The 1,110,786-nt window shown below is 40.0% G+C and overlaps 3 protein-coding genes and 1 non-coding gene across 7 annotated transcripts; 2 read left to right on the top strand and 2 right to left on the bottom strand.

Annotated features, from left to right (window-relative positions):
* Positions 1-99,090: 99,090 nt before the first annotated feature.
* SGCD (sarcoglycan delta) lies at positions 99,091-936,175 on the top strand. 3 transcript variants are annotated; one of them, XM_074313830.2, is made up of 10 exons: positions 99,091-99,756; positions 317,445-317,536; positions 425,611-425,775; positions 592,737-592,925; positions 731,673-731,774; positions 792,877-792,964; positions 798,935-799,054; positions 837,724-837,796; positions 921,329-921,452; positions 922,842-936,175. In XM_074313830.2, exons 4-10 carry the CDS (start codon positions 592,737-592,739, stop codon positions 923,013-923,015), a joined length of 870 nt encoding a protein of 289 aa, XP_074169931.1. In that variant the 5' UTR covers positions 99,091-99,756; positions 317,445-317,536; positions 425,611-425,775; the 3' UTR covers positions 923,016-936,175. The 3 variants fall into 3 exon arrangements, with proteins under 3 accessions (XP_074169931.1, XP_074169932.1, XP_019605963.1); XM_074313831.2 differs by lacking the exon at positions 317,445-317,536; XM_019750404.3 differs by lacking the exons at positions 99,091-99,756; positions 317,445-317,536; positions 425,611-425,775 and adding an exon at positions 571,316-571,764.
* LOC141567408 (U6 spliceosomal RNA) lies at positions 729,693-729,802 on the top strand. The gene has a single exon (XR_012489991.2). It is a non-coding gene; the product is annotated as a U6 spliceosomal RNA (small nuclear RNA).
* Positions 936,176-1,026,011: 89,836 nt separating the features above from the next.
* On the bottom strand, positions 1,026,012-1,053,740 carry TIMD4 (T cell immunoglobulin and mucin domain containing 4). 2 transcript variants are annotated; one of them, XM_019740247.3, is made up of 8 exons: positions 1,053,590-1,053,740; positions 1,048,421-1,048,762; positions 1,046,024-1,046,278; positions 1,044,534-1,044,617; positions 1,043,350-1,043,426; positions 1,028,376-1,028,460; positions 1,027,111-1,027,150; positions 1,026,012-1,026,165 (listed from the first exon to the last, which is right to left on the bottom strand). In XM_019740247.3, the coding sequence occupies exons 1-8, from the start codon at positions 1,053,645-1,053,647 to the stop codon at positions 1,026,081-1,026,083; spliced, it is 1,026 nt and encodes a 341-aa protein (XP_019595806.2). In that variant the 5' UTR covers positions 1,053,648-1,053,740; the 3' UTR covers positions 1,026,012-1,026,080. The 2 variants fall into 2 exon arrangements, with proteins under 2 accessions (XP_019595806.2, XP_019595796.2); XM_019740237.3 differs by having other exon boundaries at positions 1,028,376-1,028,463.
* A 13,785-nt stretch (positions 1,053,741-1,067,525) lies between these two features.
* On the bottom strand, positions 1,067,526-1,098,721 carry LOC109451579 (hepatitis A virus cellular receptor 1 homolog). Its single transcript, XM_074313837.2, has 9 exons — positions 1,098,587-1,098,721; positions 1,091,369-1,091,426; positions 1,089,015-1,089,353; positions 1,085,805-1,085,894; positions 1,082,910-1,083,008; positions 1,080,055-1,080,110; positions 1,077,644-1,077,755; positions 1,076,751-1,076,787; positions 1,067,526-1,074,030 (listed from the first exon to the last, which is right to left on the bottom strand). The coding sequence occupies exons 2-9, from the start codon at positions 1,091,412-1,091,414 to the stop codon at positions 1,073,949-1,073,951; spliced, it is 861 nt and encodes a 286-aa protein (XP_074169938.1). The 5' UTR covers positions 1,091,415-1,091,426; positions 1,098,587-1,098,721; the 3' UTR covers positions 1,067,526-1,073,948.
* Positions 1,098,722-1,110,786: the final 12,065 nt, after the last annotated feature.

Genomic DNA, 1,110,786 nt, shown 5'->3' on the forward strand with positions numbered 1-1,110,786 from the left:
AAACAGGGTCTTATATTAAATGTTTGCTCCAAAAGACGCATTAGGGCGTATTTTCAGGGGACGTCTTAATTTTTCATGTACAACAATCTACATGTATTTAAATACAGTCATGTCATCTTCCTCTGGAACATCGTCACAACATACTAAATGCACCCGTCTGGCTGACAATCTTAACTGGGCTTATTTTCGGGGAAACACGATAGATTATCATGAAGTTAAAATCCATTAACTACCTGACACATACTATCAAGACATTGGGACTTTTACACCTTTCTGGTGGGAGTGTGAAATGGTACAACCACTTTGGAGAACTCTTTGCAGTTTCTTGTAAAATTGACATACCATATAATCCAGTCCTTCTACTCTTAGGCGTATACACAGAGAAATAAAGTATCTGTCCACCTAAAGACTTGTACCCCGATGTACAGCTTCATTCATACTAACCCCAAAGTGGAAACAACCAAAGTGTACTCACAGATGAATGAATAAACAAATTGTGACATATCCATAAAGCAGAACTACTTAGTAATAAAAGGAAGAAATTACCAATGCACACAGCTATATAAATTAACCTCAGTGGCACTATCCTAAGTGAAAGCTGAAATTAAAGAGCACATACTGTATGAGTCCATGGATGTGAAATTCTAGAACAGTCAAAGCTAGTAGTAGTGGTGACCTGGGGGGAGGTTCACTGAGGGAATGAGGGCAGAAGACCACGAGGGAACTTTGTGGAATAATAGAAATGTTCTTTACATTCATTGAGGTGGTGTTTATAAAGGTACATACATGTATCAAAATGCACCAAAATGTGCTTAAAATGGTTGCATTTTTTGCATGCAAATTATACCTCAACAAAATTAGTTTAAAAATAAAAATGTCATAAAGACACCATAAGCACATTAGAAAGAGTTTTGACATAACCATGGTATTACTTACAATATATTCCTTACCAGATTATGAATAGGTAAGTGGTATGACTATGAAGCATAGATTTCTGCAGTAGATTCAAATAAACTCTAAGGAATAAATATGAAAGATAATCCATATCTTCTCATTGTATTGCGTTCCAATAACATGGATGTGGAATGTTTTTAGCTGGTTGTCAAATCCTTCAGGAGGAAGAAACACCCTAGCAGTGTCACAAATCTATCAGTCTTCTCCTGGATAAAGCATATGTTATTGGCTCACAGAGTCTGTCATACACTGCCCAAAGCAAGCCTCATGGAAAGAACATCTTGCTTTTCAATAAATCATTTTTGTTCTCCCAAGAACACCAAGTGTCTTTTTAAAATATAATTTAAATTATTTATCTTTGGTTAGTTCAGGGAAGGGGATCTTTAGTGATTCAAAGTTAAACTTTGGCAGTGCAAAGAACTAACTGCAGTGGATTGTAGAATTTAAGAGTAGTTTTGGGAATTAGAAGCTCTGGGTTCACATCCCAGCTATGTCAATTATAAGTTAGGTGACCCAAGGCAATTAATGTTTCCAAGTGTCAGTTTACCCATTTGTAAAATTGACATAAAACATACAGTCATAGGTTGAATAAGGGTGAAAAGAGAGGATAGGTAAGAAGCATGCAGTATAGCTTTTGGCATATAGTGGGAGAGGCACTTTTTTGTATAGTAAGGGGTTAGGAAAACTGAGGGCTTATTAACAAGGAAAAATATGGAGAGGAAAGGCAGATAGAAACAATGAGTTTTGTCTGATTAGGGAAAGACTCATTAGGTTTTGAATATACCAGCAGTTTCACCCTTTCATATAAGTTATCCCTGTTTAAAGCAGAGATCTGAGACAGATCAAGAGCAAGGAACAAGGAAGGGCATTGCCCTTGATAATTTGCTCACCGACAGATACCTTTTGACAGGGAGATCAAAGGCTAGAAGGAAAATGCCTACCGAGGCTTTGGAAAGAGAACCGTCCAGAGAACTAGAGGGTTTTTCTATTGCTTTACATATAAGATTTCCCTGAGTCTGAGTGGAAGTCTTCTCAAGTGTGAAGATCCATCAAGTTTGTATTAATTACCGATGGAAAGTGTTAATGCCCTGTGAGACGTTATCTCAGGTATTTACGCTTGTGTTTCTTTAAATCATGCCTGGTAGCAATTATTTAAATACCGTAATATGATATTAGTTGATGATTCTGGTTAGCACTATTATAAAGAATTTTTTTCACTAAAACCTGAACTGACGAGGAAAATGGCACAGCATTTTGTTTGTTCAGTTGACCTTAGTGTGGCAGGTGGGATGTCCATGAGGTCCCAAACCCACTTATTTCAGTTCAACCAGTATAAGTGTACGCTAACTACAGGCCAGATATCCACAGGGAAAGGAAGCCCCCACCTAGGAATCTGAAGTCTTATTAAGAGAAATCTGAATGTAAACAGGGAGAAGTGTGAACAGAAGGGCAGTTTAGGTAGTTACACCATAGCCAGTTCCGCGGTTTAGAGCAGGGCACAGCACACTTTTTCTGAAAAGGGCCAAGCAGTAAATATTTTCAGCTTTGCAGGCTATACGGCTTCTTCTGCAACGACTCAGCTCTGCCGTGTTTGTGTCATGGACACTACATAAATGCACGAGCAGGGCTGTGTTCCAATAAAACGATTGATCAACACTGAAAATTCAATTTCATATCATTTTCACATGTCACAAAATTCTTCTTTTGATTTTTTTCAACTAGTTGAAAACATAAAAACCACTCTTAGCTCCAAGGCCGTGCCAAAACGGGGCAGGCTGGATTTGGTCCATGGGCCGGAGATGGACAACCCTTGGGTTGAGCATCATTCTCGTAAAAGGCACAATTGCCCATCGGCTTCAGTTTGCCTTTCCCTGCAGAATACTTTGTGCCATGGTGGTTCATCCTTCTCAGCCTGGGCACCCACCTTTCCAACATGGTCCCTGTGATGGCAAATATTTAGGTTTTGTCATAGACTTAATTCTTTAATTGAATTGCCTCATTTAGTTTGTGTCATAATCCAAGAAGGTAAGTACTATTATTAACCCCATTTTCAGATTAGAAAACTAAGGCTCAGCAATACTAAATAACTTGACTAGTATTACACAACTAGGAAGATACAGAGCTGATCTCTCAGGGACCAGAACCCTTGTTCTTTCTTAGGGAGCATAGTTCACGGCCCTTAGCAGACACATTTCCAGGGGTGGTTCAGTACAAAATCTGTATCTCCAGTCACAAAGAAGGGTCACTTGCTTTTCGTGGCTGTTGCTTTTCATTGAAGCTCAGCAAGTCATTCAGTATCACAACATTGAGGGTAAATTTTCCAAGAGTCCATTGGCAATTTGCATACTGTAAAAACCTTCTCAAAAGCACTTGTCTTGTAAGGATGTGGCTGTTGGGAAAGAATTTTCGCATTCTCCCAGGGGCAAAGAAAAAAAAGTCTATAAACTTTAATATAGTTTGTACCCAGGCAGTTCTTCCTCCAAGCTAATTTTTCTTCCAGAAAAATTAGATTTTTCTAATAAGTACATGTAATTGGTATGAAGTGGCCGAAAGCTTGTAAATCAGATCACATCATTCTCTGGTTTCAGTCCCTCCAATGGTTTCATTCTACACTTAAAATAAAATCCAGATTTCTTACAGTGACCTGCCAAGTCCTACATGACCACATTTTCGCTTGCCTGTTGAATGTCATTTCTACTACGCTCTCCCTCTGCGTCCTACTATCCAGTCACGCTGATCTGATTTCCCTTAAACACACTGTGCCTTTGCCTTTGCGTATGCTATGCCCTATCCCTGGAATGCTCTCCCCCTAATCTTATATAGCTCACTCTTTCTCATCTTCCAGGCGTCAGTGCATAGGTTTTCTCCTCACAGTGGCCTTTCCATAATCCCTTTTGACTGTTATTTTTTGCCTCATCACCCCCAGTCTCTGTCTATCCCAATAGCCTGTCTTATTTTCCACATAGCATGTATCACTGTTTGAAATAATGTCCACGAGTGCATTGGTTTCCTTGTTTGCCTGTCACTTTTTACTCCTATGTGATCCCCAAGAGAACTGGGCCCTTGTCTTGTTCACTGCTTTGTCCGTAGGGCCTAGTGCAGACAAGCAATAAATATTCAGTGAATGGAGAAAACCAAAGGTCCAGGCACTACCTTACTATGACAGTAAGGACTAGCTTTAGGCTTTGTTCAGGTCTTAGGTATAGCAGACAGATGAGAAAGCGGTGGAGGTCTTCTTGGTCAATGAATATCAACTCAGATTTATTCCACTTTCTTGTCTAAGCTTCCAATCCATTATCAACAACGAGTTGATAAGTTTTAATTTTCTCAAATATGAAAGTGGCAAAAATTGGACAGTATACTGTACAACAAGATATTGATTTATAAGTCCCCTCCCTTAGACATACACATTATTCTGAATACCTAATTACATTACAGGCAGGCAGTACATTTTTCACCTGGGATATGGCACATTTAGATGGAAGCTAAATGTGCTCAACTGGGTGCCCCATCTATGTCTGGGTATGGAGAATGCATATAAAATTGGCATCCCATTGAAAATGAGCAAAATGATACCTGGCTATAAAGAGGTGCTTTCATCATCTGGAGTGTGGAAATGGCAGAAGCACTGAAACTCTGGCTTCCTTAGAGCTTTAAGGTATGTGTACAAACTATTCAGGTCTTAGGCTTCAGTTGACTTTTCCGAGGTAATCAGGACACAAATTATTTGTTTATTGAGGGCATACAATGATCTAGTAGTTAAGAGAAGAGTCTTTTAAGTCAGACAGTCCTGAGCTAATATTCCAATTCTGACACTTAATAGCTGTGTAACTAGTCAAATCTCTTAACCTCTCTAAGACTCAGTTTTCCCAAATGCAAAAAAGGGAAGAGCAGTAGTATTTATCTCACAGGATGAAATGAGAGAATGCAGGGAAAGCATACTATCAGGATATAGTACATGTGTAGGTCAGGTGCATATTTGCAGTTGGTGTATGCTCAAAGTAGCTAAGGTCACCTACTATACCAATAGAAAAATATTCAAATGAAAGCTAGGAGACCTGGGTTTCAGTCTTGATTTTTCCAGTTCACATGTTACCATGGGCAGGTTTCTTGCCTCTGTGGGTTTGAACATGGGATCCACCAACTCAGTCTATGAAATCAGCCTACTAAGTGTTTCCTAAGCATCTATGATCACATATCTCAATATTTGTAAGCTCACCTGGTCAGTTGCTCTCTGTTTGTGGCGAAAAGCAATGCCATACCCTGCTTTTTGCTGTGCGGTTTGTAGAAAAGCATAAGATTTGTTTCTTACCCTCAATGAAGGTATAAAATAGCTTGGAACATGGGACAAACACACATGAAATAGTCAACATGGTAAGAGAATGTATGAAACCAAATAAGAAATGACCTGGTATACATTATGTAATATGCTATATACATAGAAAGGAGGGAAACTAATGAGGCTTAAGTAGTCAGAGAGGATTTTCTGTACCTAACACCACCTAAATGTTGAAAGGTGTAGGATTTGGGTAGAATGAGGAGAAAGTAAAATATATTCCTGAAAGAGGGAAGGTGATTAGAAAAAGTTTGAAATGCATTTAACCTAGAGAGTAACAGGTAGTATAGATATGTCCAAGTCTTGACAATGCAAATAATAACAATACATAACTTTTTTTTTATTGGAGTCAAGTTTAATGCCTGCAACTATGGCAAGGAAGGTCAGGAACGAAATGCCCACCAGACATTCCACTAATCATATTACTAACATTATCTCATGTAATCCATTCAGCAACTGGAATCTTCAGGACTCCTTTAGATTGTTAGCGATAGACATTCAGTACAAACTAGCTTAAGCATAAAAGGAAGTGTATTGACTCTCATAACTGAGAAACCCGTGGAGCAGCTGCCTTTGTGTTCAGCTGGATGGAGGGGCCCAGACAATGTCATTAAGACTCTGTCTTTTCTCTCTGCCTCAGGCAGACGTTATGAGGTGGGAAAGATGGCCTCCTGCAGATCTAGACTCACTTCCTACCAATGTGGGAGCTCTGGTGGAAAGAAGTTTCCTTTATAAGCCTGTCCAGGAAAAAGGTTCCAGGGAGGATTGGGATTGGCCCAACTTGAGTCCCATGCCCATCCTTGAGCCAATCACTGATGCCAGGGGTCTGGGAGTACAGTGATTGGGCAGACCTGAATTATAAGCCACTGTGATATTGTGATACAATAAAAAGTACACATTTGGTCTTCACCCCTGGTTCCTGGCACAGAGGTTATAAAACCTTGGGGTTTTCTGAGTAATAGATATGAGAGGAGCATCCTTGTTATTCATGATAAGCCCCTTTCAGCCAGACCTGAGTTTGTGTTAATGTGGTTGGAATCTCTTATATAGCTTCAGGGTTAAGGCTGGTTGCCAGAGGAACCTGCCATGTACTTAGAGAATTGGAACTTGCAGTCACACCCCCAACCTCCACGTAGAGGAGAGAGGCTGAGGATTGAGGTAATCAACATTGGCCAATATTTAATCAGTCATGTCTATGTAATGTAACCTTCATAAAACCCTAGACAAAGGGCTTCCGGGTTGGTAAATGCATCCATGTGCTGGAAGGGTGGTATACCCCAAACTTTATGGGAACAGAAGTTCCTGTGCGAGGGACCCTTCTAGACTTCATTCTGCATATCTTTTCAATTTGGCTATTTACTTGTATCCTCTATAAACTCCTTTATAATAAATGGATAGTGGTAAGTAAAGTATTTCCCTGCATTCTCTGAGCAATTATAGCAAATTATTAAACCTAAGGAGGGGGTTGGGGAGCCCCCAATTTGTAGCCAAGTCAGACAGAAATGTGAGTAACCTGGAAACTCACTACTTGTGATTGGTGTCTCAGTTGCGGGGCAGTCTTGTGGGAATGAGCCCTTAACTTGTGGGGTCCGTGCTAACCCTGGCTAAGCAGTATCAGAATTTAATGAAATTGTATGACACCCAGTTGGTGTCTATAGTGAACTAGAGAATTGCTTGGTGTAGAAAACCTACACGTTTGACATCAGAAGTGTTGTGTTGAAACAGATCATAGTTGCCACTCATGTGCATGAGGGCAAGTTGAGTTGGCCCACTTGGATTACACTGAGAAAATTTTCCATAGTTAAAAGGGACACAGTTAGCACAGAAGGATCAGAAAGAGCTTCTAGGCAGGCAAAGCAACAGATGTCACATCAGATGTCCCAGCAGCAGTTGGCACTTTATTATTAACTCCATCTTCCAGATGAGGAAACTGAGGCTTAAAGACGTTAAAGGGTCTTGCCCAAGATCACATAGGTAAGAAGTAATGGAACCAGGACCGAACTGACGTCTCTCTGTCTCCTCATAACCACTATGCCCAGTTATTGTTGTAGCACTTAGTGCTTATTTCTCAGGACCGTGGTCTCCTGTTCTTAATTTGTTTAGGAACTCAAAGAAATTTCCATCATGTAGTAGATTTTTGTCATGCTTTTTGCTTTTCTGAACTGTTTTCCTATGTTTGAGGAATTTGCCAAAGATAGGGTTCATTTCTCATTAGAGAGGCTGAAAAGGCCAGAAAGTCAATTTTCCAGCTCTGGCTATAGCTATGGCAAGGCACACGAGCTAAGCTCTGACGTACACTCACCCCGACTTTGAATAGGATCCTATGGCCCAAGAAGAGACCCCTGAGATGCCTGTCTATCGTGAGGGTGGTGGTAGCAAGGTTGTGTTCTCAGCAAGAACAGTTGCTGGCAGTAGACTCACTCTCCAGTAACTAAATAATAATAATGTGACCTGGAGCTTCTGGGGCCTGGTCATGGTGGCAAGTGGGGTCTTAACAGACCTGCTGTGTGAGTTTGGGTGTTATTTCTGACCAAGTAGCTGCTGAGTCTGTTGTCCAGCCCTCCTGGTGAGTCAGGAGCTACACAACATCCTTCTAAGGAATAATTTCCTGCTTCAATCAACCCGAGTTGGTTCTTGTTGCTGGCAATTCAGAACCCTGTCTGATAGACATCCAGAGAGAATGGGTTGGCTTCCTAAATATATAGTTAGCAACTTACATGGTCTTAGTAGCTCCTACTTAGTAGCCCCTACATTTTGTAGGGAACTTTGCTATTCTGGGATAGAATTCTGTGCCTTCAGAGACACTGCAGCTTGCCTCGCACTTGTCCCAGCCTCTTCCACTTCTTGTGAATCGTCTGCTTTAATTCCCTCCCTGGCTTTCCTCTCTTCTGCGAGTAGCTATTCTCTTCCATGCTCCCCACCTTGTCATTCTAGGTTAAAGTGTTTGTTTCTTTTTTAAATTGTAATTAAAAATAACTTTGAATCGACTTCCCCAAGTTCAAGTACAAACCCACAGGCATGGCAAAAACAAACCTGGCCTTGAACACCTTCAGGAACTCTACCCCAAGCTCATTATAAAGGATGTGACTTGGATCAGTGGCTGTCCTCTGTGGAGAATTAAAATGGATGCTCTTTTAGATACAGATTTGCTCCTAATAAATATGGAAGCTTTGGGGCCAAAGCCTCTGAGAGAAGCCTGCAGGTGCCCTACCAACTTCGTAATGGACTTGACCTGAAATGGTATGTTTATTTGCTGTTTCCTGAAATAAGCACAGCTCAGCTTCAGGGAGCAGCTTCAGGCAATGTAGCCAGCCAGGAAAGGCAGGGCAGAACTGGCTTTAGGCGGAGATTTCGGGGAGCATGTGTACTGCCCCCTTCCCCCTGAATGTACCCCCTAAGCTTGGAGGCTCTGAAAGCCAGGCTTAATTGGGACACTTTAACATAATTTAATGCTTTTTGTTACTTAGAGAAGAAAGATGAAAAGTTGTCCAGAAGGGAGTATTGGGCTTAAGGTATTTAAAGAAATTATTCTTTGAAGATGCAGATCTCTATCTCAGCCTCCACAATTCATGTAATGAAATGAGATTAGCATTTCAATATAATACTTGTGGGTTTTTTTCCCCCTCCCATTTCACTTCTACTCTGTTTTTTAAGAACAAAAAGGGGCGAGGGAGGTACAGAAAATAGGAAACTAAAACAGTAACCTCATGCCATTGAATGAAAGGAAATATTCTCTAGTTCTTGCCAAGGAGACCTCCAGACACTACCGAGACAATTAGCTTTCTCTTTCTGCTGTTAGTAAGGAAATCAAAGATTCTCCAGCCATGCAAGCAGCAGAGAGACATAGGTTGCGGGCCAGACATCTGAAATATGCACTCTTTCCAGAGATACTTACTGAGCACCCACCATGGACCAGGCACAAAAAACCCCTACATACTGGGATTGCAAATAGGACTAAATCTCACCTCTGACTGAAAGGGGCTCTCAGTGAAAAAGACAGACAGGGAGTGGATTGGGGCTGAATAAAACAGTGCTCTTCCTAACTCCCATTTATTGAACACTTGCCTTGAGCCAGAGGGCTGAGTAACTTGGGCATCACTTCACTGAACACTGCCAAAGCTCTTACTAGATGCTGCTATCAGCTCCATCTTATGGCTAAGGAGACCTAGGCCCCAAGAAGCTAGGTCTCGTCTCTGAGGTCATAGAGCGGGTAGGACATCAGGGAGCCTGAGTTCTAATTCAGGTGGGTCTAAGTGCAAGTTCAGTTAAACTCCCATTGGATGCTGGAAACTGGATTTGGATCTGTAGATGTAGAAATCAAAGATGGTTGCTGTCTTCTGGGTATCTGTATTCTAGTAGACAGGAATCAGGCAGGAATTCAAAGAGCTATAACATGGATTAGAACTTAGTGTCATATGATAGTGCAAAGGAGTGAAATAGGAATCTTCAACGAGAAGAAAGATGACGTCTGTCTGAGAAAATGGCATCTGAGTGGTCCGAAACGGTAGGAGTGGTTCTTCAGACAGAGATGGGTGACGACACCAAAGGGAGACTCAGATTTCCATCTGGAAATAATTTTAAAGCAAGCCGGATTATAAAATGTTTGCCATTCTTTCTCCCCACTTGTCAGGGTCATAGTGACATTGTACACTGCTGATTAAAAGTGGAGGCTGGAGCTGCAGATCAGGCAGGACGTTGTGCAGGAAATGCGTGCTCCAGTGCTATGCAAGGTGAGGCAATAACAAGAAAGCCGTACACACACACACACACACACACACACACACACACACACACACACAACGTTTCTTTTGGTCTTTACTCCAAACTGTACTCCCAGAAGTCTACCTCAGGACAAATGTTCTCATAGGGCGCCCCTGTACCCGTTAGCAGACATCGATGCTCTCCCATATAGCAAGTCCATTCCTAATCAGTAGATTAGGACATTCCAGACTTGATAGGAAGGTTACCTGCAGGTTCCTGTGCTTTCCCTCTGAATAAACTGGTGTAATAATTCCTCTTGCCTATTTCACAAGTGAAAGCCTTTGTGGACTTTGCATAACATTCCATTTATAGAATCTAAGAAATCAGAAATTTGGTCCTGTAACTAACTGTCTGGGATTCTGTGCACTATCAGCTGCATCTATGTGGGTTAGTTGAAAAACTATAGTAATAGTAATTCCATTGTTACTCAAACACACAGATATTTATTGCTCTTGAATACGATTACAATTATTGTAGCAGGAATTCCCTGTCCATCAGCAGGAACGGGCAACAACTTGGCTAACAGTCAGTGTCTCCTTTCTCCTTACCATTTACTGCAGAAACAAGACGAGGTCTCATATTTAGGCGTGGGATGCATGTGTCAAAATAGAATTCAGAGGCTGGCGTGCCGGTGATGAGCTGACACACTGAGGTAGGATACCTGCCATGGGTGACTGACGGTGTCTTGGTTGGAGTCAGATTTACAGTTTCTTCAGAATGGTCCCTGGAAAATTGCTCTTTGGTCAGTCTACGCCTGTTATATAACTGCTTCTCCAGGACCAAGGAAGGAGGGTTTGGTTCTTGAGCAGCAGGGGGAAAACCCTGTGCTTGGCTGCTGCCATCTGCTATCTTGATCAAGATTTTACAGGAGGAAAGGAGTTAAAGTGATCAAAGATTAGAGGGATTTGAGGGGAAAAATACATCCCTGAGTTCTGTCTTTTGCTGAGACGTTTTCCTGCTAATGTTTTAGATGGGCAACCAGATACAGAGTCAGGGAGGATGTGCCAACCTAGCTCATGGCATTTCACATGGCTGTGTCATGCTGTACATACATCTGGGCACAGTAAGTGTTTGCAGCAGGCCGTGAAGACTACAGTGGGCCCCTGTTCATTTAGCAAAGTGAACAAGTTGTAAACTACCTCTAAAGCTAATTTCCCCAGAGTTACACAGGTTACCTTGTGTTTGGATGAAGACATATGCTCAGAACCTTGCTTAAAGAATTCCCTCTGCATCCAACAACAACAACAACAACAGAAATTTATACCTTTCACACTCTATTTTCCACTCACTCCTCATTTGTGGAAAGTTCTTCTGAATAAAGGACCCCGACTGTATCGGATTTTAATGGAGTATTTGAACCAATCAATCACCAAGTATAATAGCAGCCAGTCAATTAATTAAGGGACAAACCAAGCACAGATTCATCAAAGCCAATATTTTGCTTTCTAATTAGTACTCATGATCACTGTGCGAGGTGTTTTTCCCTCCAAATTCATCAAGGTCTGATTTAGTTGTCACAAAACCCTCGATAGAAAATTAAAATTGCTGGGCGTTCCAGGCATTCTGCTACAAGCAGGATGATAAGGCTTGCCTTCTTACTCAGGAGAGAGTGATCAAAGTAGCTGATCATTTTTGGATAATTTTTTGACACTTCCTATGGTCTAGGCTTCCCAGTCATAAAGTTGAGGGCGGAGTTGTGGGGAGGCCACTTGTTTTCCTTTCTAATGACTGCATGGGTCTGTTCTCTCCCAGTTACAGCGGTAGCGTGTAGCGCTGCCTAAGTTTTCAGAGACCTCTGCTTTTGTGAGGGCTTCTGGTGAAATGCATTTGCCCTAATCAAATGGATCTGTTTGAATGTCTAATGGTAAGAGTGTAAATTTGTAATTTAACAGGACGGATAGAGAATTATGGATGAACAACTTTCGGTATTTTTTTTTTTTTTTTTTTGTCTCTTAGTAAAGGAAAATGGAAAATTTACAAAGGCGTCGTTTCTATCTCCCAACATTCTCTTAGGTTCATCCGTTCTTCTCGGTCACCACCTGCTGCCCCTGGTCCGAGGTACGAAGATCTCCCCTGCCAGCTAGAGAACAGGAGCTTCTGATCTCCTTTCTCTGCTTCTGTTCCTACGACCTCCCTGTCCCCCAGTCCGTCCTCATTGTGTGGCCAGGGTGACCTTTTAGAAGCTAAACGTGATCGTATTTCTCTTCTGCTGAAATTCCTTCCATGGATCCCCATGCTATTTAGGACAAAAGCATCCATGTCCTCCTGAGCTAAAATGCCCTAAATGATATGTTCCTTGTGACTTTTCTGACCTTACACTACTACTACGACTTCATTCCTTACCCCAAAAATGCATGTATGCACATGTGTGTACACCCCCCCCCCACACACTCCTTCCAGCCAAGGGCAGTAAGGGTGGGAGGTGGGGGAGACACTGGGGCACAAAGTACTTTCTTTTATTTTTTCTTTGGGGGGTGGAACTTAAACAACAGAAATTTATTTTCCTACAGTTTTGGACGCTGGAAGTCCAAGATCAAGGTGCTGTCAAGGTTGGTTTCTTCTGAGGCCCCTTTTCTTGGCTGGCAGGTAGCTGCCATCTTGCTGCCTCTTTCCATGGTCGTCTCTGTTCACAAGTCCTTCGTATCTCCACAAAGAGCTTTCAGAAATTCCCTTTGCTCTGTCTCTAAAGCTCTTCCTGGTATTTTTTTTTTTTCTCTTAAAACCTAGGGGCACAGAGTTAGATTAATCATAATCCTTGGCTCATGAAACCCTCGTTATACTGGTACTAGTTTGGAAATTAGAATATGGACAATAACTTACAGTATCTCCCCATGAGATTCTCCACTATTCTGATCTTCTGCCTCCCTCCATCCAAAGGAAATTCTATCAGAATCTTGAGTTGACCTTTCCTCTTTCTCTTTCTTTTCTCTTGTTCTCCCCTTTCTTCCTTCCTCGTTGTATCACATCTCTGTTCTCTGTGTTTTCTTAAAATGTGTATTATTTAATTGTAGTTTATTCTATTTATAAAAATGATATACTGTATATAATCTTTTATAATTTTTCCTCTTTTTTTTACTTCTTTCGTTCAATTGTATATTGTTAAGATTCACCCATCTGGTTGTGAGTCGCTATGTGACACTCACCCTGATCTCCATATAATATTCTGTTGAATGAGTATACTGCCATGTGTTCACCCCTTCTCCTGTCTGGGCATTTGGGCAGCTTCCAAGTTTTTGTTGCTTTGTGGTTAGGGCCATGGTGACTATTCTTACACAGGCTTCCTATTGCACAACACTTTCTCTTTGGCATATGTCCTAGGAGGGGACTTGTGCTGAACTGTAGGTATGTGAATGTTAACTATACTACAATGGCTACGACCCAAAGCTAGTCTACCGATTCATAGTCCATAGTGAGATGTAAGAGAGTCCATGGCCGCACACTCTCCACTGGCATAAATGCACAAGTCCAACAATATAGACTGTCTTTGATATGTGCTGTTGCAATGGTACAACATTTTATCTTTTTATGATCGTCACTTACATTCTCTGATCATCAGTGAATATAAATGAGGGCGAGCTCTTTCCGTTCTTCACTATGTTAAGTCCTAGTCAAACTTTAGGTCTCAACTTAAATGCATTTCTTCATATTGCCTTTTTCTTTTTTTCTCACTAATCTAAATCAGTCCCCTAAATGTTCTCTACTTGAGGTATCTCTGGCAATTTAGTTGCAATGAAGACATCTCAATACTATCGTCTTTGCCAGGAAATGTCCCCCCTGCATTCCAGATAGCGCTAAACATATAATGACTACATGGCATAAAAAGATGGGGCCAAATAATTGCAGAAATGGGAAAACTCTTAGAAATTATTTAACCAAATCCCCTTGTATCAATTTGAACGTGAAAGAAATCTGGTTCAAACTGGCTTTAGGACATAAAGACTATTCATCTAACTATTCATGTAACTGCCATTTCCAGTGACAAAGTCAGGTCTTGCTGGATCAGGCCACTCAAAGTTACCAGGGCTCTGTCTCTGTTATCATCACTCAGCTTTGCTTTTCTTTGTCTTTCTTTGTTCTCGCTTATGGTGGATGGCTTTGTCCATGCTGCTAGGTAAAATGGTCCTGGCACCTTCAACTTTGCATCATTGTGAGAGATAGGAGAGTTTTCTCTCTACATCTGCATAATAATACCAAGCAATAACAACAGCAAGTTTTGTAGCTAACCTTTACTGAGTATTTATTTTGTGCTCTTGGCTTTATACTCATTCTTGCATTCAGTTACACAATTCTATGGGGCAGCCACTATTTTTATCTCTACTGAGAAAGCTATGCAAGTTCACACTGCTAGTAAGTGGCAGAGCCAGATTTAGAAAAGAGGCAGTGTCACTGGCTCTCCTTCAGTCCTGTGTCCTGAATCCCTCGCTGCCCAGGAGTGGGACACCATGACTGACCCGGCTTTGCTTTCTATGCATCCCCCAGGCCAATGGTGATGTGTATAGAGGACCACTACGCTCATGGAGAAGGGATGGCATGCTCCAAAAGAAAAGGGAGAGTGTTACGGAAACAAAGGGGATATGCGTGCATTCTGGTCAGATGAGACAACAATAGCTACCACAAGGAAATCAATTCGGGAGGGAGAAACATCTTTTCTAAGGTTAAGAGCCACAGGGATGTCACAGTCAAGACACAAAGCTGGGGACCCTGACTCATATGCGTACTTTCTCTTCTGATCACCAGCTGCCTTGAAAAGAGTAGAGCGTTGTGTTCCCAAGCCCGGGCTCTGGGGAGAATCCTCCCAACCCCCATCTCTGCCCATAACCCGCCGTCCGTTGTCTGAGTGTGCTGCTCTGAATTAACTGTGAAGGGTCTACAACACACAGTTTGAAGAGGCTGTTTCCCGGCCCCTACCCTGAAGTGTCTGGAAAAGCATTAATGATTTCCCACTGCTTCCATGGTGACACAGGAGGGCTGACCATCACGTGCTCACTCGGAAATGGGTGTGTTTCTCCCCTGTGTTTGTCTGAGCAGATATGTGGTGCATCGCTGAGCCTGTCACTTACCATTGTAGATGGATCCTTACTTCCCAGCATCAAACTAGATTGGATTTCCATAAAAAAGAGTAATTCTTTCCTCGGCTTGTCAGAAGCCCTGCCTGAAGTTAGCAGCAAATGTAATCTTCTCTATAAATGAGAATTTCCCTTTGATACATGTGGTAGTTGATAAAGACAGTGACTCATTTATAGTCTCCCATCTCTCTTTCTACATCATTCTCCTCTGCCCGCCTCACTTTCGTTTGACTAGCTACAAAGGCAGCCCTGGCAGATTTGGATTAGAATGATGTGGGAAGGTTCTAGTACCCCTTTCTATGCCAGACCCAGGAATCCTGAGACACAGAAATTTTCCCCATAATTGGCTTCTTCAGTTGAGTTTTGAAAAGTCCCTATCAGCAAAGAGCTCTTCTCTGGCTTTCCTATGTGCTTAGAGAACTCTCTTCTAAGAGGGAGCATGAATGGACTGCAGTGAAGTGAAAAGAAAGAGCCCCAGCTGGAAAGCCAGGAGATCTGATTTGTAATCCTGGCACTGCCAACATTGTCTCATGATTCTTACACTCTGAGCCTCTGATCTTCTTCTGTAAGGTCTTGGAGACCCCGACCCCTTTGAGCACAAAGGACATAAGAGGAAAGCCTTAAGGCCCTGCAGATGTAACGGGTAGGTTAGGAAATTGTGTGTGTCAGCGTGGCCTTAGGAAATTTATGGCATGTTCTTGGTTTGAGCCAAGAAAATTTTTCAAAGGACAAAACTTGCAAATATTTTGGTTTGCAATTTGGTTTTCATGCTAGCCTTTCTGAATAATCTGCATTATTTTGTTATATTTCTCCAGACCCAGCCTCCAAGGGGAAACCTATATAACATCAACTGCCTGGAGAACTAATATCAGTTATGCTATTTTAAAATAAGGTATTAGCTATAAAAGTGAGCATTTAGGATTAACTCCCTTTCCTCATTTAGATCCAATTCTTGGGAAAACAGCCAGTGGAAAGATTTATGGCTGAGGGTATCTCATGGGAAGATTTACTCTGAAAGTTCAGGGTTGGGGCAGATGCTGACAAAGTCACAATACTGATGTTGAGGAAGCATTTGGCTCGTAAAGGAGTTATCACCATGAATACATTGCAATTCCACCAGGGGCAACAGCATTGTTCTAAACTGCAGCTTTATTTTCTGAGACATTGTTCACTTGCGAGCCTGCCCACAGACCTGCTTCCCAGGCTGCAGTAAACAATGGACTTGACATTCACTCATCCAGTGTCAGACTTTTTCTGAGTATGTACTCACCCTGCACTAGAGTCTGTGCTGGGTTCTGGGCCTGTAGCATTGAACAAGACAGACAAGGTCCCTGTTCATTTGGATCTGTGGTCGGATGAATAATGGGCCCCCAAAGATGTGTCCTAATCCCTGGGATTTGTGAATGTCACCTTATGTAGCAAAAGGGACTTTGCAGGTGTGATTAAGTTAAGGATTTTGTGCCACAGAGAGTATCTTGTTCAGTGGCCTTGATGTAATTACAGGAGTCTTTATTAGCGAGAGGCAGGGGTAAGAATCATTAGTAGGAGATGTGACGATGAAAGCAATAGAATAAATTGATGACCGGAAGGGGCCATAAGTCAAGGAATGCAGGTGGCTTCTAGAAGCTGAAAAAGGCAAGGCAGTGGACTCTTCCCTGAAGTCTCCAGAAGGAATGCAGCCCTGTTGGTGCTCTGATTTTAAACTTCTCACTTCCAGAACTACAAAGGAATACATTTGTGTGGGTTTTTTAAGCCCCTAAATTTGTGGCAATCTGTTACAGCAGCCATAGGAAACTCATTCAGGAGCTTACATTTCACAGGGGGCAACAGATAATAAGACAGCAACCCAGTATTTCTCAGCCGGGGTGCTATTGGCATTTTCCGTGGGAAGTTCTCAGACTCGCGCAGGTGGTGTGGGACAGTTAACATCCTTTAGCCCATCTCCTAAAGGTCAGCAGTGGCCTCTCATCATGATGTCAATCAACATTATTCCCACACATTTCCAAACACCTCCTCGGGTGGCAGTATTGTCCCGGCCGAGAACCATTGATTTGGATGGCATACAGTGGCAAGAAGACACTGAAATGGGGACAGAGTACAAAGAGACTGGCATTCTGGCCTTACTGTAGATGGAGAGTACTCTGGGAAGGCCCCTCCAGGGAGGTGAGAACGGAGCTGAGGCCACATGATAGGGAAGGAAGCAGCCTAGTGAAAATCTGGGGAAGGAGCTGCAGGCCCAGGAACAGGTCACCGTGGTAATGGTCCTGAGGCAGGAACACGTGGTGTGCTGGAAGGCCAGTGTGATGGACACAGTGTAATCCCTCCCCATCCCACCCCAAGTTCATACGTTGAACGCTAATCCCCAGTGGGACGGTGTTAGAGGATGGGGCTTCAGGGAAGTGATTAGGTCATGAACGCTGTGATCTCATGGATGGAATCAGTGCCCTTACAGTAGAAACCCCCAGAGAGCTCCCTCACCCCTTGTGAGGACACAGTGAAAAGACAGGCATCCATGAGGAAGCTGCTTCTCACTAGACACCGATTCTGTCAGCACTGTGATTTGGGACTTCTCAGCCTCCAGAACTATGAGACATACACACTTGTTGTTTACAAACCTCATAGTTGATGATATTTTTGTTATAGCCAACCAAACAGACGAAGATAAGTAGATTATCTGGGGCAAGGAGTGGGGGGTTGGAAATGAGATCAGAAAGAGGGCAGGGCCTGCCTTGTGGTGCCAGCAAGTCGAGGTAAGGCTTTTATTCAAGAGAGAAACTAATTCAAAGCGATCCCCATGGTTAGTGCAAGACATATTAATACGATGTGTTCATTGGATTGTTGGCTTTTAATGCATGAATTGTAATGGAATAAAAGCAGAGTTTAACTTAAGGAAAAAAGGGAGTAGATGAAATAAAAGAAACAATGAAAAGAAAGAAGGAAAGGAAAGGCAAAGCAGTTTTCTACTGGATTCTTTAAAAAGTAGCATTTATGGTATTGCTGAAGGTGTTTTATTGTAGAGTGCTTTGCGATTTACAAAATACTTTTTGCATATCTTACCTCAGTGTAGTTTTCCCAAACCTTGTGGAGTCCGTTTTTCATAGGGAAAGCTTCTGCCCTCAAGGATAGAGTCAAAGTCCCACATCCATTAATTGGTGGGTATGGGTCTCATACCTGGTTTTCTGCCCCGAACCCAAGTGCTATTTCCACTGTGCACAAGCGCGTCTCTATAAAAGGAAATCCTCTCCATCAAGATCTTAACCTTCTAATTTATTTCATTTGTTAAAACCATTCCTTACATTTGTGTAATGCTTTGGATATTCCCAAAAGTCTTCCCCATCTCACACATGCGTCTGTTTGATCCTTACAATAACCTCAGAAGGGGACAGCGTCCCTTTTGTAGATGGGAAATCTAAGGCTCAGGGCTTGCCTCAGGTCTCAGGGAGCAAAGCTTCTGGCTCTGAATCCAGTGCTTTTTCTCTTCTTTTTCTTTCTTTTTTTCTAGGCAAGAAAGCAGTCATTTCAAAGTAGGTTTCTTCCTTTTCCTTCTGCTGTTTCTCGTGTCTGTGTGGTCATAGGTCTTAGACGTGAGTATGGACAGACCTTGGCTGGTTCTGATTCTGAAGCTGTGGAGCCTCAGGCATATCCTGTAACCTCCCTTGTCCCCATTTCTGTGCCCATAAAGTGGGAATACCAGTGCCGGTCTCCTTGAGCCGGGTTCTCAAACTGCGGTGCCTGAATTAGCCGCTTCAGCATCGCCTTGAACTTTCAAACTCCCCAAACTCTGGCCCCGCTCCAATCAGAAACTCTGGGATGAGGCCCAGCAATCTGTGTTAACATCCCCAGGTGATTCTGACTCAGGCTCAATTGTGAGAACCACTGTATCATAGGGGCCAATTAAATGAAGTACATGAAGTATTGCGTCTGAAGAGCCAGGCAAATAGTAGATGCTCAGTAAATGGTGGTTGTAATTGTTATTTCAGGAACTGAGAGGCATTTAGTTACACTCCAGTGTTTTTCCTGATGTGTTACACTGTTTTTCAAAACTTTTCATTCCACAGCTTCCTTTCCATTCATACTTGTGCAGAAATCTTACATGCAGTTGAGATTTCAGTCATTAATGCTGGCACGTATGATTTTAAGCAGGTAATTTGCTAGGCAATGACTTAAACCTTAGTTATATCTAAGGAAGCTAATCTTTTATTACATCAATCATGTCCTCATTGTTGGTAGATTAATATGGTTCGTTTGATAAGGCAATAACGTGCTTCTTTAGTTGCAGTAATTCTGTATAACTTACGATTGTGCATTATATTGTTTAGTTAGTCAGAAATTAGAGTAAAACCACACTCCTGGAAGCCGCTTAGAGAAAACTGTATTTTTCATTCTAGGCCAGATTTGCGGATGTCTTAATAATGTGATATGTCTGCAAGTTCTCCAAGAGCCATAGTCAGCCCAAATCCTCCCAATAATTACAAAACATAATTATGGCCCTTCACGTATTCCCCACATTTAGATTCTGTAAAAGTTTCTCTTCCCTCATTTCCCATAAAGCCTAAATTAGTGAAAAAGATATTCAGGGACATCTGTCCAGTACTTTGCAGCTTACTAAGTGGTTCCACGGGAGGTGGCAGGCTGATAAGGCATTGGCCCTATTTTATGGATTAGCACACTGAGTCTGGGAAAGGAAACCAGCTTGCTCAAGCTATTGCAACTCTGACACCATCACTGAGGTCTCTGAGAGAGGTCCTCTGGCTTCAAAGTCGGAGGTTGCTCAGATACTCTGTGCTGCTGGAGCTCCCCAGGGTTCTCTCAGGTGCTGGGAATCCCTTGTATTGAAGGTTGAAGAAGGCATTCCAGTTGCCCTTGGCTCAGTCACAGTTTTGAGTCATGGCTCCCATACAGAAAACTTAGGACAGGAAATGTACAAAATGGCAGCAGAAACCAGATCAAAGCAAGTCAAAGAAGCTGGAATCCGGAGCAAAGCAAGGCACTAATAATGGTGGTCATGTGCTATTTGTGGAGCAGTTACAATATGATAGGTGTGTCTGTGTATCATTTCATCTTTATGATTACCCTCTGCAGGAGGTAACACAATTCCCCCCGTTCTACAACAGAGACATTTCAGGCTGAGAGAAGCTACCTTGCCCAGAGCTTGATAGCAGGCCGGCAAGCTGGGACGTGAGTTCTTTCTGTCTCACTTCCCAGCCTGTGTTCTTAATCATTTGCTTACACTCACTGACGAGGCACCGAGAGGTTGAGCTCATTCCCAGGCTCCCCACTCACCCGTCAAGGTTTTTCTTGGCATCCTGTCCCCCTTCCCGAGTTCTCGGTGGTTAACGGCACACATTTGTCTGTCTCTCAGAGGTGTCTGTCCAAACTGTGCAGGCATCACAGCCAATCCCAGATGTGCCAAAACCCCACGAAGGGGCTTTTGAGAAGCCTCCCGTGGTTTAATGCCACAGCACTTACCCTTTATCTGTTCCTCTGGGCAATTGGCCACGCAGTTAATACACACATCAACTTGAACTTCTCAGGCACAGAGGGAAAATAGATGTAAGTGCAGACAGATTTATTACAGGCTAATTTAGTAAAAATGTCAACAAATAAATGTACATTTAGCTGGGAAATAAATATCAATGATGAAGAAAGCTGACAGTAGAGTAGGTTGTAGGAAATTAACATGAAATGGTTTGGGTTGACAGTGACTGTAAAACAGAATTGTACCTTGGAGACATCTTTAAACAATTTCACAAATGTGTGCTTTGAACGTGAGAGGTGACAAGTGAAGGGAGGTGGCTTTGATATAGGACAGGGGCCCACAGAGCTGTGGGGAGCAGTCACATGCATGCTGTCCTGTGCATCTGCAAACGCCGTTTAGTGCAAACCAAGAACAGTCATCTGAGGATTGTTTTCCTGAGTTAGATATACCTCACTCACCAAATGGAACTCTTCTACAAATTCTCAACAAAAACAAGTAAATAAAAACTTTCCTCTTGACAAGAGCTGCCTGATAACCTGGCACAGCAGAAGGAGATGGCTTACCCAGTCTGGCAGACCTGGATTCATATCCTAGAACTGCAGCTTACTCGCTGTGTGACCCTGTGCACATTACCAAACCTCTCTGAGCCTGGACTATGGAAAAGAGATAACATTTACTGCACAAGGCTATAGTGAGTATCCCAAGCACATACTCTTACTGTGATGTAGAAGTTCAGTGAATCGTACTCCCTTCAGATATTCATTTATTCAACAAATATTGATTGAGTACCTCCTATGTGCCAACCGTGTACTAGGGATCAGTGAATGATCCCTTCCTTCAGAAAGGGTACATTCCAGCAGAGAGACACAAGATAAGCAGTATGATAAATAGATAAACTATATAACATGTTCGGCTGTGTATCAAGGAAGAAAAGGAGGGCAGGTGTGCAGCAGGGGTAGGTTGCCATGTTGAAGAAGGTCAAGGTAGGCTGCACTGATATGCTGACGTTTGAGTGGAATTGACAGATTTAGCAAATACAAATCTCGATGCCCAGTGAAATTTGAATATTAGATAAACCATAAGTGAATTTTAGTATAACTATGTTCCCAGATTAAGTGTCCCAAATATTGCATGTGTCGAATACTGTGTGTCCTATGTCACTGTTTATTTGAAATTCAAATTTTAATGAGTGTCCTACCATTTATCTGGAGACTCTATGCTTTGAGCTAGGACTAGAAATTATCTGTGTGTATATCTCCTTGTCTCTTTGTGCAAAAACATACTGATAAGTGTTTATTTTTCTACTGGAATGATTGTGGGGTGAGCCCACCTAATAACATAGGAATTTCCTGGTTCCCATCATGTGTCTGATGGTCTGGGAAGGCTCTTTCCTTGGAGTGCATTCATGGCCGTCCTGTTGTAATGCTGCTGGTCTGCCACTCACACGCAGACAGGCTCCTGATGTCTTACCTGCTAGTCCATTCAGGAATCTCTCCGTGCCCATGCGGCTCAACTGTGTCAGTGGGAACCTCTTCAAACACTTCAAAAAAAAAAAAAAAAAAAAAAAAAAAGAAAAGAAAAAATATATATATTTAATTTGGAATAATATCAATAGATTTACATAAGTTTCCCCTAATGTTAGCATCTTACATTACCATGCACATTTGTCAAAATGAAGAAACCAACATTGTTATATACCTTTAATTAAAGTCAAGACTTGATTCAGATTTCATCAGCTTTGTCCTCTCCTGTTGTTTCTTCATTCCAGGATAGAAGCCAGGTACGAGACGTCTCGTTGTCATGTCTCCCCAGTCTCCTCTGGGCTGTGACAACTTCTTGGTCATGTCTTGTTCTACTCGACCTTGACAGTTTGGAGGAGTCCTGGTCAGTTTTACATTTTGTGTGCCCGGCTGATGTTTGCCTTGTGACTAGAATGGCGTTACAGCTTTTTTGGGGAAGAATCCCGCAGAGATGAAGTGCCCTTCTCATCCTATCACACCAGGAGCGCGTGACTGTCATATTAACCTAAATTCTGGTTGGTGATGTGAACTTTCATCATTGGGTTAAGGATGTGTCTGCCAGGTGTCTCCACACTGAAGTGACTAGTGTCCCCTTTTCCATTTTCTTTTCTTTAGATGCAAGTCACTAAGTTCAGCCCACACTCAGGGAAGGAGGGAGGGTGTTAAGCTCCATTTCCTAGAGCAACATTAGCCCCTTCTCACTTTCCGTCATGAACGGATTGACTCATTTATTCCTCATTTATTTATATCAGTATAAATCTATATGGACTCATGGATATTCAGTTTGTACTTTGGCTTATAATCCAGTGCCACAGTAATTATTTTTGCCTCCAGTTACTCCTGCTTTGGTCATTGAGAGCTCTTTCAGGTTGAAACCTTCTGCTTTGTGAGCACATTTTGACTTTCAGGCACTGCAAGATGCTCCAGGCACATCCCGTTTTACCTGCCCATCCTTGGAGTGCACCGTTTCTCCAAGGATCACCGTTTTCTTTTATTGGAGAATGGTAGTTAGAGAAAACAAGATCTGGGCTATGAGTGCCGAAAGACATATAATTGCGCCACGATATTCTCCCAGGAGAGCTCTTAAACCACCTGTACCAACTGTGTATTACTCAGGGGATGCCAGCAGAGGTCACCAAGTGCTCGGGTTGGGGGTGTGACTATCTTAACTAACTGGGGATAGGACAACTTCCCATTGTGCCAGTTGGAGCCCACCTTACAAGTAGGCAGGATATTGTCTGGGTAGCATGACTTGACAGGCAGTTTTCAGTCTCCCATCTTTACTGTTGCACTCCAAAATACCTTCCGTTCTAGCTACAGGATGCCTGAAACTTCTGCATTGAAGTTACAGCCTTTCAGTCTTCTAAAATAGTTTCCAATTAGAATAAAATTATACTTTAATTAAAAGTTGTCTTTTGTGGGGTGGGTGGGAGATGAGGGTAAGGGGGATCAAATATATGGTGATGGAAGGAGAACTGACTCTGGGTAGTGAACACACAATGGGATTTATAGATGATGTAATACAGAATTGTACACCTGAAATCTATGTAATTTTACTAACAATTGTCACCCCAATAAATTTAAAAAATAAATAAAAAAAAGTTATCTTTTATTCCCATTTAAAATTTTAGATGAATCCTCCATTGGCCTCAAATTTAGTCATCTGTGGAGCAAAATTTGGTCATCTGTGAAGACCGGGCGATTCACTTACTCGTTCACCAAACTTGGCAGGTGGCACTTAGAGTTGGACCTCAGAGATTCCTCTAGGGTTTAGGCTTTGTCCTGTAGGTCATCGGAACTCCTGAATGTTTTAAACATGATCTGCAACATGTTTTCTTGTAGGGCAGTGATGTTTGGGTCCTATTGGTTCCCCTGTGTGGCAGCAGAGCTACCCCGGGGGTGGGGAGACCAGGCAGGAGCCTGCTGCAACCAGACGGGGCCCCAGTGCGGACAGCACCCACTGCTGCACTTGGCAAGGGAGATGCTTTGCCTCCCAAAGTCTCAGGCCATAATCCCCAAGAGATCGGAGGGAGGAATTAGGAGGAGACTGCTTTAGGAAGACTGATTTTCATGTTTTAAGAGACTTGTCATTTGTGTGCCGAGCTGGGTTTACTGGCCTGTCTCATGATGATTTTTCAACCGTGAGGCTGGTCGTGCTGAGTCATCTTCACCCCCTTACCTGGAGTCTTAATAGCAGGAACTATGGAGACAGCTGCCCAGGGTTGGACTGTTCTGTTACTGCTACTACTGATAGTCATGATTGTAGCACATACTCTACAGCTCTTTCTGTGTGCCAGGCACTATGATAGAGCTCTGTCTGTATCTATATACTCTCACTGACCTTTCACAAGCACCCTAGGAGGTTAGTACTATTAGTATTCCTATTTTATAGACCAGAAAAAAACTGAGGCACAGAACGGTAACATAAGTTGTCCAAGGGTCACAGTTATTAAAAGGTAAAGATAAGATTTAAACCTAGGCATCTGGCTCTAGATTTCTGGTTTTTAATCATATTCTGTGCTGCCATTTTGAATATGTCTTCTGTGGTCTGCCTTCTTCAAAATACCTCTCCTGAATTGACCCCTGGTCTCATCCCATCCTCCAAAATTCTCCTTTTCATCATCCTCCCCTGCCAAGTTTATTGTCGGTAACCGTGCTCATGACCCATCTGCCATGCCCTCACCCACTGCAAGACTTCTCGGGGCTTTTTCCTTCCCCCAATTTTTCTTTTCTCAGTTATCACTGACTTAGTGATACATGATTTGTTGAGCTGATATGATTAAAGAGTTTATGTCTCTAGGGGGATACTCATATTTCAAAATAGGGCTGCTAGCTTCCCCCAAAGGGGTAATGACAGAATAGGAATCAACAAAAGGCACATACTAATGATGATAACAACTTGGCTAGGCATAAAGAAAAAGCAGCAACTGGCATTTACTGAATGCTTCCTTCATGCCTAGCATCGTGCTACGTGCTGTAGTAGATGACGCCACTTGGTTCTCGCAGCCATCTCGGTGGTTAGTGCCATCCTCTCTCTCTTTACATACAGGGGAGGTTGAGACGATTGCCCAAGGTCACACAGCTCATACACACAGGAGCAGGAATTTGACTGGCAATAACGAGCTTCCAAGAACCCTTACCCTTGAGCTTGACACAATACAGATTAGCGTACCCCTCAAATGATACCACATCCCCAGACCCAATTTCATCTAATTCCATGCTATTCAAAAACGATCTGTAGAGAAGGGCCATATGCATTTTTTCCTATCTATTATGAGTTAATCCTGCTGTAAAATATAATAACAGTGAATTATGTGATCACATGCTTGGACATTATGCTCATATCAATTTATTATCAGTCTCTAAATGCTTTCTCTTAATTGTCATACTTATCCCAGTAGGCGGGTAACCAGCAGTTCATAGAATGGCACCAGTCCGTGGATCATGCCTCGAACAGTACGGTCTAATAACATTCTTTTCAGTGATGTGACTCCTTAAATGTATGTATGGATATAATTGAATTTTTATTTCTCTGTAAGATTTGTCAGACCCTTTGTTCCAAATATTAGTTATTAAACCCATAGACATTAGGCAGACCTGGAGGCAGACAATCTAATTTAAATTAAATTAAAGGATTTAAATCTAATCCTGCCTGTCCTGTCTGTGTGACCTAGAGTAGCAAGTTCTCTGAGCTTCAGTATTTTCCTCAATAAAATGGGGATGATAATATTTTACCTGGATGGCTGATTGGGGGAATTCAATGAGACAAGGGTACCTGGTACATAGCAGGCCCTCAGTAAGTTTCGTTGCCCACCTACCCCACCCCACAAGTTAGACTAATGCCAAGTATGCCATGACAAGAGGAAAATCAACTGGCATGCATGTTGGGGGGCTAGTGGACTCCCATAAATTATTAACATGTGTTCTAATAACTGACTGGCCAATGCCCAGACACTTCTGATTATGGGGAAGAGTTCACTTTTGCACCCCCCCCCCCCCCCCCCACGCACACACTGGAGGTGCAGGTGTCAGGGACGGGGATAGCCTGTGCACTTGAAAGGAGAAGCTCTCTTTGAGAGCATCCGTCTCCCAGCTGGCAGAGCACTTCATTAGACTTCTGCAGGTTGGATCTCCTCTGACCCATCCCTCTCCCACCTCGGCTCACCCAGGGAGGACGCGGCTCTGAGCGGCTGCACTGTGGATGAAGATTGATGTCACAGTATCAGTTCAGAATCAGCACTGCTGACGTAAGCTAAATAGGCGCTCCTTTCAGCGTGTGGAGTCAATTGGATTGTAATTCTTCTCTGTTCTTAGCCTAGAAGTGGAAGAGTGTGTCGTTCCTGGAGGAGAAAGTGGCAGTTGGCTCGGAGGTCTGAAAGGTTAATGCAGGCTGCTGGTGGGGCTGCCTTGCTGGGGATCCATCAGCTAATTTTGTGGAGGTAGGGGAGCTGTAGGATTGGAGAAAGTTAGAGCTGGATGGGCCTTAGGGATGAACTTTCCTTTTAAAATTGGAGGGATGGGCCTGGCGAGGAGGTCAGGCCTTGGAGTCGAGTCACCTCCTAGTTCTACCGCGCATGAGCAGTGTGAGAGTAGGAAAGTCAGTTCTCCTCTCTGAACCATGATGTCCTCATGTAGAAAATGGGAATAACACAAACACCCACATTATAGGCTATGCCTTGAGACTAGTCTCACAAACACCCATATCATTCATTGGTTCTCTGATTCTTAAGGTTTCAAAGAAAGTCTTTTTCTCATAAGACTTTGACTCATTCCTTCATTCATCACCTTTTTTGCACCTGTGGTCAGTATGCAGCTTGCCATGGAGCGCATACATTGACGTGCTTCCCTTGTTTGTGGAGGTTGCATTTGACGGGAGTCTGCACCCCATCTATATAAGTGTGACAATGACACAGGCTGTGGAGGAACATTTCAGGTGCTGTGAGCGGGCGGCAGAGTGGGGTCTGAGTGAGTTTGGGAGGCTTCCCTGAGTAGCCACAACTGGTCTAAGATCTGATGCCTGGGTAGAGCTTTGCACAGAGGAGAGAGCGGAGTCTAAGCTGAGGAAATAGCGTGACTGTCGGTGGTGCCAGCGGAGAGGCAGAGCCCTGAGAGCTGGGGAAGTGGCAGGTGATGAGCTTGGTGGGGTAGGCCCGGCCCAGGTCATGGCCACACCGAGGAGATTTGTCTTCATCCCAGACCCGGTGGGTGAGTGTCACGAAGATCATTCCGGCCTCTGTGAGGAAAGCAGAGTCTGTTCACAAGCCTGTATTCCTAAGAGTTCAGTTGTCGTCAGTCTGAGGCCCAGGCTCTGCCTTTTTCTTCCCTTTTCCTCATCTATTGGGTTCATCCCTTGCTCGCCAGCTCCCCAAAGTCAGACCTGCCATCTCCTAGCTGCCCTTGGAGTTCTGGCCAGTGCCTTCCCCTCCATCCTCTCCTCTGTGATCAAAGGCACCTCTCTTTGCCCTGGACTTGTTGGTCCTCGTAGATGTGTCCAGCCCTCTGGCCTTCCAGCCGTCTTTCCTCTGCCCAGTCCTCAGAGACATTTCCTGCCTCTTAGATTCACACATCTGCAACCCCTGCTCAGTGCACAGCGTTTTAAAATTTTACGGAGCCCTTTTGCATTGTTCCTCTATTAGCTCCTTGTTACAATCCCATAAAAATTGTAGGGCAATAATTATTATTCCTGTTTGCTAGATAAGAAAACAGTTCCAGAAAAGTCTGGAGACTCTCTCAGGGCCACGCACATGGTGGGTAGTGGGTCTTGCACTCGGGGTCAGGTCCTGTGTCTCCAAACCCCTTCAGTTTTTTATTTTTTCTGTGTTTACATAGGATTTGTCGTTATTGTTTTGCTTCCTTTTTAGCAGCTTTATTGATAAACCGAGCAGGAAGTGTATACTTTGATAAGCTTCGACATGTAAATAAACCTGTGACATCATCACCTCCGAGTTTCCTTGTGCCCCTCTATGTACCACAACCCTCTCACCCAGCAACCGCTAATCTGCTGTTTATCTCTGCGGATGACTTCGTGTTTTCTAGAATTGTGAAAAACAAAAAAGGAATCATACAGTATGTAAACTATTTTTCTGGCTTCTGTATCTCAGCATAATTGTTTTGAGATCCATCCATGTTTCTGTGTGTGTCAATAGTTTATTCCTCTTTATTGCCGAGCAGTATTCCATTGTGTGGCTGTATAACCATTTGGCTGTCCATTCATCTGCTGATAAATTTTTGGATGGCTTCCAGTTTTAGGTGATTAAAAACAAAGCTGCTGTGAGCATTTATATATATATAAGTCTTTATGTCAACCTCGACTCTAGTCTTGGATAAATACCTAGGAGTCCAGTGGTTGGATCATATAGTAGGTGTCTGTTTAACTTTTAAAACTGAGTGGAGTATACCTGTTTGCTAAACTGTTTTACAGTTATGTTTTCTACCTGAGTCTCCTACCAACAGGGTGTGAGAGTTCTGATTCCTCTACATCTTTGCCAATGCTTGATGTAGTCAGTCTTTTAAAGTTTAGACATGGTAATAGGTGTGTAGTGATATCTCATTGTGGCTTGATTTTGCGTTTCCCAGATGACTAATGATGTAGATTATAAAGCATTCCTGCTTCTTTGCAGGGTTTATGCCATTAGGTTTCAGTAATAAACTTCTTTAATTACACTGATAAATATTATTAGGTTTGTTTGTTATCAGGCGTAAGATATGGGAATGGCTTTTTACCTGTGCATGATGCAATCCCACTATATACATTCATGAAGAGTGGCATTTATCACGTTGTACAATGATCTTTTCTATATAAAACTGCCTCTTTTCTTCTAGACAGTGAGCACCACAAGAAAAGATCTGTGTCTGGCTTAATTTTATATCCCCTATATCCATTACAGTGCCAGATTCATAGTTGGAGATTTGTAAATGTTTAATGAATTGAATACATGTGTTTATCTACAAGAGCTAGCCCTGTGGTAGATGCTTAAAAAGTATTTAAAAGATTGAATGAATAAGTTAATGTTGGGTCTTCCACTGTGTACCCATGTAACGTTGGCCACCTCTCGCCTTTCTCTGACCATCTATTTTCCTGACTCCCAAATGGGCAAGTTTGATTAAATGCACTCTGAGTCTTTCTAGTGCTAATATTCTATGATTCTAAGTGTTACTAATGTCTCCAGACCTCACCATCCTACGACAACATAATAAGGTCGTATTTCTCTTAAAGCCCAAATGATACCGACTCTGCATCATGCTCCATTGAACTGGAGTCTGGTCCTGATATTTCTCATCCTGGATCTTCCCCACATACTCATTCTGATAATCATCCTGCTGCAGATGAGAAAGACGCCTCTCACAAGAGGAGGTAGCACCTGGGACCACCTCCTTCACCCCAGTCCTCCCCACGCTTTGAAGAAAGATTTCACTTTGCATTCAGTTAATTGTTCCCCTCAATTAAAAGGAGCAACAAACAAAAACTCTGCCCTAGACCTTTGAGATGGATCCCCGGGGTGGCTGGGTCAGGAGGGGTATCAGTGTTACCTGAGGTAGCACTGTGTCCACTCCTGAGTGCCAGGCCTAAAACCCAGCCTTCTCATGGTGGGATCTTCTTTGGGGCTGTGGTAATCCTCAGGTAATCCACCTGGCCTCAGTCATAACCAGCCCCTCCTCCAGCAGACATTAAACCTTAAAGAGTTTCCTTTACCCCTTCCACCAGGAAGTTTCCTTGGTTCCTTTGTAAATTTTCTGTGTGCAAATAAATCCCTGGGAAAGGGTACCACCCAATTGACTCTATACCACCATTTAAGCCCTAGAAAGGTATTTTTCAAAATGGGTCCCATGGACCATATATCAGAACCCTCAGGTCCTTGTCTGAGATTGTTTGGCCTTATCCCAGAACAGAATCTCTAAAGGAGGGTGCGGGGGTTTGCATTTAATGCATTGGATGTTCATTATCCCCATTCAATATTTGAAAACCATGGCCTTAGACAGACCCCTGCCGCCGTCAGAATTATAATGATAAGTTTCTATATTCTTCCCCCAACGAATGCCTGGAGATACCTGGTTTTAGCTACTCTGTAGCTAAAATGTCTACTCAAGTGGTTCATACTCACTCTTGCTCATCAGCAAATATTTATTGAGCACCTGAAGAGCTAGACATTGTATTAGGAACTGGGCTTCAGCAGGGAGCAGGACAGACACAATTCCTGACCTCACTGAGCTTACCCACTAGCTGGGGCTAGACAGACAAGAAATAAGTCAATAAAGAAAGAGCAAGACAGCTGTTGTGTAACAGCACAATATAGGAAACAAACAGCGACATGATAATAAGTGACTTAGGCGAGGGGACACGGGTGCAATCAGAGTCAAAACACCCTCCTGGAGGAGGTCACATTGAATTGAGCGGGGCCCAAGACAGGACCTGGGAGTCTGGTACTCAGGCAGGGGAAATAGCCCGTGCAAAGGCCCTGAGGAGGGAAAATGTCGTTTGCTCCAGAAATAGAAAGAGGCCGTTGTGGTGAGGGCATAGTGAATGAAAGGGAGGAAGGGAAGGTAGGCACCAGTGCAGTCGTGGTCAGGGAGATGGAAAAGGGTGAGATGTTCTCTAGCTTGAGAAGGAGGGCGAGGGGCAGGGAGGGGCAGAGGGAGAGGGAGACAACTGAGAAAGGATAAGAGGGAGCAGGGGAGGAAGAAAGGAAGACAGGATGGACGGACTCCTTTCAGTCTCCCTAGGGAGTATTACAAAGATGAACAGAGCTGGGAGGGGAAAAAACGTGAGGTGCCCACATGGGCTACTTTAAAGAGATAAGAAGTGAGTTGTTATCATGGAAGGTAATTAAGCCAAGAGAATGAGCGCAGGTTCCAGAGTCAACACAGTTTATTTACGGAGATGGCAAGAAGGCAAGGATCTGGTGACAATACTGGGAGATGAGATTAAAATAAATGTAAAAGGGTTGGCATATTGACTGTGTGACCTTATACTGTTCTAAAAATTTAATTTGGTCCAAAGACTCATATTAAATATGGAAAGTATGTTACTGCTTGAGCATCAGCTAATATTCTGAACAATGTCCTTGCAACAATCAGCTCATTTTAGCTCCATGCCAGAGCTAAAAGCAATGTGCATTCTTTAATTTTTTTCCCCTCTTGCCTCAGAAATATTGCAGTAACCACTTTTAATCTTTTAAAAAGTCAGAGCTTTTCAACAGGAAAACATTACTTTTTCTGATGGGGTGGTGAGGTAAATGATATTCTATTGTAACAATTAATAATTTACTGCAGGCAAATCTGTCCTCACTCAGAGGGTTGCATATTACAAGTTGTAACTATGCTTGTTTCCTCCCCCCCCCCCCCCCCCCCCGCATTCTTAAATGAGAAGCAGCTAGAGCTCAGAGAAGAATGTCAATATTTGTGGTAAATTATTGGGATAGTCCTTCAATGAGAGAGCCCCTTTGCTACCCTGAGACAGTGGAAATGTTTTTCTTTTAAACTTATTTATTATGGGGTTATTTGTGCAAAGGTCATTAAAATGTTGCATCTAAAGTCTCAGTTGTATCGGTATCTAAGGGAACCTCCTGGTGGAGAGCATTTCAAATGATACTACCAGCTCAGTTAAATAAGGCAGGCTTCCTGAAGGAAATGAACTTCTAAAGTAGCAGTTTCAAACATAAATGTTTACAAGGGCCAACCAGGTAACCCAAATGTCTGAACCAGGGTTCACTCTGTCTCCCCCCGCCCCCCACGCATGGAAGGCATATAGGTACAAAACTTTTGATTTCCTTTTAACTGTTATTAGTGAAACAATAGTTGACACTTGGCCTCAGTGTCTGCGATGCAATAAGGAGTGGTGGAGACTGTGGCAAATCAGAGATTGGCTGCTCTGTCTAAAGGGGTGGTCTCTTCTCAGCCCCAGCTGATGGTTGCTTGGAAGTGATGCCAACACAGTATTGCCAGATCATTCCATTTCTTCAAAGAGAAGCTAGAATTCTTTTTTTCTATGTGAAACATTCATTCTTTTTAGAATAGTCACTAATTCAAACATTTTATGAACTCAGTTCAGGCCACCACTATGTGGGCCAAATCAGACACACTTGTGGGCAGTCTAGCCCTCTGGGCTCCGGTTACGTCCTTTGTTCAAGAGGAATCACTGTGTTCTTCCCCAGTTCACAATGTTCTACTTTTCTTTCTCCACCTGCAGTCTTAGTTCCATGGAAATTTGGAAGAAAATCAAGCAAATTATGTTTCTGAGTTCAAAGACAAATTTGTGCTGGATATTAGAATTTCCAAGAAAGGTCAAATTTGGAGTCTGTAAAATGTTGTCTCTATTACTCATTCTTGAAGAATCCTGGTTTTATTCACAGCGGTGACTCTAACTTAGTTTTGAAAAATCCTTCCAGCTCTGAAAAGAGATATTTTATGTGACATGGTAGCAAAACTCGGATATTTTCCTATTTAGATTTATGGTTAGTTCTTGCTCTTGGAAGGGCTGCTGCTGGCTCCATCAGTGAAATGGTGAATTGTCTCTGACAGCAATGAATTCACTCAACATACTCTTAAACCTTCCCAATTACTGGCTTTTCCCTAAGCCTCAGAATACATTAATCATATAACCAAGGAAAGACTTATTATGACCTTCTTTTTGTATCAATTTTAGATATATCCTATATGTGAAAAAGCTATCTGCAGGTATGTCCGGTGTTTTCCATGAAAATTTACGTAAATCAAAAAATACATGGAAATGGAAAGTTGAGGAAGGAAATTAAAACCTTTAATGGATGGAGCAGTGTCATCATATTCCCATTTAACTTAGGTGGATTTAGTCTTTGTGCGAAAGAGAGAGAGAAAGAGTGAGGAAGAGAATCCTGCCTGTCATTTTAACCTCAGGTGTAAGGAGTAATAGAAAACAGGAATCTGCTTTTGTTCAGTTTGTTTGTGTGCCACCGTATCACAATGTGAGCATCTTAACAGAGAATATAGAATTTAAAATTGTGTACTTTAAAAAAAAAAAAAGAATGACCCATAATTGTAGGTCAAGTACATCATTTGAGGCTCAACTGAGGAAGCTATTGCATAAGTAGCTTCTACAGAAGCTACTGCGTACGTATAATAAGCCCGACTGTGAAGCTTATTAAATACACCTTATTAAGAGACAAAATTTTGGTAGCAATATCATAACTTCCTGAGATATTTTCAAGGATGGACTTGACCTTGCACATTTTTTTGCTTTATATGCTGACTTTTGAGCCTACCCTCTGAGTGAGCTATTATCTGAAATGTGTGCTATCATTCTCAGCTACCATCATCATCACAATGACCTCCACCATTACTGTAACTGCTCCCACAGCACGTGGCCCAATCCACGTTTCTATGGGAAAAGTGACTGAAGAAACTGCTTTCTTGAGTTGATCCATTGGATCATTAAAAAAAGATAATTATACAAGAGATGACTTTTTTTCTTCTAACTTCTCACATTCCAGTTTTATCCCCTTTTAAATATGAACATCGTACTAAGTTCTGACCATTTACAGGAACACTTTTCTTTCTGGTGAGCGTGCTGAGTGCATCGCACCATCGTAGCTCTTTACCTGCCAAGGGCCTGTCACAGATAGAAGTAACCACCCCTTAGGTGCTAGAATAGAATTAAAGAGCCCTTTTCAGGAAAATAGACTCTCTTTTTTAGAAAAGTGATTGAGAAAGGGTGGTGAGAAGAAAAAAAGTAAAGAAGAAGCTATGGAATTTTTAAGGGGAAACTGGACAGAAAGTTCAATTGCATCTAATTATTCAAAGTATTAGGCAACTATTAAGAATTAATTAAGAGAGCCCAGAAATAAATCCATGCCTATAGGGTCATTTAATTTATGACAGAGGAAGCAAGAATATACATTGGGAAAAAGACAATCTATTCAATAGATGGTGCTGTGAAAACTGGTCAAGTACGTGCAAAAAAATGAAACCGGACCACCTTCTTATGCCATATGTAAGAATAAACTCAAAATGGATTAAAGACTTAAATGTAAGACCCGAAACCATAAAACTCCTAGAAGAAAATATAGGAAATAAATTCTCAGACATTACCCTTAGTAATATTTTTACTGATATATCTCCCTGGGCAAGGTAAGCAAAAAAAATGGGACTACATCAAACTAAATTTTTTTTGCATAACAAAGGAAACCATCAACAAAATGAAGAGACATCCTACTGAATGGGAGAAGATATTTGCCGATGATACATCTCATAAAGGGTTATTGTCCAAAATATAAAAAATTCGTACAACTCAACATCCAAAAAAAAAAAGAAAATCCAATTTAAAAAATGGGCAGAGGACCTGAATAGACATTTCTCAAAAGAGGACATACAGACGGCCTGTAGATATATGAAAAGATGTGCAACGTCACTTAATCATCAGAGAAATACAAATAAAAACCACAATGAGATACCACCTCATAACTGTCAGAATGTCCATCATCAATAAAGAAACAAACAGCAAGTGTTGGTGAGGATGTGGAGAAAAGTGATCCCTCCTGCACTGTTGGTGGAATTGCAGACTGGTGCAGCCACTATGGAAAACACTATGGAGGTTCCTCAAAAAATTAAAATTAGAACTACCATATGACCCAGCAATTCTACTCCTGGGTCATAAAGAAATCCAAAACACTAACTTGAAAAAATATATGCTCCCCCATGTTTACTGCAGTGCTATTCGCAATAGCCAAGATTTGGAAACAACCGAAATGTCTATCAATAGATGATTGGATAAAGAAATTGTGGTACATGTATACAATAGAATATTACTCTGCTATAAAAATAATGAAATCTTACCATTTGCAACGACATGGGTGGACCTAGAGGGTATTCTGCTAAGTGAAATAAGTCAGACTGAAAAAGACAAATACTGCTGTGTTTCCCCCAAAATAAGACCTAGCCGAACCAGCAGCTCTAATGCGTCTTTTGCATAAAAATTAATGTAAGACCAGTATTATATTATATTATATTATATTATATTATATTATATTATGCCCGGTATTATATTATATTATATTATATTATATTATATTATATTATATTATATTATATTATATTATATTATTATATTATACCTGGTCTTATATAATATTATGTTATATAATATTATATTATACCTGGTCTTATATAATATTATTTTATATAATAGTATATATATTATATTATAAAATAAGACCGGGTCTTATATTAATTTTTGCTCCAAAAGACGCATTAGAGCTGGTGGTCCAGCTAGGTCTTATTTTTGAGGAAACATGGTATATGATCTCACTTATATGTGGAATCTAAAGAACAGAACAAATGAACAAACAAAACAGAAATAGATTCACAGATACAGAGAACAAGCTGATGGTCGCTAGATGGGAGGGGGTTAGGAGGCCAGGTGAGAAAAGTGAAGGGATTAAGACATAGAAATTCACAGTCATGAAATAGTCACGGGGATGTAAAGTACAGCATAGGGAATAGTCAATGGCATTATAATAGCTACTCATATATACAGTGTCAGGTGGGTAATAGACTTATTGGGGTTATCACTATGTGAGGTGTATAGATGTCTTAATCACTGTGTTGTTTTGTACACCTGAAACTAAAAATAAAAAGGAAAAAAAAGAATTAATTGCATACCTACTGTCTGCTCAGTTTTCTGTTATGTGCAGTGAAAGACCGAAGAAGTAGAAGCAACTGGCAACAAACCTGACAATGTAAGAAAATGAAAAGCACTGCAAGAGCATACCGGAATAATTATTTATCTAGTTCCTTAGAGCTTGAAAAGCAGTTTGAAATAATTATCTTCCTGGACTCACCCAGTTACTTTAACACAAAGATTCTGATCCTTATCTAATAGACAAGGAAACTGAGGCTCAGATGAAGTAAAATATTTTGTCCCTCGAGGCAGTGGCTTAGCCTGGTTCTGAATGCAATGTTTTCACTCCAAACTCTTCACCACAGAATTTCAGAGGAAACAGAAGTGACTGGTGTTGAAAGACAGTTCTCCACCAGGTTTATCACATTTTTTGACATCTTGCAAACAGGGGAACTGACTGCCTTTGTTCCAGGGCGTTTGTAGAGCAAAGAGTCTTGAAAGGTAGAGATTGTGTCCTTCTCAGGATCAGATGGCAGGTGCTTTTACTGTTTAATACAAGAAAGATGATGCCTTCCTCTAGAGCAAAAGGTCAGGCCCATTATAAAAGATTCGTATTCCCTAAGAATCACACTTTGTGGATTGAAGGGATATTAGAATCATCTTTATTGTAATCTAATTGAAATACAGTGAAATTTACCAAGTTTAAATGAACAATTTGATGTGTTTCAACAACTCTATAAAGTACTTTAACTACCAATCCAAAGTATGGAATATTTCTTTCATTCTCAAAAGTTTCTTCCTGACCCTCCACTGTGAAATTTCCTCTCCCAAATCTCTCGCCCGTGGCAATCACAGACTTCTGTCACTAATTTTCTATCCCTGAAGTTTTGCCTCTTCCAGGATTTCAAATAGAGACAGTGGTACAGTGTGTTGTCCTCTATGCCTGGTCTCTTTCATGTAGCATAGCGTTTGAGGTGTGGGTCAGTAGTTCCTTCCTTGTTATCGCTGAGTAGTAGTAGTGTATGCGTACACGTCAACTTGTTTATCCATTCACCAGTTGCAGGACGTTCAGGTTGCTTCCAATTTTGGGCCATTAAGCTGCTGAATATAAACATAAGGATTTTTGTGTAAGCCTAAGTTTTTCTGTTCTCTTGGGTAAATTTGGAGAAGGATTACTGGGTTATATGGTAAGTATATATTTAAGTATATTTGAAAAATGGCTAAACTGTGTTCCAGTGGCGGTGCCATTTATGCATTCCAACTGGAAATATATGGGTATTCCAATTGTTCTGCAGCTTCACCAGCACTTGGTATGATCAGTCTTTTCAATTGTTGCCATTCTAGAGGGTATGTAGTGGCATCTCATTGTGGTTTTAATTTGCATTTCTTTAATATCTACTGATGTTGAACATACTTTCATAGGCTTATTTGCCATCTGTAAATCTTCTTTGGTGAGGTGTCTGTTCAAATCTTTTGCCTATTTTTTTTTTAATACTGTCTTTTGATTTCTTATTGAGTGGTAAAAGTTTTTTATGAATTCTGGAAATAGGATCATAATCAGATGTATATTTTGTAATTATTTTTTCCTAGCCGATGGTATGCCTTTCGCTTTTCTTTTTTGATAGATCTTTTACAGAGGAAAAGTTTTAATTTTCATCATGTCCAATTTGTCAGTGTTTACATGCCTCACCCCTTTGTGCTTTTTGTTATCTATTTTTTAAAAAATTGCCTAACGCAAGACTGCTTGTATTTTCTTCTGTGTTTTGTTCTAGAAATGTTATAGCTTGAGCTTTTGCATTCAGGTCTCTGATCCATTTCAAGTTAATTTTTTGCATGTATCAGGAGCTAAGGATAGAGGTTCATTATTTTTGCCATTGTTTTGAAAATATTATGTCTTCCCCACTTCATTGCTTGGTAATTTTATTGCAAATTGATTGATCCTGTAAGGCTCATTTCTGGATTATTTATTTTATTCCACTAATCTATATGTCTATCTGTATATTAATACTCCTATTGTAATCATTACAGCTTCATGTAAGGTGATGCTAATCCCTCCAACAAAAGGAAAGGAACTCGTCCCAGGTCACAGGGCAAGGTCAAACCCAGTTCAGGACTTAGCATTGACTGATCCTTACTCCCATCCCAGTTCTCTTCCCCTTTACCCTACGTTGCGTCATGGTCCCGTCTGTTCCTGAATTCCTCCCCTCACTCAGCTCCCCTGAGGCAGAATAGAGTGGAAATATAGTTACTGTTTTTATGTTAAAAATTCGTGAGATTTTTTTTTCCATTCTACTTACTCACATTCTGTTTGATTTAATATAAAACAGATTTCCCCCACCTAACCCCTTTCTTAAGCCTCCTCAATAACCAAGTAAACTTCATACATAGAGGCCCATCTGTTAGATTGGTGCAAAAGTACTTGGGGTTTTTGCAACTTTTTTTTTTTTTTTTGCACCAACCTAATATCTTCATATACCCCTGGGACATGTACCTCAAATGCATGGAATGGATTGATGCAAATCAGAAACGCTGTTGCACTGTGCAGACTCAAGCCAGTAGTGCCATAAGGTGGGCTGTCCAGTAGACTCTCCAGAGTCACACCTGGGGAGTTTTCTTTGGCTTCCTCCTTAATCAGAACCTCTCTGACAGGAACAGATGGCTGGTACAATATGGAGGAAACAATCACATGAGCCTGATTTTCTGTTTCCTAAACTTCCTTTCTGTAGTCAGCAAACATGAAGCTCAGGCCATCTGACAAGTCAACAGACATGGAATTCCCAAATAGGCATTCTCGCTCATGTAGTCTCTCTGCTCAGAATTACGGCTCAGCCACAAGGATTCACAGAGCCCTTGGGGCCTTTCTTTTCTGTATCTGGAATACTGGCCATGTGGGAGTCAGGAATCTAGCCATCGAAAGAGAATCCCATAACATCCTCCGTTGAAATGTAGGCTCCACCTGAGAAACGTGTTACTTGAACTAGGCGTCTTAACCAGGTTTTATTCAGATTCCACTACCACTGCTGTTTTCTGCTTCTTTAAATTGAAGCTTTTAGTGTAATATCTCCATCCTTACTTCAAAAACACAACTACAATATTGACTGAGAATTTTGTGCTCTAGTGCACAGCACATGCGTGTTTATGTATGTGTATGTGTTGTATGTGTGTGTGTGTTCGGTCTGATGGATGAGGATGGGTATCAGAAACCACATGTGATTGAAAAGATTTCAAAAAATCATAACTAGCAAACCCAGGAGGAAAAAATAAGGGAATGGTCGTATATCATTTAGAAATATGTCTGTTGTAAGCTGAGGAATTTGATTAACCCACCCTTCCATTCCTGAGGTAACATTTTCTTCCTTCCCTCTCCCTAAATAAAGAAAAAGATCAATTTAGTATAGTTTGTGCAGTCTCATGCATTGGTGATTTATTGTATTTAACTGCTAAATCTAGTAAAATCTCAGTTAACTAAAGGACTCTAAGAATACCGTTGTAGGTATCTTACTTTTCTGATTGACAGTTTAAATAGAATCTCCCTCTTCAGCTTTTGTTGAAAAAACTTCCAAAATATGTGACTAAGTTTCCCTGACTTCATAATTCTAGGGAACGCAGTTGTGTTCTCACGATTCAGGATCTGAGGATTTAGAGGTCATTTGGAAAATGCATTTCCTTATTTAAGTCTGTAACAGCAGTAGTGAAATTGGGGGGATTCCATTAAGTGAGGAAGGACTCCAGCCCTTGGTTTTTTAATCGTAAAAAGAGGAAATGGTACTACTGCATTTATAGTTTTTGGATTACACTGTGATTAGCCCCCACCCTCCTGTGTATCATGCAGCCTGATATATTTTAAAGGTTGTGTTTTCCAATCATCACACTAATCCTAGGAGGCAGTTATTATCACCCTCGTTTTGTACATGTGTAAACTAAGGCAGAGAAGCTGAGTATCTTGCCCAAGGTCATGGAGTGAGTAGGAAACAGCCAGCAGGAAATTCAGAGCCCGTGTATTCCCTGTATACTTCTTGCCACTGGGTCCAAAGTTGTCAAATTTCATTGATTTTTTTTTGCAACTTTGCTTTTTCTTCCTACTAGCCTCCTGTGTCCTGAAAGATTCTGAATTCGGCTTGCCCTCTTTGGGTAATGTATCATGTTAAAAATTGTCCCAACCTAAGAGCTATTATTTCAGGATCCAGTGTCAGCTAAGTCTATCAGAGTGTATTCACGTTTGGAAGCAGTTGCACAGAAAAGCACACCTACTTCATTAATACAGAGTGTGGTATAGTGGCAGGAAGGTCAAGGGGATTTGGGAGGACGTGGCCTTCCTCATTTCCAAATACCGCCATATAGGCAACCCTTACCTACTCCATATACAGAATTGGGTGGCCCTGGGGGAGCTGCCAAGGGGTTGTTACCATATGTCATGTCCCAGAGCTTTCAATTTTAAATGGATGTCGCAGACACTGGGACTTTATCCCTTAGGAGGACAGGGGTCACTGCGTGGCATTAGTTGCTCCAGAAAAGGAAACTGAGTTGATAGGGGTCAGCTGTCTCTTCCTATCTTCTCATTATAGTAGCACTTTTAGAGTTTATTTAGTATGTTCCTAAACAGCAACTTACAAGCATGCAAGAGATATTTTAGTTGGCTCATTTGTGCCATAAAAATAACTTTACCCTCTTTGTTGAAGGGCATAAGCCAGGGTGTACTGGGGACGAGTCCCCCTGCAGTACCTTCCTTTAGAGGTAGGTCCTGAAGTTGACTCTTAGTATTTATTTCCTGGTTTGGGTTTTTTTGTTTGTTTGTTTTTTTGAGAGTTGTCTAATAGATTGCAAAGCAAGACTAGGAGTTTATTTCTCATCCTGGTTTGTTTTTAACTTTTAAAAATTAAAATATTGCATCTTTACTGTGGAAAATTTGGAAGGAACAAAAAACATAGAGAAAAAAATAAAGTAATTGTTTTAAAATGCATGTCTAGTCATGTCACTCTGCTGCTTAAATTAGAACAACTTCAATGGATTCTATTCACAGAGAAAAAATCCAAACTCCTTCTTTTTGCTCACAAGGATCTGAACAGTGGTGTGTTTTATTACCTTTTTGATGCATTTTTATGTTAAGAGCATTATTTCCTAAGAACGTCACCATTCCACTAAAAATGCAAGCTGAAAACATAATTGTCATAACTTTATTGCATTGTCTGTTTCTATCTATCTTCGATCTCTCTCTCTCTCTCTCTCTCTCTCTCTCTCTCTCTCTCTCTCTCTCATCTATCTATCTATCTATCTATCTATCTATCTATCTATCTATCTATCTATCTATCTATCTCATAACATACCCATTTCCCTAAAGTTGAGTAACGGGGTTGTTTTCAGGCATTTTGTTTTATAAACAGCACTGTGAGTGACATCTTTGTGCTTATTATAGCCATTTTTAGACTCTTTGTAGCAATTAGGAGAATAAGCAGGTCATTTAAATGAGATAATGGATGTAAGCAAGCACTTAACTGTACTTCCATGTGCATTATCATAATGAATGTAAATTATTCTAGCTTTAGATTTAATTCATTCTAGCACTGACTCTAGGAATAAATTGGCCACCTCTCAGTATCACTAAGATCTAGCCCTCTAACCCGTCTGCCCCCCAAATCCTGCAGTTTATGATTGTAAATGATACTGATCCAAGGTTTGCTGTGCAATACTGTTCTTGGCTATGGCCTGTGTCCAAATCCTCTGAAGAAGATATTGGTGGTTCCTTCCTTCTTTGTATTAGAGGCTACGTAGCCATCAACCCCAGTCAAGTTGGAGGTGTCAACTTGGGGCAAATATCCTAGGAGCACACTTTCAAGGGTCTCATCAACAGTCTCAGGGGAAAGTATTATTAAATTATACTTCATTTGATGCCTTGAGCAAAGCTCGAGTTTTTCTTTTTTATACATATTTCTAAACAGGAGGCTTTGTGGGAGTTTGTTTGCATTTGACAGGGTCAGGAAAGGATGGGAAGGCAAAAAAGAATCAGTTGCTATTTTAGTTGTAGCTTCAGTTTTAAAAATTCTATTCACTTGAAATTTGAATATGCAACTTAATCTTTATACTTTATAGTAGTACTGTTTGGAAAATGCTTCATCAAATAGTAAAAGAGAAGGATGTCCTTATAATAGGTAGGAAACGTTTGGGGAAGGGAAGATTCTGAAACATTAGCAATAGGACTGGAGGGCAAAAAGAGAAACTGAGGCCCCCCCTTCCAATCTGAAGTCGAGTTCTCAGCCCCATCTTTCTGCTTCCAAATCCAAATCCTATAATACATCAAACATCTACAGAGTCCAGGCAGACTGCATAACGCCGTCAGCTGGGTCGAGACAGAGGAAACTGGAAGGACATTTTAAAATCACTGTGTAGGCCTCACAAAACCTAACTGCAAGCTAAATGCAGCCCATAGAAAGCATAGGTGACTGGCAGTAACGTCATATATGCACAAGCATGTGTGCATCAGATATTATTCCACTTGGTATATATGTGTGTGTAACTAGAATGTCTTCAGGTTTTTAGCCTTGACATCAGCTTATTGAAGAAAGTTTGTGTGATTAAACAGGAGGCTTTGCCTCTTGGTCCATAACATTTGCCTTTGCATTAATATCTCATTTTAGGGTTTCTTCAAGACAGATGTGTAGGGCCACCCGTTAACATCTTGCACAAGTTTTATGGGACACGTGGAAAATGGAAACTGTTTCCCTGTCAGATTTAGTATTCCTGTCCATACGTGTATCTGCTCAGCTCTCAACGTTACTGTGTGTGCCAACCCCACAACTTCCATTTTCAAGCTCCTGCCTCTTCCTAAGGGTTTTCTGTTAGTGGAAACCTCTGAAAGTGTCGGGGTGTTACCACCCCACCCCCCACTCACTCTCAACCAGTGACTGTGAGAAGTTGGTAGATAAGCAGCTTAGCAACCTTGCCTCTCAGGTGGGGTAACGATGAGCATATTCTACACCGCGTCACGTCATGTAGTTGCCATTGAGATGGAGCCCTAATTGCCCACAGCACTAACCTGCTCGTTAAGTCACCCGGATTTGTCTTTGTTCTCTTCCTGCCTCCTTTCTTCAGGTCTGCTGGTGCTTCCGGAGACCACTGCCCAAATTAACCACTTGCATTTGAATCCTTGCTCAGGGCCTGCCTCTGTGGCAGCTTTTAAATATGGCCATAAACACTGATATGCTTCCAATTAAAAGATGGGATCTAGGTCCCCATCTGTTGAATCTGGTTGAGTTTTGACCTGTCGAGGGTGGTGGAAGTAACCCTATGTGACTTTTGAGCCTGGGTCATAAACAGCCATGCAGCTTCTTTCTTATTCACTTGCTGGTGGGGCTCTGAGCTACCAAGTAAGGAGTCCAGCTGCCTGGAGGCTGCCACGCTGGAGAGCCCACATGGAGAGCCCTGAGACTGTACTTACATCTAGTGAGCTGCCCAGAGAGCCCCTAGCCCTATATGCCATTCCGGTCCAGGGGCAAGGCATGTGGATGAAGGAGCCTCCAGGTGATTTCAGGCCCCAGGATTTGAGTCAGCCCCGGCCATTCCGGTCTTCTCAGCTCGATTCCCAGGCATCGTGTAACAGAGACAAGCTGTTCCCATTGTGCGCTGACTGAACTCCCCGCCCACAGATTTCATGAATGTAATAAAATGGTTGTTTTACACCACTTGAGTTTTCAGGTCGTAACCACAACATTGACCTAAGATAGTGCTTTCATGGAGGAAGTCTCATGAACGTTTGTGAGCTAGTTGGAAATAGGAGTACGAGTTACCACATCAAGGGTAAGGGTGCCGCTCAGTTCCTTTCTACCATGCAGAGAGGACGTGCTTTACCTACAGAGGTGTGTATTCTGGTTACATCCTTTCTCCCACAATAGGACCAGCCTCAACTGACATGATCCAAGAACACTGGCTTTCAGAAAGTTACATGGTCCGCATTAGGGTAATAAATTATAAAAGAACCTCCAAGAGGCCACTGGATAATACGTTTTCAATAGCTTTCCCATTGTAAAGGTATTTGCTTGTGCTTTACCATTAGTAATCTTCATGCATTTGGTTAGAAATATATGTGACCTGAAAGAAGGCATTATAGCAGAGATTCTGCCTGAGTGAAGCTCTAGATTGAGCTTGGTCTGAACATGAGCTGAAGGGGCGGGGCTGGTTCTCAGGTGATGGGAAATGATTACTGTGTTGGATGTGACGTCTGTCACATCTGATCACCTGGTGCCTGTTTGGGATCTCACACATGACAGCAGGTGGAAGTGTACCTTCTGACCCTGAAACGGCAGCAGACCGTCACATTTGCAGCTTCATCTGACAAATTGGGTGGAGGGAAGAGGCCTGGAATCAGAAGCATCTGCCACTAAGTTCAGAGAGCTGAAATAGATACTTTTGTTAAAGCTGTTGGCTCCCATTGCCCTCCCATGAGCTTACTGTGGATGCAAAATTAGATCCAAGCGTGTTTATCAGTATTAGGACCCTGGGGTCATCTGACCATGACTATTGGTGTATCTGAGATTCAATTTGAGTCAGTCCAATCCGCTTCAATTTGAGAAACATTTATACAGCTGCGTGTTAGGTGCATATGTCTGTGCTGGGCTGTGGAGGAGACCTGAGCAAGGTGTAGTTTATGATACTTATTCTCCATCCAGTCGTTAGTCAGGTACCTCATCATTGGATGAGAAAACTTACTTCACATCGGGTGGATCACAGTTATATTCTGAGGAAAATATTTGCAAGATATACTTGGTTAACTTCCTAAACAGTTGAAGAAGTCTTACCAATCAAAAAAACACTAATTGGTAAAGAGCCTGAAAAACTAATTCATTAAAAGTACAAAGGGCTTGTAAAGGTATGAATAGAAAAGAGATAGAGAGATGACACGTTTTGCCTGTCAGACTTGCCAAGATTTCTTGAGAGCGATAAGGTACAGTGTGGTGAAAGCGTGGAGTAGTGAACAGTTTCACACACTCCTGGCAGGGACAGTATTTCTACCACATTTCTGAAATCAAATTGACAATCTGTGTCAAGACAGTAACGGGATTAAAAAACTTTTTGATTTATCAATAGCACTTCTAGGAATCTGTCCTAAAGACTAAAGAGATGAACTCAAAGATTTGTGTAAAGAACAATAATCAAAATGGGGTTATTATAAAAGTAATACAGAAGCAATCTAAATGCCTCCAAAAGTGCATGGTTAAGAATTTTTATATATGCATAGTATAATAATTGCTAAGAGTTAAGTTTTTAAAGAGTACTTGATGACATAAAAATACTCTTGACAGAATGCAATGAACAAAATAGAGAATAACAAAATTTATTAACAGTTTATAATTATAATTCATCAAAATTTATTAACAGTTTTGAATATGTATTTGTAAATAGTAGATACAAATACACCAAAAATAAAATATTACTGTGGTTTTCTCTGAGTGGTAAGATTATGGGTGATATACATTTTTCTTTTAGTTAACTCTGGTATATCCTAAGTCTCTACAATGAACATGGAATTAGTCTTCTATTGCTGCACAACAAATTACCACATACTTAGTGTCTTAAGACAATATCATGTATTACCTCAGTTTCTGCAGCTCAGAAGTTTGAGGTTGGCTAACCCAGAGTCTCTGCTTAGGGTCTCACAAGGCTGAAAAAAGGGGCCAGCTGCAATAACTTCTCACCTGGGGCACAGGGTTCTCGGTCAAGCTCACTCGCATTGTTGGCAGAATTCAATTCCTACGTATTTCCCCGAAATTAAGACCTAGCGGGACAATCAGGTCTAACGCATCTTTTGGAGCAAAAATTAATGTAATACCCGGTCTTATTTTACTATAATATAAGGCTGGGTCTTATCTAACATAATATAAGACCGAGTCTTATATTAATTTTTGCTCCAAAAGACGCATTAGAGCTGATTGTCCCGCTAGGTCTTATTTTTTGGGAAAAACAGTACCAGCCCTTATAGACAGAAGATGAAGAAAGTCTCGAAAACATAGCTCCTTGAAGAAAAACATTCTTAATATAGACACAATAATAGAATCTTACTCTAGAGAGACCCTGAGCCCAGGTAGCCATAGGGTACTAGAATCTCTAAAAAATATCTCAGAGACAGAGTCTCACCACTTGTTGGTCAGATTGCTCACTGCCTCACCTGGGCTCGTTTCCGGTATTAGAGAGTTTTGCTTGTCTGTAGAAACTCTTGCTTCTGTTCTTTGGAGCCCCACATCGCAAGTCTAAACCTGCTTCAGCTCTCTGATGCTTGGCAGCCTGGAAAAGGCGATGGGATATGCTCAAAACAAACCTGCTTTGGGCCCAGCTTATTCTTTCTAGCCAGGCTATTCGTGCTCACTGCCACCCAGTCCCACACTTGTTTTCATTTCTACCCACCTCTCCTTTTTGCTACATCACCTCCTTGTGTTAGAAGAAAACAACTGCAGCCAGTCAGATCTGTTTTTTGGGTTTCCTGAAAGGTGCTACATGCAAGGGCTGGGGTGCTGGATACCAAGCTGTACTTTTCCTTCTTGTCCTTCAGCTGGAGCTAATGGAATCATGGAAGCAAATGGCCAGTTGGACGAGGCCAAGTTCTCTGACAGATTTCTATAGATTTGATAGAACTGGCATTTTTTTTTTTTAACCCAGAGTATATGTTCGGTAAATACCTTTGAACAGAATGAATGAGAATAAATTATAACAACTCCCAAAGATGAATGTTCTAATATTATGAATTATAAAAAAATTCTGTCATTGTGCATTGAGAATACAGGTAGTTGAGTTTGAGTTGAGCAAAAAAATAATGTTCTGTAACAATTATAGCAATAGAGGGGTTTTAAAAATGTGTTTATTATGTGCTAGGTATTGTGCCAGGTGCTTTACAGACACGATCTCTCGCACTTAATCCCCACGGGACTCTGAGGGCAGAGACCAGGCCTTCACTATGTGCTGTGGCATCCTTAGTGTGTGGAGTAGGGGCTGGTGGGTCGCAGTAGAGAATGTATGTGAAGTACTTCAGCTGAGATTTATGGAGCAGCTACTCTGTGCTACAGCGACTTGACTGGTAGGCGCTGGATGCTAATTCTTAGTACCAGGAAATGAGTTGTGCACAAAACACACAAAAGTCGTGGCCCTCGTAGAGAGTAGTCCTTAAGAATGAAGACTGGATTTAGGTTTAAATTCTGTCTCTGCCACTTACTAACTTTTCTGGGACTCGGTTTCCTTATCTGTAAAGTGGACATAATAATTACAATATCTAGGTCTTAGACAGGCTTGAAGATAAAAGAACAGTGTTGGCCCATGGTATGCTCTCAGTACATGGCAACTTAATATTATTTTTACAACAGACACTCTGTATTAGTTGAATGAATATGTGAATAACTTCTCCCAACAACTCAGTTAGATAGGCGGTATATTCTCCATTACATAAATAAGGAATCTGACCTTTGCTCAAGGTCACACATCTGGTAAATGGCAGAGTTGTAATTTGTATCCAAGTGCATATGACTCCATAGTCCGTGTTACTTCATGCTATTGTTGCTACTGTCTTCCCACTAATGGTGAGAGATTTCCTGAGAGGAGCTAAGGCAGGAGGGCAAATGCCCTGTTGTTTCCCAATAGTAGTGGGACAAGTGAGGCAAACAACAACAACAACAAAAGCATTGTAAACTCCGCTAGTGTCTAGCGGTCAATGTGGGAGAAATGACCCGGTCTAGCTGTTAAGCATTGTTGTGTGCCAGTTGGAAATGGGCTCATTTTCCTCATGTGGCATCTGGTCTTGAGATCAAGGAATACCTTAAAGTTGGCACCACAATTCAGCCCAGAAACCACTTGACTTGATTCACAAATATGCAGCTGAGAAGCTACAACCAGAGAGATGGTGGGCTCAGAATAGGGTTTGAAAAACAGGCAAAGGACAAATGGCACTTTATTATTCTATTTCTATAATTAAAGGGGCTGCTCCTCACTACAACTTTCTAATTTAGTAATGTATCCTTGCAAACATGTTATTGAATGAAGTATAGATTAACTTCTTATTGATGTTGCTTTTGACCAACTATAGACCTTGTCCTTGCAGAGTATAATTAATATAGAGATAACAGTGAGTCTTGTTTAGGTTTCCTTTAGACTTCTCTCCAGTGTCAATTCTTCTAGAATGACTTCTTTAACTTATTCATTCATTCATTTATGTATTTATACAATCTAATAGATATTTTTGAATACCTACTATATAAAAGATGCTGAGGGCAAGCTTGAATAAGGTCTTTGCTCTTATGGGATTTGTGCTATACTAGGGAGACAGACAGTAAACACCATGCAAGTAAATACAGTTATTCCAGATAGTGATCATTTCTATGAAGAGATAAAATACATTGTGACGCTTCTCTGAGGTGGCATTCAAGCTGAACCCTGAATGTTGGGAATGCATGGCCATGGATAGAGGTCAAGGAAGAAACTTCATGGGCAGAGAGAAGGCTGGTTCAAGGCTCCTAAAGAAAAGAAAGGAGGTTTTTGGCTAGATCTCAGAAAGTGGGGGAAGATGGGTGGAAATGAGGATGGAGAGATTGTCCAGGGTCAGATCGTGTTGGAGCTTGTGGGACTTGTATTTCATTCTAGGTATAATCGTAAGTCCTCAGAACATTAGGCATGGGGCTGGCATGATCTAATTTGTTTCTTTATATTTTTAAGAGAACTCTGTAGAGTAATGAATAGTTTGCTATAGACTTAGAGATCAATGGAATGGAATTGAGACTCCAGAAACAAACCCTCACATTTATAATCAATCTCCAACAAGGAAGCCGAGACAACTAAATGGGGGAAGTGAACATTCTTTTCAACAAATGGTACTGGAACAAATGAATATCCATATAAAAAAGAATGAGTTGGACCCCTACCTCACACCATATACAGCCATTAACTCAAAATGAATCAAAGCCTAAATATAAGAGCTAAAACTGTAACACTCTTAGAAGAAAATATACAGGTGCATTCTGACCTTGGATTTGGCAGTAGTTTCTTCTATATGATACCTAAGGCATGTGTTATAAAATAAAAATTGGATAAATTGGGCTTCATCAAAATAAAAACCTTTTATGCATCAAAAGACATTATGAAGGATGTGAAAGAACACCCCACAGAATGGGAGAAATATTTGCACATCATATATCTGATAAAGGACTTGTATTCTGAATATATAAAGAAGTCTTACAACTCTACCATATAAAGACAAATAACCAGTTAAAAAATGGGCAATAGACTTGAATAGACATTTCTCCAGAGAAGATATACAAATAGCTACTAAAAACGAGAAGGATGCTCATCATCACTAGCCACCAGGGAAAGGCAACTTAAAACCACATGGAGATACCACTTCACACCCACTAGGATGGTTATAATAAAAAAGGTGGATAATAACAAGCATTGACTAAAATGTGGAGAAATAAAACCCATGAACATGGCTGGTAAGAATGTAAAATGGTGCAGAGCTTCTTTGCAAAGAGTCTGGCAGCTCCTCAAATGTTAAGTATATAGTTATCATGTGTTTCAGCAATCCCACTTCTAAGTATATACCCAAGAGAAATAAAAACGTATATTCATACAGATGTTTATACAGTGTTTTTTTTACAATACTCAAAAAGTGGAAATGATGGACAGTCATTCCACAATCCAGGTGTCCATCGTCTGATGAATGGATACATAAAATGTGGTATATGTATACAATGAAATATTATTTAGTAATAAAAATAAATGTATTGCTACATATTTTGTGATTCTATGTATATGAAATGTCTAGAATAGACAAATTTACAGAGACAGAAGGTAGATTAGTGGTTGCCTGGGGTTGAGGAGAATAGGAGTTAGGGGGATTATAATTAAAAGGGAGTGTGATTTCTTTTTGGAATAATGAAAATGTTCTGAAATTGATTGTGGTGATGGAGCACCATTCTATGAATGTAACAAAACCATTGAATTGTGCACTTTAAATGGATGAATTGTATGTATGTGAATTATATCTCAGTGAAACTAATTTTATTTTTAAAGAATAGATTGTCAGCAGGGCAGATTAGAGATACGTAACTAAATTAAGAGACTGTTCCTGTTGTCCAAGTGGGCGATGGCGGTGGCTTGTACAAGGATAATTTAGTCACCCCATCCATTAGCCCCAGTCCAAGAAAAGTAAATATTCCTCTGATTTATTCCCATGTATCTACCTACATCATTAATGTTTATCACATTGCACCAAAATAGTCTGTAACTGTCTGTCTTCCCTACGACACTGTAAACTTCTGGCGGCGGACTTTGCTCTTATCTCATGTTTTAGTTCTCTATACCCAGACTATCTACACACAGTAGGAACTGAATAAATGTGCAGTGAATTGATCTGAGCCAGCAGTTGATGGCATTAAAAATGTCTCAGATATCTCTAGAAGGTATAAAGATGAGTGCAATTATAATTGTATCCAACATTTTCTGTCATCTTCGTTTTTATCTAGAATTGATTTCAGATAGTTTACTTGAAGGAGAAAATAATACACACACAAAAAAGTCTTAGAGATCAGAGTAGAAGGAAGTGAAAGAAATAGAACTGTTCCTATTTGCAGACAACATCAGTGTCTATGTAGAAATTCTCAAGGAATTTGTAAAAATAACTCTTAGAACTAGCAAGTGAGTTTAGCAAGGTCATGGAATATGAGGTGAGTGCACAAAAATCAATTGTACTTCTGTATACTAGTCAGGTACAATTGGAAATCAAAATTTTTAAATAATACTATTTACAATAGTATGCAGAAATGGAATACATATATATATAAATGTAAGAAATCATACATAGGACCTCTATACTGAAAACTACCACAAAAGTGTGGGTGAAAAATCTAAATAAAGGGAGATATAGATCATGTTCGTGTTTGAAGGACTCAACATAATAAAAATGTCAGTTTTGTCTAAACTCATCTGCAGATTTAGTGCAATTCTAATAAAAATTCCAAGTTTTTAAAAATAGACATAGACAAACTAATTCTAAAATTTATATGAAAAAGCAAAGAACTAGAAAAGCTAAAATAATTTTTAAATAAATTTGGACGAATTGCACAACCTGATTTTAAGACTTCCTATAAAACTTTAGTGATCAAGACAGTGTAGTATGGGAGACGGGATATGCATAGATTAATGGAATTAGAATAGAGTCTACACGTAGACCCACTCTACCATGGCTCATTGATTTTCTTTAATTAACATGTTTACTGAGATATAATTTACATACTATGAAATCCACTCATTTAAAGTGTATAATTCAATGGGTTTTACAATGTTTACAGAGTAGTGCAACCATCATTCTAATCTCATTTTTGAAGATTTTCATCACCCAAAAAGAAACCTAACACCCTTTAGCTGTCACTACATATTCCCCTCTTCCTTGGCCAATTAGTTTTTTACAAAGGTGCAAAAGCATTTCAATGGAGAATGGATGGTCTTTTTCAAAAATGATGTTAGAGCTATTGAACATTCATATGCAATAAAAATGAAACTGGATCTAAAATTCATACCTTATACAATAATTAAATCAAAATTTATCACTCAAAAAATTAAGAACAGAATTACCATATGACCCAGAAATCCTTCTTCAGGGTATCTACCCAAAAAATCTGAAAACATTTATCTGTAAAGATATATGTACCCCTCTGTTCATTGCAGCATTATTCATGGTGGCCAAGACATGGATGGAAACAACCAAAGTGTCCTTCGATAGGTGAATGGATAAAGAAGATGTAGTACATATATACAATGCAATATTACTTGGCCATAAAAAATGATGAAATACTAACATTTGTGATAACATGGATGGATTTTGAGGTTATCATGCTAAGCGAAATAAGTCAGACAGAAAAAGTTGAGAACAATATGACTTCACTCACATGTGAGATATAAACTGAAATCAACAAATGAACATGACAAAGAAACAAAAACTCATAGACACAGACACAGTTAGTCATTATCAGAGGGTAAGGAGGTAGGGGGAGGTGGTAAAAGAGGGAAAAGGGGGTCAAATATATGGTGATGGAAGGATAACTGACTCTGGGTGGTGAACACACAATGCATATATAGATGCTGTATTACAGAGTTGTACACTTGAAACCTATGTAATTTTACTAACCAATGACACCCCAATAAATTTAATAAAAAAATTTTAAAATAAGGGAAAAATTCGTCATCATTCTAAACATATAATGTAAACTGAAAAAAAAAGAAGATTATGAGAAAACACAAAAATAATCTTCAGGACCTGGAGTTAATCAGAGTTCTTAGATGTGACACCAAAAGTCTGATCCATAAAAAAAGAAAATTCATAGGTTATACTTCATCAAAATTCAAAACTTTCTGTTCTCTGACAGACACTGATAGGAGAATGAAAAGGCAATCCAGAGATTGGGAGAAAATATTGCAAAATACATATTTGACCAAAAACTTGTATCCAGAATGTATATAAATAACTATCATAACTCAACAGTAAAACAAGCAACAAATAATCAAATTTTAAAATGAGCAAAATACTTAAACTTTACCAAAGAAATTATACAGATGGTAAACATATGAAAAGATGTTTAACATCATTAGTCATTGAGAAACTACAAATTAAAATTCCAGTGTGATGTAGAATCACTCACCTGTTTGAGAAATTACAATTTTGAAAATATCAAAAGCTGACAAGGAAGCAGAGCAACCAAAACATTCTATATTGCTTGTGAGGATGAAAGATGATCAGTCAATTTGGAAAAGAGTTTAGCCATTTCTTACTAGTTCATCATAGGACCCATCAGCCCATCCCTGAGTACTTACCCTAGAGAAATGAAGAAAACTTCTGTTCACACAAAAACCTGGCCATGCATGTTTAGGGCAGCTTCATAATTGCTCTAAATTGGAAACAATCCCAAGCCCGCCAGTGAGTGGATGGAGAAACCGTGGCACATTCATACAGTGGAATCCAGTGCAGCAATAAGAGAAACAAACCATTGATACTAAATGCATCCATTTGGATGAATCTCAAAGGCGTTGTGCTGAGTGAAAGAAGCCAGGCTCAAAAGGTTACATACTGCATGATTCCATTTGCATGACATTCTTGAAGAGACGAAACTATGGTAAAAGAACAGATCAATGGGTGTCAGTGGTTAAGATTAGGGACAGGCTGTGACAACAAGGGGATAGCTAGAAGGAGTTTGGCGGGTGATGAAACTGTTCTGTTCTTATTGTTGTGGATATAAGAATTTGTATGTGTTAATATCCCTAGAACTGTACACCAAAGCAAAGTCAATTTTATGGCAAGTTAAGAATAAAATACAAAAATAAAATAGCTTTCTTGACTCTCAAGAGCTCTAGAGACAGACTCACCTGGCATTTAATCTAGCTCTGCTACCCATAACCTGGATGAATTTGGAGTTATCCCTTAACCTCAATTTTCTCATCTGTAAAGTGGGGATAATAGTGCCTGTCATGTGGTAGGGAAAACGCAACGATATAGTACCTGTAAGTCACCTAGCACAGTGCTTGGTGCATGGGAAGAGCTCAATCAATTCCAGCTGATGTTTCTGCTATTTCTATGCTCTATACTACTTTCTTATTGAAGAGAACAATGCCAGTGAAAAAAATTAGCCTTGTGTTTTAACCACTAAAATATAATATCAGGACATTTAAAAAAGTAGCAACATGGAATCAGCTTTGTGATATTTTACCATGAAATTGCCTGCTAGGGCTAAGGCAGGCACAGACTGCTCATCCGTTCTCTCAACAAACGGAGGCCACTGTTGTACAATACCCCGTGTCCCTGATGTAGGTCCATCTAGAGTCTCTGGCTTACTGTACCTTGATTGACCTTGGAAGAAGGTTCAACATAATAGATTAAGAGAAAGCCTTTTGAGAGGACCTGTGTACCTTTACTCTGAGGATGGTTTCCAAAAGCTAATAGGAATTACCATTGCTACTCGAGTGTGTGTGTGTGTGTGTAAGCATGGCAGTCTCCCAAACTCCTCTGCCAGTATCTCACAGCTACAGAAGTCTGGGTTTTAAGCATTTGGAATTCTAATTCTTATCTTCCAGCTACTGGCATCGGGAGCCCAGGACAACTTCATATGTAAGTGCCTGATGTCACGGATAATCTATAACTGAAAAGCTGGGATCCCTGATTGAGTATGTCCAGTTGCTTAAGTTAATAGAGACGCTTTATCATGTGCCTTTAATCTTTGCCATCTGACTGCAGCTCTGTTCCCCCCCGCACTCTCCGAGCTGGCTGATTTTCTTCCACCTGCAGTCTCCTGGGCTGGAGCATCTCTCCAGGAGGCAGTGGAGGGTCGACTCCTGAGCCACCTTCTTAGCTTCTAATCAACTCTAAAAGCCTTCTGTGCTGGCCACTTGAGAATTGTATTAAAGAGAGCTTCCTGGTGTGTATGTTAGGATTTGTTTAGAAACACATCTGTGAAGGGCAGGCAGGGAAGATGCAGTGCCAGCTATAGAGAGAAAGTTGCACAGCCTTGGACAAGTCTCTCATCTCTCTCTGGCCTTAATTGTCACAACTGAACTGAAAGGGTTGGATCACATGACTTCTCAAGGTCTCTATCAATTTTAATATTTCAGGATTCTAGTTCACAAACAAAGCGTTGTTATTCTTGTTGTTTAAAAAAAATTCCTTGTGTTCTAAAGCACACATTGATGCTGCATTCTTCATGGTGTGTTTTTTTCCTCCCAAAATAGTGATCGCATTTCAGTTGAGTTAGGAGTACTATCATCTTTGTTGCATGAGTCAGTGTGTCTGCAAAGAAATCAGGTCTTAAGCTGTCAATAAATTAACATTGATTAGTGGTTACTGGTCATTGTAGATTTGACACAAGACATGAACAGAAGAGTTTGGAGAATTGTCCAAATCAGAAGTGATTGAAAAGGTATTCAGTTAGTTCAAGTGTGTGTAGTATCTACTGGGAGGTGGGTGAGACAGGGGAGGCAGTGGTGGTGATTGAAGGCTTAGGAGAGAAGGGTAGGGGTTTCCTAACTTCACGTGACAGCACAACCGCAATTATACAACCTTTCTCCCTTCATGCTTCGACTGGAACATGCCAGTTTTTCACCTTCCATATTCACTATTGAACCAGAGGGACATGCGGACACAGACAACGTCTTTAAATTAGAAGGGAACAGCTGAGTAGCCTTGCTGTTGTTTCAGGAGAATAAAAATCCCTGTGTGTAGAGTTCCTGGCACCCGGGTATCAAGAAAGGAGACAGGATGATAAGGACAAAGCTGACACTGGCCAGCTGGGTCTAAGCATTTTCTTCAGAGCCAGTGGTTTACAATTTCACATTCATGAATGGAGGCCTGTCTCCGAGTGTGCTTGCACAACAGTCAGATAAATTTTTGCCCTCACCTTATTGCTCAGTTGGGAGGCTTGGAGGACCAGTGTAATATAAGGAACACAGACGAGAGTTTGGGTTTTGTTCTGTTATTTATGAATTATATGACCCTGGGGGAACTCATTCCAACCTCAATCATTCATTCATTCCTTTGTTATTTGGCATAGCAAATAGATATTGAATTCCTGCTGTACCATCCATTGGGCTAAGCAGCAGGATTACAATGAGACATTGTTTTCTGTTTTTATTCACCTCAAATCCTTAATTACAACTTAGTAGTTGGCATTTGTTTGTTGAGTTTGATTATTGTGTCAGGCCGTATGCATTTTGCACAAATTGTGACAATCTCACTATACCCCTGAGAGAGTTAGTATTATCTTATTTCACAGATAGGGAAGCTGAGCTCACATAAGGTAAGTAGCTTGTTCAAGATCATGGAGCAAGTGGTAGAACCAGGACCGTCAGTCCAGGCCTTAGATTTTAACCTCAGTACCACGCAGTGTCTTTTCATTTGCTGATTTTGGAAATGTAGATAATGCTACTTCATGAAACATATTTCATAAGGTTTTGTGAAAGGTTTTACTAAACGAAAATGTGTTGTTAAAATGCATTCAGATATTATAATAGATCATCTGAATGGTAGAGGAGAACTCGCCCCGGGGTGGGTACTGCCCTTCTCTCTCTGCCTTTACTATGTGGTGTGGCTGTAGGCAGGTCACTGCAGCTCTTTGAGTCTGAATTGTATCAGCTGACAAAATGGAGGAAATTAGGGCCGCCCTGTCTTTCTTCACGGTGGTTATAAGGATCAGAAAAAACTGGGAATGTGAAATGCTGTGTATAATGTAAAGGGCTGTGAAAATGCAAACTCTATGCCAACACAGCATAAACATGTATATATTGATAGGCAAGATTCTGGAATCTCAAGATGTTCTATATTATAGCCCTATGTTTATGAGTGTCTCAGTGTCTGAATCTTGTCTTCCTAAGAAGTGACGTTAAACAGAAAGAGCAATAGCATAGTTACCACACAAAATATTAGATTGCCACGTGTCTTATAAACTTTGGAATGCATTACAAGGCAATTTCTAAGTCCTACCATCCAAAAACTCTGGTTTGGTGGCTCTAGACTGGACAGTAGGAGTCTGTGCTTTAGCACACACTCCTGCCCCAGTTAATTGTGATTTAAGGAGAATTCAGACCATCTTTTGCAAATCTCTCATCTCATTGAAGACTTTCCCCTTACATTGGACATGGGGATGCCTGGCTTCTAGGGAACACCCTTCCTAAAACACATCTTGGAAATGAGTTCATTAGGCCCACAAATATTCACTGGGTGCATGCTATGTGCCCATAACTGTTCCCGGACGAGCATGTGCTGGGGGTACAGCAGTGTACATACTTGTTTTCTTGGAGCTGACATTGTAATTGGAGAGGTGGACAGTAAAAGGATAGCACGTCAATAGATGATATGGTGGGTTTGGTGTGCAGGAAGAACAGCTCTATGAAAGGAAATTAAGCAGGGTGGGGGATAGACAGTTACAGGTAGGACTGGCCTTGCTCTTAAAGTGATGTTTGAATAGAGACATGAAGGAAGTGAGAGAGGTAACTGAGGAAGCATAATTCTGAGGAGAGGAAATAGCAGATACAGAAGCTCTGAGGCCAAAGTGTGCTTGACATATGCAGAGAGCAGTGTGCAGGCCAGGGGGCTGATGCACAGGTCAGAAGGGGTACATGCCATCCCTATTCTCAAAAACCTGCCCCAGCTCCCAGCTCCCACTTTCTTAACCTGGCATTCAGAGCTCTTTGCAACCTGGTTCTAATCTCCAGTCTCTTCTGCACTATTCCCTTTAATGCAGTGGACCTCTCCCGGCTCTGCATGGTGTCTATCCCTGCGGCTGCTCCTGTCCTCCAGCTCCGACTCCTTTTAAGGCAGGGGTTCCCAACTGTGGGTAGTTCGGCCCCCCAGGCACATTTGGCAATGTCTCTAGACTTTTTTGATTGTCACAACTGGGGAGTTCTACTGGCATTTAATGGGTACGGGCCAGGGATGTTGCTAGCATCCTGCAATACACGGGACAGCCCCCACTACAAAGAATGATTGGCCCACCCGGTCAGTAGTGCCAGGACTGAGAAAGTCTGCGGTAAGGCCTCCTCATTCTTCCGTCAGGCTCGCTTTTCTTTTGTACGGCTTCCCAAGGCCCTTACCTCGCCCTCCAGGATTCTCTCTCTCAGTTGTGGACTTTACATACCGCCTTTTATCATTGTATCTATTCTGGCATTATTACGTGCACGCGTTTTACACAGCATGGATTTCATTCTCAGTTCTATCTGTCTGTGTGATCTTAGGCACATTATTTAACTTTTCCGATATACTTTCTCTTATCTGTAATACAGGAAATGTACAGAGAGGAGAAGATTAAATGAATTAGTGTGTGTAAATCCCTTACCACAGTTTCCGATGTAGGGAGTAATAAATATTACTTGTTTTCATGATAATCATGACTTAGTTCCCTTAACTGGTTTGCATGCCCCTTGAAGCCAGTGATGATATCATATAGCTGTGTATCTTCTACCTCCTTTCATCTCCAGGGCCAGATGAATTAGTTGTTAACCAGAATGTTCTTGGTAATAGTGAACTATGAGTGAGTCTTCAGTATCTTCCCAAACAATGGGCTCCAGAACTGGGAGCCCAGGGTAAGTACCTCTCCCTTAGAGAAAAATAAGCTACTCACTTAGTTCTGTGAATAAACTCTTCCAGCTTACCAAATACTGATTCCTGACCCAGGTCAAATCCATGACTACGGCTGCATCTGAGTTTCTGTGGATAGCTTTCCTCTTTTCTGTGTTAAGATAAGACAGAGAAAGAGAAATGGTAAGACTAGAAAGTTAAGCACAGGCTGAACCAGATAAGGAACAGGCCTGTATGGGGCTTTGATGGAGAAAGCCGGGAAGAGAACTGATAAATGGTCTGAAGACAGAGTGAGAGCTGTTCGTTTAAAGGGTGCAATCTTGTATTTTGCTCCATCTTTCTCTAAACAATCCACTGGTATAATTTCAGTGGACTCTTAGTTGAATATAAGTCTCTTTCTCTCTCATGTCTCCTCCTAAGTCACTTGTTGATTTTCCAACTTGCAATCTAGAGATCAGAGCAGTAAAACAAGACAAGCAGAAGCTGACATGTTTCTGCAGCAGATACTCAATACTTCATTGCCCCCCAAATTTACCTTTTAAGTAAGTCAAGATTTTCAGTCATGGAACTTGATTAAATTGAGGGACTCTTAAGAGCTCCAACAAGAAGAAGAAAACTGTAACTCTCCCCTTCCTCACCTCTAACATGGGACTCCGAGAATATCAGGAAATGGGGAGGCTGTTTTTTCTCATGGGCAGAAACAGGGTCCAGAGGAGATGCTGGAGACAGGGAAAGGCCTCTGTTAGTGGAATATGTACGCTTCAACTGCAGGGGCTTTTTTCAGTTCCGAAAACATCTCTCTTCTTCCAGCCCTGGTGTTTCCACAATGGCTCTTCCTCCTGGCTCCTACTTTTCTCCTGTCCAAAGGTTGCTCACCCTTCAGTCGCAGTTTAAATGTCTCTTCCTCCGGGAACTCTTAGCTTCCTGGCCTTCCTGGGTTGTTTTCCTCTCTTTCAGTTCCGTGCCCCCTTCCTCCTCTCCTTCCTCATGCTATCACAACTGCATTACGCATAAATTGTCTCCCTCCCACCATTGTAAATTCCGACAGCAGCAGTGACTGAGACCATCTTGTTCATCATGCAATTTTCTGTGCTCACAGCAGAGCCTGGAACAGTGGCAGTCTCGCAATAAATGTTTGTCGAATGGATCAATAACGTAGAAGTTAAAAGTCTGGGGTTTTAGGCCCAGACTGTGCTTGACTTGCTCCGTGACCTTGAGCCAATGTTTTCTTCTGTAAAATGGGCCACAGTGAGGATTCTGTTCAGTCCTCACCATAAGCTGAGAGAAGGTGAGTACTCTTTGTTATCTATGTCTTGTAGATGGGAAAACTGAGAGTCATAGAGGTTAAGTACTGGGTCCAAGTTTCCATAGTATTCGAATCACCATATGGTAGTGAGGCCTCAGTTTCCCTGCCTGTGTGTGTAAAGCTAGATAACTTCTGAGATCCTTTCTAAGTCTTATTTTTTAAAAGTTTGCCATCCTAATATGAAACCAGCACAAGTTGGTTAGAGTAGCTGGGGAAGGGGATGGATATAGAAGGATCAGTGTTAAAATGATTATAATGATTTAGGTCTTCAGGTCGTAAGGGCCAGGGGACAGGGCCAGTAGAAAGGAGAAGGTCCTTTGATAAAAGGTGACATGTCTATTCTCGTTCCAATTTATCCAACAAGCTAAATGACTCCAGCAAGCTTTAGCAGCTGGCGTGGAGCTGCTTCACAAGATTTGACAAAGATCACGCAGGAGTCAATAATTTGCCCAAAGCTAAATGATACATTCTGACTGTGGCATATCATTACTAGTCACTCTTTCACTCCCTTTCCCCCCCCACACCCGTATATATATGTTTTTCCTCCCTTTTCTCTGGACTTTCTTGTTTTTGAGCAAAGTGAGTGAGCTATGCCCAGTGGAGAATGACAGCACAACTCCTGTACCTGGCTTTGCTCACTGCCTCCCTTTAATGGTGCGTGACTTCCTGAGTAATCAGAGAAGACATGGGGTGTGAAATGAAGGAATGTGCACATTCTCCAGCTCTCTTGATGGTCTTTGTCTGGTTTTGGAGGAGTTTGGATTCAGCGATACTGTCGTTAGCAAGGACAGTAACGATATTAAGGGGCAAGGTGAGAATGAGCCATCAGGAAAATGGGCGGGCAGGGCTCCCCTTGGATTCCTAGGTCTGCCATCATTGGCAATGGGGAATGTAGATGCTGACAGAGCTGCTGATGATGTGGCTTCCTCCTCAGCTCTGTCACCAACTCCTGTGACCTTGGCAAATTCACTTTCCTGGGCTCAGTACTTCTCCATCAATAAAGAGAAGATCCTGGAGCATGACGGAGATGCAGAGGCTTAATGATTGTTTGCAGAGGACGTGGGTGTTCTTGGGTGAATGATGCATCCGAGATGCTGTGCAAAGCATCATTTTGCATGTCATTTACAAGATGGCTTACACTCGTCATTTGTATTGGGTGAGTCTTAGTTGAGGAGTTGCTGTGGATTGAGGGAGGAAGAAATACGAGGCTGGAGAATGGCCATTCCATGAAGTTAACAGCTTTTCAGTCCAATTGACCATACTTCCAATTTCTCATTATTCTTTGTGTTAGCTACTGTGCAAATTAAAGATGGCCACACATTCTTGGATTCTCTTCCTATCAAGAAGGGAAATACGTTTTCCCTTCCTTTGAACGTGGCCTGGCATGCCTGGAGTATGGTGGCAATACTATTGAGGCAAGCCTAGTCATTAAGAGGACTGGCAGTATTTGCCTCGGTCCCCGGGAGCCTGGGCCACCATGTAAGAATTACAACTAGCAGTTGGCGTGTGCAAATGCACACATCCTATGACGATACGTAAAGTAGTCACCAAGGTGCTGGGTAGGCGAGTGGAGCCCTCATGGGACTTGCTGGACCTCTAGACCAGTCCAGCTGCAAGCTGAATATCCCTAGGTAACCCAGTGGATGCCACATGGAGCATAAGAATCTCCCAGCTCAGCCCTGCTCAAATGTATGATCCACAAGATCATGAGACATAATAAAATGGGGTAGTTTATTGCCGAGAAATAGGTAAGTAGAGTTGCCATTTATTGCTTACCCACCGTGTACCAGCTACTATTTAATTTTTAACTCTCAAAGTGAGGTATAATTATCCTAGATTTACATATGAGGAAATTAATTCGTAGAGGGAGCAAGCAACACAGAAGGATCTTGGGTTTGAATCCAGGTGTGAATGAGGCCAGCGCTCGTGGTCTTTCCATGACAGCACCCACCCTCACTGCCCATGTTTGCTGAGGGCCTGCCCTGGTACATGCGATACTGACTTCAATACTTTGTTCTTTTGGGCCGAGTACTGCTCAGATCTAGCCTTATGTGAGCACAGGAGGGCATGTTATCTATCACTCAGTGGTCAATATATAAATTAGTTCTCAGATCTTTATTTCTGGATTACTCTTTGCGGAGAGCAAGATATAATCATCTTTAATAATCATCACTAACACTGAGCTATTATTCTCTGTCCAAGGCTCTCTGCTTTGTCTCTTTTAATCGTCCTGCTGATCTAGGAGAGGCATACTATTATTTCTCTTCATTTCACAGATTAGGTCAAAGAGATCACCCAGTTGGCTCAAACTGAGCCTCGATTAGACCCACACATATCCTGTTCTGACCACACTTAGGATAGGTGTCTCCATGAGTGAGGTCCCCATTAGCTGTACGTGGACCCAGCCGGTCTAAGCTGGCTCTTGCTGAGGGACCGTTTTCAGCAAGTTGCTGCCTGTACCACCCACGTCGTTTGCTTCCCCTGTGTCTAAACCTCTAACACCCTGAGAAGTGTGGTGCTCAAGGATCGGCGACTCGGCTTCTGGCCCTCGATAGCCAATTCCAAATCACTCACAGTGGAGGTGAGGAGGGTGGTTGGTACATGCTGACTCGTGCTCCCTGGGGACAGCGGAATCTGAGCCTACATACTTCCTCTTGGTAGGTGAACTATGTGACTGCTAAAGGGACAGGATTTGTCCAGCCCCTTAGTTTCAGATAAGTAAACTCCCATTAGCATTCTTTAATGGATGTTTTATAGATCTCATCACCTGCCACCCTCTCAGTTGCTTATTCCTCTTCCAAACTCTGGTCTTCCTTCCCTTTCTCAAATATCCGCAGTGTGGCCGTCCCTCACAGCCTTGGCACTGGCTGTTGCTTGTACCCGACCTTCTCCCTCCACACTTCCTGATTTCCTCCTGTTACTTGGCAGTCCCTTACAGAGCTCTTCCCAAGTGTCCTAAGCCCTTTACAGACATTAACTCATTTAATCTCACGATCATATGAGGAAACTGAGGCACAGAGAGGTTAAGTCACTTGCCCGAGGTCACACACCTGGTAAGTGATAAAGCCAGGATTTGGACCCCACTTTGGTTCTGAAGCCCATACTCCCAACTCGGACACAAGCGTCTTTCTTCCTGACACTTCGGCCTGAGCGCAAGGTCCCCTTAGCCTGTTTTCTGTGCTCCACAGCACTGAGCACTCTCTGAATGTGCCACGTTTGCATTTGTTTGCTGTGGGTGGGTTATCTGTCCCCCTTCCTCAGGACACGTGCCCCACAAGTGCAATTCCTTGGTTTGTCCTGTTCCCCTCCACATTTCTAGTGCGTTTGGTGAGTAAATGAATAGAGGCCCAAATTAAGTAACTTCGTGGAGGAAAAGGTTTGATTGTGCAGCGTGGTAGCCCCAAACCCAACCTGATCCCTAGTTTATTTCCCTTTCTACTTGGTCATTTTTCACTTTTGCTCTTGCTAGAAAAAGTGGCACTTTTGAGTGGGAATAGGGCAACTCTAGCATGAACAGATTTGGCTTTGAATCTGTTTGGTGTCTGCCAGCTGTTGGTAGTGAGACCTTGGGGAGGCCTTGTAGCCATTCAGAGTCTATTTTCTGTCTTGAAAAATGTGGGGGATGTATTTTCACTGTTTTTATAGGGCTGGTTTGAGGCTCAAGTAGCAATACTAGCAGGAGCAGCCACAGCTAATGTGAAACAATCCCCCTTGTATGCTCGGCACTGTGCTAGGCCCATTATATGGATTGTTTCATTTAGTGCTCCTCAAAACCCTAAGAGGAAGATAGAGTTGTCAGACCCATTTTACAGGTGAGGAAACTGAGGCACAGAGAAGTCGGAGGATTTGTCCAAGTAAGAATCATATTTTCAACCGACTCAGTCTGATTCCCAAATCTAAGTTCTTAACCACTATGCATGCACATGCCACGTGCTATGAAAAACCTCAGTGGTTATCATTGTTACGAAGTGCAGCAAACTGTGGGATTGGTGGTTGCCTGTTGGAGCTGCACTGCGTTTGGCCCACTCTGGGTGGAAGTTAGCATCTTGTAACAGATGTGCTTCACCCTGGCACGGGGCTGACAGGATGATAGGATATTGCTCCCAAGTCGGCAGGTTGAGCAGAGACAATGAAGAAGGAGAGAAAAAAAAAAGAAGATTAAAACTTCTGAAGGTTTCAGAGAGCAAACGCTTCCCTTTCCCGCTGAACATTAGCTGGCATTTAAGGAAAATTACATAACCATGCAACTTCCATATAATAAATTGGCTTACAGCTGGTGCTGTATGTTTCATGTCTTTTTAAAAACTAGAGCAATATGTTGGTAAATAAACACAGTTGTACTTCAGCACATAAAAATCAAGATAGATATTAAAACACCTGTTTCCTGTTGTGTGAACCAATGGGAGATATTAGAGTCATTTGTACTGATTTCAGTAATACAGGTTGCTATTGAAATGAACTGTCTGGCGTACTAAAAAATCATGAGTATTTTTATCTTCTTTGCATGACAGTATGTGGTTCTTATGCATGTTATTTATTTATTTAAATTTATTTGCAGTATATAACATTATAATTTGGTATCTGTATAAACTGTGTCATGCTCACCACCAAAAGTCTAGTTTCTATTTGTCACCATATACTTGATCCCCTTTACCCCTTTGCCCTCCCCATTTCCTTGTGGTAACCACCCATCTGCTGTCTCTATGAGTTTATTTTTAATTTGTTTTGTTTGTTCATTTGTTTCTTTTTTGTTGTTTCATATTCCCATATGAATGAAATCATATAGTTTTTATTCTTCTGACTTATTTCACTTCGCTTAATACCCTCAAGATCCATCTATGTTGTTACAAACAGCAATATTTCGTTTTTTTATGGCTGACTAGGATTACATATATACCACATCTTTTTTACCCATTCATCTGTTGATGGACACTTACTATGTTGTTTTCATTTCTTAGCTATTGAACACAGTGCTGCAATGAACATAGGGGTGCGTATGTATTTTTAAATTAGTATTTTTATATCCTTCAGATAAATACTCAAAAGTGGAACGGCTGGATCATATGGTAGATCTAGTCTTAATTTTTTGAGGACCCTCCATACTGTTTTCCATAATGGCCCCACCAGTTTACATTCATACCAGCAGTGTCTGTGGGTTTCCTTTTCTCCACATCCTCTCCAACACTCGTTATTTCTTGTCTTATTCATGATAGCCATTCTAAGAGGTATGAGGTGATACCTCATGTGTTTTTGATTTGCAGTTCCCTGATGATTAGTGATGGGGGGCATCTTTTCATTTACCTGTTGATCATCTGTATGTCTCCCTTGGAAAAATAACTCTGCCCATTTTTTTTTTTTAAATTGGCTTATTTGTCTTTTTGGTGTTGTGGAGTTGTACCTCATACCTTTTTAACGTTTTAATCTGGAAAACTCATTGACATTTCATGTTGGAAGTACATGGAGCGTTGCGCTTCAATGTGACCACTTAGGACTAGAGCATGAAAAGATGGTGAGCAAAGGGGATCAGAGGTAAGAATGGAGAAAGCTCTGATGCAGCTTGAGCCCGGATGGATCAAACGTGTCAGAACTCAACTCTATAAATATGGTACCTTAGGAGGTAATAAAAACTAACATTAGCATAATGTGCTAGAGTTTGCACAGGCTGTGCATACTTTCTTTCGTGTGAACTTGGAGTTTGTTACCCCCATTACAGATGTAGAAATGGACATACAGGACAGCTATGTGTCATATCTAAGTTCATATCCTTAGGTCTTGGAAGACCTGGGATTTGAACTGCTGTTTTCTGCCTATAAAATCTCCTTTTGTTATACTACGTTCCATGCTCGCTGATGTAGTTACTATTTTGTCTCATTCCATGACAAGGAATAGAAACAAAAGATTTGGCCTATAGATCCAGTAATATTGCTAGTGGTTTTAATATCAGCTCAGCTGACAAAAATAATCTTTCCAGAACATATGTAACACTCTTGGTATTCATTCATATATCCCACTGATATTTATTTAATGTGTACCATGTGCTAAATATCTTGTTCAGCATTAGAGTTGCATATTATATAAGTTACATATATTAAACAAGATGATTAATAAAGCTTTGATAATTTTGAAAATGAAGATAAAGTGGCACCAGCCAATATAAATTGGTGTGTGCTTTTCTGGAGGGCAATTTGAAAGTATCTTCGTTTTGAATGCACAAGTTCTTAAACCCAGAAATTTCACTTCTTGCTATCCATCACAGAAAAACATTGGCATATATGCATAAGGGGTTGTGTATGAGGGTGTGCATTGCAACATTATTTGTTAGCAAAAAACAGAGCAACCTAAATGTTCTCACTAGTAGAATGATTAAATAATTCATGTTAATATAAATACAGAGGATGCCAAAAAAATGTATACACATTTTAAGAAAGGGAAAGAAAACTATTAGTTGTAATACTCAATGTACTCATATACTGATAACAAAAGATGAAAACAAGTCACATTTGACTTCTGCAATTACAAGAGATGCTCAAAGTGGTTACCATTAGTGTCCAGACACTTCTGGTTACAGCGAACTACTGCTTGAACATAGATAACAGCTTTTAAAATGTGTATACAAATTTTGGCACCCCTGGTATCAGGGAGGACTATTATGCAGGAAATAAAGAAATGAGGTAAATATGTATGTACTGACATACTAAGATGTCCAAAGCTTACTGTTTTGTAAAAAAAAAGAAAACTATTTACAGTAGATGTAACTGATGTTAAAAAAAACAACAATCGGAAAAAATAGTATCTATCTATCATCTATCTGTCTAGAAATACATAGAAACATACACACAATCCAATACACACACACACACACACACACACACACACACACACACACACACACACAGAGTAAAAAATGGTCTGGAAGATTACATTCCATACAAATTGTTAGCCCTGGTTGGTGGTGGGAAGGATTGGAGGGTTAAGATAAAGGTAACAGATAAAGGTTCTGCTCTATGTGTATTTATTAAGTGTTTTACTCATAGAACTAAAATTGAAGCAAAAACTGTTTCATGTCATGTTAAAGTGAAGAACACTTATTTCTCAGAGGTAACAGCCGAATCTAAGTTCTGTGCCTTAGTCAGTTCGGGCTGCTATATCAAAGTACCATGGACTGGTGGCTTATGAACAACAGAAATTTATTTCTCACACTTCTAGAGGCTGGGAGTCTGAGATCAGGTGCTAGCATAGTCAGATTCTGGTGAGAGCCCTCTTCAGCGTTGCAGACTGCTAACTTCTTGCTGTGTCCTTACATGGCAAAAAGAGGTCAAGAGATCTTTCTGTGGCTCCTTTTATAAGGGCGCTAATCCCATTCCTGAGGGCTCCACCCTCATGATCTAATTACCTACCAGAGGCCCCACTTCCCAATATCACTATATTGAGCTTTAACATGAATTTTGGGGGGACACCGACATTCAGCCCATTGCACTCTAAAGGATATGTAGCATTGTTGCATACGCTGCATAAGAACAAAGCTTTTCTCTAGACCCCAGACAGCTTCCACTCTGGCTTCTCACACTGATTGGCTGGAAGAACATGCAAGTCACCAATAGTATATCAGTTAGTTTTCTGTTAAAAGGTAAGCCCTTTCATGGGAGCTTCGCATGTAATTTTGGAGAGCTGGCTGGAGGGTATATGACGTTAGCTACGCTGTAGTAATTACACTGTTCTTGGAGTCATGTTATGACCTCAAGTGATTTATGTGTGCTTAGCCACCTTCGCTAACTTTTTAGAAAGATGAGTGACTTTCAATGAAATATAGTAGATTGAACACAAAGACTTATCACTGCTCTTTTCAAAATCACACTAAAATTGACAAATAAGGTAAATAAATAAAAATAATAACTGCATATAGCAGCACTGGGGATGCCCCACTCAGGTTTCCCTTCATGAGGACTGCTATGAGCAGTGACAGTGGCTGACAGGCACCCGCTGTTGTCCCATCAGATCTGCTGTGTCATTCACGCTGAGATCACACTCTTGCTGGGATGCTCCTAGGTGATGTCCGGGCATGACAGGGGAACTGGAGCCAGGCCATTTATGCCCAAGGTGGGACTTCTCTAATGGACTTTCTTTGCAAGGAGACTCCGCCATTGGCCTGGCAGGGACTTTGTTAGAACTGCACTGTAGTTTGAGGCTCTTCTTACCCAATCCTCCTTTTACAGGTGTGAGTCTGAAAGCTCTCTCCACCTAGTCTTTCTCTCTCTCTCCCTTACCCTTTATAGGTATCTCCTCCAATCTTTTGCAAGTCTAATTCCATCTTGTCATCTGTTTCTCAGAAGACCTGAATTGACACAATGTATAAACAAGACTTAAATCCCTAAAACAATGAGAACAGGAAAGAAGATTTCAGCATACTTTGATCAGATATTTGGGAGATAGAAAGTAGATAATTGAGTGTAACTGACTTAGAGTAGAGAAGGCCATAGAGGTTGGGGTGGGAAGCATGTAATTCAAGCTGAAGAACTGTAGCAAGTCTGGAATTGGGAGCACCATATATCTCTCAAGCTTATGATTCAGAATGGGCTAAAATCAGGGGATTGATGGAAAGTCTGGATAATTAACAATTATAATAGGTCTTTCACTCCTTCCAGTGAAGAAGGAGAGAGGTGTAACCTCTGGAGAAGTTAAAATAGAAAGGTTCTCTACGCCTGGGGGCCACAAGCACAGCTAAGACAAAACAGGACGTCTACACAGGTGAGGTGTTGAGATTTTCTACCACTCTCCTATCATTAGGTTTCCAGAATGCGGGTCCCAGCCTTATAAAATGCAGGCAGGAGACTGGAGGCTTTCTCTTGGGAAAACGTGTCTACAAAAAAAAGTAAGTGGTGCTGACATCAAGAGATTCTTCAGGGAAATTCAAGACCCTTGTGTATTCATCCTATAAATGCCCTGCTAAGTCACACGGTTTTCTATCAGCCTCTAATGCCTGTCTCTTAAGTAAGCCTGAGCTACCAAGGTTAACTAGACATGAAAATATGAAACAAAGAAACAGAAAATAAGAATGTGAGAGAACAGAGACATGACAGAGAACAAAATAAAACCTAAGTAAACACAACCATAACTAAGATTCTTTGGTAAGAGGAGGAATTGCAGCTATGATACAAAACATAAAAAAATAAAAGAACAGTAAAAAAAAGATGAAAGACTCTTGGAAATGTAGAATATGATAGTGGAAATTATTATTTGCATAGAAGAGTTTGGAGATAAATCTGTGGGGTTTTCCCATAATATAGGACAAAAAAGACAGAGATAGAAAATATGAGAAGAGATTTACAAATTGTAGAACTTGTGTAAGAGGACTAATATCTGACTGACATTAACACATTCCGAATGGCAGGAGAGGTAAATTGAAGGAAGGGAATTAGAAAAGAAAGCCAAGAAGATTTCCCAGAAAAGAAGCGTGTGTGACATTCCATATTAGAAGTTCCTCTGAGTGCCAAGCATTACAATGCAAGACATTGACACATTAAGGCTTTAGAGTACCTGGGATAAAGAGAGGGTTTCACAGCTTTCAGAGAAAAATTGGGAATGATTTGGGGTAAAGCTGCTCACTGGCATAATTGGAAGTTAGATGACAATGACTTCATACTTTTAAAATTCTCATCAAAAGTTGTTGACAACCTAGAATTGTATACCCAGTGAGACTACACATGAGAATGTAAAGTTACAATATTTTTCATGAAGCAAAGGTCTCAAAAAATTTATCTACCAAGCATCTGGAAGATATTGGAGAGGGTGCTCCCCCAAATGACAGAATAAATCAAGAAAAAGACAGAAGAAACGAAGCAGGGGACCCAGCAGAGGAGTGAGGAATTCCCAGATGATGGGGAAGAAAAATCTCAGGGCAACATCTATGCAGCAGGCTCGGAAAATAGCCAGCTGGGATTAGGACTGGGGGATGGAGGGTTCCAGGACGAATGTCTCTGAGAGGAAAAACAAAATGAATTGGATAGATTTACTGATGTGTTTGACCTTATTGAGGATCAAAAATTTCAGGGCAGGGTCGTAAATACATATGTGGAAAGTTAAGCAAACAAATCAAAGAGGTAATTAATTAACCCCTGGAAACACAAAGTATCAGAAAGGCATTATAACTACAGAACTGTGGTGCAGCTATTCAGAAATAACCAGTCATAACGACGTGAACACTACTACCAATTAGCCCAGAAAGTATTGCATGATACTGAGAGCCTGAGAGAAGGGGAAATTAGTGTGAAAAGAAAGAGCGTTTCTCAGAGTGAAATCATCATCTTCCCTCGTAGGAAATCAGTAAATCATAATAGAAATGGGAAATAAATCAAGAAGGGTAGTATAAGCATACTATTTAAAAATATGGGAAGTAAATAACAGAAAAAAACATATAAGAGATTTGAAAGTGGCTGCCTATAGGGAGCTGGAATTGGAGGAGGGCAAAGGTGGAGCAGGAGACAACCCTTTCCGTGTATAAGCCTTGTAGTATTCTTTACTTTCTAAACTATGTAGAAAAATACTTTGATGAAAATTAAAAAATAAATTTTATAAACGTCACGGATTAGAAAAACGAGGAGAGATATATCCTTTCCTTCCAGAGAGGATTTTTCGAGGTAAATTTTCCAATTTCCTTATCCCCTTCATTCATCTTCTGATGTGCTCTGGGGAAGACAGTAAAACAGAGGCTTTCAAGATCAAAAGTTCTGAATTTAGCTCCTTTGCTTTGTTTCTAAAACCCATAAAACTTTTGTGCACTGTTTGATTTTTTTTTTTAAACAAAAATCTTTCAGTTTTTGGTAAAAAAAAAAAAAAATCAATGATCACAATCGTAAAACTAGAAAAGCTGATCTCAGTCACTGTCCTGTGTATGCAAACAATCCTCTGGTCACACAGTGAAAACGATTCTGTGATTCAGTGAAATATGAATGTGGAAGAGAGAGGCCATAAAGGTCTTTCTGTGCAGCAGACACTGACTGAGCCAACCACTTTCCACACTTCCTTTCATTTAACCCTTAGAAGTAGGTACAGTTGTCATCGGTGTAAGGCTAGCCGTGTCTTGCCCATGTCCCTCACTCTCCATCATGCTCTGTGGCCTCCCAGTTCCTGTGGTACTGGTGGCCATAAGAGGCATGCTCCCTCCAGCTAATTCCATCTCACTGTCTAATTGGATCCTCACAGCAACTTTCCAAGGGATGCAGGCATTTAGTTTCTTCATGTTACAGACAAGAAGAAGAAAACTGAAATAAATGGAAAGATTTGTTAATATCCCGGGGGTAGTAAGTGAGATTGCTGGAAAGAGCTGTAGTTTCTGTTCTGAGCCCAATAAAGTTTATCAGTTAAGGAGAGATATTTTTATCTTTGTTATGGTGAATTTACACACTTCTGCTCCAACTGGGATGAACCCAGAGAAGCTGTATACCCAGCTCACACCTTTCTAGAGCTCAGTCCAGGGAGACAGGGCAGAATCTGTGTCTATATAAGTTTTCTGGAGCTAGTTTGACTATATGTGTATGCACACACACACACATACATATCATGTCTGTGTATGTATTTATAATTGGTGCATATATATATGGAGAGAGAGAGACATGTTTTTCTCTTACACAATGCTGTTCCACTTTCATATAATTGAAAGTCAGAATTATTCCAATCAGCTTGGACTCATTTCTGGTAATTCATACCCTTAAACATCTAAATGTCATATATTTCTAGCGGGAGCCAGAGAACGACAATCACATGTACACTCAGAATGCTCTCCAGGTCCGTTGTGTATAACTGGAGAGGAGGGAGCTTTGCAAGGGAGCGCTTAAATTCCAGAGCAAGACTATAATTAGCTGTAATAGGACCCAGAGTAACTTCACGGCCATAATTCTCAGCAGGAAAACAATTATATTGCAGCCATATAACTAGACAGACATGCTGTAAATACAAAACATTCTCTGAAAATATATGCTGTGTATTTCTAAATACATGGAAAATTAAGTCAGACACTTCTTTGCTAATTGTAATTATTCCCTATATTTTCCTTAACATTTTTTTTCCTTTCCTGCCCAGCTATAGATTTTCTATTTTAACATATAGTTCACTTAGGAAATATAATAAAGGAAACAGTGATCAATTTAAAATGTGGTATGTTCCAGAGAGGCAATCTGGGGCAAAGAAAGCCCTGCCCTGGAATCTGGGAGACTGCATTCTTTTTTTTTTTTCAATTGAGATATAATTGACATATAACATTATATTAGTTTTAGGTGTGTATCATGACTTGATATATGTATAGTGAAATGATCACCACAAGGTTAGTTAACATCCATCATCTCACATAGTTAGAAATTTTATATTTTTTTGATGAGAACTTTGTTATGATTAAAATTTATTGGGGTGACAATGGTCAGCAAAACTACATAGGTTTCAAGTGTACAACTCTATAAAACATCATCTATATATTGCATTATGTCTTCACCACCCAGAGTCAGTTCTCCTTCCATCACCATGTATTTGACCCCCTTTACCTTCTTCTACCACCACCCTCCCCCCTTAACCTCTGGTAACCACTAAACTATTGTCTATGTCTATGAGTTTTTGTTTCTTCATTTGTTTGTCTTATTCCTTTGTTGCCATAAGAAATGATGAAATACTTCCATTTGTGACAACATGGATGTATACAACATGGATCTTGAGATTATTATGGTAAGAGAAATAAGTCAAACAGAAAAATAAGAACTTTTAAGATCTGCTTTCTTAGCACCTTTCAAATATGCAATACAGTATTGTTAGTCACCAGGTTGTATATTCCATTCCCAGGACTTATCTTTTTTATTTTTAATTAAAGTTTATTGGGGTGACAATTGTTAGTAAAGTTACATAGGTTTCAGGTGTACAATTCTGTAATACATCATCTATATAGGGATCAAATACATGGTGATGGAAGGAGAACTGATTCTGGGTGGTGGACTTATTTACCTTATAACTGGAAGTTTGTACCTTTTAACTGCCTTCACCTATTTGACTCACTCTGCCACCACCTGCCTCTGGCAACCACCAAATCTATCTTTCCCTCTATGAATTTGTTTTCAGATTCCCACGTATAAGTGAAAACATACAGTTTTTGTCTTTCTGTCTGACTTGACTTATTTCACTTAGCATAATGCCCCCACGGTCTATCTATATTGCTGCAAATGGTAGGATTTCCTTCTTTTTTTAAGGCTGAATAACTATCTATATATATATAATTTCTTTATTCATCGCTCAATGAACACTTAAATTGTTTCCATATTTTGGCTATTGTAAATAATGTTTCGATGAACATCAGGGCAGGTAACCTTTTGAATTAATATTTTTGTTTCCTTCTGGTAAATAACCCAGAAGTGAAATTGTTGGATCATATGGTAGTTCTGTTTTTAATTTTTGGGGGACTCTCCATACTGTTTTCACAGAGTGGTTGCACCAACTTACATCCCTACCAACAATGCACAAAGATTCCCTTTTCTCCACATCTGACACTTGTTTGTTGGTTTATTGATGACAGCCGTTGTGACAGGTATAAGGTGGTATCTCATTGTGATTTTGATTTTGATTTCCCTGATGATTAGTGATGTTGTACATATTTTCATGTGTCCGTTGGCCATCTGTGTGTCCTCCTTGGAGAGACTGGATCCGTCATCTGGTCCTGTCCCTAACTGGACCCATCATTGTATCCCGAAGCCATAAAATGGCAGGTTATACACCAAGTCTGACAAATAAACGATGGATGTCTTTGTTATAACCTGTTCAGTATTTGTGGTGGGGGGTAAAAAGAGCCATCATTTAAAAATCAAGGTATTTCATATAAAAATCTGGATTCCTGGCTCCTCATGAAAAAATCAGAAGATGTGGCCCCACTGGGTCCACAAAGCCTTACTGCAACCGTCAGCGGTAGCTGGGTAGCCACTGCTTCCCTTGGCAGAGGCAGATCCTCTCTAGGTTGCCACAGGATCCACCCGTCCATTTCGCTCATTTAGGCCGTCCACTTTCTCATCAGCTTCCTCACCTGTGAAAGGGAGACATTAGATTGAGTATTTAGGCAAGTTGGACTGCCTAAATATTCCTCTTTTAAGCTCTTGGATTCTGTAGCAGTACTAACTAAAAGACTGATTTAGAATTATATTAAATGATATGAAAACCGAAAAAGAGGCCGAATTATGTATTTTTCCTCCTTTTAGTTTGTGTGCTTATTTTGCTGATAGTCTGTTTTTACTCCTGGGAGAAAATGATAAATCACCGATGCCTGCAAAAACTATTCTCTCTTTGCATGAGAATTTACAACAAGTTAAATGGATATTTACTCATCAAGCAGTTTAAGCACTTGGAATTCTCTGGGTTTAGTAGGGTTATAACAGAACCTCAAAAACATTTTAACACAGTTTTATTTTCCTGTGACCTCTGTGGCTCCTACATAATCCTAAAATCATAGCTTTTCTAAAGGAATCATTTCCTCCTGCCTTCTGCTTTACAAAGACTGTGTAGCGAAAAGTCCCCACAGGCACCAAAGAGGGAAAGAACTAATTCCTGAGTTAGAATGTGCCAGGTTCTATGCCACTTTCAAAAGCCTGGTGCCCTTGACCCACCTTGGCCCCACTCATGGCTCCCTGAAGAGAAAATGGTCAATGCACGGTGGAATTAGATTTCATTATCATTAAAGTTTCAGTTTCGGGCCTCTGAGAATACCACTTTCTATCCTGGAATGACTAGCCTTCATGATGGGTGAGGGCATGGAGGCTTTCAAGAGCAATGAACACTCTATGAGCATCTTTGGTTGAATTACCAAGATGGAATTCTTGGTGTCCAGGCTTCTTTCATTACCTGATTGCCTAAAGAGTTGGCCTTCCATTACAAGATTTGGATAAAATACATTACTTTTGAATTAATTAAAGTCATTCACCTGTAGATTATTGGGGTTTTCTGTGTAGACAATAATGTTATCTTTAAGTAACAATTGTTTTGCTTTTTCCTTTTCGATTTTCATACTTTTGTATACCTTCTATGATTTTTTATCACCTTAGCACCAAGGGTAAGATGTCTAGTATATTTTGAATGAAAGTGGTGATGGCTAAGATGTGATCTTAAATGAAATACTTTATCATGTAATGGTCAACACTTTATCTCAAATATTTATTATGAGATTTTTTTTGCTTGTTTTTGGATACGTGTTATCAGGCTAAGGAAGTTCCTTATATATATGTCTATGTCTGTATGCTAACAGTGTTTAACATGAGGGAATGTTAAATTTCATCTAATCTTTGTTTCTTTTCTCCTGTACCTATTAAGACTAGTCACATGATTTTTCTCTTTTAATTGGTTAATACAATCAACTACATCAGTCAAAGTTCTATTGTAAAGGTAAAGTTAACCTTGAATTCCTGGGGATATCTCAACTTAGTCATGGTTTTGTAATTAAACTGGATGCCTAATTCATTTACTTTCAGCCTTTATTTCTAAAATACATATTTAAGGCTAGGTAAATATTTTCCAGTAAATGTTGCTATCATTATATCCCATAAGTTTTGATATGTAATATTTCAATTAACATTCAGTTTTAAATGTTTTCTAATTACTATTATGATTTTGTAAGTGCCATTAATTCCTTTAATGGACTTTTGAATTTTTAAATGCCTGGAAATTTTGTATTTTTCTGATTTTTGAGATATTTGGAATTCTAACTCAGTTGCGTTGTGGACAGATAATTTTTTGGTAGCAAACTAATCCTTTTAATTTCTGAGACTTGCTTATTAATTGTGTTTTTAAAATCTTCTATATCCTGATGTTTTTTGGTATGCTGGATCTACCAAATACTGAGAATGTCTTGTAGATTTATCATCGTAGATTTATCAAATTCTTTTATAAATTTTCCCATTTTCCCTTTTTACTTTTTACATTTTGAAGCTATTAATTAGGTTGATATCTGTTTAGAATTGGTAATCTATTTTTGGTAAGTTGAACTGTTTATCCGCAGTAACTCTCTTTATTAATGCTTTTGCCTAACATCTAATTTGTCTGTTATTGTATAGGTACCCTAGTTTCCTTTCATTCTTCCTTAATGTATACATTTTTCATAGTTTTACTTTTTTGTATTTATTTTATTAAATATAACTTGCATTAGCAAGAGATCTGCTGTGTAATTGCAGAGAGATCGTACAGCAGGGATGACCCGTCAGAGATGTTGGAAACTAGGATAAACACATGGTCCTGCCTCTACCAGGTTATACCCAAGTTGGAGGTCATATACTTGGGCCAAGGGAACTTCTGGGACGGGACACAGCTCTCAGTCATCAGAAAACACCCGGATGCTGATGTAAAGGCTGCCTTGATATTAAAGTGACTCTGGGTGGTGAACACAGCATCCACTACAGTTAATTGCGTGCACTCTTCAGACCTGCTTGGCTTCAGATAGTAAGTTCAACAAATTTGGCCCCAGGTCCTGCAGGATTCTTTGCTCTTTATCCTGGAGAAACTTCCAAGTGCAAGCTTAGTAGAGTACACTGCAGCCCCTGCTCCTGTAGCTGGTGTCAAAGCCATAACTGATTCCCTCCCTCTCTTCACTCTCAGGTAGTACATCTTTTGCTCAGCTATTTACCTGATGGGTGACTAAGACCCACTTTGATTAGTCTGAGCCTCGACTCACCATTTTCAGGCTGTGGAAGCTGTACTTGTCCATTTGCCTTTAAAATTGGCAAGGGAGTACCAAGAAATGCCAAGTACGAGTGCGTATACCTGGGTGCAGAATGTACCTCCTGCTGATGCCCACTTCCAGAATGGTGACACTAATTGGCTTGTTGCTTTATTGGTATAAGAAACCTAAAGTGACAGGGGTGGCAGTCATCACTTAAAGTCTGATAGAACATTTGTTATATTTTCTGGTGAAAGCATTGCACTCTTCAAACCAGGACTCCTAGATCTGCAGTGTAGTTTTGAAAATGGTAAGCACAAATTCCCCTCGTTGGTCTCTAGACGTGCTAACAAGCAGGGCCACTCCTATTTCATTTCGGACTTTCTGGACCCATGTATTCTACCTGTTTGGACCCAGCACCACATAATCATCATTGATTTGGGGCATATTTCCCATATCACAGTGTATCCTCTCTAAGAATGTCCCTCAGGCATGGCTTCAAGGGCCATTCCATCACTCCGTCAGTCCATCAGCTTCTAAGAAAGGCATGTGACAGTACCATCCATGATCATTTGCCCACTCTCTTTCTCTTTTGGTTCGAGGCAGTGTTACATGGGATTTCCTGCTGTTGGACCAAACACTGTGTGACTCCTCGGACAGTGGTACTGGTGAGGCTGGTGTAGGAAGCAAAGGCAAATCCATATCCAGTAGTTCTCATTTTCCATCAAGATGAATTGCTGCTCCTTCCACGGTGGGAAGAACCCAATATAGTCAACTTGCCACCAACTAGTTGGCTGGTCTCCTTAAATGCTGGCTGGAATGTGAGCTCAGAGTGGTCTCTTGCTGGGAAATTGTACACTTGGCATTGGAAATAGTTGTCCGCCTTCCTGAGTGGCTGCCCCTACAATTGGGCTCTTTCCTAGCCTTCCTCCAATCTACCGTGGCTGTTTCATTTGGGGGCACATTGTGCCAGCACTGGGTGGCCAATGGCAGAATATGGATGATGTCAACTTGCCAAGTCCTCCAGTCCACTCGGTGCGTCGTGCCTCTTCTGTTGTTGATGTTCTCTGGTGGTTATTAACATGTGAAGCAAAGATGTTTAGTCTTTGTTCCCACTCCCATAGTTCATCCACATACCTCTTCCTCACAACTGCTTGTTCCTGACCTTCTAATCTTTGACTTTCTGGGCCACTCTCGTCTCACACAAAATGATGACTATAAACATTCATCTGTAAATTCTAAAACTCTGCCCACTGAGGGCATTTCCTCTCACTATTGCCTTTGTGGGACATCCCTGCGTCAGGTGGTAGTACGTTTTTCAGTCCATTTTCAGCTCATATCCACATATTGAGCTGTCTGGACTATAAACCAAACTTGACTTTTTTCGCCTCTGCTAGCTGGTCACAAGGGAGCTCCATGCCATGTGGCCATACGTGTGAGTAGATGGAGAAGCACCAGTGAAACACACGTGGACGTCCTGGGGATCTAAGTTACCAGCTTGTGCTTATTTGTACTCCCCCTGACCCGCTTCATGTTTGATCTAATATGTACTGCTTCCATTTTATGGTGGGTTGTTTCAAGATCTTCCTCTACGTAGACTTGGTGGGTCTGAAAGAACCCAGCTCACGATGGCCAGTTCTATCGATGATCACATGATGTCTCATGATTAAGGTCTCTGTCTCTACCAGCACTAGGTTACAGGCCAGGAGAAGCTTTTCTAACGGTATATAGCTTTGCTGCAGATGGTATAGTCCTTGCTCTGTGATAATATTGTTGATGATGTGATTCTTCTTTAGGGTTTATTATAATTCCATCTAGTGACTTCACCCAGTCAAATGTCTTTAAAACCCTGACACTGCTAGGACATATGGTGCATCGTTCAGGGCTGTTGGTACCACGTGCTGCATCTACTAGAGTTCTTGCCGCTCTGAGCCCCACTCGGTGATGGCAGCCTTCTGTGTGACTTGATAAATGCTTCAAAGCAACATTCTTAAATGTGGCAGTTGTCATTGTATTGCCTCTTCGCTCCGAATCTACCCTTTTCACCCTGCTTATGACACTGGAGCTGTGTCTTGTAGAGTGTTTTGTTTTTTGTTTTTGGTCAGCTTTCATGTAGTGATGCTTTGCCAGCAGAGGGCACTGGAAGGGGTTTTTCTGTCAATTCTTGTGGGCTTTCTTTGCCTCTCACTCCCATGCTTTAAGCTACATGTGGGAAATCTGAGGCACTCCTTGATTTCAATGGGGATAATGGCATTATGAAGTAGCAGAGGCCAAGTGACAGCACCTTTAAAAACAAGGTGGCCACATCTTGCTGCCATAAAGAGTAGCAGGGGCGTACTGATAATTAGAATGTCCTGGCCTGCACAGCCCTTGGCAGTGGTTAACTGAATGTCCCAGTGAAAAAAGAAAAGTGTGGGCAACCTTCTAGTATTTGCTTGATCTATATAACCAAAGATCCCCCTAACTGTAGTAACAGAAAATCTGACTTCCCACAGTGGTGAGTTAAAACCTCATTTTCAGACCTATGCCAATTCGCAGACCCCCTAGTCGCATTAAGGGAAGTCTAGGTTTCCTTGAGGAAGGATCCTGAAACATTGCCACAAGTACATACTATAAATCTTCCTTTAAGCCTTGTGCAAGAGATCTGTAGCAATACCAGAGCGACTGAGCATTGGAGGAAAAGGACATGCACAGACCTGCAGAGATTACTAGACAGTGGCTTTGAATTGATGTTCATTCCTGGGGACGCACTCAAAGTAAAGGCTTACTGCAGTCAAGTAATAGATGGAGCCTTAATTCAAGTCTTAATCATCGTGGGTGTAGTTCACCCCCAGACTCATTCCATGGTGATTTGCTCCGGTTCCTCAATGAATAATTTGAAGAGATACACTAGAAAATAGATGGACTGTCCACATGTCTCTTTGACACATTGAGTGACAGCTGTCATGGTAGGAAGGGCCCAGTGGAAACCCCTGGAACTTCACTTCCAAGATAGTTAGAAGCAATGCTGCATCCCTGGGTGGTGTCAGAGACTGATGACACCATCCGATATTTGAAAGTTGTGGGGGTGAGATACATGTCATGTCTCCATTTAACCTGTAGTTTGACCTGTGTAAAAGTTGAATGGATCTTGAAGGAAGAGTGTGGACTATTGTAAATGTAATCAGGTGTTGACTCCAATTGCGGCTGTGCTCCCAGATGCAGTCTTATTTACTAGAGCAAGTTGCCATGGCCCTTGTCATTCGGTCTGCAGCTGTTGACCTGGGTAATGATGTTTTCTCCATACCCATGTTTAAGGTCCACTGGGAGCAACGTGTTCCTATGTGGCAGAGCCAAGAGTACGTCTTTATACCCAGCGTCAGGGCTGCATCGGGTCTGCTGTCTGCCGTCATGGGGTCGGCAGTGATCTTGATCATCTTGACATTCTGCGAAATCTCACCCTGGTCGGCTACATTGGTGATGTTATGCTATTGTGATTAGCAAGTGCTTTGGTGCCTTGGAAACACATATATGAACTACAGGGTGAGAAATACAGCACATACAATTTCAGGGTCTCTGCACTTCAGTGAAGTTCTGGGGGTTCCCATAACAGGAGCTTATCAAGATATCGCCTCCAATGTGAAATACAAGTTGCTGGACCTTGTGCCACACACCATGATAAAGGAGGAATGATGCTCAGTAAAGCCTTTTGGACTTAGGAGTCAGTATATACCACATTTAAGTGTACTGTTTTGAGCTATCTACAAAGTCACTGTGTAAGGTTGCCAATTTCAATTGGGAAACAGAGAAAAAACACCCTCTGGAGCATCCCCAGGCTTCCCTACAAGCTGCTGTATCACTCAGGCCTAATGGTCGTACAGATTCAATGATATTTGAGGTCTCTGTGGCTATGAGGAATGCTATACAGAGCCTCTGACAAGCACCAGTAGATCACAGCATAGACCTCTAGGACGCTGAAACAAACCCTGTTTGCTAACTATTATCATTTTGAGAAAGAGCTTCTGATTTGCTGCTGGGCCTTGATGGAGACTAAGTGCCTGATTATGGTACATCAGATGACCATGTAGCCTAAGCTTCTCATCATAAGCTCCCCTTTATCCGATTTTTGGGTTCCACCCTCCTTATCAGCAACCCCATATATTTCTACATATATTCTCCCAACACCTGCTGGTACACGTTGGCTAGCATGTTGGCTATGATCCCTTAATTCATGCCTATTTTACCCTGTTTCATATCAATTCTCCAGATGTTATATACCATAATCATCCCTTTACTCTCTCCAAAACTCAGCTTTCCATATATAAAATAAAGTGTATCCTCTGTTATATTTATTTGCAAATAACAGTACTCTCTAGCTACTTTTGGCAGAGAAGAAATTTATTAAAAGGCAGAATCTTTATGGGGGGCAGAGACTCAGGCTTGGAGGCTGTACACCTGAGAAATATGCCCAAATTACTCTCTCTTTTCCGGTGGATACCCTTCTGCTACCATAGTTGCTGAACACAGACATTAAATGTACTATCGTGGATAATGTGTCTGATGCTACCCCTGGACCACTGTCTCTGCTGCCTTAGGCACTGGTCTGTTTCTTCTTCGTCATCACCAGAAAGTGGATTCTGCACTATGCCTGTTCTCAGCATTGCTCCCTTCTGAACGGAAGTCCCAAGTGAGTGGGACTCATTGAAGAAGCCTGCATCAAATGTTTATGTCCTACCCTGTTTCCCTGAAAATAAGACCTAGCCGGACCATCAGCTCTAATGCATCTTTTGGAGCAAAAGTTAATATAAGACCCAATATTATATTGTATTATATCATATCATATATCATATCATATCATAACATATATCATATAATATCATTATATTATATTCCCAGTCTTATATAAGACCTGGTATTATATATTATTATATTATATTATATTATATTAATTATATTATATTACATTAGACCCAGTCTTATATTACAGTAAAATAAGACCAGGTCTTATATTAATTTTTGCTTCAAAAGACGCATTAGAGCTGATTGTCTGGCTAGATCTTATTTTTGGGGAAACACGGTAGGTGCCAGGAAGTCTGGAAAACATGATTGTAGCTTCTACCTTGGGATGGCAGCATTCATAATGTGGGAAAGCCCACAGGCAAAGGAAGGCTTTTGAAATGATGCTGAATAGCACACATGACAAAAGTAAACCAGAAAAGGAGTGCTAGAAATAGGAGAAACCTAATATTAGACTAGAGTAAGCAATCAACATAATCTCTAAACCACTCTCCTACCCCCAGCTCTGACATTCACTTCAACAAAAATATTTCTTTGCATTAGGGCACATGGGCACGTCACATAAAATTCAGATATGTAAAACTCGGCTAAAATTTTACAAATTTGGCTGCCTGATTCCTTTTCGTACCAAATGCCTGTACACACACACACTGTATGTACACATTTATGTAACTAACTTGGTTTATCTGATTATAAAGCTAAAGAATAAACCTGCTTTCCTATTCATAATGAGAAACTTTAGTTTACCACAAATGAGATTATGTAAATATTTTAATTTACAAAGTGAAACAATCCAGTCTCAATTATTTCCCTAGACATATTCCCAAAACCTCTTTGGCTACCTAGTCAATTAAAGGATTTGGAAATTGTTGAAGGGATTTAAGTTTTAGGTTAATTTTTCACACATGAAGGTCGCTTGGAATTTGAGCTCAAAATATATGATCAGATGGCTTTTGTCTCCCCACGAAAACACCTAAAAATTGCAATTCACTCCTATAAGCAACAGACCTTCTCTAGGAGTACAATTCTCAGTTAGGGAGGCAGCTTACCCACAATGTGAAAATTGTTACTCTAGCCCATCCTACATCCTTCATCCTTTAGCAGCAAGGCACAGTGCAAATGGCATGCGTTTTCATCTAGGGCAGACTTCACAATATCCATCCTCCCTTTCCTCCTCCAACTTGATTCTGACAGCAAAGTGTCCAGTCTCCTTTGTACTAGAGACAGACGAATCAAGTGGAAGTTCACAAGTAGAGCTTCCCAGAAGGTATCTTAAGATGTGCTGACCCACCTGAGAGGTTTTCCGTTTTTGTACCTTGCTCTTCTCCTTTTCGTCCTCCCTGGTCTATGGGTGTGATGACTCGAGCTCTTGCATCCTTGCATCCATTTTGTCCTTGAAGGCAAAACCAGTGGTATGGATGGCTATACGGAAAGATGGAAGGGTCCTGGGTCCACGATTATTTCATGGAGCTGCTACAACAGCGCGATGAAACTTACCTCGAGACTTTTTTTCCATGACAGTAAACTGCTAATCTTAAAACAAAAATTTTAGGCCACTGTCTGTATTACTGTCAGTCAAATACATTTTCTAACCTATAAAACTCAGATTCAACTTGGTTCAGATCTCTTGGTTCTGTCCCTCTCTAGCTTTGAAGTTCGTTTACCTCTCTGAGATTCAGTTTCATTATGAATGAAGTGGGGATGCCTATTTCATTGGGTTGCTCTGAGATGTCAGTTTTAATGCAGGGAGTACCTGTGCAGTTTCTTGCACAAAGTTTTCATTCCCAACGATTATTAATGCCTTCCTACTTCCTCTTTGTAGTTTTTCCTAGTGGTCCTTGGGGGGCAGTGCAGTCTTCCTAAGGGCCAACTGAATCATACGACAAAAATGAAATGCTCTATTTTAAAGCTTTGTGAGCAGCTTGTTTTGTTTCACTTAAAACATTTGAGACTTTGTCGACTGCATACAGGATATATTTAAACTCTCTTTAATTAGAATATGTTTGACTAACCAGACTACCCCTTCTAGTGAAAGAAAATGACAGTGCGAAAGCAGTAAGTCCTCTAACGGGAGGACCTCAAGGGAAGGCGATGACCAGGGGCCTGATTTTAAAGCTCGTAGGAGGAGTGAAACGTTTGGACCTGGGTTAGACAACGCTAAGTGTCAGACCTGCGGTGTGCGCTGGAGGCTCGCCGCCACTGCTCGCTCTCCCTCTATTTTTCTGTAGGTGTTTGCGGGGCGGCCAAAACAAAGTGCCACAGACTGGGTGGATTAAGGGACAGAAGTTTGTTTTCTCACAGATCTAGAGGCCAGGACTCTGAGTTGGTGTTGGCAGGATTGGTTTCTTCTGAGACCTCCCTCCTTAGCTGGTAGGTCGCAGCCTTCTCCCTGTGTCCTCACATGGTCTTCCCTCTGTACATGTGAGGGTCCTAATCTCTTCGTGTAAGGACACCAGTCAGATTGGATCAGGACCCGCCCCAGTGACCTCATTTTAACTTAATTACCTCTTTAAAGATCCTACCTCAAAATGCAGTTACATCTGAGGTACTAGGGATTAGGACTTCAGCATATGAATTTTGGGGGAACACAGTTCACCCCATAACACCTGCAAGGCATTCCCCACGATAGGTCTTTTGTGTCCCTCTTTCTATCATGCGTCTGCTTCCCAGAGGAGCTAAAGTGACAAAACTGACAATTATTTCACCTAATCCTCTGTACACCCCCAGGTTTAAGGTGATATGACTTCACCAAGCTACCATTAGTAGTACTAACTGTATCCAGAACCCACATCTTCTCTTAGCCCAATGCAATTTTTTCCTACATTTGCCTGGGATAAAATCTTTGTTTCACGTAATCGAGCAAAGATGCAGCATTTTCCCGCCAGGCCTTCTTACACTGAGTTGACAATAACATGACATGGTTTGGGTCATCCTTAACAAAATCTCGTTTATTTATCCTTCTCTTTAATTATAAGTAGACTTTCTTTTCTAAATTTAAATGAATAATGTTTCTAGACTAACGTCTTGAAGGCTGGGATTTTGTTTATTCTTCTTTGTTCTCCTTCAGTGTCTAGTAGAGTGCTTTGCACAGTAGATGCCCAATGAGTAGAACTTAATTAAACAACCACTGATTGTGTGCCTGGTCTAGCCTGCATTCCCAAGGCTTTTGAGACCTAGCCCAGCATATAGTAGTTCTCAATGTGTATGCAATACATTAAAAATAAGAATATTTGTTGAGCAATTACTGTGTGCTAGACAGCGTTTTCTCAGTTAAAATGTATAACAATCCTTTGGTGGAACTGTTGTTATTATCTCTATTTTTCAGATGTGGTTTGAAGAGGTTCTATCACTTGCAGATGTCTCGCTGCTAGTAGGTGATGGAGCTAGAATATAAACCCAGGATGTCTAAATTAATAGATATTTTACATTGCGGAGTGTCTTTAATTCATCAGATGACTGTACCAACACAAAGATTGCAGAAAGAAAGCTACCTTTCAAAACTTTGAGACGACTTCTTGGCCTGTATCTTCTAGTCACACAAAGTATCATAGGACTCATTACCCGCAGGATTCCCGTTGTTGTGTGGAAGATTAGTTAGAATGATGTAAAGCATCCTTGAAGAAACTAAAAATAGTTCTTTAAAACTTTCAACGTGGCAGAATTTAGAGGAAACAAAGCTGACGTTTAATTCTTACTTTGGTTGTTTGGTCAGGTACCATTTGACTCGGCAGCTGATGAAAAATTAGAAATATAGTCAGATGGCAAGTGTTTTTATCATACGGCTTCCCTTCTAATGGGCAGCGTGTAATATGGATACCACAGCTGAAAGTGAGAGAAGAAATGCTTTTCATTCAAAACATTTTTTGAGCATCTCACTGTGAAAAGAGACAGTGTGGGAGTGACAAGATTACAAAAAGGGACCACTTATACTCACTGCGCTCATGAGTTTGAGGCCTTACAGAAAACACTGGCACGCAACTTGCACATAACATGCAGCTGATATTTTCTGAGTGCCCTCTATGTACCAGACACTGTGTTACTCAGGGCCAGTACTAGGGTGAGGCAAGTTAGGACTCACCTTGGGTGCAAAATATAAAGGGATGCCAAAAAACACACAAAACCCTCAGTATTAAAGATAAAAACTATTTTATGTAGTATTTTTAAAAATCAAAATAAATGCAAGCAAATCCATGATGAAAAAAATATCAAATTTTAAATAAAGGCAGGATCAGTAGTACTGAATTTTCCTTTTGCCTCAGGCTCAGCATGGCACTGGAGCGAAGCACTTGACATATACATCACGTGCATGTGTTTCTGCCGTCCAAACCCTATGCCTCCAATTAATTTCTCAGGCCGACAACTGGAAATCGGGAGCATTTTTTATTGTAGTAGTTAAGAGCATAGATTTCTGGCTCAGGCACACTTGAGTTCAAAATTCATCTCTGATGCTTACCTGCTATACTCTTGGGTGATGGGTTTCATCATTCTGGGCCTCTGGTTCCTTTATGTTAAATGGTGCTGGTGGTGCTTTGCTACAGTAAATGAGCTAACACATGCAAAATGCATAATCAATGTGTTTGGTCAATGCTCTCTACTATTATATCATAAAAGACAGAATGTAGTAAGCTATAGACATGCAAATATGTGTTCACAACACCAGGAATCATTTATACTGTGGTGTGGGGTATTATTAAAGGTATAACAGAGGAAGTTTGCTTCCCCCCCCAGTTTTATTAAGAAATAATTGACATACATCACTGTGTAAGTTGAAGGTGTACAGCCTGATGGTTTGATTTACATATGCTGTGAAGTGATTACTATAATAAGTTTAGTTAACATCCACCATCTCATATAGATGCAATAGAAAGAAAAGAATTGTCCCCGTGATAAGCACTCATAGGATCTATTCTTTTAACAACTTTTTTATATATCATACAGCAGGGTTAACTACAGTGTTGTACATTATTACATCCCTAGTACTTAATTTATCTTTATAACTGGAGGTTTGTTCTTTCTGACCATCTTTTTCCAATTCACCCTCCCTCTGGTAACCACAGATCTGGTCTCTTTTTCTATGATTTGGTGTTTGTTTGTTTTTTTAATTAGGTTTCACATGTAAGTGAGATCATGTAGTATTTGTCTTTCTCGGACTTATTTCACTTAGCATAATGCCTCCAAGTCCTTCTGTGCTGTTGCAAATGATAGGATTTCCTCATTTTTTATGGCTGAATAATATCTCACTGTGTATATGTATCACAACTTCTTTATCCGTTCATCCATCGGTGGACACTTCGGTTGTTTCCATGGCTTGCTTATTGTAAATAATGCTGCTATAAATGTGGGGGTGCAGAGACCTTTTTGAATTTGTGTTTCTGTTTCCTTTGGATATAGTCCCAGGAGTGGGATTACTAGGTCATTCTATTTTCAACTTTTTGAGAAATCTCCAGACTCTTTTCCATAGTGGCTGCACCAATATACAGTTTCACCAACAATGCACAGGGTTCCCTTTTCTCAGCAACCATACCAGCATCTGTTATCTGTTATCCCATTTGATGACAGCAGTTTTAACAGGTTTGAGGTGATATCTCATTGAGATTTTGATTTGTCTTTCCCTGATAATTAGTGACTTTGAGCACCTTTTCATGTTCCTCTTGGCCATCTGTCTGTCTTCTTTGGAAAAATGTCTGTTGAGGTACCTTGCCCATTTTTTCAATTGATTTATTATTAATTGTTTTTGCTATTGAGTTGTATGAATTCTTTACATTTTGGATATTAATCCCTGATCAGATGTGTGGTTTGCAAATAATTTTTTCCATTCTGCAGGTTGTGTTCTCATTTTGTTGATGGCTTCTTTTACTATGCAGGAGCTTTTTAGTTTGATGTTGTTCCACTTGTTTGTTTTTTATTTTGTGTTGCTTGTGCTCTGGGTGTGACAGAGGCAGTTCTCTTGAGTCTTGAAGAATGAGTAAAGATTTGGTAAGTGAGGCAAGGCATTTGAGACCAAGTCTGTTAGAAGAAGGGCATGAAATCGTGAGTGTGAATGGCAACTTGTGAGTAGAGTATATGATCTACGGAGGATAGCAGGAGGGAATAGAGATTAGGACCTGGAGTTCTGACTGTTATCTGTTTAATGGAAAGTGCTAGAAGGTTTCTGAAGAAGGACATGCCACACACTGACCTGGCTTTTAAAAAGTAACTGGCCCCAAGATAAAAGACTGATGGCAGAGTTGACGTTTTTAGGAGTAATAAAACTTAATACACCTGGAGACAGAAAATATTTCATAGATTATATGAAAGAAGAAACTGGTTTGAAGTTACAGTTACAGCAAGTGATATTTTTTAATGTTCCACTGAGGAAAATAGGGGATCATGTTTTCAAAATTTTAATCTTAACTGGAGAATTCAGGAAGGCTCAAAATTCCTGTTTCATAGAGGTTTGCCGTATCTTTAGGAAAATAAGGGACCCGAGATGTTACAGAATTATCCTGAATCTACAACCCAAGGTTCAGATGCAGTGATTCTTCTGAAAGCAATCAGTTTATGGGCACATAATGATTTGTTTCATTGCACTTTTATTTCTTCAACTTTTATTTATTATTAAAATAACATTATAGCCGTTAAGCAAAATGTTTTAAAAAAATGTATCCATAGTTTTAACATTCTTATACAACTGTTTTATTTTCCAGGATTCCTGCTGGTTTTTTTGTATACATGCGAATTTGTACACAGTTGTAATCAAAGCACATGTATAATTTTGCATTCTGTTTTTTTTAAACCTAACATTACATTGCAATTTTAATTTTTTCTTTTCCAAAAAAGTGTATAATCACCAAACTCCTCACTGCAGGGTGAATAATCTATGATAGAAACTAGAAGAGGTTAGCGCACCTGGGATTTGTGGTGGTAGAGACTACGGCTTGAAACTCAGTTCACCTTTTATTAGATCTTTGAATTTGGGAAAGTTATTTGAGCCTCAGTTTCTTTGTCTGTAATATGGGGTGAAATTGTACTTCCCTCATGACTTGGGAGGTGAAAGTGAGATATAAGCTTTATAAAGTGCGTATTTCTAAGCGTAAGTTAGCTGATCAATAAATGGTAGCAACTACGATTATTATCAGTCACTATACCAGCACTACAGTTTCATTTATTCAAAAAGTATTTATTAAAGTCTTATTGTATACCAGATACTGTACAAAGCACCAAGGTGAAAACCTTGGGATTCCTACCTGCTAGGAGCTCTCAGTTTAGTGGGGGTGACAGTTGTGTGCATAGATCATTGCAATAAAACATCTTATGTCTATTTTTGGTATCTTTTTCTCGCCTGCTTCACACTAACACCTGTTTCTCATGTTGTCTTCACTGGTTAGCTGCTGGGCGCTTCAAAATCATTTTGCAGCTTTCCTCGGAGTCGGATTATTATAGGTCAAGGGCCCACGAGCTTTACCCCAAACACTTTCTGCTAGTGTAGTTGCTATTGAAGATATCTCTGTGATTCCAAGAGCAGGCACTGCCCTCAGACTCCCAGCTTTCAAACACCAGTTGAGCTACTAGCTGTATGTGGGATCTTGAGGGAGTTCCCTGACCCCACCAAGCCCCAGTTTCCTCAGGTCCTTGTAGAAGGGGCAGAAAACCTGCCTCGAGGGGTAATTGTATGAAATGAGATAACCCTTGTGATGCTCTTAGCTCAGACCTGGCCCATAGTCAGGATTAAGCAAATGGAATCTGCTTTTATAATCAGTAATGATGTTGTAACTCTGTGAATTATCATTGGCTTCAGCTCATCTGTGTATTGCTGTGACTCTTCAAATGCTATGGTGGTAGTTCCTTGAGAGATAATAAGAGAGGTCCTACCGCATCTCCAAAAAGAAACCGGAGACCAAATGTGCTTGGCAAATGCTGCTTTAACTTGACTTCCTTCCTGATTTCTTGTTTATACCTTGCATGCTTCCACAAGGTTATGTTTCTTTGCTGATCAGCTACCTGTCCACTGCCCCTCTACCCAAGGTTTCTTATCTATGGGTCTGCTGAGCGCCCCCATCTGCAGTCTGGCCACGTCTGCCGTTGGCTTTGCAGACCACACTGGGGACTCTGGGTGCACTTTCCAGGCACCACACAAGGTCCAGGACCATCTCCATTCCATCTGTTCGTCTGCCCATTGGGAGGTTGATTTTTAATTTCTACTTTTGATGTTTTAGGTAGAAAAGAGCAACTGGACAGATTGTCAATAGGGAGTTGATTCCCCTGGGAAAAAAGCAGTGCTTTTTCTTGATGTTCTTTTGCCTGGGCAGTGTTTACACTTCCTGTTTGCTTATTCTCCTTACTTTACACATGAACGTTATACTCATATGCAGTTAAAATTATATAAGGCCAGTGGTTCAGTGTGCAGGTGTTTCCCTACTAGTCCTCATGCCATATATATAGCGATGTAAAAGTCACATAATGTAGAAAGCTACCATTTTAACCATTTTAGAGTACATAATTAGTGGCTTTTAGTTTATTCACAGTATTGTGCTACCATCACCACTACCTAGTTCGAGAACATTTTCAACACTCCAGTCACTTCCAATTCCACACATCCAACAGTTCCTCGAAACCATTCTTCTGCCTTTTGTCTCTATAAATTTGCCTATTCTGTATATTTTATATAAATGAAGTCATACAATATGTGACCTTTGTGTCCGACTTCTTTCACTTAGCATTATATTTTCAAGGCTTATTCATGCTATAGCATCTATCATTCCTCTTATGGCTGAATAATATTCATTGTGTAGGTGTAGCACATTTTTTTTACCCATTCATCAATTGATGGACATCTGGGTTGTTTCTGTTCCAGTTTTTGGATATTGTACATAGTGCTGCTATGAATATTTTTGTAAAAGTTTTTGTTTGAACACCACTTTGGGGTATATCCCTAGGAATGGAATTGCTGGATCATACGTCATGATACCGTACTTCAATATTTTCTAACCATTAAGTTTGCTAAGTTCACAAAATTCACATCTTACAGATGTGATTTAATCTCATGAGATTCCAAAGTGCTAAAAAATATTTGGTTCCATTGGTATGCTGGCTCTTAAACTTTTGATTCTGGGCACATTTTCTGGGAGAACAAATATTTTGTATTCAAGTAATATTTGTGCTACTTAAAACTACAACAACAACAAAAGGAACTCACGTAAAACATACTTTCCAAAGAAAATAGTGCACTGACAACGTATTGGTGGAAGAATTATAAAACTTTTGAAGTCCAACAGAATAGTTCATTTCTGCCTGGTTTGCCACAGTGCATGTGAATTAATAAATGTAGACTCCTTAAGTCTGAACTCGCTGTCAATCTTCATTGTTCTCCAATGAACCAATGAACAGATCAGGGAAATGGGTAGAAATTAGAATTTGAATCACCTCCTAATTGTTTTACTTAGTTCAAATGGCCACACTTACCATACATACATTTTTTTCTCCCCTAAATACTCTCTGGATGATAAAAAACAAAAACAAACAACCAAAAAAGCAGTCATCTTTTGAAAGGATTCCCTCTTTTCCGCCCCCCCACAAATAAATTGGCCCACGACCATCTGCATTCACACTTGCATTTTGTTATTGGTTTCCCAACCCAAATCAACCTCTCTCCATGAAGTTTGACTTTATCTGCCTAGTTGGGATTGACTCTAATAGCCACTGAACACTCACAGTGGACAAAAGGGCATAAACGTGCACGGAGGCAAATGCCTGTGTACAGAAGGGACCTTTGAGTAGTGGCCTGCTGAATAATCAATTCTGCTTTATTGACAAATAAGACACAGGTCAATATTATCTCTGAGACATCTAAGTAGCCATTAAATATGAACAGAACAGGTCTAGCAAGCAGAAAAATGAGGAGGAAGATGGATCTTGATCACAACACGAAGCTCCTAATGACTTCGAATGGGGACATTGACCTGTCTGGAAAACGAACTGCGATTAATTTTTTTTTTCTCATTGATGAGGCTAAGTTAGTTTTGTTTTCATTTTTGTATTGTTTTTTGCTTTAACTATTTTGTTATTTGAGGGAAAACTACTATATTCCCTGTAGCATTTCTCCTGGAGCTTTACGGGTAATTGTGGGTTTTTAAAATTTATTCGTTTCGTTTTTTAAATAAACTTTTTATTTTGAATGGTTTTAGATTTGCAGAAAAATTGCCAAGCTAGCAAAGAGAGTCCCCATATACCTCATACCCACTTGCTCCTATTATTGACATCTTAAATTAGTATGGTACATTTCAGAATTAATGAACCAATATTGATACATTATTAACTAAAGTCCATTTTATTCAGATATCTTAGTTTTTAATCGAATGCCCTTTTTCTACTCCAAGATTCCATTAGGACACCACGTTACATTTAGTCGTCATGCCTCCTTAGGTGCCTTCTAGCTGTGATAGCTCCTCACACTTTCTGTGTTCAATGATTTTGACAGATTTGAGGAGTGCTGCTCAGGTATTTTGTAGAATATCCCTCAACTGGGATTTGTTCGATGTTTTCCTCATAATTAGACTGTGGTGATGAGTTCTTAGGGGTTATGGAAAAGAAGATCACAGAGGTAAAAATGCTGTTCTCATCACATGATACCAAGAATACATACTATCTACATGACATCACTGCTGACGTTGACCTTCATCACCAGTCTGAGGTATTGTTTTTCAGCTTTCTCCATTGTAACATTTCCCCCCACCCCCTTTATATACTGTGCTCTTGAATGGAAGTGACTATGCACAGCCCCCACTTAGGGATAAGGAGAGGACTATCTGTGTAAATTATTTGGAATTCTTTTATATGGGAGACCTGTTTCTTTATTCCCTTATTGTTTATTTATTTATTTATTCAGTCATTTATTTATATCAGTGTGGACATATGAATATTTTATACTTTGGGTGATAATCCAATGCTACTTTATTTAGTTCGTTGTTTAAATTGTTCCAGCTATGGCCACTGGAAGCTCTTTTAGTTGGCTCCTCTGTCCATTTGAGATGCCCGCAAACTGCGTTGTGTTGTTTTGTGTATTTTTGAGCACTCTTTTACTTTATGAGACTACAAGGTGCTCCAGAATCGCTTTTTATATTTCTGGTCACCGTTCTAGAATCAGCTGTTTCTCCAAGGGGCTCTGGTGTCTTTTTTTGGAAAATGGTATTAGAAACTTAGATTTTGATGCTGGGTACACTCACTGGCTGTCATTGCTTTTAGGCTTCCTCAAAAAACAGAGCAAGGAAATAGATGTGTGTATATTAACCTGTGTATGTTCACATATCTATTATTATCTCTATATGTATCCATCTGTACTGGTATTGAACTAATAAACATGAATTCATGCTGCTACTTTCAACTCTAATCCACTACCAACCACATGGCTCATTCCAGCTTTCTCCCATTTCTTATCTGAAACCTCCCACTTCGAGAATGAGAAACCTGACTTCCACCATCTACAATCATTTTCGTAGATTTTCAATTCCAGTATTCATGTATTGTGGTTCCATAATTGTTAACATGTACCCCTTATGAAAAGTAACTTTATCAACTAGAGTACAGTGCTTCTGCACTGTCCTTTTGTCTTTAGTCTTACAGACACCACTCATTTCTAGTTACTTAAGTCAGCACCTTTTTCTCCACTTCCTTCAGTGCAGATGTTTCCATTTGTAATATAGTTTAGATTCTCTTGTCACAGTCTGAATTCCTTCCTGGGATTGCCTGGCCTCCTGAACGATTGTTTTAAATTTGCATATATTAAGGTTCACTCTTTGTGCTGTAATGTTCTATGGTTTTGACAAAGGAGTAGTGTCATTTAGCTACCATTACAGTATTCTATAGAATAGCTTCACTGCCCTAAAAATCCCCAAATGCTTCTCTATTCAGTCCTCCTCTCGGCCCCCTTCCGCTACTAAAGCCTCTGGCAACCACTGATTTGTTTACCATCTCTGCAGTTTTCCCTCCTCCAGAATGTTATCTAAATGGAATCATGTAGCACGTGGTCCTTTCAAACTAGCCTCTTTCATGTATCAGTATGCATTTAAGGATCATCTGTTAATCTTTGTCTTTGTATGGCTTGATAGTTCAGTTCTTTTGATTGCAGAATACCCCTGTATTCTGTATATTACATGGATATGCTACAGTTTGTTTATCCATTTACGTATTGAAGGATATCTTGGTTGCTTCCAGTTTTTGGCAATGAATACAGCTGTGATAAACATTTGCCTGCAGGTTTTTGTGTAGAGATGTCTTCAAATCAATTGGATAAATATCGAAAGAGTACAGTTTCTCAATTGCGTGGTAAAACTATGTTTAGCTTTTTTTTTCCCATATGCTTCTTTTTTTATTATTTTTATTTTTATTTTTTTAAATTTATGGGGTGACAATTGTTAGTAAAATTACATAGATTTCAGGTGTACAATTCTGTATTACATCATCTATAAATCCCATTGTGTGTTCACCACCCAGAGTCAGTTCTCTTTACATCACCATATATTTGATCCCCCTTACCCTCTTCTCCCACCCCCCAACCCCCTTACCCTCTGGTAACCACTAAACTATTGTCTGTGTCTATGAGTTTCTGTTTCTCACTTGTTTGTCTTGTTCTTTTGTTGTTTTTGGTTTCGCTTTTAAGAAACTACTAAACTGTCTGCTAAGTGGCTGTGCCATTTTGCATTTTCATTAGCAACCGATGAGCATTTTTGTTATTCAGCGTCTTCACCAGCAATTGGTATTGTCATTTTTAAGCCATCTTAATAGGTGTGTAGTGATTACAGTAGTTTTTTGTTTAGTGATCATTCATATTCAAAGGAAAAATACTAATCAAACACATAATGTGGATTTATGATTGAATAGTTTTTATTGTTAGACACTTTCCTTTACATAATACTTTTTTCACCACCAAAACTTGGCATTTATCACATATTTATTCTAAGGATTATAAACATGGTGTAATTTATTGGTTATTTACTTTAACTTTGGATTGCAGTAAACTGAGTTTCAACCTAGACTCTTACACGTGTCATCTTGAGACTGTGGGATTATTGAGATTATTAACTGGCCTTGTTGCAGCTTCGTCATCTTTAAAACAGAGATAGTAATGGAACCCAGATTAGAAGGTTATATGAATTTAATGAGCAACTGCATAGAAAGCATTTAGCACAATGCCTGGAATATGGCAACCATATGGTTATTATTAGTTCTGTATTGCTGCTATTACTAGTATTACAACTACTACTGAAGGCTCTAGATACTTCTTGAAAACTATACACTTTGAATCCTTCACTTTTGAGCTGCACTGATCTTTTTCACCCACGCATGTCTCATAAAAATAGAATAAATACACTTCACATCCATTACGTTTCTCGCAGCATGCTTTTTTCCCCCTACTCCAAAGAGCATGGTGGAATAGATATTTGCAAAAGTAACCTAAGTGTTACAACTCATTGGCTCTGTTATTTCTTGTATTACTAATAAGCTCTCACATTTGCTCAGTGCTTTAGATTTTTACATAGTGCCAGCTTTACAGATATTAACTCCTTTGCTTCTTAAAACAGCTTTCTGAGGTAGGCAGGGCATGCTTACCAGCCCCCGATTTGGGGGGAGGTGAGGTACCTCATAACTGCCTAACAGGGAAGGATAGAGCCAGAAGCTGAATCTAGGTTTTCTGAATCCCTATTCAGTGTTCTTTCCAGGAAACTAGACACAGAATCAATCTTCTAATAAATGTGCCAGGGGCATTCATGAGTTCCCATCAGGTACTTGCACAAGTACAGGAGTGGCAGGGATCTTTAAAGGGGGCTCAGTTGCACTTCCGTGTTTTAAACCACCTGTAACATCAGGGATCCTCACATCCCCCTGGTGATCCTGATTTCTTTCATACAGTCTAGTGTGTTTGTACTGAGAGCCCTGGCATCGCTTCTAAAGCGTTAAATTGCTCATGTTCAGGAGTGTCGTAGTCACATTTCTGCATTCTTTCTGGGGTTAACCTCAACATACCCTCTCTCCTTTATATCGTCATTTACAGGGCTAAACTCCTAGCCACTTTGTTGGTGCTGTGACCACACTGTCCTGGTTCTGTCTGGTGGTCCAGGGTGGACGTTTAACCAATAAGATACCCTCTCATGGTAAAAAGACTCGAAGCCCAGAGACAGCAATTTAAGAAATGCATGTGAAATGCATGAGCTAGACATTATCTGTCATAGGATCAGAGAAGCAGAGCGGTCTTTTATAATGAGAGGGAAGAAGTAGAAGCATTGCAAGGCAGTAAGATGAAAAAGAGAGAGAGAAAGAATGTATGAAATCTAGCAGGATCCGATTCCCACCCTCCAGTCTCTTCCAGAGGCCTTGTTTCATCACTCTCCCTGTGTTTGAGTCTCTTGATCATTTAACATTAATTTCCTGCCCTAAACCCCAAGCTAGTTTAGGCTGGTGTCTGTTACTCTGACTTACAAAAGAACCCTAATTTACATAGGGAGTGAAGTTCTCCGGATGTAAAATTTACTTTTGAGCTGCAGCCAATGCAGCTTTCAACAGCACCATTAACTTTCAAGTGTAATGGGCCACCACTGAGTAAGTTTGTGGATTCTGCGCAGCAAGGGGTACTCAGAGTACTTAATATTTCCACCTTGATGTGAACAACCCTTCAGAGCATCCCAGGATCTCAGCACAAGGGGGTACTTATCAAATCAGCTGTTTCAATCCTCTGCCCCAATCAGGATCTATCCTTCCGTCTTGCAGCCAGTTTTTGCTTGAAATGTTCCATGGCCGGGAAGCAAAGCCTTAGAGAGTATGGCCTTTGTTCAGAATCTGCTCTGGAACTTTCTAGCCTTAAAATCTTGGACAAATTATTAACTCTCTGTGAGCCTTCTTTTCTCCAATTGAAAAATGGAGTTTAATGTTTTTTTTACTTAATGGATTTTTTTAAATGGAGATTTTATGAAACAAAGCATACAAAATCTAATATGGACAGTGCCTAGTCCCTATTTGATACTCAATAATTTCATCCACTCTCAGCCTTTTCAGGCAATTCATCAATCATTCTTTACACTGAAATAAGGATTCCTAACTGTGGAGTCTGTAGCATTCCTGATGTAAACTCTTCAACAGGCAATTGTGGTGAGTGAGTGTGAAGCCTGACATTAAATCCTAGATCTAAATCTTTCATGTGTGCCCTGTGATAAAGGAATCCGTGATAACTACCACAGATTCCTTTAAAGTGAGGATTTACACTAGTGGACATTTGAGCTCTCTTTGCAATATGAAATACTATGACTCTAATACTTACACTTTAGATTTTGATTTTATTTATATTAAATATAAATATATTAAAAATATAAGTATAAATATAAATATAGCCCATAATACTCTCCACTCTAAAGTTCCGTTGGTTGGTGCATAATAAGTACTTTTGCATTCTTTGTGTTATATTTCTTGTGGCAGCGAAATTATTGCCTCCAAAAGAAGCCATTTCAAATTTTGGGAAAATCTAATTGCCAAGTATCTCTGTGTCAGAAAAAAACAAACAAACAAAAAACCTGCTTCAATCCAAGTAATTAATCCTAGTTCTTCCCTCCCCTTGGTCAGGGGCCCTGGTCTCAGGATGACAAGGTTAATAGAAGCTGTCCTCTTTTCATGTCAGGTTGGCACTAACTTGTCTTAGTCATCTCTCCATTTCTTTCCTCCTCTAATAATCCATGTTAGCTCTTCAGCTGTTTTCCTTCATACTCAAGTCCTCAAAGTTTGGAATTTTGTGAAACAAAAAAGGTGAATGCTTCTGGTTGACAATGGAATGGTGGAACATTTGGGATGTCTGATAGTTTTAAAAATTATTTTTTCTGCTCATAGTCCGCTGGTACTGCTTCAGGGACTTGGAGTTTGGCTACATATTTTCAGGCTTAGTCTTTTCCTACACTCCAAATTTCTTTTCCTTCTTCGCCCAGCCTGCACCCCAGTCTCTGGATTCCATCCATTTATGCATTGATTGAGTCACTCCTTGAATACTTACTGAGTTGCTACTGCATACAAAACCCTCTGTTAACTTCTGGTCTATATTTCAATGACAAAAAATATCTGAACCTTGCTTGCAAGGAACGCATAGTCTAGTAGAAGAGGTAAGATACATATATGCCACCAAAACCCAAAACAGCAAGACTTAATAGCACAGCTCAATATTGTTCAAACCATGCATTGCAGCCTATTAGCTGGTCATGGAATCAATTAGTAGGTCATGACTGGTATATTTTTTAAAAAATAAATAAAATAAATTGAATAAAAATATTGAAGTAAATTACACAGCAAGGATATGTGTTGTTTAGAGAAACTTTTATTTAAATTATAATTAAGGGTCTCTGTGTGTGTGTAACCATGGTGTAATATATCAATTTTTTGTTTGTTTTTTTACTGTGCATCCCACTTAGAAGGTTGATGAGCATTAGATTAGGATAGGAACAGACAGAGAAGTGCTTCTCAAACTTAATGTACATATGAATCAGTTAGGAATCTTGTTCAGGTGAAGATTGTGATTCAGTTGGTATATGTGGGGACCTCAGATCGTGTTTCTGGCTAGCTCCCTTCCGATTCTGTTGATGCTGGTCCGCATAAGGAGATAGAGTGCGAGACAGAGAGACTATGTACAGTGGAAGACCTGAGGAAGGCCCTCAAGCCATTTATTTGTGACTTCAAGAGTCCTCAAGGAATAAAAGAAAACATTTTCCTTTCCCTTTCTGGTTTTTTGCTTTTGGTTGATTGATAGAAAACCTACCCGGGTTTTCTCTAAAGGCTGTTGCTGTCCAGCTCCTGGGTGCTGAATGTTGAAACCAAGGGACCAGATAAGCTTTAGGTCAGTTGTGAAAAGCTCCACTGTTGTCTTGGAGAGTTAGCCCCCAATTTCCCATTGTATCTCAGACACTTGTACCCCATGCAATTAACAGCAGAGTACTTCCCATGAATCAGGCTTTTAAGAACAGGGACAGAAGAGTTTCATTTATTTCAGCTTTACCTGCCAACACATTTCATCAGGTTTCTATCACCAGTATCCGGTAAGTTGCCTTGACCTCCTAATAGTTTCCTCTGCCTGCAATTCCTAGCCTTTCTTCTCTCCTCCTCCATCATCTTTCCCCCTTTAAATCCATCCTGTACAGGGACGTATTGATTATCCTAAAACAAAGCTTTCATTATTTTCTTTTACTGCTTAAAACCAGTCAGTAGCTCCCCCATCATTTAGGCAAACTCTGCTCCTGCCAAATGTGTTTGCTGTTCTTGTAACCTGCCCTTCATACTTGGTTTTGACCTCTTTCCCTCCCCTTGGATGATCTCGCTTTTCCAGAGATCTGAATCCTGCCTGCTTTGTAGGATTTAGCTTAAATCCCACTTCTTCCATGCAGCCTTTTGCAGAAACCCCTTTTGCTCAGTGGCTCACCACAGTACTACTGAGCATTCTTTGGGTACTGGGGTGTGGCCTGAAAAGCACAGGATTGACAGTAGGAGACCAGACTAACCCACAGTGGATGTGTCTGTCCAAACTGGAGATCTGTGACCTGGGGCAAGCCATTTGTCTTCTCTGGGCTTCTATTTCCCCATTAAGATAACTAGAAGATTGGAGACAAAGCTCGTTTAGTGCCTGCACATGGTGCCCATAGCGAGTTTTGCTGGCTTAGAAGTTTCCGTAGAGACCTCATTTTCTATTAAGAGATTTTTAAAAATGTTAATCATGCTTCTGTTAGTATTGAGCTACGTATGCATTACCCATCTTGTGAAGTGTCTTCTTATTTTAAAATCCTCACATGTATTTGTTTTGTCTTTTTTATCCTTATCAGGAAGGAGCCTCATTTTATGGTTGAAACCAGGAGGCTCAGGAAAGGCCTGCCTAAGGGCACGAAGAGCAGAGAATACAACACAGCTCTAAGGAGGGAGAGCCAGATGATCCGGACATCGTCCCACATCGCTCAGAGTGAGTGCTCACTAATTATTTGTCAATTGATTGGAGGTTGTCAGGCCCACCTTGCGAGACAACTCATTTCTCCCTGGAAGGAGGAGCCCCTTGGAGTCTGTTGGTTAACGGGAAAAGTGCTTACTCGGGGAGGAAGGCCGGGCGAGCCGGAACGAGCTCTCGCTGGGAACCCGCATACTCTCTCGCTGGTGTTTCTGAACCCCATTCTAAGCAGGGAAGAGGTGAGGGGGTTCAAGGATACTTGGCACCTGTCCCTTTGGCAGAGACACGTAGCCACCTCCCGCTGCCACTCTGGGCTGATCCTTCAGAGTGGAGCGCCCTCCCATCCCCAACCCCGCGAGTCGCTCATCTCCGCAAAGGGAGGGGTAGCTGGGGGAGCCTTGCACACTAGTCTTCCCAGGGCTGCACACCAGCAGCCCCTCGTTCTCGGGAGGCTCTCGGTGGCTTCCCCTCTGCTGCGTGGGTGTGCGGGCTCTCCCTGCCACCCCCACCCACGGCTCGCCCTCGCTCGGTCTCTCCAGCCCAGCCGGCCGGAGCGCGCACACCGGGGCTCCGGCACGTGGGCGCGCGGGAGGCGGCGGCTGCTGCTGCCGCTGCCGGAGCCCAAGCCCGAGCCGGCGAGATTGCCCTCCATGCTGCAGGCTCTGCGGCCGCCTTCTGCTCAGCCTCTGGCCCAAGCCCAAACGGGCTAGCCGGTGAAGCAGCCGAGGGGAGGAGGATACGGCCAGGAGGAGGGGCGCGGCGGGCTGGGGCGAGCCGGGCTCTGAGCAAGGGGCACCGGCAGCCAGGAGGAGGCTGCCCGGCTCTCTCGCTCAGTCTCTGCTCCAGCCGCTGCCCGGGGTTCCAGGCAGTGCGATGCCACTGCGCTCCTTGTAGGCGGCGGGCAGCCCAGGCTTCCCGTAGCCGCTTGGCCCACGCTGGCCCCCATTCCACGGGCGAGTCCCTTGCCTATCCCTGCGCACCCGGCCGCTGGAGCCCGAGCGAGCACGAAGTCCGAAGTCCGCCCCCAGCACCGCCGCCAACTTCCCTGGGAGCCCCTCTCCCCGCAGCAGCCTGTGCCAGCTCTGGGAGCCATGCGCCCCCAGCCGGGCGGCGCGTCCTCTGCCAACTCGCCACCCATGGGATCGACTGCCCTCGGCTGCCCCGCTTGGAGCGCGTAGCCTTCCCCGCGTGGCAGGGGAGAGGAGCAAGACACCCAAGGCGTTTCGCGGATCCCGCACGTGCGCGCGTCAGTCTGCTGGGGTCCCCCCTTCGGGGGCGGCGTCAATACCCAAGGGTGAGTAGCCCCGTAGTGGAGGCGCCTTTTACCCCCAGCTAGGAGCTTGCAGCGATGGCTGGGAGACAGGAGAAAGTTGAGTCTCCTTGAACCTATCCCGGGATTTGGCACCAAAATGTAACATTTGTTCCCCCAAGCCAGTTGCCTTCAGGGCTTCCCTGAATGCCTTTAATTCTAAACCAAGGATAGACCCTTTCTGTTTCCCAAGGAGAAAAGGGGCCCCCTAGAGCAGACCACTGACTGTTCCCCAACAACAAACACGCCATTTGGGGCTGGAAGCCGCCGGCGCGTTAAGCGGGCACCCAGCACAAGCGCTTGGAGATCCGTAGCCAGCGGGCACTCTCTGAGATCATGGGCAACCAGGGCCCCTAGGGGAGGCTACGCGCTCTTCATTAAAGAGAAGTGACTACAGAAATAGTAAGGAAGTGTGTATGTGTGTGATTGGGAGCAGGAAAAGTAGCCATAGGAAAAGGCGCGAGGGACATTTATCTGTCGTTGATGGAGCGGGTATCCCTGGTGCCCAGCTCCGCGGTGCGGGTGTGTGGGCGCATGATGTAGGGCAAACAGAGTCCAACAGGTGACTTGCTTGGGCTTCCTGTGGCTGGCAACCACTCCCTCCCCGAGGCCCAGGCTGCTGCTGCCGCTTCTAGGGGCGCATCTGAACATGAGTTAGGAAATGCGCTCTCTGCTCTCAGGCCTGATTTGGTGAGTGTGTGAGGCATCCAAATGCCTCCTGTCGGAAAACAGCGGCCTCATTGTGTGTCTGACTGAGGTTTCAACTTGCAGGCAACTGAGGGGCCATTCAGCTGGGGCGATGGGGACTTGGCTGTTCCTCAGATGCAAGCCCCAGCCTTCTTCATGCTCCCTGGCTGCGGGTATGCAGCGCCCTGGGCTGGGCTGCGAGCCAAACCTCAGCATTTCGCCTCTCTGTACTCCACCAAGGGGAGGAGGCGTTGCTGGAGCTCCAGGAGCTCTGACCTGAGTTTACTCATCCTGAGACTCAGATGGAGGGGTGGGGGTGTGTGTGTGGGAAGGGTGTGTACACTTGGTGTGCACACTTGAGTGTGGGGACAGGTTGAGTTTGAGAACTGGCCAGAAAGAGACCAGAGAAAGACAAAGTTCTGTACCTGCCCACTGAGATTCAAATTAGGAGAGGGTGTGGCTGCTTCGAAAAGTTTCTTCTGAACCCAACCTTCTTTGGTGATTTTGAGTGTGCAGAGTACTCTGGACCCTGGTCGTGGTGGCACTCCAGAGCAGCATCTGCTGCAGAACCCCTCCATCCCTCAGTTTGCCCATCTGTAGATTTGGGGACAGGTATCCCTGCTCATGGCAGAAGCTCTGGTATCTCTATAAAGGAGGTACTTAGAAGTAGGTGTCGGGTTGGAAGATGGAGGAGAAGCTGTGTGTGTGTGTGTGTGTGTGTGTGTGTGTGTGTGTCGGGGGGGCCAGTTGTCTGGAGTGTGCCTGCATAGAAGACATTCAGTTTTTACTTAGACTTTATTTTTTAAGGTGCTTTATTGCCTTTGACAAGATTGATGGAGATTTTGAGATGCTAAAAGCTTTCCCAACACCCCCTCGGCACCGCCAGCCACTGCGCTGCCTCCCTATGGTACAGGGAGCTGTCTGTATTATGGAAACGAAGTGATGGACACTCAAAATGCAAAAGAACCCTGCACTGGTAGCGCTTCGCCCAAAGGCTTCTTTTGCCTCCAGGGGAGGCTGTGGGTACGAGGGCATGTTTGGCCTGCTGTTACTACTGGGTACTTGCTGTTGCATCTTTTTAGCCCCAATTTAGACTCCCTCCTCATGAGGGACTTTCATCTCAGGGTTCTCTGGCAGCAGATCACCAAGAACATGTAGGTAGAGTGAGTCTCTTGACTTGTAGAGGGCACTGGCAGGTTTAGCACGGGGCCCACGCATGCCTAGCCCGAAGCAGGCTCCCTGGAGGCTCTTTGTTGGGAGGGGACCCAGGAAATGGAGCATCAGGAGGAGGAATCAGCAGTGAGGTATTGTGGATGACCAAGAGACAGAAAGACAGAGAGACAGACAGACATACAGAGTCAAAGAGGAAAAGCAGGAAGGGCAGGATGAGAACCAGAAAGACAGAGAGAACAACCAGACTCACAGACAGAGGCAGAACAACAGGGCACTCAGAGACACACAGGTATACACAGAGGCAAAAGGAGAGCGGGAAAGAGACAAATGAGAGAAGGAAAGATACAGGGTGGAGGGTAAAGAATAAGTAAGAGGAGAGAGCCATGGGCGAGAGAAGTGGGAGGGAGGGCAAAAAAATCTGAAGAGTGTGAGGGAAGGAATAGGGCCAAGGATTGAGAAGTCAGTGGGGAGAAGAAAAAGGATGGGAGAACAGAGGAGGCAGAGGAAGCTGAGTGGCACTTAGTTTTTCTATTTAATTTTTATAAACCACACTGCCATTCTGAGGAAGTTGATATAATCCACACCCTTAAATAGCTAGCCCTTGGTTAGTGTTTGTTCCTCTGGGGAGTCATGAATTATGTAGAAATTGGGCACCCGCTTGGAACCCAGCTGCAGTGAAGATAGCACGAATGTAAGAAGTTGAGATTCTTGGTAAATATACAGATGCACAAGTTCCTCTGCCATCTCTGTTTCCCTCTGGGCAAACTTAGGACTGGAGAATTCTGGGGAGGGGCTTTCAATCACTTCATTTGTCAGTGATTCTCTAACCCATGTTTATGGAAGTATCTCCTGGGTAGCTTCTGAGAAAAGCAAGTGACTGGACCCACTCCCCTGGGAGTCTGGTCCAATAGGAGCAGGAATGGACTACTTTATGAGCGTCCCAGTAGATCCTAAAGCAGGTCATCCCTGAACCACACTTGGGTAAATGTGGAATAGACGTTATAGCACCATTCTCTAATTTGTTCCCGAATTTCCTCCTAAGAGATGTAGTTTAACACCTCATCTGGTGTCCCATCCTCCCTAGAAAAGCTCATTTCTTGTGAATGTCTCTTGATAAAAGGACGAGCCCAAGGATTGCTCAGCCAGGGTTACCTTTCCACAGACCTCATTAATCACAGTAGCTTCAGGGGACAGCACACAGCTCTTCTGGTTGCCCTTGTCAGGGGTGGCCACAGCTAACAGGTATTGAGCACTCGGCAGGGCTCTGTCCTGGGCATTTTTTATTCCTGGGCCTGTTGCTCTCACACACACACACACACATAACACATGCACACAAACAGCACATGCATACACATGCGCACGCACACATGTGCACACATATGCACATGCACATATGCACACACATGCACACAAACAGTGCACACACACACGCACACAAACAGCACATGCACACATGTGCACACACACATACATGCACATGCACATATGCACACACATGCACACGCGCACACACATGCACACAAACAGCACACATATGCACATGCACACACACATGCACACACACACACATGCAGGTGCACATAAACAAGTGCACGCACACATGCACAAAACAAACTGTGCTGTAAGCACTATTATTATCATCTGCATTTTATACTTTAGGAAACTGAGACAGAGAAGTGATGATACTTGTCACAGAGAAATTGCGTTACTTGTCCATGGCCCAGCAGCTGGAAAGCAGCAGTACTGAAATTCGAAGCCAGGTTTGGTTGACTCCAGGGTCTCAGGTCCTAATTATATACCATGTATCCCTGAAAATAAGACTTAGCCGGACCATCAGCTCTAATGCGTCTTTTGGAGAAAAAATTAATATAAGACCTTGTATTATATTATATTATGTTTTATAAGACCCAGTCTTATAGTACAATAAGACCGGGTCTTATATTAATTTTTGCTCCAAAAGATGCAAAGAGCTGATGGTCCGGCTAGGTCTTATTTTCGGGGAAACATGGTAACGTGCTGGCTCCTAATCCTAACACACTATCCTAGACCGACGGAGTCAGAGATCCATGGGGATCTACCCCAAGCACTCTCTCGCCCCCACTTTATCAATTGAGGAAATGAGAAGTGGCTGAAGGAGCTGAGAACAAGTACTTGCCAGAGATTCTAGAACTAGTAGGTGCCAGAACTGGGACCAGTGACCCACTATTGTGAGTCTCAGTCTAGCCTTCTCTCCATTGTACTAGTGATTATGACACTTGGCTGATCCATCAAGGTCACACGAGCATCTTAGTCAAAACACGAGTTCCTGGACCCCACTAGAGGCTTTCTGAATTCTGGCCGTAGAGCCCAGGAGTTTGTACTTTTAGTCCCTACCCCAAGTCTGCATCTACACATTACTATTTTCCCCAGTTATTCTGTGGCTCCTGGCATCGGATACTGTGGATCGCTTTCAGACAGCTTCGAGAGAACTGCAAGCCCTTCCTGCTTCCAGCAAAATAAACACCCCCAAAGTAGTACGCGCTCTGCATGCTGCAGCCCACACTGGTGTAGCCTGGGCAAGGAAACCAGTTGGTCTAGAGGCAACTTTGAAAGCTCTTTGAAAGGGGTAGTAATCACATCGATGTTTGCTGTCCTCAGTGTTTCCTGTGCCAAGTCAGAAAGCATTTAAGAAGACATCAGATGCTTCCTCAATGCATCAGTGTCAGTATTTGTACTAATACTTGACACAAAGTGACACAGGAGCCAGAGCAATGTGCCGCTGTGTCAAAAGTGTCAAGCGCCATGTCCTAATTTAGATCTAGCGGTGATGTAAGAAAGACCCCTTCATTATAATGCTTTTGACTCTCTCAGAATATGTCAGTGCTTCCTTCTGCAGGTAGAAAGGAGCCATCACACACACTGTCTCTTCTGGCCCACTTACATTGTTTTCTCCGTGTCCTCAACATCTTTTCCCTTCTATTTCATTGAACAGTGGCCAAAGGTGCCAGACGTCGTGTCCAGCAAACTGTTTTGTCATCTTTCCCTTTTCAGATCCAAATTTACTTTCTGAATCTGTTGCTTTTAACCCTGACCTCTTACTCAGAGATGATATTTGAGCCTTAGGTAACTCTGATAAACAACTGTGATAACATGTATTTAAAAAGAAAGACAGCCATCTGTGTGTGAATAGGTCGCAAACCAAGGAATAACTTACTACATTTACAGAGTCTGCATCTTTAACATGCTGGGAATTTTTTGCCATTTCAGTGGGGCAAACCTACTTTTCTGGTCTGGCTGGCAGTGGAGAAGGGGTTAAAACTTGGGCTCTGAATGCAGACAGGTAGGGGTCAGAGCCTGCCTCCACCTTGCTACTATTATAACCATGGTCTGGTTATTGAATGTGCCCAAGACCGTTTCTTCACCTGAACATTGAAGGTAATAGCAGGATGCCCCTTCTGTGCCTGCTGTCATGATTCAGTCCTGGCCAGTGATTGAAGTACTGAGCAGCCTCTGGCAGGTGGGAAGGACTCAGCTGGTCACCGGTATTTGTGAAACACTTGTCATGTGCCAGGCGCCATGAACACAGGATAACACTGACATCACGGAAGTTAGGAGGTTAAGCAACTGGCCCAGGCCGCCCAGTTCCTAAGTAACAGACTGAGACTTGAAATTCAGACCTGTCCTTTCCAACTCCCCCCGTTCTTACTGTGGTGTTGGCATGAGTCACGGTCCCTTCCTTGCGCGTCAAGACAGAGTGTTGAGTATGAAACATCCTGATTTGTATTTTAATGGAACCCATTACTAGCGTGTCAAATACAACTCTTCTAGGTGGGGATCTTTAGAATTTGGGGGGGCAATTTTGGTTAAATCACCTCCACATATTCGCTTTTCCTCCAGCAATTGGGAGGCGTTTTCATGGATCCTCCCCTGCTGCGTTTGCTCAGTTAGCTCCCACCTGCTTTTCAGGTCTAAGCGCAGACATTGCTTCTTTGGGAAAAGCTTTCTTGACCTCTCAAGGGCCAGGTTAGGTGTCTTTCTGTGTGTTCCCCCACTTAAACCATAGTATACGTGTGCATTTACTGTGCTATATCTGCTACTCAGTCTATATGTAAAAGCTTCTTGTGATCAGGAACTGGGCTCACTTGAAGTTGTTTCCGCAGCACCCAGGACAGTGTGTGAAATATAGAAAAATGCACAAGATACTTCTGAATGACCTGTTAAAACTGAGCTAATTCTAGGTGGCTAAGAAAAAGTGGCTATTGTCCTTAAACTCTAAAAGAAAAAACATCCAAACATGGGAATTGAAAACCCTGTGGTGTCATGTGTCCCCAGAGGCAGCAGTTCTTCTGATGGAAGAGGAGTGTAATGGTATCAGTAGTTGTTGATTAACTACGTTGGTAGCTTTGGACAAGTTCCACTGTGATGTTGCTTAAGATGTAATTAGGAGGGACATTCTGATTTATGAGTTAATATGATTTTATCTGTACATTTAATTAGTTGCTCAGAAAGACATGTTTTGTTTCTCAGCTCGAAAGTTTTAAAAATTAGTAGGCTTCTGGAGTTAGAACCAAGGTTAGAGATAACCTAGTTCTACCAGCTAGTATGAGAGATGAGTCAATTGAGGCTCAGAGAAGGAAAGGAACTTGCTTGAGGTCACTCAGCAGGTTAGTGCCAGAGCCAGTGTGACAGCCAGAGGTTTCTGGCTGCTAGCCCAGGACTCTGAATGCACAACTGAGAGTGAGTAACAGGTGGGCGATGAGCTACTTGTGACTTTGAAGCATACTTGCAAGTACATACAGTCTGGACTCCGTACCATTCAAAGATAAGGCTCATGCTGAAAAGTAGGAAAGCAAGACTGAAATGATTTGCTGGTAGGGCAAACCCGAGTGTCAGAGAAGTTTGTGGGAGAGCATCGTGGCCGTGCCATGTTGGCATGGACTTACGGGTTTCTGAAATTCCCAGTCTACTTTTCAAATGAGGAAGTGTGGCTTTTTTGATGGGGCTTTCCCTTTGATGTTCTTTCAAGGACATTTAGAGACGTATGGAAGTTCACTGCCAAGCCCCTGGCACAGGATCGTTGGCAAAGCAGTGGCTCAGATCATGCTCCCCTTTCTTCTGAATGCTTTTTTAGATGGAAAACAGTCTACCTTGGGCCCTTTTCTCTGCCTCTGGGATGCCTTGGAGTCTGACTAAATGGACCAGCCTAAATGCATCTTCAGACACAGAAATGTGTGCAGGGTACTCTAATGTTGTTAATACATGGATTTTTAAATCACATGGTGTCAACATAATGGGGACAGTGAGACATGGATCATTGGTAAAATGTACTGTGGATGATCCTTTAGAAACATTGTAACCACTGCTAAGGAGGCAGCAGAAATATCTCAACACAGCACCTTCCCTGCCTTGGAAAAGGCATGCCAAAGCAACCCAAGGTAACAATACTGTGATTATTCAAGGAAAGAAGACACAGATAAGAATTCTCTTTGCCTCTCAACCATAATTACTGTGAGATTATTGGTGCTATTTTTCATTTGGTATTTAAGGATTGGGTGCAGGGGAGAGACACCTCTCTTTTTACCCATATCACCAGAACAAATTGCTCCTTTCCCTAGTTTGTCCGGGTGCCTGAAATTCCTCCATCAAAGAGTAATTCCTTGGGGCTTCAAATAATTTGGGGTTTTCTGTGGTCCTCTCTTAAAACGCAAAATTTCCTGAGGAGATCATTTATCTACTCTAGCTGTCTGCACCTAACATTTCAACCCATGCTTCTCACTTCGTGGAGGCGTTTTGACAGCCATCAAGGGTGAATACTCACGCCGTGACACCACCACCATACTACCCACTGTGACTTCCACTGGTGATAGTGCCGTTTATGAAGGTTTTACTATGTGCCAACATGGTCCTGAGTTCCTTACATGTATTTTCTCAGCTCTTACACCCAGTAACCCAATGTTGTAGTTACGGACTGGGGAATTATGACATTACTGAGAGATGACAAATTTGCTGAAAGGGGGAGGGGCAGGATAAAACCAGAATTATGGGGGGGGGGGGGGGAAGGCGATTGCCTGCGCAGGGAAATACTGAGAAGCGACGTAGAAGATCAGAAGGAAAGGTGACATCCCTTTTTTTCTTTTCCCTATTCCCAGACATCCAAGTCTCCACGTAGGATTTTTAGAGAAAAACCAAGAAACTGAGTCTTAGAGAGTTCACGTGTGTCAAATTCTCACTGCTGTGTGTGGCAGAGCAGGGTTTTAAATACAGACTTTTCTTATTTTCAAACTTCAATAGGTAATACCATCTCCCATTGACTTACAAAACTCCACGCTTGAAAGGAACTGAGAGAAAGTCTCGTCCTGTGGCTTTCAAATCACTATGGAGTACATTAAGGAACACATTTCACATCCTTACCTAGTGCATATGTGCACACAACTGACACACAGAGTTTTAAACAATAGTGTTTCCTCTGGATTATTTACTGCTGTTTCCTGCTGCATTCTGTTACCCACTGTACACATTTCCTCGTACAGATACAACATATTCATACATATAATTGAAACAAGTTTCAAAAGACATGTTTACCCTTGCCATGGATGATATGCTCTGATATTTTCTCTCTGGACCACTTCCCCTTTTGCAACCCTGAGAGCATCACTCTGGGTTGTTTAAGGCACCAACACAAGCACCAAAGGGGAGCCTGGTTTTGCCGTAGCTGGTGTACAAGGAACCCGGGAAACTCGAACAACTCCTGTGACTGGCCGCAGAATTGTTTTCAAACGGCAGGTTTCAATTTCTTTAACACCACATGTGAATGGTCAGAAGCTAAGCAGCGCAGACTGGTAACGATAACACTCGCCTTCCCTATCCCGAGGCTGCAGCGCCCCTTTCTTAGTGCAACCGTGTTGCCAAGTCTTGTGCGTTTTCCCTGCCAAGAAGCACACGGTTTCTCCTCTTCCCCACAAATGGCAGCATATGATAGGCTTTGTTTTTTAACATCTAAATGGCACGTCTTAGGGATCGTTAGCATATGTTTATATCAAGTTGCCTCTTTATTTTTCTGAGCTGCATAATGTGCCATTATGTGGACATGCTGGGTTTATTAAGCTGCGGAAAAATGTAGTGATTAATAATGTAAACTCAGGAAATAACCCTTGTGTGTGTGAGAGAGGGAGAGAGAGAGGGGAGGGGAGGGGAGGGGGGGAGGGGAGGGGGGGAGGGGAGGGGAGCGGAGGGGAGGGGAGGGGAGGGGAGGGAGAAAAGTGGAGCCCAGGAGGGCCTCACTGAATTTAGTTGAATTTGTGCATGTTCAGTGTTTATTATTAAATGAGCTTTCCTCGTACTGTGAAACTGCCCACAATTATTTGTCAAGGACCTTTCCCTTGATCCTGGGAAGACAAGAGGCAAGTAACAACAATGCTTCCTGTTGTTGAAGAATATGGAGATAGCATATACTTACCCCAAATAGGTTGAGAATGGTAAACAATTGTGTGTGATTGAGACTTAACGCTATCAAGGAAGTATCTGCCAAAAGATCATTCCATGCAGATGGCAAAGGAGTGCAAAGACCGTCCGGTGGGACAGGAGTTGCACGTTTTGAGAACCAGCAAGGAAGTGGTGGTTGCAGCACAGGAATACAATACCACATGTTTTCTAGGAAAGAGCTTCTCAAAGGCCAGTGTGTAGTCATGTAATAAAAGTAAAATGTTCCATCTAAGCTGCCTCAGCTGGGGTTCTGTAGAACATTCAAAGACGGCTGTAGGGCTATTTCTAAATTACAAGAAAATAGATTTTCCTTTACAGAGTTCAGGATTTTTCAGTGACACTCTCTTGCATGTATCCTGGTGTATTGGAAGGAAGCATAGAAATGTGCCCAGTAAACACTTGTTCAGTTGTTTCCCCTGAAAGGCCACAGCTTGAGTCTAATTGTGGGACTAGCCTCAGTTCTACAGTTGTTCACGAGCACACACTTGCACACATGAGTGAATTAGGAAGTGAATGGACGAGTTTAGCGTAAAAGTGATGGGAGAGACTGAAGCAGCTTCGCCCTGATGGGTGTGCACAGAACTGTGTGATATTTCTTAAAGAAGGAAGTTGTAAGTTATCAGCTGGGAAATTCCATACCAGCCAAAGTAAGAGGAAATTTTACTTCGTACTCAAAGGTAGAGATTGTTGTAGTTTGAAAATCAGTTGTTTTGATGGAAGTAGAAAGACACTACACAGCACTGAGAATTAAAGCTGGCCAATTCTGTCTTCCCCACGCTACCTGAATGAAGCTTTCAGTGTGATTGTCCCAGCCTACCTCCACTAGCTCAAAGAGAGAAATACTGCAAGACTGTATCAAAATGCTTGAAATGTGTTAATACATTTTTATAGAATGACATGTATTTTTAGCAACAATAATATCTGTGAACTCTAGCAAGAGTTTTATTTTTATACATCATAGTGAGGAGAAATATATATATCTAGGACCACTTGATTTTGAGAACATATTTATATTGGATGCTCTGTGTGTTTCTGTTCAGAAAAAAAGTACAGAAATGAAAAACATTTTCAGTCTGGGTGGTTCATTTTCAGATGCACAATCACTCAGACTGAAATCCTTTTTCTACTCAAATTGGGCCTGCCAGCTTTAAAAGAGGGCAGTTGGGATAATATAATAAACTGGCCCGTGTGTTCAATCTTAGCTCATCAAGGCTGCACGAGGATTGACATTTTCGTACAGTATGGCTGATGCTCTGATTACAAATTGGTCCTGAGTAGCTAGATTCTTCATAATTTTATTCGGGGAGGGATCGTGCTTGTATCATTAGGTCTGTCCCGGTTTCAAAACCTGGAGGAGGAAATGTATTTCTGGTTCCCATCTCTCGTTCAAGAATGTGATAGAAAGGGAGATTCAGACAGAAACAAATACACATTATTATATGCATAATTGAGAGTTTCATCTTCCTGCATGGCAGTGATGATAGCATTTCTTTCCCACTTCCTCCTGGAAGTTTTGCAAAAAAGCTTAAATTGTAGTTTTAAGAAAGGTATTAAGTATTTATATTTCTCATCATTGATTTTACTTGTGATAAATGGATGAATTGGTTTGGAAAAGAGAAGATCTATAATTGTATCTCTTTTGGGCTTGTTTTCAAGAATTCTATTTTTAATTCAATTGTGTGAACTTTTTTACACAGTGAAATTACCAACAATTATATTTTGGTCAATGGCCTTTTGTCCTTGGGGTCTTGGGAGAATAGAAGATAAGTAAAGACAATGCTTTCTGTCCTTGGAAAACCTAGTGACAGCATGTACTTATGCAAAGCAGATTGAGAGTGATAAACTGTCGCATGTAATTAAGGTTTAAACTGGATGCTGTAGACAATGAATCCACCAGGATTCAGAGAAGGAAGTGATCAGCTAGGAGGAGCATCATTGGGTGACATTTGCAACATGTCATAGGTTAGTGAACAGTTTTATATGATACTAATTACATCAGTTGAATTCTTACAATAATAAATTAAAAATAGTTATTTTATACTTTCACTTGGTAGGCTACCTCAAAAGGCCCATGTCTTAGAAAGCACCTAGACCGTGGATAAACCTCGGTGTGGGTGCGTTGCTAGGCTTGGAGCAAGTAAGGGAAATCTTCAGACCGCCATGTACCCAACCACTGCCCCCAAAAGAAAACAGAAACAAACCTTAAACTGAAACCCAAGTGAGAAGTACTGAGTAAAGAGCAAGTGAGAAAGACCAACATCGTGCTGGTGCAAATATAAAGCTCTGTGTCTGAGGATCAGCCTTGAGTAAGCCAGTTGCAAACCAGAAGATGAGGAAGCGGAACCTGACTGCTGAACGGCATTAGGACCCGGAAGGGAGTCTGGGGTTCCTTGGCTTCCAGCAAAAGCAACCACAGCTCCTCTTTAGATGAACACGTGCTCTATTGGGGACTACAGGAGTTCCACAGGTGAAGATAAAAAAAAAAAAATGATTCTGCAGTCAAAGATGAGAAAAATACACAAGAAAGCCAGCCATTATTAGAGATATCAGCAAGAAAAGAAAACAGGCTTCATCACTTGAGATTTTCAGGTATTAGAATAATCACATATAGAATAATGTGAAAATTAATATTTATGAAGCTTTAAGGGAATAAAAGGCAATTATTTAAAATATGAGCATGCAGCAAGTGACAGAAATGATTAGGAAATTTTTACAACAAATTAAAAAAAATTTGAAAAATCACCCCAATAAAATTTCATTATAAAAAATGATGGAATAAACAACTTAATGGGTGGATAAAATAGCATCATAGGCACAACTGAAGTTTGAGGAAGATAGATTTCAAAATATTACCCCCGATTCAGTACAGTGAGACAGGAGATAAAAGACATGAGAAAGAAGTTAAAAGATACAGAAGATAAATTGAAAAATTTGTTATATGTTTAATCAGTGTCCCAGAAAAGAAGCAAATGGAGGAGATAGAGCATTTGAAGAGATAGTGCCTGAGAGTTTTCTAAAACTGATTCATGTTGTAAATTCATAGGTATAAGAAGTACAAACAAGATATCCATACCTAGACACATTGTAGTGAAATTGCAAATACAAAACATACAGAGATGTTCTCAGAAGCATCTAGAGAACAAAGACAGATCACCTATAAAGAAACCAAAACTAATATTGACATTTGGCTGAGAAAATGAGTGAGTTGGGACTATATACACTAACCTCGAGATGGATATCAAAACATTGAATAATTAGATTATTTATAGTATGGTATTATTTACAATATTTTTGCATTTTTCTCAAAAACAAGCAATGCTAAACTCATTTTTCTTTATACTGATATATATGTATGTCTATATACATATATATACTGATACATATACATATATACATGTATACATATATACACACATATATACTGACATGTATATATATGTGTGTGTGTGTGTATACATATATATACATATATATATACACATTTTTTTTCCCCCAAAGGAAAGAAATGTAAAGAAAGTTCAGGGTAGTGGATAACAGTGATTTCTTTTGAGGGGGAGGCAGGAGGCTGGAATAGGAAACGAGTATGTTAAGTGGAATTCTGGGATTGCCTGACTTTCCAAAGCAGAGGCTTTAGGGACTTACTTGCCCTTTTTCTGTATCATTACTGGAATTTACTGACTGACTTTCCGAAAGAGGGACTCTCACTGATTATCTGGCTTTTAGAAGTTTGTGTACTGGTGCAAAATTACCACTGATGGACTCGTATGGGTTTAAAACCAGTTCTTTGTGACAATAGCTGCAGAAAAACTAGTCTTTTCCTTGGAGAGTAACGACCTTTTATTCTCATGTATGAAGTAATTCTTACTATTTTGATTTACAGATGAGATAGTTAACTACTTGCCCAATAGTGAACAGCTACAAAGGGTTGGAACTGGGATTTGAACCTTAGCGTTCTGCCTTCAGAGTCTATCATTATTAACATAAGATAGTTATAGCTGAATGATAGCACTCACCATATTTCATGTTACAAAGTTATAAGATTGTAATAATTCTTATCAGAAGTCTTAGAGTTTTCTCCTAGCTTACTGATGCTACTCTCCATTTCTCTATCTTGGCAAAACGGCACCAGTTGTGCAAACCAGAAACTTGGAATTATCCTTGACATTTCTAATTACTTCAGCCTATCTCTAATCAACCAGAGTCTTACAATCCTGAACAACTTTAGAGTCTGGCCGTTAATCTCCGTCTCCACTTGGTTGCCAGAAGAACCTATGAAAAAGGTAAATCTGATCCTGTCACTTTTGGCCACCTTAAAATTATTCTGACCACTTTAAAATTTTCATTTGGTCTTAGGATAAGAATCATATTCTTTCCCCAACTCTCTACCTTATTTTCCACCACTCTTCACCTCTCACTGGTCATGTTTACCTCTTTTAAAATCAGTCTCTTGTTCTTTCAGGCCACACGGCCTTTCCATGTGCTATTTGATTTGAAGTTTGGACCATCTAAGTATATTACCAGCTACCCTCCCTCGTAAGAATTACCTACAACCCCCCAGGTCATGCCTCCAAAATTCTTGAAGATTTCAGCTCCTCGTTGGCTCTCTCTTTCCTCAGAACTGCTCTGGTCATAATTCTTGATTATTAACATCTCTATGGAGATATTCTCCCCAATATCCTGGTCAGTTCCTTGGATTCTCCTCCTTCAGTGATGTGTTCTCTCCTCCTGTCTGACCACTACCCTAGACATACCGCAGGCGTACAGCTCTCACAGTTTGGCATGCGTCAGAGTCACCTCCTTTTAAAAATACAGATTGCTCGGTCCACCCCCCAGAGTTCTGACTGGAGTGGGGCCAGAGAATTCACATTTCTGATCAGTTCAGAGTGATGCTGACGCTGCTGATCTGAGAGCCACTTTCAGAACCACTGCACTGCCTCTTGTCCTCTGCTACGATTGCACCACCTCCGTGATCTGAAGTTCAAGGATCTAACTCTCTAACTGCCATGTTCTAACTCTGTGGCTCACTCCCTGACTTCTTCAAGTATCCTCACTCCAGTGATTCTTTGAAAACCCCTATCTCCGATCAGATGTAAGAAACGGAAAGTTTTGTGATTACCCAGTGCATGTGATGTATGCAGCAATTAGGATGGGTCATTCAGGAGGCGTGTCATTTTCTTTGTATCTGCAAATTGAAATTTCTGAAAATTACCAGTGTCCTTCCTACCTTCCTTGTCCAGGAAGGTAGTTGGACTATATTAGTCCAACTTAAAACAAAACAAAACAAAAACATAACAACAAACGTGAAATTGTTGAGCTCTTGTACATGAAGTGTTATGAAGTAGGTATAAAATATGTTAAATTAGTACATTTGATTCAACGCAGAGATAAAGGGACTAAACACCCATATACAGAAGTCACTTGTGGATTTTTATTATTTTCATCATGTCTATATAATTTCATCTATGCTCTTTCGAAAATATAAGTATCTCAAATACTTATCAACTCTCTTTTTATTTTAAGAAAATATTTGAAGCCATCTGATTCTATCCTTGAAATGAATAAATAAACCATCCTGTGTGTCTGGCAATAATACCTTAATTTTGCAAGTGTTTCAGCATTATTTGCAGAAATCATTTCGTATCACCCTGAACTGCAACTCATGGGATGATTAGAAAAAACGTTGTTTCTTTTGGTTTAGGGAATCTTGATGGTTAAAGAAACCCCAGATATCGTTTAATTTAGGAGTCTCAAGGTAATAGGAAAACAAGTGCTGTCAGCCGTAGAGAATGGTAGACACTACCTAATCAGACGCCAGATGATGGTCCGCGTATGGCTATGAGTGTTGCCATATCTTCTCATTTTTAAGGGAAATTGAAAAGATGGAGGTTTAATGATATTTTTCAAATTTGAAAACATATGCGTAACTCAGATTAGAAGGAAACCACTATGTAAGGCCCAATTTAACATGTCTAATTTCTCTGTGGCGCATTGGTTTGAAATCTGTGATCTGAAATTATATTGCAGGAGGGAGGCATTCCTTCTATAACAGTCCTAGAATCTGATAGTTTGGCCTTTGCTTAAAGAGGTTCAGTGATATAGAACTTTCTGTAGCTTAATGTGGTTCCATTGTTGGCATTGCATTGCTCTTTGATTACTTATCCTGAGCTCCTTCATCTTGCTTACATCCTGTAACTGTTCAAGATTCCACAGGGAATCCTTTCAAACCTTTCAAGAGAGCATCCTTTTCTTTCCCTCAACCCCCTCAATCTTCTTTACATGTTAAACATTCGTAGTCGTTCAACTATTAATCCTAAGGCATGGTTTTTACAGCCTTTATAATCCCAGCTACCTTCTTCTGGATATTCTCGAAATCGGTTCAGTTTCTCTTACAGTAGCCCATAGTATTCCATAGTAGCATCTCATTCAACATTTTTTCTTTTAAAAGTTTATTGAGATATAGTTGACATATACTATTATTTTAGTTTCAGGTGCATGCAACGTAATGATTCAATTTGATTTACTGTTAAACAACGTCACATAAAATCAGGTAGATAGATTTGCAACCCAGTTTGAAGCTATATTTGGAGTAATGTGATACAAAATATAGTCTGTTTCACAACTGTTAAATTCATTCTTCAAAATGGCCCAAGCTGATAAAGGTCAGGAGCAAGACTTGCCATAGTTCTTGAGACCTCATGAAGAGAAGACAAATAGCTGTTGCAAAGAAGAGCCCTACTTTAAAAGATTCGTGAATTATAGACATGACTTGTGGTAGAACTGAGCCCTACAAGGTCAAGTCTACATGGTGTGCAATAGATTCTAGACTCTGGAATCGAGAGTCTAGAGTAAGGGACTGTGGAGATGTTGTAATTAGATGTTTGTGAATGATCTTCCTAGATAATGCTAGAAAATCAGCTAGTTAATGAGAGCTATGGCTTATTAGAAACCTACTGTGTGCTGACCACTATAATAGAATACAGAGGAACATGCCAGTGCATGCAAGTAAGTGATAAACGTTTGCATCATTATTATTAATGCTATTATTATGTTTGATATGTTATTTAGTCTTTATTACTCCTTAAGAGGTAAGTATCATTGCCATTTTTACAGGAGGAAACTAAGACCTAGGTTAAGGTCTGAGATCACACAGCTTTGTAAGCATCAGAGCCTGGAGCGTTTCAAGCACCAAAACACACGCTACTCCCGTGTGCTGCTTTCCCCCTCGCAGTCTGAGGGGAACTTGATTCCTTCTGAAGAATTGTCAAATTATTCCTCTGTCCTATGGTTATGCTGTGGATTTAATTTTAAACTCAAGTGTGGAAATACACCTTTATCCTTGTCAAGCATTTATCTGTGGTATTGGCACTATATTCTAGTCTATTTAGATCATTTTGAAACTCAAGAATTTCAATCAGTGTATTAAACATGTGACACACATTTGACATGCACGGTTGACTTCTAGGACTTTTTCCTGGTTTTTTGATTAAAATATACTTAAAGGGTACACAGAAAAGGGGGGAGGCAGCAAAACAGAGCCTTGGGCATGTTCCCAGAGATGCTTTCATTTCTTTAATCTCCTCAGTTTTATATCAACCATGAATTGAATTTTTTTTTGTATATGGTGACCCGAACTGGGATGCAGTTGCTATCGTAATCTTACTGTAATCGATCTCATATTTTTTCCATATTGTACATAAGTTTATCAAGAAATATTAGGTTGGTGCCAAAGTAATTGTGGTTTTTGCAATTATTTTTAACCTTTTAAACTGCAATTACTTTTGCACCAACCCAATATACTGGCAATTCTTTACCCAAACTATATATTCCACAATTATGAAATTCTGTCTCTCTGTAAGACTGGTAAGCTTATTTAAAACTCAGGTGAGCTTGGCATGAATTATTTTGGTTGACCCCATGATGACTTTGGTTATTACTGTTTTCCGATACTGGATCATTTTTGTCGGTGTGAGAGACGTAACATTTATTTCACTGAAAGGTCCTAAAATGATTTCAACTTTTAAACTAATTTGGGGGAGGAGAAGAGTCCTAGGAACTTAAAAAGCAACTTATGAAGCATATTGTAATTTTTGCAGTTAGAATCTGGGCACTCATAACAATTTTGTTTCATCCAGTGCCTTCAAGAGGAATGTACAGATGTACCACAAATAGAGAAGATATTTTTACATGAATTAAATAAATAATAGTTTTGGTGTGGGAGGATTGTTCTAAGAATGTACAGAAAGTTAATGCATTACTCATTCCTTTACATCTTTTCCCCCATAGGGCAGAGAGTTTATTTAAACAGAGACCAGAGCTGGCATATTCCACATATAATTTTCATGTATCTTATAGATTGTAAAAGGAAGTCACCCTAGAGAGATGCATGAAAGGCTGCATTTAATTTAGGAGGAGGAAAATAACCTGTATTTGTCTTTTTTAATTAGTGTGTGAAGAACCACATTTCTCTCACATTCCCTTTCTAGTCTACATTTATAGAAGAGCATCTTAAAATGACAGTTTTCTTGAAGAATCAGAACTTTAAATTAGCTTCATTCTTACAGTATAAAATAGATTTTAAAAAGATATTGCACTTCATAATTTGTGAAGTTAGGAATCTTTCTCTATGTGATAGCAAACACTGAGGGGACTTGTGAGCTAATTTTGGCCCTTGGCAAATAACATGTGAGTCTGTTAAGTGTAGGTGTGTTTGAGTGAAACCTGGTTGCTTTTTGGTGGGGCGTGTGCTCACTAGTTCATATCAGCCCTTACTCGTCTGCTGTATACACTTGCTGTTTAAGCCTGGCATCTGTAAGCATTTGGGTATGTAACCCTTGGGGTAAAAGGAAGAAGGGTGGTGGTCTTGTGGACAGTGTAAGACATTTAGATGAGATGATTACACCTCCTTAAAATAACTACAAAACCCCTTAGGTTCTATATTTAGGATTTACTGTATTTTTTTTAACCAAATATGATTCTTTGTTAATTTTAGATTTTTTTAGCACCTATGTGTGTAAATAGAAGTACAAAATATTTTGATTAAATATACACAAAATTAAATAATGGATACACTTATTTGCAATGATGATGGTGATACGAGGCTATTATAGGGCATGGTTTTGGGCATATTATAGGGAAGGGGATGATAAGCATATTCACCAGCAGGATTTCTACATTCTTGAGTTTGACAGATTATCACTGGATATGAGTGCACATGTTTTCTATAGTCTGGTCTGTGTATTTGAGCACCCTGACAGCCTCTTTCTCAAAGTTGCCATGTAACTTTGAAATGGCTGTATTTGTTTCTGGTACAGATTTGATATCAAGGCTCCAAAATTTTTTAAAAAGGAAAACATTCTCTTGCTCAAACAAGAGCCAAGTTTCAATCTTTTTTTTTTTTTTTCCAACCCTTTTTCATGTTACATTTTTAACTCACCTGGTGCCATTTTTTTTTTAAAGATTTACCAACTTTATTTTGTAGCCTGATTGTCCAGTGGCATTCTGGGATAATGCAAAGTATCTCAAAGTCAAGCCTAATGGTCAGCCTTTTGACCCTGGGCAAATCACATGATGTCCCCAAACTTTGTTTTCTATAGGCTTAATGAGACTAGTGGCCTGCCCTACTGAGATTTTATGAGGGTTAAATGAAATAGCGTAGTATCTGTAACAACAACAACAACAACAACAGTTATTTAGCCAACATTTACTAAGCTTTGTTCTCCCACTTTTCTTCATCTCATTGCCAAAGCTAATGACTGGATCTTATCTGGTGCAACTAGTATCCTTTTAACTGACACCCTGCATTGCCTTATTCTCCATAGGGCATGCTGCTGGAATGATATGTTTAAAATGCAAAGATGATCTGGTCAGTCTACACTAAAGCCCTAAAAGGCTCCCATTGCTCTTAGAATGTGGTCCAGGAGTTTCTGCGTGCCATAGCCAGTGCCTCCTCTACCTGTCCTGGTCATCTCCTCAAAGCTCTCGTCACTCAAGGCATCCCGCCTTTGTCATGATTTCTTGTGTGTGTCCCGCTTGGCCTTACTCCAGCCATTCTTTCTGCTCAGAGGTTTTATTCTTGTTCCTTCCTAGTCAATACTTACTCTTTTTTCAGATCTCTTTTCCTCTCCTACTACTTCCCTTTTGTCCTTATCTCCATCTCCCAGCCAGGTCTGATTCCGTCACCCCCTAATCTCATAGTACCGTAGTACTATATATGTCTCTTTCAAAACACTTAGCACAGCTATAGTTTTCTATTGATTTGTGTGCTTATTTAATTAGTTTATATCTTGTGTGCTAGAACTAATGCTTCTTGAGCTCAAGGACTACATCTGTATCTCCAGCATCTAATAGGTGGCCTGTGATACCAGACCCTCCTTCAATTTATTGAATGAATTAATTTGAGAATATCAGGGCACACTCATGCTCTTTAGATGTAATCCTTATAATGACACGGTGGGGTGGGTATTACTATCCCTTTCTCATGGAAGAGGAAAGTGAGGCTCAGAGCATCTTAGAGTCACTGCTGAAGATTACACAGCTCCTTGGTAGTGGAGCTGTAGTCTGCGTTCAGGGTACTTTGCATCTAACGGACCAAGTGTAAGTAAGGCTCGAGTTGTGGCTGCTCTCCGTACAGTTAGAAACTCTCAACGCAACTGGCTCCATTCGCTTTGCTTGTTTGGCTGCCATCAGAGTACATGGGTTTTATAGAACCTTTCTGTAGTTCATGGTGAAACATTTGTTGAGTACTAAGAAGGATCAGGCATTATGCTAGTGTATGTAACTCTAAGTTTAGGAGTGATATAGCGACACACACAAATGATTTCTCTCGCATTGCACACACAATTCTTTCTCATTGCAATATGTGCCAAGATCTGTGGGAACCTACTGGAAAGCCTGCCTTATTCTGACTGAGAGTGGGAGCTGATGAGAGGCTTCACTGAGGGGGTCATTAGTTTTCCCTTTGTGAACTTATTTCTCAGTCGTGGAGAGAGATGGTTCCCAGGTGTGCTTCTGTGTGTCGGGGTTCTATTATTCCTTAGATGTACATTGACAAATATGTACAATGTAGGGGTAGCTATTGCTGGCCCAACACCCAAATTTACTGCCTTCCCCACCCATCACCAAATGTGTGATTTTTGGCCCATGTCACATTTAAAATTGTTTTGAATTGACACAGTTTTAGGCAGTTTCCCCCAAATGCCTTAGTACCCTTCATTCCCTGTTGTCTTAAGCTGACTTGACTCACTCGTGGATCTTACTTATATGACCCCTTTTGGGTTTGCAAATCAGTATGGAATAGCAGGGGGAAATCTTTCTTGAACTAGGAAGCCAGCAACATATTCTGGAAAGAGAACTCAACTATTATAGCATTTGAAGTCCTGAGTTGGCTCTTGACCTGATAGGGACCTGTGACCTCGAGTGCTTCTTTGATCCTCTGCTTCCTCGTTTATAAACAGAATAGTAATCCCTGCCCTGTGTCCCTCACAGAGATATTGTGGAAATTAAATGAGATAATAGTGGGCATGAGAATATTTAGTAAATGGAGAGATGTTGAAGTATAAGGGACTGTAATTAGAATGAGTTTGGCTTCAGAGACAGCAAGCTGGCCATGAATAGCTTGCCCTATAGTTTTTGACACCCACTGCAGAAAGAGAGGACTGATGAAAAGGATGAGAGTTCCAGAGTCCCGAAACAGAGGCACAAAGCAAGAAGATCTCTGCTTGCAATCAGCAGCATGAGGGAGTAGGAGAATAGAGATAACATTAGTTTGAATGGAGTCCCCGAGAACTCTGTGACAATTACGCAAGTAATTACATTGTATAGCACTGGTCTGCAGCAATATGTTACGGCATCAATTATAAAGTGGGGCATTAAAGACCCCATTTTAAACCACTTCACAGTGTTAAAAAACTTCATTCAATAGTGAGCTCTATTTGTTTTTTTCCCACAGACAGGAGGGAGGAAATGTCGTTTCTCTAGCCTTAATATAAAACTGAAAGTTTATTGATCATGCAGTTTACTTCATAGGGCTTAATTTCATGCTCAGTAGTAGTTGCACTGCTCTCTGGTGATGATTTATGCATTTGTAATTGTTTCTAGGCTCGACGTATAGTTCTCTCTCAACTTTCTGTATGATGTCTTTCTAGATACAATTTTTGGCTTAAAGTCTGCCCACTTTTGCAGCCACAAAAGTTGGATAACATCCAGAGAAGTGGGTGACCTACAGCTGCCTACCTCTGAACTGTGATGAGAACACGCATTAACCTTTGTCCCTTCAAGCTGAGAGGCTGCCAAGATGCAAGAGGCTGCCCCCCGTTGCTGCATTGCCACACAACGTGGCGCGTTTTCTTTGGGATTCACCATTCACCATGAGATATTATCATAGCTCACAGAGAAATGTTATTAACTTTCATTTACCAAAATTGAGTGCTCTATGAGACACTGAATCAAGCTGCTTTCTCCTACTTGGTAAACACATTTATTAAAACAAAAAAGATTACTGACTTACTACTGTGCCCTACCTGGACTGATTCACATAAACCATGAAAATAGCATTCTTATAACCTAGGACTCCATGTTTTATCTTGTTTCTGTTTGTACTGTTCTGAGACCTGTGCTATGAGACTAATAGAGCTATCAGACCTCTCGAATCTAATATCATAAAACAATTTATTGTGGAGTCATTTACTTTGTGGGGAAAACATACTTGGCCCTTCCCTGTAAATCAGGAGATCATCCAGCATGTTGTCACAGCTGAGGATTTTGTCTTGGGCGTGGTGAAGGGTAAATTCGAAAGGACTGTTCCTTAGGATTCTTTCTTTTATGGTAAGAATTGCACTGTAATTCCTCATGGGTTTCCAGGCATGCCCCTGGGGTAGGCCAGGTCCTTCCATATTCTTGTAACCCTGCCGGTATTTCTGAGACACACTTACTCCATTTTACATAACTCCATTTTTACAGAGGCTTCTTCACCTCTAAACTGTGAATTGCTCAGGAGCTGTCACTACATTTGTTAGGGTTTATGGTCCTAATATGTGCAGAGTGCTAGGTATGTAGTAGTGTTGCAACCCACAGCGGTTAACTTACATGGATGGTTTTTGTCCTTTTCCCCCTCGAAGTCATAGAGAAAAACATCAGTAGATCTACGATTTGGTGGTTTAAAGTTAGGAATACCTTTCATCACGTGGCTCCATTGGTATCAGGCTATTTGTTAAATTCAGAAGTGTGTATATAACGGTGAAGGGCTTGAGCTGTGGCGTCAGCCACACCTGGGTTCTGGTTCTCCTTCTGGCCCTTACCTGCTGAGTGACCCTGTGAACTTACCTGCCTCAGTTTTCTTATCTATGAAGTGGGGGTGGCAATAATAGAGGCAGCTGATCTCACTTATGTAACATAACCCTGGTCAAGCTTAGGTCAGCACATAGAGTACACGTGGGTTGACGGAGTCTCCTGAGAGATGCAGGACACGTAACCCAGGACACACGTGCAAGTTGCCTGGAAGTCCAGAAAGGCAGGGGGAGCGAGGAATTGAGGCCGCACTTGTAATGAGACATATTTTCATTATGAAAAGCTCTCTGCCTTGTTGTTGAATGACAGTATTTTATGGGTCTTTCCTCCTTTTGCCATGTCCCCCTATTTTTCTCTACCCCCAAAAAAATTGTTGACGTGTTGGCCACTAAAAGAGATGTGCTCTGAATGTCATGAAATTGGGGTACCTTCAACAACTGCCCCAGAGTTGCTGGAGGGATTGAGTGTGATGATGTTTGCAAAGCGCTTAGCACAGCTCCTGCCACATAGTTAACCATTTAATAAGCATCAGCTATTGTTTTTGTCATTGTTGCCCAGCCATCGTTGCAATTGTATGTGACTAGAATTGGTATAAAAAACATTACTGGTTTATGAGAAATGCAGAGCATTTTTTATCTGTGGTCCGTTAACATAAAACACTTCCTTGAGAAGCTGTACAAGGAATGGCATTCACCTTCACTTCAAATAGGAACTCGGAAAGCTTAGCTGAGATTGGCACGAATTGTGCACACTGGTGTGGGGGAGGTGTCAGCCACAGACATGATACAGGGTTAGCTGACCCTTTCTCAAAGCATCTCAGACCTCGATTACGGCTCAGGTTTCTGGGGTAAATGCCAAAGTTGGATGTGTGTGTCTGTGTCAGTCATTCTCCACAGTAAGTGCTACTTGACACCAGGGCTGTCTGTCAGCCCTGGACCATAGGCTGGGATGGAAGGCTGTCTGCGGGGAGAGGCAGGAAGCTGGTCTTAGCTCCACGCTGGGCTGCTGCCTGGGGTTGGGTGTTCCGACTCCATTTCTGAGCAGGGTGGTAGCTGACGTGTGGGCTGGGAGATAGGAAACCTGGGTTGAAACTCAAGTTACCAGAGACAGAGGTTATAGAATCATGGAAGGCTTAGAGCTGGAAGGGATCCCAGGGCTTATCTTGTCTGTAATAACAACGACCTAGTATGTTTTGAGTACATACAAGGTAGCACGGCACTAAGTGACTTTCAGATATTATAACTTATTTAATTCTTGCAGTGGCCTTGCCAATTAAGCAATATTTTATCCATCTTCAGAAGTGCCAGATACATACTAAAGATTTTGCACATATCACCTTGTTTCATTTTTATAACTTTCAATGGGCTGGTAATATTATACTTGGAAATGGAAAGGCTGAACCTTAGAGAGTCTAAGTGACTTGTTCAGCCATAGATAGTTACCACCTAAGGGGCAGAGGTGGGTGGCGAACCCAAGTATCTCTGAGAGCAAAACACTAACAGCTAAGGTCTACTTCCTTCTGTCTCATCTTTCATTTACTGTAGTTGATGCTAAGAGCTGTAAGGGACATGCTCCAGGTTGTATAGCATGTAGGAGGGTCTTCTTCAGGATCTGAGTTCTTTGCAGGCTCTTAAACTCACGGTGTGGACTGTATGGCCTCTAGAGTCCATCCAGCTCTGGTCCGGTGTTGTGTGTCTGCTGCTAATTCAGGCTGTGCAGTATCCTAAGTGAACACCTTGAATTGACGTTCCCATAATATGTAGTTTTGTTCTGAGTTATGAGTAGAGCCCGGATGTAACATCCATGACAAAATGACTTCCCCGATTGCTATCCACCTCTGCAGCCATGTGCTAACTCCTGCCTTTCTATAGCCGTGAGCTAATGCCAGGGAAAGACAGGTTCTTTATCCAAGTTGTGGATGATTGAAGTCATCAAGAATTTTATTGTTACACGAATGACATTTGCAAAATGATAATTTGCAAGTGTAGTTTCGCATTTCATGTGGCCTAGACTGATTGTGGCTTTTTTTCCTCTGTGGATATGATCAATTCTGGAAGGTTAATAGCCTATTTTATGCCTTCATTGTCTACAAGGAACTTAGTGGTCTTCTTACTGTGCTATTTGATCATGGAACTTGTGTGTTTTTCCTTTCGTTTCAAAACTTTTCAAGATCTGATGAAGTTTCCAATTTGTCCAAAATTTTCTTGTACGGAGTTTGCATTGTACTATTTAGATATTAGCCTTGGTTGAGGAAATATTTTCAGTACCATAGCCAAGAAGATGAAATTAATATTTTCATTATGTGTAATACAGAACATACTGTATCACAGATGAATCATATCACCTCTTTCTTTCTTCAGTCTCCTGCCTCTTTTCCTCTCTATTTATTATTTATTTTACTTTTGTCTTTCGTTTTTCTTCTTCCCTCTAGACTTCAACACATTTTTCATAGGTTATAATGATGCAGAATAACCACTTATGTTTATTAATTATTTAGGACTTTCTGGAAATCCATAGTGTCCGTGCTAAGTACTTGTGTACAAGAGGGTATGTAGACAAGGGTATCATATTTTTTTGAATCCATAACTTAGCAATGTGCATATTTCACTGACAAGAGTAATTATGGTGAGATGTATTGACCAAATTTATTGTTGATTAGTGAAATGGTATGTTTTAACACACTCTTTTCTTGGTTTCTTGAACCCAATGAAGAGGTCATCTGGTTTCAACTCCTAGCTCTTTATTGACCTCCAAATCTTAGTTACTATCATTTACTCCCCAGCTGTTACCAAATCCATTGAGTCAAACAGCTTCTCAGCCATTGGCTCTGCTACCAGCACCCAAGATAACTTTTCCATGAAGTAACTCCTGTCATTTCTCTGCCCATAAATGTCTTCAATCCGACTTAAGTCAAAGTACGTTCTCAGAACTGACCCACACGTAGTTTCCCTCATTCTCACCATTATCATCACACCATCATCTTTCCATCATCATCATCATGACGTCTGCCCATTATTGAACTCTTACTATGTGCCACATGTTGTGCTGAGTGCCTTTCCCAACTATTTCATGCCAACCCAAGAGACAAATACCAGTATTCGTATTTTACAGATGAGACACGTGAGTCTCAGGAAAGTGAAATTACTTGAGCAAGTCCAAAGAGTCACTAAATGGCTGAGCTGGGATGGTCCATCTCTTGCGTTTGGTTCTGAAGCCTGTGTCAAGTGTCATTTCACAATGATATCATACACTTCCTGACTAACCCCAACCCTTTCCTCGGCACACCCAGGCTTGTTTAGGGAGGGACAAAACAAATACAAGGCCTGACCATTGTGAAAGAATGCTGTTTAGCTCAAGCACTTACAGATGTGATGTTGTACAAATCACATCTGGAGTTTAGGTTACCTATCTGGGGGTCGGGGTGGGGGAGACGTCTGAATGCAATAATACTTATTGTCCCTCCCAGAAAAAATGTCTATGATTTTTCTGACCTCTCTGCTAACCACTATGGAAAATACCAAATATCTTTGATTTTCATAAAATTGCTGCCTGATAATAATAACATATCATCTATGGTGCTTTATAGTTTACGGTGTACCTTTGCATATTTTAATCATAATCATATAATAACAGCTTTCACTCATTTAATCATCATACTGGTTCTAAAGTTTTGCCTTCACCTATATGACTTTATTGAAACATATCTGTGTATCACAATACAATTCAGTATTACGTTTTATAGCAACTTTTCCCAATACTTTGTTCTTTATTTCTCGTATTTCTAACTTTGCAGCAGCGATGTGTTTTTACTTAGGGGTCAGGTGTATCCAAAGTAGGTGAATTAGATCCATATCGTCAGGAGCACAGCAAAATCAAAAACACATTGTTGATCTGTGGTTTCTCCTTTCCCCACCTTCCTGAAGACATTGTTGGTAGAGAGCTGAATTGGCATCCTGGGCTTGGGTAACTGCTACTGAAGATAAGAGCAGAAATCTCCTGTACCTGAGTGATGCCTCATGTTTCTTTCAGAATAGTATAATTGCTCCGTGTTCTTTAGTTTTGTTTTGTTTTGTCATTTAATTCTTAAATTAAACTCTCTTGTTATTGGGATTAAAATCATCGTATCTTGCCCCCAGTTTTTGATCATCTTGCTCTTTGAAGACATTATAATACATACTGACCTTCTAATCTCATGGCTGAAGGAATTGCAATGAAACCTGAAATCTTAAAATGGTGATACTCAATCAGGAAGCCTGGCCTCTTAGAAGCTGTGTTATCAGAACATTGAAGTAGAAGGGGAGAGGAAAAAGGAATTGCCAGTTGATGAAAAAAAATCATATTCAACATTCTAAAATAATATTATAGCTAAGAAATGAAAAATAATGTTGTTTTATTAACCAGGCTATAAAGAGTTAAGCTTTATAAGCTCTCCCTTGACTGGTAGGGCGTAAAATTAGATACTCCCTATTAGATGAGTATTCCTCTTTCTAGGTCAGAGTTTCAGAATATCTGTGATGTGATGGACCATATTCAAGAGAAATAAGCAAGGTTGTTCTTAGAAGCATCATTTGTAATAGCAAAACCAAACACAACTAGAAAAAGACTAAAGACCCATCAAAGGGAGAGTGCCTGAATAAAGTCATATTGTAGAGTGGGGTATTATTGAGCCATTGATGTGAAGGAACAGATGTGCTGATGTTGGAAGGTCTCCAGCACGCATTTCAAGTTCAAACAACATGAAGGGAATAATGACTAGTATGATACCTTTAGTACAAAACAGCCCTCAAACCCTACACAACTACAGATCTCCTCTCTCTCTGTCTCTCTCTGTCTCTCTCTGTCTCTCTCTGTCTCTCTCTGTCTCTCTCTGTCTCTCTCTCTCTCTGTCTCTCTTTCTCTCTGTCTCTCTGTCTCTCTCTCTCTCTCTCTCTCTCTCTCTTTCTCACTACACATGTACATAGACTTTATCCTTTTCCCAGAAGGATACATAAGAATTATGTTAGAAGGGTTACCTTTATTTTGGGGGAAAGGCTGCAGGGAGGGAAACTTAAATTTTTCACTTTGTACTGTATTAATATTTTTTAAAAATCAGCTAACCAATTGTCCCGTCATTCATTCAGCAAATGTTTCTTGAATGGCTGTGGTGTGCCCGGCGGTGTATACTCTCTGTAAGAGTGGCAAGATCCCCACTTTCAGAAAGCTCAGTCCAGTGAGGAAACACACAGTCGTAAGAAACATAGAAAAGGTAATTCCAGAGTTCTAAGACTAGAAAGCTCATTAAAGATGAACAACAGAGCGACCACTTTAGATAGCATAGCAGTCAGCTATTGCCCCTTCAATGCGCCATAAAACAAACAAAACAAAATAAAACAAAACATCCCCAAGTGTAGTGCCTCACAATAGGTGTCCATCCTGTTGCCCAGTTCAGCAGGTCATCTTTGGCTGAGCTGGCCGTGGCCAGAAGCTGTGGGTCATCTGGGCTTGCAGATTGCAGGTTGAGCTCACTTTGTCTATTCTAGGGCCCAGGTTGAAAGCACAGCAGCTACTCGGGAGGCTCTTTTCATTACAGATCACTAGAGTGCAAAAGAGCCAAGCCAACCTGCACAAGCCCACTGAAGGCAATTGCTTGTATCATGTCTGCTAATGTCCCATCGGCCAAAGGAGGTCATATGGCCAAGCCCAGGGCGAGTGGGGTGGGGAATTATACTCCACTCATAGGCATGGTATATGGAAGTTAATGTTTGCTGCAAAATAATTGACCATATCTGTCAAGGTCTCTCTGACAGTTGAGCTGGAAACTAAATAGCAGTGGGCCAGTCATGCTAAGACGATGCTAAGATCTGGGGATGAGGATGAGGGAATCTTCCCAGGCAGAGAAAATAAGAAGTGTGTAGAATCATTATCTAAACTGTCAACTGGAATTTGTTGGTTGGATTGTAGACCACTTTTTCTTTAAACTTTTATGTAAAACTAAACCCTGATAAATGTTCTTTCAAAAAGGAGTAGCGTGGTTTCAAAACAAAACAAAACACCAAAAAAACCTCTAAGAAACATTGACTGAATCTGGAGTCCTATAGGCGAATACAATTTTCTGCGCAGAAGAACATTTATGATCATTAATGTAATAGGACACAATATTCAGCAATTCTGAGGCACTAAGACGCAGCAGATGCTGCGTTCCAAAGGAGACGCTTGGCCATATGTGGTATTTCAAAGTAGATAACCAACAATCAGTTGGATGACCATTAGACCCCCACTCACATGTGGGGTTAATTAAAAACAACAACAACAACAAACAATGAAAACATGGTTTTGTAAGGATTGCCTTGAAAGTGCTGTGCTGAGATTCCCAGAAAATACCTACCTCCCACTTTTAGTGACAAGGTAATCAGTGCCACCCCCTCGGGGGGCAGTTGAGGGACGTGGTTGTCTAGAACTAGCTCACATCTGAAAAAACTCAAGTAGCCTGTGAAGGAGGGGGCTTCTCCTATCTTGTGGGGTCAAAAATGTGCAAGACCTAGGGCCAGATATACGCTTGTAGCATGCCCATCAGCCAGGGGTCATTTTAAAGGAATCATGCGCAAGAGGAAAACATTCCAGGGTGAGGGGTGTTCCCCTAGGGGCGGAAGCTGTGGGAGGAATACTCAGCCAGCCAAAGGAAGTTGTAGTGGAGATACCTAGCAGGGAGAACCATTACCGTGACCATGAGATAGTCTGCTTTAAAAATCTGCCAGTGGCAGGGTACAGGAAGCCATCAAAGGACAGTCCCACCATGTATGTGTTGTTATCCATCTTACCTCTCCAGACTCTCTCACGTGGACATGAACAGGTCACACACAGCTGCTACATGGGGGAAGGAGGTGAGCAAGAGACAAGGAGGCAGAGGCATCCACACCCCTTTCTCAGGGGCAGGTGGGAGGAGGGAGAGGCCCAACCTCAACTGTCAAAGCTGGCTTTCAAAACATATCCAGTCCATCTGACTCTAGAGTCTGTTTCTAGCAGATCTGACTTGTTTTCCTTAGAGCAGACCCTGAGGTGTCTGTGGGGAGTGACCAAGCCCCCCTGGCTCCCCCCGCCCCCCCAGGCCACGCAGGCCCAGCTTCTTCAGCCACACCTTGCCTAGCATGGTTTCAGTCTTTCCCCATCCTGGTCACTCCCCTGACCTTGTCCCCCTTAGTCGTGTGTGGCCCCTATGTACCTGTGAATGCTGAAAACTAAGCTTGATCACATAAGTGTGTGACTTAGCAGATGCTTCAGTACCTGTCAGCGGTTCCATGGGAGTGTATTAGGGCCTGCGGGGGTCTCAGCTCCTGTGCTGCTCCTCAGAGTGGCTGAGGAGCACCCTTTGTGTGGTAGCCTGGGGAAGACACATGAATTTCCTCTCCCCCCTGGGATTCATTCTGTTCATATAAATAGAGAAATTATTGCATCTGCTTCTCACCCGGTAGGGCCCATACTGGCAGTGGCACCGTGTTAGAATGTAGGACTGTCTATTGTATTCCAGATAAAGTGAGACAAACTGCATTTTCTGCTTCCTGACTATACACTTGGCTGACGATAAGGTCCAGGGAGAGTTCTTGGTAGGTTTACCCTGATTTGAATCCTGTTTTTCAGGAACAGCAGTTTTAAAGATTGTTTCTATTGAGGAAGGGACAGGAAGAGTTGTATTTTTCTGTTATTACTCTTATTTGGCAGGAAGTATATCAGATCAAGTGTGATTTTAAAAATTAACTGTTTAACACAAGGAGTGGAAAATACACACATAGGAAGACTGTTGACAGACTATAAGGCTGTCCTTATAAATTGTGTCCATCTATAGCTGAGGTTCAAATGATTACCTTTTGTTCGCTTGCTTCATACTTTCAGGCAGTCCTGCTAATCCACGTGGCAGGCGTTCCAAAAAGTCAGACCTTCAAATCCCACCTTCACGTCATCCTGTGTCTCTGTACCACTTAGTTGACTTTTTACTTATTCTGAGGAATAATATCTGTGACATTATGGTTGTGATGTTCTAGTTATAAATGTTATATTTGTATATTAAATTAATTATATAGGGAGAATTCCGTGTATGTAAAATAGAAAATATGTAGTGGGCCCATGTATCTACTAAAATCCTCCATGGTTTCACTAGTGGTGTTCTCAGTGGGACCATCAGATGATTTTCACTGAGTTCCATTTTTAGAAGGAAAAATAGGTGAAATGTTGGTGGGGGGGATTCTGGAGATGATGGGAGGGAATGAAAATAGGTGGATGCAAGGGAATGACATTTGTTTTAGGAATATCTTATATAGAGCTCCAGTTCCTTGAATTTTATGAAGTGAAATGATAATTTGATAGTGGCAGAACATTAAAAAATATCTCTCTCAAAAAAGTTCCCAGTGATACTGGAGATTGTTTTGTTATATGGCTGTCATGCATTCACTCATGTGTATATTCGTCTAGGCATTCATTCATTCATTCATATAACAAATGCTTGCTGAGGAGTCTGCTCTGCAGTGGACACTGAGATACAATAAAAAATGAGAGGCATTCTTTGTCACTGGGGACAGAGCCTAGACTGGAAAATGGGTAAGTAAATCAGTGGTCATGCTCTGGTGGAAAAAGCACTGAATTGAGGTGTGAAACCAAATGCTGTGAGAGTACCCAGTGATCGGCAACTGAAAGTGTTTGGGAATGTCAGACTGTGTTAGTCATGGTGTTGGACCTAAATTAGAAACCAAAAAAACGTGGGGACCCCTCTTGTTGACTTCTGCCTTTATTTTACCGAAAATCATTTATCTTCTGAAGGGCCAGAGGAGATGAATTCTACATGTTTCATGCCAAAAAACCTATTTGACCTTGAAGTTAAATCAGCTTGGAAATTCCTCTTGATTTGCATGTTGTCCTTTTATAAAGAGGGACTTGAAGGGGCTGGGCCCGAGTGTATGTCACTGGTGCCCTTCTCAGCCCTGCTTATCCTTCTGTAGTGCTTTCTGCACAAGTTGTCCCACCTAATACTTCTGCCTTGTGCTGGAAGAAATAACCCAATTGCTGCACAGAGTTATGTGTTTAAGGATGTTCACGGAGGTATTATAATAACAGCAATTGAAAACATCTTAAATATCCATCAATAGGAGATTGATTAATACATTATAGAACATGCCTCAATGTAATACTAAACTGTCCTTTAAAAAGATGAGCAGGATGTGTATGTATTAACCAGGGAGAGTTTTCACAATACATAAAGTAACAAATAAAAATTAAAAGCAGCTTATAGACCTGTATGCATTATACTATGTTGTTTTTTTTTTTGTTTTGTTTTGTTTTTAAATGTGAGTTAGTATATGCATAAAAAGTCTGCTGGGATGAATTCCAAACCACGAACAAGGCTATTGTAGAGGAGGCGGTATGTGAAGTTCCTGGAAGGGAATTTCACTTTCTCTTTTAAGCACATCTGTATTTTGTGCATTTTTTATTATTTTTATAAACAGCCAAAACACTAAAGGCGCATTCAATTATAAAAAGAAGAAAAGGAAAATTTGGAAGGGAGAGTGCATGTCAGAAGGAGAACATGGCTGCAGGTAGCAATGTCATGGAGTCTGGTTCTTCTTCAATTTTGCTTTAAATGGCTAGATGGGAGCCAGGACTGAACCCATGGTCTTCCTCCCCCAACCCAAAACCTCCACTCTTCCCACATTCTCCTTTTACAGAAGAATCTTCATTTCCTTATCCCCTCACTGCCCACATTCAACCAATTGCAAAATGTCTTTCATGCATTCTCACTCTTCCCTTTGACTCTTTTCTTTGTCATGCCTCGGCTGGGTCTGTTGGCATGGCTTTCTTCCCAGTCTCCATCCATTAGACACATACTGGCAGCAGAGCAATCCTTCTACAGCACAGAGATAAAATTTTACTCTCTTGATTAGAAAGTTTAAATGAGTCCCCATTGCTCATGGATTAAATACAGATTCCCTTGTTTAGCCCTCAAGACCCTGCATGATGTGGTCTCAGCAGAAGATTTCTTTCATTCCTCAGACCTTGCTTTGCACTTTTTCATGTTTTTGTTCATAACACTTGCTTCTCCTTTTTTCTCCCTACTGTGGAAACTCTTAATGTATACTACCTTACGTTATAGCTATAGTCGTTATATGAATCTCCTTTTTTCATTCATTCTTTCAGTAATCTGCATAGCATGACTTCCGTGACCTGGTATTGTGCTGAATGCTGGAGATACAGCAGCAGTGAGCAAAACAGAACGCCAGGTCCCTGCCTGCTACTCAGACCCAAGCAAACCCAAGGAGACAAGCAAATAAAATAATGACAACTTGGGAAAAGCACTGAGAAGGGTTGAGAAAGAGAACAGTGGTGATGGTGGTGTGGTGGGGAGAGGAAGGAGGATGTGATTAGGAAAAGTCTGGCTGAGGAGGTTGGTATTAAGGTGGACTAAAGAGCAGGAAGGAGCTAATGAGCGTGCATGAGTGGGGGTAGAACGTTCCCGGCAGATGGACTATCGAGTAGGAGTACATTCAGAGGCCTTGAAGCAAGAACACGCTTGGCTGTACAAGGATCTGAAAGAGGGCTTGGGCTGGAGGAAGGAGACTGAGGAGGAGAATGGCAGAAGATGATGATATGAAAATCGGGGTCTTCAACGTCAGGCCTTAAAAGTCACGTAATGAATTTGGGTTTTAGTGCAGGTGCAGTGGCATGCTGTAGGAGGGTGTTACGTAGGGAGGTTAGATGAGAAATTGAACTTCTCCCTTCCTGCATTCCTCTCAGCTCCTGCCACAGTCCAGCGTAGAATTGTTGCTCAGTGAGCACTTGTTGCATTATTGAGTTCCATGGCTGTGATTGATTATAGAATTAGCCACACTTCAGCAGGGGATGAATTTAGTCTGCTTTATCAGTTCTTATCCAGCAAGCTAGATAAATTCATAAGAAGGTAACTTTCCTGGTAATCTCCTATTTTCACTTCATTAATCACATACTGAATGATGGCTCTGGTCTTGCTTTAAAAACTCAGAAATGACCTCTTAAGTGTTCTGGATATTTGGACTATAATGTAAATCCCATTGAGAGGTTCTTTATTTTCTCTTTTCTAAAAGAAGCTTAAAATTTTCACATCAGAAATCATGGGTGTGCTGCTATAATCTGAACCACAAAATATCAAACTGTATTTTTTTATCTTTTTTTAGTGGCTTAGAACATAGATGGACCTTGATCATTTGTAGATGAGAAAAATGAGGCACCGAGAATCAAAGTCCTTTGTCCAAATTTACCCAGTTAAGACTCAGATTTCCTGGTTCCCTACCATACAGTTATGTCACTACTCTTATTTTACAGAGGTATTTCTCTCTCTCTAGATTGTTCCATGATGCAGGATAATGTTGATAAACAGAATGCTTGATAAATATTTGCATTATGGTCTTTCAAAAAAAAGCTTGTAGAAGTTATTCATTTGACTAAAGAAGAAATATTTGATAAATTTACTCCTGTTTATTTTTTGACTAACAACATGGGTCAGCCAGGAATTTCTTTGTTACATGTGACAGAAACCAAATTCAAAATGGGAAATATATTGGTGTACATAGATAAGCCCTGGGAGGTAGAGACCTGACTTCAGGGTCCACAGCACTACAAAGCCTGCTCTCTCTGGCTCTTTCTTCTGCCTGGAAAAAGGTAGCTGCTCCTGTTTGTTTGGACCAGTGGATAGCGGGACGGGGAAGAGGGCACTGCTTCCAGGAAAAGGAAGAGACACTAATGGACAGAACAGTAAATGCTGCCTATTCCATACTGTAAAGACTAGCTGGTTAGACTAACAGTCATAATAACAAATATCCGTGTGCCACTTTCATCATTTCACATGCTTTCATGTATATTGTTTCATTGTATCTTCAACTAAACCCACTGGGTTTCCAGGAGGGACAACAATTTGACTGGAGACAAGTGAATCAGGGAAAGAGGAGTAGGGGATGAAGCCAAAAGGATGTCGGGAAAGCCATGTCGTGTAGGCAGGTGGCAGGGATGGATTGAAGCATAGGTCTCTCTAAGTCCAGAATCCATACTTTTATTCACATACTGTTTTGTAGTTCCTATTGTAGCTACACTTGTTTTTGTTCAAGTGTATGCTGGATTTTTAGAAACAAATGTGTTTTTTTTTTTGAGTTACGTCTTCAAATACAGTAGATAACCAAGATAAGTATCAAGTTATTGATGCTGGTTTTCTGAAGCGACTGCATCTATGCATTGATTTCTTTAACAAACATTCTTAATGCCTATTATGTTCCAGGCATGGTATTGAGCATTTAAGTTTCAAAGATGAATAGTCATTGGACAGAAGAGGCCTCCAGGTAGTTGGGGAGACAGATATTTACACAAATAATTATAACAATGGGATAACTGCTAATGAAACTCTGTTGCAAGATGGCACTGGATGCACAAAGCAGGAAGCTTGTCTAAGGATAGTCAAAGAAAGCTTACTGAAGCCCACATCATTTGGATTGAGTCTTGGAGAATATTTAAGATGTAATGCCTTTTTTCCAGGTCTTTCATTTGGTAGACAGAAGAAGGGTGTTGCAAGCCAGGGAACGACTTGTACAAAGGCAGGTAGCAGGAAAGGCGATCATGTGATCAGAGCAGCGACTGTGGTTAGAGAGGTGATGGTGTAGAAAGGTATTGTTAGCATGTGTCTGTACCTGCCTCTTTATTCTAATCTGCTTTAAACATTACAACATGCATTTGGATGTTTGAGTGCCAGCGTGCTTGATGAAAATTGGACTCACTCCTTTGTAATTATGCCTCACCTCTCAAGTTCTCAGCTTATGTTTAGAATGAAATTTCCCATTAGTCAATGTGTAAGAATCCAGACAATGAGGAGCTTTTCTTAAATTCAGGAGGTTGGGTTTTAGCTTTGCTCAAAATCCTGGGTCGCTTCAAGAGATTTTGTGTTTTTGCAAAAGCAGCCTTTTCGTTTTATTTCAGGATTGTTGGGATAGACAGCTCTTCTCACAATTTTCAGGCACTTTATACCCATCTGTATCTGACCTCTCAGCTGGGGGTCACCGGGGTGCTTTGGTAACATTCTTTCCCATAAGAGGTCAGAGCAGAGACCAAAGAATAAGGACTCTTTTCCCTTTGTCTCCGTTTTAGTTTCCTGAGGCTGTTTTCAAACATCACCACAAACTTAGTGAGTTACACAACACAGATTTACCCTTACAAGTTTTGGAGGTCCAAAATAAGTTTCACTGGGCTAAAGTCAAGGTGTCAGCAGGGCTGGTTCCTTCTTCACGCTCAGAGGGCAGAATTTGCTTACCTGCTCTTTTCAGCTTCTAATGGCCACCTGCGCTCCTTGGCTGTGACCCCTTCTTCCAGTCTCCACTTCCATTGCCACATGGCCTCCTCTTCTAACTCCTGTGTGTCTCTTCTAAGGACCCCTGTGACTATATCAGGCCCACCTGCATTGTCCAAGATAATCTCCCCATCTCAAAATCCTTACCTGGACCACATTTGAAAACTCCTTTTGCTGTGTGAAATAATATTCACAGGTGCCAGAGATGACATCAAGGGCAGTTTTGGAGGCTGTAATTCAGCCTGCTACAGTCTCTTACGAGTTTATGAGCCCTTTGCTGGTAGAAGTTCTGATACTTTCTCCTAATGCCGTGCACATTTCTGTGGCTGAAGATGTGTAGACATTTTTTTTTGTAATATGCATCTAAGTGCTTTTGAATTTCCCCTGTAGAACAATGCAAACAAATTCAGTGATCTAAACTTAGTATCATTGTTTGTAAGAGTTTCTTAAGACTTGTTTGATGCTGAGAGTCATATTTAGCGTGAAGCTACCTTGGTAACTTTAGAGAAAGAAAATATTTATTCTTAAAGAACCAGAGGGATTGATCTCAAATGATCACCTGTGATGTCTCATAGCACTTTATACCAACTCTGTCTTCAACTTAAGTTGTTTATATGCATGATTTATCTTCGTACTAGATGGTAAGCTTCTTGGGGGACAGAGCCTTTTTCTGATTTATCAGTGTGTCTGGTAGAGCAGATAACATACTTGAAACATAAATGGGTGCTTTGGATGTATTAACTTTTTGAATGCTCACAAAAACCTGAGACAGAGGCTCCGAGAAGATACATAACTCACCCCACATTAGAACACCTAAGAAGATACAGTGCTGATATTCAAATCCGCTCTGACTCCTGCACCCCTGCTTTTAGCAACTCTGTTATGCTCCTCTTTACTACTGCAGTAAAGTATGTGCTGAAAGAATAACAATTATGGCTTTGTAGCTAGCACAGCACTTTTCATATATATTATCTCATTAGATTCCCCATAAACAAAAGGCAGCAATGACTCTCCCCTGTTTCTCTGGTTTAGCGAGGAGCAGACAGGTTCAGCATGGTCAAGCGTGCTCCTTTAGTCACTCAGTCAATCTCCATTCATTATACTTGTACAGACATTCCCTGAAACTCCCCGAGGTCTCAAGCCTTGGCTGGGCCTTGGGACACAGTGGGAAACAGAAAAGACTGCTGCCTCATGGAGCTCATGGTGCTGTGGGAACACAGTTAAATTATAGCATGAACTATGTGTTTCTAAATATCACCACACTATGCCAAGTCATGCCATCAAACCCATAGGGCTTTGGGGAAAAATGGGATTAGAGGCATCACAATCAAACTTCATTAATGACTCATAAAACAAAAGGTAGGAACTTCATAACAGTTTTGTCTGTAAATGCCTCAATAAATGGGGCCTTTTATCTTGAAAAAGATCTGACGTTTGCCTTTGGTAGTAAACGAGGGAAGGATTCCTGCTTGTGAGTTATTGTAAAATGGCGGAAGGAGGGTTATAAAAATTTGCTATCTTTTGCAGCCTTAAGTTCAGGACCATTTTTTTCTGCTTTTGAAAATAGGGCCTTTGAGGCATGTGTTTACAATCTGTACTTATGTCCTCAAAGTTGGAAATTTGATCCAATGTATAGCCTTTTTCAGTTACTTTCAGTCGTCCCGCTAGAAATTCTTTTACATCTTTCCCATCTACACTGTGGCCTCACCCAGCAGCTGAAGGCTTTGGAAATTTATAGAGATGTTTGAAAACCACTACTTCTAGGACTAAACGGAACCACTCGTTCAGGATTTGGCAATGTCTCCTATGTTCTTCCTACTATATGGATGGTCCTTTCCCTTTGATCATGAGAAAAGTTCTGTCTGATTTTTCTTTTTTGCTGTTTGCTGTTCAATTTATATGCTCAATAATCTTTTCATGTCTTCTATTTCTTCAGAATGTGTTCTGACTGAATTCACAACAGTTGAAGTTGCTCCAACCATAGGCATTTATTTTCTTAGATTGTCTTTGATTGTCTGCAATGTTGATTTCTTTATGCCTGTTGCCCAGGAGAGCAATATGTTCCCTTGTTTTTTTCAAGATGCTCATTTCAAGCTTTTCCTCCAGATTTAAATTTTCCTTTTGCTTGCACTTCGTGGCACTTTAAAATCTGGATACTTCAACGTAAGTAGGATGTTGAAAGAGTGTTTTTTTTCACTTAGACAAGTTCATAAATGTGAAAGAAGAGCAAAACACACACTGTAGGATGTTACACACGGTGAAACTGGCTGCTGGCAGATGTGGGAGGTGTGTGCGTTTCGTGTATGGCTGGGTCCCTGTGTTCACCTAGCTTAGTGTTTTAGGTGGACATAACTGTGCATATGTGAAGGTCAAACTTGTGTTATACTCAGGTTGTTTCCTAATGTATCAATTACAACACATCTACTTTTTCAAAACAAGAGTTATAGGAGAACTGACTAAAACTGGAAGGGAAGAGAGTCACACCCAGGCCCTCTGACTTTGCCACATTTTGCCCTACACAGCAGTGCTAGGGCTAGCAGTTGTGTGAACACTCATAGTGTTTGCAATATAGTGAAATGTAGTTTTAACACAGAAATGAGAAGGCCTAATTAATCTTGTTACCTGGGGAGGTTATAAGGCTCTCTATATATTTTAAAGCTGTTGCAATCATTGTTTAAAATACATTTGGAACAGTTTTGGTTTTGCCAATAGATCCATTTCATGGCATATTTAAAAATCACTTTCATTATTTTATAACCAAGTCTTTAAGAGGTATCCATGCCTGATCATCCCTTTTTTAAAAAACTCTAAATGATTCTGAAACACATTGCCAAAAGAGCTAAACCCTAAGAATTACGTTACAGAAGTTGTTAATTTATGGCTTTGCAATAGTCACTCAAAAATGAACCACGTCTTTCAAATGTAAGCTTTGCTACTATTGAGCATTTCCAAAATAAAGTGCCAGAGTGTTTGAAGACAGTTCCAAAAGAAGAGCTCTTAAAATGAATTGAACTTTAGGGGGAAATTTGTATAGCAAGCCTTGTTGGAATACACTTCTGTGATCTCTACTGGAATGTATGTTTATTCTCAGCATTTTATAGTCTCCATATGTGTATTTCTAAAACTTATTCCTGCCTGATAAAATCAACGTGGCAAAAGTTGAGCAGTGGTTCCATATTTTAATTTTTTTTACACTTAGGAATGTCCAGTACTTACCTAATGATATCATGATTGGCTGTTTGGAAAGTTCCTTGGTGCCTTTGTAGTTGTGTCTTAGACTTAGAAGTTGCTCAATACATATTTGATGCTATGAATATTTTGTTTCACTATTATTGTTGAATATGAACTCATTGTTGAATACGGTATTTCATAAGTAGGTAGGGATATGTTTAAGTGAAGCAATCTTTACTGTCATAAGATAACTTTTTATTTTGCTTTTTTGTTGTTGTTGTTTCCTTCTTTTGAATCTTGGTTGCAGAAATGTGAACTTTTATAAAACACGTCAGCACAAAGCAAGTTTCCATTATTGGTCCTGGCAATTCCTGTCTCTTCTTTTATTTATTTTTTATTTTTATCTCCAAACCCCAGAATCATTCCACTCCCACTGAAGACATTTTAAAATGCCTTCTATGTGTCCTTACATTTATTCTTCATATATGTATATATATAATTCTTATAAAATATATAGTTTATTCTTATAAAATATATAGTGCTAGTTTGGAGGGTATGGATTTTAATTTACATAAATTAATGTGCTAGTATTTATCTTGTTTTTCATTCTGTTTTTAATCAATACTGTTTTTGAGATATATCCATGTTAAATATCTTTGTAAACCTGGTGTGTTGTCTCTGAATTGTACTGCATAATAAGTATCCCATAGTTTAAATGATCCATTTTCTAACTGGTAGACGTCTAGGTTATCTCCAGATCACCACTGCCACAGAAATGCTGTCTTTGTTGTATATGTCTCCTTATAATCCTCTTAGGAACCTATGTGAGAGATTCTATGGGCCAGATAATCAAATGTGAGACTTCTGAGTCATAGTGAATATTCACACTTAATTTATCTGAAAGTGGCTGGGTTGACTGCAGAATAGCTGTTCCGTTTTATATTCCCGTCATCCATGCTTGTCCCCTCACATCCTTGCCAGCATTTGGTGTGATGTGATTTTTTATATTTGCCTTTACAGTGGGTATGAAGGGATATTATAGTATTATTTTAACTTTTTTTTTCTGATTAAGATTAAGTCTGAATACTTTCCTATATTTAGTGCACACTCACGTTTCCCCTCTTATTAATTGCCTATTCATATACTTTGGTCAATTTTTAAGAATTCTTAAAGGACACCTGTTAATTCACTGAAATAATGCTATTCTTAGACTTAGGGGAAATAAGACACTAAAATAAGTCTAGTTAGTCCCTTAGTAGATTTGGATCATTATGTCTAATTTTCTGTGCAGCAACAATGTAGGAAAATTCTGGATTTCCTGTTTCTCCATCTGATTACAGCACGGAAGATTGGCTCATTGCATGCTCTCAACTCAGTCCCCTCCCCTAAAAACTGGACACTGTCATTTATTGAAAAGACACTTGAGAATTATAGCATTCATAGTCATATTGTATTTTTACATATTTGAGTACATTTTATGCATTTTGGCAGGTTTTGATTTCAAATAGTTAGAAAATGCTCTCTTTGTGGAGCTAATTAAAACAGTGACATGGATAGTGCATTATTTTTCTTCCTGTGTAGTGGAACTCCTGTCAGAGTTCCTGTATCTTAATTGGCTCTATTTGAAAGGAAATTTTGAAATCCCCCACTGCAGTATAAATGTACTTATCTACCCCTTGAATTTCTATCTGGCGCCTTTGCAATGATTGTTGAGAATTGCCTGTCTTGCTGCTCTTTGGGAAATGAGGCACAGTGACATTTGAATTGATGAAAACTGTACCATTTCAGATGAGGTGGCATTCCTCAATGATGGGAGGTGGAAGGTAATTCCATTAGGTGCAAAGGTGAAAACATGATTTCTAGAAATGCACACCTCAGTGTGAATGATTAACACGGATTTGTACCAGTGATTCTCAAACTTTTGTGTTCATAAGATGCTTTGGAATATAGAGATTATTTTTGACCTATCATTTGAAGGCAGTGAAAGACCACAAATGACTCTGAACAAGATGATGCAATATGATATAATCAGTTTGACTTATCAAAATGTCTCATAGACTTTGTAAAAGCACCCGTAATTATCACACTACTGCCTTGCTCATTCTTTAGCCACTGCTATAGTTTGAGTATTAAGGTTCACCATAATGTCTTATATTCTTGTCTCTATATTTAAAATGAATATACATGGAGTAACTTTTAGATTTAAAATGAAATCATGGAGTAACTTTTAGATTTTATTTTGTATTCAGTGTTTTTGAGAGGTAAAGTAGAACTTTCAATTCAATTAAATGACAGAATGTTAGGCTTAGAAATGGACCTAAATATCATCTGAAGTGTTTCCTGAAAAATAACACTTAACCGGAAAATAACCCCTAGCATGATTTTTCAGGATGACATCCCCTGAACATAAGCCCTAATGTGTCTTTTGGAGCAAAAATTAACATAAGACCTGGTCTTATTTTCGGGGAAACACGGTAGCTTGATCTTGTTAAAGATGAGTAACAGACTTAGAAAAAACAGGTGAAGAATCAGTTTTGATTAGTTTCTTAAGTTTTAGGAAGCTCTCAAATGAGAATATCTCTTTGCCCCAATTTTATGTGAGACCTTCCTGATACAAATATGTCATGGAATCATATGGGTCTTCTTAGCTTAGGTTTTTTTTGTAATTCTCATCCATCACACAGCCCAGCAAACCCTCAAATGAAAGGACATGGAAAAAAGTGGCTCTTTGGTATAATTCTTAGCCTGTCTATGTCCAGATATTTTATAAACCAAGTCATAAACTAAGAAGTATTTTAAATGAATTATTCTAAATCTTTGTATTCCTCAGACTACTTGATCATAAAGGTCAGTACAGCACATCATCCTAGATAAAGGACTAAGAGAGAATACAGTCAGTGGCTTATACCTGCGTACCATGATGCCCAGATGATTTTTAAACACACCTTCTCTCAACCATAGCTCACACTCGACTGACTGCATCGAACAAGTTGAAACTTGTCACACAGTTATTAAGGTTCGATGCACCACTTCCTGTATTGAAGATCCCTGTCTTTCTGTTGGATGGCACTCAGCAGCAACATTGACCATATTTTGTGATCACAATGGAAAGGCTCCAAGTCACACATCACTTCTGGTACGGCAATTTCTATTAAATAAAAACATGATGGTGTGTCCTCATCCACTTTATTCACTGGATCTGGCACGGTGTGACTTCTGGCTCTTCCCCGAAGTCAAAATGACCATGAAAGGTAAACGTTTTGAATCAATTCAGGTCATGGAGGAGGCCACGACAGCGCAACTTAAGGCACTCACAAAAGAGGACTTACAGAACTACTTTAGAAAGTGGAAAAAACAATGGGACAGGTGTGTTCGAAGTGAGAGGGAATATTTTGAGGGGGGCAAATGGCAATGTGTCTTTTACTGTAATAACTTTTAAATTTAAATATTTACTGTATTTTGTGATCACACCTCGTATGTATAGAAGGGAACTCTATAATATGAATGTTCTTGGTGGGAAATTAAAAGTACTATTCCCTATCCTATTAAAGCTTGAAGAGGCAAAAAAGGAACGATAAAAAAAAATTCAACACACTTTAAAGGACTTTTAAATGTTTGGAGTGATAGACTTAAAATATAAATAAGTTGAAGGGTGGTTTACTTGAATTCATACATGACTCCTCCATTTTGAGCAATTAAATAGAACTACAGTCACACTCCTAATTCTGGTGGCTTTGGAGGTATCTCTTGAGGATGGATTATCTAGATGCTTGGTGACTGATTTGGACTAGTACAGAATTCCTATATTCTTAAAAGTTAGGATTTAGAAAGGATTCTTTTTTTTCATAGACTCTGAAAGCACAGCCACTCTGAAAATATTTTGTTTGTCACAGTGGGAACTAATGGAACATGATGAAACTAAGCATAAGAATAAGACAACTAGAATAAGACAGATGAGTTGTCCCAGATTAATAATAATAACATTGTTCATTCTAGAATGAATTCATGCTGAAAATAACATTGCAGCCTTATCAAACATCTCCCTCTTCAGACCTCAAATTCCAGGAAAGTAGAAACTAGGCGAAAGCATTCTGTCCCTTGTGTGGAAATGGAGAATATGTATGAATTGTTTTGAACATAATGTGTAGTAGCAACAAAGCTACAGAAACCGTGTGTGTGTGTGTGTGTGTGTGTGTGTGTGTGTGTGTGTACAGAGGTGCCAAAAAAATGTATACATATTTTAAGAAAAAAAATACTGTTAAAATGGTAATACTCAATATATACCAATAACAAAAGCTGAATAAAAGTCACGTTTGACATCTGAAATTACAAGAGGTGCTTAAAGTGATTACCATCAGCGTCCAGATACTTCTGATTATGGCGAATTGCTGCTTGAGCAACGTTGACCAAAGTGTCTACTTGTATACATTTTTTGTATATATATATATATATATATATATATATATATATATACACACACACACACACACACACACACACATAGGCATATGTATATATGTATATGTATGTATATATGCATATGCATATGTGTATATGTATATATGTATATCAGAAGAAATGAGAGAAGTAGAAGACAAAAGAGAGAATCTGGTTAGCATCATTTTTCTGTCTTTCCTGCTCAGGATTCCTATGGCTGCAGTTACGGTATTACACATTATAGATCATTGAGATATTTGCTGACCATGATTATGAGCCACTATGGGAGGGACACCGGCCTCAGTCGCTGCTCTCTAAGGGCTTCCAGTCCAGTAGGGGGAAACAGAGAAAGACAAGGCATGTGCCTTATAGGGGTGGGTGCCATGCTTGTGGAAGCACAGGGTGTGCTGGGAGCCTTCGACAACCCCGAGGCCTTGGGAGTGGCAGTAAGTTTCCTGGAGGAGGTCACATCTCAGCTTTTCACTCAGAAAGGAACAGGAGTTAGCCTGGAGCAAGTGTGAGGTTTGGAACTAGACAGGAAGACATTTCCAGCCATGTCTGAAGACTTGGGGTAGGAAAAGAGAGGGCAGAAGTAAAGCTGTTGAATAGTGTTGAAGCATAGAGGATTTCCGGGCTGGGGCAAGAGGTGAATGTGGAAAGTTAGGCACAATGGGCTGACAGTGTTGGCAATGTTCTTGGGTTAGATTTGAGTGCGTGTCACTGAGGTGTTTGAAATAAGGGAGAGACATAATCTGTCTGGATTTTAGAAGGACCACTTGGACTGCCGCTGGGAGAGACCAGTTAGAAGGCAATTGTGGCGATCTGGGCGAGGGACGTGATGTAGCAGTGTTTTTGTAGGGCAGTGTTAGTCCTTGCTACACAATTAGATCTAAGGGTAATTTTTAACTCATGTTTTTCATTCCCTTTCCTGACCACTTTTCTCCAGTACTGACACAAAGTTTTTTATGTTAAAAGCACTTTGACAATCATAACATATACACGAAAGCTATTAATAAGAGAGCAGTATGAAATGGGTCAAATTATACATATTACTTTTAAGTCAGGTATTCCTAGTTGTTTTTACCATTGTGAGGTTTTTCACATGCATTTATTTTTCACTTATTAATACAGGATTCTATTTTTTCTTCATATTCAAGAGATTCAAGTTGCTGATGGGAGTAGAAATAGGTCGATCTGCTCTGGAGACCAATTTATTATGACATTGGGAACTTGATGTTGTATGTATCCCATGACCTCTGTATCTGCTTGTGGCTATACCTCAGTGAAATTCTCACATAGTTTGCAGAAGACACATGTATAATCCTGGGGTACTCATAGTAATACGTTTGTGGTAATGAATGACGGGTGAGTGGAAACCACCTAACAGGTGGTTAGGGGAAACTTACAGGTTATAGAGAAACTTATACATAAATTATGATTTATTCACACAATAAAATGCTAAAAATTTTTTGAAATGAATGAAATACATGTAGATAAAATATGCATTTCTATGTGAAAAAATTAAAAAAAGAAACATATAAATTCAGTCCAAAAAGGGAAGTCTCAAAAGATTAAACTCTGGTACTATGAATGTAAGTTTTAAAACACAGAAACCAATATACTTTATTAAAGTATGCATACATATGTGGTAAAACTGCACACACATGAGTGAGAATAACGCAGACCAACTTCTTGACCAGTCTCTTTAAAAATTTCCTGGTAGTCTTTAATATATTTATCTTTAAATAGGAAGATAAATTCTACCAGAAGATCGATAGAGCTGTAAATTAAGCCTTTTTCAGTAGAAAGAACCTGTAGGTCCCAGATATCACTGTGACTGCTGTTAGTTTCCATTTATTTAGGGCTTACTATATACTTCCCATTTATGTGCTGAACTGCCCCTTCGGGAGTTAGCAAATGTTACCTTGGGGTGCGTTAAAGCATTATTTGTCACTGATGACAGAATCTGTTTGGAATATGTGATCGTATTTTCTCTTTCTCTAGAACTGTGCTATTTGGGAAATGTTCAATGAAAGGAAAGGAGTACAGATAGGGTTGCTTTTCTGAATAAAATGCAATGTTCCATTTGCAGAAATGTCTCTTTTTAGTCTGGATTCATTCTGTGACAGAAACTGAAGTCCCACTAGCTTAAGACAAAATGAGGATTTATCGGCCTGGCTCCTGAGACTTGGATGGTTTGGTGTTTGGCATGGCTAGCCCCAGACACTTATGCTCTGTTGTAAGATCTGTCTCCCTGTCGGCATCACTCCCAGGCAGAAGCAGCCCCAGACTCACATCCTCCCACTCAGCCGCCCACGCATCCAGAGGCCATCTCTCCTGCATGGAAGTCCTGAGGAGGCTTCGGATTGCTTGGCCTTGGGCCACAAGCCCATGCCTGAAAACAGTCACTGTGGTGCGGAGATTACTTGGGGTATTTGGTCAAGAAAAGGAGGATTAAATGAGGGATTTCATTAAAGGGAAAGTGGGGGGATGTTAGCAGGGTCCAAGGCAAGGGGACACAGAAAAATCATGGCTGCCAGGGAAAGCCATCACTTCTCTTCTTGTCATCTTTCTCCTTCACACACACTAGGCCATGCATGTTTTACGCATTCCTGAGTTTTGCTGAAGCATAATTGACTTCTAGAAATGAATGGTCTTTTCCCCAAGTGAGGCTCTCCTTTCCCATACTAATGTTCTTCATCAGTAGCATTTGGCTGAATGAGAATTAGAGGAGCTCCTCTGAGAAAGGTACCAGAAATTGCCTTGTTCGCTGACGGGCTTAAAGATGAAACCCGTGCTTTCCCACGTGGAGAACATTAGTGACCTGAACTAGTTCATTAGCTGCCTTAATTTGCACAGATACTGATGGAGGATGGGAGCACCCACCTTGGTCAGAATGCCACCACAATGCGGTCCACGTGTGAGTAGGCTTTGCTCTTGAAAACGCAGTAATGACTTGTGTCGCTTTATGCAGATTTGCATTGCTGGGCTACTCTGTGCCTGGCACTTGGCAATGCCCAGATAACATTTAAATCAGGCACTAAGTGTAATTAAGTACTATGCTCAGCACATCTCTCCTTTTAGGACATTTTTATTCACTATGATTTAAAGCATGACAATTGGGTGAGATTAAAGCAGCAAATTGTGCCTATAAAACAAACCCCTGAAAATAGCAAGGGACTATAAAATTTTATAAAGGGAATACTGCACATGCCTCCAATCCGATAAAACTTTTGTGAGCTGGGAGATTAACTGTGAAATGAAAGTAAGCCAATACAGTCTGTGCCACATCCAGACTATAAATTGCATATTATTGTTTAGTAAACCTTTATATTCCCTCCCCAAATGACTCCTTAGCATCTTGAGAATACCCCATGTAGCATGCAATTAATTAGCCTTCAAGAGAATCAGCTCAGGAGACATTGGGCCACTCTATGAACGTAAGGAATTTGGGCAACAGTATTGCAATGCCTTAGTATTAGGTCTTTTGGGGAGTTGTGTGGTTCTTGCAGTTGCTGCTTTGGTTTCCTTATTTACTGGGTTCATATTTATGTTCTGTCTGTTGTAAAGGATGGTACCGATTTCCAAGGCTCTTGAAAGCTATCTGCTTCCACTTAGAGTTCAGGGTTTTATAGCTACGTGGTACTTTAACACTCATCTGCCCCAGCACTTCCTTTTAAAAATACAGCAGCTGAGGTTGTAAGCATCAAGTGGCTTAGATTCACTGAGTAAGTTAGAGGCACACTGGATTCTCCAGGGAGAATCATGCCTCAGTCTGTCCTTTTGCCTAACTCTTCGAAAAGTGTTTTTTCCCCTATTAAAACCGAAATAGTGTATAGGTGTTTTTCCTGATTATAATAACAAAAGATGCTCTTTTAGAACATTTAGGAATTCAAAAACTATTTTGCAATAAATTTTAAAAATTCACCTACAGTCTCATGGACCAAAGATAACTACTTTTGACATTACATATATCCTTCTAGCCTTTTATCTTCATATCTGAAGAAAGGGAAATAGGTCTATTTACTTTGAAAAATAAAGAATATTATGTTTTATTCAATCAATACATCTGTTGGGAAGATTTCTTTACATGATGAAATGCTTTCTCAAAAGCATGGTTTTTAATAATTTTATGTTACTTCAAAATAATACGACTCTTTAATAATTCGTTTAATTATTCCACTATTGTTAATTACGGTCCCCTTTTTCCCTGGGTCTGGATATGTAAGACTATTATAAGTAAAAAATGACTTGGACAGACATGAAAAATGACAGAATATTGATAGAACATAAATCTTTTTAATGGTTCATATCCAGGGTAGTTTTATGTGGACAATTGAATCAAGTTTTATATGATAATATCCAAGTTTTTCACACCAGATAAGGTTGGATAATATTTTTATATCAGTATAGATTTATAAGTTAAGTGGATTTCTTATAATTTGAATTTGCTCTCCTCCCAAATTTCTCCTAGCTTATAGACGGCAGTATGCGTAACTTTAAAATACTATGTCCATCACTAGGTTTTCTGTAGCATCTATTCATTCATTCATTCATTCATCCATTCTTTCATTCAAATCCTTGCCTTCTAGGCATACGCTGGTACCACATTGCTGGGGACAAGAGAAAGATGAATATGGCATTGTCTTTGCCTTCAAGGGGCTTATGCTTTAGTTGAAGAGGCAGACAAGTGAACACATCATCCATTACAAGGCAGAACATCCTGTGGGATAATGGGAAGGCATGGCTTTATCGCTTGAAGATGAAGGAGGATTTAAATGGGCAGAAGACAATCCAAGCTAAGAGAACAGCAAAAACTGGAACGCTGAGGAAATGCTAGTGAGGTTAGAGAAGGGAGTGTGGAAGGGGAAAAAGAAACAAGAGATATCAGACTATCAAGGGAGATACCCTTCTTTTATTTGCCATATTTAAATACAAAGAGATCAGTATCTTTTTTACCTGATTTGCTGGTGTCAGTAGTTCAAGTGGGCAACTAGAAGACGTACATTGAGCTAGAGACCAGGGAGTTTTAGAGACCAGGTCTCTTCATGTTACTTAATAATTATACAGTAATGTCTCAATCGTAACTTCTTTTTTGAAGGTAGGCTCTATTTCTTAAGTGTGAAAGGGAAATGGAATAAAACATAGAGCATGTCCACAGTATTTACATACTGCTACCAAAGAGATTGTTAGTAACTGTTGGAGTTTGCTTTGAACTTGTTTTGCAGTTTTAGGCTTCCCTGTCTCACATGCAGACAGCGTAAAATTTAGAGTAATACTTCAGTTATTTGGATTAATGGAGACTCTCTGAAATTATTATTGAGAGAGAAATGTACCTTTATTACTTCCATATACATAATTTGAATTACATTAATAAAGAATTGTCTAATAGGCACTCTGATGAACCTGCGTTAATGAATACATGGAAATAATGTGTAATTAGAATAATAATTATATGCAAATGAAAGTTGAGGTTTTCAAGTGCCTGAAGATAGTTTGTTTTCTGAAATAAGATAAAAATGCCTCTTAGAGTTATACAAATACTGATTCTTGCATTAGCATAGTGCTTTCTTATATTTCAAAGTATGACACTTTAGAAAACATCTTTTCCTTTGGTCTGCACAAAAACCTCATAAAATATGTTAGGAGTTTTTAGCCCCATTTTATAGACAAGAAATCAGATATATATATAGAAGTTCAATGATTTGCCGTAGGTCACAAAATTAGTAATTGATAGAACCCGGGTCGCTTAATTATTAGTCTATTGTTTTATATCCAAGTTTGTACTATTAATTCTTACTATTTCCTCTTTTTCCGGTTAGTTGTAGTATAGATGACCTTTACTAGCACCATGTGTTATTTACTTTGCATAAATTTAGGAAAGTAATAAAGATCAAGGAAACTCGAATCCATTTCTGGAAACAACATGTATGATAGGACGTTATATTCTGATTATCTTAACAAATTAAAACAATCCTGTAAAATCCAAATGCTGAAAACAAAGCTTTACTATTATGTTTCTCAGATTACGGTGAAATTTTTCCGTTTTAGAAGATAATAACCATAGTTATTAGCAAGATGGGAACTCTTTAATTACAGAAGGAAGACCATATCTTTTGAAAAGTTGGAAACTTATGCAAAATATTATCTGTTTGTTAAGAATATACCCAGAAAGAAAGAGATAACTTTATCATCATCAGCTGCTTTCATAAATGAATGTGGAAAAGTTAAACTTTCAGTGGATTACGATACCTTTTTAGGTCTTCATTTAGATACTAGCATGAAGGCTGTGACCCAATCCATTATTGCAAGGTCAATGATTAAGATGTAATAACAGGCACTTAAAACTGATATGTTTTTAAAAAATCTTATATGTATAATGACACATTCATATCAAAGTAATTTTACATGTTTTATTAAAAATACGAGTCTTATTCTAAATATAATAATCTGAAAAAGAAAAAGAAATAAAAAGCAACTCCAAACCCTAAAAACACATACAACATTGAACATCACTGTATCATTTCCTCGTTATATTATGGAATTGGTGTAAAAGATCTCTTCAGGCTAGTGCATCACGATTTGTTGCTGGCAATAATAGGTATACTTTCTTGTTTCTCCATTTCCTTTGTATGAAAGCCTTTGACAGGCATACTTAGTGCAGCATTATACTTAGGTTGTAATACAATGGTTTTACAGCATTGTAAGTATCGTCAATTCCTTTGCACTGCACAAAGGTCTTCTGAGCTACTTAATAAAGATATTCCCATCTGTCTGTCTTTTCTGACAACTTTTGAAGGAACTGATGGAACTTATTGCATTTTTACAATGAACAAAAGCATAATGATGGTGGGTTGTGTCCCCTGCAACTAAAGATTGAAAACGGCAACTGGGCTGGGAGCTGAGCTGCGCCCTCCACAACTAGATTGAAGGACAGTGACTTGGAGCTGATGGGCCCTGGAGAAATACACTGTTTCCCAATATTCCCCAATTAAAAAAAATATATATAGAGAGCATAATCTTAGAAAAGATTTTTAAAAAAGTATGAGGGTTCTGGATAGAATGGAGTGATTTTTAAAAAAGTATGAGGGTTCTGGATAGAATGGAGTGACTTGTGGTAGAACAATGCTTTGTTGAAAACAACTGGAAAATATGGATAACCATTTAAAAAGTTCCACTTAAATGCAACAGAGAGTTGTTAATGAATAAACTTTTAGAGATTGGGAAACTATGGGAAGCTGCACTTATTGATCTCAATTTTCCCTGGGGAAATTTGCTGCTTCTGGGCATGTGTAGGAAGCAAAGAATGGGGCGTCTGCCTGTTCAGAGGGCTGCTATCAGGGGAAAGAGAAACCTATAGAACATTTGACGGTCTCATGGAATAGAGTGAAAAAGAAAAAAGGAGACTTGAGGATCTAAAACACAGGCTGTTTTCCCAAGACATTTGCTGAATTTTGAAAGTGAAAGGGAAAAAAAGAAAGAAAAAGAAAGTTAAAAAGTTCTGGAAAGCAGTGTTAAAGAAACAAAGATTAGTGTTCAAGAACTAGGGTAATGAGCCTGGTGACTATACTAGATATTCAGTTGGAAGCTGTACAATAGTGTATCTTAAGGGGAGTAGATAGATTTCTGGAGATCGACTGTAACTTACTAAAACTACAGTCCAACCTCAAAGTACATCAGTTCTTAGTTGGATAAAGCCGATTATTTCTCAATCTTTCTGCCTAACAAAAAACAAAACAAAACAAAAACAAAAAGGTAAATCTCCTTTGGAGGAAGATAACATATTCTGGAACCTTTATAATCTTTAACACAATACCTGACATTCAGTTAAATATTACTGTCAAAAAAAATCAAGAGAAAGAAACTGTCAATGGAATATATTCAAGGTGATCTGGAAATTGCCATTGAAAGATAATTATTTTAAATGGCTATGATTAAGAAAATAATGGAACTGAATAGCAATGGCTGAAACATGGATGATTTCACTACAGAAGTAAAATCTGTAAAGAGAATCAAATGGAAATTGGAGAATCAAACAATACAGTATCTTAAGTTAATTACTCAGTAAATGTGTTTGACAGCAGAAGACAGGAGCGATAAACTGGTAGACAGCTCAATAGACACTGTTCAACTGAAGCACAGACTGGAAATAAAAGAATGTGAAGTAGATAAAGAAGGATAAGAAATGTAGAATATAATGTAAATTTCCAACATACAAGTAATGGGAGTATCAGAGGAAAAAGAAAGATAGTTTGTGGTAGTATCAATATTCAAAGAAATAATGGTTATGGATGTTCCAAATATTACAAAATATTTCATCCCACAAATTCTATAAGAACAAGTGGAATAATTAACAAAGAAAATAAAACTTAGGCACATCATAGTAAAACTGATGAGCATCAAAGACAAGAAAATCTTAAAAGCAGCTGGAGGTGGAGCAAAAACAAGACAGAAAACTAAAACTTCTTTTCAAAATAGTAACAATAATGCTGACAGCTGACTTCCTATCAAGAAAAATAGAAGCCAGAAGATAATAGAATTTACATCTTAAAAGTAATGAAAGAAAGTAACTGCCAACCTGGAATTCTTTACCCAGTGAAAATGAAGGTGAAATAGGTTTTTGTTTTTTTTCTTTGAAAGGAAAAAATAAACCTGTCTTTTCTTTTTTAGGTGTCATGCTGATCTGTGTAAGAAAAGACATGTTAGACAATCAAAAACTGAAAGAATATATAGCATTGGCATACCTGCACTAAATTATAAGGTATAGTGAGTACCTCAAGAAGGAAGCGGGGATGCAGGAAGAAATAGATAAACATGGAATGAGAAATATATGGCCACATATAGTTAAATATTGACTGGATAAAACAATGATACTAATGGCTTGTGGAATTAAAAATGTATATAGATTTAAAATCAATAATGCAATAGCAATAATAATGCAAACACATTGTTGGAGTATAAATCAAATTGAAATGTTATGTGTCCGAACATTAACAGAAAGTAGTAAAAGTAATTTTTTTGACTGAAATTAGTTAAGGCTGCATATTTTAGGGTAACCACTAAAGAACTAGTAAATAATTTATTACTAAGAACTTACTGGAGGAAAAATAAAATAATTTAATAATTGAAAGGAGAAAAGAAAAATATGTACAGGTGAGTGCAATAGAACGTGAAGGATAAAATGGCACATATAAATGGATCAATAATCATAAATAAAATGCATCATTTCTTCCAATCGAAACATAATTAAAAGACTACAATTTCCAGACTGTATTAAAAATAATCCCAAGTGTGTGCTCTTTATGTTAGACCCATTTTAAATATTCAGATACAAAAATATTAAAAGTAAAGGATGAAAAAAGGTACCATACAAAGAGTCAGCAAAAGAAAGCTGCTGGAGGTTTTTAATAACTAGGAAAGTAGAGCCTAAAGGAAGAAGCATACTAAGATAAAGAGGAATAGTACATAAGTGTAAAGAGGATTTCAGTCTTAAATTTGCATGCACCTGGTACTATTGTTTTAAGATACTTAAAGCAATAAAGGACAAAAGCAAAAAACATAAAGACAAAATCATAATCCTAGCAAATAACTTGAATATATCTTTTCTATAACTGATAGAACAGGAATCCCCCAATCAATATGGATATGGAAGATCTGAAGAATATATTTAACAAGTATGACCGAATTAAAAGATAATAGGGCACTGCACCCAAACATGGCAGATATCATACTTTTCCAAGTGCATATGAATCATTACCAAAACTGACCATATGCTGGTTTATAAACGAAGTTTCATCAAATATCAAGACAAATCATTTCGATTATGTTATCTGATTATAAATAATTAAGGTAGAAATAAAAACCCCAAAGATAACTAGAAAACACAAATTGCTTGGAAATTAATATGCTCTAAATAACCTGTGTGTCAAAGAAGATATCTCACTGGTAATTGAAAATTTTGATATTAATTTTAATGAAATTATGACTTATCAAACTTTGTGGGATACAGCTAAAGCAGAACACATAGTGTAATTTGTAGCCTTAAATTAATATATTAGAAAGGAATAACTGCTTAAAAATCAGTGATCCAACAACCATTTATCTCAAGAAACTAGAATAAGAATAAAAATAAGAATAAGAAATTGAACTCCAGAAAGTAGACAGAAGGAAATAATAAGAAGACTTGGAATTGATTAAAGAAAACAAATGTATGTTAGGGAAAAAAAATCAACTAAGCCAAAAGTTGGTTCTTTACAAAGATTAATAAAATTAATAGCAAGAAGGAAAAAGAAAATCACCAAATCAAAATGAGAAGACACTACATATTCTAAACACATTAAAAAGTTAATAAAGTATATCAGTTTGAAAATCAAAATGAAATGCACAAATTCCTTGCAAAACAGAACCTATCAAAAGAGAAGATGAAAAAGAAAACCAGAATCTCTTATTAAAAATCTTACCACAAAGAAAATTCTAAACCTAAATGGCTTCACCATTGATTTCTATCAAACATTTAAGATAAGAATACTATGAATATTCATTACCTTTTCTAGATAATTGATGATTCTTTAATGCAAAGACTATAAGAACTTTAATAAAGTAAGGAATCTAGACATTATGCAGTGTTATAAAATAATTCAAAAGAAGTTTTACCCCTTACCACAATCATTATTAAAATAATGAAAACTATTTTATTATATATGTTTAAATACATAACCATACTATTGAAGACTGATTTGTAATTGTCTATCATATTAAAGAGAAAAGATCAACAGAATTGTTACTGGATTTCAGTAAATTTTTATATAGTAGACAGAAGTACACATAGCTGTATTTCAATTAAGTTGTACTATGTAAAGATCCTTTGATGGTAAGTGTATTATGGTAGAAAGTGCGCTATTTTGGGATGCAGAAGACCCAGATTACAATTTTGGTACAAACTACTTCTGACTTTAGGCAAATAACATATTATATCTCAGAACCTTTGTTTTCTCATTTGTCCACTGAGGGTTTGGGCTAGAAGGTCTTTAAGACCTCCTGATAAATCAGTTGACATATGTCCTATCTTTCCATTCTACCTAATGGAGAGAGGCAAGTGGCAAGATGTAGAGAGATTATTCTAGGTATTTAGTTGCCACAATTATTAGCAACCCAAGAGAACTCAAAAAATGCTACCCTATGAGTGAGATTACTGATTTCCTCATGCAGCGGTACTTATAGGTGGGCCTGGAGAAACGGTGTGAGTTCACAAACTCTTGTTTTATGTATCCAGTTGTTCTTTAGCCTGTCGGAAAACAGAGGCAGGCACTGAAGGCAACACATCCTCAGGTCACAATCTCAAGGCACCTTCTTTGACTTAAACCCTTCTCCATATGTTCTAAGTCATTTTCCTTTGCCCATTTACCCACCCTCCAAACTCTACTCGGCTCCCCTTTTCTCTTGTCATAAGAATGTCAACACTGTTAAGTCTCCTCATTTTTATTATACCAGCATCCCCAAGTAACTTGCTGACAGACCCATGTTATAACCAGTTCTACTGATTTAGGATATTGTATTTTGGACAAAACGACACAAAGTATTTCCAAAGACATCATAACCACATGGTTATATGTTTTCTGTGTGAAATCTTGAACCAAAATGATGCGATAGACAATTTAACCTACTGCCTTTTCTAACTTCAGTACAATAGATTTACTTTCTAACCAATACCATCCATCACACGATTTCTGTGAAACACTTTGCATGAATTTTAATATCAGTCTTTTGAAACAATAGTAATTGTATGGTGTGTACTGTAACCTTTTGCCAGGTTACACTAGGGACTTTTCCATAGTTGTAATACACATTATTAAATTGCCCTCCTTAGACGAATTTTCTTTTCTAATGACAGATGTCATGTTGGTGCTTTTTAATGATCTCAGCTTGTCTGTGGGAGGTGATAGACATGGGGATGTCAAAAACAACTGTGTAAGGGATGCCTTCAGCGGACTACATTTAAAGTAATGGGATGAGAAGGTTTGGGGCTGTGTCCTGCAACTCATGCTTGGGGGTGTCTAGGAGAAAATAGCCTGTTTCACCATCGTTTATAAACCATTGCTATGACGTGTATGTGCTGTGTGTGTATATGTTTATTCAGGTACCTATAAAGAGATTTGTAGAGGAAATCTAAGGACGAAATTCATGCAAGTATTTAAACATTAGTTTGTCTTTTCTTTTGTTTCCTAGGTAACTTCCTGAATGATTTTTAGATGTTGTTGCTTAAACTTGCTATCATTCAGATACTTCTTGTATGGTAGATGAGTAGTCACCGTTGGGAGTTATACCTCATTCTTGTCCAAGGAACACAGGCCCGTCTCTTTGTCTAAATATCTGGTGGTGTACTTCTTTTTATATATTAGATGAGCAGTGCATGATTCACATAGCTGTTTGAAATGCATTTTTATACTAAAAGGATTAAAATTGAGATGTAACAATTGTCTTATTAATATAGAGGTTCTACATTATTTCTTTCATCCCAAAAATAATCACTAATCCTTTTTCTGATACTTTAATCAAATATAGGTGACTACTATTATATGGTCACAAAATAAAAAACCCAACCCAAATGCATTGTTTTCTTCATTATAACCACAGAATTGCTTCCTTTCCACTTCCCTTTTCTTCCCAAGAAGGACAATAACTCTGGGCTACTTCTGTTTCCATATCTCCTTCTGCGTTCCACACCCACAACGCAACTCTTTTCAAAGGATTGTATCTTCTCCTTATTTTATCTCCTATTTCTATTATTTTTCTGGGATAGTGTAAGAAAATGAATCTCCTTTCTAGATACCTACTGTGTTTCATAAGTCCTTACTTAGCACTCATATTACACATCCCAAGAAAACTTTTGTATTAAGTTTCATTGCTCAACGCTGTATCCCTTTCATTCATCATTCCTTATTTTTTCTTACTTTTTAAAACACAGTTTGGGATCATATGTTGTTTAGTGGAGTATTCTTTTTTTCAAATATTTCTTTTAGATTAGGAATATGTATGATACACTTTCTCAGCTACTGCAAGTCCTAGATTTTCTTTCTTTCACTCTTGACTGGTAGAAGATGCTTGAGTTGCAGAACTTTTATGAATGTAGTCTGTAGATGCTTTGGCATCCAGTCTTGCAGATGAGAAGTCTGCTACCTGTCTGAGTTGTTTTCTTTGTAAGTAGCTGTGCTCTTTTGCCTGACTGCTTATTACTTCTTTTTTTTTTAATCCTAAAATTTCATATGCCTGGGATGGTGTTTTGTTGTTGTTGTTGTTTTTAATCAATTCAGCCTGGAACTCATAAGTCATTTCAATGTTCAGATCTTTTCTCCATTCAGGGACGTTCCCCATCCTCCCCTCACCTGCACCCTTTGTATTGGTTCCTAGGCAGTAATTCCTATTAATTGCCTTTGCTTCATCTATTTCTTTTTCTCCTTTTGTGTTATGTTGACTCTGCCATCTGAGTCACTTTCTGTTTTCCTTTGTGATTTCTGTGTTTTTATTTTCTTTTTGTTTTGTGTTGTGAGACATGTCCTATACTTGATTTTTCTAGGTCACAAATTGTACTCTGAACAATCAACTCATTCTCATTTTTAATTCTTTTACTGAGGTTTATAGCTCAAAAAGCATGTTTTTAAGTTCCAGAAAGTCTTTTTGAGAATTGCATTTCAATCTCTACATGCCTTTATAATTTGGTCATTCAGGTGCTGCTTTCTTCCAGGAGTACAGGTTTGCCAGGCCCGATTCTTGGGCTGCTGGGCCCCCTGAGAAAGGAGTTAAACTCAGTTGTGGGAATGTTCTTAATTGGAGAAATCCTGTAGTTGATGAAAAGCAAAGACATTTCTTGCCTTGTGGGTATAGGATTTAGAACAGTGTTAAACCTCTTTTATCATAATAATAGGAAGCCACTTTACAATCTGGTCTCCCTCTGTGCTCCATGCAAGGAGAGTAGAGAAGACAGAACACACTCATTTAGCTCTCTCTTGGCATTTAGAGCTCAGGGAGACTCCGCATTCTCAAAAGGAATAAAGTTGAACTCCTCTTAACCCGACTCTGCTGGTCTCTGCAGATCTAGAATTACCACACTTTGTATAGAATTCTGAAACTCTATGGTCCACGTACAGAATTTGTTTCAAGTTCTCTCCACAGGCTCTTCCGTAGATTCCGAGTCCTACTACACATGGGTTTGCAGCTCTGGGCTTTAGAGAGGCAGGATGCTGAGCTGACAGAGGAGGACAAATAGAATAGGTCATGTTTTTAGAAAACAGACTCAGTTCCTTTATGGTGGTGGTAGGAGTAGTAGTCGTCGTTGTAGTAATATTGACTTAAGTTACCAGATTCTGCCTGTCACAGATTCCATTCTATAAGTATAGGTGGTAACTTAGAAGTGAGGAGAAAGAATTCTGGAGACTTGGATTAAGTAGTGGCTCTGATACTCATTAGCACTGAGATATTGAACAGGTGATTTAACCCCTGTGTGTCTGTTCCTTGTCTGGAAAATGGAATAATTGAAATGCCCTTTTTGAGTTGATATACCTGCCTAGCCCATTGCTCCCTTCTCCTGCCCCCAGCCTTATCTCTTAGAATCACTTTGTCAACAGGGATGGTTTATGCGTTTTTTGCCTGTATTATCTGACCCTGGTTCCCCAGGTGTAACTTAGGGGGCCAGGGTTACACAGTGGACTCAAGCTGGCTCCTTGCAAGACTTTTGCACAGACTTGGGGAATTTGAAACTCTTTTCAGTCCCAGCAGGCCACTTGAACCCAGCGCAGCAGGCTGACAGGGATGCTAGGGATTCTATTGTAGGATAGTTGGCTATCTCAGCCGTACGTGAGGAGAAGCCAGGGAGCCCACTGGCAGAGACAAGAGCAGTGAATCCCAGATTGGGAGAGGAACATAAGGAGAGAAATGGCTCGGTTTGTGATGGTTTTCTAGTTTCCTGGCTTCAGTCTTCCTCCCAAGATTTGACTGAATTTTCTCTCCTTGGGATTCATGAGTTTGCCTCAAGATTAGTAACAAATTCTGCCTACTTCCTGTGTACGTAAATTAGTTTGGTTGAGTTTCTTTGCTAACAACTGGAGGATCCCTGAGACATTTATCTTTATAATTGGTCAGGTGAGTATATATAGAAATGAGAATGGAAAAATGTCTTGGGAAATAAACAGAACCATACACACCGAGTTTCTTATTGCTTTACTGGCCAAATACATAGGCATATACATATCTTTAATTTAGGTGTATTTTATTTATTTTTCCTTGTTTGTATTTTAACACCTTCTATACTTTAAACCAGGGCTCTTAGTCTTGCTTCTAGGACATTCCGGTCAGAAGTTAAAGAATATTTTTTAGCAGCTAGTTGAGATGGACTTTGACCAGATTTTGGAATCAATCTATTTTTTTCTTTCACTGTATTTCTAGATTATAGCAAGGATGGGGAAAATAATTAAGCCAAAATGCTGGCCCTTTGAAGTCTGGCCTCCATCTTCTATTCCTCTTAGATATTTTCTGTCTGAGGAATCTGTCTTTTTTGGGGGAATGGTGTATGTTTCCATAAAGGAAAGCATGTCCCTGGAGATAAAAGTAGTTACAGCTTTGACAGTTTCTTCTAAACTTATATACTTAGAAAATATCACGATATTTATGTTTTCTCAAAAGTCACTACATTACGGCCCAACAAGCAATAAAAAGGCCAGAAATAATCCCTTCTTCTTGATACTCTTTCCAGTCATTCATCCAAGATGAAGATAGGAAAAAACATCATCTCTCAGTTTGTCTGTCAGTGTCCATTTAGGAGTATAGAAACTACTCGATGTATTTCAACAAGGATTTAATGATACAGAGAATTCACTACATTGGTCATGGAGAAGCTGACAGAGCAACCAGGGGCATGAGGCCACCCAAAGATTAATAGGAAGCATGGGGAGACCACCAGGGGAGGAAGTATTACCAAGCCCAGAGGCCAGAGTCATCAGACAGGATGAGAACATGGGCAGGACTGTCCCCACGGGAGTGTGGACTATGAAGAGAAGGGCTCTTGGATCTATGAAGGACATGCGCCTCTGCCAGAGAAGAGACACTACCCAAGACTGAGTGCGAAAGAAAGAAATACTCTGACTTCTCCCCTACTCCCACACTCTAGTGCCTCTCATTGAATAAGCCTACCCAGTGGACAGTTGGCAAAGGAGCCTGGGAAATGCCATTCTTGAGATGCAGAGCAGAGCAGAGAAGGGTGGGAAATAGAGCTGAGAGCTAGTAGGAAAACTCTACCATATAGCTCATGGAATTCTTGAACTCTCCATCATTTTTGAGCATTCCTATTTACATTTTCTCAAGCTCAAGATTTTTGCTTGGTCAATAGTTTTTTTTTTTAGCAGGTGATGGTTCTACCCTTGTAGGGGACGTGGTAAATATAGGAGGGCACTTTTGTTGTTTGTTTCCACGGTGGTTAGAGGTGGTTGTGCTGCTGGTATTTAGCGGGCTGGAGACAGATGCTCCATATCCTGTAATTCATGGATAGCCCAGTACAATAAAAAAGCGATGCATCGAAATGCCAGGAGTGCCCCACTGAGAAATATGGCAATTTTATGTTACAGAGTCATCAGAAATGGAAAGGGCTGCCTCAGAAAGCAGTGAGTTCATGGTCATTAAAGGATTTCAAGTAAAGGCTTGACAATCCTTGGCAGGTACATTGGAGAGAGAATGAAGAACTCAGTGGGGACGGGAGACAGGATTGGAGTTGGACTTGACTTCTTGGTCTCTTCTATCCTTTAGATGTTATAATACCTTTGATAATTACGAAAACAGCAATATTTATGCAGTGCCTGTATGTACCAGTCTCTGTGTTAAATGCATACACATATTATCTCATTTATTTCCCACAATAAAGTGGTTAGGAAGATAATACTATTATTCACATTTTGCAGATAAGGAAACGGAAGCTCATTGTGGGAAACTGACTTGCCTAAATTTCCCCATTACAGAGTGACAGGGGAGGAACAGGAACCCAGGTCTGTCTAACTCAAATCTGAGTCCTTCGCCAGCATGTTCTGAGGCTTCCCCGTTTCAGTTCTTATGTCCCCCTTATTGTTTTGAATGTTGGCTTCAGGATGTGTGACGTGCATTGTCATGGTACCATCTGGGTACCTTTCTTGCTGTGTTTGCTGGTGCTCAGGGCTCAACTCTTCCAGGGAGCCCATCAGGATAGACTCAGGTTGTGCAGTGTTGGCCTCGGGACTGTTTATTTCCTGACACATAACCCTGCTGTTTCTCCTGATGCCCTGGAGTTTATTCATTACTCTCCCTGGTCCTGCTTTGCCACTCAGGAGTGAGAGCTCTCTGTGCTGACCAGTAACAAAGCAGGACTTTTCTGGAAGTTCCTGTCCTGTCTATGATTGTATTCATCATGTAAGTGGAACGGATGGAAGTTAGCACACCCCGACTTCCTGTACCTTCATTTGTTCAAGCCAATGTTTTTGGAGAACTATGTTCCAGGCAGGGATATAAACACAGGTGGGGCTCTTAACTCTCGTGGGCTTACAGTCAAGATGCTGTGCTGCCCAGGAGAACGTTCGGCACTCGCCATGTATCTGCTGAACTCTTACGATGTGGCAAGTGCAACTGAAGAACAGAATTTTCCATTTTAATTAATAAAATTTAAGTGTAAATACCATGCACAATTAGTGGCTGGTGTATTGGACAGTGCAAGTCTAGAGGGGAAAAAAAAGAGAAAATTGTGATAAAGGACATACAGGCATTTAACATTTAACATTTATGGACAATCTGCAGTAGGCAAATCAAGGGACAGAAATAAGAGTAAGACTTGGCATATTGGAGTTCACAGTCTGGGGAGAATACAAACACTTAAGTAGACATTTATTCTATGTGTAAGTTGAAATATAGTCTGAAGTGAATGTGATAGGGAGAAAGGGAGGGAGTGACTGACAACCTGGATAGTTGGGCTGTTTCAAGGAAGAGAAAACTTCTGAGCTGAACCTTGAGAAATGAGGGAGTTGGCTAAAGGAGAGACTGCATTCCTGGTTGAGTAGGGTTTCTCGATCTGGCCACTATTTTGGGCTAGATAATATTTTAATAATAGATATGTTGGGTTGGATAATTCTCTGCCATGGGGGGCTGTCCTGTATATTGTAGAATGTTTGTTTAGCAGCATTCCATGCTTCTACCCACTAAATTCCAATAGCATCCCAACTCTCATTTTTTTAATAGCCAAAAGTGTCTCCAATCATTGCAAAATAGCCTCTGGTTGAGAACCACTATGAAAAGGAAATTTGATGTGAAAGCCACAGGTGTTGTACATGTGGGAGTCAGTCATTTTAGGTGGGAACATGGAGAGGGAGGAGGTGCCAGGAAGAATGAAATGGGTGTGGGGCCAGATATCAAAGAGCATCAGATACCAAATGTGGCGTGCAAACTATCCCGTAAGGCACAGAAAGCTGGTGGAGGGTTTTACAGTTGGAGGCCAACCTGAAGTGTGTGTTGTCACGTTGCACCATGTAGGAAACAAATCAGGTTCGGACACAACTGGAAGCAGCCTGTGTAGGGGTTGGTGTCATGGGCTGTCAGGCAGATGGTGAGGCTCGGACCAGAGGCTCTAGCAGTTGAGATGGGGAGCAGGCTAGTAGAGCCTGTCAACAGTGTTTAGATGAGTCAGGATTTTCCACTGATGTGTTGATAGACGTACAGACACATTTTTGGAATGATGGACTTCAAAAACTTTTCTGTGATTTTGAAAAAAATCTCTGTGTAATGCGTTTTACTATTTTCACTGGAAATGGAACTCTTTTCTAGAGTGATTTTATATGTAGATTTGTTGAATTAACCATGTCAGAACATACTGTTTTCCTACTTTCATGTTTGATGCTATATTGAGACAAGGAAGGAAGGTAAAGGTATAGTTTTTATCTGGATTCATTATAGAGCATCATGATGAATTTGAATTAATAAAGATGTATTTGTATGTTATAATATTGGGGTATAGTAAGAAAAATAGATGTTAGCTATTTTCATGAACAGCCCGAGTGTTGAGGAGTAATCATTATAATTATTGATATAAATGTCTTGAATCAGAAAAGATAGCAATGAAGGAATAGAAATCCTCTGGTTTTCAGGCCATTGCCTCTTTCAGAAAACATTTTGCTATTGTATGAATTTCCCCCGTAAGCCACGTGATTAGTCCATTTAAACAAGCTCCCGTAGTTCAGAACATAGAATAATTAGCATGGAACAGTTTATAGGTTGAAGTTATGAATGTTCAGGGCTGGACTGACCTCTTGGTAACAAGCTGTGTCAGCATGGAGACTGGAGCAGTGAATCAGCAAGTGTGTGGACAGATAACAACACACATGCATCTACACAGATACGTACACTCTACACACAAATAAACAATGTCTGGTGGGTTTTCTTAGGTTATTTCAAGTGTAGGAAACAAATGTCCCTGGAGACGTTTCTTGTTTCTGAGACTTAAAGGCTTATTGGCATGAAAAGCCTCCTCCCTGACTGAATTCCTGTCACTTGCTCCCGGTGGATTAGCTCTTCATTTTATTTTATCTTTTCCATTTAAATCCTTGTGAAAGTAAACCATGCACTGTATATATTAGCCCACAAGAAATTGTGTTTGGGGTCATTGTCTCTTTCAGTTGGTTTTTGCTTCTACACTAAGACAGTAAGCTCTTTGAAGGCAGGGCCATCTCCAGTGTGTCCTGTGAGTTTTCTAGAAAAACAGTTGGGATCTACTTGTGTTTTAATTCCTCCGGTGCTTCAGCTGTGGTTAATATGCTTGAATGTTGAGTCAGCCAGTGGGTTTTGTGTATAAAGATTAAAACAAACCCAAATTGCCAAGCTGGTAGTGAATTGTGTTTTTTATAATGGAACTCTCCTCCATTGCTTGAGATAAATCTGTAAATCCTAAAGAACACTCCCTGCGAGCTTTTTAAGATTATTGTTCCAAGTGCAGCCTATAAAATATTTCTTGGTCATGTCAAATATTTTTTCAAAAGAAAGTTTCCATTGTTTTCTGATAAAAGTATTTGGTATATTCTCATGGGAAACAGATTCTTGTCTATTTGTTTATAGTTGAAGATGTTGTTTTAGAACCTTTGGAATACAACATGCCACTCCAAAAGACCCTTTTTTTCTAGAGAGCAGATAGTTTTCTTTTCTCCCCACCACCCCTTAGGCTTACCTTGGAGGTGGAGTGGGGAGGGTGTCATGCGTCAAAAATAGATAATTAGGAAAGGAAGCTGCATTTATTAGTAGAGACGAAAATAGTACCTTGTAGTTGTCGTAAGTTGGCTCTTTAGAAGTGTATTAACTGAAACTGCTATGTCAGCAGTGATAAAAAATACACTTTGGATGAAATAAACCTGCCTTTGGCTCTTGAGATCCCTTGGGGAGAGCTGAGGGTCCTGTCCTTCCTGCTTTTAGAATTTCATCTCCCTGACTTGTTTAGTCAGGCCACAGATTCTGTAGGCTTCATTGTTTCCACTCCGAGTGAGAACTAACAGTTGGCATCTTGGCTTTGTGCTTTGTCCGTTTTTATTTTTTGGCCTGGATTTTGGCATTTAGAATTTTTTCATTTATTTCCAAATCCTGTTGCTTCTGACCATTGAAAAGCAACAGCCACCAGAATGCTATTTTAAAAAGTGCTTGTGTACCATAAGCAGGTGCAGGACAGTAAACCAATCCGATTGCATCTTGTTCTCATTAAAACTGTACCCAACCCTGTTGGTAAAGTGGAGAGGAAGAGCCATGACGGGAGGCAGGCACTGTCTGCTGTTGGAAGAACCTTTAGTCTTCATGTGGTTGCAGCCTAGTAAATTCTCTATACTGTCCTTTCTTCCTGTTTAGGAAAATCCAGTGGAGGTTGGATGCTGGTAGGCAAACTATCCCATCTATGAGAAATAGATCAAGAGCAGAGCTATCAACTTGAAAGTAAAAACAAAAAACAAAAAAACAAAACAAAAAAATAACTTTAGGTATTATCTAGCCAATGGCTTTTCATTTTGATTTTAGTAGAACTCTTGAGCAAGTAAACTCTTTCCTAAAATAGTAATGTTTAAAACAATAACGATGACGATAGAAACATTCATTGAGTGCTTTCCAATACTGTCATTGTTCATATAAGAAACTGGAGGACAGGAGAAGTAATAAATGTGCCAAAGTCATACAGTTACTAAGAGATGGACCTAGGTCCTTGATGACCTTATGGAGCCACCTTCATCAACCCTGAAACTACTTCTAGACTTCTTTATGTACCAGGTCATTGCCGGTTTTATTGCCTCAGCTGCTCCCAGTCAGGTATCTCACGTGAGCTGATGACACTGTAAGCACATTCTAAGAGAACTCAGCTACTCAGTCTATAGCTAATCACTGGCCAACTCCTTCAAGTCTCCGAAGTGCTTCTGAGAGCCCGCCATGCGCAGTGCCAGGAGCTGAGGTACATGGTTTCTGCCATTCTTAAGACATTTATAGACTAGTGTAGGAAATGATGTGACGCATTTTGGGATTAGAGTGGTTACACTAAGAAGTAAGAGAGAAAACACTTTGAAGCCTTTTTCTCCATGTCACTGTGCCTTAGTCAGTGTGGGATGCTATGACAAGGTACAGTAGATTGGGTGCTTAGACACAGGAACATTTATCTCTCTGGAGGCTGAGAGGTAGGTTCAAGATCAAGGTGCTGGCCGAGTTGATGTCTGGTGAGGGCCTACTTCCTGGTTCATAGACAGCTGTCTCCTCCCTGTGTTCTCACTTGGCAGAAGGGGTGAGGGAGCTCTCTGGGGTCTTTTTTACACAGGAGCTAGTCCCATTCCTGACGGCTCCACCCTCACGACCCCTCGAAGTCCACCACCTCCAAATACCACCACAGTGGGAATCAGGTTTAACATGAATTTGAGGGGAATGCAAACATTTATTCAATAGCACTCTGTAAACTCTTAACAGGACACAGACAGAACCTATCCTGGTTGTGTGTTTAAAATTATTGAGATGATTAATGGAGTGGGTTAGTAAGGAAGCTAGCCTATTTGGAGATATTCCTCGCTAAACTTTGAAATTAGTAACAGGTATTTTCAACAAGAGTCTTAGTGTCACTGATTCTTAGAGTGAGTGAACAGCCTCGCTGGCTTCCGTACCTTCTTACTGCCTGAATGTATGGTCATGAGTTCTAGATTGACAGGTAGTGAGAAAGAAAGAAAAGAGGGAGGAGTGGGAAGGGACAGAGAAATGGCAGCAGGGAGAGGAAAAGTGAAGAGAGAGGAAGGAGGAATGTGGGGAAAAGGGCCCAATATCTTTAGGAGGGATAAGCATCTTGTAGAGAATAAACAAGAGGATAAAGAAGTGAATGGAAATCTTGGGCCCTGAGTGATCACCAACTGTGCATAACTATGGCAACAAGTATTTATGAGTACTTCATGAAAGCGTTATCTTTAATTCCTGAAGACTTTATAAATGAAAACGTAACTCTGTACTGGTCATCTGATAGAAGGTTTTCTGGACTATGTGATCCTGGTAAGTCAATGGACATCATTGGGCCTCGGTTGTCTGTTGTATAAAATGAAAGGGTACAGTAAAATGACCCTCTTTTTTTTCAGGGCAAACATTCTCTTCTCATCTGTTTCCTTACTACTGGCTTAAAAGTTGATCATTTATTACTGCAACAATAATTTATCCAGAGTTATTACTATCATTAGGTGTAATTAACAAAGAATGCATATGCTTTGATGTTTTTATTTTCACTAAATCTAATGAGGATGTTAATTTAAGATTGTACATCTCCAGCTAAATAAGCCATTAACATTTTTAATATTGCTTTAAACTAGCTAAACCAAGTATTTCTGTACTTTTTTTGGCCAGATGATCTTTCCTCATATTCCTTTATTCTTGTGCAGAAGCCAGCATACCTTTTAATAATTTGGGCTTTTGTCTTGCTCGTTAAAAATAAAACAGAAGCTTTGCGAGATATTTTGATTTTAGAAGGTTGTATATGTTGTTTCAATGTTGTTTTCCCCTTTTTCTAAATGTCAAGGCTATTTGTTAGAGCAGCTTAAAGGGTTATAGATTTTATTTATATTTATTTCATAACAGCATAGGTATAGGTATTTTCCTTTGGTTGCATCGGTCATGTTAGTTGTTACAATTCACCTTCCTAAGTTAAATAAAGATAAAATGAAGAACTAAATGTTGATAAAATCCATCAAAAATGTTTTGTGGGAAAACATTCACCTTATGAAAAGTAGGTATTGAAAAAGTTTTCAGTAAAGACTAGATAAAAAGATTTGGCTTAAAAATATCAATTGTGTTTTTGTGGAACAGAGTGGTTGGCTCTGAGTAATTTTCCTTTAATGTCTGCTTTTTACTGATAAACTCCACTCAATGCTAGATTGCGGGTCCCAGGGAACTACCAATAAACCATTATGTTTTTGAAAAATGCTCTTTCCTGTTTTTCATTTAACTGATGCTAGATATAATAATCATATGTAAAAGTATGGCTTAGGATGTCCATTTCACACAACTAATAATAATGTTGGGATTTTAAGACTGTAATAGCATCCAGTTCCATGCCTGGAAATTGACAGACACTTAAAAGGTGTTCTTATGAAGAGACATGTTCCTTAGAGGATAAATTGGACCAAGAAAGAAGTCCTAACCCATGGTCTATTGTTACGAACACTCGGAACAACGAGCTCACCGTGATAATTTCTTATTGAAGGCATTAACCTGGGGACAAGCGTCCTCAGAGCATGACAAACTTAATGCACCATAAATTTATACTTTAAAGTTATTGTCAGTTTTTAATTTCCTCAAAAAGTTTATAGTCATCCAAACCAGGAATGCAGCTAAATTCTGTCTTTACCATGTTGATAGAGAAATATAATTAATTAGAAGAGCAGTTTGTTTGAGACATGAGAAGTTCACCTCAATACTTCAGACTGATGTTTCCCAAGATATTACCTTTGGACCATTTGAATCAGAATGAGGTATGATGCCATTCATAAATGCAGATTCCCAGGCCCCGCCAGACTGTTCCAACACAATACTTGGGAGCATGCTCAAAAATCTACGTATTTAACTGGTTCTCCCAGGACATGTTGAATTGCATAAAGTTAAATTATCATCCCCATAAAGTACCATTACTGTGGTTTCACTTGTACAGCCATCCTGGAAACAAACCACACATCATCACAATTTTATAATGCTTTCTGTGGGAGACCTGGAATATTTGTTTTAGACTCCCATGATTCTTGCGTCTTTAGGCATCTTGATTTTAGTTGTAGGGGTAACTGATGGTAGGATTAACAAAAAAGAAAGGAAGAAAGGAAGGAAGGTAAAAGGAATGCATGAATACATGAAACTGGTTGTCTTTGTCATCGCATCTAAGGAGCAAAACAATGGCTTCATCACAGTGAATTTGTGGGAGGGAAGTGAGAAGAGGTCCAGCAAGCATGTTGGTCAGGTGGGAGGTATGGGTGTTATTTGGTGAGCTTGGAAGTTTTAATTTTATTCTGTTGGCTGTGCTGAGACACTGAAGGTGGAGCAGGGTGGTGAGAGGATCAAAGCTCATCTTCAAACAGTCAAGAAAGGAAAGCAAACTATCAAGTGGATTACAATGGAGAGGGCAATATGTTTGAAACTGCAAGAGATTTCTGTTTGCAGGCTTGAAAAGAAAAGGCCAGTGCATGTCTGAATTCAAATGAGAGCAAGGGGCTAGCTAGAGAATTAAAAAACAAAACACTCAGAGTCGGTTCTCCTTCCTCACCATAAATTTGATCCCGTTTCTCTCTTCTCCCTCCCCCCTCCCCTGGGTGATGAACACACGATGCAACGTATACTAGATGATCTACTAGAGAAATATACACTTGAAACTTACATAATTTTACTAACCAATGTCACCCCAATAAATTGAATGAAAATTAAACAAAACAAAAACAAACAAATAAACAAACCAAAAACCACCCCAATCAGAAAAATACCCTGTGAGTGAGACCTAATCAAAGTCCTAAGTTTCATCACTTCTTAGTATACTCCCAGGTCACTGTTGGACTGCAGCCCTTTTCTTCCAGATATTTTCTATGTTGCTGAGCTGGCATCTTGCTTGGGATGTTTTGAAGGCTTGTTGGTTGAGTGTATAACCTCAGAACATTTGCTGAAGATTTGATAGTTTTCCAAGGAGATTTTCTTGGGATCCTGCCCTGCCAGACTTTTGCTTTGATTATGGAGAAGTTCACTTGTCTGGTTGTCTCTTAATACGTTCCTTTGGACACCAGTTGCAATGTATATATCCTTTAAATGCCACTCTAAAAAGATAGGTATTAAAACAGTAGTGTCTGGAATCTTCCTTCTCCCAGTTCCATTAAATTAGAGTCCTCAATAACTCAAAACTCTTTTATTTTTTTGATGGAGAGATGAAGGATAATTTACTCATTCTTTCAGTCCATCAGCCAACAAACACTGAGCACTCATTCTGTGTCAGGTGCCCCCCACACTGTTGGAACTATGAGACTATGAAACAGGAACATTTACTGTCAAATGTGGAGGAACAGGCATCTACACGGCTAATTAAGGGTCACCATTGTTAGGATAAAAGCACAAATTATTCATCTGGCCTCTCAGCCCCCATGCCTCCAGCCCCCCTATAGTTTCCAGGCACATCTACCTCCACTGTCTTATATTAGACCTGTCAGCCACCCTGCTCTTGTTTCTACTACCCCTTACAGATGCCAAGATCCTCTCTGCCTCAGAGTTCTACTGTTTGCCCTCTCTGCTTCCAAGAATGGACTTTTGGTTCCCATTTGTCTTGCTAGCCTCCAGTCAACATACACCATTCACCTTAAATTCTTACTTCACGGTTTCCTTCTTTGCTCTCTGACAAGATCTGTTTACCTCGTACTGTATAGTCACATCATTCCCTGGGTTTTCCATTCGTAGCACTTATCAGTAATATAATTATCTTCATAATCGTTGCTTAACTTTTATTTTCCATTCTGGACTCTAAGCTTCGCGGGAGTAGGGACAGAGGCTGAGTCATTCACTCTGGTAACCTCAGCACGCTGCCCAGTCCAGAAGTGGCACTCAGTACACGTTGTTTGGATAATTGAATGAATAACTATAAGGTGATAAGTGCAATAATTGAGTATGCATGTAACGTAGGGAGGACATACCAATCTCAATTTGGAAGGATCAGGAGGGCCCTGATACCAATACTTTCAACCTAATATCTACTTACTACACAAAATAATGCCCTGTATCTCTTCAAGACCCTAAATCATCAACTACAAACTAAACCCTATTGATTATACTTACTAAGATAGTTAAAAGCTGCTACTATTTTAGAAAGAATTTCAATAAAAGGTAAAGCAAAATGGTTTTGTATGTAAGTCTTACTAGAAGAAAATAAACCAAAAGGTTTTTCAATCAATGGGCATTTTCCTAGAGAGTACACAAAATAATGGTTATTTTTTATGGCTCATCAATTTACATAACTAGGTCTGACAATTAAGTTCACAAACTCATCCTAGAAAAAGTGCTAGATACCTCATTGCTGAATATCACTGTGGTCACCTTCGAAGTACACCTCCTGGGAAGCTCTGCACTGATGCCAGTGCCTAGTTCACCCTTCAAAGCAATTTTGGAACTCACTCTGGAATGGCCATCAGAGCTGTGTTGTATTACCCTTGATGTCCTGAATGGCATCAAAATGTCTTCCTTTCAATATTCCCTTTATCTTTGGGTAAAGAAAGAAGTCATTGGGGACAAGATCAGGTGAGTAGTAGGGAGGGTGTTCCAATACAGATGTTTATTGACTGGCTAAAAACTCCCTCACAGACAGTGCCGTGTGAGCTGGTGCATTGTTGTGATGCAAGAATCATGAATTGTTGGCGAACAGTTCAGGTCATCTAACTTTTTCATGCATCCTTTTCAGCACTTCCAAATAGTAAACTTGGTTAACTATTTGTCCAGCTGGTACAAATTCATAATGAATAATTTTTCTGATAGCAAAAAAGGTTAGCAACGTCATTGGAACAAGTTCGTGAACTTAATTGTCAGACCTCGTATTATATTTTCTGATACTGAGTAAACCTTTTACTACCCAACTTAATAACTTCAGCACCTTCCTTAGAAACTAGTGTTATTATTAGTTTCATTTAGTCTGAATTTTATATTGGTACACCTGCTGTAAGTCGTCTCACTTTTTATTTATTTATTTTAAACATGTGTGTGTTATTGTCCACCAGCTCAATTCATATTCTAACCAGACTATATGTTTTAGGCTTTCATGTTCTCTTACCTTTCAAATTAATGATGATCTTTGTTATTTTTATTTACCAATTTTTGCTTGTTTGTTATACATCGTTTAAGACATTTCATAGAGAAAATTATAATTCAAATTCATGAGGTTGAGACACATTTGCTGCTCTCAATATAAAGTTATAATGCAAAGGAACTACCTAGAATATTAGTTGGGAAACATATGAAACCATACGAATACACATGATGCATAGTAAAAGCAAATTCATTTGAACATTACTCTAAATTATCAGGTACTAGTCAGTAATTAATAAAAATTGGCAATAAGTAAAGACTGAGAAGCAAAAAGACAAGCCCGATGTAGATAGCTTTAGCACATGAGAAACATTATTGGTGGTTGTATTTACAGGCAAGCTGACTAGATATTTTGAAGTTAGAAAATTTAGGGTTTCGTCCACTGAGCAAATTTACTGAATATTCTCTGTGTGAAAAACTTTGTCCTGAGTTCAGTTGGAAATGGTGAAAAAACAAAAGACGATTTGGTTTTTCCTTTCGAGAACTTGAAATTTGTTTAGAAAGATAAGAAACCCCACATAATTCTAACAATTGAAGAATACTTAGAACATGATGTATTATATTAACTACTAGAAGTAATTATTCAGTAGATAGTGGACATATAAGTCTGGAAGAATCACTAAAGAAGAGTTTCCTAGAGGACGTGAGTTTTGAGCAAAGTGTTGAAAATGTAAGAGGTTACGGATTTGTAGGGACAAAGAAGGGCTGTGACTTACTTGAATTTACTTTGAATGAGTAAATCATCTGTATGCTTGTCAGGTTAGCTAATAAGGTAAGAATAGAAATACACTGAGAAATTATGTGGGTTTGTGATCTAGTGCCTACTGTAAAAGGAGCTTGGATAATAAAAAGTACTAATTTTTAAGAAGTTTCGAGGATTTATACATTTAAAAAGTAAGTCCCTTTATTAGCTTCATTCTGAACACTATTGTGCAAATGTTTATGTTTTTATATGTTGTTCTCCAAATCTTCACTGCATATGTATATTTTACGTTGTTGCAATCATAGCATATGTAGCATTTTGTGATTTGCATTTCTCATTTAACTGTATGTGATAAACATTTTCTACATTTCTATGTAGTAGTTACAATGAATTTAACAGTATAAAATTCCATCATGTTGATATATTTCAATCTACTAAACCATCGCCTTATTGTTGCATATTTAGATTACTTCCTAGCTTTATTTTATTCTTAGTAATGCTGCAATAAATACTGCTATACGTATGCTATTTCCTTCCATTCAATTATTTTTAGAGTACATATTCACAAAAATAAATTTATTGGATCTAAGTGTTAGAACATTTTTATAGTTCTTGCTGTTTGCCATTCTGATTCTAGAAGGGTTCTGCCAATTTTATTCTGCCACTAGCAATGAATACTGGAGCTGCTTTTCTCATATCTGTGCCAACGATAGGTTTAATCATTAGAAACTTTTTTGTTAATTTTATAGGCTTAAAGTGACACTAAGATTAATCAGGGCTTCGTTCTTCCTTGTGAAGATGATAGTTTTCTTAATTTTTTATTATTATTTATGTTCTCAGTCGTGTAAATTATGCATTCTTATCATTTGGCTTTTTAGCTTATGAACTATTTTCTTTCCAAATATAAGAATTATTTAAAGCACATTAGATTTTTATGTAGGGCCAAAGGAAATTATTAGCTGAAGAGCAAACCAGAACTGTTTTGTTCTTCCCAAATGAAGCCTGCGTATATTTTAATACATAAAAAACAGATAAATATGCTACTGCCATGGTTGAAATGTTAGCTAGTGGGTCCACTGTCTTGGACTCTTCATTCTCCTGGCTGCTAAAGCACCTCAGAAGAATGAGCATTAACAATTTACAGTAGGAGATCCATGTACTCATAAAAATAGCCTAAGACTGACATTCAGATTACAAGTTACGGTAAAGCAAAGTTGTTTTAAAAATAGAGCCACTATAAAGTTTCACTGTAGATTTCCTGAAGAATCAGGCATTCAGAATATTCTTTTCCTTATTCACTTCAGTGAGCACATTATAAAGACAGCATGTTGATTACTGGGAAGGATCTGAAAATGAACCAGGCTCTGATTTGCCCTGAACAAGCTTTCAGTATCGCAGGGGAGTCAGCTATGTACACAAATAGCAACAAGGTAAGGAATTACGAGGAAATTCTCTAATTAGAGAACACGTAAATTTTATTTACATATAGAAGAGCAAGGGAATTACTTCACAGGGTGGGAGAGCAGAGACTCTCTCAAAGAACTGATGTAACTTCAACTGGAAGAATCCATTGTTGGCCGAAGGATAGTCAAAGCAGAAAGAGGCAAGAGGCAGGTCCTGGTGATAGGTGTGACAGATAGAGGTGGAAGGAATGGACAGGGTTCAGGTTAGGCTGGACACCCTTCAAGTAAGAGGTACAAGGCTGGAACAGTCCTAGGAGGGCAGAGGGAGAAGTGTAGTTAGGAAGTTTATAGCTGCTTGATAAAGGAATGGAGGTATTGGAGGAGGAGGGTACCAAGATCAAAGCTATCTTTTTACCACTTCCAGCGTAACTTTTTAGAGGTAGTGAATTTTCTGTTTCAGTTTCCATCTTTACACAATTTTAAAGGGTACTCTGTAAATTGCTTGTGGACATGAGAAAGAATAAAATGATATGATGGAAAGTGAACTAAACTGGGAGTAATGAAACTGGATTGTAGTCACAGCATCCTGGGTTTGGAACTCCATCTCTCTGGAGTTCAGATTTTCCACATGTAAAATGTGAAGGATGGACTGCTTATTTTCAATATTTTTTCTAGCTTGAACATTCTTAAATCCCAAATGTGCTTTGAGAAATCTTAAAGACCCATTTTCTTAAAATTATCTATCATCCATCCATCCATCCATCCATCCATCCATCCATCCATCCATCCATCTATATCTATCGATCAATCAGTCATCTATTTGATATATCTATCTGATACACACACACACACACACACACACACACACACACACACACACACATATATAAACATGAACCTGAAATGTTATTTTGAGAGTTTAATTTCTTTGTATTTCAGCTTTTCAGTATTCAGTAGTTTTCTCCCCAAATGGAAATAACCCAGGGTAATATTCGTATACCAGAGCAATTGGCTGTTGTGAGTCCAGCAGGATTTAATAATAGTAACCTTTCTCTTGCTTGACAGATGGAGGAGTAGGAAAGTGTCATGTGAAAAGTGACTATTGGTAAGCGGGAATAATAATAATTAATAATAATAATTTTGGAATTATTATTTTGTAATTATACAAAACACATAGCACTTGCCTTCCCATATATTAGATCATTTAATCTTCACAACCCTACTGAATCTGTACTATTATAATCCCCACCTCACAGATGAGGACGCCGAGGCATATACACCTAATTACTTCCTTAAAGGCATATAGCTCATTAGCGGCAGAACCAGGATTTGAATCCAGGAAGACTGACTGAGAGTCCATGTTTTTATCCACCACAAGACACTTTTCCATGGGGGGTCTGTGGAGAGAAACATCTGTAGAACTGGATTCTGTCCATGGAGAGCACAAAGATCTCAGTCTCTACAGGAAACGGATAGAAGAGTTTTGAAAGGGAAGATGCAGATAGAGAGAGCAGTGATGCCCCCGTGTCCTCAGCCTTTTGCTCAGGAGTGTCACTGTCAGGGTTATACTGATGACTGACCAACACAATACCAGCCTTGTCCAGTGACAGATGGTGACTAGATAGCATGGCGATCACTTTGCTACACATATCAGTGTTGAAAAACTATGTTTTACACCTGAACCTAATATAATATTGTGCATTAGCTATAATTTAGTCATTGAATACAGTAAATGAAAAGGGGGGGAAGACACTGTAAACCGTTCCACTACCTGCACTGTGTTTTAAAACAGAATTCTAGTCATACAGGTTTAGCCAGCATTGATTTCCCTTGGAGGAACTGGCGAGCCGATGGATTTGGTGGCTGTTTGGAGCATGACCGGGCTGTCCAGGAGCTGAGGCTGCGAGAAGGAGCAGCATTGCCTGGTTTTCCAGCCCCCGTGTCACGTGTCACCAGTGCTCCATGCCATCCCTAGCACTGCTCGTCGAAGGTTAAGCTGTGATCAAAGTCGTGGTCTTCTGCCAGCTCCTTTGGGAACACTTTGTCCGAAGTCTCTTGGGAATACTACTTTGCTTTTGTTTTCCTTGGGTTTGGCTCTTGGACCTCTCTCAGACAGGCAGCGGTGGAAAGCAAGGTCTTGTTTTCCTTCTAGATAGAGCAGATTTGGTGATCAGTTAAAATAACGTATGTGGAAATGCTTTGTGACTTATACATTGCCACGCAGATAAAAGGGTGACAGTGGCCTTGGCATTTATACTCCAAGTGACCAGTGTGTGAGAGTTTCCCCTGTTCAAAGGCGGCTGTTGGAGGGGTCAAGATCACAGCTTTTGCCCACATACGGACCAGACTTCGATGACTAGCTTTATTCTTAACATTCGTACGTCAGAGACAAAATGGGACTTACATCCACACGGACCGACTGCAGAGGCTTGTTGCAAAGCTTACACGGGATAGTGCATGCAAATTGCTGAGCCCAGCCCCACACCAAACACTCGAGAAATCTGAGCTTTAACGGTGCTGGTAATGTTGGTAATAGGAGGATCTTCCTAAAGAAAGCAGCAGAACCACTCTGAGTGAAGTACCCAGCACATACCCCAAACCCAAACCTATTATTTTTAGGCAGGAAAAAACATACAAGGTAAATTTTTAGAAAACAAATGTGTACCCTGAATTTTCAGAAGCTCATTCTCTTTGATCCAGTTACTTTTACAACTAGGAATTCCTTCTAACTCAATTATTAGGGATTAAGGCAAAGGTTATATGTACAAAAATAGTCATTGAAAGTTATTTTTAATAGTGAAAATTAGAATGGCGAGTCTATATTTTCAGTCATGGGAGAATGCTTTTAATACATTAGAATACAACTTTGATGTGATAGGATGGATACTGTTTTGCAGAATATAACAAAATCATGCTTCTAAAGAATATACAATAACAAGGAACAATGTTTGTTGCTTTATATTTCTCTTCAGAGAAAAGGCAAGATCATACTATGATTTTACCACTATTGACTGTATCAATTAAATATGTGAAATACGTATTTTTCAGCTAAAAATGGGGATAAAATAATGGTAATGCCTTTCTTATCGGTTTTTTTGAAGATCATATGATGATTAATTAATGCATACCTAACATATGATACTAATTATTAGTTCTACCATTGGCTAAGCTTATTTTCTAAATTGTACTTAAACATTATCATATCTTAACCATCCTTTATGGAGACTCTGTAATGTTTCAGGCACTAAACAAGATTCTGGGAATATACAGATATTTAAATAGGGCCCCTGAGCATATAAAGCTCACATTCCAGTGAGAAGAGAGGTATGTCATTGAAGAAATAGCGGACCTAGATCTAACTATTTAAATTCTAAAGTCATGTCCTAAAGTGGCCCCTCTCTGGACAAATGAATTGTAAAAAGGTACCGCTCCCTCCAGCCAAATCAGCTAAACAGTAGGACCCAGGTTGGTTTTTTCAGCCCCCATCGCCCTCTCAGCCTGGCATGTTTGTGCTGGGTTCAACCTGCTCAAGTTCCTGCAGAGGCTCTGAAAACACCCTTGAAATGTCCTGAAATTGACCATGAAGCACAGTGAGTAAGATTTGTTGTTTATAACCCTGGTCAGTGATTATTTTGCACAGTGAGGTTGGAGAAATACTGAACTAGATTAAATGATGGAACAAAAGAAAAATCTATAGGCAGTTGTCAGGATAATCTCTAGCTTTGAGTGAGAGATGGGTGGAGAATGCTAAAGTGTTTCTGCTCAACTGCAGTGTTTTCTCCCTTGTGTTTTAATATCAAGTCTCTGTAACTTGAATGCACACTAATATTTTTATTTGTTCTTATGAGCATTGCATAAGATACTATATGGGAAAGCATCTGCCCAGGGACTAGCATAATAGTAGGTATCTGCTACCTATTAATTGACCCACCTTTCAGCCTTGCGTGATCATATCCTCATACACTTCGTTCCTGGACAAGCTGTAGCCAAGTGCTTGCCTCCTGCATCGCGTCAGCTCATTGAAGTCCTGCTAAACAGCTCTGAGTAGCTCTCACTCCTGAGCGCTCAGCCATGTGTCTCTAGGGAAGCAGCCCACCAGCTTGATGGCACATGGTGTGGCTCCACTGGGGTACAGTACATGGTAGCACAGACTTCTGGACAAAACTCTAAGGTGCCCACAGGAGAGGCAGACTCCTTGAGGTAGCGAGCTGCACATTCCCTCCTGTGCTGTAAATTAGCAAATGAAAGCGATGGCCATAAACATAACATAAACGGGCTTCAGTATGTAAAGCCAAAGAGAGAGGGGGCATCTCCTGGCTCTTTGTTTCCAATGATGTCGGTCTGCCTGTATCTAACCCCCTCCTCCTGGGGTTCAGAACGCTTCAGCTGCAGAGTCATATTTGATGTTCCTGTTCTAATCCCAGATTACCACACCAGGACAGCTGGAACAGCCTGAAAGAAACTCCGAGGGGGAAGGAAATCATTAGCCTGTCATGAGTCACCAGAACCTGATGAAAAGTCAGATTAGGAAGAGCTTAAACTGCTGTGGAGAGCCAGTATTCATCTTAAATGCTTCCACTCTGCTAAGCTGGCCTGGAAGTATTTTAACATTCATCAGCGATAGGCGTCCCCTCTTCAAGAAATGATATCTTTCTGTAAAAAGAATAATGAATTATTTGAGGATTGGTTTTTTTTCAGTATGGACTATAGTCCTGCATAGTAATTAAATATATAGAGTTGTGAGCAAGACTGTCTGGTTCACGTCCTAACATTTCGGTTGACAACCTCACCTCTCTGTGCCTCTGTTTCCTCATCTGTAAAATGGGGCTATACTAACACCTATCTCCTAGGGTTTTGTTTCTGTTTGTTTGTTTGTTTTTTGAGAATTAATGAGCTAACACTTAAGACAGAATCTGCAAATGCTAAGTACTCAATAAATGTGAGATACTATTATTATTGTCATTGTTATGGTGACAGATACAAGTTTGCAAGTATTGGTGGATGTAATCATTAGCAAATCAATTATTAAAGTCTTTATATTATTAAGTACTTGAGAAAATACTTATTCTTAAGAGGTGAGGGCTTATAGGGAAAATAATTTTATTTTATGTGCACTGTATTTACTTTTCCAAATTTTATTTTGGTTTTTAAAATGTATAGTGATTCATCATCCGATGTACAGTTTGTCGAATACCTTCACATGCATTACTCTCTCCAAGCCCCATAAGAATGGTTAAGCTGAGGGCCCAGAAAATTCAGTTATTTAATCAAGGATCCTGAACTGGTGAGTGGTCGAGACTTGAACCTACGTCTTCGGACCCCACATTCATCACTGTAACTGTTAGGCTGAGTGGAGGGGAGCCCGGTCTGGTGAGAGTACACAGGCTTTGAAGTCTTTAGACTCTCGATGGGGATTGCAGTGCTACGGTCATGGTTGACAAGCTGCCTGATCTCTAAGCCTCTAAGTCTCCTCATCTGTAAAAGTAACAGGACAGACAATATCTTCTCTAGGCTTGCTGTGCAGATTAAAAACCAGCCAGGTCACAGGTAGGGAAGGTGCTAGCCCAGCTCTGGGTCCATGGCTGTTACTGTTCAGGGCAGTTTCTTCCTTTGTTCCTTCAGCATTGATAATGTTCCCAGCACGGGGCCAAACTCATTTTTCACCAAAGGAGTATGTCATCAGTGAAAGCCTGTGTCACAGCTGGACTCCAGTTGCACCAGGACCTCCTGTAATCCAGCCATTCCTGATGAGAAACGCACTTCTCTGAAAAGGGAGAAGCGACGAGGAGGAGAATAAAGGTAGTGAAGAGTAGAGAGGAAAGCCAGCCTCCTCCAGTCTGAGAGAACGTGTAGAATTCATTAGCAGCTGAGCAGCAAGGGGAAAGGTTCCCAAACAATGACTTCATCTCTTTTCGCCTGTGAACTAGGTGTTTCAGAGGTAAAAATAGAGGGAAGGCGAGAACATGTGCTCAGTGGGTAAATGGCTCACTGAGTTCTCCCGTCCTGGTGATGTTTTCTAATTTATTCAGAATTAACATTTTGATTGTGAAACAACTGCTTGGTCTAGGGGGTCTTTGGATTAGACTGTGTGCTCCCAGCGCTTCATTAACATGTGGTGCTGGGATTTTAAGGTGAAATGCTGGAGAAAGCAGGAGAAGGTTAAAGTTGCTAGAAACATCTCAGAGAGGTACAAGAATTTTGCCTACTTATACAGTGAGGGTTATTTTGTATATATCATATATGTATATATATGCATATATCTCTCTATGTATCTCTCATATATCTATATTTATCTGGATGGATAGATAGATTAGACAGACAGACAGACAGACAGACAGACAGACAGACAGATCTGCCAGTCTAGGATCAGGGAATGAAAGTAACATATTTCTCAGAAACTTGGCTTTTTAAATAACATGGTGAGTTTTAAAGGAAGCTACACGGAAAAGGTGAATCCTGTTTCTGCTATACAATGAAATCCACTAGGAAGTCAAGTGACTGCTCTAACATCCCCCAACCTGCCTGTTGCCCTTTGAGTGCAGTGCGTGCTGCTGCTCTCCATGCCAGCCACCGTTGTTTCTCACCTGGATGAAAGCGTTGGGCTTCCAGCTGGGCTCCCTGTGGCCACTCTTTCAGTGTCATAATCCATTTTCTACCCAGCTCTTGGAATGATCTTTTGAAAACATAATTCAGGTATTCTCTGCTTTAGAATCTTCCAGTGGCTTCCCATTTTACTTATCACACTTAAGATAAAATATAAATTTACTGTTGTGGTCTATAAGAGCTGATGGAATCTGACCCTTCTAGCTCTCTGATTTCTCTCTTACTATCCCCACCCTTGCTCTATACATTTCACTCGCCTTTCACTTTCTTGCTGATCCTAGAATGGGCCGGACATCCTTCTGGCGCACATTTTACATTTGCTATTCTGTCTGCCTAAATGACTGGGTCCTTTCTGGCATAGAGCTCTCAGTCCACACGTCACCTCTTGAAATAGATCTTCCCTTCTGCCCAGTATAAGGAACTGTATCTGAAGAACCCTAAGTGAGGTTATGTTGTTCATTTATTCGCATGCTTGTTTATTATTTGTCTCCCCCTTAACTACTAAGCAGTCTCCGTGAAAGTAAGAACGGTGTTCCTTTTTTGCTGTTGCCATAGTTGGTACTTAAAAGGTGTTCAAGAATCTTTGCTGAATGAATGGATGAATGAATACAGTAAGACTGCAGGGTCCTTGAATGAATGAGTGAATAACTATCACCAGACTGCAGGATTTTCAGGTCAGGGACTGGGCCTTGTCTTTGTTTCCTCATATACTGCTTTGCATAGAGGTGCTCAGGCAGTACCTGTGGAATTGGAGCCAACCAAAACATTTTTTTTCCTGTTCAGTAAGAAAAAGCATTCCTTATGTAAGATGAAATTTAAAAACTTATATGTTTTGATAATATGCCTCTGAGAGGAAGCATGCTTTCTGGTTAACTGATTATCCCAGTTTGCCTGGAAGTGAGTGGTTTTCCTGGGACGTGGGGTTAATAGGTCACCCAACATGCTTTCCCTGGGTTTAGAGTCATAAACACCCTAAATGTATCAATTAGGAATTGTATTTAGCTGCTAGTAACAGAAGCCAGAAATAACATTATTTTTAAACACTACATGATTATTGTTTCACGTAAAATGAGTTCGAATGTGGGCACATCAGAGCTCTATGGCAGTTCCAAGGTCATCAGTGACCAAGGTCCCTTGGAGTTGCACCATCTTTAGTGTATGACCTTCATTCTCAGAGTAACCTCATGTTCTAATATGGCTGCTGGAGCTCCTTCAGCCGTCACATCTGCAGACCAGACAGACACTATGCCAGCTGGCTCTCCTTCTCTTAATGACACTTTCTCAGTGTTCCAACTGAAATCTTCTATTTGCACTTCACTGGCTCTCTGTAGTGAAAACGGAGGCTGGATAATATGGGATAATCTTGTAGCTGGGCCCAGTGCCTCCCTGAATAATTCTTAGCAATGGGCTCTGTTACTGAAAACGAGAGACTGCGTAGTGAGTAATGGACACTTAGCAGCTTCTGCCACATCTGGGTTTGTGACTTTGTGTGGGTCACTTCATTTCTCTCTGCAACTTCCTAAATCTGCACTATAGTTATAAAAACAACAACAATAATAGTAATGGCTGTCTTTATAGTGGGTTCTGCTCTTTGTCTGATATAAACATCACAGTCATCCTCACGATTATTCTACAAGAAGGTGTTATTATCCTCATTTCAATGAGAAGAGTGAGGCTTAGCTAGTGGAGGTGAACCCAAAATTTAAACCTAGAGTAGTTTGACTGGACATCCACTCTTCCCATTTGCATCCTTCCTTACTGGCTATAAAGATTAAATGAGAAATTAAATGTAATCTGCTTGACATGGAAATTTTTTGTAATTAACCAAAGCAATATCTCTGTAACACAACAACCATATCCATGGCAGATGGGTATAGGAAATGTATCGATGTCATCTCTAAGCCACATGAATTTGGCGAACAAACTCTCACCCTTGCCAACCCCCTACCATCCCCACCCCAACTTCTGGTTTTAGAAACTAAGTATAAACCTAACACTAATTCTAAACTTACACCTGACACTAAACCTAACCCCAACCCTAACCATAACTCTAACCCTACACCTACCTTAACCCCATACCTAAATTTAACCCTAATCATAACCCTAACCAAAGATATAATCCTGAATGCAACCCGATCCCTAACCTTAACTGTGAACTTAACTGAAAGTTTCACCATAACCTGAACCTTTAACCTAACCCTAAACAAACAAGCAAACAAACTTCTGGGGTCCAATTGCTCTCCCTTCCAAGAAGTTCTGTTGGTCTGACACAAACCTTCTGTCTTGTCTTTGTTGTTGTTGTTGTTCTGTCCCCAATGGGGAGCTCAAAGACCTGGCTACTATTTCTGAAATGTCACTTGAAGGCAATGGTCAAATAATTTCTCACTCTTTCCTCTGTCAAGGTAATTTAGAGGTGAAAACAGTTTTCTTTGAATTGTTGAGATGAAAATTCACCAGTACTTGAAGAAGGATGAACTATATACCTTCCTTGGCATTGGCAATGAACTTTCTATGTAGCTCATTACTTTGGCTTTTGTGTCTCCGTAAGCCTATAGCCTAGCTAACAGTCCCCACATTGCTCTATGTTCAGGGGGTCAATTTTTTTGAAAACCCATGAAGTTTAAATATATCTCCTTTTCTGACACCTGCTACAGGCATTAGTCTCCCTAACGATGTGTCGTAGTGGCTGATGTCTGACTCCCATAAGTTGCACTAGACTTTTCGCTCACACCAAAGCCTTTATGAGAGATTTCCCCTCAAGACACATTGGACTCCATTTTTAGGGAGTGGTGGCTGTATTTGTTTCTAGAGATGAATAAGCGAGAAGAAAGCAGGGAGACTGTTGATGTCCTCTGGCCTTGAAGGAGGATGCTAAGAGCCGAATTCGGGATACCTGGTTTGGGTAAGATAGCCTGTTTGGGAATCCATTTGGGAGGAAATTGAATAGAAGATCAAGGAGCCAGAGTAGCAATTCCTTTACCTTTTCATTGATCATCATTTTCCTTTTTTAAAACCTTCTTAGTTTGGGGAAAAAAATGTGAATGATCCATAATGTTAGAGGATACAATTTCATACAAGAGTATTAGAGGATTGAGTGGGAAAAGCCCTGGAATGAAGTGTCTCAGGCTGTATTACTGATTCATAAAAATCATAATTAAAGTTAACACTTATCAGGGGCTTCCAATGTGTCTGCCATTGTGCTACGATCTTTATATACATTCTCTCACTTAATTATCCAAATACCCAAAATAACGATGATGACAGTGACATCATCTCTATTCATAGATGAGGGAATGGAGGCCCAAAGTGGCTTGATAATGTTTCCCCAAATCACTCCATTAGCAAGTGGTTGAGATCAGATTTAGAGCCACTGTTCTTGGCCAGGGAATTGCAGTGGATTAATCTGCTAGGGCTGTTGGAATGGAATGCCACATACTAGGTAGCTTCAAAACCAGACATTTGTTTTCTCACAGTTTTGGAGGCTGGGGATCCAAGATCAAGGTGCTGGCAGGGTGAGTTTCTCCTGAGGCCTCTCTCCTTGACTTGCAGACGGCCACCTTCTTGCTGTGTCCTCACGTGGTCTTTCCTCTGTGCCTGTGTCCTCCTGGTGTCTCGTCCTCTTTTTATAAGAACCCCAGTTCTGTTACATTAGGGCCTCACTGTTATGGCCTCATTTAACCTTAATGACATCCTTACAGATCTTGTCTCCAAATACAGTCACACTAGGGCGTTGGAGCTTCAACATATGAATTGGGTGGGGGGTGGGAGGGTTGTGCACAATTCAGTCCATAACTAGAACCAATGCACTTAACCAGTGTACTCAGCTCTTACTATGGTATTAGACTTTGATCAAAATCATTATAACTTCTCTGGCCCTCAGTCTCTCATGGATGAAAAAAAAAAGTTTTTTTTATTATTTTTGTAATAGCTTTATTGAAGAATTATTGATCTATAATAAAAAAAACTGCACTCATTATTTAGTTTTTGAAGACTAAAAAACTTATGATTATGAAATAAATACTGCATAATTCATCAACAAATTTACAGTTGTTATCGGTATAGAATTAGAATGGGCTCATTCTAATGCTACCTCCCATGAAGGTTTAGAAGTATTGGGATTCCTCTGGGGCCACATAAGTGCTTCACTCTAATTACCAATTTCCCGTGGTGTTATTGGCAACTCTTTCTTTCAAACACAAAAGAATGCAATTTTTCTTCTCGTTTCTTTACAATTTTACCTAACATTTATTGCTTATTTGATGTGCGCCAGGCTTTTTTTTTTCAAGCGTAAATTCACTGAATGCTTGTTATGTGTGAAGCACTCTCTGAAGGCTCTACATTCATTGCATCTAATTTAGTCTTTCAATAAGAGTATAGGGTGGTACAGATGGGAAAATTGAACTTTTCTGTGGCCAAATAACTTGCCTAAGTCAATCAGTAGGAAGGGTGGAGCTGGCATTTGACTTCAGGTCTGTCTGATTCCTAACTCAGGGCCTTTTGTTCTTAAACCTTGGAGATGAGCTGTTACTTGTCCTCTTGCAAAGAAGCTCGGTGGTTTCATCTGCTCTTGTGGTTTCGATTTTTGTTCTCAGTGACTGCCTCTGCTTGGTTTCTGCACCTCTCTCTTTTCCTTCACTTCTCTCTCCAGTTCATTTCATCTTGTACGACGCACACAAAAGGAGATCTACTTCGGTTTTCACTCTAAAGTGTAATTGCATTGCTTACTTTAACCTTTTACCTATTAAATAGTGGCAAATGCAGAAATTATTCTCAGATTGGTAGGAGACCACAGATTGAGAAGTGCAGTTGCTTATTGAAAGATGCTTTCCTTTTTCACCGACTTTACCTGGACTTTTGTTTGCCATTGCTTTGTGCCTTCCATTATTTTTAATTCCGGTTACAATTAGAGCTTGCAAATTGAATTGCCTTTTCCGAGCAGCTACGGTTTTTCTCTTGGGCAAGTACCACTTCCCCCCGCTCCAGCCTTGCTCGGCTGAAATTCACAGGGTTGATTTTGTTCCCTTGTACTGCACACTGGTCTGCTCAGTAGAATCATGATCGCACTTAGTAATTGCCTCCACAGGGCGAGCGATGGGAGTGGTGCTCAGCCTGATGAGGAGAAGGGAGCTTCTCCAGGGAAGTACACAGGAGCTTTAGAATGATCTTGGGGATTAAAGTGACCTGTCCCTCTTTACTTGCACTCAGAAGTCTCATGGTGTTTACAGAAGCCATTAAGGGAGGGCCCTGCTGCTTGCCGTGACCTCTCTGGAGTCAGGATAAGTTCAGAAACTTCATTATCTGTTATCGTTCACAGATGCTGAAAGGAAACCATATTCACCCTGGATATTCTAGTTCAATATCAGCTCAGTTCTGATTATCTTTATTAGTGATCAGCTTAATATCTAGTCTTCAGGACTTCAGTTCCATGTTTCATCTCCAAGAAATCGAATTAGTTTTAGTTCACAAATGAAAGAGGATTAGTCTCATATTGAGAGACCCAGGGTGCAAAATGAGAGACAGCGTAGCTGCTTGGGTGGTAAGTGTCAGGTCACGGGAAGTGTTCGGGAATCCAGACCTCGGTGACCTCTAGCATCCTTTCTGTTGCTGAGATGCACGGCCCACCTCCCCGCCCAGCCTCACCTCTCAGTACTCCCCTATGGTAGCCCCCTACAGCTCAGTAATATTTACTAACCTGGTGGCCCCTCAATACCCAGTTCCTTTTATGTCTCTATGTTTTTGTACGTCCTCTTCCCTATTTCTTTTCTCTGTGATTGATTCCTAGTTAGTCTTCAAGATACAGCCCAAGCATTAATACCTTTCTATGTACCAACCCCTATCTTAGGGATTGAGGTAGGGGCTCTGCTCTGCTCCAGGGCTTACCTTTATGGTAGCACCTGTCACATGGCCTCGTAACTGTTGGCCACCTTGTCCTTTTCCCCCAGGTGAGGGCCGTGACAGTGCCATATCTATTTTTTTCATCCCGCGTAGAGGACATAATAAGCATACAAAAACATTGTTGAATAAGTCAGTGAAACAAAACAGCAATTGATTTTTTTCTGTGTAGAACTATAGATTTTTAAAAGATCATTTTGATTAGCATTTAAAATTTTAGTAAGACTGTTTTTTGTGCTTTACAGTACTTAGCTTTTCTCTTTATGTACCTTTTCAGCTATGCTCTTTCTAGGAATCATACCCTATTTTCATGGACTATTGTCAATGAATACATACTGTTTTTAAGAAAGTCAGAAGGTATTGACCTAAAGTTTATAGTTAATATTAAAATGAATGATTATGCGATGCTTATTTCTATATGGAAAAAATTGCATTTGTTATGTAAAATACAATGGATAGGAAAATCTGTTTGGTGAATAGTTTGTTGAATCCTGTAGAGCCAGTACCCCTTTCATTCGCAAATTGTAAAGGGTTTTCTGATAGTAGTGGGCATTCATGAGACCTCCTCTCCGATAGAGGGTGCTTCTTTTCTGCCAGCTACAAGGGACCCCAGCAGATGAAGTCATCAAAAGATTTGTTCTACATGCATCAAAACTGGCTGCTTGAAATTACGAGTTACATTCAGCTGAAGCCCAATTTGAAGATGTTTTAACCAAGGAGGAAAATGTCTCCCTGCTTATTTTGCAAGCTCCAGCCTTGTTACATGCTATGGTTTGGCACTTTTCACGTTAACCAGGTCTCACAGAGCTGTGTTTAGAGAGCCTCCCAAGTTGCCCCTGATGTATGATGTATGAGTGCCTTTGCCTTCCGAGGAACCCACATTTGCTAAGTGCATTTCTATTTCACTTTCTCTTTCTCACAATTTTAGACCAGGTCTACTACTTGGCCTCTGGCTACACAAGAAAAGTGAATATGGAATGTGAAGTGATTCATAGTTGCAGTGAATGATCTAGAGAACGCTTTTGTTAGAGCACTGATGCTGAGGTGTGGAAGCAGCTCGGCCTTCTTTTCCTGCTTCCTTGCTTTTGTTCATGGTCTTCTCTCTTCTCCTTGACTGCCCCTGCCATTTCTCTGCATAGTAAATCCTCTTCATTCTCTAAAAACCAGCCCAAATACCCATGCAGAATTAAATACACATTCCTGTGGTCTCCCCCAGCTACGTTCTCATAATTATTAATGACACTTGCTTTATTTTTTCTTATATAACTATTAGCTGTTTACGTATTTGTCTATATTCAAAAGCTGAAATACCCCGGGGCAGGAACTGGGTATTTCTTATTCATCGTTGCTCTCCTCTAGTGCCAATAGATTGCATATAAAAGGGCCCAGTAAACATTTATTGATTTAAAATGAGTGTTTCTGAGAACTGTACTACATGTAAATATTGAACTTAGAGTAAATAAACAATCACAGCTAAATGGACACTTTAGAAATGCAGTTGTGTATATGTGCTGATAAGGATAAAAAGGATAAGAAGTATATGATGGGTGAAATATGACTAATTTTGTGGTGGAAAGAGAGGGTGTGCTCCAGTTTAGGAGATGGTCTTTTGTAGGCATTGCCATAAGTGGTACTCAAGGATGTTATTACTTGTTAACATTTTCTGTCTTGATGGTTCCAGAAGAGGCCGTGCTGTGCCAGGTTTTACACCCTAACTAGCTTATGTCAGGGTACGTACCCTTTGACAATTCTTTACTGTTTTTTCCAGTTATATCTTTTTTTCTTCTTTGTGACAAGCCACTCAGGCCTCCCTGTTACTCCTCTCTGACACCATGTTTATGATGACAATTTAGTGTCACAGGGTAAAAGCACCAGGGCACATGCCCCTCTAGTCGTCCACGGCACTGTTCGTGAGAACTTTGGCTTTCATCATTGTTTCTTAAACCAAACCTTTATCACAAACATAATATGAGCTTGATGTGAAGAATGGAAATAATTTGCCAAAATATAAATTGTGCGAAAGGTGAGATTTTTCCTTCACAACATTCTCCAAATCCTAGTCTGCCCAGCCCAGAACCACTGCTTCTATTCATTTAGCAATGTTTACACATATGTACACACACAAACACCATTTTTCTTCCTAATCACCATTTTGATAGTCTGTTTCACCTAATGACAGAAACCACAATTACACTTAATCCTAGCAAAACTCTTCTTACAGGTTTAAGTGCTGACACTTCAGTTTCCCCTTGCCCGCCCTTTTTTCCTGCATCCTATCTAAATGCTGGGATGTTAAGGAAGGTTGTGGCTTCTGATGTGCAGTTTTTTCCTTAGCAATATGTGATGAACGTATTTAATTATTTACTGGGCAGCATTTCTTCGTGTATTTGTCTGCTTGGGCCGCCATAACAAAAGAAGATAGACTGGACCGTTAAACCACAGACCTTTGTCTCTCACAGTTCTGGAGGCCGGAAGCCCAGAACAAGAGCCAGCAGGGTCTGGTTCCTGATGAAAGCTCCCTTTCCGGCAGGTGGCTGCCTTCTCTGCATCCTCACATGGCCTGTCCTCTGAGTGACATGGAGAGGGAGCTCGGGTGTCGCTCCTTACAAGGACGCTAATCCTACCAGATCAGGACCCCACCCTTATGACCTTGTATAATTTTACCTCCTCATTGGCCCTATCTCCAAATATAGTCACATTGTGGGTTAGGCCTTCAACACCTGAATTTGTGTGTGTGTATGTCTGGTGGGAGGTTGGGAAGGGGACATGATTCAGCCCATAGCACTTAGTGTGGAACGTTATAAATTACTTTGACCATCAGCTCTTTGTTACAGATGTTTTAATGCTGTTTTTTAATCTGTCACTTGATTTAAAAATATTTATGGTATGTTTCAGATATCAGATTTTTAAATATATAATTTCTGATTTGGCAGGGGCATGATAAAATATTTTTGTAACCCAGTGCTTCCCAGAATTTACCCAAAGTGGGACATAAGTCCACTCGCCCTGCTTCTTTCCGTGCATGTCTCATACGCAAAACTCCTGTATTGTAGCACAGGGCAGAAATGCTTAGAGGGCCTGTTGTTATAAAAACAATCAGAATAAAAACTCAGCTAACATAATTCAGCCTATTTTTCTTATGTAGAAACAAGCAAATGCCTTTTTGTGTCTGCTTGAATAATCACTTCTGAGTCAGAGGCTGTCCTGTGGAGTGTTGACACTGCCTCAGCTCTTGTTCAGACTGCGTTTGGGGACTTCAAAAGAGCATTTGGCCTGCTGAGCACCACGTCCAGTGGTCCTATCTGGAGACTTCATCTTGTTTCTTTTTCTTCTCTCTCTTTCTTATTATGAAAAAAATTGAAGCATACACAAAATTAGAGAAAACAGTGTAATGGACTTGTGAATTTATCACCCAATCTCATTTTCGACTCATGTCCTCTCTTCTGTTCCAATGGATTATTTTGAAGCAAATCCTGAATATTGTATCATATTATCTGTAACTATTTCAATAAGTCTCTCTAAACTTTAAGCAGTTTTGGTAAATGTTATCAGAATGTTGATATCCTACTTAAAAGATTTTAACCATTAAATATGATCAAATATCAAGATGGTGTTTAAATTTCATCAATTGTCTCATAAGTCCTTTTTAAAAACTGTTTGTTAAAATCAGAATTCAAACAGGAGCTTCATACTGCATTTAATACATACATCTCTTAAGTTTCTTTTAGTTTCTAATTTCTCCATTTTTCTTATAATTTATTTGCTGAAGGGACTAGGTCATTGTCTGTGGTTTCCCATATTCTGTATTTTGCTGATAGTTTCCCTGTGTGTCATTTCCTATGTTCCTCTGTATGTATTGTCAATTGGTAGTTAGATCTAGAGCAGCAGGTTTCAAATTTGGTTGGGGAGAGGGGGGGGGGTCTCTGAGACACTTTCAAAGGATGCATGAGGTCAAGACTTTTTTTACACTACGATGTAGTTTACCTTTTTCATTCTCATCTCTTACTCATGTATGGTGGCATTTTCCAGAATCTATTTGACATGTGGTATCACAACAGATTGAATGCAGAAGCAGATATGAGAATCAAGTTCTCTTCTATTAAGCCAGATATTCCAAAGATTTCCAAAAATGTAGAACGATCCAATCTTATTGAATTATTTTTGTTTAGGAAATATAGCTACATAAAAAAGTGCTATTTATGATCACATGTAATGGATCCATTATTATTTTAAATGAATTATTAAATAAATTTGAACATATTTATCTTTTCTCTCCCATTAATTTATTGAATCATTTTTTAATATCAGTATGGACTCATGGTTATTAATTTTATACTTAGGATTACAATCCAATACTATTGTATACAGTTTTTTGCTCAAAGTTTTCCAACTTTTGCTATCGGAAGTTCTTTCAGTTGGCTTCTGTGTTCCCCCTGACACACTGCCATCAAAAAATAATTTTTTTTTAGCACTTTCTTGATACATGATTTGTTGGGCTCATATATTTTCTGCCGCAGTGTTAGGATCAGCCATTTCTCCAAGGATCTCAGGTTCCTTTTATTGGAGAATGGTATTAAAGACTAAGATCTGTCCACTAGGTGTGCTCATTGCTACTTGGGTAGCCATGGCCCTCTCAGCTAACAGAGCAAATAAATATATGTGTGTATGCTAGTCTGTGTGTACGCACATAACTCAAAATATTTCTACGAGTAACTATCTGTATCTGTATTAAGCTAAACATGAATTTATACTGATGTCTCCAATTCTAATCCACTTCCATATAAAGCATTCCAGGCTCCACCCCTTGCTTATCTGTAAATTTCCCCTCTAACAATGAGAAACCCTGCTTCCATCATCCACCGTCCATTTACTTAATGTTGAGTTCTAGTTACATGTGTAATAATATGCGAATTGTTAACCCATATTCTCTTCGGAAACAACTTTTATCAACTAGAGTACAGGGTTTTATGTACAGTTCCTTTTGCCCTCAGTTTGACAGACTCCACTCATTTCCAGAATTACTACAATTAGATTCTCTTGTCACAGAATGCATGCATTCTTTTGTGGGATACCTCAGTTTCCTAAATGATTTTTTAAATTTATATACATTAAAGATCACTCTTTGTGCTGTAAAGTTCTAGGAGTTTTGACAAATGGATGTCCTATATCTACCATCACAATAACATACAAAAGAGTTTTATTACTCTAAAAATCCCCTGTGCTTCACCTATTTAACCTTTTCCCACCTTCTGTTTAACAGATACATATTTGTGCAAATATTTTCTTCATGCTTATGGCCTGACCTAAGTTATCCATTTTTTCTTTCATGGATTATGCTTTGGTATTGTATCTAAAAACTCATTTCCAAACCTAATATCATATAGAATTTCTCCTGTTTTCTTCTAGAAGTTTTGTAATATTGCATTTTATATTTAGGTCTATGATTCATTTTGAGTTAATTTTTTGTGAAAGTTGTAAGGTCTGAGTATAGATTCGTGCACAGTATAGACTGTATGTGCACATTCAATTGTTCCAGCACCCTTTATTGTATTGCCTTTGCTCTTTTGTCAAAGATCAGTGATGATATCTGTGTGGGTCTATTTTGGGGCTTTCTATTGTGTTCTATTGATCTATGTGTCTATTCTTTCACCAATACCATGCTGTCTTGATTCCTGTAGCTTTGTAGTAAGTCTTGAAGTTGGGTAGTGTCAGTTCTCTGACTTTGTTCTTTAGTATTGTGTTAGTCATTCTGGGTCTCTGCCTTTTCATATAAACTGTAGACTCAGTTTGTTGGTATACACAAAATATCTTGTAATTGAAAATATTAATTTTGTAAAACATTTACATGATTCAAAAGTCAAATCTACAAAACAGCCTTTTGTCTCCTCCATTCTTTTTCCTCCATGCCCTGAGCAGGTATGCAGGTATATGTAAACACAACACACACACACACACACACACACACACACACACGCCTTTCCTACTTTTGGATTTTTTCCAATTTTATAGATAAGAAACAGCGTCTCAGTATAGTTGTAATCTGCATCTCTCTTATGAGCAGTGTTGCACATCTTTTCAAATGCTCAAAGGCCATTTGCATTTCATTTTTTTGAATCTCTGTTTATATCTCTGCCCATTTTTCTATGTTGATGGTTTTTTTCTTCTCTGTTTTATAAGATTTTTATATATTACAGATGTCAACCACCTGTCAATCAGGTATATTACAAATATTTTCCCCAGTTTGTCACTTCTAAAAGTTTATTGTGAAGCTTGTAGCAAATATGATGTTATAAGTTCTTTAAGTCTTTTGGGAGAACTATCCCTTTATCATTTTATAATAATCATGTTTAGTCCATATGGTTTGGGAATATGGACTACCCTTCCTTCCCCAAAGCTCAGAGAAAAAAGCCCAGGGGTGGTCCCATGACTTCTGCCCCTCTCCTTCACCCAGGGCTGGCCAATCAGAAGGCACATCCTTCTAGACGCAATGATTTTTATGCAGTAGAGTGGGGCATGGTTCCATTGAGACCAATAGGAATCTTTTTTGGGTTATGTGAGATAGATGCTGATAGAAAGACCTCCCTGATTTTATCATCATGAGCCTGGTCTGCTGGGAGAAATGTCTGCTGCCTCTGAAAAAAGATGCTTGGAAATGAAGCTGAAATAAAGAAAAGAAGAGAAGAGAGATAGATGAAGAGAGAGAGAAAGACGCCTGAATACAATATTTAAACTTCTTGGTCTATCCATACTTTCTGTCTAGACTACTTTATCATATGAGCCAGGAAAGTCTGTACTTTTGCTCAAACCAGTTTGGGTTTGGTTATTTTAATGAGCAAAAGATGATTGACTACAACAAAATTACTTGTTTGTTGGTGTCCAGTGGTTGTGAGTAATCAGTTCAGATGACCAACTATATACTCATGAAAACTAACTGGCGTATAGAATTTTAATAAAATTAGCACAGCATCACAAAAAGTCTTCTAATTAATTAATGGGTAAAAGTGTTGAATTGTGTTTGTCATTAATTTAGCTTTTTGGTAAATATGAAAGTAAAACAAAGCAAAATAGATACCTCCAAAATATGTGCCTATTGCTCTGTAAAAGTAGTTAATTATGAATATCAGGGCATCATTTATCTTCTACCTCTGTCAACACATTGATTGTAATGATGTCTGATCAGTTATATGAACCTTTTCTCCAAACTCAGTCCAAATTTATAAACTATACGTAAGAGGTTCCATTTTCCCCAAGACCATATTCTTTGCAGTCACCTTGAAAGCTTTATCTTTATTCCTTTCTCCATTTTTCAAATAATCAGTCTTCATCCTCCAGAATGAATCTGGTCAAAGAGAGATGGTTATACATGGTATCTTATGTGAGAATTATATTAGAAAGTCTACACATGAGGTACAAACTACATTTACTCACAATTGACCTTGGAAAACACGTAGGAAGGTTCCATTTTGGAAATGACTAATCGCCCCTCCGAGAGAGGAGCATAGTCAATTATTCCTTCAGTTTTGAGCCAGGTGGCTATTTCTTTGAAGGAAGACCTGATACAATACTTAGCTTGGATCTAAGGGTCATGTTTTCAGAAACATTCGTATCTTTAAATACTAGACTGATACTCACATAGCAGGGTACTTACACTGATGTGAACTTAAGTAACAGCAAGTTTTTGTCTTCCAAATCTGTATCAACTAGAGATATGCCTCCAAAGCTGGTCAGGCAGAACTATCCTCACTTTTTAAAACATTTTGACTATTTTGAAAACAAATTGACTATTTGTCTTTCTCTCTCTTTCTCAAGTGCATACAGTTGTAGTCTCGACGTACATGTGCACAAATGCTATGGATTGGTTGTTAGTATCGCCTAAAGTCCTATGTTGAAGCCCTAACCCCCAATGTCATGGTATTTGAAGAATGGGGCCTTTTGGAGGTGATTAGGGTTAGATTAGGTTATGAGGATGCGACACTTAATGATGAGATTAGTGGCCTTACAAGAAGAGGAAGAGAGATGTCTCTCTGCAGGTATGTGCCAAAAAGAGCCCATGTGAGCACACAGGGAAGAAAGTTGTCCTTTGGAGTGGACTGCTGTTAGCTTGATCTTGGACTTGCAGCCTCTAGTACTGTGATACATGATTTTCTGTTGTTCAAGCCACCAGTCTATAATATTCTGTTGCAGCAGCCCAAGCTGACTAAGACAAGTGATATGAGTTAGTTGAACTATGGGACCCTCTCCTCTGCCTAGGGTGAGAGCAGGATGGAACAGGAAGGATGAGTTCTGACTCAAGGCAAGACAATCTGATTCTCCTTCCTGTACATGTAGAACTGGGAATTAAGAATGTAGGTATTGATTAGGGTGCTATAGCTAGGATATGATACAGCCCCAAGGGAAGGCCAACACATTGAACTCTTGGTGGTTTTCTAAATCTTGGTCCCTGCCTCTCAAAGCACAGAAACACTTCTTCCCTTAGCTTAGTCCCACTGGACACTGTATATACCTTTCTAATAAAAATTGTACCCTCACCCCCTTCCATATACATAGTATGGCTCAAGCTAACTTGAAATGAGTTTCTGTTATATCCAAAAGACCTTGATTAATGTACTGCTGTACTTTGAACAAACACGTCTAATTATTCTGCTGCTGCTATGGGTTTCTTCTAGTAGAACTGATATTTTGAAACTCAAAATTAATTTCCTCTGCAATTTAGAATAAATGTCAATATTATGAGGCTAAAAAGAAACCACACTCAGCTCCTAAAGGCTTTGCCTTTACCTTGGTTTGCTTTGTTCTTCTAGAGTTTGCGTTCCTTCTTTGCACATAACCCTGCCCCTTTACTGGGCTGTGCGTGGCAGTTTCCCACTTTTCTGTCCTTCTACATTCTTTTGTTTTTACAGAACTTATGTTGTGCTATATTTCCCCTCTTGTAAATTTTCTATTTTCCTTAGTTAAGTTCTTCCTATATTTAATGAGCATAAACTAATCTTAAGCACATTTGTTAATTGCCAGAAGGTGTTGCTAAGGCTTAGTGGTGGCCTTACTTTTATAAATAAGGCTGTTTATAACATATTAGATGAAAGTTGTGACTCAGGGATACTGGGAAGGGTATCATTCATTAATAAAAACCTTCTTACAATGATGAAAGGAAAGCGTAGATTCAATAGCAAATGGAAGAGAGAAAAGGAAATGACCTTAAAGCATTGTTATCCAGACACTTCTCAATTGCTTTCTACCAGAACTTAATTGAGAACCTTGGTTTCACCATCCTCATATTAAAAATGCTGGCAAGAGAGCCGGATATAAGAAGATGAAAGACAGTGGCTCACCTAAGTTCACATGCTCGGTTAAAAATGACATCATAGGAGCAGTTTTATGTGTTAGAGGAGTATTAGGGGAAAGGTTTATTCTGGGTCATCTGATCCATGGCACTTACTGGGTGGGGGACACAGGTTATTTTATTTTTCTGTGTTTCTGTCTTATCTTAAATATGAGACAAATGTGCTTTGGTTTCAATGAGGTAATGCATACCACGTGCCTGGCACAGTCATTTTTCAATTTATAATAACTATTACCATATTTTAATCTGCAAGTTCCACATAACTGCCATCTTCTACATCATCTTTGTGGCTCTGTAGTTTGATTATAATAGTAGAATGGTGTGAGGTATGTGCCGCCTTCTCAGTGGCTTTTGAAGAAAAATTAAGGGGTCAAGTTGTAAGGCCCATGACTGGTTTTACAAATTACTTTCCCTTTCATTTTCATTTTGTCCAAATGAAGTTATAACAATGAACAATTTCATTACCACTCCTTTTCTCCATAAATGTGTAACCTTCTCACCCCACTTACCCTTCAGCTGGAAAATAGAGCACAGAAGTATTTCACGGTTCCACAGTGGTGATAAGATGGGGGACTTTTAGGAAGGAATCAAATGACTTTTTGTGTTTCCTACAAACTCATAGGAGGTGGAGGCTGGGAGTACCTAGCAAAGCTAATTCGTTATCTGCCAACACATTTTTCATGCCTAGCCGGGGCTCACAGAGGACCAAGAAAGACTCCTACCTGAATCAGGCTGACTCTTTAGGACACTACTGTCTCTCTTATGTGTGATGTTCTTCTGTTCCAAGTGCTCACTTTTCTTGGCCTCTTGCCCAGGTGTTTGGGTCTGAATAGGTGTGTGTGTGTGTGTGTGTGTGTGTGTGTGTGTGTGTTTAGTTTCACATTTAATCCTGAGAAGAATGGAACTTAGAGTTTTCTTGGTTGGCAAAGTAATTAACTCTGTGGCCACCCATGGAAGATAATGCTTGTGGGTGAAACCAACATTGTGGAGGTCATCACCAGCATGAAGTAATAAGCTAGAATTTGGCAAGTCCCCTAAGAATCTTATTGATGATAACTTTTAGTAACTTGAAGAAAACATAGAGTATTTAACTGTATCACAGCATTTTTTTCATGAAGGTAGGAATTCGGTGCTGTTAATTTCGTTCTAATTTCTAACTCAATTATAGTACATACTACATAATCTGTCGATCTTTTGTCCACATACCCTGTGTTAGTCTAAAAATCATAAATCAGCCACTTTGTAGTGGTTTATCTTTGATAAGGATTTTAAGAGGTGAGTAAAATTTTAAAAAGGGGGGCATATTCTTTTCTCACCGTTTGAGCCTTTTGTGTATGTATTGTGCTAAGAGATGAATCATAGGTTGGGTGGAGCCTTTTCTGGCTACACCTTCTCTGTTTCATCTGTCGTCATCCCTTGTAGTTAGTGAAGGGCTTCCATCCATATTGTCATGTTCTGATTCCCTATAAAACTCGAAGGTGATTTTTACAACCCACTGGTCTGATTCACCCAATAGAACCATCTCTTTAGTTCTGAGAGATTACACTCGTTTTGCCCACAGAACCACCATTACCATCACCATTTCTTTATCTCTAAGGAAGTTTGTTAGTTTGTTCACAATTCTCTGTGTAACAGAGTAAAGAGATATGGAACGTAATTTTCTACTTCTAATGCTATCGTCTGCTTAGATCTATTTTATATTTTTAGGACCCCATCATGTAGGCTCGTAATTATTTTTCTTTCTTGCCTCTTCTGGTTTTTTTTTATTTATTATTATTATTATTATTAGTTTGTTTTTTTCTGTTCAACTTCTCAACCTTTCTTTCTTGTGCTGCTGGTAACTGAGTTTGATGTTTTTATTTTTGTTTGGTTTTCTTTTTTTGTCAAAAAAGAACATCCATTGTACCCAATCACCTTTGTAGATGTGATTACTTAAAAAGCACATATTTGAAAATACAAAGTATAAAAATTATGAACACATGAAGAAGTCACATCTACTTTATTTATACCATTCTTAGTGAGAACAGCAACTAACATTTCTTGAGTGTTTACCATGTGTCAATATTTGGGCCAAATGTGTGCTCTCTGTGGGTGCATGGTCCTGTGTGGGTATGTGTGCAAGTGTGTCTGCTAGTTTGTGTGTGTGTGTGTGTGTGTGTGTGAGAGAGAGAGAGAGAGAGAGAGAGAGAGAGAGAGAGAGAGAGAGAGCTTATTTAATAAACAACTCTATGAAGTTGCTATGAAGTTTGGTATAATTGTTATCCCTCATTTACATATGAGGAAACAAACATTCAGAGTGGTTAACTAACTTACCCAGTGTCACATGCCTAGTATGCAGTGGAATTAGGACTCAAAATCATGTCTGTCAGATGTCAACCAAGTCTTGCTTTTGATGACAGCACTACTGCTTTATTGGTGCTTTTCATTTTGCCTTGTGGCACAGTTATTTGGAGACAAGTTTAGCTAACTGTAATGGATTACAGATGCTGCAAATTCTTTGACACTTTTCCATTAGAGGTAGGGTCTATTTCCCCTTTCTGCCAATCTGTACTTGCCCGTGCTACTTTGTCGAATAGAGTGAGATGAAAGTGATGCTAGGGCACTTTCTGGCCTCACCATTAAAAGGCTTGGCCGCTTCCACTTTGACCTCCAGGAGCTCCGAGCCTTCCTGTGAGGAGGCTCAAACTAGCCACCTGGAAAGGGTATATGGGGAGAGAGGAAGTGGCAAAGCCAGTCCTCACTTGCTCCAGACCCCAGTTGGATAAGCCATTTGAGCTTAGACCCCAGATTTCATGGAGCAGGAATAAGCTCTTCCCTGCTATTGTCTGTCTGATTTCTTGACCAGTAGAATCATCACATATAATAATAATAAATTCTTGCATCAAACCATTAAGTTTTGCAGTAGATTGTTATAGAGGAATAGATAACAAAAACACTCACCTTCGCAAATCATACATTCTTCAAAAACAGATTTTTTGTTCCTGTTTCATTCATTTTTATATTTCTAACTCCCAGTGCGGTATTATTCATGTAGTTGAAGTTCAATTAACTTTAGTTGACAGAATGAGTAAATGAATGAATGAGTGAGTGAATCAATGAATGAATAAAGCTATTGGAAAGGCAAGCACATCAGTCTCATGGAATATCTGTTCTAGATGGAGTGGGAGGACACAGATGACAAACAAAGAAATACTTCCAGGAGGTAGTGAGCGCTATGAAGGAAAATAGGGCAGGATAGGAGGACATTTGTGCAGAGACGGAATGAGATAACTGAGTCGTGCAGTACCTGTCTGCCACGTGGGCTGTGGCTTTGGTGCTTAAAAACCAAGATTTGGCATCTTTGTTACCTGTGTACATGCACGTCTAGATCAATTGCAATATCACATGTCAGGGCATGAAAAGGGATGGTGCCAAAGCAAAAAGGAAGTCTGAGTGGAAATGGCACTGGTTAGGATATCACTCAACAAAGAAATGCTCCCTGAACATGTACATTTTCACACTTCTACGCCCCTGCAAGTGTAGTCCCCTCTGCATGGAATGGTGTTTGCGCCTGAAAGCCCTCTCATGTTTTTCTTGTCAGGTTAAATGTTCTATTCTCAGACACACAAATCTCCTCCTCTACTGTGTTACAGATCTTTGCTTTAACAGTACCTTTCTCTAATGCTTGCTCATCCTCTCCAATATAAAAGCTGTTTATATAGCTTCCTCCAGCTATTTGAGAAATCAGTGAGAGTAAGGGATGGTGTCTTACTATCATATCCACTATAGCACTTACTGTAGTGCTTTGCAATGAAAGATGCTTAATACATTCTTGTTCAAAGCAAGTAGCAGAGGAAAGAAATAAGGAAAGAAAAGGCCATGCCTCCTCCTTAAGTTTATTTATGTAGGCCTGGTACACAGAACATATTCAATAAATAATTGATGAATGAGTGAATGAGTGTGTGAGTGAATGAATGATCATGGCTAACATGACACCGTTTTCCATATTTTTAATCATGAGCAAGTTCATTTTTGTTATAAAAGCTCCCTTATTAAATTCCTAAGGGCAAATGTATTTCTGCAAGTAGTCAGTGGACCCAATTAAAAATCTGGGCATCATATATTTCATAATGTATGAAAAAGACCAGATTACCCACTGTTGTAAAAAATGGTCACCTCACCATGTCCTCAAGTTCTGTACATTTAATTAGTGTTGTAATAGAAATCAGATTCTCCCAGTGTGAAAGCTGCTCCTGGGAAGTAATTTAGGGATTTTAGAAGCTAATGTTTGTTCTCTTTCTGTTTCTCTCATCCACCATTAAGACATAACCTATAACCATTTAATCCATTGACTAAAATATTACTGAGCTGAAAATTCTAATTTCTAACATTGAAAATGCCCAATTTATATCTATGAAACAATTTATACAGTGAGATACCTTAATGTGAGATTTTAACTCCCCCCTCTCTCTTTCTTGCATATTTGTCTGCCTGTGTATCTCTGTGTCTGTGTGTCTGTCTGTCTACCTAACCTATTTAGATGTAATACAAATAGAGATTTTCATTGCATGTATCTATGGTCTCTGTACAGGTAACAGCTGTATTTAAAATTTGCTTTCTCATATAAATTTCTGCAAAGTTGCTGATTGATTAGGAGAATATAATAGCACTAACTGTGCAGTTTTTTATCTGAGTAGCAATTTAGATTACATAGTGTGTTTTAGGCATCAGAGATGTTGTCTTTGCATTAAAACGGATATGGATTCTGTTTATGTCATTCCATTATATCAGCATGGCGTAGTTTAGATATATTAATAGACACCCTAAATGCCACCTATCCCTTTTACATATCGTCACTGGCAGAAATATAACTGTTGGTGAAAGTACAAAGCTAATTTCTGATTCAATGGAAGAAAATGACCTTGAATGAGTTGACACAGTTAAAAAAAATAATGATTCTGATTCAGTACATTTGAAGAATTAAGCCAGAGACTTTAAACTGGGACATTAGAATGAATGACCATATGATTAATATATGTGTGTGTGTGTGTGTGTGTGTGTGTGTATGAAGGGTATATGGAATTGAATGCTTGTTTGTTATTTGCTGTTTAATTGGTTGGTTTCTGCCTATAAAGAGAACATTGGGCTCAGCCTAATTGATTAAGTACCTTGTTTCCCCATATTCTTTAATTTTGAATTCAAGGCTCGTATGTAATCCATTTGATGGTTTTATTTGCTTTTTTTCTGTTGTGCAACTTTGCTGACTAGGAATTGGTTTACTCTTTCATGTCTGAAGGCTCTGATAAATTGAGGAGCTTAGGAAGACAGCTCTTTTATCCAAGAGCTCTTACTGGGCTGATGATATGGCTGAAACCTGCCTAGACTAAAAAAAAAAGGCTCAGGGAGGTATAAGAGTCCTGCAGGGGGGCAGAAACAAGGGAAATTTTTAGCAATGACCTCAAGAAAAAATAAATGAATTCACTCATGTAGAAGTCTGTGCCCGAATAAGAGGATGAGAGTAGGCTGGTTCTGCTTTGGCTGATGAAAGGATGGTGAATTGAAAAAATGATCAAAAGTGACATTGTGGGCCAACGAAGAAATATCAAAGGAGACTGTACTGCGGATCAGTCATGGAATTCAATGTCCACTGGGGAGCAGCTCCAGAAATGTTTGCTGAGTGATTATGTAGAAACTGTGGTAGGTGGTACGGCAGACGCAATGATAGCACTTACTGGGTACACCTTCCCCTTGCTCTTCTCTTGCCTTTTCTCCTGACCTTGCTTTTCTCCTTCCTTTCACATGGATGGAGAATCACCTTCTGGGGGATATAAAGATGCATGAGACACAACTCCTACCTTCAAGGAGGTCTCAGTCTGATGGAAGAGACAGAAGTAGAATTGGAAATGTTTATCTGTATTTTTGGTTTTGTTTGAAAGCTGATTCTGATAAAATCGCAGGAAATCACTGGAGTAGGGACGCCTTGTTACATTAATACATGAGCTGTGATTTTTACTATTGTTAAAGGATATCTATTATATCTGATTTCTTCTCTTTTTAGACTGCCAGTTAATTTGAAGCTTTACTAATGACAGTTCTAAGTGGCTGGTATCTTTTTCTCTTTGTGAGAAATTCATTTTGTAGTCTTTTGCCTGTTTTAGTGATACATATGGACTTATGACTTTGACTTACAAATCTGACACGAATATGGCAAAACTCCGTATGTTCTTTGGGATTAATTTGTAATATTTTAGAGGTCTGCATCAGTTGAGCGATCTGAACTTGTGGAAAGACTGTATCTTCCAGCTTTCTAGGAGAACACAAGAGTATCTGGAGTGTTCATTGTGTTCTTGGAAGAAAGGTCGTTTAATCCTTTGAAAATTATTAATAGACTTGAAACTGTGATGATATTTGCCTTATTATTATGAATGTTTTAGTTCAATGTAGTCAGGGTCTTTTTGACAAGTTGAAAACTTGTGAACTCATGCATTTCATGATGTTTTTTTGGCGTATGCATTTGTGATGGGGAGTTCTTGAAAGTAATAGCAGAACTTTTATCATTACTTCTCTATTATAAATAAGATTATTGTACAGAAGAATCTTGTTTCCCTGATAAACTTTTAACATCAAAAAAGAAGAACAGAACAGATTTGGATATGAATATTTCCTGCAGTAGAAAAGTTACAATGCAGTTAATTGAAAGCTGTCCCCATCAAATGAAATGAATATTGACTTCAGGGGAAAAGAAAAGTGAAGAAGAAAGGAATTTAGAAAAATTATAATTAATCCCTTTAATGTGGTGGGTTAATAAACTCTCCACATACGTCTTCTCGTTGTTTATAGGCCTTGAGGTCTTCCATCACAGACACTAAATCACATCTCAGTGCTTTTTTAAATGCTTGAAGCAGAGTTGTCCAGGTGATAGAGGAAGAGATCCCGCTCAGAGCGTCTGAATCTTGATTTCGGAATGATTGATTTCTTCTCACTGTTATTTACAGTTTGTATGAATTGACAGATGCTCCTAATTATTCTTTATTCCCTGACTTGAGTCAGTTGATTTCATTCTGAATTTTGATATGCTAAATGTCCAAGCCTTAAGACTGGAAGGATTCAGTTATAGTACAATGGATAGAAGCATCAGGGATATGAAAATAATAGTAATACTGTTACTTAAGAGTTGATTATTTGCATGCATTACTAGATATTTAATAAATTGAAAACTTAGTGCTTAGACACTTGGGTCTCGTCTTATTTGGCTTGTTTAGAGAAAAAAATGTGTTTTGCGCTCTTCAGTCTTGCTACTACTGTGCTGTGACAAAGCAATTTTAGTAGAAAAAATGGATTTGGATCACAGTTTCTTGTTGGGTTTTGTAGAAGTTGTTGGTTATAAAAAAAACCGCCTTGCTGAAAATACATTTGCTTCTCTGGTTACACATTCTAATCTTGTTTCTGACGTTATTTGAACAATTGTTGGTTCTGATGTTCTTTGAACAACTGTTGATATGCCTCTTTACTTTCCAATAGTTAGGAGTCAAAACTTATTCATTCTCAATTTTTGTCTTGTCCTTGTGCCTTTAAAAGTTGATTAGAAATCGCCAGGTTACTCAGAGTTCTAAGTGAACAGACATTGTCATTAGCTTTTTGATAATGTTCTCTGTGTTCTATAAACCAAGTAATCAAGTTTAGCTTGTACTTGATGTATCAAAGTTCCCAGAAGGTTTACTAATGAAAACAAAAAGGCAATATATGTCATTGTGATAAACTAGCATTTCGCTTAAAATAATTTGAAAACGAAAACTTTAGTCCCTTGTGCCACCGTTCTGACCTTAGCATCCCTGAGCTCCTCTCTGTCATCATTTCAGTGATTACACGTTAGGGTGAATTAACCAAGGTTATGCCTATACCAGCATTTTAATTACCTGGCTTTGTTGATGGCTTGTTGAAGCTGTTTTCATCTGGCAGGATGAAATAGCAAATTTATAGAAGGGATAGCTACCCAGCATTCAGAGGATTCTTCGTGTGCACTTTTTGTCATAGGAAGACTATTTTTTTTTTTTTATCGTTTAAAAAGTATACTATATTTCATGATTAAAAAAAAAACACACTTGTACATCAGAAGGAGATTTTATTGTTTCGAGACTCCAGTAGTTTATGGAATCATAACATACACACTACATGAAGGTTCCTCAATTCAGGCACAGCCTCAGTTGTGGGGTGCTGTTCTGTGCATTGTAGGATGTTTAACAGCATCTTTAGTCTTTGCTTCCTAGCTGCCAGTAGCACATGCTCCCCTTACCCAGTGCCCCAATTATGACAAAAATGTCTCCTGACATTGCCAAATGTCCCCTGGGGATGAGGGAACAGAATCACCTCACATTGAGAACCATGGCTCAAAACTGTAATTTCATTCAGATTTTTTTCTTCCAGTTTTGTTACTCCTTGATGCGTTTTTATGACGTAGTCAAGTTTTATGTAGTTTTCCCCTAAGAAATTATTCTGTCTCTTGGATGCAAAAATAAGTTTTAATCTCTACTGATAGTTTGCCTTGTAGCAAAGCTTCCCATATTTTATTTAAACCTGTTTGATTATAGGCCTGTTATGCTGATTCAACTTTTTGGACAGAACGTTTCAGCTATTAAGAACAAAAAAATAAATTCTCCATGCTGAAAATTTTTGTGTAACATGTTTACTAATATTAGAATTGGGATCCAGAATACAGGTGATCTAGTCAGGAGCATCCCATATTGATGTGCCCTTATCTCCTAATATGAAGATCTTGTATCATAAAAATTTTGCAATTTTTAATTTAGTAATAATAGTAATTATTATAATGAAAACTGATGTTCACCAAGTACTTGTGCCAGACAAAGTCACAAAGCTTTACTTACATTGAGTCATTTAATGTTTGTAAGTACCTTGAGGCAAGTGCTATTGTTGTCATTACTTTATATGGAGACAAGAAAGAAACTTTAGAAAAGTTAAGTCACTTAACTCAAATCAACTGTTGTTCACGGTTGGTATTAGGATGTGCACCAAGGGTTTCTGATTCTTCAAGATCCTGCGTTCAGCTTCTGTATTCTTCTGTGTTCAGCCTCTGTGCTTCATTGTAGCAACCCTCAGGTTACCATGGTAGTGCACTCTGGACCACCTGTAATCGCCAACATCTACATCTCTGCCAAAATGTCCCCTTCACACCTCTAGGACTGCCCCCTCCCATACACAAGGCAAGACATTTCAGAGAATTAACACCCATTGCTCCTTCCGCAGCTCTCAAGTAATGACTGGTGGGAATGGTTGAATAAATACCTAGGACCCTGAACAGAGGCGAGAGAGCTGTCAGGTAGCTACCATGGATCCCAGAGTTCCTAGGAGCCTGAAGCCCATGATGGTAGTGTATTTGCTTGATAATACATCCTTTATTAGCTACTTCCCTTTCCTCTCTCTCGCTCCTCTACCTACGCCCTCACCAGCATTGTGCTTCCCAAAGAAACTGTTTTGCACTGGAACCCTTACTTCAGGGTCAGCTTCTTGGGGAATCCAAACTAAACTGGTTATCTTCCCCAAAATTTGCTTTAATGAAGAAGATGGTATGTGGTTAATTTTGAACACATACTAGAGTTCTACATTAACGGAATAAAAGCTAAACATTTTACACTTATACAAAGCGGTAGAATAGCAGTTCAAATATTTTCAGCTAATGTATCACAATGTGTTCCATATGTTATATTTATATATTACATTGAAATTTAATCTACCAAAGTGTATAGCCATGTGTTTAACCTAAATAAAATGCCATATGGAGATTCAGTCAAATTAAGAGTCAATTTCTCAATTTCCATAAGGTCTTTGGTGACTTCAACATTTTTTATGAGATTTATTTGTAGATCTTCAATCCATAGTATCTGAATAGATACTATATTTTCTACTATTTCATCCAAGGACCATGGTGGGGGCTGTGGGCTCCTTCCCCTGAGGAAGCTCACACCAGTTACAAGAAACCAAATTCCTACTTTTAAAGCAAACTGAAGAACAATATAAAAATAACATACTTTTTTAGAGTTTTACAATTTACAAAGCACATTCACGTATAGTATTAGAGAAGCAGACTGTATGATGGAAAGACTCTTAAACAGAGACAGGAAGCCAGGTGTATCCGTTTCCTAGGATTGCTATAGCAAAGTACTACAAACTGGGGGGTTTAAACAACATAAATTTATTGCTTCATAGTTCTGAAGGCAAGTAGTCCAAAATCAAGGTGTTTGACAGGACAAGCTCTCTCTGAAGGTTATAAGGGACCTTCTTACCTGATTCCTAGCTTCTCATGGTTTGCCAGTCATCTTAGGTATTCCTTGGCTTGTAGATGCACCATTTTAATCCTCCATCTTGACATGGCGTCCTCACTGATCCCTGCCTTTACGTGGCCCTCTTCTTATAAGGACACTAGTCGCATTGGATTCGCGGTCCACTACACTCCAGTGCGACATCAGCTGAACTAATTAATTCTACAATGATAGTATTTGCAAATAAGGTCATGGTTTGAATTTCTGGGGGTTAGGACTTCAGCACATCTTCTTTTGGGGAGCACAATTAAACCCATAACACCTAGGTTGTGGTTCTGCTTCTGTTTTTAACTGGCCAAGGATGTACAGCAGCAGAACTCTCATGCATTGTCTATGATAATGTGAAATGGTACAACCACTGTGAAAAACAGTTTGGCAGTTTTAGAAAAGTTAAAGGTATTTCTGTTGGCTTAGTCATTCAAATCCTTAGTGTTTACCCAAAGAAAATAAAAATACGTGTTAGCAGAAAGGGTTGTACACAAGTGTTCATGGTAGCTTTATTTATTTATTTTTTAATTAAAAAAATATTTTTCAATTATCATTGACATACAATATTATGTTACTTTCAGGTGTACAAAACAACATAGTGATTTGATATTTATATACCTCACAAAGTGATAACCTCAATAAGTCTATTGTTTATCTGACACTGTACATAGTTATTACAATATTACTGACTGTATTTCCTATGCTGTACTTTACATCTTTGTGACTTTTTTTTTTCAATTAAAGTTGACATAAGTTTCAAGCCACCACCATAGCTGGTCCTGCTTCCACAGCTCCCTCCCCTTTGCTGGAACTAGTTGGGCTGCGAATCTGTGTCTGCGGTCCACAGTTCTCAGAACAGCAAATATTCTGTTCTTTTGATCTGACACTGCTACTGCTCCTCTTCTAGCACCGGGCAGGTGGGGGCGGGGCGAGCTCTGGGAGGGGAGGGAGGGGGCGACTAGTCTCAGTGCCTAAGGCTTCCGTTCTCTGCTCGGCACTGAGGGCTTAAACCACCGTTTTCAGCCTTCTTCCCTCAGTCTTTTCTCCGAGGTCTCTGCCATGAGCGTTGGGTTCAGCCGTCTGAGGGCCATAAGCAGATCCCTAGCAGTCCGAGTTCTTCCCTCTCCTGCAGCTGCGGTAGTTCCGGGATGCAGCGAGCTCGGAGCACTGAGCTAGGTCTGCATCCTGTGCCTGCGCAGCTCCGTCTCTGCACTTCTCCCTTCCCTCCTCCCTGCTCGCACGATTCGCCCACCTTTAGGTGACTTCAATAGTGGGCCTCTTCGTCTTGCCTGTGTGCTGTGCAGGGAGTCCTTTGTGGAGTTATTGTTGTTCAATTCGTTGTAAATTCCAGGGGAACTTTACAGAGGCTCACCTCACGCCGCCATTTTGATGACATCCAATTTGTACTTCTTAATCTCTTTACCTTTCTCCACCCAGTCCCCCAACCCCTCCTCCCATTTGACAACCATCAACTTTTGCTCTGTGTCTATGAGTCTGTTTCTGTTTTGATTGTTCATTTATTTTCTTCTTTATATTCCACATAGAAATGAGATTGTGGCAGCTTTACTTTTGTAGACAAAAATTGAAAACAACTCAGATGTCCATCAGCAAGTGACTAGGTCAACAAAGTTGGGGTACTTATGCACTGGGATGCTAATCAACAATAAAAAGAATGACCTATTGCACAGAAAAACATAGATGAATCTCAAAATAATTATGCTAAGTGAAAGAAGAAAAAAAGAGTATATATTTTACTGTTCTATTTAATAATATACAATTCTTGAAAATGCAATCTGTATTGACTTAGAGCAACATACTGGATTGCTCGGAAATGGAGGAGATGCAGAGGGGTCCTGGGAGGTGGAGGCAAGAGGGAGAAATACAGAGGGTCACAAGGAAACATTGGAGTGTGATGGATAGGTTCACTAAGTTGATTGTGGCGATGGTTTCATGCATATATGCATATGTCAAACTTATCAAATTGTGCTGTTTAAGTATCTGTAGCTTATTTTATGTCAATTATTCCTCAGTAAACCTGTTTTTAAAAACACAATTTCAAAGCAATCTGTGTGCAGAAACCTTCTAAACTTACAGTCTTTTGTAGTTGTCTTCTCTATGCCTAGTTCAAGAGTACCAGTTTTATAAACTCACCTTGATGGAGTCTTTACAAAATATTCAACTTAGTTTTTGGCAGATCAACTCTTTATCACACTTGAAATATATTGTCTCATGTAATATATATTTTTTTAATTATCTAGTTAAGATAGCAAGCAAAATTTAAGCTATGCCAGCAAAACGGGCATAATCTGTTCTGGGAACAAACAGAAGTGATACCTGTTAAGCAGTTAAGCTTCAGCTCGCAGGAGAAGCTGTTGGTCCAATACAGCTTCGTTCATCGTCTGCCTGTAGACCAGCGACATCACTGCCCCGTGGGAGCTTTTTAGAGACACGGCATCTCACTCCCCACCCCAGACCCACCAGATCAAGTACCCCAGGTGATTCCTGAGCACGTGAACATTTGAGAAGTGTTGTGTTGAAAATAACTTAGTAGCTCTGGTAATTAAACATGGTAGGACCATCAGGCAATAATTTGTTTTTTCCTCATAGAAATGGAGGGTTTTAATTCCATGTATCAGTTAAATAGGGAGGAATTCACTCATTTTTTAGTGTTAACAATTTTTTTCTTCAGATCAGGCCTTACCGAGGTGTAATCTGCATTTATTAATAGTTACTAATTTTATATATACAAGTCAACGGTTTTTGAAAAAACGATATGGTTCTGTAACTGCCATTTCCACAGTCAGGATATAGAATATTTTCATCTCACAGTGTCCCCTGTGGCCATTTAAAGTTGACCCACTCCTGCTAATCTTTGGCCTGGGCAATCACTGATCTGCTTTTAACCACGATAATGTTGCCTTTTCTAGAATTTCGTAGAAATGGAATTATCTAGTATATAGTACTTTGTGTGTGTGTGTGTTTTCTTTTTCTTTTTTTTTTTTTTTCACTTATGCTTTTGAGGTTGATCTATGCTGTTGGTTCAATAGTTTGTACCTTCTGTTACTGGGTAGTGTTCTGTTGTACGGATGCACCTTAGAATTGGCGGTGGGAGGCAGGCCTGAGACTAACGTTCAGGGAATGCATGAGACCTTATGTGGAGGCAGAGGCTGTCTTGGTCGTGACCTTACAATGGCCCAAAATGTTGGAAACATGGATTCTATTGGTGGCTGTAAACATTTGTCCATACCCCAAAATTTAGGGGACAGTCAGACCTCAGAACAGGGAGCTGACCAAGTCATCCATTCATCCCAGAGCCTTAAGAATCTAGATGTTTCCTTGAAATTTTCAAAATCCCCTGTCCCTGGCCACTATGAGATCACTAGAGGCACAGTCCCACTATACATATAGCACCCTTTGGAGGGGAGTGTGGGGAAGGAGAGACAGAAAAATTGACTAGAAATGCTGAATATTTACCTAAAGCTCTTTTAATATTATTGCATAGGGCAAAACTAGTTGATTTCCTTCTCCCTAATACCTTGTATGTAGAGGTATGTGAGGAAGATTAGATCCGTCAGCAGGGGGTGAGTGGGAAGGAAACAAAAAGGTGTGACATTTTCTAAGGAACCTTGTCACACAATGTAAATTTTGGACCAATTTACTTCTAATAGAATACATTTGAGAAGGTTACTTGAAAGCTCTAAATGGTTATTTTCTGCTTTTAACTGACAATCCTGACATTTAAATTTTTTAACTTATTGGTATATTTCATAATTTTAGAAATGTCGCGTCTTGGTTTTATCAAGACTTTTAGTTGAGAACCTGAGCCAAACATCAATGCAAGTTCGACTATGGTCTTATTTGTAGTTACTTTCTCCAAATACTCTTGTAGTGATTATCGTTAGCCATGGGACAACCATATCAAAACTGAGTTTAGTACTGAAATGGGACGAAACTAATCAGAGGATTTGCATGTGATTAAGATCTTGAATTTCAGATGTGTCTTTGAAAGATTCATTCCCTTTTTGTAAGCTGTTAAAACCTCATTTCACTAGATACCTTGCAAAGTATTCTTGAAGAAATGCAGGCTTCATGGGAATCCTTCTTTTTCCTGTATTTGGGTGTACTCACTTGGAGGCTCTCAAGAGAGTCACTTAAGATTTTCAAGATTTCTGCCTTAGATATTTTTAAAGAGTAAAACAAAATCCAGAGAACATCGCTTTTGAAGTGTAAAGTCTGAAACAAAAGCAATTTGATGACTGTCACAGACAAAGCAGCTAGAGCCCTAAAGTATAATTCAAGTTTTTAACAAACTCCAAGTTGTAGATTACTCGTTCGCAAATAAAAAATGATTTATGAGTCCAGAAGTGGTTTAATTTGAAAACTTAAGTGGAGGAAAAGATCAGAAAATCTGAAGGCATAGAACAGCTAACATACGCGTACATTTATCAGTGGAGACATATTCATACACATGCTCACACAGAAGACCCCCACTGAGCGTTAGTTTCATTTTCTGCGGCTTCAGTTACCTGCTGTCAATGGCAATCTGAAAATATTAAATGAAAAAAAATTCAGAAGTAAACAATTTATAGGTTTGAAATTGCGTGCCCTTCTGAGTAGCGTGATGAAATCTCGTGACATCCTGCTCCGTCCCAGCATATTCACGCTGTTTACGCTTGCCGTCCATGAGTCACTTAGTAGCCATCTTGGTTATCAGATCAACTGTCACGGTATTGCAGTGCTTGTGTTCAAGTCACCCTTATTTTACTTAATAATGTCTCCTTCACCTCCGTGCATCTCGTCACATAAGCATTGTATCATTTCACATCCTCACAAGAAGAAGGGTGAGTAGAGTACAATAAGACATTTTGAGAGGAGAGACAGACCACAGTCACATAACTTTTACTACAGTATATTGTTATAATTATTCCATTTTATTATTTGTTATGTAGTTAATCTCAAACTGTGCTTAATTCATAAATTAAACTTTATCATAGGTATGTATGTACAGGAAAAAACGCAGTATATATAGGGCTTGGTACTATCCGTGGCCTCAGGTATCCACTGGGGGTCTTGGACTATATTTCCTTCAGATAACAGGGGACTACTCTGTGTGTGTGTGTGTGTGTGTGTGTGTGTGTGTGTGTGTGTGTGTGTGTGTGGAGAGAGAGAGAGAGAGAGAGACAGAGAGAGGGAATTCTCATTTATAGTTTTTCCAACAAATATTTATAGGTATTACAGATACCTGTAATGTGCCAAACCTGTTCCTTCTCCTATTGAACTTACACTGTAGTGGGGAAGACTTATAATAAGTAATGAAAACAAGTATGATAAGTATTATGATTGGAGGTGGTGCCTGCTACCTGCGTTTCCCCGAAAGGGAGACATGGCCAGACCATCAGCTCTAATGCATCTTTTGGAGCAAAAATTAATATAAAACCTGGTCATATTTTACTATAATGTAAGACTGGGTATAATATAATATAATATAGCTGGTCTTATATTAATTTTTGCTCTAAAAGACGCATTAGAGCTGATGGTCCATCTAGGTCTTATTTTCGGGGAAACACGATAGTATAGAAACATACATATCAGGAGGAGAAATAGTTTAGGGGTCAAAGAAGTCCTCCCTGAAAAAATAATGTTTAACTATATTATTCCTTCATAATGTTTAACTATATTATTCCTTCATTTTGTTTAATTGCAAACCCCTTGAGGGGCAGTGAGGAGGGTAGTTCAGGGCTCCATTTCCTGGTTCTGTGGGCTCTGTAGGCCACGTGGAAGTCACAAGCGCTGTCTGTGTCTGGGTCTTTCTCGCCTACTTTACATTTTATGGGAAGAGATCTGAGAACCAGTGTTTCCTGATAGAATTGATAGTTTCTTTGTCTCTCCTGGATGTCTCCTGTTCATTGTTTTGCCACGAACAAGAAAGTCACTTCCGGGCTCCCACAGGTTCCATGAGTCCTCTTTTCCCTCCCCCAACCCCCCCCCCCCCCACACACACACACAGCTGTGTGTTAACTAGTTAAATAACTAGAAGAATAATTACTGGCAATGGCCAACATATCTGGAGTGTATGCTACTGTGCAGTGTGCTTTACAGAAATGTCCAGTCGTATACGCCTTTAACTACATGTACTTGCCGCTCTGCCCCATCCCCTCTCAAGAAAAGGAGACAGAGAAAAATAAAAATGTAAGCAGCATGGGTGAGGCTGCTAGCGGTCCCTCTCGGTGAGCCTTGGGCACAGAGAGGCATGTCTTACGGGACTTGACACATTTTCCATGGCACTTAGCTAGTCTGCGCATCATGGGGAGGGCTGTGTGTGATTTCTCGGGTGCAAGCGGTCGTTTCGCCCTGTGTAAGTTTTCACTGTATGCACACAGCCCTCATGTTGGCATCCCACCTACGGGAATGATTTCAGTTAATTCTTCCAGCGTTTCTATAAGGTGGAGACACACCTGGTCTCTATGTTAAGGGCCTGAGAGCTTAAATAACTTGTCCATTACCTAGTACTCAGCAGAGGGAAGACATACCCTTCGGATCCCCAGGTTATACTCCACGTGCTACTGCCGTCTTGCTGTCAGCAGTTTATTAAGAAGCCTGGAGTTTTTTGGTAGGAACCCTAAATTACTTCTTTTCACACTAGTGGAAAGAGAAAATGCAGAGGGGAGATGCCCTTTGGTACCATTTTAGGAAATGTCACCAGGGAAGCAATGAGCTCTAACTCTGTCAAAGAGAAGCTTCAAAAGAAGCTTGGAGAGATCTGAATGGATCTTGGAGTGGGCAATTCAGATACTCAGGCTTGATTGAAATGGGGAGTTGCTCGCTGAAGCCAGAAGCCAGCTAGATTACAACAATCCTGAGCCCGAGTCTTTCTCCCGGGCATGGAGGCTAGGGACAGGTGCAGAGCTGGTGTCTCCGCACCCCCTCTCCCCCCCACCAGACACTTCTTGCCGCCTGGCTTCCCACCTGGATGCAGTTTGAGGCAGCATGTTCTCATTCTGCTTTACTCTTTTTTTTAAAAAAAATGTGTTCTTAAAATTGAATTAAATTTGCTTCCTTCATAGTGTGTGTTGATTTTTAAATGACTTCCTGGTGGGTTTTCTTCAAGATCTTTAGCCACAATGCAAAGGTTCTCAGGGTGAAATGAGGGATCCAAACCCTATGAGAAAACAATGTATTATTTTCTTACCTTTAAGTTTAACTGGAAGATGTCGTGTTTTGACCAATCGCGGTCTTTATTTCTCCAAGTGATTTTGTTTTCCCTGCTGTGATGGTCTAAGTCAATTACTCTTCTCTCCCTGAACCATTGTTAGTCTTCATTTGCAGAACAAAAAAATTCATACTCTCTGCCAACAAAATTGCCAATCTTCTTGAAACTATTGCTTTTTCCATGGATACTGAAATGCACTCTCCCTGGGAGATTTGGAGCTGAGGGTTAGGATGCCCTGGAAGTGTACCCCGGGATTGTGCTCAGAAAAATGCCTTCTTCTCAAAAGTTCTTGAGAAGGGATCTGAATTGGTAAGATCTTAATAGTTATTCATTTGTTCATACACACACACACACACACACACACACACACACACAGAGCAACTACTGCACATCAGGCAAATAAGAGAATAAATAGACAAGAGTCCTGTCCTCACCGAAATTGCATGTCAGTCGGGGAGACACATAACAAACAATGAGACATGAGGTATGTTAGACAGTGGTAACTGCTAAAGAAAATGTGCAGAGAGGGAATGGGGATGGGGGTGGTCAGGTGGTACATGGGGATGTGTGAATATGGAAATTTGAGATAGACCTCCAGGGACAGTTTCCTTCCTAATGTCTGAAAGAAGTGAGGGCTTTAGAGGTAAGAATAATAAGTGCAAAAGGTCTAGTGTGTCTGGAGAATATCATGGAGATCAGGGTGGCCAGCGAGATACCTGAACAGGAAGGAGAGCAATAGGAGGTGAGTTCAAAGGGGATGGGGTGTGACGCAGCTGTCGTGGTGAGGACGTTTACTCTGCTCTGAGCTAGGTGCTAAGCCATAGGAAGGTTTTGAGCAGGGAAGAGACATGATCTCAGTTATGTGTTTATGGGGTGGCTTTAGCTACTGTGTTGAGAATAGGCTTAAGAGTGGCAAGGGTGGAGGTAGGGAGATTGTTTACGATATGGTTGAAATAATCCAGGCAAGAGATGGCGTTGACTGAGATGGATAATATTAAAAAGTGGTTTCCAGGGCTGGTTTAGTGGAGTGACTTAAAGTATTATCTTTAAAGTTAAATGAAAATGTCTCAGTATTTGAAGTTTACTGTTGCAGTCTTCACAACTGAAGTTTTTAAAAACAAAATTTGTATATATATTTAACTACAAAGAACACTACTTAAGTACCTAACCTACTAAATACCCAGCCAAATGATGGGATTTTAGAAGATCTTCTCCTGAGCAAATTATTTTAATCTCCTTGGATAAATGACAAAGACAACTCCATGTGCGAACACATGTGTTTGCACACACACACACACACACACACACACACACACACACACACCAGTTTAGAAAACATGAACATGTATTCTAGTACAGATTATGCTTAAATTCTTGTAAAAAAACCCTAATATTTACTGAGCACTGAAGTTTGTGCAGGGCATTTTACATAAGGAAGCACATTTAACCTTCAAAACACCTCTATGACAGCAACTTTCAAAATTTCTGGTTTCAGGACCCGTTGAGACTTCTACAAATCACTGAGGACTCCAAAGAGCTTTTGGTTATGTGGGTCACGTATATTGATGTTTGCTATGTTAAGAATTAAAACTGAAACATTTGCAAATTAATTCATTTAAAATATAACCCAGCATATGTTAAAAATAATACATATTTTATGAAAATATTATAATTTAAAAGATTTAAAAATGCAGTAAGAACAGCACTGATTTATATATGTGTGAATTTCTGTAATGTCTGGCTTAATAGAAGACATCTGGATTCTCAGATTTGCTTTTATATTCAATCTTTTGTGATGTATTGTGGCTAAAGTACATATGCAAAAAATCTGACCTTGTACAGTAGTGGAAAAAGAAGGAATATTTGAATATCCTTTTCAGATAATTGTGGTGATTTTTCTTCGATGCTAAACTAAAACTCAATAAGTAGAGGTTTCTCAAAAGTTAGTTGTGATGTGGAATCTGAGAAACATTGATGAATTTCTTACTTTCTTAACTTAAAATTCATCAGTCACATTGCACGTTAATCATGCCTGGTGTTGTAACATCTTATGTTGGTCATTTGGATAATATTTGCTCATTGAATTATGCAGCTCTCCAAATTTCGAGACATTTCCTTACATGATATATTTTTAAGTGTCACACATGTTGCTGTCAGCACCAATGTCATCCAAAAGCCTTTATGTAGGGAAGCTAGCAAGCTCACAGTGGCAGAGGCAAGGCTTCCAAAATTCTAATTTTCACTTGGTAGATAACAGTTTCTCCTTGGTAATGAGTGATGTCAGTTATTTTCCGTGGAGTGACAGGCTTGCTTCTTTCATTTTCAAGAAAATATCTGCCAAATATCTAAGTCCCAATAACCATAGTTTATCTTAGTCATTATTTCAAGTAAAAATGACACTCTCTGACAAAGACTGCTAGTGCAGTTCACAGCTGAATCAACTGCACAACTGCTTTTCCTTGGGACAGCCATTGTACTTCGCTGAGCAGCACAAGAGCTTTCTGTGTGCCACCCATTTGTCATGGAGACTGTTAAAAAGATGAGCAGCCAAGGGGCAAGATTTAATATTATTAATAATATTTACTGCTTCGTTCAGGGCATCTTTATGAGAAATACAACTTTTCTTCTCTCTTTCTCTGCCAGCCCTGAGTGGTGAAGAACACAGTGGTTACTTGTGGTCTGGTGCCACTGCCTGGCTTCATGCTGAGGCACCGCACTTTTACCCTCTGTTCTCGTGCACCACAGTGCAAATGCCAACACAGTGACAAAGGCAGACAATATCTTGGTATGATTATAAACTAGGTTTGTCAGTGCAGACTCCCTGATAGGATCTGGGGATACTGAGCCCTGCTTCACCCACCAGCATCGTGAGTCTGTAGACCACACTTTGAGAACTGGTGCCCTAGGAAATACGTGTTTGATAAATGGAGAGACTGAGCCTTGGAGAGGCTTGTCTAGGGTAACTTGTCTAAGGTCTCATGGTTATTCAAAGCAGAATCAGGACTCTAACTCAGGCCTGTCAAACCCAACGGGAGTCTGGAAATTTGGGGCCCCCTGCTCCCCTGACCCTCCTTACACACACTGAATGGTAGATTTCACGTAGAACCTTGACGGAAGTGCAAACTTGATTATTCAAAAGGACATGGGATCTGGATGAAGAGAATGAAATAAGCTCAACTGTGAGGACTGAAATGGTCACAGTTTATAGGGGGATAAAGAAAAGACACAGACTGAAGTGGAGTAACCATTTGGCCGTTTGAGACAGTGTTGGATAAGGAGGATGCTGTGAACTGACCGAGGACTTGCCAATGTCAGAGTGAAGCTTCCGACCTTAATTCAAAAGGAAACTGTTTGAAGTTCTTAAACAGAACGCAGATAATAAAAGCAGCTTTAAACTGGCATTGGTTGTGGATGTATCACGAAAGAAAAGAGAGTAGGATCAGAGAAAGTCTCGCAGGTCACCGTGGTTATTCAGCATGGGGTAATTGCTTCTGTGTGACCTTGGGCAAGTTACCTAACTTTTCTGTGCCTCAGTTTCCTCATCGGTAAAATGTGGGTAATAATAGCATCTACTCACATGGTTGTTATGAAGATGAAATTTGTTAAGATCTATGAAATGTTTAGATCAGTGCCTGGTATACACGTATGTAAGTGCTATATGTGTCTGTTAATAAATGGTATCTGTTACTATCACTAGGGTCACACTATCGGAATGATCCCCTGTATTTCTTCTCAAACGTCATCAATGACTCACCAGTTAACTCTCCAAATCTTACTTACATTTTCGTTTGTTTTTACCTCGTCCCTCAGCGTTACTTTAAAGGGATCTGTGAGGTAACAAGCATGATTTGCATGTCCCTTTCTTTCTTGTTTTCTCTCTTGTCCACCAGAAGGAGCCCCCCAAATGTCTAGTGATGGGCAGAATAAGAGAAGAAGTGAGGATTTTAATATTCTGATGATTGTATCATCTACCCCATCCTTGTAAAGGGGACCTTAAAATGAATATTTGCCCTAAATAGTGCCCCTTCAGACTTCTCCTCCGCCTACTCCTAATTCTTAATGCTAAGAAACCTTCCACACAGGTATCCTGCTTCCATGTCAAAAACAAAAAGCAAAAATGCTTTAGAGTAGACGGGGAAAATCTGTTGAAATGCTCCCACAACAATGCCTTATACCAGGTGACCCTTGTTCCATTTCTGCTGGTTGGACTCAGAGGTCACTGCACTTGCTATTATTTAGCTTATCACCATCAACAGAATAGAGTCCATTTTCACAATTGTTGCTTTCAAAGCAAATTATTCGGGATGAAAATCTGTGCTGGGTCAGAAAATAGATACATATTCTCAGCAGGGAATAAAGGCAGGGATTGGGGTATATCACACTGTTGGTTTCACTTTGTTTGTACTTCTGTGGAGGGACTTGTAAGAAGGAGGTGTGGAGTCAGGCAGTGGACCCAACAGAGGCAATTTTTGTGAGCTCTTGTTAGTTATATGGTATGAGGGGCTCTTCATGCTAATCAGGGTGACACCCCACCCCTTGATATTTGGGGCCCTGGTTTACAGAGTTGTAGCGTTTTGAAGCAAAAAGACTGCAATGTGATGAGTTCCCCCAGTGTTGATGAGATGCCCATTGTTAAAAACCATTGCTGAGACCGCTGGGCTCCTCAAGTGCTTCTAGAATGTGGTCCAAGAGATCCAGGGCCTGCTTTTATGCCCTTTGGATGTGCTGCCTCTCTGCCTAAGTCCTTATTCATTCAGAAAACCCTTACTAGGGACTGTAACATGCTAGACCCTATACCAGGCAGTGAGATGATAAGAAATGCCTGGATGGGGATCTCTGTCTGCCTGGGGAGCCAGGTAGGTAAACAATCGGGATACAAAGGTATAGCAGTGCCATCAACAACATGCTGTAGGAATAGAACAAGGAAGGTGAAAAGAAGAGGAATTGATACTTTTTGAACATCTACTGTGAGCCAAGCACTGTGCTATGGAGTGCGGGACTGAGAGGAAAAGAGCAAAGGAGAAAGTTGAGCATTTGGTAGATAGATAGGTTATGTTGGAAATTTCACACCTGGAAGTAAACATCATTAAGGGACAGCTGGTCAGAGCATAGATTGCTGAAGGAGGGGTGGTAGTGAGGCTGGAGGTGAAGTTGAAAAGAGTTTGGTCATTATTCTGCCCATAGTGGGAACCCCCCAAGTCTCAAATGCAGTAGATTTGTGATGTTACAACTCTGAGGGTCATACAGAGGATGAGTTGCAGAGGGGAAGCAGGGGGTTAGAAAGTCTAGTTAGGAGAAGATGACAGTTGCCAAAGCAAAAAATAATGACAGCCCTACAGTTGTGTTAGAGGAGGGAAGAGGTGAGCAGACAGTTGATTGAGGAACGGGACTTGATAACAGAATTGCAGTAGCCCCTGAGGAAGGGGGGCTCAGTTTGCCTTTTCTAGAACACATAACTTTGTACATGTGATGGTACAGCTACTTAGAAAGACGAGGCTGGAGAAGGGCAAGGGGAAGTTAATGAGGTATTATTTCCTGGGGGAGCAGGTGCCTGCAACCTTAGTTCCCACCTGGAGACAGAGAATGAGAATCTGAACAGTCAGGGTGGTTGTGGGGATTAAATGAGATAATGTGTATGAATCTCCAACATCATGCCCAGGGTTTAATGCTTCACAGTAAATATTGTCTTCTCTTCAAATTCAAATTCACATTCACACACACACCTCTATAGCCTATTGACATCTTTAACATCCTGCCCCACATTTAATTATGTTTTTAATGCTTGGGACATAATTTTAAAAGTCCAATAATATTGTTGTTAAAATAGGCGGCCAACAGACAAATGACTTTGAGTAGAATTCTTTCCCAGAATTGTGGATGAAAGTTAAAGGATGCTGTGCATTTGTAAGGGAATGGTAATATACATTGTGTACAGTTCTTATGCCAACTGTTGAGTAGTTTGGCTATCCTCCTGTTCTAAATTTTTTATTAAGTACTTCTCTGAGTACCATGCAATGCCAGATGCTATGTCAAGAGAATTAACTGCCATAGCTGTGAAATACATTTCCTAGTGTGTTAGTGGACTGCCATCAACATTGAAAACATGGCCTGTTGGTGTGGGCAAGATTTAGCTTTATGATGTAGTCCAGGGTAATGTGGAGATCCAGCATTTGTTGTTATTTGAAATGTTCTTGTAATTGAAGCACCAAATCTCCATCAAAACTGTATAGTTAAAAAAAGGAAATCTGTTGTGAAAGGGCTTGGGCATCTTTTTCAAAACAAGCAGATATCGCCTTCACAGAAGCAAGCCTCTGGGCAGATCTCCAAGAGCTTGCAGCTTCATCAGAGCCTGTCCTTATCCTGGACACAGGGACAAAGCACTGAACACTGCTTCAGATACCTGAGCAAAGGCTGCAGTGCCTCTGGGGCATCTCCTGTGGCTCCACCATCCCAGAGAGGACGTGGACCCTCGCTCCCCAATAGAACTCAGAGCTTCACTTGGTAGATGTCCGAGCCAGTTACCACCATTCCAACATGCCTCAGTTCGCCAAGAGTTCCATTAGCAATCGTGCTTCTCCACTCGAGAATGTTTATGCCAGCTCTCTCTTTCCCCAAGACTTCTCTCTCAGCACCCCACATTGCTTGGGTAATTAGGCTTTCATGGAAATGAAAATGAGAGTGGTAGAATGGTAAGACATTCTTTAAAAGTCCTAAAACCTGAATTCTAATGAGACTTACTAGCTGTGTGACCTTGGGAAAGGCAAACTCCTCTGAGTCTTGGTGTTATTACCTCCACAGTGGGGATACTGATGCCCAGTGCTCAAGGTTGTTGGGAAATTAAAGTGAGATACTGTGTCTGTGAGCTCCTAGAACAATGCCGGGCACGTGTAGTTGTTCAACAAATTTTGGTTCACACAGTGTTAAAAATCCCTATCTAAGGATTTGCATGTTAGAGAATCAAGGTGAAAAACCTTTCTGAGCTTTCTTTGTTATGAAAGTCTTTGTTGTATTTCTTTGGAAGAATCCGGAATTCAGGGTTAACAGATCAGTCGAGTTGGAGACTTTTAAATATTCATTTATAATTGTCCTTTGGGCTTCAAGAATTTTAGCTTTTCAAATGCCATGCTAGTGAGGCAAAATGCCTTATTATGGCAACAAATTCAGTGGTGGAGATACCTTGCTGATTTTTGGCAGCTTACCATCAATAAATGTTCTTTAAAATAACATGAACAAGAATTACACCAACTGCCATTTTTGAGAGCTTTTTCTGCTCCAGGCCCCGTGCTAAATTATTTGTGTACGGCTTCTCATTCCTCTGTGCCATACTGAAATGGGCGTTCCTCTCCCAGTTTTACAGATAAGGAACCTGAGGCTCAGAGAGGCTGAGTAAATCATTCAAGGTCATACCCTAAAACAAGAGTGGGACTTGGACATCAAAATGTGTGATCATTTCCTACTGCCTGTACCCAGAGCTGTAGAGAGCGGTGCCCACAGGACGGGATACTCAGCATGCAGTTTCCTCCTGGGTTAGGTTACAGCTGCTTTGGGAGTCAGGACAGTGGCTTAGTGGCGCTGGGTGCTATGAGGGGTTTGGGCAGGATGGCTAAATGGAAGACACGTGGGTGGTGATCACTCCCAAGGCCTTTGTGGAAGTTGTGAATATACTCTGCCCAGGGGCACCTGCTTGGGGGAGTGAAAAGTGTCCAGTCCTGCCCTCACGGCTCACCCGGCTGGCACCACAGGGCTGTAACTGTCACGAGAACTGATGCTGTTTTCTAAGTTGCACAGAGATACCCTGTGCACTGAGAGCAGCCCAGTATTAGCTCATTTTCCAACCATGCCAGCCAACGCTCCATCAGCACAACAAATATGTAATCACAAAGGGCGGGAGGGATGCATCTTAGAGAGGAAACACAGACCCATTCCTTAGCAAGGAGAGTTCAAAGGAAGGTCACAATAAAACAAAATATTTAGGAAAGAAGAATCAAAGGCAATTAGATGTCTTTAAGGACTAAAAATCCACCAAGTAGAATATTGATTTACTATTTGGAAGGGCCATGACAAAGCTAGGGGAAAATTGTCCCTTATAGTAGAAACATACTTAGATATCCAGTAAGCATCCACCAGCATAAGAGAAACTGTAAATATTAATGAAGTGACAGGGCAAGCATTTTAAGAGGAGCTTTTTTTCTCTTAGTATCTTTTGTAGAAGGGTAAAGAAATCTTTCAACTGAAGGGATGTATATTCTCTACTGTATACTGGATTTTCATAAAGCACTACCTGGTGCCAGACTGTCTGCAATGGACTTTATATTCTTTTGGAGAGAGGCCTTTGAGAATCTATAGAGGCAGGTCAGGCTTCAGGTGTTATGAATTTGTAATTAAAAAAAAGGAAGAGAAAAACTCAGAAAATAGAAGAAGATGAGTTAAGACTACCTAATTTTGTGACATGATGGAGTTATCGGGGAAAAGATGGGGAGAGTAGAGAACTGATTGAGCTGTGGTGTGTAATGCATGGACTTGTAAATAGAGAGATGCTTAAAAAGAAAATGTCATAGACAGAGACAATAGTTTAGTGGTTGCCAGAGGGTAATTTATTAATTTATTAATTTATTTCTATATATTTTTGAAAAAAAATGTCTTGACATTTGTTTTGGCCTCCACATTACTTATTTTTAATCATAGAATTACCCAGAAATCAACTTACAGTATACATATATGACTTCCTTGTATTTGTTGATCAAAAATATCCAAGTTTTTGAGCTTTAAACATTGTTCACATAAACATGTTACATGACAACAATTATGTAATAATATAAGCTTTCTCCTTGGAGTTGTGAGATCAAATGGCATCATAAACTCATAAAATTTTAGAGCTGGAAGAAATGTTTTGGGTCTCAGTTGTAAGCATGATATAAATGTGGGGTACAGCAAGTCCTCTAATTACGTCATTTTGTACAATGTCATTTTGTTCTCACGTGGATGAGATGCTGTGTGAACTTAACTCTTATTTAGATTAGCACATAGTAAAACTAGCTTTGTTATACATCATCGTTTTGCTTAAAGTCTCAGATTCTATTAGCAACGTTAAGTGAGAAGTTGCTGTACTCTTATTTATCTCTATGACATGGCCACACTTTTTACATATTGGCAAATCAAAATAGTTAAGTGGTAAGTGATTTTCAGCTAGTTCACCAAGCCATGAAGAAATCTGTACTTGTGTCTGAGCTTTGCTCTTTGGGCATTTCTTGGTAAGTGGTTCTTTTGCAAAACTTGTCTCTTGAAGATGATTGAAAACAAGCAAACCTACCTAATAATATAGGTCCCAGTTGGGTAGGGGGAGTTAAAAACCAAACACTTCCTGCTAAGAATGTTTGATTACTTTAAAAAATATAGAACAGATTAAGATAGAATCCACATACCTAATACAGTTCACTCATTTTAAAAATGTACAATTCAGTGGTTTTCAGTGTATTCCCAGTTGCACAACCATCGCCACACTCAATTTTAGAACATCTCCATTATCCCCAAAAGAAACTTTGTATCCATTAGCAGTCACTCTCCATTTCCCTCCTCCCCCAAGCCCCTGGCAACCACTAATCTACCCTATGTCTCTAGAGCTTTTTTTTGTTCTGGACAGTTTGTATACATGGAATCATACAATATGGTCTTTTGCAAGTAGCTTCTTTCACTTAGAATGATGTTTTCAAGGTTCATATATGTTTTAACAGATATCAGTACTTGGTTCATTTTCATGGCTGAGTAATATTCCATTGTACGGGTATATCATTTTTTATTTATCCATTCATGAGTGGATTGAAATTTGAGTTTTTCTATGTTTTGCCTATCATGAATAATGAAATGCCATTATAAACATTTGTATACAAGCTTTTGTGTGGATGTAGGTTTCATTTTTCTTTGTGAATACCTCGGAGTAGCACTGTAGGGTAATATGATATCTCTATGTTCAGATTTTTAAGGAACTGCCAGGCGGTTTTCCAATGTGGCTGTACCATTTTACATTCTCTCCAGCAGTATAGGGTCGCATTCTCCACATGCTTGCCAATGCTTATTATTAGCATCTGTCTTTTTGATTACAGCCGTCCTAGTGGTGTGAAGTTGTATCTCCTTATGGTTTTGTTTGCATCTCCCTCGTGGTTAATGTTATTGACACATTTTCATGTGCTTATTGGCCATTGGATTACTTTTAAATTTTCATAGTCTGGTGAATGAATATCAAAGGTTCTCAGCAATACCTCTGTAGTGTGTTAAAACTTGCTGAAAAAATGACAAGAAAGGTTAAGAAAGAGACTCAGGGGAGTAAGATTCTGGTAGATTTGTGAAGGAGGATTATTAATGCTGTAGTAAGTCAAGAAGGATGGGAAAGAGCTGTGTTCTCCGCTTTAGCAATGTGATAAGTCTATCTGTAAGAATTCATTTAGCTACAAATAAAAGAATACTGACGAACAGTGAAATAAACATTTGAGTTTTATTTTTCTCATATTAGAAACATCATGTAGAGAGGTAAGTGGTAGCTGGCATTGGCTTAGTTGCTTGGTAGAGTCAACAAGATGGTGGCTACATTCCCAATCATCTTGTGTAGTCTTAAACGAGAAGGGGCAGAATGAAGGTCTGTCCTAGTTGGGTATATTTCATTTTTTATTTGGAAAGGGAAGGCTTTTCCCAGAACCCTGACAGAGACTTCTATTTACATCTCATTAGCCAAAACTGTTTCACATGATCACATGGATTGTATAGGGAAAAAAAGGCTTTATTTGGATTTAATATTTATAGTTGATACTAAGACATGATATGAAATATAAGCCATTCAAGACCTTTATTAGGATAATCGTTCTTTCTTTTTTAAAGCTTTATTGAGACATAATTGATATATAATAAAATACACATATTTAAAGTGCATAATTGGATAAGTTCTGATATATATATATATATATATATATATATATATATATATATATATATATATATATATATATATCAGAACTTACCCAATTATATATATGTACTCATGAAACTATCATCACAATCAAGATAATTAACATATTTATCATCCCCCAAAGTTTCTCTTGTCTTTACATATTCACTTTCTCTCTCACCTTGCCCTTATCCCTAGGCAACTAACCATTTCTGGTAGACTTTTTTCTGTTTTCTTTTTTTTTTTTTTTTTTGCAGATTCCATAGGATTTTCTGTGTAGGTGAGTATGTCATCTGTGCCTAACTATGGCATTTCTTCTTTCTAATGTACATGCATTCAATTTATTTTTCATGCATTATTGAACTTGCTGGAATCTCCATGACAACTTGAATAAATGTATTCATATCACTCTATCACTTAATATCTGTAGAATCTGTTGTCGTGTCATTTCTCTCATTCGTGATATTGGTAATTTGTTTGTACTCCCTTTTTTCCTGATCAATCTGGCTAGAGATTTTCAATTTTATTCATGTTAACAAGCCAGGTTTTGATTTTACTGTTTTTTTTTTCTTTCTCCTTATTAATTTCTGCCTTTAAAATTTTATTTTCTTACTATTTTCGTCTTCTTTGAGTATTATTAGCTCTTATTTTTTCTAGTTTATTATGATGGAAGCTGAGGCCATTGATTTGAGACATTTCTTGTTTTCTAATATAGGTATTTAGTGCTATGATTTCTCTCTCAGTGTTGCTCTGACTGAATGCTTCCCACAAATTTTCATATGTGTGTTTTTTATTTTCATTCAGTTAAAATTATGTTTTAATTTAATTTATTTTGGGTGGTTTCTTCTTTTAACCAAAAGTTATTTAAAAGTATGTTATTTAGTTTCCCAATATTTAAGATTAGGAATTTTCAGTTAACTTTCTGTTATTGACTTATAATTGAATTCTGTATTAGTCAGAAAATACACTCTGTATGACTTGAATCCCTTTAAATTCATTCAGACTTTTTAATGGCCCATACATACAGTCTATCTTGGTGCATGTTTTGTGTGCACGTAAGAATCTATTCTGCTGTTGTTGGATGGAGTGTTCTATAAATATCAATTAGGTCAGATTGCCTGATAGCGTTGTTCATGTCTTCTATAGCATTATTAATTTTATGTCTCCTATCAATTATTAAGAGGGGAGTGTTGAACTCTTTGGCTATAATTGTTGATTGAACAATAGTGTTCTTAAGGTACATATAATATTCATTTGTTCATTACTGCCTAATGCTAATTGCTGGGGATGCAAAGATGAATAATGAAAATGTGGCTCCTGTAATAATGGAGCATACAGTGAAGCATAGAGTGCACGTTCCTTAAAATAGCTCTGATTCACCTTTAAAATTGTTTTTTTTCCACGGGTCATCCCTAGACTGGTTTCCCTCTATTTTATATCCAAGTTTCTGCAAATATCTTTTTGCTTTATTTCTTCCTTTCTCTGAGCCATTCTTTCTACTACTGTCTGGCTAATCTTCTAAGGACAATGTTTACTGTATTCCTTCATCCTTATTGATCCAGGCTCTTGCACAATGACTTATAGAATTGTCATACTTGTCATTGACACCGTGTATCTGATAAAATAAGTCTTTACTTGGTCTCCTTGAATTCTTATAGTACTTCATGTCCAAGTTTCTCTTAGTTACTTTTGAGATATTCCATAAACAAGCCATGCTGTATTCATTCTAACTTCCTCCTCCTCCTCCTCCTCCTCCTCCTCCTCCTCCTCCTCCTCCTCCTCCTCCTCCTTTTTAGTTTCAGGTATACAAAGCGATGCACTAGTTAGACATTTACACCCCTCACAAAGTGATAACTGCCCCCCACCCCAGTCTACTACCCCTCTGAAATCGTATGTAGCTGTTACAATACTATTGACTATATTCTCTATGCTGTACTTCACATCACGTGTGTATGTGTGGGAAATATATATATATATATATATATATATATATATATATATATTTAATTATAGTTGACATTTAATATTATTCAACTTTAGCTTCAGGTGTATAGCGCAGTGGTCAGGAATCTACATAGTCTGTGAAGTGATCTCCCTAATAAGTCCAGTGCCCACTTCTTGATATGAAAGATGTGTTCTGTTCCCTCCAGGTGCAAATCATCTCTCCATTTCCTGACCTCTTCATTAGATATGGTTACATCTTTTAAACTAATAGGACACTTATAAGAAGTTAATATTTTTAAGGGCAGAGTTCATTTGTTATTGAGTTTTCTGTCTCCTCATGGCCACCTTTGGTTCTCTGCACATTTCTTTGGTTATACACATAAGAGGAAATCAATAACATTTTTTGTTGAATTTAATTGAAATAATATTTATTATTTTTAAATCATCTACCATCATTTCTCTTTGGATAGTCATCACCAAAAGAATATACACATAATATTTATATTTCAGTAAGTGCATACCTCTTAAAAAGTTAAAAAAGCACACCACTTTGCAGTTGTAAGTTTATAACTCACCAGGGGGGAAAGGAGTTCTAAAAGGAAGGCAGGAAGCAACTTACCCAAAATTTTAAATTATTTAGTCTTCAGTTTTAAATACCGTCTCAGAAGATTTAACATGGCATCTATTTTTAATCTTTAAAATCTTCCTTATTTTTAGCCAGGATCAATTTTTGTAAAGTCCCAACACACTAGAAGGAAGCAGTTCACTGTACCTTATACTTCTTTGAACATTTACACCATTCCTCTTATCAGCAGGAGTCTTACTGGAATTCAACAGCAATTTTTATGACCATACACATTTTATACAATGTTGCACTTTTTTTTTTTCTTATTCTGAGTTACTTTTTCAAAAGAAGAGTAAAAGAGCACTCCTCATCTTATTAAAAAATGAACATCACCCTGTGGCTTAACTCAGTTGTAGGGCACAAGTTTTCATGAAGAAATGAAAAAAAGCAAAGAATAATTTTTACAATTTACCACATGGTGAGTACAGATATATATTAAAAATAACAGCAGCAACAACGAAAACTATTGGATTTCTAGAAACTTCTTGAAAAATAGGAAATAAAAAAAGCTTAGTGCCTTTGGGTATGTCAGAGATTTTTAATATGACACAAAGAGCACAAAATTATCAAAGAAAAATATTTTTTTGCACTTTTGAAAGCACAGTTGGGAAAATGAAAAGGCTGGGAGACAATGTTTGCAAAACAGATATAAAACAAAAGACTTGTTTCTAGACTATATAAAGAACTTTCATAACTCAGTAATAAAAAGAAAAGCAACCCATTGAAAGTGGGTCATAGATTTAAGCAAACGTTTCACCAAACAACATATACAAATGGAAAATAAGCACATGAAAACAATGTTCAACATCATTAGTCGTTGGGAAAATGCATATCTAAACCACAAGGAGATGTAATACCAGTGACACACCCGTAGAACAGCTAAAGTTAAATTTAGAAACCTGAAAAAACCCAAGTGTTTTTGAGTATGTGGAACAACTAGAAGTCTCATTCATAAATGATGGGAACACAAAATGGTACTGCTGATTTTGAAAAGTTTAATGATTTCCTAAGAAGTTCAAAATATATTCGCTTAACATATGACCCACCATTGTGCTCCTAGGTATTTACCCAAGAGTAAAGGAAGCATATGTCCACTCAAAAAACAAAAAAACAAAAAACTGTATGTAACTGTTCACTGGAACTTAATTTGTAATAGCCCTAAACTCAAAACTACAAAAATGTCCAGCAACAGATGAATGAATAAACAAATTGTGATATATTCATAGAATGGAAAACTATTTGGCAATAAAACACACTATTGATGCATGGAACACCATGGGTAAATCACAAAGTGATTCAGTTGAGTGAAAGAAACCAGACACAAAATTAATACATACTGTATGATTCCATTTATATAAAATCCCAGAAAATGCGAGCTAACTTATAGCAACATATAATTCATGTGAGTGGGTGCTTAGGTTGGAAGGGGGTGACTGCAGAGGCATAGGTCAGAGATTATAGAGCAATACAGGAAACTATTGGGTCTCATAGAGGGTGTCCCTCTACCTCATTGTGGAGATAGTGCCGTAGGTGTGAATATATGTCAAAAATTATCAAACCATGTCCTTGAAAGATATGCAGCTTAATGTATGACAAATGTCTCTCAACAGATCTCTAAAAAATAATGTAAATAAGGATGATAGAAAAGAGCACTTTGTAGAGCATTTCGCTTGGGAAGCATCAAACTTAACAACCTGCCACTTTTAAGGACTCTTGCAAAACGTGGTATTTCTCTAGGTTTCTATCTGTTTTTTCCCAACCTGTGACAATTTAAAGAGACTTCTATATTCTTAGAAACCAATGTATTATTTTTAATCAGAATTCAGATTTCAAGATGCTTTGACTTTTATCAAAGTTGCTGTGGCTTTTTTTACATTCTGATCAAAGTAAAGGCCACTGCCCAGTACAGAGGCAAAGACGTCTGGTAGTCTTGTGACTGTTTTCTCATAGTCTTCCCAGGAACGGGCAAAACCGCCTAAAACCCATTTCTATGAGCAACACTTCTATTATAATTGATGAAACGTTGTTGTGGGCAGTGGGGGTGGCAGGGAGGCTGCTGGGGTTGTAGAAATGAAGGGATGCACATCATTATGTTTCAAGGGTTGGTGAGCAAATAAAAATTGAAGACCTATCGAATGTCATTTGCGAATTGGACCTGATAACCTCCACCCCTTCCCCAGCCTCCAGCTTAATTTTCAGAGATGTTTTGAGGCTTCCATGGCTAAGAACACCCTCTGTCTCGTATATTTGGAATGACATCAGTACAAGAACATCTGTATATCTTCCCATTTTAGGAGCAATATCACACTTTTTAAAAATTAGAAAAAAAAATACAAAAAACCTTCAACAGAGCCACATGAATGGAGGTGGTTGTGTGATATTTATGTACAATTTACCTCCCTTCTTAAGTGCTTAATACAACACTCATGTGAAGGAGAACATTGGAATTTAATTTGAACAGTTATACCCATCGTAAGCAAAGCCATTTGAACTTATAAGCAAATATATATATGTTTTATAATTATAGTTTCTTCATCTAAAACTTAGCTGTCTTTCATCCGTAATGACCTCTATTTATGATAATATAAGTACATGGGCAGATAAATACCTCTCTCCATCATGGTGTTTGGCTATGTGGGTTTACTTAGGGTATTAAAATGACATTTCATCACTTGATTGCCAGTCAACTGACAAGTGGTGATTAAATCTACTTTAAGGCATTATAAGGACACAGATATTCTACCTTTATTTGATGACTTTCATTGTACTTAAGATGTATTTCTACAGAACAGTTTTGTGAAAATGCTAGACAAAGGATATATATACTCATTAGAAAAACTAATAAAAACATGAAGCAGTGGAAACTAACTGAGAAATGGTTATTTTTATGCTTACTAAATACTCAGGATTTTGGAATACATTTCTGTCTTCAAGAAACTCATGGTTGTGTGGAGATGCTTAGAAACCTTGTAAACTTCAACTATCTTTCCTTTTTTTGGGAAAGATCTGCCAAGGTCTTATGGGCTATAAAAAAACTTAAAGCCTAAACAATTCTAAAGGATGTCTACAAATGCAAATGCTGTTAGAAGGAAGGCTGTGGCTGTTTGTGCCAGGATTAAATTAAATCCAACTGTGTCTTTAATTAGAGTGTCTTCAGATCATGTCAATGCTGCCACATCCTGAAGCCATCAGCCCAGGTTTTAAGATGCTAGTTGACACTGAATTCCCCCATAGTATCCTGATGGGTTTGCCAAGTAACTCAAAGCCAATTTTAATCAGTGCGAGGAATACAAGTCTAGCAATAGGATTTGGCTCTTAGTTTTAAATGTAAGATAAAGTTTTTTCTTTTAAGGAACTGTGAAGAGTGGGAGTGATGTAAATCATAGCAAATGGGGCCTATTGTCTTTCTTTGTCTCACTTTCCTTTGGGTTGAATGAGATCATAATAGTATCTTCAATTGAGGTGTTCAAGTGGTTCTGACAGTACCAGATCCAGAGTAAGCATTCACCGATTTTTAGTTATTCTCATTTTAAAATATTTTACTCCAAGTAGGTAAGCTTAAATGGTGAAGTTTGTTTAATACATTTTGTTCCGTTGTATGCATTTAAAAGTTGTTAGTGTAAGTTAATGCTTCTCACAGTGTGTTTTGAGGAGCATGTATCCTGCTAGATCAAGTAATATATTTTATGTGACAAATGTGGTTCTGTGATTAAATAAGGTTGGGGAAAAAACCCTGATTAAGTACAATAAAGTTAATCAGGTTTTATTGCTGTAAGATTGCTCAGAATCTTGAATACAATAATACGCATTATGACTGTACAAAAGAGCTATATAGAATTTATGTATTTAAGGTCAAACTCTTTTTGATATCATTTTTCTTTTCTGATATCTTAAGGAAGCATCACTTTTTGTTTAGGAGATAAGGTAAGAGTGCTAAAAATACCATATTTCCTATGACCTATCCCCCAATCATACAACATAGAGGAAGCCATTAGTATTGGTGACTGAGTTATTTTAAGATGATGTATGCTCAGCAGTGGGCTAGTGGCAGAAGTGAACATCTCAGCATGGGGTGGAAGTTTGTAGCAGTTTGGGTGCCTTTGGCTGCAAGTAACAGACAAATATAAAAAAATGACAAACTTTAAAAATTGTTATTATTTCATCTTATAAGACATCCAGAGATAGGTCCAAAGTTAGTTAATCCAGCAGTTAATACAGACTTGTCATGGACCCAGGTTTTTTTCCATATTTCCTCTCTACTACCTTTGCATGTTGGCTTGTCCTCTTGTTTCCACTACCGTGTTCAAAGCAATTGAAAACATTACACCCCCAGAAGAATGATCAGTTAAAAAATTGGAGCATCCAATATGTTCCCTTTATTCAAATTGGGAAGATATTTCTAGAAGTTCTCGAATAGACGTTGCTTTATATTTTATTGGTCTAAGTTGGGCCATAAGTCCATAGGTAAACCCACCCTAACTGGCTTAGAATAATCAAGATTTCCCCCTGCAGCTGAGTAGTCCAGCCTCCCTGAAAGTTGTCACCATCTAGAGGAGGGTAAACAAATTGGGAGTCTCTTAGCAAGAAGAAAGGGAGAAATGACTGCTCAGTTTGCCAACCAATGGTGTCTGTTGCAATGTCACACTGGACTCAGATTTTGTTCACCCATATGACATTTTGGGTGCTGTTTTCAGATCCCACAGAATTAAAATAGTCACATGAGTATAGCTAAAATGGGACTCAGTCGCATTTGGGGAGGCAAGAAGCAAGTTCGGTACTAAGCTTCATTTTACACTTTAAACTGAAGAACATGTTAACTTTTGTACTTCTGGCAAGTTTGACTTGATTTTGGGTTATTAGTGCCTAACAAACAAAACTGAGTTTGCATTTTTATAAGTAGATTTAAGATGTGTAAGGTTTGCGTTGCATACTACAGAGCCAAACTCAGTCTGTTCTCAAAAGGAAATAGCTACAGTCAGACACTATATTTGCAAAACTTAGAAAAAGTATTTGGGACTGTAGGTTACACAGATTGAATTTAGCAATCTTTTCCCTCCTGTTATAGAAAATCTGGCTGTTAGCCAACACTGTGTACTTCTCACTTTAAACATCCTATGTCCTATTATGTGTAAACTTCAATGTTAAAACTCATGGATGTGGCACATATTCACTTATATATATAAAACAGCAAACTGTATTTCTAAAACTGGAAACTAACATGACACCAGTGATTTCTCTTTTCCTGTAGTCGGATTCTGTATGCTCCCCATCAGGGAAGCAGAGGTTAAATGCTCACTTCTTTGTGTGTCAGGCATTGCTGGTTGTGTCACCATTTAGGGTCAACGTGATGCTGAGCAAAAGCATTCTGGACAGCGTCTGCGGATAGCATCGTCCCCTCCAAATGTAACCCTCAGAACTGGGTGATTGGAACAATTGAGTAATCATAGAATTTCCCTTGAATGCAAACGTTCCTCCTTGCAAAAAATAATCTTGCAGGTGTCTATAGTCCCTTATCATATAAAATACAGTTTTGAAGGAAGATATTCTTGAAATAACATATAGGGAGTAAAGGAATTTTTTTTCTTTCTTGGCTACACTGTTTTATCTTATAATGTTTAATTGATGATGAAAATAATGAAAACAAATTATATATAGCTTTTCAATTTTCCAACGTATTTTCACATAAAAAAATGCCATCTTCACTATAACTCTCTAAAATAAGGCAGTTGTTTTAATGAATTGGTAGATTAGAAACTGCAGGCATGAAAACAGAAACTGGTTTGCCATTACTTTCGTAGGCATTGCATGGTTTGATTTAATTTAAATGTTTGTATCTCATGTTGTCTTTTACATGAAGAAAGAGAAAGGGACTTTATTGTCCTTGTTTCCATTGTCTAGCTGAAAAGTTGCATTAGAGAGTTCTGCAGTAACTCATCCATTTTTGTATAGCAACTAAATAGCACAAGTACAGGAATGCTGGCGGCTGAAGAGCAGAACGGTGGGGACTCCAAACGAGCAGCTGTGCAGGATTGAAGAGCCGTGTAGTTAGCCAGTGTTGGTCCAAAAGCCAAGCCTGCCCCTGCATATATGTGTGACCTGGGGCAAAGAGCTTAACGTCTACATCAGTTTTCTTACCTTTAACATAGGAGTAAGGTCATATTTACCTTCTACATGGTTTTGAAGATTTAATGAGAACGTGCCTAGAAAGTGCTTAGCACCTTGTGTGGCGCATGGAAATCTCCATAAATGCCAGGTACCTCTAAAGTTTCCAGTGATGCTATTGCTTTAAATATTTAGAAAGATTATTCTTGAAATCAGAATTGACTTAGCAGTACCTACCTGGTAGTCTGACTCACTGTTGAGTGCATAAAGTTTCCCACCAAAGTGGAGATGGTGGTATGTGCTTAAATCTTCAATTTTGCTACTTAATAGGCTGTTTGAAAATTCACTTGAATACTTTTAACACATATCTCCCTTAGCGTATGTCACAGAGCACTGCCCAAACCTGTCAGAGATATCTAGGCATGCTTTAAAAACAGTAACACACACACACACACACACACACACACACACTCACACTTTCAAGGTACCATGTGATGAGAGAGGAGCTGGTGCGATAAAGAAATGTTATGATTTACGTTGTCATTATGCCTGAGTTGGCAGCCACGCAGTTTTACCAGCAGCTCTGACCTTATGACTACACGGCTGAACTTGAGCCAGCAAACCCGCATTTGCATTTGTCTTCTCACGAGGAGAGTTTGGGACATGTTCCTACTGTTTCTGCCTATAAAAACCCAGCTTGTACATGTCCCCTGTGGATAAGGACATAGATTTGTTAGTATTGTCAGAACTGATCTCTCTTTCTGCTGTTTTTATTTCAGAATTTTCCTTGCATTCGACTTGTTGGTGAGTAGAAAAGATTCCTTCTTCTTAGAGGCAAAATGATCACCCTTATTATTTCCTAAAGTTAACATTGTGAGGTTAAGAAAACGTAGATTCAAAGACCTCTCCGGGTAAAGGAGGCTTTGGAGACTGATCAGATGTCTGTATTTTAGAGGTGAGGAAACTGAAGCTCAGAGAGGGACAGGGCATTTCTCTGCTGGGCAATCAGACTAGAGCCCAGATGTCTTGATTTTAAATCTATCAGAATTTCCAGAAATCACGTGCTTCCACCTATAATCAATACCAGTTAAAAAATGAAGAACTAAAAGCTTCATCAGCTGAGCACTTATTTGATAAATGGGGACATGAAGGCTCAGAGCATTTTAGCAACATCCTGCAGGACACTTAGTGGCAGAACTGGGAGCAGAATTCAGATTTCCACACTCCTGATTCAGTGCTCTCTCCGATCACATTGTTTATGCAAACGTGCCCATAAAGGGAGTTCACGCTCACCAACAGTTTTTGGATGTTGTTATTTCCCTATTCTTCTTGGACTCTTCTTTTTGTATCTCCGATATAAACCATCCTGCACACAATTTGACGCCTCTGTTATGACCCAGGTGACACCTAAAGATGAAGAATCCTTTACCAAGGTGATTCATTGCTCTCTCATGCGAGAGGAGGGAGCTTGAGACACTCTGCTTTCGTTTACCTTCAAGCCACTTGTTTGTCTTTCTGTGTGTCTGGAAGAGTCAACAGTAATCACTCCGCTGATGTATGATCTGATTAGTGGTGCTGGGGCCGCTGCTCTCCTCAGGAACAATAAATCCCACAAAAGGCTGCCCCGTTCTCTGCCATGATGCCTGGGAGCCTTCCAATTTAACCTTCAGCAGTAAATTTGGCTCATCGTCAAGCTTTCAACTCTTATAAACACTGTTTTGCACCATTACTTAAAGGCTTTTCTTAAGACAAATTACTTACAACCACTGTAATTTTACAGTGTATGCCTTATGTCCAAATAAGGATGCTCAGGTAACTCTGAGATGTGTCAAGAGTTTTCTTTTTTCCCACCTGGTGGTTCCTTCTCTTCTCTGTACTCTTAGAAGCCTTAGAACTGATATAGATCTTTCAGGTATCCAGTTAGATATTAATTCTAGAGATAGGCAGGCATGAATTTGAAATTTTGTTCTGCCACCTATTAGCTGTGTGCCTCTGAGCAAATAACTTAAACCTTTGTGAGCCTCAGTTTCTTAATCTCTAAAATGGGAATAGTAGTAACACCTACCTCATTGTAAAGACTTGGGATAGTTAAATGAAGTCAGGCATGTAAAGTATTTAACACAGTGCCTGACATATAATAAGTATTTAGTAAATAGGCTTATGATGGCAGTGATGATAAAAGTCATGACATGTTTCAAAGGATATACAACCTTTCCGTTATGAGATTTGAAATGAGTCTGGAGACCTAATGTGCAGCATGGTGTCTGCTGTGAACAATAACGTATTGTGTACTTGAAGTTTGCAAGGATGGTAGCTCTCAAGTGTTCTCACCACAACACACAAAAAGGAGTAACAATGTTAGGTGAGAATATACATATTAATTAGCTTGATTGTGGTAATCATTTCACACTATATGTGTACAGCAAAACACCATGTTGTACACATTATATGTATACACTTATTATTTGTCAACCATATCTCAGTACAGCTGGGAAAAATAGTCATGACATGTTTTGTGTAAGTACTTTCTCTGTAAGCTTCATCAAAGTAAGAATAATATCTTAGGCCTTCTTTCTTTTCTTTTTCTCCCATAGCATTTGATATTAATGCATGTCATGAATGAAAGAGCATGTACTTAGACAATAAATGTGAATCAGTACCCACGAAGTGTAAAATGACATGCTTGTTGTCCCTGAGATAGGTATCCTTTATTTGGGGGAATAAAATATGCGTGCTTTTTACAATACAGCAAACAGTTAATAATTGCTGATGTACTAGATGTTGTAATCGGTGCTGAGAATACAGAGACAAAAGATAAATGTCCTGCCCTCAACAGGTTTCCAGTCTAGTATAGCTAAATAGATGTCAGTGCAATGTATTTGCTGACATAGAAGCAAACATGAAAAGTCAGGTGCTGTGAAAGCCCGGAAGAGAGAGGTAGGAGGTGGGGAGGGGAGGGCAGCTGGTAGGTGGAGGGAAACCACTTGAGCATATAACAAATGATTGAGTTAGGAGGTACAGCATTATGTCTAGGTGTGATCAAAGTAAAAAATACTAGTCAGCACAGGATGCATGTATTCTTGTACTCTTGCAAATATGTTATGAACAGAATGCTTATTTTTCATACTTCAAAGTTTGTACAGCCAGTAATCTTGCATACTAAATGGTAGCTCTGGTGTTTGACAGCATGAACAACCACTCTCCAAAAGGAAAACTTGAGTATGTGTTGTTTTATCACTGTAAGCAGGTTCAGAGGAATTTAGCTTTCTCTTATACTTTCAAAAAGAGAAGAAAAGTGACTAGCCTTTCATAATCAGTTATCTCGCCATTTCAGATAATACTATGAATCTTCAATTATTCCAAACATGACTACATAGAAGGTCCAGAAATGCAGAAAAAATGGGATGGATGAGGTTGGTTTTGTACGTTTCAGTTTCACCATTTCCTACTAGGGTCTGAAATGCCATACCAGCGTACCTGATTAAATAACATAAACTAGTAGGCACACTTTGAAAAGTAAAAAAAAAATATATAGCAACTCTATCATCATCATTGTTATTTCTGCCTGAAAATTTATTACAGAGGGAAATTGCTCACTTCTGCCTTATCTTGGGCTTCTGGAGAGTGAAAATTTCAGGAATATTTGCATTTATATAAAATTCCTTTACTGCAGGTGTTAGTGGAGGCTGTTTAGGTTACAAGTAACAGATAACGATTCTATTTAATCCAAAAAGAGGTAATTTATTGGAAAAATACAGCGTATTTCATAGAATTTGAAAGCAGGAAGTTAAGCTAAGTTTTAGAAGTACTGGCCTAAGGATCTGGAGGTCCCTGTGTGTCTGTTTCCTGCAACCATCTTTTTACAGCCAAAGAAGCTCCTCCAAATGGTGTCTAGCTCCCAGCTCCCATCAGCTCAAACCATTCAGAGATTCCAGATGCCCCAGCGAGAGAATCTGACTGATGGATCTTGGGTCATGTGTCTATTCCTGGTCCAGTCAGAACCAGAAAGATGTGTTCATTTGGCACAAACTTGATTACAGTGTGTGTGTGTGTGTGTGTGTGTGTTTGCACATGTGCACACACTGCCTTAGAAAGGGTAAGTCATGAGCCAGGCCGATTACCCAGATGTTGTCTACTCTAGAGGAAAATATTCCAGATACCAGGGGAAGGGACAAAGGCTGTTGCTGTACTGAAGATGGAAGGGAAATGCTTGGGCACTAGAGAATAGAGACAAATTCAGGGTGGGGAGGGATTTATCAGGCAGGCGTCCAGGACTAGCAGCTGAGACTCCCGAGTAGCTAAGCCTTCTGTGAGTGCTTTGTCAGGGAGGGTGCCCAGGGGCTAAATTACTCAGGAGGGAGACTCACTGACTTGGGATGTTCCCTCAGAAGTGGCTGCCAAGTGAGCGCTGTCATTCAGAACCCGACAGAGCATGCTAACTGCAGATTTCCCAGAAGCCCCCGGTGAGGCCTTAGGCAGGCAAGCCAAATTTTCCCTTTCTCTGCCATCTGAAATCTCCTAACGGGCAGCTCCAACAGGAAAAATCCTGGTTTCTTTTTTCATTGAGACAGTGCTGCTCTAGGAAGAACACGAGCTTTGCGACTGCGTCTCACAGTTGACATTAGGGAAGCTGGGAGAGTGGAGTGATATGGATTCCTCTCTTCTTCCCACATGATCACTTCCTGAGAAGTTGCTCGGAAATCAAACTCGTGTTATTTCAGTCACATATTTCCTCTTTCTTGCAAAGTATTTTTTTGAGACACTTCTGCATTTCTGATTAATCTTCTACTAGCAATAGCTCTTCGTGCTTTGCTGTCTCAGGTTCTCTGTTCCTTGGTCTTCTCCTGAGTAGAAGAATGATTTATGAGCATACCCACATTTCCAACGATCCTACTACATTACTCCATGCTAGTGTCTCTGCGCATGTTAAACTCAGACTGACTAATGATTCCGCTCTCCCCACACCAAAGTCCTTTTGCCTCATCCCAGAACTTCCTTTGCCTCCCTCTGTGCAGAGTGGTGGTGGAGATACAGGCTCTTGGATTTAAGTCTGTGTTCCTTTACTTACTAACTATGTGACCCAAGCTACTTCTCTGTGTTTCAGTTTGGGCCTCTGTAAAGTGTGGGTAATAATATCTGGGACTCTTATGAGGATGAAAGGAGATCATGTATTTGAACCTCCTAGAACACTGCCTGGCATATAGTAAACTCTTAATAAATGCTAACTTGTAGTTATTGCCTGTCTCCTTTAATGGCATCATCATTTACCAGATTTTCAAGCCAGGCAGTTATTGCTGATTCCCTTCTCGGCCATCTCTCCATCAATTATTCATTATAATATCTGCAATAATAATGCTAGTAGTAATAGCAGCATTCAGTGAGTGTGGTGCATTCACTATGTGCTAAGCTTTAATTTATGCTGAGCACTGTATACCGTCAGTGTATTTAATCCTCTCAGTAACACTATCTCCGTTTTAAAGATGAGAAAAATGAAGCTTAGAGAGATGAGATAACGTGTGCAACGTTATACAGTTTGTGAATGGCAGAGCTGCAGTTTATATGCAGGTTCAACAGACTCCAGAGCTCATGCTTTTAACAATTATGACACTCTGTAACGAAATTCAGTCCATTTTGTCTCTGAAATATCTCTGTAGTAGCTCCCTCTTCTCCATCTCAACTGCTACAGATCCCTCTTCTGATCGTAAGGCAATTTTCTATCTGATCTCCGTGCCCCAGCTTCTCCTTACTCAACCCATCCTCTAACCTCATCTTGAACTTATTTTTCTAAAATACTCAGTAGATCACAAGCTTTCAATGGTTCTCCACTGAAATGAAATATATTGGTTCTTCACAACAGATCTTCCCAGTTCCACCCTTGTCGTCCAGTCTTACCATCTTGCATTGATTCTTCTAATGTCTGCGCTCTCCTCTACTTCTGTATCTTTGCAGACTGTTGAGTCTGTCTTAATCAGCCTCCGTCCTCCTGATCTGGTTAACTTGCTAGTCCTCTCAGACCCCGTCCAGACTCCTGTCTTTCTTCTTTCCTACCTCCTCTCATCAGAGTGACTGGTTTCTTCACTCTCACAACACTGTACTCATACATCTGCATGTTAATTCTCATGGTGTATTATTTATGCTTTTTCCATATCTGTTTCTACCACTAGACTGTGAGTTCATAGAAGGCAAGGAGCTTATCTTAATCATCTCATGTACCTAGCCAATTACCGGGCCCATGTTCAGCCTCCATAAATACTGAATGCAGAAAGAAACCAGTAAATGAACTCACCTACATAGAGACTGTTTAAGTAAACTCCCAGGGTAGATTTTTTTTTTTTTTTGGTAATTAAAAAAATTTTTTTTGGGTAATTTGTAATCTTTGTAAGTTTGGACTTTTGGGTCATACTTTTCCTTAAAAATGGGACATACTCTCATACTCTGAAACCTAATGTATTTGTACATGTAAGACTCCGCAAGAAAACATTATCATTCTCTGAGAGGTAGGGTTTTTGAGTTTCTGCTGCATAGAAAATTCAGGAGGTGGTAATTAAAGAGATTAACAAGAGACTATGGGTGTTTAAGTAATCAGCCTACCAATTACTCATTAGAGGTCTGTACCTCTTGGATAGGAGAATTGTTCATTTAAACACATTCGATTAAATCTTGGACCTTATTTTCAAAAGATGAATTAAGTCAGAGAGAGCTCCTAAATGCAGGGTGGTTGGAGGAAGGAGTACTGGAAAGGTAGTCAGGAACTGCTTTCTCAGGAAGGATCCTTCAGCATCAGATGCATTGCCTGCCACTCAGCCCCTTGTGAGGGATGCTGTACCACAGACTCTCCTTCAGGGACAGCTTGGTGTGGACCATGTGCCCCCTGCCCCCATGGCATGGCCATTCCACAGCTTGGTTAGACCTGGTATGTGAAGAAGACTGGGGTCAAAGAGACTTTCTCTCTCAGAAACAGGAACTAAGAAATACTGAGACAAGAAGTAGGCAGAGTAGGAACAAATGCTGAGAGTTCATGATATAGAGAGGCATATTTTAGAGACCACCTGCATCAGAATCGATTGGAATTCTTGTTAAAATGCAGATTCTCAGGGCCCATCTCCAAATTCCTCATTGACGGCTGACAAACATGGGAAGGCATGTTTAAGAAACACTCCCTTTTCCTTTCATTAAGGTTTATGAATCGTGGCTATATAGTGAGGCTTGAAGAACTGTGATCTGCCATGAGCAAGATAAAGTTACCAGAAAACAAGCACCATGGATAAGCCAAAGCTCTGGGGAGACAGACAAATATCCAAACACTTTTTATTGATGTAGGGTCTGTGGATTCAGGAAACCTGGTATGGCTAAGCTTAAGAGGATAAATAATTTATTAGAAGGATAAAAACAGTTCATGAAATATATGGAGAATCAGACTCAGGAAAGGACAGGGTACAGAGAAGCTGTGGAGCAGCTGCAGGAGAGCAAGAAAGAGTGGTCTTACTGTTGGTAGGGACGAGCCCCAATCTGTGTTTTCTCACCTGTGCATCACTCAGCTGGAGATCCACGTCTGGCGTGGTTGGCGATGGTGGAGAAAGAGTCCAGTTGGCCCAGCTTGGGTCCGACGCTCATCCCACTGTCAGGAGACGGCAGAGCAACCTGATTCGCAGCCCCATTATGTTACCCCACCAGGCAGGAGAGGGATCCCCAAAAGAAGATTGAGGTATCCCCAAAGCATGAGAAAAAGCCCACAAAACAACAAAGATTCTTTGGAGGATCAAGACTCGTGCTGGAAGAGAAAAGAGAAAGGTCGGTGTGTGGGGAATAGTATGAATGAACAAAGGTCTTCAAACTCCCACTGTTGATGTTTCTAGATTAACTTTGGACATAGAACCAGCTCCTGAGGCCGGTTGTTCTGGAGGCCCGGTTGTTCATCTTTTCCTTGTTTCTCGTATAGGTGTCTCATTCTGGTCGCCACTTACTCTGCCCAAGTGCATCTCTTCACTTCCTGTGACTAAAAGTGAAATATTAGGTTGGTGCAAAAGTAATTGCGGGTTTTGCAATTCATTTATTTATTAAACTTTTTAAAGTGCAATTACTTTTGCACCACCCTAACAGAACTTTTGAGCTCTTTCTTAAAGAGTTCAGTGGTCTTGGGCAGTAAACGTCTAGCTCCTTGGGCTCCAGTTCTTCCCATTGGTAAAACGAGAAGGTGGGCTTAGGAGGTGGGCCAATTTCTGCAACAGTAATATTCGTCTCCCCTCTTTTTCCCATCCTGTTCTTCATGATGACCGTAAATTCAGTGGAGGAGTTGCCAGATTTCAGAGGAAGATAATTCTGAGTTTTTTGTTTTGTTACTAATTTGTGTTTTCTAAGCTCACCTGCTATTAACTGGTCACACTCTCAATTTGTCCTGCAACAAAGAAATGAAAACAATGTGACAGTGCCCCCAGCTAACCTTAGGTGCTTTGGCCTACATGCTCCAGGTCTGGCAGATAAATGACAGTCAGGCTGGCTGCTGATGCTCACGGAATTCCCATATTGGAGAAGTCCTAGGAACTATAGCCCCCATTAGTCACCCTGGTGGTAAGGGGCAATCCACCCCATGCAAAGCCGAGCTGGATTTTTCTAGTTAACAGGAGAAAACTCCTTAAACGTGTTTTCCCTGCTTTTATAACTGTGCAAATGTGGCAACAGAATTATGACCTATATCTGCTTCTTGAGTTTCTCTTGAGAACTATAGAAGTAATCTATGAAAAGAGATAATATCCTAGTGTGTATTATTTCCCTTACAGAAAGTAGACTTGTTTAGGGACTAAACAATTACTCAGCTCACTTACATTTCTTGAACACAGATCATTGTTTCTTTTGAATTATATTTTGAGCTCTTTGGAAGAATGAGGTAGAGATGGACTCTGTCTGTGTCTAAAAAAGGAATGATAAACGAAGCTTAAGTCAGACATGACATGAAAGTGTGAGGTAGTTGGTGCTACAGGGAGTGGGCACATCTTTGGAGGCCACATGCCCCGTGGATGGGCCAGGGAATTCAGCTCTAGCCAATTGCTGCCCTTTGGGAATGCAGGTTTTATATTGTCCCATCTCCTGATTTTTCAAGATGACCTGGAATTTGGCATATTTGTATAAATTCTTTTGCATTTTAAGTATTGACAAACAGTTTACTTAAAAAGAGAATAATATTTAAGTCAAATAGTACACATCTACTGTCTGGATGTCACCAATTGTAGCCTCTGTTCTAAAGAATCCCTAATGCATAGAATGGAAGAATAAAATGAAAAAAAATCAGGCTTCCAGATGTTGCGATAAACAATGTTAAAACCTGAACTCTTGATAATTATCTGGATACTCAGCATGATGCAGTTGAATTATATGAATTATTCACTAAATTTTCTTTTTTTTTTGCATTTGATTACTGAGAACAGTTATGAGAGAGAGGGATAGTAAACAAAAGGTGTAGATTGGCCTTTATAGTCTCAAAAGCCTGGAATTAAGTCTCAGCAGACCACAAATTAGCCAGATGAAAAAGGGCAACTTACGTAACTTGCTAAATTTTTTTCTTTATCTGTAAAATGGGACACTAATTCAGACATCATAGATGTAGGTGAGCATTAAATAAGATAATATAGCGGAGCTTGTATGCCGTGTGAGCCTCCTTGGCCTGGGCCTGATTCCATTTTCGAGGCCTGGGCCAGCTCAGGCCCGCGCACAACCCATTCTAACCCAGGAGTGTCAAACCTCACTTGTTACGCTGCTTCTATCCAAACAGATCTGAGTCTCATGGCTCTCTCTTAGACCTGCATTATGTCCAGGCACAGAACTGGATACTTCTATATTTTCCATAAAAACACCCATTCATATTTAACATTCTGTGGACTGGTAAATTTGATGTAGATTCTTAGAGGTCCCAGGCCAGGTATCACACATGCTTCCCTATTTCTCTTACACTTTATCTCATCCACTTCCCTAAGGTTTTGCTGCTGACCCTTGATTCACACCAGTATGTGCAGATCCTGGGAAGTACAATCCCCTCTTCTCTTGTGTTTTTTTTTTTTACACAGGAGGGGCTCACTTGTCCAGTTTGCCTTCCTCAGCCCCTCTGGAACTCTGGTGACGAACATGTTTCTCCATCGGGCCCTCAATTGACTTCCAAAGTTCTCACCATTCCTATCAGGCTCTACACCATCTCCTTTCCCCTCCTCCCCACTCTTTGAGCTGCTGCTAACTACCCGTCCTGGGATCTCTGACTACTCCCTTTGTTCCTGATCCATGCTTGGGTTTTTGCTTACTCCCTTGTTGAGCTCATCAGTTTCATGGTTTTCATTACAGGTCTGTGTGCTGATGACTCCCCTGTTTTGATCTCCAGCCTAAGTCTATCCCCTGAATTCCATGCTGCTTACTTAACACCTCCCTTTGGATACCTAATAATATAATCTGAGATGCTGTATGTCCAAGACTGAAACTGAACGTATGATCTTTCCCACAAACCCCTTCCAGTGTTTTCAGTAAGACAGGATGTCAGTTAGTGCCAAATGCTGTTGATAGGTCAAGTTATATTATGACTAAGAATTGACTATTGGGTTTACCGATGTGGGAGGTATTAACCAATAGGGAAACATTTGAAAGCTTGGTTGGATTTAAGAGAAAATGGGAGCAGAAGAATTGGAGACAATAGTAAAGACAACTTTTAAGAGTCCTGTAGTAGGTGGGTAATAGACTTACCGGGGTGATCACTTTGTAAGTTATATAAATTTCTAACCACTATGTTGTACACCTGAAACTAATACAATATTGTATGTCAACTGTAATTTAATTTTTTTAGATTAAAATAGAAAGAGTTTTTTAGTAAAGGAAGTGGTAGCTGGAGAGGGAAGTGGGCTCAAGCAATTTTTAAAAAAAGATTGCTGATATAGCTGCAAGTTTGTATGATGATAGAATTGATCCGATAGAGAGGAAGAAATTGGGGTGAGAAGGAAGAATTGCTGGAGTTATATCCGTGAGTAGGGGGAGGAGATTGGATCTAGTACACAAGTGGGATGTGTCTGCCTCAGATAAAAGTACATGCAGTTTATCTATTGCAACAGCAGGGCAGGTAGAGGAAAGGGTATGACTAAGTACATGTAGTACGAGGATAGAGTTAAGTGGGAAAGTGAGGTGGCTCTCTGGAAAGTCTCTTCCAATAGCCTCTTCTCCTCCCTCCCCCAGAGAAACAGAAGGAAGGCTCTATCAGCTAAGAGTGAGGATGGGAAGGAAATATTTAAGGATTGAAGAGAGAGAAGTTTTCAGAAATAATTAAATAGCTGTCTAGGAGGGTTAGAGAGCTGTCAAGTAGGGAAACACAGAATATTTGCCTTGCCACATTGAGGGCCCCTTAAGTTCTCTGCACAAGCATTTAGTGGGACCGTGGCTGTGTGCTTTTCTCCATCTACAACAACATGGGCTATATGATTGACTTATTTATGTTGATTAGAATGCAGGAAATAAAGGGAGACCTGGGAATATGGGGCTTCTTGTGATGACAGATGTAAACAGGGATAAAAGACATAATGAAATTCATGATACTGACTTGGGTCAGATGGAGGTAGCTGAAAGTATGAGTGTTGGGAATGTTAGGATCAGGCTTCCCTCTTAAATCTTAAAGATGGAGGCAAACAGCCTGGGGCAGGGCACTCTGAGAATAAAGGACTTCCCTCTTGACTCCTGTCTATTGTGAAGGGTCTGAGGAGGTACGATCTCAGGTGCTGAGGTCACCAGATGGAGGCAAGAGTCAGAGGAAGTTGAGCCTCATCCAAACTCTTGGATGCCCTCCTGGCCACTGGCAATGGAGACACACAGGGGATCTAAGGCCTTTGCTGCTCTACAGGAAACTAGTCTTCCTCCTCCTACAAGATAAGGTGTGAGAGCACCATGTCCATGTGAGCTTGTACTTTCCACAAGTAGGATTGACACCTTGTGTTCGGTTCTCAGGTGGGCAGTGTCTGAGGGAGGTTCTGCGATCTGATTCATGAAGTGCTGCTTGACTGGGTCCTTTGTCTTCCAATACATTTGAAACCCGTTCTTTGCAAAAGTTTCTCTTTCATTCTGAAACTTGATTGCTAAGTAAAATTAAATGGAGTTCTTTGAATAACTGGAGGGAGAGATAGTAGTTGAAAATTCTTTTTAATAGGTGTATTGTTTATATTTAAAATATTTGAGCTTGGCTCTCCTCAGTCAGGGGTTCACGAAGTAACAATAGTGCAGACATCACAATCTGCTGACATCTTTCCATGTTCACAAATGTCCTGGTGGTAAATGAAACCTTGCATTTAAATAAATACATTTGGACCTAATTTCTCACTTTCACGCTGTGAAAGAACTGTCAAATTTGAAGTGTAATGACTGTATGATTTCTTATAATGGCACCAAAAAACCCCCCAAAAACCTGAAAAACAGATTTGAATGTCATCTAAGTAAATTCTCTGTGGGGTGCAGATCCATTTAGAGAGTACTTCCCCTTTTGGCTTTTAGACAACAAAGCAGGAGCCCGTTGCAAGGAAGCCATATTACAGAGTGAAAGCTGAGGGAGTAACAAGTAGAGTGACGCTTCACAGAGCCCAGAAAATGAAAAACATTGACATTATTTTAGTTAAACTTCCCCCATTTCCATCAAAGAACTGACCTGCAACTGCTGTCTGAGATATATGGCCTTTGGCTTCAGTACATTCTCTCTTACACTTTGATGTGTCTGGTGAGACAACCATGAAGCCTCTATTTTCCCAAACTGATTGGTTTTCCTATACTCCACTCCATTTTTTTACTGTGAAATATTACTGTGTTCAGGAATTTCAATGTTTCAATATCTATACCAGATCCTCAGTCCTTTATAAGATCTCTTTTGATTTTCAGTTTAGATAAGTCAGCTGATCGTGGCGTGGTAAAGAATATGCTAGAATGGAGAGGCAAAGGATCTAGTTCCAGCTCTGTCACCAGTTAGGGGTGTTAAGTTAAATACCTTAGACTTTTGAACTTTACTGTCCTCCATTTCAAAATGAAGGAGTTGGAATAAATTAGGCATCTTTAAACTATGCTTCCTGATTCCCAGGGTTCTTCAAAGATGCCTCGAGGATCCCTGTGGGGTTTGCCAGCCGAGGAGGTAGGCGCTTTCCTCCCACCCATCCCATGAATTTGAGATTGGGAAAAAATAACCCCCATATCTAAAGTTAGAAAACCAGTATCTTTGATAATCTATAAGAATATCTTCTGGGTTCAATATCATATATGTGTGACTCTTTGTTTCTTCATAAAACAAATTTTCGACAAAACTGCATATTTAGTTATGTATGTGAGCAAAACGCTGATAATGAGGTGTGGTGCATTTCCTAGCAGATGATGAGGTACTTGCAGTGACGATTCCCTCTGCACTGGAATTTCCATGAGAGCAGGGTTCATGTCATGTCTGTGGGAATCACTAGCATCTAGTCCGTAGCGTAATGCATAGCAGACACTCCGTGCATTCTAGGTGGATGAACGCATGTTAGGTGAATGAAAGCATGAATCCCATCCTGACACTTTGGGTTGGAACTCTGAAATTCAACTGTGAAGCTTCTTCCTTTGAAACTTTAGATCAGCCCCCTTTTCTTCTTTTCTCATTTGGTAACTTGTAAGAAACGTGTACCAGGGATACTTTTGAGCAGTTACTTTGTGGGCAAGTTGTCCCTTATGTCCCAGGTGAATATCAGAAGACTTTGGAACCATTGCAAACTACAACATGGAGAATATTTTTCTTTAATAGCAGACATGAAAAAATTGAATGGAGTGGTAAGAGTTACATGGACAGCACCACAGTACTTCTCTTATGCCTCTGCGTTTATTAATTCATCTTTTCATGTGTGTATTTACTCATTCAAGACTTTTATTTTCTCTGTGCTTGATCCTCTGCTAGAAAATGGGAGTCCACAATTGTTTATTTTCATTGAGATAAACGAGGTCTGACAATTAAGTTGGCGAAATTATTGCAACAATGTTGCTAACCTTTTTTTGGTATCAGAGGGATTATTCAGTATGAATTTGTACCAACTGGACAAACAGTTAATCAAGTTTACTATTTGGAAGTGCTGAAAAGGCTGCGTGCGAAAGTTAGACGACCTGAACTTTTCGCCAACAATTCATGGCTCTTGCATCACGACAATGCACCAGCTCACACAGCACTGTCTGTGAGGGAGTTTTTAGCCAGTAAACAAATAACTGTATCAGAACACCCTCCCTACTCACCTGATCTGGCCCCCAACGACTTCTTTCTTTACCCGAAGATAAAGGAAATAGTGAAAGGAAGACATTTTGATGACATTCAGGACATCAAGGGTAATATGATGACGGCTCTGATGGCCATTCCGGAAAAAGAGTTCCAAAGTTGCTTTGAAGGGTGGACTAGGCACTGGCGTCGGTGCATAGCTTCCCAGGGGGAGTACTTCGAAGGTGACCGTAGTGATATTCAGCAGTGAGGTATGTGGCACTTTTTCTAGGATGAGTTCACGAACATAATTGTCTGACCTCATTATTGACATATAATATTGTATAAGTTTAAGGTGTACAACATGTTGATTTGACATATTCATATATTATAATATGATTGCCACCATAGTGTTAGCTAACACCTCTTTCATGTCACATAATTATCATTTCTATTTTGTGGTGGGAACAATCGAGTTCTAGTCTCTTTAGCAACTTTGAAGTTTATAATACAGTATTGTTATCTATAGTCACTATGCTGCCCTTGAGCTCTCCAGGACTTATTTACTACTTGGCCCTAGGCCCCAGTCTCTGGTCACCACAATTATACTCCCTTTTGTTATGAGTGGCTATTTTAGATTTCACATATAAGTGATATCGTACAGTATTTGTCATTCTCTGCCTTCTCTGCCTGACTTATCTCAGTATAATGCTCTCAAGGTTGATCCATGTTGTAGCAAATGGCAGGATTTCCTTCTTTCTCATGGTTGAATATATTTGTGTGTGTGTGTGTGTGTGTGTGTGTGTGTGTGTGTGAGTGTGAGTGTGTGTACGTACACCCAACATCTTTATTCATTCATCCATTGACTGACACTTAGGCTGTTTCCAGGTTGCCTGTTGTGAATGATGCCGTGCTGAATGTGGGAGTGCAGATATCTCTTTGATACCCTTTTTTTCTTTTCCTTGGATATATACACGCAAGTAGAATTGCTGGATCTTGTGGCAGTTCTGTTTTTACAGTTTTTGATGAACCTCCATACTGTTTTCCATAGTGGCTGAACAATTTACAATCCCACCAACAGTGTACAAGTGTTCCCTTAGCTCCACATCTTTGCCAACAATTGTTAACTTTTTATAGTCTTTTCAATGAGGCACACATTGGAAAAGATATTGTATCAAAACAATGACTCAGTGCCATGAGAGAGATATCATAAGAATGTTTCCAGAGCCACGTCAGCAAATATTTCCCCTGGCTAAGACTGTCCATTAGATGCTGTCAGGAGCAGTTCACCAATAATGCTTAAATAATTCAGACCTTTCTGGTCGGCAGTCTCAGGGTTGGCACAGTATCCAACATGACATCATAGACACACTTTCTTCCCACACTTCTCCTCTGCCACCCTCACCGTGATTTCAGCACCCTCCCCTCCAAGTTGCAGAATAGCTCCTGGAGCACAGAAATCACAGGCTCATAAGGTTGCTTTTGAAGAGGAAAAAAAGCTGCCAGTGAAGGATGCTCTCACAGCACACTTACTAGGATGGAGAATTACTCCTAGATGCCCCTGAGCTGCTATCTCTCATGTCTCATTGGCTACAATTGAGTTAAGTGGCTACCTGAAGCTGCGGAGGAAATTAGGAAATTTAATATCTCAGTTTTAGCTTCTTAAATGGGAGGCCAGCGAGGAAGGGAGAGGATGGAAATGGCTATTGAGGAGACAACCGCGAGGACCTACCAAATTAGGAGAGTCAGGAAAGATGTTAAATATTAAGAAAAGGTAATATTTAATCTGTGCTTTGAAGGACTTGCTGGAACTTACCTGGAGGAGAATTGGAGGAACATTCTAGGCAGAGAGCCATGGGTAAACGTGCAACAACATGGGGTTATGGAAAAGCTCTACTTTTTAAGAATCGGAAGAAATTTTAGTTTGGCTGTGTGATGAGGCATGATGGGGAACGTGGATGGCATACAGCTACCCTAAAAAAGACACAGATAGATTGGTATACTGTGTTAACGATTCAATAAGTCATTCTGATTATAACTTCAGAGTGAAGTCTGTTCCCGTTGAGAACCCCAGGAAAATACTGGGGGACATTATGTGAAAGAGAAAAACCATCACAGCTTGCCTCCTAAAAACCAATTTTGATGAGAAATAAATGATTGAATTAGTTGAAAGGGATTGAATACACGTAAAGGATATCTGTGTAACAGGTGATTTTCTTTAACCGATCAATGCATGTTGACACTAATCCTAGGGCTTTGGGAAAGTTAACTAACCTGAAAGAGCATTCTTTCAAAAATCCTCTATTTTTAGAAGTGCTATTAGTGGAAGCATCAGCTCTAACCTTTTCCTTGTTCTTTCTGTGTCATGCACATTAATTAACACTTCCACCCTAAAAGAATGTGTTTCTTCCCAAGAGCTGGGGATGATATTTTAGAAGCCTGCTTTAGATTAGAAATTTCAAGAAAAATAAATCAGGATGATTTAAAAATATTCTTTGCAGAACCTAATTTTCTGTTTAGACCCCCACCCCATGTCACAACTAGTTAGAATTTATGATATGCTTTATGAAGGGCAATGATTTTGAAACTTACCTTTGCCGGGTCTTTGAAAACTAATTTGATAATCAATTAATTGGTACACAAAGACCATAGGGGAAGTGTTGCAAACACTGAAGAGAATAAAGTTTTAAACACTTTGAAAATTCCCTTTTGCAGGCAGTTCACGTAGAATTTGGAAAGAATTTTTAACTACTCGTTAAATCAGGATTATCCAAAAAATCCTTATAAGGAAAAATATTGAAAAACTTGCTATTCATACTTGAATTGATGAAACTGTGCTTTTCTATAACATTTATGATTTACCTTTTAGTAATTTAGGTTTTCATCAAAAAAATGATTCTGTTTCTTTTGTTACCCGCATAATCTACTATAATAAAACTAAGTGTGCATTGTTAATTTGGGGGCTTCCATGAAAATAGAGATTTTCATCTGCTGTTCACATTCCAGAATAATCAAACTACTGTAAATCTTCCTCGATCTTTGAAGTCAGTGAATAAACTTTCCTAGAAGATTTGGGATCTTGTAGACATGTCTTTTTCATATTTGTTAATAAAGCATTGTAAAATAGAGTTCAGAGAAAGTTGATTATCAAAACAATAGCAGTAAGAAGATAACTTTGCTCCCCCACCACCAACCATATACACAATTTTTATCTCTTTGCAAATAGCCTTTGCTAGAAATGTTGGAACCTCTCTTAGTAAGAATTCCAGTTCAAAATGTAGAAATAAGACTTTTAATAGGGCATTTTGCAGGAGTATGCCAAACCCTTGGAAAATATAAAAAGTAAATTATGTTTTCACTTTTCATTAAAGGGCTTAAGAAAGTATTTAAAGCTGCTTTATCACCAAATACTGGAGTTTGGAGATATATTCCATGCTTCAAAAGTTGGTATAAAATACAAAGGAAACACAAAAATTGAATTTTAAATGGCTACCTGGATATGCCAATCAAAAAGTGGCAATATAAATTAATGTATTGGGTCTGGTGGGACCCCTGAAATTAAGACTCAGAAATTGAATCAGTAACTGTGGGCTGGAAGGAGACCAGGAGCTCAGCTCTGACCTGGGCAAATGGAGGCCGGAGAAGCTCAGGGATTTGCGCCTAGTTCCTTGACACATAAATGGTAGACCTGGATCAATGGCAGAGCACTTTAACTAAGTGCAGCACTCTTTTTATAAAGCCACCTGGTAAGGGAATAAATTCACGTTTAGTTTTTAAAACAGGCCTCACTGCACAGGTCTCAAAGCTTCAGGAGTCTGTTATTTGATATCTAACGAGGAAGACAAACCTTTTAAAGCAGGGGTGTCCAAACTTTTTTCAACGTTTTTCACCAAGAGCCATATGCGGTAAAATACACAAACAGCTGGACCACTCACTCGAGGTGAAGTACGTATTGCCTCACCTGGTTTATTTAAGTAAACTAAATATATTTTTGGAATTTGCTGAGGGCCAATTAACAATGGATCATGGGCTGCAGTTGGCCCACGGGCCGCAGTTTGGACAACCTTGTTTCAAAGTGTTTAAAAGAAGCCTTTGTGTTGGTGTTGCACTTTAACTCTCACATGGCTTCCATGTCTGCTTTGACACTTAACCTTCTTATGAACCTTATTACCGTGTTTCCCCGAAAATAAGACCTAGCTGGACAATCAGCTCTAATGTGTATTTTGAAGCAATAATTAGTATAAAACCTTGTCTCATATCATCATATCATGTATCATGTCATGTCATGTCATGTCATGTCATGTCATGTCATGTCATATCATATCATGCCTGGTCTTATATTATATAGTACCAGGTCTTATATCATGTAAGACCCAGTCTTATATTATAGTAAAATAAGACTCGGTCTTACATTAATGTTTGTTCCAAAAGACGCATTAGAGCTGATGGTCCTGCTAGGTCTTATTTTTGGGGAAACACGGTATCTACCTATAAGCTGATAGCTTATCCCCATTTCATGGATCAGCAACAGAAATGAGACGGTAATGGCTTAGTAGGGTTTTACCCATAATAACAGATTTCTCATTCATAACTATTTATAGATTTTCTGGTATCTATCTTGCTTCTCTATTTGTTCATGGGAGGGTGTAAAAATTTAAGCAATCCAACACTAACGATTTAACCAACTTGAAATTATAGACTCCCACAGTTTATCTTCTCACAGTCAGACGTTTTGAGACTTCTTACGTTGAAGCTATTTCCATCACTTATTATGTGCCTTTTAAGCAAGTGACTTTTTTCCTCTCTAAGGCTCAATTTCTGCCTTTGTTAAAAAGGAGTAGGAGTGGTAACTAAGTCTGGGAGGTATGAAGATTAAATGAAACAATGTTTAATAAGGCTATCATATTCTTTCATTCAGTTGTCTGATATTTATTGGGTACCCACTATATGTTAAACTGTGCACATAATTGGGACTCATGTATTAATAAATATTAGTTGATGTTGTTAATAGTATCCTGTCTTTAAACTCAGAAGTTATTAATCCATGCCTTGAATTATAGCATTTTTAAGCCAGAAAGCCATCTACTCTTACTTTACAGCTGAGTAAGCACAAGGTGGTTAATTGGTTTCTCAGGGTCATACAGTAAAATTATTGGTAGATGAGTCTAACCATCAAAATATAGTCCTTATAGACATAGAAACCAGGTCAGGTTCCCCAGCTCAGACCCTTAATTGTTCTGTAACCTTGGCTGCTGACTTCACCACTTGGCCCTCAGTATCCTTATCTGCCATTTGGAGATAATAGTAGTACCCAACGGGATTATTAATTTAAATTTGACAATTTTGCATAGTGCATGGCATGTAGTATGTGCTCAATAAACATTATTATTCTGCTATTCCTTTGTTTTCTGAAAATTAAGGATATTACAATCATGCATTCATAAGCAATTGTAGCTATAGAATTTTCTAGACAGGTACCCAAGTCTGTTTTGTTCTCCATACCCAACGTATAGGAAAGCATCTTTTAATGTGGGGCTATTTGCTAGCATTTTATAAAAAGGAATTATATACAGGCAATCTCATTTTCCTGAGCCCTACCTACATCTGCACTTCAAGTATTTTCAACCAAGTCTTTGGGCTATGATTATGTATATATTTGAACTTGCTAAGCATTACAGGAATATGAAAAATGAAGATTAGAATTTCTCACAGTCTGATTTTGTTTACTGTGTGAGTTTATGTGCTCTATGTTGTAAGAACAAAGAAGGGTCTCTATAAGCATGCCATGCCAACTCTTCCCAAGCAAGCTGCAATCTCTGTTTTCCTGTGCTTCCCATGGCCTTTGCTTGGCTCTTGGCTCTCAGCCAGTGTGTCTCTCTCTCTCTCTCTCTCTCTCTCTCTCTCTCTCTCTCTCTCTCTCTCTCTCTCTCTCTCTCCCCTTCCCTCCTTTAATTTCTTCAGTTTCTCCTTTTATTAACAACTGTCTGTTTTTTTTTTCCATGTAGGGTTTTTATTGTCATTATTTGTTTTGTTTTGCTTTGTTTTCAAAAAGTTCCCTTCATATGTCTCTAAACTACCCATCCATTGGTTGAACTGGAGAGAGTTAAACCATTCGTTCAACCAGGGCCCACCCACTGTTCAAGTAGAACCCAAGTGCTTCTTTACTAAGCAGAAGCCTTGAGTTAAGCAACTTCCCACCCTAAGGCCAATGAATAAAGTAGGAGCTCCAATGGGCATGGATTACATCCTTACAAATTAAAAACAAAACGTTTTTGGATTAGCCAATCAATTGTTAATTAATTCCTAGTTATTGATATTAGTAGAATGCAATTTAATAAAAAATTCATAAAACACCTACTATGTATAAGGTTCAGGGCTACAAAGAAGTTATAGAGAAATGTAAGTCCAGGGCACAATGTATGTGTTTCTCTCACTTAATTCAGCTTCAGTTAAATATCTAGTTTCTCTCTGGCTTGAATAGACAAGAACTTTCAACTCACTGTAGATAGTTTTCTTTTTTTGTAATGTCTTTCTCTGGTTTTGAATCAGGGTAATGGTGGCCTGGTAAGATGATCTTGGGAAACTTCCCTCCTTTTGAATTTTTTGGAATAGTTTGAGAAGAATAAGTGTTAATTTTTTTTGAATGTTTGGTTAAATTTATCTGTGAAGTCCAAGACTTTTGTTTGTTGAGAGCTTGTGGATTACTGATTCAATTTCATTAGTAGTAATTAGCTCAGATTTTCTGTTTCTTCTTGATTCAGCCTTGGAAGATTGTATACTTTTAGGAATTTATGCATTTCTTCCATATTGCCCAGTTTGTTGATGTATAGTTGCTTATAGTATTTTCTTAATGTTTTTTTTTTCTTTTTTTGTATTCCTGTGGTGTCTATTGTCACTTCTCCTCTTTCTATTCTATTTATTTGTGTCCTTTCTGTTTTTTCCTGATGAGTTTGGTTAAAGGTTTATCAATTTTGTTTTTTCTTTAAAAAAAAAACACAGCTCTTGGTTTCATTGATGTTTTTGTATATTTTTTAACCTTTATTTTGTTTATTTCTGCCCCTATCTTTATTATTTCCTCCTTTTGTACTCACTTTGGGCTTTGCTTACTGTTCTTTTTTCAGTTCCCTTAGGTGTAGTTAGAATGTTTGAGATTTTTCTTGTTTCTTGAAGTAGGCCTGCTTTGCTATGAATGCCCCTCTTAGGACTGCTATAGATTTTTGGTCATTCTGTTTTCATTTTCGTTTGTATCAAGGTATGTTTTGATTTCTTCCTTGATCTCATTGTTGACCCATTTATTATTTACTAGCATGTTATCTAGCTTTCATGTATTTGTGTGTTTTTCAGTTTTTGTTTTTGTTGTTGTAATTAATTTCTATTTTTATACCATTGTGGTCAGAGAAGACACTTAATATGATTTCAGTCTTCTTAAGTTTTTTGAGACTTGTTTTGTGACCTAATATGTGATCTATCTTTGAAAATATTTCATGTGCAATTGAAAAGAATGTATATACTGCTGCTTTGGGGTGAAATGCTCTAGAAATATCAATTAAACCCATCTGGTGTAGTGTGTCATTTTAGGCCACTTTTTCCTTATCCATTGGTGTCAGTGGAGTGTTAAAGTCCCCTACTATGATTGTGTTACATCAGTCTCTGCCTTTATGACAGTTAGTATTTGTTTTATATAGTTAGGTGCTCCTATGGTGGGTGCATAGATGTTTACTAGGGTTATGTGCTCTTGTTGGATCGATCCCTTTATCATTATGTAATGTCTTTCTTTGTCTATTATTATAGATTTCGTTTTAAAGTCTATTTTATCCAATATAAGAATTGCTACCCCATCTTTTTTTCTCATTTGCATTTGTGTGAGATATTTTTTATCCATCTCTTTCGATGGATATGTATGTCTTTCAGTCTGTGTATGTCTTTCGATCTGAGGTGGGTCTGTTGTAGACAACATATGCTTGGGTCTTGTTTTCTCATCCATTCACCTACTCTATGTCTTTTGATTGGAGCATTTAACCCATTTACATTTAAAGTGATTATTGATAGTTACATAGTTATTGCCATTTTATTATTATATTTTTGATTTTTGTTTGTTTGTTTTCTCCTTCTTAAAGAAGCCCTTTATCTATGTAATTTTACTAACAATTGTCACCTCAATAAATTTAATAAAAAAAAAAGAAAAAAAAAAAGAAGCCCTTTTAACACTTCCTGCAATACTGGCTTGGTGGTAATGAATTCCTTTAGCTTTTTACTTGTCTGGGAAGCTCTTTTTCTCTCTTCCAATTTTAAATGATAGCCTTGCTGGATAGAGTAGTCTTGGTTGTAGGCCCTTATTTTTATTCACTTTGAATATTTCTTGCCACCCCCTTCTGGCCTGCAAAGTTTCTGTTGAGAAATCAGCTGATAGTCTTATGGGAGCTCCCTTGTAAGTAAATAGTTGTCTTTCTCTTGCTGCTTTTAGAATTCTTTCTTTGTCTTTAACCTTTGCCATTTTAATTATAATATGTCTTGGTGTGGGCTTGTTTGTGTTCATTTTGTTTGAGACTCTCTGCACTTCCTATGTATCTATTTCCTTCACCAGGTTAGGGAAGTTTTCAGTCATTATTTTTTCAAATAGATCACATATGTTTCTCAGTCTTTGCTGGGTGGCCTTATGTAGTACATGTCCTGTGTGGTCCAGTGGCACCATCTCCCTGACCACTTGTATGTGTGTTCCAGGAGTGCCCCTTGCATGTGTTGTGTGTGTTGTCCTGTTGTATTTGAACCTTGATTGTTTTGGGCACATCAGAAGGTGGGATTGACTCTCAGGCTGCCTGGCTATGAGGATTGGCTCTGTCCATAGGGTATGAGCTGCTGTGTGGGGACTGACCCCTCAGAGGGGGTTTTGCCCCAGTGGGCTCTTGTGCCTATTGAGACCACCCTTTGGGTATGTCACTTGTGGGGCTAATCGGGTAGTGCTCTGGTGTGGTCTGAAGTTGGCCTCTGGGTGTGTTGATTTTGTTGTGTCCTGGGAAAGGCTCCTGTGTAGGCCAATTTCAGCCTTGCCTGTGACTGGCATGGGGCTACCTGGTAGGAGCCACAAAGTTGTATGTGGTTGGTTGCTGCCTGTGCTGGACCTGGAGGTGTCCAGGTATATGGGTAGCCTGGCTACGAACTCAGTCTGAGTCGGCTGCCACCAGTATTGGGCCTGGGGCAGCTTAGCAAAAGGACCCCCCCCCCCCCCCCGGGCTGTTGCCACCTGCTGGCTGCTCAGACACTGAAAGAACCTCCTTAGGTGCATGGGTTGAGCTGGTTGACCTGATGTTGCGAGTGCCTTCCACGATGCAGCACTATCGGGGCGGGGGGTGTGGGGGGGAATGTTCCCAAGGAGTCATAGGATATAGACATTGGTTTTTACAAAGTTAATGAACATTTAGGTCTTATACCAGTGCCTAGCCTGTGACCATTCTGTGAAACACCCTGAGAACACCTGGCTGGCCACTGCTCTCCTGGGGCCTACAGATTCCTGAGGGCCATCCAAGAGAGGCCTCGGTGCTGGCTGTAGCTAACTGTCCGCCACTAAATGTTCTCGAGGCTGCTGAGGGCTGCCCACTGCTGTAAAACTTTTCTGCAGCTTGTGGGGCAGGGCTGGCTGCCCAAGAGAGATGCAGTACTAGATGGGTGGGGCAGGACCCCAGGGCGTCATAAAGGTGGTGTGCACACACAGATTTTACCAAAACAACATGGTCTCAGATTTGGCCCCTTGGGGGAATGTTCAACAGAAAAAGATGGCACCCTCCTGTAGGCTACATGTGAGGTGGGTTTCACACAATGGCGGCTTTCCCTCCAGCCCTTGCTTCACAGCCATACAACTCAGTCTTTCCCCATATGTCTCTGGTGCTTCTCAAGTTGCTGCCCCTCCACTGCAGCCCAGGGTGAGTGCTTGTAAGCGAGTGGGTCTGTGCACGGGCCCCTTAAGAAGATGTCTGTGTTTCCAGCTTTTTCCTATATCACCAGGATAGATGGACAGAGTCCTCACTTATTTTCACTGCCAGATGCTGTGAGGACTCCCTGCCCTGGCATAGGACCCCTGTCCTGGGGAGCCTGGTGTGGGGCTGGGACCCTACCCCTCTTCAGACGGGACCTCTGCCACAGAGGTGTCCCTCCCAACACTCAACCACTCCCTGTGGGTGTCGGGTCAGCCCATTTCACTTCTCCGCCCTTCCTACCAGTCTTGATGTGGCCTCTTCTTTATATCCTTAGTTACAGGGGTTCTGTTCAGCTAGTCTTCAGATGGTTCTTGAGGTTGATTGTTCTATAATTTAGCTGTAATTTTAATGTGATCCTGGGAGGCAGCAAGCAGAGTGTTTACCTATTCCACCATCTTGGACCCACCATCCTTTATTTTAATGAGCTATCATACCATGTTTAATCTTGTGCAAAGAGCAGTCACTCACAAATTATGAAATTATGCCATTTACTAATTGGACAGCCTTGAACATGACAATTTTCTTCAATGAGTCTCAGTTTCCACACCTATAAAATTAATGGGATTGAGCCATTCCAGAGAGAGATCCTACTATATGCCTGGCACTATGTCATACACTGGAAGCACTATGAAAATAACAGCATCTTCACTTTCTTGAAGGGTTGTGAAAATAATTGTATGTTATGAGCAAAGAAATTTTTTTATAATATAACATTGTGCTGACACATAATATACTGATCATTATTATTATTATTACTCTCTCTGTAAGTTCCAAGGTGAGAAAGAAAAAAAAAAAAGAAAAAGGAAACACACAACAAAAACTTTGCTCCAAGACAATGAAGATGACACTCTTCCCTCCGGCTACCTTGTATAAGGAAGGGTAGGTGTAACCAGATGGCCTTCACGCCCACTGACATGACTGTATTCCAGAGGACAGATAACAGTGTGAGTGAAGATGTGGAGATATTGGAACCCTTACGCACTGTGGTGGGAATGTAAAATGGTATACCCACAATGGAAAACAGTTTGGCATTCCTCAGTGTGTTAAGCATAGAGTTACCATAAGACCCAGCAATTTCACTCCTGAATATATACGAGTATACTCAGGAGAATCGAAAACGTATCTTCACAGAAAAGCTTCTACATGCATAGTCACAGCAGCATTATTCACAATAGCCAAAGATTGGAAATAGTCTAAATGTCCATCAGCTGATGAACAGATAAATAAAATCTTGTATATCAGTACAATGCAGTGCTATTCAATAATAAAAAGGAATGAAATGCTGAGACATGCTACAGCATGGATGAAATTTGAAAACAGTATGCTGAATGAAAGAAGGCAGACACGAAAGGCCACATGTTATATTATTTCATTTATATGAAATACTCAGAATAGGCAGATTTATAGAGGCAGAAAGCAGATTGGTGGTAGCCATGGGCTGAGGGGAGGGAGCAATGAGGAGTGACTACCAATGGGTGTGGATTTTTGGGGGGTGATAAAAATATTCTGGAGTTAGTGGTGATGGTCTCACAGCTTTGTGAATGTACTGAAAACACTGAATTGAAGACTTTCGAAAGAGCAATTTTATAGTATGTGAATTATATCTCAATTTCAAAAAATTCAAAAAAATAATGAAAGAATAGACATTTATCACAATGGCTTTGTCCTTCATCCATCTTCCCAGGAACTTGGAAAGGAGGGCAACTACCCTGAGAGAAGTAATTGAAATTAACGCTGTTATCAATTAGAGAAGCAGAAACCCTAGATGACATGTATAGGATTCATATAGAGATCCAACTGTCACGGGGCTGGTTACATAGTAGATGGGAGCCTGTTGCTTTGGTGTCTCATGTAAGAGTTCGGAGTTGACCAAGCAGGCAGTTGGGAAGGAAAGATGGATGTGAAGTGGGGGATGCAAGGACAGACTGGAACCTATGAAGAAGGGCCGGAATCCATGAGGACAGATGGACCCATGTGGCTTTCTCACTGCTTCCAAGCTTCCCATTCCCAGGTTCGGGACAACCTACAGGACAACCTGGTACCTTCCTTCAGCAACTAAATACACACCGGCTGCAACAGTGCCTTGCGCCCTGCACCTACCTCCCAAGTACAGAGATCTGACTACTGTTTCCCTTTTGTCTTCCAGCTGTCAGGTGAGATGTCTCTTATAGCCCATGCAGCAGGGACAGGAATTCTGGGAATCATAGCTCCAGTTTAGGTAACTTGGCACATTAACAAATATTCCACAAACACTAACTGGATTTTTTAAAAAGTTGCAGCAAAAATCGTGGTAGGGAGAGGACCAGGTCCCTAGCCAGAGTAAAATCATGTTATCTAGCGCATTGTGTATGCTTAGTGATTATTAGCTAGTATTAACTTTTTGGATATGTGTGTTGAGTGCAGTGGTCAATCATGAGGGACACTGGACAACAGAGGAAGCTTAGAAAAGGAGTCATGGAATTGTGGCAGGCCCGGTGATGTTCACCTGACCGGGAATGCCTGCTCTGAGAACACCTGGCTCTGGGGAGCGTGCATCTAACCCCCGTGTACCCAAGGACTCCAACTTCCTCTTTACTTCACTCTGGCTGTTTCCAAAAGTCCATGGAGACACTGCTTGAGCCCTTCGCTGCGATGTCCCCAGTGTTTAGTGTGGTATCTGGTACATAGTATGTGCTCAGTAAATATTTATTGAATTAATGAGTGATAAACATTGTTCGAAGATTATTTCACTTAATAGCAACAATTTTATGGAGTAAGTTCTACTTGCTGTTTTACAGATAGGGACGTTGAGCTAAGAGTTTGCTGGACTTGCACAAAATCAGACGGCGAGTGACAGATTTCGGATCTCTTCCCACATAATTCTAAAGAACACATTGGTTGGGATACACATTGCCAATCCCTGGTCCCCACTGCAATGATCTTTCTCGCTGGTTCATACATCAGTTCTTTGTGAGCTTTGTTTCTGTGACTCAGCATCAACAGTGCAGATAAACCTAGAAACCAGGCAGCATCATTTCTGAGCTCCGTTGGGCTGAGAGGCAGACCCCAGACTGTGACAGATTCACCAACTGAATTAATTTATGGGTGTCTATCTGCTGTGTCAGGTGGCAGCTCTCTGTCTTCAAACTTCAAAAGATGCCATTTACCTTGCACTGTAGTGGGTGCCCAATAAGTACGTGTGAAATGAAGGAAGAAAAGGATAGATAACTTCCTTTCTATATATATTTTAATAGGACACAAGCCCCACTGAGGATAAATCATTAATGGCCTCTTCATTTATGAAGGATACAGGAAGCATGACTTCATTTTTTAAATCCTCGATCAGCTGGAGGCTAATCATCTAGTGACTGTTAGGCTCTGAGAAGGTGGAGGATAGTCTGTCTGCATTGTCTGCAATTCTCCTCCAGATGCTCCAAACAGGTCCCCTGCTGAGCTCTTCTAAGGAGCAAAGTCTATCTTCCTTTTCTCCTTTCCAAACGGAAGTCTAGTTCTAGCGTGTGAATCATTAAGTGCCAGTAATACCCATCGTTAAGGATATTTTATGCCAATACACCTTAAATAGAGTTGGTTTGCTCAGTAAATATTCAGAAGTTAGAAAGTATGCACTTTCCAAGGCGATCTTCTTTAATACTTGGCGGTAAGTGGAGTCCGGATGGAACAGTGCTGTAAGTATCTCTATAAATAACCATTATTTCCTCCTTCATTCATCCTGTATTCCACAATGCCTTTATGCCGTGAACTTTCTCATGTTATTGAAGGAGAGCTTTAGCTGGTGGTTAAATGTCTGTCTGCAGATCACCAGAATGCCAGTTCTAGGATGGCATGCACTTGAAAAATAAGATTATAAGAACTAAAGCAGAGGTTATGGAGTCTTTTAGACTGGGATAAATAAATAATAGCAGTTGCTTCCAAGGGCAGGACAAGAGTATCTCTTTTTAGAGAGATCACACACTTTTCAGCTTCCGAGAATCGCTGTACAATTCCTCCAGGTTGCTCCAGGCCCTTAACAAAAAGTGAGAGGAGCTTGAACTTGGTCTTAAATCATTTGTAGTAGACCTCAGCCAAAAACATTAAAATTCTTACCAGTATTGGGCACATAAAATTCTCTAAACAGCTTAACAGATGAAGGCAAAATATTTTCAAATTTTCGACTTTTTTTTTCCATGGAATTCAAAATAAAATCTAATTTATAAATTAGTCCCAGAGAATAAATATTGTTTGGATTAAATCACAATATAAAGTTTTAATAGTCTGAGAAAAAAGGCAGACAATAGCCAGATTTAGAGCAGATTGATGACATCATGTATGCTCATATATATATTTTTTTTCAAATGGAAAATATTCAACTAAATATCTTTAAAACAGGAAGTTGTATAATATTATGAATTGGTGGCTTTCAAATTTTGTACATGCTCTGGAAGATACAAAAGATGATAGGTGAGTAAGGCGGGGAATGTGTGTAGATGGCAGTCCAGACCCATCATCCTACAAGCTCAGCCCCCGCCCCAGTATCCTCCAGGAGGATAACGTCTCTTTTTATTATTTTGCGGATTGGGGTTCTGCCCAATGTGTCATTAAAAAAATGAAAAAGTTCTTCCACTCTATAAAGAAGTTTAAAAATCAGTAATTGAGAGAACAATGAAAACGACATAAATCTTTTCTTCTTCTTGTTTTTTTTTTTTTTTTTAATAGTAGGGTTGCAAGATTCTAGTAGCAGATTTTAGTAAAAGAGGCAGCGTAGGAAATCCAAGAGTCAAAAGTTAGATGACTGATAAGTGGAATTAGGGAAGCCCAAAAAGGTCATTAGATCTCCCAGCACAGGGACTTTTGGCCAAGATAGTACCTAGGTGGTTGCATATTGTGTCAATCCTGATAGTAAAAAATATCCACAAAGGGCTGTGAAAAAGCATAACACTGGGAAGACAAATTTGAGTGAATCAGTGCCAAAGAACTGACTAAAAGACTGACTCTACTCTTGCCTCCCGATAGAATTATTTTTCCTCCTTGAGGAAAAAAAGGAATAATGGGAACTAATTTGTCACTTGGTAATAGTAGGAGAAGAGAAAATGAATCATGCACACACAAAATTCCCAAGTTTAGGGGAGTGTGCTGTCAAAATGGAAGATACACCTCAACCCAATGATTCATTTATGTTCTGTTTCATTTGCTTTATAACCCGCTGCATAAATATTTGGGCTTTGTTGCTACGAAAGGGGAGCTGTACATCTTCTGCATGAAAATTGTGAGAGTATGATTACAGGCCCTAATTTGATATTTAGCTGCTTGTTCTATCCCAGCCGACTTCCATGGCTGTCATTTCATAGATGAGTCAGATGAATGTCAGTGGAATAGCAATGCATTATGTGTAATTACCTGTATTATTACACCCGGGATGTTGCCATTCTTAGGAGGGCCATGGCCCGTATCAGTCTATAAAATTCGGGATTTGTAGGTTCTTGAATTTTGATCACCATCTTCAAATATTGCTCATTGCATATACATTTCTAAATCTTTCCCAACAGCTTAATTTCTCTCTTTCATTTTTTTAAAACTTATAGAAGATAATCTTACTTATATGAGTATATCATATATATTCCCCCTCTGACGAATTCTTTTCCAGGGCACGCCTAAGGTTACCAGATCATAAGCAAAGATAAATGGAATGAAATCTGAACATCCTCTTGACTTCAATAGCTTCTGGCTACAATACGTTCACAGTACTGTTTGTGTTTCACCCAGTCTGATTCCTGCTCATACTTGTTTGCATCCATAATCCCACCCACTGGATGTCTTTTCCAGACAGTCCCGTAAGTGCTGAAGTGGCTTCTCCATCAGTCACATTCACAGCGTGGTAGCGACTGTGTTCTTCTCCTCCTCCCGTTCCACTGTCCATGTCCTCTGCTGATGAGCTCATTTGTTGGTACCACTCTCCTCCACTGCTGCCAGCACCCATCAGGGGAACACTAAATGTGACCAAGTGATAAGTTCTGAAACTCTGCAAGTATCTTGTCAAGTGGCATGAAAAATTAGAAGGAATGGCCCTGCCCTCCAGTCAGTGTCACTTTGTCACCTGGGCTCCACAGGCTTTGTTGTGTTCTGCATGTCACGGGGTCTTGTGTGAGAGCAGCCTCTTCTGCCAGCACCTGGAGCCTCCTCTCTGAAATGGTGGTGGGTCCACTGTTAGGAGCTGGGCAGCCTTCACCACACTGCCCCTTCAATCTCTGGCCCATGGATTTTGTGCATGAACCTTCCTCTTTCCAAGTGCCTTTCCACTCTGTGAATTAGACTTTGACGGAAAGTATGGTCACTTGTTCTCAGCTTTAACGGAACTAATCCCTCCCTTGTTTCTAGAATTTCACCAATAGTATGTGATTTGAGGGCTCTTGAGCTAATATATTGGAGAGATGGAAAGACACCATACCTGGGTGAAACCACAGGTGTGCGTACGCCTGTCACCTCCACACAGTGAGTTGTAGAGCAATCAGAAGAGACTTGGGAAACTCGAGGATAGGTAGACGCAGTAACAAGCACCACTAGTGTTTATTGCAGTGCATCGTTAGCTTTTGTTCACTTCAGAGCATTTCTCGTGCTGGCAGTAGCATTGAGAAATTACACACCAACATGGAAGCTGCTTTCAACATTTTTCTTGTAACGATTTGTGCTTCCAATTGGGGCATGAACACCTTGGGTTCTGTTCTAATGGTGTTCAGGACAAGTTTCTTCAAACAGTGCCAGAATAAAGCAGTACAGCCTGCTTGGTGTGCGGTAACCACGCAGTAGGTCATTTTGTTCCAATTCATGTGATTTTTGTGGTGGTATTTTAAGCACAACTTGGAAGTCAGACTGTTGTTTTGAATGTATTTCCCCCTCATTATATGGCCTTCATTTGTTCACGCTAATTTTTTTTTTTTCTGGAAGCCTGTTTGATAGCTAATTCATCTTCACTGTTCTCCTTTCCTCCCTCCTTCTGTCCTTCCCCCCTTATCTCTGCTTCTTTCTAATCAGTATCCTTCTTTCCATCCAAGTTTCCTTCCAAACATGTTTTATTCTTAACATCCTTACTGCCTTAATTACTTTTTTCTTAAATTCCTTGCTTTCGTATTTCATTCCTTCCACCCTCCTTTTGTTCTTGACACTAAGTTAAGACAGATGATTAACAGTTTTCCTTCTAAGGACCCTTCCAATCCCGAATCTATACTTTAGGTCATGGATTTCTTTAGACTATTACATACATTGTGATATTTCCTACAGCAGTGATATGGTAATGTCTTTCTAAACTTCTCTTTTTTGCAAGATTCTTGACCATCTTTCCTTCTTTTAGATTATTCGACTTTTGATTACCCAAGTCAAGGAGGCTTAGGAAAGAGGGCTACTTTTTGAACAGGGACAAGGGTGGTGAGGGTAGATGGGATGGGGACAGACCAGACAAATTCATGTAAGAGAAATGATAGAAGAAACCGGGAATGATCACCCAGGTGAAGAGACACGTTGGGGAATGAGCCCTGTCTGTAAATGACTGAAGGGAGTTCATTTAAAGAGGGATTCTGCTGGATCTGTGGGACTCCAGAGAGCAGAATATGGAACAGGAGATTAGAAGAAAATGAAAAAAAGTCAACTTTAGGTCAACATAAGGCAAACTTTGTAATATTAAGGATTGATTGAGAAAGAAATGGACTCTCGATGAAGTGTTGACTTCTCCATCAGTAGCAACATTTATTTAGTAGCTGGATGGTATAGAGGGATGAAATGCTGTAGGGAGAACGGTTTAAGTTACGTCTGAGGCCCCTTGCTGTCCAGGATACTGTAAGACTGAGACACTACCTCCTTCACTGAACCTTTTGGGATTCTGCTAACATTGACCTCGTCCCAATCTGACCACTCTTAGCACTAATTATCAATACCGTACGTCTTGGCCATTGAGCTCATTCAATTACAAATTTTAATACGTTATTCCTTCTTGTTAGTTAATTGTTTTATATGCCTAAGTTTTTGTTTCTTCAATAATTATAAGCACCTTGAGAGTCAGGAAATGGTCCTTTCTTTAGGCAAAACTTGTTATATTGAATTACATTTGAAGTAGAGTTCTTTAATTTTTTTAATAGCTCTAAGACCACAATAGTATGAAAATGTGGCTGAATTTATCAGACATGCCCTGATAGGAATGGAAAATTCATGTGCAGTCAGTGTTCACCAGGCAAAATTCAGAAGCAGAGATATTTAGACTCTTGAAACAGTTTCTGTGATGCTAACCTATGTTGGGCTCAGGAATATATAGTATAATAATTCAAACCCAATATGGATTATGATAAATTGTAGGTAAACTTTTATCGAACATAAAATTCATAAAATGTTACAGTTCAAATGGCCCTTTGGGATCACTTTTCCAATGCCGTCATTTTATTAATGAGGAAATTAATAAAGGTCCAGAGACATAACTAATTTGTCTGAAGTCTCAGTGTTAGTGAGTGGAAAAAGCCCCGAATTTGGATCTTCTCTTTCCTTTCCCAGTGTTATATCTTGTATTACTGTTGTGGTTTTGATGGTTTGCTGGCAGACCTTCACAGGTTTGCCATCAAATTTTGATGAAGTTGTAAATGTATGTCTGTAACAAATGGGGATATATATGTTCATCCCAACAGGTATTTGGTTGTCTTTCAGCATCCAGTGTTACTGTAATGCTCTGACCGAGATCTTACATCCACTTATCAATTTATTTTCATTCCTAATATCTACCAAGCATTAGGTCAGGTGCTAAGGGCCCAGTGTTCTAGACGATGGTAAGGCGTGCCTCTGGGCTCTTACTTCTGCTGATTGTTCCCAGTGCTAGATGTGTGATAATGTCTATTCAGATAAGTCTTTCGTATGACAGCCTCAGTGGTATCCATATCCTTAATCACAGGCAGTAAAGAAAAATGAACAGGAACATTTGATGACCAAAATATATTCTGCTGTATAACTTTATGTATAATAGTTAAACAGATGTTTTCAAACATCCCCAAATTTACTTTAAAAATATAAGTGTGTGTGTGTGTGTGTGTGTGTGTGTGTGTGTGTGTGTTAAGTTTCTGCAAATATTCTTTAACAGATTTTAGTCTATGACAGTTCATTTCACTGGAGAGAATTGTTTCTAGAGACTTCACGTAATTTGTTTCCTACAAAAGATGGAAGGAATTTCTGGGCCCACAATGCTACCACCTGGCAGTAAACACAATGAACAATTCACTTGGCTCACCAGCTTTGAAATCAGGCAATTTGTGGCAAATTTTTAGTTTGAAGGAATTTGCATTACTTCACATTTTGAACCCTGGATATTTATTATGACATTCTTTCAAATTTGCATAATTCAAAGTTGCATAAAATTAGACCACAGTTTATTCCCAGGAGGGTAGAAAACAAAAAATGTTGGGACCTTTGAGCGGGTGGTATAAATATTCAGGAGAAGGAGAAGCTGTAATCCATGCTTTTAAATAGCTTACACTCTTTTAGCATAATCAGATTCATGTAAAGCATATGAAAACAATCTGAAGCAGTGTTTCTCAGCTTTCTTGCCATTATTGCTTCCCTCCAAGAGCCATTTTAGACATTTTTTTCCTAATTGCACCCAATCCCATGAGAATTTTGCACAGATATACTGTATATTTGTTTATATATTGTGTGTATATCTATGTTTGATACACACTTAGAATAAGATTTTTCATTCCTTGAGAACCAATTTTCATTCCCTTAGAAGCCTTATTTTCCCCATTGAGAATGTGTGATTTAAAGTAATCTATGTCTAAATAAAATGAAAGACAGATTACATGCAAGACCCTGACAGATCAGACTACTAGACACAGGTCCTGGAAGAAAAAATGTAAATCAGCAGTGACAGAATGCAAGATACAATCTGCAAAATCAAAATTAATCAGTATTTACATGTCTCTAATACATAATATTGTATCAATTTTATTTATTGTTTAATTTTAAGTACTTAAAAACTGGATTGCATTTGAAAACAATTTTTAGGTTAAATTTTATCATTTAATAATCCCTGAGTCTGAATCAGGTTCTCAAGTAATCGTGGTCAATCATATATCGAATGAGTTACTCTTGACCAAAGAAGTTCACAAGCTAAATTATTTTACCTTTATAGCAAAATATACGTAAAGTAGGATATGGGTACATTTAAAATGTGTGACATAATGTTGGGTAGCACTTTCAAAAAATAGGCTTGAGAAGGTTTCTTGAGGAAAGTAGAGTCACACATTGACTGCCCCATGGGTACGATGTGGAAGAGAGAGGGCTACCATGTTTCCCTGAAGACCTAGCCGTGCAATCAGCTTTAATGCTTCTTTTGGAGCAAAAATTAATATAAGACCCGGTCTTATTTTACTCTAAGACCAGGTCTTTAATATAATATAGTAATATAACATAATATAATACTAGGTGTTATATTAATTTTTGCTCCAAAAGATGCATTAGAGCTGATTGTCGGGCTAGGTCTGGTTTTCAGGGAAACACGGTAGGAGAAAAAGCAAAAAGGTGGCTGTTCCTTTTGGGGCTTAAAGAGTTGGTACCTTTATAAATATGTAAAAGAAAAGAACTTGACAGAATTATCTTCAGTTAAGCACCCCATTTTACAAACCCTCCCAAAGGCTTTATGTTTATTGTACAGAATGAGTTCTCAGCAAGATGGACCTAACAGACCTTGTAAGCAAAGAAAATAAGTAACCTCTTTGTCACCGTTTCCTAACAGAATCCTCTTACTTCCCATGAGCCCCATTTATGGATGTTTTTCATTAGGGGTGTTTGGGGAGAAGTGAAAAATCTAATGATCTATGACAAAAGATAAAATAGAGGTTGGAGGCGACATAATTTATTTCAGACACTATTCTTGGGTTTATTCTGCTTACATTTTAGTGGATTAGTTTAGTGTTTCTTTCAAAGTTTTGAAAAATAATTAGCTATGATTTTCAGTACAGTTGACATCAGGTCTCTGATCTTGAGTTTCCATAAGTCTCCTCAGTACTGTGGTTTGTGATAATCTTATTTTTGCTAGATGAGGTGTGGGAGTCATCCCAGATTGAACTTGGTTTCAGTACGGACAGTGGGTTTGTATTGATCTTCATTCTTCCAACTTCGCTTCTTGTTTTTTTGAGGAAGACTATGTCATAGCTAAGGTACAAAAAATGCACTGCTTATGAGGGCTGGAAAGTTTGCTGCAGTAATGTTTTGAGTTTATATGCACAGAATTTCAGGGAAATTAACTTGAACTGAATTAGAGTGATGGTGGGATTTGAACTTTAAACAAATTCTCTTAGTGTTGTCACCTCATATGCTTCTTACAAATGTCACCTTTGAGTGGGAAGGGCAGGAGGAATGTGTGCATTCTAGACCCAATGGAAAGTAAGCACGGAGGTGAAATGATGTGCCCTGAATTTCCTAGCTGACTATCCCTTGGCTTCTTTCTACTTGCCTTTACTTAAACTGTGACACCCTTGCTTTCCTAGAAATTCTCCCTGTCCTGTTAAAAGTGTATGTTAAAGGAAGGTGTGTATATATATGTGTGTGTATACACACACACACACACACACACACGACATTTCCAAGTCTGATATCATGAAAGTAAAATCAATCATTCTACCCAAAAGGTTGCTTGCATTTGAGTTTGACATTTTGGCCCTTACTTTGTCTTCCAGCCCCAGACATGCATCATTCTTAAGTTTTCAGTGATTTTTGGTTGTACTTCTCTAACTCCATTCGGTCAGGGCCTAATGGAGAACTTGTCACACAATACTACCTGGGAGGGAGGGGCTGTCGTGACTCCCTACATGTGAATAGTGCAACGTATATGAGTATCTGCTTCAAGTGTGCCCTGTGTTAAGTGAGATTGATGGGAGTATATACTGACCTGGTAGGACTGAGGTGAGGAGGGAATGGAAAGTTGGTTGCGTGGGAAACCTCTAACATAAGGTCTGCCCCATAGTAGGAAAGCAATTTAATGCTAGTTATTCTTATTAGAAATTATGGTAATTAGAATACTGTTATGGAGCAAAGTTGAGAACTGAGGATTGAGAATTAAAGAATGAGTTTTCCATGGAAACATCATCTACAGCTTCACCAACTGGAAGGTACACTTTTCTAGGTAGCACACAAAATGTCCCTAGGAACTTTGCTCCTAGGAATACCAAAATACCAGGCCGAAAGAGAGTTTGTTGGCAGAGGACTCGCCTTGGTCTTACAGCAAGGCGCATACTCTGCTGGAACAATGGCCAAGGAGGTGGCCTTTTGCAAAGTAGGCTGTGAAATGCACCAGAACTGTTCTAATGTGATCACTGATAGGACTTTTTCAAAGAGCCCCTGGGCTTCTTTCTGTGATTCTGGTCACAGAGAAGAATTCCCTTGAAGTAGGAACTATTGGTTTCATTTACATTGTTAGGAACAGCATATGTTGTGTCATATATTTTGGCTACGTTTCTCTCTTGATCTATAACTCAGACCATGCTTTCTAATCTCTAATGCCTTGGGAAATTTGCTGGATGGCCACATGTTATAAATGGTCCAATTTTTTTGTTCAGGTGGTTCTCTTTCATATTCCATCCTCCTCAGAAGAATAGGAAATGTACCAGCCCAGGAGATTAAAATTTTGTTATGAATGTTCTTCTCCTTTCAACAAAAGGAAATGGTAATAATGGTTTTCCGAAAACTGACTGATAAACAAAGATCATCAGAATAGAGTTTATAAGCGGGTAAAGTGATATCCTATATCCAGGAGGTCATAGGACCATATACTACAACACCAAATTTGCCTTTCCTATGTCAACATGTATTTGGATTTTTTTTCCTCCTAATTGGAGCAAGCTGGTAGGAGAGGCTAATCATTGGATAAATCCAATTAATGCCTGCCTGTAGATGTTGGATTTCCATTTCTGATCCCATTTCTCTCTCAGACTTCTCTTCTGTGCTATCCCTAGCAGCCAGCAGTTGCCTACATTTCTGTTTTGTGTTCTCCCGTCGCCTAAATAAGTCGGCTTGGTAAATAAGGATGTATGTCCGCGCACTATCTCTTTCCTGTTTGAAGCAGATGCTTTAAGAGGTGAAGAAGAATAAGGATGAAAATTGTTACTGTAAAAAGCTTCTGGGTTGCTGACATGCATTATTTCCGGAGTAGTTTCCTGGTCCCTGTTTTAAAGTTTATTTTTAGCTAACTCTAATACAATACTAGCCAGTTTGAATTCATTTTCCAGTTTGCAGGAAAAAACTGGATTGACAGATATAGAGAGAGCTAAAAATAGCGTAGGACGGAGCACAGCAGAATTTTAGAGCTCGACGTGGACATGCACACCATCCACTCCAATTCCTCTTCTTTCAGACAGAGACGTGCAAGTTCAAAGACGTTAAATGCCCCCGCCAAGGTCACACCACCGGTATGTGGTTGAGCTGGTACATGAACACCTATTTTTCCACTTATTGACCAGTGTTTTTCAACTATTATGAAGAATTATAATACAACAGGCAGGACCAATAGGGTAACACTTCCATTTCAGAGAGGGAGTTGCCTCAGCTGGAGCTTACTTAGCCATTCTAGTTCTGTCCTCCCCCTACTATTTCTTCTTAATTATTATCATCAATTAGTATTTATTGATTCCTCTCTGTTGGGTAAACTGCTTCAGTGTCAAACGTGTACTAGAAGCCTTGAGGATACAAACTTGAAGAGACAAAATGAAAAAAAAATGTGGCTATAATTTAAAACCTTACTCTCAGAACTTTACCAACATGACTCTTATCTTTTAAAATAGATCACCCATCATGACAATCAATTCAACACCAGGGACAGGACTCTTCGAAGGCTGAGAAACTGGTTCATTATCCTTTCCCTTTCTTCTTTTCATCGTTGCCTCTCTTCCTTTCATCTTTTGATTCATTACTTCTCTTGAAGGATTGACCAGCTTATTGATTTTTTCAACAAATATTTGGTGTGTGCCTGCTATATGCCAGTCGTCGGCTAAACACTGGAAAGCATAACGACAGAAAATACAGAGCCCCTGTGTTAAAGGGGCTTACCATATAGCACAGGGGAGGGGAACACTTGGCGGTATGACTGATTGGCGCCTTATAGCAATAGCCGTGTTTCCAGTCTTTTCCATAGCTTGACATGCACAGAAAGTGATAATATTGTGAGACATGTTACAGGACACTGGTGGTGATTTGGAATCCTGGATGAGGTTATTCTTGGACAGAGGCAAATGAGTGGTACATTCTGGCTGCCTGAGGCTCCATAAGGCCACCCCAGTGATGAGATGATGGACATCTAGCCCTGCCTTGCTGGTTGGAATGCACTAGAACAGTCCCGGGAGAGGAGATGCTTTCCTGAACTGAGGGAGTTGTAGTAAAAATGGAGAAAAAGAAGTTAATCTGAAAGATCTTTGGGAAGTTGAACTGACAAGACTTGGTGAGTGGCTCAGAGGTAGAGAAGAACTCAAGGATGATTCCTGGGATCTGACCTGAGCAGCTGAGTGGATGGTGACGCCGCTGAATGAAATGGTGTGTATTAAAGGAGGTGGGGAAGGAGGAGGAGGGAGTTTGGGGGAGTATGATGAGCTTGCTTTTGGTGTTGACTGTGGTTTTCTGAGACGGTGAGTCTGAGAGGAGAGGTGAAGGCAGCAGATTTATTGGTGAGTTCTCATAGGAGATGATCCGATCAAGAAGTGAGGAAACGAGGAAGAGGCAAAGAGAAAAGCAGACGTGAAAAGCAGTTGCCATTGAGATTATCAGCCAATTCTGTGCAGGACTCTGGATGGCCCTTAAGAGTACTGAAAATGGAGGCAAGAGGGCCTGACCTTTTCATCATCACATTAGCCAGTTACTGGTGGTGGGCTGCCTGCCGGAAAAGGGCATAACCTTGGCTGTTGCACTTCTCAGACAAGGAGAGCAATTTCCACTGTTACGAGCAGTCAGCTGCTGACCTTCCAAGCAGCTAGGGAAGCGTGGGATGGGTAGACCAGCCAAAACTTAATGGGTAAAGTGAAGACAAGGAGCCCAGGGCGTGAAGGAAGAGTGTCTAAGGTGGTTGGGCACTCAAGGGAGATTGGTAACAGGAGCCAGGGAAGGAACGCGCATCAACAATGCCCAGTGTGTCAGGAGGCCCTCAAAAATGTCAGCTGGATTTAACAACCAAGAGATTATTTGTGACTTGAGGGAGAGCGATTTCTGTGACCCCCTGGAGGCAGAAGCCAGACTGTCGTAGGTGAAGAGAAGAGCAGAAACTGAGAGTAGGTGATACTGTGTGTGTGGACAACTCTCTTAAAAGGTTTGGCTTCTGTAGGAAGGAGGTGGACTACAGGAGCGGAAGTGCACAGGCCTTGTGTAATTGTAAGGCGGGAAGGAGCTGAGCATGTGTGAGCATTGCTGCGGGCAGAGCAGTCACAGGTTCGCAGGCAGACGATCTGAAAGATGGGGGGAGATGAGGAGGCTGAAGAGGCAGGTGGGGTCAGATTTGCAACACAAGTAGAGTGTGAGTTTTCCGAGGGTTTTAGCTGCTTAAAACTAGAAAGAAACCTGAACTTGTAGAGAGCAGTGCTTTTGAGAACTACATGATGAACATTTGGTGTATCAACAGGTGGAGTTTGATTCAAACTCTCCATAATCAGAGGCAGTGCTGAAAAATACCCCTCCGACCCCGAAGTCACTGGAACCTATAGGTGCTTCTAAAAGTGGTCCCTTGGCTGGAGTAATTCAGTTCATCCTAACATCATGCTTCAAACGCCTAGCATGTGTGAGGATGAGAGACATGCTGTGGAAAGGGCAGTGGACTTGTTCTTGGGGCCCTTCAGTTCTTGATATACTGAGGACTTTCAAGGAAAATTAGTTTGTGAAGCAATTTTTCTCCTCAAATCAAAACCCTAATTTCTGGTGTTTGAAAATACCAGCTCAATGAGTTTGGCAAGTGGTCAATCTTTCTGGCCATGTAGTTCTTCGTCTGTACAGTGTTTGGTGATCGCTAGGCCTTGGCATTCTCGTGCTTTGGATTTGCAAGATGAGATCTTTGGGGCGTAAGCTAGAAGGAAGAGTGATGGCAGATATGAATTGTCCCCAATTCTCACTATATGAATTGATACCATTAAATGAGATTTAAGAAGTTAAGTGACTTATCAAAGTCCCACAGGTGGACAATGAGCAACATGGCAGGGACTTGGCTGAATCCCTACTTCCCAGTCTGGTCTTTGTCCCTCATTCTCAAGTTGCTCTAATCGGGTGAGCAAAATCTTGAGTGTAGTGGGGATACCCTCAGCAACAGGGTTTGGTGTGGACTGTCTCCCTGAAGGCACTTACTAATGTCCTTATGATTTCAAAACATAGTTTTGCACAAACAGTTTGGTGCAAAAGCTTGCAAGTACTTTCAACCAAACTGCAGTATTTTCAGCCCCCCAAAGAAAAGTAAGTTGTAGAGAAAGAGGGCGTGAAAGAGGTTGACTGTTTCATCTGGGAAGACCGATAAATCATGTGAGACTCCAGCCTAATCAATGCCCACTGAAAAATGCAGACATCAGATAATAACCCCATTGATTCAATGGGTAATGAACAAATGTGTATAATGGTGAATTGATTTCTTGATGAGTCCTATTAGCATAACCATGCAGCATGAAGTGTAGTTATCCTTTGGGACAGGACAGGGCGCAAGCAGGTGGCACTCACCACTATTAACAGGATCTTTCCTTGATATGACAGAAGTGTAGTGTCCAGTGTGGGCTTCTCATACTGGGCGAAGGTTAGCAAGACTACTCAGGTGCTGGAGAAAAACATTAGGAGCTTTGTACTTATACATGTTTATTTCATCCTTTTAACTTTGCACATAAGTACGTAGTATATAAATTGGGGCATTGGGGTAATTTACCAAAAAGTGTATATATATTAGGTGTATAAGCTCACATTTGTTGTATTAATGGGGTGACTCATCAAAAAGGGTTTCAAGACAAATCTCTGGAATACTTTTCTGTGCTTTGAGAATATATTCGTGGAGCCTGAACCTGTTGTCCAAACTAATGGTTAAGATCAAAAGTTATTACACCCTGAACTGTGAAATCTGATTTCTTACTTCATCAAAGAGAACTGGAAAGTGGTGACGATGAGCATTCATAATTATTTATTTCATGCTCTTTACTTAATAGGCTCCTTGTGAATGGGCGTTTCCACACAGGGCCCTTGGAAAAAACGATCAGTTGATCGATATGTTAATGTGACAGGCACTGCCAACTGAGCAGTGTCATTGCATTTTCAATTAGAATGACAGAGAAGCAAGAAAAGGACTCAAGGAAATTGGAGAAACAGATTTAGCTAATGCAAGCAATATCTCTGTACCAGGAGCACTTAGTATTTGTTCAGTGCCTTGTATTTTAGCATTTTGCTTCCCTCCCCCCCTCCCCAGTAGGGAGTTATTTACCTGTTTTAACTACTAAGCAGATGATTTTGTTTTTCATATAATACCAGATAGTTTGTAGAATACTTTTATGCTATTTGATCCTCACAAACACCCTTTGAGATAAATAGGGTCAATACTATGTGTGTGTGTGTGTGTGTGTGTGTGTGTGTGTGGAAACTGCCTCTTAGGGAAATTAAGGACCTCATTTAAATTTAAATATAGGACCTTGGAGCCCTTGTTCGGGGCCTTTCCAATGTGTCTTACCTCAGGGAAAGAGCAGTACAGAGTAGATGATTAAGACAACAGTAAGTATCTCAACTTCCGGCCCATAGCCCGGCCCATCTTTTTCCCTCGCCCTGCTTGTTTATTGTCTTCCTTTTGGTATAGAAAGAAAACACAGTTTAAAGAGATCCAGAACAACTGTTCAGTTTTTTTCCTGGTGTATTAGCTTCCTCAAGCTGCTGTAACAAAATAGCATAAACTGGGTGGCTTAAAACAACAGAAATGTAATCTCTTACGGTTCTGGAGACCAGAAGTCTGCAATCAAGGTATCCACAGGCCATGCTCTCTCGGAAGGCTCCAGAGGGGGAGCTTGCCTTGCTTTTCCTAACCTCTGGTGCTGTGCAGGCAGCCCTGGGCATACCATTGCTTGTGGCAGCTGCACTCTAATCTCTGCCTCCATTTTCACAGAGCCCTATGCATGTGTGGCTGTGTCCTCACTGGCATTTTTCATGCGTGTCCAAATTTTTCTCTTCTTGTAAGGACACCAGTAATTGCATTATGCCCTCCACTCCCAATCCAGTGTGACCTCATCATAACTAATTACAATTTGCAAAGACCCTACTTGCAAATAAGTTCACTTTGTGAAATTCTTATAGACATGAATTTTCAGGGAAACTCTTCAACTCAGTACATCTGGCGCGAAAGATTCTGCACAAGTTTGTTTCTCACAGCCTGTTAGGCGTCATCTTCCACGCACTTCATTCCATTCACAATGTATTTTTGCCACGTGAAGTTGATTAAGTGTGGTTGCTGGATTTCTGCTTCCGAAAATGGTGCTCTCTGTATATAGCAAAGATTGAGATAACACATATATTTCAGCAAATAATAGTAATGAAACTTGCTCAGGTTGTTCAGAGAGTTGGAAGAGACACATTTATCATGTTCAATTATATTAGTGGAACAAATGGGTGAATTAAGTGAAAATAAATGATACACCTTTTTTTTCCTGAAAAAAAAAAAAAAATCCTGTGGTCCAATAATTTATTTTCCTAATAATTGAGTCTAAGGAGAAAAGTCAGAGAAATAGAAAATAATTAGTGTTCAAAGATGTTCTTTAGGGAATCATTTTCAATAGCAAAAAATGAAACCAAAGGAAATAGTCCATGGTGGGGAGTGCTTAGATAAATTGGAGTATGTACATTTCTGTACCCCTTAACATGTATGCTTTCAATTTTTTAAATTCACTGTTAACAGTGCAAAAACAAAATCTCAAAGTAAAAAAAGGGAAGTGAAATTATATATAGTATGATCCCAATTATTTAAAGCAGTTGTTCACAACTAGGGGTGATTTTGTCCCAAGAGCACCTGGGTGATATCTGGGGACACTTTGGGGGGAAAGACGGACATGCTTCTGGCCTCCAGTGGTCGGACGTCAGGGACGATGCTAAACATCCTATAATGCTCAGCTCCCCCATCAAAACAAAAAATCGCCTGGCCCCAAATTCAATATTGCCTTGGTTGAGCCTCCTTGACTTAAAGCATATAACTGTTTTATCTTTACATTTCTGTTTCTCATCTTTAAAATAGAAATAATATCCATTCCATAGGGTTGTGGTGGGAATTAGGTTAGATAATGTGAGTAAAGCACTTGGAACAGTGACTGGAACATAGTTAATCATTCAATAAATGTTAGTCGTTGTTAGCTATGATCTGTCACAGTGCAAAGAAAGAGAGGAAATACAACAGAATATCATGGTGATAATAGTACAGGTGCTGTCATTACCTTTCAGCCAAAGACCATTGGGAACATATCGGTAGTTGAACGAGTCACAGCCAAGAAGGATGGACACACACCATGGGTAATCACGGGGCGTCTTAGTAAGAGGGTCCCTTGTTAGAAAGGACCTATCATAGGGGTTTAACTTTGGTTGGTTGACTTGTGGGAGGGTCAGAGGAAGCAAGGGGTTGCCTCTAGATCAGATGCTGTGGGACAGTGAACAGTGCTGTGATTGGGCATCTTCATACAGCTTATCTATAGGGAGGTCCGACTAGAATGAGGCTAGAGCTGTAATGGGTGAAGCAGTGACAGACATATATTTTGGCCGAGAGAAGGACCGTTGGATATTTTGTGGGAGGCACAATGGTCTTGCAATTGTGTATGCTTAGACAAAGCTGGGAAGTGGCCTTTGATACTTTAAAAATATTTTCTACTCTTTCTACTTGGAACTTGTGTTACTTTTTAATTAGAAAAAATACAAGCTAAATTAAAAAAAAAAAATAAAAGGCCTGCTCGTGGAAAAAGGAGTCAGACATGCAGTATTAGAGAATGAAGTCCTGTTCAGTAGGCCCCCTGCTCCTTATCTACCATTTCACTTTCTGCAGTTTTAGTTACTGGCAGGCAGTCAACATCGGTATGAAAATATTAAGCATAATATTCCAGAAATAAACAATTCATAAGTTTTAAATTACGTGCCATTGTGAGTAGCATGATGCAATCTTGTGCCATCCCTCACCGTCACCCTGGGACGTGAATCATTCCTTTGTCCAGGGTATCCATGCAGCATCTACAGTATAATAAGATATTTTGGGAGAGAGAGAGAGGGGGGGGGGGGAGAGAGAGGCTACATTCATATAACTTTTATTACAGTATATTGCTATAATTGTTCTATTTTATTAGTCATTGTTGTTAATCTCCTGTGCATAATTTATAAACTAAGCCTTATCAAAGGTACGCATGTATAGGAAAAAACACAGTGTATATAGGGTTTGGTATTATCTGATCTGTGGTTTCAGGCATCCATTAGGGGTCTTGGAACCCATCCCCTGTGAATAAGGGCCAGCTACTGTAAAATAGGCATTAGGAGACAATTATGAATAATTTGCACTCTTCCCAGTAATATTTCATGACCCTTGCTTTTGAGGAGCTTGGGAAAAAAGGAGGGATATAGCTATTTTTTGATGCTCAATTCCCTAGGTGGCTCCCTTTATTTAATACAGAAATTGTAGGGAAAGGTTCTTTGTAGTAATGGCTTTTTAAATGAATTACACTTACAGAAATTGAGTTGCTTCTTCAAAGGAGGATACCGAATTCAGATGGCATGATGTATCAATCAATTGAATCTTGATTTATAGAAAACAAAATGTATTTTGTCTTTATTCTTTTAAAGAAAAGAGAAAAAAACATAAAGAAAAGAGAAAAAGCATGTGAAAGAAAATGTGAATGTCTTTAGGATCTCACATTCAATAACAAACAAAGAAAAAAATTGGATTTTCTCTCTTTCAAATTTTCTGGTAACAGGACAAATAAAGTAAATTAAGCATATTTTATGCAACAACCGAAAGCAAGCATCTTCAAGGACATCTTTGAAATACACGTAAATTCTTTTTATATTCTGAATTCTTTTGGAATTACATTTGGGGGTCTATTGAACTTTCAATCTTACTGAATTTTTAAGTGTTATAAAAAATATCTTCTCAGTATAATAATTTCAAACAATACAAAAGGGTATAAAGTGAACAGTAAAATCTTTTTCTTTTCTAATTCTAACCCACAGAGTAATGGCCTTCCATTTCTTCTAATTCTAAATTTGTTACAGGTTTTACTGATTTTTTTTCTGTTCTTAATCAGTGTGAATACATGTACTTTCACACTTGAAGTATTAATCTTCAGTTTGACATGATAAAATGGTACGTTCCATGAGGCTAGACCCATGCCTGATTTTTCTTCCCACTGGATGGATCATCTCCAGTGCCTAGTACTGTATGCAACCACTCAGAAGTTTGAAGGAGAGCATATCTCCAATAAAACTGCAGGAATTCCTTAGCTCAGTGAATGCTTTGTATGAACCCAGTGATTCAGGAAAAATAAAATTCTTGTTCTCCCTTTGTATATCTTCTGTATCTTTTCACAGAGACTTTTCAATTTAACCTCATAATTCCCTTCCAAATTCCATACCTCTCTGGGTTTTTTGTTTTGTTTTTCGCTTCTGCCACTTCTCTATTTCATTTATTCATCCCATATAGTCTCTATCCTTAAAGTAGCTCAGTTTTGAATAGTCTCCCTCACTAATCTCTTCTCCATCCAGTCCCACACTTTCCCCCTAAGTTATCTTTTTAAAACATAGGTCTGGATCATTCCGCTCTCCAAAACTTCTTAAGACTCTCATTACTTCCAAGATGGAGTACTCACTTTGTAGCATAGACTTCAAAGCTCTTCCCTGTATACTCTCAACCTCTTTTCCTGGTTTTATTTATCCTCACTCACTGCTACGCAGCCTTTATCCTAATAGTCTTTCATTCAACCAATAGTTTTTGTGTGCCTACTATGCTGTCTGATTATGTGCCATTTCCACTCCATTTCCCATATTCACTCTGCATCTGTGTTCACTTCAGAATGTCCTTCTTTCCCTTTTCCATCAAGAAAAATCTATGTGTCCCTTAAGGCCCAAAGGTCCTTTCTGTGCAAAACGTCCAGAGTTCTCCAGATTGACCTTCTTGCTTTATTCTCTATGCGCTGATGGTATTTTGCTTGCACTCCCAGTATATATTCTCCCTTTGTTTTGAAGCTGTGCGGTACGTCTGTCTTCCCTATGCCTTTTCCATTCCCTCACCCCTCATGCCAAAGAAAACTTCTTGAATATAAGATATCCTTTCATTCATCCATTCATCTTTGTACGTCCCATGGCATAAAGCAAGTGCCAAATACAAGCTTTCCCCACTTTCTGAAAGTAGAGGGTTCCTATGAAACCTTTCATAAGCCAAAATGGCGTAAAGTGAACAAGCAATTATCATTAATTTATATGGGAAAGTTTTTTGAGCATTCCCAGGCCCCCCAAATAACCTACCAAATCACACATAAAACCTAAAATAATACTAACACATAGTAAAAGCAGACACGGTATGATAAATACGCAGCCTATATAAAGTAGAAATAATTTATGTACAGTGTGGTGTTACTCACTGGAGTCATACTGGAAGCCTGACCGGTGGTGGCGGTGATGGTGGCGTGGTAGGCTGACTCACTGCAGGTTGGGGAGGTGGGAGGTACAGGAAACGGGGGTGTAAGAGCAAGGGGAACATCTCATTCCCCTCGTAATTCATCAGGGCAGGCAGGCCGTTAACATCTACAACTTCTGTTTGCGTGTCTCCATGTCAAAGGTCAAGGTTCGTTGTGTACTGTTGCTCGTGTGCTGTTGCTGATGAGGCTGAGGTTGGCTGAGGTTGGCAGGCGTAAAATAGGACAGTACACGTGACTGCTTGGCCTCTGTAATGACCAGCTGCAGGACAAACGCTGGGCACTATTTTCTCATCTTCGTCCATAAAAGAAAAGTGGTGTAAAGCAAACTTTCAGATAGTGAGGTGTAAACAGTACCTGGAAAGCCCTCTTTTGCACAACACAATGATGACAAATGGTTCTGAGTCAGTGGGATGTACTTGAAGAACATGCAAGAGATGGTGAAGGTCTGAGAAGAATGAGTTGAACACCTTCAACAACTGAGGTAAAAGGAGTTTGCCTAATCTGCTGGGCATACCATAGAGGCAGTGTGCATTTTCTATGGCTGGAAGACAGAGAGGAAGGAAGAGAGAATATTAGATAGCAAAGCACACAACGAGTTCCGTAATATCGTTGGAGTATTGTGACCAATGTGAATGGTCTGTTCTACATTTATTTATTATATGATGGTCTGAAAATAACACTCTTCCCAGATAACATTATGTAGGAAGATGGAATAGGTGATCTGAAGGGCCCCTTCCAATTCAGAAATTTTGTAATTACCAGATACTGTTCACACTCATAACTTTTGAGAGTTAATAAAAACTTGAGGGTTAAGATACTCTTTCCCTCATTACTGTGAATGATTTTGAGGACAAAGGTCACTATGAATGAGAATTGTCATAGTGATCAGAATCCCTGACATTTGTATCAGGTTGTACGTTAAGCCTCATATGAACTTGTTTTGAAGTTATGAGTCTAGAGTTACTAATTTTTATTTTCCCTTTTCTTTTCATTTATTGTTGCCAAAGTACTCTAATCTTCCATGATGGTTAGAATTGCTTAATGTTTGCAAATGGTTGCATGTGGATTTCTTTTTGTAAGCTGATGGAATATGTTACTAAACTGCATAATCATTCACATGAAAGGTAAAGTTACTAAACACCAAAGAAAAGCTCTTTTCCTTCTTTCTTGCTTTCTTAAAGCTTTTTAAAAGCAAAAGGCTTTTTTGGTTATTTTCAGTGGAAAAAACTTACTGTATACTTCTATATTGTGAGTTTCATGGGGGGTTATAAGAAAATGAAAAGAAATAGAAAACATGCAAATAACTATTTTGTTCAAAATTGCTTCAATACCTTAATGCACTTTTTTCTATTTTCATTGTAATTTCATAAACACTTGTCTGTGAATATATTTCAACCTAAATATACTCAGTTACACATGCACCAGACATATTTAAAATCCTTTGTAGTTATTTTCATTTAATACCATTTATATAATTGTTTCTGTATGAGGCATAAAAGTTGTGTTTTTTTTTTTTTTTTAATTTCTTTGGAGCTATTGAAGAAATAAGAGAGATGAACCAGTTGTGTTGAGCAGGTGTTTTGTTATCCCACTAAATAATAAATGTTCTTAACATAAATAAGTATTGTTAGCATTTTGACACTGAATAGATTTCAGGTTAATATAAGTCTGGAAATATATTAGCTATTCTAGCATTTCATTTGGCAAGATGACGTATAGCTTCAAAATCAGAAAATCTGGATTCAGATTTACTTTCAACTGCTTGCTGTCTGTCCTTGTGCAATTCACTTCCTTTCCAGGTTGACTCAGCAGTGTAATAGTTTTGTCAGACTGTTGTGGACTCCCACGACACTACTCTATTTTATTGTAGCACTTTTCACATTAAAAAAAAATTTTTTTCACACTTTTGATTCATATAATTATTTCTTGACTGTAGGTTTTCTCTAGAATGTACGTTTCTTGAGGAAATGAATAGATTTTTTTAATTAAAAAATTCAATTACAGTTGACATACAATATTACCTTAGTTTCAGGTGTACAACATAGTGATTAGACATTTATATAACTTACAAAATTATCTCCCTGATAAGTCTAGAACCCATCTGACACCATACATAGTTATTACAATATTATTGACAGTATTCTCTGTTCTTTACATTCCACTGAACGTTTTGTAACTGGCATTTGTACTTAATCCCTTCACCTTCTTCACCCACCACTCCCAACCCCCTTCCTTCTGGCAACCATTGCTAAGTGAAATACATCAGAAAGTGAAAGACAAATACCAAGTGATTTCACTTATATATGGATTTTAAAAAGCAAAACAAATGAACAAACAAAACAGAAACAAACTCATAGATGCAAAGAATAAATGAATAGATTTTCTTGAACTTGGACACACTGGGTAGCAAGGCTGACTCCAGACGTTACCTGTGCCTCTCCTTATCACATAGTTGCTTGCCATCCAAAGGTATTCTCCAGGCAAATTTTATATCACCAGAGATAATCATAAAAAATGTATTTAGATTAGCTTTATATTTTGCATGTAGCAACATTTCATGTATTATTTTGACTTATTTTAGTTCAAAGATAATTTAACTTACCTCCAAAACAGCTGGTTCTAGGAGCTTTTTTTTCTGGAAAAAATAAGTAAAATAGAAGTGTCCATTAAATATCTCTCACTGGACCTTCATTAGATCAAAAGGTTTCACCAGAGTAGTAGGGCATTCCTCTGATTTTCAAAATGCTTTTAATTTCCTTCATTTAAATGTCAGGGACATTTGGCCTATCTCATTGTATTTAATGAATCAGGAAACAAACATGGTTATCAGAAGGGCCTGCACTATTTGGAAAGAGTAGTTTTATTTATAAACCCTCACGTTGACTCATACACAAAAAAAGGGGGGGCATTCAAGGTGATACTGTGAGAAGCTGGATTCATTATTCAGTTTTTGCCTTTTCCTTGTCATCCATCATATTCTCATCGCTCTACAAAATGTCAGGGCTAGGAAGGACCTTTCAAGTCCCCTGCTCCTACTTTTCCTTCATTTTCATTTTCCAAGTGAGGAAACAACCCTGAGAGGGTTAGTGAGTTTCGTAAGGACAAACCACTGTTGGAGACAGGAATACAATCAGATGCCAAACTCCAAAGTTCCCATATCATCCGGCCTCTGCCTATCAGCCTGACTTCAGTTTCCACTTCTAGAAATTTTTCACTTCACTCTAGCCACACAGGTCTTCTTGAGTCTCAAAGAAGACACACATTGGGCTCACTCCTGCCCCAGGTATGATAATACTTGACATTTGTGTGTGTCTACATGATCTGTCCCTGATGTTTGCATGGCTCCTGACTATTTTATCAACTCTTAATACCACCCCATCTCAACTCTTTTCCCTTATCCTTCAGTTTTCTGCTTTGGATTCATTATCAGAAACTATGTTTATTTGTTATTTACTTGTTATTTGTCTTCACCATTGGAATGTAACTTTACAAGCACAGATCATCTTATTTACCTTTATTCCACATTTCTACAACAGAACCTAGCATAATATGTATCCAGTCAATAATTATTAAATGAATGAATGAGTGAATGAATGAATACCATTCTTACAATCTAGTACACAGTGATCAAGTGCATGGACTTTCGCTTAATATGGAACTGATAGCTTGGCCACTTCTACGAGTGCATCCTTGAGTAGGCAAATATCCATTCTAAGCTACAACTGTCTTAGCTGAAAATGATATAAAATGGATTTTGAAGACTTTGTGAAGGTTAAAACGATATGAGGTCTATAAAGCAACTGTCCCAAAGCCAATGACATAGCAAGTGTTTAGCAAAGATTGGATGCATTGAAGAGGTTAAGAGGAACAGTTTTGCTTTACCCTTATCACCTCTCCCTCAAGGTAGAGTAACTCAGTGCCAAGAGAGACCTTCTTGGCCCACAGTTTCTCCCATGGATGAGGGTGAGAGTGTGTGAATGGCTGCCAAAGAGGCTCACTTTGTTCTGGCCCCATCCAGAGTACTGAGGGGTGCTGCAGGCCTGGGGAGCAGGGAGGGGCTGGGAGAATAGCAGCCAGGGCTCTCGGAGGGTGTCAAAGGGATGTGGATCCTGCTAAGCACTGTCCAGACTCCATTAGGAAGCCATGCATCCCCTCTCGGGGTGCCTCACCTGTGGATCCCCCACGCTGTTGCACGGACATCCCCACCATGCCCTTCACGCCTCACCCACACACCCCTTGGCTGGCTCGTTGTGTGTGCCCCCAAGGGTGGCAAGTGTGAGCATTTGCAGATACTAGACAGTGCACACAGAAAGCTGGCCTCACTCTGTGGGATTGGGAGAAAACACACCAACTTGATCATTTCGCACTGCTCTAGGGAAAACAAACAGGAGGCTGTCAGCGGCCAGCCTGGTTTTGCAGGATAGAAAGAAGGCAGACAATGTTAAGAATCACTACCTAAGAGGGGACAAAAAGTGTGGGACAGGATTCTTCATAGAAGAGGTCGGAGAAATCCTCAGAATCCCTAGCAGGGCTGACAAAAGATATTTATGTCGTGAGGACTACATGAAGAAAAACTAAAGCTCTTAAATAAGCAACCTAACTTTATATCTTAAAGAACTAGAAAAAGAACAAACAGCCCAAAGTTAGCAGAAGGAAGAAGATAACAAACAGCGTAGTAGAAATAAATGAAATAGAGAGTAGGAAAACAATAGAAAAGATCTGTGAAAGTAAGACTGATTTTTGAAAATATAAACAAAATTAACAAACTTTTAGCTAGTCTTACCTAGCAAAACAGAGGACTCAAATAAATAAAATCATAAATGAAGGAGATATTACCATTGAAACTATAGCAATACAAAGACAAAGACTCCTAAGAGACTACAGTAAGCAATTATACACCAACAAATTGGATAACCTAAAAAAATGGATAAATTCCTAGAATCATCATACAACCTACTAAGATTGAATCATGAAGAAATAGAAAATCTAAATAGACCAATAATCACTAAGAATCAGTAATAAACCACCCCCAACACAGAAAAGTCCAGGATCAGATGGATTCACTGGTGAATTTTACCAAACATTTAAAGAAGAATTAAAGCCAATACTTCTCAAACTCTTCCAAAAAATTGAAAAGGGAGGAACACTCCCAAATTCATTTTATGAGGCCAGTGTTACCTTGATACCAAAGCCAAATAAAGACACTACAAGATAAGAAAACTACAGGCTAGTAACCCTGGTGAATGCAGATGCAAAACTTCTCAGCAAAATACTAGCAAACTGAATTAACAGCACATTAAACAGCCACATACTATGGTAAAGTGTGATTTATCAGCAAAGGATAGTTGGACACCTACAAACCAATAAATGTGACATATTCATAGAATGAAAGATAAAAATCATATGGTCATACCAATATAAAAGGTATTTGAAAAAAGTCAACATCATTTCACGATAAAAACTAGACAAATTTGCGATAGAAGGAATGTACTTTAATGTAGTAAAGTCCATATACGAGTATTTAACGGAGAAAAGACAGTAATTTAATAAATGGTGTTGGTAGAACAATATTCATATGCAAAATAATAAAATTGGAGCCCTGTCTTATATCCCTTACAAAAAATTTAATTAGAAATGGATTAAAGAGTAAAATGGAAGACTTGAAACCATAAAACTCCTAGGGAAAAACATAGGATAAAAAGTCTTTGACATTGGTATTGGCAATGATTTTTTTAGATATGACACCAAAAGCACAAACAACAAATGACAAAATGAAAAATGGGACTGTATCAAATAAAAATGTTCATGCACAGCAAAAGAAGCCATCAACAAAATGAAAAGGCAACTTACAGACTGGGAGAAAATATTTGCAAACTTTATATCAGATAAGGAGTGAATATCTAAAATATATAAAGAACTCATACAACTTAATAGCAAAAATACAATAATAAGATTTTAAAATGGGTAAAGGACCTGAATAGATTTTTTTCCAAAGAAGATAAACAAAATAGATACCAACAGATACCTGAAAAGATGAGCACCTTTACTAATCATCAGGAAAAGGCAAACTAAAACCAAAATGAAATATCACCTCATACCTGTTAGAATGGATATTATCCAAAGCAGAAGACATAACAAATACTGGTGAGGATGTGGAGAAAAGGGACCCCTTGTGCACTGTTGGTGGCAATGTCAATTGGTACAGCCACCTTGGAAAACAGTATGAATGTTTCTCAAAAAATTAAAAATAGAACTGCCATATGATCTAGCAATCTGGGCATCTACCCAAAGGAAATGAAAACTCTGTGTCAAACAGATATCTGCACCCCCATGTTCATTTCATCATTTATTACTACAGTCAAGACATGGAAACAACCTTGTGTCCATTGAAGGATGCAAGGATAAAGAAAATGTGATGTATAATGAAATATTATTCAACCATAAAACACAATGAAATCTTACCATTTGCAACTATATGGATAAACTGTAAGGGCATTATCCTAACTAAAGTAAGTCAGACAGAGAAAGAAGAAAGACAGACACTGTATGATCTCACTTACACGTGGATTCTGGAAAAGCTGAACTCGGGTGGGCCTGGGGGAATTGGGGAGATGCTGTTTAACAGTACACACTTGCAGTATAATATGAATACGTTCTGGAATTCTAATGCACAGTGTAGTGACTATAGTTAACGATACTATATTGTATACTTGGAAATTGCCAAAAGAATAGATCTTAGATGCTCTCAACACACACAGACATACACATGGATAGAGCTCATTGTTTAACAGCAGATGAGTCTATGTGAAAAGCTCACAGGATTAAGGAAAAGCTAAGAACCACGGTTAAAAAGGATGGGAATTCGAGTGAAGCCATGATCGAGGCACCCGCTACTTGAGGGAACAGCATCTTCCTTTTTTCTTCTGTCCTCCTTTGACATCTGTCAAGATTCAATTCCAGGGAGAGTGACTCGGATCAATCAAGGTTTGTTAGGAGTGGATGGGCTCACTCACAGTCCCATCAGTCTGTATCAGACAAGACTGGGTGAGTCCCCAGACCAAGTCACCAGCTCATGGTAGAGAATGGTACAGAGTACAAAGCCCCCTTTAGTCCGCAGCTGCCTCAGTAAAAAGTATTTGACATTGCATTTTTGGAAAGCAGTTGAGAATGCCTTTTTCCTTGGTGAGCAGCAAGCCATGAAAATGGCTTGGCTCGTTTGGCAGCAAGCTCACATCCCCAGAGCTGTGTTGGCCAGCAACCTCTTTAATGATCTTTTTTTGCCTATCTCTGGACGGTGCAGGACAAGAGTTCCCTCAAAATCAGTACTCAAGCACATTGACTATCCAGCTAGCTGATCAACTGAATAACTCAGGAAAAAGTTGTAAAATATGTGTTCCCAACTTGGTACAACTATAAAGAATTAAGCACTAGTTTTTGTTTGTAACTTCTCTTTTCAAAACATTGACTATAAGCTGTTTTGTAAAAGAGAAGCTCTTGGTAATGGGATTATTTTGTGGTTAAAATTTATTGAGCATTGTAGTGGAGATTCGTCCATTATTTTTGACTGTTCAGTGTCTGAGCCTTATTCTCATGTTTGGAAAACTCCTCACTCTGTGATTCAAAGTGGGCGTTGCATCCTTTCTCCCATTACAGAAGCTGAAAATGTTGGCTGCTTGCTTTGCCCATACCCAACAATAAGGTGGGCATCTGGCTTGCAGTCTGCCAGTTGCTTGTGCCGGTCGCAGCCTTGGACTGTGAGCTGGTGACGCAGTGAAGCGAGGAGCCTGGGAACGGTTGTGTGGGCAGGGTTCCTGTTGTGTCGACAGGCTTCCTGGAACAGCAGTGTCAGCAGCCAGGACACCACTGCTACTGCTGTCCCAGCATTAGACATACTGTTGGTGCAAGTGGCCCTGTCTAATGCTTGGGGACAGTAGTAGCAGCGATGGACTCACCACATTATTTGTGACTGGATTTGGGTAATATACTTGGTCCTAAACCCCTAGTAGGTTTTGAATCCTCCCAGGAATTCTTTGAGTTAACTAATATCCTTGATCAAATTCTTTTTGTGCTTAAATTCATCAGAATTGGTTTCTGTTGCTTGCAACTAAGAATCCTGGCTGAAACAAAGCATTTTTATATGTTTTTTTGTTACTTAATCTTTACCGTACTCTAGTCACTTAGTCACTTTTGATCATTCATTCACTTATGAACTAATTTGTTATTTAATTCATTTAGTAAAAATATATTTGTTGCCAGTCCTTGCCAGGCTCTGTCCTTGGGGCTGGGCTACTATGGTTAGCAAGGTGGGAGAGGTTACCGTCCTCACGAAACTTTATTGTTAGGGGAGAAGACTGATGCTAAACAAGTAAGCAAATGAGATAATACCAGCCAGTAATAAATGCAATGGAAGGAACTTAAAAAGAATAATGATACAGAGAGTGATGGGTGTGGGCTCAGGGGAAGCCATTCTGAGGAGTTGTGTTTGATCCCAGCCTTAAGATGGAGACAGCCAGAAAAGGATTCCAGTGACGAGCATTTCAGGCACAGGAGCAACAAGTACAAACTAGCGCAGCAGGAGGATGAGAGAGAGGGCCAGGGTGTCCCACCCCCAGCCGCAGATCAAATATCCAGGAGCCAAGGTTTGAACCCAGGTAATCCCCTACCGGGCCTGTTTTCTCAAAAGCTGTAATCTGGAAAATAAAGACACAGAACAAGGGAAACCAAAAGGTTATATTGATTTACACTATAAAGGGCCAGGGACATATGTGATGGAGAAAAGCCTGGATCTATAAAAGAAGAGGAGGGAGAAAGGAAAAGCCCACACAGGGGTGGATTTTGGAGAAAGGTCTTTGAGGAGTCTGGAGCGTTTGAAATGAGTTACTTGGGTACGAGCAGACTTGGGGAAGATGAATGTATGGGACCGTGAGATAGTCCTTGATGAGAAAGATGTGGTGTGAGCCTTCATAGAGTTTATAATTTAGTGGGGAAGACATTAAGATGATAAGTAACCACACTTAACCAACAATTACAAATGTAATACGGATTGACTGTTTTATAAGGTGATCGAAACTTGTCTGAATGGGAGTGATCAGGGAAGGACTCCCTGAGGAAGTGGCGTTTAACTGCCGAGGATACAGGAAGGAGATGAGGAGGATGCAAGCGGAGGGGCACAAGTTGAAGGGCTTGACTTCGGCACCATAGATTGTTCATGGCCAAGTTAGTATTTGAACTCAGCTTTTCTCTACTCCAGGCCTAGTGCTCAGTGAGTCACGTTGATAGGAACTCGCTCTGTTTACACACATCTGCGTACACAGACACTCAAGGGCTATGTTCTCTGTCGCCTTCTTGGCTTTGGGGTTCTTTCTGCAGGGAAGCAGTGATTACTAATGGCATTCTTGGTGCCTGTGATACTTAGATCACTTTATCAATCAAATGTGGCATTTGGTGGCGGCCCTGCCACCTGTCTCTTTCCATCAGTGTCAGAGTATTTCACTGCAGGCCACAGGTGCCAGCTGTCAGCCTGGAATAAACCAAGGTCTGCCCCAGGATAAGTGTGCCTAGGGAATGGCCTCAGACTGAATTTCTCATCTGACAACCCCTTCTGAGTTTGGGACTCAAAAAAGGAAAAATAAACAAATTATAGATGAGTAAGCAAACGTGTGGCTGTTTAGGAGGCATCAGGCTGGCTGTTACTGGGGCTTCATTAATCACTCTGCCTTTTTATTCTCCTCTGTTAGTCTGGGTGTCACGTACCGTCTATTGAAATATACATGAATTCAATAGGCACTTATTTAATTGGGCTACTAACCAAAGTGGCAATGATTTTCCCCATAAGGCAGTAGCTGTTCCCCACAAGGAATGTTTTGATTTGAGAGTTTGAGAAAAAAGGGAAAAGAAGACGGAAATGAAACTAACAGGTTTTGATCCCCCCACGGTGCCAGGCACTACGTTAGGTGCTTTGTATATCTATGTACTACTTCACGTAAGCCTACCAATACACCAGTGAAATAGACCCTATTATTCCCATTTCACAGATGAGACGACTATCACACTGCAAGGTTATTAATAATTTGTCTAAGGACCCAACTAGTAAATGTCGAAGTTGCGACTTAAACATCAAATCCTATTATTTTCTTCCCTTTGTCATTATCCCTCATGGCATTCGTTATCAGTCTTACAATCGTCATCGACATTATCATCCAGCGGAAACTGCACTGTTTGAGAGCCAAACAATATCAGTATTTAGCACAGACAAAAATATCCCATGCCCCCAGACCAAAAAGAAATAAAATGTTTATCTCAGGCCTTGAACCATCCCCGAAAAGGAATATAAAGCCTGTTGCACAACAGCATATTCAGAAAGATGTGTTCTTCCACCTGTCTTCCCCACGTCTGCTCATGCCCGAAGTTGTCACCTGAAGTGCTCCAGACTCCCCAAAGATCTTTCTCCAAAGGTCATCCCTTCCTGGGCTTTCCTTTCCTTTCTCCCGCCTCTTCTTTCATAGACACAAGTTTCTCTCCATCAGGTAGCCCCATGCCTCTTTTAGTATAAATGATTTTACCCTGTTACTTCCCCGGTTATGTTCCTGTAGCTTCTAAATTATAGTTGTTGAGAAAGCAGACAGAGCTTGGAAACAAATGACCTGGACTCAAACCTTGACTCCAGCCCTTCCTAGCTCTGTATCTTAGGTGAGTTACGCGTATCTGACCAATCTGAGTCTCGGGTTATTCTACGGTAAAGAAGACATAATAATACCTACACCATTGGACTCATTTGAAGATTAAATAAGTTTATACATATGAAGCACTTAGAATAGTACCTGATACAGCAAAGCAATAAAAAATTAACTGGTGTTATGATCATTCTTATTGCTGTTGTCTTGATCAGTGAATCAGGAGCTAAGTCCAGGAAGCCAGCAAGCAGGCACATTCTCCTTACAAAGTGGAGGGAGGGGAAACTAACAGTCTTATGTATTTTGGGGTGGGGGACTCTTATCACAGTTACGTTACCATTAATAATCATTGATATTATTGAAACCAACAGAAATGACAGTTACATTGACATTAATAGTTGTTAATACTTTAAAAATGAACAATATTAGTATATGCACAACACTAAGTAAGGTTTTTCTGAGTGTCTTTAGGTTCAGTGTCTCGCACGTTACCTGCCATTTTCCTTACGGTAACTCTTTGAGGTAGATGCCGTTATGATCCCTATTTGACTGATGAAAAAGCCTACACACAAGGTGAGGTAGCTTTGTTTAAGACAGTATTTCTCAATCGTTTTCCTGTTATAGCACAGGTAGAAAATGAAAATACTGTACATTGGGTTAAACTCTGGCGGAGATAAAAGGCCTGAGGGCTAAGAAGTCACTTGTAACCCGTCGCCAGCATAATAACTAGAATGCGCTGGTCTAAGGGAGAGTCGGGGCAGGGACTCAGGTTTGCCTGACCTCGAAGTCCATGCTCCTGGCGGACTAGCTTCCATTGGCCAACGCTGCCACAAATGAAACATTATAAATTATGGACATAGGTGTATGTGTGAGTGTGAATGTGTGTGTGTGTGTGTAACAACCCAGACGTAGCCTGTCATGTGCATATGTCTACACACACTCACTCACGTATATAAATGGAGAGTGACCTAAAGCAGACAGAAGTTGGTGGAGGGGGGCTGATACTTGAAAGGAGGAAATAGCACTAGGTGAATTTCCCGTTTTTATGGCTTTTATCTTTTTATTTTTTTACTGCTATGTGAGCTGAAAACATGCACTCTTACTAGCAGGAGGGATTAGAAGAAAGAACTTGGGGCTCCTTGAGAAGCTGGAAAGTGAAAAAGAAAATTCTAGAAAGGAGAGCACTACAAGTAGGAGTCCCCAGTTCTTCATGTAAGCTCTTCCCAAATCTCTGAATGACTCCTGAACTATGCAAGTGTGAAAGCTAAAAGACTTGAACTGAGATGTCAGCTGATGCCCACAACAGTGGAGGCAGAATTTGGAATTTAAGTGAAGTTAAATGTGTGCTAAAATAAAACAACAAAAAACACACCTATTCAGAGGAACATAACAGAACCCAGATACAACCTATCATGTACAATATCTAGGCCACTACCCCAAATTACTAGATATACGAAGAAATATGAAGAGATAGGAAAATGTGAGCATATGGCAGTAAACAGAGTTAACCGCAACATGATCCAAATGTTAGAATTCTCAGACAATGAATTAGTTTTAAAAGAAGCCTTACAATTAAATTCAAGTGTGTAGAGTAAAATGTGTTGTAATGAATAAGCACGGCCCATGACTTTCACCATCCTACTATGCTGCCGCCCAGATTTTCCTCAGTATTCTCTTTTCCACATAACTGACTTGAAAAATAAGGGGCAGAGGAGTACCTTGCCTAAATTCTTCACACAGCTGTGACAGTGAGGAGCCAAGTCCAGGCAATTATACGCCTTCAGGAGAATCATTCATTGAAGTTAAGAGCTCACGTGCTATGGCTCCTCTGCCTGGGTGTGAAGCACTCACTAGCTATGTAACCTTGAGAAGCTACTTAATTTAAGCCTCATTTTCCCTAAATTAATGCTGTGAGTATTACTCTTGCTATTACAGATAAAATGCTTACTAAAGAGCTTGACACATGGTAAGAGCTTAATAACATTTTGGTTTTCTCCATCATCATCATCGTCATCACCATCATCATTGCACCACCACCAGTTACTATACTCATTCTGCTTTACTGATGTGATTATGACGTCGAGCGTAACAAGGGGAAAACCTGCCGTGGACGTTCGTTCATGCAGGACTTCATGTACTTATTCAACATTTACTAAGCACCTACTTTGTACAAGAAGCTGCGCTTGATATAGAGGGAATATAGCCATAGTTAAGGCCTAGTCCTTGCCCTCAATGAATTGTAATAACTATTTTTTTTAAAAAATTAAATAATTTACATAGAGGAGAGACCAAGAAACTCCCGAACTACGTTTTTTCCAATTTTTACTACTTGGTATAGATGAGATGATAAAAATTTCAAGAGTGTAAGAATCCCCTTGATGTCAGTGATGATAAGTATTTAGTGCCCACTAGTCCTTTATTTGGGGGTTACTGACTCCTACAGGAAGGCGAAGCCAGTGATAGAGCCTCCCCTCTGAAAAACATATGCCCAACAGTGTTGAACCTCTTCTTGGGGGCTTCCTGACCCCTGAAATCTATTCACAGATCTTCTGTGGCAGAGAGCTCTACTTCTGGTGGTGTAAATCTGGCCACTTCAAAGCAGCCCATTTTACTGTTGAACAGCTCAAAGGTGGGAAAGAACCTCTCCTCACTTGGAGCTGAAATTTGCATCCTTGAGCCTTCCACCCATTGAGTGGTCCTCATTCTGCCCTGCAGAGGGCAGCCTGCTCCCTCTGTGCGACAACAGCCCGGAAAGTAGTTGAAGACAATTATTGGGTTGTGCCTTGGTCTTCTCTAAGCTGAATGTCTCTGTTTATACCTCATGGGTTATTAGTCTCATTGATTTGCTCTAACTGTGGAGTAGGTCTGCACTTTGTGTCCTTGAATCACAGAAGTAATATGTACTTATCGTAAATGAAGATAAAACCAAATCAAAATCCAAAGAAACCAAAAACTATACAGTGTTGTAGGAAATAAAAAGTAAATGCGTCTATGTGCCACACTTAGGCAAATGACATTTCTGTGAACAACTATTAACAATTGTGGATGCCTCCCATATGATGTCTAGGACATAGGCTGTGTATTTATCTGTATACACATGTGTTTTGTTCCCACTCAAGTGGAATGTGTACTGTTTTACAACTTAATCTATAATAGACATTGTTCTATCTCAAGCTATTGATAACCTCACTCAACCATATAGCATCAAAAGTTAGAGTGCAGAGTAGAATACAAAGTTTTCATTATATAACTTAAAATCAGGACCTTGTAATAATCATCATTGTTCCATTTGTTCAACAAATATGTATTAAAGGCCTACTGTGCTAAGTGCTGAGATAAAGACATACACTATGAACATAGGAACTTACCCTCAAGAAACTCCTGGTCTAGTGGCAGGACAGATAATCTGACAAAAAATTACAAGAGCGTGATAGATCTATGATTGTGCTAAATTTATTCCTAAATTTCAATTATATTTGCTATTCCTTTTCTTCTGTCTCTGTGAACTGATATTTAACATATCTTTTTGAAGTTCGGCTAATTTTTAAGTAGATTACCTTTTTTCTGCCCTTGACATGCTATGGGTGATTCGGGAACCATGCAAGCTGAGTCTAAATCTCACTGTGTAGATGGTAGCCCAAGTTAACAAACACACAGCAAGAGTTGTTTTAAATGCCAGTTGTCTTAGCCTTCCTGATTTTGAGTGCAAAACATAAGCCATATCTACAAATGGGTGGAAATTACATAGATAGTTTCATAAAGGCAAAGTTGTTGTTTTGAAAAAGAAATAATAACAGCACTTTCTGCAAATGAATTTTTTGCAAGTAATGAGGTCTGTGTTATTGACATTCAGTAAATAGTTGTGGAAGCAAGAGAGGGCAAGAGAGAAGGGAGGAGATGAGAGGGAAGGCAGAGAACTTTTCCTTATTCATTGAAAACTGCTTTTTTGAAATACCTACCCTGACCTGAGTCTGTGATAGTTACCAGGAAATGATAGTAAGAACAACAGAAATGATTCCTCCTGCCCATTGCATTTACAGCATAATGAGGGACACAAAACTAGGCAAATAATTGTATAAACATGTAACTACAAGCTATCGGAGGCTCTGAAAGAAGGGCCTAAGAAGCTGTGAAAGCATGTGCAGAGGGCTGCACTTGCCTGAGGTATCGGGACGCTGCCTTAAGATCTGCGGTATATGTGGGAGCTGCAAGCAGAGTGTTCAAGCATGAGCACAGACAGTGTGCCGAGTGCCAAGAACCCTCAAGGCACATAAGGGAGGAAAGTGTTACTGAAACCCAGAGAGCGAGGTGGATGGCGGGAAAAGATGGAGCTGAGGAGGGGGTCAGGGACCAGCTCAGCAGAGCCTTTGAAGAATTTGGTCCCATCTTAGGAGGATGAGGGAACCCAGAAGGCCTTTTCTGCAAGGTCCCTTTGGCTACTCTGTGGAGAATCACCTGGGCGGCGGGGGGCAGAGGTGGGGTGAAGAGACCAGATCCACTGGGATAGTGCAGTTCAGGTGTGACAGGGTGGGAGCATGAAGGGAAACAGTGAATTGGAGATGAAAGTGAGGGGTGGAGTTGAGAGAGGTAAGAGGTAAAATGGGCAGGCATCGTGATGAAGTAGAGGAGAAGGGGGAAGGTTGCAAGCAGGAAGAGGGTGACGGTTTCTGGTTGGCGTTGCTGGGTGACAGATGGTGTCCATGGAGGTAGGAGACACCGCAAACAGCAGGTTTGTAGGAGAAAAATCCCGATTCCTGTTTGGGATGTGTTCATTTTCAGGTACTTTGAATTATAGGCACTGTTAGATGCTTTACATAGTTGATTTCATTAATGCTTGTAATCATTTTGCAAGTGAGATATTATTTTATCCATGTACTAGCTGAGGATAGCAAAGTACTAAAAATTAGATTAATAGCCCAAAGTCATATAACTAGTTATAGCAGAGTGTGTATATGAAACTGGATCTAGCTAACTTCCAAGTCTCTGCTACGTATTTCTACTTAATTTTTCTAGCTGAGAGTTTAATAAAATGTTTGCCAAGTAGTTATCTTGTTGATAAATATGAAGGCCCTTTTCCTAATGATGTTTTGAAATTGTAAAAAAAATAACTGTATTTTAATGCAAATAGGGTTATGCCCTCTCTTATTTCTTCTTTCTCAGTCTGTCTAAGATTTAAACAGTCAGAGATTGATATCCCTAGCTTAATCAAAGCAGGTTTTCATGCCAAAGCAACATAGTCCCAGTTATTGAAAGTGACTGTTTATAGAACCACAATAAATTCATCAGCCACCACACAAACTAGTTACAGATTTCTACAAAATGTGTGGCTAGCCAAACCAGTTGGATAATTAAGACAGAACTGCACATAATTTCATTCTCTCGCCTGTTGCTCTGGAAAACTGAAAGTAGTTGTCACATAAGGGGTGGTGTGCTATAATGACAACAAACTTGTATGGACTCTGAGAGTATTGCGGTGAGCCAGCAAAGCTGCTTGTTTTACAGATGGGGGTCATAAAACCTGGCAGAGAAGATGGCTAGAGCAGTAGAGCTGGTAATAGAGGTGGGCCAGGAACCCAGCTTTCCAGACCACCACTCTTTACATTCTGCCAACAAACATATGCGATGATGGAAAAAGAGATGGAGAAGCAGATATGTGGGTGGACATAGGGAAAGATAGACAGGTGGATGAATGTCTTCCCCTTTATAGTTACTAGATACTGATGCTTTACTTGTATGTTCTTATTTATTTCTTATAACAACCTAACGATATTGGTATTATTAGCCCCATTTAGCAGATGAAGTACCTGTGGCTCGAATTATTAGCTTAATATTAGCATAAATACCTAAGTATGTATACACACACACATTTTTAAGGATTTTGGAATTTAATTATAATTTGTATTTATTCTATGCAGTGTCTCAAAAAAAAGATGGAATTTTCTATATAAGAATGAGACTACAGAAGGAACCTTACTGCCTTTCCTCAAAGTCTTAGAATCTAAGAAATGCTGTCATCTTTGGACCCCGATCTGGATAAGAATAGGGTTCATTCATCCACTAGTTTTAGACTGTGTGCAGGTTACTTCACTTCTCCCAGGCCGTTTCTTCATCTTTAAAATGGGTATAATTCTCCCCCACAGGGAGAGAAACATCCCGAAGAGGCACTTTTGAAAATTAGTGCAGTCAAGATTAAGTTAAAGAACCAGCACGGCAGCCAGGGAGGTGGGAAAGAGCACGGACGGCCCATATTGAACTTGTTGCCCATGACCCCAGCAGGCACATGTTGGTGCCGAGCAAGGAGTGGGCGCTCTGACTCAGTGAGTGGGCAACGAGGAGAGGCTGGGGAGAGAATGAGGGCTCAGAGCACAGGCTCAAAGGCTCTGTGAACTTGGGTGAGAGCATGATCTCTCTAAGCATCACTCTTCTCATCTATAAAACTGGGAACGTGGGACCTGCTTCATAGGTTAGTTGTAGGATTCCTAAGATAGTGCATTGAAAGTTCGTAATGCAGTGACTTACGTACAGTAGCTATTCAACAAACCCATGTTGCTTATTGAGTGACTGCCCAAGTCAGAGCCAGGAGTTAGAGGAAAAATACACATCTATTGCCTGTGTCTATTGCTACTTACATGGATCCTGAGCTCTCACCCTAACAAATTTATTCAATGAAACATGCTGGTTTTTGTTTGCATGATTCAGGAAAAAGCAAACTCTAATTGGTTTCCCTGCAATATGGACCAGAGAAATCAAACTGGCTTAGGGTCTGAGCTGCAAACCTCCTATAAGGCATCTCATCAGCTCCCCTGTGATATTTATGAAGACTGGGATTTGCTGATGATCTTAAATGGGGTTAGGATCTGTAGTGTGTGTGTGTGGGGGGGGGAGAGGGGCATGGTGGAGAGAATCAGAGGACTTAAGGGGCCTTAAATGCAAATCTTTACTGAACCATTCTTTGGTTATCAGTTATCCAGTGGGGTGTCTGACAAATACAGTATGGGGTCTTATTCCCCATTATCTGTGTGATGAGGTACCATCTGGGTTCATAGAAAGAGACAGTCTATAAGATTTGACTGAACTAATTAGTTAATGCATATATTATCAAAACAGACAAATACAGTTCAAATCAGAAGTGACTGTGGGTGTTAAAAAATATATTAACTCAGCTGAGTCTCTGTGAAAGAATTTCTTTTTAAAGAAGTATGTTACATGGAACTGGGAGGGTGGTTCCTCCATAGTTCCCACAAAAAAACACCCCCAAACCAAAAAACAGAAACAAAAATTGTGACTCCGCCTCTTCTTCTTTTTAAAAAAAATTTAAACAGTGAAGGCTGTACTGAAATGAAAAGCAAGATACTAACAAACATCTGCCTTTTAAGCTAGATAGATGGCGCACATTAGGTCAGTTTAAGTAGGTACTTCTTTTCTAATCTGTGCTTCTGACAGACGACTTTGTAAACTTCCAAAGCTCTGTGTAAATTTTCTGATCAGAAAATGTTGATGGCTTTCTATTATTAAGATACATAAACTAGTATTAAAGGATCTTGAGAAAGGATCATAAGAAAGATGGCTCGTCTTTATTAGGTGCTATGTATCAGACATGTTGCTAAACATTTCTTTATGGATTTGATTATTTAATTCTTGAAACAAAATTATGAGTTAACCACTATAATGATACCTATTCTATCAAGTTATAGGTTTAGAGAGATTAAGTAATTCAATTTGCCCATTGTCATGTAGCTAGAATGTGGTGGAAGACAAATATATAGAAATTTTGCATTCACTCTTCCTTAGGGGTCAGCAAATGATGAGGCCCATGAGCTAAGTATGATTTTTACACTTTTAAATGATTGAAAAAATCAAATCAAAACTAGGACTGTATTATGTGGTATGTAGCAATTCCATGAAATTCAAATCTCAGTGTCCATAAGTGAAGCTTTATTGGAACAACTCCTTTATTTTGTGTGTCATTTATGGCTAATTTCATATTATAATGGTAGAGTTGAGTAGTTGAGACAGAAACCATCTGAGCCACAAAATTAAAAATATATACTGTCTGGTTCTTGACAAAAAAAAAAAAAAGTTTGCTGACCCTCGATCTACCTTAAGCCGTGCATAATACTACCTCCCACTGCGCTGTGATGCTTTTCTAGTCTGGCGGCTTGTCCACAAATCCTTCCTTTTACGTCCTTCAGTACCTGCCATGCTTGTTCCTGGAACAAAATGTAATGCCAAGTCTGCCTTTTGAATGCTTCTTATGCTTTTCAGGCCCAGATCAAACATCACGTATTTCCCTTGTGAAAGTTTTGGTTGCCAGCAAACAGAAAACCAAATTCAAATTGGATTTTTTCAAAAGAGAAGCCATTAACTCCTGTAAGAAATATCCAGAAATTTGTGTCACATCAAGTACAATTTCATCTAAGACAAAAATGATATTGTCAGAACGTAATGCCTGCCCCTCCTGCCATATCCAGCTTTTCTCTCCAAAGCTTGTTTCATACCATACAGTCCAGAATGGGCACGTAAAGAGAGTGGGTGTTTCATCCTTCACACACACACACACAAAAGACTAAGGCTCACAGTGATTGAACTGTCTTGGGTCATGTGTCTGAATGTCCGTGAGTTAATGTCTGTGATCAAGAGAAGGAATTATATGGAGTGGCTCACAAGTGGTTGAAACCCCTCCCTGAACAAATCCCTGTGGCTAAAGAGATGGGACACCCTGGTTGGAGTAAGTCCATCAGTGTCCACCCCTATGGCCAGGGGTTGGGTCAGCACGACTGCAATCTGGTGGAGAAGAAATCTGGGATATGATTAAGAAGGAGGAATGGAAGAACCATTGCTAGGAAGGCCCCACAAATGCCCACTACATCTCCCTGCCCCAAAGCCTCCCACACTTCTGTCTACCCGGGCCTTTTCCTGGCGGGCAAAATTTATCTTTCTTTCTACTCCTCGAGCCTTTCCCAGCTGAAGGCTTGAATTATAGCCAGTTGTATATATTCTCTCCTTCAACAACTGTTACCACTTGATACTCTTCAAATAGAGTCTGTTATAATTATTGATTCCTGTGCTGGAGGCAGGAAACACTCACCTGAAAATTCTTTTTTAAGGAATCCTTATGTGGTTTTAAAAGCATATTTTGCTGTCCCTTTTAGGAGGGCGATTAATACTGCATGTGAGCTGCCAGGCTCCTTTAATGTCCATTTCTATTTATTTCTCCCCAATCTTAGCCTCTTGAACTAGACTGGATGGCAAGGAGCAGGGGCAGAGTTGAGGACGGTGGGAGGGTCAGAGATGGAATATAAACCAGGAATGTGTCCTTTGATGCATTACTCCAAGCAAAAGATGGGGTTTCACATTTCAACATGACAAATTGGACACAGCCATGTCAAAATGTCATGCCACCATTTTTATTTTATTCTTTTTTTACACCAAATTGGTAAGATCAAAATCTTCTATGCACACTCAAAGACATATACAGACTCTTCATGGGCAGCACTATTCCTGATAGCCCAAAGCAGAAACTAACGCAAGCAGCCATCAGCGGTAGAACAGATAGATTGTAGTATATTCACACAATAGAAATCTATACAGCAGTGAGGAAGAACAGTCTACAACTAGACCTAATGATACGGACACATCTCACAAATTTAATATTGGCCCAAAGAATTCAGACAGAATAGAATATACTATGTGATTCCATTTATACAAACTGCAAGCTATGCAAAACTACCTTATGTTGTTAGAAGTCAGGACAGTGGTTATCTTGTCCTGATGAGGGGTACGAGGGTAACTTCTGGGTGCTTGTAATTTTATGGGCTTTTTCCCCCCTAATTGTTAGCTACACAGGTGTGTTCATGTGAGAATTAATTCATCCAGGCATACATTTATGACATGTGCATTTCTATGTATGTGTATTTAAATATAATGGAAATGGAAATGGGAAAAAAAAGGCATGTCTATATCAAAATAAGAGGCAGGCTATATCAAAGCATTCTGTCATGCTCTAGTTTTCCCCCATGGCTTCGAGGGGCAGTGCTCTGAAATGAGTGCCACATTTCGGGTAGGGTCTGACTTGTCTGGATCTGCAGCTGGTCTGGCCAGGGATGGGCATCCTTTCTGTGGAAGCAATAGAATGAGGGCTTTAGCTTACTCCAGACTGAAGCCTTAGCTATGCTCACCAGCCAGGGTCCAAGGACTGGTGAACTTCCCGGGTCAGAAAGCCACTCTTACCCTCACTGTGGATGCCACTTCTCCAGCTGCTGGTGGTTCTGTCACAGGGTGAAAGGGTTCACCTGACATCCTGCAGTTCAGCTTTTCTTCTCTCCCTGACGGTAAAGAATGAATTAGAATGAATTAACGTGCTCATTTTGTTTTCCTCTTTTTCCCCTTTGGACTAATTGCTTCTTACTTTGGGGTCTGTGGATTCATAAAATTTGTGCTGCAGCTTCATCTTTCAAGGTGAAAGACACCAGGAGCCAGGATGCAGTGCTTCTGAGAGTTCCCATGAACTGAGGAAGAAGATGCTGATTTATGTTTAAGGTCACTTTCATTCCCTTATGCTGAATATCACCGACATGCATTATACTGCCTCAGAGAAGATGTTTTTTTTCTCCTGAGGATTTTTTTTTTTTGAATGTACTTGAATTTGCCCATTAATGCTTTATGTTAATTGGCCTTTAGGTGTTCCTGTTTGAAGAGGTCAATTCCTCCTAGCTTTTCATCATTTTCTTGGCTACACTATAAATGTCCTCCATTTATCAATGCCTGCCTTGGTCTTGCCGGTCCAAAGGATGCATCCTGTTTCAAAATGTGGTTTCAGTGATGCTGCAAAGGAGACAGGGGATGGCTGTTTGCTTTCTGGTATTTGATATTTTGCTCCTGTCGCATGCCGGTGCTGTAATGAAATATCATGTAGAGTTCCTATAGGACTGATAAGCCACCCTCAGCCCCTAAAGATAGCTCTGTCTGTGCCTTACTGCTTTCCAAGAAAATCCCTGTCATTATGCAAACTGTTATGCATTTCCTTTCAAACCTACTCATTTGCATTTTTTGCCTTTGAAAAGGCAAATTTGCTTTGAAAAGTGTAATGAAATGTGCCCAAATGAAAAATGGGCCCTGAGGATGGCTGGTACCAGCATGGGGCTTTAATTAAATGATTAGATGGCATTTGATATGACTAGCGTTTGAACTGCATCATGTTATCATTTAGTTTTGGGAGGGGAAGTGCAGCTCGACCTTTCGAAATACTAAAAGATAATATGACCTTTGCTTCCAAGCACCATGGAGCTATGGACAGAAAGGCTTTCTCGGATTCTCTGTTCGTTTTCCTCTGACTCCATCGCCCAGTTCTCAGGGTTCCTCACTTTTCCTGAACAAGCTATGTCCTTTGGTGCTTCTGTGACTTTGCACTGTCTATTCCTGCTGCCCCCAATTACCTTTGAACTTTCACTTCTTGCCTTTTTAGGGATCCTACTGTTTCCTCAAAGCACAGCTCACTTAGCACCCCCCTCCTTTTATTGAAGCCCTCCTGAATTCTGCTAGACTGGGAGTTAGTTGCTTCATCCACTACCCAGAGATCTGCAAACTACAGCCTGCCTGTCTCCTGTTTCTGTAAATAAAGTTTTATTGGAACACAGCCCTGTTCATTCATTGACTTATTGTCTAGGGTTACCTTTGTGTTACAGTGGCAAAGTAGAATTGTGGCAACAGAGATCACTACCTGCAAAGCCCAAAATGTTTGCTCTGTGGCCCTTTACAGGAAAAGTTGGCCCAGATAAGCATTTCCTTCAATCAGTCGTCACCACCTGGTAAGTGGCTAAGTTCCATGAGGGCAGGAACTCCCAGTTATGCTCACCATTGACTTCCTAGTACTAAATACAAGCCTGACACACAGAAGCTCCCTAGAAAATATCAAGTGTGCACTGTGGCTGTGAGAAGTCAGTGAGCTGACTGATTTGTGTGGTCTGTTCAGTGCCTGGTACAAACTAGGCCCTGAGTAAATGCCCATTTGCCGGACCTCTGTGCTCTCTCCCTCACACCTACACAACTAGGCCGTCTTGTATATTACCCCAAACAAAGTCATGTTTTTCTCATCTGCCAGACTTAGTGTTAAGTAATATTTTTTCAGATATGCATTCAAATATTAAATTGATGCTAAAGTTTAACCTAAATATCCCTATTCATTATTTTTTCCTAATACTGAGTGAACACTTAATTTACCCTAGGCATGATACTCAGAGTTGTACTTCCATTGCCTCGTTGTACAGCTAGTGCCACCCTTTGGAGGTGGATATTCTCATCATCCCCGTTTTCTAGGTCGGAAGTGGAGGCACAGTTAAGTTAATAAGCAAGGAGGCCAGTTTCCTAAGTGTGGTCAAACTAAGACCTAAAACCACATCTGCTGAACTCTTCCACCTCCCTCTTCCCTATCTTATGGAATTAAGACCTGTAGCATTTTTTCCACTTCTGAAAGAAAACAAAGCATTTTTTAAAAGAGTGTTTGCAAGTTTCTGTGTCTCATTACTAACTGTAGACATTTTCTGTGGAGGTTTATTGCTTCTTCAACTTGGACTCCTGAAGAAGAGGCACACTTTTGCTTCCTACCTCATCAATCAAAAATCAGCATTCAGCTGAACTAACTGCAGAAGAATGCATGCCTCACACAACACACACGCGAGTGCACACACACACACACACACACACACACACTCATACAAGCAGTGGACATGTAGTAGCTAAATTGATGAGACATGAATCAATAAAAAACAAAATTAACATTGCTCAGACGTACTAGATCTATGCAACAGCTACTAGAATTCCTTTGATTAGTGATCCAGGTCTGGGGTTAAAACAATTCTTAGTGCTCTATGTGCAAAATAGGAAAAAGAAACTATTATTAGGGGTACCTAATGGGTTTCTTTTCAGATTAAATGAGTAAGACCTCTGAGATAATGGATTTTTGGTCTGTTCTGTTTACAGTGAAATCCCCAGAACATAGCACCTTTACCAAGCTTTCACTCTGTGTCAGGGTTTCCCAGAGAAACAGAACAATGGGCTGTGTGTGTGTGTGTGTGTGTGTGTGTGTGTAGGTTTATTATAAGGCTTTGGCTCACGTGAGTATGCAGGTTAAGTCCCAATATCTACAGTCAGTGAGCTCAAGACCCCGGAGAGCTCATGTGTAGTTTGATTCCGAGTCTGAAGGCCTGAGAACCGGGAGAGCCGAAGTAATAAGTTCCGCTCCAAGAGCCAGCAGGCTCGATACCCAAGAAGAGCAGATGTTTCAGCCTGAGTCCAGAGGCTGGAAAGGACCAGTGTTGCAGCTCAAGCAACCAGGCAGGAGAAGTTTCTTCTTCCTCAGCCTTTTTGTTCTATTCAAGTCTCCAACTGATTGGATGAAGCCCATCCACATTAGAGCAGGCCAGCTGCTTTACTCAGTCTACTGAATCCCACGTTCATCTCATCCAGAAACACTCACAGACACACCCAGGGTAATGTTTGACCAAATATCTGGGCACAATCAAGTTAACACATAAAATTAACTGTCACACATTCCATAAGTCTTTGGTGATTTAATAAATAAGTGAATTCAAGCATTGAGAACTGTGGTTGGATCAGAACAAATGCTAAATTAATACTACAAATTTTTCCAAAAGTATTTGAAGTATTCTTGAACTCGGGTTGGCTTTAGTTAATCGCAAACAACACAATGTGTAATATTTAAGAGTTGGACATTTGGCAAGTTCCTTACAGTTCTGATATTATCTATGGAAATACTACATCGTAAGCTATATTAAAGATATTTTCATTTTTTGTTTCTCCTTTGTAAAAATTTAATTACCTAACATATTATTAGAACTCTCAGATGTGATGATAGCTGTTGCCAGAATTGAAGTGATTTAGGGTTAGATATTTCTATTGCATGTTAGTGTATGTGTGGGTTGTGTAGACACACATAAAGGAGCATGTTGCCTCTGTAGCTTTTAGTTTTTAGATCTGCTCCTGTGCTGACATACCAGTGCTTTGCTATTCATTAGTCAAAATAGTTATAATATTAGAGTAGGAGCTTATTATATTATTAGAGTAGGAACAGGGACACAAAAATAAGCCAAGTATTAATTATCTCTTAATGATCTACTCTTTGACTCAGTCCTGAAAAGAAACTGGGGGTAGAAGAAAAAAATGTGAGCTCGTCACTCCCCTCCAACAACTTACTGATAGTTACCTGTAATGATAGTCATATAACAATTAACTGGCAATGCAAAACCATAGGGAATTAAGTGTGATGTGTGTAAAATTTATACGAGCACAAATGAAATGGAAGAAGTCAGTATTCCTTGTAATAGTTGGAAGAGGCAAACATTGAGAGAAATGTAGATACCCGTTAAACATTTAGCATGCTGTTTTCAGTATCCCCCTGTGATTGCCTCCTTGTTATTTCTGTTTCGCCTCTTCCACTCTCCACAGCCTCAGCATGCCCTCTGGTTCATCTGGGGTGGGCGTGCCATGGGATGAAGCATTTGTGTTCATGGTTAAGATGCTCCTTCCTGCTTCTTGTAAACCTATGGCAGATAATACCAGCTCGCAAGAGGTGGATTTATTGACTTGGCATCAGGCTTGTTTGCAACTAGATTTTTTTTTTTTAAATTAGGAACATTTATGACCAATAGAGCACTGAGTTTTAAAAAATGAGACTAGATTTAACCAACTTTGAGGAGAAGAAATCAAAACTACAAATGCATGGAGATTGTTCCCTGACAGTTGACGGCTGCTCACACCTTGAGCTAGCATGGAAGGTAGTGATGGTGCTGGCGGTTACTTGTCATCGTCCCGGGAATACTTACTGTATTAGTTGTCTAGAGCTGCCATAAAAAAAATTGTTGTAAACTTGGTGGTTTAAAACAATAGAAGTTTATTCTTCTATAGTTCTGGAGACTAGAGTCCTAACTCGAGGTTTCTATGGGTCCGTGCTCCCTCTAATGGCTCTAGCGGACAATCTTTCCTTGGCTTTTCAACTTCTGGTGGTCCAGGCGTTCTTGGGTGTGTGGCAGCATAAGTCCGGTCTCTGCTCTGTCTTCACATGGCTTTCTTTGTGTGTCTCTGTGTTTCCCCTCCTGTGTGTCTTCTCTTATTTTTTGTATCTGGGTGGGCCGGGGGAGGCATTTCCGATGGAGGAAAGAGAAAGTGGGAAGGACCTGAAGTGAACACTCTGGCGTGCTGCTCATATTCCCCCTGGAGGACTGAGACACGTTCCTCCACCTTCTGGAATTCAGCTGAGTCGGCTCTGGGAATTGTTCTCAACTGGAGAGCTGCCTCCTCCAAGGTCACACTGTCTCCCCAGGCAGGCTGCATCTAATGACCAGTCCCAATATCCTCAAGGCAGGATATTCGCGGGATATCTGAAATGGGTCTCACTGGGCCAAACTGAAGGTGTCAGCAGGAGAGAATCCACTGCCTGGCCTTTTTCGGCTTCAGTGGGTCCTCTCATTCCTCCGTTGGTACCGTCTTCATTCATCTTCGACGATAGCACCAGTGAGTCACGTCCTTCCATTGTTCACTCTGCCTTGGCTCGTCTACCTCCCTCATTCCTATTTTAAGGCCCCTTGTGATTACAGCGGGTCCACCAGATAATCCCAAATAATCTTATTTTAAGGTCCGTTGAATAACAACCTTAATTCCATCCACTCCCTTAGTTCCCATTTGTCAAATAGTGTAGCATATTCACAAGTTCTGAGGGTTAGGGTGCAGACATCTTTGAGAGGCCATTCTTCCTCCTAGCACAGATACAGACATGAGCATTTCCTCCACGGTAACATAGAAGGCACTGATGCCAAGAGGTAGTGCATGTGACGCTTGTGGGAGTACTTTTCTGATGTTTTTCACTTTTCTTAGTAATGTAAGAATGAAGTCAATAGCTAAGAGGTACCGAGGGCTTGAAAAGAGAGAAGTTATGAAAAAGAAAAAGTTATGAAAGTCCTCTAAGAGAGTGGGGGTGAGCTTGCCAGGACAATCTAATGGTGTTGCCAGGCCGTACTGAAGGCTTTCCTCTCTCCTACCTGCCCCGTAGATTGTTGTGAGGTTGCAACGAACAATGTGTATAAAAGTAGTTTTAAACTCTGAAGCTCTGTGTTAGTAAAGGTTCCCTTCTATTGCCTGCTTACCCTGTGCTAGTTCCTGTTCTGTGGATTCGCATGTATGAACTACATGAATCCGTACAGGACAAGGAGATAGGTATTATCGTCATCTCTGTTTTATGGTAGAAGAAATTGAGGCCAAAAGGGGTAAAATGCCCCAGGTCTCACAACTGGGGAAAGGCAGGGCTGCTGGATAAACCCACGCAGTCTGAACTTGGAGATTCCACTCTTCACTCCTACGCTCTTCTGCCATCAACTTCGTGTATCAAACTCCCCACCAGATTGTGTGTTTCTTGAGGAGCAAGACCAGAGTCTTCTACTTATAAGGAAATACTGTCACTCACTGCATCTAACATAGGCAGACAGTAAATATCTCTGAATGAATATAAGCCTGGTGACAATAAAAAAAAAATAGTTACAAACATTAATCTTGGAGGAGAGAACCATAGGAGCCCAAGTTCATTTACTAGAAATATTGTGCTATCACTACCAATTTCAAGCCTCGGTTTCTTCATCTGGAGATGGAGATAGAAGAATACCTGCCTCAAAGTGTTGCTATGAGGATGACTTGAAATCATGTACACGGAATCCGCTGGCCTGTCATTAAGAAAGCACACAGTAAGTGAGAGTGCCTATTTGATTAATAATAATAATAATAATAATAAAATGCTGTGTTGAGAAGGGGGAGGGAATTTCTTATCCTAACTCCAAGCAAAACTCTTCACATAATCCTACACCAGGACCTTGCTGTCACCAATGCCCCCAAATTCAGGAGTTTATTCTCCAAAGACCTTCTTCTTTCTTCTTTCTGTGCCTCATTTTCCACAGTTGAACATCAGTGAACTTAATTCAAGGTCGGCCAAAATACAAGTTTACTCAAACTGGGGAAATCTCATTGTACCACTTAGCTACAGTGAGGTCATTTGTGGGTGCCTGGCCTCATTTGTCAGGTTGAGACAACATACCTTAGCACATTAATCAGCCTTTCACAGTCACCTATAGTTTTTCTTCCTATTTCTTTCTTTATTTCTCATATATTTATGAGCCAGGCCCTTTGCCAGGTGCCCTGGGCCAGCGTTGAAATGTCTCTTCGATCCCCCCCTTCAGTTCCTTCCCTGTGGTTTCTCCAGGTCTTAGCCTGAGTTCAGGCTGAAAGTTATGCCAAGTGGCATTTCTTATTATGTCCCCAATTTCATACAATTTATATAGAGGAGGTCTAGGCACTTATTTCTCTTACTGGAATCTTTCTCTTTGAATAATCTTTATTATTCTCAGACCATCCAACTTTATAGTTTGGAAAGCATTATAATTTGTTTCCTGGTTTTTGGTTTTTGAGAAGATTTTGTTGCTCTGCCTTTAGAGTAACTTTGGGTTGCGAGGTTTAATTAAATGCTGAATAACATTTTATGCATACAATCAGTGTTTTAGGAGACATTTTTTAAATATTCGAAAGTGTTAGTAATACTCTTATGATAGAGATGTTTTATATTTAGTGTATGTACTAACTATGTGTGGGTCAGTAGACTGAGCGTGATATATATTTACTTCATTCATTCTCATGACAGCGCCAAAAAAGGTGTGTTTATTATCCTACTTTTTGTTTGAGGAACTGAAAGAGCAATGAACTATCTCAGGGTCACCTACTAATAGGTTTCAGAGGGCTTTCAAACTGTGACATTTGACTCCAAAGCCCTGTCCTAACCCCAGGGCTAGAGAGAGAGAAAAACACTTCTTAGTAGAAAACAAAAGTCACCAATTGCTTCAAAAACAGTGATTTTATGGAATATAGAGTTTCCCAGGGCATAATACAGAACACTTGACTTTCTCTTTCTCTTTCCTGCCTTGCTCTCCCATCCTAGCCTCTCCTTAGTCTTCCTACTCCCCTGTCTTCCCTTTCCTCCTCTGTGCTTGCTTCCTCTTCCTCCCTCCCTTTCCCCCTCCACCTCCCTCCCTTCCTTTCTCTCCACCTTTCCTGTGTTGCTCCACCCACTCTATCTGGTAGTGATAACCTCCACTTCCTTTATGGAGCCCAGCCCCACCACTCTGCTCCCCTGGTTGGCTGCAGGCAGCACTCAGAGGAGCTGACCCAGTGCTTGCTCACCACTGAGCTGCTGGCTTCCATCAGGGGTTGGTCCCCCCACACACCCCCACCCACCACCCCGTAGTCCCAGCCCTAGCCCAGACCAGGTGGGCCTTATGACTTTCACCTAGTGTGAGGTGAAGTGCTCAGGCCTGCATCTCCCTCCTGACATGTTTCCGCTCCATGATCTTCTCTGAGCAAATCCTTTGACAGAATTAGTAAGAGCCTCTGCACGTCTCCCCCACTTCACCCCACATTATCATTTTCAAGATAGACCAGTGAAATATCTTATTCAGAAACAAATTAAACGCAGCTGAAAGGGGAGATTCCTGATGAAGATGAACCCATTTTACCGCCCTTAAACCGGAAGCCTAACATCTTAACAAGCGCTTGCTTGTTGGTGGCTGCGGATTTAAGACTTCCACAGAAACGGTAAGTAGGCCCTTGCTGTATCTGCATGTCTGTGGGGTCATAGCAGACATTCCCTACCTGACAAACTTATAATCTACCCAAGAAGTGCTGGCTTCTCCCTAGAGTGCTGCAACGGACACACACAAGTCGTCCGTTTTCATCTTCCACTCTAGGCCCGGCGTTCCTGTTACTTCCATTTCTGTAACCAGAAATGCCACATCGTACTTTGAATTGCTCAAGTATTTTGATGATGGCAAAATGATGGTGGGGGCTAAGAATGGTATAGGAGAAAATCTAAACATGAATTCTGTAATTAGAACTTTCAGGAACGCAATTATTAGTTATAACCTATTTCTGTCAGTATTACTCACTGAAATTTCTGATGTTCTATCAGTGTTTCAGGAATATCAAATATCAACCCAACTTTCCTTTCACTTGCTTTAGATTCCTCCCTCTAGTGTGCCTCTGTTGTTAAATTGCTAATATTTGGACAGTTATGCCTTGCTTAAAGATACAAATAAATATATGCTCCCTTTTATTTGACGTAAAGTTTATCTTAATTTTAGATTTTATTCTGTATGTTTTAATTTTTAAGCAACCACATCTCAATTAGTCTTTAAAAAGAATCTTCCTGGGCTGATGAGTATTTACATTTCTCATTTTAATTCAACTGCAGCTTTAATTTGTATACTTTGGGTGGGAAATAATTTAAAATGTTTCCTTGAAAATAAAGTATGAATCACTATAAATATCCAGGTAACCAGTTGCTCTCTTCAGCATTTAATTGGCTGGCAATTTAACACTGCAGCCAACAAATAAACATTGCGGGTATTTGTTGCTAGAGACTAGTGAAGATTAAAAATCCAATTAGCCCTGTTTCATGTTGCTCCCCTACTCTCAAGGCTTAATCTCCATTGGACAGAAATTAAAACCAAGAGTTATCAGTTACTTCTGATAGTAGAAAAGTAAGGCATTTATTAAACCAAGTATGCCTTTTTGTTTCTGGTCTGTTGCACAATTACTTTTTAAATCCATACTTTAATCCAAGCCTTCATGGAGCAAGGCAAGTTCTCAATGGAAAGAGCAATTTTCACTAGGAAATGAAAGAAAACAATGGTATTGGGTATGGTGGAGGCTTTGTGCATTTATATTTAGTAAGTACATATGAAGAAAAACTCATGCAATGTTTAACCAGTTGATAGAAGGGGTTAAGGGTTTTCTAATTGATAATAATTACGAATAATTGGTGGGGGCTTACTATGTGTCAAATGCTTTATTGCATTTAATCATTGCAACATTTAAGTTAGGAACTATTAGAACCTCTTTACTACAGATGAGAAAACTGAGGCTTCAAGAGGTTATGTGATCTGTGCCTGGTCACACAGCAATCAGGGGGTCGAATGAGAATTGAAACCCAAATCTGTCCAAGAACTTATTTTCTTAATCATTACATTTTACTGCCTGTAGACCCATGATGCCTTCCTGAGCTTAGGAAAATCATTCTACTGGGTGTTTGCGAGAAACTTTAAAGTGTGTATTTACCTTTGGAAATGATTCCGAGTCATTCCCTCCAGAGCCCTCACCTTAATTACTAGTCTAGTGCATATTTGGGCTTTGGCATTCAAATGTCACTGACGGGACCTTTGCTGTCCTTCCACTAAACTGGATCATGGGGAGGACTCCCTGTGCCTTTAACTAGACACCATTTCTGTGGTTTCTTTACAGCTACTCTGCCTCCTCAGAGCCCAGTAAGCTTGCATGCTAGGAAGGCTTCGGAGCTCGGAGCTCGTTGCATGAGCAGCAGGAAATACAATTATACTAGCAGAAAGCGGTGGGTTCTGCTTCATTCGAGTGTGGCAAGACTGAAATAAGAAAGGGTCCTGAACCATCCAGAGAAATTAGAGGGGCAAATACATGGGTCACCACCTGGGAGCATCTTTCACAGTCGGTATAATGGGTGCTTGATTGAGCTTGCACTGTGTGCGCAAAACTATACTAAGAGGCGTGGGAAGACACAAAGGAAACAGGAAAATCTGGGCTCTGCTGCAGGGGCATGTTTTAAGAGACTGGTTCCCGACAAAACCACCGGGCCTTCACTGATGAAATCATAATGCTTTTTCAAAGTAGTCACCTTAGCGACCCATGCACTCTTTTCAGCAAGACCGCCAGTGTTCATTTACAAAAGCCATTTGAAAGTTACTTTCAGAATTCTTTTGAGGCATACAAGAACATCTGATTCCATTCAGAGCGGGCCTCAGTTTTATCACCCAGCTTAGTCACCTGCCCGCACTTGGCCCTGAGCTAATTTGAACTCTTTCCAATAATCAATGCTGACATTCAAGGGCAAAAATTTCTGTCATCGTGGGTATCGACAACAGTACCTTACGCACCGTTAAGGCAATCCCTACGCGTGTCCCTGTATCCTCCATAGTAAACAGCTCACCATGCCTATTCAACCAAAGTTATTGACTTTAATTGAAAAAACAAAACTTCCAAACACTGGCAACATCTCTAGAATAATCTAGCATCTTAAGGCGAATTCCAACAAGCTTTGGAATTTATATTCATAATTTTATTAAATCAATTATTTGATATCTCCCTGAAGTACTTATCTAGTTTTAACTGTACCTGATTAAAATTGGTCAAAAAGTCATTGAATCCACCATACCACACATACATGTATCAGTCTCCCTGAGATTTCTTGTTTTGCTTGAGAGTTGCCCTCATTGGCTCACAGAATGATCTAGAACAATATAACATTGGTGATGATGATGATATTTTCTTGCACATTCACTCCATACTAAGCATTGTTCTAATTGTATTTTTTGTGTTGTCTTAGTTAATCCTCACAACCACCTTATAAAGAAAATATATCATTATTCCTATCTTCCCATCCTGGAGATATGAAAACTGAGACTCAGGGAGTGTTTCATACAGAATTCCATGACTAACACAGGTGATCTATTACTTGGGAAGAACCCCAGCTATCTTTATTCTCCTCTCTGCTATTGCAATGTTGTATGCAGTTGGCGCAGGATTGAGAAACATAAAAGTTTAGTATTTTATTGTATTTTTGCAAAAAAAAAAAAAAAATCCCTCTTTTTCATATTAAATGAAAATGAGCCCCCAAAACATCAGAAAAATAAACGTCACCTGAAATTGGAGCACCAAAAAGCCCAGGCTTTGGTGCATATCATTGCAGACACTCAGTTTTTCCCCGTTTCATAGCCCCATACCATTCATTGTGTCACCTGATTTCTGTGGAATGGTTCATGAAGTTACCTGCAAAAGTGAATCGCTCCTTTCTTTTACAGTTACTCATTGCTATAGTAAGAGAAATCCATCTGCATGTATTTTATATCTGTTTTGTTTTTCCATTTTATGACGAGGGTGGTGTTTCCCTTAAGACAGTTGGATACTTCTTTTTGGCCTAAATATACTTCATCATCTACTTTTCCACCATGAAGGTGGGAAGGGATGGAAAGAAGAGAAATACACTTTTCTTGGGTATATATGATGGGGTAGCTTTTGTGTTCAGCAGTAAATATAGATTTGCTAGTTTAATCAATGAATACTCTATTAATTTTACTCATTACATAGATAAGGGTGCTCGGCCTCGGAGAAGGGAACTAGGAATGCACAGCCAGTCTGTGCCAGAGCTGGGATTGCATACCAAAGTTATAACTGCAGAGCCCATGCAATCCCCTTACATTCTGTGGCCAGAACTCCTTCATCTCTGCTGATGGGCCAGCAGCTGGGTATTTGCCCAACTCTGCTCTTGCCTGTATGCTCACCTTACCTCAGCTACATGCATAGGGCAATGTTAATGTAGATTTAGCATTCCTCCTGGATCCCCAGCCCTACGACACTGTAGCAGCCCCTCTCGGGCCAGAAAAGTAGGTCCTGGAACAGTTGTTCATGGCTGCCTGTGTACAAGAGGGTGAAGGCTGGTGAATTCAACTTTCAGAGAATGCCAGCGTCCCCATTGCTGTCCTCCACAACGTCCAGGCTCTCTCTCTGGTTCATCTCTCTCCTGTACAATAGGAGAAACAGGGAGTATGCTAGTCCTAAACATTCTCCCTAAGTTCTGCAAACCTGAGTTTAGACCTTGCTTCAGAAGCCTTCCCTTTGTCTCAAGTAGACTTCCATGGTACACGATACTACCGTGCACCATGCATACACCTCAAAGCTCTCTCCTCTAATGCATCCTAGCCCTCAGCCACCTTTGTCAGCATCAGAAATGCTGGTCCATGACCTTGGTCTCCTCCCAGAAGAGGGAGCACTTTGTTCTTTGTCCTCACCTCTGTGTGTCTGTGGTAGTTCAGATCCTGCCTCTGGCGACTGCTGCACAACTGAGAACATCCCCAGCCATCAAAACAGGGAAGTTCTGTCTTCTGTCACACGTGAACTCTATTTCTACATCTCTTAGCTAATTTGAATAAGTATGGGGAGGAGGACTTGAGGAAAAGGGAATTTCCCTGGCTGGTGCTCTCTTTCTGAAATGATAGATTTGCTTCTAGAGTTAAACTGATTTTTAAAATCATCTTGAAATGTTTGCAAATCTGATAAACCTTTTTAAACAGCATGTACTCCCTTAAAACACAGACCTCGAGAAATGTCTTGATGCCAAGAGGAGTAGCCGGCAGTCTTGCATTCCGTGTATTCTTCTCAAATCCAAACAGAATCACTTCCCTTTTAATAAATGCCCACCTAGTCAATGTGAGTCCACACCAACGGGACTTCAGCATCCTGAGTGTCGGCATGTACTCCAGCCTCAGCCACAGAGAAAGCAAATTTTGCTATCGAGCAATGGGTTCAAGTTCTTCATCTTCCCTATCAGTTGTCAGACCTTGGGAAGGAAGGTCCCTTGGCTTCTCTGAGTCTCAGTGTTCTCATCTAGGGAATGAGGATAAAAATACCCTTTCTTACTAATAGCTGGGTATAAGAAAAGAATAAGGCAATGTGTGGGATAGCACTTGATGTTAGGCAGAAGTCGGAAGTTTTCACGACAGCATTCTGTAAACATTCTCATGAGCCACATCAATAAGGTGCAGGAGACTGGGGGATGCAATATGCTCGGGGTCACTGCCAGGGTTCAAATTGCCTGCTTGGCCTCTTACAGCTGTGTGACTTCGGGTGAGTGTGAAACCTCTCTGAGCCTCATTTCTAAAATAAGAGTGACAATAATGGTCCTGAATTCTTGGAGTTGTGAGAATTCACTGAAGTTGGTTAGCACAAGGATAAATACTCAAAGTTTTCCAATATTAGCATTAATGTTAATACCGGTTTGTATCAGACAGTCACCAAATGTTAATTTGCTTCTATGGTTCCATTCCACTGATCACATTTTATTTTTTATTTTTTTCATTCATTCATTCATTCACTCATTCATTCATTCATTCCAACTTTATCAGGATATGGTTGACAAACAAAAGTTGTATAAATTTAAGGGGTAGAACATGATGTTTTAATAAACATATACATTGTGAAATGATTGCCACAATCAACTTAATGAACACATCCATCAACTTGAAGGATTTAAACATTCATTCAATTTGCCAGTTATAGCTCTTATGGCAAATGAGACTGCTGGTATTTCTGGCTTATGCCGTCACTCTTTTGTGAGTGTGATTGACCTGAGTCAGTCTGCTTCAGTCCAACCCAATGCTTGGATAACATCCAGCTTCTATACTTGCAAAGCTAATGGCCTCAGCTCCTGATTTTTCACTCTGAGAGATTCAGACTCTTTCCTTTCTGGTCTCTTTCTCTCTTCTACACGCATTTGCAATGAAATCCAGATTTAGGAGCTTAGCAAATAACAGGAAATACAGTGATATATTTTGTTATATTCATTCAATTATATCACCACTGATCACGGTTTTAACCAGCTATTGCTATTAGTAGTCTTATGTTTTATTTTCAGTTCTTTTACAAAGGACAGTTTAGGTTTTCTAAAACACACACACACACACACACACACACACACACATGCACACATTAGGTTGGTGCAAAAGTAATTGCGGTTTTTGCAATTATTTTTAACCTTTTAAATCGCAATTTTGCACCAACCTAATCGATATCTCTATCTCTATCTCTATATCTATCTATATATCTGTATGTGCGTGTGTATGTGTGCATATGAGTGCACACGTAGCTCCATACACACAAATATTGTGCAGCTCCCCCTTTCCTGTCTTACGTACGTCATTACCGGCAGGTACTTTTTCCTGGAGCGCTCCTTTGCTCCTTTCGTTAGGACCCTCCCTTGCTTCCCGCTCAGAGTTGTGAAAGTGTAACAGGCCCCTGCTCGCCTGAGCACCGAGTGGAATGGGAGCTGCCTGAGACCTGAAGCTGAGTTACATCTCACCTCTGATGATTGTCTCTGTCCATTTAAGGTCCACTTATCTTGAGCCCTCAGCTTAGCGAGAGAAGAGTTGTTCCACTTAGAGGGAAGTTTCCTGTGTCATGAGTGGAGGTAGAGGAGCATGTTGCGAAACCAGCTGCCATGAAATTGAATTACAGGTGTCGTATTCTCCCAGCCTGAAATTGCTCCATTTTACCATGGGCCTTTCTGTTTGTTTGGAACAAATAACTGCAATTTACTAGGATGCTAACAGATGAGGGTATAAGCAGTCAGAGGTGGTTTAAGGTTTCCATAATGATGGAAAATTACTCCTATCCATTTCAAGTATGGTTTCTCTTTCGAGCCACCACATTTAAATGTGAAGAGAGGAAATGCCTCACTTTTTTAATACTCTTCTCTCGGCACAATGCTCTCTAAAGGCACTCCAGGTTTCTCTAATGTTCTTAACCACACACCCTATCAGTTTTATTTATTATCCTGTGGAATATGTTCAGTAATGACTTCTGAGGCGGCCAGGGGTGAATGGACAATTTGCTTTCACTGCCTCGATCTCCTCAACCCATTTCCTCTTAATTTGGTGGAGATGGTGTGGAGATTCTAGAAAAAGGAGTCATAGAAACGCTTGAAAGAGGAGAGCTCCAAGACACCTTTTTTCTGCCTCATAACTGAACATTGTCGGGAGTAATTTCTGTGTCTCACCTTCTGCCTTCAATACATTTTAGCGTTCCAAGGAGCATTATTGTTTTCTTTTCAAGAGGAAGCGGGAATGAATTTAAAAGTTTTTTGTTTTTTCCTGGGATTGTTCATACACAAATAAACTGCCTCAGTATTACAGGGTGGTTGGGATGAGGTGGTGAATGGTGAGCGTTTTCATGTGAAACAGGCATTAAAGTGACCATCACTTTCTCAGAGCCAAACAAAAGCAGTGTAGGAGGTTGATCAAAATGTGTCAGTTGTGTGGATGATCTACATTTAAAAGTAAGTTTCTGAGTTTCCGAAATGGTAACTGTCTATCAGTAATATTTGAGACACTTCTCCTGAAAGGAAACTTAGCATTAGGTGGTGTTGGGGGATTTGCGCTCCTGGTACATTGGTGCTTTTGAACTCATTTCTCAGATACTTATGCTTTTAGGCAATTTTTTTTTTTACTGTGCATATATAAATGAATACATTCCTTTTGTAAAATTCCCATAATGAACAATAGAGGAATATTACCCCTGCATCCCCACCCTCCCACCAATTCCTTGTCCCATAAATGCTAATTAGGTGTGTTTGTATCTTCCCGATGTTTTTGCATGAAGGCATGTATGTAAATTGATGAAAGTCGCAGTACGTGGTTTTACTTGGTGAGTATTTTAAGTAAAGGAAATCACATTTTATTATTTTTCCTGTAATGTATTTTTTCACTTAACACTATATTTTGTAGATCTATTCAAGTCAATACATATAGATCTAGGTCATTACTTTTAATAGCTTAATATTATTTTATGATATGAATGTACCACAACTTGTTTAACATACTAATAGACATTTAAGTTGCGTTGCTTTGCTTTTACCAAAAAAGGTGTTGCTGTGAACAGCTATGGATATATCTTGTAATGTACGTATATGCTAGATCTATAGAGTAGACATCTGGTTTTTATTTGTTACACTGCATTATTGGAACCTGTTGACTGGTCGTTCTGGACTAAACATGGCTTACGCAGAAAGTACTAACTGATATAAATTGGGAGAGCACGTGGATTTTGGCCCATGGGGTTATGTTAGGCAAGGTGTTAAGTTAGAATTAAAATATAACGGTAATTTCTAAGTGTCGTTTCCTTGTAAGAAACCCTGCAGAGCTGAACATGCATATGTCAAGATGTGCGAGAACTGCAAAAATTAAAAAGAAAAAGCAAATAGAAGAATTCATATAATAAACATTTGGATTATTTATAATTTTGGCAAGTGGTTCTTACTTTAGAAAAAAGAAAGTTTTGTTCATTGTCTTTGTAAGCCTTTTAGTAACAGGTCACACATGCACACACGTGTATACATACATGTGTGCACACATAGACAATGTAGGTTCGCTTGGTAACACCAGCCCTTCCGAGGCAGAGCCTCAAACAGTCAAGGAATAACAGCCCCAATCTAGAGCAACCTGCCTGCGCGAGACGCACTTCTCCTAGGACAGTAGGTGATCTGCAGAGAGCCTCCCTGTTCTCCTCTCCCAGCCCTCATCCCATCTCACCAGTCAGCTCATGCATCCTCTGTCAGAATGACCGGATTATTCCATAGTATGGATGTCCTACACTTTATTTTCACTTATTGATGGACGTTTAGATTGTATTATTTTGCTTTTAGTAAGAAAGGTGTTGCTGTGAACAGCTGTGTATGTGTATATATGTACATGTGTGTGCCAGGTCTCTAGGATAGAGACCGTGACCTCTTGTTCTCAGGCTCTGTTTCTCCCAGTGGCGTTGCTTGTGCAATAAGCATCATTCTCTACTTGATAACAACTAAACTACTGTCATTTCTTAGGGCATTTAGATGCTAAACATTTTATATTTATTAATTTGTTCACTCATTAGTTAATAAAAATGGATAGAAAGTAAATTCTGTGCTAAACACAATTCTCAATGCTGGAGATACAGCAATAAACACAATTAAGTTTCTGGCCTCATGGAGGATGCATTTTAGTAGAGAATCTCACAGCAAATAGATAAATAACTGATACTACGTATTTTTAATACAAGTCGCTATGAAGAAAAATAAAGCAGACAATGGTGAGGGATGCTAATTATATAGGGTTGTCAGGTAGGACTTTTCTGAGGACTGTCATTTGAGCAAAGATTTTAATGATATGAACATATAATAGATTTTATACATGTATAATGTAGGTGACACACGTATGTGTGTATCACCTGCCAGGACATCCTTACTGTCGCCCCTTTACAGGTTAGTAAGCTGTTGCTTCGGGAGATGAAGTGTGTATTAGAAATGTTTTTTTCAGTAGCAAGTAATGGAACATCCATCTAATAGTGATCTAAACAAATGGGAGTTAATTTTCCTACCATCGCAAGAACTCTGGGGAGGGGGCAGCTGCTTGTTCTGCTGAGGCAACTCAGTGACATCAAAGCCAGCATCTTTGTAATGCTCTCAGCCTTCTCCTCTTGGGCTTAGCATGGCTTCCACAGGTGGCGTGTCTGTTTAGCCGGCAGGAGGAAGCAAGGAAGAAAAACACCTGTTTTATCTGTCTCTTTTATCAGGAAAGAAAGTCGACTCGGCAGATTTCCTCCGCCATCTTATTGGGAAGATCAGTGTCGCCCAGCTGCTCCTGGCTGTGAGGAAGACTGAGGCAGTGGGTATTTTGTTTTCATAATTTCTCTTAGTGGAGAAAAGTAAGGGAGGAAGTAGAAGTGAGTGTTTGGTTGGTGTTCACTTTGCCGTGAATTATGTACCGAACAGTTCATGTCTAGTGAGCCAGGTCTGCCTGGCAGCAGAGTTCTGTTCTTCTAATTTATTTTTATCTGATTCATTTGGATAGTCATCCTCTCTTACAGGATCTGGAGGAGGCGACCAATGTCAGCGACAGCTCCTACTGAAATACTAGCTTTAGTACCATATAGGAGATTACAACAAAGCTTTGGTTGCTGTGTGGCCGATATTGGTAACACCACACTCTGCTCTTTTAAGTATAATTTGCAGGCGTTGAAATTTGTCTGGTGAAACTTTTCCTGTGATTGGCCCCTTGTTTTATAAGTTTGTCTATGATTAATGTAAATCCCTACGTTTGAAATGTTGCAAACCCTGCGACCACAAACATGCTTGCAGATGCAATTTAGATAAAGGGTCACAGAGAAAATACTGAAATATGTCGTTCATTTTCTGAAGAAATACTGACAGAGTATTACCGGGGCATGGTCCAGAGACAGAGTCCTTCATATGTGTTGAGTGACCTTCAGGTTACAGTTGTTTTTACCTGCACTGATTCATTTGCTTTGCTATCCTGGGAAATACTACAGGAATCATTATTGCCATCCTACAGGGGTAAAATGATCCCTAGAAAAAAACAAAATGACTTAAAACACTAAAACAAAGTAACACTTTCTAATCACGTGTTCCTCAGTAATATTAAAAGAAAAATGTTAGAGCAGATTCAATTACTCCCCTTCAAATAAAGGACTGCCCCAAATTCACTCCTATGTAGAAATTCTGACCTGTTATTGGTTAGATACACAACAATCATTCCTAGAAAAGACATCAGTTCACTCACTCTAGCATATTGTAAAAGCCTTTCAAAGTGAAATGATTAAGTCTTTTAAAAATATTTTCTGGATATTTTTAATTGAAGAAACGAATAATACATGTTAATTGTCAAAGCTATAAACAATAAAAAAATTTATATCACACAGTGAAATTTCTGTTTAGTCACCACTCCAAAAGATAACCATGATTAGCAGATTAATTTATATCCTTTCAGACATTTTTCAGTAACCATTTGCAATGGTTATTATTTTAGTAATAATTATTGTTATTGTTAATGGAATATGATAGTATTTTACAACTTTTGCAGCCTAATCCTATTTTATGAACAATATATTGTGATCTTTTCATACAGTATATCTATACAGTATATACATAGTATTTTATTTAGGAATTATTTATAATTATTATAACCAATCCCCTAACAATGACAATTTAGATTTTCCCCCCAAAATGTTTGATATTATTGTGCACATTCTTGAACATATCTATGTACCTTTAAGCAGATATTTAGTATTTCCATAGGAAAAACACCCAGAAATGGTATTGGTTAATGAGAAGGTAGGCACATTTAAACTTTTATAGACATTACAAAATTACCCTACATCAGCAGTGTAACGAGAGTGCCTTTTTTGTTACATTCTTACCGGGACTGGGCATTATGCATTTTTGGTCCTTGTTAATCGGAAAGACAAATCAATTATATGTCTATTTTAATTTGGATTTCTTAGATTAACAGTGATTTTAAGAATCTTGACATAATTGTTGGTCACTGTTTCCTTTGTCATCTTTTTGCCCTTTGCCCATTTTCCAATTACATTGGTTTTGTTTTTTGATGGCATTCTATAGATAGTATAGATGGTAACCATACAGTGTCACCTGTTTTGTCATTTTCCCCCCCTTACTTTGTCTTTTAATTGTATTTATGGTATCTTTTGCTATATCAACTGTAAACCTCTTATATAGTCAAATACGTAATTTTTGTTTTTCTTTCTTCGTTCTGGGACTTATGTCAATGGAAAGTCTTAGAAGCAGTCTGAATATACAGTATTTCAAGTTGGAAATCCACTCTGAATGGAGCTTTGGCAATGTGGGAGCTTGTCGGACTTGACTAATTATCATTCTGTGGCTGATATTTACCCACTCCCATGTGCAGTGTAGTCCAAACCAGGATTTAATAACCCATAGCATATTTGCACAGACTTTCTCATTTTCTAAGCATTTAAAATTAGTTCTGAAAGACGAATGACTCATTTTTTAATATAGTCCCCTGTGAATCCAGCTCTACCCTGAGAAGATTTTTCAGGGAGAGTCAGTCTCTCAGTTGCAGCAACACAGGCGTAACTTCTTGGCAAGTCTCATGCTTTTGTTTTGTCCAAATGTTCTCTCTAATGAATCATTGGCTCGACCTAACCCAAACTTGTCAGTGGTGATGGGTTTTCTAAACGAAGGCAATTGCAATACAAATGATCAGGTGAGAGAGAAAAGAAATGGCCATTCAACTAAATCTGCTAGTTAGTGAGGAGCTATGACTATAAATGACATGTGGAATAAAATATATAGAATGTATGCTTCAGTATGCTTTGATTTTTGAGTGTGGAAATCCTATAGGCCTGGCCTTGAATATTGACTTCTCCTTTAAAAAATTATGTGAGACAAGTTACTTAACTTTTCAAAGCCTCAGTTTCCTTATCTATAAGACAGGGTAATGGTTGCAACTGTCATTACCTAAATGATTTTATCATTTCTGACCTTCATTTCAATGTTTATTGTAAAAATCTGGGTGATCTCTTTTTATACGTCAGTAGGCTCTGGCCTCAGGTGCAGGCACTATTTAAAAATCATAGCAGATGAAAGTGAATAAAAACTGAGTGAAACTGTCATTAATTTGGCATTTTATAAGCAAGTTCTCTCTGGCAGTCGATTCATGCTGTCTGTTAAAGTAGCCCAACTTTTCATTTTTATTTTATTTTTTACATCTCAATCTTTCGTGACTTAAAAATGATGACATCTGAGTATTTCTCAAGCAGCTACTGCATATTTATGAAGAACAGTTAATCTGGAAAAGTAGAGAGAGGGAAATCATAAAATTTTAGAGTTGAATGATTTTCAGGCTCACGTACAGTAGAGAAAATTGAGACTCAGGCAAGTTCCGTTCCTTGCCCAGCGTCAAGTATTAGTAAGAATGATGCAAAGCAACTACTACAAAATGTCATGCTTCGATGTGGTCTTTGGCTGGTTCCATTGTATCACCTGTAAGGGTGAGGTACAGGGGCAAAGTGATTTTCTCTTCCACACACTTTCTCCAGGTGTCAAGGGCCACCTAGATGTCCAGGGTGTTCCCACAGGTCACCATACATGGGGGATCCAACAATGTCCGGGTCACAGGTATGTGAAGCTCCCATCAGACAGCCAGCAGCCTTAGTGCACAGGGTTCCGGCAGGAAGAATGGTGCCTCCTGCTAGACATGCCTGAAGGCTCAGCTACTGGAGGCCACAATGAGACATAAACTCGGCTCATGTAAAGAGAGAAGATGGGATGAGGGAGCTTGCCTGGTTCCCAAGGGTGTGGGGTCCAGACAGTGGATTCCTAAAGGGATGCCCCACAGAAGATGGGAGGCTTGTGGAGGTGGCCTAGTCTCCCTTTGGCATGGCCCCTCCAGGCCTGGTCCTCCTAGCTGGGACCCCTCTGACCTCTAATCCTCTCCTAGCAGCACCCCTGTCTCTCCTTTTCACCTCAGAACATTTATTCTAGACTAGGGTGGAAAATGTTTCCACCTTATCCACCTCATCCACCCCCAAATCTATTTTCTATGCCAGAGAGACCACCCATTTTCTGGGGCACCAAATGGACTCCTCCTTGTGGTCTTTGTACATTCTTGCTGTGTCATCCCTCCGGGAGGAAATGACCAGAGCATATCTCTGATAAGTGAAGAAGGGCCAAGAGCGAGAAGGGACTCCGGAGAACAAAAATGCATTTGCGTCTATTTTCAACACTATCATCTTGCCCCATCATCACCAACATCACCAACATCATCACCATCATCACTGTCACCACAACCACCATCAACCAAGTACATTTACGTAGGGCTCATTGCGAAATTGCCAGCAAATATCAGAACTACGTTATGTCATTTTATTGCACAGAGTCCCTATAGTGTTGGTCCTATAATCTTCTCCATTTTAAAAGAGTGTCTGATAGTAGTAAATAACTTGCCTACCCAGTGGTTCTCAGTCAAGGATTATTTTGTCCTTCGGAGACATTGGTAATGTCTGGAAACACTTGATTGTCATGAATAGAAGGGTGCTGCCAGCTAAACATCCTACAACACACATGTAGCCCCCCGGCAATAAATAATTTTTCATCCCAAAATGTCAGTAATGCCAGGTAAAGAAACCCAGAGCTATCATGATGCATTGGTACATTTAAAAGAATTTTACCGTGAATGGGTGTTGCATATTTATTAAATGCTTTTACTATATCCAGTCATTCTTATGTGATAATCTGCTTATGTGATAAATTCTAGCAATAGATTTTCAAATGTTAAAAGTATTCTTTCATTCCTGGGGTAAATTGTGCTTAGTCCAGACTAGTTGAAAGGTAGATTGGGTCCCCTGCCTCTCCTTCCAAAGCCTTTACACGGTTCCTAGTATAAAAAGAAAGCCTTCAGTGTAAGGTCAAGCATCATTGAGCCTGTCAGCCCCTTTTCTTGCCAGTCTTCCCTTCGTTTTCTGGCCACTTACCCAGCATCTTTGCCCACCTCGGGGCCTTGATACACACTGCGTTTAATGCAGGGAGACACCTCGGCATCGCCTGGCCCCACATCCATCTTCATTTATCTTACATCCTTGGCCGGGTTGTAGATTCCTGCCCACTGTTTAGTGTCCCAGGCAAATGCTCTTCCTCGTTTCCTCAGGGACTTTGCTGTCTCTTCCAAACTGAGCTAGATCCACTGCTATGTACCCCTTGTAGATCTCCACAATCATTCTTCATAGTACTCACAAATTAGTGAGACAATCATGTAATCACTGTAAAGTTCACACAAACACCATAACAGGAGCCCCGAGGCTGTTTTATTTATTACTGTATCCTCAGGGCATAGTACAGTTCCTGACATATAATCAGTGTTCAGTTAATATATATTGAAGAAATGAAGGAATACATCAGTGAGTGAATGAATGAATGCATTTTTCTATTGACGTGGTGACTGGATAGGAAGAGAATTCAGCTATTTTACGACCTGTGGCCTGAGTTTGTCTCTTACCTATGTCATGGTGCACAGATTTGAAGGGTGAAAAGCTAGCCCAGAGTGGCCACCAGGAAAGGGAGTGTCAGGATACTACTGTGTTTCCCAGAAAATAAGACCTAGCCAGACAATGAGCTCTAACATGTCTTTTGGAGCAAAAGTTAATATAACATCCGGTCTTATTTTACTATAATGTAAGACCGAGTCTTTATAATATAACAAATATATAATATAATGTAATGTAATGTAACGTAACGTAATGTAACATAATATAATATAATATAATACAATATATTATAATGTAATATAATATCGGGTCTTATATTAATTTTTGCTCCAAAAGACACATTAGAGCTAATTGTCCGGCTAGGTCTTATTTTCGGGGAAACACGGTATTAGGAGTCAAGGTGTGGGGCCAGGGAACCAAGGAAGTAAAGAGTGAAGAACTGCAGTCACAGTGGATATTTCCGTGCATGGGGCAGTCTCATATAAAGTGGTCGGAATGCACACATCTATAAAAAGACCAGAACGTGGCATAGTTCATTTGTATTTGGGGGTTCCAATTGTGATTTTACATCTCAGAACGATTAGTTCCACACAGTATTGTATATAACAATCATACTGTGTTTGCTAAAAATGCAGATTCCAGAGCATCTCTAGTAAATGATTCTGAATCAGTCGGTTCAGACGGACCAGAGCCCAGGCACCGGCATAGTAACAGTAAAGGAGAGTGGGGGTGGGGCGGGGATGTGGAGAAAAAGAAAACCAGTTTAACATCACTGGCCAATTACAACCTTTTGAACTAATGAAAACACCGCCATGGTGAACGTCTTAATGGTATCGTGGCAACTGTGTCAGTGGATTTCCTTTAAGCAAGAAGGATGGTACAGTTATTACACGATGAAATGAGCTGACAAGTCTGTGGTGCACAGTGGTGGCGCCTTCTTTTAACGCATAGATGACAAAGTTTAATGCTGATTTTGCTTCCCTTGTCTAGATTGAACCCTCGCCAGGTATGAATATCAACCCCAGCCTTTCATGCTGACTCCTTAATTAATCTTTAAAACAACAGGAATTGTTAGTCCCCAAACCTATAAATACAAGCATTTTATGCTATTTTTACAAAACTAATCTTCAAGAGCTGAACTGTTTCTTCAGAGAGAATGAGGGACAAAAATGTTGGAGTTCAAGAAAAAAGAGTTTAGGTGGAAAATAATGGAGCTACAAAGCTGCCTTTAAAAGACAGTGTACTTATAGGAAGAAAAATCACTATTTAAAGAACTGGTTAAAAACTGGCCTCTCAGTTGACCAATTAGATCTTAAAGCCGACATCGTCTGAATTTCATTAGCGTGTAGCACAGGGTGTCTCCTAGGGAACTTGTGTTTTCTGAGTCATGCAGTGCTTTTCACAGCTGGGCTGGAAACGCTGCCACATTATTTTTGAATGCAAGAAAGTTGTGAGTCCAGACTCTCCCAGGATTTTAACTCTCTTGCTTAAACAGATGGATACAACAGCAGATGGATCCATGTTGGATCATTGCAACTACCTTGGATATTAAGGATCAAACTTTTTGGAATAACAACGAGTGTATTAGTGTTTGTAGACACCTGTGAGAAAGACTCTTGAGTTGTATAGTAGAGCTACAAGGTTCTTAAGGAAACAGTATCTGGCATACAGTGGTGCTCAGTAAATGTGTGAGGTATAAGATGAATCCAGGGAGAGCATCCACTCCACTCTCTGGTTAGGGCAGATCAGGTTCTCCAGGATGTAGACTCTGGGACAGAGAGTAGCATGGAGGACTTTCACCGAGGAGCGCTGTTGGGACGAATATCTGTGTTGGGGAAGGGAAAGAAGGGTTGAGCAGATGGGGAAGTTGGGATGCAATGCAGTTTCAAAGAAGTCTCTGCCTACCCCACGGGGAGCTATGAAGCTGGATGGTGCTCTGCAGTCGTCCCTGTGAGAGGGAAAAATCATAGGCAGCCAGGGACATGGCCACCGTGGAGGGGATTAAGGCAGAGACCATAACAAAGCCAGAGGAAATAACTTTTTAAGAGCTAGCGAATAGCTTCAAGCTGCAGAGCCTGCTAAAACTATCAGCTCACATGTAGGGTGGGAAGGGCCAATCAGCTTGTAGTTAACAATTTCAAATTGTAGAGAACATGCACAGTCTGAAGAGATAATGTAATAGCCTCTTGTCAATCACAGGTGTCAATCGAGAGGTCCCACACCTGGAGAGGAACAGCCCATCCCAGATAAAACGCCCCGGTTTTATCTGCCCCCCTCTTGAGCCTTGCCTTTGCTCGGGGCCCTCTCCACACCCTTTGGAGTGTACTTCCTCTTCTAATGATGGCCCTTGAGCCTCTCTCCATTGCTCGGGTCTGCTTCTACCTCTTTGAAGTGTCCTTATTCTTCTAATAAACTGCCTTTTCACTACTGTAGCACGGTATCTCATTCAATTCTTTGCTCGAGATGCCGAAAACCTGGACATCGTGTGGAGAAGGGCCCACTCCTCCATAACATATTTTGGCAAGCCAGCCGGGAGTAGCCCGCGGCTTCTCTGCCACCTGGCACTGCAGCCGCCGCCGAGAGGAGGGGCCGCAAGAGCATGAGCACCGCCGCCGACTGGTCCCCTGCCCGGCTACCGCAGCCACTGCCAGGCCTCCGTGAGCGGCGCCCACACTCTCGTAGCCACCTCTAAACCCCCTTTTCTAGCTTACACTTCTGTGTCGTCTTTCTTTTGCCTGACCTGATGGTCTTAGAGGGCATTCCATTTCAAACCCCCCTCTCCTAGGAGAGCCCTTTCTGTGACACTTGTTCTCTTTCGCTTTTGTAATAAAAACTGCTCCTGCTTAAACCTTGTCTCTCTGGATCCCCATTTCCCTTCTTTGGTAACGGCGGGATCACATTCGGGAAGATACATCAGGATCCTAATTCACCTGGTTGAGATGAGGAAACTGGGCCTTTATAACCCTTCCTGGACCCGTCATTGGACGTAGGCTGGCTCATAAGGGTGATTCTCAGAGAGGATTTATAGCTGAGGGCTGTCTGCTGGCAGCCTTCCTGGCAGCTGAGGGAATATTTTATTCCTGAAAGGGGATCTGGATAACACTCATCATTCTGTGCTCTGTGCTGGTGCTTGGGTACCCATTGGGGCTGGCTCCGATGACAGTGTATATGACCATGACATGTACTCCCAGTGGTTATGAACGATGTAGACTTCTGAAGATTTCTTATCAACTGCACAGACACCTCTCAGAGGCCACATAGTGTGTGGACTGAAAATGTGATCACCATTTTCATAACTCCTTTTAGCCTATGTTAAAGCATATTCATATTTGAAAATAAGAATTCATATTTGGTGGGAGGATGCGGAAATAATTCTCCTAAAGAAACGTACAAACAAAAGAAACCATTTCCTCCGAAGGTATCAGTACCATGTGTTGGGCGTGCTGGGGGGATATAGATGGCCTCTAAGCTGCAAAAGAAGAGTGGTCAGTTGTAGGGAACGACCAGTTAAGGATGGCAGCATACCCGAAACTAGTGGCCCAACTCATAAAATCCAAAGGGTCATAGAAAACTCAGGCTCAGTGTGGATCCTTTGTCCATCTCTGTAGAATTCTGTGTGGCTCATAAGGAGAGGTGTGACAGCAATAGGGGGTGATCTCTATAGTCCAGGGGACGGAGGACAGGAAATCCAGCTGGGAAAAGCCCCGGCCCACCCCCAACTGAAGTTACAGATTGTCCATCTCTCATTGAACCTTGTCTTTTCCTTTAAGGCACCAATCACATTTTTTTTTTAAATTAATGTTTATTGGGGTGACAATTATTACTAAAGTTACATAGATTTCAGGTGAAAAATTCTGTAATACATCATCTATAAATCCCATCGTGTGTTCACACCCAGAGTCAGTTCTCCTTCCATCACCATATATTTGATCCCCTTTACCCTCCTCTACCACCCCCTCCCCCCATACCCTCTGGTAACCATGAAACTATTATCTGACCAATCACAATTTATACAGGTTTATTTACTTGTGTGTTTTTCTGTTTGGTTTTCGTTTCCCTGTAGACCGTTGGTGGCATGAGGGCAGGGCTTAGTCTGATGTGCTAAGCTTTGTGTCTGATATTCTTAATAAATGTTGAGAATATTTATTGTCAAGCTTTGTGTCTGATATTCTCAATAAATGTTGTTGAAATGAATGAGTGAAAGGAAAGCAAAATATAAGGAATTTCTTGAATTGGTGAGTAATGAAATCAAACACTAGAAAATTCTCAGTGGCTGGTTTTGAAGTATATTTCAGCTGTCTGTGAATTAACCGAGTATAAATCTATTTGAACCCTGAAAACGCTCTTTTCCAATCCCAATAGACTGGTTTATATAATACTGTGGGGCTGGTAGGGTTTAGTGTTCACCGAGACCAGATCTGAACACAGCTTCTTGCTGCCCTTTCATGGGCCATCTCTCTCTCTCTCTCTCTCGCTCTGAATTACTGTTTATCTCCCAGTGTGTCTGCTCTGTCATTTTATGTGTAATTAATGCTGCCCAGGATAAGAATGTTTTTGACAGGTTTCCCAGCCAGTAGAGTAAATTTAGAGACCTAATTACCACATGTGTGAACTCTGGGCTTTGCTTTGAGGTCTCAGCTACGATACTGCTGATGAATGACTTGGTCTGCTCTGCTTTCCGGGAGTAAGGCTTTTCTGAAATTATCTCCAAAGTATCTAAAATGCCAGCAACTGAGATTGGGCTCTAAAATAAAGATGTGCTGATTTCTGTACTTAAAATCCTGAGTTTCGCTGTTTCATTTTTACCTTGGACAGACTACCCCCAATAGCCCAGTTAGAGAATCTTCTGTAGAGATTTCAGTGTTTTTTTTTTCTTTTTTCTTTTTCCTTATTTAGTATTAGGGAGAGAACAAATAGGCTGCTGAACAATTAGTGCGATACGGCTTGCGTTTTCTAAATATTTTTTCTCTCTTAAAGTAATTCAAGCTTTCAGGTTCCCCAGCCAATATAAATCAGTAGCAATAATAGTATTTCCCAAGTGTTTTTATGCTCTAGGCCCTGCACAAAGCACAACCATGCTTGTACAATCTTCTTGTTCCTATTTACTGATGAGAAGACTGAGTCTTAGAGGTTAGGTAACCTTCCTACGAGCTGGCAGAGCTGTGCCTCAAACACAGTTCTGTTGGGCTCTAAAGCTTGTGCTTTTAGCACCGTGACAGTCTCTGTGTGATATGAAACTACTTAGGCTGGAATCCTTGGCCAGAATTAAGAGCTCAGAAACAGAGCCCCCATGGAAACAAAGTTGTCTCAGGTTTTCAAGGAGGGGTTCTGGCCAGCATATGAAAACCATGTTTTAATAGAATTTCAAATTTGTACTGATTGCAATTTTTGGCCGATTTTAAGTCTAATGATAATCACGTGTAGTATTGGGAGTTTCAGGATTATCAGAGCCCTTGTCTTGTTGTGGTTGGGGAAGCTTACGTGGAAACCCAGGGCTCAGGAGGCCTCCTCGTCCCTCTGCTGACATCCCCGCTCATCTGTCCATAGCAGGTGGCTGCTCTTCCAGGCTTCGGTGTATCCACGGGTGGAAATTCCATGACCTTCTTCACTGACCTGTTCTGGTCCATTTATCAGTATTATTAGCACGGCTCTTATTTCTGTCCTCGGAACCATTAAACAATCGCCTTGAATGAAGACATTCTTAGCTTAATAATAACAATAATCACATTTGTAAAGCATTTTCCACTCTACAAAGCACATTCATATCTTTGGTTCTCATTTGATCCTGAGTCAAGCAGGGCAGGAATTTATTTATTTATTTGTTGTATCTCCTAATTACATTAAAACATCATTTCCACTATGTAAATGTAAACTAAATCTCAGAGAGAATAAATCACTTCCTGTGACTCTCTCAGTTTTATATTGCTGAATTTACGGCTTTTTTTCTAAACCTGTGAGTGCTCTGATGTTTGAAGGGCAGGCCCTGTGTTTTGTTTCCTAAGCCACAGACTAAACTTTTGAAAGCCCACAGGGGCGGCCTGAGTATCATTCATGTATATCACAGTTTCTAGAATTATTAGTCAATAAGTCTTTTGCACTAGTCAACAAATAATTCCTTTCCTTTTAAAGTGTGGTGAATGTTTTTATTTTCTTGATGGGAAATCCACAGAATGGTTCAGAAAGCCTCGTGATCTAGCCACTGCCTACCTCTTCAGCCTAACTCTGCTATCCCGGCATTTTCACTGTCTCACACTCCTTACGTTCCCTCTTTGCTGGTCTCTGTGCCCCCAAATCTCTGCACCTTCACACACTTCCCTCCTATACTGCAGATCTCAGCTGACCTGTCAGTACCGCAGGGAAGCCTTTATCCACACACCCCACCAGAACCTCCGATCTAGACTCTCTTAGCACCAAACACCTCCCCTCCATTTCAGTGATCACAGTCCATTGTTACATATGTATCTATATAACTTATTTTTTAAATATTTCTGTCCCTAACTGGACTGAAAGCACTAGAGGAGATGCTTATTTTTGCTCCTCACTGTGAGTTCCACACTTGTAAAGGTCTCCCCCAGGTGCCTCCCCGAGTAGGTGAGGTACTCCACAGACAGAATTTGGATGGATGAGTTCAAGGCAGGCTAACTAACGTGGCACGTGAATGTTTCTGGGTGAATCAAACAAATCTTGTAGTACATTTTGATCACTGCAGTAATGGATTACCGTAAATTTCGTGGCTTAAAATGACATTCATTTGTTATCTCGCTATTGCCATGGGTCAGAAGTGTGGGTCTCGATTGCTCAGTTGGGCTCTGCTTAGGATCTCACAATGTCAAAGTCAAGGTGTTGGCAGGGCTGGGCTAGTACCTAGAGGGAGGGTCTGCTTCTAAGCTCATTCATGTTGTTGGTAGAATGCAGCTCTGGGTGGTTGCTGGCTGCCGCGGGCTCCTAGAACCAGCATGCTTCATCCCATAGCCATGAATTCTCCCTGTGCTTGTCGTCTTTTGCCTTCCTATTCCGTCTCATCTCTCTGACTTCCTCTTCTTCCTTCCGCTTCTGTTTATCAGAGCTCATGTGATTTCATTGGACCGACCAGGATACTCTAGAGTAATATCACCATACTGACATATTCTAGGGGTTAGGGTATGGACATCGTTAGGGACCACTTCTCTGCTCACCATAAATCCCAAGTGCCTGTCAGTTTGTGTGTAATTTGTTTTAATCATATACAAAAAGAGAATGGCATTTGTGGTAGAGTAGCATTTGCATGGATTTCCCGTCACTTCTGCAGATGCCGTAGAATATGGTAGAAAGTTTCCCCAGAAATGGAGCTAGCAAAATTGTGGACTGCATGGCCTCAAATAATGGAAAATAATTGCACTCTCACTCCATTACTTTTGAGTGGTGGCAGTTTACTTTAACACACTGGTTCCTTGCAGAGCGGGAGTGCTGATTGAATCAGGTTCACAAAATGGACAGAAGAGAGAATGTGTTTTACGGGAGACAGCTGCCAGCCTCCGTAGATGGCTGGTCCCTTTGAACTTGGCTGTTTCTTATGTGTAAGTACTTTCCCTCTTTCACAGGAATGCCTCCTCTTGGGCATTTGCCCAAGGCAGTAGTCTCTCTCTGAAAGGAAGTCTCCTTACTTTGGACCCTTCAGAATTTCTTCCTGGTGTTCTCAAGTTCCTGGGGCTCCTCCCCTCCCCTCCCCTCCCCTCCCCTCCCCTCCCCTCCCCTCCCCTCCCCTCCCCTCCCCTCCCCTCCCCTCCCCTCCCCTCCCCTCCCCTCCCCTCCCCTCCCCTCCCCTCCCCTTTCTGCTGGAGTATAGTATGACAGCACCTCAGGAGAAATAAGTATTTCTGAGAAAATACGTAGGTAATTCTTGTGTTCATTCCATCAGTTTTATTCAATTCATTCATTCATTTGTTCATTCCCTGTATCTTATGAGCAAAGATCTGAAAATACCGTTTGGCTTACCCTTTTGTTTATCCATCCTGGCGATGGTACACGCACTTAAAATATCTGTGATCAGGTCCGTGTGGGAAATACTGTGAAGGTGCTTCTGCTCCTGAACATTTTCAGTACATATTAAAGGGATCAGTTATTTACCCAATTGTTTCACTCTGACTGCACTCCCCCAGCCTATGTGACTCCTGACTAATGTGCGTGGAGCTCGGGTTCCAAGGAGGCCTGAGAAGCGGTGGGTGAGAACACGGAACGAGTGAGTGAAGTTTAGGTGCTAACAAAGCACGAAAGGCCTTCTGGAGGCTTGAGACGAGCATGGCATCAGGCCTGACAGGATTAATGCACGGAGCACGTGCTCTGGAAAAACTTGTGATTCTCATGCATCATTTTGAGGGAGGGGAGGGATGCAAACTGTGATGGGATACAAAACTGGGTCAAAGGTTGAAGACTGATCATGGGTAGACGCTGAAGAAAGTATGGGGCCCAGGCTACAGAGTGCCATATTTTATCTCTGTGAAGTTGTAGCTAAATCACTGAGAGCCCAGATTTATGCAAGTAGCTCCAAGCCTTTTCCTTCTGAGATCTCTTTCCATGACGGTCTCTTCTGGGCTTGTACAATGATCATCAAAGACTTTAACGTTGACCCTTAAGAAGTGTGGTTTTATGTCAAAATAACAAATATTTGTTGAGCACTTACCATTTATTTGCAAAGCCCTTCACTAGGCATGGTGGCACTGAGGTGTGTCATAGTAAGTCTGAATCATGTTTCCTGACTGCAAAACCCTTAAAGAATTATTGATAACGGGGCTGGAAATCATATGTCTCATTAAGGTGCATTCACAAATGTTCATGATGGTTTGTTAAGATCAGACAGAATGTGGTCAGTTCTGCACAGATGTCACAGGAGAAAGCCAGCTTGAATGGCACTCCAGGAGAATTAGGTGAGAATTGTACGGACTTGACAGAAATAACGAAGTTCAAAAAAAAAAAAAAGAAGACCATATTCTTATACTTGGAACTCTCATGTATTAATACACTTCCTGAACATTCCTGTCTCAGGTAATAGCATTTCTGGCCACTCACCACACCCCCAACCCCAATCATGACAACTCAGTGGTAATTTTGAGTCTTCAATTTTCTTAACCTTCCAAAGCTCAGGGGTCTCTAAATTTGATTTTTCTACCTCTAAAATGTCTAAAAACTACCCTCGTCCACATGCTCCAGTATCACTGTCCCAGTTTGGTTCCTCATTCTCTTTCGGCTGGTTTACAGAAATAACGTCCTAATGCTGGTTGTTACTCTGCCATTCTGCTGCCAATTGTCCACCTAAAACAGAGACCCAATTATGTCAGTTTCCTTGCCTACCACCCTCCAGACTGGTGGCATGAAGTACTAGGCTCAGCCTGGTACTTATAAGGCCCTTCACCATCTGGCTCCAGCCTGGACTTGCAGTTTCACTGCCTGGCAATTCTCAGGGCTCATACCAGTCTCTGTTCCATTTGCCGTCTTGCGAAACACTCTACCTAAGGTTACGTATGCTCAAAATGTTCCATTCTCCCTCTTATTTTTTCTCCAGCAAACTTCTCTTCATTTTTCCACTTCTAGCTCAGCTGTCCCTCTCTCCAGACAGCCTGGTTTGTATCTGCCTTCTCCCACCCCACCCCCTTTCCTCACCGATATTTAAGTATCTGTCATTCATACCCTAGCATGCTGATAACAGTAACAAGAATGGCGACTTCTTTTACTTGACTGGGTCAGGCTGTGCTTGGCACCACAATTGCACTGTCTAAATCAACCCATCTACATTATGAGTAGATATTATTATTTCCACATTTCAGATGAAAAGAAAGGCTCAGAGGAAGTTAAACGACTTTCAGAAGTTCCCCAGCTGGTAAGTGGCAGAATATGAGTTCAAACGCAGACCGTTTTTGACTGAAGAGACTGGTTTATTTATGGTTCCTTTCTAAGATCTCCCATGATATGATAACAGAAATGATCTTGGCTATTCGTCTTTGCGGTGCAAATGCTTCTCTCTCTCTCTCTCTCTCTGAGTTTTGAGGCCTTCTTTTCCTCAAGCCTCTGTAATAGTACCTGACCCATAGTATTAGGTTGGTGCAAATGTAATTGCGGTTTTTTCAATTATTTTTAACCTGTTAAACCGCAGTTACTTTTGCACCAACCTAATAGATTCTTAAAAGGTAACCTTTGTATGAGAGAATGAAAGGACAAATGAATGACTGTTAGACTTTAATAAAAGCTTACCCGGGTTAAGTATAGAGTACATGTGAGTATATTTATTATTATGAAATATCATAAAAGTTTGAAACATTTTATGTTGGGAATAAGTCATCCAGGAAATAGGAAGGACAGAATGCAGAGACAAGTTAGATATTTTTATTGCTTTGTTCTGTGTCTCTGTCAGTTAGGAACAGCTGCAAGTAATGACCTACGTGAAGAACTGGAGATGACATTTGCTGTCATTGGTTCAGGAGCAGCATTTCCGCAGTTCTTTGTGTGTCCCCTATGTATGTTGCTTCGTGGTTACAAGATGACTGCTGTAACTCGAGACATCACGTCCACTTGTAAAGCACGGAGAGGGAGAAAACAGGAGTGGTTCCAACTATATCTTTCATTAGGAAAAAACATGTTTTCCAATAGCTCCCACTAGACTCCTACCTGCATCTCTGTAGCCAGAACCGCGTTCTAGGATCACTCTAGCTGTCAGGGAGGTCTGAGAAGTGTGTCTCTCACCTGGGGCTACGTAAAGATCCACCTTGAGTGAGGTCAGGGTCTGTCAACAAAAAGGGAGGGGAGCTCAGTGATGTAGGTAGACAACATTGCCAGCCACAGCCTGTAGGCTATTCTTAATTCATCAAACTGACTTTATGCTTCAGTCTCCATCATGTTTTACTTCCAAATTTTCTGTTGTCCAACAAGAATGGTAAGGATTCAAAATTATAAGATTATACGTCAATAAAAAATATAAGAGATGGAGTGAGCAATATTTTGAAGATTAAATAATGTTTGTAGGGAGTGAAAATGAGCCCTGATCATTAACCAGGCAAATTACTTAAACTCTTTAAACTTCCGTTTCCTCCTCTGTCAAATGGGAATGATGGTAATGACATCACAGACTGAATGTGAGGATTCAGTGAAATAACGCACATTTGCCCACAATACTGGAAGCATTTAGTAGCCTTAGCTGTTGCTATTGTAATTATTGTAGTTTTTAAAGAGCACGTGTTTCTTTCCAATTGACAGTGGACATTTAACAGTGAAAGATGGAATCAGTAGATCTCTCTTCTCATTATTAAAGATATAAGAATGTTTACCCATTGGCTGTCTGCCAAGAGGCTCCTTTCCTTCTTCCTGGGATGTGAACTTTTTTTCACTTTCATTGACTCACTAATCCTAAGCCAAAAAAAAAAAAAAAAAAAAAAATCCATATGGGCACTTGTAATATGAGGGAAGCCCACTGAAGTCAGTTGCTATTCATTGAACTCAAGGGCTGGCCAATTCTTTTTCTATAAGGAGCCAGATAGTGAATATTTTAGGCTTTGCAGGCTATGCAGTGTCTCTCATTATAACATTAGAGTAGCCATCGACTATATATATAATATACACACATATATAGTATATGTATATATACCAAAAATCTTTATAGACACTGAAATGTGAATTTTATGCAATTTTTGTGAGTTGTGAAATGTTTTTCTTAGATTTTATTTCCAACCATTTAAAAAAGTGAAACCTACTCTTAGCTCATGGGTTATATGAAAATAGGTGGCAAACTTGATTTGACCTGGGAGCCATTGTTTGTCAACTCCTGGTTTTCCTTAATGTCATTGTCATATTTTCTGTCACACTAGGTTAAAGTTATCATTCACTCGCTCATCCCTGGAATCTACTTCCTAATTAATTACTGTGGATTTTAATATTACCAAGTGGAATTTTAATGTGCAAATTACTAACTCTTACTCTTGGAATGATAGCACAGGATTCAAAAGCAATGACATTTATTTTGCAGTCTCTAGATAATGTACCTTTAAATAAATATAATTAGAATGTTCTTAGTTTATGAGGAAGCAACGAATGACACCATACCTTCAACAGGTGGTGAGCAGGATCCATCTGAATAGCCACCACTTGTGTCCCCTCATCTCTTTGTGTCATTAGGCGGGGCGTGTATAATACAGTACTACAACACCCTTGCATATTTTACAACATGAAGAATCATGATTTGACTTTTAGAATTCCACCAGGAGTAAATAAATGCCAGACTGATAGCTCAAGAATAAAAAAGAGACCCTGTTTGTTCCTTTTGTTCAGTTTCTTCACTCTTCCAAGCCAATTACTCAGGCCCCACCACCACCTCTGGGCAGCAGGCTTGATGTCTTGAAACTCATTATGTCAGGCTGAAAATGAGAGACAACAGCTGTCAGAGCCAGCGTTTGATGCTTTTGACTTGTTTTCATGTAGCGAAAAAAGCATACTTGCAAGCTGTACAAATTGAGAGGATTCATCTTTTCTTAAACTAAGGGTTCCGAGCAGCTCTGGGTAGCACCAGCTTTCCCCTAAGCTGTTTTGCACACATACCTGTTTTACTTTTCCTGCTGTGATAGCGGCGTGTTTAATGTCAATAACAGTACTGAAACAGAGCAACCTAGGGTTTCTAAATATAGAAACACTTGAAAAGTAACAGTGCTTTTTAAAGGTATATCAATATTTGCTTATTTTTCCTTATACGGCATTATTATAGACAATTGTAATATTTCTGGGTAAGGTGAAATTTCTGCATGAGTCAAGTGCGAAAATGACTTAATGCAATGAAAGCATGCGTTGCATTTTATTTATTTGTTGGCTTCCTTCATTTTTTATTCAGATATAATCTTAGAATTTTTCTCCCCTCTTCACCCCATGGCCTTTCCCAATCTTTACTCTCTGTTTAATGCACACGACCCATTCAATACTTGCTAACATTGACCGAATGCTATATCAAGCACTCCATGCGTCTTACCATTTAATTCTTACAGCAGGCCTCTGTGATAAGTATTATCATGATTCCCAGTTTTGAGATGGGGAAACTGAGACAGTGTCAGTGAATAATTTGCTGAAATAAATGGAGGAGCCACGTTTCAACCTCAGCTCGCAGTGAGCATTTCTGTGCTGGTAACCCCCACCATACGAACCCTGCAAGGCTTCCTTCTCTGATCCCGCAGTTCTCAAACTTGTGCAGGTCTCAGAATCCTTCGGAAGACTTGCAAACAACTTCTCTAAAGGTTGTGGTTCAGTCATTCAGGGCTAAGGCCCAGAAATCTGCATTTCTAACAAGTTCCCACCTGATGCTGATGCTTCCGGTTCCAGAACCATTTGGTTACACTTTGAGAACCACAGTTTAAGTCCCCTCTCAAGTCAGAGGTGATATTCTCCTCTTTGCCTAATTGCTTAATATATGTGCCAAGGCTCTGAAGGTATAAAACACTACCTAAATGTGAAGTGCTAGGTTCTTTAGAGTGCTCTCTGAGCTGAACAAGTGCCATTTCATGGGTAAACAGAATGCAGACATAATCATAAATGCACACGCACAGGCGCACATACGTGTACACAGGCACAGATAAATGGTTGGAAACTTCCTTTCAGAGGCTTTTGCTGCTTGGTGCAGCTTGCTTGTGCCCAGGGAATATGAGGCATCTCCCTGTGGTTGGCAGGTTAATCCTTTAAGGACCAAGCTGTTTTTCTTAAATAGCATAGTGAGGTGCATGGCTCTGAGTGAGAATTCAGACTCACAGGGATCACACTGAATGGATTTTACAGCCAACAGCGGTGGCTGCCAGTGAGATTGGCAGGTGTAACCCCAAGTTTAGGAAGGACCAGGAAGTAGGATGAAGATACCTAAAACGATGACAAGATAGGCTCAAGGGGAAAGGAAGCAATGCCTAGGAAGAAACTCTTTTGAATAAAGATGAGTTTTCACAAGTGATGCTCAATGTGTAATGATAACCATTCTTTTGAGCTATATGTTCATTTATAACTATTGTTTACCTTCCTTCAGAACCTTTTTTTTTAAATATCTGGTTACAGAATGATGGAAATACTTCTGAGATGATAAAAAAAAAGGTGCTTATATGCTTCATTAGTATTCATTGCCTTTATTCTTGCTGCATATATTGAAAATACTGTCAGCTGACTGGATTAAGAAACTATGGTACATTCATATAATGGAGTATTACTTGGCTATGAAGAATGAAATCTTACCATTTGCAATGATTGGCTGGACCTAGAGAAGATTATGCTAAGTGAAGTAAGTCAGACGGAGAAAGAAAAATACCATATGATCTCACTTATATGTGGAATCTAAAGAACTGAATAAATGAGCAAACTAAACAGAAATAGTCTCAGAGACATACAGGAAAACCTGATGGTTGCTAGATGGGAGGGGGAATGGAGATGAGGGAGAAGGTGCGGGGATTAGAAAGCACAATCAGTAGACACAAGATTGCCACGGGGATACGAAAGTCAGTTTGGGGAATATAATCAACAATGTTGTAAAGATTTTGTAGGGTGTCAGATGGACACTTGTCTCGTTAGGGAGACCATTTCATGGACGGTGTAGATGCCTGATCACTGTGCTGTACACCTGAAGCCGAGGCTGAACAATAATGAACGTCAACTACAAATTTATACACACACACACACACACACACACACACACATACATACATATATGTATGTATATATGTGTGTATATATATGTATATTATATATATATATATATATATATATATATAGTCAGAGGATGTGGAGTACAAATAGGGAGTGGAGTCAGTGGAGTTGTAACAGCTAATAAATGATGTCAGAGGGGTAGTAGATTGGGGGAGGGGGGTTATCACTTTGTGAGGAGTATAAATGTCTAACTGTTACATTGTTTTGTACACCTGAAAGTAATTAAAAAAATACTATCAGCCAAGACAAACAACTGTTTTAACTTTTGACACTTTGCATGTTTATGTCAAAACATCGGTCATGTTTCCTCATTGTCTATAGAAAATGAAAACAAACCCAAACTACTAAGTTGGGTGCACCAAACACTTACTGAGCTCTTACCAAAGTGTCAGGGATTGTGGCAGGCCCTGCCCTTAAATAGATGTATTAGATTCTTTTCCTGCACTCCAGGGTCTCAACCTAAAGGACTGGAGATCTCACACGAGGATTATTAAGAAAACCTTTCCAAAGAAGACAGAATTTCAACTGAGACTGGAAAACAAGTGAAAGTTGACCTGACACAAGAGGAAGGATTTTTGGTCTTTGTTTTCCATCCACTCAACAACTGTTTACTGAGCATCTAATGGGAGGCAAGCTGCTGTGTTAGGTACTGGGAGTACTACGTGCTAGGCTGTAAGCTGTGGGTGATACGCGCTTTTCTATCCCCATCATAATAGGACGGAAAGGAGATGCAGGGCCTTGTAACAACATACGCACAGTGAGAGAATGACCTCATCTTTAAGGTCAGAAAGGCTCTGGCTCAAGCTGACACCTAAAGGAGCGGGAGTAGTTGACTGGATCACGAGTGATGGAGGAGGCTCCAGAATGACCAAAGCCTGAAGACTTGAAAGAGCTTAGTGCTTTAGAGGAAATCACAGGAGGCCCATGTCTTCAGGGGAGGAGTGGAATGAGGCTGAAAGGCAGGCAGGCCACACGGGGGATGGGGCCAAATGAAGCCAGATCAGCATTTTTGGGAGGCTGAAGAATAAACGCGGCTCGACGGTCCTCAGGGGCCTTGTAGGTATGGGATAACTTGAAAGTTGTATTTTGTCATTTTATTTTTCCAGCTTCATAAGATATAATTGACATACAATGTTGTATCAGTTAAAGATATACATAGTGTAGATTGGATATACAAATATGTATCGCAAAATGATTACTACCATAGTGTTAGTTACCATTTCCTTTTTGTGATGAAAACAGTTAGGGATAGAAGGTGAAATGGGTGAAGATGGTCAGAAGGCACAAACTTCCATTTATAAGATACATAAGTTCTGGAGATATAATGTGGACCATGGTGGCTATAGTTAATAACGCTCTATTATATGTTTGAAAGTTGCTAAGCTAGTAGATATCAAAAGTTCTGTCACAGGAAACAAAGATTGTAATTGATGTTAACTAAACTTATTGTTGAGATCACTTCACAATACATACATATATCAACTCACTATGTTGTACGCTTAAACTAGTGCCATGTTATATGTCAGTTATTTCACAATTTAAAAAAAATGTGTTGAACAATCTCTTCCTATAGAAAGTGGTCTCTCACTTTCTGGAAGAGGGCAATGTTTTCATGATTGATTGTTACATTTCTCCTTCACATTCCACTCTGTGTCCCAAATACTTTGAACAGTTCTGCCCATTATAGCAAATCTTAAATACATATACTTAAATTCTGATTAAGTAATGAGATAACTGACTATCAGGTCGCCACTTCCTGTTTATTGGCACCATTCAAAGTATCCAGATTTAAAAAAGCCACAGATCCCACTGGGGCTGTTCATTTCCAAGCTGCTACATGAGCAACAGAAAGCAACAAATGTGTCAGAAATACCTAGGAACACTTTGTAAAGCATCCTACATATGTAGGAACCAGCAAAGAGCTGCACAAAGCTGGCTGAAAGCCAAGACTGAAGTGCAGTGACCTTATCCCATCCCATCCAATTGTGTGAACAGCGTTTCCACCAATCACCCTATAAAAACAGGCTCAGGTGTTAAATAAAGGTACGTGCTAATTTTCTAACTGACATTTGGCTTTCAGTGCTTGGCTGATTAATGGAAGGTACATGGTAGACACCAAATTGGGCACAGAATTTTAAAAAATCAATGTAATGGCATCCATTAGCCAAAATGACTTGAAATCTGGAGGAAAGACATCTCCATAACAAAGCACTTGCACAGACAGATTTCAGCAACAATTTGCAACAATGTTCATTGATTATAAAAAAAAATCTCTCTTGGCAACATTCAAGTGTACAATATAGTATTATTAGTTATAATCATCATGCTAGAAAGTTCTATTTTTTTTTTAAATCTGGATTTTTGAATGCTATTATTTTTACTATTGCTGCTGTTGTTATTATTTTGGTTTCTTCTTGATATTGAAGAAAAACTTTTTTGAAAATTAGAGCTTGTCTCTAATACTAAGGGGAACCAATACCTTTACACTGATGCCTTTCAATAAGATCTCTAGATGGTCAACCAGAGTTTGAGAATTGCTAGACCTGCGGTACATAGTAGTTCTGCACACAGAGTCTCAGTTCAACTTTGTGAAGGAAAACATTGATGGATCGTTTGTGGATGGAGCAGGCCCCACTTTAGTTCAAGGAAGTAGCGTATACTCTGGGAATATTGCCTGTGTTAACTAGAAATGACCATCATATCATGGTGCCATGTACATAGTAGGTACACGATAACGTTTTGTTGAGTGACTATTTTAAGTATGATTGGAATCACAAACACTTTCCAGTCGTCTTTGACTCATACTTTTTTGTTCTGAACCCAAAACAACTTGAGGATTTCATGACCAAAAATATTCTTAGACTAACATATTATTGGAATACAATAGAAGTTTACAGTATTGTATATTTGTCATTACTTTGTGACTGGAACCTTGAGAATCTGTGACTATTATTACTTAAAATCAAGTCCCAAAGGAGGGTTTTTGTTGTTGTTGTTGTTTTTTTTTTCCTAGGATATAAAATTACTCTCTCAAAAGGGGCTTGTATTCTGAACTCTCCAGAGGCCAGCTTTTTGCGAAGTTTGGAGGATAAGAATTCAACTCTCTCCCTTTCTTACTTTTCTGCTTTTGCTCATTTCTCTCTGTATATTAGCACTGGGATTGTTGTGTCATTTTTCCACCTCCCTTGTGGTTGAGTCTTCAAAGTTCTCAGATTCTCTTTTCAAATTGGCATATGCCTTTGAATTTTAATTTTCATCACCTTTCCACAAGATATGTATTTTTTTTTTCCTTTTCTGGTTGGGATGCTATTTCACATTAAGGCCAGAGTTCTGCCATGAAAAGCAAACTGAATCAGATAGAAATAGTCCTCCTGAAACCTTGCTCCCTCCTTTCTTACTGCTCAGTGCACACCCCGGAGGATTTATCTTTCTGGTTTGGTACAAGTTACACAGATGTCTGGAACTCGGTTCTTTTTGCTGAGGAAGGTCAGGGTATATGGTTTTTCACCTGGGCCGTATCAGGTAGTGCAGATATAGACCTTGTCTCTTCTTTTTTTAACAAGAGAAAATTTCGTGAGAACGTTGAAAAATTAGCATCACTAACCTAGGAGAACCATTCCTGAAGGCAGCGGGAAAAATAACCTAAACACATTTTCGTATCATTCACGAGCACTGATTGTTGAAAATGGAACGCCAAGAGAAAAGTATAATCAGAAATTCCCCCTCCCACAAGGTAGAATGAGCTAGAGCTGATTGGAATTATCATCCCTCAAGCCGAAACTTTGTGTCGGTTATCGAGTACTACATAACAAACCACTCCAAAACATAGCAGCATACGACAACCAGGTTACTATGCTCCTGGTGGTTGGCCAGGAATTGAGGCAGGTCACAGCAGTGGTAGATTTTCTCTGCTAGAAAATGTCTGGAGCCTCAGCTGGAAGGACTGGGTGTGTGGGCTGGGATTGATGGCTGGAACTGGAACCATCTGTGGAATTATGCCTTTTGATTTTATGTGTTTCCAATTCTTTGACATCTGGGACCTACCTGTGCTGGAAGGACTGTCCCCCCTCCCCCAAGCTAATTCTAGAGATAGCAGACACTTGCCCTGCCCAAGAGTTCCCCTTTTACATGCAAACCAACAGAGCCAGAGACCCTGCCCCAAACACTTCCTTTATTAGACTCTTATACTTCAGGCTGCTATTCTCATGCTCTGATCACCCCAGGGTAGGTATCAGATAACAAATAACAGCCCCTATACCCCAGAGCCTGCAAAAATAGTCAAACTGGCCAATCCTAATCCTGTTTGGCCTCCCTTGCCTATCCTTTTCTGCAGAAAACACAAGAAAGACTCTTGCTCACATTTCCCCTCACTCTCTCTGCCTCTTGACCAACCCTGGTGCTTCTCCATGTTCCCTGGCCCCACCCCCACAGTATGGCCATTTGTGAGTATAAGCTTCTTCCTTTATGATTATCATTTCTGTGTGCCTTACTATACCTGATTAAAACAAATTCTGTGTACATTTTTAAAACAATCCAAATGTGTCTTCAATCGCATGTCGTAAGTGGCTAATGTTGGCTGTTGGTCAGAATATCTTGGCCCTAGACTCTCTGTGTAATTGCGTGCATGAGCCCATTTGAACTTACAGTGTGGTGGCTGAGTTTCTAGCCTCCTGAGAGAGCAAGGCAGAAGTGCACGGCATTTTCATGATTGAGGCAAGGGAGCCACACAGCCTTACTTCGGTCATTCTATATTGGTTAAAGCAGATACCAGGGTCCACCCAGGCTCAAGGGGAGGAGGACATAGACTCTACCACTAGACGGGAAAAGTTTCAAAGTCACATTGGAAAAGGAGCATGTGGAATGAGAGATATTATACAGATCTTCTCTGGAAAATTCAGTCTGTCCCCAAGGTTTTCACTCCATGCATCTCTCCTGGGAGATCACGGAGACCATCTTAGATGGAGCAAACAGAAAAGAGCACCACACAGTAGAGGCGTGCAAGATCCGATATGTTTTGATTAAGAACTTGGGAGTCTAGAAAGACTTGGATTTCACATCTGGTTCTTCTGGCTTGTGCCATTGGGGAGCTCACTAGCCTACCTCCCCGTGCCTCAGTATTCTCATCTAGAAAATGAGCTTATTAGCTGCATCCATCTCATGGGGACGTTATGAAGGTTAAATGAGGTCTCTCATGTAAAGCATTCAGTGTAACAACCTTTAACAAGTGCAGGTGTGTGCTGATGTGACTGTGCTGGTTGGTGTTGCATCAGTGTTTTACCTCTTCTAGGACTTGAACTTGGAAGGACAATGAGACAGCACTCTCACCACTAATGGCAGGAAGAAAGATCACATTCGGTGAATGTGCAATGAGTTATAGATTTTAGTAAGTAAAATAAATATAGTTTTTATTAAGTAAACGTTACTCTGAGTGGAAAAAGTTCTTGTCACAATGCTTGGAATCAACTTCTAGTCTTGTATTTACTGGCTTTGGAGTCTCAGAAAGGCAACTACTGGGTTCCTTATTTGTAAGACATAATCAATAATTGCTTCCCTGTCCTCCTATCCTCAGGTGAACTGTGAATCTAGAAACAATTTGTAAATGGTTCTACAGTTGTTTTATAACTATGCTAAGCAGCCTATCACAGAAATCTTGGTACCACAGGGTCAGCAAAGCTAAAGAAGTGTAGGTGAGACCCAAGATGTCATGTGGACACTGGCTGGGGGTGGGGCTGTGCTGAGCACTTGACTGGGTTCAGGTTGGCCCCTCATGTTATACCTGTAGGTGCCATTCTTAGTCACAGCTTTCCTTGAGGTGGCAGAGCTGTGGCACAGAGAGTAACATATCAAAGGCCACACAGTCCTTGGGCGAAAGAGGCAAGATTTGAACTGAAGCCCTCTGACCCTTCAGCCCAACCTTTACCCTCTCTCTGTGTGCCAGCCTCTGATCCTGAACAGCCACACTGACCCTGGTCCTCAGCCTGGATTCTTCTAGAGAATCGCTTTGGTAAGAGTTGGGCTCTGTCGGTGTAGCGATGCGGTCCATCTTTGTTACCGAAAAGCAACCAGGTAGCCCTCGGAAGAGTGAGAACCCTTCTTTCATAGAGAAAGAGCTTGAGAATGCCCCTCTGGTCACAAGAGGAAGTCAGGAGCATATACATTTCTTTTCAGCAGCTGGACAAGGGGTGGGGTCTGCCGATTTCTTAACTAGCTTTATTTGCATGGCAGCAAGCCATCATCTGTCCCTCTCTGTCAGCATTCAGTGAGGAAATGGGTTCCAAGTGATAGCAGTGTGTCCTGTATTGTGTATGTTTGTTTAATGGGTAGGTTTGTTTTCATTTTATTTATAAGGCACTTGAAAATCAAAGGCTGCCAAAAGGTAAATCTGATATGTGTGTGTGTGTGTGTGTGTGTGTGTGTGTGTGTGTATAAAATTTGCCTTAATGTTGTGTTTCCATATTTTTAATAGCAAGTGAAGTTATTAATGATTTTGGATGGAGTTAACATTTATAACTTTCCAGTCTGTCTTACTTATTGAGAGATTATATGAGGAGATTGATGATGGCGGAGGAAGTAGTCCTACTAAATGTAATAATTGTTGAGCCATTGTTGAGTATTGAGTATGTGCTGGGTAGTACAGTAAACACAGTACAGATAAAACCTGATTTAATTCTTGCAACAACTCAAGGAGGTCAGTACTGTACTTCCCATTTCACAGAAAGAAAGCCAAAGGTTACACAGCTAATAAGGAGTGGAACATAGAGGCCCAGTTTTGTTTTTGTTTTCACGGTGCTGCACTGACTCCCAAAATAGTGAAAGAACAGGCTATTGACCTATCAAACCCTGAGAGTTAGGCATATTTTGAGTGTTAAGCTTGGGAAACTTATATAATTGACTTCAATATCCTTCGTTTTTTATCATAAGCCTGCTTGGGGGATACAGGAATTAGAACAGTGACCCTGGAAATGAATTTCTCATCATGGAGCATCCAGTTCAGCAGAGTCCCTATAAACAACAACCAAAAGTACAGCATATGAGGAGAACTTGTTTCTCTCTTCATTGTAAGTTTGCCCTTAGCTCTCCACAGAGAGTCTACTCTCTCTGCCTGAAAGTTAACGGTCTGTACTTCATGAAGAAGTCGTAACATTACTAGAGCTTGTCTCCGACTTACACGTGCACCGTGTTCTAAAAGATACGTTATCTGCTTGTATTTCAGAAGACGTTTCCCCATGGGGAGACTATTATCATTGGTAATCGGATATTAAGAACGTACCCACCTCCCCTTATGGCACCCACACACCCTCTGGGCAAATGCCCTTAACAGCTGCCAGCTTGCTGACTTGTTCAAGTTCCGTTACGGAGCGCCCCTTATAGGTCAATTGTTGCACGGTGTCTTACATTGAATTTGAACTTTCCCATTGTTCACACACAGTATAGATTATTTTAAAATATGGAACCTTAGGGTATGAGGTTTGGAAGGAAACTTCTAAGCACTGTGTGTGTGTGTGTGTGTGTGTGTGTGTGTGTGTGTGTGTGTGTGAAGGGCTGCCTGTAGGTGGCACTTGATTGTCCTGTGTATTAAGGTGACAGGCATTGCCTTGGGCGCTAGAGATGCTGGATGCTTTTCATAAATATGAAGGTCTGTGTAGCATAATTTTACAAAGTGATGAAGTTATTGCAGTTTAACATAATCTTCATAAAAATAATTTCCTTCAATTAAAACAAAATAATGGGTTAGCCAAGTGTAGAATTCCAACGTCAGCTAATCAGCTATGTGATTGGTGTGACAAATCTGGTCACGTTAACTACACATAGTTTGACATCTAAAATAATTTTTTAAATATCTCTGTGTCAGGCAAAGGGATAATATAGGAAAAGGCAATTTTTTAGTTCAAGTCAGAACTTACTTAAGATTCTGCGTGGGTATTTCTTGAGAAAATTGCTGACTAAAGCAATTTCCCTCTGTGTGCCAGGTTTTGCTGCTGGTTACATTGTTATCAGAAAAATGTGAAAAATTTTCATTGATGACATCTCCACAAAACACGATCCACTTATTTCATCATCTGTTGGTAACACATCTTTCCTCTGTGGTATAGATCTGTTTTGTCAACCTTCAATTGCAGGTCTGTCCTTTTGGATAACGGTACCTTGCACGGTTTCATGCAGGAAAATACCTGCTATGTGCAAACACCAGTGTATATGAAATGTCTCAATAAGGCTTGTTAAGCCCTGGAATTATCCAGAAAGCCTAGTAAAAGCACCAGCTCCCGTTGTTCATGACTTACCTGCTGCGATCCCCTAATGACAGGCCAAGCAATGGAAGTGGCTGTAAAATGAACAACGTGCAGACAGTCTTTGTTGGTTTTGTTTTGATGATCTCATTAGAAATAACTGTTCGAGTAGTGAGCATGTCTTATTTGCAGCTGTGGGATCACATTTCTGAAAGTCCTTGTTGACGCCGGGGAAAGCCCATGAAGTCCTGCACATAGGAATGCCGTGTCTCTTCCTGCCTGATACCTTCAGCCACAGTTAACACCCTCCACACTCAGACTCTCACTCCCCATACAGAATGAGCAAATGAGCCCAGGCTTCTGCTGGATAAAGAGAAACAGGGTCCTTATGACTAGTCTCTCAGCATTTGGGGCCCTGCCCACTTAGTCCCCTGGGAAATACTACCCTAGGCTTTTCAGTAAATCTTAAAGATGGAGACTCATAAACAGTTGCCTTGGACAGACAAGACCAACAGCTGTGCCTTCACTAGCTTCTGTGGAAATCATCGATGGGTGTGTCTGTCTCCCCCACTAAATAGAGAACACCTCAAAGATAGGTTTGGTGTCTGCTCCATCTTGGTGTGCCCTGCCCAGCACACAGCAGGGGCTCAATCAGTGATTGTTAACATGGACTTAATGTAATTTGGGAATTGGATCCTTTTAAACTGGTTCCTTCACTCGTTTGTTTTTCTTTCATTTATTTAACAAACATTTACCAAGAACTGTACTCATCATCAGGGAATTGCAAATCAAAACCCCAATGAGCTAGGACCTCATAGCGCATACCACACTGGGGCACAGGGGAAAAGACCTTGTGGTCTGGAGGCAGAAGACAGGAGTGTTCAGTACAGGCCACAGCCTTTTAGGGGGGTTTCCTCAGGAAAGGCGAGGCAGGACAAGGCAAATGTTTACAACTGGCTACTCTGGAGAGTTCCCGAGGTCTCTCAACTCTAGGAGTGGTCGCTAATTACCAGGCACCAGACATTGTAGGAGTGATTTAGGACATAGATACAAGAGTCAGATAAGGATGTGATTGGGGTATCAACTCAGGACTGGTTGGTTTGTGTGTCAAAAGCATGCACCTGGCTGGGCCCTTTGCTAGCTCTGCAAATTGGCGAGCTCCCGGAGGGACAGCCTCTCCCTGCCAGTCAGTGTTGTAAGATGTCAGAGCATTATAATATACAGGATATAAAAAAGTTAGCCATGATTTACAGGACACACGCTGTGGGCCCACAAGTGGCACAGTCCATCCTTGAGAAGATGGGCTTGGCCGGAGGCCAGCAGCTCAGGCCTGGGAAACAGACTGGGGCACATTGGGGCAGGCAGTTCTGGGACCCCAAATGTGGAGCAAGGTGCCAGGCCCCAGGGGACACATTCCCTTGTCCCTGTGGGAAGCAGCATGGCCGGAGGAGGGCCCTGCAGATGACCTCTGAAGCGTAAGGCACCTCTTTCCCTGTTCTAAGCGAAGTACTGCCTGTAACAGTGGTTTTGACATTTTAAAAATTAGCAGAGAAATGTTTTTTTTTTCAGTAAAGCCATATATGAAGCCCTACTACATGAAGCAGATAAAAAGAAAGGTACACGTATTGATGTCAGTACCAGAAACTTAAAACCTGGTACTGGTTGGTTTTCCACCCCGGGTCCATGTTCTGCCTTCCTCTTCCCTTTCTGCATCTTCCTCCACCTTCCGCTCCCCTCACCCCATCCCCATACTTAGTGCCAGATATACCTTGAGGCTCTGACTTGGGGCTAGACTGGTGGTTCTCGAACTTGAGCAAGAATCAGAACCTCCTGGAAGGCTTCTTAAACCACAGTGGCTGCCCTCCCCACCTCTAGAGGTTCCATGTCTGAAGGTCTGGATGGAGCCTGAGAATTTGCATTCTGATAAGGTCTCAGGCAGCCTGCGCTGCTGCTGCTGATCCAGAGACCACACTCCGAGGACCACTGGATCGTATGTGATGCCTCAGAATCCAACAAGCGCCAGTTCCTAGGCAAACTTTTGCGGCTTGTTGTCTGCTGGAACCATCCACGTGATGCCTATCGTTCAGATGCCGTTAGAAATAAAATAGGAAAGGGCTTTGTTGGGTGCACTGCAGGCCCCACCACTTGCTTGGTATTTGCCATAATTTCTTTTTCATCCGCTTGTTTCCTGGGCACCAGTGGCGTGCTCTGGAAGCTGATGTCTAAGGGGTTATGCCGGGCAGTGGGGAAGGCTACCACGTTCTCCTACATTCTGCATTTAAATCTGAAACAGCTGTTTAGACAAATTATTTTAAGATTAGAAAAAAAAGTCTTCAAAATAAAATGCAGTTGAAAGGGTAAAATGTTTTTGTCACTACTTTTTGAGTCAAAAAAAAAAGAAACTAATTCATTTATGGGGAACTGGCTGGATTTCAAAGTCTTGTCAATGATTCATTAAAATTATTTTTAGAAAAATGGTTTATATTCCATCGATTTATTGAAAAATGATAAGTCGTATTTTACTCTCACATAGTTGAGAACAACTTTGGGTCTGAGTAACATATCTCTACTTCATTTTCTCAATTTTGAACTGTTAATGTTTTCCATTTAAACAATGTTCTTGCTAATTAACAATCCAATTTCCAAATACTTATATTCTGTAAGAGGTATTACTGCTTGAGCTGAGTATTATTTTTCAATTAGATAAATGCATTACTTTGGCTAGCAGTTACCCTTTTAAATGAAATATATTAAGATAAGGAATAGATGATTATGAGTGAAGAAATAGCAGCAGTGACTGATTTATTTGAACTAAAATTAAAAAATAAGTATAGTGTACTAGGACTCAGGCAGAGGCCTCCCTCATGGCTTACCCAGAAGGCCCACTGAGGAGGAGGTGTTGGCGAAAAAGCACCCACCAGGCAGCCTGTCAGACCCTCTAAAAATATGACTCAATTCTAAACCCCGAGTTAGGTCCGAGTTAGGGCCCGTTTGCCTGATACTGAAACCGAGCCTTGGAAGGAATGGAGGGAGATTGTCCCACCCCACCCTGTGAATACAGACAGGTACACTGGAGGTTGTGTTTGGAGGGTGACATGTCCCATGGCATGCTCCTTCCACACTCCCTGAGGAGAGATGCACCTCCCCAGTCAGGTGTGCTTGTCGTATTTGTCTGCTTGTGCCCACCTGGCTTCTGTCATGTCATCCCTGTGATGCCAGCCTGCCCTGAATATGCCCTGTTTCACAGGTCCCCTTCTCTGTCCACTCCACACCTGCAGGGTCCACACCATTTTAGAAGATGCTGGGACCACTTAGAGCGCGGCTATAAAAAGCAGATTCCTAGACTCCATTCCCGAAGATTCTGATTCACTAGGTCTGCAGTGGGGTTCTGCATTTCTGACAGCCACTGTGGCTGATTGTGTTGCAGGAGATCTAGGGGAAGCACCCTTGATTTAAAAATGCCCAACACCATCCACCAAGAAGAAAAGTCACATTCTAGAGATTTTTCAGGAAAACAAAAATCAAATGGAGCGCTCTAGTTACCCTCCTGTTAGATTTTTATTGTCTGATTGTTTTACTCACGTTACCTCCTGGCTTGAAGTCATCCCATGTGCTTAGAATAAACGTCACAATCTTTGCTATGACCAAGGGAGCTCTGCAGAAGATTGTGCACCCCACGCCCTCATCATGGGACGATGTCATCCCAGGGGAATCACTCATGTTACCCTTTCCTGATTTCCAATTTCCTGTGATGCGACTTCCCTCTGCCGGGAATGCTTTTCCTTTCTGGCCAAATCCCATTTACCTCATAGTTTATCCTAAATGTCATTTCCTCCGTAGAGTTCTGCCCCATCTACTCAGTTTCCCTGTACCTCCATCTCAGAACACTCTATTATTTTCCTCCACAGTAGGTATCATAACTTAGAATTATGTATTTAGTTACACAATCATTTGCTTTTTGCCCTCCCCGATCGTCTGTGAGCTCTATAAGACCTTTCTTTTGTATTGGTTTATCACTAACCCCACCACCTAGCAGTGTGCCTGGCACGAAATAGAAGGTAGGTAAGTGGTTGTTGAATGAAGAAAGGAAGGGGTATGTGTTGATAAACCTTGGGAGTGTGAACAAAGGTTTTAGAGTTCATCATGTTGCTTGGAAGGGAATATAATTCCTACCCTACCCCACCCCGCGTTTTGGAAGGTCCTTCTCATCAGTTCTAATGATGTGTTTTCTTTTTTTAAAAAAATTTATTGGGGTGACAATTGTTAGTAAAATTACATAGATTTCAGGTGTACAATTCTGTATTACATCATCTATAAATCCCATTGTGTGTTCACTACCCAGAGTCAGTTCTCCTTCCATCACCATATATTTGATCCCCCTTACCCACATCTCCCACCCCCCCTGATGTGTGTTTTCAAATTCTTTTTCTCTCCTCCTCAGAGCTGTCTGACCTGGGCTGAGGCTGACTGAGGGTTTATGGGAAGTCAATTACCCAGTGGAAATAGGAACTAAAAGTAGCCTTGTCCAGTGTTTGATACATCTGGGCACATGGCCGAGATTTTTGACAAGATAAATGATTTAATGATTTCCACCAATCCTCATTCCAAGTCAGGGGGATTGATATAGAGGTGGTTAGACCAGCCTTTGAATCGAAATCAATACTACTTAATATCTAAATTTCATTTCGAAATGTGATTAAGGATTAGCTAGTGGATTTCTGTTAGTGGTAGAATGATTTTTAAAGTAATGATCCTCATAGATTTTTCCGATTACTATTATAGGGGGAGGTGGGAACCTGCTACAGATGACCCCACAAGCTTTTGCCTTGATTTGCATATTAAAGATATTTTGATATTTTTCAAGTGGAAGATCAAAGTGATAGGGTTCCATTAGTCACTATATTATGACGAAGATAGAAACATAGATTTTGCTTTAATTTGAAAGCAACTGGTCTTATCTTATATTTCATGCTATTAGGGTCTCAGGGAAGTCCATTTATGGTTTGCATGCTTAAATAGATTAAGAAAGAAGATTAAGCAATTCTCTTAAATTAGTATCTTCAAAGAATAAATAAATGGAAAGCATCTTAATTAGTTATGCCAGTCCTTATTTCAGAGTAAGATGCTATTTGATATTCATAGCTGGAGGCGAAGCATATTTTAAAAATATACAAATATGTGTAGTTCTTAAACATAGTATTTGTGTGTTGGGGGGTAACTTATTCATAATGTACCCAACACTTGTAACTTGCTCCTTTCTGTAAGAGCACTGCTACCGCTGCCACTGCTGCTCATGATAACGACGGTAACGATTCCTCCAATTTACTGAATAACGGCAGTGTTTCCTCGTCTTATAAGATGTGCCTTTCATGTGTTATCTCATTGTATAATCACAACAAGCCATAAGATGTAGTGCGAGTATTGTCAGTGGTGGATCCCCGTCTCAAACCCAGATCACCTGCACTCGAAAGCCCGAGCTCCTTTCAGTCTTCCATGTCGTATCTTGAACAGAAGAGACAGATAACACTTAAGTAAAGCAAAGTTTGGTGCTTGATCTTCTCTCACACTTTTCCTTCATGCTACTTTGTCCAAGGATCATAAACCATTCTTATGTAGTACAAATGCTCCATAAGCTGGGTGAACAAGCGGACCTCTCAAAGTCAATGCATACATTCTTGGCTCCCGCAAAATCAAGTTAATCCACGTACCCAGACTGGACCCTTTCCTACCTCTGGTTCTGTCAGCATGTGGAGCTGGGAGGGCAGTCATGGGATAAAAGAAAAACCATGTCTTTTCAGTTGGGGATGACTGGGGAATGAGGGGAACCAGAGCCTACTTAGTTGGCATGCCATTGCTTAGTGGGCATTAACTGGCAGGGGGCAGCAGGAGCCCAAGAGTAGGCTAGGTAGGGATTGGAGCCACGTTGAGCACAAAGCTTCAGAAACTTGAAGATAAATCTGCAGAGTGGGGAATTCCAGGTGGATAATGGGAAATTGACTCTAGAGATATAGCGTTTCAGGAAGCAACGGACACTGAAGACATCTGCAGCACTTAAGAAGGATCCCAGTGCTCTCTCGGCATCGCCGCGTTCAGTCACTTCCCCTCCATCCATCGCTAATGGACTTCTGATTGATCTTGCTTTCCAGCTTGCGTTAGCAAAGCTGTGGCCAAGTCTGTATTTCACTGAGGGTATTCTAACAGAATTAGGAAAGATCTCAGGGAAAGAAGTCAAATCACACATAAATGAAAATTAGGTAGCTTTCAAGAATAGTCTTCAATGTTGCTGTTTTGTTTGTGTGTGTGTGTGTTTTTTTTAATGCCAGGGGCAGCTTCTCCTACTGTCTGTTGGATTTACAGTCCAGGATGCACCATTAGGTGGCGCTCGCTTCCCCCCTCTCCCTCGCGGCGCCCCCCCCCCCCCCCTTTATTTTGGTCTGTTAAGTGATTTGAGAACACAGTCAGTGTTTAAGATCCTGGGTTCTAGTAGCATCAGATGGGCCTGGGTTTGAACTCCAGCTTCTCTATTTATTGAGAAATGATATAACCCCTGGTATCTGCACTTTTTTCATCTGTAAAACCAGGATGAGAGGAAGTCCGTCATGTAGCTGTTGTGAAGGTTTGATGCGAGAATGCAGATTAAGCCCTTACCACAATCTCTAGCACAGAGTAAACATTCAGTGGGAGGTGCTATTATTGCCATTATATTGTTGGTTGTTTTGGGTGGGAGATGAGGGATCCTTACTGATCATGTGTAGGACCCAAGTTCACCCAGTGACTGCTAATATTTCACCCCATTTTCTATAGAAGCTCGCTGACAGCATTTAGATACATTATGCATTTTCTATCTTGGCATTGATTTTGAATTCAGAACCAAAGTCAAAATGACAAATCCCTTTAAATTTTTTTTTTTTTTTTCATTTGAGGTCAAAAGCCTTTCTTTCATTCACTGACTCCTTCAAGCAGGGTGGATAGTTACTGCGTTCTCCCAGCACTTTGTAAGCTTGTTACAAATGAATTGTCAGTGGATTTAAACCTCTCTTCCTCCCAGGAAATGAAACTGCACCACTTTCCTGAACCATGGCATGTATCTAATCATTTACCATAACTGAGAGCCAGCAAAATTTGGTTCTGTTCACTTGACACTAGAAAGGAAAAATCATTCACTCTAGCATCCACCATTTCAAGATAAAATATATTACTGGATTTTTCATCTTTCAATTTGGGCTAAATCCATATGGATCTATATCTATAGCTATGCATCACTTTTATTTTTAAGCTTTAAAATGGGAATCTGGACTACGGTATCCTTTAACATTCTTCCAGTTGAGGGGTTCTCAAACTCGTGCTGTCTAACCACCAGAAATACATGTGTTGGCCTGGGAGTGGGGGGGAGGGGGGTTGACACCATCCCCTCACGAGTCAAGGGCCCTGTTACCCTTCTCTTGGATTTTCGGTTGTCTTGGGGGAATCCAGGATGTCCATCTTTTCCTGTCTTTGTTTTGCCTAGTCATTTCCTTTTCTGTTTCTGCTCGACCTTTATCTTTTCCAGGGCTGACACTTAGCAGGTGAATGCTGATGTAGCTGCACATTTTTAGCATCTAGTGAAATAGTTTCATAGTAGCGCATCAGTAGCCTCTCTTCTATCACCCCTCCCCCTCCAAGTGGCCCTTCCACTGCCTGCTCTGCCTGATTTCTTTCCCAGGATTCCCTGGACTCTCTGCCCCTCGACCCTTTAACTGAAGTGTTGACATCTGGCATGGCATGACCCTGCTGTAGTTCTGCAGTTCTGTTACTGGAGAACAAGGATTCTTGTATCATCGCAGGAAGGCATTCCAAGACATACAAAGCCACACAAACAATGCCAAGCAAGCAGTGAATTTATTTAAAAAAAGAAAAAGAAAAATAATACGCTCCCAAAATAGTGGGTGTGGGCAGGCCAGAAAAAGGGCAACTGTGGGGAAGAACAGAAAATAAAGAGGTTTAGGATTTTATTCCAATGAGGGTGCCAAATATTCAGGGATGGCATCGCAGGCGTTCCTCACTGACCACTCCTTCCAGTGGGAAGATGGGATTCTCTTGTTTTTTCCTTGGTCCTTGTCAAAATTGTCTTGGTGACACTGGGAGATGGAGATTTTTCTCTGCCTGTAATGCTACTGATACGATAATCCATTACAATTAACTAAAGTTCACCTTGAGGGGCAAGATGGCTCCTGGGTCTGCTGTCTGCCACCAAAATTGAGTTCTGGCTGGTGTGGTAGCTGCATCTGTTCTTAAGAATGATCTTATCTCCTCCCTCCTTTTCCCCCCCTTCTTCCCCCTCCCCCCCCCCCCCCCCCCCCAGTGCTGTTCCTTCTGCCTAAGGTCACAGCACCAGCCTTCATTCTTCTTGATAAATTCTCTTCCCACCCTGGTAAATAGGTTGAATATACCCCAACCCTAGATCCTTCTTTCACAACAGACGTTGCTGGCCTATTAAACCTTGAGTTCAAATCTTTAGCAAGATAGGATCTCTGTCTCCTTTCTTGGAAGAAAGGGCTTGATCTTCAAATCCTCTTGGGAGGTGAGGAAATATACTTCATTGCACCTCTCCAGTGCATCAAAGAAAAACAAAGCAGTTAACTTTTCATATTAAAGTTGTCTGAACTTCCTTCCAGATTCTGTCAGATTGCTTGTTTCCTACTGAAAAAAGCTGCGTCTCACTTAGGCTCCAGTCTGGCTGAGTGGTGGAATACTGTTGTTAAAGAGCTAGTATATTAAAACGGAGCTTGGTCTCCATCAGGATTGGGACTCCATAGAGTTGTAGGAGCAGTGGACAGGATGACAAATGTCACCTGCAAATAGTCAGCAAGGAGGTGGAGGGTGGCCAGGTTCGCATGCTAGTAAAACCCTGAATTCTAACGCAGCAATGTGAGTAACAGACTTGTTTAAAAAATTTGTTACAAATATTGGGAATAAAGCAAAAGGGCTGTGAGGGGGGGAGGAAGTCCTTTTAATGTCCTATTGGAGTATTATTCAATGGGCCCATCCATGGGTTTTTCAATTACCTAAGGAAATGTACCTTTGTTTGACTTGCCACACGCCGTTGACTAAAGGCTCAGGCTTGGTGAACTTCTGCGTTCACATGTAGACATTTGTCCAGGAGAGATGGTTTCTCTCCCCCAAGGTAATGATTTTATGCCCTCTAGGACATAAACCAGTTTTGTATCTTTAACAATGGTATTCCAAGATTCTTTTTTTTTTTTCCCCTCAAATGACAAATACCCAGTTTCTCAAATGCTCTTTGAGCCAGCTTTCCTAGTATATTAGTTTTCTGGGGCTGATATAACAAACGACCACAAATTGGGTGGCTTAACACAGCAGTTCTTTATTGTCTCACAGCACTGAGGCCCATCACGTCCTCACAATCCAAGAATAAGGTCTCGGCTGGGCCGTGCTCCCTCTGAGACCTGGGGAGGTCCACTCCTTACCTCTTCCCAGCTTCTGGACGTTGGCCATCGGTCCTTGGTGTTTCTGGGCTCGGCAGATACATCACTCCAGCCTTTGCTTTTTTGTCATGTGGCATTCTCCTTGTGCCTTCACTGTGTCTTCCTATAAGGACACCGGCCAGGGTGGATTAAGGGGCCACCCTAGTCTAGTATGACCTTTCTTTAACTCACTACATCTGCAAGGACCCTATTTTCAAGTAAGGTCACGTTGTGAGGTCCTGGGCATTCGGGATTCAACATATTGTGGGGAACACAGTTCACCCAATAACAACCATCTTATGTGTTCCCTCATTAACGAGTTAAGTAAAATCTTCAATGTATGTTCACTCTATGTTTACAGGAGTCATGTTTTTTAATATTTTGGAAATTATACCTTCACCATTGTTAAAGTTATCTGAGGTTAATAAGAAGCTTGGAATAGAGGGCAGGTGTGAGATCAGCCCGAAACTGGGTATTGGATCTTTGGATAATGAGAGGAGAGAGCGGTGTCTCCAACCCCACTGCCAGCTTAGTTGAGCAGGTGGTAGAAGATGTTTCCCCTGGTATCACACACGTTCCCTTCTATAAAATACCTATAGACACAGAGAAGGATCTTTAACACCATCACTCGGCTATTACATGAGATTTGTTATAGGAGATGTACGTTTGTAGACTTTTATACTGGTAAAATGACCCTGTGCATTCCAAACAACCAAGTTCACAAATTGTAATATTGCTCTATTGCCCCGCCTGTCAAACCTCCCATCTCCACCACGGAGGAGGCTAATTTAGCTTGATCTCTGTCATCCCTGCACCTGTGTAGGACCTTATCCAGGTGGCTTAGTTTATTTCCTTGCCACTGGACTGCACTTCCCATGACTGAGTTTCGTCTGGGGCCTCCTAGCTCATCTTTGCAGATGTTAATCTTTGTGTTCTTTGCTCTCACGGCTTGGTCTTTATGTTCCCTGTTCTCAATATCTCATATATTCACTGCTAGTACAACGTCTGCACACATTAGACACACAATAACTATTCGATTAAAGCAGCAAGAAGGTTATGGCTAGTCCAGATGCTGCCAACAACCCACTTCATTTTTCAGACTCTTATCTTTGTCATAGATCTTTAAGAATGGCCAGCTTCTCCTTGGCAGGTTTTTATTGCTCTCTTGAACTGGCCCAGTCTCTTCTCTGAGTTACGGCTCTGATACCTTTTGGAACTTTTGAATCACAGTCTATTCATAGGCTAACAACTACCTATATTATTAATCTATGACCTTTGAAATGAACATCCTTATGTTTCTCTAAATAGGAATATGTATTTGTAGAAAGCCAAGTATCGGTATAGACAAAAATGCCAGTTTTCCTTATAGACTCAAAGAACTTTTGAAAAATTTTCCTCTTTAATCTTGCTTTGCTTAAATTCAAATATTTCACTCTTTGGTCCACTTAGAAGCTTGATGAGTTAGTTAATTAGACCCACGCATATTATTATAGGCTCTAAGAGATTTAATTAAAATGTGCTAATGTGTAAAATCAAATGTGCGTCATTGGTTTCTTAATTTTTCCCAAGCTTAGATGGAGTGAATAAATGGTACTTACCATAATTTTGGGGGTGTTGTAGATATTCTACACAAAGTAGCAATTCAATTCTTTGTTTATTACATAGTATCTTAATCTGCAGGTTAAGCGTTAACAGTTGGAGGTCTAATAGAGTAATTATTATGTGGCTTTTGACAGACTAAGTATTTACAAAATTATAATTTTGTAAGAATATGCCCAATAGCTGTTTAACAAGTCAAAACATGTTAGGCAGCTCTTACAACCTGTTTGTTAGTGTTATAACCCAATTAATGTATGAATTAGCTTTATAAATTATTTTTGCTCAATGCATAATCAAATGTAGAACTGAAATTTTTCAGACGTTTGACATCTAATGAATTTAGGTGATATAGGATCTAGTTGACTGTATCTTTAATCTGTAATAACTACAGCTTTAATTATTAAGTTACTATTACTACATAGTACTTTGCCAAGCATTGTGCTAAGTACTCTATATACATCATCTCATTTAATATTTGGCATAAACTTAGAATAGAAGTACACATTCAATACCTATTTCATAGTTTACAAAACTAAGACTCGGTGAAATGAACTTACTTATCTAAATAATTTACTAGCGACAGATGGTCAGAAGCAAAGCCTGTACTTGAATCCAGAGCTGCATGATACCAAAGGTCATGTTCTCTACAGCTCATCACTGCCCTTCCCAGAAAATGCTGTTAGTGATGTATATAGTTATGGCTTGTTTTATGTTTATGTAGCGCCTTCACATAGTTTCATCATGCTATTTCATTCCTTTACCAAACAGAATTGTGAATACCCTACATATATCAGAGAAAGACATTAAATGTTTAATGATTAAAAACATGCATTTTTGTGATGGTACTTTTTTAAAAGTTAAGAGATTTAGGGATAAAGAAAGAAAGAGAAGGGAATGAATTTATATTGGGCATCTACTCTATTCTAGACACTGAACTAGACACGTCACATATTAAATCCTTATAATGGTTTGCAGTCTTCAATTCCTTATCCAAACCCTTCAAGATAGATATGTTTCAGAATTTAGAATTTTTTATTTTTTTATTTTAGAAAGGTAATAAAATGTACATAGTCTTGTAGGGTCTTGGGCTGTCATTCAAACAGGTCCGTTATTGACGTCAATAAAAAATGAGAACCATAAATATCATCCTAAATGAAATAAAATGACTGTCCATAGTCCCATCTTGGTTCCACATTTTGCCACCAGGCGAGTTTATGTCAGGTCAGGTTTGCTACCAAATAAGTTCTGAAAAACCTTTCTTTTTTTTAGAGCTGTTGGTTTCAGAATTGTGGACTATGGATTGTGGATTTGTATTATCCATGTACTATAGATCAGGAAACTGAGGCTTAAACAGCTTACATGACTTGCATGTTTCGGTCACACAGCTCACGAACAGTGGAGCAAGAATTTGAACCTAGATCTTATTCAAGTGAGAAATCTCTATTTGATTTCCATTTGTTGTTGTTGTTGTTGTTGTTGTTGCTTTTTTTCGGTAAATGTCCTTCAGGATGCAGAGTAGAGAATCAATAGTGTCCTCCAATGCCACGCCCTGTTGGCCCTGAGACACAGGCAGAGAAGTAAATCCAGCCCTCGCTCAGTTGTCCGTCCACGGTGGATTCTATGGTGTGAGCACAGGATCAGTGTTACAAAGGTCTTGATGATCTCCTCTGATCCTGGTAACACTGTGCCCTGCTTGTGCCCCACCATGCTCTGTGCCTTTCTTGCTGACATGCCGACCCTGCAGGAACACATAGATGCACGGGCACAAACAGATTCTTTACATGATGACCTAAGCTTTCAATTTGATCGGACATTTAGTTAATAATTTCCCCCAGCTAACAAGTATGGGCTCTGATCTTTCCTGGGCCAAAGTCAACTGTATCTCAATCACCCTCTCTCCCATTTCTCTGTCTGAGACATTGCCTGGATGTTGGGGTTGAGGCTGTTGCCTCAATCAGTGCTTCTCAGATTTTAAGATGCTTACACATCACCTGGGATGCTGTGAAACTGTCTTAAGTAGGTCAACAGGCGTGGGATGGGCCTGAGATGTTAACATTTCTCACAAGCTTTCAAGTGATGCTGCAGGTTCATGGACCACACTTGGAGTAGCCGTGACTTTGGTGACTGAATCAGGTTGGGACAAGTAGGGGTCCTCTGTCCCCTTGGTCTCCAAGGCAGAATTCCTAACTTACCAGTTCACTGAGATGGAGTCTTATCACTCACCTGAGCTTAGTGTTAGAATGTTTGGTTAGTGTAACTTGAATCCTGGTCTCCCTTGCCTTGGAAAAGATTCTATGACTCTCAATGGCTGGATGGCTTTTTTTTTTTTTTTTTTTTTCTTTCTAAAGACCCCCAAATCTCTGTGTTGCCTTGTATCAAATTATTCCTGCCTTAAAGAGCAGACATCTTGCCTACCACTGGCTCTCAATTTCAAGTCCATGCCACTCAAAAACAGTGTGATTTGAGTTTGTAGATTAAACTTCTATCTGGACACATTGATGCTGATGTTTCATTTGCTGTAACTCTATTCCAGGAATTTACAGGGAACTTGCAAAAGACCTCTTTCAAGTGTATCATATTGAGTAAGGGTGCAAGAGCCCCGTGCCCCCTCGCCGATCTCAACTTACCTAAAACACCTCCCCACCTCAAGGGGCAGAATTGAATTGTTACGACAGAGACTATGTCCCATAAAAGCATAACATATTCACTACATGGACCTTTAAAAAAAAGTCTGCCCACTCTGGTCTATATCATGAGTGATGTATATAGATTGATTCTCTAGATGTGGTGTTTGATACACTAAATGAGAATTTGTCTTCATAATTCTATTTTTAAATGCAAAATCTGAATACTACCTAGCTTCTTCTCTGTTTTTTTTTTCCTCTGTAAATCTGGAGCTCTCACCAAGCAGATACTTTGGGCAGAATAGGACAAAAGTCACATATACAGGAAGGCAGACGACAAAAGCACATAAATAACTTTTAAAATACTGCCTCCATTTATAATAGACTCTATCTCTAACCCCAAATAGGTCCCGTTTTCACTGTAGGTAAAGAAACATAAACCCTCTAAAATATATTTAACCTTTCACGGAGGTGGATGGAACTCGGGTATTAAGTGTTTAATGAGTACCACGTTGGGAACTTGAGTGAGGAGATATCTCATTATCAATTGCTATAAATATATTATAAAGACTATATATATGTGTGTGTGTGTGTGTGTGTGTGTGTATATAGATATAGATATAGATATAGATATAGATATAGATATATCTTATAGTTTAATTTTACATTTGGATCTAATTTCTGTTTGCTCCTATTACCATGTTTCTCTAGCTGGCACATACTCTTTTAGCAGATACTCATTTTTAAATAAAATAGGCAATATGATAACACAATTTGTCTATCTAGAGTGTTATACTTGCTTTGGTTGCCAATAATACATCATGAGGTTTTTTCCATATCATTCAATATCCATTAAAAGCTTTATTTTTTATTTTATTTATTTTCAATTACAGTTGACATTCAATATTAGTTTCATTTATATAATTTATGAAATAATTCCCCTGATTAATCTAGTATCTGGCACTATACGTAGTTATTACAATATTATTGACTGTATTCTCTATGCTGTACTTTACATCCCCATGACTATTTTGTAACTACCAATTTGTACTTCTTAATCCCTTCACCTTTCTCACCCAACCCCCATCCAGCAACCATCAGTTTGTTCTCTGTGTCTATGAGTCTGTTTCTATTTTGTTTTTTCATTCATTGTGTTCTTTAGATTCCATGTATTAGTGAGATCACACGGTATTTGTCTTTCTCTGTTGGACTTATTTCACTTAGCTAAAGCTTTATTTTTAATGGTTTCATATTATTTCCTTATATATATGGTCATATAATCCATTGACTTGTAGGGTTTATTTAAAATCAAAGCGAGATTAGAAAATTTTGAGGCTCTTGATACACAACACATATTGTCAGATTTTACTCAAGAGACTTTGTGTCAACTTATTTTTACATTTGTGTTTTAAAAATGAGATATTATCAATTTTCTGTCAAATCTCTGCCAAAACAGAGAACTGATAACACTTTTGTATTTCACCTATTTTAATCTTCCTTCTTTCATGGTGAGAACTTTGATCCCAACATCAATACATTTACTCAGTTGTTCAGTTCTACAATACATGTAAAATAGTTCCAGAATCATACCTCTATAAGAAATTCCTAAAAAGAGTTCAAGACTTGATTGCAATTCTTTTTCTCCACTGGACTGAAGATAAATGTCAAAGTACAGTGTTTAAAGTTACCTGGATGTGTTTTCTTTATTCCCTTCAGTGTTGTTGTTATTCATTTAAAATGAAGTTGGACTTGTTTGTATTTAGTTTTAGATTTTATCTCCATATTTGTTGATTGAATTTTATTTTCTGCATACATAGAATATTAACATGATTCTAAAAAGATACAGTTTTGAAGGATCACTCCATCCTTTTTCCCTTGTAACCTGTAGCCCCTCTGCAGTCCTCGATAGGTAATTAAGTTGATTAGTTTTTAATTTATTCTTCCTGTATTTCTTTTTGCAAAAAATAAGAAAATGTGTATATTATTTAATTTTCCTTTGTATCTTATACAAAGGTAGCATATCATTTATAATAACTTTTACTTTGCTCTATTTTCTAAAATCTGTCTTGAAAACCACTCCCCATTGTACTTCATAGAGCTCTTCTTTAGTCTTACTAGGGTGCTGGGTTCCCCACTTCTGTAGGTACCATAGTTTATTCAACTAATCACGAGTATTTGAGCACTTAAGAGAATTGCCAGTATTTTGCAATTGTACATAATGCTGTAATTAATGACCTTCTGCATCAATACTTTTGTACTGTTGGAGGTCTGTGTTCAGGTGTATTCTCAGATATGTGATTGTTGGATCAAATAATACAATCATGTGGAGTTTATAATATATTTGCATATTCTCCTTCTTTGGGGTAGTGTCTTGGAATTTCTACCATCAATATATGAGAGTGACTGTTTTCCCATGGTCTTACCCAAAATCTAAATTGTCAAGATTTGAGTTTTTGCCAGTTTTATTGTTGAGACATTTCTATTACTCTTATTAAAAGTGAAATTGAACATCTTTTCATATGTTTAAGAATCATTCTGAAATATTTTTATAAAATATATTTTGCCTTTTCTATAACATTTAAAAATTTTCTTCAATGTTTAAAAATTGTAACTGTTAAAAATAATAGGAATATTATTGCAAATATCTTCTGATTTTTTTTTGTGCTTTGACTTTGCTTATAGAGTTTTTTCCATGCAAACCTTTATTTTTCCCAGCTTTATTGAGGTATAATTGATATATTAAAAAACCCTTATTATTTTTATGTACTCAAATGCACCAACCTATTCCTTTATTGCAACTGAGTTTTGACTCATAAATAGGAAGCCTTTTTCTATACATGGTTATGGAGGAAATCATCCATGTTTTCTTCTAGAACTTGTAGTTTCTTTTTTTTAATTTATATAAGTTTTCTAATTTTTCCCATGATGTTCCTACATATTTTTTTTAAGGACATTGCTAAATATTCGTACTTTTTATTGTTATTGTAATTGGAAAATTTCCCCATCAAATTTTTTTGTTATTTATTTCAGATACATAAGAAAACTATCAACTTTTATAGTATTGCAGAACCACCTAACTTGTCATAGTCTTTTTATTTGAGTATCATGTCAAAAAACTGAAACATTTTTCTAGGAACATATATATATAATGTTATTTTTCCTCATTTTTATGCCTTTTATATCTTTTCTTAATTTATTGTATCAGCAATAATGTAATTATGTAGCATTTATTGTACTGAAGAAAACAAAAAAAATGAATCATAATCTTCTGTGTTGTCATCCACATTCACATTTAAAGTAATGTTAAGATCCTAGTTACAACAGTGGAAATTTTCATCTTTGTCCTCACTTTAAGGAGAATGTCTTTATCACCCCATCATTAAGGATGTCAGTATCAGCGAACCTCTGTTAAAATTAAACATAAATGTTATACTACCTATATTATGCCCTACAATTAGCATTTATATGTTTTTATAAGGTGACCTCTAATTCAGTGTTTTAAAAATCTGTGTAGAAATAATTATACCTGAAGGTGTTTTAGTGTGTGTGTATAAAGACAGAGATAGATTGATAAGTCAGTTGATCCAAGTACCATATGGGTTTGCCAGATATTATTTTTGTAAACGTGTCTTTTTTCATATTTTATGTTTATGTATGTGCATATTGGTGAATTCTTTTAAATGGGATGAAGACTATAGACTGGAACAGTCATTTTCCTTTCATCATCCATCTCTACGTCATCCATCCATCCACCCATCTAGTAAATGTCTCCCATTGACCTAGCAGGTGTTAAAATAAGATAAGTTCTGGGAAACAAAGCTTTTTCAGCTGTAACTCCTGGAAGGCTGGCATATGTGTGATTTTGCCTCTCTTAGCAAATTCCTTTTTTATGGACCTACTTCAGTACTCATACACAGACATCTACTTTTTTTTTTCCCTCACCAAAGCGCTATAATGGTAGTTTCTTAAGTGGGAACAGATAAATAGGAAACTTAAATCCTAGCAGTAAATGCTACATGATTATTCCAAAAGTGCCATCAAGTTTTAGCCATGTAATTTTATTCACCTGTAATTCAAAAGGTTCATTGTTTTTTTCTATGGACAAAAATCTGTCAGACAGGGACATACATATGTCCATGGAGAGACATTAAATTTGTCACTGTGAAGGCAAAATCACTACATAATAATCCATCATTTATTTCCCAAGCTCAGCTTCATTTGACACATTTAATGAAAATCACGGTGTCTCCTCGTATAACAAACTGATCTCTAAAACAAAACAGAGAACTTGTAATACTTCACATTGAAAGAGTGATGAAAACTTCACTTAGCCGTTTATTTTGTCATTTCCACAAACACAGTTAAAATTATAGCGAGGGAGCAGTAAATCACCACATGCTCTGTAACTTTTAGGTTTGGACTCAGAACCTTGAATGCTGACAGAATTAACATATTAATTTGAGCTTTCCCTGGATGTTTCAATTTAACTTTTGATATGTTTTTTCCCCAAAGACTTGAAAAAGCTTTTCATTTAAAATGCATTACTTAGGGAACTGTTTTGATGATCTCACTCCCTTTCTTTCAACAGGCTAAATAACATGTCTTTGAAAAATGGTCTCTGCCAAGAATTTGATTATTGGATGGAGATCAGTAATTTTTAGATGTGTGGGACCTCTGTCAGGAATTATGGAAAGGAATTGCCCGCTCCGTTTATATGACTTACATTCATAGGACAGCTGAAAACACCTTATATCAGGAAGTAAAACTGAAGCTGTATCACATGGTAATTCTAAAACGCAGAGGGACAATCTGGGCAACTGTGGCACCTCACCTAGATGCCCTACTACTTCTTTGCTCCTTCCTCTCCTCTCTACATCCCCATCCACATGACCTTCCCGAATGTACAACTCTGATTATGTTATTGCTTTCTTCACAAATCTCCCACATCTTCCCAATGCCTGTTAGATAAAGTCCAGACGCCTACATCTGCCATTTCAAGACCTGTACAATCATTCTACCTCTTACCTCGAATCTCCAATCCTGCTACTTACGCACCTTCCCTGACTCTGCCTCTGGAAGCTGCAAACTCTTACCTGCCCTGTGCGTGTCCACCTCCACGCCCTGTGCCCCTGTGCGGGCTCTTTCCTCAGCCTGCAATTCCCTTCTCACGTTTCCATCTCCAGTTGCCCAAATCCACTGTAAAACAGTCCCCAATTCTTCGAAGTAGATGGGACCTACGATAGGTGCTTATTTTTATATATTTTTATATACACAAGCGGGTTTATGTTGTACATGTTATTTTATTCTTTATTCCTTTATCTGAAAGAGCTTTAAAGATCAACTGAGCACATATACTTTATATTTTAATACACGTGTCTTTGCCGAACAATTTTGAAGAATAAATGCGGAATGCCAGTGCTGCTTCTCCTCAGTTAGAGATGAAGCTGGAAGCCTTAGAAAACATTGGAGAGAGCTGAGAATAGGGCTGCACTGTTTCTCAGTTTTTAAACAGCTCATTTCGTGTTTTAACAGCCACATTCTATCACATCATATGGGCAGACCATAATTTAATTAACTGATCCTGTCTTAGTGGGTATTTTAGTGGTTTCCAGTTGTTGATTTTTTAAAAACATCTGTTACAGACAATGCTGTTTGTAATAGAAAATGCTCTTACATGTTTACATTGGCGAACTTCTGTAAGGGTTATCAGTCGAATTAATTCCTAGCAATGAGATTATTTTCTATCTTGAATTAGTTATTTATCACAGTGTCTCTTCACCATCATCCCCTCTCTCAAAGGCCCGCTGACTTCCTGACAGTAGAATGAGTCATTATCATATCATGCTTATCACCATCATCGTCACCATCACCATCGTCACCACCATCAGATGATCAGGCTGTAAGCTAAGTGCTGTATAGATGCATCTCATTCAGTCCTCAGGACGACCCTAAGGACTTGGGTATTATTTCATTTCATCAATGAGGAAACTGAAGCTTCAAGAAGTCAAGGAACTTGCAAAAGAAGGAATTTGTACTTGCATTCAATTCATGAGGCTGCCTTTGAACTCAGTCCTAACCACTGCACTCTCCCACACGCAGCCAGCCCTCTGGAGGTACTTGCTGAGCCATTAGGCCTGGAAGAAAGCAAAAGGCAAACTTACAGAGATATCAGAACCAACACTGTTCATATGAAGAAAAAGCATTTCTTCCTTTAGCTACAAATTGTCCTAGCAATTCTATTGGTTATTTTCCTGGAGGACATTTATCTTCTGGAAGAAATCACAGGGAAAAAAAACAAAACAAAACAAGAACTGCTTTGTGTTTGGTTAATACCCATTAGTACATCTCTGAATAAACAGTTTATTTGCAAGTTATTAAGAGACATTCTAACTATATTTATTTGTTAAAAAAAATAAAACAGACAGGGAGAGAAGGAAGCCTTTTACGATTTAAAAAAAAGTGATTAAAAATTTATTTCTAAAATATTTACTGAGCATGTATTATATGCCAAGTGTTGTGCTACCAGCCAGAGGGACAAGCAACAGTGTAAGTACATTTAAAAATACAAAAAGCCTAAATAAATGTGTACGTGCACAAAGCGGTCGTGAGTGCTAGGCAGAGATTATTCTGGAGGGTTGGGGGAGGCTTCGCTGGTCACATGAGGGTGGCAATCCAATGTCCCGAGGTGAGCGTTGACCCAGCTCTGGGCAGTGTGTGGTGGGTTAGAGGTAGCAGCAGAGGTGGGAGGTTGGAGTCTGAGCAGTGGGGACAGCACGAATGGCATGTGCAAAGACATGGTGTGGGTGGGATCCAGGAACATCCTAGGGACCAGAGAAAGGCATGTGATCTCAGCACCAAGGAGGAGAAGAATGGTTTAAGGACATGCTGCTACTGGGCACTGGTGACTATGATATTTAATATAATAGCTTTATTGAGATGTAATTCACTTACCATGCAGTTCGCACATTTAAAGTATACATTTCAGTGGCTTCTAGTATGTTCAGAGATGTGCCACCATCATCCCAATCAATTGCAGCATTTTCATTAACCCAAAGGAAAGCTAGAACCCATTACTTATCATTCCCCATTTCCACCTACTCACCTCCCACTCCTTTTGCAACCAATAATATACTTCCTGTCTCTATAGATTCACCTATTTTGGACACTTCACATAAATGGAATCATACAATATCTGTCCTTTTTTTCCTGACTTCTTTCACATAGCATCATATTTCCAAGATTCATCCGTGTTGTAGCATGTGTCAGTACTTCTTTCCTGTTTACTGCCAAATAATTGCTGAATTTTATTGCTGAGCAAATGTTGTGATTTTTTTATCTTTGTTGTTTTAGAGTGATTTCAGCAGCTTCTAAAAATACCTCAGAGACATTAAATTCTAAACTAAGCTCACTTTTAAGACAGTAGAAACATGAAATTATATCCTGGTTATTAATTTTTATTCTTAAATTATTTAAATATCATGCAATAGAATTATCATAAATGGCCAAAATAATGCCTATTTCTTCCTTTAAAGAAATAATAACCCCAGCATTTTGGAATGCTGAATTTTTAGAAACATTATCAGAGCATCTAAGCATGAAACATTTTATAATTTCAATTAAAGACTCATTAGGTTTATGTAGATTTGTTATACTTTTCCAATGATGGATAAAAATTGGTTTAGGGACAGTAGGTAGGGATATTTTTATGGTAAACATTTGGACCTATTTCTACTGAAAGAAATAAATGGGACAAAGTTACCTTCCAATAAATATTTTTAATTGTTTTAAAATGTAATATTCAGTCTAACCTTGACTTTTTTTCTTTCTCTCTTCCTTTCTTTTCTTTGTCCTGCCAAAATATAAAGAAAGAGGTAGAATCAGATAGTAATTACTTTTTCTCCTTGCTCTATGAGAAACTCGCTCAGGAAAATAATCTTCTGCTGTCAGATTACTATGAATTGCACAGTGAAAATGTAGTCCAACAGCGTGCTTTTCCACCCCAGCTGTCACTTCGGTGTTCCCTGGCTAAAAGGCTCATCTTTTTCTCCTAAGTGTAGCACAGTGGAAAGAGCCCAAACTTAGAATTAGAAAGAGCCAGGGAAATCCAGAATTTGAATTGTGACTCTGTGACCCACAGGCTATGAGGCTTTGGGCAAGTGACTTAGGCTCTCTGAGGCTGTATTTCCTCACCTGTGAATTAGGAATGATGACGCCTCTGTCTGAGGACTCTTGGAAGGATTAAATTAGATAGCATTATAAGCACCCAGTTGTGTGCTGGACACACAGTAGGAGCTCACTAAGTGGTTGTTATTAAGGCAGGAAGATTTTTGACTTCCTATGTCACAAATGGTTCTTTAGTTGTTTTATGGTTTGCCTTCCACGTTTAAATAATGTCCCCATGTTGCCAAGAATTGTGCTTACCATTCCTCTCACCCAACCAATCAAGTATTCAAGTTACAGTTAGAATTAGAATATGAGCTTCAAGAGGCCAGGAACTTTCCTGCTCTGTTAAGTGCTGCCTTTGGCGGAGATTGAATAGGTGTCTCAATAAGTGTTCCTGAAATTAATGAGTCGCGCATCTACCATGTACAAAGCTCTGTGGTTAGCAGCATGGAGGACTTAACCAAATGACTAGCACCGAGGTCCTGTTCTCACGCAAATTGGAATACAAGTTTGATGAGTACTGGCTAGGCTCATTTAGATGCCAAGGGACTGAGATGGGCTCAGGTTATCTAGAGGAAGTGTGAGAACGTTCAGGTAACTGTTTCAGTGATGCCATAGCAAGGAGCCGTGGATCCCGGACCATCATTTAGGATGCACAGAAGCTTTTTGGCTAAGTGCATCTTCAGCTGTCTAGCAAGCTTGACTTTTCCACAGGCTTTGCCATACTCATGTCTCCTGTCTTCCTCTCGGCTTCCACTCTGATTGCAGTTGCTTCTTCTGTTGCAACCACTTTCCTGGCTATCTTTCTGACTTTTAAGAGTCTCAAAAGAGAAGGTCCACGGGTTTCTGGTTGGAATCCAGGGTAGAATATCCTTGTAGGAAGGGCTCTCAGGACAGGTCACCACATGACTCTGCGTCTCCTGTGGTTTGCTGCTGCTCCCTTTGGCTCCCACGGTGATTATTATTCAGGCAGTTATGGCCCAGGCCAGAGGTTCTGGCTTCCAAGCCTGGCACCTGAGTATTGAGAGTTATAGGAGTTCTTAGGATTCCCAGCCTTTCCTCTGCAGAAGTGAATGGATATCTATCGATAAGGGGAATTTGAGGTAAATGTCAGTGACTGAGACAGGCAACAACACTTGCCTTTGCAGAGCAGGTAGGCCACCAGGGGGAGTAATTGGGGAAAAGGGAAGTGCGGTGTAAATCACCGACTGTGTCTCATTCCATGCAGCGCTTTCAGGATGCATTCAATAAGTGCTTGTAAATGGATTGTTGAAGAAAGAGATGGTCGGGCTACAGCATTGAGAGAGTTAGTAGAGGAAGCAAAAGCAAAGAGAACTCTGGTTTTGGGATTTCCAACCCACTTGTCTAGTTTCTAGTACCTCTCTTCCACTTTTGAATTGTCCCTCTGGATTCTCCCTCTCTCCCTCTTGCCACTTGGGGTATATTTGCTTGTTTAAGGAATTTCAAAATGATACAGCCATGGTTCCTGAACTATTTTAGATGGCATAGTGATCCCCAAAGTGTTTCCCCATAATCATTTTTTCTATGTAATATTAATTATTTTTATGAAAATAAAGAATTCTGTGGTCAAATGAATTTAGGAAACACTTGGTAAATTAGGATAGGCTATGCTATGGTAACAAACTAATTCCCAAATATCAGTGGCTTAACTTGGAAAAGGTTTGGTTCTTATGCAACGTTTTATGGCACCTGGAGGACATTACAGCGCAGCTGGCGTCCATGCAGATACTTAGAGATCCTTGACGCTTCTAACACGTGGTTCTGCCATGTCAAGACCACGGCATGCATGATCTCCTCACAGGAATTCAGAGAGCTGGAAGTTCTCACAGGATTTTCTACCTTCCTCCGCCTGGAAGTGACACACATCCCACCTACTCACATTTTAGTGGTTGGAACTAGTCACAGGGCACTGCCTAAAGGCAAGGGGCTGAGCATCTGCCTTTGCCCCGGAAAGGTAGGAACACCCAGGTATGAGTGAGCGCCCTCAACCTCCACTACTCTGAGTCAGATTGTATCGTACTTTTATAACTGCAGGATATTTTTTTGGAGCTTTAAAATGGTAACACACTTTATCTATCTTTAAGATGGACTCACTCTTAGTAGCTTTTTCCCCAATTCATTTGCTCATAGAACTCTTCCTTCACAGAACACCATATATTCCACGGAACAAACATGTTTGATTAATACTGAGATAGATAATTTCTACATGTTCTTTCTCACTACTCCTATAAGTATCAATTCTCCTCATCTTCCTTGTGGAAGTCCTATTTGTAAACATTTCCTATCACGGAAATTGTTCTAAGTGTGCGACTCCCACTAAAATCCCTAGCCTCGTCTCAATGTCTGCAGAGCATATTCAGAAAGGCACAGCAAACAAAGTGTTGGACTACAGCAGAAATAATTACTGGGTGACAAGGAAAGAATTTCCATCTGCTGGTTGTTTTGTTCATGCTGTTTTAATTGTCAACTGGCCCTTTATTTTAGAAGGATAGAGGGTGAAAATTCTGTCACTCATGTGAAATAATAGCTGTCACCAAGTGTCTTTGAACTGTGGGGTGACATCATCATCTGTAAAGTAGCAGAGGGGGTGGCTCTAGTCAGCTGTTGTTAAATCAAACTTGATTGGCCTTTCAATTCATTAAAGAACAATTACTGAATTCTTGAGCTATGGAAATTCCATTGCTGAGTTCTGAGGAGGGTATAAAGTAATATGCAACTTAGTACAGTGCATGGAAGCAGCTATAAATATATGTTACTACCTAGAGCATAAATATCAGTCAGTAGGTGTTTATTGGCGATCTACTATAGGCCCCCAACTGTCGTAAGCTCTAGGACGGTGTTAGTGAGGAAGAAATGGACATGGTGCCAATTCTCAATGAAGGTTACCATTTATTAGAGACAAATACTAACCAAATAATCACAGTCACAAGTGCGCAGAAACAAGATAAATGTTTTGGGTGAAAGGGCTGTATGACATCCTAAGACAAGGAGCCAGATGGAGACGAGGGGTGCAATACTTAGCTCCCCGGATGAGAAGGAGCCAGGAGATGGCAGGATCAGAGCCAGAATGTGAACACATGGCTGTGTGAACCTATGCGCTTTCAGTTATACAAATCTGTCGTTTTACGTGAAAGAGTTCTTTGAGCCTAAGGTATTCAAGGTCTTTGTCCTTAGAAAGACTGGAATGAAATTGGTTAAGTTCCATCATCAGCCTCCTGGTGGTAACAAAACCCAAATTACAACTGATTCCAAGAATAATGTCACTCTGTTCTTCCCAGCACCGCGGCTCTTTTAGAGTCCCCAAGGTAACCTCCCCGAGGACGGCAGTTGTAAGAGTCCATGGCTAGTGAAATATAAGCTCTTTGGGAGGAATCTTACTGATAGTTTAGACCAAGGTTTGGCAAACCACTTTTTTTAAAAAAAGTCATATAGTAAATATTTTAGACTTTGCATGCCCCATGGTCTCTGCCATGACTCAGCTCTGCCATGTAGCACAAAAACTCATAGACAAAACATAAGTGAATCAGTGTGGCTGTGTCCCAGTAAAACTTTATCAATCAAATCAACTGGCAGCCTGGATTTGCCCTGTGGGTCATAGTTTACAGACCCTTGGCTTAATGCACAATCCCTGCATACCTAATTTTATTTGCTATCAACTCGTGGGATTTTTTTTCGCAAATGAAGAAAGGTGTTGTCGTGACATCGCTTTGGTAGTTCAAGCAGTGTCAGTGAATACAGTGCAATTTTAGAACTAGCAGAAAAGCTTTTGGGCCCTTTCCATAAAAAGTAATTCTTATGTGTTCCCTAGTGATGTTTCGAACTCTCCTTCTGGTGTATTATCTATGTGAAGTGTTTAAAGCCAAACTGGAAACCAAATTTTCTAGAAAGGGAGGTACTTAAAGATATTTCAGCTTTAATACATTGATATGAAGACAGAGGACAAAACGCTGTGGGTGTCACTCATTCCTAGAGGAGCCAGGAGTCGGAGGCGACTCAGTGGCACATAACACATGAAGAACAACTTGAAGAATGAGTTTTGAATGAATGGGAAGGCTCTCGAGGACCTGGTGGAATGGTACCGATACGGCTCCTGCTCCACAGCTGTTATGCGTCTGATGCTGATTCCAAGTTTACTAGCATATGATGACAATTGAATAGCAAATGATGATAGTTATTTAAGTTTCTCTCCCTCAGATGAGGAGGATCATATTTTAAATTGCTATGCATTCCCCGTAAAAACTCATACGTGACAGGTACTCAGTGTACTGAGCATATATTTTAAACATACATAAATACTGTTTTTGTCAATATCTGTCACTATGCAAAATTTAGGTAAAAGAAATAGTCATACTGCTTATTAATATTAAAATATGTAAGTCAATATTTATTTAATAATACGTAAACTTGGTTGGCTGCAAAGACAATGTATTGCTACTTCAATTTCTTCTAAATCTTATATGATCCCTGGGTTCAATAACATTGATGGCCATGGTGGCGTCTTGAAGATGAGGTAGAATGTGCACTCAGCCCAGAAATAGCCCTTGAACATTGCTCTGTGATTTTCTTTTTCCCCCTACAATCAGCTGATTTTTCATGGTTTTTCCTTTTTTTTTCTGTTAAAAAATGACTACAAAGTGACTTAGTAAATAGCACATGCATTTTAGAGTTAGCCAGAACTGAATTAAAATCTGATTTCTCAGATTACGAGCTGTGTGACCTTGGGCTAGTTATGTGTCCTCTAATATCTCGGTTTCTTCCTCTGTAACATGATCGTAATCATAATTTTTAGCTCATAGCATTATTACGATGATTAAATTAGAGGACTTAATGCTTTGCCTGAATGAACACTGCATACTCTGCCTAGCACGTAGGAATTGCTCAACAAATATGTGCTGTGATAGTGACAGTGAGTTCTGTCAATCAAAATATTATTTGTGATTTTCTTAAGGTTCTGTACATAATGAAAAAAATGGTACTAGACGAGTCATGAAAATATAAGTACCACATATTATGAGATCTGAGAAAGTTATCGATAATTTTTTTTCCTTGAAAGAGATTTAATATTTCCTCTGAATCACAAGATAAAAAATTTAATAATCTTCCTTCACACGGAAGAGAATAAAGCATAATGCTGTTCCAACCCTACCGTTGGTTATCATAGAAAGGCTGTCAATGTATGTTCATGTGACCAATTAGAAGGCATTCCCGCTCAGCACAAAGTCACAAGATGTATATATATTGCTTGTTTAATGTGCTTTGAGCGTGTGTACACTGGAGGAAATTTGGGGGACATATCACTGAAAAAAAAATCACACATTTTCCATTTAGCTTTTAGGTTTTTTTATTTGTTTGTTTGTTTTTTTACACCATGAATTAAGAATTCATTTATTAAGGACAATATTTTCATCTGTTTTTAATTTGAATACAAGCAGCTTATGCCTTAATATTGTCTGGTATTTTTAATGTTAATCAAGCAAAGTGCTATGTTCAACTGGATATAAAACAGAAATAAACACCGGTCCTGTATAATGGACTGATTATATAAACGAGGTTGGGGACTGAGCAACCAAAAATGGAGTCACATAAGCAATTAGCACTGTTTAGGAACCCAAGGTAACAGTCGAGTGGTTGTTTCCGGTGGTCAGGAAGCTATAGTTAATGGAATGGAATAACCACTATAAACACACATATACCACACATGAATATATACATGCAGACATATGTGTATATTCATTCTTATAGTTGTTGTCATTCATTCATTCAAGATATATTTGTTGAGCCTGTTCTCCCTGGCAAGCACTGGAGACACAACAGTCACCAAAACAGATGTGGTCTTTATCCTCACTCTCTAGCTTGCCCTCCAGCACAGGAAGGTGATTAGTGTCAGGAGACTGAAGTCCAGGCTTCTGGAGGCACTTTTAGCTGCCAACTCAATTATCTTCTCTCAGAAACAAATTTAGAAGCCAGCTAGGGAAAAATAAACAAGCAGGAAAAATAGAGGAGAGACCAAACAATGATCACTGAACTAACAAGAAGACAAGCGATAGATTGTTTCCATTTCTGTCCAGTAGTTACCTTTTATTCCACATTCATTTGCCAGAGCTCTGGTTCTACTAACACAGAAAAAAAAAAAAAAAATATATATATATGTATATATATATATATATATATATATAATATTATATATTATATATATTATAAATAACATATATAATATATGTATATGTATATACATATAAATATAGTTATATATAACTATATATAACTATATATATGTATATACATATATAAATTTTATGTTCCACAATTTTTTTTCATACTTTTTTCCCTACCTGGAAAGTTGCACTCTGTTTTTCTTGTGTCCCCAAATCCTGCCCATTCATTAAGAAGCACCTCTGCCTCCATGAAACCTTTCCCACGCACTCCCACCCTCACAGACCTCCCTCCCTGACCCCTCCAATTCTCCACAACTGACTATTTTTTAAAATTATAGTTTACATTCAACACTATTTTATATTAGTTTCAGGTGTACAGTGTAGTGGTTAGACATTTATATAATTTATGAAGTGATCCCCCCATTAAGTTTAGTGCCCATGTAACACTATACAAAGTTTTTACAACATTATTAACTATATTCCCCATACTGTTAAAGGAGTTATTTTTCCAAACTGAGTCCCATGGGGAGATTGGGTGGGTGGGTGGGAGGGAGGTACAGGGAATGGGAACTAGGAATGACCCAGTGCACCTCTCTTCAAGGAGCTTGCTATTGATTAGGGGCCACATGTCATATATACAGATTACTATGGAGTGAATTGTGCTCTCCAAAAAGATACGTTGAAGTCCTAACTCTCGTATCAAAAAATATGACCTTATTTGTAAATAGGGTCTTTTCAGATGTAATCAAATTGAGATGGGAATGTATTAGATTGGCGGGGGGGGGGGGAGGACGTAATCCAATATGACTGGTATACTTATCAGTAGAGGAGAATACATAGAAACAAAGGACAAATCCCATATGACTGGAGGCAGAGATCAGAGTGATGTTTGCATGAGCCAAGGAATGCCAAGGATTGCTAGCGATCCTTGATTCAGACTTCGAGTCTCCAGAAATGTGAGAGGCTCAAGTTCTGTTGTTTTAAGCCACCCATTGTGTGGTCGTTTGTTATGGCAGCCCTAGGAAGCTGATACATCATGCTGACACCAAGGAAGGGCATAAAGAATGGGCCGAGTTAATGTTTGGATGGGCTGAGGAGAACACAGTCTCTTTTACGGGGGGCTGATGGTATATTGAGAGAAGTTTCATAGGTGAGCCCTGGATCTTGAGGTTTAGCAGGGTTTGAACAACTAAGATGGCAAGAAAGAATAAATTATATGTTTAGGAGTTAGTATGAGCAAAGGCATCGAAACATGAATATAATCGTAACATGGGTTATGTCCAGGGAGAATTAGGTGCTTTAGTTTTACTAGAGCATTTTGTGATTGTGAGAAGCAGTGGGAGATGAGCCTGGAAAAAGAGACCGGACTTAGATCACAGAGAGAAGACCTTCAGTAACAGCAGCAGCAGACCGATGACTATTTCCTCAGTAACCAGAGAGAACTGGAGAGGAGAAGGTGACAGGAGTATGAGTGATTTTGGAAGACTGATCTGACGGTACTCTGTGGAGCAGAGATTCTCAAGCTTGAGTGTGTACCAGCATTCCCTGGAGGACTTGTTATAACACAGATTACTGGGCTCCATTCTTAGAGTTTCTGTTTCAGTAGCTCTTGGGTGAGACCCAAGAATTTGAATTTCCTAACAAGTTCTCAGGTTATACTGATACTACTAGTCCAGGAATCACCCTTTGAGGACCACTGGTGTTGAGAGGTGGGAATTGAGAGAGATGCGAGGCCATGGAACCCTTTGAAGCATAATGAGATGAACAGACACAAGATAAACATGAGCTGGAGGAGAGTCAATAGGCATGAAGATGAAGCAAGAGGTTTCCAGCAGGTGGGTCTTGGCATCTCGTCATATGTACAGGCTCAAGCAGAGAGAAGGTGATAGTCATTCCGATTTCAAATCCTTGACTCTGAGAAGGTATTACAATGTTTTCTTTTTGTTTCTTGTGTGCTAATCTTACTATTCTCACCAAATTAAAAACTCCCTGAGGATAACAACTATATCATTTGGCAAGTTTATGACAAAAAAAATCTCTCTTGGTATTTGGTATAATAATAACTAACATTTATCCGATGTATAATGTATGCCAGGCACTTTGCATAGATTGTCTATTTTAAACTTCACCACTGATCTGTGAGTTGGATGTTACTGCTTGTTCAGTTCAGGAAGAAACTGAAACTAAGAGAGGAGGAGTAACTTACCTGAGGTCACATAGTAACTAAGGATATGAACCAGTCTGTCTGATTCCAGAGGTGACGTGCTAATCCCTACATTATAGCACCTCATTAGAGAAGAACTAGGTGCTTAATAGATGCTAGGTCATTACAACTACTTATATGACAACACATAATCATAGAGGAAAATTAGATGATACAGTTAATTATAAAAACAAATTCACACGTAAATCCATTACCCTGTGACAGGCACTGTCAACATGTTAGTATATATCTTTTCGGATTTCTCTCCAAGTCTGTATTTATGTGTTTATGGATCATGATACTGTTTATGCTGTTTGATAATTCTTTAGAAAATCAACAATACCATGAGCAAATTCTTTGTCAATAAGTACACTCTTATACCATCAATGTTAATGGCAGTTTATTTTTTGTTGTTGTATTACTTTGCCGTCATTTATTTAACAGTTCTTCTGTAGTTGAACATCTAGAAATATGTGTTGACACAGACTCACCCTGTCAGTGAACGGATTTTAACCTGAAGTGTACACCTTGAAGCACAGAAGTTTGAACTTGGTTGAAAGGGATAAAAATCATCCAGTTAAATTCTCCCCTTTAATAGATGAGAAAGCCAAGGAACAGAGAGGTAAAGTAGATTTCCTACATTCACAAATTAGAAACTAGGACCATTATTTCCTAATCCATTCATCCACGCATCCATCCATTTATCCAGTATTAGTGTGTGCCTACTATGCCTACTATGTATCCTGGGACGACAGCAGTGACCAAAACAGACCACAGACCCTGCTATCATTGGAAACATAGAATGGGGGAGATTCCTAAACGAGTCTCTTTTTACTGCCTCATGTTGCCAATTTTCAAGACTGCCTGGTTTCATAACTCATATCAAGAGTGCCAACCAAATAAAGCTGCTCAATGCAAGACACGATCCTTCTGTCGCTGAATATCCACCAAGGGAAACTATCTTTCTAACCCAAATGAGCTGGTGTCGTCTGCTGAAACACCCTTTCAGGGGCATTTTTCATCCACTGCCCAGAGGTATTTAGGTATGCCCTGCCAATTTTTAACAGTCTGCCTCTCCTACCAGATTCCTCTGACCTAAAGAAACACATTTTTTTCCCCCAGAAAAGACTGCAGTCAAGCTGAAAAATGCTGTCTTTTGTTTGTCCGGGAGCTACCCACAGCTGAAAGATGGAGATGGCAGAGAATATGGGAGTGTTTCTTTTTTCATGCATTTCCAGCTCGGATAGAGTTGCATTCAGGATCAAGACCCAAAGGCTTTGCTCTGAAACGTTTTTCCTCATCCTAAAGAACATCCCTTCCCCAGGCCTTTAGGAAGCACTTCATCAATCGGTACAAGACTAGATTTGTACTCTGAGCTATGAAGTACCAGAAGCTGCTTTATTGACTGAGACATGGAATCAGGCCATGTAACTGGGAGTCAGAAGAGCTGAGCTTCAGACCCCTCCTTTACCATGTGGGCACATTAAGTGTGTTACGGCTAAGTTTCTCTATCTCTCAGAGAAGGCCAGTCGTGCGTAGTTCCTCCAACTGGGCACTTCTTTGTAACAGTGGTTACTAGATGTAACTGCATCTTGTGTCATTTTGCCAGATGACCACCTGTGCCCAGAATGGAGAGCATTCCCAGGATGTGAAACTTGCAGTGGTCAAGCCAGGGAAGTCCCAGCCAAGCATGGATGAGTTGGTTGCCCTACGTTATGCAGTAAACTTGAAGAACCAGTTTCATAGGTGTCTCTGCTACTGGATTGCATGGTTCATGTGGGCAGGGTTCTTGTCTGTCCTGCTCTAAGAACAGTGCCTGATGCATTGTAAGCGCTTGGTACCTATTTGTTAAATAAATGTGTCATAGGGTGCAATGAAAATCAAATGAGTTACAATGTCCAGTTCAGAGCATAGTGTATCGTAAATGTTTGATACATGTGAGTTTTGTTATTTTCTTTCTGTGAGCACTCCTCAGTCCTACATATTTTATTGGCAATTTTTATTTTTCATGGCTGCCTTCTATACGTTTCCAGTGTACATTTCATAAAGTAATTAGTAGGACATAATGGATACCATTAGATAACCACTCTGTCATTTTGGGAATTGAGGTGTTTCTTATACTTTTCCTTTGTGAGTCTTTCTGTTTGCTTTCTGACATTGAAATGCTAACATCGTGATTCCCTTTTGTCTTGAGCGCCTTTTAATTTGGGATTCAATTTTTCTATCTTTTGTTTTTCCAGGACCTACCCACAGCTGAAAGATGGGGATGGCAGAGAATATGGGAGTGTTTCTTTTAGTACAAATACAACCTGCTGCCAAAGCTTTAAAAAGTGGTTAGAGCAGTTAAGTCTATAAGCCAGAGTAGGAGAATGGGGTGACTATTTGGGTGGTTCTGTGAAAGCAGAACAGAAATGCAACTTGCCTTTCTAGTAGTAGTCCAATAAAATGGATTGTAAAATGATTATTTCTTGTTGATTTGCATTGGACATGTGTTCTCCTGAATGAAGAAACCCATCTTCGTTCTTGAAACAACATCACAGAAGGAACCCAACGTGATTATCTTGAAGCATAACACTTTGGTAAGCAGTATCCAAATAGGGTCTAAGATGCTGATAGAACAATAAGGGGAAGTGCCTGAAGAACTATTAGGACACTCAGAAATATTTTTTGAAAAGAATAGGGAAGCTGATATTTATTTAATACTGGGCATGATTATATGCTTTCACCTACATAATCTAATTTAATTCCTTTAAAGTTTGTGTGGTTTTTTTTGTTTGTTTTTTGTAGTGAGATTTTATTATCTCAGATGGATGAGGACACTATGACTTAGAGAAACTAAATTAGTTGTCTGCGTTTACAGAGCTGAGATTTGAACCCAGATGTGTTTGACTCTGAAGTGGGTGTTGTTTTTGTGTGCGTGTGTTGTTGTTTTTTTCCTGCTACGCTGTCCTGTAATCATTTGTTTAATACGTATGTACCAAACATCTTTTCCCTGCCAGGCTCTTTGCTAGACACTAGTGATTCAGAGCAAAACCAGCACAGAACCTGCCCTCATGTCACTTACAGTTTACTGGAGTGCTAGACATTCATCTAGTTGTGCCTTAGGCTCCTCAGAGTTTAATTTTCAAGACTGAATGCGTGGTACAGTGCTTGGCATATAGAGCGAGTGCTTAGTAATTGCTCGCTGACGTTACTGTTGTTAAATTACAGCAGGCATTTCATTACACATTTTGTTAAGTGTCATGAAGGGAAAGCACCTAGAATTATGAATGCGTGTGAAGCAGCACCTGATCTAGTCTGGAAGGCTGGTGAAGGCGGTCCTGAGGAAGGGAAAAAGGAGGTGGGGAAGGGCGTTATCTATGCAGAAGGAGCAGCGTGTGCAAAGGCCCCAAGGCAGCAGAAACACCATGTGTCCAGGGAAGTGAAAGCAATTGTGATGGAGCTTGTACATGCAGCTGAAATCATTTTCTCCTTGCTATTTCCCCTGACACCAGGCATTTCTCCAAGTCTTTGAGCTCCCCTGATGACTTGACACCTTCACAGTTCTCAGATCCTAATTTCCTAACTCTGTAAGAAGACATCAAATCTGCCCATCAAAATTATCTAAAGTGAAAGTTGCCTATACAAACTTACTTAGAGACTTATCTTAGGGCACAAAGAAATCTCGCTTCCATTGTGTTCCATCTTTACAGATTCCATTCATAGATTAGGTAGCAAGTTGATGGGTGCGATTTAAATGCAAGGAGACAGCTCTGTCTTCAAGAGAAAAGATAATTGGGAATGAATCATTGTCTTTTTAAATAGCAAATTGTGAGGTCTAGAAAATTTGCAGACACAGGTCTTTCACATTCTACTTCCCTGCCAATGTAGATAGACTAGACTATTTAGAAAGAGATTTCCTGAGGGTATTGGAGACCAAAAATAATCATGTTAAAAAGAGAACTCTTCTAAGGAATATAATACTTATCTTGTCATTGTAGACATATTGCACCGGCAGTGGCTGCAGGGTAGAGAAGAGAGAAGAAAAAAAATGCAGGAAATGAATAGAACAAATAATGTTTAAGGAGGGCTAACGATTAATGTGGCTCCTGGAAAGAAAACTTGATAGGACACAGGACTTCCTGTGACTATCACGTATTGATTTCTCAGTTTTCATAAATAAACCGTGGTTATGTTGATGTCAGGGGAAGCCGAGTGAAATATACACAGGAACTCTGTACTGTATTTGCAACTTTTCTGTAAATCAAAAATTATTTTTTAAAAAGGTTTAAAATGTGGCGCCACACACAGCAAAACCATATGGCTAAAGCTTTTACTTTACAGATAAGGAAACGAAAATTTACAGTGGTAGCATGCCAGCATAGAGCCAGACTTCGTTACTTACTTTGTTAGGCTTGGAGAATATGGAGTTAAGACACATTCCCTACCCTGGGGATCTTTTCTTTGGGTGCCTACAAAAGGATCAGAGGATCCTAAAGAGGGCCCTTCTAAATCTTTTGTTCTGTCTAAAGTTTTCACAAATGTGCAAAATGGTATACATTAAGTGAAAGACTAAATCCTCGGCATGGTCTATGAAATTCTCCATGGTTTGGCCTCTGACTGCCTCCCCAGGCTCACCTTCCCCCTACAATCCAGCCACCCTCTTCTTCTCATGAGTGCGGCATGCAGTCTTTTGCCTTAGGACCTCTTTATCTGCTTGGAGAATGGCATCCGTTCCCCCATATGCCCACACAGACACTGGGTCCCTCTTCAGGTCATACGCCCCTTTAGGAAGCCTTCCATTATTGTCTGCCCCACCACCCACCACTAAGAACCAATCAGCCGATCTGTTGTTTTGCTCCAGTGGTACCCTGTGTCTCTCTAGTAAAACAATGTGTACACTTAGTCCTAGTGTTCCTCTGTTGCCCTCTACAACACTATATATATATATATATATATATATAAAACTGACAATTTCCCCCATTTAAAAAGAGCATCTCAAACACTGTTTATTATTTTTGATCTCTGTGTGCCCTCATACTGAACCCAGCAGCATCCTGAAATCAAAAGTCGATTCAATATACCTGCGTTGTTAAGGTGAGTGGTATGCTTCTTGGGGGAGCTTTCTTTTTGTATAGTATTTAGGCATATGCCGTTTCTCACAATTCATGGCTAGATCCCCAGGGTCTGATGGAGCACAGGCATATGGTAGACATTTAAACTATCTGTTGAATAAATAATTCATGAGATGAAAACTAGACAATTGAAAAATTTGTCTGAAAACCAACTGGTCAGTTAAGGAAAAGCAACATTTGGAAATTTCACTTAACTAGATTGACATAATCGTATGTTTTCTTACAGCCTTTACACCTTGTAGGGTATCCACGGAACCTCCTTTAACTACAGAGGAAATAGTTTTCCTTTTCTGTTTCACAGTCATGAAAGAAAAGGAGAAGTAACCTATCGCAGGAGATCTATTTGCAGAAAACCTTTAGTTGGCTCCTCTCATGACTCCTGTATAAAAGAAAAAAAATCCTCTAAAGTGCTCTAGGAATGAAAGAGATGGATGTGCCGGCTCTTCAAATTCTTCTGAAGGGTGCACTGTAAAGATAAGTTACAGCGAGTGTCAGGCATTTGTAGGCGCAGCGGTTCAGACAATGGAGGTGACACGAGGGAGAGAGTAGCAGAGAGGCGAGGAACAAGACAATGGAGTTAGGACAGCACTGCCATCTAGGCTTCTGAGATGGGTGTCCCTGGGCGCATGGCCAGAGTGTGAAATGAAACAGAGGTATGCTCTTATAAATCATCTCCTCCGCCTCCTCTGCTTCCTCCTTCCTCTTCTCTGTTGCCGTTGCCATCGTGGTCATCACCATTTGTGAGGTGTCACTTGCATAGTCTTTGGCAGACACTGAGCAGACCCTTGACTAGAGGGTTGTAGGGAGACAATATCTCCTCTGCTAGAAACAGAGGGGGACGTACTGAGAAGCTAATCAGTCTTAAGCTTCAGTGCCCCTGGCTTGCAGGACCCCCTTCCAAGAATGTCCTCTTGATTTTTGTGTGTATCATTTTGTATCCTTTTTCTTAAAGGCTGTACCCCCATAGGGTATAAGCTTCAGGCCCCACAAAACCTACATCTGCCCCTGATTATGATTATCCAGTAGAGAAACTCTTAACAGAAATATGAGGATTGAGTATCCAACAAGCTAGATGACACGTGTTTTTATGCGTCTGGAGAGCCTGCCTTCCTAGCATACTGCATACCAAGTAGAAACTATTAGATCTTCATTGAATTAAATTCAGTGACTGTGAAAAGCCACCACTATACGTTCTTCTGCATTTGCTACTGGGGTAAATGCATTCAAAGATCTGGACGGTGTGGTGGTGTGTTCAGGATTTCCCACCCTGCTCTTTGTGACCCTCCCTTGAGTGTGGGAAGATACATGCTTTCATTTCCATTTAGATGATATTTTTAATGTCTAATAGTGGAACATCTGCTATTAAGTCTTACGTCAAATTATTTCAGGACTTTTAACGTCCTCTGTTGAATCTAGTGCCATCCTGGCAAGCTTGTTCCGATGATGTATAAGCCTCTAATTTAGGAATGCACTGGCTGGAAGCCCATTTTGATTTTATAGTAGCCTATTAAAAAACATCATCAGATTTAGACTCTCAGTTCAAAGAAGGGTTATAGCTTCTTGGGATTTTTCTGTCATATATCTGATACATAAACTGCAGACTGTTGTGTGTTTCCTTTCGAAGCATTATATTTTGAAATGTTTTTCCTGGTTTCCTGCCTAACATCAGCTCAATGTTAGGATTTGTAAAAGTATTATGAGATGCGTATATAGGAGCAGGTCATACCCATTACCCCTCTGTAAGGTATGAACCAATTAAAACGTCTACTCAGGAATCATGGACAAGCTGGGCTAGCAATAGTGGCCTGGGCCAGCAGTGCCTCTGAATCAGGCTGACTTACCCACTTGGAGGCACGCTGAGCCTCTAGTCTAGAATGGGTTGGTTGCCTTATACTTGGGCCTTTTTCTTATCTCACTGGCTAGATTATTCCATCTCATTTGGACATGAAGGCATGAGGAGGGGTAGGATGGCAGGCAGAAGTTTTCTTATCAATATTTCTAAAAGAGCAGGTGTTGCTATGTTTTGGGGAAAGATAGAAGTGACAGAAGAGGGGTGGTGGAAATGGGGGTGGGGAGAGGGTATTCCTCCTGTAGTATACATCACGTTCTTTAATTGACTCAAGATTGGGCTTGAAACTATTCATTTATATTCATTATTCAACCATTTATTGAGTACATATTAGGTAAAAAGCTCTAGACCTGTGTATCTTTTTGCACTTTGTAGGTGTGAACGATATATATTTGAAGAGGGGATACTCTTTGTAAAAAGATATATCATTGAGGCATTTGCTATTAGAAGGTGGCCTGTAATACAGATAATCCTAATGCAAAGTAGAATGCAATCAACATGAAAGGGAAGGTAATATCTACATACTGTGGAGGTTCCACAAAGATAGAAAGGGTAGCTGCTGACTGTGGATTATATAATTTCACAGAGGCAGCAGCCTTTGAACTAAGCCTTCAAGAGTGATGGGATTTGGCTCTATCGAGAATGGCAGCCAAGGCATAGGGAATAAATAGGTGACAAGACAAAGTTAAAAAGGGCTTGAACAAAATGAGGAGGAGCAGCAACTGGTTGGGCACACTTGGAAAACTGAAATGAGGCAGCACCAAAGCCTTGGATGCAACTATTCTGACGATTCAAATGCATCCTGGTCTTCTGTAGAACGGCCCCAGGTAGACCATTTCCTCCAAGGCTGGATGTTAAGTAGACTCAGAATTTTGAATTTGCAAGTAATTAAAAGGTTCCTTGGTAATAGCAGAGAATTACCATAGAAACTCCCATTTTTTAAGAAGTATGGGTCAGATACCCTGAAAGTGTTACTTTCATTGTGATTGTGTGTGTGTGTGTGTGTGTGTGTGTGTGTGTGTGTGTGTTAGCCACTATGAATATATCCATTTAAGAGATGACAAAACTGAGGAACAGAGAAATACTTATCGAAGTCCACATAGCTAGTAAATGGCAGAGCTGGGAATTTAACACACTCTCTATGAGTCCACAGCCCATGTCTTAACTCTGACCAGTTTTTGCTGCACAGTACAGCAGGTCAAAAGCTAACATACGCTCAGCATCTTTCTGGAAGAATCAGAGTCAAGACATGAAGCTGACCATGTTTCTAATTGCATCCTCAGACTGTGGACCAGAGCCCTCTCATTGCTAAGATCCATTGCTTTAAGAAAATGAAGTTGGATGGCACCTGCCCGTAGCTCAGTCACACAAATCGGAGCCCAACTGTTTTACGTTGAAAATTTTTTTTTTTTTTTTTTGTCAACCAGATGGAAAATTGGGCAGTTTCTCAATTAAATGTCACCAGCAGCAACTGACTCATTTCTCAGGGGTTTGGCAAAATTTTGCTTCTCTAGTGTCTCATTTTCCATCTCAGCACTGGAAAATGGAGACAAAGACACAACTTTCCGCCAGGCTGTTTCTTGCTTCTTAAGACATTCTCTTAGCAGAAAAAGAGCCGTTTTACTACTTTGTAGATGTTTATTTCTTGTCCCTGGTGCATGACTGTGGAAATCTCCAGTTTTCATTCAGTATTTCAACCCATCGGGCACAGACTGGAAGACAGAGATTTCTTCTTCATATTATAAATTAGCAAATCAGCCCTACCCTTTCTAGAGCCAGTTAGAAAACAGGGTAAAACCCAGACTCTTTAGAAAGGGGTCATTACCATGTTTATAGACCAGGAATCGACATTCATTTCAATAAATATCAACTGTACTCTAGCAATTCTTTGCTATAGTTTTGGAGCAAGAAAAAAGCAAATCCCAAATCTGTGTGTTAATCAACAAATACTTATTCACTGTCTACCCAGTAAGACACTGTGGAGAAAACTGAGGATGTTAAAAAGAGCCCTGCCCCACAGGGCCCTACAATCTGTCTAGGGAGAGAAGTTAAATATATTAAAATAACTGAGGGCTTTAAATGTACTAGGTCAAAGAGACTCTGAGCACCTTACATTTTCAGACAAAGGGGATATTTGCTCTGGCTTGGAGAATCAGATCAGACTTAGAGAAATTGAAATTAGGTCTTTAAGAAGAGGTAAAATTCAAATAATTGGTGAGGAAGAAACAATAGAATATTTCAGGTAAGAGGGAGTGGAGTATTCCAACCTAGAGCTTTAAGCACATTAGATGCTCAGTAAAGACTGTTGAATGGAATAAAATTAAAACTTTGTCAGGTATGCCCCTCTATTGCCTTGCCATGTCTAATTGTTTCCTAAATATTTTCATGTCAAATCAGAAGATGGTATTACATACTTTCAATATTTAAAGGAATATTTTTGTAGGGAGGGTGGATTAATTCACTCAGCAAGTTTTATTTGAATTAGATTGAATCATGAGTTGCTTCAACTATAAATGAATGGAAGCTTGGAACTCAATAGACAGATGATACTTGTTGCATTTCCTGCTTCATGAGGCAGAGTATCTGTTAGCAGCTCTCCTGACTGACAGCTATTTGATCATAATTGTGGCTGGTTCACTAGGAGAAAAATGGGACAATGGAAATGGTTCAGTGCAAGGCATGAACGAGATCAAAATCATTGCATAAACTGCCATGATTTTTCCTAAAGAAGGACTTAAATATTTTAAAATAATATTTCCTTGTTATGGAATCAGTACATGTATGCAGAAAATTATTGAATACAGACAAGCAAAATTAAAAATGAATCACATTTGCATTACTGAAAGATCCATACTGTACTTCAGCATATATCTTTCCAGATAAATATACGAGTATATGTACATATATGCACATATACATATGTGTATATATAGGTATACATATTTACACAAATTTTTGTATTTTTTCACATGACATGATACTATATATAGTGTTTTATAATTTGTGTATTTTCAGTTCATAGTCTTCCTTTTCTATTTTAATAAGTTTTCTCCTCATCTAATACCCAGATATCATTCAGATTTTCCCAACTGGCTCAAAAATTTCCTTTAAGGCTGGTTTGCCTAAATCAGCATCCAATTCAGGACCACGTATGCATCTGGCCTTCTTAATCAGCTCCAGCTGGCACAACAACATATCAGAGACTGGGTGGTTTAAACAGGAATTTATTTTCTCACAGTTCTAGAGGTAAGAAGACCCAGGTCAAGGTCGGGCAGGGTGTGTCTGCTGACAAGTCTCTTCCTGTCTTGTGGATGGCCTTTTTATGTGCTGTAGTCCCACTGGGCACTGGGAAACAGTGTCCCCTTTCCATAGGCCTGCTGCCTCAACCTCCATGATGACACAGCCCCCAAGTTTATCGCAGCCTGTGTGCCAGTATGCACGTGGCACCTGGATGGGTGGTGGGCACGAGGCTTCCACCACAGCGTAGCCTGAGAATGCATGACGGCCCTGCCAGCCCAGCCCAGGGCAGTTACAGCTGCTGCCGTGACCGGCTGAGACACCGCGGGCTTTGTGTGCTCCACCTTCACCCTCCGTGTACTTGCACCCAGGTTCCCACTGAGGGCGATGGACTCCAGTGTACTGCAGTGTCACAGTCCACCACCGCATGTCATGGGTGCCCTTCTGGGCAGAGAGGAGCAGTTGTCGCTGGGCAGCGACAGGAAGGAGTAGGGTGGCCGAGGCTCAGAATATCAGGGGACAGGAAACAGGAGGCTGAGAACCTGTCCTGGGAGGCAGGGAGGTGCTACTGTGTTTCCCCGAAAATAAGACCTAGCCAGACAATCAGCTCTAGTGCGTCTTTTGGAGCAAAAATTAACATAACCTGGTCTTATTTTACTGTAAGACCGGGTCTTATATAATATATCAATATAATATAATATAATAAATATAATATAATATAATATAACATAATATAATATAACATAATACCAGGTCCTACATTAATTTTTGCTCCAAAAGATGCATTAGAGTTGATTGTCCGGCTAGGTCTTATTTTTGAGGAAACAGAGTAGGAGGCAGGGACACATGTGAATTCAAGCCCCAAGCCCTGGCCTTGCTCCATTGTTCCATGGGACTGCGTTGTAAAACACGAATTAGAAAATCAAATGAAGTTCAAGACGACAACCACACCGCATTCAACTGCAAGTGCAGGAACCTTCTGAGCATAAACTCTGTGTGACCGCACTGGTCACGCACCGTGAAGATGGCCCTGACTCCCGTGTTTCTGACTTAAGCATTTTGTAAAACCTCAGGGCCCTTTGCTGAGATGAAGGGAGACTGAAAACCCTCCAGCTTTCACGGGGAAATCAGGTCTGCAGTGTGATCATGTGACATTCCAGATGCCTATCTGGGGGGAGATGTCAAGGGGGAAACTGGAAATATAAGTCTGGAGCTTATAGAAGTTCCTGAGTCTTGAAAATGTTCAGGGCTGGAATCTGATAATCCTGTTAATTCTGTCTCACAAAAGGAAAGTGCAGCTCCAAACATCTGGATGTTTGGATTCTAGATAAACATGAATTTTCTGTACTTGAGTATCGCAAAAATCTTTTGACAAACCTTTATATTTATCTGAGCACAATATTAATGCATTTTCAAAGGTCTTTTTTTCATATACTTGTTTATATTCATTTTTACATTTCTTCTCAATTTTCTGATTTCCAAGTAGTATTTTTGTTTCTCAAGTGAATATTAACTCAAATTATTCTGATTTATAGTATGTGCAATTCTATATTATGTTTTGGATACAGAAAGAGAGAGGGACACTGGACTTTTCCTTTCCTTAAAATGGAATCAAAATGCACAGCTGGGACAGATCCGCTTCCTCAGATCTAGTTTAAACTAGAAAACTCTGGCCAGCTTGCCTCTTCGCATCCTTATTTTTCACACTCAGTTTGTAAGTACATTTCAAAATGAAGCAGTTTTGACCACTCTCTTCTTTCCCCTGTCGTATGTCAGAGGGAGTCAAGAATAATTTAAAATAATAGTTCTGTGCTGAGAGGAGTTACAGGGTGTTTGCCTTCCGGTGATATGTAAGGAAAACCTTTCTGCAACACTTTGCCTATAGCAGTGCCAGCTTCCTTTTATCTATTTTTCCCCTATAAAAGGATCCAGCCCCTAGCCTGTTCCTTTTTTTTCTTCTTTCTTTCTTTTCTTCTTAAAGGATAACAAAAGGCAATGTCTGATAGACTGTGCAGAGATGTGTTATAAAGATGGCTCCTGTTAAGGCGTGACCTGTGTCTTGACATGTACACAGGGCAGTTGTAAAAGGGTCTCTTCCAAATGATGTTCGAGAAAACTAGAAAAGTGTTTATTGAAGGACATGGATTATCATTCTGTCTCCCCTTCCAATGAATGCTCCAGGCAGCCCATTGACAACAGGGACATGATTAGAAATGATGTCAAAGATAAATCTCTTCATGTAGATGAATATGGATTTAGAGGTTACTTGTGTTCAACGGGTCACAGTGGCTTAATTTTAGATACATACATCTTTCTTGTAGCTTTACTATTGGCACATGGTAAAGAGACGATGTTTCAGGGGACAGTTTTTAGACTACATATTTTATAGGGAACTCATCCCTCTAACTAACCTAATTTATCAAAAAATTAGATTTGAACCAGCACGATGCCTTGTAAATAAGAGGCAGTCAGTGAATATTTGTAGGATTTTAATTGGGCATGAATCTTTTCTAGACTCAGAGCCATACACTCTAGTTCAACAGCAAGGAAGGAGTCTGAAGAGTTAGTTCAGCATGTAGGTCATAAAACGTGCCATGAGTAAAGCATGATGTTCGATGCTCAGTGGAATTAAAAAAAAAAAAAAATACACAGCTAGAATAACAGCTCTAACTTCTAGGACCTTAGAGGACACTAAAGCATACAAAATTCGTTAGAATTACATTCTTTTTTAAAGATGGAAGAAAATTTATAAATCACCTAATCTAAGGCTTTACTTCTATAAATGACAGCAAGGACTAGACTCATCAGTCGGAATTGGTGACAAACTTGGGGTCAGATGCTGTTCTCCATCCAGTATTTATTTCACCTGTGTGTGAATTGGGCTTTCTTTGAAAGTAGTTTTGAGAGTCTTCCTGTTGCAGTATCCATGTAATGGGATGACTGATACCTTCTTAGTGTGAGAGGTTGTTCAGAACAGTTTCATCAGGTGAGGGTGGAAACTAGCCCATAACCGAGGAAGTCTGAAACAGTGCAAGTGATTTATCTACGTGGATAATCATTAAAGTGATTGAAATAGCGATCCATGGTAAACAGGTTGGATGCCCAGTTATAAGGGAATGATTAAATAGACTATCTCATAGTCATCAAAAATGAAACTGTAGAAGAATATTTAACAAGGTAGCAAAATGTTTGCCGTGTAATGTTATGTAAAAATATGCACCACATTACCATAGCATCCATTAGTGTATGTATTGCCTATCATTTGCTACATACAGCAATCACATTTTCAACCCTATGCTAAAAATAAATTTGCAAAACAATTAAAAGGTGCAAACAAAGGACTGTTTGTTGCAGCAGTATTTGTAATGGGGAAAGACTGGAAACAACCTCCAAGTTCATCATGAGGGCCAAATGAGGAATTACGTTGATGTCATTGAGATACAGGGTATTTTGTGTATAAGAAATGGAAAAATGGCTGTAAGACATTACAGGGGTTTGAGTAAAATCAAGATCGTTCTGAATTTGATTTGGAAGTATCTGTTTGAACTCATGATGACTTTCTCTGGAAACAAAGCCAAACGTTTAATGGGTCTGTCCTCTGAAAAGGGCCAGAAAAACGTGACCACCGTGAAGTAAGCTGGGCTTCTTAGAGACATGAGTGATCCAGGTCTGAGGTAGAAAGTGTAGGAACTGAAAGGGAAATATCCTGTCAAAACTAGAAAGCAGCCCGAATATCAAAGTACTGAGAATATGTCAGGACGGGTGAGGGGTTAATTAATAGGCTCCTGGCAGCCAGAGATGGGCGGATTTTACCTTCAGTAGTATAGTAGCTGGTGTGATCTGTGTTTTGTTTCTGTTTTGGGGAGGCAGCAAAGTTATACTTGGAGACTCATTCTGCCTGTCATGTAGGGTATCATGTGGGGTCTCCTGTCCCGCTCCCCACATAAGAACGCAGGATAGGGTGAGGCCAAAAAGGAACCCTCCCGGAGCGATAGGTAGGGGAGTCATACCACTATATTCTTGCTGGTGGCTGGGTTGGAGACACAGGAAGCAGGAGTCACACTGTCCACAACCCGCTGTCCTAATTGCAATCCGCGCTTGCTAGCTCGGCCACTATCTTCTTGCTAGTCCCCATTTGCTGCTGGCATAGCCACGGCAGTTATATTAGTTGCCATTGGCTCACTGGTCACAGCGGACGGCCAACTAGCCACAGCTGATGGCCATCCAATCACAGTTGATGGCCATTTACTACCTGAGCCAGCACCTTTCCACGTGAGGCCGAGAGCCTGGAAACTGCACTCCTGGCTCTGTCCCCACACTGCCTTTGCCAGCAATTTATTTAGCACAGAATTATAATAATTTCCAAGCCAATAATATACAGGATACTATCTTTAATAAACCAAATAAATAACATGCTCCAAACAAACGACAGATCAATCACACTATTGTTCCAGGCACTGGGAGGTGAAGGAATAAAGTCCAAATTTAATGTGAGGTGTATCTTTTTATACTCGGAGGCACTCCAGAGAGTCCGTGAACAACCAAAAGCTGATTGCTAGTTGCCAGCACAAATGTAAAAGTTCCCTGTTTCTAGAGCATATTGCTAGGGAAGGAAGACACCAGTGTTGTCAGACAGGCCGATACCTTCCGTGGGGTCAGCGTGGTTTATCACCCCTCTACCAGGAGAGCCTTGCCAGGACAGGAGCCAGTGCCCAAGGGTCTTCAGGGAGTTTTCAGGTTAGCAAAGAGTTGCCTTGCCCAAACTGCAACCCTCCAACAGTCCTCACAAACGCTCATGTTTATAGTCTAACTGCCCCCTTGCTAAAGTGGCTTCCCCACAGGTTCTTACGGATAAGCCCCCGGCGGGGTCCAGCCTCAGCAGCTAGGCTGCTGCCTGCTCGTCAAGGACAGCAGAAGGAGAATGAGGCCGTCCTGCCACGAGTCACTTCATCAGTGTATCAAAGCAACCTGTTTTTCCTTTGTCATAAACAAGTGAATTAAAACTTTACTTAAGTCAAAATAAGTAGATTTGAAATCATATTAAACTAAAACACAATTGGAAACTATCAAATATGTTTAAATCCATGCGTTTCTAAGAATGCTTAAAAAAAAGGACTTGTTGGTCACCTTTGGAGTTTGGGAAGCAACTCATTATTTTGAAAACTATTAAAAGGGAATCAATCAGTCTTCTTCTCTTATACAACTGATACGTCAGAGGAATCAAATAGTTGATAGGAAAAAGGAGTTTCTTTAGAAGCGCTATAGTAATACATGAGAAAGGAATATCATCATTTTGCTATGCCCAATGAAATAATAGATCTACAGAATTATCGCCAAGGTTGCTAATACACAAAATGGGGCAACCAGACTTTATGTGCCTCTAGACAGAAGAAGACACCCCGACCTATGACGTATGAATTCCTGCCCCTCAAATTGAAACTGATTCTGATCAAGCCTTTAGATATCATTCCCCATTAATATTAAATATAGGACACACAGGAACATGTTAAGCAATAAATACCATGTGGATAAAATTAACTCTAGGAGACAGCCTGCCTAGTTTCTTCTGAAACAATTTACGAAGAAAAAAGCTGAAGGGAGAGAGAGTGGGAAACTGTAGATTAAAAGAGACTTAAAACCAATGAGCCTCAAACTTTAATTAATGTGCATGTAAATCACCTGGGATCTTGTTATAATACAGATTCTGCTCCAGTGGATCTGGGTGGGGTGGGGAAAGAGGCTGTACTTCTGCATTTCTAACCCCTCCCAGGTGAGGCCGGCGTGCTGTTCCCTTGACTGTACTTTGAGGAGGTAACATGTAGGAGACATACGTATCCATAGCAATGTGCGGCCCTAAATTTTATCCTGATTCAAATAATTAACCTAAAAAAACATTCATAAGAAATTGGAAATATGAACATTAAATATGGATATTTACTACGAATGAACTATTAAATTTGTAGGTGAAATAATGAGATTATGGTTCATGAAAAGCACATTTATTTCATAAAATACACAATAGAATATTTTCAGTTGTCATCATATTGCCTGGGATGGATTCAAAATAACCTGCAGGAAGGGGGAAAATGGGTAGGAGTACAGATGAAATCAGGCTGGCCATGAGTTATTGTGCTGAGTGATGGGTGAATGGATTTCTTTTTACTGGTCTGCCTACTTCTGTATCTTTTTGAAATTTTCCACGAGAAGTGTTATTTTATAAATTTATCTATTGCCTTTGTGTAGAAAAAAGATTAAAATATATATATGATATATATCAAAATATTACAGTAGCTATAGTTGATTTTCATTTCTCTTTGTGATGCCCTAGTTCCCAAAATTCTACAAGTCTGTATTTTTAAAATCAAGACTTTTTTTGTTTTTGAGGGCGAGTCCACTGATTATTGGCCCAGGTGAAAATGGCTACACTTAATAAAGCAAAACCAAGCCCTGGCTAGAGGGTCACAGGTTAATTACATTAAGGTAATTTCCCAGCAGCGCTAGGGAAACCGGAAAGGGAAGGCTGATTCATTTAGCTCCTTCCTGTTTTAGACTGTGAGACGAGGCTTTGGGAATTTTGAGGAGGCAGACCTTCAGAACTTGAGAATTGGGGGAGAAAAGTTTGGGGACTCTGAGTCAAGCTCTTTTAGAGTTTTGTCAGAAAAGATGCCTTAGAAATCCAAGCTTGTGGCAAACATCAGACTCTGCTACATGGGCGCACCACCTGGATTTAGCTGTCTTTATACGTGTGTGTTGGCAGTGGCTCTGCGACATGTGCAGGTAAGACTGGAATGTTTTTAAGCCCCACCGGCTATGGAGGCCGCGCAGTTTGGGTTCAAATCCTAGCTCTGCAACTTAGCTGTTCTGTGGCATTGACAAAGTGGTCTGCCTTCTTTAAGCCGCAAGTTCTCTATTTGTAAAACAAAGAAACTATAATTCATCTTCACAGGCTTAGGAGTACAGGGCCTGGGAACAGTACACATGCGATAAACAGAAGTTGTTTTTGTGGTTATTGTGAGTAGAAAATAAAACATCCACACCTGCCTTTTAAACCAAACTATAAATGTTTCCCACTTCACTGGCTTTCTGCCTTTTATTTCTCTTTCTCCTTTTTAACTGTGAATGGACCTCAGATTCGGCTCTTCTCCCCAAAGGAGTGCTGAAATATTTTCAGACCGTCAGTTATCTTTATGTATATGGTTGTCACAGAACTGTTTGGGTCATATGTTGTCCCTAGAGTTAGTGAAGAAAACACCCTATATAAAATAGAAACTCTTGTTACAAAATAATTATTCTGAAATATTAGCGTATGCGTTTTGTGTGATTTTAAAAGTTTGATTTTTGGAGCATCCAGCCGTCCAACTCCCTACTTAAGTAACTTTCTGGAACATAAAGTGGGCAGGAATAGCAGTGGAAAATTCGGATCTGTGGGAAATCTGGGGTCAGATCCTAGAGAGCCCGGAATACTATGCTAAGTAACGTGGCGTTAAATCACTATGCAGTGAGGTACCTGTCAAAAAATTTTTAACAGAAATAGAATCTGATAAGAATTGAGATCCAGTAAGATTTCTTTGAAATTGTATTTTCTTTGTTTGTTTGCTTGTTTTGAATGACAGGGTTGTAGAGAAGGTTTGGGACAGCTCAAAGGATGTTCTTATATTTGAGCCTGGAGGACTGTAGACCCAAAGTAAGATGGTAGAAGCGAGAGAACTATTTGGATGGTGTCTAAGCTCCTTCAAATATTTATTTGTTTATTTATTTATTTGATGATGTTTCTTATAAGAGACTTGTTGGGAACTAAACTAATGGGACTGGATATGTAGAACATAGGTGCTGGTCAGGAAAATCATATAGATGTTTTTTTTTTTTTAGAATAAACATAAAAGATGAATTAACATTTAATTAATTGGTGTTCAAGTTAATTAATAAACAGTTTTTAACTACTATATGCTAATTACATGGGTGTTTATCTTTTCTAATAAATACAGAACTCTTTTTCAAAATGGATCAAAGACTAGGTCACAAAGAAAGCCCAATTTATTTTTTTTATAATTTTATTAGTTTCAGGTGCACAAGACCCAGCAATACTTAGACGTTTATCATTTATATCTCATATAGCTTTTTTAATGCTGGAGTACAGATAGGTTTAATGAGTAGAAATAGGGAATAAGATCAACAAGTTGGTTTGGAGTTGGGGAGATACCAGGATTCCACATAGCTGTAGTTTCTGCCTCAAAGGATGGGAAGAAAAGATCTAAAAATGAATTAATTGCATGGATATTAATGAATTGAACCCCTGAGTAGAATACACCTTTTTTCAGGAGGTAGTGTGAAAATGTAGGAATCAGAGTATAAAGTTGAGCCACACCAGGTGGTAGTAGGACAATGCATAACTGCTGTTAGATAATTGGTTAGGGAAAACAACAACAACAACAAAAAACTCAAAGCAGGAGAAATTTAATTTTAATGTAAAAGAAAAGTAAGAAGTAAAGGCAGGAAACATGTAATGGGTTATCTGGATCACTCCATAGACTATCCTACAAATTTGGGGACAGCTGTTGGGGTGCTCTTGCAAGCTATGCCAAACTGTACTGTAGAATAACTTAATTATAGAGATTTGCAGCTGAAAGATATTTGATTAATGTCTGTTCCCTGGGTTTTCAATTTTTATTAACTTGTAGAATTATTTCTTTAGAAATCTCATTGATAAACAAATATTGAATTATGGTGTACACCTAAAACTAATATGTTATGTCAATTATGCCTTAATAAGAAAATCTCATTGTAACAGATGTCCAACCAACAGCCTTTCTTTCTCAACCTTCCTTTATACCAAGAAGTGGTCTGAAATGCTTCTTGAACTGTAAAATTTCATAGGATATAGCCATAATGCACCCCCACCTTCCCTGTTTTCTAACTTCATAACAAAATTCAACAGCCTGATTTGTAGAAAATTTCAGAAGGGAGTAAATGGCAAAGTTAGGATGAGATGACCTGTCTCCTGTGTCTCATCTGATTCACGTCCATTACATCACACTATTGCCCACGTTCTCTATCTTTTATTCTTGGATAGAGTAATTGGATGGAAGAATTAGAGCTCCAGTTCTTGGTGCTTAGTGCTGTGAGAAAATCAAGAGAATATGAGACATGTTCTGTATCCTTGAAGAACATTATTTTCTAAATGTGTAGACAAGATATGATATAGAAATGTAACAAGGGAAGGCAGTCAATTTCACCCGTGCTTTTAGGCACGTCTGTTTTCTTCATATAACTCCTCACTTGCAAGTCCTGTATGTTCAGTGAAAAGAGTTGTTCAGAGGTTGGAGCATGGCTTGAAAAGCCAAAAAGCTTAGAGGAGAAAGAAGTTACTAAGGACTGGAATAGAGGAGAGCAAGGTTTCAGGAGACATTTCATGGAAGAAAGAAAACTTAAGCTAGGTTTTGAAGGGTGAGTAGGATTCAGGTAAGTGGATAGGAGAAGAGAGACTGTGTTAACACATTTTTTGTGGGAAACGAATAAACTCGTCATATCGCCTCTAGTTGGAACTGGCAAAAATTTTGCAAAGTAAATAAATAGAGACCTCTTTTTAAACTAAAACACTGAAAGTTTCATAGAAAAATATCAAATAGATCGAAAGATATGAATATTTTATGGAAAGTCTAATTTTGGCGAGAAAATGTCAAAAAAGCCTTGCGTTATGACGCGCTTTGGCGGGAAAATGCCCGCTTACAAAGTGTTAACAGAGCCTGAGATGAAAATGAGGAAGAGTAGAAGGATGATATTTGAACAAACTGACTTATTCTCTTGGTGGCCTTGGCTTCTAAAATGTCTGGTTTATGTAGTTATTTACTTATTTATTGTTTGTCTCCTGCAACCTAATGTAAATTACATGAGGTGCAGTGACCTTGTGCATCTAAACTGTAGCCCAAGCACGGAGCACAGTGCGCACAGAAAATTCTGTAGTATGAACAAAAGACTGACTATACGGCGATGATGGAGTTGAGAGCACACTGTTACCGTGGCGTCAGATTGAGGGACCCGGAACACCAGGGTTTAAGGCTTGCAGTTAACCTGTCTAATGGTTGCTGAATAAAGAGGTGAACAAATCTGCTTATGCTCTACAATTGTAAGATGATAGTAGAATTTCTGATGGATTTTGGTGGGTAGAAAAAACATGATAATCAAGGAAGACATATTTAAGAGCCATCTGTAATATTATAAGTATGAGGTGATTAAGGTGGGTATTAGGGTGATAGTGGTAAGAACAGTACAAAATGTTTGATAGAGAAAAATCTCAGAGTCAATGACATCTCGTGGCTGGCAGGAATAATTTGAGCAGTTCATTCGATCCTCTTCATTTTCTTCATTTTCAAACGACAACTCATCTCCAGATTTAAACTGCTGTGACGATGATCTGTATAGACATTCAAAAGCTGTTTGTAGGTTTTGGGGCTTCAACACAGATGGAATTCTAAACTGATTCAGTTCCGCTGTTTCAAAACCTGGAACCTTTTCCAGATTTGTCCTTTTGATTTGCAACATACCACAGACTAGTAGAATTTCTTTTTTTCTTTGAGTGCTTGTTTTAGAACAAACTCCAAGAATGGACAGAACTCCTTTTTGTGTGTGATCAGCATATTGAAGTAGGGAAAGATGTAGAGCCCATGGGAAATTGAAAAGGTGGTTCTCTCCCTTCCTATTTTGTTCTGGTTGCTTCAAAATTCACAGCTTTTTTTTTAATACCCTTTTTTCCCCGTTCCGTGTGTTTCTACCTTGATATAGCAAGAGGGTTGTTTTTGTTTGTTTGTTTCTCCCTTTCACTGTTATTTTTGTTCTTGTTTTTGTATCTCTTTCCAAGAGCTTCTGGGAATAATATTCATTTTCACGCTTGCAAATGGGTGCTTCATTTAACATAATTTTATGTAATGTGCAGTATAAAACTTTACCACCTTGTTCAGTCCAAAATTAAACCTCTCAATAGAAAAGGAGGTTTCAAAAGAATTTTTAAGAAATTTGGGGAGAATGGAAGTAATAAAAATAGACCTGCTCATGAAACAATGTTGAACTCTGAAACCAGTCCCCAGACTCTTATAATTGCTAGCTAGCTATATGATAAAGTTTGGTATTTGCCGTTTCTTGATGATTTAATGTACACATTACATCAGCAGTAGATAATTCTACTCTTCCCCAATTCCTTTTTTCCTCCCAGGTATTTAAATTTTTATTCAACTTTTTATAGGTTTTACAATAATGGAGCACTTTGAACTTGGGCATTATGCATACAGGTAATAAGCAGGAAAAGGGTTTGAAAAAATACTTACGTTGTGTCATAGCTCTCATGTGGGATTTGCTGGAGACACTGATTAAGTTTGGGGCTTCCATACAGGATGTGCAATGACTTTATAGAGAAAGAGTGAATAAAATACTGTCATTTGTTCAGCGTTTACCATGGGTTCAACAATGGGCCACATGCTTTACATGCAGTATCGCCTTTAATATTTCTAAGACTCTGGGGAAAATATAATTCTTAATCCCATTTTGTGTTTGGGGAAAACACATTTCAGATAGGTAGAGGAAGTAGCTGCAGTCACACAGCTAGTTTCTTGGCCTGGGTTCTCTGAAAAGCAGCACCGGAGCCAAGGGCAGGTTTCTGGGCGAGGATCCCCAGGAGCGGGAATGGAGGGACATGCATGGCAGAGAGAATGAGTATGTGGCTGTGTTACTGTGGACAGTACTAAGGAGTCTGTTGCTGGATCTTCCTGGAAGGAAGGATATTCTAAGCAGCTGTAGGAAATGCATCTCGGAACCATCCACCTCGGGAATGAAAGGAAAGCACTTTTTCATTAGCTGCGGACATACACTGACTGACTTCTAGCCTGCACATTTCTGAGTGCCGAGCGAGTTCCCACTGGGGTCTCCCGCTGAGCTGTCAGAGAAGTCCTGGGACAGGTACTTGGAACAGGTGTGCATCAAGGGCCCGTAGCAAGATTCTGTCAGTTTGCACCTCTGTGAAGCTGACTGAAGCTTGAAACGGATTGTTCTAACAGTGCCTGGAATGAGGGGTGGGCAAAGACGTTGAGTGGGGCTCATGGGACGAATGTCGTACCCTGGCTCCCATAGGAACCAAGGTTTGAACCCAAGCCGGTCTGATTCCCAGCCCTGCTCACGTACCACCATGCATTATTTTCAAAAGCAGTATTACATTCATTAGATTTGCTCTTGTGGGATCTGTTTTAAGGATTTGATCATCTATCTTGACAGAAAAGAATGCCTTGCCTAAAATGTAGCATAGATGCAGTTACGCTCCAACCATTCTCAGTGTCTGCCTCCTTTTCCCTTCGTGCTGCTGTCAGTACCCATTTGGCCAACTCTTGTTGAGGAATGTGCATCACACATGGGACATATCCCTTCCTGTAATAATGTATCTGTTGCCGTCACAGTTTGCTGTGCGGTGATGGTGGAAGAAGCATGGAGTTTGGAGCCTGACCTGAGTTTCAAATACTCTTCTACCCCAGGTGGTGTGGCCTTGTGCAAGTCATTTCCCTTCCTCTGAGTCTCAGTTTTTTATTTGCCAAAGGGGAGCTACAATACCTACACAATAGGATTGTGTATAAAAGGGAAAAAAGGACGGACTGGGCGTGGGCGGGGACAGGATGAAACAAGCCTGTGAAACACCGGGATAACTGCCCTTCCCTCTGCCTTTCTCCCTTTGTCCTCTTCTGGATCTCTGGGTGACGGAAGCGAACGTATGGCTTTAATGCAGCTTCTCTCTGATCATGTTTGGCTTTAACTTCCTGGACTGAAAGAGGTAGTAAGTCACCGCGTGGCAAAGTCCACCATATCCTTTCAGACGCATCTCAGACGTCAGCGACTCTGTGAAGCCCCCCCAGACAGGATACCTCACAGCCCTCTCATTGCCCACATCCCCCTTTTCCCAGGAGCTCACCTCTATAACCCTAGTCCTTTTTTCTTCTTAATGGGATGGAAGGAGGACTATCCAGCAACAAAATGCCCCTGCTATTAGCAATAGGGCCCAAATAAATCCTAGGGAGTAGTCAATTTATCCTTTTCTTTATGATCAAAATCTCTATCCAAACTCAGAGTCTAGAGCAGTAGGAACTTGAGAGTGACTTCTCTGGCCTCGTCAACTTCTCCCCATGTGCCATTGATTATTGTGGAGCTCTCATCTGTGCCTCGGGGCTCATCACCAAGTAATTCCCCGTATGCACATACTATCCTGAGGTGGCCGAGATCCTTCCCCTCACGCTCCCCATAGGCTCTATAAATCTTCCTTTGCTCTCCTTACTCCCCCATCCCATATCCCTAGACATTCTCCACTTTCTAAGAATGTGTCTCCCCTGAAGTCCCAGCTTCCTTTGTGTCTCACTACTGCTGGGTGCTCACAGACAGGTCGTCTTCTGCTCCTGGACAGAGGATCAGCTGTGGGTGTCTGCAGTCAGGGCGCCGGAACTCTGACCGGATTTCTCAGGAGTCTATGGCTTGGCCTCAGGGTAAACCATCTAAGAGAAGTTATAAAGATGAACTTACTGTCATTTTAACTATACCTTCTCATATTAAACATCTGGTTCTTTATCAGCCTTGACTTACATTACCAAAAACCAAAACACACACACACAAAACAAACAAACAAACAAGCAAAAACAACAACAAAACAAACAATGGAAAACCTCCTTTCTGTCACCTTATTCTAGGTAAGTGCCCAACTCTAGGCAGTGAAAAATAAACTTTCGTGGCCTTGGCTCTCTCAGAGCACTTTGTTGTACCGTTATAGTTTTCTTTTTCCTTTAATTGAAAAATCGATCAAGATACTGACTTGCAGTGCAGTTGTAAGAAACAATGTAAATCCTTCTATGCTTTGCCTAGTTTCATTCAGTAGTAAAAGTTTTCAAAACTGTAATGTAATTTACAAGGAAGATACTGACATTGTCACCACCCACCGATCTTCATTCGGACTTCTGCCGTTGCCTACTCATTTGTGTCTCGGTGAAATGACTTCTGTACAGTTGTGTGTGTCACTGGGCTGGGTGGGTATAACCTTCACGGGCAAGACACTGAGCAACGTTGACCTCACTGTAGTCCGTCGTGCTGCCCCTTCCCAGCCACACTCCCTCTTTCCTCTGTGTCCCCTGTCCCTCACTTCTGCCTCCCACTATCCTATCCTCCATTTCTAAAAATGTGCTCACTTCGAAAGGGTTCTGTACATTGGGTCATTCAGCATGTGACCTCTGTGATTGGCTTTACTTCCGTCTAGTTCCCTAGAGATTCATCCAAGTTGTCGTATCAGCAGATTGTTCCTTTTTATCCCTGAGTCGTCGTCCATGGTATGTGTGTGCCACAGTTTGTTTAGCCATTCATCCCTTGAAGAACATCTGGGCTGAGTCCAGTTTTTAGCTATTACAAATAAAGCCCCTATGAATATTCATGCACTGGTGTTTGTATGAACCTAAGACTTAATTTCTCTGGAATATACGAGGAGTACATCAGTGGAATAAATTCCCAGGAGTATAACTTTGGGTCATAGGATAGTTGCATGTTTAATTTTTTAAAAAGAAACTACAAAGCTGTTTTTCAAAAGTAGCTCTGCCCGTTTAAAATCCCACCAGCAATGTACACGTGACCCTTGTCACCAGTTGGTGTGGTTACTGTTATTATTTTTTTAAATTTTAGCCATCGGATAAATGTGTAGTGTTACCTCATTGTGGTTTTATTTGCATTTCCCTAGTGACTCATGATGTTGAATATCTTTTCATTTGCTTATTTACCATCTGTATATCCTCTTTGGTAAAATGTCTGTCTTCTACACATTTTCTAATCCTTTTTTTTTTTTTTTACTGTTGATTTATGAGACCTTTGTCTCTTCAAGATACTAGTCTTTTGTTGGATATGTGGTTTAAAAATGTTTTCTCTGTCTATAGCATGTCTTTCAATTATCTTCACATGAAATTTCACAAAGCTAAAGTTATTCCTTTTAATGAGGCCCAATTTACCAATTTTTTCTTTTATGGCTTGTAGTTTTGATATCAAGTTTAAGAACTCTTGTCCTAGCCTCCAAAGAGTTTCTCCTTTTTTCCCTAAAACTTCTATAAGTTTGTTTTACATTTCATTGTGGTCCATTTTGAGTTAATTTTTGTGTAGAATGTGAAGTTCAGGTCAAGATTTAGTTTTTGCCTGTGGATGTCCAGTGGTTCCAGTAAAATTGAAAAGGCTATCTTTCCTCCATTGAATTGGTTTTGTACTTTTGTCAAAAAATTAGTTGAGGATATTTCTGTAGATCCATTTCTGTAGGGGACTTTTATCAGTCCCCTATTCTGTGCTAGAAATCTGTGTATCTATTCCCCCAGCAATACCGCATGGTTAGGATTTCTGTAGCTATATCGTAAACCTTAATATCAGATAGAGTAATTCCCCCTACACCAACTTCATTTTTCTTTGTAAATATTGCTTCAGATAGTTACGATTTCTGTAGCTATATTGTAAACCTTAATATCAGATAGAGTAATTCCTCTTACTCCAGCTTCATTTTTCTTTGTACATATTGCTTTATATACTCAAAGGTCTGTGCTTTTTTTTTTTTTTTTTTCCAATTCAATTGTATAATAAGCTTGTCTGTGTATATACAAAAACTTACTTGGAGTTTGATAGGCTTTGCCTTAAACCTATAGATGAATTTGGGAAGATTTGATACTTCTCCTATGTTTGCTATTCCTATCCATGAATGCAGTATGTTTTTTTTTCCATTTAGCTAGGACTTCTTTACTTTTTCTTTACTCAGCATTTTGTAGTTTTAGTATATAGGTACTGTCCGTACGAGTTTATGCCAAAGTATTTTATAGTCTTTGGATTGATTGTAGGTGGTGGTGTGTGCTTAATTTCAGTTTCTGTGTGTAAATTGTTAGTATATGGAAATGTAATTAATTTTTGTATGTAGATCTTAAAACCGGTGACCTTGATGAACTCACTTATTCTAGATTTCTTTTGTGTGTTTTTTTAAAAATAGATTCTTGAGATTTTGTACGTAGACATTGATGCCATCTATACATGGGAATAGGTTCATGTCTTCCTTTGCAATCTGTCTGCTTATTTCTTCTACTTTCATTGTTGTAGTAGCTACAAATTCCAGTACTATGATCACTCTTAGGAGGAAGCATTCAGTCTTTTACCATTAAGTGTGACATTCAATATAGATGTTTTGTTGATGCTCTTTATTAAGTTGAAGTGATTTCCCTTTACTCCTAACTTTCTGAGAGTTTTTTTTATCAGAAATTGGTGTTAGATTTTGTCAAATGTTTTTTATCTGTGAATTGGTATGATCATATATATTTCTTTTTTCTTTTTTTTAACTTTTATTTATTTAAGTGTGCTTTTCCAGGACCCATCAGCTCTAAGTCAAGTGGTTGTTTTAATCTAGTTGTGGAGGGCGCAGCTCACAATGGCTCATGCAGGGATCGAACGGGCAATCTTGTTGTTAAGACCACCGCACTCTAACCAAGTGAGCTAACCGGCCGCCCCTCATATTTCTTGTTTAGCTTATTCATATAATGGGTTACATTTTTTTGAATGTTGAACCTGCCTTGCGTACCTGAAATAAATCTCACTTGGTCATGATGTCTTAATTCTCTTTACATATTGTTGGAGTTGGTTTGCTAATTTTTTGAAGATTTTTGCATCTACATTTATGAGAGATGTTGGTCTGTAGTTTTCATGTTTTTTGATACTGTTTTTGTCTGTTTTTTTGTATCAGGATAACACTGGCTTCATAAAATGAGTTGAGAAGTATTCTCTTATCTGTTCTCTGGAAGAGCTTGTGTAAAATTGGAATTCTTCTTTAAATATGTGTTAGAGTTCTCCAGTGAAAAGATCTGGGCCTGGAGATATATTTTTGAGGAGGTTTTAAATCATGTATTCAATTTATTTGGTTTAGGGCTATTCAGATAGTCTCGTTCATCTTGTGTTTTGGTAGTATATTAGTTTTCTATTCTGCTATAACAAATACCACAAAATTAGTGGTTTAAAACAATAGAAATACACACACACACACACACACACACACATACACACATACTCACTCTTCTGTGTGTCATACTGGGCTCAGATCAGGGTGTTGGTAGGGTGGCATTCGTTTCTGGAGGACTAGGGAAGAATATGTTTTCTTGCATTTTTTAGCTTCTAGGGAATGTTTGCTTTCCTTGCTTATGGCCCCCTTCCTCCATCTGCAAAACCAGCAACAGTGAGCTGGATCTTTCTCACACTGCCATCTCTCTGGTTCTGTGACCACAACTGAGAAAGGTTTTCTGCTTTTTACAAATCTGTGTGATTAGATTAATCCATGATAGACTCTCCATCTCAAGATTGGTTACCTTAATTATTAGTGCAAAGTTCCTTTTGGCATATAATGTAACAAGCTCTTAGTTTCCCACGATTAAGATGTCGGCATTTTGGGAGGTCCATTATTCTGCCTACCCTAGGTAGTGTATGGTTTTCCACATATTGATCCATTTCTTCTAAGTTGTCAAATGTAATTGCCTCAGGCTCTGCAATGATATCCCTTATTTCATTCCTGGTATTGGTGATTTGTGTTTTCTCCATTTTTGCTTTTATCAGTTTTGCTAGAGGTTTATCAATTTTACTGATTTGTTTAAGGATCCAGCTTCTTGTTTAATTCATTTTTCTCTATTGCTTTTCTATTTTCAATTTCATTGATTTTTGCTTTTGTCTTCATTGTTTTCCTCCTCCTATTTTGAGTTTATTCTGGTCTTTTTCTAGGTCCTTATAATAGGAAACTATGTTACTGACTTGAAACTTTCCCTCATTTGTAATGTAATCATTTCCTTCTAGTACTGCCTTAGCTGTGCCCCACATTTGGTATCTGTGTTTTGCTTTCATTTAGCTCTATGTACCATTTAAAATTTTCCTTTGAAACTTTCATTTTGACCCACTGATTATTCAGAAGTATATTGTTTATTTCCATGTGTTTAGAGAATTTTCTATTGTCTTTTGGTTACTGATTTCTAGTTTGATTCCATTATAAACAGAGAATACACTCTGTACATAATCAATTATTTTAAATTTGTTCAGGTTTGTTTTATTGCCCATGACTGTGTTACATCTTGGTGAATATTCCATGGTCACTTGAAAAAATGTGTATTGTGCTATTTTTGGGTAGAATGTTCTATATTTCTCAATTAGATTGTTGTTCACATTATTCTATATCCTTGCTGGTTTTCTGTTTAATTCTGTAAGTTATTAAGAGGGAGTGCTAAATGCTATAATTGTGGATTTGCCCAGTTCTCCTTTCAGCTTTTTACTGTGTTTCCCCTAAAATAAGACCTAGCGGGACAATCAGTTCTAATGCATCTTTTGGAGCAAAAATTAATATAAGACCCAGTCTTATTTTACTATGCTATAACTTCCGGTCTTATATAATATAGCATAAGATCGGTTCTTATATTAATTTTTGTTCCAAAAGACGCTTTAGAGCTGATTGTCCAGCTAGGTCTTATTTTTGGGAAAACAGGGTAGTTTTTGTCTTATTTATTTTAAGGCTCTATTGTTTGGTGAATGAATACATAAAATGTATATTCAGATAATAGGGTACTATCTGGCAATGAAAATAAATGAAGTTCCAATATATGCTACAATATGGATGAACTTTGAAAACATTATACTGAATGAAAGAAGCTAGTCACAAAAGATGATATATTCTATAATCCAATTTAAATGAAATTTCCAAAATAGGGATATCTGTAACATGGAAAGATTAGTGGTTGTCTAGGACTTGGGAGAATGGAAATTTGGAGGAATAAGAACCAAGTGATCTGGAATTTTTTGCGGGGTAATAAATATGTATATTGAATTTATTTTAAAATTGATTTTAGGATGGATATACAACTTTGAATATACTAGTAATTGTGATTATGTACTTTAAAAGAGTAAAATAAATGTGTAGTATATCTTAATAAAGCTGTTAAAAATATATAGAAACTTTCAAAAATTAATACATTAGTGCTTAGGTATGCTATTTTATACTTATTTTATTACTTGCTTTTCATTTGTTTCCTGTTGTTTATTTTATTTATTTATTTTTTTTGCCTTCCTACAGGTTAGTTGAACTTTTTTTTTTTCTTAAGCATTTTATCTTGCTTGTTATAGTGTGTTTGAGTGTATCTTCTTGTACAGTTTTTGTAGTAATTGCTCTGTGTATTGTTACACCCAGAAAAAAATAGCCTTGTAACAACAGTCTACTGTAATCAGTATTTTACCGCTTCAAATGAAGTGTGGAAACTTCGCTTCTATTTTGGTCCCTTTAACTTTCCCACTTTAAAATAGCATTATCTTGAGATTGTACATAAACAAAAAAGCCAAGGAAAATGGAGACATTTCAAAAGATGTGACATAGGAAACTACATGTATAAATAAATACTACATGGCTATTCAAAGGACTACGGTAGATCTATCTACACCACAATGGGAGGATGATCGTGATATAGTAAGTGGATACATCAGAGGTGCCAAAGTGTATATAGAAAATGAGCTTCCGTATTTGTTTACATACCCACTATGGCATGAAGATTTACGATAACCCCTAATGATCCCACCTCCTGGTATCCACATCCTGTGTGTAATTCCCTTCCCTTAAGTATGGTAGGCCTCGTGACTTGCTTCTAACCAATAGTATATGTCTAAGGTGGCAGGATGTCACTACAATGATTAAGACACAAGAAATTGTAACTTTTATCTTGCTAGCAGACTTACTCTAGTGACTCTGTCCTCTAATAGCTTTGATGGAACAATCTGCCATATGTAGAGGTGCACATGGCAAGGACGTCCAATAGCCCACAAGGAGCTCAATCTTCCCAACTACCACATGAGCTTGGAAGTGGATCCTACCCCAGCTGAGTGTCAGATGAGACCGCAACCCTGACCAACACAGCCTTGTAAAATACTCTGAATCAGAGGACCCAGTTAATGCTGCCCAGATCCCTAACTCATAAAAATTTTGTGGTAATATGTCTTGTTTTAAGCCTCTAAGTTCGTAATAGTTCTTTATACAGCAATACATAACTATTATACCCAGTTATTATTTATATTAGTGTGTGAAGTGGGAAAGTGTTCATTTTTTACTTGATACTTTTCTATGAGGTAAAGATTTTCACAATATTACTTTTGTTCCACAAATAAATACATATATAATCATATATAGATCATATATATATATATGAAATATATATATATGATATATGTTATACATATGCCATCGACTGTATGTATATTTGAATTTCCACTTGTTTCCAATTTGCACAGCCCCATATTGGAGCAGAGCAGTCTCCAAATGATGCATTGTCATACTACCGGCAAATAAATGAGGGGAAAAAAAGCTACAGCAACAATCGTTGTTCACGTGAGAGTTTTATTAGGTTAAGTGATGGTACAACTTAGTTAGCATGCTAATCAACCTAGAACCAAAATAAACAAACCTCTCCTTCTGTTTTAGTGCCTCCAGTAAGCGAATAAAAACAGAAACAGAAAAAGCATGAAAAGGGATATGGTTTTTATACTTTCTCAGAGTGTTATCTCCTGGAAATGTCATAACATTAATCATTATCAGGGAGAAGAGAAATATGTCCAGCATATCAGCAGATGTCTCTAGTATGTGTGTACGTGGATATATGGTTTCTTTTAAAATTTATTTCTTTAGAATAAGATGGGCAGCATTAGTCATCTTTATTTCTTATCAAAGCTATTCTTTTTGTTATTAGAAATCCAAGAATGATTATTATTCTTGTATCTAATCATTTGGTATCTTCATTTTTCCCTATTGCAATAGTGCTTTTCTGTAATCATACCTGTTAGAACAAAATCCTAAGTTTTAAAAAGATAAATTAGGAACTAGTAAATTATTAAAAAAAAAAAATTGAGCAAATTGTGAGGGAGGGGGATATAAAGATGGGTTCCGCTGGTAATTGAGAGATTTTTTTTTTAAATTTAATTTTATTAAATTTATTGGGGTGACAATTGTTAGTAAAATTACATAGATTTCAGGTGTACAGTTCTGTATTACATCATCTATAAATCCCATTGTGTGTTCATCACCCAGAGTCAGTTCTCCTTCCCTCACCATATAGTTGATCCTGTTTACCCTCTTCTACCATCCTTTCTCCCCCCTCCCCGGTACCCTCTGTTTTCTGTATCTATGAGTTCTGTTTCTTTCTTTGTTTGTCTTGTTCCTTTGTTGCCTTCAGTTTTATATCCCACATATGAGTGAAGTCATATATAGAGTAGTACACAAGCTTTTAAATAACGTTTATTCCAGGAACTCAAGAAAAGCTCACTATTGCATATGTTTATTTTGCCCCCACAATCTCCTCTTACAAACATTTATAGTTCAAAAGAGGCAAAACCATGTTGGATTAAATGGTATTTTTCTATCAATGCTCTACATGTTTCAGCAAGTAAAATGTGATTTAATAGTTCACCCAAAGGCCATATCCATTGCTTTAACTTTAATTTGTTACAAAGTTTTTGTGCAATTCTTAACAGTATTCCTTATACAAGATTCATTAATTGGGTTAGATTTTCTAGATTTGGTAGGTTTTAGCTATTTCTGGTGAAATCGCAGGGTTTTGACTGCTATTGCAAATCCAGATTTCCTTGATGTCAGAAGAATTAAGTGTTGGATAGAAAGTAATGTGTAAATCTCCCACTTCCACCCAAGACTTCATAAATGAAAATGAAAGATTGGCCCATAGGATGTCATGCTGAATAATATTATTCTGCTGTGGGTGGTGGTGATAAGTTATTTTGACAAATAACAAATCACAAAGAACCATTTCATTTGTGATCTAAGGATTTGAAAATCCTTTTAGTACTTAGTAAGCCCTAAGTAAATACTGAATGCATTGATTCATGTCTTCATTTCTTAGTTTAACACAATAAAAAAGTAAATGTTTCCATTTTAATGATGTAAGGGATAAAAATGTACATGATCTTTTCCCTCTATTTAGAAATAGCCTGTGTCTTCCCACAGGCAAATAACATAATATTTCTTAAATATTGAATAAAAAAGAACCAAAGTGTAATTTAAACCTAATCCCTATGGTTTCAGACCCAGCCCTCAGCAAAAAGCATCATAATGAATGATATATAAAGTATTCCATGGAAATCTTAGATGATAATTTATTATGATACATTAGGTCTGGAACTACTACATAAAATCTCTAAAACCATCAGGCCACATTTAGAAATATCTCAGGGAGTCATCTAAGGTGGAATATTGTTTGACTTCCTGGTCCACTTGCAGACATTTAGAGTATAATTTAAACCTCTCTTAGAAAATGCACAAATTTGCTTTTCATTACGTATTAATATGACCCAAATTGCTCTATAACCATTAGCAATTTAGTTGTATTATTTAAAGTGTGCATACATAAAAACATGCTTAATATTTTTGTTTTCCCTTGTATAAAAAAGCTTGTGTAAAATATTAATGAATACAATGACCCCAAGCCCTTTTGAAGGCATTCTTATTTCATATTATATTATTTTATTGAGTGTTAATTAAAGACTGCTAGCTAATTGTCCCTTGTTAAGATGACATATTAATGAAATTTTCCTCTGGACTAGATAATAGCTAAACTTTATATTGGAGAAATTTTATAAGCCTTTCTAGTTATATGAGAATATAGCTAAATTATAGTGTCCACATGAATTCAGAGTGAATTCCATGGGAATTATTTAGGTGCAACAAGTCTTATACTAATTGTACTAACTTGGATTAGCATAATGCTTGATATTTTTCATAGCTCTTTCTTATCCCAGTTCACATTTGATTTTCACAATATGCCCAAGAGGGTGGTAATATGGGTATTATAATTTTTAATTTGTAAGTCCCCTGTTGAATTGCAGTCTAAAAGGAACATGCCTGATACCGAATTCCATTTTACAGATAAGGTTCAAGTGTATTTGTTAGACTTTTTCCTTGTGTTATTCTGGTTTTATGTCGCTGGGGTATACACTAATCTATGACTTCTTTGCTTTTGATTGTGTTCTCTGGCTATTTTTTTATGCCAGTATCCAAAAGGAGCTATGAATACATTTTTCGTTAAAGAATTTGATTTTGACTTTAAAACATGTCTTCTTCATAGGGAATCATATTGAGTCAGCAAGCATCCAGCCTGCTGGGAATAACAGGTATTGTAATAATATAGCCAAGTGTGAGATTGTGATTGTTTTTGGAGCACATTCTGGATTTGATTGATTGTTTTGCCTTCTTGCCTTGGCAAATTTAAAACATTTTTCTGAACCTTCATCTTCATAAAGGAGATAATGCTAATTAATTTTTTTATTCAGCTCTGGAATTAAATGAGACAATACATGTAAAGTATGGTACAGAATAAGCATTGAATAAATGTCACTTCTGTTCCTTCCTATCTTCTTTAAAATGTGTTTTAACCCAGGAAGGAAGAAGATATGTGGAGTATTGTTTAGAGAAAGTATTTTACACCCATTTTTCTGTAATCCAATAAAAAGCAAGGAACCTGCTGAGAATATGTATACCTTTCCCGTATAAATCAGTGAACAAACTTGTTTTTAATTTTTTGGCAGACTTATGAAACCAATTAGCTTGGTAATACATATTCTGCTTTAATGGGCAAGTAAATAATTAATGTTATTGCCTTTTTAAATTTAGCTTTCCAGTTATAAATTAACATAATTAAAAGGGTAATGTTTCAGTATGTATTCTACTAGCCAAATTTAAATCAAGCAATTAAACTGTAGGTTTTCTGCACCAAATGAGCTCAGCTCATAATGACACAGAAAACAGACGTAAATTTGTTTTTCCATGATCAGGTTCATTACAAAAACATGAAGGAAAATACTGGCAGTATGTGTAATCAGATAAATTATTCCAAGTACCTCTTACATACTTTAAATTGTTTTTCTGGGTCTTGTACCTTAAATTGGGAACTGAAACACTGTCTTCTTATTCTTTCTCCTGAGGAATGATCTCTCTGTGCAAAGGATCACTTAAGATTTCGTCAGTGCTATTGTGTCGGTAACTGCAATGATCCAAGTCTCTGCAGATGATTTACTTAGGTGTAGGGACAGGACGTCAAAACCAGAGTTGAGATCATTTAGATGAAAGGTTAGCCATTTTACATGAGTTGATTTGAAGGCTAGCTGTGTAAAAATTGAGGTTGTGTCAAAGTAGTGATGGAGAAAAGGGGCCCTGAGGGGGTCACGACTGTGCTCTAGAAGCCATGTGAATGTAGAAAGATAAAAGTAGTAGGTTGTATTCTCCCTGAGATGTGAAGCAGGTGTATTTTTCCCCTTTGAAATCAGCTCCGTGGAGTACTATCAAACAGATTTTAATGTAGGACAATATATTTTGTGACTACATTGTTCCAAGCTAAATGAGTAGAAAATGAGACCTGCTATGTGGGGATAATTGAATTGCAGACATTTTTAATCTTCAAGAAATACTGGTATGTAATTAAACACGTACTGACTAATCATCTATATTTAACTGCTCACCATGTTGAAGCATACTACTAAAAGAAAAATTCTGGAGCACATTAGGATGGGCACATGTATCACATAAATGTCTTTTTGGAGACAGATACTACTGATTCTCTTTCTTGTCCACTAATATGTCCATGAAGTTAATCCCCCCTTTAGTGGTGTTGAGTATATGAAAACACAACATTTTGACATGTACCTTTAATTTGTTCAATCTTGAGGGATGCATTGTTTTAGTGTATCCAGTGTCTTAAGGATGAAATACTCAAATTCTTTGTTGGGGATTTTTGGAAAATGTGCATCCTATTGCTTATGCTTTATTTTGATTGGAGAATACATTTCTTCCCCTTGATGTTTGATCTCGGTGTTAAAGGGTACTTATCAGCTTAGGTCCAATTAAAAGTGTTTCTAAAGGTGATATATGATCACTCCACTTTATTTTTCTGCCCAGCATTATTTCTTTCCAGAGTCGTTGCCTATTATTTCCTAATATCTGTTATGAATCCTTAAAAGAAAATAATGTTGGCAATTACAACTAACTTACAATATTTATCATTCTAGGAGACAGGCAGTAGCTGTCTCATTACCCCACCAGCTTACATTGGAATAAGTCTGTAAGTCACTGGTTCTAAATCTTATTTTGGATCAGCAGCCATGTCCCTCTCCTTAAGAAAATGCAAACAACAACACATTTTGCATAAATTGTAGAGGATTCATAGAACCCCTAGCAGCTCATCCATGGTTTCAGGTTAAAACCTCTGTATTAGTTACCAAGATTAATCACTCATAACTGTATTTACTTTTAGGATGTTGAGGGAATTGGTATGATCCACAGATGGAATTTCTACCGAGTCTTATGGCCTTTCCTAAGCAAAATGTATTGCTTTTATTTAATACCTTTTATAGAGCTGTATATCTACAAAAATGGTTAGAAACGCATAGATAAGAGGGTTGATCAAGTTCACTATTTAGCTTCACTGTAAGGGGGTCAGGCCAACACAGGGGCCAATAAAAATCACCACAGTTTATTATTTTAGGTCTGTATTACTCTTTCTGAGACATGAAGAATCCATAGAGAAATGGGAAGTTTCAAAAATGGCTCCAAAAATTCTACTTACTTCTGTCTAACAGTGACAGTAACGCCAGGTCCTCGGTGAATGTAGGCAGTGGAATACTGGTAAACCAGCTCTCCAAAAAGAAAAGCCTTGTTTTAGAGCATTTGCCAATGTTCAGAATATACCGTTTCCCGGAAAATGAGACCTAACCGGAAAATGAGCCCTAGCATGATTTTTCAGGATGCCATCCCCAGAACATAAGCCCTAATGCGTTTTTTTTTTTTTTTTTTTTTTAGCAAACTTTAATGTAAGACCTGGTCTTATTTTCAGGGAAACATGGTAAATACTTCCAACACATCTGATTTCCTGTTACCAGTGATTTAACAACCGGATGAAAATTTAACATGGGGCTCTTGCTAGCTGGCTTCAACATACCATGATCAGTCTTTAATTTCATCGCTCAGTCATCCCATAGTCGTTTTCCTTCTTGTGAAGTAAACTCCTCTTCTTCTGGACGCATTCTTTCTTCTCTCTTCTCCCTTCATGTCTTGGCTTCATCCTCTTCCTTTCGGCCCCCGTGTGGATCTCAGTCGTTCAGTTTTGTTTGGTTCTTCTCTGATTTCTCTGTGGTAGGGATAGTGCAGTGGAGAAATGGAGTGGGATTGGGAGTTGGGGTGGCCATGCCAGCCAGACGCCTTGCTCTTCCTTTAACTTTAAAAATAGCTTCATCAGACAGAAAAAGTAGAGAACCATATGATTTCACTGATATGTGGTATATAAAACTGAAAACAACAAAAGAACAAGACAAATGAAGAAACAAAAATTCATAGACACAGGCAATAGTTTAGTGGTTACCAGAGGGTAAGGAGGGAGGGTGGTGGTAGATGAGGGTAAAGGGGATCAAATATATGGTGATGGAAGGAGAACTGACTCGGGGGCGGGGGGGTAAACACACAATGTGATATACAGATGATGTAATACAGAATTGTACACCTGAAATCTATGTAACTTTACTAACAATTGTCACCTCAATAAACTTTAACTTAAAAAAAAAAAAAAAAAAGCTTAATATGTTTAAAGTCCCTAATGTAGCTTGCATGGTGCTGTGTGGTCTCATCCCAATTTTTCCATTGTAATTGGTTATAATGCTCTATCCTGAAGACATGTAACTCATTCATCCATGTAGGACTTCTTTAAGTTCCTTGAAAGAACAGTTTTTCTCATCCAGGCTCTTCTGCATGTAGTTTCTTCTGCCTAGAAAGCTCTTCACATCTCTTCCCCTCTTCTTATGTTTTCATTCAGAGAAACACTCTTCAGCCTCAGATCCCATGGAAGCCCCCCTCTCTTTGATACCCAGGGTGAAGAGTATCCCTTAGTGATCCCACTAGGCCTTGTACGAAAAACCATTTATCGCCTGGTGTCAAGACAGTAACAAAGTCTTTCAAAGTCACTCCACGTATATTTGCCAAATAAGGAGCCACAACTCTTAAAGATACCTACAGATTAGGAATCAGAAGATCTTGCATCATTTGGGGTATGTCAGAAGATCTCTAAGACTTACATAGTTTTCTTCATTTATATAATATTGTGAGTTTCTGTTCCTGCATTATTGGGAGGTAGCAATTCACCTGTAATATTTAATATATTCCTTTGTATCTGACTTTAAGACATAGGAAGCAGCACAGTGCTGTGATTACGAGTGTGGACCCCACAGTCAAACCAACTTGATTCAAATCCCAGCATTGTTATTTGGACAAGTTGCTCATTTTCTCTACCTGTGAAGTGGAGATTATCATAGAACCTTCCTAATAAGTTAGTTGGGAAGAAGAAATGAGTCAACACATATGAATGGGACTTAGATTTTATAATTACTGTTACTGATTATTTTTCTCTGTTCACTGACTTCCCTAAAGCTTTATTATATTTCTTCCTTTGCATTTATAATAGCCATATTTCTACTTTAGCTTATTGGTACTAAGTTCCTATTCCAAATAAGCCCCAATATCATCTTGTAAAGAAATTAAGACTATATTTTTCACTCAACTTATAATTAAGTTGATTATTAGCGTCAGCATAATGAATCTCAGAAAACATGAAGCAGTTTTTTTGTTCTCCCATTTCCTCTCAGAAATAAGCTTTTTTCATGTACGTTGGCAATTTTGTTCTTCAAATAAGTGTTCTCTCCCCAATGTTCAAGATAACTTTTCAAATTAATAAAATGAATTCCATTCCAAGGAGATAATTGTAATGTTTTATTTTGAGAGTAATATCCAGTAATTTTTAGAAGCTGGAGCTTGTCATAATACCATTTAAATATAAGTAATATTCTAAGTACTTCAGGAGAGTGGCTCCCTTGATTCCAACCCTGCTTGAGAAGTGAATTTAGCTCCCGGTTGCCAGCTTACGTACGTCGTGAGGATAAATATGTTGTTACGTGTCCGAGATTTTGGATGGGGAGGGAATAATGAGTCAGAGCATTTACATGAGAAAAACTTACTAGAAAATATGGGTGCAGAAAGGAGGATAAATTTCCAGTATAAAAGGAAGAAAGCAGTTACTTTAACCTCCCTGGAACACAGCTGGGCAATGAACCTAACCTTCTCATGAATGAGAAAAGAGAGCCCACCTCATCCTCAGTCATCTCCAACTCTGTTTTCATCTCTCTTTTTTGGGGAATGTGGAGTAAAGGTCATACTTTCTGTCTCCAATACGCTTAGGACCGTGAGGCCGGAAGGAGCACAGCGCTCCACAGTATTAGAAAAGTAGCAAGTATGTCCGCTGCATCTTGAGTAGGCAGGAGTGGATGGTACAAGATGAGACTGGTGGAGTAGAGGCCAGTCTCGGGAGGTCTTCTAAACCATGGTAAGATTTTGGGATTTTATTCTAAGGGCAGTGTGAAGCCTCTGGGAAGTTTAGACTGAGGAGGGGAAATGGTTTGCTTTTAGAAGCTCATTCCTGCTGTGTGGTAGAAAATGGATTGGAGTCAGCTGGAGACGAATTGATTGGAGACCAGTTGGCAGGCTATTATGATGATCCAGGTAAGTGAAGATCTGCTTGCAAGGGCTCAGTCTAGGCCAGTAGACGGAGCGCTCGCCATCATGGCGGAGGCATTGCAGGTGAGCTTCTTGGTGGCAGCTTCACGGCCTTCTCAGTAAGATGATATGTTGCTGTTCCTGTGAAAAGACATAGGAAGTAAAAGCAACCACTGCTTATCCTTTACAGTGTGTGTTATGAGTGTATATGTCTGTGTGCGTCCATGTATTGCACAGGTCAAGTGTGTAATTTTTGTCAGAAGTTTGTTAGTTAAGACTGGATGCTAGAGGTGTAGCATTTTCTTAAAGCTTTCCTATGTGCTTGTGAACTAGGTCGAGGATATACTCATTTGTTTTCCTTTTTAATAAACCATTTTCTCTTCTTAGAAATTTGTCAACTTAGAACTTTCAGTAAGTGAGATGTAAAATTAAGATAGACGTTTTTGGATTTTTACCAAATGGTTCATGTAAGTTCATGAGCATTACTTGGTGCCAGATGGCTAAGAACAATTATCGGGCCTTTCTTTCGACTTGAATGTTTCAGAGAACTTTATGATAAGTGACTAATTTAGCTTCACATTTGTCTGGTGAGAAGGGAGAGGGAAAAATAATAGCAAGCCATCTAAGGCACATTTATGTAATCCACAGGGCTCTTGGACTCTGAATCAATATTAAATAGTAACTTTGCCTGTGCAATGGTGGGAACCCGACAATGTGGGCAGACTTTGGACCAGCAAACCTGCATTTCCCAGTACTTCGTACCTAGACTTAAATAATTGTTATTACGGTTCTGTTTGTGTTTCTTTTGTTTTGAAAATTGAAAACCAGGGTGCTAGACCTGACACATATAGTCTTTCTCCTTGCAACAGCCTAGGTTTTATTCTTCTTTTATAAGCATGAGCAACTGAGACCAGAGGAGTAGGCTTAAGTTCTTAGAGCAGGGATTTGGTTCAGTAGGTTGAATGACTCCATAGTCATTGCTTCAAAGTGAAATGACAACTTTCCTGTCCTTGTCCCCACGTGATGAAGCTGTTCCTTTTCCTACCCGGACATTTTGCCGGCCTACAATGAGTATCCGTGTTGTTTTATAAACTCTTCTGTAATCTACCTCTTGATGGGGCTAAATATGTTTCTAAATCTAATTTAATCTTTCTGGTTTCTAATGTAATTTCAATGAAAGCTTATTTCCAATGCAGTAGTTTTGCAATTAGAGTGGAGTCTCAGTTTATATGCATTTAATTTATGTAAATTCAACTGTACGTGCATGGCAAATAGAGAACTATTTAAACAGTGCAGAGGAGTCTGTCCTCATTCCATGCAATGAGCACAATGCCCACAGTAACAGGGGAGGCTGGATTCTGTTTCTGTCCCTGTCTCAGTCCTTCAGCCCTCTTACGGGGTGGATACTTGGCCTAAAGGAGTGATAGTCTGTTGTTTAAAAATACTTACTTTTCACACTGCAAGACCTCTAAGATGAGTCTTCACTTGTCAACCAAACAAACAACTGTCTGCTACAAAACGGAAGGAAAGGATTTTTTTCCTTTGGGGTTATCTATTCATTTAACACTGAATGAGGACGTGAGGACATATGTAGCAGCACTGATCTAGGTACTAGAAATACCACTGGGAATAGAGGGAGGTATAAAAAATCCCCTGCCGTAACAGAATTAACAGCTGAGTGGCTTTTGAGATCTACAATGTCAGGCTGAACGTGCTGCCTTCCTAAGATGTTTTTAGAATAACATTGGTTATGTGTGATTTTCCACTTTAGGTGTTGATTTTAAAAATTAAACCCCTCTATACAACCACTTTGACCTCATTTTGGCAGTGTCTTAGGAAGCTAAACACACTCATATGTTATCATCCAACGATCATGCTCCTTTGAATTCACTCAAACGAGTTGAAAACTTAAGTCCACATAAAAACCTGCACACAGATGGTCACAGCAGATTTATTCCTAATGGCCAAACTTTGGAAGCAACCAATAACCTTTCGGTAGGTGAATGGATCAATAAATTATGGTACATTCAGACAATGGTATAGTATTCAGTGCTGAAAAGAAATGCGCTATGAAGCCATGCAAAGACCTGGAGGAAACTTAGATGCATATTGCTAAGTGAAAGGAGCCCATCTGGGAAGGCTACATACTGTATGATTCCAAGTATATGACGTTCTAGAAAAGACACAATTATGAAAAAAATAAATAGCAGGTCATGGTTGCCAGGGCAGGGGAGAGATGAATAGATGGTGCACAGGGGGTTTTTAGAGCAGCAAAACTGTTCTGTCTGATGCTATTAGAGTGGATACATTTGTCAAAACGCGTAGAATGTACACCAAGAGTGAGCGCTAAGGTAAACTGCAGACTTGGGGTGAGTGTGATGTGCCAGTATAATGGTTCACCAATTATAACAAATGTACCACTCCAGTGCAGGCTGTTGTTGGCAGAGGGGGCGTCGTGTGTAGGGTCAGAGAATATATGGGAACTGTATTTTTTGCTCAATTTTGCTGTCAACCTAAAAATGCTATAATAATCAGTCTATATAAAAATAAACCCCTCCTTCCCACAAACCACAGCTTGTCCTGTGTCTTAGATATTCTTACCAGTTTTCTGATAATAGGTATATCGCAGGTTTGTAGTTTTGCTTAGATGGTAGAAGTGTTTGGTAAGATGCTATCTGGTGTGACTTGGTCGTGAAAGATGAGAACTGGGCATTAGAGACCTGGTCTCTGTCGTCCATCTGACCCCAACCACTTCTCTGCCTTTAGACAAACCACAGCCTTCTCATTTGCAAAATAATAGGCTTCAACTGTCTGACTGCTATGGCCCAGTCCAGTTCTTTTCTTTGAAATATTTTTAACTGTGTGATTAAGACTTTTTCCTAAATGTTTAACAGTAGTAGGATAAAATCCTTTCAATGTAATAAATTGTGTCATATTTTTTATTCCTCTAAGAATGAAAATATTTAAAAATATATAGATTGACTCCTATCCTGTGAGCTTCCACATAGGGAAGATTCCTAGAATCTCTTACATAATTCTTCAGGCATTGTTGCAAAAATCTTAGAGTTATGGTTAAAGTGCAAATATTTTATACTGTGTGACACTTTTGCTTGTAGAGGTTATTTTGGAGAAAAGGTATTCAATGTGACCTAACAGAGATAAAGGACAGTCATTGCATTTTCAATTTTTATAATGTTTTACTATATAATGTTATACTTTCAACATTAAGGAAATGGTATATTGAATAATTGTGTGCCTACCACCCAGTGTTAGTAAATCCTAAGGTTTTGCAATATTTGCTTCCCAGTTGTTTAAACAAAATATTGATGATTAAATCCTCACATGGAGAAAATTATTTTGAAAATAAATTTTCCATTTCTGTCTGTAAATAAGTCACACATTTATTACTAGAAAAAATTGAAAATTGAAAAGGTCAAAATAGTACATAACCTTACCACCTAGATAAAACTGTTATTACTGTTTTTATAAACTTGCTTTATCATACAATGTATATGTGCTTGTATCTGGCAAATAGTTTTTAAAATTTTCCTTAATAAAATAAAAAGAACATATTAAAGTAAAACGGACACGGTAACGGAATGTACCCACCCATAAGCCAGCTGCACGAGCTACCAGTGTATTGGCAGTCCTGTTTTAGACATTGCCCAGCCCCGATGGGAGCTAATTCCCCCCCGTAAGACCATGTCTTCATTAAGTGTGTCAGTATTCATCTCTAAAAGGTGACTTTTTTTTATAAATACAACAATGCCATTATTATACCAAAGATATTAATTATTTAGTCCTATCACATATCTAGTCGCTTTTCAAATTACTGATTGTAATTCTTCTTTTTCCATCTTGTTTGTAAATCAAGACCCAAGTAAGTTCTGTCCTTTAGAATTGACTTTCATGTCTCCTAAGTTTCTCTTAATTCATAGGTCGTCCATCACTCTCCATTATTTTCCTTGTAATCTACTTGTTGAAGGCAATAGGGTTGTTTGTCCTGTAGACAGTCCCATAGTCTGGATGTTATTGATTGCATCCGTGCGATGCAAATTTCTCAGTCACTGGCATTTCCTATAAGCAAGCAGATTTAATTCAGGTTGCATGCTTTTTGCCAGACTGTTTTATAGGTGAAGCTATGTGCTTCTATCAGGAGGCATGTGAAATCTCTCTTCTGTGGTGTTAACAACTACTGATAATTATTACCTAGATCTATTTCATTAGGGATCACAAAATGCTGATATTCAAATTTTGTTAATTTGTTTTTATATTTGGTAAAAAACTCCTAAAAATGGAAACTTTCTTTCATCAGTCCTTGATTATAAGTCACAAGGAAAAGCAGAGCAAAAGCTTGATTTTCTTTTATTTACCATTTTTCAAAATGATTTGATTCTCCAGAACTCCAAAGGTGACCGATTTTCTTTTTTTCTTCTTAGTATCATTATAAACCCATTGATTTAAATACATCTGTAGTGGTTTAATCGTTTTCAATTATTACTCTCATTGATGCTCTAATTTTCCCATCCATAATTTGCAATTCTCTCATTATGTGTGTTCTTGAGTTCTTAGTCTATTTGCATTTCTTTTTCTTTAAACTTCCTGTTGATATCCCTTGCCTATTTTTCTAGACAATTATTGATGATTTTTATTTCTATCTTTAGAATATCTTTATATATTAGGAATATTAACACTTTGCTCTTAGGAAATGAAAAGATTACCCCCCTCACAAAATTACATAAGCAACGTAAGAAGATAAATAATAAACTGGGAAAACATATTTACATTTTTTTTTATCACAAGGAAGAGTTCACAGCTTAGCAGGCAGTGGTTGGAAGCCGAGATGGCAGGCTTAGACTCTTCTGGCTGCCAGTCAACACTATATGATATTGTACAACTTACTTGAACATTCTAAGCCTTCCCTTTTCCCATATACAAAATGGGAATCCTAAAAACACTACTTCATTAGGGTATTGGGAGCATTTCATGAACACACACAAGCTCAGCACAGTGCTGGCATATATAAGCTAAATAAATCATAGTTTCTGAGACTCTTCTTATTTATTACCGATAATGATGATAATCAATTGAGCTTTCATTACCACTTTTACCCTCAGATTATTTGGGTTTCCCCAACACATCAGTATGTCAGGAGACCTGATAATTCTCTAGGCCAGCCTTTTGTGATTGCTGCCATAGAGTCAGCAAAGGAATGGCATAGTTTTGTTTGGACATCACTCAGTGAATGGTGTTATACATACAGGATTTATTTATGTCCATGTACAGGCATTATGTCTATGCCTTGGCTCTTAAAGTGCATCCTTACTCTGTGCCTCAAAGAAATAAATGTGGCACATTGAGTTCGTGCTCTCAATGACTTGGCCTACTAGGCAAGAGATAAATGTGTTATCACACGTATTACTGTTTTTTACCCTCTTATGTATGTAAGAGACAGTGAAGGTGTTATTATGCCCACTTAATAAAGAAGAAAATTCATAGCATTATGAATTAATAACATACATGCATTTTGTTAATTGAAACATACCACCATTGTATTAAAATTATCCTCACAAAGAACCCTTTGAGGTAGGTATTATTAGGGTTTGTGTATTGCAGATGAAGCACTGAGGGGGTTAAATAACATGCCCAAAGGTAGAGATAGTGGGTAGTTGAGCCTGGAATCAAACCCAGGCAAGGATCGAATACTTTGAACCAGTATTACCCTTGGAGTGTGTGGTAGGGAGGCAGAAAAGTGTCCTGTTGGCAGTCTCCTGGGATAACAGGGTTTTGCTGACCATGCTCCTCATGTGCTCACAGCGGTGGAATATTGTGGATCGAAATTACATGTGTGACTGCGTAGGAAATTAGGGGCCAGTGTTTTGGGGGTCCAGTATGCTTTCTAATCATTTTCTTTATTGTGTTGGAAATACATAGAAAACTGCCACTTAAAATGCCTGTGGTAATTTAATCACTGGCCTATCTAAGCCTGTGGCCCAATTCTGTCCCCACAATCTGAGATAAGAACCGGGTGGTGAACTCAGCTATTGTCTAGGTTTGAGGCAGCACAGAACACCCACTGTCTTGATTTGAGGCCAGGTGGCACAGCATGGTGCCACTGTGAATTCTGCTGGTGTCTACGTGGCATGTTGGTTGACAGACAAGTACGGAAGTTTATGAGGAGTGATGACTAACTGTGTGAATCATACAAAGAGCAGATGTATTTACAGAACTCATGTACACTTGCTATTGTACACAAGTACTGCTTTTCTGGCGACAAAGACCAATTTCTTAATGCGAAGGGTAGACTTGTGTTTGTAGATACCTGAAATAGCAGATGTCAGACTTAGAGGGATAGTGAGTGAGTGTGTACGGGGAAGATGAGGGTGAGTGTTGTTCCTTCTGCAAACACTAAGTTTTAACATCACGTCTCTGAGCCACTGTTGTCAACTGTCTACACATCGTCAGAATCTGACCCCCTTTATGAAATTTAAGGTAAACATTTCATTAAACAGCAAAGAAGACTACAGATCGGCCATTAACCCAGATGCTAGGAAATGCTCCAACATTCCATTAAAGTGTGCAGTGACTTTTCTTCTACAGTCCCTTTGATTTCACCACTCAATTTAAATGGCTAACGAGTTAAGGAAATAAGGTGTTGATACACTGGCAAGCGATCTGTTGTCTAAAAGTCACTAGGTGTTTTCTAAAATCCTTAAAATCCAGGGCCACCAATTGTCTTTTGCTATTCCCTAGCAGTTCAAGTGTTTGGTGTCCAGACTAGAAATGAATAGACAGGAAAGTTTTTAATATTGAACCCAAGGATAGTGATTCCAGTTTCGGATGATCACCTAGATTCCCTCAGTATTTTACATGTCACGGGCCCAGCATTGTTTCTTTAATATCAACCAGTAAGAAATGTAATTAATATTGTGCAAACCAAGACCCCACCACCAATGGTGACTTGGCTCACTATCTCTGCTGCTCAGGAAGCACGTGTTCCAGTGAGTGGTGTGGCCTCCTCTATGGCTTTGGGAGAAAACTGCCCTTTTCTATCTGGGTGCTTTCACTCTCATTGGCAGAGACTGAGCTGGACCAGTTTTCACAGTACCATTCTTAGGAGGTGGAATTCTTCCTGGAGTTCAAACTATGGCATTTCCAAGCCTGATCAGAATCAGGTTTAAGTAGAACTAGAATCCAGGAAAGAATTCATTGTGATTTTCAGAGTGGGGACACCCCCACTCCAGTTAAGCTCCAGGGTTGGTTCTGAATTTTAACTCTGTCAAATTCTACTTATGTGATTTCAAGCACTTAATGTCCCCAAATTTCACCTTCCTTATAGGCAAATGGATGTAGTATACGTATGATAAAGCATCGCTGGCAGTGTGGATGCAGTGTGTAGGCGTGTGAGGCACAGCCTTGGATGTGTGGTACACGCGGCGTACCTGTAATCCCAGTTCTCCTTCAAATGTATTGTAAAGTCCTTATACGATGTTTCTCCAGTTCCCAGTAGACCAAACCCTGTTGGCATAGATTGAACTTATAGTTCATCTTTTACTCCTGGCACACTTTCTCTTAAAAATCCTAAGGTCCATTATAGAGTTCCTGATTCCTTTCTCCCTGGTCATGGCCTCTCTGGACACCGGCTTCTCTGGGGGTGTGTCCAGTGCATTTGCAGATCAGTGCAGTGCCTATGTGAGCTTTATACTCACAGGAATCATTCAGTGCAGCCCAACCATCACTGAGGTGTGGTTCCCACGCTGCCATCAGAGAAGCCACTAATTGATACCTCTTGAAAAATGACATGGATGGATCTTGAGAGTGTAATGCTGAGCGAAATAAGTCAGACAGAAAAAGCAGAAAACCATGTGATTTCACTGATATGTGGTATATAAACCAAAAGCAACAAAAGAACAAGACAAACAAATGAGAAACAGAAACTCATAGACACAGACAATGGTTTGGTGGTTGCCAGAGGGTAACGGGGGCAGGGGGTGGGGGGTGGGAGATGAGGGTAAGGGGGATTGAATATATGGTGATGGAAGGAGAACTGACTCTGGGTGATGAACACACGATGGGATTCATAGATGATGTAATACAGAATTGTACACCTGAAATCTATGTAATTTTACTAACAATTGTCACCTCAATAAACTTAATATAAAAAAAAAAAAAAAGAAAAAGAAAAATGACATATTCCCTGATGCGTTCAAGGCTGGCCGACAGGCAAAGGTGCCACCACCTCTATGATTAGCACTCTGCTCATGTAGACACTGTGATTGAAGATGTATGTCGTTTCTGGAGACTTATTCCCTTTGATAGTATTCCTATTTTCTGTTTATTTTGCCTTCTTACCACATTAACCCAATTGTAGTTTTCAAAGATCTCTGAAAAGTGAATTTCTGAAGTTTTCCCTCTTGGCCCAGTGCCCTCTATACCCTATCATCCATGTGGCATCTTGTTAATGGACAGTGTATTTGGTGGGTTTGGTGAATAACTTCCTGTTATTTGCTGAAGGAGGGATATAAACCAGGATCAACTCAGAAGCAGTGTGTTACTGGGGATGGAGTGAGGGGCAAACTAAGGAAATAACCTTGTCTCCTGAAAAAAGCAAGAAGTACATAATTTTCTCTCTATTTCAAGCAAAAATTAGGGTATTTATATAGGCACAGCTTATATCACTTATTTGGTGAATCAGCAACTTGTAGGAGTTTGTCATGCCTTCCCATGTCTGGGCAGAAGTTAGGAAGTTGTAAAAGATAAAGAAAGAACTGCTGGAATAAAAGCTTCACGAGGGTAGGAATAAAGTCTTTAATGTTCTCTACCACATCCCCGGTCCTTAAGAAAATGCCTGGCACATATTATGTACTCAGTAAACATTTGTTAGTAAATGCATTCTGAGCAAGTCCTTCAGTGACTTAGAATGGATTGTAAGTTTTTCCTGATGCGTCTTAACTTTTTATTAGGTTGTGATGTAACTGTAACTAAACCTGAAAGGTAGGTGACATATTTTTATGTTGCTATTACTGAACATAGACAGTTTCTTAATATCATGTAGGACAAAAAGAAAGAAAGAAAGATGCATTTGGATAGACTGGAGACTTGAATTCTCCAAGCAGTCAGCACAATTTCTTTAATAAGTCCATATATCATTGTGCTGAATTACAGCATTGTTTGCTTTCAGAGTTGTGTTTCTTGGCTTTGGGATGCAGGAATAATTGTAGACTGTGGTTTGATTATTATCAGCCTGCTGTAATACTAGGGCCAAGATCATCCTCAAATTGCCAGGCATCAGCAAGAGGACAAGAAATGAACCAGAAAACCTAAGTTTCTCATGTTACAAAGTTCTGCCATCCGCCTGCAGATTGTGGGGGCATTTGGGGTCGTGATACTCGTCTGATCCTGGGGGTGGTCCAGAGAAAGTTGCCCAAACTCACCAAAGGCCTCCAAAGCAATGTTATATGATGCAAGACAGAAAAGAGTTGGACTCTGGCGGGGAGCGAGAGGCAGGTAGATAAAATTATGTAATGTCATGCAGAATGTAAGCTTGCAACAATAAAGATAAAAAATTAAGAGCAGCAAACATTTGTTGAGTATTTATGTCATGCATAGTGATGAATAATTTAACTGTGTTGCCTCATTTTATTTTCATAAGCATCTTAGAGGAAAAGCTATTTCTATCATCTCACTTTTACAGAAAAATCAGACACTTAGAGAGGTGCAGTGCCTTGGTCAGCGTTTCATAGTGGTGGAACCAGGATATGGAAACTGTAATTACCCCCAAACCTCTTTCTAAAACATTGCACCCTATTTCCTAACTAATCTCAGACTGTCAGAATAAGGGACCTTGTCTCATTGGGAAGGCAACACTGGCACAAGATATGATGAAATAATGAGGGAAAAAAGAGCTTTCCCGATAAAGGGAACTGTGAGTGCCTAAGCCTCAAGCAGATGTAGAGGCATGTTGGAGGAACAGCTAGGCCAGTGTGGCCGGAGAGGAATAAATGAGGGGAGAGGAGTGAGAGACAAAGACAGTGGTAACAGAGCTGCATCAGAAGTGGGCTTTTCGGTCATTGTCATGACTTTGATTTCAGGTGATGTGGAAGGCTTTTGAGGGAGGGAGTGTCACTGTCTTACTCAAGGGTCTAGTTGAGAGTGCCAGCCATGGCTTGGGCATGCCTTCTGGGTAGCGGTCTAGATTTATCATGATGCCTCAGATTAGGGTGACAATAATGGAGGAGGGACGAGTGATCAATTACTAGATGTGCTGTGAAGACAGTGCCACCAGGGTTTGCTGATGTCGTGGAGGATGTGGGGCGCATATGACAGAGAGGAGTCAAGGTTGCCTGGAAGGGTTTGAGCTGACCAACAGTGTGAACAGAATTGCCATTGACTGAAAGGAATAAAGTAGGAAAACTACCAGAGACAGCCAAGACAGTGGCCAGTGATAACAGGCACGTTTGGTCTCTTAGGAGCCCAGTGAAAACGTGTTTCAGGATGCAGTGATGCCATGTCCCCTGGTCTCATTTCAGCCGAGGCCACAGTGTTACACACCTGGTTTGTGTTTACTAAAGGTTTGCTTGCTTCACTGGTCAGAATATGCCACAGGTAATGAATCATCCGGGGGAAAACACTTTTCTGCTCTGATCTTCAGTTTCCCTGTAAGTTACACGAGTAAATTTGGCTAATCTTGTCCTACAAAAATCTTCCAGCCTTGATATATTGTGGGTTTTTTTCTGATTTTGTATGATTCTTTGATTGTAAACAAGGCTGAATCCATTCAGATGTACGCATTTTTATGCCAATCGGAATTTAAGGTCTCTTCTGTTTAGTCTCTTAAAACCAAATGGTCTGGAATTTAATATCACAGTTTTATATTTGTGTATGCATGTATGTACATATGTATGTATTTATTTATTTATTGTTAATATCTTCTTTCTCCTGTGATTTTTGTAGACGTGGAAGAAACCGCCTTCTCCTGGGACTTGGGGAAGGCTGTATTGGACCCCGTGTTGGAGGTTACGAAAATTCTCTCTTTGGTAGTGGCCTGAGGAGATTATCTCAACCCCAATGTTGCCCTGAAATCTGTGTTCAAGATTCAAGAAGATTAGGACTGCTAAGGTATGAACTTGTGATTTTGCTATTTTGTGAGGCAAATACATTTAAAGACATTTAATCATTTCCATAGCCTTTTCTCCCCTTCATGCCCTTTTCTTCTTTCTCCCTTCTTACTTTTAAACGGTGCCCTTTTCTTTTGCTACCAGCTTGTGGGATGTGGAGGGATAAAGACATAATGGAAAAAACTGGAGGCTGCATTGCCTCTGTGATGAGGTGACCAGGGGACAGTAAGACAAAGCAAGGGAAGGGATTTATGTTGGTATCTCTGACTAAAACAAAAGAGAAATGGAGGTCGGTACCAATGTGATAAGACTTCAGATTGAGACGTAAGTAAAGAAGTGGTGCTGTGTGACCCACAGTTAATTTCCATTTTCAATGTCCACAGGAAACTTGGGCAAAGCTTTGCATTGTATTTCAAGGTCTTCTGGGGAGCTCTTTTTATATTTCTTTTAGATACATACCCATGCTGGCAGATTCAAAGTTGGAGTCAAGAGGTCCCTTTTTTTTTCTGGTTATAATGAGAATTGTGTGTGTGTGTGTGTGTCATCGTCACACATACATACACACATATGTATTATATATACGTATATATATGTATATACAAATATGTGTGTGTGTGTGTTTGTGTTATATATACTGGGGGTGCCATAAACATGTATACACATTTTAGAAGATGCTAACACTTTGGTCAACGTTGCTCAGGAAGAAGTGTCTGGATGCTGATGGTAACCACTTTGAGTACCTCTTGTAATTTCAGAAGTCAAACGTGACTTGTATTCAACTTTTGTTATTGGTATGTACTAATACAGCTTTTTCCTTTCTTAAAATATGTATATATTTTTTAGTTCTCTCTCTCTCTCTCTCTGCATATATATAATGCACATACACATGGCGATGTCTAATTACTCTATATATGGAGGGATTGGGGTGAGAGGGACAGATGGAAGGAGGAAAGAGATACCATTAATGGTGTGTTCTGCAGGTGTGCTTCCTGTGTGTCAGGCCTTGTAATAGAAGCTTTAGAAGAAAAAAATCACAAGTACAATTGGTAACATCCATCTGGGACAGGGATTTCTGTTCTGGGAAACGAAAGGAGAGATAAGTAGAAAAGGTTTTCTAAGGCTTTGTAGCAAGGAAGGGTCAGGGGGCAGACTCATTTTCAGACTTGTTAGAATTCAAGTCTCTATGCTCACCTACTTTATAGAACAATAAGATTGCATACACAGCTGGTTAAAAGCACTGGGGCAATGTGGTTTGACTGCCTGAGACCGCATAGTATGTCCAAGAGAAACTCTAGAATGTCTCTGACAATTCCACTGATAACTCCTTTGCTATGATTTTAATTTTCTTAAATACACGCGCACACACACACACACACACACACACACACACAACTCACAGGCTTTTGGGAACTGGGAGAACAACATAGCTAAGGTGTTGGGTCAGCTTCCTTCTCATGGCACACAGGCCTCCCATATGTCATTATTTGTTCAAGGTCGAGGACCAGAACTGGTGAAAATCAAATTCTAGCACAGGCCTGCTTTCATTTTACCTCTGAATTTCTCATTGCTGGAATAAGTGTGGTGTATACTTTAGGCCGATCACGAATAGATCTTCCTTTGAGGCTAAAGCACATGTTACTTTCTATCTAATTTCTGTAAAATCCTCCAATGCCCATGCAGAAATTATAGCGCTCTGATATTCTCATTGCTCATAGTGCTTCGGAAAGAGTGCTAAGAGACTGGTAAAAATGTGATGGTGGCATTTGAAACAGACTCTTCTCTTCCCTGTATTCAGGGGATTTTTTTCTTTTAAGTAGATACATTATTTTTCTCTCTTTGAATCAAAGTGCATCTGTAGAGCAGTTTAAGTATAAATACTCTTTATGAATTCATTTTCCGTTAACAAGGTTTCAAAGGTTAAACAGGTAGTTTAACAACCAGAAAGGAAAAAACACGCCATGTACCTTTTTGAGTCCTTCCCCAAGTCCAACAAACATTCTACATAATAGATGTGTACTTGTGGTGCACTTCTCTGCCCACACATGCTTGATCTTTTTGGAAAGGAAAGGTACAAAGCTCTTCTCTGCTTGTCCGAAAAACCTCGAGAAGCTTAGGGATTTGGGTTGAGATTTTGATGACTGAGTTCTTTGCTTTGAGAGTGTTGATCTTTAATTCAGAATGCCTGTGTCAGGACTGTTCGCCCACATGCCAACTACTTGAAACATAAATGCAGCAGAGAAAGTTTGGAAGCACTTGGCCTTGAAAATGTGCCGGGTTTAGAGACCAGTCAAACTTTAGGGGAACATGAAGCTTCCCCTGCTTGTTGACAGAGAGGAGAATGTCTACCTCTAGGGGGTACAGACATGTGCGTATCAGTGCTCACAGACCAGAGCCCGATTTCTAGGAAGGAAGAAAGAAAGGAGGCAATGTTGGTCCGTCCATCTACCATAATGCTTCCTGGCTCCCATGCTCTAGTGCCCTGAGCAGATTTCTCAGGTGTGTTTTCAAGTAAAGACGGCAGAAGTAAGTGGCTGTGGGCTCAGACTTTAGAAAAGGCAAACACGCTTCTTCATGGACATTAAAACAGCCATTTAATTTTTCTCAGCCAATGCTGTTTGAAGTGTGGTCCATAAACCAGCAGCAGCAGCATCACCTAAGCTTGATGGCATACAAATCCTCAGGCCCTCCCCAGACTTAGTAAATCAGAACCTCTGGGAGTGAGGTCCAGGAATCTGTTTTTAAATAAGCCCTCCAGATAGATTAGATGCCTTGCTAAAATTGTAAATCCACGGCTAAACCTGTTCCCTGATCTCTGAAAAAGAAGAGCGTTTAAAAAACAACAACAACTCATGTGTAAATACCAGGAAGCTCTAAGAATATTAATAATTGATACATTTAAGGGTGTACAATTTTAGAAGGCAAAGGTTTCTTGTAAATAACCCATAAAGCACAAACAATAGACAGAAAAAACATTGAATTTCATGAAAATTAAAAGCATCTATTTATTAAAAAAGACACGACTAAGAAAATAGCCTACAGACTGGCAGAAAATATAGTACCTATATCTAACATATATATAAGAAAAGACACTTCATAAAACAAGATATGGAATGGCCAATCAACCTTAGCAATAGTGTTTAACATAATTTGTTGTCAGGGAAATGCAAATTCAAAACACAATGAGAGACCACTACACACCTATCAGAATGGCTAAAATTTAAAGGACCGAAAGTTAAGAGGATACCGAGCAACTGGAACTCTCATACAGCACTGGTAGAAGTGGAAAATGCTCCAAATCATTTGAGAAATGATCCGGTGGTTTCCTTTGAAATCACAGAACCTTCTACCTTAAGATACAGCAATTCCAGTCCTAGGCATCTATATCCAAGAGGATTGGAAACATTTATCCACACGTGTTCATAGGAGCTTATTTATAACAATCCAATGCTGAAAACAACTCAGAAGTCCATCAGCAGGAAAATGGGTGAACTCTGATACATTCCTAACATGGAACCCTCGTCAACAATATAAAGAAATGTTCTACGGATAAATGGAACAACATGGATAATCGCAAACACAGTTTGATGAGTAAAGCCAAACATAAAAAAGTATTTTGTGATTTATAGGAAAATATAGAAGAGTCATCACCTATGATGATGGAAAATCAGATCAGTGCTTGCTCTGGAGGAAGATTACCCAGGAAAGATAGTGGAGAAGTTTCTGGGGTAATGGGAGTGTTCTGCCTCTTGATAAGTCACGCACCCATTAAATGGCAAATTCCCTAGTCTATTCACTATATGTAAATTTTGTATGTAAATACATGAAACTTAAGAAAAAAAAGAAACGCTTCCATTTATTGAGTACATTGTCAAAACTGCCATTTTGAATATGTGTCAACTCATTTAAATTCTTGAAAGGACTCTGGGGTTGGCATTATTATACCTAATTTATAGATGCGGAAACTGTTACTGAGAAAACTAAGGTAACTTGCTACAAACCATGCTGCTTGGTCACAGAAACTGAATTCAAGAGTAGGCCCATTTATCTCCAAAACATGTCTTAACACATTAATCATGTTTTACCTTTGGCATAAATACCCGTGCTTCCATTCTAATTCAGGATCAAGTGTGAGGCAACAATCCCTGGAAGAGGCTTCCGGAATGGCCAGTGAAGGACAGTAATTATTAAATGATGAATTGTATATTTTTCTGGTAACTTCAGGAAAAGTAGATAAAAAATGAATAGCAAGTATTACTACTGGCCTCGGGGATCGTTGAGTTAAAGCACTTAGACACACACAGGTCTGTTTTCTGTGTGATCCTTATTATGAAAACCAGAAACTATAAAACATGTAGACTAGAAAACACTGTATCGTGACTGGCAGAGGCAGTGTCATTTAACCAAGAGCCCCAGAGTGAGACCACACGGGTTCAGTGCAGGCGGCTCCACATTCTGGGTGTATGGCCAAATGGCAAGTCACTGAACTGCTCCCAGCCTCAGCCTCTTCATTTGTAGGATGGAGGTGATTCTCATGCCTGCTTAATATACTTAAAGTGAGGATTGCATAAAACTGTCAAGTGCTAGTATGTGCTGGTTCCTTATAATCCCTGTATAACTATTAAGCTGCTATTTTTGGTTTTGGAGATCTTATGAGCGGAGACACTCCTAAGCAAGAGAATGACATGATACTCTGTTTTATGTGGCATCTCTGAGTCACTGTGTATATCTATGCAGTCACTTAACTTCAGCCGAAAGCAAAGTGCTGTCTTTTTCTGAAAACTGTATCACTTTTATTACAAGAATTTGGAGACTCTGAAACAAGTTGCCCTTGTGGCCAAAAAAAAAAAAAAAATGCTTTTAATATGTCAGAAATTGCATTGAGGAAAAACTAGGGAGGGAGGTAGTAGATGAGGGTAAAGGGGATCCAGTACATGGTGATGGGAAGGGAACTGACTCTGGGTGGTGAGCACACAATGTGATATACAGATGCTGTATTACAGAATTGTACACCTGAAATCTGTGTAACTTTGCCAAAATTGTCACCCCAATAAACTTTAATTAAAAAAAAAGAAAAACTGTCATTAAATGTAGATGTTAAATTTTATCTGAGTAGAGTGATTGGAAGAGAGCCTGAAACTACTTAGCACATTTAATGGATATCAACAAGGTTAATTATCTTGCGAAGGGACCCTGAGAAGCTAAATCCCTTTATGCACCTCTCCGATTTGTGATACTGTCATATTAGTTTTCAAGAGACTTGGGCATACGTCTTTATTGTAGCTGTGCTTTTTAAAGTCCCAGTTTCCATAGTAAAGTTTAGAAGCCAGAGATACTGCAAATAGGTGCACGCTAACAGCACTTTTCCTGTGAAGTACAAATGAGTCTATCACCAACCTGCTATATAAGTAGAAAATCTCTCCACCCGTCCAAAAATGTTATTAAAGGGAAACTGCTTTTGAGGATAGTTTTTGTCATTGTTTCTGATTGTCACCACTGACAGGTGTGGGACAGTGGGTGGCTCAGGAGAAGAGGCCTTCAGATACTGTCCCAGGGATGTATGTGTGTTGTACAAATGCGTATTTGCCTCTTTGGGGTCCTTCTCATCGATAGTCTTGTGCTGGTTTTGTGCCAAGTGTTCGTGTTCACGTGGATGGCTTTTGTGCTTGTCTGTTTCCTCCGGTTGCGGAACGGATGGTGTTATATTTTCTTTGCCTCCCAGCACGTCAGCAGAACTGTGGGGCTAACTTGTCAAGTCTTGTGACGGTCCTTGTCTTACGGTTTTCTTCAGCCTTCACTGAGTATCCTCTGAAATTCATCATGCATTGAAATTTCATCTCAGATAATAAATATCTCAGTGTCAAACATGAAAGCATCCGCAGAACCGCTTTCTTTTGAAAGGAAAAGAATCTTGCTGGGAAATCCCAACAAGAGGGTTGCTTTCCACAGCTGATTTTGTTTGTTTCTTTGTTCAGCCAGTATATGCTGAGTGCCTATTCTGAGCTAGGGGTTGTGATAGATTTGCTCCTTGACATTTGTGACACCAATTAACTTTTGGGTTTCAATTTCCTGGTATGTAAAATGGGAGTTTGGAACAGGTAAGCCTTAGGATAGTCTATATTTCAGCAAATAATGTTTCATTTAATTTCAAATAGACTAGCAATTAATGGTGATACGGCAACATTCTGTAGGCATGTTGGACCACTATCTGTAAGTATCCGTTCAAACGTGGAATATGCAGGTCCAAACAGATTGAGCTAAACAAATGGTAACATTTCTGTACAAGACTTCTGGTTCAATATTAGCACTTACTCTATACCATGAGATGGTAGAATACCATTCAGAAAGTCTTATTTGGCATATAGCCTAATTTTCCCTTCTAAATAGTCTAGAGGTCTATTTTTTTTCCTACCTCTAATGGTGGCTCTTATGAAGTTATCACATTTCACAGATGGGAAACTGAGGAACTGAGAAGTTAAGTAACTGTGTTAAGACTACCGTGGTAGAATAAGAAACTTCAGTTTGGTGGTTGGGCTCTTAAAATGCATGTAAAAGGCTGGACTCTAGTCACAGAATTTTCTGTCCTGTGCTAACGCATACCTGCTAGAGGACACCTGCTTCAGTGTTCCTTGACCCTGCTTCTGAATGTGGTAGCACCCTTTTTGTCCTTATCTTTTGTTTCTAACTCGAACAGCTACCATTTTAAACATAGTCTCCTTTTGACAGTTACTGAAGAAAAGATTTGTTTCTCCCCTTGAGCATTGTTTTGCAGTCTGCTTGTTTACTTGGGTTGAATTTTACCCAAGGCCTTTGAAAAAAAAAAAATCTGACTTGCTATTGTGTTAAAAAATGTTGTACAGATTTAGTTCTTATTTGCCAGGTTAAAGCGTGCACATACACACACACACACACACACACACACGCACGCACACACACAGTCACTACTACCGACGATGACAGTGACAAAATGGCCATTTTAAATTCTCCTGCAATTTGACATATGCTGTTTTCAGAATTAGGCAAGTATAATATAGGTTACAAATCTGTGGACTGCAAATTATGTCTACAAATGATCTCCTCAGGAAGATTTACTCTTTAACTCGCTTATTATTCTCCTCTACTTTGCTACTAAACCTACCTCCACTTTGCCATTTCTTTTTTGTGACACTTTTTCAAATATTCAGACCAGCATTTTCCTCATCTCCAAAATATAATTCCTTCCTTGAGAGATTATGGATCTTATATATGTATTAGAATTTTGAGAAAGTTTAACAAGCTACCGGACTTGAACCATTAGACTTCAGAAGCCAAGAAGCACTGCTTTAACATTTTACCACATACGGAATGTCTGAAGAGCTGTTTCTATTGTTTGAACTTTACACACACACACACACACACACACACACACACACCCCACTGTTAATGTCCCTGGAGATTTTTCAGGTTTTAAAACAATCTCTTAAGAGACCATTTTTAAAATATTTTAAACTCCTGAAAGCTGGATTTGGTGGCGTAGCTCTCCTGATTGTGTTTTCTGACAGGTGTTATCTTATCTACAGATAACATTTTGATGTTATTATTGTTTATCTAACAAAGAATATAGAAAAGTCTGGTGAAAAATTTATTTATAATTAAAATTGATCAAAGCTCCCTTCCCAAGAAACAGAAATATAACGCATTTGTTGCGGTCACTAATTTTCTGACGTCTTTCTTCAGTCACAATACATTCTATCATTTTCTGTAATGAAACCAGGGAATTTCTTTGGAGAGAAAGATGACTACCTGTAATACACGTGGTCAATATACACTTTCAGGGTGTGCTTGGATCCACTTAAGTCCATCCACGGGTTAAAAGTTAGGAACCTTTTCTGTAGAGATGTAGATAACATTGTGACCCTTATTTTAAGTAAGTTTGTGACTCTAGGCTTATTCTCTCTTTAGAAGATAAAATACACACATAAAATAGGAAGACAGTTCAAGGTTCCATATACACAGGTATGTGACTTATACGAGCAATCATAATCATAGAGAATAACCAAAAATAACTGTTGGTATTTAATGATATCCAAGGCATTTATATCAGAGATTTTACATGGAGCTATGGGATTGAACTCAAGCAAATGTTTCTACTTCCTTCTATATAGTTAATGGTTGAACCCCACAGGGTGAGAAGAATGGGAGGGATAGCAACAGTAGATAATAGATAATAGTAGATAATATTTCAAAATATCTTTAAAAGATATATAAAGGAAATATAATCTTTTGATATATAAAACATAGCCCAGTAAAAACATCAGAGAAAACCATTCAGTTGAGGCTCTAAAACTGGGAAAATTCTGGGCGTAAAGAAGGAACAAAAAGAAAGGATTAATTGAAAGTCTACCTGTGGTGTGAGTGGTGGTTTTTCCTTTTCTCCACTGCTTCTCATTAACAGAGCTGATAAGAGCATCCATCTCCCCCAACCCCTACCCAGCAAAAAGCTGAAAGGCTCTTTTCTGAAGACACTGAGTGAATTTCCCAAGGGAAGAATTAGAACTCTCAATTAATGTATGTCCAAGTAAGGTCCTTCCCTTATGTTCCAGGGCATCCCAAGCCTGAGATTAGTTTTCTCCTTGTCCATCCTTGAGGCCAACCAGCCAGTGTCCCAGCTCCATCACACCCACAGAGCCCCCAGCCAGGCAGCCATCATACTCGTCAGTGGAAACTAGGGGTAAGACAGACCTGAATGTAAGAGTGTTATATATTGTATACATTTAAGTTCTCTCAATTCACCTACATATGATTAACAAGAACATTGAGCAAAATGATTTAAGTATCTGTCATTTTACTCAATATGTTCTAGACAAACAGTAAAATGGGAGACATAAATTGGCTAATTTAGTAGATCTCAGTTCCTTCTTGCTTTTCTTAGTGTGACCACCTCACTGTATTGAATGGAACTTGACTATTTGAAGATGTTTGGTATGACAATAGATTAAAAAAATACATAAAGTAATTCATATAGTATTCTATTTGATTTGTGCCCTAGAGGAAGATCTTTGTGATGTATTTATTGTGAAATACTGAACACTTTTCTACTAATATTTCAAAGGTGATTTTCAACATTCATGAATTTTGCCTCAGATGTGGATGGTTCCATATCCTAACCCTTATGTAAGATAACACTATAAAACACCAGAATAAATCTTACCTACAATAAAAGAGTTACCTCACTCTCCCCATTCATTTTTATAATTAACTTTCCTGAGATAACAGATTTTAAGTGCATAGTTTGAATTTTGACCAATGTATACACTGCCACAATCAAAATACAAGACATTACTAGTAAGTACAGTAAATCTGGATGTTTTTCTTCTCTGTCTGAGGCAAACAGTCTTCTGTCTCTTTCACTAGTTTCTATATGTGGTCTTATAGGGTATATTGTATTGTCTCTGGCTTCTTTCATTCAGCATATTGGTTTTGAGATTCATCCATGTCCTTGTGTCTATTTAGTAGATTATTCACTATTATTTCTCACCAGGATCATTGTATAACTATGTCATAATTTTTCATTCTTCTTTTGGTGGACATCTGGACCACCAGATATTCCAAACTGGGAATGTTAAAAATCATGTTATTGTGAACGCTTGTCAACAAATCTTTGTGTGGACATAAAGTTTAATTTCTTTGGGTTAAAAATTGAGGAGTGGAATTGTTGTGTCATAGGATAGGTGTATATTTACTTTTATAAGGAATAATGCACTGATTCTCCAATGTTGTTCTCTCTCACTTTATCCTCTCACAAGTGCATAGAGGTCCAATTGTTCTGCCTGCCTGCTAACAATTGTATTGTTCACCTTGTTAATATTAATCATTCTAATTGATGTGAAGTGGCATCTCTTGTTTTGATTTACATTTCCTGGTTGACTAATGTTAAGCACTTTTGCTTGTGCTTATTGGTCATTTGTGTATCTTTTGAAAATAGTCCGTTCAAGTCTTCTGTCCAATTTTTATTGGGTTGTCTTTTAAATTACTGAGTTGTAGGAGCTCTTTAAATATTCTGGATATAAGTTCTGTGTTATTTTAATATATATTACAGATAAGCTCTTCAAGTCAGTTACTTGATTTTTCATTTTCTTAATGGTGTCTTCTAAAAGAAAGGAGTTTTTAATTTTGATGAAGTCAACTTGATTCACATTTTCATTTTATGATCTATACTTTTGTGTCCTACTTAAGAAGTCTTTGCCTGACTCAAAATCACAAAATATTCTCCTAAATTTTATTTAGATATTTTATAGCTCTAGCTTTTACATTTAGGACTGTGAAATTTATTTTTGCATTTAAAGCTTTTCTAGTTTCAAAGGCAACACAATTGCTTACAGGTTCATTAAAAGTTTGGCTAATTTTCCCTAGTCTAAGCAAAGGCCGTCCTTCTCTGGCAGATTTTTTGCTCTGCCTACCCCACCTCCGACTTTACAACTGCCCTCAAGTATGATATCATCCTCAAGTTTATTCTTTCAGATTTCTTTGAAGCTACAGCTCTTGAATGTGTTTTTAAAAATTTTTGTTAAATGTATTGTGTGGGTGACATTGGTTAGTAAAATTGCATAGGTTTCAAGTGTACAGTTCTGGAATACACCATCTGTATATCAATATTGTGTGTTTACCACCCAGTCAGTCTTCCTTCCATCACCGTGTATTTGACCCTCTTTATACTCTTCTGCTACCCTCCGTCCGCTCCTCACTCTCTGGTAACCACTGAACTGTTGTCTGTGTCTCTGAGTTTTTGTTTGTCTTGTTCATTTGTTGCTTTTAGTTTTATATCCCACATATGAGTGAAATCATGTGGTTCTGACTTTTCCTGCCTGACTTGCTTCGCTTAGCATGATAATCTCAAGATCCATCCATGTTATCGCAAATGGTAGTATTTCATCTTTTCTTACCGCCAAGTAATATTCCACTGTATACGTACCATATCTTCTTTATCGAAGGACACGTCAGTTGTTTCCATGTCTGAGCCACTGTAAATAATGCTGCAGTAAATAATGCTGCAGTGAACATAGGGGTACATATATCTTTACAGATAAATGTTTTCAGATTTTGGGGGTAGATACCTAGGAGAGGGATTGCTGGGTCATATAGTAAATCTATTTTTAATTTTTTGAGGAACCTCCATTTCATCTTCCATAGTGGCTGTACCAAAGGAACTCTTATACACTGCCGATGGGAATGTAAATCAATGTCTTTTTTTTTTTTTTTTAAAGGTCTATGTTAGCTTTATCTGGCTGGTTCTTATAGTTTTAGCAGGAGTGACATTTGTTCATATTCTTCTACATCCTTACCATAAATAAACTTTCATTCCCCCATTCTTAAATAAAAAAATGATAATCAGACTTATGAAGAAAACCAGGTGCATAGGAGAGAAAAAAATAATCATGAAAGAAAGGCAAATACTACCAATAAATTTTGTGTAACCATTGCAAAAATAGATAATGTGAGAGAGGAGTGTATTTAAAACCCTCTTATTAGTATTCTTTTATTTTTATTTTTTTTTATTGGGGAACAGTGTGTTTCTCCAGGGCCCATCAGCTCCAAGTCGTTGTCCTTCAATCTAATTGTGGAGGGCGCAGCTCACTGACCCATGTGGGAATTGAACCGGCAGCCCCGTTGTTCAGAGCTCGTGCTCTAACCAACTGAGCCATCTGACCACCCCCCTCTTATTAGTATTCTTGATAATAGTAAAAAAGGTAATCCATCCATCAGCGCCATGCTTTAACCAACTGAGCTAACCAGCTACCCAGGTAATCCATCCATAAAACAAGTACAGAACAGTATAAAAAAGAAACAAAGAAATAAGAAATATCTCTTGTAAATTAAATATTTTTAATTAATGAAAGCGTTTTACAATAAAGTATAAAGTTACTAGAACATATTTAGTAAAGAGGATATGTACTAGAATTAAAAAGAGTCAAATATACTAGATCAATACAGAGGTCCTTAATCCCATTTAAAAGACCTCCAGAGACACCAGATAAATTTGGGGAGTGGGGGTATTTGATTATCAAAGACATTTTAAAATATAATTAAGGGAGACAACAGGTTGAACTTACACATCCTGAGCCAAGTGATATAAATAGGAAGTAAAGAAATGTTCCTCATATATCAGTTTTAATTTTCAAAATTCTGATAAGAAAAGGATTGAAAGAAAGCTCTGGAAGGGGGAGTAGAAAACCTCATACAAAAGAAAATATGTTTGAACTGGTATCAAACTTTTCATTAGCGACACTAGAGTCAAGAAGGCAGTGGATCAGTTTCTTGTATTTCCTGAGGAAAAACTATTTTGAGCCTAAAATTCTGTTCTAAGCCAAACTCTTAAGTCAGAACAAGATAAAGGGATTTTAGAGCACCAAGATATCTGGACTGCTCATAATCCTTTCTGAGTATATCCCTGCAAATTGAGAATGAAATTCGGGAAGGAATTCTTAAAGATACCAAGAAATGGTGAAACTAATGAAGAGCCCCTGAAAAAAATCAAAGATATTGTAATAGGGGCAGACAGGTGGGCTCGTTGCCCGCCATGCAACAGAAATCCCAAAATCCCAACACTTTTTGCAGAGAAAAGGGATTTATTGTAAGGCTGCCGGACAAAGAAACAGAAGACAAAGCTCTGACCTATTTTCTTGAACAAGGGCTTGAGACAAGTTTTAAGAAGAGAGAGTAAGAAGAGTTTATACATCTTCATAAATTTTAATTTAGGAGGTCTGTCTGGGTAGTTCTGGAATTTAGCCAAGTAAGGTATTGGGACAAAAACAAACAAAAAAAATACAAAGGAATTCCAATCTGGCAGCGTTTGATTGGTCAGTCCTGTATGTATTCATTTTGGTTCAGGCACCAGATCTTTTTTCTAATGGACCCCTTGCTTTTTAAAGGCTCTGGGTGACAACAGCAGCATCTCTTTTACTTGAGTTCTGTGAATCTTGGTTCCACTGTGCTCTCTAGGTCAGCTCAGGGTCATTTAGCCGCACACTGTGCCTGCTCAAGCCTCTGGGACCAGTTGAATCCAGCTTTGTCTGGTCTCCAAAGTGTGGTGAGGAGGTCTGCTGTTATCTCCTGAAAGACACATAAAAAAACAAAACAAAACAAAAACTCCCCAAATCAAACAAACAAAAACTAGAGAGAACAACAACAAAATATTAGGGTCTGCTTCAGTATTAGGGCCGGTTTTCATACTAGTCGTGCAGCAGTTCTAAAAAGTGTTTGGTTAAAATTTGAAGTCCAAGGATTCTAAGAAGGACATCAGCAAGAAGAAAAACAGAGCAGATTACTGCCAATAGAGACTTTTGCCAGTCAGCCAAGCAGTGTGATGTGAAGAAAACACGTGCGTCTTCTCTAAAAAAGAAAAGGCAGACAGTTAGAAACCATGCATTCAACAAGATCAAAGATCTAAGGAAACTGTGGTCCAAATAAGCACAACAAAAAATAATCTATTTGACTTTTGTGGTTTAGGGGTTATGACATTGAATCCAAAGAGAAATAAGTGACATCTTAGTATGCTACCTGGCTCGCCAATGAACAATTTATTATATCATCATAATAAACTCTTTTTTCCAACTTTAGAATCCACCTGTAAAGCAAATACATAAGCAAGTTACCAAATATTATAAACTTTGACAATGAAAGTGGGGCAGATCACTGTAGATACAGAGTCAAGAGAAGAAGAGCTGAAGGAAAGGTGGAAGCGTGACTACTTTAACAAATGGGAAGATGGAAATTTTTGCCTGAGGTTAATGAAACAAGACACAATTTTAGGTATATTACATAAAGTTACAAATATAACCACAGAAGAATAAAATAAAGTTGGAAAAGGAAGGATTAAGCGAAATCCTTATATTTTATAAGAGAGAGTTAATAGCTAATATCATAAAAAGGTAAATTATGAGACTAATATAAGCCTAAAAAAGAGAGTTAGTGAGATTACCTCTAGAGAATTTATCACCGACCCAGTTAAATATGGTTGGTTACTTCTGGGAAGTCCAGGTTGGGGACTTCCTGGAGAGTGAGGAAGTGAACTATTGTGTTTCAACATACTTTATTTTTTGCTCTGTACTTGAAAAACATTGACAAGAAGAAATCCACTCAGACTGCCAGGTCAATGCTTACTTATCCTGAGACTCACTTTGTCAAAGTATAATAGTCAAAAAAAACAAACATGACTCTCGTTCAAATATACAAGTAATATATGTCAAAGGTTTTATTCAACTTATGAATGAATGAGAATAATAGGAAGGTAGAAAAGCTGAATCAGAGAGCATTTAAAGGAACAAAGTATTTGTAGTCTACCATAAAGGTATTTGGAAATGAATTGGTTAGTCCCATAGAGAAATCAAAGTGTAACCTTGAGATTATTTTTTACAGTCCTCTAGTCTTTGTTAACAAGTATCTTCTCAAAGTCAACTCTAATGAAATAGTAAATACCAAAGTCAAACACTGGTGAATTCTCCTGGAGGATCAAGGATTCCTTGAGTGAGATTATTAAACAATATGCAAGTCTGATTTTGACAGTACAAATTTCATTCTCTTGATCGCCAAGTTTTCGATCACTTTTGTTTCTAAAAACGTTCAAATAATGATCTCATGAAAGTTTCACTGATCCTATCAACATGATTTTCTCTTGCCTTGTCTCCATAGCATACATCTATTACAGCAATAACATTTTAAAATTGTTTAATTGTTCTTTTAAAATCGTTAATTGCTTGCTTTACTCCCTTACTAGAAAGCAAGATTTCTGTGCACAGGCCTGTTACATGGTAAGATATTTGTTGAACTAACGATTTAACTTTGAAAAGTTGTGGGTTGTTTTTATGATGCAGAGCTAGGAAATTAGAGATGAGAACACAGGAGGAGAAGGATCAGTAAATGAATAGCTAGAAGGGAATGACTTAAAATCTCCTACAAAGTCTGTTGATGTGGCAATTTGCAAGTTGTCCAATGAATAGCTGGGAGACTGTCTATTAATGTAGCTACATTCAGATGTTAAAGGAAATAGAATTCATATAGAAGTACTGCCAGGTTAAATGACTTACTGAAGTTTCATCTCTTTGATCTTTTGTAAATCTCTCTTCTTAATGCCCGGCATACTTCTGAATGAAACAAAAGGGAAGGGTTCAGGGAGAAAATGCACTCCTATTAATTTCATACCTGGGGCTAGGAAATGGTGCCACTTGCACTTTCTTAAAATCCATAATCATTAACTTTTTTTTTCCTGCTGCTAGAATGGGCCCTCTCCCACACACGCCATATGCAAACATAGCCTCTGGAAACTGGGATGCCTTTCGAAGAATGCTTAGTTTCGTCCAGCCTCAAGAGTCTAAAAAGCTCTGACCAATCAGGAGAAGACGTTTAGTAGTCCTGGCAGCTATTTGATATCTATATTTTTATCTCTTACTACCATATGTCTTTCTGCTCCCCTCCCCTCCCAAAAGAACATATCAGAGGTCTTTCTTTGCAGCAGTTTAAAACGGACTGCTGTTCATACGATTGGAGCAAGGTCTTTCAAGTTAACTTAGCGCATACTCTGATAAACACGCTCAGTCACGTGTTGGATGTTACTGGTCAGATGCTTCCGTGTTATCTCCAGATGCCGGAGCCTGTGATGGCTCCTCGGCTGTCCTTTCCCAGTCGTGGGCAGCCGTCGTGATGCCCACCAATTTAGTCCTTGAAGCACAGGCCTTTGAACTCCTCCCCATCTCGAGTTTGACCACGAATTGGTTCTACACTGGAAGTCAAGCACTACAGTTTCTGTAGGTCTTGTGAAGGGGCCGGAAATATGGTGGGACGACAGGGCAGCGACCTTGAGGCATGGGGGGGGTCCATGCCCAGGCCCAAAGAGGCTGGCACTACTCAGCTCCAGCTGGTGGTTTCTAGAAACTTAAGTGAACCTGTAGTTCCCATGACTATCTTTCACGAGATGCTGGAAATGCATATTTTTATATGCAATCGCCTGATTTTCAGAATGGTCCGTGGACTAGATGAGATGACCTGGCAGGCTCTGTTCACTGGGGAGCCAGTTTACTACCCAGGCCTAGGCCTTGAAAACAAGGGTCTTTTCAGCCGCTCAGTTGGTCTCCCTGCAAACATCTCTGTTCTCCAATCTGTTTTCCACACTGCAGCTACAGTAATCTTTTTAAGATGCAGACCTCATCATGTCTTTTCTCTGTTGAAAACCCTTCAGTAGCTTCCTGTTAGAGTTAAGGTAAAGGCCAGGGGCTTAATTATGGTTGTGACACTCTTCCTGGTCTGTAGGGTTACACCCCTGCCGCCACACTTCATTCTTTCTGCCCCCGTTCCATGGCTCCCGTGGTTCCTCTAAACCATTACAAAGCACCTCCAGCCTCGGCCAGTGCTAGCCTGCTGCTTGGGATGGTTTCTACCCCTCTCTTGCATAGATGCTCATTATTTCGGGAGCTTTTGTACACCCTTTAAGGCTCAGCTATGCTGCAGAGGCCCTCCTTAACCGCACCACTGGCCTTTTTATTTGCAGTCTGGTCCTCCCACATGATAATGTTCCTCAGACCCTAGATTACAACCATAATTTTCTATTGAACAGTAGTTTTCCTTAATGGACAGCACGGCGCTTGTCCTGCTCAATGGTTTATCTTCACCTGATACAATGTCACACACATAGCATAGATTTTTAGTCAATACGCGTTAATTTGGCATTTCATTTACATTGTCTGCAGTAAGCACGGAATACTGTAAGGATGTAGGATTTCAGAAGGGGAGAAATTGTGGCTTCCCCGTAGTGTGATTTCTAGACTGGTGTTTTTTCTCTCCGTCTGTTAAAATCCCAGATTTTGAGAGGAGGCAGTTTCATGCAGAGGGTTTGCTTTTTCGAATAATGAACTTGTTTTGCTTTCTGAAAGATAGGTCATTAATTGTTGCTTACTTTTCTTGAAAGGCTCTCACTGGTCTTTAATTTGTATGTGTAATTGTGATATAGTGAAGAAGAACTGAGAGGATTCTTGAAAACTGAAATACACAGTCTAATTTCATGTAGCCTAGTGGTTGCAAACCTCTGTACCTCAAAGGCTTTTAACATAACTGCAATAGAAAAATACGATGCTTTCACTAGGTAAACATTTTTTGAAAAGGAAAACATCCAACATTTCATTACTCTGCACTTAAGCTAAGAACAGAGAAGACCACAAAGCATTCAGTAACACAATAATATAAATCTAGATACAATGAAGACAGCCAGTGGGCATAGAAGGGGACCCAGAGAGAGAGGCTGAGAGATAAATATAAGAAATTCCTACTTACTTCTTTTTTATTCCCTCCCATGAGTGATATAGAAGATGAAACATCAAGTCCTGACAACTTCAAATATTGTTTACTGAGAACATCATGGGATAGAGAGGTGAACCAAAGAGGAAATAGCCTAAATGCACACGGTAGTTCCTTCGCATAAGTTGGGACTATACATATGAATCATTCAAATCACATGTCCAGTGCAGTAGCCATTGACCGCATGCGGCTCTCAAACACTAGAAATGTGCATGACAAGTCCAAATGGAGATCTGCTGTACATGTAAAATGCATGTAACATTTTCAAGATTTAGTGAAAAAAAAATATATATGTATATATACAATATTGCTAATAATTTTAACAGCTTTACTGAGATAAAATTGACATATTGTACTATTTGCCTATTCCTAATATGTTAACTATCGAGTACATGTTGAAATGGCAGTATTTTTGACATCAGCTTAGAATATATTATTAAAACTAGTTTTACCTTTTATATTTACGTTGTATCATGGCTGCTTCAAAATTCAAGATAAAATATGTGTCTCTTGTAATTCTGTTAGACAGCACTGACTTAGATAATGGCTTGCCAGTATGTGACTTGTTGCAGAGAATGCAATCAAAATACCATTTGACCAGTTAATACATATACTTTTCTAAATTAGAAATTCTGTGGTTGTGCTTTTCTTCTACTATTCACCAAAAATGTTTCAGAAGGTAGCTTTCTTTCTCTGAGATAGTTGGAAAATGATCTTGGTGGGTTTTGATCAGTAAAAGTAGGGGAAGGAAAATGATATAATCTCCACTGTCCAGAGATGATGAATCTCACTGGGTATAAACACAGGTCCCCATGTATTTATGTCAGTTAATTTTTCCTCGGTGATCATAGCTAAGCGGCTGTATTGTCTTCTTCGAATATTTCAAATTATTGTCCTCGTAGCCTTGATGTAGTACACCTGTGTATTCACTCTGTGAACTGAAATGTTTCATTCTTGCCACAAAGTCATACATGGATAACCTCTTAAAGAAATGGTCATAGTAAAGTGAGTCAAAAAATGTGTGTTTTTTTTCTTGTTTTTTGTTTTTTTTTTCCTGGCAAAAGCAGGACTTCTGTTCCTTTATCAATGCTACTGTGTATAGGAATCCAGGTTGTGATTGGGTTTTTTATGTGTGCCTTGGTTTTATATAACTCTTTTAAAAGCGCATTTACATTTCCTTTTACTATCCCCATGAAGGAAAGTAATTAGTAATCCAGTCTTCAAGAAAATAAGTAAACACCACTGGCATCCTTTAACGATCCGAACGCTCCTGAAATTCTGCTCCTTAAGGAAATGAAATTTTTATTTCCTTATGCTTCATGGGATCTTTGTATTGAAATAGACTGAGGGCACACTAGTGGGCGACCTTGGCCTTTCCTTGCTGATATTTTCAAGGAGAGGCATTTGTACATTTGGATGTCCAGGCCTCCCCTCAACGAATTAAACCAGTCTCTGAGCTAAGTCCCACACACCGGTATTTTCTGAGATCCTCGGAGTGCTTCCACTACACAGCCAAGTTGGAGAACCACGGCCTAGAGGGCGACCTAGCACCATTGTGTCAAACACTCAGGAAGCCAGCAAAACACTTTTTACACATGAAATGTTACCCGGAACATCTCCATGAAAGCTGTGTTGCTCTCTAAAGCAAAGCTGGGTCTGAAGCCCACCCACTGGGCCTGCCCTTGGGTCCCTGGAGGGCTCTGTGAAACCACAGGACTCCTCAAAGCAATGATTGAAAGCCACTGAGCCAATGAAATCCTCACTTGATGGGCACAGAGCTGTTCAGTGATTTGCCCAAGGACAGTCATTTTCTCCTGCCTTCATTCTCCCTCTCCCACATCCAGCCCCACTTCCCCTGCTCCAGCTGGGGATTGCAGTTAGTTAGGAGCAGAAATGTAATTCTGGCCTCATGTCTTGAATTGGAGTGGTGATCTCGCCTCTCCTCACCATCTTCGCCTTAGATCCCAAAGCCCTTGGAGGCAGTGAGAAACACAGAACTCCCCAAGCACCAAAGATTGTTGGTTGACTGAATAAACGATGTCTGACAAATACATATGCTGCTATTGTTTTTCATAAGTGTGCAGATGCCACTGTAATTAATGGAAAATAAATTCATTTCAAAGTGATAATGTCCACATACCAGCTTTTTGTCATTATGCATTTTATCAATCAATAACGGCAATATTAATAAGCCTTACTGAGCGTTTACTATGTGCCAGATGCTGCATCTAGTGCGTCATGTGAGTATTTTATTCAAGCATCATAAGAACTGTAGGAAGCAAGGATTATTAATTATGTCCATGTGAGAAACAGAGGCAAAGAGTAAAGTAACTGGATCATTTTTGTGTAATTCAGGCTGTGTAACTCTAAAACTTTGCCCTTAACCGCTCCATATGGCTGCCTCTCAACTGATAACTTATGGGAATATATTTTTCAGTCACTTTTTCTTTTTAAAGGGATCTTTTCAAGAAGGCTGAAGCTCCCTACTCTGTAACATGCTACTCCTGGTTTCTTAGTGAGCTCTGGACACAGCTCAGCTCTCCTGATAATGAATATTAAGGAAGGGGCTACAAATCCAATGTCTGCAGGGACAGGGTGGGGGATGCTAATGAGTAAAATGGGTTAGTTCGCATTTTAAGCATTTATGAAAAGTCTGTATGATCCTATTTTTCTGAAACATGATGCTAAGACCTCCTCCTTTTGTTAGAAATGTAGCTACCAAAACGTTTCTCTACTACCGTGTTTCCCCGAAAATAAGATTTAGCCAGACAATCAGTTCTAATGCGTCTTTTAGAGCAAAAATTAATGTAAAACCCAGTCTTATAACCTGGTATTATGTTATATTATATTATATTATATTATATTATATTTTTATATTTATTATATTATATTAATTACATAAGACCCGGTCTTATAGTAAAATAAGACTGGGTCTTATATTAATTTTTGCTCCAAAAGACACATTAGAGTTGATTGTCCAGCTAGGTCTTATTTTCAGGGAAACACGGTATTGAAAAACAAAAACAAGAGAAAGGTACCAAGAGTAAGGTAGTAAATGACTATAGACGTTAGACTTTAGTGTCGGTGAGACAGTAGAGAAAGGTGGGGTCTGGGTAGCCTGGAACATACATGTTCCCTCTAAATGGGACAGCCAGTAATTCAGCTCTAAAAGATTATAGGTGGTCTCATGTTTCCAGACCTTTAGTGTTTTTCAGGAGAATCTAGAAAATTGGATTTTTATAAAAAATATTTCAAGTTTCCAAAGTTGATTTAAATGATATAAAAACACTGCGAGAGGCCAAACAAATTACGTTTTCAATCTAGTGCTGGCCTGGGGCCTTTAGGTCGCAACCTTCCTTTTCAACAGGGAAGAAGGAAACAAAAACCAAATAGTGGAAAGCAGGACAAACCTACCTGGTCATGTTGTGACTTAGGCCTAGAACCGAAAGCACACAGGTTTTGCTCACACACAATTCCTGCAACTTCCAGGACATCAGCTTGTCTCCTCCTCTGTGTCAGTGTCGATAGGCAGCTGATGGAGCCAAGTGGCTCTCCTCCCGCTTTGCAGACTGACTCGCGCTCTCTTGCCAGTGACCAGGAGAGCTCGGGTGGCAGCGGGCTTCCCGCCAAGGCTCAGTTTCTCATTAACTGTAACTTAATGAACACTTCAGTCTGCAGGAAACTGGCAGGTCTGCTACAGAGGCAGCACACCTCTGAGATAAGAGGAAACAGAAGGTTGTGGATAATGTTTTTGCTTCATGTGTTGGGAAAGCCTTCCAAGGAGCTATCAAAAAATCAATTGACCGGCCAAAATGCTGCCTGATTGGCCAAATGTGAATTGATTTTTTTTCTACATTTACCAGAATATTTCCTCTTTCTAGCTATGTGGATTGACATTTAGCATTCAAGCAAAATGGCAGATTCCAGAAAAGATCTTAAAAATACTAGTAATGCAGCCTTTTTGTGTTGCAAGTATGTGAATTGGGACCAAGAGAAGAGAGAAACGTTGCAAAGGGCACTCTGTAACCATAACCAGACGAGAACTGAGTCTTCCTGAGTCATAGCTCATTTTGCAGTGATTCCCAAATCTGGCTGTCCAACAGAATCCCAGGAAGAGCACTAACACCCAGCTGGGCAGCTCACCCTAGACCTACTGGGTTAGAATTCCAGGGGCGAGGACGAGGAATGTGTGTTTTGTCAGATCCTGGCTCACTCTAAGGTATCCTTTCACGGACAGGTCATTGGAAATCAGTGACTTCTCCTTGTGACCCCACACCCAGGAGGGTCACAACTAAATTCCAGCGTAGACATTCTTAGTAGAACTCACGATATTCACATTTCTGAGTAATATTTGACTCTAAGGCAGAATGGTTTACTTTTGCCTTTTGTGACAGATTCACCAAAGTAGAAATTGTTAAACATTGTATAGAAATGGTTTGTTGTTACGGATCCCTGATGCTGACAAATTTTAGCTAAGGCGTGCTCAGAGATTCACTGCATCCGAGATTGCAATGATTATGCGAGCAGCATCCTCAGGATTTCTCTCTGAGGCCAGAAGAATAACCTATATCAAGTTTACTAGAAACGCAGGTTTTTGACAAGATGTTTAACTTGAGCCACTGAGATCTTCAATGTCTTCTCTGGCTATGAATAAATAGCTGTCAACATATTGTAGGGGAGGAAAACTTTTCCCTTGTCCCTTCTAGGTTCTTTGGCCTAATAATTAAATTGACATAGATGAATTCATAGAAAAAGAAATCTAATTTCATATATATGGGAGTCCATAAAAATATTAGACTCCAACAAGTGATCAAAGTAGGCAGCTTTTATGCCTTTTGGACAAAGGAACAATACATTTATGAAGAATCAATAAGACAAAGGAGTTTGGGGTAGCGAATTACTGAAGAAATAATGTTTCTTTTTACAGCCTTTTTGGCCCTAAATTCCCTCTCTCTGTTGATAAGGATGCCTTCTACTATCTCAGTACAGAGAGGGTACCTTTCACATGGGTGATTTATTTCTTGTTTTCAGTGGGACAAAGGACTTTCCTTCTTCCACTGACTGTTTCTTTAGGAACTTTAATTCAAAATAATCAATATGCCAAAATAGCATGTTTTGGGGTACCATAGTTTGCTCCCGTTCCACAGTAGTATTAAGTAAACAGTCAATATGATTTATTGAGTCTCAACGATGTGCTGATATTGGACTGAATGGTCCATGCATGGTTTTATTTAGTCTTCACACACTCTATAAGGTGAGGGTATTATTTTCCCCATTTTGCAAACGAGAAAACTAAAACTCAGGTGATAAAATTTGCCCTAGGAAACACAGGACTAAGCAGAGCCAGACATTGAATTCCAAAGCCGGCCCCTCAGCGTTGTGCATAGGTCTAGTGGGAGACTGTCTACTCAACTTCCTGTAAAAAGACCTTTATTCTTACCGGCTCAAAACTCCATTCATAACTATTCTCTCACCTCCACTTGGCCATGCACTCTAAAAATACTGGAATGCAGGGTTTAGTCAGAGGAAAAACATTTTTCCACTAAGTATACAATCAGAAAGAAACTACTGCCTGTGGTACATAGAGAATTTCTTCATTTGGGGGGGGTCTTCTCTTTTTAGGAGCAAAGTATGGTTATGTAGCTTTGTTTCACTAACATATTCATAATTATGATAATTCATCCTGCAACACAATGGATTTTGAAAATGGAATATTTTATTAAGAATATATTAAAAGGAACTATAATTAGTATAATAAAATGATTTTGGTCCTTTGGTTGTATAACTTATTGTTTGATAGGAAATGTGGTCTAATCAGTTTTTGGCCATTTGAATTTGGGAATTTTAAAATAATATAATATCAAAACATTAACTTCTGAATTTATATTCAAATTTTAAAATAATGTGAGCCACACAAGTTAATATTCTTCAAGAAGTTGATAATATCAAAATTGATGATCCAAATGAATGGGAACCTAGGGTGTTATTTGTGTATCATGGTGCCATTTTAACCAGTAAACCAAAAAAAAAAAAAAGAAAACCTTGTCATTATTTGTGAAGGTTCGCTTTCACTTATTTGAGTTGAAATTCATGAATACTCCAGATAAGTGTTTTTCTTTGGACACTTCATTGTTTATAGAATTTCTGAGGTTCCTCAGTTGAGCTTTTAGTTTCCTGTTGATGGGAAGGACTGTTCATTGGGTGTTAGAGTTTCAGATACTAAAGCTAGTGTGCTTTACTAAGTTACACTCCGGTCCATCGTTTTCACATCTATAGAACAAGGGTGCTGAATGTTATTGGATAATCTCTGCGAATACTCCTTTCTCTATCCTTCCATGACTCCCTACCAATCCTAAACACTGTCTGGCATCCCCCATTTAGGAAAGAATGATTTCTTATTTTTATTTTTTCCTGTGGAGTCAAACTGGCCAGAGAAAGAAGTTTCCCGTATTTTTCCTTATTACAAATCAGGACACAGATGGCATGCTTAAACTTAGAATGTAAGAGAATTTAGAGAAGCCCTGAATAGTGCTGTAGTTTGGACCCAGCAACAGCAGGAAGCGACAACTGCTTCTAGTCCTGAGGGAGCAAGAGGAGGGAGCCAGAGGAATAATTAACCCAACCCCACTGTCCTGCTCCCTGATCTGCCGAGGCCCCATGTTGACCTAACCTACCCAAAAGTGTTGAGGACCTGGGAGCCCACACAGATCAGCCCCCAGGACACTGGGACCAGTAGAGAAGGCGAGAGTCAATCTGCAAGGGACAGTGGAAGAAAGTCACTACTCTATTTGCTCAATTGTTTATGAATTTGCTTAGCGGACACTTAGAATCAGGAAGCTGGAGGGGATGGATTTCACAGACTTAGACTTGAGACATTCTAAAAATCACACAGCCTACTAGAGTTAATGGAAAAGACTAGAATTGAGATTCCCCAAGTTCTGACTGCAAATCTCAATCTGTGCTGCAACAGCTGTCATGGAACTTTGCATCATATTCATTAAATGTGTGGATTTGAGTGATGCATGTTGTTCCTTTCACCATTCTGCAAAGCGGCGTGCTTCTCATTAAGCAGCACGCTGTCTTGGAAAGGCAATGGGATTTGGAGTTTCCATCCCAGTTGCACACCTTTCATTAGCGTATGTGATAAGCACTGTGAGCCTCGTGTCCATCATTACAGGAATGACAATATCATCCTGCCTATTTCACAGAATTATTTGGAAGAGCAAATAAAATCATCAAAGAACCTTATAAGATGTCAAGTGCTACAAAACTTTATAGTTGCTAATCATGAGAATGCAATCATAAGTAAAGGATATGACTCTTCATTAAAGAATAAAAATAGGTAAATTTCACCAATTTTTTTTGATTCTCTGAATATTTATTCAGTACTTGAATTATTCAAGCTTTAGATTTTAAAGAGATTAATTTTTAATGATCAAGTCTTTGAGATTAGATTTTGGAAAAACCTAATTAGAAATCTAGATTAGAAAAAAAAATCTAGATAAAAAAAAAAAAATTGGATCCCAACCACTATGTGTATCATATGCTTCCTCTCCCAACTATGCATTAAAAATAAAACTGATTACACCTTTTGCTTTAGGAGGGGTTATAATTTTTCAAGTTGTAATACCCATTTTTAGCATAAATACTATTTATGAAATGTTTACTAGAACTTATTACTTCTGTTAACTACAGTTGGAATAAACAGTGAATAAATAAACTTTATTTTAAAATTTACAAATAAAAATATCGAAGGGAAAGTAGGAGTCACTAATAATCTCCCAAATCCAGAAGGAATCCCTCTGTGTTTTTAAGTGTATATAGAAATGTTTTTCTTATTAAATGGGAATCCATCATTGCAAGATTTTCATATCCTGTAAACATATTTTTCATGTCATTAAATATTTAAACAATTGTAATGGTTATGTGAGACTATCTTAATTTCTTTAATTAGTCTCATATTGCTAAATACGTAGAGTTTGGAAAGTGTTTTTGATTATCAAGAAAAGATGAAATTTTTCCTTTGTTAAGTACTCATGGAAGACCGGAGTTGACAGACATTCAGAAATTGTGTTTTTAAATAGAGAAATGAATTCTTCAGCAAATCTTCAGTAGGTATTTGAATCAGTAAGATTCACTGCATTAAATCAGTTTTCACATATTTTTAAATCTTTATTGTGAAAATTTTCACAAGTGCTTCACAACAAGATGCAATATTTACATAATGAATAAAACTATCTCAGAAAAGTAAAATGCATCATTATTTTAAATAAGCTACATTTTTAAAAGGTTATAGAAGGAAACTCGAAAAAATAAACCTGTTTTTTTTAAACAGGGTTATATAAATGTTCAGATAAAGATCTGTCTCAGCATAAATCATTATATATATAATATATACCAATATATATAATATATATTGGTATATATATATAATATAATTATATATATATACCAATATATATTATATATATATATACCAATTTGAAATTCGTAAATAATTGATCTCTCTAGTTTTGTTATTAAAAGAGCCCTACCTCCAATGTTTTATTCTGTCAATTCTTTTAATGAAATAACAAAGTAAAAGTACTACAGAATTACATTTATTTGAAAATATTCTTTATGGTCTCAAAGATGTTTCTGTAATAATCATATAAATCAACAACCACTACAAATTAAATCCAATTGTTGCCTTCAGTTCATACAAGAGGCTATATCTTAACTGTATGTGCTTTCTTTAAATACGTTTCCTAAGATGATGCATTTTACTTGAAGATCCTGGGGGGAGAAATACGTGAACATTCTTGGTTTCAACATTTAGCCTTAAGTAGCAGATATGCCCTTAGTCTTTTACTAATGCTGAACTTGATTTAAGATTATTATTAGGTTGGTGCAAAGTCACAGTGGTTTTTGTAATTCTTTTTTAACCTTTTAAACGCAATTACTTTTGCACCAACCTAACATTTTTTTGCCTCTTCGTTAGCCTCCATCCTCATATGACAAATATTATGTTATCATTTGAAGCCACCTCTCTTGATATTTTCTAAATCTTTTCTTCTAGCTTGTCTCTCCTATTCTTGCCTCTTCCCTCAATTTCTTCTCTGCGATCAGAAGTCAGCAAACTTTTTCTCTAAAGAGCCAGATAGTATTTTAGGCTTTGTGGACCATTAACTTTCTCTTCTCATGAGAGAATGTCCACAGACAATATGTGAAGTTTCAGTAAAACTTTATTTGCAAACACAGAAAGCACATTGAATTACCGTTGGGCTTTGCCTTAGATGTTGGCATAATACGTTTCTTCTAACATGTATATTTTTGCTTATGAATATCTATACCTTTCTATTATAGATCAGTATTTCTGAAACTAAGGGAATCAGTGCTCAATATATCAAATATTGAAGTTTCTATTGAAGATACCCTCTTTCCATTTTACCTCAGGGAGTACTGGAAAGCTCGTAAGAGGGATAGAGACAGATAAAAACTTTATTTTTGCTTCTAATTCTGTAGTGAATATCTGCGTGTGTACCACTGAGGGTTGTTCTCTTTGTTAAGTTAGTTGATGAATTTCTCAAATTCTATTCAACCAAACACCTTGATAGTAATCATAGCACACATTTATTAAGTGCTTACTGTTTTCTAGCACAGTGCTAGGAACCATGCGACGTTGGACAATTAGGTTCGTGAACTTGTTGCAACGATATTGCTAACCTTTTTTGATATTAGAGGGATTATTCATCATGAATTGATACCAACTGGACAAATAGTTAACCACGTTTACTATTTGGAAGTTCTGAAAAGGCTGCGTGAAAAAGTGAGACGATCTGAACTTCTCGTCAACAATTCATGGCTCTTGCATCACGACAATGCACCAGCTCACACGGCACTGTCTGTGAGGGAGTTTTTAGCTAGTAAACAAATAACAGTATTGGAACACCCTCCCTACTCACCTGATCTAGCCCCCTTTATCTTTCTTTACACAAATATAGAGGAAATATTGAAAGGAAAACTTTTTGATGACATTCATGACATCAAGGGTAATACGACAATAACTCTGATTGGCCATTCCAGAAAGAGTTCCAAAATTGCTTTGAAGGGTGCACTGGGCGCAAGCTTCAGTGCACAGCTTCCCAAGGGGAGTACTTTGAAGGTGACCGTAGTGATATTCAGCAATAAGGTATGTAGCACTTTTTCTAGAATGAGTTTGTGAACTTAATTGTCAGACCTCAGATGTTTGCCCTCACAGCAAATCCAGAGGTATGTGCATTTGTTTGTATTTTATGGTTGAGGAGAACCGAGAGGTCAGTCAGTTGCACAAAGGCACAAAGCTGATGAATTGAAGAAATAATACTAAGACTGGACACCAAAACCCATGCTCTTCTGTATTAACTTCTTAGCCACTGTTTATACGTCCTCGTTCTTCTGTAAAACAAGGAATGCATAATACAGAAGAGGTGGAGAAGCCAGTGTACATTTGCAGGATGGACATAACACGTTCCTCTCCTTTTCTTTTTCCTGAATGGCTCTTAATTTTGCATCACAACTGTGTGTTTCAAGCCCTTAGTCAAAGGATTTTCATAAAGTTTATTTTTTTAATATTTCTGAATGTAGCAACTCTTTAATTCATAAGCCACAAAATCAGAAGTATGACGATGCAGCTTTTTAAAATTACTATGCCAGCTTTCCAGTCTAGTACTGCTTGCTAACTTCAGTCAAATTTATTCATTTGTTGTTCATTTCAGGTCACATTTTGAGTTTTCCCCTCACTTCTATTCCTTCCTGGAGTTAATTTTAAGTACCAGGTGCCTTAGCCTAGAGTCTCTAGAAAGTGAAGTGTCTGATACATCGCGCATGTTAAGGATGAGCCCACTGTGCAGTCCCAGGCTGGTAAGAGTGAGAGAAAAAAGAAAACTGAGCCAAGGAAGGAAGGAAGCAAATTAAAGTTGGTAGATTACAGAACTGGCTGCAGTTTGACAAATAAACACAGATGGCTCCCTCCCATTGATCAACGGTTTCTCTCCTCCCCTTGATTTTGTCCAACAGCCTCTCTAGGCAATGTTGGGGAAGCTGCATCTCATGTCCAGTCAGAAGCATTTCACTTGAGTCGGAAGGAAAGAGGCAGAGTCTCTGTGAGGTGGTGGCAGTGGGCGTGGGAGCCAGAGATGCTGGAGCTGCCTCCTGTGTAACTGTGATGGAGGCTGTAGTGCAGCCCAGCCCTCACGTCGGGTCAGGTGGGGAGGTAACAGCTGAGGCCATGATGTGGTGGCCACAGCTCTCCATTGAGCAAATGGCCGAGGACCAGGGAGGAAGGTTGGGCTGAGTAAATCTGATGAGCATAAAACCAAGTCCAATAAACAGGACTTTCAATATACAAGGATCTTAGCATTTGCAGGGAAGTGGCCAAAATGTTTTTAGATTTGACTCTTTTTTATCCTGGTTTCTGCTGAAACGTAGAGTCATCCTCTCAAGTCCTACCACCATCTCTGAAGAAATGCATGGTCCCTGTCAGGATCCACCTTCATTTTTACCTTGAGGTCTGTTTGGACCTCCGGTTTCTTCTCTCAGCTGATGTCCTTTCCCTGCTCAGGGGGTGGGGTGATGTCTTTAGTGTTTCCTCAAGTTGCCATGGGTCTCTGGGAGATGATTCATTTGCACATCAAACTGTGGCTTAGGGCAGAGATAAAACACTGTCTCCCTAATTCCATGCAGGATCTGGACCGCAATTGCCTTCTACTCTAAAGTCCTTAAAACTAAATCTGTTTCTGTAACTTCACACACACCGGGCCTGTAGGGAGGACGCCATCACAGTATCTAATTGTCTTGGTTTTTTATCAAACGTCCCTCCTCTCCTCAAGAGATTCCCTTTTCTAGGTTTGAAGTGGGAATGTAACCAAGTTTTATCTAAACTTTTTCTGTCATAAGGTAGATTTCAGAGACTTTTAAACCTAACAGCCCATCATTTTAATGTTTATTTTTTGTCTCAATAATGGTGTACACTTTCTCCCATTTGGACAATACTGGATTCCACTTTCCTGATGAGGACTCATGAGGAAATACTAAGGTAACAGGAACTTAGGGCAATAATAAATGGCTAAGATACACATATCATCTCACCACTTGTGTATACAAATTGAGGAGTGAGACAGGTGGGAGTGACATCCACTCCTCTTGAGAATCGAGTCTTGCGCAACCATGTTAGGGCCGATGCCTCCATAGGACCCCGCCAGACCTCATGGAGGAATCTAGCGGGGTTGGGTCCCTAACTTCCTCCGTCTCAAAGACCGTAACAGACACTACCATTAACTGCACGATTCCCTGCATAGGGAGATGTGTTCAGTCCTCATCTCTGCTTACTGTGCTTTGTCCACTCAGCAAACAAGGCCTGTTGGGTCAGAGACCATATGTGGTGCTAGTAGAATGGCTTTTCCCCCCCATAACTTACCTCAGGTGCTACATTCCACTGGCTCCTTGTGCTGAAATTTACTCCCTTAGCTCAAAGCCATCCCTGGGCATCTCTTAGCAAACTCTAAGAAGTAGCGTGGACTGATTTCTGAGTTGGGACTCTACCTGTGAAGCTATCAAAAGAAATCATTTACATTTTCTGCACGTCTAAGCTTTGCCTGCCTTGGTGAATGACGAGGAAGGAAAGCTAATAGAATGTGATAAAATGGCTAAAATGAGTCTATTTACAGTCCTGCAGCTTTTACAGCTGAGAATTTAAATATAGCCGCATCATCCCCCATAAATGGAAACGTATGTGTATTTGAGCAGAGAATGGGAGTTGAGGGTCAGTTTTGGACTTGAAGTTCAGTTTTCCTGTTGAAATAAATATTGAAACTTAGGTTGACTGCACTGGAAATCCTATGAGTTGTTGGACTGGCTTCTTCTCCTTTCGTTGGATTTTCAATCCACATGATGTGAATGTCTGGGGTTTTTTTGTTGTTGTTTGTTTGTTTTTCTTATTTCTCTCTGCATTTTCAGCATTGTTCCCCACTCCTACCATTGCAGCTCCCTTCATGAAATAGCGCTGAATCTTCCTGTCAGCTCCATTGTTAAACAATGAGGGAGCCGCATTTCTGAGTGTTTTCACCCTGCTCTTGTCCATGCTGGAAATACGAAAAGCATAACAGACACGGAAATGCCGTCCATTTATATTCATTTGGTATTTGCTTCTAGTACCAAATATGAATGGGTCTTGTCTTTTATTTCCAACTCAATTGAACTCAAATGTCAGTCATTTGTAGAGGGTACGTTTCATATAAGCATTACCTTTCTGGTCTTTTCGGTATTAAAGCAAAACACATTAGCATATGCAAGTACATATTGTACACAAGACAGTGTGCTAGGCTTTCCGAGTGACAACTAAACATGATGGGTCCCAGCTCTCTAAGGTCTCATAAACTGTTTGAAGAGGCGAGGCATGTACACCAAATGATGCTACCTTTATAAATCCCTAAATAACTCAAAGATTGTAAGGACCGATAAAGAAATTACGTTCCTCAGTTTCATCCTCTGGAAAATTGGAATGATGATGTTTTCTATTAGAGCTCTTGCATTGGTTAAATTAAAATAAGCAAGGACATTTGATCAGGGCCTAAAATATAGTAATTGCTCAGTATATTTTATATGTGTGTGTTATATATGTCTGTGTGTGCACATGTGTTCATATATATACACACATGTATACATAAAATGTATTTGTATGATTGTAAAATGTACATTTTATAATTTGCACAAGTGTAATGTGTGTGTATATACGTATATTTTTTAATTCAAGAGCGCTCACCAGACAGTATATGCTTAAGAGTCAGATTGTAATGATAGTAGAGACTTCAGGAGTTCAAGGAAAGGAATCTTTAAGGCCACCCTTTTGCATGTTTTATGAAGGTAACAGGACATTTAGCTGGACCATTAAGGATGGTCTGCAATAAGGAGGGGAAGAAAAAAAACTTGTCAGTGGACATTCTAAGTGGTAGTGCCACACCCCTTTATGTTCCCTCTGCTCTTTAATTTTGTTTTTGCAACATTGTGTGAAATAAAACTCTTCAAAAAAATAAGATCGAATGTCTTTCAGAGATACCCATCTTAGCAAATAAATTATTCAGCCTGTATCCTCTAAGAAAGGTAGATGAATCCCATTTTAACACCTTTTTTGTTATGTTAGGATGTTATTTTTGTGTTGCCAAAAATGCAAGATGATGGCGCTCAGAAGCTTTCATCTCTACCACATGCTGCCTGGGAATCTGTTGATTTTTCTGGTTTAATACTCGAGCCTACAGGTGAATAAACTTGTAAGAGTGCCCTGGAACTGAATAATATTGACAGTTGCCTTTGGCTTGTGTGTACAGGTTTTCGATACCTTTCAAATATTGGTCTCTAAGGATAAGTGCTTCAAAGTGAAAGTTGCAGATAGGCTATTTAAGGAAGAAGTGCCATTATTTTCTCTGGTGTACTTATTATTATTATTATTATTATTATTATTATTATTTTATTATTTGGGTCTTAAATTTCTCTTGATTATGAAAATTTAGTAATAAACCTTTTTACAGAGAAGGAAAAAAAGTTTTCGTTGTGTCTGAAGAATTTTCGACCAGTGTATCTTACAAAGTTTTTCTGGAAAATTTTAGGGTATAGCCAAAACATTTTTGAGGGAGATGCCTAAAGTATGACAAGGCAATATTTTTGTTGCTCTTTGACCTTGATTTGTTGGAAATTATTCCTGTAGTAATCTGCCCTTGGCAGTTTCTTCATCTCTGAGATTTGGATTTTCCTTTCTCTTCCTGTGTCTGTGCCCTTTCAGGATTATCAGAGGGCTCTGGAATTTAATAGAAGTTTTCACAATTACATGCATCTAGTTTCTATTAATATGTCAGTGAAGTATATCACTTTGATGTATCATTCAAAAGTAATGCTAGTTGTTGCTTTATAGGGACCTAAAGTAAACCGCTTAGGGACTGCAGTGCTTACACGGCGTCCAGGGTTCGATGGTGACTCGGAGCTCATCCGGAGTCACCTTAGAGCAGAGCTCTGTCACATTGACCCTGCAGCCTGAACGAAGACGTAGGCCCAGCATGGCTACTAAGTTAGGACGGAAAGCCTAGGTACCGTTTTGGGGAGGCATGGTTAGATCATTTTGGACTTTCTCTGCGCTCAGTGATGCCATCCATGACTCACATCCTTTCCACTGAAAAATGAACTTAGTCACACTTGCAAACAGTGTTCATCGCCTTGCCATTGTATCCACTTCCCTAACTGCAGACAGTTCTCAAACCTGCCTGGTGAAGACAGTTGCACTCTGCAGCGGTCCTGTAACTTAAGTTTTTCCCTAGTCCTCTCTCTCTCTGTCTCTTTCTGTCTCTCTCTCTCTCTCTCTCTCTCTCTCTCTCTCTCTCTCTCTGTCTCTCTCTCTCTCTCTGTCTCTCTCTCTCTGTCTCTCTGTCTCTCTCTCTGTCTCTCTCTCTCTGTCTCTGTCTCTCTCTGTCTCTCTCTTTCTCTCCCCCTCTCTCTCCTACTTCCCTCTCTCTCTCTCACTGTCTCTCTCCATGCTCACTTTTTTTTCCTTCACTTCTCCACTCTTCACTGATTTCTGCTTCCCTTATTCTCAAATCCAGCTTTCTCCAGCTCAGTGTCTCCATAGACACCTGGCTCTAACAGACAAACACTACCCCTCAGCACACCAGTCACCCTCACTGCTGTGTTTCCTTTCTCTCCTCAGGTCAGATTCATTTCAGAGGATCCTTCCCCGACCTCTCTTCCCATCTGACTGTCCACATTGGCTCCCATTACTCTCTCTCGTGGTGTTCAGTATTCTTATAGTGCCGTGTAATTTTCCTTCCCGTCACTTACAGTTATTTGTAATTATGTGTTTACTTGTTTGATTACTTTTTTAATGTTATTATTCTATACTGGCTTCAAGCTCCATGGTGACAGAGCGGTCTGTTTTCTCCTTGTATTCTCTAGCAGCTGATACAAGATTTCTACATGGTAGGTGCTCATTGATCTTTGTTGGATACATGGATAGGTGAATGGATGGATGGGTGGATGGATGGGTGGATGGATGGGTGGATGGATGGGTGGATGGATGGATCATGAATGGTTCGTTTTGGTTGATTTCAGGGATGTATATGGTGACATGCTTGTCACAGTGTGTGGCTGTGATTACCAGCTGCATCTCTTAGCTGTGTGGTCGTGACCAAGTGGCTTAGGCTACCTCTGTCTCAGAGAAATGGGGGAAAAAACCAAAAAACAACATGGTAGGATGATTTTTGAGGAAAAATGTGATCATCCATATAAAGCATTTAACGAAGTAGCTAGCATAAATTACCAAATGGCAACTAAGATAAAATAAAACCATCAATTTTTTTCCTGACTATTTTGTTAGAACAAGTAACTACTCTTAAGTATTAGACAAATGCAGTGCAATATTATTTCAATTTCAATACAATTTTAGGGGGATTCGACTGAGCAAATTAGAATATTTATTAACTCCCTGGGTGAATGTACAACTTAATTTCCTTCCTCTGTTAAGTGTCACCACCCGTGTGACATGAATACATAGCTCCGATTAAAACCTGCACTTTTCCCAGCCGAAACTGTTCCGTGACAAGTGAAGTAACACCATGCCTCCGAAAAGGCTCACCACACACTTGTTTTACTTTTTAATGTTAAAGAAAACCAATACGTCAGCGTGTGCTATTAGGAGAGAAATCCATGTGATTTTATTTGTTCAACCTAATAATCCTTATGGAGAGTTTCACGCTCCCCATTTGACAGATAAGAAAACCAGTCCTGGGCTAATTAAGTGAACTACCAGTCACTCTAACAGAGATTTATTGAACACTTGTTCTGTGCCAGGTGCTCTGGGAGGTAAAAACAGGAACACGGCCAGACCTGGGCTCTCAAGGAGTCGAGGTTCAGCAGGAGAAAATACACGTGCCCTCAGCAGTCACAGGGCTGCGGACCAGGAGCCTTTCCCATCACCGTCTTCATGTCCTGGAGGTGATGAGGGTGGTAATGGAGGAAGCACGGCTAAGGGCTCCCATCCTTATAAGTAGGAATCAAAAAGCTGACATGAGAAACATCACATCCTGAGGGCCAATAATGAACTTGCGAAGCATGACAACAGTTCCTAAAATGCTGAGGCTTTCCCACTTTCTCACTGTCAAAACATGGAAACAAATTGCCCCCAGGCTCCTTGATTATCTGCAACCTAGCAGCTGCTTTGACCACTTGAAAAATGAACAGGCCTCCTCTAAGGAGGTTTGTTTACAGGAAACGGTGGAATTATTGCTGAGTAGATGCAGGCCTACTTACTGCGCTCGGTCCGGCTCCTCTGGGCCCTTTGTGCTGTGGGATCCTGCGTAGACTGCTGCCAGTGTTCTTGTCGCATTTCTCCTTTACATAACCACACGCTTTGTACACTTCTATTCTTCTTTGGGCTAGAAAGACAATAATTTTCATTATTTGAGCTTCTGCAAATCAGTTAAACTTGCTGAACTTAATTTCTTCACCCATACAATGGAAATAATAGCAATCTTAAAACCTACCTCAGAGGGTTGTTAACAAATAGTTAAAAATGGGGAATCTGCTTATTTTTTTTCTTTCTTCATTTATATTCTGGTTGGAGGGGGGACAAACTCTACACAAGCAGATTACTAAATAAAACGTCAGGTGGTGAGAAGTACTGTGAAGAAAAATAAAGCAGGGGTTGGAGAGAATAGGGGTCGGGTCTTATTTCACATAGAGTAAACAGAAAGTCATCCGAGACATAAACTTCTTAAGGGAAGTCTTCAAAGTGGACTAAATAGAAGGAGAGTCTGTGCAGTAGCCCGAAGGTGGGGATATGTTTGGCTTGTATACTAAGCAAGCCAGTGCGGCTGGAGCTGAGTGAACAAAGGGGAGTAGGTAGGTTAGTCATCAAGGAAAGCAGGGAGGGTGGTGGTATTTCAGACCATATAGAACCTTCTAGGCCTCAGCAATAACCGTGAGTTTTATTCTCAGTTAAGTGGAAAGCCACAGAGGGCTCTGGGCAGTAGTGTGGCCTGATCTGATTGACGCTGGGAAAGAATCCCTCTGCCTGCTGAGTGGGGAGTGCACTGTGAGAATGCAGAATGGAGTGAGGAGAGCAGTTGAAGGTGTGGGTCTGAGCGGTGATGGATATGCTCTTTCTGAGATATTAAACTGTAGTGTGATGGGGATCCAGTTCCCAAGGAACTCAGAGAGCTGGAAATGGACACAGGTCTTGGCTAGTCAGCTCCCCCCACGTGGGTGGTCAGCAGCTTTGCATCCGGGCCCTGGAGACTCAGCACAAGTGTGGACTGAAGGGAGGTGAGTCACAGAGGAGGAGCCACCAGGCCTCGAGCCTGCCATGAGCCGTCCCTACATGATATCATATGGACCTGAGGCTCCAGCTAGACCCCGAGAGGCAGCACGTTCTCTGCCATGATGTCACGTCAGGCGTCTTTGGGAGCCAATATACACGTAAGGAAAATCTCTCAAATGTGGTATCGTTGCTTAAGGAAACTAACTTTCAAACGGGAAGATAGATGAATTTGTCTCATCAAATGAAGATTTTATACCATCCTTGGGAATGGGGGCTGGAAACAGGATGAGGTCAATTTTGGAAAATGAAGGGTAGTGTTTTCTTTTGCTCACCTGAGTTGGAGTGGGCACATTTTGACCCTGATACATATCAAAAGCCTTTGGCAGAGTGTCTTAGCATAGTAAGTACTCAGTGAACGTGCGTGCATGGGTTCATGCAGCAGTAATGAAAGAACGGAATGGCAGGGAGATGACACCCCTTTTCCGCTCTTCCGCAGGAAGCCAGTGCTTTTGTTACAGCCAGAACTTCCAGAGTTAGGTCTAATCAGTGTCCTCTCCCTCCAACTACTGACAGTCAGGTGGTGCCAGAAAGCCTTTGTGTAGTCCTCTGTGCTCTTCTGTCGCTCCAGTGCAGGGCCAGGTAAAACAAATGGGGAGGAGGGGCGCGGGGACATCCGTCACCTCAGGAAAGCCATTTGTTAAAGCCATTTGTTAAAGACCATCACCTTGTTATCCTCCTGCCCTGGCTCAGCTCCAGGCTGTAATCACGGTCTGTCCCCCCATAAATCCCCTTGGGGCTTGCGCAGGAGAAGCAATTGCTGCTTTTCCATAGTTCTCCACAATTGCTTTCTCTTTGCAGTGCTTGGAATTAGTACTTGGAAGCATGTGGGCATTTATAAGGTGCTGTCAGACATCGCCTATTAGGTGTCCTCTTGGGTCGTTGCCAAGCTGGGGAATAATCTTCTATATCCTCTGTGAATGAGTGGCTTGTCTTAGGATCTGTCTGGTTTCTGGTGGCAGGATTTTATTCTTAATTTAAAGGTTATGTCTTTGTGACTTGGGTATTAGGAACAGAAACATATAATTCCCCACAGTAGAAAATAGGAATGTCAAAGCATGTTAATCAAAGGTGCCCATATCTGCCTTTTTTTTTTTTTTTTTACTTGTTACTACTTCAAGATGTAACTTAAAAACAAAAGACAGAGCATAGCTAAGGAAGTCCTTGAAGAACTACAGGCCTTTCAATTCCAGTTGCTGGTGGTTTGGTTAATGCAAGCGTGTGGCACTTACTGAAGTGGATTCAGCTACCAGTACCATGTTCTCCGCTTACCTAAGAGCCCCTTGATTTTCATCACTAGATCTAGATAGCACATTCTTAATTAGATTAGGATAAAGTCTAACGTGAGGCTGAGGATATACTACGGGCAGTGGTATTCTGGATTGAATCCTGGACTGGAACAATGACAGTGACCGACAAATTGGGGCAATCTAAGTAAATTCTGTAGTAGATGCTAACGTGTGAGTTAAAAAGTATTGTGACAATGTTAATTCCTTAGTTCTGTTTACTGTAACATGGTTATGTAAAACGTGACAATTGGGGAAGCTGTGTGACAGGTATACAGAAGCACACTGTATCATCTGTGCAACTCTACTGTAAATCTAAAATGACTTCAAAATAAAAAATTGAATAAGAAACAGGTATCAAACAGAGGGAGATGGTTTGTGGCTCTTTCTTGTGCCTTTCAAATCCTGCCCTAGAGGCAATGCCCCAGTGATCAGTGAGAAGCCATCTATGGGAGGAAGATGATGACAGCTGCAGCGACAAGTTACTAAGCCCGAGCCACAAGCAGTTGGGAACCCTGGGAGGTAGGACCACATTGATCTGTACTGCATGGGTGAGGACACTGAGGCTTAGCGTGGGGAAATAATGCCTCCCAAATCAACAGTCAGTGATAATGGACTCAGAATTATAGCCTCTGGTCCATGACGCACACACTCTCTCTCACCCAGGGAGCTGGGACTCATTCCTTCCAGTCATGGCCCTGCTGTTTGTTAACTGTGATAATGGCAGATTCCTATACTTCTCCCATTCTCTGCTTCCTCATTAATAAAATAAGGAGATTGGGTTTGATGACCCTTAAGGCTTCTTCCAGCTCCGAAATCCTTGACTACTTATAAAGTACTTTTTAATTGAAATGTTACCATTCAGCTTTTTTATCCAGTGGAATCCTTTCAAGACTTATGGAAATAACCTTTTGATCTGAAGGGAGTTTATGTGACATTTGAGCTTTCATCCACATTCATTTCGCACCCCGCCACCCCCCCACCAATAATCCTGCCAACTCCTTATATATGGCAAAACATTTACCAAGCCCATGAAATGTGAGCACTTCTAAGAAATTTTGTTTTCAAAAATGTGTTACAAACTTTTCAATAGTGATTTTCAGCATGTATTTGTATATATTTATTTTGAAATCTTGATTTTTATTGGCAGCACAGGACTGAAGAGAGGTTGACAGTGGTAAGCTATTCTAAAACTAGTTGCATGTCACTGGTTTGTAAGAGTTAAATGACCTTTATCAAATTTTGTAGAACATAATCAGAAAAGAAAACTTTCTAATCCATGGGTTAACGTGAATTTGATTCTTTTTTAAATTCAGGTATCACTTGAATAACTCATTAGCTATTTTCAAAATCTCTGACAAAGGAAAATATATGTTAAGCAAAATAGAATAGACTAGTAATAGAAATGGACATTTTTGAATCCTGAAAGAAATTTAGCCAATGTGAATAGATTTTTAAAATTTGGATACTGCTTGATTATAACCCGCTGTATGACATAAACCAAAATACAAGGACAAAAGGAAAAAACTGTGCACTTGCCAAAAAGATCATTTCCTGGTATGCAGTCTAAAATTATTTTTCAATGATTTTTTCAAGATTTTGATGATGGCTCTAGTACTTCCATACATTTGTGTGCGCACAAATACACAAATACCCAAATTAATACTATTGCTGTTCTTGACAAAAATAAATGAAAGAGGCAAAATAAGCAGTTACTCAACTGAAAGGAATAAAATTGAAAGGGAAAATAATTGTCATTTTGCTAAATGCTGTTATATTCAGGAAAAAGAGGGTGAATAAACTCAGTAAGTACATAGCCATTTACATTTATTTCAACAAACAGCAGACTAAATTGATGTCTTTACTCGTTATTGCTTTCACGCATAGAATCACTTCGATTTCCCCCACTCTGATGCTCTTTTAACTGATTTTGTTGCAGAAAAATCTTTGTGAAATTCTAAATTCCCCAAACTATGTTAAATATCTACATTTATTTCCTTTTCTTTAAAATAATGAAGTAATGACTTCTTCTTATAGTTAACTTGACCTCTCATCATTATCCCATTGATAGTAAATGAAAAGAAAAGCACTGTGTCTGTATTTTTTTAATGATGATCAATAATATGGAAAATTAAGTTCTATTTACTGCACCTGCAATTATTAGTTATGTGACTTTACAAAGTCAGGAAACCTTGTTGAGTCCCAGGTTTTCTTATGCATACGATGAGCCTAATTATTCTCATTAAATTTACATCCAGGGCTTAATGGATTTGATAGCACATTGTAAAGTATACACAGCTATAGTCTGGGCAGGTAAAACAGTTCAGTCATTCAGTGTTTACTGAGTGCTTACTATATGCTGGGCATTGCATGCATGGTGCCACTGTGAGCAAGGCAAAAAGAAACAAACAAAAATCCCCAAAGTATACCTGGACTCAAAGGTTCTAATTAGGGGAGACACCAGCAGAAAATCAAATACGATACTTGCAGATAGAGATAAGAACTATGAAATAAATTGTAGAGCATAATGTGTTGGTGGAGGACAGAGGCCAACTTGAGATAAGCGGTGGCAGAAAGCCAGCAGTAAGGGAATCTAAGGAGAGGGCATTCCAGTGGAGGAAGGAGCTAAGTGTAAGGAACAAACAGTAGCCACTGCAGCTGGAGCCCGTGAAGTATGAGGAGGCACGAGATGGAGCAAGAGACATGGGCAGGAACCAGACCCTCCTGGGCCATCTGTGCTGTAGTGTTCTGGAGTCCTGGGTAAGCCTTGCGGTTGTTTTAAGAATTGAAGTTATTCCATAAACGTTTCCAAGAGCGAAGTACAGGGATGGTCATCATAGGAGACCGTTGGCTCTCTTGGTTTGTTCAAGCATTATTGTTATTAACACTGCACAATAACCGCAAAGTTAGTCCGAGATAGAATCTGTAGATGAAAGCAGAATATTCCGAGATAAACATTTGGCCTCTTCCTAGATTCCTCCTTCAAGCTCATGGTCAATTGATGATGTCAGTCATTATTTCTACCTCCTGAAATAATCCATTCTCTTTCATCTAACCCATTGTCTTTCTTCCTACTGCGAGTATTTTGAATCAGGACATCATCCTTTCTCTCTTAGAATAACACAACAGACTCCAAACTTGCCCCTTGCGATCTGTCTTCCAAATGTCTTCGGACAGTGCTTGGTTCTAGAGTCCCATCGGATCATACCATTGCCTTCTTCTGTCATCCATGGCTCCCCCAGCCCCAGCTGCTTAAAACCCTTCTGGATTTCCCGTCACCAATGAAAGGCCAAATGTCTTTGCATGGGACATGAAACACTTCTTTTTTTTTCTTTCATCTTCAGACTCATCACCACTGATTTCCATATATTTCACATGGGATCTTTTATGTGCTTGACTACGATGCATTAGTGTGCCCTTCCCACCCTTGCCCTCACCTCTGCATGTGTTTTTTTCTCCCACGTAGAATGCGTTGCGCATCTACCTTTACCTTTTCCCAATTTGTCCTCTGTGTTTCCATAGCTTTAGGGATCTAATGTGACTGTCAAAATGTTCTCACTGTTTGGTTAACTTCTTGCTCTGCCAGCTAAACCCATAAGCCTCTCCAGGTCAGGGAGCACGTCTTACGTGTCTGTCTAGCTGTAGTACCTGGCACAGTGGTATCACAAAGCCAGCTATTAAACAATGTATGTTGATGGGATGCATTGTAGACCATGCGAGTCTGTCCTTGGCTTTCTCTAGGGTACAGAACTACCTTGTAAGAGCATGAAAGCCCCTGTTCTGTGCACCACCCTCTGTTTTACAACCCATTCTGCTTTTGTTTCCCTACCTCTAGAAAGGAGATGGTGACTGCGATCGGGCAGTGTTCGCTTATGTGAATGATTGACTGAGAAAAATGTATGAACAATAATGAGCACAATTCCTAATACAAATGTATACATAGTAGTCATTAAATAAGTGGTGACAGTGACTGTTCTTACTAACAACACCGATAATAATGTTTTTAGTAGCAGGAACAAAGAATTGAGAACATGGTTTGTGTCCTTAAAGCTTTGATTCTAGCTGGCAAAGCAAGATCTGTGTACAGAAATTAACTAGTGGACGCCTAAATTTGGATGAACAAGTACCAGGATGTTTTGAAATTTGGATGTGTTCTACCACATCATAGAAGTAAAACAACGCACCCAGGGGTGTGGAGAGAAACAACAGTGCTGATGATAATGGGTAGCATGAACTGAGCTCATCTTCTGGGCGAGGCTAGGGGTTCAGCTTTTCACATGGATCATCTGATTGAATACTTAAGAGTTACCCTGTGCGTTCTGTAGTTCTCGTGTCCCTCTTTTATGGAGGAAGACTCAGAAGCTCAGGGAAGTTCAGTAATGTGCCCAACACCAAAGCGTAGGGCGTGAAGGGAGCCAACTTTTGAACCCAGGCATTCTACCTCTAGGCTACCTGTATTGCTTCTGTAAAAGTACCCTGGAGGAGGATAAGGTTTGACACAGGCCATGAGGTGTAAAAAAGTAAATAAATAAGGTGGAGAGAAAAGGCTTTCCATGTGGCCGGGGCATAGATGTAGGTGAGTGACGGGTGTGCATAGCAGAGCAAGTAGAATGCCTCTGGGTGGCGATATGAGAGATGAATTCTGAGTAGGGCAAAGAGATCAATGAAGCAATAATGGAAGTATGATTATCAAGCGTCCTTGCCTAGGCCCTTGTCATATTCCACCTAGATTCCTCTGTTGCCTGGCTTTTCTGTAAACCTCTAGGTTCAGAACACTGAGGTCTTGCAGTAAATACTAGTACAATGGCTTCCGACTGACCACCTCATCGAGTCAGGCTTTGCTCCTGGGACTGGACATGCCTTTCGGATCTACCTCTATTTTTCACAATTGGTTTTGTCACCCAAGAGGTTTGTGATAATTCAGGCATGAGACACAAACAGAAATGTAATTCAGAGTCTGAAATTTCGGAATTTCTAAAGTCATTTTAGTGTTAGAGGACAGCATAGTAGAGGTTATGGTGCCTATGGTGGGGAAAATGGGAAGAACAAGATCACAGCAGTTCTTTGAAGGACCAACCAAGGGGACTTTATAATGCGTATGTGAGTAGTTGGAAGGAAAAAATGTCAAAACTTCATGGTTTCTCATCTGAAGTTCCAGAAGGACATAGATAACAGTTGAGGTTGTAAGAACAGACTAGCTTTCATAGAGAAGACAGGATGGTATGGCTGAAAATGGACTCTTCAGAAATACCTATTGTTAGGGATTTGGAGTAAGAGTTGAAAGGATCAGAAAGTGATTAGTTGGGCGAGAATGGTGCACCTACTGGGAGAGATAAGTGAGTACAGGAAAAGAGTAAGATTTCGTTATGAGAGGATGTTTGAAATGAAGCAAGAGTATAAAAGCAGTTGAAGAGAGACGAAGACATTTCAGTAATACCGACATAATCAGTAGCCTAGAATGGATTTTGGGGGTGAGTCGGGGAAAGACACTATAAAAATAACAAAGAATACTTAAGGTGAATTGTAAATAGGTTTCATTACTAAGTATTTATTAGGTGTATAATTCTAAATTTTCCTAATCCATAGGCTTTCTTTTAAGGGCTTACTATGCATGTCAATCAGTTTTGAATGTAGAGAAACACAGTAGTAAAGCAAGTTGTATAAAGTCAACTGAGGAAATGGAGGAAAAATTTACAAATGCATCTGGCTCTTATGTTTTGAGGACATTCTGTTCAGAAAAAATTATTTTTTGTGTATTAATGTCTACCAAATCACCAACTACACTAGGTTTTTGCCACCAATATAGTCCCATTTCTGTTCTTCACACAGAGCCAGTTCTCCTTCCTCAGATTCTTGTCCTCCTGCAAAGAATGTTCTCCAGAGATGTAATAATTCACCTAGGAAAACGTATCATTCCAAGAGACTGTCACTCAGTGGAATGTAAAACGCAACAAGGGGTTTCTGGTTTCACCTTTGGAAAAACTAAAAAGCAAGTCAGTAACTACTTTTGTATGGAAGAAGAATAGAAATAAATTTACTTGGAAGTCGTGGGCTCAGAAACATATGCTGTTATTTAGACTTCCTATGAAGCTCAATGAATATAATTTTGAGGGTGCTAATCAATAATAAGGAGGGTAAATAACATTATATTTTAAGGATTCAAAGTTACTGTGCTTGTAGTTGGAAAAGATTGGTACTCATCTCAGATGGACACATTCTTACCTAAATAAGCATTCATGTGGCTCTTTTACTGTAGATCATTTGTCTTGTTTTTGGAATAAGTAAGAAAAGTTGCTTGACTGGCATAGAATAAGTAGAATTACTGTCCCATGCCAGATTAACTGCTTTCTGAAAGCTGGTGGTAGTCTTTTTGATTTCTCTTGGCTTTCGCTTAGTGTGGTGGAGTATGGAATTCAGTTAATGACTTGAATTGTGGTGGTGGGTTCCGCGCTTGCTGACAGCATGGCTGAATCTACTGCATTCATAGACTTAGAATGTCATTGTGCATTCTCTTATTTAGTCAGCTCAAGCCAGGCAAAAATTTCTAGTTTTTATATTTTAATATGCTAGAGAAAATTCTATGGACAAAATACATGGAGTTACTTAGGAGCTTTGTTCAAATGTCAATATACTTTAGATAGTAAGAATGGAAAGAAAAAATACATAAGGAATACCTCCAAAAAACCTTATGCCATTTTTTAAAATATGCCAGGAGATAAGAATCTTGAAAAGACAAAAAAAAAATTCTTTTTATACCATAGCAAGCTGTGTTCCATTTTTGCAATCCTAATTTCATTCTAGTTCTAATGTTTTAGTTATTTGTGTGTATGGTTTTTTGTTTTGTTTTGTTTTGTTTTTAAGAAATGATGTGTCCTATTTTGTTTACTTTGGTGGGGAGAGGTGTAGAGTTCTATGTGTGTATTCTTTAATGCTCTGGAATGTCTTACCTGCAATATAAAGTAATGATTATACTAATTTCACAATCCTTTAGAAATCTGAGGGCTTTCTTTACCCTGTGCTGTCGGCTGCAAATGATTCTAGCAATAGCTTTTGTTATGTGAAAAAATGTCCATTACTTTTTGTTGTGTTTTTCAGACTAAATATGTCTGCCACCAAAAACATATTATTTCTCCACTCTCTTTTTTCTTTATTTGCCTTCAGCTTTGCGTAATTATAAGGTGACAAATTGTCAAGGATGAAGCTTTAAAAAAATACCTGGACCTTAGTTTTTTTCTCTAAACAATGATATAAACTACAAACAGATGTTTGAATGCCAGCTCTAACACAAGCAAAAATGAATCAGTTCTGAATAATCTTTTCTCAATTGTGGGGATATTTAAAATGGAATATACACTGATGGTCTAAAAAGTAGCTTTGGGGTCTATCTTATTGAGCCAGAGAAACTGTAAATTTAAGCTTCAGAAAACACGGAAAGAGAAAGAGAGTTGCTACTTGGTCATTATGTTCTCCTGAGGTCATGGTATGCCAATTTTTAAGAAGTTTGTTTAATCAAGTTTATTGTGGTGTAATTTATATACAGTGCACCGCTTCTGTTTACTTGGTACAATTCAGTTTTGACAGATGTCTACATGGATGAAATTAACACTACCATCAAGTTAGAGAACATTTCCATCCATCACCCCGTGAAGAATCCTGAAGCCCTTTTGCAGTCCACCCCCTTTCCCCTAAACCCTTCTCCCATCCCAGGCACCTGGTGATCTGCTTCTTGTCACTGTCGATTAGTTTGGCAGGGCAGTCTTTTCGGTATTCAATATTTGTTCAATGTGGAACATCGACCAACTTGACAAGAGACAGAGAAAAGCAATGGTATTAAGGGTTGGGAGGGCTTCGTGTGAATTATGTACCCTTTGTCTAAATAGTAACTGAAGAGAAGGGTGTCGTGATAATGCTTCGAGGGCATCAGCATGCACAGGGAAGATTCATAAGGAAGTAGCTCACCCTGTTCTGTTATAGTGTCAGTTAATCACTGGCATTTCAAAAGCTTAGTCTTTGTACTCTCAAAACAGGAATAGACAAATACGAAAGTGGTCACAGCAAACCCCTTTTACAAATTAGAGAGGTATGCCTCCCTATACATACACAGCTCAGGGAAATGTTCTTTCACTTGTTGTATACCTACTACAAATGCTGTAAGTGAATTCCTTGATGTAATTCTATCTCTGTAGGTAAACGATAAATGCTACCCGTCAGAGCCTTAGTTTTCCTCGCCTACAGAATGCTGGGTGTAGCTAATATGTGCAAAATACTTGTCAAGTGTCAGGATATATACATATTTAGCAAGTGGTCATCATTATTCTGACAGCTTGGTGGTATAGCAGAGATCAGAGCCTACAGTTAATTGAATTTATTAACAATTGTCAATATATGTTGCTTGAGTTTTTAGTAGTATCTAAAATTTCACACTCTTAATATTTCCCAAAAGGGTCCAATGGATCAGTCGCTGTTTTCAAAAATGAATATTTTAATCAAGGCCAAAGTGCAGTCTTAGGCTAATAAATGCCAATCTTTCAGAATCAAAATAGGAACAAAAATCTGTTGTCCTGTGAATAACAATATTATTTCCTACTATCATCATCACTTCCTTTTGGTGCTATTTTAACACATAATATAATTATATGTATTGTAGACATGTCAGGTTTATTAGATGTTAACTCCTAACCTTTTTATATGTACTTTTACACTTTAAATATGCATGCATATGCAAATAGGTTTTTTAGCAAAAATGATTTTATGCCATATGTGCAGTCTTGTTCTTTTTTTTTTAATCTAATGTACTGATACCATATTTGGAAATGAATATGGTAGTTGTATTTATTAATTCCTTTATTGCTAAGTATTTGGTTCACTTTCTTTTTTATTTATTTATTTTTTTTGAAAGGGAACAGAACTTTATTGGGGAACAGTGTGTACTTCTGGGACTTTTCCAAGTCAAGTTGTTGTCCTTTCAGTCTTAGTTATGGAGGGTGCAGCTCAGCTCCAGGTCCAGTTGCCGTTGCTAGTTGCAGGGGGCACAACCCACCATCCCTTGCGGGAGTTGAACCGGCAACCTTGTGGTTGAGAGGATGCGCTCCAACCAACTAAGCCATCTGGGAGCTCAGTGGCAGCTCAGCTCAAGGTGCCGTGTTCAATCTTAGTTGCAGGGGGCGGAACCCACTATCCCTTGCGGGACTCGAGGAGTTGAAGGGCCCACTGGCCCATGTGGGAATCAACTGGCAGCCTTCAGAGTTAGGAGCATGGAGCTCCAACCGCCTGAGACACGGGGCGGGCCCTGATTTTTTTTCTTTTTTAAAGATTTTATTGGGGAAGGGGAACAGGACTTTATTGGGGAACAGTGTGTACTTCCAGGCCTTTTTTCCAAGTCAAGTTGTTGTCCTTTCAATCTTAGTTGTGGAGGGTGCCATTCAGCTTCAAGTTGTTGTCCTTTCAGTCTTAGTTGTGAAGGGCACAGCTCAGCTCCTGGTCCAGTTGCCGTTTCTAGTTGCAGGGGGCATAGCCCACCATCCCTTGCGGGAGTCAAACCGGCAACCTTGTGGTTGAGAGGACGCACTCCAACCAACTGAGCCATTCGGGAGCTCAGCAGCAGCTCAGCTCAAGGTGCCATGTTCAATTTTAGTTGCAGGGGGCACTGCCCACCATCCCTTGCGGGAGTCGAGGAATCAAAGTGGCAACCTTGTGGTTGAGAGCCCACTGGCCCATGTGGGAATCGAACCGGCAGCCTTCAGAGTTAGGAGCATGGAGCTCTAACTGCCTGAGCCACCGGGCCGGCCCGGTTCACTTTCTTTTTTATTTTGTTATCAAAAACAATACTTCAGTAAATCTTATTCCACATATATAGGTGCATACTTATTGGATTAGGCACCTAAAAATATCACTTCTAAGAAAACATCTTAGCGTCCGGTGATGTGCGTGTCATTAAGCTTCTCATGAATATTTACAAATCAGCCTCCATCAAGATAGTGACTTATTTCATCTCGCCAGCTCGGTGGATGGATATTATTAGTAAGCTACTGATTTTCTGGTAAGTTACATCTTTTTCATACGATGCTACAGTTGCTAAACATGCACACACATAAAAAAACACAAGGAGACATATTCTTTTTGAGAGAAGTAGATGATCAAGCAGATGCTCAGAATATTGGGGTTGGAACTGAAGCAACTTCCTTGCCACATGATCTCTAAAGAATCAGTTAAGGATAATGTTCCTCAATTTTTACCTCTATGAATATATTCTAGCCCTTCCCCCCAAAAGTATTTGGTAATAATGGATAAACACTCTTAACCTGCAAAGAAAATTTTCTTAATCTGATTATATATATATCACAAACAAACTGTAGCAAATATAATATTAATGGTGAACTGTTGAAGGCTTTTACCCTAAGATAGGGAATGAGATATGCACACTAGCTATCACTGTTGCATTTAAGCGTTGTATTATTTGGTCCTAGCCAGTGCAATAATACAAAATAGAAAACATAAGGACTAGAAAGTTAAAAATGAATTTGTCACCTTCATAGCATGATTGCAGATATAAAAAATAAAAAGTAATCCATAGACAAACTCTTATAATTAATAAGTGGTTTTAGTCAAGTTACTAGATACACACGATCGATCAATGTATATTCCAGCCACAAACATTTACAAAATGAATTTTTTAAAAGTGCTATGTACAATAGTGTCAGAAAGCATCTACTAATTATGAATGCAACTAAAGAAAAAGATGCATGATCTCACTGCTGAAAAGTACAAAACATCGTTGGAAAAATTAAGGGAGACAGAAATAAGTAGAAGGCTATACCCTATTCATGGACTGGAAAACTTGATGTTGTAAAGAAATTAATTCTCCTTAAATTGACCCGTAGGTTTGTGAAATAAAAACGAATCCACATTTAGATGAGGAAAGACTTGATTCAAACTATTTATTAAAACAAGGAGAAAAAAAATGATTGCAGTGGTGTGAGGGGTACGATTGCAATGGGGGACCACCTCAACCATAACATATACAAGCATCTCCAAGGTCAGGCAGAAAAGGCTTTTTCTTCTATAGTGAGAAGTAAACAAGACTAGACAGGACCAGGTGTGAAGGAGTGGGGCAAGCAGGTAAGATGAGCCAAGTAGCCTTGTCAGAGAGTTGTTCAGGGAATGTTTTTCTGTGTTGTCAGTTGTTGGGGGTTCTTTGTTCTACACATATATAAGTCCTTTGCTCTACTTGTTTAACGTTAGGGGCAAGTCAAAGTTCAAAGGTCGGGCGGGAGGAGAGAAGCCTGAGTAACTGCTTAGTTAAGTCAAGTTATTAGGCATTTTGTCTAGATTAGTGAGTGAGTACGAAGCTGATCATTTCTGAGGCAAACAATGGGAATTTGGAGGATCTGTGTCTGGACTTGTCACGGATAAACAAAGTGGGCATCTGTGAATCTCCTCTCAGTCATACGAGGAAAGGTAGTTCTTTGCAGTAAGCTCTTTCCCAGAACACGGGATGGCGAGAGTTCTTGACCTTTGCTGTTTTCCAGGAGCACAGAGCTCAGGTAAAATTCAACATTGACAGTTCAATGATATCTCAACCAAAATCCCAACAGATATTTTTATGCAAATCGACTAACTGGTTCTTAAGTTTATTTGGAAATGCAAAAGGCCAAAAATAGTCAAGGCAATTATGAATACCAACAAACTGGAAGACATAACATTACAAGATATCAATACCTATCATAAAGCTATAGTAATTAAGACAGTGGAATACTGACACAAGAGTCAAACAAATAGGTAAAGAGAACAAGTTAGGGAATCCAGAAACAGACCCATTCATATATGGTCATCTGATTAATGACTTTGATGGACTTGTTAAATTAATGGTCCTAATTCATCATCCCTTCCTATGCCTGTGTTTACTTATAATGTGACTGTACTTTCTCCCATTAAAGGGTCAGAATCTATTTCCCTGCTGCTTGATACTGAGTTTGGCCATGTGGCTGTTAGCAAATATGACATATGCAGAGGCTAGCAAGAGTGCTTACACAATGGATTCTAAATCTTATTTATTTGTGAGGACTAATTATAAAAACAAATGCACAAAGTATACTGGGTTTGAGATAAATACACCAATATTCTTATGTTCTATTATAAACCTTCAAATAATCACTCAAGAAATTCCCTATGGGTACTTACTTTTTATATATCTTTTTTAAAAGTCAATTTCTGCCTTTTCTCGACTGTAAAATAATTGAAATCTAAGTCTTTTGATGCAAACTACTTCTACAGTAGTGGTCAGACAGTAAAATGACTTGCTTTATTATATTGTGTCCATTTCCCCATCCTTTCACGTTTTTGTATCTTCATTATTCAGCTGTGTAGTCCCATTAAAAAAAAATCTACACATTGATATTGTTTTTTGCCCTTGATCAAAAATGAAGGCCTACAGTTGTCTGATACGTACAAATTAACCTGGAGTTAAGGATAATCCAGCATCTGAGTTTCCCCAAGGAAACAGTAATTCACTTTTAACAAATTCACAAAGGCCCTCTCTGGCAGAACCTCAACAAATGTCACCTCTTTTGTGAATCTTTTAAGAACTCAGTGGACTGTGTGGTTTTTACAAACCAAACTAAAACAGCCACGTCTCCCATGTGCTTTCTTTACTGTGTCCATTACTGCTATGTTCAGAATTCACACAGGACTTGGGGGTGTTTTTGACCTGTGCCAAACATCTGTGATTAGACAGGGAATAATGAGCTGTGATAGAACCATCCACTTCTAAATTCTTCTAATTGGCCACTCTGATGACTAGTAGGGCTGCTGGAGGGTGTTTAGCAAAAATATCCAGTTCCAGATTTGTGAGATTCATTCTTCTTTTTTCATTCATTTACAAATACTTACTGAGCACTTCCTATGCCAGGGCTTATTCTAGGGAGTTGATCATAAGGGAAACATTGTGGTGTGAAGGGAAGCTATAAATACGGGGTGATTGTGAGAGTTCTGAGGTATTGGGATCATGGCTGGTGGTGACAAGGGCCTGGTCATGATCTGTGTATGATGATATATACATGATACTCTTGTTGCCACGTGGTCTGTTGTCCATTCAAGACGTGCTGAATCACCCTTCATCCCATTCAAGTGCAGCTTTCTGTGAGCTCTCCCCAAACTGCTTTGGGCATGTGAGATCATCCTGCTGCTTACATGCCACGTTGGACTAAGAAAGCATCTGCAATGCTCTCTAAGACTGTCTGGTTTTAGGCTACGTTGGGACAAGTTGGTCATTTTGTTGCCCCTGAGTCGTGCTCTGACTGGCTGCGTGATATACAGCCACCAGCTTTTCTTGGGTGTTCCGCTGCTTTCTTGGACTCTAGCCTGGGATTGTTCTGCAGGTATTCTCTGCCCTCCTCTCTCTCTAAACTCATATGCATTTGTCACATCCTCATTTGTTGTCTGCCTCCCCTTTTACATGGACCTAAAATCTCTATTCATTCCCTGTCCCCCTCTACTCTTCATCCTAATTGGAAATTCTTATCCAATTTGGTATAAATTGGAACTTACAGGTGGAATGGAGAGTCAGCCAGATTAACTCTGACCTTTACTCATCTAAAGTTTTCCCAAATCAATGGCCTGTGTTCATGAGCAATTTTTGTTCTCTCCTAGGAAAATGCACTAGACTTTTGAGACTCAGAAGCCAAGAATTTACTTCTTTTTTTCTCTTCATGATGTTTTTTCCTTGTCCAGGAGCAATGTGTATAGAACGGTAAGGCCAGTGCTTTAATGATAGAAAAGGACAATGGGAAAAAGGAAATAAGGCTTAATAAGGGTCAGTATTTAAATATATTTAATCGTATCTGGTTAGTTCTGCACCACAATCGAATATAGACAGAACAACAGACAAATCAAGTTACATGAGAGGGGAGGGTGCTTCACACTGGGGTGTTTAAAGATGGTTTCATGGAGGAAATGGAATTCTACGTGCGTAATGAAGAATGGGTGTGATTTCAACAGAAAGGTTTTTGGTAGAGGAGTGACTGGAAAAGGTTTCGCAATAAAGAGAATAGCCAAATACACAAATGTGAGAGGATCTAGGACTTGGATGAAAACAGCTTCCTCTTAGCTAGAATGTTGAGAGCATTCTGTCTACAACATATTCTCTGGAGCAAGGCTGTGTGGGTTTGAATCCTGAATCGGCCCTTACTAGCTATGTGACCACAGATGAAGTAACTTAACCTCTGCCACAGTTTCCTCCTGTGTAAATGGAATAATGACAGTACATATCACATGGCGTTGTATGACAGTTAGGTGTGTTACATACAGTAAGGTTCTTCGAGCAGCTCCCGAGACTTAGAAAAGACATACATATATGAAAACACATACAAACATGAAATATAATAGGGTTTACTGACATTAGAATTTTGTTATGGAGAAGAGGAGAAAGTTGAGCTATAGAATAGTCATGAAGGGCCTTGAATGAGATGAACAAGAAACTGGCCAGATCGTTTAGTGAAAAACGTATCTTGGCAATGCTGCTTAATTTAAAGCAATGATTCGCAAATCAAACTGTGTCATAATGACCAAGTAGCTCATTAGAAATGAAATTCCCAGATCACTACTCTCCCACCCTGCAGTGATGGTGGGTCTGCAGGTACAAGGTGTGGTGAGAAATCTGTTTACAGCAATAATGATTCTCAGAGCCGGGATTAGGGGAGAGGCAGGTGAGGGGCCTGGGGTGCACAATTTAAGGAGGCCCTCTCACCCCGTTATGGGTGTGCTAGTGCAGTGCCGGCCCTGACACTGGGTGCCTCCTCAAATTTTGTATCCTAGTTGCCTCACTCCACTCTGGCCTGGCCCTGAGATTGGATGCTGGTGGAAGAAGACATCATTCATTTCTTCATTAGACATATTTTGTGAGCATCTCCTGTGTGCCTGGCGTTATTCCAGGTGCCTGTCATCCATTGATGAACATGACAGACAAAGATTCCTGCTCTCATGACACTTATATTTAGCAGGAGGGAAAAAAATTAATAAACAAAATAACTAGGTTTTATATTGTTAGAATGTGATATGGTCCATGGAAACAAATAAAAGAGCAGGTCTTAAAGGAAGATGTGGGCCATTTCTGAGGTTCAGTTTCCGGTACCCTCGTCACATCCATCAAGGGTGGTTTCCTGAAACCTCCTACTTGGTAAAAGTATTCTGCAGGAACCATGTTCTACTACTTTCTCCCTAACAGGAAGTTTGTTCTCAGAGCCACTGGCACTGTCTGCCATGGGTTCAGCCAGGCAGAAGGGGGATATCATGTCCATCTATTTGCCTCCTTTAACATCCAATACACGAAAAGTTTTCACTCTCTCAACACCTACTGTTAAGGTTATGGAGTATACTTGCCAGGGACACAGATGTTCCGTTCTTTTGAAAACTGAGAAGTCTTTGGTCATTGGAAATGATTCTGTGAGGAAACTCTAAAGGCAAATTGACTGCAAAACATCACTGAAATGAAAAAGCAGGCTATGATGTTAAAAAATTTAGAGAAGCATGATGAATTCTATGACTTCCTTAGTTTTTGTCATGCACAAATGTCGTAGAATTGAAGAACTAGAAGCGGAGCTAGGCGATCATTTAGTAAAGCAGATATAAGAGTTAGGAAAAGATGAGTGCAAAGATCATTTGATGAAGAAAATCTCCTTTGTAAAAAGAATGATAAAGGGAAGAGCCTCTATTACTAAAAACAGGGGACCACAGCCAAGGGCTTATCCATCAGAACGCATGGCAATTAGATGTTTGAAGACTAAAGAGGAGGAAACTAAGGGCATGAAAGCACAAGAATAAATCAGGAAAATAAATGAGGCAAAAAAAAAGAAAGAGGCATAGAGCCCTGGAGGTTTGAAATGTGTTAGATTCTGTTTCATGCCATTGCTAATGTACAAACAGAAGAGCATGTTATTGAGTACATGGTATCTGAAAGCTCCTTATGACAGCAGTTTCTTTGAATACTGCATTAAGTAAATGAGCTGCCATTAAAGGCCGCTGATTCTATGGTTGGGAGCATTGAGGAAAACCATTACAAGATAGAGTTTTCTCATTCAATGGCTTTTCATTGGGCAGCAACTTGGTTTCCTTTGAAAGATATTGACAAAACTAGGACCATAGCTACAGCCTGGATAAGTCTAGATATAGTTGGCTTCCTTCCTGGTATTTAGGAAAGACCTGCATTCGGGCTTTTTGCTGCATTCTATTACCTGGACTGGAATTGGGCTTAGGCAGCATTATGTGATGTGACTAGTTCAATTATCTTATCAAAGTGGTCGTGTGGACCTGGGAAATTTTGTCTTATAATGTAACTCTGCTCCATTAGTGGTAGCGACCTATGACTCCATACTCAGGTTCAGCCAGAGAGAATGCCATCAAGGAAGCCACCTAGAAGCATGCTTAGCACGTAGTAGGTGCTTAATAAATATTTGTTAAATAATTAAAGAACTGCCGATCCATCTACCATGCATTTCAGACAGATCAAAAAAAAAAAAAGAAAAAAAAAATCTGCCTGGAAACAACTTCTTTGGGGTTGAATGAAGGGTGGCTTTTATGTGTTACCCTATGTAACTGGTTGGTATCTACTGTCTACTTGGGGTAGATAAAAATTGTCCAAATCAGTAATGTCTGCTGTTATACCTATTTTATGGCATTACTTCATTTGGCATTACACCAGGTACTTGGCTTATATCAGTGAACACAGTCAACAAACATATCTACCCTTGTGGAGCTTAACAGAAGAAACAAACATAATAAATATAATTATGACATAAGTATGTTGGATGTTAAAAGGTGATATATACTATGGAATAAAAGGTCATGCAGGCTAAAGGTGGTAGGTCACACTTCACGGTGTCCTATTTTAAAGAAGATCCCAGGCCAGCTCTAAGAATTTGTCTCCTGTACCAACTCAAATTCATCATGAGTGGGTACCTGCTATACCCTTCTTTAAAAATTTAAAACCTAATAGAAGAATTAGCTTTTGAGAAAAATGTTTCTTTAAATAATATCACTTTGAAAGTGTATGATTTTTATAGTTTTCAAGGGAATATCATTAAATAAAGGATCATTGATTTTCACAGTATTCCTTTGAATTAGATGGACATTTCAAAAGGTAAATTTGATATTTTTCCAATTTTTTGTTTTTATCATGGGAAAATAAACATCACACGAAATTTACCGTCTTAACTCTTTTTAAGTGTGCAACTCATTGGTATTAAATACATTCACAGTGGCGTACACCCATCACCATCATCCATTTCCAGAACTCTTCATTTTAATACTGAAACTCTACATATGCATAGTAAGGAGTAGCTCTCCAGTCTTGCCTCCCCCAGTGCCTGGCAACCACCATTCCACTTTCTTTCTGTATCATTTTGACTAAGTACCTCAGATATGTGAAATTATACAATAGTTCTTTTGCGATTGGCTTATTTCACTTAGCATAGTGTTCTTTGGTTCATCTGTAGTGTAATATATGTTAAAACTTGCTTCCGTTTTAAGGCTGAATAATCTTCCATTGTATATATGCTCATAGGAGTCAGCTGGTTTCTGGATGTCTCTCAGAAGGCATTTTGCCATGTATAGTACTTTGTGTGTGTGTGTGTGTGTGTGTGTGTGTGCGCGCGCGCGCGCGCGCGCGTGCGCGCCATTTATAGTACTTTTGGAGTGTTTTGGGAGGAAAGAAATCTAGGAGCCTCTAATGTTGCCATCTTGTTCTGGAGTCAAGACTGTCTCCAAACAGGCTTTTATTTCCACCGGTATGTTACCAGTTTATTATAAAGGCTATAACCCCGGAGCACCCAAATGGAAGAAAATACTAGGAAAACGTGTGGGGTGAGTGAGAGCTCTCCAGCCTCCCAGCACCTCCACAGGTTCCCCAGCCCAGAAGCCGCACATGTTGATAGATTCTAAAATAAAAAATGAGACGAATGTAAATGAGTCAGTGATTGGTTTCGGTGGCTGCAGGATGGAAGAGTGGCACCACTTATGTCAAAATAATGCAAACATCCCAGCCCTGACATACAGCCTCAAGAAACTACCAGTATCTGAAAATAGAATTTAAAAAAACAAAAAACAAAAACAAAACACTAGCGGACCAGAGGCACTTTCAGTTGCAGGTCTGGTCATGCACAATAGAGACAGACTTTTCCCTGAACATATTAGGGTTCAGTGTTTTAAGTAAATAATCATTTGAAGTAAATTAGTTGGCATTTAATACTCTCCGTAAAAAGGTATGTTTAATACATGAAAATCTCCTATTTTGATTAGTGTTGGGAAATTACTAGCTATTTTGTAATTTAAAGAATATACAGTAGTGGGAGGAATAATTGAAGGTATTACAGTCTATTTTTGGAATTTAAGCTCTTTTAGATATATGAACCGCAGATGAAGTAACACAATAACAAAATAAATAATTGGTATTAGAATTGATTACTATATTACCTTGAAGTGATTAATATTATAATTCAATTTACATTTGTTAGTAATATAATACCTGACATTGGTTAATATCATGTTACTATATTAACGTTACACCCTGAAGCAGTTAACCTCCTTTGGAGTCCTGGCTTTGCCTTTACTGCTTTGATAGTCTTAGGAAAGATAGTTAAACCATTAATGGCTCAATTTTCTGAACTCAAAATGGAAATGATAGCACAAATCATGGAGGATGGTTGTGAGAAGTGAAATCAGGTAACCGTATAACACATACCCAGCATGCAGTACGTGCTCAGTAAATGACAGGTGTGGTGGTGGAGGTGGTGATGTCAGTGAGGGTCGTGAGGATGATGAGCACAGTCATGAGGTCAGAGGGAAAACAAGATGCAGAAGCAGACGGAGACAGCGTTGGTTATTGTTAAGTTTTAATGTTTGGAGAATGTTTATTTCTGTAGTAATGGTTTACCCTATTTCATTGTGAGTAGTGCTGTCAAAATTATTAACCACTCGATTAATACTCGGTTTTGATCTAGTGACCTCATTTAAACCCTGTGCTAGCCTATTTCATAAAACCATGATCATGTTCAAACAGAGGAGACTACTCCCGTGTGCTAGCGTTAGGCATTGTGTAGCTGGGTAAACAGGGGTTTGCCTTTTAGTCTTGATGCTCTTAGGGAAATTAGTCTCAATAAGAAATTTCATTCTAAAAAGCCCTCAAATATACCAGAAGCTTTCAAATCCAAATGTTACGTGATATCATTTAACATTCTTTTAATCAGAGGTCAGCTCTTTTGTATAAGGTTAGAAAATTGTTATGACTTTTTTTTTTGTAGAATTGGAAAATGAAGGAAAGCACCAAGAGAATTAAATCTTTCATAATCTTCTCTTACCGTCTAGTAATAACTAAGTACTGGTAGCATGTTGGTGCATTACTGGGTCTTCTTTTTTGTGTGTGTGCATGTGTGTGTAAATATAAAATATATATAATTATATTATATTATATATACTTATATTTACACACACATGCACACACACATTTATGGGCTGGGGTAACAAAGGAATGAAATTACAATTATCAAAAACATACATATTTTAACTCCTCACTCAACTCCAAACCTACTCTCCTATACCTTGCTTTGTGATGCTCTGGCCGTGACTGCAAACGTAGTCCTCCTTTGCTTTTGGTCCCCTTGTAGGCTGGGAGAGTAAGAGGAAAGCTGGAAGGTGGAAGGATGGAAAAGGGAATTGCTTTTTTATCTGTTCTTATTATTCTCTCAACTGCATCTCATCAAGGGCTCTCCCTTGATTCCTGTATCAGTTGGTATTTGATCCCATATTATTCCCACACTCCCAGAATGAAACTCATGCTCCCTTTCCTGAGGGCTGTGGGTTTCAGGTTTGTGGAACCTCCCCCAAACTCTGAAGGTACCAGTACCAGCCAAGGAAGGGCCTTTCCTCACAATTCCAAGTCCTAGGTCCCTGGGGTTTCCTTGGGGCTTCTCAGTTCTGATATTGCAATTTCACTTCTTGGTCACCCCATCTCTAAGGGCTGCAGCTGCTCAGTGTTGTTACTGTCATTGTGATGCCCAGATGTTGCTCTCCGCCTCTCCAGTGCTCCAGTTTCTCTTGAACTAGTTCATATATTAAATTCTATTTGTAAAAAAACATTGATGGACCCTGACTGGTGTGCTCAATATAGAGATGATTCTCAGCTTTTTCATTTAATTTTCATCCTCTGCTTGAACATCATTCGGAAGACCCCAGACTCCCTTTCACAACCCAAACGCAAACATGATGTTTCTGCTGATGCACAGACATTTCAGACTATAGTGTCATGATGCCGCCTGTTGGCCCACTGGCCAACCTTTTCAGTATCACGGTCTTTGCACATTATTTAATATTATAGACACTTGGTCTTCATCGTATAAAAATGAAAGAAAAGAAAAAAAGGTAAAAGTGTTGATACAGACCATACACCATGTTGGTCACAAATTTAATTGGAAAACTGTGAAGCTCAGGAAAATTGAAGCTTCGTATGCTGGATGCTTGGCCGTAATGCCATCAACGCTCGTGCTGTATTATGCGGGAAAATAACAAATATTAGTTATGTGTCCCAAATGCTAGAAATATATTTTACAAGATTATATCTGAAAGATTAGATATAATTAGGGATATAATACATATTTTAGTTCTCTGGAGGAAACAAAAATCCTGCCTTAGCATACCTAACCGTATAATAAGTTCTCATACTAAATTTCGCCCTGAAAGAACAATGGAGGGTCTAAGTGTGTACACACATACTGAAGTCTCATACTAAAGCCTTCCTTATCAAAGAAGGAGCTGTCCTCACATATTTTTTGTTTTATTAGAATGGCACATGGATTATGCAGTGCTTCATAACCTCCCTTTGTACTCAACCTATTATGAATAGCATCACTGCCATTAATCACTCTCCCAATAAATGGTTCTTAATAACCATTTATTTAAATAATCCCCCATTGTCAGATATTTGTATTGTTTCTAATTTTCCAGTATAAAAATAAAGCCTTGTAAACCTTCTTGTAGATAAGTATGTGCAGAAGTTCTTAATGATTCCCTTAGAAAATGTCGCCCTGAAAGAGCAATGGAGGGTCTAAGTGTGTAGACCTTTTTGTAGCCTTTGGATGCACATTGCCAACTGGCCAGCCAGAAATGGTGTCCCAGTGACAGTGCCACTGATAATGAACCAGGAGATGCATTTCCCAACCCTCTGTAATGAATTGGAAACAACAACATAAAGAATTTAAAACATTTTTCTCACCTAATTCATAGCACTGCTTGGTTAATGTTTTTTTAATCATCTGTTGAATTACTGTTTTTTTCCCTTATAGTAACACCTCTATTAATTATTCAGAATCAAGTCTTTTTCAATTCCATATTATTGATTTATTTATTTGTAAATTGCTTGGCTTTTATAGCTGTACTAGGGTTGAAAGCGAGCCAAAGGAGTAACAGTGATTATTAAGAAAGGGAAAGTAGAAAATAAAGGCCTCGTAAAAAGATAAAGCACCGCATTGTTCAAGGAATTTTAAGCTAAAAGCGATGAGAAGGTGTGGCTCCTATTTTTTTCTCTGGCTTGTAAATCTTAATTATACATGATTGTTGTGTCTATTTACTTGGGTATTTTGGTTCTTCTCTCTCCCAGGATCACTTTCTCTTTGGATCGTTCTTAACTAATCAGCCTCCATTACCCTCTAGCTTCTGCCAAGAAGAAGGGAGGGAGACAGGGAGTGTCACAGTCCATTCGAGCTGCTATCATAAATGACCACAGGCTGGGTAGCTTATAAACCACAGAAATTCGCATCTCACGGTTCTGGAGGCTGCAAGTCCCCGATTTGGGCACCGGCATGGTTGTGTCCTCTGGTGAGCGTCCTCTTCCTGCTTCATAGCTGCTTCCTTCTTGCTGTGTCCTCACATGTTGGGGGGCTAGGGAACCCGTGGAGGCTCTTTTATAGGAGCATTATTATTATTAATAAGAGCCCCACCCTCATCATTTAAGCACCTCGTAAATGCCCTACCTCTGGATACAATCATTCTTGGGGGTTAGCATTTCAACATGTGCATTTGGGAGGAACAGACAATAATAGCAGGGAAGGATGGTAATGCGAAGAGAAGGAAGGGGAAGGAAGGAAGGGAGGGAGGAAGGGAGGGAGGAAGGAAGGAAGGAAGGCCCGTCCTCTTTTCTGACCCCAAACATGTCTGCCCTCACGTCTTCCGTGTTCACTTCTCTATTCCCACCCTCCGACCCCACACCCTCAAACATCCCCTTTGTAAATATAGCAGAAATATTAAAATTCAGGTAGCGATTTCCTATGTTGAGAACACCAATAGCTGTTCTTTCTTTCGCTTTAGAACTGTGTTTATTTTTTCATTCATTCTTAAGTCACTGTGTATGGTGTGGAAACAAAGGAAGCATAAAATATGATCTTTACAAATAAGGACAAGTATAGATGATAAACAGTCTAGGAGATCTTGGAGCAAGTCCATGTGGAAAGTTGGCTTTGTAGTCATTGTGCATAGATGATTGCTTTCTGTGTTCACATTAGAAATACACTTAATGTTTTCTGCTTCGTTCAGTAATAATTATTGACTGAGTAGTTGGACTGTGAGAAACTGTACTTTGCATTTATTCATTCATTTAATTTTTCCAACAATGCTATGGAATACGAGCTGTTATTTTCCCCACTGTGTTGGTACGGAACCTGGGGCTTGGAGCGTGTGGTGACACAGTGAGTGAGTGGATGGGCTGGCATTCTGGCCCCAGTGTCTGTACTCCTGCGTTTCACTCTGCTGCCTTTCAGAAATGGCTCTGTGTGGACATGGTCCTATAGATATGGAAGAAGTAAGGGTTTCCTGTTGGTAGTTTATTGAGGACTCAAGTGATCCAAACAGTTCTTACTGGGATTTTAACATATGTCACTAGGAAATCTCTCACAATGTCCTTTTAAAAAAAAAAAAAAATATATATATATATATATATATATATATATATATATATATATATATATATTATTATTACTATTATTATCATTTGAGGTGTGACAAAGTCCTGTCCTGTGCTTCATTTTTCAGAAAGTTATAAAATAGATACACATCGAGTGCAGCAGGTGTGTTTAGAATCGTGGATAGATGTCTTAACAGTGTCCTAATTGGCGTGAAGAAAAGCTGGCATATATGCAATAACCCCACTCCCTCAATTTCCTTCTCTTTAAGGACTGCATAATATTTCTTTGTATTAAATATGTCTATATCATGTTTTCTTTTTCCACTCATCTTCCAGTGGACAACTGGATTGCTTCCACCTTGAGGCTATTGTGAACAGTGCTGCAATGAGCACAGCTGTGCAAGTATCTCTTCAAAATCCTGCTTTGAATTCTCCCGACTATGTACCCAGAAGTGAGATTGATAGATCATATGGTAACTCTAGTTTTAGTTTTTTGAGGAAACTTCATACTGTTTTCCGCAATGGCTGCACCACTTTACACTCCCACCAAAAGTGCAAAATAGTTACACTATCTATGCGTTCTCACCAGCACTTGTTTCTGTTCTCTTGAGTGTAGCCATCCTCTCATTTCGGCTTTTTATTTTTAGGTTAACAATGGACACAGCTTTTTTAGTTTTATGTCTTCGGACAGAAAGATCATTGTCATTAATTAATGACTCATCTAGTCACTCAGCACCAACGTGTCTAACGGCCTGGCACTGGGGGCACTGCAGTGAGAGAGAGAGAGAGAGACAGAGACAGAGAGAGAGGCCTGTCTTCACGAAGTATATAGATTTTTGGTAGGTGAATAATTCAAAATTGTTGCTAATCCAATGTCATTATTTTAAAAAAATGGAAGTCAAGGCAGGGAGAGATAAAGTATTTTGCTAAAGGTGAGAAAGCCAAAAGATGGCAGTCAGACTTGGAACGAGGACTCCCCAGATTCTAGTACGTGTGAATTCTTAACTCATTGTGGTTTTAATTTTTCATTTCTCTGATGATCAGTCATGTTGAATACCTTTTCACATGCTTTTTGTCCATTTATATATTCTTTGGAGAAGTTTCTATTCAAGTCCTTTGCCCATTTTTTAATCAGGATTTTTTGTTGTTGAATTGAGGAGGTTTTATTATGAATATTAACTCTCACAAGATATACAATTTACAAATATTTTCTCCCACTAATAGGTTGCCTTTTCACTCTCTTGATACTTCTTTTGATGCATAACAGTTTTAAGTTTGATGCCATCTCATTTGTTTATTTTTGCTTTTGTTGTCTGTGTTTTTGGTATCATTTCCAAGAAATCATTGCCAAATTCAGTGTCATAAAAATGCCCTCTATGTTTTCTTCCAGGAGTTTTGTGGTTGTAGATCTCAATTTTAGGTCTTTAATACATTTTGAGTTAATATTTGTACATAGTATAAGATAAGGATCCAGTTTCATTTTTCTACGTGTAGTTACCCAATTTTCAATTTTCCCAATATCATATGTTGAAGAGATTGTCCTTGCCCATTGTATAGTCTTGGTACCTTTGTTGAAAATCATTTGGCCGTATAATTGAGGATTTATCTGGGCTCTCTGTTCTGTTCTGCTGGTCTGTAGATGTCTTTATGACAGTACCACACAATCTTGTTTACTGTTGCTGTGCAGCATTCTTTGAAATAATGAAGAATGAGGCCTCCAACTTTGTATTTGCCTTTCAAGACTGTTTTGATTATTTGAGGTCCCTTGAGATCCCATGTGAATTTTAGGCTGTTTTTCTCTATGTCTGCAAAAAAACATCATTGGAATTTTGATAGAGATTGCATTAAATCTGTGTTACTTTGGGTAGCAGAAACATTTTAACAATGTTAAGTCTTGTAATCCATGTGCAATGGTTATCTTTCTATTTATTTATATTTTCTTTGATATCATACAATTTTAAAGGGCCTTTAGTAGATTTCCTGGGACATGAAAGTTATAGGAAAATACGTAGGCAATATGTTTCTTAAACTGAGACCCAATTACCTGAAGTCCATGAAACTTTCAAATGCTGTGAAAAATGGCTTCAAAGGAGCCATTTCAAAATAGGGCCAGAGCAACCATTTCAGAGGAACAGAAAACAAGTGCTGGTGAGGACTCATAGATATTGTAACTATTTTGCACTTTTGGTGGGAGTGTAAAATGGTGCAGCCATTGCGGGAAACAGTATGAAGTTTCCTCAAAAAACTAAAACTAGAATTACCATATGATCTATCAATCTCACTTCTGGGTACATAGTCGGGAGAATTCAAAGCAGGATTTTGAAGAGATACTTGCACAGCTGTGCTCATTGCAGCACTGTTCACAATAGCCTCAAGGTGGAAGCAATCCAGTTGTCCACTGGAAGATGAGTGGAAAAAGAAAACATGATATAGACATATTTAATACAAAGAAATATTATGCAGTCCTTAAAGAGAAGGAAATTGTGTCACGTGCTACAACAGAGATGAACTTCAAGGACATTACGTGAAACAAGGCAGTCACAAAGGCGAAATACTGTATTGTTATTCCATTTATATGACATATTTAAAGTCATCAAAGTCATAGAAACAAAAAGTGGGAAGGGGGTTGCATGGCTGGGGGGAGGCAGGAGCGGTAATTAGTGATTAATGGGTATAGAGTTCAAGTTCTTCAAGATGAAAAAGTGACAGTGTGAATACACTACACCACTGAATTGTAAGATGGTAAATTTAATGTTTTTTTACCACAATAAAAAAATAATGATAAAATGATGGAGAATGACATACAAGTACACAGTCAATTTCAGCTCTTAACAGTTATTTTTAAAATGGTGTGTTTGATATTGTGAGAAACTGAAAAACGCCAAGTATCGTCATTGGGAAACTGTAGCCCAGAACACAGTTTTGTTAACCACACTGGCAGGCGTGCCTTCTTCACCTCCAGTGTAGCAATGAGCAAGACAGGATCAATGCACAATGCCAAGATGTGTCACACTGACATTTAAGTGTAGCCATAGGAGGTTTGGGTTGGAGGCTCACAATTTAACAGGGAAATCACTGTGTGTTGGAGCATTTGCCAACCTCGTCAGGCCATGGCAATTATAATGAGTCCAGTTTGGGAGATAATGCAATGCGTAGTTTCTAAGGGGAAATGTGTTATTAAAATCAAATAAAAGCCTCATGCTGCAGGAGGGAAGAGGACAAGCCCATAATTCCCAGGGTTTTGTTTTATTTTTTTTTCTTTCTTTCTTTCTTTCTTTTTTAATCTAATACGTGCTTTATCACCTTCAGTTTTCTCAGCCCAAGCCAGGGATGTTTGGGAGTTATTATGAGATTTGAAAGAATGTTGAGTTTTTGATCTTGTCAAGACTGAACGTGCTTTATAAATGTCAGAGTTGGCGTGTGGGAATCTAGGACACTGCTCCAGTGTGTACCTTGTGAGAATCAGCTAATGAGGCCACAGGAGAGCAGCCATCTGAGCGACTCCTGGTGTGGTTCTGACTTCGAAAACAGCTCTTTGGGTTCACTCAGTGAAGGAATTTCAGGTTGTTCTGTTGTTCTAGTGAACACAAGTATCCAGGTTTCAGTTAATTCATTCTAAGCGCCACCCATTTACAACCATCACGACATTGCTAACGCTCTGGCCACCTCCTGGTTTGAGGCCAGACATTTCCTAAGACTTTCTGTCTTGACCCTTCCCATTAAAACAATCCCTTGACTGAGTGTGACCCCACTCAATTTTGAACTCCTTTTGGGTAGTTTCCTTATGCTAGGTTATTATTCTTTGACTCTCCAGAGCTTAGTACTATTCTCAGTTTAATTCCTAGCATATAGTAGGCTTAAAATAAGTGCTTTCTCAGTGAATGAATGAAAATCAAACTGGCTTGCACTTGTGTTTACCACTGTGCTTCTGTTGCGCGCTTGCCCTCTGATTCGTAAATATGTCTGAGCTTTATTGTGGCCCGTAAGTTAGTTGAGAGACTCAAGGCTAACAATAAACCATTGGTGTTGGAGTTCGTTTTTAGAACTGAGATTCTTTGACCCTCAATGATCAACATAAGGCCATAGAGAAACACTTACATTGGAGGAGCCCTTCAACGTCTTTTCTAAAGCTTTCCAGTTAGAGAAGAGGTGGGTAGTTCCAAATAATAAGGTTACAGCTTCCGGGCTTTGGTGATACAGACCAGCTGGCTGCTTCATGTGGGGGCAACAGGGGATGTCAGGATGGTGATACAATGGTGAGTGCTGAATATGTTCATGGAAAAGTAGAATAGAAGAGGTTCTTTTTTGTTTTTAATTAAAAATACTATACTTTGAAAATGATTGGCTTTCTTGAAGTTGGGCATTGGCAAGGATGTACCTTGTTAGCTTTTCTATGTCCCATCCTTAGTGGTGTCTTTCATTAAATACTGGTTATAAATGTTTTAATTGATGTCTTCTATAAAAAGTATGTTCTGTGGCCAAGCAATTTTGAGAAATCATCGATTTAATCAAAGATTTGATACACTTACATGCTTTGTGACTCTCTAGGAAGGTGTCAAGGGATACATCATATCCCAAAGATTTAGATCATAAAAATATTTTTATGAGGATTTTCCAAAATTAGTGTTTTATAGAAGCTACCTGGGGAAACCATATTCTAGTTTTCAATGTAAATCTACATATACTTTTTATGAGTTTTTATATATTTCTGTGGCATTCCCTCTACCGTTTGCCTATACTCGCTTGTTAAAAAGAACTCTATTTGGAGATCAAGCCTAGCTAGTAGGTACTTAGACTTTAACTTCTTCTAGATCACTAAAATAAGTAGGGCCATAGTGTAATCTTCTTTTCTTATTGACCACATAAAGAAGGAAGTATGAAAGATAGTTTCTGTGTAATTTGATGTTTAATATTAAGGGTAGCATCAAAAGGACAGGTTTTGAGACCGTTACTTGATTGTTTGTGAGACTGTAGAGCTATGAATTTTTGGAATTGCAAATTCTCATATATCTCAATCATTTATTCACTTATTTTGTCATCCCTCATTTATTGAACACATTCTATACATGTTCCAGACATTATGCTTCATACTAGGGAAATTAAGATGGATAAAACATAATCTCTGTTCCCATCTGATTCTTGAATTCCCTCAAAATAAGATAGAGTTCAGGAAGACTTCCGGTTAGATGTGAGCTTTTCACTTTTTTCCTTTTTTTGGTTATTGTTGCAAATGTCTCATTTTTATCCTGGGGATACCAAAAGGCAAAGTAATGAAATAACTTGCCCAGTATTACAGTTAACTAATAGCACTGTAGAAATTAGGACCTAGATGTTTGGATTCTAGTCCAGTACACCATCTAGTACTGTATCACTTTAACACATATATGAGGGAGTAATTTTCTGGATTATTGATTAAATTTATGACTAGAAGTAGACATTTCTCCAAGTTTGGAAATACATTGAGAAAGATCCCAAAAATATAATTTTATTAATTCAATGAATATTTATTTCATGCTGACCATGTGCTAACTACTATTTAGTATATTGAAGACTAAGTCCCCATTGGACTTACATTCTAGAGGCTTCCGTATTGCTTGAAATATAGACTTTACATGGTTTTATGAGTACCTTGATGGCTATTGAAGATATCCATAAAAGCCAAAGTGCAGTTTGTGGAAGTTGTCATCCCATTGTATCTTTGGGTTCTGAGTCTGATTCATTAGGTCATGGGCAGTCAGGTGGATTTTTACTCCTAAACAACTGTTACTAGGCCTGTATCTCCAGAAGAAAAACTCACTGAAGAGTGAAGGGGTTAACCTCTCTCTAACAACAGTGGCCAGTGGTGAGCTTCTGTTGTGTGGTCAGAATAAAATTACTATTCCAAAAATATGGTTATGATGATTACTTTTTAGCTCATGTGAATCAGTTACAAGTCAATCAGAATCACTTCTGGAGAGCTTAGGTGTGTGTAGCAAATATGCTAAGCATGTGGATGATTTAAATATGTGTATAATGTATCTTATTGAAAGAGGTTACAATTTTTTTTTTTTAATTTTTATTTATTTATTTATTTTTTTAATTAGTTTCAGGTGCACAAGACAAAGCAAAACTTAGACGTTTATCATTTATATCCCTCACACTGTGTGAACCCCCCTCCCCCATCCGCTATCCCTCTGTACGTTCCCAAAACCGAAAGAGGTTACAATTTAACCAAGGAGGTTACAGAGACACACAGTAGTACCATGTGAACTGGAATGGTCCTGGATGGATATCAACATGATTGCAGGTCTAATGGATGGTGTAGGCAGTGAAATGAATTTAATTCCCTATACTCTTAAAACTTTTCACATGCATGACAGCATACGGGATCTTCACAAGTTAAACCACTCCTACCAGCCTCAGTTTCTTCATGTGAGAAAAGGGAATGATAACAGTAACTACCTCATGGAGTTGTAAGAAATAAACGCAGTTTTACAGGTGCTCATACATGACATGTTAGGTAACTGATGTTAAACAAACTTTGGTTTGTCTTTTTCTTCACCTCCAAAGAAACAGTTGGAGAGACAAGATCTCAATGAAAAGGCAAGATATAATTTAACCACTTAAAAATCAGTGGAAGAGATTTATGTTGAGAATGCAAACTTGTGTCAGTTGTGTTGTTTGGCAATGAGTTAAATAGGCATAGAAATTAGTATTTCTACTTCCATGATCTCAAGAGACCAGAGAAAGAATTCCAAGACTTCATAAGAATGCTGAATCTTGAGATATTGTCTGGACACATATTATTTTCACCTAAACAAATCCATTTCCTCATCTGTAATTGCACATAGATTTTTACTGTGGTTAACTGTCCTTCCACTGTCACAGCAGGAGGGGAAGCAAAAGCTCATAAGGCACACCCAGAATAGACTGTTCAGAACTTCCAGACACCCAGACTTTCCCAGCTGGCCTGATTACTTTCTCTCTTAGTCCTTGGATTCTCAAGGCTACTCCATGACATTTCTTTATATTCCTTTCATTGTTAGGTTAATGAGAGTTACGATTCATTAGTTGGAAGCAACAGAAACTGTTACAGGCCACATTTGGAGTAAAGAGGGAATAGCACAAAGGCAAAGAAATGAAATGCTACAGTGAGTAAATCAGGCCAATGAACGGGAAAATTTATGGTGAAGAATAGTAGAAACCAAGGTTTGAAAGGTTGGATGGAGCTAGATTATTAGGACCTTGCAAGATAACCATAAAGTCTCCATTGTATAAAACAGTATTCCATTGTAATGTCAGAAATCTGTTGAGAGAATGAAGGTCTATAATTTTTCCCCAGTGTCTGCGAGTTTCCTAATCAATGTACAGGATACCCTAGAATCTATAGAGTAGACTGTATATTCTGAGACTGTAACTTGAATACACTTTCCTATAAACAGACAGGATAGTCACCTCTACCCTAAATGAAATACAACAAATTATTAACATTCTTGGAATGTCAGTGGCTTGTTAACTTACAATAGATCCTAATCCCCCTATATGTGAGTGAGGAAGTGTGGGGTGAAACAATGGACGGAGAGTCGGTGGAGTTGTCATCCCAGCTCCATTACAGAGGAGCTGTGGCAACAAGGACTTGTGTTTAAACATCTCTAGACATCTGTTTCCTCATTTGTTCAAGAGAGATGCTCTTCCTTGCCTTGTTTTGCTGAGTTATTGTGACTCTTAAGTAAGGTAATGGGTGAAACTTCTTTGTAAACCATGAAAAGCTCCTTCTCACTGTATATATGTATGTGTATGCGTGTGTATAAAATACAGTGCTATATAGAGAGTATAATTGTATGATAACATTGGTAAATGTTCCTTAACTTTTACTATGGTTGCATTACCTTTGGACACTTGATCTTGTGACTCAGAAACTATTGAATGTGCTCTGTTATTCAAATATTTAATTCCAGTCAAAATTTCTACCAGAATATGCCAACATGGGAATGGCAGCAAGAACATCTAATGGCTGGTGAGTGCTCACTCTGTGAGATACGTGGTGATTTTCTTTTCTTCAAATAAATTATGTCCTCTATGTCAGGCATTATGCTTAGTGTTATCCATACATTTTTTTCCTTAAATAAGCTTATTTTAGAATAATTTTAGATTCACAATTTTAGAATTGCGAAGACAGTACAGAGGATTTCCAGTATCCCAGATCTCGTTTCTTTTATTCTGTATGTGCATTTTTCATGTAATTCTAAGAACAAACCTGTGAGATGAGTATTGTGATCTTGTTGTTAATGATGCACACAAAGTGAAGAGTAAGATCTTTTTTCTTTTACTTCCTTTTGTCTTTACAGTATTTCTCACCAAGAAATTGACTTGGATTAGCTACATTTTGTATGTGGTTATGTTATCAATTTGTTACAGAGTTAAGCTTTTTTTCCTCTGTGTCCTTTGTATTAAGTTTGGCTTTTTATCCTTTCAATTTAATTTAATTTTTGAAAATAGAAAATATTTGTATGTTTGGAATTAAAGCTATATAAGAAGTTATACTCAGAAAAGCCTCAATCCCCTCTTTATTTTTTCTACCTTTCTCCTACAATCTCCTTTTGTGATTTATCAATAGTATGGATAGTCAAATACACATTCTTCATACACACACACACACACACACTAAATATGCATATATTTTTGTACCAATGTGAATATGTGCGTATATGCCCATTCATATGTATATTGATTCATATTTATACTTATATCTTACTCAAATGGTAGACACGATAGATAGTCTTTCACACCTTGATATTTTTACCAAACAGTATATCTTGGAAATCACTCCATATTTGTTCATAAAGATTTATTTTTTGTGTAGCTATATAATATTCCACCATGTGTAAGTATTATAGTGTATTCAGTTAACCTTCTTTGGCTAGGCATTTCAGTTTTCCTAATATTTTGCTGTTACAATTAACATGACTGTGTCACAGGTTTGTGCGTATGTTGTTTAATTCTTGTGGAAATATACTTTTCAGATAAATTCCTAGATTGCTGGGTGAATATATATCTATATATACATATATACACACATATATATGTATATATACACACACACATATATATACATATATGTATATATATATATATATACACATACATATATATATATATATATATAGTTGGTTAGATATTGCAAAATGTTCCTCCATAGAGGTTTAATCATTGTGTACTCTAACAATATCTGAGGTTATATGCTTCCCTATAGCCTCAGCAACATAATTTTTGGTTAGGCTCTTAAATGTAGCCAGCCTGATAGATAAGAAACATAAAATATGTTTTTAATTAATTCAAGATGACTGTGGCTAAATGGCTTTATGCAGCATTTTAGAAATTAAATTTTGCCAAGCCAATTAGACAACTTGGCATTTAACTAGAAGACTCTGATAGTTATTGTGCACTATAGCTTTGAAAATGAATAATACTGTTTGCTTAAAGAAAGACTTTTTCTTTGTGTCTCACTTTTTCTTAGAGTATTTGTGTAGCATGTGGCATATAGATATACGTCCAAAGGGAACAAGTAATTTTTTACATGAGAATGCATCGTATTGTTCAAAGGTGACTCCCTGGGCTCTTAAAAAGACTGATTTATTTTTCCTGTACATGCAGCCACATGTTTACAGGCTCTATTATTAGGATGATTGAATAATAAGACCTAAACTTAAATGTTTATTGTATCAAAAAATTTTCAGTAAAATATACTTTTCTTGGTGAACATATCCCTTGGGGCTTGCCAACTGTATTTTATTTGAAAAATTGTGTAAGATGATTTAGATCAGAAAGTACCTGCCTGCAGATACCCTTTGTAAATTTTAGTTTCCATCATTTTTAGAAAGGCAAAAACCAGCTGAATGGGTGGGTGTGACCCCTTCTACTTTTCAGCAGAGATCATTGCATCTGCACGCTGATGGTTTCATGATGCTTGTGACTCAATCACAATATTTTTTTTTTTAAGCAACAAATTGCAACAAGACAAAAATTCAGTAGAGTCACCTGGTAGATACATGGCTTTTGATCCTAGCAGTGCTCTTGATTACGTAAAGTAGCCATTTTACATTTCTGGTTCTCAGTTCTTCCCCTTTCTGATACATGAGCAGTTTGGGCTAGTTGATCTTTAATGTCCTTTATAGTTTGAAAATGTATTCTTGATCCTAACTATGCTATCAATCTTTTCTGTCTATATTTAACCCATGACACTTCCATAGGGAGTATGTAGGTCTACATTAAAATTATATTATTCTTGAGTTTTCCAAATTTTTCCTAAAATTATTATTTGAATGCCAGTTGCATATACAGTAAGTCCTCTTGTAAGGTCATTGATAGGTTCTGCAACTTTAAGTGAAACAATATATAAGTAAATCAATTTTACCATAGACTAATTAATATAAACAAGAGGTAGGTTCCTACAGTATCTCATCAACATTATAATGAAACAAAGTTGAACAAAACATTATCCAAAGATCTGTTCTAGCCTATTGATTATTAGGTCCCATAGAAGATGGAAAATTGTGGTATTAAAAAAACTACCATTTACCTAAAGTAACGGGTAGAAGCCAGAAATAGGGAGTTGAAGAAACCTGTTTATTGATCTATCTGTATTTGTTGTTGTGTTTATCACTATAACAACTGGTCACCTTGATAGGCTTGTTTTTTTATTCAAGAGAGGCAGAAGTAGTTGGTGTGTTTACAGATACACTTTTATATATTAAAGCATCGTTTTTGAGAATATTCTATATAAAATCATGCTTTTAGATACTTAAAAAAATTACACACAAAACTCAACATTATCAATAAACATGCACTTAACTTGGGAGAGATAAAATGTAAATATATGAGAGGAATTATAAGCACACATTCTTAAAAAATACTTATTATAATTACTGTGTAAGAGAATATTTAGAATAGGTGGAATTAATCTAAGAAGGCTTCTTGCATTAGAACAACTTTGGTGCAAGACCTGAAGTGAATCAATGTGCTTTACACTACAGACTGAAGCTCTCTTTTTCCCCTCCTCAAGAGTTTGGCTATCAAGTGACCTAGTAGAAAGAAAATGCAATAAATATCAGGACTATTGTAGATTTTTGTTATTAGGTGTTGACAAAATACTCAAAATAAATTCATTTGTGCTAGCTGATTCTGAAGCTCCTATAATTTCCTCTTATGTTTTTTTTTTTTTTTTTTTGCCTTTGGGAGTTAGTTGACTGACATAGGAATCACTTTGACTAGTTCCTAGGAATTATTAGAAGCACTTACATTTCAGAACCTTGGAGAGCTACCAGCAGATGTAGGTTTATCAACCATTCAAATGATTTGAGGCTACTTGGTTTCATTGAAAATGTTGACTGGACTGCATAAGAAGCCTAGTCAACAACTACTCAACAACTGTAGTTGTGCCTTAAAATATTTAACAGGTTCTCCACTGATAAATATTATACTCATTACTTTGGCTCGTACAATTATTTCTTCACTAGTCATTTTTGTAGCTATAGTCTTCTGTCCTGGTGTTTTTACTCCTGTACAGAGAAACTCCTAACTTTGAAATGCTGGATTGGTTTGTTTAGGTAAGTATCTTTATAAAGTAAGAGCAATACTTATTTCATTCCCAGCTCTCTCTTATGCCACCACCCATGAGTCTCCTGTATCATCATATGTAGCACCTCTGAAATGAACTATGAGCTTTTTCAGAAGACAGTGGAGACATGCATTTAATAGAGTTTTGTAATTTGTATTCTGTTATACTAATCTCAGGCCCTTAAAAACATTTTATTATGTGAATGAGGTGAAAATATTTTGAATAATTCCAGGAAAAAAGGATACCTTAATGGCATATGTTTTGAAGAAATTAAAGTAAGTATAAGCAAATGAATGAAATACATTAATATTAAGGGTTCTATGGCCTTAAAAAGTATTAGAATGATTGAAAACAGATTGTGTGGCTCTTAAACAACGGCATGTCTGAAAATAGAATTCTCTTGTTATAAGTGGACTTAAATGTCATGATGTCAGCCTGAATTTAGTCAATTATGAAAAAATATTTAATTTGGTTTTTAATATTGTAATGAAACATTTTTGTTTTAATAATTATCTAAATATCAAATTCTAATTTTTTTAACCTATAGTGTTACTTATAACATTCTCCAGGATAGATCATATGTTAGGCCACACAACAAGCCTCAATAAATTTAAAAAAATTGAAATTATGTCAAGTATCTTCTCAGACCATAAAGGTATGAAACTGGCAATCAAACACAAAAAGAAAACTGGAAAAATCACAAATATGTAAAGACTAAAAATCATACTACCACACAACCAGTGGGTCAACAAAGAAATCAAGGAGGAAAGAAAAACATACCTCAAGTCAAATAAAAATGGAAGTATAACATTCCAAAATTTATGAGATGAAGCTAACACAGTTATAGAGGAAATTCATACCTGGAGAAACAAGAAAAGTTTAAAAAAAATAATCTGACATTATTTCTAAAGGAAGTAGGAAAAGAACAAATGAGCCAAAAAGTAGAAGAATGGAAATAATAAAGATCAAAGGAGAAGTAAATGGAGTAGAGATTGAAAAACAATAGAAAATATCAATGAAACCAAGAGATGGTTCTTTGAAAAGATAAACAAAGTTCATAAATTTTTATCTAGACTCACCTGGGGGGGGGAAAGAGAGGGCTCAAATAAATCAGGGATGAAAGAGAAGTTAAAATTGATATCACAAAAATACAAAAGATCGTAAGAAACTACTACAAATAATTATACACCAACAAATTGGACGACCTAGAAGAAATCGATAAATTCCTAGAAACATGCACTCTTTCAAGACTAAATCATGAAGAACAGTAAATCTCAATAATCCAATAGCTAGTAAGGAGAATGAATCAGTAATGCAAATAAACTGCCAGCAAACAAAAGTCCAGGACGATATGGCTTTACAGATGAAGTCTACCAAACATTCATAGACTTAATGCCTGTCTTTCTCAAACTCTTCTAAAAACTTGAAAAAGAGGGAATGCTTCCGAATTCACTATGCAAGGCGAGTGTTACCCTGATACCAAAACCTGACAAGGATACCACATAAAAAGAAAGTTATCGGCCATTATCGCTGTTAAACATTGATTCAGATATTCAGAACAAAATATTATAAAACCTGAATCAACTGTACATTGAAGGATCATGCAACATGATCAAATGGGATTTATTCCAAGACCACAAGGATGGTTCAGCATTCACAAATCAATCAGTGCAATACACCATATTAAAAAATGAAGGATAATTTAAAAAATAGATAAAAACTATGCGGTCATCTCAATAGATGCAGAAAAAGCACTTGATAAAATTGAACATCCACTTATGATAAAAACTCCCAATAAAGTAGGAACAGAGGTAACATGCCTCAACAAAATAAAGATTATATATGACAAACCCACAGCTAACATCATAGTCAATGGTGAAAGCTGAATGCTTTGCTTCTAAGATAAGGAACAAGATGAGCATGCCCACTCTTGCCTTTGTTATTCTACCTAGTGCTGGAAGTCCTAGCCAGAGCAGTCAGGCAAGAAAAAGAAATAAAAGGCATCCAAATTGGGAAGGAAGTAGTAAAACTCACTATTTGCAGATGACTTGATTATACAGAAAAACCCTAAAGACTCCACTATAATATGTTAGAACTAATAAATGAATTCAGTAAAAAAAAAAAAAAAAAAAAAAAAAGTCTATACTTAATTTATATTGCTTGTACTACTCAACCGTAAAAATGAATGAAATCTTGCCATTGGTGACAACATGGATGGACCTCGAGGGTATTATGCTAAGTGAAATCAGTCAGGCAGAGAAAAAAAATTGTATGATTTCACTTATATGTGGAATTTTTAAAAACCCAAAGAACTGAAAAAAAACAAAAACTCATAGATACAGAGGACAGATTTTTGGTTACCTGAAAGGAAGAGGGTTGGGAAAGTGAAAGAGGTGAAGGGGATCAAGTGTACGGTGATACATGGTAACCAGACTGATAACTATGCAGTGTATATAAATATTGAATTATGTTGCACATCTGAAATATTTGTAATCTTGTATACTAACTTTACCATTATAACATAAAAAGGCATTAGATAAAAACTAAGGTGATAGGAATAAAAAATATGGACTTTAGATAATAAAAATAAAATATGATATTACCGAACTTCACAAGTCAGCAAGAAGTAATGCTAGCCATGGGTTTTCTAAGTAAGATCTTTTTTTTTTTCTTCTTTTTTTTCTGTTGGCTTTCCTTCTACTATTGAATTTCTGGTATAAGGAATTAATGTGAGGTAACCTTGCAACAGATTTTAAATCCCCTTAAATTTGAATATAAATTCTATTATTTTTACACAAAAATCATTGTGTTTCTCTCCTTTTGCTTAGATAAACAGCTAAGGAAGATTTAACTCAGAGATGCTTGACCTTATGAACTCTGCTAAATTTTTTAACAGGCTCATTATTTTTTTGTAATGAGGCAAGATATAAATAAATTTGAAAGCTAAGCTGTTAATCTTTTGACCTATGCATAGCAAACCCCAGAAAGAGTAATAGCTACCTGAAGAATGTGAGTCAGTGAGCGTGTATCTCTGTGTGTATGTGTGTATTAGAATGCTTTTTTAATTTATTATTTCTTTATATAATTTATTTATTTTATTCATCATCAGAATAATGGCCGAAATCATAATGGTTAGCTTAATGTAGCACAGGATTGTTTAATAGAATTTTACCAATAACAGTGTTACACTTGTTAAAATGATATTTTGATATTGTTGGTCAAATAACATGAAAGACATTACATAAATCACCCCTTAAAAAAAAAAAAAGTATAGACAAGGTGACTCCCATTTACTTTAAGGCCACAAAGCAAATTGCCATAGATTTGCTAGCAACTAATTAGTTTATAAGATGGCAACAGTTTAATAGAGCTAGCCTCATTAAATTTTGAAACTGGGACAAAATAGTGTTATGGCCAGCAGTTTATATTATATTTGGCAAACTTAATTTGGCCAACTTTAATTTCCTAACTTGGGATTTTTGCTGGTATGGCTGTTAACACCTGAACTCTCAGGTCGTGGTGAGGTTAGCCTAAAACTTGTGTGAGAAAGGCCAGTCAAGAGATGAATCCCAGTCATACTCTGTTCTTGTTCACTTTTTGTACAGCTACCCACAGCAATTTCTTTGCAATCTTTAAAACTCTGTCTACCAATGGGTGAAAGAATGGTTTAGTCCCTGTTCTCTGTTTGTGTGTATCATGGGTGCGTTCATTCTGCCAATAAAAATAGCACATTAGCATATTTTATATGGTTTTCATAATATCCCTGTTAGTAAATTTCCTGAGAGAAAGAACTGTGCCCTATTTTTTCCAACTTTATTGGGATCTGATTGACATATAACACTGTATAAGTTTGAAGTACACAATGTATTGATTTGATGTACGTATATTATAAAACGATTACCACCGTTGTTTGAGCTTATACCTTGGTCGCATTGTATAATTACCATTTCTTATTTATGGTAAGAACCATTAAGATCTATTCTCTTAACAACTTTCAGGTGTTTAAGACAGTATTATTAAGTAAAGTCAACGTATTGTACATTAGATCCCGGAAGTTATTTATCTAACAAGTTTGTACCTTTTGACCAACATCTCCCCATTCCCCCCTGCCCCCAGTCCCTGGCAACTGCCATTCTACTGCTTTTGTTAAGTTCAGCTGTTTTAGGTTCTACATATGTGTGATATGATACTTAGTCTTTGTCTGATTTATTTCACTTAGCATAGTACCCTTAAGGTCCATCCATGTTGCCACAAATACTATGCACTCTTTAGATTCAACCATCTCTCATTTTCATCCCCAACCCACAGGACCTAGCAGAATGTTTTGTACATAGCGAATTCACCGATTCACTCACTGATGTACTTACTCACTGCCCTGCCCTGATATTAGCCTAATAATAGAAGCTTGGTCAAAAGAGACGAGAGTTTTATAACACAGAATTGTACTTTAATTTCATAAATGTTTCTGCATAGTTTCTCACTCTATTTTTTATAGCACTGTTAAGTTGATATTTCCAAAGCTATAGGTCAAGAGACTTGAATTTTCCATTTGTGACCTTGTGAAATTCATTGGGTTCTTATATTTCTCAATTTCTTCATCTTTAAAAAGATACTCACAGATGTTCAACTTTCCCTATAAGAGAACTATAGGGTAAAATTAGGAAAGAGTTGTGAAAAATAGATTTTTATAAATGTTTATTTAATTTGGTAAAATTGGAAAAGAACACGTTGATCCTATACATATACACACACACATGAGTGTACATATGTGTGTGCGTGTGTATAATATATATTATGCATGAAGCATTTCTTTATTTAAAACTTTTTCATTCTTGTAGTCAGACCATAAGTTATATTGATTTATTGTGTCATGAAAACATTTCAAGTGATTATTTTTTACATAATTCCTGCATTGCGAAAAAAATATTTTCACATGCTTTTGGATACCAAGCCTGTTAAAATGAGACCTTGTGATTTGAATAGCTCAAGCTTCACTGAGAAGTGGCTGTAGCTCTGTAATACTTTATTGAGGTCAGACTAAAAATAGAAGCCAGGGTCTTATTTATATTGCTATTTTAGTGACATAGCTATGAAACCATTTCTGCTGTCTAGACCTTTGTTGATTCAGTGACAGCTGAGGCTAGCCTTAAGATTGAGTTTAGTTATGGTGGAAAGAGTTGATAATCTGGTCTGCTTCTGTAGCTTCTAAAGTTTTAGCCCTAATGTGAGAGAAGTACTTTATATCAAAACATGCAGAGGTACAATTCACAAAAATACCAAGGCAACAAATGCCCATTTTGTAGGGGTAACAACAATGTCAATTTATACTATAATTTTTGTATTTAAATTCCCAGGGGTAAGGTTACCATGTTTGAGGTTTTAGGCCAGTTCAACCCCTCTGTAGGTTGTGATGAATCCTGGAGGCAGAAAATAGAAAAAATAAAGTTCCACATATTGCTGTTTTTCAGTTAAAATCTGGTATCCTTTTTATAAATATTTGAGAATTCACATATACTGGAGCTGTCACGGTGATTCAAGGTTTGGGGAAGAAACATTTCCAGTTTTATTTGTTATTTGCTTTGCAAAGCTCAGCCTTTATGAGTCCATATTTCTAGGATTTTATTGCTATAGAACTGCTGCTCCTCAGGTTTTTGATTCACGCTTAAGAGGACTAGTGAGGTTTGGGAGTTTGTTGTATTTTGACATGTGTATGTGCATGCACTTAAAATTTAACGTGTCCTGATGCTATGAAGAATTCACTCATGTATCCAACAGAGTCTGTGAAGTAGACCAGCTTTTTCTGACTTTATCACTATAAATCAAAAGCTTCAGGTACAGGCATGAAATATCTCTTGAAAATAATCAGAAGTCAGAATTGTATCTTAAAAGGAAGCACTGGTAAATGACGGTGTGAATGGTGGACTGCAACATGCCAGTTATACAGATGTAATAACGTAGCAACTGTAATGATCACGATAAGAGTAATTTTATTAGATTAGCTCATTCTTACTTTTGGAGCTCTGTCAGGTTGTTGGTAACGACATTCCTAGAGGTAATGGTAAGACAAAACCATTATGGTGATAATGACAAAGCTTTGTTTGAAAGACTTTATGTGTACTTTCAACAAGTTACATGCAGTATCTACCAATCCTCATAACAAAATTATGCATTAAATGGTATCGTTCACAGATGAAAACGTAAATTTCACAGAGATTAACTTGTCCAAGGACCCGCAAATTATGCAGAACAGAGCTGGTACAGAGAGCTATAGCAGTCTGACTCCCAAGCTCGTGATTTTAACTCCTATCCATTTTCTAAAAAGAATGGTTAAAACAACTGGTCGTCTAGAGAATGGAACACTTTGAAGTTTGTGTGAACTGGAAAGATTTGAGGATCTATCATTTGAAATGATTAAGCTTATTCTGTGTGGCTTTTTATGGCATAACTAAGACTAATTTATGGATGTTGCAAGCAAGAAATTTTCAGTTCTGCTCTTTTTATTTAAAAAACAAATAATAATAAAAAATAAAAAAAACAAGCAACATGAGAAGCTTCTAGAAGGAATGAGCTCCCTGTCATTCAAAATGATTGATCTCAGACTTCAGACATACATAGAAAAGATGCTCATGAGGGACATGATAATGTCTGAATTTTTTGTCCACTGCTAAGATTCCACATGTTAAGATTTCACTTATTTTTTAAGTGTTGTTTGGTGCAGGCCAAATGGAAAAAAAATAATTTCTACCTTTTGAGGTTCGTACGTACAAGTTACTCCCTAGAGTGTAAGTATTGACAAATTCTTTTTTTTTTTTTAATTTTTTTTCCTTTTTTTAAAAAATTTTATTTTATTAAATTTATTGAGGTGACAATTGTTAGTAAAATTACATAGATTTCAGGTGTACAATTCTGTATTACATCATCTATAAATCCCATTGTGTGTTCATCACCCAGAGTCATTTCTCCTTCCATCACCATATATTCGATCCCCCTTACCCTCATCTCCCACCCCCCACCCCCCGCCCCCCTTGAGAGAGTAATGCTGAGCGAAACAAGTCAGACAGAAAAAGCAGAGAACCATGTGATTTCACTGATATGTGGTATATAAACCAAAAACAACGAAAGAACAAGACAAACAAATGAGAAACAGAAACTCATAGACAAATTCTTAACACTCAGCATCTTCCATTAGTTCTTATCGGACACGGTGCTGTGGTTAGGGAGGAACTTTTGCTCTTTTTGGTGATAGAAAAATTTCAGGTAGAAGTTCGTATTTTAAAGAGCCCTTGAATGAAGTAAAATGGTTAGCTTTTGAGATAGGATTCATTCCGGACTTGTAATTGTGAAATTTTTACAAATCCCATATCTTCTCAGGGACCATAAAAATGGAATGCTCTCCTTTAATGTTGCTTGAAATTTCAAAGTAAATAACACACTAAGAGCAAGAAGTAAATACAGATCTTTGACTTTTAAGGATACATAATTTTTCAAAAATTTAGATAATTGGAAATTGTTGGGCCCATCTGCTTGCTTGAAATATTTTTTTCTCTACATAGTGTCAAAGATGAAGCACCATTTAGGTTATCTTTCTTGTCAATCATGTTTTACTTATTTTTGTTTAAGGGACTTCATCCACCTTGACAATTCTAACGTGTCTCCCTAGTCAAACCCCCATTCCCCCACGAGATCCTACTATTGAGATTCCCCTGCCTTGATGTAAATAAAATAATTGTGATGCATGTGAAAGTAGGCCTTACATTTGGAAGAATGTTAAAGGAGAGTGAGTGGTTGGCAATGGGCAGTTTCTTCCTAGCTTGAATATATTAATTTATCAGATGAGGGAGAAAGAATTGATACATTTCATCAGAAGTAAGGAATTTTGCCTCTTTGAAGGAACTGAAAGTCATAGAATTCATGATGCAGAATTGTGAAAACACAGTTGGATAGATTGACTCTGAAGAAACTGAATTCTCTCAAATGATCAGTGGACATTGCTGGTTGGGTGGTCAGAGTGATAAGAGTATCTAGACACTAGATGCTGTAATAGATCTATAATGTTGTGTGGAAAGCCCCTCTTCCAATAAAGAAACCTGATATGATGTAAGCAAACTGAGTAACATTGATGTGGTGTAACAAGAGAGAATGACACACAGAATTCCAAAATGAAACTGTTAGGGAAAGTAAGTACATGTTTTCTATTGCTCATGGTTTGGGCTGGAAGTTTTTAGGGCAGGAGTCCAGAAATTGAGCAAGACTTTGGACCTGTAGATTTCTTAAACAGTTGATGCAAATGAGGTGGAGTTATAAGAAATAGGTTGGATTTAGCTTGAATTTGTGATGACAAGGGCTGGGATACTATGTTTACCGGAATGGAGAGCCTGGGGCTACATCAGCGATTCAGTGGAAGAGTGAACAGCAGGATGTGGTGACAGATTGAAAGCAAAAGGGGGAACCTAAATGACATTACTGGCTAGTGGCTAACTTGACAACAAAACAACAGGAGGTAGATTGTGTGACAATTGCTTTCTGTCCAAAGACAACCACAAATGGAACAGTAATCACAACAGGGCATGTCTTTCTAAATAAATCAGCATATGTGATAAGGTGTGCATCTAGTGAAGGTGAAATTAAAATTGGCCCATAAATTAAGGAATCCAGTTATGCTCTATATCCTCTTTTACTTATGCTTGGCTTTTGTAACAAATGTCACCATAGAGAAATTATAGATTTGTGTTAATCTAACAACAGGTCTCATTTATTGGTGGCTCATTTACTGTATAACAGGCATTGCGCTAAGTGTTTTACATGCCTAACTTTATTCCATATAGGTACAATTTTTACCCCCTAGTGTATAGACGGCAACACTGAGCTTTAGGAAAGTACAGACCCTGGCCCAAGGTTGCACAGTCAGTACCAGTAAATGGTAAAGCCAGGATTCAGTCTTCATCTCTGAGACTCAGGGCTCCTATCCTCTTCAGAATTTGGCAGCCTACCTCACAATTAACTTTCAAATCATGACCTACCCTAAAGGCAAGACCATTATTCCTCAATTAGCCTTTGAAGTGGACAAAGCACGATGGGGAGTGGCCCAGACAAACGGGGAAGATAATTGAGCCAAAACACAAGCATGCAAACAAAAACACAGATAGATGTTTTTTGTGTTTCAACCTAATATCATCATCATGATTATCAACAACAACGATACTCCAATGAGATTTATTTCCAAATTATGTTTTAGTTCTGATTGGCAACGTTTTCATTTTGTGAAGTGGCAGTTTTATAAGAAATGGGAAGTCTTGATGGAATTAGTCCATCTCACAGGAACCAAAGAAGGACCTATGGGGAAAAGGTTATCAAGGAAAAACAAAACGAAAAACAAAACACCCTTATGACTTCAGCAATTTGTAGAAAACTCTTAGTAAGTTATCATTCATACCAGAAAACAAGGAAAATAAGAATCAGGTATATTTTGTGTTCGGCTCTTTCATTTATTGTGGGCAAGTCACTTCACTTCTTTGAACCTATTTTATCATCTCTGAAATAGGAATACAAGTATCTTCATCTCTGACCACCTTGCCGAGAACCTTCCAGTACAAATCTGTTAGAGACATAGAAGCCAGTGCAGCACTACCCAGGTGTCAGAGGGGCCCTTAGTTTGAAATTTTCTTTTTTCCCTTGATGTTTCACAGTTCAGAGTTTGTTAAACTTTAGTGCCTGATACAAGACCTGCTTCTTGACTGAAAATATTTCTTGGTGATGTCTAGAAGTATTTGGCTATCAAGCTACCTTGAAATGTTAATTTTGTAATGTACATAAAATAATTGGTGTGCTGTGGAGATTAATAGGGTTTTTGCCAACAAATGAAGCTGCTTACAGAAAATATTTTATGAGTACAATCTGTTGAAAAAACTGATTATTATTTTTATTATTATTAGAATCACAATAACTTATCCCAGTAAGATATTAAAGAACGCACGCTGCCATTTGAGAATCTAAAGTGGAAGGATACACAATACCATGAAATGACATTTTGTGTCTCCCTCAATTTTGTCTTCAGGACACTTAGCATTCTAAGTGCTCGCTGCTGCTGCTAGCTCAGAAATAAACAATTTGTTAAAGAGGATGGATGCCAAGTTTGCCTGTAGTTGCAAACTACAATTTGATTTTTGACTCTTCCAGTAGTATCTTTAAAATGTCTACTGAATTAAAGGGTTTGAGAATCAGTATTTACTGAAGTAGTTATTGGAACTGACAGAAGAGAATTTTTCATTTAGACTCAAAAAACAGGGAGAAAAGCACAGATGCTGTAAGAAAACTGACAGTCTAGTAGAGGTACTCGTTTTTTACTCGAGAGTTTGCCTAAGTTTTGCAGAAGAAAAACAACATTTACCCTGTATGATAATTTATACAGTTGTATGATTTCTACTTTTATAGGGGAAAGAAATGAAATGCTGTTGGACATATAGGACGTTTATTCAAAATCACTTTGTATGCAAGTATTGGAGTCAGAATATAAGCAGAGGCATTCGCTTGTTTCATGCCCAGTGCCTTGCACAGAGCATGTCATATGCACTTGGTAAATGTTTTGTGGTCAAATAAATGAGTTCTGTAAGCCCAGCACAATTACTGATTACTACCTGTATCATCAGTATTCCTAATGACCCTACAAGATATTTGGATATGCAAAAATTCCCCAAAGTGTGTGTGTGTGTGTGTGTGTGTGTGTATCAGCTTCTCAGTATCCGTTGCACAAAAATAATCCGCTATGTATAATTTCCCCCACCTAAACAAGGGATGAGAAAAACAGAAGTTAAGCTACATTTAAAGTTTTGCATGGGATTGATACTAGAAGGAGAACTATTTCAAAAGGGAAGGCATAGGAAAAATAAAGGAAAGGAAAGATGATAAATTTGGTTTGGGGCATAATGAGTCTGAGATGCTACCGTGATATCCAAGGAGAAAAATCGAGTACATGGTTGCTGATGGTCAGAATTAAGCAAGAATTGATGTCGCTTGGATTCCTTCCATGGAAATGCCCTTTCATAGCTTGTTAAAAGGGGGCTTCTGGCAACCTATGGATCAAAGGATTTACTGACCTAGGATAAACTGCTCAGACCATCCTGATAATCTCTTGCATTAGAAACTAGAGCCATAGGATAGGGTCCTTGTAGCTTTATAGAGAGTTGGGAAGAAGGTTGGTACTATGATAACCCAAACTATAGGCTTGCTTCTGTTTGGTGGGAGCAGGACTCATGTACCATAGACAGCCAATCAGGAGGAAGGAAAGATGGCTTTAGAACTTGATTTGTGTCCTCTTCCCAGTTTCAGTTCTCATGGGTGATCCCTGTCCCCCCTCCGACCCCCACACACATCCTGGGTTTTCTGCCCTTGAGGTCTCCGAGGTGTCCCTGTCTTTTTTGACATAGATTGATTACGACAGCTTGAGGTATAGCTCCAGTAATGATCCTCAGAGGCACAATCAGTAGCTTTAAGAATGTTCCTCAGAGGCAATATCAGTAGCCATTAGAGCATTAGATTGAGCGACAGGAGAAATAAGTCCCCCAATCTTGGTTAATAAGAACAGGCTAGTAATTCAAGTGATTCTATCACGGAAAATGAAAACCACGAGTAGAGCCAACACAGTCTACATCTAAAGTAGTTGAATGTGCCCAGAAATTTTCTTTAGAATCTCTGTAAGCCTTCATTTAACACCCTTTTGCTTTGCTGCAATTAGCTTAAGTTAAGTGTTTATGACTTTTTAAAGTCAATTGATGACATGGGTTAAAACCATCTTAGGCAAAGCACCTATCTAATAAGTGAAAATCTTTGCTTGGACACCTCTAATACCTGCTTCAAAAAGCTTTTTCACCCTCAGTTCCAACTAGTGGACGGCTGTCTAATACTGAGGCAAAAACACATTGCTCTCTGTATTTATCCACGTATTCTCTCTGTGTCTCTCGGGGCCACAAACAATCCAGCATCTTATACTGGTGAGCCTTTCACATTCCTTCTGATGATTGAATGCTATTAACGCTCCTTCCCTGAGAAATGAATGGCAACAAACTATGTTTATTTAACCTATATGAGTTGTGTTATGACTGACATATACATGTATCATTAAGACTCTCCTTATTTCATTCATACTTGGAATGACTTGGCAACCATGACATCTTAATGGAATGATAGCCCCTTCTGAGTATGTTAGCATGCCTATTAGTATTTTCTGTAATAAACACATCACATTTTATTTCAGGCACTTCTGGGACTTTGCATGCCCTTACCCACAGTTCACTCCATGTATATTTATTGAGTAATATTGTCTAGAGTTCTTCCTGTATATCCCCTAGCTCTGCAGTGTTTTCCCTCCCATTAAAAGGACCATTTATGCCATCAGAAAAGAATGGAGACAAAGACAGAAATTCTGCTTTTATATATACAAAACAAATGCCTTTTAACTCACCTCAGATGTATTATAGCTGGAGATAAAGAGCTGGCGTGGGATTGGCTGAAAGGATATTTTGAAGCATTGTTTTCCCTCTTTGGAGGATAATATGTATATTTTCTTGACAAAAGGAAACCAGAGAAAGCTTGCTAAATTACAATTTATTTTACCTATCCTAATAGAACCATGATAGAATTTGTAGCCAAACAGAAAAATACTATGTAAGTAAAACAAATGTGGGCTATATCCATTGCCTGTGTACAATGCCGAGATTTGCTCGAGATTTCATCCAGAGAAAGGCAATGCCGCTGCACTGAAGTGTAGTAAAACGGTGGTAAATGTTATATTTGAAAGCTCTGATACATTCCTGTGATGAAACATCATACTGGAGATGCCCTAACCACGGCTTGTCTGTCAGTCATTCTGCATGTGGATTTCCACTGATTTCAGCTACATCTGTTGATGAACAAGGTTGTGTTCAAGAGACAGTCACGATCACAGCCTTTAATTCTGTTTGCTTCATTGATTGGCCCACAGATAGATGGTTAGTCACAGACGGTCACAAGCTTCTTGCTAGAGAATTTTTCTAAGAACTCATACATTTCTGCTGGATTTAGACCTCGGCAAATGTTACGATGGTGCTTCTGGGAGCAAAAATGCTATCACATGGAATTTGAATATAATGCCATTTGGAAAGGGACAAAGCCAAGAGGTAGAGTGCCACGTAGGCTTGTCTTCATATGATCTCTTGAGTCAGCACTTGTACCTGGGCTTTATGTTACTTAGAACCAAAAGAGTCCTGATACAAGAATAGATGGGTATTTTCTACCAGTAGATAACTCATCTCTGATGAAGGAAATTTTTGAATCTTGAGAGTTTGTCTTATAATACCAGTGAATTTTGTTGTTGTTGTTGTTGTTGTTGTTGTTTTTAATAAATCAAAGTCTGTAACCTTATAACATAGGGACTTTCTGCTCCCTAACTCTCTCTGGTTGGATTTCCATAGAGAAGACAAAACTGTTTCAACGAGGAGGAAGAACTATCCACGGCAATGGCTAAAGCATGCTGTTTGGATAAATAATACCGGCCCATTATTGCAAATCAGATTTGGATAGCTGCATGTGGCCTAGTTGACCTGGGCTTCGTAATTCCATTTGGTGCTCAGCTTTGTACTCAGGCAGGAGATCAATCACTGCACCACATGACTCTTGGATAATTGATATAAGAGCAAAAAAAAAAAAAAAAAAAGTGAGCAAGCAAGGGAACATTGTTATCCATATCTTAAAAATGTATTTTAGCCCTTTGGTTTTCCTTGTCACCTCTATAAGCTACTTGCCAACAGGGCAATAAGGAACTGGGACTAGAGAAATATGCAGATGTTGATATGTTTCCAATAGCATGTATAAACATGTGTCTGCTGAGCACAAATGTAGGGCAGGTCTTTGTCAGAGACAGAGTTGTTCTTCTGTTGATTATGAATTCAGTTCATTTCTTAATGAACAAGGCAGTTCTTTTCTTCTTCTCTCTCCTATGGGTAATTTAGGTTAAAATACAACATGGTCTGTCCTCCAGTTATAACCACTATAATTAAATAATTCAGAGTCTTAAGGATTTTGATTCATATGAATCTATTCGGTCAAAGTCCATTAGAAAGCTGGTGTACTTCAAAAAACAAGGTTATAATTGGGTACTATTTTGTTTTGTCTGAGGTATTTTATTTTTCTAATTTTAAAAATAAGTCTTAGAGTTCAATTGTCTGTCCTCTTTCTTTTTTTATGGAAATTTAGAAATCTAAAGAGGAGGAGAGAGATTTTCATGAACTCAGTTTATTCTACATCATATTCTTACCAAATGATTCTTAAAGTAAGCCAACATAATTTAGTGCATAGGACACAAGTGTGTTGTGAAATTTTTCTCTCGCAAAAAAAAATTATATATATATATATATATATATATATATATATATATATATATATATATATATATATATATATATATATATATATTCTTGTTGATACTGGAATACACCCAATCACCTTTTAAGAAAAAAAATTACTTTAGAAAAATGATTAAAGGAGAGATGTCTGATTGATATTATCTTTAGAATTAAGTTCTTCCCTGCTCTCCCCCACCCCCACCCAGATATTAACAGATCATGAATTGATCAGAATATGCTATGGGTAATTTTTTTCCCCAAAATGCACTATACTTGGGAATGAGACAAGACACAGTCTGTCTCCTAGTATACACTATAGACAAACTTCATTTAGTCTCTAGTATTATCCCTTTGGGTTTCAGCTCTAGTGAATTTTCAGTCTGCAGCAGTTAACTTTGCTACCAGCTAAAGTTTAACAGTATCAACTGATCACATGTGCAACTCAATGACAGGTATCTGTTGCTACTTTTATGTACATTTATTTTCAATGCTCCCCCTCTGAACACCAAAGGAACAAGGTTATAACCAGTAGGGTAATGCACATTTCAGCCAGAATTTTAAACACACAAAAGAAAGTTTATAAATAAAATATGGACATTTTATCTCTAAAAGGAGCATCTGAACTTTTAGATCAAATGTCAGACATATGGGTACACTGAAAGAGTTAACTAACTGAAATAGCAACTGAAGTTACTCGTCTGTTCTCCTGGCACCTTGACTAGACATACATGTGGATGGATGGATGGATGGATGTCCTTTCAGGTATTATTTATAAATCACATTGAGATACTTTTGAAAGGGAGGATTCTATTAATAAATATGTTAGAACAACTGGCATAAACTAGAATAGAAGTGACAAAACAGGATCTGGGTTCAAATTAACTATAATGTTTTTAAAAATAATCATTAAAGTCAAAACCCATTTCATAAATACTTACTGAACAGCTAATAAGTGCCAAATACAAGAAATGCAATGTACAGAAAGAGTCTTAGCTGTTACCCTCAAGGGGATTATATTCAGGGGATTATATTCCTTCTCCCAAAGGGAGAAGGAAAGCCTAATAAAGAGTAAGATGAATGACTTTATCTGCTCAATTTTGTGTTTGTGCTCTTACGTTTTTGTTGTTTTGTATTCGTTGAAGTAATAACACCCACAGCCTTCTGTAGTAGATAGTATGGGAACCTGCATCTTCTTCACTGGATGGACCATCCATCTCCCAGCCATGTCAGCATCTAACGGCTCACAGCTGCCCCAGTTGGCCAGCCTCTGAACAATTGCCTTAGACTCTTGGAATTGCACCGAACCACGGCTGGGACCATAAGGCTGGCCTCACTGGCTATGGCTACTCTATTGAACAGCACCCTTCTATAATAAAATGTGCAGATTGAGGTTTCTCCACTGGCTGAAATGACCCCAACACCACAGAAAGCCAAAAGCCCTTATGTAGGTTTGATGGTCTGTATGTTATGAACCCAAAACATTAGTGTCCTACAGTCTATTCCGGAGGATTATTAATGGAAATTTGTAATTGCTTCTTGTGCTATTATACTAGGCTTATAGAAGAATTCCTAAACAGTCTCACTTGGAGATTCTGAGTGAGATACTGGAGTGTGGCTTGTAAGGAAGCTCATGTGTCCGTTGTGGGACCAAGAGCATTCCAAATAGTAATCTAGAAACTTTTTCAACAAAAAAAGTGAAAATGTGGGAGGGCCTCCTTTGAGAAGCTCATCCATTCTAATTTGGGTCTTGGCCCCACGGAGCATCTTTGATTTGGAAATAAAAGATCAGTTTTGTTGAGTGCAATGGGGAACAGTACAGAACAAAGTAGTAGATGAGAAAAGCTTGTAAAAAAGAAAGTATTAATATGAAGCTTAAAAAAAGCTTCTATTACAGATGCACTGTGAAATTTGAGTACACAAATATGAAAATATATTTTCTACATCAGAGAAAAAAATCTTGGTTTTCATTGTCCTGTGTATAGAAAATGCTTAGAAACTAAAATCAACGCACCTAGTTCCTAGGTGTGCAGAAGTCTGCTACATAGACACTGGCTTTGAGTCCAGGCTTTATTACCTACTTGATGTGGACTCTGAAAAGTTACTTGTCCTCTGAACCTTAGTTTTCTTGTCTGTAAATGGGAAGGGTTATTTTATCCAGTCCCTCTTATGTGGTTTTGTCAGAATGAAATGGGGTAACAAAATGTTTTGTACCTATGCAGTGTTAGGGAAACATAAGCTCCTGTGATAATGTGTTTGGCTCTTTTTGATTGTGCTTTCTTTTGTGTTCTGTAGGGTTCATTGACCTTGACTTTGTTAATCTAGATGAGTAGTTGCGATTTCAAAAGGCTAAAGTTCCAAGCAGGGAACCTAAATAGTAAATCAACTAAACAAGGACTGGGGGGAATTCCGAGGCTCCCCCACCAAGAGGGGCAGCCCTCCCCAGCGCCATGCTGTTGCTGCCTGTGAATGTGGGCCCAGGGTTGCCACCGTTTTTTAATCATTTAAAGACTGACTTGTGATAGATTCTGTGGGACAAACAAAGCTCATTTATTGCCCATATCTAGCCTGCAGGCCACCAGTTTGCAACTTACTCTTACACCTCCTTCCCAAAAGGATGTAAAATGAATTATGTTCAAACATAGAATGCAGTAGGGGAGAAAAAAAACAGAAAAGAATCAAAGGAATAGAATAAGCTGTTTTCTGTAGATCAATAAGAATTTATTACACTCTATCAGGCTGAATGCTTTGGGAAATGCTAACAAAATAGAAAACATTGTCTTTGACCTCAAAGAGCATGTAAGTTCCCTAGAGAGAGATACAAATGCATGAAGTTGTAGCGAATAAGAGAAAGCCGAAATATAATTAGGTGTGGGATGGTTCTAGTGCCACTCAAAGTGTGGTCTGCAGACTCACACCAGACTGGGCTGTGTGTTACCTGTGGTAAGAACCAAAATTGACAGTAAGGGCTTAGAAACTTCCAGACCAGTTTGACAGACTGCTTTTTGTTCATTTAATCTAGTAAAAAAATGGAGTATTACCTTGTAGGTCTTTGTTTTGTGTCTTACCTTTAAATTTTCATTTTCCTTATCATTCATATTTATTATACTTCACAAAATATTAATCAGCAGTAGGTTAACTAAAAGACAAATAACATTAAACCACTGATCCTTCACCACAGATACGTTAGGAAGTACTGATAGGTTGTCAGTATTTGAAAAGCTGAAGAACAAATAATTTGCTATTCATAGTGAGAGCAAAACATTTTGGGGAGCAAAGGGGTTCTTAATTATTTAGCTTATGGATAGTTTGAAAAATTGATCATTCGGCGTGTTGATTTCCAGTGATTCAACTTAATTCCAGAATTAGAGAAAGATTGGTTGAGAAGGTAAGGTAGATGACACATTTCTCTCCTTTCCATGTTGACGTGGAGGGTGCAGGACTCATTGTGGCCTTACAGGGGTGACGTATGCATGGAATAGGAGGTGCGGACAGTGGAAGGAAGTGGTTAGGATATCGTATACCGGGGGTGCCAAATATATATGTGTATATATATATATATATATATATATATATATATACACACACACACACACACACACACACACACATTTTAAGAGATGTTATCTATACATTACTTTTCGAAGTTGAATTACGGTAGCAATGTGTAATGTGATATTTGCTCAAAAGATGTTTTTGGGAATGAACGATTTTACTTACAACAAGTATTAGAATTTTGATACAGTTTTTTCCTCTCTAAAATGTGTATACACATTTTGGCATCCTCTGTGTGTGTGTGTGTGTGTGTGTGTGTGTATGTGTGTGTGTATGTATATATGAAAGAACACAAATATGCATGTATTTCCTGCCGTTGCCTACTGAGGTGGCCCTGGGAGCAGAGATACCCCAGTTACACCAGATACAGGTATCACCCAAGTCTTGGCTTTTACATAACGTTCTTTGCTAAAAGAACTAAGGTTCCCTGAAGAGATAGCTGCTTCTAAGGCTACAGCAAGGAAAGTACAAGATAAGGCTGAAATATCTTGTCAGTAAAGCCAGCCAGTGGTCAAATGATAGAGAAATGCCAAAAAGACACAGAGGCCAGCTCAAAGGAGCTTGCATTGCATAAATATGGGATAATAATAGCAGCAAAATAAATGACAGTAATGGGTTATAACCCGTTGAATTAAAAAAATGAGCCCATACTCATATAAATGAATAAATTATCAAATTTGAAGATTAATGAGGGACAGAATATTTACATTGCTTCAGAGTAGCTCCGCCTACTGTACTTACTGTTTCTAAAGAGGCACTTTTTAGTGGAGAAGCCTGGCAGAAACCACCATTATTAAATCAACCAAGTGACCGATATTAGCAATGGGACAAATCAGAACTGCATGTCACCTGGCGTGATGCGGTAAAAACAAAGCATCTGTGGTACTACTGCTAAAGATGCAGACTTGAATCAATCAAATCTAAGCAAGCAAACCCAAAAGATCTTGAAAGGCAAGAAAAAAAATTGAGGAATTGTATCAGGTTGAAGGATATTCTTTGGTACGCTTCATTATAGCAGGGTTCTTTTGCTATAAAAAGACATTTTGGAATTTTAGTGACACTAGAATGAAGTCTGAGTATTAAAGCGTAGTAATGTATTGATGTTAATTTCCCGATTTTGATGGATCTGTTCTACCGTGTTTCCCCGAAAATAAGACCTAGCTGGACCATCAGCTCTAATGTGTCTTTTGGAGCAAAAATTGATATAAGACCTGGTATTATAGTGTATTATACCCGGCATTATATTATATTATAATATAATATTATACCCAGTCTTATATTAAAATAAGACTGAGTCATATATTAATTTTTGCTCCAAAAGACGCAGTAGAGCTAATGGTCCGGCTAGGTCTTATTTTCAGGGAAACACGGTATATTATATAATATCTATATGTAATAGAATGTAATAGAATAGTGTGTAGGAAATATACACCAAAGTACTCCATAATAATAGGATATTAGATTGGCAACTTCACTTCTAAGTGGTTCAATGGTTTGTTTGCTTTTTTTTAAAGGTTATTTTTTTCATATTGGCAATACTTCTGTGAATTTGAGATTATTTCAATTTTATATAATAAGTAAAAATTAAAAACAGAATAACAGGAATATTTTAATAGCTCAGTTATTAGGTATTGAGAATTAGAAATATTGTGTGAAACAGATTATCTGTACCCTGTAATTGTGAGCCTGCAACATAATCACTTCTTTCAAACTGTTACCAAGAATTTGAATCATCAATCTAGAGAGTGGAATAATGAAACTCCGTGCACCCATCCTTGGGCTTCAATAATTATTAACACATGGCCAATCTTATTTCATCTAAACCTAATCTTCCCTCCCCCCAAAAAAAAAAACCACAAAACATTGCTTAAAAGCAAATTCAGGCGTTGTATCATCAGTAAACATTCTGGTTCATGTCTCTATATAGTAACATCTCTAGTTTTCAGATAAAATCCTAATACCCCTATCACCTTAATATAAGGGTGATAATCTCTCACTCTTGAAATAAACAATATTAAAATTCCTGTCTCACAAATGGTTTTTACGGTTACCTTCTTCAAAATAAGGTCCACATATTGCATTTGGTTAATATATTACTTAGTTATCATGTAATCTGTAACCGTTTCCTTTCCTATATATTTTTTAATTATTTGCTGTGTTCCAGCATTTCTCGCCTGAATTTGTGTGGGTTACATCCCCATGCTATTATTTAATGTGCTCATTTATCACTTGTATTTCTTATAAATTGCCCTTTAGACTAGAGGAGTGATCACATTGAGGTTCAAGTTTGGGGCTTATTTTGAAAGTGGTTCGTGTATTTCTTACTTCTCTGTATTAGAGGATACATAATGTGTGGTTGTTGGTCTTTTTATTAAGCTCAATCATTGGATTTTTGTGTTATCAGTTCAGTCCATCCATTATAAAACGCCCCATAATGTTTTTACCTTATGGTTTTATAAGCAATAGATTATTTCCTGGATCCATTATTTGAATAGGGAAAGCAAAATGGTAGTGTTCAAATTCTGTCATTTCTCATTCATTTATTAGCTCAATTTTTCTCTACAGAATAACTTTTATATTACCTTGTATTTTACTCTAAAGAATAACTTTCCCTGAACAACTATTTGATTACTGTGAGGTGCCATTCAAACACGAAAGAATAAGTGTTTGAATTTCTCTTTATGTATCATCATCAACATTTTTAAAGGTAATATGATAGGAGAATTGTTAAAATTGATGAAAATATACTAGAGGAAGCAGTGTGAAGTAACTGTCAGAGAGAAGACTGAAAGGGTGTTTGGTGTCTTTTTTCTGTGGTACTTATGATCTTACTAACTAACCTCCCAGAATAGACATACCCCTCCCAACCATTCCCACCCCTGATGTTAGCAACTGGCTGTCACTCTCGTTGGGGATACAGTGGTGAACCAAATGTGTGTCTCCCATCAGCTTTCAAGAAGAGTTGCGACACATGTTCTCTAAGTTAAATATTTAGAGGCTTCATTAATGCCAGACAAAATGGATATTGATCAATTAAGCTTGGGGGGAAAATGCAAACCACACACACAACCACAGTGACCGGATTCAGATTATATGTTTAGATCTGATACGTTTAAATGGTGGCTGATTTCCCAGCATGCTAAAATTCTAGCTTTTTATTCTGAACTATGGTTTTTTTCTGTCGTCTATACAAGAACTTTGGAAGACTATCAGCTCCTTGCTGTTACATCAATGATCCGTCCACTCAACATAATTCATGCCCATCACACCAAAATTGCTCATAATGTTTCTGTGATCTAAATATTTTATGTTGTTTACATTTGTTCTGCTTCCGTGGAGCACTCTCATCAGCTTGCATAAAATCAGCACATTTTCACCTCTGCCACACAGATAGTAGCAAGAGAGTAATGTTGGAGAGGGGAAAGAACTCTTAAAACAGTAAAATTCTATTGAAAAAAAAGATACTGTGTTTTCTATCTGGGAAAAAAAAATTGGGTTGTAGATTACCCCCCCAACATACAATATTGATGGGTTCCATTAAAGCCCGTGAGAAATTTGATTTTTAATGAAGTTGTTCTTTCATGTATGCTGAGCAGATTGATTTAGAAGTTGTTATTTGCACTATTTGAAGGCAAGTATAGAAATTGTTTCATATAAACAAGGGATATGCTAAAGGAAAGAGAGTTTTTTGGAATCCATGAGCAAACGATGGAGTAGCACTATATTCCAATACATTTAAATATATGCAAATATATGTAAACTAATTTTGTTTAAATAATAATTCTTTTTTTGTGCTCAATTTAAGCTGCTAGGTAGTAAAACACCACAGTACAATTTAGCACTTCTTTCTATAAGTGGCTTTGCACATTCCAAGAGTTTTATTATGCCAAACCCCAGAAACACTAATAATAGCATCCAATTCATGGGTATCTTCTGCTCACATCTTAATAATGACCACTTTAGGCCTAACACATGTAATTAAGCTCCCAGCACTGAGCATCACAATGAAAGATATTGCTAAGTAACCAGTCTACAACCTACTTAATTAGCATAAACAAAAAAAACACCACTTAGACTCCCCATCCTAGGGCCACAGTGGGTCCCTTCTCATTTCAAGCACTTTGTGAGCAATTTTGAAAAGAGGAAGAAATAATAAAGATTGTTAATTACCCTGTTGTCCTGTGAGCCACACTTAGCATTAGTACTGGAAAGAGTAAGAAATTAGAGGATCACATTAGCCCTCTTTCATATGAATTCTGAGAGTCATGAATTGTTAAGTAGATTTTATTCAAGATACAATAAGCATTCCATGGGGGCCTAGTCATTACATATCAGTTTCTTGGCCCTGCCTTGAACTTTCTCTAGTATTTAAAGTTCAGGGTGAGACTCAAGGCAAAAGGGGCCCCAACTTTATTCAATAAGCAAGCTCTTCAAAATTTTGCTGAAAGAAGATTCTTGGCAAAATAGGTTATACCCACCATGCATTCAGTAGTTGAACAATAGTTTTTAGCCCCTACTATGTTCCTGGCATAGTAGGTGTACATAGCAGCTGCTGACCCTCACGGACTTCACATTCTTGTCAGAGCTAGACAGGAAATACTCAATGTCACCTGGCAATAAGAGGAATAAAATGGGGACATGATGGAGAATAATGGTGTTGGAAGAAATTTTTTTAAAATAGAGAAGTTTTTTAAACTGGGAATTGAAGTGATCTGATTTACTCATTTTGAGTAATCATCCCAGCTGATGAGTAAAGAAATGATTTTTAAAGAACAAGGGGAAAGTAGAAAGACTAGTTAAGAGGTTATTGCAATCATCCCAGCAAGAGATGTAGTGTCTGAGGGTGAGTGATTTCAGTGATGCTAGAGAGAAGGGAAGTGAAAGACTCTGGCTGCATATTGAGGATAAATACAGCAGGATCAGCTGAAACAGAAAAAGGATGACTTTTAGGCTTCTGACATAGACAACGTGGTAGATAACAGTACTATTAGTGTGATAAAAACACTCAAAGTGAGGTTAGTTATTTAAAATAATAGTTTTGGAAGCAATTATCCTTCTCATTTTTAGTGGTATACTTTTTATCAGCTTCTCACTTTGGACCCTTTGTAAAGCAGAAATTGATTCATTCATTTATATTTATAGAGTGCCTACAACGCCTTGTGCTTCAAAAGGCCCTGGGGACCTACCCCCTTCCTTGTTCATGGAGGAAATGGATATTAAACAAACAGCCACACTAATGAAACTCTAATTATAAACTGAAATAAGTGTCTTGAAGGAACAGAGAGCGTGGTTCTCAGGAAGTGCATAACCAATGAACCTGCCAGAGGCAGAGATGAGGTGGGGGCATTAGAAAAGGCTTCCCTGAAGAACTCTCTCTTGAGCTCAGTTCTAAAGGGTAACAGTTTAGTAGAATAAATTGTGTAATGTGGGGAGTGTGTGTGTGTGTGTGTGTGTGTGTGTGTGTGTGTGAGAGAGAGAGAGTGTGATGGGGGGAAATGGGATATCCCAGGTAGAGGGAACAGAATCTGCTAAAGCCCTTTGTCCAAAAGGAAACATTGCATCTAGAAATTAAAACCTGGTCATTGCAGTACAGAGAGCAAGAGGAGAGAAGTACAAGAGGAACCTCAAGAAGCAAGTAGAAGGTAACTCATGCTGAGCTTTGTAGGACAATAATAAGGATTTAGGATTCCTTAAGTCCTAAATTCCTAGCGAGCCAATAAAGTGAGAAAAGATGGCTGACTACTGTGTGGAAAATGGAGTGGGATGTTGTTGGGAGAGCAGGCAGGAGGCATTGGAAATCCCTGGGCCAGAAACAGAGATGGATTAGACAAGGGTGGTAGCAATGAAGAAGGAGAGAAGGATTCTTGAAAGGGCTCGGGGTGGGTGGGCTATTAAGGCTGGGGGTTTGGCGAGGTGGTGTTAAAGGTTATTCCAGGGTCTTGTGTAACTGAATGGGGTGAAGTTGCTGCTCACCAAACCCATTAAGCCTGGAAGGAGACTGGGTTTGAAGAAGGGAGAGATCAGTTTTTCTGAGACTTCTTGAATTCTGAGGTATCTTTGAGACACTGAATTGAAGATTTCAACATCCCTTTGAGTATATGTGTTGGAGTACAGATAAGAGCTCCTGGGTGGGCCTGTGTGGACAGGTAGAAATCAATGCTCGGGGTATGAATGGAAAAGAGATGCTAGGACGGAGCCTCGCGGGGCTTTAACATTCATGACTGGATGAAAGAAACTTGTAATGACAAAACAAAGGGTGGGCAGAGAAACGGGAAGTGAACAGCAGAGTGAGATGTCATGGAAACAGGGAGATGAGAGTGTTTCAATTAGAAGCAAAGGGTCGAAGCATCAAATGCTACTGAGAGGATGTCAAGTAAGATGAGCTCTGAAAAATATGTTCGATTAGCATTAAATAGAAGACAGTTTGGATGGGAGCAGATGCCAGATTGGAGTGCAGTAATAATCCTGCTTTTGTAGTTGGTATTGAGTAAATTTCTAGGACCTTTGATTTTTTTTTTTTTTTTTCCGTTCTGAGACTGACGAGTTCAAAGACAAAGTTGATACAAGGCAAAACACTTTGGACCTGATGTTAGAAGACTTGAATTCAAGTCCTGGTCTCTGCTTATCAGTTGTGTGACCTTACACAAGTCATTTTCCCTCTCTTTCAGCCTTAGTTATGAAATTCTGCAGGAATCTGGTAAGGTTATCATGAAGAACAAAATAGATAATATATGTGCATTATCTCAGTGCGTGGTACATACAAAGAACACATAACAATTGTGTGTGTGTGTGTGTATGTATAGGCATATATACACACACATACTACATTTTCCCAAATTTTTTAAAAAGCATATTATTACTCTTTTAATTAGAGAAAAAACAAAATCATAAACTTTATTTTAATAAGGAAATGTCTAATGAAATACATCTTTGAAAAATCCGACTGTCCATTTGGTAAGAAAAATTCCCTGGCCAAGTGACCATACAAGTTTTAAATTACTTGCTGGTAGATTTTACATATTAAAAACGGATAAGATTAAGAATTGTTTTGTTTGATGTGGCTGTCACTGAATTTTATAACTATAATAAATGCTGAAACTTTGATTCTTGCTCTTGGTTTATTATTCTTGTACATCCATGAAAATCAACGCTGTCAAATTTGATTTCCTCTTTTTTGGCATTTGCTCTGAAATCAGACTTAATTTATGAAGAAACATTGCAGACTAGCCTTGTCGCCACTGATATTTCCCGGGGATAGTGAGGTGCCTTTATAAAATGATATTTGATGTTTCTACAAAGGAGAAGTGATAGTTATTCTTCCTATGATGAGTATGGAAAAGGTGTGAAACCCACAAGGCCTCTGAGAAAATTAATGAGGCTTCAACTTAAAGATGTCAAAATCCAATATATAAAACCCCAAACAATGTGTTTTACCCAGAGGCAGGGGAGCATCGAAAGAAGATCCTAGAATTGGGGTCTGGATCCTGCCCTCCCACTCACGAGCTGTGTGAGACCCTGAAGAAGGGCCTCAGTGCTCCATTTCTGTTTGTTCTGGGAATAAAAAGATCAATAAGATAAATAAAAAAGAAGAAGAAAGAGGTTAAACCAGATTTCACTTGGTCTATAAAATTCACCAGCTCTATGATTCTCTAACAAAATCCAGAAACCCCTTTAAGGAAGAGTTGGTTAGTATGTTTTAGTGTTTGTTTGGAGTATTAACTGTGTGACCCAGAACTAGAAGTTGGGAGTTACTGAGCAGAGAACATTAAAACTCTTGTTTGGAGTGAATGCCAATAGAAAATGAATCCAGACTGAAAATAAAGGATATCTGAAATTACCAAGTAAATCACCTGGGAGGTAATGGTAATAAAGAGACAACTAAGCATCTTGTTGATCTTTTTATAGACATTTAACCACGAGCTTGAAAACAGGCATTGCTCTGGAGAGAGTTTAACGATCTTTTTTCCCTTTAGTTTATTGAGTTTCGCTCAATTTTATGATTTGCAAAATTACTCTTAAGAAACTTAGGTTAAAACATTATTAAAATATAAAAACATTTTACATCAATAAACTTTTGGTAGAAAGTAGAAAAACAAATCGTTAAAGGATCTCTTGTTTTAAAAAGCAACCAAATATCACACCTTTTTTGTATGTATTTTTCTACTTATCCCATTGTATCCATTGTAGGTAGCAACGTAGCAGCTCTCTTGGTTCTCTCTCTCTCTCTCTCTCTCTCTCTCTCTCTCTCTCTCTCTCTCTCTCTGTCTCTCTCTCTCAATATTGTGGTTGCCCAATAATTACTTTTAGAAGAGAAGACCATGATTGCATGCAAATATATATTAATAAGATATTAATAGAACCTCTGATCTTTCCCTTAGACCACTTCCATTCTCTCAAAGGTACCTGCTGTTACCAGTTTGGGGTGGATCTTTCCAGACCTTTTCCAATGGATTTTGCACTCATAAATAAATACTTGTGGAAAATGTACACCTGAAATCTATGTAATTTTACTAACAATTGTCACCCCAATAAATTTAAAAAACAGGAAAATGTATAGAATTAATTAGTGTTTTGTATTTTTTTAATTGATTTTACATGATTTATGCTATAACTTTTTATTCCTTCATTTTTTTAACTCAATAGTATGTATTGGACTTATACTATTAAGATTTACCTTATTCTATTTACTCCAGACTCCCCTTTACCCTTAAACCATAGTTTTTTAATTTAACCTCTCTTCTCAGTAAAATCTTCACTTGAAAATGCCTTTAAGTTTAGATACAAAATTAATGACCTTGTATTAATATTTAGATTTTAAAAATCTAGTTTGAATTATTTACATCTATTAATATTACATTCATTTTGATGTTATTATATTGGATCCAGTAACGTGAATATGTAGAATGGGAGTGGGCCAAACATTGTTGCACAGAAGCTATTGTGGACCTCTAGATAATTTGTCTTTTTTTTTTAATAACAATAAGAAAATGAGAGGTTTGTGAAGATGATCTGAGACTAAATTATACATGCTGGCAAATGGAATTGCTTTTTTGGACTGTTCTGAGTGTTGGTATTATAATGCATGAGCATTGTTCAAACTTTTCTTCTAAAGAGCCCTTAATGGCAGAAGAAAGCAGTGGGGGACCCCATGAGGCTCAAACTTAGCCTCAAACTTAGCCTCGAGCACTCTGCCAAAAAGCAAGACATTTCTTTGAAGTCTGATATTTTATCTTAAATATTCATGCAAAGCCTCAGTTTAATTTTACAAAAATATTTTAAATCACAAAATACCTAGTAAATTTGAACTTGAGGAAGATGCAGCATGTTTGTCTTGTGGCTTTGGACGCCCTCTAGTGTGTGTGGCTGGATGCCCTTGGAGTCCCATGGCCCTAGATAGAAACAGGCACAAAACGCTACCTTACAGGATGCTCCTAGTTAGAAGCATCCGGCAACATCCCTAACCCCTACTCCTTTTAAAATGGAATATCCCAGTAGTGCATAAAGACATTCTTTTTCTACATACGCCTTGGGCAGGGCTCTGCTTAAAAGCAGAAACCCGCACAACTGACTTCAGCTGCTAAAAATGTGTGTTGGGGTGGGCGTGTTTGTTAGATGGAGACCAGTGTATCTCACAGAACTGACATCGGGAAGTTAAGTTGTGCTGCATGAAGAACTGAAGCTGGGACCAGGAAAGGGGACAGGACCCAGGTGACTTAGCTTCTGTGCCTCTCTGGATCTGATTCCTTTTTTCTTTTGACTTTCTTCTGAGCATTATGATCCCCACTTCTCTATATCTTTGCAGACTGGGACCAATCACAGCCCTACCCCACCAGCCCCCTCCCACACACACAGCTCCTGCAGTGATGTGCTGTCTATTTGGATGACAGGAGAAGCGAACTAGCACTTTTCAATTCCAATTTTATAGTCTCAAGATAGAGACTGTGTGCCAACATCAGCCCCCAAATGTGGGTATCCTAGAGTTGGGGTGAGAATTCAAGACTAGGAAAAAATAATCTAGATGATAAATGTATTTATGAGCATATTTCCGCTGACTTGTAATTGACCCCATTGCCTTTAAGTTGTCTGGAGGGGCTGTATAATTTCCCAACATTCAAAATACTGTTTTGAGTACCTATAATGTATAACACCTAGTAAATCAATTCATCAAAAACATGTCTGGCCTGTGTTCTGTTACTCAGGTAACTTTAGGTAATAGGAACTAAAGTTAATGTCAGTTAATCTCAGTTCAAGAAGGGAAAATGGCATAATTTAACTGTCCTCTAGCTAAAAGTCAGGTTCAGTATGGTGTTTCAAATACAATTCTGCAATAATTATCATTTACGCTTGGACTTTTTATTCAAGGGACAAAACTGATGTTTTCCCTAAGTCCAAGAGAATCTAAGCTTCCTTTGAATGGTTAATCTGACCGTAACAAGATCAATGAAGTTATAGTCAGTGAGGAAAGTAATAGCCATCTTACTACACTCTTCTACCGTTTTCAATGCATTATTTATATATTTGGAGGAAGAGAGGTCTATGTAAACTATGATATCTTGGCAAATAATGTCAGTTTTATTCTTCCTTTTCTTTCATATCCACTTCTGTTGTAATGGCTAAGAGTCCAATATAATTTTTGAATAATGCAGTGATGGTAGCATCCGAGCCTTAGTCTCAGTTTTAAAGGGAATGATTTAAAGATTTCAACATTTATGATGAGGTTTGCTCTAGTTAGTGTTTTCAATACATACTATTTATCAAGTTAAGGAACTCTCTGTTCCTAATTAGATAAGAAATTACACACTTTGTTTTCATTTTTTTGGTTTATCCCCTCCTAAATAGGTGTTAAACTCTCTCAATTTTCCTTTTTTTTTTTTTTTTTTTTGTAGCTGAGAAAACCATATGAATTTATTTCTTTAAATCTGATATTGGTTTGAAAAGCATTTATTAATTTTTCTAATAATAAGCCATACCTGCATAATTGATATAAAACCCACTTTTATCATGGTTATTATAATTTACATTGTGCTGTTTTATTTATATATTCATATATTAAATTATATATGTATAGTTAGTTTCACTTTGGTAAGTTTTTAAAAGGAATTTAAAAATTTATACTGATTAGCATAATGGACCTCTAATTGTTTCTTACAATGTTTTTTTGGACTTGGTGTCAGGCTCATACTGACCCGTACCTCCTTTACTGTTACTTGGAAAAATATGTACGAAAGTTGGATCTGTTCTTGAAATTCTGGTAGCACTCATCTATGAAATCAACTCTCTGGTTTTTGTGGTGTGTGTGTATGTGTGTGTGTGTGTAAGGGGGATGGGCTCTTGAGTCAGTTTTGGTAAGCTATTTTTTTAAGTATTTCATTTAGATTTTTGAAATTGTTGGCGTGTGGTTATCGATAGTGCTCTCTTTTCTGCTTTCAAAGCTGTACTTTTCTCGTCACTATGTCCTGTTTTCATTCATAATAGTTTTTATGCTTTCTGTTTTCTTCATCAATCTTGCTAGAGGTTTGTTTATTTTGTTAGTTTTTTTCAAAGAACCAACTTTTGGCTTTATTGATCTTCTATATTCTGTTCTATTTTATTAATATCTAATATTTATTACCTCTTTTATTTCCTTGTTTTATGTTATTTTTTTCTAAATTTGTAAGCTGAATACTTACTTCAGTAATTTTGAGGCTTCTATCCTAATTTTGAGGCTTCTTTTCTAATAAGTGTTTTTTGTAAAAACATAAATTTATGAAGTAGTAAAAATACCTCCAACACACAGGGAATACAGGGTTTATTCACATGATATCTAAATACGCTTTCAGCTTTTTATGCACTTATTCATTCACGAAGCATTTATCCAGTGCCATTGTTGTCCAGAACTGTGTTTTGCAAGTGCAGAAGGCACTAAAATCTCAAGAAATCTATATTCTTTTTCATTTTAAGATTGAAAACTGTTATTTTGTTTTCATTTCATTGAGATGTAATCAACATACAGTAAAATGCACAAATTTTAAGCATTTCATACATTAAGGTTTGAAAATTGTATGTACCGGAAATGATATATGGGACATTTCTTTCCCCTCAGAAATTTCCCTTCAGCCACTTTGCAGTCCTGCGTCCCCAAGCACACTATGGTTTCTGTCATCATATATCAATTTTCACCTGTAGTGAAATTTTATATAAATGGAAGCAGACAGTGTGTGCTCATTTATGTATTGCTTCTCTCACTGAACACGATGTTTTAGACAAAAAACATTGAGTTGTTCCATCGATCAGTTTTTTTTCTTTGTTGTCTAATATCATTGCATTCTATATTGTTATGATGATTTGTTGATACTCTTGTTGACAGATATTTGGTTTGTTTGCAGTTCTAAGCGGTTTTGAATGATGTTGCTGTAAACTTCCTTTACTGTATTTTGGTCAACATACATTTTCATTTCTTTTGTGTAAATATGTGGGAATGAAATTGCTGGGTCCTCGGGTAGATACACGTTTAAATTTTAAACAATGATTCTCAGGATGTGATTCATGGACCACTGCACCATGGCAGAGGGTTTACAAGGTCAAAACCAATTTTGTGATAATACTAACATGGTATTTGCCTTTTTTTAAACATTAGTAGTAATGGTTCAAAAGCGCTGTTGGGTAAAAAATGAATGAAGCCTTACAAGTAGTCATTGTATTACTTAGTATTGTTCTCCACCACACACCTTCAGAACACCATTTTCAATTAAAAGTGTCCTTCATGAATCAGTAAAAATTATTAATTTTATTAAATCTTGCATACTCGTGTTTTCAGTCATTTGTATGGTGAAATGGGATGTACACAAAGCACACTTCTGCTGTATACTGAAGTACTGTGGTTGTCTTGGGGAAAGCAGCGGTGCGATTGAGTTACAAGCTGAAGTCGCTGCTTTTTGCGTGGAGCACCATGTTTTACTGACAAACTGATTATTCAGACTTCTGTATTTGGCATACACTTTCTTATATTGAACAAAGTGAGCCTGTCACTTTGAGGAAAATAACCAACTGTATGTATTGTCAATGATCAAATTTGAACTTTGAAGCAAAAATTAGAATTTCAGAAAACATGGATTAGCTACCATGAGCTTAACAGCTTTTCAGTACTGATGTGATTGGTGATGATATTAACAAATGTGATATCGAAAGATTGTATAAGGAAATGAAGTCACCATTTGGGTGATCCACATAACTGAGTGAACCAAATACTTTCCAAATGGTCACTGCTTGGTGTTAGAAAATCATGCGTGGGGTAAACATCAATTGATAGTAAAAGATGGACCAATGGATTTTATTGTAATTGACTACAAAAATTGCTTGAGATGATTTAATTCCACACTGCAACCAACTTTCAAGAATCTACCGCTGAGTGTTGGTTTAGTGTCAACAACAATATCCATAATTTTCTGAAAAAAGGCAATTAAAATAGTCTTGGTTTTCCCACTGCCTTTCTCTGTAAGGCAAAATTTTCTTCTTATACTTCAACCTAAATAATATTAACAGAGTGAAAGCAGAGAAAGATATAAGAATCCAGCTGTTTTCTATTAAGCCAGATTTTAAAGAGATTTACAATAATATAAAACAATGCCACTCTTACTAATTATCTTTGTTTTGACAAATGTTTCTCATTAAAATATTGTTATTTTGAAGTGAATTAATAAGCAACTATTTCAAATTTTTCTCCATTTTGATATCTAATATAGTAAATATTGATAGATAATTACCATCTAAACAAAAGCTCCTTGGGCTCCTTAATAATTAGAAGAGTAAAGGAGTCCATTTGAGAACCACTGTTTTATAAGAAATTGCCACATGTGTTTTCAGTGTGATCGTAGCATTTTACATTTCTTACCATCAACGTATAAATTTCAGTTTCTCCACATGTTCTCCAACATTTGCTGTTTTTAATTTTAAAAATGGAACCATTCTCCTGGTATGAAGTCATATCTTATTGTAATTTCAGTTTGCTTTTCTCTGATAGCTAATGATGTTGAGCATCTTTTCATGCCTAAAGGCCATTCCTATGTCTTTTGTGATTTGTGTGCTTGAGGTTTTCCCTTGCTTTACGGGGTTATTCATCGTTTTATTATTTTACAGAGTTCTGTGTCCTTTATACAAAATTTTTGTTAGATATAGTATATAATATTTTCCTACTCTACAGCTTGTCTACTCACTTTCTTAATGTTTTATTTGATGAACAAAATTTTTAAATTTGAATAAGTCTAATTTATCATTTTGTATGGTTCCTGTTTGTCTACCCAGATATTACAGATGTATTCTTCTTTATTCTCTCTAAAAGCTTTATTTTTCTGGATTTTATCTTTATATATGTGATTCATATCAAATTAATTTTTTTTGTGTATGAAGTAAGAAAATGACCAAGGATTTATTTTTCATATGGCCATCCAATTGTTCTAGAAATAAATAAAAAAGCTTTTCACAGTGTATTGATGGCATTTTCCGTTGCTTACCTCTATTCTTTATTTTTATGTGCATCTATTTTATATCAACACCACATGGTCTTGATTATTGTAGCCTTAGAGCAAGTCTTGAAATAAGATAATGTGATCTCCGCAAATATGTGCCTTTTTTAAACACTGTTAAGTTACTCAATATTCTTTGACTTTCCAAATTAATTTTTGAATAGTCTTATTTGTTCATCAAGTAACCATCAGGGGTTTTGACTAGGATTGCATTGAATCTATATGTCAATTTAAGAAGAATGGCATTTTAATAATATCAAGTCTTTCAAAATATGAACGTTTACTTTGGTATCCATTTTTAGGTCTTCAATTTCATCCCATAGTATTTTTTTTTTAATTTTCAGTGTAAACTTCTTGTATGTATTTTTCTTGATTTACTCCAAGATATTTGATTATTTTGGTGCTGTTGTAAATATTTTAAGTTGATTTTCCAAATGCCTGTTAGGTAGTAAATGTTGATCTTATAACCTATAACATTGCAAAATTTGCTTAGTAGTTCAAGGAGATAGTAGATTCTTTTGGATAGATATATAATTATGTCATCAATAAATAACTGAATTTTCACCAGTATTCTAAACTTTATGTCTTTTATTTATTGCTTTATTGCACTGTCTAGAAGCTCTAGTAAATTTTTGAATAGAGATATTGAGAATAAACATCCTTATTTTTCCCCTGATCTTAGGAAGTGTTAAGTCTTTCACCGTTAAATATGAGTTTAGAAATATATTTATCTTAAATGTTTTTTATCAAATGAAAGTTCCACTCTGTTTCTAGTTTGATGAGAGTTTTTAATCATGAGTGATGTTAAATTTTATCAAGTGCTTTTTTTTCATCTATTGAAGTGATTATGCTCTTTCATTACATTAATGTGTTGTATTCCATTGAGTTTCTAATGTCAGATCCACGTTGCATTCTTAAGATACATCAGTTTGGTCATGATATATTAACTAATTTATGTGTTGCAGAATTATATTTGCAAATATTTTGTGAGGATTCTATGTCTGTGTTCACAGTGATGTTTTCCTATAGTATCTTTTCATTGGTGTGTTTTATTCACAAGGTTATTGGCCTCATAAAATGAATAGGAAATTTTATCTCCTGTTTTCTGATTTTCTGTAGTGTTAAGATTGGATTTGACCCTTTTTTCCTTTAAGTCTGACAGTGTTTGCTTTTTGAGTTTGGAAACTCGGTTTTTTAAGTACATACATCATATGTCGAATTCTGTTTCATTGGTTAATTGGTCCTTCTATCATTATTTCTATTAATACCGTGTTTTCAGTCTGCTCTGTCCAATATTAACATAACCAGGCCAATTTGGTTTTACTTAATGTTAAGATGGTACACACACACACACACACACACACACACACACACACACAGTGCCAAAAAATGTATACACATTTTAAGAAAGGAAAACTGTATTAAAATTGTAATACTCAATATATACGATAACAAAAGATGAATACAAGTCACATTTGACTTCTGCAATTACAAGAGGTGCTCAAAGTGGTTACCGTCAGTGTTCACACACTTATGATTATGGTGAATTATACAAATGTCCACTTGTATACATTTTTTTTGGCACCCCTGGTATAGACCAGGGATGCCAAAAAAAAATGTATACACATTTTAAGAAATGTTATCTATGTATTATATTTTGAAGTTGAATTGAATTATGGTAGCAATGTGTAGTATGATATTTGCTCAAAAGATGGCGTTAATCAAATGAATGCTAGCATCACCATGCAACAGGCAGGACAGTCAAAGAAAATGGTGGAAGCACAGTTGTCGTTTGAAGAGCACAAGGCCATTCTGAAGTGGTATTTGAAATTCAAGAGCATTGTGGAAGCACAGTGACAATGGAGGCCTGAGTCTGCAGCAGAACCTCCAGCACACCTAACAATTGCACGCATTCGTGATAAGTCTGAGACGCATGGTGCTGTGTGATGGGCATGAGGGAAGATCTGGGAGGCCTCACTCAGCAACACGTCCTGCTGCTTCTGCTGTGGTGTTGGAACAGTTTACACGCTCGCCACGGAAGTCTACCAAACAATGTTCAATAATCAGAAGTGTCTCGATGCTGATGGTAACCACTCTGAGCACCTCTTGTAATTGCAGAAGTCAAATGTGACTTGTATTCATCTTTTGTTATCGGTACATATTGAGTATTACAATTTTCATACAGTTTTTTTCCTTTCTTAAAATGTGTACATTTTTTGGCACCCTCTGTATGTGTATGTGTCATGTGTGTGTATAATATATATACACACATACAAGACACACACATTCTACAAACTGTGTGTGTATTTAAAGTGTGTCTCCTCCAAAGATCTAATAGTTGGGTTTTACTTTTTTATCCAGTTTAACAATCTGTCCCTTTTAAATGGAGTGTTTTGACTATTTTTATTAAATCTAATCATTGGCATGCTTGGGTTTAAACTTTTATCATTTAATGTTATTCCTGTTTAAAATCTATCTTCTTTGCTTTTTTTATTCCTGTGTTATCTTTTTGCTGACTTCTTTGGTGTATATATATATATATATATATATATATATATATATATATATATATACACACACACACATATATATATATAATTTCATCTCATGTATTGATTTTTTAATGTTATGTTTAGCGGTTTCTCTAGATATTGTAATATCCATCTTTAAGTTATCACAATCAACCCTTAAGTGTATGATTTCAAAGACAGTGTAAAAAACTTTTAGGGGCATAATTCCATTTGTATTTTCTTGCTGTTTGTGCTAGTGTCTGTATTTTATCACTACATATGCCAAAAAAAAGGTCATTAATATTTCTGATTTAAACAGTCAACAGCATTTTAAATAAATTTAAGAGAGTATATCTAAATATACAAAGGTAACTAAGAATTTGGTCTTTTACGTTTACCTCAGTAGCCATCCTTTCTGGTACTCTTCATTTCTTTCTGAAGATCTGAGGTGACTTCAGGTATTATTTCCTTTCAGCCTGAAAATACGTCTTTCTTTACTTCTTGTAGTGAAAGTGTGTTGGAGATGAAGTCTCAGCTTTTGTCTGTCTGAGCATGTCTTTATTTTGCCCTAGTGTTCAAATGTATTTTCACAGCGTATGGAATTGTAGGTTTACTATCACACCTTATTTTTCCATTCTCAGTACTTTAAAGATACCATTTCATTATCTTCTAGCTTTTTATTTTTACTGTAGTGCTCCCACGTGTGTCTCTTTCCTCTGATTCTTTTTGAATTATTCAGTTTATGTTTGTTTTTAAGCAGTTTAACTATAACGTTTTTAGGTATGGTTTTATTTGTGTTCATCCTGCCTACGGGTCACTGAAATCTGTGGATCTGTGGGTTGAAATCTTTCATCACTGTTGAAAAACAGTGTTGGTCGGTATCTCTTCAAATATTTATTTTGCTCATTTTTACTCTCCTTTTCTTCTGGAACTATGATTATTATATGTATATTTTAAAATTTGATATTGTCTCACAGGCTTTGGTAATTATATATGTTTTTTCCAGTCCCCCCTTCCCTCTCCCCCCCTGTTTAAGCTTGGTTAATTTATGTTGACCTATCTTCTGATTCACTTATCTTTTCACCTGCTATGACCAATCTACTGTTAATCTACATCTAATGACGTCTTCATTTCTGATTTATTTCTATTACCTCCAGTTAATTCTGTTTCATAGTTTGCATTTCTGTACTTAAATTTCTCCTCTCTTTAGATGTTCATCTTTTCACTATGTATTTTTTTTTTTTTTGGCAATTTTAACATAGTAATTTTAAAATTCTTATTTGCTGATTCCAACATCTTGAGCCAAAGAAAGAGGAGAACATCTTTAAAACTACTGGAGAAAACAGACTACCTACAGGGGAATTAAATTGTCTGTTAGCATCAGCAATTTCTCTGGAAAGTATAGAAATTACATTTGCCAGGAGGGAATATCTACCCTTTCATAAAGGTCTTGGAATATAGCTATCTTTATTGTATAAGTCTCTGGAATTAAATACCCCCAAGGTTCAAATTCCAATGCTATCATTTCCTATCTTCTGAGACCTTAAGAAGTTATTCTCTACTTTACGCATTCCCTTTTCTCTTGGGAAAAATAGGAAAATTAATAGTGTCCAATTCAGAGTTGCTGGGAAATTTACTAGATAATACATAAAAAGTGCTTAGCAGAACAAGTGTCAACTGGGAATCATTGAAACATTACCACAGATATAGATAATAAGTTTTGGAAACCCCAGCAGATTAGGTATTTTAATCAAGCCCAGTCTTCTAGAATCTAAGTTCCATAAAGCCATGAATTTTGTCATTGTTTTTCATTATTATGTCTTCTGAACCTGGAACAGTGCCTGGGATATAGTAGACACCAAGTAAATATTCTGTAAGAAAATGAATAAATAAATTCTTTATGTGAAACTGCAGCTAGAGGGAGGAATACAGAGAATGTTAAAACAGAGATTGCTTGTTCTACCATTGTCCAATCACCACCATCTTGGGGGAATTAGACAAGTGGGGAGAAGTGAGCAACTCAGTAACCACAGTGATGGAGCAGCAAAGGAGGACTGGAACCCACGTCTTTTCAGTCTAAGCTGATAAACTTTATACTTTATCACAGAAGGCAAGTAGATATAATAGCTTTGCCCCAGTCTGTGAATTCCAGCCTTAACCCTCATCCGTTGTTATGACTGGGGTTTCTTTACTTCTTTTAAAAAGGCAGGTCACTCTTATTTGAAAGCTCATACTCAAATAGCTATGCTTCACTCTCTCAGTTTTTGTGAGAGACAAAATAGTCCCAAAATGAAGTCTATGTATAATATTAGTAATGGATATGAAGCAGTCTAAGAAATTTTGCTTCCTCATTGCTAAATTGGAGGGTAGGTTTGTAGGTTTTGGAGAAGCTGACTATATTAAATGCAATTGATCCTGTTCATGTGTCCTGCCAGAAACATAAACCCGGTTTTGCCGGCCTGAAACGTAAAATGTCTGATTGCTACTGTAGGTTGCCAGTTGGTTCTCTGAACCAAATAAACTGCTTCTTGAGTTTGTTCCCTAATGAAAAATTTGCTAGACAATTAAATATGTGTCTTTCCCCTGTTCATTAAAATTAATAAAGTGTATTACTATTTATAATAGTATATTATGCATTTCTCACAGAGAATGCAAGTAAGTGACCTTCCCATTTTTACCCCAACATTGTTCCTTTGTGTCACAAATCACCGATTGTGCGGGCAGGGTGGGATCAGACGTACACAGAAGAGCAGGATAAGTGATCCAAGAGATTAATTCTTGACAATGGAGAAATCTTGGAATGTCTGTGAGTAATTGTTTGCAACTTTTCTCGTAAATCAGTTAGTACATAAAGCAAACTCTCAGGCAGTTCTCTAATAAATAATGAACATCACTGGCAGGTAGTAGTTATCAAGAAATAAAGTTGACCGAGACTGCACGGCGTGTGATAACATTGAGATCTGTAACATGTTCACCTAGGAAAATGGTACTTGAAAGAAATATTGGAGTCAAAACCCAAAGTTGTTGTTTGCTACGGTCAAAAAGTTGAATAAAACCCTCTGTGAAGTTTACACAGAAAGGGCTCGATCCTGGTGAAAATATTTTTAACAAAATAAAAATGAAATAAAAAAAATAATTTTATACTGCCGGGTAGACTATAAGTCAACAAATTAATTTGGCTTAATATATGTAGGTCATGCCAAAGCACTTTCTCAATAGAAGATTCATCTATGTTGATATAATGCTAATGGTGTTTTCATAAACATGGAGTCAAGACATCCTCAGAATCAAATGGCAGGGACCAAATAGTGGGGTCAGAGGTGTCCTGGAGTTGTGCAGAGCACCCTAATGTACTATTAAAGGACATAGAAGCTATAAAATGTTGTCATGAAATACTGCATACCATGTCTCTGACTTTTTTAAATGTTACTAAAAATAGTAATCCTATTCTACACCCAGCTCTGTTACTATCTGTACAACCTTTGGCAGGTCATGGACTCTCTCAAGCTCCATATCCTCCTAAGTAAGATGGGAATATCAACTCTCACTGATCTATTGTGCAGAGCTAATGTGGTAGCAGGTAACTTTGCACTTGGTTAATCACTTGATACATGATAACTTTCTTCTTAATGGTAACTGCATCCCATTCATTAAAATCTTTCTGTTGTTGAGGCTGTGGAATTCTTCTCACCTTTCTTCTCATTCAGACGGGCTTCTCTTAAAATTTCTTCATTACTTGATTTTCTTCCTCCTCGTATAATGTTTCAGAACTCTTTCTTAATTATCTGAAGAAAATAATAAAGTTATTGTCAACACAAGGGCAAACCAAAATGGACATACAACTCACTAGCAAATGGATTAACCTGTGCATTTAATACTGCTGACCTGCCCTGTGCCCTGGTTTTCCAGTAGGTTGTCAGAGGCCAGCCAGAGGGAAAGCTCTGGCTCTCCCTCTCTGGGCAGAAAGAAGGGCACCTGCCCAGTGATGCTGGGTATCCTCATGCCTTTCCCCACTGAAGCCAACTCCAGAGACAGAACCAGATATAAACCTCTACAAGAATATAGCTATGTTGATAAAAGTTTGTGTCTATTGATAGGTACTGTCTTCTTCAAGTAAGTTGACAAAACCTAATGGTACATGGTAAATTTTAGATCTGTAAAGTCTGATCAAGGCGAATTTCAAAGTTTAGATTAGAGTGTAATCTTTTAGGCTGTATTTTCTTTGTTTTTACTTGTGAATTATTGAAATTCACAATCATATAAAAAGAAGTCCAGCTTAATGGTACTATTAAAGGTAATCAAAAATCGTACTTTATAAACTCAGTTAGTTGATAGATACATTTAAGGTTGTCTAGTCCCAACTTTTAATATTAGAGTGGAACGCCTCCCCCACCCCCTAAATTGAGTGACCTCTCCATCCTCACTTAGTTATTTCTGGAGAGCAGAATCCGGTTAAGACTCTGACGAGTGCTGGTGTAGATAAGACTTCAGGCCCTGGCACCAGTGACCTGGGGGGGCATCCCCGGAGTGGGAGCTGGGGGGGCATCCCCGGAGTGGGAGCTGGGGGGCATCCCCGGAGTGGGAGCTGGGGGGGCACCCCCAGAGTGCTGCTTACTAGCCGTGTGATGCAAAGAACGTTACTTCTTGTCTCTAAGCCTTGGTCTCTGTGTCTGTGCAACAGGGACACAGACAGTGGGAAGGGCTAAGTCACCTGCCTCAGGCAATGGGAGCACTTTGTAAAGTGCCCAACACTCACGGAATGTCAGCTGCTGCTAGCCTAGGTCCATGGTCACCTAGCAGGTGGCAGAGACCTTGCCCACACACATCTCTTCATACAGGCTTCACCTAAACAATAAACACTACACCTCTTCCTTTTTAATGTCCACCAAACTCAGGCAATATTCAAATGACAGATAAGACTTAACCATGTCACCTCTACTACTGGCATAGATAACGTGGATTAGGCTAATATAAAACATTGCTAATGAAGGTAGCTTTTTGGAAGGAAGAGAACCATGTCAACTCTTCTCAAGATCCACCAGAAAAGTAAACAACTACTCTTACTGTCATCCCTGTGAAAAGTCAGTGGATAAGTCATGGAGGAAGATAGTTTCAGTTGCAAGATGTTCGTGGAGAACGTCAAGGTTAGGGAGGTCAAATCTGAATGTGGCCTGCCCTAGAAAGCTCTGGGACTTACGGCTTGAGATTCCATGGCCTTGCTCGGCTGGGAAAAGGATTGGCATGCTGCCGTTCTGTCTGGAGGGATGCTGGAGTTTATGGGGAAAGTAGATTGGCCCAGACCTTTGCTCTGGTCTTACCTGGTGCCAGGCAAAATCGTAACATCTCTGAGGCAGGAGTTTCTTATGGTGGGAACTGTGGGTTGGCTTGTGGGAAAGGTCAGGGGAGGGTGTTCTCAGCTTTTTAAAATTATATGTAAACCTGTGTGTATTTGTTTTTTACTTGCCTAGTATGTAGATTTTACCAAATACTTGAAGTAATCTCAGATCCCCAAATATTAAAAACTACAACTTTGGCGTGTCTTTTATCTTAAGGATAAAAGAGAGATGTGTGTGACTTTTCTTTTGCCAAGGAGAGCAGTCCCTGGGAAGCTATTTCTGTAAATAGACTATGATCCAAGGGGCATGTCCCAGAGAACATGATGGATTCCTGCTGTCCCTTTGCTCACAGTCTAAAGTTAGCTTACTAAGTGCAGCCGTGGGCAGGCAAAGTTTGCAACAGGTGCAATGGGTAAGCCCTTGAGGGGCAGTATTTTCCAGATAGCTTATGCCGGGGAAGAACAGTCAGTGTAGTACTAAATACTACGTCTGGCAACTCTTGACTTACAGCTTATGTCTAAACGAGGATGGGTGAGATCCAATGCACAAGTTTTGCTCTCCTTTCTTAGCAGAAGCAAAAATTCCACTTGTCTTGGAATTTTCCATTCAGAGAAGAGGCCCATGGAGATGCGAAGATACGTTCCCCATTATGATGACATCTACAAGAAAAGCACAGGCATTTCATTCCAAAGCTGAGGAATGTCTTTTGTTCTTGCAAAGAACTAAGCCTTCTTGCTTTCTGCCTAAGACTGTTTCTGTTTATTGGCAGTAGGGTGCTTGCTTGTTTGTTTTTAATGTTCAAGAGTCAAAGGGGATTTAATGATAGTTAACCTTTTAGAAGAGGGGAAGGAAGGCAAACTGACCCACAGCCTATTTTTGTAATTAAAATTTGGGGTTTGTTTTAAACAGAGCAACACTCATTTGTTTATGGATGGTCTCGGGCTGCGTTTGAGTGCTACCATGGCAGACTTTAGTAGTTGTAAAGAGATAGCATGGACCGCAAAGCCACTAATATTTAATATGGGGGCCTTTACAGAAAAAAAGATTGCTGGCCCCTGCTTCAGAGGATGAAAAATTGCCCCGGAGAAACTTGACGTTTTCTTTCCTTATACCTTTATCAAGATGAGTTTCTCTGCATGGCAGAGAGGGGATTTGGAAGTGGGGTCAGTGAGAAGGGTAGCGGGTGGGAGTAGGGGGGGAAGCTGGGAGGACAGAAGGACCCACTGAGGACAATTTCCTTCTTTCTACCCAAATGCCATAGACCTTGATGACAAGTCCCAGGACTCCCTTCTTATCCCCTTAACTTGAAAGAAGCAAATGCAAAATAATTGCTATGCTTGCTGCGTTTATTTATAGTATGTTTTTCTTCACATGCAGAAGAAAGGACAAAACACCCAATAGGCTGATTTGAACTCATTTTTCTTGTAAGTCAGTTGGAAGCAATGCCAAGCTTAGTGAAAGGGAGCGATTTTGACAACATGGGGGTGTCCTTCATGGCACAGTGTGAGCTCTCAGCTGCCCCTGACTTTTCTCACTTTGGATCAATAAAGCAGGCTTAGCACCACATAACTTTCTAATTGGGCTCCGGTATAACTCTGTGATGGGATCTTCCCATTTTACTGCCTTAGCTAAATTTATTTCTTCTCCAACCTTTTAAAGGGTCTAATCATCTAGAAGAAAAGAAGTTTTAGCGCCCCTTCAACCCACAGGAGAAGAGGCATCTTGGTTATTTGCTAGGCAGGACACTGAAAATTTGGCCTTGAATTTTTTAAAAGTGGGAAAGTAGTCAGTGCTGAGGAATGGAGATGAGTCACTCAGGGGTTATCACAGGATCCCGGAAAAGTGAGAAAAACTGATACAAACTTTTTTTTTTTTTTTTTTTTACAAAAGGTCCCTGTGGCTAAAATTAGTAGCTTGAGAGCTGCTGCTGCACTTGTAAGGTTATCTGTGTTGGTGTGAGGCTCATAGGTAAATGAGGAGACCCAGTTCTGTCCTCAGCGGGGTTGGATGTCATTTCAGCCAATCGCAACACGCTGGAACCCCTTGGCATCCGCTTGGCATCCCCGGGAGTTGCAGTAGCACAGGGCCTGCCTCGAGTGAGAGAGAAAACCTCAGCCTGGAGCGGGAGGCCTGGTGCCAGGTCAGGGTGGGGCCACAGGGAGGGAATGAGACACTCACTCACTGTAGGCACAGCATTTCTTGCCAAAACCCTCAGCAATTCAGATAAATTCTATTTTAATGTCACATTAAAAATAATCAAAGTTGATGCAAAAATTCATGATTAACAAAATATCAAAATTTTAAATAATGATGGGCTGCCGTAGTTTGTTTTATGACAGTGTGTGTGGGGGGGTGGTATCTGTGTGTGGTCCTCAGCCTGGGCAGCTGTCATGCCCCACCCCTCGATTCTCTCCCACGCATAGCCACACAAATGGTTGTAAACAGATTAGGCAACATGGGATTTTATATACTGTCAATGTTTTTTTATTGTAGAGCTTTTATTAACTTTTGCGCTTGATTCAAAATACGGGCAGTTGTATTAGCTAAGTGCTGATAGGAATGCAAACTTCCCTCCACCTTACACTCCAGTGTGGCTCCAGAGACCTGCATGACGCTGTGGGAACAAACTGAGCATGCTCTTAGCTGGACAAACACAAACACTGTATTTAAAACAAAAATGGAAATAGTTCTTTCTTGTGGATTCCAGTGGGAAAGAAAAATGAACAAAAATTACAGTGGCTGAAAACCCAGGATGGCGTCTACACTCTTCAGCTCTGTCATGCTTCTGCTTGTCCCATAGACATGAAGGCTTGGGTGGTCAAGAATTCTCTTCCATTTTAGACATGTCCCTCCTCTCTTCCTAGGGCCCTGGAACCCCACAGTCTATAAGGCATTGCCAACTCCAATGCCTGTAGGGTTGGAGCTGGTTTTGCAAATGAGAGAAGAGGACAGTGTCTGACGGCCACTCAGGTCCAACGAAGTGGAAGTGAACATAGGGACCCACTGTGACTCGACTTGCTAATTCTTTACTTCACAGAAATGTCCTGATTGTAAAATGATGACAACTAAAACCAAAAAATATCTTGTTGTCCTCTTATGTTGTCCCCTTTGTGAAATACATGTGATTATTGAGGTGCCATATTGATTCAGGGGATGGCTTGAAAATGTAGCAGTGGACCCTCAGAATGTGAAATGTACTAAATAGACCCTCAGAATGTGAAAATCCTGGTCAGAACCTCCAATAAAACCACATAATTATCATTTATTCAACACTTGCCATGCGCTAGGTGCTGCCCTACATTCTTTATGGAGACAGTCAATTCTTCACACGGTCCCGTCAGTTTGAGGTATTATGCCCATTCTTTAAGATCATGACCCTGAGCCCCAGGGGGATTGAGAGCTACAGCAAGTGGTTTCAACCCAGTTGGACCAGAATGTCAAACCTATGCTCAGTACCCACTGGGTTTGTCCGTTTTATCCTAGAAGACATCTTATTGTCACTATCATGCAGCAAACAGCTCTCGGATAGATGCAGGTCAAAATTATGAAAGCAGACCATGACAATATTTATTTGATTTTATAAAAGGCTCTTTTGCATTTCAAAACCATAGCCAAGATTTTGAGCTTTTATCGGAATAAGTTCACCTTGTGAAGGCTGTGGTATTGGGCACTCAACATCAATTTCCCCTTTTCAAGTATGTATGTCCTTTAGTGCTGCAGGGGTGGGAAAGTTAAAAACTACGTTTTCCAGATCCCCATGCCCCGTACATGTACTCTGTCAATGGTGACAAAGTACTACTTCATTTGCTATGTGCCTGTGATGTACCCTGTGCTGTTTTAGGCACAAGGTCTCTGCCCCATGGGCTTACATTTTGGCATTGGAAAGGCACAGGAAGTCCACTTAAAATGTATAATAAATAGGTCTAAATAATACTGAAATGTATGCAATGTCAGCTAGCAGTCATTGATGTGTAAAATTGGTAATGGTGCAGTAACATTCCAAGGCACACATGTGCCAACATTGCGTGACACTCCTCTATGACAAACATTTAAGTTGTTTTAGCCACCCTAGTAGGGTGGTAAAATATTGTTATTAATCCATGAAGCAGTGAATATCCTTGTGGATGCCTTTTTTTTTGTCACATGTGCAAACACATTGTTGTGGCAGAACTTTGTAAAGTTTCAAAATGATGGATTATATTATTAGTAAGAAAGTAACACCTTATGGTTGTTTGTCCTTTAGAAATGTAAGGCCATGCCAGGCTGTTAGAAGTATTTAATTCTGAGCTTTAATATATTGAAGGATTTCAGGCCCGAGGGTAAGGGCATGCAGAGTGAGATGGGTCGCAGGCTGGGCAACCTTACCTAACTGTCTACCAAGGGACAGTGTCTTTACTGGGTTTTCAGGGGGCTCCTTTCCTCCAGACACCTTTCCCTGTCTCTTCCTTACTCCCTCTCCCTGCTGTTATTTGTGGCAAGCTGGCAGCAGTACAAGCAATGTTATTGTTATCTCTCTCGGCCCTTGTCATATTTTATTCTGAGCCTGAGGTTTTGCCAATTGTTAGCAGTTAACAGGTATAAAAATAGCCCACTTGTTGTAATGAAGGACATAAAAATGCAAAGAGGATTGTGGGCGCTCTGAGTTGGCCTGTTAGCCTTTGCAGAATTCGCTGCACAGTATTGACCACAGCATAATAAAACTTTGCTGAGGAAAATAAGGACAGAAAAGAGTACTTGGGTGACAAATGATAGATCAGTTTCATCCTTTGAAGAGGCGGGAAGACCCTGAGTGGTTTTGCAATGACGCGCTCCTTTATTCCCCTGTTTCTACCTTGAGAAATAGCAGGCTAGATATTTTCTTTTCTTCAGGATAATTAGGTTGTTTTAACCTCAGCAAGGGATGTTTAGCTTTATAGGAAAGCTAGTTTTTGTTTGTTTGTTTGTTTGTTTTATGCTTAAGAGATGTAAGGATGATTGAAGGGCAGTTGATCATATCCCCAATCATTTGTATCTCACTCATGCTGTGGGTGAGTCAGTGTGTTGTCGCCAGACATTTACAAGACACATGTGGTCCCTGACCTCAGGAGGCTTCCAGTCAGATCTGTGGGCTAGACATTATGCATACAATTGCTTAAGTAGTAAGTGAAGCACTGATATGTGCTATGAAGGAAATCAATAGGTTGGTTTAAGAGAGTTGCAAAGGGGAGAGGGAAGCATCGGACTAGAATATCAGGGAAAGTGATGCTAGAGGTAAAACTTGAGAAGCCAGTCATGTAAAGAGTGGAAGTAAGAACATTCTGGCAGAGAGAATAACATATGTCACGGCCCTAAGATGGGCGAGGAACCGACAGAAAGTCATTGTGACTGAGAGAGAGTGAGCAGGGGGAAAGTGGCAAGAAATAACATGGTTGGATGTAGGCTGCTAACTAATTCTGTAGGACTTTTGAACTGAGATAAGAGCCATGGGCTCATTCTAAAGCAGTGGGACATTACTGAGAACTTTTAGGTCCAAACAAGACTAATATGACTGGAATAATATGTTTTTCCAGGTCCCTCTGGCTGGTCTTGTACGGGTTGTAGTGGGACAAGAATGGACCAAGGAAGCTACTTGGACAGCTTTCACCACGTAAGAGATGGTGAGGGTTCCAGCTAGTCGGGTGGTAAAGGACACGGAAACAAACAGGGTCAATTCAAAGTATATATATTTTTTCAGGCAAAATCAAGGACACCTGGTGATGGAGTGGGACTTAGCAGTCAATAAGAGAGAAACCTTGAGGGGAATGGAATCACTGTTATTTTCATGAAGTAATTTTGTGGTCATTTCACAAGTACCTTCCAAACCTATTCTCTGGGAAATTGTAGGGTGCCTTTTTTCACTTTTTTTTTTTTTTTTTTCATGGCACTATAACCATAGAACACACTATGTAATATGGTTGACTTTTCAAAAGTTGCCAGCAATAAAGACCCAACATTTGATCCCAGTGTTCCCTTCCAGGGTCAAGTTGCTTGCCTTTGACGTTTCATTTGCATTTGGAAAAATGGCTTGCTATGGCAGAGACTGAGTTTCCATTTTGGAAACTATGAAAAATCTCTATTCTTTGTGTAAACTAGACCAGTGGTTTTCAAACAGAGGTGATTTTGTCCTTGAGGGGCCATTTGGCAATGTCTACAGTTGATTATCACAACTGAGGAAGTGCTGCAGCCATCTAGTGGGAAGAAGGCAGGGATGCTGTTTAGCCTCCTAAAATACACAGGACAGCCCCTCACAACAAAGAATTATGCAGTCCAAAATGTCAATAATACCAACGTTGAGAAAACCTGAACTAGAAGAATGTTTACTGGCTTGGGGTTTTGCATGTAGCTAATGTAGGCTTAACCTGTATCCGTGATTATAGTCTGTTGTGGGCAAGATAGGAAATATAAAGGGTCCTAAGTTTCTGTATATTTAATCCAGAAACCTACAGCATTGTCCAGAGTATTCACTTCTGTAGCCTATACAATATAAATTAAAAATTACATGTGGGAAATCAAATAGAGAGCTGTAAACCCAATGAAAATGTACATATTCAACTAATAGCTTGCATTTCAAATTTAGATCATATTATTAGTAAATCTAATGCTTAAAGCATGTACCCAGCAGATACTTTTTCAGATTTCTCCCAAATTAGATTTCTATTCTTTCCATACTTGTTAACATGGTCATAAGAAATAGTTCCCAGAATAACCCAGTGATGAAATGGACAAAGTATATAAATAGTTCACAAAAGAAGAAACGAATGAAACCAACAAACATGAAAAATTTATTCATGCTTCAATAATAGATGTAAAAATCAAACCATTTTGCATATCTAATTCACCTATGTTTTTAAAAAAACAAAGTGTCTGGGGAGTAGGGAAGGATGCTGTGGGCAGTGTTTGTTCTCATAACCAACAGAATTCATCCCTTTCTTTTGAGAACAGTGATTGTGAGAAGTGTTGAAAAAGTACAAGTGTCCTCAAGTTTTTTTTGTTTTGTTTCGTTTTGTTTTCCAAAAGGAAAGACTGTTCCATACTATTTCAAAGTTGTCTTATTATTGGGGAAAATGGAGACAGAAAGTGATGCGAGTAAAGAGGGGGCATTTCCTGTGTTACTTCTCCTGCAAATGGGAATCTTCAAGAAGCTGCAAAGAGAGTGAAGCTTTACATTTAGGCAAAATGATGGCCCCAGATATGGCTAAGTCATGATGGCCATCCCAGAAAGAATCCACATAGAATCTCCTGCTCTGTGACATGGTTGGAGCCTAAGATATATTAGCAAATACTGTTGAACGACATACACAATAAGAATTTCTTCCTCTTTTTTTTTTTTTTTTTTTTTTAATTATTTTACTGCTGAAGTGCTCTCTATTACATCATCTTGTCTTTTTTTCCTCTCGGATAAGAGGAAATGCCACATTGGCCAGTATCAGCAATTCAGCAGTATACGTTTTTGTCCATGTTTTAATGAGAATGGAAAAAAGGAAACGCACATTGGCCAACAACTGGCAACAGTGTCGTCCCCAGTTTGTGATGCTGAGAACTGCTCATCCAACAGATTGGTTTCCGCACAGCGTTGCATTACTCGGCATCCAGTGCCATTATCCCTGGAAACCCATAGAGTGTATCTGATTTGGGAATAAGAGCACACCCGTAATAATATGCAATTAGGATGGAAACTTTTAAAACATTCATTTGCAGGTTCAAGCTGGAAAGTGCCAGGCTGTTTTAAGGAATTCTTTCCGAGCTGCAGAGACTTCTGAATATTTTATGTTGCCGAAGACCTCCTAATGGCATTTTTGTTTCCTGGTTTTCAAGTTGACGTTTATTCAATCTAATGGGAAGGCAGATTTTGGAAACATTCCTTCTCTCTGGGTTCTGCAATTAAGCAAGGCAGAGAAGAAACAGTTTTAATGCTCCACTGGATATTTACAGTTGGATGATATTTTTCTTGTTCGGGGGCTGAATATACCCTGGTGTGCTGTTTTAAAAATCAATCATAGATACATTTACATAGTTAGTACAAGCACAGGCAATCCGCAGAGAGGGCACATTTCAGTGTTGGGATAAATGAATTAAGAATGTAGTTCCTGCCAGTAGCATTTTGGACCCAATGTGCTCCACCCTTTTTTCCTTTAATGCAGAGACCTTGTTACAGTTTCCCTGCTGCATTGTATTAATTGGAACCAGAAGTCGTTATTAGAGCAAACTCATAGAGCGAGGTTGTTTAATTAGGAGGCAGTTCCCAGAATTAAGGACACAGACGTTAGTGAACACTTAACACAGTGTTACAAAGTGAAGTTTTAACCAATTAACTTACATTTATTCAACATTCAGCAGAAAATGTTTGCATGCATACAGAATTCTTGACACTATGTAGGTGATGTTGATAAATGTGGGAGAGACGGAGAAGAGCTTGCGTGTTATTTTGGAGACTGTACATTTAGAAATATAAATGTTGAATTCTAATTCCAGCACATTCATGTAGTATATGTCCCCTCCCCACCTCACCCCACCCCAAAAAATCTGGCAACTTCTTACATCTCTTTGTGATAATTAAAGTCAAGAGCAAAATGTAAAAAATAATAATAAACTGAATGGAAGGAAGGCTGACCCTAAGAGGATGGAAGGTACTGTAGCAGGGTCAGTGAGTGCGTATCCTGTGTGCATGTGTGTGGGAAAGGGGGTAGTGGAAGGAGTGGAAAGGAAGGTTAGGAACAAAACGGTTCCTATTCATTTTTCAAAAAAGTATTGAGTGACTGCCATACAATAGATAGGCCCTGTTCTAGATGCAGAGATGTGAGAGGGAACAAAATAGACTCCCCCCCAGAAAAGAAGGTCTTCATGAACCTTATATTCTATGAGGGTGGAGGGGAAGGATTCTCACAGAACACAAATATGTGCAGTGTGTAGAATGTCGAATAAATAACGATACGGAGTGTGTATGTGTGCCTCATGTTTTGATTCTAAAAGTTGGTTCTATCTTTAGACCTGGCTACATACAGAAAGGACCGAATGATGTCATCCACACTTGATTTCTCCATCTCATGCTTGATTTTCTCCTTCTACCATAAACTCTCTCACTCTGGTAACTGCAAGAGGCCCAAGCTTACATCATCAAAAAACTAGCAATATCAGCAGATACAGCTTCAGTTTCCCAGTATTTCTAACATAAATCCCGCACGTGAGTCCTATTAGCATAGTTCTGGTCATATCTCCAACATGAACCAATCGTTAGTGAAGGGACTGTGTTGATAGGTCTGGGTCATGTGACCATTTCTGGCACTAAGGGGCGGAGTGAGTCCCAGTCAAACCAAGTAAACTGGAAACATGGAAGGGGTGGCTCTACAAGCAGCGTAAGGAGTCTCCTATCAGGAAGGCGGGATGAGTGTTTGGAAGGCAAACGCAACAGGCATCTAATACACTGACTTGCTCATCATGATTTTGCTTTCTGAAGCCACACAAACTACAGCTGTGCTATCTGTATAGTTTACCTGGCTGTTTATGTTCTCACAGAGCATCATATTCTCTGTAGTTACCATGGGCCCTGGGATAGGGTAGCGACTCACACTTTTACTAAATGAGCAAATGAATAAATGAATGGCTTAGATACACAATTGTGGCTGCTCTGGTTAAATCATATTTTCTACCATTGCTAGCACAAGGAAAATTATAGAACAGCTGTGTGTGTTCAGCTGCCTTAATAGAAAGGACAAAGAAAAGTGACTCAGTTAGTTGTAATATGGTAGAGTACTATTAGCTACTTAATGGAATAATTACTGGTTTGGACCAAAGGATGATTTTGATTTTTACTTTGATTCTGTATGTCTGATTCTCTATGTCTGGCATTCTTAAAAAATTCCCTTCTTTTAAAGAGGGAAATTGGTATACTTTGTATCTTTTATACTGTGTGAGACATTCAATTGAATATTTACAATTAAAAATGCTTATTTACTTCTAATAAAAATATACTATCCAACTGGTAAATATATTGAGGAAAAAGATTATTTTTTAATATTTCTGTACATGATATCATTATCTGAAATCTTAGGCCATTTATGGTACTTCAAAAATTATTCTGGATAATTGAATTGCTACAAAGAGTAAAAGAAACATTTCCATTATTCCCAATAACAGACTCTGCAGATTTATATTCCTTAAATTATTCCCCAGGGAACTTTGTACATAATAGGGACATTTTATTAATTAGAAACAAATTCTACTTGGTGGTCATAGGGGAGGCTGATTATTGTTTGTCCACGACGATGTAACCCATTAAAGGGATATTCAGTATGGCTCCTAAGGAAAGAGCTGCATACCTATTTTATTCATAAATGGTATTTGGAAACTGAAAAAATAAGTTGTATGTCTTGTTCCCAAACTAAGCTCTACTGTGGTTCAGCGTTAGGAACAGATCAGTCCCAGCCTGAATTATTCATACTTCCCCTACCCTCTTCTATAATATTTGTTGACACTTTCTTGTCCTGTCATCTACTTTTCCTAGCTTTTTTTTTTTTTTTTGCATTTACCATGGGACAGAAATTGTACCGAGCATTTTACTAGACCATCTCCTATTGTTGTGATATCTGCTAATCTTACGAAGTTCTTTCCCTGCGTTGATTATCAGTTACAATTGTTAAGTGCGTTTTTCCATCTTACCTCAGCGATTCTCAAACCAAGTGTGCACCAGAATCATCTGGAGGGCAAATTAAAACAAATTATCGCGTCCCTCCCCAGAGTTTCTGACCCAGTAGGTCCGGGTCCTGTCTAAGAATCTTGATTTCTAACAAATTCTCAAGTGACGCTGATGACGGAGGGATTACACTTGGAAAAACTCATCTCAACCTCAAAGAATTACTTGGCTGTGATGAAAATCTGTTTGGTATTATGAGGAAAGAGTTAGATGTGGAATGAGTTCCACCCCAGTTCTTTCACTTAGGGAATAGATTAATTTAACTATTATGAACTTTGGTTTACTAAATTGCTAATTTGTGTGTATGCATGTGTAACTTCTTAGGGCATTTTGCAAGAATGAAAATTTTGCAAGAAAGAATGTGAAATGCTTTTGAGCTGATAGTATTATACACAAGAGAGTGGTGAAAAATGATTGAAAGAGCAGTTAGAGTGCTGACAGAACTGTTCAGTGGGTGTCTACTGGGGGGAAGGTTAAACCTAGAATGGTCCTTTTTCCTTCATTTATTTGTTTATCAAGTATTTATTGATCATTCAGTAGGTGCCAGTGGAGAGAGAGCAGTGAAGAAAAGAAACAAAAGCCCATGCTTTTGTGGAGTTTACATTCTAGAAGGAACATACATCAAAGAGGGTAAACAGCACATTCTGAGGTAAAAAGTCAATGAAGTGAAAAATAAAGTAGAGGGGGTGTGGCCATAATTGTATGAAGAGAAGCAATTTTAATTTACATATGTACTTAGTTTTTTGTAATAACTATGAGAGCAGTTTTCAAACTTTGCAAAATAATCTCTTGAAGAGCTTCGTCATAACGCAAATACCCGTACTTTACTCCCAGGTATTTCTATGCAGCGGGTCTGGCCTGGAGCCTGGAGATTACCCATTTGACTGAAAGGTGGTTCTAATGCCAGTGGACTTCGGTATCTCACTAAGGAACAGTGACCTAGAAGGTAGTAAGAAGGTTTAGAAATGTAACTAGAGACAGTTGGAAAGGATTGTGGAAAAGGACTGAAAAAATAGAAACAAGGAGAAAAAGTAAAGACTAAAATCTCTGGGAAAGAGGTAGTGAAAAGCTGAGGCAAACTGGCTGGGTGGAAAGACTATAGGTGGTGACATCCTAGGGACTCAGGTGCGATTTTGGTGTCTACCTCTTTCTTACCAGCTAGGTGACCTTGAACACCTTACTTAGCTTCTTGGAACCTTAGTTCCACATCTGGACAATGAATAGACACACACACACAAAGATACACACACACACACACAAAGGGGGTGTGTGTGTGTGTGTGCATGCATTCTCTTTTTTGGTGTTGTTTTAAAGGTTAAATCTTATATATGCCAAACTCCGGGCACTGAATGTGGACCGTATATAATGGTGGTGGTGACGTAATTGATTGCAGGCATATCAAGTTGAGTTAGAAAAAACTCTTGAAATATTGCATTACATGAGGACCAAGAGAGCCTAACATTGTAAAAGTTACACAAGGTAGATGTTGACACTCAGTTGTCTGCCTCAGAACATCTTTGGAATGTAGGCATATGCCAGGAAAATTGTCATAACAGGAAACAGTTTGGAAACTGTCACTGGGGAGGAACTCCTGGGAGCTTTTCTGCCACTAAATTCTCTTTCCTGATGTTTTGTGAGTAGCTGTCAAGACCTAAGGAAACCAATAGTTCTGGGTCCATTACTTGGCACATAAAATATCTAAGATAGTGGAACTAAGAGTTTTTACATGATTCCATTTGTATCATTAGGTTTGCTTTCTGTTCCCAAGTGCATTCCAGGATGTTAAGGAAACATTTCTTTGCCCTCCTGAAATTAACTTTATTTGGCAGTCTCTCTGGTTTTTGTTTCCTGTTGTGTTTATTTTTTCACAATAAGTGTTATGTGGTACCCTGAAGTGCATTGTCATGTTCAGTGTTTGCCCAAAGAAGAACCAACTACACTTTTTATTTCTGAGACTCACTAAATCCCCAACTTAGAAAAAAATAGAATGGTTATCTCAATGTGTTAGTGATTTCATGGGACTTAAGATCAAAAGAAGCGCTCTTAGCTCTTTCCCACGGATGAGTAAAAGATAAATTTGGATTCTAAAATAAACATCTTTAGCTTACTTTCTTTTTTCCTGATATTTTTCAGGTATCCATCATTTGCTCCAGGAAATTTGTTTCATGTTTTGATTCTGACTATAAGAAAGTCACTCCTTGATTAAGTCTTAGATCCGGAAACTGGTTCCATGGACCCCACTTTCTGATCTTACACCATTGGTCCTTTCCAGGACATGTGCATTTTTTTTCTTCTGTAGAAAAAGCCATGCAGACAATTCTTTTTTTTTCTCTGTCTCCATGGCCACCTAGCACAGGATTGGGCACATTATTGGTGTTAGGCAGTTACTTGATTGGATTGCACTAATTAAAACAAGGAGTTAGAGTACTTGTTAGCTTACCTCGTTTCATCTGCGGTGGAATTTTCCAAAATGTGTTTTATAGAACATTAGTCCTCTAAAATGATCCATTATAAAAGAGTATGTGATCATATAAGCTTAAAAAATGCTACATGTTTTCCCGAAAATAAGACCTAGCCAGACCATCAGCTCTAATGCATCTTTGGAGCAAAAATTAATATAAGACCCGGTATTTTATTATATTATATAAGACTTGGTATTATATTATGTTATTTTATTTTATTTTATTTTATATTATATTATATTATACTGGGTCTTATATTATATGAGACCCGGTCTTTTATTATATTATATTGTATTATATTATATTATACCCGGTATTATATTATATTTTATATCACATTATATTATATTATACCGGGTCTTATATTAAAATAATACCAGGTCTTATAGGTATTAGTTTTTGCTCCAAAAGACGCATCAGAGCTGGTGGTCTGACTAGGTCTTATTTTCAGGGAAACACAATTTGTGTGCATAGTCCCCTCTCCAAGGTTCACAATGCATATAAGGTATGAAGCCCAGAAAAATCCAGCTTTAAGGATCCTATATACTTACTTAGCTTCCCAAAAGATTTTGACTTTCTGTTGCATCATTCTTTTTGCTGTGAGAGCTCTTTGGGAGACCCCCCCCCCACTACTCTTTTATTCTTTTACTCCAAGCTTTTTAACTGAAAAATACGTCATCAGCTAAAAAAAAAGTCTCATCTTTCACAAAATGATTGAAAAACTCTGGTCTAATCTCACAGTGTTACTCAGTGGAATGCTGGAGCCTGCTCTCACTTATTCATGAGAACTGATGAAGCACATCTCTTCCCAACTCCACGCTGGCATCACATGGGGCACTGCCCCCTCCCTCCCAGTAGGTTTATCAATGTGTGGCTACAAATGGATGTAAAGTGTCAGTACCATGTCACAGCTGGCTAAGGGCCTGGTTGACGAAAGAGCCCAGATCTTCCAATTCTGATTCAGAGCTGTTCCTTGTTTTCTCTCCAGATTTATTGATATATAAAGGACAATAAACATCGTGTATACAGAGGGGTGCCAAAAAAATGCGTACACATTTTAAGAAAGAAAAAAAAAACATATTAAAATTGTAATACTCAATATATACCGGTAACAAAAGATGAATACAAGTCATGTGTATACATTTTTTGGCACCCCAGTATTTAACATGTACAACATGATGGTTTGATATGCGTATATCCAGAGCTCTTTCTGAGATACCCACTACCACAGGCAGGCGAAGGAGGTTTGCATTTGTTGCATGCCTATATGTAATGTACCAAAGGCATTCATGCCGATAAACTAGTTTTAGGGTGGGAAAGACTCTAAGCGATTAAAATTCTATCCTCGTTTTTCAGGTGTAGACGCTGGCAGCAGAAAGAGTTTTCTTCTCCAAAAACATTCAGTAAGTGGCAGGGCCAGAGTTCCCAGAAAAACAGATGGAGCCAGCTCTTTCCCTTCAACCACATCAACATTTTCCAGCCCTGTGACCTTGAACAAGTCACTTCTTTGAATATAAATTTCTTCACTGACATACTTAGAAGGAGGTAATTCTAAGCAACCACATAGAGATAATGTGAAACTCCAGTGAAACGTGTTCATGAATGCATTTTATAAATTACAGAGTGCTATTAAATTACATTAGTCCATTACTCATATAAAATATTAAATTGTGACACCACTCTACTTTAATTTCATATTCATTAATAGGAATGGGAAGCAGTTTAGCATAGCAATTAAGGACACAGTCTTCATCATTAGACAGGCCTGAGTTAATCCTATCTTTATATCTTATCCATTATGTGATTTGGGGGCAGTTACTAAACTTCTCTGTATCTCAGTTGCCTCATTTATAAAATGATGATAACTCCAGCACCTAACTCATAGAGTTGTCCTAAAGATTAAATTATACGTGAAAAACACCGACACTGCCAGGAGAAAAGTTAACTCTTTAAAAATATCAATTGGAATGATAATTATGTTATTCATCTACACTAACTTAACTAGTCCTGTAAGAGAATTTTCTAAGCTCCCTTTTGCCTTAGATACTGGTTAGAGAACCACTCCTTTATTCTTAACTCACTTCAAGTTTAATTTCTTTGTTTGTTAAATTGAGGTATAATTGACATCTAACATATTAGCTGCAGGTGTACAGCATAATGATTTAATATTTGTATGTATTCCTAAGTGATCACCACAGTAAGTTGTTAACATCCATCATCATGCATAGTTACATTTTCTTTACAAAGCTTTACAAGCTTAATTTCTCTTCAAAGTCCTTGATGGCGTCTGTCTTCCAACCCAGAATTGTTTTCATTTTTCTGACTTCCTTTGCTCTCTCACCTCCTCGAAACAGTGTGTTCCAGATGCACGTGTAGCTCTTGCCATGAACTTTGCCGTCGGTGGCTGAGGCATCCTTTTCTTCTCCTCCTCTTCCTTCCCCACTTTTCCTCCTCTTCATTCAACATTTGTTGACTGATACCACACCCACTTAACAAATAATGGTTAATTAATGATGCTTGAAGTTTCTGATTTGAAAAACATGTAGCTTTTTATCATAGAAGCTGTAAAGACATCACTCTTAAAATTTAAAAGACCCCAATGTAAAGAGAATTTTTAAATGGAACCTGATTTATGCTTGGTTTCTCATACCTTTTCTTCCTGACTTTATGGTCCCCCTTTCTCTCTAGAAGTCGGCCTCAACATTCTCCTGTGTTTCTAACGAAACAACAACAAAAAGGTGTTTACCAATTTTAGAATATGTAAATAAAATATATAATAAGAAAACTAACTTGTTCTCATTATAAGGACCATGATTTATTAATTTTGATTTGCCGGAACCACTTCCCTTCCAAATGAGATTTTAAAAAAAACAACACAAAAAACTTCACTGAAAATAATGGCCTCTTCTCAGTCATCATCTACTCATTTGTCAGTCATTTTAAGGTCTTAGCTACAGGAAGATTTTAGCTTTTGCATTAAATATAAACCATAACATAGGCAGAGGCACACAAATCAAAAGGAGAAGGTGCTTTAAGAGTGAAAGTTGTCTCTGTCTTCTCACTAGTATCTCTGTCTCTCTGAGCTTCAGTTCCAAGCCCTGAAATATCGAGAGAGTGCAGAGCCTGGCAATCTATGACCTCCTGGGTCAAATCTGGCCACCACCTGTCTCTATAAGGCTTGTGAGCTAAGGATGGTTTTTATATTTTTAAATCATTGAAACAAACAATCAAAATAAAAGTATTTCATGACATACAGAAAATGTATGCAGTTTAAATATTCATGTTCATAAAATGTTTTATTGGAACAAGACAGTCCCATTCATTTATTTATTGTCTACGGCTGCTTTCGTGCTATAACTGCAGAGCTGAGAAATTACAACACAGACTGTGTAGTCTGCAAAGGCTAACACATTTACTATCTGGCCCTTTACAGAAAAAGTGTGCCAATCCCTGAGATCATACCAACCGCACAGGGTTTCCATGAGATGAAGAGAAATATTGTAATGAAAGCACCTGGCACACAGTAGGCACTCGATAAATGTTGGCTGCTAGGATTATATGTAAATATTATGTTAACAAAGAGTCTATGCATCTTCTCCAATCCTAGTGACAAACCATAATGTTCTATAAGGTCAGGTTTCCTGAAATAAATCTGTGTACATAAGAATGGTTGTGAGAAATCAGATTTGAGGTAGAAAAACTATCTGAGTCTTAAGGGCTGAAGAGTGTTGTTATTTAAATGGCTCGTACAGTTGATTCAGAACATACTGGGGTACTGGGAGTGTAGTCTGTTAAAGTAGTAACTAGCTCCATTTTATAAATCCTAGAAACAGTTTTCTCCATTCCTAAGTCTGGACTCGACATTCAAATTTATCTTTTCTGCTAATGCAACTCAGTCTTGAGTGTGTACATGCTGTTCAATTTTGGCTTCTTCAAACATGTGCATAAGAAATGCACCATAAACCATGGCATCCTGAGTTTTTTCCTGTAATTATTTAGGTATCAGTTCTAACATCTTTTCATATATCCTCGAAATTTTGGTTAACAGTTCTCACAACTTCAAAAATTGCAATTGTGTAATCACTAAATTGGTGATGAGATGTCTCAAGTTCCCCATAATTAGGTACAAAAAAAAAAAAAAAAAAAAAAAAAGAATTCTTAGGGAAAAAGCCAGTGTAGTCAAAAAAACATAAAATTAAACAAAAGGCTAAATCTAGAGGAAGATCACTGTATTGGTGAGGAGTTCATTCCAATTGAACTTGAAGGGTGTGGTATTAAAGGTGTTAATTAATGTGGCAGTTTAAACGTGTTCTGTCTTCTGAGACTTAGTCTGTGCAGAAGACAAAGCCACAGAATAAAATTTAGATGGAAGTTTCATTGATCAGAAAGCACTTTAGGTATTTAGGCAGAACACAGAGTAAATCAACATTTTCAGATTAAACTTTATGAATGAAAACTATTAACCATATTGTAAATATTGTTTTGTATTAAGCTCTCCAATCTCCCAGTACAGTGCTCTTTCTACCACTGCCACCTTTCTGGGCACAGTTTTCGGCTCCTCCCTCCTCCCCTCCCTTTTTCAGCAGTTACTGTAGTGTCTGTACCAACCCAGGCAGTGTGGTAACCCTACTGAGAACTGATAAACTGGTCAGACATAGTGCCTGTCCTCAAGAGCTGACAATGTACTTAAGCATTCAGACAACTAATTGAGCAGTAACAATAAAGAATGGCAAGTAGTATGACAGGAAATACTCAAGGAATTTTGTGGAGCACCTAACCAAGGACTTCAGATAGACCTGCTCAGCTAGAGGAGGAGGGACAAAAGGAGAAGGCTTCCTGCAAGAAGGGACCTGTAAGCTGTTTCCTGAATGCCATACAGGAGGTACAAGGTCTAGGTCACCCAGTGCCTTGCAATCCGTGTTAAGATGTTTATACTGTATCGTAAGAGAGATGAGAACCTTTAAAGTATTTGTATTAAGAGTGAGACTAACACTGTCTAAAGATTCAAGAATGCATTGTTGAAGGGCTAGATGGAGGCAGGGAGATAGAAAGCAAAGCCAAAACTACGTCGATGAGGGATGTTGGAGGTGTGGACCCAACTGGTACTAAGGCAGGCTCCACTGAAGAATTGGTATTGAATACGATCTTCTCACTTAGTAACCAAACTAGAGTGACATAGGTGTGCTTTATATAGTTAGAACAGTGAGCTTAGGCCTGTAAATGTACCTGCTAAATCATGATGAAATGACATTGTAATAATTAAGTCGCTGGAAAATTAACAAAAATAACAGTAGACTGGCTCACTTTGAAAGTAGTCTCTTGCTACTGAAGTGCATCTATGTTCTCAATATATTTGAATACCAAGTAATGGGATGGCTCAAAAAACAAAACATCCTGGGGCAGAATTCCGCAGTATCAGCTAATATTTGAGCAGTTACTATGTAAGAGCACAGTTGAGCTCTCAGTGCATGTTGGCGATTGCTATGTGTGAAAGCCACTTTTACCGAGATTATTTTGTTAAACCCTTGTACAGTCTTTTGAGATAGCTGCTCTTGCTTACTCCCATTTTACACATGAGGACTCAAGGATTAGACAGTGTAAGTAATTTGCCACTTTTCCTGGCTGAGAAGTAACACCACCAAGATAATAATCCAGGTTTGTCTAATTCCATCCCAGGCAAAGAAGTTCTAAATCCTGCCAGTCACAAACATGGTGGCAAGTACAGAGTCTTCCCCTTATTAAAGTTCACATAATGGGATGTAGATAATATTTTCAAGTTCATGGCATTAAAAGTAAAGGCTACAGTTTAAAAATCAAGTAAAGTACTCATACGAAGTCTTAAAATGCAATGAACATCAAAAATTTGTCCAGAACCCCAAATACATTTATTCAATGTGGAAATATTTTATATTTTGAATTAAGCTCCTAAAAAGTGGAGATTTTTTTATACTGATTATGTCACTACAAACTGACGTTTGGCTTCACCTTTTACACTGAGCTCATCTAATAATAGAATCTTTAAGTGTTTCTTTAAAATAAAATGTTGATGTATGATAATATCTTAGAGAGAATTAAATGAAGTAGCTCAGCTCCCATGGTCTCTTATAGATGTGTAAGATGACATGGTTAAAGAATTGACCCATTTCTCTAGCTATAAACCCTTGCCAATTCATTATTCTACATCTTAGATCTGGAAATTAATAGATACTATAGTGATATTCATGGGCAAGTCTCTTTCCATGGAGTCTTCACAGAATGTCTTTCATAACTTCAAGTCTTACAAAGCTGATTCTATCAGTTCAGCCAAGAGAGGTTTTATCTCTCAATGGCAGACTCACACTAGCCAACCTTATGAGATCGATGTCTACAGTAGCAATGTCCATTTTTAAACTTGCAATTATAAGTACGTATTCCATGGATAGGGATAGCTACGTTTTCTCTCCTTCTAGGAAACCTACATAAGAAGAAGGAATAAAGTGAGAAAGATAATTAATGTACTTGAAATCAAAACAAAATGACTTAAAAGGGATTCCTTAATGACATCAGGCTAAGTCAGCCCAAAAGAGATGGTCTTGCCAGTGGTCCCAGAGGACACTTGGATGTCCTCCCAACAAAGACCGTAAATGGCCTTGAGATTAAGGACCCATCTGTCTTCTATCTGCCATATAGCCAATGCCTGGCATAGAATAGCCACTCATTAAATAAGAGTGACAGTTTCTTTGGCTAAGACTCTAATTCAGTGCTTGAATGAACTCTACTTACCTTTTCCCTTTTGTGACTCTCCTTCTATGCATCCATGAATGACATTTTGAATGCCACATTGTTTCATTAGATATTCCAACCTAGTGTGGTCAGAGGTGAATATGCTGGTCAGGTAACCAGTCTTTTTACTCTTGACTTTTGCATTTCTGTCCTCATCCATTTGGTGCTTATGCTTCCTGCTTCACACTTTTGGGAGTGCAGCCACTAAGTACATTTTACATGAAGTTTATTTCTGTGAATCTATTGCATCAACACTCCATGCTGTTTGTTCTCTAAGACAGGACAGTAATGGAGATCAGCCAAACTGGCCCAATCTGTTGCTTCTAATAGCAAACTGCCCAATCTGTTGCTTTCAGTCTAAATATGAGACATGAGGTTCAGGATATTAAAGGACTGTTGAAGTTGATCAAGATGGAAGCCTTGAAGAATATCACCTTTACATTGAACTCTACAATCCCCAAAGTTACAGAAGTATTTTATTTCTATCCATTCCAACAGATATGTAATGTGTACTTGTTCTGTTAAGGGTAGGGTTAAAGGTATATAAGACAAATTTTTACATTACATCCCCAGGCCTTACTAAATTTTGTAACTCTATGAAGTTTGTACCTGTTATTCCCCTTCACCTTTTTCACCCATCTCTTCCTCCTCCCAGCAACCATCAGTTTGCTGTCTGTATTTATGAGTCTCTTTCTCTTTTGTTTTGTTTGTCCATTTGTTTTGTTGTTTTTTAGATTCCACATATAAGTGAAGTCATGTAGTATTTGTCTTTCTCTGTTTGACTTATTTCACTTACCATAATATCCTCTAGGTCCATCCATATTGTTGTAAATGTGAAGATTTTATTCTTTACTTTGCTGAGTAATAATCAATTGTAAATATAATATGTAGACACATATGTGTGTGTGTGTGTGTGTGTATATATATATATATATATATATATATGCATACTATATTTCATATAGTATATTTCATATACAGAGGGTGCCAAAAATGTATACACATTTTGAGAAAGGAAAAAAAAACTGTATTAAAATTGTAATACTCAATATATGCCAATAGCAAAAGATGAATACAAGCCATTTTTATACATTTTTGGCACCCCTGGTGGTGTGTGTGTGTGTGTGTGTGTGTGTGTATAAATATGGATGTGTGTATATAAATATATACACATCCATATATGTACATATATATGGATGTGTATATATCATATATATGATGTATATATATTGTATATATATTATATATAATGCAAATAATATATATAATGTATACTACATATGTTATATATAATTATAGATGTAATTTTTCCATTTTCTTCCATTTTCTTTATCCAGTCTCTATCGATGGATACCTTGGTTGCTTCCATATCGTGGCTATTATAAATAAGGCTGCAATGAACATGGGGTAAATAATATTGTAATAACTTTGTACCATGACAGACAGCTACTAGACTTATCGTGGTGAACACATTGTAAGGTATATAAATGTCAAATCACTATATTGTGTACCTGAAACTAATATAATATTGTATGTCAACTATATTGTAATAAAAAATAATTTTTTAAAAAGGTATCTAAGACAATTTTTGCCTGCATTTAGCTTAGCATAATAACATTTTGTCTCTAGACTTGTATTTTAATTTTTTAACAGCCTTATCTATGTCCATTTAGTTTTTATTAACATAATACTTAGAAATCCTTGAAAGGCCCTCCCGATTGCTTAAAAGAGGTAAGGATAGAAGTAGATAACCAGACACTGCATATTGGAACCCAAATTGTATTTCAGGAATAGATTCACGGCAGAAATTACCCAAATAAGTGAAGAAGTGATACAATGGATCGTGTCCTAGAATCATAGTCATTGGCTCCAGCAGGCAAGGTAGGTATCAGAAAACATGATTTTTTTTTATTAGTTTCAGGTGTACAAAACAGCATAGTGATTAGACATTTACACCCCTCACAAAGTGATAACCCCAACAAGTCTACTACCCATCGGACACCGTACATAGTTATTACAATACCATTGACTACATGTATTCCCTATGCTGTACTTTACATTCTGTGACTATTTTTTAAATTGTAGTTGACATTCAATATTACATTAGTTTCAGGTGTACAGCACAGTGGTTAGGCATTTATGTGACTTATGAAGTGATCTCCCCAGTAAGTCTAACATCCATCTGATACTACACAGTTTTTCCAATATTATTGACTGTATTTCCCATACTGTATTTCATATCCCTGTGACTATTTCGTGATGACCAATTTGTACTTCCTAATCCTTTGACTTTTCTCACCCAGCCTCCCAGCTCCCCTTCCCTTCTGGAAACCATCAGTTGGTTCTCTGTATCCATGCGTCTATTTCTGTTTTGTTTGTTCACTTACTGTGTTCTTTAGATTCCACATATAAGTGAGATCATATGGTATTTTGGTTCTCAGTCTGACTTATTTCAGTTAGCATAATACCCCTAGGTCCATCCATGTTGTTGCAAATGGTAAGATTGCATTCTTTTTTATGGCTGCATAATACTTCATTGTGTGTATGTACCGCATTTTTATCCAGTCATCTATTGATGGGCATTTTGGTTGTTTCTGTATCTTGGCTATTGGTTATAGTACTTCATCGAACATAAGAGTTGCATATATCTTTTCAAATTAGTCTTTTGGATTTCTTTTGATAAATACCCAGGAGTGAAATTGCTGGGTCATAAAGTAGTTCTATTTTTGTTTTGAGGAACCTCCATACCGTTTTCCACAGTGGCTGCACCAATCTGCATTCCCATCACCAGTGCACATGGGTTTCTTTTTATCCACATCCTCACCAACATTTATTGTTTGTTGATTTATTGATGATGGCCATTCTGACAGGGGTGAGGCGATGTCTCATTGTGGTTTTTATTTGCTTTTCTCTGATGAGAATATGTGACTCTTTGGCTGAACTCCTATACTATCTGTGTGACTCTGGCCATGTCACTTCTGGTCTCAGTTTTTTTATTTTTATTTATTTATTTATTTATTTATTATTTTTAATGAAAGTAATGAAAAAGTTAGAGTTGATGACCTACCATCTCCTTCTAGATCAGAATATGCTACAATCTACCACTGTGAGCTTTAAAAATTATGTAAAATTATCTTGTCAGCAATTTATAATACTACAAAAATGATATCAGAATGCATATTTTTTATTCTGTTGATATGGTTTATGCTTTATTTTTAGTTTTATTGAAATAAAATTGACAAATAAAAATTGTATATATTGCAAGTATACTCCGTGATGACTTGATATTCATGTGCATTGTGAAATGATTACTACAATCAAGCTAATCAACACATCGATCATCTCACGTAATGACCTTGTGTGCGTGTGTATGGTGAGAAAACTTAAGATTAATCTCTTTGCAAATCTCATACATTGTTGTTAACTATAGACACCGTGCTGTATCCTTAGAATTTACTCATAACTAAAAGTTTGTACCCTCTGACCAACAGTTTCTTCATTTTCCCCAACCCATAGCCCCTGGCAATCATCATTCTACTATCTGCTGAGGGTTTGACTTTTCTAGATTTCACATATACGAGAGATCATATAGCATTTGGCTTTCTGTGTCTGGCTTATTTCACTTAGCTTAATGTCATCCAGATTCATCCGTATGTCACAAATGGCAGGATGGTCTTTTTATATGGCCGAATAATATTCCATTGTGTATATACACACAAACACATATATGACATTTTTTTTATTCATCCATCTTTGGACACTTAGGTTGTTTCCATATCTTGGCTATTGTGACTAAGACCACAATGAACATGGGAGCACAGATATTTCTTTAAGATCTTGATTTAATTTCCTTTGGATATATATACACCCAGAAGTGTGATGGCTGGATCATATGGTTGTTCTCTTTTCAATTTTGGGGGAAACTCCATACTGTTTTCTATGATGGCTGAACCAACATATGTGCCCACCAACAGTGTACAAGAGTACCCTTTTCTTCACATCCTTGCCAACACTTGTTATCGCTTGTCTTTTTGATAATGGCCATACTGATTGGTATGAGGTGATATCACATTGTGTTTTTGATGTGCATTTTCATGATGATTATTGATATTGAGCACCTTTTCAGGGGTGTGGCCATTTATGTATCTTCTCTGGAAAAATGTATATTTATGTCTTGAGCCCATTTTTTTTAATCCTTATTTGTTTTTTGCTATTGAGTTGTATGAGTTGCCTATATATTTTGGATATTAACTTTGTATCAGATATATAGTTTGCAAATACTTCCGTTCTATAGATTGCCTCTTCATGTTGGTGGTTCCTTTTTCTGTACAGAAGCTTTTCAGTTTGATGTAGTCGTGCTTGTCTATTTCTGCTCTCGTTGCCTGTCATATCCATAAAGTCATTGACAAAAGCAATGCCAAGGATATTTTTCTGTACATTTTTTCTAAGAGTTTTACAGTTTCAGGTCTTTAATTTAAAACATTAATTCATTTCAAGTTATTTTTTGTACAAAGACAAAGATTAGGGTTCAGTCTTATTCTTCTGCATGTGAATATCCAGTTTTCCCAGCTCCATTTACTGAAGAAACTGTTCTTTTCCCATTGTGTATCCCTGGCACCCTTGTCAAAGATAAGTTGACTGTATATGTGTGGGTTTATTTCTAGGTGCTCTCTTCTGTTCCATTGATCTATGCATCTGTTTTTATGCCAGTACCTTGCTGTTTTGATTACTGTAGCTCTGTAATACAGTTTGAAATCAGAAGTGTGATGTCTTCAGCTTTGTTGTTCTGTCTGAGGATTGCTTTGGGTATTTAGAATTTTTTGTACCTTTGTACAGGTTTTAGGATTGTTGGTTCTATGTCTGTGAAAAATGTCACTGGAATTTTGATAGGGATTGCATTGAATCTATAAATTGCTTTGGATAATATGGACATTTTAACAATCTTAATTCTTCCAAATTGTGAATATGGGATATCTTCCATTTATTTGTATCTTCTTCAATTTCTTTCATCAATGGTTCCCATTTTTCAATACAGATCTTTTCCTTATTTGTTAAATTTACTTCTAAGAATTTAATTTTGATGCTATTGTAAATGGAATTATGTTTTAATTCCTTCCTTTCTGTGTATATAAATGCAACTGATTTTTGTCTATTGATTCTGTATACTGCAATTGTCCTGAATTATTAGTTCTAACAATTTTTTGTTGTAATCTTTATGGTTTTCTATATATCAGAATCATCTTTTTTAAACAATTTAATGTCTTCCTTTTCAATTTGGATGAGTTTTATTTATTTTTATTGTCTAATTTGTCTACTTTAAGTAGAATGTTTAACAGGAGTGGGCTCCATTGTCTTGTTCCTGATCTTAAAGAAAAGCCTTTTAGCTTTTTATTGTTCAGCGTGATGTTGGCTGTGGGCTTGTCATGTATTATGGCCTTTGTTATGTGGAGGTGCATTCCTTTTATATCTAATTTGTTCAACATTTTCATCATGAAAATATGTTGAATTTTCATCAAATACTTTTCCTGCATCTATTGAGGTGATCATGTGATTTTTATCTTTCATTCTGTAAATGTAGTGTATCACGTTCATTGATTTGTATATGTTGAACCATTCTTGAATCTTGGATGAATTTCACTTGATTTAGTGTGTCTTTGTAATGTGTTGTTGAGTTCAGTTAGCTAATATTCTATTGAGAAATTTTGTGTATGTGTTTATCCGGGATATTAGCCTGTAAGTTTCTTATAGTGCCCTTATTTGGCTATTGTATGAGGGTAACGTTGGCATTGTAGAATCAGTTTTGAAGTATTTCCTCCTCTTCAATTTTTTGAAAGTGTTTGAAAAAAATTGTTATTTCTTCTTTAAATGTTTGCTAAAATTCACCTGTGAAGCCATTAGGTACTAGGCTTTTCTTTTTTGGAGGTTTTTGATTACTGCTGCAATCTCCTTACTAGTAATTACTGTTAGATTTTTCTCTTTTTTCATGATTCAATCTTGGTAGGTTGTATGTTTCTAGAAAGTTATCCATTTCTTCTATGTTGTCCAATTTGTTGGTGCATATTTGTTTTTAGTAGTCTCTTATGTTCCTTTGTATTTCTGTGATATCAGTTTTATAATTTTATAAAACTTTAAAATTTTATTTCAGTTTATAATTTTGTTTGAGTCCTCTATTTTTTTCCTTTGTTAGTCTGGCTAAATGTTTGTCAGTTTTGTTTATCTTTTCAAAAAAATCAACTTAGTTTTGTTGTTCTTTCGTATTTTTTTGGTTTCTATTTTATTTATGTTCTAGTCTTATTATGTCCTTTCTCCTGCTAACCTTGGGTTTAGTTTGTTCTTCATTTTTATAATCCCTTTAAATGTGAAGTTAGGTTGTTTACCTGAACTTATTTTCTTCCAATGTAAACATTTATTGCTATAAACTTCCCTTTTAGAACTGCTTTGCTGCATCCCTTAAGTTTTAGTATGTTGTCTGTCCATTTTTGTTTGTCTAAAAATACCTTTTGGTTTCCCTTTTGATTTCTTCCTTAACCTATTGGTTGTTCAGAGCATGTTGTTTAATTTTCACATATTTTTAAATTTTTTAACTTTTCTCCTGTTATTGATTTCTAGTTTTATGCCATTGTGGTCAGAAAAGATACTTGATATGATTTCAGTCTTTTTAAATTTGTTAAGACTTGTTTTGTGGTTCAACATATGATCTACCTTGGGGAATGTTCCATGTACACATGAGAAGAATGTTTATTCTCCTGCTGTTGGATGGAATGCTCTGTATATGCCTGTTAAGTGTATCTGCTCTATAATGTTATTCAAAACTGCTGTTTCCTTATTGACTTTCTGTCTGGAAGATCCATCCATTGTTGAAAGTGGGGTATTGATAGCCTCTGTTATTATTGTACTGCTGTCTATTTCTCCCTTTAATTCTGTTAATACTAATTTTATATATTTAGGTACTTCAAAGTTGGGTGCATATGTATTTACAATTGTTATATTCTGTTGATGAATAGACTTCTTTATCATTTGTCTCCTTGACATGTTTTGACTAAAAGTCTCTTGTCTAATATAAGTATAGCCACTCCTGCTGTCTTTTGGTTATTGCATGGAATATCTTGTTCTATCCCTTCACTTTCAGCTAATGTATGTACTTAAGATTAAAGTGAGTCTCTTATAGGTAGTGTATTGTTGAATCTTCCATCTGTTCAGCCACTCTGTGTCTTCTGAGTGGAGAATTGAATCCATGTGCATTTCAAATGAACATTGATATGTAAGGACTTGCTATTGCTATTTTGTTAATGGTTTTCTGACTGTTTTGTCATTTTTGTTGTTGTTCTTTCTGTCTTGCTGTCTTCTTTTGTGATTTGTTGATTTTTTTTTTTTGCAATAGTATGCTTTGATTTCTTTCTTTTCATCTTTGATGTATCTAGTAGAGTATTTTTCCCTCTGTTGTTACCACAAAACTTACATAAAACACCTTATAGTTATAACAGTCTATTTTAAGCTGATAACTACTTAACTTCAATTGCATACAAAATTACTCTATACTTTTACTTCTCCCCCATTTTATGGTTTTGATATCACACTTTACACTTTGTATATCCATTGTTTATCCATTAACAAATTATTGTAGCTGTAGTTATTTTTTGAAACTAGAGTTCAAAGAGTTTTACATGCCACCATTTTAATATTAGATATTTTGAATTTGATTATATATTTATCTTTACCAGTTATTTTTATACTTTCATTTTTCATGTTGTTAGTTAGCATCTTTTTGTTTCAAATTGAAGAACTCCATATATCATTTCTTGTAAGGCAGATCTAATGGTGATAAACTCCTTCAGTTATTGTTTGCCTGGCAGTGTCAGAATATTTTTTATTACTAGCAATTTTCATTGTTAGTTAAACAATAAACATTTATTAAGCAACTGTTATGTAGTAGACACTGCTAGTTGTGGATGTGCTCAACTATGCCTCTATCATGTAAATAAATTCCTTCTAAAGATGAAATAGTTTGAAATGTATAATATTAAATTTTCTGCCCTTCGCAGCTTTTGATATTTTTTTGGTATACAATTGCTGGGTGTGGGTGTTTAATTTGGAGGCTTAGCCTTCAAGCATCACTCCTCATTCAGGCGGCTTAAATTATCTGGGCATTCCTGCATCCAAAAGTTGTATTTTGTACCATTGAGCACTGAGTGGTGCGATTGCTTTCAAGTACAGGTCTTATTTATTTCTGCCTAGGATGGAGTCCCTATCATGAAATCTGGCCCATTTTTATTGAGCAATAAATTTTATTTCCAAATAAAAATGTGATATTTCAAGAATTTTACTTTCAGCAAGCTGTATTACATTGAGAAATTATGGACCAGAAAGAATTTTGAAAGAAATGATCCATGTTTTGTGCCGAAGAGAAAAGAATGCGTGCAACCATCTGTGTAACTACACCAGTATTTGCTTTACCCTGTTTAATTATTTTTAATACATACATTTGCAATGGGTTGGTTTCATTACTAGTCACATTAATTATCACATGTGTCAGTTCCTTTGCAAAGGAATGACTTACCTTGAGAATCCTTCATTGTACACCATGCAATATTTGAATTTCCAAAACACAAAATGACTTCAGCTTGGACACTGGCCAGTGGAGGTATCCTCAAAACTGTGGGTCATTGATTCGTCACTGAACCAAACTTCTCTGTCCACATTTCCTCCACACAAAAAAATGTCAACCAGATAATTTTGCACTTGGCCATTGAAAAGCAGGATTTTTTTTTGCTCTGTCTGTTTTGAAGAGCCAAAGCAGGGTGAATGTCATTTCCCATCACCTATTATTTATGAAATGAACCTTTCAATGAAAGGCTGACATATGTTACTGTTCTAATTTTCTGCCATTAGCTTACCTCTAACTCAGCTATTTTTGCCTTGCATATAATAAATACTTTTTTTCTACCCATTGATTAAATACTGCCTCATAATTTTTCTTAAAGAACTTTCTCTGGGCAAGATTATGACTGTGTCTTGGGTGCCCCATCATCCGTAGTTCACGGGGGAGTTTTGTCTGCCTGTCACTTTTTCTCAATTCCCTGATTAGCCTGCTCCTCAGTCCGTGGGGTGCAGATGGCGCTGATCCCATCCTTTTAGTCTCCAGGGTGGTCATATGAACCACATATGGCCACCACCAGAACCTCAGCCCCCTGATTATAGAGATTCGTTCCTGGATAAGTATGTGGCTCAAGCATGGCTACCTAGAGTCCTTCCTGGAAAGGACCCTTTATTGTCCCTATGAAAGTGACCTTTGGACCACCTATGGTCATCTCACTTACTACCCAATGGAGAGAGCAAACCTGGGAATGAAGTCAAGAGAAGCCTAGAGAAGAAGAGGGAGATAGAGCCTTGACTGCATTTTAACTGCTACTGTCTACCCACCTCCCCTTTAAAATCCACCACTAGGGGTTACAGTTATATGAGTTAGAACACCCCCCCACACACACTTTTCTTTAGGCTAATTTGAATGAGTTCTGAGTGCTGTAACCAAAGGGTCCTGACAAATGCCTCTTTTCAAGTTTGTCCCATGATTACTTTGTGCCTCTATGACTCACGGTATTATCTCCCTCCCAAGTGAGTGGCACAGCGAGCATCCTTTCCTAGAACCAAGCCGTCTTACCTGTGCCTCAGGCCTTAAGGACTTTGCCAGGCACCTGACTTGGTAGTTTCTCAAAGTCTGTCTCAGAAATGGCTTATTAGTTTCTGAGAATATTTACATCTTATAAGAGAACTTAGTATCCCAAGTACCATACAATATTGTAACATGTCAGAAAGATTAAATGAAATCTGAAAAGTTTGTTCACGTCTCAGCACCAAATTTTAAGGGGAGATTGGCCAAACTGAAACATTCCTAGAAGAAAGCAAACCAGATGATAAAAGGAACCTAAACCATAATGAAGATAAATGACCCAATAGTACCAGATATGTTTAAACTGTATGTCAAAATAATTCTTTTTAAAAAGATAATTTAGGAAACCCATTTTCAAGTAAGTCAAAGGCAGTTATTTATTCAAATGGTAAATATAAGGGCCAACCACATACCAATCCTAGACATTGGAAATACAGCTGGAGATGATGCAGACAAAAATCTTTGTCCTCATGGAGCTTGTGTTCTAGTTTAGAATGATGTTTTCTCTTTCATATGATCCTTAAGGTCAGAATTTTAACTGACATTTATGATTAGCAGCTATAGAATCTGTATGTGTTATATGGAAATATATTTCAGTGGTTAATTTTAGAACATGAAAAGTAGAAATCTCTGAAAAGCCGAGGTTGACATCTGTGGAAGGATTCCAGTTGTGGTAGCCATTGTACAGTGGATTCAGAATCCAAGGATTAGAAAGTGTAATAGGAAGGAGATCGATGAGTGACCCAGTCTAGGGATCTCTAGTGTCCTTTACAAAACTGAACACCAAATATTAGCGTATGTATTAAATAATAGCAGTGCTTACATAGTTTGAGCATTTGCTCTGTGCCATATACTTTAAGTGTTTTATTATGCATTACCTCACATAAGATTTAGAACGCTCATTATGCAGAAGAGGCAAATGAAATAGTATCGAACTATAATTTTTAAAACCTAAAAGCATCACTCCTACAAATGTAAAGTGAAAATATGGGGCAGATTTGATTTGACTCATTCATTGACGAGGGAATCGGGATGATGGTAAGACTGGTTCCAGTAGCACTGTGCGAGCTCCTTGTTTCAGGTGCATTAACATAGGAAGGTTAGCAAAAGATTGCTACATTAGATACGTATTATACAAAACCGGATAACGTCTTATAGTACAATACACCATCACATGTGGGAGTATCTTTTCTACTGGAGAGAAATAATTTGTATCTTTAACAGACAAAAGTCTCTGACATAACATGTAACTTTACTACATTTAGGACCTTTATTCAGTAGTGAACAGTGAATTGAACAAACCCCTTTTCCCTTAAGTAATTCTTGAGAGGGCATGTTTAACAGTTGCCACATAGGCCTTTGAAAAGACATGACAATCTTTTGGTCTTATTTTCAAGTTTTGGATGATTTTTCTTAACATTGGAAGAGTCCAGTAGCTTTTCAGGATTTTCCAGCTGGTAATATTGAAGCTGGATCTCGAACTGAAGTATCTCTCATAAATATCCACCATGGATGAGCCCTGTGGCCAAGATTTGGGGGAATTCAGCAACAGCGTCTTTTAGATCACATCACCGTCGTCTGCCTTTGTAAGTCTAAGTGAGTCTGAGCTTGGTTTTCCAGTTTCATGTTTGTTCAATTATTAAAACACTTCTAAACCACTCAAAATTGACTATTCCTCCTCTTTTGTTTCCTTCAAAGTAGTGGGGTGGGCTCTAAGACAAAGGCTCTGGAAGCCCAGCTAGAAATCTGATTCTTTAGCATTTGTAGCAGCTGTTTTCTCGGTAAGATTTCTTCCCTAGCTTATGGGATTTTGTAGTTGTTGCTGTTAATTTAGGAGGTTGCAGTCACCAAATGTGGGAATTGCAATTGTTGATGGTCTCCTAGTTTTAGAATGATTAGCTTGAGCTCTTCAGGTTTGGAGACCAAGTCCAGTTCTCTGCCTGTGGTGCTTTGTTCAGCCTCATGTAATTCACTGCAGGTTTGGTGGCACTGCTTTCCTCTCCTGTGAGCTAATCTTGAGGAAAGACTTCAGTGTTACGTTTAAGGAATAAATGGAAAGTAGCTGTGTGGCTGGTTTAATGTTCCACTAAGGCATTCATTCGGAAGCTTGCCTGTGTTTGAGGTGATAGGCCCCTATTATGTTAAGGTGGCAGAAAACTTAACTAGCCCATCAACAAGTTTATTCTAGAAACTGAAACTAGAATAGGTACGAGAGTACAGTTTTATTTTTAGGTAAGAGAAAGGGTCTCGGTTTTGCTCCATTTAAAGAAAACTAAATTGAAATTTATATATAGGCACTCTAATGAACACTTTCCATGGATTATCTCACCAAATCCTCAACAATTCCATGAAGTAGATCCTATGATTGTCCCCATTTTACAGATGAGGAAACTCAGGTCCAGAGAGGTTAAGCACGCTGACGGGGATTCACAGGCAGAGCTAAGATTAGATGGATCCAGGCCAACTGATTACAGGCCTGCTGTTGTGAAAGGTGGATGATACCACCCCTCCCAGATGCTGCTGGGATAGAGAAAGCACATAGAAAATTAGCCCACATCCTGTTTTCTAGTCTCAGCTCTGGCATTAACTGTCTTTGCAATTCTGGACGAGTCATCTAATCTCTCTGGGCCTCCATTTCCCTCCATAATATGAAGGGTAGAAACAATTTGGATTGGATGTTCTCTGGGGTTCCTTCCAACTGTGAAGTTTTCCGATTCTATAATTGCACCCTGGCCTTGGAGGTGCACATGCCCTCCTCCAACCCCCAACCCACACACATGCACGCTGCTTCCCCAGGCAAAAAGCTAATCCTGCTGAAACTGCTCATTGCAATTGGATGCTAAACTCCAGACCTCCCCAAATCCTATTATTTACAGCAGCCCCTGAGGAACACACAAGACTTTTACAATCTGGCAAGCCAGTTCTTTAAAATAAATGCGAATGGGGTATGATTTTTAGGGAGTAAAACATTAATACCAAAAGAAAAAAACTCAAAACAAATGAGGCTCTCTCTTTAAATCATCTCTTGTCTACAGTGTTACCTTGACAACTTAGCTTTGGTTCTTTAGATACTGGGTGTGGGGGCAGAGCCCCAGAAAGTAGTTTGCAGGCTCTCAGCCTCACATAGACAGGTGCTGGCTCAGGTAGTAAATGGCCAACTGTGATTGCATGGCCATCAGCTGTGGCTAGTTGGCCGTCAGCTGTAACCAGTGAGCCATTGGCCACAATATAACTGCTGTGGCTACGCGAGAAGGAGGGAGAAAGAATGGGGGCTAGCAAGAAGATGGCGGCTGGGCTGGCAAGCGCGGATGGCGGTTTGCGGACAGTGTGGATCCAGCCTCCAGTGAGAGTATAGTGCCGCCAGCGAGAATATAGTGGTATGACTCCCCTACCTATGGCTCCGTGGGTGTTCCTTTTTGGCCTCACCATATCCTGCGTTCTTGTATGGGGAGCGGGACCAGAGACCCCGCAGGCCTCCCTGCATGACAAATGGCGCAGCGAGCAGGGTCTCCCGCATGACACTGGGTTTTCAGTGTGGGAAAAGAGGCTTGTCCTCTTCGTATCTTTAGAGATTTCCTCTTGTCTTATGGAAAAAGAAAATGTCAAAGGTGGACCACAAAAGCCAGCAGAATGTACACAGGACATCTTGATGGAGTGGCATCCAGAAATAATCACAGGTGCACAGAATTAGGACGCATTCTGATGAAAGGTACATTCTTTTCTCCTTTCGATTTCCTATAATCATAACACACATTGCAACAGCCTGTAAAGTGTTACATTTTTGGACCAGTCCACTTATAGAGCAAAGAATAAGGAAAGTGCCTGAAAAATAATTGCATTATTTTTAGTCGCAGCAGCCATAGATGCACACATCAGGATGACGGGACAACTCTGAAGTACAGAACTGGCCTGGAAATGCTAAAAATACTGTTGCCCCTCCAGCAGTTGAAATTTTGAGCAAAGACTCAGGCAAACCCACGTAGGGAGATCCAATTAGAACTCACATCTCTCAGCTGTAATAGGCTCGTTATCAGCACTGGCAAGAACTCAGGGGGCTACTGGGGGTCAGCCAGGAATGTGAACGGAAGGAGCCAGCTCAAAAGGGGCAGTGTGGAGCAGCAGAAAGAGAAGACTTATCTCCAGCATCTAGCACCACAGAGCTGAGCCTGTGTGGAGAATGGCTGAGCAACCCGAATTGGTTCTAGAAGTAGTTTCCTTTGTGGCTGTGAATGTGAGCCCAGCAGACGCCGTGAGCGTTGGTGCAGGGGAGCGAGTCCGTGCTTGACACATGTGTTTCCCATTGATAGCTGGAGACAGCCCAGTAGCTCCGAGTTGGCCTGACAAAGCCGTATTGAAGCACAGACAGAGTACGGTTTCAAAGCAGTCAGAAAAAGAACGGGAATGCTGTTCAGGAAATTCTTCAGGCATGGGCAGGGACTTGGCTGCAGTTCTACAGTTGGAAAATCTGACTGGGGCAGCTTCTGAACACGGGCTGGGCCTGCTCACACTCGGCAGGCCAGTCGGACGCCTCCTTCAGAGCCTCTGCGCACACTCCCGGATTGAGGGCGATTTTCACCAGCTGTCTTGGGAAGCAGAAAAGAGAGGTAGGGTGCGGTTACCTTCTTGCATTTCCACACTTCTTTTCACTTTGTAAGCCTGCTGTTTGTTTGCACGTCCTGAGTTTTCGAGTGTGTGTGTGTGTAACTTAGAACGTCATCGCTTAATCATTTGGTGTGGAGTTGTAATCTTTTCTTTCTCCCAGCTCCCTTCAAGATCTGATTTTCAGCAAGGCAGAGACACTTCTGAAAGTTAGAATTTAGCTGGCAACATGATGTGAAAAGAAAAGTATGTGAGTTTGTGTCGTGTCGCCCTGCTCCAACCTTCTGGAACTTTTCTGTGTGTAAGGACAGTTAATTGGCAGGAAAGATAATTGTAGATGAAACTGTGTTCTTTGCTTCATAAGAATTTTGAAAGGCGCATTTTTAGCAGAAAATGGCTCTCATTTTAGGAGGTAATCAGAGTTTGAAGTTTCTATTTTGGATAAGACTTGCAGAGTGTGGGAGGAGGTATGTATGCATGAATTCCTGGCCTCTTTCTTGTATTATTACATGGAATTGTGATGGTCATTAAGGAGTCCAGTGATCTATTTGACTAGAAATATACTGGATCAACATTTGTAATTCTGTTTTTATAATAATTTTCAATTTTTTTCTGAGTTGAAGAAATAACTGGCAGTTTTTCTCTAAAAAAAACACTTGTATTTTTATGAATAGAAAACTAGAGAGTAACAGAAAATAGTGGTTTACTCAAAATCATTGTTAAAAGATACAGGCATAATAGTGTGATTTTTATTTCATTGATCTCGTTTTATACCTTCCTGAAGAGTACTTTTTTAAAAAAATCAAATTTTAAATAACTCTTTCTCACACATATCAGCTATAATGCAGTAGAGATTTTCACCCCTACTAGGAAAGCTATATACCTTCCTACATGCTTAGCATTTAGAAAATATACAAAATAACGTAATAGTATTTAAGAAGCTGGTTCAGTTCAGAAGGAGCTCAGCTGAATCTCACTACAGCTTTGTGAATCCTGGCAAGGCAGTCAGTGACAACAGTGGTGTTTTCCAAAGGGGTTTGGCCAAAAGTCTGGTTGGGAAAACAGATGAATGAATGGATTCTTGGATACTTCTTGAATAGCAGAAAAGTAGCTAGAGCTCTTAGGGTGTACCTCTATAAAAACAGGTGTGTGTTTACTTTAGTTCTAAAATCTCTCAACAAGTAGCTAATAGTAGAGAGTAAGATTAATGGGTGTAGGAGGAGAGCAGTGTGGGAGTTTCTCATCTTTCTCTGTGTAGGACCTACGATGAGTGGGCAGGCATTGTGTCCTGTTGTTATCCAGTTGGCATCCAACCAACAATTTTATTTTCTCCCCAGTTTTCCACTTGGAGGAGGGAATTTGGGAAATGACCTGCAACAGGTTTTCATATTCTAAGAGATGACACACAAAACTTTTCTTCATCAACCTCATCTTTGTGTTGGGTTGGGATGGGGAGAGTTTGGGAACCGTAGGACATGAATAAGAAAGGGGTTCTGTTGGAAGTCAGGAGAGAGAGTGGCTACACTGTGTGTTTTTCCTAAGTGCCTATTGAGTGAGCAAAATGCCGAGATAGACTAGGAACTGACCTGAACTGTAGCCAAGCCCACTGCCAGTGAAAAAGGAGACGCAAGGGAGCTCTAATGTCATACTCCTCTAAATTTAGTGCGTGGCAAGCATTGAGCAGAACAGGCGTGAAATGGCAACTACAGGTTGCAGGATTACGAGCTGTAGTGCCTAAAATTTGCAAGAACTCTGTAGTTCCCCTCTTTAGAAGCATAGGAGGGAAAAAAATCAAGCTCCCTTGACTTTTTGAAAAGAAAGAAAGAAAGAAACAAAACTGAGTGGAGGGTAGAGGAATCCAGGGCAGAGGTGCCGGCAACGTGGAGAGAGGTGTGGCCATACCTCAAACTCGGCAGCCAGGGCAGAGGGGATGTCGGGCGTCAGTGGCCAGATCTAAAATACAGTCTCGATACAGCAAAAACCAGCAGGCAATGATTTGTTTGATTTGAAGTGTGTGGATAAACCATGGCCTCAGTGCAGAAAATTATTTCACCCTCTTCACAATAGGAGACCCCATGGTCAGGCTGTCCTGCTGTGACTTCTGGAAGTAATCAGAAAGCACATTTTGTAAGAATGGCATCGCCCAAGGGTTCAGATTTCCTAAGCAAGGAGGGCCCAGGCCCTTAAGGCCTTATTTTTAACTCTTATTTGTTCCGTCCAGAGATATTCCTGCAGGGTGGATGTTGAGTGAAGGCGCCAGCTGGAGGTGGGTCAGTGATCGCAGTGAGCAAAACTTGTTGAAGGCTCTGCACTTTGTTATTAAGACAAATTCTTGAAAAGGAATATAAAATGTTATATATGCTTTATTTTAATGAATGAATTTCTTTAAATTATATTTATTTATATTATTTTAAAAACCATCCCCGAGGGAGTGTACCACATTGTTGGTGGAGCTATTTTTAATATTTGTTTCATAATAGAGGGAGGTTCCTGGGATCATGGATTTCACCCTCTGGAAGGGGTTCAGGCTATTCTGTAGTTCAGAATTTCTTGAGCTTCACTAATATAGCAACTCCTTTTAACAGCAGTGGAAAAAAGATCCATGCGTCCGTTGTTGATTTTGTTATTCTATTGTCATTTAAATATGTACAAACCAAAAATACCCACTTAGATATTATCCCTAGAAGCGAAGATATTACCTCTGTTTTAATCATTGTTGCACAGCTATAACACTAAAACAATTGTATGAATTAAATACAAAAGAAAAACTACATAATAGTAATATTCAGATTATCAAAATTGGTTTCTTACGTAGAGGTTTACTAGAGTTTAATAAAGCTTTCATCATGAACATGGGACTGACAGTTACCTGGAGGTTATTTTTATTTCAGTGCATTCATATTCCTGCCTTTTGGACAGACACTTGATTCTTTCATGACTTTTTTGTCCTTAGATCTACTTTCACTTGCTGCCATCATGTCCTTCGACCTGCACCTGCAGGGAATGTGCCATTTTGTGTTATAACACACTCTGTTCCTTTCTCATTATTTGTGACAGAATGGCATCACTTGTTGCCAACAAGATCATACAGTGAAGACAAACTCAGACACCCAAACTGTGCAGTAGTAGCCAGTGGTCGTACCTCAGATCTACATTTGCTAGGACAGAATTCACATAAATAAAATAAGCACATCAAAAGCAAAGAAAAATACAGGAACAGATTTGGTAGAGAACTCTCAGACCCCAGGTGACTTGGGCACCCCTCCTTAAGAGATGCTGATCATGGCCCGTTCTGTTCCCTGGAGGAACCCCTGTGGAACTCTGGGGGGGAACAGCCCTGAAAACACCCGGTCTGCATTTCTGATGTTGGCCAGCCACTTTTATTTGTTGCATACGTATATTGAGGCTTTGCAATGTACTTCATTTGGAAAGAGTTTTAATGCTGTTGTCAGTGAAGATGACATTGGACGGCGAGTGCCAGAAGTTTATGCCCACAGCAGCTTAAATGTGTAAGAGCTCACTTTTGCACGTACATATGAGGACCACACCTAGACAGTCCAGGACAGTAGCAGCAGGTGAGCAGTGTTCCCGAGGACCAGAGATTCCTTTCTGTCCCACCATCCTCAGCCTTTGAGCTCAACTCCCCATGCTCATCTCTATGTGTCATGTTCAGGTCGGGGCAATGGTGGCAGGACAGGAAGGTGATAAATATTTAGCCTCATCAGCCTTGCCCCTTTTCACCCCTCCCATATAGACTTCCCCTAGTGTCTCAGAATACCCAACCAGAATTGGCCCCATGGCCACGTGCTCACTGGCCCCATGGAATGATATTACCATGAGAGGTTTAGGCCAATTAATTATGTCCCACCCTCTGAGTGTGGACTAGGAGCCCACAGATTCAGATCAAGGGCTTTCTGCCTAATAATGAACAGAATTCTCATAGCAGCGAACAGCAGGGAGGATGTCTGTGGGACAGACATGGATAGTTTGGGTCAGAAATGCTTAAAAAAAAAAAAGAATCAATGAACAAGTACATTTGAAAAACACTGCTCTAATAATCCGTTTCTTCCATTGTAAAGAAGTGGACCCTGAGACCAGAAAAGAACACAGGCAGTCTGAGAGGGTAATGCTTCTTGTTCCTTGACTCTGAGTCCGGCGTGGACTGCATGTTATATGCATGGCTCAGTAACAGCTGAGTGATTCTTCGGAAGCCATGCTAGAGACAGTAACATTGCAGTGGAATCTTACTGGTAGACAGTCCCTCAGAAATTACCTGGTCCCATTGTTTCTCAAAATCTGAATTAGCATTTCTGAGATTAGAATTAAGAAGTGCTTTATTTTTAAAAATTCCCCGAGTGATTGTGTTGAAGCCAGTAAGACACTGGTCCACAGACTGAGTTTGTTTAATGTAGTTATGGCTAAATCATTGTCCACTGCAGGGTTCCATTTGTAACTATGTTCACAGATGCCAGCCAGATGTGATGACAGAGAACCTCCCTACACTGAAGCAGCTGGGAGCGTTGTTTCTCATCTCAAACCTCCTCAGATTGGGCCAAATCCGTGTCTCTGTACTTTGTAACCCATGTCGTAATCTCTAAAACTATATAGGCTACTGTCATAATCTCTTAAATTACATTTGAGGGTGGTAAGTGGTTCTTGGTGCAGAGCTGAGGTGAAGAGAAGGTAGAGGTGGTCAGAAGGTGGTCATAGGTCCTGACTCCATTGGTAGCTGGATCTCAGTTTTCCCATCTGTGAAATGGAATCAGATTTTCTATTTCTCATAATCTATGGTTTTTATAATCCCTCAACTCTCCTATTTCTGTATGGATGTCTTAGTTGAATTATTTCACCTATTCCCGCACCAATATCTTTTAACATTCCAGTTAGCATCCTTCTGACAAAAATTCAGTTCCCTGCTCTCAATTGCAGTCATCTGACATGTCATGTGCCCCTTGACCCCATGGAATGATGTTACCATGAACAGGACACCATGCAGCTGTTAACCCAAAGGGAAAAGGATAATTATAAGGGAGAAAGCACAGTAAGAAAGAAGAATGGGAGGTGGGAGTGATCTTGCAGCAGAAGAAGAGTGATTACTGTGTTTCCCCGAAAGTACGACCTAGCCGGACAATCAGCTCTAATGCATCTTTTGGAGCAAAAATTAGTATAAGACCCAGTCTTATTTTACTATAATATAAGACCTGATCTTATATAATACATAATATAGTATAATATAATATAATATAATATAATATAATATAATATAATATAATATAATACCGGGTCTTATACGACTGGGTGTTACATAATATAATATAAGACCGGGTCTTATATTAATTTTTCCTCCAAAAGACGCATTACAGTTGATTGTCCAGCTAGGTCTTATTTTCGGGGAAACAGGGCATATTGTAAACTGAGCCCAGGCTCCGAGGCAGACAACCCAGGACTGTGATCCTGGCTGTGTGACGTTGGACAAGTTATGTCATCTCCATGTGCATAGTTGTATCATCTTGAAAATGGACATGGTAGTATCTACCTCATAGTGTGATGTGAGATTGTGCGTGTAACCCACTTAGCATGGTGCCTTGCACACAGTAAGGAGTTAAGTATTTTAGCTATCTATACTTAATATTAACTGAGTCAGCATGAGCCACGTTGACAAAGAATGCAATAGGCAGATCAAGATACAATGAAGACTTGAGGCAATCAGCAGAGGAGAGAATGTTTCACACGGAATCGTCCAGGTTACTTTTTCTGTGTTGCCTAAATTTCTCTGCAGATTCCCCTGTCTTCTTTCTTTCACCTTTGCAGCTACACCGAAAGGCGGTCATCTTCATTACAGCTTCACATTCTTGTTGTCAAGTTTGAACCGTCTTATGTAAAGGAAGCCACGTAAGCTGTGGCCCCAGGGTTGTCTGTCAGACAGGTCGGCAGGACTGGGTGAGGGACGTGTGTCCACGGTTCACTAAGTGTGTAAGTCCTGTGAGGTCAGTTTGCTTGGAAGTCTCTGCTGGTGGTTGTCCTAATGGAGCTCTGGATATACGGGTGGGTGTGGAATGATGACTTTTTTCTCCTTTTAAAACCAATAATGCGATGACACCTATTTAAAGCAAGCACAGCTTCCAGATAAAAAACTACATTGCCATGGATTAGAAACTCTCTTTGCTCAAAACACTTTCCCTGGCCGGAGTGATAGGATCAGACTCTTGTCAGCACCCTGACTTCCGAGTAATACGTGTCTGAACTTCTGAAACCCTGTAGTTACTTGCTGGGGTTGAGGTATTCAGCCACTGAAACTCCTCTCATTAACGCTCAAGTAAATAAATTCCAGGGTTCATTCCTTTCTCCAGGCAGATCAGTCAGCACCACCCCATTGTCTTAACTCTGGTTGGGGTTGTGGTACTGGGCCTGATGCATTCCATGAGAGCAGACTGCTTAGAGCCTGGAGACAGCTGATCCTTTCTTGCCTGTTCGTCTACCATCTCTCTTGTTCTGACTCCTCCTAGCTCTTTCCCTCTATTTTTCATTCTGTTCCATCTTCCTGTTGCCTGTTTTTCTCTCTCTTGTTTGTGTAGTATGTGTCTCCTGAAGTCATCTGCTGCTCTCATTGGTCAGGAGTGTTGGTAATAGACCGGAGTCTGGACAGCATAACTTTGACCATGTAATGACAAACATTAACTCCTAAAGTTGGCCATGACCATGGAAGATTTGGGGCCTCACTTCTGGGTCACGTGCCCACTGGAGTTTCCCAGGCAGAGGCAGGTCACAGTCACAGACTAGCAATCCGAGGGCTGGCCTCTAGGCACATTTTGGTTTATTATGTTTGTGGGTTTTTGTTGTTGTTGTTGTTTTTTGTTTTTTGTTTTAATTGACTTAGTTACAAAGTATTTAAACATATTGAGATATTACGTACAACTCTAGAAAAAGCTGAAGATGGGCATCCCCGGTCTGATTTCACACAGCGTGGCAGTTGGTGGGATCTGGGCAGTTCCTGTTCCTGAGTAGGTGTGTATCGACTTCATCCACTGGCTCCACCTTCCTTATCTGTAGGTGTTGACATTAATAAGCTCTCAACTCATCTGACCCTCAGAATGTGGAAAACTCGAGTGACCATTTGTTCAGTTGTTTCAAGGGTGGTGCATATAGTACCATTCTAGATGCATAGGAGAGAAGGTCAGGTATTATGACTTGATTCTCTTAGAGGACAGTGTTGAGATGGGATAAGTATCTACCAAGAAGAAATGCAGTAAGCAGCACGGTGGTCAAGAGCCCAAGTCTCAGAGTCAGAGATTCCTTGGAAAATCACATCATATGATTGTACATAAGATTACAAATTTTAAATGTCATAGAATCCAGAACAGTCCCTGCCTCTGGGGATGGGGGTTGATTAGGAAGGGGCATGAGGGAACTTTCTAGGGTGATGGAAATAGTCCCTATCTTGATTGAATATTGTTTATACAGATGTACAGATTCATAAAACTTGAGCTGGATAGTTAGTATATGTGAATTTCACTGTAAGTGAGATATACCTCAACAGACATATGTGAAGGCATACGAGGTGCTTATCCAACTGTATAATAACGTTTTAGGTATTATTGTTATCATGCTTGTTTCTAGACACTTGGATTTAAAAAATAATAACATGACTAAAAATGAGGTGATGAGCATTTCCTTTCAGACCACAGATTTCATTGCAAGTGTTTGAGAGCTTAGGTAATAGTTAAAGATCCTTACCGAACACAATCGTCAGGGGAGAATCTACTGGATCAATGCTAATTTTATAGAACTATCGAATCACTATAAAAGGATGTATCTAATTTGTTGTAGCTGTTTTTCATGATGTGGTAAAAGCTTATAAGTTTCAGAGACATATCAAAGATGGTTTATTACCTGGGGGAAAATGCCTATAGAGAGAGTAATATGCACCCTGGCTGAATTATAGTAGTTGCTCAATAAGTATTTGATGAATCGACTTGAAATTAATACCCATGTTGAGAAATACTAGCTAAAACTGTTAACAAAAGATTTTTTGAATCAGTAACCATGCTGTTCTGACCACAAATATACATACATCTGGAAGCATTTAACATAGGAATTGAGAGAACAGTTTTTTCAGCCAGGTACTCTGGGTTCAAATTCTTGCTATGTCTTTAACAAGCTGAGTGAGTTTGGGTAGGTTACTTAACCTCTTAGTTTCTCAGAGGCCTCTGCTGTAAAACGAGGGCAATAATAAATAATACCTACCTCATAATTATATGTCTGTGAGGATTAAACAAGTTGAGTAAAGCATTTAGAACAGTGTCTAGCACATGGCAACCATTACTCAAGTGTTTGTCATCAGTTTTAGATGCTTTTTTTTTTTTTTGTATTAGGAAACCGATGGTTTTGTTGTGATTTGCCTTTGGATATTGTTCAAAATGCATATGTGTAGTGTTTGATGAAAGTGATATCTAATAGGAGTTTAGGTTGAAAAGATTGAAGCCTGGGATTTTTAGGAAACATCCTGGGTTTTGGTTTAGCTGACTTTGGTCTTGTTACTGATTCACTCTGTGATCTTGATTCAGTCATTTCACCTCCCTGAACTGGTTTTCGCATCTGCTAAGTAATAGTTTGAACTTTGTATTGTCCATGTTCCCTTCAAGCTTTGTGTCTCATTCTTTGATCTTAAGTGTTTGTGTCGTGCTCATTGTTATATTATTACACAGCTTGGTCCCCAGGTCACAGCTAAGCTGTAGTGGCTTGACTGCAGTTGTCATTATCTGGTTCTGGTCAGAATCATCCACGGGGATTCAGGCAGCACAGACCTTGTACCACACAGGGTAGCTGGTTTCTTGAAAAGGATCTGTCTCTCCTATGAAGAAAGCTGTGAAAAGGGCTATTAAATTTACAGTCAGTTGTTTGAAATTTTTTTTTTTCTGTTCAGGAATGTTCAGTTTACATACTCTTTTCTGGCCCTGAACTTGCAACATCAAGGACCATGTTGAAAATGTGTGTGTTTTATGAACAGCCAAATCTTCAACAACTCTCAAGGTTCCTTCAAGTCTTTGGTCTGATAGCACCATCTCCATGAGGTCAGCCTTTCCCATGCTTTTCAAATGTGAAGCTGCTCTGCTCCCCACCCCACCCCCAGCACTGCTGATCCCCGTTTTCTTGCCTCTCTCTCTCTTTTTTTTTTTTTTTTTTTTTTTGTCTTTTCCTCATAGCACTCATTCTCTTTAACATAAGTGTCAAACATGGTGGTCATGTTTGTTGTCTGTTTCTCCCATCACTGCCTCCTGCCACTGCCATGAGCTGAGGCATCTGTGTTGTGAGGTGATGGCCGTGTTTGTGTGCACTCCACACTAAATGCATACCTAGGTGGTGATTCTTCACACTTGCATCTCGTTGGGGAAAGCCAAGTCTGCCTCATTCTATGGGTAATGGCAAGGAGATCAGGCCTGAGTTGGAGTCTACACCCTAACCAACTGGATTCCTCCAGAGCATTCTTTCATTCTTTAGGAACTCCGTGTCTTAATTTATGAAGTAGTTTTAATACCATCGATCTCCTAGAGTGTTGTCAGAAATGTATGAGCTCATATATCTGATAATGCCTCATACAAATGTATGTGTGTGTTCCACAAATGTATTTCTGTCTGAAACTACTTCAACCGGCACTTCACAAATCTAAATCTCTAGGACAGTATGAATTAATGTTCATAATTATACTGAAGTGTCTTCTAATGCGTCAGAGATAAATATTTTGAATTTATATATAAGTGATGTACTTTGGAAGAGAACTTTAATGATATCTATAAGGAAACATATATATATGTATATAATATATACACACACACACATGCACAAATAGACACACACACTCACACAATTTGATCTAGCAATTTAGTTTCTCAGGGCTTCTCTGAGAGATACATCTGGACATATGGGAAACATTTACGTTCCATTCCTATGGCTTTAAATAATACTCATATGCAGGAGACTTAAATGTTTAATCTCTAAGCCCATTCTTCCCCTTGAATTCCAGATGCGTTTTGAAGTGGCTTGGTGATGCCACCCCCTGGATTCTTCTGTGCATTTCAAAATCAGTGTGACGACACAGAGCTCTCTGTCTCCCCTCCACACACTCCATTTGCTCCCGCCCCATGAGCCTGCTATTCTCCGAATGTTCCCCATCCTGAGGGATGGCACCTTCGTTCACCTCACTGCTCACACCGGAACTCTGGCCTTCTCCTTGACTCCTGTCCTTTCCTTGCACACACTGTATGTCTCAGGCAGCAGTAAATCCCATGAGCTCTATCTTCCAAATGGATTCCAAATACAGCAACTTGCCACTTTCTCCCTCACCTCTACCCTGGTCTGGGCGACGCTGTCTGGGCAAGAGTAGTGGTCATATGCCCCCGGTTTCTCCACGTTCATTTTCATCCCTTGCAGTCCCATTCCTTAGAGAACAGCTGGAGTGACCCGAAGTGAAAATCTGCTTCTCTCTTTCCTATCCCTCAGTTCTCTGAAAGTGACTCTCACCATCAGCACCATACCAGGCTTATACTATGGCTCACAAGACCCGGTGTACAACCCTCTGCCTGCGCTTGCAAGCTTATTTCCCCCTCTTGTTCACTCTGATCTAGTGACACTGTCCTTTAGACATGCCAAGGCCGCACCCACCTCACAGCCTATGCACCTGTTGGTGCTGTTTCCTCTAACAGGACCGCACCCCCCACATGTCCTCATGCTTTACTTTCTTACTGTTAATTATTTGTATTTTAATTATTTGTATTTCTCCACTAAGAGAGGCTCTCCTTATGCTATAGACCGGAGCCTCCCCGGTCATTGTCTCTTTTTCCAGCTTTCCCTTTTCCTTCATAAGATTTACTCCTAGTAATAAGTATGAAAAGTTACACGTCTGTTTGTTTATCTGCTTATCATATCCTCCACTTGAAGGGAAGGTCCAAGAGGCGGGAATCTGTCCTTTCACTGCTAAATATCTAGTGCCAGCTTATAGGAAGACCCGACACGTATTTATTTTATTTGAATAAGCACTGGGAACAGAAAATTACTAGAAACCACCTCACTGTTCATCACTAAGGAATTGGTTAGGTTAAATATCATGTATCCATGCAATTTAAAACTATGTTTCTATGAGACTATCACTATGTATGTTTTTATGGGACAATCACTATTAAGTGGACCAACCTAGATTTGGAACAATAAAGAACATACAATATGCCCTTTTGTGTAAAGAAAGGAAAAAAAATTAAACATGTGAGTATGAACTCAGTGTATATATTGAGTAAAGCATGAATATGTGTTAAATATTTCTATAGGATAAAAAAATATATATGGTTATAGTTGCCTCTGAGGAGAGAAGCTAAAAGTGTGAATGAAAAAGGGATTTTCTTAACTGTGTGTTCTTTGGTTCTTTTAAATACATGCACTTGTCTAATTTTTTTTTCAGTGTAAAATGTTCAAGACTTACATAATCAAATTCTTAGAAAACTAAAATATGGAATACCTAACTTTTAAATTAATCAAAATATTTGTTTAAAGAGAACATGATGTTCCTGGATCATTTCGCATACGTATTAGGTTAGTACAAAAATAATTGTGGTTTCAAATGTTAAGTGCAAAACATGCAATTACTAATAGTTATTTACTGTCCTGGATGAATTTTACAAGGAAAAAAATGTTCATCATTACATCAAAAGTAAAAATGATGAGTTTGTTACAATTTTCTAAATTGTGCCAAGCATTAGTAATCCAAGACTAATGCCTTGTATGGATGCCTGAATGAAAACAATCCTTGAAAGCAGATAGTTTTCAATCAGAGACCTCAAAATTAACATGGCTAATGGAAAACTGTTTATATGCCAACACAATCCAAAATGACTCAGATTCCATAACAAACTCTAAAAACGGCGAGGAGCCTGTGAGGTAACTGCCTTCCACTATTTATGTGAACTGGTTACAATCATATACAATGACGAAATTCATGTTTACTTTTAAATGTATTGGAAATTTTCACGTGCCGCGTCATCACCAACAAACCCTAGCTCACTTGATTTGTAGCACTTGTCTTATTTCTAAATAAGATAATATAGTTATTCATCTGGCTAATAACGTAATTCTTCACTCCCTACCATGACCTGTAAGGTGCAGCCCCACGGCCTCTCTCTATAAGCTTGTTCCACCTCTACACCTCACCTTAATTGTCACTTGGTCAGAATGACCAGTGTGGGCCTTCATGGAATCCTGTTTTCTTCCTGGCACCTAACTTTAGTTCTAATAGTTTCCTCCATTTACTTGTTTATTGTCCATCTCTCCCATTAAACACAAGCTTGATGAAAGCAGAAATACAATCATATTCATCCATTTGAAGACCTAGGTATCTCCAGGATCCACTGTGGTACCTAGCACATGGCGGATGAGAAAAACAATTTTTTTTTCCTGTTGAAAACAGATCCAGACTGGGAATTTTCTGGAAGGCCCAGTCTGTTTTGCCATGTTTCTTCCCCCACAATATATAACATAGTGTTACACTCATTAGCACTCCCCTAAGTTCCCTTATAGAACAAGGTATTATGAAGCCTGGTGGGTGGAAGAGTCCAGCAAGCATTTGTGAAATGCTTCCCTGTTCTCAGCTCTACCCCATTAGTAGAGAAGACCATGGCCCATAAAGTTTTACAGGCCCCAAAGAAAAATCACCAGGAAACTTGATGGCATTGACATGTCTTTAGAAGGTTACTGATTGTTTTTTAATCGCCCCTCAAAACATAATGCATTCTCGCACAGCAGGTTGATAATGCAGATACTGTCACTGTTTTCCAGATATTTTATTTGGAAGGAAAACACTTGTTTTTCTCCTGAAGAAGAACCCTGCTGAAATAAAGCACTGAGTGCAGACAAAAAGTGATGGCTTCAAACAGTATGATTCTAGAATATGTATGCAGCCTCCCAACGTGTGCCTGCTGTGTATGTTTCTGCCCCAAGACCTTCCATCATTCTTGTATCAACTGATGCAATGTTGGAATGGGGAGAAGTATAAGATTCTCTAGTAGATGGTTGGTACTGGCCAGATTTAGGAAGGGAAGGCAACATGGTATAAAATCTATGACCACCTGAGTCTGATCAGGCCGGCTTCTGCATTAAGATGTGAAAGGCTTGTCAAAGAGGTGGGACTCATCACCTTGAAGCTCAGTGTGGTTAAACTGGGCATCGAATGCAGCTTCCTTAATTAGAGGGGCAGCAGCTGCAGGGGCCAGGGGCCACTTAGGCTGGGCCTGATTCAGGGATCCTTGTGACAATTTCACAGCAACCACGCGCTTTGTGCAAATCCCTCTGTGGCTCCTATGTCTGATGCTGGGCATTTGTGAGGCCATTGGAAAAGCTTGTCTAGGCATCAGACAGTCACAGCAGGGTTGCTGGTGGCTGCAGTGCAGAAGGGACACAAGGTCACACAGCCTAAGAGGAGGTCCTTCCCAAGTCCAAGTCATAAAAGTGGATCTTCTCCTCGAGACTGTCACATTAAATTAGCACCAGGCCTGGATTCTAGAGTGGTATGTGATTCCAGGTATGATGATTTGAAAGAGGTTATGGCTCTCAAAATCATGTTTTAATAATACGCCCACCCAGATCACCTTCCTTGGAAACCCTACATCTATTATATTTGGCAACTGTAATTAGCCCATTATTATAGGTGGTTATTATGTTACGACATTGCCTTGACTATTGGTATTATAGTTCCTTCTTATCTAGTGGCAAAGCGACAGAAAGTTTCACTATATTCATTCTTTGGGGAATGTAATCCTATTGCATTTTGTATGCAAGAAACAGATTATCTTTAAGTCACCTGAATTTGTTTATAAACAGGTGAACACTGAAAATAGCCTCATGAAAGAATACAATAATCTTTTGGATTTCAGCCTAGTTAACATGAGTATAATTGCATGCATCTTTGGAAAGGGAGGCAAGTATAAGTTTTCATTCCTTTGTTTCTGATCTTATAGCTGTTTACTTATGGCTGGAGTATACACTTTGCTATTTAGCATTGGCTTTATTTTTATTCACTCATTGAACAAATGTATACTAAGATAGACAGACAGATAGATAGACAGACAGACAGACAGACAGACAGACAAACAGAATTACATACACACACATACATACACATATCATTGTTTAGGTGCCATTGGCGTTGAAAGAAGTTTTAAATACTTAGAAGAATTTAGGAAATCTTTAGAGAAATGATATATATGACTAAAATATGTTGTGTAATAATGTAAAGTTGTTCCCAAAATCTGATGAAAAGTATTCCTGTCTTGTAATTCTCAAGAAAAAAGGTGAATTTGAATACAGAGACTCCTTTTTAAAATTCGCATGCCGATACACCCCCTCAAATGCAAGAAAGCTTCCTAGAGGGACATGTTAGATGGGTTGAAATTCATTTTGCTGAATTATTCAACTTTTGGGAGTGTTTTGAGGTATGATTGGTATAGAAACAGGGGGGGAAAAAGATTGTTATAAACCATCAAACAACAAATACTTATTCTGCCCCTACGTGGTCTGGCATTGCTGCTATTATAAATCAGATTATCACTCCCTTGTTTCCAACCTGCCATAGGCTTTCAGGGCCTTCTCAATTACATCTGACTTTTCAATATGGCCTCCAAAGCCCAGCGTCATCTGACTCTAGCCAGCGTTTTCAGCTCACGCCCTTCTCCACTTCACTCACTGCAGCCAATCACACAGATTTTGCTCACACGGGGCATTTGCTTTCTTTCCTCTGCCTGGAACATTTTTTTACCCCAGCCTTCGCCTTGCTGTCTTTTTCTTATCCTTCACGTCTCAGCTTAAATGTTACATCCTCAGAAAGCTCTCTTTTGATGAGTCTGAAAAGTACCTTCCATCCTGTGATGCTCTCTTTAACATCACCATATATATATATATTTCAGTGTAGGTACTGTTTCTTTATGCACGTACTGTTCATTGTTCCCCAACCACCTAGGCTGTGAGCATCATAAAGGCAAGGTAATTCTTTCTGTGGTATCCTGAAACCCTTCACACAGTATATGGAATTTGATCAATGATCAGTAATTATTTGATGAGGGAGTAGATGGATGAAAGACATTTAGACACATCCAGTCTGAGATGGGAACGGGTTAACATGGTAAGTTGAATTGCATTCTCGTAGAAGCATAAAGTGCAAGTATGACACTAAGCATTGTTTCTGAGATGAGAGAGAGAACACTAACTCATATTGTGAATCTGTTAGAAAGAAACACAGAGGAGAGTTTGGAAAGTCTGATAGTAATCAAAGATATCGAAAAGAAGCCCTGGGCCTGCAGTGTCCTGACTGCCAAAGAAGAAGGTGGGAGGGAGAAGTTGTCAAAGCGTCAAGCTTCAGAAGGCTCAAGGAAAATGGACATTAAGAAAAGTACATTAAATTTTGATCAGGGACATCACGAGAGGTTTTTGAATGGCCTATGTCAGTAGATGGTTGAGATTCTGAGATTCTGAGGATTTGCCAATGATCTGGGAACCCTGGGCATCAATGAGAGTAAAATTAGGGAACATGTAGAGAGGATAATAAAGGTAAGCTAAGTTTTTTTGTTTGTTTGTTTTAATATGGCAGAATATGGCAGAAAAGATCTATGCTCATTGAAAAACCAAGACTGCAAAGAACATAATATACAATATACTCCTGAGAGAGGATGATGGAAAGGAAAGATCCAGGGTAGCAATGCAGCGAAAATGTGAAAGGTAGCAAAGTACTGTTTCCCCGAAAATAAGACCTAGCCGGACAATCATCTCTAATGCATCTTTTGGAGCAAAAATTAATATAAGACCCGGTCTTATTTTACTATAAAACCGGGTCTTATATAACATAACATAATATAATAATATAAAATAATATAATATAATAATATAATATTAATATGATATGATATAATATATAAAACCAGGTCTTCTATTAATTTTTGCTCCAAAAAATGCATTAGAGCTGATTGTCTGGCTAGGTCTTATTTTTGGGGAAACACAGTATATATATTTAGGGTTGGGAGGAAGATGGGTGATCTGGTGAGAAGCAACACAACACGAGTAGAGGCAAACATGGACCTGGGATTCTTTTCTGTGTTGGATCTAAATCCGTGTCTTTGAAGCATGGTGCCTGGGCTATTACTATCAGAACCAACTTTGGTGCTTGTTAAAAATGCAGATTTCTGAGCTGCTCCCAGACTTACTAAATTAGAATCTTTTGATGTGAGGCCTCGAAATCTGCATTTAATCAAAATCTGGGAGGGTTTCTTATGTATTCAAAAGTCTGATGGTCACTCCCAGTTCCAGATCATTGTGCCTGCCATGGGGCTCAGCTGAGCAGTGACGTCTCATGGTGGTGTTTTGGTGTGTGCTTCGGCACCCTTACAGGAGGGGCCAGGGGAGGATCAGGTTTCGTGAGGCCTGAAGCTTAAATATTATGTGGGGCTGTTTTAAGGAAAAAACCAAAAGAATTAGAAGCACAAACCTACGTTAAAAACATGAATATGTATTTAGAATGAGAAAGAAAATTAAATTATTAATTTTAAAAGAAGGCATATCATAAAATCCAGAAAAATAATATTGTTAATAATTAACTATCTGACATACTTTTTCTACAGGTTTTGGTTGCATATCCTTTCATACTCTCTTCATTTGACAGCTACTTGGCACTATTACTTGCTGTATAGACAATAGAAAGATAATTGTCTACTATGGCAATTTCAATAGAACTTAATTATTTTTCTTTTTACTGTAGATGCATAAAGAATGTAACTTTATATATAGGATACAGACACGCAGTGCATATAACCTGCAAACACAAGAAGTCAGATTAATTTTATTTTCTGTGATTCCCATAAAAAAAGAAAAAAATTGTGGAAAATTTATAGTTACATATGCTGAATTGACTTATTCTTGACAGAAGATAATTTCCATTTTGACTAGGTATCAGTGATAGTTGAATCATACATTTGAAATTTGATGATTATATAGTTGATGATGAGAAACAAATGTCCAACTAGCTTCTGGCTTCTCTATACCCACATATTTCTGGTACTGGCCATTATAGGAGATGCTTACATTGCAGTGTGTCTTTTGGTCCTGTGCCTCTGTGGCACCATGCTTGGTGAGTTGGCACCAAGGGTGTAAGAGCTGCTGAAAGACATTTCTGCACCAGGAGAGTGAGCCATAACGTACCTCTACAGGAACGTGTCTGCAAACCGTAGAGATATATATCACTGCACCCAAACTATGTGAACCCCCAATTTAACTTCCGGTTAGTTGGATCTCCAAAATGCATGTAAATCCTCTAAAGCCATCCAACATAAAAGGAAGTTGAAAAAGACAGCGTCTTAGCTAATTGCAATTAATACATCTAACTTAAGTCAGTTTTATAAAACATTATGACACTGTTAGTGTATTGCTATGGCCCCTCTTAGGGCTGAGGAAGGGGCTGGACAGTGGAGGACCTGGAACTTCACCTTCATTCCCTGGACATCAAACTTCTCTGGGGAAGAATCAAAAAGGAACGCAGATTGGAGATTGTATTTCCTCTTACGTTTTTATCATTTCAACATGTTTTGATTTTTTACTAAAAAAATTAATGAACTCAGCATATCTTAATTTTCTCTTTCTGGGCAGAATTATTGACAACAGATGTATCCATTACAATATGTTCAGCTGACAAGGCTTCCTCATGTAATCATTCATACAAAATTGCTTACTCCCTTCCCTGTTCCTTATTTATTGATCGATCAAATGATCAATCCATCAGTCTATCTCTTTTTAATTACAAAGGCACAGATTGGAGTTATTTTGTGGCATTTGGCTGAGCGAAGTAGGCAGGATGTATGGTAGAGATACAGGAGCCCTCATGACATGCAAAATATGCCACTGCACCAGGCATCAGAGGATCTGAGTTCTGATCCCCCTCAGATTCTAATTTCCTATGTGACTTGAAAAGAGAGTTACTTCCCCTTCTGGGCTTTGAGCACCTCAGCTAGTCAGTAACCTTGCGTGGTTTCTGGAAGTACAGGGCAAAGTCATTGGTTCCTAGGAATACATGTGTTCTGCAGAGGTGTCTCAAGGGTGGGCAAGCCCTTGCTCTTGCTTTAAGCAGAGCTCTGCTTTCTTGCTATTTTATATGCTAGAGTTTGTCTCAAAGTATTTGTCTTGAAATGGTTGTGCTATGAAAAAAGAAGATGAAGACCATTTTTGAGATAAGTTTTTCCAAATTCTTGAAGTGACCTGGGAAGCTTTTTAACTGTTCTAATTCCATCCTAGAGCTCAGAATTTAAACGTGAATTTGCATGTGTTAAATTTCTTTTGGATTCTGCTGCATTGAGAGACATTATTCTAGACTAGTGATATGCAACCTTGTTTACACTTTAGGATTATCTGGGGAGCTTTGAAACATGCTGAATCCTGGGTCCCACCCTTGTAGATTATTTAATTGACTTGCACGTAGATGTTTTGGAGAGCTCCATAGGTGCCTCCGATGTGCGTCAGGATAGAGTGTCCCGAGGAAAGATAATCCCTGAATTCTGGCAAGTTTTAACAATCTATGTATGAAAAAACATTATGTGTGATACTCATCTCCCTAGCCTCTTATAAATATTTATTGAATATGTCATTTCTGTTTTATAACTAAGTTATGTAATCCCTAAATTGGTTAGGACAAATGTCAGCGAAAAGGCAACTGGTGTGGTAGCAATACATGTATCTCTCATTTGTACCCTCATCTGTGAAGAATTTCTCACTGCTCATCATACCTATAAGAGTCAAAGACTTTCATTCTTGTCCTTGCCCTAGCCAAGCACAAGTGGGTAAGCGCTAGTCTTAGGTCACCCATCAAATTAGAATCAAAGGACATTTCAGATATGATTCTAAGATTCTGTGATAATTTTCTTAATTTATGGAATATGATTTAATGGAAAATAAAGGCCTAACTTTCTTCAGACTTATAAGACATTTTTTCCCCTTCTTAATGATATTTGTAAAAAGACCAGTGAGAAATGACTTTGTGATGTCCCCATGTTGTTACAACACAGCCCTGATCTGCAGGCTTGTAAGGAGCTGAGTAATATAATAGAGATTTTCTTAGAGCATAAACCTAACTGGTTGGTTGGGAACTCAGTGTTTTGGGAGCCCGAAGTGGAAATTTGCAAAGATACAAGCAAGAACTTCCCAGTGGTGTTTGGCTTGGACTTTTGTGCACCCCCCAGATGGCAGCAGATTTATAGTGGAGGGGAAATCATTCATTTAGTCATCAGTTATGCACTTATTTTTATTTTCATTTATTCATTCCACACACATATATTTAAACATATACTCATATTAGGGTTGTGTTCAGAATGAGACAGATGGCATGCAGACCTTTATTGAGCATTTCAGTTGACCATAGTAAGGATTCACTTGTTTTTTCAAGTGAAATTCCACTGATGCCTAAAGGCCATGAGTTCTCTGGGGGTGGGGGTGGGAGATTTTTACATTGTATGCATACATTTTAATGATTATCTGAAAACCATAAAATAATCATTCTGAATCATCTGGAAGATGACCTAATAACCAAGGATGTAAATGTAGGGCCCACATTTTGTTTATCACCATGGTCACTTCGGCACCACATGTGACTAATGTAATTGCTGTTGAGTAAGATGAAAATAAACAGAGGCAGCATTGATTCTTAAGGAGGAAGCATGCTTACATGAGGGCCATGTGAAGTAAAAATCCCCAAAAAGGGTTCTGCAGTAATGTGGGTGGAGAAAATTAGTAGGGGCCCTGTGGTCACGTGGTTCGTGGCCGAGTAGGGATGATGTACTCGGGTGATGCTGGGCTGAAGCCCTTGGCACCACGTTATGCAGTTTAGTTTTAGCAAATCATCCTCATCCTTGTACGTAGTCAGTTGTTTCCTGTTTTTAATGACACATGTTGGTAGCGTTGTTTGTATTTAATTTTAAAATTGGTTTTGGTTTTAGTATTGTATATAAGTGATAAGCTTACTTTGATGTGTGTCGGTACCTAATTATAATAGTAGTGCTGGTATACAGATAGCTTTTGTCAACAGCAGGGGTTTCAGAAAGCTTCCTTACTGTAAAGGGAGTTGGCATATTACTTAATATTGACAAGTATTTTTCTAACTTTATCTCACTCTGCTGTAATCACTGTTTAACTAACTCAGTCCTCGCAGTAGGCTGCAAGCCCCCGGAATGCATGTTCATACCTTACTTGACTTTGAGCCTCCTTTATGTTTATTTAATAAATGGGTTGGTTGACAACAATTAGAATTGTCTGACCCTTAAGGACTAACCTTCAGGGTAGTGAGTTCTCTGTCACGGGAAGCATTTAGGCACACGCTATCACTTGTTGAAGATTCTTGGGTCAAGTGAGGCTTAATCTGTGTGCTCATCAGCATCCCTTTGAACTCTGGAATAGAGGGAAGATCCAAATTGTCACTTTTGCCACTGACTTTCTGGCAATGCAGAATAATTGCACTCGAGGTCGTTACCCCCCAGAGAAGTTGCCCAAATAATATCATTATACCACCACAGTGATCTGCTGGGGTTAATCTGTTTTCTCAGATGAATTCTAAATTTTACCTTCAGGACTTGGATAGGACTTTGAGCGACTCCCTCACAAAGATGTTGGATTCTAAGAGACATTTGGGAAATGACTTCCTTGGAGTCCTTGCCTCCCATGACGTGTGGATGTGGACGTCTTGGGACACCTCATGAGAGATGGCTGCATAAAAAGAGAGGGCGGATGCAAGCATCCCTAAGAGCCTCTGTTGTCCAGAGGAAAGAGAGTGTTAGAGTTGTCGGGAAGGTGGAAATGTACAGGCCGCAGCCGCCAGCCATATCTCTTCATCAGTTGATGTTTTTCCTTTCTTTTTCCTCAGCAGTTTCCTCAGCAGTTTAATGTGAGTGCTTCTCTCTCACCTCCTTTATTTCAGATGCCTCAGGAACAGTACACACACCACCGGAGCACCGTGCCCAGCTCCGAGGGACCACAAGTGTACAAAGTGGGGATTTATGGCTGGCGGAAACGATGCCTGTATTTCTTTGTCCTGCTCCTGATGATTTTAATACTGGTGAACTTGGCCATGACGATCTGGATTCTCAAAGTCATGAACTTCACAATTGTAAGTAAAACCACACAAGTTTCTTTAGCTCTCTTTTGGGGCAGGGGAAAGGTGGGGCAAGGAGGAAGGTGGAAAAGTGGTGGCAGTGTGATTCAAAATAGCCAGCAACCAGGTGTTTTGGTTAAAATATATATATATATATATTTTTTTTTTTTTTTTTTTTTCCGGTTACCTGTAGGATGGACTTCTAGTTAATCTCAATTCCTCGGAGGCTAGTCATCCAATTTGGAGGCATTCCCTCCTTTACGATCTCCTGTATGCTTTCTCTCCATTTTGATAGCTGTGTTCTGTATCCTGTAGTTTACAAGCACTTTAAGTAAATAATGCAGGAGGAAATATGGGAGAAATTCAAAGTATAAAGTTTTCCTACATTTTAGTAGTGATTATGAAAGGTTTCGTGAGGTAGAACCTTGAAACAGCTCCGTAAAATTAGACTTTGGGGATTATTTAAGAATTGTAACTGTTTGTTTAAACTGGGTAGCTCATGACTATGGTTAATTGGGAGTCTCCTTGATATTTTTTGGTGGCTGGGGAGGGGGATATTCTCTTTGTCACTCCCTGGGTAAGATGGAAATAAGAGGAGCTTAGCCATGTTTCATTTTTTTAGGAATTTGTGAGTATACTTCTTCGAAGAAATTTTTGCTGTTGATACTTAGGGCCACTATACTGGTTGACTATTTGCTTGTTGGAATTCAAATGAAAAGAAAAGCCTGACAAAATTATTTCTAGAGTTATTCTAAGGTTGTTTTTCCAAAGGATTTCCTTTGCCATTCTACCAATATAAGTAATTTAACTTCTTAGGTCATAAAGGACCTGATGTCAAAAGTAAGTAGTTAAATTGGCAATAAAATAAATCCTCTTTGATAAAGATAAGTGACCGTAACACAAGTAACAGGGAGGTTTTCAGGTGGCAGTCTGCAATAGGATAGTGGATGTTTGCCTTTTCTGAATTTTGAAGTTCGTTTTTATCTTCAACACTATGCGTAGTCGCACTTCCTTGCCTTGCCTGGGCAGTGTCTTCTGCTTGGGCTGCCTTTCTTCATCTTCTCTGCCTGGCAAAACCTTTTCTGCTGTTCTTGTAGCTCCTTTTATGTATCTATTATTATACTTCACACTTCCGATAATAATTTTTACATGCATTTTCCATGCTGACTGAACGTTGGGAAGAGCAAGACTGCATCTTTTTTTCATGTGCCTTCATTCATCACAAATGGGAGGGGCTATTGGTGCTTCATTAGGACTTAATTAGGATGCCAAGATGAGTGACACTGCTCCAGGCATCAGAATGGCTCACTTATTAATACTTGTAGTTAAAGCTAAGAAACTAATCAAAAAATTACCTTGATTTTACAGATGTCTTTCTTGAGGTGGAAAATAGTTCCATTCTTTGTAAAATATAGAAAGTCTCTGGTACCACAACATTACATTTGGAGAAAGCTACAGGTCAATTTCCATGGGATTTTAGGGTCCAACGTAATATGCGCTAGACAATTGAAACACCTTAACTTCTGTTTCTGAATTAGACTCTGTAGACACTTTTTGAACTTGAACTTTACAAACAATTCAGAGAAGTGTTATAAACAGGTGAGAGAGATACGATCAGATGTGTAGTCCAGATGCTTGCACAGGTGAGAATGCAATGTAATGGGGAAAGTTTCTCAGAGTTTAGAACTCTCAAGGGTGTTCTGCTTCCATTTGGTCTGAAAGTGACCACAATTGCAATTTGTTGATATGCATGGTCTGTAAAGTTTTTATTTTGTATTTCACAAACGTGTAACATGGAAAAACTTCTGCATTGCAATTTTAAATTGGGGAAGACTGAAGCTAGGGTAGTAGACTGGAGAATAATGATTGAAAAGACATTTAAAAGATGGAATTGACACATCTAATCAACAACTGGTTGGAGATAGGAGTTGGGGGATTGGAAGATATTCTGGAATGCTCCCAAGATCTGGCTGGTGAGATGGTTGGATTGTGGGGCCCAAAAAGCAATATAGAATTTGTTACCTTCCCACTGGAACTTAGCTGAAACTCGTGTATCCCCTTACCCTATTTGGGTCTATTTTTGTTATTTTTACCTAGTTTGGCATGAAGTTAATTTATAAAACCTGCAAGATGTAGGGGTGAGTGTGGTGAATATGAACTCAAACCTTGATGACTGTGATATTACCCAAATATGGCTTCTAGAGTGTGTTTTATCTGGCAAGCCTAATAATCAGAGGTATATGCAAGTATATATTGAGTGACAATTCATTCTGTGTATGTGTGAGCTTAGGGAGCAATAGGACATTAAGGTAATCAGCTATAGTAAATAGGCTATTGCCCATAGTTAACTAAATTGATTGCCGAAATTGAGAGTTCTTAACGCTTTACCAAACTAAGTACATACTGAGGGGAGAATCATGCCATTATTAGTCATAATTGGTGCTTTGTAACAGTGATGCGTTTGAGCAAATAAGAGCTGAAGTGTCAGAAAATCGCTCTTTCCCTGCAAGTTCAAAGCATATTTTTCCCATCAACCACAGTATAAAACATATTCTTTTGGAATTATAATTCTACTCCACAAATAATTTACTGACAGGGAAGATCTTGAAAATGAATGAGATATTCACCAGTGTTATATTGGAGAATGTGGGGGTGAAAGAGCGAAGGAAATCAATGAGATGGCAGTTAAGCCTTTTATGCAGGGGCTGAAAGCATTGCCAATACGAAGGAGTGATTATTTTGTACACCTGGAATATTGACTAATTTGGGATTTGGGGAAGCTCACGCTATAATCAAACCCTGTGAGTAATAATGAACCAAGAAAATGATGTCATCTGAAAGGGTTTCTGAGGACTTGGCAATTTATCCAAGATTGGATATCCAGAATTTACTGTGCTGTCAGGTGTGCTTTCGGTGCCGTCCCCAAGGAGATATGCTAGAGGAGTCCTTCCTTTATAGCAGTCTGGACGAACATCTGACCAAGTTTTCTTTGCCCCAGGTGTAAATCAGAAGAGAGATGGTGTTGCTCTTGGCAGAATATCCTGGTGTTCGTCACTAGGCAGGACTGCAAGGTTACACTTTTCTCCTCGGTTTTTCCTACATGGAGGAGTGTGTATGGTTTACCTGCACTGTGAACACCCATAAGCCAACCTACCCTCATTCATCATACACTGTGCTATAAAAGGGTGCTAGTATTTATTAAGTGTCTGTTTTGTGCTTCACTGTGCTTGGCATTTAAAATATCTCATTTTAAAACCAACTCTAGAAATTAGGGATTATTACCTCCATTTTAGTAAAAGAAAACCAAGGCTGAGGTTTGAGAAGTTGATGGACGTGCTGAAAGACACACAGTAAGTGAAAGAACCGGTGCTGGACTTCAAAGCCCAACCTTTCCTACTGCACTGGACCCCTCCCCCCTAATTGCTATGATGATCTAGCTCTTCAGCAAAATGCTGAAGCTGGCAAAATGGTTCATTATCTTTGTTGCCACCCAGTCATAAATTTCGCTCCCATCTGAGGTATATCCCCTGACGTTTTCTGCCTAGAGAAGTTTCCTGGTAGTTGTGAATGTTCAGTGCTTATCTCACTTCTCTGCACTGTAGCTGATGACACTCTCCCTCTGCTGTGTCCTCTTTCTGTTTTATGCCCTTCCAGTATTAATGTAAATAATTAACATAAAATTACGAGTATAATAATGCCTGTGTCATCAGCTGGTGTGAAGAGTCAGTGAGTTAATTCGTGTTAAGCATTTATAGCAGCCTGTGACCCATAGGAAGACTCGATGTCAACAGAAAGTCACGAGCGACCCTGCACTACCAAATAGTGGTTAAGGGCTCAGACTCTGGAGACAGATGCTCTCGGTACAAATTTGCATTCTGCTACTTACTTTGGAAGTTTCTTAACCTCTCTGTGCTGTATTTTCCTGGGACTAATAGCAATACCTACCTGTTCATAGGATGGTTGTGAAGAATAAATGGGGAGATGGATGTAAAGTGCTTAGAATGGAGCTTTGGCACATAGTAGGTGCTTTATGTGAGTGTTTGCTACCATCGTTGTCACCATTTATTGAAGGCTCATGTGTGCCATGCACCAAGCTGTTGCAATTAATAAGTGTTATCTAACTTATCCTTCAGCAGGTAGGTACTATTGTGATACTGCCTTTACAAGGGAGTAGAGAGGCTTGATAACTTGATGGGCGATCCCACAGCTCCACAGTGGCAGAGAAGAGATTTGAATCCAAGCAGTGTCGCTCTGGAGCCTGGGCTGTTAGCCAGTGTGCTATATTGTGGGCTAGGGCTGAAAGCCCTAGCATGAGTGTCAGGGAACTGGGCGTCTAGCCAGCCATGAACTACCTCCCCTTGTTCCTCTGGGATTCGGTGTAGAAATGAGTGTGTTGACTTTGGTGTCCTTTAAGACTGTTGGAGCACTATGATTTGATCTTTTGGGCTTTGCCTCGATTGTGTGAGGTCTCCCTCTGTACAGGGCTGCTGCTTCTGCCAGTGCATTCTAGCAGCCCAGGCCAAAGTGCTCGACCTCCACGACCTCTCAAAAGACTGCGTCATTGATCATCTACACTATTATTTAGCACAAGTGGTTAAGTGGCAAATCTTAAAAGGCAGGGTAATTTAAGAGGTAAGACCTCTTAGCCAGTGAATGTGATATAATTCCTTGTTAGATGAAATAGGAACCTTAGGAATTACCTCATTGGACAGCCTCATTTTGCAGGTGATTGAACCAAAATAGAGAGTGTGAGGTTGCCTGAGCCAGCTTCAGCACACCAGTCCCACTGGGAACTCTCAGGGATGGAGATCGTATTTTCTTCCTCTTTGTAGCCCCAGCCTAGTGCTTGGTATACAGTCAACTTTCACTATGTGTTTGTTAATTGCCAGTTGCCTTTGTGCAGACCACATACATGAGATGATACATGTCAAGTACCTGGTCAGTGCCAGGTGCAGGGTGGGTCCTCAGTACAGTATAGCTACCTATACCTGTGCATGATAGCTCTCCTAACTTCTGTTTTTGTTTTTGTTTTCCTTCATCAAATATTATAAAATTCAAACCATTGTATATTTGATTATGTAAGAAATGAATGTCCACTTGTGTAATAAAAGCTTCTACAGAACTTACTTTCTAATCCCCCCCCCCATATAATCCTCATAAAAACCCTATGAGGTAGGCACCACTATTACATTCTACAGATGGTGAAGCAGAGGCTCCGAGAACTGCAGTCACTGGCCCAAGGTCACGCTGTCAGTGAGCGATGAAACTGAGATCGGGTCACAGGGAGTCGGCTCTAGAGCCCAGTCTCTTGATCAGTACCCTATGCTGCCCATTCTCCCAGTGCTATTTTTCATGAAGACAAATTGGATTTGTTCAGTGCAATGTCTGAAACATGATTTATTTACGCTAAAGTAAGATAAAGATCCACTGAGGGTCAGAGGAAGGCATTCTAATACTTGTAAATTGGACACATTGTAAAACAGTAAAAGCCAGAGAGAATGGCCAGCGTGTTCCATAACTCAGAACGCTGACATATCTTCTGCTTGGTGAGGGCTCAAGGAATTGTGACCCAGTCAAACTAACTGAAGTAGAGAGGAGTGAAGGTATCCATGTCACGGGGGGGTGCATGGGTGCATGAGTCCATGGGTGGGCCTCACAGCAGTGCGACCCAGAGCGCTGTCAGGAACCAAAGGCCCTCTGGGGATGTCTGCCCTCTGGCTTTCCTGGACCACATGCCATCCATTGATCTTGCCTGGAACATTCTCTTCTGTTTGTAGGCCAGGTACCCTCTACCCTTGCTTTGCTACTGATTAACTCACTGTGTTTATTCGGGTGTTCTGCCTCCTTGGAACTTCAACATGCATCTGCCTTTGACCTTCTCTGTTGGATGACCTTTCCCTTTCAGCTCCCACTTCTACCCGTCCCTGGCTCTTGTTACCCAGGTGAAATCCCAGAGAGGGAGCTGCTCTGGCCCAGCACACTTTGCACTTCACATGGTAGCTTGCTTACTTGCCCATAGATCCAGGGAGATCCCCCATCAGCTGCAGGCTGGGAGGACAGGGCCGTATCATTCTCAGAGTCCTGTTTCTTGAGCGGCCAGGCCAGGACTTTCCTCCATTAAGAGGTCAGAATTCACTTGAAAATAGTATCTACATTTGATTTTCTATAAACATTGTCCTTTGTAAGCTTTTATCTTCTCATTTATTCTCCCAAGTCCCCCCAGGTTAAGCTGACATTTTGTGTTTTGCTGTACCTAGTGTCATGGGGATGCCGGGGTTGGGAGGGGCATGTATGTACTGCATTTATTATTTTCCTGGCTGTTTCTCCAAGTAGGCTGTGAGCTCCAGAAGAGAGTAACCTAAACCTATTCATCTGTGTATCTACAGCTTTAAGCACCTTGGTAATTAGCACATCGTAGATACTTAGAATATTTATTGAACAAATGAATGAGAAAAAATATGAATCGGCAGTTACTTTAAAATGTGTAAAGATGGGTGAACAGAGCTTGGTATTACTCTTAAAATGAAATGTGAGTTGATGTATTAAGGTAGACAGACCATAAATAAGATGAGTGCTTGAATTTGATTATAAAAAGGTATTTTTAAAACAGACACTCCCTCCTGTGCATCAACTACCTGCTACATTTTAATTACATGAGAAGAGAAGGGTAATAATGGAGTGTGAAATAGAACAGAAATCGGAGACGTCATCGTGCTTAATACAGATTTGCTCAGTAAATGAGAGAAAATGATACTTTTTGGCTTCAGTTATACTTGTCATTTAATGCCATTAATAAATATATTGTGTGTGAGAGTACATTTCAGCACAGATGCCAGCTTCGCTTAGAACTATGGAGAACATCGTGTTTTCATCTCTCAGCTTTGACTCTTGTGGGTACTTTCCAACTATTAGCTCGCATTCATCAACCTGAAAAATTGCCAAATGTTATTCTTTAAGGTGGCATGAAAATTGTACTGCAGAAAAACAAAAGACAAAAATTGATTCTGTTCCATGATCAGTCCTGGGAAATGGGCTCTGTAATGTCCTATTTGTTTTGAAGCTAATTGTGTTTTATACCTTTATATGAATGCAAATCATCGAGGATGATTTTGGCCATTGTAATTGTTGCAAAATACTATAAACCAAGCGTGCTACAAATTTATACAATTGATTGGGCAAATTTGCTTCATTTCAGTCGGTATTTCTTCAGTGCACTGTGCTAAAGATTATAATAAATACAATTCTATACTTTAATAGATCATCATTTGCTAGGAAGAAAAAACATATAGTTAGTGTGTTCCAAAAAGGACAAATATTTTAAGTGGGTATGAAGAAGAAATTAGCTGAAGCCAAAAGGCACTGGAGGACTTCTTGAGTCGTAAAGGATGGATTAGACCTTTGGAGTGGTGTTTAAAGCAGAGCAAGCGCCATCATTGTAGCCTGAAAGTGGTTGAGTTAAACTTGGTTACAAAAGCCTCAGACCCCTCTGTTCCAGCACTGACAGCTCAGGCCTTTGGGGAGAAAGGAAGTTTGGGGGGTGGGGGGCGGAGGGGAGCTGACACTGGTAAGGTTAAACAGGATGCAAAATTATACTCGAGAGAGGTCAACCTGAGAAGCTGGAGATCCAATTATAAACAAATTACTGTGCATCTCCAGCCTATTATTTGGATCATGTTCACGACCTTTGCCACAATTATCCTCATTTCATACACTCAAAATTCATTTTGTATGTGTCTGAAATTGAAGAAAAGAATGTCAGAAAATCTCCCTGGAAACAATCGCTGTCTTCATAACATCACACACAGCTGCTCACACTGGGAAGTTTTAGGTCTAATCCGTCATGCAGTTGTGAATGAGTAACGGTCCGTAATCGGAAGTTGTGCCCACGTCGTGGAGCTCTGCTCCCCCTCCCCCTCACCGAGACGTTAAGCAATGGTAGGAGAGAAGTTCCAAACCCCAAGGGTCATGTGACCATAAGGGTCAGTCCTTCCACCACAGATGGGGGTCTGATTCAGGCTGTAGAAAGAAACGCAGTAAATAGGAGGAGGTTTCAGGTCCGTTGGGTTGCCTGAGAGTCTTAGTTAGGATTCTAAGTGCGTAAATGCTTCGTCTCAAACTGCACTGTCCAACATGGAATTAAAATTAAATAACATAAAAATGCAGTGCCTCAGTCACACCAGCCATATCACAAACACTCAGTAGCTATTGATACATGGGGTTAGTAGCTACCATCATCAGAAGAACAGATATAAAATATTTTCAGCATTGCAGAAAGTTCTTTGTTATAAAGCAGGTCTAGAATCTACTACCCTATTCCTTCGATCGGTCTTGGAGGGCGAGCTAAAACCTTGAACAAAGAAGTTTTTTATTCTCCTCCACACAACAATTGTTGCCTTTCCTTTCTGTGCCCTGGATGATTTTTAAAACCGGGAGCCATGGAATTAAGACAGGAAAGCAAACAAACAAAACTCCATTTAACACAAAGAGGAGAAGAAAGTTTCTCATAATCTGATGAGCAGTTGGCCCCAAATTACTATGTTTATAGCAGCTTTGTGCCTTTTCCACACACCCATTCTCTGTCTCCTCTCCTGCTTTCATTATTCCTGACTGGGAAGGTAGTGAGACTATGAGAGTTTTCTGTCTTGCGTTGTGAGGATCCAGGTGGACTTTCCTTGGATGGAGGGCTGACGGGGTTGAGGGGATCCGGGACCCTTTCTGAGCCTTATTCTCACAGTATGTAAAATATGCTGTTTAGAAGGTGGTATCTAAGTTTCTTCACAGCTCAGATAGTTTCTGTGTCAAATTGTTTTATCCTCCCATGTTTCTTTGGCTCAGAATGAGAGAAATTGGATCACTTTTTCCACTAGAAGTATATTTGTGTGTGTGTTTGTTTGCTCACACTATGTTTATATTTAGTTAAACAAAAATCCAAGCTGCTAGCTGCCAGAATACATCTCATGTGCCATTAAAAAAAAAATCTTAATCTATTCAGTTATTTAATGAATAATTGGTCTCATTATCTATTGCTACACAACCAACCACTCCAAAACTTCATGACTTCATAGAAAAGTGATGATTTATTTTGCTCAGGAAGCTCCAGTTTGGACAGCTCACTGGGAATGGCTTCTCTCTGCTCTCTGAGGTAGAGCACTTGAGCTGGGCAGACTCTGAGGTCTCAACAGCTGGAGCTGGAATCATCTAAAAGAGTGTTTCCTTACATGTGTGGGTGCTCGAGGCTGGCTGTGAGCTGGGCCCTCAGCAAGCCGGAGCACTTACACATGGCCCCACCTGTGTGGGCTCATCTGGGCTTCCATCCGCATGATCGCTGGGTTCCAGAAGGTGTTCCACTTTAGGTGGAGGTGCGTAATGCTATTAGGACCCAGACTCAGAAGTCAGGGAGCGTCCCTTCCACTTTGCTGTGCTGGTCAAGGCAGACACAAAATCCTGTCTAGATTCACGGGGATGGCACGAAGACTCCACCTGTGCAATGGGGATTGCAAGGTTCCAGAAGAGCATGGAGGATGGGGGATACAGTGGCTGGAATGGTGGCCCCTCAAAAGATATGTCCTTGCTTCCTCCCTGGAACCTGTGAATGTTGTCGTATTTGGGCCTCACCTAAATTACAGATCTTGAGATGAGGAGAGAGATCATTTTGGATTATCTAGTTGGGCCCTAAATCCAATGACACGTGTTTTTATGAGTCGGGCAGAGAAAAATTTCACACAGAGTTGGAGCAAGTATCATGGCCGTATAGGCAGAGATTGGAGTGCCAGCTGCCTCTGGAAGAAGGCAAAGCAGAACGGGCCCTTCTGCTCTAGAGTCTCCAGATGAAGCGTAGCCCTGCTGACACCTTGACTTTAGACCTCTGGCTTCCAGAACTCGGAGAGAATACATTTCTGTTGTTTTAAGCCATCAGTTTGTGGTCATTTGTCATGGAAACCACAGGGAACTGATGCAGAAGGAGTGCTGTGGTCATCTTCAAAAGTACCATCTTCCACAATAATGCCAACAACAGTAACTGCTACTGACCATGCAAATGCCACACAAGGAGTGCCTCCCTGTGTTACCACTCTTACTCCTCACAGTGACCCTGGGTGGGAGGCACTGTGAGCTCCCCTTTATTTACGAGGAAACTGAGGCACAGAGCGCTTCCTTAACCTGCCCAGCTGGTATGTAGTAGGGTCAGCTAAGAGACCCAGGTGTGTCTAACTTGAAAGTTGATGCTTTTCACTTTCTTCAGAAATGTTTACTGTCAAAAAATAAAATAAACATATTATAACCAATAATGTATTTACGCACATAATGTTCAAGGGCAGTGGAGGTCAGTGTGTGGGCAGGAGTTATGAGGACTGGACATTTGTAAACTACGTGAGGACTGGTTCAGCCATAGACCACTCAGGCAGTTTTAGCCTCATGAATATTTTAAGGAGTCATACTAACTATAACTGGCACCTGTGTTGTAAGAGTCATGATTTGGTTGCCTTTTGAATTACTTTTCTCTGACTTTGCTAAGCCATATGTGAATAATCTACTTGCTGCTTTGACAAAGAAGGATTTAAAGGAAGAAATTCTTCAGTAAGAGTCTAGCCTTTCTGTTTTGTAGAGAAACCTTCTAACTGTAATGCTTGTGTAGATAGAATTGTGCATTTCAGTCAGCTTTTAATTATCAACCAATTTTTTAAGTGGAGAACTTCTTACCATCCCTTAAAACTTGATTTTCTAGTAGTAGATGCTTTGTAGGTGTTTATGGTTGAAGTACGAGTAAAGAAAGCACTTTGGAGTCAGCGTAAGCCTTTTTCAGTGGGATATAATAATATAGAGTATTGAGTAATTTAATACCCACTTACATACCCAGTATGATCAGATGCTGTAATGGAGCCCTGTTTGTGTGGTTCTCTTGTCAAAAACTAACAGTAAAAAGATCTGTGAAGTCATTATCATTACCATCTTGGCATAATCCTCATTTTATTGCAATAGGTATTTTCAGGTGCCTACCATATTTCAAGGAACACAATTTAAAAAATTAAAAAACAAACAAACAAACAAACAAAAAACTTCATTCTACCCTCATAACATCCTTATGCTTTTTAAAAGTCCTTTACTCATTAGAAAGCCTGTTGACACTCTTGCATTATGTGATTCTTTATAAATACCCCAGTGGGAGAGACATGGCAGGGATTTAATTTTACCCATTGGATTGAAGGGGCAGCTGAGGTTCAGTGATCTGCTTAAGGTCTCATGCCTAATAAGTACTACAGCCAACCTCCCAGCTTCAGAATAAATAAAAATGAACAATGAGCAATAGACTTCAGCAGCAATTACCTTCTGCAGACTCCGGCAAGTTACGGAGTCAGTATTTATCGGACATATGGTGACAAACTCAGCATATTCTTGTTCCTTACCTGGCCATCACATTTGGCTTGGCCATTATCAGGGAGTTTTGACCATTAATACACAAGACTCTAATTGGCCATGTTAAGCAAGCATGTTTTTTCTCTCTGACAAATCTCTTAATTCCAACATTCAAAAAAAAAGTACTTTCCCTAAAACCCAAAGATAGAGGAAATATATCATTTGGGTCACTTGGTCTCTCAGCTGGGTTAAACCATCTTTGTGCCATTGTGGTTGGTTGCTATTTTAGAAATGAATGCTTTACAGTTCACATGAGAAATTTCAGGTATCCTCAGTTAAAACCTGCATTGCGTTTCTTGGCAAGGAGTGATAATTTGCGTCTTGTTCATTCACTGATGGAGAGCCTTGTACTTCTGACATTGTGGTTTTCTTTGAAAAATAATTTTCTGGTCTCAATTAGGTGAATGGTTCCTATTTGAAATTGTCAACTCTTCAGATCTTTTGTTACTCTAGTTACTATATCTGCTGACATTCTAATGAATAAATTACAATCATTTACTCAACAAATGTTTGTTGAGCTCTTCCTGGGGGCTAAGTACTGTGTCAGATACCGTAAGTACAGTAATGAACAAAAGTAAATGGAGTCCCTTCCTCGTGGAGCTTGCTGTTCAATGGAGAGACAAGAAAGTCACATGATCAAACACATGTAAAAATGCCACTAAAATAAGCGGATACTGTAAGAATTAATGAAGAGGTGATTTGGCATAATCAAAGAGAGGGCTTTCAAGACAAGATGATTGCATACATGTCCAAAGTGAAACTGAACAAAGGAAGACAAAGGAAAAAGAGATGATGGTAGTCTAGTTCCATTGTATGTAGTTCTCTAGAAAAATCTGATAACACTAATTTCCTCTGAGGTTGGAGTTAGATGTTATCCCGGGTGGGAGTGGTGAAGCAGGTGGGAAAGGCCCTTGTTCCCGTATTCACCTGAACATTTTGCAAGGAGAATGTACTTACGTAATTCTTGTGGGGTTCAAAAAAATGAATAAGAAGTTAAAATAAAAGAGAAAAATCATAAATAGAAAAGAAATAAGGATGTGTCATAATAGTTTCTTTAAGGACCATTTGGCGACATTGGGTTCAATTCGAGACCTCCCCCATAAGGATAAAACTTAATACAAATACTTTCTGCATTAGAAAAAGAGAGCTTGTTTATACCAAGTCTTTTGCATTCTTCACCTACTACAAAATAGTAGTTAGTCACTCTCAGGTACTAACTGCAGGGTTTGCAAATAAATTATTGTCGGTAGTAGGATGACACGTATGGCAAACATATTCTTTGCCAGATCAGACATGATGCTGAGCACCTAACATGGGGTATGTTATTTCAATCCCTTAACAATCCTAGGAGATGGGGCATTTGGTTACCCCCTTTTCCAAGGAGAGGAAATTGAGGCTTTGTAGAGAGGTCAAGTCACTTTCTCATGGTTGCAGTAAGTGACAGAGCTGGGATATGAAGCTGATCTGAACCCAGTACTCGTAACCACTGTGCCGTACATCCTCCCATGATACTCTGCAGGCTGAGAGGTCGCAGTCTTTATTCCTCAGCCCCCTGTCCTCATGCCTGTGGCATTGTAGGGACGGTTCCAATAGTCAGCAGCAGGGCACTGCAAGAATGCTGGTGGTCTGCAGTATCCCTAAGCTGCGCAGACTTCTAGAACTTTCTAAATGCCTGCATATTAGGATGAATACTTCTTATTCTCAGCTGGTGGTATGCCTCCCACACAGTTTATTGAGAAGTTGTCTTTGTGTTTTCTAATGGGACTTTTATTGATTCTCTTCTCTCATATTGGACAAATCACTTATTGAACTTAGAGAGGTTAAGAGGACTCACAACCAGCAGACTTAATTATATTGGAGCAAATCCTCTCAGTCCAGACTGCCCAGCTTCTAGGCTCATTTTCTGTCACAGTCTTATTGTCCAGAGCTGTTCTGATGCTTTGGACGGAGTCTGATTTGTGATAAAATGTGTTGTTAGAGAGGGACAGGGTTGTTTAGCAGGCTTTAGAGATGGCAGGCCTGGGTTCAAACCTAAACTCTGCTGTTGATAAGCCCGGTGATCTGGCAAAGTAGCTTAACTTCTTTGAGCTTTGCTTTACTCATTTGTAGTGGTGGGATTCATAATACCAGCTTTGCTGAGTCGTGATGAAGATTGGAGATAACTGGAAAGTAGAACGTGGTAGACACCCAGTAAATGCTTGCGATTATTACTGTCATCGTAAACACTTGAAGAGTTGACTTACAAAGAAGAAACAATGATTCAGCTGCTAAAATTCAGCGTAGAGTCATAAGCTCACTTTTACAGGAATGACTAATGGAGTCTTAAAAGCATATTTCATGTGGGCGTGGCAGAAATCATCACTGCCATAAGAATCACAGTCACTCAGATATTTTATATGTATGCATTATTACTGATTGAACTTAAAACAGAAATGTGTGAAACAGAGGAGACCACGTATAACCATTCTAGTGGTTGAGACAGCCTATAAAGAAGGAAACCACTATTATAAAATAAAATAATTACATATTGTTATAATGTTCTCTGAAGGAAATAAAGAGAGAGATGTGACAATGTGTAACCGGGCATGGCTTGCTTTAGACACAGATCAGCATATGCATCCCTGGAGAGGTGAATTTTAGTAGAAGCCACAGGAATGAGATGGAGACAGCCAAGCAAAGAGCTGAGGGAGATTCCAGGCAGAGGGAGAGGCAAATGCAAAAGCCCTGATGGGGGGAAATAAACAAAAGAAAACATGGAGCAGGCAGTCTCTGTACAATGGTAAGAAGAGGGAGTTGCCATTCAGTCTTCAGTGTAGGAAGGCACACCCTCAGTAAGAGGGAATGAGGAAAACCACCCTTGCACTTGAGTCCCTGCTCTGCACAATGTCATTTATCAGAGGCCATTGAATCTTCATTAGCTTATTCCTGATTTGTATGGTGTGATGCTTACAGAGGTGATAAGGAAGTCTTGTCCTCTTGGATGCCCTGTGCCTGTAGCGGGTCAGTTCAAAGTCAATATCCCTATCTGTCAAGGAAGATTGATTGTCCACGTGCCCTAGAATCAGAGGTGATGGCGTGAAGGCTGCTAAACTCATGGCTAACCTCTGAGATAGCACCATTGTAGAAAACTTCCAATAATGGATACATTGGAGAGCAATTTATGAATGTATACTCCATTTGGTTTTTCAGAATTCACAACAACCTTAAAGTATTGTTAATGGGCTCCACTATCTAATCAGGGAATTATAGCTATTAATTGCTATTTCTGAGTATTTGCATTTAATTAAGGGGTACTCTTGAGAAAATGAGGGACAGCATAACCTCAAAATATGGCTTTACATCTAGGATAATTGACTATAATTTCTGTCTTTGTAGCTTCCCTAAATTGTTTATTTTTCCAGATGGTTCATAAAAGCTATGATTTTACCTCTTTCCTTTCAATGGGTGAGCAGCGGTTTCTTATAAAAGCTTATATGGTTTAGTTTTCTAAACTGAATTAAAACTTAATTCGTCAAAAATCCACGTATGTTTATAAAATTCATGCAAGCATAATTAATTTCAGTTAATTGCATAAACAGCTTTTCCATACAAATAGTAACCTTTCCTCTGCTACCTCTAAATGTCAAATTTCAGGTTATCTATATTTCTACCCTTCCCTGGTAATGCTAAATCAACTTGCATAATTCTAAAAGTATTACTCTCTTCTTTTTTTCTTTTTTTGATTTATGACTTTTATCATGGAAGTCAGTGATGACCTTGGCAACCCATGTTTCATATTTTGAAAATGCGATGAAAACTTATACTAGAAGAGCATTGCTTTTGTTTTGATGGAAGCCAACAAAAAATAGAAATGTGATTTTGATATGTTTTCCTAAGCCCACCACTTCTCATAAAGTTTACCTAGATGTTTTTAGTCTGTTTGAATGACAGTTCAAATTATATTAATCAGCTAAATGTCAAAAAGAATAGCTACTATTTTTTAAAAATCTCCTGATATTTCCAGGACTTCTCTTCCTGAGAAGAATGATAACTTGACCATACACTGAGCCTGATTCTCTTGCTGCAGATGCAATTCCTTTTGCAGAGGTCCTTAGGAAGCCATGTTTAATCCCAAGGAATTACTCTTTGGAAGCAGGCCTTCTCACTTGCTTGGCAGTTAAACTTTATTATTAGTTCCATCATTGTTTCCCTAATAAGTCTTGCATATAAATTGAGGATGGTAAAATTCTGCCTTTTTCTCTCTTCCTTGTTCATTTTCTGGAAGGGGGTGGGTGTTGCTTTTGATGTTCTTCCAGAAGACACAGAAGCTTCTTTCCCAGGAGCACACAGCAAAACTCTCCACCTGTGTCCACCTCAATGGCATTGCACACCCATCTCTGGCCTGGTACCTGTGGCCAAGGAGTGTGATTGTGAACACTGGCTTGGGCCTGAGTCACATGTGCCACCCTAGTATCCACAGCCCACGGGTTATGCAGGGAGGCAAGGGAGCAGAATGAGAAGGAGGGTCATCCCTAGTGAAGGGATGAGGATGTTGGGAAGACAATCCCAGGGGCCTCTCATGGAGCTGAACGTACCGTGTTTTACTGGGATTGTAACAGCAAAAGCCTGGGACACCTCTTGACTGCAGACTGACTTTTGCTTCCAGATGGTCAAAAAGTGTTCTTCCTTGCTATATTTCTCCGAGGTTCATTAACAACCAGTATTATAGAACCAATTCAAAAGGAACATGTTTTCAGTGCCTATCTTATTATTAGCTCCAGGGCTACATTTAAAAAAAAAAAAGCATAACGAAATCTATGGAATATTTAGAAAAAACCTGGCACTTTGCAGAATTGGTTTGGGGGCCGGTGCATGGCTTCCATTTGGAAGGAAAAGTGTCTGGCAGTTGCATGAATTGAAAAACTTTTGGTCTGTCTCTAGGCTGCAGTTAGCCGTAAGCAGGTGACAAAAGAGAAATACTTTTGTTGTTACTTTCAGAGTATGTGTTACTTTCAGAGGATCTGTAGAGGTTCAGTACCCTTTTAGTCTTGTTCACAGACTCTAGGAAGTTCGTTTGCCCCTATGTGTATGAAGGCTCGCTCCCTACCTTTGTGGCATTTTCCTCATTTCAGAGGATAAGAAATGGGAACTGGCTATTGTAAGTGAGAGGACAGTGCTTCAAGAATAATGAGAGTCAGTCCTCCTTTCCCCTAGGGGTCGGTAAAGCAAAAGTACACACAGACTTAGTAGCCTTTTCTAAATAGCTATCATTGCCATTTTCTCTCCAGAAACATGTGGAGTCTTATCATTGAAAGTCAGGAAACTTGAGTTATGGTCTGGGTCTTGCCCCAGCTCTGGGACCTTGGGTACACCACTCATCCCCTCTGGGCATCTGGCTCATGTTGACAAAATGGAGGGTTTCAAAATCATACTGAACCAAGTTATATTTCAGATTGCTTTTATCTTTAAAGTTGTAAACATCTGGAATGGAGCCATGTAAAAAACGGACTTTTGAGTTTAAAATGGTATCTTAGTAGCCTCTCTTAACTATCTACTAAAATGTCTAAAAACAGAGAATGAGGAATTATTGCATCCTCAAAAACTAGGCATGGCAATCAATCACTAACCAAAGTCTTGGAGGAATTTTCATGAACCTTCAACGTTTATGAAACTGCATTAAAGGACATAATTAAAGGTATCATATGTTAAGCCATTGGAAAGAGAAAGTCCCTTTCCTCACCACAAGTTCCCTGGGAGATACTTGGGCTTTAGACCCATATCTGTGCCTGGATGCAAAATCTAATATCAGTAACAACAAACATTTCCACTTCTTTTTTTCATGGGTGCTGTCTTCAGTTCTCTTGCCCCTCAGGGAATACACGTGTTTGTGTGTGTGTGCATTGTGTGTGCACACACGTGCGCGCGCACACACACACATATACACATATATAGACACGCACATACATATAAATACATACACATATACACATACACATGTATACACACCTGTGTGCACACATGCATTCACTTATATATACATACACAGGAATATATGTATGTATATGTACATATACATGTATTCATACACACAAACTAGTGAAACGCTACAATCCCAAAAACACAACAGCCAGAAATAGAGTAGAGCCAAGAGATTTTGTGTCTTGGGAGATGCAGATCCTACATGGGCAAGAAAGGTACCAGGAGATGAGAGTAGCCATGCAAACTGGAAACTGTCCTTCAAGAATTTTATCTGCTCAGAGTGTGAAAGATGAGAGCCTTCCTGCCACCTGAGGGAAACTTGAAGCTATGGACGAGAAGGGCGCTGAGTCCGTAGTCATGGGGACAGAGTGCACCCAGAGCAGCGTCACATCTGGATAGGTCCTTCCTCCTTGTGTGAATGGAGGCAATACGGAGCTTATGGGAAAAACTATAAAGCAAGACACAGAAACAGCAGCCTGAAGACATGCAGAAAAAGCGCACTGCTGAAAATGATTTACTTTGCACATCAGAAGAAAGACCTAGAAAACGACTGAGCGGATGGTGGTGGAATAGAGAATGGCAATTATGAGTTCTCTGTGGCGGCAGAATGGAAATCCATAAGAACAGCTCACACCGAGGCAAACCGATCACAGGATGAAGGGAAATGACAGGAAATGTTGGAAGGAACTAAAAAGGCAATACAAGAATTAAAACCCACTTTGGAATCAGCAAAGAATTCAGAGAAAAAGTAAGAGAGAGAAAAAGTAAGTCAGCTAAATGAAGAATAAAAAGGAAGTACTTTCCCAGAATGAATAAGGAAGAAAAGTGATAAAGCAGAAGAAAAACAATATGATTGCTTTGGTGGGTAGAGAGTGAGTTGAAACTATAGCAACTCCTGACTGAGAGACTAGGACTGAGGCTAACACATCAAAAACATAATCGAAGAACATTTTTCTGAGCTGGACATGCATATTGAAAGGTTTCATTGAGAGCCAGGTAAAATAAATGACAACCACACCCAGATACATCCAGGAAAACCATATGCTTCCATGTAAAAAGAGAAACATTTTACGAAAGAACAAAAGTCATGCTGATTAAGAGGAAAGCAGTAACAAATAGAATATCTAGACATTTCTGAAGGCAAAAAACGCATTCCAAGAGTGTTATAGTAAGAGAAGTTGTTTACCCGAAGACAAAAACTAAAATGCTTGAGAAAACTAAAATACAACTAAAACTAAAATGCAGGAGAATATATTCCACCTTCTCTATTTGCTCCAGCCAACTGAAAACTAAATACAAATTAAGAACCCCAAAATCAGAAGGTTGTGATATAAAATGACTGACAGGTAAGCTGGAACCGTTTGCATATGAAAGATTTTTCAACATTTTCTGAAAACTATGAAAGGCAAATATAACATGTAATAAAAAGACTATGTAACATATCCTAAAAACCGGTATCTAAGGTGCCAGATTATATCCGTAAGTACCAAAATGGTGTCGGTAGGGGATGCAGGGAGGAGAGCAAGAAGAGACAAATTTGTGTAAAAGTCTATGTATTCCGTAGGAGCAATTTAAAAATTACCATTTCTGTCTTCACTTAGGTAGTAAGTGAAATGTAAACTAAAGAATTGAAAAACAAAAACAAAACCAAAAACCTGTTTTAAGAGTCTATTCCTTCTAATCCTGGGAGCAGGGGAGGAAGAAATTGTAATTCCAAAGCAGCAGACAGAAAGCACTAGACAGACAGTCAAACAAGCATGGAGGGTATTCAGATTAATTTAAAAGACTCAATCTAATCACTTGCTAATTCTAACATGGAAATAATCATGTAGCCTCATGGCATAGCTGAACACGCAGAACATCGTTTAGTCATAGATCTTTGAGGAGGAAGCGATGTCAAGACATTCTGCACCACTCCCTGCGCCCTGCAGCAGGCCTGGTAAGGGCCCTGCCACAGCCAGGCTGGGGGTTGGGCAGGCTCAGCGGGGCGGAGACAGTGGTGGCTGGTGTTTTTGGTATTTTCTGGCAGTGGTGTCTGGTGTTTTTCACTCTGCTGTGGTTGCTATTGTAAACTAGTTTCTGGTGGTGCCACATGGGCCTGGTGACTCAGCAGGAGCATTGTGCCAGGGATAAATAGCATGACTTATCTGAGCTAAGTTTGGCCTTCAGAAATGCTGTGGGGTCTGCACCCTTATGTGGAAACCTTTGTGCATAGTTCTTTGGTGCTTACAACTCTTTTTCTTTTTTCTTCCCTAAGCGAAGAGCTTCTTGGGAAACACAGAGACCCGTTTCAGCTTCTGCTGACCAGAAATTGGGGTTTCTCTTCAATGTCTTCAGCACATACAGTCTGTACTCTATGCTTTAGCACATAATTGTATGTATTACTTTATCTTACATTATAAAATGGCTCTTCAAAAGAAAACCTGTATCCTAAAAAACAAGAACATAGGCTTCTTTGTTACTCCCAGTATATTTCTCATTCTTTTAGACCTCTGTAGCTTCATTTTATAAATGGCAGTACCACTTTGCCTGCTTTTAGCAGTGGGGTAGACCAGATGATTCCCTGAGATTCCCTCCGGTTCTGAGATCTCTAAGTGTTTGTGGATGGTTGTGTGTATGGGAGAGGGTTTAACTTTACCAAAAGAGCTAACAGATTATTAATTACCCTCCTCAGGCGAAGTGCTATACACTGATGATTTCTTTACTCACCCCAGGGCTTGGAACTGAATTGTGAACATGGCGGCTACTCCCTGGAGACTTGGGTTTATGGTGTTGCATTTCCTTGTGTCACCTAAGGACACGGGAGTCAGTTAACAAGGACGTTGGCAGCTTTGGATGAGGAGTCCAGAGAGCCCACTGGCAGATCTGCATTGAATGTGGCCTAAAATATTCCACTTAGAATTCTCTAGCTAAACTTCCATTTCTAAAATGCAAAGTTTGGATTCAGTTAGGAGACGTGGACTGGTCGTTGGCCAGGCTGGCCGGCAGAGGGTGTCAGTGGGCCGTCAGGGTGTTGAGACTTTTGTTGTCAATACAGAAAGCCTTTAGAGGAGAAGCCTGTGCCTCTCAGTTTACCGCAGTCCTCACCACTCCCTGATGTGACCCTAGTCTGTGCCACTCATTTCTGTTACCTTATTAGTCTTTACAGGCATTTGATAGTCATCTGAAAAGGGTGGAGGATTATGAGTTAGGTTTCTAACGTTCGCTTTTCTGCTCTGCAAATTCTGGACAGTCAGTGTGCAAAGGTATTTTTAAAAAGACTTTGAAGGTTAAAAACGATCCAACTAATTAGAACAAATTGATGGGGAAAAAATGTCAACCTAGGAAGATACACCAGAGCAATTCCAAATGGGTTTTAAAATAGAAATAGAAAAGCTGCATCAGTCTACTTGTTTTCAGGTGCCTTCTCTTCACAGTCATTAGTTTGGCCTGAACTACACCAAAATGGTCCTAATGACCCTAGTCACAAGAGCAATTGCAGGTTGTCTAACTTGGTTAAATTCTTTTCTGTGTTATATTGTTAATGATTCAGCATGTCACGGCTTGAGTCAGGTGCTCTCAGAGGGCACCTTCCTTAAAGGTCAGTCACTCTCCAGAAATCAGCATCCAAGATTAGGACTGCAGAGTCTGCTCGGTGACCTTGGGAGAAAAGTGATTTCTTAGACAACAGGATTCGGGGGGCATGGCTCTATGGAGGGAAAGCCCCGCTTGGCAATGCTAAAAAAGAGCAAAGAAGCTGGTGACAAACAGGAGTGTGTGGAGGGACGGGTCCTCTAGGACTTAGGGCAGCTCTTTATCAAAGGGATGCGTGGTGCTCCTGAGGGAGGTGGCACATTCCTTGTGTGCCAAACACAGTTCAGGCTTCATGTTCCTTACCTCATTTCAACCTCACCAGAGGCCCAGGAAGGAAACAGTCTTATCACAAGGTGACAGAGGAGGCAACTGAGGCTTGGAGAGGTGAAGTACCCGCCCATGTGAGAGTGATTGCAGAGTTTGCATGTCTCCTGAAGGGCACGTAACTACCCTCTGCACATCATGCCTGATGAATGATGTATGCCTTTTATTCATTTGTTATGTTGTTAGCGTGCCTGAAAATAAGTTTCCAGTAAATGTTGACGTGAGAACCCCTGGTTGCCTGCATGGGATTGTCAGTATGAAACCAGCAAGGCTTAAATATGTGTATTCCAAGAAAGAGTGCAGGTGAACGCATAGTGCTTTTTTGGGGTGAGGGGAGTTTTTAAAGAGAGATCATTCCATGACATCAATAGGAACCAAAAAGAAAGGCAGGGGATGAGAGGGAGATTTTGTGAACCAACAGAACAAGAGTGATGAGAAAGGGTTATATTAATGTAGTCAGCAAAGCAGTATGTGTTTTAAAATAATAAGACTCTAATTCCTAAGATTCTGTGGGAGGCCAATAGAGGACTTATTGTATTTTTTCCCCACTTGCAAAGCAGCATGTAGATGATTCATGTACTGGAGAGAAAAAAAAAAAGATTTATTTTTTAATGACATGCAGTTGCCAGCTTAGTTTTCTATTTTTACTCTACCCTCATCCCTGAGCATGTTTCTCCCTTATTTAGGAAACCTGCAACTACAAATATGTTCAATTCATTTTCTTCCCTTTCTGTTAAATATAGAGAACAATGCTTATATTGCCATGCCTAGGGATTATTTTAAGCAGGACTGAGAGCAATTCAAACAGGCAGTCTTCTGCTGTTAGCATCGTGCAAAAGTAGATTTTTTAAAAAAAATTTTACTGACTCTGGAAGATGTTTATAATTAGGAATAATGTTTAATATTGTCAATTGAGGGATAAAATAATCTTTGAGATTCGTTATACTGAGACAAGTAGTTTTAGGATTATGTAGGGGACACTGTTAGTTTTTCCATGATTCTTGGACATGGGTGGCATGAGTTAAGACTTCCTCTTGTAGGCCATATATAAACAGGATTAGAGCCACATACAAGAGAGAAGAGAGAGACCTAAGTGTCAGGTGTGTGACATCCCTAGTGTTGGAATTGTTCCTTTAGAGAAGTGGGGAGCTGAGCCTGGATTCAAAGTACGAGACTCCTCCTTAGTTGCTAACTGCTTCAAGACCCCAAGGTTTGCATTTTGTCTCTCAAAGCACTAGGGAAATTTATCCCTTTTAAATGTTTCTCTTAGTCCTTCTTGCCTCCCTCTCCATTGTCACTGCCTTCTTTATCTCATCTTAATTCCTACTGGCTACTGCAGGTCTGGCCTTACCCAACTCATCTTTCTTAAATGTGCTTCTTTGATCTCCATGCCTTTTTGTCTGATGCTTGCAGTACATCTTTGACTTGTATATAACAAAAGATACAGGACACATTGACTACACTCACCTGCCTTTCATATGTTGAATTTCAACTTTCGTGTAGCAACTATCATTTTCCAGTTATTATATGATGACTGCTCCTCCCATGTCCCCATCAAAAGGTTTTCTGCCATCAGTGTAAAAATGCACTGAGTTTTCCTTAATTCTCTTAATAGTTAAAAAACAAAACAGTGTGAATGGTGAACAGTGAAGTCTCCAGACAGTTGAGGCAGAGTAGGACAGCTTTAGGGGCATTGACAGTGCTGAATTTGTATTCTTGAATGGGCCCTCTTTGATTTTAAGCTAGCTGCTTGTGTGAAATAATGGAAAAGAGCAAAATTAACATGGTGAAATGTTGGAATTGTGTCATTGAAGACTGCTCAGAAAGGGAAGACAAAATGGCATCTGTGTTCTGTAGTGTCTTTGTGCTATGTTACTCTATTATTTGAATTGCCTGATTTACTTTGGCACACCTTTTAACAGACATGTGATGTAATAAGAAGACATAGTTGACAGTATCAACGATGGGTAGTTCTCACTTGTCAACTCTCAACTCCCTTCAGTCTGGGCTCTTTTGACTTTTCCAAGAAGTCGTCTTCAATTGTTTTTAGATTTCACTACATTCTCCCTTTGGGCTGCTCAGAAATTATAGTAGTATAGATCATCGCAGTTAATCTTTACTTGTAACCTATTTTGTATGTATTTCTTGGCAATGATGTATATACATCAACCAACATATGAATTCCTCAAAGGCAGAAGTAACAGTTTACTCAGAAATATGCGTGCTTTGAGGGCTATTTTAGCTAGTTACCTCAGAATTGTGAGACTTAAATTTGAATTACGTATTTTGAGGCTTTTAAAACAGCATTCAACATTTTGTTAGAGTGCTGAATACCTCCAGTTTACTACCCATTGGATGTTAAATGTATTTTGTTCACTCTAAATGCATCTTTCAAGCTTAAAGAGCTTTGAATGGAGTTCTGTGCTTCCCTATTCTACTCCCTTTTGGTCATTCTAGATTTCAGTCATGTATCATTCTTTGGCCCTTGTGTTTTCAGCCTGAGATGCCCTAAAGAACATGACATTTTACAAAATGTACCTCTTTTGTACCATCGCAGGGGGATGGAATAGAGATTCTTGATCATTAGAGGTATTTGGGGTTTAGATACATAGTAAACAATTGGTCATACTTTAGTGGTCTAGACATTAAAGTAAGTTCCACGTATGTTGGTGTTAGCTTTCATGTTTTTTAGATAAGTTACTGGAGAAGAGTATAATTTCCTCTAAAATATATCTGTGAGGGAAGACACTTGCCAATCCAATTACATTTCCAATTTTTCATTTCTTTTTCTTTAATCTCCAATAATTTTGTTGGACTTTTAAAGAAAAATTTGATCTCATACTATTTTTTATATCTATTCTCAGTCACTGCTAATTTTAGTATCTCTTCTTCTATTGATTTGGTAAAAATTACCTTTCGTCACTTAAAAATAAGTAATGCAATAAGACCTCGCCCAAGGTTAGCTAGCCTATGTTTGGGAAAAATCACTCCATTTAAGAATTACTTTAACAAGAACCTATTACACATTTTACTTTGGAAATTTACCAGGATTCTTTCCATCTCTGTGAAAGCATTTATTATCCAGAAATTAGACCGAATTTTAGAGAATGCTACAGTAAGCAAAACTTAAATTTCCAGACATCTCCATGACTCTGACTATAATAATAATGTTTAAGAGTCACAGAATTTTGCCCCCAAAAGAAAATGAATGGATAGTAATTAGAATACTACCTTCTTCCAAAACTGGTACTTCTAAGGTCTATCCAATGAATTTTAGTTATTAAAATTTCAGAAGTTAAAAAACAAGCAAACAAACAAGCACTACCTCTTTCAGATATCTTAAAGCTATTTAAACAGTAAAATAAGGCACAGAAAGGGTGGAGGCACTATTGTTAACTCAGCCCAAAAGGTGTTGTCATCCTTCTGTGGATATTTTTGTTTGGATTTGTGTTGTGTTTGTGGCTGTCAGGTATCGCACATCACCTGGTGTTCATGGAGGGGTAGGTGTGGTGAGACCAATCAACCTGTGTTATTTTGCTGAGAAGTTAGAAACCGAGACCTTAGGTGCCTCTTTCAAGATATTTTTCTGAGAAGGGGTCTAGAAAAATTGAATAGAAGCTGGAGGAGGAGGTGTGTCATCAATGGATATTTTATTTTTATTTGAGATAAACAGTACCTATGATTAACAGAAACCTAGCAAATTGTATATGACCTTTATTTTTTTAACAATCGGGCTATTCATTGATTGGGGTGGGGGAAGTCTTTTCTGATTTTTGACCAAAAAGAAAAGCAAAAAAATAAATAGTTTTTTTTTTTCTTAAAGCAGAAGTACCCTGTATGGATAAATCACACAAAGCTCACCAAGCAGTGATAGCATACCACACTGCAGCTGGTGATAAAAGCCATTTTAACTCAAAACTCAGATTCTTTTGCTACTGCCATTCAGTTCTCAGAAGGGCAGTTTTAAATAAACATGTGTGATGTGTTTGAAATGAAACAACTGAAATGAAAATTAAACTTACTACACTTCACACTGTATTTTGGTAGCACGTGCGTGCGTGTGTGTGTGCAAAATGCCACACTTACAGAAAAAGTGCAAGAGTAGGAACAACCTCATAAAGGTGTTTAACCAAAATTAATCAACTATTTACATTCTACCTCATTTGCTTATCATTCTCCCCCCTTCCTCTCTCTTCTCCGCCTTTCTCTTCCTTCCCCCATCGTCTTCCTTTCCTTCTCCCTTTGTTTCTGTCCATTCCCATATATTCTTTTATCAAAAGAAAATTTTGAGAGTAAGCTGGAGATATCATAAGCATAGAAAAATAACAAGACAATTAAAATTGCTACAATTGTATTATCTAATCTACAAACCATATTCAAACTTCATTCTCCCAGTAAGATCCTTCACATTTTTAAAACACTTCATAAAGCATTAGTAATGCTACCTGTGGTCCCCTAGTCTGGCTTCTTATAAAGTCACTCACAAACTTTGAGAGAGAACAGGATAGTCACTCTTCTATAATGTTAATTTATGACTCTAATTTTATTTTTTAATTATTAAGAAAATTAAGGAAAACTCAGTGCATTTTTACACTGACAGCAGAAAAACTTTTAATGGGGACATGGAAGAGACATGATATGTCAGCGTTCTCCAAAGTGTGCTCCATCAAATGCTCATTACAGGAAATACTATGGAAAATGAAGATTCTAAGTTCAAAAATGGGGAAAAGCTCAAACAATACTTATTCCCCACCCATTTCATTCACTCCTAGCGATTTACAGCATGCGCTGGCTTAAAAAAGGCTCTGAGCACTCATGTATATGGAAGAGCTCATTATTTGTTTAACTCAGAATGTCTCTGACTTAGTGACCATACACCATCCATCTCATGTTCTCAACTGTCTATGTAGTTCAATTTGGAAAATGCTGTTCTGTAGTTTCACAATATTGATTTCCCTTTAAAAATCCATTTCCTCTTTTAATTTTTTAAATTTATTTGTAGGCTAGCCAATCTGTTTGAACACTGACAATGATTGTAATATTTTATAATAAAAAACAGTAAGATCAATGTTTAAAATAGTTTTGATTTCTTCATATATGCAAAAATGCTTATTAGATGCATGAATTCACAGAAGTGCCTTACTGCATGAGGCAAAAACTAGAGTCTGTAACAGATAAACCCCATATCAGTGGCTTAGCCAAATAGTTGGTTTCTCAGTTACCTAAAATCCAGGGGTGAGGTCTGGTGAGGACTCCTTTCCTTGCAGTCACCCAAGAACCCCAGGCTGGAGGAGGTTTTGCCACTTTTATTGCAGTGACTCCCCAAATTATCTTGGATGCCAACATCTAGCCAGCAAAAGAGGAAGAGCACCAAGAATTGTGAGGGACATTTGTATGGGGCTGGTCTATGTCATTTACACACATTCCCTGGACAAGAATTTAGCCACAGAGTTGTAACTGGTGGAAGAGGGCTGGGGAGAGCCGTTTCTAAGTGGTAACTTCAAAATATGAAAGGTGAGCAGAAGTCTTTGGTGAACAACCAGCTGTCTCTAGAAATCTGTATCCGTGAGTATAGAATTCGCAGGTTTAACTTATGTCATTTTGTTTTCATCTTAATTATCTCATTTGATTCTTGCATGGACTCTTGAGTTCAGTGCAGCTGGCCTGCCCTCATTTTACAAATGGAGAAACTGAGTACCAACTTGAGTGACTGGAGTAGAACAAAATGGTTTCTGTTAGCTTTGGTTGTTTGTGTGTGTGTGGTTTTTGTTTGTTTGTTTGTTTGTTTGTCTTGGGTGGGTCCTCATATGGTATTTTTGAAATTATTTGGGTATTTTTAGCCTGACTTATACTTTTTAGGAGAAATTAGTACTTTTAGGAGAAGGCGTTTATTGAATTTGCTATAGTCCCTGATTTTCTGAGGAATTATCACCGAAGGTGCCCCAATGTGCTCTCGGTTGAAATAGTTCAATGAAAATAGAAATTTATTTTTTTAAATGTTTAAGTAATTTCCAGTTTCAACAGATGATGATGGTGAAAGTGAGAAATTTGTGACTTTTGAATTTCCAGTTTCACTTTGCTCACATACTGGCTAGGTAATAGCTGAGAACCAAAACTGATTGTCATTGAAAAATAATGACAAAAAGATGAGGAGTTAGAGCTCACCTAGCCAACAGTTTCCATGAGTTACACATATCTTTAAACCATCGAAATAGAAAATAAAACATTACAGAGGGAAATAATTTATGTGTAAAATCCCAAACTACCACTTTAGAAAATAAATCAGAGTTGTAGGATAATGAACTTAATATGTACTATTTAATTAAACTTTAAACTAATTAGTTAGTCTAATTAATTCATCTGATGAGCATCTGAATATTGGCAATATTATTCTGAATCTTCGGAGTATGGTTTTGAAATTTGGAGTAATTTAATGAGGCACAACACTGGTTGTTTACACTGCAAAATAAATTTGATATTTTAATGGGTGTCTAATTTCCATTTCCATTATAAAACTTCTCCTGATTCTTTCAGAGGGCTCATCTGCCCTGCCCTGAAGGCTAGCCTGTTCAGTATGCTCACAACGCACTGTGTTTTCTCGTTACTGCACGGATCACAGTCATACAGTGACGCTTTGTTATGGTTTATGCAGTAACTGATTTCTCTAAATGATGGTAAGCGCCATGAAAGCTCGGATTGTTTGCCTCTTGGTCACTGGGAATTCCCAGAGCCTAATGCATAGAAGGTATTCAGGAGACAATGGGATCCTTGAATGGGCATTCTCACTGAAAGTTAAACCAGCCATGTACATTGGGGTGGGAATGGTGTGTACTCGTGTGTTCATGCATTCCAGCCAAGTAAAGTGCAGGTTTAAGCACCCATTCTTTACCAATAATTTCTTTTAGGTACCCCCATTTATTACCAAAATTAATATTTAATTACCATATAATCCATCAGTTCCACTTCTGGGTATATACCCAAAAGAAGGGCAAGCAGGGACTCAGATAGACATTTGTATACCAGTGTTCATAGTAGCATTACTCACAAGAGCCAAAAGGTGGAAGCAGCCCCAGTGTCCTTCCACAGGTAAATAAACAAAATGTATGTAAGGTATAGACCCTCAGAAGTGCTAGCAAGTTGCGCCCATTCACAAGCCTGGCTCCCTTGGCTTCCTCCGTGGCTTCTCTGGATACCTCCAGCTCAGTTCTTCCGGAGCTTTCGGTGTCTGTGACTTCTCAGTTGCCATTATTTTGCGCTGATGTCATGCGTCTACAATGGAATATTACTCAACCTTAAGAAGGAAGGAAATTGTGACACACGCTGTAACATGGATTAACCTGAAAGACATTATGCTAAGTGAAACAAGCCAGTGCCAAAGAGACAAATCTGTGTGGTTTTGCTTATATGAGATATATATATAGCGTGTTCAAATTTATAGAGAAGGAAAGAATAGTGGTGTCTGGATGGAAAGAGAATGGGGAGTCAGTGTTTGATGGGAACAGAGTTTTGGGTTTGCAAAAATGAAAAGTTGGAAGGTGGATGGTGGTAATGATTGTGTAACAGTATGAATATACTTAATGCTAATGAACTGTGCACTTAAAAACCTTAAGATGGTATATTTCATGTTACTGTATTTTATCACAGTTTATTTATTTATTTATTTTTTTCAGTTTTATGTCCAGCATTATATAAACCCAGCCTTAAGTCCAGGTCCCTCTCACGTTATTACATTGATAATCTCCTGGTGTGTAAATATTCTGTAAGCCGGTACTTTTGTTTTCAAAAAATACGTTTTATTTTCCCATCACTTTACATAAACAAAAGAATCAATCCCTTCTTATTTTTCCATCTTTGTCACTTGCTAGCTGTGAGCCCTTGGATAATTAGTTTTATTTTCTCTTGGCCTCAGTTCTTCACATGTAAAAAGGGAATATAATCCTATTCCGTGTATCACCTAGAGGATAAAATAAGATGTGAGATGTGGAAAAATTTTATAAACTAAAGTTCTATACAGGTGAAAAAATAATTTAAAAAAATTTATTATATGTAAACATGATAAAATATAGATAATCCCCAAAATAAAATAAATAAAACCAATTGTAATACCACCATCCCAGATTCTGCCATTTTATGATTCATTCATTTTTTTATTCATAAAGTCACTGAGTATCTACTTTGTGCCAAGTATTTGCATCTATTTCCATTCCATCCACTTATTACCTACTCTGCCCACAAACCTATTCATTAATTATTTTATTCAGTTATTCATTTAATAATTAATTATTAAGATGATCTAACATGTTCCAGACACTATTCTAAGTTCTGAAGATGCAAAAGAAAAGAAAAAATATAGAGAGACCAAAAAAAGATCTGCCCTAAATAATTAGTTTTCATTGTAATGTGGAATATCTGACATTAAGCAAGATTAAAAGAAATACATTGCATTTTAGATATTGGTAATTGCTACGAAGGAAAAATAAGTCATAGGTGGAGGTTGGCAACTGTCAGTGGAGGAGTAGAGTTAAAAGTTTAAATAGTCTTATTTAGGTGACTTTGAGTAAAGAGCTGCAGGAAGTAGAGGAATTATGCATGCAGACGTCTGGGCACAGAGCATTCTATCAGAGAGAGTAATATGTGCAAGCATATCCACACTCCCTGTGGTGGATAGTATATTCAAGAAACAGTAAGGAGTGTCCTTCTGTGTGGCTGAAGCTGTGTAATGGCAGATAGAATAGTAGGAACAAGATCAGAGAGTTACAGGGGCCAAATCGCACAGTGTCTGCAAATCAGAACAAGGTCGGAACTTTTTCGTGAGAGCCAAGGAAGCCACTTCTTAAGCAGAAGAGGAAGGACCAGATTTTTCATTTACAGGCCTGGCTTATTAAAGCTGCTGTGGTGAGAATGCAGGGCAGACGGGCAGGGGAGCAACCAGGATGAGGTTGGAGGCTATTACAATAATACAGGTGTGAGATGATAGTCATATGGACCAGGTGGACCAGGGTGATGGTAAAGTAGGAAGAGTTTTTGGTTTTGGTTTTGGTTTGGTTTTTTGGTAGAGTTGGTAGGATTTTATGCTGGATGAGATGCTGGTTGTGAAGAAAAAAGAGCAATCCAGAATGGCACTGTTGTTTTTTGTTTGTTTGTTTTCATTTTTATGTTGAAGGTTTTTTTCCAAATAGTTGAGAACATTATATGACGTTAAATTTTTTTTAAAACGGTGAAACTTGAGTGTGAATGCAAATGGTTCATTGTAAGAGCTTGTTTAAGTCTAACTGTATCTGTTTCACATAATCTCCCTGTGTTTGAACAAAAGCAAAGGGTTCTAAAGTTTGGGCTCATCCGGGTCTAGAACCCATTCCAGGCACTGTATTTGTGCTCATGTGTTCACTAAAGTGATTGGTTGTTGAGTTGTGAACTCTCCTTTTTAATTGTCCATTCTCTGTGGAAATCACCAAGGTGAACATGTGCTTAAGACTATTTTTCCAGGATCCTGTGGGCTCACCTGTGTTCCTTCTGGGTCTCAGAGAATTGCTGCAATAATAAAAAAGATAACACGCTGCATAAATGTCACCAAAGTCAAATCCAGACATCAAAAATGCTGTCCCACTTAACCCAATCTTAGAGAACCATAACCTGATCAGTACATAATTTGTATTTTTCTGTTTACTTTTGTTATTTTAAAATATATATCTATATCTATATCTATATATATATGTATGTAAACACAGCTTTCTTCTTCCAGCCCACAGCAAAAGGGGTTGACCAGGCTGGATTTACAAAAGCCGGGAACAGCATACTTTTCAGGCACTTCTTTATTCACTTAAAGAAAATCTTCCCAGATAACTCCTATGAAGCATTGTGATTTATAAGGCTTAGAAGATTTGTTTTTTCATTTTTGTTCAGTAATGGTGACACCTGAGAAGCAGGCATTGAGAATGTGGTCTACTAGAGGTTAAGCTTGATGTGGGTCAAATACCATTTCAGTTTCGTCTTAGCCGTACAATAGTTAAAAAAAAAAATCTCTGAACTTCAGTTTCCTCGTCTGTAAAATGGCAATAATAGTGCTCTAATCTGACAAGATTTTTGTGTGAAGCAAAGGAATTAATAGGGCGAAATTACATAGTACTGATCCTGGAATTGTTTACAGACAGGTTGTGGGGTTTGGTCCACTCTTACATTTTGAGGAAGTCCCTGAGGGCAGAGCAAGGAGAAGGGCTGTGGGGCTGGATCCAGCTTCCTCTGCAGTTACGCAGTCTGCTCTTCCCAAATCCGTGCATGAGGGTTGCTGTTGTTGGAGTTTGAGATATGATTTTAGTAGCTCAGGTAACAGAATACATGGAGAGTAAATAATAAAATTCTCCAAATAGTCTCTTCACCCTTCCTCTCACATGATACCAGCGGAACATACTAATGGCAACTGAGAAGTCACAGACACCGAAATCTCCAGAAGAACTGAGCTGGAGGTATCCAAGAAGCCAGGGAGGAGGCCAGGGAGTCAGGCTTGTGGGGGGCCTGCAACTTTCTAGCACTTCTGAGGGCCTCTGCATAAATGCAATGGGGGTTATAAAGTGAGAAAATGGTGCCACTGCAAAGCAAAACTGGCTTGAGCACTCTCCATCAGTGTGAAAGTGGTTCTGAAAAGAAAAAAACACGAAGTGCAGGGATAAAAGGAAACTTTAGACACCTGATCTAGTTGGAGTCTCATTTTTTTTACAATTTGTAAAAGGAAAATCAAATTGGTCTGCAGCTTTCACGCAGAATGCAAATATCCATCTTTACCTGAAGGTGGTGGGTTGGGGTCTGGGCACAGGGATTTATCACAGTTCATCCATAAGCGTCAAGTTCCAATAGGAGTGTGTACATTGCTGAGACAGATACATGCCTTCTTACAATCATACACGGATATATTTATGATCACAGGATATATTATGATCCACCGTCCGTACTGCTTGCTACCCGCCACAACTAGTTGTCAGTGTCTGTGTTAAAAGGCACGCTTTGTTAAGAGACATCATAGAATCACAGCATTTTAGAGATGAAAAGGATCTGTGAAGAGTTCGGTGCTTAGCCAGAAGGAAGTGCGGTAAACAGTTTTGATTGTGGCTCTAGCAGCAGTCTGCTCACGAGTGGATCGTAGCTCTACCATTTAAGCCTCTTTGACCTTACCTAAATTACTTAAATCCTCATGCCTCCATTTTCTCATCCATAAGAGGAGATAATAATAGTGTGCCCCTCCTGGGGTTGTTAGAGAGATTAAATCATGTAATCTGTGTAAAACACGTAGCACATAGTAAGTGATCAAACATCAGTAAGTATGTTTTTTGTTATTACAATAAACATTATTTTTACTTTGTCTCCTTGAGGCTCACAACTTGTTAAGGTATGCACGGTATTTAACTTTATGGCTGCTGCACAAAAGGCTCAGGAATGTTAAATTTCATAAATAATAATAGTGGAGGCAGGAACAAACCCAGTTTGGCCTCATTCCCAAATCCATGCTCTTTGTCGACACAGCATTCATCGGTCACTCTCCAGGTACTTAATCAACGCTTCTCAGGTGTTTATCCGGTACACATCCATGCTCTTCTCGGCCCTCACCTTCTCTCTGGCAAAAGAAGCTGGCAAAAAATGGCAGAGTGGCTGTGTAGCCTTCGAAGGCTCGCAGGAGTGACCCATGCTGCTCTATGTCAGAAACAAAGTTAAAAAGCCTGTCGAGGTATACAAAGATAAGAAACAAGGCCATGCTGGGGGCCAGGTTTGATATGTAATGGAAAGGTCACTTTTGTGTCCTGATTCACTTGCAAATCGAGGCTGAGTTTTACTAAGTATTTCTATCTCTTCTTCATTCAAAGGCCATTTGGGTTATTACTCAAAACCTAAAGCTAAAACCTGTGGTTTTCAATAACTGCAATGGCGGATTTAAAACAAACAAACAAAAAGTAATAAAAATTAAGAACACTCAGTTTTCTTTAATAATGAGAGTATAACATTTTCTAAATCCGGTTGAGGATGTATTGACACTGGCATTTAGTTTGTCAATGTTCCGAATTCTATTCACTGAAACATGGGAAACAAAGCAAAATTTCTCGCATCTAATGTGAGCTCTGCCAGAACCAGCCATCCATATGAGAAATTGTATGGACAATCTAAGATTATAGTGCAGTTTCAGGAGGAAAAACATCGGTTAGATTCTAATCTAGTTGATAAAAGCATTCAGTGACTAAAACTAAGGCGCTCCATTCTCAGCCAATAGCGATTTTCAATAATAATTGATTGCATTCTTAGCAACCACCAAGCTCGGTCCTGTTGGTAAGAAGCCCCCTGGCCATTTTTATCGGGAGTTGTTACAGAGTAAATAAATGTTCATGAACGGCTGTCTGATTCAAAAGACAGATATTGTAGTAAACAAGAAGATGCAGAATCTGAAATCATGAAACCTGAGCCGAGAAGCTTGGAGGGAGGGGTATTGACTGGAAAGAGGATTCCTGAGACTGCGGCCTCTGCTTGGCTCTGAGGCTTGGACAAGTCACTGTTTCTCTTAGCAACCTGGATTCTCTTGTCTTTGAAAGGGAAACATTGATTGGGATCTACAGTGCAGTTGATGCAGGGCCTATGAGGCAAAACACAGATGTGTTCAAAATGGCCCTTTGACCATCCCTTCCATGAGAAACTTCTCCGGAGTCTGAACAACTGGTTTATTCCCCAGTATTGGAACAGATCGTGGTTTCTTGCATTAAGCACCAGATGTGAGATGTAGTCATCAGCTTGAATTCAGGGGTAATCATATGGGGGGGAAAATTATTAAATACCGGAACTGTACGGATGTGACAAGAGACTCGGAGTGTGAGAAAGATGTGCGACTACAGTCACACTTCCCCTCTCTCGTGCTCATTCTAGACTGCCCTCTGTTTACAGTGTGTACATGTGTAGCCTGTCTGTTTACATATTTATTTGCTGAAGTTGTGTTATTTGGGTCACGTATATGCTGTTGAACCCATGTAAGTTAAATATGTGTGCCTGCTGTACACTTTAGAAAGAGGCAAAAAAGAGGCACCAAGAGATGTGGATACTTCCAGTACCCAAAGGGACCATGCGCTTGCTTACCTCCAAGCCTTTGAGTCAGTGGTCTCTCTTCTGGGGACACCGGTCTGCTTGACTCCTCACTTGCTTAGCTCCTCTTCTCCCACTAGCTGTTCGTACAGAAGTCCCTTCTTTCAGGAAGCCCCCCTGGACCCCTTAAATCTAAGTTACATGTCCCTCCTGAATGCTTCTATATCATCATCGATATTTCCCATCAAAAGCCTTTCTCACACTGGAGTGTAATTGCGTGGTGACTTGGTCCTTTGTCACTGGGATAGGAATTCCATGAGAATAAGAACTTTATCTATCTTGTTTATGGAGTTTCCTTGTGTGCCAGACACTATTCTGGGTAGTGGAGATAGAGCAATAAACGTTCGTTTAATAACTGCACAAATAGATTTTTAAAAAGTTAAATGCCAAGAGACAATAAAATCTTCAGTTTTATTTATAGAGAAGAACATTAAAAAGGATCCCATAATATACACAATTTTTAAAAAGGCGCATCTTGACAAAGAGTCCAGGTTTTTTTCCCCTCTACTGTTATGGTCAGTCGTATCAGATCTGCTTTAGGGTAAATTCTAAGAGAGTCTAAGAATTATAGATTCTAAGATAAAGCTCTCCAATGTAAGACTATAAAGATAAGTTGTGCCATGTTTATGTGCAAACTTTGATTGTCATTCCAGGCCTTGAGTAACTAAAGGAGGGACCTGGCCTGGACAGCAAGTCAGGCTGGAGTGGACAGGCTTATGGATATTGAAACCCATTGAACCAGAGGCAGAGTTGGAGTTGTCAGATAAGGTAGAAGGAGTCAAGGAATGGATCCAGGCAGGGGCAATGCAGGTCAGGGAGGCAGGGAGAGAAAATACACTGTGCCTCTGGGAAGGCAGAGTGCCTCATGGTGCATGGTGGGAGGGCTCAGGAATCCAGCCTGCAATGTAGGCTATTCAAAGTACCAGGAGCCACTCAAAGTCGGGGTAATCAAGGATCGGCCCTCAGATAGTGACGTGCACTGCATATAGCAATAACCCAAGAATCTGAAGACCTGAGTTCTAATTCCAGCTTAGCTAGTTTCCTGACACGTGACCCTTGGCAAGTCACCTTTCTAGCTCCATTTTCTCTACTGTAAAATGACAGGATTGGGCCATCCCCTAAATTTAAAGTCTGAATTTCTCTTTAGGTGACAGGCAATGGGACTCCATGGTAGCTTGTTGGTCAGGGGGAGGCTCTGAAGCAGGAATCCCCTGCACATCCATTTTCTGCTTACGACTCAAGTCAGTCTCATGTATGGACAGTCTAGAGCAGGGGTGTCCAAACTTTTTTCAGCGGTTTTCACCAAGGGCCATATGCGGTAAAATACACAAACAGCCGGGCCACTCACTCGAGGTGAAGTACGTATTGCCTCACCTGGTTTATTTAAGTAAACTAAATATATTTTTTGAATTTGCTGCGGGCCAATTAACAATGGATTGTGGGCTGCAGTTGGCCCGCGGGCCATAGTTTGGACACCCCTGGTCTAGAGCCTGGGAGTAAGGGGGGAATGAAGCGAAGGGAGAAGTTTGGTGACAGAGGGAGTGACTACACAGTGACAGTTCCTCACGGGAATGTTATAGTTTGAAGTAAATATTAAAACCAGGGGGGATGAGTTACTTCAAATTGGACAATCATTATTGGTATTTCCTTTGGACAATGTATTTGGGCCAAGATCTGGAAGAGTGGTCAGAAGAGTGTGTGCAAGTATCAGAGTGAGAGGAGGGGTCCAACTTGAGCCATCTGGGAACGGCCTCTGGGGCAGGTAAGACCTTATCCGATCTGCAAAGAGGAAAGGACTTTGACCAATGATTACAAGGTGGGAATAGAGGAGGACTGAGTCTTCAAGGTTGAGGGAACACGTTGAACAAAGAACCAGAGCTTTATATGCTCAGAGTGATTTAGATGCACTGTTAAACTTTAAAAAGTACAGACATTCCCATTTGTTGAGCAGTTACAATTGCCAGGAACTGTACTAAGTAGTTTCCATGCATGATCTGGTCTAGTTGCCCAAACTACCCACAGGTCATTTCCATTACTGTCTCCTTTGTGTGAATGAGGAAAAGTGGAGCTTTAGGTAGAATAAGTGGTTTGCCCAAGAGCGTACAGCTCAGCTCATTAGAGTCCGACTGTGGACTCCAAATCCTTAACTCCAGAAGACCTTCTGGCAGGTCCTGGTGTCTAAAATGGCTCCTGTTCCACAAGGTACAAAATTGGTCACTGTGCTTTACCACCTGTGTTATGATACCACAGTTATTCAGCTCCCTTAGTGTTTACATTCATGAGTGTTCTTGAAGCAGCAAACACTAGGCTAAGTCCTGTTGTCAAGCAGCAGAGGTGTGGAGAGTAAATTGGGGCTCTCTAGCCTTTCGGGGGGGGCCTCAGGCTAAGTCCCCCCTGTCCTCTTGAGCCTAGAATTCCCCATCCATAAGACGGAGTGGTGGGGAGTAAATTATTTAATGTATTTAAAAGTTTAATGTATCTGTTACATAGCACGTAGTAAAAATATAACATATGCGACCAAGCGGTGTAACCATCGTCCACATTATCACATTTGATGGACTTCAGTATAAATATCTGAGTTTGCAACTTTTTAAATGTGCGTTGTTTAAAACGTCAGATAAAATTCAGGAAGTTAAGTGGCTCAGCTGGAAACGAGGGGACATAATAACCCCTTGTAATGTTGTCATATGTGTAAATGACATGAAGTACGGGGAACTGTCTTCTGAAACACAAAGCTCCGTACAACTGTCAGTGGTATTTTGCTGACGATGCGCCGCTGAGCCCCCCCCCCCCCTCCCCGTCTGTGATGTGAGAGAACGCGGTAACGGAGAGACGCGGCGCTGCCACAATGGAGTGTCCATTCCTCTGTGTTTGGCTGTCATGACTTGGGGGTCAGCCCAAACCATCCCAGGCTCATCCTACTATTTCAAGAAAATGTCAGCACACCCAAAAAGTAGTTGAGAATAGCCAACCCAGTTAAAGGTATGTGTTTATACATTGTTATTTCTTGTCTTTATGATGTTTGTTTGGGGACGTGCACAGCCGTTAAAACTGTGCTTTCCAAATGATGCCGTTTATGAGCAGTCGGGGATGAACCTTCCAGAACATCTAACAGAGTCTGGGATCTTACCTCCTCTCACAGAACTGTCGAGTGTAGACTTTCACATCAAGGAGGCCTGTGGGGATGAGCTTCCCTCCCGTTTCCTCTTGTTCATGCTCAGTAATAAATGGTCTTATTGTGAAGCGGGTAACATGAAAGCACACGAGCCTCATGCATTTCCCCAAATGCACGTGACAGCTCTAAATAGTGTTATTTAAAGCAGAGCATGCCGTGTTTAGGTGTAAGTGTAATCAATGTGTGCTGACATGTCAAGGTTGTGGGAACTCAGGCTCCATTTCTGTGTACTTTATTAAACACCGGATGCACAAACAACTGCCGTCTCTCTCGTACTGCAACCTGCCAGGTGATGAATGTGCTCTTAGCTTAAGTAATTGGGAGGGGTGGCCCCTCGGAGAATGCTAAACATATTTTTAATTGCTATATAAATATGTCATTTCCTTGCTAATTCGAGTTATGCATGGGAGGTTATATAATACCAGAGGGCCTCCAGGTATGATGTATTATACCTATAAGCTGAGTTGAAGGACTAACAAGGCCCAGATGAAGATAAAATATTCTTTGCTAGCTCTGTCTTAGCAGATGAAGAATTAATGTTGAAGCATGACATTGCTTTATAAAAGCACAATTATTGTTTGGCATAGAGTATGATCTCCTAATAACTTTCTGAGAGGTTAGAAAGAAAATGCGTTTTTAATAAGGAAAAAAAAAAGTGCCTCAAAACAATCCCAAGAAAATGTTCCTGATTTAGGAGAATGTACACGCTGAAGTAGAAATGTGTATTGTCTTTGGCAGGAAGCAAAAACATACAAGATAGTGAAGGGCATTATTAGTTCCCTATTGCCCACGTTCATAATGCACTCTGAAACTGACCTCAACTTTGATATATCTGTAAGCAATGATTCCTTTAGCTCCAATTCTTGTACTCTGCCCTTTCCATTCTAACTCTTCTTTTTAGAAAGAAAGAGGAAGAAGAGAGAAAGATCTGAGATTCTGAGGCTCAGTAGACAGGAACTTGTGCTAAGTCATCCTTTCAGGATCAGTGGATACTGATGGATTGTCTCGCCAGAAGAGCTATGTGAGCTGGACTTCACATTCTGAGTCTGCAAAGAAGTCGTATTTAACTTTTGGAGTGAATTTATCGTTATGTTGCCAGCACCACCGTCCTGTGATTCTGAATTACATTGGAAACAATTGTGTGATGGAATTTGATTTAAAAAAAAAAAAGAGAGAAATTCAATACTGTGAATACCAGAACTGTTTGCTCTTTTAAAAAGCCGCCCGATGTTTCCTTAAACACCTCTGTTTGTGCCATGGACCCTGGTTCATTAAAAAAAAAAAAAAAAAAAAAAAAAGAAACACAATCAGTAGATTAAATATGGAAGGCAGATTCATTCAGCAACCAGGTGCCAAGCAAATGGCAATCTTTGGCAAACCCAGTCATCTGATAATGACAGCAGTCAAATTGCTATCGGATATGCCCAATCACTGATCATGTTTTTATTTGCAAGAGCCTGCAGGGATCTTTAATGTAGAGTGGAATGGAATCAGAAATCAATTAATGACTGATTGCTGTTTCTCCTGCAAATTGATTCTGGATTTGGCAGCCTGAAGACCCTGTTGTGCCAGAATCCACACATGGCCTACATTAAAATACCGCTAGAAGAGTGGGTCCGTTAATTAGATCAGTTCCTCCAGCTTTTTCAGAAAAGCGCGGTTTTTTTCTTAACAAAATAAGTTTAACTTCTAAATTTTCCTCACTCCCACTCTTGCTAACCTTCCAAGATTGTATTAAGCTATAATTTTTAGCAACTGGAAAGAAATGGTGAGGATCCTTTTGTGTTTAAAATAACTCCCTCCCTAAACACTCTGGAAGCGAAAACCTAATACAGATGTTATTTTGAAATACAAAATATTGAAACCAGAAGCATCCATGTTAGACTTGTAAAAATCAGTTATTTGTACAATCTACAAAAATCTCATCGCTCACACATACATGAAATGTTGATTAGACTTTGTAATGGGCATGAGGCAGGAAGGAAGGTGAGATCCTTATCTAAACTGAACCCGTCATAATACTGGTCTGTTCTCTCCCATCACCCTGTGTGACTAAATGAGTTAATAGTTCCTGGCACATAATAGTACTATATATATATATGCTTGCGGCTAATTTTTTTTTTTTTTTTTTTTTTAAATTGCACAGGGGACAAAAAAGGCAAGTTTAACATGTTTGTCTTTGTTGACACTTGTTAAATTTTGGATGAGAATAAAGTGTTCTGTGCAATACAGCTGTAGTTTATTTATTAAGTTATTATTTGTTGTGCTGCCTTTTAGTTCGTAGCTAATGTCTAGTGTTTTGTGTAAACCGTTTGCAAACGTGTGGCAGTTGGCCCCTACTTACTACCTTGGTCCTTTTAGCACACGTAGACTGAGTGTATTCTCAGGGATTTCACACATGCCAACCACAATCGGTCGCCTGAATGAAGACTTGCCCTTTTATGGTTCCTGTTTCAAACCCTTTGTCACTTGACATCTCTCTAGCAGCATACCCCTTATGATGTCAGCATAAAAGTGATCGAGCGGCAACAAGACACTCACATATTTACTCCATCCACACATTCAACAAACATTTATTGCGGTCCTGACACCAGAAATACAGTGGTGAGGGAGAGACAGGATGGTTTACCTTGTAGAACCTACAGTCTGCTGAGACAGGTGGGCACTGAACACAGATGTTACAAGGGAAGCATGTCACAGAGAAGCACAGGACGCTCCGGGAAGACCTGCCTGAGTCAATGAAATATAATCCAAGCAGCGCCCTTCCTGTGTTACTGATCTAAACTTTCAAACATGGAGGGTGTTTATTTTCACAGCATTGCTATAAGCTCCATTCAAACAATCGTGCAGTCTTTTCAGAATCCTTGTTGGCTCGAACAAGCTTGAGTGATTACGCCGTGGTAATTACTTCCTTTGTTAATTGGCTTTTATCAGTGGATTGCAAAATCACAACACTGGCTTTTAAGACGTGTGTCTGCTCTTTATTCACTGTATGACAATGTGTGTGTGGTTGTGCATGTGACGTGCAGGGTAGGTGTGTGTGCATTGTGGGGATGGATGAAGGAAGGCCAACCAAGGGGAGTAGCAAAGGCTGCTTCGAGCTTGCTAGAGCAAGAGTCAGCTGCCAGTACTGGCATTTTGGCTGAGTCAAAGGCAGGCAGAGGAGTGGGAAAGCTCCAGCTATACCCTGAACAGAGGCTGTTGGCTTGTGGGGAGGTTGTAGGCAGGCTCACTGGAAGCAGGGCATGTATGTGATGGGTTAGGGGATCACACTTGGTTTTCTCTGGTTTGTTTTAAGGTGGAATAAGGGACGTAACTAGGGGAGCTGTCACTTACTAATCAAGTCCTGGCCGTTTGGGGCCAATCATGACAGAAGCAGTTATGTAGCCTCCTAGATGGTCACAGCAGTCTAACTTCCCGCAAACGAGACCTCGCCAGCTGGCTTCCTGAGTTGTTTGTTGTCAATAAGGAGTTGGTTTCCTCAGCAGGTTGCTGCGGCTTATGGTCAGAGTTGCATTTATGTGTATGTTCTGGCCACTGTCCATTTGTATATTCCCTCTTTCATTATATCCCAAGCCCTGTGCTACAGTGCGTCTCTAACCCTCTTAGTAACCCCATGAAGAAGGTCCATTTTCAGAGAGAAAATGAGATCATAGATATGTTAGGTGATTTGTTAACAAGAGGCAGAGTTTCATATGCATGTGTGTGTGTCTCTAAAGCCTGTGGGTTCACAGGTTCCTCACATGCAAAATCAGGAGATTAAGATGAGCCTTAGAGTCTCTTGGGTCAAATGTGCTGATTCTTCAAAACTTGACCACCGGAGTCTCCCTTCTCAGTCATAACCTTAGTTGGTCCGCCAGAGCAACTATTTCCTGCCAACCCAGTGCTACCAGGAGTTTAGTTTAGCCATGTCCACAGGACCTTGAGTATGTTCCTATTTCTTCACCTAGAATTTGGGGAACTCAAAAGAACTGAGGCCAAACTACCTGGCCAACGGAACCTTTCCATGAAGCAAGAGCCTGGAGAAGTTATGCCTCCCCAGTCTCCCTATACCACGGCAAGCCACTTTCCCCCGGAACAATTTAATTTCATGCACAGAGAGAGATTTGACGTGGGCGGAGAGAATACACCATCATGTCATTCAGTCGTGTCTGCGATTTCTCAGCTTCTTCCCAGTGCTGTAGAAATGATTAATTCCTTGGGAAGGGAGCCAAGAAAATCATGAAAATAGCAAAAATATTTCGACTGCAATTGTAGAGCACATAAACGTGTCACTGGAGTGATGAGAAAACGGCGGGGTCGCTTCTCATTAAGCAGGAAAATATTTTATTTGTATATGTGGTTTTTGTGTGCGTTTTTATTATTGCAGCGCCGAGGGTATCTGGAGGGCTTCGGGCTTAGGTCAGCAAGGCGTTGGAGAGAGATGGAGGGGGAATATTTCATGCCCTTGTTGGGCTGCTCAGCAAGGGGCGCTGAGCCCGTCACCAACAGTATTGATTGGTTAATATGTACTGAGTGTTCCCCTGTGTGCAGTGCGGTGGGTGCTTTACGACAAGGCACTTGTTGGCCTCTGGATGGTATTGTTGAAGCTGTTTCGAGTCAGGCTTGTGTGGGAGACAGAAAAAGAAAGAGTGTGTTCTCACAATAATAGAAGTAGCTTCCATTGGTTGATATCTTAGTACGTTGCCAGGCCTTCTGCTAAATGCTGGCCCTGCATTATTCCAGTTAACCTTCACTGCAGCCCTAGAGGTAGGTGACTATTGTGATTCCTATTTTGAGGTAATTGAGGTTTAGAGAGGTTAAGTAACCTACCACTGCCTGTAGGTAATATGAGATAAAGCTAGGACTCAGCACAAATACTCTTGATTCCCAAGCTTAAGCACTAACCACCAGGCCCTACTGCCTCCCCCAAACAAACAACATCAGTGTCAAAAAAAAAACCAAAACAAAAAAAAAACCCCAAAAACAAAAAGGCTTTACTGATCATTTTGTCTAAGGTTTTCAAACAATACTGCAGGAGCATGAAGGGTTTGCACTATAAGAAGGGTTTTGATCAGGTTTCCACCCCTGCTTCAACCTGAGCAGCTTGGCACCGGTTGTGTATTTACTGTTTAAACCCCCTGCACGTTCTTTAGAGAGATGGTTTCATTAGAAGGTGGGGGGAAAAAACAAAGTTTCAAAGAAGAACATTATTTCGTTCTAGTTTGTCTTCATTTTAGAGCAGGGGTTTACAAACTTTTTCTGTAAAGGGCCAGATAAAATGTTCAGGCTCTGAAGGCCCACACATGGTTTCAGTCGCATAGTCTTCTCTCTCTGTCTCTCTCTCTCTCTCTCTCTCTTTCCTTCTCTCTCTTTATATATATATGTAAAACTGTAAAAACCATCCTTAGCCTACAAGCTATACAAAAGCAGACCACAAACGTGATTTGGTCTACAGACTATAGTTTGCTGAACTCTATTTTAGAAGATACAAAGTCAGAGAGGAAAAGTGATTTGCCTAACGCCAGACAGCAAGGACAGCAAGGACAGGAACTCAGGTTGTCCAGAATAACTCTGTGGGACCTTTTGACCAATCTGAGCAGGTAGATGTTCACTGTGTGCTGTGGATCTCCAGAAAGAGTGTTTGGGAGGGTCGCGCAAGTGGAATGAGGACCCTCCTTCTCCTAGCAGCTTAGAGTCTGTGGAGAGACTGACTCAAACACACAATCAGTTAATCAGCAATACAGAGCCCTCCCCAACCTCATACAGAAGTCACTGCCAGGAGAGTGACTGACATTTTAAATACTGAGTTCCTGTGAAGCAGGGTGAAATGATTTCTGACGGCTCCTAACCAAGGGCTGGGAATCATTGATGAGTTTCTGGGCAAAGGAGTCTGTTATTGTCCTCCTGTCCTGCCTGCTCAGAAACGGTTTGGAATCTCTCCTGAGGCTGGCAGAGGAAGGATTTACTAACATAGTGCTCTTCTGCTTTTGGGCCAACATCCAAACCTTATTAACCCTTTTACAAGTGTTCCAGGAAATTTGAGAGCTGGTCCTACTGGTCAGATAATTATCTCCCTCAAGACCCTGCCTGAAGTTCCCCTGCAGTTATTCCTTCTGCTTAGGCATGAAGGGCCTTAGTTGAATGTGCAGCTGTGTCATCTGGGAGACAACAGTGCCAAGTGAAAGGATGCTGGGTATTCTTATTCACATGCAAACGTTACTCAGCTTAATGCCATCATCCAGCCAGACTCTTAAGAGAAAGTGCAGGGAAGTTTAACTTGAAGGAAAAGAGAAATTGAAAAGCTGGAATGAAGAATGTGCTGGAGGAGGGCAGACCTCCCTCCAGGTTTCTTCAGGAACCTGTTTAGAAGCAGGAAGGCCTGTCACAGAGGATATTCTGGCATGAACTGCCTGAATATCTGATGGACAATTGAATGAAATGATCTATTAGTTTGTATCTACCTCTAATATCCTATGATATTAGAGAATAGACCAGAAAATAATCTTCACAGTCCTGTGTGGTATAGGCAGCTGGCTATTTACTAAAATAATATGTGACTCCCCTTCCATATAATGTGGAGCTCTTACCGGTGAGTGGCTGCACACCCAAGAACTACATTTCCCAGACTCTCTTATTATCTGGTTGTGGCTGTGTGATTAGTTCTCACTCCTGGAATATAAACGGAACTGCTTCTATATCTGGCCCGTAAAATTGCCCTACCCATACTTTTCCATGTTATTTTCCTCTTCCAGCTAGCTGGATAGAGAACTTCCAGGGTGACCTTGAACATTATCTATTCAGAGTGATGCAGCCACCATTAGTCTGGGTCTTCTACCTCTTTGGATGTGTTATCTACCACAGATGCCACTAGCCACGTATGGCTATTTAAATGAATTAAAGTTAAAACTGCAATTCCTCAGTCACATTTCAAGTGCTCAGTAGCTGCATGTGACAGATGGCTATCAGATCAGACAACATAGCTAACCTTTTCCATTAGTGCAGAAAGTTCTGTGGGCTAGCTCTCCTCTGTTGTATCTGGACTTTTCTATGTTTTGACATTTACTGTTTTAGCAATTAGCCTACTCTCACTAACACCTAGGTCAGAACAGCACTGGCACAGAGGGATTGCTGAACCATAAAGGCAAATATTTGCTGGTGCCTACTCTGTGTCAGACACTGTCCTTGAGTCTGGGAGCAAGTCAGTGAACACAGCAGACAAAATCCCCTGCCTTCAAGATGCTCATTGTAATAGGTGGTATGACTTGGCTGTATATTTCTTAAGGTGCAAATCCAGACTTTGGTTTTCTTGGAGCAGCAGTATCACTCTCTTTCACCAGTTTCCCCAACCTCAACTACATTCTAAGCAGCAGGCCTGACTTTGGAGGTTCAGGAGATCAGTGAGGAAGAACCACCAAAGAAAAGAGCCTCTCTGAGCATGTGTGCTGCAGCCTCACTGGCCAGCTGTCTTAGTCAGTTCTGGGTGGCTTATCAACAGCAGATATTTATGGCTCACAGCTCTGGAGGCTGGCAAGCCCAAGATCAAGGTGGTGGCAGATGCAGTATCTGGTGAAGGCCATCTTCTGGGGTGCAGACTGCCACTTCTCACTGAATCCTCACATGGCGGAACGGACAAGACATCTCTGTGGAGTCTCTTTTATAGGTCACTGATCCCATTCGTGAGGATGAGGGTTCCACCCTTATGACCTAAGCTCTTCCCCAAATCCCCACATCACCTTCAGGGGTTAGGATTTCAACATATGCTTTGCAGGTGCATGGTGCAAACATTCAGACCATATCACCAGCCTCAGTGATGACCGTGACCTTCCTAAAGTCCTTGTACTTGGGACTTCCTAAAAGTGTATCTGAGGGAAGTAGTCTGATGTTACCTGCTAGAGAGGGGCAGGTACTTTAGGCCCCTTGGCCAAGACAATGAAGACAAAAGAAGGATGAGAATGGCTCGCAAAGCAAACTACTGAGCTAAGCAACGTTGAATTGTCTGCTGTCCCTTTTAATGTGCCCTCACATCTCCCTGCCCTGCGTGAACTTGGTACATAACATTTCCCACATGTTCCCTGTTTATCTGTCTTACCTACTGGACTGTATGTCCTTGGGAGGAAGGGACCGTCAGACCTACCACAGTATTTCTGGGGTCTGACAGACACGCAGTATAATGCGATGAATATTCATTCTTGTCGTGACATGTTGCCAGTCGTGCAATGAACACATTTTGGTGTAGCGATTTGCAATGTGTATCTCATCAACCACAGATTCCATGGACGTCGACAGGTGTTACCTGGAAAGGGGGTGTGGAGGCAAATGCGTGTGAGTAATAAGGCTTTAAATAAGCGTGTTTCATTACCGCACGCAGACCTTCTTAGCCGGTAAACCTGCCAATACAGTGGTCCTCAAACTTTAGTAAGCAGCAGACTCACCTGGAGAACTGTGAAGACACAGATCCCTGGGCTCCACCTCCAGAGTTTGTGACTTGGGAGGCCTGAAAATATGCACTTTGAACAAATGATTAAGTCATGCTCATGTGCCTGGTCCAGTGACCACACTTGGACAACCAGCGTGCAGGTATGTTTTGACGCTCAGAGAAAACATATCATTTTCACCATTTCCCAAAAGTGTTTTGCTAACGTTCTTAAAGCTAGACTTCTGTCCAACTTCAGGTTAGGCTGCCCTGGTTCACACTCACGTGTCAATGAATTATAAATTTATATGTGCATATTGTAAAAGGGACCTCTGGGCAGAGAACTATTATATTTGAAGCACAAATACTGTGTTGCTCGCTGGTAGACTTTAGACCTCATTCTAAAATAATGACAAAATTTTGGGGTGGAGGATCAAAAAAAAAAAGAAAAATCACCTACTTCTCTTAGTTATAAAACACGGTCGAGCACAACCTGCATTGCCTGGAAAAGAACTGTTTATAACTCACATCACTGACATTATTATTGTTTAAAGCAACTGTGATGCTTTGTAGCTGCAGCTGTTGCGGTGAAACACACATTGCTTGGCCCTGACCACAGGCAGCCCAGGGCCTCATGGACTCTCGTGTGGTTTGAAATGTGTTGTGCACAAGGCTGCTGAATTCCAAGTATCTGAGCGAACAGATGTGGACCAAAAGGAATGATCAGCTCTTGCTGATACTGCTTCCAAAGGCCGTGCATTGACATGTATCTGTACTTACATATTTTGCTGTATTAGAAGGAAAAGCTGCATTGGGGTCTTCAGGTTTAGGATGTTGGACTAGCAGAAGGGGCTCCCGGAGAACCCAGCGCTGTTTCATACCCATCGGGTTATCAGTCACTCAGCTCAGCATGTATTCATCTTCTAGACACTGGAAGTGATACACAAAATATGGGAGATGTATTTTTTTGCCCTTATGGAGTTTTTAATTTGGGAAGCAAGACATACTCATGAAGTAATTAGAGCAGAGGTTTCCAAACTTATTTGCAGAGCAGCTTAAGCTAAAAAGCAAACGAAAGTTCATGTTCCCAGGGCCCATCCTAGATACTACTAAATGAGATATCAAGAGAGTGATCCTTGAGAATATGTATTTTTAACAAGTTCCCTAGGTGATGCTGGTGACCGGGAAGGCCTAGAATCCACTGGATATCTTTAAAATTCTTGAATATTAAAAGATGCTCTAAGGTACATTATTGTGATAAACAGATGACATATGCTATATTCATTCAATAATACAGAGTCTGCACTGTGCAATGTGGTTATTTTATTGGTCAGTAGGACTGAAAGGTGGGAAGGCTGGTCAGGGCCCATATTAGCCTGGCTACAGAGAGCTGTCTAGTCTGGAGAGGGCAATCTAGAGAGAGCTGACACATTGACTAAATGATCAGAAAGTGAGGCACCGTGTCAAAGGAAGCCACTGGTGCTGTCACGCCACAAGAGTGGGCCAGGGGTGTTCACTTACTTAACAAAATAATTATCTAGAACTGACTATGTACCAAGCACTGTACACAGCACAGGGGATATGATAAATCAAAACGTGAGTCCCCTGCCTTCCTAGCCCTACAGTCTAGCGGAGATGCACATAGTTAAGAAGAGGTCATGGCCTTTTGTTCCCCTCTAAAAAATGTATGTAATATAAAATTTACCATTTTAACCATTTCCAACTATACAATTCCGTGGCATCAAGTAGATTCGCATTGTTGTACAACCGTCATCACCACGCATCTCCAAAACTTTTTCGTCATTGCATGCTGAGGCTCTGTACTCATTAAATAGCAATTCCCAACTGTCCCCTCCCCCAGCTCATAACAACCACCATTCTACTTTCTGTCTCTATAAATTTGACGTCTCTAGGAACCTCACATCAGTGAAATCACACGGCGTTTGCCCTTTTGTGTCTGGCTTATTTCACTGAGCCTAATGTGTTTGAGGTTCACCCATGTTATAGCATGTGTCAGAATTTCCTTCCTTTTTAAGGCTGAATAATATTCCTTGGGGTGCTTATACCCCATTTTGTTTATTCATTCAGCCATCAGTGGGCACTTGGGTCATCTCCACCTTTTTGGCTATTGCATGTAAGGGTGCCATGAACATTTGTGTACAGATACCTGTTTGTGTCCCTATTTTCCATCCTGTTGGGTATATTCCTAGACGTGGGATTGCTGGATCATATGGTAATTCTAATTGTTTGAGGAAATTTGCCCTCCCCACCCCAGTCACTGTCCATTGTCCCCAATGAAGAAACGCCACAGCACATGTTTCAGCTTTCCGAATAAGAACTCGAGACCAGAGGTTTTAAACCTGGTCAGATGGCCTTGAATGTGTCCCTCCAAGTCACAGTTACCCGATCCCTAGTACAGTTTTCCAGAATCCGGTTACCATGCCCAGAGGAAAAGCTACTGATTTCAGAGAACTTGGAGTGTGTTAAAGCTGAGCAAAGGCTTGGGGCAGAGGCTCAGAGGAATTCTAATCCCAATTTTGCTCCTAGTTGTACGGCAGCTTCCAGGCAGGTTGTTGAACCTCCACAATTCCCTGTGTTTCCTGACTCACTGAGGTGATTGGGATGACCTCCCTTCAGAGCCAGTGGTTAGGAATACAGACTATAGACTTGGGGGGTGTTTGCAAAGCCCTTTGTCAGAGGTTCACTCAGCTGCAAAAGACTTGGACTTCCTTGCTCCACATCTAGACATGTGGCCCCCAAGTGCATCCTCTCAGGTTAAGTCCTTACTGCTTCCTGGGTATTGATCTAGTCCTTGGTGTTCATCTACAGTCTTTCCCTTAAACTTCTAGTGTGTGGATGGGGCTTTTTTCTTTTGGATCTTTGGGGAGCAGATGGAAGAGCCCCTAGAGGAGAAGGGCTTCAGATTTCCTGCCATCCCTCATTTTCCCAGAATATTCAAAACGAAGCACCAGTAGTAGTATGAAGGTTGCTGCCGTCCTTTCCGACTTACCTGTGTGAAGAAAGAGTGTGCAGTGTTCCAGGCTTCAGAAGCATTCTGTCTCCCTTTGCCCCACACCATCTTTGAGGCAGAACTTAGCATCTCTGCATTTGTCAGGGAAATTCCAGTAGCACAGAGAGCATTAGAGGGGAATGCAGATCCTACTCAAGATTTGGGGGGGCGGGGGGGGCAACAGGGAGTTTCTTCTGTGGTAAAGACCCTCCCATTCCGTCAGCTGTATCTTTCCTAAGTCAGTTCATCCCCTCCAGGTCACACTGGGGCTTCCCTCTGCCTCTGCCTTTCTCCCCGGGCACATCTAGGATCTTTTCTAATTTCCTCTCTCCTGCATTTCATCTCTTTCATCTCAAATCCCCCTCCGCCCTACTCCCCATCTCACACAGAGCAGCTCAGTCATCCCAGCTCCCTTTTCCATCTGTATCCTCCCTAACAGGCAGTGAGGGATCATATTGTTTTTCCTTTTCTTTAGGTAGACAAAAGGGTTTATACAACTGTGATGATTTTTCTGTGTTTAAGAATTTTTAAAGCTATCCTTTATAATAATGTGTTACTTCCTTCCTCGGGAAGAAATAAATACACAGTGATGGAAGAAACTAAGTTGTTCCCCTAAGATCCTCACCATCTGATATGCATTCCTTATATAACTTCCTCCCTTTCAGTGGGGAAGGAACTTGTAAATATGATGAGCTATCACCTCTGCGACTGTGCCATGTTATGTTCCCTGAACTAAGAGATTTTGCAAGTGTAATTCAGGTTACTGACCAATTGTCTCCGAGTTAATCAAAAGGGAGATTATCTGGGTGGACCTGACCTAATCAGAAGAGCCCTTTAAATCAGGTGTAGCGGTCAGAGACTGAGGAAGGCAGAGATTGGAAGCGTGAAAGGGATATTCGGGGGATGACATGGTGAAGACCTGAGGTCGCTTCTAGGACCTGAGAGTAGCCCCCAACCCCCAGCCCAGGAGAGAAAGGACCGTCAGTCCTACAATGTCAAAGTGCCACGACAACTTGACTTGAAAATGAATCTGACTTCTAGAAAGGGATGCAGCCAGCAGCAACTTTGATTTCGGCAGTGAACCCAGTTCTGCACCTGGATTTCTGACCTACAGAAGCCATGAGATGATGATTGCACGTTGATGAAAGCCACTGCGCGTGTGGTGATCCATTACGAGCCACAAAAAGTACCGTGTGCACTGCATGCTGGGCTTGTTTTCCGTTTGCTGCACATGTTAGAATAGTCCTGAGTTTTGAAAGGATGGTGCTCATTGAGGATGAGTTTTTCTATTTTTAATAAGATGTTCTTACTTCGGCAAAATACAAAGTTTACAAATCCACACCAACTCTCAGCTGCCTTATGTGGTGTGTTTGGGACTTTTATTGAACAATGAAATCGCCAAGTCTAGAAATCACAGGTTGAAAATGGCCCGTCTCCCCTTCAGGCATCTAAATTTCACCTCTCTCCAAAGCTCATCTCAGGTCAACTTCTTCACAAGGGTTTCTAGATAATTCCTGCCCCTGAGAAATCGCCTTCCTCTTATCAGTGAGTTCTCAAAATCTATGCCTGAGTAGTAATTTTCATTTTGTTGTCACGGGGGTTTTGACTCCTGTATCATTCCATGTGACTCAGTTTCTGTCTTGACTCCCCAGCTAGAGGCCTGGAGGCAGGACCAGGAGTCTAGCTCCTCTGCCCCCCACGGAGCCTAGCCACGTGTCCGAGCACAGTGAGCTCTCCCATATGCTCTTGGATTGATTGATTTTACAAGTTACGGACCAACACTCGCTACTAAATAAAGTCGATCAACTCATCTTTTGATTCTTGATTCACTCCTGTGTTTAGATATCACCTACTGTATTCGGCCCCGTCTTTGCAAAAGAAAAAAAGAAGAAAGAGAAGAGAAATCTCTAGGCATAAAATCCTTTCAGAGAGAGAAATCGTTTGAGCAGCAGCTGGTCTGAGGCGTTACGGATTGAATGACTGTAATGTGTTCAGACCGTGGTCAACTTGTTAGGAGTTCTGCGTGAAGCAGGACATGACCTGAGCGCCAGAGACCTTGGAGACGGCAGGGGAGAGGACGGTCAAGGGTAGTGTCCTTCCTTGAGGCGTCCTGTTACAATTCCTGGGCCGTTAGCGCAGACACCCTTCCGCGGCTTCTCATTAAGGGCAGGAAAACATCCAGCATCCTGTGGCACCCCAGCTCTCAGCCCTTCCCGCCACACCCCTGCTGCTGTCTCTGGGGGCTTCTGGTCTAGTTGTACAACCTCCTCGCAGGTCTCTGTGCCGTAGGTCTCTGTGCCGCAGGTCTCTCTCCTCCTCTCCCAACCCCATGCCTGAAGTTGCCTGTTCTGGAGTGAACTTCCCTACAGCCTCTTCCTCGATCCTCTTCACCCAATGATTTGTATATGTGTCCCTCACAGCCTTCCCTGACCTCCCCAGGCGGTGGTCTTTTCCCACAAATGTTTATCGAATACTTTCCCTGCGCCGAGCACTTCCTATGAGTTCTCACACGTAATGCTCACAGCAGACCAAACAGGTGGACATTATCCCTCTTTACAGAGGGTGAAGCCAAGGCTTAAGGAGGTTAAGTTACCTGCCCAAGTTTTTGTAACTACTAAGCGAGGACTGTTTGAATCCAGAGCTTCTAATGCTTATAATGTTAAGGCCCTTCTTTCAACCTCTAGGCTGTGCTGCTGCCTGGGTCCCCACAACCCCATATGCATGGGCTGGGTGTGTGAGTGGGGGGGGGGGGCGGGGAGGGCATCTCATTCCTTCCTGTCACAGTTCGTTCACGTCTGTCTCCCTCCTCGGTCTGTCAACCTTAGTGAGTTAGGGATTCTGGTCTCTTCATCTGAACGCGTATCCCCAGTACCTCATAAAACATTGGACATATCTGAGCATAATCAATCAGCAATAAAAAATAGCAAAAAGAAATAAGGATCAAAGGAAAGAAACATCTGAGGGACATTCTAATGTACTCAGAATTAAGTTTTGTATGGTGAAGGCAGTCATGGCCTCTTTACGAGGACCTTGGCTTCAGCTGTTCTTTCATTGAAGTGAAAAGGAGGATGGCAGGGAAACAACCCACAGGGAGTGGAGAATGTAAGGAGAGAGGGCAGCAAGTGCAGGTCTTTCTCCGTCATACAAGTTTCATTGTATCATCGATGTTTAATTCTGCTTGTTTAATGAATGATGGATGAAGTCTGCTGTGTGCCGTTTTATAGTGTTCAGGCGAATGGTTTTAAGATTCTCTACTCCCAAAGCTCATTTTCACAAACTTTCCACCTTATGGCATTATATCTAACACATGTGGAGAAGAAAGATCTTTTCCTCGAAGGAGAGGATGATGGCATTTAATCCTTGGCTTGGGAAATATAAACATCCACTGCAGGCACGGTTGTGTGGGGGTAGAAGAGCTGTGCAAGGTGATAGTTACCTGTACGCTTTATGTTCCCATTGCATGTGTAATTTGAGATGATAAAATCATACCACAACCTAATAAAAGGTCATCACTGCCCCCTTAGCCCTTTCATCCTTTCATCTTTAAGGATGAATGTTTCTTGATGATTTAAACATTGTACATAGGGTAAGAGGTATCCAGTAAAAACAAAATGATGCCGCCACCTCTACACTCTCTGGACTCATATGCAGAGGACTTACAAGAGAGGCAGCCCTGGAGGTTTTACTTCGTCAGCTTCCTGGGTAGGCATCCTCATGGATTTCCATTTGCTCAGCACCCTTTGTTCTGTGCCAGCTTCCTCTTGCTTGCCCTTCTCCCTCTGTCATCACCATGTCTTTACATCCAAAGCATCTGTCTGTCATTAGTGATTTTCGCCTTTACATTCCAAAGGAAGCCTTGTTCTTCCTTCCCAAGGCCATGACCTCTCTGTCTAGGGAAGAAGCATAGTGTGAACATTGAAAGCTCCAGGGTCAGGTTCACTCCTTGCAAAGGGTAATTTTAGTGAGATCCTGAGCTTCTCTTATCTCAGTTTCCACATCTACAGAAAAGAAATAACGGCCTGTCTGTTGCTTATATCACCAGTCTCTGTTGTAGCATTTTCCCGAGTGAATGGAACTTGTATTCTCTTGGCAGTAGGAAAACAAACACTAAACAGTACTATAATAAAAATACCTAAAATACATATTTAAGAGTCCTTTATCCTTTAGAAAGTAATGGACTCTCTTTGGCTCTGACTCTGTGTCCTGAAGCCATGCTGATTTTCTCTTTTTACTTTGGCTGCATTGTAACAGAAAACCCTTATTCTCCATCTCCACTGCCTCAGCACCTGTTGCTTCACGCCTTAGCCCATTACAAGCTCCATTCTTCCTCCCTCCGTCTTAGAAATCATTCTCTTGATGGTAACCAATGACCTACTACCCAAATGCTATAGTCTGTGTTTAATTTTTCTTCTCCTTGATGTCTCTGTAGTATTTTACACTGCAATGGTCAAATTCTTGTTTTGAAACAACTCTGAATATTTTGCTCTCTGTTCTGTCCAGTTGAGGGTCTCCTCCCTATTTTTGTTAAACATAACACACTGCTTCCCAAGCTTCAGACCTTAGCCTACACTTTGAGTCACCCGTCGCTTTTATTTGCTCACTGCCAACCAATCACCAGGGTCTGTTGAGTCGTCATTTGCAATGTTTCCTTGCTGCTCCCTCCTCTGCTCCCTCCCTTTCTGCAGACAGGTTAGTTGTATTGACTCTATGCCCAGCCTCCTAATAGTTTTGTGAACCTTGACAAACTATTGAACTTGTCTAAGGTTTGGTTTTCTCATCTGTAATAGGAATAATAATAACAATAATAATAATTAATAATAATTATAATAATAGTTTCTACCGCCAAGAGTTATTGTGAAGATTAAACAAAATAATATACTCGTATACTTGTGTAGTCCTATCTGCTCATGTACTAAATACCATGTTTCCTGGAAAATAAGACCTAGCCGGACCATCATCTCTAATGTGTCTTTTGGAGCAAAAATTAATATAAGACCAGGTCTTAATATAATATAAGACCAGGTCTATAATATAAATATAAATATAAATATAAATATAAATATAAATATAAATATAAATATAAATATAAATATAAATATAAATATAAATATAAATATAATACCAGGTCTTACATTAAGTTTTGCTCCTAAAGACTGATTAGAGCTGATGGTCTGGCTAGGTCTTATTTTCAGGGAAACACAGTAGTCAGTATGTGTTAGCTCTAATCTGCCCCACACCACTCCAACCTCCAGTTAGGTTTGTGTGTTTTTTTCTCGAACGAGAGGCAGTCATCTCAGATTTTATGCTCTTATTAAACCTTCCTCCAGCTTCCCGCCATCTAATACTCTCGGCCACATGCACAAATGCTAGGTCAGTTTTACTACTGTGCAGTTGTGAAGGTTTAGGAAGCAACATGTTATGGCAAAAGTACAGGCTCTGGAGTTGACAGACCTTAGCTTGAATCCTTCTTATTCTGTTGCTTATTAGCTGAATAACTTTGTTCTTGCTTCCACTTCTCTCTGAGTTTGAATCACTTCAACGTGAAGATCAAACTAGTCACAGATACCATGTAGGGCTGGTCTATGAATTAAAAATATCAAGCTCCTAGCATAGTGCCTAGTACAGAGTTCACACTCAGGAAAGGTGGATAGTATATCAGCCCCTTGCCCACCTTAACCCAAAGAATGAACCCTTAGAAGCTTTGGTGGGCAGCCAAACTCATCCACCGTTTGCTTCCACCTTCTTCTAGCTGCCATTTCTGTCCTACTTCCTACTGTCCCCTGACATGAGCTGTTTGACATGCATGAGGAACCTCATTTTTTTCTCAGCCTCTGTCCTACTATTTTTCCAACTTCTCCTTTTTAGAATCCCAGTTTTCTCACCTTCCGTCTTTACCAAACCCTCTTGTTCTCCCAGGACCAGATCCAAACTAACTCCATGAAATGAAAACATACAAATTTTAAGATTGTTATTGATCTAGACTTTACTATGCCAGTCTGTACTTGGAACTGTCACATTTAGTGCATAAACACATCATATTAGCCAATGGTTTTACAGTCCTGGGCATTATTGTAACATGGTATTGTGTATGTATGTGTTTTGTTTTTGTTTTTTCCCCTTGATGGCTTTTTTCCTTGCTGCCTTTGTTTCTTTTATAATGGTGAGACAGGACAGATGTTGAGCAGTTACACAATAAAAACTCAGTAAATTCTTATTGTTGATTTTCTAGGTTGATTTTCATGGAATTTGCAGTGTATGCACCAGTTGATCTGTAGGACACCCCATTTATTCCTTGGCCCCTGCACAGAACCTTTTTCTCCAAGAAGTTCCATCTACTTTTAAGAAATTAGCTCATGAGGCATTTCCTTCCCCACCATCCTTGTAACCTTCAAAGGCAGAAGGGCAGTCCCTCCAGGGTAAGCAGAAGTAGAGGTCATGTGGAACTCCAGGTTCAAGGTTGTCAAAGCCTCCTTCCGATTATCATCCTGCAAGGCACATTGAGAAATGAAGCAAGAACACCTCTGTTCAGAGGAAAGAACAAGGTGCCTTGGGGCCAGACATGACTGGGTTCCATGCCTGTTGTGTGCTTTGAGACTTGTGGCAAGTCACTTAATCTCTCAGAACCTTCTTTACTCCATTCACCAAGGTGTTTACCGTGTCTGCCTACCAAGGCTATTGTAAGATCAGAGAGACTGTATGAACCCCTAGCATGGTCCCTGGCACAGAGTAGACAATTCCTACTATTATTCTTTAGTCTCAGTGGGATTTGGGTGGCTTTCAAAGAGGACACTGCTGAGATTATTGATGTGTATACCAAAAAATATGAAAATAACTTCTCATTCACTCTTCAGGCTTGTTGTAAAATCCTTTTTTTTAAGTTGATCATTTGCTCTTCTTGCTTAACAGGAGGAAAACTTGATCAAATACACCTGTGAGTTAGGACTGCTTTTTGTTATTTCCTGCCTGACAGCCAGGAAGAAAAGTCTGAAAATTACCTTTCTCCCTGTCCTTTGAATTTTCAAGATCTGACCAATTTTTACATTCCCTAAAGAGGAGAATTCAATAAGGCAGTCTGGAATTTAGCTAATATTTTTTAGTCATGCATTCAAGGGTAAACCTCGATGGAATGTTTATTTCACCTTTATAGTTTACGTGACTGAGGAAAATGGAATGTTGAAAAGCTGGACTGGATGGGGGTCGGTAGCGTGCCGCGTGGCAACATCTTACCTGAGTGAGACACACCAGTGCAGAAGCCTTTAGTTTCCTCCTCATTTCCCCTCAGAATGCTTAGAGTGACCCTTTGTTGACCAAACTCACAAGAGTTTCTTAAGTATAAAATTAGTCTATGTACAACGTGGACAGACCTGGAAATACTCGTATTATGCTAAGTGACATAAGTCAAACAGAGAATGACAATACCATATGATCTCACTTATATGTGGCATCTAAAGAACAAAATAAATGAACAAACAAAACAGACTCATAGACACAAAGAACAAACTGATGGTTGCCAGATGGGAAGGGGGTTGGGGCAGTGTGAAAAATGTGAAGGGATTAAGAAGTATAAATTGGTAGTTACGAAATAGTCAAGGGAACGTAAAGTACAGCATAGGGAATATAGTCAATAGTACTGTAATAACTACGTATGGTTCCAGGTGGGTACTAGATTAATCAGGGATCACTGTATAAATTATATAAATGTCTACCAGTATGCAGTACACCTGAAACTCTTATAAAACAGTATTCACTGTCAACTGTAATTGAAAAGAAAAAAGAAAAAGAAAGCTAAATTTAAAAAAAAAGAATACATGCGATATCAGTGATATATACATAAAACTTTTTACAACTACATGTATAAAAGTGCTTTAAAAAAAAACTGCCGTTCTCCATGAATACAAACAATGAAATAGCTATTTTTTCTAGCCATGTTTATACATTGGAAAACAACACAGTGATGGAATGGCAACTAAGGACAGAAATAAAATAAGTGCACATGGTGATAAGTGCTGTAACTAAACCGAGTAGGTGCTGAGTTGGAGAATAAAGGCTAAAAGGAGGCCTCTCTTTGAATTGAATGATCAAAGGAGGCATCTTGGAAGGAGTGACATTTAAGCGGAGACCCAAGAGATGGGAAGGGGGTAGACTAACATCTGTGACCCCTCAGTTTAGCTGTTACACACACAGCACAGGGAAGACCAGCCTGACACATTATTTTAGACTAAGAAGGCATTTCCCACTAAGCCTAACAAGGTGGATAGGGCGTCTGGCAGAGGGGTGGAGGTGGAGGGTCCTTTCTTGCATTTGAAACCTTGAACTTCTTACAGCAGCTGTTTAATCACATCACTTGCATTTACCTCATTCTTGAGCCTTCTCATCATGTAAAACAAACTATGTCTTTCCTGGGTAGGCCATTCACAATGGATTTCTTATAAGTTAGCCTCCCAGAACTACGACTAGAAAATTGGGGAAAAGGAAGCCTTTGTAATAGAAGCAAGTACCTTAGCAAAGAACGTGGAACTTAGAAATGGAGGACAGAGTTCTCAGGCTTCCGAGATGGGAGTCACGTGGGCTGCTTTCCTTCAAATGGTGCTAAGTGAGATAAAACCGGATCATTTGGATTTAGGTAATGCAAAATTTCTGAGCTTTCAGAAAGGCTGAATTTTGAATTTTGCTTTGCAACCCACTTCCTCAGTAAGAAAGAGTATGATGCAGTGAGTGCCTTGGCAGTCCTGTTCTCTATTCCCAGGATTTTCTGGGAGAATAGTTAAAATATGTAAAGTGATATTCGGTATAAAACTATTCCCAAGCACTCAAAGGAAAATCTATTGTCAAATGGTTCCACAAACATTTTAGTGTAGTCTTCTAAATCAAGTTCTTTGTGGGTTTCTACCAGGCACCACTTTTAAAGGCTTTATTAATTTCTTGTTCTTGAAATTTATAAATGTAACCTATGAAATAATTTCAAATATCCATCAGTAGGGTATTGGTTAAATTATAAAAATTCTGTCAAATTCAATAATATATATTGTTTAAAAGAACAAAGTAGGTCAGATAAAATTATAAAAGGACATACTTGATGTAACATTGACAGGAAATCAAGGTTATACAGAAGAGGTCGACATCTTTTTCCTGTAAAGGACCAGATCGTAAATATTTTAGGCTTTGCAAGCCATCTGGTCTCTGTCACAACTCCTCTCTCTGCTGTTTTAGTGTGAAAGCAGCCACAGACAATACATAAACAAATGAGCGTGGCTGTATTCCAATATGATCCTTATTTAAAGACACGCAGTGGCCCCGCAGGCTGTAGTTTGCAGACTCTTGTTGTAAACTATGCGGAGCGTAAAATAATTTGTTATTAAGCAACAGTTAAATATTTAGAAGGGTGTATGCCAAATTCTATAATGTTGATTATGTTGTAGGGATGGAACAATGGAGTGATTTTACTAGCATTTGATTATTAAAATAAGCAATGATTGCCTCATAATATGCAGCAAAAGCAATGAAGATATTTCCACTGTGAAGAAAAAATTCAAACTTTGAACTAATTCTGGGTGACTCAGGCCAAATCAAGAATGTTTAACTGTATTTTTACTATAGCTTTAGAGCAATTGCTGGTATTTTATTCTTCAGAGGAAGCAACCTGAAGTATGGAATCAGCCTCATTAAAGTTACACGAGAATGGACTGTAATTACGCTCAGTCACGAGTAAGTTTTCAGTCTTGAAGAGTAGCTAGATATAAAGTGAAAGTCTAGCGTTAGGTATACTCTGATCCCACATTCTAGAAGACGCTGAACCTTGGTGCAAGCCCTCAGGGCATGCAATGTTTAAAATATAAGAAAACCTCAGCTCTGTACCTAGTCTGGTCTTTCTCTGCGACCTGAATTTTGCATTATCATGGCGTTGGTCTTCTGTTGCATGGTCTTGCCCTAGGTTAGAAGGTACGCTTACTGTTTTCTGTCATATGGCGTTAATAAACACAACTGAAAGGAGAAAGCAGACTGTCTGAAAGTGTGTTCAGTGTGGTTATCACTTTTGCCTGATGAGTGTTGAAGATGGGGTGTGAACCCTGGATCAGTGGTGGGAAATGACTACCTCTGTAGGTCTCTTATGGTCCTGAGGTTCTCTGATTTCATAATTCAGTTGTTGATCAGGCCTAGTACTTTGTAAGCTTTAAATCCTTGATTGGTCTTGAGATAAAATGAATGGACATAATTCGTGTTTGCGATTCATTGTCCAGGTCCAGTTGATGGAACAAGAAAACTAACTCGTAGCCCGGGTGAGAGCTTATTTTAATGAAAATAAAAGCGAAACTCAGCTCGTAGGTATTGGATGGCCTACCCTCTGCTTGACTCCAGAATACCAGGCCAAACATTTCTCCCACGTAGGAATGTTTCGGTACCAATGAAGTCTGCATTCAGTGGAATTCAGTTAAATACGGTTAAATGAAGCAAAGCTATGGTTTCTAATTTACTCCTAATTAGAGAAAAAGTCCCTTTAAAACTTTCAACTAAAATAGGCTTTGTATTTTCAAATACAGAATCATGGGTTGGCAAATATATATTTAGTGATTATGTCTAATGGTTCAAGTTGCTAGAAAAAAATTAAGTCATTTTCCTATTTTGGAGAAATTATAACTATCCCATTATCTCTACATAGTTATAATGAACTGTCCAATAAACATCACTAGGCGTATAGGTTTTTCCTCCTCTTAGCCACTCTGGAGAAATGTCTAGGTGGGGAATAATGTACTTTGGCATCTAAATTTGTTCATTTATTCGCAAATATTTAAGAAGGGGTCCTACAATATGACCAGTCCTGTGCTATGTGCTGGGAATATAGGAGTCAGGAACGTGCTGTGTCATCTTGGGCAAACACCTTCATGTCTTTGGTCTCCCTCGTCCTGTTTCTTTCATAAGAAAATCATTTAAAGGAAGTTCTCAGTCTCAGGAATATCTTGGAAATCCCTATTGTTAAATTGCTTTCTGAAAGTCCTAAGCCAATGTGCAATGCTATCTACGGTCTTCGAGGGCTGATATCATAACTAATGACCTCACAACCTTACCAACAAGGGCTTTGTGTCCCCTTTAAAATTTTAGTCGTTTAAGTGAGTAAAAAATGGCACTGATCCTAAGAAAGAAAACTATATAAGAAAGCTGTGTCCACACAACATTGCACATTGGTAATGCAGCAATACTTGAAATGTCTCAATTGAATTATTGCATCTTATTCCCCACGGGAAACCCTCAATTTCTCTTGTTTTTTACCCTTGTTCCAAATGCCACATGTTTACGTCATCCCTGTTTCTCTTTTGGAGATAATATCCCAGACAACAAGGCTATAGCATACCTCTTCTAGTCATTATTCAATGATTGTAAGCACTTCAAAATGCAAAACACTGTATAAATACTTTGGGATAATGATGACAAAAGTACCTCACAGGCCAATGAATTATTTGAAGTCTGCTTAATATTTGCAAGCAATTTTCAGAGAATGCCTTGGGTGTTATCTTAGTCTCCTTGGGCTGCTATAACAAAATACCACTCCCTGGGTGACCTAAACAACAGACATTTATTTCTCATTATTCTGGAGGCTAGAAGTCCAAGATCAAGCTCCAGCAGTGTTCTGTTTCTTATGAGGACTGTCTTCCAGGCTTGTAGATGGAAGCCTTCTCCCTATGTCCTCACATGATGAGGAAGGGGCAGAGAGTTCTCACATTTCTTTTTCTGTATTATAAGGGTACCAGTTTTATAGGATGGGGCTCCATACTTCTGAACTCATTTAATCTTAATCACCGCCTCAAATGCCCTATTTCCAAAACAATCACATGGGGGAGGGGGGAGGGCTTCAGCATATGAATCTGGGAGGAACGTAATTCAGTTCATAACAGTATATACTCAGAAATTGAACTACTGCTGGTCTAGAGCTCAGTTTTCAATTTCACGATATGCTTTCTTGCCCTTACCTTTTGTCGTCGTTGGCCCATGAACATCAAAAGTGCTTCTAATCTCCCCTCTAAGAAGCATGGCGTGGATGGAACAATTCAATGCGGGTTGGGTGACTTCTGTCTATTGACTTGTCAACGTAAAGGCAGTTACGAGGGTCAAACAAGATTGTAGATTAGGTCTCAGAAATCACCCAGACCAAGCCTTACACCCAGGTTTTCATATAGAGACACTGAGATTCAAAGAGATGAAAGAGTGTTGCCCTAAGTCATTCTGATAAACAGTTATACACATGACCCTGGAGGCCTTGTGATACCGATCCCAGGGCGCAGGATGGTGTTGGATGTGCTTGTACTTTCAAATGAAAGGTTGTATGGAAATGAGTTCCCACTTCATGGGATAAGTCAAGACAAGTTAGGATACTTGTGGTTACAAACAAACTATAAACTTGACTCATCCTAATCAAAAGAATATTGGGGGTTCTCAGAATCTGTGAGAGTGGGGGGACTTGGTTTGGCAGCGGGCCAGGGTCTTATGTGACTCCAGCAGCCACAGAGTGGAAAGTACCCCCAGCCGCATTTACAGGATGTCATGCCTACTACTGGAGCCATGGCCTCTACCACCAACACTGGGAGTGAATTAAAACGAGTCCTTTGTCTTTCAGGGACCTCATAGGATGTCAGAGTTCCAGGAAGGAGGTTTCCAATCACCCTATTCTAGAACCTGCCTGGGACTGAAAAAGAAGAATCTGACCCCTAGAGCTTCCATAAGGGCAGATCTGCATATAAATGGGGGATCCTCCAAAATAGAAAGTGGTTAGGTGCAGGGTATCCAAAAGTAAACCCAGAAACAACTGATATCGCTACAATCGCCAACCTGTGAGCTTCTACCACTGAAAATGGTTTGTGCTGAGGTTCATTTCAAGTAAAAATTTCATGTTTCAGCTTACCCTGAAGCCCCCAGGTGTCCTGTTATAATAATGTGCATTTGACATTACCGTTTATTTTCCCATTCTGTTTCTATTCAGAATGAAATCTAGTGTTGAAGTCTCTTTTTTTTATAGATGTTGATTTCAGCTTTCTATTCTCATTGTGGTTCCAGAGGTGCATAGCAACTTGGGTATTTCCATAAACTTTTATCATCCTACTTCATTAGCTAACTGTAACTAAGAAGCATATTTCAGTGCACTCTTGGGATTGTTTTTCCCACCACCTACAAAATTTAGGCATATTTGTCATTCCAGATCTGACTACCAAGAAATTATATACACATCTGTGTATTTGACCATTTGGGTTCACTTTTTCACTTTTGGATATGATTAAAATAGAAGCAAAAATCTCAGTTACTTGCCCCTTAAACAGCAAGAGATGTATTTATCTTAACTTAAAAAAAAAAAATAAAAAAATGAGTTTGTTAACAACAATATTATAGTCCCAGATTGTGTATTTGCAGAGAATTCTTGGTATCCCTCCTTTTGCTCTATAGCCCATGGTCATATCTGTCTCCCAGAGCATAGCCACAAAAGGAAGTTCAGAAAATGATGCTCTGTTGGTGAAAAAAAACAAGTGGATCTTTATTTAGTCCCTGACACCAGCACCTCCCTCACTTTCCCTTTTTAGGATTAGATATATCATTTTGGCGAAACAGGGATACCACCATTCAGAATGGCATCTGGCTGGTATTCATGGATCAGTCTAAGAATGTAATAGAATTGTCCCTATAGCTTCTGGCATGCAATAGAGGCAAGACAATGGTGGGTCAGCAACTGGCTGGTCCTTGAGAAGCAAGGGGAGGTAGGGATCGGTGGGCTGTCACGTGCAGCATTTATGGCTTCGGAAGAAGACAGGAACAGAAAATAGGACTGTCATGATTCCTTTACTGAAACAGTTTTTAAACGTGTTTCTGGACAGAGACCTAGGCCCATTTCCATGGGTACACAGCAGAATAATCTTTCCATTTCTGTAAGTGAGAGTTACCAAGGTGAGTGCATGTCTGTGTGAGCGTACACTGAGCAATGAGAATGAACTTGTATATTAATGCAGTGGGCTGTTCTTTATCCTTGCCCAGTGTAGCTCCATACCAGCAGAGAGCAAAACTCTGAGTTCTGTCAAGATACGAGGACTCTTGTGACATGTCTGTACTCCCATCCTCCACCTCAGTCTCTCCCCTCCCAACCCTTGAATGCAGTCCATTGGCCCTGGTGAATCTGGCTTTAGAGTTCTCAACCTCTTCCCATGGTAATATTGCAAAAATATTTACTTGGACTTTGCCCTCAACTTTACCATCATTTTTTTTTTTTCCTTTACAACACCCAAGTCTTCCTTCTCTAAGTGTTACTTATATCATATTTCAGTTTGAGTCCAGAGAACGAATGGACCTGTCGTTATGGTTTGAATGGAGCCAGATTTAAAATGTCCATTTTATTTCTAACATGTGACGTTGCATCTTAAAATGTTTAGTGTGTCATAAATGCAAGGGAAGCTATTTCAAAGATGAAGCACATAATGTGTGTGTGTGTGTGTGTGTGTGTGTGTGTGTGTGTGTGTGTGTGTGTATGTGTGTGTGTATTTTAAGCATGATGGAAGTACCAAGTGAATTTTGTTTTTGGACATTTTTACTAAGCCCACACCATCAGGAGCTTAAAGAATATTGGAAGAATGCTCTATGATATACCAAATAACTCAAGTTACTAATTTTGTGTGAATTTTACAGGGCTGTGAATTTCTTTACCTGACATTTCTCTACAATTTACTTAAAAATCCATCTCAACCAAAGCCAAATTCTGCTTTCAATTCCTACCTTACAAAGAATGTATTCTCTCTCTTCTCACCATGTTTTTGCTGAGTTTTGCTGAGATAAGAAATCAGTATGGCGTTTCCATCATGGCTTTTTAAAAGACATTCTTTGCTGTGTAATTGTGAAGATAATTAACTACAGGCTACAGTTACAATGTCTTACAAATGAAAGCTCCTTCCCACTTAACAATTACGTTACTCCTCAGTAGTGTTGACAAGAAAAAGAGCCATTTTAGATGTTATGATTCTGAAATGGCTATCTTTTGGTGATCCATGTTTCAAAGTGGTCATGATTCAGTTCTAGTCAACTGACATTTATGGCTTTTTAGGATCTCAACTGGGGCTTTCAATTCAGCTCAATCAGGTATCTGCAAACAAGCATCTGTTATGTTTAAGTTTCCCGACGCCTTCTTTCAAACCTGTTATTTCCCCTAAATCAAATGCTTAGTTCAGCAGAGCCTGAAAAAAAAAAAGAAAGAAAGAAAGAAGAGAAAAAAGAAAACCTAACAACTCCAAATGGTCCCAATGGAATGGTTTACAGAAAACTGTTATAAAAAGACACAAAGAAAGTACACGGAGGGTTTTAGAGTGGAAATGGCCTAATATCTTTCATGCCTGCTAAACTGTTATTAATAAAGGGTAGTAATGCAGCCTAGATTACATAGTGTATTCAAGGGGTCTCTACTGGGTCGGCTCTGTTAAAGCATCATAAGAATTAGGTTGCAGAACTTCCGGTGGTTTGGGTAAAGAGCAACAGTTGGACAGCATGGATTTTCATCCTGACTCTGAATCTATAAACTCTGCGACCTTGGCTAAACTGCTGACCTCATATTAGCATTGGTTTCTTCATCTGTAAATCGGGGGCACTGCGGTTAGATTAAGTAAGTTTTTCATCTGTATTTACTGAGTCTCCAGCATGTGCCTGACATTGCAAAAATAAATCATTGGGGATTCAGGTGAAAAAGCAAAACCATAAAAAGGCCAGATCCTGACCCTTGTGAGGCGTGTATTCTAACAAGGCTTAACTGTGACTGATAGGATTGTATCCCAGGTGTCTGCTCAGGCCGACTGCTGGCTGCATTTTAAATTTATTAAATGTAAACCTCTTGTTATGTGTTTATTGAGTAATTCAACGGCCCTCTCGGCATCTTGGGGAATTTCGGTGGAAGGATACTTTACTCTTTCTACTTCTGGCTCTGAATTCTTGCTTTGGCTGTATCAGTGTGGCTTATAGATCTTCGCACTGATAAACCCACCCCATCCCTGTTCTGTACAACTGGACAGTCCCCAAGATTTCACTAAAGCATGGCTATAGGTTAAGAAAACTATTATGTGTGATTTTGGATGGCAGAGGTAGCTTACACCACAAATTACTTAAAATTTAAATACCTATCTTTTCTTGTGAGAAGCCCTTTGGCTGTAGCCCCACCAGAAATTTCTGACTGGCTTCGTTTGTCTGCAAGGTCTGCCTATCCCGCGTTGCTAAGTCTCTTTTATCTTCAGTGTAAGTGCTCAAGGCCTTACCTGCCAATCTACAGCAGTCTCCTGAGTGTTGTATCACAGATAGACATCCATCCTGTTTAGAGGAATTCTAGTACTTGTTAATGTTTCGTTCCCTCCCCATTTTATTGTTGTTGGGGGGTGGCACTCCAAACAATTGAGTGAGCTTTGTTTTAGACCAAAACCTCTGACAGCTTTCTTCACAACCGCCAATGAACTATACAAATATAGGTCAGCAGGACTGTCCCTGCGACAAAAGAAACCCAGCCACACATGTCATTTCATAGTCCCATAGCCTCCTCATCTTCCTACTTGTGCAATAATAGCCTCTTAAGTGGAGAGGTACTATGAAGGGCATAACTTGAGATGGGACGAGTGGGTGACCACCTGAGCAGAGAGGTCACATCTCAGCAGCTGTCGACATTGAATTGCTAAAGTGGCCCTTAAGGAAATGAGAGCCTTAGTAGTACTTGAGTTTCTCAGTTGTGGCCTGAAGGGGCCCCTTACAGAAAATCGCAGATGCTGTTGCTAAAGCCCAGGAGATTCCCTCACTTACTGCTTTGTGCCTTTGGAAAGTGCTCTGGCTAGGCTATGATTTAAGGATAAATCCTAATACCCAGTGAGCGAGCCTTTATCCGGCCCAGGACTTGGGATAAATGTGAAATGACAGCGTGTGCCCTCCGGAAATTACAGCGATAACTGCAGCCTCATATTATGCTGGGACAGGGAGCCTGCAGACTGCTTTTGGAAACATACACCTTCCACACACCAGCTCAGAGTGTTTTATCAGCACTCCGCTAATGTGATTTCTGATGAAGGTCAGAAAGTTAAACTTATCACCTAGTAACCGGGTTGATAGTTCATATCTTGATCTTATCACTCGGCCTCTTTTTCCCATTCCAATTGCTTTTCAAGAACTTAGAGCTGTTCACTTGGGGGGATGGTTTGCAGTGAGCAGGAACCTAAGTAAAAGTAAAAATCAAGCTGCATAAGGCAGAAACAAAAGTCCTGAAACAGTGTCGCAGTTTGCTCCCCAATTGTGTAATCCAACCCATCAATTTCAGTCAGAATGATGTGAGCCAATAAAAAAGTGACTATTTTTTCTTCTGTCTTCTTCCTCAAAGAACAGGCATCAGAGGAAAGCCTGTTTTTGAACAGGCATCTGTCAAAGTGATCTTCTTTTGCTTTTCCCGCCTTCCATTCAAATATAGCTGGTGATAGCAGCATCTCAACAGCCTTTTAAAGGAATCTACACATGAAATGGAAAGGGATTTGCTGAAAATCAATATACAGCTAGATCCTTGATATTAAGCAAGATACCCTGATTATGTTCTCAAATCTCCAAATTCATGAATATGTAGTATGTAATTTCTTCAATCCCCTTCTATACAAAACAGTATGTCAACAGCAGCATTATTGATATTTTGTTTTGGACTGGGCAATTCTTTGTTGTTCGGACTGTCCTGTGCATTACAGGATGTTGGCAGCATTCCTAGCTTCCATCCAATTTGATGCCAAACTTATCTTCAGAAATTGCCAAATATCCCTATCAGATAAATTCCTCCCTCATCACTGTTGAGAACCACTGATGTAAAGTGAGGCTAATACGTCCTCTTGTGACTTGCTTGGAGGGTTAAAGGAGATTGTGTGCAAGGTGAGACTGAGAAGTCTACAAGTTGTGAGTTTGCAAGGCCGGCAGTTTGCTTACAAACTGATTGATTTGCTCAGACACCAAACTCGCAATGCGGGATTAGTCTTAACAAAAGCACATAAGTCCATTTCACAAGGGTCCTTAAAAACAGTTGAACCAGGAAATATTAAATTGGCAAAGGGTATTAAAGTCCCAGGCACTTTAGATGTGAAGTTGTATCTAGCATGTTACATCTTTTGTGAATGTCACAGTTTGGATTCTGAGGATTTTATCGCTGTCTTCCTGGAATAGTACTTGGCACTTAGTATATGAAAAAAAAAAAAAAAAGTGTAGAGGGGAAGGAAAAAAGAGAGGACAGCCTCTCAAAATGAGCCTCACAGAGCCAGTGGTCACACAGGAACAGGCTACATCTCATCATCCTTGTTAGTAACTCCTCGGTTCTACTCCACACTCGGTTCAGGTCTCAGCTGTAACGCCTCCTGGCTACGTAACCTTGGCAAGTGGCTTTGCTGTTCTGTGCCTCAGTTTCCTCATTTATAAGGGGGGGGTATTAGCAGTACATACGTCGCAGAACTGTGGCAAGGGCTCCATAAAGTAATATGTGAAAAGTACATACCTGGTACCCGAGGCTCAATTCAAGTTACTTAATATGTTTATTGTTGTCACCCTTGTCAATATAAAATGTGAAGTAGATTTATTTTGGATCTCAGGTGCAGAAAGTTGAGTTAATGATACGGTATGCAAGGTTCTATTCTTAAGTTTCTTTCCTTTCATCCTCATACCCCACGTCCACCGCTATTCCCCCCACCACAGAAAATCATTCTCGTGTAGTTATCGAGTATCTTTTTTCAGTGTGTTCCTACAAAACGTATATTGTTTGTTTGCACGTGTCTGTAACTTACATAAGTGTGCTGTGCTGTGTGTGGCTTTTTCACTCAGCCTGTTCCTGCTTGTTCCCGCACTGCTTCACAGGCGGATGACATAATCAACACATTTCGCTTGTAGTCTCCCACCGATAAGAACCCAGGTGGCCTCCAGCTCTCCACAAGTGACACCATCATGAATACCCTCACACATAAACCCTTAAGATACGTGTGAGGACTTATTTGGGACATACACCGTTCACACACTCTTGTCACACGGAAGCTGAAACAGGAAAGCATTCCAGGTTTTCGGTCTTGCCACAGGTCTGTCACTGTTGCTTGCAGTTTCGTCCAGAGCAATGGCGTCATAGAGGAAGAGGATCCCATGATAAATACATCTGTGTATTGCATGTTTTTATATGCTAGAATCTATGCTAGATGTCTTGTGTGTCGGGGTCCCCATGACCACCCTCAGGTTTGGTAATTCCCTAGGAGAACTCTCAGGACTTGGCACTCACAGCTATGCCTTATTTCAGTAAAAGGATACCGAGCACAGTCAGCAGAAGGAAAGCTGCACGGGGTGAAGTCCAGAGGAAGCCACAGCGGCCTCTCTCAGTACCGGCAAACGGAAAGCACTTCATTCTCCCCGCAGTGAGCTGTGACAACACCTGTCTCATGTTGCCAAACAGGGACACTCATTAGAGATTCAGTGTCCATGGCTTTCACGGGGGCTGCTCATCTAGGCAGCCTGTGCCTGGGATGTACCAACATTCAAGAAGGAAACCAGGCATTCAGCATAAACCATATTGCTTATACAAACAGTTGAGGAACAGCACACCATTCTTGTGAGTTCTGGGAATGGTGGGGAGCCTCCCCAAATCCAGGTTCCCAGACTCCAACCCATGGCCAACCTTCTAAGCTGGCTCTTCAAAGGAAAGCAGCGAGGCCTGCAGTTAACTCTTTCCTGCACATTTATTGTCATCGTCTTCAGGCAGGAAAGCAGATGATAATCTCTTCTTAAAATGAGGAAACTGAAGCTTAGAGAAGTCAAGTAACTTGTCCCAGGTCACAAAGCTCTGAAGAGAAAGAGCCGGGATGTACCCCACACTTCCTAGAAAGCAGGATCTTTTCTAAAGTGCCTTCAAAAATTGACACTGTGATGAATGTAGGCTTGTCACCGGCAATTAAACACACAAGATTTGATCATCGTCTCTTCCTTTGTTAAAAATAACTTGACCTGTTAATTTTCTTATTTGGGAAGCAGTTTCACGGAGTAACCTTAAATAATTAAAGTGACATAAGTAGAAGGTAGAGCCATGGCTATCGTCCTAAACAAGTGACATTTTTTCTTACACTGTTTAGACGTTGGGTGATTTGAACCACAGAAAGCAGACATGTACCGATGAACATTTTTGTTGCAACAAATATAAGGTTGGGTTGATTCCTACATGGCAATCAATTTAGCAAATTAGTGGTGTCTCTTCTGAAGTTTTCTCTGGTGGTGAAAGAAAAGTACTTGCCATGTGCTAAGCACTCTACATACAGCATTCCCCTTGCCGATGAGGGATGCTTACAGGTGTTAAATTGGTGCTTACAGGTGTTAAACTGGCCAGATGTCACTGGATAGTAAGTGGTGGAGCAGGAATTTGAACCAAGCAGATGCCAGAGCCATGGCATATCCATGGTCTCTACTGCCATCCCAGAAGACTATTCTTATATTGACCCAGGGTGAACCAGGTTGCAGAAACGAGTCACCGTGAACTGAGCAGAACACAGGGTCAGGTTGATGGCCCAAGGTCCACACTGGCGTGGTGAGCACTAGCAAGTCCGCATCTCTCCATCCCCGAAGTCCCCTTGTTTCTGAAATGAGGCTGTCAGTTCCTGCCCTACCCAGCTTACGGTATCATTGTGGAGATCACATAGGGTAGCAAATGTGAAAGTATTTTGAATAGTTAAAAAGGGCTTGTATCAGATATTACTCCTTTAGTTGCATGTGGCTTTTGGCAGAAAAGGTCTTTCATCTGGGCATAAAACTGAAAATTCCAGGAATAGATCTGTCCACATGGGCAGCTGGATACAAGGATCAAAATAGTGTCAATACAAATTGGTTTCTCCCCGGCCAATTTTCAGGCTTCACTTTCCTTCTTGTAGACCTCTTTCTCAAAAGTGTCTCCCCTTGTGGTTGTCAAATGGCTCTGTTGACCTTGCTGTGTCTGAATGTCAAATGCCCCAGGAAAGACAGGGGCAGATTTTTATGCAGCTCTAACTGAGATTCCCAGAATTAGGTGTTGTTGCCTGTGATTGGCCTCAGATGGGTAACACCCCTGGCCATAAACCAATCGTTGTTACCCAGAGATGCCCAGTGCTCATTTGCTAAGCCCAGGCCAGATGTCACCCTTGTAGCTGACAGTGGAACCAGCACCAGCAGAACCACCTGAAAAGGCAAAAAAGGGAGGAATGAGTCTCCAAGTGGCTAGCAGTAGAAGAGGGCGGTTGGATAGGTAATGAAAATTCAGTGGCATCCTCTCAATGTTCTATGTAGATAAAGTAATCTTATGAAAATGTCATTGATATAAGAAAGCAGTGTATTGCACCACCTGGCTGGTGCGTACACAGTGAAATGGACTTTTCTGAACATTGCATTTAGTGGGAGGGACAGCTTCCCACAGACTCACACCATTTGTCGAACATGCAGACGGGGTGCAATTCACCAGTGCAGGGACTCCCTCCCTCTCTGCCCCCATTTAGCTCCTGTCATACTGGCCCACTTAGGGAAGGGTAACTATATAAGGTAATTACAAAGATAGCATTTAATTAGTTTTGGTTTCAAATCAAACTATTTGCTGCCAAGCTGGCCGGCAATACTGATGGACACTAATGAATGAAACCCCGTGATTAAAACATCTGTCACTGTCAAGCAGGGTCGATTCAGGGTGGGGATTAGCTCATCACCGGAGCGTGAGGATAGCCACGGAAAGCCAAATTAGCCAAACTTGACGTTCCCCTAATCATTAGGCAATTGAGCTGACAGTGATTGGTCGCAAACATGCACCGATGAGCAGTAATGAAGTTGCTACCAGATCGGTTCAGCGTAGGTTTTTCAGGCTAATTAGCTAGACAAAAATGTTAATTTAATCAAAGAAACACGTACTCATTAAAGGTGTGTAAGAGAGCTGGAGGAGAAAATTGGCTCCGTCATTGAGGAGGTAAAATTGTAGCTGCCAAGCAAGTCATCTCGGCTTTGCAGCATCATTCCTCAGTTTACTGTGTATCTGAGAGAGCAGGCTGGTTACACGTCAGCCTGTCACGTGGTCTTTTTCCTTCAGATATGATTATTGTAAAGGACAGCTCATCTGCAGAGCAATGTGGAATAAAAGCAAAAGCTTATCTCTTTTTATCTGCAGAGGATTCATTTATTCCTCTAGAAATCTTCTTTTACGTTGATACATGGCCTGCCAGAGTAGAAACAGTTCTCAGGGATTGTCTAATGTATGCCGTTATATTTATAAGAAGAAAAATGAGGCACAGAGAGTCTGTATCCCTTGCTCCAGACCACACAGCTTAGCACGTTTGAAATGTGTGCCTTAGACACATGACTCTGTGTAGTCCATGGAGTGTGACTTCTGAAGAAAGTGTTGTAACAGACATTTCCCGCTTGTGTCACGAGGCTAAGGATGTCCTCAGACTTTTTTATTTAGTTATTTTTTTTACAGAGACAGTTATCGGAAAAGATTATGATCTAGCTGTACTTGTAATTGAAGAAAATGAAAACTCTATCTGATGAACAAATACAGTTTGACTGTTTATTTCTTGCGTGGGATGATAACATGTGAAAGTGCTGGAAGTGAGGAGGCTATCTAGTTATCAACGTTTGCTACATCAAGTACTAAAATTATTTTCTGTGGTGACACGGGCACCCCTTCGCAAGTTTTGTGTCCTGTTACCAGCACGTTACCAGAGTCCAAGCATGTTAACATCCCCGGGTTATTAACCGCTTGATAAATTAATGTATCCCTTCACCCACCCATTTATTAATCCTGCAGAGCCATCTGAAGAGGAGATGGAAGTGGGAAACGTTCAGTTCAGGCCTTTGGAGAATTCTGTCTGGGTTGGGTGGGAGACTTGGCTCTCAACGACCGCCTTAGCTATTTTCTATCCAAAATGCCTTTCCTCTATGTCTTGAGCTGGTGGAATTCGACACATATTTAAGTGCTTGTTTGTTTAGTCCTTCCTCTAAGTGGCCATACCTGGCTCCCACACCAAGTAGGGGCCCCATCTGCGTGCCTGAAGCAGCACATTTATCCTGGCACCTGGCACTCGGATTGAAAGTAACCTGCTTGATAATGTGTCGCTCTCCCAGTTTCTCAAAATGTGGTCCGGGTACCACTCACATCAAAATCACATGATTGTTTGTTGAAAACTTCAAATGCATTGTCTGTTCCCAGACTTAATCAGAGGGGAAGAGGTAGACAGTGGATTTTAGCAAGTTTCTTAGGTGATTCTTATACACTGTAAGGTCTGGAAACACTCTCTTGTCCTCCAGTACCCCTAAGAAAAGACAGGCACGTGAAGTACTCACTACGCATTTATGGAATAAGGGAATGTATTGAATCAATGAATTCTGATCATAAGAAATAAGCAATAAGATTGTGTTGCAAGAATATTCCTAAAGACTTGGACTTACAACTTTGCTGGTGCAGGATCCCATTTCTTATTTCTAGTGCTGCAGAAGCTTAGAGGTAATAACATTTGGGAGTTAGAAGGGACCTTGACGATCCTCCAGTCCACTGCTGTGGTGACATGACCAAATGGAAGGAGACTTGCCTATGGTCGCAGAGCACATTAATGGCAGAGACTGAATCAGAACCCTTGCTTGCAGACAAGTCCATCGCCTTTCCTATTATGTGTGATCCCACTGCCGTGATTCACCCAGTGAGCGAACGAAAAAGAAAAAAGAAAAAAAAACTCTTCTTGCTGCCAGACTTCTTAAAAGTTCCAAACTCTCTCTCATTTTATAAAGAATTAGAAACAAGTACAATTTTTGATAGTTTCCAGATAACTAACATCCACCCCTCCTAGACACTCCGCTGTTACAGCTAAGAAACTCAGCCAAGTCTAACTCATGGAGTGGTTCCCATCAAAATGTCAGGGTGATGATCATTTAAAGTTGGAAAGAACAGTGAAAAGTGTAGCCTCATGGGATTGGAGCACCTCATGGCTTGAAAGTGAGGATGGCGCGAAGGTTCTAAGGTAGAAATTCAAGTTTCTTCGTATGTCTGGCATATTTTATGGCACGTAAAGGCTGTTTCATTGCTGTCATTAAGCAAGGAAGACAGTGTTGTATTCGCATCTGAATTTTACGTCATTTTCAAGAAAACCGTCCTGGTAACAGATGGAAATGATTGATATTTGTCTAGCAATGAAGGAGAATCCCAGTTTGACTGTTAGATGTTTAAATCTGGACTGCAGAGGGAGACGCCAATGCAGGGAAAAATAAAGAGCAGATGGGTAATATCACTCTTTTGGAAAGAGCACTTTTTTTTAACTTTTGGAAATTATAACCAAGTTCGAGTTTTAAAATCACCATTTTGGACTTGTTACATGGGGATGTTTGAGCACTCAAATCGTTTCCAGCTGTACATTTTCTAGGTTTGAAGCAGAGAAACTATGAGAATCCTGGCAGCCTAAAGAAAATGACATTTAGAGGGATTGAGGGCTTACGCCTAAGTGTGCTACCTAGAGATGCCTCAGAAAGGCTGGATTGGCAACCTCGAAATGGCGCCACACTCGATTTGGAGTGTAAGGATCTCCATAAGGCTTTTGAATTAGGAGAGCATATTTCTCAGATTTGGGGACAGTAGGAAATCGAGCACTTTTGGAAAACCATAAATGAGTTAATGTAGTGTACAGGACAAGCTGTGAATTGGCCTCTCAAAGGAGGTTTGTAGTAATAACGTGCTGTAAAAATTACCCCTGCCTTTCCAGCAGTTTTCACCATATGTTCCTGCTCCGAGAGCTGGCACTTTCTGGCAGGCAGTGTAGCTGAAGGGCCTATTATTCTGCGAGGTGGACTTTGGCTTCGTTTTCCAGGCGCTTTCAGGTGGGCAATTTGCAGCCAGGGAGGGAAGCCTATGGGAAGTTAAGTAAAGATGGAAAGATCTTTTTCAAAAGATTGTTTTCATGTGCAGCAACAAGAAGACTGGCTGAAGAGAGGCATTTATATTTCTAAATCAGACAAAGTTCACCTCAACTGCCACCTCTCCCCGGAAGCTTTCTTTAGCGACTCCTGCTCATGCTGTGCTCTCCTGTTTATGTAATTGTGGAGTTCCTGTCATCTTTACTGCTGTTTAGCAATTAGTCATTTTCTACCATCTCTTTTTCTCTTTCTCATTCCTCACCGGGAACCCTAACCAGAAGTGGCCCCATTTTCTACATTTTGCAAAGTCTTTTGTGTACCCTTTTTAGCACCTAGTTTAATTATGACACTCAGAGAGACTAATAATAATAATTGCCGCAGTAGTAATTATGGTAATAATACTGGTCATAGCTTACATTTACTGAATGCATTTTGGGTGGCAGACGCTGTTTAAGTTTTCCAGGAATTGGCTCCCTATTTAATCTTTGAACAACCCTAAGAGGGTCACTTTTATTTCCTTCATTTAAGAGGCATCGATGACAGGAAATGTTAAGTAAATTACCCAGAGTCAGAAAGAATATTCAAGCTCCGGCAATCTGTGTCCACGGCCCCCATTTCTGACCACTGGGCTGTCTTTCCTTGGGTAGTGAGAAATAAGGGATAGCATCTAACCTTGACAGAGAAGTTAGACCGCTCCAGGCAGTGTTCCAAGTACCTTGAAGGTATAATCCCATTTAATACAGAAACTCAGTGAGGGGCTGCTCTTTCCACCCCCTTTTCCATCGGAGAGGTCATTGGCTGCTTAATGCTGCTTAATGCTGTGTGGCTGAGGAACAGTGGGAGCCTGCTTTCTTCACCACTCTCAAGACAGGTCTTCAGTATGTCCTTGGAACATACTGATATATACCTGGGTGGTAAACAAATACTATTTATTTGAGGATTCCTCCTTGGGGAAACTTACCTATTTCTCAAGAGAAATTGCTGTTCCTGGTTTTCTTTATTCATCTAGGGTAGTGTTCCTCAATCTTTGTTCGTGATTGCTCTCCTACAGAGACTAGGGTTTTTTGTTGTTTTGTTTTGTTTTCATAATAACCCCCCCACCACACACACACACACACACCAGGAAATGTTAATACCACAGATATGTCTGTGTATGTACTATATGTATACCTTCACTTTGTGCATGAAAAGAAGAAATTGTAGCTACCAAGAACCAATTTTCATCCTGTTGGGGTTGGTAAACAGTACAGCCCCAACGAGAATACAGAATGATACTTTCCAGGCCCCCATTTTTAAGCTGTTTGGCATGAGCTCTGAAAAGCCAATGCAGAGTAAAATTTTGATTAAACAAAGAGCTTACTGTCCAAGATGCTTCACTTAATGAGCCAGGAATCCTTGATGTTTGCACCCTTATTGAATACCTTGGCTGGTTGTATCAGACTGCTCTGAAAAGATGGAATTGAGCATGGTTTGCCTTCTGCGGTTTCCACTCAACCTTTTGAGGGCCAGCACTCATAGGAGATCCATCCTATAGGAGGTCAGATGCTTTTTTTTATTGAGTTAAAATTCAAATAAAGTTAGCCAATTTAAACTGAACAATTCAGTGACATTTAGTGACCACTGGATGTGCAAATTCCATCTCCATCTAGTTCCAAAACATTTTCATCACCCCAAAAGGAAGCCCTGTACCCGTTAAGCAGTCATGCCTCATGCCCCCAGCCCTTGGAAACACCAGTCTGCGTCTGTCTCTGTGGTTTTACCTCTTCTAAATACTTCATGTAATAATGGGATCATATAGCATGTAGCCTTTTGTGCCTGGTTTTTCACCTAGCATGGCGTTTCATCCATGTTGTAGCCTGTATCAGTAATCCCTTCCTTTGTATGGCTATATAATATTACTTCTTATAATATCCCTTCTATTTATCTGTTAATCAGCTGATAGGACATATGGGTTGTTTCTACTCTTTGGCTATTACAAATCATGCTGTTATGAATGATTTGTTTACAAAGTTTTGTGTGGCCATATGTTTTCAGTTCTCTTGAGGATAGAGGAGAATTTCTATATCATATGGTTATTCTTGGTTTAATATTTTGAGGAGCTGCCACATTCTTTTTCATAGTTGCGGTACCATCTTGAATCCCCACCCGCAGTGTAAACAAGTTCCAGTTTTTCCACATCCTCACCGACATTCATCATCCATCTTTTTTATTATTGCCATCCTACTACACAGGTATGAAATGACATCTCATTGTAGTTTTGATTTCCATTTACCTAATGACTAATGTTAAACGGTATTTCATACGTATATGGGTCATTCTGTAATCTTCTTTGGAGAAATGTCTATTCAAATCCTCACCACCACCACCCTTTTTAAATAAAATCATGTTATTTGTCTTTTTATTTTCGTAAGAGTTCCTTATGTATTGTGGATACTAGACCCTTATCAGATATATGATCTGCAAATATTTTCTTCCATTCCGTGAGTTGTCTTTTCACTGTCTTCACAGTGGCCTTTGAAGCACCGTAACTTTCAATTCATTGATTTCTGTGTAGTTATTGCTTGTACTTTTGGTTTTATATCTAAGATGGATTGGTATTTTAATGGGCTTCTTTCAATTATTACACCTTTAACCTAAAGTAGTAAAGCTATAATCCTGTGACTTCAAGCCCTGTAATAGTATGGGTCAAGACTAGTTTTGGTGGGCGTGGCCGTGCAGTAACACCTTTCCAATTGGCAGGACAGCCTCCTATTCTGTACATCATGAAGCCACTCCAAGCACATAGAAGATGATCTTGTGACAGATGTAGCACACTGGCCTAGGGTACAGTTTGGGATGCAGATGGGTCTGAATTTGAACCCACTACTTACTTGCTGGCTGTTTGCCCTTGAGCGAGTTAATGAACCACTCTTAGTTTTCTTATTCTGTAAAGGGAGGGTGATAATTCTCCTTCATGAGCACATTTTATAAATAGCTTAATCCAGCATGCGGTACCTAGTATATGCTTGAGAAATGTAATTGTTAGCTATGTTATTAATAGCTATTCCTTTATTCTTTACTAATCACTATATACAGTATCAAACTAAAATAAATGATCATTCCCACATTTGGTGGTTCTGTATTATCTATACAACAATTCTCTAAAAGTGTGACTAATTGAAAGACGATTGCACAGATAACCCTCCTGCATTTGCAGTCAGACTTTGCCATAGCCATGTAGCTCAGTTGTGTCTTTCCCCATGGGTTTAAAAATGAGAGGCCTGTATAAGCCTGTATAAGCACAGGGGAGTTTGCCTAGCAACCTGTGTGGACATCAGCCAAGGTGTTTAGGTTTTTTGTTTGTTTGTTTTGTTTTTACATTAAGGTTTACTGGGGTGACAAAGGTTAGTAAACTTACATAGGTTTCAGGTGTACAATTATGTAATACATCATCTATGTATCACATTGTGTGTTTACCACCCAGAATCAGTTGTCCTTTACCAAGGTGGTTTTCTTCCCTCAGAAGGGTTTTCTTCCCTGCAGTTTATTGTTAGGACTCCATCAGGCCCTGGGGGTTAATTTCATGCACTCCCTAAATGCTGCAAGTGGATAAAATACTTACAGTCACTCAAGTTAGAAGTGGCCGATTTGGATGGCATGCATGACTTGTGACTCTGTGCAGTGTCTTACGAGCACTTTCTTTACTGTGAAGTGAATGTTTTATCCAAGGAGGGAGGCAGCAGGTTGTGTTTGAGGGTTGGAAGCTTCTAAATCTGAAAGTCCACTCTGGCCCCAAATAATGGTGTACTTTCTTGGGTGGCAGGAACAATTTAACGGGATTCAGAAAGAAGAAACAATAAATACAGCTCAGAATGTGGCGGCAGGGTGGTTTTTTCCGAGCGCAGGGAGTGATAAAGTATAATTCTGCTAAGAAGTTGTGTATTGTTTTTCTGTATTCTCTGAGCTAATGAAACCCATTGAGACTGGTTGAGTGTGTTCTGCAGGTAAAGCTGAATTAAAAAGTCAGGACTCTAAAGATACTTTTAAACCCCAGGAGTCAGGCCAGTAGAGCAGAAAGTATTGAAATGGAATCAAGATACTCTCTTTCAAACCTCAGCTCTACCATTCCCCCCTCTGGACCTTTCGATTTCCCTCTGGAATTCAGTTTTATTAACTATAATGGGAAGATTGGGGTGAAAAAAATTATGTTGGTGGTTGTTAAATTATTTTATTTTTTCAAGGGCACTGCATACACACTACAGGATAAAATTCAAAGGTACAAGAGTATATTTCAAACCGCAGTATACATGCAGATTTGCAGCCTGCTGTTTCGTCTTTCCATGACATATTATGAGGTGTTCCCCAAATTTGCAAGTCATCTTTGTAACCGTCATTTATAATCTTGCCTAATAAATCGTCATTCCCTCGCTGTGCATCTGCGTAAAAGCCTTTTGTCTTCTTATTCATTACTTAAATTATTATAATAAACTTAGTTTGGGCCCTTAACCTTAGATCAGGTATTGAGGATGTGATGGGGAATAAAAACATATTCTTACCCTCGTGGGGCTTGTGTTCTAATGGAGGAAACAGTTAGTAAGCAAGAAAACAAAATAATTTGAGTGTTATTAGTATTTTTGAAGGAAATAGACAGCTGTGATGGAGCAAAAGAGGGATTGTGCCTACCTTGGAGAGGATATACATTTTCATGCACGTAGTTTTCTCTTCCACCTCTTTCTGGACTATTTCCTTCTACGATATGCTCAAACTTGAGACTAATACTGCAAAGGATAGTCACAGTGAAACGGACCCTTCATACAATACATGGCTAAATTCTTGCTGGAAACACTATTGGCAGCATGAATCAGCCGCAGCAGTAGTGTGGCTCTAGGACCCACCCCAAGAAGCATTAGACTGAGTCTCCATCACCATTGCCTGGCACTCTGAGTGCTAGAAGATGGGTTGGGCTGACTAAAGCATGCACTTGCGGTCGTCTCTTGCAGTGTGCTTTGTAGGTTCACGGTTTACTACACCCTGAGTGACTGCTGATTGTGTATAACTGACACTCTCGTGACCTGTGAAGACTCTAGGACCAGGAAGAAGGGACACTTGGGGTCCATTCCAGTCTCTGGTACTAACTTGCTGTGTACCATTAAGAGTCAGTGAACTTCTCTGGGATTCAGTTCCTTAGCTGAAAAAATGAGGGGATGACTTGGCAAGTGGTGGCTTCTAGATTTCATCCATGTGCCAGGAGTAGTATGGAATACTGGACCAAGCCCCAGGGACAAAGAATGTCACCGTGGATTAGGTCTGCCATGGGCAAGGAAGAGCAGGTTGTGGCACCTTGGACTGGCGTTTGCTGACCCCAGTCTGTTGTCTTTCTAGTTCTTCATCTAGCTTCAAAACCTTCTACCTTTACATAAGAATCTCACTTAATTGCAGGTCATTGAGATTTTTCTGCATTCTAAAGATCAGCCTGAACAAAACAGTACCTCCTTGTTTTGGACTTCCAACCAGGCTTTCAAACTGATTTCTCTCTCTCTCTCTCTCTCTCTCTCTCTCTCTCTCTCTCTCTCTCTCTCTCTCTCTGCCTCCCCCCCTCCTTCCAGCTCTCAACTAATTAGCATTAGAGGTATGACTGTAACTGTCAGGCCTTGTATAGCCCCTCAAGAGCCTGGGAATCCAGCTCAGCGAATAATGTTTCTGTCCTTTGGGATAGACAGGCTACCCCAGCTGAAATGCTCAGTGTAGAAACTGGCAAGGCCTCCAGATGTGTTCTGACACAGGAGACAGTTTGCCTTTTGAACGCTGAGCCCCCAACAAGGCCCGGTGAAAGCACAGCTGGCGCCACGTGCTGAGAGGCTGGCTTCCTTCTGAGAGATGCACTTGCAAAGGTTCACTGTCCTGAGCAGGAGCCTCCCTGTGCCTGCCCCTCCTCCACCCCCCACTCCAGAGTCCCTGCCACCCAAACATTAATGGTGGAAAATGATCCGCTCCCCCCTTCGACTATCATAAATCACTTTTCGTTTCTGTAGCGATTGTGGTTAATTTCATTATAGTATATAATGGACGAAGAACATTCAGCACACAAATGTATCCACTGTAATTACATCAACATTTTTAAGCTTAAAAAAGTGTTACAGAAAGAACTCATTTCGCCTCTATCACTAAGAATGCTCCATGTGTTTTTATAAGAGGATAATAAAGACATAAATGGGATAGATGGGGCTAAGTAGTTTTACAGATGGTGGTTGCATATTAAAGATTAAATTGCTGTCTATAAATAAAACCACTTTTACAGTAACTAGGTTACTGCTTTATCTTAATTTAGGTGTAATTGAGAGCATTAGTGTTCTTCATAATAGCCCAATGAATGCTCCTGCAGACTGTAAACAGGACTCCATGGACTGCTAACTGACGAATTTTCGTTGCCACTGAGAGACCCAAACTTAAAACATTACCTTAGAGTCTGCTGGTTCCCAGGCCTTTTCTTTGACTTCTCGGATCCAGAGGATTTTAGAAAGTTCTTGTAGGGCTCCAAAAAGATGTGGCAGAAATCTCAGTTTTCATTGTGTTATGTGTATGAACATGTGTGTGTTATGCTCCAGTGTCGGCGGTTCCTTTTGCATTTTTATCAGTGGCATTGTATTTGGCCCAAACTACAGATACATAGATGTTGAACTTCCATCTTCCTGGTAAAAGGAGAACCATCAAGTCAAACTGGTTACAAAATAGAATTTATTTTGAAGTGTGTTTAGTAGATTTGAAGAGGAGGGAAAAAAATGTAGACTACAAAATGTCACCTTTCAGATGGGAAGGGAGAAATAAAAATATACCTTCCCACCTTTATTGTATTGTCACTTCCCTCATTTTGGTGTCCATGGCTGAGAGTGAGACAACATAGCAGCCTGATTGTTAGTGTGGTTTAAGGAGCTAGACTGCTGAGTTTAAATCCTCCCTCTACTGTCCACTGCTTCTGTGACCTTGGACAAGTCCCTTAATCTCTCTGTGCTTTGGTTTCCTTCTCTACAAACTGGCATGGTAGCAGCATCCATCACCTAGGATTGCTGCCAGCACTAAGTGGATCTATCCATGTAAAACTGTAGGAGCAGTCCTAACACATTGATAACCCAATAATGTCACATGCGTGCACATGTACACACACACACACACACACACACACACACACATATTATGTTTTTACCATCACATGTTCTTGAGATAGTTTTATTCATGATTCCTTAACCAAATTTTAGGGGGTATGTATCGCGTCCCATGTAGTATGCTAGTTGCTAGGGGTAGGAAGATGGAAAAACACAGTCTTCAGTCTCTAGAAGTTCTTATGCAAATATAAATGCCCAAAAGCAGGCTCCTTGCCATTCTAGCCCAGTATCCTCACTGCCTGGCACATAACTGATGCTAAAAAATAGACTTACTGAATGGACGAATTGGGTCCACCAGGGCTCTGAGCTCCACCCCAAGAGCCCCAGGAAACACAGGCATAGAAGATTTTGCTCCCAAAGTAAAACTGGTCTAACTTTTGTCAAAAAAAAAAAGCGGAATAGGTGCTGAGAAGCAAAAATCAAAGTCCTCTACAGACACAGGAAAAGTAAGGGATGTTTGGGAAAAGATACCGTAAGACAGTCACAAAAGCAGTTGCAGTGGAGCAGGAGGGTAAGTGAAACTGGTAAGAGTGAAACTTCTGATGGACCTTAAGGGAAGGGGAGCGATTTGATGGCTGAAGGAAACTAGGACCACGCAATTATTATAATAAGGTGAAAAAGAAGGAAAGCCCAGACATTTCACCAACTTTTAGGATTATAAAAGAAAACAAATCTTATTCAAAAGTCCCTTTTATTTTCTGGTATTGCAATGTTTTTTGTGTTTTTTTGTTGTTTTTTTATTTCCCCCAACAGGCTTAGTTTCCTAATTAAATTTATCCTAGGCAGCCATTCAGAAACGCAGTCTGTAGTAGAAAGGGACAGATGGCCAGAGTTTTACCTCCCTTCCCTGGTTGATAGAGCGGGGTCCAGGATAAAGCTGGCTGGGAAGGAATAATTGTTGTGCAAATTAGCCCTTGGTACAATTCCTGGAATGGACTGATTTTATGCGGGTGAGATGTCGTGGGCAAGAATATGAATCCCAGGCTCCTTACACTAGAGCCCTGCTATAAAATCATGGAATTTTTGCGTTGCAAGAGATCTAGAAGACCGCCACTCCGACCCTGTCATTTTATAGATGAGGATACAGGCCTAGGTAATTGAAGCAAATATCTTAAGGTTTTGCACCAAATCATGGCAGACCTAGGATTTTAGCCCAGGTCTCCACAAGCAAGGCAGAGACCATATGTACTGTTCCCAGAAGAGGGCCCAGAATACAAGAGCGGTATTGAGCAGACATAGCCAGGACACTTGAGCCGGGATAAAGGAACTTTTTAAAACGTCCACAGAGAATTTCACGTTTTACTGAGTCCTATAGAATTACAGAGATAAATACTTTAGTGCAGTTAATTTATACTACTTCTACCCACCATCAAATCTTTCCTTAAAACATAAGATGGGGTGGTACGATAATGGGGTATATTAGCCCCGTATAAATAGAACCATATAAAATTGTTAGTGTCTGATCCTTTTGGACACACTGAAATGGAAATTTCTGTAACATTCAATCTAATGCAATATAACAAACAAATGAACGCTTATTTGACATTCTGAAAACACAGCAGTGTGGCCAGGAATAATTCATGCTTCCTGAATCCCCTGACCAAATTGTCTAATCCTGCTATGCTCACGTTGCCTTCATCACAATTCATCTTTCTCCTGTAATCTTGGCATGCCCCTTAGAATGCAAATGCCCTAATGGGCAACCTAGATGTTATAAAAAAATAATAATATTTTAAAAATTTAAGTCATAATAAGCACTACCTGTTACTGAGTACTTACCATATGTCAGGTACCATACTAAATGATTTATCTACATTATTGTATTTAACTTGCGTTACTGCCCTATGAGGAACAGATGTTGTTGTTTTTTTAATACTGTATTTCTTCAGAGCCACTTAAGGTTCAGTTCACAGCAAATTGAGGGGAAGGCAGAGATATTTCCCATGTATCCCCGCCCCACACACATGCACAGCCTCCCCCACAATCAACATCCCCTAACGGAGTGGGACCTTTGTCATAATTGATGAACGTACATGGACACATCGTAATCTCCCAAAGTCTGTGCTTTGCATTGGAGTTCACCTTTGGCGTTGTGCATTCTGTGGGTTTGGACAAATGTATAATAACATGCATCCATTATTGTGTCACAGAGTATTTTCACTGCCCTAAAAAGTCCCTTGTGCTCCCCTTAGTCATCCCCCCACTTCTCCCCACCCCAACCCCTGGCAACCACTGATATTTTGACTGTCTCCATAGTTTTGCCTTTTCCAAAGTGTCAAAGAAGTTGGAATCACAGTATATAGCATTTTCAGATTGGCTTCTTTTACTCGGTAATATGCATGTAAAGTTCCTCTACGTCTTTTTATGGTTTGATAGCTCATTGCTTTTTAGCACTAGATAATATTCCACTGTCTGAATGTACCACAGTTTATCCATTCATCTACTGAAAGACATCTCAGTTGCTTCCAACTTTTGACAATTATGAATAAAGCTGCTATAAACATCCACATGCAGGTTTTTTTGGTGTAGACATAAGTTTGCACTTCATTTGGGTAAATACTATGAAGCACCATTGCTGGAGCGTATGGTAAGAGAATGTCCAGTTGTGTAAGAAACTGCCACATTGTTTTCTAACGTGGTTGCACCATTTTACATTCCCACCGGCAATGAATGAGGGTTCCTGTTATTCCACATCCTCACCAGCATTTGGTGTTGTCAATGTTACAGATTTTGGCCATTCTAATAGGGGTGCAGTGGTATCTCATTGAATTGCATTTCCCTGATGACATATGATATGTAGCGTCTTTTCATATGCTTATTTGCCATCTGTAGATCTTCTTTGGTGAGGTGACCGTTAGGTCTTTGGCCCATTGTTTTAATCATGTTGTTTGTTTTCTAAGACACTGTTTTTAATCTCCATTTTATGGGAGAAGAAAAGGAGCGTCAGTGAGATTAAGAAATTCTGCTCAAGGAAAACCAGTTTTCAAATTCAGGAGCTAAGCTCCATACCCAGGTCTGTTTGCATCTAAGTCTGCACTTTCACTGTCCACTCTGTTCTACTTTTGTAAAATCTCATCCTACGGCCTTGTCAATATCAATCATCCATTCTCTGAAGTCCTGCAGTGACTAGAACTCAGAACTTCCTGTGGCACAACTGTCACCCAGTGGTTCCAGCTGTTCACAAGTGTGTGCTCAGTTCTCACACAAAGGCCTCACACTCACTTTCCAGCTCTGTGTGTTGATGCAGCCCTGTGCTGTCATTGTCGCCTAAGACATCAGTTTTGGTTTGACCACCTGCCGAGTCTGCACAAAGTAAAAAGAAATCACATTAATTAGAGCCCTCTATTGGGGATGCGTTGTATTGATCTCTCAATGAGATCATGGCGATGGAAAGCAGTTATTTCATTTCTGTAGTAGTGTGAGCGATGGTACTGCCCTAAACAACAGCAAGCTGTCCATGAGACACCTTCAGCAAGCCCATCTTTTCACAGAGTCCAGCAGCATGAGTGGGAAAGATGTGCTTAAAATTTGCAGGGAAATGAGTTTTCAATACATTTTTGCATGTACACGAACTTGGTCTTGGCCGTGACTCATTCTGAGGACAGACCACTGCTCATGGGGATGGACATGGGCGGGAACAACCCCTTCACAGGAAGGTGTAAAGTGTCAGGACGGTCCATGTCCTCACTTCGCTTTCTGTAAGGACCTTATCAAAGCACTCAGAGCAACTGCTGTGTCCCTTACTTATGGCTGAGTCCTCACTTCCTAACAGTATGTCCAAAAGAGTCATACAGTAGGATTGAGTAGGCTGTGCTCTAAAAAGGGTTTCTGTCATCAGATAAGTTTATTAAACTACATGAAGCTGTTTTTTTATCCCCCATTTCTGATTTAGCTTCCTTTGTCAAATTATTTGGATTATGTTTGTTTCTCCCTGGACCGTGAGCTTTGTTTGTAAGGGCAACACTAAGTCTGAATATCTTCACCCCTGAATGTCCAGTAACTAGTATAACTCCTGGCTCATTGCATATATGTTTGTGAACTGAATGAATGAATGAGTGAGTGAATGAGCGAATAAAGGAATGAAGTGAAGGGAATTAGACAAAGAAAGTATAAGGAGGTGGTCTGAGAACCCACCAGCAGGAGGGAAATAAGAAGATCAAGGGAACAAAACAGGAAACATGACTACCTTCAGAATTTCTCCAAAGCTGGGCCTACTCTAAATTGTGTATGAGGCTGGAATTGTTTAGATTTGGTAAGATGGATGCTTATATTTATTTTCAGGTTCTGAAAACGTGAACTGTTGTGTTCTCCAGGTGGGAGGGAGGTTGCGAGCATCTGGAGTCAATGTACTGTGAGGCCCCTCTTTTCACTGCCCTTCCCACCCTGGCAGCTGGTCCGATGAGCCCGGTTAACAGTTGCTACTGTATTTCAAGATATTTCAATGGGTTGCAATTTGCATTGCCCATTTTTCCTGGAGCCCAGACTTGCCACCTTTGCTGGCAGCTTGTCTGCTGTGATTGCCCAAAACGGTCCATTTTTCATGTCCACACGGTCCACGGGAACCCAGGTGCAGAGCCACGGAAGTGTGCACAGGCGTTTAAAGACTGTCACGGCTCGCACGCACTGTGCTTCGCACACTGGATAGGACGGCTTGATGAGAATAGAGCTGCTGACGGCAGGACCTTTCGTTCAGCAACACAGTTCTTAAACCCATATTAAAAAGTCCTCCAGAACTCACTCTGTATTTTTCCTGCAACTGTACGTAAGTCAGATAACAAGGATAATATACAGTGAGCTGGACATTCACCATGAAATTTGGATTAACTGTAAATCGTCTTTGGGAAGAATTCTTGTGTTCCAGATTAAGAGATCAGAAAAATTGGTATTCTAGTTGTTTTCTGTTATTATTTGCGGGGAGAGGGCAATCCCATTGCTCACAGAGTGCTGGCATTTGCTTTCAAATCATGTAATTTAAATATTGTATAGAATTTCAATTACCTTTTAAATGAAAGCTAAAGAGGAGTATGGCCGGAACTTACATCAGTGGTGGAAACAAGTTAATGCTATCTATCTACTTAGGATTTGGAAGGAAACTTTTTTTCATATTATTAAAATGTACAGGTATACTGTAGAAAATTTTGCAAAACAGATGAGCAAAAACTAACTAAATAAAAATTTACTCAGAATCCCATTATTCCTGAAATTAACCTTTTATTTTATATCTTCCCAGAGATAGGCAGACAGATTGATGTAATCTACTTTCTGCTTCCTTTTCTCCCCTTTCTCTTATTAATTTATTTTATTTATTTTTTTAAAGTGATTGTACTATTTTCCAACAGCTTGTTTCAGCTAAGAACTGATGGGTTTGATTAGTCGTAGATCAGTTTAATGCCATAGATGGTTTGGGTCTAGGCTCAGCGAGGCATTTGACAAAGTTTCTTACTACATACTTGTGGACCAGATGGAGAAATATGGTCTAGGTGTCAGGACAATTAGGTGAGTTCGCAGCTGACTGAACAGTTGTACCCAAAGGACTTTGATTGACACATGGATGTGAACCCGCAGAGAGGTCGCGGGGGAGTTAGTACAAGTATGCTTAGCAGATAGTATGTTCAGAGACTACCTGGGAATACACCTTGTTAAGGAATTTTTATTTAAGAAATGCTGCTCTGTTCATTCTGAATACCAAATCCTTGACAACAGTTTTCAATCCAAGTTCATTAGCCAATGATGGAGTGGTCCTTTAAGAATGAAATCATGAGAATAGAGCCAGTGGGCTTGAAAACTGCTCTGGACATAACCACAGTCCCAACTACTGTGGAAATTGCTGTGATCTGATGTCAAATCTGAAGGCCATTTTATAACTAAGGATTTTTACCAAGAAGACAAAAGGACGGAAAAAGCAGCTGAATCCTTAGTGAACTCCCCAGTTTACTAAACAGTTAACCTGACTGCGAACTAGAAGAACATCAAACTACAGAGTGGTCCATGGGAATTGCCTACCTCCCATTGTATCTGCATAGAGACGTCACTGACACATTCAGCTGGGTACGGCCAATGGGAGTGTCCCGACCTAGTTACTTGGTAAATAATAAAACAGTTGACCTTCGTTGAGCTTTTAATCGGTACCAGGCCCTGCTAAAGACTTTCTATGACTCGTCTCCTTTATTTATCCCACAATCGTGTGGCGCAGTTATTCTGCACTAGAGATGAGAGAAGAAAGGCAGAGAGAGGCTCCTTAGCTTGCCAGGGGTCCACATATGGTAAGGATTTGAATCCAGGCAGTGTGACTCCAGAGCCTGCGCTGGTCACTACATGTAGTTACAGACCTTTCTACTGCCTGACTCACTGTTCTTCACCTGCGTCCACTGCTGGACTCTAGTCTCTGGCTCCTCTGGGTTCCAGTGTCTGCTTCTCTGTATCACAGGTTTTCATCCTCCTGACAGAATACTAATGGCCCCTGCAGTTCTTCAGAAGCCATGCTGTAGGTACATCCCCTCATCAGTTGTTTCCACAGTTTTGTTCTTAGCCAGTGCTTGCCCTTTGTATAATGCAAGTTCCAGCTCTCAGCATGTCTCTCTCTGACCACATTCTCCACTCACCTTCCACTTATATCTCAGATTGTACTACCAGAATTAACATGCTTTTCAGACCTCTAGCTTTTTGGCAGGAGTAAACAAAGTTCCTTCCTTGGATGACACATGGGAAAAAGCTCCCTAATTCTGCAGAAACCAAATGTGCTGTACTTTCTAGGTGACCCTGATAACAGCTTCTTTCTATAGCCAAGGGGGGTTTTCAGAAAACATGCCAAATCAACAAAAGCCAACAGGGCCCTTGGCTTTTCATCTTCAGCATTCATTTTTAAAAATGGAAAAAAGAGAAATAATTCTAAATAAATTTTTCAGTGCTGCAAATCTAAGATACTGCACTGAATGACACAGTCAAAGATTCAGACAAGCTCGGACTTGTTGAAATGCTGGTTCATAGCAACAGGGTGAAAGGTAATCTAGAGAAACGTGGAATCTTTTATTTTTGCTGTCTCTACAATAGTTGTATAAGAATGGGATAAAGGAGACCCTTAGTAGTAACAATTTATGTGAAAAAAAAATCGAAAATAGACTGAGTTAAATATGTTACTATGAACCAGTTCAGTCCTAAGCTACATTAAGTAGAATAGTTTTGCTTAATGACTATGAACACTCATCTTTTTATGCATACTATTAAGTGGAATTTGGAACTTTTGATCCAGTTTTGAATACTGCATTCTAAAAGTATCATTGCAAAACAGTAAAGCATAGCCTGGGGAAGACAAACAGAATTGCATGATTTTAGAAACTCTGGCACCTGAAGGAAAGCTAAGGAAACTAAAACTTTATTGGGAAGTGAAAAAACAATGAGAAGAGAAATAAGGTAATCTGACATTTGAAGCACTGTCACACAGAAGAGGAAATGGGATCATCCATAGTGTCCTCTACTGTGGAGCAAATGGACGGGCTTCCTTCATGTGGAGAACATGGCGGGAACCACATTGCAGCCTCCAGATTTAGAACGAGCTGTCTTGCAAAGTCGTGAGTTCCCCACCATCAAAAGTGTTCAGAGACTGGGAAATTGTATGTTATGGATGCTATAAAAGAAATGTTATACTTGCACATAAATGTTTGCAGTAGCTTTGTTCACAGTAGCCGAAAACTGGAAACAACCTAAATGTCCACCAGTAGGAGGGTGGATAAGGCAATGGTTCTCAACCAGAAGAGCTTTTGCTCTCCGAGGGACATTTGGTAGTGTCTGGAGACATTTTTGTTTGTCACTAAGGAGAAAGGGAGTGCTTTTAGCATCCATTGGTTTGAGACAGGGGTTGCTGCAAAACATCCTACAGTACAGAGGACAAGAATTATCTGGCCCAAATGGCAGTAATGCCAAGGACGAGAAATCCTGGGCTACACACACTGGTACATCCATACAATGACATTGCTCAGTAACAGAAAGTAGCTAACTACCGATATACGCAACAACATGGAGAATCTCAAAGTCGCTACACTGTGAGAAAGAAGACAGACATGAAAGAATATATAAGTTGTGCTATTCCATTGGCACAAAATTCTAGAAAGTGAAAACTAATCATAGTGACGGAAAGCAGCTCAGTGGTTGCCTGGACCTGAAGCTGGTGGGAGGGAATGGATTGCAAAGGGTCGTGAAGAATGTGTTGGGGCTGGACATGTCATGTATCTTGATTGTGGGGGTGCTTTAACAGGTGTAATGTCAGCACTCATTACATTGCATTTTTTTTAAAAGATGCACTTGACTGTATATAAATCATACGTCAAATAAAGTTGTGTTTGAAAAAGGACATATTACTTGGGGAGGGAGGGCGTTCAAGATCAGAGTTGCTTCCCAACTCCAAGCTGCCATTATTTTATTCTTTAGGCCTGTTGTGTTGCCAACCTAGTGGACATAGAGGAAGTCTGTATAAAAGCTTCTTGTATCATTATGGGTCCAATTATGCCATAGAAACCACACAGGAAGTTAAAGAGGCGAAGTTTAGAGTTGTTAAATTCTGATGAAAGAGTAACTATCAGACATACGAGTATATTAAAATGCAAAAGGAAATAAATTGAGAAATGAATTGTTAAACAAAAGAGAGCTGCCGTGGTTACTGGAAGCTGGAAAAGGCAAGGAAGGATTCTCCCCTGGAGTTTTCAGACAGAGCGTAGTCCTGCCAACACCCTGATTTGGGGCTTGTCGCCTCCACAACTATAAGACGATACATTTCTGTTCTTTTAAGTCTTGCAGTTCGTATTTGTTTTCCCATGGCAGCCCAAGGAAATGACTATACTTAACAAACTTTATTAATTAATTCAAATTTTGAATGGAAACACATTTAGTAATTACGTTTGCTTTGTTGGTTAGGATATAGACAAAATTTCACTTTATATGTTGTAACAAAAAATTTATATTAGTGCAAAAGTAATTGGGACTCAGTGAAGATGTCTTGCGTGGAGCCTCTGCCTGAGGAAATATTTTTATTTTCTGGATTTTTGCATTGTTCTGTTGTCTACATTTTACTGGAACACAGACAAAAATCACATTTGTTCTGCTTTCTTATTTTCTTTCCCATGTGTGAAAATCTGTGTTTAGCTATTATACCCCATTCAGAAGCTGTATTCAAACTAGTAAAGATTATAGTATGAACACCTTATTTTTCTTGAACAATAGAAATCATTTTGAAAATAGCGCTTTTGTTTAACCTGCTTTGTTTCTTCAGGTTGATCACTACTGCTATGCCTTTGGTCCTCTAAAATAAATCCTGACATACAGAAAAGGTTGACTTGACGTTTACTGATTAAATATGTAGCAATTATTCACAGGAATGTTAAATTTTTTACAACTTCAAAGAGTTAACTAAGAAACCATGCAAATAAAAAACACAAAATGGTAAATATCTGACACATTCGTCCAAGAATGTAGGAAATAGCACAGCCCTGAAAGGAGCTGGAGGTATTCTGGGATATTCCCTAAGGCACCCAATTTATACTATGGTTTGGGCTCATACTAAGGAAAACACAGAAGCAAAATAAAATTCTTTCCATTTTAAGCCCACTGTCATGTCGACCTTTGCCTCAAAGCCCCCAGCCCAGTGGTGTCTGAGCCTGGGCACACAGAGGGACCTCAGAAGGTTTTAAAGCAGAATCCTTTCACTGTGACTCTCTTAGGTGCAGATAGGAATGGGTAAGATTCCCCCAGGCCTTTCTTCGTGGCTGGTTGGGAGACTTGAATCCCCCATTGGGGAGCTTGGTAGTTGGGAGGTCATTTTATTTCCTATAACCTTATTTTCCCATTTGGGGTATGTGTGTGCAAGTGATAGAGTTACCTGGAGTCCAGGCCAGGCCCTTTGACTTTTGGCAGATGAAGGAAGGGAGGGAGGGAGGGAGGAAAAGAGGGAGGGAGGGAGGGAGGAAGGAAGGAAGGAAGGAAGGAAGGAAGGAAGGAAGATATTTTATTTGTAAAATGTTTATACATATATGTATAACCAAATATGTATTCTATAATATTCTTTGTAAACTAGGGGCAGTGCAGACTTAACTTCAAGGGTGTTATATGGGTATCATGTGTGAGAACCTTTGTAAAGCATTCTACCCTGTGACTGACACATAGCAGGTTTTCAGTACATTTTAATTTATTTTTCTCAACACTGAAAACCATTTAGGAAAATGCCCATTGAGCCGGAGGTTATTAGAGGTTCGAGGTAGTGTTTGTTTTTTTAAAGGCATTTAACCTGAATAATGAAGAACAAGATTATTCTTCATTAAAGAATATTTTATTCTTCTTTCAAAGAATAAAAGCTCTTTGAAAAAATATTGAGATTATTCCATTTTTCATTCAAGAGATAGCATTGAATAGTGGGGAACTCTGGATACCACATTCAAGAAAAAAAAACCAGCGCTGTCTGAGCACCCTGGATGAAAGTGCTCTTTTTTTGCCCTTTCCCTCCTGTCTTCCTGTTCTCCCTTCCTCCATCTGCCATTTTAGAAGCATAAATTGTGTGCACATTATATGGCTCATACTGTTCTGAATGCTTGGACATATGGACATAAGACGTGTTCCCTGCACCCAAGAGTTCTCGTCTCTAGAAGACAGCTTACAGGCTACAAGGAGAGCTTATAGTCTGGCTTACTGTTCTAGTCATTTGAATGTTTAAAATAATGCGTCTCAAACTTTGATGTGCATGGGAGTCACTTGGAGGACTTGTTTAAAAATGTAGTCTCTAAATTTAAGCCACATTGGACTAAGTGGGACTCAAGAGATGTGGGAGCTGTTTCCTAGTTTGCCTGTGTGCTTTTGGAGGAATCAGTTTGCTTCTCTGGGCCTCAGAAGCTCTCTAGCTCAGTGGCCCCATTTTACATAGAAAGAAACTGAAAGCCCTGTGTGTATCCATAAAGATCCTCTATATTCCATGTCTTCTCCCAGCAGTGTCTGTTCTAAAGCACTGTTGATAAATATTATTTAGCCCTTGATAAGTACTTGGTGATTTAAAGAAGTAGATATAATGCATTTAATACTCTATCACTGTACTGAAAATTTTTCAAGGCCAGTTAATATCTTGACATTTTTTTCTTAAGTGGGGCAGTTTTTAAGTATTAACTAAACTGACTTGCAAAGGTCTAGCTTCCATTGGATGGCATCCATTTACCTACTTTTGTTTCCCTCTGCAAGTTAGCTAGGATTTCCTTTCTACATTCCCTGGAGGTTTGAATTCAAGCACAAGATAAGTATTGGCCTGAAAGGTTCTCTGCTCATTTTCAGGGAAACCTTTATAGAGATACCCCCTTCCCTGACTACTGAAATGTGTTTCTTTATTGCATATGGCACCATTATACAGAAACCAAAAGCACCACTAATGGATTGATACCATCAATAAAGCCTCTTGTTTGACTGAAGTCTTTCCTTTCAAACCCAAGCTGAAGGTCAATGAGAACAATGATGGAAGGCAGTTAATTTCCTGTTTATAAATACAGACTAGGAAATGCAGTATTGATTGCTACATTTCAAGGAGGGGACAACTGCTCTCAAGTGCGGGCAATCCAGGATGATGTAATTTGTAAGGCCAGAGAGAGTACAGTGTTGCTGCATATGTCAAGTGAACAATGATTTATTGGACCAAGACCACATTAAGTCTATGAGTCTGTAATATGTGAAATATTATAATAGTCCCTGCCTTTTAAGAGCTTAAACAGTTTAGGGATCAAATCAAGACCTAGAAATATTAAAAGATTTAGAAAGCATTATCATAATTGTGGATATAGCAATGCTTTTGGAATTCAAAGAAGGGAACGATCCATTCCATCATAGGCATTGTAATAGAATTCATAGAAGAAATGGGGTTTGACCGGGACTTTGAAGAATGGGATTGGTAAGGGGTGCAGTCCCCATAAAGCATGTCATAGACAGACCAGAGGAGATGGCATGGGGAGTCTTAACAGATTGTGTGGTGACAGTATTGTTGAGTGAGTGAGTGAGTTTAAGCTATTCTGGAGATCATGATTGGGTGTAAGCCCATTCGTTTCATAACCTGAAATGGTTGAGCTAAGGGATTGCTCAATCTAGGACACTGCAACCTCAGATTTTCAATTATGAGGTATGTCATAATAGCATTTCCTGTGGTATGCTCCATAGGATAATAAAAGCTGGTTCGTGAAAAGGAGTTCTGTAGCCATATAAGTTACAAAGCACTGGGATAAATAAACAGATCATACTTTTATTGAAGGCTTCTCAGAACCATGAACAGACTACTATACATTGTCATTCTCTAAGAAGTTAATAGAGTATATAGCATTTCCCAAGATAGATAGATAGATAGATAGATAGATAGATAGATAGATAGATAGATACAGATTTTTTTCCAAGTTATCGAATAAAGAAAGTGCTTCCAGGGCACTTTGGGAAGTGCTTACAAAAAACAGTTTTCTTTTTCTAGACTTTTACCAAATCTACAAGTACCTTTCAATGTGGGATTCTGCCTATATCCAGATTATTCATTTCTTATGGCAATTCTTCCCCTTCATAATGTAACTTCTAAGAAGCCTGCGAAAATGTCAGAATATGTGGCATAATATGTGCATTGTAATCTCAAAAATATGTTTTCTAATGGTAAAAAAACAATTTCATATAATTAGACAGTTTGTTGTATCTGGTCTTTCTTGTCGAGTTAACCCAACAAATGTCAAGCTAAACATCTTATTCTCATAGTTTCTGTAACTATGAGAAACTAAGGATAGCATTACCAGAAAAACTGGACGAAAGAAAGTGAGGAGAACTTTCTATTACTACTAAATGAGAATAAATTTTCATATGACAAACAATTGGTTAAAATAAAACAGTTTTAAGTTTTGACTAAAGACAGCTATAATGAAATCCAGTTGTCTCGGGGGAAAAAAGCCTCTGTCCTACAAATTGCTTTCTATGTATATTATTAGGAAATTCATATTTGCCCTGGGTTTTCATTCCTTTTTTTCTTGCTCCTTTGCCCTCCCACTTCTCACAAAAGACAGGGACCCTATTTTGGAGTTAATTTTCACAATCTCATTTCAAATAATTAAATTTCAAGTCATCTTTATTGTAATATGCTCAAGGAGTGATAAGCCTTTTGGTCCACTTAAGATGAAGGGAGTCAAGGAGTGAGAATCCCTCACTTATTTGACTTCCTTCCCCGAAAAATATCCTTCACAATTGACCATGTGCATTTGTTATTTCCTTCCTTCTCAGACAAATCAATTTTGCATTGTCCTTAGAGTTCTATATTGTATCAGGCAAGTTTGGGCCCTAATCGTACCTAGAGACCTTGAGCTTCCCACCTGTTTAATTCTTACAAATACAACATATTCAGGCCATGGTTAGAACTGCGGGTGAAGGAAGAAATATGTGACAAGCTGCACATAGTAGAATTACATCATATATGAATTTTATATAGTCAAATTCAAGTATATAATGCTGACACAGAGGGCGTGAGAAGAGGGAAATGATCAAATATTCTGCGTTCTTCCCAGACTGTTCAAATGAGACCTGTGCTTTTGTAGTCCAATGGACCAGGAATCCACAGCCAAAATGCAAGTCGAAATAAAGGAAGCTAATTGAACTTTTATGTTTCTGAGAGTCCAGTTCCTGGCTTTAAGGGGCCATTTAAGAAAATTTCAGCATTAACTTAGACTGCATACGTATGTGTATTTTATTTTCACCTAATCTGCCCTCTTCCAATAGCTACTTAAGATGCCACTCTACTGAAATGTACAGGATTGCATAACTTTATCACTGAAGAAAAACAAAGAGATTATTTGTTTAACCATCCTTATTTACTGTTGGGAAATTCAAGACCCAAAGAGAGGAAATGATTTAACACATTTACTGAATTTGGGGAGGGTAGGTAGAATTTTGTCTCCTTAATTCTAATGTACTGTCTTTTCCACTGTGTTTAGAAATCAGATACCAAGCTTGTTAGAATTTTGTATAAAGTCATATTAACTGAAGTTTGAATGTCTGAGAGTAGAAATGGCAGCAGAGATAGTAGTGAGAAATGTATTCTCTTATAAATAAAATACAGTGTTTAGAATATAGACATGTTTCTTTTTTAACTTTCTTTTTTAAAGATCTTTGTTAAAATATAGCTAACATACAATTATAGATGTGTCTCTTTATTTTCACAGTAATATTCCCAAAGAAGGCTGTAATGTAATGTTTTAGGCTTATGAGCTTATTCACTAAAGTGGAGAATAGACAGTTATGATTAATAAGAATTCATATTCATTATATTTTGATTCATTGAGTTTATTATTTTTGAGAAAATTTAGCCCAGAAGTAAGCCCATCTGTCTCTTCTTTCAAATGCTATCTTACACTTGGAAAGACTATAATGACACTTTGGAGGAAAGTGACCAGCCCTGGGAAATATCAGAGTAAAACGTGTAATAATAGCAGCAACAACAACAAAAAAAAGTTGACTTTCCCAAAGATGTCTTCATTACAGAGTAGATATACAATTCTTGGTTCTCAAGCAAATGATGGATCTGGACTAAGGTTCTATGGCAATTAGTCTTTGAGGCACAGTTTAACCTGACCTGTATATTTGTTTGGATGAATTTGCCTAGAGATTGTGTGGTTTGCATTGACTTCACTGTGGTATTTGCTAGAGAGAACAACAAGGAAGAAATGTGATCTTTGTTCTCCTCAGCCCAAAAGCATAGGACCTTGCATGAGTCACTGAATTTCTGTGTTTCACTTTCTCCACTCAATCTGAGGGTAATAAAACTGCTTAGTTGATGATGATGATAGATAAACTTTAGCTCCTTTTACTAGGTGCCAGGCACTACACTAAGCAGATGTGCACTATCTTACTTAAAACTCCCAACAGTCTATGAAATAGCTGCTAAGACATTCAGACAAAGAAAAATTGCATAGTTTGCCCCGGAATCATATCACATAGGTGAAGTGGAAGAACCAGATTTGAATCTGTGCTCCTAACCATCACGTTATACATGAAAGCATTGTGAGAATAGCCATGCAGCAATACAGGGATTTTTTTTCTTTGTGGCATTCTTAAATACTCTGTTGAAATCGAAGCAGTGGCTGCAAAGGGTGCTTGATTTACCAGATCCCTTTTTCAGAGGCTAACTGGAAATAATGCTTCAACTTTCTCCTCCAGCTGTCCTCCCCTCCACCCCCGAGCAAATACGGCTTGTACAACACCTCACAGTACATGAATGTTACATATTTTTTTCTTTTGTCAAATAATGTAATGACATTTAGGAGTGAGCAGAGTGTAGCAGACATGTTTTGGCCCCCAAATAATTGAAAGGCTTTTGTATTGCTATTGATGTTTTTAAAGTCAAAACTCCAACAAGTCTCTGGCTCTATCCTTAATTACAGCATTTTTCTGCAGTTGAACTGACATGCTACATGGGATAAGATTTGTTGATCTGTGGTTGAAGCAGTCTCCAGTGTCTTAGCTGCAACTTGAGAGTAAATTGGATGTTACTCATGCTCAGGGCTGTGCCCACGGAGGACTATGTTTACCAGAGGGGTCAGGGTTACTCTCTAGGATCTCCTCCAGGAACTCACCCACGTACCTCTTAGTGGGTCAGTGCTTCAAGTGTGTCCTTAGACCGTGCTTCCCAAACTGTCCTACTAGTGTCAGTCCCTGGAGGGCCAGCAGCAAGGAATTCCGTCAGCCTAGGGTGGAGCCAGGTGGAGCTGATACTGCTGGTGTCACCCACTGTGTTTTCAGAAGCAGGATAGAAAGGATACTTCTGCATCCTAGTGGGAGGAACTGATGTAGCTTATCAATTTAGGAAAAAGAAAACCGCGGGCAACTTGCTACCATTCATGATAGTAACGTCACGGACATTGGGAAATTGGCAAAATGTACTTTTAGACATCTCCCTAAATGCAAACATACAATATGCTGTCATCTTTCCTTTTGTGACTCTTACTCCTGGTGTCATGAAATGTTCCAGCTGTTCTCCCCCAGAGGCGTCCCAGAACACCTCTCCCCCTTTCCCAAAGGCTCCGTATCTCTAAGACATCTCCCTCTTTTCTCTCTTTCTAACCTTCTAACCCCCATCAGAAGTTAACCGTGGCCTGCGTCACACTTTCGCAAACTTACTCTCAAGCTGGGGCCGATCTAATCCATTCAAAGCCTTGATGCACAAACAAACGAGTCAGGGAAGTTGGATGGAGAGACATTTTGGAGCAGAGGAAATTCCTAGGACCCTGGAGATGATGCCACATAGACATCAGTTACTGTTTGCAGCCACTGGACTCACTGAGCAATTGCTCTTTCTACTTGGCAGTCAGTCCCTTGTACTTGCTGCTCTGGACGATCAGGCTTCCATGCCAGCCGTCATGTTCTTTTTGTTTCCGAAGTTCATAGTTTGTATGTGTTCGTAAAGCAAAAGAAAGTAATATACTTATTCCTTCCCCGTTGTGACAATATCTTCCACATCTTTCATTTCTGTGCAGCCTCCCTAGCTTTGTCTGCAGCCAGCCATGTCCTATACAAGTTGTAGATAACACCAGAAGGTAGCTTCAATTATTTTTCAATATATTCTGAGAGTGAAAACGCCAAGTCATATATTTTAGTGAATAGATGCCACTATAAAAATTCAGTGTTTCCTTAACTGGGGAACTAGAGGGGAGGACAAGGTAACAAGAGAAGTAATTTCATGTCTACTCTTGGTAAAGGCTCTAGGGAGCAAAAATATTCCAAGAAATAAACGTATTTCACCCTTGTCCACAACTATTTATTTTTAGAACACTTCACAAACACTAATTAAACTGACTACTAGCCTTAAGAATAACGAGGACCACAAGGCACGCAATTAGTCTGCGTGCTTTCATGGAAAAGCTTTCCTTCTATTTCTGGTGGTTCCTGAGTCCTTTACCTAACTCGCCCCACGGTCACTTCGGGACAACGCGAGGCAGAGGGAATGTATGCAAACTGTAAGAGTTCATGCTCAGAGTCAGACAAGACCCGAGTCTGAGTTCTTCCCAGCTGTGTGGGTTTGCATAGAGGACTTCAGAGGCGCTGATATTTGACTGCCCCATCTCTGCAGCGGGGGCTGCTGAGAAGTCCTTAATAAACGTTACAACGTAGGCGGGGCTCACTGTAGGCCCACTGGGCGCAGTGCCCATGGTACTTTTGGTGTACCAAACTAACACTTGAATTTCATTTAAAATCAAAAGAAACAATGAGCTTGAGAGTCAAAGAAAATGTTTTACTATGTAATTAATATATGTATGTGTATACTAAGGTAGTCATAAAGTATCAGTTTGAGTATTTTATTATGGAGAAAAAGGCCACAAAGGCAAAAGTGTCTAGGAGCACCCAGAATTCACAGTGGGCCCCGGATGTGTGTAAATCACTTAGCTCAGTGACAGGCACATCCAAACATGGTCCAGAAAAGCACGTTAGGGGTTGCAGACATTCTCTGCATAGGGCCAGACTGTAAGCATTTCAGCCTTTGCAGGCCAGACAGTTTCTGTTGTCACTACTCTGCTCTGCTGTTGTAGCTTGAAGCACCCATAGATGGGTATAGCTGTGTTCCAATAAAACTTTATTTACAGCAACAGGCAGCAGGCTGGATTTGCTTCACAGGCCTTAATTTGTTGACTCCTGACTTTAACTAATACTTTTATTATTGATACTGTTGAAAAGAATTGTATTATTCTTTCAATTATCCGTGAAATAGCCCCAGGAGAATGAAAGCAAGGGGGGGAGGGGTGGCAGATAAGTGATAGACATTGGGATATTCAAGATAGCCAAATAAAAGAACCAATTAAGGTCTCAGTTATTCAGGATTCATCTAACTAGAACAAGCCATCACAATTTTCTTCACTGTACTAAAGAAGGAAGTCAAGCATGAGGTAACAAAGTGGTGTGGTCACACCTCGAGGTTCCCAGGGACTACCTAGTATGGAAAAATACAGCATTTGTTAATGCACAGTCTCTATTAAGGAGCAGTGTGTGTATTTACACAAATGCATAAACAACATACCTAGTTATGCTCTGTAGCTCTCCATTGTAATTTGAAGCTATAGAAGGTTTCTCCCTGTAATTCCTTTGGCAGATCAGGCAGTTGCTAAAAGAGAGTATCTTTAATAATTATGTCTGAGGGACAGGAAGGGTTTCCCAAAGTTTAAGCCTCAGCTTATTACAAAGAGCGATGTGCCCCTAAAGAGGTAAACATGACCCCATGCATTAAAGGGATATACTTGGCTAGTGAGAACATGGTTGCATTTTAATTCCTATTACAAGTAGGAATAATTACTGCTGAGAAAAATGACAGCAGAGAATGGAAGCCCAGGAAAGCATAGCCCCTAAAACTTTGAGCTCTAGAATTTGAATCTTCCTCACTCTTCAACTGTTAGATGTATTCATAACTGCACATTTTTCTGATCTTAAGTTACCTCATGTGAACAATGACTTAAAATGGGTATAACTAGAATAAACCTCATGAGGCTGTTTGTTATATTAAATATGATAATGCGTATAAGGCCTGCCTTAGTGCCTGGAATCATGCAAAATGCAGGGAAGTTAAAGGTGTGTGCCCTTCCTCCTCTTTATCATTAGTGTGAGGCGTGAGTGTTCAGGTTCCCTGTAGAGACCCACGGTGGACTTTAAGGGCACATGAATCCTCTTAAAACTGTATACCAGAGCGTGCTTTTACTTTTTGTCCATATGTGCATTTTTCTGGAGGAGAGGGTCATAGCTTTCATCTACTTCTCAGAGCGATCACTGACCCAAAAGATTTTACAAATCACGTCATTAGACAAACAGTCCATATCCTTTGAGGGCATCTGTTGTAGCCTCTATTACAGTGGCTTCTGATGACAATCCAGGGTGTCAAGAATGTGTTCACTTAAGCTGGTAAGCATATTTATGGAGATCACCAAGGATGTATAGTAATGTCCTTTAGTGAGGTTTACAGATATTACAATGTTCATGTAAAAGAATGAAGTTAATCTAAAGATGTGAATTCCAGTACTTTGAAAAACTCAGCGTAAGTGAAACAACTCATTCCTTAATGATTCTGGGAAATGGTTACCATGGTAATAAATAAATAAATAAATAAATAGCAATAACTAATATGTATTTACCATTTTCCAGGTATCTTTCTTAAGAGTAACTTACATGTATTATGCCCTTTAGTCGTCACTACACCCCCAGCATAATGTATAATTATGCCTGGTTTCTTGACTGAGATCATTCTTTTATTGGTTCGTAGCAAGTGACACCCAGACATCCATTTGATGGGGACTGAAAGCAGCTGCAAAATATAGAATTGATTTCAAGGCAAGACAGCGTGAGGGTCAGAGCTGTCAAAAAACACACTCAGAGAATTACAGACATGGCAAGTCACCTGGAGGTCTGTAATACTGCTAGTTCTGGAGTATCCCAAGTTCCCGTTGGTTTCATAAGTTCGTAAAGTATACTGGTCATAGGTACAGTTTCTGAAATAATCAGCTTCTACCAGGGAGTTACCTATAAATTAAATACAATAATTCCAAGCCAGGAGAGGGAGCTGAGAGCCTTTTTGGGAGAAGTTGGTTTATGTGGGGAAATAGCGTCTTGGTGGGTGTGGACTCTCTCTCCTCAAATTCAAGTTCATTGATTTCTTCATCACCTTGGAAGAAAGAGAAAATATGAGAATACTTGTATGTTTACCATTAGTTTTTCAGCTTGCTTCTTGGATATGATCTGAGAAGAATATTAAAAGAGTTATTCCACAGGCTATGCTTCTAATTAACTATAAATGATTGCTATACTGTTCATGAAGTGGCTGAGGTTTTGAATTTGTTTTTCTATGATTTCTTTTGCTCCGAATTTTCTCAAAAAGACATGTTTGCCAAATTACAAATTTGAACCATATCAAAACATTTGAACAAGAGGCAACACAGTATCTCAAAAGCGGTCAGAGTAAGAATTAATTTGATTCAAATTGTGTTCATCTGTAAAATTTTAAATATTACATCAAAGTTTCTTAGGCACAAGCAACAGTTCACCTTATACAAGGAAACGTTTGGAAGCATATTCCAAACATTTTGGGAAGGTAACTCACTAATTAAAGGAAAAGCTTAACCATTAAAGTCTACAGAAATACCGGAGCTAGATCATTGCTGGGGGGCTCAAAAACCCTAAACCATATATTGTTGGATACTAAATTTAAAGAATTCAGCTGCTCAGATTTAAATTTCTAAATGAGGGAATTGTTTGAGTGATATTAATTCAGTGACTTCTCACCTGTTGCTAAGTAAGGTTATGTATATCAGTGCATTAGACAAAAACAGCAGAACCTGCATAAGATTGGGGAGCGACTCTTCTTTAGAAATTAAAAATACATTGTTAAATAGAGAGATATACCGTATTCATGAACTGGGAATCTCGATATTATTATAATGTCCTTTCTCCATGTCTCTTCAAATTAATCGACGAATTTAATTCATTCACAAAAGTGCAAAACAATCTTAAAAAAGAAAAAAGTTGAAGATCTTACACTACCAAATTTAGTATAAAACTACAGAATCAAGGCAGTAGGATATTGACAAAAGAGTTGACAAATTGAATGCTAGAACAGAAAAGAATGTCCAGAAATTGACTCAGCATACATAGTCAACCAATTTTTGACAAGGGTGCCATGGCAATTTGATTGTAGAAATTGCCTTGGCACTAGAAAAAAAGTCTTTTCTACAAATGGGTTTGGAAAAAACAAACTTTTTTTTTTTTTAAAGAGGAACTTCAGCCCCTACCTCACACTGTACAACAAAATTAATATGAAATGAATCATATACTAAAATTTAAAAGTGTAAACTACCAAACTTCTAGAAGAAAACATACAAGATTATCTTCATGAGTTTGGGATAGGCAAACATTTCTTAGGACATAAAGAAAGCACTGAACATAAAAGAATAAATTATTAATTGGACTTCATCAAAAGGCAAAAACTTCTACCCATTAAAAGATACCATTAGGAAAATGAGAGGGCAAGCAAGAAACTTACAGAAAATATCTATAATACATATATTTGATAGAGGATTCATATCAATAATAGATTAAAAATGCTACAGTCCACAATAAAAACTCAAAATGCTTAGATAAGCATTGAAGAAAAGAAGATTTATGAATGACAAGTAAGCACTTGAAATGGTCCTCAACAGTCTTTAGGGATATACGAATTAAAACACCAATGAAATAATATTCCACACATACTAGAATGACTAAAATTAGAAGATTGACTACACCAAATGTTAAGGATACAGAGTAAACCGGACCTTTCCTTTGGAGCTGCTAAGTGTGTAAACATTACAACCACATATCAGAATTGTTTTGTATTTTCCTATAAAGTTAAATATACCTACTCTATGACCCAGCAATTCTAATTCTAAGTAGCTCTGAGAAATAAAAGTATATGCCCACAAGGAGAGTTTTAAAAGAATGTTCACAGCAACTTTGTCATAGTAACTGAAGAATGGAAATAATCAACTATTCATCAACAGGAGAATGGGTAAATTGTGGCATATTTATACTCAGCAATAAAATACAGAACTACACACCACAATACAGATGAATCTAAAAAAAATTCTATGTTGAGTGAAAGAAACCAGACACAAAAGAGTAGCACATACTGTGTGATTTTCCATTTATGTGAATTTTAAGAAAAGATAAAATCAATTTATGTGCTAGAAATCAGAACAATGTTTGCCTGTAGGATGTAGGAATTAACTGAAAGGGAAACTGGAAGACCTTGGGGAGTGAGAGTATTCATTGAGAGAATGGTTTCATGAGTGTATATGTTTATCAATATGTATTGAATTACACATTTACAATCTGTGCATTTTACTGTATATACATTTTCTTGTAATATGAAGAGAGTAAAATGGCTGGTAGGATTCACGTGAAGTCATCTAACATCACATACTCCACTCACCCAGGGACTAAAGTGGATAATTCCAAGTGGGAAGTTCTAACGAAAGTCTCACTGAAGATTTGGGTGTTATCATTTTCAGCCGTTTCCTCTCCTTTTAGCAACTTTGTAGCATTGACCATCTTTACTTAAAGATTTTTTTTTATTTTTTTTTTTTTACATTTTAAAAGTTATTTTCTATCTCTTCAAAGAAATTATAAACTCTTTGGGAACATCACCTATAATCAGTGGTCTCAGACTTGCATAAAAATTATCCAGAGAGTTTATTATAATACAGATTTTCAGGCCTCCTCTTGCAGATACAATGGTTTGTTAGATTTGGCCTTGAGCCAAGGAATCTGTGTTTTTAAGTGGCATTCCAGGTGATTGTCCATTGACCGCCTTTTGGGAAACACTGATCTATATCATATTGGAATCATTTCTGTCATGTCTACAAGGCTCGAGTGCTGTGTGCCAAGAAGTAATAAATAGACAAGATGAATGTGAATTCCTCAGATACCAGTTTTCAACTGTGGTTAGATGTCTTCTGTATGGCACTATTAGAAACTTCGGACACATTCCAGGATGGGACCCTAAATTAAAAGGTCATCTTTCTCAACCCCTTCATTTTAGAGGTCAGGCCCAGACAACAACATGGCTTTCCCAAGGTTGTTTAACTAGCATGAGCCAGAACTCACGTCTCCTGACTCCACTTCTCCCTGTCAAACCACGGCTTTGTCATGATGGCAAAGTGCAGTGGTTGTCAAATGGGGGCGATTTTGGCCCCCGGAATGCATTTGGCAATGTCTGAAGATATTTTGGTCCTCACAATTGGGGAGGAGGTGTGTGGCCGCCATTGAGTGGGTCCAGGTCAGGGATGCTGTCAGACGCCCCGCAGAGCACAAGACAGCCCAGTGATAAAGGACTGTCTGGCCCAAAATGTCAGTAGCACCAGGTGGAGAAACCGCAGGATAATCTGGGTGGAATTTGCTGGGCTCAGATACTGTGCAAAATGAGTCAAGCTTGTGTAAGCACCATGTGTCAGGAGCTCCCTCAAACACTCTGGAGGCCACACTGTATGCTTTTGCACACTCATCCTGGCTCCAAACCCCAGACCTGGCTGCAGACATTCCTTCTCTGTAGGCGGCTTGGGCTGACTTCTTAGTGCTGCCATGGCAGCTTGTCTCATTTCTCCGACACAGCAGCTGCCAGCAGCCGGCCAGGGAGCCCTGAACACAGGCCACCACAGCCTTGGCGACAGCTCTCTTTGGCGAGGTGGGACATGCTCCAGCTGGTCACAGAAAGAGCAGCCAGCTGGGTCTGAAAGGAAACAGATTTAATTGGGGTCCTGATTGAAGCACAAACCAGTTTAGAGACGTGCCCTCTCTGATTTGGGATTTTCAAAAGGATAATTGGAGTAATAGGTAAAAGGAAACCTCATAACTCAGGGCACAAGGAAGGACGGATGATGAGTGTGTGCCAAGGGGCCATCTGGCCTGTTTTCGCTGTGTTGTTAGGGTGATAGTGACATGATACCTGTGCACTGGGTCTCACTGCTCAGCACTTCCGAGCTGTGTGACCTCAGGGATTTAATAAACTGCTCTAAGCCTCAGTTTCCCCGACTGCAAAATGGGGATGATGACAATGCCAATACTATGGGGCTTTTATAAATGTTAAATGAGCTAATGCAGTAGAGAAAATTGTAGTGAGTGCCTGGCATGCAGTAGGCACTAAATAAATAGTAGCTGTTAGCAATTATTTTCCTGTAAGATTAACTTGTAAACTATGCCCGGCTCCAGGAGCCCTGCCCCCCCCCCCCCGCCTTTCTTTTTATACCAACAGTATGTTGGCACAGGTCCTATCTGCCCTGCTTACTGTGAGGTAGCCTTACTTAAAGTATCTGCATCCATTATTTTAAGCATCCACAAAGGGGTCCCTCCCTTGTGCCCACAAATCAGTCTTTGAGCTGCAGCCACCATTACCCCGACTATATTCCTTCTCACCTGAGCCGAGTTCCCCTGCCCACAACCCCAATTGAAGATGTCCCCTCTCTGTCATGGCATGTCTTCAGAATGCCAGAACTCATGCTGGTGGTTCAGGCTGTGGGTTCTCCTGAGACTCGTGGTATTAGAAGAGGTCAGAACACATCATCCATGGAGAAGAGGAAGAAACATCTCCTTGCAATTCTGTGCCTTCGCTTTCCTTTTCTTGTGGACCACAAAGCAGCCCATCTCTTATTTAGAAATTGGTGCTGACTAGTTCTGTCAGCTTCTTCCACTGGCCCATCTCCCCAGAGAGATTTCAATCCATCCAAAACATAGGAGAAGACAGGATACTCAGTGACTCCCATTTTCTTCCAGTCTCCAGCAAGCCAACACTTTTAGCAAGTCGCGCTGTCACAAAGCAAACACTCCCAGGCATAGCACAGCTGCATGCAACTCCTGGAGGGCTCTGCAGAAGTATCTATTCCTTTGGCAGCTTCAGGCTGCCAACTCGGCATGTTGTGATCATGGGGAGACCTGTTAGACTCCTAGAGGACTGAGGTGAGGGCACAGAAAGAGGAGTGATAAAGCACTTGGTGGAAGAAGCGCTTTATCCACGTGGTGGATAAAGCACTTGGTGGAAAAAGGCAGAAAGAAGGAGAAAAGAAAGACATGCAAGAGAGGCAGCGCATTTCTTGGACTAGAAGGCTTGGGGGCTTGAAGGTTAAGTTCCCCGGGGTCACAGAGTGAGAAATCAGAGAGGCAATCCATCTGCTTTGTTCGTGATTCGCCCTGGCTGCAGGCACGTCAGCTCTGACCTCTTTCTCATCACTAATGCCTGAGCAGGCTTGGCGAGCCCAGGACTCCACTTGATTTATCACGAAACCAAGCCAAGAACTGGATAACTTCCAAGTAGTCCTCTGCATGGCTGTTTCTTGAACTGGGGTGCAAGAGAATAGCATGGAGACTTGGGGGACTCTGCAGGCCTATCTGTTGACATCTTCCTGTTACAGTTCTGGGGTTTGCATTGTAACCAGTAAAAGCAGTGAGTTTTGAATTAATTTTTGAAAAGTTAGTAAAAGTGAAAATATAAGTGGAAAAGAAAGCATTTCAGATATGTACTGGGTGTGCAGAGGTGAGAGCAGCCCCAGTAAAAGCAGAATTTATTTCATAGAAGAGCTGAAGCAGGGAGTAGATTAGAAGAGATTAAAAAAAACTCAGTCGTCATAATTTTTTACCCCTAACATCCAGAAAGACTAAATTCTAGGTGTAATTGTTATATTCAAACATGGCCATAAACAAACTTAAAGTTTAAAACTTTAAGAGAAGCATTTGAAATGAATTTTGAGATCAGGACATAGAAGAGCCATATCTGAAACTGGAGAAAAGAAAAATGCCCTCAAGAAAACAGGACAGAGGGCAATGCTTCTGTAGCTAAATGTTGCACACGGAGGAATCAAAATGCAGCGAACCTTCTTCAGCAGGATCGTCATAGAGGAAAATAGTCACCCAAGGCAGGAACCATCTAGGCTGATTTAGTTGTAAAGATGACTCTGAGAATCCTAACCAACTGTCAGCTGATAGGGAAACTAAATCCTTCCCTTTAAAAAATACAGTCTAGACCAGCTGATATCACCAATCTAATAGGTTTGTTCCAAGAGATCTTAAAACTGATCTCAGCAGGGATTTCTTTTTCGAGAAAAATATTTTACAGGCCTACAAGAAGCTTTGTTGGAACTAACACTATCCTTGAACTGCAAGCAACAGTAACTTCAGACAAGTGTTAATTCAGTGAACTTAAGTAGAAAAAAAGAAAGGAAAACCCATACAATTGTCAGTGCTAAATGAAGTGAAGAAGTAATTTGAAAGAACATTTCCAACTCAATTCTTTCTGTATTCTGTTTTTACTTTCAAGGAATCCTTTGGTATTGTTGAGCCCCATTGAATAGAATGGTGCCACCATAATATGGCATTTGTTTAGTATGTATATATTTTTATATAATACTGTGGTGGAATCAGTCCATTTAGCAAGCGTGACTCATAAAATGCATTCAGACACCAAGGTTATTCTCCCAAATACAGTATAACGCATTAGAACCCACTCAGTATACCCAGTGTGTCTCCTGTCCTTGGCTGAACTGAACGAACGGAGGGCAGACCCTGGGACTTTTCTGGCCACTCTCAGATAATGAAGAGTCACCTGTATAATCAGAGTCACACAGACAATCTCATTTCAATAATTGCAGGGAGCAGAGGAGAAAGGGCAGGAAAGACTTCCTTAGCTGGCGCTGTCATAGCTGGCGTCAGAGTTCTCTGCACTTGGCCTGTGTTAAGGGGCCTTTGCCTCATGAGGATTTTGTGAGGCTCTCCCACTAACTGTTGCCTTGACACTGATATGGATACTGAATCTTCCTGGCAGATCGCCATGATTTTTTAAGTGTGTATTATTATAGAATTTGTATTTGTCTATTGGACATCCATTTATCACACGACCAATCATAACTGTACCCGCTTATTTTCTCTGTCCTTGATGCCCTGGCATTTGGAGGCATGACAGACCCAGGGAGAGACCGTCTCTCCCAGGGCTAGCCGATTCCTAAAGTTAATAACAACTTGCCTAGGAATATACCTTTCATATGCAAATCAGTCATCTCCTTCTCTAACCCTCACAAACCAATCCAATTTCCCCTCCCCCCACCCTAAATCATCCCAGAGCCACATACCAGCCAATTAGAGACCACAAATAGCCCCAAATCCACCAGAATTATTCAAACTAGTCAATCCTAAGCTGTGTACTCTGCTTCACCTTGCCTTTCCTGGGGAAAAGCCAATGAAGTCTCTGAGCTAGGCTCCCCTGTCACTTCTATTTCTGCCTGAGCAAACCCAGCGCTTCTCCATGTGGCCCTGTGTGGAATGAGTGGCGTGCCACCTTCTTGCAGAAAAAGTAAATAATTCTCCTTTCAATGGCACTGGCCTGTTCATATCCTCACTCTGTCACCTCCATAAATTAAAATCCCATGGGTTTTAGAACCTGTGGCACGTTACCATTTGAGAACCTGTGGCATTTTACAATTTGAACAGCTTTTGTTGAAAAGTGTCTCTGATTACACAGTGACTGGACTCAGAATCTCACAGAAAGCAGTTTAGAAATACTTAAAAGCAACCAAAAAAATGTGATGACCCAGCCATAGACGTCTAAATTTTGTTTCAAAGATCTGAAATAACAGTAATGGAGGGAAAATGGGCAGTAAAAATTTACCTTGAAATCACTTCTTTTCTGTGTCATTAGGTGCATAACGCAGCATTTCTCAAAGTGTGTTCTCTGGAATACTCATTCCGTAGACAGTGAACAGAGTAGAGAAAAATACTCTTGGACTCTCCAGATCAAACTGCCACAGCCGTCTAGGTAGCATACAAGGTAATAAAAGTCAGGGGAAAAGGGAGAAACAGCAGAAGATTACTGGGAGAGGCAGCGTGGCTCAGTGGGGACTTGACACTGGAGACCAGAGTTCAAGCGCAGATGCTGCTCTGTGAATGCTGAGTGTGGTGTAGCACTTCCGTTTCCTCCCTCATCTGTCAAGCGGAAATGGCAGCTCCTACAGTAACAGTTATGACTGCTCTACAGCGTGTCATATATCTTTATTTTCCTTATTTATCATTCTTTAATTTCTGAGTGTATCCTCACTGACATTGATGAGACACATATATCAAGAATTTGAGCGGGTCCCTTCCCCAAGCCAGGACACAGCCTGATGGTGGTCATGGGTGACGTCAACCCCTCCCAGGGAGGTACTTTTGAGATGGGGTAGCTGTGGAAGCTGCTCTGCTCCCTTGCCTCTTAGCCACGGGAATTTTTGTGGAAGTTCCCAAGACTACTGACATTAGGTTTCAGTCCCAATAGGAACCTGTGTAGCCACTGCCATTGGAAACTCTGTCCCCTGAGTATCTGTGTTCAAGCCACTTCGGGGAAGCACAGCCCTCTATTCACCTCCCCCATCTCACTCGGTCACTCTCCACTTGTAATACTTGGAACCAAAATGCTGCCACCTATTCCTCCTTTCTGGTAATCCACCCAGTCCCTTCAAAGGTCTTTAGCCTGAGAGCCAAATCCACCCACTCAGGTGTTTCATTTGATCTTCTCCGTGTGGAGAGAAACAAAATTAATAAAATTTTAAAATTAAGGAACTTACATTAAAAAAACAAAACCAACAACTAACAAGATCTCAATGATTTATCAAAAATTTTTCGAACTGAGCAGCCATGTCCCTGTTGGGGTCTCCAGGCCTCTACCTGGGGGTCCACTTCATTCGTTAGTCACCTACTCAGCCTCTCTGGGCATTCGAGTTTAGGACCCCTGCCTAAACTTTAAAGCACTAAGCTTTAAAGCACTAAGACCTAAGGAGAATCCACTCCGTGTGCTCATATGCATTGTGGTGTCTTACCACGCTCACAACTCCGAGAACACCTGCAGCTCTGTTTTCATCCCAACACAATGGCAGAAGAGTAGAGAGGATAGAAAAGGCACTCGGGAAACAGCCCTGAAAGTCATAGCACGATTTCACTCCTCTTCTCTCTTTGTATAATTGTGTTCTTTTAGAGAAGTTGGGAGGTGCAGTTGACAAAAGCCATTCATTCATAGGTCACTAAGTAATGTAGCGAGTGCCCGAATCTGGTCTCCTGGTTGTCTCAACAGTTTCCATGAAGAAGTAACCTGCTTTGACCCAAATATATGAAGTTGCTATAGCTTCAAATGAAAGCAGACACCACTAGCTGGTGTCTTGACAAGTGTGGTGTCCTAGGAGGAGCCCCTGCTGATGGAATGACTAGCCCTCCAGTTCTCTTGCCTCACACTTCTCCCCCATCCTCACTGGTCGGGCTTAAGCAGCAGCAAGACAAGCTGCTGTCACAACTATGCTGGGCGGTCAGTAGAGAAGTACACTGGTGAGCGTGCTTTCTTGGTCCTCAGGGTTGTCTGAGAGTCATTATTTTGGACTTAGCTCTAGAGTGCTTTCAACTGTACTTAGCAACTCTGCCTGGATTAGAGAGGATGTACTTGGCTGGTAGGTAATAGAGAAGTCCAGAGAGAGTGAAAATTCGATTGGAGTTTTGATTCCATTCTTCCAGGATTCCCTCAGTCTTGTGGTTCTCTGCAGTTCGTTTCCCTCAAATGGTTTTACTCAGGACAGCAAAATGGCAGTAGCTGCTGCTCCAGGCATCACATGTGCACACCACATTCTCTTCTTCCCTCCACCTTGAATATAATCCCTGGGCTTCACTCTGATTAGACCAATTTATTTCTCATGCTCAACCCGAGGCAATCACTGTGCAAGGGGAATCAGATTACCCCAGTGGCGTTGAGTCAGTCAGGGTCTTCCCTTGGATCTGAGGGAGGAGTCAGTTGTACCCAGGCTCCATGACTGTTACCACACATGGTAGGTGGGCATTACACTAACTGTTCTAATGCCTTATTTAGTTAACTAGATTGGGGAGGGGTGGAGGAAATCAACATTTTCTGAAATTCTGTTCTCGTTTAGGAATATTGCTGGCTACTTTACTTACCTTGCAGTTTCCACTACTGAAAATCAGTTGAGCTTTTTAGAAAATTCTGAAAACTAAATCTCAGGAGGTAAAGGAACTTGTTCAAGATTTGAAGAGGCCCATGAGGTATTAACACTTAGATTTTATTGCCTTCAAAAGCCATAACCCCCAGAACACGATGTATGGAAAAGGTCACGGTATTCCCTGAGAATTGGGTCAAGAACACGACAAAATAAAAGAAAGATGGTTTAGGGCTAATTCCAACCCATCTACTAATAGTTTTACACAAGCATGATTTGAACACATCTCTCACTCTCTCCGGGCATTGGTTGTGTCGTCTGACAAGTCGAGAACATAATAGGATGGATCCCATAATGCTGGGAGAAGATTAGGACAATGAATATGGTACAAAGCGCAGAGAAGGTCCATAACAAAAATGAGTGTTTTTCTCTTACCTAGAGTATCGCTGTTTGAAATTCCTCTGTGGACGTTCATTCCTGTAGCTTAAAGTTTCCTCTTTTTAGAAAACATGCATACCCTCACCGTCTAATGCAGTAAACTAAGCCCTTAAACTCGGAAACCTATGTGGACTGGCCAGTAATAAATGGATAAAGAGAGACAGAGAAAGGCTGTTAGGGAGGGGGCAGGAGGCCTGTGACAGTCTTGGACCGTCAACAGGAAACTGGCTACTCTCGTAATACAATTTTAATCATGTAGGAACTTGGGCTTTGTTGCTAAATCTTATTATTATTTTTAAAGACAAACTTGTCATTCAAATGTCTTTGTTTTATTTTATTATTTTTATTTAAAGTACTAGGTATATCCCAAAAAACTACATCTGCTGGCCCAAAATAGCTCACAGGCACCTGGTTGGAAACTTCTACTATTCTATGCCTCTTGATGTACAAGAGCCTGGGGTTTTCTTATTTACATCTGTCAAAAGGCGGAGATAATAATACTACCTGCCCCCATAGGAATTTAGGGAAGAAAAAAAAAAAAAAAAGAATGGAAATGTTCCTATCATGAGTTTCAGATTCCTTCCAAAGGCAAATTATAAAACGAGAATGCTAAAGAGGCGTATTTCATATTTCATAGAAGCAAGGACGTAAGGGATACACGTGGGTGCAGAACCCAGGGTGGAGGACCCAAGATCCCTTTTCCCTACTCCCCTTGGCCTCCATTAGCAAGTCTGTGAAGAGGCCTAGCCTTCCTTTTGCCTCATTAATCTTGACTTATCACACATCCCCTGCTTGTACACCCTGCTGTGGCCTCTGCAGCAGCTGTCTCTGGGAACCAGCAAAACCCATGGAACAGGCCATCTGTCCCAGGCACTTCCAAGGAGAAACTTCTCTTTTCCCACTTCCATGCCTGGCCTCCTCCATCTGACTGTAGAGGTTTTAATGAGATGTCGAGTTGGGGAAACCAGGGCAGCTGCTGGGACGGAAATAACAATCTTTGAGCCAAGACCAAATCCAAGGGATCAAGTATGAGATTCCAGCGCCCTGGTGCGAAGGAGTTTGTATTGGTCACTGCAGCCTGAACGATCACAGTGATTTGGGTTCTTGCTGGAAGTTTTCAGAAATGAAAATTCTGGAAAAAAAAATGGTCAAGGGTAAGAAAGGCTTTAATCCCTGCTGTTCAGTATGGTAAATATGGTAGCCGCGGGCCACATGCAAAGCTATGGAAGGTGTGAAACGTGGCTTGTCCACGTCAAGATGTGCTGTTAATGTAAAATCCATACCAGATTTTAAAGTCGTACTACCAAAAAAACTAAATAAATATCTCAATATTTTTTAGGCTGGTTACAGGATAAAATGCTACTACTTTGGATATACTGGATTAAATGAAATGCCGTTGAATTTAATTTCACCTGTTTCTTTTTCACTTTTTAACATGGCTATTCAAAAATTTTTTAATTACACATATGGCTTATGTTTCTGTTGGACAACCCTGGTTTAGACCTGTCTGTACAGAGAAGTGATTTCAAAGGCACTTTCAACTCATGTTACTTAAATTGTGCAGACTGTCACATAATTAAGACTGACCAATATTTTCCTTATTGAATCTTTATTTTATACTATCTGTACACGACTGTGACCATATAAATTTATATGAAAACACTGTGTAGTGTCATATACAATTACTATGTATTCCATACTTTACTTTATGGGCAATGGAGGAAATGTTCAAGAGCAGGTTTTACTTACTGACTTTGTTGCACTTCATGCATTGACCTTAGAACTCAGTCTCACTCTTATCCATTTGAAAGACCACTGTGTTAGGTGTCAAGAGTTTAAGAATGTGGGTTGACCTTACCGATCCACCTTCTGAAAGCATTCTTTTGAGCTGTTTTCTTTTTTTTTTTTCTTTTCCAGTATTATGGATGAGTTTAAAGTGAGCCATGCACACACTCTCATAGATGGCTTCCTAGTGGCCAGAAGCATATGTCACAATGCAGTGGCCCTGAGTGAATCACGATTATAAACAAGTCACTCGAAATAATTTTTTTTCTGAAACACATGACCTATATTAAAAGTCACTCAATTATCCTTACATAAGAAACCATGCAGCGACATTCTATGTGATCCAGTGCCTCCTAAGGGGAGACATGAAAGATGTCACCCATTATACAGCCTTCCCATTTTTCAGACAATGGCAGATGGTATTCCAAACAGTATTTCCCTTTTTGCCGTGGCTGCCAGGAGGTACGTCTAGTCCTCAGTTATGGTAAACTCTCTTGCTGAGTTTCATAGAAAATCACCCTCTGCTAAAAGGATTTGCATCACTTTTTTGACCTTAATTTTCACTGTCATGTCTCAGGGTCTCCATGTTGTTCAACTCCCCGACTTTACGTAATGCTGTTTATACCCAACCTACAAATGTGTTTTGTAAGTCAGATCTAACCCATTGGTGGAAAAACCCTAGCAAAGTGAAAGAAGTTTCATTTCATGTGCCGCTCAACTCTACTAAGGACTGGGGCAGCGTGTTAAGGACTCTGAGGCTTTCCCGCGAATGTGGGAAAGGGTACTGTGGCCTATTCACAACGTTTGCTTTGCGTTGTGGAGGAGGCGTTGCATTACCCGTGGCCACATTTGCCATACTCGGTCATGTCTATAAGCATGGATTGTAGCAGAAGAAGCTTACCCACCCGCAAGGTGACCCAGAGACTCTGGGCTCCCCATCATATTGTTCCAATCAGTATGGACTGCACTGTCAGAGTTTAGAGCAGTTCCATAGGTACTGAAAGTCATTAAACATTGGTCTCCACTCCAGGAACCTACATTGCACGGGGCCTCCTTTCTATTCATTTTCTCCTCATTCTGATTTCAGTTCTGTGACACCATATGCCTATGCCCTAAATTTTAGACTCTCATTCCAGAATGTCACTGGTACATCTTGGACACTTATTATGTCTCCCTTCATGTTTGTGTCTCATCTCCTCTAGAGACTGCTAGCTAATTGAGGACAGTATTCAGATCTGATTTGTCATTTTGTTGTTCTCCTCCCAACTCCTAGAACACATATTCGGTGCCAAGCCCAATATGGCAGAGTGTTTAAGAAGATAGCAGTTAAACAGGGCTTGACTGCAAATCCAAGCTTCATCGGTTCATTGTTATTTGTCCTTGGGTAAATAATTTGCTTCTGAGACTTAATGTTATCTACGTATGTGGATAATAATGGCACGTGCCTCAGGGGTTGTTGAAGAAGTCAGTGTAAAATATGTAGAGCACTTAGCTCTTACTTGGTATATGGTAATGGATCAGTAGTAATGTATTTTCATTGTGTTATTGTCATTGTTTTACACATATTAACGTCAAATAATAATCATCAAATCCATGAACAAAGTACAACTATAACTCCCGTTGTTATTTCTTTGCGGAATGGGTCACATGCTCCTTCTGCCATTTCTATTATCCCAAAAACAGGGACAGTAATGATTGCTAAGTAGGATTCAGTGAAAAGAAACTCTGTGTTTTCTTTGGAATAAAGATTCTTTCCAAAGTCAAAGTACAAAGATTATATTGTAAATGAGTAAAGTTATAAACACCTTTTTTATGCTTCCTCGTATAGTCTGAAGAAGTATTAAGAGCTAAGAAGCAAAGTCATACGTATAATACTTTTTAAATCACTTATGTGCACATTACCAATCTCTTCTCCCTACAAGATAGTGAGTTAGGCTGAGCAGGTACTATTATTCTTTTGGTCAGTTAGAAAACTGAAACCTAGCAACATTTGAATCATCTAGGACAGGGTTTGTCAACCTCAGCACTGGACCAGGTAATTCTTTATTGTGGCAGCTATCCTGTATATCATAATGTGTTTAGCAGCAGCCCTAATTTCTACCCACTAGATGCTATTAGCTACCCCTCTCCCCAACTGTGACAACCAAAAATGTTTCAGACGTGCACAGCCAAATGTCCACTTGGGATGCAAAATCACCCCTGGTTGAGAACTATTGGTTTAGGGCCATACACTAGTAACTGGAAGGGCTTGTTGTAGAAGACTGCCCTTTCCTCCAATATTCATAGGAATAAAACAGGGTGGGAACAAAAAGGCAGAAAGAGTACTGTTATTTGGGTATGGGGAAGAATTTCCCAGGAAATGAGGATCAATGGGGGAAGGGTTGACCTAATGCACATGCCACTGAGGAAAAAGATAAATGCATTTCTTTTAAAAAATTGGGCTGGAGGTGTTTGCATCTCAAGTGATGTCTTACAAGCCTTCAATGACGACTAGATAGGTATAAGAGGCAGGAGTTTTTTCCTGGAGTCTTATTAACGTTTGTACCCACAGCTGATATGGGTGGATTCTGGAGTTTGATGGGAGCCAGCTCTTCTAGGACTGTCTCAGCCGGTCCAAGTGTCTGTTCTTGTCATTACTACCTAAGTGGCCTACTCTGGCCTTCTGGCCAAACCACAGTAATTTACCCCACTGACTGCTTTTTGTTCTAATCTTAGTTTTATGGTTACCAGGTATAGTTTATATATTCAAATATCAGAACATTTTGGGACAGGATTGGTTACTTTTTCCAAACTTTGTAGCCAAAATCCGTTAAAGTGATTCCAGAAAGTCTGGTCCAAATTGTGACTTCATAGTCTATTCACTTACTACATGTTTTTTACCCCAACAAGGTTTTTGTTCGTTTGTTCCCTACTCCCAACACCTCCATACCCACCATATCAACGGTTTTTAAATTAGAGACCTTAGGTCTTCATCTGAAATAGCGATGATTCTGCTTTAACATCTTTTTTTTGGGGGGGGGGCATTCTTTGAGATGTGTGGTTTGGGGTCTTTGGGTGTTAGTCTCTTATTTTATCCAGTGTTTTAATTCCGCCTTATCTAGTGTTTTGTTTTAATTCCCAGTTTTATGAATCAGAGCTATATACTTGGCCCCATTTCCTTTCATCTCTACCATTGGCCTTTTGTTTGTTCTTTTCATCCATGTATCTATCTATCAATCCGTCCAATGAGAATTTAAGTTGTCTGCTTTAGGTCAGGCCATGGACAAGTCTGCCCCGTGCCTTGAGCCCCATATTAAACACTGGCTTGGGGAACTGCGTCTGACCTAGGTGTGCTTCACATGTTGGATGAAAAATAGAAATGTTTTTCAGTTGTCACAGAGAAAATGACATCCACTCCAGAGTGTTTTTCCTGGATGGCAGGTGACCTTGGCTTGCATTGTACCATTTGCTGTTAGCAGCTCCACTTGGTTTAATTAAAATGGTAAGGAATTTCTTCAAAGTATCCCTGGGACCCATATACCCTGACAGTTGGGACCTGCTGTACAGAATAGTGTAAAAATCATTTTATTAGATCAATGGGTCTTCATTTAATCAGCTGTATGGTACTGATAAAGTAACCTCTCTGAAATTCATTTTATCTATAAAATTAGGGAATTGTACTTAATGATTGTTAAAGGTCCTCTTGGCTCTAAAATAAATTCTAAATTGGAGGAATGCTGAGATATTTGTATGTCTGGGACATTCTTCCTGTTGACTTAAATTTCTTGGATTCTGTAAACACAACTCTGGAGAGAGGTAAGGGCCCTGTTTTAATTTGTTGCTTGACATTTTAGATTGTTCTGTTCCATGGTCACTTTCAAAAGGTCTGACTGATTTAGGCATCATTCAGTACTAACGGAAAGGTAACGTGGAAAGAACAATGAGCGAGGAGTCAGGAGACTAAATCATGGCCCCAGTCCCACCACTAACTACTTGTGTGACTGTGAGGAAGTCACCCCAGAACCTTGAGCCCCAATTTCTTTTTCTGTTAAATGGCAAGATTGGCTTGCATGGTCTCCAAGATTTCTTCTTGCTCTAAAATTCTTTAGTTTTATATCTAGATATGCATTCAGTTCATTTCTAATGTAATCTGTCTTATGAATTCTGCAGAACCATAGACAATAGCTTACATGAGTGGATCTACTTAATTAACTGTGGATTTCATAAAACATGAGAAGTAAATGTAATTAGAAAGATGTGCATTTTATTGAATGGGATCTCCAGTGCCCAGACCCACTCAGGGCTGAATCCACTGTCATTTCTGATCACGCGTTGGAAAGCCCAGTTACATCCGCTTGTTTTTTTCCACTTTGACAAAATGTCCCCACCACTGCCTGTAGGCTTTGGGCTGGCGGTACTCTTAGGTACGGGAATTCCTGACTCTCCCTAGGGCCTTGTATCTGTTGTCATCTAACAGAGCAGATTCACGGTTATGTGTGACCTCTAGTTTATGAGCATTTGATTAATCATGACAGTTTTATTGATTGTTGACCACTGATTCAGCTTGGACCTCTAGATTGGGGCTCAATCCAGGTACTTTTCAGGCTGCCTGGTTTGGGAGCCCTTGGTGCTGGTTTGTTACTATATCTAGTGTTTTATCTTAATTTCCTGCTTCATGAGTCAGAACTATACAGTTGGCCCCATCTTCTTTCCTTTTACATCTCTACAAAGGCATCTTATTTACTCCATTCATCCACTTATCCATCTACTGTTCAACGAGAATTTATTGTGTCCATTTTAAGTCAGACCTACAGAAAAATAAAGTAAAATATGATTACTATTTTCAAGGCATTCACCCACCCTTAGACAAGTTTATAAACCAAGGCAAAGCTCAAGATCCATTGCTGTGTTGTGCTCTGATAGAAGAGCTAGTTAACAAAGATGCTAAGAGCAATTACCAATTGTGTATTTTATGGTTTATCTAATAGTTTTTCAAAAAGTTTTAGGAACTCCTTTGCAAAACTTAGTGGCATTAGATATTCAATTTATTGATGAGGTAAAAAGTGACTTGGATTTAGTGATTTGTCAAAGATAACACATTTATTTTTAATTATTTACTGGACCGCCTACTATATGTCGGGCATTGTTCCAGCAATAAAGAGAGCAGTGTCCCTCTCTCCATGGAGCTATATTCAAGTGGGGTACTGACCATACTCAAGTGAACAAAAGTGGAATGTTTGATATAGAACAGTGCACCAGCATAGATGGAGAGAGGGGTGCTGTTTTAGATAGTGTGGTCAGGGAAGGCTTCATAAAGAAGGTAATATTCAAGCAAAGGCCTGAATGAAGTGAAGAAGCCAGCTCAACAGAGAGCTTGGGGAAGAGCATTCCAGCCAGAGGGAACAGTTAGTACAAAGTCCCACAGGCTGTTTGATGTGTTCCGAGGACAAGCAAGAAGGCCAGTGTGGCTGCAGTGGAGTTGTGTCCTTCCTCTGAGCCCCCGGGACCATGGACGTGGCTTACACAGACATTTTCCTCTTCTTATACACGGGCTTGATATTTAACAGGAGTCAGACTGTGACATTTTTAGAAGACAACACATCTTAGATGTGTGACAGTGAGGGAGAAGGCAGTCACCCTGAGGTTGAGGAAAAAGATCTGATACAAATTGCAGTTGACATAGTATGTCACCTGAAACGCTTACTGACTCCTGCTACACGCAGGGATTTTTCACGTTACCGCGTTTCCCTGGAAATAAGGCCTAGCCGGGCAATCAGCTCTAATGCGTCTTTGGAGCAAAAATTAATATAAGACCTGGAATATAATATAATATAATATAATATAATATAATATAATATAATATAATATAATATAATATAATATAAATAGTAGTGTAATATAATATAGTAATGTAATGTAATACAATATAATATAATATAGTATAGCAATATAATATAATATAATATAATATAATATAATATAATATAATATAATATAACATAATATGCCAGGTCTTATATTAATGTTTGCTCCAAAAGATGCACTAGAGCTGATTGTCCAGCTAAGTCTTATTTTCGTGGAAACAGTGTACCTCTTTTTTGTCTCTGTGCACAGAAAACCAAATGGAGAGGGGAGCCAGGAGTTCCACAGTTCATGTGTAGGTGGAGTCGACCTTGGGGGAAATTCAGGTTCCTTCTTTCCTTCTGCATTTCTTAACCTCTCTCCTGAGTGCAGTAGCTTCCTAACTAGCCTGGTACCTTGTACGTTCTGTGTGGGGAGTCGAGTATGTTGTTGTGAGCCTCAAAATAGGAGCTTAATATCACTTCACCCCTTTAAACTGAGATGCACTCTTTGCTACCTGCCAGGCCAGCCAGTTTGTTTAAAATGTCAAGTTTTGATGTTACTTTTTTTTTTTTTTTTTTTTTTTAATAACTGGTACAGCAAGCACATTTCTAGGCATTGAATTTCAGTAAAAGTCTGTTATTTATTATAGTGTTTCTCTATTTCAACTTTGCAAAGATGGCATCCCCCAGGAGATTAGAGACATTTGGGGGCCATGTCTACTAACATTCTTGACGTGGGGACAGAGCTCAGAGTAAGTCGCATCGCACTGTTACCCAGACGCTGTTGCTAAATCCAGGTGAGAGAGGGAGTAACCCAGTGCCAGTTAGAATGGCTTCCTTAGCCTGGCTGTGACGTATTTCAGGATTTGAAGCTTAAATCTACAGCAACAGAAAAAAACTTGGTGAATGCTTCCACTAGTCTGAAATTGGAATCCCAGAAACCAGGTCTTTCCAATATACGGAAACGAACTCCAGTGAATCCCCCAGCTCAGGCCTGGACCTAAGGGAAATAACTGTGGGTGTCGGTCTGGATCCAGAGAAGAACTCATTGTCTACGACCCGACATTATTATGAAGGGAAGAGAAAACCCGAAATAACCGTAGCCTCAAGAATCTCTACCTGTAAAGAAGTCTTCTTTTTTTTTTTCCCCTAAAGAGCATGTTAAGGCCAAATCTCTTTCTACTTTTAACTGAAAGAAAGGAAGTAACATTTATAAAGCACCCACAGCTTTCCACTTTCTGTGCTAGATGGCTTAAACGCATTATGAAATACTCACACCCATCTATCTAGGTACTTTGTATTTTATAGAAGAAGAAACAGGTGCAAAATATTACGTGACGTGCATAAGGTCACGTAGGTAATAAAGAGTAAAGCTGGCTCATGAGAATGGGTCTTTTTGATACTAAAGTTGTTACTGCACTGTTACGTAAAAAAAAAAAAAAAAAAAAAAAGGACATTTTAAAATCTGAAAGTATTGAGTTATTCCCTAAGCTAATATCTTCATCGTATAATTACTTGTTAAACTGTGCATATTTTTAAGGTATTCATACTCTCCTCTTATTCAGCCATTCTGAAATGGCTTTTTTGTATTTCCCGGACCTGGTCTTATTCTCACATATATATCAGTCGTGGCAACATATACTTCTTTTTAAAGCTTGCCTCTTACATGGCATTGTATGATGAGAAGGGTGGCTTGGATGATAAAAATGACTGGAGACGTTTCCCAGCACACTCTGGATGGAATGAATAACGTATGGCCGTTTATGTTAAAGGGTTTCCTTTTACCTGAGCTTTGTAATTTCCAGGGGTCATCTCGGTTCAATTTGATTTTAATTCTGAAATATTGTTGCTGGAAATGTTCCCACTGGCCAATTTACATCTCCTGAGTAGTAGGATTTGAGCCAACATTAAAAATGCTACTCAAGTATATGAGGAAGCTCTGCCATATCACCTTTGGGGACAAGTTTTTCTTTTTTTAATATGTGGAGTTTTACAGGTATAAGAAGTTGTTACCATAACGCATGTATCTGACATTCCTGGAAAACAGAGGTGCTCCTCAGATGAACATTATCCAGTAAACTTGAAGTCTCTTCAGCCATACCTTTTAAGTGTGGCCTGAGGAATGCTGCATTCTTTCTTCTCTTTTCATGTATCTCTATCTTTCTGCCATGCTTTGAGTCCAAGAGAGGGACTTTCCTGATTGTTCACCTCTCTGACACAGGCATACTTGTCTTGTAGAAAATGTAGGAAAAATTGAATCTTACTCACTGTGTATTCCTTATACTCAAACTATGTAGAGTCATTAATAAGATAAAGGCAAATCTCTCAAGACCCTTCTTAAAAGCTCATGGAATACACACCTAACAAGAAGAAGCACCCTACTTCCAACTTCTAGTAGGCTGCCTACCAAACTGCCCAATAAGTTCACATTGTATTAATAATTAATTTCTCAGTACCTGTGGTACCCCCATTCCCAGCAAGGTCAAGATTACCCTAAGCTCTTTGTAGCTGTGACAAAGAACTTAGCTCATTCTTAGGGGACCCCTTAGTCCAGTACTGGCAGAGATCCAAGGAAAAGTTCTCACTTGATTCATGAAAACTCCTGATACTGTCACATAATGGAGTTTCCCTGTCATGGGAATCAAGTGACTAAGAGGCTGTGAGGATGGTGGCTATTGTTCCTAAGCAAAGGCTAAGAAATAGTCTTACGCCCTTTCCGAGAGAATTTGGTTCACATCTTTAAGGAGTGAGTGGTGGATGTGGGAGGAATCCTTTTGGGAGATTCTTTTTAATTCAAAGTCATTCTCACTTGCTTTTTTGATACACCTCTCTTTCTGTAAACTGAGTTCAGGAATAAAATTCTCTACTACTGCCTTACTCAGTGTTCCCCAGAGAAACAGAACCAGTAGAATGTGCACACACATACATGTGTATAAAGGAATGTATTATAAGGAATAGTCTCACACGATGAGGCTGACCAGTCCCAAGATCTGCAGTCAGCAAGCCGGAGACCCAGGAGAGCCGACGTTGAAGTTCCAGTCTGAGTCCCAAGGCTTGAGAACCAAGCATGTTGATGTTTTAAGTTCTAGTCCAGAGACCGGCAGCTGGAGAACGAGACGGAGCCACTGTTTCAGTTCTAATCTGAAAAAATTACCCCTTACCTGAGAGAGGGTCAGCCTTTTTGTTCTATTCAGGCCTTCAACTGATTGGATGTGGCCCACCCAGGCTAGGGAGGGCAATCTGCTTTGCTGGGTCTGCAAATTCAGGTGTTCATCGCATCCAGAAACACTTTCACTGACACACTCAGAACAATGTTTGACCAAATGTCTGGTCACTGCGTGGCCCAAATTGACCGAAATTCAATTTTGTTTGCTATGTATTCTTAATCTCTTATGCTGTCTGTTCTTCTTGCCTGGAGAATTACTCCAGTTCTGGGTTTCTTAAACTGTTGAGAGTCTAAAGATTTCCCTTTTAAGGGGTGGATAGAGCAATGTAGGTAATATCAAGCATGGTAATTAAATGGGAATAAAAGGTAAATGGAATCCCTTTAACCGGTTTCAGTGACTTAATATTTGATGATTTGATTCTTTTCAGTTAAAATCACTAAAGGACTACTGTGTTTCCCCGAAAATAAGACCGGGCCTTATATTAAGGTTTCCTCCAAAAGTTGCAGTAGGGCTTATGTTCAGGGGATGTCATCCTGAAAAATCATGCTAGGGCTTATTTTCCGGTGAGGTCTTATTTTGGGGGAAACACGGTATCTTGTCCAGAGAGGAAGGCAACCTCAATTTTGGCAAACCCTAAAACAGCCCTTTTCCTTTTCTTTCCTCCTGAATCTCTAACTTGAAGATATTGAGTAAGTTTCTAATGCCTTCACTTTCTCTTAGGAACTATCTGAGACACGTGCAGTGGCAAACTCCTTTCTGCTTCTTCCTGCTTGCCACTTACCTCCCTCTTTCTCCTTCCTCTTGACATTGGCAGCTCCGATACTGACCCTCTTTCTCCTTCCTCTTACACAAGCCTCTCAGAGCACATCAAATCAAGTAAGTGCTAAATTATGTGTGGCAGAGGGTGACTGTCATAGGAGAGCAAATAAAGGAAGAAGGAGATGGATGTGATGGCGGAGTTGAGGTGATGGATGGTTCAGTATAGCGTGTTGTTGAGTATTTATATGTGCCAGGCACCCCACTAAGCAGATTTAGTGTGCACATGCTTGCACATTCGTGCATTCTCCCTCTCTCTCTCTCTCTCTCTCTCTCTCTCTGTCAGAGAGTCTGTGTGTGTGTGTGTGTGTGTGTGTGTGTGTGAGAGAGAGAGCGAGCGCTACAGAGAGACCTCAGTGAGGACCACCCTGAAACCCATTGTACAGACTTAAAAGGTTCAGGGAAGTTCTGAAAACTAGAGAATGATGGGACCTGGACCCAAAGCTGGGTCTTTCTGTTCCCAAAAATTCATGGTCTTCATCATGGTGCTTTACGAATTTGGCTAGGCAAAGGAAGCAGGGAGTACATTCCAAAAAAATATTTAAGTTGAACAAAATTATAGACTCTATTATCACCAAGTTCTTTTACCTAAAAATGACTTTTGGGATTCATTCTAAGGCAGTCGATTCATCAACATATTGTTCAGTACTTTCATGGAAGTCTTGTTGGAATTTATCTAAATTAAAACATAAATCAGCTCCCATCCTTAATACATTCCATTGGCATTGACCAGATATGGAATAAAAGTCTAGACTTCGTAGCAGCCTCTTCTCCAAGATGCTCTATTGATCTGGTCCCTTCCATCCTGTCCTAATTCATCTACTGTTGCTCTCTCTTGTGTAGGGTAGACGTGACTCCACTATAGTCATAAGGGCTATCTTGGTGTCCCTCAAATGTACCAGACCCATCCCCCTCGCCCAGATCTTCCCATGGCTGGCTCCCTCACTTCCTTTGGGTTTCTACTCAGCGACATCTTCTTGGACCGCCTGTCTAAAGTAGGGCCTCCCCTCCCTTCTCCCCCTCCCCCCTCTGGTGCTGTCTCATTCTTCCTCACAGTACTGCCTAGCTCTGGCTGTGCAATGCTGAGTCAAAAAGATGGTGCGTGCCTTTGTTCACGGAGCAGACAGGATTCTCCAAGGGTTTAATGATTCCCTGGGCTGTATTTAGTTGTCCCACTGTTTCGAGAACACATGCATGTAACATGGGGAGAATATTAGCCCTCAGGGAAGCAGCAATAGACACTGCCTGTGGACACCTGCTTGTTCTTGTTAGTTTAAGGTTAAAGGTAACCGTGGGAACTGGCAAAGCATCTGAGACTGGGATACATCTGATCCCATCCTTTGGAAAGCCAATTTGGACATCAAACCTTGAACAGAAGGGCCAAATTAGTAGGTAAGACAGCTCTACTGCCAGGAGTACCTGTACTTCCTTCCTGTATCTGAACTTATTCCTCGAAATGTTTCTCACAAGCTTCTGAAAGGCACTGACCTCTTTGAAGCTCTAACTTGAAGTCTCATAAAAAACATTGTCCCGTACACCTGACAACTTTTCCTAATGAACGTGGAGAGGAAATAGGACAGGTAACTCCCTTGGGGTGTCTACCCCAGTGAAAGAACCTATTTTGGAAAGGATTTTTACAGCGTACGTTTTTAATATCACTCAGGCCAGCATCTTAATCAGGCTTTATACTGCTGGGAAGCGCTCACCAACCAGCAGGATTGCCACCACAGGAATTTAATGTGAACAATTGGCACAGGCCTAATCATATTTCACTTATTTTCTTTTGTGTCAGCTTAAGATAAATGAGTCCCCTCCTTTATCAACAACAGCTCAGCATTCAGAAGGTTGCATTTTTCACCTGGGACAGGGGATGGAACCAGAAACACTTTATTATCCATCTCTCATTTTCTTCCCTTCCAACAATCAATAAATTCTTCTCCAATGTCTCTTTTTAAAGGTTGCTTACAAGTTTGTATTTCAGAACAATGTGCTGCCATTGGCTTTTATGCCTAAATCCTCCCCAAATCTGATGTGCATTTGGAGTGATTTATAATAATTTTTGGAGGTTTTTTTGTTTTGTTTTGTTTCGTGTTTTTTTTTTTTTTACAGAAACCACAAGATGCTCTAATTGCATGCTGTCTGAGTTGTGAGCACTGGTTCCCAGTGGCAGCTCTGACTTGCTGTCCAGAGAGCATTCCATACCTGTGCATTATAGAATAGGGCTTTTTTAAAGTGGAAAAGACCTTAATGTTTATACTGTCCCACTATGGTTCTGGAGTGAGAAGAAACAGATGCAGCTAGGCTTGTCCGAGTTCACACTGATAACTAGTGGAAGGGTCGAGGCTGGCACCCGAGTACTATACTCTTCTTATGATTCCAGGGGATGTGCTTATATTTCCTCCCAAACATTCTTTAAGGATAATCTTTCATTAAAGTCTAGAGGTATACAACCATCCCCATAGTGATCTGGCTGTTTTTCCCGATGGCCAGCAAGTAGAGCAGTGATCTAGGTGAGTGGTGCCAGGGACTGTTGCGTTTTCAGGCAGACTTGACTTCATCTGGGAGCTGCACTCATGGGCTTTCGTGGCTGACAGAAGACTTTTCACGCAGTCAGTCAAAATGTACTGTCTATGTACTCTGTGTCAGGGATTATGACAAGTGATTGGGATAAAAAGACATCGAAGATACTGCCCTTGCCTGTTAGAAGCTTTCAATCTAGAGGGGAAAAAATAGGAGAGCCCGGTCAAGCCTGGCCTCAGTTACAGCATCTGCTGCTCATTGGTCGATGCTCACATGTCACAAGTCTGGCCAGAATCATCATAAGTGTGTAGGGAAATACAACCCTACATGTGCCCAAAGACATGGAGAGAAGCAAAGTATTTAAAATGGTGGCTGGTCTGTCATCCTGTATCCGTCTGACCTCACTGTTAAACCTCCAAGGGCATGTAGCTTGTGTGAGAAGTAAATCTTTGTTGTTTGAAGCCACTGAGAATTTTGTTGTTACCATGGTATAACCTAACCTCTTTTTTTAAATTTTATTGGGGAATATTGGGGAACAGTGTGTTTCTCCAGGGCCCATCAGCTCCAAGTCGTTGTCCATCAATCTATTGCAGAGGGTGCAGCTCAACTCCAAATCCAGTTGCCATTTCCAATCTTAGTTGCAGGGGGGCACAGCCCACCATCCCATGTGGGAATTGAACCCGCGAGCTTGTTGTTGAGAGCTTGCGTGCTAACCAACTGAGCCATCTGGCAGCTCAGCAGCAGCAGCAGCTTATTGTCTTCAATCTAATTGTGGAGGGCGCAGCTCACTGGCCCATGTGGGAATCGAACTGGCAACTCCGTTGTTAGAGCTCACCAACTGAACCATCCGGCTGCCTTAGCCTAACCTCTTTTGACTGATACACATGAATTGCCTGATTTAGTCCCCAATTCAGAAGATACTTGATTATTTAAAGAAGAATGAGATATAAAAAGAGTACCAGAAATTTAAGCGGTCGAGCCAGCATTTCACCCATGCACTCTGATACCAGAACTCGTATGCTTAGCCAGTGTACCAAAATGCTGTGTGTGTGTGTGTGTGTGTGTGTGTGTGTGTGTGTGTGTGTGTTCCAGTTACTGAGGAAAGGTGGCATCCAAAGGATTGAGGAGAGTCAAGGAAGGCTTCCCCAAAAAAACTGATAGGTACACCCTAAAACAAGTAGGAATAAAAAATTTGGAAATAAAGAGAATTAGGCTCATTCCCTGTGTATGCACGTGGAAGGAATCTCTCCTCTGGCTGATTGACTTACCCCAGGAAAAGTACAGAGCAAAGAATGCCTATCCATATATTACTACTGACTACCAGAAATATAGAATGCTTCCAGCATTATGGCCTTGGATCTATAAATCATTAAAAGCAACTTTATGAGGGATTATGAAACATAAGTGAGAAATTGCAATTCTGACCCACTGAGGAGGCATCAAAGCAATTTGACAATTATATATGTCTTACATCCTCCCTCCCTCCCTCCCTCCCGCCCGCCCACCCTCTCTCTGTCTCTCTCTCACACACACACACATCACACAACACACACACACACACACACACACACACACACACACACACACACACACACACACACACTATTCTAACCAATCTATGAGCCTTATCTTTTTGGGTAACTGGGAAGTAATTAGGAGAAGAAAGAAAAACAATGTGATTTATTGGCATCAGTGGTAGAAGAAAGAAAATATGATTGAAGTTGAAATTGTATAGCAACTGACTCAAAGGATGCGAAGCTGGGATCCAGACACTGAGGAGTCACCTGGTCATCTCTCTTGCTGTTGTGTTCATCGCACAGCATTGATGATGGCTCCCTGTTTAATGCTCCCTGGAAGAGATCAGTAGCTACCTTCATGGACTGTCCCACCATTTAATTACCTTGATCACAAAACTCTCCCTGCATCTCATTCAGCTCTGTCCTCCTTCCCCAAGTGTGGTCCTTGATGAGAACAGAACACTTGCCAGCATGTCCCTTTAGTAGTAACTCCACACCAGGTTCAGACAAACAGCAGAGTTGTCTCTTACCAGTCCCCTTTCTAACCTGCTAGCTCTTCAGCCCAGCATATATCTCTCAACCAGTTCTCTATTGATTCTGGGAATTCCAAAGCACATTATGTCATGTCTCCTGAACTAGATTCCTCTTTCCTGTAACTATCATCATATCTGGAATTTTTTTTTAAAGAACCTTGTTGAGATTAAATTTACATACTGAAAGCTTTATCCTTTTAAGCGTAGATGTCAGTGATTTTAGTAAAATTACTAAATTAGGCAACTATCACCACAATCCGATTTTAGAATATTTATGTCACCTCAGTAAAACTCCTTGAGCCATGTGCAGTCATTCTTCTCTCCTAATCCAAGACAGCCATTAATCTACTTTCTGTCTCTATAAATTTGCCTCACTGGACATTATATATAAACTATATCATACAATGTGTGGACTTCTGTGTCTGGATTCTTTCACTTAGCATAATGTTTTTTGAGGTTTATCTGTGTTGAAGCACGTATCAGCATTTCATTTCTATTTACTGCTAAATAGTATTCTATTGCACCAATAGAGACTATTTTATATATATATATATATATATATATATATATATATATATATATATAAATATATAAATATATTCTTATATATATGTATATATATTCATCAGTTGATGGACATCTGGGTTGTTTCTACTTTTTTATTAAAGTATACTTGACATACAATATTATTAATATGTTAGTTTCAGGTATACAACATAGTGATTCAACATTTGTGTACACTGCAAAATGATCACCACGGTAAGTCTACTTGCAGTCTCTCACCATAAAAGTGCGGACAGAGTTAATGCACTTTTATTGACCACATTCTCCGTGCTGTACATTCCATCCCCATGACTTATTAGTTTTATGTCTGGAAGTTTGGACTTCTTGACCCTCTTGTCCCATTTCACTGCAGCAACCACCAGTCTGTTCTCTGTGTCTATGAGTCTGATTTTGTTTTGTTTGTTCTTTTGTTTTTTAGATTCTGCATATAGATGAAATTATGTGATATTTGTCTTTTTCTGTCTGACTTACTTCACTTAGCATAATACCCTCCAGGTCCATCCGTGTTGTCATAAATGACAAGATTTTAATTTCTTTTTACGGTTGAGTCGTATTTTCATTTTATATGTGTGTGGGTGTGTATATAATATATACTACATATTCTTTATTCATTCATCCATTGATAGACAAGTGTCATATCTTGGCTATTTCAAATAATGCTATAGTGAAGATAGGAGTGCATATACATATACACGTGTATCTTTTTAAATTAGTGTTTTTGTTTTCTTTGGATAGATACCCAGAGGGAGAGTTGCTGGATCATAAAGTAGATCTATTTTTAATTTTTTGAAGAGCCTCCATACTGTTTTCCAATGTGCTTGCATCGGTTTATATTCCCACCAACAGTGTGCAGTTCCTTTATGGTGCATCCTTGCCAACACTTATTAATTCTTCCCTTTTGGGTAATAGCCATTCTGACAAGTGTGAGGTGATATCTTATTGTGGTTTTGATATGCATTTATCTGATAATTAGTGATGTTCAGCGTCTTTTCATGTGCTTGTTGGCCATTTGTATGCCTTCTTTGGGAAAATGTCTATTCAAATCCTCAGCCCATTTCTTAATCAAATTGTTTGTTTTTTGTTATTGAATTGTATGAATTTTTTTATGTATCTTGGATATTAACCCCTTATCAGATAAATTATTTGCAAATGTATTCTCCCATTCAGTATGTTGCATTTCCATTTTGTTGATGGTTTCCTTCACTGTGCAGAAGCATTTTAGTTTGATATAGTCCCATTGCTTACTTTTGCTTTAGTTGCCCTTGACACTGGAGTCAGATCCAAGAAAACATTGCTAAGACCAATATCAAGGAGCTTACCACCTATGTTTTTTTCAAGGAGTTTTATGGTTTCAAGTCTTACATTCAAGTCTTCAGTCCATTTGCAGTTAATTTTTGTACATGCTGTAAGATAGTGGTCCACTTTTATTCTTTTACATGTAGCTATCCAGGTTTTCCAGCACCATTTATTGAAGAGACTGTCCTTTCCCCATTGCATATTCTTCGCTCTCTTCTCATAAACTAATTGACCATATATACGTGGGTTAATTTCTGGACTCTCTATTTTGTTCCATTGATCTATGTGTCTGTTTTTATACCAGTACCATACTCTTTTGATTACTATAGCTTTGTAGTATGATTTGAAACCAGGGAACATGATACCTCCAGTTTTGTTTTTCTTTCTTATCATTGCTTAGGCTATTTGTGGTCTTTTGTGGTTCCATATAAATTTTAGAGTTATTTGTTTTAGTTCTGTGAAAAATGCCATTGGAATTTTGATAGGGATTGCACTGAATCTGTAGATTGCTTTGGGTAATATGGACATTTGAACAATATTCTTCCAATCCATGAACTTGGAATATCTTTCCATTTATTTGTGTCTTCTTCAATTTCTTTTATTAATGTTTACAGTTTTTAATATATAGGACTTTCACATTTTTGGTTAAATTTATTCCCAGGTATTCTTCCTGATGTAATTATAAATGGAATTGTTTTCTTAATTTTTCTTTTTGATAATTTGTTTTTAGTGTATAAATACACAGCAGATTTTTGTGTATTTTGTATATCCTGCAACTTTCCTGAATTCATTTATTAGTTCTAATAATTTTTTGATAGAGTCTTTATAGTTACCTATATCATTCCGTCTGCCACAATTTCCCCTTTCTGGCTATTATGGATTTTGCTGCTATGGATATTTATGTGCAATACTTTATGTAAACATAGGTTTTCATTTACCTTGGACAGGTGTCTAAGAGTGGAACTGCTGGGTCCTATGCTCATTCTGGATTTAACATTTTAACAGCCAAACCCTTTTCAAAGTGCCTGCACCATGTTGTATGCCCAGTAGTGGTATATCACAGCCCCTGTATCTCCACATCCTTGCCATCATGTGTGTTTCTCATGTTTTTTGTTTGGTTTTCGTTTGTTTGTTTGCTTTTAGACTAGAAGCTCCTAGAAGGGAGGGACTCTGTCTTCATGCCTTCTCATTTTGCATTTAGCACAGTGTGGGGCACACAATTAGAGTTCAGTGGTACAGCATAGACTGTGGTGATGAAAGAGTTTTGTTTTAGAGTTAGACTTTTAGGGTGTCTGAGCATCAGTGTATTCAACTGTGAAATGGAACAAATAGCGTCAACCCTAGAGTTATAACGAGCATTATATAAAAGGTGATCATGCTCTGTCTAATGCATATGGAAATGGCAACTTTGATTATTATTGTTTTAAATTTGCATTGATGTGTACTTTCTAAACAATCGCTAGTTTAGCCTGTTCTTTTTTGCTCCGATAGTCACATATTTAGGTATAGACAGTGTACTGGGCCCTGAAGATTGAATGATGAGTGACGTGCTATCTTTTGTGTCAAGGAATTTGAAGTCTAATGAAGAAGGACAGAGAGTAAATGGATTATTACAGCCCTGTGATAAGTGCTACGATCGAGATGCACACAGAATATGAGGGGATCTCAGAGGAGGACCCCAGACTCAGAAAAGAACCTAACCAGAACCAAGGAACTGGGAAAAGAGAAGGTTGGGACGAGCATTCCAGACTAAGGGAGGGACATTTACAAAGACCCGAAAAGGGAAGTTGAGAAAGTTGCTAGTATGTTTTGTGACGGAAGGAAGGGAGACTGGCAAGAAACGAGGCTGGAGAAGTGAGCAGGTGCCAGATGAAGATGCTGTTAAATATTACACTGAGGCGTTTGCTCTTCACCTGAGCTGCTGCCCTTCTGTTACATTTTATCGGCTAAGGAGCCACAAAGGTGGTTCCATATGTGGTAGCAGAAGTGACCATTTATAGATTAAAGGGAGCAGCGGTGGAGCAAGCTCAAAATCTCTAACACTGATGCATACTCCTCAATGTTTTTCATCATTGCCTCCCCCTCTCCTGAGAGCATTAGTTTTCTAACTGTTTCCCCCACCTATGAAATATTAATACTGTAGATAATACTGTGCATGTACTCTGTACTTAAGTGTATTTGTACTTTATACATAAGAAGTTGTTTGTTCATTTGTTTGTTTACTTGCCCTCAGTCACCAATTTCCATCCATTGGGGACTGCATCACGCTAGTTGAGAACACATGCTCTAATATGTTGGAATCTACCTGAGGCATCGGCCTAAGTTTTATCGTTTTTGTAATTCCCACAATACCTTTCAAAATGCAGCTACTTAGAATGAAGAAATTCCGTCACTTAACAGGTATTTGCTGATCACATACTATGTGTCAAGTAATGTTTGAGGAACTGAGATGACAGCGAACAAAAACCTCACCCCTCATGAAGCTTCCATTCTAAACCAATCTGTGTATAGATAAAATCATTTCACTCTTTAATCAAAACTAAGTAATGCCTGCCACTACAGATGCTCCCACAAGTGAGAGTCTGGAGACCTGCTTACTAAAATAAGACTTGGCGTTACTTCAAGTTTGAAAATATGCTGACAGAATTAAAAACCTGTTTCATGCTGATATAGCAGGAAAATCAGAAGAGCAAGAAATAACACTTTCTTTAAATCAACGTAATGCTACCTCCCAGCCCCCATCCCACAAGGGCCGACAGGGCATTGCACATCACTCAGGATTTTCAGGACATCCCAGGGTTTTGCCCAGAACCAGTGGGAAGGCTCCTGTGACACTGGTCACTGTCTTTCTTCGGCAGTGGCTGAGAGCACTGTGTTCCCACCCACATGGTCACTTTAGGTCTGGAAAAGGGACATTCCTGGGGCAGGGAAACTTTGGAGATGCTGGAACCCTACAGCTATGTCTGTCTGAGGTCCTACCTGCCCTGGGAACACTGGTGGGTGTCTAGAACTCATGGGAATCACAGTTCTCTTGTCCACCCCCAGTTGGAAACTGTTTCCTCTTTTCCTTCTTGCCTCCCGTCCCAACACTTCTAATACAGTCTATTTAACGAGAGTTAGCTTTAACAAAGATAAGATGCCGCACTGCTCTCAGGCTGCTCCTGCTTCTCTGCTGTCAACATTTCTAAGCCAAGTCATTACAAAGCCTGAGAACCTGCTTGAAATGGTGATGAAAGGGGCCAGGGGCCAACATGAGAGATATGAAGAAGGAAACAAATTACTATTTCAGTGTATTGTCCCGCCACTCTGAAATCTGTTCCTTTGTTCTGTACTCATCTTGTAGAAAACTGCCTATTTGAAACCCAAGCAGCCAGTCTGGACCAGACAAAGAATAAAGAGCAGCAAATGCCATAATCCTTGGCTTTGCCCAGAAAGAGCGTCTCCAGATTTTACCTACCACTTTCCTTCCCCTCCCCCCCCCACCCGGTCCTTTCTCCCTGAAAGACTCTTATGGGGGCCCACCCTGAATGGGGCTGGGAAAATGATGGGATTTGCCCATGTTTGTGAAAATTCCTGTGTGCCCGGCATGGGGGTTGACACTCGTGACACTACCATGTACAGGACAGCAAGGGTCCTGCCCTCACTCGGATGACAGGGATCCTGGCCTCCTGCTTGTGTCTCAACTGCACTTCATAGACTTGGGACCATTAGCAGGCCGGTACTGGCTCCATCCAAGCCCAGCTATCTAGCTGCTGGAATTTTCATGTTTTGTCTTCAAGAGTGTTGAAGTTTTACCATTAGACGAGGATAAAAATGATCTATTTCTTTCTAATTACTTTGGACATAAGTATGATTCACCTGACGGGGAGGGATGTTTTGCTTCAAAACTGACGTAAACTTTCTACCTTAATAATACCCATAGCTCCTTATGTAGTTAAAGGTGAAATTGTTTAAATAAGACTATTCTCAAGCTGTTTTGCTGTGTATCTAACCCAGTCTGATTGTTTCAAAGCTATAAAGGAGACTTAATGTGGGGACATAGTCCACTGGCTACTCTAACTCTAATCTGCTTTGTGTTATATTTTGAAAATAGAGGCCAATAACAAAAATTCCCACTGTTTGATAGGCCTTTTCCGCCACATCTTCGGCCAGGCCTGGGGACTGGGAAGGAGACCAAAACAATAAAGTGGTGATGCACAAGAATAGGAAGAAACTGTATGTAGATGGAAGAAATGATAGAAATTTGGGAAGTTTGTAGTGAGTTTTCTACCAAAACAGGTATTTAAGGGAAGCTCAAGTTACTATTGCAAAGGAGTTAATTGACCACTGGGTCATTCTTGTACCTCCTTCACTGTTGTCCTTGGCTGTGTGCCACCTGTGACATGCGCTGTGTCAGAGGACAGGATAGAGGGGGCTTTGTTTTCTTGTGACTCTCCAGGGCTTGCAGCACGCAATAACTGTCGGCCCTCCATATCCAAGGGTTCCCCATCCACAGATGCAACAATCTGCATATCAAAAATATGTGGACAAACGGTTACGTTGCTGCTGACGTGTGCTATGTAGTTAGGCCTACGATGGTTACATGTGTACTGAGCTTGTGCTGACTTTTCTTTGCTTGTCATTATTCCTTAAGCAATCGAGTAGAACAACTATTTAGATAGCATTTACATTGCATTAGGTATTCTAAGTAATCCAGAGATGAGTTAAAATAGACGGGAGAGCGTGTGTAGGTTATATGCAAGTTGTGTGTCATTTTATATAAGGGACTTGAGCATGGATTTTGGGATCCATGGGGGGGGTGGGGTGTCTTAGAACCAATTCCCACAAATACTGAGGAACAACTGTATGCACACAGTAGGCTTTCTAGAAATAGCAGAGGATTAATTCTGCTTATGTTCCTGTGCATGAAAGGCAACTGGGTTGTAATAAGGCGCCTCTGAACCCCTGGAAGTTGGAATAAAGATGTTCAACTGTAAGAACGGATGGCGTTAGTCTTGGGGGTTGAAGATGCCCCTCTCTGTTATTGCTGAGTATACTCACCAAATAGGTGAAACTCAAAGATGTATTAAGAAGCCCAGCAGATAGCTTAAAGATATGACTTTTGCATCCGTTCAATCCAGTAAGAACAATGACTAAGAGTATATAGTCTGAATTGGAAAGACTTGGATTCAAATTCCTGATTCTGTTATTAATTAGCTATGTGATTTTGTGCAAGTTACTTACCAATAAATTTTCTCACATGTAAAACACGAAAAATAATGCCTGTCTCATAGGATCATTGAGAAGATGACATAAGGTTATACGTATAGCACTTAGTATATGACAGTATAGATTCTTCTTAAAGTGCTGATCTTTAAAATAAATAGGTGAGGAGAACTTTATTTTTTATAACTTAATTTTTTAAAATTACAACTGGTTTTTATAAATTAGAAAGTGTAGATAAGCAAAATTTTTAAAAAATAGAATGCACTCATATCCTGGGCATGCAAAGATATTCAGTATTAACATTTATATTTCCTTCTAGAATTTTTCCTGTTATGTGCACATATAATTATATGTGTATGAATATGTATATATAGTTATAAATATGGCGTAAAATACATTTTTGTTAACTGATTGTTTCACTGAATCATAGATTATGAATATTTACCCATGTTCTTAAATATTCCTCTATAAGATTCTCATAGTATTCTATTACAGCATATTCAATTACCCTTTTAACATGAAACTTTCAGATAGTATCTTTTTTTTTCTCTTATAATTGACATGGTGATGCACAACTCTGTAACCAAATACTTTCACATTTATATGATTATCTCCCTATGATTAAGTTCAGGAAGTAACGTGATAGTTTTCAGTAATAATAAAGAAAATAAGCTAATGCATGAGAAGCAGAGTATAGTAATTTAATGAGTCATCAATGAATGTTAAGGATAGAGGATCTATGTAAGCACTGTAAGGAAGGAGGGAGAAACGTTTTACTTGAAATAGACTCGCTAATTACCCCAAATATAATCTTATTTCAAGTATACTTAGAAAAAACAAACGGATACTTAGGAGTTCTTGTTTGTTTTATAAATACACATCATGCAAACAAGAAAACCAGTTTAGTCAGTTTGTAGATGGCAGGTTTAGCATGTGTTTCTATGAAAAGGTCTGCTTCTCTGACTCCTGGAAATAATCAAGAATAATCCAAAATGGGATAATTAACATGTCCTTTGGTGGGGGGAGGTATATTTGCTTTTCCTTATTTCTTTTTGTTGTGGATTCTACCTGCTGCTGGTGTGATGTGTACATGCCCTTCGGCCGATTGCCTCTCACACTGGGTTTGAGCTGTCCCTACAAGTATCCAAAATAGAAGCATGCAGATGGCATGTATCCATGACAGAATAATACTGACCTGAAGGGTGTGTTGTCATCCACAGGCAGAAGTGCTGTTATAAAAGAGGGATGGGGCCAAGTGCCCACTTCCCTCTTGGTCATTCACCGTCCACCATGTGGTGTCTGTACTGAGTGTAATGAGGTACAGAGCACATGGCAGTGCCAGCAAGAAGAAACGATAGACGCAAGGGAGAAACTGCAGAAGTCTTCTCAGACGTAGCTGAGTGCTATAGGCTAGGTGGAAACTGTGGTGAACTGGACAGCATATGGTTCTGTAAGGGTGGTTGCTGCTACTTCCTTCCAGCTGATGGTAGTCGTGGCAGAAGGTAGGCCCAGACTTGCCAGGAATCCCAGTTTTCACGAGAAATGAAAACCTGGATGTTTTCAATTCAAATCATGCAATTTCCATATGTTATTGGGGAAATGGAGGAATACATTTTTTTAACGCATTTGTGGGTGTGCATGTGTGTGTATGTAAATACATACGTACATAGACACAAATCTTATTCTGTTTCTCTGGAGAACCCTGACTGATAAACACACACACGCACACACATGCACACACACACGAGAGGAAACATGGTGGAGGACAAAGACAGAAGCTAGACTTCCTTGAATATCTCTTGTTTTGTTTATTTGACTTTGGTGCTATATAAATAGTTTACAAATCCATAAAACAAAGTTAGACTTTAAAAAAGCAGTCATGAAAAATTGAAAGGGAGAAAAACAAGAAACAGTTGAACCTCACTGACACCCGATTGATGGCATAACCGCACAGAACAGAACTACTTCAAGTGACTTGGAAACCCAGCAATTTGACTGTACTTTCCTAGTAGGATATACTTCAAATACTTTCTTAAAAGACAAATTTTAAATTAATTTTCTTAATCACAGTGTTAGTAGAATAGTGGCATTTGTATTCTGACACCGTTCTGTGTGTACTGTGGGTTGAATCATATGAGTAATCACGGTGGTGGTATTGAGAACATGGATCTTAGTATGGAAGACAGGTGATAACATTGTAAGATCCGTGGGATTAAAGGAAAACCTTCAAGTCCTGAGTTTGAATTGAAGTTTCATGTAAACTCATGGTGTTTTCTATTTAAAACACACAACTTCTTTTCTAACCCTGTCCACAGAAGCAAGGGCAAATCCAGTAGCAATGACCTCTCAAAGCTCTCACCTTGTCATCTCCAAATACCAGTTCCCATCAAATAATCAAGGCTTTTCACTAGAAATGGCTGCTTCCAGGCCTAGGGCAGGGCATGTGTAAGATGACCCTGGAACATCGTGTCGTAGCAGAAGCTGCAGGGCCATTAACATCCACCAGGTCATATGAAAAGGACATAGGGGTCAACGTGAAGAGGCCCTCCAAATAAGGGTAGGACAGTTAGAACATCAGTAGGGATAAAAATTGTGCTGGAATTAAACAAATCAAAATGTTCATAGTGATATTTAAAAAGTAACAATCTCATGCTCGCTTCGGCAGCACATATACTAAAAAAAATGGAACAATACAGAGAAGATTAGCATGGCCCCTGCGCAAGGATGACACGCAAATTCGTGAAGCGTTCCATAAAAAAAAAAAAAAGTAACAATCTCATTGATCATCTTGAGATTCAATGCAGTATTTTGAAGATCAATAAATAAAGAAGGAAAAATCAAGCATCCCTCAAGTTCCTATATGTTTACCCTAAATTGCAGTTATATAAACTGTAATTTAGGATAAACATATAGTTGATGATATACAGTTTCTCTTGATAGAATGCCACCTAATAAATAAAGAAGAAATAAAAGAATTAACACCAATTTTTAATTGCTAGTGAAATAATGGCTCCTCCAGGCAAAGATTACCAATGGCTGATGACATCACAGCCAAAGTCCTGTGCCTCCTGACAGGGCAATACCACATGGTGGGCAGAAAGATACCCTTCACCTCAAAAATGTCAGTGTCCTAATCTCAGAACCCACAAATATGGTACATTACGTATAAGGGGATAAGGGGAATGAAGGTTACAGGTGAAATGATGGTTGCTGATCAGGGGATCTTAAAACGGGCAGATTACCTGCCTTATCCCGGTGTGGATAAGGGGAGCAGAAGACTCTTCAGAGTGACTGGACGTGGAAAGACTCAACCAGCCATTGCTGACTTTGAAAGTGGAGGGGACCACACGCCCAGGAATGCGGGCAGCCTCCAGAAGCTAGGAAAAGTCAAGAAAGGGAGTCTCCTTTAGAGCCTCCAGGAAGAGCAGCAGCCCTGCTGATGCCTTGATTTCAGTCCTTTGAGTCCTGGATCAGACTTCTAAGTATGGAACTGTAAGATAATAAGTTTGTATTGTCTGAAGCCGTTGAGGTTTTGCTTATTCATGGTGGTATCCATAGAAAATTAATGGATTCCATTTCCTAGGATATACTCTTTGTAAAAAACTGAGCCTGCATCTGATCAAGCCTCTCGATCTAACTACCAATCTACAGGAAATCCAGGGCACAGAGGAACACCTTATAGGAAATTATGGCAACGTTCAGCAAAGTCCAGACTTTGGGCAATGCTGTTGGGAAAATGACATGTTTTGTTTATCAAATCACGTGTGTGTGTTTGTGTAAGGGAAGAGGGTGAGGGAGAGACTGACTGACAGGAGATGACCTCATGTTCTGTGTATCAACCAATTGCAGTGTGGAACTTGATTTACACAAAATAAAGAGAGAAAATGAATATTAATGAAATCAAACATTGGCACTGGTTTTTTTTTATATTAAGAATGATTGTTTTGGGTGTGATAATGGTATTGTAGTTATGTTTAAACAAAGAAGGGGTGGTATGGTGGATGCAGCAGATAACAATAGACAAATTGAGAATTGTTGAGGATGAGTAATAGGTACATAGATGTTTGCTTTTTATTCTTTCTGCTTTGTCTATATTTTCATGTTTTCATAATAAACTATTAGTTAAAATATTAGTAACTCATTTGACTTTGTGTTGTGAGCCAAACACACTATGTGCAAAGGCTACATTTGACCAACAGATTGCCAGTTTGAGATTTCTGCATGGTTTCAGAAAAAGGATCTTTCCTTCTAACCTTTCGCTTTAATCATCATTTTCTCTCTTCCCCCTCACCTCCGGCTCCATTCTTTCTGCACTGCCTAGCAAAAAGGGCCGCCTTCCTCTGGGCAGCTGAATGACTGGCGGGCATTACAAATTGCTTGAAATAGAATTTTCTTAGAGTAAGTCAGCAAAGAGGGTGGTACGCATAATTGCATTGAACATTGAACAATGCCTCCTAGTATTTTATGTGGGTTGTTTTTTTTTTTTTACCCAACCTCCCTCATTCTACCCTCTTAAAAAGAAAAAAGAAAAAGAAAGTCAATACCTTTGTTTCAATATTTGAAAGCCTGAGGTGTTTTGAAATTTTGAGTAATTGCATTTTCCTTGTTATCTCTGTGCCTCTATTTCAGGATGGAATGGGAAACTTGAGAATCACAGAAAAAGGTCTAAAGCTAGAAGGCGACTCAGAATTTTTGCAACCTCTCTACGCCAAAGAAATCCAGTCCCGACCGGTAAGTTTCCACTGAGAGAAAGAATTATTATTCCTCCGGAATCTAAATCTGGGGAAATTTATCTTGCCATCAGCTGAGCATAAAGGGTGGAGTAGGGGGTGATGTCACGGGTAATGAGATGCATTCAAATCTGAAGTCTTGAGTGTGATCACAGCGCAGTTAAAGAACTGAGGCTCGGAGAAGTAGCACATCTACAGCTACATTGTGATGAAGTAGCAGGGCGAAGATTTCCACTCAGAAATGTAACTCTGACCGGTTTTCTGTTAACTACCGCCTCCTACCCTAGCTTTTTCTATTATTGTTTCTCTTTTTTTCCATGATCGAAGTGATTCCTAGATACCTTACTTTTATTAATCAATATTATCAAAATTAATTTTTGTTTATGAGTGTTTTTTTTGGATTGGTTTTTGTTTCTTTGGTTTTATTTTTGTTTTGTTTTTTTAGTGGGGTGGTAGAATTTGCTGGTTGGAAGGAATTATTAATGCATTTGCTTTGCCTGGATTGATTTTAAGCATTTAATACCTGTTATATGCATTGCTCTTGATCTATATTTACTTCTCTGATCCTGGCAAGTTGGTTAGTTAAATCATCAGTTTAAGTTACTGGTTGTACTTGAGATGAATAATTTTACCTATATTAAACTTGTTTAACTCGTGAGTTTGGACTGACCATTCCCCTCTAATGGTATTGGCCAGATAGTAAATATTTAAGGCTTTAATTTTTTTACAACTCTTTAAAAAAAAAGGTAAACAACATTCTTACCTCAAGGGCCTTACAAAAATAGGCGGTCGCTACAGTTTGCCCATCTCTCTCACTTATATTAGTGATATTTCCATAAATATATAAATATTCTGGCCGGATTGCATGTGGTACAAAAAAGCAGACTTTAAGATTATGGATAGACTCGTTGATATGTGTTATGTAAAATATCCTGAAGAAAATTTCCTTGGTGTAGAATTAGAGTCAAATATAGGAATCAAATATAGAAATGTGTTTTAGAAGACTTGAAAAAAGGTACCTGGAATTTCTCTTAGGGCTTCATGTAAGAATTGAGCTTTGCATTCTATTCTGTACCATTTTTTCCTCCAAATAATATATTAACAATAATTTTTATATCTAAATATTTAAAAGTGTAAAAGCTTTTTCAAGGGGTGATGATGTAGAATAAACTACACATACTTAGAATGTGCAATTCGATAAATATTCACATATGTGTATGCGTGTGAAACCATCACCACCATGGAGATGATGAATGTACTTGTCGATTCTAAGAGTTTCTCCATGCCCCTTTTTAATTGCTTCATCCTGTGGCATCTGCCCTGCTTCCCCCACCTCTGTCCCCAAGCAACCAATGATCTGCTTTCTATCCTATACGTTACTTTGCATTTCTTAGAACTTTATGTAAAAAGCATCAGGCAATTTACATATCTAAATAATTTTAAGAATAAACTGTGTAAGTAATTTTATCAAGATCTCTTTTTAACCATCTATTTGATATCCAGCTTAAAGAAGAATAAGGATTTTTTGTTTGTTTGTTTGTTTGCAAGCAATTGAGCTGTGTCTTGGTTTGGCTGGGGAGAAATATTAGAAGTGGCTCAGGGCATAAACGTTTACTATTTCCCTTTTGGATGACATCAGAGCACAGGGAAGGGATAGAGAATAACTTATTAGGCATGGTGACAAAGGTAGAATTAGTCTTTCTTTGAATTGTCACAAAAAGTGAAAATATATATATTGGATCAAAAAGGCAAAAGAATAGAAAGTTGGTGCCTTAGTTTATGTGGCTCCCCTTCCCACAAGCACAGGGACAATTGCCGGCTGAATGGAATTGGGTTCTGGTAGCAAAGAAGGCCATGGGAAGGACTGCTGGGCAGGCAGACAATAGACTTTGCCACACCTAACTGAATTATCTGCTCACATGATTCTCACGTGACCCTCACATGTAGCAGCTCTCCATGCTCCACCTCGCATCTTCCGCTTGCTGGTTTTTTCCTGATACACCTGACCATTGCTTACAGACCACCACTGGAAGATGGTAGAATTCTCTGTAGAATTCTCTGCAATATCATTTCTCCATCCATCATGGCTGCTTCAGTTTCATGGGATGTCTCCTGGTTCCCCCATTATAATGAGATCAGTGCCCAGTTGAACGAGATTACTCAGCCCCTCCAAGTGAGGATAACTAATGAAGCAACACGAGTTCATTTTGGTTTTGTGTTTCATTGATCTGAGAGGAATTCAGATTGGTTAAGTAATCCACACAATGTTCAATACTGTTCTGATTTCATTATTGAAGGTTGCAACCCTGGTAAAGTCACTACAAGTTGATTAGTGTGATAGCAATCACTTTGGAAGATAAACTGATGAGAAAATGTTCATCTCCGTAAATCTTCCATCTGGGAACTGAATGAAAGCCCTGGGATATTCTACCTTTAGCCACATAGATGCATAGCTTCTAAGTAGTAAATTATCATCCCGCTCAGAAAATATATTGAAAAGGACACACAGTAAATTAACTATGCTGTCATCACATCCAAAGACCAGCCTGTCCCTAGAAATACTACTTGAATGCATTAGCACAGAAATTTGTAAAGTTAAGGGATACCGTGCCAAAAAAAAAAAAAAAAACCCTCTATGTTTAAATCCCTATTTCCATATGATAGGCAACTTTTTAATTGCTAAATACAACTACAGATTTGGGGCAGGAGCAGTAGTTCATAAATTGAATGAATTCTAAGGAGACCTTTAATCACACAGTGTCATTTTGGACCAAAATGGCAGCCCCCTACTTCTCTGGAGAGGCTTCTTACCCATGCTGCTGGAACTAGATGGTGCTTGTGAATAACTTAACGTGAGGTGATAAAAGAGGACACTCGCATTTATTGACCATCTACTTCGTGTCCGGCCTACAGCAGTAGGAAAGTTGCACAGTGAATTTTTCCCCGTCCTCATTTCGAACTGCACTTGGAGTGGTTATAGGGGTCCTAGCCCATTGCTCTATTGAATTTAGAAGGTCAGGAGAACAGAGGGGAGCAAAAGAAGTTAGAAGAGGGATTTAAAAAGCTAATTTACTTTAAGAGAATAAAGTAGAAACCTATTTTAAAACATTTAAGGGTATTTATATGCCTTTCAAATATTTTTATCCTCTAAAAACACACCTATTTTAAGATGTTCTGCCTTCTAAAACGTGTATAAAATTATGAAGTCATATCTAAATGGGGTTCTTAGAAGTTGCCTATACCGATAGAGAGCATAACAGGGTGGTGAAACCTGTGTGCTGTATTGTTGGACGTGGGTGGCAAGCAGTGCTACTATTTGACAGATTAGTGATCTTTGAGCACTTTCTTAATTTGGCAAATCCTTGCTTTCTTATCTGGGCAATTGAGATGATATCCATACCTACATCAGGGGTAGTTATAAATAAGTAAGGTAATGTTTGTTAAATCCTTAATTCAGAGCTTGGCATGAAGTGAGTGCTCCAGAAATTGTAACTCCCGCTCCCACCCCTTCTCTTGATGATGATGATGATGACGATAATTTTCACGATCAGCATCCTCATCTTGTAGCCCCCATCTCATCTGATGTTTGAACTTCCTCTCAACCCAATGGTCTTTCATCCTCTTCTTGAATGTCTTCTTAATCACAAACTCTGCCTTCTAAGGAAATCCACTCATGTTCCATACCTTTTAAGTTAAAATTTTTCTTTCTCTGGGTTATACTCTTGCAATGTTCAACTCACGTTTTTCTCATTCTTCTACTTAAAAAGTGTTGTTAGCTCTGGCACTCGTAGATTACCGGCACAGTCTTCGGAGGTGGGGGGAAAATAGGTTTATGGTGTATGCCAAGTACCTTAAAAAACATTTGTATACTTTGAGCCAGTAACGATATTTCCATTCATTTTATGATGTAGAAAAAGTAAGACATAGTAAAATATTAAAGATTAAAATACACACACAGGCCAGTTGCTTTACAAAAACCAGTTCGAATGTGGGTTCCTAGTAAAGTCTGCATTCCACGTATGAAATGGTGTTTGATGGTATCCCAGTTTGTTAATATTTATGAAAGTTGAAAAACTACTGTATACTCCCTGAAACTCAGCTGGTCATCCTCACCATGGATTTCCACATTTTTACCTATCATGTCTTTGTTGTAGGAAAGGGTGAGTTTTCCTTTTTTTCAGTTCTATTTTTTTTTTTAATATGATGTGAATTGAGACTTATTCCATCAGCCTGAATTACCAACACTTATCTAGGGTAGAAGTTGAAAGAATTCAGTTAGAATTCAATTAGACCAGTAACTTCACTTAATGTAGGAGGCCTTAAGGCCCAGAAAGGAGGTAGGATTTACCCAAGGTATACCCCCGGAAAGTCAGAACTGAAATCCAGGATTGCAGTGTCCTTCCACATCAATATGCTGTTTATGTGATGATTAATTTTCTCATGACACTGTGTTTAGGAAAATAAATTGAGTTATACATGGTTATTTTCCTCTCACGAGGAACAACTTATTGAAATTCAAAAGCACTAAGAAAAGGAAAAGATAAACAATAGTGGATAACACAAGACGAGCTTAATTATGGCTGATCTAATCACTGAGATGAGATTCTCTACTTCATAAATTTAGTAAGAAGGTTATAAACTATTAAATGAACTATTTATATGAAGGCTTATGAAAGAAGGTACACTCTGCATCCAGCCCACAGGTAAGAGTTTATGTCCCTCACGTGGTGTCTTCCTTTCAATATGAATTAGTTTATAATATTTAGATACCTGAAGATTTGACATTAAAAAAAAAAATTTCCGTTTTCTGATTCTCATGAAAAACCAGAAAATCTGGCCTAGTGGTTTGATATTCCTAAGGAGCTGAGTAGCAGCCGCCTTCGTTAGTCCGGCAGTTGTTCTCCAGTTTGGCACAGTCTCCATCAGTCACTACTGTCTCCTCCCTAACGTCTTAACTCATTTCTATCATAGGCCCCTGAGGCCCCTTGAGGGTGCAGTTGAGGATATAGATGTCTCATCATGCAGGACTCCAGAAATTAGGTTGACTCCTTAGGATTCGTCGTCAGTCACGACTCACTGTTCCTCACTTCTTGTTCCTCCGTTGCCTCAATTTCTCCTAGTGGTCTGGCTCCTGTGGGTTTTGAAACAATATGCAAGCTCAGTGACAAGGACTAGCCATCTCAGAGCTTCTGGAGGCCGAGGCGCTGGACCACTGCAGCCATGCCCTGCCCTGAGTCTCCCAGAATACACCTCCTTTTGGTCTTTTGTCTTCTCACCACTACAGAGCATAAATGGGGAGGAGGCAGACAGGGAGGAAAAAAGGTGAAATTTTTGATTTGCTGTGCTCTGCCTGAGGCAAAAAAAAAAAAAAAGCAGGATGGCAGGTGAGCACCCACCGTGACTGAAGAGACTCCACTGACGGTTTCATTGTGTTGAGAAGAGCCGTGTCTCCAGTAAGTTTAGAAACCAAATGAAGTCTTCTCCTCAGTGAGCAGAACAGCTTCAAGTCCCCAGTGAACATATTGCACACAAAACAGTACTTTCCATGCCACGTGCATGGAACATGAACATCTTGCTGCCTTTAATTAAAAAGTTAACTGGACCATGAAGTATTGCCCGAGTAAGTAAAAGTGATTTGTAACTGAGTCAGAGGGGTACATTAGATGTCTTTGCATTTCTTTGCTCACAAATAAATTATGGAGATGATTTAAAAATGGGAGGGTCGCCTCTAAGCCCATCTGTACTGTGAGGCTGATTGCCATTCCTGAAATGCATCTTTGTTTTTACATGTCATAATTGATTGTGGACAGTCGTGTGAACCAGCTGCTTACTCTTCTTTTTTTAAACAGATACACAGACTTTGAGTAGGGCGAGTCTTAATACTATGGTCGGTTGGTTTACTTATCCTGGGGAACAGAGATCATTATTTAGAGACTTTTGGTTGCCGTAGAATTAAAACAGACTGCTGGGCTTTTTGTTCTTCCTTTAATTTGGAAGAAACTGACTGTGTGTGCTTTTCTTAAATGAAGTTCATGCTGGAAATGTAAGAGTGACTGAGGGCTTTGGTCGGATCTCAGTTATAACTACAGAAGCCAGAGTTTTGGTAGAAGAAGGTCCAACCTTCAAATGAGGCTGAGACTGTCTAATTGTATGATTTGAGGGTCATTGGGCAGATAAGCTCCCCAAACTCATTCTTCTTACCTGTCATGTCTCAGTGTCCATAAGTCCATCATTATAATCTCATTTATTTGAAGACTCAGGAATTTGTATTCATGCCAAACCCACACTGCAAATACCCCTTCCCCCCATGCACATACACATCTCCACAAAGGATTTGAGGTAGCTTAAAAGAAATATGTGCAGTAACATATAGTAAGAAGAGATATAACGGTTTCAGATCAGGAAACAAAAATTAGAATAGAAGGCAGAGGTGAGGGCAGCTCAGTGGAATCCAAGGGACTGGCCAGAGCGCCCGTGTAGTTGTTCTTGCTACGCCTGGCGTTTTGTATGAAGTTTCCAAACAGAGGGACATGGTCTCTGGGATGAAACCTTGTGTCTGTACCCTCTAGAGATTAATATAATGGCCTGGCCGGGGAGGACATTGGTGTTCTAGAAAGTTCACTAGATTCAAAGTTAGAGAATCTGAGTTCTCTTCTTCTTGTCAGTGCTGATATGATTGGCCCTAAGCACTTAGCACGGCATTCCTCTTCTCTCCGCGTCTTTATCTGTAAACTAAAGAGGTTGGACATGACCAGTGCTTTCCTGAACTTTTTTTTTTTTTTTTTAAACGTGGAATCTTTTTTCAAGTCAAATTGTACTTGGAACCCCAAAATGGCAGCAGATGGAAGCTGAGCTGCTGTGATTGGGGGTTGGGGTACTGCAGCCTTTTGTCCTGCCCACCCCATCTCCCTGTCACAAGATGCCAGGGCCCTGAGGCTCCACACACCACAGTCAGAGAACTACCAGACTGTATGAAAACCTAGCCTCGCTTCATCTAGGTCTCTGCTCAAATGGTAGTTCCTCATGGGTACTCTTCCTGATCACCCATTGAAAAGCTATCCCTCAGTAGCTTCATTTTTTTGTCATTATATCATATGTTAACTACTCAATTATATTAATTTCTATCTATATATAATATGTATATATTATTCAATTAAGTATCTATACACTTACCTGTTTTGCTTATCCTATTACTATACAGTGATGGCAGGGACAGAGAAAGGCAGTTACTAAGTGATGTCCTGGATTAAGACCCTGGCTCCACCATGTACTAGCTGTGTTACCTCAGTCAAATTACTTGACCTTTCCTGTGCCTCATTTTCCTTATCTGTAGAATGGGCATGGTAACAGCACTAGTGCATAAGCTTATTTACAACATCGAGAGAATTTATTTTATGTAACAGAGAGTTTATTTTATAAAATAATGCCTTGTGTATAAAGGACTGTGTAAAATTGCAATACAATTTATTGCTATTAACATTTGTTAATATTATTATTTGCTTCGTTTACCACTGCATCCCTAGTTCTTAGACTAGTGCCTGTCACATGGAAGGAAAGCATTTTTTTGAATGAATGAATGAATGTTCTGTTAGGATCCTTCTTTCTCAAAGATTCTATAAGAGCCTCTCAGGCAGGGAAATAAAGACAGATTTCTCTTTTATAGGCACTTACAGCCTGATTAAATGTCTGTATCGGCCACATGTCTGCACTTCTCTTCCCCATCACGATGGCACATCAGCATCATCTATAACTCTTGTTTTCAGGGACGTCCCACCCACCTGTAATGACTACTTGGTGCAAGTCTGCTTCTCGCTTATTTCATAAGTAACATCTGAGAGGGAAAAGTACACCTCAGCGTCTATCGTGATTTGGTTTTTGTTCTTTTCATGATAGGAAGAGTCCTACTTTGGCTACTGTGGCATCCCACAGCCAGTAATACCTGCTGAGTATTTGGGGAGAAGGATGGCGAGAGAAGCTAGCTTTAAGGAAGAAGGATGTTTTAATACATCCTGAAAAGTTTTGTTGTTCTTCACTTCTAAAGGGTTGGCAAAAAAAAAAAAAAAAAAAAAAAAAAAAAAAAAAAAGTGAGTTTAAAAATATTTTCTTAATGCTGCAATCAAAACATGCTCACCTTCTGGAGACCCCTGGCATGTCCAACACTTAATAATTGCTGTGGGTGCGTTTCACTGCTAGTCTTAATTTTTAAAAACTTGTTCATTGTCAAAAACACTGACAATTTTTCAGAAGATGTCATTTCAGAGGCCGAGAAAATACTTCTTTGCCATCTGAAATTATAATCAAATGCTCACTCTTACTCTGATTTTGTGATCTCCATCAGCTGAGTGTAACCTTTTGCTGCTGCGCTCTGTAAATTATTACCAGTGATGTTGTAAATGGCAGCTACCTAAATTATAAGTGTGGGACTTTCTATTTCCAGAATGATTCTATTTTTATCAACCATGATTCTCCCTCTAGGCAAATACCAAATGGTCCACAAAGCAAACAAGCCTTTTAAGACTGATTAATATGTTTTTACACTTACTTGTTGAATTTTGGAGGGAGTAAGACGTAGACTGTGATAAAAATCGTCATGTTGTAAGAATAAGACAAACACATTACCCTGTTTTTTCCTTGCCTGTTACAGTAAGGTAGAGTTTTCTACCTAGGAAACCATAACTTCCACTTTGTACCACCAGAGTCATGGAAATAAAAGTGTCATTTCTCTACAGTAAAGGACAAGTACAGAGGGTACGAGAATTGCAGTTTTCCACTATCAAGCTCTGTACATTGGTTTGGGGCCTCGGTTAAGGCTCAGAAAGTTATGTTAAAAAAATGTTGGAGGAATATTATGGAAAGGTGAATTATCCTTAGATGAGAAATTGAGCTGGCTTTATTTTTAAGTTATTAATTCATGAGTGTTCATATCACTAGATGGATACATAGTTCTCATGTTTGTTTATGACCAGTTGTTAACAAACCAAGGTTTTTTATTTATTTCTTTGCATTCTTGATAATTTTTTGACTTGTCTTACCATGAAGAGTTTTCTGAGTTGTGGAATTGACCCCTCTGCTTTCTCTGGCTGCCCCAGAGTTCACTAAATCGCTGAGTATTTCTTTCATGATATCATAGCAGCACCCCCATGAGGGAGGTACAGGAATAAGTTTAATGAAAGGAAAACAGGATGTGACAACATGACATACAACAGAGTTAGTATAAAAGATGGGCAACACCAACGTGTGGATTATGTGAGACAACTGCCCACTCTCAGTGGGGGAAGGGAGTGGGGATGTTTCTGTCAGGGTTCCTACCATCACAGCTCATCCGAGGGCTGAGGAGCCTGTGGAATTCAGCAGCCTTGATTATACAAGAAAGTTACTTCATTTTGTTTTGGAAAGTTGGCCCATATGGCAAAAAGTGCAACTGTCTTAAAAATCACCCTTGGGAAGTCTAAGTCACCAAAATGTATAGTATCTGTAACTTCAGGCGCACAACCTTGTACAGTAAATCTAATGGTCAGGAGAACCATGGAGGCTCCGCTGAGTAGAGGAATGAATTAAAAAGACTGTTTTGCAGATGTCTGGACCATTGTGTTCCTGAGATAACAAATCGCTACCAGGAAATGGGGAATGGTTAGCAAATGTTCAAGTGTTGCTGAGTGCCTGCAGGGTTTTTGCTGTTCTGTTTTAATATTGACTATCTATGATTTTAATGCATATTAAAAGATTTGCTATTATGGAGATTAAGTGAACTAATACATGCAAAATCACCTAGCAGAGAGCCTGGCTCATAGTAATTGCTCATAACTGTTTTCTGAATTTGAATCTCCATAATACATGATTATGCCCTCATGGTGTAAGAGCGAACAGCCACAGTGCTAATGCAAAGTTATCTCATTTATTCCGTATAGTAACCCTAGGCAGGATCTATCATTTTGATCTTCTATTTAGAGCTGAGCAGTCAAAGGCTTACCAAGGCTTAGGAAGAACACATATGTAATATTCCAACCTGTGTTGTCTCTAACCCCATGTTCTTAACCCCATGTTTGTATCCGGGGACCATACACAGATGTTGGCTTATACTATTGTTGGCCTAACTTATTTTCCCTGCCACCCAAGGAAACATGCAGGGTGCTTGTCAGTTTCATGAAGAAGAGAGCATGTTATTTCCTTTTTTTGCCACCTGCTGTTTCTCTGGCCATTCCCCACATCCCTTCCGATGGCCTCTGCTCTATAGTTTTCTCTCTTATGCAGTCACAGCTTCCTATGGAGACCATTTGTTCTCCATTCAAACCACTGATCTCCTAAATTATGCCGTCTCCTACTACACCATTACTTCTCCTAGTCACGCCTTCTGTTCGAATTGTATACAGTAGCTACTTGGAAATAATCAAGGATCCACGTGCTAATGAAATCTGACTCACAAAAAAATGCCATGATATTCTAGAGATCTTAGGTTCTATAGATATGATTTTACCCAGAACCTCAGACTATAAGTTGCTGGTTTTTCTCATTCTGAGCCCATCAAAATGAGACAAATACGAACTCGTAAAAACCTATAGAAATTCCAAATTTCCAAAGACCTGGCCTTTCTTAACTCTGGATCCTTATTTGAAACTACAGAACACAAGAAATATGAGTTATTATTTTCTCAATTCTTCCAGGTCTCCAAATACCTAGTATCATCTTAGATTCATAGGAGAGAAGTTAATTCATTATAGATAGTGGATGCCTTAGGCATTAGGGCTTAATTACCTGTGAGAATCCCTCTGGAGAAAGGATTCTCTCTTCTTCATTCTGAATTCAACTTCTCTTTACAAGTTCTTCAGATATAAGAACAACGTCCCACTGCCATTCTTATTGCCATTCCTTGAACTAGCCCATCATTTCTTATCAACCCAAACTGATGTGTTTGCAATATGCTTAAAAATACAGTACCCCCACAATGCAGTAAGTGTTTTTAGATAAAATCTTCTTCCTCTTTTAAGATGAACACTTTTCTTCCATCTCCTTTAGAGATTATGAAGGGTTTGCATATCAGTTAGTGTAAGACCATTAATTTGTATATTTTCTTGGCCTAATAGTCATTAATTGCAGCCTAGGGAATAACTGAAATCTTCCTGATCATGTATTAATATGTTATTTAATGCAGACATTGTATTTGGACACCATCTCTGTGTCCATCATTCGGTGTGTTTTCTTGTTGTGTGTGTGTGTTGAAAATTTACATGATGAACTTGTCTGGTCCTACCCACCTTCTCTGAACCATCAGATGTGCCCCACACTGTACAGTCAGGAGTGCGCGCCGTGGAACTCTAACCCCGCCATGTGCTCATATAGTCTTAGTCTCACCCTGCTTTCCCTAGCCCATCCTCTACTCCATTTTCTAAGCTCTTCTCAGCCTTCCTCACTTCCTCACTAAATCATCTTTCTGCTTGTGGCCTTGCCCTAAGCTGGTTTCTTACACTCAGTGTTGCTTTATCAACTTTGCAAGGTCTTTTCTGCCTCGACTATGGTGGGGTGAGTTCTCCCTGTTCGACTCTATAGCCTTCAGCCATCCTAGATTATCACCACCTGGGCTCCATGGTAGTCTCCATGTGGAAATGCTCTCTCTAGATCCCTCCATTGGCATGGGAAGACTCGGAACAGGGTCATTGTGAAGGCAATACAGCATAGTAGCAAAGTACACGTGATTTAAAGATAGACTGAAACTGGGTTTGAAGCTTGGCTTTGGTACTTACTAGTTTTGTAATGTGGGCTGTATTACTTGACTGCTCAAACTTTAGTCTCTCTGTCCGTAACTATAAGGTAACCAATAGTAGAGTTGTTTTGAAAATTAAATGAGAAAACATATGCAGGTGCCTAGAACGGTGGCCGGTGCTTAGCGCATGGAAATGGTCACTATTATAATGAAAGGCTTCACGGTAGAAAAAAACCTGGAGACTGGTCTTGGAAGATCAATACTCATTTGGACACTTCTGTGTCACTGAAAATATAAATAAAGTTCCTTATACTCATCTGTGTTTACTAATTCCAGTTACATTGGTCAGATGACGACTTTGAATCCTAACAAAATTGCACCTTCTAAGCTGAAGCAAATGGGAAGGGAACTCTCTCTTTCCCAAAAGCCATTTCCCAAGAGGTGTCTATTCAACCCATGCAAATGCTGCTGTGATGGGCATATCACACACCAGCGTTAGCCTTAAAGAATGATTCCGGGGCTGCTGCCTCTCGGTTCCCGGGGTGTATCCACAAGGAAAAAAGAAACAAAAGCAAAGGTAGGTAGCCCCACTTGGTACAGTTGATTGACTTTAATAGGTCCTGATTATGCTGCTCATATTCCATGAAATTAAAAAGCTTACAAATGTTATGAGCCATTACCCTTCCATTTAAGGGAGCTTATGACATGTTAGCAACATTTAATGAAATTCTTTTCAAAATGCCATCGGCAGACTCAGTGAGAGTCCATGTTGAAACTCAACGTGAAGAATGGTGTGAGAAGGTTTGTTCTCTACCTGCCTGACTTTGTAATGTGTAGACCTACCTCAAGGCCAAAAGAAGTTTCCCGTCAGTCAGAGGTGATCTGCAGGTATCCGGAAGTGTTTCTGCTTTGACCGTGAGAGTGTTTTCCAGTTTAAGAAGAGGTTACAAAGACTGCCCCATTTGTGTTTGTGCTGACAGTGGGAGCTCAGAATAGCCTGCATTTATTTACATTGACACATTTTAAAACCTAAGTCCTTTCTATTGAATTCTGTCTCTACTTGTTGACGATCTAAAACATTCCAGCAAATATTCCAAGGTTAGTGCCTGCCCTGTCTTCAGCAAGCTCTCATAATTTGGGAGATACGACTTTGTACAAGAAGACAATTAAAGCATAGGAAATGAGATGATTAAATCCTGGATGCTGTGGTACTGAATATTTATGCAATATAATTTCAGGAAATAAAAATATTACAGACAGTTGAGTGGGAGTTTTTCTAGAGTGTAAGAAAGATAAACAGTGGGGCATAAGTTATTTAGGAAGTATTAACACTGTCTGTTAAATTGTTCATTTTAACTTTTATGATGGGGATATTTCATGGCAATATCCGTTTATTTTGTGTCTATTCGGAAGGATTACTGATCATATCACTGTCTTGTTGGTGACATCTCCTACTACTTGTTGAGATCTTAATGGGTCATGAAGTGTACCATGTACTTTCTATCCATTTTCTTTAAATCCTCTTGGCAATCTTAAAAGGTAGATCACATTATCTCCATTTTATAAGTGAGCAGAACTCAAGGGCAAAATAGGTCATTTTCTCCAGTTGGTATATGGAGCAGTTGCAATTCAAATCCAGGTACCAATTACCCCAAAGCGTCTGTTTCCTACCTCAATATCCATCTGCTTTGGAGAACAGATTATGTCAGGGCAGCACCCATCCTATCCCGCTGCACTGGGAGCTGTTTGCAGGAGTCCTGTTGTAGGCCTTATTCACACTATATTCATTTATCTATCGCAGTGCTTGACACTCAACAAGTATATGTCTTATAAATAAGTGATTGGTGTGTTAAATAAGCACAACTCATAATGTAATTAGCATGCATCTTTATTTTTGCCTTCACCATTTCTTTGAAATTTGAGTTGGCGACACCCATATAAAAACTAGGGCAGTTCCTGGTGGGTTCTCTGCCACTTAAAAGTTGTAAGCAGTATGGTGGTACCTTATAGGACAAAACATAGGCTCAGTTTGGAAATTTTAAATGTCTCATCTAAGATATTTGTAGATTCAAGCCTCATTCAAAATTAGGTGTTTCTTTGTTTTCCCTTGATACAGCCTTTAGTTGGTGGTTCCTTGCTTTTGGGAGTAGGAACAGGGTTTGTTGAAGTTGTCTCCACTCTCATCTCCTGATTTGCTAGCTGCTGGCTATCATTGTTTTAGACCCTATCAGGGTGGTGATGGTGGTAGAAAGTGGGACAGTTGTTACTCGCCTGGACTGGTAGATGACAAAGCTGACCTCCTCCCTTATGAAGCATTTTCTGGATTATTTGGAAGTACCCAACCCTGGAGGTGTGATACATCTCCAACTCCTGTGGAAAAAACAGATGAAGCATTCTATCCATGGACAAGGTGCTTCACCCCTTCTATTCCACATGAAAACTTCTTGTCTCCCCAGTAGTCCCTTTGACAGGACTTCTGATGACTCCAGGACAGCTGTCTCTCCTACTCGGCCCATGTCTGACTTGTGAAAAATAATCACACATCCTTTCCCTGACAAATGCTGAGAGTGCATGATCTTCTTGTATTAGCAGCCCTCTCCTGCCTCCAATAGATCTCCCTCTGGATCTCCCTCTGGATTTCCTGGTGACATCATAGTCATCCTATGATGACTTTGTTGGTAGGGAATACATGCAAGATCTCAGAGTGGATTCAGTGAAGGCTTTTTTCATTGGGCTGGAGATTAGAAAGCAGGAGCTGCCCTCCAAAACTACACATGTACAAATCCCCTTTGCTCCACATCCTTGACCCTTACGTCTTCTTGAATCCAGTGCGGATGTTCTTGGATATTTCCTTTGTCAATTCTGCATATTTTGATGTAATATCTAATGTTGGAATTTCACATCAATTATATCTGCCTGATTGAAACCTTATTTTTAATATCCTCCTAAATATTCCCTGTGATGGTCTGACTTTCAGGTGAAAATGTTTGGGAGTTCCGCCTTATTTCCTTATTTAGTGCTACCCTATTCTGTATATAAGGTTCTGTGATGAAAGGAAGAAAATGTTAATGCTCACTCAGGATGCCCAGGTGAATCAGGGTTGGGGGGAAGGACCCCAGTGGCTAGCGGAGAGATATTTCTGCCTTCATGACTTTCCTTGCTATGTCCCCACTCTAGACCTGGAGAAGCATACTGATTTTTCTCTACGTAGTGGATAACCAAAGGCAAGATGATACATATTTTTCCTTGTTGCTGAGCTTCTATGGGCCTGTTCTTGTTTGCTTTCAGAAGGTATCTTGATTAATAAATCTTTCTTGGCTTTCTCAGAGCCCCAGAGTCTTTAGAATAATGCATGTGGCAAAAACTGCCATTAAGTAAGGTAAGCTAAGTGGTTGGCTGGAGTTAATTCCATTGGATGCTATGGTGATGTCATTTGGAGCAATTCACTTTATTATTTTTTTTAAAGGAAGAAAGCAAGTATGTGAAGATCAGATGAGAAAAAATGCAATAAAAAAGATGTTGTTTCCAATGGAACTGATCAGAATTTGGAGTTGAATACGTTCTTCCTTTTGTGTTTGTTGCTTTCTTTTCATACTTGACTTTGCTGACTCTGTAATCTTGGAGTATTCAAGGATAAGGGGCCAGAAGGACTTTTACTTGCTGTACCTGGGGACTTCCCGCTCATGATGGACTAGAGATATCATCTGTAAGTTTGCTGCCATTTCAATCCCTTATCTCTCTTCCCAGGATTCTGTGATTGCTCTGCTCCCAGTATCTTATACAGAGCACACACTTAGTGAGTGTCTGTAGCCTTAATGTGAATTAAGCCACGTTCATTTCTTCTTGCACTGCGTTGCCTATTATGTAACACTTTAAGAAAACATATCTGAGCTACTTCTGTTTTCTTAGCATTGCAGTTAAGTTTTTGGATACATTGCAGTTAAGTGTTATGACACAGAGAAGGTGCTCAGTAAATTATTATGGAATCAATGGAAAGAGACAAGAACAGAGGGAGAAACGGAAAGGAGGAAGGGGAGGGAAGGAAGGAATTTATGGAAAGAGGCATATCTTGTAGTGTGTTGTCCTGCCCTAGTTCAATTTTGCAAGGTTCTCACTCTCAGTTCATCTTTTCAAATTTTTCAGTTCCATTCTTCTTTTCTAAATAATTCTTAACTGGAATTTAATTCCAGTCAAGCTATAGATAACAGCCAACAGTTCATATTTTAAACTCACTGTATATGTGCATTATGGCAAAGGACTACAGGGCACACAAAAATCAAATCATAATTTGGGGCCCTTTGGAGAGACCCTGATAGAGGGTTCCACGCAGTCCTAAAACTATGGCCAAGAAGACGCCACTTCCTCAACCTGTGTCTGTGTCTGACTTTTGTGTGTTGAGTACTGCTTCTGAGAGCTGGAGGAAAAAGGGAAGTATGCCAGCCTGACTTGGTACACTTGGATCTCTCTCTTCATGTGAGTTCTAGTTCTGACACAGTTCAAAAGATGGATTTCATCTGAAGGGAAACAAAGTATATTGAGAAAACCACAATCTTTGGGACTGCATAGGTCTCGGATAAATTGCTGAACCTGTCAAAGCTTTGTTTTCCTCAATTGTAAAAGGTACATATGCGCTCATAGACTCAAGAAACGTATAAGCACCATGCAGAACAGCAAGAGAATAATACATTTTCTCTTTTACATAAGCAGCACCCCTTCAAAATATGGATTATTGCCAATTCTATCTTTGGGAAAGGAGATCAGTTCTGAGAGGTTTCAAATTTGTCCAAAGCTTTACAGACAAAAGGGTCTTTAACCCAAGACTCCCTGACTCCAAAGTCTGTATTCTTGACCGTGATGTCGTATTGTCTAATTATCCCAAACTTGATATGGCTAGAAATAAGGTAGAAATTATATATGTAAAGCACTTAATATAGTTCTAGCACATGCTAGGATCCCTGGGGTTTTATCCTAAATGATCTAGGAAGTAAGGGAAGGGGTTTTAAGCTGAGAAGCGATGTATATTGTTTTGGGGGACTGGTGCATAAAAAATAGACCATAAAAGGAGACAACAGTGATAGCAGGCAGATCAGGGAGAGACCTGCTCAGTGGTTCCAGTGAGAGATGGTGGCAACTCCAACTGGGATGGTGACACAGAAGATGGAGAGTTGAGATTTGAAAAATAGGCTGGAAGTAGAGTTGACTGGAGCTGCTGTGCCAACCACTGCAGGTGGGGAGAGGAAGCAAAAGAGAAGAATTGATTTTGTTTCTTGGGTTTCTGTTGCAGTGCTTCTTTGGAAAAAGTGTGTTGGTCTTGCCAAGATCATAAAGTCAGTCTTTAGCATGGGTGGAGGGCAGCAGAGGAAGGTATCACAAGAAGAAAAGGGAAGTGAGATCTAACATATATGAAGCCCCTAAAGTGCCAGGAACTGTGTTAACCTTGCATATGCTATTTAATCTTCTAGTTTATAGCAATCCTGTAAAGCGAAAAACCATGACACACACTTTTTATGTACAAGGAAATGAAGCCTTAGAGAAGTTAAATAACTCACCAAAGATCATAGAGTTGGCAAATAAGGGAACCAGAAATTGAAAGCAGAGTTATCTATTTCTAAAGTCTCATCTCTTTCCACAATATCATGCTATTCCTGAGGACTAAAATAATGTCACATAGCTCAGGATTCTAGTCCTTAAAAAGTGACTAACAGTATGCCGGGTATCTGTTGAATATTCATTATATAGTGGTTAAGTAATAGATTTTAATCATCAATGCAAGCATTTGCCTGTATTGAAATGCCAAAGGTTTCAAAGGCTAGTGAACTTAAAAAATACAGTGGATTTCAAGGTGGGTTAATCAAAACAGTAGACAGAATATTAATGGCAAAATTAGAAGAAAAAAAGTGTATTTGCATGTCACTATGTGCAAGCATCATCCTCTTCTCCCCAATAATCTTGCAGCTGAATTGGTGATATAAAGCTTACATTCTCCCCACTCTACTCATAAAATATTTAAAACTTTCAATACAGGTCATACTGAATGCTAACAGAAGTTCCAGGGGTGATGGCCTAATAGTTGGTGTTGGAAGAGCTGACAGGAAAGGAGAAAACTTACTGTATACTAAGCAGTCAGAGGATTACATCCTGTGTTTGGAAAGATGACTTCTGTTAAATTTGGCTTTGTATGATTTTGTTTATAAGACGCTCTGGGTCAGATTCCTCTGGGTCTAGTCCACTTAGAGTCCATTTACCTTGGGCAAATAACCTCATGTAACTCATATGGAAGAGAGGACACCTTTATAGACTAAAAGTTTTTAAAAGTCTGCGGAGGACTTTGCAAATTGTAAGACGACAGGTCCAGTTTGGAGGGGTTGTACGTGTGTGTGCGCATGCATGTGTGCACACATGCGTGTGTAAATGTGTGTGTGTGTGTGTGTGTGTGTTGGGAGGGAGTAGAGGATGTTGATTTTTTTAATGCCTTTGAGCAAGATATACCATTCCCCAGACTGACACATCCCCCACCACTCCTTTTGGCGTTAATCCAACCATTGTACCTATTTACAATAACTGTCTTGCCTTTCAAGATACTTTGGTTTGCACTGGATATATTAAACACAGTCATCTTTGAATTCTCCATCTAAATGCAAGAATTTATCAGAATGATTTATCTGCATTATATGAGTGCAACCTGACTTTCTGGAAGCAGCTTGCATGAGTATAGCCAGGTTTCTGGAAAAAATTAAGTTAAGCACTCTTTCATGTACTGTCAGGTAATATGCATTACACATATTAATTCACGTAATGCTCCTAGCAACCCAGTAAACTAGGTACTATTATTATCCCTATAGTACAGGCAAGAAAACAGTCAAATGAGCTTCAGAGAGATGGAGTAACTTGTCTTAAGCTAATAAGCTACACAGCCAGCATTCCCACTTTAGCACTCTGAATTTAGAGCAAGACTTAGCCTCTGGTCTGTGCTATGTCCCCGTAATAATAATTGACCTCATGGCTTCTGCTTGGCTGCCCTGTAGCAGACTGGCTCCAAATAAAGAGTAGTCCGGAGTATCACAGCAAATCAGGGGCAACTACGTAACAAGAATTCCAAACCAGCAGAGCTAGGTACTAGTCCCAGTATTTTGAGATTAAACCCTGCAGACCCTATAACCAGGTATGTGAATTCAGGAAGTTAGAGGCAGGTATCAAGGTGTAGACAAAAGACTAAAATCCAGATGAAGTTAGGGCCAGGTCATGGATCTAGAAACCAAAGGAGATTCTGATTCTAAGACGCATCTCCAGGCAGAAGCTGCTTTATGGCCCATAGATATGAGCAGGAAGGACCTTGGCTGGCTTCATATGAACCAGGGTTTCTCAACCTCAGCACTATGGACATTTGGGGCTGGAAAAGTCTTTATTGTCACAAGCTGTCCTGTGCGCTGTAAGACCAGTGGCCTTTACATAGTAGATGTGAGTAGCACCCCACATGTACCCCAGTTATGACAATCAGAAGACAGCTACTAAATGCCTCCCTTGACAACCACTCATCAAGATGAAGAAAGAATGCAAGGGAACCCATTTAGTCATTTAATAGGTGCTTGCTAAGTGCTACTCAGTTTTAAGCATCGTGTGACTTCAGGTCCTTTTCACGGATAATTTCAGTAAAATAGGACGCCAGAATTATAACCCTGGCTTGGAGACTTCAGCAATATGGAGCTGTCGTAGAGGGCATGTGCTCTGGGTTTCATCTATGTAGAGTTTTTGCATCTTTACCTTGAGCAAGTCCTAACTCTGAGCCACTGTGTCCCTCTCTGCAAACTACAGATAATAATAATACTTAACACATGGGCTTGTTGTGAGGAGTAAATGGGATAAAAAGCTAAAGGGCTGGGCCAAGTGCCAGACACATAGGAAGTGCTCAAGTGGCCCTCATTATAGGTGATGTCTGTCATATCCTGGGAGATCCAGGGGTAATCTTTTGTCCTCTGAGCCGGCAGTCACTGAATTCATTTCTGTGGATTTACTTTTAGGACAAGCGTCTAGTAAGTGGCCAGTGAAGTGGTTGTGATTGTAGGGAAATTTCCAGAAACTCAGGTAGACCCTGTGGAGTCAGCCCCAAGGTTGGGCTGGCTTTGTTTCCAAGCAATTTTGTGATTAAAGGATTTAAGAGATTAACAGCATCTCTTCAGGAAGCAGTTTGGAAAGCTCAACTGGGTGCATTCCAGTGAAGAGGGATTTTCTGAATTAAATTCTCCTCTCTGAGAAGCAAGATGTATGTTTGTATAAAAGTCAGAAGAGGGACCTCAGTATCAAGTTAACAAGGTGTTGGTTATTTAGCCTAAGTGATATCCCCTAGTCTAGGTAATATTAGCAAGAATATCAAAGAGAGGCGGCGGGCCACTTGCACCATTATCTTTCCTTTCCCTACGGGGTGAGGAGCGGGAATTCCAATATCATGCAGTGAACAGCGAGTGAACCTGCCTGCTAATCCTCACTTCTGTGACTAATTTCCTGTGGGAACTTGGGCGATCGCTCAGCCTTTCTGGACATCAGTTTACCTCTCAATTAAATGAGAATTACTTGAGGACTGCCGGATTGTCAAATTTGAAAACTGCTGAGTCAGAAACTCTGAAATGTGTAACTTTGCCAAATTGGAAAACTGCTGCCAAACCCAGAGCCCCAGCACCTAGCCCAGTGTTGGCCCTAAGTCAGCACATGGGAAACACTGGGGATGCACTGAAAGGACTCACCGACCCAGGTGTGACGTGTGTGTCACACTGTGATCAGCTGGAGAAGCACCAGGCCTCAAGAACTGGCTTGGGTGGAGGTTACACATTCCCCAGGACACATACCCCGTGTTCAGAAGAACTCCTCTGGGTGGTGTAAATGTTTCTGGTTCCGTTTCCAGTTGTTTCTTTCCCTGCAAGTCTGGAACGTCTGGACATGGGTGTTGGTCTCCCTCCAATTCACATTTCTCAGTCTGAACCCTCCAAATCATCCGAAGTGTGGGCTCCAGAAGGTTCCAGAGCAAGCGGTGGGCAGTAGATAACCAGAGGGTCATTTTGTTCGTTCCCTAAAAGTAGAATTACCTGAGGTATAACCACCTACTGCAGATTGAAGACAGGGCAATATGGGAGTCACAGTTGTCTTGAGAGTAAAGAAAGAATCTAGCAAGGGATCAGGAGAAAAAGGAAAGGATATTTATTACGGGTGAAAAGGGAAAATGGCTTGTTCTGCATTATTGGGCATCTCAGGTCCAGCCCTAACCCAAGGCCCTCACGTGCAGTGTGTTTGCCATCTCAGTGTCTTAGAATGTTGAATTTGAAGGGTTTGGGGTAAACATGTATACTCTCTAATGCTAGGCACCACCACTCCCTATTGTTTGGCCCAAGAAGACATTTGAGTTTTGTTTCCACCACGTTTGACATAAACACAGTGTTGGCAAGTCGGCCAACTAGCCGACAAATGGACTAGCAAAACAAAAATAAAGGTCAAGATGGTTCTCTTGGCCAAGAAGGTAAAAGGTAGGTTTTTTTAAAAGGCCGAGGATAAAGGAGCTATGCTAGACTAGGACAACGTATTCCCCATAAATACGGGCATTGGGATGTCATATCAGGAGGTCATGGTGACGATGATCATTGTTGATATTACACTGAGTTATGAACTTCAACATGCACACACATAAAGTTATTAATAATAACAAGAACATTAATAACTACTGTTATCGTTGATCATTTTAACTTGCCCTTACTTTGTTGCCCTTAATCTTCCCAGTGAGTGTTAGGTATGAATAGCTTCCCTTTTCACGAAAGGAAACAACATCTTAGCAAAGTGAAGTGACTTGCCTGAGGTCACAGGGCTGGTACATGGAGGATTCTAAGCTCTCCTACCTGGGAAACCTACTCAGATGCTGGCTCTGCCACTAACTGTAACCGTTACCTCCTTTTATCATGTCAGTTTATTTGACCGTGAAATAAAGAGGTTGAACCAGATAGTTCTTCAGCTCTCTCCTTGCTTTAATATCTCATTATTTTAGGTAGTAAAGTTTTCATTTAGGTGTATATTCCATTAAATGAAATACTTAATAATAGAAGGACATTTCTCTGTGTTTTAACTTAATGCCAAGGCGTGGTAGATTATACCTCTCCACACCCGAACTTTATCAGAAAGTCATCTCTATTGCTGCAATGAAAAAGAAAGAGAAGTATACTAAAACCAGTGGATCGACGTGGAGTCACGTCTAGTCCCAGCTTGTCCACTGCACCCATGGCTGTGACCAAGATGCTGAGATTCTCTGAGGCCTCATTTTGTCATCTACCAAATGGGAATCACACGTGCCCAGCTTGTCACACAGGATTTGGAGACGGAAGCTTGTGTGTGTGGATGGGGGAGTTCAACACGGGGGGATGCTGAAAGAGGAGTAAGGTCACCAAATTAATGGAATGAGGAGGGTGTTCATAACAGGAAACCTGGCTTCAGCTGCTTGTTCTATAATGAATTAGCCAATGTGTCATGTAGGTGTCAGTTTCTTCATTTGAAAAATGGGAGCTTTAGTCTAGATCATATTAGCATATTCTAAGATTCTCTGAAGGAAAGAAATACATTTAATTTTGCTTAACTCATTTGCCAAATTAAGTTGACCGTGGAACTCTTTTCTCGGGAATACTTATTCATTTAGCATTTCTAAAACTATCTGCCTAGGATGAATATCCTTCAAAACTGTCTGAGAGTTATACATTTGGAAAACACAGTATATTCTATACTTAGATATTAGCATTAGCATATTCTAAGATTCTCTGAAGGAAAGAAATACATTTAATTTTGCTTAACTCATCTGCCAAATTAAGTTGACCGTGGAACTCTTTTCTCGGGAATACTTATTAACATCTCATGCAACATAGCTGGGAAATTCACGATTAGATGGTGTGGTTCTCTGAGGAATTATAAAGAGGGATTGCAATCTACCTGTTATATCTTTATCACATCTACAAGTGTTAAGGATCATTTTTGTTTCTTCTCCTCTTTTTCATCTTTCTGTCTCTCACATAAAATTAACTTTGCCTTTTTAGTTGGAGAGCCAGCACGTGTGTGTGTGTGTGTGTATGTGTGTTTTATTAACAGCTATTTTGAATACAATTGTGCCTACTACTGTGGTAAACTGTGTGGATAATGAAAGAACAATATAAAATGTAGTTCTTCAACCTCCATTGTGGACTTGACTATCTATGAAGGAAGTCCTAATGCAGAATGATTTTTAGGTTATTTTATTTCATTGAATTCTTTGGCATTAAATGCCACAGGAGATAAAAAAAAAAAAAAAAAAACAGAGATCATCATGGGTCGAGGTGATTAGAGAAAGCTTACAGAATAAATGAAATTTTGCTTAGACCTTGAAAATGTGTGAAATATGATGTTGTCAAGTAGAAATGGAGCCAGGATTTGAAGAGCAGGAAAGGTATCCGGACTCGTTACCATGGACCCTAACAACCATCCTAAGTCATTGAGCAGTGAAATAGCAGCGGGAAATGAGTTTTAGTGGAAAGAGATCTGGGAGGTGAGGTCAGTAGGAGGCCTTTGGTGTAATCCCCCTGGACAGGTGACTGGATGTAGGAAGGCATTGTCATGAAGGAAGAAATAATTGGGTTTCAAACAGGAAAAATTGCATTTGTGTCCCAACTCTTTTATTTAAAACAAGTCCCTACCTTTATAAATATTTTATAATTAGTTTCATGACTTATTTAAAAAGATTTGTATTAGTTTTTGTAGCCTTTTGCTTCAGCTACCCAGTTTCCTCCACAGAAGGAGTTGTAATGACCGATGTTTTGTGCATCCTTCCAGAGCAAGTTTGTCAACCTTGGCACAGTTGACATTTGGGGATGGATAAGTCATTGTTGTAGGGACAGTCCTGTGCATTGTAGGATGTTTAGCAGCCTCCACTCACTAGATGCAGTAGCGTCCCCTCCTCCTTATTTGTGACAACCAAACATAACTCCTGACAAAGCCAGATGTCCCTTGGGGGTCACAATCAGCCTGGTGAAGAGCCACTGTTCCAGAAATGTTTTATAAAGAGGAATCACTGTACTAACAGATGTAGGCAATGTTGATATGATTTTTGCATAAATGAAACTGGGAAGCCTGAGGATTGACTTCAAGGACTCAGGCCTATGTAAATGGAAGAAGACTAAGTCATCTCTGTCAGTTATGATGCTTTTGGTTGCAAGGACTAAATGCACAGACTTAACCTGGCTCAAACAAGTAGGAAACCTATCCGCTCATGTGACAGGTGGTCTTATAGCAAATCACACTCCAGCTTTGGTTGATTCAGTAGCTCTCAGTGTCATCACAGACTCAATTATTTCTGGCTTTGGGCCTGTTACCCATGGCATTGGGCTGGTTCTCCTTCTCCCAGGTTGTAAGATGGCTCCCAGCGGCAACTGTGTCTAGCTATTTTCCTACTCGTGTCCAGTGTTAGACAAATAGCCTGGTGCGCTAAAGATCAGCTATGCTTCTTTCTCGGGAACTACCCCAAATCCTCTCTTCATGTATTACTGACTCAAATTGACTTATCACCCTACGCTACACCCCAGTCTCTGAGCCTTTCACTGACAACGTGCATATGATGAGCTTTGTAGAGTGGATGTTGGGTTCTTAACCACAATATCCCCTACAACATCATTGAAAGGGAAAAAAATAATCAGACAAGCTTGGAATGTGATGGGTTCAAAGTGGTACTTCATGCATTTTGAGTTGATCACCATTTAACTATACGTAGTGTTTGGGTCAGTGAAAATACCAAATTAAATATAAGTTGGTTTATGAAAACACCCAAAGAAAGAATTTACTGAACAAGTAACAGAGGAAAAAGCGTAGAGGACCAAAGACCATACTCTTAGGGGAACTTGGATATTGGTACTTAAGTCAATAATCTGAGAGATTTGGTCTTAGTTCTAAACAGGGTTGGCTCAGCCACCTGCCAGGCATGTGATCTTGGACTAATCACTTTTCCTCATTTTCTTTTCCTTATTTATAAGATCTGGAAAATCCTTAGCCTTCCTCCTAAGGCTGGTGGGAGCATTAAGTGATTCCGTGCACACCGAGCACTGAATCAAGTGTTGGGTGTCAGAGAGCATTAATGAGCAGTCACTGATGATGGCGGGTGAGCGGACCGTTACTGAGCTGGGAGAGGGCCAAGGAGTGGGCAAAGGAGAGCAAGGACAGGCCATTGGAAGAGTAGGGCAGGTGTCTGTGATCTTGTGGACAAAATGGCTACTCCAAGCTCCCTCAATAATGTTCTAAAACACTCTATCTTTGGGTAAGCAAAATTTAGTTCAGATAGGAAGTTATTTTGACCATTCCTCCCTTCACAATACTCATTGCTTTCCCCATATCAAAAGACAAAACTCAATTATTTAAACCTAAAAAAAAATTAACATAAATCTGGGAAATATATTCATTGTTTTAGGAATATTTGATATTCCATGAGCAATTAATATAGTATTACTTTGCCCAAGGTACAATATCATCTTTGATTATAGGTTGGTACTAAAGGAAAACAGCTGTTCCATGTTTGTTTGGTGTTTGTTTTTTTTTTTGGTGGGGGGGCAGTTTCAATAAAACAAAATGTGGAGTCTGTCCAACATCAAAGCAGTACGTACTCAGATTGTCAGCCTAGATGCAAATGTGGTATTTTATAGCACTGGATTTTATAAGTCTATTAAAAATATTACTCTACTGTTTAACATACTTGACTACAAATATTCATCTATTATAGCAAACATTCCTTTGTCAAGGGCATGGACTTGACTTGCTGCCTATACAGAGATTTCTAGGTGGGGTAGAGGATAGAGACCTAGAAGGACGTAGCATGTACTAGGCATGTGTTCTATTCCAGTAAATGAGCTACAAATAGAAATATGTATGTTATTTTGTCTAATCCACTTAGCCACTCCATTGCGTTACGCCATCCATGTTCACTGTGTCTGTCATTAATGGGCCCTTCAGGTTTTCTTTGGTTATATAACTTTCGGTACTTCGTTCAAAAGCTGTATGTTCATACGTAACCTCTCAGACTCTTGGCTTTCTATGCCATTGTCTAAACGTGGAGCTGCTAGGCAATTGAACTGAAATTCTGACGTCTAATTCTAACTCTGGTGCCCAAACCCTTTCTGCTAAATAACTCTACTTCAGAGGCAAACAAGGAGTAATCGCTGCCACCAAGAAAGTTACTGTCTTGTAGTCACAGAAAACTGTACCCACATAACCATTATCAGCATAAGAACAATAACTAATGGTGCCTTACTATAAGCCAGGCACCATTCCAAATGCTTTATGTGCATTACCTCTTTCCAGCTTCACAAGAAAGAACCCCCGTGAGGTTTCTACCACTATTAGAGCAATTTCACAGATGGAGGAAACTGAGGTACAGAAAGCATAAGTAAAAGCTGACACCCAGTTAGAAGGAGGTGAATCCAGCATTTAAAACCAGCAAGTCACTTACAGCTCGTAACCCCTGTGTTCCCGCTCATAACTATACTATAAGGTGGCAATGGATCCTGAGAGAAGTCCAGGTAAACTGAACTTCTTATCTGAATAGATGGGGAAGGTCTGGGGGAGGAAGTGGGATTTGGTCCAGTCATTAAGAACAGGGGGGATTTTGTTGTGCAGAGCTGGGGAAATCGGCATTCCAGGATAAGGGCTTTCCAGCTGTAAGCAAAAAGGAAAGAGATACTGGTGCCTACTGACATAGTTGTTTCACGTTCTAGTTGATGCAGTGATAAGCTAGAGATAGGATGGCTTTGCTCCCCCTCCCACTCCTTCCTTCGCTGCTACCATGGATGCTTGTGCAGTGTGAGCCTGGGACGCACTGGCAGCCCTGTGAGAGCTGACTTTATGTCCATTGATTTATCCTCAGATTCCTCGGTCCACAGATATATCAGCAAGCACTCCTGCTCCCGGAGTCAGTGAAGGGAGGTTTATGACTCAATTTTATCCGTTTGCTTGTGCAGACAAGTGGCTTCAGTTGTGGAGGAGTTGTTTGAAATAAAACATCGTTATTAGATTCCCTCTTCTAAGCCCCCTCTCCTGGCCCACGGTTGCCTCTGAGTTAAAGCTCAAACTGGGACCTGCTGGAGGACTTTTCCTCTGTGGACTAAAGAAGGCCCTTTCTTAGCAAATAGAAATTGAAGAACTGGGGTGCTGCTTTCTCACACACACACACACACACACACACACACACACACACACACACACACACACACACACCTAGATCTCTGATCTTTCAGACCGTTGCTCTGCAGAGGTCACGATCAAGTCTTTCCTTCCTTGCTCCTCTCCTCAAATGTTTATGTCCATGATGAAGAGGGCAGGGACTTTACTGTTTTGTAGTGTGTCTTTAATGCCTAGAGCAGTGCCAGACACGTGGTGAACACTTGGTGAATGGATGTGTGAAATGGAAAGAATGATGGAAAAAAAGAAGAGATGGAGAGAGAAAAAGAAAGGAAGGAAGAGAAAGGAAGAAAGAAAGAAACCATACATGATGTTTCTGTTTCCATGTTTGCTAGGTGAATCATGTCACAGTGACTTCCTGTTCTAAGAGATATCTCTCCTGGTCTAGCAATCTCTCCATCAATACTTGCTAACATATACTCCATGCCACACTGAATATGAAAATCATCATGTCCTCACTTACCCATTCCTTGCTTTCCTCAATAGTTTCTACCAATTTCCCCCATTCTCTAAAGCCTTAACGAAGATGTCATCATTCCCTAAAGTCTTTCCTGAATAATAGGAATGAATGGAGTTCTTTCTTTTTCTCTTCACTTGACCTGAGCGGTTACACTGGGGCATTTGATCTGGCCTGTTTAACTCGAAGGAGCGGCATCTCTGAGGCACTGCCCTTGTCTTTGTTCACGGCACGGACATCTGTTAGCAGGCCTTCCCCTCTATGGATTTGCCCTCCAGATGTTGAGACATGCTAGCATGTGTTTCTCTCTAGCTCTCCACTTCCCTCTTCATTTCCCTTGACGACATCAGGGTAACAGCCTGTAGGCAAATGTGTGAGTACGTTTCCTTTGCTTAGCAATTCAGATGGTTTGGTCCTGTCTCCCTGGAGTGCTGTGTTAAGAGAAACTTCAAAACTGAATCTGAGCCCAGTGGAGAAAGTGATCAGTTAGCAATTAGCAGTGCCTACCTTGGGCACAAGAGTGGGGACCTAGTGGTACCACAGTTCATGTTGGCCATCCCTACCCTAGTAGGACCTAACATTCTGTATTTCTGTTTCTGATTAATTAAAAGCAAGCATGCTTCTATTAATTATTCACCTTTTATTAGAACTATATTCAAACAGAAGACTTTGCCTACCATATATATGGTTCAAGTACAAATGGATTTGGAGGTCCTGTGAATGGATAATAGCTCCTAACCTACTTAAAAATAAGGATCAGCTTGTTAGAAAATAAGAATTTCCTCCTGCAGTCAAGCTGGGCTATGTCCATCTCTTATTTCTTTCAGAGATAGCAATTATATTATTAATGATAATGATAACAATGACATGGGTCATTTTACAGTAGAGCACAGCTGTCAATGTCATCAGCTGAAGTACTTTTGGATTTTTTTTCCCCAGAATCCCCTTTCATCTATTAATTTATCTAAACCCTTACCAAACCTAAACTCTTATTTAGCTTATTCTGCCTTAAAGGATACCAAGCTCTACAAATGTATTTCTTCTTTTAGATGCCCTGAAATCACTTGTTAGCATATTTTGAAAAAGTTCCCCTGATTTTCTCCATTTGAGGACCAGCTCGCAGACATCTCATTCATGCCTTCATAATCCTGCTTTTTATACGGATATAATTCACACAACATAAAATTTTCCATTTTAAAGCATACATTCCAATGGTTTTAAGTATATTCACTGTATTGTTAACCATCACCATTATCTAATTTCAGAACATTTCCATCACCCCCAAAAGAAACCCCATCCCCATCAGCAGTTACTCTCTATTCTGTTCTCCCCCCATCCCTTGGCAACCACTAATCTGCTTTCTGTCTTTACAGATTTGCCTAATCTGGACACTTCATATAAATGGGATCATGCAATAGCTGGCTTTTGTGTTTGGCTTCTTTCACTTAACATAATGTTTTCCAAGCTCGTCCATGTTGTAGCATGTACCAATACTTATTTCTTTTTTATGGCTGAATTAACCATTCCATTGTTTGAATGGACCACATTTTGTTTATCCATTCATCAGTTCATGGACATTTAAATTGTTTCCACTTTTTGGTTAATGTTGCTATGAATATTCATGTATGAGTTTTTGTGTGAATATATGTTTTCAATTTTCCTGGGTTTATACCTAGTAGTGGAATTGCTGGATCATATTATATATTTAACTTATTGAGGAACCACCTGCCACACTGTTTTTGACCATTTTACATTCCCATCGGCAATATATGAGGTTTCTAGTTTCTCCATGTCCTCACTACCACTTAATATTTTCTGGGTTTTGTCTTTTATTATAGCAACCCTAAGGATTATGAAGTGGTATCTCATTGCAATTTTTATATGCATTTTCCTAAGGTTAATGATGTTGAGCATCTTTGCATGTACTTATTAGTCATTTACATATCTTGTCTGCAGAAATGTGTATTCAAACCCTTTGTCCACTTTTTAATTGAATTATTTTGTCATTTCATTGTTCACTTGTAAAAGTTCTGTATATATTCTAGATATAGACCTTTTGAAGATGTGTGACTTAGAAATATTTACTCTCATTCTGTGGCTTGTCTTTTTGCTTTTTTTGATTGTGTCCTTAGGCACAAAAAGTTTTTATTTTTTTATAAAGTCCAATTTATCTATTTTTTCTTTGATTGCTTTTCTTGGGTGTCATATCTAATGCCATGTCATTCATATTTACACTTATGTTTTATTGTTATAGTTGTAGCTCTTCAATCCATTTGGAGTTAATTTTTGCATATGGTATGAGGCAGGGGGTGCAAATTCATTCTTTTGCATGTGGATATCCAGCTGTCCTGGTACCATTTGTTCAAAAGACTATTCATTCTCCCACTGAATGGTTTGGGCATGCTTGTTGAAAATTAACCATGAATGTATGGGTTTATTTCTGGAATCAGTTCTATCCCATTGGTCTATATATCTATTCTTATGCCAGTGTCATTCTTGATTTCTGTGTTTTTGTAGTAAATTTTGAAATCAGGATTTACGAGGACTCCAAATTTGTTGTTCTTTTCTCAAGATTATTTTGGCTGTTTGGGACCCTTTTACTATAATTTCTGTATGAATTTTTAGATCAGCATGTCTAGTTTTGTTTTTTTTTAAAAAAAATTAGAATTTCAGTAGGGATTGCATTGTATGCATAATTAATTTAGGAAGTATTGCCATGTTAATGCTATAAAAATCTTCCAATCCATAAACACGAGATTTCTTTTTTATTTAATTAGATCTTTAGTTTCTTTTGTTTTTTAGCTTTCAGCGTGTGCATCTTGCACTTCTTGGGTTAAATTTATTCCTAAGTGTTTTTGTTTTTATTCTATTATCAATGGAATTGTTTTCTATAGTGTTCTAAGTTTTAGGTATTTCTCCTTCTGAAGAATCATCTTTTCTCCCTGAAAATTACCGTTTCTTAAGTCAGTCATCACATCTCACATGTTTGTTTAATTGCTTGAAGAGTGATTTGAATGCCTGATCTCTGAAACACTTTCTGACATAAATGATGAGAAAAAAAAAAAAAAAATGCCAGGGATGGGCCCAGAGTTAGGCCCCATAAACTCATCTCTCTCCCTCCAAATAGACTAAGCCCAGTCAACCTTACTGTGTTCCCTAATGGAGCAGGGACATCTTAAGAACTTTAAATTACTCATGGTTATTTGTCACCTAAAAGCTTCCATATCATTTTTGTCACTGTCTTCCTTGAGAGGTCCTTCAGAATTTATCCTTTCCTGTGATCTTACAGACCCCCAGTGTCCCAATGTGTGATGCAGGGCTGCCCCTCCTTGCTACTCTCCTGCCATGGTCCAGAGTCTTCCTTCCTTTGCAGTATCCCTCTGTGTACTGCAGAGATCTAATGTCAATATACAAGGCAGGGACGTCATCCATGGTTAGTTTAACAATGGCTTACAGTGGCTTCTAGCCAATGCTGAGGATTTCATGGGTTGTGATTTAATATTGAGCTAATTTCTACTTCCCTCTGTCTCCTCTATTTGGCTGGAATTTGTGCTAAGTAAATAAATTTTTGTGAAATAAACAACACAGAAATCGTCTCTTCATACCCAAGCTAGTTTAATGTAGGGTAAGAACCAACGTGAAGTCAAGTTATGTACAGTTTACTATTAGCTCGGCTAAAAAATACATTAGACTTTTCTTCAACATTTTTTTGATGGACAACTATATAAATAAGGATATAATGTGAGAATTTTAGCAGACTTAGAGGAAATATTTGCTTTTTTGTAACTGTGGTTACAGATTATACACCAGAGGGTCGTATTTACAAATACAGAGTCATGTGATTTACTCCATAACAATTGCTACTATTTAGATACCTAATGTCACTGGGTCTAGGATTAAGAAGACATTGTGAGTGATAATGTGGTCTTAGTGTGTCTACTCTAAATCATTCCTGCTTTCCCCAGTTTTCATGATTTTTCTGGCTGTGAAGAATAATTGCCTTTGACTTTTTTTTTTTTTCTTTTTTTTTTTTTCTTTTTTTTTTTTTTCCTAGTGAGCACTCTTTATTTTAGAAAATCAGCTCTGGCTCTGAATTTCCCATCTGCGGATATTTCTATCTTTTCAATATTTTCCCAGGAAGCTATCAGTTGGTTGATCATTTTCAGCCTGCAACCCACATAGTTACATCTGCAGCTGAGAAAGATGTGGAAGACTCCATAACAACACCATCTGTCCTTCAAAGAATGTTTTCTCTCAGATAAAGATGGGAGGTGTTAGTCAGAATTAGGCAAGTTGCATGCTGGGATCAGAAGCTGATCTGATCTGCCAGGATTTCTGCACCAGTATGTGGGCCATGTAGGTATTTTCATGAATTTGAGGGAAGTTACAACTAACACAGCTATTATTGTGGGTTCCAGTTTTTTCATACCAGAACAGGAATCGGCAAATTACAGACCACGGGCCAAATCCATCCTGTGATCTGTTTTTATGAATAAAGTTGTATTGAAATACAATCATGCCCATTCATTTATGTGTTATCTGTGGCTGCTTTCAGTACATAATAGGATTGAGTAGTTGTAACAGAGACTGTACAGCCTGTAGAGCTTAAAATATTTACTGCGTGGCTCTTTAAAGACAGAGTTTTCCTACTCTTGGATGAGAAGATTATGAGAAGATTTTGTTGTCACTAGACCTGTATGACTTTCAGGTGAGATTCATGTTCATTCTAGATTGGAAACCGAAAACTAACAATAGAGTATCACCACCTTCAGGAAGACTTCAAGACATGTCCCATCAGGCTGGACCTAATGCTCTTTTCCTGTCCTCCTCTAATATTGTGGGCAGATTTCAATTACTACATCTTTAAGAACTTACTATCTAAATAAATAATTTCTGTATCTACTCTTTCCTCTAACCCTATGAAAATTCTCAACTGTCATGTCCTGGTTCAGACAGTTGCTCATCCAAAAAAGGTAACATTGTCATTCTTGGGGAAGAGCTTTGCCTTATTTATATTCCTAGTGCCTGATATTAGTACCTAGGGCAAAGAATGCACTCAGAAAACGTTCAGTGAGTGAATAAGAGGGTTGAATAAGTTATTAATAAAGAAAACAAAGAAATATTATTTGGCTCTCTTAAAGGCATTTTGAGACAGTGGGTAAATGTGTGGTCTCTGGATTTCATTTCTTGATGTGAAACTCCGTTTCCACCCCTTATGATCTCCAAGTCTTTGATTAAGTTATTTACCCTTCCCCACCTCAGCTTCCTCACCAGTGCGATGGAGATAACAATGTTCCCTCCCTCCTACGTCCTGTGGAGGACAAAATTATATCATTCCCATGAAGTGTCAGAACGGCACCTGACACATACTAAGTTTTCAACACACGATGGCCATTTCTGGTGACTCTCATTATTTAATCAAAAGTCAACTCTCTATGGGGCAGCCGGATGGCTCAATTGGTTAGAGCGCAAGCTCTTAATAACAGGGTTGCTGGTTCGATTCCCACATGGGCCAGTGAGCTGCGCCCTCCACAACTAGATTGAAGACAACGAGTTGCCATTGAGCTGCCAGTAGGGCCGCCAGATGGCTCAGTTGGTTAGAGCACGAGCGCTTAACAGCAAGGTTGCCAGTTCAATTCCTGCATGGGATGGTGGGCTGCACCCCCTGCAACTAAGATTGAGGACAGAAACTGGACTTGGAGCTGATCTGCGCCCTCCACAACTAGATTGAAGGACAGTGACTTGACTTGAAGCTGATGGGCCCTGGAGAAACACTGTTCCCCAATTAAAAAAAAATCTAGTACCGAAATACTCTCTTCTCTTTGAAAAAAGAAAAAAAAAGTCAACTTCTTATCATGTCACTGTTAAGTTTTGTCACACTTCTGAGTTATGACTTGCAAATATGCATGAAGATATCCTTCCTGCAAACAACCACCTGCTTTGACTCCTATTCTGTGTCAGACACTGCACCAGTCGCTGGGGATAGAAAGATGGATCAGATGTCTTTATGCTCCTTAAGTACTTACTTCGTTGCCTAGTGTGCTGAGCCTAAGTTTGTTACCTAGGAAAGGATGCGCATAGCTCAGTACAAAGGGGGTCAGAGATTGATAATCACAGAGGATTATTACCCTTTATGATACATTTTCATGATGAGAGAACAAAACCCAAAACGCATAACGCAATGCTGTGTCTAAGGAATTTGCTATGTGAGCCGAGGAGTCCCGTGTTGTGGGCAGAGAATCCCACACAGGATCCTCACTGTGCCTGGAGACACAGTGTCTGTCTGCATTTGCACGTGGTGCTAATTAAAGACCAAACAAACAGACAAACAAACAAAATGCTCAGGTTTTCTGACCTGAGAAAAAGTTCTGTACTTACTGGTCTTGAATTGGGTGGTAGAACTAAGGGTACTCTGTAAGACAAAAGTAGGCATTTAGTGGATGGATTGCCAATGCCATTTGCTATGCAAAGAACAGAGCTAAGCACTTCTCTTCTGGAATCTGACAGACACGGGTTGAAACCCCGCTCCACTATTCACTAGCTAGATGGCCTTGGGCAGCCCCTTTCCCTCTCCCTGTTTTAGTTTTAATATCTGTAAAATGTGAATGGTCACATTTTCAATTTCCTCAGGTGGTTGTGGGATTAAATGAGATAACAAAGTGTCTAATAGTGAGTGCCTGGTGTATAGTAAGAACGCAATAAAGATTAGCTTTGAAATGGAGGTGGGGGTTACTTATGGAGGAGAGTAAAGGCCATCCAAATTTGTTTCTACTTATCCAGAGTAGGAACATGTTAAGGTGGGCCTTATTCTCATGGAAGGAAGATGAGGGTTGGTCTTGGTTTTAGCCTCCAGCCTTAGGAGCACTGGACCATTTTCAAAAATGACCATGAATCTCTCAAACCAGGGGGTTTTCTTTCCATCATGAATCCAGCGAGCTTCCTCCCTCCCCTCCATCTGTGACCCTTCCTTTCTCGGGCAGTCTCTGCGTGCCTTCTTCAGGCTGTGCAATGAGAAAAGGGTATCTGAGGCCAGACAGCTGTGTTGCACTGGTACTGTTAAGCTTGCAAAGTGGTACTTGGGTTTAGTACATGTTGGATCATTAAAAACAAAAATGAAAAAATACGTGCTGTCTAGATAGACATTGAGGCTACTTCTGCACCAAAATCTGTGGTGGCCCAGATATGTCCACGAGAAGCAGAATCATACAGTTGTTATAACTATGGATTTGAGAATAAAAAGTTTAAATTTACCACTTTCTAGCTGTGATACCTGGAGCAGGATACCTAACTTCTCGGTTTCCTCATCTGTGAAGTGGGAACAATGATGCCTCCCTCCTTGAGGGACTGTGAGTATTGCAGGGTATTGCATAGTTCTCAGTAACAGTGATTGCTAGGCAAGATACTGAGTTCCCGAACCTCCAGAGGGGACACGTATACTCTCTAATCTTGAGTATATTAGATACCTGTGACTATCTAAGGGAATGGACCTTCCCAAATGCATCTCAAGAGGATTTTATCTCTAGATTCTGAAGTAATGAGAACACTGCATTATTATAAAGCAGTGTCAGTTTCTGTTTAATGATATTTATCAACCCTCGGGAGTAAAAATTATGGATCTCTTTATATTTCCCCCTCCAACGGGAAAGTAAAAAAGTCAATATGGAAGTTTTCATAAAAAGCCTTCCATGGTAATAGGGGTTTGAGGTTATAAATATAAATATTCATTGCCATGGTGATGGAGTTAGACTTCTGTTGTGAGCCTGTTTTGTTTATGGTTAGTTATTTCTATCAGTTTTCTTTTATCACTTTTGTTTTTTTCTCAAATTACAAAACAGTTAAATATTTTGGCAAGGAAATGGAGCCAGATGTAACAGTTTCCTTTTACATCTCTTAATAGAAGCAAACGTACTGTAATGTAATTTTTCTTCCTTCTTCCAGAACTGCACCCTCCCCCAAATTCTCAGCTTCAGAGCAGTAGCAAAACTCCTTGGAAAAGAAAAACCCTTAATCTCAATGGAATGTAAATAAATTTGAATAATATTGTATCTCCAGTTCAAGAGGGAAATCTAGAAAGAAGCCCTCCAGTTTCTCAAAGTTACATGGATTATACCCAGAAATCCCACTACGTGCATTTTCATATAGTGGTGGCATTACTGTAAGTGTGGGCTGTATTTAAGCCATGATGAAGGAGGCTCATGGAATTCATAAAACTGAAAGACTTTGTGATAGAAAAGTTTAAATTCAGAGATGGATATAGTTTACAACCATTAGTCAGTTAATGCTGGATAATTGTTAAGAGTTTAGGATAATACTTCGTATTTCCCTCCATCCTATATGCTTCAGGCAAATGAAAATAACTGAAGATAATTTTAATAAGAAACAATATAGTGTCATAAAGTGATTATGAGCATTGGCTTTGGAGTCAGACAAACTCCTAACCAATTTAAATCTGTCTTCTGCAAGTGGTTCTCTGGATGAACTTAGACGAGTCATTTCACATCCTTGATCTTTAGTTTTCTCATCTGAAAAGCAGATGAGGGATGATAGTGTTTATAATTAGTGAGCTCTTATTAGCTTGAAATGGTCCAATGCATGTAAAGCTCTTACTCTGGCACACTGTGTGTATGTGTGTGTGTGTGTGTGTGCACATGTGTATACTATTGCAATTATTTATTAGCCATTGAGTTTCAGTAAGAACCTAATAAATTAGAATTTACTCCAGGGGGAAGAGAGAAATACACAGGGAAGGCCAGTCTTAATGAAGGATAAAATTGAATTAAGTAAAATGTGGAGAGACGGTCCATTCTGTAACTGCAACCTTCATACAGAGCAAGATTTGATTCTTCTACATTATGGTTCTATGTGGAAGTCATTTGCTAGTGCGGGCCGTCAGTTTTCCCTTCTGCAAACTGAGAAGTCAGAGTAGATGGCCAGATCTGGCTTCTGGAGATTCGCCTAGGATTGTTTCAGGCCATGTTTGAAGCCATTGATAATCAATAGTCATCCTTGCCTTAATACATATAAAAATAAAGAACGGCTCTTCATTTGAAAGGAATTAACCAGCACAAGAGACTGATGTTTATCCAGCCTTATGTTAGTCCAATAAGCAAAGCAGTGAAACTCTTAGGAAGGGTTGTTCAGGTTTAGATAACTTAGTTTTGATGAGTTAGGGTAGGGGTCAGTGCCACCTGCTTCTCTGAAGGTAGAAATAATCAACCGAATGATATCGAATGGACTTAAGTGGTTTTCCAGTGTCTGAGCAGCTTTCTCAGGTCACTCCTTCCAGCAAGGATGCAATCTGCAGATGAACCAACTTTTGTTACACACTACATACTTTTTTTTTCCCATTGGCATATTAAGATGTGGTCTTATGGAAAGAATGCTAAATTTAGGGTCAAGACCTTAGGCCTAAAACCCAGCTCCCAAGTCCACGATCTTGGATAAGTTACTTCACTTCTTTCATTGAATTTCAACTGCTTTCTCTTTAAACTAGGCATGGTATTACTCATATTAAAGGACTGACATGAAGATGAAGTAAAATAACTCTTGCAGAGCTCCAACCATGTGTTGTACATGATAGGCAATAGGTAGGTAGGTAGGTAGGTAGGTAGGTAGGTAGGTAGGTAGATAGATAGATAGATAGATAGATAGATAGATAGATAGATAGATAGATAGAGGTAGATAGATAGATAATTTATGCGTTTCTTCTTTCATTCAGCAAATATCTACTGAGAACTTACTATGTTCCAGACACTGTTTTAGCTAGCTACTTGGAATTCATTCAAGACTGAAACAGACCAAAATCCTGTAACTATAGAGCTTAATTTCTGATGAGGGTGGGGGAAGAGACAATAAACAAAGTGAATTATGTACTACGTAAGAAGGTAATAATTACTGTGGAGAAAGAAGAAAAGTGCAGCACAGTACACGGGATCTGCAAGGCCAGAGTGAGTGGGAGAAGGGAGTGGCGGAGGTTGTAGAACTGAGCAGTGGTCAGGGTGGGCCTCTTGAGAAGTTGCCATTTGAGCATTGACATCAGGGAGGTGAGGGAACTAGCCATGAGGATAGTTGTTGAAAGAGGGTGCCTGGCTGAGGTGCAGAAGCCCTGAGGCCGGAGAATGCTTGTCATGTTGAGGAACAACAAGGAAGCCAGGATGGCTGAAGCGGAGTGACCCAAAGGACAGCAGGAGTAGAGGTCAGACAGAGACCAGTCCCATGTAGGGTCTTGCAGGCCGTTGTGAAAGCTTTAGCTTTTATTCCGAGGAAAGGAGTGGGGGGGGGACGTTGAAAGATTCTGAGCAAAAGAAGCACATTATCTGACTTACATTTTCAAAAGAACCATCTGCTTGCTATGTAGGATGACAGTGACGCAGGGAGTGGGGAAAGGGACGCAAGGATAAAAGCAGGAAGACAAGATAGAGGCCATTCAGAATTCCAGGTAATAGGTGATAGCGGGCCGAGCCGTGTAAGAAGGGGTCGGATCTGAATATAATGTAAAGGTTTCTCTTTCCCCTTACTTTTAATTTCTTGAATTGTAATAACAATATTTACCTAATTAACTTAAGAGGTATTAACAGGAGGAATATGGTAATTATAGACAATTATGACTTCTTACTCTGTAATAGGCATTGTGCAAATTACCCATCAACCCCATAAGAAAGGTTTAATTATTAATGCTTTTTGACAGGTGATGATCTGAGAAATGGAAAGATCAAGATATATCTACCCAAGGACTCACATCTTCTGAGTAGTGGAGCTGGGAGTCAAACCCAGTCAAATCCAGAGTCCATCCCTGACTCTGGAGCTCTGTTATGAGCAGCGTCTGTGCAGTGTGAAGAGTTCTCTAAAGACTGTTCTCTCCTCACTCCCTCAAGTTTTTCAGACTAAATCCAAGAGAGATTGGCCACATCCAATATTTTTTTTCTGTCTGGAATCATTATCAAAGAATGAGGAAGCTAAACGTGATGTGTAATGGTAGAAGAAATGTGTCCCTTGAGATGCTGGTTTGTTGGTTGTCTGCAGAATTGATTTATTGAAAAGTAAGAAAAAGGAGCAAGGAATTATATCAAAACACTTTTTTTGCTCTCTAAAGGTCACGATGCACTTTGAAAACTTTTTAATCATGGTGAAATACACAGAAACCATTTTTAAGGGTACATTTCAGTGGCAGTAAGTGCACTGACGTTGTTGTGCAACGACCGTCCATCTTTAAACCCTTCATTTTGCAAAACTGAAACTCTGTACCCACTAAATATTAACTCCCATGCTCCCTGTCCCCAGCCCATAGCAACCATCAGTCTACTCTTTGTCTCTATGAATTTAAGTATTCTAGGTACCTCATATAAGTGGAATCATATCATATTTGTCCTTTTGTGACGGGCTTATTTCTTTTAACATAATATCCTCAAGGTTCACCCTTTTTGTAACATGTGTCAGAATTTACTTCCTTTTCAAGGTAGAATAATATTCCATTACATGTGTATATACCACATTTTTTTCTATCCATTCATCTGTTGATGTAACAAAACACATTTTAAGAATCGTAGCACAGTGACTTAACTGCTTGAGTTTTAAATACAGTATCATTTTACAATCAAGCAGAGACTTCAAAGTAGAAAGTCTCTTTGTGCCCCTAGACTGTGAAGAGGGGAGATCTGAAGGTTCAGAGACTCAGTGACTGATTTGTCTAAATAAACAGGACAGTCTCCCAGTACACAGGCATTTCCATTGACTTTTCTTCTGTAGAATCATAAATGTGGAGTGTTTCCCACTGTACAGTTTCATCTCATTTATTATGTTTCATTTATGTCCTAAATTAAGCTAATCATTTTGTTAGCATAACAATTTGCTTTTAGGGTTATATTTAGGCTTTGTGAAAATTTTACTTTCCACAGTAAGTAATAGATTTGTTCAAATATTAATCTAAGGAGCTTCAACTTGACAGTTCTTCAAAGAGTATATAAAATTAATTATAAGTGGAAGTCAATTCAATGTCAATAATTAAAGAAAAAACCTGCCAGCTCTGGATTATTCTCTTTTAACTTATATCATAGACTCATTCATCATTATGGTCCCAAACATGCCCATTGAACAAGGAAGTGAACACCTCATTTTTGGGGTGTTTTATTCAGACTTTATTTTAAAATAAAATCTGCATAAACTCAGCTTTAAAAAAAACTAATTGATGTCTACCAAAATAAAGATATTTCCAGTGTTCACTTTTGAAAGTTACCTAAATGGCTTGGTTGACCTGTTTGAGATGACTTGCTATTTTATTATTTGAATAAGGTCACATCACCTTTAAAGGCCTAGCATGTTATAGAATCATCAAATCTCAGATTGGAAAAAATGTATCTTAAAACTTATCCCCACAGTCAACCTGGGCTGAATCCACTTGTGGTCTTTGGTTTTTGCCAGAAGGCCCTCCGCCCTGTTTTAATTATCTGTGTACCCCTCATGTGATTTGGGGTGTAATTATGTGTCTTCCTTACTAGTTTACTTGATATTTTCCTTCTGTAGGATTCCTGCTTTTCTTTGATACTTTAAAAGAGAAATTAAGTGAAAAACCATCATGATTTCCCATGAATGGAAGGCAGGTGTAAGAAATAACTATTAATAGCAAAGAGAGTAAGCTTAAAGCCAGCTCTGTCATTGATAAACAGGGAAATGTGGAAGTGTTGCAGGGGTATTAACGTCACTGAAGCCCCCAAATGAGACATTTAACATCATGAAAAGTAGAAGACAGCTGACAGACAGCGACTGTCATATGTGTAATGTCATGCTCTGTGACACGTAAATTATCTTACATACTACTGAGTCCCAAACTTTGAGAAACAATGGCTCTTACTCTCATTCCAGCCTTTGGAACAGCTTGGCTATTAGAAAGTTCTCTCATTAAGCTGACATCTGTCTGTATCCATGGTTCACCTACAAATTATCCCACTCTTCTGAGCCACCCAGAACAGACTCAGTATCTCTTCCCCATGGCAGCCCTTTGGATATCTGAAGATAGCTCTTACACTTAAACTGGCTTTCTCTTCTCTTGGCTGGATTCTCTCATTTCTTCTCCATCTTTCCTCATGTGAAATAATTCTGCAGTAGTATTCACCCACTACTGCTCTTTTACTGTTTTTACTGCCTGCATTAGAATTCTCCAAAGAAATAGAACTGATCGAGGGTGGATGGATGGATGGCTATATGGATGGATGGATGGATGGATTGATTATCTTAAGGAATTGGCTCAGATGATTATGGAGGTTGTCAAATCCAAGATATGGAAAGTGGGCTAGCAGGCTGCAGGCCCCAGGAAGAGCCAATGTACAGTTCAAGTCCAAAGGTCGTTTGCCATAAAATTCACTCTTGCTCAAGAGAGGTCAGCCTTTTGTTCTATTCAGGGCTTCAACTAGTTGGATGAGGGCCCCCTACATTATATATAGCAATATGCTTTACTCAAAGTCTACCAATTTAAATATAAATCTGATCCAAAAACATCCCCTATGTTGACACATAAAATTATCACACTGCCATTGGTATAACATCATGCATTAAGTATCATGATTAATAAAATAAGCTCAGAATTGGTGAGCAAGTTGTCCAAAGTATAATATACAGCTTTATGGAATATGTAGATCCTTGCACATGATAAATTCAGTATTTTCCAGAAATTTTGAATTGATTTGCCAAGAGATGGTGGTCAGTCATTGTTGGGTGTTGGATGATGATAATGATACTATTATTAACCATGTCCAAACAATAGCTAACGTGGATTTGGAGTGTGCTGTCTGTTAAGCATAATAACCTGCAAAATTAGGATCACTTTTATTTCTATTGTGTGGACGCAGAAGCTGAGCAATAGAAGAGTTACATAATGTGTCCAGGGCTACGTGCTGTTTCTAAGAGGTAGGGATAGAATTCAAACTCAGGTAATCTGATTCCAGAGTCCATATCATAACCATTATGTGTCCTTCATCACTTCTCTTCCCCAGTGAACCATCAAAAGCACTATAGAAGATACACAGTGACCATAAAGTCTGAAAACATAGGTTATGGTCATATTTGAACCCATAAGTGACCAATTAATAACCACACTTGACTGGCTAGAAGGTCACTCAGAGTGGTTCCAACAGGATGGCCCACCACTCCACCCAAGTAATGAGGGACTGCTTGGTTGATCATTTTAAACCTGGATTGGATGTGTGAACATGCACAGTGGGCTACCTGTGTGCCAAATTTGAACCCTTCTGACGTGCTAAAAGTGCAGGTCTTTTTAGTAAAAACCAGAGACATAAATCATCTGAATCACAGATACAAGTGCTGAGCTGAGGGAAATAAGTTACTACACCACATTTATTGCAATTTCTCAGCTCGTCAAACTCTGCATTGCTAATGAGGAATGACACATACAATGTCATTGAGAACATCCTGTATTATAATACCATGAAGCCATTCTTATGTATGTACATCAGTGTTTACAGACTTTATGGCCATCTTGGTTGTGCGCCTTTTTCTGTCTCCTTCTGTCAAGTGTAGTATCTGCATCTGAATACAGTGTTTCCTGTGTGCTCTGCCTACGTGGTAAAGTAGGGCCATATTCCTGTCCTTCAGCATTTCAAGTACTGCAGCCTAAAAGTATTGACCTTCCTGACAATCAGTTAACAAACTCATCTTAACTTTGACAGTCACTCATCTGACAAACATGTTCTGTACCTACTTTGCACAAGACACAGTTTTAGACCCTGGGGACACAGTGTTTCTTAGTAAGTGGGGATAACAAAGCAAAATCCCTGCCCTCATTGATCTGTTATTGTAGGAAGGGGCGACAGATTCTAAAACACAATCAAATAGGTATATAATACATGTTAAGTTGTGCTAAATGACATAGAGGAAGCAAAAACTGCTCTGCTCTTTCTCCAAAGGATAGAGGATAAAAAGGCTACTGTGTTGGCCAGGTGGATATCTGGGGGGAGATAATTCCAGGCTCCAGGAACAGGAAGTGCAGTAAAGACTGGAGAGTTAGTAGCAGACTAGACGATGTAGAGTCTCATAGGAAGGAGTTTGATTTTAAGCCTCGTTGTGATAAAAAGCCATTGGCAGATTTTTGTTTTCCACGGGAGTGACAAAATCTGTGTTGAATTTGAAAAGGATTACTCCGGCCGCTTTGAGGATAATAGACTTTAGGAGGGCACAAATGGAAGCAGGGAAATCAATATGGACTACAACAGCTATTTTCATACGTCCAAGATGGGGTGGTTTTTAATTATGTTTTATTTGATTTATCATATAATTGCACAGCGGTCAGAAAATGTGTTCTGTACGACCCAGATTGTTTGAAATGACTTTGTGAACTAGCCTAGCACAACATAAATTTTCACAAATGCTTTAGTGTATTTGAAAATAATGTTGATCCTCAATTTGTTGGATATAGAGTTCTACAGAGCCATTAGTTCAAACTACTTAAATGCTACTATTCAGATCATTCACGTTTGCTATTATTTAGCCAGCAGTCTATAATTTTCTGGTAGATTTTTGTTAAAATTTCACGTTAGGTTTTGACAAAATTGCCACTGCCTCTGACAACTTTTAATTAATGTTTTTTAAGCTGCATTAACAGTTACATATCTAGTCATGATTTGTATAGCTTCTTGTTAGATTTTTAAAATTTTATATGTAGTTTCTACTCACACATTCATGCTTTTTGCCTTAAATCCTACTTTTGTCTGGTATTAATACACCAGCAATTTGTGTGTATTGTCTTTTTTCCATATCCTTATTTTCAACCTTTCCATATGGTTTTGTTTTAAATATTTCTTTTATAAACAGCATTTACTGTGATTTATTTATATTATGAACATCTTTTACTGCTACCATGTTGGTTTGTGTCTCTTCTCTACTATTCTTTTTCTTTGCTTCTTTTTATTTTATTTTTAAACAGTTTTTATCATTCCTTCTCGTGGATTAATTTTTTCTTTCTATTCCTTCTCTCTTCTCATTTTAGGACCACAAGTTGTATTCCAGTTAGTTTAATGACCACTTTCATTTTTCTCATGTATACTTATTAAGTAATTATATTTTGTCCCTTAAGTGTGAGATGGACAGTAGTCCATTCACTTTACCCACTAACCTCCCTAGCACACACTCCCCCTGCCCCTCAAACACACAAACCTCCCAGCAGGGAATTTCGCTCTGCTCTCTCATCTCAGGAGACCTCCTGAGGTGTCTTCTCCTTTGCTGAAGCTAAGAGCCCAGTCACTGCTTCTAGACTTTTGTCCCTACAGGCCTGTGGCTGAGGCCACACTCCATTTCGTGTTTCTGATTCATGAAGATGGTTGTCCAATGTTTATTTTATTGTAGTAAAATACACATAATGTAAAATTTACCATTTTAATCAGTTTAAAGTGTACAATTCAGTGGCAATGTAAGTGCTTTAACAACGCTCTGCAAAACGCCAGAATCATCTACTTCCACAACTTTTTTATCACCTCAAACAGAAACCCTGTATCTTTTAAGTGGTCACTCCCAGGACCCTCTCCCCAGCCCCTGGCAGCCCCTAATCTGCTCTGTGGGTTTGCCTATTGTATGAATGGAATCATACTGATGCCGACGGGAGCAAATCCCCCGAAGTGGGAACTCAAACCCTGGGCCGAGAAGGTTCTTGGCTTCACGTAGGAAAGAACTCAAACGTGAGCCGATAGAGACTTTAAAGTGAAAGTAAGTTTATTTAGCAGAGAGTAAGTAAGAAAAGACCATCCCACAGATGGAGTGGCAGTCTCTAATCACTAGTGGAAGAGAGACCCCTCCATCCACCTGTCGGGGTAGGGTTTATATGTGTTTCTTGTTTCCATGGAAAATTTCTTGGTAGGAGAAAAGAATCAAGGTACAAGAAGAATAAGTGCAGGTTTATCTTTTGTAAGGTACAGTCTGTGACTAGTTTATAATAGGTTTAATTATGGAAATGGCCATAATGGAATCTCTTTGCTCAGTGAGCTTCAGATGGTCTGTTCTGTGTGATGAATGTCTGAGTTCTGTGTTTGGTAAAACGTAAGCAGCAGGCTTGGAATCCAACCTCCTGGTTCCTTCTTTTGTAAATACATAATAGTCCTGTTCCTTCCCTATATTACTACAGTTTATGGCCTTTTGTGCCTGGCTCTTTTCATTTACCATCATGTTTTCAAGCTTCCTCCATGTTGTGGCATGTGTCGGCACTTCATTCCTTTTTATGGTTGAATAATATTGGGTTCATGTACCACATTTTGTTCATTCATTTGTTCATGGGCAGTTGGGTTCGTTCCACCCCTTGGTGATGCTGAATCGTGCCACCCTGAACATTTATGTACAAGTTTTTCTTTGAAAACCTGTTTGTTCTTGGGGGTATATACCTGGAATGGAACTTCTGGGTCAAATGGTCATTCTAGGTTTAACTTCTGGAGGAACTGCCAAACTGTTGTCCGTAATGGCTGCAATGTTTTGCACTCCCACCAGCAATGTTTGAGTGCTCCCATTTCTCCACATCCTCACCCAAACTTGTTTTCTGATGATGATGATGGTGATGGTGATGAAGATGGTGATGATTGCCATTCTAATGAGTGTGAAGAGTTATCTGTTTTGTGAATGCAACTATGACTTACTGGTTTTCCATTTGTTGTTGCTGTTGTTGTTATTAGCTTATGTCATATTGTGATTTATAGTAAGAAATATATATTTGGTCTTCATCCCAGTTTCTGGCACAAAGCTCCTTGGAATTTCCTAAGTAATGACAGCCACAAAGGTGTCCCTTGTTACGTTAATAAGGTGACTTTTGGACCTCGCCTGAGGGAAGCTGGTTGCCAGGAAACCTAACCATGTGATTAGACCGGTTGGGGCTGTCAGTCCACCCCGACCTCCTCTAGGGACCAGAGAGCGGCCTGGAGGTTGAATCAGTCTTCAAGCATCAATGATGTAATCAATCTATGGAATGAAGCCTCAGAAAAACCCAGAAGGATGAGGTTTGGAGACTTCATGGGCTGATAAACACATGGAGGCACTGGGAGAGCAGTATGCTGGGGAAGGCAGGGAAGCTCCGTGCCCTCTCCCCATACCTTGCCCTGTGCATCTCTTCCTCTGGCTGTTCCTGAGTTACATCCTTTTATAACAAACCAGCAACTTAGTAAGTAAAAGGGTTTCCTGAGTTCTTTGAGCTGACCCAGCAAAGTGATGGAACCCAAGGTGGGGGTCATGGGAACCTCTGGTTTACAGCCTGAAAGTCGGAAATACAGGCAACAACTTGGACTTGCTACTGCTGTCTGAAGTCCCGTGAGGGGGTCGTGGGATACTCTAATCTGTAGCCAGTTGATAAGAAGCACAGGTAACAACCCGAGCTTGTAACTGGCTTCGGAAGTGGGGGGGGGGGGGCGGGAGGGGGCAACCTTATAGGACTGAACCCTCACCCTGTGGAATCTGATGCTGTAGGTAGATAGTGTCAGAATGGAGTTGAACTCTCAGACACCCTGCTGCTGTCTGACAGTTGCTTGGTGTTGGCGGGGAGTCCCCCCTGCTCCACACACTGGAAATTGAGTCTCAGAACACCACAAGCCTCTACCATTGCTGTAGGTTTGGAGCACAAGGGAACATCAAACCATGACCAGACCCCTCCATTTTGACTGGAACCTCACATCAATTTGGGACATGTTTTTGTAAGTGGACAACTGAATTAAGCATCCAAAGTACCTGACTGCATGATAACATTACTTTTCTACCGAATGAGGAAGGAGATATCTTTGTGAGGCAATATAGACTGACACCAATTTAATTAAAGTTTACTTCAGCTGATTTCCTCCTTTGACCTCTCCCCTTTTCAATCAAACTAATATAATGCAGACATTACTGAGTTAAATGATGGGAGTGGAGAACACATGTACTTTTCCTACAATAATTGAGCTTTCTTTTCAGAGGATTACTGACAACGACACAACCTCTCCTCTTCTCTCCCTTTTGACCTGCCCAAGAAATTAGAAATTTTTGACCTGCCAAGAAGGAAATTAAGAGCACACAAAAATAATTAGGAAACGTATGCACTGCCTGTATTTTATAATAATTTCAATTTAATAATACATCATGTTCTGCGATGAATGTATTTTTACATTTTAGATTCATGATATTCATGGTTATGAGAACATAGTGTATATTTAGGATTCTTTTATAGTTGTGAAAATAATGCGTCCTCTATTTCTTTATTTTGAACAAGAAAATTGAAAGCACGTATTATCTACCACTTCTTAAGAGATATAAGAACTCAGAGGGGTCATGGCATGAAGGTCCTAGAGTTGTATTTGGATTATGAGCCTGGGTTCCACATCAGGTTCTATGTGACCTAGAGTTTATTACTGCTTTTTTTTTTTTTTTTTTTTTTTTTTTTGTAAATCTGATAATTACATGGATAGAAAGTGCAAACACTGTGCCTCAAGTATGAAACATTTTGTCTGAATATTCCCTTTTGTTTTCTGCTTACCCATGGTGGATTCCCTGCCCAGGTGGCCCTGGCCTCAGGACCCAACAAGGAAAGAACATTTCATGTGCTCACTTTGAATCATTAGTTACCTACTATGTCTCCATGCTCTGCAAGCCTGGTTCTCCATGGCAGCTGGTGAGGAGGGGTCCCACCATGGAAGCCGCCTTCAGACATCTTTTGTTGTCAAGGTGCCTTTCTACACTTCCTTAATCACGCCAGATTGCCACTTACTGTGCCTAGACACACATACTATGCAAGACACTCTCTTGTTCTTTAATATCTGTTACTGTCACTCCATATTGCATTCATCTTATTCTCGACTAGATACAATGTTGTATGGCTTGCATTTAGTGTCTTAACTGCTCACAGCAACCTGTGAGGCGTGTGCTATTCTTCCCCCACTTTCCACTTTACAGGTGAGGAGACTGAGACTCAGGGAGGGTAAGTTACCCACCTGCGTTGACATCACAAGCATATGGAGGAGCCAGTTTCCACGCCCAGCTCATCCACCTAAAATCAAGCTCTTAGTCACCATGGACAAAGCAGAAACATTTCACATGCTAATATCTCTGCCGATTTGTTGGGGCTGATGGCGCTTATCAGCCGTCAACATCTGTGATCTAAAACCCTTTTAAAATATATGTGGTTAAAGGTACAAGCATGATGCTAAATTCCTTACATGTACTATTTTAGTTAATCCTTTCCGCCCTGTAAGGGAAGTACTATTATTGTCCCCATTTTGCACATTGTATTCCCCATTTTCCAGTTGAGGAAACTGAGTCAGTGTGGTCTAGGGATACCAGCTCAGAAATGGCAAAGCTGGGGTCTCAGCTGAGGGTGGAGTGCTTCCAAAGCCTGACATAACCATGACAGCACACCACAAAGAAAGGCTCGAGTCACCTGACAGTTCGTGGTTTGGGGCTATGTCACTCAGACTAAATTTTTAAAAAGCAAAGCCTCTGTCAAGTCAGTGAGCATTAGGCTGGGCATGTATCTTCAAAAACAAATCACATAGCAGCGCTCCCACGACATGCACTAGTCCTATGCTGCCGTTGTCTTTCTCTCCCTGTTAGCAGTTCCAGCCTCCACTTGCACGTGTTTGTCTCGGAAAGCCTCCCATCAGCTTTCCCCAGACAGTTCTGAGAGATGCCTTTTGGCTGCCTGGAATGCCACACACCATTTTGGGAAAGGTCAAGATCCAACGCAAAGGCCCTCACTGACAGAGAGAGGAAAACATGTGCAAACAGAGCTGAGGAATGTGTGGGGGCCAGCCACAAAGCCAGGATTTGTACTTCTAGATCTGGGGGTGCTCTGAAGCCACCGCAAGGACAGCATGCATCCAAGAGCGTTGTTTGCACGTGTGCCCAAAAGCTAAGCAAGTTTGGCCTACAGGGTTTCTCTAGCAAAGAATAGGATAGAACAGTTTTTGTTTCTATTGCTTTCTGAATTATGGGGGGGAAACTTCCATGAGAAAAGCCTATCTTAATCTTATTGTCTATTGAGTTGTAATGCCATTCGAGTGTGTTCAAAGTGAGGGGGAGTATTTTGAGGGGGGATGATGGCGACGTGTCTTTTACTGTAATCATTTTTTATTATTATTATTTAAACATTCACTGTATTTTTTATCATACCTCATAATATTGGAATCGGTTTGACCCATGGGGGAAACACTGAGCTGCCTCTTTGAACTGCAAAGTCTCTCTGGTTCTCTTCTCTCTCAGAAATCCTGGTCATGCTTCCCTCCCACTATAAAGATTTCCCGAACTATGCCAACCAATACCAAAGTCTTTCCTTCATCACAGCTCTTACACTTACAGCTTAGGCTGCACATTCCACAGCCGTGGAGCAGAAGGAAAGGCCTCTCAAGTCTAGATTCTTGAGTCCTGAAATCGCTCTGTGCAAGCCTGGGCTAGTCATGCCCCACAATTAGCCTCAGTCTTCTCACCCGTAAAATGGCAGTAACATCTGCTCACTAGGACTGTGGACATGAGCCAATCCAGTAGGTATTATTGTGAGCCTATCATGTGTCAGGTTCTCTGCTAAGCCCTTTCATGGTTTTAAAGAGATACAAAGATATCTAAGTCATAACGCATGTATTTAAAGTAGTCAGTAAAGTAGCATTTCCCAAAATGGGTCCTGCAGTGTTTTCCATTAACATGTAGTTTAAGGGGAAAAAAACATTATGTGATTAAGTAAATCTTGGAACTGTTGGACACCAAGTTAACCAAATTATGTTGATGGAGGACTTCTCAGAGTGGATAATATACTAACATACACTGTGCAGATAGAAGGAGGGGGAAAGCAGGTTGCATTTCCTGAACCTTTTTGCCCACAAAATCTTTTGGGGGACAGATTTTTATTTTATTTTTAAGAATGGCTACTCACATAGTAATGAACAACAGGTTTTCTTTGGAACACTGGGAAATCCCAGTAAGAGGTTCAGGCAGTTACTGCAGCTGATAGAGACCCTTCTATATGCTGTGAAGACGAAATGTCACCTGAGATAATATACAGGAGAGCACACTGAGCGTTATCAGGTGCCACCTTCTCCGTCTGTCTCTGACCTCATCTTGGTTGGTGGCAACTTGAATGTCAATGTCGTCTTTCCACATACAGCAGAGGCCCCAATCCAGCTCTTACGCTGCTGTTCCAGTCCCCTGCACTGTGCTGGGCACATGCAAGGGTGACCCATTATGCTCTGGCCTTGGCATCTCCAGGCAAGCAAGGCTGAAACAGCTACCTCTTTACACATCCCCAAAGCAGCTTCTTCAGTAGCTGCACTCCCTCAGAACTGAGTCCAGGTTTTAATATGTCACTTCCGGCTCTTTAGGTGGGAAGTGAAAGAAGTCCTTCCTAGCCAAGGTATCTCACTGAGCCCTCATGTGTGACCTCACCCCAAAAGAGGAAAATGTATCCGCACTTCCTTTTTCTCCTATGGAGTTAGCTATAGTTCAGGAAGCTTGACTAGCAAGTTAAAATTCATTCATAATTTTATGTCTCCTGTTGACTTATTTACTGTATATGTAATTAGAACCTCTCCCTCCATCAGCCTTTGGATAAAATTACACACACAGAGACACACACCAGGAGAATCACTGATTTTTCACTTGCCCAGAAGTTTCTTTCAATTCTTTGTAACCTTGAAAATATGAGAAATTTGACTTGAGATGTTACCTTTATGTTAAGGATTGCATATTAATATGTCTGCCCTGTCATAGGATCCCCATTGATGATTTCTAGAGAAAGCAGAAAACAAAATTTAAACTGCCAGAAAGAATCAACATGGAAATGCACAGATTTTTGTGAGCATTGTCAGCTGAGATAGTTTAATTGTGCACATTTTTCTAAAGGAGCTTTTCATATTCATTGTAGGTGTACAGAAGGGACATTAAAAGATGTGATGTAGGATTGAAAGAAATGCCAACTCCGCTCTCCAGTGTATCAGATTCTGAGGCAATTCACAATTACTTTTTCCAAAGCTGAATTCTTAAGTCCCCAGCCTCCTACCTACCAAATCCTCCCCTCAAATATTCTTTCTCTCACCCGCTGTTTTCTGTCTGAGTAAACGGCTTACTACCTCTCCAGTTGCCAAGAACCATGAGTCATCCTTGATCCCGATCCTTCCTCATTTCCTAGCCCGATCCCTTATCAACCCCTGTCAATCTTAAACATATATGTTGAACCTCTCTTCTTGTCTCCCTCTGCCCCCACTCCAGTTCAAGCTGCCATCGTTTCTCACCTGGGTAACTGCAGTCGTATCCCACCAGGCTTCTCACATCAAGCGTGGTCTCTTTCTTGCCCGTCCTCCCAAGGTAGTCAGAGTGATCATGTTTAAATGAAAAGCAGCTCAAATCACTCCCCTGCTGACAAACTTTTAATGGCTTTGCATTTTTGGAGGAAGTTCGGTATCATATAAATGATCTATAAGAGCAAAGAGGGTGGACAGGTCTATCAGATATTTAGACATATCAACAAACCACAGACGTAAAACGATATGATATTGACACAAGAACAAACACACACTAGAACAGACCAAAATGCCCTGAGGCAGACTCATGTATATTTGGGAATTAATAAATGATAAAGGTGGTACCACGTATCAGTGGAGGAAATAACAGTCCTTTGGTAGACGATGTTGAAGAAAATGGCTTCTGTTTGGATTCCCACCTGAAGTATATACATCAGTGGATTCCAGAGGCACTAAAAACTTAGTATGAGAAGTAGAACTCAAATGTCAACAGAAGAGAATATAAAGAATGAACTAAGGCAGGAAAGGATTTCTTTATGAACCCCCAAGAAGCCATCTGTAAGGAGAAATAAATGAGTTTTCTTACATCAAAATCACACATTCCCATTTATCAGAGAGCAGCGTGAGCAGTGTTAACACAGCTGATGGCAAGACTGGAGGGACATGTTTCCCTCTCCTGGATTATCACGCTCCAACCACATTGGCCTTTCTCTCCGTCCCTTAAATATACCACCCTCCCTTCTGCCTCAGAGCCAGTGCAGTCTGTCACTCTCTCTGAAAAGTTCTTTCTCCCCTGGTTCAGCTAACAAATTCCCACTCATCCTTGTGATCTCAGCCAAAATGTCTCTCCCGTAGAAAGGCCTTCCCTCACTGCGCAGATTAGGGGAGGTTTCCCTGCATGTGCTCTCATTTCACCTCCTACTTTGCATCCGTTGCTCCCATTGCATTTGCAATGACAGAATCACTTATGGAAATCGTATTTAGTGTCCATCTTCCAGACTAGGTTTGTAAGCTCCAGGAAAGCAGAGGCCACCTGTTCAGCACTTGGCACAGTGCTTTCTTCCTCATTGGTACCTTTAAGATGTTAATGGAATGAATTGATAAGGGGCAATTGAAAGAGAACATATTCCATACCACACGCCAAATGGGGGCTACAAGCCCAGGGTATTTAACCTTCATGTCAGGTATAATTTAACCTTCATGTCAGGAAGAATTTGGGGTAATGATGGGTGCCCCTGCTTCTCCCTGTCACCTAGAGACTAAACATCTCAACTCTCATTTCTATCACCTACAGTTCCTTACACCGCCTTAGGTGGTAAACAAGTATTTGTTGATTGTATATCTGTGCAGCCTGGTCCCTACCACACTGTTTTCTGTGTTTAGGTGATCACGTCCACCATCCTGAATCGTTTGCCTTTTGAAAGATCTCTTTGACAGTGGATGTCAACCTTCATTTAATTACTTCTTGTCTTGACAACTCTCTGTGGACTCTTAATTTGATCTGGGCATTCAGTTATTCAGCAAATATTTATTGAAAGCCTAGTGGGTGCCAAAAAAGTGCCAGGCACATAAAAAGCTGGCAGTCCCCTTCCAGTGTTGACATGCTAACATGACAGCTCTAAAGAATCGTTAAACAGAACAGCTCAACTTAGTTAAATATTGAGAGAGACCTAAATGCACCCAAATTTGGGCACAGCACAGCATGTAGTTGAACAGGAATGTTACCGTGGAAAAACTGGACCTGTTCCCAGCTGATTTTGAGCAAGTGCTTCATAGTGTAGCTTCGTTATTCACGGCTGCCAAAGTTTTTCAAAAAATAAAGATATTCCAAAGTAAAATAGAAATGATACTATAGTGTTGTTTTTAAATACTTGTAATGCTTTTAATAGGGTCAATGCAAAGACAACTAAAGCATCTTATTGAAAATAATAATGAGGGTCATAGACACATTTGATGCTTGCAGAAGAGAATTTTACCAACTACCCTTCAGAATGATTTTAATGACAGCTCTAAGTTTGTGTCAGGTTTTTGTTTTTCTAGTCATATTAAGAGTTAGTATTATTTAGTGAGCAATGATAATGTAGGCTAGTGATGTCCGTGTTATATTAAGCTTCCTGCCTACTCAGAGATGGGGATCTTTCTGAGGTTCTTCCTGGAGTTCTAGATCTTAGAATTTGGTGGCCTAATATATCTTTATAAAAAACTTTTTTTTTTTTAAATTTTAGAATAGTTTTATATATGTAGAAAAGTTGTAAAGATAGTGCAGAGTGTTTTTTTTATGTACTTCACACCCAGTCTCCCCTATTACTAGTATCTGACATTAGTAGGGTACCATACTTTTTTTTGTCACAATTAATGAACCAACATTGCTGCACTACTAACTCAAGTCCATCCTTCATTCAGATTTCCTTAGTTTTTTGCCTAATGTCCCTTTTATGTCCAAGGATCTCATCCAGGATACTACATAGTTTTCATGTTTCTTAAATTCTTCTTGGTTGTGACTGTTTCTCAGACTTTTCTTGGTTTTGATGACCTCCCCAACTCTGAGGAGTACTGGTCAGGTATTTTGCAACCTATCCTCAACTGAGATTTTTGTGATGTTTTTCTCATGATTAAATAGGGGCTATGAGTTTTAAAGAGGAAGACCACAGAGGTAAAGTGTCATTTTCTACACATATGAGGTCTGACAATTATGTTCAAAACCTCATCCTTAGAAAAGTGCTACGTACCTCATCGCTGAATATCACTATGGTCACCTTCGAAGTACTCCCCCTGGGAAGCTATGCACCGACACCAGTACCTAGTCTACCCGTCAAAGCAATTTTGGAACTCTTTTTCTGGAATGGCCATCAGAGCTGCCGTTGTATTACCCTTGATGTCCTGAATGTCATCAAAATGTCTTCCTTTCAATATTTCCTTTACCTTTGGAGGCCAGATCAGGTGAGCAGGGAGCGTATTCCAATACAGTTATTTGCTTACTGGCTAAAATCTCCCTCACAGACAGTGCCGTGTGAGCTGGTGCATTGTCTTGATGCAAGAACCATGAATTGTTGGGGGAAAGTTCAGATCCTGTAACTTTTTCACGCAGCCTTTTCAGCACTTCCAAATAGTAACCTTGGTTAACTGTTTGTCCAGTTGGTATGCATCCATAACGAATAATCCCTCTGATATCAAAAAAGTTAGCAACATCGTTGCAACATTCGTGAACTTAATTGTTAGACTTTATATATCAAAGGTGCGTACTATCAACATGGCATCACTGTTAACAGCCTTGATCACCTGGCTGAGACAGTACTTGTCACATTTCTCCATTGTGAAGTTACCGTCCCCTTTCCATGCTCTTTGAAAGGAAATCACTACGTGCAAGCCGCCTTTAAGGAGTAGGGAGTTAACTATGGAAATTGTTTGGAATTCTTCTATATGGGAGATGTGCTTGTTCTCTCCCTTTTATTTATCTAGTCGGTCATTTATTTATATCAGTATTGACTCATGGATATTTATTTTATGCTTTGGGTTATAATTCAGTACTATGTTATTTATTTTGTTGTTCATATTCTTCCAGCTTTGGCCGTTGGGTGCTCTTTTAGTTGTCACCTGTGTCCCTTTGACATCCTCCCATAATTGTGGGATATTTTTCTGTTTGTTTCATTTGTTTTCTGAGCACTTCTTCCTTTCTGGCACTAAAAGACGCTCCAGGCTCATCTTTTATATTTATTGCCCAGTGCTAGAATCAGCTGTTTTCCAAGAAGCCGTCCCAATGTGGGTTTCATTTATTTATTTGTAGGTTTCATTTATTTGTTAGAGTTTATAAAGTATTTTGGTAGCCACTGTGCTTGGCACTTGACACATATTGTCTTTCTTAGTCCTCATATCAACACCATTCGGTAGCCTTTAACTTCATTTCATCGATATAGAAACCGAGGCTCAAAGGATGTAAATGACCCAAAGCCACACAGTTAGTAAAAAGCAGAGCTGGGATGCAAGTCCAAATCTGTCTGACTCCACAATTCACACTCTGAACCTTCACTCCACAAGGCCAGCCTCCCTTATTGTCTAAGTTAACATGAGACGGAAAGTATGTTATTGTGAACCACCCTGAAAAGACAAAAAGCCAGCCAAACTCTACTCTGGAAAGACCCCTCAGGATTCCTGTCACGCTGATCCCTTCCTCTCTGAACGTCATTCACACTGAGAGTTGAAAGCCTTCCCTGAATGTGCAGGTGGTTTCTGTGCTGTCTTGTGGTTTTCTCCGTTTATCTCAATTCCCAGATCAGATTGTTAGTTCCTCAGAGGGCAAGGAAAATATACTACCGTGTAGGATTCTCAAGATAAGTAATTTCTGGAGGCCACATTACTTCAGAACAGACTGTGGCTATAGGGCTGCCATCAAAGCGAATATTAAAATCTGTGCCTTTCACACCAGGGGAGCATAGATATCAGTGGAGGTCGTATCACATTGTTGTTATGGTAATTTTGCATTGATTCAGTGTCCCCCTGGGCAAAGAGCTTCTCAAAGATAAAAGTCATATCGTTTCCATTCTCCAGGGCCTGGAACAGTGTATGACATGTTCAGGGTACTCAGTCAGTGTGTATAAAATGCTTAAAGGATGCTCTGGGTTCAGGGCCAGAGACCACCTATTCTTGACTTGCACACCATTTTAACCTGCTTTCCTCTTAAGACGGCAGTAGGATGAAGTGGCATTAGAAGTAGACAAATTGATTGCAAGGAGAAATGATAGGTCTCTGCTTCATTTAAAAACCCCACTAAAAACGTGGAGAACAAAAGTTAAAAGGAATATATTTGCGTTGTCGTAGAGAAAGGGAGAGAAAGTGACGGAGAGAAAATGATGGAACGTGGGGAAATGAGAACTGGATGTCCCTGTAGGATTGAAAGCCACAGTATGTAGTGAGTAGACTAGGGTCACTTATCTGTGAGACATTTTAGGTACAGTGTCGAGGGCCCACAAAGGTCCTAATGCACCTGGAGTGGGGCTGAAAAAGAGGACTCTGAAAAATCTGCATATAAACCAATTACACTCTCCATTCTATCCCCAGATCCCATGCCCAGTTGGCCCAGCTAAGCAAATACCTTTCCACAGCCTAGCAGAGAATACAAGGATTGTTTTCTAGAAAGTTTGACCAAAGGGCCTCTGGGCTCGTGCTGTTAGACACAAATAAAGTCGGGAATGAGGCACTGAAACAGGTTCACTTGAAAGTCTGTCCCTGAACAACTAAATGCCCAGGCCCCTTCTCCTCGGACACTCAGGGCTCTTCTATCTAAAGTTATACCCACCACCTTCCTGGCAGGAGTTAGAGAATTCCTGTTTGATGAAACTAGCACTCAGGTACTGACTGCCCACAGATACTGACATTTGGAGGTTCTCCATTGAGTTAGCCAAATCCCCACTATTGTACCCTGTGGCAGGTCTCACCCTTCTGGAAACACAGAGCTTCCAACCAGCTTTTTTTTATTTCCATCTAGTAAGTCAATCAAACTAGGAAGGGATAGTATAAAAAGGATAGTTCAAAGAATAAGAAAAAACTCTTGAAAATTGTAAGTATGATAGTAGAAGTTTAAAAAAAAAAAAATCAACAGAAAGGGAAATTACAGTTGAAGCTATTTCCCAGAAAAACAGACCCTGAAAAAAAAAAAAAAAAAAAAGGATTAAACTTAGAAAATGAAGCATTTCTTTTTACCCCAGGATGGCGAACACACAATGCAGTATGTAGATGATGTATTATAGAATTGTACACTTGAAACCTATGTAATTTTACTTACCAATGTCAACCCAATAAATTTAATTTAAAAAATTAAAAAAGAAAAGAAAAAGGACATGTAGTTAAAGAACACCTACTTGGCTCAGATGTGGACAATATAACAGAATCATAATAATGCAGAGTCTGAATATTAATTTAACCAAATTTGTAAGGAATTTTGCAGATATTCAGTGAATAATGTCTAAAGTTGATAAATCAAGAGATCATATAGAAGCATATTTTAGGCCACACAGTGGGCAATACCTAAAAGAGCTTCCTGGTATCAATGTAAGAAATGTCCAAACCTGTAGAGAACCTTTACAAGAGTTTATTTGAGCCAAAACCGACGAAATTTCTGGGAAGCACGATCTCAAATGCTCCAGAAAATGGCAGTTTTGCAGTTTCTTTTATACCTTTGGAATTAAGGAGGGAAAGTAAAGAAGATTACAGGAAGGTGGGAGAAAGCAAGGTACAGGATAGTTAGCAAGATTATATGCTCCCTTGAGGGTGGTTATGCCTTTGAGGAGTCTGGAAAAGAGGTTTATTTCTGGCATTTCAAAGGTGTGTTAATGCAGATGCACAAGAAAATGGGCAGGGCTGGCTTAAACCTTTTACTAAGGAAGTTATAGGCTGGGGCGTGATGACTACCTGCCATGACCTGCCCAGTTAGGAATTTGTGATCTGATCACCCTGTGAGGTGAGATACACTAGCACGCTGAAAGGTCTTGCAGTGGTGAGAGATATGAACCATTGCTCTTTGATATACGTTTTGTGGTATTTGTTGTTTACATGTACTGTTTTGATATAAGAATAAATAATACAGTTTTTAAAATCAGATACAATAATTTTAAAATGCTGGCATGATGGAGCCATTTAGTATTCAAATAGCCACATACATACAGTAGCCCCTGGAGGGCGTCGTGGACTAACTCTATTTTCACTTCAGTGGTCTAGAGTCATCCAGAAAAAATTTGATTCTGTTCTGCCTGTTTTGCGTTAGAGAAACAGATGTGATGGTGATTCCTCTCTGTCAAAAGGCTGTGTGCTTTCATTATTTGGGGAGAGTACCCCCCAAATTTGGGGACTGTCCTCCTCTCCTACTGTAGGAGAGATGATGCACTGTCTCCCTTCTGAGTCTCCCAGGCATCCTTGCCCTCTGTCCAGAACCATGGGCTGACCTGGTCCCGAACGCTCGTCTTCCTCACCAGCCACAGGTCTGCCAGACTCCTTTCTGCCAGGCAGAGTTGACCGCTGGGCAGTTCCCCACCAACCCCTTGTCCTCAGATGGTTGCCATGAGGTCAGTTAGTGAAAGTCAAAGACCACAGAGCAGGCTCTCCTGCAGCAGAAATGAACCTCTCTAGGCCCAGAGGCTGCTATGGTGAGTGGGAGAACCAGGGGAAAAGAAGAAGCTGAGAGGACAGAATTTAGCTTCTCCTCGGACATGACAGAGAGCATTTCCCCAGCTTGTTCTAATGCCCAGAGACCTCAGGAACTCTTTGCTTGGCTGGTATTTTCCTGGTTTAGTCTCAGTAAGCAGAACCAGAGAGCCACACAAAATTGCACCACCCAGCTGCTGTGCCATTTGTTAGCTGGTTAATGCTTTTTTCCCCCCTGGTAATCTTTCTGTGATAGGGTACTTGGGAGGATTACAGCAATGTGTTCCAAGCTAGCATGACACTCTTTGTTTAAACCCTGATGTAGCAAAGACTCTGCTTCCCCAGAAAGTATATTAGAACAATTAACGCTGAATTACAGTATTTTGACATGGTAATAAAAAGGAATGGTGGCTTTTTTATATCTCTTGCTGTAAACCTTGATGTAAGTTGTTAGGAATTTTTTTTTCCCCATAGTAGAATTACTTAAATTATATTAAGAGTAAGCAGGTGGCATTTGAAGATACTGGGATTTGAAAAATAGTAGTGAAACAGCCAGATATAGGGAGATCCTTTGAAATACGGAAACAGAGAATGTTGGAAATGGAACAACTCCCTGACTCATTGCACAGACTGGATCTAAGGATTAGGAAGGGGAAAGGAAGGCCTTCCTCATTTCTCTTCCTCCATCCCCTTTCCCCCCACTTTTGCCCCTTCATTTCCCCCCCAACCCCCATCACGCCTCCCCTTTTCCCCCTGTCCCCTTACCCTAACAACTACGGGGACTTACTGTGTGCCTGACACTGCGCCATATGTGTTAATTACATATAGAATGTAATAATTTTAATAATACATTTTAATAATTTAATAATACATATTTGTACCATCCTACATATCAAGAAACCGAGGCTTGGAACAATTAAGTAATTTGCCCCAAGTTATCCAACTAGGGAAAGATATTGATTGGAAACTAGGTGGGCTGACTCCAGGCTCCTACTGCAAACCTGGCACAGAGCGAGTGCTCAGTTACATTAGCCCGGAGATTGTAGATGCAAAGAATGAACCACAAAACAGTGAAGTGATTTTCTCAAGGTCACACACTGTTCAATGGTAATGCAGTTTATCCAGTTCTCTGATTCCAGGTCACTCTTCTTTCTGCAGTGCCAGGTTGCTGATTATACAAAGAGAAACGTTAGAACATTAACTTCTAGAAACATATAGCCTCCTGTCCAGCTTCCAAGTTCTGAATTTTCACATTACTTGAATTGTTTTTAAGTTTTAAGTAGAAGCACTAAGCACTGCCAGAAGTAATGCCAAAGAAACTGTTTCTGGCTAATACTTATTTCCTAATGGACAAAAAAAAAAAAAAATGTCAATATTAGATTTAATGTATTTCTTCTTCCCTGAAGCAATTTAAAAAATAAATAAAACCTCTTTTTATCAGGCAAACTGTTGAGGAGGAGGGATTACAGTGAATCAATCGTTGCCCTGAGGTAGAGAAGTCATCATCTGTCTCCCTGACAGTAGGACCACAGCTCTCACCCAAGGTTGACTGGTTATTCAGAGCCTGAGTACTGATCATCCATTTTAGCCATTGACTTTGGGTGAGAAAGACCATGACTCCAGACCATCTGTGGAAAATATGTCTTGGCAATGGCCACCCCGTGCCCTCCTTGGCCTGTGGGAACCACCTCAGTACGGCCCTGCCACTCTGCCATAAGCAGGCAGTAGGCGAGGCTCGCTAACCCCATCCTGCACCTACCAGTTTTTGAAGGAAAAAAACATTAGACAATCAGTCCATAACCTTCCCACCTCCATGACCTCCTTTTTTCATGTCAACTTGATCAAACTGTATCTGTTCTTTTCAAGGCTCAGCTCAAGCATGAATATCTCCTTTGCATCCCACTCCAGAGCCTTAAGTTATGAATAATCTTACCCTTCAGGAAAGTTCCCACACATGTGGTTTGTACCTCCCTCATCACCCTACTGTTCTCTGTCTGATATGATATCTGTGCCCATCTCCTTGTCCCCATTAGAACATAAGACTTTCAAAGTAAAGACGGAGTCTTGCCTGTCTTTCCTGACAATTCTTAGGACAATGGTTTTTTCTGTTTGGGACTCAGTGCATACTGGTATTATTGAATTTTCAGGTCGATATATGCCAAGATGTAACAAAGTTCTGGAAAGACAACAATGGCACTCCATATTCTTTTTTCTACACACCTATCTGATTACTGACATGTTCTGTCAGTGATGCATCCTTTAGTTGATGGCTTTAGTTTACTCCAGGAAAGGGAAAACAAGTAAGCCAGGGGATGGCAAACTATGGCTTGTGGGCTAAATCCAGCCCATTGCCTGTTTTCATGTAGCCAGTGAACTAAGAATAGTTTTTATATTTTCAAATGATAGGGGGGAGAATAATATTTTAAGATACAATAAGATTACTTTAAGTTTGAATATTTTTAATGATATGATGTTCAGATTTCATTGTTTATGAATAAAGTTTTATGGGCATACAGCCATACCCATTTGTCTGTGGCTGTTTTGCACCAAAACAGCAGTTAGAAGTTGAATAGTTACCACAGAACTATACATCCCAGACAGCCTATATATTATTACTATCAGACCCTGGATAGAAAAACGTGCCAACCCCTGTTTTGAGTCATTCTTGAGAAAGGAATTGGGTGGCCTTTTTGATCAAGCACGAATTGGATGAAGGCAGAGAAAGGCTGAAGGAAAAGAAATTTGGAAACAAGAAAAGGGAGGCAGGAACCTAATGGGAGATGCAGGGTCTTCTGGGTTTTGTATATCTGTGTGGCAAATGTCTGCACAAAGAGATTTCAGTCTCCTCAGGAGCACCTGGATTCTGACAACCGGTGGACATGCCAGAGGGGCAGACATTGAGTATTTTACATAAGCTTTCTGGTCTCCATTAAGGACTCTGTACGGTTCCTTAAGAGAAATTGTAAACTAGGAAGGGTAAGATTAGGAGATTGTCAGTCATCCCTGATCACCCCATGTGCCAATGCTAGGACTGCGGGGTTTTAGATCTACAGGGCTCAGTGTCACCCTTTGTCTCTGATTCGTGTGTGTGTGTGTGTGTGTGTGTGTGTGTGTGTGTGTGTGTGTGTTAGGGAAATCTTTGAATGTGTGTCTGTCTCTCTGTGTGTCTCTTTGGAGGAAATCCATTTTGGACAAATGCCAGTTAATTATCACGTACGTGGGGATCATTAAACACTTGAAGTTTTCAAATCAAGACACATCAGTGAGAACTTGGCTTAAACCAGTGCAGCCCCTTGAGAGTTGCGATTTCAGTTTTTCGTTTAGAAATCTGCTGCCATTTTCATGTGTTTCTCTTATTTTCTTATTACAGGGTAATGCCCTGTATTTCAAATCAGCCAGAAATGTGACAGTGAACATTCTCAATGACCAGACTAAAGTGCTAACTCAGCTGATAACAGGTAAGAGAAGAAAACTTGGTGGTGCCTAGTCCATGCTAAGTACTCAGAACCAAAAATTGAATGAAGCACCATGTGAACTAAAGAAAGAAATGTCTGCTAACACATTTTACAGTGTGTTAGAGAGAGAGAGAAGGTGGCATGTGTTCCATGAATCTACTAAAGGGTAGCGTCTTGTCATATACACACATTTAACTTATGCAGATTTAGTAATGTTTGTTTAGGGCGGAATAAACTATTTTCCATGTAGCATAGCCCCTAAACAGAAGCCAGCTGCTTCATCGGGTGCTCAACCACAGATAAGCTTTCTGCTCCAACGCTGGAGGAAAGGCTGACTGTGCTGAATTAATTGAAAGAGAGCCCAGTATACACAAAACCATGCACACCATACTTTATGGGGCGTAAAGGGGATTTCTAATGGTCGTTTGAATCCATGCCGTATTTGTGGTACGTGCTGACTTTGAACCTTAATTCAATTGCAAGATGCAGATGGACCTTCACTGAATATTTTTGTGTGGTTCTTTTTAACATAGCAGATCTGCTCCTAACCACTATGGAAAGCACCCACTGGGTTTTAAGCTGCATGTTCCTAAAATTTAAACGAGGATTGGTTATTCACAGCCATGCTTGCAGTGATAAACATGGGCCTCCTGGCTGTGGTAATACGTTGAGTGGTATGGCCAGTGCCCCCTCTGTAGGTTACACGCAGCAGTAAACAGGAGCCATTATTCACCCCACAGTGGAAAGGGAAAGGGGTGTGCGTCTGAATGGCATTGTTATACTTCCAGTCAGAGAATGCCATTTGTTTAGCTCCAGGGCTGAAGGAAAAGTATACAGATGGACATTTTTGAAGCCAGTTGCCCAAATGCCCTGAAACGTTACTGTGACTACAACATCTGGGGCCCCACCAATGCACATGCCATGGGGAAACAGGTGCCTTTGTGCCCAGAGTCCTGCTGGGGAAAGAGCCCCACTGTGTGCCTCGCAGGAGCACTGCCTGTAGATGCTCCACAGCCAGGGGGTGACTTGGACCATCTACCAGGGAAAACACAGGCGTGGGAGGAATCGCTGCACGGCAGAGCCCATAGTCCATAACCACGTTGTTCCAGCCTGCGATTGCATGGTCCGTGGTGCTTGTAGGACATCTGGCCTAGTCACAGTGCTAAATAACTAAATAAACAGCTTCAGTGAGCAGTGATTTAAGTGGCGTGTGTGAAAATTACCTCCAGACGGGAAATAAATCCAACCTCTGGCCCCCAGACTTCCGCATCCAAAAGGAACTTATTTAGCCCGTTGATCGTTTGCCATTTATTTGTAGTGGGATATTTGGTTTACTTGAAAGATGTTGTTTTAATAAAGCCGGAACTGCCAAATTATTATTATTCAGCAAGACTCAGTCAGTCAGTCTCTCTCTCCCCTGCCCTCTCCCTCCTTCCCGCTCCCCCTCTCCATCCCCACCTCCTCCTTTCCATTTTCTCCCCCTGACTCCCCTCTTCCTCCCCTTTGCTCTCTTTCCCCTCTCTGCCCTCCTCTTCCTCCTTCCTCTCCACACTTCCCCTTCCCACTTTCCCCATTTTCCCATCTCCCTTCCCCCATGCTCCCTTTCTCTCTCTCTTTCTTCCCCTTCTCTCTTCTTTCCTCTTCCCCCTCTTCTTTCACTCTGCCCCTTCTTTCTTCCTCCTTGTCTCTCCCCCTTCTCTCTCTTTTCCCTTCTATTTTCTCCTCTCTCTTACCTCCCTCCTTCCCAGCCTTCCGTTTTCCTGTCTCCCCTGCCCAAATCGGGCCCTCTTGGAAGCTGGCAAACCTATCCCTAACTCCGCAGGCAAGGCCTGAGGTAGCTAATATTCAAATGAGATGAGCAAACAGCCATCTATCACCAGCCAGCAGGAGCCCTTTAAGATGATTTCTAGAGAGGATAGATGTGTCCATAGTATAATTCTAAAGCATTCCCACACACACAGCCCTACCTCTGAAGTGCTCTTTCAGGGTTCTCTTTTTACGGTTACACACATGGACAGCACACAGCACTTCCAGGAGCCAGTTTCTTCTAAAGCCTGTTCCACCTGGTAGTGTACCTGGTGGTGCATCTATCCCACAGCAAATGACTCCTGTCGTCCAAGAGGCCAGGTTTACTAAGGCAATCCAGAGGAGTCAAGAATTTTCCTGCTTATCTACAGAATGTTTCAAAAGCCCAGAAAAAAATTCCAGTGTTACCGATTCAGGTAATCTTGTGTTGCGAAACAGTGTTTTAAGTGGTAGTTAAGTTCCTAGGCTACACCACAAATGCCTATTTGACTGATACTGCGGCTGATTTAGTGTCTCCTCCGTGGTGGGGCTGGACAGGAAACCCACTGAGCTGCAGGAAGAAAAATAGTGGGGGAGCCTTCCACAGCCTCTTGCCAGAGTGGGCAAAGGTCCCAGCGTCAAGGGAGGTGGGGAAAGCAATTAGGCTGCATGGCCCCAGGCCTTTCCAGCTCCCAAACTTGTGGCCGTGGCATGACTGGGACCCTGCTGATGTATCCTGGTAAGATCTTCCTGTTTGGGGAATCAGTGACGTCACACACAGACTACCACGCACAGATGGAGATTAATTGAAGATTAGTTTCGAGTTACCATTAGTGATTTTTTTCCATCCCACAGAGGAACCATGGGTTCACCAAGGGACCTCCTGAGCAGTCTCCAATTCCATTTGCATGTCTCTCTAGAATCATTTTTTTTGAGATTTCACCAGGTCTGAGGAGGTTTGGCAGTCCCAGGTGAAATCAACAAGAGCACAAGCCGACTGTACCATTGAACCAGCACTCCGTGGAGTTTTTGCTAAACTACCGTTACTGACCTTTATGTACCCAAATGGTTCTGCCCGTGGAAAATTCCATGTCGTATTCTGAGCAGCCCTGAAATGCAAGATAACGTGTGTCTTGTGTTCTCTGAGTACTGCCGTCTCCTCAGCACACTCTCCTGTACGTCTCATGTCCCATTCATAAGTTCAGAGGAAGCACATTTCACACACAGGCAGGTGTTCTCGACGCTTCAGGGGCCATATCTCATGTTATCGCCTAAGTCCATGGAGGGAGGCAAAGTACAGGTATTTGTGTCCCCTACTCCTGCCACCACTTTGCCATCTGACTGGATCCAGAGCAAACGGTGCTCACATGGGCCCCTTCGGAGGTCATTCATTCATTCATTAGCACGTCTTGACCTCTTGATTCTCAATCTCCCTTCTAAAAAAAGGGGTAACAACCCCAAAGCATTGACAAATATTACAGATTTTCCTCAAGTTTTTGGTGTCACCAAGGAGGCAGCTGCACCTTAGCCCTCCTCCCAGGACAACTAATCCGAAGCCCTCATGTGCATCTCTGTTCTTTCAGGATCTCTCTAGCCCTGGTCCCCATCTTTCTACTTCCCCTCATCCTCCAAAAGCTCCTTTCCTAGCTGTTACTCCTGTGTTGGCTCCAACCCCCTTTTCCTTCCTAGATAAATAAACACCCCTTTTTCTTCTGTGGAATAATTTTGAGAGCTCAGCCAGACCCAGATCTGCCATTAGCTCACTTGGTGACCTTGAGGAGCCCTTAACCTTGCTGCCACTTGCTCTTCTCACCTACAGCATGGAGGCAGTCAGAGAAGATAACTTCCAGGCCCCATGCCATTTGGAAATGCCGTGCAATATCTGCTATTTCAATCCCCCACTCATTAAGGAGCCCGTCCAATGTCCTTATTTTTGTCAGCAGGCTAGTATGGATGTTCTGACAAGAGATGAGCTCTGCCAAATTGACATGATTATGTGCGTGAGGCAAGTGCACTCACTACAAGATGCTTATCATTAATTCTCTTCAATATGTTGTGGCCACTGCATTAGAAAAATGGTCATGGTCATTCGTGGTCGCAATGCTGATGATAATCACAAGAGCGTCCTCTGCATTTCACAGCACTTTTCTGCCTACAAAGTTTTTTTTATACACACAGTGTATAGTGTGATCCTTTTGATCCTTCTTTCTATGGGGGTAGGTAGACTAGGTGGTGATAGTCCAATTTTATGGATGGTGGAAAATGAGATCTTCAGAAAGATCAAATGATTTGCTCAAAGTCACATTACCAGAAAATGAGAGAGTTGAGACATCATTCTTATCCTCTGATTCTTAGACTGATAGCCTTGACAAGAAAAGGAAAGAAGCCCCAGACATCAGGGGCCGGCCTGGCACTATTAGCCAGTCCTCAGCGCTCTCCTGTTTAACCATAAATAATTTCACAGAACATCCACACCAGACAAGGCCACTTGGTGGCCATGCCGGATCAAGACAAAGGAACAACAAAGACAGCTCTGAACACAAACATGTCTCTGAACAAAGGTCATTCTGAACGCAGACAAAAATGAGAACATTTACCCAAACCACAAACTGAACAAACATCTCTCTATCCTAGCTTTTATGCCTGCTCTTTCTTTATCCATGACAGTTCTAGCATTGCTCTGGTCTTCCCTACTTCTAGAACAGATTTATTAAGATACAGTTATAAGATGATTCCTACTTCCTGACAGCATTTAATCCACAGCAAAGCTTTGCTTCCTTAAACCCTGACCCAAATAACCTCATAGAAGGCCAAATACTACAGTAAGTTCTTCCTTGTTACTGAGACGTCTCGTGTGGTTTCCCACGTGTGTGTTTTCCCTCCCAGCAAGGGGTGTTCCTGGTGGTGTCTGCCTGGGAGGCATTGTGGGCCCTTTCATTACTACGTTTTATTCATAAGTAACACTGTCTGGAAAAATAACTCGAAGGAAACAGAATTCTATCTCAGACTCTCCTGGGCAGATTTGGTTAAATATAAATATAATTTTTTTCTGTATGAATTTCTAGATCAAAAGATAAATTCCTTTTGATCCGAGCTAGGTTCCATGAGGGTGATTACACTCCCAGGTTATTCTGATAAACTTCATGTATTCAGGTGGCTCCAGCTCAGATACACTGAAATGTCTCCTTTCTTTTTTTAGGAATTCTAACACGTGAACCTGTTTGTTCCCCAAACTACCCAAAACTCTCTGTGGGTTTTATTTATTTATCAATCAGTGTTTAAATTGACATCTGTCTGTCTCCGTCAGAAGATAAGTGCTATGGAAGCAGACGGGGGCCTTGTCTTCTGCAGCCCCACCTTCAAGAATAATATCTGTTGTCATATGACAAACCCTTGAAACTTATTTTTTATGGAAAGAAATCCCAGCATAAATGGTTCAACAATTTCCTAGGCAAGTAATTGCAAAATATTATAGCCTTTTCGGCCAGGAAATGATCGGTATACTGAAGAAACAGACCTGTCTGATGTCAAATGCAGCCAGGGGGTCAAGGGTACAGAAAGAGTGAGACAGATTTCAGCTGAATGTACAGGCGCCCTTTTCAGCAGCTAGGACTAGCCAAAGATATGCTGGTTGCTTCAAGAGGTGGTGAGCCTCTTGTGCCTCAATACACTCAAACCTATACCTACAAATATTTGACAGTAATTTGATGGTTAGCTGAGAGAAATCTCATTCAAGCATTAGCTTGAAGGAAAGGCATGATGGTCTTTAAAATCATAGCCTGAGAGCGTATGATTAAAAGTAATTGACAGGACATGGCTAAAGTCATGAGACTGATTTTCACGGTTGGCTTCTGGAAACCAATCCACTTATATTAAAGTCCAATACAATCTTGTCAGATGTATGCACTCTATGAAGAGCTCATTGTAATTAAATGCAATGAGCCTAATGTTCTCTCTCTCTCTCTCTCTCTCTCTCTCTCTCTCTCTCTCTCTCTCTCCTCTCTCTCCTCTCTCTCCTCTCTCTCCTCTCTCTCCTCTCTCTCTCCCCTCTCTCCCCTCTCTCTCCTCTCTCTCTCTCTCTCTCTCTCTCTCTCTCCTCTCCTCTTCTCTCTCTCTCTCTCTCTCTCTCTCTCTCTCTCTCTCTCTCTCTCTTTCTCTCTCTCTCTTTCCCTCCCCCACCCCTTCTAGGTCCAAAAGCCGTAGAAGCTTATGGCCAAAAGTTTGAAGTAAAGACAGTTTCTGGAAAATTGCTCTTCTCTGCGGATAACAATGAAGTCGTAGTAGGAGCTGAGAGATTACGAGTTTTAGGTAAGGAAACTTTAAGCATTCAATCGGTCTGATGCTACTGTGTACATTTGAGAGGAAAAGTGAAATGGTTTCTGGATTCTCTTAAAATGAGGCTGTTGAACCTGTCACCCCAGCGCCTGGTCCCTGGTGAAAATTTCTCAACTCATGAAGTCTTTGTGGCATGTGTGCCAACACTGAGCTTTGAGTGGGATGTGTGCTCATGACAAGAAATATAAGAGGGCACATCTGTCCTCACATTGGCAGTCTTGCAAGAAGCAGTCAAGACCTGTGTACCTATATACCTGCTATCGTGATTACTAAACCTGGTTCTAAGCTAAGAATCACCTTTGTTTGTGCCTCGGGAGTGGTGCATTCATTGAAAATCTGCACAATTCAGTTTTAGCTCTGTATTACTTCAGTTGACCTTTGTGAAGGTTTTATCTGGGTAGAGTAATTGTTGGACTTGTTTTAACCTATTAAGGTTTGTTTGGTTTTGTGGGTTTTGTTTTTTTCCACTCTATATTAAAGTAAAATTCTAAAAGAAAAAAGGTGTTAATGCTGAGAAGGTTGGCTTTGGTTTGGCTTCTTTTACTCACGCTTTTTGAACATCGAGATGTTAGATGACAAATCCTGAAGGTGGAGCCGTTCAGTTCTAAAATCTTTATTGAAATCCTCTTACGTGAACCCAAACCAAAGTGCTCTCACTGCCTCTTTTGTAAAAGTTCAGGAAAACTATATTACTGGTTTAGATTTTTCATACCAAGGGAGGAAGGAGCATTTGCCTACCTTATAATAACATGACTCAGTGCTTATGCTTTATAACTGGATTTTAAAAATTGCATAGTATAAACAGCAATGAGGAGTGAGCCACCTTTTATGGGCAGCTTGTAGTTTTATAGTTCTTAATCTATACTTAAAATTTTATATTTCTTCCTTTTGGAAAAAACTACAAGCCACTATATGCACAGACTACACAGGGAGTGGGGTCTGCTGTCCCACAGCCTTTGAAGCGTATCACGAGGCCCAACCATTATCTTCTTCCTCCTGAGCTATTTTAAAATGGTTCCTTTTTTTTCCTTTCTTTCTTTTTTTTTTTTTTTGGACATTGTGGCTGCAGTATTTGTGATAGAATATACTACAATGTGGATCATCTCTACTTCTGTGTATATTTATTCATTTATTATTAGACCTCACGCACAATCTTCTTTTTTCCCTCTCTTTGCTTGTAGGGTGTGATATATGTCGTCATGCACTTTGATTAATGTATTAGAAATCTACAAATCTGTTTTGTACTTTTTATACTGTTGGATACTTATAATGAAAATTTTACCAGGTTATTGAATAAATTTGGTCTTAGTAGCCCCCCCCCCCCCAAAAAAAAAAAAATCATCTAGGGAACCTCTGAAAAATTTATGTTCATAGATCCAACCATGACTTACTGCATTAGATGCTCTGGCGGAAGGGCCCAAGAATTTGTTTGTAAAAACATTGGCAGGAATTTCTGTGGTCCCGCTGTCACAGTCCTTGAGTCTGAGAACACAGCCAATCAGTGTCTGTGGCTGTACACCGAACGGTCTAGCATGGTGGTTTAGGGGTTGCGTGCTGGAGCTAACCTGGCTCTTAATCCCTGCTTTGTCACCTCTTCGCTGTGTGACCTTAGACACGTCACTGACATCACTAAGCCAGCTTTCTTTTCTCAATTGGACTACGAGCATCTACCATCTTGAGTTTCCTAGGTTTAATGAGATCATGTAATATTCACTTATCACGGCGCCTCATACAAAACAGTCCTCAGTCAGTGGTAGCTGCTGCCGCTGTTACTACGCGTGCTCCTGCTACTGTTCCAAATACTAGTCCAACTTTCCCTTCTATTGCTGCCTAAGAGTTACTGAAATGCAGTGGTTAAAAGCTCAGAAATGCACCCATTCTGATCTTAACTCATCTCTATCCTTTACTATTTGTGGGCCCTTAAGCAAGTTATCTAACCTCTCTGTGCCTTTGTTTTCTTCATCTATTAAATGGGGGTCCTAGAAGTATCTACCTTCCAATGTCTTGGAAAGATTGAATGCAATGATCTGTGGAAGTGCTTAGTTGGTTGGTTAACCAATAGTACGTGTTCATTAAGTGCTAACTTGAAATTACTGTTTGTTCTCTGTATTGTTAGTTTCATTAGGCATCTGCTTCTGGTTTCACTGCTGTCCTGGTCATCACCTCTGCCCTCAGTTAATCAACTTGCCAGAAAGTGCGTTCTCCCCTCCCTCCTCCCCCGATTATCCCACCCTGTACTCTCCCACCTGTATTTCTCCCCAGCTCCCCTATCACCGTTACTTGTCTCATTATGCTCACTTATCTCAGTTTCAAAACTCAGCATCATCCTGACCAGCGTCAGGCTGAGCAGAGTTAGATGGTGACAGTGACCAACCTGAGGTGGCTCAGTGGAAGTGAGGGTGCAGGGTGCAGAGGCACAGAGCCAGGGGCATCTGATGCCTGGTCCTGTGCTCCCTGGTGCCATGGTCTGGGACAGCAAACACCCTTGGTCTGTCAGGGCCTTGCTTTTTCCTATCTGTAACAAGAGTTGTCTAGAGCAGACATTTTCAAACAGTGTTTTTGAATTCATTAAAAAACAAACAAAAAACTTTTAAATATAAAGAATTTATATCCAATCACAATAAATAAAATATATAAAAGCCCAGGACTTCCCTGGGTTGTAGGTGGGGCTTGGGAGGGAGAAAGGTCAGAGATTGGAGTCATAGCTATGTAGTTTCATTCTTTTCCCCTCTGTGTCCTTTGGAGACCTCTTAGTGCTTATTTTTGAAACCCCTTAAGTGGATAGACTATCAAAAAATAGACCACTTGCTATGATTCCGATACCATGCTTTTTATGCACTATTATACAGAGAGTGCCAAAAAAAAAAAAAAATGTATACACATTTTAAGAAAGGAAAACTGTATTAAAATTGTAATAATATATACCGATAACGAAAGATGAGTACAAGTGATGTGTAAACATTTTTTGGCACCCCCGGTATTTACACATCACCAATACAGTGTAAGTGAGGCATCATTTTTTTCATCCCATTTTACAGATGACAGACCCGAGCCATAGTAACGGGTGCGAGCTAGAATTCCCAGCCAGGTATTTTGAAGGCGAACTGCTTTACTTTAAAGCACTATACAGGTCAGACAATTAAGTTTGCAAACTTTCCACCGTGCATCATATGTTGCTGCCTTCTCAAATTTGTCCCATTTTCAGATGAGTAAACTAAGGCTTGAAACAGTGAAGAAATTTGCCCACGATCAGGCGCCAGTTAGCAACAGGACCGATGTTCAAATCCTTGCCTATGGACTCCAGCCTTAGTCCACTTAACTGCATGTAAATATATTAGTGCTGAGACCCTTTCCAACTCTCACAATTAATGTTTTTCTCTATGATTTGCAGAAATGACACTTTCCACATTAGTTCTAGATTTTGGGGTTTAATAAACACACACACACACACACACACACACACACATGCACTTTAGGCTATTCTCTTTTTCAATAGTACTTTGCTATACCAGCTCTAAAATAATTGCCCAGGGGAAAAAGTGATGGTATCTCTTGCCAAGATCCTTTTGTATAAATGGTGTTTGGCACTTCCCATTAGTTTCTTAGTGCTTCATAAATCAACTCATTGCTTTAAAACCTGACTTTGCAAAGATACAGGATAATTTTAGATGTCCAAACACTTTAGTTGAATCTTAGTGTACAAAACTCTCGGATGGTGTCAGTGAAGAACTCCTTCACCCCACGCTGTGTAGACTAAGGGCTGAAAGATTATTGTAGTTTTCAGTCACTTCACGGCAGGTGGATATTTTGTTGTTGCTGCTGCTTATGCTTGTGATATGTCACTTAGAGAATGATTGAGGATAAAAATCTGTCTCTCTCCATCATTAGAAGCATTTGTTTTCTCATGTAAAAAAAGAAATGTAGAAAGAAAGCAGCATAATAAAGACCACTGCTGCTGCCAGTGCTGAGATTAGGAAATGACCACCCCACAAATCTCCCATCAGCCTACTCAGTGAAATGAGCCTACTGTGTTGCAGACGAGCTTCCTGTCAGCTGGGATTCAGCCATATGGTGTGGAACGAGAAATGTAGGCATTTTCATTTTCAGCTTAATGAGAAGTTTGTCTTTTTGAATTGTCAGACTGCACCAGCTCTTGGGAGTTTTGAATCAGGATGCATATTTCATGGCAGAGTCCAACCTAACCTGGGTTTGAAACCTTGCTCAACCATTTAGGATCTGAGTGACCTCATCCACGTCTCTTTCTCTCTCTAAGCTTTAGTTTCCACATGTATAAAACAAAGAGAGGAACGAAATAAAGAATGGAAATAATGATGAATGAATATAATAAGAAACATATGTAAAAAATCTATTATTTTAGTTATAGTTAAGTGGGAATAAGCAGTAGAATGTCAGAAGGAATAACCCTGAGAAGATAATGCCTCTTGGGTATAGTAGCCTAACCCTTAGGCTCAGAGTAATTGTTTACATGCTTCTCTGGATAACCACACACACCTGTTCAGTTTTTAAGACAATGACACACACCTTGAGTAATATGGTCTTTGAATGATATGGCAAAAGGACTAGTAGCCATGCCTCATAAAGAATGATTCAGTTATCACTCGGGAAATTTTTATCCTGGAAAAGAGATGAAGGAATCAATGTAGGCAGACTGCAGTTGCCAGTCTCTCATGTACGCATGTCTTTCCTGAGGAAAAGAGAGCAGTCAAGAGCCAAGGAGCTGAGTGGTTGAGAGTACAGGTTTAATCGTGGTTTCTGTCATTTGTCAGCTGGTGCCCTTGGATGTGTGACTTCACCTTTCTAGGCTTCCTCCTACTCTTTAATGTAGTGTAATAATGTCTGGCTCTCACAGCAGCTGGGAGAAGTGGATGGTACCTGTATGTAGAATGAACAGTACAGGACGTGCTACCCAGTAAGTACTCAGTACATGCTAATTGCTGTCATGTTAGTGATTTCTGTCAGCCCACTTGGGCTTCAGGGGACCCATCAGGTCCTGAAATTTTACACAGGCCTTGTGTGTTCACAAAAGAGGGCGTTCAGAGAGAAATCGGCTTAGGACTTGTAGGAGTGTTTATATATAAGGTAAGCTTGGACAAGTGCATTTTCTGGACACAGCTAGGGCCAGAATAGACAACACTTTTATGGGGTAAGAGATACTGTACCACCCTTTTTTACCTGGGTACATGTAAGGCTGGTCTTCCTAACATGTGTGTTCTCACATTGGACTTAGGTAGTGGAGGGATTGAAGACCTGGGTTGGATTCCCAAAACTGGAGGGTCTCTCCTTCCACTCACTAAGACAGTGGGTTTCAAAGTGTGGTTCTTGGATAGGAGCGTCAGCTATGGTTTTCTTGTTAGTCATGCAGACTCGAACCCCACCCCTGACCTACTGAATCAGAAATTGGGGTGTGTGGCCCCGCACACGGAACAAGCCTTCAGGTGGCTGTGATGTATGCGGAAGTTGGTGAACCACTGACCTAGGACAGTCACAACCTTGCCGGGTGCACTCAGTTGATGCCAGGCTTCAGCTTTTACAACTTCGTTCCAGAAAATCTACAAAATAAATAAAGCTACCATATGTTGAGGGCTTACTCTGTGCAAGATGCTGAACTAACCACTTACCACGAATCTATATTTGATCCTCACAACAACCTTAAAAAAAGAGGGCACTGGCTTATCACCTTGATTCATAGAGGAGTAAACTGAGGGACAGAGTAATGCACCCACCTGCCCAAAGTTCCGCAAAGAGAAAGTGGTGGAGTCAGGATCTGAATCCAGGCCATCTTCCCCGCTACTCAATGACCTTTCACAGTAATCTTCACCTTCCTCAAACTCCAGAGCACGTTGGCATCTCAGTGAGAGGCAAAGAACTGGGCAACGGTTTTCCAGCTATTCCTCTGCTTTTTGCCTTCTGCATACTCTGTTCTTCGCACAACCCTCCCACATCTGACTGTTTCTCTGCTTCCTTCACTAACTCGTCTTTCACCTAGTAAATGACGTACATTCGTACTTGGCATGACGTGCGGGTTCCCCCAAAGTTCAGGCCTTGTTTTTCTCTTTTCACATATCTATGGGAAATCCCACACTTACACACAGTTTCAACATTTACTTTTTCAGGTGACCCCCAAATCTGTTTTTGCCTTAAACTGTCTTCTTAATTTTAGGTCCAAATTCCCAAACAGCCTGGACTTTCTGCATGGCTGTCTTCCCATCACTTGCATTTCATCACCTATAGCTGACATGCCTCTCCACCAAAATCCCCACCTCTCCAGAATCCACTTCCCTAGTTCTCCACATGAGGCCTCCATTCCCCTCGTTTACAATGCCTTGCTTTCATTCAAATACCAGATGCTGTCTTTCTTATGGGCGTGAATGGCTTTACCAATTTGGGGTTTTCCATATTACAAAGGTAACTATTTAGGTCTGACACAGAAAATGTAGGTTTCTAGTCAGGCCCCTCCACTTAGTTACCAAGAAGGTGTAAAATTAGTTTGCAAGCTGAGGTGTAATGTAGTTAAGCTTGAATTACAGGACAGCATTATTAAATATTATACAGGAGTGTATAATATTGCTTGGTCTTTAAAAAGCAGCAAGCAAATGGGCACCATAAAAGCCTGTGCATCTAAGAGGCATCTTCAGGGAGACACCAGGGAAAACATAATTTTGATTTTCATTAATGACCAATTTCATTGAACAATGAATTGGACATTATAGCATTTATAAACAAAGCGTAATTATAAGTTGTCATTCTAATTGTTAATTAGGTCTATTTGTACTCTAGATTAGTTTTTTAAATATGTCCTCTAGATGCCACTTGATGCTAATTATCCGAGTTACATTATTATCAATTGAAAAACATTTTTAATTAAGTCTAAAGCCATTTAAATTAGCATAAGATTTATAGAAATTTAAATGCGGTCTGATGCTTGTTTTTTTGGAAGACATCAGCTGATACATGTAGCCTTTTGAATTCGTTTTTGATGAAACAAACTGCAATCTGGCAATTGATAATTATGATGAAACGAATGGGGTGTTCTGAGACGTGTTCATTCATTAAATATATGTGTGTATCATATATATATATATATATATATATGATATCTCCAAATCTGTGCGACTGGCGTCGTGGAGATACAGAGATGAAAGTCATTGCTCCTGCTCTCTCAGGGAGCTGTCTGTAATCAGAGAGATGAGACACATATATATATCTGAGAGCCCAAGCAGAAAACAAGCTGTTTAATAGGATAGAAACAAAGTGACTGTGGAATTACAGAATCCAGCTGTGGTGGTGCTGTATCTAAGAGAAAGTTTAGAAAGCTTCACAAATGAAGAGAGAATTTGAAGTAGGTCTCAGTATGGATTGGGGGGGGAAGCTTAGAGGGGGAGTGCTTGCTTGTGGACTGGAATAGCACGTGTTTAGTTGTCAGGATTCGGTTTAAACGGTTTAAATCCAACTCACAGCACAGGTGGGGAGATAGAAAAGTTCAGTGGAAGCAGCTTCAAGCCAGATCCAGTGGCTCAAAAAAAATTCAGTCTCTCTCTTTCCCGTGCCATCTTTGAGCTCTGTTTTCCAGTCTTGTATTTGGTCTTCAACTCCGCCGGTGAGCAGAAAGAGTGCTTTTCTTCCTCATCTAAATCCAACAAAGTCCTCGGTTTCACTCTGACCAGACTGACTTGGGCCATATGCCCATCCCTGAACAAGTTTTTGTGAACAGGATGGTAGAGTATGCTGGTTATTAGCGAGGCCTGGGTCATATCCCCTCTTCCAGAGCCCGAAACATCACTGGAGGCAAAAATGACAAAACTGAGCCTGTCCTTTCAGGGAGACCAGGAGAGGGCAGGGTTCTTTGGAAAAGACGATAGTGCTGGGACAAATAGAAGGCAGCAAGAAGACAAGAAAAGAGGAAGAGCAAACATGAGATGGAATGAATGACTCCATAAAGAAGCCGGAGGCACGAGTCTGCAGGCGCCGAGCAGGGCTGTGAGGACAGGACACTGTGGACGTCACTCATTCATCGGGTCACCAGGGCTCAGAACTGATTGAGTGACACGTAACGCACAAGGAGCTAAGGTTGGAAAAATGACTTAGGGTGAGACAGAGGAGGAGTTGTCCAAAGGAAAATTGGGGTGTCGTTACCAGGAAAGGGAATGGATGCTCGGCAAAGATTAGCAGCAAATGTACATTATACTCATCAAAGGTATGATCAGGGAAAATCATGACCACGATCCATGCGACAGAGGAACCCCGAGTGTGAAGGCTATTAGTGGAAGACACTTCAGAAGTTCTCTCCCTCTTGCTTGCTCAGCTCCAGGTACACTGTCCCACTTCCTTCATCGCCAAGTATGTTTTCACCTCCCAGCATTTGTACTTACTCTTCCATCTGCATAGAATCTTCTTCCTGGTCTCTGCGTAAAACATCTCTTCCTTTGTAGCTCGCACATCACTTCACTGAAGAGGTCTTCCTTCACCACCTTATAAAAAGAGCATGCTCCCCCTACCAGTGTCTACATAGGGCTGTCAAAGTACGGCCTGTGGGCCTGTGGGTCAAATCAGGCCAAAACCTCTGCCTGGTTTTGTAGATAATGTGCGCTGGAACACAGCCAAGCTCATTGGTATTGTCCATGGTGGCTTTCACACTACAACAGCACAGTTGAATCATTGAGACAAATCACATGGCCCACAAAGCCTAAAATACTTACTATTTGGCAGTTTCCAAAAGAAAAAAAGTTTGTCAATCCCTGGTCTGTACCTTTACTCTGCCTCATTCCCCTTCAGCGCAGTTATCACAGCATGACATTAGTATGTGTATAGATAGATATGATTATTTCCGTCCTCTCTGCCTCATTAGAATGTAAGCTTCATGATAGCAGGAACTTCTGTGTTTCAGAGTCTAGAATGCCTGGTACATATACGTGTTCTGTACTATTTGTTGCATGAAAGCATTGAAAGATTTTGAACATTGGAATGTTTTATAATCAGTCTAATACTATAGAAAAAGGAGGGAGGGAGAACTTGAACCTCACTTAAGAGAACACTAGAATACCTTCGCTGAGGGATTCATCAGGACCTAAACTAGGATAGAAAGAGACAAAAGAACAAATGGGAGAGATCACCTTGGAGGAGAACTAAGGAAACCTGGCAATTGACTGGCTATGAGGGGTCAAGAGACGAGGAAGTTGGGATGCTCTGGTGTTGCCTTGTTAGACGACTGTGACGGCATTAACAGACATTCATCGGAGCAACAGCAGGGTGAGATTAGAGGTAAATAGTTCAGCTTTAGATGCTCTGGGTCTTACTGCCTGTGGACCTCTGGAAGGAGGAGGCCAAGTGTCCAGTGGGAAAGGCCAGCGAAAAAGCCCCCAAGAGATGCCCAGCTGAGCAGGGGTCCGAGAGTCATCCACACAGGTTGCGTAGATGGGCTCCAGAGAGGAGGTGGCCTGGACGTGTTCCTGGAGAAGAACTGAGAGACGCTCATCTCGTGGGTGTTCCCAAACAGCCTGTAGCCGCCAACCCATTGCTGTCTCTGAAGGAAACCAAGGCTGCTTTACCAAGGCTGTGACTCCTTCCCAGAGGCATCTTCAAAAGTTGAGGCCCGTGTCCGCCTGCCTTTCACCATGAGAAGGAACTCAAAGGCTTTAGAACGTGACAAAACTGGGTTCTGCCGAGCTTACCCATCACGTGATGTTGGCTGCCGTTTCTCACACCACTTAAGCAGCGTGTGTAGGCTCTAAATAACCTCTCCCCCCTCCCTTTTCCTTTGCACCCGTGTTCACCCTCGTCTTTCCCTTCCTTTCTGAAGTATCCCATCAATGAGTGGAAGGAAGCACAGAGAGGCTGAAGGATGGTAGTAAAATGTGGCCATAGTTCCTCTATAGGTGGTGGCGAAAACTGAATGATTCAGACATCGATCCTTGGGAATTGAGAGCCCACCAATCTAATAGGAACATGCGGATAACAAATCAAGAGAGCCTGAAACTTGCCAGGGCCCTCCTTTGGTCTTCTGTTATCATTCGCAGAGAAAAATCTGCTGGGGATTCAACTATTTAAAAAGAATTGCTGGTTGTAGAGTTCTTCTCTGGCACCTCATTCCAAAGTCGGTTTATTATTTACAGGAATAATGCATTAGATCATAAAAATACATTTCCCATAAATAATGTAGCGAGAAAGCCAAATATAAAAGAGTCTCAGATGAACAACCCCAACCTTAATAAACCAGAGATGCTTAATGAGAAAAAGCACAAGTCTACAATAGAGAAACAATAATGGGGTTTTATCTGAAATGCTACTGGGAGTACAACTCTCATAATTCTCCAAAAAATAAAAGTGAGACAGTCCGAAAGCCAGGGTGATTTCTCCACCTGGTTTCACGCTTTCCTCCCGCCATGTGTGCGGGCATCATAAACTGTCACAGCCCAGCTTTTTCCCCCCAAGCTTTGGGGTCGATTCCTGATGCAGGAGGAAGAGGCCTTTGCTGGGCCCCACACACTTTCCCTTTGGCAAGAAAGAGATGTGATTTAGTATCAACATGATGGATTCATCCTTCTGTGTAACGTCACCAGCTGTCCCTGCAGCATATCCTTAGCAGACCTCCCAGTTGCTGAGCCATTGTCTCCCTCAGTTGCACGTGGGGGGGGGGGGGGGAGGAGAAAAGGCAGTTGGGGACATTTGTCAGCTTTCTAGTTTGATTAAAGAGTTGATGAGGCTCACGATTCGGCTGCTTTGAAGAGAACCAATTCCAGCACTTACCAAGCGGTATGTTTCTGTTTTTCTTTTGTTTGTGGAACTGACAGGACTTTAATTTGTCTGTCAAGCTGCAGTTAATACGCTTTCAGGCATCTGTTGGTTTGTTTCTATCATTAAAGTTTCCTTCTTGCCAGTTAATACCAAGAACTGAGTATTTTCCAACATGGCGATAAACGTCTGCCCGGCCCTCTTCAATGTCAAGAGGCTTAGCATGCAGTCTAGCTGTATTGTCTCCTTTCTCATTAATTATATTCACTTTTGCAGAATATTCTTAAGCAACCAAAAAGTCACCTGAGTTGAATTTTTTTTTTTCTTTCTTCCCAGCAGAGGCCAAGGGGAATGTTGATATTCCATAGTGACACTAGGAATTTAATGAGGTGACAATGTGAATAAGAAACTCTCAGTGTGCAGACTAGGAGTTCCTTTCCTGGAGGAACTTGAATCTAATTCTGCTTATTGGAGTGGGAGAAAAGAATGCTAAAAATACGTTCTTTGACTCCTGATGTTCCACCCCCACTTTGCTCCATACTTGGCCACGCACCACCTCTCATCTTCACGCCTTTTGTACCTTGTCTTTCCTAGAAACAGTGGATAAGGTGGTGAGGGTGAATTCAAACAAAGAAAACAGGGAGACATCGAGGAGAAAATATCCAGAACCCCTCAGGTCACAGAATGGAAGCAGATGCCTGAGTTTCCCTCCTTTGGAACCGTAGTTGTGTAGGAGAGAAGCATGGTTAAGTGAGTACAGTGTTTGGAGACAGACTGCCTGGATCCCACTCCTGCCTCTAGCAGCACTACCTTGGGCAAGTTTCTGAATCACTGGAAAGCCCAACCTTGGGCAAGTTTTCTGAATCACTGCTCATCTGTAAATGAGGCCAGTTAGAGCGCCTGCATAATGTATGTCAAATCCGTGGCCCAGCGCTAAGTGTATAATAAGGGCCCAATATACGACTCTACTGTTGTCCTTTCTACAAATTCCTGTTGCACACCATTTGTGCAACTATCATCAATCGGAGTTCAATGCCCAGATGTAAGGACACAGCATAAAAGGCCCATGATTTCAAAGAGGTAATAGTCTAGTAGAGGTGTCAAAACACATGCCCAATGAAATATTAAATAGCCGTGAGAATATTTCTCAAAAAGTTAAACAAAACATATAGGATAGTATTTGGCTGCAGTGTGTGCTAAGAGGATTTCACAGTAAGTGGTGGAGAACTGAAGACGGGGAAAGGAGACCCAGCCCACAGAGGTGGCCCCAGACAAACTTCCTGGGGGAGAACTTGAGGAAAGTGCAAAGGGTGGGGGCAGGGGATGACTTAGCAGGTGGAGGTGAGGGAGCAACAGCAGAACTAAAAGTAGGGTCCCACGTGACAGAGGAAGTGGGATGAATGGCTGTTGTGTATTCCAGCAAGTAAGCACATTCGGATTTATCTTTTGGGAGATTGTCATGATCAGCACAGAGTAGACAAGAATTGCTTTCTTCCCCAAAAGCCTGAGTTAAGGAGCCATGTGAAGGTTCTGCTAGAACCTCCCAGGACGTCCTGCTGGCAGTGTCCTGTGCAGGATGTGGTTGAAATGTTCATGGGAATAGTCCATATGATTTTGATGCTGTAAGCCAGAGAAAAATCAAGTAGAGTGACACTTACAAGTTATTTATGATGCAAGAACTTTCACAGGTCAAAAAAGAAAAGAAGTGACATCATCAGGAAGGTTCTTGGCAGTATTTAAGCCATTATGTAGGCAGTTCTCACTTAAATAGAAACTCAATACGTTCAACAAATATTAATTGAGCACTTACGCTGACCAACTGCTATACTGACCAAAGGGGCAGTCAGGGCCCCTTTGCAAGAAAGAAGGACAGATGTTTTAAGCATTTACATGAGAAAAATGTGTCTTATCACAGGGGAAGTACAAGATGTCATAGAAACATAAAATAAGGGGATTTTAACCTAATTTTGCGAGTCAGGGAAGACTTCCCCAAGGAAATGATAATTAAGTTGAGACTGGAAAGATACATGGGAGTTAGTCAAGGAAAAGGGAGTTGGAGGGGCTGAGTGTGGAGCTGCATGTAATGGATGCTGGGGGCCCACGACCTTTCAGCAAGTGTCACAAGTCCAGCACAGCCAGAGGGTGGAGGTCAAGGGGCTGACTGCCCAGACATGAAAAGAGACCGGTCATAATTATAATAGTCAATGTTTGTTAAATACTCTGTACCAGGTACTGTTTGAATCTCCTTACGTGTGTTAATTCTTAGGATAGCTCACTGAGATACCACTTATTATTTATTATTGTGCTCATTTTACATGTGAGTGAACTGTAAATAGAGAGGTAAGTTCCCCCAAGGTTCTATAGCAAGTTAAATGGCAGAAGCAAGGCACAAACCCAGATAATCAGACTCTAGAGCCTGTATTTGGGGTTTTTTTAAATCATATCTTTGTTGAGGTATAATTCATAGATACAGTTTACCCATTTAAAGCTTGAAATTCAGTGTTTTACTATAAAGAGCCTGTGCTTTTATCACATACACAAAGCTACAAATATACATATACATTTCTATATTATATGTTTCATATGTATGTATGGTATATGTATTTGTTGTGTGTGTCATAAATATGTGTATGTTATACTATTTATTATATGCCATATACATATATAGATTTTATATAGTTATACATGGATCATTATGGAGATAGGTATATATGAATCTATTATAAAATCATAATATTGTAGTGGGAACTGTGTATCATATTAAGGTGTTTAGACTTAAAAGTAATGGGGAGACATTGAAGGGCTTCAAACTAGGGAGTGACAAGAAATGATTTGTGACATACAGGAAGCTGTGAGGAGGGTCAGCCAGGGGAGGGCTTGGACAAATCCAGGAATCATGGGACCAAAGGCACCCATGAGGTCTGTGCTTGGTGGTTTAATTCAAAAAGACATTCTGAAAAGAAGGTCATGCCTCCTGCTCTACAACACTTACAGTGCTCACAGAGAGCTGGCTGTTTTCACTCTCAGTCCAGAGGAAACAGGCTGAGCACCTGAGAAAGGGCAGAATTATCCCAGGTGCATTGTTCTTCGCACTGAGTTGCTTGATGGCATCCAATCAGAGGTCAAAACACATTTAAAGCATTTGTATTGTATTGTAGGCTTGGGGAAGAGATTGCATTTAACCAAACAAGGGAGAGAGCTGATATGAAATCAATATGCAGGGTGCCGATGACCTATGGGGGAAAGTCATGTGTTTTTCTTCTTTGGCTGTTAAATGCATCTGAGCTGCCAAGGAAAATGACTTTCCCTCTCAAGCTCCTATCTATCTAGCTGACTGGTTATTGGGGAGTGCTCAGTCTCTAGTGCTCAGCTGCATGTTTAATGAGGGCGTCCTTGCCTGAGAACCTCGGTGAGTTCCTCTGGCCCGATTCTCCATCCTGGAACTCTGAAAATACGTCTCTCCTTAGAAAACTCTAATCAGAGATTTCTGGTAGAGCAAGGAAAGGTGCCAGGGCCTTGGATTTATAAGGTATGGTCTCTACCTGCCTTTGGGCATGTAAGCTGGAGTGGAAGATGTGAGACTTGTACCAGAGAAACTCAGGTGCAAGGCTGTGCACCCTAAAAGAGACCCAGAGCATGGGGGGGGGCACAGAATTCCAAGAAGAGGCCCTCACTGAGAAGTGGAGGTTTGAGTTAGCCCTTGAAGGATTTCACTGAGTGCAGTTAGGGGAAGCAGGGCAAGCTGTTCCCGCTGGGAGGAGGTAACATCAAAAACCACTCGTACGCTTGTGCTACAATCTGGTAACTGAACTTTAGTTTAAAACCTTAGCCCTGTCACCTGAACAGTTCTGGGGTAAAAACTGAATTACGGGATTGGAGTTGAATTGACTGGATTTTTTTAAATGATCCCTTTCTTCTTTCTGTCCCCATCTGCTTCCCACTTTCCTTTCCTTGCATAATTCTAAGACAAAACAGTTATAGGAGTGCGAGAAGCCAAGTTTGTGGGAATTCTGTGCTGTCACTGACCCCAAGTGGGCTAAACGCACTGGAGCTGATGAAATCCTAGAGAACTGAATATATAACCATCTTCTGCGGAGTGGCATTTAGTTAGATCACAATACTTGCACTTTTTTTGCTGTCACATTATTTCATTCTCAAAACCATCCTTAAAGGCACTTGGGATGGGAAAAAACAAAACAAAACAAAACAAACAAACAAAAAAACAAAAGAAAGAAATGTCCAAATCTCCATCTTAGAGATGAAGAGACCGAAGCCCGTGGAGATGAAAGAACTCGCCCAAAGTTGCACAGCTACCATGTGTTGCTGCCCTCACGTCCTGCCCTGACTCATGTGAGGGGAGTCACCCTACCTCTTGCTAACAGTGGGTGGGCCCTTGCTATCAGTATGGTCCTCCGCCAGGCACCACTGGGAATGATGCAGAAAGTTCCAGGAGATCGACCGTGATCTCTGACTCACTTACCTGATATTTATGTTAGGTAGTCATTCTAAAGCAGGGTTTTCCTTTTTACTGCCATGGACCCCTCTGTCAGGCTGTTGAAGACTATGGACACCCCCCCCTTCTCAGAATTCTGTTTTAACCTATTATATAAAATGGGTTAAATGCCCAAGATGACCAGAGAAAACTAATGACATACAGTTAACATATAAAAGACAGTTTTGTGATACAATAACATGTCTTTCTTTGTTACAAACATCTGGAAAGATCCAGTTGGAGTTGAGTGTAAATGATAGTTTGAGATGGTGCAACAACTCTGTTCTGATATGAAATAATCTGTGATTTCCACTGGTGACAGAATCCCAGCGTGATAATAACTACAGATCATTTTCTACATTCTAACCAAAGCACATGCTAGATTTCAGTTGAAGATTAGTTAAAATAGTGATGCAAAGCCCGTCTTTTCAGAATCACAGACCCACAGAATTCTGTCCGTGAATCCCTGGTGTCTGTTGTTCCCAGGTGGGGTCCCCTGACCTCATGTAAGCACTTAGTGCACCCTTATTATGTGCAATCTCTGTGATAAGCTGGGGATTCAGAACGACTAGGAGAGGAATAGGAAACAATTCCAAACCCTGAGGTATGTCTGTCATTTCATGTTTAACATCATGGAGCAGATGAAAGGGTCTCCTGTTCCATGTGGAGCTCTACCATTAAATTTGGAGGATGAGATTAGCCTGGAGCCGAGGGCAAGGACGTTACGAAATACTCAGGCCAGACAGTGGTTTCAGCAGGGGCCGTTTTGCCTCCCCCACCACCCGGTATACTTGGCAGTATCTAGGGATATATTTGATTGTCACAATTTGGGGGACGAGGGTTGCCAGTGGCATCTAATGGGTACAGAGCAGGGATGCTGCACGACAATCTATAATACACCAGACAGTCCTTACAACAAAGAATTTTCTGGCCCCAAATGTTAAGAATACTGAATTAGAGGAGTCCTGGACCAGAGGAAATGTGTACAGAAGACTGAGTGAAGTCCCACTCTAAACCAACTCATGTGTCTCTGGTTCTGTGCCCCCCATCCCCTCAGAAGGTTATGTGTCCTTCTTTCCAGTGTCTTGACATTGCAGATTACATTCTTCCGCCTTCACAGTGCTGTAGATGCCAGGACATACTCGTACACACAATAGGCATTTAATGAATGGTAGCCACTGGTGAGTGGTGAGCCTGCTGTCCCTCCGACTTGGGCCTTGGCCCCAAAGTAGTGACAGAAGCAAGGTAGGAGTTTCTGCAGGAGATGGCTCTTTGGAGTGGGGGAAACAGAAGTGACACAGGTAGAGGTTTGAATCTCTGCCTGTCATTCACTTTTGTCTGGGAAGGAAAGAATGTAGCAGCCTGAGCAAGATATTCCTATTGGGAAGTTCCCGTTCCTGATACAGCGTGCATTATGCCTGTCATATAGGGTGGATATCCATTCCCCACTTATATAGTCTTGTAGTTGAAACAGACCTTAAAAGCTATTATATTTATGATATTACTGACATTTGGTGGACACCAAGTATGTGTTTAGCACTGCTTTGTACCCTTTCCATTTATTACCTCGCTTGTTTTTGATGCTTTCCCCACACCCCTTTCCACTGGGAACCTGTGTTATGTCCTCAGTTATAAAAACCCTACTCTTACTGGAGCAAAGGACAGGCTGCACCTGTCATCCCAGTCATTTAAAATGGCAAAAGCTAAGTTTTGTGTGAAGCGCTAGAAGCACTCCTTGGAGACTGCGACAGTAACACGGGAGTGATCTCATAGTTGGAGCTGTATCTTTAAAACTCTGAGTTGTGTCGAAGTCAGGCACATTTCCTTTTCCTCCTTTAAGGCTGATTTGGCCGAATCCTGAAATGATTCCTCCAGTTAGGATTAGTTGCCTAGTGAGAGGAAGATTTCTGTGGGATCCCAGGGTCTCTGAAAGTCCTTCACTTTAATGGATCAAGGGGGTATCAACTTCGTCCATTTAGTGAGCCTTCTCTTTGAGCTGTTTCTATTTGTCAGGAAAATCTGGAAGGAGTGTTTGCATTGCCTGACTAAGAAGATTCAGAAAAAAAATGAAACTGGGCTGATTGATTTTTGTTTTTTAGCATCCAGTTCCCTAGAACTGGTCTCTGGGGTGGGACTTTCTGGGTGCCATGAAAACATATGTAGAGATAATTGAACAGACTTGGATGGAAGTCTTGCCTTTTATCTTAAATTAATCATATTTAGTTCACTAATCTATCTTCAAGGGAACCTACTTATAAAAGGGGTTTTACAACATTAAAAGGGAGTCTTTATTTGATCCAGGGAGATTTCCTGAGTGGCATCATTTCTCACTAACATTTGTATTTTGCTATACAAGTTAAAAAGCTTGTTTACCTCTTAATGGGTCTTTATGACAAACCTGAGCCATCTATTGGATTATACCCATTTTATAGATGCAGAAATTAAATCCAGAACAGTTAGTAGGCTTAGAATCCCACAGAAAGTTTGATGGGACATCCAAGATGAGAGCCCCAATATTTGAAAATATTAACAATAACTGCTACAATCTGTAGTAGAAAAAAACTAAAGAAACTAAATGAGTTAAAAGACCTAGGCTCTAGTATCCACACTACTGTAAATGAAAACTGTATCACTGTTTGCTAAAGTATAGGACCAAACTTTGCAATATGGAAAGACTATAGTCCATCACAGATGAAGTGGCAAGAGTCGTAAGCTGCTTGTTCAGTTACCAAAATGCAGGGTATGAAATATTTTGGAAGTTTAAGTTGTAAAGGATATCTCTGGGGAATGCCATTAGCCAACTTCAGTAACCCACTGGTAACTTGTCATTTAGAGAATATTTCTTAATGTATAGGAGTTGCAATATTGATCTTCCATTACTGATCAGAACTTGGACTCGGGTTCATTTTAAAATTAAGGGATAGTAGAGAAATAATCATAGAGATGAGGCGTCCTTGAGAGCTTAAAGCTGATTCACATTGGAGCAAAAGGCATCATCATGACAGCTTTTGTCTTTTCCTTCAACCGTTGTAATCACCAAACCACAGAAAGGAAATAAGCAGAATATTTTAGAGTCATTTACTCAATGAGGAAGCTGCATGTAGGCACCACGTTTGATTCTATGAGGAGAAAAGGGGGAGATGGACGTCCTCGTGAACAGACCACAGGATAGACATTAACTGGGAGTCCTCAGAACATCCTCTAGACTTCAGTCACATTTCATTACGAAGTCCTGCTGTGCCCACTTGCTGGACATAAGACCATAAGGGGGCAGCAGCCTCACTGGGGAGGGGTTCGGGGGTCAGCAGTGCTGTCTTAGATAGTCACTGAGAATTAAGTAAGACAACCCATGGGAAGCTTAGCACACAGTTCCTGAGACACACTAAGTTCTCAATAAATTCACTATTTTTATCATTTTAAAAATGAATTGCCTCTCTCAAAACCTCAGTTTTCTAACCTGCAGACAGAAATGATAATATTGTCTAACTTGTTTATTGTTACAATCATTGAATCACGTAATACAGGTTGAGTGCCTGGATTAACGGTAGGGTCAGTCGTTCTTGTTAGAATCCTGACCGTTGCCTATAAGCCAATAGTTAAAGGAATTTTTATTGGAAATACTCATGCAAAATAATATTTTAAAAAGAAAAATTCTAACTGCCTGATAACATAACCCCCAGCACAGACTTAAGCAATAAAAGCCAAAGTAATACTGATTTAAAAAAAAAAAAAAAAAAAAAGAATTCTAGCAAAGAAATACAAGCCTGGTATTCTCTGCCCAGTGAGTCACATAATAGGAAAAAATTGGGCCAAGCATGAGATCATAAGGGAGCCAAGGATTACCTAAAACGTTTGTGGCATAATAAGGAGATAATAAATAGGAAGAAAACAGTAGGACCCCAGAAAAGTGAGTTCACGCTTTGGAAGAATATTTCCACAAGGTTATCCAGCTGCTCGTAGAGCGCAATAGAAAGAACTCCCCTGAGAAAAATTGGTAATGTCAGAATCATCAAGTACTTTTCTGCATTGAGAGCATATCATCAGATACAAACAAGCTGATGGGCCCATACAGGCAAATCGTCACCTTTTATTTCTTAAGTTCCAGGGGATGATAAGATAGGGCAGTTAAGAGACTGCCGAGATGTAATAATCCCAGCCAGGACTCTTTTTCCAGAAAAGGGCCAGAGAGTAAATATTTTAGGTCTGCAGACCAGAAGATCTCTCACAACTGTTCGACTCCGCCATTGTAGTAGGAAAGCAGCCACAGACAATACGTAATCAAATGTGTATGGCTGTGTTCTAGTAAGACTTTATTTACAAAAAAGGTGGTGGGGTAAATGTGGCACATTGGTTTGCCAGTCCCTGGGCTCCGCTGTATTACTGTAACTTTTTCATCATTCAGTCTGTGAAATCTGATACCAAATGCAAATTCCAAAGTCTGGAAATCTTTCCTTAGAGGGTGAGAAGAGCAAAAGCATTGGCTTGTTCAACCCTGAATCTTTAGCATCGTTTGTAGTGGCCGACAAACAAGACATGATGGATGGATGGGAAATCGATGGACCAATGAATGGACCAACACACAGGTGGACAGAAAGATTGGCAGTGGACTATGTTTGTTTTTAAACAAAACTGTCATCATCACAATAACGTTTGTTGCAGTCTTATTATGTGCCGGGCACTGTTCCCACCGAGTGCTTTACCTGTGTTCTCTCATGGAAGCTTTAGAACAATACTGTCATAGCCCATCGGGTATAGTAGTATGGCAGAGTCGTGGACTTGTTAGATGTCCCACCTTAAATGAGTCACTTCGCTTACCTCCCTTCATGCAGGTGTTTATGAGAATTAAAAGGTGAAAATCCCCATAAACTTGAAAATGATATTCAAAGATTAAGTGATCATTGCTTCGTCCCAGCTCTGGTGTGTATGAACAGGCTGAGATGGTCCAGCAGAGGATGGCTTGACTAGCTGTGTTCTGGCCCAGTGGGCTATGGACAAACTGGAAAATATTAGGGCAAATGGGGTCTGTAGATATACTACCATGTTTCCCCGAAAATAAGACCTAGCCAGGCAATCTGCTCTACTGCATCTTTTGGAGCAAAGATTAATATAAGACTCAGTATTGTATTGTATTGTATTGTGTTATGTTATATTATATTATATTATATTATATTATATTATATTATATTATATTATATTATATTATATTATATTATATAGACCCAGACTTATAGTAAAATAAGGCTGGGTCTTACATTAATGTTTTCTCCAAAAGACGCATTAGAGCTGATTGTCCAGCTCGGTCTTATTTTCAGGGAAACACGGTATTGTTCACCATGATGTCGCTTGCACCTAGGACATTGCCTAACCCATGGCAGGCACTAAATAAATATTCACTGAAGGGAGAAATGAAGGTATAAACAAGCTAACAAACAGGAAAATGTAAATGAAAAATCCACCTGCTCCAGCCCAGGAAGGGCAATTTGTCCATAAGCTCTTCTGAGTGTTAATTTAATAGGTCCTCCCAGAGACTGGGACATAGATCAAATTTTAAATAATGGGAAATGCCTGATCTACTTACTACTGCCTTGAAAGCTGAAACATTTTCATAATGGATTAGAAAGGCATTTTTCAGGACAACTTGGTCATTCATCTTTATTTCCTTGTATATGTAGTATATTCCATTTAAAAAGAGATGTGAATGCATTTGTATTAAAGCACATGGATTTACAGCCTGGGCTAAAATATATTCATAGATAGTATACCTTAATCCTGTTTAGGCAAAGGGAAGAATCAACTAGCATCAAATTAGTATGGATTACCTGTCACTTGGATTGACAAAACAGCACACAGTACACTTAGCAAATGCCCAAATCGAGCTATAAAGCTTAGCAGATTTGAGTTTTGACACTTGCCTTATTATTTCTTTAAAAGATAATCATTCAATATCTAAGAACATACTCTTTGGCACTGAATAATTCAGATCTCATAGACACTGTTTTTGGTTTTATTTTTGTTTTTCTTCCTGTGTGACATTGGCACTGGGTATAGGAATAGAGCAGAAAGCTATAAAAAGCTCATAAAATGTGCTTGGCCCTGCCTTGTTAAACAGAGACAGAGAGAGATGCTAAATGCCCTCAAAGTGTCTTACACATATTCAGACCAGAAGGACACTTTTGAGCACACTCACTTTCATAGCTCTTGTCTGGTGGTGAAAATTGGCTGGCTTCTGTTGCCTTGTGGATTTCCATTTTGTATTGGGCAGGTGTTTTCAGTGGAGTCGTACAGGAATAATGATCTCTCTCAAATGACAGACTTGTTTGTGGGCTCTAGAGAACAGTTCTTGCTTCGGTGATGTGGAGTGTTAGAGACAGATAGTCATGACATAGACGGCTCCAGCCCATGAAGAGAGTAGCTCATTATGCAGAGTGCTTCCGATTGTAAGTGATAGAAAGCAAAATTAATCAGGCTTAAGGAAAGTTGTTTTTTGTTTTTTTAAAGAAGAAAGATGGGAACTTCCTCACTCATAAAACTGAAAATTCCAGGTATAGCAAACTAATTCTTTCCACATCTCTCTTTCTGCACAGGTTTCCCTCAGGCAGCTCCTTAGTGGACATTATCTCAGAAGGAGAGAGACAGGAACACCCAGTTCGGTAGCCATAGCAATCCTTGAAAAGAACTGATTGGCTGGGCTGGGGTCACATGCTCTGAGAGCAAACAGTTTCTGGGGGATTGGATATTCTGATTGCCACCCTGGGTCACATTATCAGCTGTATGTTTGTGGGTGTGGGGTAGGGACATGAGAATATCAGCCCCAGTAGGTTCCCCCAAAGCAAATAATTGTATCAAAGGAGAGGGAGAGAATGTTCAATAGGCAAAGACATTGAAACTGTTCAACCTTCTTCCCTTTGTGTCATATGCAGATGTGACATCTTATTTTTTTAATAATTTTTTTTTCAATTAAAGTTGACGTATAGTAGTATGTTAGTTTCAGGTGTACAACATAGTGATTAGACATTTCTATAACTTACAAAGCGATCATCCCAATAAGTCTAGTACCCAGTGACATCTTATTTTGAAGTTCTTCCTTCAGACTTTGTTTCTTGCTATGTCTCGAAGATTTGTAACGATGAAGAGCACAATTGATGATAAACTTTTGTGGTTTTTTTGCCATGTCTTTTCACCCTATATCCCCCAATTTCACTTGAGAGTACCAAGCCAGGGTTTGATGCCCATGATGAAATGTTGAAAGCAAAAGGAAATGGCAAGTCAAGACTCTCACAGTTGCCATTGCTGGGGTTCTGTGCAGCAAAGTAAGGGAACAGGAAGACCACCGCTTCCATTCACTGAAGAACTGCCTACAGAGTGGTCTTTTCTCTTCCAAGAGGCCAAGCTCACTTCAGCCAAGCACGATGAGATCTGTAGCAGAGAAGCTCCTAGAATGCCACTCTTCAGCCGTGTGACCTCTTTTTTTCTCAGCTCTGCCACATGTTCTTATTGAGATGCTATTTCAACATGACTGCCAGCCTCAAATTTGTGTTTGGAGGTTAAAAAAGTGACCCTGAGGATGAATTTCTTTGGGTTCCGTCCCGGCTCTATTACTAGCTAGCTTTGTAAAAGTAGTGAAATTATTTCTGAACCTGCCTAAGCCTCATATTTCTCTACTCATAGGGTTATCATGAAGATGAAGGGACTATATCTGAAAAATCACTTAGCATGATTCTCAGTGTTAGTTGTTACTGTCTAGTTAGTACCTGTCACTCATTGATACTGTCCTCTGTCTTGCTTAGTTTGAATTTTTAAGCTAGCATTGGATTGGTCAGGTGTGGACAGGTAGCAATTCAAACAGAGCACCTAGATAGCCTTCAGCTATGGGAAGTAGCTGTGAGTAAAATGTGCACAGCCAAACAGTAGTACTCCAGGGCTTCTTTTCCTGGAGGAGATTGTTTTTTTTCAGCAGGAATTAAGAACATGGGGTCTGCAGCTATTTGCCTGAGTTCAGATCCTGGCTCCGACACTCTCTATGAAACCTTTCTGTGCTTCAGTTTTGTCATTTAAAAATTGGGAGATAATAATATCATATACCCTGTAGCCTGTAGAGGTGCGGAGAGAATTAAATGTGTTAATTCATGTAAAGGGCTTAGAAAAATGCCTGGCAAATAGTAAGCACTTAATAGATGTCAGCTATTAATATGGCTTATGACCCTGAGGTCCCACATTAGCCTGGCAGGAAATTCTGTCTCCATCATTACTGGGTTGCTCAAGAATCGAGGGAGCATATGTGATGTCAAGAAAATATGGGCAAGCCTGCTAATCCTCGGTCCATAAGGATCGCCTCTGACATCTTCATTTTCTGAGCCTGTGTGGTTATTGCAAGTATGCTGATTCCCTACTCCCATGCTATAGAGAGGACCTGGGCATCTCGGCTGAGTCTGTAGGCCCCTGTGACAAGGGTTGGCCTCGATGGACACAACACAGCTGTGCCCTCTGAGAGTTTGGCACTTTCCTAGGGATGATTCTGGTCCTCAAAGGACCTCAAGTCTTTCAATTCTTCTAAATCAGGGACAGAATCTGCCTCTCTCCTTGGCTTCCTTCCAAGGCACTCTTCTCTTTCTCTTCCCCTGGAGGAGAGCCAGCACACCCTCCACTCGGATTGGGTCTTTACAAAGGGCAGGGATAGCTGTTGATTTAAGGCAACTTTGCTTTTGATCTGCTGAAAACCTTCCATCATGAAACTCAAGTGCATCTTGCTAAGTGAAAGAAGCAAAACCCAAAACTCTGTGCTGAACGATTCTGTTTATATGACGTCTAGAAAAGGCAACACTATAGATAGGACCTGACAATGGTGGGAGCCTGGAGCAAGGGCTTGAGGGAGAGGTTGACGACAAAAGGACAACACAAGGGAATTTTCAGGGAAATAAAATTGTGCTGTGTTTGCTTATGGTGGTAGATACGTGACTGTTTATTTGTCAAAGCTCACAAAACTACATACCACAAAGAGTACATTTCACTTTATGGAAACAAACGTCAAGAACATGTTAAAGACCTCACTATCTGCTTGAAATGGAGGGGAGACAAAAATATGGGAGGAACCAACACAAATCTATACTATTAAAAAATTATCAAGCAGCAGAAAAAGCTAAAGATGTGACTTATGCCTGATCATACCATGTTAAAAAGTTGGGCTTTCCATTGTAGGAAACAAAAACGCATCACAGGTTGTAAACCATACAAGAAACCTGTCACACATGGACTGTGGGATATTGCACTGACTGCAATAAATTGGAGAAATTACAAGAGAGAGATGTTAGAAAATAGAAGACCTGTTAGGAGGCTATCCCACTGAGACTGTGGAGCTGTTGCCTTAACCATTTACTTGCCTGGACAAAAAACTGTAAAGCTATCACAGTATAGTGTAGCCGATGCTGGCTAGCTCATACCTCTCCCCTCCACAAGCTTCTTTTTCGTTCTGCAGCTTTTCCTGCTTAAGTGAAGTTGAATGCAAAACACCTAAGTTCATTTCTAGCTACTTATCTAGAAAAGCACAGATGCCATGACATGGTCTTTGACTTGAAGTAGTTTATATTATGGTGAAGGCAGAACACACCCTATGAACCATCTCATAAGACAGAATGAAATGAGCGCTCATCCCTGAAGCTCAAGCTGAATAATAATGAATAGTCAAATATATATATATAACGTAACGTCAAGGAAGTGGGACTACCCAGCCCTACTCAGCAGTCAATGAAAAGACACTTCACTATAGCGTAAAGGTACAGTACGAGGGAGTTTCAACTTTTGTTATTTGGCGTATGGCCAAAGAGCGGTAGGTGATGAGGATGACATGTGACCCTCTTTATTTTTCAATTACAGTTCACATTCAGTATCGCTTTATATTAGTTGCAGGTGTACAGTAATTAGACATTTATATAATTTATGAAGTGATCTTCCCAATTAGTACCCACCTGGCACCACACATAGTTATCACAATATTACTGACTATATTCCTTGTGCTTTACTTTATATCCCTGTGACTATCGGTAACTACCAATTTGTACTTCTTAATCCCTTCACCTTTTTCACCCCACTCCCCAACCCCCCTACCATCTGGCAACCATCAGTTTGTTCTCTGTATCTATGGGTTTATATCTGTTTTGTTTGTTCACTTGTGTTCCTTAAAGTCCACATGTAAGTGAGATGGTATTTGTCTTTATCTGTCTGACTTATTTCACTTAGCGTAATACTCTCTAGGGCCATCCATAGCATTGCAAATGGTAAGATTTCATACTTTTTAATAGCCAAATAGTATTCCATTGTACATATGTACCATATCTTCTTTACCCAGTCACCTATTGATGGACACTTAGGTTGCTTTCATATCTTGGCTATTGTAAATAATGCTGCAGTGAACATAGGGGTGCATATACACGTATCTTTTCAAATTAGTGTTTTAGATGTCACTGGATAAATATCCAGAAGTGGAATTGCTGGGTCATAAGGTAGTTAGTTCTATTTTTAATTTTTTGAGGAACCTCCAAACTGATTTCCATAGTGGCTGCACCAATTTGCAATCCCACCAACAGTGCTCGAGGATTATGTTTTCTCCACATTCTTGCCAACACTTGTTTGTTGATTTATTGATGATAGCCATCCCAACAGGTGTGAGATGATATCTTATTGTGGTGTAAATTTGCAGTTATCTGAGGACTAATAGCATTGAGCATCTTTTCATATTTTTATTGCCCATCCATCTATGAGTATGACCCTCTTAAAAGGTCAGTTTACGTCTCTCTCCTTGGTCTTGGGTAGAATGTTATTGACCCTAGGCAGGATGAGATGAGTAACAAATAATCCATAGGAACTTGCTTTTCTCCCATAAGAAGAAGTCTCATGGGAGACAGTTCCTGGTGGCTTAGTGGCGTCTGGGTCAGCATATCTGAAATCCTCTCGGCTTGTCGTGTGGTCAGAAGATAGCTCTTACTATTCTAGATGTCATGTTGATATTCAGGTATGAAGACAGAAGAAGAGTGGGACCGGCCACATCTACACCTTTCTATTCAGATATAGAAGCTTGCCCAGTGCCCCTCCCCAGCAGACTTCTACCTACACGTCATTAGACAAAATTGTGTCACGTGGCCACCCCTAGCATCCAGGGAGTCTGGGAAAGCGACTATTTATCTGGTTACTTTGCTCCCATGAACAATACCGGTATTTTGTTGATAGGGGAAAGTGGATGTTGATAAGTAACATGCTGGCCAAACTAGGCATAAACAGTGGATTAAGTAAAACACCGTATAATCAAAATTAGTCTTAAAAGTATATCCATTTTAAGGCTTCCTTTCATAATAATATTGTAGCCTGAAATTAAATCATTCAAAGGTTTTAATGCTTTGAGACATTCAGCATTTTTATGAAGATTTCAACCTGCTGGTTCTCACTTTTCAAGCCACCATCATCTTCATCTCCTGTAAATGACTTACACGTTTCTCCAGTTATTTTTTAGGCAGCTTTTCTCCACGGTCCTCACTTAATGTTTCAATTTCCTTCTCCATAGAAAAGCATCACCCTCCCGACTGCTTGGTCAGAAGAACAACGTGTTTTACTTCTTTTTCAGTGACCAGGACACCTTTAAAAGGAGGCACATGTTTTCTTAGGTCCCACCCGCATCCATTGACTCTCTGAGCCTTGATTGCTCTCATACTGAGAGACACTTGAGAACTGAGGTCTTGACTGATGAGGCAGTGTATTCAGGGCTCCGTCTTAGCCTCCCTCCCAGGTGGAAGGGCAGGCTCTCCTTCACTTGTGAGTTCTCACTGTGTATTAGTTCTCTCTCTCTCTCTGATTCTGGCCACCTGTCCCCCAGAGACCAGGAGGAAAGTATGGGTGGAGGGCCAAACTCATCTCATTCATGGGACACAGGGTGCGTTATCTTTGAGAACGAAGGAGTCTCCCTGTGTGCAGCTCCGCTGTTTGTGTCAAGCAGCCTTCTCCACTTGTTGCTGATGCTCTATTGTTCATACGCTGTCCTAACTCAGCGCCTGCTCAACACAGGCAATAAGTTGAGATTATTTGTTTTAATGTGTGGTTTTATTTACTATCAAAAGTAATGTGGTCATGAGAAACGGAAATGGGGTTGCTTGCTGCTTGGTTGATTCCTCTTATTTTTTCTAGTTTGGGCTTAATGATATACCAAGCATGAGTTCTGGTCTAATGGTTTCTAGAGTAGAGTTTGTTTAATTAAACTACTTGTCTCTTCATGAATTGCCAGAATATTTTTATGTGTGAATCTTAAATTGCTGTGTGGTTTCATATGCTGCTCAAGTATTTCCACACTTGATCTTAGCCACAAGGCCGAGAAGCGATACTCAAGTATTTCCAATGTGCACCTTGGTGTGGCTGGTTCAGGTAAATTGTTAGAGAATTTGAAGGGAATAAAAAACACATGTTATTTTATTCTTCTCTACTGTTAACTTCAGATTATTTAATGATATTCTTTTGTCTTTCTGGCCCTATCTTCTGTCATTGTCATCGACGTCATGTAATCCATTATAATAAATAATATCTATTATTTATTGAGTACTTTGATGTACCAAGCAAACATAGCACTGTGTGTGTGTGTGTGTGTGTGTGTGTGTGTGTGTGTGTGTGTATTCGCTAATCCTCACAATAGCTTTATGAGACAAGTGTTATTATCCCCATTCCACAAAGCTGGAAACTGAGTCCAGAAGAACCTAAGTCACTTGCCCAATATCACATTTCTCTTCACAACCTTGCTGAACCCTGAACTTGTTACACTCTCCTTTCAGTATACATGTCTGTGAAAATCCCAAGCCTCGATGAACCCAAATATCCACATTCTGCGTGCCTGCATCCAGGCCACTGAGCACATGCATCTCTGCCCAGCCTGTGCCATAGAGCAGACTGGTGCCCTATAAAAGTTCCATTACTGACCACAGCTGGCTCTGCAATATCTAATATACAGTATCCAGTACTCAGCTGTCTTACTATATTTCTCTTGTCAAAAAAGCGGTGACTCTTGCTGTAACCATTTCTTTGCTTCCCATTTACTCCTCTTCCTGCAGGAGTCTGCCCCCAGCTCTTCATACAATGGCTCCTAAGACATAAAGGACCCTCATGGTGCTAAATTCCATGGACAGTTTAAATCCTGTTCTTACCTCTAAGCACCAGTTAACATGTAACCCCTCTCACCTTCTTGGAATACCTTTTACTTTTGGCTTCCTGTGTCGCCCATTTCTTCCTGCCTCTCTAGCCATTTCTTTTCAGTTTCCTTTGATGGCTCACCCTCCCATACCCAAACTTTAAATGTTGCAATCCCTTAAAATTCTGGCCTTGGCTCTTTTTACATCACTGTAACCATGTATTAGATCATATCACCCATTCTCTTGTTTTCCATGATTGTCTGTATCCAGTGACTCTCAAATTTACATACCAGTGGTTTAGAACTCTACCTTAAGTAATATACTTGTGTATCCAGTTGCCTACATAAGCATCTTAATATGAGATCACCATATATGTTAAATTCAGCATAGCCAAAGTTGAACTTGTGCCCCTTCCCAAAACCTGGACTTGTCTTACTTCCTCATCCCTCATATTGTGTTCATCACTACGTTCTTTCAACTCTACCTCCTCAATAGCTCTCACATTTACCCTTCCCATTTTTTTTTATTTTTTTTTCAGTATAAGTTCTTTAGGACACCATCATTTCACACTGGCCTACTGAAACAATCTAACTGATTTCTATGTCTATGCCTCGACCCCCTGTAATGCATTCTGTAGAGTATAGTCAGATCCTGTAACTGTTAGAATTAAATTGGGTTGGAAATAACAGCCAACCCAACAAAAAACGGTGGCTTAAATAAGTTAGGGGTTTCTTTTTATTATGTAATAATGATTCTGGATGTAGGTTGTCCAGAGCTGGTAGAGCAGATTAACAATTCCATAAAGGGACCAGATTCCTTCTATCTAACAATATGTATCAAACTTTAGAAAGTTCTATCAAACGTGAACAGGGCCTACACGTCCCTACGTGACCTGGCCTCACAACTGCCTCACCCATTCCGTCTCATGCCAGTCTTGCTCTGCCTATCCCAGCTGCACTGATCTCCTTACTGGGTCTTAAAGGCAGCTCTAGCCCTCCTTCCCCATGTGCGCTCTCCACTCCCCTCCCTCCAAACCGGCTCTGCCGGAATAACTCCTCGGATCTCAGCTTCATCATTTCCTCAGAGAAGCCATCGCAGATCCTTGCTAGGGCAAGTCCCCCACTCGATGCTCCATAAGCCCCTGTCCAACTTCATAGCGCTATGACAGTGTCCCTCAACCTCTTTTCTAATATCGCTCTTCCAAGGAATCATTTCAGACTTAATTTTCTTAATTACTCCCCTCCAATGAAATTTTAGTATAACATTTATACTGTATATCTAATTATGTACCTTACGTATGTCTGTGCTTTATACATTAATATAGTGAGATTTATTTTGCCCCTGCCAAGAACCAATTTTTAATACGCTTAGTGGCTTCATCACCCCCCATTGAGAATGCATGATTTATAATAATTGTTATTAAGAATCAATTTAAATGTGTTCTCTAATACCTGTCTACGTAGCCGTAGTAAAACTCCACAAGGGCCGGTATCAGCTCCTCGCCATGAATTGCCTTAGCGCTGTGCTGTGCACATAGTAGGTACTTGTTAAATATTTATTGATAACAAATATAACACTTGGAATAGCTACAGATTTTATATATTTCTTGAATTTTCTTATTAACTTGTGATCTCATAAAGAGGAAAGTCTGAATCTGTTTTCCCCACAAGCCCATACATATTTGTTGAATAAATTAAGTATCCGTACTTTTAGGATAGGAGAATCTGTCCTACATCCTAAAAAGAAAATATTTGGTACGTATCCTGGAAACGACTTGTAATGACTACAAATGTTTTATATTAGTAGTTTATGAAATGCCACCAGCAGCTAGGGACACACAATGGGATTAAATTACTTCAAGTGACTTTTTCCACTCAGAGTTAGTCTTGCGTCTGTCTGTTGCTCAAATCTGGAAAGGTATTCAAAAGCAGATGGCTACCTTCAAAGTGCCCAGTCCTGAAATTTGTGGAAACTGTGCAACTTCACCAATTGCTCATTTCATTTTAAATCCTTCATTAAACATAACCCAACCTACTTCCTTAAAAAAGAATTTTTCACTGCATGTTACTATTAGGAGACAGTCAAAAGTTCACGTTAGTAACTAAATGCAAAACCGCCGTTTCGGAGAAATTCACTCTCTTTACATACCATGGATAGCATGCTGTACAAGAGATTGTTTTCAAGAAAAGGGATCTGAGACATTAAATAATATTTAAATATCAAAATGTAACCATGTTCTCTAGCCTGGACTTGCAGAGGCAAAAGCCATTTCTCACGTATTTCAGAAAGATTTTAAACAATGGGAGCTATGTGAACATGTGTTTAGCTAAAACTTTGCAGTAACCAGAACATTATTTTGCACAGAAGACAGTGTTCATTATTCAAGGAATTATTACATTATTCATAGTTTTATTTAAAATATATATTGCTTGTAAATACTACAGGAGACAATTTAAATTTGTCATGTTGCCTGCACCTTCTTAAGAAAAATATAGTTGGGTTCAGAGCAGCTTCTTTTATTAAGTAAAGGCAATTTTCATTGCAATTACAAAAGCAAATATCAACAAAAGCTGGATTTTATTGGAGAAGTACAAGGTGGCCATGGGCACAGCTGGCCTTGAGTATTAACCATGTGGCTTTGACATCAGTCCCAGCTCTTCTCGTGGGCTCTGGACTCATCCTTCAGTCTCCCTCTTGTCCTGTGCAGCACTAGATCCCACTGGTTTTCCTCTCAAGTATTTCCTACACCCATCAGTCTTCTCCGTCTTCACTGCCACTTCTCTAGTTCAACCGACCCCCATCTCCCCCCCGCCTCACCTCATTTACCCTCACACTCCTCTGGTGTCTTTTCCACGATATAGGGTCTCAGTCGGCTCAGGCTGCTCTAACAGAATACCATGCATACACTGGGTGGCTTAAATAACAAGTTTATTTCTCACTGTCCTGGAGGCTGGGAAGTCTGCGGTCATGGTGCCAGCATGGTTGGGTTCTGGCGAAGGTCAGAGTTTCAACATACAGACCATGCCATGTGCCCCAGTGATCTCTGAAAAGTATGGATTTGCTCAAGTCAGATCCCAGCTTCAAACCTTCACTGTGGCGTAGGAGTCTCAGCATCACCTGCGCCAGCCTCCCTCTCGGCTCTCATGCCTGCTGCCTCACGGTGCTAAACGTGGTCTGGTCACACTGATCCTTCTTAACGTCAGCTGCCCAACCCTGTCACCTTTGCATTATCTTTTGTGCTGCTACTTCCCACTCTTAATTCGTTCCTTCCTAATTACGGAGAACTATCAGCCAAATTTCACCTTCTCAGGGAAACTTACCTGCCAGACCAGGTTACGACCCCAAATTTTAGGCTTTCAAAGACACCTTTGATTTTCCTTTCATGTCTTAATCACCATTTGTCACTATTGTGTATTTTTATTGGTAAAATTACTTAATGACACATTCTTTAAACTAGTCAGTGTCTATACACCATTGGAGTGCACTACACTCCACTGAGTTAGGAAATCTGTGTCTCTGGCTCTCCTCTAGAGCCCCCTGCTGGTTACATATATGTTAAATAAATTGAATGTTGAGTTTATCAAATCTACCACACTTCTCTCCTGGTCCGTTGGGGCCATCCAACCAGCTTGTCTGGAGGACTATAAAAGAGCAGAGCTGGAGGTGACCTTTTAGCTTATCTAATTCCCACCCCCACTTTGTATAACAAGTGGGGCAATAAGACGAGAAAGCAAATTGCCAAAGATCACATAAATACTTTATGCAAGATGAGCACCAAAAAACCAGGTCTCTGGTTTCCCAGTTCTCTGATGTTTCAGGAAATCAAACCATTCCTTCTCCAGTTTTCTTATTGCCATTCTTGGGTTTGACATCTTTTCTCGATTTTATAATTTAATATTGGTATAAAAGTACATTCTTATCGAGTAAAATATGGTTGTTATTAAGGGCTATCATTCAGGTTCTGTCTACCCAAGCAACTCAACAGGAATTAGAAACCTTAAGACATTTTGACTTCAAACGTTGGTCATCAGATATTTTAACTGTGCATTTTAAACCTGTTGAACATTTGGGCCTCATGGTTTAAACCCAAAGACCATTTTTAGTCTATGTTCGTTAATACAAAAGCGTTAATCATAATTATGCCACTATTAATGAATGTGTATCAAAACAGAATTTACCAGAGCAAACTCCATTAAGCTAGATAACTTCTTAATCAATTTTCTAAACAGTACACTTAAACCATGTCTGACCTTTTTAAAAGTTTTTCTTAAAATTATTCTCCGTAAAATCAGTTCTCTATGTACAACAAACATTTGATTCATCATAAATTTTTCTATCTCCAATTTTACTAATTATAACTTCTATTACAATATTTTGTGTGTGTGTCCAAGGTTCCTCTTAAGTCCAGTTTTCCTGTATTAGATTCTGCAGATCTAAATTTTTCTTTCGGTATTTTCTTTCAGTTCTTGGCTATTTTTAACATGTACAAGCTTAGGCACTAGAGTGTTTACTATTTTTTATAAAATTGAATTTCAGGTCGTTTTTTGTTTTGTTTTTTTCAGTTTCATCTACAATAAATTTTGCTCTCTACCATTTTATGTCATATGAGGTTTGTTTTCTCGTGATCATTTCTACCAATTAAATGAAATTTGAAGTAGATAAAAATCTGTTTGCTTTTATTTGTTTCTTCCTTAAACACTGGGAAATTTTTTTGCAATTTCCTTTGACATTTCAGGGTTGCTCTGTTTTCCTAGCAGGGGATGAAGGTAGCTAAACACACTCATCAGTTTTAATTAGATTGTTACCTTATGAAATGTTAGATTTGGGGAGAAAGTAATTTATCTCTGATATTTCTCATCCCAACCCTCGTGTTACAGGACACGTGGAAATTGAAGAAACTGAGGGCCAGAGAAGCTATCTGAGTTGCCTAACATCACGGAGATAGAACTGGATTTCAGGAGTCCTGATATCTAGGACACTTAGAGGAGAAAGCGTAACTAAACTAGAGTACACTCTCCAGAGAGGAGAAGCTGGCTTTTTTTGTTACTATGGCAATAAAGTACATTGGAGATTTTTTAAAGAGTTTACCCCCTACTTGTGCTAGTAGGGAAAAAAAGCCATTGAGCTGATGATCTTTATGGTGATTCAAAACACTTTAGATAGATCCTGTCACCAGCTTTAGAAGTTCTGATTGATTGAGTGGAATTAAGTTATTGGGCAGAGAACTAGCTAATGGAACTACATTGATGAAATCATTTTTGAGGGACATTAAATGGAACTTAAAATAAAGCTGAAATGGCTTTATGGATTTTTCACTCAAACTGTTTATGAACATTTATTGCCAGTAAATTATATTGTGTCAAAAGAAGGAATCAGTGGGTATAGCTTTAATAGAAACCTTTTTAAAATAATAAAATCAAGAATAATTTATTATCCAAGAATGGACAGAGGATGGGATGGGGAATTCATCCTGATGGATGGTTGTTCACTCTGCAGCTTCTAGAAAAGTGAAAAATGGTGTGAACATCAGAAACCTGATAGCACTTGGAAAGAAATGGTCTTTTTGAAAAGTGTTAATAACTCATCTCATTGTACATGGAATTGTTTTTAGAAGAGGGGTAGTGAGGTATTTACCAAATATTGCTTGAGGGTATAAACAATGGTATTTATTTATATCTCATAAAAAGATGAGCAAGTAGAGAGTTTAATCTGCTGAAAGAGACAGTCTGGAATAGTGGTCAAGGGCATCGGTTCCAGAGATGAAATATTAGAGTTCAGATCCTGGTTCCTCCTCTTTACTGTGTGACCTTAGGGAAATTTCCTGACTTCTCTGAGTCTCATCACAGATAATATCCATAATAATAGATATTAATAGTCTCTACCTCTCAGAATTATTCTAATGATCAAATGAAAAGTTTCAATAGTTTCTACTTCATACTAAGCGCTTTAAATTTATTTTTTAAAGACTCTAAATGACCTAGATAAGAGAAGGAAAGAATAAGGTTCATAAACATTTTAGAACTAGTAGTAGTATTTTGTTAACGATCATCTGCTGATTGCCAGGTGCCGGAGATCTCATTCAAGATCCCTAGGAGATGAGGGTACCATTAATATCCCTTCTTTTCAGAGAAGGAAATTGAGCACGCGACAGACTGGGTTTCATGCCCAAGATCACTTGTCTAGTGAGAGATTTCAGTACCTTTCCCTGAGACATCATGTGTCTGTCCTCCAGTTTGTATGGGACATGGGGGCCCCTCTGGCCAAAGTCCAGCAAAAGCAAAGTCAAAGGGCCTGTGGTTGGGTGGTGGGTGCTAAGGGAGCATGAAGTCTCCCCCTTCATTTTCATTTCAAATCCAGAGCCAGTCAGTCACCCACCTCCTTGACCAGTCAGAGCCCAGCCACGATGGTTTTTGCTGGCTTGCCATTTAGTGGGTGCTACTTTGGCCTGGAATTGAGAAAACGAGGCTCTAGGCCTCAGTGGCTAAAAGTGGGTTCTTTAATCAGATGTCATGGCTCTAGCACTCACGGGCCATGTAACCATAAGCCCCACATGTTTTCAGCCATTATTCCATTCTATTATTATAGGACAGGAAGGTCCCTTGGTCTGAGAAAGAGACCCCAAGCCTTTTGATCTCATGTTACTTTAGAAATATTTGTATTTAGCCCACATAGCATTCTTTTGTTAGCATATTCTTTTATTTTAATAATAACAGTTAAAATGTGTTTGATTGGGATTTTAGATATTTATTAAATATGTAATGCACAAGGAGTTTTAGAACTATAATTCAGTACGGCTATAGACCTGGCAGTAGCAGTTGGAAATGAGTCCAGTAGAAGCCTTGGGAACCTAAAGCCAAATCTGTGTGTATCCTCGTACGCGCATATGACCTTGCCCTTGGCCACACAGAGCTTAAGATCTAGTTGAAGAGATGCGATGAATGTCTGCAGGTAAATGAAAATCCCAGGGGGGTGCTCAGTGCCGAATGAGTTGCGTAGTCATGTTACAGGTATTTGTTCAGTGTCCACACTGTGCTGGACACTGGGGGTATGACTGAGACCCGGCTACACTCCCAGCCAGGAGCACAGCAGATGTGATCACAGATCAGAGAAAGCGGAGGCCCCACGCTCAGCTGTTTAGCGGAGGCCATGTTCTTTCCAGAAACATGTAGTGAGCACCTGTAATGTGCTGGGTAACTTGACGGTAACCTTTTCTTCCCCTGGGAATTGCTTTAGAAGGGTGGCAGAGCTACAGTCACCAGCAGTAGACCCACTCCTTATGCCTAGGACAGCCAGCTATAAGAAGTAAAGTCACAGATGAGGTTTTGTCATTGGATCTGACAAATGAAGAAACAGGCTCAGCACAAATTCTGGATACGATAAAGAAAATGCCCCAGGCTTTTGAGGTTCATTTTACGTAAGAAAATGTCATCCCTCATTTTTGGATAATCGGTCAGAATAAATGTAATATATGTTCTACTATGTGCACGTGTTCGACGTCAAAAGTTGCAAAATACCTACTCTTTGGCTTCAAAGGCCTTATAAAATGATCATAGGAGTTGATATGAGAAATCGGTGAAACATTAAGCTTGACCGCATTCTAGTAACAGTTCAAATAATGAAGGCCGTCCATGGGCAGAACTAATTGTCGTATCGCTAAATCAGACAATTATGGCTGATTTCAAAAGAGGTAATACTCTTTTTACTGCAGTTTTCATAGAATTCTTGGTAGAGGAAGGGGAAATTTGAGTTGGGACTAAAGAGTATAGATATCTAGCATATAAACAGAACTAACTGTCCTTGCTTTAGCGAGACATATAATTGTTCCTTTCAATTATATATTTTTGAAAATGGGGTTCAAATGGCTAAGAACTAAGCATCTCTAAGAATGTCAAAGGGAAGTCTCTGTTAACTGCAAGAGTGACAGATGGGAATTATTCAATAACAGATCGGAGATGGAACTGAGAGGTGGCTGAGGGCATGTTGTTGGGTTTCACACAGCCTAGAGCCACATCCCAGTGTGTCACTCACTGCCCTGTGACTTCTGCAGGCCTGTTTCCTCCACCAGGCAGCCTCCACACTGCCACTACCAAGGTACGATTCAAAAGATGACAGAAATGTAGGAGGTGACAGAATGTTGTCTACTCTGCGAACCCAAATGTAATATACACGTACCAAAAGCTACATTATCATCTGTAATCCAACCCATTCTAATTCAATAATTGTATTAGTCAGGGTTCTGCAGAGAAGCAGAACCAGTAAGATGTACTTATATGGAGGAAGAGATTTATTATAAGACATTGGCTCGCTCAGTTATAGAAGATGAGAAGTCCCACAACCTGCTATCTGTAAGGTGGAGACCTAGAAAGGCCGTGGCATAGTGAAGTCTGAGTCCAAATGCCTGAGCACCAGGGGAGCCGGTGGTGTCAACTCCAGTCCAGGTCTGAGGCCTGAGAACCAGGGGAGCCGGTGCTGTCAATTCCAGTCCAGGTCTGAGGCCTGAGAACCAGGCGCTCTGAGAGCAGAAGACTGATGTCCCCGCTCAAGTAGTCAGGCAGGAGGTGCTGAATTCTTCCTTCTTCCACTTTTTTGTTCTCTGCAGTCCCTCAACAGATAGGATGATGCCACTCACATAGGTAAGGGCCACCTGCTCTACTGGGTCCACCAATTCCAATGCTAACCTCATCTGGAAACCAGAAATAATGTTTAGCCAAATATCTGGTCACCCTGTGAGCCAGTCAAGTTGACACAAGATTGCCCATCACAGTTATAAAGAATACGATAAAGTTTGAATCACAAGAGCAAAATAAACAATATATGCGTCATAAAACAACGGGCATGCTTATGAAATTTACATGAAAAAGTTGTATTTTAATGGGGCTACCGGTACATTCTGATATGTTTGAAATGATGTGATTTGGGATCTTGAAAAGTAAAAGTGTCTACAAGCAGAGAAAGATCTTAAATGTCCTCACGCTAAATGTCTCTATGCCTACTGCAGCTGTCAATTTTATCGTATTATTGCAGGGACTCAATGAGCTACCACATATGAAGTATATGTTATGATAGCTAGCAAGCAGTAGTTACTCAAAATGTTTACTTAGAATAATAGTTATTATTTTCCAGGATATTATTTTAATGACTGTATATACTGTTAAGTCAAGGCTTTATTTTCTGATTTTATTTGCAATAGTCTCTTACTCATATCAGAAAGATTAAATATTTCTATAGTTGCTACAAAAGTAAACCAATTCATTTTCCTAGACTTATCATATGCCATGATAAATCTAGATTTGGAATAACGGTGATTACTGGAGGATTTTTAGACGTTATAACAGTGCAAGAGGATTCTAGAAATTCACACATGAATGCAAGATAGTATTCTGCTCCTTCTTACAGCATCGAAGAACTTACATACACCAAATGTATAAAAATAAACACCTTTTACTTCAAAGTACAGGATATAGCCCAGCTAAGTTTAATTGAAAAACTAATAATCCAGTGCAATTGTCTGTGATAAACTGAGGCTTAAATGATTTGAAAACACTTTGGGAGCGGACAAATCAGATACTCACAATCTTTATGGCTAGAAAGGTTCAGCTGGGGTTGACAAGTTGTAAAGATAAAAGCTTATAGCAAAGTCAACAGCTAAATGTCTAGATTGGGTTGGGGATCAATGTTAATACTCACAGTCTAAAAACACTGGACTTCAAATGATCTCTCGTAGTTTTCTGTTGAACTTTTCAAGATAATAGTATGGAACTTTATTTACTGGATAAATTGTAATTAGGCAAATATCTTACAGCCTTACTGTGTTTTCTAGCATCTGCCATTTCTGCCACTGCTTATGTGATTTGTACCCTGACTACAATAAGACGGTTTCAGCTGCTGTTTCTCCAAGCATTTCCAGTTGGGTGATTATTAATAGTTTATGACAGACAAGAGTCAGACCATGCCATTTCTAGACATCTTTTTTTTTATTTTTTTTAAGCCAACATGGAATTTACCTCATGGCCTCACTCTGATCTCTCAGCAGGAACACTTTGCAAAGAAGTTCCTTGTTTTTTCAAAGGCTGTTTTCATGAGTTGATTCAATGCTCTCCTGTGATAGAGCCCTAAAGCCAGTGACAAAGTATGTGTGTATTGAGTTGTATAAAGTATTCACTGCATTTAGCTGATTGTACCCCCAGGTGACACACACATCCGACAGTCTCCAACCTCTGTTTGCTTTTTTCTTTTGTTTACAGGAGCAGAAGGCACAGTGTTCCCTAAATCTATAGAGACACCTAATGTCAGGGCAGACCCCTTCAAGGAACTAAGGTAAGCTTTTTTTTATATATTCTTTTTGTTGAATTTTTATAGGAGTTTATTTGAGCCAAACTGACGACATGTGCCGGCGAGCAAGATCTCAAATGCTCCTAAGGTAAACCTCTGACTATAGTTTGCATTGATTAGTGGCTGTTTTCTTTCTGTGCGACTGGCTGATGACCCATTTTGAATACATATCATGTAACTGTGTTGTAACATGAATAAATAAACTGGGCGAGGTTAGAAAGGACTTGAAGATAAGCTGTAATCAAGACAAATTTTTCCCTGAGGGCTTAAAGTTGAGGGTTTGGAGGAAGAGGATGTCAGCCTCCAATTGTGAGATTGTGGGTTTACGTTGTTGCAATATATGTTTCCTGCTATATCTTGTGGTACCAAAGACCTGTCCAGTTGGAAAGCTAGTCAGTAATTGATGCTGTTGCGCCCCAAGAAAAGTGATGTCTAAAAGAAGCTGAACAGTACAATACAGATTTTTTCTGGGTGACAAGCTCCTCATTACTTGGGACAATGTGGTACTAGAACTAGCTCTGTGTGTATTGCATTTACTGGTGTTAATCTTCACATATCCATATGTGTGCTGCCTTTATCAGTAAAGGACTCTGAGATGCTGGGCCCTTACCCCCACCAACCATGGAAAACAAAAAGAACAATAACATACATGTAGACAGACAGACAGAGGTAGAGATAAGGCCTGAGAACCATTCCTGCCACCAAAGCACCATCCTCAGCCCCCAAAAAAGAGACATATACAGAAATGGTATGATGAGAACAAATATAACTTTAATTTTTACTGTTGACTTACAGCCATGATGAATTCAGTGAACACTGGCTTACTTCATTTCTCGTAGTTCTTTTAACTAAAACCAATAATAAATCATCATAAGTAGCATGGAATAACTATATCATAAAGACGTCAACCGTAAGCAAATGTATTTGCATTACACAAATCCCATCTACCCTTCCACAGTCCATTCCCCAAATCTGTTTTGCTCGAACAGCAATGGCTGTGTTGGAGCTGGTGTTTCCTTAAACAGAAACACGTTCTCAGTAAGTAGAGAATATTACAAATATTACACCTCATTACAAAACCCATAGCATTCTTTCAAAGCTTTTATGAATATAGGGAAATAAATCGGGGCAAAAGAAGAAGCTGATTGGTGGGGAGTGAGAATATTTTCTTAGCAAAATCCCGTATACAGTGGGCTGTGTTGGTGAAGTTATACACCACACTGCAAGGTTTACATTTTACTAGGATAACTTCCCATTAGGGCTTCCAGATGCAAGAAGTTACAGGAGTATCTGTCAACCAGGTCCTATGTTTCTAACGGTACTAAAACTGGAATCTTCTAAGCAGGTCCACCCAAGGAAACCTGTATTTTAGGACTCAGAGAGAGTTTATTCTCTGAGGGTGCAGTGAATCCTCACATCCGTGATGTAAGAGCCATTTCCAGACATGCTAGTGGGTGGCCTGGTTCCCTTTGTTTTCACAGTTCTCCTTAGGAATGGCTGGTTTGTTTTTTTGTTTTGTTTTGTGTTTTTTGTTTTGTTTTGTTTTGGGGCGGGTTGTTGGGTTGTTGGTGTTTTCTTTGTTGGCTTGTTTTGGTTTGTTTATTTGTTTGTCTTTTACAAAACTAGTAATTAGTATTGATCAGCCCAAAGATAAGTGTTATCTAAAAGAAGCTAAACTCTCAATATAATACAGACTTTTTCTATGGAACAAATTCTCCATTATGTGGAAGACTTGGGAAAGATAAGAGTAAAGGATTCAGGCTAACTTTGCTTTAAAGAGAAAAATAAATCTTCTGTAATTAAAAACAAACCCAACCAACACCAAACAAAAAGAGTTCTCCAAGCGTCAGCCAGCTTTAGAGAACTTCTAAAAAATTAAACCTCCACAATTCACAAGTAATTCTCCTACATCAGTGCAACAAAATAAGGACTTCGGGTAGTTGCTGAATTTTCACTGTTTATTCTAAAATTATAGGAATATTCCACAGGGGCTACAAATAAAATTTTCTTATAGGAAGATGTAAAGATTTTAATGTGTAATTTGAAAACTTGTCTTTCGTTTGCACCTGTTCAAACCATGGTGATGTTTGATAACTTGAACTGAGTCGGGAGCCTAGAATGTGATAATTTAGCCCCTTCATCCTTCTGGAATTGTTTTTTTAAATGGCACTTTGTGGGAAAATCTCTGACAAACTGAAAAGATAATGAAATGTGTTTGATAGATTAGCCTAGACCAGTGTGCATCTGTGAATGCTTCACATTTGTCATGAAATGGTGCCACTTTGTACTCTGCTATTGATTAGTATTGACCTTGGATATTGAGTAAATAGGTAATGAACTTGGTGACTGAGTCTTCTGGCCTCTGGCTTTACAGTTGGATCAGTTTTACTGATTCAGCACATTCATGCTGGTTTGTCTTCCGGTCTTAGGAATGCAGAGTCATCTAAGGGAGGTCCCTGGACTTGTACCAGCAGGTACACTGAGTGAACTGTCTAGCAGTCCCCTCCTCGATAGCAGCAGGATGTGGGGGGCAGAGCACTGAGCTGGGAGTCAGGGACCCTCTGCAAACCCACTGTGCTGACTTGAGCGACTCCTAGAGCCCTGCTATCTGTAAAAAGCCAGGTCACTTCTAGCTCCAAACGGCTAATCCCTTCCTATTATTTTACTTTTTATTTTAAAATAATTTTATATTTAAAGAAGAATTGCAAATTTCATGAAGATTATTCCCACGTACGTTTCACCTGGTATTGTCTAATGTTAACATCTGTGATATATTGATCGAAACTAAGAAATTAACATTGTAGTCCTGTAAGATTTTATTTTACATAAGGTTTGTTTAAAAGGATGCAATCACATGAATGTCTTACAGATTTAAAAATATATGAAAAGGAGTTTAACAGCAAAGTTATTTATTAAGAGGTGAATTAATGGATCTTTAAAATCCCCAATGCAGATAGTTAACTTGGAATGCTTTTAATGTGAGTCTTTTTAAATAATATTCTACACCCAGATTTTCTTGGTCTTACTTATTCAAATGGGAAATAAATTGAGTAAAAGACCAAGGCTTATTTATATATAGATTGCGTTCTAAAATTTATATATAGACTGTGTTCTAAGCAAAACATAGATATCCATCCATGTTTCCCCCTTACCCCAATCAATGAACATGAGAAAAATGGCGTCTGTTTTAGAGACCTCTGTTGGAATAACTTTTGTTTCCTCTAACCCCTCTCTTGACTGCTGGAGCTTTTTCTGTTTGTTTTATTGGGTTTTTTGTTTGCTTGTTTGCTAATATTAAGCAGATTTTAGGCCGCTGGCATTTCTTCCTAAAAGATCTCAACTCTCAGCTAAAGGGCTGATAGCTTCCTTTCTGCTAGAGTTTTGGTTTACTGCTTTCCTTTTCAGTTACTATAGTTACTGTATTTGCAGTGTTTGTAAATAATCCAGGGTTGAGCTGAAAATCACAAAAGAGAGTTGCTTCTCTCCAGACAAATAATGAGTGTTAGGAAGTTCACGGCCCAATACCCATCTCAGGCAGTGATCGTTGACTTTGTCTCTGCACGGCTATTCTGAAATAATGACATGTTGCTCTAGATTCAAGACTATACTTAAACATATACCAGGCACTATACCTATTATACCTATCCATTGAAATAAGAAAAACTCACTTTGAATAGAAACTGGATTTTAATAAATGCATGATCTTAAAATGTGAATATGTTAAATGTTTTCTTGTTCACTATATTTTTTCCCTAGAGTCTATATAAATACAAATGGAAAACTCCCTGATATCAGGCTGTGCATGATCTAAGACAGGAAATAGGCCATTCACTTCTGCATATGTATTTTCTGTAAGAATAGCGGCTACTTTTTAAATGCCTACTTGTCCTAAGGATTCTTTTCTACTGTGAAGTTTCCTAGTGGGAGTCTGATCAACAGGAACAGGAAATAGATTGTGAAAGTCTATTTCCCAGACACATGCTCCAGCAAATGTACCAAAAAGGAAGGTATATAGACCACTGTACGTACATATAGAGCCAACTCTGTTCCTCTAAATATAACTAAATGCTTGGAAGGAACCACAACAGGGCAATAAGCCAAAAGGCCTTTCTGAAAGAATTCTTCATCAGCTGATGTGCTTTATGCTCTTACTCTGCATACAATTACAAGAAGGGAGTGACCTGATTTTTCATTTAATCACAGATCAGCAACTGTTTACCGAGTATTTTTTGACATTTATTAGGAGTCAAGGCATGTGCTAAATACTTGGAATGTAGAGATAAATGAGTACTCAAATGATTTATCATTGAGGAGAATAAGACAGAAATGAACCCCAAAATATAAGGTAATAAGGTAAGTGCTAGGATAGATGTATAACCAAATCAGAGTTAAACAGAGAGAAGGACAAAAATCTACCTAAGCGATTTAAGTAAGGATGCCCAAAGGAAGTGACATTTTAGTTGCAAGAAGAAAGAAAAGGTAAAACCCAAGAAGCAGACTTCAGAATTCATAAAACATGGTTCTCCAGAGCCATTTAATATAGGGCAATAGCCCAAAATATTTCTGTAGCTCCTAACAATGTGACTGTGTTATTTACAAACATGTGGGTTTGTAACTTCCTTAAAATAGTATTCTTTAAAAAATTGCGTGAAGGCAATTTCAGAAACAGTCACTAAAGACTATAAAGATTGTTACAAGTGTCAAAAATTAGTAAATTACATAATTCAGGACTGAAAGGTTCACCGATATCAAACTCATCTACAACCCCAAATAAAGCATTCCTTTGTTACTGTTTATTTTTCTCCATAATATTACCAGGATTTTAAACGAAGCTGAAAAATTCTAAGATAAATCTATTACTCTTAATATGCACTTGAATATTCTGTAGGATTTTTTTTTTTTTAATGGATATGTACTAAATCCAAACTCCCTTAGATTTAAAGTCTATATATATCATAGGGAAACAATGATTAGACAACCTTCCCATAAGCTGACAAAAATGAATTTCCTTCTTTGATTTTATTGTAAAATGTCTGTAGCCAACTAAGTATTTATTGGTTCTTGGTGATTTTATAAATTAAGTGACCAAAACAGTCTGTCAGAGCTTCAGGGCTCAATTAATTACTGGTTTGGTAATACTACCCCCTCTTTTGTCCTCCCCAAAATTCACAATGCCAAAAATATTGGATCAACAGTCTGATTTTTAAAAAAAATTATACACTCACACACACATATAAAATGAGAGAGAATGGGGAGGTTAGAGGAGCAGAGAGAAATGGGGGAGATAAGTTGTATGCTGAGCTCCTAGCTATGGGTACGTGGTATACGGGACAATACCGTAGTGGAAGAAATCTTTAAATTTTCTCCCTTTTAAACATTTTGCAGACATGTTCTGTAATTTTTTTTTTAATCTCCTCTTCCCTTCCTCCCAACTCCTCTCAATATACTTAAACCAAGTGTTTTAGTTTTGTTTTTATGTATGGGATTCAGAATTATTTGATCATATAACGTGACGATTGAAGTGATTCTAAGGACAAATGAAAAATAATAGCATAGTTCCTTAAGGGAATCACAAAATAGAAGAGTACTGCAATGTTATCCATGTTAGTCAAGAGACTGATTTAGTCCTTGGGTCACTCCCTTTGAAGGTGTCCTGAGCTGGGTTTGAATTTGGCCCCAACGTCTCTCTGCTTTGTGAACTTGCACAAATCTCTTAAGCTCACCTAGCCCCATTGTCTAGAACATGGAAAAAGCCCACTCAATATCAATGCAACAAATGTTAGCTATTGGGAGGAGGGGCAAGCAGTTCTCTTTCAAGGGGACTCAAGAACTCAGACAGGAGTTCCCTGAGTTTCTTATTTCTTCAACCCATAAAAAGTTTCCAACCAATCATAGTGATCAATTGTTTTTCATTTAAGGACACAAAAAAAAACTATGTGTATTAGTTTTATCTGCTTTAAACAGCATTTTGGATAAAAGAAAGGATGTATATATTAACAGAGTAGAGAAAACATAACTTTAGAATAAAAGACTGTCCCATAAATTGAATATATTTAAATATATTGACATGTGCTTGTGTTGCCTCCATTTTGCAAAGATGCCAGTGACTGCATCACCAAGTATCGCCTCACACGTTCTATAATTCCTGCCCAGAAGAAATGAAAATCTGAAAGCCACAGGTTAGGGCTTAATGGGGTCTACTTAATTTTAAGGATGTCCTGTTTGAAATCCTAAAACTAATACATCTTGCCCCTCTTCCAACACCAGTCAATTCATATATATCCCTTTTAGCTTCTCTTTCCCTTTTTCCTATATTCCAACATGCTATCATTCTTCCCTTTTTTTCCTATTAGTATCAATACTATTTATCTACATATTTTCATTTTCTCCTTTATCCGCAGCCTTTCTCTAACGTGCCCTTTCCACCATGGTTCTCTTAGTAGTATATAGGTGGAAAGACTAACAGGGTAAAAGAATACTGATGCTTCAATATTTCAGGTATTTTCATCTTTTCTTTTGCCTTATTTATAAAAAGCTCTTATTTTACAAATGTGATACAGATTATTTTGTAAAGCTATTAAACCTGTATGTTCTGTATTCATCTGCTCTCTCCCTTATAATCTTGCTGCCATTAGAGGCCTGAGAAAGATAAATAGCAGATGACATCATGGGAGGAAATGAGCCTGGGGTGTAAGGGAGGACCCTTTCAGACGGAAAGAGGGAGTTAGAAACCCATCTCTTTTGGTCTCTGGTAAATTGTGGGAAGAAGGAGATAGAAAATGTAGGGAAAGCAAGTGGTGAAATACGTATGTCCTGGTGACCTTGCTTCTCTGAGTCAGGGAAGGAAGAAACTAATTAGATCAGTTTTAAGGAAAGTCAAAAGCAAAAGGTCAGTGTGCATTTTCATTTGGGACTCTAGGAGGAAGCCAACTTGCAGGGAAGTCTCACCACCCCCTGAAGTGTCATGTGGCTAGAGAGGCAAAGAGGCCCTGGGTCAGCACTCTTCCATCGCCTTCAATTCCTGGAGGAATGGTGGTTGGGAAGGGAGGGTTTGTAGAGGCATCTATGTGTTGTGTTGAGGAATGCAGATGGTTAACTGATGGTGGAAACTGGCAGCCTCCTGGGCAGGTTCCCTGCAGTGGGGCCGAGGGCTCCACAGCAGACAAGCCAGGTTGGGGATGGAGTGGGAGATACGCGCAGACCTCAGAGTCTACCAACACCATCAAGACCTGAGTTAGCACAGAAAGAACTAACCAGAGCTCACTCAGAGGGCGTGCCATTGGCTGCTAGGCTGAGGCACGTCACAACAACGTCTCTGAAATGTGAACTTTCTTTCTTCCTGTCACCACAAGATCACAGAAGTCCCCTACCCCCGTATCCATAACGATGTCCTAAAGAGGGAGAGGAAAATGGAGACTAATTGTTTATCCTAATGAGAACGTTGAAACTTTTCAGTCATAGGAAGATACCAGAATAGAATGAATTTAATTTTTCCCAACAATCCATATGGATAAGTTTGAGAGAAAAATGAAGTCAGGTAAGAACACTATAGAAATACCATGTGCTTTCATGGATGAGCATGGTTTATAAATTGGCCAGCCTGCAATACAGGTTAGGACGCAGTCACAAAGTACCTTATGTGACAATACCAAGCTTCAAAGGCTGTGAGTCTTCCTCTCTGTGTCTTGTAGGGACCACTGGGTATGATCAAAAGGAAGAAACACATTGAGACTCCATCACCAGGCACCTGCCACTAGTGATGCTCATTTCTCTTGACATCCTGAGCCAGCATTGATTCAGACCATAGTCTAGGTCTGATGCTCAAACATACTCCCCCAAAGCCACCCTGGATTTTTAATCTTTTAAACCAACAAGATACTGGGGGAAATGCTTCAACAACCAAAACATTTCACAAGCCTCCCTCAAAATCATCACTAGATTCTATGAAAGCTGCAGCCGTCAGCCATGTGCAGCGAGACACCCGATTGTCCCTTAAGGGCCAACCCCTTTTCATCTGAATTTCAGAGAGGTAATGCAACACGTCATTGTTGTTATCTAAGGCAGGTGGCTTTTGAGCAAAAATTACAATTATATCCTTTAGATTAATTTTTAACATAAAGGTTTAAAATGTGGAAAAAAAAAATCATTCCAAAGATAAAACCATACTGGGGGGTAATAAAACTGCACTTTTATTCAGGTTGTCAGGGCAGGTAAAATATCAGAAAATAAGTGCTAATCTTGCAGCCTTTTAGAGCAGAACGGGCGAGTGTATATATTTGTTGAAATTCCTGAGTTGGAGCAAATGCCTCAAAACAAACCACTGTAACTTTATTATTATTTGTATCTCCATTAAAATGTCAGCAGCTGCCATTTGTTATGTAAAATGTGAGGAGTAGATTGTTCTATTATTCTTGAAAAACACACAATTGCTTTTAAATCTCCCCTTTGTTCCCCTCCGTAGGATGGCCCTGCTGGGTATATAGACAGAAAATCTTCCTTAATTACACCCTTCATGATCCTGACTCCAAGCCTGCCTTGTTTTATTCCAGTTATAACCTTTTCAAAACAAAGAGTAATGGGAGTTTAGAGGAACAAGCTGACAACTGTTTTTACCTGTAAAAGTTCAGAACTAGAAGTGGTTCTTTTTAAAAATCAGCCAGTGGATATCGTTGTTTTTTGTTGTTTTTCTTGATCCAGCATGTTCCATGGTTTGTTAGAATACTCGTATAATGTGAATGAGACTGAAACCGTAGACAACTGGATAACCTTGCCTGGTTTCCTGGCCATGGATATGTGTCAAGGTGGGCTAAGCATCACTCCGTTGTTTGCTGTTCTTCAGGGGCTCCCACTGATGTGAAGATCACATTTCAAAACAAAAACAGTCACAAGCAACCTTCAGCTGGTTGTTTGATGGTCCCCGCCTCTCATCTCCCATTACCCTTTCCACTCCTTCCAACCTTTTCTTTCTTTCTTTTCTTTTTGTTTGTTTTGTTTCTCCCTCTGCTCTCCTCTCTAGTCTCCATTCCTTCTGTGAAACTTTTGATTCCTACTCTAATATTTCAATTTCCAAATGTTCTTTATTCTGTCGTGGTACCCTGCCATAGCACCCTGTATTAATTTCATAGATGTACTGCTCTTTATTTTTTGATTATATTAGTGATAGTTTCAAGTTTCTTCTGTTCTCCACTTTTTTATTATCATTACGATTCCAGTATCTGGCTTTTTGATTGGGACTTTTTCAAGTTGGTGACTCACGGATGTCTATTCATTTCTACGAGCTGAGTATTGAGAATCTGTTGGAAAGTTCTGTGTGCATGAATGGGTTTTGTTGGCGGGCTTCCAGGAAGGATTATCAGGCTGGGGTGTTTAGATGGGTAACCCCAAATGTCAGGATCTGTGGGTCTTTTCTCTTGGGCTGGTCAGTTTCCCCAGAGAGGAGCCATAATCCCTTGCTTGGTTTGAATTTGGTGGCCAGTACGTTCACGTGGGGCCTGGGAGGTCTCAGTCTTCAATATGTAGGTTTCCACTTAATTTCCTGTTTTGGGTGTAGCATTGCTACCCTCAGCTATCCTCCTATCACAGAGCCTAGAGTTCAAGTCTTGCACAGTGTGTCTTAGTCTATTTGGGCTGCTATCACAGAATACCATAGACTGGGTGGCTTATAAACAACACAAATGTATTTCTCCCAGTCTGGAGGCTGGGAATAATCCTGAGGCACTTGGCAGATTCTGTGTCTGATGAGAGCACACTTCCTGGTTCATAAACAGCCATCTTCTCGTTGTGTCCTCAGATGGCAGAAGGAGCAAGGCAACTCTCTGGGGTCCCTTTTATAAGGGCACGAAGCTCTTCATGAGGGCCCCACCCTCATGACCTAATCACTTCCCAAAGGCCCCACTTGCCAATACCATCATATTAGGGACTAGTATAACAACATGTGAATTTGGGAGGGACACAACATTTGGTCCATACCAGTGAGAGTCACCTGGTCACCTTGGTGTATACAGTGGAGAAACAGTCTAGGGGTCTGACAGTTTCCCAGACGACCTTAACCAGTCCTCCGGATTGCAGCCCTACCAAACACACCCATCACAGAGGTACATGGTGGCTCCCATTTCTGTACCTGGCCAGGATTCTGATGTTTGAATTAGCTTTTGGCTTGGTCATCACCAAACCCATACTCGCTTAGCTTTCAACTCTCTTAGCTGCTGATGAAGTTACCTTTTGCTGTTTTCTTTTCGACTTCCAAAGCTTTGTCAACATCTTTCTTCTACTCTTGCTGCTTCTCTTTTTCTTTTTCTTTGTGGGTTTATGACCTTTTTTTTTTTTTTTTTTTGATACATTTATAGTCATTGCATTAGCATTTTGGGAACCAGCTGAGGTAGACGTATGTGTTGAGTTTGCTATTTAATGTGAAGTCCTCTCTCCTCAATTTGTAGGCTTCCATTCTACTTTTCCTCTTTCCTCTCAAGTGCTTTGCAGCCTTCACTTAGAGCCTTGCTATATCCCTTTTCTTGAAACATTCTTTTGCCTCTTTTTGGATAATCCTATTCATTTTGTACCTCTCACTTAAACTTGACTTCCTAAGGAAATCCTTTTCGGCACACTGCCAGGCTCACTGTGGTCTGCCTGCTACACGCATACACAAACCCCTGCACTTCATTTTTGGGTTCCCTGGCTAGAGGCCTTCTACGTTTGTCATTGCCCACAAAGGGGTTTCAGTTAGACAGATCATTACAAAGTCCATTCTCCCCAAAAATGTGTGCTCCTCCAGCAAAAAAGATGAGTAACTACCTTCTTTCCATTTGTTTGTAAAGGAGAGCCGTCAAAGTCTCCTGGAGTCTCTTAATTTTTTCCAAGCACTTATTAATCCCATGTCTTTTTTTCCCCCCATACTAAGTCATCTTCAAAAGAGACTAATCCATTCTTCTTTCTTTTACAAGCTGTTTCAAAAGTTGAGGTTCCTTTTTCATCCATGGGTGTGCAGTAGTCACACTCCAGCAGAACTGTGCTTGACTTGGAGCCTCTAGCCTACAGTTCTGATTCATTTTCTCAGCCATGGCAATTCACAGAGGAATGCCAAGTCCCTTTTCACCCAATTATGCATTTCATTATCGTATCCTATTCACAAAGGAAGATGAGTTTCTAGTTCTCTGGATGTTTTTCAAAAATACCTGACTCATTAATGACAATTTGCCTTGCCTGTCATCTGAGCTCAGGCACACTCACTCTGGAATAACAAAGCACAGAGGACTTTGAATCCTTCAACAGTCCAAGTGCCATACCCCTAACCTTGCATAAAAAATAGATGCTAATAAATTCAAGGTCTTAAAAATGTGAATTATAGTCATTTCACACTTCGTGGCAGCTTCATGCTGAAGAAATAGCTTAAAACTTAATTACGGTGCTTGTCCCTTCATTAAGTACAGATGACATTCCCCTCATAGATTTTTGCAGTGACATCTGAGGAAAGTAGTTGAGAAACTCATTAGTTATTCATGATGGAGAATATAGACTGTACTGATTAAAGGAAAGCATCCACACCTTTCTTAACAGGGTGCATCTGTCTATTAGTTGATGTTTCTCCCTGTGGTCCTCCTGGAAAGCTCTTGGGAAATGAAGAAAATGCCTTTTAGCCTTCGAATGCAGATGGGTCTAGACAATGTGCATGATGCGTGGGATTAAAATGGAGAGCAGGAGGCACTGGGCTTCCGAATACACACCCGGCCAATGACTGAGCTGCACTTGAGGACCATTTGTGAGACACACAACCGTAATGGATTGTACGCATCCCCTCTCGGGGCTTGAGGAACTGTTATAATACTGGTTTTAGCACTTAGTGTCTTATTCTAAAGCTAGAGGTAAGTTCTTAGTGAATGGTGAATGGAGGGTTTTGCTTCCTGTCACATAACAATCCGACCTTGAGCCATGCAGTGACTAAGTTAAGTGAACACGTAAAGGCATAGAGCCCCCTCTCTTCGTGCAAGCTATGATATTCTTACAAAAAGAGATTTTTGCTCTTTATTCTAACAGCCTAGAACAGCTACGGAGTGAGGTTAGCAGAACCAAAAGTGTGAGATAGTGTAACCTGAGAAATCAGTTTCTAATTGCGTGAAATGGTAAATTAGCTCCCTTGATAGTCATGAGATTCCTGTGACTGAGAGACTCCCAGTGAAGGGGACTCTTGTTTCAGGACTGTTACAGAGGTGTGTCAAGCATGAGAAAGAGAGATGATTTTAACTAAGTGACCTTTCAGATTTGCTCTAATATGAAGATATGAAGATTCTGAGACTCAGGTTTCAAAGTACTGCTCACAGGAAAAATTTTTACCAGGGACCCCTCATTAAGTTTAAATTCCTTTAAAGAGCTATATTGACTGAGTATTTGAAGAACAGAATCTGTGACCAGCATTCAGTGATTCCTTTTTATTTTCCCTTGTGCTATGGATGTTTGAAGAACGATTCTAATTCTTATAGTGCTTTGCAAATTTCAAAACATTTTAACAAATACTCCCTCACAAACTCCCTCAAGTGAAATGAGATGGATTGATTTCATTCCCATTGTACAGATGAGAAGACTGAGGAGACTTAATATGCAACTCCTCTCTGTTTGGCAGAAGGAACAGACCCTGTCCTTTCTGAGACCACAGTAAGATTTTGAGGTTGTGGTATGTGGGGTGGAATCTCTGACACGGGCAGGCTCACGGAGTTAAAGTTTACGAGCAGAGTTCTCTGGCTAGACTGCCCAACCCTGGATCCTGGTTTCGCCACCTGCTAGGGTGTGACTATGGCAAGATTTTAAAACCTCTTCCTGGCTCTGTTCCCTCTTTTGTGAACAGGGTGATAAGAGCAGCACCAATCAGAAGGACTTGTGAGGACTAAATGACATGATGTACATGAACTACTTCAAACTTCACCTCGAACTCAGGCCTTGCATGTTTGTTCAGGGGCTTTGTTGTTGAAGCAACAGATTATTACTCATTCCCAATTATGGCCAAAGAATCTGTCCCAGCGATTCGGTAGTTTTGCTAGAGTATATTTCTCATACAGAATGGTCCACAACAGGTTATAAATAGCCTATTTTGGACAACTCACTAAAATCAAGAAAACAATAAAACAAGTGAGAGCTGATGACTTGGCCCAATATTAAGTGAACTTTAATCCAGCTTTTGAAATTTTCTTATAACAAAGGCATTTGTCATCGACTCGTCTATTAAGACGTGAAAGAGGCAAACCTTATCCAAAGGAGAGAAAAACCAAGAGATTTAACCGCTGCACAGAAAAGATGAAGCAGTCATCATCATGGTTATGAATGAAAAGATTAGTGTTTTAAGCACTCCTACCACAAAGAGCTTTGGAACTTTTTCTGAATTGCATTATGCCGAGCGATGGAGGTGGAAACGTTCTTTAAAAAGGGAAAAGTATAGCATTTGCGTATCAAATGTTTGAAAATCCACTAACTGACACTCTAGTGACCAAAATACTCTCCCTCCTGGCTCCTTCAGCCATTCGTAGGAGGGAGCTGGAGGCTAGATTAGCTTCACTGCAGGACCAGACTCAGCAGAAAATCCCAGAAACAAGAAGCCTTGTCTGGGTACCTTTTATGCCAGGTGTTGACTGCTGCTGGGAATCAATGGCGCTCTCAGAACCTTAGCAGGAAAATGAAATTACACATTAAACTCAAATGAGGTTGTTGGGGTTTTTTTGTTGTTGTTGTTTTCACACTGACATTTTTTATATCGTCCTGGAGATTGCCCATTTATTTTTACGTGTTCCACAAAGTGTTTGATTCTCCATCAATGTGTACCCTTATGAGTTATGCTGGTTTCTTCCTCCTGAAGGCCACACTGCGAACCAGTTTTTCACAAGACTGGGATGGGTTTTTATCTCCTAACCACAGGTTGCTGCCATTGAACTCTTGTTTCCTACCTGAAGCCTATTGCTGCGCCAGATTAACCTGCAAGATATAGTGGCTGCTGTGGTTTTTCTAGTAGAATTAATTCTCTTTGGTAATAACAGTTAGTTAGATACCCCTGTGGACATGAAAAAGCAAACCCCAGCAGTATTTTTTAAAGGGCAAGTGTCACTCGACCTGACCCTACTAATGAGATCTAGTGGATGAATAACACGCAGGTCAAAATACTGTTCCCTTGGGTTCTCTGAGGGAAGCAGTTAAAACAGGGTTAAGGTTTTCAGCCTGGGACCTCAAGACAAGCTGAGCAATGCTGAGCCTTTTTCACTAGTGCTGTCATGTTCCAACTGGAAAACTTGATGAGATCTGAGGACACAGGCTATAAAGTAGGACAGGACAAGGTGAAGCAGCCTTGGAGTGCCATTTCACAAGTTGAACCCACCTGAAAGGCTCTGAGATGACATTTGCTGCCAGAATCTGGACGTTTTCACTGACTAGGGTTCTGGTTGGACCTACCAGGCTACACACATGAATATAACACAAATAAATCCATTCCTTCCACAAGTATTTGCCTGCATGCTGTGTGTCTGACATGGGTGCTAAGGATATGATGATGAACAAGACAGATGTCAGTGTCGCCCTCGTGGGGCTCACCTTCTAGCAGGGAGGCTTTGGCTGCTCGGGCAAAGTGATGAGCATGTATGGAGCATGTCCCTCTGCCTAGTACCGACCCGGTCCCTTTGCGTGTCTCATCTCACTTAATCCTCACATCAGAAGAATTTCCCGAGGGAGAAAGCCCTATAATCATTCCCATTTTACAGACCAGGAACCAGAGACTCATGGATGTTCAGGGACTTGCACAAGTGATGGTGATGGGGCCCGGGGGCAAAAAAAAAAAAAAAAAAACAAAAAACTCACTTTTTTTGCCTAATGTTAGCTTATATTCTTCCTACTAAACGATACCGCCACGCAAAAGGAATCTGTTCTCAGCTACAGGACAAAAGGCCTTTCAGTGTTCATATCGCGTTTCTTATACCTTCTATTGCATTGATTTAGAAAGGCTTTCAGACTTTCTGCTCAAGAAAAGTAACTTGACGTAGCAAGGAAAGCCCTGGCCATTGCTTCACTGATAATCTGCCACAAGGGCAATGTGTGACTGCAAACACAACCACACCTTGGGGAAATTGCTGGAAAACAGATCAACAAAATTTACTTTCCAGTCACAGCCTACTAACCCTTGGACCTTATCTCAGAATGGGGATTTGTTAGAGCTAACCAGAAAGCGTGAAACGCCAGTCTTCACGGCTTTTGTATCATGTAATTACTATTCATTTGTTCACTCGTTTGTTGTTTGTCTCCCTTACTGGGTTGTAAACTCTAGGCCAGTGATTCTCAGCCTTTGCTTCATATCAGAACCCCCTGAGGAGTTTATAAATAATCCTGAATCCTAGTCCCCATTCCAGAAAAATTAAATCAGACTCCCTAGAGGTGAGACCCACACATAAGTAGCGTTAGAGCATGCCTGGTGATTCCAGGGTGTCGGCAGGGTTGAGAACTGGGTTCTAAGAGGACAGGTTCTGTGCCCCATGCCCTTGTCACACTGCACACGCTGAGTGTTGTAAACTCCGAAACAGTGCCTAGCATATTAGTGGGAACTCAGCAAATAAATGTTTGTTGAATAAATGCATCGGTGGAGAGATGGAAGGATAGGTGAGTGAGTGAGTGAGTGAGTGAGTGAGTGAGTGAGTGAGTGAGTGAGTGAAGACATCAATGATTATAACGGTTACTGGAGTTGAGTAAATTCTTAGAGTAGCTATGATGAGATAATTGTATACACTTGACCATAACACAGCTCAGATTCTATATACTGCTGTTTCAGATAACTCTATGAAAAAGTAACCAGCAAGCTGCAGGGTGCTCATGTCACCTGGAAGTGGGATTTACTTTGCCTTCCTTAACCCTGCACTCACCTCCGGTCTTGGCACGCTCCCATCTCGAATAAGCAGGCAGCCGTTACCTCAAAGGGAATGCTTCATTACTATTTCTTCAGTGAATCATGTTTGTCTGAAGGAAGCAAAGATAACAAAGGGGAAATGATGTGTTTGTGTGGAGTGATATGATTGCTTATACACTGAGCGATAAAAGGAAAGTGTACGCAAGCAACTGAGCATTTCTGTCTCTGTCCTCCAGACGCAGAAAACGCCGAGTGAGCATTTTATGCCCTGTTCACATTTTAATTGGGGGTCGGAGAAAGACAGTGAAGTGTCTTGCACACCTGGGCAATCCACCATTTCCTTGTTACAGCATTGGTTATTCCCCTGGGTAATTCTTTGGACGGCCAGTGCCATGTTGGGCACACCAGTTTTTATTCTAGCTCATACGCACGTGAGAGTTCAAGCAGGTCTGTGCATGTAATAGGGAACCATGGAAAAACCAGTGGAGAAAGCGGCACTTGTACGCATTTGTTTATGGACCTAGTACTGCTTTGTCAATACGTTACTTGGATGTCAGCTGAGATTATCCTGTCCCCTAATATCTTCGTGAGCATGATTGGTGCAAAACTCTTTTTGACAGATTGAGCAAAATGTAATTTCCTTAGGACCTCCTAGTCTAATGATCACCTCTAATTTTGAGCATCTATTCTGTGAACACATTCAGATTAAGACCATATACCACCACTAGACTGTGTGTCACTTTTGTGCAAATGAGAAAAAGATACCCCTTCCTCAGGTCACTTAACTTCCATCCATCAGGAAATTGTCATAATATGGTGAATTTTTTTCAGAACAAGACTTTTATTGCCATGTACTGGAGAATTATAAGTATACAAACCTGATGCCTGGGATTTGAATTGCCCCTCTACACACATACATATACGTGGCACCCTTGACCAGTACACAACCTGCACAATCGTACAGAGTCCCTGAAAGAGCATCTCACCATCGTGCTCAGGTAATCTATATAATGGCACATCAATTCCAATGTGGAATTTAATTTCCACTAAAAAGACTACTCACAAAAGGCTCTGGTGTGTATTGAAGATTTACTAAAGTTTTGAGAAAGCAAAACAGGCTAAATTCAGTAGTAAATATTCTTGTTCCAATAAGTCCCCAGGCCACATTAAGTAGTCCCTCTATCTTCTCTAGCAAGCTTTTCTTCTTTCTTTCTTCTCCCTTCACTTTCTACTCCCAACCCCCAGATATCTGGATTCTGTCTAATGCATATCAATTTAGTTATCGTCTTGGTAACTCAGATTCCTGCAGACCCCATGCCCTTTGAGTTTTATTTTTCCCACAAGCTGCATATCAAAGTATTTTCATGGACAAAGAGAATCTCTTCCCCAAGATAAATTCTGGGGCAAGTGTTAAGAATTTTTCTATAAAACTTGCTATAAATATATAAACCAGAATTAGGAGTTAGTTGTTCAGTATGGCAGCGGGTTTCTAGCTAGTAAACATTCTGTCAGCTACACGTAGGAAAGAACCATTCAGGGAGGAGAATTCCTAAGAGCTGAAGATGCAAATAACCCGTGGTTGTGACCTGGTCCAATCCTGCCGTGTTATACATGGGGAAATCTAGGTCCAGAAAGAGACAGTGACCTGCCTCAAATCACACAGCTAAGTGGGGTGGTCAGCACTGGAAACAAAGTGTCCTGATTCCCAGACCTGGGTCTTTTTTGCTGCTAGATGATCCCTTACAGCATTTAATCCACACTTTCTATTCTGCTCCGATGCCTGCGTGGTATCGTGACTATTAGAATCTTAATAGTTCTCACTCTGCCCCTTCATACCGGGGATGTAGCCCCTCAGAGTTTCAGTGTTTTGACTTGCAAAACGGGGATGCTAATAGCATTAAGTATGAAATCCAGGTTGAAATGCACTCTTTGGGTTTCAGAAGGCTTTTCAAGTTATAGAGTCCTGTACTTTATCCATTCAACTGGGAAGCGTATCGTAGGAATGCTTGGAGATTCGGAATGTAGAGAGGAATAAATCATAGTCCCCACCTCAGCGAATGCATTGCCTAGCAAACGTGGAAGTGAGTTTTATATCAGGCCTATGTAAAAGGTTCTGAGGCATCACAGATGAAAAGATGTGTGCTGGGTCTCAAAGATGAGTAGGAATTCACTAGAAAAGAAGGGGAACATTCCAGTAGGGAGAGATAGCAGCACTTGGTGGCACATGGAGACATGAAAGTACATACATGCTATGTTAGAAGTGTGATGAAAATGTCAACAGAGCATTTGGGACAGAGAGCGATAGGAGACCATGCTGGAGGGGTAATGTTAGGAACGGATGATGAAAAGACTCAAATGTCATGCCAGTAAATTTGGGTTTTAACCTATGAATGATAGGGGAGAGCAAATAATCATAAAATGAAAGAATCGCCACCATGTTAGTCATGACAGTGATTTTTAGAAGTGTTTTACTATTATCCATGTTCTTCTTTTTCCCTTCACCTTTCCCCCTTTTTTAATTTTTCAATTACAGTTGACATTCAGTATTATTTTATATTCATTTCAGATGTGCAGCATAGTGGTTAGACACATGTAATTTAAGAAGTGATCCCCCTGACTAGTCTAGTACCCACCAGGCACTATACATAGTTATTACCGTATTATTGACTATATTCCCTGTTTTACTTTGCATCCCCATGACTATTTTCTAACTACCAATTTGTACTTTGTAATCCCTTTACCTTTTGCACCCTGTCCCCCAAACCCCTTCCATCTATTACCCCAACAAATCCAGTACTTATGTGACACCATACACAGGTATTACAATATTACTGACAATGTTCCTTATGCTATACCCTACTTTCCCATCACTACTTTGTAACAACTGATTTGTACTTCTTAATCCCTTCCTGTTTTTTCACCCACACCCCAATCCCCCCCCCCATCTGGCAACCATCAAAATGTTCTCTGTATCTATGAATTTGTTTCTGTTTTGTTCATTTGTTTATTTTGTTTTTTAGACTCCACATATAAGCGAAATCACATTGCATCCTCTTTCTCTGTCTGACATGTTTCTTTGGCTCCCCATTTTGGCTGCCTTCTTGTGTTTCTTTCTCTGTATTAGGTAGGGCTCTTATGTCTCCCAGTCTTGTAGAGTGGCCTTATGTAATAGGTGTGTTGTGAGGCCTAGTGGTGCAGCCCTCCCTGCACCTGAGCCTGGTGCTCCAGGTGTGTTCGTCGTGTGGGTTGTGTGTGCCCTTTTTGTAGTTGAGCCTTGGTTGCTATTTGCATGTCAGTAGGAGGGATTGACCCTCAGGCTGATTGGTTGTGAAGACTGGTCATGATTACAGTGGAGGAGCTGTGGTGCAGGGAATGACCTACAGAGCAGGATTTGCTTTAGCAGGGCTCTGGTGCCTGCCCAGTATGCCCTTTGGGTGTATTGTCCTTGGAGGCAGCCAGGTGTTGCTCCAACTGGTCTGAAGCTAGCTACTGGGCAAGCCAGCCCTGGGTCCTCCTGGGAGGGGACCCACTGCAGGCCAAATACAGCTGTTGCCTGTGCCCTGCCCAGGGCCACCTGGCATGAGCCACAAAGCAATCCACAGATGGCTGCCACCCACGCTGTACTTGGAGGTGCTTTGAGAGGCCAAGCCATGAACCAAGACCAGCTGTCAGTCGAGCCCAGCTTATGGCTGTTCAGCCAGAGGTATGGGACATGCCAAAGCCAGATACTGCTTGTTTGGGTTTTGTGAACCTTGAGAGATTTTAGGAAAATCTGTAGCATGAGCCAAGTCAGGCCATTTGTACAGAAAAGTCACTGGAAATGGCTTAGGGATGCCTGAAAATTGGTGGGGCAGGGTCTCAGAATCACCAGGGCCAGGAGAACAAATGGTGTTAACTAGATTGATGGAGACTCAGCTATGGCGGCTGCCTGCATCTGCACACTGGGCCGGGGGGTGGGCTCAACAAAGAAACAATGGCTTCTGCCATCTACCCCGTCTGGGAGGAAGCTGCCCCTGCAGCCCTCACCCTAGTGAGACAACTTAGTTCCTCCTGGTATGTCCCTGGCGCCTTTTGAGCTGCTGCACCAGCGCTGGAGCTCAGAGTGAGTAAGTCCATCAGTGAGTAAGTCTGTGTGTGGCCCCTTTAAGAGGACCGGCTAAGACTGCAGCCACTGTCTATCTCCCTCACCCACAATCTCCACTGGTTTTCACACCCAGAAGTTAGGGGCACTTCTCTCCCCAGCACTGAAACCCTGGGCTGGGGAGCCTAATGTGGGGCTGGGACCCTTGCCCCTCCAGGGGGGACCTCCACGGCCAAGACATCCCTCCCGATGTTTAGTGGTCACATGCAGTTTTGAGACCAGCCCATTCTGCATCTCTGCCCCTCCTACCAGTCTCGAGGTGGCTTCTTCTGTATGTCATTAGTTGTAGGGCTTCAGTTCAGCTAGACTTCAGGTGATTCTCAGTGATGCTTGTTCTGTAATTTAGTTGTAATTCTGGTGTGGTCATGAGAAGAAGTAAGTACAGCATTTACCTACTGCGCCATCTTGACCCCTATTATCCATGTTCTTGATTTAGTCTCAATTTAGGATTATTGATGAAAAATATTCTGCTTCTAAGCTGTCCACTTGAAAATGGATTACCTCAAATGAAGCAGGCAAACCAAATGCTGTCATGAAGGTGAAAATATAATCTCAGTTAGCTTTATTTAATTGGGGGCTTGTGTAATGAAGGAGTTGACTGTAGGTAAAATAACATGTTCCCTGCCACTGGATTTAATGAAAACCTGTTTAAAGTAGATGTAAGGAGAGTGAAAAGCTAGGTGCAATTTCTATCTGGTACATTTCCGAGGACTTTAGTTACTGAGGATCAAATATGGCACATGTTGCTGTCTTATTCAAGGATATATAATTTTTAAAAAGAGAAAAGATAATGTGAAATGTCAGTTTAATATTTTTTTAAAATAAATGTGGTGTCAAGGGCATACTGGCATAAGAGCAAAACTAGTAAGTTTGTAGATCCCTGCTCACTGAGAAATAAAATGTTCTGTTATCTCCTAGGATGTGACAGGCACCTGACAATTTCTGAAATAAAATTTTAGACAGCATCAGTAGATGTATACATGTTGAATAGCTTCTAATGTGGGCAAGTAGCAAGAAAGGGATTCTTTAGAAAACATTCACACTGGGATAGTAAAAAACAAACAAACAAAACAACAGTTGACTTTTTCTTTGCCCTGTTCTCCTAAACCAAATTGCATACATGCAAAAATCTTTTCAGCTTCTGCCAAAACAGCAGTATTTTCAGACTATGCAATAGCCAATTTAGAGTTTACTACAATGACCAAAATAAAGAAAAAGAATGAATTATGGACAAGACACATTAAAGTACTAGGCAGGAAGCTAACTGGAAACGTAGGAAGAAACCAGAATGCCCAACTGTGAGGAGAGACAGAGGACATCACTTGATCAGGAGAGGCTGGGTTCTCTGTGTCTCTGAGGTATTAGGGGTCAAGGACACAAGGAACCTTAGTTTTACACCTGAGAGCCCTGTTTCATGATGACTCAGGGTACAGCCTCAGTGCTGAGGGTCTCCGAAGCATTGACAGTGCACACACACAGCAGATGAATGAGTGTTTAGTAAAGCTGAAGCCAGCCTTTCCCTTTCCTGTATGTCCTCCTCCGCACACATGTACATGGGAAGTCTAGCTTAGAATCCCCAAGAGGGCAAAATACATGAAAACATTTGACACGTTGCAGTTCAGCAGGTACGTGCCAAAGCCGTGATAAAATATAGAAGTGAAAGTCAGGTTTCTCTGACAGCAGGGAGTGGGGTATCTGTGTGAGCGACAGCAAAATGCGAGTCTTACAGGAACCGAAGCCCAATATGTAGAGATACTCAGTTCTACCAAAGGAACCGCACTGGACTATGGGAAACATCTGAACGTGGGATTGTTCACTCTGTAAGATTGTATTGAACTGATAAGCTATGTGAGCTTGTGAAACAGACACTGACCTCCCCATCAGAGACTTCGTAGATTCTGTCCCTTTTGCCTAATTAAATTCTATGCTGAGCTTAAGCATTGCTTCCTCAGGCACCACCTGGGTCTAAGCCCCGCCCCACATTTCTCCTTGGTACCATTGACCTCCATTTTCTATTGCACGTTCACTTTTAGGTGTGTTTTATTCATGTCTGTGTCCGGGATTAGCCAAAAGCACCATAAAGACAAGGCAACTTTCTTTTTTATCCCCAGGGACTAACACGGTGCCTAACACACAGTAATTATTCAAGAAATTCTTGTTGAATGAGAGATAAACTAATGAGAATAAATGGTATGGTTAGCCCTGAGAGGCAGATGGGTAATCCTGTAGACACAGTTATATCTTTCTGGATTGTGGAATCTCATACCCTTCATTGTGCCTGACATAGGTCTAAATGTCTTTACTTAACCAAAAGACCCAATTCCCTGGGAATTTAGTTGACAGGAACAAAGCTAGCACTCCAGAAACACCTAAGCACCTACACAGTATCCTGATCTCTGGACCCACATAGACCTGAGCTAAGTAAAACTCCAGCTCTGCCCGTTCTAGTCATGTGATCTTCAACAAATCACCTAACCTCTTGGTGTTTGCCTTATCTATAGAAGAAAAATTGTAATACATTCATCTCATAAGGTCTCTGTGAGGTTTGGTTAACAAACCAACGTGCCAACACATAGAGACATTTAATATAATAATGATTCTAATTCAAGGAAAACTTTGAAGAGTTTATGATTGATTCAGTGAGGCCAAACAGAAAGATGAGACCAAACTGCAAAAATGACAGTGTAACAAATTGTAACTCACTTGTTTGCTAGTTGATTGTCTCCTGCACAAAACTGTAAGATTCGTGACCCAGGAACCAAGTGTGTTTTGTTTAGTCCCATGTGCTAAGCACAGGGCCTGGCACACAGTAGGTCATTAGTACACATTGGATGGATAGGTGGGTGAGTGGTTGGATGGTTGGATGGATGGATGGATGGATAGATGGATGGATGGATGGATGGATGGATGGATGGATGGATGGATGGATGGATAAATTCCCAGGCAACACATTATGAATTGCCAAACTATGTCCTAGTTAAAGCACTTTATGGTCTGCACTAGAGTTCAGACCATCGAGGGTTAGCACAAGGGTAATGGCATTCTAGGTGGAAAGGGTTGGGGGAGATGACCAAGGAAGAATGCTGTGACAGAAAAGCAAGCATCACACTGTGGACTTCCATGTGGTCATGGGCATAGGTAATTTTGCTGAAGACTAAATAGCCTTTTATGCCCTGATCCATCTTGCTCTCTTGTGCTATGAACTTTAGGTATGGTGAATTATTTCCAGATTCTCAAATTCTTTCTCTCCCCACTTGGTCTTTGAATAGTCATCTGTCCGGAACCCTATGTATCCTGTTTTTGCATAACTGCTCCTTATTTTCGGGATCTGAGTTTAGACATCATCTCCTTCCTGTGAGGCTTCTCCAAACCCTCAAACTGGTTTCAGTCTTTAGCACAATTATAGCAATTATCCTTTTGTATTGTGTTTCTATGCCGAGATGTTCCTTTCCCCCTGGTAGGTTGGGGAAAGACAGGGATAGTCCATGTTCATTCACACTCACCAGCCTCTAGCATGTATCAGTCAGTATTTATTGAGTGAGTACTATTACTCTAAGATGCAAAGACAAAAAAAAATCATAGCAATGTTACTAGAGAAATAGAAAGGTTTTAGTTAGGGGATGGGTGGGGCTTGAAGCTGAATAATTTTAGTTTTCTTTGAAGTAGCAGAGCTGGATGAATAAAAATACCTAGTAAGCAATAGAACAAGAGTGCAAAAGAGAGAAGGCAGGGTTGCAGTGGATGGCATATACAGAGACAAGAGAAGAATGAAGAGAGAAAAGACATACATTTAGGGACTAGAAGGAAGAAAGGGAGCTGACAAAGGAGTTAAGTTGCAGGAGTCAAAAAGGAAAACAAAAATGTTTCTCAATGGAGTAGACTCAGTCAAACCCTGCAAGTGGAATTTTTAAAAGCCATTAATTAAATCAAAGGGCAGGTGCTAAAAGAAAATGGGTAGTGGAGTGGAGACAACTGCTCTCACACGCCAGAGGGGAGGAAGTTGGCTTGATGAGAACTCAAATGGGCTCCTCCGCCAAGGGCAACTGTTATCAGAACAAGTTAGACTTACACCTGTGAAAGGCAATGAGCACGGAGATGGATGACAGGGCCGGGGGGTGGGGGGGAATGAGAGAGATGGTTATGGGCTAGAAAGTCATTGGTGTTATTTTGTTTTGTCCCAGAATCCTCTTTGTTCCTTATGCTGCTTTCCTGCAGGGAAATGGGTTAGGCATATTGTCGCACAGAATGCCTCAGCAGCTTCCCAAACATTTGATGAAGCGTGCGGTGGAGAGGAGTGGAAAGGGCCAGCAGCACTCCTCTCGTGAGTATCTTTCTGCTTTGCTGTGTGGCTTCTGGGAATGTCTGTATTTCAGTATCCACAGACTCCAGCTTGCTCACATGCTGCCTTGGAACACTTCCTAAGTGTTCTTTGTGCGTCCCTGCCTTGTCAGGAAGTTTATAGTGCAGTTGGGAAGACAACAGGGATATTGTCATTTACTGTAGTGTCTTGGCGGTCATCAGTACCCATGGAAGCCACTTCACAAATGTTTAGTGAAGTGAAGGCAAGCGGGGCTGGTGTTCTTTTATGCCAGGAGGCTTGACTTTCACGCTCTGTCCTCTAAGTGGGTGGAAAAACACTTTAGAAAAAATATCACTCTGCCATGAATTACTAGGAAGAGTGGCTACTATACCCTGAGCACTGTACAAAACACTTTACAAACATTTAATCTTCAAAACAATTCTGTGAGGTAAGTACTATTGTTATTCCCACTTCATTGATAAGGAAATAGAGGCCTGGAGAGGTTAAGGAATGTATCAGTCCAAGGTCATGCTGCAAGTAAATGACTCAGCTGCTATTTGAACTTAGATTTGTCTAAATCCGAAGACCTCCAGGCTAGACTGTTCTTCTCGAGGTCAGCTCTTCTCTCAGAATCTGCATAAGGCACGCACCAGAGAATGTCAGCACGATAGTCATCTGCAAGGCTCTGTGCTCTTATCTGTTTCCCTGTTCGCACTCCCACCCTGATAGTAGAAGCCAAGATTTCTGATATAATTAGCACAGACACTGCCTCATTTAGCAGTGGAACCCTGACGGACAGTCTCTCTAGGCAGCTTAGTATCTTACACATCATGGGGCCACACCTGTCTCCATCCTCGAGCAGGCTCTCTGCTAGCACAGAACAACCACATACTTGGTGCAAAGCTTACCTAGCTGCTAACGGGTTTATAGAAAGGTTTTAGTTAGGGGATGGTCGGGGCTTGAAGCTGAATAATTTTAGTTTGTCCAAGGGACAAAGATGTGGCTGATTATTAAATTTGGTTTAGTTTCATCAAATGATTTGAGCTTGGTGCCTCAAGGTAACCAGTTTGAGTAACTCCGTTACATAATGGGATAGCTCTGCTTGAATCTCTGATCACGTGGCTTAAGGGAATTCCATGGGCAAAGCCAAAGCCACAAGGGAATTTGATCTTGAGGATTTCCCAGGCCAGCCCTTAAAACTGACCATTTCTTCTTCTCATGGTGAGCCTCTGGCCGGATTTAACACTCGTGGCTATGATTTATTAACGTGTCTGATTCCCTCTGGGACTGTCCATTTTTCAAAGATATCTCATTCTCCACGTAGCTCTTTGCACAGGGACGATCCATCAGGGCACCTGTTCTGCAATCAGCAGCTCCAGATACACTCAGGCCTCACCAGACATTCTCCTGGAATCTGGCAGACAGAGGAATAATGGATTTAGTGAAATGCACTACTGTGACAAAGCGAGAAGGCAGATTAACAGAAAAGGCAGGGCAGGCTGGAGGCTGAGGAACATGGGGACAAAATTCCAGAAAGTAAGGCTGCACATGACTACGCATCTCCATGTGTCCCTCGTCCCCAGCAAGGGGACTTGGTGTTTAAGCACATGGAAGAGTCTCAAGGACTATGAAATGGTCTCAGGTCCGGATTGAAGCAACCTGGAAATCAGCAAAATTGAAACGACACGCACATCCGAGTGGAACAAACTTCCCTTTCTCCACATCTTTCTTTCCATGTTATTTTCTTTTCCTCTTTAAAAACCATTTAGCAAGGATCATGAAACAGAACAAAGAGACAGGGGTAGGTGAGCTGTTTATTGGAGGTAGAAAATTCAACTCGTGCTGGCATTATGTCGCTGTACTGAATAACGATGCAAGACTCTTATTTTCCTCAACTTTGAATGGACCCAAAATGTCACTGTTATCAAAGCTGCACACTGAAGGAGACAGCAGATAATGTGCCTGGTAAAATAGGCAGCCAGGAAAATATATAACACTTCCATTCACTGACCCTCCGTTCCCTCTGCATCAATTCGTGTCATAAATTGCTATTTGCTGACAAGTTGTGCTGATAGGAACTCAAGGCTGGTTGCAGCACAAGAGAAATATGCCATTCACTTACTGCCAGCGACTGTCAGCCCTGCTCATCCCAAACTGCTCACCACATTGTGCGCTAGTGGAGGGAGGAAAGGTGATAACCACCATCATTACAGGACCAATTCCCACATATCGCCTCAGCACATCAATGGCCGGGAGAGAGCTTCATCCACTATAGTGAGCATGAGAAATTCTGCTGACATCTCCTCCTAGACCTTCCCAATACCCCCAGCACACACACACACACACACACACGTGCATGCACACGCAAACATGCACACACACTAGCATCTCAATGCAGAACAGGAAGAACTGTAGAACATTTCAGCCTTGATCATGATTTTGAAATATTTGGTATTTAAATGAATGAAAGTGACCTAATGGATTTAATCTAAGTGGATTTATCACCTAGGATGTTTATAGTAGTTACTGTTTATAATGGATTTCCATAGATATTCGTTTATTTGATCTTAACAAAAGCAGCAGTCACTCTGTCTTCTTACTCTGTCTTCCTACTTAGGGTTCTTTGATAGTGAACAATAGAAACACATTCTGACTTAATTACCTGAAAGAGGATGTTCTTTGAAAGGATGTGAAAAAGCTTCCAAAATCAGCAGGACTCTGGAAAATGAGGCCCAGAGACAAGAAAGAACGAAGATGGCTTCAGAAGTCAGGAAATAGAAATGCTAGGAACCAAAATAATGTGATCAGAAAGCCGCTGCTAGGATGGTCTCCGTCTCCTTATCCTTCTGCTTAGGAATCATATTCGAGGGAGGTGTACCACGCTGTCCTAGCCTGGCTTCCAGGCCCATCCCCTGGCTCAGAGAAGGTGGGCCCCAGATTATAGCTCCATTGAGCTGTATTTAGTAAGAAGATAATCCCAGAAGGAAATCAGGACACTGTGAGGTGAGGGAAATGGATGCCGGGCAGCCAGACAACCCTACCTCTTCTTTATAGGTAGAAACACTGAAGCTCAGAGTTTGATTTTTTTTCAAAATTACACACATGATACTTCCAAAAGTGACTCAAACCTGGATTTTCTATTCCCAAATTTTTACATCCTTTCTTTTATAACACATTCATATACTACATTCATTTTGACCTCAAAACAAGTCACTAAATGTAATGTAGTATCCTACATTGGATCCTGAATAGAAAAGGGCATAGGGAGAAATTGGTGAAGTCCAAATAAAATCTATAGTTCAGTTAACTGGATTGCACCAGTGTAAATTTTTTGGTTTTGACAAGTGTACCATGGTTACGTAAGATGTTGGTATTAGAGGAAGCTGGGTGAAGGGTATAGAGGAACTATTTGTGCTTTCTTTACAATTTTTCTATAAATCCAAAGTTATTCCAAGTAGAAAATGTTTTTTAAAATGTCAGGTGGATAGCTCTCCTTAGACTTCCTTGGGACAAAGTGAGACACATTTGTCCATAGCCTTCTAGATGCAAGGCACTATGGAATTCCCAAAATTCTCAAAATTTCAGCCTCTATACCAAAGGAAGAATTGTCTAGAAAAAGCTGTAACCATACCAGAAAGGAATATGAGGGACAGACAACATATTCAGAAAGCTCAGCAGAGGCAAGGAAATTTGAGGGCAGAGTTATGGGAAAGTTAGTATTGGATTTGGCCATAAAGGAAGCTAAAATTCAGATCTCCAAGGAGAGTGAAGTATGAAGGATAATCTCTGGATCATAGAGAGAAGAATGGGACTAAAATGGTACATGAGGTAGGCACATGGAAGACCCCACCATCCGGACTGAAAATTCGGGATTTCCTCCTCTCTCTTGGCAGTTGGTTGCAGTCCTCAGAAGTGTTTTTAGAAAGAATATTCCCAATTGATGTGTAAGGGAGATTCTGAGTAGAGAAGCAGGAGGCAGAAAATATGGTGGGAAAATGATTCAAAATTAAGATAAGAGATAATTCAAATCAATTCTGTGTCTTAAGCATTGGAAATAGTCATCAGTGAAAGTCTGTGTTTTTCCAGATATCCAGAACTATCTGATAGGGGCACCAAACACTTGCTGTCATGTACAGCAACCTAGAGAAGCAGACCGGATGTGGAATTTGGCTTATTATTTGTAGTCACCTGTGATGTCTTGGTTATCGTCCCTTTCGTTATATGAAACAGCTGTTATCATTTTCAAAACATAATTTTTATGTTTTAAAAAAATGACAGTTGTGTTTTTTTTAATGCCAATTTAAAACTATCTGCCAGGCACTTTTAAATGCTTTACAAATATTAATTCATTTAATCCTCATATTGGGCCCTCTGAGGTAAGTGCTATGTTGACCCCATTCTACAGATGAGGGAACAAGGAAGCAGGAGGTTAGGTACCTTAGCTGAGGTCACACAGTGGAGAGGAGAGCTGAGAGTTGACGAGAAGCAAGGAGCCAGGCAGCCTGGCTTGAGTCCTTGCTTTTAACCAACACACCGTTTTTGTTTTACTATTTAAAAGTTGTGACTAAAACAAAACAAACGATGCTGAAACAGCCGAGGGAATAAAGAAGAGGGATGTATGAGGTGGATAGAGTCTGGCAACTCCATGAATACAGTTGGGGACAGAGGAGGGAAAACTAAAAGGGGACTGACTCCAAGCATATGTGCCTTGCAACTGAAAGTTTTCCTAGAAAATTAAGGAAAGAAAACAGATTGCTCAGGGGTCTAGAAAGGCGTTAGCAAAAGATGAGCTTGAGCTTGAGTATGCTGGCAAGTTGTTTAAAGAAATGTACAGCAAGCAGTTACACTTTGGGAACACTGCTCAGACAGGAAAGCCATCTGCTTAGTCGTGACAGGGGATGCCACCGGAGTCAAAGTTATTGTAGGAAAACAGTGATAAATAGAAAACATGGCCAAGTGATTAGTAAATGCCTACTTGTAAGAGGAAGAAGAGCCTGCAATAAATAGAGATAGGAATAAATTTCTGAAGCATAGGAAGGAGAAATAATTGGTTTGCATGGAAGAAATGCCAAGACAAGTGAACGTCAAGAATGGTACGTGGCATCTAGTAACTTGGAGGTCAGTGGTATGGGGAATAATAAGATGAAAGATAAGGTCAGAAGGTGAAGGAGAAGGCAAGATACTGTAGAATTTGAAGGTCAAAAATGGGGCCCAAACTGCCACTATTGATAGACAAAACCTGTACTGTCTGTTCGGTGGCTATTTACATTTAAATTAAGTAAAATTAAAAATTTACTTCCTCGGTGATACAAGGTACATTTCAAGTGCTCAGTAGCTACACGTGGCTACTCTATGGACCACGCATTACGTGCATTTCTGTCATTGAAGAAAGTCCTACTGTACAGAGTTGAACTAAAATAAGGGTCAGGAAACTTTTTCTGTGAAGGATCAGATCATATATATATTAGACTCTAGGCCACACGGTCACTGTCACAATTACTCAGCTCTGCCATTGTAGCTTGAAAACAGCCATAGAAAATACATGAACAAAAGGGTGTGGTTGTGTTCCAAAAAAACTTTCTTTTTGGACAGCGGTATCTAAATTTCATGTAATTTTTACATGTCAAAAAAATATTCTTTTGATTTCATTTTAACCATTTAAAAACGTAAAACTCATTCTTAGCTTGTGTACCACACACACACACACACACACACACACACACACACACACACACAGGTATCAGGTCAGATTTGACCAATGGGCCATAGTTTACCGAACCCTAGACTAGAACATTGCATGGGCCTGAGCATCGTGTGTGCGGGATTGGCTGGTCCAAAATAAAAGTATATAATGAATAGACAGTGGCACTGAGTTTCATCTGCTCTTCATCATCCAAATAGATAATGCCAGTCAGATAAAACTAGACATCAAAATTGCATGAGCTGTCTTAGAATGTGAAAAGAGAAGCTGTTCATATATAAGGATGAAAAGGAAATTTTGATGTGTGGATTTGATATGACTAGGTAACTAGGTGTGTTGCCACATAAAAATCAAATTATATGTTCACTGTAAAAAAAAAAAAAAAAATTCCCATATCCAGCCCAATTTTCTGAAATTTTCTTTTGCAAAAAATCACTATTTGCAATCTTAAACACTAATCATCCCAAGACTCTACAAGGTCCTCAGAAAACCCAGTTAAGTCCAATAATGAGCTTCTTTGTTCATAAGACATTGGTACAGTGATGGGTTCTCTTCCCATCTACCGCCTTCCTTAGTTGACACTCGCTGCCTGGAGCCCTGAGATAAGGAGTGTGGTGAATGACTACTCATGTCTGCCTGGGTGAGAGGGTGGGGACAGGTGGCACAAGTGCTAGGTATTTGCCATCCCTGTATGAACAGTGTGACACAGTGGGGGTAAAAACATCAGATTTTGAATCAGTTGAAGATCTGACTCTACCATACATGAACACTTTTTTTAACCTTTATTATGGAAAATTTAAAACATATACAGGAGAATGGTATAATAAGCCCTTATGTACCTATCACCCAGCTTCAATAATTATCAACTCCTAGCCAGCCCTTACTTCACTTTCCCATCCCCATATTAGAAGCCAGTCACAGACATAGCATGCACCAGCTGCTTTCTGGCCAGTTCCTAACCTTGCCTAGCATGCCTCTGTTGTTGTATGATAAGTGCTTTTATCTATTTTTTAAATTTCTTTTTTTATTACTAGTTTCAGGTGTACAAAACAGCATAATGATTAGCTATTTACACCCCTCACAAAGTGGTAACGCCAACAAGTCTACTATCCATCTGACACCATACAGAGCCATTACAATACCATTGACTACGTATATTGCCTATGCTGCACTTTACATCCCGTGACTACACACACACACATGCACACATATTATAGTTTACATTCAATATTATTTTATATTAGTTTCACGTGTACAACGCAGTGGTTAGGCATTTATATGATTCATGAAGTGATCCCTCAGATAAGTGCTTTTAAATTGTTCAGTGTTTTTCAGAGTAAAATACTAAGGTAAAATCAGACTGCGCTACTTTTGAAAGGGTCTAAAAATGGTTGGTTAAAAACAACCTTCTGTTAACTGCATTGTAATCTAACGAGCCTATTGGAAGCCATGTTTCATTAAAACAGTATGTTATTTCCTTAATTGCCTCCCCTTCTGTCTAACTGGCCTCAGATCCATCACCTCGCACACTCGTGCCTCAGCTTGCCTGTGATAACAGTATCGTACAGGAGTCTGGACAAAAGGGGGTGACTCTACTGAACCTGGTGTTTGACACATGGCTGGCACATGGTCATGGCTAGCTGAACCTGAGGGTACAGATTCCTTAGATGTGCATACATCATGTATCGTGTCTCTAATGAAACATGGCTTCCAGTTGCCTAAGCTTCTCCCACCTTATTCAACAGGACTTTGATGTCCCCTTTGGTAGATTTCCCTTTGTCGACTCAAGTTGTCTTTGAAACCTGAGTCCAATGGCTACATGAAGTTTGGATATGTTTGACAAAAGCCATGACAAGAGACCTGGAGGGGGACAAGTGAGTTTCGAGCTAACATTTATAACCATGAAAATAAGGAAGGCAAGAAATTTTACGCTCTGAATGCCTAGAGAAAGAGACCAGTGCATGCCGTAGTCCCAGACTGAAAAAGAATTGTGCGATCTGACCTCAAAAGCTACCTGTTACAATCTTCCACAACTAGTGGACTTTCTACCATGAGAAATGGTTGTGCAGGTGGAAATGAGAATGAGAAAATATTCTTAAGTTTAGGAACGCTTGCAGGCAGTTACACATTTATGTTGAATAATCAAAATGCTAAGCACATCAGTCCATCTGCCCACATAGTGTAATAATGAAAAGGACATGGTTTAGTGGTAGGAGAATTTGACCGCGAACTGGCTGGTTGCTCCTTCCTAGTCACTTTTCTCTGGTCTTGTTTCCTCATCAGTAAAATCACAAGGGTAAAACATCAGAAATTTCAGTTGACAGTCTGTAGATGTTTAGTTTAGCATATGGACTGTGGTTTGTGTTTGTGTTGTTGTTGTTGTTTTTCCATTTGAATCAGCGGTCAATATTTAAAAATGAGGAAATTTCTTATCTTTTCTGGACCCCTATTCTAACATGGCGAGACTTGGGACTCTCCAAATAGAGCTGTTGCCTTCAGAAAGGATGGGCAACCTCTTAGTTCCTCCCCCCCCCCACCTCCCACCCCCGTCCCCAGCACATTTATTGTCTCCCTGCCAGTGAGATGGAGGGCTAGTTGCCATTTATCGCTGTATTTGCAGTGCCTTTTGACATACTTTACTGCTCCATTCCCTGCCTGGTCCCCAGAGACATTTGCAATTACAACCTGAACTTTATGAACTCAGAAGCCTCAGAGGTCCTGTGGTTGTCTGGGAAAATATAACATCGCAAATGGCTAAGGTTGCAATATGTTGTCTAATTAAAGTTTCCCAGCAGTGGGAGCTTTGGATTCCAAACTAAAGGACTAACCTTTTCACCCGGGTCACTGTAATTTTCAGAGGAATTGCTGACTCTTGGATCTGGGAGTTGAGGTGAGCACGCTGGAGTCCTGCATTCTATTTAATTACATCTCCCCCTTCCTTCACTCTGCCTTTGGTAGTCAGCCAGTCACTAAGGATGCTTTAGAGGTTTTTGTTTTGTTTTCCTTTGTTTTTAACTTCTTGGGTAATGATATTCAAATCTGAACTGTAGCTGTCTAGAGTCTTCTGGCCACTTGATTTATCATCTTCTATTTGCATAGTCTTTTACAGTTTTCAAAATTCTCTCCTAAATATCATTTGCTTTTCACACTAACCCTGTGAGAGAGATGGAGTGTGTATTGCTATACCTGTTTTACAAAAGTAAGGGGAAAAGAAGATGCGATTAACAAAGGTTTTTGTATTTCAGCCTTTTCTCTTAAAATCAGACCCTTTGTTTTTAAAGCTATTTCCCAAATACAAAAATTGAAAACGTGTTTGTTTAATTAAAACATCATTCTCCGAGACTTCCAGAGTACATTATTCTCCCTCCCACTGAGACATAATTGAGGATTGATATGATACATTTTATTAATTAGGCCCGTCTGGTTTTCCCACAGAGAAAAAAGGAATATGTCATCTTTTATGCCAGCTGATTTAAATAAAAATCCACTTGTATTTCGCCTTTCATGCTGGTGCTACACCAAATCGACCACAATGTGAAGTGTGAAATATTTACCTTTATTTCATTGTCTGGGAGAAAATGTGAATTTTTGTAGCAAAATATGTTCTTTCTTGGAGCACTGATGAACAGAATATTATGCAGGATTTGTGTATTCTAATTGACTGATTTGACTACAAACCAATCAAAATGAGTTGAGTGAAATCTTTAGCATGAATACAGAGAGGAGAGTGCCCACTCCTTGGTTTCAGAGGGCACTGCTGTGTGTGTGTGTGTGTTGGTTAATTTTATGCATTAACTTGACTGGGTCATGATGCCCAGATAGTTGGTCAAACATTATTCTAGATGTTTTTGGCAGGGAATTTTTTTTTTCAATGGGATTAATATTTAAATTGTAGACTTTAAGTAAAGCAGATTACCCTCCATAAAGTGGGTAGGCCTCATCTAATCAGTTGAAGACCTTAATAGAAAAAGACTGACCTCCCATAAAGGAGTAGAGAATTCTGCCAGCACACTGCCTTTGGACTTGAATGGCAACTCTTCTCCATCCGGCCAGCATCTACTGCAGAGTTGTCATTGCCCATAATCTCATGAGCTAATTCCTTAAAATCTCTCCCTCTCTCTCTCTCTCTCTCTCTCTCTCTCTCTCTCTCTCTCTCTCTCTCTCCCCCTCCCCCTCCCCCTCTCCCCCTCCCCCCTCCCTCCTTCCCTCCCTCTCTCTCTCCCCCTCCCTCCCTTTCTCCACACACACATCCTACATCCTATGGATGAAACCTGAGAAACCTGAGTGTGTGTGTGTGTGTGTGTGTGTGTGTGTGTGTGTGTGAGAGAGATATTAAAACAATTAAGATTCTAAACTAGGAGTTGACACACATTTTTTCCATCAAGGGCAAGAAACTAAATATCTTAAGTTTTGAGGGCCGTATGATCTCTGCTACAACTGCTCAGCTCTGCTATTGTAGTTCAAAGGCAGCCATAGACAACGTGAAACAAATGGGCATGACTGTGTTCCAATAAAACTTTATTTATAAATACAGGTAATGGGTCAGATTTGGCCCATTGGCCATAGTTTGCAAACCTCTGCTCTATACTCCAATGACTCTAACATAGTCATTGCAACAGTTATTGGTTGATTAAATGTTGAGCATTTACTATATGTCCAAGCATTTTGTGACCTGTTATATGTATACATTTCAAATACAACTCAAATATACAAGATATAGACTCCTTAGTTTTCTATAACAACTTAATACCTAATTTTAACTTGTCACCCTCTACCTCTATTTTTCATCTTTCCCTAGTGCAGTCAACTTTTTTTCTGGTCCAGGAGCGAGGAAACCTCACCCTTTTTCATCACATTGTGAGTCATTTCCAATCCCCCCATCTGCTAAGCTTTTCAAACGCAAAAGTTACCAAAGACGTCTATTTTCTCTGCTTTCTTTCATGGTATCTCTTCTCTGAAATAGTGAGCAAAACATGCCTGGCTCTTGGATAAGAGGAATGGCCAAAGTGAGAAAGTAAATACTACTGGTAACTATTCGATAATACTATCCTGTCACATTCAGTCCTCACAATACCCAGAGAAGAGTGCACCCCTATACCTGTTTTATAGAACTAGAAACTAGAGTTTGCAGAAACTGAACCATTGTCCCAAATGGTAAATTCAAGTATCAAATAAAGGTCATCCTGAACCAACACCAGGATTTTGAACCTCCGGTGGATTATATTAACCCAGTATTTACACAGGATGTTCTACTGTTGGAGTAGACTACAATCCATGGGATCTGACAGCTACATAGTTTGCGAATTAAGATCAAAGGAAAATGGTCGATGCAAAGTGGTCTCTCGGTGGGAAACAGTAGTACAGACAAGGGCTACAAGTTTAGAGAAAGCAGAAATTACTGTGTGCTAGGAAAGAGCTTTCAGGAGAAGTGGTGGGTAAGTTCAGTCTTCAAGGACTAATCGGATTCGGTTGATGCAGACACACAAGTTATGGGGAGGAATTCCCTATCTTCCAGTCTTGGAGGAAGATGTCTGGTCTGTGGCCATCAGTACATGTCCAGTCTGTTGAGATGAGCCACTGGTTTTACATGTCAGTACCTCTCCTAGTGACATGAAACATATGTATGTTCTTCATCCCCAAGCATGAGGTCTCTCCAGTAATGCCAGCCAATTCTCAACCATTTATCCCCTCTTTTGGGTACCTGAAATTTTAAGATGTTCCTCACCTTAAGATTCTATGGAACTGTCTAGGTGGGGCAAGGAGAGGAGGTGTTATCTCCCTGCTTATACCTCTCAGTTATTGTCAGACACCAAGAAAGACCTGGAATTGCTCATTGAAACCTCTAGTTTCCTCTCGTGGTATCTTTGAAGCTAAGAAATGGTCAATTTTGTCCTGGGAACACTCCCAACACCTACCTGGAGTTCCAGTTAGCTGACCCTGTACTCCCTGGTCCAGTGTCCTGGAGCCCTGGGCCATGACAAGATCTGAATTGTGGATATGTTCCCCTTCCAGTTCCTAAGCTGATAGCCATTTATTGAACAATTTTAGATAGGAAAATGGTTCTTACGCATGCTTGGAGTTTCCAAATTCTTTTCCTCTTACTATTTTATGTTTTGAGCTTAATAAATAGACTAACCAACAGAAAACAAAACTCTCTCTCGAAAGATCAGCTCTTGTAATTAAATGCCTCTGTTTTAAAGAGCCTATTTTAGAGCTAAAAGTGAAGAATCTGACTCATTATTCTAAGGTCTCTTAAACCTTCCTCTCTCCCCTGCCCCCACCCTCCACTCACATATGCACACACAGACTTTACCACCGCAGCAGACATGGAAAGCCATCCTTGGTCTCAGAAGTGTAGGTCTCTGGCTGTGCACTGGACTTATTAGATGGCCATTGACATTTAGGCCTTTTTTTACATCTGAAGGTCATTTGCATGTTAAAAAGCTGATTGTCTTGGGGGTGAAGTGGCTAAGGAGCATCAGGTGTCTTTTTGAGGCGATGAAAATGTAGTTATGTGGATGGTTGTGCAACTCTGTGAATTAAAGTCATTGAATTGTACACTTTAAAATCAGTAACTTATATGGTATGTGAGTTATATTTTAATAAAACTGTTTAAAAAGATATTTAGATTTGAAACAAGGAAAAGAAAGAGAAATGGCATAGCTCTCTAGGACCCTGGACTGTGTGTCTGAGAAAGTGGATTGAAACTACTTGGAGGTATTTTATGCTTTGTGGTCTTCCTCGCATATTTCCTCTATGTACCATGAAACTCTCTGGATCACTCCTGCCCTGCTTCCCCAAATCTCATATGTGTGTACTTGGCCTAGAGAATTCCAACTCATCCTTTGGGAAAAAAATTCAGACATTCCCTATTTCCATGCAGTTTTTCTTGACCAGTCAAATGTGAGTTAACAGCCCCTGTTATATCATTCAATTTCCCTATCACATCCTGTTTCACACACTATTGTAATTGCTTCCTCACGGAACTGTGAGCTTGTTGAGAGCAGGAATCACTTTCATTATGTCCCACTATTACATCCCCAGAGCGCAGAACAGTGCCTGGAAGACAGTACAGAGTGGATGGATGGATAGGTGATGGAAGCATGACCTACTTGCTAATATACAGCTTAAGACTTTACTTCCACGGTATGTAAACTGATGGAAGCTACAAAGAAGGAATTTTTCCCACTTAAGTCAGGAGAAAGAGAGAGATGAGAAAGGTACCTTTCAGACAGGTCGTTTTTTGTTTTTTTTGTTTTTTTTTTTCAGAATCTTAATTTTTTTGAGTGGTGTGTAATGAAGGCTTTCTCTGGGGATAGTGGCTCATGTTCCATTTGCTATTATAATTGACCTAGCCATGCTGTCCTGCTGTTCTCCCTGCTTGTTTATAAATTAGAGAACATATTTCAACTTGGTGGGGGAGCTGTATTCTAATACAGGAACAGTAAGATGGAAATATGTGTAGGACAATTTAGAGACATCATTGCAACTCGAATGGGATGCCCTACACTTTCTTTCAAGCCATGAAATTATTCACCAGGATAAGACCAAATAGAATGAGAGCTTATTTGCAGGATGGACAATTTTTAAGTAGGCCAGGAGCAGGGATAACATGTTGAAAAAATTAAAACTTTTCTGAGTGACCACTTCTTTCCTTTTCATCTGTTTACTCCTTAATGGCTATCACAGTGGTCTAATATAGCGACCAACTCAGAATCCCAAGCTCAGCTTTAAAAATATGCCAACTCTTTACAAAATGTAGCAATCAGTGGAAGGTATCTCAGAGGCCACCTAGTCCAACCTGCTACTAATGCAGGTGTCCCTTCCACAGTATTCTAACAGATGGCATTGCATTCATCATGTCCTTTGTGCATTTCTAGTGACGATTCCTCATTCCCACAGGAGACTGGTTTCCCTGTTCAGAGGAGCCATCTTAAAGAGCCCAGGTCTGGAGAAACACCAGTCTTAGAGTCGGGGCTCTGACCAGCTGAGTGCCCTTGAGCACTTTAATTACCCTCTCTAAGCCTGTTTCTCTCTATATACAAATGGGCAGTCAGTAATATCTGACCCATTGTATTATGAGGACTAAATGAAAAAATGAATGCAAAGCATTCAGTGTGTTGCCTGGCACATAGGAAATATACAATAAGTAGTAGCTTAAAAATCAAACCAAAGTAAGTCCTTAAAAGGTTCTAAGACTAATATTTACATATAAAGGTCAAGAATAGAATAAACTGTAGCTACCATGATTATCCAAGTCATGCTAGTATCTTATGAGGTCAATTAAGTTCGCAAACTCATCCTAGAAAAAGTGCTACATGCCTCCTTGCTGAATATCACTATGGTCACCTTCAAAGTACTCCCCTTGGAAAGCTATGCACCAATGCCAGCGCTGAGTCCACCCTTCAAAGCAGTTTTGGAACTCTTTTTCTGGAATGGCCATCAGAGCTGTGTTGTATTACCCTTGATGTCCTGAATGTCATCAAAAAGTCTTCCTTTCAATATTTCCTTTATCTTTGGGTAAAGAAAGAAGTGATGGGGGGCCAGATCAGGTGAGTAGGGAGGGTGTTCTAATACAGTTATTTGTTTACTGGCTAAAAACTCCCTCACAGACAGTGACGTATGAGCTGGTGTATTGTCGTTGATGCAAGACGTGTGAATTGTTGGCAAAAAGTTCATGTCGTCTAACTTTTTCAAACAGCCTTTTCAGCACTTCCAAATAGTCAACTTGGTTAACTGTTTGTCCAGTTGGTACAAATTCATAATGAATAATCCCTTTGATACCAAAAAAAGGTTAGCAACATCGTGGCAACTGAGAAACCTGTTACAATCTAGCGTGAGGGTCAGTGAAAACTTCCCTGACAAGGTGGTATTATGATAAGGAGTAATTTAGCTATATGAACAATGGGGGGCAGTGTTTAGTAGTGGAATGGAGAAAGATCCAGAGAACAGAGACCATGAAGAAATGAAAGTACAATGTGGTTGGAATGTGGAGGGTGGTCTTGACCATTGCCTCCCTTACACCCGCATGTGTTTCTAACTGAACCCCACCCTTGGTTCATCCAGTTCTCTGCCTATCCTCTTTCTTCTCTGAGGCAGCAACTAATGTCCACAGAAAAATACAGTAACCAGTCTCTCTGAGGTCATGAGTCCTAACCTCAAGTGGGTGGCAGGTATAGTGCAGAAATCCTCCACCTTGTTTTCAGTCCATTCCCTGTCATTGTCCCCTAGAGAGCTACTTCCTACCTCTCCTTTCTCTTCAAACTTTCAGTACCACCCCCCCACACACACCCGCTATGCCTCCCTCTGTTCTCATGGCTTTGTTTTCTTTCTTATGAAAAAATAGATGAAATCAAAAGAGAATTTCCACACATTGCGACCAGGACATCTACCTGTGTGTTTACCATTTGCTTTCCTCCAGAATAAATGTCTTTGCTTCTCTCTAAAGCATCCCCTCCACTCCCACAATGGACCCCATTCCCTTGCACCTGGTCAAGGATATTAGTCCAGCAATTGACCATCATCCCCTCACCTGTATCTTCAACTGTTCCCTTTGGATCATTCCTATCAGTAATCAAATATTTTTTCATTTCCTAACAGAAAAAAAGCAAAAGAAGAAAACTTCCCTTAACCTCTATATTACTCCTGGCTATTACCCCATTTCTTTTACCCTATAGGAAAATTCCTTGAAAAGCTTGTCTCTCCTTTCTATCTTCGTTTTCCTCCCTCCGACTTTCTCTCCATCCACTCCAGTAGGCTTTCTCCTCCACTCCCAACAACACTTTCCACCTTCATCAGTGACCATTGCCAGAGGTGGGTTTACCTGGAAACTAATAAAGCTGATGCTTCAGGGATCCTCGTTTTCACAAGTCCTTTCCAGCCCTATGCCTAATTCATAGGTATTGTGTCACTTAAAGAGAGTCCCCAAATTGTGTAAAATTTGGGCCTCAAAAAACCTGGGTCCACCCTTCACTTCCACGTCGACATAGCCAATGGTCGGTTTTTATAGTCCTTTTCTTACTAAATCCATCAGCCCCATTTGACACCACAGATCACTCCCTCGATTTTAAAGTTTCTTTGCTTTCTTCTGGTAGATTCCCCTCCTAGCCTGCGAGCCTCTCCTCCCCAGGAGAGGCCTGTGCAGTCTTTGGCCATTTCTCCTCATCTCCCTGCCCTTTCGTTGTTACGGCCCAGGATTCAGTCCAGGGACCTTATCTCTACTCATTCCCTTGATAATCCAGTTTCACGGCTTGAAATACCATCTCTAAGCTGATGACTCTCATTTACCTCTAGCCCAGGACTTTCCGCCTGAACTCCAAATTTGTATGTCTAAATAGTTACTCACTTTCCTGGCTGGATGTCTACTAAGTGTTTCAAATACTAACTTTGAACTCCTGATTTATTCCAAGCCTGACCTCCTATAGTCTTTCCTGTCTTAGTAAGTGGCAATGTCATTCTTCCAATTGTCAGGAAAAAGAAAAAAATCTACTTCTTTTATGTTTTACATCCAATTTGTCAGAAAATCCCCGTGTTTCTATCTTAAAAATAATATCCAGCATCTGACCACCTCTCATCATTGTCACCACTCGCTCTCCTACCCCTCTGTTGCCCTATCTGTTGTCTGGATTATTGCAACAGTCTGCTAACTCATCTCCCTGCTTCCACAAGTGACTGTTGGTGTATATTTTCTATATTTCAGTCAGTCAGATCATATCACTGCTTTACTCAAAGGCATCTAAATGGAAGAGGGAAGACTAGAGGTTGGGGAGGGGAGGCAGGGACACCCAAGGATGACCAGCTGGTGTAACGCACCGTGAGTGCTTTTAAGGAGTTAAGTGCTTTCCTTGGTGAAGTGGAAAGCCTCGGAAAATATTTAAAAGGGGACTTCCTCAGATTTCCATTTTAAAATAATATTTTGATAACGCATTCAGACCTGGAAGAACAGGATATCTAGCATCCTCTAGAATTTCAGAAATTGGACACATGGAATAACCAATATGGTCCTTTATGTTTACAAAGAAAGCAAAAAATGATAGCGTCTGCATGCATTCGCCATGTTTGTTTATTTTTTAAATAAGGCATTAAATAGATTCAGTCTCTCCTAATTCTTTGTACTTTTACCAAAAAAGTTAAAAATTTTTTAAAAATGTAGATAGGTCGACAGGAAATCCGTAGAACCTTATTTTTGTTGAGATTATATTAGGGTTGCTTCTGTGATGTAAGTCTCAGAGACTTAAATGATTTTGCTCTCTCTCTGTTTGCCTTATTTATGAATAAGGCATATGCAGGTAAACTTCCTATCAGTCAGTTGAAATTGCCTGATCCTTCTCTGAGTCAGGATGCATTTGTGTTGCATGTTTCTGGATGCTATTAGAAATAAGACGTTGACTTAGCACTTCAACTGTTGTTTAAAACAGTGTTTAAGAACCAGGTGACTCAAATTTGCTTCACTCGTGCCAATATGCTTAGGGTTAATTTTCCATTCCTGAAGGTACAGGCCTGCATTTTCACTCCTCTTAACAACTCATTTCTCTGTTCAACATCCTTCTCTCCATAAACTCTTTTACCTTTTTATCATGAATCTACCTAGGTATCAAGTTAATGATCCAGCAAAAATGTAGATATTTTTCTCCCTAAGTCATCCCAAACAAACTCAGGGAGAAATGCATCAAAACCCAGCCTAGGATCACGAAAGCCAAAAAAATCTAACATTCTTTGGAAAATAATTCTCAATGAAAAAGCAACATGGTTTTGCTTTTTATTCTTCAGAAAGCTCCAGAGTCAAACTGACTTTCTACAGCTTCTCTTTCTGATATGGTAGGAGTTCTCTTTGAGGTGAAATTAAATACCCAAAGTTTAATAAAGTCAGACTTTACTATTTTAACTTAGGTTTTCTGTTACTATTAGTGAGAGATCATTCTCGTAGATCTCTTGTGTTTCTATGTATCATGTGAGCGAGGCACTAGTTGCCTTTTGTCCCAAACTCTATTCTCAGGGTTCTTTATATGGTGAACAGCTTTAGGAAATAGTGTTTCCCTCTGGAGCAGAAGGCAGCCATGCTTACTATCTAGTATAATAGCAATATCTCCCTCCAGAGAAAAGAATAGGCAAATAACTGCCTATTAAAAATCTTAGGTTCCTTAAGCTCCAGGTTTCTCACCTGTAACACAAGCCACTGCATTTGTAAACATCCACCTGGGCCCATCTGCATTACCCCTCCCATGAGATCTGGAGCAAGAGGAAGTGACAGTGATATGAGGCTTATGCTGTTTGCTGCACCTTGAATAATAAGGTCTCTTGTTTCTGACCTGGGAATCTCATGTCTTCTGCCAGAATCCATGAAATGGGGGCAGGGCTACTTTGTTCACTGTGAAATACAGTGAAATGTAATCTTCTTCACAGTAACTGACATCTATGAAAAAGATGCTTTTAAATAATGTTTTTAAAAAGAAAAAATATAATGCTGCTTTAAAATCTATAGTGAGAGATTCTGAAACGTGAAACATACGCTTCTGAGTTTGCTCATACTTTTAGCTTTTTTATTTTTTTACTTTACTCAAGCTATTGCTTCAGCCTAGAATTTCTTTCCTTCCATGTATTTATCTAAGTCATCCAGCAGCTGGCATTTGGAAAGTATTCTGACTAGGATTGCTTTTTTAATATACGAGTAAGAAGTCAAAGGTTCATGCAGCAAAAACTGATTGAAATAAAAGGATTTTATTCTTGTCACATGGTTCACTCTTCTAGGCAACAGTTTTAATAAGGAATATCCATTCATTGCTTTGTTCAGTCATTTACTGCATACCTAATTTGTGCCAGGTAGAGTGTTGGATCTTGAAGTTCTAGAAATAGAGAACTCCCGGGATAATGAGGCACAAGAATAAATGAATATAGAATAATGAGATAAAGATGAGACAAAATCTATGCGAATGTGGATTTTATCATCTTCTCCCACCATTAATGCCTGATAAACAGCAAGGTCTCCACATCCATGGCTTAGTACTGCTTTTGTGATTTACATGGAATGATATGATGCCTATGCCTCCAACCCACTACCCCTCCCTGGATCATTATCAAATACCACTAAGGGAGGAATAAACGATGTCTACCATACGGCTACTGTATTAGTAACAACTTTAGGTGCAAGTGAAAGAACGCTTAACTCAAGCAGACTATTAAAACGATGGGGGTGGGAATGGGAATGATTGGCTCACATAACTGAAAATTGCAGAGGGTAATATGCTTCAGACATTTCTGGAGCCAAGCACTCAAATGATGGAACCAAAACTTCAGTTACTGTTTCCGTTTCTGAGCTCTGTTTTCTCTTTTGTGGGTTTCATTCTCAGGAAAGCTCTCCCATAGTTGTGTCAAGATGCCTCCCAGGCTTCTATCCCTTTTTTTTTTCATTTATCTCAGAGGGGAAAAAAAGTAGAAGAAGAATCTCTGTCCTCTGCAGTTCTAATAAAAACCGTGGAATTAAACCCCAGCAGCATGACTTGTATCGCACGCTTATTCCTGAACCAGTAATGGGTAGCCAAGGGAGTGCAATGCTCAGATTAGCCAGGACGGGCCTGGAGTTGGACGTAGATGCACACAAACCATATTGCCTGAATATATGGAAGGAGTAGATCTTCAGAGAAAGTCTGGTTACTGTATCTAGATGAATGAGGGTATGTAAAACAACAAATGTCTATTGTCTACCTGAAGGTGTTTTGTTTTGTTTTGTTTTTTAAATGTTCAAATATGGAAACTATTATATAAACATTTTTTGAAATCACTAAATACTTACAGTAAGATAAGAAAGTAGCTTACTCAAATCTGTTAGTAAAGCAGGTATCAATTCAACAATGATTGATAAGATATAGGATATATTTTTATGTTTATATTTACTTAACTGTTGGTCTAAATTGCATAACATTAAAATATAGTGAAGGCTTAGCTGCACATTTTATTTATTTATTTTTTAATACAGCTTACAATACCTGTAGGATGCCTCTGTTGTCACCTTCAAAGTACCACCATTCACCGGGTGGCAGGTTACCTAGGTTAAAAAAAATTCTGAAGTTCTAGCCTCAGGAACATAATAGCTATTTTCTGTCAACATCAACCCAGCAAACCAAATGTGATGTGAACGTTTGAGATTGGTTGGAAGAAGAGAAATGATATTTTAACTCTTCCTTAAGGTCTTTAATTCATAATAATCCATGCATAATAATGATTCTGCAAACTTTTATTAAAAACTTTTACATGTTAAATGCTGTTATTGGTATCTTTAATGTGATAGTTAATCAAAGTTGGCATTTCTTTTCTCACAAGTTAAAGTTCTAATTTATAAATCAAGCCATCTTCTTATTGCAATAATTTTATAGGCAGATGCTAAAAAAATCAACTTGTGATAATAGAAATATGAATATGTATGGCAAATTGTATTATTGTAAAAGATATTTGCTACCTTTCCCTGAAGGACATTTATACTGCCCTGTTCGTATCAAGAATCATGTGATTGGCTTTGACCAATGAAGTATGAGTAGAAGTTCCACTTCCCAATAGAAACTGTAAGAGCCCTTGCTTGTTTGTAACATTTTCTCTCTTACCTTGTGCCATGATATCAGCAAATTGTCTTTGTAAACCATTGAAATTCTGGGTCCCTGTTACTGCAGCATAACTAAGCCTAAACTGACTGATACACATCCAAAGATTTAAAATGATTTTGTATCACCTTAAATGTGGTTACCCTTTTGATCTAGAAATGGAGAGCCTTGTTAGCACCTTCCACTGAAGGTCAGAGAGATATACCCTTACTAATTAGGAAGGACTCAATGTTTTCAGTATTGGTAATGAACTGTGTGTGACTAGCTTGCATCAGTTCTGCCTAAACATTGCGTACCTCTCAAAAATATAAGTTTGTTTGGTTTTTTTTTTTTTTTTTTTTCGTGGTTTTTTTTTGTCATGGCTCATGATCACAGGTATTAGAGTCCTTCATTACAGGTATTAGAGTCCTTCATTACTTTACTTTAAAGAACTCTCATATTTGATTTTGTGTCTTGGCCAGTCCTTTAACAGTGATGTGACTTAGATCTTGCCCTTCACCACTATTGTGTAGTACCTTGTTTTTATCATGGTGAATTCAAATATGTTTACAAAAATAGTCCAGTCAACCTGGTGCAATCATATTCAATTTTGTCAGAAATCCTAAAGTAAAAGTCACTTGAAGGATCTCTTCAAACCCTTATTTTTCTCCTATTTCTATAAGAATATAGTAGTATAATGTATCGTCTACCATCTGAGTGTTTAAATCTCAAATTATATGTATGTATAGTAGGTACAATTTCCAATCTGGAATAAAAAACAAATGGACTTTTTCTTCATTTATATAAAACACTTATTTTTCTAGATAGCATAAATCTATTGTTTAATTCAGGCTATCACTATTTTCCCTTCTCACTCCGGTGACACGTCTCAGTTACGGTGGGAGTACTAATGACAAGACTTCTGGGTAGTGACAGTTGAGTCCTCGTCATTCTCCACCTACACTGACATCTGTCAAGATGCCTTTATTTCTCCTGGTCTTTCCGTCATTGGTTGTGGCAGAATATCACTTCATCCCCCTAAACTTGACCATAAGACACTGCACTCTGTCCATTCTCTACATCACCTTCCTGCTACCCTCACGTAATGAAAAACAGAGAAAACATGTTGCTCCTGCCTATGCTGTGCACAGGGGTGCACTGAAATGCCCTCAGTCTGGATTTTGGATCCCTCAGAAAAGCATTTCTTTTCAGGTTCTGGACAGTTCGCTAGCCTTTCCTGGGAAGGGGATGAGGATACATGTTCTCTCTGCTCTCGAGACCCCAGATTTACCTGCAGGTTTCAGCAGCCTGCCCCTCCCTGCACTGGGACTTCTCTGAGGCATAAAATAGGCACTTGGGCCCATTCTCAGAAATTCCTTATTATCAAAATTTCCTCCTTATGTGCCTTACCCCTTTCTTCCTTCATCCAGGAAATTGTTGATTCAGTCTGATGATATATTCCTTTGACTCTTCAACCGGTTTTAAGAATTCATTGTTTCTACTCTGATCTAGCCCTTGTGAGATCCAAAAGCCAAGGACCTGACTGTCTTATCGCCTGCATACTGCTGTGTCATTCCTTACTTGAAGCAGTTTTATAGAATATAATACCTGTTACCTGAGTAGGGAGAAGGGTTACAGAATTACAGGAAGTAGCATGTGTTCTAAAAGAGCACAGTCATTATTATGTCAAGATATTATTCTATCGCAAATACATATATACAAATATACATGCAGTCATAGATTAAATAAAACACACACTTTGGGCTCTGAGTACAGCATCTTTTCATCAAAGGCAAGACATTTTTATATGAAAATTAATATCTGTTTTCATTGGTCTTTTCATCTATTCCCGTCTGCAGACTAGGTTGGTATTTAAGAGTATATTAGAAATCTATGCCAACCAGCACGTTCTGGAACACATCATCTGGTTTCATGCCTATTCTATTCAATAAAATTATTTCTTTAGACTCAATCCTCTTCATTTACTGTAATTATTACTCAATAAAAGAGTGTTTGAATGTACTGAGATTTTACGTATCTTCATGCATTATCCGATCTTATAACAAGGCCCCATATTTTCTCTAGACAATAGGCTCTTGAGCTAACACAAAAGAACACAACCAAAATGAACACAATCAAATGAAGGATCCAAAAGAACACAACCAAATGAATGTGAAATGTTTGTTCCTTGTTTATGATTATTAATTTACATTTATCTTTTATACTAAACAATTCATTATTCCTTTCCTTTTAGATATCTTAACATGAGAAGAATTTTGAGCTAGATTATTGCACGAGCCATTAATGATGTAGATTGAATCAATAATGGTAAACAATCATGACAGGGAGACGGAAAAAAATAACCTTTAAATGTCATTTTCTTTTTTTCCAAATTAGAATTGTGTACTTGAGAAAGCACTTAATTAAGGGTCTAAAAGGTATTCTCAGTTTGGCTGTGTCATTAATAAGCAATCCACTTCATTTCTCTGAGCTGTATTTTCCTCAACAATAGAAGAAGGGCTATTGGACTGTGTCAGTGTTTCCTAAAGGGTAGGAAGAATACCAGTGGTGTCACTGGAGGTAATTATAGGTGGTGTATTAAATAGTAGAGTAACAGAGCCATTCCCTTTCAACTCTACCATCCTAAGGCAAAGATAAAGTCTCGGTGATGCTAGTTTTGGAGTTACTTGGTGTTACTTCACTGTTATTTCTACTTTTTATACAAACATAGACCTTGAATTCAGAGGTTTTTGGTATGTGTTTGGTTACCTTCTTTGTGACAAGAAATGTTGATTTCCCATTTACGGTAGAACAGAGTTGCCTTTTAAAATAGAAGAAAAGCATTCATTTTAAAAATAAGTAAATGTTAGGGCAGGTAGACCATACATGACTAAATTTTGGCACCACTGGATAGGTGACCTAAAAGGACTTTCACAGAGTCCAGTTCTTTGTGTTGTTTTATCCTGGTTTTGCTCAAGGTGAAAGACAGGTCAGTATAATCTTGGGTCTCGCCCCCTGGCTTATGGAGCAGAGCGCAAAGTGGTCAGATAAGCTTCAGAATATAAACAGGACACGTCTCTGGAGCATCAGCCTTATTTGATGATTTCAGCAGCTGGATACACACACACAACAAATATGTACATAGATGTATTCAGGGACAATGCCAAATGTATGTGAATTTGCAGGATAAAGCACTGGTCTTCAAACACACTTATTGCTTGCTTTAGAACGAGTGGAATTGAGCAGACGGGAAAGTCATCAGAGTAGGTTAGTAGGTATAGACTCTGGGATGTCCCTCAATTCAGGACAATATACAGAGGTCTCCAAGACTATGTGGTGACAAAAACAATAGGAAGAGTTTGAAATTGCAGAGTATTTCCACTGTGAGTACAGAAGTGAGCTAACCACAAATACACTTCAGAATGTAATCAAAAGAAGCAGAGGGTTTCAATGAGACTGAGTTGGTTCTACCTCCGTCATTCACCTGGTAATGAGCATTCTTTCCATACAAACAATATTGCAGCAAAATAATGTACATGCACATGAAGTACATACTAGCAATTACAGTCAAGTAACCGGAAGCCTCATCAGCTCTACCTCAGGAGAAAATCTAGAAAAGAGCAGGGGAAAGGAGTCTGTGCCAAACACTAAGGTTGAGAAGACTGAGGTGTTGGGGGGAGAGTTCTGACTAATACGAAAAGGATTAAAATTATCTTGTACACTCGAGAGCTTCTGGGGTTTCATCTTCCCTTAAGCCACAAATTGTATAAACAGTGAATTAAGTTCTTGCTTGCCTATTGTTTCTCTCCTTCCTTACCCATCAGCAATACTGCCAGGCAAGAAGCTTTGGGTTTGGAAAGAGCAGAAATGTATTCTCTGATGGCTCTGTGTAACGGGGATAGGATGCAACAATTAGACTTCCACCTACTTATATTATCTCCCTCCTATTCTGGGGAGTTGGGACGAGAGTCAGCATGAAAAGCAAACTGCACCTCTAAACTCCAACTTCGCAGTCCCCCAGCCCTCAGGGACTTCTGACAGAAGGGTTCAGAAGCAAGGAGAAAGGACCCAGAGTTCGCAGTCTTAATGCCCTCATGTACATTGCAGCTACTGGATCTTAGGAAAGTGTTCTTGCTTCATAAACTCCCGTTTTCCTATCAGTCTTGCCCACCAAGGAATACAGGCGGTAATCTAGGCCTGATAAATAAGAAGTGCCTGGAGTGTGGAGATTCTTCTCTCCAGCCCTCTCTCACTGGCTTCAAGCGGAGTGGTAGACAAAGCCAGACGGTCTAAAAACAATTTTCAAAATATGCACGTGTTTCTATGTAGACCAAGTTTTAATGGAGAATACATGCGCTGTAAAAACTCGATGAGTGATTGGATACCATTGCCAATCCTGACATACTTAGAAAAACAAGACCAGATCTGCCTCTCTGAGAAAACAAAATTTTTTTTTGGCCTGGGGGCAGTATCACTTGGTTACATCAGGTACTTGTCAAGTACTTTCACTTTCAAAACCCAGAGCAAAGTTCTGGGCTGCTTTACAGAGTGTATCCTGTCGGAGTGGCATTGTCCTACTTCAGTAAACACAGCTAAGCCAGTATAGATGGCTTCTTGTCAAGTTACCATTCAGTTCCCATGAATGTATCTTACAATATCTCCCTCACGGAGCCCTCAGAGATAAGAGGGAAAAGGTAGTTGGGGGTAAAAATTAACTTTCTGATGCAAGCAGCTCACAGCCATGAACATCAGCTAAGTACTTTGTAATCCATCCTATTTTGCCAGAGGATGGCCCTCTCTGTTAGGAGTGGTAATTGCTGTACTTTACTTCTTGCTGTGATTTCACAGAAAGGTTGTCCCCAGGCCCTGACCTGGCTCTGCTTTGAGAGAGATCCCTGGGAGCTACTATGCTGGCTTTAATCTAGTACATGCATTTGTTTTATCAGGTTTTACATTTTAATGACTTCCTGGAGCTCCCCAAAGTGAGATACATCATAACTATGGATCTCTGCAGAGGTGTGATAGCTTCAGAGTCTGGCCAGTTGTTGCAGGAGGGAGTCACAGGACAGGCTTGGCTGATCTCTAAGAAACATTGAAAGTGAGCTCTTGGTATGCAGAATGTTATGGGAGTCAGAAAAGATAGTCATTACTTTTTTCAACTCATATTTGATAAATTAAGGTTAATTTTTCCAGCCGAAGTAATGTTCCCACTTACCTATTGCAATCAACAACTTTCCAATTATGAAGAGAGTGTTGGATGTGATTATTAGAAACTAGACAGACTCAGGTTAAGGAAAAAATATTTTTAAAAAACAAAAAATTTTGTATATATATATATATATATATATATATGCACACATGTATTATAAGCTTAGCGAGTGTCTCACAGAATGCAAGAATGAGCTCCCAATTTCTTAGGAAACACTAGAGCCAAGGTCTGGGCTCTGCGCCATCTGCACCACCACTAGCACCCCCCACACACTCTTCAGTCTACATGGTAGGATGAGCCCATGTTCAGGGGACTCTCCCAGCCCTGTTCTTTCTGCTACTGCACATGCTCTTCCCTGGAGCTGACTCGCCTTTTCATGGGCTCCCCAACTCTTTTTCCAGAATAGCCTGGTTGTCCACCCAGTTGCTCTGTGTCCCCACACTGTTTCCTTCATGGCACTTAAAATAGTGGGAAACTATCTTACTTATTTACTTCTTTATTATCTTTCTCCAAGCCTGACTGTAAGCTTCAGGAGGAGCTTGTTCACCTCTAAATTCCCATCCTCTAGACATTGCCCCACATACTCAAATGGTGAGTGAATGAATATATAAATGCATGTTTGGCTGCAGTTAGGGCGGAAATGCTGTCTAGTGTTCCTAAGTATAAGAAGTCTATACTGTGCCTTATGGAGGAAATCTGTGTGTTAGATAAGCTTCAGGCATGAGTTACAGTGCCATCCATGAGTTCACTGTTAATGAATCAGCAACATATTAAATAAGGTCCCTTTAAACATGAAACAAGTCTATGTATTGATCCGTTGACAAAAATGTTATGACCAGAGGCTCGCAGGAACCTAACCTGTATTTCTCCTAGGAGCAAGTAGTTTAGTATTTGCTATTTCAGTGTTCACAGTGACTTTTTAGAACATAACTATCATGAATAATGAGAATCTATATTTATTAATCTAGTGAGACTTACTTCAAGGAACTTTCATACCTATTTTTATTGACGATATCAAGTAGACCTTCCAGATGTTTGCTTAAAGCATTTTTTTTTCTTCAAACCAAGCCACTCAGAACACAAATCTTTGGTGAAGAATATGCGTTTTTCCAATAAATCATTTTTTCTTTACCACTTGTTTCTTTACCACTCAGATCGTTGGTGTCAGGCTTGTGAGAACTATATATATGTCCATGAATACTTGGGGCTCTGAGCGTCTTTGCTGTTCTGCTGACTGGAGACAGAGATTGTATTTCTCATAGTTCACTGATGACAGACCCAGGAAAGGGCTCACCGAGCTGTGACAGTTGACATTTGGTACACAGCCACCCAACCTTCATGGCAGTGAAGCTTCATGAAAGCATGTTGTATGTTTTGTAATGCGTCTGGGCAGTCATCGTAGTGCCTATCACTTGTCTTGGACCTAAAATTAGTTAGGAACTAATAACAGGAATGAGAAGATGGGGAAAAGATAAGATGAATAATGAAGATTAAATTTAATGCAATTATTATAAATTGACTGACTCTAGAGTAAGTGGAAAAGATGAGATTATAGCCTTTAAGGCTGGTAGAAGCTCATTAGCAAAGGGCAGTTTGGTTGGTGGAGTCAAACTTCAAAATCAATGAGGATTGTGTAGAGGACAACCAAAAAGAAAGGTGGACTCATCACATTTGCACATTTAGGATTTGCAAGTTGTCTGTTTTGTGGACTAGACTTGGCTTGTTCGTCGTGCTGCCTCTTCCAAAACCTGAGTGACTAGTCCATGTTTTCACTTTACCATCAATCTGGCCTCATTCAGCATCTACTTGGAGTGGCTATGAGAGCCAGGCAAAGTCAAACTTTGGGGATGCTGTAGAGTGTAAAGCTTAAGTGTTTGGCCTGATGTGCAAGAGTACCTGAGTTTGAATGACAGCTCCACCACTTATGAACTCTGTTGTCTTAAGCCAGTTAGTTAACCTGCCGGGGCCTGTTTCCAGTTGTAAAGCATAGATAACACTAGTAGCCACCTCATAAAGCTGTTATGAGGATTAGATGAGATAATCCACGTCAGTGCTTAGAGCTATGCCTGGCATAGATTGAGTACTTGTCTGAGAAGCAGAAGGGTGGCCACTGTGCCAAGATGTCTCAGCAAGAAAGAGTGGTACACGATGAGGTAGGAAGTCAAATCCTACAGGGCCTCGTAGGTAGCCCCAGGAAGGATCTTAAAATTAATTCTTAAGTGCATTTAGGAAGCCTGTGTATGGTTTGAAGCAGGTTGCTGACAACACGGTTTAAAAGAAAACAGTGTTTGTTCTAATATAATGTCTGCATTGTTGCTGTCTTTTACTTGAAAAAGTGGTCCTCAATATCCTGACAAAGTTCTTCTGGGACCCACTACCCTTGTCCGATGCTGATGACGGCACTGGTAGGAGAAGCATTTACAACAGTCACTCTTCGGTGTGCTTCCCCGTGTCAGGCTCACATGCATCCTTGTATTCAAAGCTCAAAACTACCTTCCAAGGTCATCTTATCCCCTTTATATAGATGAGAAACAGGTTTGAAGTCTCAGAGCTCAGATTCAAATGCGGATTCTCTGCTCCAGGGCTCACTGGCCTCTCACTGATGTCCAGAGGAACCTTGAATGTGACGGAGAGAGAGCTTTGAAGTCAGACAGGCTGTCAGCTCTGCCTCCCACCTCTGTGTCTTGGTTTCCCTATTTGAAAAATACCTATTTTACAAAGTGGTGGTGAAGAATTGTTGTGGTATCAATGCCAAGTGGCCAGAACAGCTCCGGACAGAGAGTAAGCATTCTGTACCTGTCCCAGTTACCCTTCTTTCGCTATGTTGCCAGTCTGCAGTGTGCTCTCTGTCATTAGTGCACTAGGTACAGTAGTTGGATGTTTTGCTTCCTTAAAAGGCCGCTCCTTACCGTTAACCAGCTCCCTGTCATCTCTGAGGCAGTGTGTTGTACAGAGGAAAACACCGCCACCCTCTATAAAGCGCTATTCCTATCGTTCATGCGTCTGCTTCCTCCCAGCGCAGTGGACGTGCACCGGGGAGCTCGGTGCACACACATTCAGGAAGCTGAGCCCCAATTCCGCCTTAACTAGAGTTCTCCAAGTTATGCTTTTTAATTAAACCTTTTAAGGTTTAATTAGGAAATGACACGAGTCACCTTTGTTTCTGAAAATGTATTTGTGGTTTGGCTAATTTGAGTTCTCCTTGTGTAAAATTAACACATTAAATATTTTTAAAAGGAAAGCATCTAAAGCATTTTACCTGGGCATCAGGTTGAGAGCCAATAGACAGCTCAAAGGAGTTCCACCTAAAGCAATACTAGGGAAAGCTAGGCCGGTTTTCAGTGCGTCATTTTATTGGGATGCCTCAAAGACATACCTCTGTCTGTTCACCAATACATCTAACTAGCCCTGCAGCCTTTAATGGTACCGCGTGGTTTGAAGATAAAATCTCCATTCCTCATCCAGGTACTTGAGTCCAATCCCAATTGCCACCCAATCTCATATATACTATTCTGTAGCTACATTATGCTCTGCCATTCCCTAAGCCCACCAGGCTCCCTTATGCCTCGATGGCTCTGTCCATGAAATGGCCCTCCCTGCAGTGCCTTGTCCCATCTCTTCTGCATATATCTTTCTGCATCCATATTAATCCTGTCTTTACTGTTTTGTATTCTGTTGCTGACATCAGGGCCTTGCTGTGTGGGACTGCCCCACCCAGGGTTAGCTAACTCCTGAGGTTAGCATACTATTCTAGCACAGGCCTGCAAGCACACCTTTCATATGCAAACCCACCGGCCCAGAGTCCTTACCCCCCCATCATCTCCTTTGTCAGGCTGCTGTCCCGTTCTGGACCAGTATTCCCCTGCTCTAATTACCCGAGGCAGGCCAGGTACCAGACAACCTGAAACAGCCTCTATACCCCAGAGCCTGCTGAAATTACTCAAACTAGCCAAGACTACCCTGTCTTGCCCATTCCTTCCTATGGAAACCACAATAAAGGGTCTTGTCCATGTTTTCCCCTCACTCCCTCGGTCTCCTGACCAACCCTCATGTTTCCCATGTGCCCCTGCCCTACCACGTGGTATGGCATGCCTCATGTTTCTAGGGATCTAAGTATAGCAAAGCCCTCCTTCACGACAGTCATTTCCGTGTCTCTGTGTCTTGCCATACCTGATTAAAACAAACCTAGGTACAGTTAAAACAGCACCTTTCAAGGTGCAGCTCAAAAGGCACTTTCTCTGTGACACCTTCCCCATCCCTCATGCAAAGGTGGTTGCTCTCTGTGCAAATTGTGATACAAACATGTCTGTCTCCCTTGTTAGAGCTTTCCTAGATTGTGTCATGTTCATCGTTGAACTCCCAACATTTAGTCCAGTGTATTTATGTAACAGTAGATGTGAGGAATAAGTGGATGAATTGAAAAGAACACAGCCTTTCGATCTGAGTCCATTAGTAGCGAATGACTCAGAAAACAGTACAGTTGAATGTTTCCCTGACTCTCTCGAATCTGAACGGACACTGTAGCTTGCTGGTTACGAGCACAGGCTTGGAGTTCAATGTCAGTCGTCCAGTCCCAGCTCCGCCACATCCTTGCTACATGGCTTTGGACAAGTGTGCTCCTCAGTGTGCTCTGGTTTTCTCATCTATGAAATAGGGATAATAATAGTATTTATCTCCCAGTTCTAGAAAGAGCAAAAAGAAAAAAGTCACGAGTCTATTCACAGACTCTTTTCTCTGCCAGTAGCATTCTTTCTGCCCCTCCTACACCTCCTCACCCCTTTACACTGGGCCTCACAACTCCAGGGCCATGCCTTTAAGAAACCCTCTCTCTAACTTCCCTTAATAGAGCAAATCTCCTAATTTAACCCCATGCACTTCTTTAACCCTATGCACTTCTCCTTAGTAGGATTTACCACTGTAATTTTTCACGGCCAGTTGGGGCTTCTCAATAATGTGCTTCTCCCCCATTAGTCTGTGTATGAGCTGGGGTTCTCTGGAAAAACAGAACCAATAGGATGCCTATGCATACACACAGAGAGATTTATTTCTAGGAATCAGTTCACTTAATTGTGGAGGCTTGGCACGTTCAAAACCTGCAGGGAAGGCTGGCAGGTAGGCGACCCAGGGAAGCATTGCAGTTCGAGTCCAAGGGCTGTGTCTGCTGGCAGAATGTTGTCTTCTTCTGGGGAGAGTTGTCTTTTGGTATTAAGGCCTTTGACTGATTGGATGAGGCCCACCCACATTCTAGAGGGCAATCTGCTTTACTTAGAGTCTACTGCTGTGTGAACCTCATCTAAAACATACCTTCACAGAAACATCAGGAAGAATATGTGACCAAATATCTGGGTACCGTGGCCTAAAATTAACCATCTCATGAGGGCAGAATTCAGTCTAACACTGCTGCTTGTTGAACCTAGCACATTCTATGCCCTTAATAATTACGTGTGAGTGAACATAGAGCACTCCAGAGGGCAGCACCCATACACGCAGTCCGTGGCAGATGGCATTATTCTTTATAATCGAAACTCTTAGTAGTATTCAGAAACAAAGAGACAGGAATTAGCCAGGACCCAGGACTTACAAGAGGTCATATGATTAAAGGAGTTTTTGTAACACCCTGTAGTCACAGCTGTCCCTATTAGGTCTCTAAGGGGCAGGGGGAGGTACGAGGGAGGAATGGATGTATAGATACACACAATAAGGAGGCCCTTTTAGCACAGGCCCTAGTCACAGAGGACAAGAGTGGTCAAAGGAATGCTTTATTTGCTAGCTGTCTTTGTCCCCAAGCCCCAAATTAGGCTTTCATAAGCAGACCTGGATCACAATTGGGTCACGAGGATCCCTTATTCACCTCAGAACTAAAAGGTTCCCTGGGATTCCTTTTCTCCAGAGGCCTGGCCAGGGAGAAAGACTTTTTGGGGTGGGGTGGAGGGCCTAGGTCCTAACTGCTGCAGCCACACTGATTCCAAATGTTTGGGCGCCTGTTACCCTGGTAATCCCAGGAGCTCCACCCCTGTCTTCTCTGCGACAGGGAGTGGAGGGAGGGAGGCAGAACTTGGAGATACCACACTTGCATCCATTACTTTTTATCAGAGGCTTTCAATGAATTAACTGAGCATTAATTCAGCAAATATTTATTGAGTATCGTGTGATAAGTATAAGCTACAGACCACAGAAGTAATAAATGTGAGGCAAATATTAATACTAAGGAGGGGAAAAAAGGCTAACAGGACGGTAAGCACCTGTGGAGCATCTCTAACCACTGACAGCTGAGCAGGCGCCTGAAGGAAATGAGCAGCAGAGCCACGCGTATGTCTGGGGGGATGTGTTCCAGGCACAGGAAGCTGTGAGTAGAGGCCCTCAGTGCGAGCCTCTGACTCACGGAGCTTCATGAGTTCCGGCAACAGCAAGGTCACCAATGTAGCCCAAACCGAGTAAGCAGAGGGAAGAATATTCTGAGAGGAGGGTGGCGAAGCAGCAAGGACCGGTGCTGTAAGGCATTCTAGATGATGGTGACGGCTGGAGCGTGTTCCCTGGCTGCCGTGATGACTTACCAGTGTGGGTTCTGAGCCCAGCAGAGCTGCTGAAAATCCAAGGGTGTCCAACAGAAGGCAGTATTCTCCTGAAGACCTGCGTTCTCCTAAAGAAAGGTTTATTTTCTAATCGCTCACATTCCTGCCTGTGTTCCAAGGATTCCTTTTGGTCCAGACGTGCCACCTTTAAAAAGTGTTGGCTTCTGTAAGGAGGAGACTGTGGAGGGCAGGGAAGAAAACAAGGAGACCAGCTAACGGGGCTCTTGCAGAACCCAGGGAAGATAAGACGGTGGCATGGACCAGAGTGGTGGCACTAGCTGTTTCGAGATGTGCTTAGATTTCGAATCTATATTGAAAACAGAGACAACAACTAACATATGAGTGTGTGAATGTAAGAGAAAGAAAGGAATCAGTGATAACCCCAATGATTGTACCCTGAGTAACTAACTGGAAGAATGAGGTTACAGTCAACAGACATGGGGGAGGCTGCACGAGGGGAATGGACGTAGGGTCTGGGGAAGCAGAGTTTAGATTGAATGTGTTGAGTCTGAGAGGCCAGTGGATTTCCAGATGGAGAAGTTCAATAGGCAGATACACAAGTCTGGAGTTCAGTGTGGAAGCCGCCCATGTAGAGACAGATGGCAACCAGGCAGGACGCTGGTTAAAGTCACCTGGGTAGTGGGTCCTGATCGGACTCAGGGAGCCGAGGAGGAACCACCAGTGAGACCAGAGAAGTGTTAAGCGAGAGAGGTGCCCCAGAAGCCAAGTGTTAGAAGTTTCAAGAAGGAAGGAGTGACGCGCTGTGTCAACTACTAAGAGACTGACGAACAGACTGATACTGGAACATTGGGTTTGTCTCCTTAATGGAAATTGAAAGAGCAAGAATAATCAAATATTTAAAGGAGTTTTGCCCTCAGAGGGAGAGAAATTAGGCGGTAGCTGGGGGAGGGGGGTATTTGGGAACAACAGAGATAATGCAGTGAGCCGTATGCTGATGAAAATGATGTAAGAGAGGGAGGGAAACTGACGATACAGAATTGAGGAGAGAACAGCAAGCTGATGGGTGTGAGGAGGGGAGAGAAGATCTGGAGTGTAAGTTCAGGGTTGAACCCTGGGAGCATGGAGAGTCCATGCGTACGTAGTAAAGCAGGAAAGATGAACGTATGTGAATACAGATGCCAGCTGATTGCTTTGGTAGCCGGTGGATGGTGGGAACATATGGAAGTTCTCTTCCGATTATTGTCTTTTTCTTAGTGAAATAGGAATCAAGGTCATTAGCAAAGAAAAAGATGACTATCACTTTCTCTTTCGATTCTAGTTTCTCTCCTACTGGACTCCTGAAACAGGAGCTATTGATCACAAAAGTGGTAGACACCTGAAACATACAAGTGATCGGTCACAGAGGCCATTTGTTATTCCTAGAAAACCTACCTGGGTGATCTTTATAAACCTTGCGTGCACTATAGTTTATTCCTAGAGTGAAACTACATTCTACAGGCAAAGGCAATTGAGAAAGAATTCCATTCTTTACTCAGCTCTCTCAAAGAACATAATGGGGAACCAGTCTCATGGTCTCCAGCATCACACAGTGTCACCCCCATCTTCTTCTCTGACCCCCACAAAGCATCTACTTCACATCTCTATTTGCAAACTCACCTTGCCATCGACAGGGTGGTCAGTTATCCTGCTGCACCCCTCTTTGTCTGTTTTTTATTAGGTACACCAAACCCCTCTCAAGTTGTGTCTCCCAGTTGTGAAAGAAAGAAAAAATAACCTAGCAGCAGAGACAAATTTTGTGAGGGAGGGGTACAGGACAGAGGTGAGGGTCTGAGCAGGCAAGGCCTACTTTTTTGGGGGGCAGACGAGGGGAGGAGGGAGAGCTGTGAACACTCACACATTAATAATTTTTGTCTTGTCACAAGTATAATCAAAGTCCCGATGACAGTGTTGCCATAAAATCTATACAACCACTATTCTGGTCTTTGTGTTTATTCTGTTTCCTGGGCTACAGCCTCAGAATTCACAGTAAATTCTTCTGTGGCAGTTCAGCTCCCCTTATCACACTGTGTTTTATTACCTCTTCCCAAAGTTAAGATGCAACATGTACTTTATACCAAATATAGAATCTCAGAAAAGGAAGCTTGTAGGCCATTGCCCAATGTTTCATCCAGTTCTGGAATGATTCTTGTAACTTCCCTGACAACCAGCCATTCAGATGTTGTAAACAACCTCAGCTGTAGGCCTCACCACATCGTAAGGCATCCCATTCCTTTTATGGAATGTGTTACGTGACAACAAACTAAATCCCTTCCTTCTAATTCCAACCCTTAATTCTCTGACTAATCACTGGGGCTATACAATACAAATATCTTCTCGCCTTTTTCCAGGGAACCAGCCATTATCTTCTCTCCATCTTACCCGTTAAACATCCAGTCAGCCTCTGAATCACAAATATGTCCACATTCAGAGTAAAAGCTTCTTACGTAGTCTTGACTTGCTAGTAAATTAAACATGAAAGAAAGAGAGTATGTCTACTTGACGTGCAGTTCCAAATAGCCCTTTGCTTAGAGAGGATTAAAAGCTCCTTGCATGCCAGCACTATCAAATCTAATGGAAAGGTTAGAGCTGGATGAAATTATATTTTTCTATGATACATCTCCCAAGACTTCTACAAGGAATAAAAGGGAAGGCACACCATGATTATCTGGAATTGAGAGGCAAGATGAGGGAGAGAGTCATTCACATTCATCTCCTTGAACTGTAACCTCAATCCTACCCCTGTGCCGCCTTCTTCCATCACATGTCTATTCAGTGCCTGCAAATTCCAGTCATTGAACTTGGCATGAGGGTTTCAGTGGTGAGCATCCCTTCACTTCCTCATTCAACAAATATTGATTGTGGACCTGCCACTTGCTAGGACCATCCTGCCCATGGGATATAGCAGTGAACCAAACAATCAGGTAAAAATCCCTCTCTTTTTGCACCTAGTACTTTACTGAGGGGGAAAAACGTAAATAATCTCACAAATATATGTAGCATTGTAATAGTTACAAAAACACTCTGAGGAAAGATTCAGGATGCTACACGAGCATGTCTAGATGCTTAGGGAAGCCTCTCCTGAAGAAGGAATGCAGAGCTGGGCTGTAAGGGACGTGCAGAAGAAGGTCCCTGGCAGGGGAACACGGGCATGAGCCCAGAACGGAGGAACATGGTGTGTGTGAGAGTGGGAAGGAAGGCAATGTGGAAGGTCAAGGTCTGAGATGACATTTGAGAGGTAGGAAGATTCCAGATAACACAGGGATTTGTGGGCCATGTTAAGAATTTCCATTGTTAGCCTACCAGCAGTGAGGACCTACTGAAATGTTTTAAGCCAGGTGAGTGTGTATAACAGATTTAGATTTTATTGAGAAGCCATCACTCTTGTTGCAATGTAGAAAATGAATTGGCGGGGACCACAGTGAAGATAAGGTTAGGAACCTATTACAATGGTCCACAGGAAAGATTTCAGTGACTTGGACCTGGGTCATAGCAGTGGGTATGTAAACAAGGTAACAGATTTAGAGACTTAGGCGATAAAACCAGTGGGTATCATGGTGATTTGAAATTGGGAGACAAGGGAGAACAGAAGGACTGGAGTAATTCCTTACCAGGTCTGCTACCTTTACCACCTGCCAGTCATCTAACATGGAAAATAACCTATTTCTCATGGCCAGGCCCTGGGCACTGTGACAGAGAGGACTGTAGTGCTCATCTAGGATGCCCAAAGAATTGTGTAACTTCTGCATGGGGGAGCAAGAAAGAACTGTAGGCACAGAAAAATATCGTAATTGCATGTTATTCCACGTGCTGTAGCTTTCTACGTTTTCTAAGTTAACTGTGCTTGAGTTTTTACAGTGATATTTTTAGAGGGTATAAGTATTTGTTAAGCCCTCATTTGGGACTTTCTGCACACTGACAGAACCTCACCCTGAAGACAGAATCACAGTTACCATCCCAAGCCCCATCTTCTGGGAGGATCTGTAGAGACTTGAGAAATCTCTCTCCTTCAGCATCATCCCACTTGAGATCTCCCCGTGAGCTTTGCTGAGAATGTGCCCTTTGTGCATATCACAGTAAAATATAACTATGCTAGGGTGCTCATTTTCACTAAGCCTTTTACACAGTGCTCTGCAGGGCCTCTGCCGTATCAGGAATGAATCCTAGGCACTGACTAAGAGTGGCGATGCCACTCACTGGGGTAGCAAGCTCCAGGATAGTAAGAGAACCAGAATGGTTAAATTGGGGACATGTTGAGTTTGGATGTCTGAGATGAAACACAATAGTGGAGGTGTTGACAAACAATACAAGTCTGGACTTCTAAGGAATTGTCCAGAATGGAGATGTCAAGAATGACTTAGGCTATCTCAGGGGAGGATCAAGCAGCATTGCATATTCAACTGTTGTCTCATAGAACCATTTACGCAAGGAAGGCTGGGCTAAAAACTTCCTACTCTGAGCTTGTATGATTCATTAATAGATTGTCTTAGAACAACTTGAGTATCTGATTAAAGTTGTCTTAGCATGCAATCAATGGGTTCTGAAACAACAAGTCTACATCAGCCAGGTTATGGAGATGTATTAAAAAGAAACAGGAGTAGCAGAGAGAATCCAGAGACATTTATTTGGACCTGATGGGTTCCTGATTCAGTCTTAGAAGATTGTATGTTTCGAGAAATTTATCTATTTCGTCCACGTTGTCTGATTTGTTGGCATATAATTATAGAGTTTTCTTATAATCCTTTGTATTTCTGTGGTGTCAGTTATCACTTCTCTTTCACTTTGGATTTTACTTGGTGAGTCTTCCTAAAGGTGTATCAATTTTGTTTACCTTTTCAAAGAAACAGCCTTTGGTTTCATTAATCATTTCTACTGTTTTTATAGACTATTTCATTTATTTCCACTCTGACCTTTATTATTATTATTTCCTTCCTGCTGCTCATTTTCGGTTTTGTTTGTTCTTTTTCTAGTTTCTTTAGGTGTAACGTTGCATGGTTTATTTGAAATTTTTCTTATTGCTTGAGATACTCCTGTATTGCTATAAATTTTCCTCTTAGAACTCCTTTTGCTGTGTCCCATAAATTTTGGGTCATTGTGATTTCATTTCAAATGTCTTCACATAGCCTACTATAGAGATTGTTGGAGCAGAATTTCTGAGAAAGTCCTGACTAATTGATTAACATGTATGCAACACAATATAATTAATGATCTTCCAATCTTTGAAGGAAAAAAAAAAGCGTTCTGCTCTACAGTCAACTCAATTATCTTGATGGTAATTAATCTGTACATCCATATTTCTCCTTGGTTAATTATTAATTTTATGCTTTCTGTCTACTATATTTTCTGTCACTTTCCTGGCATGTAATAAAATCCAGGACTGGATCTTAAGATTTTCTCTTCAAAATTTAGTCATCTCCCAAGAATTGTACACTTCTCAATTGTATTTATGTCACTATTTGATCTTATTTTGTATCTAAGTATTCTCTTCATGTAATCTATCTTGAAGACGGCTCTGCTTAAAAATTCTGAAAAGCCCTAAAATATTTGTGGACATATTTGCATCCTTAATTTTAGAGACCTTGCTTCCTATCCAGTAATTATGAGGGTGGTAAACCTCACACTAATATACCTGCCCACTGTTCATCTTTCCTGAGAGTGCCACAGGCATCTCGAGAATGTTTCTGAAACCAGCCCCTTAGCTCTACCTGCCTCCCCTCGCTGCACCTTGTCAAGCTTAGTAAATGGCAACAGAAAGACACATCTGGATGTCATTTCTTTCCCCATTAGCCCACGAACTGCATTCTGTCTTGCCTGCCCTGCAGTATTTTCTCTGTCCTGAAACCAGATGGTATCTCTAAACAGTCCTACCATGTTACTCTGCTTCACACCCTTCAGAGGACAGATTCCACACTGTTTTTTGGCCAAGAAGGTCCCAATGGCTTGTTCTCACCTCTTTAGACTATCTTTCATCTACTCACCTCTGCCCTTCTCTCTATGCTTAACAAACTCCTTATGCTTACTCTGCCTGGAGAAGTCTTCTTCCCATCCGCTGTTATTTTGTCCTTGGGAGACTTTCTTAAGCTCCCCTTCTGAGTGTGAATTAACCCACCACCCCTGGTCCGCCATGTAGTTCTATTTCTTTTCTAATAAGCACTTTCTGCTACATTTCAGTCATCAGTTCACAGGTTTGTCTTCTTCAGGAGAGGCAGTATAGTGAGTACCAGAGTGCTTGGGTTCAAATGCCAGTTTTGCTGTGACCTAGCTGTGTGAACATGGGCGAATTACCTAACCTTTCTCTGGGCCTCAGTTTCCTCATATACAAAACAGGGATAGTAACTGAATCTCTTAAATCGTTCCTTATTAGATTCTCAGCACTTGGTACTATGCCTAGTACATAGCCAGGTCTCAATAAATAGCTGTACAAGAGATGGTCAATGTTCAATATTTGATTAATACAGGTCAAGGCAGACATGATAACATAGATAAACCAATGCTATCTTCTGGTCAATTCTTTAAGACATCTAGAAGACTCAAGTTCTTAGAGTGATTCAAAATGTGGGTAAATTTTCAGCAGAAGTTTACAAGAGAATGTCAAAATATTGGTCTTTCCAAGTAGATGCTAGAAACTAAATTCTTAAGCGCACTGGAAAGAATGCAAACTGTGAAATTAAATTTAGGTTTGAATCCTATTTCTGCTGCTTACCTGAGTGTTTCATAAGGTAGATCCCCTTTTTCTCTGTTTCTTCATATATAAAATGACAATAATACAAATATGTCATGAACAAAATAGATTATATGTATAAATTACCTACCACCGTGGCAAACGGAATCAAAGTAGTTCCCTTGATAAATCACCCACCTCCCTTCTTTTAGAGAAGTTTACTTTCAAATGCAAAAGGTAGTTTGAAGAGATAAGGACAGGTCAAAGTTTTCTCTTTATCTCATGAATATGAAATGCTTGACTCTATCATATCAATGATAAAATAGCTTCAAGCAAACTTCTTTTAACTATCAAAATGTGCCAGGCACAGTCTTGCACTATCTCATTTCATCATCACAAAATTCTATGAGGTCAGTATTAGTATCATCCTCCTATAGCAGATGGGTAAACCCGTCTGCAAAGTTTTTAAAGACCAAAGATAGAAACAAGGAACACTACTTCCTGGCAAATCCCAGAGTCTTTTCTGAAACCCCTGGTGACATGGTAGCATAGAATGGGGAAGAAAATCAATTTTTCCTGTGCTTAGAAACCACAGTAATGGTACTTTCTTCCTGTCTCCCCTCCCACCTCCTTACTAAAATAATAGTCCATTCAGGATTAAGTTATTGCAAGAGGTGGCACCACTTCACAGGCTTGGTGCAAGCCTAGTAGTATTTCATCAACAGCTCCCAGATGAGGCTGTTTTAAACTGGATGACAATTTTCCTGTGGTAGTTATTCATTTGTTAGCCAACAGATAGCTCTCTGGTTGAAGAAGAACCTTATTTCTTAACTATACCTGTACCACAGGTACATGACTTCTTCCCAGGTTACCCCAGGAGTCAACCACATTAATGAACATCTTCCAGAGTCAGCCGGCTTGCAGAAACATCCCTTTTACAACAGATTTGCACCATAACTGTTGGAAATTACCCGATAATTCATGCCGTCTAACCCAGAGATCTATCGCGCAGTGAAATTCATGACTTACCAATAAATGGCATAATAATCTTCTTTGTTTATATCAATAATTAAGGTAGCTCAAGAGGGAGCCCTTGAAACCTTGCATAAGCAAGATTTATCCCCATGGAATAGATTACGGCCATATGTCACCATTCAAAAGGTAACTGGTACATTTCATTAGAAAGTAATTGAAAAAAAGATTTATTTTAATGCCTTGTAATAAATAATCTTGATAAACATTATTGTTTGAGCAGAGAGCACCGTGTAAAGAATTTGCTTTACATCAAAATATAGTATATACTATATATCATTCTTGGATTTCTCTGAGAAGTTTTTACTTACCTTGTGCCTCTGAGTAGAGAACAGCACATTATTATACTATGATCATTCTTTTGAGAACAAGACTTTTCCCTTAGGCCCGCATGCCTTCACTGTTCTCAGGATTTGCCTTCCAACCAGACCAGGGTTTATTCTATATCCCTCACATGAAAATCTCCCACTTGTATGAACAGAAATGTTTCTAACAGTGGGTTGGAGCAAAGGCCTTAGAGACAGCGAGACTGAGCTGTGAGGTCTCGCGTTGACTAAATGGAGATGATGATAGGCTATACCTCTTGGGGTTGCAGCAAGCATTAAATGGGATAATAGCATCACAGCTCTAAGCAAATTCTTGGACTCCAGGCAGCACTCAATGGTTATAAACAGTACTATTGTTATTATCATTACCATCTCTGTCTTCTTTTAAGGCAACATCCTGAGTTCTAGGATGAGGTTTTATTTAAATGGTGTTGTACTAGTAGGGGTCATAGGGACAAGCATTTTACAAACACATGAAGAACGGAGACATGAGCTATATTCTCCACAACAGCCCTGGGCATGACTGAAAAGGACCACCCACCCCACTACAGGATCCCAAGTGAAAAATAGATCAACGGTTACTTTTAGTTTGGTGACTTTGGGAGCTGCTAAAACCATTCTACTCAGTTCTTCAGCAAACTGAGATGAAGAGCAAAGACTCCCTAATGATCATCTGCAGATGGAAATCAAATCATGCTTTTAACAGGGAACCAACAATCAAAACAATGGCAGAAGAGATGTGAGGGAAACCATTTTTTCTGTGTCTCCAACAAGCCATGTGTGAGAACTTTGCTCCTCCTTCCTGTGTTAGGATAGACTGGCCCAGGCCTGTGCTAAGTGCTGTATACACAGAGCTCTATAAAGTGTTAGAATCATCATTACCTTTATTTCAGAGATAAGTTGAGGCCCAGAGGTGAGCATCTTAAGATCCCACAGCTGCTGAGTGGAATGTCAGACCTGCTATTACTCTGCTTTATTCCAGCGCTGCTTCTCGAATTACTAGGATGCATAAAACCATAGGACCAACTTGACACGTCTTCCTGGAGAATGTTTTGCCTAAAGATTTTAAGATAGAAATCAAATAATGTAGCCAATGATAAATGAAACCACTAGTTTTCCATTAAGTAGGAATATTTGATGCTGCAGCACACTGTAACTGTTTAGGCTGAGTACAAGAAACTGCAAAGAAGTTTCAGGGACCAAAACTTCTGGCCGTCTAGGGGGACCTGTGTCCCACCTCTGTGAGTCAGTGATTGGGCAAATCATCCACCTTAGTGAACTTCGTCTGTTCAGAATGAATTCGGCCACATACTGGACCATGTGAAAGCGCCACAGCATCGAGGCATGCGGTAGCAGTGGCCCTTACTATTCAGCCGTCACATATCACTCTCAAAACCTGCCCTCCGTTTTGTTCAGCCACCAGCTTACATGCAGTCCCACCGCCGACCACACTGAGGCCGAGACAGAACCACGGGCCCTCTCTCCATATTGCTTTCAACTGCAACTTCAGGCTTCCCATGTTATCCTTTTAACTAAGAGAGGATCCCGAAATGGGGTGTAAAAAATTGCAAGGTATGTAGACTAGATAGTAACCCAATTATTTACTTTATGGCTGGACCAAAAATAGAAATTTTCAATGAATATCAAATAGAAAGTGTTTACTTTCACTTTAAATGATACAGTCGCATTATCCAAAATGTCTTTCAACACAAATAAGTCATTCCCCCAATTTCATTTGATTATAATTGACTATTCCCCGAGAGCCCTAAAACTTCGTCCTGTTATTCTAACATGTGCTCATTTTCAGTAAATAGAGGCAGTTTTAGGGTGGCATTTACAAATGTGGGTTCTGATGATCGAGCTGTGGTTGGAACAGCTTTTGCCACCTAGCTGTGTGACCTTAGGCTCAACATCCCCAAGCCTACTTTCCCTGTTTATGAAGTGGGGATCATTAACAATAACATTAATAATATAATGACTTCTTCCTAGAATTGTTTGACTAGCACATGGTACATGTGTAATAATTTTTTATCAAATAGCTTTCACAAAATTAAACTTGAATGAAGTATAATTATTCACATATGAGTATTAATTTCGGCTTTTCAGCCTTCTTAGAGCTATGTGGCTCACCTATGTAGGTCCCACAGACAGGGATTCCTGTGTAACAGAAACGGGTGCAGCGTATGCTTTAAGGTGTTGTCTACTGAGGGTCAGCATTGAGGATGAAGCAAGGTCATCCTGCTCTCTTGCATTATAATTATTGTGCATGCAATATACTCACGTGCTGTTAATCTTCCAAAATCTGTAACGAAGTGAATTCTAGGGCTGGGACAAGTATCCTTCCAACTGCTACTCCAACCCTCACTGTATAAAGGAGAGGGGGTCCCCCACGGCAACTTAGTGGCAAACCTGGTAACAAGAATGCATTCCTAATTCCTAGTCCAGTGTTCCTTTTGCTATAATACACGGTCCCATCGGGTTGAACTGACTTCCAATCCAGATCAAAGCTAGCAATTTCATTTAAAGGAAAAATCTAACGTCTATGAATTTCTTAATTTCCATTCTTTATTAAAATAATCGACAGCCTAGCTCTGTTAACACATGGAGTCGGGTTAGTTGCATGGGTCATTAAACATTCTGAAAGCATTAGATCTTATTGGGAAGACTTGAGAGTTATTACTCTCATTAATGAGAGCTAGGAGTATGGAAATGTACTTAATTTCTTTGATATTCAAATCAATTATTTAGTTTCTTTCTCACTTGAGAAAAAAAATCTCTCAGTGTAAAGAATGTAATGGTTTGGAGACGGTCGGGTACAGGCAGGACTACAGAGTTCCTCTGGAAACTGCTTACATATGCAGTCACCTTGGAAACCTCAGGTTCTGAGAAACACAATTTGCTAAAAAAAATCCAAGCTTCTAATCACCATTCAGAAGTCCATGTTAGGCTACGAAGGCACAATATTTGTGATCAGTTTTTACCTCTGGCAAAAGTAACTGACAAACTCTACAGAGAATCTGTCAAGATTTTCCCCTCTCAAAGCCATTGACAGTTAGGAAATCTTGTAACAGTCAAAAACATAGTGTGCAGGAAAAATGGACTTCTTTAGCCACTTGCCTTTGAACGTTTTGGCTTAAAATTACTGTTGGCCTTCAAGCTTTGTGCAAAGTCTGTCATGGGGCCACTAGGTACACCTGGGTGCCGCTTGTGGGTGATGAAATGTTAAGGAAGCCAGAGGGGGAATGGGTGAGACAGAATTTTTATCTGGCTGAATACAATAATGAAAGGTAGCACTTACCACCACATCCAATGTACTGGACCAAGGCTTCACCTACATTTCCACATTCCAGCTTCTTAACCGTCCTGTAAGGGAGATATTGTTATCCCTGCTGAATGTGAGAAACAGCTGAGCCTCAAACACTCTTAGCCACTTTTCCTAGGTCAAACATCCAGCAAATGGAAATGCCTGGACTCAAAATCCTGACTCTGAAGCTCAAGCTTCAAACCACTACCCTACGTTCCCTCCAAGAAATTTGGATTAAAAATTTTCAGAGGTGGGGAAAGCTAGGGCCCTAGCAGCAAAAATACAGAAAGAGGTAGTTACTAGCAAAATGGGTCACAAAATGAGGGATTTATTATTTTTTTGATCTAAACTTAGTACCCTGTTTTCCTGAAAATAAGACCTAGCTGGACAATCAGCTCTAATGCATCTTTTGGAGCAAAAATTAATATAAGACCTGGTATTATATTATATTAGGCCTGGCATTATATTATTATATTATATTATATTATATTATATTATATTATATTATATTATATTATACTGTACTATACTATATTATATTAAAGACCCGGTCTTATATTATGTTAAAATAAGACCGGGTCTTAAATTTTGCTCCAAAAGACGCATTAGAGCTAATTGTCCGGCTAGGTCTTATTTTCAGCGAAACACAGTATGAGATAATACTAATGTGACTGCCAATTCTAATGTAATTAGACAATAGTAATAAATTGTCCAGGCTCCTACCAAGAAGGGGAGGAAAAGGAAGAGTGTTTTTTGGTCCTAGAACTTACACAGAACGTAACAGGAGCACTGTATTTAATGCCAGGAGCAGAAGCTAAGAGGGACATCGATGCAACACACATTTATTGAATACCAGGCAACATCCTTGATGCTGGGCATAAATCTACTGGAGTTACTGCTCTTGCAGAGTTTATTCTAGAGGAAGAAAAAAATCGGTTAAAACAAGTAAACAGACAAATAAATAATTACAAGTTGTGTTCAGTGGCATGAAGGACTGTCACTGAAGTCCTCTCTAAAAAGGTGGCATTTAAGCGAGACTTGAAGCATGAGAAGGAAACAGACATCATAAGGGGAAGGTTAGCGGATGGGGCAGGTGAACCTACCGTTTGTTGCAGGCAGGTGACCAGGAGGTCGCTCAAGTCTCCTCAGTGAAAAATCTGTTGAAGACCCTCTTTGGCCTGGGTAAAGTGAACCTCAGGATAACCAAATCGCTTGCTAAAAACAAATGCTTGTCTTTAATACATTTGGAGCCCTAACCTAAGGAAACTCCAGATGGCGTAGCAGGTTACAGGAGGAGATTTCCACCCAATACGCAGAACTTCTTTTCAACAATCAGAAGCTTAGAATATTATAAAACATTTGCTAGGAATCAGGAGGCCTGGGTTTGAACTGCAACTCTGTAGACACATCGTCTAGACATGACATTTAACCTCCCCGAGCCTCCACTGCCTGTTCTCACAAATGGGGCTGGTAGTGAATACCAGAAAGGACAATATACATGAAAATCCCCACCAGGCAGGGCATATAATATCAATTCACTGATGGAATCTAAATCCGTCACTGGAACTCGACACTGGGCTTCTGTGTGAGTCCTCGGAAGTCCCTTTGCATCAGACTTTGTGAATGCCTATCTCAGAAACACAGGCCGAGTCACCAAGGTTGCCGGGAAATGTGGTCCGAGGGAGCACTATGAATTTTCAAGCTGAAAACTAAATGGGCCACAGTGTTTAACATGGCAGTAGCCAGTACCGTGTCTGAAAGTTATCTAGCATCAAAATCTCACCATTATTTTAAGTGGCCCTTTCTACTGACATAAACCAGGATCTCCAAAATGGTGGTTGGTTCATTAGCGTTTATCCAACAGCACGACTGAAAATAGGGTACTTTTCTTGAAATAGGAATTCAACTTTGAGCTCATGAAGCTTCAGTGAGAACTAATAAACTTTCAAGTCAACAAAGAAATTGTTTAAGAACTATACACACTCTGAGTTCCACTGGTATGTGAAGGTTTTATAAACACAGGATCATTAGATTAGCACCTCAAAAATGCAAATAGCCCAGGTAGGACACTGAACCCACAGAGTAGGCACTGCGGGTCTTCATTATGTCAAGTACATTAACTTAGCTCCTGGGGTCACAATTAGGTTTCTCCCAGAAGCAATACCGTAACCATTCTGTTCCCATCCTTGGTAGGGTTCCATATTAAAGCTGGTATATCTGTAACACACACACAGATCTGCTAAGTCAGTCTAAGTCAGTGATTTTCAACCATCACCCTATAGATAATTTTTTTTAAATTTAGATGCCCTGGCATTCTGATTTAATTTTTTTTCTCCCTCAAACATAGAACATACAGAGGAATCCTAGGTGTTGGTGTGACTGTTCTTTCCTAGGAAAGGCTGGGGCTAATCCTCTGCTATTTCAATTACCACATGTATTACTTGGTTTTTATGAGGTTTTGAAGGTCATTCCCCAAAGTAATAAAAGCCATTGCCTCCATTCTCTGAGGATAGGAGAAAAATATGATCTAAAAGCCTGTCTAGGTTTAGAAGTGATTAATGTAGATTCTTATGATGAAGGAAATGAAAACGCGAAATCTGGATAAGTAATCACTATTTGAACAAAAACAATTTCAACAAAAAATGAGCTTGAAACAGAGAGAACAAACTGATAATGCCAACAGCAAATAAATTATTCTCTGAGTTTTAAAAACTCAGACCTTGTGATAGCATTTTAAGTTTTGTGGATTTCTTCTTCTTCTTCTTCTTTTTGATTCATGACACTTCTGAGTATAACGGGAGGAAAGAGACACTTGCTACCCCATGTTTCACAGGTACTTGAAATGGAATTTGAGCAAAGGAGGAGAGGTTTCAAATGAACGCAGACATGTGCCAGGAAATGATGGTTGCATAGAGGAAACATCTCCCCAGGGCTTCATAAACCTAGGAGACACGACCTGGTTTCCCCTCGTCATAGTCCTTGAGCCTCACAGGAGCTGTGAAACCATCTCAGAGGACAGTAAACAGACTCTGGGAACTTTGGAACTCGGGTAGGACTTTGCTTTGTGTCTAGCTATAGAATGAGAACATTTCAGAGGAAATGTTCACCCTGGTACGATGCCCCCTGCAGGGTGACTTGGCTGAGACAACCAGTTCTCAGAGCACACCTTCCTAGTCTCACCAGCCCAAGCGAGTCAGCTGACACTCCACAGACTTTGACTGTTTCCAAAGGTTTTGTTTTGTTTTGAGGCTGTAGGTACATACTGCCGTTAACTAAGCCATACGGGAATATGCCGTCAACTACAATCACACATACCTCCCACTTCTCTGTCTCTAGCCCTGCGTATACACATTTCCACTTGACATCTCAAACACCTCCAATTCGACGTATCTAAAACTTAACTCACAATTTTCTCTGCTTACACTCTTCCTATCTCCGTGGCTGACCCACACACTATACCAGTTATAAAAACCACAACACTGGAAATCATTCTTAACTCATTCCATCACCAAATCCAAGTCACAATCTTCTCCACCTGGATAACCACAGCTTCCTAGCTCGTCTCCTTGCAATCCCCTTGCCCCTTCTTATGCACTCTCCACTCTGTAGCCAGCTATATATGAGGATAATATTACACACACACACACACACACACACACACACACACACACACACACCCCTACATATGCAGGTATATGTATCTGGAGAACCCTGACTAATATCTGAGTAGTATATATGTAAAGATATTTATCATAAGGAATTGGTTTACCTGATTATGGAGGCCAAGAAGTCCTAAGATCTGCAGTCAGCAAGCTGGAGCTCCAGGAGAGCTGATGGTATAAGTTGCACTCTGAGGGCAGAAGACCAATGTTCCTGCTTGAGTAGTCAGGCGGGCAAAGTTCCCTCTTACCCAGCCCTTTGCTCTATTCAGCTCTTCAGGTGATTGGATGAGGCCCACCCACATTAGGGAGGCAATCTACTCTACTGGCTCCACTGATTCAAATGTTAATCTTATCCAGAAACAACCTCACAGACACACACCAACGTTTGACCAAACGTCTGGGCACCCTGTGGCTCGGTCAAGTTGACACGTAAAATTAACCATCACAGTAGTTTTTCAAACATGGACATCAGATCATGTTGTTCATTATCGTTTTATGTCTGTACACTCCCACGCCATTTAAAATCTTGTTTTCTCACCATGTGCTGCAACGCCACGCCGAACTTGTCTCTTAGCGCTTCTTGTTAATACCCCATTCTCTATCAACCTTCTTTCAATTTCTTTAAGCCATAAAACTATTTTTCTCCTAAAAGTCTTCATGCATGCTGCTCGGAACACTCCTTCCCATCCAAGAGAAGTCAGCATAATCCTTCCAAGACCCCAACTCTTCCCACAAGCCAGTCCCCTGTTATATAAATTCTTACCATCCCCAGTACTTCTCCATCAAGGAGTCCTCGCCACCGTAAACTAATAGTTGCTTAATGTATCTCATCCTCAACAGCACATAAACTCACTAGAGCAAGGATTATATTGTTTACAACTGTAACCCCAGCATTTTGCATATAATAGGAATTCAATAAATGCTGTCCAAATAAATGAGCCACTTCCTAATGACCCTACCAGTCTGGGACACAGGCCACTTCTCTGTCCCCTTAGGTCTATTATAATAAATGTTTATTAAATAAACCAACAAGCTCTACCCTGGGTAAAAATGGTTACTGCAAAAGAGTGTTTTGTGATGGTCTGGCCTGCCTTTCATAAAAGCAAACTTCAAAATGGAAAGGCTACAGAGAGTTACTCTGGAAACTGTGCATATACGTGTAGGAAGAATAGAGCATCACTGCTTTTTCTAAAAGAAATGGCCTTCCCACGACAACATCCAACCTGTTTCTTAAATCTTTAGAGCAGAACCCTGGAAAACTCTGCTGAGATTTGTCAACTCAGGATTTAAAGACGGATCTCTAAACACTCAGGCAGCTTCATTCATAAAATGTAAATGGCTACTGCCTATACGGGAGCATGAATTTCAAAGTAAGCCTTCCTTGATTTAAAAGTAGATCCTATAGAACTAGAAAAGCCTAAGTTTCTTCTTACTTTTTGTAGGTGCTTATTTCAACCAGTTTCTCTATTGCAAGTTGAAACTGATTCCCCTGAGTACAGTGTATTTAAGCCAAAGCAGCCATTTAAAACAGGATGGCATAGTGGGGTGGACTTGTATTGTATCCACTTAGCCAGCTGGCACTACATTTCCTGGAATTCCCTTCTCTGAGTTAGCGTGAGGATTGGACGGTGGGAGTGAAACCTCAGCCGCACTCCTTTCCCACTGGAAGGTGGGTGCAGGGCAGCGGGCACTGCTGGAGACCTCTGCAGGCTTACCGTATTAGTGTAGGGCAGCCCCCAGTCTTTAGACCCTCTGGCTCCCAATGGTTTCCTCTTCTGCTTCTCTATCTCCTGAGCTGGAAGCAGTCTTAGTTTCATGAGGAAGGGCGGCAGCTTTCCCTCTGCTGAATCAAAGACCTAGAAGTGGTAAGAAGCTCTTACAGGTACCAGCTCATCTGGTAGGTTCCAGCTCGTCCTCACTCCCCCACTTCACATTCACCTTCCCTTCCTGCCTGCCTGTCCTGCCGACTTCAGGCTCCAGCATCAGACACGAAGACAACAGCCGTATAGAGACTGTGTCCCCAGCTCCCACACTTCGCAAGGTTCGATTCTTCTCATGTACTCGTCTCTCATTCACAGAGGCGTTCTTTCTCTAATTGCACAGTGCCTGATAAACTTCTAGATAGTTTTCTAGGAAACCAGCAACCCGTACGCCAGATCTGGCTGTCAGAAAAATTGGCATATCCGTGTCTTAAAATAATAATAACTAATAAGTTGTCAACTTTTAAAGATGAGTTGATATCACTGTACAATTTCAAACTCCAGTTTTTGAAAAACAAGAAATGTGGATCTCTAGTACAGCAGTATGGTAGTCTAAGTACCCTGACCCGTTGTTTTAGTTGAAAATAACTACAACTAGTGGTAAAAACATTTTTAAAACATTTCAAGTGCATTGAGGAACTGGAAATTATTTAAGATTATTGAGAGTCCAAAAACGAAAATATCATGGGAACCCGGAAAAGTAATCTGAGCATGGAGGCCAGCGATAACTTTACAGATTTTGCTAAACTACATGAAATTCAGTTTCAGTTTTCAGTCTAGTGGGTCATGGGTACAAAGCAAATCTCAGGGCCCACCTGAAGCCGGCAGTCTAATTAAGAGATCTCACGATGAAACTGGGACCCCAATGTGCCAAACCCTCAGTATAAGGACAAAATAGAACTCAACCAACCTAGTCTTCCCCACCCCTGACCCTTCCACCCAGAGGACTACAAGGGAAATTACATGTCTTGAACCTCAGCACTGCATGTAAGAGAAAGAAAAACATTTTTCCGAGGCTTGGTAACTCCAAACTAGACCTCGCTCTGGTTTGTTTGCAGCCTGAATTCATATTACCTGGGTGGTCACAAAACCTCAAGCAAAAAAAATAGTTACAGTTTAAACTGAACATGGTACCAATGATTGATGGAAACAAATGCAAATCCTCTAGAGAAAAATCACCTTACATGCACGTCTCAACTAATTTCTACTGACAAAGACCCAAGAACTATGAACCCACAGTCAAGAAGTACTAATCGCGATACTCAGAAGCAAGACACCTTGAGCAAGAAAGCAGGAAAAGAAACAAGGCAGCCAGTTTCAACCCATCCATGGAGGCTTCATCTATGGGAATTAGCAGAGAAATATATAAAATAGATATGTTTACTATGAGTAAAGAAACCAAAGAATGAATTTAGAAAGGAAAAAATATAAAAATGACCTAACAAATTAGAAAATGAGCCGAACAGAATTTCTAGAAATGAAAATATCTCAAAAAGTAAAATCCCAATGGATGTGATAAGACATGATAAAAATAAAAATAAGTGAACATGACAATATATCTAAAGAATCATCCAGACAGCAGGGAGGCAGAATAATAGGAATGCTAGAGTAAGAATGTCTAATCCAAGTTTCATTCAGAACGAGAAGAGAGAGAACGAAGCCAAAACAATTTTCAAAGACATCAGCTGAGTATTGCCCAGAAGTAAAGAAAGTAAGACACAAAACTACAAGTTTAGAGACTTAAAAAAAAAAAAAAGAGCAAGTAAAATGAAATCCATATCTAGGCATATTAAAACGACACTTGCAAAACATCAAAGATAAAAAGCAGAGGAGAGAAAAGAACCAAACAGAAGTTCTAGCATTGAAGTTAGACTGACAGCTGACTTCTTAACCACAACAGTGAGAACCACAATACCAGGGGTACAATATTTTTAGTTCCTAAGAGACAATAATTATCAGCATAGTTGTGCACGCAGCCCAAATCCCTCCCATAAGGAAAAGCAAATTAAAGGTTTATTCCAGAGAAATAAAACTGAGGATTTGCCCCACATCTCTCACTAAAAGAAAATATCAAGGATTTTCCTGATGTTAAAAAAAGGGAGGTTTAAGATGACAGAGGAATAAATGAAGTGAAAAAATATATGGGTATATGTAAATTAACATTGATTGTATGCACAGTTATCTTGCTAGATTAAGGAATACAGAACCAACATAACAAACAATAGCACATAAATCAAGAGTAGTGAATTTGGACAGATAGATTTAAAAAGAAAATCCATTAAAGATTCAATATTGCTAAGAGGTCAACTCTTTCCCAAAACCGATCTATGGGGTCAACACAATCTGAGTCAAAATCCCAACAGGCTTTTGAAATAGACATGGGAACAGAAAGAATCTAGAAAAGCCAAAACATACGAATATATATATATGGATATATATATATATATATGGATATATATATATATATATGGATATATATATATATATATATATATATATATATCTCCATCCTATCTATCTGTCTAAAAGAGGATTTTTACTCAGAACTCATACATAGCAAATCAATAACAAAAACACAACCAAATTGCAAAAACAGTTGGGCATAAGATTTAAATAGATCTCTTCCAAAAGAATATCTTTGACTAACCTGTAAGTACCTGAAAATCTGTTCAATATTGTTAGTCATCAGGGAAATGAAAACCATAATAAAGTACTATTTTACAGCCACTACAACAGCTTCAATTACAGAAATATTGGTGGTAGGACTGTAAAACTGTGCATCTATCTTGAAAAACAGTTTGGCAACTTCTTCTTGTATGAATCTATTGTTATACCACATATTACCCTAAAACTTAGCAGCTTAAAACAACAGACTTTTATTATCTCACAGTTTCTGTAGGTCAGAAAGCTACTTATTTAAGAGCAATAAAATCTTTGTCCTCAGAAAGACTTGTATAAGAATATTCATAGTACTTTGCACAAAATAGCCCCAAACTGGAACCCACCAAATATCTACTAACAGAAGACCGGATAAAGGCTACAAATTTCAGTTATAAAATACATGAGTTCTGGAGGTCTTATGTACAGCATGGTGACTACAGTTAATAATATGTATTATATACTTGAACTTTGCCAAGAGAGTAGATCTTAGTGTTCTTTTACAGGGGATAAAATGTAAATATGTGAGGTGATGGATAGGTTAATTTGCTTAATTGAGGAATTATTTCACAATGTATACATATATCAAAACAATGTTGTACACCTTAAATATATTCAATGTGTATTTGTCAGTAAAATAAAAATATCTATGCATTTCACTGTTTGTAAATTTTGCCTCAATAAAAAGTCATCTGAAATAAAAAATAATCCATTTACATGTGAGACACATCTAAAACATAACCATAAAGAATGGTTGATATTTAAAAATATGGAAATATGTCTCCAAGGAAAATACTGACAGTAACAGAGTGAGAACTATATATACTAAGAGGCAAAATGGATTTTAAGGCAAAAACCTTACCAGAAATAAATAGGATCGTGATACATAGAAAACGAAGGTAAGATAACTATAAGCTGGTATTCATTTAATAACATACCTCTTTTAGTAACTGATAGGTCAAACAAATAAGCATATATATATGTATTTGAACAGAACAATTAAATATCTGACATATTAAAAATTAGGAAAAGCAAAAATTAACTAAGAAAGCAACACATTGTAGAACTTTTAACAACTGTAGAATTTTCCTAATTTAAAACAAAAAGACAAGGAGGAATTCAAGAACTAGAAATATACATGAAACAGGTAAGAATGACAAAAGCAAAAATTAGCTCTTTGAGAAACACTAATAATTAGTGGTACTGCTCCAATGGAAAAAAGCGTATATGAATAAAAATATTTGGAATGAAAGACACTAACTACAAAAGCAGGGAGCACTTTAAAAATGAAGATATTATTAAAAGTTTGCCAACAAATTAAAACCTTTATATGAAATGGAAAGGTACCAACAATAAAGATAACTCACCAAAACCAACCTGAGAAGAAACACAAAAGCTGTATAATTGTTTTTAAAAAATGGAAATAAGATGTTTTTTTCTCCATGCCCAGTGGACTTATCAATGAGTTTAAACATATAAGGAACAAATAATTCTAATCTTTCATACAAACTTCCAGAATATAGAAAAGTAATAGAACCTGCCAAAGATATTATAAGAAAGAGAAATTACAGAATAAACTCACTTATGAACACAGGTGCAAAATCCTTTAAAAAATTAACAAATAGTTTCAGAAATATATAGAAAAGATTGTACATAATGAAAATGTTGTGTTAATGCCAAAAAAAATATCACAGGAGTAGATTATTATTACATATAATTCACCACATCGTTAAGGAGAAATACATTATCCCAATATATGAAAAATAAAATAATACTTGATAAAGTTCACACTAATGAATGATACCATCTTTTAGCAAAATAAGAATAGAAGGTAGCTCTCTTATCTTATTAAAAAGTATTTGGGGGGAAAAAAGCTTAGAACAAAAAAATCATACTTGATATTAAATTGTTGAAAGTTTTCCTTTAAAGTTAGGATTCCTTACTTTTAGTCAACACTGTATTGGACAGTCCAAATATAGTATAGAAAGAAAAAATAAACATAATGTATAAAAAAATAAAAAGAAATAAAATTGTCATAAATTAAAAGTGTCTATAAAGAAAACCTGTGCACAAATTATGAAAATAAGATAATTTACCTAAAAGATCAATATACAAAAAAAATTTTATTTAAATGGACATCAGTACAATAGGAAAAAGAAATAGGGGTAAGAGAAATATTTTTTTTTTATAAAAATACCATTTTCAATAGCTACAAAAGATATGTTGAATGCACATAGAGAAAATTGTTCAACTTTACTGAAGTACATCCAAGAAAACATAACTAAATAGAGACAGATGCAATGTTCATGGAATAAAAACAGATCCAATCAAAATTCCAAAAGGGCTTCCATGTAAAACTTAAGTTCATTCTGAAATGTACGTGGAAGACCAAGATTAGGACATTCTTGAAGAACAAGGTTAAGAGGACTTGCCTTATGAAGTACAAAGAATTTTAAAACGTTAATAATTCACATAAAATAATTATTGTCACAGGGATAGACAAATAGAATAATGAAACAGACTAGAAAACCCCCAAAAGACCCAGAGGTATATGACAATATCATTTGTGACAGAGCTAAATATGGGATTTTCAATATATGTCGAGCTCATTGTTCTGTCTCTTCTGACCCCAACTTCAGACCATACACAAAAAGTAATATCTGGTAAATCAGAGACATAATGAAAAAGCAAAACATAAAATTTTGAAAACAGTATAAAAGAACTTTATGACCTCAGTGTAGGGAAGTGTTGCTCAAATAAGACACAGAAAGCACAAACCCTAGAGGAAAAGATCATAATTTTGGACATTAAAATGTACAACTTCATTTATTCAAAGATGCCAAGCATAGAGTGAAAAGACAAACCACAGAGTCAGGAAAGAAATTGTCAATGCATAGAACTGCTAAATAATTATTTTTCAGAATATATTAAGTACTACTATAATTCACACACACAATAACAACAACAAAAACAAAACAGACAAAAGACATTTCACTGAAGAAGAATCTCAAATGGCTTATAAACAAAGCAAAAGATGCTTCACTCTATTACTAACCTGGGGAAGGCAAATTTAAAAGACAAGAGCATCCCACTTCACACTTATTTCATACTAAATATCAAATGCTAGGAAGAAAGCAGAATAACCAGAACTCTATACACTATTCATGGGAAAGTATCTAATAAGGCTGTAGATATGCCTATCCTAGAAGCTAGCACTTCCACTCCTCACATATGTGTCCTAAAAAGAATTTACAAATGTACACCAGGATCCATGTATAAGAACGTGCACACATGCACTGTTTGTAGAAACAAAAACCTGGAATCAACCCAAATGTCCAACAGAAGGATGGACAAATAAATCATGATGTAAGATAACACCAGGGAAATCAAATACACAGATGCAGCTCAGGAATATAACGCTGAGGCAAAAAAAAAAAAAAAAAGGTAAGTCACTAAAGAATATGTAAGTGGAATTATTGTGTGCACAAAGTTCAAAAACGTGACAGTAAACAACATATTGTTGAAGGAGGCAAATGCAGTCATATTATTAAGGAAAGCAAGAAAAGAGTAAACACAAAATTCATAATGGTAGTTCTCCTTGAGAGAAGGAAATGGGTGGGATTAGGAAGAGGAACTGAGGGTATTACAAAGGTAAAAAAAAATTCTTTTTTCTTAAAAAGGATGGTGAGTGTACAAGGTCCTTTGCATTGTCATTCTTTATACCATAGTTATAGTTTTAAAAATCCTCTTTTGCATCAGTTACAAAAGTTTAATGATTAAAAATAAAGTTAAATTATTAATTCAGAAGCCCTGGCAGCAATTGGCCAGAGCAGAGCAGCAGCTGCCCTCATGGAGAGCATCTTCGTCACTGGCCATGTGTTATCACCCAGAGACTGTCGTATCCCTTACAGCTTCCGTAGAGGTCATTCATTTACATCACCTGTCCAGCTTTGTGTGCCCCTGGGATTATCACCTTTGCTTTAGAGTGGCGGTGGTTCTCATCCTGTGGTCCCCAAACCGGCAGCTTCAGCCTCACAGTGAAAGTGTTCAGGCATCACCCTACACCTCCTATATCAAACTCGGGGGCTGGAGCCCAGCAAATGTTTTAACAAGCTCTCCAGGGGATCCTGATACATTCCATAAGCACTGTTCTTGAGGACATGGCCCAGTCCATGGCCCTCCCTTCCTTGCCATTCTTCCGTTCTGAGTCTTCAGTCCTCCCAGAGAAGGCCTGCACTTTCTCCTAATGGAAGCGTGTCCCTTTCCGAGATCCAGCAGCAGCTTCCAAGGCCCGCCACCAGGAGGAAGCCTCCTTCCTTGTTTCCTTGCTCGGTGCTAAGTGCTGTGTTGTGATTGGTAATCTGTGGTCAGGAATTCACTGACATGGCGTCCAGAGGGCTCTGTTTCGGGTCCTGCGGGAGCTTTGTCCACAATGGGAAGACAAGCAGGTGAACAAACTCCTAAGTCCGCCTAAGTGCAAAGGACGTTAAGATGGGCTGTGAAACAGCCGGTTACCTGTTTGTCTCTGCTTCGAGGAAATTACCATTTCCACCTTACTGTAGCCTTTCCCAATAGGAGACAGTGACAGAGGAGCTCCCTTGCTCAGCACCCTGGTACTTCCAACGCTAAGGGGGCGAGGGGGGAGGTAGCAGTCATTTCTGAGTCCACTCTGGCTTGGAGCCCTCCTGCTGATCTCAGAGCCCATAGGAGCGTGAGCACAAGTAAAGTGAATTCTAACGCCTGTCGGCAATGCCAACGCTCCCTCTGATGAAGTTCTCCAAGCTCCACACGTTTGTTTCTGTGTCAAGCTCTTTCTTTCCCTCAACCAGCTTCTTGTATGAGTCATTCACTTTGAATGCTGCATACCAAATAGGAACACACTCACCGTATCCTGAATTTGCTATCACCGATGTCAACTGTTTAAATAAGTTATGAGAAACACAGTGTACTGGCAAGTATACATCGCTGAGCCATATGTAGTACCACCGTCTTACCCTTATATACAGAGGCTGGTTTTGGAAATACAAGGGCTAATTCCATGAAGAAAGAGGTGGCATTTAATTACATAGAGCGACATGAAAAGGTGTTGGACAGGAAAGAAGTCCAGCTCTTCTGAAAGTGATATGGTATAGTGGACAACATACTGGCTGTAGTGTCCACTAAACTGGAATTTCAATCTGAGCTGTGCCCTTTTACTAGACATACACTGAGCAAGTCACTTAATCTCCTTATTAGTATAATTAGGACCAACGGAATAGCAGATTCATAGGATTTTTATGAGGATTTAATGAGATAACACACACAGAGCACTTTGCACAGGGCTCATCCCCTAGTCCGCGCTCAGTAAAACATACCTGATGTTTGTGGCAAGAACTAAGACTACCAGAATAGGTCACACCAAGTCCTAAATGGCTGAATAAGCTCAGGAGTTCAGATCATTTGTAGGGAACTTATGAAGCTTTTGATAAAAGAAGCGACATATTCAAAACTGACTTTAGGAAGACAGATTTGTGTGTGAAGCACACTGGACAAAAGGAAGAATTAGAAACAAAACTTGTCAGGCAGGTCAAAACAGTCCAGGTTGGAGGAATTAGTATGCTGAGTATTGAGACATTGTGAGTTAACAGTCAGTTAATGGATCAAATGAGGGAGGGAAGAAGTGAGACAGGGAAAGAGAGAATGTGGCATGAGGACTCTGAGCTGGCGAAAGTGGGCGACAGCAGTGCCACTGAGAAGACTGTGACCAAAGCTGGAGTCGAGCAGGTGATATTATCAGAAAGGAAACGTATGCCATAAGGGTAAAGGTATCCATGTCAGTGAAAACAGAAGAGTTAGAAAAGGTAGGATTAAACTGTTATGTCCGCTGGACCTCACAGGAGACAAACAAAGAAAATGACAGGAAGCCATCTTCATATTTCAAAAGTGAAAAGGGGTCAAGAGTGCAGGAAGGAGCTCAACTGAGTTGGATTTAGGCCCTGCACAGATGTCACTTCCTGTTGCTCTGGTAACAAGACCCTCCCCTCCTTGTACTGAGAACAAGTGAGAAAAACCACATGCAAGTGAAATAAACCACAGTTGACGTTATAGTGAGAAAAACCACATGGAAATAAAATAACCCACAATGCTAGCTGGAACCGTACCTGCTTCAGCACCAACTTGGGGAAGGTTTTGTGAGGAGGGGAAGGAAGAGGTCAGAAAGAAAAGAATGAGTTAGATCGAAGCTCAAGCCAATCTTTTCATGAGCTCTATACACCTGGGGTTTCTCTTTATGACTGGGGTTGAGTCACTGTAGGGGAAATACAAAAATCAGTGGAGAAAGCTGCTGCCTGGAAACAAAACAAAGCTCAGGAACCCAGACCGGGGCATATGGAAGAGCCCTCTCCTGGCTCTGGTGGGACATGACTTGAGATCTCAGTGATGGCGTCCCACTGGTCAGCTGGTTATTCCTGCCGCTTAGTAAAGCCCAAGAGAGTTTGCCTGTCCCAAAGGGAAAGGTGGAAGCAGAACAAGGGGTTGGCATTTGGCAGAGAGTGATGCTTCTTCTTAACATGTTACAAGTGTCTGAAAGTTAGGAACACAGAGAAAAAAAAGAAAAAGAAAAAAACACGAGAAGTTGGTCTGAATCAGAGCAGTTTGAAAACCATGCAGAGGTCCTTGCTTCTTAAGTCGGGACACTTTCTCTGTGACAGAGAGGAGGATCGTCATTCATTTCTATTTGGCAATAATGTTAAAACCTGGACTAGTCAGGAGATGGGTAGTATTTTCACCTTAAATGAGTTAGGCAAAAATCTTCCCAAGGAGTATTAGCCTGAGTGTTAGACTCAGCCTCTGTGGCTGAGTCTTCTGTTCATTTAGTTTTTTAACTTATATACAATAAAATTCACTCTTCTGGGGGAATCGTTACGTGCATGTTCACAAACACAGAGATGTGTAACACCACTGCAGCCAAGATACAGAACCGATCAGAACTGATCAAGATTCAGTTCGATCACCGAAAAACATCTCCTCACGCTGTCCCTTTGCAGTCAAATCGCTTCCCATCTCTAACCACCCCCCCAACCACTGGTCTATCCGAATCTTCTTTTGACAACAGCCTATTTCAGTAAGGCCCAAAATTTCTTCATGATTTACTAGAACAGTTACAATAGTAACAGCAGTTAATTGTAATAGTTAATACACATTATGCATTTCCAATGTGCCAGGCACCCTCTGAAGCATTTTATAGAAGAGGAAACTGAGGCTTTGAGAAATTTTTGGAAAGGAAAGCAAAGAAGAGAGGAGGGAAGAAAGACTTGCCCAAGGTCATGTCATTGCAGCCCGTGGCTTGAGTCCAGGCATGTCTATCTCTACCCCCATGGAAGACACAGAAAGTAGGACAAAGTAGTAGAAACCTACCAGTTGCAGGAAGCTCAGTTTAGACCTGGGATTGTCTTACTCTACAACTACATGGATTTTATGTGAGAATTTGGTTCATTAGACCAGTAGAGCAATAATTGACTGGTATAAGATAAAATGAAGCCAGGTTCCTCCGACACCTTCCGTACAACCTGTGTGATATGCAATGAAGAGAAAGCCCGAATATGTTCTCCATCATCAACTTGACCTGGTGTGTAAAGCAAAGCTAGAAAAAAATCTCCTGATCAAATAATGAAATGTCATTTCAATGCTCTGAGCATCAAATTTCCTCTTAAATTTTCAAACAAAATAATAAATAACTAAATACTGAAGTGGATCTTTCATTTTAGTCTTATGTATATTTCAGGTTGGAGTCCCCAACCCGGTCTCTGGTGATGGAGGCCCCAAAAGGAGTAGAAATAAATGCAGAAGCCGGCAATTTGGAAGCCACCTGCAGAACAGAGCTGAGACTGGAGTCCAAAGACGGAGAGGTAGGGGGTGAGAAGGACGTGCGTCCAGAGAGACACAGCTCCAACCAGCCAACCTTTCCCAAAACTGCTCTGTTCTTCCCTTTGCCGCTGAAATTGCTCCTACACTGTAACAACAAAAGGTGCCAATCCAAAGGTTTCATTTCTGGAACAAATATGTTGTACAAGACAGTACTCAGCCAAACCCACAATCCATAAAAATTATGACTTATCATCTGTATGATGCTGAGATGATCGCATGTATTGCAAGTACAGAATTATGCATGTGGGTATAAAAATGAATGCTATTTCCCAATTCTGTCTTTTGTCACCTTAGAATAAGATTTAGGTAGCTGGCATAATTAAGCTGCATATCACACACATCTGGCGAAAGATGAGCTTCATTTACTTGCAGTCATTTTTAAAGTTTATGTTGTATGTTTCTACTTTCATTGAAAGTGGAAAGTCAGATTCAACAGCCATCCCAAATCAGAATGAGCCAAAACTTCAGCAGGCTAAGACCAGGCATCAAGAGGATGACAGATGGCAAATATTGGTTCTATTACCCCAATACAATCCCCCTCTGATGAACAGAAGAGCTGCTTGTGTTTTTGCAGGCAATGTAAGCCAAGTCCCCAAAGAAAATAGGATTCCACTGCAAACATTTTAAAATGCCTTCATTGTGTTCATAAGCAAAGTTTTCTATTTAAGAATTTTAGAGAGAGGAAAACTGTGTTTTTATTTTTAAAGGAAAACTCTGTTTCACTTTTCGTATCAACTTAGAGGTGATCAGTCTCCAGCTGCCTCTGTACACCAATCCTGCCTTTTGATTGGTTTGGCATTTGCAATGTTTGTTTTAAAAGAGTTAATCAGATAGAGCATTCAGTTATCAAAACTGTCTCTTCAGACAGCCAAACTCCAAACCACACACATCTAGAAATAGTGACTACATCACATACGCAGTTTATAAATATCAGAATCCAGACTCTGGAGAAATCAGTTATTTCATATCAGTCACTTAAGTCCAAACACTGCTGCTTATTTTTGAAGACTTAGCACGCACACAGGCATGTTTAAGGTCTGAGGAGCCCCACAGTAAAGAAAATTGTTAAGCCAGCATTTCCAAATTGATTTCACCCTGGGGGACTCTATTCACATGCTACATGATACACTTTTGCAAAATGCTAACATAGATAGCATTGCCAGTATACCACTGTCTTGCTAGAACATAAGCGTCTGTGAGGGTAGAGACATTATCTGTCTTATTCATCTCTGAATCCCCAGTGCCTACAATACTGAACACATAGTAGGTGCTCGTTCAATTTGAGTGGAATTGAACATTCACCTGCTGCTTTGGAATGTCAAGAGGATAAATGACAGCCTCTAACTCTTTCCTTCCTATTTACTCTTTAGATTAAGTTAGATGCTGCGAAAATCAAACTACCTAAACTGCCTCACGGATCCTACTCGCCCACAGGAACGAGGCAGAAGGTCTTCGAAGTCTGCGTCTGCGCCAACGGGAGATTATTCCTGTCCCAGGCAGGAACTGGTTCCACTTGTCAGATAAACACAAGTGTCTGCCTTTGAGAGACTATCCATAATGGACATTGTTGGCAACAGCAGGCCTTTTTTCTGGCTTTAGACACTGGCTGCCAACTATTTTTACTAGAACACAGAAAGCCTATCAAAGACCTGTGTGTGTGTGTGTGTGTGTGTGTGTGTGTGTGTACGCGTGTGTTTGCGTGTGTGGGTGGATATAAATATATATAAATATATATAAATAAATATATATATCCTCTGTATAAAATGAGGTTTCAGTACAAAAGGAACCATGGGTGACCCTGTGATACCCACTGTCATTTCCATTCCCCCCACCACCACACACATGATAAAATCAAAACACTAATTCAGGCCCAGTATTCCCCAAACCCTTCAAAATCACAGTGTATTGGACACTTACCAAATATGCATCCACATGTGTGAGTAACAGTGTTATCTTCTCCTTTAGTGTCATTACAGGGCAGTGATGGCGGGAATCTCCAAGTCATGCCCAAGTGCTGAGACCCTTGAATTAAAAACAGACATTTGGTTTCCTTTTGTAGCTTTAGTAACGCAGGCCAACTTCTCCCTCTTCAAGTTACGTATGGGGCAATGCCGTAGGCGTCAGCCATAGAAACTCAAAATGGCTGTTCCACCTTTGCAGTTAAATGTTTTGGGGGCTTGTGTGGTTGGATGAATGAGCAGGGTGAATTTTAGCAAAGTTTGAAAACAGTTCACCCAACTCCTGCCGTCTTACTTTTTTCAAACTCACATATTATCCCCCAGTCAAAACAGGAGTTGTAAATCAGCACAAAATAGGATAACAGCTGCTCCTCAGTCAGCTGGAAGCTACACAATGGCCTTACAGGCAAGGAATAAATGGGTGATATGTCTATGTTTAAAAGGGGAAAAAATGGCTCAAAATCTGTTAAGTCCTCACTTTTGACTTAGTCAGCAGACTCCAACCAAAAATGATCAGGTCAAAGGAATAATAAAAAGAAGAAAAGAAAGAAAAAAAAATGATTGGGTCAATCAAAATTCACAAGACCAGAACCCCAAGAGGAGCCATTGGAAATGGAAGTGTAATTAAGAATAGCATCAGGAATCTAATTATTATTATACATTTCTTGGGATTAGTAGGTCATTTAGAGACATGCCTTTTACTTTTAAAGTCATGAACCCTCTCACTGGTTTCAATCTTCTGATAGATTTTTTTCAGTGTTGGGGTATTCATAGTCCTAAATCCATCATTACGTTTTCTCCAAGAATGACAGATCTAAAGTACTACACACCCCTAGAAATGATCACTGAAATGTAATATGAACCCTGTCAAGTGTCTTTATCAGAATCACTGTGTCCCCTGGGGCCCAGCAGCACCCACTCCCCCGCACGTGAATGCAGCTCTGTAATTCCCGCCATCAGCTACCTCCCATCACCCCACCTCCATCGTCATGCTCCAGGGTCACCCTGGCCAGCTCTTGTGCTGGGACAGGGGATTACACCATCTCTGTTCAAAGAGGGGGAAATGTGCCTATGCCTTAAGTCAATGCACTCAGCAAGGAGAAGCACATCCTACTTATCTTGTTACCTGTAGTTTATTTTGGGTGATTGGAGGGGCATGTTTTAGTAATGACTGGGCATCTTAAAAGAAGGTAGACAAACCAGGTGGCTGACAGATGTGGACTCTGAGGAACCCAGAATGGAGACCTAACTGGCTTCGACAGTCCTGGATGCCATTTTGCAAGGAGTGGCCCCACATTCCTAAATGAAATAGTATTTGTAGGCCTTAACGGCACTTTTTTTGTTTTCCTCAGTAAGGTTCTAATTGTTTCTTCACAAGCAGGGGAAGATTTGTCATAGGAGACAAATAAGAGGTTTGATAGCCTTTGCGCTGACATTCAAGCATCAGGCTGAGGTTTGCACACACGGGATGTAAAAGCAAGCTGTGTGTTGCTTCGTCACTTAGAAGTAGGGGGAGGAGGGGTGGTTCTCGCCTGCCCATTGCCCTGCTGGCTTCCAGACCCCAGGCTCCATCCACTCTTGCTCAGTATCCCAGATAGAAGAATTGGGTTGTTCAAGGACAAAATCATAAGATTGCTCAGTTTACAGCACTGAGGTCTAAAAAAGAAAACTGCACAAAGCCACCAAGTTGCTGTGGGTCAGTGTTACTGATCTCCTGTAGGATCATGCTGCCAGAATTCTGCAGTTACCACACACAGGATTTTGCCAGGAAAGGCCACCCTTGGCTATTGGGAGCATTTACCCAGTATCATTCAGATAAACAGTAGTAGCTATGAGGTCCTTTGTGGCCAAATACCTTAAGCCAATTTTTTTAAGCAGACAGACCATCTTTTCATTTTTCCATCTTAAGTACACAATCTATGGCTAAGAAAACGAAGGGTTCCCTGAACTGCTTTCCTCTAATTTTGTTCTAATCATTACATGAAAGTCTGAGATCAGCACCTTGGGAATTTTAAACCAATAAAAATTAGTGATGTGATCCCACTTGCAAAATTTTATCCTAAAGGTAATCAGATCACAAATAGAATAAAAACAATAAAAGCATTCAAGAGTAGAAATCGAGCACCTGTGGGGGACAGATATGATATGATATCCTAATTTTCATTTCTGCTAAGTGATCACAATATGCCAGAATGAGTAGGAAATTTGGCATGGATCAAGTTATGTATTTCAGTTTAGACTTTGTAATTTGGTAAAATGCATTCTGAGTTCTTCCATGTACATTTTTTTCCCCAGCTTCTTTCAACTAGAATATTTCTCCATGGTCATGAGGGAAAGTTTTACCTGAATTCTGGAAAAAAGTATATATATCTTTTTACATTAAAATTGATAACTTTTGATTTTTAAAAAATGAGCTTCTTCCTAATCTTTACATACAATATAATCTAGATAATCACACCTTTTGGTATTTTGAGCGGCAGGTGGCATAACAAGCAGAGATCAAATGAATCTTGAATATTCTAGAAGTTCTAGTATATCAATATTCTTCAGAAGAGTTTGGTAAATTCAAAGTTGATCTCCAAATAGGTTTAGCACTTAGTTCTATTTGACAGCTCCTCAATAAGTCATAAAGGTTCAGTCTTGGGAAACTACTAGAATGTGATGGAGGATTTCAAAAGCCCTTATGGTGTCCCCTATCGAGCTGGAAACTTAGTATGAGGCTTTTTAATTATGTTACCCAAAGAATAGATTTTATAAACTTGAATTGGTTTTAACTTCCTTTGCATCCGTTTTCCTCCAGATCATTTTCATTGTCTAGTCACCAACCATAGACCAAAGATGGCTTGAGGTTTGGTTCTAGAACAGGGGTCAGCAAACAGATCCCAAGACCCAATCTGGCTCATCCCCTGTTTTGGTAAATAAAGTTTTATTGTAACACAGCCACATCCAGTCACGTACATGTTGTCCGTGGCTCGTGTCCTGGAACAGCAGGGTTGCGTAGCTGTGCCAGAGACCCCCATGGCCCACAGAGCATAAAATACTTACTAATTGGCCCTTACAGAAAAAGTTTGCTGACCCCTGACATAGAGGTCATTTATGGTACGTGTTGGACACAGCAACAAAGAAAGCAGACCTCACGATAGCATGGAGTAAGCCTGCATTTTCTTGTGTGCTTGGAATATAAGTATCTGGCTGTAGAAAAATAGTCAGCCTATCTGGCTGTAGAAAAATAGTCAGCCTTACGCTGCGTTAATAAAAGGTGATCTACTTGTCTGAAAGTGCAGGCTCTCAGGATCGTGGAATTCGAGGAAGGCTTAAGGAAACAGGAAAGCTGTGATCCTCCAAGAGTTTTTTTCTTAGGACTTTTAATGGATAGGTGGTTCCTCCATTCAGCATCTTATGTGACCAGAAGTGAAGCAGGGGTCCTATGATTTAAATTTAGAATCCCTTCTCTGAAGAGACTGTTCCTGCAGTCTCTACTCAGAGGCTTGCACCTCACCTTCCCACATTCCAAAAAGATGCCCCTTCCACAGTCCTCCAGAGAATAATTTTGACTTCACATGTCTTTTTGGCTTCATCACCTCAGTTATTTACACCTTCAGGGTACTTACTTCCCTAGGACCACACAAGGGTCTGAAGGATTGGTGGGACCATAAGTAATTAGAAATATAGGAAGCAGCATCTTAAAACATGTGGGATGAAAAAATACATAGTAAAGTTCTTTCATGAAGCTGTTGCTAGGAGGAACCAGATTAATTCCAGTTTGATTTTGTTTCCAAGGACCTGGGTCTTTGTGCTTTGGTGCTGCAGGAGTGAAAGAAAGACCTATTTTAAATTCCGTGTTTACCTGTGTGGTAAGGCAGGTTCCTACCAGAGATTTGTCCCTTCAATCTATGTCCCTATTGCTAATCCAGGGTTATACTCATATTCAGTATTGTTAAAATAGCATCAGTATTCTTTGTAAGTATGAGCATTCGTGTCAGGAGGAAATGCTTTTGTTTGTTTTTTAATGAAAACAACCACCATTTACTAGACCTTAACCAATGTCACTTCAGGAGACCTTCAGCATTTTATCTGGATTCAACCAAAAGGGGATTCAGGTGGCAATACTGCCCTTCACAGGAGCGCCTAGATGAGACTATCTTGCTTTTGTTTATTTTAGGCAAAAGGTAGCATGATGCTGGGACAAAAGAGATAAACAGATTCACGAAGCACCTGATCCTTACTCTAAGGCTCCACAAAATGTGAAAATCTCACTTACGTAGGCTGTAAACAACCTGTTTTCTGGCTGTCCCCTGCACCAGGAAATCTTAGGCACAAAAAGGATAACAGAGCAGTTCCTGGATGATACATTTGCATGGTGCCCCAGTAGCAGATGGGGGGAAAGTTATAATAAAAGAAACAACCTCAGAAAACAGGCCTCTTATCTCAAAGATAACATGTCTCTCTCTTTTGGTCTTTCATCACTTTCTCCTTGGTGGAAGGTTCCCCCATTTCCAACATATTTCCATTAAAATTAGTCAAAGCTACTGCACTGGGATGTCAGATGCATTTCTTTCTTTGTGGTAATTGGAATTGAAAATTATACAGTTGCCTCTGAATTTCCCATTCACAAAGCTAAACCACTGATAAGAGATAAAGCAGTCTGAAGGCTGCCAGCTTCAGCCAGCACAGCACACCACCCGCTTTAGCCCTTTCAAAAGCAATGTGATTTCTATGGTTCTTATAAGCTTTCTTCCTAATGGAGTCCTTGAAATTTCTCAAGGCAGATCTGAATGGCAAAGGGAAAATAATTATTTGTGGGAGGTTCTCATTTTGCATATTGTTGGAGCACAAGCATAGCAGAAAATAGCTCATTTGGGGTGACCCATGCTATTTTCTTTTGTTTTTATCCCCCTTCCTTTTATAGTTACTGACAGAATAGGAAATTAGCATCTTCCTTTGAGAAAAGAGAGCAAGAATATGTGAGGCCTTGATGTCCTAAGAAGTGTGACATCATAACAGTAGTAACAGTGCCATCAAATTCATCAAAACAGTCTCAGACATCCCAATAGCAATGCTAACTCCTCAACTGAAGCCCAGGAAGTGGTAAGAGCAGTCCCACTTCATGAGGTTTGCAGTTGGAATAGAACAATGTGCAGACAGAAGTTTATGTAGAGTCCAAATCTACCTATTACAATAGGAAGCGAGAGTAGTGTTCCCAAACTGCCTCATTAGGTGTGTAGACAGACACCCTCACTAGCAAGTGAGGGCATTTTATGTCATCGCTGAGCATTAGCTAAGATCAGATAAATAAGACAAATATGAGGCCGCCCTCTTTGGGAGAAGAGAGGAGGTAACATCTGTCGTAAAAATCCACTCTGCACTCCTAGACTTGTCTAGTAGTCCCTCTTCCTCCAATATCTTCACAGCACACTTCCTTCCGCATTGAGGTTATTGTGGCGAAATCAGAGATCACTCAAATTTCATAAAGTGCAAAATCCCAAGCTAGTCACTTAAAGTACATTGAAGCAGCATAGGAAAGGGTTGTCTGAGGACAGGAAACAGTATTTGCTGACAAAGAAGACGTTGGTGTCTCTTTAGTCCTCATATTCATCTAATTCACGGAGTTCTAACATTTTGAGGGTCATAGATTCTTTTGAGAATCTGAGCAAAGTTCTGAAACTTCTCCCCAAAAAGAATTGCACCCAAGAAATTTTGCATAAAATCAAAGTGGCCTTTAGTGGCCAAAAGTCTACTATACAATATGGCAAGAGTTGGATTCTATTCTCCTATTATAATAACAATTTTTATTAAGTAATATTCATTGAGCACTTATTATGTGTTAGGCACTCTGCTGTTTTACATGCATTCACTGTTTAATCCTCAAAATAATCCTTTGAGTTAGGTTCTATTATAGTTCCAACTTAACAGCCGTGGAAACTGAGGCTTAGAGAAGTTAAGAAACTTGCCCAAAGCTGCCAACTAGACAATGGCTGAGCTGGAATGTGAATCTTACTCCAGACCACTATGTTATAAAGTCACCAACAGGTCAAACTATTTTTCAGGCTGTTAAGAAGTGTCTCCTACCAGTTTTTAGATTAGACCAGTTGGGATGGATAAAGTTATAAAACTTTTATCTCCCTTCTTTCTGTAATCTCTCATCTGTGACAACATCCAGTACGAAAGTGTAGATACCTGGGGTGAAATATATAGAAAGTCTGTCTGAATAATAGAATTTGGAACCCCCCAAAAATGAGTTTGCTCTGTGTGTGGTTCTTGTTAAGGCAGCCTCCTTGTCCTTACAAATTGGAAGACGCCTGTGTTGTCAGCCTTATATTTAAGAGAAAAATGTAATACTCAGTAATCTATGGGTGTGGCTACACAAGTTACTATTTCTACACACATCAATCTCCTTCCCCTATTCTTCACAAGACAAAGGTCTTATTGTAGATGAGCTCTTTGACACCATTTGGTTATCATACTTATAGCAAAAGTCAAGGAAAGAATCAAAGAGAAGGGAGCTCAATCTCTGCCATTGACCCTGCTTTCCTACAAGATGACAGGACTAGCTAGCAAGGACTCAATTCACATTCAGCATCCAATACCCAGCCTGGCCACTCTGGCTCTGATAATGGCTTGAGCTCCACACCCCATACCTTGTCAGTCATCACTAACGAGCCATATCCCTCCCCACGTGTAGAATTCTTCTCACCAAAGCACTCCGGCTGTCACTAGCCATTGATCTGAGCTGGAAAAGGGACCCATTTGCTAATTCTTGTTTAAACAGTGGCACCCTTTAACCTTGACCCTGTTCGCTTTACGCTGGGTGTCCTAGACGCGGTAATGAGGTTGGTGGCATTCCAACTACTAAAGGTGACGAGTGCATCTGAAGTCCTTTATAACTTGGTGGTTTGGGGGCACTTTCATCTGCTGAGCAAAGGTATCAGGGCTTGATCTGTGAGGATTAAAAGACCAAAACCCGTTTTGAAGGATTAACTCAGCCAGGTTCCTGACCATCCGAACACGTCGTCAAGCAGAATGCCCATGTTAAGGTCCCACTGTCAACGTGCCCTCACCCAGAGCTGAGAGGCCACAGCAGCAAAGAGACGGGCCTCGCCCTACCTGTCTGTGGTTCCCAACAGCACATATCTGATCCCAGGGGATGGAGGGGGTTTCTTGTGGACAGAGCTGCTCTCTGCTCCCAACAGGCTCTGCCCAGGGCCAGCCGGGGTCCTGCAGGGCTGACTCAACCACCTCATTAAACTTGAGTAAAGGCATAAGCTCAAAAATGTCAAAGGCCCTGTTTTAGGGTAAGTCATTCAGGGATTTTATTTTAATGGTGTTTGTGTCCCAGTGGCAAATCAGGAATGGGTACCTTTAAAGAGTCTCATGGATCAAACACCGCCAGAGCCAGAAGTCAGGCTCCTTGGTAGAGAAGGGAGGTCCTAGCAAAGCAGAAGACCAGTCAGTAAACCTGAATTAACCTAATTTGTATGCAGTGTTTTGTTGAGGGAGGAATGGAGTTTGCCATGTTGACGACCTCCCCAGGCCACTTTCTCTTTTTCTGAGGTCACGAAGATGCAGCAACAGACCACTTCCGGAGGTCAGATTTTAGAAAGAAAGAGTAGAGGACACATCTATCATTGTGCGGGCTAGATGCACTCACTCCTGGGGAAGCCAGATTCTGGTGCTTTTAACAGAAAAGATGAGGTCACAGAAGTCCCATTTGCTTGGAGATTTTGGAAAAGGACCCCATTCCCATAAAGCAGTTAAGTTCAACCTTGGGGTTATTTTTGGTTTGATTTTGTTTTGTTTTTCTCTGGGTTTGGGTGTGATGTAAGAAAGAGCTTAGTTTTATTTTGTTTTGAATAACATCAATCCTTGCACACTCTATGCAAAAATTTTGTAAGCATTGCAATAATGCTATGAATTACAAGGAACTATTTTAACTTTATTACACTTTCTGTATAAAAAAATTTGTATTTAATATTATTTCAACTGCAGTCTTGTAAAATATATTAATAAAAATAATGATTGGTAAGAAGGAAGGCACCCTTGTCCACTTCTTTAGGGAGTTCCTCTTTCACAGTTGATAAACCAGTCACTCATCATTGACGCTACCTCAGAAACAAATTTTCAGATTAACCTCTCCTCGGCATCTCTTTGATCACTGGCCTAACATGTTGGTTGAGCCATTTTGGCTCCCAGGAGGAAATTCCCACAGGTTGCATTATAAAAGAGAGCTTACTACAAGGCAACACATAGCCTGAAATTGGGAGTCCCCAGGAGTTGGAGCAGGTGAAGGAAGAGCCGTGCGCTCCTGCTCTCCCAAGGACCTTCTCTAAATCAGTGAAGAAGCCAGTATAGTCCCCAGTAAGTTAAACCCTTTTAACTGGACTCCTTTAGCACGCTTGGTGAGTCTACGGATGAGCCATTTTACAGCTAGGTGCCATCCCTGATTCAATCAGTTTTCATCCTCTTCCAAAGAGTATCCTACCACTGCTCCCCTAGACGTATCCGTTGGTAAATAACTTATGATCGACGGCATCATGCCAAACCACTCTGATTAACGCATCACACTTAATCCTCCATTTTGAGCATCTCTCCTCTCCTGACCTTCCACATGCTATTCCCTCCGCCTAGAATGTCCTCCTATCTAGCACCACCCTTCCCTGGAATATCACCCTTCAGGATCCCATTCCCATAGCATCTTATCTCTGTGGTCTTCGTCACTCTTCCTGGATTCCCCTATTAAGTTGTTCTAATTGTGTTTATAATTCTACAATGTATTATGATTTACCTATCAACCTGGAACCTTAGAATGCTTATATTCATTTTTAAAGTTTATAAAGGACCTTCATAATTTTAAAGTTTATAAAGGACCTTAAATTGACCTTCATAATATGTTGTCAGGGAGATAAGTCATTACCTCATCTAGAAATTCTATGACAAGTTTTACATATTCAGTGCACGGCAGAACAAAAGAGACAATAAGCACATAATTCACACAACCGTATTTTCATTGTAGGCTACGTCTCATCACATTTAGCTCCTGACTACAAATGACACCGAAGCATTATTATAGAATCCTCAAGGTCAAAGGCTATAATAAAAATTGTATTCCCAATCAGGATACAATTTATCCCCAAAAATACAGTAATTTTATTACCTGGTTTCTTTTTGGGGGGAACAGGAAAGAGGGAATTTACCCCCCAAAAATTAAAAATCTAAATCAAAGAGAATGAAATCAGAGAAATCACCATTCAAGAGAGCTGATGCACTGGTGGGAAAAACGTTCAAGTGTTAAGTGTAGCTACAATAATAGAGAAATACTCATGAGAGGGAACGTCTGTTACTGATGAGTCAAACTGACGTCATTGTTGACAAAATTAGAAAGCAGATGAAATAACAGGCTAAAAAGAGCTCCATTCCTTTTCTTTCCTGGAAGGAAATTTTTTTAATGGAAAATAGGTATAAATCTGCAACTTTTACATTTCCTCTGATCTTGATTCCTTTAAAAAAGATGTAAGGTTCTGTAGCCCGCTTAATAATCCAGCCCTACTTTATCTGAGAAAAAGAGCCAGGATACCAAGGTAGGGGGTGAGATTCATCGTGCAGAGAAATAAACGCATTTCAGAACAACTAATTCAGCAACCTGGATGAATTAGCTTCTCCAATTAAGTCCAGTGACAGGCTAATTTTAGTTTGTGATGGCCAAATTTTAATCACATGCGGTAACACCAAACCCTTGCAGTTGAGGGTCAATTTACAGCCTCCAAGGCAGACCCTCATGACCTATCGATGGACAAACAGCTGCTCAGCCTTTGAGACTCTGTGGTACAAATAACTAAACATGATAGAACACCTGGGAGATATTTCAAGATAACTCTTATTAGAATTTAAAATGGGTCTGTAAAATGTAAGAACAGAAATCTTTCAAATTATAGTATATTTTAATAGGAAGTAAGCATTTTGAAACAGCAAAGTTTAGGATAATAGATAGTAAATCAAAGGTAGAAACCATGACACTAAAACATCTGTTTTAATCTATTAAGAGACCAAGTCAAGAGTTTCATTTAAAAACACATTGGATAAAAATTAACCTATAAAACTTGAATAAGAGGAAAAATCTGTATTTTAACGTACAGATTTTATGATAAAAACTATTAGGAGAGATTCAGATTAGCAATGATAAAATCCCTGTCTTACTGATTATACATGATTAAACCATTATACTGAGTATTCAAGTAACAAAAACTCAAAACCCAAAACTTGGAAATATAAGACATTTTCAGAGAGGTAAATATAAAAAGAAGAGACCACCTCAGCTGTACAGACTAAAATTGATAAAGATTTTCATGTTTTCCCTCAAGTTAATTTGCATACTTCACAAAATTCCAATCAAAATCCCAACAGAAATTTTCTGGGAAGCAAATAATTCTAAAGTTTATCAGACAAAATAAAACAGAAAAAAAAAAAAGGTAAGGTATATTCTCTGTAACAAGGCACCAAAATGACACAAAACTAACAAACTGCTTAAAAGCACAAAATAGCAATCATAAAGAGAGGAATATTTCAAAAACAGACATACAGATCAATTGCATTTGGTACTATTTCCCTACCAGGGAAATACCTTTGTTCTTTCTTTGTCTAGCTTACCCTGGTTCCCCCTCTAAGATTTGACTCAGACATCGCCCCTCCAGGAAGGATTCTCCGATTTGCTGTCTTAATGTATCAAGTAGCCCTTTCTCTGTCCTCTCAGGGAACACTGGGCATACCCCTATCATGGCCTACGTGGCATACCCCTACGTGGCACTGAAGTATGTGTTCATTCTTCTGCTTGCCCCACTGAACATGGGCTCAAGAATAGTATTATCCCCTGAGCCTAGCAGCGAGCCAGGCACCTAAACAGAAATGGTTGAACACACCAGAAAACCCAGAAACAGACTCAAGTGGATTTAAGAATTTGACTTATATCAATTCATTGGTTCAATCTACCATTTATTCTTAAGCACCCCAAAACAGAGAATAAGAACAAGATGGTCATCTCTGCATTCATGCAACTCACAACTTGGCAATCTTGCCAAGGAAGCCAACAGCCACAGATGAAAACAAGCAATTATGCGGTGTACGTGGTACCAGGGAAGAAGATAGCTGGAATGCCGTGACTAACCAATGGAAAGGAAACTGATTATTTGATTGCTATTAGGAAAATTGGTCAGCCATTTTTTTGGTGAGGGTAGGGAGGGGTGTCTTCAGAGTCTCACATTAAATGACCTCCAGTGGACCAGAGTTAAATGTATTTGTTCACATGGTATCTACGGAATGTGTGTTCTCTTGTAAATAAATAACACACTCCTTGCCCTTGAATCTCTCAGAGGTCCAAAGTGGTGGACAGAGATCTGGGAAAGTCAATTACAACTAATATGGGGGAGCTGTGAAAGAGATAAGAAAAAATAACAGGAAATCAAATAACAACGAACCTATGACCTAAAGAATAATGATAAAAGAAATCACAGAGGAAAAACTGGCACATTGAAGCATATACAATTCTTTTAAGTCCTTGCTTCCCCCACCACACCCCACTCCCAGAACTTTCTTTTTAAATAAAATAATAACAGTAAATAGAAGAAATGATGAAAACATATGTTCTTTTAGGAGCGCATGCAAATTGAAAAGAAAACCATCAAGACCTGACTAAGTAAACGAACAAAAGAGACAACAAGCACATAATTCACACCAGCAAAAATATACATTCTTTTCTCCATTCTAAGACACTGTAAGATGTAACAGAGAATTAATAACCACTTTTCAAGGAAAACAAAGGAATGCTACCACAAGAAATATTCACTTTAACTTTGAGATGCAATCTGATTTCAGAAATGTTAAAAAGTGCAACTTAGTATCTACTAAATAAAACGTGGTTTAATCTGTCAAATAAATGTCATTAAACATATTCCTACCCCTACAAAGAAACTGAATTAAATCAATGATTTTTTTTTAAACCTACCAGATTGGCTAAATAAATAGTGACTGTTTTGAGGGCCATGTAATAAGGCTGTGTTTTATATTTTATGTTTAATCCTGAAAAGAAGGTCCTATAAGGTAGGTAGGTATTATCCCCATTTTATATAAATAATGTTCAAAGAAATTAAGGAACTTGCCTAGGGTAATTCTACTAGCAAATGGCAGAGCTGAGTTTTAACTTCAAGTATAATTTTCTCCATTATATGAAGTTGCCTACCTTTCCTGTCAAAAAGGAGTGAGACAAATACACACCTGTGCACCAGTGCAGCAGACATTGGTGTATACTTTCAGAAGGTAGTTGGTCAATATTTTGAAAGAGTCATAAAAATGTTCATACCGTTTGGCCTAGTAATCCCATTTTTACAATTCATCCAAGCAATAATATTTAAATAGGAAAAATTGTTAGCAACAGTGATATACAATGCAAAGAAGGGAATTTAAAGATGGGAAAAAATAGCAACAATACCTAACCAGATGAAAGGGAAAGCTATTTAGATCGCGGTTATTTCATCTTTATGGACTAGCATGCTGTCTTTAAAAAAGAATGTGAGGATTTTGTTTCAGTCTGGCAAAATATAATGTTAAGAATGTAAACATGATGTATACACTTGAATCAAGACTCTAGGGAACCTGAAAATGAAGCAAGATGATTTACTTGGATGGTGGTATTGTAAGTATATTTTTCTTATCATTCTTGTGTTTATAATATTTGTATAATAAACTTTTCCAAAAAACTAGTATCTGTTCTTTTTCTGTTAAACAGGGTTAGTCACACATAGACTTTGATCCCACAAATAATCTGAAAGAAGGAAATTTACAGACTCAAAATTGTTTAGTGCAGCGTTTTCATAAAGAAAACAAAATCTGGAATTTACCTTTTCGCCAACAAACAGGGACAATAAGTAAATAAATTACGGCACAATCAATAGAATATTGTAAGTATTAAAATGATTTTGCAAACCACAGAACAATGTCACATTTGAAATAAATCAAAAAGACCTAAAATTACATGAAAGCTTATTGCAGCTATATATATATATATATATATATATATATATATATATATATATATATATATATATATATATATATATATATATATATATATTGTTATGGATGAAAAGAGACCACTAACAATTTTAAGTTGCAGTGTTAAGGTAATATGAATATGGCAGTTTATTTCTGTTTTCCTAAACTTTGTTAAGCATGGTTACTTTATAACCATTAATTTTGTAAAATGAATGAACAAAAATCACTTTCAAGCTTAACCAAAAATAAATTATTTAACTGTCAATTTTCAGTCCATTTATCAAGTCAGCCAGTGGGTCAAATTTGAAAAGACCTCTCAACATAGAGAACACCTGAGGATTTAAGGGGCCTCTCCTTCCATTTCACAGAAGGATGAGCTCTTTGAAAATGTTCCCTTGGTCCCTGTGATGGTTACAAAGCTCTACTACAGAACTGACATCAAACAAGCCACACATCTAAGCTCTACTTGGGCACCAAGGTTGTAGGAACTTAGCTCCCCTACTGAGCTTCAAGCAACAGCCAGGTGGGAAGAGCCCAACCCTTCCCCCTTTCAAGACACTTGAAGGGGAACCAAAGGAAACTTTTCTTTTTGCCACAACTTGAAATGAATAGCTGCCTTAAATGCGACAGTAATAATTTATGCAGGCCAGTCTTGGAGATCCTTTATGATCATTGCTATCTTAATTCACTCTCATCCCCAAACTTCACAACTTCCTCCAGCCTCAACATTCCAGGTTTGTTTCGCTAAGTTAGATCTTATATTCTAATTTCAAATGGCTTCATACAGATTTGGTATATCTTAAACCCATCCCTCCGTGATTTCTGGGCTTCATAACCTGTCTCCCTTAGTTCCCATGATACTGCAATTCATGATTCCCCCTCCACTGACTAATCCTTTTCCTCTCTATAAAAGACTCCATAATAGATAATCCACCAAAGCCTCCAGAACCCAATAATTAACCCCTTGTCCACTACTATACACAGTTACCACAAGGGTCCTTCTCTACTCTTTCAAAGCTTTAAAAGCTAAATACCTGTAAAACTGTAATCTGGCCAAACAAGTTTATCTCCATTAATCCTTCCCCTTCAAGCCAAATGACTATTCTCTAACCAAACTGTGTTTTTTTACAGGAAAGGGGCTTAACACAGGGTAATGGTTACAGACACTGAGAAAGAGCATTGGTTTTGATGCCAACTGAGTCCCAGAAAGACTTTGTGACTAGCCCAGTCTACATGTGTAAAAGCAGGAGAGGAAACTGTGTCTAAGACCAGTTTCCCTCATAAAGAATGCCAGTAAATTCTGATCTCGACAGTTGGTTCCGAATACTTTCAACCATCCCTACTCAATTATTTTCTTTAGTCTTCCTCAGCATTATCTGTATAGTTTACGCTCTTCCTTGAAGGAAGAAATATTTCTTCTTTTGAATCCCTTCCTTCTTGTCTTGAATCTTGTTATATTTTGCCTACCAACATAGTCAAATCTCTCCTGTGATACACCGACCCAAAAGTGCTCTCTCAACCCTGCCCACCCCAAGACATTCACCAAAATCTTGAAAAGCCTATATTCACTTCTTCAGTATACACTCTTATAAATATCCTCCAATCTATTTTTAGCCTCTACTTCTAATAGATCTTATTCTCTGAAAAAAAGGTCACCATTGACCTCCTACTGGTAAAATCAGGTTTTCTAGAGGCAATTTCTCCATTTTGATGTAATCCAGCCCCGAGTCCATGCCGTAGAAGATCGGGGTGGTAGCCAACACAGCACCCACTTACCAGCCCTATTTCCTTCTAGAACCCGCTCTGGTTCAGACACCCATCTTGCCCCTACGACATCCACATGACTGAGAGAAACAAGAAATGTTATCAATAAATGATAAACCAGAGCACTCAGAACACCTTATTTTTATTTTCCATTTGGATGAGCATTTGGTGATTTCACACTATCTCAGACAGATCTCTGACATACATTTTAAAATTTGCATTATTGATTTCACCCTCGGACAGCGGTGTCATGATTCTGAGAGTTACAGCAACTTTTCACAAAGAAATAGAAAGTGGCCACTCCCCAACTCCTTCCACCATGATGGTACTTCCTCATTCTTTCTCCTTGCCTTTAACTCTTCCTTTGGGTATCGTGTCTCCTTCCCCAGGTCATCAGTCTTTCTTTAGTCTGTACAATAAGTACAGTTGGCACAGACAGTGACCTTCCTTGTATGCTTCCTTTTTTCTGCATCTGCCAAACAGGGACTTTATTTGGATTACCAAATAATCCTTTAAAATTATCCCACTTAATTGTCACAGTAACATTATAAAATCAGTAAGACATACATCATCTTGCAAATGGGGAAACGGAGTCCCAGAAAGACTTTGTGACTAGCCCAGTCTACATGTGTAAAAGCAGGAGAGGCAGATCTAGAATGTGTTTGGTGTGTCTGTCTTTACTGAATACCAACCATGTGGCAGGGACTCCAACCCAAGTGCCAGTACACCTTTCAGAATCAGCTGCTGTAGCACAGAGAAAAGAAAGTTAACGCTGTCTCCTGTCTGGCCACTAATTATTTGACTGTGAGAATCCTTGAGCCTCAGTTCCTTCCTATCAGATGAGTGATCTCCACTAGTCCTCACGTCTGGTGATTCCCCAAGTGTTCTGGGAACTATTTATCATCAGAGCGACCAGTTCTAAATCATGGACAGGACAAGCCCATCCATTCATTCGCCAAATATTTAATGAGCATGTGCTAAGTGCTGGCCATGCTTCTAGGTGTTTGGGTGGGTGTAAGAACAAGTAAACATCCTGGAGTTTACCATCTACTGTGTTTCCCTGAAAATAAGACCTAGCTGGACAGTTAGCTCTAATGCATCTTTTGGAGCAAAAATTAATATAAGACCCAGTCTTATTTTTACTATAAGACCGGGTCTTATATAATATAATAATATAATATAATGTAATGTAATGTAATGTAATGTAATATATAATATGATACCAGGTCTTATATTAATTTTTGCTCCAAAAGATGCATTAGAGCTGATTGTCTGGCTAGGTCTTATTTTTGGGGAAACACGGTAATAGGAAGAGGTAATGCAAAATTAAACAAAAAAATCATGATAATTTCCAGACACCAAAAAATGTGCAATTAAACCCCTCCCCGAAGAGGGGACATCTGAGTGGAAATTTGATGCAAAGAAGTCAGGCACATAAAAAGCTAGAAGCAAAGAATTCCAGGAGAGGACACAGAAAGTCCTGAAAGAAGAATGGCAAGCTTCATTGCTTAGAAAGACTGAATCAACTGCTTTGCTCGTCTTCATGTTCTGTGAATCAGACATAGAATGTGAATGTTGCCTGTCGTCTGCTAGGACAGTTTGAATGTGCATCTGTCCTCCAGGAGATGAGAACGCTGTTTTTAGGTGTGAAGGGTGGCCTCGTTCATTGACCATCAGGGACTAGAATAAAAGAACCAAAGGATACAAGGAATGCCTTTGAGGCTAACAATAGAGTATAGAGATCCACGAGGTTAATAAGAACAGGACAGAAGTCAGAGGTAACTGGGAGAAGACACTTCACACTGCCCCATACCAGAGAGGGGCCAAAATTTCAGAAGCCAGGATATGGCCTACCACGGATTGCCCAAGAAGGCTGGAGCCCAGGGAACAGAATCCCCCACTTCAGGAGATTCCTACGCTTCAACGTCCAGTCAAGGAGATGGAATGAGCTTGCAGGTGAAGACCCACACTCTGATCTAAACACAGATCAAAATGAAATACAGGAAAAAATATAAAAAGTGATAAGATGGTCCCTAAACCAAGGTAAACGTGGTATAAAGCAGAAACTGATGAAAATGCAAAGCATGTTAAGACTAAAACTTCGGGGTGGCTGATGCCCAGGACCAGAAGAAAATTATGAAATGTTATTGTAGAACATAAGGGTCTTCAATAAGTAGAGAGATATTCCATGCTTCTACACGGGCAGATTCGAGATTACAAAAATGTCTGTTTTCCCCAAAGTAATCCATTGTTTCTTGATACAATTTCAGCAAAAATCCTAAAGCTTCTTCTCTTACAAGCTGATACTAAAATTTGTAGAAGATTAATGGGCCAAGAATACCTCAAACAGTTTTGAAGAGTAATAAGGTAGGAGAGCTCTACCTGTAAGAGTTACTATTAAGTTATAGTGATTAAAATAGTGCTTTACTGAAGCAGAGACAGGCAAATAGACCAGTGGAACACAAGAGAGAGCCCATAAGCAAACCCATATATGGAAAATTGGAGCATGACAGCAGTGGCATTTCAAACTGGTGGAAAAGATGGCATATTCAGTAAGTTATATTGGGGAAATTGTTTCCTGCATGGAAAACTGGAAATAACATTTCTACTTCAGAACATTTACTGAAATGTGCTTTAAATGAGTGACGATCTCAATGGGAATAACACGCCTTAAAACATTTAGCTGAAACTCTAACTATACACTATAAAAATGTTTTTCTTAAAACAGGATAAGAAGGATTTTATAGATAACATTAACAATAAAAGATTTACAAATTTGATTAGTTTAAAATTAAAACTCCTGTAACACAAATAAGTCCATAAATAAAGTACGAAGACAAGCCACAGACTGAAAAAAGATATTAAAAAGCTTTTTTTTTCCACAAAGGACTACTATCAAGAATATATGAACATCATCTCTAGATAAAGTCCAAGGCAAACAACCCAACAGTAAGGAAAACGGGGGTGGGCAAAGGTAACTCACTGAAGAGGAAACCGTAATGACCAGTAAATACAAGACAAGATGTTCCGTCATACTCGCAATACCAGTCAGAAAGGAAATGCAAGTTCAAGCCACCAAGAAACAGCACTGCATACTCCTCAGACTGGCTGGAAATAGGAGATGGGACCAGAGTGTGGACAAGGTTGAGGGAAAATGATGGTTCTCATACACAAGCAGTGGGAGTAAAGCTATAGTCACTTAGGGAAGCAGTCAGTAGGTAGCAAGGTTGCGGGTGTGCCTGCCCTTGAACACAGCAAATCCACTTCTAGGTGTGTCCCCACGAGAAAATGACACACGGCAAAATGAGATACATGAAGTCGGTTACTGAGCAGTGGTTTGTCATAGGACACTAAGAGGAGAAGATCTAACCAGCCATCAATAAGACAATGGGGAAATAACTTGTATTTTTATACAATGAGGATATTATACCACAGTTAACACGATAGACCCTCAGGTAAACATCTCAAAACATAACGTTGAATAAAAGAATAGGATGATACGCACAATAGGACAATACCGATATAAAAAATTTACACACACAAAAATACCATTTTTGAATACCTGCGTATGTGAAAAAAAGCACACAAATATGGATAGATGGATAGGAAGTGTTCTTACCCACTTTAGGATTGTGGGTACTTCTGGGCAGGGGTCAAAAGTGAGCTTGAACTGTATTTGTATGGTTTGGTTTCTTAAACAAACATCCAGATAGCTAAAGCAAATACAACAAAATGTTAAGATTTGATAAATTCGGATGGGTATTTGTTACATAAGCCTCTGACCTTTAGGGGAAAGTCTGAAATGTTTTATAAAAGGTTTCTTTTTTTCTTTCTTTTTTTAAACTAAGTTCCCCTGTGTCGGGAATGTCTTGATTCTCAAGTTTTCCTGTTTCTGTTGGCATTAGAGGAACATAGCCTCAGAGTGAGAATTCGATTCATATAAATAACATTTTTAAAATATTCCTTATAGAACAGCATTGTAGACTTTATGACTACACACGCACATCCTGGAAGTGAGGGGGGAAAATCATAACTCACAGGGAAAATGTACCCAACTGAGTCCTAAAGTTGTTCATGGCAGCTTATCATTGAGGAAAAGCTAGAAACACATGGAGGGACAACATCAGAGAAATGATAAATGATCATGGTACAACCATACTACGATAATCTACACAATAATTAAAAATCATGTTGTCTAAGAGTGTGAATGACAGGAAACGGGAGTAAATTTACAATTTTATGTATAAATTAACTGAAAATCATATAATGCAAAATTAAAGTAACAGCATATTTTGAAGCATGTGAACACATTACTAGAAAAAGAAAAAGGCCAAGGAAGATCCCTCCAGCTCTTAATGCTTTCTGCTTCTAACTCACTGTTAGCTGCTTTTCCAAACTTTTTCAAAAACGCATTTATTCCTTTTCTATTTAGAAATAAATCCATTAAAGACACATTATAATGGACAACAACAATATACCTCTTCTCCAATGTAAAATAAATTATAGTTTACCAACGGCATTTTTCTCAACGTCTGAGACATTAGCAGGTATTTTCTCTTCTGTTTTGACACATGATGCATCCGCTTAAAGGTTTAATCTTGATTTTTAAAAAATATGATATGCTGCTTATTTACTTAGACATTAGAATATACAGCCTGCGGCATTACTCTCTTCTGATAAAAAACATCACTCTCTTGTCTGATCTTCACAGAATCTCTCACCAATCTTTCCAGATAGACTCTTGCATCCTGGCAGGTGGATACTTCAATGTTAAGAAATTTGGCACTTAGAAATGTTAGAATGTTATTCTTTAAAAAGAAGAAAAAGTAAACTGAAGAACCTAAGTAGGTAAGAGTTGTGTTCCCTCTCCTCAGTTGTTCTCTTCGAGATATACAGGAAAAAAGAAAGGAAGGAAGGAAGGAAGGAAGTGGAAGGAAGGGGGAGGCAGACCAGGTCAACTGTCATAATTCAAATGCTCTCCAAAATCACTGGTTACATTTGCAGTGGAGAGGCTGCAGCAGACCCTTCATTTATAATTAATAAAAGAATGAGGGCATCATACAGAGATTAATAAATGGATTTGAAATCACTTCAGATAGGGGTGGTGGTGACCAGGAGACTCATTTAATATCCTGGGTCTCTTTCTTCACATGTAAAATGGAACTGTAATAATCACAAAGTGAACATCAATTCCTGCTGTCCAGCATGGGTACCTGGGAGTGCCATCCCTTCCTAGTCTCTGTGGTTCTGGAAGGGCTGCCAGCCCCTGGCTTCTGTGTGGGAAGGAAACCTTGCTACTATCAGTACCCATTCTCCTGGCCACCACAATTGATCCAGGGGTAGACAGACACATAAACCAAGGCTGGCCATCCAGGGCCCTTCCAGGGACAGTTCAATTTGAAGGACAAAAAAAGAGGTCTTGCCTTTGGGTCATGTGTCTGGAAATAAGATGCCATCTTCCTAGCCACACAGAGAAAGAGCAGCTGCAGTAGGAAAGAATGAATACAATACACATATAGAAGGCAAGTGAGGGAGAGAGGCTGGGGCCCACGGGTCAGGGCCAAGGGTCTCAGGCAAGAATCAAAAGGACAGGGACCATAGAGAGGAAAACATCTAATAGCAATGGGATACCTAGACAGTGAGATGGGGAAAAAAGCTGGAACAAGAGCAAGGTGTAGAAACATGAGAGAGAGAGAGAGCATCTGAATGCTGGAGAGCACAAATAGAACAACAGATTATGAGCCAAAGAGATGTGAAAGATAATAAAATGAGATTAGATTAGGGAAAAGGAGGGGATCAGACACAGGAGGGGTTGTAGGTAGTGGAGAGAAAGGGAAAGAAGGAGAAAGAACAAGAAATGGAGGAGCAAGAAACAGAGGCAGATAACCTGAGGGAGAGAGAGAGGAAGGGAGAAGGTGAGGGGGGAGAAAAGAGAGGGTGAGCTCAAAAAAAGCGCTCACTGCATACAGAATAAAACCTAGAACTCGTTCCGGACATTCCAAGTACGTAACATAATGCTTAATCTGCATCCAACTTTCTAGCCTCATTTCTCACTATTTGTATCAGCCTATGGGTCTACTTGAGTTGTGGGGATACACTCTGACCTTTTCCACTTCTTTGCCCTTGGCTCATGCTATTTCCTCAGTCTAGAATGTTCTCCCCCACTCCCATTCCCCTTTTGACATATTAGCCTTGTTTCAGTGTGAAATTCAGACACACTTCTTCTAAGTTGTCTTCTGAGATATTCTATTTCAATTCAATTCTTTCTCTCAAAACCACCTGATAATATTTTTTTAGTATTGCACTTACTTGCCTTACATACCTCCATTAGTTTGTGAGGATTTAAAGGACAGGAGGGGCGTCTTACGCATCATCTGAGCCTCTTCCACTGAATTTCTAGGTGCTTTACACATCAAAGTCGCCCCATAATTGTTTATTGTATTCATCTGAACTTCAACGTATATAACTCAGTAGCTATTGACACTGTCATAGAGTGGCTCCCCAAAATATCACCCAAACAACCTGATAAGACAAAGTTGAGTTTTTTCTTACTGTGGAAAGGGAGAACACTACCTTAAAAGAGTGTTTGTATCCTCACAAATGGAGAAGGGCAAAGTGGGGGCATTCATGATATTTGAAGTATCCTTTTAAGCATGTCTTTCAATGTGAGGAGCTTGGTTAGGATTGGTGGGCACAGACACAGCATAATGAGAATTTTGAGGGGACATGTTCAACGGGTCTTAGGGTATAAATTTGTTTAATGTTTTATGTTTTTCTGTTGGAGAGTTCATGGATCTTCAGAATGTACAATGAAATTATTTTCAATATTCATCTTCCTGGGAAAGCATTTTCTGAAAGAGTGAAGTGATCCTGACGAAGACAGTATAATACTAGGGTCGTGTCAACGTGGAGTGGGTAGATGGTTTCTTTCTTAACATCAGGAAGAATTTGTCAAGCATCCAGTAACAGCATTGTAAGAATAGATTTTAGAAGAAAACACTCCCAAAGCTTATTTATTGTCTCGTAATCCTAGGTCTTTTCCATTAGTCAATTGCCTCATTCGTTTAAATGTGACAAAAACAACTAAAGCAGCTCCCTGGCATTCCAACAGACAGGACTTACTAGGAAATTTAAATTCACATATTTTAAAAACTTTCAAGATGTCCCTAAGGTTCTGAATATTGGAGAAGAATAAGAGAGACTGGGGAAGTATTGACACTTTGGGGTTATCCCAGGGAGGCTAAACAAGCATATTTTGCACATCAATATTGAGTTCTTGGAGGGCTCTTTTGAAAAGATTCTGAGGCTATGTCCAGGCTTAGCAGAAATAGCAGTATGATTGGTTACTGATGTCTGCCATGAGCTCAGGAAGGGTAGTAGTAGTCTACACGCTAAGTATTTGCCATTTCTGGGTTACTGACTTGAGGAAAGACTATACTTATTGTTTCACCCCATGCAGACTTCTTGGTTGGTTTCGCTGTGATTTTGGCTCCTCATTCTTCCTCATAGAGCCACACTGATCCCAAGTAGCCACTGTATTTTTATTGCCAAAACATTTGGGTAAAGACTCTGGAGGGGTCCGGGAAAAATACAAATATTATTTCAGAGGAATAACATAGTAAAACATCATTCTTAAATGACAGCCAGAATAGCTGACCAAAACCTTGAGGGAATGAGGTAAATGCCAAGAATATTCTGTAGGGATACAGAACTGAAAAGAATATCTTCATGTTCCCTAACCATTGACTGGCCCACAGGTGGAAACATGACCCAAACTGGCTAAGAGCATCTTCTGTAGGATTTTGTAATCTGATGCTAGGAAAAGAAACTCTCTCTCTTACTGCTGGGGCTGCTTAATTGGGTTGGTTTAAGCCCAAAACTGTTGCAGTGATGCCACTTCCCCTACCTTGCCCTATACCTGATGTCTGGAGGAATCCAATCTGAAGAGAAAACATTGTGGCTAGCTCCGTTAGAGAAATATGACACAGAGAGCAAGAGTGGCAAAAAACAGATAACACTATGCAAACCGTGAAGACAGCCCTTCTCCTAGATTTTGCAGTTATGTGAGCCAATAAATTCCTTTTGCTTAAGCCACTGTCAGAGTTTGAGTCATTTCAAATTCAAAAAATCCTGATTAGGATTTATTAGGCCCACATCTAATGATCAGTCTTAAATTCTGGAAACACGTACAATTTTGTGGTTCTTCAGGGATTCTCATCTCTCCTGCAGCCCCCTACCCATATGCAATAGATTTCATAAGCTAGAGACAAAGTCACTTCAGTTTGTAAAAACAGATTTTATACCAGTCAGCTATGTCCTTTGTAATACATGGAGCCCAGATTAAAATTCACAGAAATTTACAAGACGCCAAACATGCCCATTAATGATGGCTGCATATAGGTGGATGGAGTAAGAGAAAAATCACTCTAAGCCATTTGGAAGATGAGAAAATAGAAAAGTATTCACATGATCCCTAGCAATCTCTTTCAGACTCTTAAAAGGTTCTGGGGATATATCAGAATGGAAATGATAAAATTCAAACACTATCAAATCTTTCTGAAAAAAGTTAATTTCGTAAAAAAAAAACACAAAAAAAAACACACACACAAAAAAAAAACCCACACACAACAGAAAAGCACACTTCTCCCAATGATGGTGTTATTTCACTTGGCCTCTAGAAGTCATGCCTAGCCAGTGCAATCCTCCTCTAATAATGAACATGTTTATTTGACTTCTTTAGACTAGTGTTTTACAAACTCTGCTTCCTGGAGCCCGTGGGACTCTGGTGAGATACAGCTGGCATTTCACCAGGATGAAGGGGAAAGCAAAAGGACAGGACATTGGGTTAGCATCCTGCTTATCTCTTCTTAACAATTACCGTTTATGTATTGGGCTCCCAAAGAAAACAAAATTGAAAAAAGGTTTTGAAAAACTTAAAAGCTAGCTGCTTTAACTATAACTGCTTTTTTGAATTTTTAGAAACTGCTTTAACTCTATAAACAGCATGAGTCCAGGTATTGAGTTCTTAGGTATCTCAGGTATTGAGGGTGCAAGATAATAGTAGAAGGTACCCATGGCTTCACATCGATCAAGGTAATCTCTGGTATTGAAAATTGTGTGAAAAAAAAAAAAGAGAGAAAAGAAAATTGTGTGTAATGTATTGATCTAAAAGGATCACCCTCTTCTGCCAAGCTTTCATTAGAAAATAAGTTTCCACTCATCTTATTCTCTAGAGCGTGCACCAACGGATGAGCTCTGCATCTGTCAGAAGTGAAATAAAGTTTGAGGCCAGGGCACTAGTGCTGCCTCTGGGGTTTAATCACTTGGGCTTATCAGTCTTGATATGAAATTCTACCATTTGAGATCAGAAGCTTGGAGTGCAAATAAACCTCTATTGTCCCCACACGGAGACTCCCTACATAAGTTATATTCCTTTAAGGCATTCCCTTTATATGTGATCAATAATACAAAAATTACCTGTGCAAAGGTGAGATAGAAAGATTTTATGAGGAAGCACTGGCATAACAAGCCTATAGATGTATTATAGTTTAATAGAATTACTCCCCAACACATCAGAAATTAAAGTAATTGTATCCTTATTAATTTTACAACTCTGTCCTTTTCCATACCAGAAAAAAGCCTTAAAAGAGAGAAAAGAACCTCTAATTCTATATACTACTCTCCATCTTCAAAGCAGGCTCTCTTTTCTCCCTTACATTTAGATTGCATTCTTCTGCTTGAGGTAGTAAGTTCAGGGAATTTTCAAAGAGACAAAAGCTACTCAAAAGAATATAAATGTCAAACACATGCAAATTTCTCCTGCTCCATTTTTCCCCAAGTCAGGAATGTCCTTTGTTTTCTCCTGGTATGTTTCAGCTGGCTGGCATCTCTGGTTGGGGAGCAATCATCCAGGCAGCGTCCTTACAATGTAATGACAATCAGTTACCGAAAATGTGCAGGCACTGATAACGGGATTCAGACAGGTCAGAAATGAGAGGAAGAAAACAGCCTTTTCAAACAAGTACACAGCAGCTGCTGCTGACCTTAGGTTAAGATTGCATCTAAAATATTTATTAATTTTCTGTTGTAAAATAGAGGAAAGCCAAGTGAAATCCTGATAAAGGATCATTCTAGAAAGGGGGGAGGAACACTTTACTGTTTAAATAGTATTCCTGCAGTCACATTTTTTCAGAAACATCTTTCCTCCCATTTATGTTAGTTCAGGCAAGATGAAGGCGGTACTAAGAGGGAGGTAAAAACATATTTCAGGATTATTCTTTCTTTGAGGATGATCCCATAGGTTTTATGGAATGAGATAACTAAACCAGGTACATGTAAAGAACAGAAACACACAAGATTGTAGCAAACATGTAACAACAACATGAAGAATTTATCCTCAATATATTCCCTCTCTGGGAGATAACAAGTATACAAATATGAAAGCAACTGCAGCAGCCACCTTTATTGAGTGTCTACTATAATCCAGGTGCTCTTTTCATTCAAACGAAACTGCAACCTGGATAACATCCTTTATCTTGCAAATGAAAAGTCAAAAGCTTAATTAACTTGTCCGTGGCCTAGCAATTAATATGAGACTGACCTAGGAATTAAAAGTAACCCTATTTGACTCTAACACCAAGAATCATAATCTTTCTTCTCCCCATTTCAAAAATAAAAGATAAACTTGAGAACCAGAAGGGTGAGGGATCAGGAAATTATGTCACAGGAACTGAAGAAATTTAGTTATTTAATCTAGAGAAAGGAGACTCAACGGGATTTATAGGAGCTGTGGGAAAATAATGGAAAGGTCACCATGAGGATGAGGAGAAACTTCTTATTAATCTATATGTATTATGAAAAACAAGCAAGAACTTGTGGGTTCTGTTTCTAGCTATTACAGAGAGGCCTGACTCAGACTAAACTTCCCATCAACAACTATAAAAGCTAGGTAAAATAAAAGGAAAAAAAAAAAAAAACCAACTCTGTTCTCATCAGAGAGCAATTAAGGCAGCCAGGATTCAATAGATCAAGATCTTGAAGAAAAGAAAAATGTATTGAGAAAAACCTTATATTTGTCATTTTTTCCCTCCATAGTACAACTGCAATTCTTAGGTGAACAAAAAGTGGCAATCAGGAGGTCTGTCAATCTTATTAGGTGGAGAAGACCCAAATAAATTATCTCAGGGCGACCAAGGAAGCCAGGGATTAAGAAAAAATTAAAATGTTTCTAGATAATCCCCCCTAAATTGAGAAAATTTGCCACTAGCACAGTAGCATTAAAGAAATACTAAAGGAAGTTCTTTAGGCAGAAGGAAGATGAACCCCGGTAGAAGAAGTACAGGAATGCAGAAATAAATAAAGAGCACCAGAAAGGGTAAATATGTGAATAAATCTAAACAAATATTGACTATTTAATAAAACACATCTTATGGGAATAAATTATATATATGTGTGTGTATGTGTGTGTATAACACACGCATATATACATATGACTGAATGTATTTTATACATAATTTTAAAATGTGACAATAATAACACAAAAGGTGAGAAAATGGTGAATGTAGTGAAAGGTTTTAAGGCTTGATTTACCCTTGAAGTGGTCAAAGTAAAATTTAAGTTAGAATAAGTCAAACATTTATTTTGCAATTTTTAGTATAAAATCTAAAATAAAATAAAAGAATGTACAGTTAATAAGACAATAGAGGGACAAGACTATAAAAATATTTTGTCAACTCAAAAGAAGACAAAAATAGCAGAAAAAAGAATTGATGGGACAAATAGAAAACACAGTAAAATAATTGTGATATATTTGAACCCAAATATATCATAATTAAATATAAATGGACTAAATATACTATAAAACCATAAACATGGTAAACTTAGAGAATAAAGAACAAAACTCTACCATATGTTGCTTCCAGGACACACACCTAAAATATAAGAACCAGAATGAGTAAAAATAAAAGGATATTGCAAACACTAATTAAAATAAAGCTGGTGTAGGCGTACTAATAAAAAACTACGAATAGTACAAGAAGTATTATTAGTGCTAAAGAGGCATATTTTCTCTGCCCGTAATAGACTAAAACCAGAAATAAATGACAAAGACAACTAGAAAATCTCCCCATGTTTGAAAATTAAATAATGTATTTCTATGGGTTCTTTAGAAATACATTATTTAATTTTCAAACATGGGGAGATTTTCTAGTTGTTTTTGTTAAATATTAAGAAGTAATATTTAAAATTTGAAAATAATTTGAAGGAAAAACAATGAAAATTTATCATGCCAAATCTGTGAAATAGAAGTAAAATAGGGTTTAAAGAAAATTTTAATAGTTTTAAATGCACATGTTAGAAACTTGTTTAAAATCAATTATTTAAGCTTCTTTCTCAAGAAGCTAAAAAACAGGTAGGGAGGTAGAAATGAAAAGCAGAAATTAATGAAATTTTTTTAAAAAAGCAAAAAAAATTGGTTCTTTGAAAAGATAATTAAAATGAATAACTTCCCTGCAAGACATTAACAAAAAAATGGATTTAAAAATTGTGTTATCTTTATACAATAGAATACCGTACAGCAATTAAAAAAAACACTGACAAACATAACACAGATGAATCTCAAAAACATTACATTCAGCAAAAGCAGCCAAACGCAAAATAAATACTGTGTGATTTCATTTATATAAAGTCCAAGAACAGGTACAACTGATTTATTGTGATACATGAATAGTGGTTATCTTGGGTAGAGGGGGTATGAATATTCACTGGGAAGGGATATGAGGGAACTTTCTGCAGTGATCTGTAACTTTGATTGATTTATAAAAACTTACTGAACTGCACACTTAAGATTACTCATTTTATTTTATGTAAATTATACTCAATTTCAAAAGAGATAACGAGGCTATTTTGAACAATTTGATGCCGATGTATTTGAAAATGTGGTTGAAATGAATAAATTCCTTAAAAATCACATTTAACAAAATCTGAACAGTCTTGTGTCTATTAAAGAAATTTAATCCATTCTTTAATATCTTCTAACAGACAAAACTCCAAGCCGCTGGCTTCACCAGTGGTTTTCTTCCAAGCATTTAAAGAAGAAATAATAATAATATCACACAAATTACACCAAAAAATGGGGCAGTGGGGGGTAGGGACAAAGAGGGGAACACTTTTTAACTGGTTTTATAAAGTCAGCAAAACTTGATGCCAAAACTTGACAAGGACATTATTAGAAAGCAAAATATTAGGCCAGTCTCTCTCACGTTTAAGATTTTAAGCACAGAAATCTTAAGAAAATATTAGCAAAATCAAAACCACCAATCAGTGTATAGAAGATAATACATTAAGACTAAGTTGGGTTTATTCCAAGCATACAAGTTTGGTTTAAATTTGAAAATCCATCATTGTAATTTGCCGCATGAACAGAAAAATTATCTGATCAACTCAATAGATGAGCGAAAATGCTTTTGATAAAATTAAATACCATTAATAATTTTTTAAATCTTTAGCAAATTAGGAATAAAAGGAAACTTCCTTGATCTGATATTATATCTATCTTAATTAATGACAAAATTCTGAAAGATTTCCCCTGCTATCTAGAAAGATACAAGGACGCGAGCTATCATCTGTTCTATTCAATACTGTACAGGAGTCCTGATTAATGATGTAAGGCATAAAAAAGCAATAAACATCATGGAATTTGGAAGTGGAAAGCTAAAATGTGTCAAACATCTTAATTGCATATATAGAAAACGAAAGAATCTGTAAACTAATAGAATACTAGATGGATTTAGCAGGATCACTGAATATAAGATCAACATACTAAATTCAGTTGTATTTTTCATATGAGCAAGAATCAACATAAAATGTAAATATATGTATACATACTATTTATAACATCAAAAATCACCATCATTGAGGTGAAAATTTTAACAGATACACAAGTCTTCTACACAGAGAATTATAAATATTACTAAGAAATTAAAGAAGATGTAAATAAATGAAGGGATATAGCATGTTTATGAATTGGAAGCTTAAATGTTACAAAGATGTCACTTCCTCCCAAATTCATCTATAGATTCAATGCAATCCCTATCAAAACACCAGTGAGGTTTGTGGGTTTTTTCTTTCTTTTCTGGAACCTGACAAACTGGTTCATATATATATATATATATACACATATATTGCATATGAAAAAGCAAAGAGCCAAGATAAGCGCAAACAAAAAAGAACAAAGTTGGAAGACACTCTACTAGATACCAAGATTATTTTGTAAAGCTTTCATAATTAAAACGATATAGAATTGGCACAAGAATATACATATAAACCAGAAGGAAAAAAAGAAAATTCTTAAACAGACCCACACATATGTTGGTACTTAATACATGACAAAGAACAAAGGTATTACTGCAATTCAGTAAAGAAAGGATCATCCTTTAATAAACTGTGCTAGAGTAAATGAACATTTACATGAATAAAACTTGAAGGTCATTATTCTTTTTCCCATTTTATAGAGAAGGACACTGGAACTCCAAGAGCTCAGTGATGGAACTAAGATCACATAGCGAATAAACCAGAGCTATGGAAGATGCTGTTGGTCCTGGTTATGGGCCCAGAGGAGCTTTTATACATTATTTCATTTGATTAGTCTTGTTTTATCAAAATTTTGCATATAAAGAAACAGACTCCTAGAAGTTAAATAATTTTCCTAAGTTTGTGATAAGCAGAATAGTGACAACCTCCCCACAAAAGATGTCCCCGTCCTAGTCCTAATCCCCAGAACCTTCAAATATGTTACCTTACATAACAAAAGGGATTTGCAGATGTGTTAAGAATCTTGAGATGGGGAGATTATCCTGGACTCTCAGGATGGGCCAAACGGAACACAAGGGTCCTTAATAAAGGGATGTAACAGGTCAGAACCAGAGAAGAGATGCGACTGTGGAAGAGGAGGTGAGAGAGAGAGATTTGAAGATGTTACATTGCTGGCTTTGAAGGAGGAAGAAGGGGTCTCAAGCCAAGAAATACAGATGACCTCTAGAAGCTGGAAAAGGTAAAGAAACAGGGTTTTTCCTAGAGCCTCTAGAGCAGGGGTGTCAAAACTGCGGCCGCGGGCCAACTGCAGTCCGCAATCCATTGTTAATTGGCCCGCAGCAAATTCCAAAAATATATTTAGTTTACTTAAATAAACCAGGTGAGGCAATACGTACTTCACCTCGAGTGAGTGGCCCGGCTGTTTGTGTATTTTATCGCATATGGCCCTTGGTAAAAAACGTTGAAAAAAGTTTGGATACCCCTGCTCTAGAGGTAGCACAGACCTCCTGAGATTTTAGCTCACTGAAACCATTTCAGATTCCTGACCTCCAGGATTGTAATATAACAAAATTCTGTTATTTTAAGTCACTACGTGTGTGATCATTTTTTACAGCAACAATAGAAAACTAATACATGTACACAACAAGGATTTGCTTCCTGGCTTTTCTGTCTGCACAGTCTATGCATTTAATCACAAGATGGACGTAGTTGCCGTAAGGGAAGCAAAGCTAAAGCATTTGACAGAATGGTTTGCCTTGCAGAGATCTTTGGTATCGCCTAATCGATCACAGTGTCTCTAAAATTGAAATGGGGAAACTATTATACTAACACTGTATTTGATGTGTGTAACTGTTATATACATACTCGTTAACTGACAGAATCCTCATGAAGTGAGAGTTCCCTGAATAATCTTGAAAAAATACATAAACTGTTTAGAAAATTGCTTCCAAGGAGAGGAACTGAGTTTCTATGGGATAAGAATAGCCGGCTTTTAATTTTACAATTTGATATCCTTTTGTATCTTTTAAATGTTGACCCATATAAGTGTTTTGCCTGTTAAAATACATACACTTGAGAGCCTGCATGTGTTTTTCCCAGACCTTCCACCTGTCTCCCAGCCAAAACTCACTGCCTTTTCTTCACTCTCTGCCCTGAGGTCATGAGTTTGGGTCTTCCTGCCGTGCCCTTTTCCCTGTTCACCATACAAGCCCAGGCCTCCAGGTCAGCCCCCAGGCCCCAGGCTCTCATTCCCATGGCTCTGCATAAGCAGAGTTCTTCGCCCTGCTCTCTCAGCCTCCCTTCCCTGCTTCATTTTCCTCCATAGCATTTATCACTATCTGGTACACTTTATATCTTACTGTGTTTCCCCAAAAATAAGACCTAGCCAGACAATCAGCTCTAATGCGTCTTTTGGAGCAAAAATTAAAATAAGACCGGGTATTATATTTATTTTATATTATTATTATTATTATTATTATTATTATTATTATAATTATTGACCCGGTCTTATATTATAGAAAAATAAGACCGGGTCTTATATTAATTTTGCTCCAAAAGATGCCTTAGAGCTGATTGTCTGGCTAGGTCTTTTTTTCGGAGAAACACGGTACTTCCTTATCTTGACCATCGCCTGTGTCGCTCCACTAGGAAATAGCTCCATTAGGGCAGCGTGTCCTGTCTGCCTTGTTCACTCCTGGAGCCCGACACATATAAGAGTGCCTGGACGTAGTAGTCTCCCAATAAGTATTTGACAAGGGAATGAGAGGGAAGGAGTGCAGTGAGTGAGTGATCTTTTCTATGCTGAGAACCCCCCATTTTACCAGCACCTGTGAAGTGGATGGGCAGAGGGAGGTCTATTCCGTATGGGCCCCCAACCACCTGTCTGACAAGGATGGCTAGAAAGATGAAATTGCTATTGAGACATGTCCCCTCTGTCAGGTATCAGGTCCCCTCCACCCACTTGTGCCCACAGCTCCTGCTACAGCAGAAGCACAGCAAGAAAAATGCCGGAAGCGAACTAACTGGACAAGAGGCCACATTGCAGGGTAAGGGGCCCCATGGCTGGGAAACCACAGATGTGAGAAAGGGGGCACAATGACCATCACATACACAACAGGTGGCAGAGCACCATGAACAGCTTACTAATGAAATTTTACCATTTCTTAGAGGGAGAAAGAACAACAACAAAAAAATAAAAAATAAATAAATAAATAAAAGAAAAATGGAAAACCGCTACAGACAGAATAACTGATTATACTTGAAACTGCTGCGTGACTTGTGTTAATCATGGAATTTTTTTCAGTGGATGAGGTCCTAACCTTTTTAATATACAAATATACCACTAAAATAGGCTTGTTTATAAGAATATCATCTACAAAATATTGCTGCATCATGCAACAAATATTTACTGAGCACTCTTCTGTGTGCTGGGTTAGTCTTGGGAAACACTCAACAAGGCAAATGAAGCCCTCATGAACTTATACCGTGTTTCCCTGAAAATAAGACCTAGCCGGACCATCAGCTCTAATGCGTCTTTTGGAGCCAAAATTAATATAAGACCAGGTATAATATAATATAATATAATATAATATAATATAATATAATACCCAGTCTTATTTTTTGTTTCAAAAACGCATTAGAGCTGATGGTCCGGCTAGGTCTTATTTTTGTGGAAACACGGTATTCAAATGGGAAGACCAGCAATGAACAAGTCACCTGAACCATAAATACTGCTGTTGGTTCAGGCTGCATTTTGCTGCACAAATAAATTGAGGGACGCTGGTGAGACCTCCTTGAGAATGGGCCTGGAGGAAGCTGCACCAGAAAGCATCACAGACTCTCCTGCCTCTCACTTATCCTCACAATGCGCTTCCAATGCCTGCTGCCCACAGTGCAGTCCCCAGAACATCAGCAGGGTCATCAACCGGGAGCTTCTCAGAGAGACAGAATCTCAGGCCTCCTCACAGAACTCCTGAATCAGCCATATTTTAACAAGAACCCCAGGGTACTTGCACACACTACGGTTTGAAAACGACTCTTCAGGACTGCTTCTAACTGCCAGTGTCTGCATCATTTCCACTGCTCTGTCTGCCTCACAAGGAGAAGTGAGAAGTGCCCTGTCCATCCCACAATGGTCTCCTGCCATGGCTGACGGGAGTGGGTGTATCAACATCCAGATCCCCTGACCGTCACCGTTGCTAACTCTGAGCTGTGTGGTTGACGCATTCCAAGAGCTGCCCACAGGATTCAGCTGAGTGGCCCTCTGGGGTAGGTGGTGACCTCCACTGGCTGCCCTGCCTTCCCCGTGTCACTCTCCCACTTCCAGCCGTGTTCCCTACACCTCCCAAGTAACTGCTTCCTGTCTCAGGGGGCTCTGAGGGGAGCTAAGACAGCAGGCTTCTCTGAAGAAGTGGTGTGTGCGCTGAGAACTCACGGATGAAAAGGAACACACCTGGTGAAGACCTGGAAGAGGCACCCTCCCAGCAGAGGCACAGTTATGGAAAGGCCTGAGGCTGGGGGAGAAAGCGCAGTGTTCAAGCACCAGAATTGGGGCCAGTGTGGCTGTGGCGGAAACACAGTGAGAAGTGGTGCGGAGAATAGGTAGGGAAGCACAAGAGTGGAAGAGAGAAGGGCTGACACTAAATGCACTAATGCAGGTGACAGATAAGTGTGGCTCGGACAGATCCATGTTAGCAGAAGGTCAGAGGCAGGTGCAAGAGCCTTAACCTTGTCACAGACTCTGCCCTGAAGATATCCACAAACAGTTGGAAATATTCCCATGTTCATCCAACTTTTGAGTGATGCTGTAGAATTAAGCCTGTCCTCCCATCTTACCTGTCACTGATAGGACCACATTAAGGATGCAGAACCAACGGGCTCCACCAAAAATATTTGGTCCTGATGTGAAAATGCCCAACCCAGCACGTGGGACAGATTAAGCACTTGGTAACATTTCCTTCCCTAAAAGTCTAGTCAATGTTCACTGAGAAGGAAAGATAATCACTAACTTAATTCCAGGCTTTCTTTCCTGGAGTTAGGCTGATGGCCATTCATTTAACAAACATGTATTCAGCATCATCCATTAGCAGGTGCCGTGCTGGGTATTAGGGATTCCAAGATGGACAGGACAAGGTTTCAGAGGGAAGCAGCCCTGGATGCTGTAATTCCACATAAGTGTCACAGGCACACACGGACAAGGGCTTATGCAACTATGGAAAGAAGTATCCCACCTTTCCGTGAGAGTTTGGAAACGCTTCGGAGAAAAAACTAAATAATCAAACTGGCATTTGAATCTGACTTAAAAACGAGTAAAAGTTTATCAGCCAAGGCAAAGAGGGAAAAGCATAGTATTTATCTGAGGAAAAGTTCAACAGGGCTCAAGCAATCTGCAGGAAGTGACAGGAGGTGGAGGGGGGCACTTTGCAAGCGTGGTTGGGTCAAGCGGCTTGGACAGCGTCCTCCGCTTCAGGATTTCTCGGACCCTTTCAGGTGTGCTTTGTGATTCTCCAGGAGGAAGGCATAATATTAAGGCATTTCCTCATCTTACTTGATCACGATTGTGCTTTTTAATGTTTTCATTTTTTTAATTTCGATTACCTCCAGATAACAAATATTAGCTTAGATCACATTATGAAATGACTTGCATGGCAAACCCAGGAAGTGACAATAAAAAAGTAAGATACGTTTTTAAGAAAGGACGACCATATGATCCTACTGATGTTTTAGAAAGCTAATTCTACGAGTAGATGGTTTGCCTGAACTACGATAGCTTCGATAATAGGATTTTAAAAGATCCCATCATCTCTGCCAAGAACACATTCTAATCTTAAGACACTCTTCCTGCCAACAAATTCTTCTGTGCACCCAACTTAAATCCTTCTTACTGCAGGTTAAGTCCATGTATCAACCCTGCATCCTTCTTTATAATTGTTATTTTCCCAGATGATTACAATAACATTCTCCTTCTTTGCTGACGCTGCCAGAATGCTCGCTAAATAAATACCAATACACCAGAAAAACGCCAAGTGGTAAACACCAAGAACCAGTTTATTTCCAAACTTAAACATTTTTTTTTTAATAACGAAAAATTCCGCTTCCTGTGCATTTGTGCAGAGTCTATTCCTTTATAGGTACAAATAAGTATTCTATCCAGGTCCAGGTACTATTCCTTCCTTCATATGACTGTTTTGCCTCCTGACCCCTGTTGTCAGTGAATATTTGCACACAACTGTGCAGTCCAATGGCTGGGCTGCATGCTCTTCCTCATCAGCTCCTAGTGAGAACCAGGTCAGGATTCAGGAGAGCCGGGGGGGGGGGGGGGGGGGGCAGGAATCCTCTGCCACGTGACCTAGAGTCGGGCATTTTTTTTGTGCCCCATTTGTGCTTCACCTTCCTGACTTGTAAAATGAAGCTGTCTAGAGTACACTGTCTCGAAAGCCTGTCTATCTCTGCGAGTCTGAGAACTACTATCTCCTCCTCTCAGCCTTCCCATCTATAAAAGGGAGAAATTCTCAGGGATGCAGAGGCCACTAGATGCTTTCCCTCTTCCGGCTCCCACTCTAGCACATTCACAACAGAAAATGACCCAACACTGAATATTTAGTGTAATCAAACGTTCGCAACCTCTCCTAGAGGAAGGTGAAGTCTGGATGTTTAACCTTTCTGGTCTATACCACCCCTCAAGCAGCTGCACAAAGCCTTTCCTTTCTCTCGGAATAAAAAAGTGATGCAATTCCAAAAGACAAGCACACTTGTATGTCTCACAGGGGTCTTCCCTCCATCAGGCTGGAGCCAATCCAACCAATTAGCCAAGGCTGGGAAAGGCAGTCAAAGAATCCCAGTCAGGAGAGAAAACATTTGAGTTAGTACAGAAATTATAGCTCGTTATCCTAGAAGTCCCATATCTAGCCCACAAATGGTCTTTTATAAGTTTGAGTCAGCTTATGTAAAAGAAGAATTCGTGTAAGAATTCAGATTTCCCATTTTTCTTAAAAAACCTGAAGATTCACCTATGCTAGGACCCCATCACCTTGCTGGCATGTAACACCACTGGCCCCTTAGATGGTCCCCATTGTTCCCTAACATGTGGCCAAGGGCCTTCACCATGCTTTTCCAGTCTTCTTTTCTTGTTGTTTTAAAACAGAAGACATTTTCTTTATATCAATATTGGGAGAAAAAGAGATACACCAAAAGGATAAAAAAAAAAAAAAAAAGGAAAACAGCATATACAGCATATTTCTATGGGGAAGAAGAGTGCATCACTCCTTACTTAGGCAAAGGTGAGCCCACTTGACTCTTTTTATCAATCCAGCCCTATGGGCATTTAAGTTTAAGACAGTTTCGGAAACCTGGGGTGGGGAAAAAAATGCATGCTGAACAGGAATCAGCTGTCCCTTTTCCATGACTCCGTTTCTCCAAGTGAAGTAAGCTGGTTGGACTAGATAGTCCTTCCTTATTAGACAGAAAGTCTAAGATCTATATTCCAATAAAGTCAAAAAACCCCTGACAAGGACAAGACAACCCAATTTGCGTCCTGCTAGGGTAACAAAAGACAATACTGACACCTAGTGGTCCATGAACCAGCTCCCGATTGATGCCCGGGAATTCTTGAGCTTAGAACCTTTCCTGGAAACGCAGGAAACAAAATACCAGCAAAAGCTAAAAAAATGCACTGGTTTGTTCTCTAAACCCTTCTGACCTGTTGGTTTGGCTTATTTCTATCCGTTATATCAAAAGTATTTTATATTCAACAATGTTATTTCTATTACATAATGGAAACAAATATGTTTTCGAAAATGCAAGACTTATTTCCCAGGAAGTAAAAGGCCAAACACCCTGAACTGTTCTATAATGATTTATTTGATTAATTAGTAAATAATAATGAAAAGTAAATAATAAATATCTGCAACTACGAGGACACAGGCTCTGTTTGACTGCCTGAACCTCCAGCACAGCCCCAAATCCTTAAATCTGGAATAATAATGAGGTCACTACAGGAGTGAGACCTGAGGCAGAACTGGCAGGAGAAGCACATTTGGAGACCTTTTTTCACTTCCAGTAGGCTAATAGTTAAACAGAGTTTTAAAATTAGCAAGATCTAAAATATAACCTTTTGATGACATTTAGTCTGACTGCTGAATGAAAGAAAATAAGTGAAAAAAGTATTGTAATAATTATTATTTCACATCTAAATCCTTTGATTTTGGGGGGGGCGGGGGGGAGGGAAGGACTAGCAACCTGGCCTTCAAATCACAATGTAAGCTGACATCTCAAAGTAATACTCTAAATAAGACTTCAGAATAATAGCATTGGTGGAAAATGTAGAAAGACTTAATGCTAGTTAAAAACATATCTAAGCATCTTGCCTTTTTATTAGAAAAAATCACCAGCTGTCTTCATGGCATAACTGAAAGAATCGAGACACACATTCAGGTACAGATCCAGTGAACTGGTTTGTAGACTATCCCTCCTCTGATAAACAACAAAATCAAGGGGGCAAAAAGGGAAGGAGAAAAATCAGTGACAACCAAGCAAGGAAGTCGAAGGCCATAACCTCCAAAAGGTAGAAGACAGAGAGTCAGAGACCGCACATGCCTGGGAGATTCCCATACACACGTATGTGTTAAATTTGGTTATTTTCTCTTGCTGATTTGTCTCATGTGTATTGGATCATTAGACCAGCCGAGAGAACCTTGAGGGTAGAAGAAATTTTGTTTCTCCCCAACACTGGCCTGAATAGAAAAGAAAGCAGAGCAAGGGCAAATTTGGTCTCTGCTTAAGCTGAGACCTCCATCTTCACCAGGTTTTCAGGCTTTTGGACTCGGGTAGGGATTTACACCATGCCACCCCCACCCCCACCCCCCAATTCTCAGGCATCTGGACTCAGACTGAATTACACCGCTGGGTTTCCTAGTTCTCCACATAGCAGGGGCAGATCATAGCACTTAGCCTCCATAACGGCATGAGCCAGTTCTTGTAATCTCTCTCTCTCTCTCTCTCTCTCTCTCTCTCTCTCTCTCTCTCTCTCTCTCTCTCTCTCTCAATCTCTCCCCCCACACACACACACGCACACATACACTGTGGGACCTTACTCACAGGACCATACCAGAGGCATGGTACTAGTAGTTGTCCCCTTATCAGGTCCCCTTTTTCTTCCTTTAATTATAGACCTCCTGGATTTTAGGAGGGCACATACAGAATAAGAACTGTAATTTCCAGCCTCTTTAGCAGCTGGGTGTGACTGTAGGACTATGCTACAACCCAAAGGGTTGTAATTAGATTTTGCACAGTTCTGGGAAGTGACCTTAAAGGAAAAGGGTGTTTCCCCCACCCCCACCCCATTCCTCACCTTCTGTGCTGCTGGGAATATCCATGTGACTACAAGAGCTTTTCCATCATGAGGATGGGCTCCACTCTAAGGAGGCAGGAACAGGAAGGTGGAAGAAGCCTAGACCTCAGCTGATATGGAGCCACCACATTAGCTCTGGCCCATGTCTGGACTTTACAGGAGAGACACAGCTAATCACAGATACAAATGGCTTTCCCTTTTATTTTTTTAAAGCAGTAGAAGCCCTTTACCTTTATTAAAACAATCACATGGTAACTCTCTGGTTGAAGCAACGGCAAGGGACAAAGCCATGTTTACCAATGAGTAAGGTGAAGCTCAGCGAGAAGAAATAACTAACTGGCAAAGACAAAGCTCAGATCTAGACCTGAACCCTTCTAACATCTGCAGGTACTGGCTGATATTAAAAGTGACATTTGTGGGGGCGCCCAGTTAGCTCAGTTGGTTAGAGTGCGGTGCTCTTAACAATAATGTTGCCGGTTCAATCCCCACATGGGCCACTGTGAGCTGCACCCTCCACAACTAGATTGAAAACAACTACTTGACTTGGAACTGAGGGATCCTGGAAAAACACACTTAAAAAAAAAAAAAAAACAAGGGACATTTGGGGCATTTTTTTCCCCATTGACCCCCATATGCTCTCCTCCCCTGAATCCTTTTCAGCACGAAAAGAATAAAAGCAATTTTATCCCTCATCAAGTATGGAAAACTGCCAAAATATTTTCATCATGCAAAAATGAAAAAGCCAAAAAGACGACAAATATCTCTTTTAAAAGGTGACATACAATTTTTGACCAAGAAAGAAAAGGAGTAAGGAAGGGAAGAAGGCAGAGAGGGGCTACTGACCAATTCTGAGGACTCCCTCAGCCCCCGCCCTCTCCACCTCGAGAATGACTTCTGATTGCCTCCCAAACATTTGTCTCCAGCTCTGTCTCTCCCCAGCTCCACGGGGATGCAGGAAATTCAAAAGCATCCATTCAACAAATCATCACGGAGATCTACATGGGCGCCACTGAGCTAGACACCGGGGAATCCAACATGTGTACTACATGGTCCCCACCTTCCAAGTTTGTAATTTCCTGATAAAAACAATAACTATGATATTTGAACACTTTATTAGATGTTTTATATTAACATCATTGTAGCATTTCCCATCCTAGTAAGAAACGCATTATGCAAGGTGCTTTAAATGCATAATAAGGGTTTCATGCAACAGATCTACAAGAAATGTATATTATCACCCTATTTTACAGATGGGGGTGGTACGGCACATAGTAGTTAAATAATTTGCCCAAGGTTACACAGGAAGTTGCATATGGGTCCCTGTGTAATGCCTTAAGTATTACACTCATTGTTCTCTAAGGTGTGGGAAGTAGACACATACAGGCAGTGTAGGGAGTGTGATCTGATACAACTTTAGTGGAAGAAATATAAAACAAGATTTAGAGAGATAAAATTACTTACTTAAAGTCCCACAGGTATTAAAACTCAAACATGAGCCCAGGTGAACTAAACTGGAAAGGAAGCTCTTCTAAAACCTTACAATGCAGCAAGTGCTGTGACGTCTGGTAAGCAGAGGGCCCTGTGGAAGCAGCAGCCAGGAGGGACCTCTGAGCATGCTCAGTGGGGAGCATTCATGAAATGTTTCTTAATGGATGGAAACATTAACGCTGAGCCCAAAGGCTGATTAGGTCCGTGATAGGGAAAGGCTTTCCATGTTGGGAGAGCTAAGTGCAAAATCCTGCAGGCCAATGAGAACTTGCCTCCTTTGGGAAGTGCTAGCCCGTAATTGGCGGTCGGAAGGGGAGGGGTGAAATAAAGACAGATGGGACTGGAAATGGCATGTCTGTTTGCTGGCATCTTAGTTTCCAAGTGTCCACAACTTAAGCCAATCTTTCTCTAAAAATTCACTCCTCCTCCTGGCTTCTCTGACTCGGTTATCATCTTAATAAATCAGGTTCTAAGTCATAAAATCACCTGTGACATGTCCCTCTCCCATGTGGATGTCATGCATCCACATCCTTACCCCGTCTTGTTATCTGATATGCATCCCCTTCTGGTAGTCCCATTACCACACCGCAGGTGTACCCTGCTTCACCTCAAGCTTAAACAACAGCAATTAGCCAGCAGCCTACAATTTTCAGCCAACCTTTTTAAAACCCACATGCCACGTAAGATCTTGGGATCTCATGGGCACAAGACAAAAACTGGCATTTCACTCCCACACTCAATTACCCAATAAAAGTCACACCAAATGTGTGGAAAGACACTCAGCCTTACTAGCAACTGAAGTGCAGATAATAACAGTTTTTACCTCTTAAAACTTGAAAGATTAAAAAGAATGGCAATTGTTGCCAAAGGTGTAAGGAAATGGGCACAGGGATAGCTTTGGGAGTGTAAACTGATACAACTACTGTGGGAAACGGTTTAACAATGGAAATTGACATCCTTAAAAAGGTGCACGCCCTTTCCCAAGGCCACTTCTAAATGTTTATCCATAAAAAATAATTAGACCTGAGTCTCAACAAGTAAGGCTGCTTTATCACAGCATAATCAGCGTAATTCAAAACTGAAAACAAACTATGTATCAATTATTAGTTGATTTGTTTTTAAAAATTTGATATATATACGTACTGGGGGTGCCAAAAAAATGTACACATTTTAAAAGATGTTATCTCTGTACCACTTTTCGAAGTTGAATTGAATTACAGTAGCAATGCATAGTATGACGTTCACTCAAAAGATGGCGTTAATAAAATGAATACTAGCGCCATTCATTGTATTACAATCTTAATACAGTTTTTCCTTTCTTAAAATGTGTGTACATTTTTAACACTATATATATATCAAATACTATTTAACCAATAAAGATGATAGTGTAGACACACATTTATTGACAAAGAAAAGTGTCAATATAAATACATTTATATATACATATATATATACACTCACACATATATACATATATAAAGTGAAAAAACCCTAGACAATGAAGAAAAACATGTGTAATAGGGTCCCATTTTTGTAAATATCTATTTATCAGAGACCCAAGTAAATCCCATAGCTAAATCTTGCCACATATCTTAAGGAGGGAAAAAGGAAGAAAGAAAGAAAAAAAAAAAAGCTGAAATCAAAGAAACACGGTGCTGAAACGGGGAGACAGTTCTTACCTGGATCAGGGGGAATCCAACACATCAAGCCAAACGTCACTTCTTACACTCCTGCCCTTTTCTGTCTGGTCTCACTGTCTCACAACCTGATATTGCCAGAACCTTTCATCTCCCTGCATTCTTCACTCATTGTCACCTACCAAAATATCCCTGACTCATGCTGTGATGGTGTGATTTATAATAAGAAATATATATTTGGTTTTCGTCCCCATTTCTGAGACAGAGCTCAGAAAACCCTTGGAATTTCCTCAGTGATGAGAGGAAACAGGTGTTTGTTATGCTAATTGTGACATTTAGACCCCGCCTAACAATAGAAGCTGGTTGCCAGAAGAACCAACCATGTGATTAAAGGGTTGGCACTTTCAGTCCCATCCCCTTTGAGCTCTAGGGAGGGGATAGGAGCTGATGGTACAATCATAGCCAATGGCCCATGATTTAATCAATCATGACTATGTAATGAAGCCTCCATAAAAACCCAAAAAAGGACAGGGTTTGGAGAGTTTCTGGTTGGTGGCCACGTGGAGATTCGGGAAGCGTGGCACACTCAGAGAGCTTAGAAGCTCCATGCCCTTTCCCTATACATTGCCCTTTGCATCTCTTCTATCTGCTGTTCCTAAGTTATATCCTTTTATAATACACTGGTACTTTAGTAAGAAAAATGTTTCTGAGTTACGTGAGCCATTCTAGCAAATTAATGGAATCCAAGGAGAGGGTCATTGGAACCTCCAAACTATAGCTATTCAGTGTCTGAACTGGGAGGGAGGGAGCTGTCTTATGTGACTGAGAACTTAACCTGTGGACTCCGATGCCCAGGTAGACAGTGTCAGAAGTGAGATGGATTGTAAGATACCCCAGCTGGTGGAGAAGTGTTTAGTGGCATGGCGTGGTGTGGAAAAGCATCCCCCACCCAATCAGAATTGGTGACCAGAACCCTTACATGCTTTCTTCCCTCCACTCCTGTGTTTTTCACTCTCTTACAAGTTGGTCGTGTTCCTCTCCAAATCACCCATCTCCAATGCACCTACTGGTCTTCAGTGACCCCCTTATGATAAGCCAGGGAAGGCAAAGTGGACAGATGAGGTCAGGGAGGGAAAGGTCTGGAGGAAGTGGGGAGTTCCCAGAAGGCAATATCAAACCATTTATTAGTCATACGACTCCTGAATGGTGATTCTTGGAAGTATTTATTTTCCTGATCCAAAGGCACTGGCACAAAATTCACAGAGAGAGAAAGTGGAGAGTTACTGCTTAATAGTTACAGCGTTTCTATTTGAGGTGATGAAAATTTTTTGGAAATAGATGCTGGTGATGGTTGTACAACATTATGAGTGTTATTAATGCCACTGAATTGTAACCTTAAAAAATGAAAATTTGATGTTATATGTATTTTACCACGATAAAAAAGGGGGGACAGGCACAGACTTTGTTTTTGTGCTCCTTTGGCCCTTTCTTTCTGCCCAGAGTACAGATAATGCCTGTATTGGTACAGGCGCCAACCAGACACGATGAGGTGACAAGCATGAGGATAAAAGCCAACATATTAAAGGTGGTAGAACAGAAGGACAGACAGGCATAAGCAGCCTCACAGTCCCAAACTGACCACCCCCATATTTCTTATTATGAAAGAAAATTAAAGTCTTTTTTTTTTTTTTTTAAGGGACTTAGCAAGTTTTCAGTTACTTGCCACCACATACACTCCTAAGAGATACAACTCCCCATTGCCTACTCTAGGAAATCAAATATCTGAGCATGGCATTTAAGACCCTTCCCCATCTGGCCACAACCTCTATTTGCAGACTTTTCTATCTCACCCTTTATTCTCATGTAAACCTCAGACCCCAGCTTTGCCTTTCTCTAAACACCGTGTTCACCTTCCTGCTTCTGTGCCTTTGCCCCTGGCAGTTCCCTGCTTAAAATGTCCTTCCTACCACCCCCTCTTGGCAACCCTCCAACCCCACCTCGCCCAGAAAGACTTCACTGCACTCCAGCAAAACTTGCCTTCTGAAATCCCAACCCCATTTGTATTCCAGTTATCCCTACTTGCCCAATCCATTGGCAAGTCTTATCAAATCTACTTTCGGCTTCCAGAAAACCACTTCCAACCATGAACCACTGGCCACGCCCTCCTGCAGGTCATGCCTACTCTCATCCAGACCATCAGAACAGCCTCCAGCTGGCGTCCTTATTCTCGTCCTGCCTCCTTCCCTCCAGTCAACTTCTAGCACAGACGCCAGAATAATCTTTTTAAACCTGTAAGTTGGGTACAGTCATTCCCTTCTCGAACCCTTCAGACGGCTTCCTAACACATTAGAATAAAATCCAAGTTCCTTTCCTTATTTTGGCTTTCCAGCCTAGCCTTGATTGCATCCCTGCCAGCCCCTCCGAACTCAATTTCACCCCTTTCCACTTGTTTACTCTAGCCATGCTGGCTTCTTCTGTTCCTTGACTCTGCCAACCTAACTCCAGCCATAAGGCATTTGCCCTTGACGCGCCCTCTGCCTGGAATGATCTCACAAATCTGCATATCATGGATTTCCTAATCTCTAGGAAATCTCTTTTCACGTGTACCATCTCAGGGAGGCCTGCCCTGCCTACTTTATCTAAAATAGATGCCCACCCCACCACTCTCTAACCTTTACTCTTTGTTTTCGTTCATAGCACTTCTCTCCCTGAGTTTAAATCTGGTTGCATTTTCGTGTTTATTATAGAACTCCCCACCAGAACGTTGGGGCAGGGGCTGTGTTCTGTTCATCCCCGTATTTCCACACGGTACTTTAACTCGTCCTGCTTGTGGACAGTCTGTGTCCCTGTTTCATTGTCACCACTAGGTGAATATTCACAATTTCAAGTCACATTCAGTGATTTTTCCAACTCAGCCTCCCTCACCTCTTCATCTACTATCTTCCTCTTGTACTTATTACAAAGTCCAGAACATTCATGACTCAATGAATGAACATTTCAGTTTCTGGTTTTACTTTACGTCTGTAAGGAATCTCTTGCTTAATCTGTGGTCTTTCTTAAACTAGCAAGAATTGCCCTTCACCAAAATGGTTAACTACTATAATGTTGATGCTAACGATTCAATCATTTTAGTTTTCTTTTTCTGTTTCATTGGAAAAAGCAAAGCCGCTTTGAGTCCTTCTTACAAAGAAATATACATATTAAAATACAAAAGATGAAATAAAGTTTAAAACCTTAAATAAGTGCAAACAATAATGGCATGCTATTTAAAAGGACAGAATCATGAGTCGCTATGAGCCTGTGCATACACACGTTAGTTAGCTCTTCTTTGTGTGTATTTCTGCTCTGTGTCACTCAGCTAAATGATGATCACTGAAGTCTAAGTTTCCAAGTTTCTTGAGAATACTCTCCAATGTCAGCCTCCATCCCAACTGCAAATCTCATGGAGCTGTGTCCATAGCTAAAATTCTGATGACTAAAATCTTCAGCAGCAATACTACTTCGGATAAAATTATTAAAACCATAGCCTCCCTTAAATACACATTGGTTAGTGGAAGAAGCCAGTCTGAAAAGGCCAACCACACTGCAGGATTCCAACTGCATCGCATTCTAGAAACGGCAAAAGTGTAGAGATGGTAAAAAGTGAATGTGGTTAATGCAACTAAATAGTACACTTCAAGATAATTTAAATGATAAGTTTTATGTTTTGGATATTTTACCCTAATTTTTCAAAAAGGGGGGAAATTCTCAGTGGTTGCCAGAGGATTGGTGGAAGAGGAAGGGAGGGATAAATAAATGAAGCGCAGGATATTTTTAGGGCAGTGAACCTATTCTGTATGATACTGTAGTGGTGGACACCTGTCATGATACGTTTGTCAAAACCCATGGAAGGTATAACACCAAGAGTGGACCCTAATGGAAACGATGGACTTTAGTTAATAATAGTGTATCGATGTTGGTTCATCAATTATAAAAAATGCACCCCACTAAGGTAAGATGTTAATAATAGAGAAAACCGAGGGGAGGTGGGAAAAAGGTTTGGGGGAATTCGTTGTACTTTCTGCTCCATTTTCTGTAAACATAAAACTGCTCTGAAAAATAAAGCCTATTAATTTTTCTTTTAAAGTTCCTTTTCTGGTCATTGGTGTCAAACGGCCGTATAAAAGAAGCTGTTTGTGGGAAATTGTAGATTCAGCTTGACATTACCTTAGGTGTATGTTCATATTTCTTCTCAAATACTGAATGAGTCTTCTGTTTAATCAGCATTGTTAAATATCCAGCAACTCATTTGGGCAGATATTTCTTAAATGCCTACTACTCGCAAGGCTCTCTGACAGGCACTCATATACTTTTAAATAAGTAAATCCAATTATTTATTCAAAGTCATGCTAGGGGAGAAAAAAGAAAGAGTTCCACAGATTTCTTTTTTTTTTTTTTTTTTTTTTTTTTTGCGCACAGGTCACCTTGCTCTTTAGCCATTCATTCTCCCCTGCAATTCAGAGGAACAGGGACTGTCTCTGTCTCCTGCACATTTTTATGGATTTTTCAATGGCTCTCAACAGAAAGAAGATAACTTCTCAGAGCAAACGGCCACATTGATATTCATGGGATAAACGATTTGTAACCGAACAGCAACACCCCACTAATGTAAATTTCATACACAGCTTCTAAAAGGTTAAACAATGCTTCTTAGCTCTACTGTGCCCAGAAAACAAATGACAGAGAGGCTCAACCTTGGCGCCAGGCTGAGTCTTTATGCAGAAAGTTCTCAGTAACAAGGTCTTCTTGTTCTCTGCTTGAGAGTTGTTCTACTTCCTTTAACAGTCAGCATCCCCTGGAAACTAGTGACTCAGCACACATAGACAAGCACCACTCAACTTTCTCAACCCAAAAAGGAAAGACCACATGTAAAGATCACAGAAAAGCAAAGATGGAATTATTTTCAAGTTTGCTTATGAATATGCATTTTTAAACAACTTTGCCAAATATGCTTGCTGAGTGTCATTATCCTCTCCCACTGGTTTTTAACTTAGCATTCTGATTCCATTCTCTGTCATCCAATCAGTATTTGTTGAGGTCCTACTGGGTGCCAAATACCCCTACCTGTGCTGGAAGAGTAACAATGAGGAATTCAGACGTCTTTGCCCCCAAGGAGACAACGTTCTAGAAGATGCAGACAATAAACAAGCTAATTTCACATTGCATTAAATGCTATGAAGAAAAATAAAACAGGGTGATGGTGTAACAAGGAACATGATGGTGGAAGGGCATCTGTTGTATAAAATTTAGATAACTGCGTCGTCATTGAAGACCTCAAGAAAGAAGTGACCATTAAACTGAGAATAGGATGATGGGAAGGAGCCAACCATCTAAGGATGTGCAAAGGCCTCCAGGCAGAAATAACCTTGCATGTTCAAGCTGAGGAAGGAGGCCAGTGTGTCCAGAGCAGACTGAGGATGGGAAAAGGTGGTGGTCAGAGGCTAGGTCATGGAGGGCCTTGACACCATTCTGGGTTTTCTGCTAAATATAATAAGGAAGCAAGTAAAGGTTTGAATCAGGAATAAAAATGATCTGATCTATGTTTGGAAAAGATCAATTTTAACATGGTGTCTCAAAAGAATTGTAGAGGAACAAGACTGGAGACGGGGAGATGCATCGGGAAAGGACTGGAGTAGACCAGATGAGAGGGAGGGGTGGCCTTCACCAGTAAGTGGTAGTGGCCTGCTACACATTCTAGTACAAATGTGCCCAACCCACAGGACAAATTGGGGTCAAAATCCAGCTCTCACGCATCTTGCCAAGCCCTGGAATTCAGCTTGGTGAGGGTTTATTCCACTGCAAAGGAGAGCAGTTGGACAATTTGTCTACTCCACGGGAACATTTTTTTTCCCATACATAGAACTGACTTAACTGCCTGGGGAGCACCTTGAACCAGGATGGAGAGCCCCAGGGCAATGAAGAAAAGAGCCCCTATGGAAGAAATACCACAGAAAGTGACCTGAATAGAATTTGCTGATGGATTCAAGTGCGGGTGAATTGCAGAAAAATTATGGGTAACTCCTAGGTTTGGGGCTAGAGTAGCATGGTGGGTGGCGGGGGGGGGGGGGGGGTGACAGGTCCTATTTCCTGAGATGGAAAGTCTAGAGAGGAAGAACTTGTAGTGCCTAGAAAACCAAAAAGTTTTGTTTCAAACATGTCACTTGAACTCTTTGCCATCAGATAGGCAATCAGGTAGGGAAGGAGTTTGGAGACAGGAGAGGAGAGAGACTGAAGTGCGTGGGAGAGGGGCACCAGTTAGAGGTCAGGCAGAGGCAAAGGAGCCAGCAAATTCCACACTTGACTCATTTAGCTGCTAATATGCACTCATGCAGTGAAAGAGGACATGAAGACCGTTTGTTCCAGAAACAGCTGCCCAGCGAGTGGAGGCTTGGTGGTGCTCACTCAACATGTGTTTTATAGCTCATTTTCAATCAAGGACTCCCATATAAATCCAGACAGTAGATCATCTACAAATTTAATTAACTGTATTTGTGCAGAATCTCAATTTGACCATAAAAATTTAATGCTTAATATAGTTTAAGGTTCAATAGCCTTTCTTTTTAAAAGGAGACAGATGAAATGGCCACAAATTAATTTTTCCGGTCATCCTCAATCTATCAGATTTATGAAGACAACTAAGAAGAGTAGATATTACAAGTCTGAATATGGGATAAAACATAGGATTTAACTACCTTCTCCAAACTCTCCTTAAACAAGAATTCTTTTCTCTAATTAACTGTTTGCTCACAGTAATATCTAACTAGTGTCTCCTGATGTATTCTCTGAAGCCAAGTACTTCACTCCCAGGCAGAACAACCATATCACCTTTTAATACCCTTTGCCTTAGGGTACAGGCAGCTACTGTATGCATTTGCTAATAATAATGGAAACAACACCAAACACTCTGCAACAATTTTGGCCAGATCCATAAATATTTATAAGACGCAGGGTGAATTCATTCACATTTTTAGGTCTGCTAATTTAAGAAGCCTTGTCAACTAGACCTGGATTTCAGTCTTAGCTCTGTCATTTGCTAGTTGTGTGACTGTGAGCGAAGCAGTTACTGGTCCCTGCTTGCTTCATTGCTCACCGGAAGAGACTTCAGAGATGAATTAGTTCAAGTTTGTTTTTAAATATGAGGAAATCAAGGCCCAGAAAGGTGAAATTGTTACTGGTCCAAAGTCTGACACCACGTGCCTGACACCAGGAAAAGTCAAAACTCAACACATCAGGGTTTAGAGTAAGGAAAGGTTTATTAATTGAGACAGTGCTAACCAAGAAGAGAGGAGACCTAGTGGTACCTCGACTCTATTTTAACAAAGTACAGAGTTCAGGCTTCTTTCATGTCAAGGGAAGGGGAAAATGGAATGGGCAAAAGGTCGCTGAGGACCACTGAGCACCCGCAGGGGTCCGAGGAATGTTTTGCTTAGTCTGTTGACCCTAGTTGATGTGAGTCTGTCATGAGGTTCTGAAAATCTTTGATATACATTTATTATTTTTGTGCGTCCTTCCCTTATCCTCTCAGGAAAGGCACCTTCTGCTGAGGGGCCATTTTTGGAAAATTCAAGCCGTAAGCAGAATTCCTCTAACAACTGGCATGTCTATATGCAAGAAGCTATTATCCTGAAGGCCATGGGAACAAAGCAGGCTTGAACAAGATGGAGTCAGAGAGGCCAAGCATCTCACTCTGTTACCAAATGACATACTTCTGGGTTCACAGTAAATATCTCTCAGCCTACGTTTCCCATCTGTTAAATAAGGGGCTTAGACTAGAGTAGTCATTTAAAAACAATTTCCCAGCAGAGCCCACCCTCAAGTCACTAAGGGGGAGACAGAGAGAATATGGCCTCCATCCACCCAGAGCAGGTCTGCTTTTAGGGCACGGTGTGTTCCAGTTTTGCATAAGGTTAGTTAGAAAAGAGGTTTTCACGCTGCTAACAACAAAATATTTTGAAGTAACTACTGGTTCCTGAGCATTCATGACAAACTGGCTGGGCTAACTCCTGATAGCAGAGTCTTTGGGGGCTGGAATGTGGTCTACATGTTCATGTCCTCAGGAAGGTCACAGCTCTACAGTTCACCAGGTTCTCACAGCTTCCTTTTGTCTCATACCAGCCAACTTTACTGAATCAAGCTATCTGCCTAGCCCCAGAATTACCCTCACCCCACCCCTGCTATCTCTTATGTTCTGGGGCAAGCCTGTGATTTACTTGCTTAATTTCTTCTTTGCATGCTTAGGGATGCGAATGTGGCTGATATAAAATGCAACACGAGGTTAAACAAGATCGTTCACTCCTCTTTCACATAAGTAGTCCAGGTCTGATGTGGCAGTCCCACGGTGTCCGATGGGGACAATACTTCTCCTGTCTTATTGTCTTTCCATCCTCAACCTGCCACCAGGCATCAGTGAGTCAAGAGAAAGCACAGGGGAGGAGGGGAGAATGGCTACTGGGAGACAGCTATTGGTTTATGCCACGTCTTCTCTATGACATTTTAAACGCTGAGGGTCGAGGCGATGAGGTAAGCATCTACATAACCTACATGATGCCCAGTTATATGCAAGATCTGCTTAACACTCATTTACTGTAAGAAGGAAACCAACAGGGAAAGGGAAGATTTTAGGTGGGAAAAGGCAGGTTGGGTGTGAGGGAGTCATTCAATCTTGGACATGTTTAACTTGAATGTGTGTTAGGCATCAAATGGAGAGATCAAGTTGATAACTGTCTAGACCAGTCTGCAGTACAGGAGCAAAGACTGGGCTGGGAGTATGAATTTGGAGTAATCAACATGGGAATGGTATCTAGAGCTTTGAATGAGAATCTGTAGGGGAAAAGACATAGGGAAAAAGAGAGGTCTAAGAACTGGGTGTTGGGTGCATTCACATTCAGACGTTGGGGAAATACAGAGAAACCAGTAAATTACAATGATAAATCGCCCTTGAAGGAGATGTGGAAAAATCATATTTCAGACACCCAGGGAAGCGCTTCAAGAAGCCGGTGGTGATACGTGGTGTCAAATGCTGCTAATCGGTAGGACAACAAGGAATCCGAAGTGAACATTTGATCTAGCAGGGAAGTCGTCAGTCATTGGTCAGTTTCCGCAGAATGTTACAGGCAAAAGCCTGATGGGAACAGGCTCGAGAAAGAATGAGAGGAGAAGAATTAGAGAAAGCAAGTACTAGTGATTCTTCCAGGGAGTTTGGTGTAAAGCGGAGCAAAAATGGAGTGTGACTGACAGAGAAAAGGCGGGGAAGGCGCGTCAAGGAAATTTTTTTTCATAAAAAGAGGTGAGAAATAAACCTTGTTCCATTGCACGCAGGAATGATCTATGAGAGAGAGAAAATTCAATGGGGGAGGTGAGAGGGAATAACTGCAGCAGGATCCTTGAGTTAGGTGTGAGATGCCTGGATCTCATGTAGAAGTGGAAGAATCTGGGGTAGAGAGGAGCATGGACAGTTCATGATTGGTCCCAGCAGGGAAGACAGAGCACAGGATGTCAAAGCTGGCAGATGGGTAGATGTGGTGGAGAATGAGTGGGCGATATTTTTCTCTTACTTCAATTTTGTCAGTGGAATAGGAACATGATCATCGTTGAGAATGAGGATGGAGGGGGAGGTATTAGAGTTTTTAAAGGAGAAAATGAGATAGAAAATGGTTATCTAGAAACGGGATGGTGAGTGGACTAAGATTGTGTAGTACGCTTGCCTGGCAGCATCAAGAATCCCCTGGAGCTTTATGGTCATGAATTTACAGTGAGACCAAATCAGACCAATGGTGTGTTTTATTCCTACCACATTTAGCTGCACAGATGCAGGCACGCAGTAATAAAACTGAGTGAATCAAGGATGTATGAAGGTAATGATTATGACTGATCTCGGAATTTAAGAAGGAAAGTGAGGTCATTATGGTGATAAGATATAGCGAAAAAGCAGTAGAATTAATACATTCCATGTTCAAGTGTGTTTGGAGGACTGCTGGCGTTGAAAGGTAGAGGTAGGGAGAAGACAGATGGAAGTGGGGGCCAAATACTGGGTTATAGGAAATTCAGATTACATAAGAGGTACAGCTGGAGTAAGACCATGTGTGACTGACTGATAACCAGAGAAAGAGGAAGCCTGCTTACTAGGACCAAGATCACATCTCTCCTATGTCTTCTATTCCCATTATCAAGACTGAGGATGGACCTCTGTTCCTGGACTAAAACCCAGCCTCTCCACAAAGCAATCATCAAGGTCATGATGAGTGTGTGCACACTCAAAGTTTACCCTTTCCCCAGCGTGGGTTAAGAAGGAACTAATGCATGAGGATTAAGAGTCCCTTAGACCATCTACCCCTATTACAAGGGTTAAGAGGAAGCTCCAACCCCTCCAATACACACAGCCTTGTTATATGCTTGTTATATCCACCAAGCTGAATCTCACTGTGCTCTTTATTGGACCATCACTGCACTGAGCCCCAGATCACCCTTCATCTCTCATACTCTCATACTCTAATCTTCACATGGCTCTGTACACCCCCTTTTTGCCCTCAATGTCCCCGTCACTTTATTACTTAATGCATGAAATCTATCCTTAGGAGGAAGGCCACAGATTCCCACAGATTTCAGCCCTCTCAAATGATGGCTCTTTTGTCTCCCATGCCTCTTGACCACTGGGCATGGAGGTCAGATGTTTTCTCTTTGCCTCTCATCGTGGCTTCCAAATAACTCCCCTCCCTCCTCCACCATAAAGAAAAAACAAAAAACAAAACAAAACAAAACAAAAAAAACCCCGAGATTTTGAACCTCATGTCATCACACATTATCTCTCCTTGGTGCTGTCATCAACCAAACCCTAGGTCACTCCTAAATGTTCTAACACTTTCAGTTCCTGGCTCACTGTCACTATCTTCATTACTATTCCTATTGAAGTTCTCACAATTGTGAAGGAATTACCCAGCACTCTGCCTCCTTAGTGCCATGGTGTGCTCCTCTCCATCGCTTGCTTATACCCACCTTCCTACCTTAGACACTCACTCTCATGAGTACACCTACATCTGGTCATTAGCTCTGTTACATGAGAGAAGTAAAGTCTACAAAAGTTCTTAATCAGTATGCTCTACTGCCTCCCCCTTGACACTCCTGAAAGGGATATAGACCTAGGTAAATGCGACTCAAGTTCTAATTTAGACTCCACTACTTACTAGCTGTCTGACCCCAAGTAATCTCCTTAAGCCTTGCTTCAATTCCTTCATTGAAAAAAGGAAAATAACACCACCTACCTCACAGGGTGGTTGTAAGTATTAAATGAGATTATATATGGTAAAGCATAGTATCATAGCTGATACTTAAAATACGACAGTTGTAGAACTATGACTTTTTTGCTATCTCTCTACTGAAGATGTGATATGATATACTGACTAAGAACATAGTTCTACAGGTCGACTTCCAGGGTTCAAATCCCTGTTCCACTACTTTAGTCCTGTGATCTTGAACAAATGTCTTAGCTGTTCTGTGCCCCAGTATCCACATCTGTGAAATGGGGATGATAACAGCACCTGTCTTGTTAAGTTGTTGTGAGCATTAGATAAGAATACATATATTCCAAGGAGTGGAAACCACAGCCCAGAGGTCAAATTGACCACTGCCTGCTTTTGTAAATAAAGTTTTGTTGGCACATGGTCACACCCATTTGTTTAAGTATTATCTTCTACTTTCTCATTTTTAATTATAGAGTTGAGCAGTTAAAACAGATACCATACGGAATGTCAATCCTAGAATACTGACTATCGGGCCCTTAGATAGACAGAAAAACTTTGCAGACCACTAGTATATGCAATCACTTAAAACAGAGTCTGGTAGAGCGTAGGCACTCAAAAAGCAATAATATATATATATATTTTCTTTGTAAAAGCCTAATTCAATTTGCTCAACAAAGTATGAGAAGGAGTTGGGTGTGGGAGGGTAAGTAAAAATGAATCACTTGCATTGTGAAACCCAACAGCAAAACTCTACGGCTCACAGTCCTACACAGCTGTTTTCCCTGGGGACAGTGGCAGCGTTTTGACATTGGGCATAGGGCTGAGTAGGGTTTTTAGTGGATTTTCGTATCACTGCTGATGCTGTGACCAGTATACCTCACACCAAGCATGAACTGTGCTTCCAAGGCTGTCACCTACAGAGGTGCCTCACTGAACCCAACATTCTCACAGTGAGGCCTGGAGGGCAAGCCTAACAGTGAAACTAAGACATTCTCACAGAATACAGCAATAAAAATCGAGTTAATGTTATTATACATCCTTTAGAAACTAAGAACATTGGATTAGAAGAATGATAAAGAAGGCCTAGAAGTCATTGATATCTTACACTTTATTGAGGAAAATACACAGAAACAGACTTTTGCCACAAGTTCAGTTGTACAGGGAAATAAACGCACTTAATAAAAATGTGCTTATGTACTACACGTTGAAACACTGTGAAACATATATCAAACTTTAATATTCCCCTAATTGCTTCCAATGCTTCTACCCCAGCACTGAATTTAACATATGGTAGAAACTAGTACTTACACAAAATGCATTCCCTTATTCTTTGTACCATTAACTTATGATGAAGGGTTCAAAGAGTTTCTAACTAAAGTTGGGAAACTGGAAGGCAATGTTAATTATAGAGATGGTTGAGTGTTTACCCGGTAGGTTCATCTGAACAGCTCTGGTTTAAATCCTGGAGTTTGCCATACTAGCTTAGAAAGATATTTATTATTTCAATATTTTTACCCTCTCTCTACAGGCATGAAGCTGTAATGAGATGACATATTTAAAGCACTTAGCACAGTGCCTGATACATAATAAGTTCACACAGTTAGCTAATAACAGTAGTAGTTGTCACTGCCATTGTATTGTAAAAACTGTAAAATACAGAATTATAGCCTCTTGGAAGCCTGTTTCAGTTGTGGATGCCTTCATTTGTACTATGGCTGAGGATTTTAAAAATCCATAGCCAGTATTGTTTGATAAACTGGAAAAGAACAAATACTTAATAAGTCTCGGCATTCCTAAAACGTGGATTTACATCAAAGTTTAGATGTTTTATGTTGAAGTTCATTTTATAAAAGAGTTTTTATCTATTTATGGACATTTCTCCAAAGGAGACATACAGATGGCAACATGAAAACCTGCTCAACATCATTAATCATCAGGGAAATACAAATCAAAACCACAATGAGATACCACCTGAAACCTGTCAGAATGGCTAGTATCAAAAAGACAACGAAGAATAGGTGTTGGCGAGGATGTGGAGAAAAGGGAGCCCTTGTGCGCTGTTGGTGGGATTGAAGATTGGTGCAGCCACTGTGGAAAACAGAGTGGAGGTTCCTCAAAAAATGAAAAATAAAACTACCACATGACCCAGCCATCCCACATCTGGGTATTTATCTGAAGAAGGAAAAAATCACTAATTTGAAAAGATATATGCACTCCTATGTTCAATGCAGCATTATTTACAATAGAGAAGATATGGAAGCAACTTAAGTGCCCATCAACAGATGAATGAAGAAGAGGTGATACATCTATGCAATGGAATATTACTCAGCCATTAAAAAGAATGACATCTTGCCATTTGGAGATAAATTGTTCACAGGTTAACAAGAATGCCGTTCTACGGACTCAGTAGCCAGTTCAGCTTGCAACCCAATCACACATGTGTTTTGGTATCCAGCAGAACTGCTTTGTGCGTAGTTCCCATTTTGTCACCCAGAATATTAAAAAGATACGTTCTCAAGGATCAAAACTTAATTACTATATTTTAATGCTTCATCAAGAAACCTTCTTAGGTGAAACTAGCCTACATATATGCACATACATACATACATATACGTATAGTCTGTCCTCCTTATTCACAGACTCTTATCTGTGACTTTGCCTGTTTACTAAATCTTATTTGTAACTCCAGAATTAATACTTGTGGTGCTTTCATGGTCATTCACAGTCACGATAAGTGACACACTGAGCGACCAACGCACACCTTCCCAGATGGGATGGGACAAGGCAACACTCAGCTTTCTTGTTTCTGCTCTCATAATGTAAACAAGTGTCCTGTCACAGTCTACTCAGTGCCATGGTTTTGCATTTTTATGCTTTTTATTGGTGAGTTTGCTGTTTAAAATGGCCCTCCGGCAAGGTACTGAAGTGCTGTCTAGCTTCCCTAAACACAGCAAGGCTGTCAGGTGCTTTATGGAGAAAATGTATATGCTCAACAAGTTTCCTTCAGGCAGGCGTTAGAATGCTGTTGTCCAAGAGTTCAAGGTTAATGAAGTGACAATACACATTAAATAAGGTGTCTTTAAACAGAAACACACAAATAACAAGGTTATAGATTGATTGGTGGATGAAAATGTGACCCGAGGCTCACAGAAACCTAACCCTGTACTGTCTGTCAGGGCAATGGTTCAGTATTCACTAACTCTGTGCTTGCAGTAACTTTATAAAATATAACTAGGATGAATACTAAGCATCAATTATACACATGCGTATATGTATATGTGTGCCTGTGTATATAATATATATAGTGCTGTGTATAATTGTGCATGTATGGTTGTAAAGAATTCGATCATCACTAATAGGATTTGGTGCCACTACCTGACCTTGTTCTAAGGCACGAGCACTTTCGTGCCATTACTTTTGCACCATCTATACAAATGTCAAACACTGTAGAAAATAACACCTTAGTATTATTATGAAAATATTAAGATATCCCCTAGGAGTTAAAAAAAAAAGTTTTCATTACCAAACAGACTGAAGTATTACTATTTGCCTTAAAATACACCTGCATTCCCCTGGTACTGCAGGTACAGCATTTCACCGCTGTTACTTGTTACATATCCATGGAGATAGTGTTTCTGAATGCTTTGAAGATTATTGTAAATTCCTCAGGACTGTAGCAAGTCTTGGCAACAAACATTTAAACAGAAGTGAAATTCATGCTTTGGTTTCTGGTTTTTTTTGTTGTTGTTGTTTAATTTGTTAGTGAATATTTTTGTCTTACTCTGTTTTGTCTTACTTTAATTTTCTTAATATAATTAAGAAAATTAAAAAGGGATACCATTTCTGTGGTATCCCTAAACTGCATCTATTGAGATATAGATTAAATAGTTTTATAGATTACCCACTTAACAAATTTTAAGGTAGAAGGTGATCATTTCCAGAGTGTGACTTGAGGGAGTTACAAATGGAAGAGATAAGCATGGTTGAAGGTGATGGCAAAATAAAATTATTAAAGGGAAGAGGGACATTTTTTATCTTTAAATTACAGATATTATTGCCCAAAGGGAGGAATAGAAAAAATAGATCATTTATATTACCTTCATGTCTAAAATATAATTTCACAAGAGAAAAAGAGAAAGAATTATGATTAAAAACAAAAGGGAAAGAATAGGTAACATGAGTGAATAAAAGATGAGATAAATTAGAAATAAGGTTTAAAAGTGAAGAAAGATTGAGAAATTATTAATAACAGACACATGTTTCGAAGGTAATTTGTAGAGGAGACCATCTTTCACCAAATGCTATCATTCCAGCCTGACACAGCCGCTTCTCTCATCTTCCCTTTTGTGTACTAGTCATACTATAAGATTATTAAAAGGCAGATTTGAATCTTTGAAGTGATAAGCCTGCCTAAAAACTGGAGTAAGTTGGTAGTGCCTCGCCTGGGGCCCACAGGGAGCTCTTCAAGACTGAATAACCCTAACACAGACAAGGTACTTACGACATTGGAGGGAATAAATGTTCACTCTGTCAATTATCCTGTAAAAATACTAATTAGAGGGCAAGAAGTAAGGAAATTTCCTCTCTTCTCTTGGGGGCTTAAGGGGAGAAGAAAGAAAGGAACAGTGGGGTATAATTTTGGCCTTGACTTTGAAGCACAAAGTTTTGATAAAAACTTGGTGCTGGCCACATGGACTTGAGCCAGAAACAAGTTCAAGAGCCACGCTCGTGCTGGCTGGTGCAACTGTCATTCTCTGAGTACGCACACACGCTATTAACTTCCTTGGTAGCTCTAAGGTCAGCAGGTTAAAAGACTAGCGTGGGCTAAGTGTTAGTGTTTGGGTTTCTTACAAACTATCTTTTAGGTAGGGTTTTAAGCCTTTACTTTGGGGCAGCCAAAAGCAAGCTCGGTGTGGTAGGTAATGGTATGTGTGTTGAAATGCAAAACAAGCATGTACGAGTTTGTCTGCTCTGGCCTTTGCAGCTCAAACAGAAACAGTGAACACATCCCTTGATCCTGTTGTTCTGTGTAGTCAACTTTTATGATACTGAGAAGAATCTGACTAATTTTTTAAATTAAAATCAAGATTCTATTAGGTTCCTCGTACTACTTCTGAGTCAAAATTTAGATAAACTCTGTTAGGATGTGATTTGCAGTGTTGGTTGTAATGGACAGCTTTGGGATGTCTACCTCGTCAATAGCTCCCTTCCCTAAGAAGACTTCTCACAGGGGTACAATTCCAGGCCCACATTCTGCCACTTGACCCCAAACCTCTAACCATGACTAACTGGACGAGGCTGAACACCTGAACCCAAGATAGTCCAATCAGATCCTCTCAAGAGAGACAATTAGGTCAAAACCCATTCATTAATATTTGCTAGTGTGAGAGGATATGCAAGCTCAGAAACTACGGATACGTGCAACTGAGAAGCAAAGAAAGCTGGTCTGCCAAGAGAGAGAGAACATGGCAGATGAGAATCAGTGACGCCCCTGAGAGCGAGAAAAAACAGCTACCTGACTTTACTTCATGCCCATGCACTTCTGCTCCTGGTACTTTATAAAGCACTCTCACGGGTCATTGCCCCTGGGTTCCATGAGATAACCCTGAAGCTGTCCATAAAATTTCTTCTTATTTTCTTAAACCAGTGTGAAGAGTTTCTCTTGCAACCTGAAGAACCATAAGTACTGCAATTATCACAGAAGAACATGCACAGTGCAGTTCAGGAGGCCAGAGGAGATATCATCTGAGGCTCTGAGAATTCTGAAAACTTCATACTAAATAGGAAGTCACCTGGGACCAGACTCCATGGGTCTTGATGCTCTAAGGCCCTCCCCCTTGACCTCCTCTTTGTGACTCCCCTCACGTATCCCTCCCAGCTGGAGGTCCAGAGGCAGGTTGTGGTTTGGAGATGCTAAAGTCTTTATCCATCACTCCTAAATTAACTTTCTATCCTGATCTGTAAATATAGCCTTAAGATAATTTCCTAACCAGCACTTACAAGCAAATGTTTGCCCCAAATCCATCCTATGTAGACGTTTCCATGATAGCAGAGTTTCTGGGTCATTAAAAAGCAATCTCAAAATATCATCCATACAACGTGCTTTTACTGCTCGTCTTCCTATATTGTATCAATGGAAAAATAATGAATGGTTGTAGATTCAGCCAAGTAGAGACTTAGGGCTTTGTGATGTGAGGTTGTCATGCATTAAGACAAACATGCTAGTTTCTGCATACATTGTTTTGGATATGCATGCTGACAACTGAGCTGGCTGTCACTTGCTGACTTTCCAGTTCTTCCCTTCTGTGCTTTTCAGTCCAGCACTCCCTCTATTCTGAAAATAACATTTCTCAGTCAGATACAAACACCTACCAGAACAGAGTTATCCTTCATGGGATTCGATGTCTGGGTCACACTTCCCTAGAACAGAGGAAAGCAAAAAGAGGTAATCTGGTATTTGGGTTTAAAGTGAAGAAATTTGCAAACATCCTTCCATCTCAGCAACTTCTTAGTGGCACAGTAGTAATAAGCAATCAAGAATAAGGAGATGGCAATGTGTGTTTGTTCATTCAACAAATATCTGTGTGTCTCTATGCCAGGCCATAATCTATGTGCTAGTTTCACAGATAGGCCAGAATAAATATGTCAGGCAGGAATGTGGTCTTTGAAGAAGAAGAACACATGACAAGAATACATTTCAACTAGATTGGTCAGGAAAGACCTCTGTGATGGGGGATATTTGGACAGAAGCCTGAAGAACATGAGGGAGCAGCTAGCTCAGAAAAGAGCATCACAGGCAGAGGTAAATCATACGTGCAAAGGCCCTGAGGCATGACAATGCCAACAAAGTAATCTCTAAGAAGAGAAGACAATGTCACACCAAGAGTGAAGGCAGGCCTTGATCTGGGTAAGCAAAGCCCACTGTGAATGATGAAGTGCCTTGAGTCCTTAACACTTCACCGATCTTCATAAATCCCTTCATGTCTATGCACCACATCATTTTTCATCAAAGCTCCAAGGTAATTTATTACTAGAAAATAGTTAATGGTTATGTGGAAGTTAAATGTTCTTTTTTTCCTATTTTACCCAACTCTATTTCATCTGCCAGGTCAAACATTAAACCTGTCACATAAGCACATTACTTACTGATTTAATACAGAACAATCAGAGGCTAGCAAAAAATCATAAAATAAGGCAGCCTCCATGTCTTTTATTTGATTTAGACTATCAACACAATTTAAAGAGTAAACTTGGGAGCATGATTAGCCAGCGCATGTAACTTTCAGACTGTGGTTTTTACAGGAAAAGCTAGAACAGAACTGAAGGCCCAAGATAACCCCCACCACCATCTCACACACAAAGAATTTCTTACATGATAAAAGGTAACATTTAAAAGCAAGGGGACAATGTGGATTATTCAATTAATGGTGCTGGGATAACTGGCCCCACATTGGTGGGGGGAGGCAGGAAATACAGAGATCCCTACTCACACCAAAGTGCATTCCAGTGTCTATAGACGTTAAAAAATAAATAAAATGGTCAAAGTTGTCAAAGAAAACATTGCAATGTTAAAAAATCATCTTAGAGTAGAAAAAGCTAAAGCAAGATATACAATCCAAAAGTCTCAGAGGAAAAGATTATTATCTAGGACTATATACAAATTTCAAAACAATAAAACAGTAAAAAGACAAATATGGTAGGAAAATACAACGTGATACATAGGTAAACTCAATTCACAAAAATTTCTGACAAATCAGTGCCAGAACAAACTCTCTCTCACTCCCCCAAAAGTGCAAATAATATGGATAGACACTTGACAGGGGGGAAAAATGCACATGGCTTTTAAATGTATATGCAAATGCACATTCAAAATTTTTAAAAATTTAATTTAAAACCATAAAAATAACACTTTTATCATCTTAATACAAAAAAATTTGAGAACAAAGTGTTGTCGAAAAGTGTTAGAAATGGGCTTTCCTATGCAATTGTTGGTGGAAGTGTATGTAAAGTGGTAAAATCTTTTAGGAGGACACTTTGGCTATGTCGATAACATGTGAAAATTTACATTCCCTTTGACTGAGTAATTATACCTCAAGCAGTATTTCCCCACAGATATGTTCTCATACAAGGGGAAAGAGGCTACGGTAAGTAAAAAAAAAAAAAAAAATGGAAACAACTTAAACACACACTAAGGAGGAATGAGCTAAGTGAAGGACAGCATCATCCTATATTGTCATACTGTGCAGCCACTGAAAAAGCTGAGGTTGACTTATACGGTCTGATAAGAAAGGACTTCCAAGATACAATGGTAAACAAAACCAGGACAAAGGTGTTATGGGTATTACATGTACGTACATACACACACAAGAAAAATATACTAGCAACGACTAACCCTGGAAAAGATCTATCATAACCTGCGTGGCCAACGTTCCTTGGCTTTATTAGCCCGTGATCACATTGATCACGTCGCCAGTGGAGAGCGAAGTGAGGACTGAAACCCAAATCTGTCCGACTCCGAAGCTCACACTGTTAATCACGATACGAAAAGGACGAAAGTAGCAGGAAAACAAATGGCAAGGCATTTTCTACTTTCTATTTCCCAAACAACCAGGTGTAACAATGAACAGACCCATAATAAAGGAAATAATGGAATTTTGTAAAAGAAAGCCACATTCGTCTTTAAGTCCTTGACAGGAAAAGGCTGATACAGTAGAAGAATGTTCAGCTCCTTCCCCTTCTCAGGGATAATCTGAAAAGACAACCAGAATTCATCAACATTAAGAACTTTGTGTCACTTATGTGAGTTTTAGGTGCAAAGCCCATCAGACTGGAATTCTTATCTCCTGGCCATCCATAAGCCTTGGTGCTTTCCTTACTGGCTTTAACTAAATTCTATCCAATTTAAAAACTAACAAATCCCCAGCTTTTTTGACAGCATTGTGTGTCAAATAAACCTGCTTATCTACAGGCAGATATATGGACATCCTTTCAATACCCTGCCAGCTCACTGGGAAAAGAGTGAGAATTCCCAGGTGAGTTCTGAAGTTTGCAGCCCTACAGCCTAGCAAAACTGCCTTCTACCCCTGTGTTAAATTTTTCTATGCTTAAACCAATTGTAACAGCTGCCCAGTCCTCAAGAATTCACTTTTCTTTGGGAATACATTCTAATACCCAGGGGTAGGCCAGAGCCCAAAGGCCATCTCTAAGTCCCCTGATCCTGTTACCCAGATGAAGCAAAGAGAGCCCAGGAAATCAGGAACCTCAGCTGAGCCTGGGCCAATCAAATCCTCAGGAATCTGAAGTTTAGATCAAAGTGACCGGGAGCCTGTGTTATTACTCAGTCAGATAAATGGCAGTGCCCTAGAGAGAAAGCCCCAGAATTTCTGCTGCTGATGTTCCCAGAGCTCCCCTGGTATCTACTCTCCTCAGGCTTCCACAGCGCTTCTTCTGCTGTGTGAGCTGGGGCCTCTTTCCTCAGACTGTCCACAGCTAATCTGTGTTGTTTTCAGCAAATAAACAATATGAACACTATGCCTCTGCTTGTCGCCTACCCAATACTCATTTCCCATTTCCCTTATTAACAGAACCCTGATTTTGTTTGGCATAACAATATACCCGCTTAAATAGTACTCAATCTCCCGCCTCCCTTGCAGCTAAAACAGACACGTGACCCAGTCCTGGCCAATGAAACAAGCCAGAGTCACTGGTGGAGCTCCCTGAGAACCTCTTTAAAAGTGACTGGATGCTGGGGCCCTTCATCTTTTGCTCTCACTTTCTCTCTTGGCTGGAGTGCAGATGTGATGGTCAGAGATGGATCTGCCATCTTGTAACCCTGAGGCTGTGAGCCACACACTAAGGAAGACAGAATAAGAGTAGAGAAGCAGGCATTCACAAATAGAAGGTAACACATGTGTACCCATAAAACAAACTGAACTTAAAGTACAGCTGTGAGCAGGAAGCACACAAGAATGGTATGGTTACACTGAGGGTAAAGTGTTTTGCACAGTGCTTTAATTATAAGCCTAGACCTTAATTAAGCTATTAGCGAATTGGAGGTGAAGTCTAAATCTGAATTTCACCAAATAAGCCAGGGACTCTGATATTAACTAAAATGGTCCCAATATTGGTAACTCTCCATTTCACAGCATAAGCAAGAAATTGCAAGCCCTTTCTGGAAGAAACCATCTTCAATTTATTATAGAATTAGTCTTATACACTCTTATAACCAGTGGATATGAGGAAAAGAACTACCATGAGGGAGAGACAGCACAAAACAACAATAACAGATTTAGACTTTTCTTTCCCCAAGGACTTGAGATATTAAATCAAACAGAGAATTGAAAATGACAGTATACGAAATGATTTTAAAAATAAGAGATAGAATCAGAAGATTATCAAAAGAAACTGGCAGTTTTAAAAATAAACCAAATAACTCTTAGAAATAAAAATATTTTATTATATATAATATATATTTATTATATAAACAATAGTATATATTTATTATGCATTATTACCAATGGGTGGGACAAATAGAGATTAAACATACGTAATGAGAAAATTTGTGGGTTGGAAGACAGATCTAAAGAGATTAATCAGAATGCAGCACAGAAAGACACAAATGAAAATTCCCAAAATAGAAATTGCAGGATACAATGGAAAAAACAGATATAAATATCCTAAATAAAATATTAGCAATATTAGCATTTTGCAACTATCTTAGTAAAGACTGGATCAGGCAGAGGTATCAATGAATGTTAAATCTATAGGGAAATTGTGATGAGAAGCAGGATATTTGCATGGTCTTTATTGGCAGTTGCAAGGGAGAAGCATAACTAACAACAGAGTGGAGAAATCAGACAGCACCTCAACCGGGTGGTTACAATTAACATCACCAAGGAGGGACAGGTGACCATCCCGTGCCACCAGATGGGAAACCCTCAGAATGACATTTTGCTTGTGCAACATTCTGGCCAAGAATGAGTAACCCAAGTGCAATCACAAGAAACTATCAGGCAGATCTAAACTGAGGAACATGACATGATACAGGAAACAGATGAACAGCCACAGGAAGAGATACACAAGGCAAGCTCCAGAAGGGTCCCGTGTGCAGATGCCTCTGTCCCCCCGGAGGTAGAGTGGACCCCCCTCCCAGCATGTAGATGGTGCATCAACCCAGAAGCTTCCCATAGCAAATATTGGGATTTTCATAGAGGCTTTATCATGTAGGCATGATCGATTAACTCCAATTCTAGTCACTCTTCCCACTCTAGAGAACAGGAAGGTGGGCTGAAAATTCTAAGCTTCTCCTCGTGACTTAGATGGGGTGACCAGCCCCCATCCAGAAGCTCACCAAGAGTCACCTCATTAGAACAAAAGACACTGCTATCTGCCCAGAAATTCTAAGGGTTTTAGGAACCCTGTGTCAGGAAATGGGCTAAGTGTTAGACTAACTGTTAGAAGAAAAGGTTCTTCCAGCACCCCTATTTACAAGGGCTTGGGGACCTCTGTGTCAAAAACCCAGGGCAGAGACCAATCTATATTTCTTATTATTTCACAGCCTGGCATTCTTATTGCGTCCATTCATGCAAACCAGCTTTCATAAATACTGCGACACCTTGTCTTCATTAAAAGGTGGGTGCTTCAGGGATGTCAACAACTCAAGGTGACTTAAGGTCACACAATGAAGGGAGGAGCAGCAGTGTGACAGGGGCAAAACTTGGAGAAGAAAAAGATGAACCCAGCCAGTTAGACTGAAACTAAACAGCCCGGAGCCGCAGAGAATCATGGGACCAGCAGTGCGGGCGTGATGGATAGGCCCCTCCGAGGCCGCCTGTGATTGAAGCCAGATTGTCAAAAACAGACAGTAAACCAGGACAGAGAAGCAAGAAGTTAGATGGTGCTGTCAGCTTGCCAGGGGACGTGGAGCAAAGAGTATTGGACTTGCATGAAGAGTGAGGAGGGGGAAAAAAAGCGGGGTGTTGGTGGCGTGGTTTTTAAACAGCCTCCAAGGACACCAGTGAAAAAAATCTGGGGCAGCTGATGTCATGACAATGATGAGTTTGCAAACAAGTAATCTCATCACCTTCCAGGAAATAAGGTTCTCTGCTGGCACCAGGTCGGCAAGCCTGGGGGAGGCAGCTGAGGTTCCCTATCTTCTAGCAAATCTCAGAAACTCAAAGAAGCTCTGGAAGACAAGAAACCCTTGGAGCTGTCTCTCTGGGAGCTGAACAACAGATGAGCCCGAATCTAGGCCACCTTTCCCCATTCCTTCCTGGAGGGAAAGGATGTGCTCAGGGCCCTTATGAAGGCCACTGCTTGGAACTCCTGTGAACTGTGGGGCACCTGCTTCATTCATTCCATCTTCAAATTTATTGTAGAAGGAAAAGTCCGTTAGTCCACAGCAGACCAAAGAATCCAAAAACCCCAAGAGAAATCTAGCAAGTCCAATGTGTTCACACTGTGCTGTACAAAGTCCTAGGGGACCTGTGCAAATGTCTCAGGGACACAACCAGTGAGCAACGGGGAGAAACAGCCAGCAGGGCTCCAAACAGAGCAGTTTTATTTCCATGGGTGTCAAGGTAGAGCTGACATTTATCAAGGACTTACAATACACCAGATACTGTGTTGTGCATTTCACATGCATTCTCCTATGTAGGTCTCATAGCAACCAAATGAGGTGATGCTGTTAGTATTCCTATCATACAGGCGAAGACACTGACGCAGAGAGAGGTTAAGTAATTTGCCCGGTCACACAGCCAGGAATTGGCAGCGGTGGGATTTAAATGCAGCTCTTTGCCACTGGGTTATACTGGGTTCCTCTGTAAGAATTCCTGTTATGAGAGGATTTTCTCCCCACACACAGGAAAGTGTTTATCTAAGGTGCTTCATAGGCAGCGACCTTAAGACGGACACAGCCTGGGGCTTATCAAAATCTCTGATGGCGGCTCCTGAGTAGTGAGGGTTACAGCTGCTCTGCAGTTTACTCTTCCGTCTGTTACAAGGAGGAGGATATGAAATGTGGACCTCTTGTGGCTCAGCCAGCCTTTGTGCGATTTTAAGGATTTAATGTCTGAACGTCCCCTTGCACAATGACATTGGGAACTCCAGTGACCCACCTGTGGACATCACTCTTTTTCTCTTTCTCGCTCCCAGAGCTAAGGAAGGAGCAGGAGCCAACCTGAGGGCTTTATCCAGACGATCACCCTGAAGATTGGCATCAAAAAAAGAAAAAAGAGAAGGTAGCGAAAAGGCGAGAAAGGTAGAGGTGATGGAGAAAATGCTGAATAAGCATGGGAGATGGACAAAAGAGTGTTATCTTTTATGTTAAAGAAGGAACCAGTTTCTCTCCTGAAGAATCACTTATTTTTATGAGACCACGAAAGACAGACCTGTTTTTCTCTCTTGACTATAAGAAGACTTGGTTCAATTCCATGCTCGATTTTCCTCTATTTCCTTAGCTAAGGTTTCTGGCAACCAGCTTTCCCTGACAATAAAATGGAAAACTATCCAAATGAGGTAACTGCATTGCTATGATCTGGCTTCATATCTTTTTGAGAAGTGGGCAGAAGATAATAAATTATTACGTTATGAATGGAAGAGACTATGCACTGGCCCAGGAAACGTGTGCTAAAAAAGATGTGGTCCTTTCTCACCCAGGATTTTCTGAGAAACAATTCCTACTCTGGGAAACAAAGTCCAAGAAAAAAAAAGTTGCTTATTAAAAAAAGTTTTTATTTAATTTATAAATGTTTAGAATTTTTGTAATTAACTTGAAATGTTTATAATATAGAAAGAATCTGAAGTAAACATGGAAATATTAGCATCTGGGTGGTAGGCATACAGCTTTGTCTTTCTCTGTGCATTCCAAATATATCACACTTTTGAAAATAAACCCAAAGTGCTGAGAGAGACCAGCTGGCATCAGAACTAGAAGCCCTGGACAGCCTGACTTTTGTGATGTAAAGAGCTCATATTTTGAATTTGAAGATAGGTAAGATTAAGGTAAGGAATAAAACTCTTAATCTCCAATCTTCTGACTGTTCGATCATTCAAAGACATTTATAGAGCTCCACTGTATACCTGGTTCTTTTCAGGCCTTCAGGACGTAAGGGTGAATGGAACAGATACGGTCCCTATCTTCCTTGAGCTTCCAATCTAGTGGAAGGAACAGCCAAGAAATAAGCAAACAAATGAGTGAATAATCACACCTTGTGGTAGTGCTCTGCTAAACAGCAAATAGTGTTGAGGTAGACAACAGTGGTGAGGAAGCTTTGCCCAGTTCAGACAGGGTGATTACAGACGGCCTCTGAGGAAGTTCTATTTGGCTGAATTAAAGGAAAAAGAACAAGGGAAGTGGTCACTGAAGCAGGACAGAACTGTGTTAAGTCCCAAGAGCAGAAGATGCCCAGATTAGCTGGACATTGAGGAGGGAAAGGAGCTGAGATGTGTTTCAAGAAATCGTCAGGGGCCAGACCAGGCATGGCTTTGGACACGTGGCAAAGAGGTGGCCTTTTGTCCAAAACAAATACGGCAGCCAATAGGCCACTACAGGACTTAGTTACAAGGGGGCAACATGTTCTGAATTTACCTTGGAAACGATCAGTCTGGCTGCTGTGTGAAGACCTGGCTTAGAGGTTAGTTCGAGTGGAAGCAGGAAGATAAGTGAGAATAGGGCTGGCTGATTGCTGCCTACGAACCAAATCTGGTGCACTGTCTGTTTTGTAAATAAAGTTTTATTGCAACACCATACAGTTCAAGTTTAGTTCAAGTCCCACCCCCTCCATAAAAATTTCCCTGACTTATATCTTACTCTGTATTTTTGAACTCCAGCAATAAGTATCTTCTGTGTTAAAGACTTTGGCCTTGATTATACTGTATTTATGGTTTGGGATGACCAAAATGTTTTTTCCCATGCTTATAAAAACAGCCACCTTGTCTCCTAAGCTCTGAGGTGCCAATCAAGCCTCACCAATGGGACAACCCTGCAGTTAGTTCAGGGTTAGAACGTGACAGACACTTTCCTTCAGGCGCATCTGCTGGAACCGGTAAGAATTATTTTCTCCTGTCCTTGCTGCAATGGTCCTAGAAGGCTCTAAGTCTGGAAGTGTCCCCACCTCATCAAATATGCTCGTTCAGAGGCACACAGCCCACCTTCAGTGAGTGGGGAGGCAATGGAGAGAGAAGCAGACTGAGAGCCAGGAGTTCTGATGGTCTTCTGTGAGCCCACATCTCACAGCACCTTTAATCCTTATTCATATGGAAGACAATAAATCCTTACTGCTTAAGCTGATTGAGTTTCTGCCATTTACAAGCGGAATCCTGACTAATATAATAGTCTTCATCAACTGGGCAACTACCCCGGCCAAAAGTAGATCAAATCAGAGCCATATGGTATCTCTACAACCCTCAGCCTGGTGCCATGGAAAGTCAAATTTCTGGTACAGTAGATGCTGGCTGGTTGGTGGACAAATAGGCCCTTTCTTTACATTCTGATCTTGGCTGTGAGGGCTTCACCTACCTTCAGACTTTGCTAAGAAGAAACGTGGGGAGGGTCTGGCACAAAACCAAGATCCTCAACCTTCCACTGCCTGTACAGCTGGCTGGACCACTAGCTTGCTGTGCAATTGAGGTAAGTCCTTCTCGCCATACCTTCGAGTTCCCCGCCAGTAAAATGAAGAAATTGGCCTTTCGGAACAACCTTCTTAATTCTGAGTCCTGAGCTTAGGTCTGTCCAATTCCTCTGCGAAAATGAGCATCTTAGCCCATCACGTGAGGCCCGAGGTGATTGTGTTCACAGAGCATTATTTGATTTAGTTCTGAAAATTTTACTCTCTGAGCCACACACAGGAACAGGAGTCCGCTATTTACACTGGTCTGCTCATCTCCCCCTGACTTGGGCAGCCTCCACACACCAGGTAGGGGCAGGCTAAGAGGAAAAGGGCACATTTTCACAGTGGTTACATGTGTCTCATGAAATATTTCAAGTGCTCCTTGAAAAATGTAACAAGAAAACATGAAAAGAAGATTTACAAATGTCTTAGAAGCCAGCGTGACTGATGAGAAATTCTAAAGCTAGCTGAAAATATTATTTTCTTGTTTCCTCCAAAAGCACCTTATTAAAAAAAAAAAGAAAAAAAAAGATCAAGTTCTCCGGCAATAGCTTTTTTGTTTCCCACTCTTAGCCCCGTTTCTTACGAGCTGTTATTCCATAGACTATCTATACAGGTCAGAGTCACCCTCGTGTTTTTCAGCTGGGGCACTATTAGTAGTATTTTAAGTGATTTTTCTTTGTGCTTCACAGTCCCCTGCATTTCAAGACATGTAACAGCTAACTGTCAGTAGTGCAGTCCCCCATCTTTGTGATAAACAGTTTAAAAATACCTCTATGCATTTCTAGTGGGGGAGGGGAACAATACCACCTCCTATCAAACTCTCATTTTACAAACGGGTCAACTGAGGACCAGAGATGTGACATGAGTCCCCCAGATCACACCAGTGAGATAGGGCTATGGGTTGTACCTGAAGGCACATACATTGACATCCACTCCTAGTAATCTTTATACCACCTTAACCCATCTCTGAAAGCTGTAGGTTTCATTCCCACAGCTGATGCTGTCACAAAACTTGAAGCCAGTTATACATATTACTACCAATACCAACCATTACCTCCCAATTACACTTTGACTGCATTTGATACCCTCTTACACTGTAGTTGGCACATTTTTCATATTCATGAGGGTCTTCATCATCATAAGTAGCTCATCATACTTGCACTTATTAGTGGACAAGGGGTAACTTAATAGAACCCCAAAGCAGCATTCGAATTCCTATCCACTGGAACTCACTCGAGGGGCAGAAAGGGGAGCTAGTAGGAGTACACCCAGAAGGCAGAGATCAAAGATATCCAGCTACTCAGGGAGCTACTTTGTCCATAAGACCCTAGCCTTGTAGATGTTTGGAGCACTGTTTGGTCAATGTTTGTCTTCTCCTATTGAGTGACTCTCCCTGTGGTCTGCAAAACTTTGAGGAGGGCAGGTCTAAGTTTCCAGCAGTAATAAGGTATTGTGATTAAATCTGCTCTTCCCCTGCCTGTTACAGCTCCCCAAATCCCAGCCCATTACTGACTTCTGGAGGAGGAGATAAACAGATAGGAAAAGAAAGATGCTCCATTAATTACTTAGTGGTATTTGCGCTGACTGTCCTGCTATGATAAAGTCGTTGGCAACCAAGAGAGAAAAATCTGCCCGTACACCATCTGTCTGGGACTCCTCCTCACACTCACGCACACCTGATCCATCAATGTTGTACGAAGGTGAAAAAGGACAGAGCCTTCAGGACTCTGTGCTCTCGTGGGATTTTCAGAGCAATGCATGATCCTTTCTTAAAGCATTTGCCTCCTCTGAGACGTGCTTCAGACAGGCCCCCCTCATCAATGCTCAAGTGGAACCCAGTTACTTCTTGAGTTTTGGTAGACCAAAACTGGACTGCTTGGTCCAGAGTCACATTTTAATAGCAACACTCTCTTATAATCCAGAGAGTCTTTTGTTCTGCACAAGAATTTTGGAGACAAAGAAAATAGATTGATTTAAAAGTTTAACAGTGTGCTCAGAACAAAGCTAAGGTCCCAAGTTTGGATACTTTCTGGCCAAATGCATTTAAAGTAGTAACTACAATTTCATGGGGATGCCAATACATAGCTAATAATCATCAGGGGAAATGAATATGTACATATATAAAACATATTATATACCAGGGGTGCCAAAAAAACATTTACACATTTTAAGAGATGTTATCTATGCTCAAGCAGTAGTTCGCCATAATCAGAAGGGTCTGGACACTGATGGTAACCACTTTGAGCACCTCTTGTAATTGCAGAAGTCAAACGTGACTTGTATTCATCTTTTGTTATTGGTGTATATTAATACAGTATTTTCCTTTCTTAAAATGTGTATACATTTTTTGGCACCCTCTGTATATAAATTACACACTTACATACACACACACACCCCAAAGAAAAATGTGGTAAAGGCAGAGAGTTTTCTTTTTCATATTTTCAGCAGTGTTATTAGGAACTCATTAGGAGTCAATTGCCATTTAATTTCTCTAAAATACTCAATTATGGGTTTGCTGTCCAAGGATATAATTTTTCTAAATGTTCCTTCATCGTATGACATAAGCCACTTAAAACTAAAAATTTGCCCTTTTTCCCCACCAAAATAGGGTCAATTTTGAGCTGAGTTCCAAAAGTTCCTCTTTTATTTTTGACAATAATCCTCCAGGGGAACCAGAGAAACTAACGTGACTCCTATAAAAATGCCAGTGGCTAAGTACAAGGTGCCCTCTTAATCTCCCCTCCTTTTGTAAAGCTGAGAGCTACCCAAAGTGTTTATTCAAATCCATTCTTCAACAAATATTTGTTGCAAACAAGGAAAAGGCATACAGACATTTACTGTTAACATGGAGAGTGAAAAAAAAACAACCATTCATGACAGAAAGATGAAAAAAAAAAAGACCTTAAAAATGCAACTACCTGTCATGCCATACAACTAGTCCTAACTATTTTAATTTACTTTGCATATAAATACCTGTTACCCCAATAAGAAAATGTAAAACCCAAAGAGAAATGCCCAGAAACGACTGGGTTATAAATCTGGTATGATAGTTGCTAAAGTTATACAGTACAGAAATACCTAACTCCCTTCCCCACACCCCCAACACACCTTCATGTCTTCCCTCTGAAGCATATTGGCAAAGCAAAACTTCCTGGCAGCGGGGGGGGGGGGGGGGGGGGGGGGGGGGTAAAAACAGCTTGGAAGTGAATCAAAATAACTGCCTCAGACAAAAATCAATAAGACTGATCTTCAACTCAATTATTTCCCCTCTGAGGACGCAGAGCTCTCAGGACGAGGTATTTGTATCTACACTATTGGTGTATATTTGGTTTCCCTGCACTTAATCACCTGGCAGTCCAGGCCACCACTTCGTTCTTCTCCCAAGGCCTCCCCTCCATCCTCAAGAGGCAGTAATCAGCACTTTATCAGGGAGGAGGTTGTCTTGCAGCAAAATGCGTATGATAAATAAGGAGATGGTCTCTTTTGAAATGTTTGCCAGATGGGGGACAGAAGAGTTTTCAAAGCTTATGACAATAAACTTCACTTGAGCTCCAATATTCTTTGGCTAATAAAAGACAATTTCAAGTCCTCTACCCACAAAGAATCAAAATCCTCAAGAACAGAAAATCCTTTTTGTATTCCCTGGAGACCAACTTGAGTGTGTTAAGAGGCCCAGGAAAAGCATGCCTCGTGCCTTAAGAGACGAAACAAGTATATTTTAGATTCCAATGGGCCCATTGTTTAAATAAATATCAAGGGCAGAGTAGAAGATATTTGGGAAGAGCAGTCATCAGAAAAAAAGGCAAAACACTGACACGCACTCTTCCCTCAGCCAACATTTAGTCAGGCTCCTCTATGCCCTTTTCAGCTGGGCCTCATCCTTGGGCCTTGTTTTCGAGAGCAAGACTCTTGCTAAGTCAGTGCATGGAGAAGCCCCAACCCTCTGAGGATAACTGGTGTCTGTCCCCTTCCCCATCTGGTCAGGTTCCCCATTCTTTACCGCCCCGCCAGGTGATAGCTCATTCTGGCCTTCCTTCAGCAAGAATCCTGTTGATTTATCCAGAAGTCACCCTTTTCCCCTGATGTTTACTATTACTACTTTCCCATCCACTGACCTGACCCTGCTCCTTGGCTGGAATCTCCACTTGTCCACGTTGCATTTGGAACGGAGCCCAGTTCTCCCGTGATGTTTCTATTCCCCTACTGCCATAGTTCCCGGTAAACCTGTTTTGACTGCTTTGACTACTGTCCAGCTCTGCTGTGTTCTGACAAAATCACAAAAGTGCAACAAATAAGAAGTGCTCCTGGAAGGATTTCTTGTGTGGATTGCATGTTTGTTTTTGTTGTAAAGTGTTAGCTCGAAAATTCTTTTTCTTCTAACTTTCTCTCTTCCACAGAAGTGTGTGATGGGTACAGGAACTCAGGGTTTCCTACGGCTCCCATGCACCTGAAAGGTGATGCCCGTGTTTTTAGAGAGGGGGCCACATTGCAAAAAATATATATAACCATCTTGGGTAACGGATCTAAAAAGAAACTTTCAAGGTGGTCAGGTCACTTTGAACCTAATCGCTTCAACTTTTTTCAAACTAGATTCTTCCTCAGTGATCAATGAGCTTCAGGAGGTTGTTCCAATAAAATTTTCTCTTAGTCATCTTAGTAAGTGCTGAGAGTGTAGAAATAAGCATGTGAGAAGATTTTTAACAACAAAATCCAGAAGAGATATTTGTGATGTAGGGTGGGTGAGGGAAGAAGAAAATTTGAATGATATAGGAAATGCAATTAACCCAGAAAATGCCTAGCCCCAGACATTCTGGTTTATTAAAGATGTGGAGTTTGTTTTTGAAATTGTCTTGTAGGATGAAAAGCAGTGAAATAAACTAGAAAGGCAGTGATGAGGATCTGGATTCTAGCCTCTATTCCAACCATTTGGGAAGAGTAGCGGCTCTCGTGGGAAATGGTAAGAGCTATGCCTGGAAAGGGAGATGGCCAGATAGGGTGGACGTACGGCCCACAGAACCTATTCAACGTCCAGGTAAGGAATGGCGATGGCATCCCCTGGGCAAGGTGAGCCATAAAAGGCTGTGAAGAAAGTGAGGGCCTTGATTGGACTTGTGATTTAGAAAGTTCCCTGAAAGCATTGGTGCTTGACAATTCAGCAGGGGAAAACACCATAGGCAGAGAAACAGTTTGGGAGGCTACTATGATAGAACAGAGGGGAGGTAATGAGGGCCTGAAGCAGACAAAACAATAGGGATGTGAGATGATGGATGAGAGGAAAGACAATAGGATTTTCTGTCTGTTTGGAACATGCTGACTTCCAGGAATGCCACTTGGAACAGAGTTGTTTAGAACAACAGGCCATGAGGGCGAACATGGGTAACAGGCGATCGGAAATACAGAGAAGCAGAGTTGAGCTCCTGCCACGCTCCAGGCCCCTTTAACTCTAGATGAGGTATTGAAATAGCAAATTCATCCACACAACCACACATATACAACCCGCTGCAGAAACAAACCAAAAAGCACAAATGGCTCTTAGGAGCGGCCATGCTCCGTTGCCAGTTCTGGAAATCGCTTTAGCTAATGCTGAGCCTCCCTCACTTAGCAAACTCCTTCCCCCTGTACTTGGGTTGCTCGGTGACAGCGCCTGACCAGTTGCTACATTAATCAACGACCTGTGGCCTACTCCCTAGGTGAAGGTGCTGGTACCTCATGAATGCTGCCAGGGGGCTCTTGTCGTGCAGGGAGGCCTGCGGGGTCTCTGGTCCCGCTCCCCATACAAGAACGCAGGATATGGTGAGGCCAAAAAGGAACACCCACGGAGCCATAGGTAGGGGAGTCATACCACTACGGTCTCACTGGAGGCTGGGTTCACTGGACGTGCGACCTGCTGTCCGTTTTGTCTGCAACCCACCGACGACTCTCTTTCACTCTCCTCCACTCTCCTCCACTCTCCTTCGTAGCCGCAGCAGTTATATTAGTGGCTAATGGCTCAATGGCTACAGCTGACTGCCAACCAGCCCCAGCTGATGGCCATCTACTACCCGAGCCAGCACCCCTCCACGTGAGGCTGAGAGCCTGTAAACTACTTTCGGGGGCTCCGCCCCCACAGCTCTTCCCACCCCACGGGATATTTGTGCTCTGCTGCTCCCACTCAGCCCGTCTGAGAACTCTGTTCATCCCTCTGCCTTGACAATAGCCTTCTTAGTTCTCCCCCATCTTCACAACCCCCAATTTGGGAGAAATGTCCTCTCGGTAAGGATTTCTAGCAGATTCCGATAGACTCCGAAGTTCAGGCCTGAGTAGCTCTCACTCAGACTGTTATTTCATCTAGCTTCCGGGCACCATGAGCTTCTGTCCCTTTCCTCTCTCCCACTCTGCTTCTTGAACCTGCAAGTTAAAAATCCTGGGAAACAGTCTGCAAAGCCCACCAATAATAAGTGACTGGTTAACAAATGGTGGCTTCTCCGTGCAGCCGAGCGCCATTCAACACTTAACCCACCAAGCTTACCTACGTATGCTGATACAGGCCAATCTCTACACGTTCAGTTAAATGAAGAGGAATGCAAAATACTACACACTGCCACTATGTGAGCCAGGCAAGGGGCTCTTGAGGCTGGTGTTTTATCGAATAGCTCTGGCTGAGCACTGTTTCTAAATTATAAACACCCGTCTCAGACGGCAGGGCCCACAGGTGTGCCCCAGTCGTGCATTAGTCAGGGGAAATGAAACTTACAATGAAACGATTCCAGTCCCCACTGGACTTCTTCTCTCCTATGGAAATCGGCAAAAACTCGTTTTCTGCTAATGTCTTGTTACCAGGATACCATTTTTCCAATTACTCACACAGAGCAGAGATTATTAACCCTGTGAATTTATTCCAGTGGGACTGTTCAAAATCGTACTTCCTGCTATCCACAGAGGTTAAGTAATGAATTATGAATGGCACTATGATAATGAAATTCTCAGAACGAACTTCTATAAGCTCCAAATAGGTTTTCTCGGGGGGGGGGGGAGAGTGGGGCAAGGAGCAGTGTTAAGAGTGTGCAGGTCTGATGAACTCAATTTGATTTATAGAGCCATGAGGGCACCCCCAGACCCTGTACCTGAGAATTTCCCCTAGTTCCAGTCAACAAACATTGGTAAGTCACTGTGTCTGGGAGATTTTAGAAGGAAATGCAGTAAGAACCAATAACAATGGTGTTGGCCACCAAATTTCCTTACCTGGAAGCCTTTTCAGAACTTCCACTGAAACGCTGACCCAGGCAACTCTCTCTGTGTGGAAAGGGAATCAGACCAGAAATGGTTGCCCCCCTTCACGCTCCTTATAAAGAGTTCCCGGGGTTTCTGTGAGGCCCAGGTGAGTTCACCAGGTGCAAATCATTGAAAGGCAGAAAGTGCAGCGGTCCTGGAAGTCACTGAAGGCTGAGCCCGGGTGCTGGCTGAGCACCCTGTACACTAGTCAGCCATGTAAAAGCTGTAGCAGCACTTGTGGGTGTGTCAGAAAGGCAGACTCACAGGCCCCAGCCCAGGCCCAGGGAATCTGCATTTCAACAAGCTCCCCAGGCAGTTCATTCGCACGTACAATTTGAGTAGCATGAATGTGTAGTACACTAACCAGAAATGCTTGCTGCGTTGAATACAAAGATGCAGAAAAGAGGAGCCTCTCCCTTTCCAGCCTAGCCTTGCAAAATGTTCAAACCTTATTATTTTCTCAAATCTTGGCCTGAAACTGATGCATTGGGAAGATACTCCTGCAGAGAAGCATGCCATCCCGAGTTCACCCCGTGCCAAGGGGTGGAAGGTGGAAGAAGGCAGCAGTGAAGGCGGGCGATTTAATCACTAACTCAGTTTGATGTCAGGTGAGTTCTCTGCCCTTTCCACACCTCACTTTCCCCACACATGACATCAACACTTTAGAAGCAGACCATCTTCTAAGGCCCCTCCTGGGCAGTGGCAGTTTCCAGTTCCTTCGATGGGAACAACATCCACTGAGAGGTCTCCAGATCACAGATAAAAATGGCCTCCAATGTCTCCCCCATATTGACCCCTGGATTAGACGAGGCCCTCCTGGCAGAGCCTCTTTTGATCTTCGTGATTTTCGTGGCTGTGCTTAGCAGCCCGTCACTCTGCTGGAAGACCTCGCATTTACCTTGAGGCCAGCTGGCCTGCATTTCTGGACTCTGTTTCAGGGAGTCCTTTCAATTAATTCTAAAGACACAGACATCCGAAAGTCTAAGCTCCGGTCAGGATAGCAGGCTCCTTCCCAGAAAGAAGGACAACACACATACATGTACACACGTAGAGTCGATAAAGATGAATCGTATAGCTTCATTGGAATTTGTCATGTAATGATAACCATTTTAGTTTTCCAGAACCCATGGTGGCTGTAAGCACAGCTGATTATTCTTAACATAGAATCCTAGGGTAAAGAGTCTCCTTAAAGATCAAGTACTCCATAACAAGTACTCTATACCCTGAAACATTACCTTTTAGTCTTCAAGGATCCCCATTATTAAGAAAACCAATGGCAGTCCTTACCATTCCTCCTGCTCTCTAGAAATACCCCTCATTTATGGATCACAGATCTGTCTTCCAGTCACACCAGCTACTGGGACTGGTTCTTGCTTGTGAAACCCCACAGCCCACTTCTGCCTCAGGGTAGCCTTCCAGCTATTGTTCTCTAATTAAGTATCCTCAGTTCCTCCTAAGACATCACCTCAAAGCTTATTCCTAGATTCACATCCCTTTAAAGAGCAATACTGGAAATTAGCACCCTTTCTGGACATGGAAGAGAGCAGGACTCAATCATGGTGGTAAATCACGGTTCTCTCCTTCGAGAAGGAAGTGAAAGGAAAGCATTATGTAGCAGGATGATTTGTTGAGACATTAGTTTATGTTTTCTTCTTCCTGTGTGGCTCACTGTAACACCCAGACCAGGTAATGAGACCTTTGTGCCCTCATACTTCTGAGAGGTTTGTATTGCAAAGTTAATGGCGGACGGTGGCCTCACAACATTCTTAACTTTCGTTGTCCAGGATCTTGCACTCTTTGGCAAACTTGCGGGGCAGCAGGAAGAGCAGAGAGAGTGGGATGCCTTTGAAGCAGAAAGGTAGAAGAGATTAAAAAAAGGGGGGGGGCATGCCCCAAGAATTGGAAGAAGATGGAAGTAATCCACAAAGTAGTGGAGACTTTTGCCTGTATGGTGCTTAAGAGAAGTGGCCAGATCTTGGAAAAAGGAACAGTTGCCTGGGGGGGTTTAGGGGGACTGGACTCTAGCCATTGGGGATTACACCTAGGTAAAGAAATATTCCTGGGCCCAAACTTGGCACAAAAGCAACTGAGACATTGGTCTTCAAGAGATCCCGCCCTCCCCACCTCAGGCTTGGTAATGGAGATTTCAATGGAGGTCATGATTGACTGAAAATGAAGGAATCTTTCTCCACTTTCTGGCAACAACTGAGTCTCCAAAACTGGGATGTGACACCTGGGAAGGGGAAGTTTGCTTCAAAAATCACTATAAGTCACTTTTCTTACAGCCCACCAGCTTGTAAGTTTAAAGTCTGATTTAGAGAAAATGAATACTTGGATTTTTTTTTTTACATTTGCACTTATTGCTTAAATTTTATTTCCAGTACAATTGTGTAAAGTATTGTGAAGGGACTCAAAAGAAAGATTTCTCACCTCAAATGAAAGTGTTATCTAACCTAGAGCCAATACTTTGTTCTCTCTTGGTAATGAAAGGAACTGTAGCTCAAAATAAAGCAACGCGATCGCTTGTCATGTCCTTTTATCTCTCTGGGTCTTACTTTCCTTCTCTGATAAATGGGATGATAATGTATAACTTCACCAAGATGACTGGTAGAATTCTAGATTCACATGCAGACGGCCATGTGAAATTTTCGATAACTGTAGGATTTATAGAAATTGTTTAGGATATGGGTTAAAAGCTTGGGATACAGGGTTAAAACATGTGGGTTTAAGCCCTGGCTCTGTGTGACTCTGAGTGGCTCTGGGCAAGCTGCTTATCCCCCCACACTGCAGCTTCTTCATTTATAAAATGAGGATAATAAGAGTAGCTGGTTTGTAGGGTTGTGTGAGAATTAAACAACACAATCCACGTAATGTTGCTAGCATAGTGCTTGCTACATGCTAATTAACTATACACTCAGACATTAAGGAAATTGAGGTGAAAACATTTGATAAAATTAAACGCATCATCTGAGTGTAAATCATCATTATTAAATAGTTGGTATTTCAGTTGATTTGAAAAGAAAATTTCCCATTTTTTAAAAATAAATGAAACATCTGGACCTAAACCATATACAATTATAACAACAACAAAAAGAAAATGTTTACATCCACAGATGGGAACCACTACTTATTTGGGCCTAAAAATAACTCAACACTGTGCTATAACTCAGATCTAGTTTCCATAAATATTCGTGGAATGATTAAATGTTGAGCATTAAAGCACAGTACTCAAAACTTCTTTTATGCATGTACATCTAAATATGAACATCTTTAAAATTAAATGGCTTTCCTTCATCTGTAAGGCAGATGATACAAAGATCTAATCAATAATTCATCCTGGCACAGAAACTCATTACTCAGCCAAGGTTATGACGAAAATCCTGTCAGGAAGCCTTGTTTGGACTAAAGAAGACAACTTAATTTAGTGCAAAGTGAATAATCTAACTTTCTATAAATCATTCATTCCAGAATTAAACATTATGGATTTTTCCATTCAATATGCATCCCACACCTGGACATGTATTAATTTCTATATGGCTCGGCCCTGCGGGATGGCCAACCCAGTGTTCTTAGAGTCTCTTTGAAGATATCAAGTCTACTGGGCAGAACAAAAGGAAAATAAAGAAGAGTTTTGGAGAAGCCACGAATTTAGAGTTAGAAGTCCTCAAAGCCACCCTTTCACATAATCTGGGCTTCCCCTCCATACCTACCCTGAAAGCTGGTGACTACTACTGTCAATGAGCAGTTTACTGCCCATTTTAGTTAAAACTCTTTCCATTTCAAATGGGTGATAACCCAACTCAGAGTAGCTAAAAAAAAATGGGAATTTATTTCCTCATCGCATAGAACATGAAGTCTAAAATCATAATTTCAGTCTTGGCACGATCAAGTCTCAACCAATGTCACCAGCGTTTGTTGTTTATTCCCATATCTGAGCTCCACTTCCTCTCAAATACACTCCCCTTGTGGTGCACAATGGTAGCGCAGCCTCCCCTTCTCTCCTTCAGGGCCAGCAGGAAAGATCAGAATCCTAGATAACTCAGACAAAAGTCTTGGAATTGTGTGTTTTTCCTCACTGGCCTAACTTGGGCCTTGTATCCATCCCTGACTTGGGGCGGGGGCGGGGAGGGTTATGCAGTGTGCTCAATTCCTCAGGCTCAGTTTACACGTCATCGTTGGATGGGGGATGAGTCAGGGGCAAGGGCAGAAGAAAGATATCAAAGAAATCAGTCCAAATTGAAAAGCAGGACAAATCAATGCTAGGCACCACAATCCTACTTTCCACAATATTCACCACTGCTAAGTATTCTGTTATTCTAGTGAAGCATTCCTTTTGTCAGATAGAAATTAAGTTTTGGAATTTCCATTCCAAGTCCTAAATTTGCCTTCTGGAGTCATATAGAACACTACTTCCTCTTCCCAATGGCAGTCCTTCAAATCTTTGCAGATATATGGACATCTAATCTCCCCTGGTCTACTCTCTTCCAGGTTAAATGTATGAACATAAAAGGAAGTAGACTTTTGGGATGAAAATAAATTAATGCATGCTATTAAGAAGCCACCAGAGTCCTTCTGTAAAACTGTCACTTTAATTCTTGTTACATTCACCCTTGTTTCAAAGAAAAAGATTATGTTAATAAATTTGATAATGATTTGCAACTGTGGTATTGGATGCCTCCTGAAGTTAGAGGAAAAGTGTCAAAGTCTAGAACCCACCAAAGTTAGGGATTTTGATAAACTACTGCCCAGTATAAGCTAGAAAAAGAGACATACCTACCCTCGGGGTAAGGGTGAACAAGTAGAAACTCTATTATCTCCTGGACTTGCAACCTGGCTCCAAGTCATCTAAGTAATTCATGGAACTTCAAGCTTTGAACTTGAACTATGGTGGTCTTATACTGGTGCTACACAAAGATGCATGGCAGAAGCAAATGTACGTTCTTTCTGGAGAAGATTACATTATTCTGGGTCTCAAATTAGTCCTACCAATAATTTTCAAATGAAGTAAACTTCAAACAATCAAGATAGCCAGGCACACTAAAAATTAAGACACCATGAGTAAGAACCAGCAGAGACAAAGGGAAACAGAGCCAAAAGGACTTCAAAAGTAGAATTATCAGACAAGCATGCTTAGAATTTTAAAAATAAATAAATAAAGCTGAGTTTAAGTCCCAAGTCCATTCAATGGGGGAAAGAATAGTGTCTTCAGCAGATGGTGCTGGGACAAATGGATCTCCACATGCAAAAGAATGATGTTGGACCCCCTACCTCACACTGTAAACAAAAATAGGTTCAAAGTGAATCAATGACCTAGTATAAGAGTAAACCAAAACACTCTTAGAAGGAAACATAGGGGTATACTTTCATGACCTTGGATTTGGCAATGGATTCTTAGATATGACACTAAACTAACAAGAAACAACAACAACAAAAATCAGACTAATGTCATTGAAACTTAAAACTTGTGTGTAAAGGACAGTATGGAGAAAGTGTAAAGACAACCTACAGAATGGGAGACAAAATTTTCAAATCATGTATATGATAAGAACTTAATATCCAGAATATATAAATAAACCCTACAACTCAACAACAAAATAAACAAAAAAACCCAATTTTTAAATGGACAAAGAACTTGAATAAACATTTTTCCAAAGCAGATATACATTTGGCCAATAGGCATTTGAAAAGACGCTCAGCATCATTTGCAAAATGCAAATCAATACAAAGAGATACCACTTTACACCTACTAGGATGGATATAATCTTTTTAGGGAAAATAAGTGTTGGAGAGGATATAAAAATAAGTGTTGGAACCTTCATATATTGCTGTGTGAATGTAAAATGGGGAAGCCACTGTGGAAAACAGCTTGGTGTTTCCTCAAACACTAAACATAGAGTTACCATGACCCGGCAATTCCACTCTTAGGCATGTATCTCAAAAAATTGAAAGCAAGGACTTGAACAGATACTTGTACGCCAGTGCTCACTGCAGCATTATTTACAACAGCCAAAAGGTGGAAACAACCCAAGTGTCCATCAACAGATGAATTTATAAACAAAACATCGTATATACATACAATGGCATATTATTCATCCATAAAAATAAATAAAGATCTGATACATGCTACAACATGGATAAACCTTGAAAACATTATGTGAAATAAGCCATACACAAAAGGACAAATATTGTATGATTCCCTTTATATGAAATATCTAGAAAAGGTAAATTCATAAAGATGGAAAGTAGAATGGTAGCTTCCAGGTGCTGGGGGAACAGGGAAGGGAGAGGTATTGCTTAATGGTCACAGTTTCTGTTTGGGATGACGAAAAAGTTTTGGAAGGAGATAATGATGATGATTGTGCAAAAGTGTGAATGTAATTAAAACCAATGACTTGTACGCTTAAACCAGTTAAAATGACAGATCTTATGATATATCCAAAAAAATGTATATACATTTTAAGAAAGGAAAAACTATTAAATTGTATAATAATACTCGATACATACTGATAACAAAACATAAATACAAGTCATGTTTGACTTCTGCAGTTGCAAGAGGCGCTCAAAGTGGTTACCATCAGCGTCCAGACACTTCTGATTACAGTGAACTGCTGCTTGAGCAACGTTGACTAAAGTGCCCACTTGTATACATTTTTTTGGCACCCCCAGTGTGTATGTATGTGTATATATATGTTTTTAAAAAACTAAGCTTGAAAATTTTGGCTGGGAATGATAAACATTGACATAGCAAATATGAAGAAGAGCCAAATACAAATTAGAGAACTGATTTAAAAACTGAAACTAGGAACCCAGCAAATTACTTAAACAACATATTGGACTCCACTTAAAAGAGAATTTGAGTTCAGAAAAAAAGAGAGCGAAAACTTCATGTTGCTATTCAGAGAGACAAACAATGGAAAATTCAGGAGAGATGCTAAGAAACAGGAAGAATACAGTGAGATTTTTTTTTTTTTAATTCAAATACAGAAAGAAGAGAGCAAATGGGCTGAGACAAAATTTTGAGGAAATAATAGCTGAGAATTTTCCAGAATTGATGAAATACATGAATGTATAGAGTCAAGAAGTCAAACACATCCTGAACGGGACAGATAAGAAGAAATCCAGAACTAGACACATAATGAAACTGCAGAAAACCAAAGCCAGAAAAAAAAAATCTTCAGTGTGAGATAAGAAAGATTGATTTCAAAAGAGCAACTGTTGGACTGAAAGTTGACTCCTGTCTAGCAGCAATAGAAACCAGAGGAGAGTCCTATGTTATCGTCAATACGCTGAAAGAAAGTAACTGCCAACCTAGAAGTCTTAATCCAGGGAAAATATTCTCCCTAGAATGAAAGCCAAATGAACATATTTTAAGATACATAAAAACTATCAGAGATGGCTACAAATAGACCTGCACTAAGAAAATGCGAAAGACTGTATTTTAGGCAGAAGAAAAATAAAACCAAATGGAAGTCAGAAATTCAGAAAGGAATCAAGAGCAAAGAAAGTGGTAAAACTAAGTAAGTGCTGAGTGCAGAAAATAACAACATCATGTTGAATTAATAAACTTACACATACCTAAAATGTATAATAATAGTATATATAGAGAGATGATTAAATAGAAATAAATTGTTTTAAGGTCTTAGATGGTCTAGGAGAAGGATAACGACAATGACCGATTTTGATAAGATAAAGATGCATGTTGGTCATCAAAATGGTTGTGTGAGGTGAGCCTCTGTAAATCACCCCAGGAATTTACAACTAATCGAACAACTATGACTCCACAAAGGACTCCCTGCACAGCAGACAGGCAAGATGAAGAGGCCCACTACTGAATTCACCTAAAGGTGGGCAAATTGCCCGAGCAGGGGGAGGAGGGAAGGGAGAAGTGAGGAGACGGAGCTGTGCGGGTGCAGGACGCAGACCTAGCTCAGTGCTCCGAGCTCGCTGCATCCTGGAACTACTGCAGCTGTGAGAGAGGGAAGAACTCGGACTGCTAGGGCTCCGCTTATGGCCCACAGGGCTGAAGGGACAGCATATAACCGGATGAAACAAACGCTCACGGCAGAGACCTCGGAGCAAAGACTGAGGGAGGAAGGCTGAAAATGGTGGTTTAAGCCCTCACTGCCCAGCAGAGAACAGAAGCCTTAGGCACTGAGACTAGCCGCCCCCTCCCTCCCCTCCCAGAGCTCGCCCCGCCCCCATCTGACCAGTGCTAGAAGTGGAACAGTAGCGGTGTCAGATCAAAAGAACAGAATGTTTGCTGTTCTGAAAACTGTGGTCCTCAGACACAGATTTGCAGCCCAACTAGTTCCAGCAAAGGGGAGGGAGCTGTGGAAGCAGGATGAGCTGTTGATGGTGGTCGCTGCCATTGTTCTGGGCCACCTCTCACAACTCACCCCACCCCTGGCCCCACCTATCTGGTCGGATCCCTGCAGGAGTAAACAGAACTGCTGAAACATACGGGCTCTGAATCTGGTGCAGGAAGAGCTTTGGAACTTCAAAAGCTCTCTCCATACCCACACGGACACTGCGCCCTGTGACCCAGGCAAAATATTAGCAGAGGAGAAGCCCATCTCCCAGGAAATCCCCCCATTGTGTGAGAAGCTGGAATAGTTCAGAGAAAACATAGCACTACCGGGTGAGAGAGAAAAAAACGCTGCAGTCGGAGACAAAATAAAACATTCTACCCACAAGTACTAGAAAACAAAAGAAAGACCTCTTCCTATCAACCTGTTGCAGAAGCCACTCCTGTAGTAGTCTAGGAAGAGAAATAATAAATCAGTAATTGCCATGAATAACCAAGGCAACAAGACAGCTCAGAAAGAAAGAGAAAAGTCTCCAGAAAAGGAACTTAAAGATATGGAAATATGTGACTTAAATGACAGAGAATTCAAGATTGCAGTTCTGAAAAAATTCAATGAGATGCAAGAAAACACAGAAAGGCAGTTTAATGAACTCAGAAACACAATCAAAGAACAACATGAGCATTTTACAAAAAGAGATTGAAATTTAAAAAAAGAAGCAAATAGAATTTCTGGAGATTAAGAACTCAATAGAAGAAATTAAGAATGAAATAGCCAGCTTAGGTAGTAGAGTTGACCAGATGGAGGAAAGAATCAGTGACATCCAAGATAGAAACCTGGAAATTACATGGATGGAAGAAGAAAGAAACTTGAGACAAAAGAAATGAAAGAACTATCCAAGAACTTTCTGACTCCATCAGAAAGAGCAATATAAGAATAATGGGCATACCAGAAGGAGAAGAGAGAAGGGAACAGAGAATATATTCAAACAAATTGTCGATGAGAACTTCCCAAACTTGTGGACAGAACTGGATACTCGAATCCAAGAAGCAAATAGAACACCTAATTACCTCAATCCCAACAGGCCTTCTCCAAGGCACATTGTATTGAAACTGTCCAAAATCAACGACAAAGAAAGAATCTTCAAGGCAGCCAGGGAAAAGAGACGGTAACCTACAAAGGAAAGCCCATTAGATTATCATCAGATTTTTCAGCAGAAACTCTATAAGCCAAGAGGGAGTGGAACCAAATATTCAAACTATTGAAAGAGAGAAATTATGAGCCAAGAATAATATATCCAGCAAAGATATCCTTTAGATATGAAGGAGGAATAGACCTTTCCAGACATACAGAAGCTGAGATAATTTTCTAATACATGACCCGCACTACAAGAAATACTAAAGGAGGCTATTTGACCACCATCAACAGGGACAATTTGTGGCAACCAAAACATAAAAGGAGGAGAGTAAAGGCCTGAACTGGAATATGGGAATGGAGAAAGTAAGCGTGCTGAAGAAAATGGAATACTCTAAATTATTAAACTTTCTTTTTTTACATAAACTTAAGGGTAACCACTCAAAAAAAATCCAGAACTGAAATATATACCATAATAAAAGAAGAAACAGAGGAAAACATCATAGAATACCACCACACAGAAATAATAGACAACAACAAAAAGGCAAAGAAACAATGGAGAAACAGCCTTACCAGAAAACTAAAGATAGAATGACAGGAAATCCTCACGTATCAATAATCACCCTAAACGTAAATGGACCGAATGCACCAATAAAAAGCCACACAGTAGCAGATTGGATCAAAAAACTAAACCCAACCATATGCTGTCTCCAAGAGACACATCTCAGCTACAAGGACAAGCATAGACTCAAAGTGAAAGGATGGAAATTGACACTCCAAGCAAATGGTATCCAGAGAAAATCAGGTGTAGCCATACTGATATCAGATGAAACAGACTTCAGGGTGAAAAGGGAACAAGAGACAAAGATGGACATTTCATAATGGTAAAGGAGACTATACAACAAGAAGACATAACACTCATCAATATTTATGCCCCCAATCAGGGAGCACCGAAATATACCAAGCAACTACTAACAGAACTAAAGGGAGAAATTGACCAAAACACAATTATACTAGGGGACTTAAATACATCATTGACAGCTATGGATAGATCATCCAAACAGAAAATAAATAACGAAATAGTAGCCCTAAATGACACATTAGGTGAAATGGATATAATTGACATATATAGAGTACTTCATCCTAAAACATCAGACTATACGTTTTTTTCTAGTGTACATGGAACATTCTCAAGGATAGACCATATATTGGGAGATAAAATCAGCCTCAGCAAATTTAAGAAGACTGAAATCATACCAAGCATATTCTCTGATCACAAGGCTTTGAAATCGGATATCAACTGCAAAAAGAAAGCAGGAAAAAACACAAATACATGGAGATTAAACAACATACTTTTAAAGAACAACTAGGTCAAAGAAGAAATTAGAGGAGAGATCAAAAGGTACATAGAAACAAATGACAATGAAAATACATCCTACCAAAATTTTTAGGATGCAGCGAAAGCGGTTTTAAGAGGGAAATTTATATCATTACAGGCCTATCTCAAGAAACAAGGAAAATCCCAAATAAATAACCTCATGTTACACTTTAAAGAACTAGAAAAAGAAGAACAAATGAAACCCAAGGTCAGCAGAATAAAGGAAATAACAAAAATCAGAGCAGAACTAAATGAAATAGAGAACAAAAATAGAAAAAATTAATGTGACAAAGAGCCGGTTCTTTGAAAAGATTAACAAAACTGACAAACCCTTGGCTAGACTCACTAAGATAAAAACAGAGAAGACACTAATTAACAAAATCAGAAACGAAAAGGGGAAGTTATCACGGACACCGCAGAAATACAAAGGATCATCCAAGAATACTATGAAGGACTATATGCTGCCAAATTCAATAACCTAGAAGAAATGGACAAGTTCTTAGAAACATATAGCCTTCCAAGGCTGAACCATGAAGAACTGGAAAATCTAAACAGACCGATCACCAGTAACGAAATTGAATCAGTCATCCAAAACTTTCCCAAAAGCAAAAGTCCAGGACCAGATGGCTTCACTAGTGAATTCTACCAAACCTTCAAAGAGGATCTAATACCAATCCTGCTCAAACTCTTCCAAAAAATTGAAGAAGAGACAGTACTCCCTAACTCATTTTATGAGGCCAACATTACCCTGATACCAAAACCTGGTAAGAACAACACAAAAAAAGAAAACTACAGACCAATATCTCTGATGAATACAGATGCAAAAATCCTAAACAAAATTTTAGCAAATCGAATACAACAATGCATTAAAAAGATTATTCATTGCAACCAAGTGGGGTTCATCCCCCGGGCACAAGGATAATTCAACATCTGCAAATCCATCAATGTGATACATCACATACACAAAATAAAGGACAAAAATCATATGATTATATCAATTGATGCAGAAAAAGCATTTGACAAGATGTAACATCCATTTATAATTAAAACACTTAATAAATTAGGTATAGAAGGAAAATAACTTAACATAATAAAGGCCATATATGACAAACCCTCAGCTAATCTCATAATTAATGGTGAAAAACTGAAGTCCTTTGCTCTACATTCAGGAACACGACAGGGCTGTCTCCTATCACCTCTGCTTTTCAACATAGTGTTGGAAGTCCTTGCCAGAGCAATCAGGCAAGAGAAAGAAATAAAAGGCATCTTTATTCCCAAATTGGGAATGAAGAAGTTAAATTGTCACTCTTTGCAGATGACGTGATGCTATATATAGAAAACCCTAAAGACTCCACCAAAAAGCTATTAGAAACAATCAACAAATACAGTAAAGTTGCTGGCTACAAAATCAACGTACAAAAATCCATTGCATTGCTATATACTAACAATGAAATCTCAGAAAAAGAAATACAAAAGCAATTCCTTTCGCAATTGCAGCAAAAAGAATAAAATACCTAGGAATAAACTTAACCAAGGATGTGAAAGACCTATATACTGAAAACTATAAGACATTTTTAAAAGAAATTGAAGAAGACACAAAGAAATGGAAAGACATTCCATGCTCATGGATTGGAAGAATCAACATAGTTAAAATGGCCATATTACCCAAAGCAATATACAGATTTAATGCAATCCCCATCAAAATCCCAATCGCATTTTTTAAAGAAATAGAACAAAAAATCATCAGATTTGTTTGGAACCACAAAAGACCCTGTATAGCCAAATCAATCCTAAGAAAAAAGAACAATACTGGAGGTATCATACTCCCTGACTTTAGCTTGTACTACAGGGCTACAATAATCAAAACAGCATGGTATTGGCAGAAAAACAGACACATAAACCAATGGAATAGAATTGAGAACCCAGAAATAAAACCACATAAATATGGACAGATAATTTTTGACAAAGAAGCAAAAAACATACAATGGAGAAAAGACAGTCTCTTCAATAAATGGTGCTGGGAGAATTGGATAGCCACGTGCAAAAAAAAATGAAACTGGACTGCTATCTGTCACCATGTACCAAAATTAATTCAAAATGGATCAAAGACTTAAGCATAAGACCTGACACAATAAACTGCATAGAAGAAAACATAGGTACTAAACTTATGGACCTTGGGTTCAAAGAGCATTTTATGAATTTGACTCCAAAGGTAAGGGAAGTAAAAGCTAAAATAAACGAACAGGACTATATGAAACTTAAAAGCTTCTGCACAGCAAAAGAAACCATTGACAAAATAAAGAGGCAACCAACTAAATGGGAGAAGATTTTTGCAAACAGTGCCTCCGATAAGGGGCTAATACCCAAAATATACAAGGAACTCATGAAACTCAACCACAAAAAAAAAACAAACAACCCAATTGAAAAATGGGCAGATGACCTGAAGAGACATTTCTCCAAAGAGGACATACAAATGGCAGATAGACATATGAAAAAATGCTCAACATCACTAATCATCAGAGAAATGCAAATAAAAACCACAATGAGATATCACCTCACCCCAGTCAGAATGGCTATCACCAGCAAGACAAATAGTAACAAGTGTTGGAGAGACTGTGGAGAAAAAGGGACCCTCATACACTGTTGGTGGGAATGCAGACTGGTACAGCCATTATGGAAGGCAGTGTGGAGTTTCCTCAAAAAATTACGAATAGAATTACCGTATGACCCAGCAATCCCTCTCCTGGATATCTACCCAAAAAATCTGAAAACATTTATACATAAAGACACGTGTGCTCCAATGTTCATTGCAGCTTTGTTTATGGTGGCCAAGACATGGAAACAACCAAAATGTCCTTCGATAGATGAATGGATAAAGAAGTTGTGGTATATATACACAATGGAATACTATTCGGCGGTAAGAAAAGATGATATAGGAACATTTGTGACAACATGGATGGCTCTTGAGAGTATAATGCTAAGTGAAATAAGTCAGACAGAAAAAGCAGAGAACCATATGATTTCACTGATATGTGGTATATAAACAAAAACAACAAAGGAACAAGACAAACAAATGAGAAACAAAAACTCATAGACACAGACAATAGTTTAGTGGTTACCAGAGGGTAAGGGGGGTGGGGGTGGGGGGTGGGAGATGAGGGTAAAGGGATCAAATATATGGTGATGGAAGGAGAACTGACTCTGGGTGGTGAACACACAATGGGATTTATAGATGATATAATACAGAATTGTACACCTGAAATCTATGTAATTTTACTAAAAATTGTCACCCCCAATAAATTTTTTTAAAAAAGATGCATGTTATCACTTCTATAGGAAACACTGAAATAATTGAAATAAGAGTATAATTTTCAACCTAATAGAAAAAAAAATGAATTTAAAAAAATCAATCCAAAAGAAATTAAGAAGAGAAAAAGAAACATCGAGCATGCGAACAAATAGAAAGCACAAAATAAGACTGTAGATTTAATCCAAAATCATATCAGTAATTCACTTAAATATAAATAAATTGCTCTAGTTAAAAGCTGAAGATTGTCGGGCTGGAAAACAAATCTAATTAAATGCTATTTACAAAGAAAACAGGCATTTTCCTAACAAAATTAACGGAAGTATAAATTGGAAAACACTTAGGAGGGGAATTTGGTAATAACCGATCTACCAAGATTTTACTTAAACACAGCCTTTGAATGCTATTTATAGGAATTTACTATCCAGTTATGTTTCCATTAATGCGCAAAGCTATACATGTACGAATGCTCATTGCATGTAGTCTTTTAATAGCAGAGGATTGTTACAATCTATTCACCAATAGGAGCCTGGTTAAATAAATATGACACATTCGTAAGTCTTTATAGTGGTATATTATTCAACAATTAAAAATAGATATTTCTGTGCCAATAGGAAAAGATATCCAAGATATAAAGTAGAAAAGAAGGTGGCAAACAATTGTACAATAGTAGACTACATATTAATTGTATAATTGTACATTTATATAAGAGACTCTACATATACATATATACTTGTTCATGAGTAAAACATTTGGGAAAAACACACACACATACACAACACAGGTAATAGTGATTTTTCCCTGTGAAGGGGGGCAGGAGGTGGTAGGAGGAAGGGAAAGAGATAAAAATTTTAAATTGGGCAGTTTTTATATAATAAAATAACTAATACAAAAATGAATTTAAATTTCTCTTTGGCCGTGGTAAGAAGTTTCTCAAGTGAAAGTCTCCTGTTTGGCAGGAGCCTTAGTTTTGCCTCTCACTTTCCCTGTCTCCCTTCCACACACATACACTCTCTCATACACTCACACAGATCATCCACAAAAGTCTTCCTTCTCCAGGCAACAGCAGAATCCCGTCATGCCATATTCACACTTATGACAATAGGCCTGCCAGCATTACAGGCCAGGAAAACTTTAGTCACCACAAGCTCAGTATGGAGCAACTGGGTGACAAACGAGTATTGCTATTTATAAAATGAATGTGGGCTTAGGTTGCATTGTAGAAAAATGTGATGGCCTCTTTTTAGTCTATGATGGTCAGACGTTTACATTCATTTCAAGCAACCCTATTTTTTTTTAACAGTTTCACTGAGATATAAATGACACGCATAAATTCACCTGTTTTAAGTGTCTGGTTCAATGGTTTTTAGTATATTGGCCAAGTTGTACAACCAAAACGACCATCTAATTTTAGAACTATTTCATCAGCCCCCCAAGAAACCTCGTGCCCATTAGTAGCCACTCCTTAACCCTAAGTCACCACTAATCTTTTTTTGTCCAACTTATTTTAGACATTTCATATAAATGAAATCATACAATGCAGTCCTTCGTGCCTGCTGACTTCTTTCACTTAGTGTAATGTTTTTGGGGTTTACACAGGTTATAGCATGAATCAGTACTTATTATTTTTTCATTGCCAAGTAGAATTCCACTGTGTGGATATACCACGTTTTGTTTATCCATTTATCAGCTAATGGACATTTATCAGCTAATGGGCATTTATCAGCTAATGGGCATTTATCAGCTAATGGACATTTATCAGCTAATGGGGTGTTTCTATTTGGGGCTATTATAAATAGTGCTACTGTGAGCATTTACATACAAGTGTTCACGTGATCATACGTTATTTTACCTAGGATACGAATTGCTGGGTCATCTGGTAACTACGTTTAACACTTTGTGAAACTAACCGACTGTTTCCAAAGCAGCTGCACCATTTTGCATTCTCACCCACAACGTGTGAGGGTTCCAAATTTTCCGCCCCCTTGTCAACTGATTGTCATCTGTCTTTTTGATTACAGCCATCCCTAGTGGGTGTGAAGTGGCGTCTCATTATGGTTTGGATTTGCATTTCCCTAATGACGAAGGATGTTAAGCGTCTCATGTCCTTACTGACCGTTCATATATCTTCTTGGAGAAACGTCTACTTAAATTCTTTGCCCTTTTTAAATTGGATTATTTATCATCTCAGTAACCCGTCTTAAAAGGGAGCAGTGACAAAGCAGAGCACATGCGGACACAGAAGGCGAAGACAGGAAAACGGTGTTTGAGGAAGAAGCAGGGCGAAGACTTGGAGGCAGAGAGAAACATGACCACTACCTTCAAACAGCTGCAGGCTGCCTGCCGTGCAGGAGAACAGAACCATCCTATTCCATCCCACGTGGGGGAAAAGCACCAGGAACTGGAAGCCACAGGGAGGCAGAATGTTTCTTCAGAAAAACACACTTTCTACCAGCTAGGACTACATGAAAATTAAACAGGAGACAGTGAGTTTCCAGTTGCTGGAGGGATTCAAGAAAATATGGATGTGTACTTGTGGGGTGTTGTAAAATGGACCAAAACATGGGAATAGAAATAGACCTACCTTCATTCACTGAAAGACTATTTGAGAGTATAGTGTAAACCAGACACTGATGGGTGAAGGGAATGTAGAGAGAACATGACAGATACAATCCCTGACATATGTGAGCTTGCACCTTCCAGCCTGACCTATGTGCTAATTTTGTTTTAGGTCTGCATGAAGACATGAGTTTAAACAATTGCGTGATGCCCCATTCAAGGTATAGCAAAAGCTGAAGTAACCAGAATCTAGATAGAAACCAGAGCATGTTTTCTTATATTCATCACTGAGCAGGGGTGGAAAAACAAGGAACCAAGATGTAATGAGATGGATTTAAAATTGAAATAAAAAAATAACCCGGCATAGACGTATGTCTTAGGGGCAATAATTATTCAGTGCATTGTCTATATGTCACACTCTTGGTGCTTTTCAATCATGATTCAAGTTCCAAGTCATGCCCTTGCCATCTTCCAAGATCCTCCATCACACTGGGAGTCCAAAGGGGTGGCTGGAACCAACAGCATAAACGAGAGGCAAGAAAAGATGGCAACCGAAACCAGAACAGGTATTCAGAAGCCACAGGAGTTCCAGCACCACCTTCGAAGAATTTAGGATAGAATGTGGAATTAAGCCCGAGCCACATCACAGGCAGGTAGGAATGTTCAAGAAAATCAGCTGTGAACCAGGAACAATAGCTCAGGATAGGAAGCAGAGATGAACTGGGCAATGCCCTAGGGTTGGCCAGGGTAGACCAAGAAAGAACAAAACGAGAGCTGAGAAAGGGGCTAAAGACAAAAGTACAGCAGGGTCAAAGTTCAGAAAAGCCTGGCAAGACAGCGTGGGTGGGACTCGGGAAGGCTAATACAAGCTCTGTTTGAATGTGAGCCTGTGGACCACACTCTCATGGGACCTGCTGCCTCCTGCTGCAAAACCCCACTGGGGAGGATCTAAAAGGTGCAAGCAGTGGGGTCCAATTCCAGACTCCCTGAGCCAGCAGCTCTGGGGTGGGACCCACGTACATGCATTTTAACAGGCTCCAAGATGATTCTTAAGTTCTCTAAAGATGAGAATCACAGATTGAGGGACCTACGAGTCTATGCGCCGCTTCTGAGAGAGACTGGAAGCCCGCAGGTTCAGCGTTCTAGTTGCCCAAGTGCACTGGATGGATCCCCACTGAGGCCCTGCCGGCCCTGCCAGCGAGTTTCAATCATCATCCACTTACAGCACTAAGCCTGCTGGTGCGGAGTGAATGAACAACCGTCATGGGGCATCCACCTGTGCCAAGCACTGTGCCACCTGCTTTACAGGCATTGCCACGATGAATGCTTCCTTATGAGAAGGGTCCGGTTATTATTCCCAATTTCTAGATGATGAAGCTGAGACTGATAGAAGCCTAGTGAGCAGATTCAGGTTCTGGGCCCGTTCGTCTTCAAGAACTGTGCTCTTGCCATACGCCCATGTGTTGCCAAAATTTCAACAATCGTTAATAAATAAATAAATAAATAAACAAAAAGGCGGGGGTGTGGGGGAGGCTGTAGCATTAGTTGATGGTGAGTCTTCGGTTAATTAGAAAACTGTTTTCACCACGACTGCCAAGGGTACTAAGGGGAAAGCAAGATGCCGCTGTCTTGTCTCATCGTCTTGGTCCCCAGGCTAGAAGGTATTGTCAGGTTATGTCATCTCTGTCAGGCCTTTCTTTTTTTCATCTCAGTGAAGAAGAGTTTGAGATTACATTTGGGAAGAGATTTACAGCCAAAGCTCGGAGGAACAGATTAAAATGATGCAGAGGCACCCCAAATCAGGAGAAATAAATGACAGGACTGCTGATGGAGCTGCTGAAGGGAGATAAGACACTTAGGGCCTCGCAGAGGGAGGAGAGAGGGGAAGGAAAGAAACAGGATGAAGGGGACAGAGATACACAGGGAGGGGCACAGAGATAAGCGGCAGCGCGTGCCGCAGCCCAGCAGGCTGGCAGGACCAGGGTTCTCTACAGGATAGTGGGCCAGGGCCACTTCTTTTCCCCTTTGCATTTTTAAGTCTCTCACAGTGTACCTTAAAAGGGGGAGGAAGCCAAGTTTGTAGATACTTTAAATGCTGGGTGCAAATCGTTCGCTCTCTGGACCTGAATACATGACCTCATTCGGAGGTAAATCTGAACTTGAGTCTCTTCAAGAATGTGAAACCCAGGCCCAAAGACCCTTCTGGCTTCATATTGTTCACACTCCTCACCCATCTCTAGCTGTTCACACTCCCCCACCCATCTCCAGCTGTTCACACTCCCCACCCATCTCCAACTTGGTCTTATGCAGACAGACACAAGGAAAAGAGAATGTCTCATCTTACTAAGGTGATTAGGAGGAACCTCAAGTCCCAATTGAATAGTCCCTTCCACCTTACACTGGAGCATAATCATTAAAAGATCCCTAAGGTACTTGATATACCTGGAGGGGCCAGAGCAGCGGGGTTAAGGACCTAGGTTTTGGGGCTACTCCAGGGTTTGAATCCCAGCTCAACTGCAGACTAGCTACTTACTTTTTCAAAGCTTACGTTTCCTCAGCTGTCAAACAGGGATAAAACTGGCAATTCCCCCATAAAGAGATTGTTATGATTAAATAAAATGATGCAGGGAACAGGGTGGCTGGTTAGCTCAGTTGGTTAGAGTGTGGTGCTAATAAGACCAAGGTTGACAGTTCAATCCCCACAGAGGCCACTGTGAGCTGCGCCCTCCTTTAAAAAAAATGCACGGAATGTGCTTAGGAGAGAGCCTGGCATACAGTAAGTGCTCACATAATATCAGTGATGAATACTAGCCCATTAGCAGGTCCAAGTGCAAAGCTAGGTGTGCATGGAGGCACCCTGTAAGCATATACATCCATTGGACTGAGGAGGAATCGGGACACTTAAACACTTTGTAAGCGGGCATTTTCCCGCCAAATCGCGTCGTAACGCGGGGCTTTTTTGACATTTTCTCGCCAAAATTAGACTTTCCGTAAAATATTCATATCTTTCGATCTATTTGATATTTTTCTATGAAACTTTCAGTGTTTTAGTTTAAAAAGAGGTCTCTATTTATTTACTTTGCAAAATTTTTGCGGGTCCCAACTAGAGGTGATATGACGAGTTTACTCATTTCCCACAAACAATGTGTTAATTCTAGTCCTGTCTCATTCACTATGGTGAGAACCCAGACAGTCAATTTACTTCTCTATGCTTCTACTTTGCTCCTTTGGTCATGCAGGGACTCTGGTCCCACTCCGCGCACAAGAACGCAGGATATGGTGAGGCCAAAAAGGAACACCCAAGGAGTCATAGATAGGGGAGACATACTATATTCTCTCTGGCCCCTGGATTGGAGACACAGGAAGCAGGAGACACATGATCTGCAATCCACTGTCCACTTCTCTGCCAACCAACAACCCCACTTGCTAACTGCAATCGCACTTGCTAGCTTAGCCATGGCAGTTATATTAGTGGCTAATGGCTAACTGGTTATAGCCGATGGCCAACTAGTCACCGCTGATGGCTGTCTACTACCCGAGCCAGCACCTTTTCATGTGAGGCCGAGAGCCTGGAAACTGCTCTCTGGGACTCTGTCCCCCCACCTCTATAAAATGGAGTTAGCCTCTTCCTCTGACACAGAGTACTATGTGTTTGAAAAATGCTTATAAAAGTGTGAAACAACACAGAAATGTAGAAGTGGTTACTTCTATCACTCTAGCATTGCATTTTTACCAAGCGGACCACTTTCTGCCAAGCTTATAAAGTTTCATTGTGGCTGAGTTTTTGCTATAATTTGCCTTCACCTCCAAGGGCTGACTGTTTCCACCCCCCATTCTTCTACTGCCCCCTGACAGTCACATGAAAGGTAAAGTTCCCCAGCTCCAGGAAGGTGTGTGTGAAGAATTTCTTAGCTTATATCCTTTTTATCCCTTCATGCTTTTTGCTTTTTGGATACATTAGAAATGATTCAAATATTCGGAATCATGAAATCCATAAAGATGGAAATGGCTTTAGTCTGTGAGCTGCCTGGGAACAGGGATTTCATCTGTCTTGTCGGTGGCTATTCCTCAGCACCCAGCAGGGCCCTTTGGTACATAGTTGACACTTAATAAATAAGCTTTTGCGGGATGAGTGAATGTGGCAAAAATCAAGGTCGTCTACCCAACAGCCATTCCCTGTTTCTCCCATGCTGATGGATCCTACATTTTGGCTGAATGTGCACCGCCTGGAAGCTGAGTAATGACGGGTGCAAATTAGTCCTAGAAATCTGATTCCTCTTTGCCAAAGGGTGGGTATGTGACCCAGTGAAATACATGGCCAATGAAATGTGTGGGGGACTCTCCTGGTAACTTCTATGAAAGATTTCCCTTCTTGATAAGGGATTAGAGTCATAAGGGAAAAAAGTCCCATTCCCAGCCACCTTCCTCCTTCCTGCTTGGGGTGCTTTTGTGGTGGGTATATGAGGGCTGTGGCAGCCATCTTGCCACCAAGAGAGAAGAGACAAGAGTGTCACAGAAACTATCTTATCTTACGGAAGCTACTGAACCAATCCTGAAACAGCCTAAGTCCAGATTTCTAGTTTTGTGAAATAATTAAGTCTTGAAGTCACTACTTTTTAGTATTCTTTTCCTTGCAGCTGAATACAGTCTTTCTGAGACAATGAATAACTGTGGCTTCAGGGTGGTCTCCCCTTATATTTAGTTTCAACAGAGCATAGTTGCCTTTTGACCACGTTCCTTGTTCTACAACAAAGGTTTCCGCTTAACCAACCTCCATGTTTCTTTCATAATCTCTTCATTATCCCTCTGATGTCTCTGAACACAGACATCACCTTTACCCCCAGACATTCCTTCTATGTCTGTCTTTTCTGTTTTCTCATCATCACTTTCCACAGACCCGATGCAGGCAAACCTCAGAGATACTGTCGCTTCGGTTCCAGACCCTCTCAATAAAGCGAAAACCACAATAAAGCCAGTCGTAATCTTTCTGCTGGCGGAGGGTCTTGCTTTCAACTTGTAAAAAACACATCTGTGAAGTGCAATAAAACGAGGTGTGCATGTATTATATCTTGGTTTTTCATCACTTTACTGGTCCTCGTCCATAGTAATGGGGACATTTAGGTCATTAACTTGTCTCCTCAGATCTTCTTGAGCAACTGTATTGATCATTGCTTCGAGCAAAATCGTGTGAGGGTACTAGACCCACATAAACTTATTATCCTGATTCATTAGAGTAAACAAGAGTTATCCTGATTAATTAGCAACATTACTTTCTGGTGCAAAGCTACCCTCAAGAAGTGGTTTACAAACATTGTGTATATGTAGTAGGATTACCTGAGTTGCTTTGAAAAACGCCTGATGCCCAGGTCTCCCCCATTCCAATTAAATTGGGACCTCAGGAGAGAGTCAAGTATCAGTATTGTTTTAAGTTCCCCATATGACTTCAGTGTGCAGCCAAGTTTGAAAAATCAGCGTTTTAGACCTGTACTTCTCAATCTTTAATGTGCATACAAGTTACAGGAAGACCTTGTTTAGCAGATTCTCAGGGTCTAGGGTGGGGACTGACATTCTGCATTTCTAACAAGCTCCCAGGTAATGACAATATTGAAGGTCTGAGCCCCACATTTTGAATAGGTAGGATCTACCGGGGTTGCCAAAAAAAATGTATGCAAGCGGACACTTCGGTCAACAGTGCTCAAGCAGTAGTTCGCCATAGTCAGAAGTGTCTGGACGCTGATCGGAACCACTTTGAGCACCTCCTGTGATTGCAGAAGTCAAACGTGACTTGTATTCATCTTTTATTATTAGTGTATACTGAGCATTACAATTTTAATGCAGTTTTCCTTTCTTAAAATCTGTATACCCTTTTTTGGCTCCCTCTGTAGACGCTAGATTTAGTCGTCTATTCCAACACTGGATCTGAACAAATTAAATTCCACTTGGGTCCAATTGCAAAGTCACAGAAAAAAAAAGATGACTGCAATAAAGTCAAGAGCAGGGGCCGTGAGTGAAAGATTGCAGAGGGTTGCTGCTTTTGATCTCGAGTTTAATCATGGACTTCAGTTTATCACCTTCCCAGTGTTTGTCCAGGACAGAGGGAATTCCCAGCATGTGGGGATTCTGAGTTTTAAAATGGGGACAAGGTGGTCACCCTACTTATGGTGGTGGTTTTTTAAAAAAGCAACAGAACAGCCAAGCTAGCTTTGCACTTCCTCCTTCTAATTCCTCTTTCTGGGAGCGCCACTCCACCACAGGGTCAAGGAAAATAAGGTTCATGGAAAAGAAATGCTGAGTTACATGTACCAACAAGAACCTACTGATACGACTTCAGAAGGGTAAATAATCAGGCAGCTCCAGATGCACTTGGAAAAATCCAAGAGCAAGTTCACTACCTGGCCACAGAGTTCAGTCTGCGGCACATGGGTGAGGTCTCTGCTCTGGCGCTGGGTTACTGTGGAGCCTAAGGTGACTCATTTCCCCTACCTAGGCCTCAGTTTCACCAGCTAAAACAATGGGAGGTGAACTGAAGGACGTGTCAGCATCTTTACTGCTCCCCCACACCCCTACTCCATATGCAACACAGACAAAGCATACACCAGCAGAACAGCACCTTTTCAGCTCAGTTAGAAAGTAAACTGTTTTGTGAGCCCCCATCTCCAGGGCTCCCAGGCTCCTTTTGGTAACAGCATTAGCATTCATCTTGTTAGGGAATGCTGTCCCTCCCTGTCCTTTTGAGGATCAGGGAGCTGAGAACTCACACTGCTTTTTTTCCTTTTTTTTTTTTTTTAAAGACTGTAACATGTTTACAAATCTAAATGAATCTGTTTCAGACCCAGTCTTTTGGTTACAAGTGGCTTCCTCCTTCTGCTCTTGCCTCCACCCAAGGAGCCAACTTCCCAACTTTTTGTTTTCTTCAGAGAGACAAAGAGTCTCCCCAGCCACCCACTGCTGCCTCCCTGTTAACCTTTCATTAAGCCTGCTGACAGCTGGCTTTGCTCTTCATGAGTTAGTTCAACACATTGCTATTTAAATGTGTCCCACCTGGCTTCATTAAGGTTCCTGCCAGGTTCTCCACTTGATGCTTCCTCTGCAAATGCAAATAAGCTTCTGAGTAAACAATATGGGGACAGGGGAAGATTGAATTATAAGGGGGGGGGGGGGGGGACTGGAGAACCATCAAAACACTCAGGTTGCAGCAGACCTGAATAAACTAAAATCCATGTGGGCCCAATGCAGGTCAGTCCTGCAGTTCTGCATGAACGAATTCTTTAATTAGGGCCCTCACCTTGAAGTATAAGGTAGTGGTTCAGCGTGTGGAGTCCTTCCTGCCTGGTTCAAGGCCCAGCTCTGTCCTGGGGGTTGGATTGTGTGGCCTCCAGCAAGTTCCTTCATCTATCTCTGCTTCTGTTTTCTCAGCTCTGAAGGCAAGAAGGATATAGCTGTTCCTTTGGGCCGCTGTGAGGATTCAATGAGAAATTGCCCTGAAACACATAATAGAGTACTGGGAATATACATAGCAAATGCCCTTTAAGGATTGGATGTTATCTATCATTTAGTCTAGAAAGGTTAAAAATCAAGGTTGTAGAATTAGGTTGCTCGAAAATCCTCAAGGTTTGTGGACCCACCATGTAAACATCGGCTGTACCAACCTCACCTCCACTGAAGTCCTGCCTTGTGGAAATAGAAAAACAACACTGCTTCCATTCGATTGCATTTCCCATGTGTGTTTTGTCTTATTTAGATTTTTAAACTCCTTAAGGGAAGTGAGTCTCTCCTGCCCCCCCCCCCCCGCCGCCCCTGGCACACACTAGGTACTAGAAAATTGTTTGTAGGTGGCCACCATTCATCCTGACAGCACAGAGAGGGAAAGAGAGAAACAACTGCACCAACAACCTCAGCTCTGATCAAAGAGTGTCAGTATAAGAATTAGATGTTTATTAATTCATCCTTTGGTAAAACCCACTCCCAACTCCTGGACCTTGAGTCTCAAAAATGGTTGCCTTGTTCTAGACGGTGGCCATCTGTTGCTCACCAGGACAGTATTTTAACCAACTTGGAATGTCAATGCCTTTAAGTGGACACACGCTTTCCACTTTGTTACAGGCCACAGCGCTTCCCATCACCTCATTCATCTGTATCAGTTGCCTGGCCTGTGAAGTCATCAGGCATTTGTCACCCTAGTCTTCTTGTTGGTGCTTCTTCTCTGCCCGCCAGGTGGAAATCAGAGACAGGAATCTCAGATCTGCATTTACAAAAGATGCTTCTGCCACAGCATGGAGAACAAATTGGAGAGGGCGAGCACTGAGGAGGGTGAGCCTCGTCAGAAGCTGCTGCAAGAGTCCAGACAGAAAGTAACACAAGCTTCAGTGAGGTCTCGGGCAGGACCTCCACCGGACCTTTGCCGGCTGTGGGCAGCTCCCCACCCCGTGTGGCCACACCCACCACCAGAGCCCAGGGTAAAGGAGAATCTTTTCTTGAAATCTTAATCCCCCTGTTAGGGATTGTCACGCTGCAATGGTTCTCAAACTTCAACGTGCATCCATATTACCTGGATGGCTTCTGAAAACACAGATCATGGGCTCACCCTACCCCCAAGACTTTCTGATTCAGTAGGTCTGCAGTGGGGACAAGAATTCATATGTCTATTGAGTTCCAGATGATGGTGAAGCTGCTGGTCTGAAGTGCATGGTCTGAGAACCACTGAGTTTAGAGCAGAGTTTCTTAGCTCTGGCTGCACATTAGAACCACTAGGAGCATTTTTTTTTTTTTTTTTTTTAATTCAGATGCCCAGGCCACACCCCAGACCAATTACAAAAGAATCACTTAAAGAGTGGAACGCTAGAATTGGGATTTTTAAAACCTCTCCCAGTTAATTGCAATGTCCAGCTAAGGTTGAAAACTACTAGGCAAGAGGCTTCTGCTGGAGGTCATTACCAGTTCTGAAGTGCGATAGTTACTCCTTTAAATGTGTCTTAGTCTGACCAAGGAGTTTCAGAAATATACTTGGGAAAAGACTGAAGATGCCCCGCCCCTTGCTAAACAGAAAGACATTTATTGAGCTTAAATGTTCTATTTAGGAAGTACTTGCCATCTTCTTTTTCTAGTCAGATCCACGTTGGTGGTGGCATTAATGGTGGCGGTTGTTTTGAAGGTGACTAGGGAGCACGAGCTGAGTTAGGATGGGGTGTATCATGGACTCCCAAAATATTAGAACCTGACTATACAAGTTCATCTAGTCCCACTCCATTTTCCAGATGGGAAAACTGAGGCTCTGATCCTGACTCTAGATCCATTTCCCACCTCAGTTTCTAAAATCGAGTTGAGCTCACCAGTCAAGTCATTTCCAGATTCTTAAGCTAACGTGGAGAAAGTCAAGCCCAGAAAGGAAGCCGGCACAGGTTGCTCGTTGTTCCCTTCACTTTAGCTACATCTGACACTCTGCTCAGCACCGATAGAATGAGCCAGAAGGTATGCTGCTCTGGGCAGGTTGCTTTCCAAGTGCTCAGGTGAGAGGGGTTTTTGGTTTTTTATTAACTGCTGGGTCCGTGCAAGAAATCTACAGGCTGTACCAGTGATTTCTTTCCTCGTTTTAAAATAAGGCCATGAGAGTAGAAATACAAAAGGTGGTTTCCTTGAAAGACTCTGCGCTTATTTCATTATTGCTGCAATTGCCCTAAGCATAGCAGAAGTATTTTTCTTTCCCATCTGGTTGACTTCCCACACTTCTGCCCAACCGGAAGCCTCTCACTCAGGTACACATCCTTCTCATTCATTCATTCATTCATTCATTCATTCATTCATTCATTCAACAACGGTTTGCTTTCATTTCTCTCCCTGGGTTCTTCATGCTGCGAGCTCTTAAAGTTTTTAAATAAATCTGTTCCTATTGAGGACCAAATTTCCAGGAATTATATTGAGCGAGACTAAGCTGGACGGCCTTGCTGTCACATCCACGCGCTGGCGCTGGTCTCATGCCCCTGTCATTCACCACATTTTGCTCTGACGGACTCTTGGTTGTTTCCAAAATTAAACTCCCCAAGCAAGAATTAAGATGTGATACCACGGTCATCTCTAAAGACACTCAGATGTGAACAGAAAACAATAGAAAACTGAGACGTTTTAGAAGTGAGTGAAAATTATGCGGCAAGGCCACGTCATATCCTGCATTGTTGATGATGCATAGACGCAGGGCTGCTCATCCCGTACCCGGAATGGGGCACTGGACTCCAAGTGCATCATAAAAGGAGAGACACAAATGCACACAAGGCAAAGGTAAATAGGGAAAGGGCCAGAAATCATGTCCCAGAGGCAAGGCAATTTGGAGAGATATGGGGTTCTCCGCCCAGTATCTGGAGCAGTACCAGGCAGCAGAGCGTTTCGACATGTTCTGTGTAAGCACAGTGAGTTCAAGAAGGACTGATAGGCAGATGCTCTCTGGAGAGAAACACTCGTGCACATAGTTCTAAGTCTCCGAACTGTCCCGAGATTGAGTGGATGCCCTTGGGTGTGGTAGTGAGCTCACCATCAGTGGAAGTGTTCAAGCATAGTGTGGAAGATCACTTAACAGTGATGCTGCCGACCAGATTAAAGCACAGAGCAGAGAAGGTGTGGTCCCGAAAATATCTCTCACTTGTGAAATGAGAGCAAGACTAGCTCAAGGACACCAATGGAATCGACGGGGCTTTAAAAAATGCACTCTAAGATTTATTTTAACAATTCCTGCATAATGCTCCATCCTCAAGCCATACTAGAGTGTGAAAAGACCATCTTCATCTTCTCTTCCATGCTGCAAGTCATCGAGGACATTTTTACTTTCTCCAATGTTGTCTAGCCTACAAAGAGAAAAGAGTCTGATAATGGGAGCAACCAAACCCAGAAATAAATGGTTGCTGCTAAATTACAACCCAACTACCCAAGGCTGTTAGAGTTAGAAGGGCTCAGAGTTCATCCAGTCATTTCACAGAAGGGAAAACTAAGGTCACAGGGGATAAAGGGCTTTTGCCACTGTATTCTAATAGGGGATTTAAAAGTTTCTATATTAGAAAATATAAAATCATGATCTGAATGTGTTTATTGGCAAAAAAGGATCGCTAAGTATGATCTTCGAAAGTCACCTCACTGAGCCTCAGTTTCCCTACTTGTTAATATTCATTTGTTAACAGTGTGGCATTGATGCAATTATTAAGTGAAGGCAAGGTCTTCATCACAGTTTACACCAAATCTTTCCGTCTTTCCCAAAAAGTTATAGAACAGGATATATATCCAAAAATCCCTCTCCATAGACTCTTCAAACTGAAAAAAAAAAAAGAAAAGAAAGAGACCCAAAAAACTGCTTCCATGGTCTAATTGGGCAGAGGAAGCCATATCCCAGAAATGATATTCTACATGTTGTTTTTCATTTTCCATACTGACAACACTCCTCTCCATGAACTTTTGTTTAAAAATGTCCTTTTAAAGTGAGTTGCCCAGATTTGAACAAAGACTTTCTAGCACAGCGAGACATATCTATCACCTTCTTTCTTTTGCATGCCATACTTCTATTGATGCAACCTGGTTTTGTATTTGCATTTTGGACCAACATAACACAGTGTTAACCAAGACAGAGGTTAATGTGAGTTAAATCCCTACATCCTTTTCACCTCCAATGTCCCATCTCTCCAACCCTGTATTTAATCAGAACACAAGCATGAGTCATTAAACCACTGAGTAGTATCTAATCATTTGTAACAGCTTGTACTATCATTACAACAATCATTCAGTCATGCAAGATGAATTACCTTGTGTGTTTCTGGAAGCAATTGGTTTTCATGACTTTCCCTGAAAAGACAAGGCCATAGTATAAGTAGAGTTCTATGCTAGAATATTGGAAATACTGGGGGAAGCCCAAAACTACCTAATGAAGAATAGAGGTAGTCCAAAGGTGAAAATTTAGGGACTGGCTTTGGCAGGGAAAGCCATTCTTTTTCCTTGGTCAAATAGCTGCTTCTTTAGGCCCGCAGGCCGTGCCTATCAATTACCAAGTTGTCCCAACGCCATGGGCAGTAGTGTTAAGCTGCCTCATTCTTCAGTCATTTGCCCGCCCAGAACACAAGTACTCATTGGGTTTACAACACTTCTTTATGAGATGTACCCAGAATTCCCCCAACTATAACTAATGGCAGGCTTCCACCAAGTTCCAAATTTCCTTTTCCAGCGTTCATGAGGGGCAGGTTTTGAAATATACAAGTTTCACTATGTTGCTTAAACATCTGAGATGGTTACTAATCTTATCCCCTCACTACTTCCTTGAAACAGTTTCTGTTAATGACTCCAGAATAAAATTTCCCCCATTTTAAAATAGGACCAGATGCCACATGCCTACACTTTGGTTGAAAACTATAAACTCCATTTACGACTCCTTTTTTTCAGTGTTTTAAAACTTCTTTTTCAGTGTGGGGGAGGGTGGCGGGGTGCCCTGTCATGGACCAGCTAGAGAATCTGAATGCAACTATGGACCCTGCCCCTTGGAAAATGCAGATTAAGAACCTATGAATATTTTTGTACATGATTTCAAGGGAGTCACTTATCCCCTGTTCTATCTGTGGACTCTGGGTTAAGAAGGCTTGCTTTGAGGGAATAAATGAGAAGACTGGGGATCATTCATGGCTTTCTTCCTGGGGCAATCCTAGTCAGAGGAGGGGCCTGAGCCAGGGTTTCTTCCACCCCAAGACATGATAACAATAATAGTACTTTCCACTTACGGCAGTAACAGGGATGGAATGAGTTAGGCGCGTCAACAGTATAGCATCAGGACTGGTAAGAATAAGTGTCCAGTAAATGAAACGCCCTCTTTTTCTCTTTTCCAAAATATAACTCTCTCAGGAGAATGATACACGAAGCCTGTAGCATCTTAGTGAGAATCGATTTATTTGTCACCTCCTTGACCAGGATGAGGACAATGATAGAAAGGGGAATCTGGGGAATGAATCAATCTACCCCTAGATCCTCCTAGAGTTTCCTCAGCTCTGAAGGGCTCCCTCCCACCTGGACCTGCCCTCCTTACCTCGAAGGAGAAATACCACAGTCAGTGCACACAGGAGAAAGACCAAGCAGGGAACAATGGTCATCAGCAGGTTGCCGGCCATTTTCTTCTGGTGAGACACGGGGAACACGATTGGGCCACATGTTTCTGACCATCATCGTCACACGAGTGTCCCATCCCAACCATACCTTCCCACGGCCAACAGCTTCCCAGCATCTCACCACCCTTTTGCCCAAGTGTCTCAAAATCAAAACAAAGCCAACATTGCAAATAAAAACTTTTTTTTTTTTTAAATCTCGGAAAACCTCAAACATTTTACCCAGACCCCCAAATTGTCCTGTCTTAGGCATCTGGGCTGTCGGGCTCATGGGTTTCAAGGTAAAAGCTAACTGGGCTGTGAGCTGCGTTCTACATGATTGGATCACCTTGCTGTAAGCTCTCCCCAGCCCTGTGCACTTCTGTTCATGGCTGATTTAGACTTCTAGAGGCAACAAGGTCAAAGAGAAAACGGAACTCAAGTTCACATTTTCTACAGCAGTGGTTCTTAAAGTATAGCCAAGGGACCCATGAGATTAAAATGATTTTCAGGAGATATTATTTTCCATTTTGATTGTCATTCTCTCATGAGATGTACAGTGGAGTGTCCTAGCGGTTACATAACATGTGACGTGAGCAGATAAGAGACTCTGTCTCTTATTAATCCAGCCATTGAGATTTGTACATGTAAAACAATGCCACTCATTGCACTAATATTTTTTCATTTGGCAAAATAGTTATTTTTCATAAAATATGTTATTTTTGTTAACGTGTAATGATTTGTTATTCTTATTTGTAAATGAATAACTATGGTTTGTAATTTCTCAGTTTTAATTGTTCCAAGTATAAAAGGGTCTTGAAAAGCATCCTGGAGAATGTGAAGTTTAAGCTGAGACATGGAGTCATTTACTGATAACCGATAGTTGAGTTCAACAAGGGAAACATACTGAGAATCTATCAGCTGCTAAGCACAGTTCCAGGCACCAAAAACACTGAGATGCGCATGGTGTGGCCCCACCGTCACAAAATTCACAGTACATTAGAGAAGGGAGACCAGAATCCTAGTCCATGCAGTAGGAGATGGAGTGTGGACAGTCGCTAGAGCATGGGCAGAGGGAGGGGCACAGAGGCCACCGTCGTATTTCAGCGAGAGCTTTTAGAATTAAGCTCCATGAGGACAGTGTCCCTCTCTGCCTACTCAGCAATGGAACCCCAACACTGCCTGGCACATACTTGGTGTTCAATAAATATTTGTTGAATGAATAACACGTGAGCTGAGTTAAGGTTGTGAAAGAATAAGCAAAGACAGATGGTGAAGGCATTTTAGGTAGAACAGCATCAGCAAAACTATGGAAGCATGAACCAGTGTGGTTCCATGTCGACTGGCAAGGAGCTGGGAAGGTATAAAGTTGGGAGTGGCAGGGGATGAGGCTGAGATGGGAAAGAACAAGTCATGGAACGCCTTTTGTTTCGTGCCAGAGAGTTTAATTCTGTAAGAAGTGGGGAGCCACAGAAACATTTTAAGCATGTCGTGGTCCAGTTAGGAGCATAAGGGAACAGCCAACATGGGATTATCACCTGATTCCAGGTCTGAAATTCAGAGCTAGTAGAAATGAAGGGAGAGAGAGAGATTCCAGAAATGCCTAGGACGGACACCAACAGCATGTGGACGTTGAATGTGGGGGGTGGAAAGAGACAAGAGTCTTAGGTAACTCGCAGGTTCCTACCTGAGACACTGGGCCATTGCCTGACTGTCTCCTAAAACTGGGGATGGTGGAAGCAGAGCAGAAAGTAAGTCTGGGAGAGAAAGATGAGGAGCTCAAATTTAGTCATTGCATGTAAGGACCTGAGGGAGACATGCAAACACTATTCGTCTAACAAGCCGTTGATGGATTTAACTCTGAATCAAGGTTGAGTTGGAAATACTGATTTGAGAATCACCGGTATCCAGGGAGCAGTTAAAATCTTCAGAGTGTGTCAGAAACCCAAGGGCTGCATGTGCAGAAAGAGAAACCCAGCCCTTAAAACATAGGTGAAGGAAGTAGCAGAAATAGGCAGAAAATGAGGGCAGTGTCACAGAGGCCTGGGCAGGAGAAAATGTCCAGGAAAGATGCAAAATCATATGTGTAATAAAAGCTTCTGATAGAAACAGGATATAACACCACACATAGACAAGGCCTGGATGGAATAAATATCTAGGCTAATAATTACTGAAACTGATCACTATTTCCCCCAAGCTTCCTCACATTAAAGGCAAAAGGAGAAACATGATAGATTTTGTAAGGCTCATAATTTGGTACAAGAGAGCTTATTTGTTGGACAAGAAAAGTGACTTGTTGAATGCCTAGCAGCATAAAACTCCAAGAGGGAAATTCAGCATGTTTTCATATCCTACAACTCGGTTATTATTGTTTTTCTCTCTGCTATTATCCTCCAGAGCTGGAAATTGCAGGTAAGAATTCAAAACTCCTACCCCTGTTCTGTCAAAATTCTGTTGTATTACAATCATTTGTGATGGATAAGCCTGAAATTGAAACTATCAGAGAGAAAAGCCAGCCTGGGTCGGTTTTGTCGGAGCTAATCTGTATTTTAAATTGGAATTGTCTAATGGGAGAGACATTTTGCAAACACGAACACTGCCAAGTGATATCAAACAGTACTTTTTCTTCTCCTATGTCCTTCAGAAAATGCCTAAAGCCCCAGTGGGAACCCCGGCAAGGTCCAGAGTGTTGTACATCAAATGGCAACAAGAAACATAAGTTGATGGTGCTTTTTCGTCCTTGTGAAAAGTAGTGACGCTAACGGCTAGGGGGTGGGGGTTAGACCAGTCAAGACTGTAGGTTTCCGTGTCTGTTGTCCATGCTTCCTGAGCCTTATGGCCCCAGGGCCCTGGACTCTGACACAAACACCTTCAGGCAAAGGCAGCAGCCTCCCAGAGCTTGCGAGAAAAACAATTCTGTGAGAGGGGAATTGTGGTAGGTGGAATATTGTCCCTCACCCCACAAATTATGTCCACCTAGAACCTCAGATTGTGACCTTATTTTGAAACAGGGTCTTTGCAAATGGAATTAGTAAAGAATCCTGGGATGAAATCATCCTAGATTTGGGCTAGGCCCTACATCCAATGGCTGGCATCCTTATAAGAGGAGGAAAGGACACAAAGAGACACACAGAGAAGGCCGTGTGAAGACGGGGACAGAGATTAGCCTGATGCTGCCATAACCCAAGGAATCCCAGGGCACCAGGAACGGGAGAGAGAGAGAGAGGCGAGGAAAGTCTCCTCTCCAACCTTCAGGGCAAGGGCGGCCCCTGCTGACACCTTGATTTCAGGTTCCTAGACTCCAGAACTGCGAAATAATATACTTCTGTTGTATTAAGCCTCCTGTGCTACTTGTTACTGCAGCCCAGGGAACCTAATATGGGCATTAAAGGAAATTGACATACAAAGGATGAAAGTGGCCTTCGATGGGGTGGCCAGCCTAAGAGTCAGGAAGTGGGTGCCAAGCAACATCCAACAAAGGGCTAAATCCCATCGCAGGGCCTGGTATTGAACTCAGGAGTGTTAATCTAATGGCATATTATCCCTAACATTCCTTTGAACGTTTAGTTCTCAAGAGGAACCCTACAGGGCAGGTACGATCCCGTATTGCCAGTGAAGAAATGGAGGCTCAGAGGGTTGAGCAACATGACCCAGGTCAGATAGGCTGTAGGCAGCGGAGCTGGGATTTGAACCTGCCTGAGTGACATCAACACCTATGCTCTAAGCACCTTATTATACTGGAGCCAGAACACAGTTGTATCATGTACATAGCCTGGCATGCAAGGAGGATGCAAGAAGGAAGATTTGGTACCATGTTTTGCATTGAATCTAGAACCGGGATGGTCCACGACAATGGTCTCCAAAGAAAGCTTGGAGGTGACCATGAGTGTGCGAGGACGTCCACTGGGGAAAATGAGAGCATCTCTGCACATTTCTTTACACATCATCCTTTCAATATTTATTTAGGAGAGCTGTATTTCCAAATGTACACATTAGTATGGAGGTGTGTGTGAACAAATTGTCAATAAATGTTTTACTAAAAAGAGGACATTATTGATCTGGTCAGAGAAGAAGGAGTCATTTGTCTCTCGAACAGTTGAGGAACTATGGTGGGCAGGATAATGGCATCCAACACCCGCAGGTGTCCATGACATCATCTTCAGAACTTGTGAATCCCTGACCCAGCAAAAGAGACTTTGCAGATGTGATTGAGTCAAGGATATTGAGATGGGAAGATTATCCTGGATTGTCCAGGGAGCCCAATGGAATTAGAAGGATCCTTCTAAGAAGGAGGCAAAAATGTCAACGTTGGGGTATGTGATGATGGAAGAAGAGGTCAGAGGGAGATTCAAAGATGCTACATCGCTGGCTTTAAAGAGGGAGCAAGGGGCCTCAACCCAAGGAGTGCAGGCGGCCACTAGAAGCTGACAAAGGTAAGGACACAGATTCTCCCATAGAGAATCCAGAAGGAACACAGCCTTGCTGGCACATTGAGTTCTGGCCTCCAGAACTGTGAGATAACAAATCTATGTTGTTTTAACCCTCTGTGTTGCTCGTAATTTGTTATAGCAACAACAGGCAACCAATATGCATGGCTTGCTAGGCCTAAAATATGTACTATTTGACCCTTTACAGGAAAAGTTTGCTGACTCCTGGTATAGTTAGCCTACGGGTGCAAAAACAACACCTGTGAAACGAGGGAATTACACGTGTTATAGCTGAGCACAACTTTACTCTTAAGACCGCCAGACCTTCAGACCCTAGGGTGATAAGTGACTTGCCTTTCAAGATGGTTATACCTAAGCTGGTAGATTAGAACCCAATCTCTCACCCACTCAAATAAAACTATGTGCCACGTGCAGTTCTGGAATGGCACTGCGTTTTTAGAAAACCTTTTAGGAATCCATTTTGAATATCACTGCTGTTCCCGTCCTATTAGCAGAAAGTTGCTTCAAACTTACTAGAAACTCCCTCTCAAAATCAATTTGAGTATGAATGCATGCCTGGCAGAGTGATAAACGCTTCATGTAAATTATCTCACTTAATGCTTATAAAACCCATTTTATGGATGTGTAAACTGAGGCTGAAAAAGTTTAAATCTTTTGCCCAAGGGAACACAAACTGTAAAAGGAAATTTGAGCCTGACTCTGAATGACTCAAAAATATCGTGAATTGTAACCACTCTGAGAGAAAAAGAAAAGGAGCATATTCAATCCTATCTGAAAACACAAACTCTCTAACCAGTGGACTCCATGCCAGGAATCAACGAGAAGTAAAAGCTCTCTGTCTCCAGTGGGTACATTTTAAAACATATGTTGACTCATCATTGAATTAATAGACCCTGGGACTCATCTTTTTCTACTTTTAAAACAAATTTCATTCTGAAATAAGTCAATTCAATGATACAATCTTAACACCATCCTAGAATTTTAAAAGTAACACCTTCAAGCTTTCAGAGAAGCTTCTTGTCTTTTGCAGGTAGCATTGGCTTATGCTGCCCCCTTCTGGATTCCAGGTGGAATGGTCTTAAACAGCCAAAGGCTAGAGAAGGGATCCAAAAATCACAATCTGGAGTACTTTCGACTTGAGAGGAATTTGAAAATAGTTCCTCCGGTTCATTTTTTGTTAATCAACAGAAACACTGAAATCTAGAGAGAGAGTCTCACTCGCTCCCGGTTCCAGAGTAATGAGTTACAAAGGAAGTGACTAGAAGCCTTATTTTCTGTCCTTGGCTGGCAGCACTAAGGCAGATCTGGAATTTCAAAATTCTTTTGAAAGTAGAAACATACATTTATTGAACTCACATAATTCCTTTAAATTTGGGGGAACCTCTAATATGTAGAATGGTCAAAAAGAGCAACTCTACGCTTCAATCAATCAATCAATCAACAGATGTGGGTCAGGTAGGTGTTCCTTAGTTCCAAGGGCAAAATTGGGTGGGGTCCATTTTTTTTTTTTTTTTAACTTTGAAATGGAACAGAGAGAAAATCGTGTTGGCATCCAGTGTGGTTCAGAAAGAGGAAGGAATGAGGAGATGATTTCACAGTTCACGCAGATGTGGTAAGAGAGGGAAACCAGAGACTCTAGAACACCCTTCTTGGAGTGAGTCACCCCACTTCTGAACTTTGCCTCAACCTTCCACTGCCCCTGAGGTGCCCCAGCAACAAATAGCTTGTCATCCTGTGAGAGCCCAGAGTCACCACCCAGCCTTTTGGTGGCACCTGCTGAGATCAGAGAGTCTCTGTGAAGCAGACACGACCTCATCCCTAATCCTTCCCCACCGGACTCCTCTCTAAAGGGCAGTGCCCAGCACTGCTGTTCCCATACTGGCTGATCAATAAATCTTGATTAAAGGAGGTGGCAAGGTGCACATGTTACTATGACCCCTCAGAATTATTGAGAGCAACAACAATAATAAATGGATACCCTATACGAGCACTTCCTCTGTGCCAAGCACCGTGCAAAGTACTTTGCATGTTTGATCTCAGAAAATGTTCTACAGTCAGTGCCATTACGGTCTTCGTCTCATAGTGGGAATCCTGTGACCGAGAGATGTCAGACAACTTGCTCAAGTCACATAGCTCGGAAGGGAGAGAACAAACGCCAGAGTCAGGAGTATCTACCTAAGGGCCCAAGCTCTTGTCGTCTGGGCTCTGTGGCCTTTGGAAAATGTGGCAAGGGCTCACACTCACCTCCTCGGGAAAGACCAGTGATGGAGAGTGAGGGACCACTCTGTTTCATGGCACAATGGAAGGGAGCCCTGGCCCTAGGTGGGTGCAGTTTCTGGAACGCAATCCTAACAATTATTATTGTTGATGGTGGCGATGATGAGCACAATGTGAGCAGCTGAAAATGCACAAAGCGCTTACGTTTATTATCACATTTGACCTTCCAAACGAATCGATGAGGTAAGCGAACTTAAGCTAAATTGTATCACTGTGGACAGTTAGGGAAAGAGGAGGAAACGGAAGCTCAGGGAGGCCCCATGTCTTGCCCAATGTTGCCTAACTAGTGCTAATACTGCTAGTAAATGGTGGAGCAATGACTTCTGAGAACAAATGCCACCTCTGTTCCCCTCTTCCAGGCTGCTGAGCATCACAGAGTTCAGCAGTCCCCAGGTACAGACAGGCTTCTGCCAAAGGGCATCGGTGCCTTTATTCACTGACGGGTTGACAGTGAGGAGCACAGATCCCTCATCACGGAACTCCCTGAGGTTTACCGTTTTATCCTACCCCCCTGTGAAACCAGAGATCTCTCTGCAGGGCCTGGCTTGGCGTCAGCGGGACGTTTGGTCTGCAGAGTGAGTCACCCAGCAAACTTGGTTAACCATGAAGGAGGACCCATCGTAGGGCTGGCTCTGTGTTCTAAAAGGCAACAGACACTTTCTGGTTCCCTCTCTGATTGCCTCACCACGGACGGGCCTCTCCTAAAGCTTGGCAGCTCTTTCATCTTATTTGGTTGACCTTTCTGAAGGTGAGCTGTTGTTCGATGCTAGAATTACATGGATTGAATTCCAACTTGATTAATGAAAAAAAAAATCATTTCTATGGTTGGTACAATATAATGCTATTGTGCGAAGCATGGTGAGAATTCACTTTTTGTCCTTTTTCTTTATCCCCAGGCTGCCAGCCTATCAACTGATTCAAGCCCGTGAAAAGCACTGGGCGTGAGAGATAAAACAAATCGGCTAATGCCTCGCGAAAGATGTTGATTTTGAAATCAACTGCATCCAATTTCTTTCCTCCTAACAACGGCTTTAGTGAGTGAAAATGAGCTTTGCTTCACTTCCCTGCCTTCCTCTGTTCCTTCTGCTGAGCTTGTACCGAGAATGGCAATTCCTCCTACAACTTCTTCATGTCCTTGAACAACTGAGGACCCAGGAAAGTGTCAAGGCCTGACAGGGCTTGATTTCGTCTTTAATAAAATAGCGCAGTGTAGGGGAGAAAGCTGTGATGTGGAAGCCAGAAAAGAGGCCTATCTAGAGCCCAGATCCCATTTCTCTTTGAACTTTGATAATGCCTCTGTGCCTCAGTTTCCTTCTGTGAAGAATAAGGGGAGTGTACTACACCAGCAATTCCTAAATGACTTCTTAGGACCAGGGCTGGGCTGGCTTCAAAAGAATCTCCTGAGGAAGTTTGTTCAATATGCAGTTTCTTAGGTCCACCCACAGAGGTTATGATTTTGCAAGTCTTGGGTAGAGTAGGGCACTCTCTATGTTTACTAAGCTCCCTGTGACTGCAGTCCATGGCCAGGGCTGGTGTTCATGGGCTGGATGACCTCCAAGTTCAAGGTCTTGGTTCCCCAGTCTTCTCCTACGTCCCTGGGAGGCCACCATGAGATCTGATTGCTTTCCCAACTTCATTTATTCTATCCTCACTCCCTTCTCTCTTATTTCCATTTCTAGACCAATCCCACCCGCTCCTCCATTCTTGACTGCATCCCCTTCTCCTCCACCAGGACAGACCCTGCTCTAGTCACCTTCCCCCCTCTCTCTATCCTGCCTCTCTTCTAAATATTTACCCTTGAACTTCTTGAGAGAACCCCTAATACTCATTCTGTAACAGTTGCTCATCTTTGGACTTCAGGGAGCCCCGCCCCCGCAGAGCTAGAGCACTGTTCACTTGGCGGTCCCCCTGCCACAGTGCCTGCCTCATTCTACTTGAGCAGCATTCAGAATTTCCTAATATTTAACTACAGCCTCCATAACTTTTGTCAACCCGGCTCCCTCTGCCCCTGTGCTCTCCTGGATCCCTTCTTACTTCTGGTGTCATCCTGTTTACCTCCCTAGCCAGCTTTTCTGCTTCTGCCACACTCCCCAATGCAACAGTTCCTTTGGGATGGGGATGTGTGTCTCCTTTTCCACCTCTACATCCTTCCCTTCATCTCATACGATATCTTTAGCGGATCCCACAGCAACTTCAATGAGAGCTTAGCTCTGCTTAGGAGACAATATAATAAAGTGTTTAAGAGCTCAGTTTCAAGAGCTAAGAGACCTGGGGTTCAAACTCTGACAAATTTCTTAACTTCTCCAAACCTGTTATTTTCTCCTTTGTAACAGATGTAATAGAATCTTCTTCACATATCCAGACAATGCTTCACCATGAGATAACATGTTGAAGCATTGAGTCCAGCCCTGGCATATAATAAGCTCTAGATAAGGCACTTATTATCAATGACCCCCTAAAATTATATCTATAGCCCTGAACTGTCTCTTAGGAGATAATACGTATGAAATTATCGGTATAGTGGCCTGTCCCTATTCAGCACCTATAAGGTGAATCATCAGAGTAATTGCTATTTGATCAGAGGTAGGTGCCAATCATCAAAGACCCTCATCCCACCCACGCATTCCCTAAGGCAGCCCAGCTCCACTTTTCCAAATGCCTGTTAGACATTTCCCAGAGGCACTTCAAACTCAAGATCTCCCTGACAAATTTCATTCTTCCTCCTGGGGTTCCCTTATCAGTTAACCTGTCGCATTGATATAGCCTCTCAAAGTACAGAGACGCAGTCATGCTTCATGCTGACTCAGTCACCAAGTTCTCTTGATTCTCACTCCTAAATGGCTTTGGCTCTGTCCTCTCTGTTCTTCCTGCTGCCATCATGCTAGTCTAGACCCTCATCTCCAGCCTGAATTATTGCAGGAGCCTCCTGGCTTGCCTGTCTGCCTCCAAGCCGACTCCCCTCTCATACATCTTCCACACTCTTGCCAGAGCAGTTTTTCCTAAAACAGAACTGAAAACGCCATTCCCTACTCAGAAAACATGAACGGTTCTTTATGACCCTGGAATATCTAAATTCTTCAGCCCAACGATCACGTCCTTTGAGAACCTAGACCACCCCCAGCTTCCTGTCTCCATGACATTCAACTAGACTGTTAAAACAATCTCCCAAGATTTCATGCTCTTATCAAGCCCCCTGTCTGCGTTCGTGCTGTTCTCCCTCCCTGCTCATCTTTCCCTGCTCAATGAAATGTTCTCATCCTTGAGGAACCAATTCAAAGCTCATTGAATGAAATCGTCTTGGCCCTCCTTTCCAAGGTAGAATCTATCTCTTCCCTTTTGGGGGGACCCAGGGCACCCTTCCATACTTCTATCCAAAACAAAGCATACGGGATAATTGGTTGTTACATACAAGCCTGCCTATCTCACTAACTGTCACCCCTTCAAGAGCAGAGGTCATGACTTACTTATGTTTCTATGTCCTATGCCACATACAGAAACAACTAGATAAGCCGTGTTTAATGAATGACAGATCTGAAAAGCCGTTACCAAATATCATGTTGCCTATTTCCACACACCCAAACCAAATGTCACAATAAAGATAGAAAATCCCTTCTCCAACCACCTTTCCCTCTGAGAATCCTTTGATTCCATGGAAAGGCCAGCTTGCTTTGGATCGTGATGTAGGGGCTGGCTTTGTAAAACACAAAGATACAGCAATAGAACAAATGTTGCTGAAAGCACCCCTCTCTACACATTCACCAGCCTAAGCTTGGGGCCAAGAAAAAGCTACTGTAAAAATCTCAAGGGAAGAAAAGTGTTCTTACCACCAGAGCAATGTTCATTTTTCCCACTTTGGACTGACAAAGCCCTCGTGCCTATTTGGGTCCATTACATTTGAAATTGTTCTACAGCTTTGGCTTCATACCGCTGATGGGTATAATGACCCATCTGAGGACTGAGAAAAAGTGAATCCTAATAGTTTAGGATCAAATAGGAACATCTGCCCTCAGGAAAGCTCTGTTGAGTGACATTGGCTGCTAGTCCTGGACCAAAGGCCAGGGATCTATCTGCACGTGGGATCAGGAGAACTGGCCCTGGTCTCAGGTCTCTTCCAAACTCACTGCAAGGCCTCTCTCAACTTGCTGGCCTCTTCTGGGCTTCAGTTTCCCCATTTTTCATAGACAACAACCCTTCAATCCCCAAGAATTCATGCACACAAGCGTAATACCCATGAACACTGGGTGTGATTCCCCGCTCTCACTCTGTGTAGCTGTGTGATCTTGGGAAAGTCACACCACATCCCTGAGCTCCATTCTAGGCAGCTATAGAGAAGTGAAGATTTGGTTCCCTGGGTGGGGCGTCTTAAGATGATGCCTGCAGACCAAACACCTTAAAAGTGGAGGAGGCTACTGAAGTAGGAGATATGTTCTTGGAAGTGTCTTATAAAATAACTAACACAAATCTGGAAGCCCTTGCATAGCAAACTCGACCACGGCTCTTTTTCAGCCATAACTGAGCCATTTCTAAATTTCTAAGCCTAAATTATAGAGTGAAGCCTCCATACATTGAGCAATGTAAAAATAACAAAACAAGTGAGAGGCAGCCGAAGATGAAAAATGTCCACCCATAGGAATAAAACCAATAATTGAGAGGTCTGTAGAGTCATCTGAAAAGGAGTCAGTAAAAAGCTTTCAGAATCTCAGATTTATTCTAGTAGTGAGTAGAGAATTACTACCATGAGATTTTAAAAGATTGTGTAACTTCCCCAAGTTTGTAATTTTGTCACTCATCAGCTGTTTCTCTGGTATTATTAGCAGTTAAAAAAAAAATCATAAAGCCAAAACGTGTTTATGTAGTTATAAGAAACAGCAAGTCAGCTGGGAGCTTTTGGAAGTGGCCTCTTGTTACCTTGCTGGACTGGCCTAAAAATGAAATAGCAGTAGGAATAAGAGCAGAGATGTACGGACAAGAGAAAATAGGAATCCATTGTGATGATTATCATTCACTAGCCCATAATTATGTACTAGGCATTTTTCTCATGCATTTCCTCACTTAATGGCCCTATGAAATAAGTACTACAATATCGATTTTATATTTTGAGGAAACTGAGATTTCGAAGAGAAGAGAATGAGTCACTCACCTGAAATTCTAAAAGGGGGAAAAAAACAGCACAAGATGGCAGAGCTGGGATATAACCCTGAGCCTTCAGACTCCCCAACAGAGCTCTTTACCTCCCCCCTCCGCCCCGACCCCCAATGCTACCCAGGAGCCTGTGAGAAGGAAGGACTGGAAAGAAAGGATTTGGGACATTATTGTGGAGGTAAAAGTGAGCCCGAGGCATAAGCAACAGAGGACTTACTCCCAGGCCACCTGATTTTATTTAAAAGACGACAGACATGTGGCTCTACTTGCTCTGGCTTCGGAGTCCCTACCCAATAGAGACTGGGTCCTTAGGGAGCAATTTGGAATGATTTCACGCATTCCTACTGCCGAGCAAGAAATGAATTAATCTCAGGCCAGACGGAATGATTTACATTTCTAGGTACCTGGAGGAGTTAAGCGCTGGTCTTCCCCTAACAGAGTTCCTTATGCTGAAGGATAACCCATGAGGGTTTTTATTGTCTGTGTTTCTAGCTGTGTGATCTTGGGAAAATCACCCCACATCCCTGAACTCAATTCTAGGCAGCCATAGAGTGGAGGTGAGAAATTGCCTCTCTGGGTAATGCTAATTGTAGGGGAATAATCATTTTGGCCAGATCCTCTTTCATGATTTAAACCAGTCCTCAACCAAGGAAGAAGCCTTACCCTTCAGAAACCACATGAAGAAATGCGATGCAACTGGGGATAGTCAGTCAGGGAAGGAAAACCCCACAGAGGCACTTAGGTCCTCGGACATGGGTTGAAAGCACTTTGATGTAATGCAGAAGTTGTCTTATTCTATAAGAGCCTCCAGAGGGGAGATCATGGGAAGCGGCATAGCATGGTGCTAGAATGTCATCAGAGAGGAGCCGACATGGGCTAAATCCAGGTCCGTCATTTCCCAGACAAGATATATAACCTTCATGAACTCTTAAGTGCAGGCAATAATGGTATCTATCTCCTAGAGTTTTGCAAAAAAAATCAAATGAGGCAAGCATGAAAATGTGTAGTGTGAAAACAACTAGGTGTAAGCTTATTAAACTCTCTGAGCCTCTGTTTCTTTATCTGTAAAATGGGGGTAATATCTGTACCTGACTAGATGGTCATTGCGAGATTTAAGTAAGGAAATGCATGTTAAAAATCCTTAGTACAGCACCTAAATACATAGCTAAGTCCTGAGGAGATGATAACTGCCATGACTATTATGAATGTTTTATTACCAAAACCAGTGGGAAGAGAGAACGATAGATGAAAGACTGTGATCTTTTGTTTCAGACTGGAGAGCAAGGTAAAATAAAATAATATCTAAGAGCATGAACTCAGAGCTAGACTTCCTGGGCCTGGCACCGAGAGCTGTGTGGGCTTGAGAAAGTCAGGGAAAATAGGAATCGGAGTAGCTGCTAAAGAGGGATTGAATGAAGTGGCCCATGTGACGAGCTTGGCACTGTGCCAGCACGTGATATGTGCTCAATAAACCCTCATTTCTTCCGTAATGAGTACATGCTCCATGGAGACTGACAGACCTTCTTATAACAAGTTCCCCTTCAGCAATATCCAGCCTCTGGATATTGGAGCAAGTGTTCTCTTTCTCCCAGGATGAATCAAGGAGGATGTTACAGAAGAGGAGGAAACCTCAGATGACCTCTCGCTCCCTCGCAATTCAATGTAAAATAGCCCAAGAGTTAAATGAAACAAACACCATTTTGAAAACTCCTTGCCCACCAGCTATCATTTTTCTAGTTGCTCCCTTCTCTTCTGAGAGAAAATAGCCCCTCCCATCCTTAGCGCATCCCATGGACAAAGAAGGTTGGGATCTCTGGTGCCTCGTTTTCCCTCAATTCTCAACATCTAGTCCAGATTTTCTGTCTTCCCCCGTGTGAGTTACTGTGTGCCAAAGCTTTTCAACATGAGATCCCCCTTGCATTTCATCCTGATTTATTGGCTTCCTTCAAAACCTATCCCTGCTCCACTCACTCTTGTCTGCCCCCTCCAATTTTATCTTCTGAGCCTTTGTGAGTGATGTTACCTTGCCTCCTCCACAGAGTTAAAGAATGGCTGTTTTCTGGCGAATAAACATATAGAAAGACACTCAAACTCTCTGTTAATCAAACCAACACAAGAAACAGATGACATCTTCTTCTCAGGAGATTGAAAAAAAAATTAAACAAATGATCACACCAAGTATAGGGAGGATATGGGAAAGCAGATAGTCTGTGAGGGGGAAAATAAATTGGCACAGCCTTTCCGGCGGACAATTTTGTAACAGCTATTCAATTGAAAAGTGCACACTTCTTTCAGCCTCGCATTTCTCTTTCTTGGTCACCACCCTCGCTAGAGAAGCCCTTTCATAAACGCTTAAGGAGGTACTCACATGAGGAATGTTCACTGCAGACTATTTACAATAATGAAACATTAGAACAACTGAAGTGCCTCCCGTTGGGTGATGCGTACACTCAGTATCCATAGGACAAAACCCTACACAGCAATTTAACAAAACGATGCAGATCTACATGGGCCGAGGAAGAAAGTGGTCCAACATATAATGCGAGTTGAATAAAACAAAATGCAGAAGGCTGCATACAGTATGATAGCATTTTTTAAAAATCCCACACACACAGAATAAAACTGTATCTATCTATAGACATACAGCAGGGAAGAGACAAAGAATGATTATCTTCAAGTAATAGCAGTGATGACCTCAGAGGAGGGGCTGGGATTAGCAAGGGAGCCAGACGGAATTTTACTTCTTTCCCGATGTATCCCTCACAAACATACAGTAGTGTCATATATGTGTAATTTAAAATAAATTCGTAATATTTTGAAAGATGAATGGATGAGTCTCCTACTAGCATTCCTAACTTCACGTCAGAAGTGGCTGAGGGAGAGGGGTGCAGAAATGAGGCAGAAGAGAGAAGCCAGCACGGATGCTTTCAGCGTGTTTCACTTTCATCCTAGCTTGCAGGAGGATGTAACCACAATGGAACAAAAACAGCGGAATCCCAAGACAATAGGCAGACAATAGATTGTTCCCACGGCCAAAGACAAAACCACTCACATGAAGAAAAGTCCCTGAGTCACTCATTTCCCACATCAATTCCGTGGTTGTTGACTGGGAAACTGAAGCTGTGGACTCTGGGGGTAAAAACGAAGGAAAAGAGAAAACAAACTTAGGTAAATGAGTGTCTTTTTATTTTTGGTGCCCCTCTGTCCCCTAAACTGACATCTGTCAGAAAAACAAACACACAAACAAACAAACGAAAAAAACAACTAATGTTTACTGAGCATTTAGTACATGGCAGACACTACTCTAAGTGATATACATGCATGCTTTCATTTAATCCTCAGAAAGAGACACCTAAGAAAGGTGTTATTCCCATCTTACCAGTGAGGAAACCAAGGCCTGGAGAGATTAAGTAACTTTCCCGAAGTCACACAGCAGGTAAGAGGCAGACTGTGTACCAGGTAGTGTGACACTAGAGCACACACATGAAGCAGTCTGCCATGGTGTCCTACCCCTCATGTACTATCACTTTGGTTTATTTACCTCACAGAGGTCTGTTTCCTCTGCATGGTAGTAAGCCCCGTCAAGGCAGTGCTTGAGTGCTTACTAATGTGCCAGGCACTCATCTAAAACCTTTACATACATGAAGTTACACAACTCCACAGCAAAGCTGGGAGTAAACCGAGGCTAGAGACCCCTGGCAAAAGGTAGTAGAACTGGGGTAGTAGAACAGGCAGTCCTCTCTAACACCCAGAGATGTGAATCACGTCTTATTTTTAGGGAGTTCTCTGCCCCCCAGGGTCCTAGTAAATAGCTAAAGAAAGCTTGATGGACGGATGAAAGGACAAATGAATGAAAGGATTCTCCCTCCACTATAAAAAACCAGCCAATAAAGTGAGTCCACCCTGGATTTCAACAAAGAAGACTGGTGTGCTTGGCATCAGGATGAGACAGCTAAGCACCACTTAGCCTAAGGTGAAAAGGCAAATTTCTGGACACGTGCTGTCGTGGAGAATTGCAAGAACAAATCAAAATGAATCGCTCTCTGTTCCCCTGGCTCTCATCCACAGGCATGAAGGAGCCACAAATGCTGCCTTCACATGTTTGTCCCAGGTGAACTTCATGAAATGCAGATCCAGAAGTCATCTCTACTCATCTGATTCAATGACACGATTCAGTGTTACCTTCTCCTACATCTAAGAGGTAAGGAAAGAAGAAGAGAGCCCGTGTCCACATACCTTTGGATGTGAGTAAGGTAGTGTCTTCAGAAGTTACCTCAGTGCTTGTCTGGGAGTTACTAGAGAAATGGAAAGTTTCTGATTCTGGAAGAGAAAAAAGTTTGATAAAAGGAAGCTAAAAAGGAAGTGTTTGTGGTCAGTGGTGAGATTTGGGACTATTTTTATAGTTGTCTGTGTGCTTTTCTACATATTCAAGGTTTTCTTCAAAGATTGCAATTAATTTTTAGAATCTAGGGGAAAAACTACCAATGTTCTATTTTAAGATGATTCTTTTAAAGGCAAAAGGAGTTAAAAACACATATAAACTTTATTGGTGTAGGGTTCATGGATTTTAGGTGACTACTGAGAGTATAATAGAACTAGCCAATTGAATATTGTAAAGCTATTTAAATTATCCAGGTTTTATTGTGGCAGATGAAATGCCAAAGAAAGCCTTCAAGCTACCTAGCTGATGATTGTTTTCTAATAATCTTATTGTCAGAATCAGAGGTGGAAACATGGTGAGAGTTGTACTAAGCCTCGGTAAGTAACGGAGCTAAGAACTCCGTGAGAGGTCCAAGGTGCAGGATCAAGAAGGCTGCAGAAGAACAACAAAAAAAAAACAAAAAAAAAAGGAAAAAAAAGAGGAAGAAAAAAGAGAGTAGAACAGTTCACCATCAAAAAATATCATAAGGCATCTGGAGGCCTTTCCTCAACCAACGTCTAATGCTCAGGAAGAGACTTAATCCTTGGCAGGACAGAATTAGAGTCTGACCTGGGGGGACAGTTCCTGGTTCTTCTGTTGGCATCTCTAGGATTCCTGGGAGTCAACTGGAGAAGCCAAAAAGCTGACTTTTCAAAAGCACAAAGGAAAAAAAAAAAAAAAAAAACAGGCAAGAAAAGGAAACCATAAAACAAAGAAAAGGAACAGTTTAGCGAAACCACACTCACACCACACGCACACACACACATACTGTTATGGGCTGAATTGTGCACACACACCCCCTTCATATGTTGAAGCACTAACCCCTAGTAACTCGAAATGTGACTGTATTTGAAGATAGAGCCTTTAGAGAGGTAATTAAGGTAAAATGAGGTCATTAGGATGGACCCTAATCCAATAGGACTGGTGTCCTTATAAGAAGAGATTAGGACACAGACACAACAGGGGAAAGAACATGTGAGGACGCAGCGAGAAGGTGGCCGTCTATAAGGCAAGGAGAGCAGCCTCAGAAGAAACCAACCCTGCTGGCATCCTGTTCTCAGACTTGCAGCCTCCAGAATTGTGAGAAAATCAACTGTTGTTTGAGCCACCCCGTCTGTGGTATTTGTTATGATAGTCCTAGAAAACTAACACACATACACACACGCACATGCACACTCATACACATTCACACATATACACACCCAAGAGCAAGTCTCTGTGCTGCCCACTCAGTAGAACCCTGTGCCAAGGGACCCAAGATACATCTGGCCAGCAGAAGGGAAAGAATGGCCGTTGTCCCACATACCTGTAGTGAGGGTGGACCCTTCTGTGGGAAGCTCAGTGGTCAGAAGAATTGTGGCTGCCTCAGGAAGGGAGCCTCGTGTTGTCAGAGGGCACGTGGTTGCCGTGACCTCTGTGAGGGCTGTGGTGGTTCTTGTCTCAAGTGGTATTCTAGTTGTGAGTGCAGGTGTAGTCACAACTGTTGTTGGAAGCACAGCTGTGGTTGTCATAGTGGTGGTCGTTGGGCGACGTGTGGTTGGCCGACGCGTGGTTGTTGGGGCTGTAAACAACAGATCATACATCTGGTACCAAGTGGAGATGGAGGAAGAGGGAAACAATACAAATATATCTGGGATCCATCCATTTCTGTCTGTTTCTACCGCCCTTAGCGGGTCCACTGGCCTGGACCACTGTAATGCCCGTGAAATCTGGGTTTCTTGCCTCTAGCCTTGGCCATTCCACTCTGTTCTTCACATATTGACTGGAGGAATCTTTTAAAATGACCCATCTAATTAAGTCAGTCTCCTGCGTAAAACTTTTGATGGGTCCTCCATGCCCTTAAGAGAAAGAGCCAACCCCACAACCTGGTCCACAAGGTTCCACCTGACCTGGTCCTGTCTTTCTTTTCAATCTCACATCTTCACTCTACTCTTCTCATTTCCCCCAGCCTTTTCTTCAGTTCTTTGCACATATTAGTGACCTTCTGGCTGGAGGGACTCTGTACCTGCTGCTTCCCAGGCTCTGTCTTCATCAGGTTGACTCCTCATCTAAAAGGATGGAGCTAAACGCCTCTGCATGGAGGTCATCTGCAGTCTGTAATAATACTTTCACACTGTCCTACTTGACCTTCACAGCATTCATTGTACTTCATAATTACAGTTATTTGATAATTATTGTTTAATGTCTGCTTTTCCCACTAGATGGTAAGCTCCGTGAGGGAAAATCTGTATTTATTTTGTTCTCTGGTACAAATCTGCTACCTAGCACAATGTCTGTCGATCACATAGTAGGTGTTCCAAAAACATCAATGAGTAAATGGACGACTGCATCAAAAGTGAGCCCCAATATAAAATTTCAGTCAAGTAAGATGAATAAATTCTAGAGATCTGCTGCATAACCTTGTACCTACAGTTCACAGTAATGTATTGTACACTTGAAAATTTGTTAAGGTGGTAGACTCACATTAGGTATTCTTTCCACGATAAAACCAAATTAAAATCTAAAAAAAACACTAGGCCCAAAGTATGCAACATAGGGTAACAATGTAGTCTTTCAGATATTAAAGATTGGTTCATGCCAGCACTGCTCACCCCCTAAACATTTGAATTTGGGTTCATCAGCCACACTTATTCTGCAGATACCACCCTTTCAAATATGCCAAATTTCCATTAACTCTAGTGGACCAGAAAGATACTTAGTTTCAAGGGGACTTAGAAATTACCCCATAGAGTATTGCCCTTCATGCAGTTGAAATCTTTATGAGTTCCACCATATTCCAAATTTCACCTAAAGCAACTGATAGTAACAGAAGGAAAGAACACCTGAAAATGGCTGTGAGTGTCTCCAAACCCCACACCCTTTCCCTGCTGCCGGAAGTTGCAAACTACTGGCCTCTGGGCTGAAGCTGACCCATGGACACGCTTTAGTTTACACAGTATATGTTTTTCTAAATTTTGAAATATTTGTGTCATGCAGGGTGTCAGGCGGGTCTCTGGTCCCGCTCCCCACATAAGAACGCAGGATATGGTGAGGCCAAAAATGAATACCCTCAGAGATATAGATAGGAGAGTCACACCACTATATTCTCGCTGGCGGCATCCGCCTCTCTGTAATCCACAATCCCTTGCTATCCCAGCCACCATCTTCTTGCTAGCCCCTATTTTCTGCTAGCGTAGTCATAGCAGTCATATTAGTGGCCAGTGCCTCACTGGTTATAGCTGACGGCCACAGCTGATGACCATCCAATCACAGTTGATAGCCATTTACTACCCAAGTGAGCACCTTTCCACGTGAGGGCAAGAGCCTGGAAACGGCACTCCTGGCTCTGTCCCCACAATGTGCCACCATGCAAAGATCAGTATAGCTCATATAAAAACTGCCAGATCTGAAAACACTGGGCCGGAATTTCTGCAAGGCAACAATCCCCTAGATAAGCAGTAGCTGCCTCCTGTAGATTGTCCCTGCAGTTCCCTCCCCCACCCACCACACTGAGCTCATTCACTCCCTTCTGGGGCCTTCTTGGGCCCCAAGGGCATTTGCTTCCTACCGTGGCTCCTCTAGTCAGAGGAACACCTTCCAGATTTCACCTGCCCACTCATTGCCTGAGGAGCTAAAGCCTCTCCAACACCACCCACTGAATCCATCGCCTACATTAACCGCGGAATCTCTCCTTCCACAGACACCAGCCCCGTCACGTGCTCACCTTTTATTAGCGTCAGCCGAACGTTATTCTTCACATCATTGAACCAGCCCGGCACCTCTATGCGGCAGCAGTACACGCTTTCGTCGCCTGTAATGGTGCTGAAGATGGTCAAGGACACATCGCCTCTCCCAATATTCCCCTGAAGTGCATATTTGGGTGACTTCTTCGAGAGCACCTTTGTCCCATCAGTGTGGAGAAGCTCCTCGTTGCATTTGGAGTTGGGACATGAGCCTTTGCCCCAGCACATGCTATTGCTGCCAGGTGACCACGATGAGTACATGCAGGGCAAAGTCACCGACTGACCCAAAAACCCTGTCACGACGGTCTCTGATGCAGCTGGAGCTGTGAGGAAGGATAAGAAAACGAGGTTGTGCGGTACTAACATCTCTGTTACGCTACACGGTGATTGCGCACATAGCTGCTGCCAGGAAGATGAAGAGTTGTAGTGTGTATGTTTCGTTAGTCTAAATTCTGATGTGCACTTTGCCACAGCTGAGCTCCTAATGCCACATCTTTCCATCTCCCAAGCAAAGACAGTTGACCCACCTGAGTTTCTAAACTCATTTGCACAGCAAGACCTTTGTGCTGATTTTAAAACTCTGATCTTGAGGACCATTCAATAAGCCAATAAACTCTCCAAGAAATAATCCTGACCCTTTGACTCAATTCCACGAACTCATACAAACAGGTCCCAAAACATCACTCTACCGATGTGCTCATGTGCTACTGACTCAAATGCTTCAGATGGGTCTCCCTCTGTCTTCCACCCAGACAGTGCGATGGCAGGAAGATAGGTCGTCGGACTACTACACCCCATTGTCCTTCCCTCCTTTCGGTACTAGAAATAGAAATTAATTTACGCTGGACCATTTGTTTGTCGTTAGACAGTAGAAAGTCAGGTGGGGTTTGAAGATTTTTTTTTAAGGTTGGAACTGAAAGAGACCACAGGAATTATATAGAACGGCGGCTATGACACACAAAAATGCTAGAGGTTGAGATGGAAGGTGTACCACCATTTCTAAAATGAAGTATCCATATTTCCCAACTTTGGCTGCTCCTCAGCACGACCTGGGGAGACTGTTAAACATACATAGTTTATTGACCAACCCTGAGTCAGAATCTCTGAGGCCAAAGCCCAGGCAAGTGGACATAACCAAGTTCTTCAGGCCATTCTGATGTCATTGGCTACTCACCCCGTGTTTGAGGAACACTGGACAAGCTCTTCTAAGATTACATCCATCTCTGAGAATCTGTGAAACACTTTCACTACTGCAAATATGAAGTCCACTGGTTTAACTGAACCTCAGTGATTGTTCTTAAAAAGAAAAAAAATGCTATTGAAGGGAGAGCCAGGCAGGCTGAAGCTCCGGATCATCAGAACACATCCAGCTTCCTCTCGGGCACCTAGATACCTGCCTAGTGTTTTCCTCATGGTATCCCCGCCCGGTGAGACTCGCCATTCACTAACGTTGTTGGCCCATTTAGCTAACTTGTGGAAGACGTGGTCCGCAGTCGCCTGTTCCTCCCTGACTAGTGTCAGGAACGCCCAGGTATCCCTCTCTAGGAGAAGCCGAGGATAAACCCTAAGAGTCGCTAAGAGAGTGAGCAAAACGAGGTACTTCCTGGGTTTTTCATGGTTGGCTCTGATGATAAAGGTCATTCCAAATTCAGATCAGCCTGGAGCCTTCCCTGAACTCACAGTCTCTTCACTTTGCCGCAGTGGAAATGTTTCATAGATCATAAAATGCTGTGGAAGTCCATTTTGCCCACCATGAAACCAGGAGAAAAGATGAGAAATTCATTGTCATCACCTTCAACTATGTTAGCAACACAGAACACACAACCTAAACCGCCTAACTTCTAAAATACGAGCTTGTTCCTACGAATACTTGGAAAAATTAATTTAAAAAATACGCAGAATTATTTCTACGGGAGAGTCATCAGTTTGTTTTCTTAAGTATCATACCATGTTTCCCCCAAAATAAGACCCAACCGGAAAATAAGCCCTAGCATGATTTTTCAGGATGACATCCCCTGAACATAAGCCCTAATGCGTCTTTTGGAGCAAAAATTAATATAAGACCCCGTCTTATTTTCAGAGAAACACAGTAGTAGAGAAGGAGGCATCCTACTACTCAATAAGAAAAGTCAACAGAAAAACTGGAAAAGGGCAGAGCAGGCAATTCTGTGAGGAAATGTGAGTGGCCAGTAAATTTCACCTATTTGACTGGAAAAAAATTAGAATGCTGATAATATCAAGTGTTGGCCAGACAGAACCTAAGGAAAAAACAACTGGAATAAACTGCAGTGATGTGGGGTAGGAATTGGTAGCCACATTGTGGCAATTTGGCAGTTTCTATTAATAGTCAACACGCATGTGGGCTAGCTAAGCCTTAGTGATTTCATTTTATTTACCCTAGAAAAACACACGTGCACAAGAAAACCTATTTTTAAATGTTTACTGCAGCCCTCATACACGTGTAAATGGAATGAACAATGTGTATATGGGCATGGCAAAACAATGGCTTATTAATTCCTTGGCATCGTGGGTAGATCATTAGAATTCAAGGTGTATCAATTGGCATGAAAGCTCCAAGCCTTATTAATGTATGAAAAGGGCAAATTTCAAAGCAACACATAAAATATAAAACCATTTGATAAAACAATTTGCATTTTGTTGGTGGGCAAAGACATATGAAGGTAAATGCATAGAAAAGCATCTGGTGGGATATACACCCAATTGATTGTGTCAGTCATTTCCGTGATCACTGGAAAAGGGTGGGGGCTGGGAGTAATCGTCAAAAGGGATTTTAGCTTTATAACATTGTGATTTTTATCACCAAGGGTGTTTCTGTGTTTCTGTATTACTCATCTGATTAAAAATTCATGTTAAAAAAGGAAGCAGGCAATTTGGTGGGGCAGAAAAACACCCATTCGGCTTACATTGGAAACCTCATTCTGTCAGTGACTGCTTTTGTGTTCTTGGAGGAAAGCCACAATGATTGTGACTTCATTATCATCGTAAGAGAAAGGGGGATTGATAACCACTCACCTCAGAAAGCGTTTCTAAGGTTTTCATGAGATAAAGTATCAAATGCCACATGGAATTAATAAAGTATTAGTACAAGTAACCACGCACCGCAGAATTTAAAAACATGACAAGAAACTCTTCCTTCCAGTTGAAGGAGCACCCTGGCACAAAGGAATCGTTGGTATCAAATCAATTCCCCTTTTCGGGAATTACTCAGCATGGCGGGCACAACCTAGGTTCTGGTGCCAGCTTGGTTCTTTCCCCAGCTGATGGTTTTAAGAAAGGCCTTTCCGCAGTCCGGCTCTCAGTTTCACCATCTACAGAATGAAGGGTTCAATTAGGCATCTTTTAAGAGCATATGCCGCTCTGATTGATCCTCGGTGAGTCTCTTCTAAATTGATCATTTTTGAAAAGGCACACATGGAAAACAGATCACTAGGTGCTGACTCCTTCAGGTAGGGCTGGAAAAACCACCCTAGCTGAACCAGCAGCTCAATCAGGGTCTGGCTGATAGCAGGGAATGTGGGCTTGGACTCCAGCCTCTTTCAGCGTAATGAAACCCTCCACACCTCAAGTTCCCAGGACTAGATAAAGACCATTACAAACATGGGTAAAGAACCTAAGTGTCCTTCAGTGGCTGATTGGGTAAAGAAGACAGGGTACATGTATACCATGGACTACTACTCAGCCATAGAAAGGATGAAATACTTCCATTTGCAATAACATGGATGAATCTTGAGAGTATCATGCTAAATGAAATAAGTCACATGGAAAAGCACAAGAACCCTACTATTTCACTCACGTGGGGGATAAAGAACAGAAAGCAACAAACGAGCTAACTAAAGAAACAAACTCACGTAACAGGATGGTGGTGACCAGAGGAGAACAGGGGTGCGGGGGGGAAGATGAAGAGGTTAAAGGGGTCAAATACGAATATATGGCGATGCAAGGAGACTAGACTTTGGGTGATGAGCACACAATGCAATACACAGATGAGGTATTATAGAAATGTACACTCAAAATGTATATGTTATTAACCCATGTCACCCCAATAAATTTAATAAATTGTTTTAAAGAACATTGATAAAGAAAGTGACAGGAACTGCTTTCATTCCATTAACTGCTACAGAGTATCTGGGGTGAGGAACAGTTCAGCAAGCAGTTACTCTAGGGTGACAAGTTCTCTGATAAAGGGACTCCAAGGAGGGCAGGAAGTCGTAGCAGAAACGCTTACACCAGTCTGAATGCTCAGGAAAAGCCTGACTTAGGAGGAGACCTGTGGATGCCTGGAGTCCGAGAGGAAAGAAAGACAGAAAGGACAGCATGACCAAGGTTTGCGGGGTAAAGGGAACACTGTTGTTTTCCTTGGAATGTAGGTATTTTCTCATGCAGCACATTTGAAAGATTCTTGCCCAAATAACTATAGACTTTTACAACTGCAAGGGACACTAGATATTGTATAGTCCTAGAATCATGGACTGTTAAACCTGGTCTTATCCAGGTCCCTTATTTCATACATGGAAGAGCCAAAGCAATTTAGACGTGGTCAACATCAACAGCTAGTTACTGAGACACAACTACAGCTCAGCCCCAAGCATTCAGCCCTATACCACCAGGATGCAAAGGTCTCAACTGGCCCAAACCAAGGGTTACATCAGCATAGTCCAACACCTGGAAACAACATGCAGAAAGAAACCTCACCTTGAAGCCTCATCCCCAGCAAAATAAAACAAAACAAAAAGCAAACAAAAATTCCTGGAAAAAAAGGAAGAGAAGAGAAAGAGGAAAATAAGAATTAAAATAAGAGCTCTTACCAGAACAAATTCCCTTGGCTCTGGCTGCACAAGACATTTCTTTTCCCCATTTCATCTGACCCCTTATTTTTGTGTTTCTTCTTAAATTGCCATTTCTGACATGAACACAAATTGTCCCATCCTAAAACCCCCAAACCAGTCTTTGGATAAACCCAATGTACCAGGAAGGAAAAAGACCCTCCAAAGAAGAAACCCTGCGTGGGGTCGGGGAGAGGCAGGAATGAAATGGGCTTCTGCTTTACTGAGGCCTGATCAGTCATGGAAATCCGTCACAGGATGCTGAGCCCCACAGGGATGGCTGCATGGAAGGGTTCAGACACTTACTCAGATAAAGCCGCCATAGCTCAATCAGCAGACAGAGAATGAGAGGACCTTTGGACATTTTGGCTGTTGCCAGACCCCAGGAGTCTGTCTGTCTTCCCAAAGTCCCTCTCTTATACTCCAGTTAGTGCTGACGGGCTGGGACATTTTGGTTTCATTTCTCTTTTTGTCACAACATCTTCCCTTCCCCCATCCAGCAATCTGGGATGTATGATGAAACGCTGAGCACTTTTCTCCTGAACACTAGTATGTGTGCAAATGGGTGGAGTGATGGCAGGGGCGTACAGGTGCTCCTTTGTCCCTGCCTTTGGGGGATTTCCTACATGAGCGTGAGCTTCCAAGCATGTACCTGGGCACAAGCTGCAGTCCTCCTGGCTGCTGTGCAGCTTCTACTAAAATGCAACTCTCCCCACTGGTCGTTGTTTACACATGGACTTCTCCTAGGGGCCAGAGGAAAGTTTCCTGGGCAAGAAAGAAGAGGTTCCGCAGAGGAAGCCTACTGTGGCCATTAAAAAATGAGGCCAAGGTTTGAGGCCAATGCACCTCTGGTTAGGGAAGCCACTGGATGAGGAAGAGCAGTAAAAATAATTCATGAACCAGATTACAGGGCTTGAACTAAACGCTACTTACAGCCCTTCTGGAGTCAACTCTATGGAGTCAATGATTTATCCAGGAACACAGAACCAGTTAGAGGAGGAACCGAATCCATGCTCACCAACCAGATGTGTGTTTTTTTAAATAGATTTATACCATCATTACTAGGCACTGAGTGCTTAATTATATGCCAGGCACTCTGCTATATGATACCGACATATTATTTAATTCTTACAACCCTAAGAAGTAGATAACGTTATTTTTCACATTTAACAGATGAGGAAATGGAGGCTTAAGAGAGTTACATAAATGATAGTCGCAGCGAAAGGGTTGTAGAAACAAGGCTCAAGCACAAGACGTCCTGATCCCAAAGCCATGTGTTTAATCACTATACTTTCCTTGGACCTGTAACCCTTAGCGTAATGCAGCTATCACACCAATACCAGTGGCCAGTTCCCACCCGGCCCCAAAGAGGGAATTTAAGGATGCACAAATGTTCTAGGTTGTTGTTTTTTTAATCCTCTTTTGATTGTAACCAGCCAAACAAGCTTCAAACATTCAGCATTGCTCATAATGAAGGAAATGGTGAAAATGCAAATATGGGGTGAGGCTCTGGAGTCAGAGAAGCCAGAAAACGGAGAAGGAGTGAAGCTAGAGGGATTCAGAGAAAATCTTCCCGGTGAATACCCGCTGAGCTGTGGGATGCCATTCCTAGGAAACTAGGAGATTTAATCTCTGGATAAACTGAATGGCCCTAATAAAATACTTACGGATATTGATATTGCAGTGTCCCCCAACAATACCACCCAATCACCCTTCGACAATGCCACCAGTGCCTGTGCCTTAGTCATGCATTGCATCAATCCTAACTAGTTTTTAGTGTTTCACTTTAAATTTAAATAGACAACCAAAGATCACCAGATATTTGGGGAAAGTCTTCAACCCAAAATAGATACAAAGACAACATCCAAGATGACCTTTTCACTCACATCTCTAGAAAGTTGATTAAGATAAGAGCTGGGGGCTGGACAGGCAACCATCTCTCTCTATATATGGTCTTTCCACATGGCATCTTGTGCTTCCTGACAATATTTCAGTACAGTAGTCTCAAAGTAGATGAATTCTTACATAGTATCTGCATTTCTCAAAAATGAGCATTCCAACAGGCTGGGGAAGGATCTTTGAAGGGGAAGCATGTTTGGAAACTAGTTACCATAACAACCAAAACAGGATGGAGCAGAAGGACAGAGGAATAAAGTTTGGGGTGGTGGTGGTAAGTGTAATTAATAGATTATTTCATGCATTTAGGTATTTTGAAAATAGATTTGAAAGGTCTTTGACAGGTTGGAATATTTGAGTTAAATTTTGATGGACATGGGAAATTAAGAAAAGGAAAAAATGAGGCAATTATTATAAGCAAGAGAGATAAAATATTATATAAGAATATGTTATTATAGTACATTTTTTCAATATGAAAAAGATAGTTATACAGTCATAATAATGTAAACTCTGGCTACTGGTTTAACACAAAATTGTGATATGACTACATTGGAAAGATAGGCAGAGAGGAAGTTGGGTGGGGTGCAAGAAAGCCAAACCCTGTTCACCCTTACAAGAGTTCAATAGATAATGTCTCACACTGATCAAGCAAACAATCCCAGTATCAAAACATTATTAGTAATATGGAGGAAAAGAAAAAACAGGAGAAAGAAGTCTAAAAAGTTTAAATTTTATGGAAAGGAATTGACTGTGTGGTTTTTTTGTTCAGTTATAAACCTTTTAAAGTAATTTTATTTTTTTAAATGTACATATTGAGTTGCTAAATACCACTCTCCAGGAGAAGGAATCAGGGCTTCTTGGAGAAATGCTGATTCTAGGACTAAACAGGAAATATTTTAAATAAGTCTGGAGCATTCTTGTGCTAGAAAGTATGGAAGTGCCCCCCCACCAAAACAAACAAACAAAAAACCCCACAATAATGGGATTGTTAAAGGGACACAGCAGGAGACAACTGAAAGAGGTCCCAATGACCAAAGCTAAAACAATCTGAGCAACAAATAAGTAGTACTAAATTATAACCCAAAGTATCAAATAAATATCTCATATAAATAAACAATTGAATCAATAAATAAGTGGGAAAAAAGAGACAAATCTTCTGTCCAGAAGAGTTCTAAATAGTTTACGTAGATAGTTTCGTCTCAAACAGGTGAAGCACAACTCCCCCTCCTTAAGTGTGGGCTAGACACGGCGACGTCCTTCCATGAAACACAGTATGGAGAGGGAGGAAAGGCTAACTTTACAGTGGAGAGAACTTCCAAACACTATCTCAAGCAGGTGATCAAGGTCAAATCAACAGAGATAAGTCACGTCATGTTGATAGTGTGACCCTTTGATATGATAAATGGCACATCACCTTTGTGGTCTTCCTTTCAAGAAATACAACCCCAGTATGAACATGAGAAAAAAAGCAGACATGACCAAATGGAGGGAGATTCCACAAAATCTCTGCCAAATATGTCTCAAAACTGTCAAGGTCATCATAAACAAGGAACGTCTGAAAAACTGTTACAGCCAAGAGGAACTTAAGGAGACGTTACAGCTAACGTGTAATGTGGTATCTAGGATGGGATTCTGGAAGAGAAAAAGGCCATTAGGTGAAAACTAAGGAACTCTGTGGACTTTGGTTAATAATAACATATCAATATCAGTTCATTAATTGTAACAAATATGCCATAGTAATGTAAGATGTTAACAATAGGAAACTCTAGATGTGGGATGTATGAAAACGCTCTGGAGGATCTTCATAATCCTTCTGTAAATCTAAAGCTGTTCTAAAATAGAGTTTATTTTTTAAATACACCTGCTTTCATTTTAGAAACGCAAATGTTAATAGTACTTTGGTATCTGGAAGGGGTTACACATTGGAAAAAGAAACGAAGCTCGGTTTTCTTCTCTTTGTAAGTTAGGTTGCATGGAATTCACACACATCCTAATATTGGCTACTCAAGTTGTATTACTGTATTAAATCATATCGTTCTTGAGAGAGGGTCCATAGCAGCTCTAGGTATTTCATGTTTTTGCCACCTTCCTTTATTCCATAGGGGGGTTTGCCTTTGGAGAGACAGTCCTCTCTCATTCTCAGGTATTTCATTCACGGCCATGGTGTTTGGCTCCAGGATGGACAAGTGACACAAAGTGAGGGATTATCAACCTGCTATACTCTCCCGTGTTCCCCGAAAATAAGACCTGGCCGGACCATCAGCTCTAATGCATCATTTGGAGCAAAGGTTAATATAAGACCCGGTATGATATGATATATGATATGATATGATTATGATATGATATGATATGATATGATATGATATGATATGATATGATATAAGACCCGATCTTATAGTAAAATAAGACCGGGTCTTATATTAATTTTTGCTCCAAAAGATGCCTGAGAGCTGATTGTCTGGCTAGGTCTTATTTCCGGGGAAACACGGTAAGCATGTGAGAACTCTGCTAGGCTCTGGGAATAAAGACAAATAAGGAATAGATCCCACCCTTAAGGACCTGAAGTTTCAAATCTTTAAACAGGAGGTATTAGCAGGCCCCATGTTAAAGATGAGGCCATAGATAAAAGACTGTTAAGTAATAGGAAGAAAATAGGATCCAGGTTTTCTGATACAGAGCTCTTTGTGGTAACCAGCACTTCTTTCTAGTTCATGGGATTAAATGTAATCCCACTTACTCTTTTTCATTAGTTCATTTCTTCATCAATTATAGCACAGGTCAGCAACCTGTGGCCCATGGACCAAAACCATCTTTATAAATAAAGCTTTATTGCATCACAGCCATGACCAGGTGTTTACATATTGCCTGTGGCTGCTTTCGCATTACAATGACAGAGTTGCATAAATGCAGAGATGCCGTATAGTCTTAACAGAAAAAGTTCGCCAACCCCTGAACTACTTATTGAGCTCACGCTATGTGCCAGACCCTGCAATATTAGACCAGCCATTCTTGTTCTCATTAAGTTCACAGGCTAATGCCTCCTGGTGGGAGCAAAGCAAATTAACAGATAATATAGCATGTTGTGACAAGGTGTGACAGAGAAAAGACAGAACACGATGGGAGTGTTGGGAAAAGATTCCTAGCCCAGTCTTGAAGGTGGAAGATGAGGGTCAAGGACACTTTTCAAGTATAGACCTAACGGACATTGGAGAGGGTGGGGGTGCAGTGGGAAGAATTTCAGGCAGAGTGAAGAGCATGTAAAGTTCAGTGGTGATAACAGCAGGGCGGTTTAGACTAATGGAAGAACTTCCCCTTTACAGGTATTCATTACAGTATCCAAAAGTAGATGTAGAACTTAAATGTTCTCACCAAAAAAAAAAGTAAATGAATAGAATAAAATAAAACAAGGCCATGTGTAGGCCAACAATGAGACCAAGTGGTGACCCAAGGATTGTGATTGGGGGGTGTGTGTGTGTGAGTATGTGTGTGTGTGAGTATGTGTTTGTGTGTGTGTGTGTGTGTGTGTGTGAATTTCACTATGGCTGGACCTCAGATCAGGAGGGAAGAAGTGGAAATGTCACGTGAGGGGTTGGAACACAGACCAGGGTCAGATAATAAAGGGCATCGTCCACTGGAAGGCGTATGGGCACTGCCCAAAGGCCAAGAGGAACCCGTCTTTTGTGGATGATTACTGAGCCTGAAAGTAAAATCTAGAAAAGAAAGAATTTCACAATCAGGAACATTTTCATTAAAATGGTGTCCAGAACTAACTAAATTTAAAATCTCTAAATCTCCAACTTGGGCAGTCCATGACGGTATATTCTCTTGAGGTCAGGAAATGACTAACCAGGGATGGGGCTATTTTCTGAGTTGGCTTTTTTTTTTTTTTTTTGCAGGGGGGGTAGATGGGTAGCTTCTCTAGCTTTTTGTCAATCATGGGTGTGTCTATTTAGCAAGCTTCCTCTCATTCTATAACCCTTGCATTACCTTCCTTATTTTCTGTTATTTCCTGTGGAATGGGAAATGACACTGTATCTTGACTACATACCAGCTGTGTGGTTATGAACAATTTACTTAACCTCTCTGTGCTCAATTACCCCTCTATAATATGGAGGTAATATTACCTACATCTTGAATTTCTGCGAGCACTAAATGAGATGAACCATGGAAAGCATTTAGCACAGCACCAGTCAAACAGTGAATACCTAACAAATATTAGTTATTATTCAAATAGTTAATATTCAAGTTGTGTTAGAGGAACACAAAAGATAGAATGACCTCTTGCAGTGGACAAATCTCATTGTCTGCTCAACATGCCATCCTTTGTGAAACTAACCCTTCTTCAATCTATGTGAATCCAGTCTGGCATGTGAATAGGCTGGGCATACGCCTTAGGTATAACTATTCATTTTAACCTATTCCCTTGTGGGATTTGTACAAGGCAAAGAAAATAGACTGGTTTACTTGGAGAAGATGGTTCAATCAGAGACATGAAGAATCGTGAGTCTTGGAAAAGAAGGGCAAGTAAAAGATCACTAATTGGTCCATCCATCCAAAGCTTTACATATGTAGTCAAGCTTCTGCTTGTGGACTTCCTTCCAAGTAGTTCATTCTACCTCCATACGGACCTAGTTGTGAGTGAAATGTAAAGAAATTAATAGTCACTAAGCTGTGGCTATGTGCTAAGCACTGTGGTATTTTTCACATATAATCCCAGCAACAAACCTGTAAAATAAGTATTACCTTTTACACTATGCATACAAGGAAAAAGGGATCGAAAGATGTGAAAAAACTGAACTCAAAATATAGCTCCTATTGTCTAGTATATTAGTTAGAGCTTATCTGAGGACAGGGACAGAGGTTCACTCCTATTGCCCCAAGGAGGAGGGGACTCGTGACAAGGGTTCACATAGTCTGGAATCGGCACCTCTCAGGAACCTCCAAGGTATCACTTACTCTGCTCTTCTTTCAGGTATCTCTTTCTGCCTCTCTCTGACCCCCTCCCCCTGACCAGCTTCCTCGTGATTTCAGTTTGCTCATGGTCCATATGATCTACCCCAGCCCCAAATCCTCTCTGTGACCCTCGACTCAGCTCTCTCATTCTCTCAGTTCTCGATTCCAGATTCCTGAAATGGAATTCCAGTCCCTCTCGTTCTCAGTCACTATGGCGGGCCTCAGGTTGCAGCTCACTGGCAGGTCTGTGGTTGGCTACCCTCGGATCAGCCATGCCCACGTGGAGAAGGATCACGCCGTACAGAACGCAAGCATTCCGTTTGCAATTTGGGAAATGGGAGCTATGGATCAGGTCCAGTCCCTGAGAAGTGGCTGGGGTGGACAAGCAATGATTAAGAACTCTAACACAAATAAGAATTTGTCACCAAAATAGTCAGTTGTATCACTGAGGAATCCATTCAAATGTGAGTAACAGAAAATCCAATTCGTAGAAGACTAAACAAGTAAGGAGTTTGTTTATCCTTTCATAACAAGAAGTCTAGGTGTAGGCAACCCTGGGATTCAAAAACATCACCAAGGACCCAGGCTCTTCTCTTGCCATTCCTCCATGTTGGTTTGTCACAACATGGTCACAGGAAGTCTGATGTGCTTCTGGACATCAAATTCATCTTTGGGAAGGGGTTAGGAGAGTCATGAGAGCTTTTACATTATTATTTCTTGATTTTGTTTGGGAAGGGATGTCCTTCTAAGCAGACTTCCCTTTACAACTTATTATCTGGAATGAGTTCACCATTCAACTGTCAAATCCATCCTATAAGAAGTCTATGACATGGTTTAGACCAATCAGGGCAAGGGATGAAATATGCTGGTTTCCTGGGAAACAAATAAAGTTCTCTTAGGAGATGGAAAGGCTGTTGGTTGATCAATGGACAGCATCTTCTTTATCAGAGCACTCCTCCAGGACAAGGGACCACGTATACACACCTCCTGAAGTTGAGAACTCAAGGGGAATTAGATTAGTCTACTAAATGCACAGAGACAATTTGGGAATGGACACTTTTGGAAAGGAACTGGATTATTTTTATCACTGTCATTCTGGCTGGTTCCTGAACTGGCACTTTGCCTGACATTAGCTCTACCCCCACCCTAACACAGAAGCTCTTTTCAATGGGGTCCATGTATTTTAAGAATTGTCTAGTTTGGGAGGAGAAGAGGAAGAGAGAGAAGTGAAACTAAGGAGTTGCATTGCGAAAGGAAATTTGTTCTTTCAGACCTCTCACTGCCAAATTTTTACTCAAAGTTCCTCTCTTGTGAGGTAGGAGAGATTTTTTCCCCCCATATCCAAATTTAAAAAAAATATTTGAGACAAAGTACAAAACCCACCACCTAAGTATCTTGCGTAACAGACATATTTCTTCACTTAGATTAGCCCAATTCCCCCATCTATGTAGTAGGTCCACTCCCTTTACCGACATCTCTAGGGTAACTTGGAAAGAATTTAAAGTTATGCTTTTAAAGAATAGCAAATCTTACAATCAAATGATCACCTCAAAATGCAAAAATATGGGTTAGAAATACTCATAGGTGGCAATACAAATAAATTCTTAAAAATGAATGCAAGATTTTCAATAGTAATAGCACAAAATAGAAAATAACCTGTGTCATGTGCCATCAATATGAAGATTCATACTGAGTCATCAATAGAAAGACTCAGTGACCCCGTAAAAGAATGTTGTAGGTATATATTTATTGATATCAAAAGATCTTCAGGATAGAAGTGAAGAAAATGATCTTCATGATTGAGTGTGGCAATCAAGACAAAAGATTATGCACGATATCAACCCATTTTGTAAGCAGAAACACGCACATACACTGACAAGCCTGAAATAATATTGGAAATGTTAACAATGGCCTCCTCTGTGCAGAAGAAACAGGTGACTTTTGGTTCCTTTTGTCTTTATAGATCTATATTTTAAAATTTTGTGTAAGAATGAACTTACATCTTGTGGTAAAGCAAAAGTTTTAAAAGAACGAAAACATACACCAAAAAAAACAAGCAAGCACTAGAAATCTATGTCCTAATCTTAGCATCTCCAAGGTCTAATAGAAAAGTCTGAGTAAATCACCAAAGTTTCTTCATGCCTGTTTCTTTATGTGTAAAGTACGAAGAGCTGCCTTCCGCTGGCATGCAGTTTTTGTGACAAATCAAAACATCCTCCCGCAAACAATTAGCAGTAAGTTAAACATATGCTTGCTTTGAGGCCCAGCAATTCCACTCTTAGGTATTGCTCCAAGAGAAATGAAAGCTTATCCACGTGCAGACTTGTACATAAATTTCTGTAACATTATGGACAGTACCCAAAAAATTGGAATGTTCACACAACAAAACACTTGACAACAGCAAAAAGAATAAACCACCGATACATGCCACAATATTGATGGAATCTCAAAATCATTACACCCGGTGAAAAATCTCGACACACAAGACTACATACAATACTATTCCATTTATATGAACTTCTAAAAAGAAGCAAAACCATAGTGACAGAAAGCAGATTAATGGTTGGTCAGTTCAAGCTGGAAGTGAGGGGAGATGATGACCTGCAAAGAGGCCGCTGGGAACTTGCTGGGCTAATAGAAATGTCTGTATCTTGAATGGGATGGTGGTTCCATAATTATACACATTTGCCAATATAATGTACATGTAAAATGGGTGAATTTTATTTTGTGTAAATTATACCTCAATATAGCTATTTTTAAAAGCACACAGCAGAACTTAAAAAAAAAACCAACAACCCACTACCAACAAAGTATGCGAAATATATTGTAAAATGTAAAGCTCTACAGAATGTAAGGAATTTTTCTTAAGTGCATTTCTTTTGAAACAAAGTACCAAAAGCAACCTTGGCATAGATTCAGCTAATGGCAATTTCCCTTTGCTAAATGGGGGAGTGGGTGTAAGCAAAGAGAAAAAAAGAATAATTGTTACCTGCTTCTTTGATTTCTTTTAGCTGTGTTAAATTTTACATAACAGTTCAGGAGAAAACATATTTTAATATTGTTCTTTTCTAAATACTTAGTTGGAATATAGAAAAAGTAGAGGAGAAAAAACTTCCTCAGTTTCAGCCCCAAATCCTGCCATTGGAAACCTAGCAACACAGATGTCAAAGGTTAAATATCTGGAAAATCTTCAAGTCTCCATCCTGACACTTTGGAGAAACTGAGTCTGAGAGTTGATCATTACTTGCTTGAGGATGCATACATATAAGTGGGAGAGCCAGTCTCTGTCATCTGGTTAGAGCCTGGACACTCGGTCACCACACCTGACCCTGCCTCAGAGAGAAGCTCCCTGAGGAGTAAATATACAGTAAGAACCCATGAGGGAATGGTGAGGGGTCTGGGAGGAGGAAGTCCTTTGGAAATAAGAAGTGGATGAGATAAGGTAGGGTTGCCACACAAGGAGAAGGAGCCCAAAGGGGGAATGGCAAGGCGCCAGAAGTCAGGTTCTCCTTTCACAGCTGTGGCCCATGGCCTCTGGTGCCCCTTAGGACGGACATGGGGGAGGGTGACCCACATGACTCAGTCTGGACTTGGGTGACTGCCCACTCTGTCTCAGCCACGGGGTGGAGCATGCATGTGCAAAGGGCTCCCTGAATCTCTGGATTGAAAAGGAGCAGCTAACAACCCTACTTGTTAAACGATAGGACATTTACCTTTTGTTTTTAATTGGTCTTGTTTTCCCCCTTTTCGGTTTCCAGGCTCCTAACAAGCCGGCCGTGTGTCACTGTGCTTCACCATGCATTGCCTCTTTAAGGAAGGTGATCTGGAGGAAACTGCAGGAAGCCTAGTTTACACACGCTTTACACCATGTTATTTCTAGGGGGTGCTTTTGTAAGCTAACTTTGGGTGGTTTGCTATCAGTACTATTACAAAGCAATGCATGATCATTCTGTATGTCTATTTTCTTTATTTTCTACAAAGGAGAAACAGGACAACTAGTTTATGTTTCCAACACTAATCAACTGTGTTGTAATAGACACTTGGCATAATCACACTTGGCATGTCCATGTTTTGGTGACCAGCTTTTTTCCTCACTGCAGCACGAGCATGTTTCATGTTTTCAAATTTTAATTTAAATCCTCTTCTACTGCACATACTTTAATGCCTTTAGAATCGGTTGCACACTGTATGGCTATGCCATACTTTACTTCAGTCGCCTTTTACTAGGTAGTTAGGTTCCCCCCACACACAATGTTTAACTATTCGAAACAGTGCTTTAATAATACAGCTTAGGAAGTGCTTTTACAAAAATATTGAAATTGGATCTAATCAAAACTTAAGCTCTTTCCGCTTACAGGAAATGAAACAATCTGAAAGTCCAAAATATGGGACATGTTACAGAACTCATGCAGTCTTTCAACAGGTCAGTGCCATGAAAAAAAAGGGAAAAGTCATTGATCTGGATGAGAAGAACCGTAAAAGACGTAACAACCAAATGCAATGTATGGGTTTGGTTTGGATACTTGTTTGGTTGAATCAATTATAAACAGTTGGGGGTGAAATCAGAAAAATTCAACAATGGACTGTACTAAGGAGTTATCACTAGTTTTGTTAGGTGCAATAATGGTGATTACATACAAATTTTATTTTGTACTTCAGAGATGCATACTGAAATACTTAAACGGCCATCACTTTAAGAAGCAGTCTTCTCCCTAAAAATGTCTAGGACTATGAACAAAGAAACAGAGGTTATAAAGAAAATGAACCAAATGGAAATCATGGAATTGAAAAACACAATAAATAAAATAACTGAAATAAAAGCTTGACGAGTGGGCTCCATAATCGAAGTGTAGATAATAAAGGATAAAAGCAGAGAACTTGAGGACAGATTAATAGAATGTACCCGATCTGATTAGCAGAAAGAAAATAGATTAAAAAAGAAATGAACCAAGTCTCAGTGACTTCAACAATTACAACAAAAGAGCAAACATCCCTAATGCTGGCGTTTTAGTAGGAGAGGCGAGAGAGAGTGGTGGAACTGAAATAATGGGAAGACATTATAGCTAGAAACATCCCACTTAGGCAGAGACATAAATTGACAGGTCACAAGTGGACTGTAGCTCCAGAGAGAGATGTGACTGTAATAGAGTTATGGGGGTCTCCAGGAAGTAAGGGGAAGACGTCAAGAAAGAAGCAAGTGGTGTATGGGGTCCTGGGCGACATGAATGCGTAGGGAGATAGAGAAAGAGGATCCAGCCACAAATGCAGGGAAGCAGACAGAAAACCAGGAGCAATGGGATGATTCCCTGAGAGCTAAGGGGAAGGGAGAGTTATAAGAAGGGTGGGGTCAAATGCTACAAACAGGTCAAGTATGATAAGGATTGAGAACTGGCCAATGCACGTACCTGGAACTTTTGCCTGACAGCATCGCTGGAGGAGTGGAGCCAGAAGCCACACCACGTTAGTTTAAGGAGTAAATGGGAGGGAAATGGACATTTAGAACAGAAAAGTTTGGCTCAGAAGTAAAGAAAGAGAAAGAGAGTAACTAGAGGTTGTTAAAGAGTCAAGAGAAAGTTGTTTGGGGCTTTTGTTGGTCATGTTCAGAAGGCAGAATGAAATGGGCATACGCGTATAGCCAGATATCTTATACAGTTCTCAAAGTCATGGTCCTTGTTCAAAGCCCAGATGCCCTTAATCCAAGGGGTTTTTTTCCTATGATTGGATCCCATCAAAAAATTCTTCCTCCCACAGTCCCCAAGTTACACAAGTCCCTCTTTCAATCAATACAAGCCTGTTTCCTACTCTTATTTTTTCTATTGAGATACAATGCCCACACAATAAAGTTTACCATTGTAAAATAATTTATAGTATATCCACAAAGTTACATAACCATCACCACTATCTAATTTTAGAATGTTTTCATTACCCCAGAAGGAACCCCCATAACCCATTAGCAGTCACTCTCCGTTCTCCCCTCTTCCCAGCCTCTGGCTACCGCTAATCTACTTTGTTTCTCTAGGTATTAGCTTATTAAGGTCATTTTATAGAATGGAACCATTTACTCTATGGCCTTTTTTGTCTGGCTTCTTTCACTTAGCATGTTTTTGAGGTTAATCTATGTTGTACCATAAATCAGTACTTCATTCTATTTTATGGGTATTATTCCATTAAATGGATATATCACATCTTATTTATTCATTCATCAGTTATGGGCATTTGGGTTATTTCCACTTGTTTTCTATTGTGAGTAACGCTACTATGAACATTTCTATACAAATTTTTGTATGAACTTGTTTTCAATTCTCTTGGGTACATCTCTAGGGGTGGAATTGCTGGATCTTTTGGCAACTCTATATTAAACCTTGAGGAACAGCTAGAATGTTTTCCAAAGTGGCTGTACCATTTTACACTCACAGCCTCAATATACAAGAGCTCCAGTCCCTCCATATCTTCGTCAACACTTGTTATTTTATGTGATTTTAAAAATTATTATTATAACTCTCCAAGTGGGCATTGAGTAGTATCTCATTGTAGGTTTGGTTTCTGTTTCCCTTATGACTAATGTTAAACATCTTTCACGTGCTTATTAGCCACTTGTATATGTTCTTTGGAGAAATGTCCATTCAAGTCTTTTGACCATTTTTAATTGGTTGCTTATCTTTTTGTTGTTGAGTTGTAAGAGTTCTTTATATATCTGGATGCTAGACTCTTATCAGACATGTGATTTGTAAATATTTCTCCCATTCTGTGCATTATCTTTCCACTTTCTTGATAGTGTCCTTTCATGAACAAAAGGTTTAAATTTTGATGAAGTCCAGCGTGTATTGTTTTCTTTGGTTGCTCATCCTTTTAGTGTCATAGCTAAGAAACGTTGTCTAATCCAACATCATGAAGACTTACAGTTAGTTTTCTCCTGCTCTTAATCTTAAAAAATAACAAAAGCTGACAAATGTGTGGAGAAAAGGGAACTCCTGTGCACTGTTCATGAGGTTGTAAATTTGTGCCGCCACTATGGAAAACAGTATGGAGGTTCACGAAAAAATTAAAACTAGAACTACCACATAATCCAGCAATTCCATTTCCAGGCATGTAATCGAAGGAAATGAAAACACTCTGTCAAAGAAATAGTTACCCTTTCATGTTCATAGCAGCATTATTTACAATATTTACAATAGCCAAGGCATGGAAACAACCTAAGTGTCCACTGATGGTTAATGAATAAATAAGATATGATATATATATATATATATATATATATGATAAAATGAAGATATATGGAATATTACTGCAATTTAAAGAAGGAAATCCAATCATTTGCAACATGAATAATATAATTTGCAGCATTATATTAAGTCAAATAAGTCAGACAAAGAAAGACAAATACTGTATGATCTCACTTGTATGTGGGATATAGAAAAACAAGCAAACAAACAAACAAAAATTCAGAAAAGGAGATCACCAGAAGTGAGAGGTACCGGGTAAGAAAATTGAATGATGAGGGTCAGAAGTTACAAACATCTAGTTATACAATAATAAAGTACTGAGGCCGCAACGTCAAACCTGAGGGCTATAGTTAAGACTCCTATGTGGTACATTTGAAGTCGTGAAGAAAGTAAATCTTGAGTTCTCATCTGAAGGAAAAAAACACATTTTTTCTTTTTTTTCATATGTATATGAGATGATGTATTATTGTGGTAATCATTTCATAATATATGTAAATTAATTCAGTATGCTTTACACTTAAATTTATACTATATGTCAATTCTATGGCAATAAAAGTGAAAAAAATTTAAACTGCTCTAAAAAACGAAGTTTATTAATTTCTAAAAATGCACATACAAAAACACCTTAACAATTTCTCGTGCTGCAAGTGCCCAATACGGATTTGTTAAATATAAATGGAAGGCCAATTAGGAGTGGAACAATCGATGTGACTTTTCTCTCTTAAAAAATGTGAATGTATAGAGGGGAATTTACTCAACTTGTGCTCACATATGATAGAATTGTTTATGAAGAAAATCCCAAAAAGCGGGCCAAAAAAAAAAAAAAAAAATCTTGGTAAGCAAAAGGAACTTATGCATTGCTGAGGGCAATACAAAATGGTACAGCCAGTTTGGAAGAGACTTTACTGGTTTCTTACAAAACTAAACATACTCTTACCATACAATTCACCAATCATACTTCTTAACCTGCCATGAATGTTGACAGCAGCTTTATTCGTAATTACCAAAACATGAACGCAACCAAGATGTCCTTCAAGAGGTCAATGAACAAGCCTATTGTGGTACGTCTAACATGAAATAGCATTAAAAAATATAAAAGAAAGGAGCTATGAAGCCACAAAAAGGAACAGAGAAACTTTGAATTCATATTGCTAAGTGAAGAAAGCCAATCTGAAAAGGCTACACAAGTATGGGCCCAACTATATGACATCCTGGAAGAGGTAAAACTATGGAGACAATAAAGAGTTAGTGGTTGTCACAGGTTTGGGGACAGAGAGGGAGCATAGGGGATTGTTAAGGCAGTAAAGCTATTCTTATGATGCTATAATGATGGATACATGTTATCACACATTTGTCAACCCCCATAGAATGCACAATACAAAGTGTGAACCCTAATATTAACCATGGGCTTCAGTTGATAATGAGGTGTCAATGATGGTCCATCAGTTATACCAAACATACCTCACTTGCCTAGGATGCAGAGTGTGTTGGGGAGAGGAAGGACGTTATATGGGAATTCTCTGTACTTTAGCTCAGTTTTGCTGTGAGCCTAAAACTGCTCTGAAAAATAAAGTCTATTGAGAAACGTGTGAATCGGTCATCACACAAGTGTTTCTTAGGCTCAAGCAGGTGCAGTGTTTGCCGGACAGAGCAAACTGCATCTCAGCAATCCATAGGGCAAAACAGGGAAGGTTACCATAGAGCATTTCAGTGCAGGCCAACGGGGACTTTCTTCTTTGCTTATTTTTGCTGCTGTGGAAGAAAAGTTTTAGTTCTTCAGAAGCCCACGGACAGTCAGCTAGACAGCTGTGGTCTGGCTTCCTGAGAAGCTTTCAAAAGCGTGGCTGCATCCAACTTCTTGTTCCCAGGGCTGCCACCAAAGCCAGACATAGGACAGATCTCCTGTCACCATCATTTAGTCCTTTCCCCCACTTGGTTGTTCACCTGTCCCAGCCCACTGTTGGTAGTATTCTGTTTAAGCTTATATCTTGTATGCTTTTGCAGAGCTCCAGTCACCAGAACAAGGAAACATGCTGTCCTCTTCCCTCCTCAAGTCTCTCTGACTCGGTGGTTCTCAACCTCAGCTATACCCTGAAATCATCTGGGGAGATTGAAAAAAAATAAGGCATTCTGGGACCCACCGTCTGAGATTCTGACTCAGTTGGTCTGGGCATGCGTAGTTGGCCAAGCTTCCCCAGTGGCTCGAATGTACAGCCAAGGTTGCAAACCACCCATCTTAGGGAGTGCCCGAGGTACACACAGACTCCTACACTCCAGCCAGTCATCTGAAGAGATTTCTCTCATAAAAGAGTTTTTAAAGACACTCATCACTCCTCCACCCATCCCCAGCACACACAGGAAGGTTCTAGGAAGCATTCTTCCCATTTCTTCACTGATTTTCATAGACATGGACTAAGCACCTACTATGAGTAAGCTGGGTGCTGAGAAACTGCAGGCACTTCCCTCCCAGAGCTCAGTAAACAAAGCATCATCAGCCTAAACATCTCTAACACAAAGGACTAAGTGATAAGGTCCTTATTAATGGTTGTAGTTGGGACAGACTCCATTTGACCAGCCTCTGTCTTGGATCAGGGATGCGTCAGCCAGAAGGAGGGGGGGGGGTCTCTTTGTAATTCACCCAAAGGAGCCACGCGTGCTAGCTAGGGCACTGGCCTCTGGTAGAATGACATGAGCACCATGCCTGGCATATCCAGTGAGAGACCAAAAAGGGCTACACACAGTGTGCATAAGAGGGGGGAAATTCTGTCTGGGGGGATGAGGTCCAACAGGACTGGAGAGGTGACATTCGAGCTGAGCACTGAAGAATGACCTGCCCTGTGAAGAGACAAGAGATAAGCATTCCCAAGATGTGGCTGACCTACAGAGTGGAGAGAGGGTCCCTGGGGCAGTTGTCTCTGCTGGAGGACATCACGCCACCACTGCAAGCTACAAGTTTGGGAAGAGTGCATTAAGCTGCTGCCTGGTCCAATAGATCAGAGCCAGACACTGGCACCCTGACCCTCTTCTTCCAGGACCCCTGTCCCTTGGCCTGGGTGCCCTCACACAGTCCTGGGGAAAGCACCTCACTGCCAGGACGTACCCCTCTCTTACTACCCTCTTCTGTCACACAATCAAACTGGCTTTTTGTATGTAATCTTAGAACAGTGTCCCTGAAGCACATTAATACGTGAGAATATAACTTGGTGACGCATAGCAGGTTTAACCCTTACTATGCTAAAGCGTTTTGCTTTCAAGAGCGGGACTCTCCTCAAACAGATGTGTTCATGGAGCCCTTTCCATCCAGCACCTTGTGAGATACAGTGCCCACGTCTCTAGCCTCGTTTCTCTTCAACCCTCTACTCACTCTGCTGCAGCCACACTAGCGTTTTCACTCCTTGGAACCTTACTCGTTCCCTCTCAACACACAAGTGTCTTGCTGCCCCAGGGCCCTTGCATTTGGGGGATTACTTCAAGTGGCTGCCACTTTGGTTTTGACTAAAGTGTCACTTGTTTCCCAGAGACAGCCCCTGACCAACCTTGCACCACTCCCTCTCCCCACATCCGTCACACCCCCAGGCTTCCTCCAGCACAGTGGTTTTCAACCAGGGGTGCACCTGTGTCTCAGAAAACATTTGGTGATATCTGGAGAGATTTGCAGTTGTCACAACTGAGGGCACAACTGCCACCTGGTTGGTAGAGGCCAGAAATGCTGCTCAACATCCTACAATGCACAGGACAGCCCCACAGCAAAGAGTTATCTGACCCCAAATCCACTGTTCAGAAGCCTGGCTCTATCACTACATCCTCTATCTCCGAAGCAATAACCAGAACCAGAATTGACGGTTTGGGGGTTCCTCCCACTAAACTGGAGCTCCTGGGGAACTGGAGTTCAGCCTGGTTCTGTGCTCCACCCCAGACTCAAGACTATGCCAGGCACACTTGACTCTCAAATCTTGTCCCCCCGCCCTTGTCCTGGGAGTCCACACCAACGTGAAGATGCTGGCCCGCCTAACTGACGGGGCGAGAAAAGAAGTCCATTTTCAGAATGAAAACAAAAATCCCATCTATTGGTGAGTGTGCATATGATGAAACTAGGAGACCCTCACACTTCCGTGTAATCACAAAATGATCTTCACAGCCATCAGTGAAAGATTGGTTCTGCTGCTTTTTAAAGATGGGCAACATTTCCGAAGTTTAAATACATGGTGTTAATTGCACCCATGTGCTAATGTCCCAAGACAGACTGTAGAAAATGAAATCTCAACTGTCTTAAAGGATCAAAAACAAAAGTCAAAACAGTATACAAGATTAATAGTTACAGAAAAGAATTAAACATTAATTAAACACCTGCCCTACGTCTAACCCACTGCCCACTCAGTTATTGACAATTATATTCAAAACTACTAAATAATAGACAAATGGCCCAATAACAGCTTTTTCAAAACAAACACTTCAAAAATAAAAAGAGGAAATATATAAGGAGACTTATGAATGCAACTCCATTGAAATTATTGCTGAGCACTACTGCTAGATCTGCTACTACTACAAACTCACCAAAAAAAAAAACACCCTTTTTCATTTTGTAGTGTTTTCTACTTTTCATACTTTCACAAGTAACATGTCACTGGATTTGGAATACTACTGTACATGTACACTGATGTAGATGTGGAAATAATTATCTATAAAAGATATAAAAATTAAGGCATAAAGAACAATTTGCCCTAATGTCATCCAATGTTATTGTTAAGAATTAGGACAGGAACTTAAGCCCTATTTCTACTTCTGTGCCCCCTGCTTCCCCACAACACACACACTGTTTCACAGAATGCTACTGGGCAAGCCCATAGTCACTGTGCTAATGGGTTTCAAACAAGTTTTGGAAATGCTGGACCAAACATGTTAACCAGGTACCAGAGCCTTTAATGTGCCTTTGTAAGTCTCCGGGAAAGGTGTGGGGAATAGAGTAGGCCTCATAAATTCAAAGCCCCACAGGTAACAAAGTGGGCATGCAGGCAAAGTACGCTGAGGGCTGAGGGGATGTGATGTCATCTAATGGGGTCCCGACTCCATAGGATTATAGCTCAGTGTTGCCAGGTCTTTCCAGAGAAGCCACAAATCTGAGCTTTATCTGAAACCTCCGTGCTCATGCATGTTGTCTTGACTTCAAAAACACTGTAGTTTGGACAATCTTTTTTAGACTAGAGCAGCCTGGCCCCATTTGGGAAACCCGGTATGTGATGCTTAACGATCTTATTTGCCCTTATAACCTTTATTCAGAGGTCCTATTAATGTCCCTAGAATTCTCTAGAACCTTGTCATAACTGTTGTCTTCAAAAACAAGCATTCTCCTCTCCTCGACCACTATGGTATTAGCAGCTCTGAACCCCAAGCATGAGTTACTTCAGAATTTACTCACATTGAAATTGATATCCAGCCTCGTTAACTGCCACGTAGAAATGTTTCTGGTGCCTAAAAATATCCTTACCTTTAGCCTTTGTTTAACTCTTGGCAAAACCGAAAATTTAATTCAATTGTGAAAAAGGAATAGCATTGGAATTGATTTGATATGAAATAAACCCTTCATCTTTCCAAACCAATTTTTAAAGTCAAGGTTGTTTGGGGACAATTTAGAATTTCAGTTGAAAGAAGTAATACCCTCAAACAACACTATTATATTTTCAAAGTAACTTTTCTGAGACAGGAATCCTTATTCCCTATTCTCTCTCTTTCTTTTTTTCCTTTCATTTATCTCTGCTCTGCATCATTCTAAAAATTAGCTCAGATTCCCTGACAGTTGTCTACCTAAGTGCCTAGAACCATGGTACAGATGTAACAAAAATAACATACATGTATTAAACCACATGGCAGTTGATTTTCTTCCCCTGCTATCTCCTTGGTCCATGCACTAGCCTAACTTCTTCTAACTTCTAAAATACTCATCCTGATTCCAGAGAAAGCACTTGAAAACTTATATTTCAGAGCCACGAAAAAAAGACCTAATGGTGAAATCACACTGAATTTATTTCTTCCAGAGAGAAATAAAAACCTGTGCACCTCCATAATTTGAAACCCTAGGGGCATCTAAGAAATGTAACATTTGGAGTTGCAAGATAAAAACTAAGAAATAATCATGGACTGTTTCCAAATGAAGTCATTTAAGTAACAAATCTGATTTGTTGATTTTATGTCCCAATGAACACTTCTTGGCAGTTTTGGTGACTAGAAGTTCTTTTGCTACCTCCCCAGTAAGAATTCTTGAAGGACACAGGATTCATTTGGCCTAAAGAGAATATACAATACTAAAGTGTTCACTTCATGTTTGGGAGAAAGCTCTGCTATCAGAGAAAGATTGAGCAAATTTTAGTATTAAAAATTCAGAGTACCTTACCCATAGTATTGCCTTTACACAGATGAGCTAGAGACACTCTACCCAACATCACTTACATGCTGGAATACGATGGGAAATTGACCAAAAAAAAAAATCATTCTGGAACTTAAAAGAACCGTGACATGGTGACATATGGTCGTTGTCTTCTGTGATCAAGGGCATGTAGCTTTAGCGGGACGGGGACTGAATGCACGTTGTTCTCAAACTAGATATTCTCATGTGCTTGGTAGTGCACTACAGCAGGATTTTGCAAAGTTCCAGTCCAAGGGTCATTCGATGACAACTTCCTATAAAAAGAATAACATGAGTAAGATACCGTGTTTCCCCGAAAATAGGACCTAGCCGGACCATCAGCTCTAATGCGTCTTTTGGAGCAAAAATTAATATAAGATCTGGTCTTATTTTAATATAATATAAGACCGGGTCTAATATAATATAATATAATATAATATAATATAATATAATATAATATAATATAATATAATATAATATAATATAATATAATATAATATAATATAATATAATATGATATAATACCAGCCCATATATTAATCATTGCTCCAAAGGAAACATTAGAGCTGATGGTCCGGCTAGGTCTTATTTTCAGGGAAACAGAGTAAATGCCAATATCTTCTAAATAATGAGCAGCACATTTGTTTATTTGCAACTCCCAGAGCCCCATTCACACAGCCTATGAAATGATTAGAAGCTTCAAGAGTTGTGAATAGTAAGTGGCAGGAAAGTGTGTTTAATAAGCAGGTAGAAAGCCTAAGTAGGATTTAAAGAAAAACAAAAACAAGAATCTAAGACGTATTCTGACTAGTATCCTTCAAGAGATTCATGTAATAGAATACAAAAAATAATAATCTAAAAGAGAAACCAGATATCAAAGTGAAATACTAACTCAAGACGCATGTTGTCAAAGGTGGCTAAGAAGTGGTTTAGCTGGTGTTTTTCTAAATGTGGGTTGTGAGATTTTAGAGAGGGTTATTAAATCTATAAAGTAGCCTACATCCTGAATTTAAGATAAACAGAAAATACAAACTATCAGCGCATACTGGATGTAGTAAAATAGTGTTGTTTCACGTAAGTGTATAATGGATCATGGTGTCAAAAATCTTACCGTGTCCTTATGGTCAGAATTCGAACGCTAATGGTTAGATGCTTTTTTAAATTATTGTTATTTTTTAAACTTTTATTTATTGTAAGTGTGTTTTTCCAGGACCAGCTCAAGTAGTTGTTTCATTCTAGTTGTGGAGGACGCAGCTCACGGTGGCCCATGTAGGAACTGAACCGGCAACCTTGTTGTTAAGAGCACTGCTCTAATCAACTGAGCTAACTGGCCACCCCGTTAGATGCTTTTTATAACATACACTCACACATCAAGTATACAAAAAGGTTATGTGTAGAGTTTTGACATAGCTCGTGTTTTCTTGTATATAGCGATGTGTTTATTACAGAAGCCTGCCCAGAAATGATATGGAATGTACTGAGTCTTCATTCAACTCTGATCTTTAAATGGATCAGTCATACATGTGTGAATATAGTTTAGGTGTCAATAGCTTGAAATGAGTCAGTGTGATATAGCTGCCAAAACGAAACACACACAAAAATGTCATGAGAAAATGCTCCTCTCGTTGGGTTCTTTGTTTTGCTTTTTCATATCTTAAACATTTTCTACAATAAATATTTTATTTAATTATGATTAAGTGACAAAAATAGACCTTTAAAAACATTTAACAGTGAAAGGACAGCAATCAACTAAAAGGATGTTATATTCCATGTTTTTCTGCCTCTAAGGAGTATTTTTTTCCCCTCCATCCTCAGACTCAGATAATCAAAAAACTCCTGTAAGTTTGGGGTTTGGACTCTAAAAGACCCAAGATGGAGTCCTTTACCTGCTATGAGGAGTGACCTTGGATGTCACTTAACTTTTCTAAACCTCTTTCCAATCTATACACTGAGAATAATAGTGCCTATCTCACAGTTTATTGATGTGAAGGGCATGATTGCAATAATTGAAGGCACCATTTATGGAGCACTAATCATGTCCTGGGTATTGTTCAAGGCACATTCTGTGGGTGGGCTCGTGTAATTAACTAAGAAATAGGGAAGACCGACATCCAATGAGAGGGAACTAGGAAGGATGGATGGCAGCCTCACAGGGAAGTGTTCTGAATCAGAGAAAGACCTTGCTGGAAGCCCACACTGGACTTAATGAAGCAGGTTACTTGGAGCTGGAAATAAACAGTGGTTTCGCACCATTAAAGATGTTCGGGCAGATGACCACAGGGCGTGGATGCAAGTAAAGGAGACTGAAGTTTTCATTGGGCAGCAGGGTGGATTACAAAAATGGTCAATTCACGTGCCTGTGAGGCCAGATAACCCATGTGAAGGAGCAGAGCAGGCTGGGGGTGAACTGGGGATGGGGGACCTGTGGGGACGCACTGCGCCACCACAGTCTTTGGCATTTCTTCAGCCTGGAGTTGTCTTGTCTTCCTCCAGTCTTTGCAGAGCGGCCTTCTGCTCCTTCAGGGCTCACTCACACAGCCCCTTACCCTGCTCCTCATTCCCCACACTATTCTTCTGGAAGCACTGAAAGGACCCTGTTGATTTGCTTATATGTCTTCTGTCTGTTTTGTTCATCTCCTTGGAATACAACAGGCATTCAATAAACAAAGTCCCGGATCAAGAATAAACCAAACAAGTCATCTGGATGTTTCATCAAACAAAATTTGTGATTTAGTTCCCTTACTCTAAGAGGTTAGGCTTGAGGTGCATTTTCTGTAGTAGCTTCTGGCACAAGTCCAGGGGAATAAAGAAAGCTAATAATGTCACCAGAAGGTGTGGACAGCAAAGGAGGGACTCATTAAACTAGATTTTTCAGGATCCAGGGTGTAAAACGGAGAGTTCAGGAGCAAGAGAAGAGGGACAGAGAAAGCATTTTCTTGGTTTTTATTAGAGGAGGAACATCAAAAGGCATTGACACAAACCCTTTAAAACTTACTGTATTTGTAACACCTTTCTTCTCGTGCATAAATATTCTAAATTGAGGAGAAATTGAAAAGAAAATTAAACATGTCAGCCAGAGTTCATGAGATCTTTTTCTAAACAAGTATGTTATTTCTGCTATTACTTTAACATGAACAAAATTAATACAGAACCAGAGCCTGAAAAAAAATAAATTTAGAAGAATGTTTAAAATGAAACAAAACAAAACCAAAAACAGACTAGGCTCTTCCCTGGTAACTTCAGGTAATTCATTTTGAATACGTACAACCCAAACAAGCTGCTTAGTGCAAACTATCTCATGTTCATTAATGGTTCAGTGTATTCACACACATCGCTCAGCTTACTTTAATGCAATTATTAATTATTAGATTTCATTTTTTTAATGGATGATTGTGGTTCTTTCATGGAGGCCAGTTACACACACACACACACACACACACAAATGGTGGACGGCTGCTTTTTGAAACCCTTTATTCTACCTTTACCCCTGAAATCTATTTCCCTTCTAATGTGCCGTTTTCCTCTTCAGTTAAGTGAGTGTTGTAAAACACTCAACAATAAGATCCTTCATGGGAACAAAAACTGGGCTTTGAGGGGAGAGGAGAAAGATGAGCAAACAAGCCTTACATAGTATAATGGTTTCTTGTCTTCCAAATTCCAGCTCTACCCAACAAACTCTTATTTCTTTATGTTTAATATCTCCTATGGAGAATTTAAATTTCATTTTTTTTCATGGGTTAATACTTATAAGAAAAACAGAACAAGAGGTTATGAAACAGAGAAGTTACATGAAATCAAAATTGCAGTGTGTGGACCAGCTTGAACCCAGGCAGTCTGGCTCTAGAACCCTCACTCTGTTCTTTTATGCACATTCCTGACAGGACTTACTTTTGGTAACGATGGCAGCCAAAATAGTGAGCAATAGCACAGCGAGAATGGAGATTCCAATGCAGAGTGCCTCACTGGTGGTCATCCATTCCTTTTCTTCCGGGCACACGTGCTAAGGAAACATCAGGAGATCGAAAAGGCATCTTGTTAGAATTATGGGTGAAAACATTTCCTAAAATAATATACTCAGACAAATTTATCTTTATTTGCCCTTGGCTACTTCTAGATCATGAGGGGTAAGACTGAAGGATCTGAGGTTGTAACTATGGTGAAATTCTAAAACAATTTCAATTCAAAATGTCTTTGGGTATGTGAATTTTTTTAATATCTTGCTCAGAGTAGTATTTATGTAGGTTCATGCATTGGTCAAAGCTGAATTTGTATGCTTCAAAGGCTGTTCTTTATTATATGAAAATTACCCATATTATAAACATCAAGAATCTATTTCCATAAACATATCCTCTTATAATATTTAAAACAGCAATTTTTGTTTAAATATAAGTTGACATGGTGATGTTATCTAATGTTATCTGAATGTGTTCCATGATAGAATTTGGTCCTTGGTACAGTCCTTACTTTTTAAACTATAATTCAAGACTCGATCTATGTCTATGTAAATGGACTTGAAATGAGCTGCTCACAGACTGGCCCTGATCAACAATTAATCTAAAATGCTGTACACTTGTGTAGAAAGGCAAATGCAGAAATTTTTTTAAATCTCCTGGTATAGTTTGTAAGGGATCACCCCTTCTAGAATAAGCCCAAAATATTCCAGACATCATGCTTAGCTCAAATCCTAAAAAGATTCCACAGGGTAGATATTTTAACAGAAAGAAAGCAGAAGATCAGAGAGAGGATCAAGACTCCCGATGCATAAAAATTTAAACTCTGGAGTCAGAATCCATTTTTTATCATACTGTATACATTTTTAGAATTTTACCCTTCAAGTGGTTTTTTCTTAACAGAAATAATTACTATATTCAATATATATTATAAAATAGATACCATTTTAAGACATAGTTTTTTCACTTAACAATCAATGCAACACTCTTCTCATGACAGCAAATGCACTGCAGTAATAACATGTTTTTTAATTAAATTTATTGGGCTGACAATGGTTAGTAAAGTTACATTGGTTTCAAGTGTACAATTCTGTAATACAAGTGACGATATTTTTAATGGCAATATTAGGACCTGCTTATCAGACTAAATAATTAAGCCCTTACTATTGAACACTGAGGTTGTTTATAACATTTCCATGATTACCAATAGCACAAATATACATCTTTTCTCATACATCTTCATGTATTCATTCAATTCTCTCCTTAAGACAGAATCCAGGAGGTTGACCTATTGGGTCAAATAGATGTTGTGTGTTTTCATCTTGACATCCTCAGAATCAAGGCACAAAACGCTCACAATTTTGCTACTACCTATTATGAACTTGCTTCAAAATTGCTTCCACTTGTTACTAAACATACCTGACCTACAGATAACTGAGGTCAAGAACAAGCTCACCATTCAGAATGTGTGATTTTTTTCAATTCAGCATACTTCTGGCCATAGCAATATAATAATCGTTTGCATAGTGGCAGTTCTGACATTTAGAAGGGATGCAGAAATTCAGCCCACATCCATCAGATCAATCAGCGTCCACATCATACAAGTTGTTAACATATCTCATATCACTCCAATGTAGTGTTCTCATTGTAACTAAGGTTAAAAATAAAAAGTAATCTGACCCTAAACACCCCATTTTGTCTGAGCTTGAATTTCTCTTACTATGGTCGTGTTGTCATGTCTCACCACATGCAAACAGAATTAATACCTTAAAAAATCAACCTATGGAGAGGTTAGGGTATAGTAAAAAAGTTTCTATACAGGATGGCAATTGGGTTGGAAAAGAATAGTAGCGGGCCTATGTTTAAGCAAGGAACTTTCACTTGCATAATATTTTTGTTTGGAATGGTCCTCCATGCCACCACAGTAACTCAAAGCACGGCATTCGCGTAATGGTAACTGAAGTCTTCTGGGGTGTTATGCTAACTCACTCTTCTTAAATTCGTTCATTCTTCTTATTCCAATTTTTGGCCAGGGGAAAGTCTGTAATGTGTGAATTTGTGTGTGTGTGTTGTGTGTGTGTGTCTGTGTGTGTGTGTGTGTGTGTGTGTGTGTGTAAAATATTATTTATCAGCATCTCTAAAAAACTGGTCTACATGTAGATATGTATGAACTTTACAAATGAGTTAAAGCATCCCTATTTAAGGAACAGATTCTTATCTTCTTTGTCTTTTAACCGCAAAGAACCAATCTGTGGGCTAGTCTCACAGAAGTTATCACTAAATACTAACTTGCTTCCAGGGAGACATATAAGCGAGTCTGGCTAGTAAAATAGGAAGGAACATGCTTACAGTTTGATTGTATTCCCAAACGCCATCTGAAGGCTCTGCCACAGTGCCATTCCCATCTGCTCAACAAAAAGGAAGAGCAATCAGAATTACAAAAAACATTGAATGCTCCCTGCAGACAGTAATGATATTCACACTGCTCTCTGGTGGTGAAGGAAAAGTTGAATAATCATCTGGCCAAATAAGGCAGGCGTTGCAAGAGCTACACCTAGGTAGTAATGTTAATAATTTATCTTATAAGTTGTGTTTCTTAACCATTTTGTCATGGACCCCGTGAAAATGGATGCCCTTTTTACATCTTTATGGGAAAAAATGTATTACATGCAAAGTTTTACCTCCAATTTCAGGGGCATAGAGGCTATTCTTGAAATCAGGTTAAAAATGCCACTTAAAGGTAGGTAACCAATATTTTCATGCCAACTAAGAACCTGTCAATGAGGGCATAGAGACCATATGCACATCTAAAGATCAAACTCCTCTACTCAGAATGGACATTACATTGGTTTTACATTCAAACTGTAAGTAGAGTGTTCTAAGATATCTAAACCAGGTGGCATTTCACTCCTACGTAATGTGCCAATGTGCCTCGATAGGGATCCAGAAGCACTGTAGAAAATGTGTTACACATATACCAGCCACGAGACCAATATATCTTACACTACCTAAAATCTAATATCAAAGGATCATTCATTAGTTTTGAGTATTCACGTTTTCATAGTGCTTTGAAATACGTATTTTGTATCATGTCGCTGGCCTTGCTAGGCAAGTATAGGTCAAATGTAGAATTCTCTTTTTACAGAGCATCTACCATATACTAAGCATATTACATCCTTTTGACAACTTTCTTAATCCCATTTTATAAATGAGGAAACAAAGTGGAATGGTTAAACTAGTTTCCAACTTCCGTCAATGACAAGAGCCTCTGCTGATAACCAGAACACACATTGCACTCCTATGAAATGAAAGTGCTAGAGGTCTTTGAAATTCCCTAACTACTGACTAAGCCATAAAAAAACAACTCAATTGTGATGAAATTAAAATAACCCTATCCCCCAATATCTTTATTTGTGTGTTTACATTTTCCTCATTCAGAGACTACCTTCAGCATAAGGCCATACATATCTAGGCTTATGTAATATCTATAGTTTCGACTATCTTTGTGACTTGTATTATGACATTAAATAAGTCCCTCAGGTACAGAATGGCATGAGGCACTAAAGACAGCATGGACTTGACTCAGATGAAATTTGAGTTTGGTGTTCACAATGTCCCTTAGGAATGTGACCATGATCAAGGTTTTTTGCATACACATACTTATTTATTTCTACCTAGGGTAACCTTGAACTACAATTACAAACTATCAACATCACCCATCTCATAACGTTATGAAATTAGGTGATGCATGTAAAGCACTTAATATCATACAGGATAAATATCAGCTATTACTCAATATTACGATGTTATAATGCAAGAAGCAGTGGGGGCAAGAAAACTAGCCATGCACTTTCCAAAAATCATACTCTTCAGTCAGCATAAAGATCCAGTGAGGAATGCAACAATTTGTCCATGGGCACCCAGCTAGTAACTGGCAGTGAAATCAGGAGCTGTCTCCAAAACAGAACTATAGGGCCTCCCCAGTCTGGCAATGGCAATAAATAAGGGCTGCCTTGAAAACATTAAATGAGATAACATATGACAGATTCCTGGCACATACACTGTCAAGTGTGGGGCAGGCCATATGACAACCCAAATCCCTTCTAGCCCTAACATTCTTCGCTTCTGAGAGGCCTCAGCCCGTGAAGGCTGACTTGGGCACAGAGAGGATTTGGTTCCGGAGCCTCAGCTACACTGCCAAGATGGCAGCTGTCGAAGGCCATGGAAACACAGCTGCTCCCAAGTCTGTTTCACCCTGGAAAGCTCTACCTTGTCCAGGTATTAGTGACAGGACATTCTAGAGAATGATTCCCTACTCCTACTTTCTACCTCCTCACACCCCCTAAAAGTGTGGGTGCAGCTGCTCTTACTGCTGTTACCTCATGTTCTTATCCATTTTCTCTTTGTTTATGTGTCTTGAAACAGATTGCACTACAGATTCTATTTTCATAACCACGTCACCATGATCTAATCCCACCAGAATGGGTCACTCTGTGAACCTCACTGGAGGTCCATTTTAAATTAACTGTGTTGTGGGAATGATTCTCAAAGGTAGGCCATGGGGTGGCCCCCTACAGACTGGCAGCTCCCGAGTACGCTGAGTCACACACAGGAGGAGTTTTGCAAGGTTTCACCTTGTTGGATGCAGCACAAGACAAGCACACATAGCCACTCTGCATTACACAGGGGTTCAGCACGTGACACGCTCCACACTTACCACCAGGGGTAACAAGAGGTAGCTGGGAAAGATGGCAGGAATCAGTATAACCTTTCTCCACCACATGAAAGACCAGTCAATCTCACACTTTGAAAGACTAGAGATTACATGGGACTTGCCCAGAGTGGGGAAGACTTTTTGGAGGGGAATGGCCGATTCTCAGTGGGGCGTGCCTCTTTGATGTCAGCGTGGGTATCATCACCCGTCACAAAGTGTCCATTTGCAAGCCTGACAAGGTAGCAGAAAAGCCTCCTGCTAATATTTAAGGCTCTGGGGCTGAGAAGGAAACATAAACACAGTTGAGCAGTTTGACTGGATTTAATTGTTTTATGGCTCTGGTCCAACGGAGCAAACCAAGTAATAAGTTTGAAGTCAAAACTGGTTCATGTCAGGTCAGATCTGTCTTACTCCATATGTGCTCTTCACAATATGTCAATGATTGTGAAAACTGAATGCCTTAGGTGTTCAGGAAAGAAAATGAAGTTACCTGTTAGGCAAGAGTTCACTGGTAAGCTGCTTGTATTTGTTTCCTGTGTTGTGATAGGCTGAGTTTCTACTGTCATCATTGGAGAAGACGAAGTAGTATCTGGAATGAAAAGAATGAAAGAGCAATGTCCCAACTCTGCACAAAAATTCCCATACCTCCAAAAAAGCAGACATCAAAACTAGAATCAGGAATTACTTTCACTCTTTATTAGAAATGTGTTCAAAGATGACCTTGAGGCATTGCACTACCACCTATTTATTACCAGGAATAAATCTCATCTAGATAACGATCTGGATAGTTATTTATAGATAGAATTATTTCACACTTTTCATACTCCTAGGATTCCCCTAAATGTATAAAGCCCACAACAGGGCATCTTCTGTAGGGCACCCAACTAAGCTATTATCCATACAAGTGACATGTTCATTTTCATGGAACAGGCCCTGGGAGTTTGCATTAATCTGCCCTCCCCTCTTCACGTCAACCCCAATCTGGATTTTCTGGCCTTAGTCGAATTCCCGATTATCCATCCAGATATCTTTCCAGAGACATGACATATGGACCAGCAAAGGATACATACTCACTATATTTAATTCCTTGAAGTCTCCTCAAGGTGTCTATATTGCTCAATATTAGCCTCGGTAATGATTCACAGCCCCCAAATTGAGGTTCCCAGTAGATCTTGACCCGAACTCCTTCTGTAGTTGCATTTCAGTCACTCCTTTAGTAAGACTAATTTCCTGTGTTATCTGACTCATCTTCCGTTACTCACCCATAGTTTCACTAAGAATTCTCCAACCCAGGGCTACGTGCCCCTTTGCTTTCTTGAAAGCACTGCTTCATTTTCTATCAGATATCTCACCTTCCATGCAGAGTACATCACTAGCCTCTTTATAAGATTTTTATAGTCCTCCCCCTTAGAGCACCACAGAATTTTGGAGCAAATTAGTGGTGCTGGCTGGACAAGAATTCTCGAAGCTGGGCTTTCATTATTGCCTCTCATTGTTCTTTCTGTTCCCTCTTTCCCACCATAGTCTTCACATTTCAACATCATCCTTTCTCATGTTCTGAACTGTCTCCCTGTTTTGCTCTAATACTACACCCTGTTAATACGATGTAGTGTTCTTTAGGAACTAAGAAGCGGACAACATAAGAAAGTCAAATGATCAGTCTTTCCAATTTAAATCTGTGTGAAGGACCTCTTGAGCTTAATCACTTTCTCAAGTGTGAGATTTTGTGGGTTTCTTTCTTTTCTCCCCTGCTCCTACAACCTTATATCCACCCATTCCATAATATTTTAGGCAACTAGCATGCGTGAGAGGCACTGAGCTCAGGGAGGGAGTGGATGTAAACATGAATGTCTCTGCATTGAGTTAGCTCCAGTGTTCACCTCAGTCTTGCAACATAAACCCTTTGGTAGGCACAAACTAAGTCAATCTAAGTATAGAGAAGCTAAATCAATATTGAGAAAGTTGACAGATTTTCTAGTATGTCCAGCTGCCCGGAACAAAGCTGTTTTTCTTACAAACTTTTATGGCTCTAAAATCCTAGGTTTCACCTCAAGCCCTCTCTTCAAACTAAGCTCAGAGCCCAAATGCTGCGAATCCCTCCCGGCTAAATATCAACCAGGTCTGATAGAAGTCAAAGAAAATCAGTATGTTCCTTCAGATTTTTCTGGCTAAGAGGTTGTGACATCTCTGCTGTTTCTCAGAATCCAGGGCCACCTCAAGGGGTCAACAAGTATTAGAGTTTTGTAGAATCTTCACTAAAAGTTGCTTTGTAATCCTGGAAATAGAAGTTTTAAACTTAAACTGGTCCTCAGAATGTCAAACTATTAAAAACTAATACAAACTATTCCGCCATCTATGCATCAAATATTTCTCCATTTGGATTAAACCTAAACTCTTAAATATCAGAAATTTGAAGTGTGAACCATGTATCCTGAATTGAAAACAGAGCCTGTACATTCTAAATCCCCGAAATCCTTAAATCGGATCTTTACTTTGTTGTCAGTATAAATAGCATTTTTTTCAGTCCCTCTGCTACATAATAAAGTAAATGATGCTTGAAGGAAAACTGTGTAAAGTCACTGACTGCTATGGAAAGGCAGGCTAATTATATAAAGTCTTTTTCAGTGAGGATGTCAGATCAGGACAAATTCATCCAAACATAGCCTCAGTGCTCCTGACAGAAGGCACGATCCAATAGTTGTCACTACAGCCCAAAGTCAACTTAATGGCGACTGAATCCTGACTCAAACACCTTCTATCCATATGCCTTTCAACAGTGCACTCAGACCCTATGCCTGGGTCCCCACAACCATGTAATACGATTGAATCACACGTCCAATGCTTAGGGTTGTCATCAAAATTCAGTGATCTAATACTTATAAACCATTCAGCATGATCCTTGCCACATAGGAGACACAGTATGTGATAACTTCAAGGAAATACTGTCTTTGCGTGGAGGCTCTGACTTCACAGGGCACTAAAGGATCTCCATTCAGCTCTCCTTGTAAGGAAAGAATGTCATGAATCTGACCCTGATTCTCTGGCATTCATTTTAATTTCCTCATCATCTTGTGCTCAACTGATATGAATGAACCTCATCCTCATTAGATGTCCGAGATCAGTGGTCTGAAGATGTTTTTGGCTAACAGTGAATCCCGTTGAGAATCTGATTTTTAAAAAGTATGGCTCCCCTCACTCTGAAAATACTAATAGGTACAAAAGTTATATGTAATATGGAAGGAGGTTGTCAGGTCCTGTGGAGACCAAGTTTGGAACCCAGGGAAGAACGCTTGCCCTAGATTGTACTTCCGCCTTAACCCAATGCCCTGGGCGGTCTACTTCCTCTCATTGGAAGGCCTCTGAGCTGAGAAACACATGACTTTACCTGTCTTGAGATTCTGCGTGGATGCTGGCGTTGTAGGAGCAGAGGTAGAGACCTGATGTGATGTTGAAACACTGGTGACCTTAGGTGGAGCTGGAAATCAACAGGTAAGCAAGGATGAATCAAGCAGCAGGAAACAGGAGCTGTGTGCTGGGCCTGTACCTCAACTCAACAATGACACACTGTGTGTCCCCAGGACACAAATCTTCCCTAAACACAGAGTTCTTGTCCTTGGTCAACTAGACTCTGACAGGGAGGGCTGGAAAGAAACCTCACAAAACAGAAACAGCTGCATTGAAAAGTGTATATTCCGGGAGTTTCAGAGGTGAAAAGGATACCCAGGATTTACATTGAAGAACTTTGAAAAGACCAGCCACGTCTGCCAGATTTATGTCTTTTCATAAACACCGGTGAGGTACAGAAAATGCCTAGAGCCTGGCCCTGCCTTCGTCCTCTCAGGGGTGAATAGCTAAGACTTAAACAGCAGGTTCCAGGCCCAAAATGTTCACCAAATAAATAGCACTCAGTTTAGTCAGTCCTCAGGGTACCTTCCCATGGGACCTCCAACCTAAATGAGGATGAACTCACACCCACTAACATGCTAGATAACAAAGACGATTTATATATTTTTCTAGAAGGTGGACTAGAACACAGGCTCTTTCCAGAGTCGGAGGTTGTAGGATTCCAAACCACTTACGGAAGATATCAGAGCTACCCAGAGAGAGAGCTCAAACTAGAATAAAGCCCAAACACAGTGCTTGGCACAAAGGCAGATCAATAAAGGACTGATTCAAGAAAGAGTATTTTCTGCTCACAAGGCATATATTTATATATATATATATATATATATATATATATATATATATATATATATATATATATATTTATATTTATTTATTTTTTTAATAAGAACTTTTCTTAAAACTACTACTAAGTATAAACGAACACTACTAAGTATAAAAGAAATCCTTGGATAATAGATAATTGCTTGAATGGTCTTTCTGAGAGAGAATGTGTTTAATTTGGAATTGAGCCAATTTTTGCCTTGTACAGGAAAAAAACTTTTTTTCAACAAATATTTGTGAGAGTCTATTACATGCAAGATAGGCTAGTCTAAAGCAGAGGTCAGCAAACTTTCTGTAAAGAGCCAGACACTAAATGTGTCAGGCTTTGGGTGTCCCATTTTCTCTGTAGCAGTTGCTCAACCCTGTCAGTGTAAAAGCAGCCAGAATCAAGAAAGTATAATGAACGAGTATGGCTATTCCAATAAAACGTCATTTATAAAACAGTTGGTGGGCCTGTTTTGAATGTGATCTGACCCTGGGTTATAATTTGCTGACCCTGACCTAAGGCTTAGTCAGAGGCTTTCAGAAAGAGTACAATCCAATCCCCTCCTTCCAGTTTAAAATCTAACCTAGAGGGGAAAAAAAGCATGCAAAAAATCTGATCAAATGAGCATAAGGAACAACAAAGATAAGAAACCATAATCAGATTGTCTAATGAATTTGTCTTCTTCAGTGGACAATATCTTCCCCAGGAAGAAGCTAGAAAGGTGTAATGGTAACTACTGGTGAGGAAAAGCCCTAAGAGAAGGTTGAAGAATGAACTCAGCCTGAGAGAAATGCAAGAAAACTGAAGCAAAGAATTGGTAATTGGAGGCTGAGCGTCAATTTGCCTTAGTTACGAACCTACTTCCCACTGGATAGAGAAGTGGCCTTGGAAATACCGGCCTATTTAAAAGAGTTGCTAGGTACTATAAAAGTCTCCTACGAATATCTTTCCATGTTATTTTTAAAATTCAGTCAGATCAAACTGATTTCACAACTCCAAAATGGTTGTAATCATAACTTCTTCTCCACATGCTGCCCCCTCACATCTGTCTACAGAGCTCTATCTCCCCAGCTTCTTTGGGCTTCCCTGAATTGCCTCCATATATAGTTTCCCCAGAGTCAGCTGTTTTCTCCATCTGAATTGACCTTATCTTACTAGCCTTCCTAAGGGAAATAAGCCTAGTCTAAAAATTGACAGCTTGCAAAATAAAGTTTCTTTTAATTAGAGAGGGAGAAAGAGACAGAGAGATACAACATATTAGGGCCAGAGATATTGCGTTCTATTGTCAATATAAGACGTTAGTGGAAGGAGATTCATTAAGAAGGAGCACCAGAAAACAGGAATTTCTCAAGAATGTACTTCTTTCAAATAATGATAAGGCTATTAGGATGTCCACATTAAGACAGAAGAGACATAAATTTCCCAGATTAACACGGTATATTCTTTACTATATTTGGGTCTTCAGTTTCTCTTGGTGATGTTTTGTAGTTTTCTCTTTCTTTTCTCTCTCTGTTTTTTTAAATTTATTAGGGTGATAACGGTTAGTAAAAATATATAGGTTTCAAGTGTACAATATATAAATGCATCAAACCAACACATTGTGTACCTTGAACTCGCTCAATGTTACATGTGAATTATATCTCAATAATGCTGGGGAAAAATGGAAAACAAAATTTCCCAGGTTTTTCAATTTCATGAAATTCTTAAGAGCAACTGGTAAAGTTCTTGAAATGCAAAAGTTTTCATATTGCAGTAACGTTGTTTTAATTTTTAAACAAGCAATGTTGTGACATGAGGTGAGATATGCTTCAAAAAAATCCAAGCAAGAACCGAGGTTGGGGTTTAACTATATATGCTTACACAATGCACACGCAACAAGATTATGCTGACAATTGTTAAAGCTGATATATCTACCTGATGGTATCTTACAAAATATTAGCTCTTTTATATGTTTGAAATTCTCCATAATAGTTTTAAAATAATACAAAGGATCATTTTATAATTTTTAGGACATATCTCAGAGAAAAGGGGTAGTTGTTTAAGTTGAACAAAATAAATTCAGCTTGATAAAAAATGTTCATTATATTCCACAACAGAGCAGTAAATGATTTTTCATGAACTAACCAGCATTTTTGAAGCACCAGTCTAAGAGATCGTTTGTTGACTGGGAAGATCCTCCCACCTACAGTCCTGAATTAAGGTGGATTTTAACACTTCATTCTATACAAATAAATAGGTTATTGTATTTCCCAATGGTAATAGAAAACAACACTGTATAAACCTCCTCTTTCACTGTTAAAGGAAGACAAAATCACTACTAAACAGTAAACATCTCCGCTCACCCACCTGAAGTGGTCAAAGGAAGACAGAAGACAAACTCACCTGGCTTCACCTCCAATAATATGTTGCTTTTCAAATCTTGAAACGACTCTGAGCTCTCCACATAGCAACAATACACGCCACTGTCAGCCTGGGTCGCATTCTTTATGGTTAAAGACAAATTCCCTTTAGAAATGGGTCCATTGAGCTGATAACGCTTGTTCTTCTGAAAGACGACACGGTGTCCATCAGTCTTGATGAGTTGATTTGAGCAGGAATAGAGAGGACATGGCCCTCGGCCCCAGCACATGGCTGTGATACCGCCAGCTATGGAGTAAATTAACTGTATCGTGACAGGCTGACCCACCACTCCATGCACTTGTATGTGAGACACCACAGCACCTGCAAATAAAGAGAAAACAGAGCATGGGGCTTCAAATTTTAATTTTACATTTATTTTCACTTTTGCCTTTTCATATAGCTTATTTTTTCTGTAATCATGATTTTATATCTTGAATTAAAATTTTTATTATAAACATTTTATCTATGTTAATATCCTCTTTATCAGCTCTTTTGTCTTTTTTATGTTTATATATAAATCATAATTTAAACTTCTTTTCTGTATTTAGGATTATTTCCTAATGGGGTAGATTTCTAAAAGAGAAAACATGGAAATAAAGGACAGAAATGTTTTCCATCTCTTTTTCTCAAATTTCTTTCCAAAACATTTGAACAAATGACATCCCAGTAATACATAAGTATGTATTTCATTCTGTGTTTGACTGGTATGTGCTTATTAAGTAGGTAATACGTACATGTGCCTTTGCCCTCCCCTAGATATAATCACTGTATCAGTTGAAATATCTTTGAAAATGCCGTAGCATTTAAAGTTTTAACTTTTCCTTTTTACTGCAATCTTAAAAATTGCTATGGCAAATGAAGTCATCTCATAAAAATAAGCAGAGCTAATGTTTTGTTAAAGTATTGTTGGCTGAAAGAAATCGAATAAACTATTCAGAGATCAGTTTTTAGAAAGTGAGTTTCCAATGATTCCAGGAGAAGCTAAGGCTTATTCATGCATGTGTCCCTTCTCATGAGTGGATGATGACAGCCAGCACTTGAGCAAGTCCCATTTCCCCTCGTGAAGTCAGAGAATTGGAGAATATTCCATCAAGCACTAAATTATGCCACTTAAAAACAAAAACTCAGGCCTGGGGGCATGGCATAAAAATCCTATATTGCCAAATGCACTCAAGTCATTAAATAAAATCTGAGATTCACCAACTAACCTATTGAGGACTGGGCTGTGAGTTTCTGAAATGCTCTGCAAATAATATGCTCATTGTTACCTAAAACAAGACTCTATTTTCACACTGGATTCTAATATTTAATTTTGCCTAACAGCATTTTTGGATTACAAAGATAATATGCTAATTATAAAAAGTAATTTATAAAAGTACAATAGAAGTGAACTCCCCCCCTAATCCCACCTATAGCGATTACTGTTTTTTAAATTTAGGAAGTGTCTATTCCTAAAATTTCCCCTATATCATAGAATGTTTTGAATTAAAATAACTTATGTTTAAAAGAAATAATTGCACATGTTTTAAAAAAAACAACAAAGCAACACAAAATAGTACAATGAAAGACTGGTCTCTTTTGCCTTTTATCCCCACTTTTCTCCATCCCCCTCCTACCCCATGACAACACTATTACTATTTCTTTCTTTTTTTAAAAAAAAAAATTTATTGGTGTGACAATGGTTAGTAAAATTACATAGATTTCAGGTGTACAATTCTGTATTACATCATCTATAAATCCCATTGTGTGTTCACCACCCAGAGTCAGTTCTCCTTCCATCACCATATATTTGATGCCCCTTACCCTCATCTCCTAACCCCCACCCCCCTTACCCTCTGGTAACCACTAAACTATAACAACATGGATGGATCTTGAGAGTATAATGCTAAGAGAAATAAGTCAGAAAAAAAAAAAAGCAGAGAACCATGATTTCACTGATATGTGGTATATAAACCAAAAACAACAAAAGAACAAGACAAACAAATGAGAAACAAAAACTCGTAGACACAGACAATAGTTACTATTTCTTACATACACCTGAGAAGCCCATGCACGCCCAGTTCTTTACCCACCCGCTTTTTAGTTTCAACACAAATGGCAGCATATGACAAAGTGTGATGCTTCATGCCTCATGCATTTAACCATCGATTCGGTAATTCATAGCATTTAAGCAATTTCTTTGGAGTAAGATTTCAGCCTGCTTCTTGGTTCACCAGCTGACCCATTCAGGACCTGCCAACAAAGCCCAAGAACATCCATCTTTCTCCCCCACACCCACACCCCGTGTACTGCCCCATACGCAGTGCTTCCACCTCCCAGCCCACCTGTCCACTCACCTGTCCACAGTAGTAGGAGGCCTGTGACAGCTCCCCAAGGACGCATGATGGCAGCAGCCTAAAGGGAAGAGAAAACACACTGCTTGATGTGCCCTGCAACACATGGGATGGGAGCAGGTCTGAATTCATTCTCAGATTGCAGCTTTTCCTTCCCGACTGGGGGAATCACATGAGCCTGCCCTGCTGGGGATGAGAGACCACGCATGGGCTCAGGCCTCCCTTAGCTCAGGGTGGTGGAGGGCTCCAACAGGCAGGCAAAGCCTCCGAGGAAGCAGCCCCTCTTCCCAGCTTCTTCCCCACACAGAGTCCAACTGAGTCCTGACGCTCACACAGCTGATTGGGGAGCAGACAGGAAGGAAACCAGAGGCAGCTCAGTGGGGGGAAGCCCAGAGCAAAGGCCAGGCTTTCAATGATAGAAGCGCACTTACTCTTGGCCTCGGGGGTGACAGTCCACTGGCCTTTGGTGAGTGCAAGGTACTTCCTGCCCTGCGGCCACAGTGGTTAGTCCCCGAGCTCAGTTGTATAGCCAAGCTCTCTATTAGCAGGAATTAAGCCAGAATGTGAATCATGGGCCTCACCGTCATGCTATGGGAAGGAGTATCTCACACTACATTACTGACCGATGTTAGGAGAATGTGTCGGGAAACAGAGTCTGGACCACACTTGGGTTCAGGTCCCATCTGTACCACCTAAAAAGCTAGGTATCTCTGCGAGTTACTAGGCTCCTCCAAGTCTTGATTTCCTCATTTGTAAAATGGCGCTGATGATAGTTGCTCTATCTTCTCAGAGTATTATTATAATGAGCAAAAAGGCTGTGGGCTGACATTCAATATTGTCCAGCTTCAGCTACAGGTATACAGTGCAGTGGTCAGGCATCTACACCGGCCATGAAGCGGTCTCCCTAATAAGGCAAGTGCCTACCTGAATATCAACTATAATTTAATACATATGTAGTCACAGGATGTGGAGTACAGCATAAGGAATAGTGGTATTATAACAGCTATATACGATGTCAGAGGGTTAGTAGATTGAGGGAGGAGGGTTATCCCTTTGTGAGGAGTGTAAATATCTAACTATTACATTGGTTTGTAAACCTGAAACTAATTTTACAAAAAAAGTCAAGAGGAAAAAAAAGGCTGTGGTGAACTTTGACATCTAACCCTAAATATGTATGCTAGCCAAGGTTTTTAGAGAATTGACTGTGCCGTGGGCTTTGTGCCGAGGACCCACATGAATTTTATCCTCACAGAACCCCTTAGGCGGGTGCTGCGATTAACCCCATTCATGGAAGAGGAAGCTGAGGCTTGGAAAGGTTACACAGGAGGCCTTCTGACTTTTGCTCTGAAACATTAAACCATACAAACATATGGAAGCCTGCCTAGAACATCATTAATTCCCCTTCTGGTCTAATGATGCAGTCACTTCCTCCCAGGGAGGCAGGGTCCTCCATTTCGAGCCTTTGTGAAGTCACGACAGGCTTCATGGAGAAGTGGACGACGACCTGGGCAGACTGTGGCAATGGCTCCTGGGCTGCCCAGAGATGTGAGTCCCTGACTCCAGCAGCCTCTACTCTTGGGAGAAAACTAAAGCTAATGCTACAAACTGGAAGCCCGAAGACTATGTTTGCCATTCGGAAGTGTTTACAATTCATTTCTTAATTAATGGCCAAAACTGAAAAACCCAGAGAGCCCACCTGAGAACTCAGCTTTTCAGCTTCTTGTGAAATAAAATCAGATGGCAATACAAGGCCTGTACCACCCCATCTCCTTCGAGTTTGCCCTCTCTGACCAGCCTGCCCCAGTCCTGCCCGGGGAGGGGGACTTCACTGTCTGAAGTTGGCCTTGATTAGAGGAGTCCCCTGCCTTAGATTTTATTCCAACTTCCTGAATACAAGCTCCCTCCTGCCACTGAGCCTTCGCTCAGGCTATCCCCTCGCCTACTTGCTGAAATTTAATCTTCCATAAAATAAAAGGGTCAGACCATATGTACATTAATAACTTTTCTAGCTTTAGATGCTGCCCACTTGATTCCAACCGAATAACGAGAGTTCTACCCAGAAATAGACACATTCCTGGATACCTGTTTTCCTCTTATTCTTGTCTTCATATACTTGGAGGGGACATTACTGACCCCACCTCAACCCCCACCAAAAGTGGGGGGACAAATTCTGATATGCCTCACACAGAAGTTAGTGCCTTATTTATATGGGAGCCCAAAGATTTTATGACTAGTTTGGCTATAATCTGAGACTCGGTCAAAGCCCAGTAAGTCAGTGATAAGGATTTTCTCATTTAATTCAATTCATTCAATTATTAACATTATATTGAGGCTAGCTGGATATGACTAAATATACTAAGGATGAAAATTCCAGAATTGTGAAATAGGGCAGAGACACGGGTAGGTAAGCAACAAACTAATAAACTTGGCCAGACTGACATAAATGGTAAACATATGATCAGAGCCTGTCACTCCCCCACTTACAACCTTCCCATGGCTCTTTCAGAAAAAGAACAAAAAGAAAATCCTAATTCCTAAGCCAGATTTACAAAGCCCCAGTGATCTGGCCTCTGCCTCCCTCTCAGATTTCTCTACCACTCTCTCCCCTGCCACAGGGCTGCAGCCACCTGGGGTTCTTTCAAATGGATCCCTACTTTAGGACCTTTCCCTAGAAGTGTTCTCTGCCTACTTCCCGATTCCTTCACCCCACCATTTTTGGATTTCTCCTTTTCATTCTGATTCCTGCTTAAATGTCACCTCAGACATTCCTTTGGTCCCTCTATCTAAAGAAGCCAACCAGTCACCCTTTGTCACTCTATTTCAGTTCTCTATTCTGCATTTGTTACCTTGTTTCCTGTGAGGTATGTTTCTGTGTGTTGGTGTGTGAGTATGGGTCTCGTCCATTTCTGTTCCCTCTAGTACAGTGTTACTCAATAGAACTTTCTGTGATGATGGAGTTATTCCATGTGGGTGTTGGGTGAGCACTTGAAATGTGGCTAGTATAACTGAGGAATTTAAATTGTTCATTTAATTTTAATTCACTTACATTTAAATAGGCCCCATGGCTATTGTTGCACGGCACTCACCACTGGACCATAAAGCCTTTAAGGCAGAGCTCCTCCCTGTTGTTCTCTGTCCTACCCCTGAAAGGTTGTAAAGGACCCAGTATACACGGATCGAATAAACCAATGGAAGCACAAAGGCATGGGGACAGATCTTCAATGACTGAGGGGTTAGGGGATGGGAAATAGGAGGAAATCTCTAAAAAAGGTGACATGTGAAGCTCAGAGTGGAAGAATGGGGGAAGGGCCAGAGGGTGTTTTAAGTGAGAAAATGATGAGTAAGACCAAGTGAGGGACCAACATCCAAGGCTGTGAGATGTTACATAACTGAGATGTTTCCATGAGATCAAATTTCAGACATGCCCACCACCCATCAAAGCCTCCACTGTGTCCTAAAGGCTCCCGAACAGCTCAATGGATTTGTTTAATTGGAGCTATACAGCCTCCACGAATCGCTACTTTAGATCAGCTTTGTGCCACCTTGAAGGCTACCTCCCAGGTGAGGGAGGAGGCTCAGGCCCCACACGTGACTTTCCCACTGCTTGCTGCACATGAAAAGGAGCGCCACCGCAGGCACACACAGGTGACAGCAGCAGGCTTACCTATGAGAAGGAACATGGTGGCTGCTGGGTAGACGAGCCACCAAGACCCGTGGGGGACTACTGCAGGAATCAGGACACAGCAAGGGACGGCAGTGGAGATGGTCAGTGACCCTCTAGACCTCAGGCTCTGCATGTGTGGAAAGTAGAGCCCACAGGATTTCCTGCAGGGGGTGAGGAGTAGCAGCCTAAAGATGGACTCCAAGAGGTTTGGGGCTGAGCAACAGAAAGGACAGGAGCTTCCACAGACTTAGGTAGGGAAACTGCATGTAACACGGGTTTGGGAGGAAATCCTCTGGAGTTCGAACTTGTTGAGTCTCAAATGTCTCAGACACCCAAGTGCAGACTGTTGGAGTTCAGGAGATGGGTCTGACTGAAGGTACGTATCTGGAAGTCATTGGCACAGAAATGGTGTCTCACGTCATGAACCTGAGGGGATGCACAAGGCATGGCCGTGTGAGGACTAGGCCTGGGCCCTCCACAAAACGCTGCGGTGCAAGAGGCACCAACACACAATAGCCGCAGAGCAGGGAGGAATGGGAAAAGGAAAATAAATGGGATCCTGGGAGCCCAGGAAAGCAGATGCATCATGAAGAGGCAGTGGTCGTGAATTAAATATTGCCAGGGCAAAGGAAGAGATGCGTCTACAGGGCTGAGCAGGCTGGCGATCATTAATGACCTTGACAAAAGCGGTTTGGGTAAAGGGTCATTGAGTGATTGTTCACATTCCCTATGTCTACCTCAGAATACAGTTTACAGGAAAGGGAAAACCAGGAGAGAATTGGAGACAGGGAACTCTTTCAATGAGATTTGCTGCAAAAATAAAAATAAAAATAAAAAAATAAAAAATAAAAAATAAAAAAAGGAAAGGGGAGTTAGAAAGTAGGGAGATTTATTAAAATGCTAAAAATAACAGCATTATTATATGATCTGGTGATGACTGAGAGGAGGAAAATTATTTGAGAGAAAGAAAATTGTGGAGCGATAGAGGGATGAATCCAGTACCAAATTAGGGGAATCCACTTAGACATGACCAGGGGTGAGAGTAAATGGACTAGGGACCAAGTTGACTGTCATTAAATTTTGAATGCATTCAAAAAACACTACATTTTTACTTAGCCCCCCCCACACACTTATGTTTTTGTTATCACTTTTTACTTCTTTTGTGTGTGAGTATCCCTTAATTTATTATTTTAATTACACATGACCTTACTACTTTCACCTTTTAACCTTCTTACTAGCTTTGTAATTGGTTGAGCCACAATTTTACTAAGTTTGTCTTTATTAGTGAGTTTTTTTCTTTTTGATATTTCCTTATTTTTAGTTTTGGCCTTTTCTTTTCTACTTAAAGAAGTTCCTTTAACATTACTTGCACTGCTGGTTTAGTGGTGATGAACTCCTTTAGCTTTTGCTTGTCTGAGAAACTATCTCTCCTTGCTGGGTAGAATATTATTGGTTGAGGTTTTGCCCTTTCATCACTTTGAATGTATCATGCCATTCACTTTTGGCCTGCAAAGTTTCTGTTGAAAAATCAGTTAGTGGTCTTATGTGGGCTCACTTGTACATAACTAGCTGCTTTTCTCTAGCTACTAAGATTCTTTTTATTTTTAATATTTAGCATTTTAATTATGATGTATCTTGGTGTGGGCCTGTTTGTGTTCATCCTGTTTGGGACTGTCTGTGCCTCCTGGACTTGTATGTCTTTTTCCTTCACCAGGTTAGGTAAATTTTCAGTCATTATTTCTTAAAATAGGTTTTCTATCCCTTTTTCTCTCTCTTCTACTTCTGGGATCCTATGATGAATATTGGTACACTTAATGTTTTCCCAGCGGTCCATTAAATTATCTTCATTTTTTTTAAATTGTTTTATTTTTGCTGTTCTATTTGGGTGTTTCCCACTGTTTCGTCACCCAGATAGCTGATTCCTTTTTCTACATGATCTAATCTGTTGCTAATTCCTTCTAGCATATCTTTTTTCATTTCAATCATGTTATTCTTCCGTTTTGATTGGTTATTTTTTATATTTCCTTGCTTGTCTCTTTTTTTGTTTTTTTCTAGATTTTTGTCCTGTTCTTTCGTTGGGAACATATTTCTCTGTCTCCTCATTTGGGCTGGCTCTCCGTGTTTGCTTCAATGTATTATGTAAATCCACTATGTTCTTTGGTCTTGAAAGAATGGCCTTATGTAGAAAGTATCTTGTGGGTCAGTAGTGCAGTCCCCTCTGGTGTTCTAAGGGTGTCCCCTGTGTATGTTGCATGTGCCCTCCTGTTGTAGCTGGCCTGCAATTGCTGAAGGAACATCAGTGGGTGGAGTAGACCCTCTGACTGACTGGCTGTAAAGGACTAGCCACAAATTTAGTGAATGAGCCATTGTTCAGGGGCTGACCTGCACAAAAACAGGAACTGCTTTAGCAGGGCTCTGGTGCCAGGTGAGGAGGCGTGTGGTGTGTCCGTTTAGGAGCTGCTTCGGTGGGACTCTAGTGGGCGCTGAGGTCATTTGCTGTTTGTTGCAGTCTTGGGGCTGCATGGTTGGAGCTATGTTCTAAGCCCAGGCCAGTTAATGCGTGTGCCATGTGAAAAGTGCTTAGAAAAGTCTGCAATGGGAGCTGAGGCTGGTGCCATTTGCGGTGTGTTTGGGACTGATTGGTAGAAATTACAATGGGAGCTGAGGCTGGTGCCATTTGCGGTGTGTTTGGGACTGATTGGTAGAAATTACAATGGGAGCTGAGGCTAGCCATTGCTTCTGCTAATCTGGAAGGCATTTAGAAGAGACTGTGGGGGTGGGGTATGGTGTGCAGAGGTCAGCCTTTGCTCCTGTGAAGCTTGAGGGAATTTGGGAGAGACTGCAGGGTATGTCCAGCCCAGCCACTGATCCTGTGAAGCTGGAGAGAAACTGGGAGACATTGCGGGGAGAGCCAAAAACAGGCCATCACTCCTGTAGAGCTTTGGGGCATTTGGGATGGACTACATGGGCCCCAAGGCCCCTGTGAACCTCTGGAATACTGCGAAGAGGCTCCAGCAGGAGGAGCAGGGGCTCAGGGAAATGCCACAGCAGGTAGGACGGTGGTAGCTAGGTTCATGGAGAGGGACAGATTTTGTGCCTGCCAGCTCAGCGCCAGCCAGATGGGAAGAGAGCCCAATAAAAGAACAATAGCACCCATCAGAGCTTCTGTCCTGAGTTCCCACAAATCCCTGCCCTTCCAGTCCTTGCCTATTGTTAGTCAGATTAAGTTCCTCCCCGAATGTCCCAGGCACTTCTTGAACTACCGCCTCTATGCTAGAGCACAGATTAAATAAATTTGTGCCAAACCCTCTAAATACAGAGTCTTGGTCTCCCACAAGCCTTCATCCATCTCAGACATAATCCCCATAGGTGTTCATAGCCAGATGTTATGGGGACTCCCCTTCCCAGCACAGGTGCCCCACACTGGGGAGCCCAGTGGGGCTCAGACCCCAGAGGCTCCCTAAGAGAGCCCTCTGTAGGCAAGCTATCCCCCCTATTCATTAACCACCACACCACAGGCATGGAACCTGCCCAGACTGTGTCTCCCCCTCTCTTACCTGTCTCCACGTGGCGTCTTCTTTACGTCCTTCGTTATAGGAATTCTGTCCAGCTGGTTTTCAGGGTGGTTCTCAGTGACGGTTTCCCTATAATGGACTTATAATTCCGATGTGTTCCTGGGAGGAGGCAAGTTCAGGATTTACCGACTCAGCCACATTGACTCCTCCCCTCCCTGAATTTTCCCTAATTTCTATTGGCTCAATCATCATTACCTGAATATACCATATAATAGAAAGTTCACGCAACAAAGTTCTGGTTTTCTTTTTAGCATAAATTTTCAGAGGACTCTACCTACAGGTGAGTAATGAGGTTTCCAGCTCCCCTGCTGGTGGTCAATGATTCTTCCCCCAAACGTTTTTATTGGTTTGAAAAGATTCAGCACAGATCTTAATTTCAGGTCAGACTCCAGGCCTGAAATGTCATGTAGATTTTGATACTGTTTATACATGAAGGGACCTTATACTACCTGGGGCCACCTCCTCAACTTAAAAATGCACAAACTGGGGACAAAAAGAGGAACAGATGATGGAACCCATAGGAGATACCCTCTGGGGCAGACGCAGAAGTGAGAGCTGGGTTTGCCTCCTCTTACTCAACTGTACTTGTCACTCAACAGTCATTATTTCACCAAGTATTCACTGAACCCCGTGCTAAACAATGGAACATTCGATGCAAAGGAAAAACAAACCTACAGTCTCTGCCCTGGAAAGTTTAGGAAAATAAGCTGCCACCTTTAGTAAGAATGAAGTAGAGCCACCCTGTGTCCCCATATAAATTGTACACCGTTCAGATGTTAACAGCATGTCATTGACACTCAGAGTTTTGAGCTTGTGTATGTCAAGGACAGCAGAAAACTGGATGTGAGCTGAGCTCTCGCTCACACAGCTAACGGGCACTACTTTTTCACAGCAGACTGTCTCCCCCCAAAATTATGATATGATGGTGCCCTTTTCCCTCTGAAACCAAAGCAATGGTTGTTGTCTACTGAAAAACACTGATTTGCTTTCGGATTAAAACTTTCACTTGTCACCACTAGGCCTTATCACATGATTATAACACGTTTCTTCTACACCCATTATAGGGAAGACGGTGGGTCAAAGAGACTAATAACATTGGGATTTTACCAGATTTATTATTCATTATTATATAAAATTTTATAAAATATTTTCCAAAGATGACCTACCCACAAAACAACTATATTAAAAGGAGATGCATATTTAAACAAATATCCCACACCATCACAATACATGAATAGCTTAAATAACCACTTTAAAAAATATATCACTGCTTTCTCTGGGGAAAGAGAATCACAACACAAGCAAAAGGAATTTGAACAACAATTCAGAAAGAAACTCACTGCTATGAGTAAATGAGTCACTTGGAATTACCTTCATAATTGCAGTCAGCATGATTGAGAAAAAAGATACAGAGGTTCTAAAACCATGAAACTACCATTTATGACTCATACTGCTCCTTTGGGAAGATTTCAAGTGAAAATCAGCCAAAATCTGAGCCCTCCTTAAGATTGAGAAACTTTCAACCAAATGGTCCTGCTGACCCTCTCCTTTTCCAGACTTACGAAGTGTGTCCCAGAAAACGTTGATGGAAACTCTTGAAAATTACAGCTCTAGGGCATCTCCACTTATCTCCAGACGATCCAGACTTTCTCAATAGAAATCTGGAGACAAATTAATCTGGGTTCTTCCCTTTAATTTTTTGGACTTAAATTTAAAAAAGAATAAAATTAAAATGGGAGTAGGCACAAGGGGAAGCCTCCAAAGCAATTACAGGCATAACTTGGAGATAATGTTGATTCAGTTTCAGACCATCAAATAAAGTAACTTGAAATCTATTTGCTGGTGGAGGGCCCTGTCTTCAATTTGAAAAAAAATAAATAAATAACTCAACTCCTGAGAAGGACAATAAAGCAAAGTCCAGTATAATGAGGTTTGCCTGTAATGAGGAGTTGAACCACTTGAAATTTCAACCTCAAGAGATCCAAATCTAGAAGAAGTAATAAGCAGAGAAAACACGGTAAGGCCATAGTATTTCAGTCTAAAAAGATAAGGAGACCCCTCTTTTCACTGCCTGTGGGTCTCTCAGGCAGAGCTCTGGGAAATAATCCTAAAATGCTCTTATGAATAGACCACATATTCAAACTTGTCAAACTTTTTTGGATTAACACTTGTACACCCAGGACATTTCTAGCATCTTTTTGTGCTCCTTTCTGCCATCTTCCCAATTCCAAATAGTTGATACAGAGTGGATCCTACTCTGAAAATCAGAGTTCTAGTCCTAGCTTGCTGCAATGCTCCACTGTGACCTTCACCTTGAAACTTAACCTGTGCCAGTCTTCATTTATTTCTATGATGAGGAGGGAAGACAGGAAAACATTGCTATTATGCTTAAAACTAATCTTTCTATTACAAAAAGAAAGAAAGAAAGAAAAATGAAGATTATCAGACATTACGGAGCACATAAAAGGAAAATGTGAAAGTCTGTCGCTTGACCATTTGCCTCTGTGAGATAGCCACATTAATTTGGGTTTATTTTTCCAGACATTTTTTAAGGCAAAGGAAAAAAAAATCTACATACTTAGATATATTATTGTGGGACTTTTTTTTTCTTGACTTAGCAGTATAGCATTTCCTTCACTAAGTAACTGAAGCTCTGTGAGAGTAGGGGTTGTGTCTGCTTCTTTCACTGCTATATTCCTATGGGACTAGAACAGTGCCTGCCAAGTAGGTGCCAATAAATGTTCACTGAATGAATGGATGGCATGAGCCCTCCTACAATCAGATCAACTAGAAGTTCTGTGGGATCAGGGATGTGTCCATTTGGTCTCTTTCTATGGTCTCAGCACCAGAGTACCTGGCACACAGTGAGCACTTAATGAATACATGCTGAATTAGCAAAACAGCTCAATGACAAAATCACCTGACTCTTTTGAACTGCGCCAATGTGTTGACATACCACAATAACCAACTATTCCCCTACCGATGGAAAAGTCTCTTGAGAACGTCATTGCAACGATAATCCTTGTACACATGCCCTTGTTTAAAGAGCTTTGTAGGATAAGAATCTCTATGGGAGGGGAACCATTGATCTGGTCCAACCAAATGTGTTCTGAAGTCCTTTCTCTCTAGAACTTCAAAACTTTGAAATATTTGTGATTAACGTTTCAGCCTGTATGAGAGCCACTGCCTATGAATTTACAGAATGATCTCCCTTACATGGTGTTACCTCCCTGTGCTTCCTCAAACTGTCCAGATGCAACCGAAACACCACAATTCACACAACATACACCACAATTCAGACTGCCAGAAAGACTTCGAGAAACACACAAACAGGCCTCCTGCATCTGCTGACCAGCATCTCCTACATGCAGCACTGCAGCACTCTTGTCATCAGCTAGGGAGGGTGGTTTGCGGGCAGTGACGGGTCCATATGGTAGATGGAATCCTTATGCGCTGAGGAGGGCTCAGCAGAAAGGGGCAACCAGGCGACAGGGGAACAGACTTCCAAGGGCCTGGGGTGGGACACGATGCTGAGAAGCGAAGGCCACTTGGCCTACGGATGAGCACATACGGGAGCTGGGGTACTTGCGAGTTCTCTAAGAAGTGAGGTTACAGAGCTCTGAGCTTTGCAATGAAAAGGGCTTTCCAGGAAGCTACCTTTCTGCTTATTTACTGTTTTCACTCCAAAGATATTTAGTAAATTTCTATTATGTGTCAGAGCAGTCCCAGCACTAGGGAAGCAACACTGATTAAGGCGGACCTAGTCTCCACAATCTTGGAATTGAATCTTAGGGACCATTGTCTTTCCATCAAGGGATCTGATGTTGATGAATACAGATTGTTGGAGCCCTTTGCCTTCTTTCCACCAGGAAATGAAATCTGGGTCCCAGGTGCTGCTTCTTCTTCTGTGAAAAACATAGGTTCAGTTCTCTCCATGAATAGAGAAGGTCGGAGATCTTTCCCTTTCAGTGCACCACAAGAAAAACTTGGCAACATACACCAAGTGTGCTTCCTTTTTCTCCAGTAGCTTCTGTCACACGACAGTCTTACTGGGCCATCTTCCTAACTGGTGAAGGACAGCTGTGCAGTGGCACTTAATGTTGGAGTCAACATTCTAAGCAGCTTAAACCCTGAGATGCAAAGGGAACCTTCAACACCACCTACTCCTACTCCAGTAGTTTCTTAACCTTTTATTGCTCACAGATCTCTTTCAAAATCAGTGGCCCCTTTACCTTTTCTGTACCAAAAAGATATGCACATGTATCAATACCTAATTTCCCGTACATTTCCAGGAGCTTCGTGGACACGTCATGTGACTGAATTTCCTGGAATTCCAGAGACCCCATATGAAGAATTCCTACTTTACACAAAAGCCCATTTGAGTTCTAATGCCCCGACTAGCAGTCTCTGAGTTGAGTAACCTCCTTGGTTGGAATGCAGAGATAATGCTGGGACCTGAGGACAGTGCAGGTCACGGTTCAACCCCTCTGTGAGCTATTTGTCTTCAGAAAATGGAAAAACAGTGCTCAGTGGCCGTGACAGGAACTTAAAGTGAAACGCTGACACATTTGATACTTTTCAAAGACAATGCAAGCTCAAGAATGAAGTTGGGTCTGAAGCACAGCAGGGTGACCCCAGAGGTTGTCAGGATGGCGGCCCACTGAGGACGGGGCAGTAATACTCAGACGGATCCTCCATTTCGTATACATTCTCCTCAATGGTATAGATGTTTCCCTCTGAGTGCCACCCATCTACGATATTTGCTAACCCTGAGGCAGGGCGGTTAGCCAAAGTGATGAGGCTGTGGAAATAAAATGGTGTGGTTGAATTAAACCTTTCCTGGGCAACACAGAATAAAGAGAATAGACTTTGCTGAAGAGACAGCAACCAAGGGCAGTGTGTCATGCTTGGCTGGGTCCAGACTAGGGGGAAAAACATAAAATACAACAAAATAATTGTAGGAACACTGAGGAAATTTCAATGAATCTTAACTTTCTTAAGTATAAAAATGGCATTGTATTATCTAAGAGAATATCTTTACTTGAGGAAGTATGGACAGAAGTGTTTAGGTGAAGTGTCAAGATGTCTGAAACTTTCTTAAAATGGTTCTGAAAGGAATTGTGTGTATAAATAGAAGAATAGCTAAAGCAAACATACCAACATGTTAAATCTCACGTTTAGGTGAAGGGTTCTATTGCTCCTTGTACTGTTATTTCAATTCTTCTATGGCTGGAACAATTTCAAATAACAAAAATGAATATATTAGTATCCAATCAGATTTGAGTTTGAATTCTGTCTCTGTCACTTACAAGCCATATGACTTTGAGTAAGTTGGGTTTTAGTTTTTCATTCATTTATTCAAAAAATATTTAGTGTGTCACTCTATGCAGCAAGAGATAAACAACAGTGAACAAAACACAGAGATCCCACAGTGGCCACATATTAGTAAACTTTGTGTCTCAGGGTCCTCATCTGTAAAATGGAAATAATAAGCTATCTCACTGGGCTGTTGTAAGGAGTATTTGTTCATTAAGTAACCAAATGCTTATTCAGTGCCTAATAATTACCAGGTGCTGGGCTAGGGGATACAGGTAGCACGTGGCAGACAAGTTTTGTATTTTCTATGAAGCTGACCTTTAGAGGTAGAGATGAACATTAACCAAACAATGTCACAAATAATGAATTGAGGCATGTAAATGTTACCTATGAATGTCATCACATTTCAGATTTCAGCTGTAAGGAAGAATACTAACACAGATAATCTAAAACCACAGATAATTAATATGTTATTTGACCGTTTTTGACTTCCTTACTGCAGACCACTTTGTCTTCATAAATATACTGCCTATAGTTAGTCTAATACTATTAGTGGTTCAGACAGTGTTCAATGGACAGAATCATTTTTTCCTTGGAATATACTGCATTCTCCTCCCAATGTACCAAATGCCACTACAATCTAGTACACGTTTCATAGCCTATGTGTATTAGGAATCGCGGCATGTGCACGTGTATGCACTGACGTGTGTGAATACAGTCAGGAATGGAGACTAAGGCTGCACTGTAACAGACAGGCAGTTCTCAACCCTGTTTGCACAGTAGAATCACTCGGAAAGCTTTTAGAAAAGTATCTCTGCTTTTACACCTTATCCCTAAAGATTCGAGCTTATTTGCTCTGGGGTTGACAACAGATTGTGTAAGTGATTCTAATTGGTTATTAGAGAGAAGAACCTGTGATTGGACTGTAAAAATCACTGAGAGTAGGTTCTGGGTGTCTTGTTCACTTCTGGAACCCAATACCCAGACCAGAGCCTCGATGGAGAGAAAGCTTAATCAACTGAAGGGTCAGTTGTCCGAAAAGACCCATTAATATAGCATTTCCTATCAATGGGGAGATAAATTTTATACCTTAACTTTAGGACTAAAGAAGCTAGAGGGACCAGGGAGTAAACAGAGCAGTGTGTTTGCAATTCACAAATCTAGGTCTAAAGCCAAAAGGAAGTTGAAGTTTAGATCCCAAAGTCCCAGAGCAAGACTTCTAAGAGCAGAGATCAAAGCCCTGTTAGAGCAGGGCCTCCGAGGTTCCCACTTCCCCTACCCCACCACTTACTCTTACCTTGAATTCTGTAACTTCTCTTTGCTATGAGAATACCCTAGGTAAAAGGGGGAAGGAAAGTCAATTAAACTTGCTTTCATAAGTAAATGAGATAAGAAATAAATGGGCTGACTGGAGGCAAGGATTGTTAGGGAAATCCGTCTCCCCTTAGATTGTATTAAATCTGGTAAGTATGTGTCTTGGTTTATTACATAAACTATGCTAGAAAGAAAGAAAAGTGTGTTTTTCATATGTAACAAATCTATGGAATACCTTCTATGTGTCTGGTAGTTATGCTAAACACCAAGGATACAAAGGTGAATTATGAGCCATGACTTGTGGAACATGTGTTCGAGTGAGGATGACATTTTAAAAAATAATAATAATAGCAACAATAATTTCTCATTGTGATGTGATATAAAGAAAAACAACAACGTAATAAAACGGATAATAGAGAAGGTAGTCTGGAAAGAATTGTCGGAAGAGGTAAATTATAAGGTCAGCTCTGAAAGAAGACACTGAGTCAGTGAAGTGAAGAGCCAGACAGAGCATTCCAGACAGAGAGAACCCCTGATAAAGATCATGGTGAGTGTCTGAAACTGAAAACATGGCTGAAATAAAAGAATGAGCCAAGATAAGGTCTGAGAGGTGGCCTAGGGCTAGATCCTATAGGAACTCTTAAGTCATAATCAAGGGACCAGATTTTATTCTAAGAGATGTAAGAAATAACAAAGGACAGAAATATGATCTGAGTGGGTTTTAAGATCACTCAGTCTGCTGTGTGAAATGTGGATCATAATGATATAAAAAGTGAGATGGTACCTCAGAGTAAGGTGGTGACCAAGAGAGATGCAGAATAATGAATGGATTTTAGACACATTTTGGAGAAAGACTGCAGGAATTGAACTTGGATTGTGTTAGCAGTGAGCAAAAAGGATTCACGGGTGGCTTCTGGCTTTTGGCTTAAGCAACCAGATGAATGGTAGTGAAACACTATGATGGGGAAAACCAGGGAGGGAGAGGTTGCATTCTGGGAAAGTAATATGGCCTCTAGAGCTCCCCTGGACATGTTAGATGTGGGAGACACTTAAGTGGAGGTTCCAATAGGACAGACACTCTGAGAGCTGCAGAGAGATATTAAGGATGACATTTAAGGCTGTGCAAATATAGGTCATCACCCAGAGCTGTAGAGAGATGGAAGGGGCAAGGCCTAAGGAATCCCAACATCTAAGAGTTAAGCAGAAGAAGAAATGACAAAAATGACTGAAAGGGAATGGTTAATGAAGTAGGAGAGTGGCGTTTCAGAAGCCAAGGAAGGAAAACTTTCTAGAATGACTGAAAATCAACTTACTTAAACACTGCTGAAAGCGTGACTCCAGTGAAGACAGAGGTGTCTACTGGATTTAGCAAAATGGAGGTCATTGGTGAGCGTGACTAAAAGTACTTCCATGGTGCTTCAGGGGTAGAAACTAGACGGTGGGTTGAAGAACGCAGGGGGGTGAGAAGTAGGAACAACTCTTCTGAGAAATATGGCTCTTAAGAAGAGCAGGGAAACGGGAGTAGCCAGAGAGGAATACAAACGAGAATATTTTTATGTGAATGAAAATAGTATAAATAGAAAGGATGAGCTAGATAATTCCAGAGAAATGGAGAAAAGGAGGAATGAAGTCTTGGTTAAGTCAAAGGGTATGGAACAGCCCTTAATATTTCATCAGCTGAGTGAGAAACAAGGGAGATTTGAGTGGCAGTGAAGTATAATGCTCATCTCAGAGAGTGCACTAGAAAGACCTCAGAATATGGGCATCACTGATGGCCAATTTATGGCTTTGCTGTCATGACTTAAAACCCTGTCACTTTGGTTGTAAGATTTTCTCCAGTGACTGTCAGGGAAATTATTTCGAATCGAACAGGACTTCATCATCTGTTCTTCTAAGTAGCCATGATTTTGGAAAGCGTCACACATCATGACGCTTCCTTCAAACCCCTTACACATACTAGAATGGGCCCTAAAACCAGACCTGGCAGAACTCAAAATGGTAATGAGTATTATCATTGCTCCTTATCAACTCACAGACTTCATACTCATGTGATCAAGTCACACACTCCACTGCCCCTTCAGTGACCCTTGTCATCACCCGGGGCTAGATTCTGACTGATCCAGATCCTAGCCCAGGGCTCACCTTTCCCAACACACGTTTATCTTCACTACCCACTCACCTCAAATACTATGTTAGGTATACAGAACCACTCATGCCTCCACTTGTGAACTTTCTCCTTTTTCCCATATTTAGTATCTTCTGAACTCAGGAAGCACCTAATGGCTTCCCCCTACTCCCCATGTATAATTACCTGAGCCATGTCCCTCGGTGGTCTGGGCTAAATTTTGACTAACCCAAATCTTAACCCAGGGCTCATTTTCCCAGCACAGGTTTATCTCCACCCCCCCTCCCCCCAAATACTATCACAGGTGCACAGAACCACTCATGCCTCCACTCGTGAACTTTCTCCTTTTTCCCATGTTTAGTATCTTCTGAGCTCAGGAAGCACCTAAAGGCTTCCCCCTACTCCCCATGTATAATTACCTGAGCCATGTCCCTCGGTGGTGAGTAGTCGTGGAACGGCTGGAGTGAAGTCGCTCCATGGAGTCCAAGCAGGGGTGACCCTGGCTAATGTCAGAAACCAAAGTAAGGATGAGGCTTCTCTGAGAGCACAGAGCTTGATTCAGGGAATCAAAGGGTCAGCAGAAAAAATAGGAAACACAACAAGTAAAGAGAAACACATGTTCAACTTTCAAACCTGGACACCTTCGCGGAGAGTACCGCACACTCTTAAAATGTTTGTTACACATTTTCTGAGCTGCGTTCCTTACAGTCATCATTGCTGCAGCGCAATTGAGAAGAGACCTAACAGTCACACAAATGGCCGCACGAAATGCTTTTCATAAAACATCTCCTAAAATCCATTCAATAGCCTATGTGGTGGGTACTATCATATTTTACAGAGGAGAGGGTCACGGAGTTTACATAACTTGTCCAAGATTACCCAGCCAGTGAGGGACAGAGCTGGAGCTGAACACAGCTCCATCAGCCACAAAGTACGTGCTCTCTACACCTGAAAACACACAAGTACATGCACCCCCACACGTAACCCAGTGGGTCTCAATCCGGCCTGCGTGTGGCGGGGAATCACCTGAGAACGAGCTTGTAAAATCCCAGTGCTCAGGTGGCATGAAGCAGGCAAGGGAGAATTTTCGAGGGGCTTACCATGGAATAGAGACTTTTACCCAGGGGTGAGGGGTGGGGGCAGTGGGAGGATTTTCATCTAACATGGAACATGTAAATCAGAGCGTGGATTTTCAGATTGGACCACACCAGTGGCTGTGTAGAGGAAGGATTGAAGGACATTATGAAAAGGCACTTGTGGCCACCACACGCTCAAGTCAGAGTCGAAAAGGTCTTTCGGGTCCTTAAGAATCTTCAGGGGAACTTTACAATTAGAGTCCCAGGACTCCTAAGCATCTAAGTCCCGTTTCCCCACATACACCATGCTCACATTTAGTAGGCACTACCTTTTCACCAGGTGGAGCAATGACTTTTTGTTTCTATTTCCTCGGATAATCTTATGTGATCACAGTAAAAGAAGAGACAGTCTTGGGAGGATGTGTGTCTTGAGACGCTGTAAAATTCTCCACAACCAACTGACAAAATACCTGGGTCAGGAGGAAAACAAAAGACAAATTGCTATTTATTTCCTTCCAGAGGGCACTATGGACCTAGAAGAAACATTTCTAAACAAACCAGGCTACAAAATCCCGAGTGTAAATATGCTTCCCCTACCATTTGTAGGGTTCTCCTACATTTGGAGGATTCTGAGTGAGGAATTTTGTTTAGCCTCAAAATGGTATTGCAATACCCACACAGTCTAAGCACAAAGTTTTCATGTTCTTTTCCTGCGATTTACTTCTGAAACAAGTACTGTGTTTCCCCGGAAATAAGACCTAACTGGACACTCAGCTCTAATGTGTCTTTCGGAGCAAAAATTAATACAAGACCCGGTCTTATTTTACTATAACATAAGACTGAGTGTTATACAATATAATACAAAACCGGGTCTTATATTAATGTTTGCTCCAAAAGACGCATTAGAGCTGATGATCCGACTAGGTCTCATTTTTTGGGGAAACACAGTAGAAATGAAGAATTACTGCATGCTCTTATTTCTACATTTTCTATCAAGTCTGAATGTTTTTTACTGAAATGTAAAGTAGTTTCTAATAGCTTGTCTTCTGTAATTTAGACAAACAAGAAGATAAATTCTGAGGTACTTCCTGTCTTACTGAATCAGAATCTCTAGGAGTAGGAGGCCCAGGAATCTGTCCTTAACAAGCACCCAGATGGTCTACACCACTGCCTTCTGTCCTCGGGCGTCTACATAAACTTTGCCATACTCACATTGCTCCTTTGCTATAATTTACTCAAGTTGTTTTAGGTGAATTAACTTTAAAATTGTCATTTTCCTAAACAATAGCCATTAAATTTTGGGTTTGATGCATTGTTTTCTAAAACTACAGATCAAAACATATATCTATTTTATAAATCCGTTGTAGACCAACTGAAAGCAGCCCCTGTGTCACGTCAATACTCCAAGCTGCTGCCTGGCCCAGTAGATTGGAGCCAGACACTGGCACCCTTTACCTCTTCTTCCAGGACCCCTGTCCCTCGGCCTGGGTGCCCTCACACAGTCCTGGGGAAAGCACCTCACTGCCAGGACGTACCCCTCTCCTACTACCCTCTTCTGTCACACAATCAAACTGGCTTTTTGTATGTAATCTTAGAACAGTGTCTCTGAAGCACGTTAATACGTGTGAATATAATTTGGTGAGGCAGAGCAGGTTTAACCCTTACTATGCTAAAGTGTTTTGTTTTCAAGAGCGGGACTCTCCTCAAACAGATGTGTTCATGGAGCCCTTTCCATCCAGCACCTTGTGAGATACAGTGCCCACGTCTCTCGCCTCATTTCTCTTCAACCCTTCTCACTCACTCTGCTGCAGCCACACTAGCGTTTTCACTCCTTGGAACCTTACTCGTTCCCTCTCAATACACAAGCATCTTGCTGCCCCAGGGCCCTTGCATTTGGGGGATTACTTCAAGTGGCTGCCACTTTGGTTTTGACTCAAGTGTCACTTGTTTCCCAGAGACAGCCCCTGACCAACCCTGCACCACTCCCTCTCCCCACATCCGTCACACCCCCAGGCTTCCTCCAGCACAGTGGTTTTCAACCAGGGGTGCTACTACCTCTCAGAAGACATTTGGTGATATCTGGAGACATTTGCAGTTGTCACAACTGAGGGCACAACTGCCACCTGGTTGGTAGAGGCCAGAAATGCTGCTCAACATCCTACAATGCACAGGACAGCCCCACAGCAAAGAGTTCTCTGGCCCCAAATCCACTGTTCAGAAGCCTGGCTCTATCACTACAGCCTCTATCTCCAAAGCAATAACCAGAACCAGAATTGATGGTTTGGGGGTTCCTCCCACTAAACTGGAGCTCCTGGGGAACTGGAGTTCAGCCTGGTTCTGTGCTCCACCCC

Source organism: Rhinolophus sinicus, chromosome 5 (assembly GCF_057876585.1).
Source record: "Rhinolophus sinicus isolate RSI-liver-muscle chromosome 5, RSI-T2T, whole genome shotgun sequence".
Classification (NCBI taxonomy): domain Eukaryota; kingdom Metazoa; phylum Chordata; class Mammalia; order Chiroptera; family Rhinolophidae; genus Rhinolophus; species Rhinolophus sinicus.

Excerpts from the sequence above, each read along its gene's own strand:
- SGCD (XM_074313830.2), top strand. The coding sequence starts at position 592,737 with ATGCCTCAGGAACAGTACACACACCACCGGAGCACCGTGCCCAGCTCC. Across the intron at positions 731,775-792,876 it reads AAGAAATCCAGTCCCGACCG|GGTAATGCCCTGTATTTCAA; the intron begins GTAAGTTTCCAC and ends TTCTTATTACAG. Across the intron at positions 837,797-921,328 it reads GACCCCTTCAAGGAACTAAG|GTTGGAGTCCCCAACCCGGT; the intron begins GTAAGCTTTTTT and ends TGTATATTTCAG.
- TIMD4 (XM_019740237.3), bottom strand. The coding sequence starts at position 1,053,647 with ATGTCCAAAGGTCCTCTCATTCTCTGTCTGCTGATTGAGCTATGGCGG. Across the intron at positions 1,048,763-1,053,589 it reads GCTATGGCGGCTTTATCTGA|CTCCAGCTGCATCAGAGACC; the intron begins GTAAGTGTCTGA and ends CCTTCCTCACAG. Across the intron at positions 1,046,279-1,048,420 it reads TCGGCTGACGCTAATAAAAG|CCCCAACAACCACGCGTCGG; the intron begins GTGAGCACGTGA and ends TGTTGTTTACAG.
- LOC109451579 (XM_074313837.2), bottom strand. The coding sequence starts at position 1,091,414 with ATGCGTCCTTGGGGAGCTGTCACAGGCCTCCTACTACTGTGGACAG. Across the intron at positions 1,076,788-1,077,643 it reads GGCTGCCATCGTTACCAAAA|AATATTTATGCACGAGAAGA; the intron begins GTAAGTCCTGTC and ends TCCTCAATTTAG. Across the intron at positions 1,074,031-1,076,750 it reads AGAAAGGTGTTACAAATACA|GAAGTTGTCATCGAATGACC; the intron begins GTAAGTTTTAAA and ends TTCTTTTTATAG.